The 1,153,433-nt window shown below is 38.0% G+C and overlaps 3 protein-coding genes across 4 annotated transcripts; 1 reads left to right on the plus strand and 2 right to left on the minus strand.

Moving 5' to 3' along the window:
* The first annotated feature begins 223,286 nt into the window (after nt 1-223,286).
* On the plus strand, nt 223,287-236,808 carry igfbp3 (insulin-like growth factor binding protein 3). Its single transcript, XM_028803969.2, has 4 exons — nt 223,287-223,762; nt 226,110-226,330; nt 232,100-232,219; nt 235,365-236,808. Exons 1-4 carry the CDS (start codon nt 223,399-223,401, stop codon nt 235,488-235,490), a joined length of 831 nt encoding a protein of 276 aa, XP_028659802.1. The 5' UTR covers nt 223,287-223,398; the 3' UTR covers nt 235,491-236,808.
* A 26,393-nt stretch (nt 236,809-263,201) lies between these two features.
* igfbp1a (insulin-like growth factor binding protein 1a) lies at nt 263,202-273,545 on the minus strand. 2 transcript variants are annotated; one of them, XM_051928860.1, is made up of 4 exons: nt 272,981-273,545; nt 270,360-270,535; nt 266,963-267,088; nt 263,202-264,692 (listed from the first exon to the last, which is right to left on the minus strand). In XM_051928860.1, exons 1-4 carry the CDS (start codon nt 273,342-273,344, stop codon nt 264,504-264,506), a joined length of 855 nt encoding a protein of 284 aa, XP_051784820.1. In that variant the 5' UTR covers nt 273,345-273,545; the 3' UTR covers nt 263,202-264,503. The 2 variants fall into 2 exon arrangements, with proteins under 2 accessions (XP_051784820.1, XP_028659803.1); XM_028803970.2 differs by having other exon boundaries at nt 263,202-264,675; nt 272,981-273,537.
* Nucleotides 273,546-385,969: 112,424 nt separating this feature from the next.
* adcy1a (adenylate cyclase 1a) lies at nt 385,970-940,717 on the minus strand. The gene is made up of 20 exons (XM_028803971.2): nt 939,647-940,717; nt 813,451-813,600; nt 782,441-782,559; nt 703,784-703,895; nt 630,872-630,999; nt 556,178-556,336; nt 491,931-492,072; nt 480,393-480,548; nt 479,529-479,723; nt 476,012-476,109; nt 475,834-475,918; nt 472,293-472,382; nt 464,078-464,334; nt 456,141-456,267; nt 411,599-411,715; nt 404,730-404,876; nt 402,464-402,562; nt 401,166-401,280; nt 395,007-395,131; nt 385,970-393,952 (listed from the first exon to the last, which is right to left on the minus strand). The coding sequence occupies exons 1-20, from the start codon at nt 940,253-940,255 to the stop codon at nt 393,614-393,616; spliced, it is 3,369 nt and encodes a 1,122-aa protein (XP_028659804.1). The 5' UTR covers nt 940,256-940,717; the 3' UTR covers nt 385,970-393,613.
* Nucleotides 940,718-1,153,433: the final 212,716 nt, after the last annotated feature.

Consider the following 1,153,433-nt stretch of genomic DNA (forward strand, 5'->3'; position numbering starts at 1 on the left):
ATCCCAACAATGTCCAGCACTTTCAAAATTTCTAGTCAGATTTCATCTACTCCAACACACTTACCACCACATAGTCCTCAGACCATCATAGTGACTTTGGAAATAATGACAGGATTCCCCCCTCTGGATATGTCAAAAGCTGCCTCCTGGTAGGAGGGCACATCCACTGGGAACAGGTGTTGCTCAAAGAGTTCCTTCCACCCTTTGACATTGTCCCTAGATGAAGACAGCACCTCTACATCCCTGCTTAATTCATTCTTGACAATTTCATGTTTTGCCTTCCTGAGATATTAAACAGTTTTCCATAACAGCCGTGAGGCCATATTATTGTCTTTCTCCATATGGTCTCTCCCAACCCCTCCCTTATTCGTCCTTTTGCTTCCACAGCTACTTTTGCAGTAGTCCTCTTAGTCTATTGGTACATCTCAACCGAGTCAGGAGATGCTACAGAGAGCATTTCCATGAAGGCCACCTTTTTCAGTCTGGCAGTCCGCCATGAAATGCCCCAACCGCTTTAAGATCAGAACTTTTAGAAGCGACTTCCACAACTGAGGTATTCAACAGGGTCCACTTGGGCAAAATGTCCTATGTCGCTCGGCACATGGCCCCATCACCTTGACGTGGAAGTGGGGCTTGTGAACCTTAGTAATGCTCAGAGCTGTGTCGTCTTTAGCTTTATGCTTTTGGTAGGGTTTCCCTTAGTGAACAGGTTAGGGCTGAAATGTCAGACAAACAATGGTTTACAATTACTCTCATGAAGGTACAAGTTAAAAAATAGTGCACCCTGCCCATGATAGGTAAGCTCCACTTGTGGACCCGAACTGGGGGTGGCATCTGTCAAAAAGAGCAATCCACATAACCTAGCCAGACTCCGCCTGAAAAAGTGATGTGGAGCCATCCTGTGAGCTCACTACCTGCAAGACAGAGGATGAGGGTTGGTTGCGATGCCATATTTAGTGGTGGGTATAGGCAAGAAAGACCTAGATGAACTAGACCCTGGTAATGGAGACTGGTGTTCTCCTATAACCTTGGGTGTGTGAGTGCATGTGCAGTTTGAGTTTTTTTTTTTACTTATGTGTTTATGCTTTCAGGTCCAGCTTTTCCCAACAGTACACGCCAGCAAAGAAGTACAAGTCTAATACTGTTTTTATTCTAAAAATAGCCTTGAAGTAATTTGAAAAAAAGGAAGGATATTAACATCAGGAATGCATTGTTCAGAAGATATTAAGATGCATCTTTCACCAACTGCAAAGTAGGCCCACACTAAATTTATAAATTCCATAAGGAAATCTAGATGTGTTTCTTCCACATCATAGAAAAGAAGGCAGCAGTATGATTCTCCTGTTTAAAGAAGTGCAAAATCCTGCTGTGGACACAGCAGATATGCATGTAGAAAGTCATTTTTTTCAATTGACTGCACAATAATTTTTATGTCAGAAATGATACTGATTCACTCATTCTGGATATGACTCAAGACATTTCTGAAATTGATCAGCTGTATTTAGTAATATGGTACATTTTTTCTAAACCTGATGAAAAGGTTATTTTAAGTAAAACATTTTGGAGGTTTATTTCAGCTACAAATTACTGAGCTAAAGGTTTTAAAAATGAAGTTAGCAAATTTTTTTATGAAAATAATCCTTCAATTGAGAAATTTGAATGTCAACTAATGCTAAATATGTACACTGTGCTGGTCATAATCCTAAATTAGTTGTTAATGATGCTGTATCAGACATAACAGAAATCTCTGCTTTATATGATAGTTTTCCAAGGTGGAAAAAGTTAAATGAAATGAACTGAAATTTAAAAACTATGTGATTAGAAGAACTCTAAATAGACTTTATTTCACTTAATGGTCATCACGAATTGACTGGCCTTAAACTAATTATAGAAAATTCAAACAAAAATGCAGAATTTGTATTGTTGCTTATTTTTCAATCCAAAACTTGGAGTCATGTCAGTACTGTTTCAAAAGTAATTCTTACATGAAGCATTGCAGTGGCTTTAAGTGGTCATAGTAACCTTCAGAAGTTTCTAAACAAGTTTAGTATCTTGGAAGAACATAAAGAAATTGCCATGAGATCTCAGATCAAAACTCCACTACCTCACCAAATGCCTTAAAAAAGTAAAAAAGTTTTTGGAAGAATTAATTGATGATGAAAGTTTACCTAACCCAGTAAAAACATCCAAGATCAAACTTTTCAAATGTGCTTTTGATACACTAGCTGATGAATAGATAAATAAGAAGCAGATTGCTGAGAAGTTTTCCTTTTTAAGCCACAAGTCTCTTGTTGAAAACAGACATAGAGTTAGCTTTATGAAAAATATAAGCAGATGTGTCCAGCTCCATCATCACAATAATATTTTTTTAAATGATGCATCAGAAGAAATTAGGAAATGACTGATGTGTAACAATGCAGAAGTTGCAGAATTTTTGTTAATTGAAAATATGATTTTAGCTAAGTTACAATTTTTTTATCTTTAACTGAAATATCAATATTATTCTGGTATATGCTCCTTAATAATTAGCAATTCATACATTTTCTATTATGTACACAGATAATATAAGTAAGCTAAATATACCAAAATCTCTTTTTAGATAATTAGAAAGGATGCATTGACTTATATAATTTGATTCATTACGTCTATGCAGGTACATCTGTGCATTACCTTTATATAAATATTATTTTAACAGTGAATCAAGAGCAAATACAGAAGATTTTCACCAGAAAAGCAGTAATACTGACATTAAATTGATACCTTATTGTATCCGAGGATTAGTGAAATCAGAAAATAAAAGATGATATTCCATTTGTCCTTTTCATAGGACCAATTTTGTAAACATGGCACAGACTTTAAAAGGAAGTAAGAGTTAGTAGTTTACTTTGGTGGGGGTGACAATGGCTTACTATTTGTGGCATAACAAAAGTCAGTAATTTTATGACTGTCAAAATCCCAAAGCGACTGTTGTGGCACGGACACAACTAGCTGCCCAGCACAAGTTTTTGTTATATTCGTAAAACCAAAATGCAATCTATTCACTAATCCCTTTAATGACTAAAACAATAATTTTGTTTTATGAATAAAACAAAAAAGACATAAAACTGTTCTGTTTTAACATGTGTCAGAAGGAAGTAAATATAATTTTCACATACATATCTTCTTTGTCCATCCATCCATTTTCTAAACCTACTAATCCAGAGCCGAGTTGCTGGTGCAGCAAACATCGTTCACAAGGCAGGAGCAATCTCCATACAGGGCACCTATCCATCTCAATTTACCATCGACAATCCACTGCATGTCTTTGCAATATGTGAGAAAATCGGAGTACCTAGAGAAGACACACATAGACACAGGAAGAGCAAGCAAACTTCATTTGGGGAGCATCCAGGACTATTCTACTTGTGAGGCAATTGCGCCACCGCACCAATCCATGTTCTCTTTGTATTTTATAATAACATTATCTTCGGGCAAATATCAGAAAAAAATATTAACTGTTTGACTTGGAAGCCCCTATATGAATCATACTTTGCTGGGTTTTTTTTTCAAATTCAATGATACCTGCAGGACTAAAACTCAGGAGTGAATTATCACATTGAATCCTTTTATAAAGAAGGAACAACAAACTCTTGTCAAGCATCTTAAAATGTTTTAAGACCTTTCAAATGAACCATTTGTTATGACATTTAAAACTCTTTTGCAGAGTGGTGTTGTTATTTTAAGGTTTAGGCTTATGTTTTAATGATACATTTTAGTAGAAGTGAGCACATGATATTGTACCTTGGCCTTCAGTTGTATAACAAAAATCCAGTGAAATATCTCCCAAAGATAACAAAAACTTCAGGTAAAATTCACAGCAACAGAAAATAAAAAAATTTAAAATGTTTACTAGACTTGGCTTTTGGTTCAAACACTATATATATATATATTTTTTTTTATTTGATATACTTTGATAACCCTGTGGAGAAATTATTTTTTCATATGACCTTTGGGAGTCAGAATGCAGGGTCAGGTATTGTACAATAGACCTGGAGTAATTTTCAGGTTTTGGGCCTTTCTTGAGGGCCCAATGGAATAGGATCCCTTCTGACAATAATGAGATTTGAACTGACAACCTTATACCTGTAAACAAGTACAGCTCCTTAGCCACAGAGGTACCACCAATGCATGACATTCTCTTCACCGAAACTCCCACTTAAGTAAATGTAAAAATTTCCACTAGCAGAATAATTGACACAGTGTTTTGATTTACACATGAACAGTAAATGTTCTGCTGCTGCAAGGCTTTCCTCCTTTTATAAAGATAGTAATTTGACAGACATATAATGTATTAATAATAATAATTCTTTACATTCATATAGCAGTTTTCTCACTACTCAAACCACTTTTTTCATAGTGAATGGGGAGTTACTTCAACCACCACTAATGTGTAGCACCCATTTGGATGATGTGAATGTAGCCATTTTTGCACAAGCACGCTCCCCACAAATGAATTATTAGGTGGTGAAGTGGTGAGATAGAGATAGTCAATTAAAGGCAGAGGATGATTAGGGGGCCAGTAATAAACAGACCATGGAGGGAAATTAATCCTGGACATTAGGATACATCCTGCACTTTATGATGGATGCCCAGAGATCTTTTTTCAGGACCTTCATTTTATGTCTCATCCAAAGGATGGAGCCATTTTTACAGCATTGACTTAATCAATGCACTAGGCAATTGGGATCCACATTCAGACCATAGTGTAAGGATCCACTGCTGGCTTCACCAACACCTCTTCCAGCAGCAACCCAAGCTTTTCCTAGATGGTCTCCCATCCAAGTACTGGCCAGGTCTGAACTTGCTTAGTTCAAGTAGATAATCTCTTCTGAGGTGTGCGTGGTATGGCTGTTGTTATTGCACTGACTTTCCATGCTGAAACAAAGCAGCAAAAAAAAAAAATCACGAGGTGAAAATAATTTCCATTCAAAGTCCTCAAAGTTTATGAGATTGGCCAGCATATATACTGCATCTTGCAAATTTTGATTTCTGTTTACAATTGACAATATGATTTAAATTTTATCATATTAAATAATGTCTCATTAAAAAGACTGAATAAAATGCTCATCCTTTTTACCCCAGTGCTTTTTAATATTTGATGACAATAGCCCCCATGACTTTACCGGTGTGCCAACATACCACAACTTGAGTAGCTTTTACTACTTACACTTAATCCTGATCTAATTCAGTTATTTACTGCTAGAACAACTAGACATCAGGGTGATCTCCTACACTATATCAAAATAACACTAAGACCTCACGTACACTGCAACCAACCAATGAAATTCACTAGAAAGGTAGATAAATTATTACTAATAATTAGTACAAATGCAAAGCACAGTTTGCCACACAGACATAGTATTCTGAATACATGATAATTGTAATTTTTTCCCCTTGTATGCATAGATTTTCTCACTGGTTACTCTAGTTTTCCTAGCAGGTAGCAAGACATACTTGATTCCATGTGAGTGTACCTGTAGACGTGTGCAAGTGAGTAGGCCCTGTGATGAACTGGTGCCCTGCCTTGCACCTGATGCTGTCAGGACCAACTCTGTCCACTGCAACCTTTAACTGGATCAAGCAGGTTTTAGAATATTATGTTATATTAAACAGAGTCTGACAGCAAAATGTGATTTATATTATGTAAAGAGATATTTTTACTCCTACTGAAACAATTCAAGCCAGAACCAGATGGGGTACCCTTACTTTTTTGTTTATAGAGGGATTTTTTTTTTTTTACTTTTGTTCATTTCATGCTTACAATTCACATTAAATAACTTACACTTTACTTTCTTGATTATTTGTAAAAATAATAACAAGCTCTTATAGCAAAAAACTAGAAAATACAAATCATAAGATTCAATCAGTGATAAATGTACAATCTATGCTTAATATACTGTATCAATTAGAAGCTGAGTCAGTCAGAAATTACCCAAAAGAAAACCTCTGCTGTGAGGTTAGTAACTAGAAGGTGGAAGAACCTGAAGCATAGCTGACAGAAGATGAGTCAGAAGCCACTTAAGATCGATTCTCTTTTAGGCATTCAGTTCCTGAACTGGATGGCAAGCTGTCTTTTAGGTAAGCAGAAGAATTATCCAATCACACTGTTACAAAATATAAAGTGTATTAACATATTGCTATTTTTTGTTTTAAACATAGATGCTACAAAATAGCTATTCATATGTTTTTACTAACTCATCATTTATCTATATTGCTCCTTTTCAAACAAGGTTTAGTTTTACATATGTTTAGGAGCCAAAGAATGTTTATTGGGTTTATGGACCGCAGAAAGCGTCTGCGGCAAGTAGTTGAACCCACAGGACTCCATTTTACAGGAGACAACACCAGCAGTGGTATTCAGCAATGTTATAAAGGTGATTCAAAGGTTATTCATTCAAAGTTGGTTTATATTTGCTATAAATCATAACTCTATGTTGGCATCAAACCCTAAAATTAGAACTGCCTCATCATAAAATGGACTTGAATAAATGTCTATCAGCAAAACGTAGGAAAGATTACTATTTACTTTTAGTCACCCAAAAATGCACTTCTCAGTTTCTGTTTTTTTTTAACACTGTCTTCTGTACAAGAGCGGCTTAGTATATACTATTGAAGAAATAAGAGATACATCTTCATTTAGTTTTATCATGACTTATCTCTATTGCATTATTTGTGGTTTTTGCCCCTCAGTATTTTTCTTATTGTGCATGCATATGACTTGCTACAAAAAGGGCCTAACACAGAGTGTTGATTGTTATTGTAAGCTTAGTAACAATATGGAATCGTACAATAGCATAGGGTTTTCAAAATACAAATTGACTTTGCTTTGATAAAAAATGTAATCAGTTCATTTCAGATTTATTGTCATGTATACAATACACAGTACAATCAATTTCCATTTTCATTTGTAAGCCAGACCAAAAAACACAACTTGACACTGTCTGGAGGCAAAAAATAATCCACTCTAGGTAATGGAAAACATAGTGCAATGTGTAATCACAAAAAATAATACATAGTGAAGAGCGAAACAGGTTTCCTTTAGTATGTAGCTTCACAAAACTGATACTCTAGTTAGTTTTGCATACAATTTCACAAAGACAAAACTCATTGTAAACTTTTTTTTGAGTTTTTAAAGGTTTTGGATCTAAAGAAAAGAACACACTTTTAATTTATTAACAAACATGTATCGGAACATTTACAAAACATGTCTGTCTCCATTACTCTCAATTGCAATCATGCTGTTTTTGCTCCACCTACTAGTCATATAATTGCCTTACCTATCTATTCATAGCAACATACTTTAAATTCACAATATACTACAGTTGTAAAAAAAAAAATATGCTCTCACATCATTAATAGTGGGCTGAAAATAGCCCAGGACCAGGATAAATCAGTTTTAGAAATGAAGGAATGCTAAAAACAACATAACAGATTAAGATTTTAAAATTAGATTGAGTAAAATAAATTCTAATTAAATGGTGTTCTTGGATGTAGGATGGTTGGGGATTTCAACCTCAGTCAGAAAAATCTCATGTATGCTGATATACCTAAAATAAAGTCTGCGGAAAAATATGCAAAACTAATTTATCTGGAATCCATTTACTTGTACCAAAAATACTTGAGAGAAACAGTATCTATCATGCTGAACTGAGTCTGAAATTCTTCAACCTGGCCAATATACAGTACTATTCAACCTGCCATCCATTTTCCAAACAAACGTATCCTGAGCAGGTTTGAGGGGAAGCTGGACCCTACCCCATTCAAACTATCTTATCATGTTCTTCTCTGACATAGAAAATATGTTTGAGCAATAAATTATATTTGATTGTTACGGAAAAATGTATGAGCTTAATAACATTAACATCAACATATTTCAAGATACTTCTAAGTTAATGAGATAATAAAATGTAAGAAAGTAAAATAAAAATGGAATCAAGGACCAACATTTACTGTATCATGACTGATAGCATCAATTCAAAGAAAAAAAATGGTTCATTCTATACTATTCACCTAATAAAACTATAAATGTGATTCCAACATAGAAGTTTTTCTTCGCTTTTAAAACTGTCCCATTGTATGTTCTCTATATAGCTGGAATTACAGATCTCCTATAGTCTGACAGATTTTCATACACCCACTGTTCTTTTTGCATGAAGTCTCAGAAACATAACTGACAGCACCATGACTGTACAAACACTGTTATGTCGCACGTTTCAAATTTAAAGGACATTTCTGACTTCCTTATTACTTGAGAGCAAACGTAAAAGTTTACTCCTGTGGGACACATGCTTTTTTTGCTTGTTTGTCTTAATCTTCCTGAGGTTCCTGCTTAAGTTATGAACATCCTGTTACAAGTATGTCTTTATCTGAAATGCAAGAGGAAGCTACTTTCTTAAAATAAAACTGTATTCATGTACTTTCAGTGTCTTGTGTGTGAACAGGAAATTTTGTACTGTTCTTTTATGATACACACTTTCCACATAGGTTGATTCTCATCAGATTCAAAAAGGCATTTTCACCTTTGAAACCTCCTCTTTAACTTTCGTATTGGTCAATGTTTCCTTTATTACACTATGACAGTGCTGAAATGGTTAGTCATTTAAAAAGGTTAACTGGTTTATAAAGTTAAATAGAATTAACCTATATCAATGTTGTGTGCCCTGGGTCCTGTTTCTGCCTCTATATTAGGCAATTTAGAGCTAATCAAATAAACAGAGGATATCCGAATGACAAAATATTTAAATATTTAGCTTCTTTGTGAACTTTAATTTATTATTAATATTATTATTAAAGAACTTCCTAGGGTGATATATTCTTTAAATAAAATGTTCACTTTAAAGTAGTTCACTTCAGGTTTGATGTCAGATTATTTCAGTTTCTCCTTATAAATGCACTTAATTTTTTTCCTACTTGGTTTATGATTGATTACTGTATATCCATTTTCTACATTTTTAAAGCATTTATCTAAAATCTTTCAGTATGCAGTATTCAGTATGCAGTATGCAGTAGTAAGATGCAGATCTAAATGTGAATAACTCATAATTTGGAATATCGACCAAATTTTGGTATAATCTTCATTTTTTATTTATACTTTATTAACTTAAAGTCACAAGACTGAGCAAAATTTTAATTTGTTTAAAATGTATTTTTTTCTGTTTTCTATATTTTACCATAATAGAGAAGATATCACAGGTATGAAATAATACATATGGAATTATTCCCTGAGCAAGTTATATTTTAAAGTCTTTAAGACAACCACCTTGGAAGACTCCTGTAACTGAGATATCCAGATTTAGATAGGATTTATCCATGTGCTTAAACCTTATAGAAAACTGTCCCAAGTAGAGAAAATTCAAAAGGTAGTAGTTTTGTATTAATAGTTGTAAAACTAGCATTGCAGTATAGAAACTCCATGTAGGGAGACAGTCATTCTGTTGACAGTTTCACTGATCATTGTTTCTACAGCTTTTTATGGCAGATTTACCTTCTGTCACATTCCAACTGCAAATATAATACCTACTGTATATTAAATCAACCATATTCAGTTGCTATGATAACAAATCATTTGTACCATCAAAAATAGGGATTTTGCCCAGTAATAGCAACAAGCACATCTGGCTTTATTTTATAGCAATACACCATTCTATCATTATTTTGCTCTGGTTTTGGAATTTCTCACTCAGTGTGTTATCTAATCTGTGCTACAATTTCCATTAACATTATCTGCCATTGATAAGTGCAACAGTTTTTTAATACTAATAATTTTATAAATTATATATATTAATAAATAATGTTCATCTTTGAACAATGTTTTAGGGAGATTTCTAAATATGGAACAGTCAAACCATAGAATGTTTACAAATAAAAAGCAAGTGCTATATATGATTTAAATTCACAGACATAAAAACAAACATGTATATTGCTCTGAAAGAAGAAATATAGGAAATATCAGTACAGAACATATACTGTAGTAAAAATTAGGAACATAAGAAAATACAATCTCCATTTAAAAACATTGCTAGAGAAGATAACCCTTGAAGAGAACCATGACTGTTTTAAATAGGAATAGTCTGATCTATGTTAATTTGTTGCCCACCTCTCTAAGACCTCCTACCATCAGGGGCCTCTGGCATAACGCTGTGTGTAGAATTCACACTAAAACATGGTGTATGGACAAAAATGGAAATGTGCATATGCACAAAAAATCCAGATGCATAAATATGTGCATACACCAGCTTCCACGTTCTTCTGCTACATAAATCCCGGTCTGTGTGAAATGTAGCACTCATGCACACGCCTGTTGCCCCTCCCAGACTCCTCCCAGCATTACGCCTCTTTGAATATGCAAATCAATATAAATAGCCTCTTATGTTTTATGTTCTGTGAAAAGACAATGGCAAAAGCACAGGGGGAAAAAAGAAGAATTTCAGTGAATACCAAGTAGAGGCGTGGAAAAACGTACTATTTTTTGGTTTAAGTAGTGATATAAACAACAAAAGGAAGTTGATCGAGTAACAGAGTGGCGGAGAAACTCGAAAGTTCAGAAAGTTGAAAAGTGTCCGAAATAAATAAGAAGTGGTCAGATATCAAAGTTGCCATGAAAAGGTGAGTCATAGCCCACCATCTGAGTGTCATATGGAAGAGTATTAGGGAACAAAGAAAACAAAAACAAAATAGGGAAAAAAATGTTCAAATGTCAACTTTAATCTCTAAATTTCCACTTTAATCACGTAGTTTATTTTGTCATTAAAGTAGAACATAATAAACTTCATCTTAAAATCGCTCAATTTACTAGTTTCTCAGATCCCATTGTAATTAAAGTAGCACGTTAAATGCTTCGTATTCTATGTGTTCTTTTATGTGCTCTATGTGTGTGAATCACTACGTGCTTCTTAAACAGGCTTTCTCTTTCACCGACAGGACACAAAATACATTACATTCATGATATTACAGCTCTCTGAACAATTTAAATATTAAGATGTATACTTCATATCATTTTCATAATGATAGGAATTAAAGCATGTATTAAACATGGAGGCATAGTGGCACATTATTAGGGATGACCGGGGCGCCAGCTTGTCACTACTGCTGTCCACCGTGTCCTCACATGTCTACATTTTAACAATATACATTATTTTAATGAAGTTTAAAACTTATCTGTATAATGTAATAAACATGCTTTACTGCATTTCATCTTAAAAATGATATCAAGAGCTCCAAGAAGATAGCGCTTGGAAATCTAAATATGACTTAGAAGCCAGTTGTCATCATATGTAAATGCGTGTGTAGCCGCCGAAGTATAAGGTGAGATCAAGCACGGGTAAAATGTGTGCCGAAAGAAAACTTAAAGATTCTTAACTTCTTATATACGTAAAGATTCTTAGCTTCTTCTTCTGTACACTATAAGCATACGGTTCTGTGCTTAAATAAGCATGAGTTACTTCACACACTTTAAAAGTCCATAGTCCCGTAGGCACAGGCACGGGTTAAAACCTTGTGCCATCTACGCCTTGCACATGGCAAGGCTGGTCACTAACTGAAGAATAATGTTTAGTCAGAGCTGTAGAAATGGGAAGAATATACCGATTCTACTCAACTTGTGGGGGTTTTAGGAATCTCCCATAGATTATGCATTGTCATCTAGTAAAATATTTATGAATCTTATATAACTAGGAAACGGCTCTTACAGCGCGTTTTATAAAGTGGCTCAGGTTGTGCAATATTGTAACTGCAGTGCAAGATTACAGTGAGGTGATTGTACTTATAAGTACAAAAAGTTCTAACCAGGAACACTTGATGGACTAATTGAGTGCGTTTACAACTCTTGGGATGAAACTGTTTCTGAAGTGCGAGGTCCCTACAGGAAAGGCTCTGAAGTGTTTGCTGTACTGTATGGGAGAGTTCACATAGACTATGCGCATGGCTAAGGCTGAGTGTGCTTGATGCTGTATACTGATAATTCTCTTTCCGATCAGCTGCTATAGAGCTGTGATTCCACACTCAGATGCTGTGGGTTAAAGACTCTGAGTGGTGCACTGACAGTGACAATGCTAAAGCAGCTATAGCATTTAGAATAGTTTGGCCATTCCGTGCACTATTATATAGTTACAATCAGATGCCTTAAACTAATCAACGATATGCGGTTAATTTCAGTGTATTTGATAAAGCCGCATCAGGGATGAAAATCTAAAAAATAAAGGGAAACCACACAGGAACAGTAGTACTGCTTTGACGCTGGGTGCCGTCAGTTTGCAAAACTGAGCGGAGAACTTGCGTACACACAAGGATTGACCTGGCGTGAAAATGTGTGTGGCTTTATGCCAAGTTTAGTTTTTATACATTGCGATGTGAACATGGAAACGGGCGTACGCAACATTTTTGTGCATACACACCATTTATACATGAGGCCCCAGGACTGTATCCAGGCATAAGTGAGTTAAGTGAATGTTCTCCTTATCCACACACAGAAAATGGTATTTCTGCACTTCATCCCAAAGATACAGCAGGTATACGACTTAGGACCCTGAAATTGCTAGAAACATCCCTGTTTACAATATGATGAATATTATGTTTTAGCATGAAACTTCCCATGACTCCCCCACTCTAGACTTTATCCTTCCTACTTTTGTCTAAAAAACAGGTTTAAGTCAGCCTGTTGTGGTTCATGTATTAATGGTGATATCAGTCAGTTATTAGGCAGGTACTTAGTAGTCAGGGCCATTCTGAAAAATGGGGAGCAGGCAGAAACATTAATGTCTTGTGGCCTCTGGGTACTAAGCAAATCCTAATGTGACACTTAACGCTAGCTATAGTTTTGTTTATCCAATGGTTTCTTTAACTAGCCAGTTAGTTATGTTCTGATCATAGGATTTTATGTTTTCATAATAAGCAGTTAGGTTGTTTTTATGATGGTGATTTTTGACATTATTCTTGCTTTAAGGTTCTTCCTTCAGTTTCTCTATGTGAAGTCTGGCATTTAGATTTAATATTCTCTATCATTTTTGATCTCTCTTAATATGTGAGGTGCTCCTGTTGAGAATTGTTTATTAATTATCATTCAACTATGTTGATATTTAAAGAAGCATGAAGGTTGAACATAATAGCTGAGTTTTGTAGTGCATTTAATTTTACATTGCAAAATTCAATAAAAATATTTATTGGGGGGAATCAGTACAGAAGCAGTCAGGAATGTATACATTTTTACAGAACATGCCTATGGCAAGGCACATTTTTGCCACCCCCATCCTTACTAGACATGAAAAGATATATCAATCCACCTACAATATACAGTATATTGCAATATAAGCTTCACATGTACTCCCATGATACAGTGTATCCTGGTAACGGGTCTTGCTGGATCAGAAATATGATATATACGTCTGGACACAACCATGAGTGAATTTTTCTGAATGCATGAAGATTAGTGGCACATTCCCCAAGAGAGAAGCAATACGCTGCCTTGAAAAGGTAGATGGAATATCACTGACATATTGCGTAAATCAGTTAATCGGTAAAATCCATGTAAACTCTTAGTGGTAAATTATTGTTTGCACAAAATGTATCCCTAATGATATTACCTAACTTGAAATGCTTTATGCCTAGAAGTAAACACTGTATTCTATTTTTGAAATATCAACGATTTTCAGAAAAGTGTAGACACAAGGCATTAAGTGTTTAGCAAATGCTGAGTTGTTCTAGATGTTAAAGTAGTACTGTCAGAGATGTCAAACATTATTCTGCCTACATTGAACCCAGTATTGTTCTGCAATTACATGCCAAAAGAGACTAAAGGGTTAATTACTTACAAATCTGCAATAGAAGACTGGGAACGGCACCCTTTCTTTGCATGGTAACTTACCATGTTCAAATTTATGATCCTGGCTATTGGGCTTGAACATTTATAATTATGTGTGGAATCGGGCATTATCTTAAAAATTTAAAAGAGGATACGTTGATATTTGTACAGAGTATCTGATATACACAATTTGGTTTCTTTCTGTACCTGCACATTGATGCTGTGAAATGATTTCCTTTTCATATTGTTGTAATGATACCAGAATATTCAGCCTACCAACCACTGTAATTTGCTAATCAGGCAAGAATACATAGTATCTAAGTATGAGTATCAGAATCAGAATCATAAAACTTTATTAATCCCGAAGGAAATTACTTATGTTACAACTTAACAACAGATAAGGGACATCTTACACTAAGAGCAAGTATAAAGTAATTATGTAAATATAAATAAAGTATAATAAATGAAAGTATCAAACTAGAGTGCAGAGTGTTGCACCTTAAGTTAATATTGCACATTCTGAGAACAAATAAGGTTATTCTCATATGAAGAGAAGACAATTTATTGCACAAGAACAGATAGTATGTTGCACATTTCAGGTACTTGAAAAATGTATCTGGATATCCAGTAAAGAAAAAGGGTAATAGCTTAAAGTATGGGTGAGTGACCAGAAAAGGAGTTATAGAGTCTGATGGCTGTGGGGAGGAAGGATTTTCTGTGATGTTCAGTGGAGCACTTGATGCTAGTCAGTCTACTGCTGAAAATGCTCCTCTGTCCAACCACAACACAATGAAGTGGGTGATTAGCATTTTCAATAATAGACTAAAGCCTAGACAACATTCTGTGATCTGCCACAGTTTCCAAGCTGTCCAGTTTCTCTCCTACCACATAGGAAGCCTTCTGAATTAGTTTGTTTTGTCTCCTGATGTCTGCCACTTTCATGCTGTTCCCCCAGCATGAATCAAAAAAGCCACAGCGAAACAAAAGGCACTGGCAACCACACTGTCATAGAACATCTGCAACATAGTGCTGCTGACACTAAAAGATCTGAGCTTGCGTAGGAAATACAGCCCACTTTGACCTTTCTTGTATATGGCCAGCAAGTTCCTGGACCAGTCTAGCTTATTGCTCATATGCACCCATAGATACTTGTACTCCTCAACTATCTCCACCTCCATACCCTTAATAGACAGGGGAGTGGCTGGAGATCACAATCTTCTTAAATCAACTACCAGTTCATTAGTTTTACTGGTTGTTGATTTGCAGTTGATTCAGCTCACACCAGTCAACAAAATTGTCCACTACCTTCCTGTATTCCTTCTCTTCTTCATGTCTGATACAACCAACTATTGCAGAGTCATCAGAGAATTTCTGCAGATGGCAGCCCTCTGTGTTGTAACTAAAATCTGTAGTGTACAGGGTGAAGAGGAATGGTGACAGAACTGTCCCTTGTGGAGCACCAGTGCCACACAGCACGGTATCAGACACAGAGCTATGTAGCCGCACAAACTGGGCTTCCTGTCAGATAGTCCATGATCCATGAAACTAAGGGAGCATCCACCTGCATTTCCAATAGCTTAATCCCCAGTCTGGCTGGCTGGATGGTGTTAAAGGCACATGAGAAATCGAAGAACATAATCCTGAGAGTTCCCCCTGGCTTGTCTAGGTGACTGTAGGCACGGTGCAGCAGGTAGATGATTGCATCTTCGACTCCAATCCTCGCCTGGTAAGCAACCTGGAGAGGGTCTAGTGCTGACTTAACCTGGGGGCAAAGTATTTCCAGGACTAGTCTCTCAAAGACTTTCATGATGTGTGCAGTGAGTGCCACTGGCCTGTAGTCAGAAGGGGCACTAGGATGTGTCTTCTTTGGAACAGGAACCAGACAAGATGTTTTCCATAGCACTGGCACTTTTTTAACATTCAGGCTTAAGTTGAAAATCCTAAGTAGTACACCACAGAGTTGTGAGGTGCAGACTTTAAGCACCCTTGGGCTGATGCCATCAGGGCCTGCCGCTTTGTCAGAACGAAGTCTGCATAATTCTCTCACGACTTGGTCTTCTGTAAAGGTGGTGGATGGTCTGGTTGTGTCAGTGTTGTGGATAGAACAAGGGGCACCAATATAGGTAGTTAATGTTGGTTTAGTGTATGTTGCAGTAGTAATTATAGAGAACTTGTAGATTTAAAATGGTAATGCAAAATCAATAAAAGAAACACCTAAAAAATAAAGACAATGTTAACAGCTTCATCCTGATTATCATGTTTGTGCTCTGCAAAATTGCACAATGTAAAACTGTTCTCTACTGATCACGCCTAGTGATTTGATAGGGATGTGTGTTCCATGTAAACAGCCAACTACATTGAGAATTCCTGTAATATATTTGTTAATTTAGGTAAGACCATTATCCAAAGCACCTTACAGGTGGTGAGATATAGTTTAGTAACTCAGGATGAGTATTGTTACAAGTGCCACACAGCAAGCTACCTGGATAAGCAAAAGCAAGATGAAAAATGGAACTAAGTTGGTAGTCCGGAGTGAAGTAAAAGCCATCAGCCAAATGGAAGTAATATTGTTGCCTTATTCCAGTACAGAACCCTTAACCAAAACTGCTTTAATAACCATATAGGTATAGCTGTTTGCAGAAGAGGCAAGTCATCAGAGGTGTTTCTTTAAAAGGTGGGGGACTCAGCAAATTAATGAAGCTTAGCAGCTTGTTCCACTAGCAAGTCTATTATCAATTATTACTGCACAGAAATTTTTAAATTACAGTGCCCAACCTGCAACCTCTGTCTCACAATCACAGTCTATGTGTGCAGACTAGGTACACATTTGTGATCACTGTACATAACATCGCTTTGCCAATATGTAAGGCATTTCTAATTTTGTGGAGAAAGTTGCTGTTAAGGGAATAAATGACAGGAAATGTACATAATTTGCATTATTGTCTACTTAAAGCCATGATGTGTTGCACTGAGCATGTCACATTTTAGAAGATTCCTCAGATATTTTAATGACTCAGATATAAAATGCAGACACATCCCTGGGCGTACCAGAATATCTGATCTGTGGAACCCAAATTGCATTAACTGGATTCCCACTAATCCTCCTTTCTGGAATAGACTCCAGTTTAAAATATCTTGCCCCATACAGTATATTAGAATGAGCAAACACATATTGCTTTAATAACACATTTTGCAGGTAATAGGCTTTGATGATCAATTAATATTCCACTGAGTGTTAAATGTCTATAACCTACTATGCGAATTCCTCATACTTATAGTGAACAATACATTTCAATGACCAGCATTTTCTATAAAATTTAAAGCTTAACAATCATTAAGACTGACTGAGTAGTCTGAAAAGTATAATAAGGCATGAAATGAAGTGACCGTAATAAAGAACACAAAAAAGACAACATATAAAAATAATAAAAATGGTCCACATGTCATGTTCCTAATGAAGTGTTAGATACGAAACAGCGGTCTGCTTTTATTTAATGATGCATCAATGTTGTTTCATATTTTGCCAATCCCATGTTTGTTTGATTATTTGTTATATTTATTGCATTTTATTTTTATTGTGAGGTTTTGCACTGGAATTTCTGAACCCTTTGATATTGGATATTACACAGAATTTATATTGTCACAGAATAAATGTGAAAATATGCTTTGACAATATTAAATTCAGCAGTATAATTGCTATAGAAGAAAGCTTGTATCAAAGTAATTTTAATTATTAGGTAAAAATACAATTGGTGAATCGGCAGTATGCCTATTGAATAATCGCCATGAATAAAGAGCCAAATGAAGAATATTATTTGATTAGTTAGTTTAAAATTCTTCATACTTTAGTAATTTGTGTATGATACTCAAGTTGCCCACAGCCTTGGCAAATTCTTGAACCCGGGTCATTGATAATCATGACCAAGATGGACTAGTACAATAAGGATACACAATTGTGCAGTTTATTAAAATCAATGTCCAAAGGAGTAAAGTGCGGTGCAAATCACTCTTTCTTAAATAAACTCATAAATAATTTATAAATAGTCTATAATAAAATCAGTGCTTTATTGTGAGAGTAAAATCAGTCAATGATGAATGCATCCATCAACAAATAAGTTGACAAAAAAACCAAGAATAAAATCAATTCTTTCCTTCTATTCTCCTGTGACCATCAGCTGTTTTTCTCTCTCTTTCCTACCTCCCCCACTCACCCATCTGTTCTTCATGAAGAGACTGAAAAGCCCGCAAACATGTCCCAAATCTGGCTCTTATTCCAGCCACCTTAGTTAGTTACCAGCTATGATGCTCAGAGCCACTCTCAATCATCCCACTACCTGCCCCTGGTCCACTGCATTGGCTCATGCCCCATCCTACTCTTTCCCAAACCCTCTTGCTATCTTGATTTTCTCCTGACTCTTTCTTTCCTACTCAATCTTTCCTTATTTTTCTTTTATACCTTTGTGGGTAAAGGTGCTTTGCTTAATGACTCACAGAGTGCACATTAACAAGCAACCAGCTTATTTCTCCATTGAAAACCCAATGGCTACATGGTTTTGCAGTAGTGTGCCTCTACACCCATCAGCTTGAGTCGCACTGTTTTTATTTAAAAACTCTGCATGCCACAGACCCTAATGCGCAACACAACAGTGTGCTTATAGTAAATATTATTTGTAAGGAGCTTAATTAACAGTAAATAATCTTCTTCATCTGTGGTGGGCTGGCGCCCTGCCTGGGGTTTGTTTCCTGCCTTGCGCCCTGTGTTGGCTGGGATTGGTTCCAGCAGACCCCTGTGACCCTGTAGTTAGGATGATAGCGGGTTGGATAATGGATGGATGGATGGATAATCTTCTTCGTCTTTCGGCTGTTCCCATTAGGGGTTGCCATTGCGGATCATCTTTTTCCATAATTAACAGTAAATATTAAACATTGAAAATAAGGGGCAAAATTATTGCTGAAATATAAATATAAAGAGTTGTGTGATAATGAAATCACATAAGACATATACAATAAAAACATTTTATAGATAGATATTTTATTTGTCTCCAAATGTAAATACAATATTTACAAATGCTCCCAAAAAAATAATAAAAACAAACAACAACCCACCTAAACACACATACTGTACAGTAAACGACAACAACAATGTATTTTATGTATGGCCCAAAATCACACAAGGAGTGCTGCAATGGGCATTAACAGGACATTTTTTGACAGCCTTGACACCCTACAAAGCCAAGAAAAAAACTCCCAAAAAAAACCTTGTAGAGAAAAAAATTGAATAAATCTTGGGAAAGGCAACTCTGAGATAAACTCCTTTCCAGGAAGGCTGGGCGTGCAATGGGTTTCAAAAAAATGGGGTAAATACAATACATAATACAGAACACTCTTCACAGATCTAGGTGGCCAATCTGCCACTGCCACCTCTGGAATACAATACAATATACAGTGCAATGGTAACAGTACAAAACAAAATGTAAGAGTAGATTATATCTCATATGAGGATTCAGATTTGCTCAGAGTCGTGGAGACCTCAGCCAACAAGCTGCCTCCCCACTACTGGCCTTTCTACAGCTGAGTCAGTGCTGGGCCGGCCAGTCTGATGAAAGGACCCTTCTACCCAACAATTCCAATGCTCCTTTATCAGCAATGACTTTGCCAAAGGCAGGCAAACAACTTGGCAGTAGAGTAGTGCCACATGTGAGTACCAAGATGAGAAACAGAGTAGGTGAGTGTTAGTAACAAATTATAAATGTGAAACTACTTATGTTTTCGAACGAATGACTAACAACAGGGATGCAGTATGTACACATGCATTTCACGCAGCTCTAGTCTAGGTATGCTAAACTGAAATAGTGAGTCTTCAGCCAGGATTTTAAACTGAGACTGAAGGGGAACCTCATATAGTAGCAGGCAGAACATTCCACAGCTTTGGGGCCCTGTAACTAAAAGCTTGAACTTCCACTGTTCTTTCATTAATCGCTGGAATCATAAGCAAACAAGCATTTTGAGATCTTAATGTGTGCTCTGGTTTGTAAGTACTGATAAATCCAGATAAGTAAGCTGTTAAAAGGAAAAATTTGAAATCTGCCCTAATCTTAACTGGAAGCTAGTGCAAGGATTTAAGAACTGGAGATATGTGTTCAAATTTTATTGTTCTTGTAAAATGAAGAAGGTGAAGACCAGCAGCTTCAGGTACCTAGGATCACGCCTGCAAAGTATCAATGACAAAGTGTGGGGAAGAGTGGATGTGGCCTAAATGTGTTGAAAAAAAAGTCTTATGTGATAAATGCATCCAGTCACCCTCAAGTCAAAGGTATACCAGATGGTAGTATGTCCAGTTGTGCTGTATGGAGCTGAATGCTGACCAGCCACCAAGAGCGCTGAGCTCTTTCTCCATGCTATGGAGATGTGCATGCTCCACAGGATTACCAACGTGACTCTCCTAGACTGCTACCGCAATGATGCAATTTACCGGCAAATAGGAGTTGCGCCAATCATGCAACAAAAGAAACTTTAGTAGTATCGACACATTCTACGGGCAGAACTGGGAACCGTTTCTGACATTACCTACCACTTCACACCTGATGGCCAACACCCACAAGGACAACCAAAGTATAGATGGCAGGACAGAGCAGACATGAAGAACATTCAACTACACCCAAGCCATGCATTTGATCACGCAAAATGGCATATTGCAATCTAAAACAATGCTAAGATGAAGAAGAAAGAGAAGATTTTCTTGTATAAAGACCAATTTGAACATCCTGTGAACATAGCATTGCAGTTGTCAATTCTACTAGAAATAAATGCATGAATTAATTTCTCAGTATCCTACACATTTAGAAAACACCTTAATTTTCAAATTTTAAGATGCAAGAAACATGTTTTGGACAATTTTGTAATGTGCGCTTTAAATGACATGCTATAGTCAATGATAATGCCTAGATTGTGGGCTGATTCAGTAAAACCAATGGTGAATGCAACAGAGTTAAATAATGACAAAACATTGTTGCAATCAGCATCTTTCCTTCCAATAAGTAGTTCTCATCCCACCACCACTTTAATTCACTAACACATCTCATTAAAGACAATATTGGAGAAACTTCATTTGGTCTTAAAGAAAGGTAAAACTCGGTATCATCTACGTACAAGTGAAAATTAACATTAAATTTTCTAACGATTGATCCCAGTGGAAGCATGTAAAGTGAAAACAGTCAAGGTCCAAGTTCTGAGCCTTGTGGGCCACCATATCTCACTTCTGTGTATAATGACGGAGTACTATCAGCACATTTCTATACATACTGGATCAATTTGATAAATAAGAACTAAACCAGGCAAGGACATTGCTTGTAAGCCCAATGTCATTTTCCAGCTTATTTAGCAAAATAAAATGATCAATGGTATCAAATGATGTGCTTAAGTCTAACAACATAATTACAGTGGAATTTCTTTAAACAGAGGGTATCAAAATGTTGTTTACTATACAGTACACGTTAGTACTGTTTCTGTTCTATCACCAATGCTGGAGCCAGACTAGAATTTTTCAACTAAATTGTGATGTATAAGGTAGAACTGAAGCTGATTGGTGAAACCCTTTTCAAGTATTTTAGACAGAAAGGGAAAATTGGATATGGGTCTATAAGTATACAGTATGTGAGGTTAGGTCTGACTTTTTAAGTAATGGTTTGATGACTGACACTTTTGTCCATAAGGTACTGCTCCATGCAGTAGTGAGCTATTGATAATGCTAAGAATAGGTGCTGTAAGAACAGTCATTGTTCTTTTCACTAGTTTTGTTGGCACTTGATCTAGGGAACAAGTAGTAGGTTTAATTTTATAAATTAAAGACTTTCTGTTCTGTTTCAGGATTAAAACATTTAAAGTGTTGAATGCAAGGCAAGACAGAGTTTGCTAGTCTAGTACAGTATGTGGTTTGCACTGTGATGCTGAGATCTGGGATTATATACTTTTATTTTTCTCATTCAAGAAGTGTTTATAAAGTCTGAACTACTAATGTTTGTTGGTATTTTGTACTGTAGTTCTGAATTCCCATTTGTTAACTTAGCCATTGTTCTAAACAGTACATGAGGATTACTATTGCTATCTTTTATTTTAAAATAGTAGTCTGAGTGATCTCTAAAGAGAGCTTTTTATATTTTTTAACACTCTCTGTCCATGCAGTTTGAAAGGCCTGCAGCTTTGTTGTCCTCCATCTACCCTCCAGTTTTTGACACTTCAATTCAAGAGCTCAAGTGCTCTTATTAAGCCAAGGTGTGTTTCTATGTGCTTTGATTACTTTTGTTTCTAGAGTGGGGCCACTGCCTCCAGAGCTTCTCTCAAGGTCATATTATAATTTGATTTGAGCTTATCTAAATTGTTTTCCACAATTACAAAGTATCTATAAATTTTGAAGCAGAATTATAATGTAGATGTCGCACTGTCTTTGTTTTAGTCTGTGAATGCATTGGTAAGAGCAGAACCAAATCAAACGTAATTAAGTAGTGATCAAATATAACTTAATTTAATGGAGTAATATTTACATTTTGAATTTCAACTTAGTGAGTTATAATTAAATCTAATGTCTAATGTTTGGTTATGATAATGAGTTGGACCTTTGGCAATATGACAAAATCCTACTGAATTTAACAAATAAGTAAAACATTTGCTAAAAATGTCAGTTTCCACATCAATGTGCACGTTAAAATCCTCCATCAACACTACACGATCATAATTTATAGCTAAACTAGACATTAAGCCCGTTACAATAACGGGTGCTAAAACAGTAGTCCATAAACATTAGTAGGAACAGTCTATATTAAATGTCAAGGGACCTTTTACCTCATTAAATTTTTTCAGTAAAATGCCTGTAATTTTCTCTGACGACACTTTACACTTTACCGAGCCAAGCTTCTTAATCGCAAATCTGACATCCTCAGAGTGAACACTTGCACAACAATGGGGAAGCTGGTCTCCACGTCTCAGTACCCGATTGGATTTTTCGTGTTTTCTGTTTTAGGTCTTACCTCATTTTCCGAAAGCCAATTGGATCGGCCGCGCGATATTTTATAGGTCCCACCCTCTCCGTCTTGTGTGACGCGCCAGGCAGCCTTTGAAGCATTGCACCGTGCCCCGCACATGCGCACTTCACCAGAAGACACACACGGACACTGGACGCACACAGGGGTTTTATTAAAGAGGATCAGATAAAAGGTTGCCAAATTCAGTCATGAACAATGAATATGGCTCTGTTGGTCTGTAGACTAGCACTACAAATCTGTTTTAATATTTAAATTGAATGTCTCAAATGATGTGAATTTGCATTTTGTCACAATGTATTATTCCAAGGCCATCTCCTCACCAAGTATGTCTAGATTTATGAAGGAATGTGTATCCATCTGGTGACAACAACAACAACAACATTTATTTATATAGCACATTTTCATACAAATAATGTAGCTCAAAGTGCTTTACATGATGAAGAAAATAAAAATAAAAGACAAAGTAAGAATTAAAATAAGACAACACTAATTAACATAGAGTAAGAGTAAGGTCTGATGGCAAGGGGGTACAGAAAAAACAAAAATAAACTCCATACGGCTGGAGAGAAAAAAATACAATCTGTAAGGGTTCCAGACTATGAGACTACCCAGCCCCCTCTGGGCATTTTACCTAACATAAATGAAACAGTCCTCCTTGTATTTAGGGTTCTCACTGGAAGGACTTGAGGATGATGGTCATGCAGACTTCTGGCTTTTAATCCATCAGTGACGCCTCAGCTAGGGGAATAGTGTAAGATTTACTAAGCCAAGTTTCAGTGAGAAGACAGAAATCAGATTTTGTACTTCTTATGTACTTTATATCATTTACCAAAGCAGCTTTACTTCCAAGAGAGCGAATGTTTAATAAGCAGCATTTAAAACCACGTAGATGTTTCAGAGCTGGGGATATACTCTTTGCTTTAATTTGAATTAAGTTAATATTACAGGTGTCCCTGGTGGAGGATCTGGTTTTATCTCTTGGTCTAATCATACACATTTTTTGGTTATCAATTAATTTATGTTTTGCATCATGACTCAATTTATAAGATGGTCCAAACAGAGATTATGAGTAACAACTACACGATAGTAAGAGGTGGGATAAACAACATCCTTTGATCTAAGATCACAAGACTGCAGTCTGGAAAATGCTCTGATTAGTCAGCCAGGCAGTTTTGCTGCCATATTTTGGGATAAAAAAGATCCCCTCCAGTTGGGATGAAGGCTAGCTCTCTTGAAAAATCCAGGCCTTTACCAAAAATCATCCCAATTGTTCACAAAGACTATGCTTTTATTTTCACACCATTTTTCTAACCAGCAGTGAAGGGAACACAATCTGCTATAAATCACATCCCCTCTACTTAATCTTGGTAAGGGGCCAGACACAATTAATTTCTGACATTTTCTTTTTTTTTTTTGGTGCAAAGAGAGAAATGCACTCCCCCTTTAACACTAGAATTAGCAAAGCCTACGAAAAAACTCGTAAACTGGCCCACCTTAAATCCCTTCGCACCTCTCCATCAGTATCTTTTGTCTAGTAAATGTGCCGATCAAGTCAAGCAGCTTGCTTGCTATTCCATCCCCCCACCGCCGTAGAAAGGGCACAAAGTTCTCCCAGCTCAAGCCTTGATTAGCTGAGAGTCAGGTACCTAGAGTTGTATAGGGAAATAATATATTGTTATTTGGAACACATGCATTTCCTGTGTGTGTTCCGTTTTTACAACAATCTATGTAAACACATGATTAAAACAGAAATGTTTCTCATATTTTAGTAATAAATGACAAAATGTACACATAAACTGTATAATGTGTGAAGCCTGAAGACCAAAGTTCAAATAAACACTTTCACAAAAGGTGCAAGTATAATATAACAGACTCTGTGACGCAGCGATAAGAACGGCTGACTTATAATCAAGAGTCCCCCAGTTCGATCCTGACTGCCTCGCAAATTTACCGTTTTGAGTAGTGAGCTGCTCTTATTGTTAATATTATACAATAAACAACATACATTTGATTTGCATCTGTAACGGCCAGTGGAAATTTATAGTATTTGTAAAAGTTACCGTTTTTTTTTTCACTTTTATTCTGTCAGTCACAATCATGATACATACTATCCCCCTGTAAAAATGGGATCTGACACTGTTAGTTTTTATTTGAAACTGGGAATAACTGTAGATGTGAGTGGTGTTTAGAGACAATGGATCTCAAGGGATAAAAGCTGACACACAAACACTGGTGAATCTGCCTTCTTCATATCTTATTGTCACTTGATTTTTTTTATTCAGTTTTATTGAGTGTTATATATGAATTAGTATGCACCTTATGGTTCATGATGTCAAAGCCACACTGACAAAGAAAAGAAACATAGGTATATATGATATTTGGAATAATTCATTTTATGACCTGTAAAAAAAATTCAAGTGACAATAAGATACCAGGAAAATACCAGGAAGTTGTATAACATGGTGGATGAATAAAAGCGGAAATGTGCATATGCACAAAAAAAATCCAGACATAAGGCAGAAGGTGGCATGGCTCTACCTAACTTTCAGTTTTATTACTGGGCATCAAACATACAAGCTATAAAAACCTGGACACAAATAGATGAACAGTACTTCTTTATATTCCCTGCTTTGTGCTCCAATAAATGCAAGTTATCGACCAATATACTAATAACCCAATTGTGCTTCACTCACTCAGAATATGGAACCAATGTATTTTAAGATGGAGAATCTTTTATCTGTGGCACCTCTGCATGAGAACCACCTTTTTCAACCCTCGCAAACATATGCAGTTTTTAATATCTGGAAAACATTTGGGATTAAATTGCTTAGAGATCTTTATATAGACAACATCTTTGCATCCTATGAAGAATTACATTCCAAATTTAACTTTCCAGCAATACATTTCTTTCACTATCTTCAAATTAGAAACTTTGTTAAACAGAACCTGCCCGATTTTCCTCATCTCGCACCCTCCTCTATGCTAGAAAAAATATTGCTCAGTTTCGACTACTCATCATTAGGAGACAGCGTTTCTGCAATATATAAAATTATTTTGCAGTCCCTCCCTTTCAAAGATCCAAGAGGACAATGGGAAAAGTATCTCTCACTCAACATATCAGAAAAGGAGTGGAAGATAGCAATGCAGAGAATTCACTCAAGCTCCATATGCGCAAAGCATACAATTATTCAACTCAAAATTATATGCAGAGCACATCTGCCTCGCTTAAAACTGTCCAAAATGTTTCCAGAGCAAGATCCAACCTGTGAACGCTGCAAACAAGCTCCAGCCTCACTGGGTCACATGTTTTGGGCCTGCACCAAATTAACATCATTCTGGACAAAAATGTTTTCCAGAGTGCCTTTCAGACAGCCTGGGTGTCACAATCCCTCCTAATCCATTAACAGCTGTGTTTGGTGTTCTTCCAGATGGGCTTAAAGTGGAGAAGCACAAACAAATTGTGATGCTTTCACTACACTGTTAGCACGCAGACTTATTTTGCTAAACTGGAAGAATCCTAACTCTCCTCCTTTAAGTCAGTGAGTAACTGATGTTTTATACTATTTGAAACTGGAAAAAATCAAATTCTCAGTCAAAGGATCTGTGCAGAACTTTTTCAAAACCTGGCAGGATCTAATCAATAATATTTTAGAATAAGCTATTAAAGCACTGAGGAAGTAACTCTTCCCATTTCTTTTTCTTTTCCATTTATCTTTATCCGCCTATTAAACTCATCAATTTATGTATTTTTACAAGCTTTAAATTTTACTCCATTAGCCATGCTCTCTTTCTCAGGGTTGGGGGTTGATTTGTTTTCTATCCTATTTTTTGTAAAAATTGATCTATTTGTATGGAATGATTACAATAAAATCAATAAAATTATAAAAAAAAAAATCCAGATGCATGAATCTATGCGTATGCCAACTTCCACGTTCTTCCGCTACATAAATCCCGGTCAGCGTGAAAAGTAACGCACATGCACGCGCCTGCCGCCACTCTTCAACTCCTTCCAGAATTACACCTCTTTGAATATACAAATCAATATAAATAGCCGTTAAACTTAGCGTTCTGTGAAACAACAATGGCAAAAACACAGGGGAAAATAGATTTCAGCAAATACCAAGTGGAGGCAAGGAAAAACATACTAATTGTTGGTTTAAACAGTGGTATAAACAACAAAAGGAAGTTGATCGAGTGTCACAGAGTGTCGTAGAAACTCGAAAGTTCAAGTTCACAAAATCGCACAGTGCCCGAAATAAAAAATAAGTTGTCAGATATCAAAGTCACCGTGAAAAGGCGAGTCATAGCCCATCATCTGAGAGTCATATGGAAGCTTATTAGGGTGCAGAGAAAAGACAAAAAATAGGCACACAGTAAAAAAAAAAAAGCTGGAAATGTCAACTTTAATCTCGAAATTTCCACTTTAATCACTTAGTTTATTTTGTCATTAAAGTAGAACATCATAAACTTGATCTTAAAATCATTTAATTTACTAGTTTCTCAAATACCATCGTAACTAAAGTAGTATATTAAATGATTTGTATTGTATGCATTCTTCTATGTGCTCTGTGTGTGAATCACTACATGCTTCTTAAATGGGCTTTTTTTTACCTCCAACAGGACACAGAATCCATTACATTCATGATATTACAGCTCACTGAATAAATGAAATACTGAGATGTATACTTGATATCATTTTCATGATGATAGGAATTAAAGCATGTTATTAAACATGGGAACACGGTGGCGGAATGATAGTGATGAACTGGCGCCCCGTCTAGAGATTGTTCCTGCCTCACGTAAGATGCTTGTTGCGCCGTGCACGACCTTCGATGAAATAATCTATTGCAGCAGTACTGTCTCTTTCAAACATACTAAACTCCAATTCCTGTCCTTCCTTTTCTTTCTCGAAGTACCCAATCTCCACACAAGCAGCTCTGTAGATGTCAAGCCATCTGTAAGCTTAGAACGCCGATTCTTCAAAACCTTTAAGAAACATTGAAATATCTTCATTATATATGTTTAATTATTCTATCCATCTATCCTTCTAGTGTCACACCAGCCCCAGCAAGCATACAGTGCGAGGCAGGAACAATCCCTGAGCGGGCGCCAGCTTGTCACTAGCGCTGTGACACCGTGTCCTCACATGTTTAATTATTAACAATATAGATTATTTGAATAATGTTAAAATGTTATCTGTAAAAAACATAGTTTGCTGCATTTCATATTAAAAATAATATCATCATATGTAAATACGCGCTTTATAAAGTGGCTCAGGTTGTGTAATATTATAACTGTATCGCAAGTTTACAGTGAAGTAATTGTTCTTATAGGTACAAACAGTTCTATAAGGAGCACTGGATGGACTTTCTGATCAGCTGCTTGAGAACTGTGATTCCACACTCAGATACAGTGGGATAAATATTTGAGAGTAACAACGCTAAAGCAGCTATGGTATTTGGAATAGTTTGGCCATTCCGTGGACTATTATATTGTTACAGGTTAATTACAATTAGATGCCTTAAACTAATAAACATATATGTGGTTAACTTCAGTGTATTTGATAAAGGGATGTGGATCTAAAAAAGAAAGGGTAACCACACTGGAACAAAAGCACTGCTTTGACATTGGGTGTCGCCAGTTTGCAAAACCGAGCAGAGAACTTGTGTATGCCAGGGATTGAGCTAGCGTGAAAATGTGCGTGGTTTTACAGCAACTTTAGTTTTTATATGTTGCGATGTGAGCGTGGAAACGGGAGCACACAACATTTTTTGTGCGTATGCACCGTTTATACATGAGGCCCCAGGTTGCCAACAGATGACGTTTTAGCTTTTAAGACCCCCATTTCACTGTTATCCACTCACCCTGTGGCTGAATTGGTGCTGCTGACTTCAGCCATGCATTGACTGTAGTGGACCATGGAGAGATTGAAGCTGAATCAGAAGTAGCCGAATTGTCTGAACAAACTGAGTTAATCCAATTTTCGTTTTGCCTAATCGCTTTCAAGTTCCTAACAAGCTATTGAAGTAGGAACTTTTGAGTTCCAATTCACATATTTTCCCATCCAACTCATTCTGCACTTTTGGCAGGTAGAACTGACTATTGTTGACCTGAAAACTTAAACTGTACATGCTGCAGGACATATAACATATAAATGTGCCCTTGATGAGCAGAGAACAGATACAACTTACATTCAGCGCTGAGTTCATCTTTATCCCTTTCTCCAGTAGCTTTTGTGCTTCTGCGTTCTGCTGAATCATTAGGAAACTGTCAGCTTTATCCTTTCACCACCCACTGGGTGACTGACTTTGACTTTGCACTGTTGGTTACTTTTCCTTGTCGGATGTCGGCTTTACTCCTGTTGAAATTAGCTGAGGATTTCATTACTTTTTGGCTATTTTTTTCTGGTGCTTGTAAAAAGCTATGTGCGTGTGTGAGACGCTGCTCTCAAACTTCCGCTCCACTACTTCCGGAATCTGCAATTGAAAAGAAAATGATCAACCAGGTAAAAACACCTGAGTTGGGTAACAGAGAGCTGCTGCTGTCAGTAACAGGCTTGTTGGTGTCAGTAAGTTGAGGTCAGACCTGCTCAGATTGTACCATAGGTTTGCATTTAAAAATGTTAAATTTTGGATAGAGCAGGTCTGGCTTATATTGTCCACAAATGGGATATTTCTAATAGACACACTTGATTCCTTATTTGAAGTCAACGGCATTCAGAATGATTCATCATTAAGATATTGGTACAAAGTGAATCATATCTGTTGCTGAGTCAGCTAGAATGATATAACTTACTTTCCTGGGAAGTGACATGGAGAAATTCAGTGTGCAATTCAATGTATTGATCAAACATTTTAGCTTTAATTTTACTGTGCTTCCTTTTCCACCTTTCACAAAAATTTCCAATCGCTCTCCTGTTTTTCCACTAGGTTTGATGAAACCCTTCCAGCATTAAAATAGCGTCTATAATACAAGGTTTAAGCCAGTTCTCTGAAGTACTCAAAATATTACCATACCTGAACATGCCTTAACTTGCTATGGGATTTAACAGTTCAAACAACTTAATGAAAGCAAAAGAACATTTTTCAATATATGAATTTAGGATTATTAAATATATTAGTAATATATAATATTATTTAATAATATATAAATATTAAGGTACCAAGGAATATTAGGTATGTTCCATTCATGGACAGTACAAGCTGAATCTGTTCTATTCAAATAGTAATATTAATTATTATTATTATTAATAAACAAACATATTAACACTAGAATCCCTGAAGCCTACGAAAAAACTCATAATGCCGGGCCACCTTAAATTCCTTCACACCTCTTCATCAGCATCTTTCTTTTGCAAATGTAAATCAGCATAGGCAGCAAGCAGCCTGCTCTCCCATCCCTTACCGGTGCAGCTGAAGTTCTCTCAGCTCAGTCTGTTTATCTCAGAGTGAGGTGCCTGGAATTATATAGGGTTGTTATTTGGAATACATACATTTCATGTGTGTTCCATGTTTACAACGATCTGGGTAAATGCAGGATGACAGGAAATGCAAGGCAAGAAATGTTGAACACATAACTAAAACAGAAACTTTTTTTATGTAATGACAAAATGCTGACATGAAGTGTATAATGTGTGAAGTCTGATGTCCAAATATCAAATAAACACTTTCACAAAAAGCATAACAAAACAAGTGTGCATTTATTCACAAATATCACCATGTTGCTGTCAATATGTAAAAACCGAAACCCAAATATCAATTGCGTGGCTGGTTTAGAGGTAAGAACAGCAGCTTCTAAATCAAGAGGTTGCACAGGTTTGATCCTGGGTCTACCTCACAATTTCCATTGTGAGTAGTGAGCTGCTTTTATTACTATTATATAATAAAAACATACATTTGATTTGAGTCTGTAACAGCTTTTTCGTAGGATTCTGGGATTCTACTGTTAATCATGTTTTATATTCAGTTTCTTGAATTTTGAAAAATAATAATGTTTTCATATTGAATGTTTCTGGTCAAAACTGAATTCAGCTTTGTAATTAATTGTATTTATTTATTTGTGTAGCTATCTTATATATTTATTCATTGCTGGCAGTGTATTTTTTATCGATATAAAAATACATGTATTTGTAACAACATGACCTTTTTAATTTTTTTCATCATTTTTTCTACTATGCATCTGTTGTTTTTCAAACATCTTTGCTATCTTCAAAAGTCTTTCTATCGTCTTCTACTACCTTTATAGCAGTGACACCCCTTGGCCGTTTTTCAACACACACGAATACCCACCTCATCTTTTAAAATGATATGTGGCCTTTTCTGTCAATAACCTAATCACGTCCACACTCAGCAGCAAAACAAGAGAATGGTTCAAGACTTCTATCCTCAAACAGTCAATCCACACATACTGTAGTCACTTTTCACAGGAAATGTATTCATGTTCAGTGTTTCCAAAATATTAATAATTTTCATGGGTTCAAAAGTAGGCTATCAAACTGTAAATATTGTATTCAGATTTGCTGACTATTAGGTGGGCGGCACGGTGGCGCAGTGGGTAGCGCTGCTGCCTTGCAGTTGGGAGACCTGGGGACCTGGGTTCGCTTCCCAGGTCCTCCCTGCGTGGAGTTTGCATGTTCTCCCCGTGTCTGTGTGGGTTTCCTCCGGGCGCTCCGGTTTCCTCCCACAGTCCAAAGACATGCAGATTAGGTGGATTGGCGATTCTAAATTGGCCCTAGTGTGTACTTGGTGTGTGGGTGTGTTTGTGTGTGTCCTGCGGTGGGTTGGCACCCTGCACAGGATTGGTTCCTGCCCTGTGTTGGCTGGGATTGGCTCCAGCAGACCCCCGTGACCCTGTGTTCGGATTCAGCGGGTTGGAAAATGGATGGATGGATGACTATAAGGTTGACAAACCATGTTGCCTAAGTATAGTCAGTAATCAACTATTTACAATTGCTGGTTATACTAGGTAAAATGTGTTGTGATGTAGGTTTTTTGGCATATGCAGAACTCAATGTTGTTCATTTTTTTTATTCTACTGCACATTTCCAATATAATAATATGTGGACCACCAGGCTGGCACCACCAGCTTAACCCAACACAGATGAGTGTGGGACACAAGTGCAAGGCACACAATGATTTTTATTTTTTCTTTTCCCTTGTGGGAAACGTCTTCCCCGTCTCCCACAAGCACAGCAACACAGTCCCAGCACAAGCACAATATTCTCTTCCTTCACTTTTTTCCTTCTCCTCCACTCCTCCTTTCAAATTTTGTCCTCCTCCTCCCGACTCTGGGTCTAGGAGTAGTGGCTGCTGGCTCCTTTTATATGGCACCCTGAAGTGGTCCAGGTGCTTGTTGACTCATTTCCGGCAGCACTTCTGGGTGTGTTGGAAGAACTGCCCATAAGGGCGCAGCAGCTCCTGCTGCAGCACCCCCTGGCGGTGCCTGCAGATCCCAACAAGGCTGTACCAAACTCCAACTCCCAAAAAGCCCTGCGGGAGTCTGAGGCAGCGCTGCAACCCAGGGGGGTTGCCATCTAGTGTGCCGAGGGAGGTAACGCTGTAACCACGCTTGATCCCCCGGTCCTCCCAGCGTGGAGGCGTCCCAGCTGGGCAAGGGCCTCGGCCACACACTACAAACATTATATTATTTTTATGATGTTGCCAGGGCACCATTTTGTACTATTTTTTGAATGCTGAGCACCACCATTTTGTGTGTTTTTGCATGGCAGCAGTAATATTGTTTACAATTCCCATTTCCATTCACTTAACCTAAGGGTTATGTGGCATACTGTATATGTCATTGCATCCCACCTATGTAAGATGGCAGTGTGCTCCTTTTATTGTCCAAGTTTGTAGAGATTATGCACAAAAGTTTCAAGAATAAATATGAGATGAGTATTTTAAGGTAAATTAATTTTTGGTGAGTTTATTTTGAGTAACATTCTGGTTTGCATTTAGGGCTTGTTGTTCCTGATGTATTCCTTGGACTGCTGTTTAACAGTGGCAGCAAAATGTGGTAAAATAGCTTAATTAAATAAGATGACCCAATTAACTTTACAAATTATTGTAAGTAATGCTATAGAAAATTAGTTATCACCCAGAACTTATTTTCATACACAGAAACATAATAGCTGTAGTGCTAAACACAAGATGGAGTCACATAAAAAATAGTGAAAAGCAAGACAATGATTTGGTCAGGAACAGGTGAAGCCAGTACACTAAATCAGTGAGTACAAAGACACAAAAAGTCAAGCAAACTTATTGATATGCTGACAGACAGGTAAACAATCTAGTGCATAAAATTCAATAATAGATAGGGAATGTTAAGTTTTTCAAAACTAAAAAAGAAAATAACATTAATTTAACAACATGCAAATTTTAATGTAGTTTCAATTAGACAATGAAATAAAGAGCCCAAAGCATGACAGGTGCTAGTGTATACAGATTGGTTATTTTTGCTTTAAAACGAAACTATGTTTATTTTGCATAACATAATTTCTAAAAACATATAATGGTAAAACAGCTTGTCCCTGAGCTTAACTATTGGCTAGGTTGGCCTTTTTGTGAAGTTTGCACTTTATTCCAAGGTTTTATGTGCATTTTCCCACAAGGTACAAAATCTTTCTGTCAGTGTTTGTGCCCTATGATAGCCTGACATTTTTCCTGGAGCATTTGCTAGAATTCCCCCCTGTTGTTATTGGGATACTTTCAGACTTCCTGTAACCATCAATAGGATAAATGAGAATTACACAAAGAACTTAACATATAAATGAAACAGTAAAACATAGCTCTATCTGTTTCAAATATTGCTAAGTCTAACATTATGAAATTACAAAGTATTAAATGTGGTCCATAATGGATTGCCTGGAGGCAAGGGTTGCTAGTCAGGAAATAGTGGAATAAGAAATGGATAGGATCCAGCAAGGTTGTAGTAGTAGTTGGAAAGTAAATCAACATGCTGGAGTAGAAATAAGAGCAAAGCCAGTGGATCATCAACCCTATAAGTGCACTGGCTTTCCAGAATGTCCTAGTGTTCTGGAAGAGCAGCACAGAGTTACTTTGTTGAAAACAGGCATCATTTCCCATTGAACACTAGAGGATAACAACCTAACATGTGGCAGAGATATCAGACCCTCATCCTAAGGAAGACAGAGGTTTCAAGGTAAGTGTCATCAGGCACATTAAGTTTTGATTTGTTTCAACTTTCTTTTTTCAAAGTGTGTGTTACATGTGTGATTTGCTCTGCTAATTTTGTTACTTGCAGCACTGCTTTGTTTTTCACTAACTAATCTATTTTATATATTTGAGTCACTACATTTTGCATGTGTTTTGATTAGGGTTAATGATAGCTGCAATATAGGGAAGGTGAATCACGAGGAGCAGAGTAGAGTAGAGAAGAAGGGTGAGGTTTTTAATGAAGAAAAGCAAGGCAGAAAGGGAAAAAGATGTATCTGTTTGCAGCCTTCTTGCATGGGGCAGGCTGTTATTGCAACGTCATGGTTTCTTGAGTTAGGGGACAGTACTGAAGAAGCTGCAACTGAGGGTGAGGTTAATTTGAGTGGCACTGTGAATGGATGACCAGAATATAAGGAGCGCTTAACAGGGGCTGGATAACTATTGATAGGACTTTAATAATTTTTATTAAAAGTTTATAATTTTAAGTAAGACATCATTTATGGGAGTTTGTATACTTATGATTTTAAATTATTTTTTCTTGGAGTCAATAGTCTTAATTGAAGCAATCTACGGACAAGTTTCATTGTGTGAATGTCAAGTACTCATTAACAGTAGGAAAAGAAAAATCACACAGGTACTGGATTACTATGCAAGTCAATTATTTCTTTTATGAAGGAATCATTCCACGGAATTTGGAGAAGTCTCATTTTTCTTCCTTTGTTGCTGGAAAGAACAGACTTGTGCCAAAGTGGGTTAGGCTGTTTGTAGGAGAATGATTAGAAACGTCAAGCAAGAAAAGTCCAGCAGCGTTGCCAGAACAGGTTCCTGGACACTAAAGAGTTGCGCTTTTTATTTAATTGTGGGTTAATTTCATTTAATGCTGAGTAATATTAACATGTTTTTATCAGTGTGTTGTCCAGGTTATTCTGAGAAGTGGAGTCCCCTGTATATTTGGTTGGATTATTTTGTATGTATGTGGTAGACAGGTGATAGGGAATTTTTTTTGAGTCCTAGTATATACAATACCACTAGGTAGTCAAAATGTTGGGGATTATTAGGAACGTGGTTGTGACATAAGGTTGTGATACTCAATAATGGTGTTGGAGAATGGAGACCTATTACACGCTAATTATTGGATGCAAGTAAGAATTTCACTGCATTCTGTACATGTGGCAATTATAAAACTATAAGCCTATTATGAAAAAGAGGAAGATAATCCATGAAGAGATGGGAGGAAGTCAAAATATGTACTGTTCAAAAGATGACAGGACATGGTTCTAGGGTGGGAGAGCTGATGCCATGTTGACCTTATTTGGCAATACACACTGTATAAAGAGTAAAGCCATGTTATCCTTTTAAGAGAAAGGTGGCCATAATGTGCTAGAGAGATCTAGCCTGTTAGAGCTACAAAAAGGTGCATTAGTTTCAGGGGCCACTAGATGGCACTGTGGCTGATGCTTTGAAGAATTTATGCAACCTATGCACAGAAAATGTAAAGAAATACAATATAAATTGTCAACAGCAACTGTGGTAAAAATGTAAAGAAACTGATAGTTACTTCATTTTCACCAGCAACATGTAAAAGTCTCCATTTGAATGAGAGTCCCAGAAGTATGATGCCACATTGAGTGTAGGCTTAGAAGCCACAGATATAACATGTTTCTTTGGACTGTCCAAACTTGTTGCACACAACTGATTTGATAGCTGGTGACCATTTGTAGTCAGTGGGCAGCAGAATGTTCATGTAGTGCTGTCCTGACAGTGGTGAAAAGTCAGGTGCCTTGTGATGAAGGAACGACTTTGTGGCAGCTATCCACATCAGTGCCAGAGCCTACAGGCTCCGTATCACCCAATTGAATGTCACTGTCTTGATCATTGCCATTATTATCATTATAAAATATTTATCTTGAAAAAAATTTTGTTGTTTTGAAATGTCAGCAGCTTTATACCTTTTTAATAACAAAATACTGTAACTACAGACTTTTTTTTTCGGTTGCAAAAAAAAAAAATTCTATGGCTATTAACTTGACCACACTGGTGGTGCAGTGGTTGCGCTACTACCTCGCAGTAAGTTTGTTATGGGTTTGCATCCTGAATCCTCCCTGTGTGGTAGAGCTTTGAGCAGTGAGAAAAGTACTATATGACTGAAATGAATTATTATTATGGCAACAGTGTAGTAACTAACTGAGACGCGGTAGCAAAGATTGTCAATAAGATGGTTGTCTCTATAGTGGCTGAATACTGAGATATGAGTTCTCTCATATGTCACATTTTGACAGGATCAATGATATACAAGTTAACTCATAGCTTGCATTCAAAGTGTTAAAGGTTTTAGCCATATGTGATCCTCGTAGCATAAAAAACATCCTAATTCAGAGGAATTATTGAGTTTAGTGTCAGGAAGTGACTGGGGGCATGTTAGGATCTTTTGATCCTAGAAATAAAAGACAGAGAGAGTGAATGAGAGAGAAGGAGACATAGGACATAATGAAAAAGGTGATTTCATGGTACTTTGTATGTGGGCAGTTATGTAAACATCTCTATTTTTTGGATCAGCATTACACATACATTATAAAGGCAAAGGTGTATTTTGTCATTTATATAAATATGAAAATATATATTTAATAATGAAGCATTGCAAATAAGCTGTATACTTTGTACGTAGTTATGTTGCCCGATTAAGAACATAGCCTAGTGGCTAGGAAATGGGACTGTAATCCTCAAACCTACTAGTTTTGTCCTCACAAATGACCCTCCATAAATGTTTTCAGGGTGCTGTAATTGAATCGATATCTAAGCCCTCCATATTCCTTCAATATACTGTATTTCATCAAATGCTGTTCAATATAGAAATATACTATATAAAATAAAGGTTGTTTGTGTAAAAAGGAATCAGTGTTATGGAAATGAATGCATATAGCAAAACTTACTTGGATCTCAGTTAAACAGTTGAAATAGTAGCTGGAATGACTGCTTCAGAGGAAATTAGCTTCCCTGTTTTTCAGGAAGAAAAGACAGTTGATTGGTTCTAGACTTTTGTTTTGAGAGAAATAAAATATATAAAATAAAATAAAATTTAAGGTAAAAGAATTCATTTTTAATTAGGCAATAAGCTGTTTCCAAGTTATAAGATGTCAGGAGTTAGTGGTATGAAAAACAAAAACTAGGTTTTATTGGTAGTCCAAAATGTGTTGCTGAGTTGCTAAGGATTAACCAGCAACAGTGAGACTATGAAAAGGTAAAAGTTGATGTGCACCACTCTGAAAAAGAAGACCTAATTATAACAACCCATCAAAACATTCCTTCATTTACCAGTCCCTGTGTGCGTAGACATGAAAACCTGCTTCATTCATCCAAACTAGCACATACCCCAGTGCAAGAAAAAGCAAAATGGAAAAACACCACAGCAAACAGTATAACATCAAAAGTAACAACAATAATGTGTAAAAGCACAAGTACAAAAAAAAAATACAATGGGAAAGTGATGAGATATGTAAAAACATAAAATGATGTAATTGAACAAAATGTATGTGTGTAAGTACAGAAAATAGGACAGAATGATCAAACTTGTTTGTGTTTTGCGTACGTGACAAAAAGCATATATACTTTCTGTTTGTTTTCTTTCAATGATGTGTGTGACAAGAAAATGTACCTTTAGGGTAAAGACTTTACCAATTGGAATAATACAAAATGAGTCAGGACGCTATTTTTATTGCTTACGTGGTCTACGATCAGGAGACTAGAAAAGCTATAAAAGAGCAAGGACATCTGCGCTCGAGGCAGATGAAGTGCGGTGTCCTAGGACTGTATTTCTCTGTCATTTTACCCTTGCCTGGTATGTATCAATAAAAGGTTTTTACTAATTTTAATTTTCTTCTCTGTCTTCAGTCACAAAAAGTGTCCACAGTTTTTTGGCGCCCGGACGTGGGGCAGGAGATGGCTGGTCGACTCCTCCGGCGAGACCATTTCAGTGATCTGTCTTACCAGCGGACTGCCGTCAACTTGAGCTCCGGCAGCAGAGCATGCAGCTCCGGCAAAAGTTAGGACTGCCCAGTCCTGAAAGAGTTCTTGCGTGAGGAGCCCCTGGTCTCCTCTTTGCTACATCCACGGTGACTGAACGGATTTCCAGACAGAGTTTGCACACTTCCAGGCTGGGGTAAGCACCGGGGAATTTCCGAACATTTTTTTATTTTCTAAATTACAGGAGGGCGAGTTTCCTGTTGACCGTCTAGTCATATTCATATCTCAACGGGTTGCTTAAGGTGATGGAGACTTGACCCAAGCAGTTTGACGCATACGAAAGGTCTGACGAAAGGATACTGGCCTCACCCATAACCTAGACTCGGCTGGACGTATTGATGTAGTATTCTGCTGAACCGAATCGGACACGAAGTCACCTGAGCTGGAATCCGGGGATGTGAGCGGACAGGCTAATGGGACGAGTAACGGGGTGGTATATATATATATGGAAACATAAACAGAAAAAGAGCACAGATTGCAGGTTTGCTGTTAGGACGGAATAAATAAATCTACATACTAATAGGAATACCGTGTTCTCCTGGGAACTGGGACAGGACCGATAGTTGGGTGTCTCCCCTTGGGACTAAAGAAGGGAACAGTAAGGGAACAGTGAGTGGCACACTTAATACCTCGCTAATTCATACGTACAAGGGATTAGACGAATCAGTATATAGTTGGAAAATTAAATACAGGACTCGGGAAGAGCAAGGGGACATAATGGGAACTTATAACAGTAAGCCTGTTAATCGCCGCACAGGGGGATCAAAATCATTAATGCTGGAAGAATTATTTTCGGAGGATCAACAGACGCCCCGTAAAAATGGGTCTCCTAGGAAATTTGTAGAAAAGAAGACAGGTTTAGATTTCAAGAAGGCATGTAGGAAATGGAATAGACAGAGTGGTGGGCCTTGGCCGATAGAGGGGACAGGAGATGCAAGTGAAATACAGGAAACTAGGAAGATCCTGTGTAGGAATAAGCAGGGTTGTTATAATAGTGGACTGTATCGAATGGATATGTTCGATAGATGGGAATTAGTAATAAAAGACAGAAATTTAGAAGCAGTACAGAAACGGAATGAATTGTTGCGGGCAAATGAGGGAAAGGCTAAAAAGGAGAAAGAGGAATTACTAATTACATTACAGAAAGTTCAGACAGGCACGGAACCACAGGCAGACGGGAGGAAAAGGAAGAATAATCCAAATAAAGACCCCCTTTATCCTATTATTTGTTCCTCTCCTCAGTACCAACCTCAGGCACCTCCATTATCCCCTCCTCTATCCCCCATTCCGACTGCACTACAACTGGCAGAAGTTTCCCGCGATGATCCCCCAGGCACAGATCACTATGACCCCTCTACCCATCGTGATGACCCACCCCGTACTAGACAAACCCCCGTCTCCCAACGCACTCGAAGTCAAACCTCTACTCACAAACCAGCTCCAACTTTTTTCTCTCCAACCTCTTCTGATCCTTCACCTTTACTTACTTGCCCTTTAATAGAAGTTCCCAATCCCCATTATAACCCTGCCCATCCAGCCGGACCCCAAAATCCCACAACAGTTATGATAAATCGGAATTGGGACATCCAAGAACTAAAGGATGTCGTGAATGCACTTCCAGATCCAAAGGAAGTAGGAGGACTAAAATTTGTTGAACAACTTGATCAGTTAGATAGCATGTATAAGCCTAACGCTGCTGAATGGACCCAGGTACTTCGTCGAAAGCTTGGGACCACATGGGCCACTGTTTGCAAGGGCGTCCGCAATGACGTTCCATGGGTATGGAACCCAGTTTTAACTCGAGGACAGGGGATTGGTGGAGAAGGCGAATTTAACCCACAATGGGAGGCGTTGAGACAAAATATTGCAGAAAAATATAAAAAAGGAACGGACTGGTCCCTTATTTCTGCTGCAAAACAAAAGAGAGACGAGACGGTTGATGAATGGGCACATAGGATTCAAGACCTTATAGCTAATCACTCGGGCTTGGAAAATGTCGATGACCGCACCCGAGCTGCAGTTCCACCTTTTGTTTCCGGTTTGCGCCTTGATATACAAAACAAGGTCCGCACTTCCTGTATTGGGTGGGAAAGTGCCGCGTTTGATGAAGTCAAACGACATGCTGAACATGCCGAAAAACAAACTAAGCAGAAGGAATCGGACTCTCATGCCAAATTATTGGCAGCACAGATGAACTATTATACCAGGAATACTCCTGACCGAGGCCGAGGATATGGCCTTAGAGGAAGGGGACGAGGACGAGGAAGAGGACGAGGTGGTTTTGGAGCTCCTCCTGCTGACCACAATAAGAATCCTTTTATTCCCTCTCCCTTTAATCCCAATGTTAATTCCTACTCTTGCTACGCCTGTGGTGAAACTGGACATATTCGTCGGGAGTGCCCTCACAGACAGCAACAGCCCCCGCCTCCCCCTATTCCACCTGTTTTTTCTGACACTCCTGACCAACAATACTGGCCATAGGAAAACGCAGGGACCTCCAGCCACTCTTTTCAACTACCTTTGCTCACCCATAATTCAGAGACTGATCCTTTACTGACATTGTTCGTTGATGGCACTGAGACTATTTTCTTAATCGACACTGGTGCCACTCGATCTACCCTCTCGCTGGCAAAGGTCCCTGCCTCGAACGAGACTGTTACTGTGCTTACTGCTTCTGGACAACCTCACCTTCTCCAAGTATCAAAACCTCTTCAAGTCCAGTCACGTCCTGGCAGACATACCTTACTGCATCGTTTTCTTTTAAATCAGCTCTGTCCAGTTAACCTTTTAGGAAGAGATCTCATGACAAAACTTTCTCTTTCTATTTCTATGACTGACAAAGGTTTTTTCTGTTCTACCCCCAAGTTGTTGTGTCAAATTGCCCCTTACCCCAAACCCTCTTTTGCAGCTTGGACTTTAAATATTTCCCCACACACCATTCTCCTCAAAGCCCTACACTCTTTTTCCCCCTGTCTCTTTCCCAATTTACAGGCCCTTGACATTTTACACTGTACTGCCCAATACTTCCCTATAGAAGTAGACACCCCCTGGCTAGAATCTTTCCTTACTTCTGGTACTTGCCCCGAAACCCTTCACATCTCCTGTGTTTTTATTTCATCCACAAAGGCAGCTGCTTCTGTTCATCTTACATGCTCACAACATATATTTTATCTTGGCGGCTCAGTGCCTCATATTTTCCTTAGCTAAATCACGCACTGTTAAATGGGGGGAAATAGGACCATGGGTAGAACAATGCCTTAAAAGAACAGACTGGTTACAAGTTGCTCCAGGTATTTTTGATACTCCTGACCGTTTAATAACTAAAGTGGTGCTTCAAACTGATTTTTTAGTACATCGCGCTTTGTGCCGTCCTTCCTCTTTTGCTTGTTCATTGCAAACCACTTTCCCTTCTTGGCTCTCTATGCTCCCTGATTCACTATGGTCCCAGGGAAAGAATGATTATGGAAGGATAGCCCATTGTGAGCCTCTGGTGATCCACCCGAAATCCTCCTTCCGCCCGCACCGTGCCCAATATCCTCTGTCTCCCGAAGCAGAGGCTGGCATCTCTGCCGTACATTCCGATCTTGTCAAACGCGGTGCCATTATTCCAATTGAATACTCTCCAGTCAATTCCCCCATTCTACCTGTAAAAAAGGCTGACGGTTCATGGCGTTTCGTACAAGACTTGCGACAAGTAAATTCTGCCATCTTCCCTAGGGCCCCTATCGTCCCTAATCCTTCCACTATCCTCTCTACTATCCCTCCTTCCGCTCGGTACTTCTCCGTTATTGACCTAGCTAATGCTTTCTTTTCTATCCCTGTACACCCTGATTCTCAGTTTTGGTTTGCTTTTACTTTCCAAAACCGCCGTTGGACATGGACCGTCATGCCTCAGGGATACACTGAAGCCCCTTGTGTATATGGACAAGCTCTTGCCCAAAATTTAGAAGGCTTTTGGCCGGACAGAGGTAGTACATTGATACAGTATGTAGATGACATAATGCTATGTAGTGCTACGGAAGAAGATTGTGCAAAAGATACCCAGAAATTGTTGCTGTTTTTGGGGGACAATGGCCATAAAGTTTCTAAAGTTAAGCTGCAGCTAATCAAAACAACTGTAAAATATCTAGGTCATGACATTACGTGTGTAACAAGAGCTCTCTCAAGCGATCGCATTACAGCCATCCAAAATCTTCCTAGACCGGTCACAAAACAACAGGTTATGTCTGTTTTAGGTATTCTGGGCTACTGCAGACAGTGGGTTCTAAATTTTACTGAAAGAGCACAGCCGTTGCAACAATTGGCTAATACTCCTGGCATCCCCCTCTCTGGCCAGGTCCAATGGAATGAACAGGCTGAGAAGGCTCTCTGTGACTTAAAAACTGCTCTTCTATCTGCGCCCACGCGTGGTTTGCCTGATCATTCTCGTCCATTCACTTTGTTCGTGGACGAAAAGCAGGGATTTATGAATGCAGTACTGACACAACAACACAGAGATAAACAGAGACTGGTGGCTTATTTTTCTAAAAAACTGGATCCAGTGGCCACAGCACTTCCTCCGTGTCTTCGTGCTGTGGCTGCAACAACAGAAGCTGTATTAGCAAGCACGGATGTAGTTCTCATGAGCCCCCTAACAGTTAAAGTGCCTCACGCTGTACATTCTATCCTAGTACAAGCCAAAACTTCACATCTCACTACTGCTAGGGCAATACACTATCAGAATGTACTCTGTACTTTGTCAAATGTTACAATTGAAAGATGCTCCACTTTAAATCCATCCACTCTTCTCCCAATTAACAACGAAGGAGAAGCACATAATTGCCATGATGAACTAGCAAAGGTTGTAAAACCTAGAGTAGATCTACAGGAAACACCTTTAGAAACTGGAGAAATGATTTTTGTGGATGGATGTTCCTTGCGATTGAAAAATGGAGCACCCTCAACCAGTTACGCAGTGGTCCAAGGGAACCGCCTGCTGGAAGCAAATCGAATTTCATCAAGCTTGAGTGCACAAGCAGCTGAACTCGTAGCACTCACTCGAGCGTGTCAGCTGTCCGAAGGGAAGATCGTAACAATTTATACGGATTCCAGGTAGGCTTTTGGAGTCTGCCATGATCATGGAGCACTATGGAAACTAAGGGGATTTAAGACCAGTACTGGCAAACCCATCCAACATCAGAAATTGATCGAATCCCTTTTAGAAGCTATAACCAAACCATCGAAGCTAGCGATTGTTAAATGTCAAACTCACACAGGAAAACAGGATCCTGTTAGCAAAGGAAATGAATTAGCTGACCACTTTGCTAAAGAGGCTGCATATAATAACACACCAATTTCTTTATTCCAACAGAGAAATGACATTGACCCTGATAATCAAATTATTTCTTTACAGAGTGCAGCCACGGATATCGAAAGGAGAAAATGGTCCAAAGAAGGGTCCCTCTCTGATGGAGTCTGGACTCATAAACACACTAACAAACCTTTTCTCCCAAAAGCCTCTTTCCCAGGAATGGCAAAAATCGCCCATGGCCTTGATCACGCAGGTAGAGATGCCATGGTTCGAGATGTTGAAAAACATTGGGAAGCTGTAGGTTTCTCTACATATGCAGAGCAATTTTGCAGACGCTGTGCAATATGTCAAAAGTTTAATGTGGGAAAAGGTACCCAGGTAAGTCCCGCCGTTACCCCTAATCCAATGGGTCCGTTTGAACACCTCCAAATGGATTTCATTGAACTAACCCCGTCTAAAGGGTACCGATATTGCCTTGTGATTGTCGATGTGTTCTCCCGATGGGTAGAGGCTTTCCCTTCAAAACACAACGATGCCAAAACAGTAGCTAAAGCACTAATTAAAGAGATTATTCCAAGATGGGGTATCCCTCAAAAGTTACAAACAGATAATGGCACTCATTTTGTGAACTCCGTTATAAATGAATTAACCACCTGGCTCCAAATTAATGTGCACCATTATTGTAAATACCATCCCCAAAGCGGAGGCATCGTAGAACGATGCAATGGCACTTTAAAAGCTAAACTCGCAAAAATTTGTGAACAAACTAATTTATCATGGCCGGATGCACTACCCTTAGCTTTAATGGGACTAAGGGGACGGACACACCAACAACTGGGACTATCGCCGTTTGAGATTCTGACCGGACGTCCCATGCCCATTGGCATGGTTGTAGGAAATGTGAATTTGCATACTGTGGACAATGATCTTCTCTCTAGTCTTGCAGGTCTCCGAACCTCGTTGAAGGAAGTCCACCAGCAGGTTAATCAAGCCTGGAGGACCAGCCCACCTTCTAAGGATTTACCAATTCCCTTGGGCACCTGGATCCTGGTTCGAGATACTCGGAGGAAACACTGGCATCAGCCTAGGTGGAGAGGACCATTCCAAATTCTTCTATCCACACCACATGCCGTGAAAGTTGAAGGACTGCCTGCCTGGATCCACGCATCGCTTTGCAAGAAATGGCTATCTTAAAAATACTTTTTCTGTTGACTGTTACCCGCACCCTCTCAGGCTACCCAAGGATGGGTGGTGATCTCTATCTTTATAAGGTAAAACAGAACCAGAATCAGAGATACCCGAATATCACAGTCACACAGGGACTCACCACTTCAGTGCAAATTGATTTCTGCTCAGTTGTGGACTGTGGAGTCGGACGACAAGAACAATGGACCTGGTCTGATAAATATGTTTGTGTTTCAGCTTCTACGGATTACGAAGACTGGTGCAGTCGGTGGGGTTTAGTCTTTGCAAATACAGGGTCAGATGACTGGGGATATTCTCCTTATAAAAGCCTGCAATACAGCTTAAAGACTCGATTCTCTATAATTAAGGGGCATGCCGTTACTAAATGTGATGAGAATCAATGTAACCCTCTAATTATTACGCTTAAAAACCCTACTGTTCATGATACTGGCACTTATATCCTTGGGGCTTATGTCTCAGGAACTGACCCCTTAGGAAAATTTAATATTAGAGTACAGGACCCCCTTCCTTCTCCCTCCAACGTTTCCTTTGAAACCTCCACCCCCACCACCATTCCTTTACCTGACGATTCAGCCCCTATCCCCTTTCCCCCCCCTTCCCCTTCATCAACCATTTCAATTTAATTCTACTGCCCACATCATTTTGTTCAAAAAGGGAGGAGTGTAAAAACATAAAATGATGTAATTGAACAAAATGTATGTGTGTAAGTACAGAAAATAGGACAGAATGATCAAACTTGTTTGTGTTTTGCGTACGTGAAAAAAAGCATATATACTTTCTGTAAGTTTTCTTTCAATGATGTGTGTGACAAGAAAATGTACCTTTAGGGTAAAGACTTTACCAATTGGAATAATACAAAATGAGTCAGGACGCTATTTTTATTGCTTACGTGGTCTACGTTCAGGAGACTAGAAAAGCTATAAAAGAGCAAGGACATCTGCGCTCGAGGCAGATGAAGTGCGGTGTCCTAGCACTGTATTTCTCTGTCATTTTAACCTTGCCTGGTATGTATCAATAAAAGGTTTTTACTAATTTTAATTTTCTTCTCTGTCTTCAGTCACAAAAAGTGTCCACAGATATCAGAAGAGCATATGAGCAGAAACATATCCCTCACTAAGAGATCTTTTGCAAAATTCAAAAATATGGAAAGCATAGAAATAAAAATGTTCAAGAATATTTTGAAAATGATTAAAGTCATTATAGGTTCATTACATCTGTTCCTTTGCAGTTGTTTGTTGTCATGTTTTTCTTGTGTGGGATTTCTTCATCTGCCTTGTTTGCTTTCTTTAAATGAAGGATTTCAGTTGTAATACAATGGACTAGTGACGTTATAATTCTTCCTTACATGTTCCACCTGTAGGGCAAGGATGCATCCTGACTCTTTTATGAATAAGCTATTGTGGCCACACAAGTAGTACTTGTACTTCTAGTACTGAATCTATGAAATATTCATCAGCTTTATGTTAAAATGCAGGAAATACAAAGTGTCTCAAAAAAAAAAGAGTACTTTAATTTTAGTAATATCACAAGAAGGAATGACAGCTTACTTAAATATGCATTATAATTGCCAACCAGACAAGCCCTTTTAACAGAAGCAAACAAAGGCACAACAGAAAAGTAGAAAGCGTTGCACTCTGGAATCTTATATTTTGGCAACTGCTACACATTTATACGACACTTTTAACATAAATTCTAATAATTTGCAAAATGCTTAAGACATCTCTCAGCTGAACTTATCCATTTCACTTTTTCTTTATGGTATTTGGGTGGCGCAGTGGTAGCGCTGCTGGTTTGCCGTAAGGAGACCAGGATTTGCCTCGCAGGTCCTCCTTACGTGGAGTTTGCATGTTCTCTCTCTACTGAAGGCATATGACCTGCTAAGAGCACATAATACAGCCTTTAAATCCAGTAACAGGATGGCCCTTAGATCAGCTAAACCAAACCTGAACCTGGATAGCCAGCCTGTGGCCAGTGCCTGTTTTATATTTGCTGATGATCTAAGCTAGATATAGTTTTGAGGCTCTTGTTAACAATTTACACTAAAAAAGTTCTCACAAAGAGTTGGGTATTACGTGAAAAAGGGGACAGTGTTCCCCTTGGAATAAGAAGCATGATTAAAGAGTGTTGGGAGGTAGGTATCCCATTTGGAGTGTAGATTGTGGGATGGGGGGACCCTATGCAGCCGTTTAATTTGCTTATGTCATTTGCTGGCTATGCTCTTGACAGGGAATTCATGCTATTACAGACTATAATCTTGCTCCTCCTCCATCCTGGAACAACAGCTATTTTAGGAAGGTTTGATGTGACCAAAAATACACTTGCAAGGAAATACAAACCTTATCATGGTGAACGGGTGCTACATCTCAATCCAGCTCAATCCATGTTCGGAGGACATTGCGTAGACTGAACCAAAGAAAAACTGCAGAGACAGATAACATACTTGGTCATATGTTCAGGGAGTGTGCTGACAAACTAGCACACATAGTCACTGACATCTTTAAGACACTTCTAAGTTACCAATACCAAAGAAGTGAACTGTTGTATGCCTCAATGACTATCATTCAATAGTACTCACTCCCATTATGATGAGTGCTTTTAGAGACTGGTCAAGGCCCACATAACATCCAGACTATCCCCTATAATAATTTCCCTCCAGTTTGCTTACTTTCTTAATTGTTTCTCTGATGATGCCATAGCCACTGCACTCCACCTAATCTTGTCACATTTGGAGGGTAAAGACATGTACTGTATGTGCGGATACTATTATTAGACATCAGCGCTACATTCCGTACAATTATCCCTCAGCACATGTGTTCTGTCTTGGTAGAGTAATGTAGCCTCTGTCAGAATGCCTCAAATCCCACAGACTTACCACTGTTTATAAGGTATTACTAGGGGGCTCCACCCCCTGCTCGCTTCGCTCGCCAACCCCTGGTGTTGTGAAATTACAAAGAGCGTGATGTATGAATGAGATATAGCATAGTGTGAAGGTGTAGATGACGCATATAGGAAGCAAATAAAGTTGTGCATGTCCAAAAACGGGCTCAGAGAGGTAGATGCTAACTTTGTGTATTGTTTGTCCTTGTGATTTGTTGATGGTCATGGCCAAGGTAGGTTTAATGGGGAACTGTCGCCGTTTAAGTGTAAAAGGTAATTCCAGGTCAGAACTTGTAAGGTTAATTCTAGGAATTAGAACAGTATTGTTAGCATGTGATGTTGTAAGAAGTTTTGCTTCAATAACATTGTGTGGCATGGTGTTGACGACTAAACATGTAGCATTGCATAAACACTGTTTAGTGTTAAGGTTTCTTAATAGCATGATTATTGTTCCATTTTTAAGGCTAAGATTGTGTTGTGTTAATCCGGCTGGGTTAATAGTGTTCAAATATTCTAAGGGGAAATTAAGATGGTCATTGTCGTCATCAGAGTCAACTTTGTCAGAGCTTAGAAAGAGCTGTGCAACTCCAGGAAGTAATGAAATGACCTGGTTACTAATGTGATCAACATTAATATTTTTTGGACATAATATAGTTTGTTGTGTTAAAAGGGGTATTTGGTGTAATGAGATTGCTGTTCCAAATATCTCCGTAACTCTTTTGAAAGCAATGCCAATTGTCTGCGTATTTTAAGGTGGACTGCAGAATAGCCGAGCGCATGGAATGTGGAACAATAGCTAAGCACTGTGTAAAATCTCCCCCTAATAAAAGTACCTTTGCGCCAAAGGGAATATTATTATTTATCAATGTTTGTAGAAGTTTATCAATGGTGTTGAGTAAGTGACTGGATGGCATTAGATGCAAAAGCAAATGAACTATTGTAGGATCTAATGCAGTTCATAAAGTTTTCACTTTCAGGTACTTCGTCAGTTAGAAGCTTCTGTAGATATGCAGGATATGAATGTAAAGGAGGCAGTCTAATTTGACCCTTTTGACAATAACGTGTAAATTCATTACTTGTATTGCTAGTTGTTTCTTCAGGGAAGTTAAGTGAATGATAATGATTGCAAATGACATTCAGTAATCCCAATGAATTTTCATGAATTGCGTTTATTTATTTTGTCCCTTCGCTGCCGTTTTTGTATCTCTGAGACTCAAGGTGTTTCGTTTTGAACCCTTGCCTGTTTCGATGCAGCACTTTGAGACGCGTGCTGTATGCGTGTACGTTCATTGTGTCCGTCCATCTGCGCTCGTTTCTGTTAATGTGTTAGTTGAGCTTTGCGTTTTTGGAGCCGAGACATTTTTTCTTCCGGGGTTTCAGAAGCGCGTTGTATGCGCTGACGTGTATTGTTTTTTTTTCATGCGGGTTCGTGTGTTTGGTCCCGTCACTTGAGCCGTATCGTTTTGTACCTGTGATCGTGAATTCATTACTTGTTTTTTCTTCAGCGTTAGATATATGGATAAGTAATAAGGAGGATCGCACTCACTGTTAATATGGAGCCTTTTCTGTGGTTAAACGGTTAATAGTGGATCAGTATATTGAGATCGACCTATGCTGCCTAATTTGAATGTGTTCAGATGACGTATGTTTAATATGGACGGTTCGTTTAGTAATGGGCAGGGTTGCCACCCGTCCTGTAAAATACGGAATCGTCCCGTATTTGAGAATGAAATTGCGCATCCCGTTTTGAATCAATACGGGATGGGTTTTGTCCCATATTTTTTTTATCATTTTTTTTAAAGCAGCGTCTCATGCAAATCATCCCACACGCATTTTATGAAGATGCCTCCTTTCCTACTTTTGATTGGGTAATACTTGAAGTCATCGTTATTTTGATTGGTCATTTTAACTGTCCAGTGAGGAGGGCGGGTCTTTTAAGTAGAGTCTGCAAAGTGTTGGCACTGGGATGTGGCCCCCGCTGCAGTACGCGTCCCTTATTTTTTTGTATTAAAAGTGGTAACCCTAGTTAGGCTTTGTGTCTCTAATAAGGAGGATCACACTCACTGTTAATATGGAGCCTTTTCTGTGGTTAAACGGTTAATAGTGGATCAGTATAATGAGATCGACCTATGCTGCCTAATTTGAATGTGTTCAGATGACGTATGTTTAATACGGACGGTTCGTTTAGTAATGGGCAGGGTTGCCACCCATCCTGTAAAATACGGAATCGTCCCGTATTTGAGAATGAAATTGCGCGTCCCATTTTGAATCAATACGGGACGGGTTTTGTCCCGTATTTTTTTTATCATTTTTTTTAAAGCAGCGTCTCATGCAAATCATCTCACACGCATTTTATGAAGATGCCTCCTTTCCTACTTTTGATTGGGTAATACTTGATGTCATCGTTAGTTTGATTGGTCATTTTAACTGTCCAGTGAGGAGGGCGGGTCTTTTAAGTAGAGTCTGCAAAGTGTTGGCACTGGGATGTGGCCCCCGCTGCAGTATGCGTCCCTTATTTTTTTGTATTAAAAGTGGTAACCCTAGTGGGGCTTTGTGTCTCATTTCTTATTTATGTTAGTGTGGTCGTGGGTCCGAATCCTCCTTTTTGTGCATGTTTCGTGTGCTATGTCCGTAGTCTGTCCCGTTTTGTGTCCAATGGGTTTGTGTGGCGCTCGCGTCTGACTTCTTTTTTTTTTGTGTGCTAGGGGCGCGTTGCCTCACTTTTTTATCTCTGTTAGTGGAGGGGGTGTTTGTTTGTAGTGGGTCTGAATCCTCTTCTTTGTGTGCGTAGCGTTTCGTGTGCTATGTGGTGCTTGCGTCTGACTCTCTTTTTGGTGTTCTCGCCTCATTTCTTATTTCAGTTACTGCAGGGGGGCTTTGTGTGTCGTGGGTCTCAATTCTCTTCTTTGTGTGTGTTCCGTTTCGTGTGCCATGGGCTTCGTGCACACAGCGCCGGCGTCTGATTCCTTTTTTCTGTGTGCTATGGGCGCCTCATTTCTAATTTTACGTTGCTTTCCATCTGGTTTCCGTTGCTTGGAAGGGGGGTTTTGTGGGGGCGCCTGCGCAGTACGTCTTTTGCGTCCACGGCCCATGGCTGGATGTCCCTGCGTCCATCCGGTTTACCATTCTCGGTTAGTAATATGGATAGTATATAACTTCTTCCCACCTTCCCTTCTATATCAATAACCTCAGGCAATGAGGTAGAGTAAAAGACAAGCAGGAGTTAAATTACAATTTAAACAATGTTTTATTGGTAATATTCATAAATAATAACAATATGCAAAGTACATTTGAATATTGGCAACCATACAACCTGATTAAATGGTGATGTGTTGTTTCAGGCGGCACACAGACTTGTAGTTATTTAAAATGTCTCGTTAAGGCATCATTGGTGCTCAGCTTTCTTCAGAACAGGCTGCATGCCTGTTTCAATATGGCTGCCGAGCTGTGCTCTCCATTATGTTTTCCTTTCAGTTCATCAGTTTGGTAAGAGAGAGATGCTCCTTCATCAGAGGTTAGTAAGAGAGAGAGTGTGAGGTTAAGCAAGTAAATTTATAGATGTTCTGTCCAACCCCTACAGCCAATAGGACGTCATGGTACTTAAAAGCTTCTGATCCAAGCCAATTCCAAACAACCATACTTCAGACCAATGGGGGAATAGAACATTTTAACACCTGCCACCCCCAAAAACCATATGTTAAGGTAAAGCTTAGCAGTTAGGCAGTCTGGCTTTCTTGCAAGGGTTGAAAGACTTTAGCAGAGAAACCCTTGTCAAACTGGTTTAAGGCACTTCCTCCACCAACTCTGTCATAAAATTCAAAGAGACCCATTCCTAAAGGGGGGGTACACATGAATGCTTCTCACTATTGTAACACTAAATTACATTGCTTTGCCTAAATTACAAATAAAGACATACAAAATATTTATCAAGTTATATGCAAAATCTTACATCACAACAACCGGATACACAAACTTACTGTCCTAGGCCTGGAAACACTGCGCCACAACTGGATATTAGACATTCTGACAGATATACCCCAGAGTCTGAGTTGAAAACAATACATCAAATACCATCCTTCTGAGCACTGGTATCCCCCAAGGTTGTGTTTTGAGTCCATTACTCTTCACCCTAATGAACCATGACTGTTGCTCAGCATGAACAGCATTAACCACTTCATTAAGTTTGCGGATGATGAACAGTGATAGGCCTTATCAGTGGTGAGGACAGGGTGGCTTATAGAGAGGTGGTTAAACTTCTAGGGGACTAATGTAAGAACAATATCCTGAACCTGAATGTTGATAAAACAAAAGAAACCACTGTCAATTTCACCTTCTCTATTAACAGCTCCACTGTGGAGTCAGTGAGGAGTACAACGTTCCTAGGAGAGGAGAAGAGAAGAGAGGAGAGGAGGTAACAAATGGTCTAGTCAAGAGTTGAGAGGACAGAAGGAACTGCACTCAGTGCAGCACATGAGGAGAGTTAACCATTCCCCTCACACTCTCATCACTTTCTACAGTGGCAGCAGCGACAGTGTATTGACCACTTGCACCTCTGTCTTGTATTGGGACTGTAATGCCTCAGACTGGATTTTTCCTGCAGAGTGGTGAGAGCAGCTGAGAATACCATTGGGACATCACCCCCCTCATATTGAGGAACTCTACAGCAAACACTGCAAAAACAGGCCAGCCAACATTATCAGAGGCCACACTCACCCCAACAATGGTCTGTTTGCTCTTCTGCCCTGTGTTGTAGTGTAGGGTCTGTGTATACAAGTATGTATGTGTGCTGGTAATTCACTGTTATTTCTTCTTGTCTATTCTCATTTTTTGTTCTTGCTAATTTTGGTTAGCTATTTTTGCATATAATTGGATCGGGGGATGCAGTTTCGTTTTCCTCTGCACTGCTATGTATGGTTTCAAATGACAAAGTTGAACTTGAATTTTGAACATTCAATTAGTGAGGCTTTGCTGCTTTCTAATTCTTATTTGTAGCTTTCAAAGGGAGGAGACATACTTCACCTAGAAGGTACACGTTTGAGTAGCTCAAAAATAATAGAAAGCATATTTATCTGTATATAAGACAATTTATAATAATAATAATAATAATGCATTTTATTTATAGGGGCACTTTACATTAGCAGTAAATCTCAAAGCGCAACATAAAATGTTAAACAAAGGCAAGGCAAGATAAAAACAGAGATAGAACAACAATAATTATAGCATTCTTGTTAATAAGCTTTCCTAAATAGAAAAGTCTTTAGCTGTTTTTTAAAACAGCCCACAATCTGCTGTGTTCTTAGGCTCTCTGGTGCGGCATTCCAGAGCCGTGGAGCAGTGGCTGCAAAGGCTCGGTCTCCCATTGTATGAAGTTTGGTCACAGGGGGGCGAAGGCGGTAGGTATTTGTAAAACAGAGGTGTCTTGTAGTGGATTGTAGTATAAGGAGTTCCTTAAGATATTGTGGAGCATTTCCATGAATACACTGGTGAGTAAACAAACAGAGTTTGTATTCTATACGGAGATGGATAGGGAACCAATGAAGTGATTGAAGGATTTGTGAAATGTGTTCATATTTCCGCACCCTCATTAGGATTTTTGCAGCACTATTTTGAATTTGTTGTACCTTTTCAAGGCTCTTGTTCGGGATCCCGATGTGGAGTGCATTACAATAATCTAGTCTGGATGAGACAAAGGCATGAACCAGCTTTTCAGCATCACAGAGGGAGAGGTAGGAACGGAGTTTGGCTATGTTTCGCAAGTGAAGGAATGCAATTTTACAAAGGTGATGGATATGTATATCAAATGACAGATAGGAGTCTAACTTGACACCCACCAGATTTGTAACAGAAGAGTAGAGGGTAATGGTACAGTCAGAATATGGAAATGCAATTTACAGAGGAACGAAGTTGATGGGAGGTGCCAATTAAAAGAGCTTCAGTTCTGGTGCTGTTTAGCTTGAGGAAGTTCTTGGACATCCAGGCCACAATATCATCCAAGCAAGAGGAAAAAGCTGATGGAGGTGTAAGGAAGTCGAATCCAGTCTCACATAGAGCTACGTATCATTGGCATAGAAATGGAATGAAACTCCATGCTTGCGGATGATGTGACCGAGGGGTAGTGTATAGATATTAAAGAGGGTCGGCCCAAGAACTGATCCTTGTGGGACCCCACAGGTGACAGTGTGGGTATGAGATTTAGCATCCCCCAAGGCCACCTACTCAGTTCTGTCTGTAAGATAGGACTCGAACCACTCCAAAGCAATGCCAGAAAGTCCAATTGTATAGTGAAGATGATGAAGGAGAATATTATGATCTACCGTATCAAATGCAGCTGTAAGGTCCAGGAGGATAAGGAGTGATGGAGAGCCATGGTCAGCAGCTATCAGGAGGTCATTGGTGACTCTGACCAGGACTGTCTCTGTGCTGTGAGAAGTTCGGAAACCAGACTGAAATTTTTCAAACAGATTGAATTTTTTGAGGTGAACCAAAACAACCTTTTCCAAAACCTTAGACAAAAATGGGAAGGTTGGAGATCGGACGATAGTTTGCTATCACTTCAGGATCCAAAGAGGATTTTTTTAAATGAGGTCTAATTTTTGCGGTTTTCAAGGCCAGTGGGACTAAGTTGCTCTGGAGAGAGTGAATGATGATATCAGCAATAAGAGGGCTTATATCTGATGCATTAGCTTTTACCAGAGGAGTAGGAAAAGGGTCCAATGAACACGTTGAAGGTCTCATCCTCTGTATGATGTCCTCAACTTCTTTAACTGTGGTACAGAGGAACTGGGGAAGGCAGTCCATTGGCTTTGATGTAGAAACATCCAGTGATGGAGGGCTGGAGGCAGACAATGAGGAGCAGATGCTGTCCACTTTAGAGGTGAAATATTCAATAAAATTATTGCACTGCTCCTCTGTGAAATTATTACAGGCATAAGTGTGAGGATTGAGTAAATGGTTTATCACGGAAAAAAAGTTGTTTGGAATTTCCAGGACTGTTGTTGATTAAACTTGAATAGTATTGAGATCTGGCAGTGGTCAGTGCCCTGGAATAGTTTTTTTGGTGTTCCCGATAAGGTAATTTGTGGACTGTTGAACTGGTTGCAACAAAACGCCGCTCGAGGGTTCACCCAGCTGTTTTCATGTGTCGAAGCTCACTTGTGAACCATGGGGCAGATTTTACAAAAGAGACCACTCGTAAATTTAACTGGGGCATGGGTCTCAAGGATGTTGTGGAGCCCATTGTTGTAGTAATCGACTAATTCACTGAGAGAAGAAAAGTGGGGAGCAATGGAGAAGATCTTAATGTCAGCATTTAAATCAGTCAAATGTATTTTTTTCAGGTTCCTGAAGCGGATACAGCACTGTGGTTTAGAGTATAGTGAATTTGTGGGTAAATCCATTGAGACAATTTGTGATCGGAAACACCCAGATCATGTACTTGGAGGTCTGAGATGAGGACTGAATCAGTAATGACTAAATCGAGGGTATGGCCCTTGTTGTGAGTGGGGACCCCGACAAGTTGCCTCAGATTTAGGCAGTCCAGGAGCTCTAAGAGCTGAGCAGCAGAATAATTAGAAGGAGTGTCCACATGAATGTTCAGATCTCCAAGAATCAGTACATTTGATGATGTTGTACAGAAAGATGAGAGCAGCTCATTCATTTCTGTAATGAAATCAGTGTATTGTTTTGGTGGTTGGCAAATAAGAAGTATTGTTATAAAAAGTGGATGCTTGCAATTTATTGCCAGGCTTTCAAAAGTTGTGAATTTAGGAAGGGGGAGAAGTGATAATTGCAGACCAATCCGATGGATTACAGCCAGACCACCGCCACGTCCAGAGCTGCAGGCCTTTTCAAGGTAGGTGTACCCAGGAGGGCAGGACTCGTTGAAAACTGAGTATACCTTGGATTTATGCCAGGTCTCAGTCAAACAAATAATGTCAATCCCTCTGTTTACAATGTGATTATAAATTATAATTATGATTATATTTTATAATATATATATATTATAATTATATAATTATGATTATAATTTCTGACTATGTGGCAATCACATTCTGTTAGGCATATTCTGAGTTAACATTTTCAATGTGCCATTTGTTGGAATGCATTTTGTAATGAAATACAATGCCTTTTTCATTCCAGTAGATTGGGCGTCACATTAGCACTGTGGTTCAGAATCCTATAGCAAATGCTGTATAATTGCAGCAACAGAAAAACTGACACTAAATCTATAAAAAAAAACAGACTTGCAAAAATAGAAAAAAAACCTGGGAGCATGGGATATTGAGTCTGTTTCTTCAGCCCTGTTGGGTACCGTGGGTGCCGCCAGGGGGTGCTCACCAAGAACCCGAGGACTATTACGGTGTTAACCCGGAAGTACTTAGGAGTCACGAGGACAGAAACCCGCAGTACTTCCGGGACACCTGAAGAAGGCGTTTGACCCGGAGACGGAATACTTCCGCGTCAGAGACTTTAAAAGGATTGTGGGAAACCCCAGCAGGGCGAGCCGGAGTTGGGTGGGAGTGTGACGGAGCTGCTGGGAGTTGGAGGATTGTGTTTATTATTATTGATTATTGTATTGATTTATTACTGAAGAATTGTGGAATGTGCAGTGCTTTGTGCACTTTATTGAAGAAAATATTAAAAGAATATTCTTGTGCTTTTACACGTGTGTCTGGGACGTCTGTCTGGTGGGTTCAACGAGGCAACAGCAACCCCTAGCGTCTACAATTGGCGTAGTTGGCAGGATTCTGGCCATCTGTTTGGGTCAGAAAACCTTTCAAATTAACGTGGACCGAACCTCCAGATAGCGACACACGAAATCGCCAAACCCATTTTGACAGTTCGTCATGGGGAAAAAGAAGACGACGAAGCCGACTGATAGTGCGGAGAAAAGTCTAATGCCAGACAGCCCCTGCGTCCATAAGGAGCAACGGAGCGACGCCGTCATATGGGAAGACATTTTTCCGGGTGCCGATAACAAAGACGAGGTATGTGCCGGGGGAGGGATTGAAAACATCTTTAAAATAACCCATTTTGTCCCCTGCTCATACCTCGTAGACAGCGCGCACCCGGAGGTCGTAATTAAAATGGCAAGTCCTCCCAAAGACAGTTGTGCATTATCTGAGGGGAACACAGAAGACTTCTACATAAGGTCGGACAGCCTAGGACACGTGACCAGCCCAGATGCATCATGGGAAGGAGACAACGTAACATGAAACGGGCACGAGTTTGTGTCAGTAGTGTATGAAGAACAAATGATAAGTAAGAAATAAATAAGAAAGTGATGTAAGTAATGATAATTAACTAAGAGGTTTGGGTTATGTATGACTTTATCATGGCAAAAAATACTGTACACGTAAAAAAGACATGCTATCTATGACAACGTTTTTTGTTTGTATACTGGAGGCCTGTCAGTATGCAACTAAAGTTTAAAATCTCTCTGTAGACTACATTTTTTGTGAAGACACTCTCACTGTTTGGTAGTAATTTCCCTTGATGTGGCCCATCTTTAACTTGCACCTTCACATCACTCGCCCGCTGAAAGTACTTAATAATAATATGTTCTTACGTATTATTTTGTGTGTGAGGGTTGGCTGTGATCAGGGCTAATATCCTACGCCTGGGCGGAAGGATTTGGGATTTCAGAATAATAATCCCGAAATGCGTAGGCTAAATCCGCTGCCTGCTGCGATGAAGCAAAATTTCTCTTTAGAGGCATTTGTATAAGTTGGAAGTGAGACGAACTTTGAAATGTTTAAGTCGTGAATGTACCTGTTGAAGACAGTTGTATAATGCATAGGCTAAATCCGCCGCCTGCCGCGATGTTGAGGTTGGATTTTGGTCTCATAAGGTTTTTCGGGCAGTGGCGCAGAAGGCAACTGCTCATTCGGCTTCGGACTGACGTCAGTGAGTGCACAGAAGGCGACTGCGCATTCGGCTTCGGACAGACATGAGTGAGTGAGTGAGAAGGCAGGTGAATTATGTATAAGATTATTGTATTGATTTATTACTGAAGAATTGTGGAGTGTGCAGTGCTTTGTGCACTTTATTGAAGAAAATATTAAAAGAATCTTCTTGTGCTTTTACACATGTATCTGGGATGTCTGTCTGGTGGGTTCAACGGGTCAACAGCAACCCCTAGCATCCACAATATCTATATTTATAAGATTTCTATTCAGGCAGAAGTTGCACTCAATTGGTTGTATTCAGCATATAATGAATTTTATGATTCATCATGGACCAGGCCAGTCAGTATGTATATTTACATTTACATTTATTTGCTTGGCAGACACTTTTATCCAAATCAGCTTACAAAACAGGTTAACATAAAGGAGTAAACATCAGTGTTACAGGAGAAGGACACAAGACTAATCACCACAAGTGAAGAACTCAGTACAAAGTACAAGCTAGTTATGATTTCTAGGTTACAAAACCCAGTAGCGAATATCAATTAGACAGAAATTCACCAAACAAGAGTCTTCAAATGCTTCTTAAAAACATTGAAGGAGTCAGAATTTCAAATGGATGTGAGCAGCTTGTTCCACCAGCAAAGAGCTACACAAGAAAAGAGTCTGGTCTGAAATCTGATACCACATAGACGTGGGATCACCAGATATCATTCAACAGCAGATCTGAGTGGTTGAGAAGGAGCATTAAACCTCAGATATGTCTCCACATATATGGGTGTTAATCCATTAACTACTCTGTTAGCAAATATCAAGGGTTTTAACTTAATATGTGCCACTACAGGAAGCCAATGTAGTGATCTACAAAGAGGACTGACATTTGCCTTCCTCTGTTGGTGGAACACCAGACATTATGCTGCATTATGAATTATGTGCAGCAGCTTGGTGACACATGCAAGTACTCCTGCTAACAGAGAAATGGATTAGTCCAGATGTGACAACGCCAAAGCCTGAATCAGGATTTGTGCTGCATATTCTGTCAGATAAGGTCTGATCTTTTGGATATTGTACAGTGTGAATCGGCAAACTGTGAGACTGTACAAACATGGTCCCTGAAGGACAATATGGGAAAACAATGAAGCCCACTTTTTCCAATTTCAGTTGAAAATGTTCCTTAATTTAGGTTGCAAACCCATTGAGACATGCAGAGATTTTAGCTGATACCGTATGGTCATTTGGTGGGATTTACAGGTACAGCTGCATGCCATCAGCATAGCACTTATTAATAAAAAGACATAGGACTGGATGATGGGGTCTGGTGAGGAGGTGTGTAGAGAGAGCAGGAGGAGGCCCAGCACCAATCCTTGGGGCACCCCATGATTGCCTGGTGCACCCTTGACACCTTTCCATGCCAGGACATATGGTAGGATCTGCCTAAGAGGTGTGACTCAAACTATCTAAGGGCATTCCCAGTGAGGGCAACAGCAGTACGTTGAGCCATCTCAGTGGAATGGCCTTTCTTGAATCCTTATTGGGTAGGATCAAGGAATCTGTTCTATAGAAGAAAGAAGGAAACTCGTTTAGAGACAGTATTTTCCTGTGTTTTGTATAGAACAGACAAGAAAGAGATTGGCCTATAATTACATACTAGAGATGGGTTGAGAGTTGGCTTCTTGAGAAGTGGAGTTATTAGAGACAGTTTGAACAATGTAGGAAAGGTGTCTGTCCTGAGTGAGGTGTTGATAATGTGTGTAACTGCAGAAATTATTAAGAGAGCGACAGATAGCCTGGAGTATATGCTTTCAAGTGAATAGGTAGTGGGGTGACTAGCGAGGCTGTTGGAAGCATCAGTGGAGGAGAGAGGAGAGAAAGTGGAGAATGTTGTGGTGTATTCAGGAGAGACCTGACTTGTCTTAGGGGATGATGAGAATTGACTATTAATGACAGACACCTTTTCCTGAAAAAAGGTTACAAAGTAATTGACAGCCAAGGAGGTGAGGGAGGAGATAGTGAAGGGCTGAGAAGAGAGGTGAAAGCAGAGAGCAAGCTACAAGTATCAGAAGCATTTTGAAAAGAAACTTACTTCAGCAGTAGTAGCAGCAGAAGAGAAAACATACAGAAGGGACTGATACCTGTCTAGGTCAGCCTGAGTCTTTGACTACCTCCATTTTCTTTCACTTGTTCTAAGCCTCGCCCATAGACTCTGTAGAGCTTCAGAAAGCCATAGTCAGTAGGGTCTGTCACATGCAGGCCTAGTGGAGAGAGGACAGACAGTATCAAGGCAAAAGGACAAAGCTGAGCATAAAGTGTCGGCGGCAGCATTAGTACCAAAAGTGGAATGATGGTCAGGAGGAGGGGAAAGCAGAGGATCCTAGGGTATAGAAATAAGTAGGAGAGAGGAAGTACGGGTAATGGCAGAAGGATACAGTGGCAGAGGAAAAACAGTTAAGAAGCAGAGTGAACTGAAGGGAAGAGTGGTTGCATTTATGTAGTGGATTGACAGCAGCGTTAGAGGGTATGCAATTACATGAGGGAACAAGATCTAGACATTTACCTGCTTTGTGAATTGGTAGAGTGTGGAGCTGTGTCAGTTCGAAAGAGGAAAAAGGAAAACTGTAGAAGAAGGACTGTCCAGGTGAATATCCAGGTCCTCAAAGATCCGAAGTGGAATGCCATCATCTGGAATATAGAACAGCAGCACATCCAGCTTGTTGAAGTTATTTAGCATAACAGGAGGGTGGTAAAGAACCACAACCTTAAAGTTAATAGGGTAAAAGAAAGTCATTGTGTGGTACTTGAAAGTGATGTAATTTCATACAGTACCAAGTGGTGTAAATCTCCAGTTCTTGGAGACTAGTATATCTTTCCCTCAACCTCTTCCAGTGTACTGACAGGCATGATAGAATTGTAATCCAAAGGAAAGGGCTGTCATTGTTGCCGTATATCCTGGACAGATCCTTATATCGGCCAGTGCAACAACTTGGAGTCCTCTTTGGGTGGCAAATGCTGGAAAATTTTTATTTTGTTCACTTCAAACTGACAGTTTCACAGGTCGAAGGAGAAGAGAGTCACAGATGTCTTCTCCAGTTATTAGGACAAGAAAGAGACATCTAGTGATAATCACGGGAATGTACTTAAAACATGCTGAGGAACAAGAGAATAAAGAAAAAATTGAATCCACCAGATCCCGAAGGTGCTGTATTGGATTGAGATCGGGTGACTGTGGAGGCCATTTGAGTATAGTGAACTCATTGTCATGTTCAAGAAACCAGTTTGAAATGATTTGAGCTTTGTGACATTATCCTGCTGGAAGTAGCCATCATAAGATGGGTACACTGTGGTCATAAAGGCATGAATATTGTCAGCAACAATACTCAGGGTAGGCTGTGGCATTTTAAATGATGCTAAATTGGTACTAAGGGCCAAGAAAATATTCTTAACACCATTACACCACCACCACTAGCCTAAACCATTGATGCAAAGCAGAATCGATTCATGTTTTCTTGTTGTTGACTCCAAATTCTGACCCTACCATCTGAATGTTGCAGCAGAAATTGAAACTCATTAGACCAAGCAATGTTTTTGCAATCTACTATTGTCCGATTTTGGTGAGTGTGTGTGAATTGTTGGCTCAGTTGCCTGTTCTTAGCTGACAGGAGTGGCACCCTATGTAGTTTCCTGCTGCTGTAGCCCAGCTGCTTCAAGGTTTGACATGTTGTGCATTAAGAGATGCTCTTCTGCATACCTCAGTTGTAATGAGTTGTTATTTGAGTTACTGTTGCCTTTCTATCAGCTCGAACCAGTCTGGCCAATCTCCTCTGACCTCTGGCATCAATAAGGCATTTTTTCTCAGAGAACTGCTGTTTACTAGATATTTTCCCTTTTTATTCTCTGTAAACCCTAGAGATGGTTGTGCGTGAGAACCGCACGACGAACCACCTAGTTTGGGACCTGAGTGGAGCAGGTGACACCTCAGCACCACACTGGAGCAGTGTGAGGTTTTTTTACATTGGCTGAAGTGCTAATCGTGCCACCAACCCCCGTGTTTTACCTGTAAGTTGGAGGACTTGCCTGCAGGGCTGGATGTCAGTTAACATCATACCCAGGACAAAGCAATTACTGGTTAAGGGCCTTGCTCAATGACCTTACAGAGTAGAGTCCCTTCTGGCATTTATGGGATTTGAACCAGAACCCTTCTGATTGCCAGCGCAGATTCCTAGCCTCAGAGTCACCATACACGTGATTGGCTGATTAGATATTTGTGTTAACAAGCAGGTGAACAGGAATAAAGTGGCCAGAGAATATATATTACGACCGGTGTCACCAGCAGTTAGCTGCCCATAAGAGCAACCGTCGCTTATGTGCAGTTCAGTAGTTTCCCTGCTCCATTTTTCCTTCCTGTATAGCGCCGCCAGCTGCATGCTCTTACACTATTAACTGTGAGCTGTCTCTCTGTTAAACAGTAAACAGTTAAACAGTAAACCTATGGCAAAGAAACACAGCTGCCTTTCAAAAACTCCCTCTTAAACAGTATTTCAATGAGAAACAAACACACTGTTACCCATCCCCTTTGTGGGATCAGCTGCAGGCTTGCAGGATTACCACGCAACATGCTTCTCACACAAGATTTAGGACATTTAAAAGACCAAGCCCCGGCCAGAATTCAAGAGTCATTTACACACTCTCCCATTTGACTGACCACTATCAAACAAGCTGAATGTATGAGAAAAGTGAAGAAGATATTGTACTCCATCCATCCATTATACAACCCGCTGAATCCAAACACAGGGTCACGGGGGTCTGCTGGAGCCAATCCCAGCCAACACAGGGCACAAGGCAGGAACCGATCCCGGGCAGGGTGCCAACCCACTGCAGAGATACTGTACAAAACAATATATTGTTTTTATTTTTATTAATTTTATTGTAATCATACGGTACATATAGATCAATTTTTACAAAAAATAGGATTGAAAACAAATCAAACCTCACCCCTGAAATGGAGAGCATGGACAAAGGAGTAAAACTTAAGGCTTGTAAACATGCCTAAATTATTGAGTTTAATAGGGCAAATAAAGATTAATGGAGAAGGAAAAGAAATGCGGAAATAATTATCTCTTCTTATTCTAAAATATTATTGATTAGATCCTACCAGGTTTTGAAAAAAATCTGTACAGATCCCCTAACTGAGAATTTGATTTTTTCCAATTTCATCATCCATCCATCCATCCATTGTCTCCCGCTTATCCGAGGTCGGGTCGCGGGGGCAGCAGCTTGAGCAGAGATGCCCAGACTTCCCTCTCCCCAGCCACTTCTTCTAGCTCTTCCGGGAGAATCCCAAGGCGTTCCCAGGCCAGTCGAGAGACATAGTCCCTCCAGCGTGTCCTGGGTCTTCCCCGGGGCCTCCTCCCGGTTGGATGTGCCTGGAACACCTCACCAGGGAGGCATCCAGGAGGCATCCTGATCAGATGCCCAAGCCACCTCATCTGACTCCTCTCGATGCGGAGGAGCAGCGGCTCTACTCTGAGCCCCTCCCGGATGACTGAGCTTCTCACCCTATCTTTAAGGGAAAGCCCAGACACCCTGCGGAGGAAACTCATTTCAGCCGCTTGTATTCGCGATCTCGTTCTTTCGGTCACTACCCATAGCTCATGACCATAGGTGAGGGTAGGAACATAGATCGACTGGTAAATTGAGAGCTTCGCCTTGCGGCTCAGCTCCTTTTTCACCACGACAGACCGATGCAACGCCCACATTACTGCGGATGCCGCACCGATCCGCCTGTCGATCTCACGCTCCATTCTTCCCTCACTCGTGAACAAGACCCCGAGATACTTGAACTCCTCCACTTGGGGCAGGATCTCGCTACCAACCCTGAGAGGGCACTCCACCCTTTTCCGGTTGAGGACCATGGTCTCGGATTTGGAGGTGCTGATTCTCATCCCAGCCGCTTCACACTCGGCTGCGAACCGATCCAGAGAGAGCTGAAGATCACGGCCTGATGAAGCAAACAGGACAACATCATCTGCAAAAAGCAGTGACCCAATCCTGAGCCCATCGGTTTCCCACTGACTTATTAGAGGAGAGTTAGGATTCTTCCAATTTAACAAGATCAGTCTGCATGCCAAAAGTGTAGTGAATGCAATCACAGTTTGCTTGTCCTTATCCATTTCAAATCCATCTGGAAGAACACCAAAGACAGCTATTAATGGGTTAGGAGGGATTGTGACACCAAGGCTGTCTGAAAGGCACTTAAAAATTTTCGCCCAAAATGTTGTTAATTTGGTGCATGCCCAAAACATGTGACCCAGTGAGGCAGGAGCTTGGCTGCAGCATTCACAGGTTGAATGTTGCCCTGGGAACATTTTGGACAGTTTTAAGCGAGACAGATGAGCTCGATATATAATTTTGAGTTGAATAATTGTATGCTTTGCGCATATGGAGCTCGAGTGAATTCTCTGCATTGCTACCTTTAATTCCTTTTCTGATATATTAATTAAGAGATCTTTTTCCCATTGTCCTCTTGGATCTTTGAAAGGAAGGGACTCTAATAAAATTTTATATATTGCAGAAATGGTGTCTAAGTCCTCGAAGTTGAGCAGTATTTTTTCCAGCATGGTGGAGGGTACAAGATGAGGAAAATCGGGCAGATTCTGTTTGACAAAATTTCTAATTTGAAGATAGTGAAAGAAATGTGTAGCTGGAAGGTTAAATTTAGAATGTAATTGTTCAAAGGATACAAAGATATTGTCTATATAAAGATCCCTGAGCAATTTAATCCCAAATCTTTTCCAGATATTAAAAACTAGATATGTTTGCAAGGGTTGAAAGAGGTTGTTCTTTTGCAGGGGTGCCACAGATAGAAGATATTCCATCTTAAATTGCTTTCTAAATTGGTTCCATGTTCTAAGTGAGTGAAGCACAATTGGGTTATTAGTATATTTGCGATAACTTTCATTTATTGGAGCGCAGAGCAGGGAATATAAAGAAGTGCTGCAGGATTTTACTTCTATTGCGGACCAGGCCTGTGTATGCTCATTTATTTGTGTCCAGGTTTTTATGCCTCGTATGTTTGCTGCCCAGTAATAAAACTGAAAATTAGGTAGAGCCATGCCACCTTCTGCCTGAGGTCTCTGTAGGGTCGCTCTTCTGATACGTGAAGGTTTTGAGTTCTAAATAAATGAGGTTATGGTTGAATCTAATTGCTTAAAAAATGATTTATTGATATATATTGGGATGTTTTGAAATAAAAAATTAAGCTTAGGAAGGATATTCATCTTAACAACGTTAGTTCTTCCGGCTAGAGTGAGATGAAGGGTTGACCATCTATGCAAGTCTTGCTTAATTTTTTCCATACAGACGGCAAAATTTTGTTGATAAAGAGCTTTATGTTTACTTGTGATATTTACCCCTATTTAAACTGATCTGCTATGGTAAAAGGTAGGGTGTCCAATCTGATATTATATGCTTGTGAATTCACTGGAAAGAGTATACTTTTATTCAAATTAATTCTGAGACCAGAGATCTTTTGAAAATCTGAAAGTGCTGTTAAAACTGCAGGCACAGTGTTTTCTGGGTCTGATATATATAAAACCATATCATCTGCATATAGAGAAATTTTCTGTTCCAGTCCTTCACGGATAATCCCCTTTATCTGATAAGAATTTCGACAGTGGACCACCAGTGGTTCAATGGTGGTTGCAAACAGCAGTGGTGACAAGGGGCATCCTTGTCTGGTGCCACGTTCTAGTTTAAAGTAGTCTGAACTAATGTTGTTAATACAGACTGAAGCTTCTGGACTGGTGTACAGTAGTTTGATCCATGCACAAATATTCTGGCCAAACCCAAATTTCTCCAATGCAGTGAAAAGGTAGTTCCATTCAATCATATGATAATAATATCTCTGGGGTGTTTGATTTTGCTGGTGAATATATTACATTAAACAGGTGTCGAAGGTTGGAAGATAAGTGTCGGCCTTTAATAAATCCAGTTTGATCCTGTGATATTACCGAAGGCAGCACTTTCTCCATCCTTCTAGCTATAATTTTTGAGAGTATCTTAACATCATTATTCAGAAGTGAAATTAGTCTGTATGATGCACATTGTAACAAGTCCTTATTTTGTTTAGGAAAGACGGTGATTAATGCTTGACAAAAAGTTTGAGGTAGAATTTGATTGTCTCTAGCTTCTGTAAATGTTGCCAATAAAAGGGGAGCTAGCTGAGTGAAGAATTTCTTATAAAATTCTATAGGATAGCCATCAGGGCCTGCTGATTTCCCGCCTTGAAGTGACTTTATAGCATCTTGTAATTCTGATAGGGTCAGAGGTTTATCCAGTTCCTCAGCACTAAAAGTATCTATTTGTGGTATCTGTAATGCATCTAGAAATGCATTAGATTGTGTGTTGTCTTCTTTAAACTCAGTAGAATATATGGTTTTATAGTAGTCTCTAAATGTGTGCATTATATTTTTATGGTCAATGATTTCATCTCCATTAGTGTTAGTGATTACTGGGATTGCATTGCGAACTTCTTGCTTGTAGATTTGTTGAGCTAAAAGCTTATTAGCTTTCTCTCCGTGTTCATAGTAATGATGTCTTGATTTATAAATAAGTTGTTCAGTTTCTTTAGTTGTCAAGATGTTGAGTTCTGTATGCAGAGCCTGCCTTTTCCTATGAAGAGCATCACTTGGATGCCTGGCTTGTTCTTCATCTATTCTAGTAATTTCGCTTCTTACCCCTAACACTTTCTTGGTTTCTAATTTATTTCTGTGGGAAAGATATTAAATAATCTGTCCTCTTAAGAAGGCCTTTAGAGTTTCCCAGAGTGTTCCAGCAGAGACCTCTGAGGGTGTGTTTGTCTCTAGGAAGAAGTTAATTTGTTTGGATATAAATTCTGTACAGTTCTCGTCAGCTAAAATAAGTGGGTTAAGGCACCATCTGCGAGGTGAGTGTGGGGGGCATAATGATTTTAGCTCCAAAACTAGAGGTGCATGGTCGGAGATAACAATGGTGTCATATTTACAAGATTTAATTGTAGGCAAGAAATTATTATCTATAAAGAAATAATCGATTTTTGAGTAGCTGTGATGCACTGGTGAGTAGAACGAATATGTTCTTGAGTTTGGGTTTAGAAATCTCCAGGGGTCTGATAAGTTGTGGTCGGTTACAAATTGTGTAATTGTCTTTGCAGTGTTAGATGTCGTCCCCCCTGTGGCAGGAGTCCTATGTAAGTCTGGTTTTAAAACACAATTAAAGTCCCCAGCCATTATAATTTTTTGTGTGTTCACATTGGGAATGGATGCAAATAGATTTTGCATGAATTCCTTATCATCGACATTGGGTGCATAAACATTTATCAAAATCATTTTATAGTTAAATAAGTTGCCCATGACCATCACATATCTCCCTTCAGGATCCGATACTACATCTGATGCTACAAATGGGACTATTCTATGTATGAGAATTCCCACACCTCTAGTTTTCTTTGTAAAGCTAGAATGGAACATTTGGCCAGTCCAGTCTTTTTGTAGCCGGAATTGATCCTTGCTTAGTAAGTGGGTCTCCTGTAAAAATACAATTTTAGCGTTTAAGCCTGTTAGGTGAGAGCATACTTTCTTTCTCTTTAATTCATGATTCAGACCTTTAACATTCCAGCTTACAAAATTAACTGTCCCATCATGGAGACGTTGATTCTGAATTTTTAATGTCATTTTATAGTCTTAACTGGTAGTGAGGCAGTTTTACTCTTAATTTCCAATTTCCCCACGAGTTATTGCCATACAGCCTATTGTTGCGTTGATAGTTATAATTATAAGGATTAAAAGGATAGATTAGATATAGCCTGCTCCCCTTCTCTCCCCCCTTATCCCCCCCCCCCCCCCATTTTGTCTCCCCACATGAGGCTAGACCCCACTTCACAATGTCCCAGTCCTCTGACATACCGAGAGACAGAGCACGTCCAAAACAAAACAAGCCCCACAAACCCCCCCACCTCCGCAGCGGTGTTTGAGAATTAAAAAGTAGAGATATCTATTGCAGCTGAAGTCTAAATACTATCTGCCAAAATATAATCATTAACAGTCTTTAAGCTTAAAATATAAATCCTAAAGCAATAATAGAGATAACAATAAACCAAGGGTATGATGTTAAACAGTCTCCTTTATTGTAGTAAAAGAAATAATAAAAAAACAAAAAAAAAAACAAATCCTACTCTAATTACTTCCACACACTCATGTCTATAACTTCCACACACTCAAGTCTATAACTGTAATTAAAACATAAAGCTTACTTAAAAAAACATAAACATATAGCGTCCAAGTAAAGATAAGGATGTATGATTATAATACCATATCTTTAAAAGTGGATCAGACAGCAGGTGATAGCTCCTTGCCATGCCATGACAGGATACGGCTCATTATTGTCTTTCAAAAGAGTGTTGGGAACAGCTTCTTTAATTCCTTTTCAGCTTCCTCTTTGCTTGAAAATATATAAAATCGGCCATGAACTTCCACTTTCAGTTTGGCGGGATACAAGAGGCTGTATTTGATATCGGCTTTCCGTAACAGCTGTTTAATGTTGAAGAAGGCTGCCCGTTTTGCAGCTGTTAAAGGTGAGAAGTCCGGGAAAATATGAATGAGATTATTTTCAAATATAATCTCTTGCTTGTGTCTGAGAAGTGCCATCACATCAAGCTTACATCGTAGTCGCTCAAAGTGAAAAATAAAATACCTAGGTTTAAAGGTATTTGAACTGCGTATACGATAAGCTGCTGCTATCTCGGTATCTGGTTTAAAGTCATCTCCAAGTATTTTAGAGAGTAATTCTACTGCAAATTTCACTGGGTTTGTACTTTCTCGTTTCTCAGGTAGACCTTCAATTCTAATATTATTCCTTCTGCACCCATCCTCCAGGGCTACAAGTCTGTCTCCAAGTTTTTTGCATTCGAAATTCGCAGCTGTAGCTTTTTCATTGGCGTTAGATGCCAATTGTTTTTTTTACCCTGAATAAAATTATTTTCAGAAATTTAAGCTCACATTTTGTATTGACAAATGCTTCAATTGCTTCCACAAGTAATGTATTAGAACCCTCAAATAAGCGTAAATAGCCTGAGCCTTGAAAACGTGGCATTATGTTTTCTATTCACTGGTGCAATCCAATAAAGAATTTAGTTTTATGAAATCATCTGCTGATCATGCACCAGAAATATTTAGATTTCCATTTTCCAAATGGGTGAGCGTCTAAGCAGAGGTCACTGCTGCATTTGAATTTCTTCAGTTATTGAGACAGAGAGAGAGGCAGAGAGAGTTCCTAGAGTGGCACAGAATTCAACAAAGTATTTTCTTGTACCAGCAAGGGTGCAATGAGATTTGTGCCACTCCTCTAGTCACCATTCCGGAATTGATGCCAAACTGACAAGAAGAAACGCACAGCCTGTCAGCACTACATACCAGCAAGTGCCCATTATAAATACATAAAGTCACCAATGAAGAAGGAGGCATTCAAGGTGTGTATATAGTTGAAAGTAGCAGTAAGTAAGGTAACTCTGCAAGTCATTAGTGTTGTTGACTGATTTGTGTATATATTTCCAGAGACAAATAGTTTTAAAATGGTTTATCGACTTTTATTTCATTTTGACATTTTATGAGGACTTCTATGTTGTTTTTCCTAATTGCCATGTTTGCTTTATAAATATGTGTGTCTATTGTTAATAGCCTTTTACTATATTTGTTGTTTTTCTTTACAAAACTTTGTAATGATTTTTGATGTTGCATTTTCATAAGCCGTGCATAATATATTTTTTGCTCTAAATGATTTTAATAGATAAATATGCTATCAGTTTAAACACACTCTCATTAATGGAGGCACCACTAAAGGTGGTTGTATTTCTAGCTGAAAAAGCAAAGAAATGTATCCTCTTGGTTACCCTGGGCTATGTGATTCCAGCCTTCAGCGAATAAGGACAAGGAGTAAGAGCCGGATCATCCTTATACAGTAAATACACACTGTTTGACACAGAAAGGATTTTTGTCCCATACTTCTGCAGCCATCCCTTCAAACGATAAAATGTGGCAATATAACATCTGTTCCTGAACTTTCTATCATCTTGTCAGAGTAAATGTCAGACATTGAGCTTTATGAAATGTCTATAAAAATGAGCAGATACATCTGGCTTTGCTATCATTATCAATTTCTGTGATGTAATTTACAAAGGCAATTGCCTGATTAGTTATGTTATGCCCCATTATTTCATTTTAAACCCAGAAATTTATAAAAATACGTCCTCATTTCTTGTTTTTGTGTTGGTAAGAGTTCACCAGGCTTTATTACTCCTTGTTTTTCTGACATGATTAATGTACACAATGATATGTATTGTAAAATTCACTGGTATTGCTGTTTCGTCAATTATGTGACTGACCTTGAAGTTTAGTTTTAGGCAAAACTACCATAATGTAAAGATGAGACCTCAACCAAATTAGGTTGCACATCACCGATTATGACTCTAGAATAATGTCAAAGGACTGTGCCTTGTACTGAAAATTGATTGGTATTTGGAATGAATAAAGGGGACCTTGCACTACTTTCAACCTGAGAAACTGCATGCACATACATGGGCTTCTTTCAGTTGCTGACAATTGGAGGAAGTCCCTGACCTCAAAAAGACCTATCTACTAAGTATTGATTGATGTACCCTTTCTTTGGGGGATTAGGGGTCTACAAAACTATAATGAGAAATTATAATTTAAACAAAGCACAATAAATGCCTTCAGTCTAACTGTAACTCTTTATTAAGAACTCCAATGAAATGTGAATTGGGCCCCCATTCAAGGTTCATTCCTGCCTTGGGTTAGTGCCACTTTAGTTGAGTTCGCTCTCCCCTCAACTCTAATTGGAAAATGTGGGTGCAGAAAAAGGTTTTGGTATATCGGTGTCTTTTTAATTAAGTACCAACCTACATATACGTACAATACATCTATTTGATGTACATGTAGATGGACATATTAGACATATCTCCATTTTATGACAAGTAGGCAATCCTACAAAAATGCAGTAAAAATCAAGTTTTTGTCCAGACTGGCTCTGCCTATATTTGTATTCAACCTAATGCCTAGAGGCTGTATTGGCACCACAGGCTCATCACTCCCCTCAGTCCTGGCATGCTGCAGCACAGCACCTTAACTGTAGTAATCAGGTCCCTTTAAATACTAGATTGCATTTATAGATAAATCAGATTCTGGCACTTTCAAGAAGGGATTGGAGAGTACAGTAAATCTGCTTCATTTTGCCTGCGGTATTTTGTTTAATAAGGCATCACTCCTAGGTACTAGCTTTTAGACTGGTAGGTTTTTCTTTGATTTTCTGTGCTGTTCATGTGATGAAAACTGAAAACAGTATTTTATAAAAGAAACAAAACAACCAAAATAATAATTGAATATGGTGTGTCCGTAACAATGGCAAAATATGAAATAATTCAAAGTAAACAAGAACACAAATTATAATTAAATCGTATCCTGAATTTTGAAGAAATACATGGCATTATACCTTACATTTAGTTGGTACTGCCATTTTCTCATTGTCATGGTCATTGCACATTGAGAGTGCACATTTGTTAACAAGAGCAGAAAAAATGTTTGTGTAAAATAAATTCTAACAAAAAATAGACCTCTTAAAAAATAAACACAATTTGATTCAAATTTTACAGCTTATAAAAAATGGCTTGTTGACTGAAACCAGAGAGCCTTCTTTGAGTTGAAAGCCAAGTACTCTTGTTTTAAAATATTTGCATTATGCCATCTGAGTTTTTTTATGACAAAGAGGAGTTTCTACTTTTAGAATTTGTGACACAGAAATAATATGACTCAAGCAAAAGATATGCTGACTTTTACAGTTTCTACTGCAGTGTGAGACACATACATCCTGCTGGCGCATGCTTTGCTCTGTCATGACAACAGAATAGCCCATGTAGATGACAGATCAGCTATAGACAATTTTTAAGAAATTCAAAAAGTTGACTATTTATAAGGTATTTAAAAGAAGAAACAGAAGAAGACAAAAAAAGAAAGCTATGAGAATGCTTGGTTGCTGTCTAACTTTTGATAGAGATTTACATGCATACTAATATCAATATGGTTGTGCTGAAGGCAGCTTGATGACATCTAGCAAAGCACTGTATGAAATAAGGGTGAAATGAAATAGTGAATGAATGAATAAATAATGAAATTATAGTAACATCTGGTAGAGATAGCAGAGAGGAGGGAAGCTGTGTGGGTGGAGGAATCCTTTGAATGATGGAGCTTCAAAAGAATATTCTAGTAGTGGAGATAGTAAAATGAAGTATTTCATCCTTAGTAGTGTAATCCTATTACTAAGAACATCAGATAGACAGAAGTCTACTGAATTTGTCATCAGTATGACTGTAGAGAAGGGCCAGTGAATCAAGTGCTCAGTAGTATAAACATAATGATAGTGTAGTGTAGTGACCTCAGAGACCACTGGATAAGAGAAATCAGAATTTCTGTTAGGCCTTTTGATTCTCTGGACCAGTATTATGGTTATGGTTATGTCATACACAGGATATACACATAGGATTTAGAAATCAGCAGATGTTCTGCAGCCAACAAGAGTGGACATGCACTGAAATTTCAAGGGTAAGAGCTGAGAGAAATGTGAAAAATAAGAATATAGTGAAACAAGTCTTTTATTTTGAGGTGTTTAAGCTAGCTCTGCTCTCTGTGACTTGTGTGAGATTTTTGAAATCTTTTGAGACTCTCCCCAACAGGATGACAAGCCAAAACACAATTTTCTGTTGAGATCTGCTTGTCAACCGTAGATTCACAGCACCTCACAGGTTTGCAGCGCCACAGAGGCAACGACAGGCTTACCGCCTCTTCGCGCAATATGTCTGTTGCCTGATGGGTGATGTGGGGTACATTATAACTTGGCCACTGACCTGGCCCCAGCCCTACCAGTTTGCTGTGTCTGTGTGTGGTAGACTGGTAATAAATAACCTTGCTGTTCAGTTTCAAGTGGAATAAAACTGTTTTTTCTGAAATCCTTAGACTCAGCCTTGCCTTTTGGGTGCAAGACAACGACTCACGCATAACTATATATGCATCACTATATAATAATAATAATAATATATACACTACACCCCCAAAATTCACGGGGGTTACGTTCCTAGAGCACCCGCGAATTGTGAAAAACCACAAATTATGGATGTGGTTAAAAAAATGGCTATTTTTATAGTATAAACCCTAAATATGCCCCCAAAACACTTTCATTTCATTTCAACCTCAGCTTAATACATTACCTAAAAAAAAGAATACAAAGGTAAACCCGTATACTGTACATTACTGTACTGATATGTCACCCGCAGTGCTAGAATGTAAAATACCAATGTTACCGTTATATGTACTGTAATTCATGCAAGCGCGTTTAAGCGCCTTAGAAGGTGCAGGGCATTTTGACGGCATTTTGGGGTTTTAACCCTTAAACTGCCACATGCTTGGAGGTTAATGCATCCCTGGACGCCAAATACTTTTTGGCTGCACTTTTTACGTAAACATCACAATTCACAAAGAAAAAGTGAAATTTTAATGGAACACTTTTTCTTCATGCAAAGAGCATCACAATTACTGCAACACTGATCATTTTACACAGTGCTAATGAACCATAAAAACTATTTTAAAAACTATCCATCCATCCATTTTCCAACCTGCTGAATCCGAACACAGGGTCATGGGGGTCTGCTGGAGCCAATCCCAGCCAACACAGGGCACAAGGCAGGGAACCAATCCCAGGCAGGGTGCCAACCCACCGCAGGACACACACAAACACACCCACACACCAAGCACACACTAGGGCCAATTTAGAATCGCCAATCCACCTAAACTGCATGTCTTTGGACTGTGGGAGGAAACCGGAGCACCCGGAGGAAACCCACGCAGACACGGGGAGAACATGCAAACTCCACGCAGGGAGGACCCGGGAAGCGAACCCAGGTCCCCAGGTCTCCCAACTGCGAGGCAGCAGCGCTACCCACTGCGCCACTGTGCCGCCATTTTAAAAACTACTGGAACAATATATACAAGGTGCACCTGACGCCGTTGATGAAATTCAGTAAATCACCGAGCCAGCTGCGCTTGAACTGGCTGCACACAAGCACAAAGAGGTAAACGCTGATGCTTGCAGGCTAGTCTAGTGCAGCGGCTCAATCCCAGAGACAGTGAGGCTGCAGGGGCTGGCAGTGGTCATGAGCTGGCTGCTCAACGAATGTAAAGCACGGACTGATCAGCTCAGGCATGCTGGTAAATTGCACTGGAAACTGACAATAGCCAGTTGCGGCATTCAATGAATGTATGTAGCTGAATATACTTGGCTCCTATGTGCTGGCAAATGGCACTGGTAAACGACTATAGCCAGTTGCGGCGGTTTAAGGATTAAGCAGAAAAAAACGGAAAACTCGAGAACACACAGCTGGAGATGCATCACAGGGCAACAGTCAATCAGCAGCAAGGAGAAATGAATAATGCTGTAGTGGTCTGGTGCCGCTAAGATTCACACCATCGAAAAGAGGTTGATTTATTTATTTTTATGGTGGAGAATCCAGGGACGCACCCAGCCTTGACCCGACCCACATGCACTCACAACCAGAGACAAAAACATAGCAAACCGGTAATTAAACAGCAAATAAAGAATGTAAAGAAAACGAAACAACAATACCACCTCTGTTCTCCTTACGGCGATTATACATTAAATACAACAAAGTACCAACAAAATACACACAATAAAGTCTATGAAAAACGGCAACGGATGAAATGTAATGATGAAAATAGATTGTCCAGAGATCTGCACATTGAATGGGAATGTAAAGATAGTCCTACCGGTAGTTCCTGAAATGGTGAGGACGGGATGACGGGTTCAGGAGCACTCCTTTCATCGCAGGATGGCAATGAATCCACCTACAGTCCTCATGTACACAGGCTGATGGCAGACAATCCAGACCCCAACCACGAAACGATCCAGGACAAAACGAATAAGTACAGGTAACCCAACAGAAGGCAGCCAGAGAGACAAGAAGTTTAAACACAAATTACAAAAACTTTTTTTTTCTTTTGGTCACCGGCCCCCATTTTAAAGCCGCGCTGACATCCTTTGACCCCAACAGACTCAGCACCCTCAGCAGAAGACCAATCAGAGCCACTGCAGGGACTGGTGGGAGTTGCAGTTTCAAATTCTAGCAGAGTACAATGCTCTCTGATTGGCTACTTTCACCATCCCAAGCCGTGTTTTCCTCTACGGTTGATTCCTGTTCTCTCTACATTGCAGTATTGCTACGAACAAAGCCATAAAAAATTGCAGAGGATATTTGCAGTTTCCGCTAACAATTATTAGTTCTAAGGAAAAATCTGCAAACTACTGAGGCTGCAAAACCTGAACCGCGTCTTCGCGGGAGTCTACTGTATTATATATATATAATAGAGTAGGTAGCACATGGGACGGATGGGAAGTCCAAAGTGGACAGAAATGCGTACCCAAAAGGTACAAAGCTCCCCAACCAATAGAGAAAATAGGTCCTTACTCAGCTGGGAAACCCCAGATAAATGGACAGGCATCACGATAGAAGAGGTCAGGAAAGAAGAGGAGGTCAGGGAAGGACTGTTTCTGGGGGATGTTTATTACCCTCAGTCTCTGGGGTCAGTGTGTGCGGCAAGAGGGCACTGCAGGGAGATTTACTCCCTGTTATGCGGGACCTATGTGTGTCCCGGAAGTGCTTCCAATGAGCAACAACCCTAGCACCGAAAGTATTCCTGGGTCCTCGATTAAAGGGACCGTACTGCCTTATCCAGGTGACACAGAGCTGGGAGGATGGAAGGCAACACTCGACTGGAGAACAGCAGTGCAGTGGTGAGAGAGAAAGGAAGGAGAGACAACTTGAGTTTTTTTGCTTGTGTATATATAGTGTGTGTATATATTTCCACCAACCATTGTTTTTTAATAACTATAAATAAGAAAAATATTGACTAATTTCTGTGTTTACCATGTTTGAAAAATTACATGTTTAGATTTTTCACGCACATAACAGAGGGCAGTCCAAACTGTGCCCAGCTTCACTTTCTCGTGTCAGTTTACTCACCCCTTTGAAAATACTGTTTTGCAAAGGGTTGTTTTTAAGTGTCCCATTCATTTTAAGGCTGCAGCTGAGTTTTCACCTGCTTCTTTTATGCAGCTATATATGAGTCATATGCACTTCACCTGTTACGAAATGCATTTGAATATCTACAATAATAATAAAAAAATAAACAAGCATACACAGTACAGAAGTATACTGTATGTGGCACCCAGTATATTTAACCTATGTTTGACCAATATTGACATATTTAACCAATATTAGGGCTGTCAAAGTTAAAGAGTAAATGCAATTAAATTCAAAGTATACATATATATTTTTATATCTAGTGCATGCATTGTTTGACACACATTTCTATCTAAACTAGTGGTTTTCAAACTGTGTGCTGCAGCCTTGGCAAAGCTGACATTAAAAAAAAAAGAAATAAGTCAAGCTTTAAAGGTTTTATTTAAATTATGAAGGTTTAAAATAAACATATAGGTAACTGAAAGTTGTTTACCATAGTTACATATCAGTGTAGCTACATACATAAAGCAGCAGTCCTTAATCTGTGTGGTACACAAACAGCTTCAAAGTGGTATGTGAGAAAACAAAAAAAAGGGAGAAAATTGGGACTTAAAAGGGCCGTTGGTTACACAGCAGCCAAACCAGAGTCTCCAAGCTCACTTATGCTTCAATTCAACCTCTGCTGCTGTGCAACTCCACTGCTGTCATTCTCACCCTCATGCTCCTCATGTGTCCATGACCTATGTCAAATCAGAGTCTCCCATGCTTACATTGGCTTAGAGGGCATAGCTCATTCTCGCTTCCACACCTCTTTGTGCTGACACATGCCAGGATAGAAACTGCTTGAGAACCATGCACCAAGACAAGAGTTTTGAGAAAAAGAGCATCTCTCCATCAGTGTTTTAGTTTTGGTGAAATTGGTTTTAGAACAATTTTAGAAATAAGCAGACTAAGGCAGAAGAATATACAAAGAAGAATGAAGAAAACAATAGAAGATAATAATAATAAAAATACACATATCTAATATTGAATATTTTGTTGTTAATGCTAATCAACAGTGTGAAATTATTTTTTCAGACAAAGAACCTTCATCCTTCCTTTAAAAATAAATATAGGAATATGCTGAGGTTATGAGCAGAACTATACTGAAAGTTTTCAAAACTGGACAATAATGACCCTATAAAGCATGAAGACACTCAACTTTCACAAATGACTTTGGGTCATTTTTAACATTCATTATATTTTGTGGTTGGATCCACAAGAGGCAGGTTCCCTCTTACATCACTAAGGGACCACCAACTTCTTGGCATGGTGATAAGTGAGTCCCTTTGTGGCTCATTGATTGATTTCCTGTGTTTGAGAGTGTTTTGTGAATAAATTATTTTTGTTAAATTTATAATTTTTTGCTTCTTTTCTTGACGATTTAGATATTTGTATTGTTTATTGGAGTTGCCTTTTGTTAAACCCTTTTTGTGCTAGTTTACAGTTTTTTGTTAATACATATGTTTATTTATAAGATTTTGCATAGACTTGTTTTTCATAGCCAAATGTCTTAGGATTCCTTTACTTAGACAGACATTTTTATTTATTTTGGTACATTTTTAAGAAATATTATTTGAAACTTTAGTAGTGTGGTCATTTCAGTCTCCCTGGAGTAGGCCAGATTTTGGGAGTGTTTTAGAGGCCTCTGCGCTTGTTGTTATATAGTAAAGATAGAGAGATAGAACTTTATTTGTCCTCAGGGGAAATTTGGATTTCTACAGAAGTTTTTTAAATAAATAAATAAATGGACATATTTTGGTCTGAACACACACCAGAATGAATATAAAGCAAGAAAATTAAAAAGAAAGATAAGTTCTGATTTGGCATTCACAGTCACAGTGAGGCATTATGCAGAAAAATTGCTGTTGGTGTAAAGGAGTCCCAGTAGCGTTTCTTGACACACTCCTGCTGAATAATTTGTTGGCTGACAGTACTTAGTGTTAATATGTCAGAGAGACGATGTGCAACATTGTTCATAAGGCCTTATGTTTTGTTTTATTTCTCTCCTTCGCTACTACCTGAAGGGGGTGCAGAGTGCTTCCCATAACTGAGCTTGCCCTTTTAATTAGTTTGTTGATTTTGTGGACCTCTCCTGAGGTGACGTTACCAGCCCAGCACACCACAGTGTACAAAATTGCACTGGCTATCACAGAGTTATAGAAGATATGAAGGATGTCACTTCCCACATTAAATGAACACAGTCTCCTAAGGAAAAAGAGCCTGTTCTGTCCTTTCTTATATAGTTCCTCTGCGTTCTGAGACCAGACCAGCCTCTAATTAATGTGGACCCAAGTACTTGTAGGAGTGCACTACCTTTACATCCTCTCCTTAAACAGTGACCGGATATAGTGGCTCTTTGGTGTGGAGAAAGTCAATAACCATTTCCTTGGTTTTCCTAATGTTAAGATGCAGACAATTATCTTTGCTCCAAACTTCTCCACCTGACTCATACTGTATACTCTGTCTCATCCTTTTTTTAATACACCTGACAAATGCAGAATCATCTGAGAATTAATGCAAATGACATGACCTGGTATTATATTTGTAGCTGGAGTTGTACAGAGTGAAGAGAAAAGGTGACAGTACTATTCCTTGTGGTGCTCCAGTGTTGCTCACATTGGTACAAACACAATATTTTCCTCAGAAACTGCGGTCTGCCTGGCAGATAGTCCATTATCCAGGACACCATAGGCTCATCCACCTGAATATCTCTGAGCTTACTGCTTAATAATGCTGCTGAAGAATGTGAATTTCCCATCGGGATTAATAAAGTATCTATCTATCTATCTATCTATCTATCTATCTATCTATCTATCTATCTATCTATCTATCTATCTATCTATCTATCTATCTATCTATCTATCTATCTATCTATCTATCTATCTATCTAATAGGGATGGTATTGAATGTGCTGAAGAAATCAAAAAAACATCATCTTCACAGAGCTGCCAGCTTAGTCCAGGTGAGAATAAGCCTTGTGGAGCAGAGAGGTAATTGTATCCTTCACTTCAGTCTTTGTCCAATGGGCAAACTGCAGTGCTGCAAGGCGGTCTACCACAAGAGGACTCATATAATTCACAAGCAGTTTCTCAAAGGTCTTCACAATGTGAGACATAAGTGCCACTTGTCTGTAGTCATTAGGTGAGGAGGCACCTGCCTTGTTTGGAAAAGGAACAATTCAGGATGTTTTCCACAGCAGTGGCACTTTCTGAAACCTTAGGTACAGATTGGACAGGTGACACAGGACACCACAAAGTTAGTCAGCACATGCCTTAAGAACTTGAGGACTGACTCCATCTGGTCCCACAGCTTTTCCTGTGTGTAGCTTCCTCAGCTGTCTCCTTACTTGGTCTTCAGTTATGGACAGTCACTGATGGTCAGAGGTGGACTTGTCACTGGCCATTCCAGTTGACATGGTAGAAGTTGTTGATGTAGTAGGGATTGTGTAGGGAGACTGGTCATTGGAAGATGGTGGAAGTGGGAGGAAAAATCTGTTACAAAATTTGTTCAGGGCATTAACTCTGTCCACATTTCCTCCTAGTACCTAAACCCTGGTGTAGCTGCGTTTTCCCAAAGTTTCCAAAATTCTGCAGCTCTAACTCAAAAAATGGGATTCAGCAAAGGCCTAACGCACAGAAATGATTCCACAGACAAAATATCTTCGTTTTTAAAAATTTAGTTAAGTTTCAAAGTAAAACAGTTCATACAAAAAGGAAAATTTAAAATAGCAAAAAAAGGAAAAATTATAATAAGAAAAAAAGTAGTTCTAAGCTTAATCTTGTTACATCTTAAATCATTACTAGTCACTTATAATTTCTGAACCATTTCAAAACGTTTCCGAACCATTTCAAAGCGGTCAGAAAACTGTATGCTTATCCCATTTCTAAGCAGAAAATGGGTCTTTCAAGTCCCTGTTTACTGGGACCTGTTCTAAACACAAGAAGAACTTATTATCACACTGTTTCTCAGTTATAGCAAGAAGGTTCTATCTCTTACTAACTTATAGGGGGAAAAGACTATACCATTGGCTAGGACTATGGAAGAAATTATATTCTATTCAAATTAAGCAAACATTAATATGACTTTAACTCAAAACTTTAACTTTCTAAGATTGACTCTTATATTTCCGGCCTCTAATTGGCTATGCAGGAGCAGAGACAATTACTATACTTTACTTCAATATGAGCCAGTTAACTTTATATTAACTATTGTTTTCAAATCACTAGCAATAACACTGCAAACAAACATTTTAAAAATTTCAAATTTCAAACATTGGCTGTTTCTTGAAGCAGGCACAGTTTGTTCACGGGTCTGTCCAGTGTGCTGGTTTTGGTCTGCACACAAACTCTTCTGACTGCACCTTTGGCATCCGCCATTGCCTTGATGACTCGACCCATTACCCAGGAATTGCGAGGTGTTTAGCTTCTTTTGGCATTGCAGCTTTGTTGAGTGTTTCACCAACTCTCAGTATTCCATCTTGTATGATCGGGTCAAGTTTATAGATTTGACTGTTCTTTTTAACACAAGTCTTTTTCTTTAAAGTCTTAAATTCTTCTGGAAATTCTTGCTGTTGACTGAGGTGGATAAGCTCTGTTTCAGCTTTAACTAAATCGTCTACAGAAACTGGACTTGTTTTTAGAGTCAGTTTATACCTTTTCATGTACTTTGCGATGAGTGATTTTTGTTTTTCTGGATTGCTTTTAGTCTGACTGACTTCTAGTTGGAATGTTTTTCTTTTATTTCTTAAGTTCAGCATTAAGTCTTTAAACTTGAGGATCCAAGCCACTGCTTTCTTCAAGCAATGCCAATCTGAAAAATAGGTGATTAGTTTGTTAATGGGTACAGTTGCTTCTTCTATTTTTATCATGTTAACTGTACAAGTTTTAACTTCTGGATCATCTTCAATGAGTGAATCATTCAGTTGATCTGGTCTTTTTGGCCACTCCAGTTCGGGCTTCAATAAGAAATTTGGATCTTGTGACCATGTGGTGCCTTTGAGAAAGTTTTCTATGCTTAGCCCTCTGGATGCTTGATCAGCTGGGTTAAGGGCAGATGTGACATACCTCCACTGTGAAGGCTGTGAATGATCTCTGATCACAGAGATTCTGTTGGCAACAAAGGTCTTGAACCGAGTGCTTTCATTTGAAATGTATTTTAGCACCGTGGTGCTGTCAGTCCAAGCATTTTGTCCATTTTAACTGCCACAACGGCTGCTGTCAGCTCCAATCTTGGAATTGTGACCTGTTTCAATGGTGCAACTCTTGACTTGCCCATCAGGAATGAACAATGCTTTTTGCCCTCTTCGTTGGTTAAGACAAGGTAAGTGACAGTGCCATATCCATCTTCACTGGCATCTGCAAAATGGTGCATTTGTGCTGTCTTTATGGTTCCAAACCCGGTAGGTTTGAAGCATCTGTTCACTTTATAGTTTGTAAGTAACTGCAAATCATCCATCCATTTTTTCCATTTCTGAATGTGTTTGACTTCTACTTCTTCATTCCACCCAAATTACTTTTTCCATAAGTCTCTTAGAATAAGCTTTGCTGGCAGTAAGGCGGGTGCTAGAAAACCAAGTGGATCATAAACTGAGCTAAAAACAGACAGAATACCACGCATTGTAGCAGGCTTGTTTTGTAACTTAAACTGAAATTTGAAACTGTCTGTTTCTGTGCACCACTGGACATCCAGGGCACGCTCTGTGGGAAGGAGATTGTGGCTCAAGTCTAAGTCCTTTTGTTCGTGAGCTCTGGCTTCTTCAGGTATAGACAGTAAAACTTCTCTGTTGTTACTCACCCACTTAGTCAACTGAAATCCCCCTTTTAAGCACAGAGCTTGGAGGTCCTTTGCCAGCTTTATAGCTTGTTCTTCTGTTGTCACTGACCTTAAACAGTCATCCACGTAGAAGTTATTGAGAATGGTGTTAACTGCTTCCTCAGGAAATGTATCTCTGGCATCTTCGGCTGTTCTACGCAAAGCATAAGAAGCACAACTGGGTGAAGAAGTAGCACCAAAAAGATGTACTGTCATTTTGAATTCTTCAAGGTCTTTACTTAGATTACCTTCAGGCCACCATAAAAAAAGGTAAAAGATCAGTGTCTGTATCTGGTACTTTAACTTGGTAGAACATTGAGTTAATGTCTGCCATTAATGCTACTGGCTCCTTTCTGAATCTTGTAAGGACGCCAATGAGTGTGTTAGTTAGGTCAGGGCCTTTTAATAATTGCTCATTAAGTGAAATCCCCTGATAGGTGGATGTGCAGTCAAAGACCACTCGAATCTTATTTTTCTTTGGATGATACACACCGTGATGTGGAATGTACCACACTCTGCCTTCATTGCAATTTAGGCTTGCTGTGGGTACCTTGACAGCTTAACCATTGTCTAAAATGTCTTTCATGAAGGCTTTATAGTCTCCGTGGAAACCTGAATTTTTGCTCAGTTTTCTTCTGAGTCCAATCATCATCATAGTTATTCATAGTTTTGAGAAATACTTGTGTTCTTCTCCCTTGAAGATTTAATTGTTTCTGGAGTCTTTCAGTGCAAATTGTTACTGTACTGCCTTGGTCTATAAAGGCATATGTTTCTACATACCTTTTGCCTTTCTTAGATTTTCTTAGATTTTACCTTAACAGGAACTACTTGCAATGCACATTCTTCTCCAGCCCCGGTAAAGTTGCAAGTTCCAGTCTCAGTTTCCTTTTCAGTAGGTGTTACCACATTGGCTGCAGCTTTAGATGTTGCTCCACTGTCTTTTTTGATGTGCAGGATGCCTGGGTGTTGAAAAGAAAATGTCTGACATTTCATTCTTTCTTTACATTTTTTACCAAGGTGCCCCTGTTTGAGACAGCGAAAACATAAACCTTTAGATTTTAAAAAGTCAATTCTTTCTTTGTGTGGCAATTCTTTGATTTTACTACATTCAGCAAGAATATGTTGACCATTGCAAAATACACAAGGCTTTTTAAATGCACATATATCATTAGCAGATTTTTAAACAGAGATTTCTTGAGTTCCCTTTTCGGCAGTAACAGATATACTTGTAGTGAAAATACCTCCTCCCGATCTCTATCCGTACTTCTGAGAACGCCTGGCTTTCTCGATCTTTTCTTTTTTCTCTATACAAGTGTCACCTTGTGAAACGGCACTGTGCACAGGGTCTAGAAGCATTTCAGCTTCGTTACGCAAAAAATTAATTAGTTCAGGTATGCCAGGTCTCGTTTTATTTTCTTTAAGCTTATAAGCATACCTCATCCATTCGTTTCTCAGAGAGAATGGAAATTTTTTAAGCACAACACGCACATTATGACTGTTATTGAATTCTGCACCGTTCCCTGTATCATTCATAGTGTTCATGCAGATTGAGAGGAAGTTAGCGTAATCTCTTAAAGCTTCCCCATCATTTTGCTTTATTTGAGGCCATTTCAATGCTTTATTGAGGTATGCGTCTGCTATGAATAGCTTATTGCCATAATATCTTTCAAGCAATATTCTAGCTTCTGAGTAGCCTTCATCTGGTAACATTCGTGAACAGCCTTTAATCATTTCTTGTGGCGAACCTCTAGTGTACTGGATCAGGTAATCTAATTTACCTTGTGAGTTTGCTAATACATCATCTACAGCGGGATCAAAGGTTCTGATCAAATTTGCATAGTCAAGTGGGTCACCTGAAAATAAAGGGACCTGTCTGTGTGGTATTTCACCTCGTGGCGCTGGGGTTGGTGCTGGAGGTGGTGGAATAGTAGCTCTGTTTTGTTGGGTTAACGATTTAGCCATTTCAATAATTGCTTTCTGATATTCGGCTTGATTTTTTTAACTTTCAGATTGATTCTGTATGAGCACGTCAACAAGATCTTGTTTGTAAGTCTGCGAATGGGCCCCTGTGATAATTACTGGTCGTTCCTGCCTTTCCAACTCGAATTCATCCAACCTTCGTAGGATTCTATCGAGTGTCGATTGTTCAACCAACACTGCCGAAGAAGGTGATGATGCTGCAGTGCTTTTCTGGGCTAAAGAGTCCAAAGTGTGCTTTAACTGCAGAGAAGCCTTTCGCACCTTTGACTTTGAACGATCCTGTTCTTGTAATTGCATCTCTTCGAATTTGTTAACTAGCTGTTCGTCAGATGTGTGTGTTAACAGTCTATTTGCATCTTTCAGCCATAGCTTTGTAACATTAATAAATTCATTCCAATTCTTAGAGCTTTCGGCGAATGTTGTTTTCTGTTTCTTAATCGTGCCTTCTTTACTCAGTGCTGATATTAGCCTTTGATATAACTCCTCTATCTCACTGTGGTTCTCGCAAAAATTTTCAAGTCTTTCTGCTACTTCTGAATGATTTTTTGGAGTATCTTTAAGACTTTCTATTTCAGCTATAAGCACAGAAAGTTTATCTTTCCTCTGACTTATGTGACCTTTAAGATCTCCGATTACATTCTCTGGCTTAGAGTCTGTACTTAAGTCACTACTAACTTCACTGGAGTTATGCTTAGACATTGCCATGACAACAGCTCAAAAGACTGACAGCTGGTTCTCCTGACAACAACAAACGTCACAATCGGCACGTTCCAACAAAGTAGATACTTCCTTATAGCGAGGCTTCAAAAACTCAGGCAAAAGCAAAAGCGATTATCCACAAAGTCTTTTATAATATCACAGTCTCTTAAAATCTTCTCAAGTTCAGGTACGGCGACCTTGCTTTCATTACAATAATGGTAAGAAGATAAGAGCACAGTACCTTGGAATGACTCAGTTCTTTTTCTTTCGTTGACGAGTTCTGTAGAAGCGTCCTCTGTCCTCAGATGGTAGATTCCAGTTTCAAGGCCTTAAGATGGCAAGTTTTCTGAAGAAAATGTATGCCTTTTAGTTCCTTAATAATCCAGGGCTTGTTGTTTGGAAAGCAATGCAATCACTTTGTGGGTACCACTGTGTTAACACAGAATTCAATGTTATCTGTAATGTAGTGGCTAAGTTCCTCAACATTGTCCTCATTTGACTCACTCATCATTTTCCAATCTGTCATTTGGAAGCAGTCATTCAAAGCCATTTCAGCCTCCAGGCTCCACTTCCTCACTATTCTGGTGGTAACAGGTAGCAATCTAATAACAGGCTTGTAGCTGGGAATAAGATGAATCAGGATGTGGTCAGATTTGCCTAAACGAGCAAGTAGATTACACTTAAATGCATCTTAAATATTTGAATAAAGCAGGTCCGGGTTGTCATTTCTTCGGGTGGAACCAGTCACAAACTGACAGAAATTTGTCATTGTTCCATCCAAAGATACATAGTTGAAGTCACCACACATTATTACAGCATGGTCAAGTAAGTCATCATTGAAGTGTTGATAACAGAATGAATCATTTCCATAGTTAGGTCTCCATATGTTCAAGCCAAATTTCATTAAGGAAAAAGACATTAGCCTTTGTACTCAAAATATTATTAATAACTGCTTTATGTCTAAGTGAATAAATGTTTAATGGACAACCTTTTAGATTTTAGATGTTCTTACATAAGGCTTTAATATAACATAACATAGCATAAAATTCTCAATCACGCTTCATCTATTTCAGGATCACGGGGCCTGGAACCTACCAGACCAAACAAGTATGTGATAAAGTTCATTAGCTATTTGATAGCATTTTTTCATATCTCGTGTATTTCCTTGTTTTATTTACTTATTTATTTTTGTAATCAAATTTTCATTATAATTTAAACATAAAATACAAAAATATATCAAGGAACAGTTTTAAAAAAATGTAATACAAGCAATAATATGAACATCTCACCCATCAGCACCTTTTCCTCCCCTTCATCATGCAAAGATGAGTTAGGCTATACAGTATATATTCAGACCAGTAGCATAATGCTTACATCAGAGAAAGATATAAAATGTACATTGTCACACATGTGCACATGAGAGGCAGCTAAAGGGCTTGAAAGAGAGTAATTCCGAACCACACCGGGAAACAGCAGAGTGCACAGACTCTTTTTCTTGCTTTTCTGCAGACCATTCAAGGGAAATTCCACCTGGCCCTGATGACCTAAATTCTGGTTCCTACCCCTTTGACATCACTTCTGGGTCCAAGCCTATGGATGAAGACCTTTCCGGTTCCGGCCCCTTTGAGGTCACTTCGTATACTGGCCTTTAAAAGCTGCCACCATTCCTATATCCCCTCAGTTCTGTTCGGGACTCTGATCTGTACACTTCGGTACATCAATTTATTCAATTTTGCAGCCAGGAAATAATATACGGGTGGTTGCCCCAAACCTTGCTATGGGTCTTTGTTGAGTTTGCGACAACATATTTGAACAGTATATGCTGTTAGTTTGGGCTCATAAAGGAAAATATAGGATTTTTTAAACTGATTACAATGAGGGAGTGGAGAGATTAGCGGTAAATAAGTCACCTTAAGAAGTACAGTAATCCCTCCTCGATCGCGGGGGTTGCGTTCCAGAACCCCCCGCGAAAGGTGAAAATCCACAAAGTAGAAACCATATGTTTATATGGTTATTTTTATATTGTCATGCTTGGGGCACAGATTTGCACAGAAACACAGGAGGTTGTAGAGAGACAGGAACTTTATTCAAACACTGCAAACAAATACTTGTCTCTTTTTCAAAAGTTTAAACTGTGCTCCATGACAAGACAGAGATGACAGTTCCGTCTCACAATTAAAAGAATGCAAACATATCTCCCTCTTCAAAGGAGTGCGCGTCAGGAGCAGAGAATGTCAGAGAGAGAGAGAGAAAAAAGCAAACAATCAGAAATCAATAGGTGCTTTTTGGGCTTTTAAGTATGCGAAGCACCGCCGGACAAAGCAGCTGCTAGGAAGGGAGCAATATAAAGGTAGTCTTTCAGCATTTTTTAGAGGAGCGTCCGTATCGTCTAGTGGTGCGAACAGCCCCCCTGCTCACACCCCCTCCAACAGGAGCAGAGAATGTCAGAGAGAGTGAGAGAGACAGAGAAAAACAAACAATTAAAAATCAATATGTGCCGTTCAAGCTTTTAAGTATGCAAGGCACCGTGCGGGAAGCATGTCGCTTGACAAACCAGCTGCAAGAAAGGGAGCAATGTGAAGATAATCTTTCAGCATTTTTAGATGAGCGTCCGTATCGTCTAGGTATGCGAACAGCCCCCCTGCTCACACCCCCTCCGTCAGGAGCAGAAAATGTCAGAGCAAGAGAGAGAGAGAGAGAAAGGCAAACAATCAAAATTGTTTCGGAATCAATACGTGCTGTTTGATCTTTTAAGTATGCGAAGCACCATGCGGGAAGCATATCGCTTGACAAAGCAGCCATATTTAAGCCCAGCAAGGAAGAGAGCAATGTGAAGGTAATCTTTAAGTGTTTTTTGAGGAGCGGCCGTATCTTCTAGGGGTGCGAACAGCCCCCGTGCTCACAATATATTTGAGTAGTTTTATTTAATAGGTAATACGCGCTCTGGTTGGGTAGCTTCTCAGCCATCTGCCAATAGCGTCCCTTGTATGAAATCAACTGGGCAAACCAACTGAGGAAGCATGTACCAGAAATTAAAAGACCCATTGTCCGCAGAAATACGCGAACCAGCAAAAAATCTGCGATATATATTTAAATATGCTTACATATAAAATCCGCAATAGAGTGAAGCTGCGAAAGTCGAAGCACGATATAGCGAGGGATTACTGTAATCTGAGTTGTACATTGAAGAAGAGGAAGAGTTAGAGGGGCGTTTATAGCTGGACCTCACTTTACTGGAAGGTCCAGAGTCCAGTATCATCATAAACATCCATAAGACTCAGAATAATCTGATGCATCCAAGGTTGTAAAGGTAGGGATTTACCACCAATATACAAAGCTGAATTTTCGAAAATTGGTGTATATGAATGTCAAATAGGGTACAGTATGTGCTAAGTCCACAAAGTGTATGAAATAATTCAGCCTAATTTTAAAACTGACTTTAGTATAATAGTAGAGAAGGGAAGAACAATGAGGGAACTATGAGCTATTATATTAAATCAATGGGAAGTCAAGGTAGGGGATCAGTAGGGGGTCTTGCCATGTACAAATTGAGAAAAATTTAGGTGCACAGTAATACATCTCCAAACCCGATAAACACATTCCTCTTTTAGATCTATTATGAAATAAAGATTGTTGTTTAATGGAGGGTCTATTATTTCACAAGAAATAGGATATTAAAGATCTAACATTGGTTCAGTATCTAGTAGGAGGGGAAAGGTGTAAAATTGCATTAATAAAATTAAACAAGGAACCACATTAATTTTAATGATTACTGATTTGAAGGGACATGATAAAGGGAGAAAGGACCAGATTGCAGAAGACCCCTTAACACTTTTAAGGAAGCAATGATAATTTCAAATTATGGTGCTGTATATGAGGGGGTAATTATCAATACCAAGATATTTAAAAGAACTGAACAAAGGGACATGAGAAGGGAAAACACCTCGGTGAGCATTGGGGTTTAAGGGAAGAAGAGAAAATTTAGACTATTTTATTTCATAACCGAATACCTTTTCAAATCAACTAACTAAGAACCTGTGGGGGATCAGAGACAACATTCCCAAAGAAGAGAAAAATTATCATCAGCACAAAGAGAAATTATATGCCGGGAGACATAGGCAGGAACAGAAGAAATCAAATCTAGAAAATAACGTGCGATGTTCAAGGGTTCAACAGCCAGATTAATGGGTAACAGAGAAAGTGGTTTACCCTGGGTAGAAACTTTGAATATCTGAAATGGAACAGATATATTTCAATTAGTGAGAATTACAGCTGTGGGTGAAGAGCATAAAGATTTAATTATAGCCATAAAGTGATCACTAAAACCCATAATGTTCATATCCTGCCAGAAAAAAAAACCCAGTTCATATGATCAAAAACTTTCTCATCATTAAGAATTGCTGCTGGTTGAAATAAAGTGACGGATAAAAAATATGCAGTATAAAACCATGCTGATCAGCATGGATTAATTTAAAAATAACCCAGCACAGACATCTAGCTAAAAGTTCAGGCAGCAATTTGGCATCTGAATACATCAATGAGATGTTGCAATAGTTATAGCAGTCTGTGGAATGTTTTCCATATATATAGTGTGATCATGGCAGAATTTATTGCAGGGTTCAGTTTGAATGAGGAAATAGCATAGTTCATCATTTAGTGGGCGCCAGCAGCATATTAAAAATCAGTGAACAACTCTGAAGGCAAACTGTCCACATGTGGCTCCAAGGCAATGTGTGGCCATCTCACTGGGAACCAAGGTAGCCAGAAAAATTATAGGTGCTTACCTCTAAAAACCACCACATATACCTCTCCTGTGACACCCCTGAGGCAAAAGGAGAAGCAAACATTTCAACAGAACAGAAAGCAACCTCGGACCAATGAACCCCCTCCCTCCTCCCGCCATCGTCCATGATGAACATACAGTGCATCCGGAAAGTATTCACAGCGCATCACTTTTTCCACATTTTGTTATGTTACAGCCTTATTCCAAAATGGATTCAATTCATTTTTTTCCTCAGAATTCTACACACAACACCCCATAACGACAACGTGAAAAAAGTTTACTTGAGGTTTTTGCAAATTTATTAAAAATAAAAAAACTGAGAAATCACATGTACATACTGTAAGTATTCACAGCCTTTGCTCAATACTTTGTCAATGCACCTTTGGCAGCAATTACAGCCTCAAGTCTTTTTGAATATGATGCCACAAGCTTGGCACACCTATCCTTGGCCAGATTCTCCCATTCCTCTTTGCAGCAACTCTCAAGCTCCATCAGGTTGGATGGGAAGCGTCGGTGCACAGCCATTTTAAGATCTCCCCAGAGATGTTCAATCGGATTCAAGTCTGGGCTCCGTCTGGGCCACTCAAGGACATTCACAGAGTTGTCCTGAAGCCACTCCTTTGATATCTTGGCTGTGTGCTTAGGGTTGTTGTCCTACTGAAAGATAAACCGTTGCCCCAGTCTGAGGTCAAGAGCGCTCTGGAGCAGGTTTTCATCCAGGATGTCTCTGTACATTGCTGCAGTCATCTTTCCCTTTATCCTGAAAAACATCCCCACAGCATGATGCTGCCACCACCATGCTTCACTGTAGGGAGGATATTGGCCTGGTGATTAGCGGTGCCTGGTTTCCTCCAAACGGGATGCCTGGTATTCACACCAAAGAGTTCAATCTTTGTCTCATCAGACCAGAGAATTTTCTTTCTCATGGTCTGAGCGTCCTTCAGGTGCCTTTTGGCAAACTCCAGGCGGGCTGCCATGTGCCTTTTACTAAGGAGTGGCTTCCGTCTGGCCACTCTACCATACAGGCCTGATTGGTGGATTGCTGCAGAGATAGTTGTCCTTCTGGAAGGTTCTCCTCTCTCCACAGAGGACCTCTGGAGCTCTGACAGAGTGACCATCGGGTTCTTGGTCACCTCCCTGACTAAGGGCCTTGTCCCCCGATCGCTCAGTTTAGATGGCCGGCCAGCTCTAGGAAGAGTCCTGGTGGTTTCAAACTTCTTCCACTTACGGATGATGGAGGCCACTGTGCTCATTGGGACCTTCAAAGCAGCAGAAATTTTTCTGTAACCTTCCCCAGATTTGTACCTCGAGACAATCCTGTCTCTGAGGTCTACAGACAATTCCTTTGACTTCATGCTTGGTTTGTGCTCTGACATGAACTGTCAATTGTGGGACCTTATATAGACAGGTGTGTGCCTTCCCAAATCATGTCCAATCAACTGAATTTACCACAGGTGGACTCCAACTAAGCTGCAGAAACATCTCAAGGATGATCGGGGAAACAGGATGCACCTGAGCTCAATTTTGAGCTTCATGGCAAAGGCTATGAATACTTATGTACATGTGCTTTCTCAATTTTTTTATTTTTAATAAATTTGAAAAAATCTCAAGTAAACTTTTTTCACGTCATTATGGGGTGTTGTGTGTAGAATTCTGAGGAAAAAAATGAATTTAATCCAGTTTGGAATAAGGCTGTAACATAACAAAATGTGGAAAAAGTGATGCGCTGTGAATACTTTCCGGACGCACTGTATATATGAGCAAAAACAAATAAAGGAATAAATACATTTTAAAAAGTCTGCAATAAATTAACAAGTAATCCTTACATTAATACCTGGCACAATGAGAGCAATGGCAGGCAGAGCTCTCCAAGCAAAGCCCACCTCACCCTGTAAAATTCAATAATGGTAAACTTACATGATAACTCCTTAATAGATTTATAACAAGGACTGTAGGAGTGGAACAAGCTTTTTAAATGCTGCATAAGAGTGAAGGAAAAAAATCTATATTTAACAAGTTCAGTGCTAAACATGCAGGGCCCCTGGGGTGGACGAGGTCCACCCTGGGTTCCTCAAGGCTCTGGATGTTGTGGGGCTGTCCTAGTTGACATGTCTCTGCAGCATCGCATGGACATCGGGGGCAGTGCCTCTGGATTGGCAAACCGGAGTGGTGGTCCCCCTTTTTAAGAAGGGTGACCGGAGGATGTGCTCCAACTATAGGGGATCACACTCCTCAGCCTCCCCGGTAAGGTCTATTCAGGGGTGCTGGAGAAGAGAGTTTGGTCGATAGTCGAATCTTGGATTCAAGAGGAACAATGCGGATTCCGTCCTGGCCGTGGAACACTGGACCAGCTCTACACCCTGGCCAGGATCCTGGAGGGGGCATGGGAGTTTGCCCAACCAGTCCACTTGTGTTTTGTGGATTTGGAGAAGGCATTCGACCATGTCCCTCGAGGCATCCTGTGGGGTGTGCTCCAAGAGTACGGGGTACAAGGCTCGTTGTTACGAGCCATTCAGTCCCTGTACAGAAGGAGCAGGAGCTTGGTCCACATTGCCAGCAATAAGTCAAACTCATTTCCTGTTGAGATTGGACTCCCGCAAGGGCTGGCCATTGTCACCGATTCTGTTCATAAGTTTTATGGACAGAATTTCTAGGAGCAGCCAAGTAGCGGAGAGAGTCTGGTTCGGTGACCACAGAATCTCGTCTCTGCTATTTGCAGATGATGTGGTTCTGTTGGCTTCATCGGACAGTGACCTCCAGCTCTCACTGGAGTGGTTCGCAGCCGAGTGTGAAGCGGCGGGGATGAGAGTCTGCACGTCTAAATCCAAGGCCATGGTTCTCTGCCGGAAAAGGGTGGAATGCTGTCTCTGGGTTGGAAACACATTACTGCGGAGTTCAAGTATCTCGGGGTCTTGTTCACGATTGAGGGAAGAATGGACTTCCGCAGTAATGCGGGCTCTGCAATGGAGAGCGCTGAGCCAAAAGGCGAGGCTGTCGATTTACCAGTCGATCTACATTCCTACCCTCACCTATGGCCATGAGCTTTGGGTAGTGACCGAAAGAGCAAGATTGCGGATACAAGCGACCAAAATGAGTTTTCTCCGTAGGGTGGCTGGACTTTATCTTAGAGATAGGGTGAGGAGTTTAGTTATCTGGGAGAGACCTGGAGTAGAGTCGCTGCTCCTCTGCATTGAGAATAGCCAGTTGAGGTGGTCCGGGCATCTGGTCTGGATGCCTCCCTAGGGGGGGTGTTCCGGGCATGTCCCACTGGGACACGCTGGAGGGTATTATATGTCCCAGCTGGCCTGGGAACACCTCGGGTCCCCTGGGCTTCTCTGCTTAGGCTACTGCCCCCACGACCCGACTTCATATAAGTGGTGGACAATGGATGGATGGATGGAGTGCTAAACATACTCCAGACAAATTTCAATCTTATTATTACTGAGGAGAAAGTGTGCTGTGAATAAGATGTGATTCCTGATAAAAGGTTCTTTAGAGGGGACTTTCAGTGCAGTACGTATGTACAGTACACCAGGTCATCCAAGGACTAAATAGTGAATGAGCCGGTGATGGTGAATGTTTCAATTGACTGAAGTATATCTTCTAAAGAATCAAATACCTGTTAATAGTTACCATAGCCAAATTTCACAGTGGAGTAGAGGAAATATGAGAATAAATCAGCTTCTTTCCCTTTGCTGATGAGCAGATTCATTGCTTTTTTTCTAGTTGTTGCCACACAAATATGGAAAAAACTTACTGCAGTTGAACTGTTGATTCTTATAGGTCTCTGCCGATATATATTGTCTATCTGCAAGTTTCAACAACTGGATGATGGGAATGTGGTGCTTTGTTGAATCTGAAAATGGCAAGAGTATTCTGTGGGCCATTTCAGTTTCAAAAGTAATGCCAGTTAATGCTGGAAGACACTTTTGGGCACTCTTCTGAAACAAAAGTAATAATATTGTTCTTCTTTGAAATATCAGGAAATCCTACAATCTCTCTGCAAAATGCTCCAATTCAATTGCTGTGATAGGGGACAGTAGAGTGCTGAGATTGTACCTCTATTGTGATCTTTTGTAGGATTATTCTGACATAATGCTTGAAATTTCAGCTCAAAGTTCTGTAAAATGAGATTGAATGTTAGTGTTAAGAATGTTTTCATATGATTCATAAGGAGATCTTTCCCTTTCTACCAGTATGTAGAGCTTGACTGTCTAACATCGGCTCAGAGGTTTTAAAGATTTCTTTGGTGAGTCAAAGGCTTCAAAACTACTTCTAAGTGCGAAATGGGACATTTCCCGATGTGGACTGGTAAGTGAGATCTTCCATAGATTTAAATATGTAGTTGTCATTGTACATTGTGATAATAGAAATGATGAAGAACATGGGGTATTGGAAGCAAAAGCACCACAAAGTTATAACAGTCAACATACCATGTAATATCCAGTTTCCATTTAGCTGGTGATCTACCAATGTTCTCAGGAACCCAAGATGGCTAGCATATCATGACTTGACAGGGCATGTTAAATTTATACAATTACCACATCCAAATAGTGCTCATCTATCTTCACTGGTACATGGGCATGTGGTCTTGGCAGCCATTTTGTGGCACTACATAAGCCGACCTGGATCTTTTCTGATCTTTTTTGGAAGAGCCAGTTTTTTGTTATTTTGAAGACCGTTTCTTAATTATTTTTAAGGACTTGTGCTGTTGCACATTTTTTTCTTTCTAATTTTGAGCACATTTTGTTGTATAATGATTTTGCTTTTCTCTGTTTTTTTAGGTATGTCACTTTTTATGAAGCCAGGTTAATGTAGTTTTTTTTTCTGGCAGGACTGATCTAAAAACATGAATAGACTTAAAAAGCACCTATTCAGGAAGTAGCCATCACTTGAGGACTAGCAGACTTCAAAGCTTCTTACTGAAAGTCACCCGCTAGACACTATGTATACCAGTGTATATGCCAGTGTTACTTCTCATATGTCACCATGCCACTCAGCATAAAAGTAAATAATGAAAAATAAACATTAACTTTATTTAAGGACCAAATAAGAAATGCCAACAGAAGTTTTAGTAAGTAAACTAATCTTGTAGCTTGTGTTTGAAAAATTCAGTGCATATACTTGAATACATCATTAGCAGAAAATACCAATTCATTAATTCACTCTTTCATTCATTCATTGTTTTATTTTATTTGCACATGTCTTCATCAGAATCATAGAGGTAACAGTCGAGCGAGACATACCAGGGCTTCCTTGCTCTAGTCAGAGTTTCACCTCCTTATTCATAGACATTTCCTGGACATTTACAGAGTCTTTAGTATGTCTTGTGTCCACAGGAAAGATACATAATTAAAGTACCTCCAAATTACCATGGATGTTATAGAACCAAAGAACAAAATAAAGAAATAGTCTACATGCAGGTAAAGGTTTGAACTACAAATTACATTTTCTCAATTATTACAATTATTTCCACCTTTTTTTATTCACTCAGCCCAAAAAACTGAACTATTTCTAGACATGCCTGTTAGTAACAAAATACTAATACGTTAAACACTTACCTTTATTAACTTTATGTTCAACATCCTTTATCGTTTCCATTATATCTGTAATATTGTAAAAACTCACTGTGAGACAGAGTAAAGTCCTGGAAAACTAAAAGAGCTAACAAGTTTTCAGTTGTACATGGGAGCTTTCACTAAGAAGCAATTTTCTCATGTTAGCTACTCTTCAGGCTCTCATTTTTAATGGCACGAGAAGTTGCCAGCTCTTTCCTATATTTTTCCATACCTCGTCTCACAACTATACTGCTACTGATGTACTCATGACCATCTCACACTGCACTCCATTCATGTTTCTTGGACACTTCATGTTGTACTTTTCCATTGTCTCTTCTGCTCTGATGTGGTGACATTATATGCTCTGTTATTGTGAGGCTCATTTTATGTCATTTTTGTTCAGGTATCCACCTCCAAGTGTTCTAATTTGTATCCTCTGCCTTCTAGGCATTTGTTCCATTGCCCACATGAAAGACATTACAATATAAAGAAAACAATCTCAATAGTATATAACCACAAAACAACTTCCTGGTATTTTTCCAAGTAGCTCAAAAATTTGCAAGCAGGCTTCTTTATAAAATAAACTCACAGTAAATATATCAAAATTCTAGCATCACACGTAATCACATTTCCCTACATATTTTCCATCTCTACAGAAGAGCAATAATTTCATTGTGTAGTGCTCATTTAACATCTCATTTGTACGTATTCATTTAGTTTTATTGTCATTTGAATATAAATCAAATTGAACCAGAAAATTAAGAAATTAGGAGACAGGGCAGAGGTTAAAGCTAGTAAAACCTGAACCCTTTATTACATTAAGTGCAGTTTTACCTTTATTGCTTTCACACGCTCCTACTGTTTCCTCAGTCTCATGACAATGTCTTCTCAAAAAGTACGATAAGATTATAACATGAAAACATTTAGTGTGCTGATTTTTTTTAACATTTTGAAGATCATGTATGGAATATTAATTTTATTATCATGCAAAACAATGTTATGTGGACTATATATTGCAATATCTCTTCACTGCTTCATCCTAAAACTAGACTTCTCCTGCCAAGAAAAAACAAAACTAGGGGTCAACAGAAGGGACTACGGCTACTCTTACCTTTGATTAGGAATTTGTCAAGGGAAGGTGGGCAAAGTTTGTCAATATGTAATTGTTGTCTCAGGAACATTTTATGGTGCTCGGCTGATGAAAGGTTGTGTGCTTGAAGGAGAATATACTGTTGCATATCATCCATTTTAAAGCCTTCAGCAACTTTTCCCTCCAAAACTTTAGTTGAGCCAAAGCTTTGCTTGTGGATTGTACATGCTTTAAACTTTCAAGTTTGTTTGGGCAAGTTTTCTTAAATGAAGTAAACCTTTCAGATAACACATAGTGGTTTTGGATATTGCTCACAATGTGCATTTACTGGATAATGGAGTGTGGTAAGAAGATACATTTCACATACTTGAGCTACACAACTCAGGCAAGAAATCCTGAAAAATGTAGCCAATGGTTCCGCCTGTATAAAATAATTCACATTAATTTAAAATAAAAGATCTCCTTTTAGTCATCTGCAAGCACACTAAGTCTCATGAAGCTTTTTCCTTTTTTTCCATTTCTTACTTAAACTTTGGCTGTGGTTTCTGAAAAACAACACTTGACATAATAGTACTATGCCAAACAATCATTCATCTAAACATGAAGGTTGCTGTTATGCTTAGTTAGCTGTATCATTAGGGGACCAAGTTCAAGGTCAAGTTTATTGCCATCTGCAACTAATTCAGAATACTTATTCACATTTATTGTACTTTTTAAAAACCTGTGAAAATGCAAAATACTGTCAGTTAAAAAGGAAAAATTTAAAGTTTAAAATAGCAATCAACAATCTGTTCAGTATACTGTAAACTTTAGCCTGAATGTGTAAAAAGATTAGCCACATGCTGCAAGTGCTAGTCTCCTTTTGCTTTTATGTTTTTATCACTCTAACTTCCTTGCCTCTGAAACATAACTCTTTCCAAGCTTTCATTTTATAAACTATGTATTCCATTTGCAATATGTAAAGAGCGCAAATAACTCTCGTTTTTATTTGTGCGTAGGGACCAGATGTTACTAGATAATAGGTGGTTTACATTTGTACTGTGTTTCAGAAATCACAGCAGCTTGCTGCTAAACAAAAGACGGTGAAATAGAATTTCAGCAAACAGTAGTTGGATTTTCAGAGCCCATGAATCTCTGTCTGGTCTGAGTGGCCAATGGAAGGTCTAGATGAATTTACAACCAACTGGTCTGAGTCTGCTTAAATATGAGTTATTCTGGGCACAAAGTACAGATGGCTATTTCATTTAATATCTATGGAATAAGGAAGCCATGAAGGCATAAAAATATGATGGAGAAACACATCCGATGGAAAAAAGGGATGAAGCATGGCATCACTGAAAAACTTGCAGTCCTTGCTTGAAACTGAAGTGACAACCTGCTTTCACCAGCCAATCCTTAGAGATGTAGTAAATGTGATGCTTGAGGGGAAATAATAGTGAATCTCTCATAGTCACTAAAACCTCCACGCAGAGTACTGTATCTGTTTAAAGTCGGTGGTTCTTATCTTTTGTGAATCTATTAAAAGTCTCAGAAGTAAACATGCACAAGAAAACCTCTTCCTTAAGCAGCACACATTTTCTAGCTTTTGTAGTAAATTTTCTTCTGTTCAGGTGTCACAGCACTTCTAAAACTTATTGATCATTCTCAGGTAGAGTTTCAATAATATTCTAATCTTTCAGGTAAACAGAAAAAATAAAGTACTGTCCTGAGGTCTTCAAAAGTTACTATTGAAAGTCTAGAAATGAAACACAATGTTTCAAAAACCAAAACCCATTATCAGACATAGGGTTTTTAAGACACACCTTCACTTTTTTTGAATACAGTTCAGGGTGTTGGGGGAGGGGTTGAGATTTGCAATGAATTTGAAATAGACAGGAGAGCATAATTGTCTTACATACCCTTGCTTTAGGTCCTCCTGGAATTATTTATTTTTGCCTTGGTTTTGTAATATGAAGGTCAAAAATGTAAACGCAATGGCAAAAATGATCACAGAAGTGATGTTTTATGCTTTTAAGAAACTTTGCAACAGACAGATCTAGATGATTGGAGCAACATATAATAGCTTACTGTTGTTATGGTACACAAGGCATTAAAGATTACTGTGAGTGAGAAAAGATCAGCAGATGATTGGGATTCAAACAATAATAGTCAAAATAGGGAAAGCAAGGATCAAAAACATGAGAAGGCAAAATGAAACCAAGCAACCAGAAACCAAAGGGCAAAACAGAGTTACTTATAAGGTAAAAACTGAAGTTGTCAAAAATGTGGAAACCAAATCTAACAATAGGGCAAACTTAGAAAGAAGCCAATTATAGAGTCTTTTATCCACTGAGGGATAACTTGAAAGTACGAATGTTGCCGTATTGGTATGCAATGTGCTGTGACATAACATAACAAAGTTGGAGTGTTGCATATATATATATATATATATATATATATATATATATATATATACAGTAATCCCTCGCTATATCGCGCTTCGCCTTTCGCGGCTTCACTCCATCGCGGATTTTATATGTAAGCATATTTAAATATATATCGCGGATTTTTCGCTGCTTCGCGGGTTTCTGAGGACAATGGGTCTTTTAATTTCTGGTACATGCTTCCTCAGTTGGTTTGCCCAGTTGATTTCATACAAGGGACGCTATTGGCAGATGGCTGAGAAGCTACCCAACTTACTTTTCTCTCTCTCTCTCTTGCGCTGACTATCTGTGATCCTGACGTAGGGGGTGTGAGCAGGGGGGCTGTTCGCACACCTAGACGATACGGACGCTCGTCTAAAAATGCTGAAAGATTATCTTCACGTTGCTACCTTCTGTGTGCAGCTTTTAAGTATGCTGCACGGTGCTTCGCATACTTAAAAGCTCAAAGGACACGTATTGATTTTTTTATCTGTCTCTCTCTATGTCTCTCTAACTCTCTCTCTCTCTCTCTCTGCTCCTGACGGAGGGGGTGTGAGCTGCCGCCTTCAACAGCTTTGTGCCGCGGTGCTTCGCATACTTACAAGCCAAACAGCCCTATTGATTTGTTTGCTCCTTTGAAGAGGAAGATATGTTTGCATTCTTTTAATTGTGAGACGGAACTGTCATCTCTGTCTTGTCATGGAGCACAGTTTAAACTTTTGAAAAAGAGACAAATGTTTGTTTGCAGTGTTTGAATAACATTCCTGTCTCTCTACAACCTCCTGTGTTTCTGCGCAAATCTGTGACCCAAGCATGACAATATAAAAATAACCACATAAACATATGGTTTCTACTTCGCGGATTTTCTTATTTCGTGGATGGCTCTGGAACGCAACCCCCGCGATGGAGGAGGGATTACTGTATATATATATATATATATATATATATATATATACATAGTATATATATTGTGGCAAGTGACTGGGGGTGGTACCCAGCCGGGACACCCGGAAGGGGGACTATGCCTCCTACGGACCACGCGAGGGCAGCTGCCCTGGATGGTATGGGGACCACGGGAACAGAGCTTGGAAGCTCAACCCTGTATGGGCCCGTGGTCACCACCAGGGGGCGCCCAGATGCCTAGGGAGCCCTGGCCCTCAGCACTTCCGCCACACCCAGAAGTGCTGGGGGGAAGATGACCAGGGACATCCGGAGTGCTTCCGGGTGCACAGCTGGCACTTCCGCCACACTGGGGAGTGCCTGCAGTCACTCATTGGTAGGTACCTGGAGCACATCTGGGTGGATATAAAAGGGGCTGCCTCCTTCCATTTGATGGCTGGAGTTGGGAGCGGAGAAAGATGGAGTCTTGGAGGAGAGGAGTGGAGGTGGACCTGAGGAAGGCAGTGTGAAGGAAGGCCTGGACTTTGGGGAAGTACTGGGGTTGTGTGTGCACTAATTGTAAATAAGAATGTATAATAAACATGTGTTGGGTGAACTAGTGGTGTCCGCCTGTCTGTGTCCGGGCCATGCTCCACAATATATATATATATATATATATATATATATATATATATATATATATATATATATATATATATATATATATATATATTATAAATATTTAACACGCCAGTGTAAGTTTTTATATGCAAACAAACCTAACAGAAAAATACACCCATAAAAGTCTGTGAAGCGAAGGTTTATAATGTGTATGCCTAAGTTTCATGGTGGATGCAATACTAGTTTGCCTCATAATTTATTGTAGAGCATTGCCCACAGCATATCTTCAATCAAGGTCAACTAGCTATGTGTGTATATATGGGGGGGCATTTGTGAGACCTCACCTATGATGCCATAAGCCTGGGGTGTCCAACTCCAGTCCTGGTGGGTCACAGTGGCTACAGGTTTTCATTCTAACCCTTTTCCTAATCAGCGAGCAGTTTACACTGCTAATTAACTCCTTTTCCCTTGATTTTAATAGCCATGTTTTTAAGGATTCAGGCCTCTGAATTGATTTGTTTCTTCATTAAATGGCAGCCAAACAGAAATGAGATGTGAATCGAGTCAACAGATGACCGGTTAAATTGGAACGTTAAACTCCAGCCAATTTCACTCCAACCAGTTTCTTAATGAGAAGCCAATTCTTGCTGTTAAAGCCGTTATTGAATATCATGACTTGTTGCTGCTCTCATTCTGCCATAGCAGACTGTTGATTTTCTGTTTTTTCTAAGACCACTGTCAGGATATTTTGATGACCTGAGCAGACCAACATGACCGAGACCTTCACCTTTATTTTCAGGTTAGCTGGTCATGTGGCGACCTCTTTTGTGTCGCATTATTGTTTGGCTGCTCATTAAGGAAAAAGAAACAACTGAGGGGTCTTAGTCACGTCAATTAAAACTAAGGCAAAACAAATTAATCAGCAGCAAAAATGGCTCACTAATTAAGAAGATGATTAGAATGAAAACCTACAGCCACTGTAGCCCACCAGGAATGGAGTTGGACACCTCTGTCATAAGCACAAACCCAACAAAGCCAGCAGATAAGATTCAATGGGCCCGCATGCTTGAAGCATATGGACAGGCATAAAATATAATGCCCCTAGCCAGTCTCATAAGCTCATACATATGAGATAGGGCCTTTTTCATTATTTATATTTCATTAAGAACTAGTGAATAAAAATTTGATTGGCCCAGATTATCTGTTTTATTAATATTCATTGAGCCAGTCAAATTTATTGAGTATAATTAGTAGTTAGAGACTTAGACAATGAGCTGAGTAGTGGTAGCAGCTGAAAAGGAAAAAGAAACTTAGGCCGATTCAAAAGGAAAGAATCCTGCAGAGGGTCACAGAGTGGAGCCTTATTATTAGTTACTAGCTCTGTGCTGCCTGGATGAATACCTTCTGATCTTTAACATGAATTACAAATAACCTTATGTTCCTGCCTTTTGTCCAGGTTGTATTCTATTTAGTGAAACATTTGCATTTTTGCTTCTGCTGATGGGATTTATCTTTCACTACCACATTTAAATAAAAGTGATTGGACGGTGGTGCAGTGGGTATCGCTGCTGCCTCGCAGTTAGGAGACCCGGGTTCGCTTCCCGGGTCCTCCCTCCCTGGAGTTTGCATGTTCTCCCCGTGTCTGCATTGGTTTTCTCCGGGTACTCCGGTTTCCTCCCACAGTCCAAAGACATGCCGGTTAGGTGCATTGGCGATTCTAAATTCTCCCTAGTGTGTGTGTGTGTGTATGCGCACCCTGTGGTGGGCTGGCGCCCTGCCCGTGGTTTGTTTCCTTCCTTGCGCCCTGGGATTGGCCCCAGCGGACCCCCGTGACCCTGTAGTTAGGATATAGCGGGTTGGATAATGGATGGATGGATGATTGGACTCTATAGTTTTTTGCCAGAAGAAATAACAGAATCATTGGCTCTTGGTTGCAATCAGTAAAGGATTTACCTCTGAAGAGTGCCCATATAGTGCCAGCCTAGATGAAGTTTCAGCAGTGAGCAGTAGCATTGTGTCTTTGTAAATATGATCTCTATTATTTGAGGCTGTAAGTCTGGTAAGCATAAACATAACACAGGATGAGTTGTATATTCTATATAGTGCCATCCTGGGTGATGTCTCACGAATGAGTAATTGAATTGTGGTTCTGAGGCTGTAACCCCCAGCTGCTTTGTGAGCACACTGTTTAGACAATGTTGTTTGTTTGACTGAAGTAGTTGCAACCATGAAGGAACTCTAATAAATGTTAATAAATGTTATATTAAGGGACTGACCTCAGTCCATGATAATACAGGTGCCTGAACGAGTCAAAACAACAATCTGTCACTATGTATATATTGAGGAATATTTTGGAGAAATAACATAAATAAATAGACAAATACATAAATTCATTGAGAAATGTGACAATAAATTAATGAAAACACAATATTACGTGAGCATAAATAATTAAACATGTTAAGGAATATATTTTACCTATTTATTTATGTAATTACTTCATTAGATCTTCATTTGTTTATTTCAGGGATCCAGCGTACAACATGAAATATGCAACGAAATAAAATCTGTCATTTGTACCCATCAAACTGAATAGGGTGGACTCAAGCAAATAGTGTTATAGATATAGATTTAGATTATACTATTTGTCTTGTTTGATGAATGGTTGGTAGAGTGGAAATACAATAAATCTTTGGCCATCAAGGTCCACATTTACAGCAGACACTTCAGATGCAGACTCCTGATGAGGGATTTGAAGTTTCCTGAATTAAAGTAGTCACTTTGTATGGAAGAATATTAGGGCCACAGAGAAGAAAATAATTAGGGATGCAGGGAACAAAATGTGATTAAACTGGAAATTTTAACTTTTATCCAGAAATTTCCTCTTCCATTTTAATCTCGTAGTTTACTTTGCCATTAAAGACAAAAGCTCCACTTTAATCTCGTAGTTTATTTTGTGATTAAATACAAAATGTTGACTTTAATCTTGCATTGTATTTCTTGATTAAAGCAGAACACCATAAACTTAATCTTAAAATCAATTTTTAACCCCTAAACCCCACTAAAGTAGCACATTAAATACTTTGTGTTCTAAGTGCTCTCTAGCCCAGTTGTTAATCGCTATGTGTTTCTTAAATGGGCTTCTTCTTGCCACTTCAGGATACAGGCAGTGATCATCAAACAGAATACATTAAATTCATGATATTACAGCTCCGTGAACATCTAGAACACATAAGATTTATACTTGATATCATTTTCATTACAAAATGCATTATAGCACGTATATTACATTTAACAGATGATAAATTAATTTAAGTAATTTATACTGTTAATAATTAAATATATGGGTAGCTTACCCATTTTTTGCTTCACAGTAGATAGATAGATAGATAGATAGATAGATAGATAGATAGATAGATAGATAGATAGATAGATAGATAGATAGATAGATAGATAGATAGATAGATAGATACTTTATTAATCCCAGGGGGAAATTCACATACTCCAGCAGCAAAAAATATTAAATTAAAGAGTAATAAAAAATGCAGGTAAAAAACAGACAATAACTTGAATATTGTTCAACGTTTACCCCCTCTGGTGGAATTGAAGAGTCGCATAGTTTGGGGGAGGAATGATCTTTTCAGTCTGTCAGTGGAGCAGGACAGTGACAGCAGTCTGTCGCTGAAACTGCTCCTCTGTCTGGAGATGACACTGTTTAATGGATGTAGTGGATTCTCCATAATTGATAGGAGCCTGCTGAGTGTCCGTTGCTCTGCTACGGATGTCAAACCGTCCAGCTCTATGCCAACAATACAGCCTGCCTTCCTCACCAGTTTGTCCAGGCGTGAGGCATCCTTCTTCTTAATGCTGCCTCCCCAGCACACCACTGCGTAGAAGAGGGCACTCGCCACAACCATCTGATAGAACATCTGCAGCATCTTACTGCAGATGTTGAAGGATGCCAGTCTTCTAAGGAAGTACAGGCGGCTCTGTCCTTTCTTGCACAGAGAATCAGTATTGGCAGTCCAGTCCAATTTATCGTCCAGCTGCACTCCCAGGTATTTATAGGTCTGCACCCTCTGCACACAGTCACCTCTGATGATCACGGGTTCCATGAGGGGCCTGGGTCTCCTAAAATCCACCACCAGTTCCTTGGTTTTGCTGGTGTTCAGTTGTAGGTGGTTTAAGTCGCACCATTTAACAAAGTCCTTGATGAGGTTTCTATACTCCTCCTCCTGCCCACTCCTGATGCAGCCCACGATAGCAGTGTCGTCAGCAAACTTTTGCACGTGGCAGGACTCTGAGTTATATTGAAAGTCCGATGTATATAGGCTGAACAGGACTGGAGAAAGTACAGTCCCCTGCAGCGCTCCTGTGTTGCTGACCACAATGTCAGATCTGCAATTCCCGAGACGCACATACTGAGGTCTGTTTGTAAGATAGTCCACGATCCATGCACCAGGTATGAATCTACTCCCATCTCTGTCAGCTTGTCCCTAAGGAGCACAGGTTGGATGGTGTTGAAGGCGCTAGAGAAGTCTAGAAACATAATTCTTACAGCGCCACTGCCTCTGTCCAAGTGGGAGAGGGATCGATGTAGCATATAGATGATGGCATCTTCCGCTCCCACCTTCTCCTGGTATGCGACTGCAGAGGGTCGAGGGCGTGTTGGACCTGTGGCCTCAGGTGGTGAAGCAGCAGCCGCTCCATGGTCTTCATCACATGTGATGTTAGAGCGACAGGCCGGAAGTCATTCAGCTCACCAGGACGTGATACCTTTGGGACTGGGGTGATGCAAGATGTTTTCCAAAGCCTCGGGACTTTCCCCTGTTCCAGGGTCAGGTTGAAGATGCGCTGTAGAGGACCCCCCAGCTCTGATGCACAGACCTTCAGCAGTCGTGGCGATACTCCATCTGGACCTGCTGCTTTGCTGGCACGAAGTTTCCTCAGCTCTCTGCTCACTTGCGCTGCTGTAATTGTGGGTGGGATGTCTCTCCTATGTTGGTATCAGCAGAAGGATGTGTAGAGAGTGCAGTATTCCGAGGTGAGAGTTGTTTAGGGTGGTCAAACCTGTTAAAGAAGATGTTCATTTGGTTTGCTCTCTTCACGTCTCTCTCGATGGTGGTACCCCGCTTCGAGCTGCAGCCAATGATGATCTTCATCCCATCCCACACTTCCTTCATGCTGTTGTTCTGCAACTTCTGCTCCAGCTTTCTCCTGTACTGCACCTTCGCCGCCCTGAGCTGGACTCGGAGTTCCTTCTGCACGCGCTTGAGCTCATGCTGATCACCGTCTTTAAAGGCCCTTTTCTTCTGGTTCAAAAGGCCCTTGATGTCACTTGTAATCCATGACTTGTTGTTAGCATAGCAGTGTACAGTTCTTACTGGAACTACAGTGTCCATACAGAAGTTGATGTAGTCAGTAGTGCAGTCAACAACCTCCTCAATGTTCTCACTATGTGATCCCTGCAGGATATCCCAGTCTGTAGTTCCAAAACATTGTCTCAGAGCATTCTCAGCCTCCGGGGTCCACTTCCTGAATGATCGTGTGGTTACAGGTAGGACTCTCACTTTTGGTTTGTAGTGAGGCTAAAGCAGAACCAGGTTATGATCTCCTTTCCCAAGCGCAGGCAGCGGGGTGGCACTGTATGCGTCTTTAACGTTTGCATACAGTAAATCAATAGTCTTATTTCCCCGGGTGTTGCAGTCCACATACTGGGAGAATGCAGGTAATGTTTTGTCCAGCGTCACATGGTTAAAGTCTCCAGCGATTAGCACAAGTGCCTCGGGGTGCTGCATTTGTAACTTAGCAACAGCAGAATGGATGATGTCACTCGCTATCTCCACGTCCGCCCGAGGAGGAATATACACGATGACAACAATGACGTGTCCAAACTCTCTGGGCAAGTAATAGGGATGCAGACTTACGGCCAACAGTTCGATGTCCCTGCAGCAAGTGGAGATTTTGACTTTAACATGTCCAGAGTTACACCACCGTGTATTAACATAGAGAGCGAGTCCTCCTCCTTTGTGCTTCCCACAGGTACTTGCGTCTCTGTCTGCTCTAACTGTGCTAAACCCGGGTAGCTCCACATTAGCATCTGGGATGGTGTTAGTTAGCCACGTTTCGCAGAAACACAACAAACTGCATTCTCTGTAGGTTCTGACATTTTTCACCAGCGCAGCCAGTTCGTCGATCTTATTTGAGATTGAGTTCACATTCCCCAGAATAACAGAAGGCACCAAAGGCTTAAAACGCCACTTTCTCACAAGCCGCTTCATTTTTAGCTTAATTGTGCTCCCAGCCTGGAGTCTGCATGTTTTCCTTGTGGGTTTCCTTGGCATGCACCAGTTTCCATACAAAGACATTCAGGTAACATGATTTGGTGATGCTTTTATTTTAATTACAAAATAGACCTTCCTTTTTCTTCACTGTGTCCCTAAATTTTTGTATTATCTGTGGCCCTAATACTCTTTTGTAATGATGTGCAGTAGTTCTTGGCAACTTTTTCTTGTGCTCATATTTGCCCTAGTAACAACTTTGAACTTGCCCTTCACTAGCAATTCACCAATCTAAATTAATACTCACTAGAGCTCATCTTCTCAAACATGATGATAGAAAATGAAAGTTTTCATTTCATTGCATATTTAATGTTGCAGTCTGTGTTGCTGAAGTAAATAAACAAAGAAATGATTTAATATATACATCCATCCATCCATTATCCAACCCGCTGAATCCAAACACAGGGTCACGGGGGTCTGCTGGAGCCAATCCCAGCCAACACAGGGCACAAGGCAGGAGCCAATCCCGGGCAGGGTGACAACCCACCACAGTTAATATATACAGTACGTGCATAAATAAGCAACAAAAAGCATATTTCATGAAATATTTAATTATTTATGCTCACTACCATTTTGTTTTTTTATTTGTCACATTCCACAATGCAGTTACTTTGTTGCATATTAATTTATTTATTAAATTTTGTCTGAAATATTCCTACATAGGCATAATTATAAAGGTGGGCAAAATAATAGGGAAATTATTTAGCTACTGTATTTAAACTGAGCCTAGGACTCCTTTAAAGGGTCATCTTGTCCACCTTATGGTGTTCATGGACTGAATGTAAAGGCGTACCCATGACCTGAAGAGTATTTTTTTTAACAAATTAGGGTTTAATCTCTTCTATTTGAAGGTGGTAACACTTTACAGGTGCCATGCCTTGATTAACTTTGTCATTGGTTAAGAAAATAACAAAAAGTGTCCTTCTCATTTCAGTATTTTGCTTAATTATTTTACGGCAAAACAAAGTCAGTTCTCTTGTCAAAAAATGATAGCAAGATATTCACACAAACGTCTGTTAACAATGTTTGACTAATTATTGTGGCCAAATATGTGATATGAGCTGTGTGGCAGCAGTGATAACCACTGAACCACCTTGCCTCAAACAGCAAAAGACACTGACAGAATGAATACAACAAACAAATATAATAAACAGCCATTAACTAGCAATAAATAAATAACATATAGATTATTGTGATCACAGAATTCCAATCTTGTGGCACACATTGGCCATGCCAGGAAGCAGAGGCCTGGAACTGACTTGTTCCACTGTTTGAAGTGTTTCCAATGTATCTGTGCTGATGTTTCACGCTTTCTTATTCCATCAAAAAGAAAAACACCTTGTAAATCATACTAAATCTTTTGTTTTCATGATTTCACAGTACAGTATGTACTGTGTGTTCTGATGAAGGGATGGGGAAGGGAGGGTTCCTTTAAGGCTTGTTTTGGGATCACAGCTGGGCACATGGCTAATTTTCATGTATAATTAGCCATGTGATTTTGTGCTGCCAGGGCACAGGGATCAGTGTTGTACTGTATATCTAGTGGCAGTACTCATAATAATCTCATTGTGGTCAGCTAACGTACCCCTCAAATGGAAATACTGCAAGTTTTTTTACATTTTTTTAAAATATATGCAGAAAGGAAATTCAACAGTGTTTTAGGGCTTTGGAACCAATTTTTGCCATTTTAAGTTCACAGGGGATCTATAGTAATATAGCAATTGAAGAATCGGGAGAGAGGGTTGAATAAAAGCAATGAGCTGGAAGAGTGGGGGATGTTGGCAGTGATCTTACAGTGCACAAGCATGAAAATTCTGCTCATGGCTGAATAAAACTGTGATGCCATGCTGCCCTCACAAAGCATTCTTTTCAAATTTCCAGGAAAATATTCGCAGATCAAAACTAATTATGAGTGTAGCTGACATTATATAATACAGTATGTCACCTCATTAGCATTCTAATATAACCTGGACTGATATTTAAATGTTGCTTCTGATTTAAGAGTCTGTTACCTTTGCCTGTAAGTGCAAAAAACTTGGCGTACAAGAAGGGTATCAGAAAACACATTTTTAAGTAAAGAGTAAGCAGGTTTCTTTCAAATAACTTTTAATTAGCCTCAGAGAATAGAATTTTAATACCTGATGCAGCGCAAGTAAATGCTTGGTTCAACATTTTTCCCTAACATGTATACCATTGCAATGTATTTTTCCAGCTGCTACTGTCACAAACACCACTCTGAGTCATAGCAAGGTTTGGGGCAGCCACCCGTATATTTGGTATCCTGGCTGCAAAGTTGCAAAAATTTAAACAGCACTGATGTGCAGAAAAACCAAGTCCAAAACAGAACTGAGGGAATAGGGAAAAGGTGGAGGCTTTTAAAGGGGAAGACAGGAAGTGAGGTCAAAGGGGTCGGGCTCATGAAGGTCTTCAACTATAGACTCGAGCCCGGACGTGACATCACAGGTGCCAGAGCTGGCAAGGTCTTCTTCCATAGGCTCGGACCCGGAAGTGACGTCAAGAGGACCAGGTGGAATCTCCCGTGAATGGTCTGCAGGAAAGGGAGAAAAAGATTCAGTCCACTCTGTCACATCCTGGTCTGATTCGGAATTGCCCTTACTCAAGCCCTTTAGCTGCCTCCCATGCGCACGTGTGTGACATTACATAAGTTTTCTTTAATCTACTCAAGTTATAGAAGAAGTAAAATGAACAGAAGGATAAGGTTTTACTACTAAAGAGCAAGCCTCACTAAAAACTGTCACAATTTTTAGCTCCAAATTTATTCTATTAAAAGTTGTATTCCAGTTTCCAAAAGTTGCTTTTATTTTATTGGGCCTGCCTCTATTATTGGTGTCAGTAACTTTTGAAGACCCATTACTCTTATTCAATTTTTATTCTGGGTGATGGTGTTTTACCACAACATTTTCTGCCTGGCGCTGTTCTATAAATAGGAACACTGTGCTATTGACTTAAATTGCTGACCTAGCTTCCTTTACAACAAATTTATTGATTCATTCCAAATTCGGCATTAGCATATGAAATACTTTTTCAAACATGCTGTCAATGTCTTTTCTGAAAATATGTTAAAGCTATCGGAAAATGTATTCTCATGTGCAAAGCTTCTTTTGACAAATGGATCAGTTAATCTAAATAATTTTGCTAAAAAAAAAACGAACTTGGGAAAGGCACACGTGTTAGCACTGGGATTTGAATTATGGCCCAGTCCTTTTAATTGTGAAATTTGTACATCCTCAATGTATTGTATGTGTAAGACTTTTCCAGGTACTTTTTTTTTTTACAAAATACATTTACTTTAACTTAGCCCAGAATGAATGTACAGTATGTACTGTATGAAAGTGTACTTAGCTGATCTTACATTCCATTCAAAAACTCTTCCAGTCTTGCACCATTGTTACCTTGAAATCTGAATAATCATGACTTAAAATGGATTGGAAAATGTAAAACTGAGGAAAGCTAGGGCTTTGGAGATCCTACAAAGTTGGATCAATGCTGACTCCTACAGAGTGGGTCATTGCTGAAGAGGTTCTTTTTTCTGAGCTCTGTGGTCACATTATCTTACAGACTGTCTTTTTCTGGCATGAATGAGATGAGCTTTCATGGTGACTGAAGTTCCTGCAAAAATATCTCAACAACCAGGTCATCTTAATGTGTCTTATATTCTTGATGTCCTTGCCAAAGATATAAGCAGCAAAACCTGTGCAATGGTTTTAAAATTATGCTTTTCAGAGTAATGGTATGTTAAATCAGAAGTCACACTCCATGTGGAAGCACCTGTTTTCATTATATTTTGTGCCAATCTAACCAAATAGTTTGACCACTGCCTGTTGTGACTGATAAGAGGTGAGTTAAACACAATTTGAAACCACAGATTAGGCTAAAAAAAAGACATGCTGGTTGCCTTGATTTCTTAATCCCCCAGTTAGCAGAAAGAAAGTCCCCTGTGACAGAAAAACCTGGGAAACCTAGAGTTACCTCACTGGATGTACAGTATTTTTCCTGTTAACAAAGTACAGTTAGACAATCATTTATTCTCCCCAGAGTCCTTTAGTTGTTCTCTGAGGATTATGACTGAAAGAGGCAGTCCTTCTGTCTACTCTCTTGACTTTCCTGGAACTTCGGCAAACCTGGTCTCCTGTCTGGAGTCTGTAAAACAGACTCTGATGAATCCTGAACACTCAGTTCCGTTTTTTACTATCTTCGCTTGTACTTTCAGACATGTTACACAAGGAGATGGAGTAAACTGTGACATCACCTCACCCTCACTCTGACCCCAGTGTCAGAACTGACTGAACTATGAAGCCATGCACTCAGCAAAAACCGTCCACATTTATGGAGGCAGATCTTGAACTCAAAAGTGAACCAATACAGTTGCACAACAGAGAGTCATCTGGTGAACCTAGGATTGGTATCCTGTGTTAGGACAACCACTTTAACCCATTATAATTCATGACCAAAGTAATTTCCTTCCAAAAAGTATCACTACCTAGATCTCCAAACAGGTATACCATTCTCTTGAGGCTGGAGTACATGATTAGGAAGTCCATTCTGTTGACAGTCTGTGAGAATACTTTTCTAAGTCTCTCAGTCTTGTTTGGGTAGAGTATGAAAGCCCATAATAAATCTAGTGCTCTTTACAGAGCAGCTAAATAAAAAAGATAACTTTTATGCCTGTAAATGATGCCTTTGGCAAGCAAGTCCAAAAAGCAGTAATAGTTGCTCACTATCTTGTCAATTTAAGTGTGTTAGCCCTCACTGAGCAAAAGGATATAAACTGTCTAGATTATTCAATCACCCACTCAAAAGTCTGCATTTGGTTTGTATCTCGGGTCTATCACATATCCCACACAAATCGCCTCTTCAACACCAAATTTGCATTTAGCACAGCTAATATGGATCCTGGCATATTTAAGGATCTTCAGTTCAGTTTATTTTTATTAAGCATACTTACACTTATGCACCCAGCACACTATGCAATAATTACAAGTACATCATGGCTAAAAGGCATGCAACCTAAACACAGACAAAAATATTAAAAGATAAACAGAAACATAATGCAATGTACTGTATACTTAAGACTTAAACATCCATCCATCCATCCATTTTCCAACCCGCTGAATCCGAACACAGGGTCACGGGGGTCTGCTGGAGCCAATCCCAGCCAACACAGGGCACAAGGCAGGAAGCAATCCCGGGCAGGGTGCCAACCCACCGCAGAGACTTAAACATACTGTACATAATATATAAGGTGTTTTTGTTTTCCAAGATTCAAGTTCTGCTAGGTAAACTGATTTTTTTAATGGAACCCTTGACAGGCAAACCTCAACAATATCAGATAATAACAAAATGCCTGAAAGTAGGTCTGACATTTGTGATGTCACATTCACTCCAATGCAGGCCTCGAATGGCAAGAAGAGAAAGAACATGGGGAAATAAAAACAATTAATACAAATAATGGGACAAATTTGAAAATAATGAGTCTCCAGCCTTGATTGCAATACCGAGATCAACGGCTGGTGAAGTGAGACAGAGGTCTGTGGTAGTGTGCAATTGTTTTAGTGAAAACAGTGTACTCAAGCTCTGTGGGTGTAGGTGTGCACAGCAGCATGGTTGAGCAGCACCAGGTTATTGATGGGGAAATTGGCTGATCACACATTCACAGGCAGATGCGGCCAGCACAGCTGGTTTCCTCATTAGCACTCTGGGGATCATAATCAAGAAACCTATGCCCACATTTATATAAAAGTGCCTGAGCAGGATAGTTAGGGGAAGAAGAAAGGGGACTGAAGATGAAGAAAAAGAGACAAAAAGAACGATAGTTAAAAGGAAACAAAAAATTTGAGGCAGGATCAGGGCAGAAGCTCAGGGCTAATTTATACAACTTTGAGTGAATTTGAGGGGGAAAAAACAGGAAAACATGCATGTCAAAAGATTTTTACACAATATACAGAAATTCTGTATAAAAATATTTCTACACAAATTACTTTTAGAAATGACAATCACCTTGCAAATATGCAAACGTGAATGCTGCCTTGAAACATTCATATATGGAGCATACTAGTCGTTTTCATAAATGTGAAATCTTGATACAGCAAGTACTTCACCAGCCAGTAGAGCAACCTCCCACCTGCATCTCTCCTCTGCATTCTGGTGGTCTGGGAAGGGCATAATGAACCAGTGTCTAAGCGGGTAGCCACTAGCACCCGGCACATTTAATGACATGATTGATGTGACAATGAAGAGTACATGCTATATGAAAAACTGAGGGTTCAGGCAGTTACTTTACCAACAAGCCATTCACCATGTACAGTACCATCACGTCTGCCAAAATTATTTTACCTCTTCAAGGGACTTCCACAGAATGCTAAAGGGGCGGCAGCAGAAGAAGGAAGCAGTGCTCATGGGCATCTCCGCTGATGGCTGCACTTGCCATTGGACATCTCCCCTTGCTGAGGAGACCTTAAAGTGTGAGCAGAGAAGATGCCAGTTTAAATTGATGCACCGTGTTTCATGATAGTTTTTGTGGACAGGTCAGGACTGCATTTTAACCTTGAATTTTTAACCTGTTTTGAATTATTTATTTATTGACTTTTATCCAAATCAAATGAAATTTTATTTGTCAGATATAAATTACACATACAGTACAATATGTAGTGAAATGCTTAGTTGCTCAACTCCAATGTCTGTGCCTTTAAGAAGAAAATCAAAGTATAATAATAGGAAGGTAGCAATGCAGAGAATTCGCTGGAGTTCCATATGTCCATCCATCCATTATCCAACCCGTTATATCCTAACTACAGGGTCACAGGGGTCTGCTGGAGCCAATCCCAGCCAACACAGGGAGCAAGGCAGGAAACAAACCCCGGGCAGGGCGCCAGCCCACCGCAGGGCACACATACACCCATACACCAAGCACACACTAGGGACAATTTAGGATCGTCAATGCACCTAACCTGCATGTCTTTGGACTGTGGGAGGAAACCGGAGCACCCAGAGGAAACCCACCCAGACACGAGGAGAACATGCAAACTCCACGCAGGGAGGACCCGGGAAATGAATCCAGGTCACCTAACTGCGAGGCAACAGCGCTACTGCTGTGCCACCGTGCTGTCTGCATACAATTATTTAACTCAAAATTATATTTCTAGCACATCTGTCTCATATAAAATTGGCCAAAATGTTTCCAGGGCAAGATCCAACCTGCGAACGCTGCAATCAAGCTCCAGCCTCACTGGGTCACATGTTTTGGGCCTGGACAAAATTAACATCATTCTGGACCAAAATTTTTAAATGCCTTTCAGACAGCCTTGGTGTCACAATCCATCTTGCTCAACTGGAAGAATCCTAACTCTCCTCAGTTAAGTCAGTGGGTAACTGATGTTTTATATTATTTGAAATTGGAAAAAATAAAATTCTCACTTAGAAGATCTGTGCAGAACATTTTCTGGGAGGATCTAATGAATAACATTTTCGAATAAGCTTTTAAAGCACTGAGGAAGCAGATTCTCTCTCCATTTCTTTTTCTTCTCCATTTATCTTTATTCACTTATTAATTCATCTATTTACTTATTTTTACTAGCTTTAAGTTTTACTCTGCTGGCCATGCTCACTTTCTCAGGGGTGGGGGTTGATTCATTTTCAATCCTATTTTTGTAAAAATTGATCTATTTGTATGGAATGTTGTGTGATTACAATAAAATCAATAAAATTATATAAATAAATAAAGTACAATAATACATAACTTTATAAATATCAAAAATCATTAACAGAACTTTTGAGCATGTGATAAATAATAACTAAACAAATAACTTAATGTGAAATAGTTAACAAGGGGGAATCATACAATTATAGACACTTTCCTTATTCAAGATACATATGGACTGCAGAGAAAAAAAACTCCTCTTCAGTCTCACTGAATTGGGCCTTAGGCAGTGACAGTGTTTCCTTGACTGCAGTACAGAAAAGAGGTCATTTTTGGGATTGCTGGTATCATTGATGATTTTCTTTGCTCAGATCCAACATTTCTTGGTGTAGATTTTCTTTAACTTTGGGAGTGCACACCCAGTGATGTATTCAACTGACTGCATCACTCTCTGCAGAGCCTTGTGGTCCTGCTATGTGCAATTGTTTATTGAAAATAAAAGCTCTAAACACTTTGCATTTCTTGCTCTGCGTTTGTGTGTCCTCATTGCCCAATTCATCCTCAGTTTATGTCTGTCAGTGTCCCAGGTTCAAAGATATTATGCCAGCTGCAGGGAGCCCAGGCATTAGAGTGTAGGGGTCCTAAAGCCAAGTCCATCTAGTGTATGAAAAATGTGCTAAAGAAATAAACGTTGTTGTGACAATTACTAATTAATAGACAAACGTAATGGAAATTACATAAAAACATTAAGAAATAATAATTATAAAATAAGAAAAACAACAGGAAAAACTAAAAGAGGAGGAGGTTGGGAGTGCGTGCCGATGCAGAGAAAAAAGCCTGATTGTAACACACCTCCAGCATTGTTATTGGCAAAGAAATCCCTGTTACAAATTCTTTTCTGTTCCTCGATTTTGATTTATATCTTGCATTTCGGCATAGCCTATGTGCACTGGATATTGACTGTTTTGCGATGTTTCTCGATCTATGATTTTGTTTCACTTCCTAGACTTTTTTTATTTGATTATTGTCCTCCTAGTAGCAACCTTGACTTTCTACTACTATTAGGAACTCTCTTCTGATTCCATCATTAATGCTGCAGATGGAAGAGAGAGAAGAGATGTGTGTGTGTTTGTCTGATGGATGGGAAGGGTGGAGGGTGCAGAGTAAACTCTGTGGCAGACAAGTAGGCAATACATGCCACCTGACCAATGGGAATGTTTCTAAAAGAAAAGGCAGAGTGGTGGCAGAGGTTTGTTTCTCTTTATCTTTGTACTTCAAGTTGTCTGTTATGTGACTCTCCTTTGTATATTTTGCTATAAAATAAAAACACTCATTGCAATATATTCAGGGCCCTCATTCCTTTTTTATTTTATTTTTTAAGGTTTTCCATACAGACATGTGCTCACTGGAGAATGTGAATTTGGATTTAGAGATTTTACAGGAAAGATAACTGCATGGAAAAACTTTAACAGATGTCAACAGCATGTATTCTGTTGAACAAGGGTTACAGTCACACCCAGGTTACCAAAGTGTCAGGGCAGGACATTGGAATAAGTTGTTAAGCAATGTGAAATAGATCGCTGTGGTGGTTGTGTCTGCAAATAAGACACACAGGGAGCCCTGCTGTGTGATGGAAATTCTCTAGCTGTAATGCCACAGGGAGGATGAAGTATCATATTCTGGCAGAATATCAGAATGTTGGATGTGGGAGCTGTTATGCTGGGACGCTGATTTCCTTTTAACAGTAATCTGTTTGTCATGATGTGCATACAAGGTGAAGTCCTGAGGTTTTATACTTTTGACTTTAACTTGTGGCACCTATGAATCCAAGATGGCAGGGGTACTCTTTGCCATTAGGACACACATGGAGAAATTATTTTTTTATTGTATCACTACTATGAACTGACTTTTTTGCAAAATTATTTTTTTCTCTCCTTTAGAAATTCCATTTTTCTGTTAAAGCTAGCATTATAGCAATGCAGCAAAAAGAAAAAAAAGCACCAGCAAGGTGGCACTATTTCTGCATAACGGAAGAAATAAAAACAGTGAAAATCTTTTTTTTTTTTCAAAATTAATTGACATGGGCATAACAATATGTGCTTGAATGTACAATAATGACTTGTTCTTATTTTTATTCAGTTACCAACATTTTCCTTTATAACTAAATAGAAAAACATTTATTATGTCTACTTCCATATATGACATGATTGAGATATTTAGAAAATTCTATATTTGCTAAAACCTGACATGGACTGGTGTCCATTATGGGTTGCTTTCTGCCTTGCTCCTTTAGCTGCTAGGTTAGACTTTGGCTTCTCATCAGTACCAAGAATGTCATAAAAAGGATGGTGCTATTTAAAATACTGTTCTTAACAAATATTTTAAAATAGTTTTTAGGACAATGTGTCATAAGCAGGGTTACACCTTGGAGAATAAACAGGCGTAGCTTTCCTCTCTGTAATATAATCTAACACTCATCCCTCAGAAACACTAAAAAAAGTTCAGCAGGCAGAGAACACAATGACAGATTCTTCCACCTAACGTACAATGTAGATAGCTGCCAGGAGGAAGGGGGTTTGGAAATGGGTCTGGAATATTACAAAAGGAAACTGATCCTTTTGACCCCAAGGCTATGGTATGCAAATGGCCCATTCATAACATGACTCATCAGGAAAGCTGAAAACTGCTAGAACACTGGAGAAATACATTGCACAATCCGATTGTCTCTTATTGTTAGGTGTGGCCTAAAGCCACAAAAATATATAAAACAGTCTCACAGGTCTGCTAAGGACAGTTGCCCAAGGGCTTACAGGTGGAAACAGAATATCAAAATGCACACCACAAAACATGAACTACTACTCCCCAGCTGCCTGTGCGTGACAGTGGTTTAACATCTGAATGCCATCCAGACTTTGAATGTTTTCTTCAAGCCAAGTCACCTCAAAATAATTGAAGAACCAACAGATTTGAAAAAGACATGAAAATTACTTATGTTCCTGTTTTTAATGTTGAACCAGAGACTCTTTTTTGTTGATATCCTATCTTAGCATGTCTTAGCAGCTGTTAAAAGGTACATCACCATCAGAAGTCAAGACAAGTGGGACCAGTTGAAGTGTATCTGAGATACTGCTGTACTAGCAGCAGATGAGACCAGACTAGCGTATTAAGAGGAAATGATCCTCATGTGTAAGTACTTCCTCAGTGAACAGCAGAAGAAGATCCATAGCAAGTTTAACTAATCTGCTGCTAGCCTTACTTTAGCCTTGTGTATCTCCTAGGTTTGCTCAGGTTTTCATCTAATTGCTCATTAACAAAGGTGCACCGGAAATTAACAACTCGCCCTCTCTTAAGTAATGAGGTGCTGCTACAGATTCCTCTCAATTTAAAAGGACAGAGCTCAAAGAAAAAGTATATCCTCATGTAAACCTAATAAAAATAATTGCAGTTGTTAAGCTACATTAGAACCCAGCCACAGGGGATGTTCAAACCAGTGTGTTTCTTCGTGCCGGTCCCAAGCCCAGATAAATGGGGAGGGTTAGGGTTATTGCCAAATCAATATGACAACAATACAAATTTCCATACTGGATCGGTTGAGCCCCGGGTTAACAACGACTGCCACCAGTACTATTGTTCAACAGGGTGCTGGCGGAAATTGGGCTACTGTTGGCCGAAGAAGAAGAAGAAGAAGAAGGAGAAGAAGAGGGGGGAGACGTGCCCGGAGGCAGAAGGAGAGGAGGAAGGTAAAGAGAGTGGAACTGAGGGTAGGAACTTTGAATGTTGGCAGTATGACTGGGAAGGGGAGAGAGTTAGCAGATATGATGGAAAGAAGAGTGCAAGAGACTAAATGGAAGGGGAGTAAGGCCAGGTGGTGGATTCAAATTGTTCTATCATGGTGTGGATAGGAGGAGTAAGGCCAGGTGGTGGATTCAAATTGTTCTATCATGGTGTGGATAGGAGGAGAAATGGAGCAGGGGTTATTCTGAAAGAACAGTACTACTGAAAGAACAGTATGTCAAGAGTGTTTTTGAGGTGAAAAGAGAGTCAGACAGAGTAATGATTATGTAATGATTATGAAGCTGGAAATTGGAAGTGTGATGATGAATTTTGTTAGTGCATATGCCCTGCAAGTTGGGTGTGCAATGGATGAGAAAGAAGATTTTTGGAGTGAGTTGGATGAAGTGATGAACAGTGTACCCAAGGGACAGAAAGTGGTGATTGGAACGGATTTCAATGGACATGTTGGTGAAGGGAACAGAGGAGACGAGGAGGTGATGGGTAGGTATGGTGTCAAGGAGAGGAATGAAGAAGGTCAGAGGATAGTGGATTTTGCCAAAAGGATAGACATGGCTGTGGTGAATACGTATTTTAAGAAGAGGGAGGAACATAGGGTGATGTACAAGAGTGGAGGAAGATGCACACAGGTCGATTACATCCTATGCAGAATAGTCAATCTGAAGGAGATTGAAGACTGCAAAGTAGTGGCAGGGGAAAGTGTAGTTAAGCAGCATAGGATGGTGGTCTGTAGAATGACATTGGAGATCAAGAAGAGGAAGAGAGTGAGGGCAGAGCCAAGGATCAAATGGTGGAAGTTGAAAAAGGAAGACTGCAAGGTTGAGTTCAGGGAGAAGGTGAGACAGGCACTGGGTGGTAGTGAAGAATTACCAGACAGTTGGGAAACTACAGCAGATAGAGTAAGGGGGACAGCAAGAAGGGTGCTTGGCGTGACATCTGGACAGGGGAAGGAGGAAAAGGAAACCTGGTGGTGGAATGGGGAAGTACAGGAGAGTATACAGAGGAAGAGGATGGCAAAGAAGAAGTTGGATAGTCAGAGAGATGCAGAAAGTAGACAAGAGTACAAGGAGATAAGGCACAAGGTGAAGAGAGAGGTGGCAAAGGCTAAAAAAAAGCGTATGATGAGTTGTATGAGAGGTTGGACACTAAAGAGGGAGAAAAGGACCTGTACCGATTGGCTAGACAGAGGGACCGAGCTGGAAAAGATGTGCAGCAGGTTAGGGTAATAAAGGATAAAAATGGAATCGTAGTCACAAGCAAGGAGAGTGTGTTGAGCAGATGGAAAGAGATCTTTAAGAGGCAGATGAATGAAGAGAACGAGAGGGAGAAGAGGCTGGGTGATGTGGAGATAGTGAATCAGGAAGCAAGGAGGAAGTAAGGACAGCTATGAAGAGGATGAAAAATGAAAAAGCCATTGGTCCAAATGACATACCTGTGGAAGCATGGAGCTGTTTAGGAGAGATGGCAGTGGAGTTTTTAAGCAGATTGTTTAATGGAATCTTGGAAAGTGAGAGGATGTCTGAGGAGTGGAGAAGAAGTGTACTGGTGCCAAAATTTAAGAATAAGGGGGATGTGCAGGACTGTAGCAACTACAGGGGGATAAAATTGATAAGCCAGAGCATGAATTTATGGGAAAGAGTAGTGGAAGCTAGGTTAAGAAGTGAGGTGATGATTAGTGAGCAGCAGTATGGTTTCATGCCAAGAAAGAGCACCACAGATGCGATGTTTACTCTGAGGGCGTTGATGGAGAAGTATAGAGAAGGCTAGAAGGAGATGCATTGCGTCTTTGTGTACCTGGAGAAAGCATATGACAGGGTGCCTCAAGAGAAGTTGTGGTATTGTATGAGGAAGTTGGGAGTGACAGAGACGTATATAAGAATTGTACAGGATATGTATGAGGGAAGTGTGACTGTGGTGAGGTCTGCGGTAGAAGTGACGGATGCTTTCAAGGTGGAGATGGGATTACATCAGGGATCGGCTCTGAGCTGTTTCTTATTTGCAATGGTGATGAACAGGTTGACAGACGAGATTAGACAAGAGTCCCGGTGGACTATGATGTTTGCTGATGACACTGTGATCTGTAGCAATAGTAAGGAGCAGGTTGAGGAGACCCTGGAGAGGTGGAGATATGCTCTAGAGAGGAGAGGAATGAAGGTCAGTAGGAACAAGACAGAATACATGTGTGTAAATGAGAGGGAGGTCAGTGGAATGGTGAGGATGCAAGGAGTAGAGTTGGCGAAGGTGGATGTGTTTAAATACTTGGGATCAACAGTACAGAGTAATGGGGATTGTGGAAGAGAGGTGAAAAAGAGAGTGCAGGCAGGGTGGAATGGGTGGAGAAGAGTGTCAGGAGTGATTTGTGACAGACGGATATCAGCAAGTGTGAAAGGGAAGATCTACAGGACGGTAGTGAGACTAGCAATGTTATATGGGTTGGAGATGGTGGCACTGACCAGAAAGCAGGAGACAGAGCTGGAGGTGGCAGAGTTAAAGATGCTAAGATTTGCATTGGCTGTGACGAGGATGGACAGGATTAGAAATTAGTACATTAGAGGGTCAGCTCAAGTTGGACGGTTTGGAAACAAAGTTAGAGAGGCAAGATTGCATTGGTTTGGACATGTGCAGAGGAGGGATGCTGACTGTAATTGGAGAAGGATGCTAAGGATAGAGCTGCCAGGCAAGAGAAAAAGAGGAAGGCCTAAGAGAAGGTTTATGAATGTGGTGAGAGAGGACATGCAGGTGATGGGTGTAACAGAACAAGATGCAGAGGACAGAAAGATATGGAAGAAGATGATCCGCTGTGGCAACCCCTAATGGGAGCAGCCGAAAGATGAAGAAGAAGCTACATTAGATTGAAATAAGTGTTACTGTCATTATTATAAATGTTACTCACTTTGAGCAAATGAAAAAGCCCTGAAAACCTTACACAAAAGTAATGACAATAAGATGTACACATTAGTAAATTCATATCTGAAGCATTATTTTCTGTCTGTAATTCATTTCCCAATTATGTAGAGTAGATTATACGTAAGAACTGATACTTGTCTTTCACTACATGCTCAGCTTTTCCCAATATCTGAATTAATCCAACAATCACCAAAGAGTATAAAATACCTAGTTACAGGCTGGACAAAATTCAAGAAGAATGTGTCATTGCAGTGTAAACTTCACAGTAGAGCACAAGCCCTATATAATACATGTTGTGAAAGCTCTCACACCTACAAAGACATCTCATTGACACTCTGAAGGAATACAGCAACGGAAAAAAGAAAATTTATGGAAGTAGATGAAAGTAGGAGACAGACAGGCAAATACAGGACATAGAAAACTGCAAAAGCGACCGTCACTTGGTGTAGATATTAAGGTGATTTCTTAATTAGGGACATTGACCCTGCATATTTTTACTGAAGAGTAATGGTTAAATGCATGTTAGTCTGTATCTGTATGCTGATCTGTATTTTTCTGCTTTGTATATTATGAGTGTCATGTTTGCTTTTTTTGCAAATTATGCTGCATAATGCATTAGCTATGAATGAGCTTAATTGGAGCCAGTAAACAGCTGCATTACTAAGTAACAAAGCAAATTCCGTTTTATAGTGTGTTTTTGGTAACTATTATTAACTATCAGAATGATTGTGTTCATTTTAATGAAATTTGGTGTTTTATTAGGAAAAATGTGTCTCAATTTTAGGACTTAGGAAACTATAAATGTCCTTAAATCCTTACAAGAAATTTTTCATGAATGCATTTTGTCCATAAAGAGAGGGGAAAAAAGTATATATACAGTATATATATAGTGTTACCTTTATGGAACCAGGGTTGCGCACAGCTGCCCTTACCTGACACAAGCAGGCAGAGACACAGGCTTTTACCACACAGCACACGATTTTATTACTCTTCCTTGTGGGAACCACTCCACTTCTCTTCCCACGATTACAACAGCGACCCAAATTACAGTTCAGCACATCATAGATTAAATTCTGTCTTTTTCCGCCACCAATCCCTCTCTTCGCTGGAGGAACCTGTGGGAGCGTCTTGTCCCATGGGGGTTGTAGAACAGGACAGTGAGATGACATCAACAAGTCTGCAGTTATATCCTGCAAAACCAAGAGAAGAAATGGGCAAAAAAGGGCTGTGCCGACACTGACCACCAACATTTACTAGCTTTTCGTCAGGACAGCATCTCCACCAGTGGTTCTCACAATACTGCCTGTGACATAGTCACTCTCCTACTCTTATCCGCGTCCTGTGGAAATAAAAGCATTGTGGGAAACTCAACCCCACCCTCACGTTCATCTGAGGTTGGTTCACTTCTCCGCCCCCATGGAGAACGATCTTCCAACTCATGTGAGCACCCAGGTTCATGTACTGTATTGTTCAAGGACCCTAGTACTGGAGTAGAAAGTAAATCCATATTTACTAAATAAAGATAGTTTTTTTTTTAAATATTCTGCTTGTATTTGTAACTTTTAATTACAAGTGCAGATCATATGCAATAATATGGAGTCCCAGTAGTCTATGATGCTCCAACACTAGTTCAATCCAAACATCTCTGTCTTAAGGTGTATTCTCAATTTCTCATACACTAAATCAATGCCAGTTATAAATATACTGTAAAAAAAAACTATAACTGAAATTAGCACAAGTATTCAAATTGAAAATGCTAAGATTTAAGTAACTGTTCTGATCAAATCTAGTTCCTGGACTGCTATAAAAATTAGTATTAATTTCAATAATACTAATACCCACTTAAAGCGGTTACTTTGATTTACAATTTAATATAGTAAGATATATAAACTTAAAATATTTACAAAATATTGTACAACTACAATATAAAAACAACTATTTTGAGCTAAATAACAGTATAATAATAGTTTGTGTCATTAGCTCTAATATATTCTAATAAAAATTCCAGCTAATATAAAATATAGCAAGTTCAGGGCTGAGGAGACTAAAACCTATGCTCAGAGTTACAGCCTTCTTGGGGAAACTAAACCGTTGGCTGTGTGGCCACAATTCGTCTTTACAGTCACAGTTTAGGAGAAAAAGGCCAACTCGGCCTTTCTACTTTTGAGTATTTTAAAATTGTTTAAGCACATTTTGAGGTTTATAACTGTACAACTGAAATGAAAAAGCCTTGTGTTGTTTCAGGAACTGTTGAATCCTGAAAGCAGTGAAGGCAGTGTACCAAGAAGAGAACAAATTAGCAAAGAGTCTTAAAACAGTTTGTTAGTCTTTTATAGCTTGTATTTCTAAGATTATAACTACTAAACATAGTTGAAATATGAATGGCCTCATCAGCAGTTTTGATAGAGGTAAATACAATTAAAGTAACATGTCATCAAGCTGGATTTAAATGCTGATTCATTCATCCATTTTATAACCTGCTTATCCAGTTTAGCCATACTATCTAAAGTCTATGCTATTTATCATCATCATCTTCTTATAAGCAGATGACACCTTTAGGGGATGAGTTCATTTGAATTTGGAGTGGTTAGGACATCCTCATGTGACACCTAGCTGGCACCCTGCATTGTGTCTCTTAATGCTTCACTATATTATTAGTGTACAGGTCTGGCTATGGACAAATTATCATTAGGAATAGTATCTGAGTAAAATAAATATATACTGTAACACCACCACAGATATTTTGCCAAAGAGTGTCTATAGTGAATAGTGAATTGGTTGCGTGCTGTGTATTCTATATTATCTTGAACTTTGCCATGAGAAAAATAGGCTATGGTCTTAAGCATAAATAATCTAATAAAAAGAATGAAAATATCAATATAGGGGTTGTATAATTATATAATATCATTACAAATATTACCTGAAATATTATTTAAAACATTATTGATTCTACAACCCTATGTGAATTAGCATAATATTTGTAAGAAAACAAATCAATTAAATGACTTAAAACTGAACATACAAATGGTCCATTGGTCTTGAATGGTAGAAGTGAGGTTTTGATTGATTATAATTTCTTTTGGAAATGTTGTATATATTTATTTTTGATTAGATTGTACATTATATTTTTACAATGTAATCTCTGAGTTCAATAAAACTTAATTTTATTGTTATGTTCTTTGTACTGGATCCTACTAATAATAATAATAATGTTACATTTATTGAGCGCCTTTCACAAACCCAAGGTCGCTACTGTTGAAAAATCATCACTAGTACTATTTGCTATTCATGTTAATAATATTGATAAGACATTGAAGTCACTTTGTATTGTACCATTTTAAAATATTTTATGTTTTTCTCAAAAAAGTTAACTTTACTATTAACATTCCTACTGCACATTTCCCTTTTGGTTTAGTTTTAATTGATTTCACTAATTTTTATTATATTAATATTATAATTAAATTGGAAACTATTAGTGATTGATGAGGGTACACCTATTTATTTCTTGCATGTCTTTCTCTGTGGTATTTAAGAGGACTAGGAGTCTTAAGTATTGAAAATTAATCTTATTTAGGAAGGAAAGACATAGTAGTATGGAAGTTAAAGTTGGTCAGAGATATTGTTAATTTAATTCTTTAAATTTACTTCTTTACTTAAAGATATCACTGGTTGCAAGGATCAGAAAAGGAGACTTTACAACAGCTTAATGTAAGTAGGATAAACCATGATTTCCTGAGGGACTCAACTACAAATCTACACATAAATGGGAAAATGAGTATTCAAATTATTAATGAATATGAATTGCACAGACGTAAAACTGAATCACTTTATCTACTTGCTAATATAATTACTTGGAGTGTTACATACTTAAGCACAAACTGAAGACCATTATCACAGTTCAGTTCTTTGAAGTCAGGTATTGCCATTCACTCCTGAATATTAATAATCTAGCAAGATTGGAGCAAGTATAGTTTGAACAAATATTCCATTCCATTTATGTGAATACAGTTAGTGGAATAAAGTAAAGCAGTCCCTTCTGTCTCCTCCTAAATAAGCTCTGACTGAAGAGGTCGCTATTGTGGAGAGGTATCTAAGTGAGAGCAGGTTCATCTGAGGTAATATTTATGCACGTAACTGGGACTGTGGTGGATTTATAGCTAATGATTTTTTAGATCCCAGTATGCGCAATCACTATCCTTCTTCAGATTGTTTATAATTTTAGTATCTAAATAAGAATATTGCATTTTTTTTTAAAAAACCACATACTGTTGAACTCATGCTTCTACCTACTGGACAATATTACTTTTCTCTTAAATGAATCATAGCTATTTGCAAATGGAACACTTTTTTTCGTAATTATAACTTCTTGCCCTCTGTGTAATCTTGCAGTTATGAAGAATTTGCTACTTCAATCCATGCTCTACTTACTGTGGTGATCTGATTAGCATAAATCTAAAGAGACACAAGTTTATCTCTACTATATCAAAACTACATTTGCATGAAACATTTAAAACATACCTGAGGGAAAAACAATATCCTAAGTCTCAAAAAAAAAAAAAAAATTTAAACCAGATGGACAACAACTTCTTCTTTCGGCTGCTCCTGTTAGGGGTTGCCACAGCGGATCATCTTCTTCCATATCTTTCTGTCCTCTGCATCTTGTTCTGTTACACCCATCACCTGCATGTCCTCTTTCACCACATCCATAAACCTTCTCTTAGGCTTTCCTCTTTTTCTCTTGCATTGGAGCTCTATCATTAGCATCCTTCTCCCAATATACCCAGCATCTCTCCTCTGCACATGTCCAAACCAATGCAATTTGACTTTGTTTCCCAACCGTCCAACTTGAGTTCTAATGTACTAATTTCTAATCCTGTCCATCCTCGTCACACCCAATGCAAATCTTAACATCTTTAACTCTGCCACCTCCAGCTCTGTCTCCTGCTTTCTGGTCAGTGCCACTGTCTCCAACCCATATAACATAGCTGGTCTCACTACCATCCTGTAGACCTTCCCTTTCACTCCGGCTGATATCCGTCTGTCTCAAATCACTCCTGACACTTTTCTCCACCCATTCCACCCTGCCTGCACTCTCTTTTTCACCTCTCTTCCACAATCCCCATTACTCTGTACTGTTGATCCCAATTATTTAAACTCATCCACCTTTGCCAACTCTACTCCTTGCACCCTCACCATTCCACTGACCTCCCTTTCATTTACACACATGTATTCTATCTTGTTCCTACTGACCTTCATTCCTGTCCTCTCTAGAGCATATCTCCACCTCTCCAGGGTCTCCTCAACCTGCTCCCTACTCTCGCTACAGATCACAATGTCATCAGAAAACATCATAGTCCATGGGGACTCCTGTCTAACCTCGTCTGTCAACCTGTCCATCACCATTGCAAATAAGAAAGGGCTCAGAGCCGATCCCTGATGTAATCCCACCCCCAGCTTGAATGCATCCGTCACTCCTACCGCAGACCTCACCACAGTCACACTTCCCTCGTACATATCCTGTACAACTCTTACATACTTCTCTGCCACTCCTGACTTCCTCATACAATACCACAACTTCTCTTGAGGCACCCTGACATATGCTTTCTCCAGGTACACAAAGACGCAATGCAACTCCTTCTGGCCTTCTCAATACTTCTCCATCAACACACTCAGAGCAAACATTGCATCTGTAGTGCTCTTTCTTGGCAATAAACCATACTGCTGTTCACTAATCACCACCTCACTTCTTAACCTAGCTTCCACTACTCTTTCCATAACTTCATGCTGTGGTTCATCAATTTTACCCCCCTGTAGTAACAATAGTCCTGCACATCCCCCTTATTCTTAAATATCGTCACCAGTACATGTCTTCTCCAGTCCTCAGGCATCTTCTCACTTTCCAAGATTCCAATAAACAATATGGTTAAAAACTCCACTGCCATCTCTCCTAAACACCTCCATGCTTCCACAGATATGTCATCTGGACAAACGGCTTTTCCGTTCTTCATCCTCTTCATAGCTGTCCTTACTTCCTCCTTGCTAATCTGTTGCACTTCCTGATTCACTATCTCCACATCATCCAACCTCTTCTCTTTCTTGTTCTCTTCATTCATCACCCTCTCAAAGAACTCTTTCCATCTGCTCACAACACTTTCCTTGCTTGTGAGTACGTTTCCATCTTTATCCTTTATTACCCTAACCTGCTGCACATCTTTCCCAACTCGGTCCCTCTGTCTAGCCAATCGGTACAGGTCCTTTTCTCCCTCTTTAGTGTCCAACCTCTCATACAACTCATCATACGCTTTATCTTTATCCTTCGCCTCCTCTCTCTTCACCTTGCGCCTTATCTCTTTGTTCTCTGCATCTCTCTGACTATCCAACTTCTTCTTTGCCATCCTCTTCCTCTGTATACTCTCCTGTACTTCCCCATTCCACCACCAGGTTTCCTTTTCCTCCTTCCTCTGTCCAGATGTCACGCCAAGCACCTTTCTTGCTGTCACCCTTACTACATCTGCTGTACTACCAGATGGACAACAACAACAATCATATTATTCAACATAATTATGAATATTTTGGGTCACCCACTACTGTCCTTTGTTAAAAAAGGCTAGCTTTACAAAGTGTTTAAAATAGACTGAATATTAAATACTTAAAATCATAATATTCTTATTTATTATCATAGACAAGAAAGGTTAGAACATGGAATACATAGAAATTAACTTAAGCAATCAATACTGTGCTTGATTAAAAAAATAATAAAATATGTAACATATTCAAGTAATGTAGAAATTGATTTATTCTTCTGAATGGAATTCATAAGACACTCAAATCTAAAAAAAAAAAAAGTACAAATACATGCAATATATATCACGAAGCTTAACAAACTTTAACATTTTCCAAAATTGCAGAAACTTAAAAGCTGTGCTAAAGTGGTAGGTCCAGATGGGTACCCAGATAATCTTAAAATTCTCAGTTAAATTAAGCCTGCGAATGTTCCACAATGTTAGCCACCTATATAATTCTTCCCCAAGACAAATAAGGCACATTAGAATGTGTGTCACATAAACAAGCGTTTCTAATAAACACCAATGTCAGAATTTTGGTTCTTTTAAACAGAATAGAGAAAGTGTTTCATTCTCTAATTCTACAACTCCAAGCTGGAATTGCAAAAGGTGACCAATTATTATCAAATTTCTAATGCATGAAAAATGTGATCTACACAATCTACCTAGGGACTTGCTTTCTAAAAAAATTAGAAAAAAGCATTTCACCAAGGTGAGTCAAGCTTCTTATGTACTTATTGATTTCAGATCAAATACATCTGCATGATAGTATTATACTCCAGCCTTGGTGGGCTAGTGGATAGAACTTCTGGTTCATGGATCCAGTACCCTGGGCTCAAATCCTATGCCTTATTACTGTCACTGTGGCCTTTGCAAACTCTCACTATGTCTATGAGTATTTTCTCTGGGTTTTACTCCCTGATTTACCCATGTTCATTATGACTTTAAATTGCCGCTGTGACTGTTAGCTTAAGTAGGCCCTGTAATAGACTATTACTCCATTCAGAGTTGCTTCCTTCCTTGTGCCCATTAATCCTAGAATAGGCTTGGGCTCCCTGGGGCATTGAATTACATTAATTTACCTTGACAATTTTGCATTATATTATGTTCAATTTATCCTAAGGCTATATCATATTAGACAAATTTCCAGTGAGTTCAGTTGTAGCCTTTATATATATAATCTTATGAAGTCAGAGGTAGTCAGTGGCACCCTCTTGTTAAGGCATCACATAATGTGACATAGCCAGCAACTCACTCCAGCTAGTCCATGATGGATTAGATTTTGTGTTTAACCATGGGGGTGAGCCATGTGTGCATGAGAGCTGACAACCAATGAATGCTCATCTGAAAGTCCAATGTATAGAATGCAGTGACAAAGAATAAGGAACATGGGTGTTTTGGACCTCTTTAACAGCAGAGCAGCTTGTCTGTCTGTTGTCTGTTTTATGTACCATGGCAGAATAGGAAAAAAAAGGGTCCGACATTGCAGCTATACCCTTCGTACAGTGCCAGCTCCATCTGCCTGTCATTGGCTGTCAGAAAAAAAGGCAAGCATGACTGTGCTAGACGGTTGGCTCTCAGTCAGTAAATGTGACACAGGCAGTGGTTTTCAGTCATTTAAACTGAAATGGTCCAGCAATGCAATCAGCAACTGTAGTTGTCAAATCTGATATACCCCACAATTAGAAATTACATAATGTTACATCAGCTTTAGAAACATCTCAAAACATTTTTTAGAATCTAGCAGATTTATATCAATGTTATTTTCATATTTTCATACAAATAAACATGCTAAGATTTTGCATACCTTTCTGTTGTTTCAGTATCTTTAAATGATTATTTTAAATATAGCTCTTATCAGTTAGCTGCCTTTTGGTTCGGAGAGGAGGAAATGCTTGAATGTAGTATAGTAATTAGGCTATTTTATGTCTTTAATATGTAACACTTTCTTTCATGCTGATCTATATGATGTGCAAAATAATAAAATTGGAAGTAAATAAAAGAGCTAAAAGGTGAATGGGGGATATTAAGGCAGTTAACTTTTGTAAGTAAATTAGCAACTAGCATATGACACTGGAGCAGTTTCAAAACAGAATGTATTTTCAGGCCAAAAATTTAGGACACCTGTGCCATAATCGTAATTCAAGGTCAAGTCCAGGAACTGAAAATTTGTTGAGTAGGCCCTGGAGGGCCTTAACCTGCTGTTTCTTGTCTGATGGCTGAAAATCACTTGATCAGCTGAAAAGTCCTGCAAATAGTGTGTCTTTCAAAAACATTCTCCCCCTCAACTCACGTTTCTCATCTGTTCCACTCTGAGTCAGAGCTGCAGCAGTTCTGCCAGATCAGAGTTTTTTTTTTTCTGTTGTCAGGGAAATTAAAACACAATACAAGAACAAAGTTTCTTTTTAACACTATACTTCCAGGTCTTTTTTATGAAGAGGATGTATAAATTCAGGTGCATAAAAAAGCAATATTTTTGGAAACAACAGCAGAAAGTCAAACATGTATTAACTTGTTATTTTTTAGTAATTTTACTTTAGCTGCAACTTCTGTTGGGAGCTATTTTACCTTTCCTTTTAATCATATTTTTGGCATTTTGTAATGTGTATAGCAGGCAGGTGTTTGTTCCACATGTTACTGAAAGAACTCTGCTCCACAGAGTATCCTCGAATAGCAAAATTACTCTTCTTGATCACAAACTGAATACTATATCTGTAATGCTCACTGTGAATGCAGTAATACCCCTTTAGTGAATATTTCAAATTACTTCATTACTTCCACTGGTTTGAATAATTCATTCATTGTTGGAACAAGTTAAAGAAAAGAAACTTTTAAAAATGAAACAACCTATTCAGTACAGAATAATACAATTCCCAGATTTAACATTTAGTTTCTATAAATGACACATTCATTTAGTTTATAAGCTATTTATCCATTTCAGGGTTACAGTAGTCCTAGGTCTATTCAGGCAGAATTGAGTACAGGGCAGGGACCAACCAAAACTGTAATATCTGAAGAGAAACCTATCCAGACATTCACAAATGCAGTATCTGGGGGCTGCCTCGAAGCCATATAACACCCACTAATGCTTGCATTTTTTAACCTAAATTTTCAACTGCAAAGTTGGAAAGCCTAGTAGCACTGCCCCTGAAGCATATACTGATCCATTACAAAGCTCTCTCCTGCACACACTCGCTCAAATTAGAGTTATTAAACCTAACACATCACGTCTTTGACAAAATATGGAAATTTCACACACAGTAATCATATGCAAAACTGAACCCTAATTCTTAGACTTGTGCGGTCTCTGTGCTTACCATTTTACACTGGGTGACCCATTTGAAACACTGCAGTTAATAAAATAACCTTTACTTTTAAAATCATCTGTTGTTCAGCTTCATTTCTTTGGTGAATCTATAAAACTTAACTTAGTTAGGTGCTTTAGTAGAGTATTTTTAAAGAAGTTAATAATAAATAACAAATACACCCAGCTTCATTTCAGGTCAATCATTTAAAAAGAAAATAAGATGACTGCTAAATTCACCTCACACATTAATTATAAGATGCATCCACCCTGTTGTAATCACAAGATATGACATGCTGTTGAGAAACTTGCTTTTGTGGTCTTCTCCACCCCATTTGAAGGCGAACCTAACCTGGGGAGCCCCAAGTGCTTTTCTAATTTTAGGAGTTTGTTAAAATACCTGTTATATAGTGTTGTCTACTTTGTAATCCATCCCAATATTTGATTACTTATCATTTTTACCTTTGGATTGTTTATTATACAAATTGGCAATAGTCTGCTTTGTAAGATTTAAAGTTAACCACAAATTGTGAAACATAAATATTTATGGTCATTAGTTATTCTTTTCTTCACTTAATTGCTATAATGTATGTAGAGAAAAGCCAAGCAAAATGACACCTTTTATTGGCTAACTAGAAAGATTACAATATGCAAGCTTTCGAGGCAACTCAGGCCCCTTCTTCAGGCAAGATGTAATCATTGCTATAATTGCTATAATGTACAAATTTAATACCTGTTGAGGTTTTGTTGTTTCATGTTTGTGTTATTGAAAGAAACTAAAACAATATACACTGCACCATTTTATAAAAACAATAATAAACAAAATGATATAATTTTTACAAACATGTTTTTAGATATAATTAATTTCAACTGATTGTTCATTACTAGTCCACCTGTTGCCATTCTGTGTTTCTTTGGGGTGTAGTTAGATGCACTGTCAGTGAGAATTCCATATTTGGTGGAAGTACAGTCCGTCTAAGTTGCAGTGATTTTCTAGCTCCTGTTTACAAGCCTCTTAGTTACTTGAGAAGCCTTTACTGAGCACTTATACTTCAGACCTCATAGCACCTTCCTTTGCAGAATGCCTTGGCAGTGTGCCTGTTAGTCCATGTGGATCATGTTGACATCTCGGGTTACCTACAGGAAGTTATATGCTGTTTATTCACCTGAAGAAGGCTCTCAATTTTCCTGTGATACCTTTGCACTTTCACTGGTGTTTTGGACAGTATAACATACTCGTATAAAGCTAGAGTTAGAAATTCTAAATACCCCATTCCCTTATTTTCTGTATCCATATAGTCCATTGACAAAACTAGCTAAATATTTAATGAAGGTTGTTTCTAAACATACGATAAGTGAAATGTTTTGGCAATACATCCTACAGGCATATATTTCATAATGTATGTACAACACAGACATAATGCTAAATGTGCCAGCTCACTGGTTTAGTGTTTATTTGAAAGTATAAAATATTGGAAAATATTATATTTTATACATATAAACATAAATTCTCAAACCCCTTAAATATAATGCAGTCTTTGGTGCTGGAGGATATCCCAGTAGCATTAGACACAGTCCAGGAACCAGTCCTTTTTGTGCCTTGCTTATGAGTATCTATTTATTACTTATTATTGCTATTGATAAGGTAGAATATGACAAATGTAACATCTTCTCTAGGTATAAAACATATTTTTGTACATGTGTGTGCAATGTATCCTGTTTGGATGCATTTTCCTCAATTTTCCTTTTCCTATTTAGTATAATTTTCCTTTGCCTTGAAGCAGGGACACTGGGATCTGAAACATGTTAGCAGTTGATGACAGTGGTTGCTGTTCCATCTCGAAGCCAGAGTATATTTGAAAACACCTTCTTACTTTTGCAGAATATCTGCATTTTGCTTTTATCAGCTGCTGGGAGAGCTGCTAAATTTGATACTTTATAGCCCAATTACTGGCACAATCTCACCCAATCCTAAAAAAATCTAACCTAACATTGGTTAGTACATTTCAAGCCAGCAAATTACCACCCAATACCCTCCACTACCACCGACCTGCAAACATTCATGAATGTTATTCCTCTAATTGATGAATTAGTACTTAATTTGCATTAGTAGGTAGGGCTAAGTTGTTAAATTTCTAGAGTAATTTTCCTAAATGGCTGAAATTCACCAGAGGGTATACCTAGAAAGTAAAGCTTATAAAAGGGTTCTTTAAAATATATATTGAAAGGTAAAAAAAATGGACAGAATTTCTAGGCACAGCCAGGGCACTGAGGGGGTCCAGTTTGGTGGGCTCAGGATTGGGTCACTGCTTTTTGCAGATGATGTTGTCCTGTTTGCTTCATCAGGCCGTGATCTTCAGCTCTCACTGGATCGGTTCACAGCTGAGTGTGAAGCGGCTAGGATGGGAATCAGCACCTCCAAATCCAAGACCATGGTCCTCAGCCGGAAAAGGGTGGAGTGCCCTCTCAAGGTTGGGAGCAAGATCCTGCCCCAAGTAGAGGAGTTCAAGTATCTTGGGGTCTTGTTCACGAGTGAGGGAAGAATGGAGCGGGAGATCGACAGGCGGATCAGTGCGGCGTGCATCAGTCTGTCGTGGTGAAAAAGGAGCTGAGCCAAAAGGCAAAGCTCTCAATTTGCCGGTTGATCTACGTTCCTACCGTCACCTGTGGTCATGAGCTGTGGGTAGTGACCGAAAGAATGAGATCGGGAATACAAGCGGCTGAAATGAGTTTCCTCCACAGGGTGTCTGGGCTTTCCCTTAAAGATAGGATGAGAAGCTTGGTCATCCAGGCAGAGCTCAGAGTAGAGCCACTGCTCCTCCGCATCAAGAGGAGTCAGATGAGGCGCCTCGGGCATCTGATCAGGACGCCTCCCTGGTGAGGTGTTTCGGGCACGTCTAACCAGGAGGAGGCCCCAGGGAAGACCCAGGACACGCTGGAGGGACTATGTCACTTGGCTGGCCAGGGAACGCCTCGGGATTCCCCTGGAAGAGCTAGTAGAAGTGGCCAGGGAGAGGGAAGTCTGGGCATCTCTGCTCAAGGTACTGCCCCTGTGACCCGATCTCGGATAAGCGGAAGAGAATGGATGGATGGAGGTATAAAAAAAACTATGAAGAGAGACAATTTTCATATCTGTTGCATTTTCTTCCTTTCAGGTGAAACAACGTAACAGAAAGTTAGTGAAGGGCTGTGTCAGTGTGCATCTGCAAAGAAAAAGAAACTGAAAGGTTATTTCCATGCTGAAGAGGAAATAATTGAAGAGAACAAACATTTCAGCTGTATAGCCTTCATCAGATGTGTCACCGAAACTTACCTTCTATCCTTACACTGATAAAGCCAAGCAGCATACCTGCAGACATCATGGTGAAATAAAGCACATTTTGTTCAAACACAAACTATCCTTTTAAAAATACAATTTTATAGTATAATGTTAAATGTGTCATTCAAATAAGAAAGGATTACTTACCAACTTTAACCTTTGTATTGCTTCAAATAACTGAATAAATTAATTGTTTTTGTTAGGTATTTTTTCCCCTATAGAGTCCAATATATGTTTTTTCTATTCTTTTTTAATGTATATTTTCCCCACCACAAAATATGGTCCAACAGTAGTAAAGGAACTATATAAGAAAGGTTGGAGGAAGAAGAGTTAGAGGAGTGCAGCATCTGTGGAGATGTCTGTTTTTTTTAAATGTAGGGTTGATGGGATTAACCGTATATTATGGTATGGTATGTGTATTATTGTTTGGAATAAGATAACAAAGGGAGCATGCAACAAGCCAGCCTTACATTCTGAGTCTCTTTAATAGAATAAAAGCCAAAAATACTAATGGTGTCAGAGTAAAAGATGGACTAAATACCTTAAAAATTCTGGATGTTGCCGGAGTTCCTTCACCTTGCCAGACTGGTGGCAAAAGTTCAAACAGCATGTACAGCTAATGTTCACAGGCCCACTTCAAGCAAAAGGAGAAAAGGAAAATTGTAGCTACTTGCTTCTGTGGATTGGTGATAAAAGACGGGACATCTATAACACATGGGCATTATCTGAAGGTGAAAGTAAGAAATTGCAAATTTATTATGACCATTTTGGATCGTATGTAATGCCAAAAGCAAACCCAGTATTTGCACACTATAAATTTAATGGGGAATCATTTGAACAGTTCCTGACTGAGCCATGGCTGCTAGTCAAATACTGTGCATAGACCGCATTGTATTTGGCATCCGTTCTCCAAGGGTGAGAGAAAAACTGCTAAATAAGGGACCTTAGGCTGGAAAAGGCTGTTGATATTGCCCGATCTCATGAAATTGCACAACCTCAATTAAAAGCAGTGTCAGCTAATAGCGATATGGATCAAAGTGTGTGTGCAGTTAAGCTGACGAAATGATCAGTAAAGCCTCACTATGTTAGGAAAGTTCCAGATACTGCTTGCTCAAGCCCGGAATCCTGCAAGATATGTAATAGATGTGGAAGAATGCTCAGTCAGCAGGATGCATGTCCAGATAATGGGAAACAGTGTACCAAGTGTGGCAAGCTAAACCTCTTTGCCAAAGTTTGTCGGTCTACTCGAATAAAAGCAGTACATGTAGTAGGAAATCCTGTAGACAAAAGAGAATTTGACCATGAAGAGCTCTTTATTGATTCAGTGTTCAATAAGAATCAAACCCCAAAGGTAGAGCAGGCTTTTGCAGACATAGAAATTGTACCAAATGGTGAAAAGCTGAGATTCAAATTAGACACTGGAGCTCAGGTAAATGTAATACATGAAAATGTATACAGCAGCCTGAAAGCCAAATATGCTGTTATGCCTACTGCAAGGCAGCTCACTGGGTATGGTGGTCAACAGCTTCTAGTAAAAGTTGTCTGTAATATAAAGTGCAAATATAAAGATCATGTAATAGCCCTTGACTTTTGCATTGTGGACACGCAAGCTCCACCTCTCCTGGGATTGAAGGCATGTTTGGACTTGGGCCTAATCTAGCTTGTCCTATCTGTGTCAGAACCTGACAACAAAACAAATGAAATAATGCAGGAGTTCTCTGATGTTTTCACAGGAATTGGTCTCTTTCCAGGAGAGTGCACAATTCACCTTGATCCAATAGCTGTACCTGTGATTTACCCTTCTAGAAGGATTCCTTATGCTCTCCGCAGTAAGCTACAAGATAAACTAAACAGCATGCAGAGAACAGGCATCATTACCAAGGTGATGGAGTCAACCAAGTGGGTCAATGCACTAGTTGTTGTGGAAAAGCCACAAACAAGGAAACTAAGGGTGTGTCTTGATCCACGTGGCCTTAGTAATGCAATCTGCCGTCCTCACTAGAAGTAAGTAATCAGAAAGCTGTTCAGGCATGGCACACTCAGGAACAGCACAAACAGAAATAATACTATGACAGGTCAGCCAAGCCTCTACCATCACTAAATAAAGGTAACTTTGTAAGAGTTCAAGAACAGAGACTGTGGAAACCAGCAATTGTCATCCAACTAGCTGATATGAACAGGTCCTACCACATCCGGACATCTGAAGGCCAAGTATACCGTAGAAACCGTCGACACCTCCTTGCCACTTAAAAAACCCAAACATGTTTCAAAATGTGGAATACTCTTGTGAGGAGCAGGACAACACTGGGCAAAGCGATCCTTCATCAGCACAGCCTCCTCCCATGAAGTGCACGCCTCAGCCACAAAATGTACCAAATGACTGCCCATCGTTATATCATACAAGATCCAGACGTGCTGTCAAGCCCAAAAATATCTTGAATTTATAAATATAAAGGGTATAGTGATACATTGGTTGTTTGAAGCTCATACTGTTCTAAAACATATACTGTAAGTTGCAGTTTATCTAGTTAATGTATTACTTTTAGAATAATAGCACATTTGGATGAAAACATGTTAGTGTTCTTTGATAACTGATGCACTCGCCTTACCAATGTTGTCCCTACAGAAGACTTAGTTAATAGGCAGGTTTCATTTCGAAATTCAAAGCGTAATGGTCATAACTGGAACCTCTTTTTTGTCCATATACTGTAATGGACGGGGGCGGAGTCGCGTATCGCGTCATCACGCCTCCTACGTAATCACGTGAAACGCCTTGGGGCCGATCTGGAAGAAGGTAGCGCAGCGCCTTGATTTAAACGATTCCATGTCTTGGTGGGTTTAATACTGTGTAAGCATTCATATTAACACACGTGCAATTAAACGTGTGCATTTACGGGGTGATTTCTCAGGCTTAAAAGCTCGCCTTTTATTAAAAAAGTAAATGCAAACTGTTTTCATTCTGAAGGGCACAAACCACGTTGGATTTTGTAATGATAGTTGATTAGTATGGTCTATTAAGGGATACTTACAGAATGATTAGTAATGCCTGTGAATGCCGATGCAAGTAGGAGAATGGGCGTGAACTAAAGAACAAGTAGTAACTTGAACAGTAAATGTCTCTAAAGTCTGTCTATTAAAAAGTTATTATATATTTCAATCCTGTGTATTGATTAAACTACAAACCTAACAAGATCACTACATGGTGTCAGAAGTGGCAGATTGGAAGAGGAATGTGAAGAAGAGGTTCAGCTTTTGAACAAGTCTAGTGTCTGTGAGTAACCGGAAAACATGGTCATAAAGCGCTAAGACGTTCTAGCAAAAGAGAAAAAAAAATATGGAAGGATTACAGCCCCCACCAAATCTCCAGTTAAAGGGAAATGTAGCTGAAAATTGGAAAAGATTTAAACAGAGATTCGAGTTGTATCTTGCTGCGATTGAAGCAAATAGGAAAAGTGAAAAAATGAAAGCATCTATGTTTCTACATGTAATTGGCAAAGAGGCGCTAGAGGTGTATAACAATTTTCAGTTTGAAGAAGATGGAGACAATATGAAATTGAACAAAATAGTTGAAAAATTCAAAACGTATAGCAACCCAAAGCGCAATGTGACGTTTGAGCGGCACAAGTTTTTTACATGTTTCCAGAAAAGCGGCAAAACAATAGACCAATATGTGATGGAATTGCGTAATAGGAGCTGTTCTAAGAAGAAACCGTCGAGACATCAAAGGACCAATAACCTCTAATGAGAACACTAACATCAGCGAAACAAATATTAACGAGAAAACAAGTACAAATCAGGAAAGAACATCTCAACTGCAAACACAATTAACCAGAAGATCAAAACGTCAAGTAAAACCACCAGAACGACTCATTGAGACATGTTGAGGATTAAAGGAACATTTTCAATTAAGAAATGCTGAATTCCTTTAACAGTTGTGCTTTTTATACATAGTTTGAATGCTGGATGTATGCCTGAAATGTTCAGTTGTTTGAAGTGATAAAGAATTAAACGTGTGCATTTACGGGGTGATTTCTCAGGCTTAAAAGCTCGCCTTTTATTAAAAAGGTAAATGCAAACTGTTTTCATTCTGAAGGGCACAAACCACGTTGGATTTCAGCCGTTAAACAAGCAAAAATGTCGGTACACCAGATAAATAAGTGCAACATATTATCAGTTGTATTGTATGCTTACAATACATATAGAAATGTGTTAATCGTTAACTAATAGTATGGGATGGTGTTTTTCGACTCGCGCCTTGATTTAAACGATTCCATGTCTTGGTGGGTTTGCGTAGCTTATTGTCAATATCTTTACACCTGTTTTTAAGAGTTATTGACTGAAACAGGCTTTCACGAAAAAACTTAAGGCTTTGCTACAGGATACACCCTCCATAAGTTAAGGAAGTAAAAATAAAAGTATATATTTCTGTTTTATTTAAACCTTTTAAGTTTGTATGCATAGCCCCATTTGGCTGTTTTAGTTTTTTTTTTCTTTCTTCAGTAATATTTAATTTCCTTAAAGAAGAACAACATATCCATTTTACTTTTTTTTGTATCTCTTTAGTAATATTTTAGTGTAAAAGGATAACCAGTATTTAAACCTTTTTTGTTACTTTATAAAGTTATTTTACACAATGTTGAAAAATTAATAAGAAAGCTACATATTTTGGCAGCTGCTGCTTTAATTTTCAATGAAATGAAAAAAGCTCTCCAAGAGAAAACCTCAATGAAGAAGAAACAGTTTGCACTATCTAAAAAGGAGAAACCATCATTTATAAAGGTTTGCTGCAGATGACTTAACTGAAAATAAATGAATAGTTCCTATGTGTATAATACATATTTATCTATTTTACTTATGCCTTTATTCCAGCAACTTGCAACATCTGAGGTACAATTTGTTACATTAATTTTGTTTTTTGCAGCACAGGCAGGTGAAGTGACTTCCTCAGGGTCACACAGTGGTGTCAGTACCAGGATTTGAACTGACAAGCTCCGAGTTTGCTGAAATATTACTGAAGAAAGAAAAAAAACGAAAACGGGCAAATGGGGCTATGCATACAAATGTCCATCCATCCATTATCCAACCCACTATATTCTAAATACAGGAGCCAATACCTGCCAACACAGGGCACAAGGCAGGAAACAAACCCCGGGCAAGGTGCCAGCCCACCGCAGGGCGCACACACCCACACACCAGGGACAATTTAGAATCGCCAATGCACCTAACCTGCATGTCTTTGGACTGTGGGAGGAAACCGGAGTACCTCCGGAGGAAACCCAGACAGACACGGGGAGAACATTCAAACTCCACGCAAGGAAGCGAACCCGGGTCTCCTAACTGGCACCTTTCACTGCGCCACCATGCCACCCACATACAAACTTAAACGGTTTAAATAAAACAGAAATATATAAATTTATTTTTACTTCCTTAACTTGTGGAGGGTGTATCCTGTAGCAAAGCCCTAAGTTTTTTCATGAAAGACCCTTTCAGTCAATAAGCCTTAAAAACAGGTGTAAAGCTAAACTTGCAGCACCGCTATTCAATTACACTTGCCTAACGCCTCTCCTAAGGGAAGATACTGTGGGATCTGGGCATCAGTCAAAGCACCAATCACAGGCCCGATTAGAAAGCGGGAAGCTGTGATTTGTCGTCTCCCTCCCATGTAACAATCACAGCCCATGTTACAACGCACTATGTATGTATGTATATATGTATATATGTATGTATGTGTGTATATGTATGTGTATATATATGTTGATATGTGTATATATATATATGTATATATATGTGGATGTGTATATGTATATATATACTGTATATGTGTATATATATGTATATGTAGATATGTGTATATGTAGATATGTATATATATATGTATATATATATATATGTTTACATAACCTCTTTAACACACTACTTCTCCGCTGCGAAGCGCGGGTATTTTGCTAGTTTAGGATAAAGCCATCCAATGCATTATAGTATTGATATCAATGTATCTGAAAAGTAATAAACTTTGTGAAGGATAATTCTTTAGCTGCTATAAGTTTCTTCCTAAATTGAGTAGGAAAGCTCAAAGCAGCATCTCACATGCATGCACTCACACATAGAACCAGCTGTTCTTTGGGGGTAAGCCAGTGCAGACTACAAAACAGTGAAAAAAACTACACCACCTTCAAGGTGCATGCACTAAGAACTTTATAACTAGCTAAAGATCTTGTTCATTTTGACCACATGAAAGATCAGAATTTTTAAGTCATGTGCATTTTTCTATTGTTTTTTATTTGTGTTGTTTGTTATTGTTCTTTGTCTAAATATGCATATCTACATATGGTCATATGCCAATATACAGACGACTGATTTGGGGCAATTCATACTTTCGACCAAGGGCCATAGCAAAATAACAGGGTAATAATGCTCTAGAAATTGCCAAAACCAGCGGCTAGAAACTGCAAAGGGAGTAAGCCTTTTGTTTATCAAGGATTTGTGGCAGTGCAACCAGAAACATAATGATGTACTCTGTTTAAAAGCAGTTCCAGTTCGGTGGTGGAGCTATATATATACTAGCCAACCCGTGGCGTAGCATATGGCACATAATTATTTATTGATGGGTGAACATTTCCTGAAAGACACAGTTGTCCAAATGGGGTGGGTTTGAGGATACGACTAAGTGAATGAAAAGATGGAACTCTGGAGAGAGCAATATACAATTGTCCGTGACTGAAAACTGGTTTTGGCAGATACAGGCATATCTTTTTGAAAGTTTGTCCCTGTGCCTTATTAATTGTCATTGCGAAGGCCAATCTAACAGGAAATTGTCTGCGTGTAAAAGTAAAAGGCAAATTTGAACCTGATGGGGTCAGGGATATCTCGGAAGTGAATGGTAATAGTAACTGGAAGCATTTGGGACATCGCCACAATTTCTGCCTTGCCACCATAAACTCCGGAAGTATTCATGTAGTCAGCGTATTGTTGAGCAGACTGTATGACTATACTTCCATGACTAAGAACAACGCTCTCTCGTGCGTACCCCATGCACACTGCCTGCTCATGCCTCGAGAGCGAGGATGGAAGCTCTTATGTATTGCGTGCGTGCTTTTCCCATGGTCGGGTGACTTGGTGGATTATATATAGAAAAGCAGCCGGAACCGAAAAGAACAATGAAAAGTCAACGTGGCTCAGAGGTGCATGTGGACTGTAGCAGAGACGAAAGTGACTGAGGTGGTGTTTGGTGAGGTGTTGTGTGCTGGCACATGAGGCTCTGTCGTGTGTATCCCATGACGCTGGAGGAGGATTAGAGCTGGTGGGCGGGGCTCTGTCGTGCGCACCTCATGACGCAGGAGGAGGGTTAGAGTTGGCGGGTGGGGCTCTGTCTTGCGTGCGTGCATATCCCATGGTCAGGCAACTTGGTGGATTATATATAGAAAAGCAGCTGGAACCAAAAAGAACAATGAAAAGTCAACGTGGTTCAGAGGTGCATGTGGATTGTAGCAGAGACGAAAGCGACTGAGGTGGTGTTTGGTGAGGTGTTGCATGCCTCGAGAGCGAGGGTGGAATCGGGAGGGTTAGAGTTGGTGGGCGGGGCTCTATCGTGCATATCCCATGACGCAGGAGGAGGGTTAGAGTTGGCGGGCGGGGCTCTGTCGTGCGTATCCCATGGTCTCTGTCTTGCGTGCCATGGTCGGCTGCTTAGTGAATTGTTGGTGGGCGGGGCTCTGTGAGTTGGCAGGCGTGGCTTTGTCTTGCGTGCGTCTTGCTTGCCATGGACTTAGTGAATTATATATATAGATATTATATATTTTATATATATATATATATATATATATATATATATATATATATATATATATATATATATATATATATACTGTATGTATACCAATTGGATATGCCATGCAGCATTTTTATATAGTTGCACTTTACATACCTGGCACTGGTGACACACATTAGACCCACATAGCCTCAGATGCAAAGACCTGTACACTTTGTGACCAACATACAGCCATATGGCTGGTCCCAAATCGATCTGTAAGTTGGTGCATGTCTATATATATATACTCTTTATGGGGATCAAACCTCAGATGTCAGCGCTTGAAGCAAAGCCTTAAAAAGAATGTAACCACCTAAAAATCAGAATACAATTCAGACTTTAAAAGAATGTAATACTCCGATCTTCACCCTGCCAAATAAGCAAACCGGCTGACATGGTGCAATGTCAGAGGCTTTGACTCAGGCACTGATATCTGAGGTTCGATCCCCATAAGGGGATGCAAAAAAACTGCATACACCTGACGAGCCCCAATAAGGCTGAAACACATATCGTGTACGCTTTGTATTATTTGGCAGATACTGTATCACATATCTATAATCTGCTTCTCGCAACTAAGAGGACGTGACAGTGGTTGCCGACTGGCTGACCAACCACAAGCATTACCAGGTAGGTAACCATCTAATAATCAGATTGTGATTTAGACTTAAAAACAATGTAATACTCCGATCTTCAGTCTGCCAAATAAACAAACCAGCTTCTGTGGTGCAACATCAGAGGCTTCGACTCAGGCACTGGCGTATTTGCCTCCTTCCTGATGTCTTATTTTTTTGCATGTTTGTCACACTTAAATGTTTCAGATCATCAAACAAATTTAAATATTAGACAAAGATAACCCAAGTAAACACAAAATGAAGTTTTTAAGTGATGATTTTATTTACTAAGGAAAAAACTATCCAAACCTACATGGCCCTATGTGAAAAAGTAATTACCACCCTTGTTAAATCATAAAGTAACTGTGGTTAATCACATTTTTTGGACAGATGAGTTCAATTTCACTAGCCACACCCAGGCCTGATTACTGCCAGACCTGTTGAATCAAGAGATCACTTAAATAGAACCTGTGAGACAAACGAACTAGGTGAAAAGATCCCAAAAAGGAAGACATCATGCCGCGATCTAACGAAATTCAGGAAAAGATGCGAAGCAAAGTAATTGACATCTGTTAGTCTGGAAAAGGTTACAAAGCCATTTCTAAAGCTTTGGGACTCCAATGAACCACGTGAAAGCGGTTATCCACAAATGGAGAAAACATGGAACAGTGGTGAACCTTCCCAGGAGTGGCCAGCCTACAAAAATTACCTCAGGAGCGCAGCGACGACTCATCCAAGAGGTCACAAAAGAACCCAGAACAACATCTAAAGAACTGCAGGCCTCACTTGCCTCAGTTAAGATCGGCGTTTATGACTCAACCATTAGAAACATATTTTTCAAAAATGGCATGCATGGCAGAGTTCCAAGGCAAAAACCACTGCTGACCAAAAAGAACATAAAGGCTTGTCTCACTTCTGCCAAAAAACATCTTGATGATCCCCAAGACTTTTGGGAAAATATTCTGTGGACTGACGAAACAAAAGTTAAACACAGCATTTTAGAAAAAGAATATCATACCAACAGTGAAACATGGTGGTGGTAGTGTGATGGTCTGGGGCTGCTTTACTGCTTCAGGACCTGGATGACTTGCTGTGATTGAAGCAACCATGAATTCTGCTCTTTACCAAAAAACCTGAAGGTGAATGTCCGGCCATCAGTTCATGACCTCAAGCTGAAGCACACTTGGGTTCTGCAACAGGACAATGATCCAAAACACACCAGCAAGTCCACCTCTGAATGGCTTAAAAAAAAGAAGGTTTTGGAGTGGCCTTGTCAAAGTCCGGACTTGAATCCAATTGAGATGTTGTGGCATGACCTTAAAAAAGTGGTTCATGCTCGGAAACCCTCCAATGTGGCTGAATTGAAACAATTCTGCAAAGAAGAGTGGGCCAAAATACCTCCACAGCGATGCGAATGACTCATTGCCAACGCTTGATTTCAGTTGTTGCTGCTAAGGGTGGCACAACCAGTTATTAGGTTTAGGGGGCAATTACTTTTTCCACATAAGGCCATGCAGGTTTGGATAGTTTTTTTTCCTTATTAAATAAAATCATCACTTAAAAACTGCATTGTGTGTTTACATGGGTTATCTTTGACTAATATTTAAATATTTAAATTTGTTTGATGATCTGAAACATTTAAGTGTGACAAACAGGCAAAAAATAAGAAATCAGGAAGGGGCAAATACTTTTTATAGCACTATTTCTGCAAATTTAATCAGTTGAAATGCAATGAATGACCTAAAATAGTGAAAAGGTAAGCAGTAAATTGCCAGAGGTTTAAATTTAAAGTTTAGGTTATCAAAAACTGAAGAAAGGAAATTTTAGGATATTACAAATGGGCCATAATCAGGGAACAATGAATAGGTTGCAACCTACAGATGTTCTGCAGCAATTAAAGTAAATTCTGTCTTGCAAGTTGAGGCAAACAAACTGCCATCTGCCAGACATATAGGCTATTGTCCAGTATGTCAAAGACCCAAGAATAATAGAAATGTACAATGGATATTATGTCAAATGAAATTCAATACTTTCTTGGCAAAGAAAAACATGACCTTCGATATAAAAAAAAATCATCCTTTTTAAGGTGTGGTATATTTGCATAAAAGGAGGATGCAACAGAAAGTTTCTCAGAAATAAACATTATTTTTTTTAAATAAGCCAAAGCAATATGGGGAGGAAAATTTAAGTTTCAATGCAGAATTATAGTATATCTATAAAAAATATCTACTTCATCCACAGAGTCTCATAAAAATTTTTGTTCACTTTGAAAATGATTTTTAGGTTTTGAGTAGAACATTATGTTATGATTAGGAGTGCCAAACATAATAAAATGGGTGTGTGGCCTCCTAAAATACAGGACCATAACCTAACCCTAACCATTATTGGGACAGTTTAGCTATTAGCTGAACAAACAGGCTTGATGAACTGAATAGTTTTCACTTGTTTGTCATATTTCTTATGTAACCAGCCTGCAAAAAGAGAATTACTATGCCCAAAATCCATCTAGCCTCAAAACTGTTTAAATACAGGTTTATGGCATAGCATACCCCAAACAAGATGAGCTGGCAAAATAGCAAGAAATCTCCCAAAATATTGAAAAATCCCCACAGGTGGAATAATGATTATTAACCCTTCACTTGTGTTCAAAAGGACAATCACAAAATCTTTATAAATTGAAAATTTAACAGAAAAAATAGAAAAATACTGGCAAAAATGCTCAAAATAGCAAAAATATGCAAAAAGATGTTGGCTACAAGGAAATCCTACAGCAAGCAAGTCACAATCCAGAAGAGAAAACCAGAAGCAGAAGTAATTCAAGAAAACCAGAAAATAAAAATACTTACATCTCCTTTACAAACAATTTTCTTCAATGTATTTCTCATCTGCGAAAGCACAGAATAGGTGAGATCTGGGTGACCCCACCTCCTGGGACCCCATCCGTAAAGCACAAGGAATAGCAGGGTATTTAACACTAGAATTACCAAAGCCTATGAAAAAAACTATCTAATCCCCCCCACCAACACAGAAAGGGCAAAAAGGTCTCCCAGCTCATAGGCCTTGTTTATCTGGGAGTGAGGTACCGGGAGCTGTATAGGATAAATAATATATCGTTATTTGAAATACATGCATTTCATGTGTGTTCCATGTGTACAAAGATCTATGTAAGTGTAGAATGACAGGCAAAGCAAGAAATGTTCAACACATAACTAAAATGCAAACTTTTTTAATGTTTTAGTAATAATGACAAAATTTTGACATGGAAATGTATAATGAGTGAAGACTGAAGTCCAAATATCAAATAAGCACTTTCTGAAAAGATACAATCATAACAAAACAAGTGCGCTGTTATTCAAGACTATAACTGAAGAAAAAGTAATTGGGTTAGTGTACTTTGCCATCACGACTGCTGTGGTAGTACAGTGGTAAGAACTACTGACTCATAATCAACATGTCGCGGGTTCGAGCCTTGCCGCATCACAAAATAAATATTTTGAGTAGTGAGCTGCTCTTATTGTTACTATTATACAATAAAAACATACATTTAACTTGAGTCTGTAACAGCCAGTGTATGGTACTTGTAAAGGTTAGCGTTTTTTTTTTTTTAATTCAGTTTAATTCTCTCAGTCGCCCCGATCTGACACTGCTGTTTTCAAATAAAGACGTACTATAACAGAGGTGAACTCAGATGAGGATGAGGGTTCTACATCGGAGAAAGAGAACAGAAGTCATCCCCGCAAGAAATGTCCACTCACATATAAGAACAACGCAGTTGCACCAGGTGTAAAGGCAAAAGATGGCATCTTTTGGATGCAGAATCTTTTCTTGGTCTTTTCATATTTTCTGAATGACCATTTAATTCTCCTAATATAACTGTGACTTTGGGTCCTACTAACTTTGAACTTGCCTTATCAAAGCCAACATTTATAATGATGAATATGACTTATATGAATGTGACTTCATAAAAGCTCCTACATCCATTTAATGTCAAAGTCAATGTTTTATGTTCCGTATGTATTCCCTGCGTAATAAGCAGGGGCCTCATTTATAAATGATTCGTACCCTCAAAAATGTTGTGTAAGCCAGTTTCCACGCTCAGATCGTGATATATAAAACCTAAACTTGGCGTAAAGCCATGCACATTTTCACGCCAACTAAATGCTTGCCGTACATAAGTTCTCCAATCGGTTTTGCAAACTGGTGGCACCCAGCGTCAAAGCAGTGCTTTTGTTCCAGTGTGGTTACCCTTTCTTTTTTAGATCCACATCCCTGATGCGGCTTTATAAAATACATTGAAATTAGCCACATATTGTTTATTAGTTTAAGGCATCTGATTGTAATTAACCTGTAACAATATAATGGTCCACGGAATGGCCAAACTATTTCAAATACCATAGCTGCTTTAGCATTGTTCCTCTCAATGCACAACTCAAAGTATTTATCTCATTGTATCTGAGTGTGGAATCACAGCTCTACAGCAGCTGATCGGAAAGAGAATTATCGGTATACAGCATCTAGCACACGCTGCCTCAGTCATGCGCTATTTGAACTGCTCTCATATGACAAATGCTTTAGAGCCTTTCCTGTATGGACCTCACAGTTCAGAAACAGTTTCATCCCAAGAACTATAAACGCATTCAATCAGTTGTGGAGGACGGCCAGGGTCCATGCCCGGCCAGGACGTCCCTTCTACTTATATTCCGGGGGAGCAGCCATGGACTCCTCAATACCTCCCCCAAGACGCTTGGTGGCAGCCTCCCTGGTTGATGATGCCTCAGTTTCCCACAGGGTTTCATGGGAGATGGAGTTCTTCCCAACCCTGTGGGGACCTGGGATGGCCGCCAGGGGACGAGGCAGAGATAGTTAAGCCCAGCTGGTCTAATCATGGGCCCCACATGGGAATGCAATTGGGAACAGGTGAGCAAGCACCAGGAGCACTCCCGGGAGGGACATAAAAGAAGCCAGCAACCACCACTCTGGGCCAGAATCAGGAGGAAGAGGATGAGGTGCCTGAGAGGAGTGGTGGTGCCAACGGAAGGATTGCTGTCTTGAGAAAGAGGTACTTTGGGACTGTGTTATACCTGTGGGGTTCACGGGGAAGACGTGTTTAAACTAACAAATAGTACGTTTTTCCTTGCCTCCACTTGGTATTCGCTGAAATTCTTCTGTTTTCCCCCATGCTTTTGCCATTGCCTTTTCACAGAATGCTGAGCTTAAGGGCTATTTATATTGATTTGCATATTCAAAGAGGCGTAATTCTGGGAGGAGTTGGGGAGTGGTGCCAGGCGCGTGCACGTGTGTTACTTTTCACGCTGACCGGGATTTATGTAGCGGAAGAATGTGGAAGTTGGCGAACACACAGATTTATGCATCTGGATTTTTTTGTGCGTACGCACATTTCCACTTTTGTCCATACGCCATGTTTAAGTGTGAATTCTATGCACGGTGTTTCTTTTGTATACTATACAAAAACAGAGTAGTAGTTGTAGTAGTGGTGGTAATAATAGTAACATCACATAGATGATTCTGCAAAAATGTTTAATTCCATTTTTACCCTCTGCTATAACACAGTTTCAATCTGGACACATGCCAAAATAGCTTCTCTACAGAATATATCAAGACTGGTGCAAGTTCTATCAAGTAGAATGAAAAATACTACAGGATGTATTTAGTACTTTTGAAGTTTATGTTTTCACAATAGAGGCTTGCTGCCATTAGTACCGGATGTTTGTTTAGATAACTGAAGCTGAATGTAAGTTTATGCAACCACATATCATCCTGAGGGGCTTAAAATGCATATCAGTGCTGCTCCAGTTCAAAAACATTAACTTCAAAAATACCAAACCTACCTTTCAATTTGTTGTGTATATTCCCTTTGTAACAAAAAAAAAGAAAAAACTCTCAAAGTACCTAAATCTAAACCATCAATTTGATGCATCTACTGTATATATACTATCAGCTGATGATGTCATTAGGTGTTTTAATTTTTCAGACTGTCTGGATAATTCTTCATAAAACTCAGTTGTAGGACTTCCATGATATTTTGTAGTTATTTTATGCCACTTTAAATGATGCTGATTGCACGTTAACTGAAATTGTGGTTTTCCTTAGGTGCTTTTTGATTATTATTTCAATATTGCTGAGTTTGAGTCAAAAGTAAATGCTTCTGCATATGCAGTTCTATAATAAAGTGGAATAATAAACTGGCATTGTGTATACTTAATACTTTTACTTCTTGACATTCTCAAAGAAGTGTGATAATTCACTACTCTTTCAAACTACAACCTGACTTAAATCTGAACTGTTTTGAATTTGGACCTGAAAATGCTTCTACATCTTTAGTATAGTTGTTGTTCTTATATTGGGAACATCTATGTATTAGGAGAATTAGTAGTAGTAGTACTGTTAAATGCATAGAATGAACTAAAGTATGGGGTAGACAAAAATGACACATAGAAGGCACAGTTAATCTGTTATAATTAAACCAGATGAAAACACATAGGGGGCGATACAGTGGTGCAGATGTAGCGCTGCTGCCTCACGGTAAGGAAAATGGGGTTCAAGTCTCAGGCTCCCCATGTGTTGAGATTGCATATTCTTCCTGTGTCTGTGTGAATTTCCTGCGGGTTCTACAGTTTTCTGTCACAGTCCATAGACATGTAGGTTGGGTGAACTGACATTGCTAAATTGTCCTTAGTGCATGTGTGTGTGTGTGTGTGTGGTGTGTGTTCATGATGCAATGGGGTGACACAGTGCCCAGGGATTGTTCGTGTCTTGATTGAGATTGGCTCCAGCTGCCCCATGAGCATGCTCTGGATAAGCTGGTTTGGAAAATGGAAGATAGATGGAAAACACATAGCATGAAACAATGCTTAAAATATTTTTGAAATTAGTATTAGTATTTTTCCACCATTACCACGCAACCCAGTGACAGCCATAAGAAATGAGCACATGCCACAATTTGAAACCCACTGCTTTAGATTATTCAGTCTTCAGCCCCTTCTTATGTTTGGTATGCATAAATAGTTTTGAAATAAAAATAATTTCTCATCAGCCAGTTCAATTATATGTTGAAAGAGAAGATAAATGTAAGAGTAACATTTTTACTGGAATGAGATACATTATAATGCATTACTGAACTGATTATTAATCTTAAAGTACATAGCACATTTGCATTTTATTGAACATAAATCATATAGCAGACATTATGAGAAAAGCCAAAATTAAATTAAGGATGGTCTGACAATGAAGATTAAAATTATTATATAGCTTCACAAGACTGTAGCACACAGCAATATATTTGGGTTTTTTTATGTAAAGATTAATCAATGTGAAAAGTGAAAGCAGTCCATTAATATTAACCATGTGTTGATAAAAATCCAGAGAAAACATTGTGGTGCCAGCGTAAAGTATGGTTCAAAGAGCTGGAAAGTTCTGAAAGTTCTAATACAGTATAAAATCTTCCACTATTGTGTTTACAAAAAATACTGAAGTTTAGGCTGAAGAGATTTTCTTTATAGTCATTTTCAACTTTATCTGGAAGTGCCAGGGTTAGACTGATAATAGAATTTGAAATATTAATGTTGAGCTATTGTTTCTTATTTTCTTTAAAAAATAAATCTGGTAGAAACAAATGTAAAGAGTGTTTTATATTTGGGACATTATCATGCAAACCAAATTAATCATCTTATATTAAAGATTCATGAGAATTTAAATATCAAATGAATAAATGTTAATTTAAATTAATATATTAAAATCAGACTGAATGCTAAAGTATCACCCTCAAAAACGTTATACCTAATTACTCTTACTTCTGTGTTTTTTTAAGTTACATTAAAAGTTCATTTCCTTTTCTAAGAAGTGTTGGATCTTCTTGGTATTTTCTTGCTATTTTACTTAATCTAAAAAGAGTTCATCACCCTCATCTCTATAAATGTCTGTGTTTATTAGCCAGATCCATTTTAAAACAGGATTTATGAAAACTCATTTGTTAAGTTAAATGGTACCTTTTTTATGGCTGGATAACTACTAATTGAATGAGTTTTAAATTACACATATCATATATAACTATGTAAGACACGTTAAAAAAAATAAAAAAGGCTTTCTGAACTGCAGCCCTCATTCTAAGAATGAAAAACTGCTTTAAATTATTTATGGTCAGCATTATTTGATACTATACAATTAAACTGAAGTTTATAAAAGAAAATACATTCTAAAGGAAAAAAAAATTATATATATATATAGTGTCAAGGAGCAGTAAGGCAGGACAGACAACACAGGAATATTTTAGACACCAGCTTGGTTGCTCCATTTAGTAACAGAAAAAAGCAAATAGAAATGATCAGAACTTTAAACCAACTAAGTCAGTGCTCAAGCGGTATTAGTGCTACTTCCGTGTAGTCTTCAATCTAATACAATAAATCACTCGGGAGCTCCATCTTGCGGTAGTCTCTCATGGTCAACTGCCAACTCATCTCTGGCTGCCCAGCTTCCTATGCTGGTGAGTCCCTGAAGAGCCAATGCAAGGTGCCCTCAATGGGTGATTTCTTGGAGCATCCAGGAGAGAAGGAGAAGAGAAAGTCAGCAATAGCCCTCCCGTTCCTGTCCAAGCCTGTAAGGATGTCCACTGACCCGTAAAAACTCCATAAAATGCTTGTAAACACTGCCATTTCAGACTTTTACCAAACCATTTCGGTAAATGCTAGCAAAAGTCTGTTTTTTTGACTGTGATTGTGCTTTTTAAGTGAGTGTGTGTGTGTTTGTTTTTTAAATTTTTAACTATGCTTTGAACATGTAAGTTTAAAATATTCTAAAAGTCATTTACCTTACATAATTTCATGAAACTCAATTTTTATATATCTGTTGTACTGTGTCCATATTTTTAATTATCATTGTTTATTTAAAAACTGCGTAAATGAAATAGGAAATTAAAACAGCATTTTATTATAAGATGAAATTATATATTTTTCACCATTAAACTAATACATCATAATAATATGCCTTTGTCAATTTAAATTTGAAACACAATGTCCAGAATAACATTAAACATAACTGCTTTATTATTTTACTACATTTAATTAATGTATTATAAGAAAATGTTCATGAAATAAAAGTAACTTATTAATCACAATTTCCTTCAACATTATCAAATCATAATTAAACTCACTTGTTACAGTAAGGTTGACTGTTTGTTTTACTTTAACACTTTTAGCTTTTTTAACACTTTTCTTTCACTTCATTCAACAGAGAATTGTATCTCTAACTTGTTAAATAGAAGTTGTTATCCTTCCTATTATTCACTGATTCACTCAAAAGATCATAAAACTTTTTCCACACAATAGCACTCATGAATGAAATAAAAAAAATGTAAAATATATTAGCACAAAAACAAACTGATTCTAGATCGTAGCCAGTCACACCCGTCTATACTTGCACAAAGTTAGGCTAGAACTGAACGGTTAGGTACACAAACAGCTAAGAGAGTCACGAGCATGTTGGAACCTGCAGACTGCAGGCTCGGACAATCTCATTGGTTATTTTGGGCTTTTACCAATTGAAAATGGTTTGGTAAAAGTCTGAATTGGAAGTTTTATCACCTCACTATGGTAAATGCTAGGATTTACCAATTTTCAGGCTTTTACTGTAACACACACGCAACATGAACATATATATATATATATATATATATATATTCGCTAGCTAAACGGAGGCAAGGAATGCCCCAAGGCTGGCGTGTGAATGAGGAGGGCCCCATCCCACTCTCCTCGGCCTGCTGTGTGTCTCTCGGATTTGTGCAAAGAAATCTGTACCACAAGCGAATTATGATACAGTGAGCAATGAGGGAAGTCGCAAAATCAGCCGGAATGTTCAAGCAAATTATAGAAAAAAACCTGCTCTAAATCCGTTAAGTAGTTCTCCCGTGGAAAGCAGACAGACATACAGACTGACAGAAGTTGGATTTTATATATATATATATATATATATATATATATATATATATATATATATATATATATGCTAGCAAAATACCCACGCTTCGCAGCGGAGAAGTAGTGTGTTAAAGAGGTTATGAAAAAAAAAAGGAAACATTTTAAAAATAACTTAACATGATTGTCAATGTAATTGTGTTGTCATTGTTATAAGTGTTGCTGTCTTTTATATATATGTGTATATATATATACAGTGATCCCTCGCTATATCGCGCTTCGCCTTTCGCGGCTTCACTCCATCGCGGATTTTATATGTAAGCATATTTAAATGTATATCGCGGATTTTTCGCTGCTTCGCGGGTTTCTGCGGACAATGGGTCTTTTAATTTCTGGCACATGCTTCCTCAGTTGGTTTGCCCAGTTGATTTCATACAAGGAACGCTATTGGCAGATGGCTGAGAAGCTACCCAGCTTACTTTCTCTCTCTCTCTCTCTCTTGCGCTGACGTAGGGGGGTGTGAGCAGGGGGGCTGTGTGCAGCTGCTTCCTGAAGGACAGGCTGCACGGAGCTTCGCATACTTAAAAGCTCAAAGGGCACGTATTGATTTTTGACTGTTTGTTTTTCTGTGGCTCTCTCTCTCTGATCCTGACGGAGGGGGTGTGAGCTGCCGCCTTCGACAGCTTTGTACCGGCGGTGCTTCGCATACTTAAAAGCCAAAAAGCCCTATTGATTTTTTTTTTGACTGCTTGCTTTGCACTCCTTTGAAAAGGAAGATATGTTTGCATTCTTTTAATTGTGAGACAGAACTGTCATCTCTGTCTTGTCATGGAGCACAGTTTAAACTTTTGAAAAAGAGACAAATGTTTGTTTGCAGTGTTTGAATAACGTTCCTGTCTCTCTACAACCTCCTGTGTTTCTGCGCAAATCTGTGACCCAAGCATGACATTCTAAAAATAACCATATAAACATATGGTTTCTACTTCGCGGATTTTCCTATTTCGCGGGTGGCTCTGGAACGCAACCCCCGCGATGGAGGAGGGATTACTGTACATATATATATATATATGTATATGTATGTATATATATATATATATATGACAGCAACACTCATAACAATGACAACACAATTACATATATATATATGTAGATATGTATATATATATGTGTCAATCTATCTATGTATGTATGTCTAGATATATATATAGATATATATATATATAGATATGTATATATATGTGTATATATATGTAGATGTGTATATATGTAGATATGTAAATATTTATGTATATATATGTGTCTGTGTGTGTATATGTATATATGTATATGTATATATATATATATATATATATATTATATATATATGTGTGTGTGTGTGTGTGTGTGTATGTACAGTATATGTGTGTGTTTATGTATGTGTGTATATATATGTTGATATGTGTATATATATATATATATATATATATATATATATATATATATATATGTGGATGTGTATATGTATATATATGTAGATATGTATATATATGTATATGTATATATATGTTTATGTGTGTGTGTGTATTATATATATATATATATATATATATATAAGACAGCAACACTTATAACAATGACAACACAATTACATTGACAATCATGTTACGTTATTTTTAAAATGTTTCCTTTTTTTTTTCATAACCTCTTTAACACACTACTTCTCCGCTGCGAAGCGCGGGTATTTTGCTAGTATATATATATGTGTGTGTGTGTATGTATATGTGTGTGTATATATATGTTGATATGTGTATATATATATATATATGTGTATATATATGTATATATATGTGGATGTGTATATGTATATATATGTAGATATGTGTATATGTAGATATGTATATATATGTATATGTATATATATGTTTATGTGTGTGTGTATATTATATATATATATATATATATATATATATATATATATATATATATATATAAAAAAGACAGCAACACTTATAACAATGACAACACAATTACATTGACAATCATGTTACGTTATTTTTAAAATGTTTCCTTTTTTTTTTCATAACCTCTTTAACACACTACTTCTCCGCTGCGAAGCGCGGTTATTTTGCTAGTATATATACATACATACATATACACACATACATGCAGTTTCAATAACATAGAAATCAATATAAACAACATTAACATCATTATCATATGAGAATTTGAAGTAATATATAAGAAGCATATTTCATATAAATATAAATTATTAAACAGTAAAATCTTCTTCTGTAATTTGCTACCGTGGCTATTTGTTTGTCTGTCCAGGATTTTAAATCACCTGTAGCTCGCAAACCGTTTCACCTATTGACTTGAAATCTGGTACACATATAGTACGTCACGTCTACTATCCGCTTTATGGGTGATGATTGTATTACTCTTTTTATCTTTATTTTATTTTATTGTAGAATCAACTCCTATCTGCGCACACCAGGGCGGCCGTGGGCGGATGCGTATGGTGTATTCACTCCATGTTATCGTGCATTGCGCTGTCACTGGTATTTTGATAAAAGAATTTGAACAACATATAAGAAGCGTATAAATTATTAAACAGTAAAACATTAACATTTAAGAAGTAAAGTTACATTAAGTACTACTGCAGTGCCTTCGGGTATACCTCATTTTTTGTTTGCTCATTACATGCTTAAATGTATACATTTTTTGGTGTACCTACCCGAGAACACGCGACATATAACCGAGCGTGGGAGAAGCATGGATTTTAAACACGCGTTGAGTTCATCTGCTGGTCTCCCTCGTGGAATAACTGGTAATGTTTGACTAAAAGCTACAGCGAGTAAAACGACATTACCTCCTATTTTTTTTTTTTTTTACGATCTCTGAGATCTTGCTTTTTTCGTTTCAAGGCTTCATAAGCTCTTTTATGTTCTATGGTGTACTTATCCCAAACCATCATCTTTGAATGTTGCAAGACTTTCGCCTTGTATGTAGATCGGGGTAATTACATTCATTGCATTCCTAGTTTGAATCACAATCTGATTGTATGGGTGGTTACCTGGCACTGTAGGGTTGCCACCCGTCCTTTAAAATACGGAATCGTGCCGCATTTGAGAATGAAATTGCGCGTCCCGTTTTGAATCAATACGGGACGGGATTTGTCCCATATTTTTTTATCATTTTTTTTAAAGCAGCGTCTCATGCAAATCATCCCACACGCATTTTATGAAGATGCCTCCTTTCCTACTTTTGATTGGGTAATACTTGATGTCATCGTTAGTTTGATTGGTCTTTTTAACTGTCCAGTGAGGAGGGCGGGTCTTTTAAGTAGAGTCTGCAAACTGTTGGCACTGAGATGTGGCACCCACTGCAGTATGCGTCCCTTATTTTTTTGTATTAAAAGTGGTAACCCTACCTGGCAGGTAACACTTATGTTTGGTCATGAAGTCGTCTAAAATCCGCCACGTGCCCTCTTTTAATTGCGAGAAGCAGATATATATAGCCAAATTCTCGCGCTTCGTTGCGGCGAAGTACTGCTTTTAATTTTTTAAGAAGAAAAGAAAACCTTTTTAAACGGATCGAAAATATACCAATAATAATTTGTTAAGGATCTGTTTTTTTGTGAACCTCGCTTTTCACAGCTGTCGCGCTACGGCGTGTGTTTCGTTTATTTGACAGTATGTAGATCGTGGTAATTACATTCATGGCATTCGTTTTCTGAATCACAATCTGACTGTATGGGTGGTTACCTGCCAGGTTACGCTTGTGGTTGGTCAGGAAGCCGCCTTACATCCGCCACGTGCCCTCTTTCTGTTCCCAGAAGCTGATCATAGAATGGTTTTAATAGTTTACTTTCAAATAATGCAAAGAGTATGCGACACGTGTTTCTCCCTAATTCTGGGCTCATCAGGCATACACACTCACTGCATCCCCTCTTGTGAATCAAATCTCTATCGTCCGCGCCAGAGTTGAAGCCCCTAACGTTGCGGTCAGCAAGTTGGCTAACATCCGCCATGTGCCGTCTTTCAGTTGCGAGAAGCAGATCATAGAATGGTTGAAACTGTTGCCCCTAACGTTGCGCCACGGCGTGTGGTTCGTTTATACCTCGTGTCTTCTCATTAAACTTTTATCTCGCGAATATGTTATTGCAATCCGCAGCGGGAGCGTTTCTATAAACTTAATTTAAACTTACGTTTTACACCGTGCTTTGTTTCCCTTATGAACATGCTTGTATGCTTCACTCGCTCCCTTCTCAATTGTTTAATGAATTTTTTGCTCTTCGCTGTTTGCGGCTCTTCCTTCATTTCTCCCTACTGCGTTCTTTTATCTCACGAATATGTTATTGCAATCCTTAACTGGAGCGTTTCAATAAACTTAATTTAAACTTACGTTTTACACGGTGCTTTGTTTCCCTTATGAATATGCTTGTATGCTTCATTCGCTCCCTTCTCAATTGTTTAATGAATTTTTTGTTCTTCGCTGTTTGCGGCTCTTACTTCATTTCTCCATACTGCATTCACAGTTTTTTCACGTGATTACGTGGGAGGCGTGATGACGTGACACTCAACTCCGCCTCCCATGGCCATCAAGCTGCCGTCCATTACAGTATATTGTCAAAAAAGAGGTTCCAGTTATGACCATTACGCGTTGAATTTCGAAATGAAACCTGCCTAACTTTTGTAAGTAAGCTATAAGGAATCAGCCTGCCAAATTTTAGCCTTCCACCTACACGGGAAGTTGGACAATTAGTGATGAGTGAGTGAGTCAGTCAGTCAGTCAGTCAGTCAGTCAGTCAGTCAGTCAGTGAGTCAGTGAGGGCTTTGCCTTTTATTAATTAGTATAGATATATATACACAATATACACGCACCACTGGTCAAAAGTTTTAGAACTCCTCAGTTTCTCCAGTTTTTCTTCAAGTTTAATCAGTTGAAATGCAATGAATGAATTTAGACCAGATGTTCTGGGTGTGTACCAAATTAACATCATTCTGGACAAAAAATTTTAAATACCTATCAGACAGCCTTGGTGTCACAATCACTCCTAATCCATTAATAGCTAGCTGTGTTTGGTGTACTCCCGCATGGGCTTAAAATGGAGAAGGACAAACAAACTGTAATTGCCTTTACTTCACTATTAGCACATAGACTTGTCTGCTCAACTAGAAGAATCCTAGCCCATCTCTTTTAAGTCAGTACGTAACTGATGTTGTATACTATTTGAAATTGTAAAAAATCTAATTCTCACTACTTAGAGGATCTCTTCAAAACTTTTTAAAAACCTGGCAGCATCTAATCAATAACATTTTAGAATAAATATTTATATTGTGGAAAAGCACATCTTTCCCTCTTTACTACTCTCAAAGTTTTACTCTGGCTGCTGGCCTTCCTTTCTTTCTCATTATAGCATAGGAAGCAAGAAATACCTGTACTAATTACTGGATAATCTTAAAATACTAGACCATTAGTTCAGCCCTGGGATGAATTTCAATTTAGACAATTTAGTTCCATGCATTGTTTCTCAAAGCACTTTGGGCTGCCTGTCCCTGCTCAAATGAAGCATATAAAGCACTTTGTAGATCACAGGTAAGACTAATGGTGAGAAAAAAAACTCATTTAGTATTTTTTTTAGCAAATTGCATATTTAAATAAAATTTCAACACAATAAAATCATATGCACATATTCTTATTATCGGAGTATATCCTTCAATTATGAGTACATCAGGCTACCAGTTTTTATAAAATAAAACAAAAAAACAATATTTCTCTTTGTGTTTGATGCCTTTCATTTTGTGGAGCTTTATTTCACCATTTGTAATCACAATATCCATTCATTTACTGATCCATCTTACTTTCCATGTCCTTCTCTTTGCCTTTTATCTTTGCATTTACCAAGTGTCGTTGTCTCTTTGGTCAAATCTTCTTTTCTCATTATTACTCTCTAAAGATTCAATCATGCACCCACACTTGAACTGATCTAAAACTGATTGATATGTCTATCTTTTAATCCATGATGTACAAACTAATTTTCTGTATCAGTATATTTCAAAAGCATTGACTTTCAATCCATCTTCTTTCTTGACAGTCCAGCTTTAACAGCTATTTTGGTGTACTCCTTTGCATTTAACATCTGTAAAGGATTTTATTCTTTTCAGGTTTGCCTTGTTATTTATGATAAAAGACATACAATTTTATAACTTATCTCTAATCTCTGTCCACATGGATTTTTCACTTTGATGAAAATGGGAATATGTTTTACTTTATCATTGATCAGTTTAACTTTAATAGAAATCTTCTTCATCTTTACATTGCATAGCAGGTAAGCATTTGTTTTTTGTCTTTTATCTCCTTCTTCATGAATCTTTTATAGCCTGCCATTTAAATTAAACCATTTATACACAGATTCATATGTACAGTGCTCTCATTCAATTTATTTTGATTCAGCTGTTCTAAGTCTTACAAATAGGCCTTCCACATGATCTGATTCAATTAAATTTATTTTTATATTTTTATATAACCTAAAATTACATAGCATAATAGGGTAGCTCACTGATCACAGATCCAGTACACTGGGTTCAAATGGACATTGTCTTTGTTGGTTTTGCACATTTTAATCCAGGCTATGTGCCTTTCCTTTGGATGTTTCAGTTCTCCTTCTACATCTCTAAACATATTTGTCTCAGATTATACTTACAACCCAACATAGGTGTGAGCATGAGTGGGCTCTTCAATGGATCGGTGCCATGTCCAGGACTCTTTCCTTCCCTACACCTAATGCTTTTGGGATATGTTCCAACCCTCACGAAACTGCGTTGGATTAATCATGTTTGAGAATGTTATGTTATATCAAGAAATGTAAAAAATATGCAAACAAATCATTAAGCATTCACTAGCCTAAATCCACCTTCATAATCTGCACTGGATGCCAGTGTTCCTCTAGTATTCATGAACTTTGCAAAATCAATCAACAGTTCATTTTCAATACCAAATATCAGTATATCCAGAATACTTGAAATTAGTTTTACTTTCCTGAGTCATTGCACTGATTGAATATAATTATATCTTCAGCAAGAAAGGCACCTATGATGTTTGACAACCTGTAGATAATACTATCATGTGTTTGGGTCAAGTACCCCAGAATCCTTCTCTATCTACAAACTGAAAAATAATACAATCATCCCTCACGTTCCAGAGAACCCCCCCCCCCCCCCCCCCCCCGCGATAGGTGAAAATCCGCGAAGTAGCGACCTATATTTATTTTATTATTTATACATATTTTAAGGCTTTATAAACCCTTCCCACACTCTTATAAACCTTTCTCACTCTCTTGTTAACCTTTCCCACACTCTTATAAACACTTCCTATGCTATTAAACACTTTCTACATTCTTAAACACCGCAGACCAACACTGCACACTGCACGCAGCGATCAGACGTCGATGTGTCTGCACTCGCTTTGTGAAGGGGGGCAGCTGAACTAACGCTGAGCAGAAATGGACTTTGTGCTGCTTCTGCCAAAATGCCTGCTTGTCGCTCTGCGCGTTCAGAAGAAGGAGGAGGAGTGTGTGTGTGGGGGTGTGAGGGCTGAACGCACGTTCGCTCAAACCCCCCCACCCCGTAGGCTCAGTACGCTCCTGCTACTTCGCATTGTCCAGGGGGTGGGGAGCTGAATGAACGCTAAGGAGAAGTGGACTTTGTGCTGCTTGTCGCTCTGCGTGTCAATAATTTTAAAGCCTTGTATTTTCCTGTCTCACTGTCTTGTCTTGCGTGAAGTTAAAATGTTTTATAATAGTGAGATGTTACTCATATCCTTAGCCCGACATCCACATATCATATGTGTTAACAAAGTGTGTTTTATAAGTTTACATGTGTTTAAAGCATGTGGGATGGGTATTTTAAGGCTTAAACTATAAAAATGTTTATTTATATGGTCTTTCTATATCACGGATTCTCCTGTTGCTGATGGGTCTGGAACATAACTTCCGCGATAGGCGGGCAATCACTTCTATTTAAAAACCCGCGAAGTCGTGAATCCGCAAAAAGTGAACCGCGAAGTAGCGAGGGATTACTGTAACTGTATAAGGATCATGAAGAGTGGTTAACGTGGATGGCTAGGTCTACCACCAACTGTTTCCAACTGGATTGGGAAACAGTTAACGTGTGTAATATCATAACATGAACATAAATTGCAATAATCATATATACTTCTTCTATTTAGGTTGAATGTTCACTGTACACTACTGCTACAAAAAAAGCCAGATTTGGATTGAATCTTATGTTCTTTTCTATATCCAAGTCTTTTTTTCTGTCCATACAAATATTAATTGTTTCTCCTGCCAAATGAAATGTAAAGCTTGATTCCTCTACTATTTCTGGTGTCAGCAGTGGTCCGAGGTTCTTTGCCAAGAATTTGGTGGTTCATAAGGTGCCATACAATTGGTAAGTGTGCAGAAAGGGTAGAATGTTGTAGCAGTGCTACTGGGGATTGAAACTTCAACTTCTAGCAGTCTCTGCAGTTATACCTGTCGATTCTTGTTTTGACCTGGATTGTCTCTTGTTTTGGGCTATGGTCTGTCTGGTGTCTTCCTGCATATGAGGACTGTCCGAAGTATTTGTTGCCATCCTGGGAAGAAAGGAGCGCTCCTGATCCCATTCACCTGCCTTCATCTCATCAGGAAATACCAGTAGGGCTATCTTTACATTTCCATTCAATGCCCTCCACCTTTGCATTTCATCAGTTGCCATTTTCCATGGACTTTATAGTGTGTGGTTTTTGTTTGTGGTGTGTTTGTGTTTATTGTATAATCACCGAAAGGGAACGGGGGTGGGATCGTTTAACGTGTAGTTATATTTAGTTTATTAGTGTTTCATACTTTCTTTAATTGTTTTATTACCGGTTGCTTTATTTGTCTCTGTTCGTGAGTGTGTGCGGGTCGGGCCAAGGCTGGGTGCGTCCCTGGAATCTCCACCAAAAAAATAAATAAATCACCATCTTACTGATGGTGTGAATCTTAGCAGCACCGGACTGCTACAATGTAGAAATGGAACAGAAGACTTCCAATACTAAATAAAATATAGACATGAAGCAGAAACTTCCTCAAATTTAAAAGAAGCAAAAATGATGTTGCAATGGATCAGGAAGCTTTGACTGAAGCAAAAGTACCGCTGTGATAAGATCTATGGAGAACCAGAGTGCAAGAACAACAACCAGGCTTAGGACAAGTCACACTCAGAATGTAAGCTTTGCAATTTTAAATGAATACGTCTAAGAAAGACGACAGGAAAAAAAATATATAAAAAGACACTGGTCATCTTAGGTGTGGTGTGAGATTGATAAAAAGTGAATATATTTTTTAGGAGTCTGTGCATGGAAGGAAACCTAAAAATGGGCCCTGTGTTAGGTAAAGGAACAGAAAGTAAAAAGCCCATGTATGTAAGGAAAAGAAAAAAAAAAGATTCCTGTGTAAGTGAAAAAATGGAGACAAAACAGAAAGGGAAAAACCGAGAATGTTGATTGGGTTTGATTCAAACTGTAAACAGTTCGAAAAGAACACTAAACAGAGAGACATGTTCAGGCGTCCATGCCTGCATCTTCTGACCTCTGAGGAGCTTTGTCCTCTGTGTGCGTGGCCTCATGCCCAGGGACTGAAGCAAAGAGCAGAGGGCCTTGGTAAGCATTTTGACCTGAATCAAATCTGACTAATGTGTTTTTGAGAATATTGTGCCATGTTTAGGAATAATAAAAACATCTTTAACAGTTGTGATAAGAACTTTGTTCTATGCTTTAGTAAATGGGCTTCAACCTAAAAGATACATGCTTTAAACAAAGTCTGCGATGACCGGGACTGAAAAACTGTAGAATAAGATAAAAGTTGCAGCTGCACACTTTTGTTGTTTTGAAACAAAGAACGATACTGTAGGGAAACTGATAAACATAATAAATTGTAAGTTCTGTCAGGGATATTAGAACAAAAAAAGATATTGACAGTATATGGAAATGTCTTTTTAAGAGGTAGAGAATGTGTCCGGGGACAAGGTGGGGAGTGTTTTCTAATCTTCCTCATAGGTCAGATGAAATCAGTGGTAATTCAAGCCATGAAAACTTTTATTTCTCTTTCTCTGCTGGGTCTTGTATTTCTTTAACTTTTGCTCTTAAAACAGCCTATTTCCTGATTGATATGGGTGAGGCTCATACTTGGTTACTATTGATGTGGAAAGTTTACCTTCCAGTATTCCTAAATATTCTGTGCTGCTATCTCTAGAAGCTTTTTAGCAATTGTGCTTTAAATCTCTGATGACCTGCCAGTGAACCTTTCACTTTGAATACTTTAAAATACTATATGTAAACTCTTTAATTAATATTATTATGGTGATTTACTGTTCTAAATGGAATCATTTGCCTTGAGAATTCTTCATATGCCCTCACTGCTACTTGTGACCTTGGCATTTGTTTTCTTGCATTGTTTAGAACATTAAAGAATGCTGCTCATGCAGTATGAGGCTTACTCTCTCAACAGAAAACTCAGGCTAACCTCACATTGGACTGCCCCACTTATTTATCCTGCTTGCTTCTTGCACTTTCTTCAAGCTCACCCTCAAAGGTCAAAATGATATGACTTTTTTAAACACACGTACTCCACTCTGTAAGTTATATGTTTGTGAGCTTCTCTTTCCTCCTCTGAGCAGACTATCCTAAAATGTCATGCTTTTATGCCACTCTGCTAATACACAAGTTGACTCTGTTTACGCTGTATTTTTGTATTGCACATTATTTTGACATTCATTTAAATCTTGTGGTTTTATTACCTTTTTGGGACTACTATTTGTCATTTTCTTTGGGAAACTTTATTGCTTTATTTTTGCATTCTATTATGATTCTTACTTTTGAAGCATGTTGATTCTGTTTAAAACATATTACTGTTCTCCTGTTAAACACAATGTAGTATTTTGACATTATTTTGGGATATTGTCATGGGTGCTGTTTATGGCATTGCCATTCTGCAGTGTTTTTGTATATCTTCACCCATGTTGTTTATAAAGCGTCAATTGATTATTTGGGCTTAGTGTTTTTGAATGATTTATTTTTCTTTGGTTATATTCTTAGATATAAGCACACTTGTTTTGTTATACCTTTCACTAAAGTGCTAATTTGATATTTGGACTTCAGTCTTCACACATTATACACGTCAAGCCAGCATTTTGTCATTTTTACTATAACATGAAAAAAGTTTCTGCTTTAGCTACGTTTTCAACATTTCTTGCTTCACATTTCCTGCCATCCTACATTGACCCAGATCATTGTAGACACTGGAACACACATGAAATGAATGTATTCCTAATAATGATATATTATTTACCCTATACAATCCCAGACACTTCAATCCCAGATAAGTAGACTTGAGCCGGGTGAACTTGGTGTTTGACCAGCTGCCTCAGTGGGGAGTGGGATAGAGGGCTGCTTGCTGTTTGTGCTGACTGACACGTTTGCAAAACAAAGACAATGATGAAGAGGTGCAAAGGAATTTAAGGTGCCTGGCATTAAGACTTTTTTCGTAGGCTTCAGGAATTCTAGTGTTAATTTAGTACTTGCACTCAGCTCTTCTCTTTAGTTTCTTCTAGCCCAGACACCATTCACTCTCTTCAGTCCTTAACCTTCCCCCATGTTAGGACTAAGTTGTCCTTCTCCATTTGTATTTTTATTCTCTCCACTGAACATGTGTAGTCTTCCAAGTCCCTCCTTCACTGTCAGACCCTGCTGTCATATGGATCTTTCCACCTTTCTAAGGGGGTACAGCAGAACTAACTGAGCAGACATTGTTTGTACTGCGTAAAGGATTCACAAGGGCCTCTCTGTATTTTAATTTTTCTTTGTTGTCTTTATTTTATTCCTTTGCCTTTCCAAGGCATTTTTCTATCTCTATCCTCTAGGTTAGGGTGGAATATGCATTGTTTGGTGTGCTTTGCCTGCTGTTATATTCATTGCACCAGGTGACAGTGTGAGTTTACTCCTAAATTTAACTATTTGAGAATTGCCACAGTACCGTTATCTTTTGTTCCATTTCACAGTCTTTTTCATGGCTTTTTCATTTAATTTTTCATTGACCGTCTCCTTCTGGAGATTTGTTTGATATGTAAGAGGGATGGGGTGAGTCCTGAGTCCTGCACTATTTTTCCATTTGTTCTATGATGGTGTTTCCAATCAATATATTGCTTTTCCACTTCTTTCAGTTTGTTTCCTTTTTTTGTCTGCTTGCTATAACCATGCCTAATCTCCCTGTTGCCACATGAAATGTTAGAGGCCTGAATTTTACAATTACCTATTTGTGCTGTCATGACCATCTCCATCATCAGCATGTTGAAGATTGGCTATTAGGGGAAACACACTCTAGATCCAATTCAGCACAGCTTGGACATTTAATGATTTGGCAATAGGTGTGTAAGTGTTTTGATGAAAGTGCCTGTTTCCAAAAATGTGCACATCAAAATCGTCCATCAGCACTACCTAGTCATAATTTATACCTAGGTCAGATAAAAGGCTGCTGAATATAATCACAAATAACTAATATGGCTGAGGAGGTATTTACGTTAACATTACAATTATGCTTAATGCTTACATTTTTGAAGCAAATTTGTCCCATTTTTGTTTTTGAAATTAGTAAAAGCATCCTAAATTAAATCTGTTCAGGATGAGGGTTTGTGACTTTTCCAGCATTTCCCCAAATTAACAGTAAGTACAGTTTCTAAAAACATTTTACCTTGCCATATCTTTCAGGTCAGTTTTTCCCAGCATTGTCCGTAATGGATTTTCCACTGTATTTATGATAGTATGTTTATTCCCAACCCATACAAACAACTTATATGTTACCTTTTCAGTTCAGAAATATGAAAGGTTTTAGTAAAGGTACCCTATCTTTAAAAAAAGCAGAAAAGTTTCCATTTGGAACATTTTGTACAACTCCTACACATTGTTAACACTGCCATGTCCTTTGTGTTAGTTTTACATAGATTGACTATATACTTTAATGGTGGATTTTACTCTCCATTTAGAGAACCTTGTTTGTTCACTGACCATAAAAAGCAACTAAATATTACCTGTTCTATAGTGATGTGAAAAAGTATTTCCCCCATTCCTAACATACTGTTTTTGTATACCTTAAACATAGATTGACCTTGATAAATTGAAAACTTGACTCAACACATGATATAGTTTATAATATAGGTACTCTTTATTCAAGGAACAAAGTTATCCAACACCACTATCACTCATGTGAAAAAGTACTTGCCCCCATAATTTCAATGTTTGGTTGCACCACCTTAATCTTAGTTCATTCCTGCTAAATACTTGCTATAATTTGATATCAGTCTTTCACATCATTTTGGATGAATTTTAGACATTTCTTTGCAGGACAACTTTAAGCTCAGGCACTTTGGTAGGTTTGTGAATGTGAAGTGCTCCTTTCAGGACCTGACATGGTATCTCTACTGGGTTCAAGTCAGAACTTTGCCTAGGTCACTCCAAAACCTTAATTTTGTTTCCTCTGAGCCACTTAGTTTTACACTTGCTTTTGTGTTATAATTCATTATTCTGCTGCAAAAGCCAACTATGTTTTGGTGTCAGGTCTCAGAAAGATGATTAAAATTCTCATAGTATTGTAGCAAATATCAGAATTCATGGTTCTCTCAATAATGGTAAATCTTTCAAGTCCCGAGGAAGCAAATCCTCCCCACACCATCACTATACCACTCCAATGCTTCATTGTACATATGATGTTTTTATTGGTGAATGCTGTATTAGCTTTACACCAGACATAGTGGGACCTGTGTTGTTAAAAGAACTTAAGTTTTGACTTGTCAGTCTGTAGAACGTTATTCCAAAAGGATTGGGGATCTTCAGCAGGTGTTTCTTTGCAAATGTGAGATGTGATTCCACCTTAATACCCACCCATGAACCCTATTTTTACTCGGTCTCTTTCATGGAGCCATGAATATTGAACTCAGGGGGGCTAGACAGGCCTACAGTTCTTTGGATGTTCTTCTGAGATCCTCTGTGATATCTGAATGAGTTGTTGCTGTGCCCTTGGAGTAATTTTTACAGGGTACCTCTCCTGGAAAGATTCACCACTGTTGCAGATGTTACCCATTTGAAGATAATCACTCTTACTGTGATGTAGTGGAGTCCCAGAGCCTTAGAAATGGTTTTAAACACCTCTCTCATGGAATTTCCTTTAATCAAGGAATAGTGTTCTTCTTGGTAAACGTTAACATTATACAAAGTTATTGTCTGTTTTTACCTGCATTATTATCATTCTTTAATTTAATATTGTTTTTTGTATCAGTATGCTGCTGCTGGAGTATGTGAATTTCCCCTTGGGATTAATAAAGTATCTATTTATCTATCTAAAACTTTTGATCATCGGTACTATACATTAAGATGGTCAGTCAATATAAAATGGGTTTTGGGTGAAAATTCTGACACTCACAGCACTTAAAACAGGGTGTCAGAATCCGGTCAAAAAGTCTTGGAAGGCACAGCATTGAATCTTCACAGGAAGACATTATGAGGATAATTATCTGTTAACATTTAACATGAGCAAATAAGATAATGGGAAATAACTTACAATTTTGGGAGTAATATAATAATAGTTCATCGCATAAAATTATTCTATGGCTGTCTACTTGACCATAACTTATGAAAGAAGTTACAACTTTCAAGTGATAGAATACTGTTGGTGTTAATAAGCTAGGTTTCAATAAGGAGAAAAGTTGTGAGTGCTGGCAAATTGTATTGGGAAAAACTATAGCCGATTACCGGGAGTTTAAGGGTTAAGACATTCAAAACTAACCGATGTCATTAAACCAATTACAGAAACAAACTACATGTACTCAAAAGTGCAGAATGAAAAAACAACAAAATATTTGTAATCAAACTTAAGAATATTAAAAAAAACTTTCCTAATCATAACCCTGTGTATATCAAATTATTATATCAGCTTTAGAAGAATGAAGACACTGACTTAAATGATGTGTTTCCCTTCGTAATATTTAACGACCACAAGATTTTATTCTGTCTCAGAAAGAGAGATTAGATAATCCTCGATCTCAAAATAAATCCTGGTTTGCTATAGCATGATTTTTAGCCAGTTCCAGAACACCGGACTTTAATTGGTTCCTGCAGTCCCCGATAAATTGATTTTTTAACACACACTCATAACATTATTTACAAGTCCTTATGAGGAGAGTACTGAATATCTGATCAACCATTTACTATAAATCTGAGAAACAGCGAGAACAACCATCATGACAGCAGAGCAAGAGATGCTGGCTGCAGCATATGAAGATTATCAAGGTATTGTCTGAAAGATGAGCAATGCAGCAGCTGCAGCTGCTAACGAAAGGGACATGGTGTGGAGGAATATGTCTTTAAGAGTGAATGTGTAAATGATATTACATTACTTGAAATGTTACATGACCTCAAGAAAACATTGTATTCTATTCAAAAAACTGTAAGACCTCTGTTGTTAAGTATTCAACGTATATACAGTTGTTCCAGTCGTTATTGTGATAAAAAAATATTATCCTCCCATAATTAAGACTGTATTATGCTTAGATTAAATACCAAAAGAGACGAAAAGTTAATTATACCATTCATCCATAACATTAAAACCACTGACAGATGAAGTGAATAACATTGATTATCTCATTACAATATTACCTGTCAAGAAGTGGGATATATTAGGCAGCAAATGAACAGTCAGTTCTTGGAAGTTTTTGGAAGCAGGAAAAAACAGGCAACTGTAAAGATCTGAGTGACTCTGACAACAGTCAAATTGTGATGGATAGACAGCTAGGTCAGAACATCTCCAAAGCAACAGGCCTTGCGGGGTGTTCCCAGTAAGTAGTGGTTAATACGTACCAAAAGTTGTCCAAGGAAGGACAACCAGTGAAACAGCAACATGATAATGGGCTAGCCTGACTGGTTCAATACCACAGAAGAGCTACTGTATGTCAAACTGCATGAAAAGCTTAATCCAGAACGCACAGTGCATTCAAGCTTGCTGTATATGGGGCAGAATAGTTGCAGACTGGTTAGAGTTCCCATGCTGACCCCTGTCCATCGCCAGAAGCTCTTACAATGAGCACATGTCAAAACTGGACCAGAGAGCAATGGAAGAATGTGGCCCAGTCTGATGATCACATGAATGCCCTGGGCATGTTCTGCTGGGAAACCTTTGGTTCTAACATTCATGTGGATGTTACTTTCTAAATATTGTTGCCAACCATGTACATCCCTTCATGACAATGGTATTCCATATTGGTAGTGGCCTCTTTCAACGGGATAATGCACTCTGCCTCACTGCAAAAATTGTTCAGCAATGGTTTGAGGAACATGATAAAGAGTTCAAGGTGTTGACTTGGCCTCCAAATTCCCCAGATCTCAATCCGATGAAGGCAGTTTTATGATATGGCTGATCAGTGTACTTTCATGTACATATTTAAAAAGAAGACTTTTTTTTTTTGGTCTCATCCATTTCGGGAGATGCATGTCTGAGGTGAAACTCCATTAGCAGCAGTGTTATTTTTCCTTTTTTTTTAATATTCATCCCGAGGTATCCTGTATTTACTCAACCTGAAAGCCTTCAATTACAGCATATGCAAGTATATACAAGCATGAGTGGCAGAAAAAAAGGCTTAGAAAGGGACAGAAAAGACAGCTAAAGGTTCATCTAAGCCTAAACAGGCCTCAATTTCAAGTTTAAGGTATGACCTACCAGAGACTATTGTGGAACAGGTAGGCGAAAGAACAGATCTCCAGGGACCTGATGCTGCAGCATCGCCTTCAGCTGGGAGCGAGACTGGAAGTGAGTTGGACCAGCAGAACTCATTGATTCCAGAAGGTTCATTGGAACTGAGCATTTACATACTATCCGCGTTGTCTAACTACCCGCTGGGAGTCAGTGGCACCGAAACAAACAGTCCAAGCTGAAGGTAATGATCACCACAATGATTACTGTAATAACTATCGGTCTTGGGGGGGACATAAAGGAGTTGCAGAGTAATATATGAAGGTTACAATGAATAGAAGGAAAGATATAAAGAATATAACCATGACAAATGAGAAGCTTCTTCAGGATGTTAAAGACTTTGAGAAACTTTCAAGTTTTCCCATTGAGGCAGCCTTTACAGGTATGCTAGAAAAAACTGAGGAAAAAATACAGTGATGAGAGCAAGTTTGAGAATAAATTTAGAGCACTTAGTGCTCAGCTTGAAGACGTTAAGCTGTAACGGTTACCTTAAGCTCAAAGAGGGCAATGCTACATTAACGATAAACTTGCTCAGCTCTTATTAGCACATCAAGCAAAGACAGAAAACAAAAGGAAACAGTTATGGAACAAAACAAGAGAAAAATTTGCATATGTAAATATATTTTAACTAAACAATTAGACACTTTTAAATATTACAACAGCACCAACAAAACAAAGTCCCCTTTAACTGTCTCTCAAGCAAATGCCCATCCCATATACATAGACACTCCCTTAAAACACACCAAATTCCCACTTTTAGTTAGAAAGGATGGCCAGTCCCAACAAACCCCATATATATATATATATATATATATATATATATATATATATATATATATATATATATATATATATATTTACATATACACAAAACTCTCAATGTGACTTAAAGAAACAAAAGACGTCCAAAGGGTTATTGTCCATAAAGGAAGGAGAACCATGTGAAGAGAGCAATCAGATTGGGATGGTTCGATGGATGATGGCGCTGTCCTGAAAGTAAAAAAAGGTCACAAATCTCTGAAATTGGCAATCCAAAGCATATGGACAGTGATAAGAACGAAGACAAAAGTCATGCAGGTGGCCACCTCACCAACCTTCTTCCATTGCATTGTATTGCAGGGTGAGACATTTCTACCTTTTTTTCCTCTGCGTTGGTAGTGTCTGTCCTGTTTCCCTTGTAATGCAAATCACTTCTCACCGGTTTAAAATTAAATTAAATTTAAATCACCCTTCATCGGCTGTCAAAAAGAACAGTTTTTTTCTGTTGGGCCTTCTAGATCCTGCCCATGAAGGCAATACCATCAATCACTGTCTCTCAACTCCCAATCCTGAACTGCGAAAGGCTCCTTCTCCTGAATCTGAGTGGAAGCCCCCAGCAGTAACAAAAAGCACACAAAAGACAGACAAGATACAATACAGCACACACAGGTAAAACATTATTTTAATACACTCCTTATGTAGCAGTGCTAAAAAGCAAATATTCATTACTCATATTGAAATAGTTGAAAAACTGGCATATGCCATATTAATATTAACATCCGGCGCCGCCGTGAGTGGCAGCCTTTTCAGCAGCTCCGTGTATGACTGTATATGTATGTGTACTTTTCTACTTTTATTTTTCTATTTTTATTTATTGATCACTCCTATTACTTTTGTGAATTTCCCATTGGGATTAATAAAGTATCTATCTATCTATCTATCTATCTATCTATCTATCTATCTATCTATCTATCTATCTATCTATCTATCTATCGATATGCTGCTGACAAAAAAGCTACAGCTACAAAATCTCATTGCAAAGTGCTTGGAGACAGACTAGCTGCGCTGGAAGATGGATATAGAAAAAATAATATCAGAATTGAAGGTCTCCCTTAAAACTGTGAAAGTGTAAACCCCGTAAAATTTATAGCTGAACTGTTCTCTAAAATAACTGGAGAGGACTTTAAATCAGAAATTGAGATATCAGCAGCTTATCTCATATGTGGATCGAATGCTTCCAGACCTAGAAGCCTTATTGTATGTTTTGACAACTTATGATGCATATTAAAATTAATGTAACTTCTCTGACTGAAACAATAGATTATATAAAAGTAAAGAAGATTTTACCTGCAAATTGGTCCATTTGCAATGAGCCTTCTGCCATAATTATATGTACTATTTCCTTCTCAGCTACTTTTACATTTTTATTACAATTATAAGAATACAATATGAGTATATATATATATATATATTTTTTTTTTTCCCCCCCAAAGGGGACTGTTTAACATCATACCCTTGGTTTACTGTATTAGGATTTATTATCATACGTTATCTGCTTATCCACAGGTACTGTTTAACATTATTCTCTGGGTTTACTCTTTAAAGACTGTTTAAGATTATATTCTAGGTTTACAGTATTTGGACTGTATTGCCAATAGATATCTCTAATCTTGTTACCCCGCTGCCTGGGGGCTTGTTTTGTTCTGGATGTGCTCTATCTCTAGGCATGTTGGAGGACTGGGACTTTGTGAAGTATGTTCTTACCTCACTTGGGGTGGCAAAATCTTGGGGTCAGAAAGAGAGCAAGCTGTTTCTAATCTATCCTTTTTAACCCCACAATTGTAAGTGCCAACACAATACTCATAACTCCTGGCAAAATTGTAAATTAAGGTTAAAGTTATCATATATAATAATGTACTACCTTAATTTAAGACTATAAAATGACAACAAAAGTTCATAAGCAATGTCTCTATGACCAAACAGTGAACTTTGTGAGCTAGAACGCCAAAAACCTCAATCACGAATTAAAGAGGAAGAAACTATACTCTCACCTAACAGGTCTAAACGCCAAGATAGTATTTTTACAGGAGACTCACTTAATAAGCAAGGATCAGTTTCAGTTGCAAAGAGATTAGACTGGCCAAATATTGCACTCCAGCTATACAAAGAAAGCTAGAGGTGTGGGAATCTTAATTCATAGAACAATTTCATTTGTAGTTTCAGATGTAGTGTCTGATCATGAAGGGTGATATGTGATGGTGATGGGTAATTTATTTAATTGTAAAGTGATTTTGATAAATATCTACGCCCCCCCCCCCCCCCCCCCCCAATGTAACAATGAAATTCTTTCTTTGCTGTCCACACCAAATGACAAAACCAAATGACAAAATAAAGATAAACATAAATAATAAGTAGCAGATAGATAATAAGTAACAGAGGCAGCATAAAGTATAAAAACAGAAAAAAAATATAATGTGTAATGTGCAGGTAGGTGTGTGATGGACAAGTCAAATACAGTTACAGTTGTGTGAGGTAGATAGAATGAGGTGAACCATGGTTATAAACTCCAGTCAGTTATTTAGGAGTCTAATGGCCTTGGGGAAGAAAGAGTTCTTTAGCCTGGAAGTCCTGCATTTCATACTTCTATACCTCCAGCCTGAGGGTAGAAGTATGAAAAGTTTGTGTTGGGGGTGGGTGGGGTCCCTGTTCCTGAGGATCAAGGCAGTTCTCCTGCGGACTCTGAAGTTGTAGATGCTCTGCAGAGAAGGCAGTGGGGTCCTGGTGATCTTTACCACTCTCTGAAAGCGTTTGCGGTCCATAGCAGTAATGTTGCCGTACTGCACGGTGATGCAGCTGGTCAAGATGCTCTCAACAATGCAGCTGTAAAAGTTGCCGAGAATCTTAGTCGACATACCAAACTTCCTCAGCCTCCTCAGAAAGAACAGACACTGCTGGGCCCTCTTGACCAGCTGTGTAGTGTTAGGATAGATAAATAGATAGATTATTAATCCCAAGGAGAAATTCACATATTCCAGCAGCAGCATACTGATAAAAAAACAGTAGTTAACGTTTTACTGTTCAGTGGATGCAGTGGATTCTCCATGATTGACAGGAGCCTGCTCAGCACCTGTTGCTCTACCACGGATGTCAAACTGTTCAGCTCTGTACCTACAATAGAGCCTGCCTTCCTCACCAGTTTGTCCAGGAGTGAGGCGTCCTTCTTCTTTATGCTGCCTCCCCATCTGAAGCATCTTATTGCAGATGTTGAAGGACGCCAACCTTCTAAGGAAATGTAATTGGCTCTGTCCTCTCTTGCACAGAGCATCAGTATTGGCAGTCCAGTCCAATTTATCATCCAACTGCACTCCAAGGTATTTATAGGTCTGCGCCCTCTGCACACAGTCACCTCTGATGATCATGGGGTCCATGAGTGCCCTGGTCCTCCTAAAATCCACCACCAGCTCCTTTGTTTTGCTGGTGTTCAGTTGTAGGTGGTCTGAGTTGCACCATTTAACAAAGTCCTTGATTAGGTTCCTATACTCCTCCTGCCCACTCCTGATGCAGCCCACGATAGCAGTGTCGTCAGCGAACTTTTGAACGTGGCAGGACTCCGAGTTGTATTGGAAGTCCGATGTATATAGGCTGAACAGGACCGGAGAAAGTACAATCCCCTGCGGTGCTCCTCTGCAGCTGACCACAATGTCAGACCCGCAGTTCCCAAGACGCACATATTGAGGTCTGTCTGTAAGATAGTCTACGATCCATGCCACCAGGTATGAATCTACTCCCATCTTTGTGAGCTTGTCCCTAAGAAGCAGAGGTTGGATGGTGTTGAAGGCGCTAGAGAAGTCCAGAAACATAATTCTTACAGCACCATTTCCTCTATCCAAGTGGGAGAGGGATCGATGTAGCATATACCTGTAGATGATGGCATCATCCGCTCCCACCTTCTCCTGGTATGCGAACTGCAGAGGGTCGAGGGCATGGCGAACCTGTTGCCTCAGGTGGTGAAGCAGCAGCCACTCTATGGTCCATGTGATGTCAGAGCGACAGGCCTGAAGTCATTCAGCTCACTAGGACGTGATACCTTTGGGACTGGGGTGATGCAAGATGTTTTCCAAAGCCTCAGGACTCTCCCCTATTCCAGGCTCAGGTTGAAGATGCGCTGTAGAGGACTCCCTAGCTCCAACGCACAGGCCTTCAGCAGGCATGGTGATATTCCATTTGGACCCACTGCTTTGCTGGCACAAAGTCTTCTCAGCTCTCTGCTTACCTGGGCTGCTGTAATGGGTAGGGGGAAACTCTCTCCTATGCTGGTATCAGCAGAAGGATGGGTGGAGGGTGCAGTACTGAGGCCCAGACCCCTCATAGACCCCGTGATCATCAAAGGTGACTATGTGCAGATGGTGCAGACCTATAAATATCTGGGAGTGCAGCTGGATGATAAATTAGACTGGACTGCCAATACTGATGCGCTGTGCAAGAAAGGACAGAGCCAACTATACTTCCTTAGAAGGCTGGCGTCCTTCAACATCTGCAATAAGATGCTGCAGATGTTCTATCAGACAGTTATGGCGAGCGCCCTCTTCTACGCGGTGGTGTGCTGGGGAGGCAGCATTACGAGGAAAGACGCCTCACGCCTGGACAAACTGGTGAGGAAGGCAGGCTCTATTGTTGGCATGGAGCTGGACAGTTTAACATCTGTGGCAGAGCGAAGGGCGCTCAGCAGGCTCCTATCAATTATGGAGAATCCACAGCATCCACTAAATAGTATCATCTCCAGACAGAAGAGCAGCTTCAGCGACAGACTGCTGTCAATGTCCTGCTCCACTGACAGATTGAGGAGATGGTTCTTCCCCCAAACTATGCAACTCTTCAATTCCACCCGGGGGTGTAAATGTTAACATTTAACATTATACAAAGTTATTGTCTGTTTTTCACCTGCATTATTATCATTCTTTAATTTAATATTATTTATTGTATCATTATGCTGCTGCTGGAGAATATGAATTTCCCATTGGGATTAATAAAGTATCTATCTATCTATCTATCTATCTATCTATCTATCTATCTATCTATCTATCTATCTATCTATCTATCTATCTATCTATCTATCTATCTTGTAAGAGTGGGTTAGGGTGGTCAAACCTGTTAAAGAAGTTGTTCATCAGGTTTGTTCTCTCCACATCTCTCTCGATGGTGGCACCCCGCTTCAAGCTGCAGCCAGTGATGATCTTCCTTCATGCTGTTATTCTGTAACTTCTGCTCCAGCTTTCTCCTGTACTGCTCCTTCACTGCCCTGAGCTGGACTCGGAGTTCCTTCTACACGCACTTGAGCTCATGCTGATCACCACCTTTAAAAGCCCTTTTCTTCTGGTTCAAAAGGCCCTTGATGTCACTTGTAATCCATGGCGTGTTGTTGGCCTAGCAGCGTACTGTTATTACTGGAACTACAATGTCCATACAGAAGTTGATGTAGTCAGTAGTGCAGTCAACAACCTCCTCAATGTTCTCACTATATGATCCCTGCAGGATATCCCAGTCCATAGTTCCAAAGCAGTCTCTCAGAGCCTGTTCTGCCTCAGGGGACCACTTCCTGAATGAGCGTGTGGTTGTAGGTAGCTCCCTCACTCTTGGTTTGTAGTGAGGCTGAAGCAGAATCAGGTTATGATCTGCTTTCTCAAGCGCAGGCAGCAGGGTGGCGCTGTATGTGTCTTTAATGTTTGCATACAGTAGGTCAATAATCCTATTTCCCCGGGTGTTACAATCCACATAGTGAGAGAAGGCAGGTAATGTTTTGTCCAGCGTGACATGGTTAACATCTCCAGCAATTAGCACAAGTGCCTTGGGATGCGGTGTTTGCAGTTTAGCAACAATGGAATGGAAGATGTCACCCGCCCGAGGACGTGTCCAAACTCTCTGGGCAAGTAATAGGGACGCAGACTTACGGCCAACAGTTTGATGTCCCTACAACAAGTGGAGATTTTGACATTTACATGTCCAGAGTTGCACCACCTTGTATTCACATAGAGAGCGAGCCCTCCTCCTTTCCTTCCCACTGGTATTTGCGTCTCTGTCTGCTCTAACTGCGCTAAACTCGGGTAGCTCCACATTAGCATTTGGGATGTTAGTTGTTAGCCACGTTTCACAAAAACACAACAAACTGCATTCTCTGTAGGTCCTGACATTTTTCACCAGCGCAGCCAGTTCGTCGATTTTATTTGGTAGTGAGTTCACATTTCCCAGGATCACAGAAGGCACTGAAGGCTTGTATTGCCACTTTCTCACTAGCCGCTTAGCCTTTAGCTTAGTGCGGGCTCTGCTGCCACGATACAACCTTCTTACCTCGTCGGGTAAATAGGGAACCACACTGGCATGGGCCTTTGTTCTCAGCTCTTGAAGTTGACTACTTGAATAGACGAGTCTCGGCGTGTAAAAATCCATGTCCAAGTAGTAAAAAGTAGTAAAAAGTGTCTAGGGAACGAGTCCACATAAAAGAAAGTGGTAGGAGTGATCAGAGAAATAGAGAAAAAGATAGAAATATAAAGTCGTACATGGAGCTGCTGGAAAGGCTGTCACTTGCAGCAGCGCCTGAGTCATTATATTTTTATAATATATATAATATATATATATAAAAGTGTCCAAGTGAGGTCCTCACTGATGTAGACGCGCAGGTATTTAATGCTGCTCACCCTCTCCACTTCAAGTCCTCGGATGAACAGTGGCCGGTGAGGTCTCTTCTCCTTCCTCATGTCCACTATCATCTTCTTTGCCTTGTTTGTGTTGAGGGTGAGGTTGTTGTCCTCACACCATGACACCAGACTGGCCACCTCCCTCCTGTAGGCCACCTCATTCCCTCCAGTGGTGCGTCCTATCACTGCAGTGTCATCTGCGAACTTTAGGATGATGTTATCTTTGTGGAAGGTGACACAGTCGTGGGTGAACAGGGTGTAGAGGATGGGGCTGAGGACGCATCCCTGTGGGGTGCCTATGTTTGTGATAATGGTGGCTGAAATCCTATTACCAATCCTGACAGACTGGGGCTTGCCAGTCAGAAAGTCTAGGAGCCAGTCACAGAGAGTGGGGTGCAGGCCAAGTGCAGACAGTTTATGGGTAAGTTTATGGGGGATAACCGTGTTAAAGGCGGAGCTGTAGTCAATAAAGAACATCCTGATGTAGGAGTCTTTAATCTCCAGATGGGAGAGGGAATAATGTAGTGCGGCCGTGATGGTATCTGAGGTGGACCTGTTGGGCTGGTAGGCATACTGCTGGGGGTCCAGAGTGTCCGGTATGCTGAATGTGGGCCAGCACCACTCTCTCAAAACACTTCATGATGATTGGAGTGAGTGCTACCGGCCTGTAGTCATTCAGGTGGGTGGGCTTTTTTTAGCAAGGGTGACGATGATTGTAGTCTTAAAGCAGGACAGAACGATGCTCTGACTGAGGGAAAGGTTGAGCAGAGAACATCAGCCAGCTCGTTGGCACATGCTCTGAGAGCCCGCCCAGTAATGTTGTCTGGTACTGCTGCCTTACAGGGGTTGATCTTCCTTAGTGCTTTGTGTACCTGACCTGAAGAGACCACTGGGGGAGGGGAGGGGGGGTTGTATGGTCCAGGTGTGTGTGTGCCTCCATTCTGTGCTGTTGATGGATGTCTCAACGCGTGTGTAGAAAGTGTTGAGATCATCTGGCAGACTGTCTGTGGAGCTGATTGTGCTGGTGGTGGTCCTGTAGTCTGTGATGTGCTGTAGGCCCTACCACATACTTCCAGAGTCAGCAGTAGAATAGAAGCCCTCCAGCTTCTCTCTGTACTTCCTCTTGGCTGGCTGATGTGATGGCTTTTCTTAGTCCGTACTTCTCAGCTTTGTACTCCGTCTCAGTGCCTGATCTAAATGCAAGAGAGCGGGCACGCAGCATGTGGCGTACCTGACTGTTTATCCAGGGCTTCTGGTTGGGGAACTTCCTGACTAGTATTGTGGGCACAATGTTTTCAATGCAGGTGCTAATGTACCCAGTCATGTACTCAGCATAGTCCTGTATGCTGACAGAAGAGTCCTCTATAGTGGCTGCAACCCTAAACACATCCCAGTCTGTCTGAGCAAAACAGTCCTGCAGGGTGCTCTCAGTCTGTGCGGTCCAAAGTTTAACTTATTTAATGGTAAGGTTTGTTTGTTTCAGCCTTTGTCTATAGGCTGGGTACAGGTACAGAGAGATGTGGTCAGATTGTCCGAAGTGGGGGCGGGGTGCAGCCCTGATTCACCATGTATGTTGCTGTAAACATGATCCAGTGTGTTCTTCTCATGGGTGGGAATATTCACGTGTTGGTGGTATTTAGGAAGTACAGTCCGTAAATTCCACTGATTAAAATCACCAGCTGCGATAAAAACAGCCGTCTCTAATGCACTGATGACGTCATGGAGTTTGCTGAGCGCTGCTGTGGAGTTAGCTCACGGGGGGATGTAAACAGCAGCTAAAAACACAGCAGTGAATTCCCTCGGTAGATAATAGGGTCGGCATTTGAGCAGTAAAAACTTCCCATCTTGTGAGCAGTGCTTATAAACAGTTCGTACATCTCCACACCACGAGTTGTTAATAAATACACCCCACCCCCCACCCCCCCCTTTAGCCTTACCGGAGGCTGCGGTGCGATCTCCTTGGTGCACGGAGTGAGTCTGTAGCTGAATGGCACATTCTGGGACTTTGTCCAAAAGCCAGGTCTCAGTGAAAATTAGAGCACAGCACTCTCTTATTCTCCGCTGCACTGTAATTCTGGCTCTTAGCTCATCCAGTTTGTTTTCCAGAGACCGCACGTTGGCTAGCAAGAGGCTGGGTAGCGGTGGTCGGCTAGCACTGGCTTTCAGCCTAGCGTGGAGCCCTCCCCCCTTGCCTCGCTTGTGTCGCCGTTTCCGGAGCACTCTCCTGGGGCCAGCTTGGTCACTTGAGCTCGGTGCTACGGGGTCTTCCTGGGTGTGGTTGTGGTGTTGGCTGCAGGAGCGAACAATGAACTGTAGCTCAGATGGTATACAACTGGTAAATTCCAGAGGACTGTGTGAGTTAGCAATGTCCAGCAATGGCTGTCTGCTGTATGATAGTAGTGCAAAGCATTTGTGTGCTGTAGAGAAGGTGAAAAACAAAAACACAAAACAAAACAAAAAACGGCATGGAGTGGAGCGAGCAAACACGTCTGCCACGGAGGGCGCCATGATCCCTTGTCATCTATTCTTAATGTGAACACTCATAAAATTATAATGGCAGGAGACTTTAATAGTATTTTAAATTCAGACCCGGATAGGTCTTCATCTACACGGGTAATAACATCTAGCAAAAATAATTACAGAGTTTGTTATTGATCATAACTTATCAGACCCATGGAGATTTCTAAATCCAGACTTAAGAGCATTTTCCTTCTTCTCACCAGTACATCATTGTTACTCAAGAATTGATTATTATTTTGCCACAATCAAATCTTGCAAGTACAACGCTATTGTTATGTCTGACCGTGCCATTCTGATCATGGAGCTCAAATCATTTTGCCCCACATACCCATTGCACAGCTGGTGCCTTAACCACGTTATTAGCTGATGATAACTGTACAGAATTTATATCCAAGCAAATTAATTTTAATTTTAGAGACAAATGCATCCTCGTATGTCTCTGCAGGAATATTCTGGAAACACTGAAGGCATTTTTAAGAGGACAGATTATTTCATATCTCCCTCCCACACGAATATTTGTAAACCAAGAAGGCATCAGAGTAAATCAGAAAAATTACCAGAATTGATCAAGAACAAGCCAGGTCTTCAAATGAGACACGTTATAGGACAAGATAGGCTTTCCAATTATAACTATCAGAACTCAACCTCTTGACACCAAAAGTAACAGAACAACTCATTTTAAAATTGCAACATCGTTACTATGAACACAAAGGGAAGGTTAATAAAATGCTAGCTCAAGAAATCCACAAGCAGGAAGTTCACAATGTAATACCAATAATTACCAACACAGATGGAGATAAAATTATTGACCACAAAAATATAATGCACACATTTAGAGACTACTATAAGTCCTTAGATTTACTCAGTTTAAAGAAGACAAGACAGAATGTAATGTGTTTTTTGATGCATTGCAGATACCACAGCTAGATACCCTCCATGTAGAGGAATTGGATAAACTTCTGACAATCTCACAATTACTGGATACTATAAACTCACTTCAGAGTGGGAAAGCAGCAGGTCCTGATCACTACCCTGCTGAATTTTATAAAAAAAAAATCAAGTAAGTTAACTCCCCTTTAATTAGCAGCATTTATGGAAACTAAAGACAATAAAATTCTACCTCAAACTTTTTGCCAAGCATTAATCACATTTTTTCCTAAGAAAAATAAGGACTTATTACAATGTGCATCATACAGACCAATCTCACTTCTGAATAATGATGTTAATATACCCTCCAAAGTAGTCGTACAAGGACTGAGAAAGTGATTCCTTCATTAATATCGCAAGACCAAACCAGATTTATTAAAGGTAGACACCTTGCTTCCAATCCTTGACTCCTGTTTAATGTAAAATATTCACCCATCTCACTCCGGATATCTTATTATACAATTTGTTTTTGCTGACTCTTCCTCTAATTTTAGTGCCATCTTTTGTGTATGTCTGGGGTCTTTAGCTTGATTAGCAAATCTGGTAGGTGCAGTTTTGTTTCATAATAGTGCAGTTCAGACTTTGTGAATATAGGTGTTTGCAGGAGAGACATCCAGCTGCTGAGCACTTAATAGTGGATTAAGCATTCACATGCATGAGACTGATAGTCACAGCCATCCCTCATTTGTGCTCCATGGATCATTTAGTGTGGCAACATTCGCAGGAAGTAGAAAAAATCTGGGGAATGAGATAAAGAAACAGGAGGAAAAAAACTGAGAGGAAAAGAGAAAGCCAGAATTAGGCAGGCAAGCCAGTGAGAGAGAGGGTGGCAAAGCTATTGGTATTCTCTGCAGAGGAGCATAAACAGGGATGTTCTGGGATGGATCAGCCCTGCTGAGCTGTAGTACAGGGATGACCAGGGCTCCAGGGATCTTGCCTGACAGAAGGTGGCAAGAAGAGGGAACTGGGTTCTGACTGTCCCAGCAGCTGGGGCAGGAGTTTATTGATGTTTTTTCCAGTGTCTTGGTCCTGCTAAGTAGACCTAAGGGTGAGCAGGGGAGACATGTGAAAGAGAGAGTGGAGCACTGGGAACATGATAAAAAGGAGTCAATTCTGACTTCAATTTAGACCTTGGTTTTAATTATTTATTGACTTTATTTAGTAGATTTTAACTTCCTCACCACTGCACTGTTTTACAGATTATTTATTGAAGATCAAATGTACTGCACCTTTTAGACAGTGTTTGATTGTTTTAATAAAATGCACATTGTAACAATAACTGTCATTGTGTCCTCACTCATCCTATTTCATCCTCAGTCATGATTATCAATGTTCCTGAAGATGGAAGTGGCCCACGGCAGCAGACATCTGGGGAATCACAGATCTGCAAATTTCTCAAGTTTACTAATTATACCAGAATATATGTCATGGGACAAACTGAAAGGATAAACTAAGGACTACAGGAGTACTTTTGATAAAGTAAAATAAAACACTTCATAAATCAGACTGGAGTAGTAACCTACCATTAACTTTGTTTTCAGATTGTTTATTGAATCTGGTAGTGCACAAAGATCTAGTCCAACTGGATAGTGTCAATTCAAGTCTGTATTTTTTTCTGGTACACTTTTTGCATTTGACCTTAACTTTAATCGCTTTAAACCAAATATATTGATTATTGCATAAAATGAAAATAGTAAAAAAAAATGCTAAAATAGTAGAATAAAGACATTATTAAAATGTACAATTGAAAGTAGTACTGTACAATTGAAAAAATCTGACCTAATGAAATGCTGGAAACTAGTGTAAAAGATCAACAAAAGCACTCGAAAGGTTAAAAAAGAAACTATGAAAAAGTACAATTGAAGCCAAATAAAACAACAAATATTTTTTCCAGTATTTATCCAGTTAAAAAAAAAGTAAGAGAAAAGTTAAGAAGTCTCAGTGACGCACAAGGAAAAATCATTAAAAATGACAAGGAAATAAACTGAGTGGAGATTTTACCCAAGTATTTGTCAAAGAATTAATAAATTGTCTTAATCAATAGTAAAAACAAGCTCTGGTTTTAAAAACAGAATAATCTGGTGTATTTTGGACCCTCAATACGTTAAATAATAATAAACTCCTGAGGCAGATGAGACTTTACCAGTTGTGCTGAAAATAAAATGATGTTTAAATATTTAGTAAGCATATTACATTAGTAAATTAAGGTCAGAGAAGAACGTGATGACCAGAAAGTTGCAAATGTACATACAGGCCACAAAAAGGAAGGTATAACTGTAATTACACATTAGAAACCCTTACTATCCCATGCCAAAGCATGGAAACTATAATCAGATTTAAATGATTTCTTGTAAAAAAAAAAAAGCTAGTTTTCAGCCAAGAACTATTGCTTTTAGCTAAGGGCCCCAAATATATATTGGTCTATTTAACATCATAAAACAGATTAATTCTAGTAAATTATTGATTCTTTCAGCAAATGTCACTATTTTTCCTGTCTAAAGCCAGTTTTCACAAGCATTTATTTTCCTCTTACTTGTGTGCTTTAACATTAAACCTTAATGTCAGACTCCGAATTTGGTGCACTAGCAAGGGTATTCTCCTAACAATGACTATTTAATGATTTTAATGTAAAACAAAAGTAAATAATTGATCTCAGGTTCAAGAGTGAAACAGAACAGGGGGGTATTTTTCGTATGTGGATTAGTCGTTTAGCCGGATGTAATTGTTGACGATTTGGCATGATCCTGGATCTGTCGATTTTTCGAAACTCTTGCTGGAAGTCTTGTCATAGTAACACATCCTAATCCTCAAACCTGCTCGGAGCAGGTTTGTTCTATATAAACAAGGATTAGTTTACACACGTAATCAGTGACAGTGTGTGGAAGTCATCCAGTCATGGCTTCGCCGTTCATGAATGAGCGAACAATTGATATTGGTGCGCAAATTATATGAAGAGAATTTCATATAGAGAGGGTTTTGCGCGATCGGCAAGATCCTTTATTGCTCCTGGAGGAAATTCTTTTCGAAAGATACTGCTTTAGCCGAGGGGGAATATTGTACCTCAAAGATTTATTAGCACCTTATATTCAAAGTTAAACTGCACTTTGTCTCATCCCTCACCTAGGACCAGTTTGCCTTGGGTGGCCTACCAGGGGCATAAAGCCCCGGACAACAGAGCTCCTAGGATCATTGGGACACGCAAACCCCTCCACCACGGTAAGGTGGCGGTTTGAGGAGGGGACCTCCTATGACGAATAAAAAATTTGGACGGCGTTTTCCCTTGCCCGGACGCGGGCCAGGCCTGGAGGTGGGGCTCGATGGCGAGTGCCTGGTGGCCAGGCTTGCACCCATGGGGCTTGGCCGGGCACAGCCCGAAGAGGCAACGTGGGTCCCCCTTCCCATGGGCTCACCACCTATGGGAGGGGCCAAGGAGGTCGGGTGCAATGTGAGTTGGGTGGTGGCCGAAGGCGGGGACCTTGGCGGTCCGATCCTCGGCTACAGAAGCTGGCTCTTGGGACGTGAAATGTCACCTCTCTGAAGGGGAAGGAACCTGAGCTTGTGCGTGAGGTTGAGAGGTTCTGGCTAGATATATTGTCGGGCTCACCTCGACGCACAGCTTGGACTCTGGAACCAATCTCCTTGAGAGGGGCTGGACTCTCTACCACTCTGGAGTTGCCCCCGGTGAGAGGCGCAGAGCGGGTGCGGGCATACTCATTGCCCCCCGACTTGGAGCCTGTACATTGGGGTTTACCCCGGTAGACGAGAGGGTAGCCTCCCTCCGCCTTCGGGTGGGGGGACGGGTCCTAACTGTTGTTTGTGCGTATGCACCGAACAGCAGTTTGGAGTACCCACCCTTTTTGGAGTCCCTGGAGGCGGTGCTAGAGGGCATACCTTCTGGGGACTCCCTCGTACTGCTGGGAGACTTCAATGTTCACGTGGGCAATGACAGTGAGACCTGGAAGGGCGTGATTGGGAGGAATGGCCCCCCCCGATCTGAACCCGAGTGGTGTTTTGTTATTGGACTTCTGTGCTCGTCACGGATTGTCCATAACTAACACCATGTTCAAGCATAGGGGTGTTCATATGTGCACTTGGCACCAGGACAACCTAGGCCTGAGTTCGATGATCGACTTTGTGGTCGTGTCGTCGGACTTGCGGCCACATGTCTTGGACACTCGGGTGAAGAGAGGGGCAGAGCTGTCAACTGATCACCACCTGGTGGTGAGTTGGCTTCGATGGTGGGGGAGGATGCCGGTCAGGCCTGGTAGGCCCAAACGTGTTGTGAGGGTCTGCTGGGAACGTCTGGCAGAGCCCCCTGTCAGAAGTAGCTTCAACTCCCACCTCCGGCAGAACTTTGACCACGTCCCGAGGGAGGTGGCGGACATTGAGTCCGAATGGGCCATGTTCCGTGCCTCTATTGTTGAGGCGGCTGACCGGAGCTGTGGCCGTAAGGTGGTCGGTGCCTGTCGTGGCGGCAATCCCCGAACCCGTTGGTGGACACCGGCGGTGAGGGATGCTGTCAAGCTGAAGAAGGAGTCCTACCGGTCCCTTTTGTCCTGTGGGACTCTGGAGGCAGCTAATAGGTACCGGCAGGCGAAGCGGAATGCAGCTTCGGTGGTTGCTGAGGCAAAAACTCGGGCGTGGGAGGAGTTGGGGGAGGCCATGGAGAACGACTTTAGGACGGCTTCGAGGAGATTCTGGTCCACCGTCCGGCGTCTCAGTTGGGGGAAGCAGTGCAGTGTCAACACTGTATATGGTGGGGATGGTGCGCTGCTGACCTCGACTCGGGACGTTGTGGGTCGGTGGGGGGAGTACTTCGAAGACCTCCTCAATCCCAATAACATGCCTTCCAATGAGGAAGCAGAGCCTGGGGACTCGGAGGTGGGCTCCCCCATCTCTGGGACTGAGGTCACCGAGGTGGTCAAAAAACTCCTTGGTGGCAGGGTCCCGGGGGTGGATGAGATGCGCCCGGAGTTCCTCAAGGCTCTGGATGTTGTAGGACTGTCTTGGTTGACACGTCTCTACAACATCGCATGGACATCAGGGACAGTGCCTCTGGATTGGCAGACCGGGGTGGTGGTCCCCCTCTTTAAGAAGGGGGACCGGAGGGTGTGTTCCAACTATAGAGGGATCACACTCCTCAGCCTCCCTGGAAAAGTCTATTCGGGGGTTCTGGAGAGGAGGGTCCGTCGGATAGTTGAACCTCGGATTCAGGAGGAACAGTGTGGTTTTCATCCTGGTCGCGGAACAGTGGACCAGCTCTACACCCTTAGCAGAGTCCTGGAGGGTGCATGGGAGTTCGCCCAACCAGTCTACATGTGTTTTGTGCACTTGGAAAAGGTGTTCGACCGTTTTCCTCAGGGAATCCTGTGGGGGGTGCTCCGGGAGTATGGAGTACCGGACCCCCTGATAAGGGCTGTTCGGTCCCTGTACAACCGGTGTCAGGGCTTGGTCCGCATTGCCGGCAGTAAGTCGAACCCGTTTCCAGTAAGAGTTGGACTCCGCTTGAGCTGCCCTTTGTCACCGATTCTGTTCATAACTTTTATGGACAGAATTTCTAGGCGCAGCCAGGGTGTTAAGGAGGTCCAGTTTGGTGGACTCAGGATTGGGTCACTGCTTTTTGCAGATGATGTTGTCCTGTTTGCTTCATCAGGCCGTGATCTTCAGCTCTCTCTGGATCGGTTCGCAGCTGAGTGTGAAGTGGGTGGGATGGGAATCAGCACCTCCAAATCCGAGACCATGGTCCTCAGCCGGAGAAGGGTGGAGTGCCCTCTCAGGGTTGGTAGCGAGATCCTGCCTCAAGTGGAGGAGTTCAAGTATCTCGGGGTCTTGTTCACGAGTGAGGGAAGAATGGAGCGTGAGATCAACAGGCGGATCGGTGCGGCATCCGCAGTGATGCGGGCTCTGCATCGGACTGTCATGGTGAAAAAGGAGCTGAGCCATAAGGCAGAGCTCTCAATTTACCGGTCGATCTATGTTCCTACCCTCACCTATGGTCATGAGCTATGGGTAGTGACCGAAAGAACAAGATCGCTAATACAAGTGGCTGAAATGAGTTTCCTCCGCAGGATGTCTGGGCTCTCCCTTAAAGATAGGGTGAGAAACTCAGTCATCCAGGAGGGGCTCAGAGTAGAGCCGCTGCTCCTCCGCATCGAGAGGAGTCAGATGAGGTGGCTCTGGCATCTGATCAGGATGCCTCCTGGACGCCTCCCTGGTGAGGTGTTCCGGGCACGTCCAACCGGGAGGAGGCCCCAGGGAAGACCCAGGACACGCTGGAGGGACTATGTCTCCCGGCTGGCCTGGGAATGCCTCGGGATTCTCCCAGAAGAGCTAGAAGAAGTGGCCGGGGAGAGGGAAGTCTGGGCATCTCTGCTCAAGCTGCTGCCCCCGCGACCCGACCTCAGATAAGCAGAAGAGAATGGATGGATGGATGGATATATTCGAAGTCAAACTAGGCGAAGTCGGGCTCTCACAACCACACAGACAGTATGCATTGCTTTGAGGTTTTTTACAAGCGGCACTTTTTTTATATACTGTAGGCGATGCGGAAAATCTAACTAAAAGTGCAGTTTGCCAGGCAATTTGTAAAGTCTGTTTGGCTCTGAAATATTTCCTTCAGGTTTTCATAGTGTTTCCTGGATACCTGCGTGTGCAGACAAAAGAGGCGTTTCATGCCATTGCAGGTAGGCAATACACAGGCAAAAACACCCACAGTTCCATGAAGAATCTCAATCAGCCTAACATTCTCATTACCAGGATTTCCAAAGGTGATTGGGGCACATGGTACTGATCAGAGTGGAGTTTGATCAAACATTATTTGGAAAATGTACCTCTCCTCCTGATGAATAATCAGACACAGTGTCTTCATCAAATATTTGACCTTCGTCAATATCTCGTTGGTCAGACACAGGTTCTAGGGATATGACATTTCCTGCAACTGAGCAAACAAAAAAGAGTGCTATATGGAACATACCTATGGCACACATGGAGGACAAATATATGCAATGACCATCCTTTACCTGAAATGAAGTGACCCCTGCATCCTGCCACTGGTTCTGAGGAGGAGCTTCCCCCTGGAATGCCCTCAGAAACAGGGCGATGGGCATTTTGCTGGAGAGCCAACTCTTCTGCAGGGGTTAGGTCTGGACCGTGTGGACCTCCACCTGTTTTTTGCTTGTCTGCCTTCTTATTAGCTTTAAAATTAATGTTTTTTATATTATATATGATTCTTTATGTCAACAATTCTTTAAATAGTTATATACCAATATTTACCAGTTTGAAGTATATTCTTGTACTTCACTTTAACCTGTTCCCATGTTCTCCTTGTGCTCACGTTTGATCTGGAATTATGACATATTAAATAATAATTAATCTGACACATAGGAAATGAAACTCTGCATTCAGTAAGTACAATGCACACTACTTAGCGTTTAATTTGTCGGCCACTTTTTGCCAGCCGCCTTTTCTGGTCTGGGCTGCTTTTGCAGTGTTGCCCCTTGTGCATATTAAATCTTGAAATTCTTCATGTCCTTCGAATAAAAGGTCTTGCGCTGTGTGTGTGAAAAAAAAAATGCGCCCGTTCTTTCATCATTTTGTTACAGCCTATCAAAGACTTGCTGATCATGTTTTCTAGACTCAATATATATGGGCTTTTCAATCAGCGTGGGCGCTTGCATTCATGTCGTATGATTAGATCCAGCTAGGCTAATCTAATACACGGCTGCATTTGAAAAACCGACCTATCCCAGATGAATGTCACCGGCATTAACTTATCCAAGATGAGGCACCTGATCTCGGATGATTTAAGCGACGTACGAAAAATACCCCCCAGGATCAGGAGCAAAATAATACTTTTAGGGAAGTGGAGACATGTTTAAAATCTGGTAGTACACTAGTTAACCAAAAAGCAGAGCAGTGTGATGAAAAAATCTGTCCATTTTATAAATGACAATCGAAACTAATAATTTGGAGTTATTGTTAATTTATGAAAATTTGTTGTATTTTGTTTGTATTTATTGCTTCATCTGCACCTTTTATTGTTTGAGGTACAATGTTTTAGGGTTCCCAAATGTTGACATTGCTTTCAGGCTTTACCTGACATTGTTTGTCACAAATGCAAGTGGTGAGTGTCTTTTCACCAAGGTCAGGCTAGTGAAGAATTGTCTCAAATCCACAATGGGACAAGAAGAACTAAATAATTTTATTCTGATGTCAATTGTAAGTGATCTGGTAAAGAAACTGGGTTTTATGGTTCTGATCAAGGACTTTGCTGCAAAGAAGTCCAGAAAAGTAAAATTTTTGACTCTGTTAATATACAGAATGGCCTATGCTGCATTTGATATTCCTGTTTTTTTCTAGGCATTTGCAATAGGAGTCTATAGTTTATTTTTCAAACCTAGGTTTGAGGTGGTTACTTGGTTATTTGTCATCTGTTTAGCAATGGCTAATTAAAGATATTAGATTTGATTCAGCATACTTTGCTTTTCATAATTTGAGACTAAACCCTTATTTTATTTCTGTTCTTCAGGTTTTTGCTATTCATTTTAAAGCCAAGACTCTGTAGTAGTCATTTACTTTACTCGGTATGACTTTGAAGTTGATATTTGCTCATAGTATTTTGTATAGGTAAGGCCCCAAAAATACATCTATTCCTGGGGCCCCATCCTCCTTAATCCAGCTGTGGTCCTAAGGATAATTCTTGGGTTCCAGTGATGTGCATTGAGTTACTTTACCTCAACAGTTCCATTGGAAACACCAGTCTAAGCCATATGGATATATGTGAAACCCATGTCTTTCTTTCTTGATTAAGTAAAGCATAATAAAGCTTTGGTCTTTTTCTTATTTACTTTTTCAGTTTATTTTTTTGGAGATTTTTGCACACATGATTTTGGACCTGGTTTCTGTGATACCACACGCATGAATATATGCACTATCATGGATGCTTGATCACATGGTTATAGTGAGCCACGACATCTCCATTTTGTTTTAAATAAAGGAGTGATTTATTGGCAAATGTCTCAAACAATTTCACATCTGTTTAAGGGTTTGAATTTTTTGCTAACTTTCTGATTACAAGTTTGAATTGCCCTTAGTCTTACTGGTGATTTGCCTTCTTATTTGACAGAACCCTGCAATACGTGATGATTTATCTCATTAACCATTTAAAATTCTCTATTACTCACTACCATAGAATCATTTAGATTATTTCTTCTGTTATATTTAAGAAAAAATAATTTCGATAGCTGAGAGTTTAGTATTGGTTGTAGGTCTACATTTGTAACCAGGGTGATAAGAGAATAAATCTGGACTTCTTTGATCTCTACCTCACTGTTATTTAATTATTCTGTGCCTGAATTATAACTGCTGATTTTAGCCATGCACTGACTATAGTGTCACCTAGGATGATTAAAGTTGAATCAGAAACAGATAAATTATCAAAACAAACTAAATCAATTGAATTTTAGGTTTGACTAATCACGACCAAGTTCCTAGCTCAGCTTCCCTAAGCACTCTGTCTTTGTTATTTTCAAGTTTTACTACTGTTTGATGGTGTTTTTTTCTGTATTGCTTTATATATTTTTTATAATTATTGTCTTATTTGTTTGTGATTTCCAATTCCTTCTAAGGAAACAAGAACGTGGACATATCATGATATCATGGGAGCTTGCTCACAAGAAACAATGACGGTAATTATGTAGGTATGTGAATACAGTGGCATGGTCACATAGTCTTGGCAGATATTTTGGGATACTACAGAAGCTGGTCTGGATGCATCATGGCATATATATGGCTACTATTATTCTATCTTTTAGTAATAATTTGACACCATGTTCTGACTCCTAAAGAAGGCTTAAGTCAGGTCATTGCAAATGTAGAACTGATATAATGTTAAACAGGAGCGTTTGTGTTTGCAAAATCCAAGTGTACGGTACAGTGAATGTTTGGTGAATATATGAGGGGAATGAGATGACAGACGTTTTGGCTAATAAGGTCTTTTAAAATAATGGATGTACAGTAGATACTTTATAGAACTTCCTCTCATTAAAGCAGATGGTAAAGACTTGATGAGGTCTAGAGTTATTAGGTTATGGCAGGACTTAACAGACACTACACACACAAGGAGACATCCTAATAGGATTCATAAAACACTTGGATTAGGTGTGGTAGGGGATGAAACTAGAAAGGAAGGAGTCGTCCTGATGAAGGAAACACCACGCTTAACAACAATTCCTTACAATACAGGGTTATTTAGGTTCTGTCAACATTTAGTAACTGCAGAACATGTAATGTTGTAGTGTGAAGCTTACTGTAACACAGATAAATCAACTTTTAAACTATTTTCCCCTTATGAAGATTAATATTTATATAAAAGAGAGATTGTTGCATTATAGAGGTCAACATTACCCATTAATCAGAAGTTTTTCTATTGTGTACAATTGAAGGAACTTTTGACAAAGAAAAAAAAAAGTGTAGATGTGTTTAGGATCTTTAATAGGAACTTTTCTTAGTATAGTATATTGTAGGTGTTAGTCCTAGTACTTTTTATTGTGTACAATTTTGCATTAAACTCTAATCCCAGTTTGCAGAGTTAATGCCCATTAAGTCGATTGATAACCGCTTTTGAACTCTAACAGAAGAAGCAAAAGAAGAATATTCCAATTGTCGGCTCTTCTGGATCTTGGTAAAGTTTGACTGCGCTATTCTGGTGTTAAATTACTTAAGAAGTTTCTATCTATCTTTACCTTTGATTTTGCTTAGTGCCTCCTCAATGTTTTACTCAGTGCTGTGGTATTTTACAGCCCCTATAGAAGCTTGTTATTTGGCTGCATTAGAATCAAGCATGAAGCAAGCTCTTACAAGCACCACCTAGTACCGTCATTAGTTTCCAGTTTTTCAGGCTAGTGATACAGCCTGGTAGGATGTTGCATCACTTGCTGTTCCTCCATATTTTTGCCAGTTTGTTGCTGCCAAAAAACAGGTGACTGAAGAGCATGTTAGTCTCTAACTTGACTAATCCTTGTTGACAAATGAAGCTATCTTTACCGTTGGCAGCAATAGGTAGGCTTAACTCCCAATTAGTACAAAATAAATTTAACTTGTGTACATTATGCAGCAAATCCATCAAAGACTAGCCATGCTTCAAATGTCAGTGGTGTTCAAATAATATCACAGGTTTGATGTCACCACTGTGGGCCATTTTTGTTCAGGGTGGAGGACGGATACAAAGTTGCTGTCTGAAAGTCAAAGTTAGTTAGCTGATGGCTTGGCTTATGCTCTCAAAGTATGCTTTTGGCATCACTTGGCTGATTGGTTAGATTTATCCTCCTTGTCAGTTATCTCTGTACTCACTAATTTGTCATTATCAGTAGCTTCTTGAGTTGTGGAATGCCCCTGTACTTTAGGTTGTTATTCTGTTCCATTACAAATTTAAATACACATTAACTCAGTTAAGTTAGAAAGTACCCTTGGTGTGTTGTTTTCTTAACATAAAAAACATTCTGTTTCTCTGTGTTTATAGGATGTTTAAAAGACACATGGAGTAATTTTAGAAACCAACTTCATTCAGTGGGGTCAATAATTGGTTAAGATCAATATTATCAAAATCCTTGGCATTCCTTTATTGTTACTTTTGTTTGGCCAACATAAGCAGCATAACCCTGCTCTGCTTAATCTAACTTCTAAATATGGCATTTCTCATTCAACATATGAATATAATTTGGCTGGAGCTGTGTTCAATATGATCTTGGTGACAAAAAAGATTGGAGCATTTGCTTGACAATTTGAGTATTTTCTGAGATTTCCTTTCAGGAAAATGTAATCTTCTTTAAACTATTACCCATTTTTGATTCACTGAAACACTGAGATCAACATTTGGAATAAATTATGTTCTATGATCTTATACAGCTTTATTGATATTAGAGGCCATGTGCATAATAATCCAAAATCCTCTTGTGACTGTAATATTTTTTTCCATTTTTTCATCCCTTTTCATTTGCCTCCTTTTACCTAATTCTATAAAGAATTCAACACTGTGCCATTCAAGCTGATAATAGTAAACTCAAAAACTAAGTGATTTTATGTCAATCCTTTAATTACAAACCAATTGCCTCCTACCTGCTGTTTATAAAGATTACTTTATGGCATTGTCCTTCTTAGCCATAGGTTTTTGACAGTTGCTTATATATTTTATAGATTTTGGTACATTAAAGAGATTATTGGGAATATTGAAAATCAGTTCCCCATTTGTGGCCTGAGTAGGCCGGAGCCTTCCTATGGAATTGTGTAATTAGACTGCTTGAGGTGAGGCCTATTCTAGGCAGACTGGGAAGGTCCAGGCATTGGTTTGTGGAAAGCTATAGAAGCTGTAGAAAGCTTCAAACACTTTTCACTATCGATGTGCACTAGATTCATAACAACAAAAATGTCAAATTTATTAAAACTTATCAAAAAAAAGTTATTGAATGTTAATGAAGCCAGTTTTAGAATTGCAGCTGTATTTACATGCAAGATATTGAATACCTTATAGGCATATTACAGGATTATATAAATGTGCTATAATATAGTACATTTATATGCAGTAATATGCAGTAATATATACTGGCTGTATTCTTTCATGAGATTCATGGGTCTAATATTCTTACATGCACAGAGTATGTAAAATGAGTCTTTATGAGTAATTGGAATGATTCAGGAGAAAGCATGCTTTTCTTAATAGATTTTGTTTCCACCATACGCTGTTTAGAGTACTGTCCAAGACAAATTTGTGTGATCTTAAATTGTATACTGTAAGAGTTGGAATACTTCTTAATACGTGTTGAAGTTTTAATGCTATTCATTAAAAAGAATTTAATGTATTATTGATATTCATGCATTCTGAAACACTTATTTTACTTGAGTTCAGTAACTGCTTATCTGTTTCCTGAGCCAGTCTAATGCAAATTTAAGATTGAAGGAAGTTAGAGCCTAACCTAACCTTTAATAGGGTGGTAGTGTATAGGAAGGCACACTTACTCTTGTCAATAATCAATAACAGTGGCTCCCAAACTTGGAACTAGGGACCCTCTGTGGTGTTTGCAGGTGTTTGTTCCAACCAGATTCACAATCGGCTACAGTAATTGAAAATAATTGATCTCATTTAAGTATTTCTATTTTTGCTATAACTTCAAATGCTTAACTCTTTTTTTCTTATTATCTTTCCCTTTTTCTGTGTAGTTTTCTACCATCACTGTATTGTAAAAATGACAATTACAAACAAAAAGAGCAGACAAATGGGTGAAAGATACTGAATGCTAAAAGACTTCAAACTGCTTCAGTGTCAGACCCACCAGTAAATGTGAAATTTATATTAAAATATTGTTACAAAGTAAAAAAAAAAATAAAGAAAAAAAATTCATCCTCATATAAGTCAGAAACTGGAAAAAAAAAAACACAGAAACTACAAACCACAGAAACTGGAAAATAAAAGACCACATAATTAGAATAGTAGTTCAATTAAAAACAGAAGTAGATTGGAACAAAAATCTGAAGCCACAGGGGGTCTCGGTGATCGAGTTTGTGAACTACTGATCTATAAAATATGATAATGTTAATCTTGTTAGATGAATAGAATACTCGCATATTAATGTGGAAATGAACATTGATTCTGTAGGGCTTTTACAAATTGTGAAAGGACCTTCTCACTTTTAATCATCACCCATGGTGTTGAGATTCAAAATGTAAGTATCCCTCCTGTTAATTTAACCATTTCCAACCATTATTCAATTGCTTAAAAAAATCAAAACTATGGGAAATACTTGTATATTTATTGATAGCAGAAGAACTGAATTCTGAAAGAATTCGGAAATAGATTACCATTGGCATAACAATACCATACACTCTGTTAGGTTTTATTGCAAAAAAAGAGAAACACTGGAATTTAAACAGAGAATGTAAAGTTGCAAATTTATTACAGTAGTTTTCATTGCCTAAAAGTATTACAACAGTATAAAAAACACTACATTATGTGCTCTGATAAGCACTCTGGTTTAAAAGAGGAAATATTAACAACCTTTGAGTTTTATTTAGAGCAATAGCTAACTTGTGAAATAAGAAATCAGGAGTCCCTGGTATAGTTTTACTGAGTATTTGTATGAAGCAGTTTATTTATTTATTTATTTAATAAGAAGCTAAACTGAAGCTAAACTGGATAACATTGGAGTCATTTTTCACTCTAATGTAAATGGATCAGAACTTTCCACCCCTCAGTCATACCAGAATTCAATTACAATGAAGATACATAAAAACTTTATGATAATACCAGAACAGTAATGCTTTGCACTAATCTTACAATATGTCAGCAATTATCATAACTAGATGTCAAAAGTACAATCAAATAACATTATTTTCCAATGTCATTATATTGGCTTTAAGGTAATAAGTAATTTTAAAGTCCACTTTTTTGACATACAGTATAAACTTGAAAATGGTTTAGTGCACTTTCACAATATATGCCTCAACATATACCCAATGATCATAAGATGAATAAATAAAGCTACTGTATGGGGCATTGTGTTTTCAAACTTTGAAATGATCAGTCAGGAAATATCAGATGTACCGTATCAATCTCAGCATTTTCATCAAGGTTGCCCCACATGGTTTAATTTCAATTTTATAGTTAGACACATAGAACATTCTCCCTCCTTCACAATTTTTAATTTTTAATAATATTAACATTTTAGTTACAAATGTCTGAATGAGGTAGTAGTCCAGACAATTGCCTTTTACTTCTGAGTGATAATGTAAAAAAAAAAAAAAAACTGACAGGAAAATCTGACATTAAATTAGTAGATTGGCATTTTTGTTTGATGTAGCAAAGAAGCCCCAAATCATAATATCTCCAACATCCATGCTTTATAGTTGGTGGCAGTTTCTTCAGGTCAAATGCTGGGTTTGGTTTTCACCAAACATGTCTTCTGGTATTGTTTACAAATAACTCTATCCTTGTCTTATCTGTCCAGAGCATACTGTTCTTGGTCTTTGACTAGGTCTTCATAGGCAAGCTTTAGTCTTGTCCTAAAGTTTTTTTCTGGCCAGCAAAAGTTTCCTCCTCACACATATCCCATTTAGATGCAGTGTGTGCAAGCACTTCCTAGTGGAAGACCAAGGGCTATCTCTTGGTTATGTGATGAAATTTTGGGATTCTTGGAGTCTTCTTTCATTATCTTGCATTCTGCCCTTTTTCTGAACTTGCTGGGACATCCTGGCCTGGTCAATTTGGCAGTTATTTGATTCTTTTCCACTTGTAGTTGATTTTGTGAACAGTAGCTTGGTTGATTCACTAATGTTTGAAGATCTTTTTAAATCCCTTCCAAGACTCATAGATACTTAATACCATCTTTCTTTAGGCCTCAGAAAGCTCTTTCTGTCTTGACGTGGTGATAGCACACACTTCAATAACAAAGAGTAAACCAAACTAAATATCTGAACTTTAATAAAACAGTTTCCTCCAAGATCCACTCTAATGATGTTGCAATCATATCATCTGGTGCATTCAATTCTAATTTTCAGTATTTAAGGTACTGATAAATCCTGGGGTATACTTACGTTTTGCACATTTGAAATTTGCATTTACGTTTATTTAAATTAGACGAAGGACTACAAAATGCAAATGTGTCATGATGTGTCTTATATTATATCACCTTTACCTATAGATATGGTTTAAATGAAGATCAAATCTTGATATTTCAACATATGTTAAAAAAGAAAGAAAAAAATATTTTGTGGGGTGCACTTACTTTTTCACATGACTAACTGGCTGTGCAGAGAACAGAAATGAAAATAGACAAGGATGTTAACAAAGTAATAATGATGCATAATGAATTCAGACAGACAATTAAGAATGTTTTAGATACAGTCACTAAGCTGGAGTCCCTTACTTGATCCCAGGATGACCAAAATAAGAACTTCATGAATATAAAAAATACTCAGATATGAATAACTTACAGATTGTTGGAAGCGGGGCGGAGTGGTGGCTCTGAGGCTAAGAATCTGTGCTGGTATCCAGAAGGTTGCCAGTTCGAATCCCCGTCACTGCCAAAAGAGATCCTACTCTGCTGGGCCCTTGAGCAAGACCCTTAACCTGTAATTGCTCCAGGGGCGCGCTGTACAATGGCTGACCCTGCGCTCTGACCCCAAGGGGTATGCAAAAACTAACAAATTCCTAATACAAGAAATTGTATAAGGTGAAATAAAGAACAAAAACAAAACAAAACTCCTAAAGGCATGGGTAGGCCATAGAGATGAAAACTAATGAACTAACAAGTGTCCATCTTTTATCAAACACAATTGGGTAGTAAGACCAAACCAAAGATCATCAGACTGGTTCAGTTTCAGTACAGAAGTATTCCTTTTCTGCACCCAGGACAAGGGGATTCTGATGTGCAAGATCATTGGGTGCACAATTTTTTAGCCATAGCACACTACAGTTAGAAATGTGCATCATTTATTAGCATTAAGCAACAGCTGTGAATCACAATAATCCAATTTTAGCTTTGTATCCGACTTGTTTGAAAATCACTGCAATCTTCATTTGTTAAGCAAATGAACAACCTGTCTTAAAAATGTGACAAAATCTGAAGTTCTGTACGTAATATTTATTCAGAAAAGAAAGACAGAGAAAAAAAAAGGTAAGCTTGCCTGTCTCATATAAGAACTGATACATATACAGGTACTCATCTATTAGTAATGCAATTTATATTGGCCATAATAGCAATATCTCTATTTTTTTAAGTATTTGTTACGCAGTTAACTCAGAAAAAGGACATAAGTTATCACATCCATATATAATAGATAAGCATGTGTAAGTATGTGTAGATATGTATTCATTTTATATGTATACAGTGTGTTTGTGCATACAGTATATGTATATAAGAATGTCTACATTCATGTATATTATATATGTGCTGCCCTTGCACCCAGGAGCACTCCGGGCGTACACAGTTCCTGGAGCGGCAGCACTTCCTGGTGTGGCGGAAGTGCTGTCTTCCAGGGCTTGGGAACCATTCAGGTGCCCCCTAGGGTTGGCTAGGGAACCATCCAGGTGGACTTCTGGTGGCTATGATGCTACGGGATAAGTAATTTAAAGTCATAATCCTGTAAGGAATACAAAAAGGGGACAGCCAAAAAATCTGTTTGAGGGAGAAGGGTGCTTGAAGATTTTTGTCTCTGGTGGGATCTAATACAGGGGAAAACTGGCAATCTAAGTTAAAAAGATGTATAGGATGTACAACTTTGAATGCAATTAGACAATGTCTTGCATAAACTGAAGAATATATTCCATCTACATTTGACTTTGATCATATTCTGAGAACCAAACTGTAAAAGGTTGTTTCCTGCCCTGCCCCATATTATCTAAAGTTGAATTTTTGTGAAAGCACTAGTATAGTTTTGAAATATCTGACATATATCCTGTTTCAAAGATGGTATTTCGTAATAAAGCTTTGGATAAAGGTAATAGAGGAAGATTAAAGAAAGCAAAGTCTGACTAGCATATAATGGTAGAAATGGTTTTGTCATAGATAATAAATGGAAAATACTGTTTTTTTTAATAATGCTGTAAAACTTTGTGGTTAGTCATTAGTGAGTCTAACCTATTATCTTCCTCTTCTGTTTGATTAGATTATTCCCGTTGATGTAAGAATTGGATCTCAGAATGGATATGTCAGTAACAATGATGTAGAGAAAATCAGACCTTGTTTATATTATACCAGAGCTAAGGACACTGTTTGCATTGTATTGTACTGTTAGAGTTCCAAGAGTGGGGTTTACTTTGTTTTAACTATTCTATATTAATAATTTTTATAGTGCTGTTGGCATGTAAACAGATCTAAATCCTTGAATTTCTACAATATTAAAAAAGAGTCTTCTTTATCACACCTGCATAAATAGCAAATTAAACAAAATCCTGTTACAACAGGGTTAGCTGCTCATATACAAAGTCACCTTCTGGGTGTACCTCAAAGAAATCTCTGCATTGTGGGTTAAAATGTACCTCATGATTATTCATTAGTTAGAAGTGTTTTTTGTTTTATGATTTTATGTATAATCATACACAACTTGAATATACAAAAGCAAGGAGGAGAGGACAGAATTCTTTCACATAACTAGCAAGGTAGTGTACTTAACTGTGTGCACATATAATATTCTAAAAAAGTAATACTAAGATAATTGCTTGGAGAAAACTATACATTTTGTTAGGAAAGTACTTGGCTGCTATTTGTAGAAAAAAAGGCTTATCTTGCCAAGTTTGGTTATATTTGTACAAATATTCAAATACAAACATACCCGTAAATAGAAAGTTGCAAAAATAAGATTTAAATGATTTATTGAATTTGGCTGGAGAACGCTGATACATCTATTGTAATGTACTACACTAGTGTGTTACACTATATTTGTAAATGTTTTAAAAATGAGTAATGTTTTTAATCTAGAAACTATTCTGGCAAATATAGAAATGTGTTTGTTACAAGTCATACTTGAGTAATTTACTAGAGGCACATTTCTATTTCACAAAGTAGAAAAATGATTAAAAGTGAATTATATGATTAGTAATCACAAGTATAACAATATATCATATTAATGCATCAAGATTTAAAGAAATATTATTCCCATATCTACCAATCTCATCACATCCCATTCCAGAGTCAACATGTATACAGTTGTACGAACTCCACACCTGTAAGAAAAGATGGCTAGTGGTGGGAATAGGTAAATAAGAGCGTGAAGAATCTGAATAAAGATTTAATTGTCTTAATAACTACATTACTGAAAAAAAACATTGTCACAAAAGAAAAACATGTAGACCCTTAGTTTTCTGTTCTCTAACTGGAAAACAATGGCTGGCATACATTTGTTATTTTTTGAGATAATAGGTAAACATTTCACAATTGCCACTCTTGCTTTCAATGAGGAAGGATGTTGAGCACAGAATAAATATTTTGTAGAGTTTAACAAGCTGTACTGTAGGTTATATGGCCTATACGAAAAGTGAAGAATTAGGAGACCACCTTTGTACCCCGTTTAGTTGTCAAAGCTGAAAACAAAAGTCTAAACAATAAAAATCACAGCACTATCTTCAGCTTTTAAAATATTTCTTCTGAACGAGCTGCATCTTCTTCATTTCAGAACTGACCATTGACTTGAAGTGGCATCAGAGGTACTTTTGTGCTTTTTTATCTGTTCTACAGATGAAAGGACAGAAGTAATTAATGACTGTGTTACCTCACCATAGGATTTTGAAGCTCTTACTTTACTAGAGCCTAGAAACTGCTTTCTGTTGTGAACAGGAGTCGGGAACATAGCAAAATGGGGTTGAGCCCTCCAAAATGACCATTAAGCAGGCCAAAAACTTCACTGGCTAGCCCACGGGAGGATAATTTCAATCCATCTTACCCCTCGTTCAGCAGACTCCAAAATAGGAAGCTGGCTTTGAAAGTTCAAAGAGACTATACTGTAAATATCCCAGAACATGCAAAAATGTCTTACAATGAAAATAAAACCATGAGGACTCTTAAATATGAAAAATAATGATTCAACGTTAACAAAAACAACTATTAAACAGGAAATAAATACAAACACTGTCTGTAACTTAACACTTGTCATGCATGTGAGTGTGACCAGCCACATTAATAAAGGCACATATATGGCGAATGGACAGATGTACAGCTTTTATAAATGGGTAAAAATTAGCAATACAAATGTCACTACTGTTAAATAAAAATGACTAGTTTTGAGATACATTAGGAAAAACATTATACTAATTTCCAATTTACATGTGAAAAAAAATTGTATGCAACTTTAATAAGTATAACACAAATATGATATTAAAACATGGACTATGGGAGGAAACCAAGGCACCTGGATGAAGCCCTCACAGATACTTCATAAAAAATACAGTCTATAATCTGAATTTTGACAGGTTGGCTATATGACAGTGGTATAGATAGATAGATAGATAGATAGATAGATAGATAGATAGATAGATAGATAGATAGATAGATAGATAGATAGATAGATAGATAGATAGTGTGGCAGATGGCTGGATTGCCCCTGCAGCATATGTTCCAGGGGAGCAAGCATGGGTGACCCAATACCTCCCCCTGGACTCTAGTTGGCAGCCTCCCTGGGTTGCAGCGGTGCCTCGTACTCCCGCAGGGCTTCATGGGAGTTGGAGTTTGGTGCAGCCCTGTTGGGTTCTGCAGGCGCCGCCAGGGGGTGCTGCAGTAGAAGCTGCTGGGCCATTCTGGGCAGTTGTTTTGCCACACCCGGAAATGCAGCCAGGTGTCGGCAATCAAGCACCTGGAGCACTTCCGGGTGCCTAATAAAAGGAGCCAGCAACTACAACTCAGGGGCCAGAATCAGGAGGAGGAGGAGGATGAGGTTTCCTGGGAGGAGTGCTGGAAGAAGAAGAAGAGTGTGCTTTGCTTTGTGTTGTAGTTGGTCTGTTTGTGCTTGGGACTGTGTAATGCCTGTGGGACACGGGGAAGACAAATAAATAGTTTATTTATTTTACGTGTGCCTCCGTGTCCAGTCTGTGTCGGGTCGGGTGCCTATATAGCGCCTTTCACAATAGATAGATAGATAGATAGATAGATAGATAGATAGATAGATAGATAGATAGATAGATAGATAGATAGATAGATAGATAGATAGATAGATAGATAGATAGATTATAGTACTTTTTTTGTCTCAAGGGAAATTTTAGCTGGTCAAGTATGGTTCTGGTGTGTTAGCAGACAGTGGGAATAAATGTTAGCAATTAGTGAATCTCTGAAAGTCAGATGCTTCTGGCAAATGCTACAGGTACTCTTTGTCTAGCTGGGGGTAAACAGGAAAGTATGAAATGGAGCCATGAAGAAACTTGGTCAGTCCAGTTAACTAAGCTAGTTACTTTAGGTTTTTATATGGTTGTTTCTCATTAATAGTATAATGAAAGCTTGAGCCAGTGGAACACAGCATAAAGGACACCTCAGTGATGAACAGTAGCCCTGCCCTCCTTTGACACAATTGCTGTGGAATTTAAGATATAAATGGCTGACTTCTCTATAAAATAAATTAGACTGAAGATAACAAGAGAATGGGCTTAAAACTCTGTCTCTAGTATACATATCTGTTTAAAATGGAGTTAAGGCAGTAAACACATTTGCATTTAATATATGATTTGATTTTTTATAGTTTTTTTTTGACATATTTAACAGAAAATGGTAACTAAGGTGAGATAATAGTGTTGAGTATGCAACATTTAATAGATCACTTAAATAAGATAATTATTTTTAACATAATGGAACATTAAATGTTAGTAATTCAGTACATATTTTTGTGGAAACTATATAGTGACCTCTTGTGTTGTAAGTTTTATTGTATTTTGAATTCTACAAAGAAAATGCATCTCTGTTAGTGTTAAGTACATTACTAAAAATGTTTGATGTTTAGTCCCAAAGAAAACACTCTTACTATCATAGCTACTTTGAAAATTGTATTTCACTATTTATTTTACAGTAAATGCTTGCTTGCCAGGCTGAAATGCCATAGTAATGGATTCACAGTATTGTATATAGTACTATAGAATCACATTAGCAAAAGTTAAAAGTAAACTTAAAAAACTAAGAAATAGAAATTTACTGTCTTAATTTTTTAATTCAAGTACAGATTTATAAAAACTACTTGCATTATTTTTTTCTCTTTGGGGTTGCTGGTTATCATAGGTTATCCAGACAACATTGGACACAAACTAGGAACCAAACATAAGTGAGATCTGTTCTTGACGGGGCACACCTAGAGTACATTCACTCATGCCAAGCTAATTTAGAATCACTCATTAGTCCACATGAGGAGTAAGAACAAACATCTTGAGAAAACCTACATGACAATTGTAAAACTAAGCAAATGATAGTCCATGATTCCAACCCAGGTCCAAGGAATTGAAAGCAGTGGCATTAACCACCAAGAATCTGTACTAATCTAGGACACTACTTAGCTAGTGATTTTTTCCATGTGAAATATACTATGAACAGTTAACTTTCAAAGACAGCACTACCACAAAGTATGTTACAAATCGATTACAATTTATTGGTGAAGCAAAGAAACTAAAATTAAAGAATAAGTATTGCAATTTATTAAAATTTTTTTAAAAAAACAGAAAAATATTTGACCCAAATTAATCTAATTTATGGTGTATGCTGTGTTGCCATATGACCCATAATATCTGTGTGGAAAAAATTCACGAGCTGTAAGGATCTTTACTCAACACTTAAGTACTGTACTTATTGCTGCCAAGACAGTCCATGCCAGCTTTAACTGCCCAAGTTGGCCACATTTTGTTACTTCTTTCTGAATCAAATCCCAGATTTTATATTTCATCTTCATAAATAGAATGCAGTAATAAGTTGCTCTAATATTTTCTTTTTAAAAATGTTTATATAAAAATGCAACATAAACAGTATTTCACTGAAAATGTGGATTTTGCTCCTGCTGGTTGAACTGCCTATTATGTCTCCACTGTGGTGACAGTTTTGGGTCATGAATTTTTAAAAGAAAATGTATAGGTAGTGCTAAGCGGTCTTCTTGGCTTTACCACCACTGTGACATCTAGGTGCAGAAAATAAAAGCAACAAGAGTACGATTTTAAAATAATCAAACAGCTGGACTTTTTTCTGTTATCAAGCCATCTCCCCACAAACACACAAACAGGTATAATTGTAGTTGTTTGTCTTTTCTGTCCTCTTTCTTCTTATCACTTTCAAAAGTAGTTGCTAGATGTGTATGTGGAAATCCAGACAATTTCTTACTCCCTTCATCTCACTGCCTTTCTGTATCCATCAGTGGGACACTTTGTTTAAAATATTGTTTTGTGAATGGGAGCTCAGAGCGTAATCTTTTAATTTATGTGGTAGATGATAATTCATGCAGCTCTCTACTTCAGCTTTGCCTAAAAGAAACAATTAGATCAGCAAACTCTTCTTAGTTATCAGTATCTGAGGAAAGCCCATGGCAGATATCTTGACTGCTCTGCTTCTAATGGTTTTCAAAGTTGTAAAGGGTTTATGCCCAGGCATAACTGTTATAGGCATGCATTAGGGTGGTCCACAAATCAATGCAAAGAGTTTCTCTACAAGGCTTATTTTTGTCCATTAAAGATAGACTGCTTATCTGTGAAATTTTGGCCTCTAAATACTTAGAGGTTGCTTCATTGTGAACATTTTCTTTGTTTTGTTACATACTCTACGTACATTCTCTTGTGTGGGGTTCTTAACTAGCTAAGTGATTAGTAAGCAATAAAAAAAATTAAACAGATAACATTTTAGTATCAATGTGAGATTCCGAGCATTCTAGCAGTAAGTAGGAGTTTCTATTTTAGCTCTTTTTGATGACAGATTCTCAACAGAAACAAAGTAAAAGATGGTGCAAAGCCTACAGTGGCCACTGTTATCAGACATTCCTCGATGTGTTTAGCTGACAAATGAATCTGAACAGCTATACTTGGAGGATCTGGTAACAGAAAGAACAGTATCCTTCTTTGATGTCCTTATGGTAAAAGCAAAGAAGGGTCTCAGTCATTTCTCAAGAAACCACAGGAACAGTGGACAGATGATCGTAATCTCCAACTAATTTTGTGAACTGTTGGCACACATGACAGTAGTGAACAATGAAGCTGAAAGAGGGATAAGTCTCATTGAAAAGTACAATGATATACTGACAAGGGACGAGTAACAGAAAGAGTTTATTCTTCGACTGGTCTGAAACCATAATAAGATTTTCCAAACTTCATCAAAGAGAGCCTTAATTTTGTAGACCTACAAATTTGGAATAATTGTCTGCTGTTCAGTTCACATGACATAAAAAGTGCCAAATAGAGTGACTTCTAAATGTTGTTTATTTTCAATAAAATTAGAAAGGCCCATGTACATAACATGCAATGTGTTTGCAGAGGTGAACTCCAAAAATGCTGTAAAATGCCAGTTCTACTCTCTGTTAATATCATGTTACCCAATAAGTATATCTTATTTATAGTTGTTCTAATTTTATACTTTGTAAAAGTTAAAAATTGGTAATTTGGCAGGCAGTGTGGCATACTGGTTAAGACTTTAGACTTCAGACCCTGAAGTAGTGTATTCAAATCCTGCTACTGACACTGTGAGCAAGTCACCATTGGCAAGTCATTTCACCCACCTGTGCTCCAATTTGAAAGCAAAAGAAATGTTACCAATTGTATCTCTCAAATGTTGTAAGTTGCCTTGGATAAAGACATAAGTAAAATAAATAATAAAGATAATAATGATGCAGACACTTGAGCTCCTAATTTAATTTATGTCTAAGTGTCTTTTCTGTTACAATGGTAATTTATGCGACATTCCTTCAGACATTTTGGTCTCCTTGCTCACTATGTATTTGCTGCTGATAAATTGCTGTAAGATGCCTATGTTTGTAGGATCCTTGTAAAAGCCTGGCATTTAATTTAGGGGCAGAGCTTGCACCCTATGTGTCTGGATTACGTCTTCTTAATTCTCAGGTTCTGGAACAGAGTCTGTTGCGGTATATATTATACCAATATTAGTTTTTTAGGAATAAAGCAATATATTCACAAATATAAATAACAAATATATACTGTACATGCCAGTCACTTATAACAAAGGAATTAGTTTATTTGAAAGAAATTAGTCTAAACCTTAACTTATCTGAATATCTATCCTGAAATTAACCAAAATTAATGGATTGAAGTCTACATTGACTATAATGATTTATCAGTTGCATTTGAAAACTGAAATAGATTATAAAATAAAATTCATGACAATATTTCTGTGTATAGGTTATATTTAATTCATGTTAAAAAACATATGATACATAAAGATAAGAAATTATGCAGCAGATTATTCAATTTAGAACTGACCATTATAACTAGATTGCAGTCAACACTGCAAGCTATTTCATATTTCTAAAACAATTTGTGAAATACAGTGATCCCTCACTATATCGCGCTTCGCCTTTCGCGGCTTCACTCCATCGCGGATTTTATATGTAAGCATATTTAAATATATATCGCGGATTTTTTGCTGGTTCGCGGATTTCTGCGGACAATGGGTCTTTTAATTTCTGGTACATGCTTCCTCAGTTGGTTTGCCCAGTTGATTTCATACAAGGGACGCTATTGGCAGATGGCTGAGAAACTAGATTGCTTACTTTTCTCTCTCTCTTGCGCTGACTTTCTCTGATCCTGACGTATGGGGATTGAGCAGGGGGGCTGTTCGCACACCTAGACGATACGGACGCTCGTCTAAAAATGCTGAAAGATTATCTTCACGTTGCTATCTTTTGTGCAGCTGCTTCCTGAAACGACATGCTGCACGGTGCTTCGCATACTTAAAAGCTCGAAGGGCACGTATTGATTTTTGACTGAAAAACAAACTCTGTCTCTCTCTCTATCTCTCTCTCTCTCTCTCTCCCTGCTCCTGACGGAGGGGGTGTGAGCTTCCGCCTTCAACAGCTTTGTGCCGCGGTGCTTCGCATACTTAAAAGCCAAACAGCCCTATTGATTTGTTTGCTAGAGATTGTTTTCTCTATCTATGTGACATTCTGTGCTCCTGACACGCACTCCTTTGAAGAGGAAGATATGTTTGCATTCTTTTAATTGTGAGACAGAGCTGTCATCTCTGTCTTGTCATGGAGCACAGTTTAAACTTTTGAAAAAGAGACAAATGTTTGTTTACAGTGTTTGAATAACGTTCCTGTCTCTCTACAACCTCCTGTGTTTCTGCGCAAATCTGTGACCCAAGCATGACAATATAAAAATAACCATATACAGTAAACATATGGTTTCTACTTCGCGGATTTTCTTATTTCGCGGGTGGCTCTGGAACGCAACCCCCGCGATGGAGGAGGGATTACTGTAATTAGGTTAACAGCATTGTGGTGACCAGTAGATAATTCCCCTTCCATAAACAATCTAGATCCCAGCTCATGCCTTGGCTAAGGTGTCTTCTCTGTGGAAACTGTACATTCTCTCTACAGTATGTTAGGTGAGTTTCCTCCTAGAAGGGTAAATCTTTTCCAGGTCCAAAGATATAAAGACACTAGCAGCGTGTGATCTTCGGGACAAAAAAACAATACGAAGACTCCCTATCATTCTTCCTGTATTTGTGAACTTGGAGAGACGTAAGCTTACTTTTAAGAATTATTACCCAGCACAGAGGATGTGGACCCACCTGTGTTTGCTGCCCCACTGGCTTTCATAAGAAGACATTGGCGATACCACATCTTAGCTGTATCACTAGCATATGAGTCCTATTAATCTTTGTCTCGAGAAAGTGCCTCCAGATAGACAATGTTTTTAGGGAAAACATCAAGCATTGCCCTTCGTTAATGAGGTGTTTCATTTGCACATTGTTGAGCCACAGTGATTACTTTGTTTCGACATTGTGTTTCTTCATCTGTGTCATTAGCACAATGTCGTTGTTGTACAGTGGCATTTGCTGCTCACAGGTCTTTTGTAGAAAGTGCTAAAAAAATATAAAAGTGCATGCTTACACCATCTAGTTTCTGTGGTTGAGCATGAGCAGAGCAGAGCAGACTGCTCCATATAGACAAACACAGGTCTTTCGTTTATATGTCTAATGCTGTTAAGCTGGTCATCTACAAAACTTGGACAAAATAAAATAAATAAGTACGTAAAATAAATGTATTGTGAAATGTGTATATATTATTTTTATGTAATTATTTAATTACTTCTTTATTTATTTATTTCAGTGTGACCATGCACATCAAAAAATATGCTTTGAAAGGGCCGGGCTCTGGCAAATACTGTGTTTTGATTGATGAATTGTTGTATTGAACCTACAGTAGACATTTCTGATGCCATCTCCTGAGAGGATGATGAATTCAGCGATACTGAAATTAAAGTGGCCAGTTCATACAATAATTCTGGGCACTATTTTCTTGCATTAATGTCCTACATGGACATGCACAAGCACATCTTTGAGCAATGTGCTTTCCTTGATTTGGTTAACCTGAGTGGTCTATACTGCAGCCATCATAAGCAGGTCTCTCAGAATTACTTAAACCCTTGCAGATTGAATGGTGAAAATCACAGTTTACATTTCAAGGTGTTAAATGGTTGCTGCATGTGGTGTCATTGAAATAAATAAATGAAGAAATAATTAAACAAATATATGAGGAAAAAAGAAACAAAATACATACAGTATATTTCATGACACATTTAATTATGTATGCTCCCATATATTTTTTTTTTCCTCTGCGTTGTCACAAACTTCACAAACAGCCATAGAAAGGTTTGGGGCACCCACTCATATATTATTTTCCTGACTGCAAATTGCAAATAAATGACAGCACTGATGTGCACAAACTGGAGTCCAAAATAGAACTGAGGGAATAGGGAAAAGGTGGAGGCTTTTAAAGGTCAGGGCAGGAAGTGACGTCAAAGGGGCCGGGATCGGAAAGGTATTCAGCCATAGGCTCGAGCCTGGAAATGACATCAAGGGGGCTGGAGCCGGCAAGGCCTTCCTCTATAGGTCCAGACCCAGAAGTGACGTCAACAGGGCCAGGTGGAACTTCCCGTGAATGGTCTGCAGGAAAGCGAGAAAAAGAGTCAGTGCAATCTGCCACATCCCGGTCAGATTCAGAATTGCCCTCACTCAAGCCCTTTAGCTGACTCTCATGCGCATGTGTGTGACAGCATATTGTAAGATTTCACAACACCTTTATTTATTTGCATATTTATGAATTGTATTTTGTCCAAAATAGTCTGCCATAATTGTCAACTATAACTTGTATGTATGTGAGATATTACAGAAAACACATAAGCATTGCATTTAGGGCTGAGAGCCTAAGTTGACCTATGCCTCTCAGACCTCTATCTATCTATCTATCTATCTATCTATCTATCTATCTATCTATCTATCTATCTATCTATCTATCTATCTATCTATCTATCTATCTATCTATCTATCTATCTATCTGCACAAATATACTTATTTTTTGTCGTGGTAGTTTTGTAATGAAATCACTAGATAAAAAATGGGAGAAACTTTACTGCTGGAAAACCTTGTAGCATTCAAACTATGCATATTTGCTACATGTCTCTTAAAAAGCTATGCTATTTTGAGCCTTGTATGCTCTTAGAATATCTTTTCAAGAGACTGAGGTCACATGGCAGCAAAATGACACTCTTTGCTGTAAACAGTGGAAAGCAGGATGCATGCTAAAGTAAGTTAGAGGATATTACAATGCAAAACACTGCACCCAGAGTAAGTAGCAAATTAGCTGCATGTCTTAACAGGAAACTACATTATCCCACCTTAGGCAAGAAGCTCTCTCTGGAAATGAGGATTATCACATGTGATGGTAGTTATATAATTCATATGGAAACATAAAATTACTTTTTTTTGTAAGTTGACTTTAATAAGAGGTTTTTTATGTACTGCTATTTTTTGGAAAGTGTAAGTAATATTCCCCCATCCTTCCATATTTCTAACCCGCATATCCAGGGCAGGGTTTTGAGGCAGCTTTAGTCTATCCCAGTAATCATTGGGTGCAAGACAGGAGCAACACTGGACAATGCACCAACCCATCATAGGGTGAACACACACACACATGTGCACTTATACACTGGTAACATTTTAAATTAAATATATATACAGTAACTACCAATAAATAAGAGATAAACATCTGTTCATTCACCTAATTTTAAACCTATATTCCTGTTTAGAATCAGAGAGAGTTGGATCCTAACATGACTGCAATAAACACAATGTTGGAGCCCACTCTGGATAGGTTGCCAGTATATCACAGAACACATTAATACAAACACATTTCCACACCCGTCCAGTTCAGAGGTCTGAATTAACCTAATGTGCATGCCTATTCTGAGGCAATCAGAAGGTTGTCGGTTTGAATCCCGTAAACACCAGAAGTGACACTACTCCGTTGGGCCCTTGAGCAAGGCCCTTAACCTGCAATTGCTTTATTCTGGATATGATGTTAACCTGCATCCAGCAGTGCAAGCAGGTCCTCCAACTTGCAGGGAAATCTCATGCTCTGGTGGCAGGATTGGCACTCCAGACACTGCAAAGAACTTTACACTGTTCCAGTGTGGTGCTGAGGTGTCATCCATTGCATGGCTGCACTCGGGTCCCAATCCAGGTGGTTTGTCGTGTGGTGGGTGCAGCAATGCGGTATAACCAGCACATACTCCCAACTTCTCTGTTTCTCTATCACGTGTCAAAGAAAACAAATAGTAACAAAAGAAAAACCATTACAGACATGGGGATAACATGATAACACCACAAAAATGCTAATTAAGCTAAGATATGAACTAAGTCTCTCAAGGACTCACTAACCACAGCACCACCCAAGAAGAGATATGAAGTTACACACTACCATTTATTTAATATGATGTAAATGGGCAGCAATAATCTGCTTAAATTAGTACAATATGGGTTTGAAGTTACAGGTCAAAATTAGGCCAAATGTGGCATATCGTTTACTGTATTTTAGTATATCAAATAATTCAATTATAATTCTTATAAAAAGAATATATTGCATATATATTTGTATTTACCCTTTCATTGTTTAATTTGCTTAAGTCAATTCAAAAGGAGTTGAAGCTAGTCGAAACAACACTAGACACAAGGCAGGCAATAAGCCAGTCTCTTACAAAGCAGAACAGTTCTGAGTTGTCAGTTAATCTAAAATGCATGTCATTAGAGTGTAGGACGAAACTAAAAGGGGGGAAACCTTATGTGGACAAAATTAGAATGTGCAAGTTGCATGTTGACAGTCACCAGGGGCCTCATGTATAAACGGTGCGCATGCACAGAAATGTTGCGTACGAACGTTTCCACGCTCAAATCGTGATGTATAAAACCTAAACTTGGCGTAAAGCCACGCACTTTTCCACGGTACCTCATACCCTGGCGTACACAATTTCTCTGCTCGGTTTTGCAGACTGGCGGCACCCAGTGTCAAAGCAGTGCTACTGTTCCTGTGTGGTCACTCTTTCTTTCTTAGATCCACATTCCTGACGCGGCTTTATAAATACACTGAAACTAACTGCATATTGTTTATTAATGTAATGCATCCGATTGTAATTAACCTGCAGCAATATAATGGTCCAGGGAATAGCCATAGTATTCCAAATACTATAACTGCTTTAGCGTTGTTACTCTCACTACATCTTCTTCTTCTTTCAGCTGCTCCCGTTAAGGGTTGCCACAGCAGATCATCTTTTTCCATATTACTCTCACTGCACCACTCAGAGTATTTATATCACTGTATCTGAGTGGGGAATCACAGCAGCAGCTGATTGGAAAGAGAATTATTGGTATACAGCATGAAGCAGACACTGCCTCAGCCATGGCAAAACGCTTCAGAGACTTTCCTGTACGGACTTCACGGTTTAGAAAAAGTTTCATCCTAAGAACTATAAACGCACTCAATCAGTCCATCAAGTGCTCCTTGTAGAACTGTTTGTACTTATAAGTACAATTACTTCACTGTAAACTTGCACTACAGTTATAATATTGCACAACCTGCGCCACTTTATAAAGCGCGTATTTACATATGATGACAATATCATTTTTAAGATGAAATGCAGCAAAATATGTTGATTATATTATACAGATAAAACTTTAACTTCATTTAAATAATCTGTATTGTTAATAATTAAACATGTGAGGACGCGGTGCCGCAGCGCTAGCTAGTTCAGGGATTGTTCCTGCATTGCGTTGTATTCTTGCTGGTGCTGCTGCAACACTGGAAGGATAGACGGATAGAATAATTAAACATGTACTACGAAGATATTTCAATGTTCCTTAAAAGTTTTGAAGAATCGGCGTTCTAAGCTTACAAATGGCTTCACATCTATTACAGAGCTGATTGTGTGGCGATTGGGTATTTGGAGAAAGAAAAGTAAGGACAGGAATTGGAGGTTAGTACGTTTGAAAGAGACAGTACTTCTGTAATAAATTATTTCATCGAAGGTCGCACATGGTGCAGCAAGCCTCTTGCGTGAGACATGAACAAGCACTGTGCCACCGTGTTCCCATGTTTAATAACATGCTTTCATTCCTCCATCCATCCATCCATTTTCCAACCCGCTGAATCCGAACACAGGGTCACGGGGGTCTGCTGGAGCCAATCCCAGCCAACACAGGGCACAAGGCAGGAACCAATCTATCATCATGAAAAAGATATCACGTATACATCTCAGTATTTTAATTATTCAGAGAGCTGTAATATCACGAATGTAATGGATTATGTGTCCTGTCAGAGAAAGAAAAAGCCCATTTAAGAAGCAGGTAGTGATTCACACACATAGAGCACATAGAAGATCAAATACAGAACAAAGCATTTAACGTGATACTTTAGGGGATTTGAGAAACTAGTAAATTAAACGATTTTAAGATGAAGTTTATGATGTTCTACTTTAATGGCAAAATAAACTACATGATTAAAGTGGAAATTTCAGGATTAAAGTTGATATTTCGTGCTTGTTTCCCACTGTGTGCCTATTTTTTTTGTCTGTACCACTAATAAGCTTTCATATGACACTCAGACGGTGGGCTACGAATCGCCTTTTCGCGGCGACTTTGATATGTGACTTCTTTTTTATTTTGGGCACTGTCCGACTTTGTGAACTTGAGCTTTCGAGTTTCTCAGACACTCTGTCACTCGATCAACTTCCTTTTGTTGATTATACCACTGTTTAAACCAACAAATAGTACGTTTTTCCTTTGCCTCCACTTCGCTGAAATCGCACTATTCGCTGAAATTCTTATATTTTCCCCCATGCTTTTCCCATTGTCTTTACACAGAAGGCTATTTATATTGATTTGCATATTCAAAGAGGCATAATTCTGGGAGGAGTTGGGGTGCGACAGAAGGCGCATGTACGTGTGTTACTTTTCACGCTGATCGGGATTTATGTAGCGGAAGAACATGGAAGTTTGCGTACGTACAGATTCCTGCATCTGGATTTTTCTGTGCGTACGCACATTCCCGCTTTTGTGCTTACGCCATGTTATAGTGTGAGTTCTATGCACGGCGTTATATATGAGGCCCCAGGTCATCAACCAAACATAGATTGATTGAGCTGTGATTCAGCAGTTCCAAAGACAGAACCACATTCTACCACTATTTTTTTTCTAAGATTGTCTTTTCTTCCATCTAAGACAAGTTGCTGCCATTTACCCATTCATGTTGTGTTAAGCTTTATAGTTCATGACTCAGAAAAGCTTCATTTGACTACATTTAGAAGTCAAAGTAATACTTAAAAAACAGATACCTGGATTGTGATATTCATCCATCCATCCATCCATCCATCCATCCTGTTCCGCTTATCCGAGGTCGGGTCACGGGGGCAGCAGCTTGAGCAGAGATGCCCAGACTTCCCTCTCCCCGGCCACTGCTTCTAGCTCTTCCGGGAGAATCCCAAGGCGTTCCCAGGCCAGCCGGGAGACATAGTCCCTCCAGCGTGTCCTGGGTCTTCCCCGGGGCCTCCTCCCGGTTGGATGTGCCCGGAACACCTCACCAGGAAGGCGTCCAGGAGGCATCCTGATCAGATGCCCGAGCCACCTCATCTGACTCCTCTCGATGCGGAGGAGCAGCGGCTCTACTCTGAGCCCCTCCTGGATGACTGAGTTTCTCACCCTATCTTTAAGGGAGAGCCCAGACATCCTGCGGAGGAAACTCATTTCAGCCGCTTGTATTAGCGATCTTGTTCTTTCGGTCACTACCCATAGCTCATGACCATAGGTGAGGGTAGGAACATAGATCGACCGGTAAATTGAGAGCTTTGCCTTATGGCTCAGCTCCTTTTTCACCACGACAGATCGATGCAGAGCCCGCATCACTGCGGACGCCGCACCGATCCGCCTGTCGATCTCACGCTCCATTCTTCCCTCACTCATGAACAAGACCCCAAGATACTTGAACTCCTCCACTTGAGGCAGGATCTCGCTCCCAACCCTGAGAGGGCACTCCACAAATAAAACTTGTGATATTCAAATTATGCAATATATCTTATTACTGGGGCAACATATAGGCACTCTGGTTAATGTCACCATCTTGTAGTTCCAGTGTTCAGGTTCATTGTCTGTTTGAAGTTTGCATGTTGTTCTTGTGTCTTTTTGGATTTTCTCCATCAGCCCAAAGACATGCATGTAACAAAACTTGATAACTTGGAAAAGACGTGCAAACTTTTAACATCCAGTCTGGCTAATGATAAGAAAGTTATTAAAACCATTAGAGTACAATATTTTTCAATATCATCTCCAAAAATTTTCTAAGATGTTATTTAGATCAATAAATTCATTGTTAAACAATAAAATTTCTACCTGTCCTAAAACAGCTACTGAAAAACTGAAAAGTTTCAAAACTTTTTTATTGATAATATTAACATGATAAAGGCTAACATTTTGCCTTCCACTCACGACCTCTCAGAGCCAAGAGCATATTCCAGTGTCTTGAAATACTTCCCTATTTAATTGACGTAGTGTAACATATTAAGCCGACTACCAGCTCTGTGGACATTATTCCCTCACAATTTCTGATAGATAGATAGATAGATAGATAGATAGATAGATAGATAGATAGATAGATAGATAGATAGATAGATAGATAGATAGATAGATAGATACTTTATTAATCCCAAGGGGAAATTCACAATACACATACAGTCATACACGGAGCTGCTGAAAAGGCTGCCACTCTCGGCGCGCCGGAACTAACTATCTGTACATATACATAATCTATATATATGATGGATGTAATACTAACAGTAACGTCTAGCATTCTACCCATAATCAATAGCTGTTTAGTAAATAGTATTGTTCCATCTTATTTTAAACATCTTATAAAAGAAGCATCTTATAAAAAAAGTCTAATCCTTCAATTCCAAATAACTTTAGACCTATATCTAAATTGCCATTTTTAGATTTAAAAAAAGGGAATTTGGAAAAAGCTGTTTTTTCTCACCTTTCCTCGTTCTTCATTTAAATTTGACATTTTTGAGGCTTATCAGTTAAATTTCAGGGCACACCATAGTACAGAATCAGCCCTCTTTAAGGTGCCCAATGACTTACTATTGTCGATTCTGGATGTTGTGCTGTTTTGGTTGTGCTAGGCTTAAATGCAGCCTTTAACACCTTTGATCAATCAATCTTCTTGGATCATCTTATAAGTGTGGTTGGTATTTAAGGTGCTGCTTTAGAATTGTTTAGTTTCTATCTAAGAGTTAGGACTTTTTCAGTGAGGATTGGTGGTTTTTCTTCTTCTTTAGTACTTTTTACCTGTGGGGTTCCTTAGGGTTCCATTTTGAGTCCTGTCTTGTTCACTTGGTATATGCTTCGTTTATGTTCAATGTTTTTTAAATAATACATTTCTTTTCACTGTTATGCAGGTGACACTCCATTATATCTGCCACTAACATTTGATGAATCTGTAAACATAATTATTACTTGTTTGGAGGATATTCAGCGTGGATGCCAAAATAAATTAAACTAAAATTGAGATATTATATTTGGTTCCTCAAATTCTTTCAGCAGTATCAGTAATAATTTAGGACCTTGGTCAGCAAATGTGCACACCCATGTCAGAAATTTTGGTGTCATCTGTTATAAATCTTTTAAATTTGAGAAGCAAATTAACAGTGTTGCAAAAGGCAGTTTCTTGTGGCTTAAGATGACTGCAAAATTGAAATCGGTGCTTTTGTTTAAAGACATAGAGATAGTTGTTCATGTATTTATTTCTTTTCATCGTGATTATTGTAATTCTCTCTATTTGGGCATTAGTCAATCTTTCTTATCCATTTGCAGCTGGTCCAAAATACAGCAGCTCATCTCCTGACTGGTTACAAAGAAGACAGAACATATTTCTGCAGTGCTCTCCTCTCTTCATTGGCTGCCAGTAAAATACTGAATACAGATTTAAGTTTTATTTGTCTTTAAGGCACTCAGTAGTTTGGCACCAGGTTCTATCTCAGACCTCCTTCAGCCCTACTCCACCTCTAGGCCTTTGAGATCATCTGATCAAAAAACTTCTGTCCATTCTGTGGTCTCAACTGATGTTTAAGGCTGATTGTGCTATTTCTGTGGCTGCCTCTGCTCTATGGAATGGTCCACCCTTTACATTTGACTTTAAACATTATTGATATTTTAAATCTAAATTAAAATCTTTTCTTTTTAAATTGATATATGGTGATGTTTAAAGCTAGTAGTGTTATATTTTTATTATAGCATTTTAATGGGGTGGTAAAAATTGTGTTTATGTTTTATTTAATTCTTTATTTTTAATTTAACATTTTTATGTTTAATGTAAGGGGCGGCACGGTGGTGCAGTGGTAGCGCTGCTGCCTCGCAGTTAGGAGACCCGGGTTCGCTTCCCGGGTCTACCCTGCGTGGAGTTTGCATGTTCTCCCTGTGTCTGCGTGGGTTTCCTCCGGGCGCTCCGGTTTCCTCCCACAGTCCAAAGACATGCAGGTTAGGTGGATTGGCGATTCTAAATTGGCCCTAGTGTGTGCTTGGTGTGTGGGTGTGTTTGTGTGTGTCCTGCGGTGGGTTGGCACCCTGCCCGGGATTGGTTCCCTGCCTTGTGCCCTGTGTTGGCTGGGATTGGCTCCAGCAGACCCCCATGATCCTGTGTTCGGATTCAGCGGGTTGGAAAATGGATGGATGGATGTTTAATGTATTTATAGCTTTTATTTTGAAGTTGTTTTTAATACTCTGTTTATGTACAGCACATTTGTCAAGATTTATTGTGTTTACATGTGCTTTATAAATAAAATAATCATTGACTGAGGTGTGTGAGTGGGTAAGTGGCTTGACTGGTCTCTAATCTATGGTTGGTTTCTGTCTTGCACCTAGAACTGCTTGCACAGACTTATGCCCCCACACCTGTGGACAGCATTAAATGGATTTGAGAATATTATCTTGATTGTAAATCTAACAATATTTGCACATAGTAGATAGTATAACTATAGCAATAAGTACTTTGTGTTCAAGTGGAATGTACAGTGTTTGCAGTATGACATAAATGTTACAAAAGGAACCAATATATTACAGTATAGCATTCACAATGTGACTCATCTTCCCAGTACTCACAATGCACTTTAAAAATATTAATATGGAATTAGATATAACAAATGGACAGTACAATAAATCACAGCAAATACAAAAACATCTAGCACAGATAGATAACCGGAGTAGATTGACAGATTTCAAACAGCAGTTATCAGAAGGAGCTCTATAATTGTCTATATAAACTAAACAAAGCTACAGAACAAAACTTTAAAAAACGGTACATTGTATCTATGACAGATAAGCAAAAATAGTGGCTTAAGCAGACCACACTAGTATAGCAAACAATATTTTAGCAACAGATGCATCTTATTTAAGAGCATGGACTTTTGAAAAATGTAAAGTAAAGGACAGCAATTACAAAACTGGAGAGAAAAGCTGAGTGAATGATCTGGATTTGAACATCAACACAGATGGAGCTGCATGAACCAACCTTGGAAGTGATGTCCAGGAAGTAGGAGCTTCAAAGCTGAATGAATGTTTGTAAAAAAAAAAATTACATAAGAGAGTTAACCAAATGTTAGGAGGCCAGCTATCACAATATTTCATTTCTTCAACATATTTCACACACTGTTTTACATTCCCAAGGCAAAGCTTTCAGTATAGCCTATGTAAAAAAGCAATAATGCACAAACCATAATTGTTATGTAATTTAAAATACACTAAGATGCGAATACAATTGCAAAGCTGTTTAAAAATGTTAAACCACAGATCTTTGGTAGATGTCAACTGCGATATTCTATCTTGTCAAGTCAACTTTTATTGTAATAGCTCCAAAAATGTAAGGTCAGAGTTGTAATTATGTTCTATTTCTTTTTTTTTCATCTTTGTTCTTTTTTGCCATGCTGTCAAGAGTTAAATAGACTGTGATGCTTAACACTGTCTCTACAAAAAAGCTCTTTTGAGACTTCTTGCATCAGATCGAGCTTCCCTAATCACATATTTACGTCACTGGCAGTTTATGAAATGTAAACTTGTTAAAGTGCAGCGGGAAGCCGTGGGAGAAAAAGGATGGACATTTCCAGTTTCTGAAAAATCACTTTATGCCTCAGGCAAAATGTCAGAAAGACCGTGGCTCACACGATTAACAATTTTGGAAGAAAAAAAGAAAGGATGTAGAAGACGTCACAGGAAAGACAGGAAACAGAGCAAAAACTCCAATGTTAGTTATATTCAATAAAAACGCAAATCAGAATAATGTACTCACTTAATTTGAGGTCACAAAAATATATATTTATTTAAAGTTATTTGTACTCTTGGCATTATATGATGAATGTAAAAAATACTATATTTTAGCTAGTCAAAACAGGCTTTTCCAAAGTCAATTACTAACCATTAACAATTCTTTTGCAGTGTATTAATATGTATGTATAGTCTTGTTAAAATATTTTGGAAGTTTAAAATATTTAATGTCAAGGCCAATAGAAAAGGTTTCCTCCTTTCCGATAGCATAAAGTTAGTAAAAAACTCACTTGCACAATACTTTTTAAATTTCTGCTTTTCTAACGTCTAATTAATATTACTGTTGCCATTTTCTTAAGGTTACTGTTGGTGTAAAATGCTGAAATAGGTATAACTTCTTTTCTTAAAAAAAGGTTATCATTTAAGTGGTTGAGGTCAACATCATTAAAGGATTAACTTCTTGTTTTGATATACTGTAGTTTTTTTGGCACCAGAACAGATTACTGCACAGCCTATTGTTCTGAAGAAAAATGAGATTTCTCTTCTTGTGGTGCATTAAGAATGTCATTTTTTTATGCACTGGTCTTTCTTGAATTACTGATTTATAAAGTAAATGGTTTCATTTTATTTGTATTTTAATGGATGTGACATTAAAAATGACAGAGGAATCAAAGGGTGCATGAATGTGTATTCAGCATTGTGTGTCTCCATCCAAATGATAATCACTGAGATGATGAAATAAAGTGAAAAAACTTTGGCTGAAGGGTGACAGTGTAATAGACATTATAGTCTGCATACCCTCTGTGATTTTATCAGCAATAAATTATGCTGAATATACAAAGTCAGCATCAGCTTTATCTCTCTCTCTCTATATATATATGTATAAAATCCAATGTCTGTATGTCTGTCCGCTTTTCGCAAGAGAACTACTTAATGGATTTAGATCGGGTGTTTCGCTATAATTTACTTGAACATTATTTTGCGACTTCTCTCATTGCGCTACGTATCATAGTTCAGTTGCAGCACCGATTTATTCACACAAATCCGAAAGACAGGCTACGGGCCGAGGGGAGGGGGAGGCAGGACCTCAGGAGTAGGCAGCTGGGCGGGGCCATCCTCACTCTGGCACCAGCATCCGTTTGAGTCGCTGTACCTCTCACCACATGTTGGAGCATACCTTTCCTCCACTTAGCTAGCAATACCTGTTTGTTCAGCAGACATTACCATCTAGAGATTGTTAAAGAGTAATGTTTGACATTTTTCACTTTTGATGCTACATGTGTTTTAGAAGGTAGCTGCTCATTGGCGGAGATATCATGGCCACGTGATCTTCTCCCCCCACGGGGGACGCTGTCCCATCAGAGCTGAACATCATCAGATACAGTGCCAATGTTTGATGTTAGAGCGTACCTACCTTCCGCTTGGCCAGAGATACCCTGCCATCTTTTTACATTTTTGGCAAAGAGATAACAGCTACATTCTTGCCCCTGATACCAAAACTAAAATATTGTATATTAAGAGGTCCTCAGATACGAAAGCTATCAATATAAATTCTTCACAATACAAATTATTACTTTTTTTTATTGATTTTTAAAGTTTGTCCTGTTTCACTACTACGTGGGAGACAGCTAATACTTTATATACTGTATACAGACTCTGACTTTACATATTTAATTCCATTCCATATAGTATATACAGTACTTTGTAAAAGTCGTAGGAACATGAACATATTTAAAAATGCTATAAAATGAAAATGCTTTCAAAGGCAATGAAATGAAAATTTCCACTTTGCCTTAAAACTGTATCAATTTTCTTAGGTTGCTTTGATCTCTACAGGTAATCCCACACAGGCTTGATCCTGAGATCAGGGCTCAGTGGAGGCCATATTATCTGTTACAGAACTACTTGTTAAACTTTTTGATGAAGATAGTTCTTTATTACCTTGGTCATGTCTTTGGGTCCATTGTCCTGCTGAAGAATCAAGTTAGGACCAATCATTTGTCTCCCTAATGGTATTGTGCAAAGAGTGAAAATCTACTTATAGTTCCTAACATTGATTATTCCACTAATTCTGAGCAGATCACCAGTTTCTTTTGCAGAAATGCAGCTCCAAAGATAAGGAGAACCTCCACCATGCTTCACTGTTGGCTGCAGACATTTACCTATGTGGCGCTGTCTAGTTCTTTTACAAACTAACTGCCTTTTGTCTGAGTCAATAATTTCATATTTTGACTTGTGTTTCTGTGAGTCTCTTGGCTTTGTTTAAATTTTGGGGGAATAGCTTTTTGGCAGCAACTCTTCCATTAAGGTAACTTTTGACAAGGAGTCTCTAGACTGCAAAAGGGTATACTTGGGCTTCAGTTTTTTTTGTGAGATCAGAGCTGATAGCACTTCTGGACCACTCCTAATCTGAAGCAACATCAGTTTGATGTGTACCTTGTCCACTGTTCTCAGTTTGTGTGTTTCCAATCCTCAGTTCAAATAATTTCCTTGTGCTTCTTCAGAATAACTTCGACAGCACATCCTGAAAATCCTGCCTGCTGCTAAATGTCTTCTTAGGACAGAGCTTGCTGATACAGGATGACCACCTTGTTTCTTGTTTTTATGCTCACTCTTATCATGATGTGAGAATTGATAATGAGAAGGTTAAACTGTCCCATTTGGCACACAAACATCTTTTAGTTTGGTTATTCTTTGCCTCATTTAATTCCTTTGACACCAATTTCTGTTTCAGTCAAGGGACCTTTTCACCTTCCTCCCTCCTCCACACTTGATGAAACAATCAAATGTCCATGAATTGTAATGACCAAAGGGGACCCCAGCGAACAAGTCTTGCGCTGAAATAATCCATGCACTGCTTTCTTACAAGTATGATCAACTATTTTTTAAGTAGCTATGTCACTCAGGGGCCTGTGGTGGTGTTAATACAACATTGGTTTCAGTTAATCACTTTGGCTGAATCAACTTGTTATTTCACTGATCAATAGCACCTATCTGTTCTCTTTATTTAATTGTGCACTGGGCTAGAGACCTGGAAAGTATTCAAATTACCCCCCGAAAGTGGATTCCTACTTTGCATGCCATTTTCTTTAATGAAAAGTGGTCTATTACTTTATAAGTATTTTTTTATTTAATGAAATACAAACATTTCTTTGTAAAAGTTAATTTTTTGAAATGTGCTGTTTTGTACTTGCATGGTAATGCAGATGGAAAAATATAAACATCAAAAGCAAAATTAATACAAAACATATAAATTGCTACAGACTTTTGCACAAAAATATTATGTAATAGAACATACTGTACATAATGTTTTTAAACCTGCTTTATCTTATTTTGGGTCGATTCATCATAGTTTATTCACAAGATAAAAATCCCAGAAATAATGGGTGCAGGGCAGGAACCTTCCCTGGACAGTATGCCAGTCCATCACTCACGCATACACCCACACCTAGTACAATCGCACTAGCCAGCCTTTCCCATTCTGAAGATGGGAAAACTTACAGACTCCACATGGACAACAACATTTGTGGGGGATTCAAATCCCAATCCCAGGATTCTGGATCCATGAAGTGTCAGCACTATCCACTATGTCATCATGCTATCCATGACTGTATAATATAGAAATGTATACATTTGTTTGTATTGTTTAAGAAGAAGGATGGCATCCAGATTTTAGTATTATAAGAACTGGAAAAATAGTGAAAGACACATAAACATAGAAAGGCAGAGACAGACAATTTGTGTGTGCCTGTGCGTTTGTGCGCATCTGAGTGTGTGGTGGGGGTGACAGGGAGGGAGGCACAACAGTCAAGGCGTACAAAGGAAAAGCACAAGATACTGTAATGCTTTACTTGCCTATAATTACACTTTCTAAAGCTATGCCAGGCTTGGGGTTATTACTGAAAAGCATCTGCCTTGTCTCCGGTGTGTTAATTGAGAAAGCATCCACTGTCATCCTAACTGTCTTGCTCACTTCAATAGATTTTAACTAAATTAAAACACACACACGCACACACCATTACTTGATGAGAAATTCTGCTGACACAGCTATTGCTATTTTTGACTAGCACAAAGTAGGATCTGCGTGAGAAGTACGACTCTGATGCTACACTAGTGTCAGATCATGTCTTTTAAAGTATTTAAAAATGAGAACAGCTGTACAAATAAATAAAAGCCAAAGATATTTATTTTTATAATAACTATAGGCAATTGTTTGATTTATGACGTGATCTGTTTAATAATGGTGCTTTTCTATATTTGTCACATGGCAATGTAATAGCTTTGTACGAGTAACATGTTCCCGGCAAGAAGAGCGGTTACCTAGAAACGCGTGTAAACAATGCGCCTCTCTGTACTTGAGGTCGTACGTCCTGAAGTGCACGTTTTCATCCTGAAAACTACTTCGCAATAACGGATATTCCACGTCACGCATAAATCTCATTCTCACGCAGCCAATCACAAGTTTTGCATTATCTTATTTTCAGTTTGTAGTTAAAGTTTATAATGTCTTGATTCTTCAATATTCCTAATAATAATAATAATAATAATAATAATAACAATAATTATAATAGTAAGTGACGTGAACATTGTATGTCAGTGATGCCATTTCATAGCCTTAGTGAACAAGGTCTTGACACTGTGTGACGGTACGTTCTCCCAGGTACCCTTTATGTTTCTCCAAGTACTGACTGAGGTTTCAGCGTTCATGATACCAACCTTGCTAGGTTAATTGGGGAATTTAAATCTGTTGAGCACAAAAGTTTCCTGCCGTGGACCTCACCCGCGATCCTGAAATAGATAAAGATTCTCCAGAAACAGGATGGATGTATGGTAACAAAACGATTTATCAACCGTCTATGGTTCCTCACTGACCAATGCCAAGACCAGCCGTAATGCAATCGATACCGTGAATATTCAGGGAGGGGTTAAGTGGATTATCACACATGTATATTGGGATGACATCAAAGCAATGCCGACACAAGCGTTGCAAACAAAATGATCGGGCAGTAGAGTGGTACAGTGATAACAACAACAATAATAATAATAATAATAATAATGTAACTATCGGGCGTAATCATTGGATTATGTTTGTTTAAAAATGGATGAATGGATATGAATGTATGTATAGTTTCACGGTGGGAAGACACAGATCAAAAAAAATTACAATGTATGTTGAATGGGACTGTCTGAAGACATACTTCAGAAAGTTTTAGCTTTACATTAAGTGCCTCTTACTTTAGAAGAAAGTTATACATTCCTGGTCTTTAACTGGAGACGGGTCTACTTTATGAGGTCTGCCAGCGTCTTGCCCTGTCAATAATGTGCTAGCACTAACTTGTATGGAAAAAAGATTTAAAAGTTACAGTGATCCACAGGGGTGCAAACGATTCAGGACAGCTGTCCCATCCGTGCGTTCATTCCCTTGCCGACAAGCTGAACCAGTTCCACATCCGTCGTCAGCATTCATGTTCCGGCAAGGTTATCTATTTTCCTGCTGTTTCACAGGGAGCCACAGTCCTCTGCCCAGAAACGAGCATACCACTTCACTGCACTTGGTTTTCTCGCGCTTTATTCGCGTGCTACAGTGACATCTTTCGGAGAGATCTGTACAGAAAGACCTTTCAGCTGCATAGGCACTGTTTCCCGGGTAACGGCACTGGTTAAAGCCAAAACTGCAGAATCATGTTACTGTAAATTCGGCATTCAAGATAACAGAACGCTGCAGGTTTCGTGATTCTGTCAGAGAAGGTGGACAATCAGTTAAAATGCTTACGTCTGATATATGTTAGCGAATCCAGTTCAAAGAAAAGAAAAAAACAAAGACGCACACTTACTTGCTTTCCATGTATAAGATGCTAGTAATTTTCATATAGCAAGAGTCTGTCTAAAGTGCACTGTACACTCCGTTGCAATACTAGGAAAAAGTCCACTGTAATTTTTAATCAAGACATGCGTTACAGACAAAGGTTTAAATTCAGTTCAGGCATTTCAGCATCCTAAAATATTTAGTCCATTCTATTTTTAACATTACACGAAACAATAAAAACATGACTCATGATTTTCCATTTGATGAATGAATGACGATCGGTCAAATGCAAAAATGTTAAAATAAAAATTATAATTTACATGCATTGTAAAATTCACAACGATCTTAATTTTAAGCATTCTATCAGTTTATTTGAAGAGTGAGGGGACAACGGAAATACGTAAATCCTGTTAAAAATATAATTTCGGCTACTTGTTGTGCATCTCTACTTTTTAATTGCAGTATAGATGTCTTTTTCTGTCTTTCGGAGTGCACTTTATAGAAGTGAAGTTTAAAGCATTAGGGTGCACACAGTAAGACTGGAAATACTTGAAAGTAAAGGAAAGTTTACATGCTCAAGGTTTCGACAGCGGGGGCCGTCTTAAAACGTGTATGTATTCTACTTTCTTTTCACTTCTCAAAAAGAAATGTTTGTTTCTTAAATATGTATAGCTTACACTTTAATACGCAGATAGATGTTACTTCAAAACACGTTTTCGACAGTGTTCATGGCTGTGTACGTCGAGCGCGCCTATTGTTCTCCATCAGACTGAATGATTACGCTACACATGGATCGCGTTTCCTGTACTCCTTTTCCGATTTCCATACGTGAAGGAAATGCAAGCGATCCCTAAGTGCGTACATTATTCATGCAGAGTGGGCGTGTCTTCCAGGTTTTCTGTTTCCCCTGCCTCTATATAACGTGAAGCTGGTGCAAGGAAAGCAACAGATGGAGAAAGTTTACAGCGGGTTAGCGGGAGAGAGCACCTTTTGGACGTGATAGCTAACTTGGCCCAGCTCTTGCAGTCGTTGCTCGTCATGGTGTCCAGAGTGTATGTCGGGTGTCTGGCGGCGGTGCTGGCGCTGCTGAGCAGGCTGAGCGAGGCGGTTGGCCCGGTGGTCCGCTGCGAGCCCTGCGATGCCCAGACTCTGGGGCAGTGTAAGCCGCCACCAACGGACTGTGTAGAGAAGGTGCGGGAGCCAGGTTGCGGCTGCTGCATGACGTGCGCGCTCACCGAGGGCCAGAATTGCGGGGTGTACACGGAGAGGTGCGGCTCTGGTTTGACTTGCCAGCCACAGCCAGGGGAGAGTAAGCCACTGCAGGCGATGCTGGAGGGCAGGGGGGTGTGCTCCAGTTCGCCATCCAGTAAACTGCGCACGATTCTGCCGAGGAATGGTTCAGGTAAGCAGAAGTTCATGCTTAAGATTTTGGGGTTTCGTCGATGCCACTACGTCGACAACCCATTCAATTGCACTTGGGTTTGGTTGTTAGAACGAGCATCACACGTAGTTGCACGGTAGGTGGAGGAATCTTCGAGTTTGACGCCCGCTGCTTTTAAAATCGTGGATGCGATTTGCATTTATAATTGATAGTCTGGAAGCGTACCCCTTGCAGCTGGGCACGCATGACTCCAAACCCAGAAAATTTAGAGAAGTATATTTTGGGCCCGGCCGTGTCGCTTCCCCTCGCACTGGGTTGCGTGAGATACGCAACAAGTTGTTTTACTACCCTTTCCATCTGCGCTCACACAGCGGGAAGACTATTAAATCCGCAGCACTTGGAATCATTGGCGAACCTTCTATTGCGCACCCTGCATCTTGGCTAACAGTGTCATGCACTGCTGCACTAATATGCAAAAACTTTTAACAAGTCAAGCAGAAATCGGAGCGGACTGATTGCATAAAATAAGCAGGCTAAATGTTTATGTTGGACGTCCACTTTCTTATTTTCGCATGCGTTGCAGTTTTACTTTTATGGAAGTTGGGGATATTTTTAAACTCACGGTCATGTTTAATAGCATAAGGTTTGCTTTGAGGTCTAGGAGAGATTCAAGTGCGCACACACGTGTCACTGACTTTACGGCGCTTACTTCCCGTCATTTGGCACTTGCAGGCACAATTGGTTTACAAACGCGGCTTGTTAATGACATTTCTTTGCATCCGACAAGAAAATACATTTGCTACTGCTGCCATTTGGCGATCCTAATTTATTTCATTGGTTGTTCATGTCCATGGTGAGTCATTCTACGTGTTCTGCTTTCACACTTCTGGACATTTCTGTAACGTTTTGCGAATCCAGGATTAACCGAACACTCAAAATTAATTTAAGCATCGGTTTGAATGTAGCAAACGTATAAAATTACCTTGATGCCAGTATCTTTTAAATCTCTCGATTTTTGTTACTTAGCGCAGTTTGTAGTAATTTCATCAGACACACTTTACACATCTGGACATGCAAGTCTAGATTTGAAACATTTAATGATCGTATGATCCCACAAAGTGATCCTTTAGGGCACCGATGGGAGAACTGTCTGGTCGTAATACGACCATGTCAAGTAAGAATTCATACAGAACGTAATGGCTGTGTAGTTGCTTCTTTACATGTACTCAGGTTATCCGTAATGCTGTCAATTTACTACTTTTAGTATTTTTGATCGTTAATGTTTACGTACATGTTTAAAATATTTTAATAGTCGGAATAAGTAATTTAAACATTTTAAGATGGCCTCAAACTGGTAGACTTGGTGATTGTTAGTCTCTTTTATAAGACTGCCCTCCTGTGGCAGTATAAAATATGAATAGAATGAGCACTTTTTTATTCTGTGTGCACTTGGGTTGTACAGTATGGTTTATATTGCAAAACACACACAAGGTAACGGGTTTCATTCAACATGTACTGTGAGCAGTCCTTTTAGCCTGACTTTGTCTTGTCAGTTATTTCTATTAAGACATTTTACTCCTACCGTACTGTGTAAAAACAGTCTTTGTTAGACCAGAGTTCAAAGAAATCTTAGTTTCAGAACTATTTTTTTCATATATACATTTTAACAGTTGGAGCACATTCTGGTCAAGTTGTAAGGTCAGGGTCAATAGCACACTGACAGTGAGGTTCTAATTGGTTATCCTGGGGTTTACAGTTCAGATCTTAATTGCTAGGTGACATTGCCAGTCTCATGTTTGTGAACACACCTTTTTGTGTTTGTCAAACTACCAAGATATTGTATGTCTTTTTATACGCATTTTTCCTGTAAAGTTCCACGAAGCATAAAGGAAACACAATTCTAATAATTTAATTTCATGATTACTGTCAATACTGTACTGGAAGTTAATAGAGGTTATTTCTGTGAAATTATTTAGATAATTGATCTGATTATTTGCACAGCTACATGGACTTACTTAAGAATGTATTGACTTTTCATCCATATATTTGAGTCTGCTTAGTATTTTGCCTTGGTAGTCTTTTTTCTTATTTAATTTGTAACAAATTCAATGAAAGAATGAGTAAGCACCGTGCAGGAGGGTACTGTGGCATATGTGCAGTTTTATTCCAATGAAATTCAGTACATAGCACATTTAAGATAGAGAAATTTAATACAGCAAAGGTATACCTTTAAAGATTTTCAAATCATAATAATGTGAAATAATAATGCAGCAAAAATAATTCTTATCATGTAAAAAGGAGCAGTTACTCGCTCATTCTGGCCTTTAGCATACTTTGTAGTAATGATTACCTATGGTGTTTGTAACAGGAAATGCCAGTGGCTCTGAAGAAGAGAGAAACAGTAGTAGTACAGACATCCAAGACCACAGCACTGTCAAGGATCCTAAATCAACCCACCGTTCTCTAAGTGGAATCATCAGGAAAGATCATACCAAAAAACAACGGAGCTACAAAGTGGATTATGTGCCAACTAGAATATGTACAGATTCAAACAACTTCGTTTCAGAATCAAAGCAGGAAACAGAATATGTAAGTAGTTATTCATAACAATGTGTATGTTTGTAGCAGATTATTATTAAATTAACAGTATTCACTTTTTTGTACAGTACCCTTTAGAATGAATGCAATATTAAATACATTGCCAAACACAATGAGGTACCAGAAAAAAGAGAGAACAATATTACTTTATATATGCATCCTATGCATTATATGCTTTAAATGTGTTTGGCAAGGCATTAAAATGAAATTCAACAACATATGAACTTAGTACGTTTTATGTTTCAAAAGAATATTTCTCATACATCACCTACTTACTAAAATGACTCATTTTTACATTGTACATTCCTTGATGTAGATTTGGCACCCATATTCTAGTATTTTACCTTGAGACATTTTGTGCTGTACACCTTTTAGAGGCACAGTTCTACTTCTGGGGCTCCCCCGAGATAGGTAAGGATAAGCAGTTCCACCTCCTTGCTTGTACAGTGATGGCAACTTGCAAGAAATGTTTCCCTGATGGCAGCATTTTTCAGTTTCTAAACCAGAAGGTGTGGTCCAACCCAGGCTGGTTTGATAGAGCTTTTGTAAGCCCTAAAATCCATCCATCCATCCATTGTCCAACCCGCTGAATCCGAACACAGGGTCACGGGGGTCTGCTGGAGCCAATCCCAGCCAACACAGGGCACAAGGCAGGAAACAATCCTGGGCAGGGTGCCAACCCACCGCAGGACACACACAAACACACCCACACACCAAGCACACACTAGGGCCAATTTAGAATCACCAATCTACCTAACCTGCATGTCTTTGGACTGTGGGAGGAAACCGGAGCGCCCGGAGGAAACCCACGCAGTCACGGGGAGAACATGCAAACTCCACGCAGGGAGGACCCGGGAAGCGAACCCAGGTCCCCAGATCACCCAACTGCGAGGCAGCAGCGCTACCCACTGCGCCACCGTGCCGCCCAGCCCTAAAATCACACCATTTTTAATGTTTAACAACTGTTACATGTATTGCAAAGTTATTCTTTACCAATGCAAATCTTGAACAGTCCACTGACTTACTCTGGACGAAAGGAACACATCCTTCAGTCTCATTATTAATATTTAATTATATTCTCTCAATCTCACAATGAAATGAACAAAAGAGTGGTGCTGCTTTTAGGAAAAAGAAAAAGATGAGGGAAGAAGTATTAAAAAACGAATGAAGGGACTACAATTACTGCATGTAAAGAAGTTTCCGAATTAAAGCCATCTTCAAGCTCAAGTAGTTTTTCATCTTCTAGTGATGAAATGTATGACAAACAAAAGTTTCAGTTGTTAATTTGCTTGGCCAAAGGCTGATATCTTTTAAGTTAACGTTGACACACAGATCGGATCTTACTGGTACGGCAAGGTGCGTCTGTGGTTCAGTATTCAATTCCAAATATCATAATGCTATGAATTTTCCTCGCAATTACTATTGGTGTGGCTAGCTGTGTTAGAAGTTTCTCCAAACTTGTGAAAACTTGTAACTTATAAAAATAAGATCTTCAATGAGTACTTTGTGTTTAAGAAACCTTGCCATACTTTCCATAGAGCAGAAACTGACAAATGAAATCGACTTTGATAATATCAACGATTTTGCCAACACAAAAGCAAGAAAGTAGTACTGTAGATTTATTATTTGAGTATTGTAGATCATAGATTTTACATTGTAATTAAACTGATTGCAGTTAAATTGTAATTACAATTGATAATTGAAACTGTAGCTAAAGTTTTTGCCGTTTTCATTGTTGATGATATGTATTATGTTTTGTTTTATAAGGGGGCGGGGCAAACTCAAAGACCGCCCAGAGTGACAAAAACTCTAGCTACGCCACTGGGCATAGCCCACAAAGGCTGGTAATTGAGTGTAAAAACATCTCTTTGATTGCAAAATAATCATTCTTTCTAATCTCTCTGAAAAGAGCTCACCAGCGATAGCCACATGGGTGGTGGCCATTATCAGTTCTTTTACACTTGCCCCGTTCAGGGTTCAGCTTGGAAATATTTAACGCAAAAAGGATACAAGCTTAGTAGCTTGGGAATAACTTTGCATTCTGAGTATTTCTCTGTTAAGATTATAGAGAAGTCAGAAGGTATGTCCTCCATTTCAAATTTCAATTGCCTAAATTTTTGACTTTTTCAAATGAATTGTAAATTTGTCAGACTGAGTTTTCTATTTTGGTGGAGAGTGGGGCAGTGGACAGTATTTTAGGTTGATGTAATTGCTTTGGACCTCCTTAGAGAGCATTTGTTTTCCTTTTGCTGCATATTTTTTGATTAAACTTTCAGGGCCGATCGTGTTGGTATAAATTCTTGTTTTTATGTAGTGGTTTCTAAATTGAATTTTCCCTAGGGCAATGAGTGTATTTTCTAAATGTTGTTCTTAGCTTATTGGAGTTAAACAATGCTTAATGAGGTTTCTTACATGCCTCATGGATCACAAGTGAGCATGACAGCCTAACACACTAAGCATGTTGTATATATCTTACAAACTTAATTAAAATGATCTCTGGATCATATTCAAGTAAAAACTTTAGAGTGCTCCATGACCTCCCCACTGCTGGCCATCAGTGCAGCTTCCTGACAAGAGTCATGTAATAAACAATTACTGTAAATTTCGGATAATTGTAAGGAACTTGTAATTCATCTATGAAATATAACATCTAAGCAACTATATGGAACTTGCCATTCTCCTACACAACAACCTGTTGTGAGTGTCAAATCTGTCTCCGTGTGAATTCCATCTTTTTTCAGGCTTTGAATTGTTTTCTTCAAAGTATAAAAAGTAGTAAGTATCTGCACAGAACATTCTCTGCCTATTATGAAAAATCAAGTAACAAATTATTGCAAAATTGGTATTATCAGTACCATTTGTTAAAGCTAATAGCATACTTACATTTTTAACTTTTTTTACTTAACAAACTGCAGTGTAGCAATATGTGCTCATAAAGACCCAAGCAAGGAGGCGTATCTTGCATACATCAGGCAGAAATCTTGTATAGTGGGAACAGTGGAGACAACCTGATTATGATCAGTTTGTCAGATCTCCCTACAGAATACAGTATATTGCTTCATAGTTGTTGGGTATTAGTTGAGGAAGTAGTTTTCAAAAGCAACACTAGAAGAGAAAGAGGAAATAGAGTTCATACTTGTTTTAAGTAGCTAAATCTTCGTTGCTGGAAAGGACTTTAATGAACTGAATGTCAGTAAACTGATTTACTGAAATATGACAGTTCTCTTTAACATTTTCTTGAATGTATACTTATCGTCAGAAAAAAAGTGAAAACAAAACATGCTAGCAGTGAAATTCTTAGAAAATCAGATTTCTGACATAGTTTAACAGCATTAAAATTCATTTTTTAAACCTCCCTAACTTACTGTGAGCTTTGTGCTTTAAGTAACAGTAATGGGCCCAGCAGGACAGCTTCTGGTTAAACAGAAAATCTTGTGATGAAGCTCATTTATAATGGAACCAGCATTAAAAGCTCTTGGGAGCATGTGCCTGAGGCATAGTGCGTTGTTAGTTTAGTGTTGTAACTGCCTTATACCGAATAGTTGACGTCTCTCATTGCTATTGTGTGCACTGTAGAATGGGAAGTTATTTTTATGTGAGTTCTTAGTTATTTAACACATACTGCAGTTATATTTACATTTTATATAACTTTTATATTACAAGTAGTGTATGTAATTTTCCAAGTGTTTCATGAAAACATAAAGTTATCTCTGTAGAAACTGTGAAATGCACATTGTAAGGAGGGTTGATGCTGGACAAAAGAAATGTAACATAGCAGAATCTTTGGAGTTGGCACACAGTCAGAGAAGGATCTGGAGAAGATCATGGATAGAGAGCATTTAACCTGCAAGCCTCTTGGAGAAAAGTCTGTGCTGCTAAAGTCCATTGGCGTGGATATGTGGCTACCAGAGAGTTCCAGGGAAAGTGAGGCAAGTGGAGTTGGCCTCTGATCTCAAGTGAAGTGTGAGGTGGAGTGTGTGGCACAAATGTGTAGGCAGCGGATGAGGCAAATGAGCAAATAGAGGCATATGAAAGGCCCCACATCAATAAAACAGAAATTAAAAGTTTAATTTTGCTAATATTAAATTTCACCTTAACTTCAACTCTTTTGAAAATATTTTGTTATGCAAATCTTAACCATGTTGTTCATGAATGATGCAGTGGAGATTAGGAATGTGAATAAAAATCACAACAAGTTTATCTGATTTAAAGGTGAAAAACTATTTAAGACATAAGATGGCAAGTATTTTTAAGTTTTTGCTTAAAGAATTACTTCTGAGTTTTCTCCAGTTATGCATGTTGTTGAAATAAGAATTTTGACATCTTCTTCAAATGGCACTTTAGATCAATATCAATGAGAAAGATCTTACCTTAACTAATGAAAAAAGGCTTTGCTATTGCATTTGGACAACTAAAGAAAGGCGTATTTAGCAAGCTGTTTTGTTTCAAGTGTTTGTTTTAGCGACTCATGTTTTTGGCAACTGGTTCCTCTTTACGATTACCTACCCATTATTTACTTGCATGTAAATACTATTACTTATATGGAGTTGTGTTTTTTCATTTCAATATTAAATATTATTAAGTAACTCTTGCATTTGGGGACTATGCATTTTTCCTCCCTGTGGAATTGCTTTGGAATTAATATTGAGCATTATGGCCAAAACTTCATATCCGGGTACAGTTAAAAGTTATGATGGTTTTGGAATTTGTATACTTCTTAGACTGAAATGTATTTTATAATGAGTTACCAACTTATTACTCGTTAATTGTGCACACAGTCTTGCCTCTTTTCTGCTGAAAAGCTTGTTAATTGTCTACTGCTGAGGTGGATTTGAGAGTAGGTATTCACGTCCCTTGAACCAATAAAAATGCAGCACGGAGTCTGTAAGGTAATTTTGTCATGACATTTATGGTTGGTTGTATTGATTTACAAATCAGGTTGAAGTGCTCATCACTCTGTGTAATATTCATAAGGGGGCAGGTACTTTTATTACACAAAGATCACATACAAATGAATGCACAATGACATTCCATTGAAGAGAATACACCACTAGAAAATTACATGTCTTGTTTCTTTTCACTTGCACAGAGTTGCACTTTGTGTGATAGAACATGTTTTGTGTTCAATGTGTTTGCAAGCTTTTTTCTAATTATTAGCACAGTGGTAAAACAGTATTTCTCAAAATCCATACTGCCTGAAGAATTTCAACTGCAATCCTGATTCAACTGATTTATTGCCCACACCAAGGTAAATGATAAATATTTGTAAACATAAAACATGGAGTAAAAGCTTAGCAGACATTCCAGGTGCACTATGACATTACATGATCATTCAGATCTCAACAGATCACTCAAAAATACTCTGAGAATGAAGTCTGCCAGTTTTGATCAGTTGTAATTTGACATTAACTTCCAAGTTTAGTGTAAATGTCTACATGGTTCTTATTCTTTATGCTAAACATTTACCAAATTTCTCGATTTCAACATCCTTTGTGGAGATGGCATATTTCTAAAGAAAATGCCTTTGCAATTTGACACTCTGCAAATAAATTCACCCATTTTGCTGTAGATATTGCAATTGCTGTACTTGTAAAATTAGTGGAGCCCATAGCTAAAATAAATTCCAATATGCTTTCAGAATAATTATTGATGATAAATTCAATAACATATTTGCATTTGTTCATATCATCTTAAATTTTATAATAATGATATTTAATGGTTGACCAAAAACTAAATAATGATTTGTTTTTGTTTCCCTAGGGGCCATGTCGCAGAGAAATGGAGAGCATATTAAACAACCTAAAAATAATGAATGTGTTAAGTCCAAGGGGATTTCGAATTCCAAACTGTGACAAAAAAGGCTTCTACAAGAAAAAGCAGGTGAGATGATATGTTCTTAACTAAATTTCTTTAAGTGACACTGGCAGTTCTTTTGTATATTTCTTTTCTCCTAAGGTTTGGTTTTGGCTCCGCTTGTGGCACATGTACTATAATTTCATAATTATGGCAACAGTATGAAAAGCCCTAAAGTCCTAGTGTAAATATAGTTACAAGTAATGCACATTTTTAAAAGCTTTCTCTTTTATGACATTTCTGTTAAGAAGGAATGTTTAGTATTGGTATAAAATGAACTTTTGGGCATTTAGGGTTGACGGCTACTTACTTAGCAGAATCTTCATTAAAAACTTATGCAAAGAGTTGGGAATAGGGCTCATCATTGTCTTTATCGTATCGCAGAATGCAAAGCTAAGGAAAGCACAAAGTTTACATTTGTGTGTGTGTGTGTGTATATATAATATATATTAGTCTTGCAAAGTTGCTGCCTTCAATGCCTGACATAGAAAGCAATCATTATGTACATATATTGTAGAAGCTGCTTAGGAAAACTGCAGTATCTTCCAAGTGGGAAAATAAAGCTCCTTTAATTTCTGGAGGTCATTTCATGACCCTGAGACCCAGTATTTACTTTGTGGTTTTTCTGATTTCTGCTAAATGCTCACTCAGCCAAACATTCTTCCCATAAGCTATAAATGTGCACATTATGTTTGTATACAGCAAATCAAATGTGCTCTCCAGTCATCACAATTATGACTGTGGATATTGGAGAGAATGGGTATTTTATATGAATAGGCAGGAAGGGGGCAGGATGGCTGACATGGAGATTTGAAATGAATGGTTTATTTTAACTGCCATTTATTATGACTGACCCCAACAAACCGAAGAAGCATTTGGTTTTATTTAATGGGTACACTATACGTTCATGCTTCGATTATTAATGGCCTCCGTTGAAAATTTTTCAGTGTTGTACAGCTTATAGCAACATTCCGTTTCAATAACTTGTTTTGGAAAAGCCTTTGAAAACGTACCCACATTTAAATTGGAAGCAAAAAAGAACAGAAAACATTTTTGATTCAAAACAGAGATTTTAAATTGTAAATCGGTTGTAGGTGCTGTTTTTAAATTTACCACATTTATCTGAACATTTTAAAATACTGATAAATAGTTTGTTATATTGTTCTAACATGACAGATTTGAGAGATTGACTACTTTTGGACACTTTGCAAGGAGTATTACTGAATAAAAAATGCACATCAAATCATTAGATTGTTTAGTTTTTGATGGTAGGTTTGCACCGTGTGCGGGGTGCTGCCTATCAGTTCCATGACCTGAGTTTGCATTCCAAGGCTGTGTTACTGTCCATTTGAAGTTAGTTTGTTCTCCTTATGTTTTTGCTGATCTACTCCCTATACTGGGGTTTCCACCCATATACTAGAAAAGTACATGTTGGGTTTATTTGTGACCGTGATCATGAGTGCGTGTATCTTCATTTTGTAGGACATTACATGCCATAAGCATTAAAAAAGATGCAGTATATTAGCTACTTTTTTCCAGATTTTTGCGTAACACCTACACTCAAATCACTGCATTAGAAGCCAGCATTTCATTGAATTTATAAAATGTTGAAGACCTTAACATTTGTGAGTTAGCTCTTCCTTATGTATTCGCAAAACCACAAAATTGGAAATGGCTTAGGTGGCCCTTTACCTTACACTACATTGTATGTTATTTGTATGCTTTAAATTTAAGTTTTGCTTAGAACTAAAGCAGTTCTGTAAGAATTAACTTCCATAAACAGACATAGCCAGCTCAAAGAATATGCTGCATTCTTACAGCTGCCAGTTTGGTTTGGAGGGTTGCAGTGGGCTGTTGGTGATTTTGAAGTTAAACTAGGCATATATATCATTGATCAGACTAATGGCAGTACCATGAAAGCAGTGGGTGTGTTTCCTTTTTCTGATTATACTGTGAAAGTGAGTGGGTCTTGTGATGGTCTGAGTTGGCTCCACACTCCCTGGTTGCTTCTGGGAGCCTCTTGAACCTGGAACCATTGATAGTTATGAACTGTGATGAGCCAGGCAAATCAGGACAAACATTCAGTCAGCAAGGAGTTGGTGCAGAAGTGTGATGTGCTTTAATTAAAAACTAGACCGTGTCCACAATTCAGTGCTTCAAAACTAGGCTGTAAATAAGTAATCCATAAAATCCAAATGTGTCAAGTGTAGGTTAAAAACAAGAAATAAAAATATATTCCATAAAAACAAGGTTAAATCCCAGGAAGGTTCTTCCATTAAAAACATTTATGAGCCCCAATGCCTCTTTCTAAAATCTCCTCAGCTAATTCCATCAGGTGCAGTCATCCAACAATCCTGGGTTTCTAAATACATGACCTTTCAATAAGTTAATGCATCCTCTTGATACACATCTGCATTACTGGAATACTTTATTCAACCAAACATACCTTCTAGATGCGTAAGAGTTGCCAGATAGCTTCCCAATCTTATTTCACAGCTCATTCTGTGCTAAAACTAGAAGGGAGCAGCCTACAATAGTTAATAGGTAAATTTAATAGCATCAGAGTTCCCATAATACTGACAATTTCTTGTTATACAGGCATGATATTTATATAATGTAAAAATGCCATAAGCATTAAAAAAGATGTAGTATATATGTTGCTTTATTATATTATTGAAACGTCTTCCACTATTTGCTCAATCCAAATGATTTGGCAGTTCATTCAACTTACTGTCTTAGAAACAGATATTTATTTTATGGGATTTTTTTTTTGTTTAGCTTAGGATGGGACAGGAAGAGGGAAAAGAGTAGATTATGAATTGTAATTGTATCTTGTGAGAAACAGGACTCTGTCAAACTGTATATTTATGTATATAATTGGGATAATAATTACCATAACCTGATTTGCTTGTTAATATTAATCAGGTAATCAAGACAGCTTTGTCTAGTAGAACATTTAAGTAAAGGTGGTAAATTGTATTGTGTTTTAAACTTCAGTTCTTCCGTTTATGAAGGTATCTTTGAGTGTTTAAATTTATGTCAGGCACATACATTTAGGAAAAAAATGTTATAAAATGTTTAAGCTGTTTTAGGCTGTGAGGCATATAATATATGTGCTATGTTTATTAGTATTCTACCTGTATTAATGAGTATTGTTTTTGTGTTTTTTTAGTGTCGCCCTTCCAAAGGAAGAAAAAGAGGCTACTGTTGGTGCGTAGACAAATATGGACAACCTTTACAAGGCTATGATGGAAAAGGGAAGGGGGAAGCACACTGCTACAACCTGGAAAACAAGTGAAGGAGAACAAGGACCTCCTAAGGACCCCTCTATGTGTGTGCATGCACGAGAATGATCCATCTAAGACTTTTGGAGATTTGGAGATGCTGATATATCCTCCAGGGGCTGCCTTGAAAAGTGGGAGCTGTGAATTCTGCCACCTGTTGAGTGGAGAATGAGAGAGGTTTCTGAAGACTGGAAACTGCCGTTTGGCCCTGACATTTATTTTATTTTATTTTCCAGCTTTCTATATTGTGTATAGAAAGTTCTGAATTCCCAAATAAACCTAGACAAATTACTGCACTATTTGTTCCCAAGAGAAAAAAGGCACTTCAGAAAGGAATCAGGGAATTTCCACTGACTGTGTAAAGAACTGCCTGTGACCAATTTGATCCCGAAAGACACTGTTTTTAAATGTAAATATTTATATTATATTAAAATATATAAATATATAAAAATATATATTTTAAGCTTGTAAAAAGTTAAATTTAAGCTCAGTTCTCTACAGGTCTGACGGGAATCTTGCCTTCACGGGTAATTTTTTTTATATGATTTCAAAGAATTTTGTTCTTGTTAGAGCTTTCATTTTACTAAAGTAAAAAGTCATAGCTATTTTTCTCTTTAAGAAAAGAAATGAAAAAGCTGTTAGAATATTGTCTGTATTTAATAAAGTTATGTTTTTTAATAAACACTATTTAAATGTAAAAATATAATTATATATTTTTCCATTCAGGACTTTAACTTGAAAGAACTGGTGTACTCTGGGAGGTTGAAATCACAGAAAGAATTTTAGAAGCAGTTAGTTTTTTTTTTTTTTTTTTTTTTTTTTTTTTGTTTTGTTTTTGTATCTAAAGATGTGACCACAGTCGATTTTCACCCGACTAGAACAAAAAAATACAGCCAAATAAGGTCACAAAAGGTGTAATGGATAATGGGATGGGGATTAGATATAGTTTAATTTAAGAATGTCAAAGAAAATATTTACACAAATGGGACACTGTATAAACCAGCAAATAAACTTAAATGGCTATAGGTACAGGAAGTTGAACTGAAAACCAAATGAATAAATGGAACATCTGAAGAAATATGAGTGGCTTCCTCTTGTGTTTAAAGATATGAAGTTTAGGATGTTTTGTGTGTGTCTGTGTGCATGTGCAGTCTGTGCAAAGTACTGCCATGCATGCATATTAACTGAGAATGAAAATAATAGGTCAAAGTAGTTAGTGAAAATCGATGGATGTTTGGACAGATAAATGCATAACAAGGCACATTACATATATAGAGAAAATTGTTTTATAAAAAATATGCAAAATATTTAAATAAACTTTTTCAAACCAAATGTTCAGCCTCTTCTTGAAAATATGGGCAGTTGGAAATGCAAAGAATCACAATTTCTCCAGTAGCCCTTGTACAGTATGTCTTGTGTCCCCCTCTCACATTCACTTTATCTTAATTCAAAGCTTACTGTATCTTGGAGAAATGTATCTTAAAGAGTATTTTCATTCTGAACAGAAGTTGGTCAGTTATATTATGTGTAATGATTCTCTTGCCATTTCTTTTTTGTATTTTGCCACTGAATATAACCTTTTAAGAATAACATTTTTTTTTAAAGATTTCTGGTCTGTGTTTAGGTTATTACAGTTAATTACTGCATTTGCAAACATTTGTTATTGCCAAAGGGTGCATTTTTGATTATGTGTAAGACAGTTTATTCTGAAATGAATATTAGACTCCCTGAGTTTCTAAATTTTAAATGTTTCTTGAATTATAATAAATCTAAAAATTATGAATATGGTAAAGTGATGAGTTTAATTACAATTACAGCCTAGAAAGGGTTATTTTACATTCAGCACTTTGGAAAGATTATGTATATAATTTTCAAGAGTGTATTTAGCATATTACTAGTGGATCCTGCACCCTGTTGCTTTTAAGTTTGTGTTAACAACTGGGTCTTTCAGATAACACCTTTAAATAAGAGCCTTTTGCAGGCCATTGGAATCATGAATGTGACATTTTGCTTACATTACCTATTTGCTTGATACCTTTTGGCTAAATAAATTTACTGTAATGTGAATATCTGGTGCAATTTCTTTGGTATATAATAGAGTTGCATTATGCTATTGCAGTGCAGACAATGCAGCCTGACCCACTGAAGCAGTAAATTTCATGCAGGAAGCGTCAGTATGTAGATAGCAAAAATGGAACTCACGCTTTAAGTAACTTTTTTGATGGTAGATCCAGCAGGCTCACACATATCCCGTCAAGTTCATGCGCTGAATCACTGATGCACAAGTGTCCACATTTTTTTTTTTTTTTTTTAGTTTTCACACAGCAGCTAGCATTAGCCTGCCTTTGCTTCAGTTTTCTTGTCTGTTGAAAACTGCTGCCCACACATAGAAGAATGTTATTTGTACCCTCATAGAGAGGAATAGTGCTGATGTTGTTTGAAATACTGCTTACTTTCATCTTTCCATATATGTTGCCTTCAGAATGCTATTGTAGGTAATACTTTCTAGTTGAATATTTGCAGCAGTGAATCTGCATATTAACTTACTAAAACCTTGAAAGGCCAAGATGCCCTTGTGAAATTTCAGATTTTGCATTATATAGGAGAAAAGGTAAAGACAGGGTTTTTATGAAGCAGTTTGAATTATTGCAGCTTACTCTTACATAAAAAAATAGTTTGAAGTGTCATGTGAGCATTTACTAATAGTAATTTATTCCCCCTATTTGAAAGATATGTATGACATACTGAATGAAAGCTCAGCACTGGTCTTCTATGGGTGAATGTGTGTTAACCTCATTTTGTGATAACCCTTATTTCACTGCAGGGTGCTGTGGAGCCTAACTCCACATCACTGGGTATAAAGGTAGTACATGTTTTCTGAAAGTGTGTATTTTTCTTGTAAACAGACGTTGCTCTAAGAAATCAAGTGCCCCCCTTGACATCCCCAAATTGTAAATTCACTGTTTTTTATCCAAACCCTCCATATTTTGCTCAGCCCAATCCTGGCTCCTTTCCTGTGTCTCCAGATTTCTATGTACAGGTCTGGCAGTGATGATTTCACTCAAAGCAAAGGGGGTGGCAAGGTGCCATTTACAAGTACGCCAAGGGCAGCAAAAAGGCTGGACCAGACCCTGAGTATGTCTGAAAGAAAACTCAACATTTCACATGGAACAGTGGTCATTTTGAAAAAAGTCTAAATTCAACAATTTTTAAACAGAAAAGTGGAATCAAGTGATGTGAAACTTTAATGTTATACATTAAAGATTACAGTATATTTTTTGTTTTTAATGGGTCTTGCATTTGTATGAAAAAATACCCTCCACCTTGTACATTATTGCAGTACTGTGTACAAACTGCACTTCCTTGCTGATGGCAAAACGTGGGACATGGTGAGCTTATGCTATGCAATGCAATCAAGCATTCCTAAAAAAAGAGTAAAATAATTTAAAATCAAGGACAACAATATTGTTATCACAAGCGTTGCCACTTATTGACGTTATGACTTTATTAATTTCACATGCACGTTCAACAGTTTTGAACAAAATGTTCATATGAGCAGTGTTAATTTTAATCTTCAAGTGAAATAAGACTTGTAATTTAAATGAGATAGAATGGAAACAAATGGAAGATTGTAAACAGAAAATAAACTACAGAGAGTCGAGTAAAAAAAAAAAGTTTGTCAACAGCAGGGGTAAGAAACTGGGTGAAGCAAAAACTGAATTAACAAAACTAGAGACAAAGACCATTGCCAAAAAGTACCAACAGCTCATTACTTTAAATTCCGCTATCTAGTTCTGACAAAAACACTGATTTAAATTCAAACTGTGTACCACCATTTTATATTGGCATAATCGATGAGCGATATTAAACAATATGGCCATGTCCATGAAAAATATGCAGAAAATGGTGGTGCCCATGAAAAGCAAAGGTCCTAAGATGACAGTGAAATGACATAATTATCATAATGATAACAATTATTAACAACCAACTGACTGAAAATACTGTAAGATGCCAAAAACACTGATTCATCACACATACATGAATTTGTAACATGTATATTACTACTATTTGTTATATTAAAATAAGTATTTAGTTGCTTCCCTATAAACATCTAAACCTAAAACTTTCACACACTCATACCGTGCAATCTTAACCTCCTCAAATCCAAATGATCCATTCTAGGGTTGTGAGGGGCTACAACTTATCCCTGCGGAATCTGAAGCAAAGTAGGGACCATCATGGAATGGAGCTCCAGCCAATTTCAGACCATGCAATCAATGAGTCCGAAAAGAAGTAACTGTATATTGTACGTAGTTCAAACAAGCATTCTTATTTTCATTTTCACTGGGTCTGCATGAGTTTGCCTCCTGTATGTCAAAGTCTGGATTTGGAGTTTTGTGCCATCCGTTTTTATCTGCTATACACAATGTCCATCCAGATAAATTTGCTCAGGATAAATTCTGAATAAAGGAAAAAATAAGTAAATACATGTAAAATATTCTATTGTGGAACACCAGAACAAAATGGGATGCAGGAGGAATAGGGAACCTCAGTATTTTCTCATGGATATGCTTTAAAAAAAGGGAAACATTTGATTGAGAAGGTTTAATTTTCATATGTTACATATTTCATTATAGAACAATTTTCTGTATACAGTACCCTATCAGATCATTTAGACCCTTAAATAAGTCCACTAAAATTGGTTTTTCAGGCCATTTTGTTATATATTTTTTGGATGTTCATCAAATATAGATAATTTTGAATACTTTTATCTCTTCTGAGTACTGCAGAATTCCCAGGTATGGCCCAGACAGGCTTTTGTCCTTGAAATACTTTGAAGTTTATTTTCTCCAGCATTCAAACTTCCTAAAGTTTTTGTTTTACTCTCCTCCCTGGTTATTTGAAAATTTGCTACATAAATAAATTTTCTTGCTGAATTTCAAATCACTGAAATGATTTGTTAAGGTAACGTTGCTTTATAAAATTATCCCAGGAGAATCTGGAGCAAGACAGGAACCAGCCTGGGCTGAGGGACCAGCCCATTTGAAACCACAACTTAATCATTAAAATAATTGCCACCTTTTATGGATACTGGTGTAGAGCTGTGAAAATGAAGACTGAAGAACATTCCAAAGAGTTGGAGTTAGAGTGATAAAATAATAAAATTGCACAAAATTGGTAAATGGTACAAAAAATATGGAGGTCCCAGTCAGCACAGTGTCTTAAGATATCAGGAGCTGGAAGCTACATGAAAATACTTGGATGTTGCCCAGAAAAATCCATCTGTTGAAACTCTTTACATACAAGAATGAGACTTGAGAGAAGAGCCACAAAGAAACTAACAATCACTTTCAAGGACTTCATTAGCTGAGATTGGTGTAAAGGTACAGCACTCAGCCATATCAAGAGTCCTGTATGGGAGTAGGGACAGAAAAGAAACTGTTACATAAAAAAGAACAAAAAGCATATGAGTAACCCTTTTCAATAACGGAAAAGGTTTTATCATCAAATGAGACCAAGATAGAGTTTTTTGCCATTGTTGAAATAGATTTGCATAGTGCACAAGTAATACCGTGTACATCTCAAAAACACTACATCTACAGTGAAATATTGTAGTGGTGGCTTTATGCTGTGGAACCGCTTTTCATCAGCAGGGACTGTGCTTCTGGTTATAACGCAAGAATCCATCCATCCATTTTCCAACCCGCTGAATCCGAACACAGGGTCACGGGGGTCTGCTGGAGCCAATCCAACACAGGGCACAAGGCAGGAAACAATCCCGGGCAGGGTGCCAACCCACCGCAGTAACGCAAGAATGGATGATGGAAAATAAAAAGCAAATACTGCAATAGAATGTTTTAGTCTTCTAAAACACTGAAGCTTGGGAAAAAGATTCATCATTTAGCAGGTAAGTGATCACAAACACAAGGCCAAATTAACATGTGAGTGATGCAAGGATGAAGGAAGTTAGAGCCCCTGAATTCAATTGGATTGAGAATCAGTGGTAGTATGAAAATTATTGTGCACTAGTACTGACTACCTGAACAACCTGAAATAAATATGTTGGGAAAGAATGGGCCAAAACCACTCTTCAACAGTGAGCGAAAATGGGGCAAATTTACCTCCCTTTATTTTAGCTTTATTTTTGTATAAGGTGGTGCTACAAAATAATATTAAAGTATGAAAAGTTAATACTTATGCAAACTGTGTTTTCTTTTTCTTCTTCTTAGAACATTTTGTAACCTCTGAAGTAAGACAAAGAAGAAGGTCCAGTTGTTTACTACTGTTTCTTTTAGCCGCAAAGCAAATTCTTTATGTGGCAGAGGTTTAACCACACTGTACTGCCTAATAGGAACTCCAGATTTCTCAGAGCATATGGCAATAGACCAGTTACGGAATAGAACAGCTGAAAGGTCTCTGATTGCAGTTCATACTGTGGCAATTTATAAATTCCATGTACCTTGCAAAAAATTCTAAAACCAGGAAAAACTGTAGAAAAAAATCTAAATCAGTCAGATTTTTGTTCATTTATGCTATTACTTGGGATGAACAGGTGTCTTCAGAACATAATCTCTGATCACAATACATACTATACACATAAACAGATTATTTCTAAAAGAAAAGGGGAATATATTGATTGAATAAAACCATTACAGATAAATTATACAAAATATTTAAACTAGGATGCATGGGGAAAACAGAAAAACAAATTGCAGTTCATCACATTTTCAGAATCTGCTTATCCAGTACAGACACCCAGGAGCCATAACTATTGCTAGCAATGTTACAGGCAACCTGCAGGCTAAATCCACACTACTACATTTTCACTTAAAAATGGCATTTTTAAATGAAAGTGATCTTTGTCCACACCAATGTTGTTTACAAAAGTATCTCCATTCACGCTAAAATGACTGTAAACGCATAGGACATAGCCATACTGAGTATGCAAGCACTGGCAGAAACAGGAAGAACAAGTGTCCATCACACTAGACATTCACAGGGGGCTCTGCCCCCTGCTCGCTTCGCTTGCCTACCCCCGATGTTTTGAACCCGTGCCCGCTGGGCAGCCATGTGTGAGGATGACACACATTTAATACGGAGCGTTCGCCCGTGTACCTGTTTATGACGTTTTACTTTGCTTTCTACTCTGTTTTATTTCTGATCTCGCTTTATTCTGCTTTTGTTTTAATGACACGTGGTCCGTGGTGAATATATTTTGCCTTTTTCGAGTAACAATGTTCATTTGTTTGCGATACTGTTATGTTTATCGTACTGTTAATAATGCATCACTATAATGTGATTCACTTAGGGGGGGTAAACGTTAACATTTAACATTGTACAAAGTTATTGTCTTTTTTTCACCTGCATTATCATCATTCTTTAATTTAATATTATTTATTGTCTTAGTATGCTGCTGCTGGAAAATGTGAATTTCCCATTGGGATTAATAAAGTATCTATCTATCTATCTATAGTTTGGACGTGTGAGGATGACGTATGTTTAATATGGAGCGTTCGCCCGTGTCACTGTAGCTCTTTCCGAACTATTATTCGGTGCATTGTGGAGCACTGCGGACTCTGTAGTGTTTCCCGTTTCACTTCGTATCCCACGTTCATTAGATCTGTCCAGGCAGGCTCGGTGTCGAAGCTGTGTTAGTTGTTGAGCTGTGTGGTTTTGGAGCCGAGACACTTTTGCTTCTACGGTTTCAGACGCGTGTCCGTACCATCTCGGGTTTGATGTATGAACCTTTGTGGACTCCGTACGCATTAGTGCCACTCACAATATGGCGGCGACGCCTGCGCCTTCCGTATTATGTCGGTTCTTACTATGCTGTGTAGGCGCAGTTGCCTTTTGTACTTCACTGGGCGTTCTGACGCCTGATGTAGGCGCCTGAACCTTCAGGGTCCGCATCCTCTGTGTGGTGTGAACGTTAAACTGTCGTTGTTTCTGCTTTTATATTCTGTATCTCGGTGTGCATGTGTTTAATTCCATAGGTTTTTTTTGTAGCTGTTGCATTCCAGTTTTCATTCATCATTTCATTCTCCATGTGTTCGTCCCCATTCTTTAATCCCTTTATGAAGTTTTAGTTTGTTTCCTACTCTGTGTTTTATTTCTGACCTTGCTGTATCCTGCTTGCGGCATGTCAGACGGTTCGTAGTCTTTCTCGTTTTACTGTGGGGAGGGTGGCTTTGTTTTGTAACCTGCTCTGTATGTGTTTGTCCCTGTTCGTTAACCTGTTTATGACGTTTTAATTTGTTTCCTAGTCTGATGGTTTGTAGTCTCTCCCGTTTTGCTCTGGTGCAGGACTGGGGGAGGTGTGCTTTGTTTCTTTAATCCCTTTATGACGTTTTACTTTGTTATCTACTCTGACGGTTCGTAGTTTTTCCCGTTTTGGACTGTTGCGTGGGGGGGGTGGGGGGGGGTTTGTGTGGCACCTGCGCACATGCGCAGTCTCTCCCGTTTCACTATGGGGGGGGGGAGGGGGCTTTGTGTGGTGCTTGCGCACTATGTCTTTTGCGTCCACGGGCATGTCCCTGCTTCCATATCCGGTCTACCATTCTCGTTTAGTAATATGGATTTGCCACTTGCTTTTGGAGAACAGCAAAGGAGAAAACATTGAGACTTAGAATACCTAGAATAATGCATGACTACAAGGTGGGATTCAATTAGAGTTCAATTAGAGTTTCCGTTTTTACTTATCCACACTACAGTGCTGAGCCAGTGTTTTCATAAATCTTATGTTTTCACTCTTTCATAATGTGGTGCTGAGCCAGTCTCTGTTTTCAGGGGTAGTGTGGACGAGAGGCAAAAATGGAGACTAATTTCTATGTTTTTAAAATGAAAGTGTCAAAATGTGGATGTAGCCTTACTGGGATTCAAACCCAGTCTCCTGGAGCAGTGAGTCTGTAGCACGATGTACTGTGTACCAAAAAATATATTCTACAAAAAAGATAAATTATATTGAATGAGGATTTAGACACAAAGAAAGCATCTAAAACAGAACTTATGAGGCTGATGGAATGATGTGAAAAATTTCAGACATCAAAGGTGGTACATGTATGTGGTAATAAACCTAATCCAGCAAACACTTTGGATGGAAGAAGCATTGAAAAATTGTGATCCAACGCAACAAGAAAGGAAGAAATGGGTTTCAACACATATACAGTGGTGTGAAAAACTATTTGCCCCCTTCCTGATTTCTTATTCTTTTGCATGTTTGTCACACAAAATGTTTCTGATCATCAAACACATTTAACCATTAGTCAAATATAACACAAGTAAACACAAAATGCAGTTTGTAAATGGTGGTTTTTATTATTTAGGGAGAAAAAAAAATCCAAACCTACATGGCCCTGTGTGAAAAAGTAATTGCCCCCCTGAACCTAATAACTGGTTGGCCCACCCTTAGCAGCAATAACTGCAATCAAGCGTTTGCGATAACTTGCAATGAGTCTTTTACAGCGCTCTGGAGGAATTTTGGCCCACTCATCTTTGCAAAATTGTTGTAATTCAGCTTTATTTGAGGGTTTTCTAGCATGAACCGCCTTTTTAAGGTCATGCCATAGCATCTCAATTGGATTCAGGTCAGGACTTTGACTAGGCCACTCCAAAGTCTTCATTTTGTTTTTCTTCAGCCATTCAGAGGTGGATTTGCTGGTGTGTTTTGGGTCATTGTCCTGTTGCAGCACCCAAGATCGCTTCAGCTTGAGTTGATGAACAGATGGCCGGACATTCTCCTTCAGGATTCTTTGGTAGACAGTAGAATTCATGGTTCCATCTATCACAGCAAGCCTTCCAGGTCCTGAAGCAGCAAAACAACCCCAGACCATCACACTACCACCACCATATTTTACTGTTGGTATGATGTTCTTTTTCTAAAATGCTGTGTTCCTTTTACGCCAGATGTAACGGGACATTTGCCTTCCAAAAAGTTCAACTTTTGTCTCATCAGTCCACAAGGTATTTTCCCAAAAGTCTTGGCAATCATTGAGATGTTTCTTAGCAAAATTGAGACGAGCCCTAATGTTCTTTTTGCTTAACAGTGGTTTGCGTCTTGGAAATCTGCCATGCAGGCCGTTTTTGCCCAGTCTCTTTCTTATGGTGGAGTCGTGAACACTGACCTTAATTGAGGCAAGTGAGGCCTGCAGTTCTTTAGACGTTGTCCTGGGGTCTTTTGTGACCTCTCGGATGAGTCGTCTCTGCGCTCTTGGGGTAATTTTGGTCGGCCGGCCACTCCTGGGAAGGTTCACCACTGTTCCATGTTTTTGCCATTTGTGGATAATGGCTCTCACTGTGGTTCGCTGGAGTCCCAAAGCTTTAGAAATGGCTTTATAACCTTTACCAGACTGATAGATCTCAATTACTTCTGTTCTCATTTGTTCCTGAATTTCTTTGGATCTTGGCATGATGTCTAGCTTTTGAGGTGCTTTTGGTCTACTTCTCTGTGTCAGGCAGCTCCTATTTAAGTGATTTCTTGATTGAAACAGGTGTGGCAGTAATCAGGCCTGGGGGTGGCTACGGAAATTGAACTCAGGTGTGATACACCACAGTTAGGTTATTTTTTAACAAGGGGGGCAATTACTTTTTCACACAGGGCCATGTAGGTTTGGATTTTTTGTCTCCCTAAATAATAAAAATCATCATTTAAAAACTGCATTTTGTGTTAACTTGTGTTATATTTGACTAATGGTTAAATGTGTTTGATGATCAGAAACATTTTGTGTGACAAACATGCAAAAGAATAAGAAATCAGGAAGGGGGCAAATAGTTTTTCACACCACTGTAAACTGATAAACCATTCCTGCCTTTCTCCCATATTATAATGTATAAGTGTTCTGCAAGAAATGGAATGATTCAGAAACGTAAAGGAAATATGGATATGGATAAGAGGTGGATGATCCAAAAATCTGAGTTTAAATACAAGTAGGGTCATTAGTCCAAACTAATAGCAAAGAGAACAAAGCCCAGGAGCCAAGCAATGAGTCAAGAAAATCAAGTTACAGATTCTAAATACCAAAAGATTCACTAATAAAACACATCATTTTCTTATTTATCTAGAAACTTAGAAACTTATAGGTCTGCAATGCTAATTTTTATGCTGTCACACTAGTGACATCACAGGTCATGACCTCCTAGACCACACCCACCTGGCAACGCATCACAAAGCAAAGCAACAAATCCACAAAATACCACCACCCATGAAAAATAAAATGGCATACCATTTTTAGGGACCCGTAAAATGAACTTAAAGCAACAAAATAATTAAAGAAATTAATTCTTTGTGTCCAGAACCCTTGGAATGGTAGATAAAACAAAGAAAAGCAGTTGAAAAATGCCTTACAGAAATTATAAAAAGCACAATTTTCTTTTATATATTGGTTTGGCAACCACAGCATTATGAATATAAACCATCTTATCAACTTTGCATAAATTAGCAGTAAAATTATTGGCTCGCAGCAGACCTCTATCACTGAACTGTATTACAAACAGGTTAGAAAGAAGGCCAACTCAATTTTGACAGACAGTGGCCATCCTCAATTTCTTAAATTTTAGTTGTTGGCATCAGGCTGCAGATTTAGATTTCCAAGGGCAAAGAGCAATAGATTTAAAAACTCTCTTATTCCCAGAGCTACAGTATAAGCATTGTGATTTCTTTTACTTGTAGGGATGCTGCTAAATGCTAAATTCCAAATTATTACTTTGCTAGCTGTTAAAATTATTCTTCTTTATACTAATCTTGGGTGTGTGTATATATGATAACACTGGTTGTCAGTTGTGCTATCTTTATTTTATTGAATCTGTATAACACGGCCTTATGTTTTTCTACTTTCCTGCTGTAAAAAAAATTTCCCTCTGGGATAATAAATGATACCTAACCTAACATCATAAAAAGTATTTGCATAACAGAACAGCAATATAAGTTTAACAGCTGCATTCAAAAATGAATAAAATTATGTTTATTCATTAGTCTGTTACAACTGACATGGATTTTGTCACGTAGATTGTAGCAGTGGAGCCAGGTTCACATGTGATAATTACCAGCTTGCTTCGATTATGAAGTAATAATTGAAATATTTTTTGCATTTGTTTTATGCCCCTTTTGATTAGTTAAAAATTCTAATTTAAGTTTTAAATTTCAAGTTATCCAATTTTATTTTCAGCAATATGATTCAGTGTTTGATTCCAATTTTTATTCTGAAACAGACCTGATGCCATTTTGTGATGAACAATGCCATTTTGTCAAACAACTGATAGGGTGCTGCAGCAGTTGTTAGGGGGGTGCTTTAGAGATCATGACCTTGAGTTAAAAGGTCATTCAATTAGAGCACTTCCTCATCCGAGTTTGTGGAGAGAAATGCTGCCTTTTGCCTGTTTTGACTATGTGTATCTCCCAGTCTGCCCCACAAATCTTCTGTGTTCTCATATGTAGCGCAATAGCTTCTTGGAGTTTGTTCATACAAGAAGTTCCAAGCAAATTGTTATCTTAGCTGATGCAAGTCAGCATTAGTTTAAAAGGGATGCAAGAGAAATTAGATTTAAATTTAAGCAAGCTACTAAGGTGGGTTAATTGACCTGATTCTCCACAGACGATGATGGAAGCAGGCAAATACAAATAGGAGCTAGAGTAATTTGTTTGGAAGAGCAGTACATGTCCAGAGACACCACAGTATATCCTATCAACATCACTTCTCCCTAGCAAACCAACGAGCGGCATTTTTTGAGAACTCCGAGTCTTAGTTTTAGCCAAACATTTCCATGGATGCTGGGGTACAGCTCTCAGGAATCTGAAGAAATTGGCCGTTTTGCAGGTAAAGATGATGGGTTGTGTGTATGTCTCTCTCTGTCTCTTTCTCCATTTACGTCCTCAATGAGTCCTTTATTTGAGGATCTACCAGGCCAATTGGAGGAACATGAGCGTGACCTGCAGAGTGTCTCCTGTTGTCAGTTAAAACACATAAAAACCCACTTTCTGTATAATCATAACTTACAGTGGGTGATCAAAGATAAAATACAATACAATACAATTTATTTTTGTATAGCCCAAAATAACACAAGAAGTTCCACAATGGGCTTTAACAGGCCATGCCTTTTGACAGCCCCACAGCCTTGACTCTCTAAGAAGACAAGGAAACAAAAAAATAACCTTGGGAAAGGCAGTTCAAAGAGAGACCCTTTTCCAGGTAGGTTGGGCATGCAGTGGGTGTCAAAAAGAAGGGGGTCAATACAATACAATACACAGAACAGGACACAAGTAATCCTCAATACAGTATTAAAATAAAAATATTACAAGTACGGAGCAGAATTTACCAGTAGATGATGGATGGATGATATCACATAATACGATTTGGATTTGTTTAGAGTCCTGAAGACCTCGGCCATCAAGCTGCCTCCCCCAATTGGCCATTTCACAGCTAAGACAGCACTGGGCCAGCCAATCCAAGATAGTGCACTAGAGCAGCAAATGTATACTTGTCTTTGGTTTTTGTTTTCTTTTCTATATGTATATTTTAAACAGCAGTGTGAGGTTATCTGAAAGATACAAAGGTCTTTTCTTCTGGTAATGTGCAAAAGCAATTAAAAACATTAATAAAATGTTTCATTATACTACAAAAAAAATCAAAATGCAAAGTAAGGGGTGGTACGCTTAGATTCTATTTGTATTTTACAAGTGAGATTGTATTTGGAGTTGTTTAAATAGCCTTGGTTAACCCAAGTCTAAAAGTTACAGCACTTCTTGGGAGAACACAAGGGCAGCCAAGTGAATCCCTGGACCAAATAAAGTCTTCGACCCTGACACTCAAAGGCAATTATGCTCCCTTTCAGTCCTGAATGGCTTTAGTGGCTTCAGGTTTTTCTTCCAACCCAGTTTCTTATTTAGAAGCCAATAAATGTTGCCAGAGCAATTACTGCTTAAGTGACATTTTTGTATGTCTTTGAAGTTAAAACACTTGTTATAATTCCAATCTTTTGATCAAACTTTTAATGTTAAACAGCTAAATTCAAAATTTTTAATTTCTTGCTGTTTTCTTAATCAACTGCCAATTAACAATGAAATGTAAATGAAGAAATGGACCAGCAGCTTATAAGCTAACCTAGTGACATTTGCACGTGTTTTCATTACAAAGTATGTCTTAATAAAAATGAAAATTACTCATCTGTTCTGACCAGAAATAAGTTCTTTGATATCCTCAAAATGAAAAAAAAAATCTAAAATATAAGAATCAGTTTACATGAATGAAAGAAAACACTAACAAGACATCAGATTACGTAAGTTGTGTTGGTGTTAAGGATCGGCTTCTAATTTAGAAACTGATTTGGAAAAAAAACCTACAGACACAGTACAAAGGTACCTACATACCTGCTCGTTTATGGTTTCTCTCTTGGCCTTCTTTTTAAACTTGCAAAGCTAACAATAGTGACATATTACTTAAAACTAGAAAAAAATTGTTTTCATTATGTGGAACATTACAGAGAAGTCAGATGAGGTGGCTTGGGCATCTGATCAGGATGCCTCCTGGATGCCTCCCTGGTGAGGTGTTCCGGGCACGTCCAACCGGGAGGAGGCCCCGGGGAAGACCCAGGACACGTTGGAGGGACTATGTCTCTCGACTGGCCTGGGAACGCCTTGGGATTCTCCCGGAAGAGCTAGAAGAAGTGGCCGGGGAGAGGGAAGTCTGGGCATCTCTGCTCAAGCTGCTGCCCTCGCGACCCGACCTCGGATAAGCGGGAGACAATGGATGGATGGATGGAACATTACAGATTTTTTCACAGATTTCTGAAGTAAGTTTGCTGAGCTACTGATTGCCTCTGGTTTACCTCTGGTTTTTTAGTTTATATGTGAAGCTACTTGAAATAGTTCTCCGAACTGGGTAAGGGTAGGGTTTTAAATACTGATTATGATTTAATGTATCTTAATTGTCTCTTTGAAATGTTGCATTGATTGTATTTTTGATTGGACTTTGTTTTATGTATTGCAATATGAGTTTGACATCATTGTGTGTCTGATTGCTTGGTTATAATTCTTACTATAATGCATATATTTTCAAACAAAATAAAGTTAAATAGCATTAATTTAAAAAACAAAAAACACTTGTTTAAGAACCCCAAAAAAATCTTGGACAGGGATGCATAGCTACAATGTCTAACCTACTGGTAGGCAACATCCACACTGACCTAAAAATCTCCTCCAGTGGGCAAAATTTTTTGGTTGTGGGCCATGTTGTCAGTAATCATTCCTACAGTGAGCTAACTAAAGTCTAGGTGTGCCTATGAAGCCAGACAATCTAGCACATGTGTTAATGATGATAATGCCCTAGGAATTTATTAAAAGCTACTTAGAAAAATGTTCAAACATCAGTACAACAACAACATTTATTTATATAGCACATTTTCATACAAATAATGCAGATCAAAGTGCTTTACATGATGAAGAAAAAGAAAAAAGACAAAATAAATAAGAATTAAAATAAGGGAACACTAATTAACCTAGAATAAAAGTAAGGTCCGCTTGCCAGGGAGGACAGAAAAAACTAAAAATACTCCAGATGGCTGGAGAAAAAAAAATTCTGCGATGGTTCCAGGCCACGGGACCGCCCAGCCCCCTCTAGGCATTCTACCTAACATAAATGATCAGTCCTCATTGTATTCAGGGTTCCCATGGAAGAACTTGATGATGACGGTCAAGTACAAGAGTGATTTTAAATCAAAGTGATTTTGTTCTGGCTATGAGCATAAATCTTCTTGCTTCTGCACAAATGTTTAATATCAACTGGGATGCTGAACATCCCAACAACTAATTAATTGAAGTGGTGTAGTGGTAGTGCTGCTGCTTTGCAGTAAGGAGACTGTGGAAGATTGTGGGTTTGATTCCCAGTTCCTCCCTGTGTGGATAGCACTTTGAGTTCTGAGAAAAGTGCTATATAAATGTAATGAATTATTATTAATGATTTATATCTGTTAGTATACTTGTGTACTTTTTTGTGTACTGTTGCTTTTACAAATTTCCATTTGTGAGAAGAACAGCTGTATGCTCCACTAAATAATGATACAATGTGCATAACATGCTTGCAAAGTCAAGTAAACTGATTTTTAAATTCACCGTTGCTCTGAGGTTCAAGTACTACCAGCAGTAAGACTTCTGGAACATTGTCCCTTTAACGGCAGAAGGAAATTTTAAGAAATTTCAAAATCTGTCTTAAGGCACTTACAGTCCTAAAAGTAAGATTCAAATGCACCATGAAGGATGAAGACATGAACTGCTTGTCTGGCAAAGTCCACACCTCTGCTGAACACTGTTCCTTAAAATTGAGAAAATAAATAGGTTTTGCCTGTTGCTGCTGGCTCAAATTACTGTAAAGTTTGAAGACTAGAGAAAATGATGCATTAAAAGCATTCATATTAAAGATGATATGAGCTCAACTGAAAATCTGTAGCTGTTCTCATCTTCCAAGTTGGCAATGAAGCGTTTGTAAAGCACACAAATTGCTTCAAGGTGGATGTCGCTGCTGGTACATGTGTCTTACTCATTGTCTTACCAAACATATTGGAATGAAGTGCAGGAATAGTCTGTTTTGGTTGATCATTACTCAAAACCCTTTCTCTTCTAATGTCCTTCTTTCTCATTTGTAGATCATGCTCGCAATACTGATTTGTGCACAGATCTAGAGTCACACCCAATTTTTTTGTGTTTGGCAGGCCAAAATACATAAATACACACAAAAATATCCAGAAAGCAAAATCTTTGATGGTCCACGTTATTGTTGTGTCTTGGTTAATAAAAATGACTTTTGTCACAGCATGAATTTAGAGGCAATTTGCAGCAATTGCTGATGTACCTAATGTAATCTCAGCAACTGACTGCACACATGCTGTGGTAAAGGCGCCATCACAGAATCAATTTACTTTTCTAAATTGTAAGCACTTATATTCAATTAATATACAACTAATATGTGATGCTCTAATGCTGGGGTAGGCAATGTCAGCCCTGGTGAGCCGCAGTGGCTACAGGTTTTCATTCCAACCCAATTGCTTAATTAGAAACCAATCATTGCCAATCTCAGACCTTATTTAATTTTATGGCTTGTTAGTCTGTGCAATGTAAGGCTCTTATATCGTAGATTTTTTTCCTTTCCAAGGATATCATCCAAATGATTTGAAGCCTAAAACAGATCATTTTCAGTCTGTCACATTTTTCTATTAAGTGTTTTATTAAATCAAACAGTGCATGATGAACACACACAGATGTAATTGGAAAAAAGCTAGCTGGAGAACTGCCGGCTGCTTTGTCTTTTACAACTTATTGCTAATAAGGAGCAATTAAAACACTGAATGCAGCACTTTAAGATTGAAATAAGCAATTAAGGTTGGAGAACCTTAACAAGCAAGACCACTAAAATGAAGCATCAAAATGTCAATTAAGCAATATGTGCTTCATCAGCAATAATTGAGTTTTCGTAAAGGAACTGGGTTGGAACAAAAACCTGCACGTACTGCGGCTCTCCAGGACCGACATTGCCCACCCCTGTGCTAGATGATATCCTTGGAAAGGAAAAAAATCTACGAAATAAGAGCCTTACATCGCACAGACTAACAAGCCATAAAATTAAATAATGTCTGAGATTGGCAATGATTGGTTTCTAATTAAGCAATTGGGTTGGAATGAAAACCTGTAGCCACTGCGGCTCACCAGGACCGACATTGCCCACCCCTGCTCTAATGTATTTAACTAACATTGTTGGGATGTGGCCTGGCCCAACCGATGATTCCTTCATTGTATCAAATAGTAGTGTGGTATGCAGACTTAGATTCTGTGTGCAATAGGTGGCTTCTTTGTAAGTAAACATAATGTATATGATTGATTATTTGATGTTTGGTACATTTATAGACAACTTATATAATCTTTCTTTCAGGAGATAGTGGTCACGCCACAAAAGCAGAGATATAATGAAAGGCGCTCCTCTCACACGATCAATGATAGAATGAACCATTGGTTCATTAAAAAATAGATGGTGGTGTTTTGGCAGCCACACAGACATTTACTGCATTGTGATGAGAGAAACATGGACTGCCTCTGCCACCTGAGATAATCCAGGATTAGTGCATGGATCATCTAGACCCAGTCCCTCAGGACATCATCACAATAGCAATTCAAAGATATTTGAATTCTGTATGTCAAATGTGAAGAGACTTGTATGCATTGCAGCATTGGCATTTACTTGGCAAAATAATTTTATTTTTTCAAAAAGAAGTTGAATTTAAAAAAAGTTGCTAATGTGTTGCGCATACAATCTCCGTCAATTCACACTGTGTATTGGCGGCAGTCTGGACACTGCATGATGGCACATTGCTATTGCACTCTCCACTCAGCAGCTGTCACTTTCACTTTCTTTCTTTCTTTCTTTCTTTCTTTCTTTCTTTCTTTCTTTCTTTCTTTCTTTCTTTCTTTCTTTCTTTCTTTCTTTCTTTCTTTCTTTCTTTCTTTCAGAGAGAAAAGAACATATAATGAAGTTTTGTGTTCTGTGTACTCCTGCAGTTTATAGAAGTAGAGGATTATGGCCACATTTACTGTATATGATGATTAGATTATAAATATTTAAAAAAGGCATTTTTAAGCCATAAATGATTACTGACTGGAAGTGACAGGGAGGGGGTAAAAACACTTGCACTAGCACATATTTTTAAGTTGATTTGAAATTTATAAAGGAACTTGGCATTGTATATGGTATACATAAGTTTTTATCAATTAATTTTTTTGTGCATTCACAGTTTTCTTTTTGAGTGTAAGAAAAATTTTAGTATGAAATTTAAGCAAGGTTTTATACCTAAGACTCCACAAGTGGAGAAGAAAAGGACAAGAGTAGGGCTGCCAACTCTATTTCTGTGGAAATAAGGAAATTTCGGTCGACAAATGAGGACTTTTGAGGATGCCTATCCCTATGATGCCATAATACGCCTATATACTGTCTTACGGATTTTTAAAATGATGTAAACCTTTAGTAGCAGTTTATCACTATAATTATGATATGATGGCCACAATCACAGTCACTGGCAAACTAATAACCCATTAAATATTTTGAATATGTCAAGCCTCTTAAATTAACAGACTTCATTCCTTCCATTCTTATTTGGATAGTTTAACTGTTGTAAACCTGTAAAAAATGATAAAAAGGAAAATTCACTCCTTGTTCTTCTTCTTTCGGCTGCTCCCGTTAGGGGTCGCCACAGCGGATCATCTTCTTCCATATCTTTCTGTCCTCTGCATCTTGCTCTGTTACACCCTTCACCTGCATATCCTCTCTCACCACATCCATAAACCTTCACTTAGGTCTTCTTCTTTTCCTTTTCCCTGGCAGCTCTATCCTTAGCATCCTTCTCCCAATATACTCAGCATCTCTCATGTGCACATGTTCAAACCAACGCAATCTTGCCTCTCTGACTTTGTCTCCCAACCGTCCAACTTGAGGTGACCCTCTAAAGCAGTGCACCCCAACCTTTTTGACAGCAAGGACCACTTTATTAGATGCAAATTTTTCCACGGACCGTTCTGGGGTGCAGTTTTATACACAATTTACATAACATTTATATTATTATTAAGTTATTAAGCAGTTCGCATACATTTCCAACCCTGAGATTTTTATTCTTTTCTTGCATATAACAAAGACATATGCTTTGCATTTGCCATTCCAACAGATTGCACATCACAAACATTAACACTGCTATCTTTTTTTCGTGTCTGCCGTTTCTATAGGAGGGTGACAGTGAGTTAAATTACAATGGATGTTTTTCAAATGTTGACAAGCAATAAGCAAAAGGAATCACTGAAAACCACAGAAAACAAAAACAGCAAAAAAAAACAGTACGAGGAAAGTTCAAAGAAAGATTTTTTTTACAATGTTTCTGTTTGGGGATTGTTGTGCAAACGTGCACAACTGAGCTGTGACCACAGATCTAACTGCTCTGTGGATGATTTGTTCAAGCATTTCAAGGTCACTTTGTTGTAATGAAAGCATCTGCTGAATGTACTTCGTAGTAATGCGATTTCTATAGACTCATGTCATATGGGGAAACTGTCGGGACCATAAAAATACCTTTGTTGTAATGCTCTCTCACCTCGGTCTCTCCTCTCTCTGCGCCACTGCAAAGCTCTGCCCGCCAAGCATTCTGAAAAGTCTGAGTGAGTCTCCGTTGCCGGCAGTCAGACGGCTGCGGCCCGGTAGTGGGCCGCGGACCGGGGATTGGGGACCCCTGCTCTAAAGTACTCATTTCTAATCCTGTCCATCCTCGTCACCCCCAATTCAAATCTTAGCATCTTTAACTCTGCCTCCTCCAGCTCTGTCTTCTGCTTTCTGGTCAGTGCCACCATCTCCAACCCATATAACATAGCCGGTCTCACTACCGTCCTGTAGACCTTCCCTTTCACTCTTGCTGATATCCTTCTGTCACAAATCACTCCTGACACTCTTCTCCACCCATTCCACTGTGCCTGCACTCTCTTTTTCACCTCTCTTCCACAATCCCCATTACTCTGTACTGTTGATCCCAAGTATTTAAACTCATCCACCTTCGCCAACTCTACTCCCTGCATCCTCACCATTCCACTGACCTCCCTCTCATTTACACACATGTATTTTGTCTTGTTCCTACTGACCATCATTCCTCTCCTCTCTAGAGCATATCTCCACCTCTCCAGGGTCTCCTCAATCTGCTCCTTACTATCGCTACAGATCACAATGTCATCAGCAAACACCATAGTCCATGGGGACTCCTGTCTAATCTCGTCTGTCAACCTGTACATCGCCATTGCAAATAAGAAAGGGCTCAGAGCCGATCCCTAATGTAATCCCACTTCCACCTTAAATGCATCCGTCACTTCTACCACAGACCTCACCACAGCCACACTTCCCTCGTACATATCCTGTACAACTCTTACCTACTTCTCTGCCACTCCCAACTTCCTCATACAATACAACAACTCCTCTTGAGGCACCCTGTTATATACTTTCTCCAGGTCCACAAAGATGCAATGCAACTCCTTCTGGCCTTCTCTATACTTCTCCATCAACACCCTCAGAGCAAACATCGCATCTGTGGTGCTCTTTCTTGGCATGAAACCATACTGCTGCTCACTAATCATCACCTCACTTCTTAACCTAGCTTCCACTACTCTTTTCCATAACTTCATGCTGTGGATCATCAATTTTATCCCCCTGTAGTTACTACAGTCATGCATAGGGATGGGCATCGAAAACCGGTTCTTGTTGAGAACCGGTTCCCACTGTTTCAATTCCTTGGAATTGCTTGCCATTTTTGCAAACGATTCCCCTATCGATTCCAGTCGCCTCGAATGACGTCACCGCGTTGCGTAGCGTCATTTACCCAGCAGGAAACATGGCGCCTAAGTGGCACAAATGCTCAAAAGTTTGGTTATACTTTACGAGAAAGGATGACAACAGGGCAACTTGCAATACTTGCAAAGTAGATATTTCATCAAAGGGAGGAAACACTACGAATATGCAAAAGCATTTGCACACAAAACACGCGATAACCTTAAATGAATGTTGTGTTTTTGATCCGCTCCGGACTAGTGAATCTCAACCCATCAGCAGCGGTAACGTTTGCAGGTCCTCTCCCGTTAATACGGCAGGTAACTAATCAACTAACATTGCATATTATGTTAGCGCGATTTGCCTTATTGCAAAACCTGCTATTATTGTGCATTGCATTTAGATGACCATGACGAGAGAGACAGACAGAGTCTGGCTGTCTCAGATGCTGGCAGTTCTCGCTGCAGTCTTCCGGTAGCGTCTCCTTTCACAGAGGCGGGGAAAAGTAAAATGACACAGGCCAGGATAGACGAATGTCACCGAGCAGTGACTAAGTTTGTGGTAAAAGGCTTGCACCCATTTGCCACAGTAGATGCCCCCGATTTTCGGTAAGTGAATGTGTTTAATTGTAGGCTAAGTCAGGGAATGTCAAATTTGCGTGTTCTCCTTTTACCAGATGTTTCATCCGTTTCCATTTCTGAGCTGAAACATGTGTTGAAGGCAGCCATCACTGCAGATGGATGGGCAAGTTTTAGTCAAGATCATTACCTCACAGTAACGCTGCATTATGTCAGGAATGGCCAGGCTCAAGAAAAAGTCCTCAAAACCAAACCAGTGTACCAGGCACAGACAGGGACAGCTGTAGCAGAGGAGACTGATGAGATCTTGGAGGAGTATGGTATCAAAGACAAGGTTGTGGCAGCCACTGTTGATAATGCGGCCAACATGGATGTAGCTGTCAAAATAGTTGATGGTTGCAGAATTGCACTGTGCACAGTTCCATTGGACTTGAGTTGATTGTATTTGTTGCTAGCTGATGTAGTTTTATTTTTGAGTGCTCAGCTCATATATACTTTTAAAAAGGTTAGTGTAAATGTTACTGGACATTCTTGTGTAATTGCCACAGAATAATTTATGTTATACTTTGTTATTGCTACAGAAGAATATTTATTTTATTATTATTTTACATTTACACATTTTTTTCTGGGGACCCCATGGCACCCCATCAAGGAGCCGTAGGCTGTGGATCTCTTAAGATCTCACTGTTGGGTTTGTAAGGTCATGCTACTCCTAAATTTCTATCTTGTTCAAAGATAAGATATAATACAAAGTTCTAAGTTAATCGACCTGTGTGTTCTCCTTTTTTAAAAATAAGAATCGATAGGAGAATCGATAAAGAATCGAATTGTTAAACAGAATCGAAAATGGAATTGGAATCGTGAAAATTTTATCAATTCCAATCCCTAGTCATGCACATCCCCCTTATTCTTAAATATCGGCACCAGTACACTTCTTCTCCACTCCTCAGGCATCCTCTCACTTTCCAAGATTCCATTAAACAATCTGGTTAAAAACTCCTCTGCCATCTCTCCCAAACACCTCCATGCTTCCACAAGTATGTCATCCGGACCAACGGCTTTTCCATTCTTCATCCTCTCCATAGCTGTCCTTACTTCCTCCTTGCTAATCCGTTGCACTTCCTTATTCACTATCTCCACATCATCCAACCTCTTCTCTCTCTCATTCTCTTCATTCATAAGCCTTTCAAAGTACTCTTTCCATCTGCTCAACACACTCTCCTCGCTTGTGAGTACGTTTCCATCTTTATCCTTTATTACCCTAACCTGCTGCACATCTTTCCCGGCTTGGTCCCTCTGTCTATCCAATCGGTACAGGCCCTTTTCTCCCTCTTTAGTGTCCAACCTCTCATACAACTCATCATACGCTTTTTCTTTAGCCTTTGCCACCTCTCTCTTTACCTTGCACCTTATCTCCTTGTACTCTTGTCTACTTTCTGCATCTCTCTGACTATCCCACTTCTTCTTTCCATCCTCTTCCTCTGTATACTCTCCTGTATTTTCTCATTCCACCACCAGCTTTCCTTTTCCTCCTTCCTCTGTCCAGATGTAACACCAAGCACCTTTCTTACTGTCACCATTACTACATCTGCTATAGTTTCCCAACTGTCTGGTAACTCTTCACTGCCGCCCAGTGCCTGTCTCTCCTTCTCCCTAAACTCAACCTTGCAGTCTTCCTTTTTCAACTTCCACCATTTGATCCTTGGCTCTGCCCTCACTCTCTTCCTCTTCTTGATCTCCAACGTCATCCTTCAGACCACCATCCTATGCTGCTTAACTACACTTTCCTCTGTCACTACTTTGCAGTCTTCAATCTCCTTCAGATTGACTCTTCTGCATAGGATGTAACCTACCTGCGTGCATTTTCCTTCACTCTTGTGTGTCACCCTATGTTCCTCCCTCTTCTTAAAATACATATTCACCACAGCCATGTCCATCCTTTTGGCAAAATCCACTGTCCTCTGACCTTCTTCATTCCTCTCCTTGACTCCATCCCTACCCATCACCTCCTCGTCTCCACTGTTCCCTTCACCAACATGTCGATTGAAATCCGCTCCAATCACCATTTTCTGTCTCTTGGATACACTGTCCATCACTTCATCCAACTCACTCCAAAAATCTTCTTTCTCATCCATTGCACACCCAACTTGCGGTGCATATGCACTAACAACATTCATCATCACACCTCCAATTTCCAGCTTCATAATCATTACTCTGTCTGACTCTCTTTTCACCTCCAAAACACTCTTGACGTACTGTTCCTTCAGAATAACCCCTACTCCATTTCTCCTCCTATCCACACCATGATGGAACAATTTGAATCCACCTCCAATCCACCTAGCCTTACTCCCCTTCCATTTAGTCTCTTGCATGCACAATATATCAACCTTCCATCTCTCCATCATATTGGCTAACTTTCTCCCCTTACCAATCATGCTGCCAACATTCAAAGTTCCTACCCTCAGTTCCACTCTTTACCTTCCTCCCCTCCTCCTGCCTCCAGACACGTCTCACTCCTCTTCATCTCCTTCTTTGGCCAACAGTAGCCCAATTTCTGCCAGCACCCTGTTGGCTAACAGTACTGGTGGCAGTCGTTGTTAACCCGGGGCTCGACCTATCCGGTATTGAAATTTGTATTGTTGTCCGCATATTGATTTGGCAAAGTTTTACACCGGATACCCTTCCTGACGTAACCCTCCCCATTTATCCAGCCTTGGGACCGGCATGAAGAAACACACTGGTTTGTGCATCCCCTGTGGCTGGGTTGGTAAATTCACTTTTAGTAAAATAAAAATAATTATACTCTTTTCAATTTAGTTTATTTGCATTTATCTACATTCTTTTTATATTTTTCCCCTGAAGCTATTTTTATTCAGTAAATCTGATATAATCTGATAATCTGACAAATCTGATAAAACATGAATATTTGTTTTTGAAGTAGTCTGTGAACTTGCACTTTCTTTTCAGCATAATGGGTACTCCTGAATTTATGTAAATGAATGAATTATTAAATTATTATTAAACTATTTGAAGAAGTGACTTATTACTTGATCAACTGATAACTAAAAAGGTATTGCATTTATATGACAGAATAAATCTGTAATTTTTTATAATTAATTGAAGCTTTAATAGTTGACTCATTTATTTATAATTATGAATCCATTTTGGTACAATGGGTGGTAATAACAATATATTCCATAAAATATTACAAAGCAGTACTTACTCGCACTTAAATACAACAAATTGTACCTGAACGTAAGAAATTTCTTGTTTAACCAAGCTGCTGAAAGAAGATTTGAAAATATGGTCTCACATATAAAACATGAAATTGTAATTTCGATTTTGAGTAAATTCACTTAGTTACAGTGAATTAGGATTACAAATAATTAAGGAAACGAACAACATTTATAATGAACTGTCTACTCACCAAGAAGATAAAGCTGATTTCAAAAGATGAAATGAAAAAGCCAAGTTGGACAGACAAAAGCCAAGAACTCAAAGAGTTGTTTTTATTCTCGTCAATATCTGCGTTGTTTACTACCGAAACAGAAGTGAAGATTCTGGGACAAAAGTGTGCATACTACTTCCACAAATGCTGACTGATGTACAGCTTTCAAATTTTACCAAGGATAAGGAGATTTTCAAATTTTAGGAGCCAAAATTCCGGATATTTTCAAAATTTTATAAATTCCTTCCAGATAGCCCATGGCACGTAAAAAATGAGGGCATGTCTGGGAAAATGAGGACTGTTGGCAGCCCTAGACATGGGTGATGAGCTCAACCACACAGTATGCTAGTACGACACCTTAGTTTAAACTTGTCCTGGAAAAAAACCTCCCCTTTCACTAAATGCCAGTCCCTTCTCAGGGCAACAACCAGGACTTGCACATAACTGGCCTACTGAAATACTGTTAACATAAAAAATCTCTACTTCATACTTCATCTCATCAGATTCCACAAGATCATTGGGTATACTTGGATAATACTTAATGCATGTCCTTCCAGGATGATTGGACAAGAGAGGGGGCAGCACTTTAACTCATCTTACATTTGGGGCCATACTTGCCTAAATACAACAAAATACAACAGACCACAAGTAAAAGTGAAAATTGAAAGAACATGTGTGGAAAGCATGCCATATAACCCCTAAACATATGCATATGTTAGAGACTAATGTATCTTCTATGGTGGCAAAACATTGTGGTGGAATGATAGAAATAATTTAATAAGTGGGGTATGGGAACAAAATTGTATTTTTTTAAAAGAAATATTCATGGAACATGAATGTTGCAATATATGTAATTATTTGATTAAATATGTTAAACTACATTTCTCTGAATTATTTCCACTACACAAAAATAGGTAAAGCCCGCTCTTTGACATATTTAGTCTTCTTTAAAGCTGATATGCATTTAAAAGAGCAATGATTAACTCCATGATTCAGTATCTAATACAATATTGTATACTGAAATATACATCCACATTTGTAAAAAGATAAATTACACATATAGATATTTGACATTAGCTCTTTCTGTCATGACACATATATATTGTATATTTTATGTTAGTTATTTTATGTCATACTTTGTTTTAAATTTACAGTAGCATTCAGAATGTGAATAAAATTTGCCCTTAAGTAATTCAAATTGAGCTGCAAACATACACTGAAATTATGGGGAAGGCAAACTGAATTTAGGAAAAGGGTTTTGTTACCTTAAGTTGAAAAATAGGTTGTAAATTACATTGTATATTTCAATACTGATCATAGCTCACATTTTCTAAAAGTACCGACTAAAAAAACACATTTAATTACCATTTATAATGGAACTGTTCCTTTTCATCCCATAAAAGCTAACAATTTGTTTTGTGTTTAGTGTTCCGTAACGTCAGGCTCAGTATGTTCCATGTTTTTTCTTTTATGTTTGTTATAGGGCTACATGGGATGAATTCTTGAGGCATTACAAATTTGTTTATTGCAATGTAAATCAATTTTTCATTACAGAACAGACAAACAAAACTTAAAAGCATCTTTGTGTGTGTGTCATAATGAGAAGCAGGGTTTTTCCTTCTGCATTTGGCTATGTTACTTTGGTTTATAAGCACCAATGACTTGAAGTGTCAAGGATTCAGAAATGTAAGAAAACATATCAGTCTGTGCTACCAGATGCAGTATCATTTATGGCTTTGCTTTTTTCTAAAAAAAGAACTATATCTTTGTTTTCTTCTGCAAATACAGTAATAGGAAATTGACTTATATACTACTAAATCAAACTGAAATTTTAAGGTTAGATTAAATTCAACTGACACCTTGTCAATAGAATTCTCTTTATTTGATATATACATTATATTGTTATTATAATATTAATGTTTACTTTGTTTACATTAAAATGTACAGTCTTAATTTTGGAATTAAATCTTGTGTAAAAAATATACATGTACAAAATAAATCCATATACAAATGGCAACATAACTGAGTTATGCAAAATCTTAGCAGCTTAGTCTAACAGAGTCAGGAATGACAAAGTAAAACCAACAACAAATGAACATTGATACACATGTCATTATCAACTTAAACAATTAATTTTTTACAGTTATTTAAACTATTTTATAGATAAAATAAAATAGATAAAAAATAAATATGTTTTGTAAGATTCACAATTTTCTCACTAGTAAAACAGAGTGTAAAACTTTGTTCACTTTAACCATGTAAATATACTTTTACATATTTCTGGAAGAACTCTCCGAAGAGTGCTTTATAAAGATGTTGTCCAATAACACATGTACCACATGTGCCCATGTGTTTTTTTTTTCTATTTTTATTCTAAAACACATTATGCAACTATTTACTGTGACCAAAAAAAAACTATGAGAATTTTTCCTACTTCAACAATATTTATATGTATTTTTTTCAGTAATGTTTCACTTTTGAAACTGTTTTTCCAATGAACGTTAGTGTAAGGTTAGTTTAATGGTAAGAAATGTTGAGCATGTATATGAAACATCAAAGATAAAACGTTTTATTTACATTAACTTAACAGCTGATGACAACAAAATAAATAACTTCATATGAAAATGCTATTGTATAAATATTTAAAGAATACAAAACAGTGAAATAATTTCCAGTGACTTAACATGTGTTACCCTCACTATCTTTCTCCCTCCCTGTCTCTGAATACATATAGAAATATATATATATATATATATATATATATATATATATATATATATATATATAATGCAGTTTAGGAAGGTAACTTTAAAGGTTCCACTAAAGATACTGTAGGTGCTGAAGAGTTGAATGTGCGTTATGAGTCGTCAAAGATGATATCATGTTTAATATCATTTTTATACTACATCTTTCTTGATTTGGGTGCTATGTGGTGCAGTGGTTAGCAGTGTTTCCTCATAACAGCAGTAATGTGAGCTCAGTCCCTTTCCTGATTACTTAATTTGCATGTTGTTTGGAACTTCCTGTTCCTCATACCTCTCAAAGATGTCTATGGTAACATGATTTTAGCTTTAACCTGGACCATCATCAAGGATTCAAGACGTCTGCATGAATGTGTCCTGTGATAAACTGGTACCTAACCTAAGAATGGTTTCTTCAGTGCACCAAATAATGTTGGATAGGCTTGACATAATGAAGAGTGTGGGATTACAATATAAATAGATGTTTCCCCTTGACCCTGAACAGGGTTCCAACACGGTCATTCTACAAGTTGAAGCAGTACTTCAAGTTTCAGTCATTTTTCTGGTCTATCTGTTCTTATTTATATGTTCCAAACTGGAGGATGTTCTTCATCAATGGATGTTTACATCCCTACAGACCAAATGGCGGCAGAAGGTTGACCCTAGCACTAAATATCTTTGGATGGCTGGGGGCATGAACTGTAGGGGAAGGGGAACTGTGGTTAACCATAAAGAAAGAGGCTTTCCCATATACTGTAAAAAAGAAAGCCTCTCCTTTCTTTTGAAATGTAAAATACAAAATTGAATAAAGCATCTCAAAGAACAGCATTGAAATACAGTATATAATATAAACCTTATTGGGAAAATGTTAAATATAATGCAAAAACATCATCACTGCATAAATAAAATTTCTGAAGAACAAATAGAACAAACCATTTCACAAGAAAGAGACAAAAGGGGAAAACAATCTTAAAAACTTATTCTTGCAAATCCAGGTACTGCTGACATTCTGGGTCACTATGAACTTCAGGAGATCCAGGAATTCTTTTCCCATTCCATGGGAAGACACACCAGCATTTTCCACGCTGGCCATCCAATGAGGTTTCACACTGCAAAGTAAAGGAGACTTCAGTAAAAAACAAAAAACAAACAAAAAAAAAACACTAAGATTGTTTTTTTTAGTAAAAACACCCTTATTATGCATGGGGCACATTATCTGAACAGACATGTTTGGAAAATTTCCCATTAATTTTATTCTTGATAACATAACGTTCACATCTGCTTAGTCCTGTTCAGGGTGTCTTTGTAAATTAATGTCTTATCATATACCTATATTGTGATAAAACATTAATCATATTACACAATATGCAGCCAATCATTTCTTAACATCCATTTTTGAAACCACTTCATCCATCTGAGGATCAAGGAGGATCACAATCAACTTCAACAGCAAGGCAGGAGCCAATCCTGAAAAAGACGGCTTCATGCACAATTTCACAACTCACTTAAAAAAGGCAAATTTACAATTTTCTAGCAACCTATCAATGGTACCTGGAGAAAAAGTCACACAGACATGGGGAGAACACACAAACTCCATGTAGATAGTGATGTCAGAAAGCAACAGGCCTAAAAACATACATAAAATTAATTATTTTTAGAGCCCTTTCTGTAAATAAATAACACGAAAATAACTCATGGATTTAATGATCAGACCCATGGCACATTTCAAAATTTACAGACAAAATTCTTAGAAATGTAAAATAACTTCATTTAAATGTAATAGTGTTCGGTACACACAAATAATGAAACGCTTGGATGATCGATTTAGCCCTCACTAACATAAGTTGCCTTCTATCTGTCATGAGCTCGTTTCAGTTTTCAAAAACAGTAATACACAATCGTCCAAAGCACTCATTAAGAGTGGCAGGCATCCAGCAATGCACCAAGAGCTGCTTCATCTTCCACAAATAGATCAGAGTTTGAGAAAGTGCTCTACTGATAACCATGATGCACCCAGAAATTTAGACAACCCATAGCATGCCATTTATACACTTCCTGAACAACTAAAATTAGTTTTTCATGATGCAGGATGCTATAATTAATTCATGTAGAAAAAAAATCAGGTTTGTTGCTCTGGAGGGAAATGGTCAACACATTTGTTCAAATATTCCTAATCTGTTTTAAGCGAGTAGTCTTGCATTATCTGTAAAATAGGTAAAAATAATTTTAAAAAGTTTAATATAAACTGATAAGTGATTTTTTTTATTCTTATAGGACAAATAAAACCCTTTGCTTTTTGTAGTGCTCAGTAAATACCACCTTAAGGATGTTTACATCTTCAAATGAGGCACAAGCAGGTTAAGTGACTTCGTCAGATGTGGCAGGAACAGACCATACAGCAGAGTGAAACTAACATTTTTAGACTTTCATTCTGGTGTTCTTATCCTGTATTGTAATTTTTTTCAATGTAAACTGTGAAAGACGCTATATAAAATCTAGCTAGTGGACAAATCAAGCCAAAAGGCAGCAAGTACAGGCCATGACATAAAACATACCACACTTAAACCTGCCCAATCCAGTTTAGGGTCTTAAGTGCTTAGGGCTATCTAAACAACACAAGAATGCCTGGCCATCACATGGTCCACACACTCACCTACATTCACACCAAGGCCAGCTTGGAGTCACCAATCAGCCTGCTTTCCATGTCTTTAGGAATGTAGGAGGAAACCCAGATGACAACCTATGCAGACACCGGGAGAATATGCAGATTGTATGAGGACAACAACAGGAAATGGAAATTAAACGCAGGATGCAACATCCATGAAACGTCAGCACTGACCACTGCACAGCCATGCCACACACAAGTATTGAACTTTTCCCCTGGGGAGTCCCTTAAACCGACAGGATATTTGTTAAGATATTGATATTTGTGCGACCACAACAGTTTTCCTAGTGTACGCTGAAATCAGTGTACAGATATTTGCAGTCTAAATTAAAGAATATTATAAATTAGTTGATGATCCTTGTCCCTTTGCCTCCTTACCCGTCCTATTTTTATATAGAAAAACAGAATTTTGCTGTGTTTTTACTTTAAAGGATAACATAATAGGGCAGTGTTTAGTGCTGATGCAAAATCCTGGTTCTGATTTCAGTGCCTGGTTATTATCTGCATAGAGTTTGCACATTCTCTCTGTATTTTTGTAGATTTTCCATCAGGTACCAAAATTTCCACCCTACAGTCCCATAACCACAAGTTAAGTGGACTGGTTCTTGCCTTGTGCTCAATGTAGCCAGGGCAGGCTCCAGTCCCCCATAAGCCTAAATTGAATTACGCAGGTTTAAGTATGTGGCTTTTTTTTACCTATCATACATGTTAAAGCTTCATATGCCATTTACCTGTTTTGTATGATAAAATCCATGTCTCTCACAATTAGGAAGGTGGAACCGGTTGACTCTTTCACCAGTTTTCTGAGACCTAGATATTTTCTCAAGTGCTTTTTTCAACTCAATCCGACAAGGTCCCTTGAAAGATAAAAATTATCCAAATAAATATATGTGAAAAATGTTTAAACAAAATCACATTTATACTAATAATTGATTGTGAAAGGATGTATCTATGCTATCATTGAAATGCAAAAAAGCATATTTTGGAAAGATTTGCCATAATAAATGTGAATTGCATGAATAGCTGTCATTAAAGAGTACAGTATCTGATAGCATCCTAATATGCTACTAAAAATACTGTATGTAACAAGCAGAACAGTATTTAATTTTTTTTTTGTTTGATCTTTGTCACCATCATATGGTCATTTCTCTGTACTGCAAATTAAAAAAACACTCATAACATGCTATTTTGGTATTCCATATAATAAAATAAGTGATATTTTGAAGGTTTTTCAGTCCATCTTCAGTCCTGTTTCCATAGAGTGCCTAATCAGTGCTTACTATAGTAACACATCTTTTTTCAATTCATTGTGTCCTTATATAGCATATTGTCTGCCAGGCAAGCTCTGAGCTCAACTTTACAAAAACAAGTTAAAATAAAACACAAAAATACTATGCAATTTGTAAATAAAATATAGTTATATAAATATCTGTGCATAAACCCATTAATCATTTCTTTTACATTTTTTGCAGACTGTCAGGCTCTTGAATTTCCAAATGATCATAATGACACTAAATGGTTATATAATGCAAAGTAAATTAAGATAAAGTAAGCTATCATACAGCTACTTGGCAACAGAGAAGAGGAAAATAACACCGCAGTTTATACAAATCCTGTAGAAAATAAATCTGTGGGGGGTTCATGTTCTTTGGGAACAGGCAAAGTCCAAATATAGCTGACCCAATTAGCTCCCACTGATAACTTTACTTATAAATACACTGTTCACAGTGATCTTAAAAAAGAAGGTGCGCCCTCTTGCAGTGTTGCGGTTTTATTGATCAGAACATAATTAAAAATTGTGTAGTCCTCAAAATGTCCACAAATATAATAACTCTAACCTAAAATGACAAGCAACATCTTCTGTAATTATTTGTTTGACAAAATAAGTAAATGAATAGACGTGTAAAAAAAAAAACATTAAGCACATTTGAGTACTTTCTTATAAATTAAGAAAGTAACCGGAGCCAAGCTCTACTAATTAAGTGCACTTGATAATTTAATAATCAGAAAGTGTTACTCAAAAAATATATTAATGCAAAATTAGCAGCTCTAAATGAATCCATTGTTTAATCTGATTACTTGTTTCAGCACTTTGTTTGAGAGTTCAAAATACTGCTATGGTTGGTGTTGTAGTAATATTTACTTCAGAGTATTCTACTCTTCCTCTTTATGGTGTCATTTCATTAAACAGCAAAATTTCATTCCCTTAACTGCTCAAAGAGGATGGCATTGTGGTACTGTAGGAGGTGCTTCTTCCTCGCACTTCCAGAAGGCTGTCTTCAAATCTGCATGTTCTTCAAGTCTACATGTTTACACATGTCTTCTTTCTGTGGATACTTAGGTTTCCTCCTTTATCTTGATAGTCTGGGGTTCTCTGACTTTCAGTATAAATGTGTTCCTGATTTTATCCATGACCCCACCAGTTCAGGTCCCTGTTTGCACACTATGATGTTAGATTAGAATCCACAAACACCTCTGCCCAACACACACACTGTGAACTTCTATTGGAATAACCAGGTTCCAAAAGTGAATGGATTATTTATTTATTTTTTTGGTTGTTATAAACAGATACAAGAGATAAATCACTTGTTCAATTAATTTAGTGTAATTTTCAGTTGCTGGTGAAGAGTCTCATGAATTAAAAACTGTAAAGATAAAAATCAAATTTAAAAACTTCTGTATATCAAACACACAAAATGAGAAAAAATGTAATTTTGGGTAGTTTTGAACGGCCAAGCTAAATAGATTGAAAAAATAAAATAATTAAAATTTGCAAGTGATCCCAGGTTCTGTGAGCTGCTGTAATGAAAAGTACTATCCACAGGGGGGCTCCAGATCCAGGATTCAAAGACATCAGTATACTTTATATATTGTGTACAGTATGACAAATAAATAAAGGTAGTTAGAGGTTGTGAAGGTCCCTTTCTTTAATTTATTTTTTCACATTATACCCTTGAGCATTCTTGTTTATGGTATATCCAATTGCTTTTATAATCACTGAACCAGTTAATGTTATGAGAAAACAAATAGAAAACCACAGAGCTCTTGGTTCAAGAGATATTCTGTATTTAACTACTAGAAACACTTTTGTTATTTGATTTAACGCTGTTCTTGTCAAGTGTATTAACATATTTAATAGTAAGATTTATTATGACAATCAGTATGTACTAATGATGTTTTGGCCAATCACTTATTCGATGTAACAGTCTAACTTGAAGATTTAATACGTAACATCTCCAATTACTTTCTAATTACCAGAAATAAAGGCAGAAATAAAAAATAAATTAAGGCTATTTAAACAATATTAATTTGGTATTATTTTTGCTGTATATGAAATTATGCATTACTGCATTTTAAAGTAACAAAGAAGGACAGTGTTGAGCGGAGATGTCGGGTCAGAGAAACTCCGGTGAGTAACATGTACCTATAACAAACTCCGGTGAGTAAAATGTACTTGATAATGTTGAATTGGAATCTGCTGCGGTGATGTGTGTTGGGCCAGAATAGGACCATTATCAGGATCTGGCCTGAGAAAGAGACGATAATGTGTGGTAGATTCATAATTGTTACTACAGTGTAGGAATAACTGAACTAACTCTACCCTGTATGGAAAGGACTTTTATTCACCATACTTTACCCTTTACTTCTATGACCTATGAGGGTGCACCAACAGGGCAAAGTAGTAGTTCTAATACAAATTTCTAACTTTTATTTGTTCCCCTGCAGATAGCAGCAGGTGAACACAGAGCTGCACTGCTATGTTATATGGTATGCATAGAGAATCAAAATGCATAGAATCATTGGAGGATCCCAAGCACTGTTTAAAATTGTAACTGGGGATCAGAGATGCATAAGAAATTGCAACCCACTATAACCATCACCAGGAGGTCAGAAAGTTGCTGGATAGATGGATGGATGTGCTCTCAATGGTATGGTCTGACATACAAACATAGTTTTAAAATATCTGTCATTTAATATTTTACAGTTTCACATTTCCTTTAAAATCACAGAATTGCTGTGTGCATTTTACTGACTAATTTCCTATGCAATAGGAGACATTAATCATATTAAGCAACCTGAGGGATTAATGGAATAACAATCAATATTTAGTAATGTCAGTGTACTCACCATCTCAGTGGGCTTTCTTCTTATTGTACTGAGCTTAGTCTTCATGTTGTCTTGCAAATCGGCCACATTGTTAGGATCCTGGAGTCTGTCATGTGTCATGTGACCCATTGTTTCATAGTGGTCTGAGGACACTGGAATGTCTTCTGTATTCTCATTTTCAGGCAGTTCAGATTGCTCTGCAAATTGAAAATCACACTAGTAAGATACAATTCATGAATACAGGGTGAGTCAAAATTATGTTAACACTTATGGTACTGCTATGTATATATTTATATACAATGTTTTTGGACAGGGCGGCACGGTGGCGCAGTAGTAGCGCTGCTGCCTCGCAGTTAGGAGACCCGGGTTCGCTTCCCGGGTCCACCCTGCGTGGAGTTTGCATGTTCTCCCCGTGTCTGCGTGGGTTTCCTCCGGGCGCTCCGGTTTCCTCCCACAGTCCAAAGACATGCAGGTTAGGTGGATTGGTGATTCTAAATTGGCCCTAGTGTGTGCTTGGTGTGTGGGTGTGTTTGTGTGTGTCCTGCGGTGGGTTGGCACCCTGCCCGGGATTGGTTCCCTGCCTTGTGCCCTGTGTTGGCTGGGATTGGCTCCAGCAGAACCCCGTGACCCTGTGTTCGGATTCAGCGGGTTGGAAAATGGATGGATGGATGGATGGATGTTTTTGGACAATTTGTGTGCCACATATGGTACATATGTTGAACATGATGGTGAACAATTTGAGACATTCCTGTAAATCATCTTGTTTGGATATGGGCTTACATAAAACACAGGTTGGCACTTTCTAATATTTGAAATAAAATCCAGAATGTGCACATTATCTATCTATCTGTCTATCTATCTATCTGCATATCTTCAACACCTATGGCCTATAAAGCGATTGATTGTTCAGTGAGTAAGACTAACAGAAAAATTGAAATGTATGAAAAAATGTATATTATATATGCATATGCTATATATAACAAGTAACTACAAACTTTAATATTATACAAAATAATAATTGTAACTGATTAAAAATTATAATTATCATATATGTAATTGCTACATAAAAGATTCTGTTGCAAAAAAATGTACACCAATAACTGAAAAGGCTTCTAAACCCTCACTTCTCAACCACAAAATGAATTCTATTTGGGTTTCCATGAGTCAAGGTGGCTATGTATAGGAAAACTTTCCTGTATTCTTTTAAGGATGGATAAAGTTGTAATAAAGTCATAGTTTATTTATATTCAGCATAAGCTCAAACCTATTATGGACACCCTAACAGCCAAGTTGTGTGCTGCCAGAGTCACAAACTGCTTTGCTCAACCATAATTTGAAACCTCTTATTAAAAGAAAAAAATCATAATTACCTTTTTTAAATATTTTTGGAATCTACTCTCATTTCTATCCTCCACATGTACAAAATTAGTCAGCTCATTTTAAGGAACTATCTTAAAAAGCGATCTTCCTTGAAAATATTTAATGAACCAATATTTTAAAAATGTTTTAGTGTGCAAAGGAAGCATGGTGGCTTGGCAGTTAGCAGGTCTGTGTCACAGATTCAGGAACTGGATTTCAAACATAGGTTCCTGAGTACTGTGTATGTAGAATTTGCATGTTCTCCCCATCCAGATGTATCTGGGTTTTCCCTGTAACACAGGTTTCCTCCCAAATCCCAAAGTCAAGCTTGCTAGTTTGACTAACAACTATAAATTGGAAAAATGTGAGCAAGTGAGAACAGGTGTACAGGTGAGTGTATTCAATGATGCCCGGTCTAGAAATCACTCCTGTCTGTGTCCAGTTCACCAGAATAAGTCCTGCAAATCTGTAGTGGATAAAGTGGGTTCAGAAAATATGTGAATGGATGAATTGTTTAAGTGCAGCATTGATTTACAGAGTTACATACTGACAGAAAAGACCACTAACAATGAGATGTCAGGGGAAAAAGCTGAAAAAAAGAACATGAAATAACGTCTTGTATAGACAGATCCTTCATCTCACCTTGACCAGCTGTGGTTTTACATTATGTTGGTTTATATGATTTTTAAACACAGGAAAGTTTCCAGATCTGCTCAGCGGTTCCACTGATGATACAGTACATCAATCAATTTTAGATTTATACTGAATATTAGACTTTGCTGTAACTCACAAATCCGGATGTCCTGTTGTCTAATATTGATGCCAATTGATCCTTTACACTTTCACATCTGCAGGAGGCTTACTTGTGACAAGCAGCTGGAATCTTCTGTGGTTTACAATTCCTTCAAGCCACATGGTGTATAAATTTTCTAAGGCTGAGATTTGAATTCGCTTGATGGGCAGTTCTTTATAGACGTAAACCGACGTAGCAGTATGTGTGCAAACTTTGTACATGTATTTTTTAATCAGTACCTTTGCGGGAAATATACTGATTCAGTTATTTCTGTACTCATAATAATAATAATAATAATAATAATAATAATAATAATAATAATAAATGTTGGTATTAGAAATACGGTTATCCAACTATTCATTCTACATGGTCCCAAAGAGCAGCAGGGTGGGTGTCTGGCTTTAACAGCCATGGACATTCATAATGCTCTTCTAATATTTGTTTCGATACAGTAAGCCGCAATCTCTTAGGTTAAAGATCTGGCATTTACCTGTGTTCCTCGACGACTGAATTCTTGCCCCTTCAGACTCTTCCATGCAAATTGCCAGCCCTCGCGTCAGTGATTGGAGAGGATTTGGGTCCGTCTCTCGTGGGTAGCAGCGCAGGCCAGCACCACAACGAGCCGTATACACACCGCATAGGTCGCCTTTGCGCAGGGCGCAAGTAGAACAGCAGCCGCAGCCCGCCTCCCTAATCACCTCTTCGCAACCTGCGGGTACGGCCGGACAGTTTAGCAGCTTTTCAAGAGTACAGGGAGCGCAGCGGATGGGCTCAGCCACCAGTTCCACCGGGGCCAGGAACAGAAGGGGGAACGCCACAGCCAGCCGCAGACTGTTCAAAGAGGATCCGATCATTCCAAATAAATAAATAAATGAATAAAAGTGCAGAAACCTTCAGTCGGTATCTCAGAATAGAGCTTCTTCAATAACTTGTCAAATTCCGCGAAGGCACATATATACAGCCCAAACCAGAAATTAATGATTAACGGGACACTTATGTATATCTGAACATGCAATGTCATGCAACTCGTGAAACGCGCGACTTTGATGTCCTGATTGATCATTACATTGTGCTTTGTAGATGTCGTCAAAAACACGCAAAGTTGCCCGAGTTTGTTTTCAAGGGTTCATTGGCCACTTAAGGTTCATCAGTTTATGTGTGTGTGTAGGTGTGTGTATGTAAGGTCATGACGTACATGGACAAATCGCTAATCCAGCTAAATTGTTCTCTCGATTTCTTTTGGCCGTTATTTTACGATGTAACTGCCATTTCCGTTCTTTGACTGCCAAATTGATTCTTTGTTGCTTCCGACTTTATAGAAAATATTTTATCTGTGACGCAAGACGCTTCCTTTGCTCATCATCACAGTGGGAAACGAAATGGCTATGAATTCAGTGCAAACACCAACTAGTAATTGATAAGATTGGATAAGGAAAATCCAGTAAACATCCAAATCGGACGGGAGACAGGAAACGCGTGTGACATTAAGGGGGAAACATTTAAAAATACACGTTTTCGTCATCTCCTTTATAGGTGAGCGTAATAAATCATGTCGTTTATGCACTTCATAAGTTCTTGTTTTACCTAGCTATACAAATAATCAGGCTACTATTCACAATTATAATAGGTTACACTTTGAACTAATAGTGAGCTATAGGTGGAATGAAATTATCCTCACAGCAGTGGACGCAAAGCAGTCATCAACCCTGGACAGGGAACCAGAAACCTACAGGACATCGAGTTGCAAGGAAAAAATCCACGTGGACTTGAGGAGAATGTAGAAAGCTAGGGTTTATATCTTCAACAAAATAGTCAGAAAGAAGAAATCTAGGGGCAAAATGTTGAAGGGAAGTCCAGATCCCTTCCCTCACACATGAGTTAAGTGGCAAGAAGGTGTAGTAATCTCAAATCGCTTTGAAGGTCTAATCCAGTATTTTCTAATGGGTTAGGGGGGCGGGTGACGGGGGCAAATAATAGTCCAGGGGTGCCTCAAAAGTGCATGTTATTTAACCAAGTCAGTGTTTTTTTTTTCTGATGAATGCTAATCTGTGTTTAGGAGTGTGTTCTAAGAGGGCAAAATGAAAAAAAAAAAAAAAACGAGTTAAAGTGAGATTAGAAAGGTAATATATACAATATGTTATTACAGCATGTCACCTGCTGGGTGAGTATTTTTGTTTAGGTTCTACTTTGGAAATCATTGCATTTAACGTTACAAAAAACTTTGTTTTATTGACACCGGAATAAAGTTAGTTTAGTTCCTGTCTTGGGTCCTGAATTGCAAGCAGGATGAATCCCAAAAATCCTCTCAGTAGTTAGCAATGTTGAGGGTCTGTTGCTTGCCCACTTCTGTTGGTGCCATCACACAATTCACCCTCCATGTGTGGAAAGTTTTACAGATTTGGTTCAGTGAAGAATTTGTATCTTTAGTAAAGAAAGAAAAGAGTGGTACCAATATAGCATGATTCTTTATCCATCAATGAAGTGCAGGTTGGAAAAATCTTAGCAATGATTTGAAAAATGTACTGGGCAAAATTGTAAAAATGTAGAAAGTATTTAAAAAGTAGACCTCTTAAATCACATCTGTTTGTTAAGAAGTTGGAGCAAAACCGTTAATCACCTTCTTGTTCACAATATGGCTATCTAAAGGGGACTAAGAGTTGTTGCAAGAGTTTGAACTGAAGGATGAGATGTACAGTGGATTCAGAAAGTATTCAGACCTCTTCACTTTCTACACATTTTATTGTGTTGTAGGTTTAATTTTAATCGGATGAATCTGCCATGTTTGCTTTTGATTGGTTTAGATCTTATTTGAAGGGAAGGCTTCAGTTTGTTTGTGTTCGTAGTAGCTGCTCTGAGTGGACTAAAGTTCAGTATGGTGTTTTTCTAGGGTCGGTATTAGGACCTCTTCTTCTGTCTTTATATGTTACCCTTGGGCATTTTCTTTCATAAACATGGAGTACAATTCCATTGTTATGCAGATGATACCCAGTTGTATTTCTTTTAAGCCTGAACAATCTTCATTTTCAAGAAGTAGTGATTGTATAATTTTTTATTAAAGCTCTGATGTTATCATATTTTCTCCTTCTCAATACTGATAAAACTGAGATTTTATTAATTGGGTCTAAGAATATCAGGATTAAACACTGCAGTTTTACAATTTGCTTTAATGAATGTTTGTTGTTTCAAATAATGCTTTTAAAAACCAAGGTGTGTTCTTCAATTCAAATTTGTACTTTATATCTGTAAAACTGTTATTTTGTGCATTTTCTGAAATATTGTTCAGATTAGAAATATGCTGTTAGTTAATGATTCTGAGAAATTAATACATGCTTTCACTTCTTCTAGATGTGATTACAGTAATGCTCTGCTAACTGGGTTCTCTACTGAGTTGCTGAATGAACGTCAAGTAATACAAAAACAGTTTTTACATGGACTAAGAATAAGGAACACATTAGTCCTGTTTTAGCTATAGTGCATTGGCCACCAATCAAATTTCATATAGATTATAAAATTTTACTACTGCCATATAAGGCAATTCATTCTCTGGCTCCTATCTACAGTATTTGTAGAATTTATTAAGTATTTACAATTCCTCTCAGCCATTAAGATCACTGGATGCTGGTCTGTTATGTGTGCCACACATAACAAGAATCACAGCTGGTGAAAGAACGTTTGCATAAAGAGCCCCAAAATTATGGAATAGGTTACCTGATTTGGTTCATAAAGGTTTCACTGTTACAGTTTTAAAATCTTGGTTTAAAGTTTGTTTTTAATCTGGCTTTTAATTAGTATTTTGTTTGCCAGTTCTTATCTGTAAAGCTGTCCTGAATAACATTAGTTCTAGCAGGTGCTACATAAATAAACTTGCCTTGCCTCACTTTTCCTAACCATTTTTGCCAATACTCAACCCATAATGACAAAGTGAAAACATGTTTTCAGAAAGGTTTATTATTAAGTAAAAATCAAAACTTAAAAATCACTCATTCATATAAGTATTCAAGCCCTTAGTTCTGTGCTTTGTTGAAGCCCCTTTGGTAACAATTATAGCTTTAAGTCTTCTTGGATTGGGAAGCGTCTGTAAACTGCCATCTTCAGGTCTGTCCACAGATGTTCTATGACTTTTAAAGTCTGAGCTTTGGCTAGGCCACAAAAGGACAGTCAGTGACTTGTCCTGAAGTCACTCCTGCATTTTCTTGGCTCTACGCTTCTATCATTGTTATGCTGAAAGGTGAACTGTCACCCCAGTCTGAGGCATCATGCACTCTGGACCAGGTTTTCTGCAAAGGCCTCTTTGTATTTGACTACTATCCCTCCCTCAATTCCGACTAGTCTCCCTGTTCCTGTCACTGAAAAGCACCCCATAGCATGATGCTGCCACTACCATGCTTCAACTTAGGGAAGGGTATTAGGCAGTTGATGAGCAATGCCTGGTTTTTGCCAGGTGTGGTTCTTGGAGTTATGCCCAATGTCTCATTAGACCAGGGAATGTTTCTCCTCATGCTCTCAGAGTCATCTGAATGCATATGAGAGGAGACTGTCATATGTGCCTGATTGATGGAGCGCTGCTTAGATGATCATCAATCTAACAGATTCTCACATCTCAGTAGATGAATTTTGAAGCTCTCTCAGAGTAACCATGGGATTCTTGGACCCCCTCTCCTCCCCAAACCCAGGCCCTTCCTCCCCAGTTGCTCACTTTGTCCAGATGGAAAAACAACCTCTAGGAAGAGTCCTGGTGGTTCCAAACTTCTCCCATGTCATATTATTTAGGCCACTGTGCTCCTGGGAACACTCAAAGCTTTAGAAATGGTTTTGTCACGTTGTCCTTATCAATGCCTCATCACAGAGGCTTAAGAGAGTTCTTTGGACTTCATGACTTAGCTTTTGTCCTGACATGCAGTATGAATTTTGGGACATTATAAAAACAGGTGTGTGCCTTTCTAAATAATGTGCAATTAAATTAGTTTGCCACAGGTGGAATCTAATCAACTTCTTGACATACTTAAATGATAATTAAAGCAAATAAAATACACTTGACCATAATTTAGGGTTCTCAAAACTTATTTGAATAAGAGAATTCAGTTTTTGATTTTTTAATAAATTTGCAAACCTTTTTCTAAAAACATGTTTTCACTTTGTTATTGGATATTAAGTGTAGACTGATGGGTAGAAATAGCAATGAAGTGTGCAGAAAGTAAAGGTGTTTAAATACTTTCTGAATTCAACACATATGTATTCTTTACTCTTGAGAAGGAAGAATTCTGCATGCCACTTTTAGAATAAAGAGATAGGATCACTGGAAAAAATATTTAGTATTATTTTCAAAATATGCATGTCAAAGAATATGCATACAAGATTATGGGTTGTGCAGTCTCACAGAGAAATAGAAATAAAAATAAAATATATAATGATGACAGTTTGAAATTCAAAAATAAGAAGTGCTTCTCAAAGAATTATGGAAATGAATATCTACATATTAAGGTAATTCTGCTACATATTTTAAAATCTTAAATTGTGCAGTTTAGGATTTTCTGTACTTATTGTACAGGTGTATTGCACACCTTTTAATTTGTAAAATGAAACCTACTACTTGTTCTCTAGACCCAGTGCCAACAAAACCAGTATAAAGTGCAATGGATGTTCTTGCAGCACCTCTTCTTAACATTATTAATAGTTCATTATTGCATTGCACAGTATCTGATGCACTAAAAATGTCAGTGATTAAACCATTACAGTACAGTACTTAAAAAGTCAGACCTGTACCCACACATACTTAATAACTATAGACCCATTTCAAATTTTCCCTTTCTCTCTAAAATACTTGAAAAAGTAGTTGCCAATCAGCTTTTGTCACAACTTACACATCACAATTTACTTGAGAAATTCCAGTATGGTTTCCGCACTGGTCATAGTACAGAAATGGCACTAACACGTGTTGTAAACGACATTCTGATATCCTCTGATGAAGGAAACTCCACTGTATTTATGTTGTTAGACTTAAATGCAGCGTTTGACACCACTGACCATTCTATTTTACCTCACAGGCTGGAAAAAATGTTGGGCTTACAGGCAGTGTCCTTGCCTGGTTAAGTTCTTATTTATCAAATTGATTCCAATATGCACAGAAATGTCCTGACAGTACTCCATCAATATTTCATGCCCGGGTCACAGAACTGCACAGAAACACAGGAGACTGTAGAGACAGGAACTTTATTCAAACACTTCAAACAAACATGTCTCTTTTAGAAGTAAAATAAGCTCAGTATGCAGTTAGCTCTCAATTAAAAGAATAGACAAACATCGTAGGGGTGCACAATAGGAGCGGGGCCTCCAAAAGGAGGAGAGGATGTCTGGGGGAGGAGAAAGAAACAAAGCAATCAGCCAAAAAGGACAGGTGCTGTTCATGCTTTTAAGTATGCGAAGCGCCGCGCGAGAATCATATCATGTGACAGAGCAGCCGCAAGAAAGTCCAGCTAGTAAGGGACCAATGTGAAGGTAGTCTATTAGCGTTTTTAAGAGGGGTTTTTTTAGGAGCGTCCGTGTCTTCTAGGGGTGCGTTCAGCCCCCCTGCTCACAATAGACACAGAAGTGAGATATGGTGACCCGCAGGGCTCAGTACTGAGACCTTGACTGTTTTCACTTTACATGCTTCCACTGGGATCTATCATTGGAAGACATAACGTTAATTTTCACTCAAACGCAGATGACACCCAACTATACCTTTCTTTTAGACCAAATCAAGTTTCTCCGAGGTTGTCTTTAATTAATTGTGTTAGTAAAGTAAGGAGTGGAGGGATGAGAATTACTTGTCTTTAAACACTGTGTCACACATGTGCGATTAGGAGTGAGCTGAATGGACCAAGTGGAGGTAATTACCCACCAGGCCAGGTGTGGCAGGGTGTACTAAACCTACCTCTGTTATCTCTGCAGGCCAAATATGGAAAAACCTGCCTGATTCAACATCACTTCCAGTTCCAGTGCCCAGACTGACATCACTTCCGCTTTTCGGCTTATAAAGCCGCCATCTTTGCTTAACCTGATCAGTTCAATCTCCATCTAATGCACATCAGTGCTTATTTAAAAACCCTTTTTTGCAGCCAGGGACAATATACAGGTGGCTGCCCCAAACCTTTCCAGTGTGTTGAGACTCATTCTTTTACAACTGATAAAACAGAGATGTTCATTATTGGAGGGAATGATGCTGATTGCAACAATATTTTGTCATCATTTAATTCAGATGGAATCACCATTAATTTTACTGAATCAGCCAGCAATCTAGGAGTTATCTTTGATTCTAGCATGTCATTTAAAGCGCACATTACAAAGTTGTCTAAATCATGTTTCTTCCATGTTAAAAGTTTTGGGAAATTAAGGCGTTTTCTAAATAAGCAGGATTCTGAGAAATTAATTCATGCATTTACTTCTAGTAGGATTGACTACTGCAATGTGGTGTTCACTGGATGTTCAAACTGTTCTTTATACAGCTTCCAGTTAATCCAAAATGCTGCTGCAAGAATTATTACAAGAAGAAGAAAATATGAACACATAACTCAAGTTTTTAATTCTTACACTGGTCCCCGGACAAGTTTATGGCAGATTTCAAAATCCTCCTTTTAACATATAAAGCCTTAAATGGCCAAGGTCCAGTTTACTTGTCTGAACCTATCATGACTTATAAACCAGAGCGCACATTAAGATCTCAAGATGTCAGTCTGCTTACGATTCCAAGGATCAATAAAATGACAGTGGGAGGTCGAGCTTTTAGTTACAAGGTCCCTAAACTGTGGAATGGTCTGCCTGCTACTATAAGAGATGCCCCTTCGGTCTCAGCTTTCAAATCCCAGCTGAAGACTCACTACTTCAGTTTAGCATATCCTGACTAAAGCTGCTGATTAACTGTATAGACTGCATCTCTGTTGTTAGTCATTAGCACTAAAACATAAGTAATATAATAGTTATAATTTGTTACTAACCCTTACCTATTCTGTTTCTCTTCTCAGTACTCGAATGTGGCACTTGGTGCCACTGCCCACCTGCTAAGTTGTTTTGCTTGCCTAAGGTAAACTCATCTCTGATGGAGGATCAGAGGAATCTTCGGGTAAAGAGGTCCTTTCATCAGATTGGCTGGCCCAGCACTGACTCAGCCTTGGAATGGCCAATAGGGGGAGGTTGCTTGATGGCCAAGGTCTCCAGGACTCTCAACAAATCCAAATCGTATTATGTGATATCATCTACTATTGAATTCTACTCTGTACTTGTAATATTTCTATTGCTCTATTATATTATATTGAAGCTTACTTGTGTTCTGTTCTGTGTATTGTGTTGTATTTACCCCCTTTCTTTGATACCAAGTGCACACCCAACCTACCTGAAAAGGGGTCTGTCTTTGAACTGTCTTTCTTAAGGTTTCTTCCATTTTTTTCCCTACAAGTGTTTTTTTTTGGGACTTTTTCCTTGTCTTCTCCGAGAGTCAAGGCTAGGGGGCTGTCGAAAGGCAGGGCCTGTTAAAGTCCATTGTGTCACTTCTTGTGTGATTTTGGGCTACGCAAAAATAAATTGTATTGTATTGAATTGTACAAGTATAATGATGAGGAAGCGAAAATAGTATATTCTTCTTCAGCATTCCACCTAGTAACAAAAAGATCTGTAAATCATGTCAGACCCAAATATCTTATTGAAAGTTATCATCATTATATACATTATCAATATAATGTTTTACATAATAAAATATGTATATTACAAAGTAATTAAATAAAAATGTTGAAAAATGTAAATTGTTATAATTTACTTGGACAGCAATGCACTTTGATCTTAGGTGGCACAACTAAAGTGCACTGGACAAAAATACACAAAGCAAAACGTGCTGTGACAAATGTGCACACATTCAAGGTATCACCTCTCCTTTTCTGCTACGTATTTGCAATTCATGTTTACCAGAATCATGCAAACTGACTCCCCAGCAGTGCACCTAGTGTATGGTGTTTTCATTCTCAGACAGCTACTGTGGAAAAAGAGAGCAGAAATGTAAATTAATGGAGACTTACAAAGGTGACAAAAAGGTCCACCAGCATGTTAAAATGTTATTAGCTTAAGGTTTTGGGCCTTGTGGTGATGTGGTTGTTGCTTTTGAAGAACTTGTTTATACTTCATCACCAGAGGTAGAGGTGTCCAAATAAAGATATATCCAACTTTAATTTTGCCTTCAACAGCTAATAACTGATAAATTGACTTTTTGCAAGGGATTACACATAATGTGCCACAAAGCTCCAGATTTTTATGTTCAAATTCTATTCTGGTGACGATCTGTATGGATACAGTATATACAATCATCCCATGCCTGTGTGGGTTTTTCTTTCACATCTCAAAAATGGCCATTTTAGGTTAATTGGTGACTCGAGATAAGTCCTGTATGTCTACAAGTGTGTGTATGTGAGCAAGTCATGTGTACCACTGACTTATTCATGGTTAGCACCTCCCTTTCCCCTTAAGCTGCCAGAATAGGCTCTGGCCTGAAAACACTGAAATTGATTAACCAGATATTATAATGTATAGATGTTTTGGAAAATAGACTACATTACTTTTTAAAAATGTAGTAGATTTAAATCCAGCTATAAGATAAATACAGGGGGTCAACTTTATAGAATAGGTTTTTGCACAGGGAATGTTGCTTATATTGCCATAATTACTTCCAAAATAATAAAGTTTTAACTGTTATGTGTACCAATAAATACTGTATTTACATATGTCCATTTTAAAGTACAGTAAACTGAAAATATCTGTTACAAGTGGGATTTTACTAGTTATGAAATGTTTAAGGAAACACATTGACTTGCATTTAATACTACATCTTCTCAATTATGTTTCTCACTCCTACAAAGAAACTGATAACTCAGTAATGACGCTATAAACATTTATGAGCCCAATAAGCTGTTTTTATCATTGTAGTATTTGAATGCTTTCTGGTTTATCTTAAACAAACACCAGAAGGAATTTTAAGTCAATGAACTATGGTTTCACCAGGATGTGTAGTGTTTTCCTTTATAATTACTGTCTAAAGCACACATTGCAACACAGTGAAAAAGTCTTGGAATCAGTAGATCAGTAGTTCAGTAGATTAGTAAATTAATTTCATGTCCTGAGCTGTGTGTTTAAATCAGTTCTGATAGTATAGATGTGAACATTTTGGATAAAAATAGTTGAGTATAAAATTAATCAGTTAGTTATACTACACTTTTAAATGTGATATTGATTACTAGCTCTAAATACAAACTGCAAAGTTTTTCAACTTGCCGTCAAGTTTTGTGAGTTAATATGTAGCACATAACATAACAAATAAACATTCTCAAACCAGCTTTATCCAGTTCAGGGGCATGGAGGACTATTCTGGTACCACCGAGTTCAAGGTATGAAACAGCCTTTGATAGGGTGATAGTTCATCATAGAGCACACAGATGCACACACCTACACTCACTTAGGGTCAATTTAGAGGGGCCAATTAAACTGACACACATCTCTTTGGTAATATGAGGTAAAAACTGAAGAATTTATTTTTCACATAAAATATTCAATATAAATTAAGTTGAGTGAGTTATGGTCCAAAGGTTTTGTAATGTTTAATTTCTGTTTACACAGCCCACAATCCAACTATTTATATAAACTTTAAATTTTATCAAATATATTACAATTAATAGCTGTTTAGAAGAGAAATTAGGGGATTTAGAAAGGGATATAATATACCACCACTACACACCGAGCATGAACATAATATATGAAATTCACTTAGCTTACTTATGCCACACTGACATTATAATTAGCCTTGCTGATTCAGGAATCTGGGCTTAAGCCTATCTTGCATACTAGCATAGGGCAAATCACCAGTTAGTCTAATATGCATGTCTTAAGGGATGCAGGGGGAAAACATGAATTCCTGGAAGAAAACTCATGAGTCACATGGGGAATGCGTAAACTCTACATGAACATCAACCGAGCATGGGATTCAAACACAGGACTCTAAACACATTATGTCACAGTACTAGGCACTGCGCTAAAATGTAGCCCAATATAACCTCAATTAGTAACAATAAATTTATCCTATATTAGTGTGTATTCACATCGTGGGCATTGGTGCGTATATGTGGCAATGTGTCCTCTAATAGAATTGGTGTCTCACAAATATGTAATGGAATAAACTGATTTACAAAATTAATGGACAGATGCATGTTTGAGAGGAAAAGAAAATGTACAGTCTATTGATGTTTCTGTTGTTAGTTTAAACATTCCTATTGTTTGAGGTATGGATAATACCTATAAAATCGCAGTAACTTCAGAAAAAATAATAACACATGATTATCATAGGTTTAAAAGTTTTGTTTTTTATTTATGAAGGTTAGCAGGTTGCATCTTTACTTCAGATCTTTCACAATCTCCATCTGTTTTCCTGAACACCATTTGTGATTTCTTATACATCATAATACTGACAGACAATAACCATTTAATAACACCTGATTTTTCTCATTTCCCACCTCACTATCTTTTGTGGATCACTGCCAAAAGACTTCTATACATTTAATTCCCCAATGCTTTCCATGCTTCTGCCCCACAAAAAACATCTCATCTGTTTCTCATGTCCAAGTTGCATTTTGCTAACTTTCACCTAGTTCCAGATTATATTCTCTAGCACTTTGTCAAGATTCTTCATTAATTATTCTTAAGGTTTGATCACTCAATTTGACCCATACTACAACAGATGATCCGTTCTTTTGTAAAATGGAATTAGTAAACCTCTTTTCTAATCTTCACTCAATCATGTTGTACAATTCTGTCTGCCATTCAACCCACCATGCATCTCCTGCCTTCAGTATTTCTGATTTCAATCACTTGGGCCTATTCCTTTGCCTGCCTTCATCTCCTTCAGCACGTTTAAAAAACCTCCTATTCAAAAAAACTATAGCTCGGTTTCCATAAGTTTCCATCACCATCTCTGGGCTGTTGCTGACAACCTAATTTAAAAAAAATACAGCCAGGATCCGCTGTACTAACTCCTTCATAATTTTAAAAAACTCAGTCATGCCAACATTTAATCTTCATTTGCTTATATAGTAAACATTGAACTCTTTCAATCTTTCTTCAAAACTCACAGCTCTTCTCTGGACATTTTCTAGTGCTGCAATGTCTTTTTTGTAGTCTGGAGACCAAAACTGTACACAGTACTCTAGATGGGGCCTCACTAGTGAGTTACATAGCTTATGCATAACCTTCTTTGATTTGTACTGTAAACACTGATCTATATAACCTCAAATTCTGCAGGTTGCACCCCAAATCGTGAGAAGCATTCATATCTTCTTTCATCAGCAGACCTTAGGCTGTGAATGTCAAGGACTCAGAACGTGCAATTCACTTGTGTGTGTGTGTTTTTTTTTCCATTATACAGGGATTTGGTTCTCCAAATCTTTATCTCTGTGTGTCTGCTACATTTACAGCTCTTAAGATGTTAATAGTGAAGAGTCCACTGCCAGCTCCTTCACATAAGGGGACGCTAAGGTAATTCGTCTCTCTTGACTGTCTATTTCTACTCCTCTAACCCTTTCCGTAATGCTTTGCTAGGACATGATAATTCTTTAACAAAGTCTTCCGTAAAAGTGCACTGCATTACTACTCTAATAACTAATCTCAATGCATGTAAAAAATCTAGGCAGTGCGGCATAAACACGAATAATTTAATTACAATTGCAGCTTTAGATGAACAATGTGTTAAATCTATAAATTAAATTTAAAATTAAAAAATAAAAAATATGCACAGAACAGCGCTAATAAAAATAACTTAATTTCTTTTTCAAATACCCATAACACACATAAAATTCAGCTCTGCTCCTCTGAAACATTAAATATGGCACGATTAAATGTTAGAGCATTAACCAACAAGATGCTCTTCATCAACGATCTTATTACTGATAGGAAAACTGATTTTATTGCCAAGTGAAACATGGCTTAGCTCAGATGGTGCAGCTGTTTTAATCGAATCTGCAACTACGAATTACAGCTTTACTCGTGCGGATCGCCAGGGAAAGAGAGGTGGCGGTTTAGCAAACATTTACTCGAGCCGGTTAAAGTGTAAAGATGTCAGCTTTGGTAAATTCTAGTCCTTTGAGTATCTTGCCATTGTTATTCATGAAGTTTCTCACTTTCTAGTATTATCCGTGTATAGACCGCCTAAATTTAATGCGTCTTTCTTTGAGGAATTCTCAGACTTGGTGTCAATTATAATTACGAACTATGACACACTCCTAATAGTCAGCGATTTTAACTTTCATATCGATAATCAGTGTGACCCAAAAGTAAAAGAATTCATGAACCTCCTGGACTCTTGATTTGAGACAGCTCGTTAGTCAGCCTACACATAAAGCAGGTCATATTTTAGACTTAGTAATTAACAAAGGACTAAAAGTTGATGTAAAACAGATCATTGATATTGGCCTATCAGTCCATTTTCTTTTACTATTTAATATAGTACTAGGGTGTTGTACCGTGTTAGCCATAATGAATGTAGAGAAAAGAAAAGAATTAGAGAAATGATTACATCTTGCCTGAAGAATGGGCCTGAGTTGCCTCGAAAGCTTGCATATTGTAATCTTTTTAGTTAGCCAATAAAAGGTGCCATTTTGCTTGGCATTTCTCTATTTAATATAGAAATATTGATAGAAAACATTCATGGGAAGCATATTGTTAAAAAACGCTTCTTTGATTCATCAGCAGTTTCAAAACTTATAAACATTCTAAGCAAACAGTCCATTGGGATCAACTTCACATTTTTCACATTGCTTCAATCAACTCCTCTCACCAATAAATAGTCTATTTTGCTCCCTACACCAACAGATTTAAATGTCAGTTACTTTTTTTAACCCCTTCTATCACTTGACAAACACGTGCAAAGTGCATATTGTTAATGAACATCTTGGTACTAATATAATTTGATGCATTTACATTCTCAGACTCATTTAATCCAATTCATTGTCACGAGCAGCATATCCAATCCTGTTAGCAAACAAATGTGGATTAGTCACAAGTCTATCACCAGACCACTCACATTGGACAAATTTATAATCAGCAATAAATCTTTAGGAAATTGGAGGAAAACCTGAGTATCCACCAGAAAACCCATGTGCAGTTAGTGCAAACTCCACATAAGCAGTGGTGAAGAACAAGATTGAAGATCAGAATGGTGGATCTGTAAGACAGCAATACTAACCATTGCCCCAATATGCCATGCATTATTAGATATTGAAACAGATTCACCCTAATTACCAGTTAGCGAGAAAGGTATTGCCTCTCAAATGGAAGCAGAAGCTATTTATAACTGCTGAATTAATATGTTGTGACCACCAGGGGGCACACAGCTCCCCGAACACCTGACACAACAGACAGGCACAAATGTGTCCCAAAACAAGACTTTTATTTAGCAACTCCTTGTGGGAAACACTTCTAAATAGTTGTTTCCCACCTGCCCAAGCACAGTACCAAAGCACAACACAGCAATAAGCACAACACACAACACTTTTCCTCTTTTCTCCCTTGTCCTTCCGCCTTCACTCCTCCTCCATGAAGCTTTGTCCTTCTTCTTCCTGACTCTGGCTCCCTGAATGGATTAAGGCGGCTCCTTTTATAGAGCACCCAGAAGTACCCCAGGTGTCCTGTGATCTCCATTCCGGGTGTACTTCCAGGTGTGGCAGCAGCCCTACAGAGGAGGGGTCAGCTGTTCTCCATGCGCCCCCTGGCAATGGCCACGGGCCCCAACAGGGTTGAGCTTCCATGCTCCAAACCCGTGGCACCATAACAAACAAGGGAAACTTCCCTCTGAGCTCCAACCGTCTGTCACAATGTCTACTTCTAGCTTAATAGATTATGAACTTTTTTTTATTATAAATTTCCATCTATCTAGCAATTTACTGAACCCACTTAATTTGATTTGAAGCTTCAGGGAGCTCAGCATATCCCAGCAGAATACAGCACAAGCCATAAATGGGGTGGCATACTTCTGGAGCTTTTCACCTTTCCATCCATCCATTTTCAGAACTAGGACTAGCCATTGCAACACCGTGAGTCAAAAACAGTTCTTAGACAGAACATTAGTTTTAGTCTGGGCACAGTTTTCTTCCTTCGTGCCAGAACAATTTCCTGACAAAAGTTATCCTCAAATTCAATCCTTTCAAATATAAGGGAAAATTAAAGAACTCTGTGAAAAACACACAGGCACACATTTATTATGCTGTGAGAATATAGCACTAACAGTGTGTCAGATGCCTTTCCTTTATCCATTCATCCATCTATCCATTTTATCTTCTGAATGCAGCATTCTATTAAACCATTACAGGAAACTCTGGATTATCCTAGCAGTGCTGCTTTTGCATCTCTTTACTGGTGAGTTACAGTGGCTGAAAGCTTTTGCTGCAAACAAGCTCTGAATCAGAAGCTGGTTTCTATCTTTAAATGAATTCCTGGCTAAAATTACTTCTTTTTTTCTTTTTTCTACTCTCTCCACTTGAATTTACAGTAAAAGGTCAGTGAAGTGTCTATCTACCTTTTCCCAGAAAAGTAATTGACAAAAGCCATATCTCATATTCAGCTTTATTTTATTTGACTGTTGATTTCCTAGCTGCTTGTTTTCAATCAAAATGACTTGCACATAAGTGTTTCGTTCATTGTCAGTCAAATCTTTAATACTGTTTGTCTATTGATTTAAATTTAATTTTGAATTAAGAAACAAAAACATTTGAAACAGTTTAGGAATATATTTTTCAAGAAAATACACTTACTAACAATACTAACAATAATGTCAAGACTAGGATTAAGTCAAGTCAACCCCCAACCATGAGAAAGAGAGGTAGGCCAACATAGTGGAACTTTAATAGTAGAAAAATAAGTAAGCAAATAAATAGAATAAAAAGGGGAAGAGAATCCGCTTCCTCAATTTAAATGCGTATTCTAAAATTTTGTTAATTAGATCCTGCTAGGTTTATTAAAAGTTTTATACAGATCCTCTAAGTGAGTATTTAATTTTTCCCAATTTCAAGTAGCATATAACATCGGTTACCCACTGACTGAAAAGAGGTGAGTTAGGATTTTTCCAGTTGAGCAAGATAAGTCTACGTGCCAATAGTGTAGTAAAGGCAATTACAGTTTGTTTATCCTTCTCCACTTTAAGCCCATCTGGGAGTACACCAAACACAGCTGTTAGTGGATTAGGAGGGATTGTGACACCAAGGCTGTCTGGAAGGTATTTAAAGATTTTGGTCCAAAATGATGTTAATTTGGTGCACCCCCAAAACATATGGCCCAATGAGGCTGGAACTTGATTGCAACATTCGCAGGTTGGATCTTGCTCTGGAAACATTTTGGACAATTTTAAACGAGACAGATGTGCTCGATACATAATTTTAAGTTTAATGATTGTATGCTTGGTGTATATGGAGCTTAAGTGAATGCTGTGCATTGCTGCCTTCCATTCCTGTTCTGAAATGTTGAGTGAGAGATCCTTTTCTCAATGTACTCTGGGATCTTTGAAAGGGAGGGACTTTAAAATGTTTTTATATATTACAGAAATGCTGTTCTCTAGACTGATCAATATTTTTTCTGGAGTAGAAGTAGGTGGGAGGTGAGGAAAGTTGGGCAGGTTTTGTTTAAGAAAGTTTCTAATTTGGAGGTAGTGAAAGAAATATGTTGCTTGGAGGTTAAGTTTGGATTGTAATTGTTCATAGGATGTTAAGATGTTGTCTGTGTACAGATTTCTAAGTGATTTAATCCTGAGTGTTTTCCAGACAGTAAAAGCTGCGAACGTTTGAGAGATTCAATTTAAAAAAAAGCTTTTGACTCTTTCAGAAAAGGGTTTTTAAATTCAGTTCCTTTTGCAGAGGTTTTAGGTTTTTCAAACATTTTTGTTAATTAGATGTCCATCTAATTTAATTATGCTAAGCAGTTTGTTACAACTCTCATTCAGTCATTTCAGAAATTTCTGCTTGTTTATGTATGAGTTTTCTGAGAAAATGAACAACATATTTTATTAAATCCAAAGGGGATATTACTCCGTAGTCATCAATGTTTTGGTTTTCTATTTCTTTTCAAATATCAGATTTAAAAAGATTTTTTTAGTGTGTAGACACAATTAGCTGCTCAAGTGCTGAAATATGTCAAAAAGAAAGTGTAAATAGTGACATTAGAATAATTTTGAGAAGAACAGACAATTCATCCCAACAAAGCTTGCCAATCTTATCCACCTAATGTCTCCAAAATAATATCAAGTCAAGTTTTAAGAGTTTTTAAAGTCCTACTCTCTACCACATTACTTGCTAATTTATTCCATGTGTCTAGTGTTTTTTGTGTGAAGAAAATTTACTGTTAAGAAGTTTCCTTTTGTGCCAACATGTTTGTGTTCAATTAATTTTAAAGTTATGGTCTGGATCCACTATACTAATGCCTTTCATCATTTTGACAATTTTAATCAAATGAATATTACAAGGTGAAATGATTGCACTGAAAATGTTCAATTGCTTTAGTCTTTCCTCATAACCCGTACCCTGAAGTACTGGAATCAACCTTGTTAATCTTTTCTGGACTTTTTCAAGTGCTGCTTTGTCCTTTTTGCAGATTTTAGAACAAAAATACATGCAGTATTCTGGGGGAAGCCTCACCAGTGCATTACATAACTTAAGTACACACTCCTTTGACTTGTACTCTACACACCAGGCTTATGTAACATTCTGTTAGCTTTCTTAATGGCTTCTGTACATTGTCCAGATGTTGACAGCAACGAGTCTATGACTCCTAGGTCCTTCTCATTAGGAGTATGTTCTGGTTTCAGACCTCCCATAGTGTAGTTCAACTCTAATATTTCTATACTAAAAAAATGAACTCTAAGCATGTGAAAAATATTCATATCATGACATTAAACTTTGTTTTCCTTATTTTAAGAATTAATGACTTACCCAAAACATATGTATTTACAATTATTTAGCTTACTTTAAGAAATCTTGTCAAGTAAATGTTGCTTACGCCAGATTTTTTGCTAAATAAAAGCAAAACAACTCCCATAAATTTTTTATAACCCCTTTACATTTAGTTACATTAAATTTCATCAGCCACAGATTTTTCTAAGACTGTATTCTGTTTAAGAATGCCTGTAATGATTTGACAATTCAAGAATATCTGCCATTCCACCTAGTTTGGTATCATCAGCATAGTTAACCAGCTTGTTATTTATATTGTAATCCTGATCATTTATATTATCCATCCATCCATTTTCCTACAATGCTCAGCGGGAGTGACCGCTTCCTTCTGCCCCCACCGAGTGTTGGCCAAACACCCTTCTTGGGGCTCACCTTCCAGCTGCCTGTATGCGAGCCTGCACGCGCTTGCTCGTTCTCTCTCTCGCCACACTGCTTCCTGCTTTCCAGCAACCTCCATCTTTCTTTTTCCTTTCCTTTTTTCCTTTTCTTCCTAGCCGACTCGCGCTTCTATATATGAAGGGGAACGTGATAGTCGAGGCAATCAGCAGCTCCTGGGAACAATTACGGATGTGGACCATTTCTCACCTAAGTGCCCACACCATGACCTCCTCAGGAACTGCGTCGGCCACACATCACCACGCCCCCTCCCTAAGCCACAAGCGCGGTGATTATTTATTAAAACTGGCCTTTAATGGGAGCTGGGGACCCGCTATACCACAGGGACTAGCAACCTTACCTAACCCTCATGCTACGCTACCCTATATAATAGATCGTTCTTTAAGACAAAGTGGGGTCTCTGTATAATTTGTGCATTGGCTGTTAATCTGAACAGCCGCATTTAAAGCAAATTTAAGGGAATCATTGTTCCATTGCTTTCGTCTAAAGGAACCCAGAGTTTGCCAAAACTGATAATGTAAATTAGAAAGTAGATTAGTGGAGACCACATTGGGCAGAATTATGTCCCATATTTTTAAGTCATCTGCCTTCGCAGATGCATCAGACTGAGACGGAGTGACATCACTCTTATCCCATTGAATAGCCACATGACCCTGTTCGATCACCAGTGATATACACAGCATCGGCACAGCTTATGACAGAGATTCCCCATCAATAACTGGGCCCAGTGGTTTATGAGAGGTGGATTTTGTACTTTCGCTATTACTTTCTGACCAGTCCTGCCCAAGTGTCACCGGATAGAGAGGGCTGTGCATGCAGCCACCCTTTAATACATTGGGCTGACATATACTACCAGGTTTCCCCATGAATACAGGTTGCACTGGTCATCCCAGACTCTCACTGTTGCGAAAGGACATAATAGTGAGCACTAATAGAAATGTTGCTGCTCGATTCAATAAGCGCAGAGAGCTTGTGCCCATTTAACACTACCACCTCATCCCACAGCAGAGACAGAGGGTTAGTGAAATACCAGTACCTCTCCCCTCGCCAAGCTACAGTCCATTGGCTTGTTATAGTGGGGGCAGTTAGGGATGGTATGTCTCAATTCCCCACACTTGTAGCAATGGGGAGGCACTGCGTGCTCTCCTTTGGGCGCACCACAGCTTCCATATCTCAGGAGTGATAACACATCCCTGCTGAGACTTATGGCAATCAGCCTGCTGTTCTGCACACTCGACTTGTGAGGCAACACATTGGTCCTCGAAGGCTGCTATCAGGGCATCAATGGTTTTGTACTCTTGCCTCCAGACTGACCAAGCTAGATGTTCAGGGTGGGCCAGCACAAGGAAGTCACATGTGACCAGCTCTGTGACCCGTTTGGCAGAGCTGACTTCTGGCTTTAGCCATCTGCCCCATATTTCATATGCCTATGAATGTGACAGCCGCTTTGGGTCAAATATCCACTCATGGCAAGCCTTGTCCTGTTGGTCTGGAGTAATCCTATATCTTAGCAGCACCTCAGATTTGAGTTTGTTATAGTCATTGGTCACCTGCTTATTGAGGTCATAAAATGCATGCTGAGCCAATCCTTGCAAGAATAGTGCCGGGATGTGCTCCCACTTGGTGTGATCCCAGTGGTGACAAGCCACCATCTTTCAAATATCAAAAGATACATCTTTATATCATCATCCAGATGGAAGGGTAACAATACCTGGGATGGTCCCATTTGGAGATCCCTTTGGAGAGCGACCTAGGCTTGTCCATGTATCTCTGACTCGGCGAGCTGGGTCTGCTGTTGTCCCACCTGGATTTTAAGGTCTGGATCTCCACTGCCATCACCTGGATGGTGGCTCTGACATCTTGCTGCTCTATCATATTAAGAATCTCACAAGAGTCCTGCCAGCTGTGCCAACTGTAATGAGACAAAGCATAAAGAAAGTGTTTTGGAGCACCTTGAAGGCTAACAACATATATTGTCAGATGCAAAAGACATAAAAAAAAAACGTATAAGTACAAAAAGTTGGAGTCTTTCTTAGATTTCTAACAGGACAGCCCAAGATGGCATCCTTGGCAGTTTTGAGGTGTTCTGGGAGGAAGAAGTGGGTCCAGGTGGGCTGACCGCTGAAATGATGTCATAGGTGGAATTATGTCAATCTTCCTTTCTGCAGTGGGGAGATTAGAAGAAGGAACGCTATTGCATAGCACCATCTCATGTCTTGCAGTACATTTACAACCACATAAGCCCTTAAGCTGTTCCCAAAGTGCACAGGTGTGACAGTGGTTAGCAGTCTTTTGAAGATGGGAAAAATGTGGCAGATCAAGATGCGACTGACCCCAGGTGGGCTATGTGAAGCAGAGTTGGTGGTAAAACTATGCAGGCAAAAAATGGGGCTGATTGTGGATGCTTTACAGTGTAGCCATTAAAGCTGATTTATGGAACTGGAAAGCCCCTTTAAAGTGTCAGATCAGTGAAGGAAAACAGCCAAAAGATTGGTACATCTGCTACTCCAGTCAAGGAAGAGGACAAACCACTGTACCGAAATGCAGCATTTAACACTTCAGCACCTTATGACAGAGCAGCACTCAACATACCTGCTGCACTATGTGACAACAAAATTCTCAAGACCCCTGCTGATGTGCCTATGTCATTGACTGCATGACTAAAATGAAAATGAAGACCAGCTTACCATTTCAAAGTGTTTGTGCCCTGTTACGAGGTTGCTGGAAACAACAACTTCAATACCAATAGACAATGTCCACTCTTTACCTTGCACCTGTGTACACCTGTGACAAACCTATCTCGATTTCTCACTGATCTGGAGTCTTCTCACGTTAGGGGTCAACACCATCTGCATAGGGCAGCACGGTAGTGCAGTGGTAGAGCTGCTGCCTTGCAGTAAGGAGACCTGGGTTCGCTTCCCGGGTCCTTTCTGCGTGGAGTTTGCATGTTCTCCCCGTGTCTGCGTGGGTTTCCTCCAGGTGTTCCGGTTTCCTCCCACAGTCCAAAGACATACAGGTTAGTTGCATTGACGATCCTAAATTGTGCTTGGTGTGTGTGCCCTGCGGTGGGCTGGCGCCCTGCCCGGGGTTTGTTCCTGCCTTGCACCCTGTGTTGGATGGGATTGGCTCCAGCAGACCCCCGTGACCCTGTGTTAGGATACAGCGGTGTTGGACAATGACTGACTCCTGCCACCTGCTCCTGAAGTTCAGAGACTATGAGTTTGAGGTGCTACTGTCTATAAGTTTCTAGAATTTTTACAGAGGTATCTAATTGAATTAAATTTCATTATAACAGCACACTCTCACACCTGCTTAATCCATTTCATGCTTGGAGCCTTTCCTGGCCTCACTTGGTGGGAGGCAGGAAACAGACCAGGACATATTGATAGTACAATTCCAATGACCCACACATTGGCTCAGTTTAAAGCCTCTGATTAACCTAACATGCACATCTTTTAGGATATGTGTGGAAAACCCAATCGGAAATGGGGAGAAGGTGCATGCTCAACATGAAGTATGGGATGAAATATGGAATCAACTAATTATACTGGCTGTGAAGGGTGAAAGTGTTACCTATTGCACCACTTTGCCTTTCATTGTATTTTTTATTAACATGACATTGTGGCTTCAAATTACTGGTATTATTAATATCAAAATGAAAATATTTTGTTTCTAGATTCTGATTTTGAGAACCAAGAGAATGCAGTAAACTTATCTTTATTATGGTGAAGAAACAAATGGTGCATGTTGTAAACAGCCAAAATGCAGTTGTCAGGGAAGTAATGAAGAAAATGATGTGTATCAAATTAAATCTGTGAGATGGACAGGAAGAGCAAACTAGAGATTACTAAGGAAATAAAGAGAAAATGGTTTGCCACCTACAATCTTTCCACAGCTTCTTAGTTTTCCATATTCCTGGAGATAAGGGATTTATTCAATCACTGCTATATGGTCCATATTGGTCAGAGGTCAGATTGGTCTTGTTATTGGTTTTTATATGTTCTCTTCTGAGTTATTGCATTTTAAGGAATACAACCCACCAGATTACCATTTTTAGACTTCATTTAAATCTTTTTGTAACAATACATTTTTACTAGTATCATGGGGCCAGATGTGATTTTCAAAAGAGAATATACATCTGGGTACAACCCATTAAAAATGTGTAGTGAATAACAGTGAAATCCTGTGTTGCAAAGGCTGCACCCACAGGGCTTCTCCCAAAGATACCTGCCCCCAATCTCTCTGTGTGCTTTAAATTGAACAAAATTGCTGTTATCCATCCAGGAGGTCAGTAGCAACTGAAGACTGTAGAGATGAACAGAGACACACACATAAACCAACACAGCTATGAGCTCCACACATTTGAGAAGTGCCTCTGTGTGGTACAAAATCTACTACTAGTCTGTCATTATAAATATTGCATTACAACAGCAGCAAATAGAGTTTAGATAAGCATTGTGGTCTATAGATATATGTGTTAAAATGCTTTGGCAATTTTGTCATGGCATGTTTGCATTTCCAGTTAGACAGTAATGTTAAATTTCTTTAGTCATTCATTTAGACATGCAGTCTGAAGGTGGATGTTGTGTAGTCTCATCTGTGCATCTACTGGTGTTGTTAGGCATATTTTTTGGTTCAGGTGTTTCGAGTACTGAAATTTGCATCTCTTTTGGCTCTTCGTTATCAGCTCTCTTAAATGCAGTTTCTTTTGTTGGAGTATGACATACCATTTACTTCAAATTAATATTTTGCATTTCATATTTTCATGAATACAGCTGCCAATTCTTTCAATCTTACATTGACTCCTATGCTAATCGCTGTAACACTGAATAAGAGACCACGCACCTGTGATAACATATCGTTCATGCTTACCATTTGCCATTGATGCCGTCAGATGCCAATCTTATTGCCACAGAAAGGTTTTTGATTGCATTAGGTTATGTTTATTTTTAAAATTTGCAAAGTGCTCTCTGCAAACATGACACACATTTATATATCTAATTCGTTTTTTTAGAAGACTTCACTGTGAACAGTTCATCGTAAACAGAAGCATACTCTCTGTCGGACCAGGTTATCGAGAGCACCTCTGATCTTTGCAGTTCAAAATTTCCAACCCTACTTTTTGTGCCACCTTCATGAGGCATTGGCCTGGTTTAGAAATGTTATTCTCAGTGAGCTGTCTAATTGTTCCCACCCAGTTTTAAACAAAATTCAGTCATGGTTGTTATACATTGGACTTCAGCAAGCGTAAATTTTCACTAACATGTTTGAGCTTATTTTTCTTTGTTGTAAATGAATAATTTTCAGAATTATATCCATAGCTATAATAAAATATTACTACCAAAATTTTAAACTGTTTACTTGTTTGTAATGATTGCACTTTGAGTGGATGATGTGGGAATGTATTTTTTACATTTACATTACGACTCATTTTAAAGAGGTTCTATCTACTGTATGTGGGTAAAATATGTAAAATTTGTACTTTTTCTGAATAGCAGTTCTTCAAGGTAAAGACTTCTGTACCCATTCAGAGTGTATATTTTATCATAACCTACTGAAGCCTACTCAATGCATTTGTGTATTTTATTTCTAGTTATTAACTTCATAACTGGTGACTTAGTGGAATCTAGGCAAGTGGCACTAAATACTTACAAGGTATGTGCCTTCATCTTAATTACTGTATATTCAGGCATGTGTTAAGAGAGTGATTAAGTTATAAAAACAAACAGTTTAAGGAAACTGTGCATGTGAAAACATAGGATTTGTCAAGGGGCGCACACCCACATTCAGGCCATAAAAAGCATATCACTGAGATTTAACAGAAACTACTTTTACTTATTAGTACAGCGTGATCTCTAAATTTAAAACATGTCTGATAATAAAAGTAAAAAACAGTAAATTTCATAAACTTTAAGCTAAATTGAATGTTATAAAATATATATAAATTTTTATGAATGTTCTGAATATGACATTTTGTTGTTGTTTCATAAATGCAAAAAGATATATTTTCTTTACTTTTTAATTTGTTTTGGTGTTCATGGAACCACGCTTTGTAACTGGATGCACTGCACATGGAGGGTTGCCATTACTCCACATCAATGCATACTGTACATATGTGGCATCACTACTATAAGCACACATGGAATTCTGGCACTAGTTTTGCTGTTTATTTATTGATCGTTTAAAAAGAAAAACAAAGAAAGTAAATGGGCTGTAAGTGTACCGAATACTGTATAATTGCTCTGGATAATATCTTTTAATTTTGAAAGAAAACAATTGGGAGATAAAAGAATCAGAAACACAAAAATGAATTCTAAATACCCAGAGGAGCAAACCAAATCAGACATTCAAGGCAGAGCACAAGTCTGAGACATAGTCGAAGGAAGAAGCAAAGTTTCTAACACCATTTGTTTTTAATTCCTCTGCCTACATTAATTGTTTATAGCTCTTTTGGAAAGGTCAAACCAAAGCTCAGGCAACATTAGGCTATGTGCCACTATTTTATACAGCCAGAACGTGGTGACAGTGCATTGTGGCCACTAGTACCTGTGAATGCAGGCTACCACCTACTAGGAAAATGAAGCTGGACCTAGACAGACTCCAGGATCAGGCTGTTTCTAATGAGTTTGCACACAGTTTGTGTAACGAACTTACAGACTTGGGGGTGACTGCTGATACTAATGTGATGTGGGAGACCTTCTGTGACAAGACCCTGAAGGTTACCGAGGGATGTGTTAGTGTTCCCAGTGTTCCCAGAATGAGGTGTTTCATCTCACAGTGCACTCTGGATATCATCAAGAGGAGTTGCAGCTCATGGCTTGAAGGTATCTCTGGTTTGTACTGGGAACTGAAAAGGACGGCTGCGAGGGCTCTGAGCGCAGATAAGGCATTTGTTAGAGAAATCTGTGAGCAAGTAACACACCATCTGTGGTCTAGTGGCCCATATCCTGCTTACAGAGGAATCGATGCATTATGCACATCCGAATCTGTTCCTCGGAGAGTTGCAGTCAGATTGGCTAATGGAATGGTCCTTACAGATGACACTGCAGTTGTAACTTGCTGGGCTGGCTACTTTGAGCAACTGATTAAAGCTGATCCTCCAGCTAGGTTGTTGGATATTGCTGGGTCCACGGTTCTTGAGGCTGATCCTCCAATTAGCTGTAAACCACCCAATCTCACTGTGATTGCACAGATGGTGAACCATCTGAGGGTAGGTAAGGCTGCAGGGGTCTGTGGTATCTGGAGTGAACTTTTCCAGGCTGGTGGTAAGGCTGTCCTCCTGGCATTGCAAGCAATCTTTATGTTAATTTGGGAGACAGGCATCATCCCAACTGACTCGAAAATGGGACTTGCCATCCCTATCTGGAAGGGGAAGGGTGATCTCCTGGATTGTGGCAACTACAAGGGCATAACACTGCTCTCGGTGCCGTGTAAGGTCCTTGCTAAGGTCATCTTCAAAAGGATCCATGATCACTTGTTCACCTACCAGAGACTGGAGCAGTCTACCATCGATGGCACTAAGTGTTCTCATGGAGCACAAATGCGAATATCGGCACAGCCTTTGTTGATTTTCGTAAAGCATTTGACTCAGTTGATCGAACTGCCCTGTGGGACATCATAAGAATTTGCAGTATCCCCTCAAAGTTGCTGGATATCATGGCGGCTTGTACACTGGTACTGTGAGTGCTGTGCAGAGTGGAGGCAGAACCTCTGTATTTTTCCTGGTTGATTCTGGGGTTCGTCATGGTGTGTTCTTATTCCTACTCTGTTCAATGCTTGCATGGACTGGGTGTTGGGCAAGGTCGTGGGGTCCAGTGGCTGTGGGGCATCTGTTGGTGAAGAGAGATTCACTGATCTGGACAGTGTTGGCGATGCTGTGATCTTTGCAAAGTCAATAGAGGCTCTGATTGGGGCTCTCAAGAGACTGAGTTAGGAGTCTGAGTGCCTGGGCTTGCGAGTGTTCTGGAAAATAAAACAAGATCCAAGCTGCATGTCTGCCTGGGGGGGTTGCCAACCAAGATCCCAACCTCTTTTATTCGTGTGGTAGGTGTGGCAATGCGCTGTACATGTGCATGCTTCCCAGCCTGACCTGACCTGACCTGTTTCCTGGAACTTGTGGTCAAACATTTATCAAAATACATCTTTTAAGAATCTCAAAAACTCAAAGGATTATTATTTTTTCACCATGCATAATAATATTGTACCGTATCCATCCACAGATGTGAAGTCAGTTCAATATATAAATACCCTGAACAAGTCTGTAATAGACACTTCTTAGAGATGTAGTAGGAAATCAGAATACCTAGACAAAACCAAAGCAGACATGGAGAGAACATGAAAACTTCATTCAGACAGTGACAATGCTGGAAAATTTTTCTAGATCTGTGGGTTAGGAGTCTTGGTTATCCCTTATCCTCCATATCCGTACTTTCTCATTTTATTAATCATTTTTATGTACTACACAGGATGATTACAGAATATATTTACTATTTTTACTTGTAGTGAGACGTCAAGCAAAATGGCCCATTTTATTGGCTAACTAAAAGATTACAATATGCAAGCTTTCGAAGCAACTCAGGCCCCTTCTTCAGGCAAGATGTAAGAAGGGCCTGAGTTGCCTCGAAAGCTTGCATAATTTAATCTTTTTAGTTAGCTAATAAAAGGTGTCATTTTTCTTGACTTCTCACTGCATTCATAATGGCTAACACAGTACAACACCCTAGTACTATTTTTACTTGTAAAGAGTATTACATTTTTTTTGTAATTTGATTAAGAGTTCTGTAAACTGAATTACATTTGAATTTGGTAATTTTCCAGCTAAATGTTATAAAGTAAAATCAACCTGAATACATAACCAAGAGTTAACAAAATCCCTTTACACAAACAGACTAACAAGTCAGTAAGAGGGGGAGTGTATATCAAAGATCCTTGAAACAACAAAGCAGAAGAAAAAAACATATTGATTAACCAGGAATTAGGCAGGGCTGAGAATCTGACGAATGCTCATGTGTTTCTGAGAACATGGCAAAGTCCATGCCAAGGTGTACATGTACATTCCAATGTCTATAGTAAAATGTGTAAGTATTTAGGTGTTAACACTTTTGGAAACAGGAAACTCAAAAGTAACTTACTTTGACTTTCATTTTTTTTTACTTTTCTCATTTGCAGCTGTTGTCTTTGATTTATTGTTTTTTTAGTTAGAATGTTGACAGTTGTGGAAAGTTCAAATCTCTGGCCATTGCTCTTTCTGTGTAATATTTGCACATTTTCTCCATTTCTTTATGACTTATCTCCATGTGCACAACTTATATCCCAAAATTGGGCAAATTTAGTTTGACTGTCAACTCCAAATTGGCCTGCTGCCAGAGCAAGTGAGTGAGTGTGACCAGAAATGTTTTCTGTCTTGCACCTGATGCTACAAGGAAAAGTGAAGTCAGAAGAAGTAATACATTACATTACCCTAAAAACACACATAATATTTTCACAAACAGTAGCTGTTATTATTATTTACAAATTTTACTCAAATCATGCTATTTAGATCACAACCTTTTGCAATAATGTTTTGAGAGGTTTGTGGACCCATCCATTTGGGGCATAAGCACTAGCCCACACCATTGCAAAACTGCCTCTTCTACAGCTAGAGAGAGTAAAAGTAGAATATTAGCAGTAACTAGCAACTTCACTATTTTCTTATCCTTGTTGAGGCATCTCTTAGATTAGATAAGACATTTAAATCAAATAACATGCCAAGGACTCAGTGCTACAAATAGATGTAAAATGACCTTGGAAAGACAAAACTAAGAATGGTATCAGGATTTCCCATGCAGACTTAAACGGGTGGCATGTTGATAAAAACATTTAAACAGATGCATCACCCATCTATATTAAAGTTTGTAGGGCATCTTTCCTTTCTAAATGTTTTTCTCTGTGTGTTTATAACTTGTGATCTTGTTTGTGCTGCACATACAACAAAGTGTACTGTATCAGGGCAGAGTTTTTTGTCATAGATAAAGTATTTTTTCAAAGTCATCAGATTTTTGTTTTTATTTTTTTTTTTTATTTTGTTCTTTGCCTCAGAGCCACCACTCCACCTCAATGTGGTCCAGGTAAACATATATTCCAGAGTGAACAAAATACTATTGTTTTTCTGAGGTGGCAATGATAGATTGGCCATCTAGCTCTGTAAAGAGGAGTATTTGTGTTCTTTTTTTGTAAATTAGACAGAGTCTCTGTCTGAATTGCCTTTCCCAAGACTTCTTCCACAAGGCTTTTTGTGAGATTTTTTTTGTCTTCTTAGAGAGTCAAGGCTGGGCGGGCTTAAAAAAATAGGGACAATTAAAGCCCATTGAGGCATTTCTTGTGTGATTTTGGGCTATATAAAAAATGAATTGTTTTTCTTGTTGTTGACAATGATATAAAAAAGACTTAATAGTATTATATCAGTAGACTCTTAGTATAAAGACATTAAGTTTAATGCCTTGAATAATTTATAATAATTCGTAGAAGGATAAGGATTTAACTAAATTTGCTCCTTATTTTCTAGATACCAGCAGTACTCTTTTCTCATTTAATCTTTATTTTCAGACAATGGTAATGTCACAAATATCTCATTAGGTGGCAACATAGTTACTTTTATGTGTAGCTATAGACAGCATACAGACTCGAAAAAAGAAGTAGGATCTCCAGACATGAAAAGCAGAAGAATTAGTAGTGAACATTATATGAAAGGTGTAATTAATCAATATGGCATCAAATGTGCCTCTTAAATTTCTGAATTTCTTGTTTATACAGGTATACCTAAGTCTACAAGTTGGCTAGTTGCTTAGTGACTGCCTACCGTTAATAGTCGTTACTTACAATACATATTGTTTGCTGTTATTGCTAATTTGCCGTGCATTAAACAGAGAGATATTCTGATTACTGGGCACTTTCACATGGTTCCACTTTAAAATTAAGAGTGAACGTTTTGGATGCTAGTGGAAACCATAGATTTTAGAGAAAAACCATGCAGACAAAAGCAAACTCCACATGGACAGAGACTGGGCTAGGATTTAAATCCATATTCCTTGAGATTTGAGGTAACAGTGCTAATAACTATTTCATCATTCTTTCATTCTGTTATATATGTATTTAAAACATATATTTTTTATATTTTAAAGAAAGACAATACACAGTGGGTGTATTGTGTTATATGATCCAGAATCTGGGGGAGGGAGCCATGTCTGTCATTCTGTCTAGCGGCCCCTTAAGTTGTCTACCCAGCACAATCAGAGCTGGCATCTCCCTGGTAGCCTCGTGAAACCTTTTGTTCAAAGTAAACTGGAGCTCTGGAAGCCATTTAGGATGCCATCATAGTCTTTAAGGTTCTGTTTACCCTCTCAATTAAATTGCTCTGGGGATGGTAAGTGGTTGGTAATTTCCTCTTGACTTCCCATGCAAGGTGTAATCCTTCTAACACCAAACTGGAAACTTGTGGTCCCCGATCAGAGACAATGAACTTAGGCACACCCCAATGAGTGAAAATCTCATTCTTTAAGATGGAACATATTCTGGAGATTTTGACATCATTCAAGGGAAATAATTACACCCATTTTAAAAAGTAGTCAACTATCACCATCAGGGTGGTCTTCCGATAAGTGGTGAGTGGCATTGGGCCCATTAGATCTATGCCCAACATCTCCCCTGGTTCCTTTACAACAACAGGTTGAAGATATCTCAAAGGGTTCTTGTATTTCTGCAAGTTTGACATTGCTTTATGTGGCTCTATGCATCTTTATGGATGGAGGGCCACCAAGCCACTTTCAAGATCTTCAACAGTATTTTCATTCTCCCAAGGTGGCCACCAAAGGGACTGTGGTGATAGTACAGGATGAATTCTGAGATGTACTCTTCAGGAACCACCAGCTGAAATTTGGTTCCTCCAAGTTTCAATAGAATGGACCTATACAAGATACCTTGTAGTTCCTCAAAATGGATGAGGCTGGAGCTGGGATCGCCTAATTTCTCTCTAAACTCCTGGCATACCTGACTAATGGTTTGAGCTCCAGCAACTTCTTGTATGCTCAGGGGGAGGTTTGACCATAAGCTTTGAGGCACAGCCACTCAAACCATTCCTGAAAGTTCAATGCCCCGAGATAATGCATCAGGAACAATATTACCACAGCCTTTCTGATAGAGGACCTTGAATGAAAACCCCTGGAGTCGCAACACCCACTGGGTCAAGCGGGAAGATGTTTTTGGTGATTAAATGCCCAAGTGAATGCATTATGGTCAGTGACAACTTCAAATTCAATCCCTTCCAGGAAATGTCTCCACTTTTTGGCAGCCCATACCACTGCCAGACATTCCTTCTCAGAGGTAGAGTAGTTGCTTTCAGCACTATGCAAGGCCCAAGGGACATACGCAATCACATATTTTTCCCCACCTTACCTTTGGGTAAGTACCACACCAAGTCCTACATTGCTGGCATCGGTCAGCACTTGAAAAGTGAGTTAAGGATCTGGTTGGGGCAAGATAGGAGGAGATAGTAAGATGGCCTTGAGCTGCTCGACTGCATCTTGACAATCAGGTGACTATTTCCATGAAGTATCCTTCTTCCTCAGCCAGGTCAATGGTGCAGCTGTGTCAGCCAAATGGGGGATGAATTTATGGTACCATCCTACAAATCCCAAGAACCTCTGAAGTCTTTTAATGTTGGTGGGTGTAGAATAGTCTCGAATAGCCCTGCCATTCTCTGGATCAAATTCCACCCTTTTAGCTGACACCACATGCCCCAGGAAAGAAATATGGGACTGGCTGAAGGGGCACTTTTTTTACATTTAGGGTTAGATGTGCATGCTGAATCCTTCTAAAGCCATCATTCAGGTCCTTGATATGTTGTTCAATCAATGGGGAGTAGATGATGATATCATCTATATAGACGAAACAGATCTTCTCTAGTATCTCCTTCAGTACCTGTTCCATGAGATGCTGAAAGCTGGCACCCGTGTTCTTTAAGCCAAATGACACCTTAAAGTGATACAGCCCTTCTGTAGTTATGACAGCCATCTTCATTTTACTCCCCTCTCCCATATGCACCTGCAAATATCCACTGCGCAAGTCCCATGTGCTAAAAACAGCAGCACCATATAGTGGCACCAGTATCACATACACAAGGGGCATGGGATACGCATCCAAATGGGTTTTAGAATTCAGCTTCCAAAAATCCACACAAAAACAGTATGTACAATCTGGCTTCTTTGTGAGCACCACTGGAGCAGCCCATGGGGACGTTGATGGTTCTATAATCCCCTTGGCTAGTATATTGTCTACATGTTCTTTAACGATAGCTTGCTTCTGAGGGGAAACCCTGTAGACACGGCAGTGGATAGGGAGCTTGTTGATGGTATAAATGTCATGAGTGACTAGATTTGTTTACACCTAACCTCTCCGTCCACACTTCTGGCCACTGTCGCAATAGAGGTCTTACCTTGGGAGGCTGGTTCCAAGTGCTGGTCATAACAGAGCTGTTAAAACTTTAGTGGAATAGAAGCCAAGGTGGGCCCAATGGAGATCTTCCCAGGCTTTTGATATAAAGATGTGCATTACACCCCTAACCAGAGAATAGTTGTGTGGGTGCAGATGTTTATTCATTTTAATGGTGGTAACTGAATCCAGCCCAAGGAGCAGAGGCATGGACAGGTGTTGATCGTCTAAGATGTAAGTGTCCATCTTTCAGGTTGTGGAGTGCAGCTGATATGCAATAGGGAACCTGCCTAAAGTGAGATGTTGTCCCATCTGACAAAACAAACTTGACAGATGAAGAAATCACATCTTCTCCTTTAAGAACCATCCTTTGCCACAAGCTCTTGTTCATCAGCATATAATGGCTCCCACTTTCTCACTTGAACTGGTACAACCAATAGTGCAGTTTTTATCTGTATCATTGAGAGATCCTACTTCTTAGATGCCACCCAGTCCCATTCTGTTTGGGAACTAACCTTGACCAAGCCTTCCACTGTATTCACTACACCCCTAAGGCCCCCTGCCAACCTAGAGTTTACAGGCACTTAAGATGTGATAGACAATTTCTTCCTCTTTCATCCCTGGTCACCACTTTAAACATAGAGCCCATAGAGCTTTTCCAAATACAAAGACTGCAGCATGCTTGACACCTCAAGGACAGCCGGACAAGCTCTGATTGTCACGTGGCGGCTACTGGGTACCCTATCATCACATGGCAGGTTACTCAGTCTGACGTCTTCCTGCTCTGACTGTACTGACATTTTCAAGAAAAAAAAATGCTGAACACTGAAGTAACTTGAAGTGTGAAAGTTAAAGAAACTAAACAACCCAGGTCCTCAGAGAAGGCACCACTTATGTAACAATTATCCTAAGCTCAAAAAGGACAAAGCTACATCAACTCTAAATTTGTAAATCTTTTGTCAGCACATTGGAACTGGTTGTTCTGCCACTTCTCCTCCCAAAGATTGTTACCCAGCAATGGAAAAAAACAGTAATGGAACAACCTAAGAGAACAAATTACATTCCTAGGTATGTTTTGACTGAACAATAACACATGGTTACTTTACACCACAGCCCCAATTAAATGAAAATCCCCTTTAGCTGTTTCACAAGCAAATTCCTAGTCCACATACAGAAAAATTCCCTCAAACCAAACCCCCAGCACACACACACACACATATATATAGTGCAACAATTTTGTGCAACAATTTTATGTGTGGTTTTTATGTGATTTTTTTGTCACTCTTTAAATTGGGCTTATTTTAAAACCTACATATATATGTTTGGTATCATTCTTTTCAGAATTTATTGATCTATAATGTGATGTTGTTAGATTTTCAGAATCTTATTCTGTTTCTAAATTATAAACTATAATATCAAGACAGTATTGGTTTTTAATACCAAGAAAGTCATGGTTTTTATTTTTGATCTAGTAAACTTTCTTTCACAGGAACAAACAATTAAAAAAAATGATCTATTCATAACGCCAATGTTAGTATTTAGGTGATTTAGTTAGCTGAAGGTCGAGTTATGATGACCCATTGCATACCACTTTAGTTTTCACCTGATTTTTCCTGTTATTTAAATATGTCATTTTAAAAAAAAAGTTTTTTTTATCTATAATAATAATGTCAGTTAAAACAAATGAATCGTTTAATTAGTCTCTTATAAATACTCATCAAGCTTAGTGGACCTCAGTTTAACGGGAATACTCCAATCGGTAAGAGAGTAAATATTTTGTTCTTTTTTCACGATTTTTACTCCATTAAATAATTCTTAATTTTTCTTTTACATATTTTTAGAATTTCGTGATTTTGACTCCAATAAAAAATAATTTTTCTTTTGTACATTTACAGATTTTACTAATATTCTGGCCAGGGTGCTTGTGTGTATATATTTATATATACATATACATATATATACATATATATATATATATACATATATATATATGGTTGAAATAGTTTACTGTCAAATAATGCAAAGAGTATGCAACACGTGTTTCACCCTAATTCTGGGCTCATCAGGCGTACACACTCACTGCACATCCCTCTCGGGGAATTGAACCTCGGACGTCAGCGCCAGAGGCAAAGCCTCTAACGTTGTGCCACGGCGTGTGGTTCATTCATTTGACAGCATGTAAATCGGGGTAATTACATTCATTGCATTCGTAGTCTGTGTCACAATCTGATTGTATGGGTGGTTACCTACCAGGTAACGCGTACGCCTGATGAGCCCAGAATTAGGGCGAAACACGTGTTGCGTACTCTTTGCATTATTTGACAGTAAACTATTTCAACCATTCTATGATCTGCTTCTCGCAACTGAAATGAGGGCACCGTGGCGGATGTTAGCTGACTTGCTGACCAACCACAAGCGTTACCTGGTAGGTAACCACCCATACAATCAGATTGTGACACAGACTACTAATTCAATGAATATATATATATATATATATATATATATATCCAGGTGAGGCACATATATATACATAAATATAAACAACACCCACAGTACGACTTACAGAACAAAAAACGCCCCCATCCCCTCCAACCTGATCAGGTAAAGCACATATATGTACACATAAATATAAACAATACACTTAAGACAGATGTGTATCCATACAAGTCCAGACTGACACTTCAATGGTGTCCATGAAGAAAGAAGAAGCATGCAAAGAGGACAATCATATTGGGAAGGATCAAGGGAAGATGGATGATGGCACTATTCCGAAAGTAAAAGAAGTCATAAATCTTACCCTCTGAAATCGGCAGGGCAAAACGTATGGACAGTATAAAGAAATAAAAAAAGGTGTGCAGGTGGCTACCTCACTAACCTTTTCCCAGCATTGGAGCAAGACGTTTCTACGTTTTTTTTCCTCTGCGTCGATAGCGTCCGTCCTATTACCCTTGGTTTGAATTTCATTTGTAATCCAAATTGACCATTCCTCTCTATCACTTCCTTCTCGCCGGTTTTAATTTCAGCACTCAGACCCTTCATTGGCTGCCAACCGGAACAGTTTTTTGTCAGACCTTCCAGATCCTGCCCATGAAGGCAATGCTGTCAGTCACCACCCCACAGCAACTGTGTAGAATCCCCTGGCAGTGACGAACAGTACACAAAAGACAGACAAGATGCAATACAACTCACACAGGTAAAATATTATTGGAATATACTCCTTATGTGGTGGTGTTACACATTGATAGGATTTGATTTTAGTGTTATTTTTTATTGCTTTATTCAGAAGACATTTTATTATCATGGTGCTGGTAACCAAATGCATTTTAATATGTAGCGTCTCTTCCTTGCTGGAAGGTTTACTAGGGGGTGGTATCTTTCCTCGGCAGTTTTGCAGTGCCGCTACTACTGCTTCAATCTTCCATGGCTCCATCCATGTGGCTCCAAGTATCTTTTTTGCCATACTTCCAGCCTGTACATTTATGCTACTGGCTTTGCCTCATACCGCTCATCTGGAGTCAAAGACAACACTATCTGCATTCACTTTCCCCAACAATGAACAAAGTCAGCTGATCTAAGATTGGAACCTTCCCAGTCAATGGATTTAAGCAGAGGAAGTGTTTGTAAGTTCATTATCATCTCTGTCTCCTTCTCTGTGACACTAACATTCACACACGCACATACCGTACACAACCTCTGCACAGCTTCCCTGGAGGATTTCACCTCCTCTGACTCTCTGTTTGTATCTCTCTGCCAGATCCCAGTGGTCCCACCAAAATTGTCATTCAAAAATGTTACTGGAGACATATGCACAGGTTTTCACCCTAAAGAGTACAACAGAGCATATTAAACATTATTCAAAGGGCTTACGTGTCAACTTGCATGATACTGTAGATACTATAACTGTCAAAAAAATAGGCTATAAAAAAATTGACAAGCTCAATTAGTAGGTTTTATTAGGATATGAGTGGCAGAGAAAGGATACCAATTATTCATTATTTTTGTCATTACTAAAAAAAAGCAAACAAAAGAAACCAGAGAGTGAAACAAAGCAAAAGTCAAAAAGCCAAAACAAAACTTAAACTCAAAAGGCACTCCAAAGTTTTTATGCTTATTACACTTGATTTTATTACCAAACAAAGTCATTCCTTCTGATAGTTTAAAGTTCAGACATGAAGGCAATTGTAGTCTCATCTGATGCCACATGGCAGTATGGGTGCCCTTAAATCTATGAATAACAACGGTACACCTAGTGACATGGCAAATGGTAATTCTTGACATCAGCCAAAATGACCATCAAGTCACAAAATATAAAACATGCACATTTCTGCTAGAATATGATAATATTAGCAGACCGCAAGGGCAACTAAAAATGAGCAGGATATAAATATGTTAATCAGAAAACAAAGCAGACTCAAAACTGGAAAGACATAACATCTTTTGATTTAATCCAATGTGTGAAACAAAAAATTAAATCTGAATAACTAAGCTAAAAGTTGTTGTACCTAAAAATATTTATTTTTTAATATTTTATTTCCTCGTGTACTTATAAACCAAAATGAAAGAGCACTAGATGGCACTAATACAAAAGATTGTAGCCCTGTGGCATTCTACAAATTAAATTGCTGCCTGTCACAGCTTCTTTATAGACTGTGTTCTGGGCTTGAAGGAACTTTGTCTCTTCTACATTCTAGTCAATGAGTGACACCCCCTTCCAGGCCACTGGGATTTTATGGTCCTGGAACCAGAAGGGTTGGAGGCAATTGCCCTCACTGGGCGATTTGACTGCACTGGTTGAGGCAAAGGAAGATGACACAGTTAGCGACAGCAAACCACCCAAACCTTAGGCCTCTGGTGTTGTTACAATCCTGGGAAGAACCCGGATGGTGATAATCTGATGCGCATGTGTGACAATATATTAAAAGAATACTCCACCTATGAACAATCATTACTTTATATGTTTCTAACTCCATATTGTTTGCAGCTATAGCTCAGAAAAATTGTTAACCTCATGTTTTTTATGAATGTAACAAAATTTCGTATATAAAAGGTGTCATTGGGGAGTAATGCTGCAGAACAGCAAACAATATCAAAACATTCATGATAAAAAACACACACAAATTACTTTGGCTGCATAATCTACTGTACCTTAGTATCTTGCACAACTTCTCATATCTGTTAATTATTTTCAAATGTTACTTAATTAAAGATGATACACATCAAAAAATTTTTTGGTTTGTTAAGTTTAACATGATTGTATGGAATGTTGTTTTCTCTAAATAAAATCAATAAAATTAAAAAATACAGGTCTAAAAGTCAAAAAGAAAAATGTTAAATACACTTTTTAACCAATACAATGTCTTAAAATTCTTAAATTTAAATACATTGCTTCTGTAGGAATTTACACCCAATGCATAATTTGATTATCCTATCCTTTGCCTCAATTACTTCTTTAAGTGTATTGTGATTGGTGTCTACCAACATTGCACACAGGTTAGAAGACATGTTTTTCTCATGGAGTTGCTGCACCTCACTCAGGTGTTAAGGACAGTGCTTGTGGACAACTATTTTCAAATCATACCACAGATTCTTGACAACTCTGACCAGAAATCATGACCAGGTACTACTCATTGCCTGCCTAATACCATCCTTGCAGTGAAGTATGACAGCGTCATACTATAAAGGTACATCTCAGAACCAGAGACAGGGAGACTGGTCAGAACTAAGAGAAGGATCAATGCATCCAAATATAGTGAAGTCCTTGAAGAAAACCTGCTTCAGAGTGCATGTGACCTCAGACTGGAGTAACGGTTTATCTTTCAGCACGACAATGAACCAAACCAAACGGCTAAGACAATATTGGAGTGATTCAGCCAAAGCACAGACTTAACCCCCATAGAACATTTGTGGAGAGACCAGAAGATAGCAGTTTTAATACACTGATTCAATCTAATGTATGAGAGGGTCTACCAGGAAGAATAAGATAAACTGCCCAAATCTTCATGTGTAAAGCTTGTAGAGCCAAAGTGGCTTCTACACAACACTGAATTCAGGCTCTGAATACTTATAAGAATGCAAGATTTCAGCCTTTGATCTTTTATAAATTTGCAAATCATTCGGAAAACATGTTTTTTTTTTTTTTTTAAATGATTATTAAGTGTAGATTAATAGGTAAAAATGTCAATTCCATCCATTTAACATTAAATCTACAATGCAATAAAGTGTGCAGAAAGTGAAGGAATCTGAATACTTTCTGAATTCACTATACTTTATTTTTCCAGTTTTCTTTTCTACTTAATATTTAAATGTGTTTATGTATTTACTATTTTATTTTCATTTTTTTACAGAAGAAAACCATCTGTTTGAGAAGGAAAATACTTAATATGCCAAAATTTAGAGATTCCACAAAGACAAATCCACTGTATATACAGACAGATAGCAAGCTGTTACACAAGACTGGAAGATGTGTAAATTACAGAGCTAGTATGCATCCCAAGAATTTAGGAATAACACTTAATTTCGTGATGCAAAGTCTATTATGTCAATGTACGACATATACACAGAAAAGAGATTGCACTCTCTATAGGTGATACTTTGGAGTAGGGCAGTGTCATGACCAGCTGGTTCATAAAAAAAAACTAAAACTAAAATATTTGTAAATATATTGTCAAATTTCATGGATTTTTACTGCAACAGAATTGACTTGTAGAAATTATCAGATGATTCTGCATTTTTGGGGGAGTATTGATAAAAGGGGATGAGACAGAGTATAGGAGTCAGGTGAAGCAATTTATTTCTTGGTGCAAAGAGAATTGTCTTAATGTCAACAAAACCAAGAAACTGGTTATTGACTTTCGCCACACCAAAGAGCCTTTATGTTCGGTCACTATTCAAGGAGTGAATGCAGAGGTGGTCCACTCCTATGAATACTTGGGGTACCATATTAATAACAGGATGGACTGGTCTCAGAACACAGAGGAACTATATAAGAAAGGACAGCGCAGGCACTTTTTCCTTGGGAGACTGCATTCCTTTAATGCAGGAAGTGTCATTCTTCACATCTTCTAAACCTCTATGAAGGCCAGTGTGATTTTCAACGCTGTGGTGTGTTTGGCTGGTAACATCATTTCAAGAGAGGTCCACCGAATCAACAAGCTAATTAAAACAGCAAGCTCATTTATAGGATACACACTGGATCCACTGGAGGTAGTAGCAAAGGAGAGAATTAAAACAAAACCGAGTGCGATTATGAACAATGCTGCATATCCTCACTTAGATGCACTAACACTGAGGACTTTTGGACAATTAATTATTCAGCAGAAGGGTGACAAGAAACTCTATCTATCTAAAACAGAAACTCATAAATGGAAAAATAACATTTCGTACAAAACCCTAACAAGTCTTATTACTAATCTGAAAAACAAAAGCTAATGATAGTACCATCTATAGCTTGAAAGAGCTTCCTTTACCCCATGACTCTAATGCAGTAGGCATGTGTACCTGTTTACTTAAATAGTTCCTAATGAGTGATAATCAGAATCAGAAAACTTAATCCTAAAGGAAATTACTTATGTTACTACTGTACAGATAGATAAAGGCTCAATTAATACGAAGAGCAAATATAAGAAATAAGCATACAAAATAAAATAGAATATAAACATCAAAATAAATTACAACAAATCCTCATTCACTATGCTCTAGAGGTTTGCAGTTAATTAAATATAATAGATACTATATATCTGAGTCTCTTACAAAATCCCTAATTTACTAAGCAGGTAATACCACACTGAGCTGGAAGTATTTCACATAATAATATTGCACATATAAGTGAAATATTGCACATTCTGAGAACCAAAAAGTTATTCACATGAGAAGCAACGAATGAGTTATTGTACATCAAAGTAGTTGAAAATTTTTCTGGAAGATCCATCAAGGATAGAGGGAACAGCTTATTGTGTGGATGTGTGAGCAGAAGATGAGTAGTAGCGTCTGATGACTATGGAGAGTCTTTTGATGTTCAGTGGAGCACTGTATGCTAGTCAGTCTACTACTAAAAACACCCCTCTGTCCAACCACAACACTATGAAATGGGTGACTGTGAAGTGAAGTGAAGTGGGTGATGAGTCTAGGCAATATTCTCTGATCTGCCACAGTTTCGAAGCTGTCCTGTTTCTCTCCTGCTACAGGCCCAGCCTTATTAATCAGTTTGTTAAGCATCTTAATGTCTGTCATCTTCATGCTGTCATCTCCATTCCAGTTAATTAGTCTATGAACCACGAAACTAAGGGAGAATAAACTACATTGCAGACACCTTACTCCCCAGTCTGGCTGGCTGGATTTTGTTAAACGCACATGAGAAATCAAAGAACATAATCCTAAGAATTCCTTCTGGCTGGTCTAAGTGAATCTTGGCATGGTGCAGCAAGTAGATGATGGCATCTTCAAACCCAATCGTTTCTTGGTAGGCAAATTAGAGGGTGCCCAATGCAGACCTAACCAGGGGGTGAAGTATTCCCAGAACCAGTCTCTCAAAAACTTTCATTTTACAATATGTGCAGTGAGGGCCTTTGGCCTGTAGTCAGATGGGCCCTAGGATATGCTTTCTGTGGACAAGGAACTAGACAAGATATTTTCTACAGCACTTCTGCTTTTTGAATACTCAGGCTCATATTGAACATCCATAGTAATACTCCACACAGCTGTGAGGTACAGATCTTAAGCACCCATGGATTGATGTCATCAGGGCTCACCACCTTGGCAGAATTAAGTCTGTGTAATTCTTTCATGACTAGGTCTTTAGTATGGGTGATGAATGGTCTGCTTGTGTCAACGTTATAGACAGACGAGGGAATGGAGGTAGGTTTAGCTAGTAAGGGGGAGGAGCTAGTGATTTTACAAATCCCTTCCCCTGTAATGAGGGTTTGTGGAGGGAACAGTGAGCAAACGAGGCCCTAATGGTAGTATCCAGGGGTACATTGTCAGCCACAGAAGTGGAGTCACAGGGCAGGTCGGACTGAGGCATGTTGTCAAACCTTTTAAAAAACTTGTTAAACTCATTGGCCTTTTCTCTATCACCCTCATTCTCTTGGATGCTGGAATTAACACCAGTCCAGGTCCTCATGCCCTTCCACACCTCTCTGGTGTTGTTCTGATGCAGCCTTTGCTCAAGCTTCTTCCTATAGCACTCCCTCTCCTCTTTTATTTTAACAGAGAGCGGTTTCTATACCCTCTTCACTGCCTCCCCATTACCTGACCTAAATGCTCTCTTCTTCTCATTCAGAAGGGCCTTTATATTCTTGGTGACCCATGACTTGTTGTTAGGGAAGCAGCATACAGATTTTAAAGGCATAGTATTGTCCACAAAGAACTTAATGTATTCTGTGACATAGTCCATGAGACCATCAATGTCCTTCAAATGAGGCTTGCAAAGAACATCCCAATCTGTTGCAGCAAAACAGTCCTGCAGAGCTATGCTGGCTTCCTTTGACCACCCACCCATGGTCCTGACTATGGCTAACTGCCTCTTCACAAGCGACACATAAAGAGAAAGTAGGACCAGGTTGTGGTCTGATCTAGCCAGAGCTAGAATGATAGTACAAGTGTATGTCTCTTTAATATTAGCATACATTACATTCATTGTTTTATTCTCTCTGGTGGGACAGTTCACAAACTGGATGAAGGTACTAAGCATGCTATTGAGGGAAAAGTGATTGGAATCTTGGGAAATGAGGATGAAATCAGCTGGGTGTTTCATCTGGAGTCTCATGGTGACAGAGTGTACGATTTTATATGGCATCGTTGCGTTGGCCAATGGAGGGATGTAAACAACAATGGCAACTGAACGAGAGAACTCCCTGGGCATGTAGTATGGACATAGTTCCGTGGTAAGTCCAGGCTGTAGATATGTTCCTTAATCACAATGCGATCAGGGCAGCATCGTTGTTCATTTACAAAGGCAGTCAGCCCATTACCTCTGTACTTTCCAATTCCAGCTCTTGTCCTATTTGCTTGCACACATTGAAAGCTGGTAATGTCTATGCCTAGTCAGGAATAAGCTCAAGGACCCATGTCTCCGTAAAGCAAATTAAACTGCACTCACAAAACACCCCGCTGTACTTAACCAGCACCACAAGCTTGTCCTTCTTATTCTCCAGTGATATAACAATGCCCATAATAATGAAGGGGAGATACAACTTGTATCTTCTTCTACTTGTCTCTTTTACTCATCTGTTCCACCTTCCCACCTTCTTGATTTCCCCAAAGTTTCACTCCTTCACTGCATTGTCTTTTCATCTTTCTTCTTAAACTCTGGGGGTTTATTCAAAAAGATTTTTTCTATTCTGTTGCGTTTGGCTTTAGCACAAGCAACTGATGGTGCGAGTAACTCAAGAACCAGTCCATATTGCTCGCCACATTAACATTAATGGTATTCAAGAAAAAACAGAAAAATCACCACAAAATAAAACTATCTCAAACCTCATTGTTAAAAAGGACTCTGCTTTCAAAGACTAAACAATACTGACAACATCCGACGATGAAACAGACAAAGAGAAACAAAGAAAACAGGAGCTCTAACCAATAAACCATGAACTAAAGTACAAAAAGAAATGAAACATATACAGGCACAGATGGGAAAAATGCATTAAAATTTTTAATAAAATCCATTGTCGAAATGAAATTGAAACTTTGTTTATTCAAAGAGGTGGAAATTAGTATGTGTAAATATATGCATACATTTAGTCAAAAAAATAATAATAAAAAAGCAGAGTCTTAACCATGCAGGAGATAACACCAATCATGCTCCATCTGGGGCACGAAATACATCGATCTATGTTTTGATCCAGTGCAGACAGTGAATTCAATAAACCCATTTTAAAAATTATTATAATCCCAGTTGAGCTGTTAAATTTAATGGATAATATTTTAATATTAACTATTATTAGTAGTAAAAATGAAATAATCACATGGAAACTTTTAAGCACTCTCTCTTATAAATCAATTATTGCTGTAAGTGCTAAGCAGGACTTGAGGCTGCAGGATCAATTTTCACTCTCTGGGACTTTGGAGAAAAGCTCACCTGTTAAGATAACTCTTTGAAAGTTTTAAAGTGTTAAGCAAAAATGTGAGAAGGGATTAAAAATTGAAAATTTCAATGCAAGTTAGGGTTTGCTAAGGCATTTTAAAGCTAGAAATACTCCTTACCCTCAACAAGATAGCTTTATATTTTGAAAACAACATGCCAAGAATTTCCTGAAAAATTGACTTTTGGGATGTGCAGGAGTTTTTCTGATCTTTCATTTTGAAGATAAATAAAACAATCTCTAGAGCTTGCATTGTAAGATAGAATATAAAGTCTCAGGATGCCTAGTTTGAAGCTTGCTATTTATTGTTTTGCTTGTTTCACACCCTGTAGGTGAAGTTCACTCTAAATTCTTCCTTGTTTTTCAAATCTACAAAAGCGGCACCATAAATTTACACTTTAGACACTTAATTAGAGGCATGGTTTTTGCTGTTTCTGTACAACTTTCAGATATAGGCCTCAACATCATGGTTCATATTTTTCAAAAGCAAAATGTCACAAAGCATAGACTTAATTTGTGATTCAGTGCATAAACTTCTATGTTCTTACATATTAGGTTTCTTCATTTAGCTCCAGTGGTGATACAGTGGTGTAGTGTGGTTAGAGCTGCTATTTCATGAATCCAGCATTCAGCCTCTGCATGGATATTACTACAGGTACTGCTACACCTCCAAGGACATGGTTATTTGGATGACTGGTGATTCCAAACAGATCGTATCTGAGTGCCGATATTGGTTTATGTGTGAATTATCCTGTGGTAAGGTGGCATTCAATCCAGTTTTGGTTCCTAAATTGCACCCAGTGTTGCAGCAACAAACTCCAGTCTCCCTTGATCTTGAACTGGTTTAAGCAGATGTGAAAATGTTAGACTTTATATATGGATTTATTTGCTTAAACTCTTTAGGTATTTAACTGAACACATTGTGCTCACTTTTTAATAGGTATACATTTTTGAGATTTCAGAACAATTTTACATTTAATCTGCTGAGGCTCATCTGACAAATATGAATTCATCTAACCCTAGGCTGTAAAGAGGAAATCAGATATATTTTGTACAGAGTTAATTTGTTTATTTTAAAAAAAGTAATACAGCAAAAGTAAATGTGTTGAAATATTTTGAGGGAAATACACTGGTGCAATGGTTAGCATTTGCTCCCTTAAGGATTCAGTCTTCTGGGTTTGAATCCCATTTCCAGTTATTGTCTTTATGGAGTTACACATTCTCCCTGTGTTATCCTCCTTCATTTCCGAAGGATTTTCAGATTAGTCTCTAAAGTGTTCCCTTTGCCAGCGAGTGTGGGAATTTGTATGCATTTGCCCTGTGAGGGTCTTGTTCTCAGTGTTGCAAGAGTAGGCTCCAGCCCTCTGCTAACCTGAGAATATATGAAAGGATTTATTTTTAAAAGGACTTTGGCAATGGAAAACAACACAATGTGTAGAGGACTGGTTCCAATTCATTATTGAAGATGCCACACACAGAACAAAATGCAATACTTTCAGCAGAATATGACCTAAGATACAAATACCCTATTTCAGTAATAAAGTAAATGAACTTCTTACTGTGATTGAATTCTTCAAAAGAAAACAATATCTAAAATCATTAGATTTAGAGATTCTGTTAGTTAAGTATAATTTAGAATTGTATAAAAAAAAACCTCTATTCGGCTTTTGTTTCTCATGTTACAGCAGCAATAATAAAAATGAAACATTGTTTTGTCAGGTTCAAGTCACTTTATTTATTTTCAGATGTTTCATTATTCCTTTGTGGGATTGTTTGTGTTATGAACACTGTTTGCGCAAATGCCACCAAACCTGGCAAGGGATATGTTTTTGTCCACAGGAAGTCTACAGATTACTTCAATGAAAACTGTCTAGTTGTTCCCACAGTAGGAGGTCTAAATATAACTTTTTTTAAAAAATACTGTGCAGCCCCACCTGTACACAGGCCAACACAGGCTTTGTCTATAAATTGTCCTTTGTTTTCTTTGGTGCTTCCTTGCACAGGATTGGTATAATTAGGTCTAAATATGTTAATCTTTACTCAAATAGTGCTTTTCATCTAATATAACACATTAAATTTTTCTCCAGTGTCTAGTCATCACTAAGCTAGATGCTTCAGTGCGACTCAGTTGAAAATACATTGCTTGAATTGCTGATTTTATTCGGTTAAAATATTACAAGTTACAAGTTCCCCACCTTTCCTGTGAGTGCTATTCTTTATGATAATAGACCCTCTTACCAGTTTTGTGATGGAACTTAAGTCATCAAGGCCACATGGTTGCACCTGTGCTGTACCTTGATCAGTACATTTCAAAGGTAATCATTTAAGACTTCAGTTATCTACTGTTTAGTATCCTTGATTTTCACATAGGCTACATTTTTATATTTGGATATCTCAGTGTTTAGCAATGAACATGCATATGAAGTAATAGAAGACCCTTGTGTTACCTTCACTTTGTGTCATGTTGCCCTTTTATTAAAAAACAAGGAAGGGACAAACATAATAAAAAAATGAAACCCTCCTCCCTTTCTAGGCCTTCCTACTCAAAATGTCTTTCCCTGCCTGTCTGATGGGATGGCTTGCCCAACTGTCCATCTACCAAAAATTCAAAATTAATATCCTTTTTGCCTTTGGAATTTCTTTATAAGTCCTGGCCTTAGATGTTCTCAATTCTTTTCTGTGCATGGCACAGCATTAAGTCAACTTTAGGGCACTGATAACTAAGGTGAAAAATAATTTCTGCAGTCAGGGACAGCAATTTTTGATAAAGGGGTAGTAAAGGAAATTCACTTTGGTGTCCCTGCACCACAATCATTAAATGGATGTTTTCTAGACAGCCTGTTAGCCGTCCTTTCCCTTGAAATATTTGGAACAATGTACTGTTTAGAGGAAGGAGGAGAGAGTACTTGTCTTCTGCTTGGCCTTCCTAAGCTCATCCTTGAATCATCAGGATAGCCCTATGTTCCCCAACTAGTAGCTAACTTCTGCTAGCCTTTTGCAATAGACATTTCAGTTCACTTTACTGATTTGATTCTTTCAAAGTAGGGCTGTCTACAATAAAACATTTTTTTTTTTTTTTTTTTTTTTTAAAGAGTTAATTCTAACCCTACCCCTAATCCATCTTAATGAATCACAATAATCATCTAAATAATACTACATGATTATGATGATTGTAAAATATTGTCACTAATAATAATAATAATTCACTACATTTATATAGCGCTTTTCTCAGTACTCAAAGCGCTATTAACACAGGGAGGAACCGGGAAGCGAACCCACAATCTTCCACAGTCTCCTTACTGCAAAGCAGCAGCACTACCACTGCGCCACCACTAGGGGGCAATCAAACGTACGTGTAATAACAGATCATTTCTATTTGTTCTTTATTATTTGGTGGGTGAAGTTGCCAGTTTATGGTTTTTAGGCATGCAGAGGACATTTCCTCTGAAGTTGGGTTTGTTTAGTGAGTGAAGCTGCGTTATTACAAAATAAACTCATTTGCTGGAAACTTGCTGGTGTCCCTGCATCATGTGGATTTATGGAGGATATTGCAAATCAAATAATTCAGACATTTTTGTGTATATTAAATTATATATTAAAAATGCTGATAATTCACATCATCCACCATTGCCCTGTTTGAAACCACAAAGCATGACAACATAGTGAAAATGCATTATTTAAGTAAGACAATACATTTGAGAATCATGAGTGAATAGGAAATGTTTGACTCTTTCATGGGCAATGATTCAGTTTTGTAAATCAAAGAAAGTTAGAAACAGGAGCCTCATTCTCCGATATCAGTTCAGTTCACAAATCAAATGAATGAGAATTCAGTTTGTCCTTGAAAGAATAGTGAATGATACATATCCAGTGCAGTCATAGAGCCATAAAAAGTGTGCATTAAAGTAAAGCTGAAAGCAAATAACTTAGAAATTAGCATAATACCTTTATAAGGTTAACATGTGATCAATTTGTCAAAAGGTACAAAGGGCCATAAACATATTAGTTTAATATTATGTTTATACATTCGGTTTAAAACAAGAATGTAAAATGTTTGTACACAACAAAAAAATTATACATTCTAATATAAATGTGCCATTACTGTGTTGTCCTTTTATGATGTATGAGCAAGTCATCTGTGACAGAGTTCTTGTTTGCTGATAATTTAGTTTGAACTCAAAAGAATTATAAGGAAAGTGATTAAGATTAATGAAACATACCTGCAAAATGAAAGATGCTGCTCATGTGCTACAGCACTCCTGTTGAACTGCTTTGAGTCAATTTGTTCATACTCCTGAATTAATTCGTATGAATCACTGAAAAGAGTTGTTCAAAAAGAATGAAACATTTGCAAATCACCCACCACCACTACCCTTCATTCAAGCCTGGCTTTTGTCCTGTCTGAGGAACAAGTATTCCTAACAACTATTGGGATGCCTTCTAGTGTATTTTTGACACCGTCCATACTTCCACCGCAGTCCCAACTCTCTTCTTCACACAGGTGCCCCAGTTTTTTGCCCTTCTCGAGTGCCCAAAGCACACGCAGGGACTGCTGCTAGTGTTTCTTTGTTTTTACAAGAGGTTTTCTGTATAACTTATTACTGCCTTTTTCCTTAATGGGAGTTCACTTGCCAATAACAACCTCTTGCCAACCAAGCCATCCTTTCTCAACATATTTTATGAAGTATGACTTTAATAAACCCAATGAATAATTTTCATTTTTGTGGACAATGCTACCAAGAGGAAAAGGAAAGAAATAATTATTATCTCCAAAGTTTAAAATAAAAAGAACACTAATGTATATTGTACTGTATTCCAATAAAATCTAATTATAGGTTGTTAAATTTGTTATATTTTGTGGTACAAACATGGAATAGTGTTTAGAACTGCTGCCTCAAAATTCCAGCCCACTTCCTGATTCTGTGAAATTTACATGACCTTTTTTGTCTTCCCACATCCCAAAGAAAATGAGGTTAATCAGTGACTCCAAATTGCCCCAATATGAAGGACAGTTCTTGTGTATGTCCATTGTGGGATAGGTCCGGTCACCCTCCTTTCTAGTGCTACCATGATATGCTCTGTACACCCCGCAACCCTAAATTGGAATAAGTGGGTTCAGTGGTTGGGTGGTGTGACAGTCCAGGTTGACTGCAGCTGGCACATTGTCCTTATACCTGGAACTATTGATAGTCATGCCTGGGACATCCCAGTGCAATGATGTCACATAACCCAGCACGAGATAGTTTAATATGCTTGGTTTGAATTCGGCAAAATAAAAGGACAACTTTGCAAATCAGTGCAGTGCAATCTTCCATAATAAATAAATATTCTTAATAAAAAACTGTCTTTTGTGGAGGTTAAAATATCCAATAAATAAGTGATAAATAAAAAGGTTAAAACATACAGCATAGGTCTTCCTCTAAAACCGAAGGCTGCCTCAGTGTTTTCTTAACTTGACATCTCCACGGCTCACTGCAAGGTCTCCTTACCCTGAGGAGATATGCTCTGACAGGCACAATCCACCTTCTCGTGAGCTTACATCCCATCCACCTAATCCTGTCATCACTTCCCTCAGTGCCTGCAGGACCACATGAGCAGTGCCCAGTCTCCTCACAGCTGATGGGTCACTAGTACTCCCTGTTCACTCAGCAAGGGCGACCTTGCTCCTCAAATGTCAGCCACATGCTCCTGTTTGGGCCAAACCTGACTGCCTATCTTCATCCTGAAGCACCCCATCTTGCCTCTTTTCTTTTATTATATATATTTTTATCTTCACTTAAATTACAAGCTTCCGTTTTCTTTCTGTCGATACTCTTGTTTCCTGCCCAGGCTTTCTTTATTCTTCCTTTTGGTGCAAGTACTGTGATCATGTACTCCAGAGTGCTACTGCGGAGACTGGCTGCCATGCACATCTACACATGAAGACTTGGCTGGCCAATTACTGAACAACACCCCAAAGTTGCACCGCCATACTATAGCTCACACCCACACAACCTATACCTGAGCACCTCATTTGTTTATTTAAAACCGCTCATCACCACAGACCTAAAATGTGTCTTATCATAGGTGTATGTAAATTTTTGCCTGACCCTTTCCCCAATATGTCAAAACCTGGATATCACAAACAATTAGTAATACTGAAAGTATTATTTGATAGCCTACGTATGTCCTACCCACACTCAGTATGAACCAACTCTTGTTAGAGTTACTTTAGGGTTCTGACGTGGCATTGGAACAAGGAGGAGAAAAAATTAAATTTGGATTTCTTTAGGTCAAGGACGTTAGATGCCAGGAGTGCAGGACTCTCTTGTGAAAAAGTGTGAGGCTACTAATGAGAATAACTGCTGAGTGATAAGGGGAGCCACATAGTCCCAAGGAGTACTTTTACTTAATGAACACTTTCTACAGAGGAACGCTGAAGCTCCAGTGCCATAGGAGGCGGCACATAGTTACAAACTGTAGGGATTATGACTGTGTTGAATTTATAAGGACAAGGGCTTGGAGGTTACCTGAGACATCTGCCCCTTTAAAGATAAAAGGCTCATGCATGTCAGGGGGCATTCGGTCTAGTCAGGAGTTCTTATAGAAAAATTAGGGAATCTTCTACATTTACTGAATGTTATTCTTGTTACAGCAAAAATCACTTAATAACCCACACTTAATTTCAGATTTGTTCATTCTTTAATACATTTGTCACAGTATACTTGTCACTGAAGTGGTTTGTACTTAATTTAATTTTCAAATTGTATGCTTATGTATGGTAAAATGTTTTACATAAGTAGACTGACATTTTTCCCCTTTTATGGATTTAGTAATCATATACTTTCATACAAAAAACAATCATACTTATGGTGTACCAGGAATGAATTTATGCAAGTCTGGCATGTTTTGTCAGTTGAAGGCCAAGGTTAAAAACAATGGGGGCCAGAATGACATACCATATCTGGTCATGTTTATGATTTTTGGTTCAATTGCTCGCTTTTATCTAACACAGAATTTATGGGCTGTTAACACACCACTTGCAGAAGTCCAAAGTTGTAAATAACATGTTGATGGAGATTATGTGCTGCATCATAGCCCTATGGTGAAATAAGGATGTATATGTCAAAAAAATATTGTTTTATCAATATGTAATTAGCTTTTGCAGTGTTCTTTACTCTGTGACAAGGTTGTGCTTAACTGCTTCCTCAACATTTCTTAGCTGAATCATTTCCCAATGCTTAACTCGTAAAATCTGTTAAAAAAAAAAAAAAAAAAGTGAAACTGTTTAAACAAAGGACTATGCAGAGTAAAGAATTGTGTTGTAAATGCACAAACACACAAACTTAACAATACATTTTACCATTTAGTTATTTCAAATGTTTATAGCTTAGAAAACAATCAAATGATAAACATTTAAATCTGGAAATCATTAAGTCATAACAGGACATATTTATTTTAGAAGAAAATCAGCAATGCCTAATATTTCATAGTTGATAGAAAAAGTTTCCAGCACCTTAAACTAACACATTACAACTTTATTTTAGTTAAGATTGCAGAAATTAATCCATCCATTATCCATTTATATCCTAACTGCAGGGTCATGGGGGTCTGCTGGAGCCACTCCCAGCCAACACAGGGCGCAAGGCTGGAACAAACCCCGGGCAGAGCGCACGCGCACACACACACACACACACACACTAGGGACAACTTAGAATCGCCAATGCACCTAACCTGCATGTCTTTGGACTGTGGGAGGAAGCCGGAACACCCAGAGGAAACCCACACAGACATGGGGAGAACATGCAAACTCCATGCAGGGAGGACCCGGGAAGTGAACCCAAGCTGACCATAATTCAAAATCTTAAAATTCTTGAGATAAAATTAACATTTTTTAAAATTTATTACATGCTACAAAAATGCTAAAATGCTATTAAAATCTCAGAGAAAAAAAATCTTACAAATCAGTCTTGAATTTTTGAATCGCAAAAAATAAAAAAAATTACAAGCTATTTATGGGATATTATTTGTTAAAAATACTGTAAATAAATACATACTTCTTTTGCAGTTGGTATCATCTTCCTTCTGTGTCTTTTTTTAACCTTTATACCAGGTAAGTTTAAAGGTGTATGTAAAGATTCATTTTTGGTTTTCATTTTTAACATTTTTGCAGTCTTTTTAGGTAGTGAGTCATCACCAAAAACCTACATGGATAAAAATAAAATGAAAAATTAAAATGCAAGTAGTAATTTTTTAGCCATGAACAGAACATTCTCAAACCCTTTTAATCCAATTCAGGGTCACGAGGGATCAGAGCCTATCCCAGCAGAACTAGACACCAGTCTAATGTCATTAAACAACTGCTTTTCAATCATAGAATCTACCCATGCACACACCACACAAGGACAGTTTACTATAATAATCCAACATGATGCAGGTCTTTAGGGATACAGAAAGGAAACTTGAGAACCTGGACAAAAACTCAGAGAACATGAAAAACACAGTACAGAATGATCAGATATGGGTTTTACTGCCAGGACACTGGACCTCTGAGACAGAATTCCTTCCTATCATTCAACCTTCTGTGAAAAATAATCCATTCACTTTTTCCATTAAGGGATCTGAAATATATTCTGTCAGTACTGGACACAGACTAGAACTCTAATCAGTAACAGGACACGCTGAAATATATATAGTCACGCATAGCCCCACTGGAAGACTTTAGACACACCTAGGAGTCTAAGGTGTATATTTTTGGTAAAGTGGAGGGAACCAAATTTATGCAAAAAGCGTACTGGCAGGTCAAATGACTAGCTCATCGATGCAAAGTGAAATAATGGCAGGGACTGAACTGGGAAACATTTGGCTTACACTCCAATGCTTTTGCCATTAGGTTTGCTGCCTTGCTGTCACAGTGGGAATTAAAGTAAATTCAAGTGGATTAGCTACTGTAAAGTTATTACGATAATACATAAATATTTTGTTCATTAAAGTATTTGATTTTACTTTTCTTGGCAGCAAATGACTAGTCATGTAACTAAAACATAAAACATTCATAAATATCTTTACAACCCGTTTCAGTTCAAATGGCTGTATAAACTTGGTGATAATCATTTGCCTCCTATGTGAATAACTGAACTAGTGAGACAGAGACATAGGATATATTGACAAAACTATATATTGTAGCAGTCACAGAGATTCTACAATTCACACCGCCACAAGGACAGTGATTAAATGGGAACTCCAGAAATGCACCCGGCCTTCACCCGACTCGCAAAACACACACCGAGTACAGGAAAACAAGAATTTAAACAATAATCATCATGAATATCCATCCATCCATTATCCAACCCGCTATATCCTAACTACAGGGTCATGGGGGTCTGCTGGAGCCAATCCCACCCAACACAGGGCGCAAGGCAGGAAACAAACCCCGGGTAGAGAGCAAGCCCACCGCAGTCATCATGAACGATCACAAATATAACTAAAGCTGAAAACAACAACAAGCTCAAACAAAAGTCCAATACACTGTCTGAATTAAGCAGCAACCGATGATGTGAAATTTAAGTGAAATGACAATCCAGGGAACAGCTTGCTGTAAATAATGTAAAGACAGTCCTACCAGTATTCCTGATGCATTGAGGGGGTGATGAGACTATGAGAGCTTCCTTCCCCAAAGCTCAATAAGCAATCCAACTTAGTTACTCACACAGCAGGCAGGCACAAGACAGTCTATACATTCACAAGGCATGATATTCCAGGACAGAACGATAATCCAAAGACATGATGTTGAGGTCAAGACTGAAACATAGCACTTTGTTAGTACACTGCCACAAATTCCAGGACACCTCTTTAAAAGGACCCACCAGCCGATCTTCTCCCCATCAGCCTCTGCATTCTCCACAGACATCCAGTCAGGGCCACAGCAGGGTTTTTTTTAACGTACATAGTGCCGCTACAATCCCCAGCCCCTGGTCTTTGGGTACAGCTGAACCAAGGCTTGGGGTTGGAGATGTTTAACAGTGACTACTTTTTTGTCCCTGGTATTCCCCACTCTTGTTTAGACTACTTTGGCAGAGCTGAACCAGTTTGGAGCCAGTTTGACCGTGAATGTATCAGAGGCTTTGGAGTGGGGGAGAGTCCTGATCCAGACTTTCTCATTCGTACAACCAGAGACATAAGCCTGTGCAATACTCGGTTGGGGAGATTGTCTGGACTGGAACACCACCATCCTCTCCTTCACCTGTTGTGTAATATGAGGTAAAGTTGGGAGTTGATCATGCACAGATGTGTCTGATTTTGGTAGATTATGACTAAGTACCCTTTCAACCTCATCGATTTGCATTGTTAGCTTTAGACAGACAGCTAGAGTCTCAACTGTAACCTTATGCACCACCAAATTCAATGTGAACCAGAGAACCTAGTTAATTCCTGATGGAGCTCTCCCATAAAGGATGCAATCATTGTCTTCAGGGTTCAGTTCACCCACTTGGTGTGATTCGATTAAGGGTGGTATGCCATCATCTTCAGATGGACCACTCCCTCCCCACTGCTTCCACAATTCTGTTGCCTCTGAGCCAGTAAACTTTGGACCCCTATCACTAATGATGTTTTTTGGCACTTCCCAATCGGGGGAATATCTCGTCTTTCAGGGGGGGGATCATATCTTATTTACTGTCACGTTGGCCATGGGGAACAGCTCCACCCACCATGTGAAAGAACCCACAACCACCATCAGGTACATCTTACAATCTTTGCTGATAACATTTATATAGCACGTTTTCATACAAATGTAGCTCAAAGTGCTTTACAAGATAAAGGATGAAACGTTTATAAAAAAAGAAAAATATAAAAACAACATTAGGCAATACTAAGCAACAAAAGAATAAGGTAAGGTCTGATTGCCAGGAAGACAGAAAAACAAACTCCAAAGTGCTGGAGAAAAACACAAAAAATCTGCAGGGGTTCCGAGGCCACAAGACTGCTCAGCGGCCCTTGGGAATTCTACCCAACATAAATGATCTAAATCAGTCTGGAAGAATTAGAGGATGATGGTCACGTGGACATCTGGTCTTGAATCCATCAACGTAGGGACTGCATGGTGCCTTGATCAGACAATGGTGGTGCAGATCGACACCAAAGAAAACCAGAAAAAGAACAGCAGAGAAAATAGGAGTTACCACAAATAAAAATGATAAATTCATATACAAAATATCAAGGTTACACTAAAATGAAGCTATGAGAAAGCCATGGTAAAATAAGGGTTTTTTAGCAGTTTAAAAAAAAGTGCTCCATCGTAAGGAGCCTGGTGAATTTCTATTGGTAAGCTATTGTTACAGTTTGGCGCCACCGTGAGTGGCAGCCTTTCCAGCAGCTCTGTGTACGACTTTATATTTCTACCTTTTTCTCCATCTCACTGATCATTTCTACCACTTTTTATGTGGACTAGTTTCCTGGACACTGCCAGTGTGGTTCCCTATTTACCCTACAAGGTAAGAAGGTCATATTGTGACAGCAAAGCCGGCACTAAGCTAAAGGCTAAGCGGCTAGCGAGGAAGTGGCAATACAAGCCTTCAGTGCCTTCTGTGATCCTGGGAAATGTGAACTCATTACCAAATAAGATTGACGAACTGGCTGCGCCGGTGAAAAATGTCAGGACCTACAGAGAATGCAGTTTGTTGTGTTTTTGTGAAACGTGGCTAACATCTAGCATCCCAGATGCTAAACGTGGAGCTACCTGGGTTTAGCACAGTTAGAGCCGACAGACGCAAATACCTGCAGGAAGCGGAAAGGAGGAGGACTCGCACTCTATGTGAATACAAGGTGGTGCAACTCTGGACATGTAAACGTCAAAATCTCCACTTGCTGTAGGGACATCGAACTGTTGGACGTAAGTCTGCATCCCTATTACTTGCCCAGAGAGTTTGGACATGTCATTGTTGGTATTGTTTACATCCCTCCTTGGGCGGACGTGGAGATAGCGGGGGACATCAACCATGCTGCTGTTGCTAAACTACAAACACAGCACCCCGAGGCACTTGTGCTAATCGCTGGAGACTTTAACCATGTGACGCTGGACAAAACATTACCTGCCTTCTTCCAGTATGTGGATTGTAACACCCGGGGAAATAGGACTACTGACCTACTGTATGGGCGGCATGATGGTGCAGTGGGTAGGGCTGCTGCCTTGCAGTTAGGAGACCCAGGCACGTGCAGAACGATTTCCAAGAGTAGCTCAGGGTGGCAAAGAAGCAGTACAGGAGAAAGCTGGAGCAGAATAACAGCATGAAGGAAGTGTGGGATGGGATGAAGATCATCACTGGCTGCAGTTCGAAGTGTGGTGCCACCATGGAGAGAGACATGGAGATGAACAACTTTAACAGGTTTGACCACCCTAACCCACTCTCACCTCAGAGTACTGCACCTTCCACCCATCCTTCTGCCGATACCAGTATAGGAGAGAGTTTCCCCCCATCCACAATTACAGCAACCCAGGTAAGCAGAGAGCGGAGGAGACTGTGCAAGCAAAGCAGTGGGTCCAGATGGAGTATCGCCACGACTGCTGAAGGCCTGTGCGTTGGAGCTGGGGAGTCCTCTACAGTGTATCTTCAACCTGAGCCTGGAACAGGGGAGAGTCCCGAGGCTTTGGAAAACATCTTGCATCACCCCAGTCCCAAAGGTATCATGTCCTGGTGAGCTGAATGACTTCAGGCTTGTCATCCTGACATCACATGTGATGAAGACCATGGAGCGGCTGCTGCTTCACCACCTGTGGCCACAGGTCCACCACACCCTTGACCTTCTGCAGTTCGCATACCAGGAGAAGGTGGGAGCGGAGGATCCCATCATCTATATGCTACACTGATTCCTATTCCACTTGGACAGAGGCAGTGGTGCAGTAAGAATTATATTTCTGGACTTCTCTAGTGCCTTCAGCACCATCCAACCTCTGCTCCTCTGGGACAAGCTGAGGGTGATGGGAGTAGATTCATACCTGGTGGCATGGATCATGGACTGTCTTACAGACAGACCTCAGTATGTGCATCTCGGGAATTGCAGGTCTGACATTGTATTCAGCAGCACAGGAGCGCTGCAGGGGACTGTACCTTCTTTGGTCCTGTTCAGCCTATATACATCGGACTTCGAGTTGTATTGGGAGTCCTGCCACGTGCAAAAGTTCGCTGTCAACACTGCTATCGTAGGCTGCATCAGGAATGGGCAGGAGGAGGAGTATAGGAACCTAATCAAGGACTTTGTTAAATGGTGCGACTCAAACCACCTACAACTGAACACCAGCAAAACCAAGGAGCTGGTGGTGGATTTTAGGAGGCCCAGGCCCCTCATGGACCCCGTGATCATCAGAGGTGACTGTGTGCAGACCTATAAATACTTGGGAGTGCAGCTGGATGATAAATTGGACTGGACTGCCAATACTGATGCTCTGTGCAAGAAAGGACAGAGTTGACTATACTGTACTATCCATCAAAAGCATGCTCAGCTCAAGCTCCTCTTCATGCACTTTCAACAGACATGACTTCTGTCTGTTGTTGGGAATGCAAACAACTACAAGAGTACGTAAATAAATAAGTAATCCTGGATCCTATGTGGCTCGCGAAAACCTGTAGTGGTCTTGCAGGCGCTATGATTCACATTGCCACAAGGATGGAAATTTATTTAATTTTTAAGTGGGGACTCCTGGAACGCATTCAGCCCTGGTCCTGGCCCAACTTGCACCACTCATACACAGAGACACGGAAACAAATGGATTAAACAATAATCAACATGAATATATTTAACCTTCTATTTTTGTTAAATCTAATTAAACAATACACAAAAACAATCTCTCCTAGCTCCCAGATGATGATCACAAATATAACTAAACCCAAAAACCAAGCATTATAAACATAAAGTCCAATACACTGTCTGAATGAAGTGACAATGTGGAATGAAAGTGAAATGATAATACAGGGAACAGCTTGACATAAACAATGTAGAAGCAGTCCTACCGGTATTCCTGATGTACCTATTGTGGAGTGATGAGATTGGGAGCATTCCCTTTGCCAAAGCACGATAAGCAGTCCAATTCAGTTACTCTCACAACAGGCAGGCAACAAGACAGTCCAGGGCAAAATGATACTCCAAAGATGGGGATGTCGACGTCAAGACCGAGATTAACATAACCAGAAATTCCAGACTACCTTTTTTTGTAGCAGGCCTCCCTTGAAAGGGCCCTATGGCCAATCTTCTTCTAAGCAGCCCCTGCATTCTCTGCAGACGTCCAATCAGGGTCACAGCAGAGACCGAGTTGTAGTTCTTAATTAATGTAGCACTGTAATAATATTGTATTGCAAAGAATAACCTCCAGTCATTTCCAATGTAACATATGGATCACTAAAGAACATCTCAAATACAGATATTTCACTGGTGTTCATTTGCAATATTTTCCAGTGCCTAATAGATATTAGTGGTGACTGAACTGAACTTGGGTGTGTTTCCTGAAAACTTCATAACACTAAGTACTTTGCAATCTCATACTTTGCTCATTATTGTTTGTTAATTAGCGATTGTTTCCCAAAACACTTCATAACTAAAATTGTAGGCAATCTCTTTCAGAAATTGACATTCTTTATTTGGATTTTTACTTGCAATTCTGTGGCCCTAAGTAGATCACAAAACAACACGGACATTTTTATTTAGATAATTATAATAGGTTGATGTTGGAATAAAAATACAAAATTATAATGTAGGCAAATAATGATCACAAAAGGGGTTATTTGTTTCTTCAAAAACTGTACATAATTTGATAACCAGTCAACCTTGCTATGTAATTAGTTACATCTTTTAAAGTAAAAAAGTGAATCACCCCTTAGTACCAGCAACAACAATGACAGCTGCAACTCAGCCGGAGACACAGTTGGAGACACTGCTGTCCAAAAAGCCAAGTCACTGATATAAATACTGTTTTGTGGGTAGACATGAACAATTTGGACCATCTCATTAATTAAGAATCAATAGAGGAATAGAGGTCCTCTATGCCCATGGGTGAAATAACCCTTATTGGTCTGATGCAGGATGATTTGAAAAGAGGAACACTAAAATTTTGTCCTGAATCCTGACAGCTCTCTGTTCCTGCACCACCACCAGTAGGTTCCTGCAGACCATTAGTGATGGTCATGGCCTCACCATGGCTGCGGTGTCCAAATCTGCGGGGTCTACATTATCCATTATCTAGATTAGCATATTTGCAAGCTTATACAGGTTGTTACTTATATACTTATCAAGATTAAGATCATTTAAGTATTTAAAAAAGGCCTCCGCTCTGAAGTGATGAGGGTCACCACTTTTAATGTCATCTAATTCTGAAAGAGTTCCTTGCCCCATAACTCTCTGCTCCCAGTGCCAGGACAATTTTGCACCCCTTTACACAATGCACCTTGATTCCTAATCTCTAATGCATGGTCTTCTCAGAGTTTCATAAAATCATATGCACTTATCCAATCAGATGCTTTTGTTGCATCTTCATAAAATATCAGTGTATTAGTGAAACACAATCTCTCTGACTAATCCTATGCTGACCGAGGGCTCAAGCAGATGCCTGTTCTTTAATCTTCCATCCATCCATTATCCAACCTGCTATATCCTAACTACAGGGTCACGGGGGTCTGCTGGAGCCAATCCCAGCCAACACAGGGTGCAAGGCAGGAAACAAACCCCAGGTAGGGCACCAGCCCACCACAGTCTTTAATCTTTCCTACAAAAAATATTTTGGTCAGTATTGTTTAGTTTACCATTTTTGGAAATGTTCAATAAATAATTGATCATAAAGAAAAAAATGCTTCCTTGATGTATGTTGAACTTAATTGGCCTACAGTTAGTACATTCAGCCGGATCACCTTTATATAACAGTGCAAAATTTGTTACTTTCCAATCATTAGGAACTTCCCCAGTATGCAGTGATTTTCGAAAAATACAGAGGTTTAAATGCAGTATGTATTCATTGACCACCTTAATCATTCAAAAAAAAAAAAAAAGTTGTCTGGTCTCGACAATTTGTTTAATTTCTGCCTTCGTAATCTAAGCAAAGCATCTTTCTGTACAATTTACAAATCATTAAGTATCTCCATGATAGTGACTAACCGTTTGGAGGTTATGGACTTCTTCACGTGTATAAACTTAAAAAAATGCAAATTTATAACATTCACTAATTTGGTGTCAGCATATTTTAATTCACCCTCAAACCAGTTGCCCTTGACTGTTCCAAATACAGTTCACTTTCTCCTTGACTGTTTTAGTTCTAAAACACTTAATCTATTTAGGTCACTTAATCTATTTAAATTTCTCAGTAATTGCTGCTTAGCATTCCAAATATTAACTAATTTACAAAGTGTTCTTGGCTGATGTTGCTTTCAAACAAATTGCTACTCACACATGGCACATTTGAAGTATCTGGGGTGGAGCGATTTAAAAAAAGGGGAAGGGTTTATCTTGTTCTGATAAAAGACCGATTAAAGAAAACGTATGCAGAAATAAGCTGCAATAACAATCACAATTTTACAATAACCAAAAAAATGCACATCACATTCAATCAAAATTGAAAGGACAGGAATGCAAATTGTTCTGTAACTAATCTGGAGTGTCCTGCTTATAACTGCAGTCCATATAACAATGATTCCCTGGTGCAGTCAATGGTGGTCCTTCATTTAGCATATTTACAGATGTGCATTTTAAACAACTGGCTGCTACTGATTTTTTGTGGCAAAAACAGTAATGAATCTCCACATTTAGTTAAATATGTATAAAGAGAAAAAATACCCTTAACAAAAAAAACACTTAGCTATGGTGCTTCACAAATGTAAGCTTTTGATAAAGGCCAAGGTGTGTTATTTGGTTGGCTACCAACAAAAGTAATTCCAGTGTTGCATCAAAAATGAGATAGTAGATCAGTCTTGTTTCACACGGACTGAAAAAAATGAATGCAAAAAATTTCTCTTGTTAGTTCACAATATGTTCAAATGATAGTACTATTTTATAAAATTAGCAATAAAACAAACAATGTTATGTTTCCAAACATTCTGAGAAATCCATATAGAAGACGCTAATCTGACTGTACAGACAGCAACCTATTATAATTAAATGAGAACTTTAGTTATATTATTGGATTTAGATTAAACTGCTATTTAAAAGAAAAATATCCAGCTTGATAAAGATGTTTGTTAACAGTAACAGTTACCTCTTTTAATCCCTGCTGGGAAACATTTGATGAACTCAGAGTTGAGGAATTCTGAAGTGATGATTTCCGTAATGAATATGCGGTGGTGGTAAAACTACGATCCAATCTTTGTTTGGAAACATTCTTCTCCCTTTTGTTTTGTCTAGATTTTATAAGCAAGTTTTCTTGGCTGATGCTGCTTTCAAGGGAAATGCTGCTTGAAAATGGCACATTTGAAGTAGCTGGAGTGGAGTGTTTTAAAAAGAAATCCAATTCTGTGGAAGGGTTTGTCTTACTTAGTCTCATTTTGTCATTCTTAGATGTATCGTATTCCTGAGAGGAATTGCATTCTGGTATTGTTTCCATGCCCCTTAATTTGCTTAGTTGCATAAATCTTGTACCTGTTAAGGAAATAAAAAAGTTCTTTCACATTTCATTCTTGCTTTATCAGTCTGAGTTAAATGTATCATTAAAAAGCACAAAGTGTACTTGGACTTGTAAATCACAATTAAGCACAATACTGCTGGCAGGCCAAACTAAATGATAGAATGACCAGGGGCCTCATGTATAAACGGTGCGTACGCACAGAAATGTTGCCTAAGAACGTTTCCACGTTCAAATCTTGATGTATAAAACCTACACTTGGCGTAAAGCCACGCACTTTTCCACGGTACCTCATACCCTGTCGTACGCAAGTTCTCCGCTCTCGGTTTTGCAGACTGGCGGCACCCAGTGTCAAAGCAGTGCTACTATTCCTATGTGGTTACCCTTTCTTAGATCCACATCCACGATGGCGGCTTTATCAAATACACTGAAATTAACTGCATATCGTTCATAAATTTAATGCATCTGATTGTAATTAACCTGTAACAATATAATGGTCCACAGAATGGTCAAACTTTTCTAAATACTGTACCATAACTGCTTTAGCATTGTTACTCTCACTGCACCTTCTTCTGTCAGCTGCGCCCATTAGGGGTTGCCACAGTGGATCATCTTTTTCCACATTACTCTCACTGCACCACTCGGAGTATTTATATCACTGTATCCGAGTGTGAATCACAGATCTACAGTGATCGGAAATAGAATTATCGGTATACAGCACTCGCTGCCTCAGCCATTCGCTATTTGAACTGCTCTCATCCGACCAACGCTTCACAGCCTTTCCTGTTCGGACCTCGCAGTTCAAACATTTTCATCCCAAGAACTATACACGCACTCAATCAGTCCATCAAGTGCTCCTTGTAGAACTGTTGTTTGTACTTGCAAGTTACCGTGAGGTAATTGTACTTATGATAGTTATAATATTGCACAACCTGAGCCACTTTATAAAGCGTGTATTTACATATGATGACGATATCACTTTTAAGATGAAATGCAGCAAAATATGTTGATTATATTATACCGATAAAACTAACTATACGGTGCCACAGCGCTAGCGAGCTTGAGCTTCGTTCACAGATTGTTCCTGCCTCGCGCTGTATTCATACTGTGGCTGGTGCGACACTGGAAGGATAGATGGATAGAATAATTAAATAATTACAAAGATATTTCGGTGTTTCTTAAAAGTTTTGAAGAATCGGCGTTCTAAGCTTACAGGTGGCTTAACGTCTATTACAGAGCTGATTGTGTGGCAATTGGGTATTTGGAGAAAGAAAAGTAAGGACAGGAATTGGGGGTTAGTACGTTTGAAAAAGACAGCACTTTTGTAATAAAGCATTTCATTGAAGGTCGCGCATGGCGCAGCAAGCATCTTTCTGTAACACATGAACAATCACTGCACCATCGTGTTCCCATGTTTAATAACATGCATTAACTCATATCATCATGAAAATGATATCACATATACTTCTCAGTATTTTAAATTATTCAGAGAGCTGTAATATTACGAACGTAATGGATTCTGTGTCCTGTCGGAGGAAGAGCACATAGCGATTCAGGCACATAGAGCACATATAAGATCAAATACACAACAAAGCATTTAACGTGCTACCTTAGTTACGATGGGATTTGAGAAACTAGTAAATTAAACAATTTTAAGATGAAGTTTATGATGTTCTACTTTAATGACAAAATAAACTACGTGATTAAAGTGGAAATTTCGAGATTAAAGTTGACATTTCGTGCTTTTTTCCCCCCACTGTGTGACTTTTTTTTTTTTTTTTGTCTGTACCCTAATAAGCTTTCATATGATACTCAGACAGTGGGCTACGATTCGCCTTTAGTTTCTCAAATCCCATCGTAACTAAAGTAGCACGTTAAATGCTTTATTGTGTATTTGATCTTCTATGTGCTCTGTGTGTGTGAATCACTACCTGCTTCTTAAACGGGCTTTCTCTTTCTCCGACAGGACACATAATCCATTACATTTGTGATATTACAGCTTTCTGAATAATTAAAATACTGAGATGTATACGTGATATCTTTTTCATGATGATAGGAGTGAAAGCATGTTATTAAACATGGGAAAACGGTGGCGCAGTGCTTGTTCATGTCTCACGCAAGAGGCTTGCTGCACCATGCGCGACCTTCGATTAAATAATTTATTACAGAAGTACTGTTTCTTTCAAACGTACTAACCTCCAATTCCCGTTCTTACGTTTCTTTCTCCAAATACCCAATCACCACACAATCAGCTCTGTAATAGAAGTGAAACCATTTGTAAGCTTAGAACGCTGATTCTTCAAATCTTTTAAGGAACATTGAAATATCTTCGTAGTACATGTTTAAATTATTCTATTCGTCTATCCTTCCAGTGTCGCATCAGCACCAGCAAGAATACAACGCAATGCAGGAACAATCCCTGAACTAGCTAGCGCTGCGGCACCATGTCCGCACATGTTTAATTATTAACAATACAGATTATTTAAATGAAGTTTTATCTGTAGAATATAATCAATATATTTTTCTGCATTTCATCTTAAAAATAATATCGTCATCATATGTAAATACGCGCTTTATAAAGTGGCGCAGGTTGTGCAATATAACTGTAGTGCAAGTTTACAGTGAGGTAATTGTACTTATATGTACAAACAGTTCTACAAGGAGCACTTGGACTGATTGAGCGCATTTATAGTTCTTGGGATGAAACTTTTTCTAAACCGCGAAGTCCGTACAGGAAAGTCTCTGGAGCGTTTTGCTGTGGCTGAGGCAGCGTCTGCTTCATGCTGTATACCGATAATTCCCTTTCCAGTCAGCTGCTGCTGCGATTCCCCACTCAGATACAGTGATATAAATACTCTGAGTGGTGCAGTGAGAGTAATATGGAAAAAGATGATCTGCTGTGGCAACTCTTAATGGGAGCAGCTGAAAGAAGATGCAGTGAGAGTAACAACGCTAAAGCAGTTATGGTATTTGGAATACTATGGCTATTCCCTGGACCATTTTATTGCTGCAGGTTAATTACAATCAGATGCATTACACTAAAACAATATGCAGTTAGTTTCAGTGTATTTATAAAGCCGCGTCAGGAATGTGGATCTAAGAAAGAAAGGGTGACCACACAGGAACAGTAGCACTGCTTTGACACTGGGTGCCGCCAGTCTGCAAAACCGAGCGGAGAAATTGCATACGCCAGGATATGAGGTACCATGGAAATGTACATGGCTTTACGCCAAGTTTAGGTTTTATACATCGTGATTTGAGCGTGGAAATGTTCATATGCAACATTTCTGTGCGTACGCACCGTTTATACATGAGGCCCCTGATCTATTGTTTTCCTGGTGTTTCAAAGTCGCATCTGACTGGATTTCATCTCCCTCTCAATATAAATTCAATACATTTGCCTGGAGTTCAATACTCAAATTGAAAAAATTTGATTTAATTCCAAAAATGCAAAAACAGCTTTCACTTCTTACATAAAGGGACCAAATGGGGGAACCACATTCTTGAAGAACCCACAACAAAATCTTACCGGCAGGGTCATAAACACAAGTAGAGATGTCTGGCTTATTCCACAACCCCTCAAAACATCTGTACAAGAAGAAACAGTCGTTCTATTGTTATACAGCCAAAATGGAACCTACATTAGCTTTCCTCAAGGGTCACCTATTAGATGGAGTCTCCATTTCAGTAACCCAATACAGGCTCTCTCAGGAAAGCTGAAAAATATGATTTCATTAAAATTCAAATTCGAAGAGGACCGTTAGCCCAAACATCCTCCGTTTTCAAAAATGTCTGTGTCTACTACAAAGCTTTTTAAAATACCACAGTGACCTTTCCCACATAGTGCCAGGAGCATTAGGTGTGGCAGATTCTACCTTTATTGGATTTCACCACAGGATTTTTCTCATTTCTATTTTTTTCACCCCAATGTTGCCAATTTGTTTATTTAGTTTTACTGTTTCCAGGCAGGTTGCATCATGTGTTGACTGTCAACACTGCATGTGACATCACAAACTGAAGGAGGGATAAATCTTAAAAAAAAAAAAAAAAAAAAAAAAACCATACCACCACACCTTTTCATTAAACTAAAAGTCTTACAAAAGATTCCTTTACAAGTGTGACTGAGACCTTCCTTTAGTTTCTTGACAACGAAAATAGTTTGCCAGAAGCTCTTCAAGTCCTTTCAAATGCCATTCTCCATGGCCTCAAACTTCAAATGCACATAGGTTTTCATTTCACCTATGGCCAGTAGTTGCTGCCTTTTATGCCTGCTGGTACTTCTCAGTTAAACATCATATCTACAGTTAGGTCCATAAATATTTGGACAGAGACAACTTTTTTCTAATTTTGGTTCTGTACATTACCACAATGAATTTTAAATGAAACAACTCAGATGCAGTTGAAGTGCAGACTTTCAGCTTTAATTCAGTGGGGTGAACAAAATGATTGCATAAAAATGTGAGGCAACTAAAGCTTTTTTTTTTTTAACACAATCCCTTCATTTCAGGGGCTCAAAAGTAATTGGAGAAATAAATAACTGGAAATAAAATGTTCATTTCTAATACTTGGTTGAAAACCCTTTGCTGGCAATGACAGCCTGAAGTCTCGAACTCATGGACATCACCAGATGCTGGGTTTCCTCCTTTTTAATGCTCTGCCAGGCCTTTACTGCAGCGGCTTTCAGTTGCTGTTTGTTTGTGGGCCTTTCTGGCCGAAGTTTAGTCTTCAACAAGTGAAATGCATGCTCAATTGGGTTAAGATCAAGTGACTGACTTGGCCATTCAAGAATTTTCCACTTCTTTGCATTAATAAACTCCTGGGTTGCTTTGGCTGTATGTTTTGGGTCATTGTCCATCTGTATCATGAAATGCCGCCCAATCAATTTTACTGCATTTAGTTGGATTTGAGCAGACAGTATGTCTCTGAACACCTCAGAATTCGTTTGGCTGCTTCTGTCCTGTGTCACATCATCAATAGTGTCCATGTGCCACTGGCAGCCATGCATGCCCAAGCCATGACACTGCCTCCACCGTGTTTTGCAGATGATGTGGTATGCTTTGGATAATAAGCTGTTCCATGTCTTCTCCATACTTTTTTCTTGCCATCATTCTGGTAGAGGTTGATCTTGGCTTCATCTGTCCAAAGAATGTTTTTCCAGAACTGTGCTGGCTTTTTTAGATGTTCTTTATCAAAGTCCAATCTAGCCTTTCTATTCTTGAGTCTTATGAGTGGCTTGCAGTGCACCCTGTGTATTTACTTTCATGCAGTCTTCTCTTTATTGTAGACTTGGATATCGATACGCCTACCCCCTGGAGTGTGTTGTTCACTTGGTTGGCTGTCGTGAAGGGATTTCTCTTCACCATGGAAATGATTCTGCGATCATCCACCACTGTTGTCTTCCGTGGACGTCCAGGTCTTTTTGCGTTGCCGAGTTCACTAGTGCTTGCTTTCTTTCTCAGGATGTACCAAACTGTAGATTTTGCCACTCGTAATATTGCAGCAATTTCTCGGATGGGTTTTTCTGTTTTCGCAGCTTAAGGATGGCTTCTTTCACCTGCATGGAGAGACTCCTTTGACCGCATGTTGTCTGTTCACAGCAAAATCTTCCACATGCAAGCACCACACCTCAAATCAACTCCAGGCCTTTTATCTGCTTAATTGATAATGACATAACGACGGACTTGCCCACACCTGCCCATGAAATAGCCTTTGAGTCAATTGTCCAATTACTTTTGAGCCCCTGAAATGAAGGGAGTGTGTTCAAAAAATGCTTTAGTTGACTCACATTTTTATGCAATCGTTTTGTTCACCCCACTGAATTAAAGCTGAAAGTCTGCACTTCAACTGCATCTGAGTTGTTTCATTTAAAATTCATTGTGGTAATGTACAGAACCAAAATTAGAAAAAAGTTGTCTCTGTCCAAATATTTATGGACCTAACTGTATATAACACATTTCAAACAAATAAATGCACCTCAAAGACCTCAAAAAAAAAAAAAAAAAAAAAACCACAGTAAAGTTATTACAATTATTTCAGTAGTAAACATTAAAAATACTTATACAGAGTAACTTAAAAGCTGTTAACCTGGGACATATTTAACTAATAAGGAATGATACGATAGTCATTAGTTTATTTTTTCCAAGCAGTAGCTATATCCAGGTAACAGGAGAGGAAAACAGAAACTCAAGGAAGCTGAAAACTGAAAAAATAAATTTTTCAGAGCTTGTGGTCTTGGTAGTTAAAGTTCATTGTCAAAGGGCACATGACCATCCAGGCTCTCCTGCGAATTCTATCACATTATCCATGTCACTATCAGTCATGAAATCAAGGAGATCCGATTATGTTGGAGTCTCAGAAGAGGTGTCTTTCAAGATGATTACAAGTTCTAGAAGATTGCTGGCAGATTAACAAACAATGGTGCCATAGTGCATATATCACAACAGCAGAATCCAAAATAGGAGAAACAGAGAGGGTTAATGTCTAATCAAGATGATTCTAACTACCTCAAAATATTTTGGCTATTTTATTAATGTTGCATGGAAATCTTCTTACAACTAAGCTTCTCTGATCACTGGTGTCCACTAACATGTCCGAAGACTAAATACAGGACAGGCGCTACCAACCGTCTAGACATAGCAAGCTACGGAGATTTTGAACAGGCTCCATTCAGAATTGATGTCCTTGAACTCTCATGAGGTTCAGAAGAAGCTCTTCTGCAGATGACAAAAGAATATTGAACACATAATGAACAGAGTTACCTGCTAGTCATTCGAAGCATACCCTCACAGTATTTTTGAGTTTGTCCAGCAGATGCTCCATTCTTACACATGAACTCACCACAAAGTGGTGTTTAGTTGACAGCTAGATGTTTCTCTTCACCAAAATGCCCAGCCATCTGCGACACTGCCTCCTTAGTCTCTTTATACAGTATCTACAAGAGAAAGGTCAGGCACTTCTGCAAGTTGCCGGATCACCTAATCTCCTGCAATCCCTGTACTCCCACAAAAAGGTATGTGCAGGACCTTTCCTACCGCCAGTGAGCCATCCTAATGTTAATAAATCTAACATGTTAATAATGTTATTTTTTTTTTTTAGCGTTTTTTGTTTTCTACCATTAGAGTATATAAGGTCACATTACTTAGGGTCTTACTTCAAATTAGTTACTTGGAAATTAAATTTCAGCCTTGTTGTGTAGAATTCTAAAATAACTTAAACCACACCCCCAACTACACATACAGCAGAATGCAGTGGAATGTTCAAATTACAATTTATTAAGAATTATTTGAGCAAGCACATATGCTTCATTATAGACATGAGAAATTACAAACAGACAACAAATAAATTTTGGGTACAGTCATTTCAGGGAGAAACAATCCTAGAAAGAGCAATGATAATTCCAGCCCTTACCCCTGTCACATTACATTGGTGTACCATTTCAGAACTTTCATTTTTTATATGAAATTTATTTTAGGGTGGCATGGTGGGTTCTCCAAGAGAATGCATTCAGATCTTGTTTGTGGTCAGTGTCTTTGTGGAATTTACATATTTTCCCAGTGTCTACATGGAGATTTACTTTGAAATTCTATTTTTCCTTCACACATCTGAAACATCTAAAAGGTCAATTTAATGGGCAGCCCTTAACTGGTGCAAGTTCATGTGAATGTGTGTGTGTGCATGTGTACTAGTCTCATTCTTGCATCCAATGCTGCAGCAATTGATTAAGTGTGTGTGTAAAGATGTGCATTTTAGTCCAGGAAATTTACTGGAGATATATATTCAATTCTGTAAAAAGGTAAGTATTGATTTTAGAATTGGCTAGAGAGTTCTACATAAAATATATTTAAGGAAGTCAAAATAAAGGGCAGTGAAGGTAATCTGCACTAGAAAGCAGTATGTTATACAGTACAATCACAATAATACACATCTAGTCTTCTATTTTCAGGACCACTTCTGTCTTGTAAAATTATAATGCAAGTTTTGTTCCTACCAGAAAAAAGGGACAGTTTCATCCTGAATGACAGAAGATAAAATTGACCAAAATAATATCTTGAATACTGTAGAAAAAAAAAAAATAACAGAAATACATACTCTTCACACAGAACATCAGTCCAGATGGGAGTAGTTTGAAGAAGTAATGCTAGCTGCAGTTTCACTGCAGTGCCCATGAAGTTAATGATATTAAATATATTTATGATATTATTAAATTTTGTGTAACCTTTTGAACAGAGAACCCAAGCCACATTATATTAATATTTGCTTACAGAGCAATTCATACTGTAACAGTGCAGACTATCAGCAGCAACGGAAACAAAGAAATAAGGATAAGCAGTAGTGCCAAGAGAGAAGGAGGTAGCAGTCTGAGCTGGTAGACGGTTATTCAAATAAAAGGCTTTGGCACCAGCTACAGGGCTACCCAAAGAAAAGGAAAACCCACCACTGCACAATGTGATCTTTGCACACTGGCCTTCTAAGAATAGCAAGCGAAGTAAAACAGCAACAAAAATCAGTATAAATCCATTGGGTCACCATGACCTACAACTATTTTGGTACAATGGTTTCAAGAAGTAAGTTGAGAAAAGCTGCTGTGTAGTTTACCTTGATGACTTGCTGGTGCCTGTCTCCAACACTGGGGCAAAAAAAAGGAAAAGTAAATTAGGGTTAGGTACAATGAGTTTCAGTGTGAAAAACCCAGACATACGGACAGTTTTTCAAAAACTGCCTGTACACTTGGATAAGTGACAAAAAAAATGCATATATGGCAACCCTACTATAACTGCTTCTCTATGTGAGCAGAGTGGAATTGCTGCATTACATATATGGAAATCCTGGCATTGTTGTGCTGTTTGTTGCTCTTCCTCTAGGAATGCCAGTTCATCCTACAGACTATCCATGCCTTGCTCACTTGGTTTCTACATTTCAAAAAGCCAGAGACACTTGATAATGTGGATAGAAGCATTTATCTTTCACCACTCATAGTGCTGGAAGTCAATATCTAAATGCTGATATGCTCCTTCATAAAAATCTGTCGGCATTATGCTAGAGTAGAACAGCATCAGCATCTGTTGCTGAGCAACATGCAGTGCAAAGGAAACTTAAAGATCAGGCTGCAAGTCAACACCATGGCAGAATTCCAGCAGTCACAGGATGAAGACCCCGAGTGGGCTGGGTTTTCTGAAGGTGTAGGACAAAAAGACAACTGCCAGTGCCTTGGCACCTCCACCAATAAATCTGCTGGTAGGAGCATGGGACACTGGGATTTGGGTATTTTGGAATTCCAAAAATGCTTAGGTAGCCGAGACAGCAGTTTTACCATTCATCCACAACTGTGACAATTATTTTGTCATCCAGGAGTCTTCTGGTTTCACTTTTGCCATGACTGATATGTAGGTAAGAGCTGAATACCTCCGTGACCCTAATCTTTTGAACCTTGCCTCAGCAAGAGTCCTGGGCATGCATTTTTTTCTAAAATAGAGAAATAGCTCTTAAAAAAATGAAAGTAGTCCATAAATTGGAGGCACCTTTTCATGGGGTCACACTTTGAACTGAAAGCCAGCTCCCCCCACATCATTCACTGATCAAGAGTCCTATGTTTAATAATAGTAGGTCTGAATAAGGTCAATAAGAAACCTTACAACATTTCTAACCAGGAAATATCGGTTGATTCCTTTGTAGACTTTCTTAACTCACTTTTTGCAATACAGGATTGAGAGAGGTACAATTTCATAGTATTGGGTGTAAGACAACAAATAACTGTTTGCAGGGTCAAGGATATAATCATGCTTACAACCATCTTCACGGTCTCCTTCTGGGCAAGTTCAAAATCACCAGTTAACCTAACCTGCATGGCTTTGTTATGTGGGAAGACACTTGGGTTATTAATAACATTCTAATATTTATTTAATCCAATTATATTACACAGGTGGCACAAAGCACTTTCTAGTAGCATTGGGTGTAAGTCAGGGAACAACACTGGAAATTAAACCAGAAAACATGGAACCCACTCACAAAAGGCAAAATGGAATTACCAATCAATCTAATTCACTCCTTTTGAGATGCGAGATAAAAAACAGGTCACCTGGAGAAAGAAAACAAAATGCTTTTGCATAAACAGTGACTAGCTGCAGGATTCAAACCAAGAATGCTGGAACTATAAAGATGCAGCATTAAACATTGTGCCTTCTTTTGGTATATCTTTTTTTCTAAAAATACCAACTTAATAGAACCTCAGATATATTATTTAACAAAGGAACAGAAATGTTCATAAGTGCTAATTCTGCCTAGGATCCTAACTATAGCCAGGTATAGTTTTTCAATGTATTATTTAGTGATACATTTAAAATGTCAGTTGTTATGATGAACAACTAGAAATTTCCATCCATCCATTTCCTAACCTGCTTATCAAGGTCAAATTCGAAGAGAACCTATAGCTCATCCTGGGACAGAGCACTACTCCAGAGCTGGTACACACACACGGGACCAATTTAGCGTCACAAGTACACCTAACCAGCATGTCTTTCGACTGTTTGGGACAACTAGAGCATCCCAAGGAAACTCACATATACATGGCAAGAGCATATAAACTTCACATAGGAAATACCCAAGACGTTAACCCCGGTCTCCTGATTGTGAGGCAGCAGCAATACCACTGAGCTGAACACAACAAGTACCATTCCCATCCTAATAATTAAGCATAATAAGCAGAATAATATACACATCTTAATTAAATAATCTCTAGCTTACCAATTTAACTTATCAAAAGCTGTAATTATGTATTCAGATCTTTCTTTAAAATAAACTTTTAGCCACATATATGGTATATAACATTTTGATATACCCAAATTTCCTACATTATGGAGATCTTCAGAAAGCAAATTATTTATAATTTCAACAGCAATATTGCTTTAAAAAAAAATATTGATTCATCATTGTAGCTGTAGGTTTTTTCTATGGAATAATGCAAATTTTAGAAAGATTTCAAATATCTTTACAAATGGTAATTGTATTAAAATTAAAATCAAAGCCTGAATAAGTTCATTATAAATTAATACAAATTTTAAGCTAATTACACCTAAACTTACAAGTGAGTTTCAATCATGTTGCAATAGTATTTAGCCTTTGCTCAGAATAGATTTTACCTAACATTTACAAACATACAATGACCTTAACTGTTCATACTATAATATCCTTTAAAGTGCATAATCAAATGAAGGATGCACTTACCCTGTTTTTACTTCCCAATAGGTTTACTAACTTATGTTTAGTTTTTTAGCTTTCACAAAGTTGTTTTTTTTTGGTTTTTTTTACCCGAATTATTGGGTTTATTGAACAGCTTCACTTTAAATGCCCACTTTTTACCTTTAGTGTCAAGCACCTGTTTGGAGATAAAGAATTCTTGCTATAGCAATTAACCCTAATGAGTAAACGAGTGTATGTTCTTCAGTAGATTACACAAAAATGGATTTTTCTAAAAACATCTGAAGTGAATGAAGGTTTAAGTTTAAACCGAGATAAAAAAGAGCTAAATATGCACTTAAAGTAATTATTTTAGAATGAATAACTAGAAAATGACATCCTTAATGTTTATCAGTCACTTAATTATACATTTTGCATGATTAAATGTTGAACAACTGAAAGGGATTGCCAGCCTTTAGAAATGGACAATTAAAAGGACCTGGGACTACTCAGACAGGCAATTTCCCAGACTGGTTACACCAGAAGTAAATGTTTAAGACAAAGTGTGCTACCTGCTTGGCATGGGATACCTTACATGCTGCTATAATTACTTAACCTATTTTTTTTTACCAAATTTATTTATTTTTACTCTTGGCTAGAGATTTTCAAATGGAACGTTAAAATCAACCATGTTATAAAGTCATCATCATGTCATTGTCTAATCTGCTTAGTCCTGAACAGGGTTGTGGGGTGGGGTTGACAATATCCCTATGTGCATGGTTTATTTTACATCATAGATTTAAATACAAATGTAAAGAAAAATCTCTGCAACAATTTGGTGAATGTTTTGCAACAACTGAGTGCTCAGTTATGGATGTTTTTCAAAAATACATATAAAAGACAAGTATCTTAAAGAAAGTGTATGTAAGATTATGTTAGAGAAATAACTGGCAGGTCATCTGAGGGTGTCAAGCTAAAAATCTTCCTGAATTGTTACTGAGACACCTGTTTGTATGTTGAACATAAATGATATGAAAGAAAGAATAAAAGATAAGAATTGCTGTAAATTGCATGTAATATTTAACTTTTCATTTTAGAATTAAAAATGTTTAAGTCTGATTTTCAGTATTTTCCTTGACGTTTACTTTGAATTGGTTGTGCATGGTTATGATGGCTGCAGTTAGTGAGGTACCCAGTGATAACGTATTTTATTGCTGAAGAGATACTGCCTTTTAACACACTTATATGCATTCAGAGGCAAATATTACAATATTTTATAAAATTACGGACAAAAAAAGTCTATTCTTATTTAATATTCTAGACATTGCTGGGAAGGGAAGATGAAACAAAAATCTCCTTCCTCTTTGTGGTTGGTGACTTATTCAGTATAAATTGATATTTCTAAGATAGTTCTTCTTCTTCTTTTGGCTGCTCCCATTAGGGGTTGCCACAGCAGATCATCTTTTCTATATTTTTCTGTCCTCTGCATCACCTGCATGTCCTGTCTCACCACATCCATAAACCTACTCTTAGGCCTTCCTCTTTTCCTCTTACCTGGCAGCTCTATCCTTAACATCCTTCTCCCAATATACCCAGCATCTCTCCTCTGCACATGTCCAAACCAACACAATCTCGCCTCTCTGACTTTGTCTCCCAACCGTCCAACTTGAGCTGACCCTCTAATGTACTCATTTCTAATTCTATCCATCCTCGTCACACCCAGTGCAAATCTTACCATCTTTAAATGTGCTACCTCCAGCTCTGTCTCCTGCTTTCTGGTCAGTGCCACTGTCTCCAACCCATATAACATAGCTGGTCTCACTACCGCCCTGTAGACCTTCCCTTTCATTCTTGCTGATACCCGTCTGTCACAAATTACTCCTGACACTCTTCTCCACCCATTCCACCCTGCCTGCACTCTCTTTTTCACCTCTCTTTCATAATCCCCATTACTCTGTACCGTTGATCCCAAGTATTTAAACTCATCCACCTTCGCCAACTCTAATCCTTGAATCCTCACCATTCCACTGACCTTCCTCTCATTCACACACATGTATTTTGTCTTGTTCCTACTGACCTTCATTCCTCTCCTCTCCAGAGCATACCTCCCCCTCTCTAGGGTATCCTCGACCTGCTCCCTACTATCGCTACAGATCACAGATCACAATATCTTCAGCAAACATCACAGTCCACGGGGACTCCTGTATAAACTTGTCTGTCAACCTGTCCATCACCATTGAAAATAAGAAAGGGCTCAGAGCTGATCCCTGATGTAATCCCACCTCCACCTTGAATGCATCTGTCACTCCTATTGCACACCTCAGCACTGTCACACTTCCCTCGTACATATTCTGTACAACTCTTACGAACTTCTCTGCCACTCCTGCCTTCCTCATACAATACCACAACACCCTGTCATATGCTTTCTCCAGTTCCACAAAGACGCAACGCAACTCCTTCTGGCCTTCTCTATACTTCTCCATCAACATCCTCAGAGCAAACATCGCATCTGTTGTGCTCTTTCTCGGCATGAAACCATACTGCTGCTCACTAATCATCACCTCACTTCTTACCCTAGCTTCCACTACTCTTTCCCATAACTTCATGCTATGGCTCATCAAGTTCTAAGATAGTTAAAAGAATAAATTTCAAACTAAAAGTCTGTTATACACTTAAAGTGTTATATCAAGTATAACAATATTGACTCTTTGCTGACAACATTGCTTACCCTTAATATATCTTTGCTTTTGCAGTACATTTCAGAGAGGATTTGTAATTGTCCATTTATAAGGGCAATGTCTCCCTCTATCCATTCATTGCACACCCATTTAACCAAATTCAGAGTCACTGAAGCAGAAAAACATGAACTGATTTAAAAAAAAAGTCTTTGTGAAATTCTATTTAAAACTACAACAGCAAAATAATCATTTGTGATATACTAATAAAATTACTTAATTTCATAACATAAGAAAGGTCTTTATGAGAATAGGCCATCAACCTCACATAGCTTGTCAATTACGTTTCACTTTAAAAATATTGAGTTGAAGGTCTCTAAGTTTTAACCCCACTAACTGGTAAACAGTTCAACATATCCACAATTCTCAATGTAATAAAAGCTAGAATTTTCAAAAATATAATGTTGATTAGTTTACGTTTGTTGAACAATAAATTGTATAACAACTGCTGGCATCTATAATACTAATTTGCTTTGTAAATATGAGCACTTTAATAATGTCATTTGTTAGAAATAAACCATAGAATGAAATCAAGTTAGAAAAGCTGCAAAAATGTTTTAGAAGTGTTATGTGACTGATAAATTAGTGCAAGAGAAAAGGGTAAATTGTATAAAACAGTGGCCAGACTAGTATTGTGTATGGATGAGAAACCTCCTAAAAAGGAACATAAAAGGAAACCAGAAATGAGGATGTTTAGGTGGATGAGTGGAAGAGCAAAGCTTTATAAGATCAGAAATGAGAGAACCAGAGGTACAGTTAAAGTTGGGAAAATCTAAAAGAAAATACAGAACAGAAGGTTAAAGAAGTATAGAGATCAATGAGAAGAGAGAGAAACATCAGAATTATGGATATGAAGATATTGGGGTGAAGAAGAAGAGGATGACCAAGGAGAAAATGGTTGGATTGTGTGAAGGAGGATCTAAGGGAGAAAGGATTGTAAGGCATAAACATATGAGAATGTAGAAGGGTGATCAGATATTGTAACCTCATAAGAAAGGTGGAAAAGCTTTGAAAGAAGAAGAAGATAATGGCATTTGTTAATCATAGCTCATATACAGTAGTCTTGCAATTAGCCTAGCAGGTCCTCTGTGCCACTCTGCAGTTCTGTTATGTTCTACCAGTAAAATGTATATCTCAACTATTTCTGAAATTCCAGATACTACATTAAAAATATGTAAGTTAACCTCTGTGAACTTGTACTTGTATGCTATATAAACTAACATCATATTTCATTTTTTCTGGTTGTGAACAATGACAAGTCCGGCATGACTCACAAAAATATCTCATACCATAAGTTGTACTCAAGCTCCAGGGCTCCCGTGTCTTTTTACTGTCTGTAATATTTTTCTCTAAAATGTCAGGTATGGAAAAGAAGACACAGTGAGAAAAAACAGCAAAGGTTTTCATTAGCATGCTATTTTAGACTTTTCTCTTTATAAATGTAAAAAGTATAAAAGAAAACTAATGTATATCCATCAGTTTCTACCTTTTTCTCTATAAAGAATGCATAGATCATCAGTTTTTACCTTGCTTTATTTAATTTTTGACATTAGCAAATATTACTGGGGGAGAAATTAAAGATGTTTTGCTAAGCTAAACCCCTTTGTCTAAAAGTAATCAAATCTACTTACAGTTATTCTCTTTTTCACGTTACCTCTCAGAGGATCGAAAAGATGTCCAATTGCTTAATCAGAATCTGTCTCTGCAATTTCTCAGTCATGGAGTCCGGGTAGCAACCATTCTAAACAATGTGACAGTGACAGGCTTGCAAATATCTACTAGTAGACAGCCTTATCAAAATTAAATTAATTTTGGCATGAATTTCATTCACGGTTCTATTCTTTCAGTAACTGTACAAACAAACATTGTGAGTAGAGCAGGAAACTTTTGGAGAGAGTTTGCAGAACATGCATGGTCATAGCAAATCATTGCCTTTTTCTTTGTAGCGTTCTGAGTCAGGCTGAAGATGTCACATGCACTGCGTGCCTGCTGTGAGCATCATCTTAAGTGTAGCTGTTGGGAATTTTATATTAGGTTTTCCCAAAACAGGCAGGTTAAATTATTTAATTATGGAAACATGAAGCAGAGATTCAGGGAATCCCTTTAGTGCTCCTGAACACTGAAATTTTACTCTGGTGCTTTAGAATAAACTATAAAATGCTATCATTTAAGATATGTCTGCGGTGGGTTGGCACCCTGCCCAGGATTGGTTCCTGCCTTGTGCCCTGTGTTGGCTGGGATTGGCTCCAGCAGACCCCCGTGACCCTGTGTTCGGATTCAGCAGGTTGGAAAATGGATGGATGGATTTAAGATATGCAGTCACACAAGCATACAAAATCTAAAGACAATAGCCATGGAACATCAAATTTCTTACAAGCACCTTGCAGAACTACCACTTTTCATGACAGACATGCAGTGTTCTGCAGGATACTCACTTACCGTTGAGTATTCAGATGAAATTTTGTCACTTGGAAATTTTCATTGTACACAATTTAAGAAGTGAAAACTTTTTTTTTGTTGTTTTTCTCCCTTTTCTATTTGGAGTATCACTAGTTTCAATGGCTATTTCATCTCATGGATGAAGGTAATTGTGTGCCGTGAACCAATTCATCACCTTGCCACGGCTACAGCTCTAGTTAGTTAACATCATAGCAGGCAGAAGCTAATTCTAAAATAAAATGAAATACTCTATGACTATAGTTTGAATATGTGTTTTAGCAAATCTGATTAATAACACCATAGTATTTTTTTTATTTATTTTTAGAGACCCCTCAATCCCAGTTTACAGGCTACAAACCTGAAGTGTTAAATTGTCCTCTATTCAAGATTAAATTAGCACCACAGTAGAATGGCCATGAATCCTTTTCTACCTTACTTGCCGTCCAGCACACAATAAAGCTAACCATACTTATTGGTAGGGGGTATTCACCCTTTATATTTCAGAAGCTTTTGAAGCCAGCATGAAAACACAGCATTCATTTGTGGGTAAACATCATGTCCAAAGACTGTCTAAATGCATCCAGTCTCCAGCCTTTCTTCTTGTAATATTCAGATTCCCTTAGAATATTCCAATGTGGACTTGACTAAATAAAATGCTCCTTCCCTTGGTTGCTTGCCATCTTGGTGAAATACTTTGATCCTAACCTGCTGACAAATGATTGCCAGTCATACATCAACTTTAATTGAATTCTGTCTTCTCTTTTACCTTTATAGCTGGCCACTATTGAAGAGAGGAACTTTCAGAGAGGTCTTTGCATAACATGTGACTGGTATTGAATCTGGGGATGGAGTTGATTTAGTAGTTGCTACTAACACAATACACAATATCATTATCATGGAGTGTAACAAAAACAGGTAACTAGAAATCTTCAAGAAATATAGCCAAATAAAACAAAAAAAGAGGTGGCTAAGAATCATGCAAAAAACATCATAAATGCAAAGTAGTCAGAAACACAAACAGAATCACAATGCAGGAGGACAACAACACATTCTAAGCAAAGCAAAGTAGGAGGAGAGCTGAAAAAATTACATGTATAAAATTCGTATTAGATAGTCAGTTGACAGCAAGGCTGAAAGGGTAGTTCTGTTAAACAGATACTGCTTAAAAACATTTTGTGGTACGTTATAAGTTATATTGTCATGCAAATTAGAAACAGAGATAGGACCAAGGGGAAGTCAGATGTGTAGAGTAAGGCTAAAGATATACTGCATAAGAGGTGTGAGATGTGACCTTGCCACTTGTACCCAGCGTGATACTTCTTAATTCAAACCATTCCTTGATGGTCTATCCTTTTTCACAACATTTTGTCTCACACGATGACTGTGTTTCATCTTTTTCACAGCCATAAACCCATCCCATGGATTATAGTAATTCCACAGGACAAAATCAGCCCAAATGAGAAGTAAAAAAAAATCTGAAGTTTTGCATATCTGAAATAGCAATCGATTCATTTCTCTACGCTTTAAATAAAGGCAGCAAAAGTTTATTTCACTGTTTATTACATATATGTATTTTTAATAAAGCACTTTCAGGCAGAAGATATATGTTTGTGGTTGTCAAGATTATTTTAAAAGAATACTCTGCCCAAAAAATGATATATTTTTTTCTATGTTTCTTACCCCATGTAGTTTGTGGTGATGGCTGAGAAAAAAAAATAATTTCATGGTTTTGTGGTAAATGGATATAACAATGTTTCTGATGGAATGGAAACCAAAGGAGGCCAACGTTGATCATCCGGAAACAGTATTAAAAAAAAACATGTTATTCATATCACATAATCAAATGTATCAAGTCATCTAGTCATATACTTACAATATGCAAAAAATATGTATTTTTGGCTAAAATATTATCGAATAAATAACTTCAGAAAATGAAAGTAAACAAACAGGAAGCCCCTTTACATTGGATCTCATTTTTCAATTGAAGAAAGGACTGTTGACCAATAAATGAGGGGGAGTGTGATGTGTTGGTTGCCAGCAGCTGCCATACTCGTCCTTGAACCACCATCATGAACCTGCAGCCATCCCTCTACATTCAATGGGAAACTCTGTGAGCACTACTCCCTACTCCTATCACAATTCCTAGGCATCCGTGGGACCTCCTGGAGTGATTGGTTGCTCCTGTTTCCTGGGCACTCAGCAGGAGTGACCCTACATGAATGTACTTTACTCAATCCACCCAGGGTCATCCCTGACTGCTTGACTCCTCTCCTTTGTACTGGCTCTGCCTCAATCTGACTCCTCTTTGTGTCACTCTACATTTAACCTCTGGTTTAATTTCCTCATTTTCGATCTCACCCTTTATTTAAAACTCCGAATAGGGATGGGAAAAGATGAAGAAACTTTAGTTAAAATCTGACACACCACACTTAACAGTGTCTCTTCAGAACATTCCTGCTCTAACAGCCAGAGCTCTGTGAAGGTCAAATGGCATCTTCATCACCAGTGAAGTCTCTGGGATTCTTTGCAGCTGGTTTCCATCACAATCTGTCATGTACTGACAGACATAAGCTTTGTTGTTCTACATGGGCAGAAAAGAGATTTGTACAAAGACTAGAAGATAAACATTGGAAAAAATCAAAGTGAAAGTACTTGTAGAAGTTAATATCAAAGTCACTACTAACCAAAAAAAAAACTAAGCCCACTATGATAACCATAAGAACAGTCACATAAGCCATGTAAATATTTATGAAATTGTTAATCTCATGAGAAAATTTCAAAAGAATCCAGAATCTTGGACAACTAGGAAGTGTGCAATACTGACCTTTATTTTGTTAAATTGGTTAATTAATGCATCACAATCTCAGGCTAGCTTAGCATCTCTAACAATGGTACACATAATGAGACCAAAATGGCAGATTGTCAAGATGTGAAAAAAATAATAAAACACTAAGGTCATTTAAGAATCCCCAAAATAATGAAAGAAATTGATTTAATATCTTTCAAAACTCCCTAATGGGAAAAAAATAAAAAGACTTAAAAAGACACCATACAAAAATGTTAAAAAGCCCAAGATCATAACACTTGTAAACAGAGTATTCTGTGAGCATAAGTAGGAGCAAGTCAAAATTAAATTGGTTGTCTCTTAATGGTGTTATTTATTGTTAGAGTTTCAAGGTCTAAAATTTTCTGGCATCTTGTTTTCTATCATAGCTTTTAAATTAGCCATTCTGCAGTGTTCATTGCCACATGAAAATAGGTACGTTGGGATTAAGAGGATACTGCAAACTGCTTTTGCAGAAGTTACTTTATCATAAGTGGCTTTTGCTGAGGTTTACTCCTCAGAAGCATTTGCCTTTCTGATGAGGAACATTGTGCTGTTTATATGAACCAGTTGAACACATCGTTGAAAGGTTTGCTATTGATATAATACTCAACCTGAAGAGATCTGTAAAGAGATGCTAACAGTGGTTGTCTGACCCTCAGTGTACTGGTGCCAACGCTTTACTCTGGGTCCAACCATTTGGAAGTAAAAAAACACGCTTCAGCTTTTAACCAACATGAGAGAGAAACACATCCACCAGATGTTGTGTAAGGTTCAGCCACTTTTCCTGTGAGACTTCCAAGTCAGGTCTCCAACCATATCAGAGGCCAAAGTGTATTTATTTCCTCTGCGGACAAAAGTGGCATTTTGCTCCCATCTGTCTGACTGGCCTCTGAGAGGTAACTCAAGTATTGGGATGTCAGTTTCTTGTTATAATGGATTGAGAAAATAATGTTCGTGCAGCCTGGAAAAGATGAGTTACAAAAGATTTAAAATGTAGAAACTAGGAGCAAGTAGAAATTTTCTATGTACACAGGGGTGTGAAAAAGAGAAGATCTCTGATGAGACTGTGGTTCTTTTGATCAAATTCCTGGGAAAATGTATAAAATGATGACTACTATGTCAGATATACTTTCTAGGCTGATTGTGATATGGAAGTATAATAATCTCTTTGCCTAAGCTCTTAACATTTTTATAAGTGGCTACTTGCTGGGCTCTAGGAAAATGTTACACCAAAAAGTAAGAAAAACTCTCTGGAGAATGTACCAGAAAAAGTACTTCAGAGATGGAGCTGGTTTGACCAGTGAGAGGAAGAGCAGAGGCCAATGGAAAGTGATTTTGAAAGGCCTTTTTTTCAAAGATAGTGGGCTCCATCGTGTAGAGTCCACTGCTGGAAAACATCCACTTCTACTACTTGTGCTGACCCCATCTCAGAAACCCCCCAGAATCCTTATTTAGTGATGTTCATCTTCTTGTAGAAACATGAGAAAGACCTTGATTTTGCATTTAAAAAATGTGACTTGCAGACAATTATAGCAAAGAAACAGAAGCACAAAAATTTGGATTCAAATAGTTCATGAGAAAAGATGAGCTCTTAAATCACATTTCCTGATCATTTTGCCACTGATTATACTGAGCGACTAGTTGGGCCATGGGTTCACTAGGACAAAACACATAGCTAAATAGTTTCTATGCATTGCCCATCTTGTTTTGCTTTGATCCCTGCTAAGAATGCATTGATTTTTCATTTTGTTCATCTTCACCTTTGCTTTTGTCATTTTAAATAATTATATTTATTACTTAAATATCAGTATGTTTTCATGCCACTGAGTCAACATTTTCAGTTTTTTCATTAGCTCCTGTTTTTTGGCCATTGCGGTAAATGGGTGTCACCATGTACTGTAGTTTACAGCAGTGATACCCATTGCTAATCACACGATTTCCTCAATTGTCCACATTAAAAGATGGATTTGTCCACAAAGAAGGGTACAAATCTTGAAATAATTTAAAGAGAAGACTAATAAATGTTTTCTCAGTTCTTACTGAAAATATAAGTCATGTTTTAACAATTAACTCCTAGTGCTGTTTTTGGACTTCTCTGGTTAGACCATTGACTGTTCCTTGTCATGATTTAAAGTTAGTACCATAATGAAAAGGGGCTGAGGTTTTCAGAAAGTGCTGGAAAAGCAGGCCAGGATCTTCACTGGACTGCACAAAATAGACTCAGCCCAAACCAGCCAGCCCCCAACTACTAGTTCTAGCCATCAGCTTATGCAGGCTCCAAAATGGGGAAAGTAGCTTTTAAAGAGAGAGGCTGGGAGATGCACTGACAAAGCTATTGCTGTACCCACCACATGATGAACCACCTCAGGATTGCAGATAAGGACCCTAGCACAGCCATGCAATAGGTGACACCTCAGCACCACATTAGTTCAAATGGAGTAGAACAAAGTGAGTTTTTTATACTGTGGTTAGAATCTCAATCCTGCCAGCAACCCCTGAGTTTTCCCTGCAAGTTTAAGGACCTGCTTGCAGAGCTGGACGCAAGTTAATGTCATACCCAGGATGGAGCAATTGCAGGTTAAGGACCTTGCTCAAGGGTCCAACTGGGTGCAATTACTTGGTATTTACAGGATTCGATTCGGCAACCTTCCGAATGCCGGTGCAGACCCCTAGTCTCAGAGCCACCACTCTGCTTTTAAAAGTCAAAATATATTTAAAAGTCTCATAGTATTACCAATATCTCACAGGAGAAAGAAACTATGAAAAACTGTAGAGGCAAACCAAAATGACAACTCTTTATAAATGAGGGTGTTTATTCATAAATTAGAAAAATAACAGAATAAAAATGTTTAAAAGAACAAGACCCAAAACACAATCCATAATCAGAAACCAGAAAAAAATAACCAGAAAACTAAATAAACCACAAGTAAAAACAATACTCACTATTGACTGCTATAACCACAATGCATTTCAGCCTATGATCCTCTTTTCTGCCTTTTAAATAGCCAGAATTTAATGAATGCTATATCAGTACGTGAGTGATTTTAGCTACACTTTATGCAACTGTTGTTACGGTTCTCTCTTTGTCCAAAAATGGCTCCATAAGCTTTATGACCTTAGTCTCGGAAAGTCTTTCTCCCATGGGATGACTGGGAGTCTACTTGTGACTTTACGCTGTAGGAAGGTAAGTAAATAAATCAAGGTAAATAGGTAAATAACATTCAATCTGGTTTTTCATAAGTAACATATAAATGTTTTTTTATATAAAGATCATCACAAAACATAATCATAAACAGAACTTTGCACAATACCTTGGCGAGCTTGGTATGCCCTGCTGTTTCGTTGAAGGACATGCATGTGGCAAATTCACTGGTAGGATGATGCCCAACCTCTTGCTGCATCCAAACAGTGCCATCTTTCGCCATTACGCCTGGTGCAGCTGCATTGTTCTTAAGTGTGACTGGACATTTCTTGCAGGGAGGGCTTCTGTTCTCTTTCTCCGAAGTAGAACCTTCATCCTCATTTGAGTTCACCTCTGTTATAGCACGTCTTTATTCGAAAACTAGCAGTGTCAGATCGGGGAGAGTGTGAATGTGACTTAGAGAATAAAACTATATAATAAAAAAAACACTAACTTTTACAAGTACCATAAATTTACACCAGCTGTTACGGATTCAAATCAAATGTATGTTTTTATTATATAATAGTAATAAAAATAGCAGCACACTACTCAAAATGGTAAATATTGGAGGACCCAGGAATCAAACTCGCAACCTCATGATTATGAGACAGCAGTTGTTACTGCTGCACCAACCAAGCAGACATATCTACTTTGTACCTTACGCCAACTTCTTTTTCTTTAGTTATATTCTTGAATAAAAGCACACTTGTTTTGTTATACTTGTACCTTTTGTGAAAGTTTTTATTTGATATTTGTACTTCAATCTTCACACATTATACCCTTTATGTCTACATTTTAGCAATTATTACTAGAACATGAAGTTTCTTTTTTAGTCATGTGTTCAACAATTCCTGCCTCACATTCCCAGTCATCCTACATTTACACAGATCGTTGTAGATATGGAATACACAAGAAATGTATGTATTCCAAATGATGATATATTATTTACCCACTACAATTCCAGGCAGCTCACACCCAGAAAAACAGACTTGAGTTCTGAGAATTTTCTGAGCGACTGGAGCTGCGTCAGTAATGGGATGGGATAACAGGCTGCTTCTGCTGATTGACACATTTGCAAAACAAAAGAAGCTGATGGAGAGGTGCAAAGGAATTTAAGGTGGCCTGGGAGTTTTTTTTATAGGCTTCAGGGACTCGAGTGTTAATGCAAACTAAACACTGATAATTCGATGTGCAGCCTAACGGTTACTACATATCTACACTGTGATGGATGGCCAGCGAGAGTTTCTGGCCCTCACACCCAGGCCGCCAGGAGGAGCTCTCCCGACAGCATGGATGTGCGCCGAATTCCAGCAGGGCCTCATGGACTTTGTAGTTTTTATACACAGCCCTGCTGGATACCTTAGGGACCACCAGGAGTCGCTGTAGGGAGGCTCGCGGACTCTTATGTGCACTATAACATGGAAGTACGTCCTGGTCACATGAACAGGAGAAATGACGTACTTCCAGGTTGAAGAAAAGGACTCTTACCCTGACCCAGAAGTAATAAGGACTTGTGGACTGTTGGGCAGGAACACCTCCGGGTCAGGGAGTATAAAAGGACTCTGGGAAAGCCCAGACGCTGAGCTGAGCTGGGAGGTAGGGTGGCAAAGTGTCTGGGAGTGGAGAATTGGTTATTGTTGGTGAATAGTGTACTTATATGTGTAGTGTGGAGTGGAGGGTGCTTTGTGCACGTAGTTATTATAAAAAATAATAATTATAATTTTACCCGGTGTTTGGAGTGGTACCTGAGGCTTCATGAGGTAGATAAGAGCCTCTACTGCTACAACATGTATACCAGTTGCGCACACGCTCACACACAGAACACAACGCAAGATGATATTAATGTTCAAAGTCAATAAATTAGATATTAATGCAAGAAGTGGATATTTTGTTGATGAAATATTGGATGTCTTATTTCAAGATATTGGATTATTGGAATTCACTTTAAAAATGTCAATGGCCTTTAAATACCACTTTTTTTTAGAGAATTTCAGGGACTTTTCAGTACTGGATTTTGGCTTGTTAATTTTTCATTACTTTTCAGGTGTCCAGAACCCATACAGACACTGAGGTGACCTTGGCCTTTACATTTGTATATTGATGTTTGTAGGAATCTCTCTGTATTACCACCTGTTTTGTTTGTTAGGCAGCCAGCACCTGAGTGTCAAGTGATTTATCTTGTGTTGATTTCCAATAATGTAATAAAAGGTCTAGTGACATCAGCTGGTTACATGATGTTTTAGGTGTGTTCCAGCTACTGAAAAGTAGTGATTCAAATTATAAAATCTAATTTATATGTACTAGTCCCATGCTTTGATTTTGTTATGAATTTAGTCCAAAGTAACATATAATCATAGAAACTGGTATGAACTGAATACCTCCAAATGTTCAGTCAAGTGATAATCATTTAATGCAGAGGATTTATTGCTATATAGAAGACAGAAGAAATACACAGCTATAAACCTATAAAATCGTTCACTATGCAGCAGTACTTTTTTGAACTGCTAGTAGTGTGCTTCATTCCCAGCTAATTGTACCTGGGAGCCAAGATTAACAATTTGGGCTGCTTTTCTAATTTCAGTGACATTTTGATGTGAGATCGGTTTGCTCCTGAATCATTCCTCATTAAACACAAAACATTATTAGGTTCATGAATGGTTTTTGACTTTGTTGATATAGTGCCCCAAAGTCTGTCACAAATTCTGTACAGGTCTTCCCATTATATCTTTCAAGAAAGGAATTTCCACATTAAAGGAAAGCTCCACCTGAAAATTATTTTTTTTGTTACCCACCTCCACCATTTATTGGTCAAGAGTCCTGTCTTCATTTCAAAAGGTCATTCTCATGTAAACTTGTTTCCTCATGAACTACTCTAATTTTTTGAAAAATATTTACCTAACAATATTATAGTAAAAAACATTGTTATCTACATTCTCTATAAAAACATGAGATTAAAATGTTTTCTTGGTTATCACTAAAATCCACATGGGGCAAGTAACAAATAAAAACAGATAATATTTCAGGGTGGAGCATTCCTTTAACCTCTTCCAATGCTATTTTCAGTATTCACAATTTTGCCAGTTATTTTGAATTGTTTTAAGTTCATTTAGGTTATTGGTAAATGCCTTCTATATCATAACCAGATTGTGCGAATGTTGACACATACTCTTCTACTATGACTAACTTATTGATTCCTTTTAAACTGTCTAGTACTATGGCCAACTATAGTTGTTGTTTGCTTGCTGTTTAAGACAAGTGTTACTTTTCTCTCTGACCTTGGTTTTATACTTGCCTTATTTGATGCAACTGTGTTGATTTTTCCTCATTTAGTTCCTTATTCTTCTGTTTTTTATATCTACCAATGTTTTATGTCACATTATCACCTTTTCTATTCAGGCATGGCTTCATTCCTATTGTCTTCACACTAAAACATAGAATGTTAATTACACACTTCTGAATATTATATATTTTTATAAAGTTTTGCCATATTTTTGATGCTTTTAAAAACCTTAACATTTACAAATTTAATGTATATAAAACAGGTTAATACCACTTAATTTGAGTTATTATACATGTAATTATTCTTGTAACCACTTAAAGGATTTCTTCTACATACCTAACCAAATAAAAACTAGTTATATAAGTAATATTTAATGTATTGTTTTTATTTTAAATTCACAAGTTTTTCTTCAATTTAACCAATACTTTTGCTGTTAACCAGTGACTATTAAAGAAAAAACAGTAACTCAGATGAAATTTGCCCCAACTTTCCTTAAGTCAATATTATATGTTACGTTTGGGAAATGATCCATGTTTTTGTCCTAAATGAAAAAGTTACTATATGCTGACGAACATCTAGTAATAATTAACTGAATGTTGCCCTGTGGGTAAAAGGGAAGGAATGCACACAAAGCTTTGTTTATAGACATAAAAGTAAAACTATTCTTGTTGTTGGCATCCGTAATGTTAATTTTTTTGATCTGTGCTACACAGCTATCTAGTTGTACAAGGTATAAAATAAATATTTTTCATTTGATCAAGGAGGAATAGTTCTTTGATAAGTCATATATTATGGCTACTTTGAGCAAAATAAGACATTACCTTACATATTCTCTGTCTTGTGTTTTCTCCTGAAATGTCAATAATTGTTGCACATGCCAGCCTGTTAATGATTAACTCAAAACATTTATTTGAAGTTAGGCAGATAGTTATCAGATTCATCAAGTTTTTAAACAAAAAGGTTGAGCAAGGTCTCTTGTTGTGCACCTACTAGAACACAGAGTTAAACTTGGCCTTTCATGAATGAGTGCCTCCAAATTATGTGCTGTGTTTTAAGAGATTGGTACAGTTTAGTTTCTTTTTTTATATAAACACAAAAGATGAAATATCAAGAATTAATTACATTCAAGTTTGGAAATAGTGTATTGGAGTATAATATAATACAGCCTTGAAGTAATAGTTACAAAACAAATATAAAAAACTTCACATGACACTCTTGTGTAAGCTGGTTTGTTTTTATCTGCTGTGCTTCATAATGTCTCACTGCCATGCTGTTGTGACATGCCATTAAATTCCAAAGCAGGTCACAGTAATCAAAACTGTACTCATTCACCTAGTTTTTAATTATTATGTAATGTGTGTGTAGCTTTGGCTAAATATCTAGGTTATTTATCATTTAATAATCCTTTTTGAACTTTATCGTTCTAGCTTAAACTGTATGCACTTTGCTGCTTTAATTATATGCTAGTCAATATCACCTGTATTCTCCAAGACCATGTTTTTCCACATACTTGTGGTAGGCTTGTTACATTTTTTATAAAACTTGTAGTAACCCAGTAAAGTCTAACATCGAGTAAATGAAATATCAGGTTATTTAAACATTAATTATCTTTAGTAATATTTGCCCCATATAAACAGTTTCCAGATTATTGTGTTACTAAATAAAATTTAATTTCTGCATTCTTCCATCTGTCAGTTTTTTGAATTTATTTAGTCCATTACAGTAACACCTTCCACATCAATAGTAGACTCAAGCCAAAATCCAGTTCTGCACAGGATACGAGCTCATTGCAAAACACGCACACACACTAATATCCACTCATGTTAAGACAGGTATAAATACAGCAGTACTTTTTGCTGGTTGTGTTTTTGTAATAATTTGGGGGTTTTGTATGCCCTATATTTCATTTTTATTCTTTACCATATTCATTTTCAGTGGTGAATAGTTTTTATCATTATATTCATGTTTCTATAAGTACCGCATTGTTATGAATTATTTTCTTTTCAGTTTTTTTCCTGGCTTTTCTGGAGCTATAAAAATCATCTAGGTGTTGTTTCCTGAGTTTATATACTCGAGGAAATTAATTCTTGATTATAGCCTTTGTTTAGAATTGGACTTTTATTCAACTTCTTTTTGGACTGCATTTTATTTAGACTGCCATCATTTGATGCCATCATTTTGTGGATATAGTCATCACGACACAGGTCCTGGTAGCTAGGGGCATTGCCTCTAGGGTCATGACATTGGTAGTCAATTGGTAAAGGGTTTAAAGGTTATCTCAACAGCCTTTGTTTTTTAAATCACAGATTGATCAAAACTTAGCAGCTTGCAATTCTTTTGATATTTGGCTACTGGTTTTAGAAATAAGCTCTGCTTTTTGACTTTGATATTTCTTTTGTGATTTGGCTCTGACACCTCCGTCATTTTCTTTTACTGTCTTGACCTTTGCTTTGCCTTTGTTTTCTCTTCTGATCCTTACTGTAAAATGTTTGAACTATCTGTCTTTTTTGCTGTCAGTACATTATCTTGGATCACCTTGAGTAATCCTGAGAAAGGACAAGGATTTTTTCAATTTTAAGAATGAGGGGAGGGGTTGTTGTATGCAGAAACAGGGATCTGAAATCAACTCTAATCTCTATGAAAATATATTTGAGGTAATATAAGAACTCAAGTGCAAATTTGGAGATAAAGCCTAATTTCTTAGTTAGTATTGGGAGGGTCAGTTTAGGCAGTTAATTTTTTTTCCAAAATGAAGTGTAATCCCAACAATTGTTAATTACATTCAGGTATCTGCACTTATTGATTGTAGATTGGCAGATAATTTTATTAGTTCTTAATTATTAAATCAACTGGGAATACATCTTATTGCTTTAAAAGTTAAACCGCAAGTTGTTTCGATAGATGGGAAAGCCGGTGGTGAGTCTTTAGAATGCATATTGCCACTTCCACAAGTGGGGATGTTTCATAAAGAGATGTTGACCGTTTTCTGTCACCTCAACTTCAATTTCTCAGCTTATTTTGTGTCTTCCTTGGGTGCAAAAATACAATCCAGTATTAATTTAGGAAAACAAAGTTTTTAGGAGTTGGAGCAAGAAATGTAACAAGGTGTGTATTGACATTCAATTCTAAAATATTATTCTTTCTGCTCAAATAAAATAATTGAATATTCTGATTTTCATAATGTTTTTAATAAAAGTCTTTCACAAGAACTTTTCCCCCATCACAAATGTGCCCTTTCCTAAAGGTTTAATTTATGTGTTAATCTCAACCTAAAAATCAAGCTATGGAAGAGTATACATTTTACAGAAGGGGATAATTGATTCTATTCTATTATCCAGTGGAGGCAGGTTTTTTCTTTGTTGAGAGAAATGATGGAGGATTGAAACCATGCATAGACTACAGGAAATCAAAACAAATCTCATAAAGAACAATTGACCCTTTCAGTTACCTAAACCTTCTTAATCAAGTAACAAGCTCCACAATTTTCTCAACATTAAATCTAAGAATTGTGTACTATTTAATTAGGATAAAAGAAGAGGACAAATGGAAAACTATGTTTAACACTACCACCAGGCATTATGAATACTGAGTAAAGAACTATAGGCTTGCTAAGGCACCTGCTGTTTTTCAGTCATTCGTTAATGGTATATTCAGGGATTTTAGTATACACTAAAGATATATTTTTTTATGTATTCTTGTTGTTGTGAAATTAAAGTAGTATGAATTTCATGCCAATCGAGTGCTATTTCTGGGTTGTGAAATCACACAAAAGGATTTAGTAATAGATCAAGGTAAGGTATCAGCTAATTTAAATTGTAGAACACCACCAGTTGTGAAAGAGGTCCACAGTGCCATAGGGTTTACAAATTATTACAGAAGGTTTTTAGGAATTTCAGTTATGTTACCGCTCCTATCACTTCCTTGACAAAGAAATAAGAATAAATTTGCATGGATCTTTGAAGCACAAGAAGCTATTGATAAGTTAAAATCTGTATTCACCACAGCCCCTATTTTGAGACATGCAGATCCCTCATATAAATTCATTCTTGAAGTCGATACATCCAGTATTGGGGTTGGAGCGATTTTATCACAATAATAATTTGATAAGGATCAAATGCATCCATGTACCTTCTTTTCAAAAAAACTACCATTTCTGGAGCAGAACTATGATGTGGGTGACTATTAACTTTTGGCAATTAAGCTAGCTTTGGCGGATGCAATTATCTATACAGTAGAACCTCGGTTCACGAACGTCTCGGTACACATACAAATCGGTGTACGACCAAAAAGTTCGCCAAACTTTTGCCTCAGTTCACGACCACACACTCGGTATACGAACAAGCCAGTTTCCCTTTTGGTTTGTACATGTTCAGTCTCTCCCTGTGCATTTCCCATGCAGCGAGCAAGAGAGAGAGCGAGAGAGCACGCGACACACACACACACACAAACACACACAGAGACAGAAGAGAGAGACAGACCACACACACAGGCAGCGCAAGAAAGAGACAGATGCACACACACAGGCAGCGCGAGAGAGAGAGCTGGATGCATAAGGTAGGAAGGCAGTTAAAGAATACACTGGGCTTTATTTTTTTTCACTTCTGTTTACAGCGATCGGTTCGTAGCCGGCATTGTTGCAATGTTACTTTTCTTCCATCCATCCATCCATTTTCCAACCCGCTGAATCCGAACACAGAGTCACGGGGGTCTGCTGGAGCCAATCCCAGCCAACACTGAGGCACAAGGCAGGAACCAATCCTGGGCAGGGTGCCAACCCAATGCAGGACACACACAAACACACCCATACACCAAGCACACACTAGGGCCAATTTAGAATCGCCAGTCCACCTAACCTGCATGTCTTTGGACTGTGGGAGGAAACCGGAGCACCCGGAGGAAACCCACGCAACCTCCATGCAGGGTGGACCCGGGAAGCGAACCTGGGTCTCCTAACTGAGAGGCAGCAGCGTTACCACTGTGCCACCCTACTTTTCTTGGTGGTTTATTAAATTACGGATTTTTTCAAATGTTAATTTTTTTCCCTGTGCTTAAAACTCATTAAAAAAAAGTGTTTTTTCGCTAAAGCGCGAACTATTGCAGTGTTAGTTTTCTCTGTTGTTCAAGGTTTTCTCAGTGTTATTCAATATTTTTACATTTAGTTTACTATTACGCTGTGCATTCTATGGTTTAATTAACTATATTTGTGCTTAAAAACAAAAAAAATATATATATTTACATACAGTTCGTATGGTCTGGAACGGATTAATTTTATTTACATACAGTCCTATGGGGGAAATTGCTTCGGTTCACGACCAAATCGGTTTACGACCAGAGTTTTGGAATGAATTATGGTCGTGAACCGAGGTTCCACTGTATGTTCAACAAGGCTTATTCTCACCTGGACAAAGCTGGAAGCACTGTGAGGATAATGTTTTTGGATTTCTCCAGCAACTTCAGTACCACAAAGACCACTCTGTTAAGGGGTTCGTTCAGAGATATGCAGGTGTCCTGGATAATGGACTATCTGTCAGGCAGGTCGCAGTTTGTGAGACTCATGAACTGTTTCTGAAATTAATTTGAGCAATGCTGAAGCATCACAAGGAACAGTCCTGTCTCTGTTTCTCTTTAAACCTCAGACTATAAATATAACACCAGGTTATATCACTAGCAGAAGTTCTCAGATGATACTGCACTTATGAGGTGCATTGATAAAGGGGGATGAGATAGAGTATAGGAGTGAGATGGATTTTTTTTTCTTTACCTTAAAATAAGCAAAACCAAGGAACTGGTTATTGACTTTTTCCATACCAAAGACACTCTATGTCTTGTCACTATTCAGGGAGCAAGTGTGGAGGTGATGCACTTTGACAATTACTGGTACTTGGTAGTCCACATCAGTGACAGATCAGACTGGTCTCGTAACACAGAGGAACTATATCAGATAGGGCAGAGCAATTTCTTTTTCTCAGGAGATTGTGTTCCTTTAATGTGGAAAGTGACATCTTCCATAACTGTGATTTCTCTTGCAATTTTCTATGCTGTGGTGTGCTGGGCTGGTAACATCACTTCAAGAGAAGCCAACTGAATTATCAAGCTATATTAAAAGACAGGCTGAGTTATGGGAAACACTCTTAACTCCTTTGGTCGTAGCAAAGGAAAGAGTTAAAACAAAACTGAGTGCCATTATGAACAAAGCTGCACATCCTCCCTCTGACACACTAACACTGAAGACTTTTAACCAATGAATTATTCAGCAGAAGTATGTCAAGAAAATGCTACTGAGGCTCCTTTATACCAAAGGATAATGCCTCACTGTGGTTGTGACTGCCAAGTCAGAAGTTTTCTTTCTTTTATTTATTTCATACTTTTTCTTTCTTTAATTCATCCTGGTGTGTTTTCAGAGCATAGTGTGTATATATAGTATCTATATACCCATAGGTCTGAATTGCAATCTGATTATTTGGGTGGTCACCTACCAGGTAACGCATGTGGTTGGTCTGCTAGTCGGCAAACATCCACCGTGCCTTCTCAGTTGTGAAAAGCAGATCATAAGTATATTATAGGGTACCTGTCAAATAATACAAAGAGTACATGGCACATGCTTTGTCCTAATTGGGGCTTATCGGGTGTACGTACCTTTGGTTCCCATTGTGGGGATTGAACCTCGGACATAAGTGCCTGAGGCGAAGCCTCAGACATTGCACCATGGTGGATGGTTTGCTTATCTGACAGGGTATAGATCGGGCAATTAAGCACCAATAAACCATGAACTTGAGCTGTGTGTATGGAAGGAGATCCTGGAGACTACACGATTTGTTATTAAACCTGGAGTTCTGTGACAGAGTAAAAACGTGATAACACTTGAAGAGGAAAGGGGGTAACTGAGCCTTACATACAACTCATATCAAAAATATGTATGTTGAAGCAAGTCAAGCAGTTGTTTATGAAGAAATAGATGAAGAGTTCAAAGTGAGATTGGCAATCAATTACATTAGAGCTCCACATGCTTGTTTAGATTGATATAAGATGATATCAGCAAGGAAATGAAGAAACAGCTTCCACTGTGAATGCTTTTAGCCGATGATCTTGAGTTGTGCTCAGGTAAAAGAGAGGAAATAGAATGAGAGAAGTGGAGAGACACTTTATATGGGCCTGGGATGAAGACAAGCAGATCAACTAATCATGAACAGCAAAGTGAAGTTGGAAACTGTTAAGTTAGTAGGAGTAGAGTACTTGGGATCAATAATTCAAAGGGGTACAGGGCTACTGGCAGACATTTCCCAGAGGATCAAAGCAGGATGGAAGAACTTGAGAAAGTGCACTGAAACGCTATGTGGCAAAAGGGCAGCTGCCATGTTTAACAGAAAAATATACAAGACTGTTCCTAAAACAGTGGAATAAAAGTATTATCATTTGAAAAGAGTGCAATTTCTTTATTTTTACATGAATTCCATAATTACATTTTGCTATGAAAAGAATATACTGTGCTGGTTGACCTGAGAAGCAAGCCTTCCTCTGTGCAAGAGTGGTGATGAACTGGTTTCTCTTTCATATCACAAATATAGAATGTGCACAAACTATACCATTGAGGACTCCATTAACAGCTTCTAATTAGAAAATTGATGAATGAACTGGTGCTTGAATCATCAATGAATCAGAGGTTGATGGATAAATAGGTGTTTAAGTGTGTTTCTGTGATGTTTGAGGAAATTGGTTGGGCATTTCCTGATGGGCTGGGATGTACTACTATTTTTCCATTTTAAAATAGGGGGAAATAGCTTCCTAGTGTTGATTATCTGACCCATTTTCAGGAACCAATTAGAAACAGATAAAGAGTGATGACTGCTTGTGAAGGATTAATATGTTTAGTTCTTATTACTGGTTCAAGTATGGAATTTCTTCAAATCTATCAATTGAAAAATGATATTTTCAGAGTACATGACTGTATACAGTAAATGACTAATTTGCAGTACTCCACCATAACGTCTAAGAATTGTTGTTAATTAAAAAAAAATCATTTTTCTAATAATCTAAAAACTGTAGTAGTCCAATATGTTATTATACAAAATCTATTTCTTGAAAAATATGTAAATAAGAAAATCTGGTAAGGTAAAACTACAATGAAATATAAACAAACTCCTAAGAAATACACCTTTAAAACTCAAAAATATTTTCTCTCTTCCACAACATTTTAATAAAAGGGGTTTTGAATATAATTTTACCAATATAATGTAAACAACCGTAAATTATTAGCAAAGAATATTTGTCAGTGTTTGAAGGTACAAAAATATTGATTTTGTAAAAATTGCTTCCAAAGAAATACCATTTCTTGTTTACTGCATAGTTCATTTTCTGTTGAAGTTAAGATAACTTTACTTTTTTAAGACAACTTATTTTACTTTCACCATCCAGAATATTTTTACTTGTTTAATTGAAAGATGCTATATAAATAAAATGTATTATTATTATTATTATTATTAATGTAAAATTTAGTAACAAGTAAAATTTTTCACAGTTTACAAATTGTAGCTAATTTTATGAAAATGTATTGATCATTTGTTAAAAATTTCTGTGTTATAAGTTAAATAAACCCTTTAAATGTATGTAGAAAGTCATCTTAGGAACCAGGGTGTATTGGTAAATATCTTTGGAATACATGTTTAGACCACTAGAGGACATAACAAACCCCAGGGACAACTAGACCAGAAACTCTCCTGGGTTCAAATGTACTTATTTCATTTAGCAAAAGTACCTTTTAAAACATTTTTTACTTCTACTCAGCACAACTCTATGTACTTGTGTTTCTTTCTTTTGTTATTCTTCCTCCACTCCTTCCAAGGTTATTATAGTTTTGCCTTTTTATATTAGTTTTTATTTCTATATTTTTTCTGACCTTACTTGGAAATTCAGTTTAGTTTTAGTTTTCCTTCATCATGTATTTTTAGTTTTAGTTTAGTTTTTATTTTACAAAGACATTTCTATTTTATTTTTATATATATTAGTTTCATTTTTAGTTTTAGTAATTATAGTATGGTGTCAAAAACTCGACTCAGAGTCATAGAAAGGTTTGGGGCAGCCACCCATATAATTGGTTTCCTGGCTGCAAAGTCGTAAATTAGATACAGCACTGATGTGCACAAAACCAAGTCCAAAATAGAATTGAGGGAATAGGGAAAAGGTGGAGGCTTTTAAAGGGGAAGACAGGAAGTGAGATCAAAGGGGCTGGAGCCGGCAAGGACTCCTTCCATAGGCTCGGTCCCGGACGTGACGTCAAGAGGACCAGGTGGAATCTCCTGTGAATGGTCTGCAGGAAAGGGAGAAAAAGAGTCAGTGCACTCTGCCACATCCTGGTATGACTCGGTACTGCCCTTACTCAAGCTCTTTAGCTGCCTCCCATGCACACGTGTGTGACAATGGTTAAAGAGCTACTATGGAGTTTAGTTTTTGTGTCACAATGAGACAGAACTATACATTTAACGGGTTTGGATATAATATGAATTTAATGCTAGTGGAAGCTTGCTACACTACACAGCACACTTTGCTATTTGGTTTTGTTTTTGTCTGATAAAAACAAGCATAATCAAAACCAGGTACTGAATATGAACAATTTTACACAATTTTATAATTTTCAAAATATTTTTAATGTCATTTGTGCCGAACAAATCTGTGCTGACTGTTGGTACTTTTTTTCTTTTCCTTTCTATTGCCCAGAATGGGCCAATTTGTAATGAACTTTAGGTGAACTTTAAGGTTTGAGGGTTTTTTTTTACTGTAAATGTCTACAGCACACAACATATCCTGCTCCAACGACAATGTGCTTATAATGAATGCCTTCAATATTTCATTCAAAAATCTCAAACACTGGGCTTTGTTATTTTCTACCAACCATATTGATCTATGATTCCATCTCAGGCATAAACAATTTATAGACAGATTTTTGTACCTGCAGGCCTGGAAAGATATAAAAAAATAACAAAAGAGATTTTACTGTGGTCGGACAGGTGTGACCATGAAATTCACGGGGGTTAAGGAAGAACAGGACTCTTAGGCTTGACCCCACCTAGCTGTATTGAGGGAAACAAAGAAAAACAAGCATGTAGTATGAAGATTAGGGGCAGTGAGACTTGAAAAGCCCGCCATAAGAACAGTAAACCCATAATGAGCAGAGCAAGAGCAGGTAATATGAGTATGGACAGGCAGAAAATGATAGAGACAGAATCTGAGATTAGGAACAATATATACATTATCTAAACCTGTTTATCCAGAGCAGGATCACAGGAACCTGGAGCCTATCCAAGCATGTTTGGATGCAAGGCAGGAAAAGTCCCTGTTATGCAATATGTATGATAAGGCTGATGTTAAGAACAAAAAGAATGTGATATTTCAACTATCTAATTTGAGAGAGAAACATTGAAAAAAATGGGGACATATTTTAAAGCATAATTCTGCTACTGGCTTATTTTCACAATATCAGGTATTTTGAGCTGTGAATATGAACTAAAATAGATAAATTAATAAATATAGAATAAATACAAAAACACATTAGTATGTTTATCTTTTCATCACTTGGCAGACTCTCTTCGCCTACCTACCTGTAGTTCAGTAGAGACATTTCCAACTCAGGAATTTTACAAGGTTTGTATCGCTTCATTGTTAAACGATGTGTTTTAAGCAAAAGTGATTGGTCAGCAACAATATGCTGATCTTGTATGATGACATTGTCAGTCTCTCGATCAGAGCCGTTTTATTTTCAAAAATCGGCAGTGGTCTCCCCTCGACTTTCTCGTGTACTCAGATATGGGGATGGATATTTGAGGAGTAAACCGCAAGACAATGATTATATTATGTACATTAAAGAACCATCAACAACAAATCAAATCAAATGAATAATATATTAAACAATTATTATGAAAGTAAAAGTTGAATAAATTGGACTCTGCCGCTACATGAATAAAAAAAATTGAGTATGTGTTCAGGTAAAGTACAACTTCTGGTTAATGGATTTGGCCCAAAAGTTAATACAGATCTACAATTCTGGTGTAACAACCACAGGCCAAATTTCATCCATCTATCTAGTTTTTGAGATATCGTGTTTATACACACACACACAGACATAATTCCAAAAAACTGTATTTTCGGACTCGGGGAGTTCTAAAACGTCAAGATTCATCAAAATGTCAAGGTCGAATTTTTTTCATGATTAGTATACTTTCTCTATACTTTGTATACCGAATGCGAAGTGGCAGGTGAATTACTGTCAACAAAAAGCAGGCACTTGAGAAATAAACTGAAACGTTACTCACTCGTGATTTTTCTGTCCATACGGTAAAGTTTTTGTTGAGCAGCACATTCTGATTTCAGGCGTTTGAATTACATCTTGATATACAACAAGTGCAAAGAAAGGCGGCATGTAAATCGCTTTCTATTCCACAGGCTTTATGCACATATTCAGCTCACTCTGTCACTGCAAATGCTGTGTGAACACCCGGCCTCCTTCACCAGCCACCGTCCACTGGATAAATATGTGCAGACAGCTCGTGGTGGATGGCTTTCAGTTTTAGAGTTAAAAGTTATAAGGGTTAAAAACTAACAGCAAGATAATTAAATCAAAAACGAAAACTAAAATTATGTTTAGTAAATTATTATTTTATTTCAGTTAGTCTTTCCAGGGGGCGGCACGGTGGCGCAGTGGGTAGCGCTGCTGCCTCGCAGTTGGGTGATCTGGGGACCTGGGTTCGCTTCCCGGGTCCTCCCTGCATGGAGTTTGCATGTTCTCCCCGTGTCTGTGTGGGTTTCCTCCGGGTGCTCCGGTTTCCTCCCACAGTCCAAAGACATGCAGGTTAGGTGGATTGGCGATTCTATATTGGCCCTAGTGTGTGGGTGTGTTTGTGTGTGTCCTGCGGTGGGTTGGCACCCTGCCCAGGATTGTTTCCTGCCTTGTGCCCTGTGTTGGCTGGGATTGGCTCCAGCAGACCCCCGTGACCCTGTGTTCGGATTCAGCGGGTTGGAAAATGGACGGATGGATGGATGGATAGTCTTTCCAGCTAATTTAATAGTTTTGTTTAGTTTTAGTTTTTCATTTCAGTTTTGTTAAATTTATTTCAGTTTACGAAAATGTTTTTTTAGTAATAGTTTCAGTTTAGATTTTAGTTTTTGTTAACTATAATAACCTTGACTCCTCCCAGGTGAGCTTTTGCCCTTCCTCCACACCACAGTCCAACTCCCTGAACAAAGCAGAGGGCTCCCTTTTAAGCCCAACTTGCCAAAACCATTGTCTCCAGGAAGCACTTCTGGGTAAGGTGGAAACTCCCTGGAACAGACATTTCATCTCCTGAGAGCTCCTTGTGGTGGCAATCACAGAACCAAACAAGGCAACCCAAGCAACCCAGTGGGTGTCCAAACAGGGGCTCGCCATAAAGGATGCTGCCACCAAGTGTTTGGGGGACAACACGAGCATGTGAAGTAGTCTCCCACTGCCTCACATTTTTTCCAGCCTCCCGACCATGAAAGGGACTACTGACCATTCCGGTCATTACGCTTCTCCATTCAGGTCGTCCATCCACTATGGCTGGCCTCTCAGGTGGGTAAGGGATTTCCATCCATTGCTGCTGAAATTCAGGTCCCAGTGTACTAACTGTCACAGTAACCCTTCATGACAGCCTACTGGCCTGGACAGGGAATATCACACCTCCCTTCCTGACCATCCATTATGTTGGCCTCCCAACCACGGAGCATGGTTCATCCATGTTGGAACACTGGTCCATCTATAAAAATGTATACAAGACAGGAGTTAAATTTTATATTCAGTCAATTAAAGAATTTGAATAAAACATTAACCAAAAATTAAAACCAAAGAATATAAATGAAAAAATAGGATAGGCATAAGCTTCACTAATGTCATACAGACGATACACACAAAGGCAACTACGACACTATTACTCACATTACTTTTTAATACTTATTTTTCTTCTGTTTTTCAGCTGACAATTACTAACTAGGCTAAGTGCAAGACCACAGGCAAGACCACAAGTACTAAGATTAGCATTGCAAATATTAATCGGCACAAGACAATTTCTCTATATTAAAACAAAGCATTTGGTTTTCATCTCTGCCTAGGTTGCTTAGAGCTTTTTTCAGCTCCTATTTACTGCAATCAGTGGGGAAAATCCATGTGTGCCTTTTAGGAATATTCAAGTAAAAGATGCTTTCACCCTCTGACTGTTACACATTTTAAAATAGATTGTCAGGTCCAAGATCAAGGTCATATCACCTGATGCTCTGAACATTCAAATGTATATATTCAAAGCTGTCAACAGTGATGGTCACTTATAAAGTGTATTAAAATGTAAACTTGTGTGAATTTAAAATTTAAGATATAAATTTTCTACTGCATTAAAAATTATCTTAAAATATGAATTGTAGATTAGTTCTGGAACTATATATACTGTATATCAGGTCTTAAGTTTTAAACTAATACATATTGTTCTTCATTCTGCCAACGCTGCAATAACTCACTAAACCACCAGGTGGTAATAAAGTATCAAAAACATTTTTTTTTTTTTTGCTTATTGACTCATTATAGTGACCTTGTCATATTCCTGTTGGCTGTCATCCGTTAATATCCAGTTCATGGTTTGGGGGAGCTGTTGACCATCCCAGAAGCAAGGTATAAACCAATTTGGGAACGGGTGCCAGCCTGCCACAAAGCACCCTTATTCCAAGTTATTCTTATTTTAATTACTTTACAGCAAGGGTTCCCAAAAACGTGGTCCTGGGGACCCCTTGTGGCTGCAGGTTTTTGTTCCAAATAGATTCACAATAAGTGATAATAATTGATCTCATTTAATTAGCTGCTTTTTTTTTTTGGTCTTATTCTGCATTCAGAAAATCACAGCAGTATAATTTTTACATTATAAGATATTTAGAAATATTTCTGTTTTTTGCAATAGCTTTAAAAGCTTACCTCTTTTTTGTTGTTGTCTTATTATTTTTTCCTTATTCCTTGTAGTCTGCTCCCTTTATTGTTTCCTAATAATGACAATTAAAAACAATCAAAACAGACATCCGGGTGAACAACACTAAATGATGAAAGGATGCAACTGCTTCAGCATCAGTCAAACTAATTAGTGAATAATGGAAAGGCAGAATGGAAATCAGGTTGAACAGAAATAAAAAGTAAAAAAAAAAAATACATTATCCACATATAACTGCTTAATTTTTATATAAAATGTATTAATACACTTACTTTTGTAAATTCTTCATTGACCCCAAAACACAGAAACTGGGAAATAACAAGCTCACTTAATTAGGCTTGGAGTCCAATTAAGAGCAGAAGTTCGCTGGAACAAAAACCTGCAGCCCCAGAGGGTTCCCGGTATCAAGTTTGGGAACCACTGCTTTACAGTGACCTTTGTATTTTCCCTGTTTCAGAATGCCAATAGATGTATGCATTCTTAGATACAGTATTAAGAATTAGTCATGGAAATTCAAGCACATTACAGTATTCAGGTACTTGTACAGGGGATTTTAAAGTTAACTCCCATAATTTTGAATAATAGTGGAAATTCAAATTATTTATGGCACAGATGCTTATGTTGTGTCTGTATTAAGGAAATATGTTTGTTAAAAGATATACAATAGAAAGAAAAATTCAGCAAAAAAAAGTAAAGGAGCAAATGATATAGATGTGCTGAACTAATATAGACCATACAATGTAGGCACATCCATCCATCCATCCATTTTCCAACCCGCTGAATCCGAACACAGGGTCACGGGGGTCTGCTGGAGCCAATCCCAGCCAACACAGGGCACAAGGCAGGAAACAATCCTGGGCAGGGTGCCAACCCACCGCAGGACACACACAAACACACCCACACACCAAGCACACACTAAGGCCAATTTAGAATCGTCAATCCACCTAACCTGCATGTCTTTGGACTGTGGGAGGAAACCGGAGCACCCGGAGGAAACCCACGCAGACACGGGGAGAACATGCAAACTCCACGCAGGGAGGACCCGGGAATCAAACCCAGGTCCCCAGATCTCCCAACTGCGAGGCAGCAGCGCTACCCACTGCGCCACCGTGCCGCCCATGTAGGCACATTCTAGTTTTAAATCCATTAGATAAGGGAATAGTGCCCACAAAAGAAACTTTTATTTCTTTTGCCTTTTCCTGAGTGCTAGCAGATCTTCCAGCATCTATTTTCGTGTAGTTTGGCCTGTGTTATCTGAGGCTTGTTTTTTCTCTGTTTGGCCTGTGTCATCTGAGGCTTGTTTTTTCTCTGTATTTAATGTCTTTGCTATTTGTGATCATTCTTTATTTCTCTGTTCACTTCCCAATGATGTCATCAATTCTAATTAGGTCAGAAGCATTGCATTAGTATCTGCCATAAAGAGCACCTATTCTTAATAACCAGAAAATATTACTTAGATGACCAGGGGCCTCATGTATAATGCTGTGCATAAAATTCACAGTAAAATATGGCATGTTGACAAAATCTGTACACACAAAAAAATTCAGATGCATAAAACTGTGTTTAAGCCAACTTACACACACTTCAGCTCCATAAATCCCGATCAGCATGAAAAATAACACACATGCACACTCCTGCTGTCCCACCCCGACTCCTCCAGGACTTATGCCCCTTTGAATAGGCAAATCAGTATAAATAGCCCTTTAATTTCAGTGTTTTTTGAAAAGACAATAGCAAAAGCACAGGGAAAAAAAGAAGAATTGATACAGAGTGGAGGAGACACTTGAAAGTTCAAGTTCAGAAAGTCGCACAGTACCCGAAATAAAAAAGAAGTAGTCAGATATCAAAGTCGCTGTGAAAAGTTGTAGCCCACCGTCTGAGTGTCATACTGAAGCGCATTAGGGTACAGAGAAAAGAAAAAAAATAGGGACAAATTGAAGAAAAAAAAGGTAGAAATTTCAACTTTAATATTGTAGTTTATTTTGTCCTTAAAGTAGAACGTTGTAAACTTCATTTTAAAATCGATTTTAATTTCCTAGAGTTTCTCAAATTCCAACATAAATAAAGTAGCATTTTAAATGCTTTGTATTCTATGTGTTCTATATGTGTGACTGACAGGAGTGCGCAGGCACTGAACTCCACACAGAATACGTTACATTCATGATATTACAGGTCTCTGAACATTTTAGAATATTATGATATCATTTTCATGATCAAATGCTTTAAAATATGTATTAAACATGGGGGCACGGAGGCACAGTGGTAGCGATGAGCTGTGGCACATGTGAACCTTCTTGAAATAATTTATTGCAGCAGTACTGTCTCTGTCCAACGTACCAACCCCCAATTCCTGTCCTTCCATTTTCTTTCTACATGTAGCTGATGGCCACAATATATGCTCTGTAATAAATGTCAAACCAGCTATAAGCTTAGAATGCCAATTTTCCAAAATGTTTAAGGAGCATTGAAAAATCTTCATAATACATGTTTAATTATTCCATCCATCTATCCATTCAGGGTCGTGCCAGTTCCAGCAAGCATACAGTGTGAAGCAGGAGCAATCCCTGGACAGGACACCAGCTCATTGCTACTGCTGCGCCACCATAGCCCCACATGTTTAATTATTAACAATATGCATTATTTAAATGAAGTTAACAATTTATGTGTATAATGTAATATGCATACTTTAATGAATTTCATCTGAAAAATGATATCAAGTTTAAATCCTAGTATTCTAACAGCACACAGTGCTAAGAGGATTGGAAATCTAAATTGACTTAGAAGCCAGTTATCCTCTCTAAACACACTCTCCATTCTGTTGAATTAGATTGAATTCCTTTATTGTCATTGTATGGTGCAATGAGATCCAATATGCAAATCATCCAAAAACTTTTTTTCCTATAAAATGATAAAGTAACAATAATAATAATAAGATAGAAAAACAATAAAAACTATACAGTTTGAAAGCATAAGTACAATATACATAGTGCAAATGGTTCATAAAGTGGTTCTGGTTGTGCAATATTACAGCTTTAGTGCAAGTTTACAGTGAGGTAATTGTAATTCTAAGTTCAAGCAGTTCTGCCGGGAGCACTTGATGGGCTGATTGAGTGTGTTTATAGCTGTTGGGATGAAATTGTTTCTGAACCTCAAGGTTCGAGGCTCTGAAGCATTTGCAGGATGGGAGGGGTTCAAATAAACTGTGTGCATGGCTAAATGGAATCCATGCAGATGCTGGTGGCTTTCTTTATGCAGCATGTGCTATAATGTCCTACAGAGCTGGAAGCTGTATCCCGATAATCCTTTGTGCTTTTGACACAAGCCACCATAGAGCTTTCCGATCAGTTACTGTAGAGCTGTGATTCCACACTCAGATACAGTGGGTTAAAATACTGTGAGTGGTGAACTGAGAGTAACAATGCTAAAGCAGCTGTGATATGTGGAATAGCTTGGCCATTCCGTGCACCATTATATTGTTACAGGTTGATTACAATCAGGTGCCTTAAATTTATAATAATATGCGATTAATTTCAGTGTATTTGATAAAGCCTGTGTAATGAATGTGAATCTAAAAAAGAAAGGAAAACCACATAGGGACAGTAATACTGTTTTGACGCTGGGTGCACCAGTTTGTAAAACCTAGTGGAAATGTGCATACACAATGGGTTGTGCTGCCGTGAGAATTTGTGTAGCTTTACGCCAAGTTTAGTTTTTATACATTGCGATGTGATCATGGAAACAGGAGTACACAACATTTTTGTGTGTATGCACTATTTACACATGAGACCCCAGAATGCCATACAGTTATTTAAATTCATTTTCTTTATGAATGGAGCATTTTGTGATCAAAACAATGAGAATAAAATTTCCAAGTGTTGAATTGAAAGTAATTTTTATACCATAGATTTCTTCCTTTCCAAGGTGTGATGGATCAGGGTGTATAAAAGGACTCTGGGAAGCCCAGTACATTGAGCTGAGCTGGGAGATAGGAGGGCGAAGTGTCTGGGTGAGGAGGATTGGTTTGTGAGAGAGTTTATTTGTTATATGAATAGTGTGGAGTGGAGGGTGCTTTGTGAACGTCATAACTGTAAAATAAATAGTTGTTATACTTTTACATCGTGTTTGGAGTGGTACCTGAGGGTCCGAGAGGTGGACAAAGACCTTATCTGCTACAAAGGATATCATCCAAATGATTTGAAGAATGAAGCGGAAGAGAAATTCTCAGTCCACTTTTTTCTCTGTGAAATATTTCATGAAACAGATAGTTAAAGTTGAATACACACGGGTGTAAATGGAAATAAGTTATATGGAGAACTGCTGGTCATCAATTGCATATTATTGCAAATAAGGAGCGATTATAAACAGTGACTGCAGCTGTTTAAAATATCTTAAATATCTTTTGACATCTACATTTAACAAACCTTTATTATTTACCACCAGTAACGGTGCACTGCAGGATGACGTGCAGTGAATAGAGTCATCCCTCACCTATTGCGGGGGTTATGTTCCAGAGCCCCCCGCGATAGGTGAAAATCCGCGAAGTAGTGACCTATATTTATTTTATTATTTATACATATTTTAAGGCTTTATAAACCCTTCCCACACTCTTATAAACCTTTCTCACTCTCTTGTTAACCTTTCCCACACTCTTATAAACACTTCCTATGCTCTTAAACACTTTCTACATTCTTAAACACCGCAGACCAACACTGCACGCAGCGATCAGACGTCGTTGTGTCTGCACTTGCTTTGTGAAGGGGGGCAGCTGAACTCACGCTGAGCAGAAATGGACTTTGTGCTGCTTCTGCCAAAATGCCTGCTTGTCACTCTGCGTGTTCGGAAGGAGGAGGAGGAGTGGGGGTGTGTGAGGGCTGAACGCACGTTCGCTCAAACCCCCCTCCACGGAGGCTCAGTACACTCCTGCCACTTCACATTGCAAGGGGGTGGGGAGCTGAATGAACGCTAAGGAGAAGTGGACTTTGTGCTGGCTTTGTGCTGCTTGTCGCTCTGCGTGTCAATAATTTAAAAGCCTATACAGCACCTATTTTCCTGTCTCACTGTCTTGTCTTGCGTGAAGTTAAAATGTTTTATAATAGTGAGATGTTACTCATATCCTTAGCCTGACATCCACATATCATATATGTTAACAAAGTGTGTTTTATAAGTTTACATGTGTTTAAAGCATGTGGAATGGGTATTTTAAGGCTTAAACTATAAAAATGTTTATTTATATGGTCTTTCTATATTGTGGTTTTTCTCCTGTTGCTGATGGGTCTGGAACATAACTTCCGCGATAGGCGGGCAAGCACTTGTATTTAAAAACCTGCAAAGTCGTGAATCCGCGAAAAGTGAACTGCGAAGTAGCGAGGGATTACTGTACACTTGACTTTAGCATTCATAGTTTTCATACTCTTTCTCTGTATGTTTAGCATTCGTTAGCTCAGAGGTTGATGCGCTGGCTGTTTCTAAGCAGCTCTTCTTTTCTCCACCCTAGCGACCCGCTTCTTCTCTTCTTTCATCTTTTCGCGTTAAAACTGTGTCAGTGTTTGTGTTGCAATTACTAAGTACGTTTTCCTTAATTTTTCATTTAAGCTGGCACTTAAGTCTTCAATCTTCCTCAAGAATGATTTAAGATATGAAGAGGTAAGGGAAGTTACAGCAAAGGTGGTAGGGATGAGAATGGCGCCCATACGCATGTGCCCTGCTTGCTGCTTGTTGATTCTACAATAAAATAAAATAAAAATAAGAGGAGTAACCTTGTCGGTCAATCATCACCCCGAAAGCGGTTAGTAGATGTCACATAGTATATGTGTACCAAATTTCAGGTCAAACAGTTTGCAAGCTACAGGTGATTTAAAATCCTGGACAGACAAACGGACAGCCACAGTAGCGTATTATATAGAAAGATATGTAGCCTGAAAATGCTTATTGGGCGAGTTTGTGTGCAGGGATGTTGAAACAACCAAGCAGCTTAGTGGTTTCAACATTAAGGTGCTACTTGGTAGTATGTGCCACATACAGTAATTGCTGAAGAACCTGCAGATATTTGTGACTCCATCCAGCAGAGATTCAAGGTCAGACTCGGTGAAGATCTCACTAAAGTTCAAAACTCTAATGAAAACTATGGTTCAGCATGACAAGAAGAATAAAATCCTGGAGGACCAAACTTATTGAGCTTTAGAAAGGTATTGCAGAATATAGACTTTAAGTAATAACGCACCTCACCCAAGACATTCTAATATTAAAGTTCTTAGTTACCTCGACTGACAATCTGTCCTTCAGAAGAATAGGAAAACATCTGATCTGTCATACAATAACCCATGTGTCCTTTATGGCCCAGTTCCTCTCCAGTTAACATGCAAATAGGTAATGCAATAGCTGATCTACAGTGATGAAAAGTGCATATGAAGCAGGGTGGCAGCACTTCTTAACATATCAAACACAGATGAAACTGGCTTTTGGCTTCTGCTGTTAATTGGAGACACAAATGAAGCGAGTAAAAGTGGTTTGGCCTCTGAAAGGCTTAACTAAAAAACTTTAGTTGGGTTTAATCCCAACTCCATTGGCCTGCCTCAGGCCTTGCAGGCCCAAAGGGAACCGAAGCATTCAAAAGAACCTTAAAAGCTGTAAAAATATTTTTAAAAGCTCCAAAAGTAGGAGGGTCACCGTAAACCTCGGCTTGTGAACAAAACATCATCAAAATGATCTTACAAAAAGAAGCATTTATTGACAAAAAATAAAAACTTGTAAAGCATGGCTCCCCAGAACAAAAGACAAAAAATAAGTTGCCTAAAAAGCAATCTTAAATAAACAATGCGCCAATATGAAATCCAGTCAACAGAATCCTTAGGAAAATGAAAAGAATCAGAATCCAGAAAATCCAACAAAAAATAACAATACTTACATTTCCACAGATAACAACATGCTTGGTTGACGAATTGTGCCAGAAGGAGGACACAGCAGCAATAGCATTAGGGTGGTCCACACTCTTGGGGAACCACCTACAAAGCACAAAGAACACATGTATACTTAAAGGGAGCACATAATTAACAAATAATGAACACAATCACCAGAAATAATATAAAATAAGAAAAAATAATGATTCAAAATTAACAAAAAAAAATACAAAAATACAAAAATATGCATAAATACACAACACCTTTGAAACCTACAAAATTCAAATCTGTCTTTGGAATCCATTAAAAATGTTGAGGTAGTAGGCACCTTCTGTTCTTGATGCTGATTTCCTGACGTCACCTCTGATTTTTTTTGTGTAGCTGATGCTCCTCCAGGCTGTGGATTAGGGAAGTTCTGCACACTAACTGTTCAGCATGATCAACAATCTCTTGCTTCTATCTGTTCTATGGCTGTTTTCATTTACTGGAAAGAAGTGCAGCTGCTGTTTTTTCTGATTAAATTGAATTTTTGTACTGATTTCAGTGGGGGTGTTATATCTTGGATGCTTCTGATGCTGCTGCTATAGGAAATTATGGAAGTCCCCATTACTCAAGCACAAAGAAATCAATCTTCAAGTGCCAGGTGGGATGTGATATTTGTTTCTCCCCATATACTGGGCACATTTATGTTTGCTTGATAATACTTTTGACTAATCTGCTCTATTTAAAATGTACTTTACTCTTCATTGTAGATTTGTGCTTTTTAGGTTGTAATTAGTGTTTGCATTTATCATATTTTCTTGTTATTATGATTTCATTTCATTATCTTGTTTATATTTTTCAGCATTAATTTTTTTTTAATCATAAGCATTGTCATTTTGTTCCTTCTTTTGGACTTTGTGGTCATGTTGTGGTAAGCAATGCATTCTCATTACCATCACATAATGCCAGTAATTTGCTCATCCTGACATTGTTACTCGAAAGCTATTTAGATGGTGGTGCATTACTCCTAGTGTCCAAGATGCTGGATTGAATCAAAACAAACTTTTGCTGTTTTAAGAGTATCTTAAGATTTCAGGGAAACAGATTGTTTCACATGTATTTTTGACATCTACTTTGGTTATCATTTTGAAGCAGTTCTAGTTTGCTTTTGATATTCTGGCTTAAGATTTCGGCAAGTTGTTTTTTGACCTTGATTTTGTACTGCCACAGGATGACATTAGCAGGCAGAAGTAAGTTGGGAGGATTAGAGATGGGTGAATAGGAGATGAATTGCAAGTCAAAAACAAAGTGGGTGCGGAACAACTGAAACAACTAGAAAGAGTTGTGCATCAAAACAGAAAAGGCAAAACTCAAAGTCAAAATACTTAATAAGAATTGTCTATCAGTGGGAAATAAAAAGGATTATACCCACATAAATGGAAAATAAGGGATATGGTGGCACCCAAGATGGTATTGGGAAATTTCAAAAACTTCATAAAAAATATAAAATAGTAAATCTTAAGCCAAAATCAAGGTGGAAAATGAAAGTGAAACCAAATTCTGTAAATTCAAAACAAACTCAGAGAGCTTAAATCTCTAAAACAAAGGTAAAATTAATAAATAGACCAGTGAATCATAAGTGATGTCTTTTACTTCTTGGAGTTCTTTTCTTAAGGGAAATAAAAGTTCAGGGTTGTTTTGAGTGGGTTTTATGATACTGTAGCTGTGCCTCCATGCTTGCTGTTTCTCTTGTTCATCTTTCAAAGTCTTGCTATTTAGCTCTCCCACTCTACTGCTATGATTAATTTCTTATTTGCCTCAGGTAATGCTCAGGGCTTGGGATCAAATGTTAAAAGGGAAGGGGTCCTTGAGTCTCTGTATTGCAAGAATATTTATTGCAATCCTACAAGAAACTAAACTGTTAGAAAGATGTGTGAAGCTTTTGTAAGCTAAAATAACAGAGATGAAATATGATACATTTGGAAGGTTTTGCACTGTTCTATCAGAACTAGAAGAGGAAAAGTATAAAATTATAATTGGTTTATAGTCCAGGCTTGTATCAACACTTCTTACTTCTGTATAAGCAAATTTTACAACTAAAAGCATGTGAGATTATTTTGTGCAAAGATGCCAATGCTTATATGCATCTTTAACTTGATAAACTCCCAATTACCTTCTCTCGGCATATCCTTCAACCATCGTACTTGTGCAAATTTAGTACTGATTGGAATATGACTTGCTCTTTACAGTTGCATTTCATATTTCAGTTTCAAGCTTTCGTTGTCTTCCCCAGGCATCAGTTTTACACTAGGGTGGATTATACTTTTATTCTTCAGTTGATTTAATCCACCAGACTCAGGTCTGGAGTTGGCACCTCACTCTACAATCTGGTCATCAGTGTGTTTTATCTCAGTTTTACATGTTGCATGCTTCCTTGATTTATCACATGATGAATGTTTAATTTTTTGCTGCAAGCAATTGTTTATGTTTGAGGAATACATATATTTGGTTTATTAATTTACAATTGGACATACATCAGTTCTAGTTTATCCCTTAACTTTGAAAGCAGTGTAGTGAATAGACAACATGAAAAAATGATCACTAACACAATATCTGAGCTAAAGTCTCTGTTGCAAATATGAAGGCATTACATTTGCAGCAATGTAAAGCATCTGAATACGTTTCAGCATTAAAAATTGAATCAGGCAGCCTAAGTAATAACTATTTGTGGATTAATAACTTCTTATGTGAGTTTTATTCTGAATTATTTCTGGAACACTCTAAACCTGGCCTATACATATGGAGGCCCACAGGTTCTGTGGTCAGGTGGCCCAGCCAGAAACACAGAGAAAACCTAGAAAAACATATTTTGACTTCCAAAACTGAAATAAAAAAGGTAGCCTTCCGCTTTTCTGCACTTTTACCATTCGCTCCACTCTCACCCTGATCCTGTCACTCAGCTCTCTCCAGGGAGGTGCTCTGATCTACAAACTGCTTGCCCCAAGACTGCACCACCCACAGCCCATGCAGCAACAAGACACACCACAATATCAATAAAATGCGGGATGTGTAGCAAAGCCATGTGAATCACACATGTGGTGATTTAAAACCAAGTTTAGTTACTATTATCACTTGTTATAGGCTTGTGCACTGATAGTTCCTTCTTATTCTGTTAAATGCACTTTGTGATGTGACTAAGTCACATATACGCAGTGCCACAATGGTAGCGCTGCCGCCTCCCAGTAAGAAGATCATGGGTTTGTGTTCCAGGTCCGAGTAGTGAGAAAAGTGCTATATAAATGTAAAGAATTATTACTATATGACCAAAATATTTATTTTATTTCAAAAGGAAAACAAATGTTATTGCTACTGCGGTGGGTTGGCACCCTGCCCGGGATTGCTTCCTGCCTTGTGCCTTGTGTTGGCTGGGATTGGCTCCAGCAGACCCCCGTGACCCTGTGTTCGGATTCAGCAGGTTGGAAAATGGATGGATGGATGGATGTTATTGCTAATACTGTGTACTTTTTTATTGTATGCACTTTGAGATGTGTCTGGGTGAGATGTGAGCAAAATGTTTATTTTACTTCAAAAGGGGAGCAAATGTTATTGCCAGTACTGTGCACTATTTTGTTTTTATGCACTTTGAGATGTGCTTAGGTCAGAGATCACCAAAATGTTTTTTTTTTATTTATTTCAAAAGTGGAAAAAATATTGCTACTACCTCTGATTCTGTTCATTTTTAGCTTTTTTTTTTGTTTTTCTAGGCACTTTTTAATGTGCCTGTGTCAGATGTGACCAAATGTAAAATGGAAACAATGAATAAACATTACTTGTTTTTCAATACATTCATATGTGTTGGTTTAAAGTCTGTCATTATGTGATACTTACTGGCCGCTGAAATTATCTGGTCCAACTAAATTTCTTGGTTTGAAATTTGGCCCAAATGAATTTCTAATTGAATAGCCCTGCTCTAAACCCTCATAACTGAGCTCATTTCTAGAGATCCTATCCTTCCACAATGACTGCAAAAGTCTGTTTTGGATTATGTACTCAGAGCTGAAGGAGGATTTGGACTTAATGAATCTCGAGTGTTTTCTAGGTTCTTACTTTTTTTTTTCTGCGTTTTGGAAACAGCTGCCCAACGTGCATTTGCAAACACTAAACTTTTCCATTTTTAAACAAGTTGTAATAAACTCAGCCATTCCCCTCCAGTCAGGGCAAAGACTCCACCAACTGTGCTGTCTTCCAGTATCACTCATGAATGTGGATGCAAAACTGTCAGCAAACCTTATAGATGAATGGCTACAACAAGTCATCCTTAAATTAATCTGTCCTGACCAAATCCAGCCTCACTAAAGCAATGTGACCCCATCCCAAACAAGAGAGGTTTCCATATTAAAAAAGTGTACATTTATATCATTCTTTGGTTCTGAGTTGGCTTTTTTTCTCCCATGAGACCAGAAAGCCCTTTTTATTGCTTCACTGCACATCTTTTTCTATAAACACCTAGTGGAAATACTGTAGGCTAGGAGAGAACGGGAGAAGTCAGGTTAACATAACTGGAGTTATGAACAAGTAGTGATAGCTATTATGTCAACCCAATGGACATTATCCCTAACATTAAGATAATTTACTGAATACTGCTAATATTAAACACAAACATATAAGAAAAATTCACAAATGAGGCCTTAATAAGTGATTTAGCTGGTGGTGTTCTGATTTATACCACGCAATTACACAGCTGTACTCTATTGTCTATTCTTCAGTTCATGTGAATTAATCTTTTAAACCAACAACATTTGACAGTTTGTTCATATCGGTGCTTAGAGTACAAACAGCAAAGCATATGTTTGCTGTTCATTTTATACATGGTTGGCTGTGTATTATTTATTTGCAGTCCATTTTGTACACAAATTGACAGAGCATTATAACACCTTTATAGGTGTAACGGCCTTTGTAACGGCCGACCCCTTACCCAGCCGGCAGCTACACCTCCAAGACCTGTGGCCTGGATAAATTACTGAAGTTAAATCTAAATATCAAGCCGTACCTCTAACACATACAATTTTTTCCCCAATCGACGGATTAAACATAGGCACACAAAAGCAGATATGTAAAATTAAAATGATTAATTATATTAGATGAAATAACAAAAATACAAATTCCCTACGGACAATACATATATATAACTATGGATGTCCACCACCAAACTAATAAAGTGCCAACACCATATATATATATATATATATATATATATATATATATATATATATATATATATATATATATATATATATATATATATAATAACAAAGCCCTCCCTTGTCCCAGTAACATATAACAACACAAAACACAAATACAAGTGCAGTAAATGGATACGGAAATGCTGATGATTGAGAATTAGAGTCCGGGTATAAAACTGTCCTGAATACGGATGACTGTATGAGACATAAGTGATTTGTTTGAATTTCCCGGCAAATGGAGCAACCTCACCGTCAATCCTTGGCGCATGGTGGATGATGTAATCTGACCCCGGGGTCTCTGGTGATGAGGGATGGAAGACAGTCCGGCGGAATGAAAACAAACTAGTGCAAAAGCGTGATGTGGAAAACAGCAAGTAAGTTGGTTCGTGGTGGTGAAAAATTGTCTCCTTCTTTCTCCTATCCCCTCGTTTCCTCCTGATTGCTTAAATGTGTGCCGGATGTAATTGATTGATAGTTAACAGGCATTTTCCAATTTGGGGCTGCGGTTTCTTTCCATCATCCGCCCCCTTTACGCGGACGACATTCACTGACACACACATAAACAGAAAACGGGACGATTGAAACAAGACACACTCATAACTAACACTGACAACACTATTACTACTGTGTAGCCCCGCTACAGTATGTCAGTTTGATAATGCATTCCCATTCATAATTATGCCATAAATTATGTATTTTAGGGTGCTTATTTGTAATTGAGGGCTCTGATTATTGACCTAACTGTTTGGACCCTTTATACTTTAGTATCGCTATTCCTTTAAACCATATATATTAATTTTTAACAACGGTTAAATATTTGCATATATTTATTTCCATTTTTCTTTTTCAGAGGCATATCTTTAATTTGGGAGTGCCACAGTGGCCTAGGGATCAGGGTTCTTTTTCATGGGGTCACTGGCAACTCTAAATAGGCTTAGTGTAATTCAAACTATTTTGAAATTCTCTCCTATAATACTGATATATTTTCTGAGAATTTTCAGGTACTGTAAGTAAGACAGAAGTTTTGAGGTAAGGCTGTTATACTCACTAATCATGGTGCCAGAGAGTAGCAATATGTTGCATATTGTTTTGCTACATGTAATTAACAATTTTACTATACTTCATGCATGCAATAGTAGCGACCCTATAAACTTATAAAGGTGTATTGTGCACAGGCAGAGATTTTGACACATACAGTAACTGAAAAGTAATGTACTCACACAAATTGAATCAAAGACACATTGATAAATTCAAGCAAGGATTTTCTTTACTTTTTCATAATATCCCATTTATCATAATAGTGCAAACACAGTATAAAAGTTGCAATAAGAAATGTACATTCACATATAACATTTTAATCAATCCACTTGTAACATAAAAAATAGGACAAATATTTAATTGTTCAGATTAGGTTACCAATTTTGAAAAAAGACTGGCAGATACTCTACAATATTGTATTGACTTACAAAATAGACCCGTATTAATTATGAAAATATCTAAATCACATTAAAAGCCTAAATGTTTACCAGTGATTGTATACCGAGATAAACTTATTGTAATGGTTACAAAAAATATTCAGTAGGCCACAATATTTAGAAAATATAACACCTTCAGCCTACTGTACATATTTCTCTTCTACGTCTAAAATATGCTCCTTGTTTGGCCCCTGAAGAACACACAGGCCACAGAAACTACAAAGCAGCACAAAGAGTAGTTTCTGTTGCACAAAAATTTTTATCATAACAGCAGAAACAGGTAGAACCTCAACAAACACAATGCATCTGTATCTGAAATTCATAAACACTGTGCCTTCATTGACAAGACTCATAATAATAAATGAAGTCAAGGCCATTCTCTCACGCTAAGCCTTTTTCAAGAGAAAAGTGCTAGGCACAGATTATGCCCAATTTGAAGTGCAAGCCTGCCCTTAATGAACAAGAGTGTGATATCGCGAGTGCAGCAAACACTACCAAAGTTCTTCTGATTTCCAGATGCTACAATGCTAACTACCGATAACTTTTTGGAGCGGCTCCTTCTAACAATTAAAATAACTGCGTAAAATGAGGCACCACAATAGAGGATGTTAGAAGACTTTGTGATACCACTAAGTGCGTTTTTACATTCAAGTAGTTATTTTCTGCCATCATGCATTACAACTGAAGCAAAACCGATTTGTTAGTCCATGCTTATTGACAGTATAGAACAAACAAAAAGAAAATAATAATAAAATAGTTTTCTGTATTGCAGCTATATTTGTCACTACCAAAACAGAGAAGACCATAGCTGCAATAACCCATTAAAAGGTAAGGCCGAGTACTAAACATAAATAACATGCTGAGAAACCAAGAGCAATGCTGCTGAGACACTGGTGGAAGAGACCTTTAACACATTATAGACTGTGCAAAATAAATAAACAAACAAACAAATACATAAATAAATATGTGGTTACAAAATTTTAATATGTGCAGTTTGCATTTCCACAAAAATATCACTTTAGCTCATAAAAATTGAAGGGAAGAAATTCTATTTCTAATCATTTCATTTTTTTAACTGCAAGAAATCTGAATATTATTAGATTATATTCACATTAAAAATGTACTGAGTCAAGGACATGCTGAAATATAAAAAATGACATTGGCAGTCAACTATCACATATTTATCAGTGGCATGCTTTTTCTGCACAGAAATACAAATGTTTAATAATAACTTTCCATACGCCTTTACAATTCTTATTAGAGGTTTGATAACCTTTGTGCAAAAAACAGATTTTGATATGCATCTGGAGAACAAATTTGTAATTGTGTTTGTTTATAGTATCCCATGTTTTACTAACATGACATGTACAGCTTATATAGTTTATTGCTATATCAACAAAAAGCAACTTGTGTTCCCTTTTCCTTTAATGAAAAAAAAAAACAGCATACTGGCATAATCCATTTTGGGAAGCAACTTCAACAGCTACCTGCAATTATTATGCATTTCAGATAAAACTGAATTGCACACAAAATGCAGTTTTTATGTTTTCTTCATATTGTATTGGAATACATCATAGCATTTATCCATACTACTTTGATGCAAGGACTGAGATCTTGAAATACCTGTGAAAATCAATTATTTCCAAACTAAGTCATAGCAAAAATGCCATGATTTGTCTTCTTTAAAGCTCACCTTGTTTAAAACATGTAACTAAGTATACTTATAAAACTTAAGACAACTAGATTAGTGAGTGTTTAAAAGGCAAACATGTTAAAACACTGTACAAGGTTAAAATAAATAAGGCAATAAATCACACATTAATAATAACCAAGAGCTATACTTCTCACTGCAATACCAAATAAAGTAAAAAAACTTGAGAAGTTTTAATATATGGGCAACACAAGAATTAGATGCACTCATTGAGTCCTCATATGCTTTCTGAGTTACCTCATGGCATTAAATTACAGTTTCCTCAAACAAAAGAAATTTTAGTTTATCCTATTACTGATTTATTTTAAATTAATCATAACACAAAATATTTATGGAACTTTAACACTTTGGAAAATATTAATGAATGATATTCTATTATTTAATAAAATAATACTTTTTGGAAGAATTCAACTTTTTAATTCCTGAGTGTGGACAGCAAATGGATAAACTCAGGTAGCTCAAGTCTTAATTTAATGAAAGGTAAATTAAAATGACAATTTCAACCCTTGGCAGAAAAAATTTCAAAAGCCATTTTCTGGTAGTGTGAGATGTTATTGAATCTTCAGGTTCAACTTTACACTTAAAGCACATGGAACTGGAATAGGCCAACACATCTCAGAGGAAGACACCTTATTAATGCAGCTGAGGTGGTTTACTTCACACAACTGATTACAGATTAGCAATAAAACAGCTTGTTGTTACTTATTATTACTGTAACTTCTCAGGCACACATCTGTACTCATATAAAAATGGTGCTATTTAAACAAGATTAGATTATTAGGGACTGTGCTTTGTAATATTGTGTAAATTATTCTCTATTGCCTCTGTTAAATACCACTACTCAGTATCTGTTTAGTGTTTAAAGACTTTTCCATTTTCTCATACGTTTACCCCTCCGTGGTGCATGTCAACAATAAATCTGTTGATTTAGATGTGCACGCACATTTTGCTTAAGTCTTTCATTTAAAGGGTTTCCCACATTAATCTTTCAGCATCATGAAAATGTAAATATATAACCCTCTCCTAAACCAAAGCACCAGAACTTAACGTCTCCTTATCATATTGATATTGACCAATTCATCAGGTATTCTGATAACATCTAGTTTTCTAGCTTCAGAGGCATCATGTCATTAACACGTTAGAATGCGTTTAGAATGAATCTCCATATTCAGAACTGCTACAATAATTTATTTCTTACTTTTTCATATGTTGAAGACGAGTGGGATTGAATATCGATGTGTACAGTGCTTGATAAAAAGAAACAAATCCTAATCTTAAATTATTAGTGTACATGTTTAAATGCAATGTCTCATTTGCCCAAATAAGATTTTGAGCACTGCAAATTTGCAAAATTACTGCAAGTATTTAAAAAATAAGATGATGAAATAGTCCTGTCTCTAAAATGGCTTGATGCATTACCACTTTTAAGGTTATAGGTAATGATCCTTTCCATCAAACAATATATTTCAAGCTTATGTTATAAAATATATAGTGATATGCCATTTAGTGCCTTTTATTTATGTTTTTTGTAAAGTTACTTAATTTCTTTAGAGGCTCAGGGAAAAACAGCAGCTGTGTCCTTATTGCAGTGTGAATCAAACATCTGAGCTGCATGAGAAAAAAATCTAAATTAATATTTTCTGGTTAATGCACCTTAGTTATGTACAGATTATTGTACCTTAACTAAACAGCATTAAAAGCCATTTTTTCAGATTAACTTTTTTTCTTTTTAAACTACCAAAAGGGCATGCGGGAATCATTTATTATACTGTATATAGTTTGCCATAAAATATTTTAGTTTTTTCTAGAATTATCTTAAAACATTCCATTAAAAAAATGAAGATTAGTTTCAGAGTGAGGGCAGATTGGGGTCATAGTGGTTAGCACTTTTACCTAACAGATCCAGTGTCCTGGTTTATGTCCTGTACTGGTTACCATATGGCTCTTACAAGTTCTCTCAATGACTGCATGGTTTTCCTCCACATCCCTAAAGCCACATGTGTTTTAGCTTTATTGCCAATTCTAAATTATCCTTCTTTTGGCATCAGCTTAAGTGTGTGTATGTACGTTAGTTGGTCCTCTTATGGGCAGGCACCCTGTTCAGGACAGGTCTGTGTCTTATACCTAAAGCTACTGGGAAAGGCACATAAACCACCCCCAGCAACCCAGCACAGGATTCTGTGGGTCTGAGACTTGTATGTACTCTGAACATGGTAGTATTGCTACTCTTGGGATGCCATATAATCCAGAGATATTATATTTGGAGAATGTATTGCAAGAGAAAATTATTCCCCTCATAAAAACTTTGCAATTGATCGTTCCACTATTGCTTTATATCACTGCTGCTCCCTACATGCTCCCAAAATTTTCTTCCAATTTTCTTTCTAGTTCCCCCTCACTGATTCTTTGTCATTATTTCCTTCTTACCACATATTTTCCATCTCCTAGGCCTCTCTATCAATACTATCCAGCAGAGGATATTGGCGATGTTCACATGCTAGAAAGTCCCAAACAAACACGCTCTGTCTCTCTCTGTGATCACTCTTGAAAATCCTTTCAATAATTTAATTCTTCTTAAACTCTCAAAGTTGTGAATTAGGTCATCTACTCCCAATATCAAGAATTGTTACCCAGCATGGGGGTAGCAGGATGTTCAACAGTTGGTGATGATGAGAGCTCAGTCTCACGTTTTTATCTTTTTTTATAATTTTAAATTTGGAGTAGTTGAAGGTCACTGCCCTCTGTCATTGCCACTCAGGTTACGAATAGCTCAGTCACTCTATTCCATAATCGTACTGTTACTCACAGCGTTTGGGAGGGGTGGGGAATTATTCTCCTAGTTATATATATTTTTAGTTATATATTTATTCCCATGTACACACTGATTAAAATTAATAAAAGAAGCAATTATTCTGTGCTTAACCTGTAATAGTGATATGCAATAATATGTTTATTTAAAGAAAGAAATTTGATTTTTTCAAATAGTGGGGTATGGTCTGACATTTAAGTCCCAGTCTCATTGTGAACTGGTTTGTGACCATTTCATACTTCTCTAAGAAAAAAGCCTATGCATCAGTAATTGTCCCTGTACAGTAAAGAATCCCACAAATGTGAAGGTTTCTTTCCAGTGGTTTGTTTCGGGTTAGATTTTTACACAGCTTTACTACAAGAACCTTTCATTTTCAAATGGCAAATGCTGCAGGATATGAGCCGAGATAAAAAGCAGACTCCCTTGGCCATTATACTGGTGATTTGTCCAGCATTTCATTTTCAACTGCTCATTGTACAGTGTTACTTTGACTTTTGTTTGCACATTTTTAGTAAATAAAAACAGCTCTTTGTATTGAAACACAGTTTATCCTTTTACATTTTAATTTTTCTTGCAAATTATGTCTGTTGGGCTGCAGTGTTCACTGGATTGGATTCTTTTGACAGCGCTGTATGTTTCTTTCTAAAAATACTTTAATTCCAACCATGCATATATGTAAATTGAATGAATTATTATATTTTTCTAAGTTAGATTCTTGTTTGAACAACTGAAGATGTTAGAAAAATGTTCTTTAAATGATATTATGCAAAAATGGCACAGGTTTGGCATGTAGCAACAAACTTATTTTCAATATTCATTTGTATATCAAAAATAGCAAATTTTAAACAAATTATCTGTTTAAAGAGGAAGAGTAAATTAAAAGATCAACCATTATAACAAATAATTATTATTAATTTTAAAATAAAAATGTAGTATTCATTCAGTTTTGATTCTTTGCGGTACACTAGAACTTTCTTTTTCGAAAACTATGTTATCATAAAATAAAAATGTTTCATAAAGAAGTTTCCCTCTTCAATACCGTGAAATGACCCATGTATAGCATTTAATATTCTGAAAAATTCCTTTACGCAAGACCACATTAACCTTCATGCGACTAAAGAAGCAAAACAGTCATGCTATTACCATTGTAGTTGTTATCACAGCTTTAGTAAGTTCCCTGATTTTTTTTTAAATTAATGTTGGAAATTACTTTTTTTATCATACAGTTTTGCACATTTAGAGGCAAGAATGTAAAAGAATGATGATCATTAACCCCTCTTTACCCACTACATTGATATAATGCAGTTCAGAAGAGTGATATGCAACAAATGATCTGCTGCTGAGGGTTGAATATTGAAGGTAAAAAAAAAATCCTTTTCAAAAATACTTTTAAAGTGATATTTTTTTAAATATATTTTCTGCTTGCCTATTTCACTTGATGCTGTAGAGAAATGCATAGATTTCCCTAATATTTTAATTTTTAAAACTACCTAAGGGGTCAACAAAATTCAAACCGTATTCATTTTAGATGACCTGGCAATTTTCTCACCCTGTATTAATGTATACAAAATGAATACAAGTAAACTAACAGACTATTTACAATGCAATAACAAGTTATCCAGGCTGCATATCCTAAATATGATCAGTTTTTGTAGTAACTTTTCTGAAATAAAGACTTCTCAGACATTTTAAGAAGAGTGAATAGTGTTTCCTTGTGTTATTATTATCTTATCTTTAAGTTATATGAAAGAGGTTAAGTTCACGTATATTTCACTATAAAATTTTCAGTTTCTTCCACAACCTTTCTGTAATCAGTCATATTTTAAATCATATTCTGTGCATTATTTATAATGGTTATTGAATCAACATTAAATATATGCAATCTTTTTTTTAGTGTACATTTAAATACAGTAATAAAATAAAGTCATTTCCTACATAGACATAAAATTATTGTTGAAAAATTACTTGAAATGCATTTGTATACATAAAAGTCTTTCATTTATGTTTAACTCATATTAAATATTATATTTTACTGTACCTACCTGCATTATGAATTTCTGCAGCAGCAGTGTTCCTTGCTTGCAATCAAGGAGCTTTCAAGAGTATTATGTAAACCCCTTTTCCTTGGCATATTGAACTTAAACTACCAGTTAAAAACTGTGGTTCATTCATACAGTATATGTATACTAAAACTTATCATATATCAACCCAAATGGAATGTATTTCTTTTGCGCCCAACAGAATGATATCCATTTTGAGTGTTTTTCCTCAGTTTTAGGTTAAGTTGTAACAGGATTCAACAGTAATTGTACTTAACAAAGCAAAAATGCTGGTTAACAAAAAAAATTACCAACTCTGATGTTAGCCCCCACTTTCATCCACTGAGCAAAAAAGGTGAGTTTGGTTTGTCCTGCTAAGAGCATGAGAGGCTTTACCTCCTTTTCAGATTACAGGAAGACTGCTTGTCCTCTATAGCTTCATTTTGTTATTATATTATCAATCCAATTTCTTTACAAGGGAGAGATATATAGGATACCTCTCGGGACATGCTCTGTACTGGAAGGATTATTTTTGTTGGAATTGTGCAGTGTGGATAAAACAGGATAAAGCACATTAGTATGGCAAAAACTGCAGTACCTATCCTAACAAAGTGTTAGCCCTTAATCCCTTCCCGAAAAGTTCTTCTAAGTGGAATCCAAACTTTTTCTTTGGTTGGATTTCAATGATCCATGGTTGTGCCTTTATCTAAGACCTTCTATTGAGAATTTAGGCATATCTGGATTTAAGATTTAACAAGTGAGGTGATATTTCCATAGAATACTGTCCGCAAAATGTTTTTTTTTTTGTCTGTTTTTAGTACCATAGATTTTTGTCTTGATTCAGAAAGGGTAATTTCATGCTTCTTTCATTGCTGGCACTGATGGAAGGTAAAGCACAGTCTGGTTTGTATGAGCACTGGAAGCTTGAAGAGTTCCAAGACCAGCTTTCACTGTGAAGCTTGCTACTGATGAGACCGAGGGGCAGCTTGTACCCAGCTTTGTCTGAATGTTGACTCTGCCAAAGGCATATGTTTTTCTTTCCAGACTTGTTGACCTTGATTGTGGACTAGTACTGTTCAATTTTCCTTCCAGGAAGTATGTCAGCATTTCACCTTTGCCTTTTACGCTTACTTTTCCTCGACATACAAAATCATAGTTGCACCTTTTGAGTATTCTGTACACATCTTCAGTTACCTGAAACAATTTGAAAGAAAACAATGCATAACTTATGCTATTAGTTTTACTGGTTTTTTTTTCTTTTTAATATGAAAGCTAAATATTTATAGTACCATAATATACCCACACTCACTAATACTGAGGCAGTTTAGAGCCCACAACCAATCTAATAATCACATTTTTAGAATGTGAGAGAAAACTGAAATACCCAGAGAAAGTCCACATAGAAACAGGTAAAAGATGTGATTGACACATTAACAATAGTCACCAATGTGTGGTGCCACCTTGTGATACAGATGTGCTGCATACCAACTGCAGCAGCCTTCCCCTGCTTCAGCATTTAATGTTTCCACAGAGATATTTGAGAAGTGTAGTGTTTGTCACACTGTCTGTGGGAATGTAGGTGACACCAAAATATACTTCTTTTTATGGTTCCAGCAAATGCTTTTATCTAGTTAATATTTTTATTTTGATTCTGCTTGATGTTATTATTCAAAAGTACTATCACTTGTGAAATAGACTTCATAACATATTTTTCCAAAACAATGGCCTGTTTCCTTGACCTTGTTATACTTTTCACTCTCTTGTTGTTTCTCTGCACCCAACCTTCTCCATATCAAACCTAGATAAACTTTTTTAATTTCCAGTACAATGTAAGTCACATATAACTTTTGTCTTGGTTCACTGTAGTCACTATTATGATTATCATTATTATTATGCACCACTGACTACATTTACTGTTGATTTCAAAGCCACATATCACTACCGATGATTATATATCTTTGACATTTAATAATATATATTTATATGCCTAAAAGCATTTTGGAATACATTAAAAATACTGTAGAATATATTATGTAGTATAAGAGGAAGGCCTAAGAGGAGGTTTATGGATGTTCTGAGAAAAGACATGCAGGTGGTGGGTGTAACAGAGCAAGATGCAAAAGACAGTACAATATAGAAGAAGATGATCTGCTGTGGCAACCCCTAACAGGAGCAGCCAAAAGAAGAAGAAGAAGAAGAAGGTATTTCATATGAAAATTTACACTTTATAAATGACATAGAAGCTTACCTGAATTTTTCCTTGAACTCCAGTGCTGTCCATTCTGCTAGCCACATTAACTGTGTTCCCCCATATATCATACTGTGGTCTCCGGGCACCTATTACCCCTGCCACAACAGGTCCAACGTTGATTCCTACAAGTGATGCATTTAAAATAAGAGCAGTGTTTTCAACTGAACTACAGCGCTTATGTGCAATAATTCTAGTGGAAATCTGCTTCAAATAAAAGAAAGTCATTGTTTCACATTGAGGGGAAATCAGTAAGGATACATTTATCTGAAATTCTAGATCATAACACAATGCTATTCTTTATTTTGTATTAAAAAATGTAAACAAACACATCTCTCAAATACATTTTCACTGATAAACACGACTAAAAAATTTCTTGCAGTGTATTTACCTTAGTCGACTATTTTTGGTGGCTTGTAAAAGCTTGCAGCCTTTCTACTATCCTATCAGCAAAGAGAGCTGGTTATACATAAAACACTGTGCAAGTCTCAGACCGCATAATGCAGCAGTAAAAATATTGCGATTTAAATGAAACATTTGATTATTTGTATTGTCAAAGCGTCACTTTCACAAAAAGAAGTAAAATAAACCACAATATAGTTTAAAGAGGGAGAGACAGCAAACCATACTTTCATCTTTGCTGATTATTATTCAGAAACCCAGGAAAAGAACACTTTTTTGATGCAACAGAGTCCCACCAATTTTGTTTTTTTTATGCACGTTTTCTTTCTGATACATTTATAATAAAATTCAAATGGTGTCTGTAATGAAAATCCTAACATGAAAAAAAATATTTAAGAAAAGGTATTTTTAAAACACTGCTCTTTGGAGACAGCTGATATATTAACTTTTCCCTTATAATGAGCTAACGCATTCTTTCAGGACTTTGTGGTGCCACAGAGAAAGAAGCACAGTAAAATAAATAAATAAACTGACAATAAACAATGCTAAATTTTAATATCAAATGTTTCTTCATTAATATTCAAAATATGTGTCTGTCATCTGACCTTTTCCAGAAACACCTTTCGTGTTTAAATATCCAGCTTCAAATAAGAATTGACTAATAGATTAGCAAGCTATAGACATAAAAAATGGGAACAAAATTCTACAATATTGCCAAATGGTGCTTTTGGATACACATGAATATCAACTCTGTCTTTGATATCTCCATCTTTCGAAACTATTATCGCTGACAATTCGTCACATGTTGGTTTATTATATATGTGTGCGTGATCTTTCAGATTCATATAGAAATCCAAGAAAACTTCCTTGTCAGTGTTTTTCAGATAAATTTTGTGTAAAGTGCGATACTTTTGGACATATGGATTTGTATCCATTATTGGCTGTAGAATTTCTAATATGTCTTATCGTTTAACTCTTTCGATTCTATGTTACATTGCTTCTCTGTGATCATAAATATAAACCTGACCGAATTGTGGTTTCTTTGAAAATAAACTTGTAGTATCTTTAATTGTTGCGGGACCACAGATTCTCATAGCGTATGGTCCTCAATCATGTAAATCTATGTTTTCAGCATTGAATGATGGTAACTGATATTTTGCCTGTAGTGTTTGTGGATTTCACTTTCACCAAATAATAAATCTTTTATTTCACGCGTCTTTATTGGGAAGACTATGAACTAGTTTTCCCTGATGGCAACACGAATTAGACGGTCTACAAGTCTCCGACTTAAACTTTAAAGCCGAACAATATCTACATACTTCTATCATATCACCTATGTCCATATATTCAATCTATTTTTGCTGTTCCGTTATTACACCAAGTAATAATTTCCATTTGTTAGCGCTAATGTGATCTTTAGTGCCAGTTTTTTGAGACTTTTGAATTTTAGTACTTTCATAATCTCTAACCTGCTCTGGATATGTATCGTGCCAACATTTTTGAACCTCTTTACGACGTTCTACTTTGTCTTCTACTCTTTGTCTTTTATTTCCGCCCCTGCTTGGACCTGTTAGGTTTTCAATTCCACTTGGTGCGGGCTGATTATAACTTTCCTTATTTTCCGAATTTGCACTTAGATGATTAATGTTCTTTTTTGAATTCTTTTCTCTCGAAAGCTTTTGGGCCTCTTTTCAACGCGCTGCCCTTTCTTCTTCGCTTAGTCGTTGACGTTTCATCTAGAATGTATAAAATTATTGTCCAGAAAAGGATTACATCGAAGGAAACTAATAAATTGTATGTCTTGTATTAAAATGAAGAAAAGGTAAAAATTTATAAGAGCTGAGAACACAGGAACTGTGTCTGACAATAGCTTTCACATGAATGAGAGGCGACTGGACCGTGGGCATGGTTAAATCTCTTGGCACAAATTCTCGTCTCGTAGGACTTGAAATTATCTCTCTGAAAAAGTCTTGTCTCGTCCCAGGATTTTTTTATATAATAGAGAGATGTGTCTACAGATTAATTGGAGTCCATCTGTGCCAAGTTGAAATGACTGGACATTGTTTAGGAAGGCACACATCTGTGTGTATAAGGTCCCAAAATTCACAATGCAACGTCCTCACAGGTGGCGCAGTGGTAGTGCTGCTGCTTTGCAGTAAGGAGACTGTGGAAGATTGTGGGTTCGCTTCCCGGTTCCTCCCTGTGTGGATAGCGCTTTGAGTACTGAGAAAAGTGCTATATAAATGTAATGAATGAATTATTTTGGGACAAAAACCAAGTCATGATGTCCAAGAAACTCTCTGTAGACCTCCACAATAAGCCTGTGATGATGCATAGATCAGGGAAAGGGTATAGAATCATATCTTAAGCTTTGAAAGTTCCCAGGAGCACAGTGGCCTCAATAATTATGAAATACAAGAAGTTTGGAACCACCAGGATATTTCCTATAGTTTGCTGTCCAGCCAAACTGAGTGACCAGGCAAGAATGGCCATGGTCAGGGAGGTTGCCAAGAACCCAATGGCAGCTCTAATAAAGCTTTAGAAGTCCTCTTCTGAGACAGCAGAACATGTTGGAAGAAGAACCAACTAAGCGCTCTATCAATCAGACGTTTATGGTAGAGCAGATAGACTGATGCCACTCCTGAATAAAAGCCATATGACAGGTTTAACACATCTGAAAGCATGAAGAAAAACACTTTTTGGTCTGATGGGGCAGAAACTGGACTCTCTGAGCAGAACTCCAAGCTCTATATCAGGCAATGACCAGGCAGTGCTCACAATCTGTTTAATACCATCCTTATGGAAAAGCAGGGTCATGACAGCATCAGAATTGAGGAAAGGATGACTGTAGTCCATTACAGAGAGGTCCTTGAGGAAAACCTGCTCCAGAATGCCCATAGCCATAGACTGGGCCCACGGTTCACCTTTCAGTATGACAATTACCTGACGCTTACAGCCAAGACAACACTGGAGTGGCTTCAGGACAAAACTCTGACTGTTCTTGACTGGCCCAGCCAAAGCCCACACTCAAACCCCATAGACGATCTGAGCAGAGACCTGAAGATGGCAGTTTACAGATGATTCCCATCCAATCAAATGTAGCTTGAAAGAATCTGCAGGGAAGAATGGGATACACTGTCCAAAACTGTTATTGCTGCTAAAGGGGCTTCTATAAAGTACTGAATTAAGGGCCTGAATACTTATATGAATGTAAGATTTCAGCTTTGGATTTTGAATAAGTTTTCAAACCTTCCTAAAAATGTGTTTTCACTTTGTCAGTATTGGTTATTGACCTTGAGGATGATAATACCATTTATTTACAATTTTTCATTTCTAAGTGCTTAAACTATACATAAAATTTCCTTGCGTATGAATGTCCTTTACAGTATATTGATCATAATCATCCATGCATCAATTTTCTAACCTGTTGATATCTAGTTCAGGGTAGTGATAAACCAGGAAGCTGTTAATTTTGTAATTATTGCTGATACTTTTGAAAACTTCAGTGTGTACATTTTACAGTTGTAATTTAATCTGCTAGAATCCAAGAATGTCTGTTTATACTTACAAGGATAAGGATTTATGAGGATTGCGCCAGTGTGCAAAATATCCTCTGATAATAGGAGGTCCTGTTAGTGCGCCCGTATTGAAATCTCTACTCTGGTCCTTTGAAATATATACAATGAATTACTGTAGCTATGGAGAATATTGTCAGTTAAGATGTGAATATCTTACATAGATGGATCAAATCATACACAGACATGAAATCTGCAAACAAAAACAATACCACCTTGTACTTCTGAGCAGCATCACACAGAACAGCAACATTTTGTGACTCATATGCAGTTGGACACTGTGTGTGAAAGACTGCTGCAGCTCTGCCTTGATGCCTTCTTTCTGAAACATGACTCTCTTTAATGTGTGTGCAGATGAATGTTTCCTCCTGTTGGTCCCTGTGCATTCCTTCTGACTGCCGGGAATTAAAGTCATTTCAGTAGAACTGTTATTGGTTCATTGTAATAATAAGCTTGCTTACTGAAAAAAAATAAACAGCAACACCATACTCTAAGAGACTAACAGGACTGATGACTTTACTTCCTCTTTTTTATGGGCTACAGGCAAAAACTCAAAACAAAGAAATATTAACTGGGAAGAAGGCACGGATAACCTCATACTGTTCTAAATACATTTGTATCAGCAGCTGTGTCCCACTCTACATCATAACTGTGGTGATGCCTCGGATGGCTATGTGGGTCTCCTATTTAGTTTATTTCTGTGAAAGTCTCCACCGACTTTCCTTCTGATTTTAAACATGCATTCCACTTTCTTGCTGGCCGGTTGCTGCCACTCAAGCATTTAGCTCCATCTAGTCCATTAAGAGCTTTCTGCTTTGTGTTACAATATTTTCTCACAAACACTGTATTGGGCATAACATGTTTATAAAGTTATTTTTAGGCCTTCAGGAGGTTCACGGGGTAATTAGGTGTTCTAATGATAGACTATGTTCAGTATCTACTCAGACTAACACGCAAACCACAAAGTCATTGCAAATCTAGTGGTGAGCAAACAGCAAAATCAAAAACAAAAAGAATCGCTAAATATCAGTGTTTCACAAAAAACATTCCATTTAAAAAAATGTTTATTATATTTACCATGATTTTGGTGACATAATCTTATATTTTGAGCACTTCCATTTTGTGTTTTTCTATGTATAGGTGTCACCAATTTGTAGGCTGACACAATTTTTTGTTTGATTGGTATGTATGTACATGATGAATGTGCCACATAACTCATAATGTTATCATGGCCATATTGTAAAAGACAGCTGCATGAATTAAACAACGTTGTTATAAAATAAAATGATGACATAGATTTTTTGATTACAACTGTTTGTTTAAATCTTTAGATTTTGTCACTCAATTTGTTATTTAAGTGCAGTAATTTAATGTTATCTTTTTTCTGAAAAACACAAAACCCACTTAAGTTACTAAAGGTCATTCAAACATTCTTAATAACTAGCCATTATTTTACCATGATATTAAAATGCAACTTCTTTCTTTCTTAAAAGTTTGAATGAGTTTTAAAAGTTGCCTTTTTTAAACTTTTTTCTCTGCACATATGACAGCAACACTTTTGAAAGCATTCCCATGTTCACTCACTGTTAGTTTTGAGCTTAATTCTGTTGAACACATAAAAACACACAATGTTTGACTTTTAACTAAACAGCTGTCACTTTTCCACAAATTGAGAAATTAATTAAAATTATTACTTGGATATTATTTTGCATTCACTAAACTGAGCAAACCTATTCTTGAACAGTGTTGAATTCAAAAGTGGAAGATTGTATTAACAGTAATGTAACTTGTTATGGTTAACAAAAACGTTGTTTGATATCAGTGATTCTTGTATCTTACAAATAATGACTTCTGGATCATTATAAACCATTTTGAACCTTTTCTTTGCTAATAAAGTCAGTAACACCGCTATACCCCTTTTTTGGTCATGTCATCCAACTGCAATATAAATAGTTAAATAATAATAGTAACAGGAGCACAAGTGATTCTTACTTAAATAATATTAGTTTATGTCATGTACCCGATGCTGCTGAGATATTCTCTGGACCACCTGAATTAGATTAAATGGGTTAGGCAATGTAATGTTATGCTGTATACTCAATATAGCTGTGATTATATTATTATACTTACTATATGTGAACAGAATTTTTCAAAGTATTTTATAAGATACTGAGGAACTTACCAACTCTTAATACAAAATCATTGTAGGACTGGTAGTTGATTTCATCAAGTACATCAAACATTTCTATTGCAAAATCAGCCAATGTGCTTAGATGAGAATAAATTGACTTTTTAGCCTGTTAAGAAAAAAAAATAGTAATCAGTGAAGTTAAAGTATTTACGCAAATATTTACATTCACAGGGTTAAAAATGTAAGTACTGCTATAATAATAATAATCACATGTTCCTCTTTATAGCTCTTATTTCATATATAATAAAATGTCAGTGCATGGTTATATTGCATACATGAGTCAAAGGAAATGCATTTTGGAGATTATCACAGTAGATGCTTGAAATAATTTTAGACATAGCTGCATTATATTCTTTACATAATGATAGACAGAAGAATAGCTGTCAAGATAAAAGGGAAAAATATGGAAGAATGGAAGCTCAAGGGATGAAAACGCTGCGATGGATGTGAAGGTTGAACAAAATTATTCAGTAGAAAATTAGTACACGAAGGGAAGCTAAAAGGTGAAAGGAATATAGGGGAAAATGACGGAAAGAAGACTCAAGTGTGCTGTATATGAATGGATACAAGATGGAAACAGTACACTAAGGAGAGTATTTGAGATCGAGTTGGAGGATAAAAGGAGAGAAAAATAAAAAAACAAGTGGAAAGATGCAGTAATGAAGGATATTCAGGAGGCTTGATGTAATAAGGAGATGTTCCACAATAGAATGTGATAGAAAAGATATCTTCATATCTTTTCATAGATAAGAGGAAAGCCCCAGGGAAAGAAGTTGTTATATTACGTTCAGTATTGCTTAACATTTTCATTTCTACAACAGAAAAAAGGTAATCTGGTGTGCTAGGAAACTTAAAGGTCTTGTGATATCTTGTGATAATGTTCTCTTAGAGGCAACATTCCCATGCTTCTAAAAAAGTAAATAATGTAACACGATCTGGAACTTTGCAAATGTGTAAAAACAAAATGTTCAGATACTGAAAAATACAAATTGTAAAGTCATTCAAATATTTCAGCATGCTATGCTATACTAATATTATGCTATGCTACCCTTATTTTGTTCAGGGAACCATACCATAGTAATGCCTGATATGCGGTAGAGTTATTGTCATAAAATTCTAGAAGTCTTAGAATGAATTATACAAGATGCTTTAGACCAGTTAAGTATACTTCATTTATGTTTGTTTAATCTCTTAACTGTCAATGGATCAGTGTACCTACTTTAGAAGAAGCTGCACCTTTTTTGAACACTATAGACAGATTTGCCTAATGGATACTGTTGGTGTCTTACCTTGGTTCCTGTAGTAGGGACAAGGCCAACTGCTGCCATATATGTGCTTCCAATGGTTTTTATTTTTTCAATATCCTTGTAGCATTCTTTATCCATAAGCTTTGAAGAAAAAAAGCACTCCAGTCATTTGAAGCTTTAACTGTATGAAGGAGTAAATACATTCCTGTGACTAAGTAGCTATTTAAATGTTTTGATTTCATCATACAAATAATAAGATAGTTATGTTTTGATGACATTTTAAGCTGTTTACTTTAACTTGGACATTCCTCTAAGGTTATTAACATTTGTATTAAACTAAATATTTTTGAAATAAATATTTAATTAATAAATGATTTTACTGTATATTTAAAAATAAAACAGTTGTACAATTTTAGTTTAAAATTAAAAAGGCCTATAAAAACAATCTGCAGCATACCCAGCAGACTACTGCAATGTGTCCCCTTTATAAAAACAGCGCAGCTACCTGCCAGTACTTAGAGAGAAAAAGAGCTTCTGTGTGGTAGATCATGATATTCCAAATATAGACTGTGACTGGAAACAATATGCCCTGTAGACATATTTCTTAAAAGATGATAATAAAAATGACTGATACTATACAGCAAAACACATCTTGCTAAACTGCAGAGGTTTTCAAACTCTATCTTGGAGAGCCATAATGGTTGCTGATGTTTGCTCCAACCAATCTGAAAAAAATAATTTAATTCCATATCTTGTTATTTCACCTTGTCAGGCATTTCTGATATTGTTGATTATGTTTTCCTAAGGGTTTCTAGCTTCTAATCAGGAGATTGGCTAAACAAAAACTTGCAACTACTGCAGGCCCCCCAGTATTGAGATTGGAGACCCCTGCTATGCTACACAAGATTATTTAGCAGTCAGCTTTTCACTTTGTCAATCACAGACATGTATTGCTAACCCTCTCACCCATTAACAGAATCTCTAAGTATCTTGCATCTAGCCAAGTACTTAAGAATTTTCACATTCATCCAGGGTATCTCCCAAGAGACAAAACCAGAAAAGTAGAGCAACTGTATCCAATCAACAAACATACTGCAGTTCCAGACCTACTATATATTCAAAGTACTGCTATACCTGTCACACTGACTTCTGGCTGTTCCCCCATCAGTCATATAATATTGCACATTTCAAAAGCCAGTTTTCACCACCACTGAATGTTCCAACCCAATCTCTCCTACTCTTTGTCTTGTGGTTAGCAGGTTTACATGGCCATTCTCAGCAAAGCCAGGCATGGCTAAACAAAATGCCAAGCCGTTTTGCATTTACAAAAGAACTCTACCACCAAGCCTGATTTTGGTCAAATATTATTAGTTTTATTAGTGGAATACCTATATAAATATATTTTGGATTTCTTTCTGACTCTTAAGATTATCTTACTGGTAGCACATAGCTTTCAATAAGAAGTTAGTATATTCGGATGTCGTTAAACTATTGTGCTATATAGTACTAGCTTAATTCTAAGAGAAAATAGTAAAATAATGTAATTTCTCATACATTTGTGTGATAGATCATACACTTGTCATGAGAAGTACTACTGGAAAAACTGTCCACATTGCTTAATTGACCTATTGTATCAACTAGAAAAAACAGACAAGAACTATTGCATGATACTACAATTAACACAACATATTGTGACTTTTACTGAAAATAAATTTGGGCCACATAATGCTGCAATCAACAAATAATTTTAAAAAAGCATTTACCAGCTACAAAATAGCAATGTACATGAAATTAAATTATAAATTATGCTCGTTAAAATCAATTGTAATATTTCATAAAGCAAAATGTAACTTTTGCAATTAGGAAAGAGCAGCCATGGAATCATCAATCTAATCTAAGCGATTAGAAGAAGGGGTTTTTGCAAGTTTGGTTTCCTGATCTTAATCACTAGTAAATGTTTATATGAATACTTTTTTGCAAATGATAATAAATATTGGTAATTTAATTTTCAGACAAACCACTTTGTTTGTTTTACCAGGGCAACATATTTGTTTTGGATGCGTAGCTGTTAGATTATAAAAAAACACTGCAAAAATATAAATTCACTTTTAAGATGCCATTCACAATATTATAAAGAGACAAATGATTAGACCTTTTTCACCTGAATAATACTTGCATATTAATATAATATTGCAAAAAGCATTATACATATAAGCCAAGTATAAATGTTGTAATTCTGATTGAAGAGAAAAGGACTACAATGAATTATGTTGTAATACTTTATAGCAAATATGCAAACTGACTTTACCTCATCAAAATCTGCAATGATTTCATTTAATAGTCGTAAACATTCCACTCCCATATTATTTCCATCCAGTTCAATGTAGAAGTCATTGAAATTTGGAATAGATGCGAACATCACTCCAACTTGGGAATATGACTGGTAATAAAGATCCTGAAAACATTGATAAGAAAACACAAATTCATTTTAAACAGAGACAACACTATCACTTTCTCCTCCATAGTGACTGCTTTCCTAATTTTTCACTCAGAACAAAGTAGACAAATCATTTTAGTTCAAAGAAAGTTAAGTGATTGTACGTGTTTGCCCTAAATTATGTAGGAGGCAAAAACGTTTTGTCAAGTGTAACAAAATTCAAGCATTTTAAGGAAAGCTTTAAGGTAGTAAAAAAAAAAGTACAATGAACATTTAAATTTAATTTATAGTCTTTAAAACAATTGGGGAACATAATTTGATTAGTTAATGCAATTGATCAGCACTAAAGTTAGCCCTGATGCTTCATGGGTCTAGTATGTTGAACTTGAATCCCATACCTGGATGTTGTCCACGTGTACTTTATATGGTCTCACCAAGTCTGTGTAGGTTTTCCTTCAGATACTCAGTTTTTTTGTTCTGCATCCTCAATGATGTGCAGGTTAGGTTAACTGGTAACTCTAAAATGCCTTTAGTACAAGTATGGGTGTGTTTATGAGTAGGCCTTGTTCAGGGCTGGTTCCTATATTGCTTCTAGTGGTACTATTAAAGATTTTAACCCACTGAGACCAAGAATTGGAATAAACAGATCTGAGAATATTAAGTACTTAGAACTTCAATTCCATAGTCACGGCTGCAACCTCTGGTATTAATTTAGTATACAGTTTCATGAAACGTTTGATAAGAATTGGTTCACTGCAAAACTACAGAAGTAATAACACAGTGTACAAACTCTATAAAGATGTACCCAGCATCTTACCATTAAAATACATTGCCATTGTCTGCGGTTGTGACAGATGGCAAAGAAATTCAACACATTTATTTCATTTCTGATAATACAAATAGGTGTAATGTCCAAAAAAATAAAATGAATCATGGGTTACATAATGAGATACAGTACTTTCTTTGGAAGGTTATGAGGATGGTCTTCAAAGTTAAATTTGTACTTTAAAATTGTGTAAGGGTTTAGGTTAATGGCCGTTAGGGCAGTCATGTCATTTGTGTATTTGACTTAAGAGATATCAGCTTTATACTGGTGATACAGAGAAAATATAAATGAAAGTTAAAAAATTTACTTGTGAATACTTTAAAATGCAATCCACATCAACTGAGCTAGCTATTAAGCCTAAATCACTCCTCTTCCAGGTGAGTCATGCACAGTTATCCAGACACCTTTTTTCCATATTTCACACTACTTTGAGAGTAGATGTTACTATTTAAGGGAACAGCATGATAAATTCTAAAGAAGAATATTCGTCATGAACACATTTGCTAAATGGGACATGGTTTCTATAGAAACCTTAGTTAACAAAACAGGAATTTTATATCTTTGGATGCTACTACAGAATCCAAATGTTTATACCAAATGAGCATGTCTTCATTATTGGATTTAAATTTTCCACAAATTGCCCCACCTAAAGTTTAAGCGCCAACCTGTCCCTGTCCTCCACAATAAGCAAACCCCCTCACTACTTTTCTTACAGGCAGTCTTGTTTGACATTGTTAGGTGCTTTGTATGTCAGAGTGTTAGCAGATCTTGGAGAATGTGATCCCACCCACCCCTATATCAACATTCAGAGGGATTCCTCAGGTTCCACCTGAAAGACTCCTAAGGAGAGCAGCTTCCAGACCTAGATAAAGCTTTTAGTTCCTAAAGAGAATGGATGTACTTCTTGGCTCCAAAGAGACTGAAGAGATGCATACACCTACATTTTTAAGGAAAGGTGCACCTTTCTGCTGATTGGATCAGAGTCCACTGCCTGTTACAGGTCCATGCCTGCTTCCAGATATATAGGTGTGTATCCAAGTTAAAGAAAGATTTTAGTTTATGGTTACAAAGTTAAGCTAAATGTCTTTAAAGATCCTACAGTATGAAAATAAAATGTACTATTATTATTATTATTTTTAGGTGCCTTTCTGGTTTGTAGACAAGTCAGCTTATTTTGGTAAACACCTCTGGTTTATCAGATGAAATTCAGAAAGCCAGATGACCAAAAGTTGGTTAACAGTAGAAATAAAGAATATTTCATCCACTGAGTTCAGTGTTCTTCTGGAACTGCTGGTGTTGGAAACCAAGGCAAATTTTTACAATAATGACCCAAGAGGTAAGGCATTGTCAAAAAACAGGCTAACAAATTCTTCACCAGAAAATCAATCAAATCAATCAAAATAAAGTCAACACTAAAATAAATTGTACTATGAATACAATTAAGAAAGGTTTAATCTAGGAAACAAGGAAAAGAAGGTCTTGTTTGCTTATCCACAATCTTGGACAACCAGAAAGTGCAGGATGCTGACTTTTATACTGTTGCAACGGTTACACAAGGTCTTACACACTACCAGTCATCCCCATATGACAACCCAGCAGTCACTATAAACAATGAGCTCAAAAAAAAAAAAAGAAGAAGATATTTAAACACTTTCAAAACAATACTGGAGGTGAAAACAATGTCAAAATCAGATGCTGTGATATGCAAAATCCCTAAACTGAAATACAAGAAAAAGCATAACTATAAAGCCAGGTAAAAATAAAAATAAAACCAAATCATAACATGGCAAGGAACAACTGGAGTTCTGCATTTTTGTGAGTCTGCCTATCAAAATGGGACAAGTCCCATTTGTCCTACGTTACCTCTCCATGAAGATACTCATAGGGATAATGGGGAGTGTCAAAACTTTTTTTATTTTGCTAAAATGACTGAAAGTTTTCTTTAGGAAGCTGCACAGAAAGCACTGACAGAAAGAGTAATCAAGTCAAAAAAGATATTAGTATTAGGTATAACAATATTATATGTATTGTAGCTCTAATAGGAAATTAATCAAGAGGCACCAATACATTCTTGCTCTCAGTTGGAGTAAATGGCCTATTCTTGTCAAAATATTTTTAATGTTTTATCTTGTACAAGTACTTAACCAAATAACACAGGACTCTCGCTAAAGAAAAAAGCAAAAGCCATCTTTTATAAATAGTACTTCAATAGTAGGCCCTTTCTGTGCCCAAGTTATGAAAGGATAAGGCACAATGTAGAGTCAAATTCTACCAATAAATTTTCAGAGCTTCAACTTCTTACTGATATGAACTGAAGCTCAACCTCATATCCTTCATATTCACTGTATCTTTTAAATGGAGCTCAGTGGCTTCTATTTGTAACTGGTGTAAATTGACGTTGCTGCCACACACATAATGCTACTGTGCACTAAGCACCTTTATTTTCTGTCACATTTCTCTCAGCTTTGAAAGCTTCTGCACTTACTCTTCTGAGATGAATTGCACTACTGCTCTATCCTACTACACTGACACCAAACCAAAGAACAATTCTGGAGACTATTATTCAAACACCAAATAAACAGATTTTATTTTTTCAGCTACACTAATATATAACGCAAAAAAGCCACTATTTAAAAATTGAATGCTAATAGTGCTCTATTTTTATAGCCAATCATAAAAGGGTAAGACATACAAATTCAGTGCGGAATCTCAATTAGGCAATCATTGTACACTGATTGACAGGCTCATAAGAACATTCTATTCCGTCTTCATTCACATTATCTTTACCTTTCTCATTATTCATATACAAAAAGTGTAGACGGCACAGCTGCCCTGGTCCTGCTAAAGATGCAGTATATAAGTAGAGTTTAACATCTTAATTATTTATTACTTATAGTTTATTAGTAACTGTCTCCCGCGACTCAGCCCGTGTACTAGTGAAACAGGACAAACTTTTAAAATCAATAAACAAACAGGTATCGCTAGCTAAGCGGAGGCAAGGTACACTCCAACACGTTGAGAGAGGTAGACCGACTCAAACAGAGGCTGGCGCGTGAGTGAGGAGGGCCCCGCCCGGCTCCCCAATCCTGATGTCCCATGTAGTAGTGAAACAGGGAAAACTATAAAAATCAATAAACAAACAGGTATCGCTATCTAAGCAGAGGCAAGGTATGCTCCAAAACGTGGCAACAGGTAGACCAACTTGAACAGAGGCTGGCGGGTGAGTGAGGAGGGCCCTGCCTGGCTCCCCACTCCTGACATCACGCTTGCCCCTCTCCTCGGCCCGCAGCCTCTATCTCGGATTAGCTCAAATAAATCGCTCCTGCAAGCTAATTATGATACTTAGCACGATGAGAGAAGTCACAAAATCAACCGGAATATTCAAGCAAATTATAGAAAAAAAACACGATCTAAATCTGTTAAGTAGTTCTCTTGTGAAAAGAAGATAGACATACAGACAGATGTTGGATTTTTTTAATATATATATAGAGATTATAATGCATTTTTCATTGAACTATCTGCTGCAGGAATTAATGGTGTGACCACGTTCAATATTTTTAATTGGGAATCGTATATACATCTTGTTCAGATTCACTGGGATCTGTTGCAGTGTATGCTCTCCTCAGAGATTAACTTCTGCTGCTGTATATGTACTGATGTTTTCATGTGTGTCTTTGATTTGCACTAATCTGCATTTGCAAATTTATTTAATAAAATGTTGATCAAGAAAATATGCATCTTTCAGAAACTTTATTATTTTTAGTTGGGGCACACTTATGGCAGCATGTCCTGTAAGTTTTAGAAGGTGAAACACTTATATGATTTTGGGTTTTATATGTCAATCTTTTAAACCTTGCATAAGCTCAAAATCCATCTTTACCATATGCTAGGCTTAGTGAGCTTTCATACCGTGTCCAAGACTGTAAAACTGTAGCAGTAAAAATGTATACTAGTAAATATAACCAATATGATAAACACCTATTGTGATACTTATCTTGGTAAAACTAGAAAATTGTGACTGTGAACATGATTAATCACTGTGAGGAAATTAGCATTTTTAAAAATATACTAAAACTTACAAGGTTGCAATATACAAAATTTATGACATATTTTGACTTTACTGTGATGCTGTTGGTGCTATATAAAATAAAATTAGGTAAATTGACTGATTGACTGATAGCATAGGTGGACCCAAGTTTGCAGACTAACATGTATACAACAAACTTGTTTCCTGCAAAATTTACTATAGTAATCTGTAAAAAATGAATACATAAAGAAAATCAAAAATACATGAAGTTTGTGACATAAAATTGCTTGTTGTAATAGTTTTTATCTTTTAAAAACACACACCAGGCATAAATTAATCAAATCTTTTATGAAAGTGGTCTGAGAGATATAAAATATGAGAAAAACTACATAAACAATGTCAATGGCCAAAGGTCATAATTGATACATCACAAAAAACTTAAATATATTAAGCTTATGAATGGTTACCTACTGTACAATGTAAGCAGTTAAACAAAAAAGTAAATTGTAGTCATACAGATTGACAGCAATTTAATTAAATGCAAATTTTACATGTGAAACTCCTGCATTGATAATCTGCTTCCTCTTGTGATGTTAAAAATTAAATCATCTTTTATTAGACAATTAAATATATTTTTCTAATTTTATGCTCAATAGGAGGTAAAAGTAATCCCAATTAGTGACATTATTTTAAGTATAGTAAAATGCTATTGTTTGTATGTTAGCAGATATGTGGTAAATAGATTTTGTTTTTAGTGTTGGGTGTACAAAATTCTTCCACAAAGAGGAAAAAATGAGATATTGCAGTTCTTTATTACTAATAAAAGTTAGACTTTCATAAAATACTGTTTATGCTTTGAATTTTTAAACATGAGATTTTTTCAGGCATGGTTTTGATATTTGCTCTTCTCCAGCCTTGGTTACCACAGATGCCTATTCTTTTTTATACCTTCTCAGTTCTGCACGAAAACATGATATTACATTTTTTTCTTGGCCATCACTACAAACTACATAGACTGAGTAATATATAAAAAGTGTTTCATTTTTAAGTGGAGTATTCCCTTAAGTTAAGAAGACCATTAGCAAAAACAATATAAATTAATTGATGGGTTTTGAATTTGAAAGCAGAAGTTGGAGACAGAACACTGGAAGGTTGGGGAAAATAAACAGATTACAGTAATCCAGAAAATCGGGCAGGATACTCATTTGGCTGCTATTGAGACAAAAAGGCAGGGTTATAGCCAGAACACTTAATTCAAAGTACAAATAGAGTGAAAAAAAGAAAACAGAAAGGAACAAAATGTTCATTCATACTGTGGGCTTCATTTGAGAATAGTATGTTCAATTAACTACATGACTTCCAGTTTATTAATTCAACTCTTCAAAACTCTGTGATGGATCAAATGCCATCAGTAGACAGGACAACATACAGTACACAAAACAAAATATGTAAGAGAGGAAGGGAGCAACAAAGAATGGGAAGATGTTAATTATCTTAATTTTAATTATGAGAAACTACTATATATTGCAAAGGACTGAAACTTATACTGTATATGAATGGCTTAAAAATCTTAAAAAAGTGTTTTTTAAAGTACTATGATTCACCTAATGCAAACCTACCAGAGCATATTAGGCATGTGTCTGGAGCCTACTTCAGCAGGAACAAATGCAAAGCAGGAACCCACATTGGATGAGGCACCTGTCCAATACAGGGCCCATTAATGCATACATCAGCACTCACACTAGATTTTTTGTCAATTAAGAATAATCATGTATATCTGTCACTTTATCTCATTGGCAAAATTCAGTGTATGTACATTACCAGGCAATAAAAAACCACTAAGCATTTGTGAGGACATCTACAAAATGTTATAATCATGATCCTTACCATATTTCGAGGATTAGACATTAGGAAGTGCTGTGCAACATGTGCAGGGAGTAAGTTAAACAAAATCCTCTTGTTGTCAAGTTTAACTCTCTCCATATCATCCCTCTCTTCTTCTGCCTAAATGATAAAATATTAAGCAAACAGATTAAGGTGAGGAGGCCTTTCATAACTTAGATCAATCAAATTACTGATCTGACCAAAGCGCAAAAAATTAAAATAAAAAGGGGTGCAGAGACATCAGTACAAATTGACATAGGTTTGGGGACAGAGGAAATCAAGTGGTCTCCTTTCAACGTTTTCAGACAAGATGTATTTGACTTTATGTTCACTTACCTAAGGGTGTGGATTTACAACTGGAAATAATTCTCCTTGAATATTTTAGCAAGAAATTAAAGGTGTGGTTGTTATTTGATGGGATGGATAGTTTAACATGTTAGAAATTAATGTTCACTTCATAATGTTTATTTTGGGGTAGATGTAACACATAAAATCACCTTTTTGCAACACCACTGCACATAGATTATTTATTTCAAAAGTTTCACAACTGCCAAGACAAAATAACAATGAAAATCTTAATGTATTTTATTAATATATTGCCCTTCAGGTGTCATTCACAAATATTCAAAGGAGTACAATATGATAAAAAGCACAGAAAAAGATTACATATAGTGGATTCACAAAGAATTCAGACCCCTTCATTTTCTGAATATTTTACTATATTGTAGATTTTAATTTAATTGCCATTTTTGCCCATCACTCTACACTTAACCCATTTGCCAATTTATTAAGAATCAAAAAAATCTCTCATTTATATAAGTATTCAGATCCTTTGCAGAAGCCCCTTTGGCAGCATTTACAATTATGTGTCTTCTTGGGTAACTTGATAAACAAGGCTTTGAGCTGGGAGAGGTTTTTGCCGTTTCTGTGGCGTTGGGAGGATGGGATAGCAGGCTGCTTGGGCTTATCAACACATTTACAACACAAAAGACGCTGACGGAGAAGTGCGAACGGATTTAAGGTTGGCCTGGTTTATGAGTTTTTCGTTAGCTTTGGTAATTCCAGTGTCAATCAATTCAGATTGCCACAGGTGGAATCCAATCAAGTTCTAGACACATCTAAAGGGTAGTTAAAGCAATTATGATGCACCTGACCATAATTTAAAGTGCCACAGCAAAAAGGCTGAATATTTATATAAATGACAGATTTCAGTGTTAGATATTTAATAGTCAGACCTTTCTGAAAACATGTATTCATTCACTTTCTCGTTATGAGTGAAGCTTAGATTGATTAGTAAAAATGGCAAATTTATCTGTTTAAAATAAAATGTACAACACAATACAATGAAGGAGTCTGAATTCTTTGTGAACACACTGTAAATAACACTGGATAATCATGGCAGTCTGGGACAATCTACTTAGTCATGTAGCTGAAGCTGAGACACCTTCACATGAGATAGTGGGTCAAATTAATTACTAAGCTAATGAAATGAGTCTTATAGACTGAACTGCTCAGTTTATCAAAGTAATGTTCTTAACCACTGGGATCTTTACACATGAATTATTATTAATTATAATTATAATCCAATGTCCAATCATTTGTACCTTTACTTTAATAGTTTACTCAGTTGGTTCATCAAGAGAAGGGAGGGGCTGGCTTAGTAAATACCTTGTTGAGCAGTATAAATAGTAAAGGTGCCAACATCATTATATTTGTATCTTTTGAGCATATTGATGTTGCTATTAAAGAAGTAAATTTCCTTTAACTAACTATTTGTCGAACACTTAAATATAATGCTTCCTTCATTAATTAATTTTCAGATTTATTATCTTTTATAATAACTATTCACAATAATTTTTTACTACTATGTGATTTCAACTTTCATGTAGATAATCGCTGTGATCCCAAAGGACTCTTTTGACCTTACTCAATGTATCACCCAGTCTACATATAAAAGGTGCTACACATTAGATCTGGTCAACTCATGTGGGCTTAGAATTTTTGTGAATAAAATCTAGATATATCTTGCATATTGTGAATTTCCCCTTGGGATTAATAAAGTATCTATCTATCTATCTATCTATCTATCTATCTATCTATCTATCTATCTATCTATCTATCTATCTATCTATCTATCTATCTATCTATCTATCTATATATATATATATATATATATATATACAGTCATATGAAAAAGTTTGGGAACCCCTCTCAGCCTGCATAATAATTTACTTTCAACAAAAAAGATAGATAGATAGATAGATAGATAGATAGATAGATAGATAGATAGATAGATAGATAGATAGATAGATAGATAGATAGATAGATAGATAGATAGATAGATAGATAGATAGATAGATATTAATCCCAAGGGGAAATTCACATACTCCAGCAGCAGCATACTGATAAAGAAAATATTAAATTAAAGAGTGATAACAATGCAGGCATACAGACAGACAATAACTTTGAATAATGTTAACGTTTACCCGAGGGGGTGGAACTGAAGAGTCACATAGTGTGGGGGAGGAACGATCTCCTTAGTCTGTCAGTGGAGCAGGAAGGTGACAGCAGTCTGTCGCTGAAGCTGCTCCTCTGTCTGGAGATGATACTGTTTAGTGGATGCAGTGGATTCTCCATGATTGACAGGAGCCTGCTCAGTGCCTGTCGCTCTGCCACGGATGTCAAGCTGTCCAGCTCCGTGCCTACAATAGAGCGTGCCTTCCTCACCAGTTTGTCCAGGCGTGAGGCATCCCTCTTCTTTATGCCCCAGCACACCACCGTCTGATAGAACATCTGCAGCATCTTATTGCAGATGTTGAAGGACGCCAGCCTTCTAAGGAAGTATAGTCGGCTCTGTCCTTTTTTACACAGGACATCAGTATTGGCAGTCCAGTCCAATTTATCATCCAGCTGCACTCCCAGGTACTTATAGGTCTGCACCCACTGCACACAGTCACCTCTGATGATCACGGGGTCCATGAGGGGCCTGGTCCTCCTAAAATCCACCACCAGCTCCTTGGTTTTGCTGGTATTCAGGTGTAGGTGGTTTGAGTCACACCATTTAACAAAGTCATTGATTAGTTTCCTATACTCCTCCTCCTGTCCACTACTGATGCAGCCCACGATAGCAGTGTCGACAGCAAACTTTTCCATGTGGCAGGACTCCGAGTTGTATTGGAAGTCCGATGTATATAGGCTGAATAGGACCGGAGAAAGTACAGTCCCCTGCAGCACTCCTGTGTTGCTGACCACAATGTCAGACCTGCAGTTCCCGAGACGCACATACTGAGGTCTGTCTTTAAGATAGTCCACGATCCATGCTACCAGGTATGAATCTACTCCCATCTTTGTCAGCTTATCCCTAAGAAGCAGAGGTTGGATGGTGTTGAAGGTGCTAGAGAACTCCAGAAACATAATTCTTACAGCGCCACTGACTCTGTCCAAGTGGGAGAGGGATCGGTGTAGCATGTAGATGATGGCATCCTCCGCTCCCACCTTGTCCTGGTATGCAAACTGCAGAGGGTCGAGGGCATGACGGACCTGTGGCCTCAGGTGGTGAAGCAGCAGCCGCTCCATGGTCTTCATCACATGTGATGTCAGAGCGACAGGCCGGAAGTCATTCAGCTCACTAGGATGTGATACCTTTGGGACTGGGGTGATGCAAGATGTTTTCCAAAGCCTCAGGACTCTCCCCTGTTCCAGGCTCAGGTTGAAGATGCGCTGTAGAGGACTCCCCAGCTCCAACGCACAGGCCTTCAGCAGTCGTAGCGATACTCCAATAGGGACCCGCTGCTTTGCTGGCACAAAGTCTCCTCAGCTCTCTGCTTACCTGGGCTGCTGTAATTGTGGGTTGGGGTAAACTCTCTCCTATGCTGGTATCAGCAGAAGGATGGGGGGAGGGTGCAGTACTCCGAGGTGAGAGTGGGTTAGGGTGGTCAAACCTGTTAAAAAAGTTGTTCATCTGGTTTGCTCTCTCCATATCTCTCTCGATGGTGGCACCCCGCTTCAAGCTGCAGCCAGTGATGATCTTCATCCCATCCCACACTTCCTTCATGCTGTTATTCTGCAACTTCTGCTCCAGCTTTCTCCTGTACTGCTCCTTCGCCGCCCTGAGCTGGACTCTGAGTTCCTTCTGCATGCGCTTAAGCTCATGCTGATCACCGCCTTTAAAAGCCCTTTTCTTGTGGTTCAAAAGGCCCTTGATGTTACTTGTAATCCATGGCTTGTTGTTAGCATAGCATCGTACTGTTCTTACTGGAACTACAATGTCCATACAGAAGTTGATGTAGTTAGTAGTGCAGTCAACAACCTCCTGAATGTTCTCACTATAAGATCCCTGCAGGATATCCCAGTCCGTAGTTCCAAAGCAGTCTCTCAGAGCCTGCTCTGCCTCAGGGGACCACTTCCTGAATGAACGTGTAGTTGTAGGTAGCTCCCTCACTCTTGGTTTGTAGTGAGGTTGAAGCAGAACCAGGTTATGATCTGCTTTCCCAAGTGCAGGCAGCGGGGTGGCACAGTATGTATCTTTAACGTTTGCATACAGTAGATCAATGGTCCTATTTCCCAGGGTGTTACAATCCACATACTGGGAGAAGGCAGGTAATGTTTTGTCCAGCGTTACATGGTTGAAGTCTCCAGCGATTAGCACAAGTGCCTCAGGGTGCTTTGTAGTTTAGCAACTGCGAAATGGATGATGTCACCCGCTATCTCCACGTCCGCCCGAGGAGGGATGTAAACAATAATAACGATGACGTGTCCAAACTCTCTGGGCAAGTAATAGGGACACAGACTTACGGCCAACAGTTCGATGTCCCTGCAGCAAGTGGAGATTTTAACGTTAATATGTCCAGAGTTGCACCGTCTTGTATTGACATAGAGTGCAAGTCCACCTCCTTTCTGCTTTCCGCAGGTACTTGCGTCTCTGTCCGCTCTAACTGTACTAAACCCGGGTAGCTCCACGTTAGCATTTGGTAACCGTGATAACATCTGATAACAGTGGTATGTCTTTCATTTCCTAGGAACATCTGAGTGCTAAGATTTTTAGTGAAGCAGTATATAGTTGTATGAAACTAAATCAAATGTGAAAAACTGGCTGTGCAAAAATTTGGGTACCCTTGTAATTTTGCTGATTTGAATGCATGTAACTGCTCAATACTGATTACTTGCAACACCAAATTGGTTGGATTAACTCGTTAACCCTTGAACTTCATAGACAGGTGTGTCCAATCATGAGAAAAGGTATTTAAGGTGGTCAATTGCAAGTTGTGCTTCCCTTTGACTCTCCTCTGAAGAGTGACAGCATGACAGCAACTCTCAAAAGATAGATAGATAGATAGATAGATAGATAGATAGATAGATAGATAGATAGATAGATAGATAGATAGATAGATAGATAGATAGATAGATAGATAGATAGATAGATAGATAGATAGATAGATAGATAGATAGATAGATAGATACTTTATTAATCCCAATGGGAAATTCACAAAGATTGTTCAGTATCATGGTTTAGGGGAAGGCTACAAAAAGCTATCTCAGAGGTTTAAACTGTCAGTTTCAACTGTAAGGAATGGAATCAGGAAATGGAAGGCCACGGGCACAGTTGCAGTTCAACCCAGGTCTGGCAGGCCAAGAAAAAAATAGGAGCGGCATATGCGCAGGATTGTGAGAATGGTTACAGACAACCCACAGATCACCTCCAAAGACCTGCAAAAACGTCTTGCTGCACATGGTGTATCGGTACATCATTCTACAATTCAGCGCAATTTGCACAAAGAACATCTGTATGGAAGGGTGATGAGAAAGAAGCCCTTTCGACACTCACGCCACAAACAGAGTCGCTTGTTGTATGCAAATCCTCATTTAGACAAGCCAGATTCATTTTGGAACAAAGTGCTTTGAACTGATGAGACAAAAATTGAGTTGTTTGGTCATAACAAAAAGCGCAATGCAGAAGAACACCGCATTCCAAGAAAAACACCTGCTACCTACTGTCAAATTCGGTGGAGGTTCCATCATGCTGTGAGGCTGTGTAGCTAGTTCAGGGACTGGGGCCCTTGTTAAAGTCCAGGTTCAGATGAATTCAACCCAATATCAACAAATTCTTCAGGATAATGTTCAAGCATCAGTAACAAAGTTGAAGTTACGCAGGGGTTGGATATTCTAACAAGACAATGACCCAAAACACAGTTCGAAATTTGCAAAGGCATTCATGCAGAGCAAGAAGTACAATGTTCTGGAATGGCCGTCACAGTCGCCTGACTTGAATATCATCGAAAATCTATGGGATGATTTGACGCAGGCTGTCTATGCTCGGCAGCCATCAAATTTAACTGAAATGGAGAGATTTTGTATGGAAGAATGGTCAAAAATACCTCCATCCAGAATCCAGGCACTCATCAAAGGCTATAGGAGGCATCTAGAGGCCGTTATATTTGCAAAAGGAGGCTCAACTAAGTATTGATGTAATATCTCTGTAGGGGTGCCCACATTTATACACCTAATTTTGTTATAATGCATATTGCATATTTTGTGTTAATCCAATAAACTTAATGTCACTGCTGAAATACTACTATTTCCATAAGGCATGTCATATATTAAAAGGAAGTTGCTACTTTGAAAGTTCAGCCAATGATAATCAAAAATCCAAAAATATAAGAGGGGTTCCCAAATTTTTTCATATGACTGTATATAGTATATCTGATGATTACTGTATTATCTTCAATATGACAATACTTTTACTTGGATTAAACAGGACAGTTTTTTACGTTACTTTTTTTAGTGGCACAGCTGACTCTTCCTTTTCTAATATTATTAAATATTCAGTCTTACTTTAGTACCTGTTCTAATGCAGCCAGCAATTAAAATATTAGGTCAACAATTTAAATGCAAACCTGAAAGCAGTGGCTGACATTGTAGCACCAGAAAAATCTTTTAAAAAGCAACACAGCTGTTATAATGTGGAAAACTAAAGCAGGTTTGAAACAGAGTGCTGTAAGACTGAGCATAAAGGGAGAAAAATTAAAATAACAATCCTTTGCAAAACATTAAAGGCTCACATCAATAAATACAAAAAATATGTTTGCCTATGTTTTCCAAAAGTATAAATAATTATAATAATTATAAATAATTTAAAATAATGCAGGAAATCCAACAATTGTCTTTTGCACCCAGCTTTGTATTTTGGGATGGATGTTTAAACCATCAATGGCTAAATGTGAGACTTTTTGCAGCACATGTTTTTTCTGATAATGCATAAAGATGTAGCATATCACAGGCCTCAAGAAACGTAGCTGTAGCTACTGAAAGGTATGGCAAGATCAAGCATGGGTCAAACATGTGTCAAAAGAAACTGTTCAGTCCAAAAGCTCATTTTAAAAGGTTTAGTGAAAATTCAAGCAAGCAATCCACACAAGAATAGAGATGAGTTGTTACACATGTACAGTACAATAAAAGGCAAAAAAAGGAAGAATGTTTCTTCTTGTTAAACTGCAATTGTTTCTATACTTAAGGATGAATTGGTCCTCCCTGCGTGGAGTTTGCATGTTCTCCCCGTGTCTGCGTGGGTTTCCTCCGGGTGCTCCGGTTTCCTCCCACAGTCCAAAGACATGCAGGTTAGGTGCATTGGCGATTCTAAATTGGCCCTAGTGTGTGCTTGGTGTGTGGGTGTGTTTGTGTGTGTCCTGCGGTGGGTTGGCACCCTGCCCAGGATTGTTTCCTGCCTTGTGCCCTGTGTTGGCTGGGATTGGCTCCAGCAGACCCCCGCGACCCTGTGTTCGGATTCAGCGGGTTGGAAAATGGATGGATGGATGGATGTTTCACTTAGCTTTATTTCACATTTAGTACGTTCTAAACGTACGGCTCTCTCTGAGCACGTTAAGGCACGGTTTGAAACCGTGTGCCTTTCATACCTTACATACAGCAAGGAAGGTCATTAACTGATACTAACCTATGGTCAGAAGGGCAAGAAATAGAAAATACCAATTCAGTTCAGCTTGTGGGGGTTATAAGAACCTCCCATAGACTATGCACTAATATATAGGCATATAACTTATTTAATAAAACTTAAATAACTAGCAAATGGTTCTTACATTAGCTACTGTATACCTCAACTTAGTGAACAAAGTAAATTAAACTCCTTTACTAAAATTAGCCTGATATTTGCAGAATAATTACTCAGCTGTCACTGTCCACATGTGTCCTTGATCTAGTCCCTACAGGCCTTTTTTAGGTAGTGTCTGACTAGTTAATTGATAGTGTACTTGATATAGTTAATTTTTCATTGGGCTTGGGGATTTTTCCTGATCCTCTAAAAACTGCTGTAGTTAAGCCACTACTTGAGAAGAGTAATCGAATGTTTCTGCCTTGGACAAGTTTAGAACTATTTCTAGCATGTTTTAAGTAAAATTCTAGAAAAAGTACAGCAGTTTTTAACAGTTTTGATTTCCTTGATATTCTCCAGTCTACATGTTTCCATTAGGTCTGATCATTTTGAAATATAAAATGAAAATACTACAACTATGAAGGCAACACACAGATGCACTTATCAATAGTGCCAGATGGCCCTGAGGATTTACACCTTCTGATCCATCCTTCTGATACTAGCATCACAGAATGGATGTGTAATAATTTCCTTAAACTTAAACAAACATTTTTAATATTTATCAGCAAAAAAAGGGAGGACATTAAAAATAAACTAGTTCATAAGTATGGCATCTAGGTGTCATTTTAGATGCTAAACATCAAATCACACATTAAAAGGCTGCATTCATTAACTTAAGAAACAATGCATGAATTAGATCTCATATCATTACAACATACTGAGAAAGTAATACAAGCTTTTTTAGCCATTAGAATACTGCATTTAGTTTAAAATGCAGCAGCCAGAAAAAAAGAAAACCTGAACATATCTCACCAGCTGTAATAAAGCATGAAAAAAACTGATGAAGCAGCATTTTGTTTTAATGCTCCAAACATCTGGAATACTTTACTGTTAGAGATACACCATCCCAATACAGGTGAACACTTCAAAAAACTACTAAAAACAAGCCTCTTTCCGGTGTCTTTTTCTTGATATTTTAAGAAATTATTAGTATCAGTAGCATTCCTTTATTCCAAGAGATGGTGGAAATTGGATCTTTTCATAAAAAGGAATTTGATTTGCTGTTTTATAGACTGGTCACTAACTATTACTTTTTTTTCTCATTACTCTAGCTGGAGTTTTTATTTTCCTCTTCTCCCTGGCCAGGTAGCCATAGTTTTTGTTATTAAGCTGGACATTTTGATTCTCATTTCTGTGGTTTTAAATAATCTACTACACATAACTGTTCTATAGTGTTTGCTTTCTTTTGCAACTCTGTTTAACTACTATTATTGTAAAGTAATTGAAAATAAGAAAATGAACTACATCCATCCATTTTCCAACCCGCTGAATCCGAACACAGGGTCACGGGGGTCTGCTGGAGCCAATCCCAGCCAACACAGGGCACAAGGCAGGGAACCAATCCCGGGCAGGGTGCCAACCCACCGCAGGACACACACAAACACACCCACACACCAAGCACACACTAGGGCCAATTTAGAATCGCCAATCCACCTAACCTGCATGTCTTTGGACTGTGGGAGGAAACCGGAGCGCCCGGAGGAAACCCACGCAGACACGGGGAGAACATGCAAACTCCACGCAGGGTGGACCCGGGAAGTGAACCCAGGTCTCCTAACTGCGAGGAAGCAGCGCTACCACTGCTACATTACCCTCCATAATGTTTGGGACAAAGATATTTTAATATACCAGCCATTGCTATGTCCCACACATTATGGTGCCCTGAAATAGGGGGGGGGGGGGCATATATAAAAAGTGTTGTCATTTCTCTATACTGTCACCGAAATGTATGCAAATACCGTTAAATTAAAATCTGCAATGTACACTTTAATCACTTCTGAATTGTTTCATTTGTAATTTTAAACTGAGAAGCAGAGGGTAAATCAAGGTAAAATTTGGCCTTGTTCCAAACATTATGGAGGGCAGGGTATAGAAATAAATGCTGTTTATTTCAGATTCAACTGATATTGTACTACATGAAGACTGTATGTTCTGAGTTGACATGGGTAACCCTTTTTTTTAGAGATCTGTCTGATGCAATGAACAGGAAGAAAAAGATGTCAATAGATCTTGAAAGTTCATATCTAAATAAATAAAGTAAAGAAAATATAAATTCTTAATGATACCAGGTTCTAGACTAGTGTTTTTATATCTTTCCTTGTTTGACTGTATTCAAGATTAAATATTTGTTGTAGCTAGTTCTGCCTCCTAGGATTAATCCTTGATCCTCATGCTGTTTGTTCACACCGTGGACCAAAAAAATAATCAATCTAACCTCCAAAGAAAAAAAAATTTTTTTGCAGCCAGACTAGTTAGAATTTATAATATGTGAGATTGAGGTGTTCATGATGTATTGCAACAGGTTATAACTGTTAAAAAATAAACCTATTTTACTGATGCACTGGTGTCACCACTCTGCACTGAAGAAGAAGAAGAATGAATATAGGAATGTACTTTGCTCAGCATGTTCTGCCTGAGGTTGTAAGTTTGCATAATAACATAAGATGTTAAAAATAGAACTGAAGGATCTGAGAAGTGAACAAAAGGAAGGTGACAACTGGAAATAATTTAGTTTTTCTTTTCAAAGACCGTTGAAGGCCAAAAAATGTAAATAAAATGTAACAACTGATATGAACAAATACCATATATATATATATATATATATATATATATATATATATATATATATATATATATATATATATATATATATGTGTGTGTGTGTGTGTGTACAAGAAGTCTTGTGTATTATCTGTGCTGATGCATACAGTGAATGTCTTCTATAGGATCATAAAAATGTTGGTGTTCTGAAGTATTATTTTTCTGAAACAGAACAAGATAATAATGGGGAGTATATTACAAATTAGATGCTGAAGTATACCAAAACAGAAAAATATCGCAAACAGGATATCTTAAATAATTTCATTTTTCCATGCAATGGAAAGAAAATTGTAACCCCACATAACCCAACCAGCCCACACAGTGTTAATAAACTGGTGTACAGTCTGGAACACATAAGAATCCCACAGGTCTTTAAAATGTATGCTGAAAAATATTCATGTTAAAACAGTCCACAGTGGTGGGGACCTGTAGTGTAATACTACAAATGAAAACTTTTTCAGATAGCTGATGCATTTCTAATTATTTCCTATGTCAAGTGTTTCAGAACTGAAAACCAAGAAAACAACCTGAATATATCTTGGAATCCAAAATTTACAATTAACAGGTTTACAATTAGCAAGTTAAAAGATACCCTTAATGGTTACACCTTCTGCTGAGGTGCTTGCACTGCTAATGACATATACTTTGTAGATTCCGGATTATTAAAGCTCTGTTTTGTTTTTCTCTTTCTTTTTTGTAATAAAATATATGTCTTGCTATGTGATAATATTGTGTGTTGCAAGGTTTAACCCTGTGAATCACAAGAAAGCTCTCTGGGGACAAAAAAAAATTGTATATGGTCATGTACCGTCTTATGGCTTCATATGAGACTGCCCATTCGGTTGTATGTCAAATTGACCGTATATTGGTCATAAAGCTTACAGGTTGCAATTAAGGCTCTGTGGGTCTGGTATGAGTGACTAGTATGCATACTTTAACTGCCAGTACAGTGACTGCATGCCAGGTCCATGTAAGGGAAGACAGTGTGGGCCAAATGCATATGACTTAGCCATGTGGAGCAGTGCCAGTCAAAACAAACCTTAAAGGGTCCTACAAGAATCAGAAAACTTATGAGACCCTACGAGATAATAATAATGAAATATTTATTATTTACAAGATATTTCTGCCTTTCCGGCTTCTAGTGACTAGTTTTGGCAATTTCTAGATCATTATTTCTACATTGCTTCATTATATAGCACCATTCCCATGCTCAAGGTGCTTTCCAATGATAATCAACCGTAAGTACGAATGGTCTTCACTCAGTCGGCTGTAAATTGGCTCATGACTGTAGTATTTTATGTTATCTGATCTGATTGTGTCTTATCTGACCCAATCTAATCACTGATGAGCTCATCTCTTTCCTTTATCTGTTTAAATAGCAGTTGTTTCCTGTGTTCATTCAGGCATTGCAGGAAGTATTCACCTCAGGTATCCTTGGTAATAGTCTGCAGTTTTATGTATTGAGTGCTTGCTTTGTCCTTTCATTTCTTTTTCTCTAGAAGGTATTGTTTCTTTCTCTATTTTGTTCATAATTTGGATTAGTGCCAGTGAAAATATATTTTTTGAAATCTTTTTTATAATAATAATTCTTTACATTTATATGTAGTAGAAGCTAGACATACTGTATATTGTAATGCATAATATTTGTTTGCTGCTAATATTCCACTTTAATATCATAGCTTTAATAGAGATTCTGTCTTTTCAGTTTATTCATTATTTTTAGTGCTGGCAGCTTAAATATAATTCCAAGATTTTTGTCCTTTAGACAGAGGTAGGCTGTGTAAAATTATTTGGCCTCATACAATGTAGACTGCTTTTTTCCATGAGTTCATTATTTAATTTTTACCCTCCAAATATGAGGTATCTCTGAAGTAAACTCTGGATTTCAAGATATACAGTTTTCTGATTGTTGTTCTCGATTTTCAGCTGTCACAATCTTGACAAAGAGTTACACTCTTTTGTCATCTCAATATTTCAGCACAAAGGTTATACTACAGGCCCGCTCCACTACTGACTGACTTATCCTGAATATTATCAACCTACATTATGATGGAGTTTTATGTATTAAGTGTCAATACCAGTCTGTTATCATTGTGTGGTTTGGTTGGGTTGTTTAGGATTAAATTCCATTCTTCTATGTGGGGTTCTGTCCACCTGTGTCATCTGAACTTATAATTGGACTGCCAATTCTTTATTTAAGGACTCTACTTCTCTTAATTATATATCTTCTTATGTACAGTCATATGAAAAAGTATGGGAACCCCTCTGATTCTTTGGATTTTTGTTTATCATTGGCTGAGCTTTCAAAGTAGCAACTTCCTTTTAATATATGGCATGCCTTATGGAAACAGTAGTATTTCAGCAGTGACATTAAATTTATTTGATAAACAGAAAGTATGCAATATGCATCATAACAAAATTAGACAGGTGCATAAATTTGGGCACCCCAACAGAAATATTACATCAATACTTAGTCGAGCCTCCTTTTGCAAATATAACAGCCTCTAGACGCCTCCTATAGCCAGTGATGAGTGTCTGGATTCTGGATGGAGGTATTTTTAACCATTCTTCCATACAAAATCTCTCCAGAGATTTTCAATGATATTCAAGTCAGGGGATTGTGATGGCCATTCCAGAACATTGTACTTCTCCCTCTGCATGAATGCCTTTGTAGATTTTGAACTGTGTTTTGGGTCATTGTCTTGTTGGAATATCCAACCCCTGTGTAACTTCAACTTTGTGACTAATGCTTGAACATTATCCTGAAGAATTTTGCTGATTTGTTGCTATTGGGTTGAATTCATCCGACCCTGGACTTTAACAAGGGCCCCAGTCTCTGAACTAGCCACACAGCATGATGGAACCTCCACCAAATTTGACAGTAGGTAGCAGGTGTTTTTCTTGGAATGTGGTGTTCTTCTTCCGCCATGCAAAGCGCTTTTTGTTATGACCAAATAACTCAATTTTTGTCTCATCAGTCCAAAGCACTTTGTTCCAAAATGAATCTGGCTTGTCTAAATGAGCATTTGCATACAACAAGCGACTCTGTTTGTGGCGAGAGTGCAGAAAGGGCTTCTTTCTCATCACCCTGCCATACAGATGTTCTTTGTGCAAATTGTGCTGAATTGTAGAACGATGTACAGATAAACCATGTGCAGCAAGATGTTCTTGCAGGTCTTTGGAGGTGATCTGTGGATTGTCTGTAACCATTCTCACAGTCCTGCGCATATGCCGCTCCTGTATTTTTCTTGGATTGCCAGACCTAGGTTTAACAGCAATTGTGCCTGTGGCCTTCCATTTCCTGATTCCATTCCTTACAGTTGAAACTGACATTTTAAACCTCTGAGATAACTTTTTGTAGCCTTCCCCAAAACCATGATACTTAACAATCTTTGTTTTCAGATCTTTTGAGAGTTGCTTTGAGGATCCCATGCTGTCAATCTTCAGAGGAGAGTCAAAGAGAAGCACAACTTGCAATTGAACAACTTAAATACCTTTTCTCATGATTGGACACACCTGTCTATGAAGGCTTAACGAGCTAACCCAACCAATTTGGTGTTGCAAGTAATCAGTATTGAGCAGCTACATGCATTCAAATCAGCAAAATTACAAGGGTACCCACATTTTTGCACAGCCAGTTTTTCACATTTGATTTAATTTCATACAACTACATACTGCTTCACTAAAAATCTTTGTTCAGAAAACACCCCAGTACTCAGATGTTCCTAGGAAATGAAAGACATACCACTGTTATCTTTTTTGTTGAAAGTAGAGTAATTCCCAAACTTTTTCATATGACTGTAAATGGGCATTATTTATTTATCTTTTATCCATCCATCCATTATCCAACCTGCTATATCCTAACTACAGGTTCACGGGCGTCTGCTGGAGCCAATCCCAGCCAACACAGGGTGCAAGGCAGGAAACAAACCCCGGGCAGGGCGCCAGCCCACGCAGTATTTATCTTTTATGTACCACATATTCATTATTATTCTTATTTAAATTTAATTTATATTAATTTAATTTGCATGTAACAACTTCTCTAACATGTTGTAAAACACTCTGAGCTACATCCTTTGTATAAAAATGTGCAATATAAATAAATGTAGTTCTTGTTTGTCTGTGTAGAAGCTTCTTTTAACACCATTCTATTGTCTTGCCTATAGATATATCTATAGATTTTTTTTTATTTCGTCTTATACGATTTCTCGTTTTAGAAATTTGTTAGTTTTCGCATACCCCTTGGGGTTAGAGCGCAGGGTCAGCCATTGTACAGCGCCCCTGGAGCAATTACAGGTTAAGGGTCTTGCTCAAGGGCCCAGCAGAGTAGGATCTCTTTTGGCAGTGACGGGGATTCGAACCAGCAACCTTCAGGATACCAGCGCAGATCCTTAGCCTCAGAGCCACCACTCCGCCCATTAATATGTTGAATACTGGGATTTCACCCTGCTTCCCTAATTAGTAATGCAATTCCTATCCCAGTTTTAAACGTCCTGACTTGCTGTATATTCTGTTGTGTATTTCTGCTCTGCTGTGCAATTCCGGCTGCTCCAAATGTTAACAGTTCTTTTTAAAATATATTATTTTAATGACTCCTGTTTTGCTTTTTGATCTTTTTTAGCACTTGGATTAGACCGTTAAAAAAAAGAACTGTTAAATCCTTACTGTAAGTCTTTAATATAAAATATTGTATAAATACAAATTGTATTGCAAATGTTTGTACTGTATGGGTAAAGCAAACTTGTTTAACTGGGTAAATTCTGTATTGCATTTTCTAATTATTCCAGCAGAGGGCAGTGGAAAGCTGGATGAACAATGAGTACAAAAAGGGAACCAAACCTCAATAAAATGGTAATTTATCACCAGGGAAAAATACATTCACTGTTTCTGGGTGAATTTAAATTTATTCATCCAACTAACTGCCAGTTTCTAAATTGTGAAAAGAAAGCTGAATTACCAGAGGAAACCAATAATCCAATACTAATTTAGGAAGATTACATAAACTCCAAATAACCATCTACTTGGACACCCTCAGTTGTTTTCATTGTAAAGAATTACATTTCTTTAATCAGTATCTTGATAAGTAGAACAAATTACATGTATAGTTTCCAAAAATAATAAATAATTTATAAACTTATCTTTCAATCCTGAAGTAAACTAATAGCAATATATTCAAAACATAAACTAATGTGCACCATATAAAAGGTTTAATTCTAATAAAAATTAATTGTAGCTAAACAAAGTGACAGTAGCGTAACATGGAAATAACACAGAAAGAGTACCTAAATATTACAGTAATTCAGCAAAATATTTTGACACAAACTTGATTTTTATAGGAAATTCACAAAATAATATTATTTATATGCCTTTTGGAAGTAGTCCTAATCATACTCCCACTTTGAGAAAATTCTAGCCAATTAGGCTACTGCTGTATTATAATAACAGCTTTAGGAGAATGTGGAAAAATCACAATGACATTTCCATGGAAACAAATTGATTTAAGTTTCTCATCTACTTGCTTCTTCAATTCTGCTTCAACAGCAATCACTTCTGGATGTAGTGCTCCCTGAGGAATTTAAAATCCCAGATCGTCTCTCAACTAAATCTCCTCTACTCAAGATTGTAAAGATATGCTTACCTTAACTTGTCACAGCTAGAAATGCTTTTTATTCAAAGTGTGAACAAGATACTCTACTCTGCACAAAATATACCATAGCTATATAAATATCAGAAGACTCTACATAAGGGCTTTTTAATAATGTATCTTAAAACTGAATTACATTTCCAAACTTCATCTACTCATTATTTAAAGTGATGCATTGACATAAACACCTACGCCTGTTATAGAATCTTTTTGTATATTAGCACTGGACACTTTTTTGACAGTAATCTCATGAATTATCAACAATATTTTACTATTTAAACAATTTTTGTAAATCATTTTCCCAAAACTGCATAAAATAAATTTCATCCACAAGTGACCCTTTTGATGTAATTATAAATACAGAACTGAAAACATAATAGGTCTCATGATGCATTGACCTTTTGCAAGACATTGAAAAATATGAGAATCTTTGTAGAGACATTAATAAAAAATTGTATCTGCAATTGGAAGGTAAATTTCTTTCAGATTTATTTCAAACATATGAAATAGAAGAAAATAATTCTAGCATCATGTCTTGCTATACAATACACAATTACCATATACCCAAAAAACCTTTCCCTCTATTGAAGCATAGTAGCATAACGTAGGATGATAATAATATCTGGCATATTTGACTCATGGAAAAAACTGGTAAAGGTTAAATTCACTCTAAAAAAATAAAACTAGAAATGCTTATCAACTTTTGAGCCTTTATTTTTGTTTGTCTAAAGCTGGTGTCACACTACCTCAGATTTTTTTTTTAACAGCAATATTCAGTTGTAGCCTTTATTTCATACTCTTAATAATATCTCATTGATTTGTAGAAAGTCGCAGCACCTGCCCATTCCTTTAAGTTGTGGAATATAGCACCTCCAGCAACTCAATCAGCCCCTTCAACTTTCTGTCAAGTACTATGATGCAATTGAACTGCAAGTCACACAGTGGGCTCTTGTGTGTGTGCATTGGGAATCACAATGCATAAAATGCAGACAACATCAGCGAAGGAAAACGGTACTTGCAAGAAAAGAAGGAAAGCAATTGTTTTGGAATGCATATTTAGAAAAGTTTGGAGCCAGTACAGACATTTATTTTCTGTTTTCTTTGCCATATTGGTGTGCTCCATGTTGACCTAGCAGTATTTAAGAGGTGCAATATTAGATATGAAACTGTGATGAATAGTTGTGAGGAAATTGTGTAATCAGTCACCTCTGCAGTTCCTTGTATAATTCGAAATCCTGAAATGCAATGAGATTTATCAACTGCAGTCATTAAATCCGACACGCTGTCTGACTACAAGTTGAGTTCTGCAGTGGGACACCAGCCTAATTTTGTTTTCATGTTTTAGTGACCTTTCCCATTTATTTCATTTTACAGATGTGTACCCGTAAAGTCCTTCTCTTAAGCCCACATTATACAGCATGTATCATACCATAGAGTGAAAAAAGAAAAGAAAAAAAAAACATTTATGAAGTTACCTTTAGACTGGTAAAATCAAAAATTGGTAGCATTTTGTAAAGAGATTTAATGTATCAAAGAAAAATATGAATGAAACTCTAACCCAAAGTCCAGTATGAGATAAAATGTAATGCATAAAAAAAACTGATATTTTCAGATTTTTTTCCCCTACACTAAAAAAACTTCTAAAATCAGCTTATTGAGCAACTATATGTCTTGAAGATTTTGCCACATTAAAACCAATTCAAACGGTTTATGAAAAGGAACCATTTGCAAACTTGAATCCTTGAGGCCAGAAGTGTAGCATAGCCAGTTGAGTGCTACTCACAGCCAGAAGATCATTATGTATACATCAGGGCTTATCTTAAATTGTGGACCACAATATGCTGACTTAAGGATGATTGTTTTTTAAATCGTATTGTAACAGACAAGAATGTCTGATATAAGCTAAGCAATTGTATGAAAAGGAAGAATAAACGTAAAATGAGAAGATTAATCCTTTTCAATGGCCAAATTAAAGAGCATGGTTAAAGAGCCATAGGGTCTCCACCCAGTGGGACATGCCTGGAGCAGCTCTAGGGTGAGACATCTTACAACATGCCCAAACCACCTCAACTGGCTCTTTTCAATCTAGAGAGCCTTACAATCTACTCAGACTCTCTTAAATCACTGAGCCTCTCATAGGTTGTCAGCCCAGCCCCCCTGTGAAGAAACCTCATTTCTGACATTTCAGACTTGGAGGTTCTGATGCTCATCCCAGCCACTTTACACTCAGCAGTGAATCGCTTAAGTGCATGCCGAAGGTCACAGTCAGATGAAGGAAGAGGACATCATCATAATCCGAACTAAGCAACAACATTACCCCTAGCCTCTCCAGCTGGACAGCCTTACATCCTCAGCTGCACCTTGATATCATGTCCTTGAAAACCACAAACATGAGTGGTGACATAACACAGCCTTGACAAGAATGACCCTGTTAACCCATATTCCAGCAGCACCTTCCCTACACATGCTGAGAGATGCGGTCATATATTTTTTCCAAACCTACAAAACACATGTAGACTGGGATATCTTTCTTAGGGCTGCCAGCTCTCTTTCTCTGCAAATTAGGATATTTGGGTTGAAAAATGAGGACTTTTGCCTTTCCCTATGATGCCATAATATATCTTTACAATGTCTTATGGTTTTTAAAAATGATATAAACCTTTACTAGCAGTTTAGTACTATAATTATGAAATGATGTCCACAATCACAGTCACTAGCAAACTAATAAGCCATTAAATATTTTGAATATGTCAAGCCTCTTAAATTAACAGACTTCATTCCTTCCAGTCTTATTTGGATAGCTTAACTTTCGTTAACCTGTAAAAATGATACACATGGTAAATTCACTTGTAGTAAAATAAAAATAATTTTAATCTTTTCAATTTAGTTTATTTGCATTTATCTACATTTTTTATATTTTTTCCCTGATGCTGTTTTTGTCAGTAAATTTGATATAATCTGATAAATCTGATAAAACAAGGATATTTGTTGTTCAAGTAGTCCGTGAACTTGCACTTTCTTTTCGGCATAATGGGTATTCCAGAATTTATGTAAATGAAAGAATTATGAAAATATTAAATTACTTGAAGAAGTGACTTATTACTTGATCAACCAATAAAAATATATTGCATTTATATGACAGAATAAATGTGTGATTTTTTTAATTTAACGGAAACATTGATAGTTGACCCATTCATTTACATTTTGGAAAAATGGTTGGTAATAACAATACTTTCCATTAAAATATTACAAAGCAGTACTTACTCGCACTTAAATATGACAGACTGTACCTGGATGTATGAAATTTCTTGTTTAACCATTCTGCTGAAAGAAGAATCGAAAATAAGATCTCACATAGAAAACGTGAAATTGTAATTTTAATTTTGAATAAATTCACTTAGTTACGGTGAATTAGGATTACAAATAATTAAGAAAAGGAACAACATTTTTAATGAACTGTCAACTTGCCAAGAAGATAAAGTTGAATTCAAAAGATGAAGTGAAAAAGCCAAGTTGGACAGACATTGACTATTCTCGTCAATATCTGCGCTGTTTACTACCGAAATGGAAGATTCTGGGAAAAAAGTGTGCACACTATTTATGCAAATGCTGATTGGTGTACAGCTTTCAAATTTTACCAATGATAAGGATATGGAGATTTTCAAATTTTAGGAGCCAAAATTCCGGACATTTCCAAAATTTTATAAATTTTTCCCGGACAGTCCTTGGCATGATTGGCAGCCCTAATCTTTCTTCCATGCATGCTACAGCAACTGCACCACATTGATGTTTTGCGGTTCCAGAACCAGGACTGAATCCACATTATTCCCCCCTGTATCTTTAGTGCAACCATTGGATTGATTCTTCTCTCCACCACCCTTGCAAATGCCTTACCTGGGAAGTTGAGGAGTGTCATCTTTCCTCTATGAATATCATATAAAAATATATAGTGTCTATCTATTATAAAAAGAAATCCCATCCTGGAAAGCAAAAAGCAAGTCTACGATACGTGATCTTCTCGTAAGACATTTTAAAGACCCTCAAGACCAAAGACACGCCCTACTTACAATCTATCAAATAGGACAATAGCCAGGAAAACATTCAGTCTTGTGAAGGATTTGAGCACACACAGATCCAGGGCTCTCAGTGCATATAAAGTCGTATAAGGTACGTTATAAATTAAATGTCGACATCTAAGCGAAGAAGAAAGCAGTACGGAGAAAAGAGACTCAAATGCGTTGGACAGAAAAAAGAGCAAAAAAGAATAATCGAGGTGCAAATTCAGAAAATAAGGAAAGTAATTATCAGTCCGGAACAAGTGGAATTGAAAAAAAAGCACATTCAATCTGGCTCAGAATTAAATGACAGTGAGTAAAAGACAAAGTAGAACTTCATAAAGACGTTTACAAACGTTGACGCTAAACACATGCAGAGCAGGTTAGAGACTATGAAACCAGTGAAATTACAAAGGCTCAAAAAAAAAAAAAAACGGCGCTATACACATGTGGAGAGAGTTAAAGGATACGAAAGTAGGAAAATTAGAAAATATAAAAAAGAAAGTAAAGACCGCAAACAAACAAACTGCTTCATTTAACTATGCACCAGTCTAACTTTGGTTTTGCACAATAATTACTACACTATTGCACCTTAACACTTAATTATACTTTATTCACATAATTGTACTTATTTGTTATGTTCTACTATATTGTTACCTTTCAAACTATGACTTTTTGTAAATCTAACTGATATTCTTCTAACTTTGCACAGTTTTTGATAAGCGGATCAGGATGCATTTCACTGCGTGTTGTCCTGTATAACTATGCATGTGACAAATAAAGAATCTTGACAATTTCAAAAACGGAGTTTACCGCACATGCATTTATTGGTTACTTTGTTCATGTATATATATTTATCTGTCTGCTTATTTAAAAAGCTACATTTACCCCAGGAGTCAAAAACGTTCTGTCTAGCCCTTGTACAAAAACCTAGACAAAAGCTGGGGTATCACCTTGGTAACCCCATGTACTTTTGGAACTGTGAGAGGAAAATAGCATGACTTTACAGACAGGAGTTCAATGCAGAACTCTACTTACTTTTTTAGTTTGTAAAAAAAAATTATTAACTGCTGATGATGTAGATCGTTTTGTCTCTGCTAAAATTCCAAACAGAGAAACCTATCCTGACCTCGTTAAAAAGATTCAGCATATTGGGACTCACAAGATTACAAATATTGTTTTTACAGAAGTTCTGAAATAAAAGTGAAACTAATGAAATAGCAACAATTCAAAGAAAAAAAAATCTTAAAAGTGTGTATCCAGAAAACCAAACACAGGGGTTGGCGAGCGAAGCGAGCAGGGGACGAAGCCCACTAGTATATAAAAATAAAATGAGCTGGGGGATGGTCCAAATCATAAGAAGGAGGAGCCAAAATACTAAAAACAAAGGATAAAATGCCTTAATCCCACATTCTACTATTTACTAAATGTACAGAATTAATATTGCGATGGCTGGGAACTTTCATAAAGTCCAAAGAGAGTGAAGTTTTAATTTTAAGGAATTTGGTGAAGGGAACTCAGACATAGCTCAAGCAGAAATATTAACAGTCAGAAGGTTAATCATTGTACCCATAATTTTGCAACCATGTGCTGCTATGGCAGTAATAAGATATGTGCAATGCAGAAATTACGTATGAAAAAGTTTGGGAACCCCTCAGCCTGCATAATAATTTACTATAAAAAAGATAACAGTGATATGTCTTTCATTTCCTAGGAACTCCTGAGTACTGGGGTGTTTTCTGAACAAAGATTTTTAGTGAAGCAGTATTTAGTTGTATGAAATTAAATCAAATGTGAAAATCTGGCTGTGCAGAAATTTGGGTCCCCTTGTAATTTTGATGATTTGAATGCATGTAACTGTTCAATACTGATTACTTGCAACACCAAATTGGTTGGATTAGCTCATTAAGCCTTCATAGACAGGTGTGTACAATCATGAGAAAGGGTATTTAAGGTGGTCAGTTGCAAGTTGTGCTTCCCTTTGTCTCTCCTCTGAAGAGTGACAGCATGGGATCCTCAAAGCAACTCTACATCTTGCCTGAAGAAGGGGCCTGAGTTGCCTCGAAAGCTTGAATATTGTAATCTTTCTAGTTAGCCAATAAAAGGTGTCATTTTGCTTGGCTTTTCTCTACATTCATAATGGCTAACACGGTACAGCACCCTAGTACTAAAGCAACTCTCAAAAGATCTGAAAACAAACATTGTTCAATATCATGGTTTAGGGAAAGGCTACAAAAAGCTGTCTCAAAGGTTTAAACTGTCAGTTTCAACTGTAAGGAATGTAATCAGGAAATGGAAGGCCACAGGCACAGTTGCTGTTAAACCCAGGTCTGGCAGGCCATGAAAAATACAGGAGCGGCATATGTGCAGGATTGTGAGAATGGTTACAGACAACCCACAGATCACCTCCAAAGACCTGCAAAAACATTTTGCTGTAGATGGTGTGTCTGTACATTGTTCTACAATTCAGCACAATTTGCAGAAAGAATATCTGTATGGCATCATGATGAGAAAGAAGCCCTTTCTGCACTCACGCCACAAACAGAGTCGCTTATTGTATGCAAATGCTCTTTTAGAAAAGCCAGATTCATTTTGGAACAAAATGCTTTAGACAGATGAGACAAAAATTGAGTTATTTGGTCATAACAAAAAGCGCTTTGCAAGGCGGAAGAAGAACACCACATTCCAAGAAAAACACCTGCTACCTACTGTCAAATTTGGTGGCTTCATCATACTGTGAGGCTGTGTGGCTAGTTCAGGGACTGGGGCCCTTGTTAAAGATGAGGGTCGGATGAATTCAACTCAATAGCAACAAATCAACAAAATTCTTCAGGATAATGTCAAAGCATTAGTCACAAAGTTGAAATTACGCAGGCGTTGGATATTCCAACAAGACAATGTTGCAGAGAGAGAAGTACAATGTTCTGGAATGGTCGTCACAGTCCCCTGACTTGAATATCATCGAAAATCTATGGGATGATTTGAAGCAGGCTGTCCATCAAATTTAACTGAACTGGAGAGATTTTGTATGGAAGAATGGTCAAAAATACCTCCATCCAGAATCCAAACACTCATCAAAGGCTATAGGAGGCATCTAGAGGCTGTTATATTTGCAAAAGGAGGCTCAACTAAGTATTGATGTAATATATCTGTTGGGATGCCCAAATTTATGCACCTGTCTAATTTTGTTATGATGCATATTGCATATTTTCTTTTAATCCAATAAACTTAATGTCACTGCTGAAATACTGCTGTTTCCATAAGGCATGTCATATATTAAAAGGACGTTGCTACTTTGAAAGCTCAGCCAATGATAAACAAAAATCCAAGGAATTAAGAGGGGTTCCCGAACTTTTTGATATGACACTGTAAGCTTGGTTAGTTGTAACATATTTACCATGACCATTCATTGTGTCATAATTATTATTTTTTAAGTTTTTCTTTTAATAATTTAACAAGCTGAAAATTAACTTTATTTTTGAAGTTCACAGTTCTAGTTTGACAAAAGCCAAACATTGTTTCAATTTTCTTATATTTTTATTTTATTAATTTTCATTGTAAACAAAAGCCAAACATGAATAAAAATGTACATTTTGCTGTAATTTTTCTGTAATTTCAGACTATATTGTATTTGAAAATGACAGCAACCAGTTGGAAGCAAAATCATTTTGGCAAATCAAAACTAATAATAGTGAAATGTACTGGTTTAACAGCCATATCAACTTTATGAACAAAAGCAGAATACTTGCAAATATAATGTACTTCTCTTTATAATGTTCCAAACACAGATTATTACAGTGATATACACCAATCAGCCAGAACATTAAAGCTATCTGACTAATATTATGTATAGCCCCCTTGCCCTGCCAAAACAGCTCTGACTCCTCAAGGCTTCTGAAGGTATCCTGTGGTATCTGCCACCACAAAGAACAAGAGACCAAACAAAGAGTTGATTGGCATACACAGTGAGGGAGAATTGGATTTTGTGGATACTATGAAAGAAAGAAGTGTCAGATTTGCATTGATGAAGTAAATGGTTGACTGAAGGAAAGGGAACTATCCATGATCACATAAAGGTTCCTGACAGTGGCCAAGGGTGAGAGTGTAACAATGTCAAGGTAAATGCTTAGAGAAAGATCTTGAAATGGAAAAGTGGAAGGTAACTGCATAATACCATTTCAGATGATATTATTTCATCAATCCACAGTGAGATGGCAGAAAGACTTTTAGAGATCTTGACAGAAGCCTGTAGGTTGAAAGAAGGAAATGAAAGGAAAAGTTTGGCTCATCAGCATAAATGTTATAATGCAGGAGTGCCTATGAGGGAGAGAGAGAGGGGGGAAATGTGGATCCCATTCCAGCCCTTCCAGCTCACTTGTTGGGAGTTTTCAGGGACAAAGCAACAAGTTATCCCACCAGAAACACACAGACATATAGAGATAAGTAAATAGTTTCAGCTTTGATGTGCCTCCTCATATGGGGCATCTGAAGAAAAAGTGAAGACCACTAAAAGGAAATGTTGAACTCCAGATGCCTCAAAGCCTGTCTTTTTCTTTCCAAGTGAATGAGTCGGAAGATTTGAAGCCAGAAAGTACCTATTAGGGCAACCAGAAGTCCAGCGAGTGTGACTCTGTCTAGTAATGTCCAAAGCCAGAAGTAAAAGGAGATGATAAGCCAAGTGCAGTACTGAAAAATATCAGCATGGTTGGAACTGAACCTCTAATGTAGTATCTGGGTTTCACAAGCCACACCAGAAGTCATGATATGCATATATAATAGATATTTTTGTAGTAGTTCTCCAAATTCAGAATGATTTCAAAGAGACATCAAAGGGAATATTATATAATTGAATGCAGTTGAACTGAAATTACTAACAAACAAAAGGACAATCCTGAAACAGAAACTGAATTTCATATGTTTCAAACAAACACCCCAAAAAATAAATTGCCAAACAAAAAAGCCCAGAAACAAAAATCTAAATATACAAACATTCATAACAAAACTTTCTCCTAAAGGCTTGAACTCTGGACATGTGTGTCAGGCTTCCCAGGATATTAAAAGTGAAAATACCAGAGTAGTCTGGGACATGAATATCATGGTAAGGCACCCAGGGACACAACTTGGTTCCATATCCATGTCAATAAACCAAGTATTAGAATGTAGACTCTATATGGTGGGAGTTCATCTGAGCACCTCAAATTCATGTTTTCTGTCCACTTGAACCAGAGAAGAGATGGATTTGGTGGAGCAATAGACTAAAGTGGAGATTAGAATGTAACAGTTTAAGATGGGAAATATGAAATACTAGATACGTTTTGGAATGGCCCAAAAAGCCAGCATATAAATAATTTGACCATTGCATCTCAAACCAGAACATGATTCAATGATTTGTAGAGTCAACTTAAAAGTTGGAACCTCCAGGCAGATGTCTCATCTTGTGAACCACACCTTCTGGCTGACCCAAAACTCATAGGCCTTACAACATCTAGGATCTGTGAGCTGCTTAGAGAAATTCCTGTTGTCTTTTGGTTTTCCCATGCTAGTCTGCATGTATCGCATAGGCTAGAAAGATACTCTTCTAGACTAGCAACTACAGATGAAACGAAGGCCAGTTCTAACAGTGGAAGTTTAAACCCAAACAAACGCTTAAACAGACATTCTGACAGAACAGTTATAAAAGATGTTGTGGGGAAATCCTTCTAATGGTAACTCAGTTGCACTTTTACTACAAGAATAACTGTACTATTTTGAGAAGAGAGAGGCCAGTAATTACTTCTTTATGTGCTACACAATACATACCATTTTCTAAGCCCACTTGATTATAAGCAGGACCACAGGGGGATGAAGCTTAACCCAACAAGCGTCAAGCACAAGGCAGGAACAATCCCCTGATCAAGGCACCAGCCCATCACAGAATGAACACACTCACACACCACAATAGAACAAAATTTGCATTGCTAATCCACTTAAACTATAAGTCTTTGGTCTTTGGGATCCAGAGGAAACCCACACATGTATGGGGAAACATGCAAACTTCATGCCAAAGGAAATGGAGTGCAAACCCTGGTCTCTTTATTGCAAGCACTACCACTGTGCCACTGTCCCACAATTCACACTTGTATGTCAGAACAAAAACCAAGTCATGAAGTCCCTAGAAGTCTCTGTAGACCACTGTGACCATATTGTTTTGTGACATAGATTAGGGCAAGAGTATAAAACCATTTTGAAAGCTTTAAGTGTTCCCAGGAGCACAGTGGCCTCAATAATTGTGAAATATAAGAAGGTTAGAATGACCAGGACTCTTCCTAGAGTTGGCAGTCCGGCCAAACTGAGTAGCCAGGCAAGAAGGGCCTTGGTTAATGAAGTGCCCAATAACCAACCAATAGTCACTGTAACAGAGATTCAGTTGTCCTCTGCTGAGATGGGAAAACCTTTTGGAAAGACACCATCCCTGTAGCACTCCATCAATCAGGCGTTTATGATAGAGTTGCACCTAAAGGAATTTGAGATCACGAGAGGAAAAGATTCTAAAAGATTGATGAAACAAAAATGTTACTCTTTTGGCAAAACTCTAATCACTATTTCTGGCTAAGACTGTTGATCACCTGCCTAATACCAGCCCTGCATTGAATTAGTTTCAGAGAGGCGTTGGGATAAGTTTCTCGCTGTCCATGAGTGTCTTGTCCAAAGCCCAGACTTAAAACCCATATAACATTTGTGGAATGACCTAAAGATGGCAGCTTGTAATTAATTTGTAATTTCAATACAGGAATGTCTACCTTGTTTATTGACAACAAGCTGTCCCCCACAGCTCTGCCCACATAGTAGTGAAACAGGACAAACTTTAAATATCATAAAAAAAAAAAAAGTAATTATTTGTATTGAGAAGAATTTATACTGATAAATTTCATATCCGAGGGCCTCTTGATATACAGTATTTTTGGTTTTGCTATCAGGGCCGAGAATGTAGCTATGATCTCTTTGCCAAAAATGTAAAAAGTTGGCAAAGTATCTCTGGCCAAGCAGTAGGTAGGTATGCTCTTATGTCAAACGTTGCCACTGTATGTGATCGTGTTCAGCTCTGACTGTAAAAGACTGGAGATTTAAGATATCAGTAATCTTAGCTGAAGTAGTTATGATCCACTGTTCACTGTGTCACACACGTGCGCATGGGAGGCAGTCAATGGGCATGACTAAATGTGTTTATATGCCAGACCATGGGTTGGCAGTGTACACTAACACCTTTTTCCCTTCCTCTACAGATCCTCAGAAGGAAAGCCAACCTAACCTCATTTCTACTTTCAGCACAGACCTCCCATCCAATCCTACTCCTGTCCTCACTACTGGGTGCAGCACAACAGACATGCCTCTTCCTGCCTGCTGTCTATAAATATACAGTAGATACCATTCCTCTGTATTTGAATCAAACACATTTGGACTCAATCTAAAAACTACTCATTTCTTGTAATTTTTTTTCTTGTTTTCCCAAAGTGCAAAATTTTCCAAAATAAGGGTTGGATTCTCAAACCTTTTTCTTGTCTTTGTTTTTGTCTTGTTACAACTGCCAGGTTTTGATCTAGCCAGATGTTTTCAGATTAAGGTAAATCAAATAAATTTTACTGTGATCCTGTCCATGCACAAGGATACAGTTTATTTTGAGCCGTGGCACTACATCCAAGACAGTAGTTGTGTAGACAGGACTACGCTTATGTTTACCTAAACATATAAGAATCAAAAGAACCATGCCTGAGTATCAAATAAACTGCGTAGTAAAATAAAGCAGCTAATGTATGTGTGTTTTGGGGTTAACACCATGTTACTTTTAGGCATTGAGAACAGCGGGGTGTTAAAGAACCTAACCTCCTGGGTGAACAAGTTGTTACAAAATGTTGGAAAATTGTCATCCCATTACTGTGTATCAGCATTTAGCTTAAAATAATATTATTTTTACAACTTTTATTTGCTGTGTTTCCATCATCTACTGTATATTGTTGAGGAGTCTATAGTAGTACATCATTCTGTCTCATTTCCTACATCATTTACAAGAATCATCAGAACAATGTTGTCAATTAGTCAGAGCTTAAGAAATACACTTTGTCTTCAATTTACTGTTGGTGGTGGCTATTGTATCAGTAAAATTAGAAAATATTTGTTACTACTTGACTTTTATTACAAAATGATTTCCCCTGATTTCAGTGTTCTCTGTGATAAACCCTTTAAATAGTGCTGAAGTCAGAGATGAAAAATTAATTCACCAATTAGCTTGAACTGAAGTTCATCTAAGGAAAGCTGATCCTTTAGTAGTGTGGTGTGTCCCTTGTGAATAATGAAAACTGAAAAACATATCTACTGTGCAGGAATTCCTAATCTGACTTCTTGAAAAGAGATGTAGCTGTTGAAGCTACTATTTAATTAAAGTTCGACTACTGGAAAAGGCATAATCAACAAAAAATGAAATTGATATGTTTTTGACAACCAAAAAGAAAAGTATATTGGCTTAGAGCTTTTTTGAAGAAGTACAGCTCAGCTTCTGCCTGTTTACCAGATAAAGAAAACCTGAACTGTCTTGCTAATATGCCAGTGTAGTAACTGAGGAAAAGGGATTGTTCATTACCCAGAAGATAAGTAGAATTAATTTATATAAATAATGTTAACTAATCATCTTATAAATTACTATCATTTCTTTTATTAAAAGATTAGATTGTGTCAACTGTTCTTATGTAAATGTATACAACAGAAAATCAATTACCAGCATACTGTATGTGCAGTCATTTCGTTTAATGATAAATGTTGTGCTTATATCGTGCCAATAAAAAGTATTTACCCCTTGGAAGTTTTCACATTATATTGTAGTACAACATTGAATCACAATAGATTTAAATTGGCTTTTGGCACTGATCAACAGAAAAAGACTTTTTAATGTCAACGTGAAAACAGAGCTCTGCAAAGTGGTCTAAATTAATTTATTGCACTGCACTGTGCTAGGCTACAGCTCACTCACTGTTACTTATTTTAGAATTAAATTAAACAAACATTCAGGAAAGGAGAAGGCATTTGTATAGAGCTAGATAAAAATGCAAATGTAATTCTAAATGAAATGTAGCATTTAGAAGATATTTCGATAAAACTGTTCATTAGTATACAGATTATAGTTAAAGAAATAGGCTCATAATGAATCTCCATTCAAATATCCTTGCAGTAATACCATAATGAGTAAGACATGAGACAGTACTGTCTAACCATGTCAGGTTAGTCTGCAGATATCACTGTTTTTAAATGATTTTCTTGGCACTAAAGGTTTTGGAGACAATTTTGCTTTTAATTTGCCACCACCCTTAACTGTCAGGTTCTGTAGGTATTTGAAAGACGCTTCTTGCATTTTTGCCTTCTCTAAAATTTATGTTTATACTACATTTGTTCTGTTTATATTTTGGTATACCCATGTGTAACATATGACATTACCCATGTTGTAAAAAAATGAGACTCTCTATATGTGTGTGGCAGTGATAACTCAGAAATTACTAAAGGTAGTGATTTAAAATGTGAGACTTTTTCAGGAACACTGTTCACAATCCAGAGCAAAAATAGCTAAAACAGGCATATCTGAACCCTTGGTGCAATGCAGAGAAGGTTTGTGCAAAGTAATCATATCCAAAGATAGTTAAAGTCAACTGAACATTGCTAAAGTGAATCATTAGAGAACTGATAGAACATGGCAAAGTTAGATTGGCACAAACAAGAACAGGCCATTCAGCTCAACAAAGCTTGCCAGTCATATCCACTGAATTCTTCCAATATAACATCAAATCAAGTTTTGAAAGTCCCTAGAGTTCAACTGTCTAACTCACTATTTGGTAACTTATTCCATGTGTCTATGGTTCTATGTGTGAAGAACAACTACCCAATGTTTGTACAAAATGTACCCTTAACAAGTTTATAAATTTGTCAATGTGTTCATTTTAAAGTAACAGTCTTGATCCAGTGTACCAATTCCCTTCATAATTTCAAACACTTCAATCATGTCTCCTCCTAATCTCCTTTAGTTTAAACTACAAATGCTTAGCTCTTTTAATTTTTCTTCATAACTCATCTCCTGGGATCAGCCTAGTAGCTCTTCTCTGGACTTTTTCTAGTTCTACTATGGCCTTTTTGTAACCTGGAGTCCAATACTGTTCATAGTACTTCAGGTGAGGTCTAACCAGTGTGGTATAAAACTTGAGCATAACCTCCTTGAACCTATACTCCCAATATTGTGCTATATAACCTAACATTCTGTTAGCCTACTTAATGGCTTCTGAATACTGTCTGGTATTTGATAGTGATGAGTCCACTACAACCCCTAAATCCTTCTCGTAAGGTGTATTTTTGATTTTTCAGACCTCCCATTGTATATTTGACCATCACATTTTTGCTTCCTACATCACCTTTGCTTAACAGCGTAACTGACAAAAAGGATGTAGAGGCTATTTAAGTTTACTTACACAACAGATCCACCAAGATAGCTAACAGTCACAACTATGTATGACAACCCGATAAAACATATTATGGCTCACACACAAAGTAGTTCAAAACAAGCCTCCTTCTATATGTTACTAGTCAATGAATATAAAAATAATATAAAAACAGCTGTTTTGAAAACAAGAAGAAAAAAATCACTATTTCAGAGATTGCATTTTGGTAACAATGATGTCTGATATGATAACTGCAAATGAAATGGTTACATATATATATATTTGCTTCCTTCTTTTCAATGGAGATTTTGCATGTTATCTGGGTAAAAGATATTCTGCATTACTACTGATTTGGTTAAAGATAAATTGACAAAAGAATCACTCAGCACATGCAGGGAATTGCAAAACCGATTCCTGGACTGATGATGAAGTAGGATTTCTCCCATAAACCCATTAACTTATCTCGCAAATGAAAAAGAATGTCTAAGTGTATGTATAGTGTGTGGCAGCAATGCCTCAGAAAATATTAAAATCACCACTTAAAATTTTTAAAAGTATAAGCCAAAAATGTATTTTCTTAAAGATTACCATCGACTGAAGTTTTTGTTTTCCTATCTTCATTGTCAACTTGCCATTTTACAATTAGAATGTTAATTAACCTTTACTTTTGTGCTTATAATGTTAACCAAAATTGAAATTGCTCTGTTGTACAGTGTTTTTAACTTAATTTATATTATATAAATATAAATGATGTAATCTGCATGTTTGTTGCAAAGTTGTTACATGGCTCTTATCTTGTATTTAGTGTTGAAGAATAATCTATAAATATATATCCAGCTCTGTGGCAGTACAATCAAGTAGTTAGAGAGTCCACTTCTCAGTACCTGAGAAGTACATTCAAGCTCCTTCTATGTAAATTGACCTGGTATGGATGAGTATAGATGTGTGTACACTACCATGCCCCAAATTTATTTTGCCATGCAGTAAGTCCTGGATAACTGCAATAGAGCTTGTAAAATAAAGGGGCAGTGCATAAAAGTGTAAATATTATTTTTTATTATTATATATTCTAGTACATTGTAATGCTTACTTATGTTTCATCTCTCAGTTTCAGAAAAATAATTAGTACAATGAAGCAATATACTATATATGTTTTCTGTTTTCATTTATAAAAATAATACATGTTTCATAATTCAGTTAAGATTAGACACTTATAAAGACTGTTTGCTTTCTTTTGCACATTATTTTCAGCAAAGTCATTCTGTGCTTTTATGGTATTCAAATTCATATTCAAATATTTATTCAATTTAAATATCAACAGCTATTAACCACGCTCACTTGAAATAGGAGACACCCTTCACATCGAAGAAGAAAAAATTGTAGGTTCAGATTCATAAAATTTTCAGTTTTATTACTGGGCAGCACTTTCCTAGGCCTTTGACATCTGGAATGAATCAAACATCTCTGAAAATATTCTGACATTACTCACTACAGAAAGAAGATATAGCATTGCCCGTACTTTATTTGGCCTATTCTATGTATCCTTATGCAGTGGTTCAGAATACTTTGAGAATCTGCTATCATTGTAGATGATACCTTAACTCAGCTAGTTACTGTTACTACAAAACAACCATATCATCATACTAAAAAAATCTAACATTTAATATATGATACACTTAAGGAATCAAGAGCACCAGAGACTTAAATCTTGATAATGTATGCATCTTTTGAACAACTTTAAATATATTTTCATACAAATACATGTTGTCAGTTACATGCAAGTCAGACTTCTTTACCATAAGCCACATAACTCTGTCTCTTATCATTCCTTTTTATTTACTACAAAGATATTATTTCAAAATATATAATACACAAAGAAATAATGTTAAAACTATAGTCAGTATTCCTCATTAACACAAATGTAAATACACTTGAAACATCAAGAACGGTTCAACAAAAAATGAATGGAAATGAACCCTTAGATTACATACAATCTACTTCAGTCAATTACAGACATTGTTCACTTCATTTCAAATGTATACACTGAGCACATCTCTCTCTCTCTGTTGACATGGATTGCCAAAACTCTATTTAGGATTACACCTCTGACTGAAAGTTTCAAATTCACTCAGTCCCTGACTATGTGTTTTGGTTGTGTACTCAACTCACGCTATATTTGTCTACCGTCTTAACAAATGTATCAAACACCTACAGGCTTACCTTTGATTTTCACTCTTTATTATGGCTATTACAGAGTAATGATTTATGGTAAAGAAACTAGTAAGATACTGGTCATAAAATAGCTAACCAAAACAAAATACAATAAAATGTAAATTTCTGATGCAGACACAGAGAGGTTCATGGTTTGTTCTTCTTATTCAGATGTACCTGTATAACTAAGATGCCATGAATGATGATGCACTCTCAGTCTTATAATTTGTTTACTGTATCTGAAGCATATTAATAACCCAATGGAATCATTTCAGTGTCACTCACATTTCAGTGTTGTTAATCATAATATAGTATTATTCGCACTAGAGAGCATCTTGGATATCTCTGTCACTGATCTACAGTAGCTTAACTGACCTACCTAACCTACTCAACTGACAAGAAAGCATTTCTCAGTCTTGGCAAAATCCTGTCCAGTTTTATGCCAGTCACGCAAGTATATGAGTTCCTCAGGGTTCTGTTCTTGGCCCTCTGCTTTATGCCTTAGCCATATTTGAGTAGCTTTGGTTAATCATATTTACTTAGATGCTACCCCAGATTTATTTCAGTGTTAAAAGTGGATATTCATCAGAGATCTCTCAGCTTATGACTGCCTTAAAAAATCAGTGCTGAATGTAGCACAACTCTTGTACATTAAACTGAACAAAATAGAAATTACGTTATTTGTCAATAAAACTCATCTTAAGTCATTGTAATTGATGATATTATTTGACCTTTTGTCTTATGCAAGAAAAATTAGGGTCAATTTTTCAACTAACATAAGTCACATTAATAAAGTTTTGTTACTTCCACATCCACAACATGTCTCCTGCCAGTCTGTTACTGTTTCATTGTTATACTGAGAGACTTATCCAGACTTCCATCAATGACTTCTGTAACTCTGAGATGGCAGCTATTTTTCGTAATATACAGTCTTGGCTCCAGCTATTTCAAAACGTTTCTGTACATATCTTTACCTTTCAGTCTTCAACAAATCCTTGTGTCTTCAAGGATGCAATTAAAAAAAAAGTTTTGCTAATCATGTAAAACTTTAAAAGGCCTTGCAATGGACAATATTAGTAAACTTGTGCCTCGCTGATGTTCTCAGTCTTGTTATGAGCCAATCTAACTTATGCTTTATAGAAGATATAGTCTTCAACATTATTGTACCAATAATCTGGAGTAATCAGGGTTTTTGTTGCAAAGAATTTTGCAGAACAAGGGTGATGCTTCTTTCTTTCTTTTTTTAGATTAAAAATAGTTGGTCGTTACTGTTATTGTTATCATATTAAGGCAAATTTTAGCAAAAATCTATTTTATGGCCAAGTGCTCACTGGTTTAATATACATTTATGATTCTGAGTTCTCTGTACAATTATGAATTAGGTCTTAGAAAATCAAAAAGGATAAAAACGAATGTTTACATTTTTCTTTCTCTAACATTTTCATTTAGATGATGCATCCTTGACTTCTTTTAACTTATACAATATACAGGTGCTGGTCATAAAATTAGAATATCATGACAAAGTTGATTTATTTCAGTAATTCCATTCAAAAAGTGAAACTTGTATATTAGATTCATTCATTACACTCAGACTGATGTATTTCAAATGTTTATTTCTTTTAATGTTGATGATTATAACTGACAACTAATGAAAGTCCCAAATTCAGTATCTCGGAAAATAGGATATTGTGATAAGATTCAATATTGAAGACACCTGGTGCCACAGTCTAATCAGCTAATTAACTCAAAACACCTGCAAAAGCCTTTAAATGGTCTCTCAGTCTAGTTCTGTAGGCTACACAATCATGGGGAAGACTGCTGACTTGACAGTTGTCCAAAAGACGACCATTGACACCTTGCACAAGGAGGGCAAGACAGAAAAGGTTGTTGCTAAAGAGGCTGTCTGTTCACAGAGCTCTGTGTCCAAGCACATTAATACAGAGGCAAAGGGAAGGACAAGATGTGGTAGAAAAAAGTGTACAAGCAGTAGGGATAACCGCACCCTGGAGAGGATTGTGAAGCAAAACCCATTCAAAAATGTGGGGGAGATTCACAAAGAGTGGACTGCAGCTGGAGTCAGTGCTTCAAGAACCACCACGCACAGACGTATGCAAGACATGGGTTTCAGCTGTCGCATTCCTTGTGTCAAGCCACTCTTGAACAAGAGACAGTGTCAGAAGCGTCTCACCTGGGCTAAAGACAAAAAGGACTGGACTGCTGCTGAGTGGTCCCAAGTTATGTTCTCTGATGAAAGTAAATTTTGCATTTCCTTTGGAAATCAAGGTCCCAGAGTCTGGAGGAAGAGAGGAGAGGCACAGAATCCACATTGCGTGAGGTCCAGTGTAAAGTTTCCACAGTCAGTGATGGTTTGGGGTGCCATGTCATCTGCTGGTGTTGGTCCATTGTGTTTTCTGAGGTCCAAGGTCAACGCAGCAGTCTACCAGGAAGTTTTAGAGCACTTCATGCTTCCTGCTATTGACGAACTTTATGGAGATGCAGATTTCATTTTCCAAAAGGACCTGGCACCTGCACACAGTGCCAAAACTACCAGTACCTGGTTTAAGGACCATGGTATCCCTGTTCTTGATTGGCCAGCAAACTCGCCTGACCTTAACCCCATAGAAAATCTGTGGGGTATTGTGAAGAGGAAGATGCAATACGCCAGACCCAACAATTCAGAAGAGCTGAAGGCCACTATCAGAGCAACATGGACTCTCATAACACCTGAGCAGTGCCACAGACTGATCGACTCCATGCCACGCTGCATTGCTGCAGTAATCCAGGCCAAAGGAGCCCCAACTAAATATTGAGTGCTGTACATGCTGATACTTTTCATGTTCATACCTTTCAGTTGGCCAACATTTCTAAAAATCCTTTTTTTGCATTGGTCTTAATTGATATTCTAATTTTCCGAGATACTGAATTTAGGACTTTCATTAGTTGTCAGTCGTAATCATCAACATTAAAAGAAATAAACATTTGAAATACATCAGTCTGTGTGTAATGAATGAATCTAATATACAAGTTTCACTTTTTGAATGGAATTACTGAAATAAATCAACTTTGTCATGATATTCTAATTTTATGACCAGCACCTGTATGTGGTACAACTTATCCTCTATAACCATCTTCCTAGGTTCCTATTGTCATTGTGGTAATAATTTGAATGAGGCATATTACACTTCTGTTTATCGAGAAGGGTCTGGCTGCAGTTCTCCAGCAGTAGACCACCCTGTGGCTGCTCCAGCCACAGGACTGTGTGTCATCGTCCTGTACCAAGACACTTCAGACCTCCAGCCATAGGCTACTAAATGACTTCACAGGGTCCTGTGACTGGGGCAGCCACAGAGGGGTCTGCTGCTAGAGGTCTGCAGCCAGACTGTGTTGGGTGTTTCTCAGGTACTCAAGGCTAGCAGAGAAATATCAGTCTTCCACTGTATACAGGGTTCAAGGTTCTTTTATTTGCCATTTGTACATAAAACCAACAGTCAAAGCACATTGGAATTCTTGTGCAGAGGTCTGTCCGAGTCATAGAAAAACATTTAAAAAATTAAAAAGCAGTAAAACAAAATAATAAATAATGTAGATTATACCAGCACTATACAGAAAGGTGGTAATATCTACACAAAAGAAAAATACAATATATTGTAGGTATTGCCCAGTTAAAATATTGCACATTTTTCACTTGTCATTTACATGATAAGTGAAGTGAGGTAGTGTGAGGTTATTACACATATTCAATAATTTTGTTTTGCCATTAGTCTGACTGTGGCGGGGAAAAAGCTATTGAAAAACCTTGTTTTGTGAGAGATGATGCTGTCCGCTCTGCTGTGTCTCAGATTATACATACAGTTTTTGTGTCTGAGCAGAGAGTGAGCTGGATGGAGTGAGTCCCTGATAATTCCCTCTGCTCTTTTCCGACAACGATGTGCGTACATAAAGTCCATGGAAGGAAGTTTTGTCCCTATGATCCTCTCCGCAGTTTTTATGACTCTTTGCAAAGCCTTCCTCTCTGCCTGTGTGGTGTTCCCATACCAGACAGTGACGCCTGTGGTGAGAATGCTCTCTATCAGTCCTCTGTAGGCCTGGGTGAGAGGGCAATGGTTCAGGTCGCCTCTCCTTGAGCAGCCGTATAAAATATAGCCTTTGCTGGGCTTTTTTCACTGTGGCTGTGGTGTTAAAAGAGTCCAGCTCAGGTCTGATGTAACCTGCAATCCCAGGAATCAGTGGCTGTCGGCCCTCTCCACCTTAGTCTCTTTGATGATAAGAGGCTGTAGAGGGGAAGGATTCTTCCTGAAGTCCATTATTATTTCTTTGGTCTTATCTATGTTGAGGTCATTCTCCTCTCCGTAGACAAGAATGTTGTTTACCATGGTCCTCTACCCTGACTCGTTCCCCCCCTTGATGAGCCCCAAGATAGTGGTATCATCAGCATATTTAATGACAATGGTGTTGTCCTGGGTGGAGACACAGTCATAAGTGTACAGAGAGAAAAGTTTGGGGCTAAGGCAACAGCCCTGTGGGGATCCTGTGCTAATTGTGAGATCAGCAGACACCCGTCCTCCCATTCTCACCACCTGTGGTCTATCTGTCAAGAAGTCCAGGATCCAGTTGCAGGTGGGAGTTGGGACGCCGAGGTCTGTCAGCGTCTTGATCAGTTTTCCCGGGCGGATAGTATTGAAAGCAGAACTGTAGTCCAGGAAAAGCATCCTGGCATATGTTCTGCTACTTTCCAGGTGTTGCAGAATGTGATGTAGGGCTATTGCTACCGCATCATCCGCTGATTGATTGGGGCGGTAGGCAAACTGGAGGGGGTCAACAGTGTCCAGGACCATATGGTTGATGTGCGTGAGAACCAATTTTTCTAGACATTTCATAGCGACTGGTGTGAGTGCCACTGGCCTGAAGTCGTTTAGAGTAGATGTGTCCGATCTTTTAGGGACTGGTAAAATGGTGGAGGATTTAAAAATACGGGGGACTACTGCCTGGGATAATGACAGGTTGAAAATGTCAGCATACACACCAGCTAATTGGTCTCCACAGTCCCTCAAAACTCTGAGGAAGAACTCCATCGGGTCCACCGCCTTGTTGGGGTTCACCTTCTTCAGGGCTTTCAGGACCTGTGTGTGTGTCACCTGAAAGGCAGTGTCTGTGGGGTCACAGGGGGCCTTTAAGGGTGTATCTGTATTCAGCCTGTCGAACCTGGCATAGAAGGTGTTTAGGCTGTCTGGAAGGGAGACATCTCGGAGATCTGTAGTTGTTGTGATTCTTCTGTAGTTTGTGACAGATTGAATTCCCCGCCACATACTGTGCATGCTGTATACAACTAAAACCACTAATTACTTTGCTATTGGATACTTATAATACAGTAATCCCTCCTCCATCGCGGGGGTTGCGTTCCAGAGCCACCCGTGAAATAAGAAAATCCGCGAAGTAGAAACCATATGTTTATATGGTTATTTTTATATTGTCGTGCTTGGGTCACAGATTTGCGCAGAAACACAGGAGGTTGTAGAGAGACAGGAACGTTATTCAAACACTGCAAACAAACATTTGTCTCTTTTTCAAAAGTTTAAACTGTGCTCCATGACAAGACAGAGATGACAGTTCCATCTCACAATTAAAAGAATGCAAACATATCTTCCTCTTCAAAGGAGGAAGGAGCACAGAATGTCACATAGATAGAGAAAACAATCTCTAGCAAACAAATCAATAGGGCTGTTTGGCTTTTAAGTATGCGAAGCACCGCGGCACAAAGCTGTTGAAGGCGGCAGCTCACACCCCCTCCGTCAGGAGCAGGGGGAAAGACAGAGTTTGTTTTTCAGTCAAAAATCAATACGTGCCGTTCGAGCTTTTAAGTATGCGAAGCACCGTGCAGCTTGTCGTTTCAGGAAGCAGCTGCACAAAAGATAGCAACGTGAAGATAATCTTTCAGCATTTTTAGACGAGCATCCGTATCGTCTAGGTGTGCGAACAGCCCCCCTGCTCAATCCCCATACGTCAGGATCAGAGAGTCAGCGCAAGAGAGAGAGAAAAGTAAGCAATCTAGCTTCTCAGCCATCTGCCAATAGCGTCCCTTGTATGAAATCAACTGGGCAAACCAACTGAGGAAGCATGTACCAGAAATTAAAAGACCCATTGTCCGCAGAAATCCGCGAACCAGACAAAAAATCTGCGATATATATTTAAATATGCATACATATAAAATCCGTGATGGAGTGAAGCCGCGAAAGGCGAAGCGCGATATAGCGAGGGATCACTGTAATAAGATTTTGTATTGAAATTGTCTAGGGGGCATAGAAAAAAGCTCAAGATACCATTTTGTGAATAGGCTGCTTGTGCTATTCTTAAGTGTACACACAATAGTTATTGCAGTAAACTTGCTACAAAAGCAGACATTCTCTTGTTATTGAGTAGTTAGGCTATGATTTCTGACTATATACAATTAATGCTTCCCAGACCTTAAATGATGACATGAAGAATAGTTGGTGTTTTAAATATGGGTGAAAAACATTAAACAACTTTGCCCTGACACTTAACACTAATTGAGTAAAATAACTGTTAATTACTATTTAAAATAAGTCATAAAGTGTCATAAATATAAAAGGATCCTTGCTGTATAAAGTATGCATTCAAATTAAAATCAACAACCAACATTAAAATCACTAACCAGCATGCCTTTGCTTCAATTATCTCTACTTCACTATTTAAACATTTTATTTAGATTTACTGTATACTTAAATCTTGCATGTGAAAACTAGCAAGACATGTTACTTGTGTGCCAGTAGGTGAGAAGATTAATAGAGGTTTGATATATGCTACAACAAGAAATTTAAAAAAACAAGACTGGTTTAAAATTGACATATTTTTAATCCTCAGCAAATACTAAGCATCCAACTTATCATGGCAGTGTTACTTCACACAAGTGAATTCCAAATTATTGAAGCAGCTCATTATTGTATCTGGTTCCTTAATTCCAAGGAGCACTGTGATAAAATCTTTTTTTAAGTGAATTAACACTACATTTACAAGTCCCTAATCATATCAAATAAAAACAATAGAATTTTTCTGTGTTAAAAATGCAGTTGCCAAGATACTTTTTCCACAAGCTGAAACTCATTTAACCCCAAAGCTTACAGATATTCCCAGATGTTTCATAAAGTTTGAATGAACATGCTGATAAATGGTTTTATTTCATTAATACAGTATCACACTTTTAAACTAGTTGACAGTGGTGGTGTCCAGAAGGATTTAAATATGTAAATATGTTAACCATACTAAATTGTGTCTAGAAGAACAACAATTCTAAAAATTAAACTTCATCAAAGTTTATCTTGGTCAGGGATACTAGGGCCTAGTCTTGGAACCAGACCTGTGGATGGTGTTCATCAGCAAAGTCCTGGTAGTGAGGAGTACAAGACTCACATTGTACTGTTAGGTTTAGCTAAAAATACAGCATTGCATACATTAATTGGATGGACTCAGACTTACTAGAATTTGGTTATAGAAATTGGCTGTTGAGGTCATTTTGTAATTTGTAATTTTGTGGTGGAAAATGAAGCAAGGTTTTGTAAGGGAAATTCTGGCCTAAAAATGATTAGCATCACCAACACCCAAACCATTGGCTCCAGAATCATACTATTCAATGAGTGTAGTATATCTCCTCTGCCATAGCTTTCCCAAGAAAAGACCCTAGATTAGTGTGGGGATACTTTAAATTTCTAGCTAGGCAGCGTAAACTTGCAGTTGGGAATGTAGGTGATAGGGTCACCTTAGTGCAACAGGGAGTTTTTAACAGAAAGACTTTGACAGTTGTTTTTGGAAAGACACTTATCAACATAAAATCTTTTGGTTTGTTTAGGAAAGTTGGTTTGGGTCCTCAAAACAGTATTGCCTACTGAATGTATAGTTTTAATGAAGATATCAGTGTTCTTCAGATGAATGAAGATACCTGACAATTATTATTATAATTTTGCATTTTTATATTAGTTTTTATTTCTATATTTTTTCCGACTTTAATTGGAAATTCAATTTCATTTTAGTTTTTCTTCATCATGTATTTTTAGTTTTTATTTAACAAAGACATTTCTGTTTTATTTTTATATCTATTAGCTTCAGTTTTAGTTTTAGTAAATATGGTATGGTTACAAAGCTACCATGGAGTTTAGTTTTGTTTGACAATCAGACAGAACTGTACACTTAACAGGTTTCGATATAATATTTAATTTTAATGTTCTTGGAAGCTTATTAAACTACATGGTTTACTATCTGGTTTTGTTTTTGTCTGCTTAAAATAAGCATAATCAAAACTGGATAATGAATATGAATAATTTTATCATTTTTAAAATATTTTCTATGTCATTTATGCTGAACAAATGTACGCTGACTGTTGGTACTTTCCATCTTTTCGTTTTCTTCCCCAGAATGGGCCAATTTGTAATGAAAATTAGGTGAATTTCAAGGTTTGAGGGTTTTATTTACTGTAAATGTCTACAGCACACAACATATCCTACTCTAAGACAATGTGCTTAAAATGAATGCCTTCAATACTGCATTTAAAAATATCCCATACTGGGCTTTTTTATTTCTACCTGCCATACTGATCTTTGATTCCATCTCAGCTGCATACAATTAATAGACAGAATTTTGTCACCTGCAGGCCTGAAAAGATATAAAAAATCAGAAAATAGATTTTACTGTGTTCTGACAGGTGTGATCATGAAAATCATGGGGGCTTAGGAAAAACAGGGCTTTTAGGCTTAGTGCAGACCCTACTTAGCTCTGTTGAGGGAAACAAAGAAAAACTACCATGTAGTGTCAAGGTTAGGGGTAGTAAGACTTGAATAGTCCATGCTAAGAAACAGTAAACCCTTAATGAGTAGAGTAAAAGTAGGTAGTAAAAGTATGGACGACCACAAAATGACAGAAACTGTATCTGAGACTAGGAACAATATATACACTTTTAAAACCCGTTTTTTTCCAGAGCAGGAGTGCAGGAAACCTGGAGTCTACCCTGCAGGTTTGGATGTAAGGCAGGAAAATTCTCGGGTATGCAATACAGCATGTATGATATGGCTGATGTTAAAAATGTTTTAAAAGAAAGAGAAGAATTGAAAAAAGATGGATGGATGGGACAAATATTTTAAAATATAATCCTACTACTTTGATTATTTTCACAATATGAGGTATTCTGAACTGTGAATGAAAACTAAAAAAAGATAAACTAATAAATATAGAATAAATACTAAAGCACATTAGTATATTTAGTTTTCATCAGTTGACAGACTCTCTTCGCCTACCTACCTGTAGTACAGTAGAGACATTGCCAACTCAGGAATTTTACAAGGTTTGTATTGCTTTGTTTTTAAATGACCTTTTAAAGCAGAAGTGACTGGTCAGCAACACTATGCTGATCTTGTATGTTGACCTTGTCAGTCTCTCGATTAGTGCCATTTTATTTTTACAAAGGATTTCTCCTGTGTGAAGTGGTAGGTGAATCATTGTCAACAAATGCAAACACCTGAGAAATAAACTGAAACGTTATTCACTTGTGATTTTTCTGTCCATACGGTAAAGGTTTTGTTGACCAGCACATTCCAACTTTAGGTGTTTGAATTACATCTTGATATACAACAAGTGCAAAGAAAGGTGGCAGCTCATCATAACGGACTTCAGACTCATATGCAGACTGGAATTTGGCTTAGTGTGTGCTGCTATTTAATAGTTGCTTGCATATACCATATCTTGGGCTCAGCTAGAATTACAGCTAACATGCTTTCATTAATGAACAGACCAGAACAGATATCTGTAATACTGCTCTTGAGCCCCAGAGATCCAGTGAACTGCAGCTTTGAAAGTTACCGAGCACATTCAAAGCAAAATCATCACCATGGTATGCTTCACTAACACTTGAACCAGAATCTATCATGCTGTCAGTATCAACTAGTGAAGAACTGTCACTGTTATAACACAGTAAATTGCTTTCTATTTCACACACTTTATGTGACAGTGTCCAACTTCTTGTGTCACCGCAAACGCTGTGTGAACACTTGCCCTCTGTCATCAGCCACCATTCACTGGGCGGCTTGTGGTGGATTACTTTCTGTTGTAGAATGAAAAGTTACAAGGGTTAAAGATTAACGGCAAGAATATTTATTGAAAAATGACAACAAAAAGTATTTTTAGTAAATTATTCTTATTTCAGTTAGTCTTTCCAGCCACTTTAATAGATTTGTTTAGTTTTAGTCTTTCATTTCAGTTTTATTCAGTTTTATTAACTATTTTATTTTGGTTTATGAAAATGTTTTTTTAATAATAGTTTCAATTTTGATTTTAGTTTTCATTAATTACAATAATCTTGATACCTGGAGAAGTAGGTAATATTTTAATGTCATAATATTGTCAGTCCCACTTAACTAGATTTTCTTATGCTCATACAAATAAAGCATCAGAACAAATATTCCACATGTAACTACAGTTTCATTCCCCAACAGCAGACAAGCAAGCAAACTTAAAAACAAAAAACTGGAGATTCATCATATTCACATAATTCATGAGAATGATTACTTTTGTGAAATCTGGTACTATTAATTTGTCTTGATTGACCTGTTCCCTAATACTAGTAGTCTAACCTCATCTCAGTCACCTAATGATAAGGTTCTGTCACATGACTCTCGATTTATAGTCTAAAGTAGAGCAGGTTGATTTTACAAGTTTATTTTATGGCTTTCTTTTGACTCCCTTTCCTTTACCCTCTTTAGCATGTGTGTGTGTTTTTGTGTAAGCCAATCATGTGTGATGAATTCATGTTTTTAAAACTTCCTTATCAAATTTGTTTCATTTTTGGAATCTTGAATATTTATTTTAATTGATTTATTATTTTTATTTTAACTTTGGTGACATCATCTTGTGTTTTGTATATTTGCGCCCTAGTTTGTAGCTAACTCCGCATGGCTGTGGCCATATTGTTTAAAGGTGCTGTGCCATTTGCTGGTTACATAAAGCAGAGATCATGTGAATCTCTATATCCTTAGGTTCCATCTATGTCAGATACTGCCATGCACTATTTTGTTATTTGAGCACTGGATGCATTTTAAAACAGAAAAACAACACACAGTGTTAGTGAAAGTTATGGTAAAAAAAATCACTGTGAGGACCATCATTTACTTTGAACTTTTATATAATGTTTTTTGGACATCAGTTTTGGTTTGTCTGTTACGGTTTTCTGGTCCTGGATTGTTTAAAGTCTATGTATTTACTGGCTTCTTTTGCCACCTCTTTGGACATCTTTTTTGGATACAAAATAACAATTCTGAACACATGTCCTATCTCGTACTCATAACAAATGTGCCATGAAAATAATTTTAAAAAACACATTTTTAAGTGGGATGCTCAGCTTGAACAGTTTAGCATACTTTCTTACCTGAACAGCCCAGAGATAGTCCAACCGTAACTTAAGGTCCAGTTGTCTAGAGTGAAGAGCCAATGCACAGAAGAACAGCAAGATTGCTAAGATAGGTTCATATCCTCGTAAGTAAAATGATCCTCCCCTTTAAAAAAATAATCATAACTACTTCAGACACATAAATGTAAACATTTTATATTGTATTAAGTTTTTGCGTAGGCAAGAGTAAAGTAATTTTTATTTTCAGCTGTCACAATTAACACAGCAAACTTTCAGAAAAATATATTAATATTATTAAAGGAAACAATTAATTTGTCCATTCATTTTCTGAATCCAATTTTTTCCATTACAACGTCACATTGTATTAGAGTGTATATTAGCATTACAAGGCACAAGGGAAAAAAATCTTTAATGGGCACACTGGCCCAGTGACTCTGTTATCATGTACCACTTTAGAATTTCTAATTAGCTTGACTGTACCTTTAATTGATTTAAGAGGAATCAATTTAGAAATTCTATATGGCCAAAACGTGGTAAATAAGGGTAATCTGAATGTGTTTGTGTTTTGTAAATGCGGAAATTCAGGTTAGGTGGCTGTTGTAAAGAAAAGTCTTAACAGAAGTTTATACAGAGTTTAAAGATGCCACTAATAACACATATTAAAGTATCATTATGGTGATGTGTAGCTTGCACATTGCCTGTTAAAAGGACTGGATTAACCATTAAGCAAAATAAGCATGTGCTCAAGACATCAAGGGAAGGGGGGAACCACAGAAATTTCCCATTGCTGGATTTACCATGGACCATATGGTGCAAAACCGAAAAATAAAGATTATTTTTCATCTTACTGTAAATTTTGTTTCATTTTGAAAAATAACATTTTATTATTATTGTTTATGTATTGTTTATATTTGTAATTTTTGTTATTGTTTATATTTTAAATTAGATATATATGGGGGCACCAAAATCTTTTAAGTGCATAGGACCTCTAAAGGTCTTAATCCAGTCCTGCCATTAAACCAACTGTACTCTTTTTTGATGCCATTCTGAACAGTATACTCAGTCCATGTATAAATATTCTGGTCCTGATTAAATTTATTTAGAGTGGTGGATACCTGCAGTCGAACAAAGCATCACACTGTGCAAGGCAAATCAAATTTAAACTTTAAGGATTTTATTGATTTATATTTACACAAATTTGTTTTATCAGATATCTTTACTATACATTGACAAAAATGAAGATCACCTAGAAACAAAAAGGTTAACTTTTTTGAAAAAGCCAGACACATTTACACTAACATATTTATTTACAGCTGTCAAACAGCCAAACACACAAATAAAGCTTTGAGATACTGGTAAAAAAAGATTAATATGAGTAGAAAGCAAAACCCATGTAGACAAGGTGATAACAGGTAAACCCATCACAGTAACTGGGCAATGAAATACATTTAGAGGTCTGTAGAGCTCTGCATTGTTGTGCCCCCAAAACTGAAATTGCAATATACCTTATTGTAGAACATGACATTTCATAAGCAAACTAGCCTATTTCTTTCATGATGGCTCTGAGCTCAAGAACATTGAGTCTATGAGGTAGCAATACTAATGACAATGCTACCCATCTTATAAGCAGTTTTATACAAAATTTCTGACAGATGGATAGAGAGATGGCTGGTGTAAAAGTTCTTTGTAGTATCACAAGTTCATATCGGGCAAATGATAATAGTTTATCTAGGATACTGGGAAATACAGTTTTCCTTAGTATTTCTTGTAACCTACATTTGGTTAAGAGTAACTACCACATCACACTGTTGGCTGGCTATAACAAAGTTTTAAGATCTAAATGACTTCTTGTTGGAATTCATCACTCTAGCCTTTAAAACTTTTTTTGGATCTAGATCCCTGGACAGAACTGAACAGTTTAAGAACCCAGCCATAGATCAATGTTCCTGTTTTCACTGTTGGACCAGAGACTCTTGTTTTGTTGCTGAGCTAACTTTCCTGGACCCTTAAAAAGTAGGTGCTTGGAAGTACTTTTGAAATGAGCCACCAGGCAGACAAAGGTTCAAGACATACAGTACATATGTAGACCAAGAATCGCAGCAAGTTTTTATTTTTGTACTGTTTTGTTTGTACTTTGTGCTTCTCTGTTACAAGAACAATAAATAACTATATATTTTAATACCAAATATTAACTTAAGAGTTTGTGCATTATCATTAATTAGTATAATCTAATATTTAGAATAGGGCAACAAGTAGTCTGAAATGTATTTCACTAAAAGGACTAAGGGTTAAATCATTTGGATATTGTCTGTTATAATGACTCTGTCTCTGGGCCTATGCATGTGTTCTGAACAATGCTAAAATAGAATTAAAAGTTTCATCACAAAAATAAATTATCAAATACCTCATGAGTCAGTCTTTTTTATTCAGTACAACACTCAAACAAGCTGAATAACCAACCATTAGTCTATGTGAAAATTATGGCAAAACCCTAGAAGCTCTGACTTTCAGTGTCATGAAAGTGTTCTGTTTTTGCTGTTCTCCCACATATTTTAACATACTTTGTTGAGACAAGATGTAGATGATAGAAATAAGTTCTGACAAAAGTTAAGGTGCCACATTTCAAAAGTCAGTGTACTGAATAGTGTCAGGCAAGTAAATCTTTGACCAATACCAGAAAACTCATATCCACATGGAGGTTCATCCTGTCCTCTGCAAAAGGTGTCCTTGAGTGGTACATGCTAGGTACACCTGGTCTTAATGAACTGTAATTCATATACTAATGGATCCATTATGGTATGAAATTACTAAAAGCAATATTTTGTGTGTACATAAATGCTATTCTAAAATGAATTTTGTAAGACTTGGAAAAACATTACAGATGCATTTGTCCTTTTTCTTGTATTTTATTAATTTCTGTTTTGCCTTTATGTTTACAAAAATGTTCAAGTATATGTTAAGACCTGTGAGGCATGTAGAAAAGTAGGGAAAGAACAATAAATAGCTTCCCAGGAGGTTTGCCTCAAACATTACCTATTCCCAAATGATCATGTACCTATTATGTATCAGCTGATTTTATCACAGATGTTCCTCCATGAAAGGGTTAGAACACCGTTTTATTTGTCATTGATAAATTGTAAAAGCTTCTCTTTTAATTCCCTTCCTGTCATGATCTGGGGCCTCATGTATAAACAGTGTGTATGCACAAAACATTTTGCGTACACTCATTTCCAAACTCATCGAGATGTATAAAAACTAAACATGGTGTAACGCTACGCACATTTTCACTGCATATTTCTGCTCGGTTTTGTAAACAGGCGGCACACAGTGTCAAAGCAGTGCTACTGTTTCTGTGTGGTTTCCCTTTCTTTTTTAGAAAGAATGTTCCAACTACCATGGCTGCTTTAGCATTGTTAAAAGACATTGCAAATGGAAGAATTAGAAGAGAACACGTATTTAGAGATCATACTGATTTCTTGTCCTATAATGATGACTGGCTTCTAAGTCGATTTAGATTTCCAGAAGCTATCCTCTTGGAGCTGTGAGTTGAACTAGGCCCAGCTTTACAACAGCAGAGTTTGAGGAATTGTGCTCTACCTGTTCCTTTGCAAATTCTGTCCACTCTCCACTCTGGTTTTTAGCCACAGGAGCTTTTCAACATGAACTGTCTCACCAATCAGGTATTTCTCAGTCATCACTGAGTTGCACCATGCCAGCTGTATGGAATAGTATTATCTGCTTCTCATCCAGATATATAAGATTTCCTTACACTGTGGTTGAACAGGCAAACATCAAAGCGGAATTCACACTAATGTCCAGTTTTCCAAATGTAATCAGAGTAGTTGACTGCAGGCACATTGCTATAAAGGTGCTTTCACAGGTTGAATTTGATAATGTTAATAGAAAGCATTTCCACTCTGTTAATGTGCAAATTATCCGTGATGCGAAAATGCGTCTCATTAATGTTGTGATGAGATGGCATGGGTCAACTTATGATTCATTTATTCTGGTGTTGGGAACAAATTTGATAATGGTGTTCTGTGTGAGGGCTAGCTTTTCGGTAAGATAAAACATTTATTATTACCCCTTTGGTCAAAATTGTAAGTTATCTGTATGATGTAACCATATAACACAATTGCTTAGGTGACAATGGGTACCTGCTTAAGACATGGCTTCTCACCCCGTTTGTCCACCCACTGACTGAACAAGATCAACGTTATAATCATTCCACTCTTAGACCTGGGCAGTGGTAGAATGTGCTATAGGGCAGCTTAAGGTCTGTTAGTGTTGCCTGGATAAGCCTGGTGGAGTGCAGCTCTATAGTCCACAGAAAGTGCGCCGCATGGTGCAAGCATGTACTGTTCTACATAATGTGGCACACAATCGTGGCTTGCCTATACCTGAAGAGACATGGTATGACGAACCTGACCCACCAAATGATCGGCCAAATCGGACAGTGTTACAACTTCATTTCAATGTAATTAGCAGCATGTAAAAACAGGTGTAGCATTTATTTTCAATCAGTAAATTTGATTTGTAGTCAATATTACATAGTACAGCATTTATATTCCTTAATCCCTTTCTCCACAACTCTTACAACATCCACTATTGTATTTTGTGACTCCAGAACAATGTCCATCAGCACATGGCCAGATGGTCATAGGGGTGTGTGTGCAGCCAGCACCTGAAGATGAACTCGGTACAGCAGCACCATCACTGCCTGCAGTTGCATCCCCAGAATGGAACTCATCTTTTGTAATATAGATTGAAACAGAATATACAGTAATACCTTATCTGTTGCCTGCTTGTTTGTCTTATTAAACATGCAGATTATTTAAATGAGTATGTATGTGTCTCACCAATAATTGCAATAACTTTCTGTTCAAATGGTGTGAGCCCCGAAATTCCACTACCTCCTCCAGTGGTGTTGACACTCACACCATGTGCTGCGATTCACTTTTTCATTTCGACTTTGATATCTGACCACTTGTTTTTTTATTTCAGGCACTGTGCAACTTTCTGAACTTGAACTTTTGAGTGTTTCTGCCATGCTGTGCCACTCTATCAGTTTCCTTTTGTTGCTTATACCACTGCTTAAGGCACCAAATAGTTTGTTTTTCCTTGCCTCCACTTTACTCAGCAGGACCTCCATTTTGCATTGCATTTTCTGAAATTCATCTTTTTTTACATGTGCTGTTACCATTGTCTTTTAACAAAACAGTGAATGGAAGGGGCTATTCATATTGATTTGAATAGTCAAATAGATAATGTTCTGGGAGGATTCTGGGTGTGGCTGTAGGCTTGGCATGTGTGTTAAAATTCATGTTGATTGGGATTTATAAAGGGAAAGTGTGTAGCTTACTCACAGTTTTATGCATCTGAGTTTTTTTGTGTATATGCACATTTCTAGTTTTGTCCGTATACCGTGTATAAGTGTGAATTCTACACAAAGCTTTATACATGAGGCCCCTGGACTTTATTTTACATTTTTCAGCTTTTCCTTGGCCTCTAAAATAATCTATATACTGTATATCATTTTGGAGATTTTAGGGGCCAAGGAATGTAATGACATTATATTTGAAAAACATTTTGCCTAAGCATCATTGTATTTTTTTAAAGGTCTCCGTTATTGTTTGCTCTTTATGATGCATGAAGGGTTGCTGGGGTGTTGCTGTGCAAGACGACTGGAGAGTATGACGTATCATGTCATTACTGTAACCATATAAAGGTCAGTGTCATAAAGTTCTTGTCAAAGTTTGTGGATAAATCAAAACTAAATAAAACCTTCACATTGTTATACTTTAAAGTGTGTCAAATATTCTGGTTTCTAACACTGTTGCTATGTTTCTCGATTTTGTCTGAAGTTCTGACCTTTGTTTATTTAATTTCTGCACTCCCTTAGCTAGTTATTACACAATCAATCTTCTGAATTTTAACTGTTGTTGCCCTGCATAGTAAATATATTTTCCAAATCTAAACCTGTTCTTATCTAGTCTACCTAATATTTTCCTTTCAAAATTGTTTAAATTACACAATTGATTTGCTTCAATTTTTCTTTGATTTTGCCTGTCTATTCACTTCACGTTTTTTGAAAGGTTTCCTGTTCATATTTTGGAAGAAAGATACACATTAATTCCAGATGCCATCCAGAAGTTAATGAGTAGATTGAAAATGTCAAGAAACAGAGAAATTTTCTGGGTGAATTACTGTTGACTATTTGGTAAAATAAGATTTTGTCTCAAAAGAACATCCAAGGAAGGCAAAAAATCTATTAAAACATCTTTTACAATTATGCATATGGCTGTAACACTCAGAGACTTTAACTTTTGCTCTTGAGAATGCTCTAGACCAAGCAATATATGCTTTGCCAAGTGTAAAAACTGGCGACGATAAATAAATACCAAAAGTGTCTAAAGTTTATGCATACAATTGCATTCTAACGTGAAGCATTTTTTCTAAACTTCCTGGCCTCCTCTCGCCTTTTATAATGGAAGTGAAGAGTGCCGAAGTGCCAACATAAAAAAAAACCTTAAAAGTTATTGAATATGTCTACTTTGAGGCAGCAATGCTTTCAGTTTAAGAAAATATGCCTTCCACATTTTTGAGGCATGCTTGTGACAAAAAAACTAAATTGGTAATAAATTTTATTACAGATACTTGGTAAAATTTTCTTGAGGTAAAGATGTGTTTCCTGTTTTTTTTTTCTACACACAGTGGGCATCAATGGTGGAGTTTAGATACACTCCTCCCCACCCACTTGCCGAATTTTCAAGGATGCCAAAGCTTTGTCTCTACAATTTTGTTCATTTAACGGTAATGTTCTGCCATGGCTTGTAAAAACACACAGATGCATGCCCAAACCATGAATAATTTTACCTAAACGGTGGCTACTTTTCACATATTACATTCTGTGTTATTTTATATAGCCTGCGAAGGAAGAGTCATGCCAAATGGCAGTGTAGTGGTGAAGAGCACACATAAGAGTTTCATTGTACTTTGTACATATAATAATAGTAAATATGAACTGATTATCCATCCATCCATCCATTTTCCAACCCGTTGAATCCAAACACAGGGTCACGGGGGTCTGCTGGAGCCAATCCCAGCCAACACAGGGCACAAGGCAGGAAACAATCCTGGGCAGGGTGCCAACCCACCGCAGTGAACTGATTATGTTGCATTGTATTTTTTTTATAAAATTATGTAAGTCTTTTTTTGAAAGTGCCAAGCCACCACCACATAAATACTAAGTTAAGAGGGTCAATCAAGTTTACCATTATGCATATGCAATGGTGTTTCATGTGCACACATGATAAAAAAAATGCTGAGCAAGTGAAAAAGGCAGAGAATGTAATGCATAGAGTCAAACCATGATTAAACAGATGGAAGCTCCACAAACCAGTTATCAAAATTTATAAGGCATGCTAACTCACTCTTGCAGAAGATTGGGCAATAACTGAGGACACTATTTTTGAATGAGTAAACTCACTGACATTCACAGATATCAATTAATCCATAAATACATGGGGAGAACATGAAAACTCAATGCAGACCCAAGCACTATGAGGCAGGGATGACAGCTCTGCACTACTGCTCTGGCTTTGCTTAAGCATCTGTATTAAACTTTGCATGCATCGCACATTCTCAATCTTTCTCTTGCTAGACCACTGAAGCACAAGCATGCATGATAATTCTGGGAGGCAGCAGGCAATATCTTTGCAATATATTGAAAGACTGTGAGTGATCATATGTGCAACATTTTTCAGTGTTTACATCTAGATATCAACATTGAATGATGTCAATAACAGTGTTATAATTACTATTGTAATTATTTCTATTAAAAAAAAATCTACAAAAAATCCTCTTACATTATTAAAGATTGCAGAGTAGTTCAGTAATGGACTTTATTTTCTTTTGGATTTTCTTTCTAATAGAAAGGACACTCTGACACTTACCCAACTGATTTTCTGAATCCACTTATTTCCAAAATAACTATATACAAAATTGTAACTAGGAAGAGCAGAATCATTTTTGGCAATGAGGAAACACGCAGGAATATTGCAGAAGTAAGAGTCCCAACAACACAGGAAAGGAAGGCATAATGAGCTGTGTCACATGGCAACTCAGTCATTGTTTTGTTCACTCCATTGGAGTTGATGATCACTATGGAACTGCTTGAATTGGTTTTCCACTTCCAAGGCATACAGCCAAGCTAAACAAAATCACATAAAAAGTATGTTACTACAATTTTCATAAAAACACATACAGATCACAACAAATAAGTAGTTAAAAATGCAACCATGAATTTTTTTTTTTCAAAATCACAGTAAATAGGTTAAATTCAATAACACAAAATAAAAATTTAAATTTTAAAATTGCGTCTAAATTTCCCCTTGGGATTAATAAAATTTTATCTAATCTAATCTATTATACATTTGAGAGAATTAACAGTTACTGTTTTAACAGTTACATTTTGTCCATTATGAGATCTAAACTTGTCCAAAAACATTCTCATGTGCTTTATTCAAAACAATATCAACTGTTCAAATGTCAGTTATCTGGGTTTACCTAGGCTAGCTCCTTTCTTTCCGCATTTCCTTACTTCAGCATTAATACATTCACTCATGGCGTCTATCACCAGTTTATCCATATGTTATATAATCTCCCTTAAGACCTCATGTGTTCCATTTCCATTACTGTCTAATTTAATTCCTCCAAATCCCCCCAAAATGTCATGCTTTCTTTAACTTAACTTCTCAAATTTCTTTCCTGTCCTTTATCATAGAGATATTTTGCAGTTGCACTTAATCAATTGCATCTCTATCCTTCCCAACTTTGTTTCATTTTCTGTGTTCATTAGCAATTCCTTAGTCACAATTAGGATATGACTGATCAACGCAGCCTGGGTATACTTTACTCTTTGATGTAAGAGAGGCGTTTCACCTCTATTTACATTCAAGAAGGCATCTTAGTTACACAGAATGTCTCTAAATTCTCTGAAAAATTTCACTACTGATAAAGGTTTTCACACAAACTACATTATCAGATGGCTAGCCAGATCAAACATTTTTTAAGAAATATTTTACTCAGTGTCTAAAACCTACCCCTTATATCATTAGAACACTCACTTCAGAAGTCTGTACACCGAAGAAAGTAACTGCTCTTCATAATTTTTCACTTGATCAACAATTCTTTTCCATAATAAAATAGTATGTAATACATGTCAATAATTATGTATTATTAAAAGCTGACATGCAAATTTGGCCTCTGCACTGGTTTATCCATAATAATTAAGATTGCTGACTTAACCTATATAAAATGTTAAAGTATACTTATTGTGAGTTGTAGCTTTCACCTGACCAATATAGCAGCTCTGTTGTTTTCTTGATCCATTTGTGAGTATTATTATCTGTTTCTGACTCAGGTTATTCTAATTCAGGATAACCTGGTGGCTGATCTGACACTCAGAGGCACAATATAGAAACTAACTGTGTGAAATATCACTCCATTGTAGGGCACATTGACGCCCACATCTAGATTCACTTATACAGAGCCAATTTAGAGTTACCAATTAACCTAACTTGGCACATCTCTGGGATTTTGGAGAAAAATAAATACCTCAGCAAAAACACACATAGTTATGGCAAGAGCATGAAAGTTCCACAGACACATTGATCATACCCTTATTATTTTCCAGGAGAGAACCAACTCTGGACAGGAAGACAAAGTGCAAACTACACACAGACAAGTGCAGTATAACATGATCCAGATCTCTGCAGCAGTAAGGCAGAAGTAAAAATACAGGGTGGGGCATAAAGATCTCCCACATCTCACACTGTAGTAAAGGTAGCGAGGTTTGGTAGGTCTCATTCGGTAGGTTAGGCTCTACTGTTTTCAGTACCCATCATGAGTTGGACAACCGTTTTGTGATAGCCATGCAGAGAGCCTTCTATACATGCTTTGCGCTCGGTTGAAATGCATCTGTACCAGATCGGAAAATGATTTTGCTATGGACTTCTAACCTTCAGGCAACAGGGTCCACACTGAAAAAAAAATCACCTGGCAGACTTAGGACCGTTAGAACACCAGAAAATGTGGAAGCTGTAAGAGCATCCATTCAGCAATTGCCAAGGCGTTCTGCTCATAAGCATGCCATGGCACTTAGTATATCAAATCGAAGTTTGAGGAGGATTCTGCATGCCGATTTAAAACTGCATGCTTACAAAATGATGTTGGTTCAAGAATTTAGTGAGAGAGATCATGCCAACCACAGAGCCCTAAGTGCGGAAATTATTGAACAGGTTCCTGCTGCAGCTATTCTTCTGAGTAGCGATGAGACTCACTTCCATATCAGTGGAGCCATAAACAAGCAGAATTTTCACTACTGGGCTACACATAATCCTCATGAACTCCACGAATGACTGCTCCACTCTCCTCGCATAACTGTTTGCTGTGCAGTTGCTTTTTTGAGGAGGGTGGTGCAAAAGTAACTGTGACCTCCAACCAGTACATTGAAATGTTGGAGACCTTTCTGTGCCCCAAACTGGATAATGTGGATACAGAACATGTGTGGTTCATCATGACGGGGCCACAGTTCACACAGCACAATGTTCGCTCGGAGTGTTGAGGGAAATGTTCCCTGGGCATTTGAATTCTTTAAGGGGAGACATGGGGCGGCCGGCCCAGTCACCAGACTTGAGTCCATGAGACTTTTTCCTTTGGGGATACCTAAAGGAAAAGGTTTTCAAACATTATCCTCGATCTCTTGAGGATTTGAGGGACAGGATATCGACACCATTCCGCCTGAGATGACCCGGAGAGTGATGGAGACCTTACGGGAACATCTTCAGCAATATATTGGCAATGACGGCCGCCATTTGTCTGATATGATTTTTAAAACCCATTAAAACAAAACTGATTTTTGTGTACTTTTCAGAAATATATACAATTTTTTTTACATAGCTTCGTTCACTTTATTGTTTTTTAGATAGCTTCATTCATTTTTTATACCCCTTCAAAATGTGGGAGATCTTTATGCCTTACCCTGTAATTATGCTATGTGTCATTCAAAAAAATAAGATTTATTTATTTTAATTAATGGAAATCACTGTTTATTTTTACCAAACCTTTATAATATGGAGATTACAGATGTTTTCACATCTTAATTGGAATGAATGATACATAATTTCATAGCTCATACCCTAAACATTCCAATAAATAGTAAATGAAAGTACACAAAATAAACCTATAGAGCATTTAAGGAGTATGATAACTTTTTTCATATTTGATATATCCATCCATTTGCCTCAATCTGCTTATTGCAATTCTATATTTTGGGAATTCAGAGCTTATCCTGGTAGCATAGAACATAAGGCATTCAGCAGCCCTGGGTAAGTAATCTGTCACATTCACACACTCAGTCACACTGGGTAAGTTAAACTAACATTGAAAAATTACTCTACCATTCCCATCTTTTGGAAGAAAAGGAAAAAGCCAGAGAACCCGGAGAAGACCCTGTGCCAACAAAATGAAAATTCAAACTTAGTCTACTGATGTTTCAAAGTTGAAGCACTAACCACTGATGGCTACTTGCTGATTAACAGTCATTGCCAAAAGTTTTGAGAATGACACAAGTATTGGTTTTCACAAAGTCTGCTGCTTCAGTGTTTTTAGATCATTTGTTCAGATGATTCTATGGTATACTGAAGTATAATTACAAGCATTTCATAAGTTTCAAAGGCTTTTATTGACAATTACAATAAGTTTATGCAAAGAGTCAATATTTGCAATGTTGACCCTTCTTTTTCAAGACCTCTGCATTTCACCCTGGCATGCTGTCAATCAACTTATGGGCCAAATCCTGACTGATGGCAACCCATTCTTGCATAATCAATGCTTGGAGGTTGTCAGAATTTGTGGGTTTTTGTTTCTCCACGCGTCTATTGAGGATTAACCACAAGTTCCCAATGGCATTAAGGTCTGGAGAGTTTCCTGGCCATGGACCCAAAATTTCAATGATTTGTTCCCTGAGCCACTTAGTTATCACTTTTGCCTTATGGCATGGTGCTCCATCATGCGGGAAAAGGCATTGTTCACCACCAAACTGTTCTTGCATAATTGGGGGAAGTTGCTCTCGGGGGATGTTTTGGTACCATTCTCTGTTCATGGTTGTGTTCTTAGGCAAAATTGTGAGTGAGCGCACTCTCTTGGCTGAGAAGCAACCCCACACATGAATGGTCTCAGGATGCTTTACTGTTGGCATGACACAAGATTGATGGTAGCGCTCACCTTTTCTTCTCTGGACAATCTTTTTTCCGGATGCCCCAAACGATTGGAAAGGGGATTCATCAGAGAAAATTACTTGGCCCCAGTCCTCAGCAGTCCAATTCCTGTAACGTTTGCAGAATATCAGTCTGTCCCCGATGTTTTTCTCGGACAGAAGTGACACCAGGCCAGATGCACTCACACCTACCTGCTGCTATTCCTGAGCAAGCTCTGCACTGGTCCCGATCCTGCAGCTGAATCAACATTAGGAGACGGTTCTGGTGCTTGCTGGACTTTCTTGGGCACCCTGAAGCCTTCTTCACAACAGCAGTGGAAATGTTTTTTTTGGGATTAAGTTAATTTTTATGGCAAAGAGGGACTTTGCAATTAATTGCAATTCATCTGATCACTCTTCATAACATTTTGGAGTATGTGCAAATTGCTATCATAAAAACTGAGGCAGCAGACTTTGTGAAAATTAATATTTGTGTCATTCTCAAAATTTTTGGCCACAACTATACATCTTTTTTGGAGGAATCTTGGGCAGACAAATGCAGGATATCAAAATTGCACACTAACAATAATAGGGCATGGGATTCATACACAGGATGCTGGATCCATGCGGTAAACAGGCCATCCCAGAATTAAAAATATCACTCAGAGTATAGAATTTGATACAGAATTGTGCCCATTTGGATGCGATGTACTATACCTATGACATCCTTCAACTGTAACCATGAGACTTTTATCAATACATATGTCACGATTGAGAACACACACCTTCTGCATATTATTGATAATCATCTAATACACATCCTACAGTTTGGTCGGTTTTGGTGCTGGGTGAATTGTTTTATCATAGTCATCATTATTAGTGAAATTTCATAGTGAGTGCAAACAACTGTCACTCATAACTTCGTCAAAAACAGATGACTGCAACAACCAGTTTGTGTACCAATGCTGTCTCTTGGCTGGTTTACCCACTACACCTTGCAGTATCAGTAAACTGAAAAGAACCCACATGTCATCTGCAGTGACAGATGCCAGCGGCTACAACAAGCAAATTGTTTACTATGACTTTTCCAACACTGCTCAGCCTAGCGGTTCATTTCAACAATTATTTTTTCCACCACACTATCATCAACAAATTGTAAATCATCCAGATAATTATGATTAACACACACCTTTAGATTGAGATTACCCATAAATGGGCAACGAGGAGGTGCAGTACTAAACATGAACATCTGAAACTTGAAGGTCAGTATCTGCTGAACTGCCGTTAGTTTCACTGTCCATGTCAATATCTGATGACCAGTTCACATCTTTATCACTATCGCTTGATTCAAGCAATGGTTCAGTTTCAGTTTGATTTAAAAACATACTTTACGTCTTCTTGTATGCTGTTGTGTTTTTGTTTAGAGACTCCACCCCTCTCATAAACTGACAGAAAGCAAAGAAATATTAATGATTTTTTGCAGCATGATGTTTATTCTGCTGTCATCTAGTGGATGAAATCCATCCCGAAAATTTTTCGGGCATAACATTATAAAGATCATTATATTTAATTCTCCCCGAGTGTGACTCAAAAATAAATGTTTTTGCATACAATTCTGGGCCTGAGTCACACTCAGGGTGAACGCCAAAGAGCTTAAGAGACTGCATGCCATAATTAATAATAAAATAAGAACTAACTCAAAATATCTAAGATAAACTAATGACAATAAATTAATGCATTTAAAATGAAAACTGTGGAACACAAAAAGGATGATCTTAAATAGGAAAAAAACATTGGCCACAGACATTTAAGCAAAAAACTGCATAATCATCCCAAAAACCACATTCTCCTCTTCAGTAACCACTAGTGTACGCAGAAACTATACATCTCTGAAATGCCTCAGGACAGATTTCACTTATGATCCTTTTTGTTCTTTGACCTCTTACTAATTTCTTTCACGTCGTTTAGGAGTACTTTGACCTGAGTTCATGTATTTACAGATATGCCAAAATGGCTATTTTTAACTTGACTTTTTTCTTCTCAGTTTAACACTGTTACTGTTACATTATTATATAAATTGAATACATAATTCAGAGCAAAAAAGTTATATTCTGCCACCTGCCACAATCCATCTCTAGCAGTTTTTAATATCTAGAAATTCACATTTTCTTTGTGTTGACTGGCCATGCTATGCTGACATGTTTACCAGCTTCATTCAGTAAAATCAATTTTACAATATGATACACTGAAAAGAACTACAGGTCATCATGTTCACTCAATATGTTTAGAAGTAATAGCTCATAAATGAACTAAGGTACTGCTAGTGCACTGTTAGTCTGAAACTAAAGCTACATTCTCTGTCAATGTTTTTAAATAATTTCTGATTGTGTAAATGATATTATTACAAACACTTTTACAAAATATAAATGCCTTGTTTTTTACTTTTCTTTTTTTTTTTTGTTAATATTTACTGTATATATACATATAATATATATTTACCAGGTCTGTATTTGAAGAAAACACGATTTTAGTTAGAGTATATTAGAATTTTACAGAAATATTTACAAAGTTTGCTATTTTTAGACAAAAGCATTCTGTATCTGTTGTCAGCAAGGATACTTTATAATCAGACCCACATATTGTGTGCATACTAAAAGGGAAATTCCCACAAGATCTGAAGTACTGGCTCAGAAAAGTAGGTCTCCAGTTTCAGTAGTTGTAAATAATAACTGTCACATAGAACACATAGGAATGTATAAAAGTATAGTATCTTTAAAATATTACTGTGTCATATCTGCTGTGTAGTTCCCAAATCATTTCAAATTAAAGCCAGCTGAGCAATAATTTAAATCAGTAATACAAGTTATGCTCTACTACTCTACATGTTACTCAGCTAATAAAGATTTATTATTTTAAAAAATCTATAATGCATTTTTAGAAACAGACAAAAATGTCACATTTGTAAGCAAAATTAAAGGCATATACAAACATGGAGTAGCCTTTAATTGATGCCAGTCCACCACAAAGTATACACAAACATGTTCAAAGACTTATACAAAAGAACAGTTGTGAGGCATTAAAAATACCTTAAGCTGTACTAGGAGTCCATAGAAAACTAAAACAATAGTTGAAATCACAACTGTATGCCGAGGCACAAAATTTACTAATCAATGTGCCTGTGTGTGTTTTTTTTAACTTATTTAATTTGAACATAAAGCATGTTTACCGACCAATTTGATTTCAAAACTTTATCTAATACATTTTCAATGGTCTATACTATACAGTATATGCACTACTTTACGAAATAAGCTATCTCCGCTTTGGACTTACAGGAAGTTAGATCCTACAAAGGCATCAAGCAAAAATAGTCATGGATATCTCGGCACTGTATATTTCATTTGTATAACAAAGGCACTTTTTATACTGTATATACTGCTTTCTTAGGTAGTATTCTGGGTCTGTTTATCTTTCCTGGAATTACCTGGCATGAGGAGGGAGCAAGCCCTGAGTGGGGCACTAGTTCCTTATAAGCCTGACTCACACACACACATGCTTACACTTACAAAGAACCAACTAAGAATCACCAGTTAAACTAAATTGTACTCTTAGAGGAGGTGGTTAGAAAACCTGCATTGAGACAGGGAACGTTTAAGCTCCAAGGAAACAATGACTTGGCTACATTATAAAGATCAACATCTGATATCTTGGAATTCATTGTATTTATACTACCTGTAAGTTAATTAGTATACAAATTCTGATAGAAGTGAAGTAAATTACAAACACTTAAAACAACTCTTTACATTTAATTCATCATTTAATTGACTATATATGCTTTGCTAAATGAATGGAATGTTTCGACTTTTACATGTATATGTATTGCATGAAGAAATGTGTTAATAGAAAAAACTTACCACACATCCTTGTGCCACTGAATATATTAAGACGACTATAAAAACATACAAAATGGTTCGAATTTGTATTGTCAGGCACCCTGGAAAGCACTAAAGAAATAGAAAATAGGTATTAAAATTATGAAATGGAACATTAAATACTTTCTGTGTATAAAATTTTTTTAGCCTACCATTATTTCAAAATGTCAGTGTTTTTCTAACATGCTTAATCCTGAATAGGGTCATGGGGGTCTGCTAAACCTATCCCAGCTGGCATAGGGCACAAGGCAGGAAAAAAACCCTGGACAGGGCACCAGACCATTGCAGGACAAATACACAAACGTGCAAACACCCCAACCACACACTAGTGCCAGTTTAGGATCACCAGTTTACCTAACCTGCATGTGTTTGGACTGTGTGAGGAACCATTAGCACTCAGAGGAAACCCACACAGACATGGGGAGAACATGAAAACTCCACCCAGGGAGGACCTGATATGCAAACCCTGATCTCCTTACTGCGAGGCAGCAGTGCTACCACTGCACCACCATGCTGCCCAATTATTTCAAAATGTTATTAATTAAAATGTAAAAAATATATCTTTTAAGTTTTTTACAATGAAAGTCAGTAATGTTGTATTTTATGTAAAGAATTTCCAGTCTCTAAAATCCCTTTTAAATCAATACTGTGTGCAAAGGAATACGAAGCAGGAACTGTGGAGAGCTCCTTTTTCAACATATTTTTTGAGTCCCTTTTGTGTTGGGTTGGCATGTTCTTCCCCTGTTAGTACTAAATTCTGTTAATGTCCACATTACTGTAATTGTGTGTATGCTGCAATGAGCAGACCTGTTCTACAGGGCTGGCATGTCTTGTGTGTTCAGTGTCCATTTTAAGACACACGCCTTCCACAGACAAAATTACATCCTTCCTCTGGGAAAACTCCATCCTTGTTCCCACCTCAGTCAAAAAGGCATCTGTCTCCTGACAAAACTTCACTACTCCCTGCAGCAAAACTCCATCTTCCCTCTTGCCTCTTTCAAAATGTTATCCATCCTCTGATAAATCCCATCCACATTCTGCTGTCTGGCAAAACACCATCCTGCCTCTGACCTCCATCCAAATCTTTTTCCTCTCTTCTAATACAGACACAAAAATGTGAAAAACGCAAGCAGGATGCTTCAGAAAGGTGCAAGGTAGCTGTCAAATGCTTTTACAATGACAGCAGTTTTTTTTACTACTGTTTAGGCATTCGGAAGGTGATACACATCTGTCAATCTTTATTTCAGGCTACTTATTCCCCTTCAAGTTTACATTTTAGACAGCCAATCGTGTTCATCTCTTTCAAACATTTTCCGTTGAAACATGTTGTGGCTTCATTTCACACTGACATTTTGCATATACTGTATAATGCTATTTGCAATCTACATTTTATAAGATTATAAAGTATGCTACCATACATAATTTTTTTACCACTTTATCCTGTACAAGGTATTAAGTATTTTTTAGATAATTTCATTTGTATTATTCAGAAAGCAGGACCGTACTGTAAACAAGATGGAAGTTAACTGTAAAATACACTCCTCTACACTTTCACATTTATTTACGATGGACCAATTAATTAGTACGTACAGTATGGAACTAAACTCGATTCTAGCATTGTGGGGACATGTTACTTTCACATAACTGGTACTCCAACAGGGAATCAGACTAACATTTAAGCAATATAAGGAATGACCAAAGTGCTTCCCATCAATTTACCTACTCATCCATTCTGTCCATCCATCTATCCATCCATCCATTATCCAACCCGCTATATCCTAATCACAGGGTCACGGGGGTCTGCTGGAGCCAATCCCAGCCAACACAGGGCACAAGGCAGGAAAGAAACCCCAGGCAGGGTGCCAACCCACCGCGGGACACACACAAACACACCCATACACCAAGCACACACTTGGGACAATTTAGAATCGCCAATCCACCTAACCTGCATGTCTTTGGACTGTGGGAGGAAACCGGAGCACCCGGAGGAAACCCACGCAGACACGGGGAGAACATGCAAACTCCACACAGGGAGGACCCGGGAAGCGAACCCAGGTCTCCTAACTGCGAGGCAGCAGCGCTACCACTGCGCCACCGTGCCACCCCCATCCATCTATCATATGTATAATCAAGGCTTACACTGAAATTCTAATCTGATCAAATTGTTTCCATATATTGTAAACTTTTTTATGGTTCTGTTTTTACTTCTGTTTTTTACACTGCTAAGAATTATACTGTTCATTCCATTTTCTGAAATTTACCAGTTACTTCCTAACAGGTCAAATTATGTTCCATCAACCAGTGCTGGGCATTTACTGTACTTCCTTCCATACTCCCTCCATTTAAGTGCCCATCCTTCCTTTTATGTTGAGCAGTTGACTCAGAAAACTTTGTCAGTGAAATAAGATGAATGCATTTGACAGTATTGTTTGGTGAAGTATTTAATGTTGGTATGAAGGTCATAATTTACAAAAAAATAATTGTTGCAAGGAGGAGAGTTGGTAACACAAAGGCCAATAAAAAGCAAAAGAGTCAAAATAATGGTCAAAAACATTTAGGAAAACAAAAGAAAGACTTTGCAATAATCACAAGAAAAGCTGATTGACCCAAAATGAAGAGGATAAAAATAAGATACAACAAACAAATCAAAACTGAAGAGAGCAGAGATCAGTGTGACTCAGCAACAAAGTGCTGAATTGTGTGAAATGCATGTTTAAGTATAAATCGAAACAATTCATAGTAAGCCTCAGGTGACAGACATATAATCTCTGTCATCTGGTAATGGGACATGGCTGGCATCGAGATCTATAAACATCATACAGTGTGAACAACTGGAGGGTATGTCAGTTACCACCATAATGAAGGATTTCAAGCACTGCCCCCAGCAGGAAAGTAATATAAACTGTACAAAAAAGACAGGCTTTCTTGTATGATGACTTTGTTTCTTATCGTTTGCATTGCTTTGTTCCTATTCACGCTGTGATAGGTTGTTTGTGAGCAAAGGTAAAGTGAGGAGAAGAGAGTGGCAGATGATAGAAGATGTGTCGAGAGCAACTATAATGTGGTAATTTGCTAAGTGGATAATCTAACTCCCACAGGTTTGTGAGATGCAGAAGCATTTGTTTACCTTCCATTTATTTTGTCATATTCCTTTTGTCATCCGTAGGTGAGGTGCATCTTACACACAAATGCCAACATAACAGGCCATTCAGACTAACCAATTAAACCAACCAACACTTATTGGTGGAATCTGCAGCACTCAGTGCTAATTCATGTGAATTTGGTGCAAGGTACAGTACTTTATCACTGACCTAATCCAATTTAATTTAGCACTGTACACATTTTAAAAATATTACCTTGTGGATAAAAACTAAGTGACATTTAGTACAGATTCAAATTTACAAAGTGGTTAAGCACAAAACACCATAGAAATAATTATATAGTAAAGAATGCTACTTATATTAAACATTTCAATATCATTCCTACTTAATACCATAACTTGTTAGGTGTTCTGAAGCATTACCTGTACTCTTGTAACATGTAGATACATGATACAAGCAACTAGGAAGCATATGCAGAATACCAGAAGAACTAGCACAACTGTACTCCTAGAGAAGAAAGGAAGAAAGTTAATACTTGAGTGTTTAAAATAAGTTAAAGTAAGAAACAGGAAAAGAAAGTTCAGATCAATTCATACATACTGCGGTATTATTAAAATGTAGACAACACCAAATAAGGCAGCAAGAATCAATGAAAGAACTACTGCACTGGTGAAATACTCATCATGGAGTTGGTGATACTGTAAATATAGATAAAGACCAATTAGTACATTTTTGAAACCCCCCTGTATGCAATCAATGTTAAATTTGTTAGGTATGACAAAATATCCTTTTACATTTTTGGTTTTGTTTATATTTAGCTAAATTAAATATATTTACTAGTATTTTACCATTCATGTCATCTGTGCTATTCCTAAACTGAAGAAAAAGATTTTATTAAGAGAAAGACCAATCAATAGGATGAGCAGGAGTCAAAAAATAGGAAGATAAGCCATACTTTCATCAAAAACCAAAACTAAACACAGGAATTGTAGTCAAAAAATGTATCAAAAAGGGTCATTGCCAGAAAAAATGTAAATCAAGAGAAAACACAACAAAGTCTTTCGGTTTTTATTCATAAACCTGTGACAGAGAATGATGTCTTGGGTAATCTTTTAACTTCTTTCCATAACTGACAATGGAGTCATGACTCCCAAAACTGTGCTCCTATTAACCGAACAAGCCTCAAGAGCGCAAAAATGGTGACTTAGTAGTTTGGTGAAAAATGGCATCCAAAATGCCTTCCCAATAATTATAACATTGTGAAATAATTCTAATCACAAAACAAACATGGGAAATAGATTAATTGCCCTCAAAAATCCCAAAATCAAAGTTTAAAGAGTGAAAATATCTCAAAGACAAGTAAACAAAATGAAATTCAATACAGACTTATGAAACTATCATCAAGTAAACTTAATATTTGATTTCCTTGACTTTGTCTTTTCTCAAATAGTGCTGAATATATAAAGTAGTTTCTTAATTCTGTGTACTGGTTTAGGAAATATAATAGATGACTGTGAAACTTGCAGACATGATAGCCTATCAAATTAGAAAATTAAATTCAAACCTTGTGAATTTCTTTGCTTGTTAATGCACTGACATTTTCTACTCTCTTGCTTACCCTTGTTTTGTTTGACTATGCATTTATTAATTACTTTTCCTTCCAACTAGCTACAATGTATAACAGTCTTCCATAAGATCAGTGCACTAACATACTACCTTAAAGGCTATGTTTGGTATTTTTCAAGATGGTTATTTCTTCACAGATATGGTATATATGCTTTTGCCACGTGAAATTATGTTCTAAACTTGAGTGTTTTCTATAAATTTTACGAAATATCTTTCTTGTATGGTGGCTTGCAACTATAAAATGCCAGTGTGGGTAAGATATTTTTAAATATATAGAAAATGCTTAACTATAGAATAAAGTTTCACATGGAAAATGCATATATACCATGTTTGTGAAGAAATAATCAAACATATCCTTTAATAAGAATATGAGAACAATATTGATGAAAACCAGCCATTCAACTCAGCATAGCTTGTCAATTTCTAGTCACCTACGGTACTTTTTGCAAGGCCTGGGAAATACTATAGAATCTATAGATTTCAGAGTAAGGAAAAACTGTGTTCTTTTTCAAAAACTAATTTTAAAATAACAGCTAAAAACCACTATACCAATTACTTTCATAATGTTGAACACTTCTACTATTTCTTTTCTTATCTTCTTTCCCCTTAAACTGAAAAAGTTCATTACTTTCAATCTTTCCTCACAGCTCATTCCCCAAAGTCCCCAACTTGCTATTTGCTGGACCCTCTCTAGTGCTGTTTTTTATTTTGTAATATGAATCCAGAACTGTGGACAGTAATCCAGGTAAAGCCTCAATAATACACTGTATAGCTTGAGAGTAGCTTGTCTTGATTTGTGCTGAACACATCATCGTATAAAACCTAACTTTCTTTAGATCCTGTCTGGATCAGTTAAAAGCTTTACAGACTGAATGTTTTTTAAACAGTGGAAGAAAAAAAAACAGAGAAGAAAACAAACTGATTAAAATTTGGAATATACAGATTTTTCAAATCATTACTATCACATTCATTACTTTATTGTAAATATTTCCAGTTCAGCACAAATTATTTTCAGTCTGAGAACTGATACATGTAAAATTGATTGATTAATTGATTATTGTATCTCAAAAAGTAAAAAAGAAAAAAAAATCCAAAATAAAACTCCATTAACAAATATATTATTTAGACACATTAAAAAAGTTTGTGTAATTGTTCTATTAGAGGCATATTAGATATTACAAAGCTACATTGCTCAAGGATCTGCTGGAAAGGTTTGGAGTTACTATTAATTTAACTTAATTTGATACATTTTTGTCACATTTTAAATATGATCTTGAGTCTGTTAGGAATATTCTAAATCAAGCTTCAGGCAAAGGAAACACAGTCACAAGCCGACTTACAGTTCCATTTGGAAGTGTGTGTAACTGGTTGCATTTTGGTCGCCAAGTGTAAAGGTCATTGTAATTGAGACTCAGTTTTTTCTGGTGTGGGGCTCCGGTATGCATTCTTTAACTGCAGGTACAGAGTAGCTCAAACCAATCTTTGAGTCTCGGCATCCGCCTGCTGAGTCCATATAAGGCAGAGTTTCTCAACAACTAGGTCGCGGTTTGCCATTAGCGGTTCACGACTGGGTCACAGTAGGTTGCCTAAGCTAGTGTTTCTTGATCACTGCTTCTCTCTGCTGCTGAGCTGCAGGTTGCCATTGTTAGTTTGCAAATGAGTCGTAGTGGCTTACCAAATCCAGAGTTTCTCAAATACTGTATCACAACCTGGGTTGATGGTGGTGGGTTGCAGTTGAGATTGAGAAACACTGGTGTAAAGAAGGTGGTGCAGGCCGAATGCATAAGAATTACCCATGCGGTGCAGCACCAATCATAACAAACCTTAGAGGACCGTCCAAGAATGAGAAAACTCTCATAAATAACATTGTTAAATAACAATAATAATAAAAGGTTTATTAGTCTTGCTGGTTTTGACAGTTTATAGAATATTACCCTATTGTTTTCCTATGGTTCTTGGTCGTAAGTACGAACCGCCTCAACTAAGTTGGCAGAAAATCAGCGCATGACTATATTCTTATTAGATCATTGAAATCCAGGGGACAAAGAAAAGCATAAGGACTAGATTTGCGGGGATTATACTAAATACTGTTTGAATAAATTTTTTTGCATTGTTTACTAAACATTTTTTTCAGTATCTCTCTTTATTCAAACAACTATAATGTTTAAAATCATACATGGAATATTACAATACAATAATACAATACAATAATACCATTTAAAAAAAGATTAAGTTTAAAAATAACATTTCACATAAAAGTGTAGCTCACAGCTTGTTACAAATAGTAAAAGAAAAAAATATATCAAAAATAAATAAGAGGTGGAAATCAAACAAAAACGCTAAAGGACAGGAATGTAAATTAAATTAAAATCGAATTAAAGGTTAAGAAAATAATTATTTACTTTAAAGTTTATAGAATGAATATATAAGAAAGACTCTTCATTAGCACACTGAAAATTAATGGAAATATTGGAAAAGAATGGTCACTTACTTTTGTTTCTCTTTCAGAACGTTTGTACATCAAAGTGATTAAATGCAAATCAGTCATTTCTGACTCTGTCTGTCGAGCTTCTATCAGGCGACTAATATACCTGTTAACCCGTGTGCCTGGGGTGTTGTGTATTACATTAGTTGAAAAGGAAGTACGATTTCTTAGTTTTTCAGAAGCTGTTCTGAGTGCTCTTCGCTGTAAATTAAAGAAAAATGTAATGTTATCAGCCAGTCACTCTTAATAAATAAATAGAGAGTTATATCATTTATACCAAAACTTATCTCATCAGAAAAAAATAAAAATTGAAGATTAAGGACAATTACCACACTAGCTCACAAATATAGCATACTGGAAAATTCTTCACACGGGACAGGAGAAACAAGACATTATTCTGGCTTCAGGAAATCAAACAAGACACTCTCTAGGTAGTATACATATATTCTATAGATGCATTCTTGGCATGCTTTTTACAAAGTACTCAAATTCTTTGGCACTAATTTCAGTATATATTGAGCATTACTACATACTTGTTTAAAATATTTATAAAGTAATTTACCTGTAAACAGGATTTGCTAATACCTGTCTAACTTTCCTTGGAAGGAGGCTGACACTCAGATGCAAAAATATTGTTATTCTAACATTCTTTTTATATTCCAGCATAAAATGATCTTTTGCCAAGTGTATTATTCATATTGCTGACATAGTTCTTCTGTAACTAAATTTTATATGTATATTATACGTTTTCCCAACTTAATCCTGATATATAAAAAGGTCTATATTAAAACTATTTCATTACAGTACATTATTTTACAAAATAAGCTCAGAAGTACAAATTCAACATCTCTTTATAGATATTTTGCTTACCTTGTCATCATCTTCACAGGTCATGACATTTGAAAAAGGAATTTCAGCTTTGAACATCTTTCGGCAGTGCATAAGCTGAACAAGTAAATAACAAACTGTTTTGAATTTCATCCTTTTGGCAGGCTTTATGTCTGAAAGGATTAATCCTGGAAAAATCTGTCATGAGAAAGAAAATACCAGAATATATTATACAGACAGATTATATATTTTTCAAAATACTACAAAATTAGGCAAAAAATAATCATAATAATGAAATACTTTTTCACCTATTTAAAAAAACAAAATGAATTAATAATGAGCTGGTTAAATGTTATACATGGGCAGTGAGCACACAGAAATATATAATATTCTTCTTGTTCTTCTTTACTCCTTTGCTAGGGTGCGGCTTCTTAGACAAGTCTCTTCCTTCTTTGTATATCCTCCACATTCTCTTCTCTCAACTCCTTTTTCCTTGCATTCCGCCTCACATACATGAGCCACTGCCTCCCCCTTGACCTTCTCCCTTTGATATGTATTCTCCAGATTCTCACAATCTTTTCCTTCTCCTTGTTTCTGTTAATCACATGCCTATACTATCTCAAACTAACTTCTCTAATTTTCATTCAGGTTTTTATCATTCTTGTCATTCTCATAACCTTTTCATCCCTCTGTCGTCTCTACCTGTATGAGATTCTAGGGGCCCATCTCAATATTTTTAGCATGTAAAGTTTCTTTTTCTCTCTTTTCCTTATTGGCAATATGCCTGCAACTTATGTTAACACAGACTTTGTATTTCTTAAATAGATCTTTATCATTATTTCGCTTAATATCCTTTTATTACATACCAAACCCTTACACCGTTCTTCTTTTCTTGTGCCTTTATTCTTTTACCTATTTCCAATTCATAGTGCTAGTCAATAGGTTTATAACTGACCCTAAGTATTAAATATTTCATTCCTTCTTAAGATCCAAGCTTGCTCTATCATACATTGACAGTTTCTCTCCTTTCCTCCAGGTTTTCTGGCTTTTACGTTCAATCACACCTGTTCCAAGGCCACCTATTTAATTAACTTTCTTTGCAATTCTTCCTCTGACTCTGTCATGATCATAGGTCATCATAAACAATTCCCATAAATTATCACTTCTGATAACTTAGCCCATTGACCACAAGATCCAAGAGAAAAGGGGCTAGGAGCCAAAATCTGATATATAGAAAACCTACTGGCAAATTAATCCTTTCTGTATTTCCATATGTAGTACTTTCTGTTTTTAGTGATTCCTCATACATCATTTCTACTTGTCTGACCAGCTTTTTCAGAACTTTCCTCTTCTTCTATACTAATAAAAGGTAAAGCCCTCACTGACTCACTCACTGACTGACTGACTGACTCACTCATCACTAACTGTCCAACTTCCCGTGTAGGTGGAAGCCTGAAATTTGGCAGGTTCATTCCTTACAGCTTACTTACAAAAGTTAGGCAGGTTTAATTTCGAAATTCTACGCGTAATGGTCATAACTGGAACCTCTTTTTTGTCCATATACTGTAATGGAAGAGGCGGAGTCACGTATCGCGTCATCACGCCTCCTACGTAATCACGTGAACTGAAAACAAGGAAGAGATTTACAGCACGACTCAAACGCGGGAACGAAGGTAAATGACGTTAATTGTTGAGTGTCTTTTAATACTGTGTAAGCATACATATTAACACATGTGCAATTAAACATGTGCATTTATGGGGTGATTTCTCAGGCTTAAAAGCTCGCCTTTTATTAAAAAGGTAAATGCAAACTGTTTTCATTCTGAAGGGCACAAACCACGTTAGATTTCAGCCGTTAAATGCGCAAAAATGTTGGTACACCAGATAAATAAGCGCAACATATTATCAGTTGTATTGTATGCTTACAATACATATAAAAATGTGTTAATCGTTAACTAATAGTATGGGATGGTGTTTTTCGACTCGCGCCTTGATTTAAACGATTCCATGTCTTGGTGGGTTTGCATAGCTTATTGTCAATATCTTTACACCTGTTTTTCAGACTTAATTGACTGAAACGGGCTTTCACGAAAAAACTTAGGGCTTTTCTACAGGATACACCCTCCACAAGTTAAGGAAGTAAAAATAAAGGTATATATTTCTGTTTTATTTAAACCTTTTAAGTTCGTATGCATAGCCCCATTTGGCTGTTTTAGTTTTGTTTTGTTTTTTTCTTTCTTCAGTAATATTTAATCTCCTTAAAGAAAAACAACATATGCATTTTACTTTTTTTGCATCTCTTTAGTAATATTTTAGTGTAAAAGGATAACCAGTATTAACACATGTGCAATTAAACATGTGCATTTACAGGGTGATTTCTCAGGCTTAAAAGCTCGCCTTTTATTAAAAAGGTAAATGCAAACTGTTTTCATTCTGAAGGGCACAAACCACGTTGGATTTCAGCCGTTAAATGTGCAAAAACGTCGGTACACCAGATAAATAAGTGCAACATATTATCAGTTGTATTGTATGCTTACAATACATATAGAAATGTGTTAATCGTTAACTAATAGTATGGGATGGTGTTTTTCGACTCGCGCTTTGATTTAAACGATTCCATGTCTTGGTGGGTTTGCGTAGCTTATTGTCAATATCTTTACACCTGTTTTTAAGACTTATTGACTGAAATGGGCTTTCACGAAAAAACTTAGGGCTTTGCTACAGGATACACCCTCCACAAGTTAAGGAAGTAAAAATAAAGGTATATATTTCTGTTTTATTTAAATCTTTTAAGTTCGTATGCATAGCCCCATTTGGCTGTTTTAGTTTTTTTTTTCTTTCTTCTGTAATATTTAATCTCCTTAAAGAAAAAGAACATATGCATTTTACTTTTTTTGTATCTCTTTAGTAATATTTTAGTGTAAAAGGATAACCAGTATTTAAACCTTTTATGTTACTTTATAAAGTTATTTTACACAATGTTGAAAAATTAATAAGAAAGCTACATATTTTTGCAGCTGCTGCTTTAATTTTCAATGAAATGAAAAAAGCTCTCCAAGAGAAAACCTCAATGAAGAAGAAACAGTTTGCACTATCTAAAAAGGAGAAACCCTCATTTATAAAGGTTTGCTACAGATGACTTAACTGAAAATAAATGAATAGTTCCTATGTGTATAATACATATTTATCTATTTGACTTATGCCTTTATTCTAGCAACTTGCAACATCTGAGGTACAATTTGTTACATTACTTTTGTTTTTTGCAGCACAGGCAGGTGAAGTGACTTCCTCAGGGTCACACAGTGGTGTCAGTACCAGGATTTGAACTGACAAGCTCCGGGTTTGCTGAAATATTACTGAAGAAAGAAAAAAAACGAAAACGGGCAAATGGGGCTATGCATACAAATGTCCATCCATCCACTATCCAACCCGCTATATCCTAAATACAGGAGCCAATCCCTGCCAACACAGGGCACAAGGCAGGAAACAAACCCTGGGCAAGGAGCCAGCCCACCGCAGGGCGCACACACCCACACACACCCACACACCACGGACAATTTAGAATCGCCAATGCACCTAACCTGCATGTCTTTGGACTGTGGGAGGAAACCGGAGTACCCGGAGGAAACCCAGACAGACACGGGGAGAACATTCAAACTCCACGCAGGGAAGCGAACCCGGGTCTCCTAACTGGCACCTTTCACTGCGCCACCATACTGCCCGCATACAAACTTAAAAGGTTTAAATAAAACAGAAATATATACCTTTATTTTTACTTCCTTAACTTGTGGAGGGTGTATCCTGTAGCAAAGCCCTAAGTTTTTTCATGAAAGCCCCTTTCAGTCAATAAGCCTTAAAAACAGGTGTAAAGCTAAACTTGCAGCACCGCTATTCAATTACACTTGCCTAACACCTCTCCTAAGGGGAGATACTGTGGGATCTGGGCATCCGTCAAAGCACCAATCACAGGCCCGATTAGAAAGCGGGAAGCTGTGATTTGTCGTCTCCCTCCCATGTAACAATCACAGCACGTGTTACAACGCACTATGTATGTATGTATGTGTATATGTATATATGTGTATGTGTGTGTGTATGTATGTGTGTATATGTATGTGTATATATATGTTGATATGTGTGTGTGTATATATATATATATATATATATATATATATATATATATATATATATATATTATATATGTGGATGTGTATATGTATATATATATATGTATATGTAGATATGTGTATATGTAGATATGTATATATATATGTTTACATAACCTCTTTAACACACTACTTCTCCGCTGCGAAGCGCGGGTATTTTGCTAGTTAGATAATAAAACACTACATTCCTTGGAACTCTATTATAGGCCTTTTCCAGATCAAAGACATAATATAGCTTTTCATTTTCCTCTTGTGTCTTCACAAATTCTCTTAATCTATCTTCATTTGAACTTTCTAACTTAACCCAGTGACCATAATCCAGTACATCATTCTTGTTTTTAAACAAAGTTACACATGCTCTCTTTCTTCAGTTATCCAAGATCTTTTCCTTGTGGTGTAACGTTTTCAGCAATTCAAGCAGAAACTAATATTTTCAGGACTTCATTTTGCGTCCTTGACAGCCCATATGCTTTTCTGTCCTTCATCTTATTTAATTCTTTCTTAATTTAAAGTCTTTGTATTTCCAAATTTCCATCACTAATTTTCTTTCCAACTTTTTTAAGTTGCACCTATCATTCTCCGTTATTTAACAGTTTTTCATAATACTCCCTCCATCTGCTCTTAATATCCCTGTCATTTTGCAGGATATTTCCATTCTCAATTATGCAGATATTTTGGAGATTCTTGTTTTAGTTGTTTTCCCATCTTTGTTATCTTATAAAGATACTTTTACTTGCTGTTGTTTCCCAGATCATATCTTCTACTGCCTTTGCTTTTGCTATCTTTTATGTTTTCCTTGTTTTCATATCCCATTTTTCCTGTCTCCATTAATTGCTGCACTTTCTAATCATGGAATTTCCCTGATTTCTTCCATACTGCTAACTTCATTTCACCATTCCATCATCACCCCTCCCTCACTCCTTAAACTATGTTGGACCTTCTACAGTTCAACTTCCCACCTCCATCTCACCACCTCTGCTCTCTCTACACATAATGTACTCATATCTTTCCAAATATTCTCCACCCTGTTGTCTGTGTAATTTTCCAAACACGTTAATGTTCTCTCTTCATTTTCCACATCTTAATCCCTGCATTTCCACATCTAATCTTAGGGTTGCTTCCATTCATTTTCAGATGAATTAACAAAATCCTATATTATTTCACAAAAGTATTCTGTCTACAATTCATTATAAACATGTCCGACTTTGAGATCCACTAAGCCTTTAGGTTGTCAAATGCTGCTTTGATTTCTTTCTTCTTTTTCCAAATCTATATTGACCATGTTCGCTCTTGTATCCATCACTCCTCTCTCCAATATCTCATTATATCTGACCCTGTTCCTTAACCCTCACCAATTAATGTCTCCATCTCCACTGTAAATGCACTTTGAGGCACGTACTTATGCCATTATTATATTTGTGATTTCCTAATAGTAATTTAAAGTTAACTAATCTATCTAACCTTCCAAACTGCTAAAACCTTATCACTACATTCTTTCCTTATTATAACTCCCACACCAGTTCTGCCATTATCTGTTCCACAATAATATCATTTAAAACCCAATTTTCCAGAATTTGCACCAGTCCACCTTGTTTCTTGTTCAAAGAGAACACAGGTTCCACACCTCTCCAACACATTCAAATTCTCTCTTGCCTCAAAATTCATGGATCCTACATACGAAGTACAAAAGAACAGTCCACTCTTTTGTTTGTTTTTTTAGTCAGAGTCATGACCTCTGTGGTAGCCCAGTCCACATAGAACACCGCAACATTTTTAACTGTCCTATACATATCAGTCAAAGTTCACAATTTGGTATCACGTTTTTTTCGCCACTTACCCTTGCTGATATCAATCACAGTTAAGACATGGACTAAACAGCAGAAAAACATGGCAGTAGCTTTCCACAGTTTTCCACTGTAGACCTAGTGTTTGACTAAAGAGTCAATACTATAAATCAACTGTATTCCTATTTAAATTCCTTTGATGTTACACAGGCATTACATGGACATGGCTGCTTCTCTGTAGGGGATTCCCTTTCCTTAGCTGAAATATTCTGTTGTTTAGATGCCAGAGATTCACCTTTCACTAACTATTGTTTGCAAAAACATGGGAACTATGAGGATGTAGTAGTAGGATTTATACTTGCAGAACTGGCTCAGTGATTGAGCAAACCTAATGGCAAATTCAGTGGACATCTTGTGTGTTTTGATGGGACCATATTATTGGCAATTTAATTCTCCTTAGATCCATTTACCCTTTAGAAACATTTAGTTAATTACACATACCTGATATCTATAGTATTTCATACTAGAAAAAAAGCATTAGCTTGGAGTTGTTTCTCCTTTTCTTAATACAGTAATTGAACAAATTCAGGCAGTTTTGCTCACCCAAAACAACCTGCGTTAATGATTTAGCTTGGATCTCATTCCCTCTCCCTCTCACTTATCTTTGATGCACTTAAATCATCTTATATTTTATGCCCTCTGAAATGGTTTTATGAGAATTTAATAGTCACTTAACCTGCTCATTTTGTACAATCAAACCTCTTGTCCTGGAATATTGTTCAATTCATTTCACACACATAATTGAACTACTTACTGTTGAATGAGCTGCAGAAGAGCAGATTTAGGTTTACTTTATTTTTTGTTTCAACTGTATTTTTTCAATGATTTTTTTTAAATTAAGAAACATGCTGCTTATGATAAAATGTTGTACACGTTTCTTTATTTTATTTACTTATAGTTTAATTAAAAAGAAACATGTATTTTATTAGCATTTTTTACTTTTGATCGCATTTATTGAAATTCTTTATACCAGCAATGAACAAGCATAACTAATGTGTTGCCTCACTTGTCAATTGCATTACTATTAATATTATTCCAAGAAATAGATGCTTTAAGATAACATGCAAATTAATCCATAACATCCAAACTTTCTCAAACCCATTAACACAATTTCAACTTATGTGGGTTCAGATCATATCCTTGCAGAAGTGGGCACAAGAGAGAAAACAGTCCTATCTAGGACACAAATCCTTTACAAGGCCCACTTACAGTGCCAGTTTAGAATCATCAATCACTCTAACCTGCTGGGGGATATAGGAGAGTCTCTACAGGAAAACCTTATGCAGACACAGAGACAATGTGCAAACTACACATGGACAACAATAAGGTATGGGATTTGATTTGAGGACACCACATCTGTAAAGCAGCAGGACTAACCATCATCCCCAAACTAACGCAACTTCTTCTTTTCTTAAATAATCATATTGTATAATGTTTCACATTATGTTAAATATATATTTTTAAAAATAAATTTCAATAGTTACCATTTATGTCCTTAAAAGGCAGCAACACATCTGGATTTTTATAGGATTTACTTTGTAAAGTCCATCTATCCAGAGATTTCTCAAGCAGCTTACCTAGACCAGGGTCACATTGAGCTGCAACCAAGAAGAAGTTAGGGCAATATGGAAAACAACTCTGGACTTGGGGAGACCTTGAAAATTCCATGCTGGGATTTCAAAATAGGCCACTGGTGCTGAAAGGAATTAGGTGTTTCACCATGTCGCCCACTTTTCAATGCAATGAATATAAATATCCACTCATTCTCCATCATGTTTATTCCAATTTAGCTTAATGGGGTGAATACAAGTATTAACAAGATTACCCTAAAATCATAGATGTCATAAACAGACAAGATGATTCCTTAATCCACAAGATGAAAGTTTCACTATACAAATGTCAAAATCTGAGTTTTTTTGCAATGCAATACCCATCTGTCTATCTATTCAACCATCCTTCCAACTATGAATTTTATTAAAGGGTTAGAGAAATCCAAATAGTCTTAGTTCAGCATGAAGTATAATCCAGGAACCACTTCCTAGATGAAATGGCAGTAAGTCTCAGGACACACTTAAACATACTCTCACTATCAGTCATGTTCGGTCTAGACTCCATAATTTGCAATAAACAAAAAGCCATTTCTTTGACAGGGTTGGGGACAAAAACACATACAGCAAAAACAAACACACACATTATTTACTTTAAACATTTACTGGTTCATTTTCCACCTCTCTCTCGCTGTGTGACTTTGAGTAAGTCATTTATAATGTCTGTGTTCCTTCTGTAAAATATATCTGTAAACAGTTGAAATATATCCTGATCTTGTAGAGTATGTTGCCTTATACGAAGGTGTTTGACAAACAGTATAATAATAAATCCACAGTGTAGTCCAAACATTGCTTCAAAAGAAACTGAATTATTCTCATTTTGTTCATCATTGTCACCATCATCACAAAAGCACTTTTTTCAGACACAAAACAGCATCACATCGAAAGTTTTTAATGAAGGCAAAATTCAAATGCATACAAACAACACTGATAACACGACTGAAGCAGTTACACATTTTAAACTTCAGTTAGTAGCAAAAATAAAATAGTACATTATGAATATGTCAGTTTTTAAAGGAATGTTGTACCTTCTCCTGATTGGTCCATATCGTGACTAACAAGCATTTAAAATAATACAAACAAAAGAAACAGCACGACACTTAGAAAAGCTATGGACTATAGGACTAAAATGAATCTGAAAAGGGACACTAACACTCAAGACTTTATGATCAAATCTAAAAGAAAATTGCTTTGCTCGTTTCTCTACAATAAAAGTTATTACAATATAACCTAAGCAAGTAACTAACAAGCAAACAAGATTCAAAATGAAAGACATATTAAAAAAAAAACAATGAATACATTAAAAAAAATAATATTTTAAAAATGCAAAGGTAAAAATGTTGCATATTTTGAGAAAGAATAAGAGCAAGTTGTTCTATAGCTACTTTAATCAAGGTAGAAAAATGACTGTGAAGAGTGCATAAGCAAACCCAGGTTGTATTACACAGCAACCACATTCCTGTGCATGTCATGTCGTGTCCAAAACAAAATGACAATAAAAGATTAAAAAACATAGTAAAGCAAGTTAATTCATCTCCAGTGTTTAACAGATAAATACTTGCTACCTTCTTCCATAAATGTAACAAACTAGTTGACATTTCCTATATTGATAAGAGAGTGCTTCATTTGTTTGGAATATGAATTTGAAGTCAAAGCCAACCATCAATTTAAAATATGTAACAGTATGTACAGTATTATTAAAAAAGACAAATACATAGAAAAGAAAGATGTTAACATTTTGGAAAATAAAGTAATTCTGTATTTCAGAGTAAACATAAGAGGTATGCTGTATAATATATATAACTGTACATATAACTGTATGTTGTAAAAATGTTAACTGCATTTAAAGTGATGTGTTTCACAGAACATAAAATACTTGAAATTTATGACACAGTAATTTTATGCAAGATTTTATTGGACAGTAAAAATCATTGAGTGTCATAGATTATAAGTGAAATTCAGCCGTTACAACTCTAATGTGATTTTAAAACAACATTATCTAATTCAAGGATGCATGTTCATGTACACGGGCAATAAGCCATACTAGGTAAACATATTTTACAATTAACATAACATGCACATCTTTTGGATCAGAGTATCTCTCTCTGCTGTTGGAACCAATTTCTAGTCTTGAAAGTCCCCTGGAAAGTAAATATATTATTCTCACTTTTAATTTCAAACTGACTATTTCTATGACTATATTTTCAGACTATTGTGTTTCTAAAACATGTATACCATGCAACATATTAGAGTATAATAGCTGTACAGTTCAAAAACACAAAAAATTAATAAGAAGAGCTGATACGAGAAGATGCAAAAAATAAAAAGAGAAATTTCATGAAAAGACAATAAATTCTTAATTTTTATAATGTAACAATACATAGATAATTACAGTTTGGAAACTTGTTCTTTTTATGTATGCATTAATAATATAGTAGATGGGAACTAAAGGCAACCCTGGCAGTTTCAAGAACCAGATGTGTATCGAATGCCAGTCCAAAGCAGGACATATTTATATTTATGCACAAACCCAAACTCTCTCAAACTGCGTAAATGTAAAATCATTAGTTAATTAGGCATGCTCATCTAACAACAGAAACCCAGGACAAATACAGGTAAAGACAACAGGAAATTACAAACTCCATACAGAATGGTAGCCACGAGGCAGTAAAACCATACTGAACCTTGTGGCAACCCATAATATCACAATCTGTTCATCCATCCAATCACCTATTCATTTTTACCCAAAAATTTCTATTATATAGTCATGAGGTATTGCTTGTAAAGGAGGAACAGACCCTGAATGGGATGTCAATATGTTGTAGGGAACGCTCAGGCTTGTACTGTATCTATGCACACTCCTGTTGTGTTAGTTTTCACAGAAACCACTTAATCTTCCAAGCCTTTATTTTTTTTTTGATTTGAGAGGAAACCAATTTACATGGAAGGAAGAATGTACAAGCTCCATGTGGTGCTTGGAATGGGAATTAAACCCTAAGATTCAACAGTGCTAATTAATGTACCATTAATATATGAGAACATATTTTTCTAAGTAATTTTTTTCAAGTATCATTTCATTGTCTTTAATAAATAAATTGGCACTAGTTAATATATACATTGTGACCTGCAGGGGGCACTCCAGCCGCCCCAAACAGACACACTAGGCACAAGTTTCAGCACCACATATTTTTATTTTAATGGGAAATGCTTTCCCTCATTTCCCACCTGCTCAGCACAGTACAGTAAGAGCAATAAACACAATAAACATCAAGAACTTTGCCTTTTCTTCTTTCTTTTTCTTTTCGTCCACCTTTCTTTCTCTGTCTCCACTCCCGGAATGAAAGCAGCCGGCTCCTTTTATTCTGCACCTGAGAGCATTCCAGGTGGCCTATTAGCATGTTCCAGAAGTACTCCTAGGTGTCGCAGAAGCCCAACATAGTAGGGCTCTTCAGCCTCCACAGCCCCTGGCAGCACCCATGGAACTCAACAGGGCTACAGTGAACTCCAACTCCCAGTATGCCCTACTGGTATCTGTGGTGCTGCAGCAACCCAGGGGGTTTTCCCTTTAGTGTCAGAGGGTAGATAATGCAATGAGCACGCTCTCTCCGCAGGTCTTTCTGCCAAGTTGGCGTTCCAGTTGGGTAGAGCCCTTGCTGTCCGCTGCAACATGCTGTAATGGACCCTGTCTCAATGGTAATTATTGAAAGAGAATACTGTATCTCCATTTTTCTTATCTTCTAAATGTTTAGTCCCATGGTTCACTTGTTTGCATGTGTTTGACTTTTATTCATTTTGATGCTTGTATGATTAATTATTTTATGTTGCCACCGATCACAATGACAATTTGCATTTTTATAATGTAGACTCAATTATGCATTCATTGAGTCTCTTTACAGCATTCAGGATCCAAAGACAAGAAGTCTTAAGTACTGTACACAAAAACTATTACAAAGACTTAATTCATACCTTTCGTCGATGTGATGGCACTATAAAATATGTTTCAATATTGTGCTTCTGAAGAAAACTGTTTCTTTCATGCCCATATCCTGGCTCAACTTCATAGTCTCCATTGAGGCACTCTAGAGTAGTTTTTGTAATGTGTACTTTCCTGAAATGATGAATATGTTGTAAGTCTTTTGACTTCAAAATTTAAACAAAATTAAACATTTAAAATTGTTAACTATACAGTACATAATCAAACATGTAAGTTGTTTGAAGTAATGCATATACTGTACACATTAAACATGACTAAATCATACAATATTTTTTCAGCAGAAATACAGGCATATAAATATAATTTTCTGGTATTTGGTACACTGGGACCTGGCTGGTATGTATGTCATCATGTCAATTCAGGCACATATAGTAAATATTGTGACACATGCCAAATTTTATTATGCGTTCAGAATGTTCAGTCTTGGTGTCTGTGTACTATTGCCATAGCTGATTTAGTAATCTGCTAATTACCACCAAGGTGTGTGCAGGAATTGTTACCCAAATTTCTTCAATTGCTTTCCTTTTACTTCTCTTCGTCTTTTGGCTGCTCCTGTTAGGGGCTGCCACAGTGGATCATCTTCTTCCATATCTTTCTGTCCTCTGCATCTTGTTCTGTTACACCCATCACCTGCATATCCTCTCTAACCACATCCATAAACCCTCCTCCTAGGCCTTCTTCTTTTCCTCTTCCCTGGCAGCTCTATCCTTAGCATCCTTCTACCAATATACCCAGCATCTCTCCTCTGCACATATCCAAACCAATGGGAGACTTTGTCTCCCAACCGTCCAACTTGAGCTGACCCTCTAATGTACTCATTTCTAATCCTAATCATCCTCGTCACACCCAGTGCAAATCTTAGCATCTTTAACTCTGCTACCTCCAGCTCTATCTCCTGCTTTCTGGTCAGTGCCACCATCTCCATCCCATATAACATATCTGATCTCATTACCGTCCTGTAAACCTTCCCTTTCACTCTTGCTGATACCCTTCTGTCACAATTTACTCCTGTCACTTTTCTCCACCAATTCCACCCTGCCTGCACTCTCTTTTTCACCTCTCTTCCACAATCCCCATTAATTTGTACTGTTGATCCCAAGTACTGTATTTAAATTCATCCACCTTCGCCAACTCTACTCCCTGCATCCTCACCATTCCACTGACCTCCCTCTCATTTACACACATGTATTCTGTCTTGTTCCTACTGACCTTCATTCCTCTCCTCTCTAGAGCATATCTCCACCTCTGAAGGGTCTCTTCAACCTAATCCCTACTATCGCTACAGATCACAATGTCATCGGCAAACATTATAGTCCACGGGGACTCCTGTCTAATCTTGTCTGTCAACCTGTCCATCACCATTGCAAATAAGAAAGGGCTCAGAGCCGATCCCTGATGTAATCCCACCTCCACCTTGAATGCATCCGTCACTCCTACAGCAGACCTTACCACTGTCACACTTCCCTTGTACATATCCTGTAAAACTCTTACATACTTCTCTGCCACTCCCAACTTCCTCATACAATACCACAACTCCTCTCAAGGCACCCTGTCATATGCTTTCTCCAGGTCCACAAAGACGCAATGCAACTCCTTCTGGCCTTCTCTATACTTCTCCATCAACATCCTCAGAGCAAACCTCGTAACTGTGGTGCTCTTTCTTGGCATGAAACCATACTGCTGCTCGCTAATCATCACCTCACTTCTTAACGTAGCTTCCACTACTCTTTCCCATAACTTCATGCTGAACATAGTTCAAACAAAAAATATATTTTGAGGCTCCTGTTTTAGATTTTATCACAAGACGATGAAATAAAAAGTAATTGTTTGGATAAACTAACCCTGCTCCACACAGGGATACATTGGTGGTGCAAAATAATTCTATAATGCTAAAATGTGTGCCAGTGCATTGTACGTGTGGTCTGAATCAGTAAATTAAATAAGTCCACAGCTCTTACTAATGCATAATTTTGAATAAATCACTAGTTGTGCTAGTAGTCTGGAAACTTTAAGATGCCTTTGAATGGTTTTAACAATAAATGAGCTACAGTTTAAAGTCAAGTTTATTGTCATATCTATAAGTAGAATACCATTTGTACTTGCATGTTTGATCAGAACAGGTGGCAGAAACACAAAAAATAAAATAGATAAATAAGTAAATAAGTAAAATGTATACTTAGTTTGCAACATATGTACACTTACATTAAAATGTTTGGGGTCACCCAGAAATTTTCATACTTTTGATAGAAATTGATCAATTTTATTAACAAACTGATTTAAAAATATAGCCAAGGCATTACAAGTGTTGCTAATGCTATTACCGCTAGAAATGACTGATTTTTAATTTATTAACATATGGCAGCAAAGACCCACTTTCAGCAGCTGCTCTTTTAGTGTCCTAATGGTAAACACCCTTAGCTTATCCTTAATTAGTCATGTTTGCATACTAATTGGTTGTTAGAGAAACCTTTGTAATCACATTAACACTGCTGAAACCTGCTCTTCTATTCACTTGGGTTAGTATGTACTGGCATTCCTAAAGTTCAGTTCTGAGTTCAAAAATGGCCAAAACGAAATAGCTTTCTCAACAAACATGTCAGTCTATAGTTTTTTTTACAGACTGAAGGCTATTCCATGTGATAAATTGCCAAGAAACTGAAGAATTCATACAAAGGTATCTATTACTTTCTTTAGAGACTAAGGAAAACTGTATCTAACTAGGACAGAAAAAGGAAAGATAGACCCAGATGGGCAACTGTATAAGAGGAAAAGGACATCAGAGTCTGTAGTTTGAGGAATAAATGACTCAATTGTTTTCTTCATTAAATAATAAAATTATTTTAAATAATAAATTAAAAATCAGTATATATATCAGTATATAATTTATAAAGTTATATATTATATAAATATATACAATATATCCAGTGAGCATTGCAAGGTATTTACACACACCATCCATCCATTCCGCTATATCCTAACTACAGGGTCACGGGGGTCTGCTGGAGCCAATCCCAGCCAACACATGGCGTTAGGCAGGAAACAAACCCTGGGCAGGGAGCCAGCCCACCACCAGGCACGAACACACACACACACCAAGCACACACTAGGGCCAATTTAGAATCGCCAATCCACCTAACCTGCATGTCTTTGGACTGTGGGAGTCCAAAATCTAAATGCAGAGGGTGGCACTAGGTCGTAAATTGAGGAGTTGGGTGGTCAGCCTGGATATTACAACACTGCTGAGCTGTAACCTTTAAACAGGACACTGGCATAGCAGTCTATATTATCCAGATATGCTAGGATGGTATAAAGTGCAAAGAATATGGCATCCTTCATGGACTGGCTGTATTAATATGCAAACTGGAGGTGATTATGACTATTTAGAGTATATATCATGTTTACTGATTTTTATTTAGACAGCAATGTGGGTTAGGTGATAGTGCCATTAGCAGTAAACCACAGAGTTGACAGATCAATTACAATAACCAAATAAGTGATCCAGAGCGATTCTCTTTTCTATCTAGTAACCTGCATGAAATCTGAAAGTTATTTTCTATAAAAGTATTAGCTAAATAAACAAAGGTATATAAAAGCGGCACATTGGTAGCGCTGCTGCCTCGCAGTGAAGAGACCTGGGTTTTCTTCCTGGGTCCTCCCTGCGTGGAGTTTGCATGTTCTCCCCGTGTCTGCGTGGGTTTCCTCCGGGTGCTCCGGTTTCCTCTCACAGTCCAAAGACATACAGGTTAGGTGCATTGGCGATCCTAAAATTGTCCCTAGTGTGTGCTTGGTGTGTGGGTGTGTGTGTGTGTGTGTGTGTACCCTGCGGTGGGCTGGCACCCTGCCTGGGATTTGTTCCTGCCTTGCGCCCTGTGCTGGCTGGGATTGGGTCCAGCAGACCCCCGTGACCCTGTGTTAGGATATTGCGGGTTGGACGATGACTGACTGACTGACAAAGGTATACAGTATATACTGAAATGTAAATCATAAAATGGCTGTAAAACTCTAATGCAAAATGAAAATGCTATACTAAATACAATAAGATGGAGGCAGTAGAGGTACACAATATTAAAACAAACATGAAATTGTGCAAAATAGAGACCTTTAGTTAAATTTTATGGAGTGGACAATGTCAGAGTACCATGGTCATATTCATTTAATTCACAAAATAGGTGGCGTTGGAAGGATGGTGCTCTTTAATCTAATGTATACATGTTTATACTGTTTAGGGAACATTACTGAACATGAGAAATAAACAGAAAAGATTAATTTGGAAAAAGGCATTGAAGCAGGTCACACTCTTCACTGCTTCTTTGCCTGAATGTTAAATTTAGTACAGGCACATGAATATAACCTTTGACCCTTTGTTATTCCTACTCCTATTGAAGTAGGAATATCACAGTCTATTGTATTAAGCTCATTTGTAGAATTTGGTGTTGATTAAGGTGACCAACTGAAAATAATCCCAATTGGTTGGTCTGGTAAGGACTGCAAAGCTGAAACAAACATTAATGATTTAAAAACTACAGGGAAACATTCAGTAAAAATAATCTATCATATCAAGTGTACAACACACTATGGCATCCATTAACAATTTAAAAACATGGTATATTACACCGATGAGAGAGACATCAAGACCTGTCATCTTTTATCTGATTCCTCTCCATTTGTAATTGGTGATTTTGCAGTCTTGTGCAGCAGTTTGAAATTTCAGGGTAGATGCATCCCTTTTGCTTTTAATTACCCAGAGACTGTCAATCTTACAGTTACATACTGTGAAAAAATAAGCTGAAAGACAATCTAACAAAATGAAATGTTTTATTCAGCACATGATCAGGAATATTTGAATTCGAAATATGGAAAAAGCCACCAGACTTCATTTAAATGAACAATTATGCAGAGCGCTCTAGTAATTCCAACTTTCAGCTACATGAGAATTTTTTTGAAGCTTTGTGCCACTCATGTCTTTCAAATTAATGCAAAAATTTCTGAAGTAGTTCCATTGGCCTTTTCTTCACTAAAAAAATGATAAGTATAAAGACCAAAAGAGACATCAGGGAGGGGGCACAGATAGCATTACTTCCTTACTGCTTCTGGAGTCTTGTTTGATTTCTAAGCAGGCTGCATTCTTTGTGGAGTTTGCATGCTTTTTTCCAGGTAAGAACTGGTTCTCTACACACTCCTGCCTCATCCCATCTTTCAAAGACATGATATTATATTCATTTTTTCCTCCAAAGTGTCTTGGCCTGACTAAAATACATGTGTGCATGCATGCTCACTGATTCTGCATACATACTGTATGCTCCGTGCAGGATCGACGTATTGCATATGTTGCTGTTACCCTTCATAGGTACAAGCAGATTTGGAAAATGGATAAATGGCAGGAGGTTAAAGACAACAATTCAAGTTGTGTCACTGTCTCTGGCAGAATGTTTTGATGTAACTTAAATACAGTAAAAAAGCAATTTACACACAAAGATGAGTTTAAATAGAAACAAATAATGAGTGTAGAATGTTTTCTATTTGTCATCTGGCACATGAATATGTGTAGACAGATAAAACACTAGGAGAACAAAACACTATTGTAAACTAATAAGCAATTTTCCTCTATACTCTGTGTAGCCTTACATAACATCATTTTTGTATTTCTATTATTCCTATTTATATTTCTATTACTATGATTTCAACATTGTTTAAATGTCCAATTTCTGGTCCTTTGTTAGTAGTGAACTGATGTCATTATTTTCACCACAGACCTTATCTAAGCCAAACTACAAGTCAACAATGTACTGTAGGGGTTTCAAGTGCACTGACAGCTACTTTATTTTAGCTGTGTTAATAGCCTTTCTTTACTTCTCTGCTACTTTATAGCTAGTTTTAAAATTTCATATTTCTGTGTTAAACAGACAACACTTCACTCTCCTCTTCTCTTTACATTTTGTGACAAAAAATTGAAATAGACAATTTTTACATGATAAAAAGTCGCCCATATATCTTTTCTTTCCAGCATTCTACACATACAGAATATTATGTACTGAACATATATATTTCTATAAATATATATATATACAGTATATATATAGTACATACATGTGTGCATTATATAATCTATATAATGTAAATAATGTAAATTAAATGGCAATTATGAAGAAAACAATTGCATGCAAAAGTATAATGATATACTGTACATAAAGGAGTAAGTAAATTGTAAAAAAAAAAATGTAATTAAATAAAAGTCATCCAATTATTATGAAAACTCATCTAAATATTATTATTAAATCATTATTTTATTATCACAGGTTTTATTTCACATTGGCCTTATTTTCAAAGACAGTTTTTATTTCACAATGCGATTTTTCTGAAAGGTATGGTTCTGAATGGCTCTTTAATTTATTTCCCAATGCCTCTTTTCAAAATGGTTTTGTCACTTGTCAATCAAGAAAGAGACCACCCGGCTTATCCTGTTCCTATTGGGTAATCCTTTGCTGTCGATTTCTTTTCCCTGATTGTAGACATTAGGCTGCCAAATGTCTTTTAGAGCAGTCACTACTATTTGAGACAAATTGGCGATATCTTGGAAATGCTGAGACAATGAAGAGCCCTTCAAAATGTTGATGCTGATGAAGAAGTCATTAGTACTTTAAGACTGACTCAACTGATTTTAAACTACCTAGAATGTCTTCCTCAATTTGAATATTTTGAAGATCGCTTGTCTGTCTGAACATTCCCAATGTATTGTCGACTCATCTTAAAATAGCATCATGTTGTGGCCAGCAAACTGCTCTTCAGATTGGGGCTAAATGCTTAACTGACAGCCTCCATAAGCCTCAAGAACATTCAAGATGATAGGTAGGGACTTTGAAATAGAGGATGGGTTGTTCTTGCTGAAAATGAATTGGGGAGAATGAAAGAGAGGGGAAGACAGATTGACAGTGAAAAGGCAATCACAGCTACACCAGGGGACCGCAAAGCGAGAGTAGAAGCTGGTGTTCTTTTACTGAGTGTTTCCTGTGGATTGTAACAGCGAGAAAAGTGAGGTCATTAAGCTTTCAATGTTCAGTTTATTATCATTTATTAAACACACCCACTAATTGTTACAGTTACAATATGTTAAACTATTTCTATGTATAACAGTTCGCCTGCAAAATGAACTCTCTCTGAATGTGAGAAAAGTACAAGTAGCACTAAAAAAGCTTTGGTAGCCTACCATTTAATGTATACCAGGCAAAATTAATCAACAGCAAAGGATTAACTAATAGGAAAAGACTAAGCCCGTTTGTCTTAACTGACAAGTGACGAAAATATTATGAAAACAGGCATTTTGAAATAAATAGCACTGGTTTTAAATGAGCCATTCGGAAATGTGCCATTCAGAAAAATCACATTGGGAAATTAAGAAATGGTGTTTAAAAATAATGCCATTGTGAAATAAAACCTGTGATAATACTAAAATAATAACTATGTTTCATAATTATTAGATGACTATAGTTTTTTCCCAGTTTTATGACTCATGCATATATATATACAGTAGAGTATATATATGCATGAGTCATAAATATAAATGTATATATATATGTATATTCAGTAATCCCTCGCTATATCGCGCTTCGACTTCCGTGGGTTCACTCTATCGCGGATTTTATATGTAAGCTTATTTAAATATATATCGCGGATTTTTCGCTGGTTCGTGGGTTTCAGTGGACAATGGGTCTTTTAATTTCTGGTACATGCTTCCTCAGTTGGTTTGCCCAGTTGATTTCATACAAGGGACGCTATTGGCAGATGGCTGAGAAGCTACCCAATCAGAGCACGTATTACGTATTAAATAAAACTCCTCAAATATATTGTGAGCACGGGGGCTGTTCGCACCCCTAGAGGATACGGCCGCTCCTCAAAAAACTCTGAAAGACTACCTTCACATTGCTCCCTTCCTTGCTGGGCTTACTTGTGTTTGCTTTGTTGCGCGATATGCTTCCCGCACAGTGCTTCACATACTTAAAAGCTCAAACAGCACCTATTGATTTTTGATTGCTTGCTTTTCTCTCTCTCTTTCTCTTGCTCTGACATTCACTGCTCCTGACGGAGGGGGTGTGAGCAGGGGAGCTGTTCGCACCCCTAGAGGATACCGACGCTCGTCTAAAAAATGCTGAAAGACTACCTTCACATTGCTCCCTTCCTTGCTGGGCTTCCTTGCAGCTGCTTTGTCAAGCGACATGCTTCCCGCACGGTGCTTCGCATACTTAAAAGCTCGAACAGCACCTATTGATTTTTGATTGTTTGCTTTTCTCTCTCTCTGACATTCTCTGCTCCTGACTTGCACTCCTTTGAAGAGGAAGATATGCTTGCATTCTTTTAATTGTGAGACGGAACTGTCATATGTGTCTTGTCATGGAGCACGTTTAAACTTTGAAAAAGAGACAAATGTTTGTTTGCAGTGTTTGAATAAAGTTCCTGTCTCTCTACAACCTCCTGTGTTTCTGTGCAAATCTGTGACCCAAGCATGAAAATATAAAAATAACCATATAAACATATGGTATCTACTTCGCGGATTTTCACCTTTCGCGGGGGGTTCTGGAATGCAACCCCCGTGATCGAGCAGGGATCACTTTGTGTGTGTATATATATATATATATATATATATATATATATATATATATATATATATATATATATATATATATATATTGTAGCAGTAGAGCTATCGGCCCACCTCTTGAACCCTCAGGTACCACTCCAAATACCAGGTAAAAGTCCAAGACATCTTTATTTTTAAATAATCACATGCACAAAGCACCCTCCACTCCACACTAATCATATACTCAATTCTCCAAATACAAACCAATCCTTCTCTCCCAGACACTTCGCCACCCTACCTCCCAGCTCAGCTCAGTGTCTGGGCTTTCCCAGAGTCCTTTATACACCCTGACCCGGAGGTGTTCCTGCCCAACAGTCCAAAAGTCCTTATTCCTTCCAGGTCAGGGTAAACAGTCCTTATCTTCACCCCGGAAGCATGTCGTTTCTTCCTGTCCCGGGATTATGACGCACTTCCGGGTTATAGGGCATATACGAGTCCACGGGCCTCCCGACAGCGACTCCCAGTGGTCCCCAGGGTATCCAGCAGGGCTGTGTATAACAACTACATAGTCCATGAGGTCCTGCTGGAATTCGGGGCCCATCCATGCTGTCGGGAGAGCTCCTCCTGGCGGCCTGGGGGTGAGGGCCAGAATATAAAGCCAGCCATCCTTCACAATATATATATATACCTGTACTTTTGTATCTGATTATTTATTTCATAATTTCAAAAGTATTTATTTCATTTTTGTACAAATGGTATTCCATACACGCGTACCTCTGGTCCTCAGATAAAAGGGAACTGAAATACATGGTGTTTAATGATAAACCTGATTACGAAAACATGTAGGTGTCATGCCATGGGGGATTATCAACAGCAGCTCCAATGGATGGAAAAGATGAGGAGTTGATGTTATTGTTTATGTGTTGTAAATTGTTTCTTTCTGCACTTCCTAAGTTCCAATGTCTTTCAGTATGTGTGGTGGTTTATATAGAACAAGCAGTACATTTCAATTTTGAGAACACAGTCTTTTGTATTTCCCTTGAAAACATAGAACTCCATAGTGAGCACATAGCGATTCAATTTTCCCAAGCAGTGTCCATTAAACAAACATTGATATAAGAATATAAAAGCAACATTCGCATATGGGTAATAATAATAATAATAATAATAATAATAAATTTTATTTGTATTGCACTTTATATTTTAGCAATCTCAAAGTGCTACAGAGTCAAAAATAAGAGTCTATAAAAATACTTTAACAAAAAGTCTTTCTAAAGATGTGAGTTTTTAGGTTTCGTTTAAAAACATCAGTCGACTGTGGGGCTCTCAGGTAATCAGGGAGGGCATTCCAAAGCTTCGGCGCCACAGATGAAAAAGCCCTATCACCCATGCTGCTGAGCTTAGTTCTGGGGACTTGGAGGGTGTTTATGTGTACAGAGCGGAGGGTACGTGAGGAAGTATAAGGAGTGAGAAGTTCCTGTACGTAAAGAGGGGCATGTCCATAAATGCACTGATGGGTGAGAAGGGAGACCTTGTACTCTATTCTGAGCTGGACAGGAAGCCAATGAAGAGTTTTCAGGATGGGGGTGATGTGATCGTGTTTTCGCTCCCTCATCAGGATCCTGGCAGCGCTGTTCTGAATATACTGAAGTCTCTGGATACTCTTACTGGGAATCCCGATGAGGAGTGCATTACAGTAATCCAGCCTGGAAGAGACAAAGGCATGGACGAGCTTCTCTGCATCTACCAGGGTGAGTGTTGGGCATAGTTTGCCGATGTTCTTGAGGTGGTAAAAAGATGACTTACAGAGGTGTTTGATGTGGGTGTCAAAGGTGAGTTGTGAGTCCATTTTTACACCCATATTGGTAACAGATGTGGAAAGAGGGATATTTTTACCAGAGAAAGTGATACTGGTGATAGTAGAAGAACGGAGATGGTGAGGTGTACCAACTAAGATGGCTTCTGTTTTTGATCTGTTCAGCTGAAGGAAGTTGAGCCTCATCCAAGCCTCTGTCTCCTCCAGACAGGTAGTCAGTGTAGATATTGGCGGAGGAGTAATAGAGAAGGTTGGGATAGTCCTGAGGTAAAGCTGAGTGTCATTGGCATAGCAATGGAAAGATAAATCTGCTAATCACAATTCCAAGGGGGAGTATGTAGATGGTGAAAAGGATGGGGCCTAGTACAGAGCCCAGTGGGACACCACAGGTGACGTTGTGGGTGTGAGATTTTGTGCTGCCCAAGGCGACATGCTCAGTTCTGCCAGTCAGGTATGATGTGAACCAGTTGTAAACATTTCCTGAGAGTCCAATAGTGTATTGCAGGAGGTGAAGGAGGATGTTATGGTCTATTGTGTCAAAAGCAGCTGTCAGATCAAGGAGAATGAGTAGAGAAGGGGAACCAGTATCTGCTGTCATCAGAAGGTCATTGGTAACCCTGACCAAGGTTGTTTCGGTGCTATGGCCAGGGCAGAAACCAGACTGAAACTTTTCAAACAAGTTATTCAGTTTGAGATGATCATGAAGTTGTGCTGCAACTGTTTTTTCCAAGACTTTGGAGAGAAATGGAAGATTGGAGATGGGCCTATAGTTAGAGAGAACTTCAGGATCCAAGCTGGGTTTTTTCAGTAGAGGTCTGATGACAGCAGTTTTTAGTGCAGACGGAATATGGCCAACCAGAAAGGAATGATTTATAATCCTGGTGATAAGTGGAGAGACAGCAGAGATGTTGGCTGAGGGAAAAGGGTCCAGGGAACTGGTAGATGGTTTCATTTTCCTGATGACGTCCTCCACCTCTTCCCGTGTGACAACAGAAAAGGAGCAAAGTTGCTGGACAGTCTCAGACAGTGGGTCGACAGTTGGGGAGGGCAGGATATCCATAGTGGAGAGGTGCAAACGGATGCTATCAACTTTTTGTTTGAAATAATCGATATGCATGTTGCACCTTTCATTGGTAGCCTCGGAGTGAGCAGGTGAAGGAGGTTTAAGAAGGTGATTTATAATTGAAAAAAGTTTTTTGGGATTCGTGGAGTTGTTTCTGACGATGGTGGAATAGAACCTGGACCGTGCAACCTTCAGAGCTTCTGCATACGCCCTCTTGTGTTCCCAGTAAGCCTGTTTATGGACAGTCAGCCCAGAGGCCTTGAGCTGCTGCTCAAGGGCACGCCCAGCCGCCTTCATTTTTTGCAGTTCGCAGGTGTACCAAGGTGCTGAGCACGAGAATGAGGCGGACCTGGATGTTAAGGGGGCGTGGAAGTCCAGGGGACTGCTCAGGGACTGGTTGTAAAAATCCACAAGGTCAGCAACAGAGAGGGAGCTGGTAAGGTCAGAAGAAAGAAGTTTAAGGTCCAGGGCCAAGGCATCCACATTGATGTTCTTCAGATTTCTGAAATGAATCTGTCGTTTTGGTTTGGTACGGGGGAAGAAAAAAGGCAGCTCCATTGACACTACTTTGTGGTCTGAGATACCAAGATCATATACCTGTAGATTACTGATTGGGGCAGAGTTTGAAATGACCAAGTCAAGTATGTGACCCCTGGAATGTATGGGGACATCAACATGTTGTTGTAGGTTGAGAGAATCTAACAGCTCAAGGAAATCAGCAGTGAGATAACCTGTGGGATTGTCAACATGAATATTTATATCTCCTAGGATTATGATGTTGGCAGAGGTAGCACAGAGTGTTGTGAGAAGATCAGTCATTTCCGGGATGAAGGCAGAGTTGGGTTTTGGAGGCTGATAAATAAGGAGAACAGTCATGGGAAAAGGGGGCTTACATTTAAATGCAAGGCACTCGCAGGAAGATGTTGCAGGTATCGAAATAGGGTACAACCCCAGGTCCTGACAGTGGATGATAGCTAAGCCACCACCACGACCAGTGCTGCGAACTGCCTCCAAGTAACTGTAGCCAGGTAGACAGGCTTCATTTAAGGCAGAGTAAACCTCTGACTGATGCCAGGTTTCTGTCAGACACTTGAAGTCAAGTCCTTTCTCCCTGATATGTTCTTCAATCAATATGGATTTATTTCTAATGGATTGAGAATTGAACAGTTCAAATTTGACCAATGACTGTGGAGTAAATCTCTGTACAGGTCGCAAAACATTAAAATCCACTCCACACAACTTAGAAACCACTCCACAAAATAAATCCAGCCGGGGGTGTGAGGATCTCGTGGTGTTTCTGTCAATGGCTCGGGTGTTTCCCATGCTGGAGTGCAGAGATCTCGCGATACTTCCAGTGTTGATAATAGTTGAAGCAACAGTGCTCTGATGACGCGTCAGACGTGCGACAGGTGACCAGAAAGATGGAATGTTGGTAACAGAGCACTTTGGCTGGTTATGGAAGATGAACTTTCAACCGGAGCCTCTATGAATGTAACGAGGACGGCGAAGGAGTCCAAGTTTTTTAATAATGGGGATGTTAATTTCAGTAGTGGTTGCGGAATTAAGTCGGCAGAGTTGTGAGCTGGAATAGCTAAACGCCATTCTGACCGGAGAAAGGAGGGAGAAATGCTATCCAGACAGCGCCGTAAACTCCAAAGCAGACAGATTTTATTAAAACTTAATAAAATCCGTAAAATCCACAGCAGACGGTAAAACAGTATATCCGGGCAACAGGTGAATAGCTAAGTGAGTAAACAGCTAAAACTTGACAAAACTTAATAAAATCCGTAAAATCCACAGCAGACGGTAAACAGTACAAGAAAGCTTTCAGAAAAAGTACGAAACTAGTAACATTAGAAATATATAAATAATATTAGTAATATTAAACTCAGAGGGAGAAGCAGCGAACATTCAACGCCAGCGTCCTCTCCACAATCAATGTTACTCTCATGTATACTCTCATGGGTGGGAGTCTATTAGCTTGTCAGGAGACAGGGTGAGTGTGGCATGCTGATGGCCTTCAGTGTCTGAATTCTGCATAATGGCTCCATAATAAGGTCAAGCTCTCACTTTGGCATTCACAGCAGCGTCTTGTCACCTTATGATTTCTCTTTGTTCGTCAATGAAGTGCGTCTTGTGTTTGGCTTGAGACTGAGCAGTGGTTATAGGTTTCTATTTTTCTTGTGGCACGCTTGTGTGTTTCACTTCGATGAAGTGCATATCTTGTGGTTGATTCTTAGTAGGTAGCTCTGTTTTTCTTCTTGTCGCTCGTATGATTGGTCTGTGCAATGTGATTCATAGTGAGTGACTGGAAATATGCCTGTCATGAAACCCATCAACCCAGGTCATTTTGCTGAGGCAGCCACCACCTAACAACACCCAGTAATTCGGTTTTGGTTTTTGACTATCTGACTTACGTGTGCAATGAAAACAATCAGCCGCCCTCTGCAACACAGGTTTTCATCAGCAGCTATCACCACATTTCTTTTCCAATTAGTTATGTCATGCAACTAAAAGTCAGATCAGGTGGTGCTTGCACCTCTTATGAAACACAGAAACCCCAGTCACTCTGCTGAGGTTACTATAATATTTGTCTGTTGCCTGGGTTGCTGTTTTTGTGTCATCTATGCTGCTCTGTGCACACCACTGTTTTTCTGTCAGTGATGCATGTGGCCATGCATTTCATGTCAGCTGAGGTGTAAACGTACAGTAAGAGTCTTAGTAAGCTAGGTGTAGGTAAAGAAGTAGACACAGATTTGCTTGTAAACTACAGTAAATATAATGTTAATCAGAAAAGCTTTGCTACAATATGAAATCATTATGGCTACATCATTTTGGCTCCATAATTAACAGAAAATTGAATAAAGAACTTCTTTTTAATTTACCTCTGCCAATCTAAATTAGGTTTTCCACATTTTTTTTTCAATAGACAGCATAAAATGATATTTTGTTTCAGTTATATGGCATCTTAATTTTAGATTTCTACTTTTTTTTTCAATAGACAGCATAAACTGATATTTTGTTTCAGTTATATGGCATCTTAATTTTAGATTTCTACATTTTTTTTTCAATAGACAGCATAAACTGATATTTTGTTTCAGTTATATGGCATCTTAATTTTAGATCTCATCTTTAAATACTCCTAAAAGCCCATTTTGAAAGATTGAATTTAAAGCATTTTCATTTCACAACGCTTTAGTTGATGGGATTAAATTCTGTAGTATTATCAAAATTTTGATAGCAGGTAAATTGTACAACCTCAAAATGATGTCATCACAGTATATTACTAGGAAAAAATGTGAACAATACATACATACAAATAAACGATCAAATAATTAAAAATAAAGAATCTGTGTTTTTTGTAGATAAAAAATCTGTAGTTTAAGACTTTTTTGCATAGATTGGAGGAGTGTAATCCCATATACTGTATTTCTCATCAGGTCTTGAGATGAGGTCTGTAATTTGAGACATTTTTCTTGTGTATTTTTTTCTTTTTAATGCACAGTATGATAATATCAGCTACACAATAAATAGAGCACAGTGGCTTCATTATTACATCATAGAATAAACTACAGCATATCAGTTAAAAATGAATCATTTACTGAATAACTGTAAGCACTGTACTGAAAAATTACTACAATGATGGATGAAAAAAAATCACACTGTGAGATATTTTATGAGCTTTAAAGAATTCTTGAATTACTACAGCAGACCCCCGTGACCCTGTGTTCCGATTCAGCGGGTTAGGAAATGGATGGATGGATGAATTACTACACTTAGACAGAATGTGCATCAACCATTAATTTTATTATTATTTACTCATACTTTGCTGTTCATTTTTTAGTTTCCATTTCTTGTGCAATTTTATAAAGGCAGATAAATGCTATACTATCATTAAATATTCTACTTGTTAACTTTAAACATATTATACCATTAAAAATGATGTTCAATGTTTCATCACAAGATTACTAAATTTATTACTAAGTAGCAAAGTAAAATTTTATTACAAGTAAGAGATGTCAAATAAAGGCCAAAAAATAAAAATTTTAAAAGTGAAAAATATTGTAAAATTGTGTATAAAATATTACACAATTGATTCTTGAGTTGACAAAATGTTAAATTTACTTTTTAAAATTTTACAAGTAATGATACTGACAAAAAATATAAATTAACAATGAAAATATGATATTTTTTATGGACCAAAATGAACTATATATAGTCCTGTTGTTGGTAGGCTGACAGTAATTTTATCATTTATATATACATACAGTTTCTATATGTTGGCAGCGACATTCATGTCTCTGGTGATTCTTCCTTTGAAGTCACTAGATAGATTTGGAGAGCATGGGGAGGTCATGAGGTCATTGGAAAGGGGTTTGTGGCACTCATGATAGCTCTGCAAAAGGTTGAAGGTCCAAGTCTTTAGAGTCCTGGTAATTCCTGTTTTGCTATATGGTTGCGAGAGATGGACGCTACCTAGTAACCTGAGACAAAGGCTGGATTCCTTCAATACTATGTCTCTTCAGAGAATCCTTGGGTAACGCTGGTTTGCCTTTGTATCAAACAAGCAGTTGCTCACGGAGTCACGAATGAGGCACATTACCTGCATTGCGAGGGAGTGTCAGTTATGGCACTACAGCCATGTGCTGTGATTCCCCGAAGGTGATCCAGCTCACAGGATCTTCATTGTTCAGGACCCAAAAGGCTGTACAAGGCCAAGGGGACACCCACATAACACTTGGCTGCGGCAGTTAGATAGTCATTTCCAGAGGGTAGGACTGGACCACCTGGTCTGACTTGGGCGTTGCCAACTGGGATCCCGGGGTGTTTCGTAATGTGATGGGTATGGCAACACTCTGTACAATTGCATGCTCCTCAGCCTAACATGACCTATATACAGTATGTAAACACCTACACACACAGATGGGGCCATTCAGGGGAAAAAAGACTGATTACTAAATACAGTATAGCAAAATGACATATTTTATTGGCTAACTAAAAAGATTACAATATACAAGCTAACACGGTACAACACCCTAGTACTAAATACAGTATATAAACTGGTTCATAGATAGATAGATAGATAGTGTCACACACGTGCAAGTTGGTGGCAGTCAAAGAGCCTAAAGGTGAGTGAAATATCGCGAGACAGAGGGTCATCACGTGATGCTTACCTGTATCTCTTTTCACCTACAGAAAACCTGAAGAAAAATAAGAATCTCCATTTCCGGGTTCAAAATGGCCGTGATGATGTAACTTCCTGTTCCACAATCCTTTGCTTCCCGTCACATCCTGCCAACCATTTCCTGTCCCATCATTCACTCTGTTATAAAAACGCCATTTTGTCTGCAGTAAAGTGTTCAATGTACTTCAAAGTCATATGAATCAGCTTCTTTATTTATTGTCCGGATGACAATATACGGGGACGGTCCCCAAATCTTTATCTGTTTTGTTGGAGTATTTTTTTGCTCAAGACTATCTCTTCACAATAGATAGATAGATAGATATCAGTTCAGATATATATGTTCAGTTGAATATATCTATACTAATAAAAGGCAAAGCCCTCACTGACTCACTGACTGACTGACTGACTGACTGACTGACTGACTCATCACTAATTCTCCAACTTCCCGTGTAGGTAGAAGGCTGAAATTTGGCAGGCTCATTCCTTACAGCTTACTTACAAAAGTTAGGCAGGTTTCATTTCGAAATTCTACGCGTAATGGTCATAACTGGAACCTGTTTTTTGTCCATATACTCTAATGGAGGAGGCGGAGTCACGTATTGCGTCATCACGTATTACGCCTCCTACGTAATCACGTGAACTGAAAACGAGGAAGAGATTTACAGCACAAGTCAAACGCGGGAACGAAGGTAAATGACGTTAATTGTTGACTGTCTTTTAATACTGTGTAATTGTTGAGTGTCTTTTAATACTGTGTAAGCATACATATTAACATGTGCAATTAAACATGTGCATTTACGGGGTGATTTCTCAGGCTTAAAAGCTTGCCTTTTATTAAAAAGGTAAATGCAAACTCTTTTCATTCTGAAGGGCACAAACCACGTTAGATTTCAGCCGTTAAACGCGCAAAAATGTCAGTACACCAGATAAATAAGCGCAACATATTATCAGTTGTATTGTATGCTTACAATACATATAGAAATGTGTTAATCGTTAACTAATATTATGGGATGGTGTTTTTCGACTCGTGCCTTGATTAAAACGATTGCATGTCTTGGTGGGTTTGCGTAGCTTATTGTCAATATCTTTACACCTCTTTTTAAGACTTAATTTAAAAAGGTTTTCTTTTCTTCTTAATTAAAATTTAAAAGCAATACTTCACCGCTGCGAAGCCCCTTTAGCGCTGACATCCGAGGTTCGATTACTGTAAGCTAGTGCAGTGAGTGTGTACGCCTGATGAGCCAAGAATAAGGGGGAAAGACGTGTCGCGTACTCTTTGCATTATTTGACAGTAAACTATTTTCATCCATTCTATGATCTGCTTCTCACAACTGAAGGCACCGTGGCTGATGTTACCTGACTTGCTGGCCAACCATAAGCGTTACCTGGTAGGTAACCACCCACTCACTTCATTCCCTTACGGGAATCGAACCTCGGACGTCAGCGCTAGAGGCAAAGCCCCTAAAATTGCGCCACGGCGTAGGTGGTTCGTTTATTTGACAGCATGTAGATCGGGGTAATTACATTCACGGCATTCGTAGTCTGATTCACAATCTGATTATATGGGTGGTTACCTACCAGGTAACGCTTATGATTAGCCAGCAAGTCAGCTCGAAGTGATCACTCGAGTGAAGGCAGCTTCATAAAAAAACAAATCCTTAACAAACTGTTATTGGTATGTTTTCCCTCAATTTTAAAAGGTTTTCTTTTCTTCTTAATAAAAATTTAAAAGCAGCACTTCACCGGTGCGAAGCGCGGGGATTTGAGCGACTGACTCATACAGACATATTCATGAGTGCAGGTACTTCAGAAAGAAAGCACCGTGTAAACCTAAACTTTAAATTAAGTTCATAGACCTACAAAAGGTTGCCATTGATTTGAGGCAAGATTGCTTTTCTCATGTACAACTATACGTTGCATTCTTAACAGTAAGCTTGCACAGCTTGGTCATATTACAACCTGAGTGCTGAACTGACAACGTCGTATACAAACAGAACTATATCAATTGTAATAAACAAAAAAAAAAAAAAGCGAAGAACCTTTGGATTTAATAAAAAGGCTCATTCCTTGGCGAAGCAAGGAAAAAGGAAGACCTTATATGGCGTTCGTTTATAAAACAGCGGAAAAGCTGTGTTAAGGCTGCTTCACAAAAAAACAGATCCTTAACAAATTGCTATTGGGATATTTTCCCTCAATTTAAAAAGCTTTTCTTCTTAATAAAAATTTAAAAGCAGTACTTCGCGGGGATTTAGTTATAGATATAGATATAGATAAATATATAAAAAAAAAAAAAAGATATATATATATATTTATGTATATATAGATATAGATATAGATATAGATATAGATAAATATATATATATATAGATGTATATAGAGATATAGATATATATAGATATACATATATAGATATAGATATATATATACATATATGTATGTCTATAGATATATATATATATATATATATATATATATATATATATATATATATATATGTAAGCTTATAAGTACTGCCTTACTTCTCTTTAAGAAAGGAAGATGTAATGATACTTGATTTAAACGATTCCATGTCTTGGTGGGTTTGCGTAGCTTATTGTCAATATCTTTACACCTGTTTTTAAGACTTATTGACTGAATATATCTTACGGGCTTTCACAAAAAAAGTTAGGGCTTTGCTACAGGATACACCCTCCACAAGTTAAGCAAGTAAAAATAAAAGTGTATATTTCTGTTTTATTTAAACCTTTTAAGTTTGTATGCATAGCCCCATTTGGCTGTTTTAGTTTTTTTTTTCTTTCTTCAGTAATATTAAATCTCCTTAAAGAAAAAGAACATATGCATTTTACTTTTTTTGTATCTCTTTAGTAATATTTTAGTGTAAAAGGATAACCAGTATTTAAACCTTTTATGTTACTTTATAAAGTTATTTTACACAATGTTGAAAAATTAATAAGAAAGCTACATATTTTGGCAGCTGCTGCTTTAATTGTCAATGAAATGAAAAAAGCTCTCCAAGAGAAAACCTCAATGAAGAATAAACAGTTTGCACTATCTAAAAAGGAGAAACCCTCATTTATAAAGGTTTGCTGCAGATGACTTGACTGAAAATAAATGAATAGTTCCTATGTGTATAATACATATTTATCTATTTTACTTATCCTTTATTCCAGCAACTTGCAACATCTGAGGTACAATTTGTTACATTACTTTTGTTTTTTGCAGCACAGGCAGGTGAAGTGACTTCCTCAGGGTCACACAGTGGTGTCAGTACCAGGATTTGAACTGACAAGCTCCGGGTTTGCTGAAATATTACTGAAGAAAGAAAAAAAACGAAAACGGGCAAATAGGGCTATGCATACAAATGTCCATCCATCCATTATCCAACCCACTATATCCTAAATACAGGAGCCAATAAGTAGATATGTATATATACAGTATATATATATATATATATATATATATATACACATATATGTGAATGTATGTATGTATGTATATATGTATGTCTATATCTATATGTATATATATATATGTAGATATGTAAATTTGTATATATATATATATATATATATATATATATGTATATGTGGATGTGGATGTGGATGTGTATATGTATATACAGTAATCCCTCCTCCATCGCGGGGGTTGCGTTCCAGAGCCACCCGCGAAATAAGAAAATCCGCAAAGTAGAAACCATATGTTTATATGGTTATTTTTATATTGTCATGCTTGGGTCACAGATTTGTGCAGAAACACAGGAGGTTGTAGAGAGACAGGAACGTTATTCAAACACTGCAAACAAACATTTGTCTCTTTTTCAAAAGTTTAAACTGTGCTCCATGACAAGACAGAGATGACAGTTCCGTCTCACAATTAAAAGAATGCAAACATATTTTCCTCTTCAAAGGCGTGCGCGTCAGGAGCAAAGCCTGTCAGAAAGAGATAGGAAAGCAAACAAATCAATAGGGCTGTTTGGCTTTTAAGTATGCGAAGCACCGCGGCACAAAGCTGTTGAAGGCGGCAGCTCACACCCCCTCCGTCAGGAGCAGAGAAAGAGAGAGAGAGAGAGACAGAGTTTGTTTTTCAATCAAAAATCAATACGTGCCCTTCGAGCTTTTAAGTATGCGAAGCACCGTGCAGCATGTCGCTTCAGGAAGCAGCTGCACAGAAGGTAGCAACGTGAAGATAATCTTTCAGCATTTTTAGACGAGCGTCCGTATAGTCTAGGTGTGCGAACAGCCCCCCTGCTCAATCCCCCTACGTCAGGATCAGAGAAAGTCAGCGCAAGAGAGAGAGAGAGAAAAGTAAGTTGGGTAGCTTCTCAACCATCTGCCAATAGCGTCCCTTGTATGAAATCAACTGGGCAAACCAACTGAGGAAGCATGTACCAGAAATTAAAAGACCCATTGTCCGCACAAATCCGCGAACCAGCAAAAAATCCGCGATATATATTTAAATATGCTTACATATAAAATCCGCGATGGAGTGAAGCCGCGAAAGGCGAAGCGCGATATAGCGAGGGATTACTGTATATGTATATGTAGATATGTGTATATGTAGATATGTATATATATGTATATATGTTTATGTATATATATATGTTTACATAACCTCTTTAACATACTACTTCTCCGCTGCGAAGCACGGGTATTTTGCTAGTATATATATATATATATATATATATATATATATATATATATATATATATATAGATAGTTACAGATATATATATATATATATTTATAGATAGATAGATAGATAGATAGATAGATAGATAGATAGATAGATAGATAGATAGATAGATAGATAGATAGATAGATAGATAGATAGATAGATAGATAGATAGATAGATAGATAGATGTGCAATTAAACGTGTGCATTTACGGGGTGATTTCTCAGGCTTAAAGCTCGAAGTGATCACTCGAGTGAAGGCAGCTTCACAAAAAAAACAGATCCTTAACAAACTGTTATTGTTATATTTTCCCTCAATTTTAAAAGGTTTTCTTTTCTTCTTAATAAAAATTTAAAAGCAGAACTTCGCTGGTGCGAACCGCGGGGGTTTGAGCGACTGACGCATACAGACATATTCATGAGTGCAGGTACTTCGGAAAGAAAGCACTGTGTAAACCTAAAGTTTAAATTAAGTTCATAGACCTACAAAAGGTTGCCATTGATTTCAGGCAAGATTGCTTTTCTCCTGTACAACTATACGTTGCATTCTCAAGAGTGTGCTTGCACAGCTTGGTCATATTACAACCGGAGTGCTGAACTGACAATGTGATATACAAACAGAACAATCGTAAAAACAGGATTAAATAAAAAGGCTGCTTTCGTTGGCAAAGCAACGAAAAAGGAAGACCTTATTTGACGTTCGTTTATAAAACAGCAGAGAGGCTGTGTGAAGTCAGCTTCACAAAAAAACAGATCCTTAACAAATTGTTATTGGTAGATTTTCACTCAATTTAAAAAGGTTTTCTTCTTAATAAAAATTTAAAAGCAGTACTTCGCCGCTGCAAAGCAGGGGGATATATATATATAGATAGATAGATAGACATACAGTAATCCCTCGCTACTTCGCGGTTCACTTTTCGCGGATTCACGACTTCGCGGGTTTTTAAATACAAGTGATTGCCCGCCTATCGCGGAAGTTATATTCTAGACCCATCAGCAACAGGAGAAAATCCGCGATATAGAAAGACCATATAAATAAACATTTTTATAGTTTAAGCCTTAAAATACCCATCCCACATGCTTTAAACACATGTAAACTTATAAGACACACTTTGTTAACACATATGATATGTGGATGTCGGGCTAAGGATATGAGTAACATCTCACTATTATAAAACATTTTAACTTCACGCAAGACAAGACAGTGAGACAGGAAAATTGGTGATGTACAGGCTTAAAATTATTGACACGCAGAGCGACAAGCAGCACAAAGCCAGCACAAAGTCCACTTTTCCTTAGCGTTCATTCAGCTCCCCACCCCCTTGACAATGCGAAGTGGCAGGAGCGTACTGCGCTTCCGGGGAGGGGGGGTTTGAGCGAAGGTGCGTTCAGCTCTCACACACCCACACACACACACACACACACTCCTTCCGAAAGCGCAGAGCGACAAGCAGGCATTTTGGCAGAAGCAGCACAAAGTCCATTTCTGCTCAGCGTGAGTTCAGCTGCCCCCCTTCACAAAGCGAGTGCAGACACATTGACATCTGATCGCTGCGTGCAGTGTTGGTCTGAGGTGTTTAAGAATGTAGAAAGTGTTTAAGAGCATAGGAAGTGTTTATAAGAGCGTGGGAAAGGTTAACAAGAGAGTGAGAAAGGTTTATAAGAGTGTGGGAAGGGTTTATAAAGCCTTAAAATATGTATAAATAATAAAATAAATATAGGTCGCTACTTCGCGGATTTTCACCTATCGCGGGGGGCTCTGGAATGTAACCCCCGCGATAGGTGAGGGATTACTGTATATATGTATATATATAGATAGATAGATAGATAGATAGATAGATAGATAGATAGATAGATAGATAGATAGATAGATAGATAGATAGATAGATAGATAGATAGATAGATAGATAGATAGATGTGTATGTATGTAGATATGTATATATGTGTATATATATGTAGATATGTAAATATGTATATGTATATATATGTGTCTGTATGTGTGTATATATATATATATATATATATATATATATATATATATATATGTGTGTCTATGTATGTATGTGTGTATATGTATGTGTATATATATGTTGATATATGTATATATATATGTGGATGTGTATATGTATATATATGTATATATGTAGATATGTGTATATGTAGATATGTATATATAAGTTTATATGTTTATGTATATATATATGTTTACATAACCTCTTTAACACACTACTTCTCCGCTGCGAAGCGCGGGTATTTTGCTAGTATATATATATATACTTTGGTTTGTATATCACAGCACCAGTTTTCACTCCTTAAAAAGGCTCATTCTTTCAGCAAAAGGCACTCTTATCCTTCCTGACGCAGATCACCCTTAGATGAAAGGCTGCCCAAAACAAGTAACAGAAATCATTGTGCAACTTTCAATCAATGATAAAATAACGTTTTACAGGATGAACAGATGTATATGTCTAAACTTATAGATTTAAACCAATATATGTATACCTAAACCAATGTATATCAACCAATGTATACAGTATATGTCAACCAATGTATATATCTGAATGGATGTGTTCAAACCAATGTATATATCCAAATCAATGTATTTCATTCAATGTATACTGTATATCTAAATCAATGTATCTGAACCAATTTACATATCTGAATTGTATCCAAACCAATGTATATACCCAGAAATTTTCCATTATTGCCCATCAATCTACAATCTGTATTGTTATATTTTCATCCTGACCTGGGGTGTGACGTGTGGGATCTAACATACATAGGTGCGTGCCTTTCTAAACAATGATCAGTCAATTCAATTTAACACAGTTGGACTCCACTCAAGTTCTAAACACATTTCAAGTATAATTAAAACAAATAGGATGCTCATGACCACACTTTGGAGTGTCAGAGCAAAGGGTCTAAAAACTTATATAAATGAGAAATTTCAATTTTTGATCTTCAATAAATATGCAAACTTTCTAAAAACATGTTTTCACTTTGTAGAAAGTGAAGAGGTCTGAATACTTTCTGAATCCACTGTGTATATATTAGGCATGGGAATTGATTTAAAAAAAAAAAAACTAATCACATAAATGTATGTAATTAATCGCAATTAATCACATCTAACATTAAACCATGTAATTATAAAATTAATACATAAATCATGAAGTAAATATACACTGAATCACAAAATTAATGTACAATCAACACAAAAGAGTTAAAAAAATTAATGGCATAGTTTAAACTTAAACAATGACCTTAAACTTGAACTTTTAACAAAATGCTACTTGAGCATTTACAACCTGAATTTGAATACCATCCTAAAAGGCAAGTCAAAAAGGAGGCAATAAGAAAACAAGGCTGATGTATTAATTCTCAAATTGGCATAGCATATGAGACACAGACGTGTCAAAGTAAAAAACAATAAAAATGACTTTTGACTTTGAATGCACTGCTAAAGACTGATTTAACTGAAATCATACAAATGGGGATACATTAAATAGGTAGACATTAAAATTTCTGTTAAAACTCTGTAAATACTATTTTCAATTGTTTATCGCCATTCATGACTTGATAATTATACTCTACAAAAGTGTTTTTCAACTGGTGCACTGTGGAAATAACAGTGTAATGTGCTTTGGTCCAGACCTGAGAGGGATACGCTCCTCAGGTGGTCAAGACCTGTCCAAGGAGGAGGGGATTACCTGGAGAAAACAACATAAAACCAGTTCTGCGATTGTGTTTTGCAGACACAGCACTTAGAGAGCACTTTAGCTACTAGGAAACGTATCAGGGATCATCTACCTGGATGCATGTTCTCCAGCGACTCTCACATAGCTGAGGGTCAATGGGCATATGAGTTGCTTCAGACCCCAGTGCATTGGAGTGAGACAGAGAAAGGACCACCTGTACGAGTGGGCAAAGGGATGCAGCCGCTGGGAAATGCATTTAAAGTGCTCACTAAGTGCTGTGTCTGCGAATGGCAACCTCCAAGGTGTTTTTTTGGCTACCCCTGTTCCACCCCTTCTGACAGTTTAGCATGTCTAAGAGATTTAATGCTTCTTCGGTTGGTAGAATCATGGTGTGCCCTGGGATTTTTTGGATTACAAAAAGTATGCCATCACAGAAAAAAGGTTGGAAAACACTGCTCTACCTACGCCTTTGCTCCTGGCATGCTTAAAAAGATTTCTGTAGCTGCCGTCTCTCTTAAAAACTGACACCATTAATTTCTTGGATGGTTATGTGCATTCTTTGCATAAATTAACTACGATATTGCAAACTAAAATAATGAGTAGGGATAATCATTACACTTCTGTTTCACAGAATTTTGTCATTATATTAGGGAAGTCGGCACTGTAAGCTAACTGGAAGAACAGCAAGTTAAATACAGAGGTACTAGAGCAGGGTATTGAATTATAATTTAAAGAGTTCTTGTGGTATAGTGGGTCCACAGCTCACGTCAAAAAGGCCACTTTTTAAATAAATAATCGCTGCCTTCACGGCTTAGAAAGGGGGCGTGGTAGTGTGACGGATCGGTTCCCAGGGAATTCGTGATGCGGGTGATTCTCGCTTAAGTGCACAGGTGAGGAGTCATTTCATTGTTTGTGCCTCACTGCCTAGGTCATCGGTGACATTACAAACGGTGTCAGGCTCAAGGGCTCCCAGAAGCTGAATGGGAGCATGGAGTGAACCCGCATTGTCACAAGTCTGACCAACAAAAGTTTCTTCTATTAAAGGTCCATACTTCATTTTTGTGCCATGATTTAGATCCCTACATATGTAGTCATTGAATGTCTGTAAAAAAGATAAACAACATTTATTTATTTTTAATTTTCAGTAGGGACTTTAATAATGTGGACCCCATTAATTTAATTGGCCTTTGTACAGAATATAAATAACTATTGTTAACATAACATATAAAACAAATAAACAACTCTATTTAATAAAAAATAAAAGTAGGCCTATCATATGCACATTTTAAGTAACTAAAACTAAAAGGTACACTCCTTTACAACAGTCACATCAGAAAATGTTTTTTATGTTGCCCCAAAATCCACATTACTTTAATTGAACATTCATTTGCACACTGCTGGCTGTAAATGAATGTGAGAGGGCTCTGGTGGATCTGTCATAGTGGGCTCTCAGTTTGGTTATTTTACGTGCCCTCACTTCGGACTGCCGCAGATATGTTTGTGCAAATGATTCGTGTTTCCACTTATAGTGGCTCTTTCACATTGCTAATTTTTACTAAAGCCGTAGCTTTGGAACACATGAGACAAACTGGTTTTGAACTATTCGCAGAAGAATTAACATATATTGGTTGTCTATTGGGCGGCACGGTGGCGCAGTGGTAGTGCTGCTGCCTCGCAGTTAGGAGACCCGGGTTCGCTTCCTGGGTCCTCCTTGCGTGGAGTTTGCATGTTCTCCCCATGTCTGCGTGGGTTTCCTCCGGGCGCTCCGGTTTCCTCCCACAGTCCAAAGACATGCAAGTTAGGTGGATTGGTGATTCTAAATTGGCCCTAGTGTGTGCTTGGTGTGTGGGTGTGTTTGTGTGTGTCCTGCGATGGGTTGGCACCCTGCCCAGGATTGGTTCCCTGCCTTGTGCCCTGTGTTGGCTGGGATTGGCTCTTGCAGACACCCGTGACCCTGTGTTCGGATTCAGCAGGTTGGACAATGGATGGATGGTTGTCTATTCATCTTTGAAAGTTCTTGTTTTCTGTGTCTTCTTTCCTTTTTTTGGAACAAGCCATGCTCCCTGTTGCTCTTTCTGTTATTTCCTTCCGCAGCATCTGCACGTTTCATCCATGCACCATAACAAATGCATTGATTTGCTGTCTGTTGAATGATACAAACAGATACACATACCTCAAGCAGGAAAAAAAAAATACTGCTTGAACATTGTCAGTCATTCTCATTCATTTTTCAGAAATGCGTCACGGTCCGATTAGTGCTGTCACTCAGTCCTGGGGCCTCATGTATAAACGTTGTGCAGGCACAGAAATGTTGCGTAAGAACGTTTCCACGTTCAAATCGCGATGTATAAAACCTACACTTGGCGTAAAGCCACGCACTTTTCCACGGTACCTCATACCCTGTCATATGCAAGTTCTCTGCTTGGTTTTGCAGACTGGCGGCACCCAGCATCAAAGCAGTGCTACTGTTCTTGTGTGATTACCCTTTCTTTTTTAGATCCACATCCCAGACACGGCTTTATAAATATATTGAAATTAACCGCATATTGTTTATAAGTTTAATGCATTTGATTGTAATTAACTTGTAACAATATAATGGTCCACAGAATGGTCAAACTATTCTAAATACCATAACTGTTTTAGCGTTGTTACTCTCACTGCACCTTCTTCTTCTTCTTCTGTCAGCTGCCCCCGTTAGGGGTTGCCACAGCGGATCATCTTTTTCCATATTACTCGCACTGCACCACTCGGAGTATTTATATCACTGTATCTGAGTGTGAATCACAGATCTACAGCGATTGGAAAGAGAATTATCGGTATACAGCATCAAGCACTCGCCGCCTCAGCCATTCGCTATTTGAACTGCTCTCATCCGACCAACGCTTCACAGCCTTTCCTGTTCGGACCTCGCGGTTCACAAACAGTTTCATCCCAAGAACTATACACGCACTCAATCAGTCCATCAAGTGATCCTTGTAGAACTGTTTGTACTTTCAAGTTACCGTGGGGTAATTGTACTTATGATACAGTTATAATATTGCACAACCTGAGCCACTTTATAAAGCGCGTATTTACATATGATGACGATATCATTTTTAAGATGAAATGCAGCAAAATAAGTTGATTATATTATACAGATAAAACTTTAACTTTAACTACACGGTGCCGCAGCGCTAGCGAGCTTGAGCTTCATTCACGGTTTGTTCCTGCCTTGCGCTGTATTCATGCTGTGGCTGGCGTGACACTGGAAGGATAGATGGATAGAATAATTAAACATTACGAAGATAATTTGATGTTCCTTAAAAGTTTTGAAGAATCGGCGTTCTAAGCTTACAGATGGCTTAACGTCTATTACAGAGATGATTGTGTGGCGATTGGGTATTTGGAGAAAGAAAAAAAGGACAGGATTTGGGGGTTAGTACGTTTGAAAAAGACAGTACTTCTGTAATAAAGCATTTCATTGAAGGTCGCGCATGGCGCAGCAAGCATCTTGCTGTAAGACATGAACAATCACTGCACCACCATGTTCCCATGTTTAATAACATGCCTTAACTCATATCATCATGAAAATAATATCACGTATACTTCTCGGTATTTTAATTATTCAGAGAGCTGTAATATTATGAACGTAATGGATTCTGTGTCCTGTCGGAGGAAGAGCACGTAGTGATTCAGGCACATAGAGCACATATAAGATCAAATACACAACAAAGCATTTAACGTGCTACTTTAGTTACGATGGGATTTGAGAAACTAGTAAATTAAACGATTTTAAGATGAAGTTTATGATATTCTACTTTAATGACAAAATAAACTACGTGATTAAAGTGGAAATTTCAAGATTAAAGTTGACATTTCGTGCTTTTTTCACACTGTGTGCCTTTTTTTCACTGTACCCTAATAAGCTTTCATATGACACTCAGACGTTGGGCTATGAGTCGCCTTTTCACGCCGACTTTGAAATGTGACAACTTTTTTATTTCGGGCACCATGCGACTTTGTGAAATTGAGCTTTCGAGATTCTCCAACATGCTATGTCACTCAATAAACTTTCTTTTGTTGTTTGCCGACGTGCAGACCAACCACATGCGTTACCTGGTAGGTAACCACCCATACAATCAGATTGTGATTCAGACTACGAATTCTATGAATGTAATTACCCCGATCTCCAGGCTGTCAAATAAACGAACCACACACCTTGGCGCAACATAAAGAGGCTTCGCCTCTGATGCTGACGTCCGAGGTTCGATCCCCGTGAGGGGTGCAGTGGAGCGTATACGCCTGATGAGCCCAAATACATGTGTGAAACATGTGTTGCGTACTCTTTGCATTATTTGACAGTAAACTATGTAACATATATATATATATATATATATATATATATATATATATATATATATGTATATATATATATATATATATATTCACGGCATTCGTAGTCTGTGTCACAATCTGATTGTATGGGTGGTTACCTACCAGGTAATGCTTGTGGTTGGCCAGCAATCTGCTAACATCCGCCACGGTGCCCTCAGTTTGTGAGGAGCAGATCATAGAATGGTTGAAATAGTTTACTGTCAAATAAATGCAAAGAGTACACGACACGTGTTTCGCCCTCATTCTGGGCTCATCAGGCGTACACACTCCACTGCACTCCCTCTCGGGAATCAAACCTCGGACGTCAGACATGCTGTCAAATAAACGAACCACATGCCGTGGCGCAACGTTATGATTGTATTGACTATCAAGATCTGAATAAGTAAAAAAAAGATTTCATTGCATTATGTTTCCCTCTTAATCAAGTTGGTGAATCTGCAGTATTGTATCCACCAAATAATCAAATTGGTGAATCTACTGTATTGTATTCATTAAATTACACCTTTGAAGCTTTTGCAGATTAATTAAAATAAGCAAAAAAAATAAATGGAAAATGATGCTTAATTTTACAAGTAGATGTCATGAATATGTAGTTATGGCCAGTGAATTATTCTATTCACTTTAAGTAGTCAAAATATTTGTAAATTATGAATTTGTGATCTGTAGGGAGTTTATTTTCTAGTTTAAATTAATATGTTAAGTTGTAAGATTACATTTAGAAAAAAAAATATGTATGATAGGAAAGGCCTACAGAATTAGTCAGTTAATTAAAATGGCAGGCTCAGTTACAGAATACACTCTGGACCAACTTAATGTAGTTGCTGAGGAAAGAATTTAAATAAAACTGAGTGCCATTATGAACAAAGTTGCACATTCTCTCTTTGACACACTAAGTACTTTCAGTCAACTAATTATTCAACAAAAGTGTGTCAGGAAACACTATTGGAGCTCCAATATTCCAACTGCAATATGTCTGCATAATGCCTCACTGTGATTGTGACTGCCAAGTCAGAAGTTTCGCTCTTTTCTGTTTTCTTCTTTTTTAATAATTTTGGTTTGTGCTCAGATTAAAGTGTGTCTATCTATCTATCTATCTATCTATCTATCTATCTATCTATCTATCTATCTATCTATCTATCTATCTATCTATCTATCTATCTATCTATCTATCTATCTATCTATCTATCTAGTTTAGGTAAAAAGCCAAATTTACCAATGGGGACAAATAAAAGTTTTATCTAATGAACTTCTATTTATAATATTATAATCTAATGCTTTTATCTGAATATCTACTGTATAGAAGTCTGAGAAGTTTTTAAATGATTGTATTTATAATCTTTATGTAAAATCAGAATTTACACTTTATAAACCATATGTTTTTCCTTTGGGTAGTGAATTTACTAATAAGTCTAGTTATGGATTCAATCAAGATGCAGTTATTAACTGGAACAGAGATTTATACACTGTAAAAAATGTCCCTAAATTTAATGGTAAGAACACTGTGAATGGTGAAAGTAAAATACCTTTTCTAAAAAAAGGAAAGTTACCTTATTTTCAACTGAAAATTACCTGTATCTCTTAAACAATACATTTCATTATTTTTTACAGTCAAGTTCAGTATAATCAATATTTTTCTACCTCCAAAATATAGATATCGTATACTGATATTTTACGGTTATTTATATTAAATTGTGAATAATTCGTCACTGCGCCTGCTTGTATATGGTGGGCAAAGGTTTCAAGTCAAATGTTCTCAAGTGCTTTTTTCAAACTTGTTCAGTAAGTGAGCTTTGGATGGTAATGTCTAATACTGTATGAGTAATTATTTCAGTGTGTAGAAAACTTGGTAATTTATTGAATTAGATACTAGTGTGTATTTTGTTTTTTAAAGTGCTTTACATTTTTTTTAATTCGCTTGTGTTTAATTTGGTCCTTATTAATAAAATAAGTTATGAGTTAAAGTGATCTTGGTTTTATCCATCCATCCTCCAACCCGCTGAATCCGAACACAGGGTCACGGGGGTCTGCTGGAGCCAATCCCAGCCAACACAGGACACAAGGCAGGAACCAATCCCGGGCAGGGTGCCAACCCACCGCAGGACACACACAAACACACCCACACACCAAGCACACACTAGGGCCAATTTAGAATCGCCAATCCACCTAACCTGCATGTCTTTGGACTGTGGGAGGAAACCGGAGGGCCCGGAGGAAACCCACACAGACACAGAGAGAACATGCAAACTCCACGCAGGGAGGACCCGGGAAGTGAACCCAGGTCTTCCAACTGCAAGGCAGCAGCGCTACCCACTGCGCCACCATGACGCATCTTGGTTTTAATATATTACTATTTATAAATATAACATAGTTATTTAAAGCACAACATTTTTAATTACACTATTTTTGTTTGCCGAAAGAACCAAAAGAATCTCATAGGTGATAGTGTGCGCACCATATTAAAGGTGCTGTTTCATAAGAGCTTTTATATTCGTGATGGTTATGTGTTACTGTTTAATTCAGGTGTGTTAGTCTTTGTGGTTTTTCTGTTGACTTTGGGAAATAATATAGAATGACATTTAGTTTACTTTGTTAACTATTGCTATAGTTGGAAAATGTGTAGTGGGTTAAAATTGATTTACAAATTAAACCAAGTGTTTTGTCACCAGCAACAAGAACATTTTAAATTGTTAAGAGTGCTTGGTTGTTGTTCTTTGGGAGAAAAACTGATTGTGGCTTGAAATAGCAAATAGCAGATAGCAAACCGTCATAAAATGTACACATGCATACTCAGTAGTTACAAACTGTGAAAGGGTATGTATCCCAATACAGATTTCACTGAAACGAACCGTGCTGTACGTTCTGTACGTTCAAATGAACAGCAACAGGTTACAAGTAAACATTTTTAACGCACACTGCTTTCAAGTCACACTATTATCAACAGCAAAGTGATCCCACATGTAAAACAGCTTCTAAAAACATTACAATGCTAAAATATTGTATGTCTTTATGTGAAAAAATTTGTCAAGATTTACAAGATCTCCTTAATCATCTAAAAGAACAATTTGTTGAGGGTCACAAAGTTCCCTGCCCTATGAAGGGCTTTAATAAAGTGTTTAGTATTAAATCATCATTTACGGCTCATGTTTCCAGAAAGCTTCGACATTGGTCAGTAAATGATGTGTCCAATGCATATTCGGGTAGAAACCTGTACACAATTACATCAGAAAGCGGTGCTTCTACATTATGCACATTCCCTACCATGTCATTCAATGAAGATGACATAAAAATATCACATACAGTAAATTTCAGTAGCAGGTATCTTAGAAATGTCTATCTCTTTTACATGAAACTGCAGGGCCAATTTATTTTACCATCCTCCACTCTTCAGAATATAGTGGAGGAGATGCACAATATACATGAAATGGGCCAGACATATGTGAGAAACAAACTGAGTTGTTTGCTAAAATATGAACTGTTATTGTCAAATGGTGATATCCTCAAAATGTGTAACACAATTACAGAGTGTGATCTGCTCAGGGCATTCCATTCAGGTCCAGTTAGGACCAGTTATTCAAGGATTCATTCATTTAAAAGTCTGTTTAATTATGTAGAATCTCTAAGTATAGATCTTGGCAGAGATGAAAACAGACAAGACAGATTTGTGTTTTATATACCAATCAATTAAACTTTGAAAACTTTGATGACAAATTCAGAAGTGTGGCAGGAATACATGTCATGTGGGTATGACAAAGAGGTACATAATGATGTGTTCTTTGACATATGTGATGGTCAGATATATAAATCTAACATTTTATTTCAGCAATTTCCATTGTGTTTTAAGATTATTTTATACCAGGATGCAACTGAAGTTGTTAACCCTTTGGGGTCTGCAAAAAAACACAAGGGGTTAGCTGTGTACTTTTCCCTTCCTTATTTTTCACCATATATTGTATGCCATCAAATACAGCTCAGATGCAACTTGTTCTACTTTGTAAGGAGAAAGTCTTTAAGCAGTTTGGCCAAGACATACTTTTCTCAAAATTGTTGTTTGATTTGAAAGGTTTAGATGACAATGGAATTGCTCTTTCTGAAGGTAGATGTATAAAAGGTACACTCTACTGCATTGCTGGTGATCATTTAGGTTCACATTCAGGTTCACACTGTATTGGGGGCTTCACTGAAAATTTTACTCAATCACAATACTTCTGTAGGTACTGTCTAATAACGTGAGCGGAATTTGAAAAAGACACTTCGGTTGCTTATGGCCCACTTAGAACCAGTGTAGGATACAATTCTGCTGTTGATTTATTGCAGTCTGAAGAAATATCAGAAGTGGAAGGAATACAATTCAACTGTTTTTAATTCTTTAAAATATTTTAATGTTTGTCAGCCAGGTTTGCCTCCTTGTCTTGGCCATGGCATTTTTGAAGGTGTCCTTTCTTATGATGTCACGGTTTACCTTAAGTACTTCATAAAAGCAAAGAATTACTTTACTTCTGAATGGATGTATCAAACAGTTTAAGCATAATACTTCTGATGCTATCACAAAGGCATGTAAGGTTAATCCACAAGGAATTAAGCTTAGGGGTTGAGCTGTACAGAATTGGGCTTTCTTGAGACTTTTGCCCATGCTAATTGGGGACAGAGTATCTGATCCAGATGATGATGTGTGGCTGCTACTTCAGCTAAAAGATATTGTAGAAATGATTTGCACTCACAATATACAGTACCTGTGTCACAGGTTGCTTACCTGGATGTTCTTATTCAAGAATATATAGTAGAAAATAACTGTTTCCACACAATATGCTAAAATTCAAACATCATTATTTAAGGTATTATCATGGATTAATACTGAAGTTTGGTCCACTCATTAGATTATAAACAATGCACTGTGAAAGCAAACACTCTTACTTTAAGAGTTGTGTAAGGCATTTGAAATTTTTAAAAACCTCTGCCAAGCACTTGCTGAAAGGCATCAAATATTTCAAGCTTATGTATGAGCTGGCTCATTGTTTTTGCCTGTTTTACAAACAAAAGCTTGCTCTCCATTTTATTCTGAGGTTTACAGAATGACACAAAGGTATGTGTGGAAATATAATTTCAAGGAACAACATATTAGAAAGGCCTGCTGGTAGTGACCAAGACAGATTGTACTTTGGAGTTTGGTGAAATTATTCTTACTTTAATACAAAATTGTTCCTTGTTATTTCTTGTGACAAGGATATTTATAGAGTTTCCACCTCATTTCCACATGCACTCGGTAAAACAGTAGAATGAGGATCTCTGACTTTTGTCTATTACATTCCAATATGTTGGATGGATCTTGGGTAATTCCATTAAAGCACAGCATACTCTCATAAAAATGTATGCTATACTGTAGAAGCATGTTCTGTTTTGATTTGTAAAAGCAGGGTTTTGTAAATACTGCATATAGTTAATCTTTATTGTTATAGTTTTAAGAATATAAATTACAATTAGTAAAATCTGAATGGATTTTCTAGTTTACTGATAGTTGTCCTTTGACAAGCTTAGTATTTTAGAAAGACATAAGGTAAGCATTAATATTATTTGTTTTGATTAAGAAAAATTCTAGCAATGTATGTACCTGTATAATTAAAATATAGTGTTCAGATGAATAATGTTTATATATTTGATTTCTTTTTAGGAGACAGCAATGACAGTGGTTGCTGTGCATCCCTCATGGCTTTTCCTTCACCTTCATCTTTATCTTCAAGTTCATCTTCTCCACATCAACTGTATGCCACTACAATCCCAAACTGGACTGATAGTTTTCAGATCCAATACTTGAAATTCCCAGAAGATTTAATGCAATCCCTGGAAATGGGCAAAAGACCAGCCCACATTTACACAATGAAATGATCAGAATAGTCATCAAAGAAATCATGAAAGCATGTTCTAACCCTTCAAAAAACGGTATCACTGAGGTTCCTAAAAATGGGTGCAAAAATATCATAAATCTCTTCAAGATGTAATTGAGGGAGAAATTATAGCACTGGATATGACTCCTTGTTGGAACAACTTCATGCCCGGGTTGAAAATGTAAAGTTATTCAGTAATTAGAAGATCAAGAAGAAAACTCCACAATTTGATAATGATACAGAAGAACTGTCCCCTGAGAAAAGAGCTACTATGCAAGATACATATGGATCTATTAGATGGCAGTTGCCACATATACAGTGCATCCAGAAAGTATTCACAGCGCATCACTTTTTTCACATTTTGTTATGTTACAGCCTTATTCCAAAATGGATTAAATTCATTTTTTTCCTCAGAATTCTACACACAACACCCCATAATGACAACGTGAAAAAAGTTTACTTGAGGTTTTTGCAAATTTATTAAAAATAAAAAAACTGAGAAATCCCATGTACATAAGTATTCACAGCCTTTGCTCAATACTTTGTCGATGCCCCTTTGGCAGCAATTACAGCCTCAAGTCTTTTTGAATATGATGCCACAAGCTTGGCACACCTATCCTTGGCCAGTTTCGCCCATTCCTCTTTGCAGCACCTCTCAAGCTCATCAGGTTGGATGGGAAGCGTCGGTGCACAGCCATTTTAAGATCTCTCCAGAGATGTTCAATTGGATTCAAGTCTGGGCTCTGGCTGGGCCACTCAAGGACATTCACAGAGTTGTCCTGAAGCCACTCCTTTGATATCTTGGCTGTGTGCTTAGGGTCGTTGTCCTGCTGAAAGATGAACCGTCGCCCCAGTCTGAGGTCAACAGCGCTCTGGAGCAGGTTTTCATCCAGGATGTCTCTGTACATTGCTGCAGTCATCTTTCCCTTCATCCTGACTAGTCTCCCAGTCCCTGCCACTGAAAAACATCCCCACAGCATGATGCTGCCACCACCATGCTTCACTGTAGGGATGGTATTGGCCTGGTGATGAGAGGTGCCTGGTTTCCTCCAAACGTGACGCCTGGCATTCACACCAAAGAGTTCAATCTTTGTCTCATCAGACCAGAGAATTTTCTTTCTCATGGTCTGAGAGTCCTTCAGGTGCCGTTTGGCAAACTCCAGGCGGGCTGCCATGTGCCTTTTACTAAGGAGTGGCTTCCGTCTGGCCACTCTACCATACAGGCCTGATTGGTGGATTGCTGCAGAAATGGTTGTCCTTTTGGAAGGTTCTCCTCTCTCCACAGAGGACCTCTGGAGCTCTGACAGAGTGACCATCGGGTTCTTGGTCACCTCCCTGACTAAGGCCCTTCTCCCCCGATCGTTCAGTTTAGATGGCCGGCCAGCTCTAGGAATTGTCCTGGTGGTTTCGAACTTCTTCCACTTACGGATGATGGAGGCCACTGTGCTCATTGGGACCTTCAAAGCAGCAGAAATTTTTCTGTAACCTTCCCCAGATTTGTGCCTCGAGACAATCCTGTCTCGGAGGTCTACAGACAATTCCTTTGACTTCATGCTTGGTTTGTGCTCTGACATGAACTGTCAACTGTTGGACCTTATATAGATAGGTGTGTGCCTTTCCAAATCATGTCCAGTCAACTGAATTTACCACAGGTGGACTCCAATTAAGCTGCAGAAACATCTCAAGGATGATCAGGGGAAACAGGATGCACCTGAGCTCAATTTCGAGCTTCACGGCAAAGGCTGTGAATACTTATGTACATGTGCTTTCTCAATTTTTTTATTTTTAATAAATTTGCAAAAACCTCAAGTAAACTTTTTTCACGTTGTCATTATGGGGTGTTGTGTGTAGAATTCTGAGGAAAAAAATGAATTTAATCCATTTTGGAATAAGGCTGTAACATAACAAAATGTGGAAAAAGTGATGCGCTGTGAATACTTTCCGGATGCACTGTACCTCTTCATGAAATAGCAGAAATTCTGCTAGAGGAAAAATTGACTCTCAGAAACACTTACATTTAAGCTAGGTGGAAAACAGTTGAAGTACAGAAAGATATGCAGTCAACTTATTATTCTTAGAGAAAAGAAATAAACCAGGGCACCAGCATTCCTAAACTTTTAGAGGGCTGGCCTTTTCTGTTTAATGAGATTGGCATGGCAGTTTATTTTAACGAACTCACAGGTATTCAGCTTTCTTAGTAGTCTTGACTAAAAAGGAAAATGACTTCTTTACTCTATAAGACATGTTGCTGCTGAAAAAAAATACATGGGGCCTTCAGACCTAGGGAAAGCTAGATGTTGCTCAGAGTCATTTGCAAGGTTGCTCGGCTAAGATAACAAATATGATCCTGCTCCTCCTGGCTTACTTTGATGAGAAGGAAGAACACATGATTCACTATGTCCCAAGAATTACAAACAGAACAGCTTCCTTTTACATCCTGCCTTATTATTTGTGGTAAGAACATATCATTTTAAATATTCTGTACCTGTTCAATTAATGTCCATACATATTTCAGTTTTCTGTTATATCCACGCTACTTTTATATATAATAAAAATTCCAGTTTGAAATTGTAAATAATATATAAAGTTACATGTTTGAGGACTCTCTTTACAAAGATGAATAAAAATTAGAAAACCCTGAGAACATAAAGCAATAATATAGAGTATGATGGCTGTTACTCTTTTAAGCTATTGGTTAGTGTAACACTTGTGTTCTAATTTGCTTATGTTATTTTTCCAGGACCTTCCATTCAAAGTGTTACTTTTTTCATGATGAGCATTGACAAAACACTTGTGAATGACAGGATAACTACATTTATATCTGCACTTTGCATGATGTCTGCAAGCTACTTCTGTTCCAACATCCATTACCCTGTGGAATTATGCTCTAGTCTTGAGTTTTTACAGAGGTGTTGAAGTAAATAGTGTTTACTTGACTAGATAAGAAATAAAGTATGTAGTGTTGAAAATACAACAACTAATGCATTAGGTAGAGACATGTGCAAAGATACTAGATGCAGTATTATTATTTAAAACATTAAAATTTAATTTACAAATTAATATATAAAAAGGGCAGACCCCCATGACCCTGTGTTCAGATTCAGCGGGTTGGAAAATGGATGGATGGATGCATATATAAAAAGGCATCTTCTTTCCAAAAGATTTACGTCTTTAGAACATAATATTCATCCATCCATCCATTGTCTCCCGCTTATCCGAGGTCAGGTCGCGGGGGCAGCAGCTTGAGCAGAGATGCCCAGACTTCCCTCTCGCAGGCCACTTCTTCTAGCTCTTCCGGGAGAATCCCAAGGCGTTCCCAGGCCAGTCGAGAGACATAGTCCCTCCAGCGTGTCCTGGGTCTTCCCCGGGGCCTCCTCCCGGTTAGACGTGCCTGGAACACCTCACCAGGGAGGCGTCCAGGAGGCATCCTGATCAGATGCCCGAGCCACCTCATCTGACTCCTCTCGATGCGGAGGAGCAGCGGCTCTACTCTGAGCCCCTCCCGGATGACTGAGCTTTTCACCCTGTCTTTAAGGGAAAGCCCAGACACCCTGCGGAGGAAACTCATTTCAGCCGCTTGTATTCGCGATCTCGTTCTTTTGGTCACTACCCATAGCTCATGACCATAGGTGAGGGTAGGAACATAGATCGACTGGTAAATTGAGAGCTTCGCCTTGCGGCTCAGCTCCTTTTTCACCACGACAGACCGATGCAGCGCCCGCATTACTGCGGATGCCGCACTGATCCGCCTGTAGATCTCACGCTCCATTCTTCCCTCACTCGTGAACAAGACCCCGAGATACTTGAACTCCTCCACTTGGGGCAGGATCTCGCTACCAACCCTGAGAGGGCACTCCACCCTTTTCTGGCTGAGGACCATGGTCTCGGATTTGGAGGTGCTGATTCTCATCCCAGCCGCTTCACACTCGGCTGCGAACCGATCCAGAGAGAGCTGAAGATCACGGCCTGATGAAGCAAACAGGACAACATCATCTGCAAAAAGCAGTGACCCAATCCTGAGTCCACCAAACCGGACCCCCTCAACACCCTGGCTGCGCCTAGAAATTCTGTCCATAAAAGTTATGAACAGAATCGGTGACAAAGGGCAGCCCTGGCGGAGTCCAACTCTCACTGGAAATGGGTTCGACTTACTGCCGGCAATGCGGACCAAGCTCTGACACCGGTTGTACAGGGACCGAACCGCCCTTATCAGGTGGTCCGGTACTCCATACTCCCGGAGCACCCCCCACAGGATTCCCCGAGGGACACGGTCGAATGCCTTTTCCAAGTCCACAAAACACATGTAGACTGGTTGGGCAAACTCCCATGCACCCTCCAGGACCCTGCTAAGGGTATAGAGCTGGTCCACTGTTCCGCGACCAGGACGAAAACCACACTGTTCCTCCTGAATCCGAGGCTCGACTATCCGACGGACCCTCCTCTCCAGGACCCCTGAATAGACTTTTCCAGGGAGGCTGAGGAGTGTGATCCCTCTGTAGTTGGAACACACCCTCCGATCCCCCTTCTTAAAGAGGGGGACCACCACCCCGGTCTGCCAATCCAGAGGCACTGTCCCTGATGTCCATGCGATATTGCAGAGGCGTGTCATAACGTGTGTCAGAACATAATATTGCATGTTGTAATATCTTCATCTGGAAGTATATTAGTTTTACTTTGCTATTGTTATTTTACTTTCATCTTTATGGATGTTTCTTCAAAAATCAATGCTGAATAAAAGTGGAATTGAAAAAGTCTAGGAAGCAATATTCTGTGAACCCCAGAGTGCTGTCACTCATTTCAGTTCTTGCTGATTATGAATGTTAAGAGGAAAGTAAGTATTTGATATGCATGAAACAAAAGCTTGTAAATTTAGAGGAAAAGACACTTATTATCATAACTACACCATGTTTAAGAACTTTGTTAACTGTAGCTTAATTTTATTCCCCCAGGTGTTTTCACTGTGACTTCTAACAAAACTTCAAGTGTAATGAAGAAGTAATTCCAAGAGTTAATTGGCTTACATATTTACTGAGTGTCAACCACTCATGTTTTTGTTAATAATTGTTAAATTATTTAATATTTTTTCAATATTATTGCACAGTATGAGTATTGTTTTGTTATTAAAATATATAATTTGAACTGCAAAATAATACAAACATGATCAGAAGATAATGTGAGGATTTTTTTTTTTTTTTGCAACTTCTAATCTAATTTGATAAAACATAGGGGCCTCTGGTGTCACCTTAACTGAATCTAACAGAAGTTCAGTGTGTACTATTTGTGCCTGCAGAGGACATATATTGGAAAGGAGCGGAACACACTTGCTGCTTTTACCAGTAGGGTGTATCTATTACTGGTTCTGCAATAAACATTACATTCTTTATCTGTTTTAAAGTTATTACTTATTAATTATTTGACTGATGCATTTATCCAAGGTGACTTACAACATCTGAGATACAATTGGTTCCATTCCTTTTGTCTTCCAATTGGAACACAAACAGGTAAGGTGACTTGCTCGTGGTCCCACAGTGTCAGTAATGGGATTTGAACCCACAACCTCAGGTTTGAAGCTTAAAGGCTGTGGGTTCGATTCCCATTAATGGCACGGTAAGACCATGAGCAAGTCACTTCGCTTGTCTGTGTTCCAATTGAAAGACAAAAGGAATGGAATCAATTGTATCTTAAATGTTTTAAGTTGCTTTGGATAAAGGTATCAGTCAAATAAGTAAATAACAATAAAACTTTTACTTTGTGCAAAAAGCTGCTTTTGGAATTTTCTAATAGAAATTGGTAAAATAGAGAATTAAAGTTCTGCAAATAGGTGAAAATTTGTGTCTTTTTTAGTATATATAGATGATGTTACACTTTTCACATTTGCTTTTTATCACATTTTTAAAATGTTTTACAAGAAGTGTGTTTTGTAATGTATTTTCTACCCATCTGCTAAATCCACTTTTCCAGGTCAGGGTTGTGGGGCTGCTGGAGTTTTTCCCAGCAGTCACTGGGTACAAGGCAGTAACAACAGTTTGAACACATGCCAGAGCCAATTTAGCATCACCAAGTCACCTACCCTTTATGTCTTTTGTCTGTAGGGGGAAACTGGATGGGATACTGGGAGAACATGTATACTTGTGGTGTGAATACTGGTCTATTTACTAAAAAGCAGTAGTCACTGTGCCACCTTGTAATATACAGGTACTGTAATTTTTATTTTATTGACAAGGCAGTTGCATATTTTTAATTTTAACCTAGCATTTCCTACTAATTATAGTAAAATACTGTAAATTATCCACTATGCAGTTATACTTTCAATTGATTTTTTTACCATACATTTGAAGGTTTTTAAGATTTTAATACCATAGTGAGAATTAAAATGATTCAGTTTCTTTTACAGTATATTTCTGGCAACCCAGCTTGTTTTCCATATAAACTAGCTGGGTTACTGTTTATTTCTGTAATATAGTGTACTGAACAACCTTAGTTTATATGATAATTTACTCTCAATAAATGACATTAGTATACCATTGAATTAACAGCTTTTATCAAATAGATACCTTCATATAAATTACAAAATTACTGTTTTTAATGTTATATTACTGGCAACCCAGCTGCCATTTTTTTCTGTAAAAATACAGATTTTTTTTTCTTCTACAGTGCAGGCTTTGAAAATTCGTATTAATATTTTTAAGAACTTTATTGTTATACCCTTTTGAATTCTGTTTTTACCTTTAAAATCTATACAACTACAGTGGATCCACAATGCTGAAGAGCACATTGGATCAGTCAAACATACTGTTTGACTATGTTGCTATTTTTAGAAACCCTTATTCTTCATTATGGTTTAAATAAAAGTTAGATCCCATGGTGCTGATATTGGAAATATTTTGTCAAAGTATTTTCCTTGCTCAATTAGATTAGATTCATGTGTGTTTCTCCCACAAGCATTTTTTGCTTGATAGAACTATAATTTGAGAAATACAGACTTTTTAGCTATAAAATGTGTCTGAAAAATAGTGTTGTTGATTAAGAAAATTGCAGTAACTCATTGTAACATGTTTAATTTTGTAATTAGATGTATTTTTTTAATTCTACAGGAATTAAAATGTAAGGGTTGATGGCTCACTGCCTCACTTCTTTAACTTATAAAATTCTAAGGGTTGCTTGTATGTAATGCAAAAGCTCATGCACTCCTACTACAGTAGGAGTAGGAGTGCTCTTGAAAATTAATGTTTGTCTCAGTCGACAACTTATACCTTGACACACATAAAACAACCCATTTATTGGACGACTGGGCCACTCCAGCCCCGAAATTGGGCTGCAACTCCTGTGATTCTTTCTCTCAACAAGTGGAGATGCAACAGCGTACCTTGACATGAAAACGATGGCCAAGTGATCACATGCACACAGCACTGTAATGATCTCCTAGCTTTATATTTCATTCAATGTGAAAATGACTCCAAGTTGTTTGTTTTTTATTCCCACATCTGAAAACAACATGTTCATTTGATTAATGGACCAGGTATTTAGGCATGTGGTAGCATGCAATGTGAATAACTGGCACCCTACTCAAGGTTTATTGCTATCATGCACACAGTGCTGCCATGATAGGCACTAACTTCTCATAAATTAGATCAAGTTATGCTAATTTAAACTTTTGTTTTGTTTTCAACTGAACATGTGACTTATATTGTGCACAGTATGCAAAACAGTAATCAGAGGGGCTCCCTCCCATTAGTGCACCATTGTTGGCTGACTACTAGTTTTGTCTGATACAATAAATAGCTAAGCAGAATGCTATTAGTTAAGATATGCATATTTTATGTTGATGACTTGCAACACACACACACACACACACCCACACATACACACACACACACACGCACGCACACGCATACCCACTCCCACACACATACATGCACATGCATACACATATATATCTGCATATAAAAGCCATGCCACCTCATAATTCTGACCATTATCAAGCAGAGGAGTCACCTTTCATGACACATGCACACTTAAGCACTTCGAAGGTAGCTCTATAAAGGCTATTTCATTGTTCAGATTAAGGTAATAAAAAGGCAGAAGCAGGTAATTTTAAGGTTAAAGCAGTGTTTCCCTGGAATGTAAACACTATCAGAATCACAGGACTTAAGTGGGACATTTATTAAACAAATCTAAAGAAAAACATTTATTAACCTAAATCAATCAATCATCTCCAATTTACTATGTTCGCTTTTTAACAAAATATTAGCTTGCATAATGATTCATAAATGAGATGAACCTAACAAATAAGTATTACTATTTAATCAATCCCATTTGTGGTTTCAACCCACTTAACAAACTTCCTTTATTCTATAAAGTACCTTTCTTTAATGAACACCATTATAAAATGCTTTAGAGGGACACAAACAGTGTACAACTGTTTACATGTATTTTTTAATAGTTGTAACAAAGGTAAATTACTTCCTTTGGGTCACACATTAAGTTGGATGCAGGAACTGAACTGGCAATAGTTTAGTTGAGTCAGGTTTGTTAACCACTACACCACATTGCCTAACCAAAATATAATCAAAATCAAAAACAGGAAGTCGAAATTATGTAGCTGGTGGTACAAATTTGAAAAGCAGTTGTTCATTTTTGGCCTTAGCTGCATCATTCACAAATGTGGCTCATCATTGCTTTGATCTGCTGAACAACAGCAGGGGCCTCATGCATAACGGCGTGCATAGAATTCACACTAAAATATGGCATACGGACAAAAGTGGAAATGTTCATATGCACAAAAAATCCAGATGCATAAATCTTCCACGTTCTTCCACTATATAAATCCCGGTCAGCGTGAAAATTAATGTACGTGCACGCGGTTGCTGCCACTCCCCAGCTCCTTATGCCTCTTTGAATATGCAAATCAATATAAATAGCCCTTAAGCTCAGCATTCTGTGAAAAGGCAATGGCATGGGGGAAAATAGAAGAATTTCAGCAAATACCAATTGAAGGCAAGGACAAACAACAACAATAACAACATTTATTTATATACTGTAGGACATTGTCATATAAATAATGTAGCTCAAAGTGCTTTACATGATGAAGAAAGACAAAATAAGAATTAAAATAATTCTTAACCATACTATTCGTTGGTTTAAACAGTGATATAAACAACAAAAGGAAGTTGATCGAGCAACATAGAGTGTCGGAGAAACTCGAAAGCTCAAGTTCACAAAGTCGCTCAGTGCCGGAAATAAAAAAGAAGTTGTCAGATATCAAAGTCACCGTGAAAAGGCAAGTCGTAGCCCAGAGTCAGAGTGTCATACGAAAGCTTATTAGGGTACAGAGAAAAGAAAAAAAAAATATGGACACAGTGGGAAAAAAGCTCAAAATGTCAACTTTAATCTCAAAATTTCCACTTTAATTATGTAGTTTATTTTGTCATTTAAGTAGAACATCATAAACTTCATCTTAAAATTGTTTAATTTACTAGTTTCTCTGGTACTAGTTTCAAATCCCATCGTAAATAAAGTAGCACATATAATTTCAGTATTCATATCATATCAATTAAAGCATGTAAAGCTGGTTGAACTGGTCACGTGGCTGACGTGAGCTTTGTGCTGATGTGTGCTTTGCAAACGCTAGAGGCTGTTGAGAGTTTTTGGTCTGTTCTCTGGTGTGAGATTTAAATTAAAAAAAATACATTTTGCTCTTAAAACTTGGGTTTTGGTTGCCGCTAAGGAACCGTGTGCGAATTTTTAAAGCTTTTTTCCCTTTAGAAGGGTTTTTTTTGCTTTTTTTTTCGCCCGCACAAGAGCAAAAGTAGCTGGGTGTTTGGAGGTGCGCTTGGAAAAGTTACTTGTACCTGTTTTTGTTTTTGTTCTTGTTATCTGTATTGGAATTAGCATCGAGGAGGTAGGGTAGAAAGTAACTGATATCGGCATTTTTAAGCAAATAACCACGTCGTCGTAACAGTGATTCCTTAGTTTAAAGGAAAAGGAAAAGAAAAAAAAGGATGACCTCAAAGCAGTAAAAGGCTCAGCAGTGCGCAGGTAAGCGGCCAGCATTAAGGCGCCAAGCAGGCACAAGCGCCTGTAGGAGCAAACAAGGTAGTAAAGTTTTATTTATTTTGTTTATTTTAGATTAAACAGTCCTTAGCGGTCCAGAGGTAGAACAGTAAGTGGTCGACAGCGTAAGGGTTCATTAATACGGGGGAATACAAACAGTGCGAGTGGAGAGCTTATAAGAAAGAGGAGCGCAAAGATAGGAGAAGAGACAAAGAAAAGTAAAGTTAACCTCATAGAAAGACAAATAGCAGGCAGCTGAGAGGGAGAACAGTACAGGAGCTTAAGGGGAAAAGGTGTAAAATATCGGTCTACCATCTACCATTTAAGTTAAGGAGCAGCCAAAAGAAGGAGAAATTTAATTTAAAAAAAAAAAAACTTAAGGCAGTTTACTAATCCCAAATCAAATTTTAATAATGAGGCCCGTGCAATGCAAGTCCTGTTGGATGTTGGACTTTTTAGATGATGGTTTGGAAGAGCCAGTTGTCTATGAGGGCTACATCTGCAAGAGATGTCAGCTGATCCAGCACCTCGAGTTCAGGGTCGCTGAACTGGAGGAGGAGTTGGCTGACCTGCGTTGTAATAGGAATTGGCGGACTTGGCCCGGGTGTCCTTAGAGAGATAGTGTGCACCCCCAAGGTGGCGCGGGAGGAGATTCCAGACCAGACAGGTAGAAACAGGAGGGTCACGGTCACAAGGCATAAGGCAAAGGGTGCACACTGTCCGGGGGCATCAACCCCAGAATTAGAAGTGGCAAACCGTTATCATGTCCTTGCGGAGCTGGACGGTGTCTCTGATAATTCTGAGGTGGTAGGCAGGGATGAGGAGCCCCAACGGGCCACCTCAAAACCAGTTCCCAAAAAGAAAGAGGTAGTGATAGTTGGGGACTCAATCATTAGGGGGATTGAAGCACAGGTGTGCTCCAGAGAGAGAGAGAGTGTCTCGCACGGTGTGTTGCCTTCCGGGAGCACAGGTGGGGGACCTCCCTGGAAGGGTGGATAGGCTCTTGGCCAGAGCAGGGGTGGATCCAGTTGTCATTGTCCATGTTGGAACAAATGACATACATAAGGGTAGTCTGTCAGTTCTGCGATCCAAATTCAAAGAGTTAGGTGCTAAGCTGAGGAGCAGAACTGACAAGGTAGTCTTCTCCGAAGTTCTGCCTATGCCACGTGCCAGTCCAGGTAAGATTGAGGAGATTAGAAGGCTTAACGCGTGGCTCAAATCTTGGTGCAGGGTAGAAGGGTATAGGTTTATGGGGCATTGGGACTCCTTTTGGAACAGATGGGACCTGTTCTGCCATGACGGGTTACATCTGAACTGGAGGGGCACCAATGTATTGGGGAGGCGTATGTGTAGGCTAGTCGAGGATTGTTTAAACTAGGGAATGGGGGGGCAGGGAGTTTAGGACAGGCCAGGTTTAGATCTATACATGGAAGAACAAACAATGGTGTAGAAACAAGAATGCATAGTAATGTAAATTCTAAGCAAACATTTAAATGTAGAAGGAGTAATACATTAAAAATAGCTTGCCTTAATGCTAGAAGTATCAAAAATAAGGTAAGTGAGTTGGAGTTATATGTAGCAGAGCATAATTATGATATTATAGCAATAACGGAAACCTGGCTAAATAACAAAGATGGGGATGAGTGTAACATAGAGGGATACACATTTTTTAGGAAGGATAGACAGAACAGAAAAGGAGGTGGGGTTGCTGTTTATGCCAAGCAGGATTTAAATGTAAGTCTTCTTCAGTTGGATGATGAGCCCCATCGTAGTGGGGACATGTGGCTTCGCCTGGAAAATATTAGGGAAAGAGGTCTTATTTTAGGAGTGTGTTATAGACCACCCAATTCAGACAGTAATTTCAACACACATCTTTTTAGTAATATCAAAAAGGAAAGTTTACAGGGAGATATTATAGTCATGGTGGACTTTAATTATCCAACTATTAACTGGGATAACCTTACAGATGGCGGAGTACAAGAGCAGGAGTTTTTAGAAGTAATCAATGACTGTTTTTTAACACAGCATGTTAAAGCACCAACACGGGGTGAAGCCTATCTGGATTTAGTATTTTGTAATAATCAGGATAGAATTGAAGGTGTAGAGGTGATTGAACCACTAGGGTCAAGTGACCATAATGTAATAAAATTCTCAGTATTTTGTAAGAGTGCAGATGTAAAGACTAAAATTGTTAAGTTGAACTTTGGTAGGGCTAATTTTGAGCAGATGCGACAAAGTCTAAGTAGGATACACTGGGATAAGCTTTTAAGTGTGGAGACAGTCAAGGAGCAGTGGAACAGGTTTAAAAATGTTTTACATGTAATGCAGGACAGATACATACCTAAATTTAGAATTAATAGGAAACTAAAAAAAACTCCATGGTGGATTAATAAAGATTTAATAAAGATGTTGCAAAGGAAAAAAACTGCTTTATAAGGCATATAAGACTAATGACTGCAAAGTGAATTGTAGAGCGTATGAGAACATGAGGGCAACCATTAAGAAGGATATCAGGAAGGCTAAAAGACAGTTGGAGAGGAATATAGCAGATAAGGTGAAAGAAGACCCTAAGAGATTCTTTCAGTATTTTAGTAGTAAAAGAACAGTCAAGGAGGAGGTCAAGTGCATCAGGAATAGTAAAGGGGAATTAAAAGATACAGACAGTGAAATAGCGGATGCCTTAAACTTACATTTTTCTGAGGTGTTTACAAGTGAGCAAGTGGATAACCTCCCAGAGGTAAACGCGACTACTAAGGAGGTACTGAGGGATTTGGAAATTGTAGATGGAGAAGTACTGCTCAGATTAAATAAGCTGAAATCGAACAAATCACCAGGACCAGATAATATTTATCCTTGTGTTCTTAAGGAGGCTAGTGAGTAAATATATAAACCCTTAACGCATATTTTTAGGAAGTCACTGCGCACTGGAGAGATTCCGAAGGACTGGAAAATGGCAAATATCATCCCATTATATAAAAAGGGTGACAGGGCAGATCCAAGCAACTATAGGCCAGTAAGCTTAACATGCATCACAGGAAAATTAATGGAAGGAATTATTAAGGATAAGATCGAGCAACACCTGGCAAGGACAGGAGTTATTCTAAGCAGTCAGCATGGGTTCTGAAGAGGGAGGTCGTGTTTTACTAACATGCTGGAATTCTATGAAGAGGCAACAAAAGGATACGATCAAAGTGGAGCTTATGATATTATTTATCTGGACTTTCAGAAAGCATTTGATAAGGTGCCACATGAGAGGTTGGGCATCAAATTAAAAGAGGTGGGAGTTCAGGGTGATGTTTGTAGATGGGTGCAGAATTGGCTCAGACAAAGGAAGCAGAAGGTGATGGTGCGAGGAACCTCTTCAGAACTGGCCGATGTTAAGAGTGGTGTTTCACAGGGGTCAGTGCTAGGGCCGCTGCTATTTTTAATATATATAAATGATTTAGATAGGAATATAAGTAACAAGCTGGTTAAGTTTGCAGATGATACCAAGATAGGTGGATTAGCAGATAATTTGGAACCCGTTATATCATTACAGAAGGACTTGGATAGCATACAGGCTTGGGCAGATTTGTGGCAGATGAAATTTAATGTCAGTAAATGTAAAGTTTTACACATTGGAAGTAAAAATGTTAGGTTTGAACACACAATGGGCGGTCGGAAAATCGAGAGTATACCTTATGAGAAGGATTTAGGAGTCATAGTGGACTCTAAGCTATCGACTTCCCGACAGTGTTCAGAAGCCATTAAGAAGGCTAACAGAATGTTAGGATATATAGCACGATGTGTGGAGTACAAGTCCAAGGAGGTTATGCTGAACCTTTATAATGCACTGGTGAGGCCTCATCTTGAGTACTGTGTGCAGTTTTTGTCTCCAGGCTACAAAAAGGACATAGCAGAGCTAGAAAAGGTCCAGAGAAGAGCGACTAGGCTGATTCCAGGGCTACAGGGGTTGAATTATGAGGAAAGATTAAAAGAGCTGAGCCTTTACAGTTTAAGCAAAATAAGATTAAGAGGTGACATGATTGAAGTGTTTAAAATTATGAAGGGAATTAGTGCAGTGGATCGAGACTGTTATTTTAAAATGAGTTCATCAAGAACACGGGGACACAGTTGGAAACTTGTTAAGGGTAAATTTCGCATAAACATTAGGAAGTTTTTCTTTACACAAAGAACGATAGAAACTTGGAATAAGCTACCAAGTAGTGTGGTAGACAGTAAGACGTTAGGGTCTTTCAAAACTCGACTTGATGTGTTCTTGGAAGAAATAAGTGGATAGTACTGGCGAGCTTTGTTGGGCTGAATGGCCTGTTCTCGTCTAGAGTGTTCTAATGTTCTAATGTATTAAACATGGGAACACGTGGCGCAGTGATAGTGACGAGCTGGCGCCTCGTCCAGAGGTTGTTCATGCATCACACAAGATGCTTGCAGCGCCATGCACAACCTTCGATGAAATAATTTTTGCAGCAGTACTGTGTCTTTCAAAGGTTCTAACTCCCAATTTCTGTCCTTCCTTTTCTTTCTCCATGTACCCAATCGCCACACAATCAGCTCAGTAATAGACGTTAAGCCATCAGTTATCTTAGAACTCCGATTCTTCAAAACTTTTAAGGAACATTGAAATATCTTCGTAGTACATGTTTAATTATTCTATCCATCTATCCTTCCAGTGTCGTGCCAGGCCCAGCAAGAATACAGCAAAAGGCAGGAACAATCCCTGAACAGGGAGCCAGCTCATTGCTAGCGCTGCGACACCGTGTCCTCACATGTTTAATTATTAAAAATATAGATTATTTAAATGATGTTAACATTTCATCTGTACATTGTAATAAACATATTTTGCTGCATTTCATCTTAAAATGATATCGTCATCATATGTAAATACGCACTAAAGTGGCTCAGGTTGTGCAATATTATAACTGTATCGCAAGTTTACAGTGAGGTAATTGTACTTATAAGTACAAACAATTCTACAAGGAGCACTTGATGGACTGATTGATTGCGTTTATAGTTCTTGGGATGAAACTGTTTCTGAACCGCGAGGTCCGTACAGGAAAGGCTCTGAAGCATTTGCCATATGAGAGCAGTTCAAATAGGCAGCATAGCTGAGGCAACGTGTGCTAGATACTGTATACCGATAATTCTATTTCCGATCAGCTGCTGTAGAGCTGTGATTCCACACTCGGATACAGTGATATAAATACTCTGAGTGGTGCAGTGAGTGTAATATGAAAAAAGATGATCTGATGTGGCTACCCCTAACGGGAGCAGATGAAAGAAGAAGAAGTAGGTGCAGTGAGAGTAACAACGCTAAAGCAGCTATGGTATTTGGAATAGTTTGGCCATTATATTGTTACAGGTTAATTAGAATCAGATGCCTTAAACTAATAAACAATATGTGGTTAATTTCAATGTATATGATAAGGCTCAGGGATGTGGATCTAAAAAAGAAAGGGAAACCACACTGGAACAAAAGCACTGCTTTGACGCTGGGTGCCGCAAGTTTGCAAAACCAAAACCGAGTGGAGAACTTGCATAAGTCAGGGTTTGAGCTAGCATGAAAATGTGCGTGGCTTTACGCCAAGTTTAGGTTTTATACATTATGATTTGAGTATGGAAAAGGGAGTGCGCAACATTTTTGTGCGTACGCACCATTTATACATGAGGTTCCCGGACCTTTCTTGGCCCTGACATTGTAGTTAATATTTGGCATTTCAAAACCAACAGAGAAGATATAGCACCTTTTTTCCATGCCCATAGTTACATATCTTAGTTTCTCCTCTCTATGTAAATATCTCAAGGTTGTTTGTTTCTCATACCCTGGTTGATCTATATGCAGTCGACTCATTAAAAAAGTTTGTCAATTTATTTTCTAGGTAAGGTATTTACCCACAAGACATCTGCATTAAGAATAGAGTAAAACTTGTAGAAAATAAAGTTAAGAAAGACACAGATGAATCTAGAGAGAGTATTAATGGTAAATTTGGAGAAATAACAATAAGACAAAAAAACTATGATAACTACATGGTTAGGTTTTGGAGGTGCACCATTTCATTAATGTTTTATGTTTTGTCATTTTTTTGAAGATTTTGTATTGTCTCATTGAGATTCATATGATGCCATTAGTGCCATTTTACAAAATATTTACCTGATGCTTTAGTACTATAAACAAGACTTGTTCAACTTTTGTTTGTTCTAGTGTTAGGTACTTGCAGTTCTCAACTAAGTAAGGCTTATAGTCCTTGGCCTCATGGTGATCATGTTGAGCTGGTGGTAGGAAGATGTGCATCTCTTTAATCCGTTTTTGTCCAGACGGCCCAGTGCCACATGCAACTTTGAAATGAGTTATTTTCAGCTAAGTCAAGTGGTGCTCTAGTAGCTCTTTTGCCTTTGTCTTCTATTTGTTTGTCTGGAGCACCAGTACTGTTCTGGTTTCCTCTTCATTTTATTCAGTACAATCTGCCAAAAACAGTAACTGCCAAATTCCTGTGTTTCTGCATAGGTGACTGCGGTCCTCATTCTTGTCAAATGTGCAACACTTGTTATCTCTCAACCATACTTTTTAACGTGTGCAGCTGACCCGTCCAATTTGGTGTCAACTGCCTGTGTACCTACTTCCTGTTTCAGCTTTTAATTCAACTTTACTGTATTGCTAACGGCATCATATTTTCACATTGAAGTGATGCTGTGGAAGCTAGACTGGTTGCTAGAGTTAGCCCCTCTGACATGTGCTGATAAATTACAATGCTACAGAATGAGCTGCTTTGTCCAAGATACAGAATCAACTAGTGAATTAGTGCTCAAGGAAGGTTAGTATTCAATATTCCAGTTTTGACACATCCTCCTTTTTTATTAAACAGAATCATGGTTAAGCCCTCTAGTTAGAAAAACATTTTTTTCTACTTGGAAATGTTTATTTCTCAGTCTTTGAGGAAAAGAAATCTTTCCCACTTTTCTGAAATGACTGCTCATCTCACAGTCAGCTTCATAAAACATCATGCCAGTGGGAAACTTTGAGACATTGGTTTGGGAAATCAGGCAGGCAGCTGGTTTAGGAAAGATAACAGGAACTGGGCATTTGCTTTGCAACTTTTTGGACAGTTTCATGTTTTTCATGACTCGCATAACACTTCTTCTCTTTCAGCAGTAAATATTTTATTTATACTGGTTATTGATTTCTTTATTTTAAACTTTTGAAGTATGTAAAATTATTGATCATGATTTTGCTTTCCTTATAAACAAGATTGCTGTTATGTTACTATATACATTTTTAATTTTTATGTTAGTTGTTGTAAAGGAGAGTAATAACTACCATATAGATTAATAATGTCTTTTTTATTAATGTCTAATAATATATTTTAAATTGCAGGGAAGCTGTCTTAGCTAGCCCTTGCTTGGGGACGTTTACAATGTCACAGGAGGCTGGGGGACAGACCCAGCCGAGACGCCTGGAAGGACCGGGAGGTGGCGTTTATGTCCTCCGGGCCACGAGGGGGCAACTGCCCTGGATTGGGAAAGGACCACAGGAGAGGAGCAAGGAGGCTCAAGCCTGTTGGGGCCCGTGGCCACCGCCAGGGGGTGCCCTGAGCCTCAGTGAGCCCTGGAGAAATTCACTTCTGCCACACTCGGGAAGATGGATGAAGAGCCTTCCAGGGACGCCCGGAGTGCTTCCGGGTACAAGGGCAGCACTTCCGCCACACCAGGAAGTGCTGCTGGAAGAGTGTCATCAGGCACCTGGAGCACATCCAGGTGAGAATAAATGGGCCGCCTCCCTACAATCAGAGAGCTAGAGTTGGGAGTGGGAGCAGGACGAAGCTCCCGTGAAGAGAGGAAAGGTGGCCCATGGACTGAGAGAGAAAGGCCAATGATTGAGGTGTTTGGTGCTGGGAAGCACTGTGTGCTGTGTGGGACTGTATTTCAGCAATAAACGTGTGCTTTTTTATAAAGAAGCGGTGTCTGTCTGGTGGTGTTCGGACCCGGGTCTCACAACAACTTACTAGACCAAGACAAGATGTGGATGTAGATAGCTTTAACAGAAATTCCAAAGCAGGAATTGACTGGCCAGTCCATGCAGGCTGTGATAATACAGAAGGCAATTACATTAATGTTGGAATGGAAGAAATAGGTAGGCACCCCTTCCCCTCCAGGAGGAAAGCATGGGCTGGAAATGGGGTTGAATCTGCCTGAGGTGTGTCAAGGACCATTAAAATTGGATAAATGAGGTTTGCAAAGCCATGCAATCTTTCTCTCTGTCTCTCTCTCAGTGTCATTTCCATTCATGGAGGGTCCATTAGTCCATTCAAACTAGTAAAGACCAAGAAAGATCAGAACATAAGATAGAGAGCTACCTGGTAGCAAGCATCTACTTAGGTTGTATTTGTACTTTTCTCACACTCATTTTACGTTCTTTATTATTCTGAGCATGTTACTTATAATACATGAGTACATTTTTCTCCTGCCTGTTTTAGTACTCTGTTTGCCTGACATCATAGATACAGTATATAAAAGGTAGTTTAACATATACAAGTGCACCTCAATAAATTAGAATATCATTGAAAAAGTTTATTTTTTTTAGTAATTCAACTCAAAAAGTGAAACCCGAAGTCCTCTTTTCAGATGAAAGTAAATTTTGCATTTCATTTGGAAATCAAGGTCCCAGAGTCTGGAGGAAGAATGGAGAGGCACAGAACCCAAGTTACTTGAGGTCCAGTGTGACGTTTTCACAGTCAGTGATGATTTGGGGAGCCATGTCCTCTGCTGGTGTTGGTCTGCTGTGTTTTATCAAGTCCAGCGTCAGTGCAGCCATATACCAGGACTTGGCACCTGCCCACACTGCCAAAAGTGCCAATACCTGGTGACTATGGTATCACTGTTCTTGATTGACCAGCAAACTCTCCTGACCTAAACCCCAAAGAGAATCTATGTGGTATTGTTAAGAGGAAGATGGGAGACACCAGACCCAGCAATGCAGACCAGCTGAAGGCCGCAATCAAAGCATCCTGGGCTTCCATAACACCTCAGCAGTGCCACAGGCCGATCGCCACCATGCCACGCCGCATTGATGCAGTAATTCATGCAAAAGGAGCCGTGACCAAGTATTGAGTGTGCACATGGATATACTTTTTAGTAGGCCAACATTTCTGTATTAAAAACCATTTTTTATTGGTCTTATGTAACATTCAATTTTCTGAGATACTGAATTTTGAGTTTTCATTACCTGTAGGCCATAATCAGCAAAATGAAAAGAAATAAATTGTTGAAATATATCACTCTGTGTGTAATGAATCTATATAATATATGAGTTTCAATTTTTGAATTGAATTACTGAAATAAATTGACTTTTTGATGATATTCTAATTTATTGAGATGCACCTGGAAGGTCTATAACCAGAATGTAGGACATTTTGTTCAGGTCTATATAATAAAGAGCATAAAGAGGAGAATAGGATCACCCTAGGACCTTACCAAGACAAAACAGTTTTGAATCATGGAGAACTCATTTTTACTTTCATTTTCTGTTTTCATCTCTTAATTGCGTTTGTTGTATTATAAGTTTGGATTTAAAATAATGCCATATTGTTTTCTTATGGACACAATTATTTTTTCAGGTTCCACTACCATGATGCAATGGATGGTGTGGGATACGACCCGGACACTGACAGGCGGACATCGTAGGTTGAAAACCACACACATATTTATTGAACATATTTACAGTGAAACAGCACACAACTCAGTACTCCCGTATTCTCACCCCCACAAAGTCCAGGCCTCTCTACAATGCCTCTCTTCAGGTCTGCCTCCACTCCTCTCCTCCCGAGCTCTGTCTTTCTTCCTCCCGACTCCAGCCATTGATTGGAGGGAGGCGTCCCCCTTTACATCCACCCGGACGTGCTCCAGGTGCCTTTCAATGAGCTGTGTGCCCTGCTGTGGCGGAAGTGCCGGCTGTGCACCCGGAAGCAGTCCGGGTGTCCGGGGTCTTCTTCCCCCCAGCACTTCTGGGTGTGGTGGAAGTGCTGAGGGCCAGGGCTTCTCAGGCATTTGGGCGCCCCCCACGGTGACCATGGCTCCGTATAGGGTTGAGCTTCCATTCTCCTTTCCCATGGTCCCCATAGCCACCAGGGTGGTTGCCCCCTCGTGGTCTGGAGGAGGCGTAATCCCTCCTCCAGTCTTTCTGGGCATCCCAGCTGGGTACCGCCCCCAGCCGCTCGTCACACTGGCTATTAAGGGAAGTTGCATCGTGTTGTGTCATCGGCATGATTCCATGTAATCCTGCACCATGCACCAACACACTGTCCATGAATTTTCTCTAAAAACTTTTTTTTGCATTTGGTTTCGTTTCTTGTATTTTGAACACTTAAGCTTTGACTTCTGACTAAGTTTTTTTCATTTGGCTTTACCAGTCAATAGTTTGCTCCATTGGTTATGACCTCCATTTTGTTTATTGACTAAATTTTTCATACCCTGATCCACTGTGCATCCAATTATCTTCTCAAAAACCTTTAGAGCTGAGCAATTTCCTGTCCTTTTGACTCATGCTTCCTTTCTCTGATAAGAGTTCTTGTTTTCTTTTCATAAATATATTTATGTTAAATATACCTGTTTTGTTTATAAGATTTGTGTTAAGAACTTAACTACATAAACCTGAAACTCAAAGAAAAAAATGATACAAATGGATTAAAGAGAAAATTAATTGTATTTCACTGTTTTTTTATTTGTCTAATACAGTGCTACCTGCAGCCACAGTGATCGCCATGACAGAGTTTGAGAAACCCTGGTCTAATAGGATTGTAATAAATTCAGAATCATTGTAATCAAAGCCTAGTGTAAAAATATCCTAAAGTATTTACAAAAATATCACTGAAACAGTAAAATTAGTAAACATGTGCACCCAAATATTAATCCATCACACCACTTCAGAAACAACACTGGAGCTAAAACTAATGTGTTTCAGGTTCCACAGAAGCATTCCAAATGCAGAGCCATCTACACACTATTAATTGCAAAGCAATATTTATCTCAATTTATTTTTGGCTAGAACTGATTGCTTCTTTACAAAGGGGACAGATTCGAGAAAACTGTTTCATTATCCTTATATAGATGTTGTACATAAATTACGTTTACTGTGGGGACAGTTTCTAATATCAGGGAGTGAGTTGTAAACCGCCTACATTTATGTAGTCAATTGCAAAATGTTACCAAAAATCTGAGTTATTTTTGATATAACAATGATCTGGAATCATTTTTACTGCAGAATATTGTAATAGAGCATTTTCCCCTTTAGACCATCTGTATTGGCATTTCCTCTTTAGACCATCTGCAATGCCATTTCATATTTTGGCACATAATCCATTAACATTTGATAATTGTATTAATTTTATTCTTTGCTTACACATAGTATTCTTTCATATAAATTTACTGTGAAATATATGATATTGACCCACTATTACAATAAGATTATTTAGATGGATGCTTAATATACTATTATGATAAATCTAAAGAAGGAGGAACTGAATCTGAAAATCATGCTGTCTACTGCTTCAGAACTACCTCTAAAGAATAGTGAGCTATGGTATTTCTGGATCACTAAGGCCATTACTGCTTTCTGTATCAGACTGGCATTATGAAAACTTCTTTGTTATCAAGGGTCAGTTTAAATAAAACAGAGAAAAAGCAGCTTTATTCCTCACCTACAGTCATCTTTAGGTGATGTTTGTTTGGATGTTCGTGGCCTTACAGTATATAAATTATTACAAAATCCTGCGGGCAGATTATACACCTTGGCTGCAGCAATAGGTTTTTTCAAATCTGTTAAACGTTGTTTGAATCATCTGGATTGACAGGAAATTGAATCTTTTTTCTCAGTTTTTTCTGAATTGGAAGCCTCTTTAAGAAAACTTTTTAAGAAAACAATCTTTTTAAGAAAACATTAAGCATTATTTTTGCCATGCTATTATAATAATAATGGTGCCACTCAAACATAATGGAACTAAGCTGCTCTGATCTTCTAGGTATGCCTTACACACTAAGAACTCGTGTGTAGTATCTATGTGATTTATGCCTGTCTTGGAGCATAAGGTTGTAACTTTTGATAAGATTATACTGCACTGTATATGCATCTGTATATAGACAAAGTTTTTGCATCCTACGAACAATTACACTCTAAATTTAACTTTCCAGCAACAAATTTCTTTCACTACCTTCAAATTAGAAACTTTATCAAACAAAACCTACCCAATTTCCCTCAACTCCCACCTACCTCTATTCCGGAAGAAATATTGATCAGTCTTGAGGACTCAGACAGCATTTCCGTACTATATAAAAACATTTTAAACTTCCTCCCTTTCAAAGATCCCAGAGTACATTGGGAAAAGGATCTCTCACTCAACATCTCAGAAAAGGAGTGAAAGGCAGCAATGCACAGAATTCACTCGAGGTCCATATGTGCAAAGCATACAATTATTCAACTTAAAATTATATATCAAGAGCATCTGTCTCACTTAAAATTGTCCACAATGTTTCCAGGGAAGATCCAACCTGCGAATGCTGCAATCATATTCCAGCCTCAGTGGACCACATGTTTTGGGTGTGCACCAAATTAACATCATTCTGGACAAAAATCTTTAAATGCCTTTCAGACAGCCTTGGTGTCACAATCCCTCCTAACCCATTAACAGCTGTATTTGGTGTACTCCCAGGTGGGCTTAAAGTGGAGAAGGACACACAAACTGTTATTGCCTTTACTTCAGTGTTGGCACATACACTTACCTTGCTCAATTGGAAGAATCCTAACTCACCTCTTTTTAGTCAGTTGGTAACTGATGTTATATATTATTTAAAATTGGAAAAAATCAAATTCTCACTTAGAGGATCTGTACAAAAATTTTTCAAAAACCTGGCAGGATCTGATCAATAAAATTTTAGAATAAGCATTTAAAGCATTGAGGAAGTGGATTCTCTCCTTTTTTGTTCAATTTATTTTTATTAATGTATTTATCTACATATTATTACTATTATTAAAGTTTTACTCTGCTGACCTAGCTCTCTTTCTCATGGGTGGAGGTCGAATTATTTCAAACCTAATTTTGTTAAACTTGACTTGATTATATGAAATGTTATTTGATTTTAATAAAATTAATAAAATGCTAAAAAAAAAGATTATACTGCACTAAAATAAAAACGTAATTGCATTGAACAAAGCTCTTCTCTTCTCTCCCATATAATTAATTCTCTAATAATTCTATCTTCTTCAGGCTTAACAGACCATTTCTAAAGGCAGCAAAATTCTTACTCTGTCCTACAGTTCCCAGTACAGTTAGCATCCTACATGTCTCTTTCTCTCTACCTTGGTGTCCAGAAGATCTATTTAATATAAGGAAAGTCTTTCTCCTTTAATTACACATTACATGGATGGAAGATATAATTCACCTTTTAGATAGCCATAAGGGCTACTTTATTCAGTTTAACTATGATAACGATTAATATATAACATTCTTTGCTTCAGTACTTATGCAATTTTCACAAACTGAACTACCCTACAGAGCGCACCTCCTTTAAAATAATTGTTCTGTAATGGCACTTAACTGAGTTGTGTGGTTCCTTGTAGAGCTATTGCCTGACAAAGAACTGTTAGGTTCCAGCAGGGTTCTTTACAGATGTTACTGTTTTTTGGGTTTGAAAAGGTTTCTAATATGAGAATGAAGTAGAAATCTTTAATGTATAATATAGGATGAAGGGTATTGGGTATTTTTTTTCTTTTTTCTCTCTTTGTTGTTAACATTAAAAAACACTCTCATTTTCTGATATGTATCAATTAAATATATGTTTAGTAAAAATTTGATCGCAAAAAAGGATACCTTTCAGTATACTAACCTGAACTTCACAAGGTTATTGTCCTTTTAAAATCACAAACCCATTTCTACTTTACAAATCTGTTATCACTTATTAATGGTTTCAACAAATCAATAAAGATTCTTTCTGGAACCTTCATGTGGATGGTTCTTTTGGGAACCAAAAATCATTCCCCTATGGCATTGCTCTTATAAACCATTTTGGCACCTTTATTTTTAAGAGTGCAGTTGACTAGAACAGAGTATTACTCTGTCATTACTGTGTCCATCTCATACACATTATCACTTTGATTCAGCACATTTAGGATTATGTGCTATCATTACTGCGAGAAATGCTATTTTTTGATCTAATTTATTATACAGTTAATTTTAGACAGTTCTAACACATTTTATAATATTGACTTGTTTACATCACTAATATTTGTTGTTGCAATCATTTACACTACATTAAAATTGTTTTCCTAAATAGAATGTCTAATGCTTCATACATTTTCTGATTAATCATAAAACATGCATTAAAATTTAAACATGAAAACATGAAAAGCATGTTAAAAGAAGAGGTTGCCCATGTGATACAGTTACTACTTCTTTATTGTTCATTAAATCACCTTTTTTGATTGTAGCTGCTAAGGACCCTATGACTGCAAAACAGTGCCTATTACTAGGATAGCAACTATAACATGTCTTTAAAACTATTTTGAACTGAGTAACAGAATAAAGTGCTTTTCTATTTCCATCAAAACACTTACAATGAAGGAAAATCCTCTCTTTTCAAAATCTTTCCTTGTTGGAGGAATCAACTCTCTATCTGTCTCGATCAAATCAATAGAATCAATGCAGCAATCGCAAATAGAAAACATTTTAACATCATCTGTCACATCCCGCACCACAAGTGAAAGCAATACCCACAGCATCGTAACAAATACTTGTGGTTTGGCCAGAGAAATCAATAATATGCCACATCAGACCATTCAAATGACATGAACATGTCTGAAAGAAAGAATATATTTTTTCCAAAGAACATATGCATGTTGGTGGCACTTTCTACATTATTATTTCCTGCCTCCTACAGTGCAACCTGTTTTCATACAGGGGTTGGCATTACCTTTTTCATACAGCATAATTGTTTAGAAAACTCATAATTAAAGTTTACATTAATAGCTCACTTAAGTCAACACCTTCTGCTATTGATGTGTTAATCAGCAGAATGATTGACTAGCAGGCCCCGTTAAAATTAATTTAAGTACTGAGGGCACTATATAAAACCAGTCAGCTCCAACTACTGCATATGTATATGAGAAAATAGCAGCATTCTCAAAAAAGGGACAGAAATTCAGCTACTCAATAACCATACTGTTTTCATTTGGTAAACATATATATTTTGTGACCAAAAAATAAAATAAAATGTGAAAATCACACAGACATTTTGTTTTATTTACACATTTATTTATTCACTTTGTTTTATTTACACATTGAAGACAAAAAAGTACAAAATATATATTCTTTTGTACTTCTTCAAACTAAGAAGTCATTTGTGAAAAAAGAAGGTTTTTTTATCATGAGCATTTGGACTGTTTTTATTGTAATTATTTATATTACAAACTGCACTTTTCCCACCAGACAAAGACTGGAATGGAGGATACAATTATCTACAGTATCTGCTCCACAAGGCTTATTCTCACCTTGCCATAGCTGGCATCAAAGTGAGGATTATGTTTTTTGATTTCTCCAGTGCCTTCAATACCATCTAGCAATCTTTGTTATGAGGTAAGCTCAGAGATAATCAGGTAGAATAGCCAATGTTGTCCTGGATAATGGACTATAAGTTGGGCACAGTGCTGCATATACTTACTCTGCCACACTAACACTGAGGACTTTTAGCCAACAAATCATTCAGCAGACTTGTGTGAAGAAAATCTGCAGGAGCTCCTTTACACCAACAACAATATGCCTGTATAATGCCTCACTGTGACTGTGACTGCCAAGTCACAAGTTTTGTTTCTTTTTAAAATTTCTTCTTTTCAGTCATATATATATATATATATATATATATATATATATATATATATATATATATATATATATATATATATTCTGTTTATATTTATTTTTATCTGTTTATGTGATATTTATTTAAAAACATTTGTAAAAAGCCTATGTACAACATGGGGGCAAATAAAGTTTTATCTTTATCTTTAATCTTGTTCATCCTTATTGTAAAACCCGGAACTCCTTATTAGCAAAGTGGAAACCAGATATGCAAATGTCTTTCTTGATAAACATTGTTTATTTAGAATTTTTAAAAAACAAAATATTCCAATATGGAGTGAGAGGGGTTGGAATCTATCCTGCCAGTACCAGGTGCCAGGCAGGAACCAGCCCAAGATGTAAATTATTGACAGATTATATTTATGGACAACCATCACACCATATTTGAAATCTGAGTATCATTAACATTATTCCAAATGTGCATGTAATGGTATGTGGTGCACACAAAATTAATTCCCAGAAAAAAAAATTACAATATGTCCCTTCAGTGGCTCTGTACTTTTCTGAATAATTATAATTATGTTTCTTTTAATTAATTATGTTCAGACATTTTGTTTGTTATCTTTTACAGATTTACATTGTTGCTAGATTTTGGGTGGCCGTACTATATATAGAAGAACATTAAAGTCAGTGTCAAAGCTTTTAAATATACAAACAAAAATTTAGTATAATTTCCTATTAGTTAGGCAATGGATATTTAGTTAGGACTTTTTGTTACAAATATTTTAATTTGAAATTTTGGTTTGTATTTGGCAATTGTTTTTCATATTAAATTCGGGTATTCACCCTGGCCCATTTTCTGATCATGATGAATCTGCATTTTACTTTTTCTGAAAAATCCCATTTCACTCATGGAAGCATTCAGACTTTTTAAATTTTTGTTTACTATTATTATTATTATTATTATTAGTTTCTTGTATAATATAGTCGCGGCACGGTGGCGCAGTGGGTAGCGCTGCTGCCTCGCAGTTGGGAGACCTGGGGACCTGGGTTCGCTACCCGGGTCCTCCCTGCGTGGAGTTTGCATGTTCTCCCCGTGTCTGCGTGGGTTTCCTCCGGGCGCTCCGGTTTCCTCCCACAGTCCAAAGACATGCAGGTTAGGTGGACTGGCGATTCTAAATTGGCCCTAGTGTGTGCTTGGTGTGTGGATGTGTTTGTGTGTGTCCTGCGGTGGGTTGGCACCCTGCCCGGGATTGGTTCCTGCCTTGTGCCCTGTGTTGGCTGGGATTGGCTCCAGCAGACCCCCGTGACCCTGTGTTCGGATTCAGCGGGTTGGAAAATGGATGGATGGATAATATAGTCACAACTGTGACCATGGCCATATTGATTATGGCTACTGTGCCTGTTGTTGGTCACACGATGTAGAAGTCATATCAGATGTTGTGTCATCTAATCCTGCCCATTTAAGATGGCAGCTCACAGCTCTCTGCATGTAAACATCAGATTTCCTTTCTTTGTTTTTCCACAAATTTTTTTCTATTTTAGAGGAAGTTAAAAGGTACTTCCATAAAGACTTTAGTGTTAAGACTTGGTTTGATTTTTACCATGATTTTGGGATTGCATTTTTTAACAATTAATGTTAACAGCACATTTACTATTTGAACATTTCTTTGAACCTGAAAATTTCTCTGAGTTCAAATTATCCCCCATGACAATGAAACCTGCTTTATTTGGATCTAGGCATCAAATGTATGACCCAACAGCACGCATTGTTGATACCCATCAGGAAAAATGAATGGGTTTGTAAATGTTTTGTTATATTCTGGTGCTTCATGCATTGTGACTCAGCAAGCACCAAGACTGATCTGATTGTTCAGTGGTCCTTTGTCCAATGTATGTGTTTCTTCACCCACTACAGCCACACACTCTTGTTTTCATTGATACATTGAGAAAACTTGTCGAGTCACTGGCTATGTCACATCCATGAACATGCCACAAGCCTTAAGGCAGTCAATTTAAAGGGGATGACCAGGGAGAATTTTGGGGTTGCACTATGCTTTGCCTCTTTGTACATTTCATCTACACCAAGGAGGACTGAAGAAGAGCTCCTTTAAAGCCACCCTTAGTCCCAAAGAACTAACAAGATGGCACAAGTCAAGATAAGCAATTGTGGAAGGCACAGCAGTATGCCTGACATAGAAATGTATTACTTTTCTCTCAACCGCATGTCTTACAGCATTAAACGAGATGTCTCTATTAGATCCAGAAACTTTTTGATGTTTCTGTCTTGTCTTTCTTACAGTTACTGTATATTACCCCACCTGTGACAAAGTGCAACAATGATTGAAGCTTAATGTATCTTTTACACACATTTTGCCAGTATTGTTGATCCTATTCATAGACCATTTATTTCCTGGTAATGTTAGGCAGAATTTTGTTGTGGTCAAAATAACATCCATCTAAATGGTTAGTCTCAGTAATTGTAGTAGTTCTTTAATGGTATTTGGGGAATGGGTTCAAAGTCATTGGAAATTACATGCTGAGTGTGTAAAGATTAATTATACTGAGGGTATAGTTTTATTTTTCCAAACATAATAAACAGAGCCCTTGGTTTAAATTCTCATCTAGGTACATCATGTAAGAAACTTGCATACTCTTTTTCTCTGAGGACCTTAGTAGTTTCTTTCTACGTCCAAAAAATACATTGGTTTTGTTTACTGTTGGCTCTAAAATAGGTGTTGTACGGATATATACATGAGAATGCACTGTGATGGGCTGCGATAGTTCTTGGTTGAGCATAAAGATGTCATGATGGGGTCCCTGTGCCTTGAATAAGTGATTTCAGAAGAGCATTAAATTAATGGATGTTTAGATAGTTAGATTGATTAAGAGTCATTTGAATACTCTGAAACTGAAAATATTATAAATTGATTATCCATTATTATTTTTGTTAGTGAATTATTATTTTAGGGATATTAACATTTATATGAACTTCAGTGCATTCATAATTGCCCAACTAAAATATACTATGCTCTTAAACTTTATACTATAGGCAGAATATATGTATTTGCTTACCCAGGTAAACCACCAGCTTCCATTACATTTGCTAACGTCACATCATTTGACCAGACATCATATTGCCATTTACGCAGGCCAAGGACTCCACACAGTACTCTTCCAGTATGCAGCCCTACTCTCATGTTTAAATCCACTTCAGTGGCTTCTGCTACAGACCTAAAAATAAGGAAAAAAAAATTATAAACCAAAATAAAGCCTTTATGGAATTATTTTTCATTCATGCATATTGAACATTATTTACTTGGTCATGAAGCCATCTAAGACAGGTTGAAATCTAAGTAATCAAGGTAGACCTCAGCGTATTTCGTGTTAATGGTTACAGTGCAGCATCTGTTGGAATTTTTGTAATGCATGTAGTAAAAAATGCACTGCATTTGTCATTTTAAACATCACAAAAACTTGTAGTAATAAAATGAATCACTACAAATGTTTGTGATATGTCACCTGATGGAATGACATATGCAGTGGATATGTCTCTCTAATATGCCATTTGATATGGGACTCATAACAGCAGTGTTAATGTTTCTGATACACCATCTGTTGGAATGGCAAATACAGGGTATTTTATTACTACAAATGTTCGTGATATGCCAACTGCTGGAATGGCAGAGTCATAGAAACCGGACAAACACAAAAACAGGTGAATATTATATATTATTAGTAGTAGTGTATAAACTAAAAAAATAGTAGTCACATTTATAATGAAATAAGTTATAATAATTCAAGGCTGGGGACATTTCATTACTATTAATCTGCTAATAATTTTTTCTAATTTTTGCAGCTCCACTTATTCTAACAGTCTCTGTTTAGCAAACACTTGTAAACAAAGCACAAAAGAGGTTGGAATCTGAAGTAACGGAAAAATACAGTAAGGGGTGGGTGGCCATGGTATTACTAGAAGAGCTCAATGAGTACTGAGCTGCACTTAGCAAACGCCCTTGAACTAAATTACAGAGGGAGTAGCCTGGGCAAGTCAAGTGTCAATTCATCTACATCGTACGCAGCTAAATTTTATAAATGAAGAAACCAAAGTATAAAAGCATATTTCTCAAAATGATCGATTGTGTTTGATTAGGGGACCATTATATTTATTTTGAAGAAAGAAAGCAAGTAATTGTTGATGCATCTTCTTCCATCACAATCACATCTGGACCAACTGCAGTATGCCTAACAAAACATTGGAGTGGAGGATGCAAATATCCCTCTACTCCACAAGGCTTATTCTACCCTGAACAAGGCTGGCAGCACTATAAGGATTATGGTTTTTGATTTCTCCTGTGCATTTAATACCATCCAGCCATCATTGTTAAGGGGTAAACTCAGCGAAATGCAGGTGTTCTGGATAATGGACTACCTGTTGGGCAGACGGCAGTTTATGAGTCTCAAGGACTGTGTTTCTGATATAGATGTGAGCAACACAGGAGCACCACAAGGAACAGTCTTGTCTCCTTTTCTTTTCATTCTGTACACCACTGACTACAAATATAACACCAGGTCATGTCACTTGCAGAAATTCTCAGATTATTCTGCACTTATGGGGTGTATTGGTAAAGGGGATGGTACAGAATATAGGAGTCAGGTGGAAAAGTTTGATTCTTGGTGCTAAACAGAATTGTTTGCATCTTAACATCAGCAAAATAAAGGACATTCGCCACACCAAAGATCTTCTATGTCCAGTCACTATTCAGGGATTGGATGTTGAGGTGGTGCACTCCTGCAGGTGCTTGGGGGTCCACATTAATGACAGCTCTAGGAACACAAAGGAAGTATAGAAAGGGCAGAGCAGCCTCTTCTTCCTTAGAAGACTGTGTTCCTTTAATATGGTAAGTGACATCCTTCACATCTTCTATAACTCGGTGATGGCCTGTGCAATTTTCAACATTGTGGTGTGCTGGTCTGGTAACATCACTTCAAGTGAGTTTCACTGAATCAACAAGCTAATTAAAGGGGCAAGCTCAGACCCCCAGGAGGTAGAAGTCAAGGAGATAACTAAAACAAAACTGAGTGTAATTATTAACAATATCACACATCCTCTCTCTGACACACTAACACTGAGAGGTTTCATCCAACCATTCAGCAGAAGTGTGTCAAGGAAATCTACTGGGGCTCCTTTATACCAACAGCAATATGTCTGCACAATGGCTTACTTGGATTGTGACGGCAAAGTCAGAATTTTTCTTTCTTTTTTAATTTTCTTGGTTTATAGCCATTCTGGTGTGTGTTCAGGCTCATTTATGAGTTTATTTATTCAAAGAACTTCTGTAAAAAGCCAAATTTCCCACTGGGGACAAATAAAGATAAGCCTATCTATCTATCTATCTATCTATCTATCTATCTATCTATCTATCTATCTATCTATCTATCTATCTATCTATCTATCTATCTATCTATCTATCTATCTATCTATCTATCTAAACAGTAACATTTAGTTGAAAGTAAAACTTTTAATAGGTTTATGTAATTAGTTTATGTATTAAGCTAGTTTTTACTTTACCTCTGTGCTCATTATATACATTGTAAAGACCGCAAAAACCTTTTCTTTTTGTTTTTGATTAGACAATGCTGCTACATGCTATACAGAGAGATTTTAAATTACATTCTGTAAAAGCTGAAGTTACATTATTAATTTTTACATTAAAGCTCAGTTTTTGGTAGGTACAACATTCTTTGTATTCCTTTTAGTATGAACATAAATAGAAGATCTAGATTAACTGAAAGAAGAAAAAATGACATTTACTGAGGTAACACAGAGTAGAAACCAAAGCAGCTAGCAGGAGTTATGGTATTCTCTCTCTCTCTCTCTACATTCTGGCCAAGTCATATCATGAAGCTTCAGTATTTCATTATATTCAAAAACTGCTTTTATATTAATCTCAAAAGATTTCATATTAAATAAATTTTCATAATTAGACTCAGTTGTACATTTATTTTAAATTCAAAATGACCAAAAAATAAAAAAGCCTACTTGACAGAGACCTGAAAAGGATGTCATATGACATTACCAAGCTTTCTGTTATATTACTGGGCTGCAAACATATGTAAAGTGAAATGTTATAAGGAGGCAGAAATCAATGATACCACATCTGCTTGGTTAGCCATGAAAATGAAATCAATCTCAAAATCCACCGTGTAAGCTAGTTCATAGATAGATAGATAGATAGATAGATAGATAGATAGATAGATAGATAGATACTGTAAACAGCATCATTGCAGAAAATCCTTTACATGATGCACTTAGCAGTTTTATATGTATATACGGAAATAATACCATATTTCAGCCTTCTTTATCTTATTCTGCATACAATTTATGGAAGTAACTCAGTACCTAGCAGTCATTTAGAGATTTATTTATGCAGAATGTTTATTTATGTAATCTCCCAACAACACATTTTTATATATACTAGAAACTTCATCAGAAATAATATAAATAATGTTCCTCAGATTCCACAAATTTCTTATCCTAAAGAAATGCTGGTTAGGTTTGATGAAGTATTTTTAGAATTCGTCAACAAATTTTCAGAAATCCATCAATAGATGATCTCAGGGGATGGTGAGTAAAGGATCTTTCAGTTAGAATTTAAGATAAGTTATGGGATGCAGCTGTTCATAAATTTCTTCAAAGTATGCCATAATCCAGCTAATATGTCTATATATTGCCCACATATCTTGTTTAAAACTGTCTAAAATGTATTCAGGACGAGATCTGCACTGTGAACGCTGTCAACAGGTGGCCACCTCACTACGCCCTATGTTATGGGAATGATCTATGTTCAAATCATTTTGGTTTACAATTAAATTGCTGTTTACTGTTAAATTTATTAACAGATGAGTTAATATTATGCAACAAATAATCTACTGTGGCAACTACAAAATTGCTTGCATGAAGAATTGCATATTGCAGAATCCTAATACACATATTATAACTTAATAGTAATGCAATATCGTATATTTTAAACTGGAATAAAAAGAAATTCTGTATATAATGAACGGTTTAAGAATTTATAAAAATTTTGAAAGAACTGATGTTATTGTCACTTTGCTTTTCTGGTCCCTGTATGGCCTTTTCTTCTTTTTTTTTAATATGTATGGCCCTTTTTTGCCACATGGCTCTCTGTTGTGGTCAAGGACACAGGAAGTTATGTATGCTTTTGTTTGATGGAATTTATTTTTGGAAAACAATGTCTGTACTGTTGTATTGTTTACTGTATGTGAATGTATGTTAAACTGCACTGTACATTTCTGTAAGTGGTTTATTCTCTTAAATAAAATTTTAAAAAAATTATTTTTAACATTTGCCTTCTCACCCTGATATCTCAACATTTTTCCTTTTTTCATACTTTTCTTGCTATTCTCTTATATTACTGATTGGTTGCCCTGTTCAGGTTTCTCTGTGGTCTTCCTGCTAGTATGAAATCAAGATTAAAAACAGTCACAATTACAAAGCAGAGGCAGCAGAAAAACTGCAAAATAAAGATAATGATGAAATGAATTCACTTATTTATTATGTAAACATATATATCAGTACCAAACATAAGGGTTGAAAATGTTCAAGAATTTGATTGAATGTGATGTGTGTATGTACAAGTGAGGTATGATGACAATGTTTTAAGACAGAACCTGAAAGTGGCATTGTACATTGCTGACTTCATAAGTAGCCAAAGATTAGCTTCTGTATGCTAAAATGCATGACTTGCAAAATCCCAGCATTTGTGGTTTATAGTGTATGTTTCTTTTTTCAGAACCAAGTCATGAGTGCTGAAACCACAAAATCATGTATCACAGTATACAGTAATTTACTAACCACTGAGAAAAATACACCTTTTGAAATTGATTCTTGTGTAGTTAATATGTACTACAACTAGTTTTAAGAGAGCAAATTACTTAATTTTGTGGTTTTCACTGCAATAATAGTTTTTAAATAAAACATCTAATAGTCATAATAAACTTTTCACAAAAGAAGCTAGACATTGAACTACTGTCTCAAAACAAAAACAATAATTAATAATAATAAAAAAAGTTGGTACCACTGCTGTATCTAGAGATTAAAATAGCACAGTAATTTATACATGCTCAACTATGTTTTGAAATGTGGACATTAGCCAAGTTTAATGTTCCTTGATTTATGAACATTAAACAATAAAAACAGTTCATAAATCAGTTGCATCATTTGATAAATCAAACAAAAGTAAAGTAAAGGAGGGTATGTTTAAGTCAGGTAGATCAGTTTGAGACGACAGAAGAGCAAATCCCCATTGGACACGTCGAAACAATGTAAGTCCCTTTCTTGGGTTGAAAAGTTGTGGTTGGCAAGACAATCATGGACATGCATTATCATAGTAATCTACGTGGTGGAGAAGGGTGTGTAGTTGAGGATTTTTGGTGTTCCTCGTTTATGATGATTGATGATGATTTTTTAATTGAAAATCCAAATGTACTAAAAGGATGCTCATGTTCCTTTCACAAAGTTCATCTCTATTGTCATTAAGGCCTCTGGGTTAAACACTACAGGAAAAAATGTTTTTAGCTTGGTTGTAAACATTATCATAATTATTTTATATTACCCTGATGTCTTCACCTAAGCTGGTTTACTGATCTGAAATCATTACAGCCTTCATTTTTTATTAAGGCAAAAACAAGCGAGTTAAATTATTTGCTCACAGTCAGTCGATTAAGTTGGAAGAAACCATCTCTAGTGTTGTGAATTACAGCATTCTACCCACTGGAGTACACTACAAAAACATGTAACACCATTTTCTGCTTTACATCTGTTAAAATTAATTGGCATATAAGAATGATTTTCATATCTCTACAGCAGAACCATCTGTGAGTCAGTACTGAAATTTGAACTAACAATCTTCTACTTAAAATTCCAAAACCTTAGCCACTAATCTTTAATGTCTATGGAGATGAAAGGGATGTCACTAATGGATATGAGAAAATATATTTTTTTAATATGTTAAGCAGTGAGTGCATAGTTTACTGTATGAGAACTACTTCACCCAAATTATGAATTTCGTGTGTTGTTCAGTTTTAAAGTTTTATGCGCCAGTTGCAAAGACTAAAATTTGAGCACAAATTTTGGCTTGACTTGGCGTATATCAGGTCATTGGTTGCAAAATTTTAAACCAGCTAGAATAGTGGCTCTGCTTTTAAAAAAAGCTGCCTGACGCTGGACATATCCTTGCCAGCTCACATATACACTAATGAAGCATGAGACAACACACTAAATACCCATACAATATATACTGCAATACAGTGCATCCTCAGGAACAGTAGTCAAAATAAACAAATAATAGTGTAACGGCAGACTCAGGAGGAAAACTCACAGATGAGGTCCGTGCATATGCTAAGAAAGGGCCAGAGTCACTACCAAGTGTCACAAAAAGGTGTTAGCCAAGCAGACAGCCCTTGAGGAGAGGCTATAATCAGGCTATTTATCAGCTGGATGATAAATTGGACTGGACTGCCAATATTGATGCTCTGTGTAAGAAAGGACAGAGCCGACTATACTTCCTTAGAAGGCTGGCGTCCTTCAACATCTGCAATAAGATGCTACAGATGTTCTATCAAACGGTTGTGGCGAGCGCCCTCTTCTATACGGTGGTGTGCTGGGGAAGCAGCATAAAGAAGAGGGACACCTCACGCCTGGACAAACTGGTGAGGAAGGCAGGCTCTATTGTAGGCACGGAGCTGGACAGTTTGACATCTGTGGCAGAGCGATGGGCACTGAGTAGGCTCCTGTCAATCATAGAGAATCCACTGCATCCACTAAACAGTATCATCTCCAGACAGAGGAGCAGCTTCAGCGACAGACTGCTGTCACTTTCCTGCTCCACTGACAGAGTGAGGAGATCGTTCCTCCCCCACACTATGCGACTCTTCAATACCACCCCGGGGGGGGGGGGGGGGGGGGGGGGGGGGTAAACGTTAGCATTATTCAAAGTTATTGTCTGTCTGTATACCTGCATTGTTATCACTCTTTAATATTTTCTTCATCAGTACGCTGCTGCTGGAGTAAGTGAATTTCCCCTTGGGATTAATAAAGTATCTATCTATCTATCTATCTATCTATCTATCTATCTATCTATCTATCTATCTATCTATCTATCTATCTATCTATCTATCTATCTATCTATCTATCTATCTATCTATCTATCTATCTATCTATCTATCTATCTATCTAAGGATTATCAAAGATAATGCACAACTGGAGCACTGCACTGCTGGACTGCACATGTCTCCGTGGTCATACAGCAGGAGAACCGAGTTAGAGAATCAGCATCTACTGTACAGCAGGACATACAATAAAATGATCAATTGCTGGTGTCTCAGCAGCAGTCCTTCCTAGTCCTAACATTGACTTGTTATATTATATTTGGAAAAAATATGAAACAATGAAAAAGAGTACCTCTAAAGCAATGAACACAAAAAATAGGCATTAACATAATAAAAATGTATAATACAAGATTGATTGCAAATTGAGATTCGGCTGTATTGCTACTCCTGCTCGCTTCTCTAAATTCCTTGGTTGTTTACGGTTGTCCTACAAGATAAAAGGCCCCTGCACTTTTAAACTAAACACATGTGGTGTGAACTTAAGATATTTAACAGTCATTGTGGATGTGACTGACATCTTAATCAGATTCTAGAAATTAATAAAATATTACAAAATGACATAAGCAGTATATACAATGCAATACTGAAAAAGCAAGCAAATGAACGGCAATACCCTGTATGAACTTGCTATAAAAAATGGCTGTTAATTTTATACTGAACCATTAAACTGCAAAGGTAAACAACTGTAAAATATGAAATGGTAAAGTACTGTTTCAGTAACACCAAAGCACTAAAATGAAATATACAGACTAAAATAATGTTTTTTACATTGTTACCCCATAAAACATACATTCTTTTGCTCTGAAAAAATAGTAACCATGGCACCAAAAACAAGGTAATGCTGTCAGAAACTTATTTGTATTATACCTTCCATTTTACTGAACCAAACTATTTAAAGAAAAGTTGCTGTTTGTTGACCTTATATCTGGTTTGAGCTAATACACTGTCACATGATGACCAAGGTTAAAAAAAAATAAATATACTGCTCAAAAAAATTAAAGGAACACTTTTTAATCAAAGTATATCCTCAAATCAATGAAACTTCCAGGATATCGATCTGGTCAGTTAAGTGTCAGAGGTGGTTGTGAATCAGTTTCAGCTCCTTTGGTGTTAATGAAATTAACAACAGGTGCACTAGAGGGTCAACAATGAGACGACCCCCAAAACAGCACTGGTTTAACAGGTGGAGCCCACTGACATTTTTCCCTCCTCATCTTTTCTCACTGTTTTTTTTTTCCACTAGTTTTGCATTTGGCTACATTCAGCATCACTACTGGCAGCATGAGGCGAAACCTGGACCCTATATATTCTGTGAGGTTTCTGAACTCTTTTGGGACCCCCAAACCCCCCATTGGATGACACAAAGAAGCACAATTGCCGCATCTGTGGAGGGCTGCTTGTCCATCGGTGAGGCAACCACAGGTGCGCAGCGTCACAGCATAACGCCACGGAAACAACTACGAGCCGATCAAGATTGCACTATAATCGCCTGTCGCTGATAGGTGATGCAAGGAACATTATAAATGCAGAGAATAGTATAACTGGCCACTGACCTGGCCCCAGCCCTGCCCGTTTGGTGTATCTGTGTATAGGAGAGTGGTAGATCCCGCTACAATAAATAACCGTGCTGTTCCTGTTTCAGGTTGAATAAAGCTGGTTTTGCTAAAGTGCTGAGATTCAGCCTCTTTTTTGGGGTTCAAGACAATGACTCACACATCACAATACACATATACATAAAATATATACAGTAAATTCACATTTTTTACACAAAATAAGAGGTTGAAACTATCAGTCTTCTCTGATTTGATACACTGTAAAAAACTCACATAAAAATACGTTACATGAACTGTATATTTTCACAGTAAAAAAACTATCTATATAAATAAAAATGTAAATGTTCGTTTGTTCAAAATCTTAAATCTCCGAAAGTTCTTCACCGATTGCTTTGAAATTTTGACACAATGTTGCATTCGAAACGCGTGTGTTTTTATATACCTATTATATAGATGTCACACATGTGACAGGTAAAAACTTGCTTTTTTTGAAAAACAGCTCCATCTGTTGGACGTAAAAACAACACACGCTATACTAAATATTTTACGAATCCATTTCAATGTTTCTGATTGCATTGTTAAATTGAATTTTCATAGATTTTGATTTATTTTCATTTTGATTTAATTATTTCGTGTGACATTGCGTTGGAATTGAGCTGTGTCGTTTACCATAGCGTTCGCCTTTGCTATCAAAAACATACAAAGCGCACATAAACGTGGAATACTGTAACTCCGTTAAATCGATCAAATACATTTGTAAGTATGTGAATAAAGCCAGCGACATGGCAGTTTTTGGCGTGCAACCAGAAAGAAGTGATAGGAATGCGGTCATACATATCGATGAAATCGCACAGTATCAGGCTGGAAGATACATAAGCAGCAATGAAGCTGTATGGCGAATTCTTTCATTTCCCATACATGAACGAAGTCCAGCTGTTGTTCACTTAGCAGTACATCTAGAAAATGGACAAGGCATTTATTTCATAGCTGCAAATGTGCAACAAATAGCCCTGAATCTACCGGCTACAAAGTTAACTGCTTTCTTCACGTTATGTCAAAATGACGCGTTTGCGAAAACACTGCTGTATTCGGAAGTGCCTACGTATTACACATGGAATGCGAGTAGAAAATCATTTGAACGACGCAAAGGAGGAGAGCTAGTCGACGGACAACCTGGCATATTCAAAGAAACTACGATAGGCAGACTGTACACCGTGCATCCCAATGAAGATGAATGCTTCTTTCTTCACATGCTGTTGGTAAATGTGCCCGGTCCAACGTCTTTCCAGCAATTGAGAATTGTCAACGGTGTTACACATGCCACTTTCCGCAGTGCACGTCAAGCTCTGAATTTATTGGAGAACAACCGACACTGAGATGTATGCATTAATGACGCCTGCAACATGTCACATCCAAATCAAATTCGTGCATTGTTTGCAATCATATTGACCGCCTGCTCTCCTTCATCTCCAACAGAGTTATGGGAGAAATATAAATCGCACATGGCTGAAGATATTTTCCTTCAAATACGCAAGGAAAATTCAAATATGAACATAGATTTCACAGTAGAAATCTACAATGAAGCGTTGATAATGATTGAAGATTTGTGCTTAGAAATCACGAACAAAGTTCTCAATCAATTGGGAATGCCATCACCGAATCGATCTGCTGCTGCTTCATTCGATGTAGAATTGCGTCGTGAACAAAATTACAACACAGGTGATCTTTTGTCGTATGTGCAATCAAATATTCCTAAGCTAACGCTTGAGCAAAAAGGCATTTATGATCAAATAATACAAACTGTCAATAATGGGGTTGGAGAAATCTTCTTCTTAGATGCGCCAGGAGGAACTGGTAAAATGTTCCTAATTAGATTGATTCTGGCAGCAATTCGATCCCAAAATGACATAGCCTTAGCTCTTGCGTCGTCCGGAATAGCTGCGACATTGCTACCAGGTGCAAGAACTGCTCATTCCACTTTGACATTGCCATTGAACATGCAATTCATTGAAACTCCCACGTGCAACATTTCCAAAGCATCCGGCATGGGAAAAGTATTGCAGAAATGCAAACTTATTGTTTGGGATGAATGCACAATGGCACACAAAAAATCGCTCGAGGCTCTTGATCGATCATTGCAACATTTGCCTGGAAACATCAGACCATTTGGGAATGCATTAATATTGCTTGCAAGAGATTTCAGGCAAACATTACCTGTAATTCCTCGATCAACACCAGCGGACGAAATAAATGCTTCCCTGAAATACTCTACTTTGTGGCGACACATAAAGGCGTTAAAATTAACTACAAATATGCGTGTCCAGCTGCAAAATGATCATTTATGAATAATTGTTGTACAACTCACAATGATGCTTCATTAAAACACTGTGGTAAACATACTGAAGAAAACAACTTATCTCAATTCACTCCAAAAATGACTCCACAAAGTTAACCTTAAACAGTTACCTTACATTAAGTTAAATTAATGATTATATGTACTGGCTTAATGTAGTTGTTTCTTTAATATATAATTTTAATTAATGTACACCCAAGGTAAAATAAGTTTGCATAGTTGCCATGTTGTTTATCATAACTTTTTTAACATTTTCTGTTTTTTTTTTTTTATTGGAACTGATTTCTACATTTGCACAATATTTCCTTTAGGAAATGCCCCCTTTCACCAGATTTTCCCGATGATCCATACACTTGACCGTAGCAAATTTGTTTTGCTAGAGTGCTGTAGGGTTTTTGAGATTATAGAATCTAATTTATGATGGGTTGTTTTTGATAAACTGGCACACCTGTAGCATACCTAACATCACAAAACTAAACATTCCTTATTCACTTGACAACAACATGACGTAACTTCATTAAACACTGAATTATTTTCAACATAAAAAAATAATGGGCTTAACATGTTGATAGCTTGCTCACTCATATTGTTGATTGTAATCAAACTATAAAACAAACACTTTTATATGATTTAATATTCATTAAAGTAGATACTAGTTTAGCATTATTTTAAATAGCATTTTTGTTATTGACTCCTTTTATTTTACTGATGCAAACTGTATACTGTTCTGTGCTTCTGATATCTTTTTTGATTATTTAATGAATGGCAATTGTTTCACAGCGTATGTTGCAGCTTATAGTAAAACCATCATTCAAAATAAGCATGTCCTATTTTGATTCTGAGATGCGCATAATGAAGAGCCATGAGGCATTGTGAACTTTTTTTTGAAAAGTTATGTAACTTTTGAAACTTTTAAAATAAAAAACATTTCCCACACTTCTAAAGGTAACATATATATTAGGCACTAGATGTGTATGTAAATCTTAAGGTTTGCACTTAACTCTCTCTTTGAAATTATTTCAAGATGAAAAAAGTATTTTTATTTTAAAATAATAAAAAAATACCATTAAATGAAAATGTTGCCCTTACCAATCTCCCATCTGAGGCTATTGCCTTGTTGCCACACCCCTTGTGTCAGCCCTATTTACAGTTATGCTTTGCTCTACGTGCCAGTTAATAATAAATCCTGCCAAGTAGGTGGAAATAGTCATTCCGAAAGGTTATGGTGCCAGTGTGGAACAAGACAATTACATATTTCCATCATACACATTTAATACATGAACTAGTTTCAGTATAGGGACCTTCAGTAATGTGTATACTGACAATATGTTTGTATCCATTGAAAAACTGTGACTTAAATATAATTTTGATTTTTTTTTTATAATAGAGACATAATGTCTTTGGGAAACGTCATCTAAACTCAACTCAAATCTGTCTTAACTAAGAACTACACAAAATGCATCTGGGACAAGACCCTCCTTGAGAGTAATTTTGAGAGTCACTTCACTTGGTCACATGTACTTGGACCATCCCCTGTTCAGAGTTTATTGAAGTAAAATATCTCCATAATTATAAGACAGTCTTGGGATAATCTGTAATTATGTAACAGCTTTGTTTTGACGTAACACCAAACGGGACGTTACTATTTAATGAATAAGCTTATGGAAGAAAATGATCTGTTGTGGCAACCCCTAATGGGAGCAGCCGAAAGAAAAAGAAGAAAGAATGAAAAAGCTACTGTAATAATACACAGACCTCTGACAGCACACCACCTTATTTTGCTTGGCAATAATGGATACAATGAGGCTATTAGAAATAAACTGGATGCATTAGGATTAAAAGTCAAATCGGAGGTAAAAAGCTTAGGGGTAACCGTTGATTGTAATCTGAATTTTAAATCGCATATTAATCAGATCACTAGGACAGCATTTTTTCACCTAAGAAACATAGCAAAAGTTAGACCTCTTATATCATCGAAAGATGCAGAGAAATTAGTTCATGCGTTTGTTTTCAGTCGGCTAGATTACTGTAACGCACTCCTCTCAGGACTACCCAAAAAAGACATCAATCGTTTGCAATTAGTGCAGAATGCAGCTGCTAGAATCCTTACCAGGAAAAGAAAATCCGAACACATTTCTCCAGTTTTGATGTCACTACACTGGTTACCTGTGTCATTCAGAATTGACTTTAAAATTCTGCTTATGGTTTATAAAGCTTTAAATAATCTCGCCCCGGCTTATATATCGGAATGTCTGACACCTTATATTCCAAATCGTAACCTCAGATCCTCAACTGAGTGTCTCCTTAGAATTCCAAGAGCAAAACTTAAAAGAAGTGGTGAGGTGGCCTTCTGCTGTTATGCACCTAAAATCTGGAATAGCCTGCCAGTAGGAATTCACCAGGCTAATACAGTGGAGCACTTTAAAAACCTACTGAAAACACATTATTTTAACATGGCCTTCTCATAACTTCACTGTAATTTAATCCTGATACTCTGTATATCCAATTCATTATAATAACTATTCATTCAAAATCTGTACTAACCCCTACTCTCTCTTCTGTTTCCTTTTCCGGTGTCCTGTTGGTGGTGGCATCTACCATCCACCATCTACCCAAAGCACCATGATGTTCCAACAATGATGGATGGATTAAAAGCCAGAAGTCTGTATGACCATGAGCATCAAGTGACTCCGTAAAAAACCCGAACTACAAAGAGGACTATTTCATTTATGTTAGGTAGAATGCCCAAAGGGGACTGGGCGGTCTCGTGGCCTGGAACCCCTGCAGATTGTATTTTTTTCTCCAGCCTTCTGGAGTTTTTTTTTGTTTTTTCTGTCCACCCTGGACCTTACTCCTTTGTATGTTAACTAATGTTGTCTTATTTTAATTTCTTATTTTGTCTTTTATTTTTCTTCTTTTCGTTATGTAAAGCACTTTGAGCTACTTTTTGTATGAAAATGTGCTATATAAATAAATGTTGTTGTTGTTTTGCTAAAATGGAAGAAAGTTAACTCAACTATTATAATAGAAAGGGAAGAGGATGTCCTGTTTTACTCAAAATTAAATCTAGCAGTTTAAAAGGGCTTTAGAATGTGACACATATTTGTCACCATTGCCCTTAACCTGTAACATTTTGGAAATTCTCTGTCTTTGATTGATTACTTCTTATTTAACTTATATCTTTTCCTGCTGTAATACATGAGTTGAGGATAAACTATCTAAACTGATTTAAGTAAGATGAATATGGTAAAATATTAAAGGAAGTAGAAAAACTATGTTTAGATAAAATATATCTTTTTATGCATGAGATTTCATGAATTTCATTTCAGTAAGGCAGCTTAAAATTATTCTTTCTTATTAAAGATTATTCACCTATCTTCTCATACTGTATTTGGCTTAATGTTGGAGATGCTCTTCAGTAATTTGACCAAATAAACATGAATATAAGCTTTCACTTGTACATGCTGGAAGTAATCCTTTGTTTACTGAGTTTTAATTTGCTTTATTGCATTTTTCTATAATTCTATAAAAAATAAATATGTATGTTAGTGTAAATACTGCCAGGGTATTAGCAGATTTAAAAAATTGTAAAGTGTTACTTATAAACTAAATTAGCTATATTCTTTGTTATTTCTCACAATTCAGTTGGAGTTGTTGACAAAATAATTAAAGAATAATGAACAGCAACAATACAACATGTTTCATTTTCAAAGCAGAATATCACTTGGTTTGCCATCTTATTTAAATGATAGGGTGAGATTCAACTTTGCTATTTTTGAAAAATGAACAGGATAAAAATGCAATATATACACAATTTACAGTTGTTTGTATTGTGAAACCTACAAAGTATAACAAAATTGCAGTGGCTTGAGGACCCACAGTTTGGCAACAAATTCATTTACCCCTGTGTAGATAAATCTGAAGTACTCCATGTGCTTCAAATAGAATTTTATGATTTCCCATCCAGCCACCTTTCTATCAATCCAATTCCTGAAGCTACTTAATCCAATTCAAGGTCACAGTGATTTACTCTTAATGTAAAGTTAATGAAATAATCACAAGTACTCCAACCGCAACAACATTCTGTCTCTCTTTAACACTGTTCTGGCACTCTAATTGCCTGGAATTATAAATTTAAAGGGAAGTATTGAATTACAGTAGCAGAAAGTACTCGGGTAAGAGTAAATATACTGTACTGCACAAGGGCTGTTGATAGGATCTGGGGCATTCTGTTCAAGTTTAAATAATAAAGAGTTTAAAAGGACGCACAGGGTCACCCCAGGACCCTACCACAACAAAACAATCCTGTGGTTTAATTATTAAAGAAAATGTGCTATTTTTGTTTAGTACCATTCCAATGGCACATGGGCCTCAGATTTTAAGCAGCATGCAAAAGGTTCTCGATTAGCATCATAATTTGTCAGTAATTTGAATGTTCGCCATACAATATTTCATCTACTGAAGTTAAAGAAAAATGTGTCCATGGTAAAGTAAAATTCAAAACTGAGTGGAAACTTTGGTATTTTACTACAAAGGGGAACATTGTTTACTTGAACACTAAGGTATTGAAGTAAACTTTAATCTTACATGTCCACCTTTATAATTTAGCATTCCCAAAAACATACGTGAAATACAAAATATATTAAATGCTTTGTTTCTGTGCATAACTTTGTGTGAATTTATTATCCTGTGCACAATATGACTCAAACAGACTTTTTTTTAAATAAATTGCATACAATTCTAATTTGAACCATTCTGACTTTATTTTATGTGAAAATGACTGCACATCATTACATTAACTCTTCATTATTTAGGTAGCAACGTACAACACCAGGCTTAATGCTTGAGGCCTTTCCTGTTGGGAGGAGGGATGACAATCAATCTTCTCTGTGTACAATTGTGATTATCTGCTGTGTTAATATAGAGCAAACAGCAGATTGAGTGTTAAACCAGTTATTTTCATGTTATTCATATCACAAAGGTGTCTCTGAGCTGTACTGATATAAGTTAAATATCTGTAGGCTTGTTTTCTTACAGGTGTATTTGTTTACAAGAACATCCCTGAGAATGGTGTTTGTTCTGTATGAGGCTAGCAACTCCTATTTTTATCAGAAGATAATTGACAATTCTGATTTCTGCCTGTTGTTTTTTTCTCATTCAAACAGCCATGCTTCTGTGTGTCAATGATTTCATACAGCTTCATTGAGTTTGTAATTGTGGCAAAAAGAATGAGTGTTCAATAACTAGGTCACAGTAGTTTCCATAATATTAAGGCATTTATCTTGCAACTTGAACAGTATTGTTTATACACTGATGCAGTGGCCTATAAGTATGCATTGTGGCAAGATTTATGTATTATTGAAAATATCTATGTAACTTAATTGTGCAAAGCTTGAAGGACTGTGAAAGAATCAGTAGCCTGAATTGTTACATCCCATTTTAAGATAATAAAAAGTAACATGCTATTGAGAAATGTTTATGTATCCATCCATTTTTACTTCTGCTTACTCTATTTCAGGGTCAAGGGGGCCAGAATCTATCAGAAAGCACACACAAGGGGCAAAGGGACACTTATGCACACACCCTTCTAAAATCCCTACCGATAAAAATAAATAATAAGGAGAAGAGGCGATTGTCACTACTCCTCTACTGTCCACACACCATACAGACCAGACCACACACAATGTAAGTACAAAAGAAACTGAAGTTGCAAGAATGAAAATTAAATAAAGCACAGTACAATAAATGCCACATTGCCTGGGCCCAAACTGCGATATTGTGCAGTACATTAAATGAAAATAAAAATAAACTGAAGTTATTATTTTTATTAGAAAAATTTTAAAAGTGGTTGTTACCTAGACACATTAAATAATACATATTTTTCATGTAATAAATGCTTTGCATCACTTCCCCAAATATCCTCTTGCAGTTTATTATCATTAAAATCTTTCAGAGTTTCAGCAGTTTGTCCCAGATTTAAGGCTCATAACTTGGAAACAGAATTGAGCACTGCACAATTAAAACAATATAATCCTGAAGTACTAGCTGAGCAAGTCTTCTGAGATTAGCTTCAGATGAGATAAAAAATGTAAATGACTAAACTGATTTTTCCATGAGGAAAACTTGGTGAATATGGCCCCTGCTTAAGAGACTTATTATTTTCTGTGAAAGACCAGGAGTTCTGCAGGCTCATCAGACACATTAACTACTGGATCATTTTAAGTGCTTTCTTGATGAATGCTTCCCCAGCAGCCCTGCTTAGTATTTTGAATTCTCCCTTAAACATGCCACTAGTAACTCACAATTAGTGTTTCAGTTAGCAATCTTCAATGTTGATGTAAAAAGAGGGGCTAAACCAAAGATATAGTCTGTGAGGACAGGTGGGGGTGAAGATTATGCAAGAATTGGTATCTGCTACCTGATGACTACTGGGCTGTAGTGAGTAGAACTGTTCATCTCGGCAAACTCAAAATAAAGCAAAGTATACTCCATTCTCAAAGAAAAGATTTTCACCAATTGTCAGGTACCCAGTAGTATCGTTTCAGATTAGGGTTCACAAATCATTGGTTTAGTAATGGATACATTTTTCAAGAAGTGGTTTGCAAGAAATAAAAACACAGCTTACCATCTGCAAAGGAGAATTAATAAGCGAGTCACCAGGAACCTTGAAATGAACATTTCTTTGCAAATGGAGATGTTTTGTGCTCAACCGCCATTCTAGTCCTAGAATTTCTGAATTTTTCAGTCCCAGGGCATTAGAATTAATTTTGTATCTCCACCTAGAATAATATACTGTATGTCAAAATATTTTTATGGAGCTTTTCTATAATTTCTCTTGATCACACACTGTATGTGTGCACTTATATAAGGCATGATATGAAGATGTGTACAAAATGGGTCACAGACAAATATCTTCAACAATTGGCACCTTATGGAGTCAGAGTGTTGCGTTTTGCATGTGTACTAATAAACTCAATATATATTAAAATTTGTAAACACATGGATTAATATAAATATTCACATTAGTCATTACTGTACAAACATTGGCCTGCGTGCCCTCATTTTTCTTAGAAAAATTGTAGAAATAATATAAGCTAACAACAAAATAATAATTAAACTCTTAAAACATGAAAAGGAAAAGCATATACTTCATTAATTACATAAACATTTTCTAGAAGAATAAATACAAAATGTTTCTTTCATGACTCATTATGTTTACTCATTAGTAAACGTGTTATAATGCATCCTTTAGTGTTGCTAGTTAGGCTGTTTAAAATAATTGTGGCAGGTACTGTAATTGTTTGCCGCTAAGTTCTTTCTATTCTTTCTCTTCACAGTAAATATATTCAAACCAAAAAGAGCTCAGTGTTCAACAATGTTGCCTTACATCTCCTGGGACTTCGGGCATTTGTTAGAGCACATGTATATATGTATAGGTTTCCCCAAATATTCTGCTTTCCTTACAAATCCCAAACACATGTGAGTGTAAGAGATTTGAAAACATCTAATTGTTATCATTCAAATTAATAAACTTATTTATTGCTAGAACACACCCAAAAATGATTTATATATTTTTAAAATCTTATCCCATGTAATTTGTAGTGATGGCTGAGGAAAATTTTAATCTCATGTGTTCATATAGAATGAGAGAAAATAGTTTATGAAATAATGGAACATAATGGTGATCTGTTCTATCCAATGGAAAAACATCCATGGAAAAAAGAAAATAACTGTCACGTTCCTTGTGTCGCATAATCCAAATATCTGTTATCCATTCGAACACTCAAAATGTGCAAAACATGCACATTTAAGAAAAAAATATCATTAATACTTACTTCTGGAAAAATTGCTGTATAATATAAACATTTAACAGTTTTGAATTCAAAAGCACAGAATTATGGAAATGAGCCTTTCCTCTTTACATTGTCATGGGCTCACCACCTGCAAGACGAAGTGTGAGGGTCAGGATGTAATGCCAGTTTAGTGGCAGGTACTGGCAGAAAAGACTTAGATGGACTAGACCCTGGCAATAGAGAATGGCTTTGGAAACTTGAAACATTACCTCTTTAGCAGGAAAGGAGCCTGAGCTGGTGCTTGATGTGGAAAAGTACCAGCTAGATATGGTTGGTTTCACTTTAACACAATTCATGTATTCTTGATTAGAGGTGGTCTCTCACCTACTCTGGAGTTCCCATGTGTGAAGCACCTTGGTGGGGTGTGGGGATACTCACAAGCCCCTGGCTGAGGGATGTGCAATTGGAATTCTCTCCTGTGGATGAGAGGGCTACCTTAATGCGACTATGAGTTGCAAAGAGGAAAACTCTGACTGTTGTTTGTGTGTATGGACCAAACAGCTGTTTGGAATATTCATCCTTCTCTCTATCTATCTTCTCAAACAAGGTGAGTGAGATACCTAAAGGGTGCTACCCTCTCAGTAGTCTTACTGGGTTTCTACAATGCTCACGGTGAGAATTATGGAGATATCTGGAGGGGTGTGATTGGAAGGAATGGCTTCCCAAATCTGAATAAAAATGGTGAGTTGTTATTTTATTTCTCTGCTGTCATAACAAACACTATGTTAAAATACATAAAAATCATAAGTGTAACTGGTAACAGAGCACCTTGGTCTGAAGGTTGATGATAGACTTTGTAGTTGTATCATTTGACCTGAGACAACATGTTTTGGACACTCGGGTGAAGAGGGTGCAGGTTAACTGATCACGACTTGGTAGTGACTTGGTATTGAAGTGAAGGGTGTAGGCTGGAGAGACTAGGAAACTCTATGAGCAGTTAGGGTTTCCTGGGAACATTATATGGCTAAGGCTTCCATTTGTGATGAGTTTACTTCATACCTTTGAAGAAACCTCCTTTACATGCAGAGTAGAGATGGTGACATTGAGTTCTAATGGACTTTGTTACAGACCTCAGTTGTGGAAATGGCTGTTAAAAACTGTGGTCTTAAAGTGGTTGGGGCACCACATGGCGGAAACCCTAGGACCTGATAGTGAGCACCAGAGGAGAGGAAATCTGTCAGACTGAAGAAGATAACATACATGGAAATGTGGAATCTCCTGACTCAGTTGAGAGGTACCAAAAGGCTAAGAGGACTGCTGTAAAAGTGTTCATGGAACATGGAGAGGTGCTGACATGTTCTTAGGAAATTGTCAAGTGGTGGAAAGAACACTTCAGGGAACTTTCCATTTCCAGTGGATATGTCTGTTGAGGGGGTCCCTTTCTGTGGCTGAAGTCACTATGGTGATCCTAGGACTCCGTAGTGGTAAGGCTGCTGGGGTATATAAAATACAATAGGAGATATTGAAAGCACTGGACATTGTTGGGATAACATGGTTAACATGTCTTTTCAATGTTGCATGGAAGGCGGGTAAAGCATACCTGGAATGGAAGACTGGTGTAGTGGACCCCATATTTAAGAAAGAGGACCAGAAGGTGTGTTCCTACTACAGAGGGAATCACACTCTTTAGCCTCACTCGTTAGACATTTGCATGGGTGCTGGAAGAAAAAATCTGTCTGATAGTTGAGCCAAAGATGCAGAAGGAACAATGTGGATTCTGTCCTGGCTGTGGAAGAGTAGACTGGCTCTTCTCTCTGGTGCAGTTGCTGGAGAGTGCATGGTAGTATGTCCCTTGTAAATGTTGTGGGAGGTGCTTCAGAAATATGGAATAACAGGGTTTCTCTTGCGTGCTATTCGTTCCATATGTGAACGCAGTGAGAGCTGTGTCCGAATACTTGGCATGAAGTTGGATTCTTTAATTGTGGGTGTCCTGTTTGTGGTCTTCATGGACAGGATATCTTGGCAGAGCCAGGGATCTGAGGGTGTCCAGCTGGAGGGACTTTGGGTAGCATTGATGCTTTATACACTTTATATACTTTAGCATGCATTTGAGCAATTCAATGCCAAGTGTAAAGTGACTGGGATGAGGATCAGCACCTGTAGGTCTGAGATCATGGTTGTAGCTCACTTCACAACAACACAGACACAGGTCGGTTCTTTGTAATGGGCTTTTATTGCTTGGGCTTGTCTTACTCACACCGCCACACCTCCACACCGTGAGAACTACATGGTGAGTAATCAGTACAAAACACATTAGCGAATACACAGTAACATGCGTGCATACACAATGAAATACAAAACATTTAGTGCAAACACGAAACAAAAGATGTTTTACAAATAAAATAACTCTTTGGCCGCTTGTCATGGAAAGAGGTCCTTAAATCCTTGAGTCACTTTGATTGTCTGCTTTAGCTTCAGAAATCTATAGTTTTAACTTTAAATGCAACATAGCAGAGCCTTGTTAGAGACATCCACTCACCTGCAGTCCATGGGGGAGATCTTTCTCATGTTCTCTCGATAACTCCTAAGTGCATTCTCGCGAGACACATTACTTTAAATACATATTATCTTAGAGTCATTTAACAATAACAAACTAATTGTAACATGTAAATTTACTACACACATCACGTTTTAAATTTAGATATTTTAAACTTAAACTACTGTATATATTTATGAAGTTATGTAAACCCATCATAAATCAATTATCTGCATCATGAACTTCACATTAAATATTGTTCAACAACATTTACAATGATTCTCTCTTGGAAAAGAATAGATTGTATTCTCCCAGTGAGGGGTGAACAACTGTTCTTAATGGAGAAGTTCAAGTGCCTTGGGATCTTGTGCACGAATGACAAAAAAAAGAAATTTGAGATCAACATGTGTTATGGAGAAGCAGCTGCTGTTTTGTGGGTGCTGTACCAGTCTGCGATGGTGAAGCTTTAGCAGAGTCTAAAATCATAGCTGCCAGTTTACTAGTCAATCTACATCCCTGTCCTGTGGGTAATGACCAAAAGAATAAGACTGTGAGTACAAGCGATTCAGGAGATCCTCAGAGTATAGTTGCTACTCCTCCAGACCAGGGGGAGCCAGTTGTTTTGGTTTGGGAATGTTGTAAGGATGGCCACTGGGCTGACCTGAATGGCCTGCTGCCACCGCAATCCTTACCAGGAAAAGGGGATCAAAAGATGAGATGAGATAATGTTTACATTCTACATTGAATTTTATATCTTTAGAAGTAATTAATAACAATATTTTAACAGAGGGTTAATTACATCTTGCCTGAAGAAGGGGCCTGAGTTGCCTCGAAAGCTTGCATATTGTAATCTTTTTAGTTAGCCAATAAAAGGTGTCATTTTGCTTGGCTTTTCTCTACATTCATAATGGTTAACACGGTACAACACCCTAGTACTACAAATATTTTAACAAAAATGCATGTGTTTTTGCATGTTTTGAGCATTCAAATGGCTAACAGACATGCTGATTATGTGAACATGAGAATTTTCTTCTTTTTTCCATGGATGTTTTTCACATTATTTGCTGTTGGACATAATGGGGACATAATTCTATACTATTCCATTTGCATAATATCTTCAGAATTAAATGATTATATGTATGTATGTAATAGTATTATCCAATATTAACACATTTTTCTTTTTAAAATTTGATAAATAGGGCGGCACGGTGGCGCAGTGGGTAGCGCTGCTGCCTCACAGTTGGGAGATCTGGGGACCTGGGTTCGCTTCCCGGGTCCTCCCTGCGTGGAGTTTGCATGTTCTCCCCGTGTCTGCGTGGGTTTCCTCTGGGCGCTCCGGTTTCCTCCTACAGTCCAAAGACATGCTGGTTAGGTGGATTGGCGATTCTAAATTGGCCCTAGTGTGTGCTTGGTGTGTGGGTGTGTTTGTGTGTGTCCTGCGGTGGGTTGGCACCCTGCCCGGGATTGGTTCCTGTCTTGTGCCCTGTGTTAGCTGGGATTGGCTCCAGCAGACCCCCATGACCCTGTGTTTGGATTCAGCGGGTTGGAAAATGGATGGATAGATTGATTTGATAAATAAGATGGTAAACTCCTTATATCTGCTTGTTAATAAAAAGGATTGACAAGAAGATAATTGAGTAATTCTTAGATTTCTTTCTTATTATATTTTGCTTTACTAATGCCAAGTTATTTGCAGAAATCTAATTTTTTTAGACAGCTATTTAATCATTCTAGTATAGATTTGCTGTTAAGTGAGTATGTGCAGTATGTGTCTTCACATTCCTGAAGTGGCTACTATAATTATGGGACAGCAAAGTTTTGGTTTGCTGTCCCTAGAGTTCTACCAAAATTCTGAAATCATGACTTTATGACACATTATAGGTGAGTTTTCAGAAAGTGGGTGAAAACTAATGCAGGGTTTATTCCTGTCTTGTGTCTGATATTGCCAGGAAATGCTGTGGGTAAGCAAAAACCAATAATAGAAAAACAAAAAGTGTTTTGAAATGGATGGATGGCATATACAATAATATAACACTGATATGTGAAGGTGATTCTAAATTTGTCAGTATAGGGCTTGCTTTTTGGAAGGGGGGAATACATACAAAGATTACTATGAAGTGCAACACTACAGACTACTTTTTCATATCATACACTTATAGAGTACTTATTAAGTACTTATCCTGCAGTATTTATAGTAGCATATTAATACATTCTACCACCATCTCTGCTCTATTTTTGCAAAGTTGGAGTGCTTCTGGGAGATAAGCTACAAAGAAAGCTTTAGAGACTAAAGACTATTCATTTCTTTTGTACTGTCTCAATGCAAAGCTGGCTGCATAAGAAATCTGCTTCAAAGGGAATGAGAAAATCTAAACCTACTCTTAAAAGAGCTTCTGTTGGCAGGGATGAACACAGTCACATTTAAGTGCCCTGCAACTGTCAAGTGTGATAAAAGACAAAAGTTACACCTAAGAGGAATTAAAAATCTGAAAACAAAATCATTTCCACACGGTAAACTGAATCTCTAATTAAAGGGAAAAATACTGATTGACAGAATACAACTGAACACTCTTTTAAAAATAATTGAAAACATATTAAAAACAATAAGTAATGATATAAGTATCTCTGAAAAAATGCAATAGATTCCTTTAAATATATTATTACAGGTCTTATGTCTCTTCATTTAACGAAGGATATGGTTGATTACCACCTATTTTCACTATGTAAACAGTAAAGATTGAAACCAGGGGCATAGCCAGAAGATGCAGACAGAGTGGGTCTGGGAAGGACCTGGATCAGCAGGCCTAAATTCTGAGACCAGGAAAATGAATAACTTTTTATATGTGTGGTGCATCATAACGTCTCATTTAAACTGAAAACAAGTAATGAAAAATTGCAGTTGAAAATAGAAATCTTAAAGAAAGCAGGGGATTTGTGTCCAGAACTGTCAGCTTTAATCATCTTCAGAATCTAATTTTCAGCAAGCAAAATCAACAGCAACAGACATATTTATTGAGCAGGCCAGTATCATACTTAAAACTGTCAGACTAGGGTCACAATATGTAAAGAGAAGACTTGTGTACAATTGCAAAGCTACTCTTCATAGCAGTAAAAAATAAATAGTTAAGCATTTTGCCTATATGGACATGGCAGTTTTCATGGTAGTTAAATAAATTCACCAACAGCTTACAATAAAAGCATAATAACATAAAAAAAAAATAACAAAATGTAATGCATATAGCCTGGAATAAATGTCACTGGTCATAGTGTTTTTTTTTTTTTAATTTATGTTTCAGTTTAGAAATTTTCTAATTGTTGTGTTTTAGTCCCTTGCATTGTGACATTTTTATAAGGAGATTTAGAGCTCTGGGGCAGGAAAAGCAAGAGCGTCTCCTGAAACTAGGACATCTACAAAAATGCGCAAGTGTCTCAAAAAACTGGTAAAACCAGGATGGAAACATCAGATTACTGTAACTTGGAAGTTAAAAGAACTGGGAAAGCTTCAGTGATTTGTTACAATTCCATTGATGGTTCTGAATAGAGGTGTATATGAATCGATTTGCTCCCCTTTAGTGTCAAGGAGCTAATAGTGCTGTTAAATTGATCTTGGACTGAGCTGATCGTTGTGCTTCCCAATACAGGTAGACTAGAATAATGAAAATCTCAGCAGAACTAACAACAGAATGTGATCAGAAAATTTCTAATATGAAAAACAAATCTCCTAAAATGAAAAAGAAGAAAAAACACCATACAGCAATTTCAAAATTGATAAGATGTCAATCAGATAAAAAGATGGAATGCAATGAAACTTTGGATTACAACCTGTGGTGTAACCACAGTCAGATCTACTTTCATTATTAGTCAAGAGCATTTTATTACATGTTGGCTAGAACAGTTAAGGAAAAGAAAATGTGTACACTTACAATTACATCATACGGAGTCTGAATCTATATCATAATTAAGTTGTCTCACTGTTCAAGTTTATGAATGTTGATTGCTTGTTAGTGTGTACTGTGGTGTTGTGATTTCTCTCTTGCAAAACCATATTTAAAATAGCTGTACTTTCAGGGCTAGATTTACCATATGGCTATTTGGATGACAGGGGCACCTACACCAAAAAAACCTAAACATGAAACACTAAAATTGTGTGTCTGACATCAAGTGAAAAAATCGGGAGTGTGCTCCCCTCGACTTTCTCGTATACTGAGATAGAGGAAAAGGTCATCAGAACCACTTCCGGTTGTGCAATATTCCTCATATATCATAAGTCTTTGTTTCTCATCATAACTAATTTATAATATTGTTTCACAATCATTAATCTGCATTTATAATCAAACTTTATATTAAAATGATATTTTCGCACTTAGGGAGGTTGAAAATGGTGGTAGAATTTTTTCATAATTACATAAGTATTACCTAGATTATGTGCAAAGTGAAAAGAGTTATAGTCACCTAAAAACACAAAAAAAGTTTTAGTATTATATAATATTTGTTGCAATAAATTTCTATAGTTAAAACTGCATTTAGTTACATTTAATTATGATAATAATGGCGGAAATAAAAAAAAAAATCATAAAATTAAATGTATTATTACCAGGAACACGACGGGGACATAGCAGCTTATTGTCCCCATTACATCTTTATATTTACATGGCATGTTCAATGTTTACACATTATTGTTAAACTAATGATGTATAAATTAAAATAAAATTAATAACAGTTATTGAAAGTTATATTAAGTACAGTTTTTAATATTGTGTACACATTTATATTTTTAAATTTTGATGGTTGTTTAAAAAAAATACTACTTCCAGTTGAGTAATTTTTCTCATATTTCATATCTATGTGTTTTTTATCATTATAAATATCTATACAACATTTGAATCATCTATTTGTAATTATAACGACAGTTTACCTGAAAATTCGTGAAAGTATTCAGTTAAAGTATCACTTCTGGTTGCCGAAAGTGGCCCAAAAGTTGATAGGATTCCTTATTTTTCATATAAAGCAAGTGTACAAAATCTCATTGACCTAGGTCAAAGCGTTTTCGAGTTATCATGTTTTCACACAGACACACATAATTTCAAAAATGGTATTTATCAAAATCTCGAGATCAAATTTTTTATGATTCCTATACTTTCTGTACAAGAAAGTAAAAAAAGTTAAATTTATCTTCAGTCCATTCGGTAAGTACAGTAACCATTTATTCACTCATTCAGAGTCTATTAATTAGGAAACAAATATGTGGCGAATTAAGTCTTAGTTGCAAATATTTCAGAATGTAGCATCAAGAACCTTAACTTGAAAAAGAAAATTTGAACACATCTCACCAGTTTTAGCATTTTTATATTGGTTACCTGTGTCCCTTAGAATTGACTTTACAATATCTATATATATACAAGCCTGCGGTGGGTTGGCACCCTGCCCAGGATTGGTTCCTGTCTTGTGCCCTGTATTGGCTGGGAATGGCTCCAGCAGACCCCCGTGACCCTGTGTTCAGATTCAGCGGGTTGGAAAATGGATGGATATATATAAAAGCCAAATACTACTGACTCACTCATCATGAAATCTCCTGAACCATGAGGACTTGGGACTTGAAATTTGGAATGTAGGTTACCCTTGGCCCATAGGTGCTCGCTAAGAAATGGTTTTAAAAATTTTGTGGTCCAAGTGCAAAATTTCTTATAGTTTTTTAGACCCGTTTGTATGTCTGTCCGCTTTTCATGAGAGAACTACTTAACGGATTTAGAATGGGTTTTTTTCTATTATTTGCTTGAACATTCAGTTTATTTTAAGACTTTCTCATTGTGCTAAGTATCATAGTTCGCTTGCGTTACCGATTCATTAGCACAAATCCGAGAGAGACTCATCGAGTTGCGGGGACGCTCAGTCACACGTCTGCCTCAGGGTGTAACCTTAACTCCACTTGGGGGCGACCACTTAGTTAGCGAATGAGAGAACTACTTAACGGATTTAGATCTTTTTTTCTATAATTTTCCTGAACATTCTGGTTGATTATGCGACTTCTGTCATGGCGCTAAGAATCATAGTTCACTTGCAGGAGCGATATATTCACGCTAATCTGAGACAGACGCTGCGGGCCGAGGGGAGGGGGAAGAGTGACGTCAGGAGTAGAGAGCTGGGCGGGGCCCTCCTCACTGTCCTGTTTCACTAATATGCGGGCGAAGCCACTGGGGATGGCTAGTGGTATTTAAAGTTTTAAATAATCTTGCTCCTTCCTATATTTTGAAATGCCTGTCCATCTATACTCCAAATCATAACACTTTTTTAATTTGACTTTTTCGTAATAGATAATGTGTGCATAGAATTATTATATTCTTTGAGGATTTGCAATCATCACTAATCTCTACTTTTCTCTGCTTTCATTTCTGTTTCTTGGGGCACTATGCAGCCAACTGTGATGCCTGAATGAAGGTGGATGCCCCAGCTGTCTACAGGACACACTGTATTGAATCTTCTGGGACGAATCTTTAAAACAATGAGGAATAAGTTAAGTATATTAAGTAGAATGCCCACTAATGGCAGGGCAGTCTTTTGTTCTGGAACCCCAGCAGATTTTGTGGCAGAGTCGATGCTGTAGAGAGAAGAGGCAAGTGGTTGGAGACGATGTCCCAGGTGGAGTAAAAAGACAGCACTCATGGGGTAGGGTCATTACTGCTGAACTCCCAGGGAGCATGAATGACCAACCACTCCAGGAGATCCCAATGACATTGGGGGACAGTGGTGGAAGAAGCTTATGCATGAGCCAGATAATGGTTGACTGCACTTGCTTGGGGACATCTCCACTCGGTGAGCAGACCCTTGCAGGTGAGCAGAGAAGATACCATATTAGATAGGTGCACTGATGCTTGAGATTCTTTTTTATGTATGCATCCTGACAGTGTTTTAACCTTCCAATTTAAACTATTTCAGAAATCATTTAGTGAATTTTAACCTCCACTAACACTTTTTTTGGAGTTTTTATTTATCAAAATTCTGCAATGCACTTTGTTTTTGAACACTGATGGATTGTGAAATTTAAAAGCCCTTTTGCACCATCTTCTGATGTAGTGTTTGACATCACTGCCCAGTCCATCCTTGGTCTATGACTATTGATGACCTGGGTTCAAGGGACATAGTCCAGCTGCGAGCAACCCAGGCATCATAATCCAATTAGGTAATTTTACCTGCATTTTTAAAAATGATTTGTTTTGGGACTTTCAGGATTCTTTTGAGAATAACTGCAAGTTATAATGACCATGGTAACAGATGCAAATTGCTGTACAACTAATTGCATTAACTACTACGATCTATTCACCCCATCTACAGGTAGAGGGTTCAAATCCCAAAAATCAGAATCCTTTAAATAAATGAATACTGAAAAGTAGTCATTTCAGTCATTTTAACTGAGGTTCATGTCACTTCTAAAAAATTCCCATACAAGGGACAATATTCCTGTTTCTCTGCAGTGAATTATAGTTACTCATTAATAGTTTTTTTTTAAATGTCAGTAATAACTCACTGCTCTCTGTCCAATCTTGCAATTATGAGGCCATTGTTAATTCTAACCATGCTCCTTTCTTTTGAAAACCAAAATATTAAGCACTGTTCAGGCCATTAATACTATCTGATGAAGATTTTATTAAATTAGTTTCTACAAAACTTAATATTTTTGTAGAGACTAACATTTATCCCATGATGTAAACACTTAACACATAGTTGAGCGGACAAATAATCTGTGTTTTGTATACAAATATATTGCAGACCTAAGGGCATCAGCATTAACCACTGTTATTTTTAAAGTGTATCAGAAATATACAAAGGTGTGTTACCCTTAGTGTTACAAAAAAGGTTGATATTACAAGCAGAATTCAATTTATTTAGCACAAGCAAAGCAAATTCTTATGTAACACTGTTCTCATTAAGAATATGGAGAAAAGGCTAATACATTTTTCACTCATCACATACACAAGGAGAAAGTTTGAACTACAACTAGAGATATTAAAAATGCACACAAAGAAATAAGTAAAGATGAGCATAAAGGAGCTAAAGTAGATAACCTCTATGACTCACCAAAGGCTAAAATGCTATTAATTCCTTACAAAACACTAAAGCCCTATGCCTTTCCCTGAAGTCTTTCCAACAGAATTTTATAAATAGATACCAGTTAAATATGTTTAAGAAAGTTTGAGAAGACAACATACTAACGAAAATACTATCCAAGCATTAATTACAGTTTTTTTTTCCAAAAATAAAGGAAACAACATTATTCTTATTCTATAGATCAATCACTTTATTGAACAATGATATCAAGATTCCTGCAAATTCCTGGCAAAATTAATAGAGAAAGTGCTGTCATCTTTAGAATCATAAGTTCAAACTGAATTTGTTAAAGGCAGACATTTACACACCTTTGCAGCGTTTTTAAGTTTCCAGTGGTCCTGCTGTCTCTAGTGTGGCTCCAGGAAAAAAATCTGCTATCTGAAATTCTGATATTTCAATTGACAAGGAATTTTTTGCAACTTTACTTTCAACTTTCAGTGCCAGTAAGCATTGAGATAACAATGAATATATATTAGTAACATTTGATGTTAAAAATCTTCTTTAATTTATGGATATTTCATTATACTACTAATAACCTCTGGTGAAACAAAATTTAAGAAAAAAAATCTTTGAGTTCCTTCAATATTCATGTTCCTTATCAAATTCACAGATGTTCAGAACAACATATTTACAAATGTTAATGCAAGGTAAACACGCTATACTTGAAATATCCACAACTATTGTAATTAAGAACTCAATTGACTTACTAAACAAACAATACAGACTCAGACCAAAATAAAATAACTAAGTATGCACTTTTACCAATGCATGAACATAAATAACTGTTTTTCCAGTCATGAATATTCAAAATGTTTCAGATAGATACAACTTGCTTTTTCATTGCAGCCAACCTTTTCATATTGTTTGATGGCACAGTGTCTTCGGAGCAACTGCAAAGATGTTAAGAAGGGATTGAGGTATGTGTGGGTTTTTAATAACTTACACAAAAATGCTGTTTTAGAATACCAAAGTACAGCAATCAAAAACACAATCCAGAAGTCTAAACAATAAACCTGAAGCCTATAATTGAATTGTCTGGAATCATTACCAAAATTATGAGACTATCACCTGAACCAAAATGCTAAGACTATGATCAGTAAATGGGAAGCTGAGCTATTAACCAGAATACCAAATAAGTTCAAGATTAACACTGTTCAAGGTTTAAATGCATAATTTCAGACTGAGAGCTGAAGGACTATGTTTCTGTAACGAATATGAGCACCACAAGGAATAGTCTCTTTACTTTGTACACCTCAAATTTTAAGTATAATACCAGGTCATGTCACTTGCAGAAATTCTCAGATGATTCTGCATTTATGGGGTGTATCAATAAGGAGAATGTGACTAAGTATAAGAGTCAGGTGCAGGACTTTGTTTCTTGCAATTTAACATCAGCAAAATCTAGGAAATATTTATTGACTTACATCGCATCAAAGAGTCTATTTACCCTGTCAGTATCAGGGAGTGGATGGGGTGGTAACATCACATCAAGAGAGGCCCACTAATTAACAAACAAATTAAAAGAACAGGCTCAGTTATAGGATAAACTCTGGACACCTTGGAGGTAGCAGTAAAGGTGAAAAGGAAAACAAAGCTGAGTGAAATGTGTCTCAGACACTACATTGAGTCCTTTCAGCCAACAAATGATTCAGCACAAGTGTGTCAAGAAAAACTACTGGGGCACCTTTATGCCCACAGCAATACGTCTGCATAATGCCTCACTGTGTCTGTCACTGCCAAGTTAGATGATTTCTTTCTAATTTTTCTTTCTTTTCAGTCATTCTGGTGTGTTTCAACCACAGGACATTTGTGTGTGCGCGCATGTATATATATATTGTGGAGCTCGGCCCAGACACATACAGGCGGACATCGTTGGTTCACCCACAACATGTTTATTTTACAAATATATACAATAAAGTGCACACACAACCCCTTAAACTCCCCCAAAGTCCAGGCCTATCCAAATGCCTCACTCTTCAGGCCTCCTCCTTTCCTCCTCCAAGACCTTGTCTTCCTTCTCTCCCAACTCCAGCCATCCAATGGAGGGAGGCGGCCCCTTTTATATCCACCCGGATGTGCTCCAGGTGCCTCCCAATGAGTGACTGCCGACACTCCCAAGTGTGGCGCAAGTACCGGCTGCCCACCCGGAAGCACTCTGGGTGTCCCTGGTCTCCTTCCTCCCAGCACTTCCGGGTGTGGCGGAAGTGCTGAGAGCCAGGGCTCCAAAGGCATTGGGGCACCCCCTGGCGATGACCACTGGCCCCTGTAGCATTGAGCTTCCAAGCTCAGTTCCCGTGGTCCCCAAAGCTACCAGGGTGGTCGCCCCCAAGTGGTCTGGGGGGGGCGTAAGCCCTCCTCCGGTCCTCCGGGGCGTCCTGGCTGGGTACCACCCCCATCCAACTGTTTATCTCATGAAATTCTGTAAAAATCCAAATTTCCCTCTGAGAACAGTTCTATTAGAACTTCGATAGTTCTATTTATCTATCCCCAAGGTTTACTAATTTTAACATTTAGAGCAAAAAAGTGTTAAACCAGTAAATGCTGCTATTTTTATTTCAGATTGTTAAGTTAAAATACACAACAGAGTCAGCAATATTTGTCGGGCTGAATAGCCTATTCTCATAACTTATATCCTAATGAGTGCTTATGCTATGTTTACACTGTTCTGATGTGTTCTTTCGCTGAGTGTTAGGGGGTAATGGTAAGTGTAGGCCACTGACAAAGTACGGAAACTCCTTAGTACACAAACTAAGTAAACAGAAGTGTTCAAAAATAGTTTTTGTCCATAAAAATTTTAGGTGGCAGGACAGTTGTTTTGATATGGGTATCGATTCATTGTTCAATACAAATTTGACTTCAGAACAAACATATCAGTTTGATTACAATAACACAGTCCGTCTTGAGAGGCGCTGCTATTTCTCTAAGATTATAAATAACAATGCTAGTAATCCCAGAGTCTTATTTTCGACAATTGATCATCTATTAAACCCAGGTAACTCAAAGGAATGCCTCCTAAGTACTTCCAGTAAAACCTGTGAGGCTATCGCTGTATTTTTCAATCAAAAAATTAATGATATTAGAAATAACATAGTATATCTCCCCAACACTAAGGATCCTCCGAAACCCCAGTACTCCATAATAAATAAATTAGAGTCTTTCACTAGGATAGATTTACCTGATTTACATAAAATAATTTCTCAAATGAAACCATCCACCTGTGCCCTTGACCCAATACCAACAAATTTTTTCAAAGAAGTATCGGGTGTGCTTAGTGATAATGTTCTTGACATAGTAAATTCGTCATTAGATACGGGGGTCTTCCCAGACTGTCTTAAGACTTCGGTAGTTAAACCCCTACTTAAGAAAAATAATCTCGACCCCTCTGCTCTTGAAAATTATAAACCCATCTCTAACCTGCCTTTCTTAAGTAAAATTCTAGAGAAGGCAGTCATTATGCAGTTAAATGAGCACCTCAATAAACATGCTATTCTTGATAAATTTCAGTCAGGTTTTAGAACAAATCACAGCACAGAAACTGCACTCGTTAAAGTAGTAAATGACTTGCGGATAAATGCAGACAGAGGCCATTTATCTGTTCTCATCCTCTTAGATCTGCCGCATTTGACACCATTGATCATAATATTCTTAAGAATCGCCTTAGTCAATGGGTGGGCCTCTCTGGCAGTGTCTTAAATTGGTTTGAATCCTACCTGGCAGGGAGAAAATTCTTTGTTAGTTGTGGTAATTATAACTCAAAGACACATGATATTCTATATGGTGTTCCACAAGGCTCTATCCTGGGTCCGCTGCTCTTCTCAATCTACATGCTTCCATTAGGTCAGATTATCTCGGGACATAACGTGAGCTACCACAGCTATGCTGATGACACACAGCTGTATTTATCAATAGCACCTGATGACCCCAAATCTCTTGATTCGCTAACACAATGTCTAACCTGTATCTCAGAATGGATGAATAGTAACTTTCTCAAATTAAATAAAGAAAAAACTGAAATCTTAGTGATTGGCAATAATGGATACAATGAGGCTATTGGAAATAAACTGGATGCATTAGGATTAAAAGTCAAATCGGAGGTAAAAAGCTTAGGGGTAACCGTTGATTGTAATCTGAATTTTAAATCGCATATTAATAAGATCACTAGGACAGCATTTTTTCACATAAGGAACATAGCAAAAGTTAGACCTCTTATATCATCGAAAGATGCAGAGAAATTAGTTCATGCATTTGTCTTTAGTCGGCTAGATTACTGTAATGCACTCCTCTCAGGACTACCCAAAAAAGACATCAATCGTTTGCAATTAGTGCAGAATTCAGCTGCTAGAATCCTTACCAGGAAAAGAAAATCCGAACACATTTCTCCAATTTTGATGTCACTACACTGGTTACCTGTGTCATTCAGAATTGACTTTAAAATTCTGCTTATGGTTTATAAAGCTTTAAATAATCTCGCCCCGTCTTATATATCGGAATGTCTGACACCTTATATTCCAAATCGCAACCTCAGATCCTCAACTGAGTGTCTCCTTAGAATTCCAAGAGCAAAACTTAAAAGAAGTGGTGAGGCGGCCTTCTGCTGTTATGCACCTAAAATCTGGAATAGCCTGCCAGTAGGAATTCGCCAGGCTAATACAGTGGAGCACTTTAAAAAACTACTGAAAACACATTACTTTAACATGGCCTTCTCATAACTTCACTGTAATTTAATCCTGACACTCTGTATATCCAATTCATTATAATAACTATTCATTCAAAATTTGTACTAACCCCTACTCTCTCTTCTGTTTCCTTTTCCGGTGTCCTATTGGTGGTGGCTTGTGCCACCACCATCTACCCAAAGCACCATGATGTTCCAACAATGATGGATGGATTAAAAGCCAGAAGTCTGTATAACCATCAGCATCAAGTGACTCCGTGAGAACCCTAACTACAAAGAGGACTATTTCATTTATGTTAGGTAGAATGCCCAAAGGGGACTGGGCGGTCTCGTGGCCTGGAACCCCTACAGATTTTATTTTTTTTCTCCAGCCTTCTGGAGTTTTTTTTTTGTTTTTTCTGTCCACCCTGGCCATCGGACCTTACTCCTTTTTATGTTAACTAAGGTTGTCTTATTTTAATTTCTTATTTGTCTTTTATTCTTCTTTTCTTCATTATGTAAAGCACTTTGAGCTACTTTTTGTATGAAAATGTGCTATATAAATAAATGTTGTTGTTGTTGTTGTTATTAAATTATTATATTCCATCCCATAAGCTTGTATGAATAATATTTTTCTGAGAATGTAATATTAGAATGCAAAACCAGAGAGGGCTGCCCTTTATGATCAATGCTGTTTGCTGTTGCCATTAAACAATTTATCTATTCACCATCACAAGTAACCAGAGAGTCAGGGAATTGTAGGCAAAGGACTTCTACAAAATGCATACTGATAGCATGGTGCTGTATACAGTATAACTAATCCATATTCACGACTGCCACATGTATTAAATCTGTTTGAAAAATTATATAAGGTTTAACGGTTCAAGATTAACATGAACAACAGTAGGTTATTCCCAGTGAACACTTACATATCAAATAACCTGCCTCTAATTGTCAATAAAGCAAAATCATTTTGCGTAAACAGAAAGAACAGTTTCATCTTTGTATAGTGATGACCATTTTGTAGAGTTGGTGAAGAACTTTCAGTTTCTGAGCATCACGTCTTTCGCCATTCTAAAATAAGAGCTCCGTGCAACCACAAGAGGATTTTAATTTAAAGACAGTTAAAAAGGTGGAAGTGTCACATGAAATACTGACCCTTTTCTATATATTTTTGACTGAAAGGTCTTTAAACTTATAATCACTGGATTGTACTGTATTATCAGCTAAGGACAAAAGACACAGACTCTGGTCTGCACAGTTGCTTGACCTGTAGAATCACCACCTCCCTTCTATGAATTCTCTTTAAAGTTCCAGACTAAAAGTCTCTCTCTCTGCCAGTTTATTCACAATAACATAAAGCCTTAGAGACCTCAACTTACTACATACCACTGACTCTTCTTCCACCAGGCAAAAGCCTATTTCAGACAAGACCAGACCTGCCAGGTGCTGTAAAGGTAATATCACACAAGTTGTAATCTTTTTAAAAGGGCCTACATTCATTTTTCATTGTACCTGTTGTGCATTTGCACAATCTTTACAAATTGCTAATTTTATTTTAAATTAGTTGAGCACCATTTCAATTTTGCCATCATAATATTATGATTGAAGCTAGTTTGTGCATTTATCTTATTTTTTTACTATACTGTTTTTTGTTTTTTCTTTTCTTATTCCCGTTGTTGAGGTTGCTGAATCCATCTCTGCTGATGGTCTTCACTGATTCTGCCTTTTTAATGGTGCTAATTATATTTTACATCTTCCCATGACACCATTTTGAATTTCATGGGCTTCGCCACATTGTGCAGATATTTTTAGCAGTAGTTGCTACTGTATGAAGTGATATCAGGGCTATGCAATGCGTGATTTCACAGATCATTATGTGTAAAGTTCAGTGGTTTTGAATTCTGGATTATTCAAGTTTGTGGATATTACTGAATACAATACTAGTACAGTGAGGGTGTTTTGGCTTTTGGGCAACAACTAGATGTAAGTTCTGAGATTGTGGACTTCTGTGAATTTCTAAAATGTGAATTTCCCCTCCACGGTTTAAGTCTTAGTTGCAAATATTTCAGAATGTAGCATCAAGAACCTTAACTTGAAAAAGAAAATTTGAACACATCTCCCCAGTTTTAGCATTTTTATATTGGTTACCTGTGTCCCTTGGAATTTACTTTACAATATCTATATATATAAAAGCCTGCGGTGGGTTGGCACCCTGCCTGGGATTGGTTCCTGCCTTGTGCCCTGTGTTGGCTGGGATTGGCTCCAGCAGGCCCCCGTGACCCTGTGTTCGGATTCAGCGGGTTGGAAAATGGATGGATGGATGAATTTCCCTTTTGGGATTAATAAAGTATCTATCTATCTATCTATCTATCTATCTATCTATCTATCTATCTATCTATCTATCTATCTATCTATCTATCTATCTATCTATCTATCTATCTATCTATCTATCTATCTATCTATCTTTTTGATGCTAAGTGTCTGAATTCACAGCCCAACTTTTGGCCTGTTTACGACAAGCATTTATCTCCTGGTCCTTCTTCCCTTTGTCCTAGTGATGTACCCTTTGCCATTTGTACCATAACACTTGAAGACTTGCTACAAATTGTAAGTAGGTTTAAGTATGATTTGAGCTTATGTTACATTTTAAAAAACATATGTACCTGTTTATGAATGTTCTACTTGTATTTTGTATTATCCACATTTCTTTTGATACTGATAAGCTTCCTAAGTGCTCACTGACAAGGAAAATCATTGTAATTTGAAGCTAACACTATATTCGAGTCTTATTTCAAAGCTCTCTAGTTAGTTGAGCTCATCTGGGCATGCTGGATTGAGTGTTTTATTTTTTCTTTCTTGTCTGCTAATTTAAATTTTATGGATCCATCATCTTTAACATAAGTTAGTTGAAAAGTTGCAAACTCTGTGTGAGATTTAAAATTATTCTTTGTGAGTGATATCTAAAATACACATTCACTGGGAGCCAATTTGATACATTTTGAAACATGTCTCAGATTACATTACAGAATTGTGCTTTTTGGCTATTTGAAAGGAAGAGAAATATTATGTTACTGAATGTTTCGACATAAATTAAACCAAAATTGTAATAGTTTGTACCGCTGAGATATTGACTTATCTCAAACCTCCCTTTTCATTATTGTAATAGTATGTCAATAAATTAGTTTAGAAGTTAGTATGAAAAGGTCTTTAACATTGCACAAAGTTATCCTATTAGAGCATCACCTTTGGTTTTCATTCAGACACTGTTGAAAAAGATTACTGACTGGTAATGGCATCTACTGATAAAACTATAAATTGATCCAAACTGCATTTCGCAGAATATACCCACAGGATGTGGGTAATTAAGGAAGAATAAACAAAGAATTAAATAAACCAATGAAACAAAGCATACTGTGTTGGTCTTCTGTGTGTAGATTATTCTAAAAGTGGAATAGAATAATAAAAAATAGAAAGTTAACTATGTCAGTTAGCAATAATCCAACAAGATTTTTTTCTAACATAAAATAAATGTGTGCCAGTTTTTACCCTTTGAAAAGTGATCTCAACCTCTTCGGTTTCAGCTAACAAGCCATTTCATATTTCTAATAAATATATCAGCCATCTTCAGGGATGTCATAATGAATTGGAAACAGGAGGCTGAGTTGCATGTCATGGCAGTCTGAATAATTTAGACAAAGCCATTGAGTGTTGCACAAATTAGCTTATAATTCAAAGCAATCTTGTTTGCATCATACTCTTTTTTACAAAGCAGTTATTCTTGGATTGTGGCTTAGTGCTACATGTTCCTTAAAAGGAAACTAACTTCCTTTTCACTAATAACAGTTGTATAAGGTTTAATATTCCATACTGATTGATAAATTACTCTAATTCAGGTCAAGTAAATATTCTTGTAATTCTCCAGAATAAAAGTGGATAACCACAGACAAATCTTTTATAGGTTTCTCAGAGTTGGCTGTTATTTTTCCATTAAACCATTTCCAGTTCTAACTGACAATGGACAATAGCGGTCATGATTTTTCTTTCGCTGGTAATGTTTTTTGGTTCTTTGAGATATATGTCTTATTCTATGTCCCAATTGTTTGTCTTTTACTTTCACAGTTTCAAACATCGGTACTTTTTCTTTGGAAACTTCCTTTGCCATGATATGACCAAACTGTTTAAGTGCCAGTTTAATGTTCGATGGTTCTAGCGTACCAAAGGTTTGAACAGAAGGCTTTGACATTCTTGTGTATTAATCTATTCTGGCACAGTTCAGATCTACAGTTACTTTAATTCCCAGAAGAGAATATCTATTTTGCAACTGCAGTTTCCAGCAATGTAGATCCTGATACCTACTTCTTCATTATTTACCTTTGTTTTCTATATATTGTCATTTATGATTATCTTGGTCTTAAATAGTAGGCCAAAAACTTTTTTTATTCATCATTAGGCTTATTTAAGTGTTCTTCCGTTTTGTCTGTTATAGTCCATCACATATCATATCTATTGAAACTGTGTAAACAATACTGATTTTAACTTTATTGGTTTATTCCAATCCATTCATTATCATTTTATGATTTGTATAAGAATTGACAAGATTGGGTGTTCCATTTTTCAATTGTAAATCATTAATTTGAACTAATTTGTTTTTTATTCTTCTACTGGCCATTATTTTTACTGCAGTTTTTGTTGTAAATAAATATTGTTTACCAAATGATTTGAATGTGAAACACATTATTATACTTGACCAAATATCTTATTAGATACAACACACATACCTAAAACAAAGTTGATGCATTTGCCTTATGAGCAGAAAACCTATTGTTACTGTACACTGTTTTACACTGATCAGTGATCACAGCCCAGCATACAACATTACTCCAGCGTTAAGGGAGCAGCTGAGCAGCCCTGGCATTCTGTGAAGATCAGGCTGTGAGAACATGGCTTCACATGAATCGGCTATTGAAAGAAATATCCACAACCACCGTAAATGATGTGAAGGAAACAGAAGGTAAATAAGCTGTTGTCTACATCAGAATAGAAAAAAGTCTGATCAGGCTGGTGACCCCTTCTATCCTGCTTTCAAAGCTTCACTCAATGGACAACAAGCTGGATGACCTCAGACTTAAAGTGGATAACCCAGCAAGAGATGGGGACTGTTCTATTTTAGCTTTACTGAAAAATAGTTGAATAACAACATCTCTGATATTGCCACTCATTTGGATGGACTGACCTCTTTCTGAGCAGAAGGTGTGTGGAGGAGGTCTGTGTGTTTCTGTGAACAATGAATGGTGCAGACAGATAGATAGATAGATAGATAGATAGATAGATAGATAGATAGATAGATAGATAGATAGATAGATAGATAGATAGATAGATAGATAGATAGATAGATACTTTATTAATTCCAATGGGAAATTCACATTCTCCAGCAGCAGCATACTGATACAATAAATAATATTAAATTAATGAATGATAATAATGCAGGTGAAAAACAGACAATAACTTTGTATAATGTTAAATGTTAATGTTTATCCCCCCGGGTGGAATTGAAGAGTCGCATAGTTTGGGGGAGGAACGATCTCCTCAGTCTGTCAGTGGAGCAGGACAGTGACAGCAGTCTGTCACTGAAGCTGCTCCTCTGTCTGGATATGATACTATTTAGTGCATGCAGTGGATTCTCCATAATTGATAGGAGCCTGTTGAGTGCCCTTCACTCTGCCACAGATGTTAAACTGTCCAGCTCCATGCCAACAATAGAGCCTGCCTTCCTCACCAGTTTGTCCAGGCGTGAGGCGTCTTTCCTCTTAATGCTGCCTCCCCAGCACACCACCGCGTAGAAGAGGGCGCTCGCCACAACCGTCTGATAGAACATCTGTGGCATCTTATTGCAGATGTTGAAGGACGCCAGCCTTCTAAGGAAGTATAACCGGCTCTGTCCTTTCTTACACAGTGCATCAGTATTGGCAGTCCAGTCTAATTTATCATCCAGATACACTGCACCAGAGTCAAGCCACTGCTCTCCAGTGCTGGAATGTCTAACTGTAAACTGCCATCCTTTTTACTTGCTATGGAAGTTTACCACTATTTTTATTCTCACCATTTACATCACTTTGGGAGTTAATTCTAAAGAAGTGCAGAGGGTACTTTATAGAACTGTTACAGAGCAGAGAAATGTGCATCCTGGTGGTTTTATTATTGTGGCTGGTGATTTTAATCATGTGAACTTGAAGACAGTTTTCTTCAACAAGTGAACTTTCCAACTAGTGGAGAGAACAAACTGGACCTTATGTTTATAGATTCTTGAGATGCTTACAAAGCCATACACCACCCACATCTCAAGTGAGAGTATGGCAAGAAAATCCACAGCCTCTTTTAGGATGCCAGAGACACACGGTGCATATAGCAAGGAATTCAAGTAATCACAGACTATAAGGCCACACCACCTTTTTTCAGTGGGGATGCCTCCCTTCCAGGTGTTCTAAATAACTCCTATGCTTGGTTTGATGCCCTGAACGACATACCTGTAAGGAAATCCATCCTTCCTCAGGAGGAACAGGTACTTTTCATTCACAGAAGAAGTTTGTTGAATGTAAACCTGCGCATAGCTGCTGGATGAGAAAACATACTCGGCCGAGTGCTCAGGGAATGTGAAAACCAGCTGATGGACATTTTTATAAATATCTTCAACATTTCCCTGAAGCAGGCAGTTGTCTCCAAGTGCTGCAAAACCACCACCATCATACCTGTGCCAAAGAAGTCCTCTGTCACTTGCCACAATCACTATAGGACTCACACCTGTCATCACGAAATGCTTCAAGATGCTAGAATTAGCCTATTTGAAAACCAGACTTTCCACATCACATGATCCTCTCCAGTTTGCCTATCACCCAAACCGTTCCACCGAAGATGCCATATCATCTGCTCTTCATCTGGTCCTGTCCCATCTGGACAAAAGAGGCATTAATGCCAGAATGCTTTTCATTGACTTAGTTCAGATTTCAACACCATTATCCGTCAGAGGCTCATAGAGAAGTTAAGCTTGCTAGGCTACAACACTTCCCTATGCAACTGTATCCTGGACTTCCTGACAGATTAACCCCAGACAATCTGTGTCAGAATCACCATTTCAAGTACCATCACGCTGAGCACTGGTGCCCCCCAGGGCTATGTACTCAGCCCACTACTGTTCAATCTGCTGACTCATAATTGTATGGCGGAATATAGCTTTAACACCACCAATAAATTTGCAGATGACACAACAGAGGTAAATCTAATTAGTAATGGGGATGAGTCAGCTTACAGAATGAAGATACAACAATTGGCGGACTGGTACAACTGCAACAACCTGTCTCTTAATGAGGACAAGACAAAAGAGATGATTGTTGACTTCAGGAAGGCCCAGGCTGACTACAACCCACTGCATATAGAGGGTTCTTCTTTGGAATTGGTCAAGGGCACCAAATTTCTTTGTAAGCTCACCTTACTTGATTAACTACCACCACCTCTGTAGCTAAGGAGGCAGCTGAAGAAAGCAAGACTGCCTCCCCATAGTCTCACCACATTGTGCAGGGGTACCATTGAGAGTGTTATGACAAGCTGCATCCATGTCTGGTTTGGGAACTGCTGAGTCTCTAACTGAAAGGTCCTACAAAATATATTTCACACAGTAGAAATGAACATTTTGACACCTCTGTCCTTCATTAAAGACATCTTTACAAAGTGTTGCATCAGCAAAGCCTATAGCTTTATGAAGGACCACTCCCACCATCTCTTTGATCCACTTAATTCTGGCAGAGGGTATTATAGAATGCAAACAAGTTCTGCTAGTTTCTGCAACAGCTTTTACCCCTTGGCTGCCATTTGTTTCTAGCATCTTATTTTTCTGCAGTACACTTGTTACTATTCTTGTTTTTATTATTAATTGCTATTTATTTGTTTGTTTGTTCATTACTGTCTTGTTCACATTATTATCTATTCACTTATCTATTATTTATTATCTATTTATAGCATAGTATAGTTTTTTGCCAGTCTTGCACTTGTCCTGTGTACAGGTATATGTTGCACCATGATCCTAGGGAACGTTATTTCCTGTCACTGTATGCTGCAATACTGTGAATGGGTGGTATGACAATAAAGCCACTTGACTTGACCTGCTTACTTGCTCTTTTCTGGAATCAGGTGTCTGACTTGCTTAGAATTTTGCTTTGCGTTCATGTTAAAATTTTCCTTTGAAAATCTTTTTACACTCTGAGGTATCTTATAGAAAATGAGAATATTTGTCCTCACACACTAATATAAAACGTGATAGCTATTAATTTTTAACACAAGTGTTCTCTATAAACAAACTGAGTGACTTGACTTAAAAATTTGTTTATAGCCTTTCTTTTGCAATGAACTAATAATAGAACTGCTTAATATAAAAAAAACTTAATTAAGATAGAGGTGTGTGGAATAAGGTAGCAGACAATGAATTCCAAATAAACATGGAAAACATGGTATCAAAACCTGCACAGCATATGATGCAAAGAACATGTACTTTATACACAGAACATGTAAGCATACATTGGTAAACCTGGCAACAGAGTGCTAGAAACTCAAGCCTTGAGTGCTTGATTTGACAGAAAATAAAAGGATCACTTCATTTCACGTAATAACTTTTTCACATGTCATTCTTAGCTAAGAACTGATGTGGAGGAGACTGATTAAGGTGAGAATATTTAGGAAGAACAATCCTGTTCTCCTCTTTCTTCAAAGTTTTCCTTCACTGGGGACATCACAATTGTATGGCGCTGGCTCAAGGCAAAGAAAAACATCCCAAAGACAAAGGCACTTCAGAGGAATGCCTCCATAAAAAGTAGACAGGACAAAAAAAAACAATTGTTATCCTGAAAAGAACTGGAGTTGACTATTTGTACATAGCCAAATAACACTCTGCTCACTTCAGAACATCTTTTCTAATATATTGGATTGGATATCTGAGCATGTAAATCTTTTATAGTGTTGACTTAAATATCTAGGATGAAAATGCTGAAGAGGTGCTCAAGAAGATATTCTTTCTGGAGGTTATTGGGGCCTTTATAACTCTGTTAAATCCAAACATTGACAGTTATTCTCAAACCCTCTCTCCGTCACTTTAGTGAGAGCACTTCAGGCAAAGACTTCAAGCATATCTACACTGATAGCTCTCTCTGATGACAGACGAAGAAGAAGAAGAAAAAGAAAAGGTGGCACACTGGTCTACAAGCAAAAAACAAAATATATTACAACTTGATACTTGATGCATTTGCAAGAAACGCACTTCTTTACACACTGAAATGTATGCATTTGAGCATGCACATCTCTCTATTATAAAAAAAAAGTCCTGCAGAGAAACAGTAGGGCATCGAGACGTGATCTTCACGTTAAGATCATGAAAGACACTTAAAAGACCCGCGAGACTAAAGACATTGGCCACGGAGTGTCTCGCGGGGACCTTAAACATGAGACTTTGTGCCAAGAGATTGACCCAGGGGCGTCTCGCGATGATGTAGAACATGAGATTCTTGCAAGACACGCCCTACTTGCAACCAAATATGAGCACGGGCAGCAACATACTCAGTCGAGTTTTGGCTTTGAGCACACACAGATCCAGGCCTCTCAGCGCATATAAAGCGTATAAGGACAATATGTTATAGATAAAACGTAGACGACTAAGCGAAGAAGAATGCAGCGCGGAGAAATGAGACTCAAAAGCATTGGAGAGACAAAAAAGAAAAAGAATAATCTAGGTGCAAATTCAGAAAATAAGGAAAGTAATTATCAGCCCGGAACAAGTGGAATTGAAAAAAAAGTATGTCCAATCCAGACATTGGCGCTATACACATGCAGAGCAGGTTAGAGATTATGAAAGCAATGGAATTCGAAAGGCTCAAAAAAAAAATGGCGCGATACACATGTGGAGAAAGTTAAAGAATATGAAAGCAGGAAAATTAGAAAGTATAAAAAAAGAAAGTAAAGATCGCAGTAGCGCAAACAAACAGAAATTATTACTCGAAAAAGGGAAAATAATCACCACGGACCAGTTGTCATTGAAACAAAAGCAGGATAAAGCGAGGTCAGAAATAAAAGAAAGAGTAGAAAACAAAGTAAAACGTCATAAACAGGTTAAAAAACAAGGGGGCCAAACACATGCAGAGCAGGTTAGAGATAATGAAAACTGGAATTCAAAAGCCTCAAAAAAAACGTAGGCGCGAAACACATGCAGAGCAAGATACAGAATATGAAAGCAGAAAAAAATGACAGTGTCAAAACAAAGAAAGTAAACATCGCATTAGTGCAAAGAAAGAGAAATTATTACTCGGAGAAATAACTTAAAGGCGAATAGAGATTGAATATATGGACGTAGGTGATATGTCAGAAGTTTGTAAATATTGTAAGGCTTTGAAGTTTAAGTCAAGAGAATTTCAAAAACGGAGTTTACCTCACATGCATTTATTGGTTACTTTGCAAAAAAAATTATTAACTGCTGATGATGTAGATCGTTTTGTCTGTGCTGAAATTCCAAAAAGAGAAACCTATCATGAATTATGCTACAAAGTCATTAAACACATGTCTCACTGACCTCATTAAAAAGATTCAGCACATTGGGACTCGAAAGATTCCAAATATTGTTTTTACAGAAGTTCAGAAATAAAAGTGAAACTAATGAAATAGCAACAATTCAAAGAAAAAAAAATCTTAAAAGTGTGTATCTGGAAAAACAAAAACGGGGGTTGGCGAACGAAGCGAGCAGGGGGCAAAGCCCCCTAGTTTACAGTAAAAATACCACCTATGCTTTTCAATAACAATGACATATTCTCCAAAGAGATAATCTTATACAGTATGCCATGTTGTCAGTCTTTTTAAGTAGGTATCCTTTCTTTTTGATTAAGACTAACCTTTGTTTGAAAACCACAACTTTATTTCTAAAGATTTAAATTTCCCATTATTTGGTATTAACAATGTACCTGATCTTTTATAAAGTAACTCATATTAAACCCCTTTTTAAAATACATTTCTTACAATTTCCAGCTACAGATGGCTTAGTTAAGATGAGCAGGCAATCTCCAACAGCTACAGGTGTTACTAAAGTGGCTAATTAAAGACGCACTTAACATTTAATGATAACAGATACTTTCTTCCTGCCAAAGAAAGCACAAGATGACTGATCTGACCAACAACAGTATCTTTCCACAATTAATCATAACATTTATTCAACTCTTTTCTTCACCATTGAAAAATAATTTGTGAAATATCTTGTGAAAACGAGTAATTGGTTTAATGTTAATTTAACAGTTAGATTTTATTGCTATGAATAGATGTTTCATAAAGTGCAACACTGAATGGATATCATTGTGATAAGAATACTTTGTGTTGAAAAAAACTACTGGGTCAAATCTGATATGCTATGGCAAAAGGTTTGTGACTTTCTAGGGTTTTTGGAGGGTTAAATAAGATTGGAGAAGCAACACTCTTATTTTTTTCTCATTCTGTTTTTGTGAACCATCTATGCAGTACATTTTCCTTTCTATTGTCATTTATTCTTCTTTGTCATCTGGGAGTTGGACCTGTTTTATTAAAGCTTTTAAATCACAGATTATAGAATTTTTTTTTATCATATGTTGTTTCTCTAACCTGATTAGGGAGCAGAGACCTTGCAGTATAAGAGCAAGTGCCAGTCCTCATGTTACAACTGAAATTCAATTGATTTCTTGTAAAGTATAAGCTATTTGGGTCACTTGGTCACACTAATGGCCCCAGGTCCCCTCTGTGCTTCTCTTTCTGATTGCACTGGCTGCTTTTCAAGTTTCCCTTTCTTTTTGTAGAACTGATCGAAAGACATTTGAAGGGCATAAGGCGGATTGACTAAAGCATTAACTGTCTCTTGCTTATAGCTTTTATTCTTTAATTAAAGTTTTCTGTTAATTTAATTTTAAAGAGAGAAAAAAAGCCTTTATTTGCTATTTTAGGAACACACTGAAAAAAATGCTGTCATGCATAGTGGCTATTTTTCTGACAAATGGCATTTGAGTTACATCTAAAATGAGCAAGTCAAAGAAGAAGGAGAAGAAAACTATGGTGTCAGTAGAAACCAACAAAACAACAATGGCATCTATTCAGTGAAATACCTGTGAAATAAATTAATGAAGCATTGAAAGTAATACATTACTTTTTGTATTAATGCTTTCCATATAGATTTTATATTTTGTTTAGCAATTAGTTCCACTGATTATCTGTTTGATTATTTATTGATTTCTTTATAAGGTTAAAATTAAGGACAAAACAAAAGAGGACAGGTTTTATTTAGATTAGTAATAACACTTTGTCTTAAGACCCACAATGCGTAATTATGGAAAATGTGAACTTTTCTATATATAAGTTCAATAAACAGGTCTGCCAAATTCACAGCTCATTTTAAGAGCACATCAGCAAACATGACCTCTGTGCACATAACCAAAATATCATAAATCATTGTCACACATTGGCAGACGCAAAATCAATATGCAGCTTTAGAAAGTCCAATTATGCTTACATTATTGTAATACGTTAGCATTTAATTAGCTACCTTCAGAAATGTGTACATGAGGTGGTTGTTTTTCACTAACCAATGCATTAATTTTAAACTGTTCCATCCTTTTGTTTTAAACAGGATTTTAAAAGGTAATCTGAAACATTATTATTTGGATAATGATATCTTTTTTTTATTATTAATAGAAACAGCTATGAATGCAGTAGATGGAAAATTTTCTTTGATACCTTATATAGTAACTTTAATTTGCAAAGTAAGCCATAACTTTAATGCAAAAAACTAATATATTACAGAATCTGATTTATGGAAAAATATTTTTGTCATGGATAGGCTCATGCCCACCTGGACCCTGAAGTGGATTAAGTGGATATGAAAATTCTTATATTATCATTTTTGTCATGCAGTAAAAAATAGAATTTAGCATTAATTATGTAATACAGTTGATTATATGGTTGTAGTATTTTAACACAATATAGTGGGTTGGATAATGGATGGATATTGAAAAACATGGTAAACACAGATAAAGAATATATTTACACGTCAAAAATGTGATAAATAATAAAATAGTGTACCAATTTAAAAAAAATTAACTTTTTATGTGTCATATTTCAGCAACATTAACCTGTTTTTAAACTACATACGTATAATATATTACCTCACTTGACAATTAAAATGACTTTTCTTCTCATTGCATATTATCCAACCATCCATCCATTATCCAACCCGCTGAATCTGAACACAGGGTCACGGGGGTCTGCTGGAGCCAATCCCAGCCAACAAGGCAGGAACCAATCCCGGGCAGGGTGCCAACCCACCGCAGGACACACACAAACACACAACGGCCAATTTAGAATCGCCAATCCACCTAACCTACATGTCTTTGGACTGTGGAAGGAAACCGGAGCGCCCGGAGGAAACCCATGCAGACACGGGGAGAACATGCAAATTCCACGCAGGGAGGACCCGGGAAGCGAACCCAGGTCCCCAGGTCTCCCAACTGCGAGGCAGCAGCGCTACCCACTGCGCCACCGTGCCACCCAGGATGTACTATGTCTTTCATTTAAAATCTAATTTTTTCTTCATTAGTCTTAGTCTTTTCCCAGCTAGAATTTTCAACTTAATTACTAAAGTTTCAAATCAGAAACACCAAACTGTATTCAGCTCATGCATCAGCTTCTCTCATTGGTTTAATCTAATAGTAGGATCACTGGTAGATGAGTTGTCATTTAGTTTTCTATTGTTCTTGTTTCTTTGGCTCATCCAAACATTATTTACATTGGGAAATCCATGCTACTTTTCCACCATGCACAGCAACACACCAGGGGGACCCAGGCTAAGCCTTTTTCCAAATGTTCCAGAGGTCTGATGGTATGGTCCAAGTATGTCAAGTAATGGCACTGAAGAGTTGTAACACGTTGCATATATTGGTCTGAAATGCAAGTAAGAAGTTCACTATGCTGTGTACACATGACAATAAATTTGAAGTTAATCTGCGATAATTTAAGCCTACAGCTAGGGCTGTGTGATATGGGATTTTGCTGGTTTCTGTGCCTGCCAGGCACTGCTTTCTATCCCTCTGTTTGACACAATTTAAATTAAGGAAAGGCTCTTGATTCATTATCACGCTAATCACATATCATAGTACATGTATATTATACTTTACATATGTGTTATGATTTACATAATTTTGAATGGCTCTAAATTATGCATTTGAATTTGCATGATTTGTCATATCTGTACTTGTCATACTGCATAATGTGTGTGAATGTTTATTTTATAACATTCAAGAGCATAGTAAGTACTGTATTTGCAGCCGGACATCTTGTATTTTGCATCCAGTGTGTTCTTAATGGCTTCATGAATCGTTCTTTGTCTATAGCAACTCATCTTTGAGAATTTTTTCCCCCTGTTCTAACAAATAAAGTGTAGGATGCAGTTTAAAAGGATGTCCTATCCTAGTATGGATAGGTATAGAAAGGTACTTCATAGGACCAATGTCAGCAAAAAAAATTCTGAAGAGGCTGGTGATATTTCATTTGAAATATAGCCATTTCATCTACGTAGCAAAATTTTATTTTCAATCCTAATAAACACTGAAGTAACAATATTGTCTTACAATTTGCCATTAAAAAGATTTCAACCGATTTTGATTTCATTAAACTATATTGTACTATACTATTAGTAAATTCTAATAAAAATTAATGTGGTTGTTTATTTGACTACCTCCAATTTACTATAACCTTTACAGACTCCAGGATCACAAGGACAAAGTATTTATAAATGTTAATGCAGAATTAGTGTGATGTACATGGAAAATCCACAATAATTGCAATCAGTAAGTTCAATTTACTTCCTAAACAAATAATATAAACTCAACATAAAGTGGGTAATTCAGTTTATTTCATAAATGGTACATGAACAGTGAAAAATTCACACAAAGTAAAACTAACAAGTCAGTTGTTTTGATTTCAGCCTGTAATATTTCAGCACAGAGGAAAGACCATGAGAAATGGATGGATGAGGGCTTATGATGTGCGAACATGTTGCTTTTGTGTGAATTACTGAAGAGTGAAGTTATCTGACCACTAACAAAATAAAATATTTTAAGGTGCAAGTTAACCAGGCAAAAGTGTGTTTTGCAATACAGTAAGTCACTGAAGCTGTTGTGTCCTTCCATTTACTGCTTTTTCCCCTGATATGATATGCAGTGGAACAGTGAAAATATTATGGAACCTTACTAGGGTCCTGTTTAATGAGAGGGCACTTTGCAGGCACCACATATACAATACAATACCATTTATTTTTGTATAGCCCAAAATCACACAAGAAGTGCCCCTAATGGGCTTTAACAGGCCCTGCCTCTTGACAGCCCCCCAGCCTTGACTCTCTAAGAAGACAAGGAAAATCTCCCAAAAAAACCCTTGTAGGGAAAAAATGGAAGAAACCTTGGGAAAGGCAGTTAAAAAAGAGATCCCTTTCCAGGTAGGTTGGGCATGCAGTGGGTGTCAAAAAGAAGGGGGTCAATACAATACAATACACAGAACAAATTCTCAATGCAGTATAAAAATAAATATTTTACAAGTACGGACCAGAATTTAACAGTAGATGATATCATATAATATGATTTGGATTTGCCTAGGTAGTCTCTTTATTTGCAATAACATTTACCATATATACTCGCGTTTAAGTTCTCCTGTGGATAAGCTGGGGCTTGATTTTACCGTATTATTTCCGGTATTTTATAATGTCAGTCGTATAAGTTGAATGCGGAAAACTCAAACTATTGGTCCAAGAGATTACGATATGCTAATGCACACCTGAGAGAGTAACCATGGAGCACACTGCCTTTTTTTTTTCTATGTATTGTGCCTACGTAACCACACGGTAATACCCGAACTATTCCGAAGTGACGTTGCTCTGTTTCTTGTATCTCACACACCCACACACCTTTATTGTAAGAGCATCCCATATAATAATAATAATAATAATAATAATAATAATTCATTACATTTATATAGCGCTTTTCTCTCTACGATGGAGTGTTCGATCAGAAGAAAATATGAAGCTGGTTTTAAATTAAAAGTCATTGAAGTGGCAAAAGAAATTGGTAACTGCGCTGCTGCAACAAAATTTGATGTGTTTGAGAAACTGGTGAGAGATTGGAGGGAGCAAGAAGATCCATCCATCCATCCATTGTCTCCCGCTTATCCGAGGTCAGGTCGCGGGGGCAGCAGCTTGAGCAGAGATGCCCAGACTTCCCTCTCCCCGGCTACTTCTTCTAGCTCTTCCGGGAGAATCCCAAGGCGTTCCCAGGCCAGTCGAGAGACATAGTCCCTCCAGCGTGTCCTGGGTCTTCCCCGGGGCCTCCTCCCGGTTGGACATGCCCGGAACACCTCACCAGGGAGGCGTCCAGGAGGCATCCTGATCAGATGCCCGAGCCACCTCATCTGACTCCTCTCGATGCGGAGGAGCAGCGGCTCTACTCTGAGCCCCTCCCGGATGACTGAGCTTCTCACCCTATCTTTAAGGGAAAGCCCAGACACCCTGCGGAGGAAACTCATTTCAGCCGCTTGTATTCGCGATCTCGTTCTTTCAGTCACTACCCATAGCTCATGACCATAGGTGAGGGTAGGAACATAGATCGACTGGTAAATTGAGAGCTTCGCCTTGCGGCTCAGCTCCTTTTTCACCACGACAGACCGATGCAGAGCCTGCATTACTGCGGATGCTGCACCGATCCGCCTGTCAATCTCGCGCTCCATTCTTCCCTCACTCGTGAACAAGACCCCGAGATACTTGAACTCCTCCACTTGGGGCAGGATCTCGCTACCAACCCTGAGAGGGCACTCCACCCTTTTCCGGCTGAGGACCATGGTCTCGGATTTGGAGGTGCTGATTCTCATCCCAGCCGCTTCACACTCGGCTGTGAACCGATCCAGAGAGAGCTGAAGATCACGGCCTGATGAAGCAAACAGGACAACATCATCTGCAAAAAGCAGTGACCCAATCCTGAGCCCACCAAACCGGACCCCCTCAACGCCCTGGCTGCGCCTAGAAATTCTGTCCATAAAAGTTATGAACAGAATCGGTGACAAAGGGCAGCCCTGGCGGAGTCCAACTCTCACTGGAAACGGGTTCGACTTATTGCCGGCAATGCGGACCAGGCTCTGGCAACGATCGTACAGGGACCGAACAGCCCTTATCAGGGGGGCCGGTACCCCATACTCTCGGAGTACCCCCCACAGGATTCCCCGAGGGACACGGTCGAATGCCTTTTCCAAGTCCACAAAACACATGTAGACTGGTTGGGCAAACTCCCATGCACCCTCCAGAACCCTGCTAAGGGTATAGAGCTGGTCCACTGTTCCGCGACCAGGACGAAAACCACACTGTTCCTCCTGAATCCGAGGCTCGACTATCCGACAGACCCTCCTCTCCAGGACCCCCGAATAGACTTTTCCAGGGAGGCTGAGGAGTGTGATCCCTCTGTAGTTGGAACACACCCTCCGATCCCCCTTCTTAAAGAGGGGGACCACCACCCCGGTCTGCCAATCCAGAGGCACTGTCCCTGATGTCCATGCGATGTTGCAGAGGCGTGTCAACCAAGACAGTCCTACAACATCCAGAGCCTTGAGGAACTCCGGGCGTATCTCATCCACCCCCGGGGCCCTGCCACCAAGGAGTTTTTTGACCACCTCGGTGACCTCAGTCCCAGAGATGGGGGAGCCCACCTCTGAGTCCCCAGGCTCTGCTTCCTCATTGGAAGGCATGTTAATGGGATTGAGGAGGTCTTCCAAGTACTCCCCCCACCGACCCACAACGTCCCGAGTCGAGGTCAGCAGCGCACCATCCCCACCATATACAGTGTTGACACTGCACTGCTTCCCCTTCCTGAGACGCCGGATGGTGGACCAGAATCTCCTCGAAGCCGTCCGAAAGTCGTTCTCCATGGCCTCCCCAAACTCCTCCCACGCCCGAGTTTTTGCCTCAGCAACCACCAAAGCCGCATTCCGCTTGGCCTGCCGTTACCTATCAGCTGTAAAAAAAAAAAAAAATTAAGTGTCGTATTTTTGAACAGGTGTATAAGTCGGGGTCTGCTTTTATGATCGATTTTTCAGATTTCAAGACCAGACTTATACGCGAGTATGTATGGTATATCTTTAGATGTTGTAATGCTTACATTGTCTTCCGGGGTAAAACCAAACCATTTCCAAACAGTAGAGGTAACATTACTAATTTTAAACTCTTACCTTCTGATCCTCACTCCATTTTTCTTCTGACAATCATTAACACCACCAGTCATGTTTAAAAAGCGCATTGAATGCTTTATGGAATTTATTTGTCAGAAGAAGTTGTTGTGAGAAGTCATGCAAAATTACACCTTTTATTGGCTAACTAGAAAGATTACAATATGCAAGCTTTCGAGGCAACTCAGGCCCCTTCTTCAGGCAAGATGTAATATAGAAACTGTAATTCCCTGTGCTTATATAGACACTAGGACAGATACAGCATTTGAAAACCTTTAAGTAAAACATCTTAGATGTAAAAAATTAATAGACCTCTCCAGGCTAAGATTAATTTAGCAAGAGAGGAGAACAGTGTATAGTCAAGATCTTTCTACATCCATAAAAGGCTAACATGGTACAACACCCTAGTACTACAGAAGAAGTTGTTAAAAATCAAAAGTACTGAACATCACAATATTAGATGTATCATATTATTTTTCTTAAGCATTAAATGATATTGAAAACCCAGTATATTGCCCAGCCCTACCTATAGGCACATTGAGTTTGCTTATCTTTGACATTTGAGAAACCCACATAGATGAGAACAACAAGCAAATTTTACACTGCCCTGGCTGTGACTCAAACTGTGCCTCCAGGAGCTGTTGAGCAGGCAGAGAACTACTGTGACACAGTGCCACCCATTTTCAGATTTTTATTTTTTTAATTCTTAATTAAAACATCCCAGTAAAGCATTTGTTTACCTACTTCATAAAGCAGTTTTATTTATTGTTTTCAAGCTTTCATGCTAATTTAAAACACTACATACAGTACTTATTGTTCTTCCTTAATGATAATTATGCCTAAATGTGATAAACCTAAATTATAATTAAGTGACTCATTTGTGCTTATATATTTAGATGTTTATCTGCACAAAAATCTTTCATTTCATCACCTAACATTGCAAAATTAAGTTTAAACAGCACTTCTTTTTCTTCTGGCTACTCCCGTTAGGGGTTGCCACAGTGGATCATCTTCTTCCATATCTTCCTTTCCTCTGCACCTTGTTCTGTTACACTCATCACTTGCATGTCCCTCTCTTAGGCCTTCCTCATTTCCTCTTCCCTGGCAGCTCTATCCTTCTCCCTTCTTCCATCCTTCTCCCAATATACTCAGCATCTCTCCTCTGCACATGTCCAAACCAGCATAATCTCGCCTCTCTGACTTTGTCTCCCAACCATCCAACTTGAGCTGACTCTCTAATGTAGTAATTTCTAATCCTGTCCATTCTCGTCATGGCCAATGCAAATTTAAGTTTAAACAGCAATGAACTACTCAAAATGCTAATAATGTTATTGATTGAGCACATACCCAAATATGGAAGGTTCATATCAAAATATATGAAGCATACGTTACCAAATAATATATGAAAAAGTAAATATCTGTTAAAATTTGGTTTGGAAAAGTGGAACAGTTTCTGCTTAACTTGTATGTTTTGTTCCACAATATGCGTTTACATCTTTGACTAACTTTATATAAACACATAATAATAAAATGTAGGGAAATTCCCATTTTTGCACCAAATTCTACTCCCCCTTTACCTCTTCCACTTGCCCCAAAAAATGTAGACGTCCTATTTCAAGAGCAAATACTCAAAGCATGTGGATATTTATTATATGTGGCACAATGTTATGCCTCGCAGCATATTGTCTGCTAACATTTCCAAAAATAGGTCTAGATGTGTAGTGAGTGCAAACTGAATTCTAATAAAGTACTTCATACAAAAGTTCATTATAATGGCAATTTATGCTGGCATTTCATAAATAAATAAACTATAAAGAACTGTAGCATCATATGTGTATTATGATGTTTAATTTTATTTAGAAGCACATTTTCCAAATATTTTCCTTCCAAGATTTTCAGTAAATGCATAACAGTGATTTATGAAAAAAACTTTAGGAATTCATTCACTGGGTGTACTGTATGCTTAAAATAATTCAGTAAAATTATAAATGTTCAAATGATTTTAACTCAACTGTTTTGTTTTTGTTTAATAACCAAAATAAATTGTATCTTTGTCAAATACTCTATCACTTCTTTTGGTTTGATCATGTAACACACAAATTCTATAAACTTTGAGCACTAACAAATGCTGTCAGCAGGTGGTCTGTGACTCAAGAAGCACTTAACTAATGCACTCCAAACTTCATAATCTGGTTGTGAATTTTACACACAAATGTTTAAAGAAGCTTGACTCCTACAAACTACACTTTGAGGCATACTGTATATATTACAAAGGCTATGCTTCCAAAAAAAAGGTGTAAGGAGTAAGTATGGCTTAGACTAAAAAGATAAATTCAATTTTGAAGGAAACAAACAAGCATGCACGATTAAATGTAGCATGTCAAGCATATTTTAGTCTGAATTCTCCTTGTTGTGTGAGTAGAATCCAGCTCTGACAATATCTATTACAGTTATGTTTAGCTTTATATGGAGAATAAACCTCAAAAGAAAATTAATTTCATTAATTATATGGATTAATTAAATGGTTTTCAAGTTCTATAGTTAATTTAGTTTTTGCTTCAAACAGTTTTACAATGAGGAATTGAATTTAACTTCATATTGCCCCTGGTTTAATTAGCTGGTCTTTTTTTCCTTCACTTAGTTTACATTCAGAAGCACATGGTGTGTATGAGATTTATAATTTTAAAACACCATTACTCCTGGTTTTGCTAAAGCTATAAACACTTAACACTCTTTGATTATTTTTCTATCAATTAACTTTTTTTCTGTCGAGTTTGTTCCCTTAATTATATCCTAATAATAATTCACAAGAAGAGAAGCAAACAACAAGGGCAAATCGCAAAAAAATGCTGAAAGGCTGGAGCTCCTTCAGTGTCAATACCACTAGTATGCTCATTAATAAATGTCAGCTTAAATAACCAGAATACATTGAAAAGAAGAATGAAAATCATGATGACTAAGGAAAGATTAAAAGAAAAAAAAGACACCTAATTATTCTCTGTAAAATACATAATTGTTTGGTACATTCCAATACAAAATTTAACAAACTCCGTTTTGTAATTTTCTGGATTGACACCGCAACTTAGGAACTAGGAAATAACAGCTTCCTTAATAACAGCAGAATAAAATTAAAGCCGAAGCTGACTAGGACAAAATCCTGCAGCTACATATGTCAGAAAGGACAGAAGTTAAAAACCACTGGATTCATCAGGTCTTTAAAAGTGAGAATTACTCTGGTCACATATTACCAAAATGAGTTTTTGGTTGCAAGGGACTGCTGGAGAAGATATCATTTTTTTACTTGTCCAGATTATCATCTTATGTAAACTTAAATGGAAAGAAAGCAAACTATGAGAGCTTCCAGACTGAGAGCTCAGTGTTTAGGGCTGCATTTCCTGAATGCACTGTAACTCGAAGAACTTATAAACTCCACCTTAAGATTGATTGTTAATTTAAAAGAGCTTCTCAGACTTCATTGGAAGTGAAGCATGTTAAATCCTTTGCAAACTACACGCTCCCAACCCACTTGTAGTCAATAATCATCAAGTGCTTCTTAAACGGGCTTCCTCTCACATTGACCTTAGCTACATACTTTATATTAATATTAAATTCATGTTATGACAGCTCTCCGAAAATGTAGAATTTTATACTTCAGATTATATCATTTTCATGATCAATTGCATTAAACCATTTATAGCATTATATTTTATACATAGATTGTTAAATTCATTTAAATGTATACTGGTAATCACAAATTTATAAGTTGATGATATTTCTATGTTCTTTGAATGTTTTGAAGAATCAGTTTTGTAAGGTTGCAGCTAGTTTTACTTTCATGTTTCCTGTGTTAGAATTGGTTATGTGGAAAAGAGGGAAATATAAAAAAAAGGGAAGGATAGGAACTAAAGGGATTGATACATTTAGAAAGTGGCTACAGAAAAGAAAACCCATTGGACTCTGTGTCTGTGTCTCCAACCACTATCTTATGAATCCAACACTCAAACATTATTTCAGTTACACCAGTGGGATGTAACTGATACCCATTCATACACCATGCCTCTTTGAGCCTGAATATACCTGCCTTAAAAGGTCCTCTGCATGGAATATATAGGTGATTTTGCAATAACTAAGGCCTTTTCATGGATATTGTAGCAAAGTGGCCAAACACGTAATGGCACTGGTCATTGCAAGCTTTGAGTTCTTTATACTATATACGACTTTTGCTTTAAAAGCTCAGCTTTGTTCTTATGTATATCATGAACAGCAGCTTTCTAAAATCTGTTTTTTGTTTCTAGGGACAAAACCAGTTTCTTAGCTGTATCAAGAGCTGTCTCAGTGCCTTCTGCATTTCTGAGGCATCCTTGTTATGATAAAAGTAAACTTAAAGTAACACATTTTATCACAGATTCTTGGTTCTATTTACTTGAGGTAAGGATACATTTCCTATGTGATTGTCTGCTCGCAGTTTCCATCCTGGGTGGAGTTTTGACATTTATCCCAGTGCACCCCATTTCACCAGATTTCCATAGCTTCAGGCTGATTATTATCCTACTTTTGTCTCTGCAGTTCTATTTGTTCAATGGTTACTCCCTGCCATTGCTTTTAACAAATGATACTCAGCAAAAAACTCTGCTGACTGTCAGATATGAGTCAGTGTTACATGAAATAGTTTGATTCCAATTTGAATCTGCCGTAATTCACAATGTCCACAAGCACAGTGTTTTGTTCACAGATATACACTCAATTCACATGATGATTATTTTTTTCCTAAATGGCATCTACTTTTTGCTTATTGCCTTCTGTGTTGAAATGATTTGATTCCGTTAAGTCAATAATATAATTTCTGTCTATTCACCTTCCCTCCCAAGTCAAGGTTTTTGTAACATGTTGTGTGGCATTAGGATAGCTAAAAATCTGTAAAAAAAAAAAAAAAAAAAAAAAAAAAAAGATTTTTAAGTGACATGATTTTATTTGAAAATGCACAAAAAAGTAAAAAATATGTGTTTTTCTTGTTGGTCATATGTCACAAAAATAAAATCGTGGGGCGCCCATAAAAGCATTCATTTAATTCAATTAGAATGCAGAAAAAAAATAAAAATTTTCGTTTGTGGGGTACATTAGCTACCACAATAAGAAAATTATATATCCAGTGATAGTATGCATAGCACTCACTCGCCACCATGCAACGCTGCATGGCTTGTCTTGAATAGTTAACCACACACCACAAGTCAAATCAAGTCAAGTTGGGGAGCATGCACTGGTACAGTGCGTTGCCGCACCCACTACATGACAAAACAGCTCGGGATCCCGGTTGGCAACCTCCCCAGGCAGACACACGGTCCAGTCCCACCCTCCGGAAATGACCCTCTATTTGCCACAGCAAGGTGTTATGTGGGCGACCCCTTGGCCTGTTCCAGCCACTCGGGTCCCCAACAATGACGATCTTACGAGCTGGATCACCCTCGGGGAAACGCACCACATGGCCGTAGTGCATAACTGACGTTCCCTCACAATGCAGGTAATGTTCCTCATTCGGGACTCCATGAGCAACTGCTCATCGACACAAAGTCAAACCAACAGTACCCAAGGATTTTCCGGAGAGACACAGTACCAAAGGAGTCCAGTCTTCGTCTCAGGTCACTGGATAGCGTCCATGTCTTGCAACCATATAGCAAGACAGCAAGTACCAGGACTCTAAAGACTTGGACCTTCGTCCTTTTGCATAGATATTGGAAGCGCCACACACCCCTTTCCAGTGACCTCATGACCCCCTATGCTTTCCCAATCTGTCTACTGACTTCAAAGGAAGAGTCACCAGAGACATGAATGTCACTGCCAAGGTAATTAAAGGCCTGGATCTTGGTTTTTATCCAGGACACTCGCAAGCCCAGACACTCAGACTCCTTGCTCAGTCTCAAGAGCACCCTGATCAGAGCCTCCATTGACTCCATGAAGATCACAGCATTGTCAGCAAAGTCAAGATCCGTGAATCTTTCTTCACCAACAGATGCCCCATAGCCTCTGGACCCCACGACCTTGCCCAACACCCAGTCCATACAAGCTTTGAACAGAGTAGGAGCAAGAACACACCCCTGACAAACTCCAGCATCAACTGGGAAAAACACAAAGATTCTGCCTCCACTCTGCACAGCACTCACAGTACCAGTGTATAGGCCAACCATGATATCCAGCAACCTCGAGGGGATCCCGCAAGCCCTCAGGATGTCCCAGAGGGCAGCTTGAACAACTGAGTTGAACGCTTTACGAAAATCGACAAAGGCTGCAAAGAAACTCTTCCGATATATGTGTTTGCACTCCATGAAATCCCTCAGTGCCAGGATGCGGTCAATGGTAGACTTTTTAGGCATAAAACCAGACTGTTCCAGTCACTGGTAGGTGAGCAAGTGATCAGGATCCTATTGAGGACGACCCTAGCAAGGACCTTACCTGGCACAGAGAGCAGTGTTATCCTCCTTTAGTTGCCACAATCCAGGTGATCACCCTTCCCTTTCCAGATAGGGATGACAAGTCCTGTTTTCCAGTCAGTTGGGATGATGCCAGTCTCCCAAATGGAAGCAAATATTGCTTGCAATGCTAGGAGGATAGCCTTACCACCAGCCTGGAGAAGTTCACCCCGGATACCACAGATCTCTGCAGCCTTTCCTCCCCTCAGCTGGTTCATCACCTGTGCAATCTCAGTGAGATTGGGTGGTTCACAGCTAATTGGAGGATCAGCCTCACACACCACAACTACAACTTATAGCAAGACTTAAAGGAGCCCTCTCCAAGTTAGAAAGTACAGAAAACCCTGTGAAATAATAATGATAATAATAATGATTTATTAATATTTGCAAGGTGTTTCTATCTTCTTGATGGAAGAAAAAAGTGTGAAGCATCTGCACAGATAGATCTGAAACAAAAAAAGACATTCCAGATGCAACCAGAGCCACGATTTCAAACAATCAAACAAACATGTCACTGTTTCAAAGCATGTTAAATGTGTATTCCACGACTGGAACTCAGTGATCGCAATGATATATATATATACTGTTCGTTTTCAAATATTTTCTGATTGCTGTTATTCAGGTCATAAAATGATTTCTTCAAATTGTCCCATATATTTGTCTCTTTCTTTTTTTCTCTGGTGCTACATTGACATGCCCCAGAAGGCGTGAGTTTATTCAATGCGAGCAGGAACACGCAGGTGGCCATTTGTTGTGTGCTACAACATGCTTAGTCTGGTGGCGATCAACATACATGTACTGTACAAGGCATGCAAGGGTTCACTGAGAAAAGAAGAGTGTTCTTTGCTCACCTTGTAGAGGAACTTCGTCATCACTTCTTACAAGAAAAGGCAATGGAAAAAGAAAAAGAAGATGCAACATTGACAAGCTTCTGTTCCAAGACAGCCGCTTCCCCCAGGAAAGCAAACTCAGTCAATGTCAGGTGCCTCTTCAGTGTAATAGGAACCACAGCACAGAGAGAAGTGTGTACACTGCAACAGGTACACATGTCGTAAATTTAGGAAGGACGGCCCTTGGGAATATGGGAACTGTTAACATTTGAATTTGATGATTGCATATAGCGTGGAACTGACCTCTCTGTACTATTCTTTCCTCTGCATGTCCTGGAGTACAAAAGAAACACCACCATGCACCAAAATGTGGAGACTGGGCAAGATCAGGGAAAAAAAAAACATGCGGTCACTGATTACAACCGCAAGATGGTATGCAAATGAATATGAATAATATGAATAATGTTGCATCCATGCCACAATTTTTTCTGAAATGTACTATACAGGTGATAAAATGAATTATTCCAAATATCATATATCCCTATGTCTTTGTTTTTTTGTCAGTGCGGCTTTGACATCATGGACCATAAGGTGCATACTAATTCAGTGTGAGCAGGAACACTCAATAAAACTGAATAGAAAAAAATCAAGTGACAATGAGATACCAATAAGGCATAATACACCAGCATTTGTGTGACAGCTTTTATCCCTCCATATCAGAGAATTTCCAATTCTATTGTCTGAAAACACCACTCATATCTATTGTTATTCCCAGTTTCAAATAAAAACTAACAGCGTCAGATCTGGTGTGGGGGTGTATCGCGATTGTGACTGAGCAAATAAAAGTGAAAAAAATGCTAACTTTTACAAGTACTACAAAGTTACACCTGCTGTTACAGACACAAATCTAATGTATGTTATTATTGTATAACATTAACAATAAGAGCAGCTTACTACTCAAAATGGTAAATGTGTGAGACAGTCAGGATCGAACAGGGGGACTCTTCATTACAAATCAGCAATTCTTACAGCTGCGCCATGAAAGCTGTTGTACCATCCTTGTACCTTTTGTGAAAGTGTTTACTTGATCTTTGGACTTCAGGCTTCACACATTATACAGTTTATGTCTACATTTTGTCATTTATTACTAAAATATGAACAACATTTCTGTTTTAACGATGTGTTTACATAGATTGTTGTAGAAAAGGAACACACATGAAATGTATGTGTTCCAAATAATGATCTATTATTTCCCTATACAACTTTAGGTACCTGACTCCCAGATAATCAAGGCTTGAGCTGAGAGAACTTTGTGCCCGTTCTGCGGCGGTGGGGGGATGGAATAGTAGGCAGCTTGCTGCTTGTCTTGATCGGCACATTTACAAGACAAAAGATGCTGACGGAGAGGTGCGAAGGGATTTAAGGTGGTCCGGGTTTACAAGTTTTTTCCTAGGCTTTGGTAATACATGAAATGTATGTATTCCAAATGATGATATATTATTTACCCTATACAACTCCAATGCACCTCACACCCAGATAAACAGACTTGAGCTCTGAGAATGTTCTGTGTGACTTTAGCTGCGTTGGTGGGGTGATGGGATAGCAGGCTGCTTGCTGCTTGTGCTGCTTGATACATTTGGAAAACAAAGGAGCTGATGACGAGGTGCAAAAGAATTCCAAGTTTTTTCATAGGCTTCAGGGATTCTAATGTTAAAGACTGTTGCATTGTCATAATCCACTGAAAACTAGTTAAGTTCCTCTTTCTCCGTTGACTTCAATGAATTTCGTGGAGTCTGGCAAAATTCCCAAACATTTCTGGGATTATGCCAAACTCTCAGCAAATCAAATTCTGTGGCATTCGCTCATCACTATTTTTCACTAATCACTAAATTGGTGCTAAGCATTCCAGCTTTGTTTGCAATTTCTTTTCAATTGTAAACATTTAATATTTTAATGTCAATTTATTTACATTTTAGTTACCAAACACTATATATTCATTTTTTATATACTGCTTGTATACAAATGAACAACAAAATTAGTGAATAGTTATGTTTCTTTCTTGAAAAGGCTGCATTTGGGGAATGGTTGATTCTAGGAGGTTCTGCACCCTACCCAAGAAAAAAAACTTTCATGTGTAGAAAATCTACATCTTCATAGAGGATATTGAGGCCAGGAGTACTGAAACAGTAGCACTAAACACTCTGTCACACTACTTCCCTGTATTCATAAAACGCACTAAAAACTGGTTTGAATACAAACGAATGAAGAACCAAAACCAATCCTATATCATATTTTATTGCTTATTTTTGTTTTTTTTATTGATAAATTTTTAAATTTGTCATAAATAATCCTTCATAATGAACCTACTTCAGATGGTTTAACAGTTTATGACTTCATACCTAAACTGTCAGTTTTTTTACAATAAATACAGAACTAGCACACAGTAAAATAATGTATACTGTAATAGAGTTTTTAAAAATATGCTTGTCATTTGTCTTGATTTGTCTCAAATACTTTTTACACAAACTTCTCACATGGTGTTTTGTTCATCCATCCATCCATTATCCAACCCGCTATATCCTAACTACAGGGTCACGGGGGTCTGCTAGAGCCAATCCTAGCCAACACAGGGTACAAGGCAGGAAACAAACCCCGGGCAGGGCATCAGCCCACCGCAGGGCACACACACACACACACACCAAGCACAATTTAGGATCGCCAATCCACCTAACCTGCATGTCTTTGGACTGTAGGAGGAAACTGGAGCACCCAGAGGAAACCCACGCAGACATGGGGAGAACATGCAAACTCCACATAGGGTGGACCAGGGAAGCGAACCCGGGTCTCCTAACTGCAAGACAGCAGCGCTACCCACTGCGCCACCAACCCGCCCTTTGCCAATGACTTTTAATTTAAAACCAGCTTCATATTTTCTTCTGCTTGAACACTCCATTGTAGATATGGGATGCTGTTACAATAAAGGTGTATGAGGGTGTGAGATACAAAAAACACAAAATAGTGCAAAGTCGCTTCGGAATAGTTCAGGTATTACCATGTGGTCACGAACCCGGATCTCCTAATTGCGAGGCAGCAGTGCTACCACTGCGCCACCGTGCGCCCTGTTTTGTTCATTCATATGAGAAATTGAATTGATCAATATTCATTTTAATTGCATTCCCATATTCGAAAGACCTTATGACTAAGATTTATTTTAGCAAAAAGAACTGTATCTTTGATGACTACTGTAATATGACACATACAGTTCTGTAGTTTGAAAATGAAAACAAGGAGACAAAAGAGGTGCAGTGGTTACTGCTGCTGCCTTGCATCTCAAGAGTTCTCTCTGAGTTTTTCTCTCACCTAGCAAAAGAATCGTTAAGTAAAGTGAATTGATAAATCTAAATTGGCCTATTGTATTTGAAAACAGTGAATAGTGTTCAGCCCAGATTTTTTTGAGTAAACAATATTTAAAAATGCATTTGGTTTTAAGGAAAATTGATATTTCAATGTTTTACATCAGTTAATGACATTAATGCAGGTGCAATTTAAAAGCTATGACCTTAAATCTTATGAAAAGTACAGGGTTGACGCTTATTTCACAGTACATGTAAAAGCCATCCATCCATCCATCCATCCATTTTCCAACCGCTGAATCCGAACACAGGATCACGGGGGTCTGCTGGAGCCAATCCCAGCCAACACAGGGCACAAGGCAGGAAACAATCCTGAGCAGGGTGCCAACCCACCGCAGACATGTAAAGGCCAGCATATGTAAAGTTCACAGTAAACTGACACTGCCAACATATGACAGTCACTTTTATGTCTTGATTAACATTTCATTTGACATATCCAGGCCTGTCATTTAACAGGATTCTTGTTTCCTTTTCACCAGCAACTCAGTATTGCTCAAGAATGTATACCCCTTTGGCTTTTTATAGACAATATAGCACTCTAGGTTATGCTCTGCTGATAATAAAGACTTTTCAGTACACAAAATCTGTCACAAAGGTTCATTTTCCATAATAACAGAAAGCAGCACAACTCTGGTAGATTATTTTGCATCTCTCAAACTCTTACCCTTAATATGGCTGTAAATGCTAGCTCTGTCCTGCCCGAGAAACTTTTTCTTTGTTGCAAATATATTTTTTCAATTATTCACATTGTCAGATTTAGGTTAATATTCACAATTCCATTTGGAATTCAATAGTCACACAATTAAAGTAAATGGTTTTTGTGTAATTTTTTTTTTTTTATTTTCATCTCCTTATGTTATTCAATTTACTGTGCGATATTATTATAAGGTGCTTTGTGACATTCCTTCACCATGCAAGCATCCTATAAAGTGATGATCTGATTGAATGACATATTTATTTTCATAAAGAGCTGTTATTCATAAGCTTTTTATGATGTTGAAAGATTGCTTTCATTCTCTCTGGCAAATAAAGAGCAAGTCAATTGTTTCATTTTTTGCTTAAAGATTTTGTCATATTTGTTTAAGTCATGACTAATTTCCCTAAAAGTAGTTTCTTAGTAGTGTGAATCACTTGCATAGCAAATCTGTCATCTTTAAAATGCACATGTCACTTCTTAAGTGTGTTAAATATTTAACACAATAAAACTGTCATAAATAAGAGGGAAAAAATCTTATGACAGAGTCCCATCATGTACATACTGAAAAGATTTACACAGCATCTATTCATTCTGTTCATATGCTGACTAGAATTCAAAACAGAAATTCCTGCATTTGAGAATCTCCAGCAATTCTTTCATACACCCAGATTTTTAAAATGTAATTGTCACTGACTACTGGACATATAAAAACAGCTTTCCAAAAAGCTCAAAATCATTCTGAGTCAAGTAGTCTTACTCTTGGTGAGAAAAATCCAAAGACAATGAAAGGAAAGTCTATGTGGACACAAGAGGAACTTGTACACATCACTAAATGACTGAAAAACATAATTTTAACTCAGAACACTGAATTACTGTGGCAGCAGCAGTGTTAAATACTGTTATCAAGTCTCCCCTGATTTGTTTTTGTAATTTCGCTAATTGTTTTAATTTTTTCATACTATTACATTACAAGGATGAGGTGAGCCAGAACACATCCTAGCAGTTTTGAACACCAAGTAAGAATGAAACAGGATGGGAGTTCAGTCTGTTGCACTTAACTTCTCTTTTTTCAAATAAAAATATAAATTTACTTGTGTCTTTAAAGAAGGCAAAAAAAAAAAAAAGAAATATACAATAATTTACATTTTTGGAAGACATAAACTAGTATCATATCTTTCTTGTAAGCTATAATACAGGATAAAACTATTACACATTCTGGCTCTGATGTTATGTTAACAAATTTTAATTAATTTAACCAGGACATTTGTTTTATATTAGCAATAAATACTAATAAGAATAAATTGATATGATTTAAATTTAAACAAGTTGTTTAAATATTCACCCAAGATATTTATTTCCATATACTGTATCACATTTTTCTATATTATTAATATGTGCTTAAATTTAATTACATATACAAACATCACAGAGAATTTTCCACTTTAAAAGCTAGTACACTTTTTTAATTGTTGACAGATATGGAAATTTCATGAGGAGAATACATATTGGGTAATAAAGAGAGTGTGGCTATAAAGGGGATAAATAAGCTATATAAGCAGTACAGTATAGGGGAAATTACTTGTTCATGTTCTTAACAATAATAAAGCCTGCTTTTTGCACAGCAGACAGCAGCTCTAGAGCATCATGCTGGGTAATCAGCCTATAGTTAACACTGCTGATCAGCTGAAGTCTGAGAAATGACATCAGCAAAATAAGCCATAAACTGTTTGAATTTAATGCAAATATTTTAATTTGAAGGTTTCTTTTAGCAAGCTGAAGTTTATTGGGCTCTATTTTATCTTTACTCTAGGTTATATTTATTTTCTGATGTATGGTTGTTTTTGTTAATTTTTTATTATTTTTCATGTTTTTATTTTATTTCTGTTGTGTTTATGTAATGTTTAATACTAACTATGTTACCTGTCGAAGACAGATAATATAATAAATTAAAAATATTTGATATTTGGCTCTTCCTATTTGTACCTTCTACACCTTTCCTAGGTATCCTTGTTTGTCTCTCTCGATCATGTTCATGTAAAGCCTACTTTTCAGACCTTTCATTTCAAGGCACCTTGCTCACCTCTAGTCCGTTTTTTGACTATGACCAAAGGTAGACGGGCCCACATTACCCACTTTGAAAACGTTATTCATATCCTTGTCAATACTTTCTATCTCTGAAAGCGACTCTCAGCATTCTTCCCACACCTTTACTCAGTATCCTCATGTGTCTCAGCTTCTCTTGCCTGGCAAGTCCTTTCTTGATTGTATTCATGTAAAGCCTGCTTATGAGACTCATTTTGAGCCACCTTGCTTGCCTCTTGTAAATTTTTTAACTACCATGAATGGTAAATGGACCCTTATTATTTGCTGTGAAAAGATAATTTGTATTCTTGCAAATACTTCCATCTTTGAAGGCAACTGGGGCTGCGCCTCATTAGTATTTAGTGACCCAACATCGCTTGGTACATTATTTGCTTTGTCAGTGAATAATCGCTCTGTTCACTACATTTTAACTTTTTAAAAAAAATGTGGGAAGATTTATAAGGAGGAAAGAAGCCTAAAAATCCATTAGTCATGGATAAAATATAAGAAGCAAGCACCACAATGCATAGGTTTAATACATGGTGAAACAGAAGAGGAGACAGGCCAGAAAGCACCACACACAGCCTATAGCTTCTATGGGGTGCAAGCATTGACTACAGACAGAAAATCTGAGAAGATGAGAATCAGGTGGCCTCAAGCCTGCAAAACAGCTGAATGACAGGAGTCTGATGAGGATCTAGACATGGTGCTAAAAGTAACAGCCAAATGGGATGGGGATAGTAGGCTGCAAACTATAAGGATTATCATAGTGAAGAATGGCTGCGAAGAGATTTGGCATCAAGGATAAAAGGAGAATCAAGCAGCCATACACCAGAGACCAGAGGACAATAAAAAGAACTTATAAATCTGAAAAACAGTGTAATGAAGCAAGGGAAAAATATCAGGCACCACCAGAAGAGCTCTATCTCATGCTCAGGAAGATGTTCCTAACCCTGCACAGTGCTGAACACCACTAAAGGAGGATGAGGAGGAGGGAGACGGCAGCAAGCAGATTGTTTGACAAGGCAACTCATCAGGCAAATATGCAGTGGATGCATAGCCCGTATTTAAGAAGTGGTCCAGAATCCCCTCCTAGGCCAGTGGTTTTCATCCCTTTTGACCATGAAAATCTTCACTGACTGGCGAGGTGGAAAATATAATGACCTTATTTACTCTGTATCATAATTTGTTCAACCAGTGCCTGAAATGGAAACACAAGTGCTGGTACTTTCTTAATAGAGCAGAGGTTTGAGCATCCAGATTTGGCAACATTAGATCATAGCCTAGGGTCCCTCTGAGAATTTCCAGTGTCCAAAATTTACTAACATTAGATATGAAAGCTTTGGAGGGAGCATCCTGTTTTACATGAGATCAGAAAATTGGAGAGCAGGAAGTCAAGTATTGTCCCCCGTCAAGTTTCCATTGTCCATAATTTACTAACATTAGATTGGAGAGTGTTGATTCCCTTGGAGTTTTTAGCATCTATATTTACTTACATTAGATTGGAGAATCTCAGAGCTGCGGGGGCTAGTGTGTAATAAGTTTAATTGTTAAGTTATGTGTAAACATAATACATATGACAGAATATGATGGCATTTTTCATTCAAAATGTTACATGGCTAAAAACATGACCAGGGAATTCATTGATTTTCACAGAGCAGCAAAAATATTCTGAGGTCCGTGGGCCAACGGTTGGAAAACACTCTTAGAAACCTTTAGTAACCCCACCATAGATGAAAAATTAGGAGAATTACTGTGATTTCAGATTCAAAGTTTCAGCATGGCCAATAACATTAGAGTAGCACAGAATGGAGGTGGGAATCATCATGGGCTGCGCCAATTCAGTGATATTGTTTGGGCTGGCGATGAATAAGTTAGGGAAATCAGCTGAATCAGAGTTCAGAGGCTTTAAGACCAAATCTGAGATCTGCCAATTACCCATCTGAAGCCAGGTGGATCCGGAAGGGGTTGAAAAACTGATTAGATGAGCCAGGATGACATTCAAACCTGAAAAATCAAGGTTCCTGGTCCTGAAGAAAGGCAGAGGTATAGACAAATGATTTACAGCTGGAATTCTCAAATTATCAGAAGAGCAGGTTAGAGTAAAATCAAAGTTAATTAAACAGCATCTGAAAAGGTGAGAAGAAGTACAAAGGACTGAATCCAGAAACTGCAGTATGTATAGAAGAGTCATCTGAAGTTTGGGGAAGCCAGGGAGGGTCAGGCCACAACAAGCCTCTTACCAAATGTGGGATTGTATGTGTTGTTGTGTGAAATTTTCCATACAACTTGATAAATATTTTGTATGTCTTTATTTGTAACGTAGGCAAAGCAATGCACTGTTAGTGTTACATTAGTGAGAAGCATTCATGTTTACTCCCCCCACCCCTCTAGACTAAGTCAAGATAGTGAATTTTACGACAGGGTTGGGAGAAGTGCCTCAAACAAGTTTGGCAAGTGATTCTCTGCTGAGCTCTCTCAGTCAACCCCCACAGGAATGCCAGACTGCCTAGCTGGCAAACTTCAGCTCAACAAATGGATTTGGGGGCAGGTGTAAAGGTGTTCTCTGCTCCATTGGTCTGAAGTATGGCTGTTTGGAATTGGCTTGTATCAAAAGCCTTTAAGTACCATGACCCTATTGGCTCTAGTGGTTGGACGGAAAATCTATAAATTTGCTTGCTATCCCCCTCTCTTACCAAACTGATGAAAGACCATATCACACACAATGAACCGAAAAGGACAACACAATGAAGAGCACGGCTTGGCAGCCATATTGAGACAGGCATGCGGCCTGTTCTGAAGAAAGCTGACCACGAATGATGCCTTAACTAGAGACATTTTAAGTAACTAATAAGTCTGTGTGCGACCTGAAACTACTCATCAACATTTATCAGGTTGTATGGTTTCCAATATTCAAATGTACTTTGCATAGTGTTATTATTCATGAATATTATCCATAATACATTATTTAAAGTGTAACTTAACTCCTGCTTGTCTTTTACTACACCTAATTGCCTGAGGTTATAGATGTAGAAAGGAAGGTGGGGAGAAGTTATATGGTACAATACCTTATAAATAGTGGTAAGTCTGTGAGATATGAGGCAAAGGCTACATATTAATAATACAAAAGGGGAAAGTAGAGTAATATATCACTCTACCAAGACAAAACAGTAGGTAATGGCGGACTTCAAAATTCTGACTGAAAAACTGACCTATTTCATACTGGATATAGTTGCATTGAGGACCACACCCAATCCATAAGTGGAGCCAAAAATTCTCAGTTTATTAGCAAATCTATCTCTGATTCTGTTTTCATCTATAAATAGTAGCAATTGGCAGATTTTTGTGGGTGTTTCCAAACTTTTTTTATGATGGCTCTACATGCTTCATTAATTAGAGCTCTAACTGTAGACACTTTGAAAGAAAGCATTTCTCTGTCAATTAATAAATTCCTGTAATGTTGTTCCTGTTAGGTTAATAAGCAACAGTAAACTGCACCATATTGCGTGGGTGTGACTCTCTAAGAGCACAGCTCTATGATGTACTGATGTTTATGTGCAGAGTTTCTCGTTAGCCAATAATAGAACCCAGATATAATTTGAACATTGTACATATAAATATAAACAAATATTTTTTCTTCTCATCATACTTGTTTATTGTTTCACTGCTCTTGTTTACTTATTCTATTCAGTAGTCAAAAAGGTATTTTGTTGTGAAATTGCAAGGACTGTAAAAAATTGCCCCAACAGTCAACACTTTTGATTTCAAAGTTAAGTTATACAGCTTTTAGAACGTTTTGTTTTTCAAACATATCTATTTGAAAATCTCTCTGTGAAAAGCACTCAGTAAATTTCTGTTACCTTATATGACTTATTTTGTCTTTCCTACAATAGGCAAAGCTTTCAATGAAGGAAAAAATCATCATTCTGTCATCACAGTCACAATTCACATTACCAATTACATTTTTACTCGCCAGTGATCAAGTATAAGTGTATTGTAAAATACGGTTAAACGTGTTTCATTTCATCATGCTAAGTGTTGTTTTCTTGTGACATCACCATCTGGTACTGTAACACAATTATATAAGATACTAGCTGATTACCCAATGGCTTCGCTTACTGAGTGCAAGGGAAAAAAAATAAAACATAGTCTGTAAGTTATTAAACAGTAAACCATTAACATTTAAGAAGTAAAGATACATTGAGCAGTACTGGAGTGGTTTCAGGTAAACTACATTTTAAAGGCGCTATAACACAACAGGTAAGTAGTACTGTGACGATGCAGGTTCGGCTCCATGCTGCCATCTACTATTCGGGAGTCCTTGAACCCATCACCATCGGTAATGTTACCGATGAGCTAGACAGTGAGGCAACAACACAGCAAGGGATAATGAAAAAGTGCAAAGTGCTTTTATTTACAAACAATCAAAACAAAAACAAAGTGTCCATAAATAAATAAGTGCAGTGCTTCCCCAAAAGTCTTCATTAAATAATTAATCCATAAAAGAAACGTGGAGGTTTAAAAATCTATAGAAAAAAAAAATCCTTTAAAAGCAGAGGTTAAAACAACGCTGGAAGCAGTCCTTTAAAATACAATTAAGAGCCCGGTGCTTCTTTACCCTAGCGTCTCTCCTGCTTCAACCGTCTGGGCCCCGCAGCAGGCGAGACGCTCTCTCTGCAGCTGTCTTTCACTTCTTTTCAAACCAGTCTGGAGGCCTCCAGATCCTGGCTTCGGTCGCACACTCATCCCAGACTCGAGGCTCTGGACTTCACACCAAGCCTCCTGACTCTCGCTGCCTTCCCGGCCTTACGTGGCCAGTCGTCCTTCACTGGTCACTCCCGCTACTCAATCACTCAGCAGGAGCGACCACTACTACAACTCCTGGGTGTCGGCCTAACACCCAGGCTTCTGTACAGCTGCCTGCGAGCATTCACTCGCTCGCTCACCCACACCGGCTCTCTCTCACTCTCTCTCTCTCTCTCTCTCTCCTGCTCCATGCTCTCCAGCAACCTCCATCTCTTTCCTTTCTTGTTCTTCTCTTTTTTCATTTTTTTTCTCCCCTTCTAGCCGACTCGCACTTCTATATATGTCAAGAGGGCATAGCAGCTGTGACAAATTAGCAGCCCCAGGAACAATCACAGATGTTGGCAGTCTCTCACTTGTGCACTTAGGTGAGAAACACCCACACCGCAGATCGCCCTGAGACCCACTTCAGCCACAACTACCACGTCCCCTTGCTAAGCCGCGAGTGCAATTATTTATTCATCTAAAAACTGGCCTTTGCTGAGAGCTGTGGACCTGCTATATGACAAGTACTAACAACTGCTAAAATGTATTTGGATCATTTTTCGGTAGTAGATCCCTTGTGAAAGGCACTACACGACCGCTGCCAACTAAAAAAAAGTTACAATGTGTCAGTTTCTGCGACAGTCACGTGGACAAATAAATAAAACTTCTCTGTCAGAACACGCCTGGCAGCGGACGGCTCAGCGCCGTAATTTCCATATCGCGTGGTCATACGTAATTTCCGTTTCATATGTAATTTCCATATTGCGTGGTCATACATAATTTCCGTTTCAAACATGAAAAGAATTTTATATACAGTATATAGATAAAGGTCACCCAGAGAGTTGTGACAACTGCACAAAAAGCTAAAAATGTGATTTACCCTCATTTTTACTTCTGTACAAAAAATTACAGCCTGTACTGTAATAAATAATTACTGCCATGAAAGTTAAAAGTGTCCTCACTTCTGCCATCAATAAGCATCAAACATCAATGCTTATTCAGGTGGTCCATAGCTGGGGCTCTCTGATTGACTAATATGACCATATTCACACTACTATATGTTTTATTGCATTTCTATTCTCTATGCATTTAATATTTTATTTATTACATTTACTGTCACTGCTTAAAATCCTTTTAAATTAACATACAAGACAGGTCATTTAGAAGTGGAAACCTCAAACCATAGTACTTGCACCTTGAGAATAATAAACAAGCTCCTTTTATCTCCTCATTTAAACCAAGTCTGAAGGCTGTTTATTTTAAAGTTGAATATTTTCATTTGGAATAATTGCTGATGGTCTTCATATCTGTTTAATTGTACTATGTCTTTTCATTGTCCATTACAAAGTCTGTTCCATTTTCATTGGAAATTCACACATTCTCAGCAAAGTATTCCTACAGGGGATTCAGAAAGTATTCGGATCCCTTCACTTTCTAAATACTTTATTGTGTTGTACACTTATTTTTAAATGGATACATTCGCCATTTCTGCCCATTAATCTAAACTCAATAGTTCATAATGACAAAGTGGAAACATGTTTTCAGAAAGGTTGATAATATAGTAGAAATCAAAAACTAAAATCTCTCATCCATATAAATATTTAGATTTTTTGCTGTGGCACTTCAGACTGTAGTCAGATGCATTGTGTTTGCATTAACTATCCGTGAGATGTGTCTACAACTTGATTGGAACCCAGCTGTAGCAAACTGAAATGATTGGGCACATTTTAGACAGACAGACACCTGTATATTAAAGGTCCAACAATTCACACTGCATGACTGGACAAAAACCAGGCAATGAAGTTCCAGGACCTCTCTCAAGACGTCCGTGATCAAATTGTGGTGAGTCATGGATCAGGGCAAGGGTATAAAACCGTCTAAAGTTGTGAGTGTTCCCAGGAGTACAGCGTCCTTAATAATTGTGAAACAGAATAAGTCTGGAACCATCAGGACTCTTCCTAGAATTGGCCATTTGGTCAAATTCATTGACCAGACAAGAAGGGTTTCTTAATTCCTCTGCTCAGATGAGTGAACCTGTTGAAATGACAACCATCTCAGGAGACGTTTATTGTAGAGTGGCAAAACAGAAGCCACTCTTCAGTAAAAAACATATAATGGTTAAAAATACTTTGAGAATTTGAGAAAAAGATTCTCTTGTCTGATGATACAAAAGTAGAACTACAGTATATGGACAGAACTTTAAGCACTCTGTCTGGCGAAGACCATGAACTGCTCATCACCTGCCTAATACCATTCGTAGGATGAGGCATTGTGGTGGCAGCATCATGTTATGAAGTGCTCAGTGCCAGGGATCAGAACTGAGGGAGGGATGAACACAACTGAATACAGAGAGAACCATTAAGAAGATATGTTCCATAGTGCACACGATCTCAGACCAGGGTGACAGTTCACCTTTCAGCACAACAATGACCTGAAGCATACAACCAAGGCAACATTGGAGTAGTTCTGGGACAAGTCTCTGACTGTCCATCAGGGACCCAGCCAAAGCTCAGACTTAAAACTCATAGAACATTTGAGAGACTTGAAGATGGAAGTTTTCAAACTTTTTCCATTCAATATAATAGAGCTTGGGAGGAGCTGCCAGGAAGAATAGGTAACCTTCCCCAGTTCAGGTGTGCAATTCTTGTGGAGGAATCTGAAGAGTTTCTGAATCCACTGTATATACTGGTATATCTATACACCTATATGCAGGTATATAAGGTCAGAATCTCTTTAGATTGTATTATCATTTACAGATTACAGGGAGTGCAACAGATTACTCATTTTCCAGTAAAACATTTCTTAAACTCAAAATACTATGTATTATAAAGTCCTGCACCATTAAAGCAGATGACCACTATATTCATTTACACTTTCATCTCCAAACATTAAAGTAAAACAAAAAATAGTTTATTGAAAAGCACACAGTACGTAAATGCGGGTGCCCAATTCAGGCTGATCAGATATAGCTCAATGATTTTTTTAACAGTCACTGAATAAGCCAAATATCTCATCCAGTTATCTTATAAAATACTACTGTGTATCTACATCAGTAACACATGACTGAATTAGTTGTTACAGATCCACAGTGTCAGCTGTGTAAATGCACTTTGCCTTAGTTTCCATTCATGTTCTAGAATATTGAGTTGGAAGGAATCTACTGGATTCACTTTAAAAATATCATTTAAGTCTGCAGAAAGTAATTTTTGGCAAACCCAGAAGAGACTGATTTTAAGACATTCAGAGCAAGGCATGCTATTTAATCCAGTGGTACTGTACATAATATTTCTGTTAAGTGCATATACTGCAGTAGAGCCACAGTATATTTTCTTTAGTAGTGCTGCTAGCCATTGTTATCCATAACATTCAAAATCTATTTTTATAAGTTTTTAAAGGTATTAACATAACGATAATTATTTCATGTATTATATATATTTGTTTGATTGTACAGAAAATGATTGTATTGATTGGAAAATTAAATGATTGTTGCAATGCAAAGCAATTTTCTAGAACTAAAAAGAAAGCCAGCATTTTAAGATGCAAGAAAGCTTCTACCTGCCTCTATATAGTTATATTTTCAGTGCCTGTGATCTTGCTGTTGGTTGGTCTTGGAAACTTCATAAGCACGTCTAGATTATTTACACCTATCAAAGTCCAGTGTGTTTATCCTTAATAAGCCACACAACATTAGAAGAAGATCACAATCAGTGTCTGTGGGCAAATTGAATTGGGTGTCTGTGTGTGCTTGAGATAATTGATAATTCTTATTTGATGCTTAAGCATGCATTAGCTTTAATGAAAAATCTGCAAAAATGTTTAACAACCCTTTCATCATGTTTTAAGAAGCAAATAGCAAAGAAAACATTTCTGAGACATGAGTGTTTTACTCTTTTTGTGATAAAAATGATCAATGTACAGTATATCAGTAACCATAGTGTTTTTATATCTACTATTGTTCCTGAACAAACCACATTATTTCATTGAGCATGCTTTAAAAAATTTTACTTACGTGATTGTGTCAATCATATCCAATCCCATTTCAACACAACAGTGTGCATGGTCTGTTTTTGGCTGAGTTAGTCCTGAAACACAGTAATAGCAATCCCCAAGGATCTTGATTCGGCGACAGTGATTTTCCTGCATAAAGACCAAATATAATTGCTTTTAAAAGAAAGATTCCTTTACTGCTATATTTTTATATTTACATCTACAGGTTTATTCTTAGTTTTCACATTTACCTAATTTTTGTATCATATGATTTATAATAATTGTATTTTCTGCAATATGATACTTCATGTCCACTGTTTCTAAGTAATAGTTTTACTTAAGTCAGGATCTTAAATCAAGCTGTAATAGTTTCCCACAGGTCCTTTACTTGATTATACAACATTAATCTTCCAAGGAAAATAACAAAAATATGCATTATCAACTGTGCTAAAATGATGCACACCAAATGTTTTATTCCATCCTTATAATCCTATTATTATACTTTCTCTAACTAAAGAAAAAAATTGAAAAAAAATGACCAAAGCTTTGCACATACAATACTTTGACTTAATTTAAAATTGGACTAAGGAAAAATGGTTTGTTTTTAGAATCAGTGAGTGTAAGAGATAAGTTTTGAAGGACCTCTGCAAAGTGCTCTAATTCATATGGTGTTACAAATAGACATCCAAGAGCAGGAGTCATTGCTAGATGACAGGAGAAGAGAGATTTTAGGAGTACAGTATCTTAAAATTTATTTTAAAAAATCAGTTTACAAAAACAACATTTTACAACAATAAACAAGTAAGCCACTAACATGCTACAAGGTAAAACAAGATGGCTGAATACAGAAGTCTTGGGAATAGGCAAAACCCCTTCTGCTGGACTGTGTGACTTTAACTAAACTTTGTGACACAGGTGCCCCCATATATTTATAACAAATTTGAAACCATGAAGAAAGTTTAAATTCTGCTTTACAGTCTTTGGTATAGTCCTGCATTTCAGTAAGCCATATCAATCTTGACATGGGACATGTACAGTAATGCTCATTCACCTCAACACAGACCATACAAACTCACCCACCACCTCCTTCAAATAACTCAGAGACCTTGCCTACATTGTGATTTTGGAAACTGAGGATCAACTATTATAACAACCTATCCAACCCTTGAATTCTCAATATCTTTGCATGATTTTTAGAAAATGGTAAGATGTGGAAGATAAAATTTCACAAAATTAGTCCAGAAGTTATTAACCAAAACTAGGCTCTGATGCCAATGTCTTTGATCCATTAGGTTCAATTTTGAGTAAACAACTAAAGGTGAAGGGGCATCACCTCATCCATTGAATTGTATCAGGAATAACTGGGTTAGCGTTATCAACATCTGAGGATACTGTACATCTGAGGTTTGATAGGGACTGTTTTCAGACCCTGAAGTGACATGATACAGACCAACCAACCACCACTCCAGGTTACGGCAGGAATAGTTACTAAGCAGCCAATGGAACAACCAGCAAAAGAATATAGTCATACCTCTCCTAAATCAGGTGTCTATTGTTTGTTTCAATGCACTTATATACTGTAGATGCAGGAGCAACAAGTTGATGTTTAAGAACATTGTCTTCTAGAGTATGGGTGGCTTAAGCTTTTACCCTCAATAGCTAAGGCCACACTTTCCAATCACACTTTTACCACATTAACAACACATTCTGTCTTGGGGATTGTTGAGGTGATAGCTGAAAAACAGATCAAGGTCTTTGGACTGGTGACGTGCAAAGTCTCCACATTGCTTTTATCATCCTGAGTATCTCTTTCTTTATCATCATTTCTTTATTTGTACCTAGTGTAATAAAGACGCTATATAGCGTCTGACCCGGCACAGACTGACGCAGAGGCACGTACTTAAATAGAATTCTTTTTTATTTTCTTCAGCCGTGGGGCACGCCTTCCCCGTGTCCCACAGGCCCAACACAGTCCCAAAACACTCCCAAATATCACAACACAATTCTCTCTTCTTTCTTTACCACCACTCCTCCTCAGGCTTAGTCCTCCTCCTCCCGACTCTGGCTCTCTCGAGTGGTGTTGGCTGGCCTTTTTTATACCCCACCCGGAAGCATTCCAGGTGCTTGATCACCTGGCGCTAATTGCATTTCCGGGTGGGGCTGAAGATTTGACCAGCCGGGCTGCAGACTCCATGCAGCTCCCCCTGGCGGCCATCCGAGCCCCCAACCAGGCTGTGGAGGACTCCATCTCCCATGGAGCCATGCGCCCGGTTGGGGAATCATCGTCTGCCAGGGAGGCTGCCACCAAGCATCCCGGGGGAGGTATTGAGCTGTCCATGGTAGCTCCCCTGGAACAGATGCAGTAGGGGCGTCCCTGCCGGGCATGGGACCCGGCTGTCCTTCACACTAGTAAAATCCTCTCTTGTCTCTTGGCTTGGATCCTGCAGATTAACTAACTTCCTCACTTCCCACAGAGCTAGCCTCATCTTTAGTAACAAATAGTAATTAATAGGACTACTGCTATGTAGGGTACACTACTATGTTGCATGTCTAACTAACTAACTTTGCAATACATAATACATGATGCCAGTATAGCTACTGTATAATTTATTTTTGCATATACGTCCATAAATAATTTCTTTATATCCTACAATATAAATAATATTTCACACTGGTCATATAATTTTCTGTAAAACTGAAAAATACCCATAGAACTACATCCTGTTATCACACCAGAGCACCACCATGTTGCACTTACCTGTTGCACTCCTATCTTTGCTACCACCTGTCAGCACCACTCACCTGACTTTCTGTGGCTGCTAGTTGGACCAGAACTATGAAACACAGGCTGCATTTTGTTCTCACTTGGTATGCATATACACACATATATAAATATATATATATATATATATATTGTCACACATGTGCGATTAGGAGGAAGCTGAGTGGACCATCCATCCATCCATTTTCCAACCCGCTGAATCCGAACACAGGGTCACGGGGGTCTGCTGGAGCCAATCCCAGCCAACACAGGGCACAAGGCAGGAAACAATCCAGGGCAGGGTGCCAACCCACCGCAGGACACACACAAACACACCCACACACCAAGCACACACTAGGGCCAATTTAGAATCGCCAATCCACCTAACCTGCATGTCTTTGGACTGTGGGAGGAAACCGGAGCGCCCGGAGGAAACCCACGCAGACACGGGGAGAACATGCAAACTCCACGCAGGGAGGACCCGGGAAGCGAACCCGGGTCCCCAGGTCTCCCAACTGCGAGGCAGCAGCGCTACCCACTGCTCCACCGTGCCGCCCTTGCTGAGTGGACCAAGTGAAGGTAATTACCCACCAGGCCAGGGGGTGGCAGGGTGTGCTTAATCTACTTCTGTTGTCTCTGCATGCCAAATACGGGAAAACATATCTGATTCAACACTGTTGATATTACTTCCAGCTCCAGTGCAAAGACTGATGTCACGTCCGGTTCCGGTGCCTAGAACCACATTACTTCCAGTTCTGGTGATAGTTGACATCACTTCCGGTTTTGGCTTTTAAAGCCGCCATCTTTTCACCAATCAAGTCAATTCAGTTTTGGAACTCAATTAGTACACTTCAGTGTTTTATTCAATAGCCAGGGACAATATATGGGTGGCTGCCACAAACCTTTTTCGTGTGTAGAGACTGATTATTTTACAATATATATACATATATACATACATAAATATATACATATATATATACATTGTGGCATGCTGCTGGGGGTGGTACCCAGCCGGGACACCCAGGAAGACCAGAGGAAGGCTTGTGCCTCCTCCAGACCACAAGGGGGCGACCGCCCTGGTTCCTTTGGGGGCCACGGGTACAGAGCTATGAGGCTCAACCCTGTAGGGGCCCGTGGTCTCCGCCAGGGGGCGCCCCAATGCCTGGAGAGCCCTAGACCTCAGCACTTCCGCCACACCAGGAAGTGCTGGGGGGAAGAAGAGCAGGGACATCCGGAGTGCTTCCTGGGATGCAGCCGGCACTTCCGCCACACTGGGGCATGTCGGTGGGAGATTGCCGGAGCACACCTGTGGCACATCCGGGTGCTTATAAAAGGGGCTGCCTCCCTTCATTCAAGGCTGGAGTCGGGTGAGGAGAAAGACGAGGTCTGGAGGGAAGAGAAGGAGGCGGCCTGAAGAGTGAGGCATAGTGTGGCGTTGGCCTGGACTTTGGGGGAGTTTGGGGGGTTTGTGTGTGCACTTTAATTATAAATAGAAACTGTAAATAAACATGTGGTGGTGTTCGAAACATGTTCTCCTGACTGTGTGCTGGGCTCATTCCACAACTTATATACATATATATATATATATATATATATATATATATATATATATATATATATATATATATATATATATATATATATATATATATATATATATAGACACATACATATATGTATACATATATACATATTGTCACACACGTGTATTTAGGGGACAACTAAAGGGCCTGAATAAATGTAATTCCACACCGGACCGGGGGTGGCGAAGGGTACTAATTCTCTCTGAATTCCTTGCAGACTATTCTCGTGAAGTCCCGCCTGGTTCCAGGGCAACCAACGATGTCACTTCCGGTTCCGGTCCTGATGACATCACATCCTCTGCAAGCATTTAAAAGTCGCCATACTAAGACAATGATCAGTTCTGTTTTGGACTCGGTCATGTGAACATGTTTTTTCTCTTTAATCAATTTTGCAACCAGGAAATATTATATGGGTGGCTGCCCCAAACCTTCCCAATGTCTCTGAGTTGTTCTTATTACAATATATACATATATACATATACATATATATATATACTGTATACCTATATATATACACACACACACATATATAGATATAAATATATATATACAGTATATATATATATATATATATATATATATATATATATATATATATATATATATATATATATATATATATATATGAATTGCACCCCAAAACATGAGTCTCAGTATTTTAGCAAAACCATATTTATTCAGCTTGAAACAGGAACAGCAGTGTTATTTATTACAGTGGGAGCTACAACTCTCCTATGCACAGACGCAGCAAACAGGCATAGTCGAGGCCAGGTCAGTGGCCAAGTTATACTTTCCCCTGCGTTTATAACGTCCCTTGCATCACCCATTGGTGACAGGCACATATAGTGCGATCTCGATTGGCTCGTTGTTGTTTCCACAGCGCTGCAAACCTATGGTTGCAGTCCCCACAGATGCGGCAGGTGCTCTTCGGCATGCCGTCCCATTGTGGGGGGGGGGGGGGGAGGGTCCTAAAAGGGTTCAGAAACCTCACATTTCCCTCCTTAGCTGTGTCCCGGCCCATATTCACTCAATAAAAGCATTTTGAAATGCGTTTCCTTGTGTTTTTCGTGGAGAGGTGACCCCCCAAAACATGACTGTGAGCAATTTTTAAAACCTTCTCCCTATGCTCATTTGGTACTACCAATTGCTTGATATGCCCATCACCCATGCAATCAGAAATCACCCGATACAGAAAACCATTCATAAGTAAAAAATGTGGTGTTTTAAAATTTGGGTCTTCTTCCTCCAGATATTAAAAGTCATTTGTGACGTGGGTTTGTCCAAATGCAAAATCCAAGTTGCTATCAGCTTGATGTAGGCAAGCAAGCTCCATCTGTATGGCAGTCTCTGTTTCCTCGATGTTCGATGCAGCATCGCACTCACCTCCCACTGCTAGTTCGGTTTTATCTGGGTCTGTATTGGGTGTCCAGTCTAGGGAGGCTGTGGAAAAGTCTGCCAGATGTCCCGGGTCTTCACTTGAGGATTCGTCCCCAATCTCACTGGACAACTCTGGTTTCAAACCTAGTTTCTTGACTGACATTTTCTGCAGCGAGCCCCTCTTTATCCACTATGTGGGAAGGCACTCTGCACATGGCCAAGACAATTGGGAAGAGGATATTCCTTTTTCCCATTAGGAGTGGCCAGGGTGAGGTGTCTGATATGGAAGTTCAAACCTTAAAGTTCTTCCCTTTAAATTTCAGATGGAGTAATATAGTCTTGTATGTTTTAATGTCCCCATGGATGCAGCAGATGTTTACTGTGTCTGTGGTCTTGTAATGGTACTGTTGGAGCAAGTCACGGTGGACTATGCAGAAGTCACTACCACAGTCCAACAGTGCAAAGAATTCCCATCCGGCCAACATAATAGAGACCTTAAAATTGTCCTCCTTTAAACATCTTGGGGAAAACTTCTGATCCGTATACCTGTGCCAGATCGATTGTTCATGCAGGTGGGAGGTGGCACAGCAGCTGCCTTCAGTCTATATTATGGTGTTCCCACTATGGCATCTTCCACCCGTGGTGCTGACGATGCTGGTGGTCCGTGCTGGCTGGATCGAAATCGGGGTCAAGCCTGGGTAGCCCCATTGTTTCCAGGTGATTTGTGAACTCTCTAATCTGTGGGACAGATCCAGCAGCGAGTGGACGTCGTTCTGTAGCATTTCATTACAAAGGCCTTCATCTATCCCTGACAGGACTGCATCAATAACAAGCTTCTCCACAATGCCCTTGAAAATGTCTCCACGGATCCAACTTTGAATCAGGTCCACTAAGCCCTGGATCTGCCCTCGTATGGAGCAGTCCGGATCAATATGCCACAGACAAAACTGGTGCCCCTTGACCACCGGGCTCACAGTCGTGCAGAGGAGGATCTGTTGCTTCAAGAAGTCATAATCATAGTCTTTAGCATGACCTGTAGGGCCTCCCCAGTTAAAAACGGGGTCATGATAGCCAGCCAGGTTCCCCTGTCCCAGCACATCAATGTTGCCATGAGCTCAAAGCAAAACAGAAAACACTCCAGGTCGTCCGAGGGAGCCATCTTCATCAGTACATCCCTGAGGAGTGCAAAGACCGGAGGACCCGCAGGAGCCTCATTTTGCTCCACTGGTATCGGGATATCATATGCCTCTTGGAGTACCATTGGTGCAAGACCCCACTTCTGGTACCATGTGATGAATGAGGCACTGTCTTGCACCCCAAAACATGAGGCTGAGTCTCAGTACTTTAGCAAAACCAGCCCTATTCAACTTGAAACAGGAACAGCAGGGTCATTTATTGCAGCTGGAGCTACCACTCTCCTATACACAGACACAGCAAATGGGCATAGTTGGGGCCAGGTCAGTGGCAAAGTTATACTGTTCACTGCATTTATAATGTCCCTTGCATCACCCATCGGTGACAGGCATGTATAGTGCCATCGCGAATCGGTTTGTAGTTGTTTCCGTGGCGCTCTTCTGCTGCACAGCAAACCTGTGGTTGCCTCGGCAATAGGTAAGCAGCCCTCCACAGACACCCTTTGGCTTTCAGGGGTCCCAAAAGAATTCAGAAACCTCAGAATATACACACATATATTTATATATTAGCTGTCCCCTGTGTCTCCACCCGAGTAGTAGTGAAACAGGACAAACATTAAAAATCAATAAACAAACAGGTATCGCTAGCTAAGCAGAGACAAGGCATGCTCCAAAACGTAGTGAGAAATAGAGCGATTCGAATGGAGGCTGGTACGTGAGTGAGGAGGACTCCGCCCAGCTCCCCACTCCTGATGTCACGCTTCCTCCTACCCTTGGGCCACAGCCTCTGTCTCGGATTCACACGAATAAATCTCTCCTGCAAGCTAACTATAATACTTAGTGCGATGAGAGACATTGCAAAATCAACCAGAATGTTCAAGCAAATTATAGAAAAAAACCTGATCTAAATCCGTTAACTAGTTCTCTTGTGAAAAGCAGACAGACATACAGACAGACAGACAGGTCTTGGATTTTATATATATATATATATATATATATATATATATATATATATATATAGAATTTAGCTCTTGTAAATGTAAAACCATCTCACTATCTTAAACATAGGTATAGCTTTAGATTTAAGAAATTGCTGTATATGACAAGAAAGCAATTTAATTGTATTTCTTTTATTTCAGTTTAATTTTTTAAGTTTTCTTAATTTTATGAATCTCATTACACTGAATTAGATACAGAACAAACAAGAATTCAATCAATGCTACTTCCATTTCATAACAAATCAAATTAGTACTAGCACCCTTGAGACACCAAAAAGCTTAACAGAGACTTGTCCTGTGTTTTTTTAAAATAACATTAATGAATCCTTGTCAATTCAAAGCTTTGGTAATTCTTCACAGACAAAAAACTATTCTCTTCTATTTTTGATTAAAAAATTAATAATTTTCTTACTCAGTTATGAAGGATGATAAAGGATTATTCCAATGAGTGAGCAATGTAGTGTAATATACCACAACATTTTTTTGACAGAATGTGGTCATATCTAATGTTACTCTGAATAATGCTTTCAACAGATTCACATTAATTATAAATCCAGAAGTACATGACAAATAATTTTTTCCCCCCAATATTGTATAATTTGAAAGCTATTTCCAAAACATAACTAGTAAGACAGGTACTTAAAGGAAAGTTTGGAATTTTTAAGTCAAAGTTATTTCTTGCCATGTGAAACTGTGTGCAAAAGTCAAGGACTTTCTATAAATTAAAAAAATATCTTACCCGCACCAGTGCTTTACAATGAGGGTATGAGGCATGGTGGAAAAGCTTTCCAAATATATCAATTTTTCTACCCAAAACAGTTGTTGAGTACTTATCTTCTACTTTCTTGTTTCTAACTAAACAGATCTAGTAATAATCATTTTATCACATATTCCTGGTACTATTTTTCTTGTGGGAAGGATACATTTTCTATTTACTTGTGTGAGTTCTCACATAAATACAGAAGTAAACCAAAACAAGGCCAACCATGTGGCACATTTACTGTGAATTGTTAATTTGAGAGGAAACCAACCCTTGGACACTGATTAATACACAACTGTCTTGGCTTAAAGAAAATGAATTTTTTGGTAAGGATTTTTCCTCCTCGCCTAATAGACTACAATTTAAAGAACTAGTTTGGGCATGAGTTTTGTTAAATTTATAGAACGCACTTAAATTTGGAACACAATTTCACGCAAATGCAAATATATATGACACTATAATAATATTGTAAGTTACATAATGCTGTGCTTCTCGATAATTAACAAAAAACAACTGCACCTAATTTTTTTACAAAAGGATTTTAATAGATATGAAAAAGTGACCTTTGCAAAGATATTAAGTTTAATAAAACTAATTCTAGTTAATGTGTGACAAAGCATAACAACCTATTTACATCTTGTTCGCTGCTTTGTATCACATTTCAAAAATTTAATTTGAGTAGACATTTCATGTTTTTTGTAACAATAATTTCTAGATATGTTAACGTTTTTGAGACAATCAGAGGAGAGTGATTTAGTTTATTCTAACACACAGGAATACAGGACTATTCATCTGGCAGAGTACACTCTTATTCAAATTAATTCTGAACCCAGAGATCTGGTAGATTCAACGCATCTGGCAGTAATTGAGATGGATGAGGTGAAGGTCCAGAACAAGGACTAAAGTAAGGAGGAAATGATGGGCTGACTTCATATAATGAGAAATGTTCTATTGCTTTCATAAAAGTTGTTTGAACTGTTAAATCTTATGGCAAGTTATGGCAAGTTCAGGAACTGTGATATTTGGGTACTGCGGAGAACCGTCTTTCAACTCTTATTTAGATGGTATTTTAATGCTGGCTAGTTTTCATTTGACTGAGTGGAAAATGCAAGAGGAGGACTGGAGATTTTTGGAAATGTGCAGTGATGAAAAAAGGAGCAGAATAATGTGAGATCCAGGCATTGTATTGCGGACTGAAATCATCCATGACATTGCCTGGGAAAGTAAATTATAGCATCCAAGAGCAGACATGAGTCACTCTGCACCATTGTCATTTTGATGAATCATTCTTAATGCAGGTGACTTTAAATAAGGAATCAAGTGTCTTTTAGGACTGCTCCATTCATGGACACTGCTCCATTCAAATAGTAATGCCTTTAAATAAAAAACCTGTGGCACAACCCAAGTATATCTGACCTCATCTTACTGCCACCTACAAACCTGTTATTGACAGTAGTAGCTCTTTGTTATCCAAGCCAGAAGTCATTGTTATTTTTATCTTTTTTCTTTTATTTTTGGAACTTCTGCAAAATATTATTTTCCCCTTGTGGACAAATAAAGTATAATCTATCTATCTATCTATCTATTTATCTATCTATCTATCTATCTATCTATCTATCTATCTATCTATCTATCTATCTATCTATCTATCTATCTATCTATCTATCTATCTATCTATCTATCTATCTATCTATCTATCTATACTAATGAGTATGGTTGCTGAGATTTGGAGTTCTAAATATGGCAAAAGGCGGAGTGAGGCCTCATAAAGCTGGGCAGGAACTTCACTTATTAGTACAGCAGAGCCTTACCTTTACCCATCTAGGTCCTAAATACTACCTGCTGAATTCAAAGCCTCAGCTGCCAAAACAACTATAAATAATGCAAGTCAAAAATAAACCAAATCTCTACAAGGGTGGGAGGGTAACCACCAAACAATCTTATCATCAAGTGATTTTTATGAAAAAGGAATTCATTAAAAAATATTAAAAGTACAAGGAAAGGCTTCTCAGTGCAAAAAGAGGCACAAAAGGAGTTATCTAAAAGGCAATCCTACATAAACAATGTCTCAATTTGAAAACCAGAAATCACAAACCTAAAGACAGAGCAAGAAAAATTAGAAAAACTGGGAATTCAACCATAAATAACAATACTTATAACTCCAAAGTTAATTAAATTCTTGGCTGCTGAGTCCTTCTTCTGTCTTGAAGAAGGACCCAGAGTGACCCTGCATCATGGGGAACCACCAGAAAAAGGAAAAGGAATGTATGCAAACTTAAAGACACAGTACATAATTAATCAATAATAAACAAAATTAACAGAAATAAAATAAAAATAAGAAAAAATAATAATTCAAAATGCACAAAACCAACAATAAAATATAAAATCTACAATTATTCAAACTGCTGCATAACAATGGATCAGTGATGTAACACACCATATCATCAGCAGATAGAGATACTTTTCATGCAAGTTCTTCCCTTATATTCTCCTTCATTTTTATCTGTTTGATGATTCTGATACCTATTGTTTCAATGTCATCTGTGAAAAGTATTGCTGATAATGGACAACCTGTGTAGTTTCACAATCTAGATTAATTTTTAGATTAGATTCAACTTTATTGTCATTGTACAGATTCAACAAAATGCACCTCATCATCTAACCAGAAAGTGAAAATAATAGAGTAAGGTGCAATAGACAGTGGGGTGCAAATTGCATATTAAAGTGGAATAGAGAACAAGGTGCAATAAGGCAGCATACAAATGAGAATATATATCTATATGATATTTACAGGTAGTAGTATATACAAGGAAGAGTATCTTCTTCTTCTTTCGGCTGCTCCTGTTTGGGGTTGCCACAGCGGATCATCTTCTTCCATATCTTTCTGTCCTCTGCATCTTGCTCTGTTACACCCATCACCTTGCATGTCCTCTCTCACCACATCCATAAACCTTCGCTTAGGCCTTCCTCTTTTCCTCTTCCCTGGCAGCTCTATCCTTAACATCATTCTCCCAATATACTCAGCATATCTCCTCTGCACATGTCCAAACCAGCGCAATCTCGCCTCTCTGACTTTGTCTCCCAACCACTTTCTGGTCAGTGCCACCATCTCCAACCCATATAATATAGCTGGTCTCACTACCGTCCTGTAGACCTTCCCTTTCACTCTTGCTGTTACCCATCTGTCACAAAACACTCCTGACACTCTTCTCCACCCATTCCACCCTGCCTGCACTCTGTTTTTCACCTCTCTTCCACAATCCCCATTACTCTGTACTGTTGATCCCAAGTATTTAAACTCATCCACCTTCGCCAGCTCTACTCCTTGCATCCTCACCATTCCACTGACCTCCCTCTCATTTACACACATGTATTCTGTCTTGTTCCTACTGACCTTCATTCCTCTCCTCTCTAGAGCATATCTCCACCTCTCCAGGGTCTCCTCAATCTGCTCCCTACTATCACTACAGATCACAACATCATCAGCAAACATCATAGTCCATGGGGACTCCTGTCTAATCTCATCTGTCAACCTGTCCATCACCATTGCAAATAAGAAAGGGCTCAGAGCCAGTCCCTGATGTAATCCCACCTCCATCTTGAATGCATCCGTCACTCCTACCCGCAGACCTCACCACTGTTACACTTCCCTTGTACATATCCTGTACAACTCTTACATACTTCTCTGCCACTCCTGACTTCCTCATACAATACCACAGCTCCTCTCGAGGCACCCTGTCATATGTGTTCTCCAGGTCCACAAAGACACAATGCAACTCCTTCTGGCCTTCTCTAAACTTTTCCATCAACATCCTCAGAGCAAACATCGCATCTGTGGTGCTCTTTCTTGGCATGAAACCATACTGCTACTCACTAATCATCACCCCACTTCTTAACCTAGCTTCCACTACTCTTTCCCATAACTTCATGCTGTGGCTCATCAATTTTATCCCCCTGTAGTTACTACAGTCCTGCACATCCCCCTTATTCTTAAATATCAGCACCAGTACACTTCTTCTCCACTCCTCAGGCATCCTCTCACTTTCCAAGATTCCATTAAGCAATCTGGTTAAAAACTCCACTGCCATCTCTCCTAAATACCTCCATGATTCCACAGGTATGTCATCTGGACCAACAACTTTTTCATTTTTCATCCTCTTCATAGTTGTCCTTATTTCTTCCTTGCTAATCCGTTGCACTTCCTGATTCACTATCTCCACATCATCCAACCTCTTCTCTCTCTCGTTCTCTTCATTCATCAGCCTCTCAAAGTACTCTTTCCATCTGCTCAACACACTCTCCTCGCTTGTGAGTATGTTTCCATCTTTATCCTTTATTACCCTAACCTGCTACACATCTTGCCCAGCTCGGTCCCTCTCTCTAGCCTTCCGGTACAGGTCCTTTTCTCCCTCTTTAGTGTCTAACCTCTCATATAACTCATCATATGCCTTTTCTTTAGCCTTCGCCACCTTTCTCTTTACCTTGCGCCTTATCTCCTTGTACTCTTGTCTACTTACTGCATCTCTCTGACTATCCCACTTCTTCTTTGCCATCCTCTTCCTCTGTATACTCTCCTGTACTTCCCCATTCCACCACCAGGTTTCCTTTTCCTCCTTCCTCTGTCCAGATGTCACGCTACTGTAGTTTCCCAACTGTCTGGTAATTCTTCACTACCACCTTTTTCAACTTCCACCATTTGATCCTTGGATCTGCCCTCTCTCTCTTCCTCTTTTTTATCTCCAACGTCATCCTACAGACCACAATCCTATGCTGCTTAACTACACTTTCTACTGTGGTAAAAAATTAATTCTATTTGTAATAATAACATGCTTTTAAAAAACATGGAATTGCATAATCTTGCACATACTAAATCAATTGTAGAAATCTCCATAATTAGTTCTGTTGTCCTCCTAGTTTTTAATTTATTTTTATGCAAAAATATAAAATTATTTTTCCCTTCAAATATTCTTTAAGTGTTTCCTGGAGTACTCCAGCAAATAACTCTTGAGATACATTACTCTCAATCAAAATACCAACTTGTGGGGAAATGAATTTAACATAATCTTCTTCAGCTAACATTAATGTGTTGAGTTCCCAGCTGTAAGTTGTCTTAGTGGAGCATAATGATTTCCATTATGAACTTGAGGTTCAGGCCTTTGTACAGTTAATTTTTATTACTATTTTTGTATCTGTTTATTTTTGTCAAGTCATTCTTTTAAAAATATTTTGTTATACTGTATTTTCATCTGCGGTGGGTTGGCACCCTGCCCGGGATTGGTTCCTGCCTTGTGCCCTGTGTTGGCTGGGATTGGCTCCAGCAGACCCCCGTGACCTTGTGTTCGGATTCAGCAGGTTGGAAAATGGATGGATGGATGGATGTATTTTCATGCTACTCTTTTGTTTATTGTACTTTGAATATTTTATATTAATGGCAGTCATATTATTGTTAGAAACAGTGATCCATTGCCATCTCGTGACTACCAGTAGTTGCTATGTGTGATGTAATATTTTTAATATCATAATAAAAGAATGTCATGCGATGGGCTGGCACCCTGCCCAGGATTGGTTCCTGCCTTGTGCCCTGTGTTGGCTGGGATTGGCTCCAGCAGACCCCCGTGACCCTGTGTTCGGATTCAGCAGGTTGGATAATGGATGGATGGATAATAAAAGAAGTCATAATAGTAGAATAATTATAGGGAGAAAGACAAAACAGAAAGGGGAAAAAACAAAGAGGAAATGAAACAGACATAAACAGACAATTGTAGACAGGTAAATAATTAAAATAATTAGAGACATTTACATGTCATGTACAATCAATATTGCTTATTATAATCGATAGCAGTTTGCCAAACTTCAGGTAATTACATCTAATATTTTTTCTACAGCAGAGTAGCATCCAATTTATAATTTTTTACATCTGTTGTCTTTCCCCAACCTTGATCACACCCTATTCAGGGTTTTAAAATATTTGGGAAAAGTATATTTAAATCATCCTTCTTTCTCAGGCATATTGTAAGTGTGAATATAATATTCAACAATGACACTCGGCTGATCTGAATGTCCGAACCCCTAATGAATGCTTGTGGTGCATAACCACTACTGAGTATTACTATTCACTGCCACCTGCTTTGAATAGATATAGTTCTGATTGTTCTTAAAAGGCACAGAATTTCACATTTCTCCTTTTCCAAAATCTCTCAGATTTGGCCACAAAAGCCCTTGGATAATATTTACTAGATTGGCTATGCACTCTTTTAACTTCCCAGTTACCTTTAATGATGTCTTCCAAGGTTATGATGAAAAATCCCAACATGAATTTAACTGGATTTCCATATTCAACCCATTTAGGAATTTCAAAAATGTAAACTTTTTTCTTTTATATCAATCTTCAGAATTCATTAATCTATTATGAAGAGTTTTACATTTCTTTTCTAAAGCATACACCCTTTTGTCTACCTCAGTCAACATTTGTTCTAACTGCTCCATGTTGTATGCAACTTGTGTTTCCCTTCATTGACCACCAATTATTTTGCTCTCCATTTTTTTACCTGTAACAGTTATATAAGTATTTCACTTTTGATGATGTTGTTATGCTATATACTATAGGAAACATTACTAGGAGCATTAGAGTGCAGAGTTTATCCAATAATTTAATAGAAACAAAATTAAAACTATTGCTGCTATACAAGAGTTGTCTCATACAACCATGCCTGTCAAACAGACAAGGACATAATATTGTTCCTTTTTCACTTGCTATCTTCTAGCATTTAGTGGAAATTAGACTTCCACTCTGGCTTCACCTAAAATTTAAGCTTTCGATAAAGGAAGAAAAACAATTCCTCCCACATATATGCAATATGAAAATAGTATATGTAAAGTTTCAGTTTCTGCATTGTAAATGCTTATCTCAGTATACAAACAAACATCGTGGAAATCTCATTTGCACTTATATAGATACATTATATACAATTATATTAGATTATATGGCAGAGGTAAAATACAGGTAAACACCAGACAGGGGAGTAAATAATAGCTTTTTTTAAACCTGGAAAAAAGTAAAAACATTATCTACTCTCATTGTGAATGAGCTGTTTTTAAAGAGTGTTATGTTATTCTTTTATAACTGAATTGCTGTCATTTATTACGGAATTAGCACAGGTCATACATATAAACATTCTCATTAAGTGCTTCTTAGTTATCAGCTTCATTTATTTTGCACCACTTTATTTCACAGTTAAGGACAAGCACATGCTTTGATTCTATAGCCCAAATGGGATGGGTTTTATACCAGGTGTTATGATTTAAGAGTAAAACAATAAAGAGTCACAAAATTGCTGAAAAATTCCTACCGGAAGTGATATAGTGTCAAACCCTGGCTAGATGTAAGGACAAACACATGATTTTTTTTATTCAAGGCTCCCCATTCATTTCTGCAATTATGTACACACATAATTAACAACTCACTCAGCTCAGGCACATTTCCCACCATCTTCAAATACCCTCTGATTTTTTCTGACCTTATTTCTAATATTTCTGGTTCATGAAGGTTAATGCTGTGCAACATTGGCAAAATCAGACCTTATCTGAGGGAATATGCAGCATAACTTCTGGTCCAGGCTTTGGTTTTGTCACGTCTGGACTACTGCAACTTGCTTCTACCTGGAGAACCCGCATGTACTATCAAGCCACTGCAGATGGTCCAGAATGCAGCGGCCCATCTTGTATTTAACCAGGAGAGACGGGCACATGTCACTCCTCTTGTCAGGTCACTACATTGGCTCCGTGTGGCTCTGTGTAGCAGCACATATTAAGTTCAAATCCCAGATGCTTGCCCAGAGCAGTCAATGGGTCTGCACCTGTGTATATGAAGACACTGTTGAAGTGCTATGCTCCTTCTCGTCCACCCAGGTCTGCCAGTGGATGGTGTCTAGTGATGCTGCCCCTGTGTGGTATCAAGCCTCAATCCAAACTCTTTTCCTGTATAGTTCCTAGTTGGTGGAATGAGCTGCACACCTCCATCTGTACTGCTGACTCCCTCAATGTATTCAAGAAGCAATTGAAAACCCATCAGGTCTGTGAATATCTGTCTAACTGATTGAAAAAAAACTCCTCTGTGATATTTTATATTTTTGGTTAATTTATTGTTAGATTAAGCTTAAAAAGAAAACATTGAGATTAAGATAACATCAGGCAGTAGGGTAAAACAATTATTACTGGAGGATCTCTAATTTTTAAACCAAATTTGGACCAGTAATTATTACCAAATAATATCTATAATTGTAGTCCCGTCCAAATAGTGACAGAATTTTTTTTGTCACCAGTGTAATTTTTTATGGCATTTTAAAGAAAGTAAAAGGCTCCATTAACACAAACATTTTTTACTTTGGCAAGACTTTACTTGCCAAACAAGTAAAAAAACTATTTGTTTTTAGAAGTACTGTAAGCTTTGTATTTAGACTCAACAATTAAGCATCTTTTACAAAACAGTTTGGATGATGTTCTAGCTGTAAATAATCATTTTCAGTAGCTTTTTTAAATACAAGTTAAACAGGCATTTAGGCTGACTAACATCTTTAAATTGGCACATTTTGAGTGAGTATGAATACATGCACAAGTGTGTTTTGTGATAGGAGGAGCTCCTTTCTAGGCTTTGCTTCTACCTGCATCTCCCTTGAAGCTTCTGACATTTTAAAACTTTGAACATTTCTAGCCACTCTTTGTCCAATGCTATTTTGATTGACCTTATCAGTACATTTTTACAAATTAAAGGTCCAGTAAAAAAGTACCATTTTTATCCATCCATCTGCGCCTAGAAATTCTGTCCATATAACTTATGAACAGAATCGGTGACAAAGGGCAGCCCTGGCGGAGTCCAACCTCAACAGGAAACGAGTCCAACTTACTGTATTACCAGCAATGCGGACCAAGCTCTTGCTCCTCCTGTACAGGGACAGAATGGCTCGTAATTCTTGTACCTTGTACCCTGTACTCTTGGACCACACCCCACAGGATGCTTCGAGGGACACGGTCGAATGCTTTCTCCAAATCCACAAAACACATGTGGACTGGTTGGGCAAACTCCCATGCCCCCTCCAGGATCCTGGCCAGGGTGTAGAGCTGGTCCAGTGTTCCACGGCCGGGACAGAATCTGCATTGTTCCTCTTGAATCCGAGATTCGACCATCGACCAAACTCTCTTCTCCAGCACCCCTGAATAGACCTTACCGGGGAGACTGAGGAGTGTGATCCCCCTATAGTTGTAGCACATCCTCTGGTCACCCTTCTTAAAAAGGGGAACCACCACCCCGGTTTGCCAATCCAGAGGCACTGCCCCCAATGTCCATGCGATGTTGCAGAGACGTGTCAACCAGGACAGCCCCACAACATCCAGAGCCTTGAGGAACCCAGGGTGAACCTCGACCACCCCAGGGGCCCTGCCACCTCAGAGCTTTTTAACTACCTCTGCGACCTTAGCCCCTGTTATGGATGGGCCCCCGCCGAAGTCCTCCAGCTCTGCTTCCTCTGAGGAAGACATGCTGGTGGGATTGAGAAGATCCTTGAAGTATTCCTTCCACCGGTCAATAACGTCTGCAGTTGAAGTCAGCAGGGTGCCATCTCCACTGTCCACTGTAGAAAGTTTGTAAATTTCTTAAAATATATTTTTTGGTAGACTGCCCTTTTGTGGAGGAAAGTATCTTCTTTACAAGCTTGTCTTCTCTGCATTTTGTCTATTACTTCCAGTTTTGTATGGATAAGACTACCTGCTATTACAGAGATTAAAACTTCAAATTAAAAAATAAAACTAAAAGAAAAGAAGTGTTAATAGTTCCCTTACCTTCAAAATACTTTTAACATATCCTTCAAAGATGACTATCAGACACTCCAACATTAAATTTCAAGGTAAAATTGTTGGATGCTGCAAGCTATAACACAGTACAGTTGTGGAGCTTAGCTGTGAACTACTGAATTATTACAAGCAGTGATGCTTACATAATTCCTTTCCTCTTACATTCATTTCTAGGTATTTTTTTTTTTACTTTTATGATTAACTTATTTCAAGCAGCAGGAGATGTGAGCAGCTGTATTTGCAGCTTGTATGCATGGGCCTTCCTCGCTGCTTGAGTAACTTGTATTGGGGATCTGTATTTCCATCAGGATAGTCTTACAGATACGTAAAACAGGAAAATATACAAAATATACAAGCTGAAGTGACTTCTCTCAGATTAAATTTGACACAGTAAACTAATCCATAATTGAAATCACACAGAATGTTTCTCTGTTTTTAAGATCAATAAGTTTGCAAATTCTCCAATACTTTTCATTGGGAGATGTTTAAACTACAAAACTTTGTACAGCATGCTCTACTTGATATACTGTACAGTAATTCAACTAAACCAGAACTGTCATTACAAATTTCATTAAAGAATATGTATGGCAAATATCAACAAAATTTTTCCACTGGGAGCCAAGTTGTTTAAGACAGACCAACAGACATGGGTAATTGCAGTAGGTACTTTTCACATTATACGTGAATGTACCTAAACATGGTTACAACAAGAAAAAACAAGACAAAAAGCAAAACTGTTTAGTGTTTTTAAATTTTTATATTGCAGGTAAAATTCACTGTGCTACGTAAAATTAATAAGAAGACAATACTGAGTAATTTAAAAGAAGCATATTCAGAAGAAAGGAGTGAAATAAGTGGTGAAACTTTTCCCTACCGTTTATGCTTCCACTTCCAAGATAAATTCTCAAACTAAATCAGTAGACATTCTCTTTTACAAAATATTATTTTGTACTAGTGTACAAAATACAAATGGTAACAATAATTCTGTATATCTAAAAATAATACACTGCTATTTTTTATTTATTTATGACCATTCAGAAAATTATGTTGATTTTTTGATGATGAGGCTTTGAAAACTAGAATTAAATGAAGTGTAAGCTACTCTCTTGTCAAAAGCAGTGGATAATAGACAAAGTCATCTACCAATTGGAGACCTATTATGGCTCTGTGGTGACAAATCTTGTGATGCTTGGGGAATTGTTTGAAGAAGATTAATTTTAAAATTTGTCAATATTGCCTTAATGGAGAGAACATTTACCAATCTTAAAGTTGCACTTGACAGTTCATTACAAAGCCAGGGATTTTAGGGCAAAAATAAGAGAGTCTGACTGCTAAAAATTCAGTGGTTTGGAGCTATCTAAGCTTTTTGAGTACTGAATTAAATACTACAGTTGATTAAACCATAATTGTTGTTTATGAAAAATTGTTTGTATGAAGCAGTAGCTTCAAGCAAAACATTAACAGCCATTCACAATGTAGTTAAAATACCATAGCTTATGTCGTGTCTTATTCTCATTATTGCTCCTTCAATTATTAAAACTATATTTTCAAAAGTAAGAACAAATAAATAAATACATTAATAAATAAAGGCCTGGAACATGAACAATGTACAGTTTAAAAAGAATCAAAGAGTTTATTGATGTAAAAAAAGGTACAATTATAGTGATTACTAATAGAATGGAAGAAAAGTATTTTGGTCAGCTTGCCAAATGGGCAAACCAATTAAATTGGTTCTGATTATGTGACACTTTGGTCTGCTGCAGCTGCCTTAACCCTCTTGAACCCAGGGCCATCAATAGTCATGAACCAAAATGAGCCAGTGCAATGAGGACACAAGGCCAAGACAATGTGTGAATTGCAAGAGTCTTTTATTAAAACAGTGTTCCAAAAGCACAGTGATTCAGACCAAAAGATAAATAAATAATTAATGATAAAAATGGAAGGATAAAACATAAATAAATTAACAATAAATGTTTTTCATAAAACCAAAGTTAAAAGAAAACTCTTGTCCATAAAAACAATGTAAGGTTGTAGATCTGCCCATTCACCTAGCCATCTAGGCTCAGCTATCCTTGTGGCCCTGCACGCTCATCTCAATCAGCACTCCACAACCCCAGGCTTGCCCCTAACATCACTGTAGTGATTGCAAGTTCACTGGAATCCTGACTACCTATCCCCACAGCCATCAGCCACTCGCCTCCATCAGTGCTCTAACTGCCCACAATTGCCTCCATTCACACTCTAGCGATTTAAGTCTGAGGAACTCCTGGCCATCTGCACTTGCATTCATTGGCACTCTAGCACTCACTATCTCCGTACCTTCCATGCAAATCTGCTACACTCTTTCAGTGACTCAGAGAAACCAGCCATTGCTGAAACAGTACCATCGAGCTTCACAAAATTGTCAGCTATTTCTGGTTTCTTTTTAGCACTTTTCTTAATTCACAAAAGAATGATTTTAGAGCTTATCCACTGAGGGATACTAAACAAAGGCAATGTAGACATATTTAACCCAGAGGTTATTGGCTTGACCTGCGATCATGAACCCAGGGCAGAACTAAGAAAAACACCAGAGATTATTTTAAATCAGTCAATCGTGTTAGCCATTATGAATGTAGTGAAAAGTCAAGCAAAATGACACCTTTTATTGGCTAACTAAAAAGATTACGAAATGTAAGCTTTCGAGGCAACTCAGGCCCCTTCGTCAGGGAAGATGTAATCAAGATCACTAAATTAAACATATTAAATTACAGCATGTTGGAGTGGTAGGTAGTGCTGCTGTCTCACAGATATAAAATCTTTTTTTCATACCCTGATTGAAACATGACTTATATGGTACAGTATTTATTTTTTACTTCCCTTTCCTATATAAAGAATTTCTTCTGGTACTCTGGTTTCCTCCCATATGCCAGAGACATGCCTACCAGTGAGCCTATATTGGCACAGTAGTGATTTAATTGTGACTTTACCATGCTATAAAAGCTGACAGGTCTCTCATTGCTGGTTCTAGTTGTAAGAACCTCATATAGGAATGGTGGATTCAGAAAATTGAAAAGAGTTTATTTATAGATGGTAATGACTAATGAATAATATTAATAAGCAGTACAATAAGGAAAATACTCTCCTGTCCAGTCACTAGGGGACAGCACATATTGAAATTGTCTATGTGAATGGGAAACTGACAATGAGATTGATAGGAATAGATTTTTAAGGGTTATTGAAGGCTCAGGAATATAGAAATACTAATTTAGAGGAGGCTCTAGTCAGATAGATGTCCATGTAGAAAAAGTAGGATTGCATTTGGATCCAGAAATAAAAATACATCTTAGCTGAAAGTAAGCATGCAAAGCGGTCAATGGGTCTTGGGATGAGCTGGACTTAAGGCTTGATAGGGAGGGAGAAAGGGAGTGTTTGGTATTACACCACTGTACCCATAAAGAAGGGGATTCCAGAAGAATGGATGAAAAGTAAGTGTGACAGAAGGGTTTGTTTGTTTGTTTTTACTTTTAGTTATTTGTACTATGTATTCTTAGTATATTCATCATCTCTGTGCCTTACTTATAACAACATTTTTATTATGTTATGTATGTGCTTTCACTACTTTTGTCACATTTTAGTTGTTATACTAATGAATGTTACTTTGTCTTCAAAAACCAACAAACACAAAGTTAATGTATTCTGACTGAAGTATGCTGTTTTAACAGCCCCATTAAATCCATATCTCAAATGCTTCTGTAGATATTTGAGATTATATCACCAGAGTGGTCTTCCTTCTGCTTCAAAGCATTATGAGCTGAGCCACATAAATGTCTGTCCAATGTGGATCATTTAAAACACCAACTAAATAATTTTAACTTTGTCATGAACATATTTTATCAATTGTGTTGACCAGCCAAAGGTACAGGTACTCCAATTTAAAGAGGGATGTATTGTTGGGCAGGCAATGGTATTATTGTCCATTATACTCAGTGGATGACTGGAAAGCCTCTATTCCTTTATTGGGGCAGAGTATAGTGCAAAATTAAAAAGTGGTTAAGGTTACTATCTTTTGTAATTCAAATACACTAAGGTTATTACAGTTCACACCTCATTATGCTTCAAAGCAAACACAAATCACGCTTTTTTGATTTCAAAACTAATTCCACGATAGCATAAAGGAGTCAATAACAAAAGATATTTTTGTTTTGAAAGAGCAGCATGATTTTAACTTCATTAAGTTCAAGTTGTGGGATTTTTAAATAACAGGCACAATACCTGCAATCCTGATGTTTGAGCACTCTATAAGAAAAATGTAAATCTTCAAATGAATTATTTTATTTTCTTATCAGTCCTCTCTTGCATCTTGTCTGTCGTTTACCTGAATTGAACACCTGTCCCTTTCATACTCTCTGCACATGCCTGAATTTATAGATAATGTTTAGATTGTATATCATTTTAATATAACTGGAAAGAAATGAGTTAGAGGACAGTAATTTGAGGGAACCAGTTGATGAACCTGGTTCTAGGTAATGCTTCACACCAGATTTCAGGAGATAATCTGTGTATCACTGTTTTCCTTTTATATGCGGCAGAATGCATAGTCGCTTTGTAGTGAGTACAGAATATATTTCAACATTGCACACTCAAGGAAATAAAACTTTTCCAAGGAAAATTTTAAATAGAGGTTTAGATTTCGAGTTCCTTCCTTTCTTTCTTCAGATATGTTTCGTAAGAAAACAATAATGGTAAATTTGATTTAGTTTGTCTAATAAATAGTATATTTAAAAAAATCAATTTAGTTAACTAGCAATTAAACACTTTACATTTTTGTATGTTTTTTATTGGTTAAATGGTGACAAAGGCAATTAACAGTTTGTAATTTTTGCAAAATGAACTTTGACTGAATTTGGAAAACAGTGCAAGAAAGTCTAAGAGCACAGCTACAGAATGAGTATTTAAGGATTGCCAAATACTAATGATTGACTAAGTCAATTTCACATTTATTCATCTTAATATAGTAATGACAATTATTCAACAAAATTATAAATATATTCATAAACAAAGCATATCATTAAGAAAAGCTGGATGGCTCCCCAAATCACCCTTAGCAGTATACCAACAAAGGATCAATGCTGGAGAACTCTGTACTACTGGTTTGCCAAAGTCATAATTTAGCAGACTGGCAAAAGATCATAATTAAAGAAAAGCTTTTCAACAAATAATCAGAAAAATCTCAGGGCTTAGAAGGACAAAAACTATGCTGAACAAAACAAATTAAAAAGTCCCTTCTGTAGAATTTTCTCAGGGCAGTTTTCAAATTCATAATCCCAAATGCCTGACACTAAGTGATACCAAAATAATATAGGGATTTTGGCACATGAGAGGAGCCCATTCGGTTCTTCAAGATTGTTTGGTTAGCTAATAACTAATTTGCCCCAGCATATTCTGCTTTAAAACAAAATAGTGTCTGTGGTGATGAAGGAGTGCAGACAGTGGGGGTAGAACTTATCTTTTAATTGTATATATTTTCTTTCTTTGTGTATTTTATTTCTTTTCTTCAGTAAAATTTTATAACAAAAAAGTGCCTGTGATGTTTTACGTCAGCATTACGGCAGTGCTTACCCCATCATAATTAAATTACATCATCATTGCACATTATGGTAACCCAACTGCAAATAGGACAACAGAAAATAAAGTAAATAAGTGTCTGAATTTGTAAAAATAACATAAAATACATTCAAAACGGTCACAGAACCTTTAATCAGCCTCACGGCAGTACCTCTGGAATATTTTAAGGTACTGTCACTGCAGTTTTACAGAGGCATTATTTATTCTTAACTTTACTTTTGTGCTTTGGTCCATTCTTTAGTCTTGTTTTGTTTCCAAACATTTGACTTTTTTTGTTGTTTTAATATTTTGATTCATGGATATTGTATTTTTGTTTCTATCTTGAAATCCTTTATTTATTCATAAAATTGATTTAAATAATTCAGTTAAGTTTTGACGTGGGCAGGGTTTTTTGACAGTTTCCCTCCCTTTTTGGTTTCAGTTTTGGGGTAATTGATAACAGCACAAGCATTATGAATTTTCTGTACTTGTAATGTAGGACCCCAACAGTGATAACTGGACACCACAGTGAATCTTGGGAATGCTAACTTAAAAGTGACAGAGACCACCTGCTAGATGATATGTTAATAGCTTGTTTATTGTATCTTGGGGCTGGCCTCAACAATGATACTCTTAGTTTAAGCTACTTATTCGACAGGAAACCCTTTGATAACCAAACAATGTCATAATGCTATTGGGCAAAAGTAGAAGTTTAACTTGACCTGATATATTGATCAAATAGCAGATATTTTAGGGTAATTACAGAAGGTAAGTGAAATGATACCAAGGTCAGAAAGTAAAAAAGCCAAGAAATTGTGTGCTGTAGTTAAAAGAAATTGATAAATTCAAAGTAATAAAAACAAGGTTTTATCTCCCTGTTTCCTTTAGTTTACATGTAAGTTCAGACACATTAAACTCCCTAGCCATCTTTTATGAGATGGTCAGCAATCAGCATGATGCATTTGTTTAATTGAATGTACATTATGTGCCTAACACCCTGGTAACACCTATGATAACTAGACACACAAAATGTTCATGCTTATGGAAACAAGAAGCACCAAATGGTGTGCCCATAAAAACAAAATATAAAATGAGAACAATAACAAGTTATCTTACACAATGGCACTTATGCTAACATTACTGTCATCATTGTAAAATATAAACAGATGACAAAATAAGGGGTAACACATAATTAAAATGTTTTCATGCTTTTGATAGACAGTAGAGATACTTAAAGAATGTGATGACCGAGAAAAAGTTTTTATCTCATATTTTTGTGAAGAACAGACATAGAAAGTTTATGATATAAATTGAAAATTGTAATCAGAAAAGGCTCATAACCCTAGTAACTAAGATATGAAAATGATAATGAACCCCACTCTAATTAAAAATCCAATGAAGATATGTACAGGACAAAAAAAAGAGAAGCAAAATAGAGTATTTCTATGGACTGCTGGACAGAAAAACCATCATTGGTGCTAGTGCCAGGTAAGTTGCAAATGTCTATTAATATCTGCACAGTAGAAAGTTCATTTTAGAGACTGACTTGTACAATTAAGCTGATATAAGTACTACGGTTGTATCCATGCATACTACTGTTGACATTTTATTGCTTTGTAACATTAAATTTAACCTTCTGCACCATCCAAATATCTTACATTATACTATACTTATGATAATGTTTGTCCATGGAAGAGGTGTAGAAGAAAAGTTTACAGCTGGACAGCATTTAGTGTCTTCATATTTAGTCTGCAAATTACATGTCCTTTATTTTTTTAAATATTTTTGATTGCTACTTCCTCCAAAAATCTTAATACATTATACAGTAGCATTCTGTCACACTTGGGTGAATGGGGACCATTCTTAGGGCTCCCTTTTTGTCCACAGAAGAGAGGATTTCAAGATAGGAAGACCAATGATCTTTCACTTTTGGGAAAGGTTCTATCCCTTCCAGAGTCTGCCATATTTAAAGGTCACTGGTACAAAGACGGAAGAGTCTCGCTAATGGACTTGTATCTGGAAAGATTTTCTGATTGTTAACTATTGCTAACTGATTTTGTTTTTTTTTTCATTAAATGGGGGTCATTGGCTAGTGCCTCAAAACTTTATCTTGTCCTTACATGTATCTTTTACAGTGGCTTTGTTGGCAGGATTTAAAGTGGGATGACGGAATCCATTAACCTCACAGGCATCGTGGCAAACACAAGATCGGTTAGAGAGGTGCAATGAGAAGAGAGGGTTCTCAGGCCCTCCCAGGTATTGGCTTCTACACCCAAAGGCAGGTGTTTCTTTCTATTTTCAAATGCACTACAGTAAGACACACAGAGTGGGCCCATATTATTACAATTTTCTTGATGGGGAAGAACAAGGGGCGTATTGTGATCTCAACGAGTAGAGATTTGGTCTGCACCAACCCTCATGTGTCCAGGCCTTTGACATCTGGGCTGAGCAGGCAAGGTGGCTCAAGCCAGGATAAAATAATGCCGAAGAGGCAGAAGAAATAATCACCTATGACTTTTTGGTTAATGTTTTTCCAGAGATTCTTGCCCATCAGGTATGAAGGCAGAGCTGGAACAATATGGATAACTTGGTTTGAGTCACTCAAAAGGCACTGTACAGCACAACTGGCTGAAATATATCTGGAAAAGTACCAAGATCAGCAGCTCTACAGGACCACCTATTGTGTGATTACATATTCGGAGGAACTCAGACAATGGGCACTTGCATCAGAATGCTCCCTCACTGTGTCCAGTAGGTACAATGAATGGAGAGGCCACCCAATGTGAAACTGAGGATCTCTTGGTATCAACTTCAGATTCTCCCAATAAAACATCATCGACCTGTGCAGGTTTCTAATGATCTTTTATCGGTATTACACTACCAATCTAAACAATTACCTTCATTTAAAAAAGAACAGTGGAACTAAATTTGAAGAAAATGTTGTAGTCTCAACAAATAGTACAGGGGACTGCAAATCTCAAACCATAGGGACCATATTTTATGATCAAAAATGATCTTTTATACCGAGTGTGAAACATGAGGGAGGGGCTCATAAGCTGTTGTTACTCCTTCAAACCTTCTGCAGGGAGGTCTGCAAGCTTGTGAACTCCCAATTTTTAGGTCCCCTTTTGGGACCTGATAAAACATTAGAGAGAATTGAGTAAAGATTCTATTGCCCTGGAGTGAATGAGAATTTGTATTTCCTGCCCAGAATGTCAACTACAACAGATTTCTTGGAAGGACCCTGCTTCTCTTGCCCCATTGCCATTAATTTATACTCCATTTCAGCAGACATGTGTAGACATCGTGGATCTACTCAAACCCTTGGCTTAAGGAAATAAATGCAATTTGATCTGTGTGCATTATGCCACTATATCCTGAAGCCGTTCTGTTGAGACAGACTACTTTTAAAAATATCATACTGGAACTTGTTTTGGTCTTTGCATGAGTCAGTATTCCTAATGTATTCCTTACATATCAAGGAAAGTTATTCACCTCAGATACATTCAGAGAGGTTGCTAAGGTACTCAAAATAAAACATTTAAAAACCTCAGTATATCATCCTCAAACTGATGGTTTAGTGGAGCAGTATAATCAGACCCTCAAACAAATGTTAAGAAAAGTGGTTAAGCAAAGATGGGAGAGACTGGGATCAGCTCCTCCCTGTTGTATACTGGGAAGTCCCACAAGCCTCTACAGGGTTTTCTCCATTTTAATTATTGTATGGACAATGGTCTTGAGGTTTATCGTACAGTACAGTGCAGAAGGAGGTTGGGAAGAGGAAGCACTTCCCTTCAGAAATTTATTAGAAACTTTTACCATATTACATGATATATTTGCAAAGAGAAGACCTATTCTAAAAGAACATTTACAGAATGTGCAAGAAACACAAGCCAGAATGTACAATCATGACTCTAGTCTCCACGAGTTTTCTCCAGGAGACTGTCATGGTATTGGTCCCTACATACCATTCAAAACATATTGGCAAGGACTCTATTAAGTAAAAGAACTTTAAGAGTTATTAGATTATTTGATAAAACAGCCCAATCGTAGATCCCAGGAGTAGGTCTATCATGTAAATGTACTGAAGCTGTGGAAGGAAAGGGACATTACTCTCCACTCGGTCCTCTTTTGTTAATCATATCAGCCTCAATTACAGCAATGATTTGTCCCCTACCCTAAGACAGGAGCTTAAAAAGGCCATCTTATCTATTAAAAACACAGTTGGGGAGCCACCCAGTAGGACCAGCTTGATTGCACATGACATTGTTACTGAACATGTGGTTATTGTCCAGAGAATGCTTGAATCACCTGCTGGAGGCAAAGAAAGCTAGGGCAGAGATTGAAATTAAAAATATGCTACACTTCGGTGAAATACAGGAAACTTTTAGTCCCTGATCTAATCCAGTTGTCTTAATACCAAAGCCAAACAGAAGTTGGCATTTTTGCAATGATTTCAGCCAGCTCAAACAATTCTCTCATTTTGATACTTACCCCATGCCAGGAATGGATGGGGAAGGCTCACTTATTAACCATATTTCATATGACTAAAGGGATCTGGCAAATTCCCTAAATCAAATCCACTGAGGAAAAAAAAACTCATTTAGCACCCTTGGTGGATACTGGCAGTATATACTTCTATTTGGATTAAATGGGGACCCAAACACATTCCAAAGTCTGGTGGATAAACTTCTCTGGCCCCATAATGCATATAGTTCTGTCTACCTGGAAGGAACACAATTGATTGCTGTCCTACACTCACTTTGTCAGGCTGGGCTTCAGATCAACCTAAAGTTTTTCTTCGGGGTAGGATAAGTTAAACATTTAGGCTACATTGTGGGTGGAGGGGCAGTCAAGCCACAACATTCCAAAGATGTCACCATACAAAGTGGTCCTGTCCATGAACCATGTACCAAATTTAGGTATTCTTATATTTGGCCAGGCACTACTGCCAGTTTGTGCCCTGCTTCTCCAAGAGAGCTGCACCCTTAACCAATTTATTACGAAAATGCCCTCAAAACACATGGGTATGGGATGATCTGACTTAGGCAGCATTTAGTGACTTAAAACTGCCCTAACATAAGCACCCTTGTTAATCTCTCCAGACTTTTCTTTGCTTTTTAGCCTCAAGACCAATGCTTCAGAAACAGGCTTAGGTATTATGAGAAATAGAATTGATGGTGTTGTTCACCCAGTGATGTATCTGAGATAGAAACTGCTGGAATGTGAGGCCTGCTATGTAGTTTCTAAGGACAGTGGCACTTACATTTCACAACATAATACAACCCAAGTTAGACAAAGTTAACAATTAATGCAAAAATCAAACATATTACAGGCCGAAGATGTTTTCAATGAGAAGAATAATGTGAGGGAATCACTCTTGATTGCGCTAAAGGAAAACTATGCTGTTAATTATTACTGTGCCTTTCCTGTGGCAGCTGTACTAGTCTTCAAGGGGGTCTAGTTCAATAATCTAATATTTCTAAGAAATAATCAGTTTAGTTGCTGGGCAGTTTATAAAACAGATGGGCGACCAGAGTGGGTGGGATCAGCAAAGGTTTTTTCTGCTTCTTCTTTTTTGTTCTGGAGTTGTGAAGATATTCAAGACAGAACAGGCGGTAGCTAGTGACTTTCTCTGTAGAGGAAATAACACATTGCAATTTGCTCTTGGAGCAAGTGGATGCAGTGCCAAAACAGAGAGTTAAGGAGGATGTGAGGAGGATCATAACCATGGCTCTGTAAAAGTGGACCAGTAAAGACAGAGATGACAAAGTTTTTTCAACTGATGCATGAATGACATTCTTTGCTGTGTAAAATAATTATATAATGATCCATTTGATATAGTGGTCCCCAGGAACGTAAATGTTTCCATCACTAACCATGGCCTATTTTTTTTTTACAGCAGCAAAAATGGGTGGCTCAGTTTTGATGAGATCAGTGAGCGTCATATCATAGCCAAACTTCAGTAATTTAACTGATGGGGCTCTAGGGGTGCATTCATTAATGTGCAGGAGAAAAACAGAGGGAACATTAGGTAGCATTGTGGAACATCACTACTTATGCTGAAACAGTCCAAGAGGCAAGGGACCATCCATGCCTTTCGTTTGTCAAGAAATTTTAAAAGTTCTTTACAAATCTTAGGGACCAGTTGTCTAAATCCCTTATGTTCATTTATTCCTGTCTGCAGCAAACTCTGTCCTCACACCCAGCACCTTCAAATCTCTTGCCACTAACCCTCTCTGCATCTAAGCTGCTGACTTATTTTCAGGCTTCCTTCCACCAAAAGCCACTGTGCTTATCCAGTGGGTAATCATTCCTTCTGTGTATAATATGCCCAAACCACTTCATCCTTCTTTTCATGACAATAATTTCCATATCATAGGAAACCTAAACTGGTCCACTGATTGAATTAATAAAGTCAATATACACTGGCTGACCAGCACAGTGCTTCAAGGTAGTGGGGGTACCATATTCCTACATTTCAATTTCTTGAAGAGCTTACAGCTCCCACTCCTTGATCAAAGATGGGGAAGTGATGGTTTGAAACTAACATGATAATCCATCTGATGCCTAGAGTGATAAGGTTGGGGGAAGAGGGGTTAAAGAATCGTAAGGAGAAGGCTAGATGATTGGAAATATAAACCGGGGTCATTGGACATTTGGTGATGCAAACTAACGTCACTAAATGTTCTGTGCTTATCAGATCTGCAATAATATCCATTCAGCTCATTAAGGAGTGATGGGTCAGCAGATGGATGAGATTTCTTTTCGTAGTTAGCAATTGTTTGGAAGCCTTTCCAATTGGCAGAAGAGCCATTGTTGGCAAACTGCTAGCCTACTATATTACTGTACTGCATTTCTGCAAACCTTTTGCATGCCCCACCATTTTTCCATCTATGTCCTGAATGTGTTTTTCCAATACGAAGTCATTAGAAATGAGAAACTATACTGATAAGAATTCATACAATGCCAAAAAAAGTTTCGAATAAAATAATAGTTTACTGTGTTTATGGTGTGGAACAATATTCACTCAATTTGTATTATATTTATTTGGATATACAGTATGTCTCTATTCAGGGTTTGTATTCTGCGCTGTTAATTTTAAATCCTATCACTAGCAAAACATGCCACTTGTTTAACAATTGCTAATGAACTGGGTTTCATGTATGTTAAATAGTTTCATACTACTTTATTTTCTTGTCAGTTTTAACCATATATGCATCTTAATAGGTACTTATTAAGTGGGTTTGCAATTTTCAAGCTATATAGAGCATGCATTGTGTTAACTGGAGATTCAGGATTTTAATGTTAAAGTTCTGGACTAGAATGAATGATAATAAAGGTCTCCTTTTATTAAATTAAAAATATTGTGGCTTATTTTTCTTCCACAATGCACAAACCCACAGTCACTGAAAATAATTACCTATAGCATTTAGAAATTAGGTACATTTAGTCTTTAAGGTATCCCAGTGCCTTTAAATATATGGGGGCAATCATGTCTGAAGTTTAAGCATTTTTTTAATACACATGTCAGTAGTAATTTATCAGAAACCATTAAGATAACGAGGGTTGGTACCTTCCAGGGGAACTCACCGATCCCCACACTGCTTTGAAAAACAGATGCTGTAAGCAGTGTTCATTTTGATAATTAAAAACTAAGATGAAAAACACTCATCAACGACATTTTTTCTGTGATGAAAACGGAACAAAAACTAAATAAAAATGATCCTTTAATGATGAAAACTAAGACAAAAGCTATTAAAATCATTGCTGATGAAAAATGAAACAAAAATGTTACAAACAAACAACTGGACAATGAGCAATGTGAAGCTCTTTGCACATGTCTATTACACATGACATGGTCTGCCAAAAAATAACGAGTATAAATACAGTGGTGCAATTTTAAAAACTTGTATGCACACTTCTAATTGAATACCACTAGTTTGGGTGCCATCAGCAAATTATCACATCAGCCAGAGTCCTGCTCCACTCCACTATGTTGGCCAACAGGAGAAAAAAGCAGTCAGACATATGAACCAACTTTAATTACAATGCTGACGAATATAAAACCCAGTGTAAGCCATGTTGAATGAAGCACATAGGAAAGAGCACCACTGCCTGGAGAGGCATCTAAAGGTGTGTATATATATATATATATATATATATATATATATATATATATATATATATATATATATATATATATATATATATATATATATATACATACTGTGGTGAATGGCCGGGTCCCATGCCCGGCCGGGACACCCCTGCTACTTATGTTCCAGGGGAGCAGCCATGGGCAGCTCAGTACCTCCCCCAGGACGCTTGGTGGCAGCCTCCCTGGCCGACAGTGATTCCCCAACCTCCCGCAGGGCTCCATGGGAGATGGAGTCCTCCACAGCCTGGTTGGGGCCCAGGGTGGCTGCTAGGGGGGGCTGTCTGGTTTCAACAGCCTGGCTGGACGAATCTTCAGCCCCACCCAGAAGTGCAATTAGGACCAGGTGGTCAAGCACCTGGAACGCCTTCCGGGTGGGCTATAAAAAGGGCCAGCCACCACCACTCAGGGAGCCAGTGTCGGGAGGAGGAGGACTACGCTTGTGGAGGAGTGGTGGTAAAAGGAGAAAGGATTGTTGTGTTGTGTGGAAGAGTGCTTTTGGACTGTGTATTGCCTGTGGGTCACGGGGAAGATGTGCGCCCATGGGTGAAGAAAATAAAAGTCTTGTGTTGTTTCATATGTGCCTCTGTGTCTATCTGTGTCGGGTCAGGCGCCTATATAGCACCTTGTTACAATACATATATACATACACATATATACATATACACATACATATATACATGTACATACATACTGTATATATATATATATATATATACATGCATACACATATATACATTGTATAGTAGCTGTCCCCCGTGGTTCCACCCACATAGTAGTTTAAAAGATCAATAAAACAAAATTTTAAATTTAATGTAAAAAATTTAAATTTAATGTAATTCTGGCCAAGCGGAAGGTAGGTATGCTCCAAGACAAATGTTGGCACTGTATCTGATAGTGTTGAACTCTAACGAGAGAAAGTCCCCCACGTGGGGAGAAAAGCATGTGGCCGTGATATCTCTGATTTCTCTCTCAAAAATGTCAAACGTTACTCCTTAACAATCTGTAGATGATAATGTCTGTTGAACAAACAGGTATCGCTAGCTAAGCGGAGGCAAGGTACACTCCAACACGTGGCAAGTAGTAAACCAAGTTGAATGGAGGCTGGTGTGTGAGTGGGGAGGACCCCGCCTCCCTCCCCTTAGCCTACAGCCTCTCTCTCGGATTCGCACAAATAAAATGGTACCACAAGCAAACTATGATACTTAGCGCGATGAGAGAAGTCGCAAAATCAACCAAAATGTTCAAACAAATTATAGAAAAAAACCTGATCTAAATCTGTTAAGTAGTTCTCTCATGAAAAGCGGACAGACATACAGACATTGGATTACATATATATATATATATATATACATATATATATACTGTATATATATATATATGTATATGTATATGTATATTATATATGTATTAGTAAAATGTTGTAGAAACATGTTGAAGGCCAGAAAACTGAAAAACCAGAGCTGCCATTATCTGACCAAGACCTTTTGGAGTAAATCCTTTTAACACCTACTCTTCATTCTATGTTCAATAGTTACTACATGTGGTTTGGCTTATTAGTGTACACGTTAGTAATAGTTCAGAGGTACAGTATTTTCTGTGCATATTCATATATTAAACAAGATATCCATCTGATTTTGACAGTTTGACTAATTTACTTTTACTTTTAGTCAACTAAAACAGATTTACTTTTTCTTGACTAAAATTAATTTACTTTCTGTTGAATAAAACTAGACTAAAAGTAACAATAAATTAAATTACTAAAATCTGACTAAATCTAAAAAGCAATTTAGTCAGAAGACTAAGACTAAAGCTGAATCAAAATGTATTGTCAAAATTTATACTGACTGTACCATGCTAGCAACTGATAAATACAGCAGTTTTAGAGAACCATGAGTCCAGCTATCTGTGTATGTCTTTGTGTGCATGCACAAGGATTCATCATACAGTATGTTTTTAAATAAGTATGTCAATTTCCAAGAATCAACTGATGATCTGTAAATCTAAGAAAACAAATGCCACTTGTTGACATGCTAAGGTGGAATGAAAGCTAGTTTATTTAAACTTGAGATTTTTGTAACTTTATGTTAAGCATGCTGTTTCATTACATACTGTATATACTGTACATTAGGTACATCTAGACCGTGTTTTTTAAGCTTCAGCTTCTACACCAGTATCCTGATTTTTATGAAAAGGTGAATCTACTTTAGCAGTTGGTTTCAAGAAAGAGTATACCAGAATAATGAAAAATATGAGATGTTATTTTCAAACACATTGTAGCTTTTTCATTTATGTCTGCTATTTTTAATATGGTACTTTCCATGAAGTAGGAGGTATACATAAATTGCAGGATGCTATTTTTTGAAGTGTTTTTATTTTTTATTATTCTAGTTCTATCCTTGTTTTTTAAGTGTAGCCTGTCAAAAGAAGTGAACACATGCACATATACTTTTTTTTTTTATTATTAATTTTTATTGTAATCATTCCATACAAATAGATCAATTTATAACCAAACAAAATTGAAGACAAATCAAACCCCACCCCTGAGAAGGAGAGCTTAGCTAAAGGAGAATTGCTTAGGGCTTTTTAATAAGACAACAATAAGCAAAAGAAAGGCAGAAATAAATATATATGTAAATAAGAGATGGAGAAGTGAATTAAATGCGGTAATATTTATTTCTCTCATTCTAAAATAATATTGATCAGATCCTGCCAGGTTTCGAAAAAATTTTGTACAGATCCTCTAACTGAGAATTTGATTTTTTCCAATTTCAAATAATATAAAACATCGGTTTCCCACTGACTTATCAGAGAAGAATTAGGATTCTTCTGATTTAACAGAATAAGTCTGCATGCCAAGAGTGTAGTGAATGCAATCACCGTTTGCTTGTCCTTCTCCACTTCAAGTCCGTCTGGAAGAACACCGAACATAGCTGTTAGTGGGTTAGGAGGGATTGTGACCCCAAGGCTGTCTGAAAGGCACTTAAAAATTTTGGTCCAAAATGATGTTAGTTTGGTGCAGGCCCAAAACATGTGACCCAGTGAGGCAGGAGCTTGGTTGCAGCGTTCGCAGGTTGGATCTTGCCCTGGAAACATTTTGGACAGTTTTAAGCGAGACAAATGAGCTTGATACATAATTTTTAGTTGAATAATTCTATGCTTTGCACATATGGAGCTCGAGTGAACTCTCTGCTTTGCTACCTTCCACTCCTTTTCTGATATATTGATTAAGAGATCTTCTTCCCAATGTCCTCTTGGATCTTTGAAAGGTAGGGACTCTAATAAGATTTTATATAATGCGGAAATGGTGTTTAATTCCTCAAAATTGAGCAGTATTTTTTCCAGCATTGTGGAGGGTGCGAGGTGGGAGAAATCGGGCAGTTTCTGTTTAACAAAATTTCTAATTTGAAGATAGTGAAAGAAATGTGTAGCTGGGAGGTTGAATTTTGAACATAATTGTTTAAAAGATGCAAATATGTTGTCTATATAAAGATCTCAGAGCATTTTAATCCCAAAACTTTTCCAGGTAGTAAAAACTGGATATGTTTGCGAGGGTTGAAAGAGGTGGTTCTCTTGCAGAGGTGCCACCGATAAAAGATTTTCCATCTTAAAATGCTTTCTAATTTGGTTCCATATTCTAAGTGAGTAAAGCACAATTGGGTTATAAGTATATTTGCGATAACTTGCATTTATTGGAGAGCAGAGCAGGGAGTATAAAGAACTACTACAGGATTTTATTTCTATTGCGGACCAGGCCTGTGTATGTTCATTTATTTGTGTCCAGGTTTTTATGGCTTGTATGTTTGCTGCCCAGTAATACAACTGAAAATTAGGTAAAGCCATGCCACCTTCTGCCTGAGGTCTTTGTAGGGTCGCTCTTCGGATACATGGGTGTTTTGAGTTCCAAATGAATGAGGTTATTGTTGAATCTAACTGTTTAAAAATGATTTATTGATATATATTGGAATGTTTTGAAATAAAAAAAGAAGTTTAGGAAGGATATTCATCTTAACAACGTTAATTCTTCCGGCTAGAGTGAGATGAAGGGTTGACCATCTATCTAGGTCTTGCTTAATTTTTTCCATACAGACGGCAAAATTTTGTTGATAAAGAGCTTTATGTTTACTTGTGATATTTACCCCTAGGTATTTAAACTGATCTGCTATGGTAAAAGGTAGGGTGTCCAATCTAATATTATATGCTTGTGAATTCACTGGAAAGAGTATACTTTTATTCAGATTAATTTTAAGACCAGATATCTTTTGAAATTCTGTTAGTGCTGTTAGAACTGCAGGGACAGTGTTTTCTGGGTCTGATATATATAAAACCATATCATCTGCATATAGAGAAATTTTCTGTTCCAGTCCTTCTCTGACAATCCCCTTTATCTGATAAGAATTTCGGCAGTGAACCGCCAGTTGTTCAATAGCGATTGCACATATACTTCTTGACGTGTAGATGAAGTCATGTGGTAGGCTGTTAATTCTGCTTGTACCCGACACATTTTACTTCTTATTCCTGCTTGTAAGTGCCATGATAACTGAAAATAATTCTGCTGCATGGTTTGGTATAGACTGTTATGCAAATCCTATTTATACATTTTCAAACATTCTCTATCTATATTCATAGCTGTGAGAAGCAAGCTGTAGTTTAACCTATCAGCACTGGGAACAAGGCAAAAAAAAACCTCTAACAGTCCATCACAAGACATTTATGCACACATCCACACTTAGTTAATTTAGAAATAATGGCATGGCTTTTCTTGGGGTTGGTAGCAGGATTGACAATCAAAGAGATGACTACAAATGTGGCTATTTATAAAGTTAAAAATACGTAGTCAATTGTTGTATAAAAATATATTTTTTAGTGTCTTACTTGTAGTTTTTTTCATAATAACTTTACTTCTGTTCAGTCAGGTTGAATATCATGCTTAAATCATGCTTGTAGGCAATTAAAAAATTAAACAATATGGAATTCCCAGAAGAAATAAACATTATGAATGCACATATTAATATTTTTAACACTACTTTCACCCTTTATATATTTAGAGTACACAAATTCTTAATATTGATTACTCATATACCATATTTAAATATGATTACATCTAATGAAAGATTTAGGTATGAATATATAAATTGCTTAACTGAAATATGATAGCAGATATGAATCATATAATATTGGAGCATCAGTAATTTCTAACATAAAACAGCAGTAAGATGCTTTTACTAACCTTATCAACTAATATTTAATCTTGATCTTGTTAGCTTTCCCTACGTTGGCAGTTGAGGAATAACATATACTCTCTGCACTTTGGGAAAAACAGGTGATGTTTTCCAGTGTGTGAAGTACCCTGTGGTAATCAGGGGGTCCCATTCCCTGAACACTGAAATCTTACCCTGATAAAATGGAATGTGCAATTAATTAGATTTGGAGAATAATGTCACTTAGAACAGGCATATCATAATTAGACAAACTACATTATACACAAGAACATAATTTGCAAACAAAAACCACACCAGTATGATTCTGATGTGACATGATATGTACATAGATACTATTTTTGAAAGATCGCTGAACCCCTTATGGAGCCCTAAGCACAGGAATCACCTCAGTGTGTGGGGTATGAGCCCCTTAATTTACCTAAACAGCACCCCTCAGGTGATGGCACATTTTGCCTAATGAGTTGACTGACTGCTTAAAGGAGCAATATGGAAAAATTAATATGAACCTGTAAACTGTTGCATATAAAGTAAAGATATCATGTTGATTTTTTTAACAGGTTAAAAAACTACCTTGTAGTTAAATGTTTAATGCATCAAGACAGGGGTCTGCAATTATTTTTCAATTTTGAAATTGCTGCTGTGAAGTGTGCTGCCATAGCAAATGATATTCTTGTAATTTATTATGTGTGATTTTAAAATTATATTTCATCATGTTTACTAAATAAGGTAAGGCACTATAATTTTTCACTGCTTAATTGCCTAAACAGCGATAGAACTCCTCTGTGTGCTCATGTGCTTCAAGCTGTGCTTCAGAGCAAGTGCTTAGTACGTCCAGTCTCATTTGCAGCACACCTCACCGAAGATTAGGTTGACATGCTAGTCTTTCTTACAAAAGACATTGTTATTTATTTACATAAAAGTGTGCAATTTTTGCATTTATGCAAAGTATTTACGTGTTAGTAGTTTGTTCGGGTGTTACTTTTCTAAGCAAATATTTACAATAGATCATATTAATGTTCTTTTTACTCGAAAGTTTATTTAACATTTGTAGGTACATTGCATCAAAAGACAACATTTCTTATTTAATTAACATTCAATGACATTTGTAAAATGTCATTGTACTACCTCTGTAAAAGTATTTGTTTTCATCAATGTTAAAACACCTGTTGAATGGATTTAAACTTTACTTTTTAATGTTTGCAGAGCTTTTCTCTTATTTTTTACAAAAGACTACACCGCCTGAAGTATTTACAATTAGTGACTAAAATTTAAATTGTTTGTGTCTAACAATGGAAAGATTTTATTGCCTACAGAATTGCAATTTATTTAAAAACGTTTTTGTTTTGGGGTATTGAAAATTGCATAGAATTTCAATACTTTTCTTAGTATTGCATCAAAGTTTGTATTTTGGTGTTTACAATTATATATAAAATTAAAATTATATATATTGTGAGGTGCAGATGAGGGAGAAGAGAAACAAAGAAAAGTTAGGGTTCCAACTGGGTCACCCTGTTTATTTGCCAATATCCAAAACAAAGGACAGATATGAGTGTGCAGTGATGCAACAGAAATTGCGCACAAATATATGTCTTTTTAGCCTCTGCAGGTTCTCTAAATTATTGGCTCTCTTGAGCATTTCTGGGTTGGGGAGCTCCATCATGCAGGACTGTGTTCCTGAGATGCCATCTTCCGGGTGTCCTCAAATTTATGTCATCCTGACCGGAAGAGGTGTGGTTTAGTTAAGCGGGGGTATGGTTGAGGTGCCCTCACTGGGCAGCTTCTATGAAGCACAGAGGAGAAAAGAGATGGTATTGTTAGCACTGGTGTCCCCTCTTGTCCAAGTGGGGCATTACATTCCTTGTCTGACACACACATACACATATATACATATGCATGGACACGCACATATTCACGTGTGTGTATAAGAACTTGCAGTCTATAAATTTGCATATTGCAATGCAAAGCTTGTCAAACCTTAGCACAGATTAGGTATGGCAGCCAGTAACCAAAAAGAGTGCCTGTCTTATCAAAAAGAGAAAATTAAGGTTGACTTGCAGTGGCCTAAGGAATGCAGCTAATGAATGCTTTCTAAATATGTTATATATATAGTACACATTTTTTCATATACACAGTTTGAAAAATGACTTTTCCATGGGATGGAATGCATCCATTTTCCCAACTTAGTGTCAATGCTCTTAGAGTCCCTGCTTTTCATCACACCATCCCTACAATTTAACTGCCATTAAATATATTTGGAAACCATTTAAAGACAGAAGTGTTCTCTATTTTAAAATATATTAGTTTGACAAATATCACAGCAAGCACAGCATTAAAATAGATTATAGTATCAAAATTTGTTATAAAATGTTTTATCTTGTCATTAAAAGAAAACAATAAGCATTCTACAGTAGTTTAAAAGATTATACATAATGTATTGTAAGGTTTTATAACACAACTGAAAGCCTAAGCATCTGAAATTAAATTCTCTCAGAATACTTGTTTTACCATAAATAGCACCTCTGGGAAATCAAAGTTTTGAATTCAAATATTTTATCATTGCAGCTATTAAGTGTAAAATGTAATACATCTATTAAATGATAAAATGATTTTTTTGTTTGCTTCAGGAACAGTGTTAATTTTGGGTGACAAAACTGCAAAATACTTGAAATGTTGAAGAAGTAAGCCTACTTACTGGTCATACTACCACTTTAAGCTTTGGAATTAATACAGCAAACAGTGGCTGCTGATAGAGTGAAGAAGTTAGTGGGGGTACCAGAAATGTATTTCCTCATAGCTAAAAGTGCAGAAAAAAATCTATCTTTTGATAATAGCTATTTTAAAATCATATTACTACTTTAGCTGAAAATAGGTATTGCCTGTGGTGACTAAATGTATTAAGTGGGTCTTTCTGAGATACTCAAAACAGAAAATAACTAAATGAATCTACAGTATCTATAAATGGTGAGTGTACTTACTATTTCAATATTGCTTTTGATCAAAAGTGAAAATGGGTTAAGAAGGCTCAGTTCCTGAATAGCGCAAGGATTTATTAATTAGTGCCAAGCAAGCCTGTTGACAAAGATGAATAGACTTAACTAGGATTACCTAAATACAAAGATTAATCAAACAAACAGAATAATTTAGCTTAAGATAAGATGTTGACAGATTTTTGTAAATTTCTGGGGTATTGGTGTAAGATACCTATTAACTAACCAAAGGATCAATCATCTTTCTGTCATTAATAGAATTTCTTAGGTTTTAGGAGTGAATTTTGTCTATGTACTGTTGATGTAACTTTGGTTTTAGGTATAACTTTGAAACTGCAAACCAGACAGTGTTTTGCACTGCACAATTCAGTAACAAAATGTTTACAGGAAGTAAAAACAAAATTAGTAATAATAATAATAATACATTTTATTTATATTGCACTGTATATTTTAGCAATCCCAAAGTGCTACAGAGTAAAAATAGAATAATAAAATAAAAAAAAAACAGAAGAGTCTATAAAATACTTTAACAAAATGACTTTCTAAAAAGATGAGTTTTTAGGTTTCGCTTAAAGGCCTCAGTCGACTGTGGGGCTCTCAGGTAATCAGGGAGGGCATTCCACAGCCTCGGCGCCACCGATGAAAACGCCCTGTCACCCATGCTGCTGAGCTTAGTTCTGGGGACTTGAAGAGTGTTAGTGTGTACAGAGCGGAGGGAACGTAAGGAGTTATGAGGGGTAAGGAGTTCCTGTAGATAAAGAGGGGCATGTCCATAAATGCACTGATGGGTAAGAAGGGAGACCTTGTACTCTATTCTGAATGAAACAGGGAGCCAGTGAAGGGTTTTCAGGATTGGGGTGATGTGATCATACTTTCGCACCCTCATCAGGATCCTGGCAGCGCTGTTCTGAATATACTGGAGTCTCTGGATACTCTTGCCAGGAATCCCAATGAGGAGTGCATTACAGTAATCCAGCCTGGAAGAGACAAAGGCATGGACGAGTTTCTCTGCATCTGCCAGGGTGAGTAATGGGCGGAGTTTGGCGATGTTCTTGAGATGGAAAAAAGATGACTTACAGAGATATTTGATGTGGGTGTCAAAAGTAAGTTGGGAGTCCATTCTAACACCCAAATTAGTAACAAATGTGGAAAGAGGAATATTTTGGCTAGAGAAAGTAATACTGGTGATGGTAGAAGAGCGAAGATGATGTGATGTACCAACTAAGATGGCTTCTGTTTTGGATCTGTTCAACTGAAGAAAATTGAGCCTAATCTATGCCTCTATCTCCTCCAGGCAGGTAGACAATGTAGATGTTGGCAGAGGAGCAGTAGAGGAGGTGGGAGTAGTCCTGAGGTAAAGCTGAGTGTCATCGGCATAGCAATGGAACGATAAACCATGTCTGCCAATGACAGTTCCAAGGGGGAGCATGTAGATAGTAAAAAGGATAGGGCCCAGCACAGAGCCCTGTGGAACACCACAGGTGACGTTGTGGGTGTGGGACTTTGCACTGCCAAGGGCGACATGCTCAGTTCTGCCAGTCAGGTATGATGTAAACCAATTTAGAACAATTCCTGAGAGTCCAATAGTGTATTGCAGGCGGTGAAGAAGGATGTTATGGTCTATTGTGTCAAAAGCAGCTGTCAGGTCAAGGAGGATAAGTAGTGAAGGTGAACCAGTATCTGCCGTCATCAGAAGATCATTGGTGACCCTGACCAGGACTGTTTCGGTGCTATGGCCAGGGCGAAAACCAGACTGAAACTTTTCAAACAGATTGTTCAGTTTGAGATGATCGTGAAGTTGTGCTGCAACTATTTTTTCCAGAACTTTGGAGAGAAACGGAAGATTGGAGATGGGCCTATAATTGGAGAGAACTTCAGGATCCAAGGTGGATTTTTTCAGTAGAGGTCTGATGACAGCAGTTTTTAGTGCAGAAGGAATATGGCCAGCCAGGAGGGACTGATTTATTATCCTGGTGATAAGTGGAGAGATGGCAGAAATGTTGGCCCTCAGCAAGGGTGAGGGGAAAGGGTCCAGGGAACTAGTAGACGGTTTCATTTTCCTGATGACATCCTCCACCTCTTCCCATGTGGCAGCAGAGAAAGAGCAAAGAGGATGAAAGGTCTCAGACAATGAGTCAACAGTTGGGAAGGGCAAGATATCCTTGGTAGAGAGGTGTAAACGGATATTATCAACTTTTTGTTTAAAAAAGTTGATATACATGTTGCATCTGTCATCAGTGGTCTCAGAATGGGCAGGTAAAGGAGGTTTGAGAAGATGATTTATGGTTGAAAAAAGTTTTTTACGGTTGCTGGAGCCATTTCTGATGATGGTGGAATAAAACTTGGACCGTGCAACCTTCAGAGCTTCTGCATACGCTCTCATGTGTTCTCTGTAAGCCTGTTTATGGACAGTCAGCCCAGAGGCCTTGAGCCACCGCTCAAGGACACGCCCAGCCGCCTTCATTTTTCGCAGCTCGCAGGTATACCAAGGTGCTGAGCACGAGAATGAGACGGACCTAGATGTTAAAGGGGCGTAGAAGTCCAGGAGACTGCTCAGGGACTGGTTGTAAAAATCCATGAGGTCAGCAACAGAGAGGGAGCTGATAAAGTCAGAGGAGAGAAATGTAAGGTCCAAGGCCAAGGCATCCACATTGATATTCTTCAGATTTCTGAAGTAGATCTGTCGTTTTGGTTTGATACGGGAGGAGAAAAAGGGCAGCTCCAATGACACAACTTTGTGGTCTGAAATACCAAGATCAAATACCTGTAGATTCCTGATTGGGGCACAGTTTGAAATGACCAAGTCAAGAGTGTGACCCCTAGAATGTGTGGGAACATCAACATGTTGTTGTAGGTTGAGAGAATCTAGCAGCTCAAGGAAATCAGTAGTGAGATAACCTGTGGGATTGTCAACATGAATATTTATATCTCCTAAGATTATGATGTTGGCAGAAGTAGCACAGAGTGTTGTGAGAAGATCAGTAATTTCCGGAATAAAGGCAGAATTGGGTTTTGGAGGTCGATAGATAAGGAGAACAGTCAGGGGAAACGGGGGCTTACATTTAAATGCAAGGCACTCACAGGAAGATATTGCAGGTATCGAGATAGGGGACAACCCCAGGTCCTGACGGTGGATAACAGCTAGTCCACCACCACGCCCAGTGCTGCGAGCTGCCTCCAAGTAACTGTAGCCAAGTGGACAGGCTTCATTTAAGGCAGAGTAAACCTCTGACTGGTGCCAGGTTTCTGTCAGACACATGAAGTCAAGTCCTTTTTCCCTGATGTGTTCTTCAATCAGTATGGATTTATTGCTGATAGATTGAGAATTAAATAGTTCAAATTTAACCAATGACTGTGAAGTAAATCTCTGTACAGGACGCAGAACATTAAAATCCAATCCACGCAGCTTAGAATCCATTCCACAAAATAAATCCAGTCGGGAATGTGAAGACCTCGCGATATTTCTGTCAGTGGCTCGGGTGTATCCCATGCTAGAGTCCAGAGATCTCACGATACTTCCAGTGTTGATAGTAATTGGAGCGACTGTGCTCTGATGATGCGTCAAACGTGCGACAGATGACCAGAAAGAAGGAATGTTGGTAGCAGAACACTTTGGGTGGTTATGAAAGACGAACTTTCGGCTGGATCCTCTGTGAATGTAACGAGGACGGCGAAAAAGTCCCAGTTCTTTGATGATGGAGATGTTCATTTCAGGAGTCTTACCTAAATTCTCTGGTGTTCACAGCTTGTGCTAGCTACTAGCATGCACTGCTTGCATCACAGAGTAAATCAAATAATGCAATTAAAGTTTTAAATTTGGAAGTGCAGTACAGTGTGGAAAGTTGGTAGAACTTTGAAGTTTTGTAGCAATGATAAATGCTAATTTGTTTAATGTTTTTATGTGCTGTTAAAACACTGATGTTGTTTTACCCTGAAAAATATATCAATCAATCTTAATTTTGTGAAGCACAGGAAACATAATAACAAGGCGTTGAACAAAACCGATATACTTATGATGCAAGGTAAATCATACCATTAAAGAACAAGCAGTACTAATAATAATAACATAAGAAATAACGATAAACAATTTTTCAGTCTGTAAAAGTATAAATATTTGCAAATTGTGACTGAAATGCTATTGTTAATATTTTTTTCAAACACATGAACATAAAATTTAAATTATAAGGGAGAATCACAAGTGACTTGATTTCTTATTTTTAAAAAACACCTGAACGGTACAGTATATAAAATAGATGATTAAGACATTTGCTTCAGGTGAAGGTATTTAAAGTTATTTGTCAAGAAACATGTCCATCACTTATTAAATCGTTTTATATATATATATATATATATATATATATATATATATATATATATATATATATATATATATATATATATATATATAAATATATATATAGTGCATCCGGAAAGTATTCATAGCGCATCACTTTTTCCACATTTTGTTATGTTACAGCCTTATTCCAAAATGGATTAAATTCATTTTTTTCCTCAGAATTCTACACACAACACCCCATAATGACAACGTGAAAAAAGTGTACTTGAGATTTTTGCAAATTTATTAAAAATAAAAAAATTGAGAAAGCAAATGCACATATGTATTTACAGCTTTTGCCATGAAGCACGAAATTGAGCTCAGATGCATCCTGTTTCCACTGATCATCCTTGAGATGTTTCTGCAGCTTAATTGGAGTCCACCTGTGGTAAATTCAGTTGGTTGGACATGATTTGGAAAGGCACACACCTGTCTATATAAGGTCCCACAGTTGACAGTTCATGTCAGAGCACAAACCAAGCATGAAGTCAAAGGAATTGTCTGTAGACCTCCGAGACAGGATTGTCTCGAGGCACAAATCTGGGGAAGGTTACAGAAAAATTTCTGCTGCTTTGAAGGTCCCAATGAGCACAGTGGGCTCCATCATCTGTAAGTGGAAGAAGTTCGAAACCACCAGGACTCTTCCTAGAGCTGGCCGGCCATCTAAACTGAGTGATTGGGGGAGAAGGGCCTTAGTCAGGGAGGTGACCAAGAACCCAATGGTCACTCTGTCAGAGATCCAGAGGTCCTCTGTGGAGAGAGGAGAACCTTCCAGAAGGACAACCATCTCTGCAGCAATCCACCAATCAGGCCTGTATGGTAGAGTGGCCAGACGGAAGCCACTCCTTAGTAAAAGGCACATGGCAGCCCGCCTGGAGTTTGCCAAAAGGCATCTGAAGGACTCTCAGACCATGAGAAAGAAAATTCTCTGGTCTGATGAGACAAAGATTGAACTCTTTGGCATGAATGCCAGGTGGAAACCTGGCACCATCCCTACAGTGAAGCATGGTGGTGGCAGCATCATGCTGTGGGGATGTTTTTCAGCGGCAGGAACTGGGAGACTAGTCAGGATAAAGGGAAAGATGACAACAGCAATGTACAGAGACGTCCTGGATGAAAACCTGCTCCAGAGCGCTCTTGATCTCAGACTGGGGCGACGGTTCATCTTTCAGCAGGACAATGACCCTAAGCACACAGCCAAGATATCTAAGGAGTGGCTTCAGGACAACTCTGTGAATGTCCTTGAGTGGACCAGCCAGACAAGATCTCTGGAGAGATCTTAAAATGGCTGTGCACCAACGCTTCCCATCCAACCTGATGGAGCTTGAGAGGTGCTGCAAAGAGGAATGGGCGAAACTGGCCAAGGATAGGTGTGCCAAGCTTGTGGCATCATATTCAAAAAGACTTGAGGCTGTAATTGCTGCCAAAGGGGCATCGACAAAGTATTGAGCAAAGGCTGTGAATACTTATGTACATGTGATTTCTCAGTTTTTTTATTTTTAATAAATTTGCAAAAACCTCAAGTAAACTTTTTTCACATTGTCATTATGGGGTGTTGTGTGCAGAATTCTGAGGAAAAAAATGAATTTAATCCATTTTGGAATAAGGCTGTAACATAACAAAATGTGGAAAAAGTTATGCGCTGTGAATACTTTCTGGATGCACTGTATATATATATATATATATATATATATATATATATATATATATATATATATATATATATATATATATATATATATATATATATATATATATAATTTGATAGTATCCGTATGTATGGTGTTCGCGTCAATACCTCGACTCAATACAAGTTAGAAGCATGAGTAATGACGGCTGGGTATTAACAACGGTCATTGTTTAAATTTTAGCCGATCTCAGATCTAAAATGAGTGATGATTGCAACGTAGCCACAACAGCAGTGGCCGCGGAAAGGATGCGTAGGAAACGAAATCACATGACTGACGAGGAACGTAGACTTGCTAATGTGACCAGACGTACACAACGTGCACAACAAATGGATGAGCAGCGTGCGGCTACAAATGCTACTAAGGATTTTAGGCACAAATCAGTGCCATGATAACAAAATCATTTCAGGGACTTAAAAAAACAAATAATTCTTTGCAGAGAAAGTACTGATTTCATAAACGTAGAATTTGTAGCCCGATTTGATCGGGCTCCCAGTCGCTTGTATATATATATATATATATATATATATATATATATATATATATATATACAGTACATATACTGTATATATATATATATATATTGTGGCAGACAGCCGGATCCCATGCCCGGCAGGGACGTCCCTTCTGCATCTGTTCTGGGTGAGCAACCATGGGCAGCTCAATACCTCCCCTGGGACGCTTGGTGGCAGCCTCCCTGGCGGACAGTGATTCCCCAGCCTGTCGCATGGCTCCATGGGAGATGGAGTCCTCCACAGCCTGGCTGGGGGCTCGGATGGCCGCTAGGGGGAGCTGCATGGAGTCAGCAGCCCAGCTGGACGTATCTTCAGCCACACCCGGAAGGGCAATTAGGACCAGGTGGTCAAGCATCTGGAACACTTCTGGGTGGGATATAAAAAGGGTCAGCCACCACAGGAGCCAGAGTTGGGAGGAAGGAGACGAAGCTTGAGGAGGAGTGGTGGTAAAAGGGAGAAACTGTTGGTGTGTGTGACAAGTGCTTTTAGACTGTGTATTGCCTGTGGGTCATGGGCAAGACATGTGCCCACGGGTGAAGAAAAATAAAAGTCTGTGTTTGTTTATACGTGCCTCTTTGTCCATCTGTGTCGGGTCGGGCGCCTATATAGCGCCTTTGTTACAATATATATATCCATCCATCCATTATCTGCTGGAGCCAATCCCAGCCAAAACAGGGCACAAGGCAGGAACAAACCCCAGGCAGGGCGCCAGCCCACCGCAGGGCACACACACACACCCACCCACACTAAGCACACACCAGGGACAATTTAGGATCGCCAATGCACCTAACCTACATGTCTTTGGACTGTGGAAGGAAACTCATGCAGACACGGGGAGAACATGCAGACTCCCCGCAGGGAGGACCCAGGAAGCAAGCCCGGGTCTCCTAACTGCGAGGCAGCAGCGCTACCACTGCGCCACCATATCTATATCTATGTATATATATATATATATATTCATTCATTCATTCAGTGTGCCACCCGATTATGTCTGCAAAAAAATTAAAGGCGTTTCATTTAGATAACTTTGCATGGAAGTTGAACACAAAAAATTTCCTTTTCATGTTGGCATGAATAACCAAATCATACAGAAACTGAATGTAGTGTCTTGTCAGTCATTTATGGCTTCCAGTAAAGAAGGCATGATGGAGCTAAAGCTTGGCTGAGATACTTCTGATCTGTCAGCCAGTTCTCGGTAGGTGCCTGTTTCCTGAAAATCAACCATTATTAAAACCTGCACAGGTAGAGCCCGATTTCATGCAGTGTGTCTTTCTAATGTCAGGGGCAACTCAGCACATAGTTCCAAGAGAATGGCTCTTGAACATGTAAACCAGCTCATAAGTCAGTCATCATCAAGAGCAAAAAATCAGAATGGTCCCAAAAAAACTGGTCCTACTGAACTTACACAGGTGGTGAACCAGCTATGGGTAGGGAAGGCTGGTGAACTTCTCCAGACTGGTGGTAAGGCTGTCCTCCTGGCAAGCAACTTTTGTTTCCATTTGGGAGATGGCCATCATCCCAACTGACTGGAAAATGTGACATGTCATCCATATCTGGAAAAGGAAGGGTGATTGCCAGGATTGCAGCAACTGCAGGGGGATAACACTGCTCTCTGTGCCGGGTAAAGTCCTTGCTAGGGTCATCCTCAATAGGATTTGTTATCACTTGCTCACCTACCAGTGCACAGAGCAGTCTGGTTTTACACCTAAGAAGTCTACCATCGACCGCATCCTGGCACTGAGGATTCTCATCGAGCACAAACGTGAGTATCAGCAGAGTTTCTTTGTAGCCCTTGTCAATTTTAGTAAAGTGTTCAACTCAGTTGATCGAGTTGCCTGACATCTTTAGACTTTGTGGGATCCCCCAAAGTTGCTGTATATCATGGCCGGCATGTACACTGGTACTGTGAGTGCTGTGCAGAGTGGAGGCAGAACCTCTGTATTTTTCCCAGTTGATTCTGGGGTTCATCAGGGGTGTGTTTTTACTCCTTCTCTGTTCAAAGCTTGCATGGACTGGGTGTTAGGCAGGGTCGTGTCATCTAGCAACTGTGGGACATATGTTGGTGAAGAGAGATTCACTGATCTCGACTTTGCCGACGATGCGGTGATCTTTGCAGAGTTAATGGAGGCCCTGATCGGTGCTCTCAAGAGACTGAGAAAGAAGTCTGAGTGTCTGGGCTTGTGAGTGTCCTGGATAAACACCAAGATTAAGGCCTTTAATGACCTCTTGGGCACAGCCATCAGCAGTGTGTCTACCTGCGGGGAGAATGTCAACCTCGTTGAGAGGTTTACTCACCTAGGCAGAGACATTCATGTCACTGGTTACTCTTCCTATGAAGTTAATAGACAGATTGGAAGAGCATGGGAGGTCATGAGGTTGTTGGAAAGGGGTGTGTTGCAAAAGGACTAAGGTCCAAGACTTTAGAGTTCTTGTGCTCCCCATTTTGCTATATGGTTATGAGACATGGACTCTATCTGGTGATCTGAGGCGTAGACTGGACTCCTTCGGTCCTGTGTCTATTCTGAGAATCCTTGGGTACTGCTGGCTTGACTTTGACAAAGAGTCCCAAATGAGGCACATTGCCTGCATTGTGAAGGAAACATCAGCTATGGTGCGATTTTCTGAGGGTAATCCAGCTCACAGGATCCTCATTGTTGAGGACCCAAGTGGCTGGATCAGGACAAGGGGATGCCTACGTAGCACCTAGCTATGGCAGATAGATAGTCATTTCCAGAGGGTGGGACTGGACCCTGAGTGCCTGGGGGTTGCCAGCTGAGGTGTTTTGTCATATGGTGGGTGAAGAAATGTGCTGTACCAGTGCATGCTCCTTGACCTGACCAGGGGGGTATTTTCCATACGTCGCTTAAATCATCCAAGATCAGATGCCTCATCTTGGATGAGTTAATGCCGGTGAAACTCATCCAGGATAAGTCAGTTTTTCAAACGCAGCTGTGTAGTAAATTAGTCTAGCTGGAACTAATCATCCGAGATAATTGCGTGCACCCGCGCTGATTGAAAAGCCCATATATACTGAGTCTAGAAAACATGATCAGCAAGTCTTTGATAGGCTGTAACAAAATGGCGCATTTTTTCCACACAAGCGGAGCAAGACCTTTTACTCGAAGGATATGAAGAATTTCAAGATTTAATATGCACAAGGGGTAACACTGCAAAAGCAGCCCAAACCAGAAAAGATGACTGGCAAAAAGTAGTGGGCATTGTACTTACTGAATGCAGCGTTTCATTTCCTATGTGTCAGATTAATTATTACTTCATATGTCATAATTCCAGATCAAACATGAGCACAAGGAGAACATGGGAACAGGTTAAAGTGAAGTACAAGAATATACAGTACTTCAAACTGGTAAATATTGGTATATAACTATTTAAAGAATTGTTCACATAAAGAATCATATATAATATAAAAAACATAAATTTTAAAGCTAATAAGAAGGCAGACAAGCAAAAAACAGGTGGAGGTCCACACGGACCAGACCTAACCCCTGCAGAAGAGTTGGCACAGCAAAATGCCCATCACCCTGTGTCTGAGGGCATTCCAGGGGGAAGCTCCTCCTCAGAACCAGTGGCAGGATGCAGTGGTCACTTCATTTCAGGTAAAGGATGGTCATTGCATACATTTGTCCTCAATGTGTGCCATAGGTATGTTCCATATAGCCCTCTTTTTTTTGTTGGGTCAGTTGCAGGGAATGTCATATCCCTAGAACTTGTGTCTGACCAACGAGATATTGACGAAGGTCAAATATTTGATGAAGACACTGTGTCTGATTATTCATCAGGAGGAGAGGTAAATTTTCCAAATGTTTGATCAAACTCCACTCTGATCAGTCCCATGTGCCCCAATCACATTTGGAAATCCTGGGTAATGAGAATTTTAGGTTGATTGTGAGATTCTTTATGGAACTGTGAGTGTTTTTGCCTGTGTATTGCCTACCTGCAATGGCATGAAACGCCTCTTTTATTTTCTGCACATGCAGGTGTCCAGGAAACACAATGAAAACCCAAAGGAAATATTTCAGAGCCAAACAGACTTTACGAATTGCCTGGCAAACTGCACTTTTAGATAGATTTTCAGCATCGCCTAAAGTATATAAAAAAAGTGCTGCTTGCAAAAAACCTCAAAGAAATGCATACTGTCTGTGTTGTTGTGAGAGCCCGACTTCGCCTAGTTTGACTTCGAATATAAGGTGGTGATAAATCCTTGAGGTATAATATTCCCCCCCCGGCTAAAGTGGTATCTTTCGAAAAGAATTTCCTCCGGAGCAATAAAGGATCTTGCCGATCGTGCAAAACCCTCTCTATATGAAATTCTCTTCTTATAATTTGCACACCGATATCAATTGGTTGCTCATTCATGTTAGATGAAGCCATGACTGAATGAATTCCATGCACAGACACTGATTAAGTGTGTGAGCTAATCCTTGTTTACTAGAACAAACCTGCTCCGAGCAGGTTTGAGGATTTGGACTTGTTGCTATGACAACACACCCAGCAAGAGTTTCGAAAAACCGACAGATCCAGGATCATGCCAAATCGTCAACAATTACATCCGGCTAAACGAGTAATCCACATACGAAAAATACCCCCCTGGTCCCTAAAAGCTTGTTTCCTTTATATAAGACAATTTGTGCAGTCTTCAAGCAGTGCCAAACAAGCCATGTTGTGTCAAACCATTAGCTATAGGTTTTAGGGAATGATTTGTATAGGATTCTGTATGCAGGAAGTAAATCAACTTTATTTTTACTACACTTTGGTTTCTGATTCTTAGAAGTAACAACAGGTATCATAAACCAATAAAAAAGTTCTTCCATGCAAACATGCACCATTGACCTTCTTAAAAGGGAGCTGAAATTGAGTTTATACATGATTTTCATCACTTTTGAGGTTTAATATGTTTGTCATGTCTATGCACATTATAACACCACCTAAATGATACAGATTATTTTACACGAGAGTCGTCATGCAGCTGGTTTGGCTGCATTTTCCTACTTGATCAAGGGTGTCACCTTTTCCCACTTTCTACAAAATGTAATGCACAAATAAGTCAGAGTTGCCATAAATATACACAAGCATTCCCATCAAGTTTTATCTTATAAATCCTGACGTTTGAGTGGAAAGCTGCATATGCATATTTCAAGCCTGTTTTTGTGCATACAGAAGTTTTAAAAATCTGACCCTGGTCACCTTTTTCGTACAAAACTGTACAAAACCAATGCAAAATACAGGGTGTCCAAGATAGTTATTAACCTAATGGACCCTATAAAATCTTGGAAATCAAAATTGTCTTGGTGTATCTGAAAAAATTAAAAACATGTTATAGTGTTAAAATTATTTACAGCCCTTTACTGAGGTTTGTGAGAAAATATTGTAGGAGAGTGTAGAGTGGTCTTTACAGACAAGATGGGGCTAGATGCTTGATTGACAGTACAAGGTACAGCATGGATGGAGAGTGCATTGTTTAAATCAGGAGTAATAAAAAAGGGGTGCAGAGACTTTCTTTTTTTTTTTTTTTTAAAGACAGCACGGCTTTTGTTTACGGACTGTGTATGTGTGAGTGATTTTATTAAGCTAAAGATAGTCATGACTTATTGACTGTATTCTCCATAGTTAATTTATTGTATATTTCAAAACTGGATCACTTATACCCAACTCCCCTCCCCAATTACCACAGACATTTCAGCTATGACAGATAAGGTATTTAGAGAGATGAATAGCAAAGTCGTAGCTTCTAAAGCTACAAATAAACACCAGAACCTCAAACTTTGTACAAATATAACTTGGTTTTTAGAATAATTTTACTGCTGTTCTGTCAGGCTGAATATTATGCTTAAGCCACACAATATTCTGGTGACTGAAAAACAACCAATTTGGCATTACTACAAGCTATAAACATGATAAAAAAAGCAGTTCAGCAATAGTGTACATTAATATTTTAAGACTCTGTCAACTCAAATGCCTTCATCAGGCAGTGTAACATAGTGATTAAGGCCTTGGACTTCAAACACTGAAGTTGTTGGTTCAAATCCCACTACTGACACTGTGTAACCATTAGCAATTCACGTGACCTGCCTGTGCTCCAATGGGAAAACCAAAAGAAATGTGACAAATTGAATCATAAATGTTGTAAGGCATCAGCCAAATATATAAGACTTCTTTTACCATTGTCAAATCAGGATTTTACATAGAAGTTTTAATAGTAATGTATCAGACTTCTGAAATACAACACGATGTTTTGGACAGTTGACACAATTTTGTCTCTTTAGAATTTGCAAAGAAAAAAACTGAAACTTTCTTGGTTTTAAATTTCAAAGGTAGCAGACTGTGTATTGTACTCAGAAATTGCTGCCTTGCTTGTGTCTTTGGTTTGAACGAAAGATTTACTGTGTTCCATTTTTGAGAGAGTCACAAGAGAATTGGAGCATGAAAAATTAAATATTGACATTCTCTGAATATAGTAGGCTGTATAACTCTAAGCAGTAAAGAGCAACAGCAGCTTCAGTGTAGTGTGAAAATATTTCCACACAGTTGAGTGTGATGAGAAGATAACTGATAGATAAATCCTGTGCACTTGCATGAAATGTACAAGGCAATCAGATTTTCACTGGACTTTGAATTTTTATTACACCTGCCCTGTGCCAAGAAAATAAAAATGTAATTTGGCAAGTGAGTGCAGAAGAAGACATTAAAAGCCTCGTGGAGGAGTAGGGTCATCTGTAAAAACATTATGAATAACCATAGGCAAGACTAACCAAGATAACCATGAAAACCAACATCAAAAAAGTGCTACTGTCATCTGACTATAGTAAGAGACACTTATCTCTGTGGTCATTGTAGGTGTCTGACTTGTATGAAGATTTTTTAGTTGTTATTTATGCACTTACTGTTCATCATTTCCTTATTTTTGTAAAAGTGTTTGTGCCACAGTTGTGAACCACACAATTAGTATTTAAAAAGTCCTATCCTTTATATTTTTCAAAATAAATTTGGCGACTTTGGCAACTCCTTCAGCAGAAGAATATAAGGAACTGATTTGTCTGACAGGTATCTGAATATATTCAATTCACAGTGTATTCTTGTTTTATTTGGAGATTATCACAAGTTATACAGTGGCTTATTTTTCATACAGTCACAAGACAAACATTGTGTATTTTGTATATTTTGTACCTTATTCTCTCTCTTCTGATTAATTTTATATAACACACCATACAAAAATGGCTATAGGCCAGTATATAACAATGCAACTTTAAGATACATGAGCACACATGTAATAAAATGAACAATATAGCAATCCATATACTTTGGTTAAAATGTTACCTCATTCATTCTAAAAACTCTAATTATCAGAATTTCTGGAGACGATAAATCCATAAGGTCCAGGATTTGAGCACCCTAAAGTATCATACTATATCATATGACAATGTTTATAGTTGTAGTAAAACAGTATGGTTCAATGTGTTATAGGCACATCAAATTTTGATTCAATCACAAGTAATAAATTACTTGAAGTGGTTCTAACATATTTGAATTTTTTCAGGTAGGAATGGTTGTGGAACAGTTATCACTGTCCAGGAACCTGGATTCTTTTGTAAGGCTAGACCGATGTGTGTGGAGTTTACACATTTTTCCTTTATTATGTGGGTTTTGTCTTGGCACACTTGTTTGCTGCAACATTTAAACAACATGTATATCTGACTAATACTGATATAATTTCTGGGGTTGATTCCAAGGCCAGTGTGTTAAGGATAACTTCCAGCTCTGCTTGTAGTAGATTAAATGGTTTGGAAAAATCATGGATGGATTATTTTCCTTCAAAGTTTTATGTAATAATGAAATGGTCATTCACAAAACAAAATTCACACTGAAACAACTTTAATATATTTTTTACTTGTTTTTTAAAATTGCCCATTTTCATGCATCATAGCCAAAATAGCATTAGATCTGGCTTCTGTAACTTAATAAAATACATTCAGTTAATTTGCATCTACAAGAGAGGAGAGAGATAGAGGTTGAGAGCATGCACTGATTACAGTGTGTTTCCGCACCCACCATACAACAAACCACCCAGATTGGGACCCGAGTGCAGCGGGTGACACCTCAGCACCACACTGGAACAGTGTGAGTTTTTTTTACAGTGGCTGAAGTGCCAATCCTGCCACCCACCCCCGAGGACCCCGAGGAGGACCTGAATGCATGGCTGGATGCAGGTGAACATCATACCGAGGATGGAGCAATTGCAGGTTAAGGGTCTTGCTCAAGGGCCCAATGGAGTAGAGTCCTTTTGTTTGTTTGTCAGTATTGGCAACAGCAGATCCAGCTCAGTGCCATTCACACAAGTAGTTTCTCAGGGCTCTGTCCTCAGCCCTCTTCTCTTCTGTATTTATATGCTTCCCCTTGGCCATATTATTCGTAGCTATGGACTGGGTTATCATTTTTATGCAGATGACACTCAACTCTATTTCAATGTCAAAAATGCAACTTCTTCAGAGTTTTCTCAGCTCACAACTTGCCTCAGTGAAATTAAAACTGGATGGAGCAGAACTCTTTAAAATTAAATTGCAACAAAACTGAACCTCTGCAAATTGGCACTAAAGCGCTACTTAAGAAAATGAGGTCCTTTTCAGTCACTTTTGGCGGTGATCTCATCAGACCTTCTTCTGATGCAAGGAATATTGGTGTCATTTTTGATTCCTCCCTTTCTTATTCCGCCCACATAAACCACATTAAGAAACCTTCGTACTTTCACCTCAGTAACATATCCCATGTTCGCTCATTCCTCTCCTTTTCTAATGCTGAGAAACTTGTCCATGCTTTTATCACATCCCACATCAATTATTGCAACTTGCTGCTGGCAGGTGTCCCTTCTAATCTTATATCACAGCTCCAGTTGATTCAAAACTCTGCTGCAAGAGTCCTTACTCGACAACAGTGTGAGCACATCACACCCATCCTGCTTCCCCTTCACTGGCTCCCTGTCTCTTACAGGATTGAATATAAAATTGTATTAATAACCTATTAATTACATCTTGCCTGAAGAAGGGGCCTGAGTTGCCTTGAAAGCTTGCATATTGTAATCTTTTTAGTTAGCCAATAAAAGGTGTCAATTTGATTGGCTTTTCTCTACATTCATAATGGCTAACATGGTACAACACCCTAGTACTATATTAATAACCTACAAAGCTGAAAATGGACTTGCACTGGACTACATCAGTGACCTTCTAAATCATTATGCTCCTGTTTGCCTACTAAGGTCCTCTGATTCTGGTAATCTTGTTGTGCCTCACACTAACCTGCACTCTATGGGTGACAGGGCCTTCAGCTCCATAGCACCCAGACTTTGGAATGACATCCCGAAATTAAATAGATCAGCTGACTCCATTTATTCTTTTAAAAAACAACTTAAAACTCATCTATTTAGGGAGGCTTTTAACTTAACATTCTGCCCTTCCTTTCAGTTTACCTCTCTGTTCAGGTGCTCAGGATAATTTGTGTGTCTGTTATATTACAAATGAGGTTATTTGTTAGGTTTTTCTTTTAGTATTGAATTTAGTATTTTACTCTGGTTTATTGTCCTTTATTCTATTTAATGCTTGTTATCTGTTTCATTGTTCTATCCAGGATAACATTTGTATCCAATGTTACATATACCCTGCTGCTTTTTTTTTTCTAAGACTCTGTGAAGCGCCTTGAGCATGGGAAAGGCACTATATAAATAAAATATATTATTATTATTAGAGCCACTTCTAGCGTTTTATGGGACTTGAACCGGCAACCTTCCCATTGACAGTGCAGATCCCTAGCCTCAGAGCCACCACTCAGCCTGCAAAAATAAAAATACATAAAATCCTTATATATAATTTTATAGTATCCATATGTATGGTGTTCGTGTCAATACCCCGTATGTATGGTGTTCGCGTCAATACCCCGTATGTATGGTGTTCGCATCAATACCTCGACTCAATACAAGTTAGAAGCATGAGTAATGATGGCTGGGTATTAACAACGGTCATTGTTTAAATTTTAGCCGATCTCAGATCAATAATTTGATAGTATTCGTATGTATGGTGTTCGCGTCAATACCCCGTATGTATGGTGTTCGCGTCAATACCCCATATGTATGGTGTTCGCGTCAATACCCTGACTCAATACAAGTTAGAAGCATGAGTAATGACGGCTGGGTATTAACAAGAGTCATTGTTTAAATTTTAGCCGATCTCAGATCTAAAATTAGTGACGATCGCAACGCAGCCACAACAACAGCGGTCGCGGAAAGGATGCGTAGGAAACAAAGTCACATAACTGACGAGGAACGTAGACTTGCTAATGTGACTAGATGTACACAACGTGCACAACAAACGGATGAGCAGCGTGCAGCTACAAATGCTACTAACGCTGAAAGAAATCGTACAAATCGGACACAAAGGACAGATGAAGAATGTGAGCTACAGAATACTACAAACGCTGAAAGAAATCGTGCCAGCCGTGCATAAGCGACTGAAGAAGCTCGAACAGCCGCAAATGCAGCACGGGTTGAAAGACATCGAGCAGCCCATGCCTTGCGGTGTGAAAATGCTCAGCGGCACGGCATTGCCATATGCAATCACACAGATATTATTGAGGACACGGCCGTTGAACCAAATGTCAACATTGTGCTTGACGTTAATCAACCATGCACCAGTCAGGGACTGGCAGGACATGATTCGCTACGCCAACATAATTATTACTCCAACTCTGATTAGAGTTGTAAAATACAGTTTGTTTTGAAAATTTGTTTGCCAGAAAAAATCAAATGAGGTGCGCCGAAGAGCTGATTTCACATCTCGCAGCCCTGTTTAAACAGGAAGCTCTTCATTACATCGGCCGAAAAGGTCTATTTTAGGCACAAATCAGTGCCATTATAACAAAATCATTTCAGGGACTTAAAAAAAACAATAATTCTTTGCAGAGAAAGTATTGATTTCACAAACGTAGAATTTGTAACCCAATTCAATCGGGCTCCCAGTTGCTAGTACATGAATAAAATACATTCAGTTAACTTGCATCTACAAGCTAGGCAACAATTCAATAGTGAACAAAAGGCCACAAGTTATAATAATACTCCACACCTAACTTTATTTTTAAGAAACTAATATTTTTCAGAAACAGAATTGTCAGTAAAACTGAAGTCTACCTGGATTTTTAAGCAAAAGAAACATGTTCTTGAGCATTGTTGTCTATGTAAAAATGTGCTTGCTTCATAATGCACCATTAAATTGAAACATAAGAATCATTAATTATAAATCGCTTACCACTGCAAGTTAATTCTGTTCTACAGTGTGTATTACTGCTCTACAATGTGTCTATAACTGTTTATCAATAAAATCAACTACTTTGTACATTTTGGAAAAATGATGTGCCTGTAGGGATTATTGAATTTTCACTGTCAATAATTTGAAAAAATCAGTTTTGCCTCACTTCCATTCTTTTTTTTAAAAGCATATCTAGCTCTAACACAATTATTCAAATATTAATGCAGTGTTGATTGTGAATACTTTCCATCTGTGAACCAAAGGACTGGTCCTTTACATTAGTCTATTTTAAAAGTTTTATTTTTAATGAACCAAACAGAAGTTGTGAAGCTGTGACTTAAACAACCATTATCATACACTTAAACATCAGAGAGTCACCATATGTCATTCATAAACAATTAAAAAAATTTTAAAAAAAGACAAGAATACTATGTCTAATCATTTAGCTTTCATCTTCTGCCTGACAGTCATGACATTTTTTTGGTTTAAGTGAATACAGCCTATTTGTGGAAAATCATCCATTTTAAATTCAGTGTTCATTGACTTTTTTGTGCTGTCACTCAAGGGCACTGCACAGTGAAAGAATATCAAACATGTCCAAGTCAAATCAAACCAGGACTCCCAACCCAAGTCTGCTGGGTGTGTCTTGTGTGACACTGTGACTTGTGAACTTGATTAACAAAGACAAGGTAAATGCCTTTTAACCATAATTAGACTTTGCCATACTGATAATTTTGCAGTGAGCTTTCAGGTTTATTGTAGTGAACAGAAAAGGAAAAAAAAATAATAATGTGAGGTTCCAGAATAAAAAAATATATATAAATCACCCTTTTTCACAAGCTCTCATTTTCAACTAAAGAAAAAAATCGAAACATACTGCATTGTTCTCCTGACAGTGTTTTTCTTACTTATCTGCCCATCTCCTGAAAGCTTTTAATGAAGAAGTGCAGAGATGAATTCCTAAGGGAATTCACAGTACAACAGTTCCTCAAAATAATAGTCTCAATTCATGCTCTTAGTTGTACTAGTAAACCTAATTTGGTCCTTGTGTTTGTGTGCCCTGCAACCAATTATTACTCACAAATAGATTCTTGTGTTCTTTCTGGAGCTATTAATGACTTTAAATGTGTTAATCAGATAAACAAAATGGATGGGTTAAAAAAATGAATCCAGAATTTTTAAAAAAGGATCATTAAATTTATTCAATTTAATAAATTACTAAAGTCTCACTTGTCTCCATGAAATCTAGTTAAATTGAAAACATTATTGCATCTGTTCCTTTAATGAATATTCTTTATTGGGATTACAAGAATATGGAGTATCATGGTTCAGAATTAAGAGCAAAATTAGTGTTACTTTGCAGGACCCACTACCACTTAATGTGACCCAAGCCACATCAATATAGTAGCCATTGGAATAGGAGGAAAATGGAGTTCTCAAAAAAATCCTATGTGAACTTGATGAGAAAGATTTATTTGTGCAGACTTCACACAGAAAGTGACCATACCAAAACTTAAACTAAGATCAATGAAACTGTGAGGTAACTTCAAAATAACGCATTACATTTTAAACATTAATATAGAAGCACAAGTTTATGTATATGTATTTATTTATATATGCATATTAACACTGAATTGTTACTAAAATGTTCTGTATCAATATCAGTGTTTATACCTCAGTACCTCACCACAACGATATCGAAGTCAAAAAGAGATAGCCAACAATCACACACCTCCCTGCAATGCCGCACACTGCAGGTCATAACAAGGACTGGGAGGGTCAATCTTTCCTCTTAAAGTCTCCAATACATTCATATAATATCGACATTGAAAGAGTGGAGGGATGGGGTGATTTGAGCTAGATGTAATATGTATTGTGAGGGACGGCTAGCATCCTTAGCATCCTTAGCCCGCTGGGATGCCCTCGAAGTGAAAGAACAGGGGGAGACAGCTTACACAGGGCTTCATCTCCCCCAGGACGCTAGATGGCAGTGAGTCCAGGCTAGGATTCCCACATGGGTCTCCACAAGGCATGCAGGTATTGTAGTCCCAGAGGACAGCCTTGTTGGGTCCCGTGGGAGCCACCAGTGGGAGCTGCAAGATATGGGAGTCCCTACTCTATAGGACTCCAACTTCACCCAGAAGTGCTTTGGAGCTGTAGCATCATATGACCGGAAGCACTCCTGAGGCATCATGCATAACAAATTCACACTAAAACTTAGCATATGGACAAAAGCGGAAATGTTCGTATGCACAAAAAAATCCAGATGCATAAATTTGTGTGTTCACCAACTTTCACGTTCTTCCACTACATAAATCCCGGTCAGCGTGAAACGTGACACACGTGCACGCACCTGCTGCCACTCCCCAACTCCTCCCAGAATTACGCCTCTTTAACATGCAAATCAATATAAATAGCCCTCAAGCTCAGCATTCTGTGAAAAGGCAATGGCAAACGCATGGAGGAAAATAGAAGAATTTCAGTGAATACCAAGTGGAGGCAAGGAAAACTTACTATTTGTTGGTTTAAACAGTGGTATAAACAACAAAAGGAAGTTGATCGAGTGACATAGAGTGTCGTAGAAACTCGAAATCTCAAGTTCACAAAGTTGCACAGTGCCCGAAATAAAAAAGAAGTTGTCAGATATCAAAGTCGCCATGAAAAGGCGAGTTGTAGCCCACGATCTGAGTGTCATATGAAAGCTTATTAGGGTACAGAGAAAAGAAAAAAAATAGGGACAGAGTGAGAAAAAAGCTTGAAATGTCAACTTTAATCTCGAAATTTCCACTTTAATTACGTAGGTTATTTTGTCATTAAAGTAGAACATCAAAACCTTCATCTTAAAATCATTTAATTTAATAGTTTCTCAAATATCATTGTAACTAAAGTAGCACGTTAAATGCTTTGTTTTGTATGTGTTCGTCTGTGTGCTCTATGTGTGTGAATCACTATGTGCTTCTTAAACGGGCTTTCTCTTCCTCCGACAGGACACAGAATCTGTTACATTCGTGATATCAGAGCTCTCTGAATAATTTAAATACTGAGATGTATACTTGATATCATTTTCATGATGATAGGAATCAAAGCATGTATTAAACATGGGAACACAGTGGCGCAGTGATAGTGACGGACTGGCGCCCTGTCCAGAGGTTGCTCCTGCCTCATGCAAGATGCTTGCTGCGCCATGAACATCCATCCATCCATTCTCCAACCCGCTGAATCTGAACACAGGGTCACGGGGGTCTGCTGGAGCCAATCCCAGCCAACACAGGGCACAAGGCAGGAACCAATCCCGGGCAGGACATACACAACCCACCACAGGACATACACAAACACACCCACACACCAAGCACACACTAGGGCCAATTTAGAATCGCCAATCCACCTAACCAGCATGTGTTTGGACTGTGGGAGGAAACCGGAGCGCCCGGAGGAAACCCACGCAGACACGGGGAGAACATGCAAACTCCACACAGGGAGGACCCGGGAAGCGAACCCAGGTCCCCAGGTCACCCAACTGCGAGGCAGCAGCACTACCCACTGCGTCACCGTGCCGCCCGCACCATGAACAACCTTTGAATAAATAATGTATTGCAGCAGTACTGTCTCTTTCAAACGTACTAACCCCCAATTCCTGTCCTTCCTTTTCTTTTTCCATGTACCCCATCGCCACACAATCAGCTCAGTAATAGACATTAAGCCATCTGTAAGCTTAGAACTCAGATTCTTCAAAACTTTTAAGGAACATTGAAATATCTCTGTAGTAAATGTTTAATTATCTGTCTATCCATCCAGTGTCGCACCAGCCCCAGCAAGAATACAGCGCGAGGCAGGAACAATCCCTAAACGGGACGCCAGCTCCTTGCTAGCGCTGTGACACCGTGTCCTCACATCTTTAATTATTAACAATATAGATTATTTAAATGATGTTAACATTTTATCTGTTTAATGTAACAAACATATTTTGCTGCATTTCATCTTAAAAATTATATTGTCATCATATGTAAATACTCGCTAAAGTGGCTCAGGTTGTGCAATATTATAACTGTATCGCAAGTTTACAATGAGGTAATTGTACTTATAAGTACAAAAAGTTCTATAAGGAGCACTTGATGGACTGATTGATTGCATTTACAGTTCTTGGGATGAAACTGTTTCTGAACCGTGAGGTACGTACAGGAAAGGCTCTGAAGCATTTGCCGTATGGGGGCAGTTCAAATAGGCAGCATGGCTGAGGCAGCGTGTGCTTGATGCTGTATACCGATAATTCTATTTCTGATCAGCTGCAGTAGAGCTGTGATTCCACACTCAGAAACAGTGATATAAATACTCTGAGTGGTGCAGTGAGAGTAATATGGAAAAAGATGATCCATTGTGGCAACCCCTAATGGAAGCAGCTAAAAGAAAAAGAAGAAGAAGGTGCAGTGAGAGTAACAATGCTAAAGCAGTTATGGTATTTGGAATAGTTTGGCCATTACGTGGACCATTATATTGTTACAGGTTAAATACAATCAGATGCCTTAAACTATTAAACAATATGTGGTTAATTTTAGTGTATACAGTTAGGTCCATAAATACTTGGACAGAGACAACTTTTTTCTAATTTTGGTTCTGTATAGTACCACAATGAATTTTAAATGAAACAACTCAGATGCAGTTGAAATGCAGACTTTCAGCTTTAATTCAGTGGGGTGAAGAAAACGATTGCATAAAAATGTGAGGCAACTAAAGCATTTTTTTAACACAATCCCTTCATTTCAGGGGCTCAAGAGTAATTGGACAATTGACTCAAAGGGTATTTCATGGGCAGGTGTGGGCAAGTCCGTCGTTATGTCATTATCAATTAAGCAGATAAAAGGCCTGGAGTTGATTTGTGGTGTGGTGCTTGCATGTGGAAGATTTTGCTGTGAACAGACAACATGCAGTCAAAGGAGCTCTCCATGCAGGTGAAAGAAGCCATCCTTAAGCTGCGAAAACAGAAAAAACCCATCCGAGAAATTGGTAAAATACTATGAGTGGCAAAATCTACAGTTTGGTACATCCTGAGAAAGAAAGCAAGAACTGTTGAAAAAAAAAAAGACCTGGACGTCCACGGAAGACAACAGAGGTGGATGATCGCAGAATCATTTCCATGGTGAAGAGAAACCCCTTCACAACAGCCAACCAAGTGAACAACACTCTCCAGGGGGTAGGCGTATCGATATCCAAGTCTACCATAAAGAGAAGACTGCATGAAAGTAAATACAGAGGGTGCACTGCAAGGTGCAAGCCACTCATAAGCCTCAAGAATAGAAAGGCTAGATTGGACTTTGCTAAAGAACATCAAAAAAAGCCAGCACAGTTCTGGAAAAACATTCTTTGGTCAGAATGATGGCAAGAAAAAAGTATGGAGAAGGCGTGGAACAGCTCATTATCCAAAGCATACTACATCATCTGTAAAACACGGTGGAGGCAGTGTGATGGCTTGGGCGTGCATGGCTGCCAGTGGCACTGGGAAACTAGTGTTTATTGATGATATGACACAGGACAGAAGCAGCCGAATGAATTCTGAGGTGTTCAGAGACATACTGTCTGCTCAAATCCAGCTAAATGCAGTCAAATTGATTGGGCGGCGTTTCATGATACAGATGGACAATGACCCAAAACATACAGCCAAAGCAACCCAGAAGTTTATTAAAGCAAAGAAGTGGAAAATTCTTGAATGGCCAAGTCAGTCACCTGATCTTAACCCAATTGAGCATGCATTTCACTTGTTGAAGACTAAACTTCAGACAGAAAGGCCCACAAACAAACAGCAACTGAAAGCCGCTGCAGTAAAGGCCTGGCAGAGCATTAAAAAGGAGGAAACCCAGCATCTGGTGATGTCCATGAGTTCAAGACTTCAGGCTGTCATTGCCAGCAAAGGGTTTCCAACCAAGTATTAGAAATGAACATTTTATTTCCAGTAATTTAATTCGTCCAATTACTTTTGAAATGAAGGGATTGTGTTAAAAAAATGCTTTAGTTGCCTCACATTTTTATGCAATCGTTTTGTTCACCCCACTGAATTAAAGCTGAAAGTCTGTACTTCAACTGCATCTGAGTTGTTTCATTTAAAATTCATTGTGGTAATGTACAGAACCAAAATTAGAAAAAAGTTGTCTCTGTCCAAATATTTATGGACCTAACTGTATAATAAAGCTGCGTCTGGGATGTAAATCTAAAAAAGAAAGGGAAAACACACTGGAACAAAAGCACTGCTTTGATGCTGGGTGCTGCCAGTTTGCAAAACTGCGCTGAGAACTTGTGTACGCCAGGGTTTGAGTTAGCATGAAAATGTGCTTGGCTTTACGCCAACTTTAGGTTTTATACATCGTGATTTGAGCATGGAAATGGGCGTACGCAACATTTTTGTGTGTACGCACCGTTTATACATAAGGCACCTGGGGCCTCATGTATAAACGGTGCGTACGCACAGAAATGTTGCGTACGAATGTTTATAAATACACTGAAACTAACTGCATATTATTTATTAGTGTAATGCATTCTATTGTAATTAACCTGCAGCAATATAATGGTTCAGGGAATAGCCATAGTATTTCAAATACCATAACTGCTTTAGCGTTGTTACTCTCACCACATCTTCTTCTTCTTTCAGCTGCTCCCGTTAAGGGTTGTCACAGTGGATCATCTTTTTCCATATTACTCTCACTGCACCACTAGGAGTATTTATATCACTGTATCTGAGTGGGGAATCACACCAGTAGCTGATCGGAAAGAGAATTATCGGTACACAGCTTGAAGCAGACGCTGACTCAGCCATGGCAAAACGATTTAGAGACTTCCCTGTACGGACTTCGCAGTTTAGAAAAAGTTTCATCCCAAGAACTCTAAACGCACTCAATCAGTCCATCAAGTGCTCCTTGTAGAACTGTTTACTTATAAGTACAATTACCTCACTGTAAACTTGCACTACAGTTTTAATATTGCACAACCTGCGCCACTTTATAAAGTGCATATTTACATATGATGACTTTATCATTTTTAAGATGAAATGCAGTAAAATATGTTGATTATATTATACAGATAAAACTTTTAACTTCATTTAAATAATCTGTATTGTTAATAATTAAACATGTGAGGATACGATAATTAAACATGTGAGGACACGGTGCCGCAACGCTAGCTAGTTCAGGGATTGTTCCTGCATTGCATTGTATTTTTGCGCTGACGCGACACTGGAAAGATAGACGGATAGAATAATTAAACATGTACTACGAAGATATTTCAATGTTCCTTAAAAGTTCTGAAAAATCGGAGTTCTAAGCTTACAGATAGCTTCATGTCTATTACAGAGCTGATTGTGTGGCGATTGGGTATTTGGAGAGAGAAAAGTAAGGGCAGGAATTGGAGATTAGTACGTTTGAAAGAGACAGTACTGCTGTGATAAATTATTTCATTGAAGGTCGCGCATGGCGCAGCAAGCCTCTTGCGTGAGATATGAACAATCACTGTGCCACCGTGTTCCCATGTTTAATAACATGCTTTCATTCCTATCATCATGAAAATGATATCACGTATACATCTCAGTATTTTAATTATTCAGAGAGCTGTAATATCACGAATGTAATGGATTATGTGTCCTGTCGAAGAAAGAGAAAGCCCGTTTAAGAAGAAGGTAGTGATTCACACACAGAGCACAAAGAAGATCAAATACAGAACAAAGCATTTAACGTCCTACTTTAGTTACAATGGGATTTGAGAAACTAGTAAATTAAACAATTTTAAGATAAAGTTTATGATGTTCTACTTTAATGGCAAAATAATGTACGTGATTAAAGTGGAAATTTCGAGATTAAAGTTGACATTTCGTGCTTTTTTCCCACTGTGTGCCTATTTTTTTTGTCTTTACCCTAATAAGCTTTCATATGACACTCAGACGGTGGGCTACGACTTGCCTTTTCACGGCGACTTTGATATGTGATTTCTTTTTATTTCGGGCACTGTGCGACTTTGTGAATTTGAGCTTTCGAGTTTCTCCGACACTCTGTCACTCGATCAGCTTCCTTTTGTTGATTATACCACTGTTTAAACCAACAAATAGTATGTTTTTCCTTTGCCTCCACTTGGTATTCGCTGAAATTCTTATATTTTCCCCCGTGCTTTTCCCATTGTCTTTTCTCAGAAGGCTATTTATATCGATTTGCATATTCAAAGAGGCGTAATTCTGGGAGGAGTTGGGGCGGGACAGAAGGCACGTGCATGTGCGTTACTTTTCACGCTGATCGGGATTTATGTAGTGGAAGAACGTGAAAGTTTGCGTACTTACAGACTCCTGCATCTGGATTTTTATGTGCGTACGCACATTCCCGCTTTTGTGCTTACGCCATGTTATAGTGTGAGTTCTACGCATGGCGTTATACATGAGGCCCCAGGGGCCTACTATTTGTTGGTTTAAACAGTGGTATAATCAACAAAAGAAAGTTGATCGAGTGACAGAGTGTCTGAGAAACTTGAAAGATCAAGTTCACAAAGTCGCACAGTACCCGAAATAAAAAGAAATCACATATCAAAGTCGCTGTGAAATGGCAACTCGTAGCCCACCGTCTGAGTGTCATATGAAAGCTTATTAGGGTACAGACAAAAAAAATATTGGCACACAGTGGGAAAAAAGCACGAAATGTCAATTTTAATCTCGAAATTTCCACTTTAATCATGTGGTTTATTTTGCCATTAAAGTAGAACATCATAAACTTCATCTTAAAATTGTTTTTTTTACTAGTTTCTCAAGTAGCACATTAAATGCTTTGTTCTGTATTTTATCTTCTATGTGCTCTATGTGTGTGAATCACTACGTGCTTCCGTTCTTTCTCTTTCTCCGACAGGACACAGAATCCATTACATTCGAGATATTACAGATCTCTGAATAATTAAAATACTGAGATGTATACGTGATATCATTTTCATGATGATAGCAATGAAAGCATGTTATTAAACATGGGAACACGGTGGCGCAGTGATTGTTCATATCTCACGCAAGAGGCTTGCTGCGCCATGTGCGACCTTCAATGAAATAATTTATTACAGAAGTACTGTCTCTTTCAAACGTACTTTTCTTTCTCCAAATACCCAGTCGCCTCACAATCAGCTCTGTAATAGACATTAAGCCATCTGTAAGCTTAGAACACCGATTCTTCAAAACTTTTAAGGAACTTTGAAATATCTTTGTAGTACAAATTTAATTATTCTATCTGTCTATCCTTCCAGCGTCAGCACCAGCAATAATACAGCGCAAGGCAGGAGCTATCCGTGAACTAGCTATACGCTGTGGCACGGTGTCCTCACATGTTTAATTATTAACAATGCAGATTATTTAAATGAAGTTAAAGTTTTATCTGTATACTATAAGCAACATATTTTGCTGCATTTCTTAAATGCAAAATATCTTAAAAATGATATTGCCATCATACGCGCTTTATAAAGTAGCGCAGGTTGTGCAATATTATAACTGTAGTGTAAGTTTACAGTGAGGTAATTGTACTTATAAGTACAAACAGTTCTACAAGGAGCACTTGATGGACTGATTGAGTGCGTTTATAGTTCTTGGGATGAAAATGTTTCTGAAACGCGTGGTACGTACAGAAAAGGCTTTGACGCTTTTTGCCGTGGTTGAGGTAGTGTGTACTTGAAACTGTATACCGATAACTCTCTTTCCGATCAGCTGCTGCTGTCATTCACACTCAGATACAGTGATATAAATACTCCGAGTGGTGCAGTGAGAGTAATATGGAAAAAGATGATCCGCAGTGGCAACCCTTAACGGGAGCAGCAAAAAGAAGAACAAGATGCAGTGAGCGTAACAACGCTAAAGCAGTTATGATATTTGGAATACTATGGCTATTCCCTGGACCATTATATTGCTACAGGTTAATTACAATCAGATGCATTACACTAATAAACAATATGCAGTTAATTTCAGTGTATTTATAAAGCCGCGTCAGGAATGTGGGTCTAAGAAAGAAAGGGTGATCACACAGGAACAGTAGCACTCCTTTGACGCTGGGTGCCGCCAGTCTGCAAAACCGAGCGGAGAAATTGCGTACGCCAAGGTATGAGTTACCGTGGAAATGTGCGTGGCTTTACGCCAAGTTTAGGTTTTATACATCGCGATTTGAGCGTGGAAACATTCGTACGCAACATTTCTGTGTGTACGCACCGTTTATACATGAGGCCCCTGGTGATTAGATAAAAGGAGTTGCCTGCCATCAATGAGTCAGGAGGAGGAGGACAACACTTGTGGGGACTAGTGGAGGAGGCAGTGAAAGAAAGAGAAAAGGAAGAAAATAATTTCTGTGTGCTGTATTGTGCTTATTGCACTTGTGGCTGTAATGGGAAATACTTGCTTTAATGAGTTTCCCTTAATAAAAGACTCTTTAGCCTTTTAACTTGTGTCTGAGGCTGCCTGTGTTGGGTGTTTTTGGGGAGCTGAAGTGCTCCCTGGTGTCCACAGATATAACATCGAAGAGCAGTTTCTGGTTAAGTTGTGATTATGCTAATAAAAAGCTGAGTGTGAGGTGCTTGAAAACTAACATTTATTTCCAGTAGTGAACTAGTTCTGCTTTAAAAAATGTTTTTTTGGCACTTTTCCAGTACTCGTATACTGCACAACCCTCATATATATATAAGTATGTATTTATCTATTTATTATTTTTAATTTGAATTTATTGATTAAAAATACATTTAAACAAAAACTTAAAGGGGTTAACTCCAGGACAAAATGTGTGTGTGTGTGTGTTTGTTATTGTCTGTGTTCCTTAAGAAAAACAAAAAAGAAAATTCACCCTGGAGTTTTTAGCACCCAAAGTACATTTATGCCTTATTTGGTAAGGGATTGTGATCCGAGCAATTACAATCTGAAACAGATTTAATTGTGCAAATTTATTTATTTCTCAAGTGTACACAGAAAGATTATGGTGTAATTAGCTCCTCATCAATGCAATGTCTCATTAGTAGGCAGTACTTATAAGGGGATAATCATCTTGTCAGATATTGAACAAATATATATATATATATATATATAGAGAGAGAGAGAGAGAGAGAGAGAGAGAGAGAGAGAGAGAGAGAGAGAGACAGAGAGAGAGAGAGAGAGAGAGAGAGAGAGAGAGAGAGAGAGAGAGATGCGGCATCATATGATTTACAATGGAAAATCCCTCCTGCATGGGTCTATATTGTATATATTTGCCCTGAAATATTTGTTGATATTATGTCTATTAGCTTTATGCAGATATTTTCCCCCTAATTAGTTTTTTAAGAATTCATTATAGTAATTGAGGTAAAAACAACTGTCTTTACAATACAGTAACTAGTGCAATATTTCATATGAAAAATATGAAATTCAGCTTCAACATCATCCCCAACATATCTGGAGAGCTATGAAATAAGATGACCCATTACAGTTTATAGTTGTCATTCAAAGATATATTTGTGTCTAAGGTTATAACACAGGTCCAGCAAGCTGGATAAAAACAAAGTGAATACATTTTTACAAAATTCTAAAGAAGCTTTGGACAATTCATTGAATTTTTTTTTTGATTTTAAAAAGAATAAGACTTTTCCTATGGTGTTGGCAAATCAGAATTTTTCCAACTGAGTAACATAGAACAATGAGAAGCAAAGTAGAGTATTTTATCACAGTATATTGTAGCGGCCAGTTGACTGCTGAGATGAGAGTTGGAGCTAGGGACTTGACTGATAGAGGTAAGACAGGCAGGTGAGGTGAACACCCTTCTGAGAACCTTCAAGAAGATGAAGGAAGGCGGGAGTTGTCTGCAACCCAAAAATTATAAGTGGGAGCCAACACTGGAGTAAAAGTCTTCGTTGGTGGAGTAGCATGGTGTGAAGGAGTAAAAGAGGGAGCAAGTACAATATTGCTACTGTTCAAATTTTTTGCAGGAATTTTCTGCAGCCCAGTCAATTTAAGGTATAGTAATGTATTTGATTGAAACATTGTTCATTTGAAATTAAGATCCCCAATTCAGGTTTAACTTCATCTGGTATGTATGTCTCCTTTGCTGTTTTTCAAGTGCTCATTACAATATTTGTCACTACGCAATATTATCCTGTCTGATAATACTCTGAACACTGATTAAGTTGTATTAAGAGTACTAGTGGTACCAATGCTTTATGAGGTACTGTATATAAATATTTTTCCTCAGTGGTGTAGGATAGTCCTAAAGCATGTGCTCGAACAAGGTGGGTCCTGATGACAATGCTTACATTTAAAGTTTTGGCCTGGACTATGTCTCTCGACTGGCCTGGGAACGCCTTGGGATTCTCCCGGAAGAGCTAGAAGAAGTGGCTGGGGAGAGGGAAGTCTGGGCATCTCTGCTCAAGCTGCTGCCCCCGCGACCCGACCTCGGATAAGCAGGAGACAATGGATGGATGGATGGACATGTTAAATAACCTCAGTGGAGGTGAGTAAGAATGCCATAAAATTATTACTCGAATTGCACCATACATAGCACAGATTAATGAGGAGTATATCTTGTCAATGACTGATTTTCATTCCTTTTCAGAAATTCTGATTTAAAGATCATTTTTCCAATGCTGTCTTGTTATCTAAGCAGGAATTTGTTTAAAAAAGAGTGAAAGAGTTAAAAATAACTTCAGTATCTTTATTGTTGCAAGAGAGTATAAATTCTACCACCACATTAAAGAAAATTGTTGAATTTCCCCAATCTATTTTTTAGAAAAATTTCTGACTTGCACAGAATACAATAAAATTTGTTGCTAGAATGTCATATTTGAGAAGATGATGTTCAATGGATACAAACATATTATTAATATAGAAATCTGTAAGAGTATCAATGCCAAAAATCTTAAATATATGGAAGACTTTCTAAGTACCTGCTTAAACAGATGATTATCATTCATAGACACAATTTTTAGTAACATCTCAGCTTTAAAGTTTCTCCTACACAAACGTCATATTCTGGGTGACGGTTGAACCACAAAATTCCAGCTTAAATGCCAGTAGTTAGTAATACTAGATGCACAGAGCAAAGCATTTAAAGAGAAGTTGGAACTGGATTTACTTTCCAAAGCTAACGTAGCTGGTACAATGTCATTTCATAAGGCTTCCCTGCAAAGCCCCAGAAAGAATATATTTAGATTTAAGTGGTAGGAACATTAGGTAATGCCATGCCTGCCTTTAATGGAGATATCTGTGATAAGGAATGTTTAATCCTCAGCCTCTTTGCACTACAAATAAACATTGTTAAAGTGGTATCTAAATTATTAAAATAGGATTTACTAATGCGGTGTTTATAGAAATAATCTTAAAAGATATGAAAACTTTGCAAGGATGTTAATTTTGAAAATATTAATTCTTCTAGATAATGTAAAGTTGAGTGATGAAACTACCTATTAGTATTGTAATAGCACTGACAAGTTGCACCAGCCAGGGATGAGTTGCCAATAGTATGCTATTGCTTTTCTTCACTAGCAACAGGAGTGCCTACAAAAAAAGGCAAGTCTGCAAAGTTAGAAGTCAAAGTCAAACAGAATTACATCTAGTGTAGCAAAGGTGAGTAATTCTTTTAAGAATAATAAGCCACCTGATAGAGCCATGTAAAAAGCAAAAGAATCCATATTGGCACTCGGCAACAACAATACATTGGTGTTAGGAGCAGGATGAGAAGACCTAGAGTCTGAATTAGCACAATGCTGAGTGCAGTGAAGACCTTAAAAATGATCTACTTGGCTCCTTGAAGGAGGTGCTGGAGAGTCTCAAGGCATGAGATCCAGGATCTGGAATTGTCCAGGTTTGGGTACTTTGGGTGGGAATAGCTGACAGACTGCTAACTCTGCAGGTTCATTATCACTTCTCCATCTGCTAAGATTGGCCTAGGTGTGTGGAGCTTCTTGCTCATGAGCTTGGGAAAAAGTGTGGCACACTGAGTTGTCACTTTACCGAGTAGTAAAACTGTCTTTTCAAGAAGTTGGAAGTCGGTGCTGGGGGCAGCGACTTTGAAGGGAGGGCTATGTAACAGCCCTGAAGCTTCATCAGTCAAGGACAAGTTACCCATAGTATAAGATGGCATTCCATTACCAGTAGCATCGGAACCTATTAAAACGGCAAGCCTGCAAAGTTGCAAACAGAATTCCATGTAGTGTGGCAAAGATGAGTAGTCCTTTTCAAGATAGAAAGCCACCTAAAAAAGCCACACAAATAGCAAAAGTATCCATTTGAGCAAACAGCGCCAGTTATTCCAATATACAATATTCCAGCTAGCATTGGGCACAAGGCAGGAACAAACCCTTGACAGGGTGCCAGTCTTATGCACAGTGAAAAAAACACACACACACACACACTAAGCACACACTAGGACCAATTTGGCTTTTCCAATTCACCTGACTTGCATGTCTTTGGACAGTGGGAGGAAACCAGAGCACCTGGAGCAAACCTATGAAAACACAGGGAGAACATGCAAAGTCCATGCAAGGAGGGCAGAATGTGAACCTCAGTCACTTTACTGTGAGGCAGCAGCTCTACCGTGCCTCCCTTAGATATCAGCATGTTATTTAATTTTCATCATTTTTTTTTCTTAGTTGACTTAACAACAAAGAAATATTGCAGAAAAAAGACAGCAGATACTAAAAAACAAACTGAAAATGTAAATTAAACTCTTTCTTTTACTTACTGTGGCTAATTCATCAAATTTTCCAAAGAGTTCGTTTAAAAGTTTAACCAATTCTTGAGCAGTGCATTGTGAAGCCAAGCTTGTAAATCCAACAATATCAGCAAACAGGATACTGAAAAAAACAAAGATTCAATAAATAACACATTATTAATAATTTTTTTTAATTCCATTTTCTGGGACAGAAAACATACTTTAAATAATATTTCCTTGCACAAATTACTATTTGAGTACTGTGTACTGAGTCAGTGGAGAATGGAAGTTAATAGTTGCTGTTCTACTACATAGTCTAATATTTGCTATATATGTTATACATTTGACATACTGAAATGTTGTAAAAAAATGCTTTAAAAGAGACAACATAAAGATTAAGGAAGAAGGGAAAAAGGAAATATTTGAGGACCAGGAGGATATGGGCACCTTTTGCTTTTGTGATGTTTTCTCAATTCTTCACTTCATTTGTCTTTTAAAATGGAAGAAAACTGTTTTATAACATTTGTCAAAAAAAAAACCTGATTTAGACTGTGTCACACATGTGCAAATAGGGGACAGCCAAAGGGCTCGATCAGGCGCGAAAGAACGCAGAATAAGAGTCTTGAACAGAGCACAAATGCTTTCTCTCTTTCGTTAGCAGAAAGAAAACACCACATCCTTACTGAAGACTCTCCTTCCGGCTCCACAGGCTTACCTAACTTCTGTCTCATTCTGATGACTTCACCACTGCCCACCTGCTTCTGACGTCATCTTCGGATCCTTCAATCAACCTCACATCCGTTTGCTTTCATTTCCTGTCAGCTGTATTTCCTCTTATGTCTCCATAAAAGCTCCAGGATCCCAATGTGTGATTGTCAAATGTCTATTGTGATTTATTTTGACCGTGATTTGAATCTGAGATTCACAACCAGTATACGGGGAGGCTCCTTAAATCTTTACCTGCTTATTTGTGTTCTTCTTTTGTCACAACTGTTTATTCATTTTCAATGTTTTTTATACCACAGAGCATTTGCTTCGAAGTCCTCTTTGGATGCTCAAGAGTTTCACTGTTTTATTTCTTTTCAATAGAGACTGGACATGTTTTATGGGATATCTTCTGCTTTTCATATAATATGACTAGCATGTTAAATTGACTTTAAAAAAATTTGAAGTTAAAAATTTTCTTGATCAAAGAAACTGTTGTTCCGGTTGATATTTTTCTAATTTGTACAAGATGCTGTGTATGATTTACCAGCCAATAGGTGAAATCTGAGTTGTGCCCTGTCCAGGAATCATTCCTGTCTTGTACCCAATGCTACAGGGAGAGACTATTTACCCATGTGACCCTGTATTGAAATAACTTGTGGGATTACTGTGCCTAAATTCCATACCGAAAAATAAATGGCTATAACTATGTGTATGTAATAAAGGAACTGAAAATGGCTGAAGAGTAGCAAGTATAAGACTTCAGATTTTTAAAAGAAAGTATGTGATTAAAAACCTTTGTTTACACCAATACAAAGTAAATAAAACACAAAAAAGAAAACAATGGTGCTGTTTTCAGTGGATGAGGGGATTGGGGGTAATCATATCGTGAATCATATAGCTGAAACTAGTTTTATTTTTTGTTCTTATATACTTGCAACACAGTGACATGAGTGGACTGATACAGTGATATTCAATTGGGTGCGGGGGTTCCTCAAGTGAAACTTTGAGAGGCACAATAACAGCATAACAATTACTTATCAGTGCACTAAGAAACATTGTCTGTACTCTATGTTGAAATTAAAAGCACTGCTCAGAAAACATACACAGGGTGAACATGCAGCAGACAGCCTCCAGATATGGTAATTGAACCAATGATGCTTGAACTGTAAAACTGCATTCCGTGACACTGCAAAGTCATAATGAACAGTACATAAAAATCAAGTGTAGCCATGAGTCCCTCATCAAACATGTTGTTCTCAATAAAGTCGAAACTTTTCTAGAATCTGACTCAAGCTTTGTTCTTAATGATACGTAACAGTGCATAAAAATGAGCTGTTACATACACAATATATATGTTGCCATTTACACACAGCTGTGACATGTAGTACAAATAACCAATTGTAGACAACTATACATCATTAGAATGTTCTGAACCACAGCTATCCAATGCTAGTGAGCCTTACATTGTATGTGGCTCGATGTTGGAGGGATATTTGATAAAAGCAGATTAACTCAGTTGCTTGATGTGCTGCTTGCCTCGGGGTATATGTGTGCAAATCATATATTGTAATAATGAAAAAGAGCAGACAGCATGGAAACTTAGGATTTATTTGAAAGAAGATACCCTTGAGTATGTAAAAAATACCATTATTTCTTTTGATTGACTCGTGGGTTTATTGCAGCTTACACAAATAACTTTGAAGTATCTCGGTGTCCTGCCTGAAGGACAGCTCATGCAACTGGTTGAAGACCAAAAAATTGAAAAATGAAACCAGCAGATGAAAAACCAAAACCTAGGGGAGCTAGACAGTAATGGTCTGTAAGCAGGGATAAGCAAGATGCTAGAAGATCAATAGGAAATTGTTGAATGCATAAATGAAGAAGTGACAAATCTCAGACCGAAAGATATTGCAAAAAGATTCTGACTATAACTAACAACAAATCATTTCTCTGTCTACAAAGTTTATTATTTTATTTAATCTGAAAATGTGGATGCAAATTAATACACAACACCTTCTTAAAAAGTCTGTTTGATGTCACATTTAGTTAGCACAGACAACCAGTCATTTGAAAAGCTGCATATGATGTTGCTGTGAACAATATGGTCATTATCATGAAAACCATAAAAAAAAGGGCATCACAAAAATAAAAACTAGCAATATTAAAATCATAATAATAATGTAAATGGTGCAATAAAATGCACACAAATGTTCCAAGTTTAAATGACAACTCTATTTATAACAGTAATTTGCTTAGAGGAGCCCTCAACAAGAGCTCTTAAACTAAATGACTGAGGCACTGCTACACTAGCAATCAGTTTTACCCAAAGTACAAGTGCTTCCTACAGTGAATACCTTGAAGATTTATTTCAAATATCTTATAAATGTTTGCATATTAATCCATTTCAAGATAATGTACTTTCTAAATGTAATACTCAAATATTCAAGAAAAACTATATACAGTATATGTAGCCAAATACTCACTGAAACTAATAAGTACACTCCACACAAAATAAGGAAGTTTTTTTTTGTTTGTTTGTTATTTTCACAAAAAAGGAATACATTCTTAAACTGTGAGGATATTGTAGGTTGCAGTAACTGGGGCTCCTGACCTCTGCAAAATTTAGAGGGTAATGTAATACAGTACTGTGCTACTGAGTATCATGCAATGTACTGTACAACATTTTTTTATTTTTAAGCCTAGTCAGATACTTTCCTGCTGTATATAAGCATAACATTCTCCTTGCAGTAATTCTTCTGATGTGCCAAAATAAGGTACTATTGCCTAAGGGCCACATTTAAAAGAATGCTATGACCTTGGATGTACTGTAATTCAGGTCCTGAAAAGTGAACCTATAACGAGCTATAAATAGTTGTGTGCTGACAGAAATAGATAAACTTGTGGAAGGAAGAATGTTCTAAGCACAGACAGATCCTTAGAGTTGAGCGTGGAGAAGAGGGAACTTGACCTCATGTGATAACCATTATAAACTCCTGATTACTAATGGCTAAGTTAGGCACACATTTTTTTTAAAGATTGTAGTCTTCCTGCTATCCTTTTGTCTGTATGTGCTTTAATGAAGGTCTGTATTTTGTAAATTTGACAATCTAGCCACTAACTAATGACAAGCAACTTGTGCATTTGGAATTCTGGGTGGTGCCAAAGCTGTTCAGTTGACACAGAAAATAAGAAACTAAATTACATGGATGTTATCAACATGATATCCTGGATTTTTCAAATGTTTTTCAAAATTATTTAGGCAGTACATTTAAGGACTTCACAATGTTATATTGACTACAGTGCTTAAATAACAAGTAGCTGTTTTTCTGCTCACTTTTGATCTATTGTCAAAAGAATGTAAGTGAAACCTTTGAGATATATATATATATATATATTGTGGACCACCAGGTTGCATACACCTGCCCCAACCTAACACAGACAGACAGACAGACACAAGTTCTAATCCAACACACATGCTTTATTTACAGTTGGGGGAGTGTTTTCTCTCCACCTACATCACAGTATCTTAAGCAGAATTCAAAGTCCTTTACTCTTTCTCTCTTTTCTCTCTTTCCATCCTTCCACCTCCACTCCCTCTCATGTAAGCTTCACCCACCTCCTCCCAACTCTGGCTCCCCAAATGGAGTGAGGTGGCTCCTTTTATTCAGGTCCTGGGGGTGTTCCAGGTGGCTCATCAAGATTAAATGGAATCACTCGCAGGTGTGGTAGAAGTCCACTATAGGGCTCTGCAGCTCCTCCTGGTTGTCCCCACGGATCCCAACAGGGCTGTGCCAAACTCCAGCTCCTAGCATGCCCTGCAAGATTCCGCAGTGCCACAGCTGCCCAGGAAGGCTGCCCTCTAGCGTCCCAGGGGAGGTATTGCCTCACCGATGCTCTCTCCCCAGGTCCTTCCATCACACACTATATATAATCTACTATATAATAAAGCACTAATGTCTGTTTGTCCAGTCCCTCTGAGCAATCTGATTGGTTGGTTTGACTTTAACGACATGACAAAAGAGGAAATGTGAGTGTAAGACACACAAGGAGGAGAAACAGCATGGGAGGCATATGGAAAGTCACCTTCAAAGACTGCAAGTATAAAAGCGGACAGGATATGAGAATGCCACCTCGAAAATAATGACAGTCTGTGAAGACTGTAACATGCTCATGAGAGGGAGCGTCGGTGAAAAAAATGTTCACTCTTACACAGAAAATTAGCCAAAAGTGCACGTAGGGCAAAAGATAGCAAATATTTTAAAATTATTATATTACCCGCCTTCGACAGGTAGTGTAGCTAGTAGAACATAAACTTCTGTCAGCATTTCAAATTATTAGGTGTAACTTAATGATTAAGTTACCAATAACAATTTATATGAAATAAGAGGCTACATTACCTCTAGATGGTAGAAGATTGATTTGTATACAAGAAAACAAGTCAAAAATACAATAGCTGTTTTACTCAAGCAGCAGTAAACAACAAAGTCAAAGCCTCTTTTGAACTACTAATGTAATCATGGTGTTAGTTTACAACATAAAACAAGGGAGTTTAGTTATCAGTGGATGATCAAAATTATTACAAAGCAGTATGCAAAACATATAATAAAATAAGTCAAAACTTGTTCATGTGTTCAATGTACATTTCCTGTATATATTTACAGGAAAGTAAATTTCATTAAATCACACATGCAAGAAGGAACAGTTAAAAACATTGCATTCTGACGTGAAACATTTAATATGAACTATTACACACTCAAAGAAACCTGAAGGTTATCCTGTTAGTATTGAGCACAAGACAGGGACTATCTAAGGACAGACTAAAAGGTCATCATCGAGGGTATCATAAACAAACTGATAAAGAATCAAATCAGAGTATCCCAATATTCATGTCTTTGGGATGTGGAAAGAGACCAGATCACATAGAGAAAACCCACAGAGACTCAGGGAGAGCCTGTAAAAGTCAGTGAAAATGGTGAATTACTTAGATTCAAACTTAGGTGCCTAGAGTTACAAAACACAATTAATAACAGTTGTGTTGTATTGCCATCCAAACTAAAATATGTAATATGGAATTAATACTTTTGAAACTCTTTTCTTCGTTACATCTGAAGTATATAATACATAGAAATGTATGAATAAGAGTTAACAGCAATAATAAATTGTTTTTTTTCTTTAAAAACACTTAATTATTTGTCATCAAAAAAAGTCAAATTTAATCTTTTCAGACAAAAAAAAACTATTTCTAGTGACAAAAATGGCAGATAAAAAACTGAAGGATAATAGTTTGCCAAAGCACACTAACCTATTCAAATAAAACTGAAACAAGGTTTTCTGACAGCGAAAACACAAACAGTATCTCAAAAAGAAGAAAGGAAGCGCCTTCAGTGTGCAGTGCACTGTTAATATGCTGAGGCTTACAGAGTGTTAATTACATACACAACCTTATTTATGTAATATTGCACATACAGTTTTATTTTACAATGTAAATGACATTTTTGTATTACTAAGAAAAAAAAATTTTGGAACATCCAATTATTATGAAATTTTAGAAAGCATTATCTGACACTGAATAAACTAAAACAGAAACCAAAAATGTAACAATAAAGTTTCTAATAATATATCTTAAATGTATTTCTTCAGCTACATCATTCTGAGAGGAAATACTAAAGAATTAATTTGTTTTTAAATCTTGCTCTATGGGGTTGCTGCCTTTAGAAAAATATACACCTTTAAAAGGGGAAAAATTACTACAGATTAACTGAAAAAAAAGATCAAATTAATTTTGGCTATAGGTAGGTTAGGTTTTAATTATATCATATGTATTGACTTTTTATTCTAAGGGTACACATCTCAGTGAGGAAGCTGTTCTATAGCTTTTGAATAATCAAACAAACCTGGTATGATAATTTAACCAACAAGTAAATGACCTGCCCCTAGACAGTGCAAATATTTATTAAATGATACTAGGCAGAATAATGAGTCTTACACTCTGGCAATGAAGGTAAAGTAAATTTCTTTCCAGTTCTCAGCTTGGAAAAAATCAGCAAACATTTTGCCAGCTTCATAGGTTTTCATATACAATGAATGTCTTTCAGCTTTTCTATGGTGAAATCTAATCACAATATACAATACACAATGAAGAGAAAATGAGCATTATATAATACAGTTTCTATGTGTTTTATTACATTGTGTATCTGTTTCACTGCAAGTTATTTAAACAGTGAAAGCTCTTCTGTACAATGTATATCAGGATACACTCATGCCTACTTTTGTATCTGGAAGCACTAAAATACTTTATTATCTACTGCTTTACTTAGCTGTATACTATAGCTCTGAAATGTAAAATTGCTATCTGTGTTTGAAATGTTCTTCAGCAACACAATATGAGAAGACAATATAATTATTACAAAAATCTTCACCCCAAAAAATCAAATTGGAGTTTCAAAACATGTTTGCATTAATTTAGACTCATTTCCATATAACATGATCCACATAATGTCATTCCTTTACCTATATTTTTCCTCAAACAGTATAATTTCATATAAATATACAGTACAATTTACTATGCAAATGTAATCTGCCTATTTTTTCACTTATTGCCATTTTCTCAACATTTTTATACACGGTGAAGTTTTCTGGTAGTGTAATAAAAATAATATTTTATTTCTTTCACAGTATTTTATATCAAGAGCTCAACTAAAAAGGACTTTGGGAATTATGTTCTTCCACACCTGACCTGACATAATAAGAGTGCTAAAACCTTTTTTTCTGCAAGATCAGTTTTCAACTGAAGAGGGAATCCTCTAAATTGTTAAAATTCAGTCAACTAGGATATTAATGTAAGTGGTACTTCAGCCGAAAATAAAGCTCAAAACTGAATTCACGAATTACTTGTAAGTGTACTGAAGTGCCATCATTCAACAATATTAAACATTTAGTCTCAATAGAATACTGTTCAGTAGCTCTTTTACTTAACACACACAGTAAGTATTCAGCTTTACTGATTCTCTGCTTCAGACTGAAAGCCAAACATCCAAATGCTATTGATTTAGCTTTCATTTGAACTAACATGTGATTTCAGAATAGAGTATGATATACAAAACTAGAGACACCAGGAAAAACAAACCATTGCAAAGTAAATGCTGTTTATAAATTCTGAATCAAAGTAGTACATGCTGTACAGTATTAACAAAAAATATTTTATAATAGTTTGCAAAAGTCAGTGTTTTCACTTTCTAGATATTTGAAAATTACTATTAAATTCATATCTTTAATAATATTTACCTTTGTTTGAGATAAATGATACTACAAGAGAGTTATTGCAATTTGTAAGAGATATATATTCTGACAAATGAGTATTGTAACTATCATATTATTTATTATTTTAATTAATGGAATAAGGTAATATTTAAACATTACAATCGGAAAAGGTACCCACTCTACAGTTAGTCTTCCAGTTTCAAAGCATTCATCAATAAAAATAAAAACAAAACTGTTAGGGAGTCATATGACCTGCTATAATACAGTAAATTAATTTACAGTGTAACAGAGCTGAAATTGTACTACAGTAATATAATGTGAGAAAGATAATTAGATATAAGTTCATATTATTGCTTCTGTGGAAGACCTTCATGCCTGGAGTAACACGGACTTGACTACTAAACTCAAGGACCCAGAGCAGGCAGAATCGTATTTTTTAAAACTAGGCAATATTGGTGTAATCATGCTGCTTTAATGGTGGATTGTACTTATAAAATCCAGCCGACTGAAACCAGCCACATCCTGAATCATATTAAAATCATAATATTGCTATTTGCAAAATTACAAGATTATTAAATTTTATGAACATAGAAATTCAGAAGCCATTAGAAAAGTTAAAGGAAAGTTGGATGCACCGAGTAACCTAAAAAAATATGATTCTAATGACAATGTTGATTTAAAGATAAAAAGAGGTTACAAATAAATGTATATGTTTATTAGAACTAAGCTAACAAACTCTTTTGTTATCTTTAGTATAACATCTGCTCGCTTTCAGGTCATTCTTTATAGAACCAAGAATAGTGAAAACCAAAGGGACAAGGCACTGCCATTGCTAAGCAATTCAACCTGACATGACAAACATTCAAAACCTGACAAATATTTGCATACATCCATACTGTGCCAGCTCTCTCAGTCAACAGTAAGCATATATTGCATGTATTCAGTTGAAGCATGAGCCAAAGCTCTCCATCTAGCTCCACTTTTAAAATATTAACCTTTCACACGGCCAGGAAGGGGAAAAAGGGACATATCCAAGATCTCTGGAATTAAACAAAGAATTGGTATTTGCTGGTGGTGCAAGCAATGTTGGGAAATTCACATTCCATATTATGTGTGTCATGAAGGAATCTTTGACAGAAGGAGAGAATATTAAGAACAGCATTTTTGCCAAATACAAAATTTCTGAGAGGTCCTTACCCTAGCCTGATGGATAAACTAGTAAGGATTTCCTTGCTGACATGTTATTATGTGGTCAAACATGACTGTGTGCTAGAAATACCGAGATTTAAATAACCAATTAAGGCATTGCACAACAGAAAAGAAAAGAACGAAGAAGCATAAGAACATACAAAAAATAAATTTACTCCTAAAAATAATGTTCACTGGTACAGACAGAAATAAAATTATATAAAACTGCAACTGTTAAAATTACATCAGCCAAGAATCTGGTAGTTTTCCTTACCAACAACAAGATAATGCAAATGTCACAAAAATAGTAATGATGAAATGAACACATCCAATGACATCATAAAACACCAGCCTTGACAAAAAACAGATGACCTATGGTCAGATAGGTAGTAAGAAAAAAAATGTAAAATACATTAGAAAAATCCAAACAAGATTGAATAAAAATGCACTCAGGTAGATGTCAGTCCTGACAACAGCTACAGTCAGGTCCATAAGTATTGGGACAGTGACACATTTTTCATAATTTTGGCTTTGTACACCACTGCAATGGATATGAAACAAAGCAATCAAAATGTGATTGAAATATAGACTTTCAGCTTTAATTAAAGAGGTTTAACAAAAGTATTGTATAATCTGTTTAATAAAGATAGATACTTTTATATATGCCCCCCACTATTTTCAAGGGCTCAAAAGTATCTGGGCAAACTAATATAATCATAAATATAATGATCATTTTCAATATTTGGTTGAAAATCCTTTATAGTCAATGACTGCCTGATGCCTGGACATCTTGTCTATCTCTAAGTGCTGGGTTTCCACACTAGTGATATATGGCCAGGCCTTTACTGCAGTTGCTGCTTGTTCATTGGACATTCTGACATCAGTTTTGTTTTCAGCAAATGAAAAGCATGTCCAGTTGAGTTGAGATCAGTTCATTGACTTGGCCTTTGAAGAATTTTCCACTGTTTTGCACTGAAAAGCACTTGTTTTGCTTTTGCATTATGTTTTGGCTCATTGTACATCTGTACGTTGAAGCTTTGTTCTATCAGTTTTGCTGCATTTAGCTGAATATGAAGAGACAGTATACCCCTATAGACTTCAGAATTCAACCTGCTACTTCTGCCAGCAGTCATATCATTAATAAAAACAGGGTTTGTCTTGTTTTCTCAGCCTAATGATGGACTGTTTTTAGTTGCATGGACAGCTCTTTCAAACTCATATTGACAGTTCAGAGTGACATCTTCCAAATGTAAATTTCACACTCAGAATCAGTTCCAGACCTTTTACCTGCTTAACCCTGTAAAACCCAAATATTAAAAAAAATGAGCAATTTTTTTTTTCTCCTTCCAGATGTTGTTGTAGGAGGCCTCTGATGCAGAAATGAAAGAGTTTTTTAAATTTTTTTGTTTTAGTTAGTTTTTAGGGATATGTTGTAATATTGCAACATTGGGCCTAGTTGGGAGCAGAACTTCCACTTTTTGTACTTACACTCTCTAAACAAATATAAACACCTAAGGGTTTAATTGCAAGTTTTACTGTTCATGTACCACCATAAGACTATATATTATGAATAATAATTGAACAACATTTGCATTTTTATCAATTATGATTTATTGATAATCATAATTTATAAAACAGGATAAAATTGTATTTAGTCAACTTAATGAAAACTGTCTATAACCAATGACTATTCATTTGCAGTGATAGTCCCAAAAATAGTTCTTGTCATCTGAAAAGCAGAGACGGACATTGCACTTGCTGCACAGCATGTTGGTATATCCTTTACCACTGCAGCATCCTCTCTTTGTTTTTACGGGGAAATGTGCAATAATGTCCTTGCGCACATCCGGGGGAGGATGCACAGATGACCTCTTGGCTGAGATCCTATTTGCTGGACTCCCATCACCTGAAAATGGCCTCTTCTGCGCATTCAAAGGGCTCCTTGATGTTTCTGGGCTCTTATTGCCTGACGATGGTCGCCCTCTCTTTAGTCTGTTGGCAGCAGCATTCATCAATATAAGAGAAGATGCGAGTTGCGCCTGAAACTGTCTTCTGTTCAAAATCTCCTTCTTAGGAATGCTGAGAGCTTTGCAGTCCCGCTTGTAGAGGAGCCAGGCGTTGATCACAGCAAGGATAATGGTATGCCAGAAGATGTATATATACCAGCGGCGTGATTTTATAGGGAACTTATATTTGGCTGCAAATGAGTCCAACAAATCCACACCTCCCATGTATTTATTGTAGATACCCACAATGTAAGGCCTTTCAACTTCAATGTAGGTTCTGGTGGCTTTGTCCCAGCATTGAATTTTTTGCACAGGCTCTGGGCCAGCAAAGGTTGACAGAAGTGTAACTGCCCTGTTGTCATACCATTTGACAGTACAGATGTTGTGGTTCCCCTCCACTCTGGCATCAAAGCTTCCTCTCCCCTTTTTCTTCAAGCTCTTTTCATCTTCAAGGTTACAGTTGGGTAGGCGTACTTGCCTGGCTGTTCCCACATAATGAATTCCACAATCAAGGAGCTTAGCTACCAATGGGACAGAGGTGAAGTAGTTGTCTGCGAAGATCTTGTAGTTCTGACCTTTGTGGAGGAAAGCTTAATCACAATATCACCTGACAATCCAAGTTCAGATTTGGCTCTTTTCCCATCAACACTGCCTTGGTACACATCGAAGTCACAGAGCATGCCAGAGATGCCAGTTCTTACCCACAGTTTGCACCCCCATGGGTGGGGCTTGCCTCGCATATATTGCTTGATGCAGCTGAATTTCCCCTTGAAAGGAATCATCATCTCATCCACAGAGTTGTGCTATTCTGGTACCACCTGCAGGCATTTCTCTCTGAATGAATCAAGCCATGGTCTGAGTTTCCAGAGTTTATCTTTCTTTCCTGTCTCCGACACTGTCAAGTTGTTTGTGAAATGTAATGATGTCAACAGGTCAGCAGGTCAAAATTCCAAATTATAACAAAGAAATTACATGCAGAACTGTGGAATCATTATAGACATTGCATATCTATTATTCTATTCTAGTTTTTTTTATTTCCATATGTGAATATGAAGTGTAAAGTCCCCATGCAATATGTAAGGTGCATATGCTACTTTGACTACCAACCTCACCCAATGTTGTAGAATTACAACATGGACATAATAAGCTCAAAATCTAATTTGATGAAAATATTCCACAGTAACTTAGTATCTACATGCTCCTAGACATTGTAATAAACACATAAAAAATATTTCAGGCGTTTTACTTACTTGAATCTTGTTATATCCAGTCCAGTAAAACAAGGGGATGAGCTTCAAGGAGCGGTTGCAGGTTGAATGAGTTCATGACCAAATGGCCAGGCACATATACATATTTACTATCCAATAACATTGCAAGGCTAAACAATATGACTCAATGACTATGTAAATGTGGTCATTTAAAAAAAAAAAAAACATTTACAGGTATATTTTCAGGAGAGCTAAAGGTAATGTAGCAATTTTACAACAGTGGGCCTTGCAAGGTTAATAGTTAATGAAACAATGAGAGAACTGCTCCACCTGGGTATGGAACAACTCGTCTGTCAAATGTCCATATACTTTTGAGCCCCTAGGAATGAAGGGCTTTGCTGAAAAATGGTTGTCATTCCTAAAGATATTTTTGGTAAACCCCTTAAATTGAAACTGAAAGTCTACACTTCAATCACATAATGATTGTTTTGTTTATACAGTATATCAATGTCCAAATAATTATGGACCTTACTGTATGCTATCTTTTAAATGTATAAATATAGCGACACCCAGAGGGATGCATGAAGGTGATTTTGTGTGGCCAGAGATGCACATTTCTCTCTCTCTCTCTCTCCTCACCAATTTCTGGCCAATTTTGAGTTGTAACTGCAAGCCCACAGTGGCTGCAGGCTTTTGGTTCCAACCACTTTTTAAACTAGAAATCAGTCCTTTTGTTTTATTAAACAAACCATTTAACTAGGTATACCATGTACCTGTTAACATTCTGCTGTGACTACAGTTCCTTTCAGAATATATTTTGCTTTTCTGGAAAAAATTAGCAAAGTGGACTGGGTGAGATTAGAACCCACCAATCACTCAACTTTTTTTAGTACCTTATTAATACTTGATAAGCACACATACAAGTGAAAAATGACACCAATTTAACTGGTTATCTGCTGTCATATATGTTTATTCTATTATTGTAAAGCACTTTGGCCACAGCATTACTATGTTGTTTTAAATGTGCTATATAAATAAATTGATATTGACATTGACATTGTTTATGGCTATTACTTGTATTCTGGTTAATAAGACCAAAAATAAAGAATTTAAAATTGTTGACAAGCAAGAATATCAAAATCAAGTAAAACTCAAAACATGAAAATTGAGAGACAAAGTACACTGGCCATAGTGAACATCTTTATGAATTTCGAAAGTAAAAATCATATTACTATTAACTCCTAGGACAGCAGACAGACCAAACTTCAATGAACAACCAAATTAAGAAACTGATTCAAACAAAAACTTGCTGCAACTAAGACACTCAAGGACAAACATTGGTAAACCCTGGTGTAAAGGAATCTTTTAAATTAACAGCCGTTCAGAAGAGGCTATATGCTGCTTTCATTTAATTCAAGATCCTGATGCAAGAATCGTTACAACAAGAAAGTACATAACTCCAGTTCTAAAGTCTTTACATTGACTTTAGGTTAAGCTGAGTGCTTAAATCCTCATTCATCATTGCCTTGTGGACTGGGGTGATAGATGAAATAGCAAATACCTTGCTTACCTATTCAAATGTATCATTACTTACAAACGTGAGTATGCATTAAGATCTTAAAATGCTTGTCTAATAAATATTCCAATGATTAACAAAATAATAGTGTAAGGCGGAGCTTTAAGGTATACACATCCCAAAAACTGTTAAATGATCTGTCGCTTTATAGAACAGATGCCCCTTTGGACTCAATTTTTATATCTGAGCTGAAGACACACTGCTTTAGTCAAGAATCCCCTGATTAGAGCTTCTGATTCACTATGCATATTGTATCTCTATTTATTAGTCATAATTCTGGGCTGAAGACACACTACTTTAGCCAGGACTGTGACATTGTCTGAATTTGTCTGTTATAACTGACCATGGACCCCCAGAGCTTTATTTCTCCAGAAATGCTGCTGACTGCAGTTTTTGAATTCCTTTAATCCATTATCAACTGGCCATCATTCAACAATAATATTAATGGACAGGTACGGTTAGTTTGCATTTATGTTAGTCAGTTTGGAACCCAGCCAAAGGGGATGCACAAACCAGTGTGTTTCTTCGTGCCGGTCCCAAGCCCAGATAAATGCGGAGGATTACGTCAGGAAGGGCATCCGGTGTAAAATTTTGCCAAATCAATATGCGGACAATACAAATTTCCATACCAGATCGGTTGAGCCTCGGATTAACAACGACCGCCACCAGTACTGTTAGCCAGCAGGGTGCTGGCGGAAATTAGGCTACTGTTGGCCGAAGAAGAAGAGGCGGGATACATGTCTGGAGGCAGGAGGAGAGGAGGAAAGTAAAGAGAGTGGAACTGAGGGTAGGAACTTTGAATGTTGGCAGTATGACTAGTAAGGGGAGAGAGTTAGCAGATATGATGGAGAGAAGGAAGGTTTATATATTGTGCATACAAGAGACTAAATGGAAGGGGAGTAAGGCCAGGTGGATTGGAGGTGGATTCAAATTATTCTATCATGGTGTGGATGGGAGGAGAAATGGGGTAGGAGTTATTCTGAAGGAACAGTATGTCAAGAGTGTTTTGGAGGTGAAAAGAGTGTCAGACAGAGTAGTGATTATGAAGCTGGAAATTGGAGGTGTGATGATGAATGTTGTTAGTGCATATGCACCGCAAGTTGGGCGTACAGTGGGTGAGAATGAAGATTTTTGGAGTGAGTTGGATGAAGTGATGAACAATGTACCCAAGGGACAGAAAGTGGTGATTGGAGCGGATTTCAATGGGAATGTTGGTGAAGGGAATAGTGGAGACGAGGAGGTGATGGGTAGGTATGGTGTCAAGGAGAGGAATGAAGAAGGTCAGAGGATAGTGGATTTTGCCAAAAGGATGGACATGGCTATGGTGAATACGTATTTTAAGAAGAGGGAGGAACATAGGGTTACGTACAAGAGTGGAGGAAGATGCACACAGGTAGATTAGATCCTATGCAGAAGAGTTGATCTGAAGGAGATTGAAGACTGCACAGTGGTGGCAGGGGAAAGTGTAGTTAAGCAGCATAGGATGGCGGTCTTTAGGATGACGTTGGAGATCAAGAAGAGGAAGAGAGTGAGGGCAGAGCCAAGGATCAAATGGTGGAATTTGAAAAAGGAAGACTGCAAGGTTGAGTTTAGGGAGGAGGTGAGACAGACACTGAGTGGCAGTGAAGAGTTGCCAGACAGCTGGGAAACTACAGCAGATATAGTAAGGGTGACAGCAAGAAAGGTGCTTGGCATGACATCTGGAAAGAGGAAGGAGGAAAAGGAAACCTGGTGGTGGAATGAGGAAATACAGGAAAGTATACAGAGGAAGAGGATGGCAAAGAAGAAGTGGGATAGTCAGAGAGATGCAGAAAGTAGACAAGAGTAAAAGGAGATAAGGCGCAAGGTGAAGAGAGAGATGGTGAAGGCTAAAGAAAAAGCGTATGATGAGTTGTATGAGAGGTTGGACACTAAAGAGGGAGAAAAGGACCTGTACCGATTGGCTAGACAGAGGGACCGAGCTGGGAAAGATGTGCAGCAGGTTAGGGTGATAAAGGATAAAGATGGAAACGTACTCATAAGCGAGGAGAGTGTGTTGAGCAGATGGAAAGAGTACTTTGAGAGGCTGATGAATGAAGAGAACGAGAGAGAGAAGAGGTTGGATGATGTGGAGATAGTGAATCAGGAAGTGCAACGGATTAGCATGGAGGAAGTAAGGACACCTAAGAAGAGGATGAAAAATGGAAAGGCTGTTGGTTCAGATGACATACCAATGGAAGCATGGAGGTGTTTAGGAGAGAAGGCAGTGGAGTTTTTAACCAGATTGTTTAATTGAATCTTGGAAAGTGAGAGGATGCCTGAGGAGTGAAGAAGAAGTGTACTGGTGCCGATATTTAAGAATAAGGGGGATGTGCAGGACTGCAGTAACTACAGGGGGATAAAATTGATGAGCCACAGCCTGAAGTTATGGGAAAGAGTAGTGGAAGCTAGGTTAAGTAGTGAGGTGATGATTAGTGAACAGCAGTATGTTTTCATGCCAAGAAAGAGCACCACAGATGCAATGTTTGCTCTGAGGATGTTGATGGAGAAGTTTAGAAAAAGCCAGAAGGAGTTGCATTGCGTCTTTGAGGACCTGGAGAAAGCATATGACAGGGTGCCTCGAGAGGATCTGTGGTATTGTATGAGGAAGTCAGAAGTGGCAGAGAAGTACATAAGGGTTGTACAGGATATGTGTGACAGTGGTGAGGTTTGCGGTAGGAGTGACGGATGCATTCAAGTTGGAGGTGGGATTACATCAGGGATTGGCTCTGAGCCCTTTCTTATTTGCAATGGTGATGGACAGGTTGACAGACGAGATTAGACAGGAGTCCCCGTGGACTATGATGTTTGCTGATGACATTGTGATCTCTAGTGATAGTAGGGAGCAAGTTGAGGAGACCCTGGAGAGGTGGAGATATGCTCTAGAGAGGAGAGGAATGAAGGTCAGTAGGAACAAGACAGAATACATGTGTGTAAATGAGAGGGAGGTCAGTGGAATGGTGAGGATGCAGGGAGTAGAGTTGGCGAAGGTGGATGAGTTTAAATACTTGGGATCAACAGTACAGAGTAATGGGGATTGTGGAAGAGAGGTGAAAAAAGAGTGCAGGCAGGATGGAATGGGGGGAGAAGAGTGTCAGGAGTAATTTGTGACAGATGGGTATCGGCAAGAGTGAAAGGGAAGGTGTACAGGACGGTGGTGAGGCCAGCAATGTTATATGGGCTGGAGACGGTGGCACTGACTAGAAAGCAGGAGACAGAGCTGGAGGTAGCAAAATTAAAGATGCTAAGATTTGTACTGAGTGTGACGAGGATGGATAGGATTAGAAATGAGTACATTAGAGGGTCAGCTCAAGTTGGACGGTTGGGAGACAAAGTCACAGAGGTGAGATTGCGTTGGTTTGGACATGTGCAGAGGAGAGATGCTGGGTATATTGGGAGAAGGATGCTAAGGATAGAGCTCCCAGAAAGAGGAAAAGAGGAAGGCCTAAGTGAAGGTTTATGCATGTGGTGAGAGAGGACATGCAGGTGATGGGTGTAACAGAGCAAGATGCAGAGGACAGAAAGATATGGAAGAAGATGATCCACTGTGGCAACCCCTAATTGGAGCAGCCAAAAGAAGAAGAAATTTGGAATTGCTTTGTGTTATTGTCTGTTTAACCTAATCTCTACCAACAGTAAATGTGATTTTGCAATTACATAATTAGTCAACTGTAAAGTTGTAATTACATTTTTCCTGTAAACTTATTGTTGTGCTATGAGCCTACACTCAGTGAAGATCGCTATACAAAAATGAACTGAATGAACTATTTTCATAAGAAAGTTTAGAAAGTTAATTGATCACAAATCTAATTACAAACTGGGAGTGTCAAACACTCGCTCAGGGCTGGACCTACTATAACTGTGTTTATCTTTATAACAAATGGCAGAAAAAAACATTTATTATTGCTTATTACTAGAGCATTACAAAACTGGCACTTCTTCAGGTAAACAGATAAACTTATATGAATTAAATATTTACTATATGAACATTCTAATTGTGGGCGGCACGGTGGCACAGTGGGTAGCGCTGCTGCCTCGCAGTTGGGACCCCTGGGGACCTGGGTTCGATTCCCGGGTCCTCCCTGCGTGGAGTTTGCATGTTCTCCCCGTGTCTGCGTGGGTTTCCTCCGGGTGCGCCGGTTTCCTCCCACAGTCCAAAGACATGCTGGTTAGGTGGATTGGCGATTCTAAATTGGCCCTAGTGTGTTCTTGGTGTGTTTGTGTGTGTCCTGCGGTGGGTTGGCACCCTGCCCGGGATTGATTCCTGCCTTGTGCCCTGTGTTGGCTGGGATTGGCTCCAGCAGACCCCCGTGACCCTGTGTTTCGGATTCAGCGGGTTGGAAAATGGATGGATGGATGGATATTCTAATTGCATTTCTTTTTCCAAACCGTTTAACATCCAGTTGGTCCTCATGTATACTAACCTAGAGAAAATCTGTTGTGAATTTTTTTGTCCTTACTTATGCCTATCTGAAGTATGCTATGCTACCGCGGTATAAACTACTTATAAAACATGACTGAAATCTCTTACAGGTTACACATTAGAATATGCAAGCTTTCGAGGCAACTCAGGCCCCTTCTTCAGGCAAGATGTAAACATCTTGCCTGAAGAAGGGGCCTGAGTTGCCTCGAAAGCTTGCATATTGTAATCTTTCTAGTTAGCCAATAAAAGGTGTCATTTTGCTTGGCTTTTCTCTACATTCATAATGGCTAACACGGTACAACACCCTAGTACTACAGGTTACACATTAAAAATAAATAGTTTCTAAGACAAAAACATCACCCAATAAAAACGGGAGAATATTTTCCTTGAATGTCTGATTAAATATCAATGCATTCACATGGTGTGTGATATCATTAAGAAATGCCTCTTCATGTAAAAACAATAAATCTGAATTATACTTTTCATCCAAAATACCTCCACAACACTTCATAGAGTGAAACATGAATCTAACACCCTGTCTCCATTCAGTCCTGTAATTTCAGATTGTTACTCAGCTCCCATATTTGATTTTTATAATCAGATGCCATAGAACACATCTGTCGTTTCAGAGCATAGGCAACAGTAAATATTAATATTTTGGTGGCACATTTCATTATCTGTTTAATATGAAAATGTTTCATTTTACACAGTGGTAACCCTAGAAACGGTATGCTGTTGTACAAGAGTAAATCATGTGTTTCTGACTTTTCTTAAAGAAATGTTTCTTCTCTTTCACGTCTGTTGTGGAATGAAATATTGTATATAAGTTGATGAATATTTTGTATGTTTTTATATTTGTGAGTCAGGCAAAGCAAGTAGTGTTAGTATTTTTGGATTTCATGTATGAGAACAGGAATACTTTTATGAGACTTTAGGACCGACTCGGGATGTGAATTTTATGGCAGGGTTAGGGGGGAGTACTTCAAACCGGTTTGACAAGTGATTCTCTGCAGGGCATACTCTCAATCCCTGCAGTTTATCAATTGGTCTTAGGTGCAGGTGTGAAAAGGCAGTGTGGGGGATACAGCATCTGACCAGCTTGGCAAGAGTGACTGTGTTTAGACTGAGAGTGCAAAAGCCATCCACAAAGCCATAATTAAAGCAACTGGGGGGAGAGTTGTACCGGAATTCTACTGGTTTAAAGTTGGCTGTTTGAGATTGGTTTTGAATCAGAGGCCACTCAGCACCACAACAACCTATTGGTGTAAGAATGTGAAAAGAGAATCTATAAATTTGGTCACTTTACCCCTCACTCTCTCTCTCTGTCTCTCACACTAAGGCCAGAAAGACAACACACTGAGAAGCACAACTCGGCAGCCATATTAAGACATGCAGCCTTCTCCTGAAGAAAGCTGAATAGAAATGATGACTTAACTAGTGACATTTAAGTAACCGCAACTCTGTGTGCCACCTCAAACTACACATCAAGCATTTATCAGGTTGTACAGTTGCCAATATTCACATGTACTTTGTTTATTGTTATTATTTTATGAATACAAAACATTATTTAAAAATTTTTACTCGACTTAATTGCCTGAAATAATAAATGTAGAAGGGAAGGTGGGGAGAAGTTATAAAGTACAATGTCATAAACAGTGGCTAAGTCCATGGGATATGAGGCATTCTGATAAAGTCTATGCAATAAAGAATACAAAAAGGGAAAGAAGAGTAATACAGAAGTCTACCAAGACAAAACAATGTCACTAGTTGAGCACTATCAAAGACAAATATTTCTTAAGACATAATACCTATTAATTATTGATTTACTTTTAACAATGCAAATTTTATTGTCACCTGACATTTGATTACTCGCTATTTTGAATGCTCTAATACTTCCAACTATGCACTGTAGGAACTTTCCACTTTCGTTAAACTATTACATATAAATCTGGGCTATAGATTATTACACACTTCCATTTAAATTTATCTAAGTTAAATTTTCATAATAAATAAATGATATTCTTTTTCACTTTCATAAGGAAATATTGATGTGAATATTGAGCTGCTTAATAACAAATAATTTACTGGCAAAGTTTTTCAAAACAATTTACACTATTTGTGAATCGTTACACAGGTTTATAGCTTCTTCTGAATAAAATCTTATTAGCTGTTTCAGTTTTTTAAAGAAAGTTTAATTTTTTTTTTTTTAAATTTATGGTGCCATTTAGTATTCAGTGCCTTGAAAATTTCACATTCTTTAAAAGTTTCATATTCCTTATGAAAACTAAACGCTTTTTGACAGGTTAAAAAAACAGAGACATTTAGTGCGTTTTCTTTCTAATTGTAACATAACAGGTCATAGGCTATTCCAAACGTACATGCTATTTTCATACCAATAAAGAATTAAATGACCTTGAGTACATCCTTAAGAGCAGGATTTTGCTGGAGTGAGCCAATCTCACTCCAAATGAATCAAAATTCATAGTAAATTATTTAAAAAGACACAGGAAAAGGTACAGCGCAGCTGCAGACAGATGAATGTGTTTGGTAGCTAAAGCTTCAAAAGAGATAATTAGGAGCCATTGCTAAACTAGTGGGCAGAGGCGTAGAGCACAAAAAAAAAACTTAACTGAAGATGCATGAAATGTAGACATTTTATGAAGTATCAGTTCTTAAAGCAGTATATAAGACATTGTTTTTGGAAACGACCTTCTCCTGCTAGTTCAAAACATTATCAGTCCCTGATGCCAAAACAATGAATGCCCGATGTCTTTAAGTTGGGGCCTCTCTGGATCTTTAGAGAAGGTTTTTCCATTTCAAATTCATGGTATTTGGACTTAAAAATGCTGTTATCTTTTGAGCAAATAGAGAAATTAGTTCTTGGAAAGTTAAAAGAAAAAAAAAATCTGATTTTTTTTTTATCAAATTATGGTTTTGTACTTTTTACATGCAGAATTTTGTACATATTCTTTTGATTTTTCTTACATTTTCAATGTATAATTAATTTTTATAGTCTTTTTTTGCTGCTTAACAGAACCATTTTCTGTTTTGTTTTTACTGCCATTTTGTGCACCACATTGTTGGCATCTTATCATCAAAAGACCTTATCAGGCCATTGGTAATTTAGATTGCTACACACTATCTGCAGAATACCAGATTCTGGATACAGAATGTACACCGTTTGTGTTTAACTAGTATCATATCTTCTTAGGAAGTCAAGATTTTCTGTGGTTTTTCAACTTTGATTTTTAGTTGAATTATTGGGCTTTGGTGTTTTGGCGGTTATTATATTCATTTTGACCCCAGCCAGTTTCTGCCTTTCTCATCTCTTGTTTATGGTCGCCATATATTTCTTTACTACTTATTATTTACTCTGACAGAACACCAACAAATAAGCATCTTCTTGACTTGGTAGCCCTATTATGCCAGCTCAGTCATGCTAAACTGAACCTGCATGTGAAGATGCAGAGATATACCAGCAAAATGTGATTGCTGTTGTTGACCATTCCAAAACTCCCACTTAGACACTTATTTAGTCTGTAAATATCCATAGTGTTAAAGTGATGATAAAACAAATGCACTTTCTCAACAAGCAAAATATTATTTGGTAGCGAGGCACTGATTGAGTGGCAGGATTCAATTTACCAACCCAGAAAATCTCTATAAGCACCACCCATGCAAGCTTAAATCATACTTGTCATTCCAGCAACATTGGGATTACTGCCATTCTGATCCACAAATTTGTAAAAGAAAATCTCTATCACCTACCTAGTGATGACCTCATTTACTCAACAAAAAGTGTCAGGTTGTCCTATGGACTGAGGATACATGGGACTAATTAATACCTGAAAAGGAATAAGTTCAAATAGTACTGCTTGTTTTTAGGCCAATCAATGGCCTAAAGACATCTCAACAGTGTCAAGAGAAAAGGGGTGGCAGTTATGACTTCATGTGCTACTCATTTGAGGACATAGCTTACAAAACTCTTGTCTACTGCATATTTACTATAACTCTTGACCATATATTTTAATAAATACAAATGTGGCATTTTAGCATTCTTTCATTGTCCCTATTTTAATGAAATTATTTATTACAGTAATGTACTGAGCTGCACTAAAAGCAGCCAATTCAATTTTAATGGTAACATACTGAGACAACATTTGATTAATTTTTTGTGTTAAGAGTATCAAGATACATTGTTATGCCATATTTGTGTTATGAACAAAACCTAATAAACTCTGTAATATTCAGAATCACACATTTGTGGTTAATGAAGATGAAGCAAGTTTTTAAGAAGTTTTTATTAAGTTAAATTTGGACTAAAAAGGCAGCATGTTGTTACAAGCCTACTTGATCCTTATATAATTTGTTGCTCTGATATTAGTCTTTGGCAGTAGAAATAAAAAAACACAGCCATAAAGCTGAGAACAAATGAACTTGAATATGATTAAGGTTATACTTGGCAGCTTTTACAGACTAAGAGGCTTAAGTTAAATAGCAGGAAACAACTGAGGTCTAAAGGGATGGAATACATTAAGAAGAAACAACAATAATGGAATAAAATCTGCTCATTTGAGTTATAAATACAATCCTTCATCACTACATACCAACAGCTCTAACCAACAGTTGTGAATCCTAGTCACAGAATGTTAAAATGACTCAGATTGCTTAAACAACAAACAAATACACAGTTAAGCCCTTATACACTGGCACTGGCCTGAATTCACATAATATTATGTAACTTTGTGTAGGAGGTGTTAAAGTATATATGACAGGTTTTAGTAAAGCAGTATTTATTAAATATTTCTTTATACATACAGTAGAAAGTTTGAATGAGTAAAATTATTTAAATAACCAGCAAATATTTATGTGACATGTAAGAAAAGAATGTAGAAGCAGAGAGTGAGAAAAGATGTAAGAGGCAAAGAAAAAGAGTATACTGTATATTGTTACAGGAGGCTGGGGGTCAGACCCAGCCTGGATGCCTGGAAGGACCGGGAGGTGGTCTATAGATCCCTCGGGCCATGAGGGGGCAACCACCCTGGATGATGAGGGGACCGTGGGGATGGAGCAAGGAGGCTCAAACACACTGGGGCCAGTGGCCACCACCAGGGGGCGCCCCGAGCGTTGTAGAGCCCGGGAGACGATACTTCCGCCACACCTGGGAAGGTGGAGAAAAGACCTTCTAGGGACGCCCAGAGTGCTTCCAGGTGCAAGGGCAGCACTTCCGCCACACCAGGAAGTGCTGCCAGAAGAACGTCATCAAGCATCTGGAGCACATCCGTGTGAAAATACAAGGGGCCGCCTTCCTACAGTCAGGGAGCTAGAGTCGGGAGTGGGAGCAGGATGAAGCTCCAGTGAGGAGAGGAAAGGCAGCCCACAGACATCCAAAGAAAGGCCTGTGTGGAGGGTAATTGGTGCTGGGAGCACTGTGTGCTGGGTGGACTTATTTCTAAGAAATAAACGTGTGTTTTATAAAGAAGTAGTGTTTGTCTGATGGTGTTCGGACCCGTGCTCACAATATTATACTAAATTTTCTCATAAACTTACATGGTAGTAACTCAATAAGCACTTAAATTGGTACCTTCCATTGTACACTGTGGCTAATCAATATTGCAGTTGCTGTTCATTAACAGCCTTCCTCAGACAAAAACTATAGTATTGTAGTTAATTCAGAAGGGGAAATTGTCTTTTCACATTACTACTTGGTGCAGGGTCAGCCATTGTACAGCATCCCGGAGCAATTTTCAGCTTAAGGGCTTTGCTCAAGGAGTAGGGTCCGGCAACCTTCCACATACCAGAGCATACCTCAGAGCCATCACTCTGCCCTTTTCCATTCTAGTAATTATGCCAATTTAATATAAAGAACTTCCAGCTGCAGAGTGCATTCCTGTCATTCCTCAAATATTCAAATATGTGCTAAACGTGCACTTTTTGCTTCATCATATTTAGGTTTTTATCCTGATGGAACACTCTGTTGTCTCCACAAACTTAATGAGCAACACAAATTCAGTTTTGCTAGATCATCTTTAGCAATGAATTAATTTGCTTTTAGCAGCCCCTTTGTGAGATGGAGCTGCTGCTAATGCATTAGTTGTGGTCTCATTAGACCGGTGTGGTTGCATGCTTCCATTTTAAAGCATCATTATGAGCTGAGTCAGTTTAATATCTGGCTAGCATGGAAGATTCAAAACACCTACATTTATTTTTAAATAAAATGTGTGATACTCACCACCCTTTGCTGAAATTCAAGGCCTGCAACTATATTAACATTTAGTCTGCATAGTATTCAAATTCTTTCAACAAAAAGGAATTTTGACAAAAACCAACAACTTAGCGATAGCTAAGCTACAAAGTACTGAAATAAAAATGTAGGTTATTACATATGAACATATTAAGCAGCTATAATGTCATATCATGTTTCTCTTTCTCATTACATGCACTCACCATAAATAGTGTCCCTTCAAGATTTGGTACATTTTGCATATGTATAGCAAAACAGGGTCTGACTCACTGCAATTCTAAACATTAGAAGTATTCCAACTCCTTTGCTGAACAATCTGGGAAAGTTAATATTAACAAGGGCGCTGATGTCTGTTTTAATTAATCTATGTTAAGTTTTTTTTATTTTTGTTTTAAACTTTCACTCATAACAGCTTAGCTGTAGCTCAAAGGAAAATTATGCTTCACACAGATTCCAGCTTTCATTACTCCACATCCACAAAATAACACTGATCAGTTTTATTTTTTCCAATATATTTTCTTTGGAATGTGAAATTCATCAAATAAAATGAGTCCGAAATAAGTTGAACCAGTCTGTTGTACATATTGGTGAGAAATAGTGTTGTTTGGTGAAATTCACCAAAGTGTTTCTTGCCGTGAATTCGTCAGTTTTTTTTTTCAATTTTTTTCAATTTTCTGGAAATTTGCCCTGCAGCCTAGATTAAAACTTTTCCCCAGCACCTCATGGTGCTATGTATGGCCAGCGTGACATCACACAGCTGTAGAAACCATGTACAGACCTTACATACATGCGTACAGCAAGATCATTATGGAGCTGCTATTGGCATGGGTGATGCCATCACCTCACCAGGACTCCAGCCTTCCACCCTGCATGCATTTACAAAAAAAATACAAAATAATGACTTGCAGTATTTTTATTTGATGGGTACATTAGCGGACTATAATGAGAATATTATTAGTACTGTCACCGGATTTATAACACCAAATCCTGTTGTTGTGCCTCATGGATAATTATGCATGAAAATTAGCCATGTGCAGAGTATATGATCTCAGAACAAGTCTTAAAGGAGCACACCCCCAATCCCTGAGAAAGAAACACATGTGACCCTGTGAAATAATAATATTAACAAAAGATGTCTTACGGTTTATAAGGTATTTCCATCTTCTTCATGGAAAAAAATAGTGTAAAGCATCTGCATAGAAATCGGAAACAAAAAAATCAATTGAGTGACACCCGGTGCCTGAAATCAAACAATGGAACAAGTGTCTGCTTTGTTGAAGACTAAGGTATTCCCCAAGATTGGAACTCTGCAAGTGTAATAATATCTATATAACTTTGCTTTGCACCCTCCCCCACCATAACCTATCATTTACAGAGGAGGAGCAAAAGTTTTAGATTTGTTAAAAATTTCAATCTCCTTTTTTTAACAAATGTTGCTTTTTAGGGACCTCTAATACCGGAGACATCGATATCTTGATGATGGGTGTGTGTGTCTGTCTGTGTAAGTAAATACTGTTGTCTAGCAGGAAATTGTAGTCCACTCTAAATGACTAAAAGTATCTATCTATCTATCTATCTATCTATCTATCTATCTATCTATCTATCTATCTATCTATCTATCTATCTATCTATCTATCTATCTATCTATCTATCTATCTATCTATCTATCTATCTATCTATCTATCTATCTATCTATCTAAAAAGACCCATAATCTAAACATAATATTACTCACTGATGAAAGAAGACAATATGTATCAGGCAATATCTCTTATTTTAATTATTATTGTACACCAATTGATGTCTTTATCCAAAAAGACACAGGAGATGTTGTAGCTGTTTACAGAGTTTTTCTTATAAATTCCTTGCCTATTTAAAAACTGCACAACATAAATTTGCATTTTTCTTATAAATTCCTCGGCTATATAAAAACTGAACAATGTAATTTTGTGGGGGGAGGGGTTGTTTTTTTAATAGATAACTCAGGGGTAAGCAAACTTACTGGGTGGCGGGACTAATTGTCAGTAACGAGTCATACAGTGGGTTGCATAAAGTCTAGGTGTGCCTATTAACCCAAATAATCTAGAGCATGTAGTTTTAATGACAAATGTTAAATTATTTCTAGGAGCATGTATTTTTAAAGTTAACTATCAAAAACTTTCTTTAAAAAGCTGTTAAGAGCAATGCTCAAACACCAATAAGAGAATAATTTTAAAGTAAAGAAATTTGGTTATGACATTTTTCTGGTCATGAACATAAAACTGCTTGCTTCCCCACTAGTTGTTAATATTAGCTGAGATGCTGGATGACAATTAATTAAAGAGAATTCTATCTACTAGCATCCTTCTATGCTTGCTTTTACAAATTTTCTATTGTGAGAAGGCCTGCTCACAGCTTTATGTGTTACCAAATAATGATGCTATGTACATGGTAAGCTTGAGTAATGTACATTCTGTAGAAATCAAGCAAGGACACTTTGATAAACTTATTTTTAAGCTAATTGTTGCTCTAGTACTTCCTGTAGTAGGACTTGTGAAACATTGTCTACAGTGAGAGTAAAATTAGCTAAATAATAATAATAATTCATTACATTTATATAGCGCTTTTCTCAGTACTCAAAGTGTTATCCACATAAACTGCAAAATCTGTCTCGCAGTGCCTAAATTCAAGATGTGATAAATTAAAGAGTTTGAGCATGGTGATTTTATCAGTGGTATCCCTGAAAGTGGAACTTTGGGTATAATTTCGAGTCTGCACACAAATCTTTATTAGGAGTGTCATTACAAATGTGAAGGGAGGGCATTAAAAAGACAAAAGCTTTCCAGTAGTAGGACTTCAGCCCATGTATTATTTAAGACAACGAGTAAGATGCACATGCTGGCAAAGACATCTCAACCGTGTCTTTGGGCAATTTGTGCATTTTTCAAATGTTTTACAGCCAAGTTAGAAGAAAATGATAAGTACAGCTTTTAGGGGAGCTCATTTCAGTTTTGGTATAGGGCTGGTGGAACATGTAAGCAAGACAAACACAAACAAGAATCTGAAATCATACCAACTTACCATTTATGAGGCTGCACAACAGACTATCTCTATCTGAATGGTAAAAACGTAGGTCATTTAATTATTGTTTGGATGACAACCAATGGCCACATACTACACTTACAGCAGCAAACCCTAGCCTCATCAGATTATCTCACAGGGGCTGGAATACAGTAATCCCTCCTCCATCGCGGGGGTTGCGTTCCAGAGCCACCCGCAAAATAAGAAAATCCGCGAAGTAGAAACCATATGTTTATATGGTTATTTTTATATTGTCATGCTTGGGTCACAGATTTGCGCAGAAACACAGGAGGTTGTAGAGAGACAGGAACGTTATTCAAACACTGCAAACAAACATTTGTCTCTTTTTCAAAAGTTTAAACTGTGCTCCATGACAAGACAGAGATGACAGTTCTGTCTCACAATTAAAAGAGTGCAAACATATCTTCCTCTTCAAAGGAGTCAGGAGCAGAGACTGTCATAAAGGCAGAGGAAAATCAATAGGGCTGTTTGGCTTTTAAGTATGCGAAGTACCGCGGCACAAAGCTGTTGAAGGCGGCAGCTCACACCCCCTCCGTCAAGAGCACAAAAAGAGAGAGAGAGACAGAGAAAAACAAGCAAGCAAAAATCAATACGTGCCCTTCGAGCTTTTAAGTATGCTAAGCACGGTGCAGCATGTCGTTTCAGGAAGCAGCTGCACAAAAGATAGCAACGTGAAGATAATCTTTCAGCATTTTTAGACGAGCGTCCGTATCGTCTAGGTGTGCGAACAGCCCCCCTGCTCAATCCCCCTACGTCAGGATCAGAGAAAGTCAGCGCAAGAGAAAGGGAAATGTAAGCTGGGTAGCTTCTCAGCCATCTGCCAATAGCATCCCTTGTATGAAATCAACTGGGCAAACCAACTGAGGAAGCATGTACCAGAAATTAAAAGACCCATTGTCCGCAGAAACCCTCGAAGCAGCGAAAAATCCGCGATATATATTTAAATATGCTTACATATAAAATCCGCGATGGAGTGAAGCCGCGAAAGGCGAAGCGCAATATAGTGAGGGATTACTGTATAAGATATTTCTATGAGTACACTGCCATATAATGGTATATACAAGCATATGACTGATAAGCAGTGAGTCATATTGGTATACCACTGTTTTCACCATAGTGCTCTGCTTTCCATCCATCCATCCATTTTCCAACCCGCTGAATCCGAATACAGGGTCACGGGGGTCTGCTGGAGCCAATCCCAGCCAACACAGGGCACAAGGCAGGAACCAATCCCGGGCAGGGTGCCAACCCACCGCAGGAAACACACAAACACACCCACACACCAAGCACACACACTAGGGCCAATTTAGAATCACCAATCCACCTAACCTGCATGTCTTTGGACTGTGGGAGGAAACCGGAGCGCCCGGAGGAAACCCACGCAGACACGGGGAGAACATGCAAACTCCACGCAGGGAGGACCCGGGAAGCGAACCCAGGTCCCCAGGTCTCCCAACTGCGAGGCAGCAGTGCTACCCACTCCGCCACCGTGCCGCCCGTGCTCTGCTTTGTTTCTTTTAATTTTATTCTGTCACAATACATTACCTCTAAGTTTCTGTAGATCCAAATCACAAAGTATACACTTAAAAAGACTACTAACTACTATTCTAAATAATTAAGTCTCTCTGCGATCACTAGTCCAAGTAAGAGATACAATGGTAACAAAGCCAGACAAGATATTCCTGTTCTCAAAAATGGACTGTTCTTCCCATGACACACCCTGCAGGCATGTAAGCATACTTCCCCTTTACAGATGAAGAGCATGTTTAGTAACTGAAGACATCAAAGAGTAATACTGTCATTTTGCCTAATGGGTATACCAGCAAGAGACATCTTAAGGGCTGGCATAGGTGAATGTTTAAAGATTATCTGTAATACCAGTATTCTCAAAAATATAATTTATTTCAAGCCCATAGGTTAAAAATACAAGGCTCTTTGCTGATTTCTCTTCTCAGATCAAAAAATGAAACACTTGTTTCTTCCAGAATGGTCATCTAAAGAATTTAATTCTTCCAACGTGTCCTAGTACTCCTCCAGTGGGTCATAAAAAATTAAACTTATCGTTGCTCTCTTTAGAGGTTCCAACAGATTGCTTGGATTGTCCTTTGCCATAAACAGTTGTGAAAACACATTGCTGTTATGCTGGAAACTTAGTGATTCTGATTGTTGTAGCAAGTTCATTTTTTTGTTTTTACCCATGGTTTTACTGTCAGGTTTTCAACTCTTTGAAAGCATTTCCTGCAGTGTATTTGTTTTCATTTAATCTCCTTTGCTTTGCTAGCTTACTGTCTCCATTTGTTCCCAGGAGTCCAAGATGGCCACTTAGCAGATGTGTCACACTTGCTTGATGGCTATTAGGGGACACTATATAAGTAGAGCTGGAAGCATGACTGGAAATGCTAGAGTATATTTTTTGTCCTACAATTATTCTTTCTATTGTGTACAGACAATAGGAAGCTGCAGTGATTATGTAACATCTCAGCACATCCTATGTTGTAACACTAAATATATATATATATATATATATATATATATATATATATATATATATATATATATATATATATATATATATATATATATATATATATATATATTTATAGGGAACAATTATGACAAATGTCATGATTAAACAGGGTTTTATAAAAGATACCTTGCATAGAAAACCATTAAAAACTCATCACTTAAATTCAGCTCAGGAAGGCTTTTTCTCATAATCACACACCTCCAGCTATCTCTAACCCCCTAGGAACTGATTCCAGTCTGCAGGAAAGCACAAGAAATAGATGGTTACCTTTTAAACACCACACCCAATGTCTTTTAGAAAGGTAAATGCAGTGACTAGATTGTAGGAACATTCACACAGACAACAAACCACTGAAGGGACACATTTCTCCACTGAAGCAGTATTACTCAGGTGAAATCTTTAAGTTGCTTATGGTAAAATGATTGTCTTTAAGCATTGTCAGATGAAATATGTTAAATTTTGCACAAGATTTTCAAAAAAGCATGAACTGTCACACAATACATACATAACCAACTTTTTGTACATAGTACTTCCTTTACCAATGAAAGATGTTTCACACCACTGGTTTCTAAGATCTATTAATATTAAAAGAGGTATTGGCTGCTTTCTGAACATTAGTATAACTCATTGTATTTACTGATCAATTGACCATTCAAGGAACTCAATATTACCCAATCATTAAGGAAGTTATGTTCAAGCAGAATGAGAGGTACAGTTTACAGAATTCTATTATGGATAATGTATTAAAATTATGCCTGGGCTTCTGAAAACATAAAAGTTATGTCTACTTAGAGACTTACACAATTGATCTTTTACAAAACTTGACTGACAAATTATTAGGCAAACTTGCATTTTGTAGATGTTTTCGTGTGTATTATTAAGCATTTAATTTAAAGAATAGCTATACTGTATAGACTGAATATGAAATGTTACATTTATTTTGCACATTTTTTAATATAAAAACAACAAAGATCTTGTTCATGATACACTTGTCTCTGAAAACCTGAAGCATTGAATTGTTTGACAGGTGACTTATTTGACTTCTTTCTTTAATTTAATTTCTTCTCTAACGTGTAAGAATCTTGTGTGAAGCCAAGTCTGTTTTAGATATTGGAATTCCATCATAAAATGTCAAGCAAGGTCAAGTTTTATTAATCTTTTGGATTTGGTCACTTTTTGATACTATGGGATAATAAATATAATGATTATCATACACGTGACATTGCTGCTGATTTTTGAACATTTATTCTGGTTGAACATGGAGCTGTTCTGGAAAAGTTACTTCTGCTTTCATCCAAATGTAAAGTTCTCAAATGAATGGTTACCTTTAACAAATCTATTTTGAATAGTATTATTGAAAGGTTGTGTGAAATGTTAATAATTTCTAGTTCAGAAACTAATTTAAATCTTTGCCTTTATACTTTTGAAAGTCATCTCTGGTACCAATAATGAAAGATATGATATCCCATATCAATATCCCCATGGTTTTTTAATGGAAAATACTGTTTATGGTGCTTAAATTTATCTATTGTATATTTTTAGCTGCATTCATATTTAATACTTACAGGAATAGAATAGAATATTTTAATAAAAGTGGTGTGGCAGAATAGATATCTGTGTTGACTAATAAACATTTCTTAAGCAATATAATGTTACCCCATGAGTGATCTTACACGTCCTTTGTAAATTATGATGTGCGAAACAGGCAAGTTTAAATTCACATAAAGTTTCAGGAAATTGTCATTAAAATTTGTTTCCCAGGACTCTTTGTCTTGAAGAATTTTTACAGGTTTAAAAAGATTTTTTGGTGTAAAAAGACAAATACTGCTCCCTAAAGCCTCATTCAAATGTCCGTGTTTACTTGTGTTCTTTTCTACACCTGCATAAAACATATAATCACATCCGTAAAAACCAAAATCACTACACTGTTAAAGTTGTTAAGTGCAATACCAATTTAAAATAAAAACTGGTATTGCTGGAAAAAAACAGATATCATTTTATTACCATAAGTTCAATAACACAATAACAAAATTAACATGGCTAATACATATTCCTTGCCACCAGTCATAATAAAATATTCCAACAGGGATGGCTTTTTATGGGCAGTACTGATGCATGAGTTCAATTCAAATAAAACGCACTGAATGTTTAATTTTTCAAAAGTATGCATGAAAGTGCATACACAACTGGCTAGAGCAAAGCAAACTTCATCCTACAAAACACAATGCTATAGTTTAGGTCTCATAAAACCTAAAACCAAACAGAAGCTGTATCTACCAAACAAACATTCATGCATTCAGAAAATCCAGCACATAGTAGTACAATGTCATATATCAAAATAAAAACAAAATGAAAAATAAATGCAGGCATAAAAACTGCTGAATGTCTCTTCTATACCTTGGCCTATTATCACTGCATGCAAACAACAAGACTACTAAAATAAAACTATTAATACACTGCTATCTTAACAGTTAGCTGTCATAACACTGTAAGCAAAGTAAGTTTTCCAAAGCTGATAGATGCTGTTGCTACAATAAAGTACATATATACAAAAGCAAATGATAAACCGCTGAACTCACCATTAGAAGAGTTACTTTTGATATGTCTGGAAACTGAATCTCCATAAAATCTTCCCCTTTCATTTGTATGTGCATTTTGTCTTATTTTAGATTTCTCTAATGAGGGGGATTGGTTCCTGCAGACCCTATAGCACCTACTATACAGTGTTGTAGATATTGAATATAATCAGAGACAAAATATATATGCACATATATACACACACACACATACACATATACTGTATATTGTGACACATGAGTCACTGTCCTGCACCCCAAAACACGAGGCTGAGTCTCAGTACTTTAGCAAAACCAGCTTTATTCAGCTTGAAACAGGAACAGCACAGTTATTTATTGTAGCGGGATCTACCACTCTCCTACACCCAAACACAGCAGTCAGGCAGGTTTGTGGCCAGGTTAGTGGCCAAGTACTGCTGTTCCCTGCAGTTATAATGTTCCTTGCATCATCCATTGACAACAGGCGCTTATAGCACAACTGCGTTCAGCTCGGATTTGCTTCCACGGCAAGCCGCTGCCGTGCTGTCAACCAGCAGTTGCTCCGCCAATGGATAAGCAGTCTTCTACAGACGCAGCTATCACACTTCAGGATACTCTTCGGCATGTCGTCCTGTTGGGGGCAGTCCCAAAAGAGTTTACAAACTTCACAATATATATGCATACACAAAAAATATTGTGGCGGATTACTGGGGCCCTTACCCAGCCAGGACACCTCAACAGTGGAAGGACCAGGGGGAGAGAAATTATTCAGGGCATTACTTCCCCTGGAGCCCTATGTGTCAGCCTCCCAGGGGTTGCAGCAGTGCCTTGGACTCCCTCAGGGCTCCTTGGGAGTTGGAGTTTGGAGCAGCCCGGCTGGGTTCCATGGGAACCACCACAGGGCACTGCAGGTACAGTTGAGCCCTGTGCGGCAGCACTTCCACGACACCCAGAAGTGCTGCCTGAAGAAGGTTGTTAGACACCTGCAGCACTTCTGGGTATCAGGCAGCACTTCTGGGTACCCTATAAAAGGAGCCAGTTGCCACTACTCCAAGAGCCAGAGTCGATAGAAGGTGGACAAAGCTTGATGGAGGAGGAATGGAGGCAAAGAGAAAAAGAGAAGAGAAAGAAAAAAGTGTGTTTTGTACAGTGTATTGTGCTTAAACTGTGCTGTACATTTGGGAAATGGGGGGAGGCATTTCCTATGAGGAAAAGGGAAAAAAAATAAACCATGTGTGCTGAACTTGTGTCCTGTATCTGTCTGTGTTAGGTTTGGACAGCAGGAGCACCCTCTTCAGGCCACAATACAAACAAAAGACACAGTCTAATCACAGTTGAAAGACACAGAGCTGACAGGGATGGGATGAATTATAGAAATTAGGCTTGCTTGAACAATAGACCTAGAAAGTTTTAAATTGTGAACAGCAATCATCACAAGAATAAAAAAAAATGCTTTATTAGATGTCTTTCTGAGTCAGGATAGTCCCAGATGCACTTAAGTACTGCTGAGGCACCACAACAGCACTGGTGCATGGAAATGATAAGTTATTAACACCTCACCGGTCTTGGGAAAGAGATCCAAGTCCTTGTTAGAATAACAGTTCTTTAAAGAAGCAATTTATTCTTCTTACTGGCAATACATCTTGGTGTTGTCTCATTTTTTTAATTACCTCATTATGCCCTCACCCTAAATTTTTACACTTACACAGCTTGTTTATAGCCAATTCCATTAAAACAAAATCAACCACTGTGCTCTCCTAGGGCACACATATTCAAAAAAACAATCTTTGCATTGGCTGTTTTTCCCAGAAGGGTCCATAGGTAATGCAGGTTCAAACATATGTAAAGTACAAGAAAACAAATAACGTCTATTTTTGAGTAATACCAAGCTACACTTAAAAAATTCCTCATATTATAATAGCCTTTCAGGTCCTCAAAAGATGCTGAAGAGAAAAATTAAATTAAAAAAAATTAGAGAGAGGAGGATTGTTTTCCTACAAGGACTACTCTGTTGTTCTTAAATTTTGAGCCAGTTAGCCAAGCTGTGAGATGCACTCAAGAAACATCTTCAGTTTACACTGTACCCAAATGACCCAAAATGTCTCCTTTCAAAACAGAATAGAAACATTTCCATTTTGAATTGAATAGTTCCTTCCTCATTGTGGAAAATGAGCTCAGAAACTTTGTTCAGGAATCTCATTTAAACCTCGAGTATGAAGAAATTGGAAAAGAATATTTCATCAAATTTACAGGATACTATGGAGTACACAGTTATAAGCCTTTAACTATGAACAAAGCACTTTTGACATTTAAAATACTGTATGTATAAGAGAAAGAGTTACACCAATGTAAATCAGACAGGAAATAATTTGCATTTTTCGCTCTGAATCCAAGGTTCAACTATCAGGTGGATTCTCCATTCCAATACCCAGGTATAAGGAGCTGAGGAGTATAATCCTGTAACATGTGGAAAACAAATTCAATAAATGACAAGTAATGTCATGTCCCATCCTTAATATTTCAAGACATTGCCTTCTTTTTTCGTGAAAGATTAAAGTTATGTTTAAAACAATTTCCCACAATTTCCAATGCCAGATCTTATCTATTCAACCAAGCCTTTTAATACCACAGTAAGTTGAATGATAGAAATAGAAATATGGATACATACAGTAGAAATCCAAAACAATGCACCATACACAACTTCCTTTAATTAGGGCATCTCTACAGGGTTTAAGAGTTTCTGGAAGCACTCTTTCCAGTTATTACTGTAATTGAGTTGAACATGTTCTCCACACTTTCTGAGAGCAGTCTTTGTGATTTTCCTCAAACCCTTCCAAAGTTGTTGAATGGTTTGTCTGAATCTCTTTGAGCAGACTACTGCAATTGCCACTTTTTGATGTGCCAGTGAAAACCAGAGACACTTCTGCTAAAACTGCATGGCACACACATTATTTAGCTTGAGAGGTTCCCTTACTTTGAGCCAGTCAGTCCTTCAATTGTTCCTATGACAGGCTCTGACCACTTTTTCAGCCATATGTCCTTACAGTTGCCTTGTCTATTGAGGTTATAAAGATTGTTCATACATATCACATTTTTGTAAAACCCCCACAAGATTCAGATGAAGCTGTTCTGGAAGTGACATTAGCGAACAAAGAAATTTGCTACTCCCTGCATACCATCAAATCTCATGTGAATCTTCCAGGTCTTTCCAGCAGACATACTGTCAGTTTGAGGTAACTCAACACTATGAGCTGCATTCAGAGGTTAGAACTAAATATCACTTTGTTCATGTGATCAAAAGACAACTCAAGATTATTGACTGGTTCTGGTACCGGTTTCACGGATGATGCAATGTGACAATGGTCTATGCCAGTGATTTTATTAAAAAAAAAAAAATGGGGCTTAGGTTTTGTGTATGTAGGTGAACACTGGTGGAAAGCTGAGAAGCTCCAGAGTGTTTAGAAACTGGCTAATATACAGATTCACGTACAAGTGTGATCAGCCCAGCCATTCCTCATTGATGCTCCACAGTTCGTTAAGGAAAACAACTACACTCACAAAGGTGTAAAGTATCTGAGTAGCAAGGAGAGGAAAGAAAGAGAAAAAAATTGACAATGATTGGAGAAAAAATCCAACAGAAAGACAAAGACATAGAGTGGCAGAATTGAGTGGTCAGCCAGTGTGGAGGAAAGGAGATGAGATGGTTGGGATGCCCTGTGGGGAATAAGAGGAATGGTGCTGTAGGGGTGGGGTCACTCCAGTTGTGCATTGAGAGGAGCATGGCTAGGCAATACTCCCTGGTTCTTCCTGTGTACGCTAAAGGATGGAGGTGAGGCAAAGGAGCCTAGCTTGGTGAATTCCTGTGTATGTTGAAGGATGGTGGTGGGAAGACAGAGAGGAGAGCTGAAGTTGGTTGACCGCTTTCAGTGTTTCAGCCTGCTGAAAAGACAAGGATAGTAAGTAGGGAAGACAGGGTAGATTAAGATGCACTAAGGCTCAAGTAAATTATGCTTTTATTCTTGATTTTAACATATTTATTGGGTTGTCTTTAACTTATACAAAGACACTGTTTTAATAGAAAATTATGTAAATTATTTATTGAAAATTGTGAACTGCACTGTTTTGATTGTGAATAAAATTACTATGCACTTTCCATTTGATATACTTATGTGTGTCCTCACTGTCCTAGTCCATTTCAGTTATATCTATCAATGTTCCAAGTAAAGGAAGATACCAAGGCTGAAGGCACCCAGGGCATCACAACACTTACAAATGAACTTATATTTAAACATACCATTTGTTATGGAACATTAATAAAAACTGACAAAATGTACTCAGCCAAAATGTCATGTCTGTAAAATTCTGTTTATTTTCTCAATATGGAAATGACATTTGCTTTTCTTTCCTTTTGCAGTATGTCCAATATAATAGTATGATACATAAAAATGGAAAATCAATTGTGTGCATGTATGAATTACTCCATTGTTCCTTCTACTTCAGTTGCTGCTTATGTGGCCACGGAACAAACACTATGATTAGACTTTAGGGAAAATCAAAATCTCCAACTTGATTATTTTTCTGCCCAGATGGTATATTTTCTCAGGAAAGATGAACATGGTTGTTGCAGTTTGTGGGGTGTTTTCAATAAGTTCTTTTGTAGATTATGGGATATACTTAATGTGAGAAAATGCTTAATTTGATTCCAATTAATATAAAAGCACAGTTTAATTCAAAAGTTTATAATTTGCATATACTGTACTCATTATTCATGATGCTGGAAAGTGGTGATCTGTTGTTCGATGTTTAGGACATGCAATGAGAATTTCACTGCACTATGTACATGTGATAATAATGATGATATAAACCAAAGAAGGAAAGCCCATCTTGCAAGCAAAATGTTACAAAGAAAATAAACCTCACTGCATGTGTAGCATTAGCATATATCAGCATCCCTTTTCCAGCTCTTTTGTGTAATGTTGCTGTATTTTTTAATAAACATGAAACAGTCATTTGCTGCCTAAGCAGTGCCGATAAGTACCCTCACCACCTCTAGTGGATTTCCTGTAGTTATGCAAATGATAGTAATACAAATATATGCTAGAAGTCCTTCATGTGTTCAGTACTTGTTACAGAAGCAGAAAAAGGTTTTCATTTTTCAAATAGAATTTTACCTAGAAAGACCATAAGACTGTGCCGAGTTTAATTCAAATGACAAGATGTCTAATCACACAACCTGACTTGCAACAAAAATGTGCTTTTATGGATGGCAGTTGCTTAAATGTCAGATGCTGCTTTATTACACTAAGGTAACTATTTTAACCTATAATATTGTCATTATGCCTCTGTTTCAAAAAGGTCACTGCATTTAACAGTTTTAATATTTGCTCATGTTCAAACCAGCATTGTATTGATTTTATATGTGTCCTAATATATTTGTGCTCAAGTAGTAGTTTGTCTGTACAGTATCTCACTACTTGAATTATTAGGTTGGAAAATACTTTAACTCTAGGGATATCTAAATGGTTTTCCCTTGTACAATTATTTGGTTTGCAGGACCACAAAACTTTCACAACATGCAAAATGTTCTGGTAAAAAATGTTTTAGCCTTTAAAATGCATCATGAGAGAGTAATACAGAAAATATGTTAATACCTTATTATGGTAGCAATGTCAGTTGCCTGGTATTTGATTATGGGAAGTTAACACTAATAAAATATTGTGGCGGGCGGCTGGCAGCTGTGCCCAGCCGGGACACAGAGAAGGGACTGGAGATGGGAGGAAGCGGACAAGGCTTCAGAGAGAGGAGAGAAGGAGGCCCGAAGAGGACCATTGAGAGGCCCAAGAAAAGGGCGTTTGGTGTTGGAGCACTGTGTGCTGTAAGGGACTGTGTTGGAACTTGTACATAGTGTAAATAATCCGTGTGGTGGACTTAAGAATGGTGTCTGTCTGTCTGTGGTTGGGCTGGCTCTCACAATATCAATACAAATATATAGCATAAGCACAACAGTTATCATTTGTTCTATAACCGCCCATAAAAAAGTAATTTAACATAAATACAATTAGATATAACCATCTAACTATTGTAGTCAACTCTTTAAGTTAAGGTTTTGGGCACATGCATGTTACAGTTTGGGAATACTGATTTTTTATGAAATGTTTTGGTCCTGATATTGATTGACCTAAGTGGTTTTCCATTAAAAACCTACACTAAACAAGGGTCAATGGAGGGACAGGAATGAACTTTCAAAGAAAGAAAAAGATCAGTTCACATCAAATATATAGTCCTCTAATTCTATCAGTATGTACCACACTTCAAAAAAATGTACTCAAACAAAACACTGTATTTGTTTGCCCTGTAAACAGCTTGAGTCCGCCAACTGAACAATGCAATGTTACTAAAAGGGTTTCACTGATAGGATGCCTTTTTCTATTTATTGCTGACTAAGTAGGTTGCATTGTATTTAACTTTTTACTGTATTCATGCAGTAGAAGTTGAAAACACCATCTCTAATTCTCATCATTTTTCTCACATATAACTCTAGAATCCCTGAAGCCTGCAAAAATATTCAGAATGCCGGGCCACCTTAAATTCCCTCACTCCTCCCAACTTCATGATTATTGGTTTGACAATCAGTTTTTCCTTATGTTTTTTAGCATCAGACATCAGCTTGTTTTTACATTATTAATTAATATCTATCTCCTGGTTCTTGACAGTCATTTATTGTTTTTCTGCCTTTCCCACTCTGGCAGAGCGGGAGTGTGATGTATTTCAAAAAGCAAAGGAGGCCAAAGGTGTACAAAAAGCTGTTTGTTTATTATATGCTAACTTGCAAGGATTGAAAAATATGGAATGAAAAATAAAGAAGAAAATAACAAAATTGGTACATATAATTCAGTTGCCCTGTTAGTAAGGTACATGTGCTGGTTCACTTCCCATCACTTAATTTAACTCATCTCTAGTAGTAGGATGTTGTACTCTATTAGCCATTATGGATGCAATGAGAAGTCAAGCAAAATAACACCTTTTATTGGCTAAATAAAAAGATGACAATATGCAGCTTTTGAGGCAGCTCAGGCCCCTTCTTCAGGTTATCTCATTTCCTAACTTCAAGCTCACTGAAGGTCTGAACAAAAGAAGCTTTTTCACTTCAGCCAGGGAGCACTTGTAAGTGATTACTTCCGTTGTCAAGAAGGCCCTCTGGAATTCCTGGAGCTGACCTCTAAAATATACATACAACAAGCCCCTGGTTTTCTCATTTAAAGGGGTAGACAATCTCCAGATAACCCATCTAGCATAAAAGGTAGCATGGGGCTATTAATAACATACCAGGCCTCCCAATAGTCACCTGTGAGACTGGGGGACTCCTAACAAATATGTTTTCACTTGATATTGCATGAAATTGCCTTTTATCTGTTTCTTAGCCCCTAGAGTAATAGCTCCCTGAACATTCTTTACTGCACCAGGTGGCATTTTATTATTGACTCATGTATCATTCCTGCCAGAGTTTAACTTCATCTTTGCAGTACATTCCACAGTCTTGGTCTTGACCAAAAATAACACAGGTTCCTAACACATCTTATAGCTCCATCATTCATTCTAAAATAAGAACTTACAAAAAGTGAACAAAAAAGAAAACTAATAAAACATCCAAAAATATGTCATATTTTTTAGCATATATTAATGCTTGATTGTGATCTTAAAATTCTGCTGGCCTCTACTGAAATGTACTTACACGATTTCTAGTTCACATGTATATGTTTCTTCAGTGAATATTATGTTTCACATGAGGATGCACTTAAAACTGAAATAAAACTTCAAATATTATTTTAAAATAATGTTAAAATTAACAAGTAGACCTCTAAAATAACATATTTAATAAAAAGCTTTTTTTCTTTTATGTTAAACCAGTAAATGTACTTTCATTTTTTACAAAAAAATAAGTTAATCATTTGATTGAAAATACATTTAATTCATAATATACTTAAAGTACAAGTCTTGTAAAAGTAAGTGCATCAGAGCAGAAATCATGTTATTTTTGGCTTTATGTCATTACCCTGAAATAAGGACTATGTCATACAGTATCTGTATGTGGCGAGTGTGCAAAATAGAAAAGCTGTTTGTAGTGCATGAGGATCATAAGCTACTGTCTGACAATCAAGTGGAGAAGTTGGTCAGCAGGGTAACCACAAAATAGTTACATAGGCAAGCTAACTGGAAAGTGTGAGAGATAAAACAGATCATGAAGATGAATTTATTAAAAGAAAAAAGCCAAAATATCTGAAAGAAGCTGCCCTATACATATTTGAGTTAACCTATCTTGATTAATGTCGCTGCATTCTGCATGGGGCTGAAGTTACACATAAAAAAATGAGGCTGGATGAATGCCACTCTGAACGTAGCTAACTGAAAACAGTGTGCGGGTCAAGTAGTTCAATATTACATTAGGAATTAGTTTTGCTGTCCCTAGGCATTGACAAACAAGGTCAGCCCTTGAGAGAAGTAATTAAACACACTGTAAATGGGCAATCATTCTTGTAAGTTGCCAAGTTCACCATTTATAAACTAATCTGGTAAATAAAATAATTAAACCATTACATAGAGCATACATTGCATTTTCTATTACATGAGCTATATCATCTAAACATTGGGTGATTTTTCTGACAATTCAGTTGCTGCACAACTCTTGAGTTTCATTGGTTATCTTAGTGCATTTTGTTAGGATTTAATAAAAACACCATAAAACAATATTTTGTGCCAAACTTGTTTTTAGTTCATGAATAGTATCATTAAGTAATAATGATAAGTAGTAATTAATAATATCATTAAGTTAAACATCTTGCTGTAACTTTCCCTCCTCTATAGTGAAATTCATACTGGTTTTTGCTGAGACAATTGAGACAATTGACATATTATGTGCATTAATACCACTCAGAGTTATTTTTTTAATCTCTATTTTTCTTTTTGAGTATTTTATTAAAGCAACGACATTATAATGAATACCTCCATGTGAAAATAGTATTAAGTTAGCTTCTTCCCTGTTTGGTATCTTGCAATTTGTACATCATTGTTTCTTGACAGCTGTTTAATGGAGCCAAAACCATTAAACAGTGAGCACAGGGTCAAAAACTCACCGCATCAGTTTTTGCCACCCTGGTGTGTTCCAAATGTATCTGTAAATTGCTAAAGCAATATGAGGAAGTGTTTACTTATTTAAATGACAGACCATTCAGATGTATTATAGAGAAAAGCAACCACATTTAAAAGCAACATTGTGTGGCCCAAAATACTGTACAAATCAACTTTATAATAAAATGCTACCCTCTGTTTGTGTGTCTGGTCCCTCTGGGCAATCTGATTGGTTAGTATGGCTTTGATGCCTCAGTGGTAGGAATGATGACACGGTAGTTTAGGAGTGCAAAGATCAATTCCTGATTGTGACAATAAATTAGTTAAATTGCTATTATTATTATTATTATTTACAAAAAGGGAGCAAATTAACTTATTGAGTAACATTAAGCCACTGAATACTAATGAGGTGCAACCCAAGTTGCTTTAAAGACAAGAAGTTGTCGCGAGAATACACATGATTTTTTCCACAGTGGGTAATGGGGTAACTGTCTACCATTAGTAGTAGTCAAAAAGTGGACAGGAGACAAGCAAGGTGCCTCAAAGTGATACAAGTCTGAAAGGAAGCCTTTAAAGGAACACAATCAAGAGAGTAACCACCAGGTAAGAGAGGCTGAGACACAAGAGGATGCCAAGGAAAGGTGTAGAAGGAATGCTGAGGGTACACGTAGGGCAAAAGACGTTGAGGCATGAAAAGATACCAAGACAAGGCACAGGGACAGACGTTAGAAAAGAAGGACATATATCTCCCTCAACCAGTGTTTACACAAGAGTCAAAGGAAGAGAAGATGTGAAGGTAATGATAGGTGATGACGAAAGTAATAGTGAGTCAGAAGTAGAGCTAGGGGTGATTGTAGGGTAGGTTATATGATAGCAGTAGATTTTGAAGTAATTTATGCTGCAGTTATATGTTGACTGATATATCTGATAATATTTTATGATAAAGAAAATAACCACAGAACTATTATATTAAAGTTTTCTGTCTTGTCCGTGTTATTCAGCCTTGACCAATAACCCTAACCCAATCATTATTCCAACTATGCACATCTTTTCTCCGTACCCCTGTGACACTCTCTGTGCTTGTAACTCACCCTTCAACACAGTCGGTTATAATGGCAAGATAGAAAAGCAAATTATCTTTTCAAGAACATTGAATGTTAGATCGCGATAGAAAAACAGTGGCAAGAGCTGATAATGAACATCGAAAAAAAGAAAATGAACAAAAAAGAGCTGCATATAATAAAAATCAAGAACAAAGAGAATTGTGCAATAAACGAGAAAGAGAAAAATATCCCGAAGAATATGCAAACAGAAATGCAAAAAAGCAACGTTTATATAATGTAAGTTAGAGGAAAAAGTAATTCATAATACTGTTTTTGACAAGGGGTTAGTTAATGTTATTTAATTTTTTATTTACTTTTTATTATGGTTTACTTTTTTACTTCTACTTTTTTTGCTTTTTACTATGTTTTATTGTTCATAAGTATTTAAAATAGACAGCTGTATTGAAATACTCAAGTAAATTACTTTCTGTCTATAATAACTAAGGAACAAACTCTTATAACTCATACTCTATAACTCTTTAAATACAATCATTTTCTCCAACAAAGGGGTGCCCCAATGCTGTTCAAGTGGCTCAGCCGTGAAATAGCGGGCACCCAGTTTTGTTAAAAAAAAAAATACTAAGTATCCATGTTAGTCATTTAAAACATTATAACTACAATTATATTTACAACAACAAATAAAGATTTAATAAAATTATTTATTTAGATAGATCATATTATATCAGATATTTTAACAAGTAAGTGTGGCTAGTTCATAATAAAAAATACAAGGAAAGTGACAATAAAGTCATGAATGAAATAAATCATTAGTTCAGAGACCTTAAGGCATAAAAGCAAAAGCTAAGCATATAAATGTAAATTTAGACACAGGCAAAGCTAATGAAAATTGTGCAATTCTGCATTTAAAATAGTGATGGAAGCAGCAGCTCTAAAATTGAGGAGCTCTAACACTGAGACTGTTCCACAGTCTTAGGGCAGCTACTGTGAACACACAATCCCCCTTTGAGTTTTAATTGGGATTGAGGCATACCTAACAATAGCTGACATTACGATTTTAATGACTAAGTAAATGAGTAGGGGCAAAGCAAATCAACAATATAGGATGGAACCAAGCCATTTAAAGCATAAAATGAAAAAGATGCAATTTCAAATGAACCCTCATCTGAACTTGATGCCAATGAAGATATGCTAAAACTGGAGTTATGTGACTTCTCTTCTTTGTACCAGTTAATAATCTGGCCACAGCATTACAAATATAGAAAAGAAAACCAACTGATACCTAAATACAAAGGAACCATAATAATCTACAATAGATAATATGAATGTGTGAATTACTTTCTCTGAATCATGAATTTCATGAATCATTTTAGAGATTATTCTAAACTAAAAAAGCTACTCATCATTACCAAGTGGATCTCTTCTGTGGTCTAAATCAAAAATTACCCCCAGATTTGTAACACATGATTTCACTTTTGTTGAGAACTGTCCTAGGTGTTCAGGGATGCTTGCAGTACCTTTAGGGGGACCAAACAACATCATCTCAGGTTTACTTTCATTTTGTTGGAGGAAATCATCTGTCAACAATCTCCCACAGGCCTTCAAAGGCACTAATAGGATTCAGAGACGAAAAAAAACTGGATTTCATCAGCATAAAAGTGAAAAGAAATGTTGTGTTTCCTGATGATCTTACCCAAAGGCAGCATATAAACATAAAAGAGAACAGGCCCTAAAATAGACTACTCTGAAATTCCACATGAGGCAACAGCCAATGAGGAGAATTAATTTCCAAAACTAATAGAAAAAACAGCAGGGTAAAGGAATATAAATAAACTTTAGTCTTATGTGCATTAGTAATGTACTTTGTACTTAGTTTTTTAAATGTTTGTTGAATTGTTTTGAAATTTCAGGAGTTTCACTTCTTCACAAAAAGTAAAATAAAATAAAATAAAAGAAATAGGACTATTTAAAACTCATTTCAGTGGTACCCAAATTGTTATTATTCAAAGTTTTTGCAACGCATTCCAGAAACATTTTATTCTATGGATCTGAGCAGCTTACATTATTACTTTCATGCTTGCTATAGCATAGATGTGCTATTGTTGAAGTTATTAATATAATTTTAAATGTACTTTATCTGTGGTGGGCTGGCACCCTGCCCAGGATTTGTTCCTGCCTTGCACCCTGTGTTGGCTGGGATTGGCTCCAGCAGACCCCCGTGACCCTGTGTTAGGATATAGCAGGTTGGATAATGACTGACTCTATTTTATATATGTGATCACTTTATTGTCTATTTAATTGAAGCATTAACTGTTCAAATATTTTGCACTTTCTGTTAAAGAAATAAGTATGTTTTGTGTTGTATTCAGAATTATATACTTGTTATATCTTTTTCCTTTATCATAAATTCATTGTCATTAGCACAAATAATTTGCTTTTAACATATGACATAATGACTAATCTGTTATCAGTGAAAGTACCATACAAAAAGATCTTCAAAATTATCCTGATTGCTTGAACGAAATTTTAGAATAATGTCAAATAAAAGACATTTTAAAATAACAGAAACATTACTCTATATTCTTTCCACTCTTTTTTAATAGAAATGTTTATGAAATGTGCAGTTTAAAAGAAGGCTTGTTAATCATATTGTTTGTGATCTTTGGCCGAGGTGACTTAATAGAGGTGTTTATGAAAGGCAATATATAGTGATAGAGTTCAATATTTTTTTTAATCACTTTATATAGTACTATGATAGTGAGCAAAATAAGAGGCAAAATATGTTGCAAAATTACATTCAACTCTAATATACTAAAGGAAATATACAAAAATAATTTATTAAAATATTGCTCAGCATTCTTTGCATTGCAAAATGTTTGTTTAAAGTTCACAGTTTGCAGCAAAATTGGGTTGCTTGCTTCCAGTTCACTACCTGTATCTTATTTGTGTGCTAATCATTATTTGTACTGTATTGTACATGATTCTGTTAAGTTATTTAAACACTGGTTTAAAGTGAGCTGCTGCCAGTCAAACTGGATTTCAAGTTTGTAGTTAATTTTATTATTAATGCATGACACATCATTTGGAATTAAGGAATAAAGAGCTAGCAGAGATGTTATGAACATTATCGTCCCTTAAGCTCACACAGAGCATTTGATTTAGGACAAAATTCGGTAGATATATTTTGAGTAAGTCAACTGCATGAATATGAAGTGAACTATAACCTTTGGTTGCAACTAGACTTCTAGCAGCTTAACAGGGTTAAATTACTGCAGACATTTTTAAATTGGTTATTAAATATTAAAGGATGATGCGCTGCTGTTAGTTTATTTTGCTCTCACCTGTCACTTTCTTTACTAGTAGACAACCACTTTGTTGAATTAATGCAATAAGAACTGTATTCCCATGATGGATTAATGCTACTTGCTACGAACCATTATGAAGTAAGAAAATCTTTTAGAGTAAGAAAGTCTAACAACAGACACTATTCTATTAAAAACAGCAACACTAAAACGTGACTCAGCCATCAATGATTATTCAATATTTGAACCTTTGAAGTAGCATATCTAATTTTAGCAACTTTTATGAAGAATGTATCAATAGATGTTGTCATAAGTAAGCATTTGATACAGTCTTATAGGGACTGTTTTGAAAAAGAAAAGGATTTGGGAGTTACACCACAGCTCATGTGTATCTTTTCTTTCTACAGTTGGGAGGATAATAACCCAAAATAATTTATACAAGATTGCCTCTGTCCTTCTATCAATATCTCCCTTTCTGGTCTCTGGAGTAAATAGCCCAGTAGGACCAGTAATTGGCCATCAGTTGAGAACAACGTTCGAGGATATAGCCAGAAAGAATACACCCTCTACAGATGGAAATAAATAGGGAGTGTCATGGTGTAAAGAACAGACAAAGTCAAAAGAAAAGTTGGGTTGCCAAAACAGCCACCCCATTTAATAATAACTCAACAAAAAATGACTTTTTTAACAAACTAAACAGATGCTAGATGACACAAGCACAAAACAAAGAAATAAGTAATAGCTACTAATGGCTCTTCAGTTAGGTCTGTCTATGAAGCTCCGTCCTGCAGTAGGTTCTGTTTGAGATTGAGACGGCATGGTACGGGGCCTTTATATCATTTGGACCAGAAGGAAGGAAGTTGGAATCATTCGCCCTCAAGGGGTGTCTTCTCAGAGCTACAAAGGGAAGTGACAAGACTGTTAGTGACAGTATCCCCTCTTGTCCTAGGGTGATACTGCATACTTAATTCGAGCCAATATGGTGATCTTAGAGTTAGTTCAGGGCGCCCAGCTCCAAAGCTCTAAGAAGAGTAGCTTCTAGGCCAAAGAAAGTTTGTGAGCTCTTTGCTCTACAGAGAGTGAGTAGCTTCTCACCCCAAGGACAGTGACTTGTCAGACTTCAGCTAATAAAAAAAGAACAAATCATTGGTGTCCAGATTATTCAAATAGAACAGATCCTCCACTTTCAGACAACCCAAAGAGAAAAAAGAGATGAATGCATCTGGTTTTGAAGGACGGTGTAATCACTAAACCAAAAATGAACTATGGCGAGTGAGGACACAACATTATGGTGCAAAAGTGCTGAATCCATTTATTGAAATTCAACAAACCAGTGTCAAAATAAATTGCAGTGCATTCATCTTTGGTGCCAATAGTGAGGCAGTTAAAATCCAGTCAATAGAGTCAATAAATATTCCACTAAAATCAAGATAAAAAGCAAAGAATTGCCTCTTGTGGTAATGCACCTACCAGGTATTACCAGTTTAAAGAAACAAAGTTCTAAGACTAGTGTAATACAACTTACACTCAGAACAATTAAAGCACTTACCTTTTGAAACAGTTGAAGTGTGAGTGTGCTCTTCGGCAAATATTTTAATTTTGCTCCAGCAGGACTACTCTGTATGACGCCAGCAGGGTGGCATACACAGGTTCAGGAAAAGCCTACTGGACTTTACATGAGCCCAGTAAAATGCAAGAGTCTTCATAGCCACCTGCCGCTGCAGAACAAGAAGCGCGGAACATTAGTTTATGTCATGCATTATTTCAGTGAAGGGAATCCCAAGATAAAATTATAAAAAAAGTAACTTACTATAGTAAGTCTGAAGAGAGGGTCAGCTTGGCTGGCTGAAGAACATCATGGGTGCTCACAAAAGACCACCATGTAATTTAATACACGCAATGCAGGGGTGGGGTATAGTGTGTAAGTAGAATGGACCAGCATCAGCTATAATAGGAGGAAGGGAGCAGCATGACACAGGATTGGTTGAAAGTAACGCATCCCAATGTAAAAGGCCCTTCCTGCCTGCATGGGTCCTCTTTCCTTTCTGTGGCTGCCTTTAGAACATCTAGTGAGAGTAAGATGGCAACACTGCCGTGCATTTCAGTGTGCAATAGTTGCTGACAGTTGTTCCTATTTTTGTATATATTTTTCTTTTTGTTTATTTTAGATATCACCTATATTTATTGGGATTTGGTGCACTTTTTTATATTCACTTGATTTTCTTTTTTTAAATATTTTTGAGGATTATTTTTTGGAACTGTAATTGTGTTTGTGCACATGAAAGCACACTCATTTTGTCTTTATGTGAAAACTAACAATGTCAGATTGGTGGGGGGAGCACGAATGTGACTGAGAGAATAAAACTGAATTAAAAAAAAAAACTTACTTTTACAAGTACCAAAACTTTTTATTTTGTTTTTATTCATGAATAAAAGCACACTTGTTTCATTGATTTGTTACAGACTCAAATCAACTGCACATTTTCATTATATAATAGCAACAATAAAAGTATCCCACCACTCAAAGCTCTAAAAACAGGGAGGATCCGGCATCATACCGGCAACATCTCAGTTATGAAGCAGCAGTTCTTACCCCTGCACCAGCAAAGCAGATATCTGTGAGACCGCTGCATTTCCACTATGAAACACAGACATGCATACAAACGTCTTTACTTCGTATTGATTGATATTTGAGTTTCAGTTTTCACACATTGACAGCATCATGTAAATTGAGCAATTTCTTTTTCTTTAGTTTTATTCTTGAATATGAGCACATTTGTTTTGTTATACAATTTGTGAAAGTGTTTGTTTGATATTTGGACTTCAGTCTTCACATATTACACACTTCATGTCAACATTTTATTGTTATTACTATATCATTTGAAAAAAAAATGTTTTAGTTATGTGTTCAACATTTCTTGCCTGTCAACCAACATTTACACAGATCGTTGTAGATGCGGAACTTACATGAAATGTATGTATTTCAAATAACAATATATTATTTTCCTATACAATTCCAGACACCTCACTCTCAGATAAACAGACTTCATCTGTGAGAATTTTGCGTCTGACTTCATCTACATCGGTGGGTGATGGGATAGCAGGCTGCCTGCCTGCGGCGGACTGATACATTTGCAAAGCAAAGGCTCTAACAGTGAGCAATTAATGCATTGATGAGGATGTGCAAGTAAAATTAAGGTGGCCCTGCATTCCGAATATTTTCGCAGGCTTCAGGGATTCTAGTGTTAAGGAATATCTTTATGAACTGCATATATTCATAGTGGAAGACAACCTTGCATATTGCACTGTATATACTTTTTTGTTTTGATTTGGGGACATTGGATCGCACTGTAATTACTGTAAATAATCACTACTTTTTTTCTTGATTGATTTTTGTGTGTCATTGCCTATGGACTATGTTACAAAGCCTACATGACACGATTTTGTCCCTACACCTGTAAATAAACTACATTTTTGTTGAAGCCCAATATTTTTGTGTGTGCTTCTGTATCTTAAATCTCTCCTGCTGGTCCTGTTCGGTCCTGAACTACAACTCCCAGTGTGTAGTTTGGTGTCCACATTCCCACTATATGGGATGTCACATCTCTTCCCTTTCATTTCCCAGTGCTCTGTCTCACTTTAGTCTATCCTGCTCACCTATATGTCTACTCAGTAGCGCTTAGACCCTGGCAAATGCAGTCCACCAACTGGCTCCTGTCACAACCACCTCCTTCAGCATACCACAGGACATCCTGACCACTCGCCTCTTGTCCTTTGCACTGGCTTGACTGTCCCGGTTCTATTCAATAAGGGCGCACACAAAAAGGTGAGCTTCAAAAGGGCGATCTCAATTGGGCGCGGCGAATAAAGGCGCGCATAAATAAAGGTGAGCTTCAAAAGGGCAATCTCAATTGGGCGCAGCGAATAAAGGCAAACGCAACAAAATTATTACAGTAAATGTATTAGATAAAGGAAATGATTGAATGTATAAAAAGGTGAAAGCAAGAATATTAAAACATCCAATTAATTAATGCATGAACTTCTAACGAACTATTTCTAAAGCTCTCTATATTTCGTTATTTTCTGCTCTTACTCATTGTTGTGTTACACTTGAAGCTGTAGATTATGTGCAATGCCACGTAGATATTTTATTATTATCTACTATTATTATCTATCTATTATTATCTAAATTATCTACGAACGCCTTTATTCGCCGCACTCAATTGAGGTCGCCCTTTTGAAGCTTGCCTTTATTTACGCGCGCCTTTATTTGCCGCGTCCAATTGAGGTCGCCCTTTTGAAGCTCGCCTTTTTGTGCGCGCCCTTATTGAAGGATACCTGACTGTCCCATTGTGCTCTCTGGCTCTCTCCTTGATTTTCCTTCCTCTTGTCTTTTCCTTTTATTATCTCATCTTTCCTACTCAGACCTTTAATAGCCCTGTGAGTGTGGGTGTTTTACTAATAAGGGATGGCTGTCCTGATTGCACTCACTTAAATGAACAAGCAATCAGCTAGTTGCCCCATTCAACACACAAGTCACACAGCTTTCCTCCCTCACACTCTTACTCTCAAGAGTCTGAGCCACACTATTCTATTAAGAATCTTGCACCTGCTCTAGTCTGCTGATCACGCCATGGACCCCAGACAAACTTCACCATCCTGAAAATGCCTTCATAAATGACACTTTAATTTATATATAAATTCACATTTTAATTTCACACTTTCTAACTAACAGCAAGTATGTACAATATTTTAGATTTTGTATATAATAAAATATAATTAAAATAAAAAGATTATTATGGTTAATTTCCTAAAGTAAACATATTATACATTTTTATTATAGTTTATGCATTGAATTTGACACAAACATCTAATAGACAGCCATGCAATTTGGCACTCTTTTATCAAACCCTTTTAGTAAATAATAACTCTGGCCTTAATTAAAATGCAACTAAAGATTCAGCCTTGGATAATCTATAAATCATGTACAATGTCAATATTTCTTTATATTTTCTCACTGTGGCATAATTACAATTTATAAAATTGTCCCAATTCTTATCTTTTAAAAATCAGAACTCGTAATTACATAGCGGATGTATCCAAAAAATAGAGAAAACAAAAGAAAAACACAAATACAAAGGAAAAAAAAAGTAAAACAATATTCACTCCTGCCCAGATTGACTGAAGTATTAAAAATCTGTGGGATTTTAAATTTGGGAGATCTATAGGCATTGTCATTGATCAGTTAAATGTTGATGTAGAGCTAATGGTTCTTTTGAAGGTTTAGTTTTTCTATCATCTTATTCTGCTAAACTGAGATTAATATTAATTAATATAAAAATATTACGATTACAGTGATCCCTCGCTATATCGCGCTTCGCCTTTCACGGCTTCACTCTATCGCGGATTTTATATGTAAGCATATTTAAATATATATCGCGGATTTTTTGCTGGTTCGCGGATTTCTGAGGACAATGGGTCTTTTAATTTCTGGTACATGCTTCCTCAGTTGGTTTGCCCAGTTGATTTCATACAAGGGACGCTATTGGCAGATGGCTGAGAAGCTACCCAACTTACTTTTCTCTGTGTCTCTTGCGCTGACTTTCTCTGATCCTGACGTAGGGGGTGTGAGCAGGGGGGCTGTTCGCACACCTAGACGATACGGACGCTCGTCTAAAAATGCTGAAAGATTATCTTCACGTTGCTACCTTCTGTGTGCAGCTGCTTAGTGAAGCGACATGCTGCACGGTGCTTCACATACTTAAAAGCTCAAAGAGCACGTATTGATTTTTCACTCTTTGTTTTTATCTGTCTTTCTCTCTCTCTCTCTCTCCCTGCTCCTGACGGAGGGGGTGTGAGCTGCCGCCTTCAACTGCTTTGTGCCGCGGTGCTTCGCATACTTAAGCCAAACAGCCGTATTGATTTGTTTGCTTTGCTCTCTGTTTCTGACAGCCTGTGCTCCTGACACGCACTCCTTTGAAGAGGAAGATATGTTTGCATTCTTTTAATTGTGAGACAGAACTGTCATCTCTGTCTTGTCACGGAGCACAGTTTAAACTTTTGAAAAAGAGACAAATGTTTGTTTGCAGTGTTTGAATAACGTTCCTGTCTCTCTACAACCTCCTGCGTTTCTGCGCAAATCTGTGACCCAAGCATGACAATATAAAAATAACCATATAAACATATGGTTTCTACTTCGCGGATTTTCTTATTTCGCGGGTGGCTCTGGAACGCAACCCCCGCGATGGAGGAGGGATTACTGTAATACTTTCCTGTTTATTAACATTTAGACATTTTTAGTACATCATTTATTAAAATGTTTATACATTTATTTTTTTCTGTGATTGCTTTTGTGCAAACTCATTTGTGTTAAGTACTATATATTTTTTATTATAATAATAATAACTAGGGGGGTCCGCCCCCTGCTCACTTCGCTTGCCCACCCCCGGGTTTGGTTTACTGGATATACAATTTAAAGAGATTGTTAGTTTCATGGGAATTGTTACATATGCATTATTTTCACTTTTACTTTAAAACGGCTGAACACACGCTAAGGAGAAGCGGTCGGATCATCTGTTGGCTTTCTGCTGCTGGTGAGCTGTGTGTTTTGCTTCTCGCTTGTCATTGTTTTAAGAGCTGGGAGCACATAAAGCGTGTCTGCCAACAGCAATCCAACAACTGCTAGGTTAGATGTCCGTGGACTTGTTTTAAATGATATCTCACTGCCTTGTCTTGCGTGACATTTTGGCCCCAGGCATGGTTAAATCTCTTTCTCGCAGGACGTATAACCCGGCTCTCGTTGTCAAGGGGGGAAGTCGGAGCGGTTGAACGCATGCTAAGGAGATACCATTGGATCATCTGCTGTCTTTCTGCTGCTGTTGCGCTGCCCGTCGATCATTTTAAAGCCTGTACAGCAGCAGTCCTTTTGCCACTTCGCATCTCTGCTGCTCGCGTTGTGAAGGGGGGGTTAAAGTGGCTGAACACACGCAAGGAGAAGTGGTCGGATCATCTGCTGGGTTTCTGCTGCTGGCAAGATGCGTGTTTTGCTTGTCGCCTGTCGTTGTTTTAAGAGTTCAGAGCAAGTTAAAGTGTCTCTCGCAGGACTTCAAATTGTCTTCCAAGATGATCACGTCTCGTCTCCTTAGTCTCCCTCCCAAAGATTTTTTTTTTTTATAGTAGAGAGATTGGTTAATCTATCCATTTTCTAACCTGCCTCAATCTGGGATCTATCCTGACAGCTATGAATACCAAAGGCTGCCCATCCTTCATAGGACACTTTTAATCAAAGTGGGCTAATTTAGACCTGCCAGTTAACCACGTGTGTTGTTTATTGAGAGATTAGGAGTAGAGTCCATTTGGGATGATCATGTAAAATCCATACAAGCACATATGCAGCAGCAATAAAAACTACCATGTTGCCCTTATATAATCTGTGTTTTAATTATACTGCATTATATTAATTATACCTGCATTTAAAGCTCTGACTGGTCAATGGAAGTGTGCTACATAAGAATAAGAATACAATGGAGTAATATTTCAGTTTGTAATATGTCACAAAACTAATAAAATATGATATAATTCTCTCTGCAAAGGTTTTTCTCCAATTAGTTAAGTTTTCTTTTCATTCTCCTAGGATGTATTTGTTAGGTTAATTGGTGATTCGTGTTTCAATGAATCTGGGTCCACGATTTATTCTTGCCTTGTTCTGGATGTGGTTTGGAATGGTTTAAACTCCCTACAACTCTGAATTTAATTAATTAGGTTCAAGAGAGGTTGTGTGAGTTCTTATTAATTTTATTTAGCATGTAAAGGTAACAGTAGTAGAAATGTACTATAGCAGGATAATAAAGCAACTAATTAAAATAAAATAAAGACCTAAATTAAGAATAAACATATTTCTTATAGATATTTGTGTGTTAAAGGTCTGTTACTAAGCTATCAAAATATTAAGTACTGAATAAAATGATGTACAAGAAGGGACAATTACTTACTGAGAAATACTGGAGGCATTAGTCATCCTAGTAAGCTTACTGGACCCATTAGTAAGTTTAATGTTTCATGCACAGTACTGCTATGGAACAAATGCAAAAAGAAATGCATTGATCACAAGTTTTGTATACAGCAGCCAAGAAATACTACCTTTTGTTTACTGTACACAGAAACAGAAATAATTCGGAAACATAACCTAGAGTAAATGTTGGACATCTATAAGCTCTTACCCCTTTTGTTAAAACATAATATGTGATGGTAACTACAAGAATTAATAAGCTATTTTTTTAAAACATAAGGTGTGCTTTCATGCAATTGTATGCGTATACCAGAATATTACTAGTTATTATTTAGTCCTCACCATGTCCCATAATAACATAATTCTAACATCAGGTGACAAAAGAAAAATTTGACTTGCTCATTATTTTATGCAGCAAAAAATACACCAGAATGCTGCAGCCATGCATAAAAAAGTGAGTACTGTATACCCCATGAGTCAACAAATTGTAATACTACCTCTAGAAGCAATAAAATGAAATAATAATTTCCTTTCTTAATTTATCGGTCTCTTACATCCTCATGGAGGGATTCTGGCCTGTTCCTCTTTGCAAAACTGATTCAGCTCATTGATGTTGGAGGGCTTTTCTTCATGCAGTTTATTAAGGTCCACACCATCTTAAATAGTTTGAGAACTGAGCTTTGACTTGGTCATTCTGAAACCAAAATCGTTTCTTTATTATCCAAATAATTGTAAGATTACTGGTGTCTAGATTTGGAGGCCATGGGGTGGCTACAAATCTGAAAGCTCAAGAGTTTGTGTTTTTATAAAGAGATGGTAACTCTTACTGATTGAGAACTAATGAAGTGCTCTTATTTAGCTCCACCTGACTTTTATTATGTTTTGAATTAATATAAATGTTCAGGTGTACATAGTAGCTCACCCCGGGCTTCTGAGCATTGTCTTCTTTTTTGATGAATGAATTATTATAAGGGTGAGATTAGATTTATTTAATTTAGGAGCTAGTGTGGACTACATAAGGGGTGTGGAATATTAGAACAATTCTAACCAGAATCAGTTCCTGGCCTGGGCATTATTGTTTGGGATTGCTTCTGCCAGGCTGCAATACTAATATTTGTATGAAGCAGGTTTACAACAGGGATGAATAGTTTGCAAAATATTATATTCAAAGGAAAACGAAAATCTAAAATGGCCAATGTATAAGACTCTAATTATACAGCATACTGTACTTACATATAATATATTTTGAAAAAATAAAAACAAGACTGAATATTTTGATAGCAAAAATAATTGAAATTTTGGTGAATAAAATAAAAAACAGGTAAGAGTAAATCTTCTATTATTTAAAATAATGTTTTATTTTTTCCATACTTTAAATAATATTTAGGAAGATAACTTGCATAATCTGTCTTCTGCTAGTCACTTGGGACCTTCAAATTAGTTTTCATTGTATTAAATTATGCTTGAAATACAACTTAAATATGATATGATGAATCCAAGGATCATTATTAAATACTGTAACACAATTATACAGTGAAACAATGCAGTAATGTAGCCACGCTGCACTTAAAAAATCAATGGTTGCAAAATTCTTTTAAATTAGTAGTTAAGCTAAGCCACTTGTTATTCTACTCTGTTGCAGATCTGGGAAAAGCAAAGTAATATGCTTGTTTTCCAGAGGAGACAATCTTTACTGTGCATGGAGTAAGCTAGCTACAATATAAAATTAACTTCATATATAATAACATTTAAACTTGATCTCCTTTTTTAATGTATTCAATCCATTATATTAGGCATGTTGTTACCATTTTATTTCCTTTAATTCTTATTACAACATTCTGGCCTGAAAGAGTAAGCCCTGGCTTTGTGTTATTTTCCAGCAGCCTTCAGTGTCCTGTCTGGGGCATGGCTTTCTCCACTCTTGGATGACTCCTTGAGGTTCCATGCAGGCAGTGGTCAATTCCAATTCCTAGACAATTTGGTGTTCCATCCAGGCAGTAGTCCATACTAAACCCCAGAAAAAACTCTTACGGTGCCCTGCTGTCCTTCACAAAATATAATGTCCTCACTATCCACAATCAGACAGTGTGCAGAACTGATTAAGTAGGATAAAAGAGGATTAGGTTACATTCCACAAGGTGTCAAGTACATATCAAGGGAGGTTATGCTTAAGCTACAAAATATACTGTATATGTGATGACCCCTGACACTTCAGGCAATTGGCTACAAATAAAAATTAAAGGAGTTAAATCATTATAGTTGAAGCATAAGTGTTTAAAATTATTAAGGGAGCTACAGTAGTATGATTAGTGCAGGTTGCTTTAAAATTTGTTCTTTAACACATGAACATGCAGGCACAGAGAGAACTTTAATGGTAAATTTCATAAAAACATTTGAAAACATTTCTTCACATAGACAAACCAAGAATCATGGAATAAGTTACCATCTTGACTTGATCATTTTTAATGAGTTAAGTGAATAGAGACTGAAAAAATGTTGGGCTGAATGGCCTGTTCTTATCAAAAACTCTTTCGAACATTGAGGAAGCTCTATGCCAGTTTCATCCAAGACATTTCCCTAACATATTAACAACTGTCCTAAAGCAAGTGGACTTAGTTTAAAAAATATAGATATACTGTACTAGCTGCAGCTGTATTTGCAAAATATACTTGTTATTATAATGTGTTGAATGTCACATTATTCCTGAATAAAAGAATATTGCTTTAAAGAGTTTAAAAGACAAAAATTATATATATATATATATATATATATATATATATATATATATATATATATATATATATATATATATATATATATATATATATATATATGAACATCAGAATTCAGTGAGAACAACTAATAAAACAAAGTACTAATCTACAAGTTATTGCATGACACCAAAGGATGATAAAGTAGTAAAAAGGGGAGCATATAAAGGAAAACTAAAGAGTCAAAGAGGTAATTGGATAGGATTTTTTTTTATAAAGATTAGCCAAAAACTATAAAGAAGTTGTTAAGTAGACAGGCACGTGATAAGAGTATACAGTGTAATATTGAAATTCTTCAGAGGTTGTAAAGGTTTAAGCATTCTCCAATGTTATATGCAAACAAAGCAAAACTAAAGTTAAAAAAGGAAATGGTCAGTGCAAAGTATTAAAAGAAAAGAGAAAGCATACCAGAAATTTTGACTGAAATAGAAAGTAATGCTTAAGACTATAAACTAACAAATGTAAGCCAAGACAAAGGAATGAAGGAAGTGTGTTGGGAAAGGAAAAAAGTAAGGATGGAATAGTGGAACAGGCAGACATAACCGAGAGAGAGAGAGAGAGAGAGAGAGAGAGAGATAGATAGATAGATAGATAGATAGATAGATAGATAGATAGATAGATAGATAGATAGATAGATAGATAGATAGATAGATAGATAGATAGATAGATAGATAGATAGATAGATAGATAGATAGATAGATAGATAGATAGATAGATAGATAGATAGATAGATAGATAGATAGATAGAAAGGAGAAATTCATATACTCCAGCAGCAGCATACTGATAAAAACAATATTAATTAAAGAGTGATTAAACCACAGTGCAAGTTAAAAAATGCAAGGTGGAGAGTGCGAGGCAGGTATAACAGTCAATAACATTGTATGATGTTAATGTTTACCCATAGGGTGGAATTGAAGAGTCGCATAGTGTGGGGGAGGAACGATCTCCTCAGTCTGTCAGTGGAGCAGGACAGTGACAGCAGTCTGTCGCTGAACCTGCTCCTCTGTCTGGAAATGATACTGTTCAGTGGATGCAGTGGATTCTCCATGATTGACAGGAGCCTGATCAGTGCCCGTCACTCCGTCACAGGTGTCAAACTGTCCAGCTCCGTGCCTACAATAGAGCCTGCCTTCCTCACCAGTTTGTCCAGGTGTGAGGCGTCCCTCTTCTTTATACTGCCTCCCCAGCACACCACTGCATAGAAGAGGGCGCTCACCACAACTGTTTGATAGAACATCTGCAGCATCTTATTGCAGATGTTGAAAGACGCCAGCCTTCTAAGGAAGTATAGTCGGCTCTGTCCTCTCTTGCTCAGAGTATCAGTATTAGCAGTCCAGTCCAATTTATCATCCAGCTGCACTCCCAGGTATTTATAGGTCTGTACCCTCTGTACACAGTCACCTCTGATAATCATGGGGTCCGTGAGGGGCCTGGGACTCCTAAAATCCACCACCAGCTCTTTGGTTTTGCTGGAGTTCAGTTGTAGGTGGTTTGAGTCACACCATTTAACAAAGTCCTTATTTAGGTTCCTATACTCCTCATCCTGCCCACTCCTGATGCAGCCCACGACAGCAGTGTCGTCAGCGAACTTTTGCACGTGGCAGGACTCCGAATTGTATTGGAAGTCCGATGTATATAGGCAGAACAGGACCAGTGAAAGTACAGTCCCCTGCGGCGCTCCTGTGCTGCTGACCACAATGACAGACCTGCAGTTACCAAGACGCACATACTGAGGTCTGTCTGTAAGATAGTTCACGCTCCATGCCACCAGGTATGAATCTGCTTCCATCTCTGTCAGCTTGTCCCTAAGGAGCTGAGGTTGGATGGTGTTGAAGGCACTAGAGAAGTCCAGAAACATAATTCTTACTGCACCACTGCCTCTGCCCAAGTGGGAGAGGGCTCAATGTAGCATGTAGATGATGGCATCCTCAGCTCCCACCTTCTCCTGGTATGCGAACTGCAGAGGGTCGAGGGCGTGGCAGACCTGTGGCCTCAGGTGGTGAAGCAGCAGCTGCTCCATGGTCTTCATCATATGTGACGTCAGGGTGACAGGCCTGAAGTCATTCAGCTCACTAGGACGTGATACCTTTGGGACTGGGGTGATGCAAGATGTTTTCCAAAGCCTCGGGACTCTCCCCTCTTCCAGGCTCAGGTTGAAGATGCGCTGTAGAGGACTCCCCAGCTCCAACGTGCAGGCCATCAGCAGTTGTGGCGATACTCCATCTGGTCCCATTGCTTTGCTGGCACGAAGTCTCCTCAGCTCTCTGCTTACCTGGGCTGCTGTAATTGTGGGTGGGGGAAAACTCTCTCCAATGCTGGTATCAGCAGAAGGATGGGTGGAGGATGCAGTACTCTGAGGTGAGAGTGAGAGTGGGTTAGGGTGGTCAAACCTGCTAAAAAAATGTTGTTCATCAGGATTGCTTTCTCCTTGTCTCTCGATAGAGGCACCCCACTTCGAGCTGCAGCCAGTGATGATCTTCATCCCATCCCACACTTCCTTCATGCTGTTATTCTGCAACTTCTGCTCCAGTTTTCTCCTGTACTGCTCCTTTGCCGCCCTGAGCTGGACTCGGAGTTCCTTCTGCATGTGCTTGAGCACATGCTGATCACCGCCTTTAAAAGCCCTTTTCTTCTGGTTCAAAAGGCCCTTGATGTCACTTGTAATCCATGGCTTGTTGTTAGCATAGCAGCACACTGTTCTTACTGGAACTACAATGTTCATACAGAAGTTGATGTAGTCAGTAGTGCAGTCAACAACCTCCTCAATGTTCTCACTATGTGACCCCTGCAGGATATCCCAGTCCGTAGTTCCAAAGCAGTCTCTCAGAGCCTGCTCTGCCTCAGGGGACCACTTCCTGAATCAGCGTGTGGTTGTAGGTAGCTCCCTCACTCTTGGTTTGTAGTGAGGCTGAAGCAGAATCAGGTTATGATCTACTTTCCCAAGCTCAGGCAGCGGGGTGGTGCTGTATGCATCCTTAACGTTTGCATGCAGTAGGTCAATAATCCTATTTCCCCGGGTGTTACAATCCACATACTGGGAGAAGGCAGGTAATGTTTTATCCATCGTCACATGGTTAAAATCTCCAGAGATTAGCACAAACATCTCGGGGTGCTGTGTTTGTAGTTTAGCAACAGCGGAGTGGAAGATGTCACCCGCTATCTCCACGTCCGCGCGAGGAGGGATGTAAACAATAACAACAATGACGTGTCCAAACTCTCTGGGCAAGTAATAGGGATGTAGACTTACGGCCAACAGTTCGATGTCCCTGCAGCAAGTGGAGATTTTGACGTTTACATGTCCAGGGTTGCATTACCTTGCGTTCACATAGAGAGTGAGTCCTCCTCCTTTCCGCTTCCTGCAGGTATTTGCGTCTCTGTAAGCTCTAACTGTGCTAAACCCGGGTACCTCCACGTTAGCATCTGGGATGCTAGTTGTTCGCCATGTTTCACAAAAACACAACAAACTGCATTCTCTGTAGTTCCTGACATTTTTCACCAGCAAGCCAGTTCATCGATCTTATTTGGTAGTGAGTTCACATTTCCCAGGATCACAGAAGGCACCGAAGGCTTGTATCACCACTTCCTCGCTAGCTGCTTAGCCTTTAGCTTAGCGCCAGCTCTGCTGCCATGATATAGCCTTCTTACCTCGCCAGGTAAATAGGGAACCACACCGGCATGGGCCTTTGTTCTCAGAGCTAGAAGTTGACTACCTGAATAGATGAGTCTCGGCATGTAAAAATCAATGTCTAAGTAGTAAAAAGTGTCCAGGAAATGAGTCCATATAAAAGAAAGTGGTAGGAGTGATCAAAGAGGTAGAAAGATAAAGAAGATAAAAGTCCTACATGGAGCTGCTGGAGAGGCTGCCAATCACGGCGGCGCCTAACTACTACTACTAGATGACCCCTGTTATAACAATGTTTGTTATAATATTTAAGTTTAATGTCACTGTCTCTGTACACACTATTATGGATTCATTCATACAGGCAGACCAAGTATGGTATGCAGGGGCTCAGCATTTAGAATTGCCAAGCCAAGCACAGGATTAGATAGCCAAAAGACAACTGGAGAATTGAATAGTCTAGTATATTAGTATATTAGTATATTATATATACTAGTATATTTCTGTCCTCTGTCAGCACAAAATCCTCTTTCCTTGTTGGGAGAATGAGAACTGCATGTAGGCATTGTGCTATTCCTGTATTTTTGAAGGTGGGGTTTGAGTCCTTTCCTGTCCTTGTTTGGATCCAGAGAAAAAGCCTGCACGTGGAGCAACCAGTATATAAGGATGGACCTACGGCCAATACGCTTTGAAGCTAACGGGCGGAAGACTATGTCTTCCGTCCGGAAAATCCTTTCAGCGTGGCGACGAAAGATGGCAGACTGCGTAGATCAAGACTCCCACATTCTTGATAGAGTCTGTCATAAGCTTCCCGTATGTAATACCGCGTAAGCCAATATTAAACAAAGCTAAGTTATTCTTATACTTCTCATGTAATCTTGTGACCGCCATATTGCATGCTTGGGGATAACACCTTTTTAATTTATAATTATTTAAATTCAGGTTAATTAAAACGCCACAATTGAAAAGAACACATTTCCAGAGAGCTAATGCCTCTTAAGGAAACAACCCCAAACCCAAAGAACTACCCAGAAGATCAAAATACATAACAAAATGAGAATTTAATAACAAAAGAAGAAATAATTTCCCAAATGAAGATATTAACTATCTCTGGGGTGGATGATCCACTTAACCATTTCCATAAACAGATCCCTGGACAACCTCTTACACTCTTTGATTTAAATATCTCCCAAATTTAGGCTCCGACTTTATGGGGCTTTTAAGTCTGTGGCCAGGATCACTGAGAGGTAATCCTACAGAAGCACTTTCACATTGCACACTGACCATTGAAAGAACTGATGGTGTCTCTCTCCTGACACCATTTTCCCTTTACTATTTATGGAAGATTATCCATACAAAAATTAAATGCAATTCAACAGTTTAAATACATTGACCTGCAATATATATGCAAGTGGGATATTTAATTTTGGAACGGTTTTATTGTGTCTTAATTAAAAACATATCAAAAACGAAATGTAATCACATGACCAATCTGTATCCAAATGTGGAGCAAAGGGTGGCAACAGTTGGACTCAGAGGCACTAGGCTTGTTCTTTGCTTTTAGCTAAGACACTCACTCTATGGACATGAATTAAAATGCAATACTACTGACACAAAAATTGCATGCCATAGTATAAAGCAATCGATCGTTTGGTTGATGTGTTTTTAATTATGCCACATGCCAAAATTAAATGTCCCACTTGCATATGCATTGCATTTCAACATAGTTAACCCGTTGGATTGTGTATAATCTTTGCACAAATAATCTTCCATAAATCCTGAGTTATGGGAAAAGGTAAAATAATGACCAGTCCAATATTGTCAGAAGGGTTATACAATCAGGAAATAAACAGTCTGAGAGAATAAACAAAGGGTAGTCAAAAAAGGAGACAGGAGGTCAAAACTGAAGGTCTTTTAGAATTAACCAACAAAACCCAAAATGTAGGACAAAATTTGTAGGTCATATATATATAAGACTAAAGTCTTTAACTACACAGAAATCTTTTCCCTGACTAAATAAATAAAACCTCCTGCTTTTAGATTTGTCTGAAATATCCAAAACATTGGAAGCCAAGTACTGAATACCTCCATCTTTTACAATGGCAAAGCAATAACATCACAAGCCATAAATTATTACTGTAAATATGTTTGCTATCATGAAAAACAAAAAAATGGCACTGAAATAAAATCAAAAACTTAATGAGAAATGTGAACAAAACAATTTTTTATGCTAAAATAAACTTCTTGGTTTTGCACTGATACATAGAATACATAAATAGATAATGGAATGTTCTGCCTTATCTCCAACAAGTTAATGGACAAATGGCACATCCTTGACAATTTGCTATAATTCAGATATAATAATTAAATATATTCAGGGAAAGATTGTTGTCCGCATACAGTATGATACACAAGCATACAGGTTTAACTTAGCAGTCATGTATTCACATAGTAACATAAAGATAGCATCAAAGATATAGAAAATTGAAACTGTAACATCATGTTTAAAAAAAAAACTTTTTTGTCTGTGATATGGAATTTTTCTGTTCATTTTCTGTGAACTGTTTTTACTTTGAACATGGGTCTTTTTATTTTATGCATCACACTTAGTATTTGAACTTTACTGTATCCGTAACTGTAGAATTCTATAAATCTTAAAGAACAGCATCTACAATTATTAGGATGAGTTTCATGCACAGACCACATTCATGACAGATGTACTGGTAAGTTTTAGGCTGGCTGGGAAGAAGAAAGAAAAATTCTCCCATATAAAGCCATAATGCCAAGAGAATCTTTCTTCATTCTGAAAAATTTAAAGGACCCTTAAATATTCAGTGAAATGCTATTTTAACCTAATAGCATTAAAATAGTAAAATTGATGTGAAGTAAAAGCATATGCAAATACATCATGCTTTTTTTGCAAGGGACATATAATATTCTGTACTTGTAAATGGAAACGTGCTATATAAAAAATAAATTTAATTGAATTAAAGCAAGCTTATATCATAATGTTTCTTACAAAGATGAAACTCCCCATTACGAAGTGCCTTTGATTCCAGGTGGAATGAGTTACTGCAACCTATTTATTTTTTTTTTGTTTTTAAATTCACAAACCAATCAGGGCCCAAGCAGATGAAATATGCATAGACTACTAAAGCAGCAGTTTGTGGAAAAATGAAAATAATGAAAAGACACAGCAGCTTCCTGGCAGTGATTACAGTGAGGTGCATTGCTCTGTCAACAGGCTGCAGCATCTATAATGGGATTTTCATTTTCACAGAACTGTGTAAAGACTTGGAAAACAGCAGAGCGCACTGACAAGATGATTGCCAGATGAACACTGTGCACATGTTTCACAAGGATCATAATCTTTTGCTACATCTGCCTGGTACTGATGAAAATAAAGATGCACAATATTAATTCCTGGAAAAAAAATCATTCTTTGTTTTTTTTTTTTTTTTTTTTTAATTCTTCTTTTAATTTTTGAAAAGCCAAACATTACAAAGCAATGCTACTAAATCAAATAATAACAACCTAACAGACACAACCATTTACTACGAAATCAATGCAGAGGAAACAAAGGAAAATTAGATATACAAAAAAAAAGGAAAATCATCCTAACAAATACATTTCTATAAACAATATTAAATCTTATGTAATGAAAATACAAATAAATTAACACAATTATCTTTATGATCATATATATTGTAAAAATGCTTAAAATTCTTCAATTCTTATCCACCATGAAGCTTATATATAGAACAAGTGATTGTAAAGTATACTTGTATATTAGTTTATTCTATATTTGTGTTTCTGTGAAAATGTGAGGTGTTGTAGTTGCACATTGTCTGGTGTAGCTTTCTCACAGTTTGGTGTCCAACTTGAGCATTTTCTGTGTGAAGTTTGCACATTCTCTGTTTAAAGATTTTTTTCCTGGTATTCTGCGTTTCCTCCATCACTAAAAAGACACTCTTAATTGTGTGTATGTACCCCAAAATGGACTGGTGTTCTATCTACAACAATTTTCCTTCTTAATACTGCCAGTTTAAATCCCAGCATCTCACAATCATTAAATGGAAAAGATATTTTTAATATTCTGTATACATTTTAAGCAAAAGAGTAAAACCTTTGTCTTGTTCATCTGGAGAAGATGAGAAGTGCAATATATACCTCTCACCAGACTGCCAAACCCTTCTAATAACACATTCTCCTTAATTTTTAGTAGTACTAGGGTGTTGTACTGTGTTACCGTGTTAGCCATTATGAATGTAGTGAGAAGTCAAGTAAAATGACACCTTTTACTGGCTAACTAAAAAGATTACACTATGCAATCTTCAGGCAAAATGTAATCCTGTTGCCTGAAGAAGGGGCCTGAGTTATCTCGAAACCTTGCATATCGTAATCTTTTTAGTTAGCCAATAAAAGGTGTCATTTTATGTTAATTTTTGGTTAAGTTTTGAAAAATGACACTACTATTACATTTTCACTGTTTATTCCTTATTTTTCAAGTAATTACAATACATTTTCTATTACTAGGCCAATCAATATATGCACTAATTATGTTTTGTGTAAGCTTATTGTGAAGAAGATGCAAATAAAACTCTGTCTTTCTTATATTATTAATTTTTACCTTTATTTTGCAGATATAATTTTGCCACCATTTTTAATGATTATTTTGTTTGGGCACTGACACTTTGTGTATTTCTTTTTTTTGGGAGCCACCTTTTTGCATCTTGGGCACATTTCATGTGGCTTGTCACTATGATTTAGTGAAGCATTTATGTGTGATTTTTAGCTTACTTGCTCAGTCCTCATGTATGTTGCAACTCCAATTGTATTTGATATTGACAGAATATTACAATTGAGAAAGTAGATACCAGTTGAATTTAAAAAGAATAACTGAATCATAATAAATGAAATGGATATACTGTATCAATAGTAAAAATATTTGACTGGGGAAGTGTCAGCACAGCTTTGATAACAGAGCAAGAAGTTAGTTTTTAGCCCCACAACCTATTCCACTGAAGAGTCATGGGGTTTATTTCAAAGGTAGGAACCAATATTGGATAGGATAATAATAATAATAATTCATTACATTTATGTAGCGCTTTGGATATACATGGTAGGTTCACTTGCCAACACTGACACATACAGAGCTGCAAACCAACTAACAGTTTAGGATATTGGAATAAATAGGATAAAAAATGCATAGACATATTTGAATCATGCAAACTTACAGGCCAGGAGCCTCATGTATAAATGGTGAGTATGCACAAATGTTGCGTACTCCCGTTTCCATGCTCAAATCGCAATGTATAAAACCTAAACTTGGCATAAAGCCAAACCCACGCAAGTTCTCCGTTCAGTTTTGCAAATTGGTGGCACCCAGCATCAAAGCAGCGCATATTGTTTATTAGTTTAAAGCATCTGATTGTAATTAACCTATCACAATATAATGGTCCACGGAATGGCCAGACTATTCCAAATACCATAGCTGCTTTAGCGTTGTTACTCTCACTGCACCTTCTTCTTCTTCTTCTTCTTCTTCTTTCAGCTGCTCCCGTTAGAGGTTGCCACAGCGGATCACCTTTTTCCATATTACTCTCACTGCACCACTCGGAGTATTTATATCACTGTATCTGAGTGTGGAATCACAGCTGTACAGCAGCTGATCGGAAAGAGAATTATCAGTATACAGCATCAAGCACACACTGCCTCAGCCATGCTGTCTATTGAACTGCTCCCATATGGCAAGCGCTTCAGAGCCTTTCCTGCACTGACCTCGCGGTTCAGAAACAGTTTCATCCCAAGAACTATAAACGCAATCAATCAGTCCATCAAGTGCTCCTTGTAGAACTGTTTGTACTTATAAGTACAATTACCTCACTGTAATCTTGCGATACACTTATAATATTTCACAACCTGCACCACTTTATAAAGCACATATTTACATATGATGACAATATCATTGTTTTAGTCATTTAGTTTTTGCCATGTTTTAGTGTGAATTCTATGCTTGCGTTATGCATGAGACCCCAGGATTTAAACCCTGGACTATGGAGCTAGTCACTGAACCACTGTGCTCCATTTAGCAAAACAAAAATAATTTACGTTCATAGTAATAGTGAGGTCCTTTGAAATAAAAGATGTAAGTTTAGAAATAGCAATTCTTGCATTAAGATAACAGCAATGTTTATTAGTAGTGTTAATAGTTTCAAGAATAAATTAAAAAAGCCCTTTCATATGAGCAGTGGCATGTACTGCTTATATTTAATCTAGAATTGTGTTAAATACTTCTCATCTATGCTGCTCTCCCTTAGTTCTAAGAATAAATCTTTATTTTGCATGGAAACCTCCACAGCAAGTATTGTCATAAAGCAATTTATCAACCAAATTAGTCCACGGGGAGCCAAGTTGTTTCAAGCGGACAGACAGGCAGACAAGCATGGGCTTTGGCAACAGCTGCTTCCCAAATTATGTGGACTGCATGTACAAAAACAAAATTACAAAAGCTGAACATTAAAAAACTGAAGAGATAAGAACTGAAACATAACTGGACTAAAGAAATTTAATGGACCAACATTGACAGAATTCCTATGAGTGCATTCAGTTTAGACATAAGATGTACGGGATTCAAAGCAGCTAACCACTATGCTGCTGTGCCATCCTTTGAGTAAATTACATATTTATTCAAATGTCAGGGCACATTCTTTCTTTGGTTTTTAACTAATCAGACAGAATAACCGTAGAGCGCCACTATGATGTTGTATTGAGAGTATTTTTTGAGTGACTTAGTACATGAAGAAAAAAAAAAGAGCATCTTGGTTCCTGACTAATTTCAGAAATATTCAAAGATCTTTAGAAGCATTGAGCATAACATTTAGGCTGCCTTAATGTTTTATAAGCTTTTATTATGAGAGTTAAGTAGTCAGTTGCAATGCAATGCACATACGTTTTTAACATTACTAAAAATAATCCATTCATTTTAATTGAGTTTTTCAGACAAAATTAATAAACGTGAATGTGAATGACCACAAGTGAATGAATTATAACTAACTTTTAAATACAGTACCTGCAACAAAATAGGTTGGGATGCCCAGAAAATAATTATATTTGAATAACATTTATAAGATATTTAGAAGTATTCATTCTTAGAGCAATAAGACATTTGTGAACTGTAGTTGTTGTTACCTTTAAAGCCTTAAGATAATGTGTTATACTTCAGAGGTTTAAGCAAACATTACAATACAATAACACAATGCTTTGTTATAGATATCAATATGCTGGCCTTGCAGCAGGCTTTTTATTTAAATATACCTGCAGATTATTACATTTCCTATAGTTTCTTACTTGTTAGTTTACAGAATGTTTTATGTTTCTTTAATATGCAAAGACTCTACATAGATATAACACAGGCTGATGAATTCAATCAGTGCATAAAACTTACCAATCATTATTTTAGCCGATTCATTCAAACAGTTGCTATAAATATGTGAATCATTATTTGTTGGAATGTGAAAAAATACATAGATCATTAGTGGACTTCCTCATTCAGATATACTAGCCAGAAGAAGTTCATAAATTTGTAGCCTTTATATAATGATACAGCCCACAGCTTGATTTAGAAACAAGTTGGTCATTTGTGTAATTCTGGGATTTTGAAACATATATATATGGTTGTATCTACCCAATTCTCACCAAAGCAGAGACAAAAATATTTAACTCAATTTATTACTTCAGTATATAATAAAGAGACACAATAAGAACTGTACTCAACTCATTTTGTTGCCAAACTAGCATTTTGTTATGGAGTCTTGAGGTAAGACATGTAACTTGAGTACCTAATGGTAGACACTTAGTTCCACTTACTACACAGATTGATAAAATAAAATGAATTTGTCACATGTGTTTGTAGCAGTGCTACCGGCCAGTAAAAACTTCAGCTCCCTGCAGTCTCTGCCGCTGATCTGAACGGATGCCTGCAAAGGGTTCAGGGTCTGCTGGAGACAAGAAGGCTAGCGCAAGTTTTAAAGCGAGCCCCGTTACACAGAGAAGACAGGTTGTTTTGTGTCTGGAGTTACCCGCCTGTTTTGTCTTCCTGTTCATAACCTATGGATTATTGTTCTTGTCCTGGATTATCTCCTGTATGTGTGTATGGATTGTCTGGTGTCTGCCTGCTGCGTGAGCATTGAATTGGATTGTTTGTTGACCTTCAGAGAAGGAGCGCTCCTGATCCCATCACTCTTCATCTTCAGGATATACCAGTAGGTCTGTTCTTTACATATACTTACAGCAAGCTGATTTCTGGATTATTCAAACTTCATCATTTCACTACATCGGTCGCTGTTTCCTATGGACTGTGTTATGGATTTCATTGTGTGTAGTTTTTGTTAGTTGTTTGTTATTGCTTAATTTGTGTTTATTGTACAGTATATTGCCAGAAAGGGAACTGGGGTGGGTTTGTTTTGGTTTGTGTGGTTAAATTTCCTTTATTATTGTTTAATATATTTATGAATTGCTGTTTTAATTCCATTTGCTTTTTGTCTCTGTGAGAGAGTGTAGTCAGACCAAGGCTGGGTGCATTCCTGGGATCCCCACTGAAAAAATAAATAAATCACTGTCATCAGGCGGTGTGAATCTTAGCTGAGTTTTAGACTGCTACAAGTTAGTTTCTTAAAAAATATTTACCTTTTTGAATTATTTGTTTAACGTTTAATTATTACATTCAAAACTTCTATTGAAGCATTATGCTGGACCATTTCTTTGAATAAAGTTAATTTACATCAACACTACAGAATGTATTTTTTCCCCATTTACATTAGAATTGAAATGGGTTGCTATATAAAGTTTCCAATGCCACATCTTTCTTTTTGGTAACTATTTTTATTGACAGCTTGTAAATAAATTTGTCACAGTTTTCATCACAGTTTCTGCAGAACTGTTTATTTTTTTACCAGCATTGTTAGGACTCAATGTGCATTGCAAGGAAGAAATGCTTTATTCATGAGTTGTGTGCCCTTTATCTTTCAATGAACAATTCATATATTGCAAGGGAATGTAGCTCTTCTCTAATTTGAATTAGGGCTGATTTGCTTTCATACAGAAAAAAGGCTAAATTTCCCTCTGGGGACAAATATCTAACTATCTAGATATCAGTTCTATTTTAATAAATTATAAACAGACTGAAATTACTTGTTAGAACTATTGATAAGGAAAGCAAATATATACTAAAACCCAAACGGCGAAGTTCCACAATGATACTTTACAACAAAGTGGCCATTACCTATTCTGCTAGGCTTTTAGCGGCACACAAGACCTGTTAAAAAAGCAGATTTAACAAGGATTTACAAATCCAGCTTCACCTCCAACCTACATTCCTGAGAAAATGATTTAACTGCAGCTATAACATTCTTGGTCAGCCCCGTACTTCATCTGATAACAAATTTATAAATCAGAGTTAAACTGATATCTCTACAGACTCCTTGAGACATGGATGTGCTAAATAGACACCCAAGTCCGAACAAAACTGTAATTCAATGAATGGCAAATTTGATGGATAAAATAACCAACCTATGAGCATGGTTCTGTAACTGGAAGTGACCTTAATCCAATCAGCAGAGGTTACAAAAAACTAATTGAATTAATCTCTTGAGCTTGAACACTCTGAAACTTGCTCACTCCCTGAAACCAAAAAGCTAATGAGCTGCTCTCTCATTGGGGAGCTTCTCTTCGTTGACCTGATCTACTGTACTTTGTTAAGTAGCACTGTGTCACTGACTGAACCCAGTCTTAGAAGAAGCCACCCTTTCAAGACGGGAACTTCAGGACCTAAGCTCTTATGCCAGAAAGAAGTTACAGGGGACACACCAAAAAAGATAAGAAACACACAGCACACCACAAACAATGGACCACATCAAAAAGAAAAAGAGTGCACTCCAATGCATGATGAATCTGGAACAACAACCCTACACAACATTGGGCATCATTGTTAAAAACTTGGTATGGTAAAGCTTTATCTGTGCCAGGATAGATTCTAACTGTAAATAGCCAGTAAATTGCCATCCTTGTCTGTAATATATATGTTTGTCTGTCTCATCTGTCTTGTGTCCTGTCATTGTCAATGTATATGCAGATATCATATTTCTGAAATCATTGCATTTATCAATAAATTGTATTATTCTGTTTCTCAAAATGACTGTGCTTCAGTTAACTTGATATACACTCACTGGCCACTTTATTAGCTACACCTCTTCAACTGTTAACACAAATATTTAATCAATCAATCACATGGCAGCAACTCAGTGAATTTAGGCATGTAGACATTATCAAGACCTGCTGAAGTTCAAACCAAAGATCAGAATGGGGAAGAAAGGTGATTTATGTGACTTTGAACTTGGTATGGTTGTTGGTGCCAGACGGGCTGGTCTCAGTATTTCAGAAACTGCTGATCTACTGTGATTTTTACGCACAATGGTCTCTAGGGTTTACAGATAATGGGAAAAAAAATTAGTTAGCGGTACTTCTCTGAGCAAAAACGTCCTTTTTGAGGACAAAGGAGAATGGCCAAACTGGTTTGAGCTGATAGAAAGGCAACAGTAACTCAAATAACCACTTGTTACAACTGAGGTATGCAGAAGAGCATCTCTGAATGCACAACGCATTGAACTTTGAAGATGGGCTACAGCAGCAGGAGACCACACTGGGTGCCACTCCTGTCAGCTAAGAACAGGCAACTGAGGCTACAATTCACACAGGCTCACCAAAAATGGACAATAGAATATTGGAAAACGGTTGTCAGGTCTGATGGGTCTCGATTTGTGCTACAACATTTGGATGGTAGGGTCAGAATCTGGCATCAACAACATGAAAGCATGGATACATCCTGCCTTGAATCAATGGCTCAGGGTGCTGGTGGTGATGGTGGCAGTGTAATGGTTTGGGGGAATATTTTCCTGGTATACTTTGGGTCTCTTAGTACCAACTGAGCATTGTTTAAATGCCACAACCCACCCGAGTACTGTTGCTGATCATGTCCATTCCTTTATAACTGCAGTGTACCCACCTTCTGAAGGCTTCTTCCAGCAGGATTTCGCACCATGTCACAAAGCTCAGATCATCTCAAACTGGTTTCTTGAACATGACAATCAGTTCACTGTATTCAAATGACCTCCATGGTCATCAGATCTCAATCCAATAGAGTACCTTTGGAATGTGGTGGAACAGGAGATTCACATCATTGCTGTGCAGCCAACAAATCTGCAGCAACTGCATAATGGTATCATGTCAATATGGACCAAAGTCCCTGAGGAATGTTTCAAGCACCTTGTTGAATCTATGCCACAAAGAATTATGGTAGTTCTGAAGGCAAAAGGGGGTCCAACCCGGTACTAGCAAGGTGTACCGAAAAAAGTGCCCAGTCAGTGTAAATCTAATGGTCTCTCCTTACAGAGAAAGCCTTACCAAATTATTTAATCAATTAATTGCTGACATTGCCAAAGGCAAAACTCATAATTAATTAATTCAGCTAAAATTCTTTCCTCTTCCTATAGTACATATAAATTTATAAAGAGTTAAAAATGAAAGTTACCCCACATAATCTAACAAACTTTCTCACATTTAATACAATGATCTTATGTGATGTAAATGAGTTACCTTTTAAAGCTATTCAATTTCCTGTGTTTTTTTTCAATAATATGTGACCTGTCAATTTACTCAAATTAGGAATATTACTCATCTTGTGTAACCAAAGTAGTAGGTGGTTTATTTCAGTTAAAAACTCAACGATATTAAAACTAGTCAAGTGGAATTCTGCCATGCTGCACAAAGAATTGAACTAGCTCACAGGAAAAAGGTTGCTCTATTTTCTAGTATTTATTGTGTTTATTTAAATTTTTGTATCCTCACAATTATTACAAGCAAAAGATATAATCCTTGCTATTGGTTTGCCTGGCCTATTGAAAATACAAATGAAGGTTGCTAGTGAGAATACGCTTATGCCTAACACATGCTTTGTTTACATGGGGTTTAAAAAAGCATTTAATTAAAGATCACACAAACAAACTTTGTATGCTATTGATGCAATTAGAGTATTGCAACAAAAATTAATGCAAAAAGTGCAGCAAAACAAGTGAAGGTATTGTATACTAATTTTAAAGGAAATACTGAATTATTTATTATGTATATTACAAGACTCGTTCCTAGTCATCAATCAATCATTCAGTCTATCAATTTCTATTTTTTATTCAACGCATGAACTAGAAGGAAGCATGATGGATGACTTTCCAGTCATAGAAACAAAGTAAAAAAAAACATGCCATTGGGGAGAGGGAGAGAGAGAGAGAGAGAGAGAGAGAAAGTGAGAGAGAGAAGGAACAAGAATATAAGAGAAAATGATAGCTAAACTAAATTTTGGATTGCTGCAAATGATCAGTTTGTGTCATTCTGAAGACAGATCAGGACACCCCTTGTATCTTGCCTAAAAAAGCTATTTTTAAGGGACTGTAGTTCCATTATACTGCATATATTTTGGGCTTTAGAGCCCATGGTGTCTTGCACAACATAATAAAGAGAGACAAATAGTTGGTATCCAAGAAAATCTGGCTACATCTGGTGGCTGGAGACTATAACCCAAGGTAAGCATCTTTGGTGTTTGGTCCATTCTTGCAGTCAGACAAACCTGGACCAGTCCTAAATGACTTATCCAGGACTCTTAACTCCTTTTCTACAATCCAGCCATTGTTCTAAATTAGCAGATGGAGTTATTTTTTTATTTATATTAATTATTTTCTATTTTGTTTATGAGGTATTCTAACAAATCTATATCCTTATATTTGATAATTTTGTATTTAGTGAGTGCTATGTTATATTCTTGCATTTTGCCTTGAGAATTGTTGAAGCAATCTATGTCTGCACTTGGCGAAAAGTACTGTGCAAGACAAGACTAGCATTTCTAAGGTAGCAATGAAAGATTGCCCATCAAGCTCTGTGAAGAAAACTGTGTTCTGTTTTGTGTGTTGTATTTATAGTACCCCTTTTTTGACACCCATTGCATGCCCAACCTACCTAAAAGGGGGTCTCTGTCAGAATTGCCCTTCCCAAGATTTTTCCATTTTTATCCTGCAATTATTTTTTCTTGTCTTCTTAGGGAGTCAGGGCCAAGTTCTGTCAAAAACAGGGCATGTTAAAGCCCATTGAAGCTTTTATTGTGTGATTTTGGGTAATAACAGAAATAAATTGTTGTTGTTGCCCTTTAAGAACAATTAAGGGCTCAGGGGTGAAAGGACACTGGGCCAGGGGGCTGCCAGAAGACTTTGTGATCTAGCATACTCATCGCTTTCTAAGAATATGTCATCATCTGCGATTCAGAAGTGAATCTCACATGAGTTAAAATGCTTAACACCCTGCTAGAGGTAGGCAGGCTCAAATTTGTGAGGATGAAGATAACAGTTGTTTGTCGGGAAGAAAAGTAGCTCAGGTTATCGAGGTGAGAGATGGGACAAAAAGGCATACCTTTCTGGGAGGTAAAAGAATACTTTGCCAGGAAAACTGAGGAGTTCCTCCTTTTTTAAAAAGGTTACATTAGAATTGTTATCTATCTGTGAATTTCCCATTGGGATTAATAAAGTATCTATCTATCTATCTATCTATCTATCTATCTATCTATCTATCTATCTATCTATCTATCTATCTATCTATCTATCTATCTATCTATCTATCTATCTATCTATCTATCTATCTATCTACTGACAGAGCTTAGGCATAGGTTGTTGTGTAATGATGTGAATTTGGTTTACTGGCAAAGTAAAACCTTTCTTATTAATTCCCATTTATTTGGATAAATAAAATGCCTCTAAGAAAAAATAACAGCTGGTTCTGTAGCCTCTTCTATACACTGAACCTAGGAAATACTATGGTTTAACCATCCCAGAAATTAGTGGCATTTGTTCATTTACACGTATCACCACCACCCTGTAATTTCGCATGTTAATAATTTTTGCAAGTAATAATAACAAATAAAAGTTGCACAAAAAGTTTCCAGTGATGGCTTTTAAGCACTAGTGAAAAGGTTTAAGATGTGTTTTGCTAATATTATTTCCCAGTCAGATATACTGTATTTTTGCACAGTGTGCACAATGTATACAATAATGTATGGGAAAATGAAAAATAATCAAAGCATCAAAAAGTGATGACATATGCTCCTGCTAATTTAACTGCTTCTGAAAGCTGCATAAAGTCCGGTGTCCATTGTATGAATGTTGCATGCTGTTTATTCCACTGTCGTTCACTTTCACCAGAATGTGAGGTCTCCTTTCCTGGAAAATGTTCAAATTTGTACAAGGAAGTCTGAAAGATGTAAATAGTAGAGCAGCACTTTGGTATAAATATGGCAATATACTTTCCGTTGGAGATTTGCTTGATTAATTCAGAGTTTATCCTTTTTTCAATGTACTGTAGTGAGAAGTCAAGCAAAATGACACCTTTTATTGGCTAACTAAAAAGATTACAATATGCAAGCTTTCGAGGCAATTCGGGCCCCTTATTCAGGTAAGATGTATATCCTTTTTTCAAATAATTCCAAATAACCAATCTAACAAAACAGCTTAAATTTTAATGTCTGCACTTGCTTTGAAAATTACTGCACTAAGGTATTAACTTTAATGCATCTTTGTCCAAGTCTTTTATGACTGGATGACTCCCATTACCAACTGCACATGATACATGAGGCCATTTTAATGTTTTGTGTGCTTAATCTAGCACTCTATGACTGTGTCCACACAAAAGCAGAAGCACTCAGTTCCCAGGAATGATCTTGTGTCTTGACCTAGAAAGTCAGTTTTCCCAAGGTACTTTAATGCTGAATTGCTGGGTCAAGAGCATCCTTGAACAAAACCAGATAAAACTGTCAAGGGTGCCTGGATATATGAATGGTGCTACAGAGTCTATATTTAATTTGAGGATTTGACAGGGGGAGGGTAATATCAGCACATACAGCTACATGTTTTATTTGTTAAACAGGTCAACAAACCTAACAAACATAAATGATTTTGTTAGATATACAATACATTTTAACTTACTACAAAGTTCCTCAGTCTTCTGTCACTTGGAGTACTAAAGTCTAGACTCCTGGAGCCCCTGGTTGATGTACACTGACTACAAGTGTACCAGATAAAAATCTAGTTTTTATTTCCACCTGATTCTTCCAGGTACATACTTTAGGGGCCAATTAATAAACAAATTAGGTGAATGTGTTTGTCCTTTCATTTTCTGAGAAAATCAATACATTGTTTTTGCTTCGCTCGCCGACCCCCTCCTATTCCCATTACCCAACCCCCCCTCCCCCCCCCCCAAAACCCCCAGCCGGTGCGCTACGCTCCAGCCACTTCCCATCTCTGCCGCTCTAATTGTCAAGGGGGTGGGGGGAGTGTGGGTTGAAAGCATGCTGAGGAAATGCGGTCTGATCAGCTTCTGTCTTTCTGCTGCTGAGCTGCGTGTTCTGCTTGTCACGCTGTGGGTCGATCATTAAAAAGCCTGTAGAGCAGCTGTCCTTTTATATCACTGCCTTGTCTCGCGGAACATCAAATTGTCTTCTGAGAAGATCACATATTGTCTCCTTCCAAGCCTTCCAAGATTTTTTTTTATAACAGAGAGATTGGAACAGATTATTAACTCTGATACCTATTTTTTTTAAACCTTGTACAGGTTTCCTCCAGTTTGTGAAGCTAATCCACACATTTCTACGGTAAACTTCTACAGTATTAACACATACTTACAATTACTTCAAATGTGAATTGTTTAGTAAGGCAATTTAACTACACTTTACACTTTTATGTGTCACAGTGAATAGAATGGCCTTTCTAGATGGTAATGCAGGAAGACATGTGAGCAACTGACTTTAAGCTGACTGCACGTAAGTGTGAGAATGACAGAAACTATAGTTACGTGTTACAAACATCCAGTGCTGTCTCAAACATCCAGCCTGATCCATTCCACAGACTGGTCACTAGTTAGTGTTAGCAGCACAAATTTGAAAATATTTCCTTTGAGTCTGTCTTTGTAACAGAGAAAATTCAGCTCCATTCTGTTTCCTTAGACAGAAAAGGATACTGTCTTTCTTGTATACCTGAGCTTTTGTGAAGTATTTGTTCATAATTTATGTTTAAAGACCTACTTTATGAAGAACACATAATGCTGTAAATTGGCCTAAATTGGAGTTAGCTATCTTGTTGTTTGCATTAAATTTTTATTTGGTTCACAGTCTTAAAAAAGTTGACTAAAACTAAATAGAAATGAACTCCTTTATGCCAAACTCTACACATGCAGTAAGATACTATATTTAATGAAGTTCAATGAATAGCAGTGTGATGAGAAAGGTTTGTGGCAATGTACGTTCTTCAATTAAATAAATAACTTGGGAATGTGCAGACTGTAGGTGGTTACAGGTGCATGTAAAAACGTGCAGGATCCACTCCGAAGGTGATTGGGGTGAATGGGGTGCTTGGTGATTGCACATTCACATGCAGACACAAGTGGGCCAGTCAAGTGCTTCACTTGGACTCTAGCAGCCTGGAGATAACGGAGCTGCCTTTATGCCAGATTCTCCAGGTAGTCCTGTCCTTCTCAGACAGGTCTGGACCACCTGTGCAGCTTCTCCCTCTTAGGTTCCGACCCAGGTACACTACTGTATTATTTCCAAGGCACTGTGCCGCAGCATACTTGTTGAAAAACACTGTTCAAAATGACGGTGGCTGCTTTTTTTTTCTTGTTCTTTATTTTGCCTTATACAATTTCTTGTATTAGGAATTTGTTAGTTTTTGCATACCCCTTGGGGTCAGAGTGCAGGGTCAGCCATTGTACAGCGCCCCTGGAGCAATTACAGGTTAAGGGTCTTGCTCAAGGGCCTAGCAGAGTAGGATCTCTTTTGGCAGTGATAGGGATTCGAACCGGCAACCTTCTGGATACCACCGCAGATCCTTAGCCTCAGAGCCACCATCCATGCCACTTGCATTTTTCAGAAAGATGTTTTAGGTCTTGTACCCCCATCATTGTCCACAAAGCTCCAGTACTGACACTTTGAAACAACAAACAGGGAAAACATTACTTACACCACATCCAGTTAGCCAACTCCATTTGTCATAATAAGAGTTACAAAAAGTCCATGTGTAAGCTTGTCCTTGATCACTTGCCTGCTGCTGAATTCTTAAATCAGGTTGGCCGGGTCCAAGCTCCTTTATCTCCTTTTTTGAGTCAAGTGAAAGATTTGTAGAGGAGTGTTTCATTAAAGAAATAAGCAAATATTCCTTGATTTCTGAAGTTCCACTTGAAGTTGCCATCATCCTAATGTCATGCTTGCTCATCTGTAGTGTGAATTGTGAGCCATGGACGTAAACATGAAATAGTTCTTCGACAATTGTCCAATCACAGTAGATTAAAAAAATCCTAAAACAGTACTAATTTGCTGCTAATAAATGTGGGAGTGTCTGGGGCATACAGAGCTGCATCCCCAGAAAAATATGAAAGCAACCAATTAAAGGGCAGCCTCAGGTCTACCCATTGTGAAGCAGCAGTGCTTGCTACTTCTTGATCATATCACCCATTTTTATGATAGTTAATTGTCTTCAGTGACCATTTTTCTATATTTGAGTCTGTACTTGTCACTAGACAGTACAGTACACTAGTTAATTCAAATGTAAGCAAATGTTTACTTTTATTTTTACATTTTCTAAATAAAAGAGTTAAAAAGCAGCATAGCAACTGTTAGTAAAACATTTAATGACTAATGTAGTTTCATCTACAAGAAATTGCAAGCAAGTGCTAAGTATCCTCCTTGTTGCTGTAAATTTAATAGTTTCATGTTATTAAAAATTAATTAAACATTGTTTTCATTTAAATTTTATGAGGTTTTAACTAATGGCAGATGGCAAGCATGAAGTTTACAAGAATACAAGTTGATTATTGTAAGGCAGCACTAAGAGAAATAAATCTAGATTTTCTCTTTTTGTCTTCTTACCTGACGTTGTCATGCCTCTGAATATAGATCTTATGAAATATCCTTTCAGGAGGTTTAAGAAAGTCTTCTTTCATCTCCATAGCGACATTTCTGGGCAGAAGACTCATTAGGAGGCGTTCCTTAAGAGAAAAAAAAAGATGAACTTTAAAATATACTACTAAACTGGAAGGTCCAAAGATAGTTAATCAAAATATAAATACTGTACATTAAAAGGAAATGCAAGAAGTTATTCATATAGTTTGCATATTTAAATATGTACTGCTAAAAGAACATAAAGGGGACTGAAATTATAGTTCTTCCATTTCTTCACATATTATAATATTTCTCATGTGAAATAGAGATAATGATAATTCATTATTATTCAATTGTTTATTAAGGTCAGGGGAGCATTCACTACTACAGCACATTGCCACATTAAGAAGCACCTCAGGATCCTGGTTGGCAGCTCCACCAGGCAGACACGCAGTCCAGTCCCACCTACTGCTGCCATATGTTATGTGGGTGTCCCCTTGGCTTTGTCCAGTTGCTCAGGTCCTCAAAAATGAGAATTCTGTAAGTAGGATCACCTTCATGGAATCGCGCCACATGGCCGTAGTGCCATAAGTGACGCTCCGTCACAATGCACATAATGTGCCTCATTCAGGACTCTGTGAGGAACCACTCATTCAACACAAAGTCAAACCAGCATTGCCCAAGGATTCTCCGAAGAGATACAATACTTCGTCTCAGGTCACTGGATAGTAAAACAAGAAGCACCAGGACTGTAAAGACTTGGACTTTCATCCTTTTGCAAAGATATTGGGAGCACCACACAACCCTTTTCAGTGACCTCATGATCCCTCCATGCTCTCCTAATCCATCTATTCACTTTACAGGAAGAGTCACATGAATGTCACTGCCGAAATAAGTAAACCAGTCAATGCGGTTACACTCTCTTCAAAAACAGACACACTGCTGATGGCTTTGCCAAAGTGGTCATTAAAAGCCTAGATCTTGATTTTTATTCAGGATACTCACAAGACTCAGACTCCTCACTCAATGTGTCAAGTAAATTATTCACAGGTCTGAAAAAAGAAATCCCTTTGTTTTATTAAAGTATTTCATTTCATTTCTAAAGTATATTCTGTTAAATGCAATTTCTTTGGCAGGGTGTAAAATTTACAGTCACATATCCTAATCATTGGCATAATCAGTTAAAATTTGCACCAAAGGCACAAGATCAATGTTTCATTGCTGGGTAACACCTGTTGCTGTGGATTTGTAATTTATAGACAAACAAATGTTGGTGAATATGGTGGGGTTTTTTTTATACAAAACTGATTAGATTCATCTGCGGTGGGCTGGCGCCCTGCCTGGGGTTTGTTTTCTGCCTTGCGCCCTTTGTATTCTTTTTAATTTTATTTTTTTTGCTCATATTGCGATATCACATAAAAATCAAATCAAGTATTTTCTGATGTAATTACACATATTTGATCACCAGATCATAAGGGCACACTCAGAAATCTAGTTTAGTTAGCGTTGGCTAAAATATAACAGCATGTTTTGAAAAGTTAGGTTAAATGCACACTTTTAGTTTAAAATAAAATTTCCTACCGTAGATCAAATAGGATATGGGGTGTGGAAGCCCGCCCCGGGCACAGACAGGCAGACACCGATGGTTCAAACACCAACACACGTTTATTGTACATTTTAACACAAGTGCACACAACCCGGTGCCCCAGCACCATACACCCTCAGTCCAGGCCTTCCTTCACCGCTTCCACTCCTCTCCTCCGAGCTATGTCCTCTTCCATCCGACTCCAGCTGACGAATGGAGGGAGGCAGCCCCTTTTAAGTCCACTCGGACGTGCTCCAGGTGCCTCCTGATGAGCTTCCTGCGGCACTTTCCTGGTGTGGCATAAGTGCCGCACGAGCACCCGGAAGCACTCCAGGTGTCCCTGGTTTTCCTTCCGCCAGCACCTTAGGTTTTGGCGGAAGTGCTGAAGCCCAGGGCTTCTCAGGCATCTGGGCAGCCCCTGGCGGTAACCACGGGCCCCTATAGGGTTGAGCTTCCATGCTCTGTTCCCGTGGCCACCATACAAACCAGGGCAGCTGCCTTCTCGTGGTCCGGAGGAGGCATAGTCCCTCTTCCAGTCCTTCCAGGCATCCCGGCTGGGTACCGCCACCAGCCACCCGCCACAGGGGGTATGTGGAACTGTTAGATATTTATCAGTTCTTCAGTATTGTTCAAACTGAATTGATCAATCAAAACATAAAATATATTGCAACATGCCTGAAAAATATGTAGGCATATCTTTCAGTATGTCAAATATATGTAGTTCAAATATATATTTTAAGGAAGATATCCATCCATCCATTTTCCAACCCGCTGAATGCGAACACAGGGTCACGGGGGTCTGCTGGAGCCAGTCCCAGCCAACACAGGGCACGAACCAATCCCGGGCAGGGTGCCAACCCACTGCAGGACACACACAAACACACCCACACACCAAGCACACACTAGGGCCAATTTAGAATCGCCAATTCACCTAACCAGCTTGTCTTTGGACTGTGGGAGGAAACCGGAGCACCCAGAGGAAACCCACACAGACACGGGGAGAACATGCAATCTCCACGCAGGGAGGACCCGGGAAGCGAACCCAGGTCCCCAGATCTCCCAACTGCGAGGCAGCAGCGCTACCCACTGCGCCACCGTGCCGCCCTTAAGGAAGATATCTGAAATATAATTAAACATATAGTTCACTTAAAATATTGCAACAAAGATATTTCTAAATGTATTGCATATAAGACATACCATATACTTTGTCCAGACGCATGTTTATTTGTCTTATCAATTCACCTAGAAATAAACACGGTATTCCCAATGAATCCAACTTATTTTCAACTCCCATTATCTCACTAAAAGTAGTTTCAGTTGGTAGCTGTATCAGCATGTAGGCTGCAATTTACTCCACACTGAAACTTGTGTATCTTTCTGTGATATTTCAGAAAACACCTTCCTTGTTCTTTTGCTCACTGTAAGTACTCAAATCAAACAGTAAATTAATTCTGAATGCATTGCATGGTGAGCTACACAAAGTTTAGAGTATCCCATACAGATGAATACTCACTTCCTGACAGGAATATTACATTATAACGGGAAGGCAGATGGAGTATGTTAATATTTCATTTTCCTGTATCAGCAGTTGGCAGCATTACAGGAGGTTGCTGCCAATGTTATTTAGTCTCCAGCACTGATGCCTGTACTTTTAAAGCAAAATGAATAAGCCCGTCTTCAGTGATACCTGGGCTGCTAGGGGAGCTCGATCAGGTTGGTTTTACAGGGTGGAATCTAACTTGAAAGTGTTTCTTTAGAAAAAGTCAGTGATACTGAAAATACTCTCAGGTCAGACTGTTTAGATGTTCTACCCCTTGTGTAGTTAGGTGGGAGTATAGAGATACTGTAAGTCCTCACTTGAAGTAATGGAGGGGAAAAGACACCATCACCTTTAAGAAGTTTTTAGGAGATAGGAAGGACTGCAACTGGCCTAAGTAGTAGGCTATCTGCATTGGTGTCAGATGGAGACAAATGTGGGTAGAGGTTGACCCAATGTGGCAATGTGGATGAATATGTTGTACATGTTAATGTGTTACTCCTCTGTGTATTTCTTTTTAATAATAAAACATCACATCTTCTATTTGATTAGATCACTTGCATATATTTCTATATATACATTTATTCCTATCTTTGTTTTTAAATGCACATCTCTTCAACATTCTCTACAACATTAGTTTTTCGAGATGAATAAATCTACTGTCAGTCCAACATTTGTTAACTTTTTATAGACCTGGAATATTAGGGCATTGGTTTTCATGCAAAAGTTATATTAGTGAAAAGTTATATATTTGTAACTCAGTACATCAAAACCAAGAATATTACATAATTTAGAAAGCTCTTTAGATACAATTTATTTGAAATTGCCTACCTTTCAGACATAATTTACAAACCAAGTACTGTTCATAGAACAGAACCTTACATGTTATTAGATTAAATCAAGGTTAAAAATTTGTAGCTGGTCTAGGATATATCTCAATATAAAGGTCCTTAAGCTGCAATTGCTCTGTCCTAGGCATGATGTTAACCTGCATCCAGCCATGCAAGCAGGTCCTCTAACTTGCAGGGAAAACTCGGAGGCTGGTTGCAGGATTGGCACTCCAGCCACTGTATAAAAAAAAATAAAAACCTCACCCATTTCCACTCCATGTAAACTAGTGTGGTGCTGAGGATCCTGAGGTGGTTAGTTATGTGGTTTGTGAGGCAACTCAATGTATCAGTGCATCATTTCAATCTCTGTATAAGACATTTATTGGATGATACTTTTAAGCCAGATTAATATAATTTTTAAAATACTGCAATATACAAAAATATAAACTATATATTAAAATATATAGAAATATAAAGTACACTGTAAAGTACAGTGTAACAAGTATTTAATATCTATTAAAGGTGTGCGGTGGGCTGGCGCCCTGCCTGGGGTTTGTTTCCTGCCTTGCGCCCTGTGTTAGCTGGGATTGGCTCCAGCAGACCTCCGTGACCCTGTAGTTAGGATATAGCGGGTTGGATAATGGATGGATTATTCCTAGTATTTTTTAAATTGAATTTATTAAAAGCAAGTAACATTCCATACAATAAAGTCAAACTTAGCAAAATTAAATTAAATTCCTAGTGTTTTAATATACACTAAAATATATTTTTACATTTTTGAAATACATTTCAATATGCAATATTTGCAATTATATACTTTACAATATATTTCAGTGTACTATATGATATTGTAACATTAATTCTTAAAGTATATCATAACATTTTAAAATATATTCATATTGGAAATACTATATTTAAAAATATATATATTTTACATGTATTTTATTTTTGTAATTCCTGCCAGAGATATGCCGAGCCAAGCTCCAAAGATTAATGAATTGGTGTAACTTTTTTCTTATTTATTTGTAATGAAAGCAAAGCAAATGGAAGGTTTCAACAGGGAATGCAATAAGGATCCAGATGTAGTGAGGTGGCGCCACTACCAATCATGAAACTTTAGTTGTTTTGGTTGTTTATGTGCTCATTTGTACAATTTTAAAAATAAGTATTTATTTTACAAGGACAACTTTTATTTCTGACATATTTTTAATTATCACAATTGCTTCTCAATCTTTCACAAAAAAAGTGCTTGAAGTACATTTCCTGCAGAGCAATGAGCTGAATATGAACAGTATGTTTCTTGGGAATTCTCGGAATTATGTACTAGTCACATAACAACAGCATTAATTATGCATCAGGTCAACATAAGTGTGAATATAAAGATTATAAATTATAAAACAGAGCAACTGAGTAGCCTGCAAGAGTTCAACTCCTGTTGTGGAGGACATCTGCTCAGGATTGTAAAGATCAGGGACACGAATTAGCAAAAGAAACAACTGCACACAAATCAACTTTATTTAATTGAGATCATTGTGAAATATTCCTAAATTTCTCCCCAATCAAATTAAAACATATGCATGGTGGCTGCATCACTGTATAGAGCAAAGGAATTAATGAATGCTTTCATAATAAAATTATAGAATGCTATAATTGTAATTAAATATGCAGGATTCTTGTGATTTGAGGCCATAATGTAAATTGGGAAGAGGCAGCTTATATGTTAGATTTTGGGAATATTCAGAGCGGAGTATCTGCTGTGTTATTTTCCAAATATATCTCAGCTTCCATACCAGAAATATAAAAGTGTGCAGTTTTCTTTTATAATATACCCTTAGTGTGAATCAAATAAGTAAATATTCATAATGTATTCCCTATGTTTCAATGAGTCCTTAAAACAAACTATGTAAATTCTCCTCAATAACTACTAGGTATGTCAGAAATGATGGAAAATTAATGGTTGTTAAAAATTTATGCAATTCTTTATGGTTAACTCTTTCTAATAAATTTTTCCATCCATCCATTTTCCAACCCACTGAATCCGAACACAGGGTCACGGGGGTCTGCTGGAGCCAATCCCAGCCAACACAGGGCACAAGGCAGGAAACAATCCTGAGCAGGGTGCCAACCCACTGCAGGACACACACAAACACACCCACACACCAAGCACACACTAGGGCCAATTTAGAATCGCCAATCCACCTAACCAGCATGTCTTTGGACTGTGGGAGGAAACCGGAGCGCCCGGAGGAAACCCATGCAGACACGGGGAGAACATGCAAACTCCACGCAGGGAGGACCCGGGAAGCGAACCCAGGTCTTCCAACTGCGAGGCAGCAGCGCTACCCACTGCGCCACTGTGCCGCCCTAATAAATTTTTGTAATCGCAAAATGTGACCAACACAAATATTGCTTAATAATGTAATACACTATAGTTATGGTCTGTTTTTTATCAATCTGCAAGTGTCAAATAAACTCTGGTCTTCTGATAAGTTTATTCATTAATTTACTTTTCTAAGTAGGTACAGTATGGTTTGTGGACAGTATGCTAGAGTAGTCCTTAATTGTGTTGTCTCATAGATTCAGGTTTTTGGGCTTAAATTCAATAATTGGTCTTTGTCTCTGTAGAATTTAATCATTCTCCCTATGTTTGTATGTCAATTTTTAAGGTACTTCTGTTTACCTTCCATATCAGAGACATGCTTGTTAAGTATAATTTGTGATTCCAAATATTGCAAAAGTGGGTCCTGTAATTGTCTGATGCCACATATTGTTCTGATTCCTGCTCCTACTACCCTAATTTGAATTAAGTGGGTTTCCAAATATTACGATATTCATTATGGCTGGGAGAATGCTACATTCAAGCATGCTTGGACAGACCTACAGTAAGGTTTCATTAGTTCAATCTCTCTTTCTCTGAGGGACAAATCGGTTACAGGACTGAAAGGGTGTAAGATGTATCTGTATTGGAGTTAGACAAGGGGTCCATGACTCCAAACCTTGTTATAGAAAGCAAGCGCATGAGTGAGAGAGAGAGAGAAACTGTACATAAAAGTCATGCGTTCACCTTGTTAACAATGGGAGCTGACTGATCACCAGCCAACCAGCAGGCATAATCTAGCAACCAAGGACACTATATAAAAACCTCAAAGAAAAATCAGCAGTACCACCCACAAGCAGAAAATGCAACCATGACGGAGAAGGAGAAGACCTCTTGAACAAAGAAAGAAAAGAGCCCATAAAGATTGTTCCACGTGCCAGAGAAAGTCGACCAGTAAAGAAATAAAGCATTGATTACCAGACTATGAGTACACATACTTTAATTCCCAAAATTATTCATTATAACATAACTTCATAATTAGGGTAAAGCTATTGAATATATTAGTATTGCATTGGTGTCACTGTAATGAAAAGGTAATAACTTGTGAAAAATAAGCTCCAGCTGTTACAGTTTTCTTTCTAAATCCAGTAAAGCCAAGCAAAATGACACCTTTTATTGGCTAACTAGAAAGATTACAATATGCAAGCTTTCGAGGCAACTCAGGCCCCTTCTTCAGGCAAGATGTATCTCTACATCGGCTCTACTCTGAGCCCCTCCCGGATGACTGAGCTTCTCACCCTATCTTTAAGGGAAAGCCCAGACACCCTGCGGAGGAAACTCATTTCAGCCGCTTGTATTCGCGATCTCGTTCTTTCGGTCACTACCCATAGCTCATGACCATAGGTGAGGGTAGGAACATAGATCGACTGGTAAATTGAGAGCATCGCCTTTTGGATCAGCTCCTTTTTCACCACGACAGACCTATGCAGCGCCCGCATTACTGCGGATGCCGCACCGATCCGCCTGTTGCTCTCACGCTCCATTCTTCCCTCACTCGTGAACAAGACCCCAAGATACTTGAACTCCTCCACTTGGGGCAGGATCTCGCTACCAACCCTGAGAGGGCACTCCACCCTTTTCCGGCTGAGGACCATGGTCTCAGATTTGGAGGTGCTGATTCTCATCCCAGCCGCTTCACACTCGGCTGCGAACCGATCCAGAGAGAGTTGAAGATCACGGCCTGATGAAGCAAACAGGACAACATCATCTGCAAAAAGCAGTGACCCAATCCTGAGCCCACCAAACCGGACCCCCTCAACACCCTGGCTGCGCCTAGAAATTCTGTCCATAAAAGTTATGAACAGAATCGGTGACAAAGGGCAGCCCTGGCGGAGTCCAACTTTCACTGGAAACGGGTTCGACTTACTGCCGGCAATGCGGACCAAGCTCTGGCACCGATCGTACAGGGACCGAACAGCCCTTATCAGGGCGGCCGGTACCCCATACTCTCGGAGTACCCCCCACAGGATTCCCCGAGGGACATGGTCGAATGCCTTTTCCAAGTCCACAAAACACATGTAGACTGGTTGGGCAAACTCCCATGCACCCTCCAGGACCCTGCTAAGGGTATAGAGCTGGTCCACTGTTCCGCGACCAGGAAAGTCAAAAGATAGAATTAATAACTCATGGGCCTATTTCTATAGGAGACAAAAAGTTCAACTAAGCTATCATAATTTTATGTTAATTGTACTTTGTGTATATACCTCTAAAACAGTATACTTGGATATATTCGTGTTTTATTAGTCTTATGTTATTAATACATTATAAAATTTTGTTTATTGGAGCAAGTGTGTTTGGATTATTTGTTGAAAAATAGTCTGTTGCCACATCTGAATCATAACAGAGAAATTGCAAGTTTAATGCAGACTTTTGCTGATTTACCCTTGTTCATAAATTGTATGGATCTCTTTGTATTACTGGTGTCCCAGCTTGAAGCCGCATGGTTTCAATCTTTTATAAAAGGTAAAAAATTCTTCATTAATTGTGGTGATTATATATTGGGGAAACATGATATTGAATCTCAAGGATATATTCTGAGACTGCTGTTATTTTTAGCCTACATGTTCCTGTTAGCCCGGATTATCTTGAAACACAAACTACTACAGCTTTGCAGATCACACACAGCATTACCTACCACTGGCACCCTATGACCTTAAAGCTCTGTGCTGTCTGTTCCAATGTCTTACTAGCAATACAAAATGGACAAGTACTAATTTCCTTAAGCTAAAAAAGGAAAAACAGTCTTAGTTGTTAACAGAAACTGTGAGGGTCGTGGAAATAAACTTGATCACGTGGTATAAAAGTGAAAGTGAAAGTAAAGAACCTATCTGTTATTATTGATTGATTGAATAAGTGTTTGCGGTGAAGATTCATGGAAGGTTTTGAAGCAAGGAAAAAAAAGCATCACAAAAAAGTACTTCCAGCATTACCTCCAGTTTGAGTGAACTAAAATAAAAGTCCTCACTAAGTCCATGGTACTCCTGATGGGATGCTCATATCTGAAGATCATGGATTAGAGTCGATTAAGACAAGTTGACAAGAACAAGCTGTTCACGAAATCTGACTGAAAGTCCCTATTACACCTGGCTCCATCACACTACTTGATTTTGTATTGCTTGTTAATTTGATTCCCTGATTGAAGAAGAACCTACCCTTAATGAGTTTCTAACTGTGCCTTTGTGTTCTTAAATTCAGACATCTTGTGTTGGAAATAAAGTGCGTTTAGTCAACATAAACAGAGATGTAGCCAAAAGCACAACCACTTATAGAGGATGTACACATTTGACTGAGAATGTAGACAATAATATTGTGGGTTTTGTACTACACCTGCTACCAGACATGTGAACTAACGTATGTGCTGCAGTGAAATTTGAAGTTACTGTACAATGTTTAATTTTTCACTTATTTAAATAATTTCTAACTTATTGGATATTCACATTTGCATCTTTGAAAGCTCATAACTTAACGGTTTGTATGGAAGGGACTTTCTATACTGTGTTTTTTTAATTTAAGGAACATTGCAAAAATTAGACCACTTCTAACACTGCAAAATGCTGAAAAATTAATTCATACTTTTGTTTTTAGCTGAATAGATTATTGTAATGCACTCCTAATACAACTACCTAAGGAGGACATCAATCGGTTACAGTTACTTTGGAATTCAGCAGCAAGAATTTTAACCAGTAACAGAAAATCTAAGTATGTCACTGGTCTTAGCATTGGCTTGTGTTCTTTAAAATCAATTTAAAAATACTATTAATGGTTTCCACTTTGGACTGTCTCTCCTCTTATATTCAGAATTGTAATCTTAGATCCTTGAACACTGGCTTGCTTCTTATACCAGGAACTATTCGTAAAAGAAGATGTGAGGCGGTCTTTTGCTGTTATGCACCAAAACTTTTTCAGGCATTACCAATAGAGATACACCAGGCTAATACTGTAGAACATTTTTATATATATATATATATATATATATATATATATATATATATATATATATATATTGCCACACACGTGCGCATGGGAGGCAGCTAAAGGGCTTGAGTAAGGACAATTCTGAGTCATACCAGGATGTGGCAGTGTGCACTGACTCTTTTTCTCCCTTTCCTGTAGACCATTCACGGGAGATCCCACCTGGCCCTCTTGACGTCCCTCCCGGGACTAAACCTATGGAAGGAGACCTTGCCGACTCCAGCCCCTGTGATGTCACGTCCGGGCTCGAACCTATGGCTGAAGACCTTCATGAGCCCGACCCCTTTGGTCTAACTTCCTGTCTTCCCCTTTAAAAGCCTCCACCTTTTCTCTGATCCCTTAGTTCTGTTTTGGACTCAGTTTTGTGCACATCAGTGCTGTATTTATTTGAACGACTTTGCAGCCAGGAAATCAATTATACGGGTGGCTTCCCCAAACCTTTTTATGACTCTGAGTCAAGTTTGTGACATTAGTGTAGTCGGCAGGATGGAGAAGTCCCGGAAAAGAAGGGGACAGGACCTGCAAAACACCCAGGTGGGAGCGTACTGGGGCCAAGTTTTCAGGCGGGGAGGATGTCCCCTGGTTCGGAGTGATCCGGCACGAGCTCAGTGCCCGGCACGCTTCACTAGGCAACCTAGGCAGGCCAGGGAGTGTGCGGGAGGGGCTCACAGAATTTGGCTGCTCCGGAAGGGGGAGGCAAAAGGGGCTTATTACGCTCTCTCGGAGGAGAATGCCCGCCTCCCTGTGAAGCTAGAGCCCCGATTTCCACCTAGGGGTGCCCCAGACTGGAAGGTGACTAGAGTGAGAAACTGGAGGTTCGACCCAGAGTGACCAACCCCTCAACAAGCCTGGTCCTTATAGGCAAAGGTAGGGCGGTGACTACAGCCACAGGAGAACAAGCCCTCCCATGTAATAGAGCAGGTGGCCTGCTACCTGCTTCTGAAAACACAACCTCGCGGCTTCACCCAGTCGGTCTGGGGTAAACAATTCCAAAATATGGCAGAGCTCATAGAGCTCTTAGAGACAAAAAGGACGGCCTCACAATCTGGGGGAGCCGAACCGTCCCTTAGTCAAACTCAACCGTAGTACGTCCAAAAACCTAGAGCCCCCAGGTACAAACCCAGAGCTTGTGCCAACGTCCCCGGAGTCGCGGGCGTGCCAATTGCTTGGGAGCGAGAAGGAATGCAGGTGGAAGGGGAGGAGGGGTTGGTGTTCTCTGACTAATCCATTGGCGGTCCCACACACAGGCATGGTGATCGTAAACGGGTACAAAACTGCTGCTTTGTTCAATTCCGGCAGCAACATTTCCATTGTTGCCCATTGATTTGTGCTACTGCGACAGTGGTTAAAATATAAGACCAGTATAACCTGTGTCCATGGAGAAATCCGCTGGTACAGGTCAGCCTGTTGTGTCATCAGTTACGGAAGATCGGTTCAGAAATTAACCGTGGCGGTCCTCTCAGAACCTCTACACCCGGTCATACTAGGGCGGGGCTGGTCTAAAATTATAAGCGGTGAGACACATACCATTCCTGGGGTTAACTTGGGCCTAGTTATAGACGGGGATGAGCCGTCTCAAGCTGCCTCCACGCCGTGTAACCAACCAGGAGAGAGAGACGAAGTGAGTGACATGGCAACTCCTGGACCGTCGCGTGCCAATACATCATCCACCAGCGCTGAGACGGAACGGGAGGAAACCACGCCCTTGAGGTCGGCCCAGACCCTCTCTCCCTTTTGCGGTTTCAATTTAGAGAGACACCGGCTTCTTTTAAAAGGAAGCAGTGGAATGATGATTCCCTGAAGTTTGCCAAAATTGCAGTGGTCCTAGTCAGCGGCCAGCGCACTAACCAGTCGATGCTACAGGGTCCTCACTTTGTGTTAGAAAATGACCTTCTGTATCATGTAGCTGACCATGACAGGCAGGACAGACGGCTACTGCTAATCCCGCAGGTCTGTGAGTTTGCACACGCCCACCTACTAGGTGGCCATTTGGGCACCTAGAAAACACTGGAGCGGATCAAGCTCCGCTTCTACTGGCCGGAAATCAATGAGGAGGTTCGTCACTTTTGCACTTCCTGCCCAGAGTGTCAATTGTGACAAATTCTTAGAAAAGACCATGCTCCTCTCGTTCCTATTCCCCTGATTAATGTTCCCTTCCACAGAATTGGGGTCGATTTAGTCGGACCTCTAGAGCCTTCAGCTCAAGGACACAAGTACATTTTAGTTCTCATGGATTACGCTACCAAATACCCTGAAGCCATTCCGTTGCGCTCAGCCACTTCCAAAGCCATCGCATGGGAATTACTAGGGGTCTTTGCACGCGTTGGCATCCCAAGGAAGTCTTGACAGATCAGGGGACACCTTTTACCTCGGAGACGTTCAAGGAGACTGCCAAGTTACTTAAAATAAAGCATTTAAAGACCGCGGTATATCATCCTCAAACTGACGGTTTGGTAGAGAGGTTCAATCAAACTCTCAAACAAATGCTGCATAAGGTGGTCAGGAAGGACGGAAGGAATTGGGATCAGCTGCTCCCCCTCGTCCTTTTTGCCTATCGGGAAATCCCACAAGCCTCCACGGGGTTCTCCCCTTTTGAATTATTGTATGGGCGACAACCCCAGGGCATATTAGATATCTTAAAAGAAGGATACAAAGAAGAGGCTCTTCCCTCTACAAATATATTGGAATATATCGCGCAATTACGTGATAAATTTATATACAGTGTATATATATATATATATATATATATATATATATATATATATATATATATATATATATACTGTATATATATATATATATATATATATATATATATATATATATATATATATTGTGGCTGCGGTGGGTTGGCACCCAGCCCGGGATTGGTTCCTGCCTTGTGCCCTGTGTTGGCTGGGATTAGCTCCAGCAGACCCCCGTGACCCTGTGTTCGGATTCAGCGGGTTGGAAAATGGATGGATGGATATACGTATATTGTGGCACATGGCTGGGGGTGTTACCCAGCCTGTAGGCCCAGGAGGACCGGAGGAGGGCTCATGCCTCCTCCAGATCATGAGGGGGCGACTGCCCTGGTTGCTGTGGGGGCCACGGGTACAGAGCTTTGAAGCTCAACCCTGTAGGGGCTCGTGGTCACCGCCAGGGGGTGCCCCAATGCCTGGAGAGCCCTGGCCCTCAGCACTTCCGCCACACCAGGAAGTGCTGGGGGGAAGAGGAGCAGGGACACCCGGAGTGCTTCCGGGGATACAGCCAGCACTTCCGCCACACTGGGGCGTGTCGGTGGAAGATAGCTGGAGCACACCTGGAGCACATCCGGGGGATAATAAAAGGGGCCACCTCCCTCCATTCAGGGCTGGAGTCGAGTGGAAGAGGACGAGTTCTGGGAGAGGAAAGAGGTGGCCTGAAGAGAGGAAAGGCAGTGTGGAAAGAAGCCTGGACTTTGGGGGTGATTGGTGCTGCGGCACTGGGTTTGTGCACTGTAATAATTAAATAAACGTGTGTTGGCAATCTACCACACTGGCGTAGTCGGCAGGATGCTCCTCCTGGTTCAAGGCAGGGACCTGGATTCAAAAATAATGTTGTGGATGGCCCGGCACAGCAGGGGAGCCCACCCACGTGCCGCGGGAGCGGCGTGCACACAGCCCCGTGAGAGGGACTCGCCCCACGAACCGCCACCGGTCTGCAGAATGGCTGTTTTCCCCTGGTGCGGGATGAAGACATCGGGCGTAGCTGGAGTGCAGCGGGCTCCTGCGAGCACGCCGCCGCAGAAGGCGCCCGGAACGGCATGTTGCCTAGCGAGGCCACGTCGGGGACATTTCCCCGGACAGACAGGACCCGGGAGGTAAGTTCCCTGCTTGCCAGCAACCGGCCCTGCAGGGCCGTGTGTGTTTTGTCTTTAGCATGCAGGGGCTGCCCGGATCCTTGTCGGTGGCAGGCGCATGTCGATCTGCGGTGCTTCATTGACGCAGCAGCACCTGGGAGAGCTGCTGAGAGGGAGACGCTGCAACCCAAAGAGCCAGCATACCGGCGCACCGGGAAGAAAGGAGCCAAAATGGTCGGTGACCGGAAGTCCCTCCCTGTGACAGGCACAAGATTGGACGGTGTGTCTTTGGTGCCCACTGATGATTGGATGGAGGCGGGACCAAGGAATGTCCGTCTCGTACCAAGGAGAGACCCGACTGGGCCAGAGAGAGAGGCCCACAGGAAGCAGTCAACGTGTGTTGTTGACAGACAGGTAAGCCCACCGCCGGCTGACTTCCTGTCTTTGACTGGGGCCCTGAGTGAACTGGAGGAGTGCCTTCAGCCTGCAGGGCCTTTATCACAGGTGCTGCGTGCCCTCCGGGTGGAGTTGCTGGAACTTGAGATGAAGGCGGTCACGTCGGTTAAGCTGCTGCGAGCTGCGACAGGATGGAGCGACACTGGATTCTTCAGCCGGAGAGGGACGGCGGGGACGGTAAGTGAAGCCAACCCCATAAAGTATAAAGGAGAGCCCACCGAAAAGGCCAGTGATTCGAGTGATTGGAACCGAGTAAGGGGTTCTCCGACAGTGGATGCGGCGGCAAGTGCTGTGCGCGTGGTGAGGGGAGAGACAGCAAGAGAGCTGGCAGGACGCGGGCTGATGAGTGCCCTGGGTCCTAGCGCCCTATGCCCCGAGCCCACGACAGTCTCGCGTCGGTCTATAGGGACACAGACGGGGTTAGATCTGTGCATTTGCTATGTGCAGACCCAGACCGTCAGGGCGTCCAAGAGAAAGAGGAGGAATCAAAGGAAGAGAGCCAGTTCCTCCGATAGGAAGGGACTTGATGCTGGGTACTCACATCCAGAGAAGGGCCGCCCTCTGCGGAGGCAGAGGGAAACCCCACGGCCAGCTGAGGTGACGGGGGCGCGTGCGGTCCCATCCGATGTCCCAACACAGGGGGCACGGAGGTCACAAAAGGGGGGCCAATGTGGTAAGCACCGGGGGTGCTGGTCAGAGGGGGGAGCGTTGCCCTATAATGAGACAACAGGATGCCGAGTGGTGGTGTCAGGGCAGCGTCTCCGCCCCTTGTTCTAGTTTATATTTTGCAGGACCAGGCCCTGGAGCAGAGTATATCGGCTTCCCGCCGAGGAAGACCTGCCCTCGCGGGACGGGCTGCTGGCCCCTAGGCGTCTCAGCTTGTGGTGGGGTACTGTGGCACACGGCTGGGGGTGGTACCCAGCCGGGACGCCCAAGAGGACCGGAGGAGGGCTCATGTCTCCTCCAGATCGCTGTGGGGGCCACGGGTACAGAGCTTTGAAGCTCAACCCTGCCAGGGAGCGCCCCAATGCCTGGAGATCCCTGGACCTCAGCACTTCCGCCACACCAGGAAGTGGTGGGGGGGGGGGAAGAGGAGCAGGGGATACAGCCAGCACTTCCGCCACACTGGTGGGTGTCGGTGGAAGATTGCTGGAGCACACCTGGAGCACATCCGGGGGATAATAAAAGGGGCCATCTCCATTCATTCAGGGCTGGAGTCGGGTGGAAGAGGACGAGGTCTGGGAGAAGAAAGAGGCGGCCTGAAGAGAGGAAAGGCAGTGTGGAAAGAGACCTGGACTTTGGGGGTGATTGGTGCTGCAGCACTGGGTTTGTGCACTTTAATAATTAAATAAATGTGTGTTGGACTTTTAAATGATGTCCATATGTCTGTGTCTGGGCAATCTACCACTATATATATATATATATATATATATATATATATATATATATATATATATATATGTATATATATATATATATATATACAGTGGTGTGAAAAACTATTTGCCCCCTTCCTGATTTCTTATTCTTTTGCATGTTTGTCACACAAAATGTTTCTGATCATCAAACACATTTAACCATTAGTCAAATATAGCACAAGTAAACACAAAATGCAGTTTGTAAATGGTGGTTTTTATTATTTAGGGAGAAAAAAAAATCCAAACCTACATGGCCCTGTGTGAAAAAGTAATTGCCCCCTGAACCTAATAACTGGTTGGGCCACCCTTAGCAGCAATAACTGCAATCAAGCGTTTGCGATAACTTGCAATGAGTCTTTTACAGCGCTCTGGAGGAATTTTGGCCCACTCATCTTTGCAAAATTGTTGTAATTCAGCTTTATTTGAGGGTTTTCTAGCATGAACCGCCTTTTTAAGGTCATGCCATAGCATCTCAATTGGATTCAGGTCAGGACTTTGACTAGGCCACTCCAAAGTCTTCATTTTGTTTTTCTTCAGCCATTCAGAGGTGGATTTGCTGGTGTGTTTTGGGTCATTGTCCTGTTGCAGCACCCAAGATCGCTTCAGCTTGAGTTGACGAACAGATGGCCGGACATTCTCCTTCAGGATTTTTTGGTAGACAGTAGAATTCATGGTTCCATCTATCACAGCAAGCCTTCCAGGTCCTGAAGCAGCAAAACAACCCCAGACCATCACACTACCACCACCATATTTTACTGTTGGTATGATGTTCTTTTTCTGAAATGCTGTGTTCCTTTTACGCCAGATGTAACGGGACATTTGCCTTCCAAAAAGTTCAACTTTTGACTCATCAGTCCACAAGGTATTTTCCCAAAAGTCTTGGCAATCATTGAGATGTTTCTTAGCAAAATTGAGACGAGCCCTAATGTTCTTTTTGCTTAACAGTGGTTTGCATCTTGGAAATCTGCCATGCAGGCCGTTTTTGCCCAGTCTCTTTCTTATGGTGGAGTCGTGAACACTGACCTTAATTGAGGCAAGTGAGGCCTGCAGTTCTTTAGACGTTGTCCTGGGGTCTTTTGTGACCTCTCGGATGAGTCGTCTCTGCGCTCTTGGGGTAATTTTGGTCGGCCGGCCACTCCTGGGAAGGTTCACCACTGTTCCATGTTTTTGCCATTTGTGGATAATGGCTCTCACTGTGGTTCGCTGGAGTCCCAAAGCTTTAGAAATGGCTTTATAACCTTTACCAGACTGATAGATCTCAATTACTTCTGTTCTCATTTGTTCCTGAATTTCTTTGGATCTTGGCATGATGTCTAGCTTTTGAGGTGCTTTTGGTCTACTTCTCTGTGTCAGGCAGCTCCTATTTAAGTGATTTCTTGATTGAAACAGGTGTGGCAGTAATCAGGCCTGGGGGTGGCTACGTAAATTGAACTCAGGTGTGATACACCACAGTTAGGTTATTTTTTAACAAGGGGGCAATTACTTTTTCACACAGGGCCATGTAGGTTTGGATTTTTTTTCTCCCTAAATAATAAAAACCATCATTTAAAAACTGCATTTTGTGTTTACTTGTGTTATATTTGACTAATGGTTAAATGTGTTTGATGATCAGAAACATTTTGTGTGACAAACATGCAAAAGAATAAGAAATCAGGAAGGGGGCAAATAGTTTTTCACACCACTGTATATATATATATATATAGTGACAGTAGATGGCGCTATACCAGAGCTTAACTCGACACAGACAGACACGGGTGGCACACTTACAAAAACACAAGCTTTTTTTAAATTTTTTTTTGCTTGTGTGGAACGTCTTCCCTGTCCCCACGAGCCCACAACACAGTCCAAGCACTAAACGCAATACTTTACTTTCTCTTTGTTTTTTATTCTTTCTCCTCCACTCCTCCCTGGCAAGCTTTCTCTCCCTCCTGCCAACTCTGGCTCCCGGAGTGGTGACTGCTGGCTCCTTTTATAACACCCCCGGAAGTGCTCCAGGTGCTCGTTGACCTACTTACAGTAGCACTTCCAGGTGTGGCGGAAAACCTGCCCAAGAGGGCTCAGCAGCTGTTTCAGCACTCCCTGACCACACCCCCTGATCCCAACAGGGCTGTAAATAACTTCAGCTTCCATGAAGCCCTGCAGAAATCCGAGACACCACTGCAAACCATGGGGGCTGCTATTTTTCATCCCGGGGGAGGTACTGTTCTGCCCACAATTGTTCCTTCGGTCCTCACCGTGAGGAAGCATCCCGACCAGACAAGGCCACCGGCCGTCATTTTTATTGCCATTTTTTGATCAACTTTTGATAGATTATATTGGTGTTGCCATGTTAAGTACTTGTTGGATTTGCAATCATTATTAATCTTTACTTTTTTCTGTTTTCTGTGGTGGCATTTTATGCTACTGCTATCTGATCCAACTATTCTGCAGCCTCCTGTGATATTCGAAGGAATCTGGATAATCCAACTGTTGACAAGACCCACTGCATTGAATCTTCTGGGATGAGGCATACAATTAATAAGGAACTAACATCAAGAGGGGGCTGGGCCGTCCCTTAGCCTTAGAACCCATGCAGATTTTTTTACTCAAGAATCTCTCCTGTTGAAGTTTTTATTTTTCTGTCCTCCTTGGCCCTTTGACCATAGCATCAAAATTATCAATATAATCATTAGAAACTTAAAAAAATAATTTGCCAGTTTAATGCATAATTGAGGTCTCTTTTTCACTTGTTAATCTGTATTATGTAAGTGTGTGTTGAGTTATCATTAGGTATTTTAGGTATTTTATTTATTCATCCATATATGCATTTATTTCTAGTTAATTATTTTTCATTTCACTTGAAATTTTTTCTTTAACATCTTATAAAGCAATTTCAGCACTCTGATTTTTTTTTAAGAAAATATACCATATATTTCCTTCTCATGGAAAACTGCAGCACGGGTAAGTGCCATGGCTTACAGGAAAAGAACACACAATGCAGTCGTGACAGAATGCAGAATGCGTGGCATGAATTCAAAGAGCACCTTTCAGAAGAACGCCACGATAGTAAACAGGAAAAAGAAGTACATGAAACCTTTCTCTGTGGACCGTAGTTCTGAGTATTTCCTAGTAAATATAAATGTTATCTGTACAGGATACTCAAATTAAAAATGTATGAAATTAAAGTGTATTTTAAATAAAAGTACCTGCTTTAAGTATCAATGTATTATCAAAACCACCTTAATCCACTTCAAAGTTGCTGGACTGCAGCTACAAGCACAACCAATAATCAGCACTCTGAATGGGGCCTCCTGCCCATCACAGAGCACAGTTTTAAAAACGTTGTGCATTAAGGTACATGTCACTGTTTCACGGGGTACAATTTCATGACAGTTGGGGAAGCTCACCAATGAACATATAGTGGGGGTCAAGCACATGTCATTACACAAAAAAAAAATTAGTCTGCTGAGGTGTATGGCCAGTCAACAAAGACTGAACAAAATTTTTTATCACTTTATATATTTTTCAAATGCTAAATAAATAATTATGTGGTCGTTTGTGATAAGGCTGTGGATGGCATCACCATATGCAGCAAATGCACGTGTTAAAAAGCTGACATGGAATGAGCCTTCTTTGAAAAAGCCACTTTCACTGGTTACACATATGGCTTAAAAAATAGCTCTATTTTTATTTTTACATATTACTCCATTTTTGATTATTATAGCCTAAATAGACAAATTTATAGATTTAGAGACACCCCCCAAAATTTCAGAGTGGTTTGTTTCTCATTTTGACACCCCTAGATTTTTCACTGTGAAGATTCAAAGCAGGCAGTGTTATACACTGTTATTTGTAGGATTTACACCCTGTAGTCTAGGCAAAATAGTAGCGTATTCATGAAAAGTATTTAAAGTTAATTAAAGCACCTGTCATAAGGAAAAGTACTACACATCATTGTTCAGACTGTGTGATACAGTACAGCCTGAATTTTGTACTAATGCAGTCTAGTATCCACTATATAATAAAACAGTCTTCCTGAGTAATCTTGCTCAGTTTGGCTTTAACTTAATTGGTCAGTGTGTCTTAAGTGACATGACGAAAGTAGAAGTGACACAAGGAGGAGTAATGGAGTACAAGGCATGCTAAGAGAGTTGCCTGCAAACACAACAAGTATAAAACAGAACAGTAGGTGAGAAATGAGCTTTCAAAATAATGACAGAATTTGAAAAGCAGGCTTTGCAGGACCACGCTCGAGAGATGGAATGCCGGTCAAAAGACATTCACACATGTAAATATGGAGGAAAAGCGTTGAAGGCACATGCACATTCTTAAAATACTGGTTCTTTAATGGCATTTTATGGTTCTTTACTGGGTTATGTGGTTCCTCATGCTTGACAAAGCAGTATTTCTCTCTGGGAGGGGTTCTTTGCATATGAAATTTGTTCTTTGTGCTTTAAAAAACTTCCTAATACGTGGAAAAAAACTGAAATACTTCATGTATGTACCTAGCAGGACACTAACGGAGTAAGAAAACCTGGACTTAGACTGTGTTATTGCATATAGTAAGAGACCTCTTAAAATCATGACCCACTGGTATTTCACAAATCACTTACCATCTGTTAATGGTTATTCACTCTCTGAAGCAATGTGGATGGTTTTCTGGGCACCAAAAATGGTTCCCTTATGACATCACTCTGAAGAACCACTCTGTAGGGCAAGGGATAAATATTTTTTAATTACTCTATCACCTGTCTTTGACAGGTACTGTGGCAAGTCTTATATACTGTATAAAGCTCAAGGTATGTGTGTGTGTGTGTTTGTTCTTTATACAATTCCACACCCTTAACCCAGGCTCAACAAAATTGTGCACTCATATCTGCTAAGTCTGGAAGACACACTGTACTACTTTGGAACCTAACATTTTGAGTATGGGGGCACTTTTGGGGGAGTTTTTTTTTTTCCTTTTCATTACAGTGAATTATAAGGACAGTGTCACCTAGTGGCTCTACCGTGTCACTGAGGTCCAGAGCAAGTGAAACACCAGAACAAACAATGTGTTGTGTTTGAATTTCACCAACAATTCTTTCCTGAATTAGAGATTATGGTATGCCAGTATCATATGCCTTATCTAAACGCTGCATTTACTGACTGTAGGGAAAATAAATAACACTAAAACTTCAACATAATATCATTTAACTCCAGCAAAATACTATCAATGTTCTAAATAATAAGTGCACATATATCATTTAAAGTTAGTCTTCTGCAATGCACTGGTGTAACATTCAGTGAACTATGCACTGCAGATAGGAACTAATACTCCCATTTTTTCATTCACATACTCAAACACACCAGCACACAGAAATTCATCTTTTTTTTTGTCCTATTAACTCAGAAATCCCAAAAGTGGCTGAAGGAATGGAGAGTGTGCAAAAGCATTTTTAAAATGAGGTTCTACTAACGTCCTAGTACATCATTTTAATTTGTTAATCAGTAGCATCACAAATCCAGGCATAAAAAATGTGCCTCTAGTAAACTCCCAGACTGACAGCATTTTTCTGTGGTTTGCTTCTGGTGTGTATGATTTCCACACATTACATGAAAGAAAGGAGGGTTCTTCAGTGATTCCTAGGAGCATTTCTGTCTGCACTAAGGCCATGGATGGAAGTCTTAAGTTTTTATTATAAAGACATTTCTACACATTCATCCCCACTCGATTTGTACATTTTAAAAACTCTGTTTAGGATTTCATAACGAAGGAGTCTGTTCTTATGCATCAGATACAAGCCAGAAACCAACACTGAATAGGGCAACAGTCCAGCAAAGTGACCTTCATTTTTAAATTGCCATCTGTTTCCTTCTAGAGCTCCATTCAAATCAACAGCCTCTCGAACTTTGAAACTACTAAGCATTTTGCTCTGCACATGTTTACTGGCTATCTTGAGTATGTATAAATTCATCTGATGCCTGTTCAGGGCAATTTTGTTGAAATCTTTTGCGATTAATAGCTACCAAGGATAATTCATAATGATACTTCCCATAGTGTGCAATTTCTATGTAAATATGCATGTGAATGTTCACTATGTAGTCTTAACACTGGGGTTTGGTGCAGAATGCTTCATGCCATCGTGGGATTACTCTACAGATCAGGATAAATCATTTTCAATACACATTAGGGCCCTCAAAGATGGGCTTATATTTCTGTTTTTTCTTTTATAGGATATTTCCCTGATTTAGAGCTCTTATGAAGGTTTACAAATATAATTTATCAACTGTAAACTACAAAATTAAAAACATTTCAAACATAAACACACAAATCAAGATATGGAAATAATAACACGTTTTCATGTCTTTCTGTACCCAAAAATACTATCTAATGAGACTGGTAGCTAGTGGAGGAAAAAAAAGAAAATTTCTGATGGCAACATTTAGGGAAAAAATAAACCTCCAGGCTGCTCATGTTTTTTGTAATAAACATAGTATTAGAAATCTTCCCATTTGGCGAACTGGTTAGTCTTCCCCTCCTTGACATTCTACAATTTCATTCTTCACATACTGAAGTCAACAAGTATAATAAAAACTGAATAAATTTAGTAAAATATGTCTCATTCCATCAACAGTGGCAGTAGCTTGATCAAATTAAAAGTCTCACCAAGTGCCACAGCAGGATAATGAGAAAAGAAATAGAACAGAGAATGATCAGAAACAGTAAGGAGAGCAAAGCTTTTAATTTTATGCAAATAACTAACAAAATAAAGTTCAGAATGAAGAGTGCAATCAACAGCTCAGCAAGGTTGCTATAACCCAAGGGTGCTCAAGTTTGGTCCTGAAGTGCAATAAGAGTTACAAACTTTGGTTCCAACCCAGTTACTTAATTTGAAATTAAATACTTGCAAATAACAGAACTTATTTTATTTTACGGCTTGTTAGTGTTTTTATTCTGCTACATCAGGAGTATGTTCCAGAAAGCAGGATTAGTATAAAATCTGGTTAAAGTCAAGATTCATGAAAATTGAACTAATTTTGTTCAAGATTTAGCCAAATCTGTGTTTTTGGAACAGATCAAGCCAGAATTATGTGATCTGTGAGGCCAATAATGCAAAAAGTCACTTTTCCTGTTTTTTAGAACAGGATCAAGATTTTCCAGTTCCAGAAACAAAGATTTGATGAAATCCAGCTCACTTACTGGGTCAAAGAATGCTCTGAAATTAACCTGCTAAAGAGCATGAAGAATTAATGCTTTGCAGCCTCGGTAATTAAGGAGCAGAACATCGAATCATAAGATCAAAGTCTGCGAATGTCCTGTCAGAAATACTGATCCAAGCTGCACTCTTTAAGAAGTAGAAAAAGCCCACGATACATTTAAAATGTCATCCCCTGTTTGAATGAACAATTGACAAGTCAAGTCAAGTCAAGTCAAGTTGGAGAGCATGCACTGGTACAATGTGTTGCCGCACCCACCACATGACAAAACAGCTCAGGATCCCGGTTGGCAACCCCCCAGGCAGACACACAGTCCAGTCTCACCCTTCGGAAATGACCCTCTATCTGCCACAGCCAGGTATTACATGGGTGACCCCTTGGCCTGGTCCAGCCACTTGGGTCCCCAACAATGAGGATCCTACGAGCTGGATCACCCTCGGGGAAACACGCCACATGGCCGTAGTGCCGTAACTGACGTTCCCTCACAATGCAGGTAATGTGCCTCAATTGACACATAAGCCAAATTCTGCCAAGAAATACACAGTCAGACCAATGATCTCTGGCATGCCCAGGAAGGAGTCTGCATGAATGTTACCATTTTACATCCTGAAACTTTAATATCCAGTATATGATCAACCTTCTAAAACATGATATCGCCAATTGTGCACATTGTGATTGTGGCTCTTTGCTGACATCAATGCAAATCACAGATGTTTCCAATCACTTTTTTGTACAGGGCAGTTTCATTGGAGATGCCAAACATATAGGCAAAGTGATCACAAAAAGTGTGCCTAACTATAAAGCAGAGTCTGTTCACACATGTGCACACAGATGCATGTGCTGTCTTCCCTAGACAGAAATAAATAACCACTATTAAAGAGAAATCTGACCGACCCACCCTTCTGTGGAGTCTGTGGTCTTTTTAAAAAAGATGCACTTTCAATTTGGGGTTCTGTAATAGAATAAGGCAACAATATTACTTTTTCGTTGTGTTGTATTTCATATTTGACTGATGGATCTTTATAAACGAATCACCAATATGTTTATCAAATTCTCAGTTCAAATATCAATGTGTCCTCTTATCCATTAATAAAATAATGAGATGCCATGTACATGATGACTGTACAAATGTTGAGGCCAAATATCCTTGGTCTCACATTTAAACGGGGTAGGTTGCCATTCAAATAGTGGGCACTGTGAGTCTGCTGTAATAATAATAATAATAATAATAATAATACATTTTATTTATATAGCGCCTTTCCCATGCTCAAGGCACTTAAAGAATATAATAAAGAACGGCAGCGTATACAGTATATAGCATTGTACAAACCAGATAAATAAATAAAGAAGATTAAGACAGTGAATTCTGAAAAAAAAAGAAACAGACAACATAATTGATGGTCTAGCACACACACACAGGTTACATTAGCATCTTGACAGAGAAGTAAACTGAGAGAAGGGTAATAAAGTCAAATAAAGCTAAAAGCCTTCCTGAACAGATGAGTTTTGAGTTGTTTTTTAAAAGAATTCATGGAGTCAGCTGACCTGATTAATTTTGGTAGGTCATTCCAGAGTCTGGGCGCTATACAGCTGAAGGCCCTGTCACCCATGGAGTGTAGATTAGTGAGGGGCACAACAAGATTGCCAGAATCAGAGGACCTTAGTGGGCGGGCAGGCACATAGTGATGGAGAAGGTCACTGATGTAGTTTGGCGCGAGGTTATTTAAAGCTTTGTAGGTTATTAGTAGGATTTTATATTCGATTCTGTAAGACACAGGGAGCCAGTGGAGACGGAGCAGGATGGGTGTTATGTGCTCGCTGCTGCTGGTTCGAGTAAGGACTCTTGCAGCTGAGTTTTGAATAAGCTGGAGCTGTGATATAAGATTAGAAGGGGCACCTGCCAGTAGGGAATTACAATAATCGATGCGGGATGTGATAAAAGCATGGACAAGTTTCTCAGCGTTAGAAAAGGAGAGGAAGGAGCGAACACGGGATATGTTACGGAGGTGAAAGTAAGAAAGTTTCTTAATGTGATTTATGTGGGCGGAATAAGAGAGGGAGGAATCAAAAATGACACCAAGATTTTTTACAGTAGAGGCAGGTCTGATGAGATCACCGCCAAAGTAGATTTGTAGTAGTAGATTTGTGCATGACAGTAATTAACCTTTGGTTTCTTTTGGCATGTAATTATCGGACAACACAGGGTTTAGTGTTGGCAGGATTGCATTCAATATCTCTTACAATAACAACTAGAACAACTCTGTATATGCTGAACACTTAATGTCATAGGTCTTAGACTTTTTTTGCAAGCACTACTACAAAAACGGAATACAATGCAAACGGAGTACAGTGGTACATTTTGCACAATGCAACAGTTCACCACACAAAGTTTACATGGATTTCACTGACCAACTATTTTATGCATTCACTCTATCCATGATGTTCTTCCATATCATCTCCCTTTCCTTAGCTGCTGCCCATGTGATGCTCCTCTTTTGTCCGATGTGCTAATAATTTTCATGCACTGCCACCAGCATCTCTTGCTTTGCTAGTGTGAAGGTTGTTCCTGCTGTTTCTCAGACTTGTAATCCGTGGCTGTTCAGTGCTCAACTTGTAAGGAGGGCCTGTATATTATGCCATGAATGCACAATAATCAGGATCAACCTTTCCAAGATTGCGTGAGCCAGCTGAAATCCGGTGTTCTGGAACAGGCTAATCCATTGGTGCAAAACTGCGTTATAGCAAGCCAGAGTTCGCTCTGAGATCTAGGATTATCTAATCTTTTTTTCTGGAAAGACCTCAGGTCATTCTTATATTGTAAATGGTTCCATTCTGAACATATTATCTAAATGACATGTGTCCCAGAGTAGAATGGAATTGTCACTTTTCTCTTGTTTTTGAAATATTTTATTAAAACACATAACTCATTGTGAGTATTCAGTTGTAAAATCTGTCAAGTTACATGACAAACTGCTGGTTACTTATTTATTTGCATCACATTATTAATTGGCAACATGTTAAGGAAACAAGAAGCAATTAAAAATAGTGAATGCAGTTGTTTAAAGCTAAAAGTTGCTAATATGAATTAGAAACCTTAAAATAAAGCACAAAAATGGTGCTTGAGCAATAATTGCTTTGGCGGCAATAACTGACTTCAAATTAAGAAACTGGATTGAAAATAAAACTATTTATGGGCAGTCAAATCTCCATGAAGGTTTTGAGGCCTCTTCCTGATTGTGTTGGAAAAGGGTGAAATGTTTTGGAACTTCAAAAATAGTCACATCTACTAATTTACAGAAATCATAGCAACCATGGGGCATGAGACAGTAGAGGAAGCACGCATACAAGCCCTTGTTGATTGGCATAGTTTTAATCAGATACATGCACTAAAAGCACTAAGCGCTAAAAACCCTCTATGAATTCATTTTGATCTTACGGTATTCATGTTGTAATTTAAATCCTACAATTAATGTACGTGTTAGTATGTGAGACAATTTTTTGCAAAAAATAACATTAAAATGTCTTGTCCTAAAGATGTAATTTGTTGCCATGACAGCAACCATTATGAATACATTATAAGACACTCCAATTCATAATTATGTCACAACTTTTTAATGTGAGGGTATTTTTGCTATGAGGCAATGTGGAAGAATAATATTTTCCCCTGTGTGTTTAGGGAATAAAACTACTAAGAGGCAAAGAGAATCTTAACTGGGTTTAGGGAATGTGCTTGTGGAACAGGGCAAATACAAGTGAGTGTAGGGAATGTGCCTAAAGTATTAATGACACAGAGAAATAGTATAGTACAGTATTTACCTTGTTGTCGGGTAACAGGTCGAAAAGTTCTCACACACTTAATCGCTTTTGTTTACTTATTGGCTCCATATTTTATTCAATATTGTCTCAGTATAAGTAGTTTTCAGCCTCTGTTTATAGTTTGTGGGGTACATGAACGCTCAAAACTTCAAAGAACTCAGATCATTTTCTGTGTTTCTGTGATGTTCGAAGCTTTGGATGTCATCAGTCATGTAGTAGTGGGAATTCGATACAAGTGTCAACACAGTGTGCTTTACAAAAGTGATTTTGAACTTAAATGCTCCAGGATCAAATGTCTCATTCCTAACAAAAACCTGCAGCCATTGTGGCTCTTTGCAATAGAACTTGAATGCAAATGCTGAGACCAATGGAACTTCACTTACACTAATAGATAAATCATTTAACAATTGGGGACTCTCTTGTTAACAGTTTTATGTATCCTTGGATTTACATTCTGAAATATATAAATTAATAAAATGGAGCCCAAACTGTCTAAAATTTTATATACACTAGAAGGAGTTGGCAATCATCCCTAATTTATAGCATTTCATACATTCTAGTTTTAGGAATGATGCCTTGAGTAACATTTCAAGTTAATTAAGTCAAAAGTGGAATAATTTAAATAGAATGAAAATAAAGTATTACAGTAGTCAATTATACGGTACATTACTATAAATATATCCATGAATTACCACTTCTGTATCCTGCACATTGACCAAACACCTTATTCTTATATTTCTCCGATCATAATAGCAAGTATTTAATATTGCAGCATGCAAATCGTTAAGGAAAGAATAGTCCTAAAGTTGCATGCCTTTTAGTAAAACTAATGTGCAGGCTCCCTGAATTAAAAATTAAAGGTATCTTGTTACAGTGTGCAGCATTCCTATCAAGTAACAGACTTTCAGTTTCTAACATATTTTGGTTCAGTGATAGCACTACTGCTTTACAGTAAGGAGACCAGGATTTGCACCCCAGGTCCTCATTATGTGGAGTTTCCATGTTCTACCCATATTTACATGGGTTTTCTCCAGGTGCTCTTGTTTCTTCCCAAAGACAAGAAGGTTAGGTGATTTAGCAATACTAAATTATCCCTTCGTGTGTGAGTGTGTGTGTATCTTTGTGTGCGTGTGTTTTCCCTACAATGGACTGGTGCCCTGTGCAGGGTATTTGTTTCTGCCTAGTGCCCAATGCTAGCTGGGCAGTTAACCCAACCCCAACCCTCAACCCCAACCATGGTCTGGATTAAGCGTGATAAAATAATGACATGCCCATATCTTGGTATGCATGTCCCCCTACAGTCCAAGTCATAACCTTAGATCTTCTAATAGTGGCCTGCATTTTATTCCAAGAGATAAACACAAAAGAAGTGAAAATAGCAACAACTGAAATAGGCCAGGCTAATACTGTGGAACAATTTAAAAAACTCCTAAAACCCCACTTTTTAATTTGGCTTTTTCATAGCTACAGTACATTTTAGTTGTACGTCTAACAAACTATACACAAATTTATAATATTCTTCATGGATTTGCAGTCATTAATAATCTCTGCTTTCTTTTCCAGTCCTTCTGCGGTGGGATTCTATGCCACTGCCTGATGAGCACGCTGTGCAGCTGTCTGTGATGTTCGAATGCAGGTGGATGGCCCAGCTGTTCACAAGACCCATTGCATCGAATCCTCTGGGATGAAGCCAAGAAACACTAAGGAATGACTTATGAACATTTTAGGTGGAATGCCCAGTGGGGGCCGGGTGGTATTTGGGGCTTGGAAACCCCCTTGTTTTTTTCCTATCTGGACATGTATATTTTTTTCCATTCTTTCAGACGTCTGACCTTATCATTGTACTCATCTTTAGACACTTAGAATATAATATTATATATAAGGACTCTCCCTGTTTACTAATTATGTATTGGTAGCACTTCAGTTTAGGTACTGCAGAACTGCTTTTATTACTTACTTACTCTTATGTAACAAGACCTTAACAAAGGCTTCTTTTTTGTCTTCTTAACCCTTAGATAACATCAGTAGACAGGTTATTCATCTTTGTGCATTGTGGCATGTTGACATAATGATAAAATTACTCGTTAATATGAAGGATTCTCAGGTCTTATATTAAATATTTAATATCAAGAGAAACTGCGGTGGGTTGGCACCCTGCCCGGGATTGGTTCCTGCCTTGTGCCCTGTGTTGGCTGGGAATGGCTCCAGCAGACCCCCGTGACCCTGTGTTCGGATTCAGCGGGTTGGATAATGGATGGATGGAATATCAAGAGAAATGTTTCTCAGTTAAGCCAACTCAGAGCACTCCGAAGTGATGTTTTGTTAGTAGGTCACATTGCAGAGATGAATAAATACTTTACTGATGTTTTTCAGTGTGAAACTTGCTGGCAGAGAGATTCCCAGAAAACGTGAAACAAACAGCTATGCTTTTTGCAGACTCTAATGTGCAAAATGATTTTTTTTCCATAGCTAGACGTTACACTTTGAAGCTGGAAAAAAATTACATTGTCTTCAGTGGAAAACAAACAGCCGTACACTGTGCCAGGTCAGTCGACTGATAAGTGGAATAAAATGTAGGTGTGTGTACTTCCTGTGTTTAGGAGTAACCTGCACTTCAGTTTTAACATTTCATGCTGCTATTATCACCAGGTTGTTTCTCTTTGTGGCAAGGATTTTTTTGCAATTCTAATGGAATAACATTATGAGGTAAAATAGAATCATGGTTCCACAAGAATGCTAGATGGTAAATATCAGATTAATGTGGAATTACCCAGAATTGACATATTAAGAATAAAGAACTGGGCTATTAGCTTTACCAGAGTAAAATGCAAAGATTGGAAAAACACAGAGAGATCAAAGTAAAGCTAAATAGTAATTTATTGGACTAACATAACAGTAATCCCCGTGACCCTGTAAGTAGGATATAGCGGGTTGGATAATGGATGGATGGACATAACAGTAATAGAATAAATACAATAAATCTCACTACTTCTTTTTAGTAATTGTAGAATAATAGAAGAGAAAAAAAGACCAGCTAAAGAATGAGAAAATGATAGACTGATTGAGAAAGTGGTTGAAACTAAAACCTGCAATCTCAGAGGTCTCCCTGGACTGGATCAGAAACCATTTGGATTAAACAATGCTGTTTTTGTTTTTTTGTTTTTTTAATAACATTCACTCCCTGATTTGTGATGACTCTATAAGAAGCATTGTGCGTATGTGCAATTAAATTATTGAACTGCTTTGTCTTACTAATGTGTGTACTGTATATTGTCTTGCCTCCACACCCTACTCATAGAATAGTAACTCTTCTACTGTCCCAGCAGTTAGCTGTTTCTGCTTTACTTAATATTTTGCTAGGACAAACATATTTCAATTTATCATTTTTTTCTTGGTAATAATATAATTTATTCTTTTCTATATTTATATTTACTACATCAATTATTTAAAAATTTCAAATAAAATGTTATATACATGATATTGCATAAGATGCATAATTGTCAGATTACTGTTACAACAGGCTAGAAATGTTGCAGTCATTACAGATGCATTATCAAGAGGATCAACATAATATATTTAAGTTCTAATTATCTGATGTAGTAATTTTAAAGTAAATGTAGAGGGAAACACTGTCAGTGGTAGTCATTTTATACATTTGACAGGTTTTACCCAATAAGCAGTACTAAATTAAAAAATAACACCATTATGCAAAGCAGATCTGGACAATACAAGTAAAGAAGGCAGACACTTCCAGTTCTGGGATTAATATAATGAAAACTACAAAAAGATTGTCTGTTTGCCAAACATAAGTCAAGCAAGACCTGGCATGACTATACTGTACACCAGGGAATGGCCAAAAAAGCACTGGATGAGAAGCCATCTAAATTTCATCGTCCAATTAAGATAAAAAGATCCCTAAGCATTCCTTTGATGGCTGTACTGATATACAAGACTGGAGAAAACAAACTGCAAGGTAAGCAAGAGCCATAAAAAAAAGGTTTTACCAACCTGCTTTTCATTTTCATCTTCTAGTCTGAGTCTGTCCTCTATGCAGTTTCTGGCCTGAAGAAATGCTTTTCTTTGAGCTCTTTCAGTCAGAATCCTCACAAACACTCCAGATAGATTTACACTAGCAAGAAGAACTGCATTTGTCACAAGCTGTAATGAGAAAATAAAGATGCAGTATTACTTTTTGGTTATCTAAGTGAATAGATGACTATTAATGTTTTAACTGATAGCAAAAATCAGTTCAATCATTAATTTCATTACAGTTATTTATATCAGCTACCATCTATTGAAAAGTTAATATGACTGCTTTAATGTGGCTATTGTAGTGAAGAAATACATTAGGGTTTACTATGAAATGTGCAGCAAGTCACTGCATCAGAAGAATATTGACAAGCACTAGCCAACAGCATGTATTTCTTTTTTCTTTTTTGTTGCTTAATTGTTTCATCTACTTAAAGTAGTATGGCTTTGTAAATGCTGCATAGGATAAGATGGAATAAGAACACATCCGATCCAAGAGTTGTAATTTCTGAAGAAGTACACACACACAGATTATATTTTCTTTCTACCTTTAGCCAACTGAAATGTTTTTCCCTCTCTTTACTTTTCTTTCCTTTTAGACATTCTCGTGTGTATTCGGAAGGGGTGTTGTTGAATGTCATAATATAATAATATCTATTTATTTATTTATTGAGCTTTTATAAAAAGCCAAATTTCCCATGAATGATTTTCCTAACAATATGATGTATACAACACACAACATTTGCTAGTATGACATTTATATATTAATTATGCTGTCTTTTTTAATACTGTATACAGTAATATACATTATATTTATTTATTTGTTTAATTTTTGTCTTTTCCATACATTAGATACAGATTTTCCATTAAAAAACAAGCCAGGTCTGTGAAAGACAGCTAAAACTAAAAAATACAATTATTTTCAAACATTCATATAAAAAATATTTTTGTTGATACAATAAAACAACAAATAAGAATATCTATGCCTGGCCAAATGAGAAGGTGTATTCAGAAACTTGGTTAGCTGGAGCAATTTTAAATTTCCTAGTCACTTCCTCAGAGAATGTTATTACAATTTCGTTTATTGCAATTTTTGTACAATGAACATTATTCCTAAATAACAATGATAATATAATGCAATTACATGTACTAGTAATATACAGTACATAAATATGTTTAAGTATTATTTTTCAAAATCATGTGGCTGAATTTGCTTTCATAGATAGCAAATTCCAACTCAACTGAAAAGATTTATGTGTTATTCTTAGTTGCTGTTGGATATGGAGAATCTGTGGAAAACATTAATTCAAATTTCTTAAACAAAATAAGTTGGCAAAATCAGATTTAAAATCTGTGATGAAGCCTCAAGCTGAAATTATTGTATAAGGCACCATTTCAGAAAAAAGTTTCATGTTTTTAATGAGGCTGTAATGAAATGCTGGCACATGTATCGGTTTCAGAGAAACTCTTATCAGCTTGCCTGCACGTATATGGGTATTACTTCAGCACAACTTTATCGAATTGTGGGTACACATATTGGATTCAGCACAACTCAATCAATCAGTTTGCTGGAACATATATTGATTTCAATTCAATACAATTGTTTCAGTTTGCTAACACAAATGTTGTTTTGTTGGCACACACATTGGATTTAGCACAACTCTTTCAGGTAACTGGCACACACATTGGATTCAGCTGGCACATGTATTGGATTGAGGACGACTCTATCAGTTTGCGGACGCACATATTGGTTTCAGAACAGCTTGAGATTTCAGGACAACTCTGTTTGGGGACACATATATTGGATTCAGGACTACTTGATTGGATTGCTGCTTACACATTGGATTCAGTACTCTGGGATCAGTTTCCTGGCACATGCATTGGATTAAAAAAAACTTGATTGGTTAGCTGGAGCACACACAGAATTTAGTATAATGCACCCCATTGGATTCAGCTGGCACATCTTGTGCATTTGATTCATTATAGCTTGATTGGTTAGCTGGTGCACACTTTGGATTCAAGAAAACTGTATTGGTTCATGGATACACATATTGGATTTAGTATTGCTGAACTGAATTACTGGCACACCCTTTGGATTCAGCTGGCACACTAATTGGAGTCAGTTTGGTGTGATCAGGTTTGCTGGCGCATGCATTGGATTTCATACAGTGCAAATTGCTGATGTACCCATTGGATTTAGCTGGTACATCGCATGCATTGGATTCAGGACAACTCAAACGGTTTATGGATGCAAATATTGAATTGCTAGCATATATATTGGATTCAGCAGAACTTGATTGGTTTGCTGGTTCACATTTTGGATTATGCACTGCTGTGGTATAGCGGTTCCATGGCTCAGAAAAAGAATAATTGCTGCTCTCATGTCTTTGTATGATGGCATGGTAGTGTGCCGAGAACAGTTGGTTTTTTGAATGTGTTTTAATGCTTTTATTGGTTTTAGTGCAGTGTCAGGGCCAGGCAGCGGACATGGGCTACCAGTTGCAATGGGTTGGTTGAGGTGTGGAGCCTTTCTGTGCAACTAGAGGCTTAAGCATGGAGGAATGTGGTATAGCATGTCTGCGGCTCAGAAAAAAGGGGCCATTTTAAACAAATAATTGCTACTCTCGTGTCTTTGTGTGGGGGCATAGTAGCATGGCGAGAGCTGTTCCTGTGCGCAGTTAGGAGTGTTCTGGCCATGCACTTTGTGCATAAGTGCACAATCCCCCGCAACCCTAATTGGTGCTGGGAGTTGCTGATCACTGCAGCTGTGCCATGTCCCTGTTTTAAAAGGGAACCGCAAATGTGAGAGGGAAGAAAAAAAAAGTAGATCAGAGGTCGAGAGGAAAACAGACTGGCCAGTGACTGAGAAAGAGAAGAATAAGTTTAAAAGGAAATGGAAGACAAAGAGGAAGAGATGGAGAGTAAGAGCACCCGAGCTTAATGGATTGAGGCAGGTGGTCGGGAGTGAGCCTCAGGATTGTGGAAGCCAGAGGCTGGGAAAGGGGTGCTCCTACTGAGCGCTTTCTTGGCAGTAGGAACAGCCCGATTGAAAGCATTTCCCTGCAAGTGCCGAAGGTGAGAGGCTGGAGAGGAATGTGAGGCTCATCAGGTTCCCCGCATACACCGAAGGAAGGGCAGCAGGGAACGTAGCCCAGATTGCACATGTTGACGGGCCAGGTTTAAAGGGAAGCATTGGGGCTCACTGTTTTTATGAACTGTCTCTGGTTTTTAATGGAATATTTATTGAACTGTTTTTAACCTTCACTAGGACCTTTTCATTTAAATGGATTATTTATTTATTGATGATTTTGCACTTTACTTTAATTTGAACACTGTTTTGTTTTGATTCAGTTTAATTAAAGCACCTGAGCACCTTATGCACCTACCCTTTATATATGTTTTTTGTCCTCATCTGCCAAGCTCATCCAGTTACGTTTTCAATGATGTCGGGTTCAAGAGGCTTCCAGACACGAATGGGAGCACGGAGCCGACCCGCAACGTCTCAACAGCTCAATATACAGTAGAACCCCGCAAAGTAGCGGTTCAGGGTTCGCGGACTCAGTCATTCGCGGATTTTTCCTTAGAACCTAACTATTAATTAATAGCAGAAAACGGAAATATCCTCCACAATTTTTTATGACTTTTTTCGTGGCAATATGGTGCTGTAGAGAGAACAGGAAGCAACCGCTGAGGGAAACGCGGTTTGGGATGGTGAAAGTAGCCAATCCGAGATCGTTATTCATTTCTCCTTGCTGCTGATTGAGTGTTGTCCTGTGACGCGTCTCCAGCTGAGTGTCCTCGTGTTTTCCATTTTGTTATTGTTTTCATTTTGTTGTTCATAAATGCACAAGATGTGCATTCTAAGGCGTCTGGCTCTGAGCCTAAGCGCCAGAAGCAGTTTAAAACACTCCAGGAGAAGGATGAACTATTGGATTTGCTCTGGGAACAAAAAATTTATGCTGAAATAGCATGCCGTTATGGCATTAATGAAAGCACTGCACGCTACATAAAGAAGAACGAGGCACCGATCTGGAGTACCGTATCTGTAAGTTTCTGTGATAGTGCCAAAAGGTAATGACCGTAAGGAATAAAAATATCGTCAGGATGGAATCTGCCTTGGCATTGTGGATCACCGACTGTAGGAAGAAAACATCCCCTTGGACAGTAACATCATCCGTGAGAAAGCACGGAAATTGTACCAGCAGTTTGCTATAGAAGACAATTTAGAAGGTACAGAAGAACCGCAACCAGGACCATCAACAGCACCGGAGCCTGAAGATTTTCAAGCCAGTAAGTGATAGTTTGATCATTTTCAGAAGTGATTTACAAGGGATGATTGAAGCATGGGATCCCTATATGGTTTGGGCTCTCGCAGTTAATAATGGCATCGATGCTGCCATTCAGACATATAAAACGCTCCTCGCCACCATGAAGAAACAACGACAGCAACTTCCCATCACAATGTTCCTGAAACCTATAAAGAAAAGCCAGCATGAAACCCCAGCCGAATGAAGACCCGTCCAAAGATATGACTCCTCCTGAAGCGCCTGAAGAAGAGGCGCCACCCAAGGAGTTTTAAATCCTCTACATCGTACTGCACAACTACTTCATCTTCATCATCAATATCATTCATCATTGGTGAGTACTGTATTTTAATTAAATGAAATTATTATGTATTTACTCTACTTATAACAAAGAAAACGACAGCACATACCAAAGAAAACGAGCTTGCATGAATTACAGTACGTATAGCGGTAACATCGGTATTTTACGTACTAGCACCGTGGGAGACATGGCAGTACAGTTCTGTACGGTATACGGGTTTACCTTTACATTCTGTTTTTAGGTAATGTATTAAGGTAATATTTAGGTAATGTATTAATGTATTAAGCTGAGTTTGCAACAAAATTAAAGTGCTTTGGGGGCAAACTGTATTTAGTGTTTAAACTATAAAAATAGGCATTTTAAAAGGCATTTTTTAACCACATCCAAAAGTCATGGTTTTTCACAATTCGTGGGTGCTCTAGGAACATAACCCCTGCGAATTTTGGGGGTGTACTGTATAGTTTTTTTTTTAAATAAAAGTATCAGTTTTAAATCAGTTGTTTTTATGTTGAAAGGGTTTATCAAGAGAAATGTTTTTCCTTAAATTTAGCTTTACAAGATGAAGAAAGAAAAAAGAAAAAGAGAAGAATAAGATTAGGCAGTTCTAAGTAACAAAGAATAAAGTAAAGTTTGATGGCCAAAAAAAACAGAAAAAACAAACAAAAAAAAAAAACCTTCAGAGGACTGGAGGAAAAAAAAAAATCTGCAGGGGTTCTGACCACCTAACCCCCAGTGGGCATTCTACCTAACATAAATGATCTAAATCAGTCCTCATGGTTTACAGGCTTCACATGGAAGAATTAGACATATATATTAGAATTGGACATAGACGTTCACTTTATGAGTAGAAACAGTCAGTCATTGTGGACTTTTTTTCATACCTCTTTTTTAATGTATTTAAATGCAATATTTTGCTTCCTATGAGTAGTACTATACATTTAAACCTAATTACAACAGCTATATAAGCTGTGAAAGGCGCTATATAGCGCCCGACCCGGCACAGACTGAGGCAGAGGCACATACTTAAATAAAACACTTTTTTATTTGTCTTCAGCGTGGGGCACGCCTTCCCCATGTCCCACCGGCCAACACAGTCCCAAAAACACTCACAATCTCTACAACAATCCTTCTGGCACCACCACTCCTCCTCAGGCTTAGTCCTCCTCCTCCCGACTCTGGCTTCTCTTGAGTGGTGGTGGCTGGCCCTTTTTATATACCACCGGAAGCGTTCCAGGTGCCTTGACCACCTGGTCCTAATTGCACTTCCGGGTGGGGCTGAAGATACGACCAGCCAGGCTGCTGACTCCATGCAGCTCCCCCTAGCGGCCATCCGAACCCCCAACCAGGCTGTGGAGGTTTCACATCTCCCCATGGAGCCCATGCGCCGGGTTGGGGAATCATCGTCTGCCAGGGAGGCTGCCACCAAGCGTCCCGGGGGAGGTATTGAACTGTCCATGGCTGCCTCCCCCGGACAGATGCAGCAGGGGCGACCCTGCCGGGCCATAGGACCTGGCCTGTCCATTACAAAGCCCATAGAAGATTCTGCTGTAATGATTTGGCAGAACATCTGCTGAGTTCCCATTTATTTGCTATCCCTCTGAATCCTGAGCTAGGCTACCTTATCTTCTCCTCCCCAGTAAGATCATTAGTATAAATGAAAACAACTATGTCCCCAGTATTGATCCATCAGAGGCACTAGCTTTAATATCACTGTAGGAGAACGTTCTTCTCACCATTTCCTTTTGCTTTCTGATTTTGATGCAATTTACGCTCCCATCTTCACTCTTCACACTGTGCTATGAATCCCAACTTCTTTCCCCTCTATCAGTAGTTTCTTGTGTGGAACAATATCAATCGTGTTTTGAAAATAAACGCAAACCATACCTGTATGTATACCCTGTGATATGTTTGCATTTTCATAGAATCGTAGCATATTAATGGTAAATAGACTACCCTGTTTAATCCATGTTGACTGTTTATTTACAAACCTATTCTCATACTTTTCTTTAATATTTGCTTCTGTTAATTATCTCCTGGTGGCCTGTAGTTACTAGGAGTGGCTGATCACCTTTTTAATATAATGGACACAACATTTGATAGCATTCCCAATCTTCCAAAACTGCCCATTGTGTAGTCATGTCTAAAATTGCTATAATATATGACATATATGTAATCAAGAACCCTCACTAAGCACTCTGGGATTACTCAAATTATTTATTTGATTTAAGCCTATTTAATCATAGTACCACTTCTCTTTCACAGCTATCTCCAAATCACTGCTCAGTAGGCGATACTCCTAATACTAGCATCAAGATAAAATAACTTCTAGTAGATGTAAGAAGATTCAACAAACCAAGCAAGGTGTACTGGAATGGATAATGAATGCAAGGAAGATTAATTAATGATGATTAGCAAGAAGGGAATACCAGAGATGAATACATAAGTGGACAGTTAGATCAGGTGAAGGAATGTATTATTTTGCAAGCTAAGATTACAGAGAAAATGAATTGATAATGGAGATAAAAAGAAGAATGGGTAAAGCAAAAGAGAGATTCTGGAGCTGCAAAGAAATCCTATTAAGAAAATCTGAGCTTTTACCTAATAAGAAATTACTGAGAACCATACATGTTCCAATGTTCAATTGTAGTAACTTAAACTTGGATATGCTGAAAGCAACTATTTTACAGTCCTAAATACTTAGATGGGTTGCAGAGAAAGTGACAAATGAAGAGGATAGGTATAGGAAAGCAGTATGGTAGACTAAATGATGAAAATAACATGAGATTTGTAGGAAATGTGTTGAATGGGTCAAGTGAGAAGATGGTGAAGAAAATGGGGTGATGACATAAAACACATGGTCTGCATGAAAAAGAAGGGGTGTATAAAAAGAAGTAACATATGATAAGGTGAAGCGGGAAAGCTGTGGCTGCAAACATTCAGATCAAAAGAAAGCACATAAGAAGCAGAAAGAACCAAGAAGTACCAGAAGCTAGTACAGAAGCATTACCTTGTTCACAAATGAAAACTTAAGCAAATATAAAATTTGCATCATTTGACATTTCATTTAATATTTCATAGTACATTTAATGTTCTTAATATGCCAACCCTTTCTTGATCCCTTCTATTACTACTACTAAATATTGAAAAAACTTTTTTAGATCAATTATTTAATTTTCTTGCAGTATTGCCTCTAAGTCCTTTCTAGCCTTGACAGAGTTACTTCAAGCTCAAAAAGGTCTAGAGAATGGATGAAGACCTCCAGCTCAAAAGTTTATTTCCTGGACAGTGTTACACCTTTTATTTCTGTGGAACTCCATCTGCATGATAGAACTTTCAAGTGCTTTTAAACCTTCAACTGCTCCCTATATTTTTTTGCCTTCTCCTGTTTGCTTTTTTATATGACTGAGTACCATGTTTTCTCTCTTGTACCTTCCAGCACAAATATCTCCACTTACATTGCATCTTAAATCCCCCCAATTCTCCTTCATACAGAGTGCTTTAGCCATCACTTTCTTTTTTTCTTAGTAAAATATAATATGTAAAGTGTACACAGAAAACAGAGCTGATGCATTTACTGAGATAACGCAATAATTACATCAAGGTACACTAAGTTTTAACTAGTATTTTTCACAAATTTATACTGGCTATTGTTACACATGCATACTTGGAAAACAACATCAGGCCCTTGTCAAATGAAAAATTCACCCCAAATTGAGCATTGGTGCTGTCGCCTAATGCTTCACTTTTCTCTATCTACAGATCCAACAAGTGAAAGAACATCAGCATCTGACATCACTTCCAAGTACAATCACCTGAGCCCGCCTATTCCAACTCATAACCAACTCAACTGCATCTTTCTTCAAACTTGTCTTGGACTCTCATCTGAAAAGGATGATCCCCTTGTAAAACAGTTTTTTGACAACAACTACATGGGGATCTCCTGACGGTGGTGGGCTACTCTTGAAAAATTACCACTTTTTGTGTATTTCTAATTTAATTCATACCACATATGATTGTGTAAACTTGAGTGTTATAAATTTTTTGGATGCCCTATTGCATCTAACTACTCTTTCATCAGGATCCAATGACATTAAGATATTCACTTATTTATCATCCATAAATCCTCTGACCACAAGCTCAAATAGTTCCCAAAATGTGTTTTATCAACAATGGATGCCCCAAGAAAGTTCTTGTGGGACAATGTTATTAAATGGCCAACTTATACAGTATGTTGTGGTTAAATAGAGTTTTAAACACTAAGCTTAGTTTGTTAATGCTTTCCTTGTGTCTCCAACTTCTCTGAAAGTTCCTGAGTATGACATTAAATCTGACCTAATAAAAAAAAAAACTAATTTCATATACCAAAAACAAAATGTTTAAGGAGTACAGATAAGTATTCTTTTTAAAAAACATTTATAAAATGATGAAACTACACAATCTCAGTTTCCACATAATATGCTTTTGCCATTAAAGAGTTTCCTCTGGGTACTCTGATGTCCTATCACAGTCCCAAATGACATGCAGGTTAGGTGGATTGGCAATGCTAAATTGGCTCATGATGTTTGTGTATGTTCATCCTGCAATGGACTGATACATCTCCAGGAGTTGTTCTGCATTGCATCTGATGCTTCCTGGGATAGGTTTCAGCTGCCCCATGACCCTGTCCTAATAAATGGGTAGAGAAGATGGATGGATGGATTATTTGTAATTAACTGTCTCAAATCCACTTTATCAAGCTTAGGTGATTGAGAGCCTGAGCCAGCACAAGGGTGCACAAAGAAATGCTGGATGGGATGCAAGAACACTGCAGTGTTGACTAAGTCTCACACCCACCCTCACCAGTTTCTTAATAACACTTCTTTGGGAAATTTATAGGAAAGCCATAGTAGCAGCACTAAAGATGATCCATAGAATAGTGACTGGACTGCAGGGTGTGGGAAAGAAGTAAAAATCAAAATAACTGCATCTTTTCAGCAACTCATGCTATTGGTGAAGTAGGTTTGAGTACAGAATACAAAACTCTTTGTTCTATGCAAGAGTAAATAAATAATACATGCATTTTTGCAGTACCTAAAATGTTACCAATTATTGTATATATACTAAATCTTCTCATCTTCAGAATTCTATTCCTTTATTGTGTTTATAGGCATATAAGCTGTCCTAAAGCTTGCCTGCAAAAAAATTACTTACCAATATATGTGCCAACAAATCAATAGAGCTGTACTGAATCAAACAACATATGTCAGCTGAGTCTAATGTGTGTACCAGCAATGTTATACGCTAAAAAACAGTATGTGTGCCCACAAAACATTCAGTTTTTCTGAATCCAATATGTGTGGCAGCAATTCAATATAGTTTATGGAAGTGAAACCTATACCTGTACAGGCAAACAGAGAGAGCTGTACTAAAACCGATACATGCGGCAACCTTTCAATATAGCCGCACTAAAATCATAGGATTTTATTTCTTAAACAGCGCTAAATATCATTGGTTACAAGCAAACATAATAAATAGTGAATCACATTGTCATTTGGCTGATAAAATTACACTTTCTGAGAAATATTTGTATTATTATAATCTTTTTCTTAGTGTAACAGAAATACTGATACATGTTTATAGTATAGTGTAGCATAAAGTACACTGAGCCATCATTCATACATTTCTACATAAGTTAAGTTGCCTTTATTATTTTTACAGACATGAACGACATGTCATTTACTCACTTCGATTTTAAGAAGCAAGAGGGATGAATCGCTGTGACTGAGGCTTGTGCAAGACACCATGCAGCTGCAGAGACGATGGTAGGATAGGGTTGAGGCATAAGCGAGACTGTTAAAATATAATGAGACCAACCCTTGCATACTGGTACAATAAGGTAGAGCACCTACTTTGGAAAGCGATGAATAAGTAAATATTAATACTACTGTATTGTATAAATAAATAATATTATTAAAGAACTGAACAAATAAATACACATCTAACCTCATACCTTTCTTATATGGTAATACTCGCTCCTCCAACCCCGCCCCATCCCGTATTCTACAGTGAGGCATACTTGCTTCAGCATGCACAACTGCAGGTGCTTCACTGTTTTGAGATCAGCTGTGGCTGTTGAATGAGTAAAAGATTCAATGTATAAAAAATACACAAGTTGAAGTAACCGCTCTCAAGGAAAATGTAAACAGTAAACTAATTTGTAATTGAAGCTGCACAGAATGCTTCTGTTTTAAAAAAGTTGAGTCTGCAAATTTGCCAATGCATTTCAATAGTAGATTTCTGAAATTTCAAGAATGAAATTCTTGAACAGTATGAGCAGTATGCTGTATTCAAAATATCTCAATGAAAATTGAATTTTCCTGACAAATGTCCTTAAAAACGTTTTGCAAATTTCAACAAAATGGGTCCACTGAGAGTTGAGTTGTCTCATGCAAAGAGACAGACAGACAGAAATAGCTATTGAAGTAAGTGCTTTTCTCATGGTATGTGAACCATATGAAATTAAAAATAAAAATTTGCTTGTCTCTAAGGATCTTGTTGCCATGCTCATACCACATACTAAATGCTAGATATTTCAGTGAAGGTGTAACATGATTTTTTTTGAGGGTACAACTGACATTAGAAACTCAGATTTAAAGCATCTCCTGTACTGATACCACTTTTAGAAATTTAAACCAATGGATACTTGAGATAACTAGAGCACCTGGTGGGTAACAGTGTATATAATGTACATAGGAGAAAATGCTGGAAGAAAAAAATGGCAGATTTCCTTTCATATTAGCCCATGTCTGTATCTTGCATGTCCTAAATTTTGTATCAAAAATGCACTGTCCTTGGATACTCAGTATAGCAGTTCAGTGTCAAGTAATGTCAATCTTTATTCTGTTTTAGGTCTCTGAGTTAATTAGTCTTTTAAGAAATATTGTTTATTATTCCAAATTAAAAAATGGTCTCTTCTGAAGTGTTAAAGAAGCTTATATAGTTAGTTATAAAAATAGAAATACACTGAAGAAAAAAATTTGAGTGAAGTGGGAGAATATTCCTTCAAACTGAATTAATTATTCTTTCTAGTGGTAAATGTACACTAGACTGGGTGTTGATGTCCAGATTGATTCTGCAAAGGTTAACAATTTTTTTACTTTAATACATTTTTGAAGGTTTGCATAATTGTTAACACTTAAATACTGCATATACTTTGAGTGTCACAGTGAAGGAGTGTTGCTTTATGTTTAACGGCAGATAATAGCACACAAAAAAGTCTTTTTGCCTAAATATATTAACTGTAAAAACCTAGAATATTCTAAAGAGATGTTCAAATTAAGCATGTGATGTTCTCCTTTGTATCTTCCAAACAACCAGGCTCTTAATCAGACAATAGTTCAAAAGTAGAAAACAGTTCAAAATTAAAGCCATAAAGAAGAGTTGATAAAAGACATCCTTGTCTTATACAGTACTATGACCAAAGTAAAAAGATTCCAGTTCATTTTTGTGAAATGGAGCTTTAGGACTTGATTACATTTTTTCCAGGAAATGTTTTAAGTTAAGTAAAATACTAACAAGTCTAAACAAGAAAGATGATATTTATTTTTAAGGAGACTCATTAGCACGCGGTATCCCTTTAGAGGGAGGAGTGGAGAGATTTTCCATTCTAATCCTTCAGGGAATAAGAATACTGCAAATGTCTGTGCCTAATAATAGTTTGATAGCTGTTGGAGATCCAGATCCCAGTCATGCTGGATATCTCCAGTTAAGACAACAATAACATATCATTGAATATGTTTTGTCATCCAAGGGTTCCAGCAATGTTTTTGGGAAGCAATCACAATAAACTGCTAAAATGTCAGAAATGACAAGGAAATGCCACAAAACTGGGTTAAACAGGGTCCCTCACAAGTACTATAATTCAACCTAATAGGCTACAGACCCAACAGTGAGCCTGATACAGGGCCAGGAAGCCAGTCTGGTGGGAGTTAAAGACCTGCTAGCAAAGGATTCCATCCAGGGCTACCAAATTCCCATACATGAAATAGGGACCCAACAAACAAAAAAAAAAAAAACAGTGACAAAACTTGGGAGCCTAAATCAAGAATATTATTCGCCTCATGGTTATGGACTGCAAAGCCAAGGAAAAAAACATTTAGTTTTACAGACTTTGGGGTTTTCCTGATCAACTGACCTCTGGATTCTGATCTACCATGCTCATGACAAAAGAATATTAGAATATGAGTTCAAACATTTCCAGTCTCCTGTGTCCCAGACCACCATTCTCCTGAAAGTAACTTTTTATTCTAAATGTAACAGTATAATACCACTGCTGACAGCAACAGGTTATTCGTTCCTGGACTTATGCCTAGTCCTCTTCATGTGGTTTCCCAGAACTGTAAAGAAAATTGGTCCACAATGCAGATGCATAGAGAAACTGTGTAAGTCAAAAGTTAGATAGGCAATCCCTTGGCATACTCTCTTTTGAAAGCAAGTCCCTCCAAGATGTAAAGGCATTTTACTTTTTGGAGGGAACACCTTATCTTAAAATTTAAAATCTTTGTAAAGTATAAAACAGCAAATTGACATCCAGCAATTGAAAAGGCAGATCTTCTGTCCAAAAACCTAGCTCAGGTCTGCCAGATCTGATATAGGACCTTAGCACCTTGACAGAAAATGGACCAACCAAAATAGCCAGAAAGAATCCATTGTCCATGACCAAATAGTCAAATGTTACAAGCGTGCCCATGTAGGGAGTGGTGTATGAACAACTGCCTGGAGTGGGAAGACTTCTTGATCGACATGAGTTTTGTTTGTCTTAGTTCAGTACTACAGAGATGTTTCGTGACAAATTATTAAAGCCATAAAGCTAAAGCAACGCACCAGCTGCAAAACACCACCCACAAAACCAAACTGCAGATCTAAAATTACAATACACCTGCTGTTGGGAGAAAAAAAAACCTTGCTCTAGAGTAAGCATAAGGTATTACTGATTTAATCTGCCTTCAACTTCCAAGGCTAGTCTCCTTCATTATGTTCTCAATGTCAAATGCACTAATCTCTTCTCATGTCTCTTAAACTAGGCTAGACTGTTTCACACAATGAAGGTGACATCTCATCATTCTGCCTCTCCTGACATGTTCCTGAATTATGTTGTATATTCTGCCATTGAATGGTTAGTCCACAGTTTCCACTGGCCTTGGACTGCTATGTGAGGTGTCTGAATTCCCCTAGGATGTTAGTCTGGGTGCTGAGGTTCAGTGCTGTAACTCAGTTATATATGTTGCCTGTCAACAGACATTTTGTTTAGATTTTTTTTTTCTGTCAGTCAAAGGAGATTTTTTAAGACTCTATTGGCACTAGTGAAGGAATTTGCAAGAGGGCTTATAACTGATTATTATTCTTTAAAGAGGTGAAGTACTAGGGTGTTGTACCGTGTTAGCCATTATGAATGTAGAGAAAAGCCAAGCAAAATGACACCTTTTATTGGCTAACTAAAAAGATTACAATATGCAAGCTTTTGAGGCAACTCAGGCCCCTTCTTCAGGCAAGATGTAATCTTGTAAATCTAATGTAATCTAATCTTGTAGATGTAATCATTAAAGAGGTGAAAAAATGTAATACTAAAATGTATATTGGGAGACAAGATTGTCTGAGGTGAAACTGTAGCCCTCCCTCCACTGAAACAACTGCTAAACCCATATTTCACCAACCAGCTGCTGAACTTTGTCCAAACAGATATGAAGCAGGCGAGAGACTCAAAAACTGGGATCTCTAACATGTTGCATTTAACCTGAGACTGGATGTGATCACTTTGACTCAAGCTCCATTACAAGCAAACTAATCTTGTAAAACACTTTTCCCTATAGTGGGTCCTCCCTGTTTGTTACCAAATGTTGATTATTTCCTTCATGTCAAAGCTAGTCTTAATTTGATACTAGATCATCCAGTGCATTTCAACAATATTTCTTTCCTAGTGCTTTTGTCTAGCTATCCCTCAATGTATCATTTTAATTGTTTAAATTTCCGTCAATCACTCTTGCTCATTCATTTCATTTGCTAAATCTGCATATTCCAGTTGCAAATTATATAGCCTATAAGCTAGCCTGTTATCAATGTCCACAAGACCAGCTGTAGATAGCAGTTCACTGCAGTGCACAATTACAGGGCCCATGGAAACTATTTAATCCCTTTGGATGTTCATACAACATTGAATTACGGTGAATATAATTTGACTATTTTGACAATCAGTCAGTGAAAAAAGCCACTTCAATGTCAACGTGAAAAAAGACTTCTGCAAAACTGCTCAAAATTAACTACAAAGATAAAACAAAAAATAATTCTTTGCATAAGTATTCACACAGTATTTTAACATGCCTTTCTCATAGCTTCATTTTAGTGTAACCCTGATATTCTGTATATGTATTTAATTATCATTTATTTTCATGCCTGCAAAATCCATACTAACCCCTACTTTCTCTGCTGTTCTTTTTCCAGTTTTCTGTGGTCGCGATCTGCGCCACCACCACCTGATTAAGGCACCATGCAGTCCTTACATTGATGGATCGAAGTCCAGAGGTCCAATGTGACCATCATCATCTAATTCTTCCACGTGAAACCTGAAAACCATTAGGACTGATTTGGATAATTTTATGTTAGGTAGAATGCCTAGTGGGTGCTGGGCGGTTTCGTGGCCTCAGAACACCTGCAGCTTTTGTTTTTTTCTCCAGCCCTCTGGAGCTTTTTTTTGTTTTTTCTGTCTTCCCTGGCCATCGGACTTTACTTTATTCTTGGTTAATTAGTATTGCATAATTTTATTTTTAGATTTTTTCTTTCTTTTTTTCGTTCTTCATCTTGAAAAGCACTTTGAGCTACATCATTTGTATGAAAACATGCTATATAAATAAATGTTGTTGTTGTTGTTTAATATGAAACACATTAATCCTCACTGGTGTAGGTTATTGGTTTAGAATAGTACAGTTCAATAGGAATTAAGTCTATGGTCAAAGGGGTTCAATAGATTGAATTAGAGTGAATTTAGTTTGGCTATTTTGACAATCAATCAATAAAAAAAGATACTTCAATGTCAACTTGAAAAAAAGACTTCCGCAAAACTGCTTTAAATTGATTACAAAGATAAAATACAAAATAACTGTTTGCATAAGTATTGACACCCTTTAATATGACACATTTAAATCATCACTGGTGTAGCTTATTTGTTTAGAATAATTCCTTTCATTTATATAGCGCTTTTCTCACTACTCAAAGCGCTCAGCAATTGCAGGTTAAGGGCCTTGCTCAAGGGCCCAACAGAGCAGAGTCCCTATTGGCATTTACGGGATTCGAACCGGCAACCTTCCGATTGCTAGTGCAGATCCCTAGCCTCAGAGCCACCACTCCACCCTTACAGTTCAACAGGAATCAAGTCTATGGTCAAAAGGGTTTAATTGATTGTAGTATAAATGTACCTGCATCTAGAAGGAAAAACTTGTTGTGAGTCAGTATCATGGTCCATCCTATGCAATGAAGCAACACTGTGAAAAGTTCATTGAAAAGAACAAGTCAGGGGATGGACACAAGAAATCTCCAAGTCATTGATTTAACTGGACTCCCAGAGATATTCCCTTAGAAATGGTAAAAGCATGGTATAGCCATATATCTGCCTAGAGCAGACTTCCCACAAAAACTAAGTGACCAAACAAAAGAAAGAGTATTGAGGGAAGTCACCAAGAAACCTAAGATAACTCTGAAGGAGTTACAATCTACAGAAAATTAGACTGGAGAGACTGTGCCTCCAACAACTGTTGCTTGGGTGCATTAACAGTCACAGGTATACGAAAGAGTGGCAAAGACAGGGCCACTGTTAAAAAAAAAAAGCATATGCCATCATGGATAGAGTTTGCCAGAAGGCACATGGGAGATGCCAGAGCCAGTTGGAAGAAGATTCTAAAATTGAGACTTTATGCCATCAGACTAAACAAAATGTTTGGCATAAGCTAAACACTGCACATTATCAAAAACATACCATCCATACCATGAAGCAACCTGGTGACAACATCATGCAGTGGGGAGTGCTTCTCTGCAGCAGGCCTCGAAGAGTTTAGACAGTAAAGTAAATGCAGAAAGATGCAGCAAAACAGTGGAGGAAGGCCTAAGATAGTCTGAAGGAATCCTGTTCCTTGGAAAATTCATTTTCCAACAAAAAACAAATCCAAACAAAACAAAGCTATATAGGAATGGCTTGAAAACAACAATGTTAATGTCCTGGAGTGGCTGAGTCAGAATCCAGCTTTCAAACCAACTGAGAATTTGTACTTTATTTTGAAAAAGGTAGTTCACTGACGATCCCTATGTGACCTGACAGAGCTTTAGCTGTTTTGCAGAGAAAAATGAGAAAAATTGCAATGCTTAGATGTGCAAAGCTGAAAGATACCTATCCACCCAGACTTAAAGCTGGAATGGCTTCCAAAATAGTGACCTGAAGATGGTGAATACTTGTGCAATCAATTATTTTGTGTTTTATATTTGTAATTAATTTAGATCATTTTGCAATGATCTCCTTTCATTTTCTGTGGTGGGCTGGCGCCCTGCCCGGGGTCTGTTTCCTGCCCTGTGTTGGCTGGGATTGGCTCCAGCAGACCCCCGTGACCCTGTAGTTAGGATATAGTGGGTTGGTTAATGGATGGATGGATGTATGTTTTCATTTTAAGGAGTCTAATCAATATAAAAAAATAAATCCACTCTGTTGTGTAAAAAAATGTAAAAACTTTCAAGAGATGAATACTTTTCGTAGTCATTGTAGGCTGTGACAGTTTAAGGTCTCCGTGACCCCTTGAACCCTCAGACCACATGTCAGACACCAGATAAAATCCAAAGATGAATATTTATTATAATAATAAAGTGCACAAAGCACTACCACTCCACTATACTCAATAAGAAATTAATAATCAAATAACAATAAGCAATACTCAATCCTCCACTCCCAGACGCTTAGCCACCCTGCCTCCCAACTCAGCTCAACTTCTGGGATTTCCCATCATCCTTTTATATTCCCTGACCCAGAAGTGGTTCCAATCCTACAGTCCATGATTCCTTATCACTTCCGGGTCAGATTAAAAGTCCTTTTCTTCAACCCGGAAGCATGTCGTTTCTTCTGGTCATGTGATCATGACGCACTTCCGGGTTATAGGGTACGTAGCACTCTGTAAGCCTCCCTACAGCAGCTCCTGGTGGTCCCCATGGTATCCAGCAGGGTTGTTTATAAAAACTACACCGCCCATAATGCCCTGCTGGAATTTGGGGACCTTCCATGCTGCTGGGAGGACTCCATCTAGCGGCCTGGAAGTGTGGACCGGAATATTCGGCCGGCCATCCCTCACAAGGCACATATATTAACCTAACCTATATCTGACATATGGAATGAAAACAGAGCTCCTGATTTGAAAAGAACTACCACAATGGCACACTTTAATATAGAATAATAAATGGAATAATATTATTTTCTCAATTTTCAAAGAATTCAAGTAAAAATTCACTGAAAGCTCAAGCATTATGATAATTAAACTATTCAACTTAGATTTTGCCAAACAGGTTTGCCAGTATTCATCTACTTACTCCATACAGTTATGCAACATTACTATGATTGTAGTACAAATAACCATTCTAAGGAATCTAAAAAGTGATTGATATATTGTGCTTGGGTATTAGGTATTCATGCCATTTAGAATATAAGACAAACAAGATAAAATATAAATTATAAAATTTTGTTGTAATTTGTCAACATAAAATGTAATTGAAGGAAATACCAATATCATTTCTAAATAAAGAATAATATGTCTATTCATTACTATGAAGCCAGTCAAAGCAGTACCAGGAGCCCAGGATTAAGAGAAGGATCTGCTTCCCATTGTAAACTGGATGGCAGTCCAGATAGGGGACTATTACACCCACATCCCAGCAAAAATGCAGTTTTAGAGTTGCCTAGTTAAATGAATGAATGCTTTACACTGTGAAAGAACACCAAAGATTACTGCAAAAGGAACTATCCAGACTTGCACATAAGGCACACCGTGTAGTGGAAAAGATGGCACCAGACCAAACACTGGGTGTCTTGTAGTTTGAGACTAATCAGGATCAGAAATGAAAGGTGTTAGACAATGGGGCACAGACAAAAAAAGGATGCATTGCAAAAACAAAATTGGGGATTTGTTTACAGATGCACGTAAACTAGTATCAGGCGGGCTTGAAAAATAAGGCAGAAGTTGTTATCCTTGGTGTACATTGTAAATAGAGCTACACCAAACAATCTCTCTTCACCATGATTCTCTCAAAACTAAGCAATCCTGCAGGCAGGAAGTGCCTTTTATACTTGCCGCCATTTAACCAACCACTCATCAATCACTGGTGACGCAAACCCATTCTTGCATTATGTTGCATCTACCCCGTAAGGCCTTTATTAACATACCGGCAGCCTTGTGGGTGCGCATGTATGCACACATGCACGGAAATGAACTTAAGCACTTTAACTCTGTATCTAAGTTAATACCTCTCCATCTAACACTATTATTAGAATTAAGCTCCGTGATCCCTTTTACTTTCTATAGTAAACGAAGCGTTTTGCACCTCTTTTCTTTTACTTGCACCATGGAAACAGTGCTGCAACGGTAGGGAAAACATTGTCTTGCTGTCTGCTTTGCTACACATGAGAGGTAACTTTCTTTTTTAATCACCTCCCCATGAATCATGAAGGTTCTTCAAAAGTTAATTTTCTATTTGGTTGCTAATACCTGGTTAGGCACATTACCACAGCATCCTACATAAAAAATTACAAAATTAAATGACATTAATGACACAATTAAAAAAAAAAACTCCTTTGAATTTGTGCATTACTGTTTAGAGCAGGGGTGTCGTACTCCGGTCCTGGAGGGCCACAATGGCTGCAGGTTTTCACTCTAACTGCCTTCTTAATTTGTGACCTGTTTTTGCTGCTAATTAAGTTCTTTTTCCTTAGAATTAATTAACTCGGCTCAGACCCCTAAGTTCTTTCTATTTCCTTAATCAGCAGCCAAACAATAATGAGACACAAAATGAGCAAACAGATGACCAGCTAACCATATTATCTGAACATAAAGAAAGGTGATGGTCTCGGTAAGGTTGATCTCTCAGGTCAATAATCAGAAAAAGAAAATCAACAATTTGGGAAATGTTTGCTGTAGCAGAATGAGAGCAGCAGCAAGCCATGGAATTAAGTAATGGGTTTAATTAACAGCAAGAATTGGCTTCTCATTAAGAAACTGGTTGGAGTGAAATTGGTTGGAGTTTGAAACCCCAGTTTAGCTGGTCATCTGTTGGCTCGTTTCATATCTCATTTCTGTTTAACTGCCATTTAATGAAGAAAAGAATCAATTTAGGAGGACCAAATCTTTAAAGACCGGGCTATTAAAATGAAGGGAAAATGAGTTAATTAGCAGTGAAAACTGGTCACTGATTAGGAAAAGGGTTAGAATGAAAACCTGTAGCCACTGCGGCCCTCCAGGCCTGGAGTTCGACACCTGTGGTTTAGAGGAACATTTATCAACAATACTAAAAAATAAAACTATATATTTTTTGTTAAAATGACTATATAATCAATATACTTTTATTGGTAGCAAAACTCATTGTATATAATTATTTTACAGCCACATTTGTTGCATTGGATTTAATAAATGACAAAATCATTGGTTTGCACACAGTTGACCAAAAAGCTTCATAAGCACCCACAGAATGTAGTTTATTGGCTGGAAATATAAAGGATGAACTTGAAGAGATCATGAAAGCTGTACTGATTAACAGTGTATGTGATCTTGACAACTGTATACCAACATATTTCCCTGTGACTTATTTGTACTTGTTAAAAATGTAACATTTTAAGCTTGTTTAATCACCTTAAGTACTGAATGGTCTTTAATGAGAAATAACATGCACAAGTTTCAGCCTGTATGTAATTATTATGCTCATAAGTTGATTTAGACACACTAGATGTTTTACTAAAAACAAAAAGAGGAGGCCAAAAGAGACTGGATCAGTAAAAATTCTGACAATTACTTATAAGATGGATTGACTGGTATAGCACAGCTGCATGTGTAAAGTAATTTTCTCAAAGACAGATATATCATTCAATTTACTGAACACAGCTATTCTAATTTAAGGTTTGAGAAAATTCTCCAGGATGAAGTGAAATTGTTAAGTGGCGGAGGGGAAGCATATAATACCATGCTCACTATGGCTTCATCTGGCTTAAGGGAAAACATTACATTCAAGATTTAAAAACTATTAAATATTGGGATCACTTGACGTCTTTCAGTGAATGGCTGCTAATGGCAATTTAAAATTAAACAAGAGTTTATTTCTTGTATATCCCCAAATAATACAAGTACTGCCCCAGTGGGCTTTAAGAGGCCTAATTTTTGACAGTCCCCCAGCCCTGACTCATTAAGAGGACAAGAAAAAACTCCCAAGAAAATCTTGTAGGGAAAAAAATGGAAGAAATCTTAGAAAAGACAATTCAGAGAAAGACCCCCTTCCAGGTAGGTGGTACGTGCAGTGACTGTTAAAAAATAGGGCAAATACAACACACAAAACTGAGCTAGATGGACAATCTATTACTGCCAACCTCAGAAATACAATACAGTAGTACAAACTACAATGCAAAATGCAAGAATAGATTATACCACTCACTAAATACAGAACTATCACATATGAGAATACAGATTTGTTCAAATACATCAAAAACAAATTAGAAACTAATTCAAATAAATTAAAAACAATAACATCTGTTCATCAGGTAACTGCAGAACCACTGCCAAATTATAGGAAAGGAGTCAGACCTGCCAGACACAGTCAGAGTTGTGGAGATCTTGACCAATTTGCTGCCTCGCCTCTACTGGCCATTCTTCTATTTATTTTATTATATTTTTATATATTGCTGTATTCAGTGTACTTGTGAAATGAAGGCACTATAACTTTGGGAATAGAACAACTCCTCACTGACCCAAAAATGTGACAAACTGGTCCAGATTTATGCATTTATGCAACTGTTTTACAAACCGAAAACTGTTAACAGAATTCAATGCTCAAGTATTCATTTATTTTTTAAACCCTCTTATTCCAAAGGAAGACCATAGGGAGCCAGACTCTAATCTCAGGAGCATCACGAGTAAAGCAGGCACTATCTTTGGATGGAATATGGTTTTATTAATCTAGTAGATGTTACATTTCTTGTTAAATTGTTAAGAAGGATTATAGATAATAATTGTATCATGTTAAAACTGTACAGTATGTAAAAATTTTAAGAGCACTTGTTTCTTCAGTTAACCATTTCATCTCTGTAAACCCAACACATTTAAAAAACAGAAAGAAGAAGTGTGAGTTGAAACAGTAGATAGAAAGGTAGATTTTTCTGCAGTGAAAAGAGCAGGCAGACATCTTTTGCAGTCAAGTAAGATTTAGAGAAAGGTCAAAACTTTAAACAGCAACATTATATTTTAAGAAAGGTCATGTTCTGGACTTTCATCTTGCATTTTAAGTGACACCCTTGATCTATCGGATATCTTCATGCATTTACATCTTGTGAACATCTGCTGATACGGTACACTACCAGTGACTCAATCATAGTGCTCAGTGACACACTGCAACAAAATCAGATTGGTTTGATTTTATTACAGTGTGTTGGTAGCGTAGCCCATAAACATTGAAGAAATTTGGCAGTTGCTAGGAAAGAAAGAAATTAAATATTTTGGAGTGTGTAAATGTAGGAGAGATTTGTTGAATTGTAAAGCCAGCATAGATGTCTGTTCAATGTTTCATGTTGGTGATGCTACAAAAAAGGCCAAAAGAAAAACAGATGAGCTGAGGTTGTGGACGATTCTGGTATTTTACATCTTGATTAGTTACCTGCCAAAATAAAGCAACAATACAAAAATTTCAGGCTGCAAAACATGATTTTGTTGAAAGGTTGTGAGGGAATCATGTATTCAATCATAAAATGTCATTCCTAGTTATATAATCTGAAACACTCAAACGCAGCAAGATTATCCAACTGCAGTTGTTAAATGTGACATTCTCTGCAACTAGAAGCTGTGTCAAGTCCTGTAGCATAATGCTGACTTCAAATGTCTTTGGGATATGCAACAATTCTGTATTTTCCAGATAAAACCTACTTGGATATAAAACATTTAAAACAATCTTTAGATTTTTTTTATTTTTAACAACACAAGTAACAATTTATTATGCATTTTTAGTCACTTTTTAAGCATTTACCAATGAATCTCCTAGGTCTCCAAAATATTTTTATACTGTGCACTTTCTAAGTCTAAGTTCTCCACTGGATAATGATATTTAAAATAGTTTGTCTTCCCCCATTGTAAGATTTCTGTCTTCCACTATTTAAAGCTTTCTATGTACAGCATTAAAACTATTTTTAACATCTGTGCTTTCCAGGGTATCTGGTAATCTGCATAATTTAGAGTCTTCCAGAGAAGCAGCTGATTTATTGAAAATATATTTAAATCTCTGCATTAAAAAGTGCAATTCAGTTGTGGAATGCAGCTGACCCTCCTTTAAACAGCTCTCACTTCACACAGGGTTCCTCTCAAGATGCACTGCTCTCTTCTGTTTAAGCTCATTTCGAATGCATCTGCAAGCCACATCCCAAAGCCCTACTACTGCGTTTAATAGTAAAATATTGAAGATGTTTAGAAATCAATGAATCAAAACCAAACATATGAAGCATTATTATATGAAGCTTTGTGATTAATTTTCTTTTCTTTTTTTTTTTTTTAACTTTCTATCTAAATTTCAGTGGGCAGCACGGTGGTGCAGTGGAGACCTGGGTTTGCTTCCCATATCCTCCCTGTGTGGAGTTTGCATGTTCTCCCTGTGTCTGCGTGGGTTTCCTCCGGGTGCTCCGGTTTCCTCCCACAGTCCAAAGATTAGGTACAAAGGTTAGGTGCATTGGTGATCCTAACTTGTCCCCAGTGTGTGCTTGGTCTGTGTGAGTGTGTGTGTGTCCTGCGGTGGGTTGGCGCCCTGCCCGGGGTTTGTTCCTGCCTTGCATCCTGTGTTGGCTGGGATTGGCTCCAGCAGACCCCTGTGACCCTGTGTTAGGATATAGCGGGTTGGAAAATGACTGACTGACTACATTTCATACATTCAAAGTAACTTAAATTAAATTAAATCAGTCATGCCAGAATAATTCCATCCATTCAGACATGTCAACCTTGCTGGAACACATGATCTTAAAAAAAGCTGAGATGCTGATGATCAGATTAATTTGAGAAAGCCACTGTTCATCAAGAGAAAACAACTTTCTTCTCCTGCCATTCCAGGAACTTAAAGAGCTCAAGCAAGGTGTGTGAATAATTGCCATCTGTTGCAAAAGCTGCTTTTCAGATAAGATGAAAGATGTTACAAATTTCAAATTCTGCTGGAAAACATATACTTTCTGTTTGATGTGCTTTAGTCATGTTCAAATTTTAAACCCCATATCCAGTTGAACTCCTTTATTTATTCAGTTCAAGGATTAAAAATGTCTATAGGGTAAAAATCTTCAAAATGATAAGTAAATGAGGAATGTATTAGTCTATTCTAAAACATTCTAAAGAAATGGAATTCATTATTTTTGAAGGTCACATTTACTATTGATTTTCTAATAAACAATACATTGTAATTGTTATTCACATTTATCCAACCAACCATCCATTATCCAACCTGCTATATCCTAACTACAGGGTCACGGGTGTCTGCTGGAGCCAATCCCAGCCAACACAGGGCGCAAGGCAGGAACCAACAGGGCACCAGCCCACCACAGGACACACACACACACACCCACACACCAAGCACACACTAGGGACAATTTAGAATCGCCAACCTGCATGTCTTTGGACTGTGGGAGGAAACCGGAGTACCCGGAGAAAACCCATGCAGACACGGGGAGAACATGCAGACTCCACACAGGGAGGACCTATTCACATTTATCTGTAAAAATATAGCTAAAATGAAATACAAGGTGAGAACACATTATTTAAATAAACACAATAACAGACAGTATTGTGCAAAGACAATTAAGGATAGAAGTAACATAATCTCTTTGCTTTTGTTGTTAGAATCACATAAGGCTTGAAAATAAAACTATTTCTACTGAAATACTAGAATACTGTCTTTGAGACTGTAATGGTAAGACAGGATTGCACTTCAGTGGTCAGAACCGTAATAATGGCACAGGACGCATTTGTTTATAAATCAGTATAGATCTCCCAAAGGAGTGGCAATTCAGATTCTGTGGCTTTTGGTGCAATCTCATAAAAAAAAAGTAATCACCTTGTTTCATTTGATAAACCTATAATATTATATGGTAAATTTGCTATTCAGGACATTTTCTGTTTTTCAGTGGTAAAAGTTTAAAAGTTCCCCTTTGTTAATGTCAGATTTCCACTGTCACTTCAGAACCTGGGGATGATTTTGTGCCTTTTTTAGCATAGCTCATTGCTGAGTATCCACCAAAGGTTCTCAGATGTTCATAACACAAAGAAGAAGCAGCTGACAGTTTCCATTGCTGGTCCATTAATAATGACGAGACCTTATTTCCGAAGTCCACTAAGAGTTCTTTTGTCTTGGTTATAAAATAATTGGTAAAAGTACATTTCTTTTGCAGCAGAATTGAGAAACCACAATTTTTAAAATGGGATTTTCTTGTTTGACCTCTGCATCTAAATCAGGTATTTTAGCTACAGAAAGAGGTGCACAAACCCAAAGCTCTAAGTTTCTTTCAGAGAACAATTGTAGTTAAGGCAGAACTATAATTAATAAAAGGCATCTTAGATAGGGATTCTGTTTTTCTCGGTCTTCAAGGGCAAAATATAGGGGCCAGTGAAATTACTTAATTCACGGTCCTACTAATTTGATAAGTAAGTTGGAAGTGCTATAGGAGTCTGGTATTGAGCGATCAATATAAGCCATTATTAGATTTTTCAAGAATTTAATTTCTAGAGAAGTGGTTGCCATTCAGGTATGTACTTCATTTAAGCTGCTATATGAACATAATATTATAATACAATACATTCAGTGGCTGACTTAGGTATGGGCAGCATGGGGCACCAAAATGATGGTTACAGCCTGAGCCAGTCAATCAATTTGGGGTACGGTTTCTGAAAGTTAAGGGGCACGTGCTCTGTAAAGTCTGTGTTATATACAGAGGGATGCCAGTTTTGTAACTGAAGGGGAATGCGCTCTGAAGACCAAGGGGGAAGTTGAAGTTTAATACTGACAACCTGGTATGGACAACAAGGGCCACCATTCCCCCTCACCAAGCCTAGACCTCAAAATGTGCTTCAACCAGTACTGAATGCATTATACAAGGTCCTACTGCTACACAACCAAGAAATTACTACTTCCCAGAAAGACTGACCCAGAGACCTTGGGATTTAACAATAACAATAGTATTAGACCACCCTACTTATGATATTGAATAATTCCCAGGAAGAGGAGGCAGTCTAGTCATCAGACCCGGGGCTTTGCCTTCTATAAGTTACTGTGGACCCTGAAAGTTTAATTTTTGTGTGTTTACAGTATGTATATAAATATTGTATATCTGAAAAATTTATTTTATTATACTTATAAAAGTGTACAGTGTACAAGTTATTGTCTGTTTTTCACCTGCATTATCATTCTTTAATTTAATATTATTTATTGTATCAGTATGCTGCTGCTGGAGAATGTGAATTTCCCATTGGGATTAATAAAGTATCTATCTATCTATCTATCTATCTATCTATCTATCTATCTATCTATCTATCTATCTATCTATCTATCTATCTATCTATCTATCTATCTATCTATCTATCTATCTATCTATCAGTGAGCATGCTGAGCCTATACTCCAAGAAGAACGAAATATAAAACAAATAAAATGAATTTTATGAAGAACGCTGAGGTGAAATATTATCTGGTTGACTTGCTGTGTGTGTTTTTACCTTCTGAAAGGTCCTGTGGCTGTGATTTATGATACCTGGTCAGAGCTTTGATCCCTGACACTTGTGTTTCCATTATGTCCTGGTGTACAACTTTTATCAGCTTCATAGCCTACTTAAGCACATACCAGTGCTTTCTTTAGCTTCTCTTCATCATATAAAGGAAGCCGAGCAATCACGTTTCTAATTTGATATAAAGTTATTGTATTATTAACCTAAGGTTTTTGATTTTGATATAACAAGATCCTAGGAGACACATAGTTTTCTACACAGAATTTACCATGTAATATGACATATTCTGTGTATTTGTGAATTAGTCTTTAATGTTTTTCATTTTATTTCAAAGAGCTGTACAAAAGCTAAGTATGTACCATATCAGTCTGTGCTTCAAAAGGGTTATCCACAAAACAGGCTGAAAATCAAAAAGAAGATTAGGCAAAGGATTGGCAAAGGACCAGAAAAAAAAGTCAGACCATGACTAAGGGATGCTTCCCTGAAACACATAGGTTATGAATCCTGAGTTCTTTAAAAGCAGAATTTTGACTAAAGTTCTTGAACACTTACAACTAAAAACAACCTCTTTTGTTATCATCTGGGCATGATATTTGTGGAATTTTTACTGTTTTTTCTTTATTCTTTCATTTTTTTTAAGATCTATCAAATTAGATTTTGTGATTTATTCTATTTTTGAAATAATCATATCTTATGTATATTTGTCATCTATATACAGTAGGTGTTGTTCTATCTATGTAATCACAAACCATTAAGAATTTTGATTCAACTGGCTGTCCATACCAGCTTCCTGTTTGGGACAGGGAATGCCCTTTCTTTCTTCCATTATACTCTCCTCCCAAATAGGTAAAGGAATACATTCAATTCCACTCAGGTTCCCACTCTGTCCTTAGTAATATGTACAGCATTGTGGATTAAAATATCAATATAGTGTACTTTTTGTGTAAACATTTGCTTCAATTTGACTCTTTAACTTAGGATTATATGGAAATCAAAAATGGATTAAGACCCCCACAGGCCCAAAGACGATCTTAATTCCTTAACAGAGAGTTGATCATACTTTTAACAATACAGTATGTGGACACTTAGGGCCTCAAATATAAATGGTGCATACAAACAAAAATGTTGCGTACGCCTGTTTCCAAGCTCACATAAAGATGTATAAAAACTAAACTTGCCGTAAAGCCATACACATTTTCACAGCAGAGTCCCCCCTTACGTTAACTTTTCTGTTCGGTTTTGCAAACTGCTGGCACCCAGCGTTAAAGCAGTTCCACTGTTTCTGTGGTCTACTTTACTTTTTTTAAATTCACATCTATGATGCAGGTTTTATCAAATACACAAAAATTAATTGAGTTTACAAATTTAATTCACTTGATTGTAATCATTTTGTAACAATATAATGGTGCACAGAATAGCCAAACTATTCCAAATAACATGGCTGCTTTAGTGTTGTTAGAAGACATTGCAAATGGAAGAATTAGAAGAGAGCATGTATTTACAGATGATAATGACTGGCTTCTAAGTCGATTTCGATTTCCAACAGCTATCCATTTGGACCTGTGTGCTGAACTGGCACCGGCTTTGCAAAGGCAGACTTTGAGGAATCATGCTCTACCTGCTCATTTGCAAGTTCTGTATACTCTTGGCATTTTAGCCACAGGAGCTTTTCTCACCTTGATCTTGCTGACCAATCAGGTATTTCACAATCATCACTTAGTCATGCCTTGCTTGCTGTTTAGGATGATATTATCCACTTGTCACCCAAATATATAAGATTTCCTTACACTGTGGTTTAACTGGCAAACATAAAAGCACAATTCACAGCAACATCCAGTTTTCCAAATTAATCAGAGCGGTCAACTGCACGCACATTGCTATTGCAATGACGCCGGACAAGTTACATCAGCCAGGGATGAATCACCAAAAGAATGAGCTGACATTACATCATATATAGCTGGAAAACCTATAAAAATAATAATAATAATAATAATAATTCATTACATTTATATAGCGCTTTTCTCAGTACTCAAAGCGCTATCCACACAGGGTAGAACCGGGAAGCGAACCCACAATCTTCCACAGTCTCCTTACTGCAAATCAGCAGCACTACCACAAATGTCAGCTCCGCACAGTCGCAGGTGCTTTTTCAACTAGTGTGGCAAAAGGCAAGCAGTCTTTTTAAGGATAGCAAGTCACCTCAAAGTAAAGAGCAGAGAAACAGTCCACTGTGGTGCTAGATGCTGTCACTATGCTGTAAAGGAACCTTCAGAAAATGAATTTGCTTATGTACATAGAAAGTATTTCCACTGTATTAATGTGGTGCTCTGTAGTGCACAGAAAGGGTGCTGCAGTGTGCAAACATGTACCTGAAGAAATACATTATGATGAACCTGACCCTGACCTACCAAATGATCAGCTAGATCGGACAGCGTTACAACTTTGTCTGACTGTAATTAGCAGAATGTAAAAAGAGTAATCAGATGCAGCATTTATTTTTTAACTAATTAATTTCTTTTGTGGTCAATATCACATAGTACAGCCCTTATATTCCTTAGTTCATTGGCCACATGTCTTACAGCATCCACTATTCCATTTTATGACTCCTAAATAGTCTGTCAGCACACAGCTACATGGCCTCCCAATGGTTTCCGAGGCAGAGGTGTGTGTGCAGCCACATGCTCCGACATGCTTTTCTTGCTTTTACCACTGCATAAGCCAACAAATGCTAGGTTTTTCCTTGGCTCCTTTTCACATTCGCTGAAATTCTTTTTTACACATGCCTTTCCAATTGTTTTTTAACCAAATACGAAACAGAAGATGATATTTATATTGATTTGCATATTAAAATATGCAAAATTCTGGGAGGAGTCAGAGTGGGGCTGTAGGCGCGTGCACATTCGTTAAATTTCACGTTCATTGGGATTTGTAAAGGGGAAGTGCATGGAACATGACGTGTGCACAGAGTTATGCATCTGTATTTTTATGTGTACGCGTGTTTCCACTTTTGTCTGTACTCCATGTTTTAGTATGAATTCTACATACACCGTTATACATGAGGCCCCAGGTCATTTAATGCAGGATGGTATTTCTCACTGTTGAATTTGACATAATCGCTCCATTGCCCATGGAAGGTTGGGGAGATTGGTGTCCCCTTTGGTCAAATAAAAGTGTGCATACTCAAACTTTTCATTCCGTTTTTTTGGCAAAAAGGCCCTATGATGTCATAGGCCCCTGAGTGCACATCCAGAACACCCTGATGGAAACATCTTACCTGTCTTTTCAACTACAGCTTTAACTCCTACAGTATATTGTGTTGGCATAAATGTTTCATTGTCTGGCTCGAACTCTGAAAGCTGAGGTTTAGATTTTCTCTTAGAGTGTAAGATTTGCTTCAGCAGGGAAACATTAAAAAAACTGAATTAGTAAAATAAATTATGAGCACTATCTTGATTTCATTTAGATTTAAAATTATATTTTATATATTAAAATTATTTTGGAGAACATCACAGTTTTAAAAAGAAAACTTAAACTGAAATCTAATTACATCTGATATACAGTATATTAATAATACAAATTAGTTTATAAATAATTTCAAGCTGTTCGTGTTTTTAAATTGTATTTTGTTCTCTTGGTATCTTATTAAAAACCTATTTTTGAGACAGTGTTCCAGACCTTTCTTTAATTTGTGAAATTCCCTCTGTCTTAACTGTTTTAAAACATTCTAACACTTGTCAAAGTTGTGCAACCTATTCTTGATAAAGCGGCTAGAAAATATTGTTGTTAGGCTGGTGGATTCACATTTGTAAAACATTCCAGTTTTAATACGAAAGATATTGTACTATGAATAATGTTAATAATGTATATCCTTGAATAATCTGTAAGCTAAAAAGTTACAGTGGAACCATGTTGTCTTTTTCAGTTATGCAGCTGTTACTTTTACTTTTTAATATAACTGTTGTCACATATGCCATTATCAGCAGTATTATACCCAGCTGTGTTTGTTGTTATAAAGCATGTAGGACAGGCAGTTTAGCTAGGGTAGCGGTTATTAATTTTCATTTACATGCCCTCTCTTGTTACTGTTCGTCACTCTTTAACCTTACTGTGCTTTACAAACCCTGAGCATTTAATTGTCTGCTTTGATAGATCCTGACCAGAAGGTGGGGTAGTATGGAAAAGACCAGGGACCTCATGTATAAACAGTGCATATGCACAAAAATGTTGTGTACCAACGTTTCCATGTTCAAATCGCGATGTATAAAACCTAAACTTGGCATAAAGCCACGCACATTTCCACGGTAGCTCACCGAGTTTTCCGCTCGGTTTTTCTGACTGGCGGCACCCAGTGTTAAAGCAGTACTACTGTTCCTGTGTGGTTTCCCTTTCTTTTTTAGATCCACATTCCTGACGCGGCTTTATAAATACACTGAAATTAACCGCATATTGTTTATTAGTTTAATGCATGTGATTGTAATTAATCTGTAACAATATAATGGTCCACAGACTGGTCAAACTATTCTAAATGCAATAATTACTTTAGAATTGTTACTCTCACTGCATCTTCTTCTTCTCCTTTCAGCTGCTCCCATTAGGGGTTGTCACAGCGGATCATCTTTTTCCATATTACTCTCACTGCACCACTCGGAGTATTTATGTCACTGTATCTGAGTGTGGAATCACAGCTCTACAGCAGCTGATCGTAAAGAGAATCATCGGTATACAGCATCAAGCACACACTGCCTCAGCCATGCTGTCTATTGAACTGCTCTCATACGGCAAATGCTTCAGAGCCTTTCCTCGTGGTTCAGAAACAGTTTCTGAACAACCTGAGCCACTTTATAAAGCGTGTATTTATATATGATGACAATATCATTTTTAAGATGAAATGCAGCAAAATATGTTTATTATATTATACAGGTAAAACATTAACTTCATTTAAATAATCTATATTGTTAATAAATAAACATGTGAGGACACGGTGTCTCAGTGCTGGCAAGGAGCTGGCGCTCTGTTCACGGATTGTTCCTGCCTTGCGCAGTATTCTTGCTGGAACAGGCGCGACACTGGTATGGACAGAATAATTTAACATGTACTATGAAGATATTTCAATGTTCCTTAAAAGTTCTGAAGGACAGGAATTGGGGGTTAGAACGTTTGAAAGAGACAGTACTGCTGCAATAAATTATTTCATCAAAGGTCATGCACGGCACAGCAAGCATCCTGCATGAGGCATGAACAATAACTGCCCCACCATGTTCCCATGCTTTAACTCCTATCATCATGAAAATGCTATCAAGTATACATCTCAGTATTTTAATACTGAGCTGATAGAGCTGTAATATCATTAATGTAAGAAGCACGTAGTGATTCATACACATTGAGCACATAGAAGATCAAATACAAAACAAAGCATTTAATGTGCTACTTTAGTTACGATGGGATTTGGGAAACTAGCAAATTAAACGATTTTAAGATGAAGTTTATGATGTTCTACTTTAATGACAAAATAAACTACATGATTAAAGTGGAAATTTAGAGATTAAAGTTGACATTTCATGCCTTTTTTCCACTGTGTGCCTATTTTTTTTTCTCTGTACCTTAATAAGCTTTCATGTGACACTCAGACGGTGGGCTACGACTCGCCTTTTCACAGTGACTTTGATATCTGACTTCTTTTTTATTTCGGGCACTGTGCGACTTTGTGAACTTGAGCTTTTGAGTTTCTCCGACATTCTATGTCACTCGATCAACTTCCTTTTGTTGTTTATCCCACTGTTTAAACCAACAAACTGAAGGCTCTCCAAACTGCCTGTGCTGGTGCTTTGCACTTTTTCTACTATCGATAAAGATAGAAACGTCTTGTAAAGACTAATAAATCTTTTGCTATTATTATTATTTCATAGAGTCTCCTGTGTATTGGGTGTCCTTCAAGGTTTGTTCTTTAATCACCCTGTAGCTAATTATGCATGCATAGGGCACATGCCTCCTCTTATACTGACGTGGAACTCAAAGAGCGGCCTGCACATTTGCAGAGACATCTGGTTATGCTGTATATGTTTCATAAAAATAACATTTTGAGAACCTGTATTTTTACTTTTCTGTTCTACCACTAACTAAGTTCCACAGAGTCTGTAATGCAAATGATCAGCATTATGCACCCAGGGGGCGATCCCATCCAACATTACAGCTCACGCTGGCCTCGCAAAGCATTATGGAGAGCTCGGGAAAAAAGTTCTCCTTAACCCGCCAAATTATCAGCAAATAATTCGAACAAGGGCAAAAGCAGCAAATTTGCAGCGAATATCGCTTTGGTGAAATTTGCTGATCAACACTAGAGACTATAATGAACAAAAAATGGAGGATTGGGAATAATAAAAATATAACTTTAAAAAAGGTCAACACTTCCAAAATTAAAGTTGCATTTTTTTATGTTCAGCATGTTTCCAAACCATCAGAAACTTAGAAAAAGACCAAAATAATACAGAATGAATCATGCAATAAAAAAAACTGCAAAGTACAAAATTATAACTGCATCAAAGTTAAAAGTAATGTGTCAAAATGTCTCCAAACCACAAGTGGCCAGTTGAGAGAAATGACATCCCATCTTAGCTACTCTGTTCACTATCACCCAGGAATTAGGTAGTGTTGTTACAACTCTTGTCTCTCCCAAAAGGAAGCAACCTTTACTCAACCACATGAGAATTCAAAGATTCTAATGCTATGTTCATTTCTCCCACATATCCAACTTTTGCCAATCAACAAAAAGATGAAGCAGAAATTGGAAATGCTGTGATTTGGCACAGATGAAAGAGCCAGAGTCAACCATTACACTGGTGTTCTCTTTTGTAATTTTGTGACTTAAGTACTTTACTGGGACAGACCACATCAGTAAATTTTGACTAGTCCAGCTGCTGAAGGCTTTTCCATCTCAAATAAAACATTATAAGCAAAGTGAACCAAAGATTGTCTAAACATTGTCAGATAAATTAAATGTCATGAAGAGAACAACCTTTTTTCTGATTTAACAACCTGAGGAGCAATAAAACAATCAGATAAAAACAAAGAGACTGTGACGTGATTTTTGTCAATGGAAAAAAAAAAACATAATACAACAGTAAACTTGGAATTTAGAGTTAACAACAGTTCTGTGCAGTGCAAAGAGCAAATCTAGTGAAACTTTTATATTTCCAACAGGTAAGTACATTTGGCACAAAGCTTGCATTAAAGCAAAAGTAGAAACACAGCACAAAGGCACCAAAAACAATAAGCCTTAATGCACCTGCTCAAAATCAAAAGGAGTATTGAATTCTATAGGAAGCAGCTTTGTTTGTAATACAAACAATGTGACAAAACTTTGCCTATGACCTTCTTTTTCCTAATAACCCCATTACAGAAGGAAAAAAAGTTGATTGGTCCTTATTATGGTTAAACAGCACATACTGTACAATGTCTGGGGGAGTTCAAATGTTCACATCACACGCCTTTTAATTAAAACTAAATGAAATATCCGCCGTTGCCCAGGAGGAAAATAAAGTTGTTGTTTTTTTTTATTGTTTGAGAAAAATATAATTAAAAGGTTCTTAGGACTTCCTACCCTTGAACATGCCAGATAAAGATGTCCATGTGAGAAACAGGCTGTGTCCAAATTGACTCCTGCAATTTTCAATGATTGTCCAAACGTTCCAAGTGTCAAGTGGATGATAACAGACATACAAGACCGAATCTGCAATTAGTCTCTTCCAATTGAAATTCTTTTACAATCAATTAAAGGTTAAATATTTTACTTATATAAATAAATATTATACACTAAATATTATAGCTACATTTGGCCTATACGTTACCTTAAACTTTGATAACTTAATTAAATAAATTTTTTGATTATGAACGCATTAAAAAAAATCGAAAAAATTGTAACATCAGCACGTTAGCTACCATGTTGTGAAAGATATGACATTTAGTTCATTAATGAATAAACAAAAATTGCAGAGATCCGCTGAATCCACAAACTAAATATAAGATGTTTATGGTAGATAAAAATAAAATTGCTTACTTATCTTATATACAATAGATAGCCTATCAAAATATAATTGCGGAATACGTTCAAAGTAGTGTAAAAATGATGGGGAAAGCAAAGCCTTTAAGGTTTTTTGACAGATTCATTTTCGTTTTGTGGTGTAGTAATAAGTTTTTACATGCAGAATTTTTGATGACTTAAAAAAAACGTCAATTAAATTAATATTATTATTAGGTTGATTTAATTCTTTTACCACTACAACATTGTTACAATAAGAATAATGCAAGATGAAAATATAGTTAAAAAAAACAAACATTAAACGACAAACAAATAATACTACAGATATTTCATGATAAAACTGTCAGTTGCTTTTACGGAGCACACCAGAAACATTCTGAGTGTCAACTGGATGATAACTGGATGAACCGCAAGATTGTTTGTTACAGTCGGCTTATATATATATGGTGGCTCAAGTCACAAAGAAAGAATGAGTCCCAGAAAGAGTTAGGATGCCAACCCAGTGAACTCTATTTAATTTCAAAAGCAACAGGGGCGCGGTGATGCTCAAACATAATGAATGTTGGCAGTCACCTCCATTTCGTCCTCTGTTGGTCGTTCCAAGTGTCAACTGGATGATAACATACATACAAGATTGCAAGATCACACCCCACCCTACCCAGAAGGAGGTGGGTTAGGGATGATTTCACCCTAGTGAAATCATTTAGTCGACCAATGAGAAACATGTGTGCCAAGTTTCATGAAAATCTCTCCAGCTATTCAGAAGTGATGCTGGAACATACATACATACATACATACACACATTGAATTTTATATATACAGTAATCCCTCACCTATCGCGGGGGTTACGTTCCAGAGCCCCCCGCGATAGGTGAAAATCCGCGAAGTAGCGACCTATATTTATTTTATTATTTATACATATTTTAAGGCTTTATAAACCCTTCCCACACTCTTATAAACCTTTCTCACTCTCTTCTTAACCTTTCCCACGCTCTTATAAACACTTGCTATGCTCTTAAACACTTTCTACATTCTTAAACACCTCAGACCAACACTGCACACTGCATGCAGCAATCAGACGTCAATGTGTCTGCACTCGCTTTGTGAAGGGGGGCAGCTGAACTCACGCTGAGCAGAAATGGACTTTGTGCTGCTTCTGCCAAAATGCCTGCTTGTCGCTCTGCGCGTTCGGAAGGAGGAGTGTGTGTGTGTGTGTGTGTGTGTGTGTGGGTGTGTGAGAGCTGAACGCACCTTCGCTCAAACCCCCCCCTCCCCGGAAGCGCAGTACGCTCCTGCCACTTCGCATTGTCAAGGGGGTGGGGAGCTGAATGAATGCTAAGGAGAAGTGGACTTTGTGCTGGCTTTGTGCTGCTTGTCGCTCTGCGAGTCAATAATTTTAAGCCTGTACATCACCAATTTTCCTGTCTCACTGTCTTGTCTTGCGTGAAGTTAAAATGTTTTATAATAGTGAGATGTTACTCATATCCTTAGCCCGACATCCACATATCATATGTGTTAACAAAGTGTGTTTTATAAGTTTACATGTGTTTAAAGCATGTGGGATGGGTATTTTAAGGCTTAAACTATAAAAATGTTTATTTATATGGTCTTTCTATATTACGGATTTTCTCCTGTTGCTGATGGGTCTGGAACATAACTTCCGTGATAGGCGGGCAATCACTTGTATTTAAAAACCCGCGAAGTCGTGAATCCGCGAAAAGTGAACCGCGAAGTAGCGAGGGATTACTGTATAGATAACCACAGTAACTGCAGAAATGGGTTGCCAGTGCTATTTTTAGCCTAACATTAGGGATTCAAGTGAAGATTTGCTTCCTTTGTTAAAGGAACTATGAAACAATACAATGTAGTATTGAATCCCTGTTAAGTGTCTTGTTAAGTTCATCTTCATGGGGTGTCATTACTACAATGTAGCCAAAATGTCTTTCCATGCTCACAAACTTTGAGTGAACAAATGAAATCATTTACTCTGTAGATGGCACTGGTTTTTAAAATAAACTATTTATAAATCTACAGAAGCTGTGTAAATCAGTGTCCGCCTTAATATTTAAAAACACTCATTCGCCATGACCTCCTTTTTCAATACAAATGTTATTTTATACTAAATAAAGGAATACTCCACCCAACAATTTTTTTAAATGTTACTTATGCAATATAGTTAGTAGTGGTTGATGAAAAAAAAATTAAAATCTTATCTTCTGGTGGAGAAATTACATATTTAATATTCAAACTCAACAATGTGATTGTAATTAACCTGTAACATTCTGTGATGGCCAGTTATGAACAACAGCAAATGTGAAAGGAACCCATGGAAAAAAAAATTCTCATGTAACTTGTCACATAATCCACAAGACCGATATCAATTTATATGTTCACAATGTACAAAATGTGTGCAGTTTTTGCTAAAATATTATTAAAAGTTACTTCCTGAAAACTCCGTATTAAATGTAAAATTCCCAGTTTAGTATGTGTGTGAATAGGATGACAGGATTCATGACCAATGCATGAGGGAGAGAGGTGGAACTTCAATTCAAACACACAACATTGAGGGTTTGCATCATTTACTAAAATGGATTTTAGTGACAGCTTGGGAAATTGAACTCATCATTGCCTATTCTATCTTGTCAGTTTGTGATTCCAGCTGCCAGATGTTGGCTGTGTGGTGCTTGTTGGTTGGTTGTCACATACACATGACAATAAATCTGAAATGAGCTAATTACATACATTGTTTTATTATTTCAAAGTCATGTATTTTTGATAAAGTCAACACTATTGTCCACTTGTATATCGTTACTAAGTTTTCTGTAACAATCAATACTCACCTCAACACATTTTGCAGAATGTTGTGTGTACATGGCAGGATAAATACTGAGTAAATTAAAGAAAATGCAAATTATGTGATAGAGCGAAGCCAAAATGAAACAGAACAAAGTACAGTTCTTACTATATTGCATACTAAGCCGCTGTGGTTCAGAATACGATCAAAAGAGAAGTGAGTAGAAATAATTACTATCCTGTTGGACAGAGTGACATTACTCATTTTGCTATGCTTTGAAACACAAGTCCTTTGCTTAAAAAAGCAGCTACCAGACACTTTAAATTTCTTATCAAGATTCATTTCCCCTGACAGACACCTCTTTAGAATGCAGCTTCTGTACTTTAGTTGATAGGACCTGTCAATCACAGACAAAGTGACCTCACAGAGATGCCTCCTTGATGCACCATTTAAACAGTCAGTGAACAAATAACCATAACTCAATGATGGGCAACACTGATGGACAAAATTTGCACCAGTCATCAACCAAAAGGTTTGATTCATATGCATCCAAGAAACCATTGACAAAATATCTACTTCTTCCTTTAAAAACCATTACAAGTACCAGATCTATGCTCACTCTACATGTTCAATGCTCTCAGCCTGGCTGTAACTCCATACAGCAGAACACTGCAGCCTAGAATGTGGTCATAACAAAGGCTGGAGTGATCTCTTTTACTTTCAAGAGCAACTTGGTGCTGGACTGGAAGAGTGGAAGACTGTCAGTTAGATGAGGGTGCCACTAGTCCAGACCTTGCTAAAGTGAAGCAAGGAGTATGAGCAAGAGAGGGGATGTATGTAAAAGCTACACATTCATCTCACTAAAGATGGGAGTTGACTGATCATCAACTACCCAGTAAATGTAAACTTTATGGTAGCAGAAGAGGACAATATATGTAAAACAATGAAGAGAAAACTGCAGTACTGCCCACAACCAGAAGGTATGACCAATACAAAGAAGAAGAGCTCCTGAACAAAGAAAGAAAAGTGCACCAAACAGACACTTTCATGTGGCTGGTGAAACCCAACTCAGAAGCACAGGAACAAAGCACTGTCTACAACATATGTACACCTACTTTGATTCTGAGAACTATTAATTGTAACATAACAGTTAGGATAAAACCAGCTAATGTATTATTTTATTGGTATCACTGCAACTGAGCAGGATGTTAACCTGTTATAAGTTTCTGTTCCTAAATCCAGTAGGAAAGTACATAGCAGCATTTTATTCACTCACTTACTCACATTCATTCATTCACACACACAGAGAGAACAAATTGTGTGCTCACGAACATGTCCATCTTGACCACATTAATTGAAAGATCAGAATTCATAAGTCTTGTGCCCTTTTCTATAAGAGATAAAATATTCAACTAAGCTAGTGTAATAATAACAAGGTTATTGTCCTTTGTCTATGTATCTGTATATGTATATGTATTGATATACACTTGCATATATCCAACTTCTATTTTTCTTATGTTATAAATTAATTGTATTATTTGGTTTATTGCAACAAATGTGTTTGAGTTGTTTTTTTGAAAAGTTGGTCAATCACCATGCCAGAACCACAGACCAGAGAAAGTGAAATTTACTTAATTTAGACGTTTGCCAGTACAGATTTCTTCATATTTCTGGCATCCCAGCTGGAAGATGAAACAGGGATCATTCATGCAACTTACAGACTTTTTACTAATTCATTTATTCATTTTATAATGAAGGCAGTTTTACGCTGTCTCATTAAATAATTAATGTGCAGTATACCACCTTCTGCAATTGTTTTAGATAAACAGGATTTTTCCAATAACTACATTGTTTAAAGTAGTAACATTTCCTAGATCTACTGTATATCATGGTGCAGAATATGTTGCAGTCAAGTGTTTATTAAACATTTTCCTCCAACAAAATTAACTACTGTACAATTTCTTATTTTTAAGTTTACCAAAATGAGAAAAATACAAAGTCAGATTAGTAAGGATCTCAAAGATTAATAATGAAATGCTTATTCTTGTTCATTTAGCAAGGATGTTGACATGTAAACAGAATACATTAGTAAACTGCAAATAGAGTCAAGAGCTAATTAAAGGTTATAATACATTGCTGTACAGTTACAAAATATTGATAAGTTCATCTCCAATTACTGACAATTGTAAAAATAACATTTCTTTCCTTCTCTGTTTAACTTAAAGAATTCCTTGAAGAAGTACTTTATCATTAAACCATCACATATAATAATTCATCCAGATACACATTTATAGTGGAGCCAATTTTCTCAGAAACTAGCTCCCAATATAATTCTTATGCAGCTACTGGGCTGTGAACCACTGCTGTATTTTTTGTGCATTCTGTATTGCTGAATTTGTATCTTCAAATTGATATATATTATATACAGTATATTACTTGAAGGTATTAGTTGACCTTTAAAACATGTTAAGCGTGTGCATTGTCATAAAGGATTTATGATTTACCATAAGGTTAATCATCAACTTATGGTTAATGATAAACTCATGAGTGTAGTTGGAATAGTTACCAGAGACACATAAATCTAAGCAAAAACATGGTAACGTTTTAAGATAAAAAATTAAACTAAGCTTACAAATGAAATCTGTAACAGTGACGTCACCTTATAATTGTGTGTTAAACTGCCTATCAGTTAGTTTGAGTCATCAAGGCTTGTAGTAATACTTTGTGTTTTATAGATATTTTGGTTTATGCTAGCTGTATTTTAGATAGAATGGCTTCTTTATCTTTTGTCTAATGAGGCAAAAGCTGTCTGATTTTTAATCCTAGTTAAACTTGCAATACAGAACTATACTGTATATGTCCTACATTTTAATTTTTCATCACTGGCAATTATCCTTAATAAGCATTGGGCATGTTTAGTTTTCTTGTTCAGCTGAAAATTAAAAAGTCACAAACTAGCAAATAGTGTTTTTTTCTTATGGCATAAACGAAAGCAGCAGTTTTTAAATTACAAACATTACAGTCCCCTAGCATGTCATTTTCTTTCCATAGTTAAGCTGGTTAGAAATTTTACTTTAACAGATGCATGCATTATAATTGAATTAAATTACCGGTAATTCTTTTATGGGCGCCCCACGATTTTATTTTTAGTTACATATGACCAACAAAATCTTAGTAAAAGAAAAACTTTTTTTAACTTTTTTAAAACTTTAAATCGTGTCACTTAAAAATCTTTTTTTAATATTTTTTTGTAACCGTGAAAGCATTTCCACAAGTAAAGGTGCTATATAAATAGACTGTATTATTATTATTACTATATTACCATTATTATCTATTGTCATGAATTTGGTGCAAAATTAATGTGCTTTGTCAGGTGAACATTATTTGTTGGCTAAAGCTAGTATGCAGTGATTACCAAGTGGTTCTGAGAGCAAGCAGATTATGAAGAATTTAAAGTACTACTTTAACTGCAATGAGCTTTGGGGAAAAATGATCTGAAGATGGAGTTTCATAGCTTTACAATTATTTTGGGAAACTCACCTCAAATAAGAACTAGAGATTCAGCTATGCAAATTTGCACATAAAGTGTCTCAAAATGGCCATGTCACTACATCCTATAACAGCACTTGACTTTTCCTGCTTCACCAAGTAACTTTATTTTACTATGTAGTGAGTCTTCCTGTCACAACTACTGTCCTTCAATTTTCTGAACAAACAGTAAGAGGAGTGGGCAATTATGTGTGCCCTGTCAAAACCATCAGGACATGAGCTAGAGCAAAGACATAAGCAAAACTGCTTCAATTTAATTTTAAAAGTAAAACACACAACCCTCACATGTGTTTTTTATTGGGAAACCTGTCTTCCCGATTTAGATTTTACTTTTTAAAAAATATTTTTTGTGCAGTTTATGACAGATTTACATTTTGAAGATTCTATTTTTGAATTTTTTGTGCATTAGTTTGAATTGTTTTTCTTTGTTTGAAGAAATTTTCAATTATTTTTCATTTCTAATTTCTTCCCATCCTCATGTAAAAAAGGAACTGCAACAAGGGAATGAGTTGCCGTAAGACCTTGCCTGGTTGGTTAGGGATCACCCTACGAGTTGATAAATTATGATGTAGCAATGTTGGTGGCTTTGTCACAAGAATTCAACCATCAAACCATGTGAACCAGAGCTTATGCAAAGCTTGGTATATGATTTTCTGGTTTTGACTCAATCTCTTTTATCTCAACTTGGTTTTTGTGTTAGTGATTTGGTTCTTGTTATTAAACAGATATTTTTTGGTGAATAACTTTTGCAGTTTTATTCTGATTGCAATCAAGGTTAAGCCTTCTGGTTAGAAAATCTAGTTTTTGTACTCCGAAAACTTTTATCTTTTTTTTTGGAAATTATTTCTTTCTTTAAGTCCTTGAGAAAAATAAAATTGTTTAATTCTATTTCTCTAATGTAGATGTGCATCTCCTAGTCAGCTTCATAAACACTGTGTCATTGAAAAAGTTGTTCCAGTTTGGGAAATAAGGTGTGACTGCTATAAGAACATGTACTTACTCATTAAATATTTTTTTGATATTTTACTCATTGTTAATTCCATAAGTGATGCCATACTGTTGCCTCTTTTACCATCCAATAAATATAAGTTAAAGCAGACATCTCATAACATGACATTCTCAAAAAGTTCTTTATCCAATTAATGGTCACAGTGAGAACAGAAGACTGTTCTCCTGTACTGAATGTGAGGTTGGTTTAATTTGTCATAGGATAATTGCCAAAAGCAGAGCACAGGGCATTACTTTGGAGAATATGATAGCTGTACATAGGATTATTAAGAATGTATTATAATTTAGCTTTAAGATTTTAAAAGTATTAAGACAATAAATGTGTATTAAGTAGGTCATATGGATGCAAGTTCTCTCTGCTAATTTATCTTAATGTGTGCATTGACTACTTGAGCCCTTAGATAAGGTAAAAACTGGTTTAAACCAGCTGATTATGCAGAATTGCTTGTCTGGTGCAGGCCTCCATGCAATGACTCACCTAATCATAAGCACAAGAGCAGAGAACCATCTAAACACCATTGAACATTGGGGGCTTTGTTCGACAGACTGTGAAAGCTGCTAAACATCCAGGTTGTACTGGGTGATTGCTGCAATCATTTGCTTTGTTTTCACGTTTACTATATTAGTTAATGTTAAAGAATATAATGACTGAATAAAGTATCTAAACTTTCTCAACTGCATACCTTGTTGCTCTGTGCCGTGAATCGAAGATAGATAAAAGGAGGAGATAGAGGGACATCTCCTAGAGAGAAGAAGCATGGTAGCAGTTAACCATGGGTAAAGTCAGATCATAGTCCTGGATACAAGTGCACTGCAGCTGTAGGTTCTGCCACCTTTCCAATGGGTAAGTGTAAGAAGAGTATAGAGGCCGTGAAAATCACTTATTAATGTGTTTCTATCGGAAAAGAGCCTAGGCATTGCAACAAGGTATTTATATTTCAGCTGAGTTCACCCCAAAACCTTGCCACAATAAAATAATCAGAAGCATGTATTCATAATAAGCTAGTGAGTCACCCTAAAAGTTTTAGGATATGAAAGAAAAAGCAGGTAGTTGGAAAAGAAATCCATGCAGACAGACAGACAGACATTTATACCCAGGGTAAAATCTGGCTTTTAACAGAAGTTCAATAAATAAATAAATCAATATTATTGTAAAAAATCTGTCTTAAAAATAAGTCAATTTCCTGGGATATAAATCCTGTACAGTTCTCATCAGCTAATAACCGCTAATAACAGCTAATAACAGGGTTGAGATGCCATCTGCGAGATGAGTATGTGGGGTATAGTGATCTGAGCTCCATAATCAGGGCAGGTAGGCAGATGGGCATCGCCGCAAGTGTCAGCCTTTCCAGCAGCTCCATGTACGACTTTATGTTTCTACCTTTTTCTCTATCTCTCTGATCACTCCTACCACATTCTTTTATGTGAACTCATTTCCTGGACACTTTTTACTACTTGGACATGGAGTTTTACACACCAAGACTCATCTATTCAGGTAGCCAACTTCTAGCACTGAGAACAAAGGCCCTTGCCGGTGTTGTTCCCTATTTACCTGACGAGGTAAGAAGGCTGTATCGTGGCAGCAGAGCCGGCACTAAGCTAAAGGCTAAGCGGCTAGCAAGGAAGTGGCGATACAAGCACTTTGGTGCCTTCTGTGATCATGAGAAATGTGAACTCACTACCAAATAAGATCGATGAACTGGCTGCGCTGGTGAAAAATGTCAGGACCTACAGAGAATGCAGTTTGTTTTGTTTTTGTGAAACGTGGCTAACAACTAACATCCCAAATGCTAACATGGAGCTGCCCACGTTTAGCACAGGTAGAGCAGACAGAGACGCAAATACCTGCAGGAAGCGGAAAGTAGGAGGACTCGCTCTCTATATGAATACAAGGTGGTGCAACCCTGGACATGTAAATATCAAAATCTCCACCTGCTGCAGGGACATCGAACTGTTGGCTGTAAGTCTGCGTCCCTATTACTGGCCCAGAGAGTTTGGACACGCCATTGTTGTTATTGTTTACAGTAATCCCTCCTCAATCGCGGGGGTTGCGTTCCAGAGCCACCCGCGAAATAAGAAAATCCGCAAAGTAGAAACCATATGTTTATATGGTTATTTTTATATTGTCATGCTTGGGTCACAGATTTGCGCAGAAACACAGGAGGTTGTAGAGAGACAGGAACGTTATTCAAACACTGCAAACAAACATTTGTCTCTTTTTCAAAAGTTTAAACTGTGCTCCATGACAAGACAGAGATGACAGTTCCATCTCACAATTAAAAGAATGGAAACATATCTTCCTCTTCAAAGGAGTGCGTGTCAGGAGCACAGAATGTCACATAGATAGAGAAAACAATCTCTAGCAAACAAATCAATAGGGCTTTTTGGCTTTTAAGTATGCGAAGCACCACGGCACAAAGCTGTTGAAGGCGGCAGCTCACACCCCCTCCGTCAGGAGCAGGGAGAGAGAGAGAGAGAGAGATAGAGAGAGACAGAGTTTGTTTTTCAGTCAAAAATCAATACGTGCCCTTCGAGCTTTTAAGTATGCGAAGCACCGTGCAGCATGTCGTTTCAGGAAGCAGCTGCACAAAAGATAGCAACGTGAAGATAATCTTTCAGCATTTTTAGAGGAGCGTCCATATCGTCTAGGTGTGCGAACAGCCCCCCTGCTCAATCCCCATACGTCAGGATCAGAGAAAGTCAGCGCAAGAGAGACAGAGAAAAGTAAGTTGGGTAGCTTCTCAGCCATCTGCCAATAGCGTCCCTTGTATGAAATCAACTGGGCAAACCAACTGAGGAAGCATGTACCAGAAATTAAAAGACCCATTGTCCGCAGAAATCCGCGAACCAGCAAAAAATTCACGATATATATTTAAATATGTTTACATATAAAATCCGCGATGGAGTGAAGCCGCGAAAGGCGAAGCGCGATATAGCGAGGGATCACTGTACATCTCTCCTCGCACGGACGTGGAGATAACGTGTGACGTCATCTACTCTGCTGTTGCTAAACTACAAGCACAGCACCCCGAGGCGCTTGTGCTAATCTCTGGAAATTTTAACCATGTGACGCTGGACAAAACATTACCTGCCTTCTCCCAGTATGTGGATTGTAAAACCCGGGGAAATAGGATTATTGCCCTACTGTATGCAAACGCTAAGGACGCATACAGCACCACCCCGCTGCCTGTGCTTGGGAAAGCAGATCGTAACCTGGTTCTGCTTCAGCCTTACTACAAACTAAGAGTGAGGGAGCTACCAACAACCACACGCTCATTCAGGAAGTGGTCTCCTGAGGCAGAGCAGGCTCTGAGAGACTGCTTTGGAACTACGGACTGGGATATCCTGCAGGGGTCATATAGTGAGAACATTGAGGAGGTTGTTGACTGCACTACTGACTACATCAACTTCTGTATGGACATTGTAGTTCCAGTAAGAACAGTACGCTGCTATGCTAACAACAAACCATGGATTACAAATGACATCAAGGGCCTTTTGAACCAGAAGAAAAGGGATTTTAAAGGCAGTGATCAGCATGAGCTCAAGCATGTGCAAAAGGAACTCCAGAGTCCAGCTCAGGGTGGTGAAGGAGCAGTACAGGAGAAAGCTGGAGCAGAAGTTGCAGAATAACAGCATGAAGGAAGTGTGGGATGGGATGAAGATCATCACTGGCTGCAGCTCGAAGCGGGGTGCCTCCATCGAGAGAGATGTGGAGAGAGCAAACCTGATAAACAACTTTTTTAGCAGGTTTGACCACCCTGACCCATTCTCACTCTCACCTCAGACTACTGCACCCTCCACCCATCCTTCTGATACCAGCAAAGAAGAGAGTTTCCCCGCACCCACAATTACAGCAGCACAGGTAAGTGGAGAGCTGAGGAGGCTTCGTGCCAGCAAAGCAGTGGGTCCAGAAGGAGTATCGCCACGACTGCTGAAGGCCTGTGCATTGGAGCTGGGGAGTCCTCTACAGCGGATCTTCAACCTGTGCCTGGAACGGGGGAGAGTCCAGAGGCTTTGGAAAACATCTTGCATCACCCCAGTCCCAAAGGAATCACGTCCTGGTGAGCTGAATCGACTTCAGGCCTGTTGCCCTGGCGTCACATGTGATGAAGACCATGGAGTGGCTGCTGCTTCACCACCTGAGGCCACAAGTCCATCACGCCCTCAACCCTCTGCAGTTTGCATACCAGGAGAAGGTGGGAGCGGAGGATGCCATCATCTATATGCTACACCGATCCCTCTCCCACTTGGACAGAGGCAGTGGTGCAGTAAGAATTATGTTTCTGGACTTCTCTAGCACCTTCAATACCATCCAACCTCGGCTCCTTAGTGACAAGCTGACAGAGATGGGAGTAGATTCATACCTGGTGGCATGGATTGCAGACTGTCATACAGACAGACCTCAGTATGTGTGTCTCGGGAACTGCAGGTCTGACATTGTGGTCAGCAGCACAGGAGTGCCACAGGGGACTGTGCTTTCTCCGGTCCTGTTCTGCCACGTGCAAAAGTTTGCTGACAACACTGTTATCGTGGGCTGCATCAGGAGTGGGCAGGAGGAGGAGTATAGAAACCTAATCAAGGACTTTGTTAAATGGTGTGACTCAAACCACCTACAACTGAACACCAGCAAAACCAAGGAGCTGGTGGTGGATTTTAGGAAGCCCAGGCCCCTCACGGACCCTGTGATCATCAGCGGTGACTGTGTGCAGAGAGTGCAGACCTATAAATACCTGGGAGTGCAGCTGGATGATAAATTGGACTGGACTGACAATACTGATCCTCTGTGCAAGAGAGGACAGAGCCGACTATACTTCCCTAGAAGGCTCGTGTCCTTCAACATCTGCAATAAGATGCTGCAGATGTTCTATCAGACAGTTGTGGCGAGCGCCCTCGTCTATGTGGTGGTGTGCTGGGGAGGCAGCATAAAGAAGAGGGATGCCTCACGCCTGGACAAACTGGTGAGGAAGGCAGGTTCAATTGTAGGCACGGAGCTGTACAGTTTGACATCTGTGGCAGAGTGACAGGCGCTAAGCAGGCTCCTGTCAATCATGGAGAATCCACTGCATCCACTGAACAGTATCATGTCCAGACAGAGGAGCAGCTTCAGCAACAGATTGCTGTCACTGTCCTGCTCCACTGACAGACTAAGGAGATCATTCATCCCCCACACTATGCGACTCTTCACTTCCACCCGGGGGGGTAAATGTTAACACTATACAAGATTATTGACTATTATACCTGCCTTGCACTCTCCACCTTGCATTTTTTAACTTTCACTGTGTTTTTATTGCTCTTTAATTAATGTCCATCCAGACAGCCTTTACATTGTACAGTATTTGCCCTCCAGCTCTTTTAGCCAAACTGGTTCAGCCCAGTCTTCATGAACTTGAACCATAAAGCGGTAATCCACACGCTTGCTTGCCAACACTACATCTAGGAGTGTTTTCATTTTTTTTAAATTAATTTTGAAACCAATGTCCACATTCCAGAAAAGAAAAGAAAGTCAAGAAAAGCTCGAAATAGAGAAGAAAGAGCAACAGTTGGTTACCCAATTTTTCTCAAAGAAAGGTCAGTATCGTTAATCCATTCTCCATTCGAAGTGCAAACACACTGGATTACAGGATCATTCATTTTGTCCTGACAACCAAAGATCAAAAACATCTAATAAGAAGCCAGGTCAAAAAAACCATGCAGGTGGTTATCATTATAGTAAGTAATCCACAAGAAATGTGCTGTTTTGCAGTAAGTAGAAAATTACACATTTGTGATGCTAATGATTTTAAAGCTAAGACAGCTTTTCTTTTATAGGAGTATCTGTGAGCAGTGAGTGATCTGTGAACAGGAGTGAGGCAATGGGAATAAGGATGCATCAGACAAGGTGGAGGAGAGCAAAAACTTCAATACAAGTCTGTTTTACAGAGTATAGACAGGAGAACAGTGTAAGACTACAAGATACCCAAGTGAAATATTAATTTCTGTGTGCGAGTATACATGTAAACAGGAATGAATTCATATACCTATTAGGCCAATGACATAATTCAATATTAGCAGTGCTGCACTCAAATGCCTGAATTGCCATTGTTGGCACACCATTCCACTCTAAGGCAGACTAGGAGCTCCAGCACCTCATCATTTACAAATTAAACACTACTGTGAGATAGTGTTGGTCAGTTGTGCCCTGCTGCCATGCACAGATGAAGTTTCAGCAACCTTTTCATCACCACCTAGAAGCATTATACCAGAAAATATTTTTACTTAATTTAACACAGAGCTGACAACATAATTTTCAGCCTTAGGTATTAAAGCTGCAACCCATTTCATTTATAAGATGAATGTTTATTTTCAAGCCAAGTGCCTTAGTTATGGTAGTGACAAAAATTATGGTTTTGTTATAATATTTTTTATAATATTAAAGGATAGCAAAACATATCATTTATCCTGGGTATCCTCTACATATCCAGGACCCTCTTCCAGTTATGCAACCAGAAAGGAGAGTAAAGGGAGGAGCGTAATGAGGGAATAAGTAAAACTAGTATCTTAGAATATACTGCAAATGACAATAAGAGGAAGAAAGACATGCAAATTAAGGATGTGAATAAAACAAATCATATATTTAAAGAATGTGGGAGGGTTTCACAGGAAGATTATCATCTGTTAGATGACCTAGGTATGTGGCCAGCAAAAATAAATTTATAAATAAATTAACTAATATGGACAGAACAGGACTGGATGGAGGGGCCAAAACAATATATTTTTTCATATTGCCCAAGAGCTCAAGCAGTGCTTCTGTATGTAATGCAAGTATACCATTATAGTATTGATTCCTTTTTTCTTGAGCTAAATGGGGTGTTATCCAACAAATGTTCAGTAAACTCTTCTGTGTTCACCAGTAAGGAGGATTTTAAGGAATCATAAAAACGGAATCTCTTTTTAAACCTCCTTTTCATCTAGAGTTTCTGCTTTTAAGACCAACTTTGAATTAGGTAATGGGTATAGCAAATCAGTTGAAAGTTATGAGCCATTGAAGTGTAATGCTTAAAGCACAAGGCTTCTGATATGGAGATATGTTTTCTTCGTATGGATGTAGAGAAGATTTTTACCAAAATAAAACCAAATTAAAGACACGGGCAGACAATCTGAGTGGAAGACCTTTACAATGTTTGTGCAGAGCAGCTCAGCCTCATTTTAATCTTGTTTTCAGATTATTACTTGAAGAGCAGTACATTTCAAAACTGTGAAAATAGGCTACAACAACTCTTGTAGATAAAATGAAAAGCCCCATTACTTTAAATGACTTCAGAACCAGTGGCTGTCATATCACTGGCTAGGTGTTTACCTATCAGTCTAAGGGACAGAGGAAGCTATTACTTTGTTTCAACTGTTGTATAATCCCTTGGATGGTGTCAAGACTCATGGAAAGCTCCTGGTTGTAGCTTTTAATACCATCCAGTCCCATCATCCTGCAGGAAGACTTAAAGACTTTAATTTGGAGTATAATGTGAAAGAGTGACTGAGTGACCTTTGAACAGACAGGGCTTGAAAAGTACAAATAAATAGTTGTGTTGGACATATTGTCCTTATCTAAAGGGTTCCTTAAGGGGAGTGTTCTTTAACCTCTTTTGTACATTCTATACATCAATGGTTGTTGCTGTAAATTTTAAAAATCACAATTGCGGAACCATCGGCAGATTTTAAGACTATTCAGTGATAACAAAATAAGTCATGGTTGAGTTGTAGATAACTTTGTTAACTGGTGTAATATATATTTTCTACAAACTAACATTAAATAAAGTAAATTGCTAATTGATTTCAGAAGACACATACTTTGCCCATAAGACACAATCAAAGGCAGTGGAGAGTGTTAAAAGTCCTAAGTATCTTACAACATTTAAACTCAAAACCACCTTTTAATCAAAACACAGAAGTGGTCTCCAAAAGAGACAACAAGACCTATATTATCTATGAAAATAGAGTCTTTTAGTGTAAATTCTTGTAAAAAAAAAGAAAAAGAAACAATGTTAATTATGTGATGATTGATTGGTTTAGAAATTTTTAATGTTAGAAACACAGAATAAATTAAATTGTAAAATGGAGCAGTAAACTTATTAAATATGACAGATCTTTTTTATTAGGAAAGTATTGAGGAAAGCAGAGTGTATTTAATCAAACAGAACTCACTACTTTCACAATTCAGGTCAGAGGTTCAGGTTTCCAAGGATAAAACACAACTCCTTAATCCCAAAGGCTATTAATGTTTTCAATGAGTTTAATTTTATTAAACATCCAACATGCTTAAATTATGGATGATCAGCTTTCGTTTCAGTTATGAATCAAGTTTTAATGTTGGTGTAATTTTTCTACATAATATGTATGCTCAGATGTCATAACATAAGTATTGTGTTCATTACTATAATTTATATTTTTTGTATAATGTTTAAGTTGTATTGCAGTGCTCTTGTTTGCTTTGTTTTCAGTGTGATGTTGAGATTTCTATGTAAAAACCTCCTGTGACAGTAAACTTGAACTGAACTGTTAAGAACTGTCCTTCACCTGAAAACATCCGATAAGCACCGTAAGCCCCAGTGTGAAATCCCAGCTAAAGAAAGCTGGAAACAAAGGTGGTCATTCCATTTTCTTTTCCTCCAGGGCCTGTTAAAGCATATTGATTGTTGGCAATATTTTTAGCTATATCAGGCTCTGAACATTCCAGATTTTGAAATTCTATCCTTTGCTTTATTTTCTACTTACAACTAAGGTCTGTTTTTAGGCCTTACAGTGTCTTCCTATCTTCATCTCCTCTCTACCATCTACTTTACAATTTCTGTAATCCTCTATCCCTTACCTTAAAACAAATGGCATCACTATATGATTGTCTGTGAGGCCCTCTTATGGCCTCCTATCAATTCAATCTGTTGGGTAGTAGAACCTTCTCTCAACACTTCTCCCACTCTTGGAACTCAACAACATTTTATGTTCCTCTAAGAAAGCCCAAAGTATTCAATTTGGAATGGTTTACCACACTTAACTTACTTCCTAAAAGCAGGTTTTTAGGTCTTCTAATTTTACACCTATTATCTTACCCAAATCTTTTTCTTATTTAACCTCTCATCTCAATCTTACTATTTTCCATCCAGTGAATGCAGTATTTTTCTAGTTACAATAGCTGCAAGGCATCGATATACTTTTACTGATATCCTAATGTCCCTTTTTCTTTTAAATTTTGGCAAGCTTTATTTTTCAACCTTTCCCTTTTATAGCACTCAGTGTGCCCTTGTGTAACATTTGCAAGGCCAGATGACTGGTGATGACTGACTTTCTGTCTCTTTCCATTTTTCTGCCTAAAGTTTTCCCCTTCAGAGCCTATGCTTCAGGGTCAGTGCTAGGGCTGCTGCTCTTTTTAATATATATAAATCAATTTGGAGAGAATTATAAATAACAAGCAGGTTAAGTTTGCAGATAATCTAGAATCAGACAAATCATTACAAAGAGATGTGGATTGAATACAAGCTTGTGCAGATCTGTGCAGGTAAAATTTAATGTAAGTAAAAGTAAAGTATTACACCTAGGAATATAAAAATGTTAGATATGAAAACACAAATGGGGTCTAAAACTTGAAAGTGCTCCTTATGAGAAGGACCTAGGAGCCATGGTGAACTTATCACAATCTACACCTAGACAGTGTACAGAAGCCATTCAGAAGGCTAACAGAATGTTAGGTTATATAGCAGGATGTTCAGAGTACAAGCCTAAGGAGGTTATGTTTAAGTTATAAAACAATACGGGTAAGGTCTAACCTGGAGCACTGCATGCAGTTTTGGTTTCCAGCATACTAAAATATATAGTAGCAGTAGAGAAAAGTAGAGAGAAGTGTGACTAGGCACTCTCCACGGCTTCAGATTATGGATTAGTGGTAGTGATGCTGCTTTGCAGTAAGAAGACTGTGGGTTCGCTTCCCGGTTCCTCCCTGTGTGGATAGCGCTTTGAGTACTGAGAAAAGCGCTATATAAATGTAATGAATTATTATTATTATTAAAATCAGCGCTGAAAGGAAAACGCTTCGACTCGATGGAGGACATCCAAGCAAATGTCAAGGCAGCTCTTGCAGCCATCCCGGAACAGGCCTACGTGGACGCCTTCGAGTCATGGAAAAAGTGTATTGATGCAGGAGGTGCCTATTTTGAAGACTATTAATTAGTTGTACCGATTTGCTCAATAAATTTATCTTTTTGAACAAAGGCTCATTACTTTTGAATCCTACCCTGTATGAATTATAAGTATATATTAAAGAAGCTAAACCTTTTTAGTTTAAGCAAAAAGATTAAGAGGTGACATAACTGAAATGTTTAAAAATGAATTAAAGACAGATAGACAGATAGATAGATAGATAGATAGATAGATAGATAGATAGATAGATAGATAGATAGATAGATAGATAGATAGATAGATAGATAGATAGATAGATAGATAGATAGATAGATAGATAGATACTTTATTAATCCCAAGGGGAAATTCACATCTAAAGATATTAGATATTAGAAGAGTTGCTCCCTTCTGTTATTTTAAAATTAGTTTTTCAACAAGAACATAGGGACACAGTTGTAAACTTTCAAATTTTGCCCAAACATTAAAAAGTTTTTTTCCCCCAGAGAAACATGGACATATGGAATAAATTACAAGTACCGTGGAAGAGAGTGGAATCCTAGTGAATTTTTAAAATTAAACTAAAGTTTATTTTTCAGAAATTAGCTGGATGAAATTGTCAAACTTTGCTGGGCTGAATAACTTGTTCTTATCAAAATATTTCTGATGCATTTCTCTCTTTGGTTTTGGTCACATTGGGTGTGGAGGTTATTATCATTGGTAGTTTTTATCATTGTTTCTTTTTCCTTTTTACTTTATGGAAAACTTGGTTGATGTCTTTTGTACATCATTGTTAGTAAAATTCCAACAAATACTTCATAAGAAGGGTATATATTAAGATTAGTGAAATATCTATGATGTTTTCTAATGAAAATATATATATTTTAAAATAAATTTAACTCCTCTATTAGTTTTTTAGTTTTCTAAGTGATAAATGACCTGCTCCATAAACAAAATGTAAGAGTTAGTCCACACTAACACAGATACGTTTGAAATGCTGTTTTTTTTTATTTTAAAAGTTTTGCATTCACACTAGCTTTTCAAGATTGTTTCGTAACACTTTATCGTCCACTATGAAATGGCAAAATCTTTCTTATGGGGCATGCATAATTTATCAGCAAAGAGGGAGGTTTTGTTTATGGAGTAAACATAAAGCAAATTAAAATGCATAAAGAATAAGGAAAAATCAAAAAGTTATTCTCTGTTAAAGGATGCCAAAGCTATGGAAACTATAGGCTGGGAGTCCTGCCATAGTAAATAATGCAAAAGAACTTGTCAGCTGCTGCAAAGCATTTATGAAAAGACTATCCACTGTAAACATGAGATCACATGGGGAAAAACTGAATTCAGTGCCTGATCACGGTACAGCCATATGTCAGTGTTTTCAAAAAGCTAAATTTTCTCCAGCTACACTGCTATGTGAAACCAGGTGTTTTCAAATTTACATACTTTGGAGAACATTTTCAAAGTATGGTATTTAACTTTATTCATAGTAATGTGGACTAGGTTTAAGTAGCCAAGCAAACAACATTAAAAATATTCTCTTTTGCTACATATTAAGTGCTTAGCAACATTATTGTTCTATTTTTAACTAACTTCTCCAAAATAAGACTGACCGACATCATTTTAAAAAAACTTATTGAACAATACCTTTTTGTCCATAGTAGGTCTTCTATAAATTCATCACTGCATGTTTAGCTGCATCATAATAATTGTTTTATTTTATAAGTTATTGGTTACACAAAATACATTTAAAAATCTTTTAAGATTTAATAATTTAAATAGGAACTCAAAATTTCTGAATTAATGCAACAATAAATCATCATCAGCTATATAATAAAACACAAAGGTCTGTGTGTCCAGTCCCTCAGAGCAACCTGATTGATCAGTTTGACTTTGGAGGCGTGACAAAAGAGGAGGTGCAAATCTGAAAAAAAAAATAATGCCAAAATCTGTGAAACAGGCTTTACAAGAACACGCTTGAGAAAAGGAGCACTGATGAAGAGACATTCATACATATGCGAATACAGAGGAAAGGCACTGAAAGTACAAGTAGGGCAAGAGAGAGAAAACATTTTTCAATTCCATTACTGTACCTTCAATAAGTAACGTGACTAGTAAATAAATAAATGCATAAATTAATTTTGTAACTCACGTTTTCCATTGAAAACATCATCAAAATTTAACTGAAGAGACTTATATTAGCAATCTGAAATGATGTAATAAGCTTGCTATAATAAATCAGTACATCCAAATCAGCACGCAACATCTTTTAAAGGCATTCGTTTCAAATTTATGTGTAAGCCAGCAGTGTTTTTTTAATGTAAGAGATTTTTCGAGTGAACAGAAAAAGTAAAACGAAATACAAAGCCAATAATCTATAGGGAATGTACTTCAATATTTCCAAAAAACTGAGTGTGATCAAACCAGAAAACTTTTAATACAGATATCCTCATTTTGTCCTTATTATACCTGGTAATATAGGGATGATAGAAAGTCTTTAATAAGGCCTTGAGTAAAATAAATCTGTTAAAAGTGTACTGCTAAGCAGAGGAATCGGAGACCACAACCATTTTGTACCTATGACAGAGTTAAGATTTTTAATCATACTGACATAATGGTATTCAACATTTTAAAAGAAGAAATGATGAAGAAAATTAACCTATAAATAATAAAGGATACAATTAAGAAAACGTAACAATTGACAAGAGTTGGCAACATCAAAAGTGCTAGTAACAAACAATTTAAAATCAGTGAGATCAGCAACTGAGAAATAAAAGCATGACAGAGACAATGACAGATTTTATGGAAGAACAAAGCAGATGCAAGAACTGTTTTGTACTAAAATATAGAGAGATGCCATGTCACAACAAGAAAAACAATGTAGGAGGCTAAAGACAAAAATGCTGAAATATGTGATGAAATTAAACAATTGCAGCAGAATGCAATCATCACACATTAAAGTATAAAATAATCCACGAGGTTGTTTAAAAAGAGGCAACACAATGTGTGTAAAATAATAAAGAGTTAATTGTAACAGACAAGGAATGAAAAAACATGCTTGAGGGAGTACAAAAGGAACTGCTTGATAATAACAGAACATGCCAGGCTAAAATTAATGCAGAAGCTTGTAGTTTGGAAATTCAAAAAGAGAAAAAAAGTGATGTCTGCAATTAACATACAAAATCTAAATATAGTAGTGCTGCATGGCTACGAATGTTGTCTTTGGAGCAACTAAAAACTTGTAAAAGCAGAATGTGTAAACATCTACAGTAGGCTGACGTGTTCTATCAAATGTACATTAAAAGAAGGTCCTGATTCTAAAGGAACAATTAAAAACACCCTTGGAGACCACTCCTATGAAAGAGAATATAAAACAATGCAATGATTATAAAAACATTCAGTAAATTTAATGAGCCAAAAATTAAAGCCGTATAGCTATTACAGGATTTAACTAAAAGAAACTGTAAAAACTGCATTAACCATGTTCATTGTGCTACTCCAGATGGATCTGAATAAGATCAAATGTATGATAATCTCAAAATGTAACCGTAATAAAATATTTGATAGTAACATGCATATTTACAGGAGTATCATTTTATAAATAGCTGTCTTGGATGTTTAATGATGCATGGAGATGTAACAAAATAGTGCAAGAGGGTATTATCCATTAGTTTTGCATACTTTAATAGTTTTGGGCTATTATGTCTGCATGTCTTATACAACATTTGTTACAGATAAGAAAATTAGAAAATTAAGTCTCTCACAGTCAGTTAAACAGGATATATGGTTTTAAATGTTAAACTTAACTTGAAAGCATTTCCTTGCAACTAGTAGTTAAACAATAAATAGCTTGCAAAGCCTTAGGATACAGTATCTGTCATATGAGGGTCGAAAATAACTAAAATGAGGATACAGCTTAATCAATAAAGGAACTTTTTTTTTTCCCTAATTACAGAATAGCATATAAGTATAACCAGAATTAAAATGTTAAGCAGCCAGATCAACCATTTGTATTGTAAGGTAAGAAGACCTTAAGTTTGATCTCCCCGTGATCAGAGGTAATATAATACATAATAATAATTATAAGAGATTATATAATATGTTTAGTGAATGAACCTGCCTGCCAATTCTGAATTAATTGCTTATCAAAATATTTTTAAAGTTAAACTACTTACTCTGCCATTTGTAACACTGAAGCCTAATTTTAACCCTCTTCATCATCAATATTTATTTTATAAATAAATCTGTAGATTGGATTATCCTGACACTTACAAAATCTATACGCATATGTTTTCATCAGATTCCTGGGTTTATTTAGGTTTTTGCATACTTTACCCCAAACTTTAAATGACTTTTTCCATTATTGACACATGATACTGGGGCAAACTACTGAACTTTGAATAATACAGGTGATTCATGGATAAAAATACAAATTTTATACTGTACTGAACCCATGGTAGAAAGTGATACCAATTGGACTGATAATTATTAATACTACATTGTATGTATTTCCCCATGTTTAATTTATCCTTTTTGCCAATTAGCACTTTGAATGATAACAATGGAAATGAGTCATGGTGGCAAGTATTAAATAAAAACATTACCAGAAGTATGATACAAATTACAGGCTTTGTACAAAAACCGAGTTTAGGCCAAGTGAAACTTTTTTGGGGTACAAAATGAGCACCCCCAGGGCCGGTTACAGTAAATAATTTGAAAGGGGGCATCTAAAATTATGAGTGGAGAGGTGCAAATATCCAGATGAAATGTATCTTTCACTTTCAGTCACAATAAATAGTGAAGTAAATATGAATACTCAGGACTAAAATTTGGTATTATAAAACCAGAATTTCAAATTAATTGATATGTTATTATGCTTTTGATAACTTCTGCCCAAATTAAACAGGATTTAAAGGAATATTTGACTTTCTGTAACATTCAGCTTCCTATACAGATTCAATGTATTGGAGCAGCCAGAGACATGGTGAAAGAAGTACATTTTGTGACATTGACATGGGTGGCCTATCTCCTGCTGTTGGTCCTCCGGTTATTCCTCATAAAGTAGTTAAACCTCCTGAATGGAATCACTGTCTCATAAGCTCTCTTACTTGTCTATGTTCTTAACTCTTTTGCAGTTTACCTACCCTGCTATTCAGCCCAGCTCCTTTTATGCCTATACAACACCCAGCATCATTCTTCTAACTGTTGCTCACCTGTACATTTCCAAACAGACCACAGCTGCTACAGTAATTATAAATGTTTTTAGAGAATAAATACATTATACATGGCATACTCATTTAGGTAGATAGTGCAGGGTGAGCCAAAAAGAAGTACCACATTTCAAATATTTATTCTACAAAAATTCCTACAAGATAAAATAAAATTCATTAGAAGAACACAAGAATGGGTATACAAAATAGATTTTTTTCACTGTGTTTTAAAAATGATGTCTTCAAGATGGTGGCCATCATTAGCAATCCACTATTCAAGATGATTTCTGAATGCTCACATGACTTGTTCGGCCATTTCCCCCATTTTCAAGGGGAATAGCATTGATTATGTGGTAAATATGTTCCTTGAGGGCCTCAATGTATTAAGGTTGGTGTGTGTATACCTTCAACTTGAGATAGCCCCAAAAGAAGAAATCACATGGAGCAAGATTAGGCGAACGTGAAGGCCACCCAACATCACCGTGCAGGGAGATCTGCTTCCCCGGAAACATCTTCTGCAAAACTTGCATGGATCTCCACACCGTATGAGCTATTGCTCCATCCTGTTGAAACCAGGCATCCACCACATCCATTTCGTCCAGTTGGAAGTTCCAAAAAGTTCTCTAGCATTTCAATGTAACATTCTGAAGTGATGGTGACCATTGACCCCTCCTCAAAAAAGTAAGGGCCTAATTCTGCAACAGCACACCAAACGGTAACATGCTCACTGTGCAGGGGTTACCGATGAACTTCACGAGGGTTGGTTTCTGCCCATTAGCAAAAGTTTTGCTTATTTACATAACTATTCAAATGAAAATGTGCCTTGTTGCTGCACATGACAATGGCATCTTGATGAACGGTTTGCACAAGTTCACATACAACTCTCTACAGCTCTCCCAGTTTCTCTCAGTTAATTCCTGCACTACTATTATTTTGTACGGCTGAAATTAAGGTCCTCATGCAAAATCCTTCTCAAAGAAGTGTTGGAAATGCCTAAGGCAGAAGCATGTTTGCGTGATGTAAGTCTAGGAGACTGCAAAATTGATGCCCTTACAGCTTGGATGTTTTCAGGCATTCGTACAGTCCAAGGATGGCCTGGAGATTTTTTGTTCAATGTTGTACCCATCTGTCTAAATTCAGCCACCCACTTAAGAACTGTTTTCCAATTTGAGACGTTACGAGGAATGCTGAAGTGCGTTCAGAAGACGCATTGCATAGTGATGATGGATTCATTGTTTTTGAAGAACGCTTCAAGAGCGAAGGCACGATGTGCACCGGATTAAGGCATGTTGCCGACTGAAAACTACAAAGGATCGCCTATCAAAGGACCCCTACCCCAACCTACTCGGCTGCCTCTACCTCACGCAATGACCTTGAGAAATGTGGTACTTCATTTTGGCTCACCCTGTAAACTAAAGCTCAATTTGTAAACCAAAGCTCAATTTACTAACTAAACAATGTAGACTCATAATGAAAATAAAATCAATAGTAAGCACTTATACATGAATGTTAAGAAAAAAACATGTAAGACTGTTACAAAATTACGCAGGTGCTGTTTGTATTCATGCTTTGAAATATGGAACGGAGTTGGTGCAAGAAGCATAGTTAATGTCTTGTGCTGCACCAAATTCACATGATGCACGTATGTAAAAGTGTTCAAAAATCCTTTTTTCCAAAACTGAATAAGTGAGAAAACCTTTTATTCTCCCATGACAATGGGCCTGAGTACCTTGCCCATTCTGAGGTCAGTTTATGATGAAAGCCAACAATGTATCAATAATTTATCAGGCAAAACATATAACAATCCATCTGGACAGAAGATTGCTATTACACTTAGTGTAGGTTATGACATGTTTTTTGACATTTCTGTTCAAGATGGCCCACCAGGATTGCTTTAAAGTATCATTATTGTTTTCTGCTTTGGTAGATGATTAGACATAGAGGAATATTTGGGGAGAAAATATTAATTTATCAAAACTTTATGGAGGGTATAAAACATTTCTTCATCATCAATCAGTTTATCCAGGTTCACAACTGTATCAACACTAATCACCTTAATAAATTTCTCACAATTTAGAGGAATTTTTTGATAGTGATGAGGTAGAGCATTATACCTTGCTGTATGTTTACTCCCATTAAATGAGAAATATAAATCTGGACAAAATCCATCTACTTTGTTTAGAATTTATACTTTTTGCAGTTTTCAGATATGAATGTTTTTGGTTATTAATATGGATAATAAGGAGTGATTAAGCTCTGATACGCCAATGCTTCCATTCTTTCACTGTCAACTTAATTTCTGGGAACTTGCTGACATCCTAATTTTGTTTTGCCGGGATGTAATTTTTCTGAAAAAAATAATTAAAAGCCACAAAATTTGCTTTTGTCGAGAAACCTTTAAATGAATAGGCACCACTTGAACATGTGAGGCATTAACTTCCAATTTAAATTGCAAAGAACAATCAGAAAGAAACTGAAGTAAAACATCTTTTCAATTGATCAAATACCTTTTGAAACTCATTAATTAAAGCAACTAGCTTTTTTTTTTAAACCTAACTAGGAAAGGCCCATTCAAGCACGACTGTAACTTTGGCAGGGCCCATATTTATACCACTACTGAGAAACTAAGTTATTTTTATGGAATTCTCCATTTTAAAATTTATTTTAATTTCATCTATCTATAATCTCTTGAACATGACCTATGTGTATTTTCACATTTGCTAATCTATATTGCAAAACTAAATATTTAGAATGCCTGCAGTATGCATTAAAAGTTGTCCTTCATGCTTCATCTTCCCTAAATTGTATAAAATGATGGGCAATTACTATAAACAGTAGAGAAACACAATTTATGTAGCTTAGTGGTTCCCAACCTTTTCTATTCTCCACACCCTTAGAAAATGTTTGATTAATGTTGGCACCCCTACAAAAGTAATATCACATTTGAAGATGAAGAATACAAATTTCTAATTTTTAACCACATACAGTACAGCAGGTGAACAAATTGAACTAAAAAAATATTTTAAGTCATTATTAATCCCCATAATCTTGTAAATGTGTCCCTGTGAAGCTTAGACACTCTATTGACGATTAGGTTGTTGGGCAATTCTGCAAAGCATGCAGTGCTGTGAGAAAATGACACATGATCAGTGATCAAGAGTTTTGGGGATTGGAGACCCTCATGAAGCATCGAGTGCTGGGGCATCACTAAGCAATGAAACACAAGCTTTGTGCCCTGATAACACCTGCCCTGCAGTTCAAAAACAGATTCACTACACAGTTAAAATTGCTATGTTGCTGCCAGTACTGCAAACAGGAGAGATTGTACAGTAAGCAGCAAGTGCTGAATGCAATTCAGTCCCCTTATTTTCCACAAATGGCAAAAATGTCAATCAAGTCTCAAAAGCAGTGACGTTTCATTATAAGTGCTTGAACAGAAAAAAAAAAAAAAAAAAATTATCTGGAGTGTTAGTAACCAATACTATTTCCCTACTAACAAGTAAAGAAGTACAGAGCACACCAAAGAGCACAGTGTTACCTGACTTTCAGCTATACTACTGTGCTACGAATTTTTATAATTTGAGATAATGTAAAATGTCTTCTTTGTATGCTCTGCTCTGTGCTCTGGTCATCAGTAATCATCAACAATTTATTTATAATCAGAGTATGCTTTACTTACTTAAAATATGAGACCAATCTAGTAAAAACTTAAGGAAAAACATTGCTGTATGCTGCTCCATCATATAGCAAGTTTGAAATCCTTAATTATGCGTTATTTAAGTCTTGGAAGAAGATAGATAGATAGATAGATAGATAGATAGATAGATAGATAGATAGATAGATAGATAGATAGATAGATAGATAGATAGATAGATAGATAGATAGATAGATAGATAGATAGATAGATAGATATTTTATTAATCCCCAAGGGGAAATTCACATACTCCAGCTGCAGCATACTGATAAAAAACAATATTAAATTAAAGAGTGATGAAAATGCAGGTATAACAGACAGTAAATATGTATAATGTTAACGTTTACCCCCCCCCCCCCCCCCGGGTGGAATAGAAGAGTCGCATAGTGTGGGGGAGGAACGATCTCCTCAGTCTGTCAGTGGAGCAGGACAGTGTGGCTCTTCGGTCCGCCACAGATGTCAAACTGTCCAGTTCCGTGCCTACAATAGAGCCTGCCTTCCTCACCAGTTTGTCCAGGCGTGAGGCGTCCTTCTTCTTAATGCTACCTCCCCAGCACACCACCGTCTGATAGAACATCTTCAGCATCTTATTGCAGATGTTGAAAGACAATAGCCTTCTAAGGAAGTATAGTCGGCTCTGTCCTCTCTTGCACAGAGCATCAGTATTGGCAGTCCAGTCGAATTTATCATCCAGCTGCACTCCCAGGTATTTATAGGTCTGCACCCTCTGCACACAGTCACCTCTGATGATCACGGAGTCCATGAGGGGCCTGAGTCTCCTAAAATCCACCACCACCTCCTTGGTTTTGCTGGTGTTCAGTTGTAGGTGGCTTGAGTCGCACCATTTAACAAAGTCCTTGATTAGGTTCCTATACTCCTCCTCCTGCCCACTCCTGATGCAGCCCACGAAAGCAGTGTCATCAGCGAACTTTTGCACGTGGCAGGACTCCGAGTTGTATTGGAAGTCCGATGTATATAGGCTGAACAGGACCAGAGAAAGTACAGTCCCCTTCGGTGCTCCTGTGCTGCTGACCACAATGTCAGACCTGCAGTTCCCGAGACGCACATACTGAGGTCTGTCTGTAAGATAGTCCACGATCCATGCCACCAGGTATGAATCTACTCCCATCTCTATCAGCTTGTCCCTGAGGAGCAGAGGTTGGATGGTGTTGAAGGTGCTAGAGAAGTCCAGAAACAGAATTCTTACAGAACCACCGCCTCTGTCCAAGAGGGAGAGGGGTCGGTGTAGCATGTAGATGATGGGATCCTCCGCTCCCACATTCTCCTGATATGCGAAGTGTAGAGGGTCAAGGGCATGGCGGACCTGTGGCCGCAGGTGGTGAAGCAGCAGCCGCTCCAGGGTCTTCATCACATGTGACATCAGGGCGACAGGCCTGAAGTCGTTCAACTCACCAGGACATGATACCTTTGGGACTGGGGTGATGCAAGATGTTTTCCAAAGCCTCGGGACTCTCCTCTGTTCCAGGCTCAGGTTGAAGATACGCTGTAGAGGACTCCCCAGCTCCAATGCACAGGCCTTCAACAGTCGTGGCGATACTCCATCTGGACCCACTGCTTTGTTGGCACAACTGCTTACCTGGGCTGCTGTAATTGTGGGTGGGGGGAAACTCTCTCCTATGCTGGTATCAGCAGAAGGATGGGTGGAGGGTGCAGTACTCTGAGGTGAGAGTGGGTAGGGTGGCCAAACTTGTTAAAGAAGTTGTTCATCAGGTTTGCTCTCTCCACGTCTCTCTCGATGGTGGCACCCCACTTCGAGCTGCAGCCAGTGATGATCTTCATTCCATCCCACACTTCCTTCATGCTGTTATTCTTCAACTTCTGCTCCAGCTTTCTCCTGTACTGCTCCTTCGCCGCCCTGAGCTGGACTCGGAGTTCTATCCATCTCAACCTTCAGATATCTTTACATTATTATACAGGTATTTGCATCTTTTCACCAAGTCTGTTGTAAATATGCAATTCTTTCAACACACTTATTTTTGTGTTTACAGGTCAGGAACACTGTAAAAATATTTTTTGTAACTCCCCAAATCCACCACCAATGCTCTTACTTAAACATATTAAGACATGGAGTGGAAATTGATCATTTGCATCATTCATTCTTGTTCAGTTTCTGAAAAATACACTATAACTCTAGTAAACTTATACACTGGACAAACTGCTCCAAATTAAAGTTATCTTAACTATACTGTATCAGGAAGCTTTGGCCTTGCTTGGTCATATGTTTTGGGACTAACCATAATCAAAGTCCTTTTGGGAAAAGATTTTTTATCTATCAGATAATGTAGGATTTACGTGCAAATCCTGTTATAGCAGTGTTTGGAGTTCTTTCACATGAGCTTAGTTTATTATGAAAAACTGTCTGTTATTTTCTACACTACATTATTGGCACATCAACTGTTTCTGCTCAATTAGAAGAATACTAAGGCACACTTCATAATTTAATGGAAAACGGATATTTTGTATTATTTAAAATTAAAAAAATATTACATTTTATTTATGTAAAACTCTGTAGAGACTGTTTAGAATTTGTCAAGAATTCATTAATATTAATCTAAAATAATTCTCCTGAACTTGTGTTTGTTTTACACTTCTATTGTTTTATTTAATGAGGGTTGTACTACCAGTGTACTGTATCTCTTTTTATTACAAATAAGCTCTCTTTTTAGTAATTAGTGGTTTATGATTACAAATCTTAATTATTTCTTTGAAATATGGTGTTGATTTCATTTCTGATTAAACAGAAATTTTAAAAATCTTTTCACTCTGTTTCACTGAACTTATGTTTGATTTTCATATTATAATTTTTTTTCTGCAATGCATAGGTCTGAAACAAACAAAAAAAAACATTAATTTCTGTTTACTGGCAGCTGTGTCCATAATCTTGGCTTTATTTTTTTTACCTTGGTATTATCATAATCACCCTAGGAAAATTTTTAAAATGGGACAGGTCAGGCATATACAAATTGAAGAATCATATTCTGAAAATAACACAAAGAAGTTAGTTTCAGGAGCAATCAGTAGTCAAAAAGGACAGACCATCTTGCACCAGAGGAAAATATCGGACCATGGTCAGTGCTGGCAATACAAGATTATCTCCTGTGTAGCTGACTACTTGCACTGTTTGCTATATAAAATTAAAGCAGTCAGGCAGAAAACTGAAACAAAGCAGCTGACACTTAGAGGGGCAGGCCAGCTGCAAGACAAATGGTATCGAGGTGGTTGTCATTAGGTTTTGGTCAGTAAGCGGAAGAGATGAGACAGCAACAAGGACTGAAGCCATTCATGCGCTATACAAACACAAAATGGACAGACTGACTTGTACAGACTGGTTGTAGTTAGTCAGCTGCAAAGAAAAAAATGGATATGTGGGGGCTGTGGCCAGAAGAATGTCTCTCTAAGAGGGGTACAACTGACCTAGCACAAGACTTCCTCCACTTCACTGATGTTGAATGAAGTAGAACAAAACAGCTGCTACAATAAATGAGCGTCCAGCTTAACATAATTAGACAGCCAATGTTCAATTTGTTGTTTGGCCCCAGTAAAATAAAACTGACTGAAGCTGATGTGCAGCTGGATAGGGACACATATCAAAATAAAATACAACATCCAAAAGACTCTGTCAAGGTCTTTGGTCCCTAGGCTAAGGAAAAAAAAAAAGTTGCCCCAAAACAAAATATTTTTATTTTCCTTTTATTTCTCTATTTTGACATTAATCAAAATTGAACTAAACTTAATTGCCAGTCTATATAGTTGCTTCAAGTTTGTTTTGGTGTTTGAAGCATATACAATAAATAATATTTCCCTCTGATGTGGCCTTTATAACTCTATTACCATATTTACCTTTATTGCTGTTATTGTATAATCTTGTTTTCCAAAAAAAACTACTAGAACACGTTGTACAATGTGTCCTGCGATTTTTCAGGTAACAAAGGCATACGTTTTGAGATAAGAGTGTGATACTCGCTAATCTTGCAGCCGGAGAATAGAGACGTGTTGCGTTTTGATTAGCAAATGCAACCAAGAATTTCACTGTACTCTTTAAAGGTGACAATATTAAACTGATAAACACCTAACTTGATACTTGTGAAATCATACATGCATATGAAAATGCTATATTGTGAATACACTCACAAAACCCATCAAATTTCCTGATATATGCATCTGCTTATGTAAGCTTCAAACCTACAATAAAAACACCAACAATGATTTATTTATGCACTCTTGCTAAATTATTTTTGTCACTGCAAACAGACTTTCCAGCTGCACAGTACACATTTGCCATCATTCAAGTGGTGTCAGAGCCCAAACAAAGTTGATTGTACAGCAAAACAAAAAAAAGGTTCAATCCAAGGAAAGGAGAGGAATACAATGAATGGGATTCTAACTATTAAAGTGTTCTTGAACGCTAAGTAGTTTCTATGACAGGATTTTATTTGCTGTGAGACCACATATGTCATTAGAGGAGATTTTCTGTTAGAACAATTTCCATAACAGTTTATATTTAAGTAAATTTTGTGTGGTTTTGTGCTACTCTTTTGCACTTGTAAACATGGTAAGTGCTTTAATCTGGTCTTCGGTATAAATCAGGTACATTGTTCAGACTGCTGGTCATCTAAGGGCCAAATAGAGTGGGTTGTCATACAATATTGTCATTTTGCTCTGCATTTTGACTGGCCTTTTTAAATGCCACATAAAAAATAACATTTTATTTTAAGGGTCCCCAATAGTACCTATAAGGATTTCCTTTGAAAGCTAAAATAGCCCTTTCCTCAATAGTTTGAAACTATTCTCAGGATTAAGAGGGCTTAGAAAATGGCCTGGTATGGTATTGTATAAATAAAACATCCAGTAACAATAGTAGAAGTAATATTGCCACATGCATGCATTGCATGGCCAGATGCTCTTTCTCTATAATGTAAATCATCATACACTTTTCAGTACACAATTTATTTTAGAGAGATTTTCCACATGGCCATGTGCTCAATTTTGCCAAAACAAACCTGCTTTCCCTGGCTCTTTCATTTTTCAGCGCTATCACATTTGCATTTGCTCACTCAAATTCTCATTTTACCTACTATGCATATTGTTAGGAAAGGAGAATAATCCAGAGAAAGCATCAAACACCAATCCGAAATAATAAAAAAAGTACCTGCACCAATAAAAGATCTAAAAGTCAAACGTTCTATACCCAACAATATAAACTGAAAATATGTAAATCCGTTTTGATAATCTGCAGATGCATAGCCAGTGTTGGATTTTTTTGGTTGTGCTGAACATTTTGATCAATAAACGGTATCACAAAAGTGAAGGTCGGTAATTTTTAAAGCATTATTATTAATCCATTGTTTTTTGCTACATTAATGGTTACAGAAATCTAAATTGTCATACTTAACTTCCTTCCCTAAAGTCATCTGTATGCCAACATAGTCTTTACGAAAAAAATATTCTAAATTTGGTCTAGAAACGTGATGGTTATTACTGATGATGTTAGCTGGTATTATCTGTCACAAATCCACTGAAATGATGCGAGTTAATTGTAAGGTGATACTAATACTTTGAGTTAATCTCAAATAGTCTAAATAGGTTACATTTACTAACATTTTAATTTGTTGTTAATATAATTCTTTATTGAAAAGATCCTCCTGAATAAAATGTATGAAATACTGTATACATTGTTTCTGTTAAGATTCCATACATTTTCATTAGATCATGTAGATGGGTTATAGGAATAGGTTAATTAAAAATTTCTCTTTTAGTTCCTAACCCCTGTCTGAGATATCATTTTTGTGTCTTTTATTTTTAATTCAATAACTTACCCTTTAATTAATATATTTGATACCTGTTGTAATGGAGAGTAATATCTAACATATAGGGTGATATTTTTTTATATCTAAAAAATTGTCTTTATCAAATAATTTTGAGCCATACCATTTATTTAAAAAAATAATGTTTAAGTGGAAGCTGGTTATGCCAGTTGTTGCTTTGCCACATTTATGACCCTACTAACATCAGAAAAGAACTTTCCTTAAATGCTGCTCTGGGTTGTGCAATTTCTGGTAGGTGGCATTGAAGGCTCTACATTGATCTCATTATAACCTGTTGCTCAAGAGTGCTTTGTACTGACATGCATGGGATCTGAGTCATGCTGAAGAGCTGAATCATTGGTAAATACTACAGCCCCAATCTCCCAAGAAGTGTGTCAAGAACTGAATAAATTGATGCTTACAGAGGCAAGCTGATGTCTGTGTTATCACACAGAGCAAAAAAAAAAGAATATGTAAGTGAGTGTAGGAATGAATGTATTCTGAGATGGATCCAAGGTTGATTCCTCCCTTGTGCTCATGCCTTCCATGCTCTGGCCCCCACAATACTGAGTTAGATCAGGAGGGTGGGAAAATGGAAAAATGGATAACGTATGATGTTTTTAATGCATTGTTATAATTGTCAGTCAGTCAGTCATTATCCAACCCACTATATCCTAACACAGGGTCACAGGGGTCTGCTGGAGCCAATCCTAGGCAGCACAGGGCGCAAGGCAGGAACAAATCCCAGGCAGGGTGCCAGCCAACCGCAGAACACACACACACACAATTTTAGGATCACCAATGCACCTAACCTGCATGTCTTTGGACCGTGGGAGGAAACTGGAGCACCTGGAGGAAACCCACGCAGACATGTGGACAACATGCAAACTCCACGCAGGGAGGACCCGGGCAGCGAACCCAGGTCTTCTTACTGCGAGGCAGCAGCACTACTACTGCACCACCATGCTGCCCCTTATAATTGTCAGTTTACAGTATATGGAATTGATTGTTAAAATGGATTGCAAAGAAACAGGGCCACTAATATATAAAAGGATTTTGTCACTTTGAGTAAAAGGTTTGTGAATGTAGTGGTACTTTTTGATGAAGTACTTTAGGTGGTTTTGGTCATCTTAGAGTTGAGTATTGCAAGAAAAGCTTTTTATTATAAGTTGTGATTTTTAACAGGTATAAACAAGCAAACAAACAAATGGGCGGCACATAGACCCAGAGTCCTTTATTCAAATCCTACCACTAATTATTGTGTGTGAGGGTTTGCACATTCTTCCCACAATTGTCTGGATTTTCATCCTATATTTCCAAACACATGTCAGTTAAATTTATTTGCACTTCTAGGATGACTCTGTATGAGTTGGACGTGCATTGGGGTGGCACATTTCCATGATTGTTATGTTTATAAATAAATAAATAAATGTGTCCATAAGTTAATTAAAATTAACATAATAAAAAAGAAGAAGAAAAAGAAACCAATTCTGACCAGAGGTTATGTTGTTACATGTAATGGCTTCTGTAGGAAATACCTCTGATAGCGCTTTCCCCAGAGCACCATGTGCTGAAAGTGCTCTGCAGGTTCATCAATGTGTTAGTCATGGCTACTAATAGCCAGCACCCTATCCAAACTCCTTATCTCTGCAGATGCCCCCAGAGAGTCCAGCCTAGTGCTTAGAATAAAGCCAGTCTTGCCGATTAACATACTAAGTTTGTTGGCATCCCTTCTTCTTATGCATCCGCCCCAGTATACCATTGTGTAATCTAAAAATAAACAAGGCTTTAACAGCCTTTGCCTATGTGAGATGGCTTGGTGGTCAGACAAATCAGCATTCATCAAGGGAGAAGAAAAAAAAAATCTAATTTAATGACAGATGGAGGGTTTATTTTTATCACTTGTACTCCTTTTGCATGACAGCTTAAATCTGGGACTAGAGAAAGTCGGTGGCCCAAATGATATGCAGCTGTACCTTTTTGATCTGGACACTTCAACATATATTTCTGGTAACTGAAAGACACATGTCTCCTGTAAATTGTTTAAAGATGAAAATTTAAAATTGATATATCTCGGTGTAATAACCCCACAAACCTTCAAAGACGTGCTGAAGTAAAATTTAATTCAATGTTTGGAGCACGTCAAGGAGAATTTACTGTTGATTCAACGTTCACTTGTCTTTGATAAGAAGGTAAATTGTAGTTAAAATGTAGTAGTTAAAATAAGTATTCTTACAAAAAACTGATATTTCTTTATATCTTGGATGGAGATATAGCATCATTAGTTATACTTGGATGGAGATATAGCATCATTAGTTATACTTTGGATGATTCACATTTAATAATAATGATAGAGAAACTGCAATCAACTTAGTTAACTCATCTAAGACAGCAAAAGCATAAAACATGCTACTCATTTTTAATAGAACAATAGCTGCCAGATGTTTGGTAGTCCATCCCTCATGTTGTCTTGGCTTGCTTAAAAAAAATCAGTTTTGAAATAGAAATGCAAACACTGTTTTTAGCAAAATGTCTCATCTTTGTCACTGAGAATATTGTAGATATGAATCAGTTTTTTTGAATTGTCTGAATGTCTCTGTATGTGGGTCATGTAATGAATTTGGGTATGGTACACTGTCAAGTCTGTATACTCCCAGGTAATTTACCAAAGAACTGCTCACTTCTGGGGTTATGGCCAACAAACTCTCAAAAGGAGTAATTGGAAAGTATTTACACCTTTGAGAAGAAATCCCACTTCTATTTTGTATGTCTGTTTATACACCGTATCATGCCATAAATAAAGAAGGTCTGCTGAAGACAGGCTCCTGTGATTATATTTGCCAGTACAGGAAATCTTACAGTTCAAAGAACCTAGAATTGTCTGAATGAATTGACACATTTGTCATAGGAATAATCAGCTCTTTTTAGAGCTGGTCAGAGCTGACTTTAAAGTACAGAATGCTGTATATACAGCATTATGTACTACTCAAATTAAAAGTGACTTTATAAATAGAAACATTATATAAATGATCCAGTAGAATAGGCTAGAAAAGAAATATAGTACGATAGAATTCTCGGTATTAGTGTGTAATGCATTCTTCAAAGTATAAAACCTTTTATAGGATACAACATTTTAAAAGTATAGATGATTTTTTATGTTTACATGGCGCCTAATATTCTTTTCATAATCAACACACTTTAACATAAATATTAGTGATGCTACAAAATAATCAAATAACAGTAAATGTAAAAACGTATTTCAAATGGAACCCAACTTATATTGTAAAACTATGCACATTAGGCAACATGAATGTTATCAAGTAATATGACACATACTGTAATACTTTGGTTACTCTATCAACACACCTGTGGTCTTGTCTTTCATATGATGTAAATACAGTGTAGGATACAATATGGTGCCCTGAAACACCCCATGATCTCAAATGCTTCAGCATTTGGCATCCAAATAAGTTGTTTGATGAGAAACGTTCCTGCATATTCTTGTGTACAGATATTTACAGTATATTTCACTAACCAACATGACACTCTGTGTAGTTTCTTCATTTACACAGCGCTATTGCAATATGCATCATGATGTTACTGTTGCTCTAACTGTCATCTCCTAAGGGACAACACATTTTATCACTAATTACAAATGGTTTACAGAGTGTCACATGATGATATTTTGACTCTGTTTAGGACATCTAAACTACAGAACCACATCTCTTCAGCATCCTTATGCTCTAACACTACCACCTTGTCAGCATTTGAAAGATATTATCGAGATGTGTTTGAGATAGACATTAGCCAGGCTAATCTCGATTGCCAAGACTGACTTTGCTATATGTACACATATACAGTATATCCCTCTGAAGGTTCATTATAAATACATTAACACCCTCTACCTTTTTAAACATCTGTGGCTAAAGATTCAGTTAAAGGATGGCAGGTTTATTTTCATTTTAGTTGCCAAAGAAAATTTACAGAAAATAGGGGTTTTGTTTAATTGAAAAAGAAGAGACTTAAGGGTGCGGTCGTTTATTCGTTGATTTGATGTCTAGTCTTTGCACACGCCACCAAACCAACTTCATACAACATAGAAGTTGCTCAGAATCTTTGAAAAAACTAACAAAATAACTGGGTTTGTGCTGTAAGATTTACAGTCCATGTGCATTAAACATCCTGGAATGTAAAGTATAATACTGTCTACTTTATAACTGTAACTCTGACAAGCAAGAAAAAAAAAGAGTGTTATTATGTTCTTTATTTATCATTCTGATCAAATATATCATATGCAAAAAACACATTTGCTTTTCTTTATTGCTTTTTAACTCACAATTGGGTATGTCACCAATTTGAAAAGCACACCAATTTGAAACATGCATTGCAGCCAGGCAGTAATTAAGGTATTCATTGAATTTGAGCTACCATTTTGGAGCCCCTACCTCAATGTAACACTTCCTTACACCTGCATGTCCATTTAACACTGATAAGAATATAAAAACCCCAATTGTACACTGTTGCCATATGTGGGTGGTACCCAGCCGGGACGCCCAGGAGGACAGGAGGAGGGTATCCGTCAATAAGGGCGCGCACAAAAGGGCGACCTTCAAAAGGGCGACCTCAATTGGGCGCGGCGAATAAAAGCGCACATAAATAAAAGCGATCTTCAAAAGGGCGACCTCAATTGAGCGCCGAATAACTGCGCGCATAAATAAAGGAGTGCTTCAAAAGGTGACGTCAATTGGGCGCAGCGAATAAAGGCAAACGCAACAAAATTATTACAGAAAATTTATTAGATAAAGGCAATGATTGAACGTATAAAAAGGTGAAAGCAAGAATATTAAAACATCCAATTAATTAATGCATGAACTTCTAATGAACTACTTCTAACGAACTATTTCTAAAGCTCTCTATATTTCGTTGTTTTCAAAATTACAAAAAATTAGATTAAGGCAATGACTGAACATATTTCGTTGTTTTCAAAATTCTGAATGTATAGCCTTCGACTACGAGTAGATCTGTACCTTTGTTGCTCTTCACATATTCCAGAGCCATTTCAAATAAAATATCTACGAACGCCTTTATTTGCCGTGCTCAATTGAGGTCACCTTTTTGAAGCGCTCCTTTATTTGCGCGCGCATTTATTCGGCGCTCAATTGAGGTCGCCCTTTTGAAGGTCGCCTTTATTTACGTGCACCTTTATTCTCTGCGCCCAATTGAGGTCGCCCTCTTGAAGGTTGCCTTTATTTACGTGCGCCTTTATTCTCTGCGCCCAATTGAGGTCGCCCTTTTGAAGGTCGCCTTTTTGTGCGCGCCCTTATTGAATAGAACTCAGGAGGAGGGCTCATGCCTCCTCCAAACCACGAGGGGGCGACTGCCCTGGTTTTTTTGGGGGCCACGGGTACAGAGCTGGGAAGCTCAACCCTGTAGGGGCCCATGGTCACCACCAGTGAGCACCCCAATGCCTGGAGAACCCTGGACCTCAGCACTTCCACCACACCTGGAAGTGCTGGGGGGAAGAAGACTGGGGACACCCGGAGGACTTCCGGGAGCACAGCCGGCATTTCCGCCACACAGGGGAGTGTCCGCGGAGGAGTGTCGGGAAGCACCTGGAGCCCATCCGGGTGTATATAAAAGAGGCCGCCTCCCTGCAAAAGAGGACTGGAGTCGGGCGAGGAGTGGATGAAGTCTGAGTGGAGAAGAGTGGAGGCGGCACTGAGAAGAGAGGCCTGGACTTTGGGGGATTGGTGCTGGAGGCACTGGGTTTGTGCATAGTTGAACTGTAAATAGTGTAAATAAACGTTGTGTTGGGTGAAAATATGATGTCCGTCTGTCTGTGTCCGGGCTGCTTCTCATACATATTATAACAATCAGTAATGCAAAGCCCAAAACTCAGTGATACTTGTGAGTAGCACTATTCAGTAAATCAACATACAATTAATCCCAGAACATAAATGTATTATAACTTAATCAGTTGTGAAGAGACTGCTAAAAACACAATAAATAAAAAGATTACAGAAACCACAAAAAGGCCAAGTTTATTGTCTATATTTATTACTCTTTTCACACTTTTTGTGGATTCAAAATGATTTGCAGGGTTTGAATAGCTTTCAATTCGCATTACTATCAGATTTTTAAGGCATTCTTTACCCACTGAAGCTCAATCAATTTGTAATGATCTCAAGATTAGAAAAATAATCATTCTCTGCTGGTTTTGCTTGCAAGTGATATTAGATAGTATATATTCAAAATGCAGTATCAATATTGGGAAACCACTTTAAAATTCTTCATCTCTCAACTGCTATAAAAGGTTAATGGATGACAGATCATTGAGTGGTTTTGCAAGGAATTTCACAAACTGAATCAGTTCATGCAGAAAATCATAAATTGAAGGTCAATATTATATACTGTGTAAAAAGTGATTTACCTCATTTATTTCATCAGTTAAGAGCAATCCCAATTGGGTGATTCTGTTTATTACAACTTACAACACATTGACGGAAAACCTCAGTTAATAGTATGATCTTGTATATCAGTCATCCAATATGGACCTTCTCTTTGGCAAGCAAGTCTTAGTAAATCTAAATACTCTTGTGACACTAGCATCTCCCTGCTTTTGACTCAAACTCATCAAAATAGTGACTCGAATCAGACACCAAGTTTACAATTGAATTATAGGCTTCACCACTGGCAACAAGTCCAATGTACTTTCAGGAGGGCCATGCTGTTAGATAGAAATCTTTGAAATACTATGTTCCAGAAGATGCACAAGAATGGCGATTCTAAGTGATTTACAGTATTTAGTTGGCAAGAGAGTGAGCTTAATTGAGAACAACAGCAGTACAGAAATCTGTACTACACACACCATTAAATAGAGCAAGTGGTCACTCGGTCATTTGTATGCAGGCCTTGTTACAGGAGAACCACTTAGCTGGGATAAGCCCTTCCTAGATGATATGTTGTTCCACCCATACCATTGGTTATACTGTTACTTGGTGGATTTTTGAGAGTTTCACACCATGCCCCTGTTATTATTGCCATCTATATTGGAAGGGATGATGTTGAGTGGATGAGCTCTTTAAATTTCAAGTGACCATCAATGGTAAACTTAAGTGGGTGCAATAAATTTTGACTATTGTCATTAAAGCTCACCAATGCCTTTATTTGCCCAGTCATCTAAGGAAAACTTGGAGCCTCCATTTGTTTTCTCTACATGTGCACAGTAGAGTCCATCCTCACTAGCTGCATCAATCCTGGTACATATATAACATATAATATCTCAGAAAGTCAAAGAATCCTTTTAAAGACCCCAGCCATCATGCACATTAGCTTTCCTCACTCCTTCCTTCTGGTAAGCCGTACGTGACCACTTGCACTAGCATCAGTAGGTTCAGAGACAATTTCTTTCCACATGATGAAAAGCAAATGAACAGAATGTAACAATAACAAATATTATACATGTCCTTGCATATAAGGCTACTGAAGAGCCAGTCATAGTAACAAATATGGAATATGTCCTTTGTGATATTAGCGCTATATAGCGCCCGACCCGGCACAGACTGACACGGAGGCACGTATAAAATCCACACAATTACTTTATTTTCTTCACCTGTGGGGCACGTCTTCCCCATTATCCTCACAGGCACAACACAGTCCAAATAAGCACAATACTAAGCACACCTCTCTGGAACCACCACTCATCCCAAGCAACCTTGTCCTCCTCCACCTGACTCTAGCCTCTGAGTGGTGGTCGCTGGCTCCTTTTATAGTTCACCCGGAAGTGCTCCAGGTGCTTAATCACCGAGTTCTGGCTGCACTTCCAGGTGTGATGTATATGCTGCCCATATGGGCTCAGGAGTCCCAAACACAGCACCCCCTGGCGGTGACTGCAGGACCCAACAGGGCTGCACCCAACTCCAATTCCCAGGGAGCCCTGTGGGAAACCGAGGCACTGCTCCACCCCAGGGAGGGCGGCCATCTAGCGTCAAGGGAGAGGTATTGTAGTGTCCAGGGCTGCTCCCCCTGAATATAGTGTGCAGGGGTGTCCCGGCTGGGCATGGACGCCAGCTGCTTGCCACACCTTATACATGGGTATATATAAAAATGCAGTACGCTGCAATCTATACTGGTTTATAGTATTTATTCACTTTATGTCACTTTCACTATTTTGAGGAGACATGCAAGGAAGAATTACAGTGTACTATTTACATATTACATATTAGTGACAGAAAAATATTTTTCGTTTTATGTATTGTACAATAATTTTAGCTTGGACCCTTTGAACCAATAGAGTGATAAACAGGAAGGTGTTTCTCTATCCTTGTCCTCATATTTCCTAATATGCTATTCAAAAAAACCTTTTGAGCAGTTTTAAAAGTCCCACACATTGCATGCCATGTGCCATTTCATCGTGCTTGACTTGCCTTATGATCCTCTACCTTACACATGGCAGGTTTCCAATCCAAACTTCCTGGCAGAAATCAGGCAGATTGTGAACTGCCAGAAAATAACATAAAAAAGCAGTAGGCATTTCTTGTGGATAGGGAATAAACATGCCATTCTTAAGAAACCTTCTAACTGTTTCATTGGAAGTTTTACCTAAGCTTTTGCATAATCCTTGTATATACATTGTGCTGAACACGGGAGAAAGAAATAATAGATCGGAAGAGGAGATGTAGTTCTATCATCAAACCAAGATCAGAACCAGGAATTCAAAGAACTGTCATCCTACTCCAATATGTAAAGCAAATATCAAAGCTGAAAATAACTTAGCTAAAAAGTTCTTTAACTAGAAAAGTAATTAGGAAAATAAACATCAATATTTTTAGGATATCCAACATATCAAGATAATGACAGGATTCAAGTGCCTGAGCACCACCAGGTCAGGGCCATGGTTACAAAATAACTAGTGGTGGCATCCATTGAGAAAAAACATGCCATAAAAAAATCAGTACCAAATAATCTTAAGCCATTCAAAAAGCTATCGGTGTGAACAGTCACTGGTACAAATGAATTCTCCATTTGAAACTTCAGTGAAATTTTTTTAAAAAATAGTGATGAAATATAACAATTTTTCCATAATAAGTTATTCATGAAAATAATTCACAGCAGAATATCATTATATTGACACAAAAGTCAAAACTCAAAGAGAACTTTGTCATCTCAACCACATACAAGTATACAGATAGACAAAATTGCGAAGCTCAGGGTCCACAGTGTAACAACATGAAGTGCAAATAAAAATTAAAATTAAATTAAAAATAGAAATAAAATTAAAGTTTAAATTTTAAATTTAAATTTAAAATTAAAACACAAACAAGACAAGACATTGTGCATAGACAATAATGGTACTTTGATACACTTGCTCATGCAATATGAATCTAGATCTGACATTGGTTCCCAAATGAACATCAATGAACATTTTATTGTGAATAGTTACTTTGGTGGCTCGTGCTACAAAATAAGCTGCTTCTGGCATTATCTCTGTCAGCAGGTGGTTTAGTTTCTGACCGTTGCTGCTTCATGGATATGGTGAGAATAGAGTCAGATTTGGATACTTACAAGACAAGCATTAGATATTTGCTTGAAGAGCCTGGCTGGTTTGCGATCTTGCTGGTTACTACAATAACATCATCTCTGCCAGAAAGCTTGTTCTCAGGTTTCCTGGTCGAAAACCCTAGTTGGTTTTGGCTTTTTTTCCCCTGTTCAACAATTTGTCTTCTCTCTTGTTCACTTGTTTATCTTAACTCTACACTTACAGTATGTGACCAACTTTCATACTTTCAGTTTTCTGGTGTTCATATCCAGACACTTCTAATATTGCGCTTAAAAAAATAATATTACATATGCAGTCACGCTCTTCTCCTTAGCTGCCAAAGCCCCAGGCTGCACTCCTGTTACCCACTGGAATAATGTGGATTTGACTATGGTAAAGCAAAAATATACAGTAACTTATATTGGAATACTTTAAGACCAAGAAACAAAAAGGATGTATTATCATTGCTGATATTTGAATGTTGTGACTGCTTTAATCAACCTAACAGTAGTACAGTAGTATAAATAAAACTAATATAATTTGGGAAAAATATCCAATGTAAAGGTGACTTAAGGTGAAGAATGTAACAATGTCAGAATTTTCCATATACAGTAGTTCTCAATTCCACCTTTAGGGTGTGTGATGGTGCGGGTTGGCCCAATGCTACTGGGTCCTTCAGGAGTGCCTTTTGAACCCTCTACTGCCAATAACATACCTGAGGGATGAGCCAGCAGACATTTGCCAAGGGGTAGGTGTACAAGGGCTTCAGAGCTTTTATTAAAAGCAGTCAAAAGCAAAGTATTCAAAACAGTGCAGTCCAAGACTTCAACAGATAAATAATCCATAAAATAAAAGGTGTTGGTGGAGGATAAAAGTTCTAATAAATAAATCCAGTTAAAGCGAGGTTAAAAACAGTGCAGGAAGCTGTCCATGAAAATGTGGGCACTGGTGCACATCTCCTCTGCTCACCTCTCTCGAAGCCTCACAGCAGAGGAGACGCCCCTCTGACAGACACAGCCTTCCTTCTAACTACAGGTCTGGATCTCTGCTGTTTCCACGGCTGCCAGTAGAGCTCCCAGTCTGGACCCAGGCTTGGGTCCTTACTGTCCATTGACCTCAGAAAGGCTAATAATCTGAACCTCTGATTCCTGCTGCCTTCCTGTGCTTCTGGAAAGTTGCTCACACCACACCTCTGATCACTCCAGCTGCATACGATGCTCAGCCAGCACGATCCACCTTAGCAGCCCTGAGCGTCAACTGCATACTCTCCTCCTGGAGATCTCCTCATGGATGCCTGCCTTCTCTCTCGCTCATTTGTTCTTGCATCAGCTCCTTCTCCCGTCTTTCTGCCTGCTTCACTTTCCTCCTTTAACCTTCTTTCATCTTTTGTTTCTTTCAATCTTTTTTTTTTTCCTCTCATGACGGCTCATCCTTATGTCTCCATGGGCACAGTGTCCCAATCGTGCACCAAAAGGAAGCTAATGAAGCAACTGAGACCCTCACATGCAAGTGTGCCTCACCCCGATTACCTTACCAACCTCCCAAATTTGCTCAAGCACGCACAGCAGTGAAGAGTGAGATGGCCAATTAATTATTTATTTATTAAAAACAGCCCCTGATTTTTAAGCTGCGGATCAGCAACAGGGTGGACAAAATATTATAATGAAAAATTAAAGTTACATGAAACATAAAGTTACATAAAGTTACATGAAACTTCTATAAGAATGTTGAGAACATTCTTTTGTTAAGTTAAGCCAAGATTCCCACCCGGCTTATGTTTAAATTCCTTTTTTGTGCTTTTTATATTTATTTTTAATTCTATGATTATAATTGTTTATATCATATTTTTGTTTATTGTTTACTCATATTTTGTCAGTTGTGATTACAGTTTAGTGTAGAATTGTGAATGTATGTTGTGTCTTGGTTCTTATATTTTCTGGGTGGTTCCAATTTTTTGTAGTTTATTTGATTGTGCTCTCGTAAAGGTGGTTTTGTCTTTACTCTGTTATTATCTCTTAATATCTCTTATTTTCTCTGCATTTACTGTTTTTGAGGTTGGCTTTTTTCTTTTGAGACCATTCTGAGTATTTTTGGAACTGTTCTGATATTTTTGAATATTTAGAAGCCCAAGGATCATTTGACCAGGGGCCTCATGCATAATTCGCACTATAACATTATGTAAGCACAAAAGCAGAAATGTGCTTACGCATAAAAAAATCTAGATGCATAAATCTGTGCGTTCGCCAACTTCTACGTTCTTCCGCTCCACAAATCCCGGTCAGCGTGAAAAGTAACGCACGTGCACTCACCTGCTGTCCCACCCCAACTACTCCCAGAATTACACCTCTTTGAATATGCAAATCAATATCAATAGCCCTTAAGATCAGCCTTCTGTGTAAAAGACAATGGGAAAAACACGGGGGAAAATAGAAGAATTTCAGCGAATACCAAGTAGAGGCAAGGAAAAACATACTATTGGTTGGTTTAAACAGTGGTATAAACAACAAAAGGAAGTTGATCGAGTGATAGAGTGTCGGAGAAACTTGAAACCTCAAGTTCACAAAGATGCACAGTGCCCGAAATAAAAAAGAAGTTGTCGCATATCAAAGTCGCTGTGAAAAGGCAAGTCGTAGCCCACCGTCTGAGTGTCATATGAAAGCTTATTAAGGTACAGAGAAAAAAAAATAGGCACACAGTGGAAGAAAACGTGAAATATCAACTTTAATCTCTAAATTTCCACTTTAATCACGTAGTTTATTTTGTCATTAAAATACAACATCATAAACTTCATCTTAAAATTGTTTAATGTTTAGTTTCTCAAATCCCATCGTAACTAAAGTAGCACGTTAAATGCTTTGTTTTGTATTTGATCTTCTATGTGCTCTATGTGTGTGAATCACTACGTGCTTCTGGCTCTCTCTTCCTCCTGCAGGACACAGAATCCATTACATTCATAACATTACAGCTCTCTGAATAATTAAAATACTGAGATGTACTGTATATGTGATATCATTTTCTTTATGATAGGAGTTAATGCATGTTATTAAACATGGGAACACGGTGGCGCAGTGATTGTTCATGTCTCACGCAAGATGCTTGCTGCGCCATGCGCAACCTTTGATGAAACACTTTATTGTAGCAGTACTGTCTTTTTCAAATGTATTAACCACCAATTCCTGTCCTTACTTTTCTTTCTCCAAATACCCAATCGCCACACAATCAGCTCTGTAATAGACATTAGGCCATCTGTAAGCTTAGAACGCCGATTCTTCAAAACTTTTAAGGAACATTGAAATATCTTCGTAGTACGTTTTTACTTATTCTATCCATCTATCCTTCCAATGTCACGTCAGCCCCAGCAAGAATACAGCACAAGGCAGGAACAATCCGTGAACAGTAGCGCTGCAGCACCGTGTCCTCACATGTTTAATTATTAATAATATAGATTATTTAGATGAAGTTAAAGTTTTTTCTGTATAATATAATAAATATATTTTGCTGCATTTCATTTTAAAAATGATATCGTCATTAAATGTCAATATGCGCTTTATAAAGTGGCTCAGGTTGTGCAATATTATAACTGTATCGCAAGTGTACAGTGAGGTAATTGTACTTATAGGTACAAACAGTTCTACAAGGAGCAGTTGATGGACTGATTGAGTGTGTTTATAGTTCTTGGGATGAAACTGTTTCTGAACCGCGAGGTCCGTACAGGAAAGGCTCTGAAGCGTTTGCCGTATGAGAGCAGTGCAATAGACAGCATGGCTGAGGCAGCGTGTGCTTGATGCTGTATACCAGTACAGCTGTGATTCACACTCAGATACAGTGATATAAATACTCTGAGTGGTGCAGTGAGAGTAATATGGAAAAAGATGATCCGCTGTGGCAACCCCTAACGGGAGCAACTGAAAGAAGAAGAAGAAGAAGAAGGTGCAGTGAGAGTAACAACGTTAAAGCAGCTATTGTATTTAGAATAGTTTGAACATTCTGTGGACCATTATATTGTTACAGGTTAATTACAATCAGATGCATTAAACTAATAAACAATATGCGGTTAATTTCAGTGTATTTATAAAGCCGCGTCAGGGATGTGGATCTAAAAAAGAAAGGGTAACCACACAGGAAGAGTAGCCCTGCTTTGACGCTGGGTGCCGCCAGTCTGCAAAACAGAGTGGAGAACTTGCATACGCCAGGGTATGAGCTACTGTGAAAATATGGATGGCTTTACTCCAAGTTTAGGTTTTATACATCACAATTTGAACGTGGAAACGTTCTTATGCAACATTTTTGTGCGTAAGCACCGTTTATACATGAGGCCCCAGGTGTTGGCTGAAGCCAGCCCCTTGAGTACTCATTTGGGATGTGGAAAGTGAGTCTTTCCACGGGAGGTTTTGTTGCATAAAGGCCTTTTATAACCCAATTTTAAAAGACTTACACATTGCCATTGCTGTGTTCTGAGAATCACAACCACATACAGATTGAAACGCACTGATGAAATATATAATATAAAATCTTTTAAACTACATGTTACAAAATTTTCTTTCTTTATTTTCATATTGTTGGCATTTGTATCTGTACCCAGCTATTTTGGTGTCTGAAAAACATAGGATCACGCACAATAGCAATTTTTTTATAACTGCAGATATACTGAGACTCGGGGAATCAAAAGAAATACTAAGGTGCTGAGAGAAGGGAATGCAAGTTGTCATACACAGTAGCTTGGGAAGCCTCGTTATGTAAGTGTTTTCTCACCCATGCAACATGTTAAGGAATGCCACACCATATGTTGCCTCTAATTTATTTTCAGGACAGTTGTTTCTGTCACTAATTATAACCATGATATCTATTGACTTTCTGTTCTAAATTTTCCCAAGAAAAATGCAAACATTTGGTTTAATTAAATTTTAATTATAAGGATTCTGATCTGCATTTTAAAAGTAACAGATATAAATTGCAGGCTTCTGCACTGCACACTAGCAAATATTTTTTTACAGTTTATATTATTATTATAAATCCTTCTCATTATAACTGAGTAACCTTTCCATTAAATATTTAAATGAATATGCGGAACCTGGTTTCACTATAAGCCTGTACAAATTAAGCACACAATGCAACTATTAAATTAATAATTCCCAGGCTTAAAACGAAGTATAAATTTTGCTCAAACAAGAACTAATTATATTCATGTTTTGTGAAAGAAAGGCATTATGCTACCTATTCACATAATTTCATTTTTTAGTAACATAGGAAAATAGAACATTGTCTTTATTACCATTTATTACCATTTGTTTATTCAGTAACTCAGTGCAAAAAAAGCACCATGAAGCTAGGGACATACTATGAATGACAGAGGTTTGGGTCCCCCATGAAGCACCATCATTTGATTGACCATCGGGGGGGGGATCGGGGGGGTTTTGTGGTCCACTGTGCAGCACTGCAATGCTGAACAGAAGCTGTGATACAGTTTCAATATGCTGCATGGGGGTTTGGAGTTCAAAAATAACACCTGCGATGTGGATTAATGGAATGTCACTGCTTACACTTAACAGAAGAAAGTTCATCCAACCCCTAGACAGAGTTCAGCTTGTGCAAAAGTTCTTGCAGCTCAAGTGTGTTTATCTGCCTGTGAGGTGCCTGGAGTTGTATAGGGTAAATAATACAGTATATCGTGTGAATTAGATGCTCTATAGCGCCCGACCCGGCACAGACTCACTTGGAGGCACGTGTAAAAACACAAAGACTTTTATTTTCTTCACCTGTGGGGCATGTCTTCTCCATGAACCCCACAGGCACAACACAGTCCCAAAAGCACTTAAATCACACACTTCCGTTTGGCACCACCACTCCTCCCTGGCAACCTCGTCCTCTTCCTCCCGATTCTGGCCCTGAGTGGTGGTTGCTGGCCCTTTTTATAGCCCACCCGGAAGTGCTCCAGGTGCTTGATCACCTGTTTCTGATTGCAGTTCCGGGCGGGGCAGTAGAGTTGTCCAGGCCGGTTCAGGGACCCATGCAGCACCCCCTGGCGGCCATCCCAGATCCCAACAGTGCTGTGGAGAACTCCATCTCCCATGGAGCCCTGTGGGAAACTGAGGCACCATCGTCAGCCAGGGAGGCTGCCACCAAGCATCCCGGGGGAGGTACTGAGATGCCCATGGTTGCTCCCCCAGAACATATGTAGAAGGGGCGTCCCGGCCGGGCCCGCCACAATCGTTATTTGGGACTCATGCATTTCATGTGTGTTCTGTGTCTACAAATACAGTATCTGGGTAAGTGTAGGATGAAAGAAAATATGAGGCAAGAAATGCTGAACACATACCTAAAGCAGAAACGTTTTCCATGTTATACTAATAATGACGTGAAGTGTATAATGTGTGAAGACTTTAGTCCAAATATCAAATAAATGTGCACTTTTATTCAAGACTATAACCAAAGCAAAAAAAAAGCATTCAGTTTACATGTTGCTGTCAATAATTTACAAACCCAATCTCAAATGTCAATCGACAGAAAGTTAAAATGTATTATTGGAAGGTGCAGAAGTAAGAACTGCTGCCTTATAACCAAAAGGTTGCCAATTCGAGTCCTGGCGCTCTGCGTTTTGAGTAATGAGCTGCTATTATTATTATTTCTATAATATAATAAAAGCATATGTTTGATCTGAGTCTGCAACACCCGGTGTAATTTTCGGCTACTTGTAAAAGTTAGCACTTTTTTTTATTATTCAGTTTTATTCTCTCAGTGACATTCACGTGGTACAACGAACTTGCCTCTTCGTCTCTGAGTTGATGCTGTTTATCTCAATTCTTTTCACAAGAGCAGCAATGACCAACGCTAACTTTTACAAGCAGCTGAAATTTACACAGGGTGTTGCTGACTCAAATCAATATTATTATAAAAATAATAAAGAAATAATAATAATAACAGCTCACTACTCAAAACGCAGAGCACCTGGACTCGAACCGGCAAACTTTTGGTTATAAGGCAGCAGTTCTTACCTCTACACTGTCCAAGAATACATATTAACTTTCTGTTTTTCTAGGGGGAGGATGAGATAGCAGGCTGCTTATGCTGATCGACACATTTACAAAACAAAAGACACTGATGGAGAGGTGGGAAGGAATTTAAGGTGGCCCGGGATTACGAGTTTTTCGTAGGCTTCAGGGATTCTAGTGTTAATGGCTTCAAGCACAGCAGGCGTTAAGGAGTCAAGGTTGGTTGAGATATTCCAGACCTGTCAGCCAGTACCCTGAGAAGTGACAATAGGTAGCCGATATAAACTGATGAAAAACAAAAATGTTCTTCAGTGTTAATACACACAGCATACTCAGTCTTAATTTTGTTCATTGCTTATATCATATCCCTCATAAACAATTTACAGTGAGTTTATTCATTGATCCCCTGTCACATCTGCTCTCTAAATGTTTACAAAGCCTTCCTCTGTCACTCCGTATTGGAGTTTTCTTTCAAACTCTCTGTCCAGATCCCTCTCTCTCACCCCACGTCTTGTTTCTCTTGAATCTTTCCAGATTATCTCTTATGCAACAGAGGTTATTTTTCCTTGGTACTATTGTCAAAAAGCTGGCATTGGCCTCTCACTAGAAAGACCCTTTCTTTGTCTAATTATACCTGGAAATCTTTCAATAACCTGATTCATTGAAGATCAGTGGACCATCTGGCCCTTTAAACTTTAGCAAATGGCTTTCAGTTGCCAATGTTTAGGTAGATATATGTCTGGTAGTCAGTGATATCAAACCTGACCTTTATTCTTGTCTTTTCTTTTTCAGTATGGCTGTGGACGGCTGCCCTACTTTGTTTGTCATACAGGTTCCACTTAGTTATTTCCCGTGCTTTTGTCATCATTTCCTCCTTTTTGTCTGAATTGAATTATTTGTATATTTTTATGTCAATGAAGGTATATTTTTATATCAATGAAGGTATTCCTGACATTAGTTTGTACATTTAGGGTTATTTTAAAGTATCTGTTATTTACGTACATTCTCCCATGGCACAGATTTGCTTTTTCCTTGGGAGTCACCATGTTGCGTAATTTTGTCTACTGGTTGCAATGCCATTGCTAGCAACTATGATGAAGGTCATAAATGAAGTGACCTCAGGAGTCATGAGGTATAATGTTCTCCTCCTGATGTAACTTAAGAGTTTCCAGATTTCTCAAACAAAAACAAAAGTTACTTTAAAGTTTGAGTTTTCTGGTTTCTCTGATCTCTCTCAGTTTTTGATCAGAAGTTGGGTGCCTTTTAGGATGTAATAATGTAACCAAATAAATAAAACATTTTAAATATGAGTATAAAGAAAGTCACTGCAAAAACACTGTTCTTTAAATAGTTCTTCATTAAAATAAATATTTTGAATGTACATAATAAGCAGCACATGCAAATAATAAAAAATAACTTAATTAATAATAATGATTTTTTTTCATAATCTTCTGGGGCCTCATGTATAACGCTGTGCATAGAACTCACACTATAACATGGCGTAAGCACAAAAGCGGGAATGTGCATACGCACAGAAAAATCCAGATGCAGGAATCTGTGCGTACGCAAACTTTCACGTTCTTCCACTACATAAATCCCGATCAGCGTGAAAAGTAACGCACGTGCACGCGCCTTCTGTCCCGCCCCAACTCCTCCCAGAATTATGCCTCTTTGAATATGCAAATCGAAATAGCCTTCTGTGAAAAGACAATGGGAAAAGCACGGGGGAAATATAAGAATTTCAGCGAATACCAAGTGGAGGCAAAGGAAAAACGTACTATTTGTTGGTTTAAACAGTGGTATAATCAACAAATAAAGTTGATCGAGTGACATAGTGGCGGAGAAACTCGAAAGCTCAAGTTCACAAAGTCACACAGTGCCCGAAATAAAAAAGAAGTTGTCACATATCAAAGTCGGCGTGACAAGGCGACTCGCAGCGGACCGTCTGAGTGTCATATGAAAGCTTAATAGGGTACAGAGAAAAAAAATAGGCACACAGTGGGAAAAAGGCACGAAATGTCAACTTTAATCTCAAAATTTCCTCTTTAATCACGTAGTTTATTTTGTCATTAAAGTAAAACATCATAAACTTCATCTTAAAATCATTTATTTTACTAGTTTCTCAAGTAGCACGTTAAATGCTTTGTTCTGTGTTTGATCTTCTATGTGCTCTATGTGTGTGAATCACTACGTGCTTCCGTTCTTTCTCTTTCTCCGACAGGACACAGAATCCATTACATTCGTGATATTACAGCTCTCTGAATAATTAAAATACTGAGATGTATATGTGATATCTTTTTCATGAAGACAGGAATGAAAGCATGTTATTAAACATGGGAACACGGTGGCGCAGTGATTGTTCATATCTCACGCAAGAGGCTTGCTGCGCCATGTGCGACCTTCGATGAAATAATTTATTACAGAAGTACTGTCTCTTTCAAACGTACTAACCTCCAATTCCTGTCCTTACTTTTCTTTCTCCAAATAACCAATCGCCACACAATTAGCTCTGTAATAGACATTAAGCCATCTGTAAGCTTAGAACGCAGATTCTTCAAAACTTTTAAGGAACATTGAAATATCTTCATAGTACATGTTTAATTATTCTATCCGTCTATCCTTCCAGTTTTGCATCAGCACTAGCAATAATACAGCGCAAGGCAGGAGCTATCCGTGAACTAGGTAGTGCTGCGGCACCGTGTCCTCACATGTTTAATTATTAACAATACAGATTATTTAAATGAAGTTAAAGTTTTATCTGTATACTATAAGCAACATATTTTGCTGCATTTCATCTTAAAAATGATATCGTCATCATACGCGCTTTATAAAGTGGCGCAGGTTGTGCAATATTATAACTGTAGTGCAAGTTTACAGTGGGGTAATTGTACTTATAAGTACAAACAGTTCTACAAGGAGCACTTGATGGACTGATTGAGTGTATTTATAGTTCTTGGGATGAAACTGTTTCTGAAACGTGAGGTCCGTACAGGAAAGGCTTTGACGCGTTGTGGCTGAGGTAGTGTGTGCTTGAAACTGTATACCGATAATTCTCTTTCCAATCAGCTGCTGCTGTGATTCCCCACTCAGATACAGTGATATAAATACTCCGAGCGGTGCAGTGAGAGTAATATGGAAAAAGATGATCCGCTGTGGCAACCCTTAACGGGAGCAGCTGAAAGAAGAAGAAGATGCAGTGAGCGTAACAATGCTAAAGCAGTTATGGTATTTGGAATACTATGGCTATTCCCTGGACCATTATATTGCTACAGGTTAATTACAATCAGATGCATTACACTAATAAACAATATGCAGTTAATTTCAGTGTATTTATAAAGCCGCGTCAGGAATGTGGGTCTAAGAAAGAAAGGGTGACCACACAGGAACAGTAGCCCTGCTTTGATGCTGGGTGCCGCCAGTCTGCAAAACCGAGCGGAGAAATTGCGTACGCCAGGGTATGAGGTACCGTGAAAATGTGTGTGGCTTTACGCCAAGTTTAGGTTTTATACATCACGATTTGAGCGTGGAAACGTTCGTACGCAACATTTCTGTGCATACGCACCGTTTATACATGAGGCCCCTGAACTTTTTTTGCACTCATTGTAATATTACGCCTTTAAAATATTTTCAGACAGAATTTTTATTTCATTACACAAAGGATTTGTTTTTACGTGGTAGTGAATTCCCTCAATGTGATAGCTGTTAATGTTCAAAGTGGTATCAACAGCTGTGCTTTAATAGTGTTGTTTTAATTGCTCATTTGAGTTGATTAATCATTCACTCAATTTTTTGAATTCTAATATCTGCCAGGTACATCCTCCTTCAATTACAGTCTTTTAGAAACTTTGTTTTTACTTTTCCATAAAAGTAAATCAAAAATAACAAGCAGCAGTTACATTTTATTCTTAACAAGTACCTCTTTATTCACATCTGTCATATTCACGAAAGAAAATGTTTAATCACTTTGGCTGCATTTTAATAGTAAAGACTTAGAGTGAATTTCTGGCCAAGGGCTGTCATAGAATTAATGCTAAAATGTGCTAAAATGTCTCATATTTAGAGCATTACTGTATTTTAGCATTTCCAGTGTTTTAAGGGAAAAAAAATAATTTAAAGGTATTTTAAACATTAACATAGTTATGTTTTATTGTTTTATTAAAGGTTACCTAGTTTGGTGGCTTCCATTAATTTGTGGAGGACCTTAAAGAGAAGTGCCTAACAAGGGGTTACATGGGAACATGGGGGAGTTGGATTAAATATTTTAGGATGTTACAATTTATGCCAAAAGCCAATTTAAGAAGCTTGGCATTTTCTCACTAAACTTTAGTTCTCTCGAAGTTATACTATTGTTTTTTGTAACTACCCTTGGAATAATTCTAGGAAGTAGACTTTTTAATATCACACATCTGCTGCTGTCAACATTTCTTTTAATAATTTACGAAACATTGCCAGAATCCAACCCTACATCACTAGTGTGGAGGCAAAAGTACTTTACCACACGTTTATTCCTTCTCAGTACTCCAATTCTCTTTTAAAAGCTTTGACACCAGTTTTACCAGTATTAGAATACTGACACCAGAGTCTTATCCAAAATATATCACTGTGTATTTATTACTCTCAGTTGACACATTTACCATTTGCCTCTGGAAAGATTCCGTCAACAATGCTGCTACTAATATATTATTTTTAATACTTCAGAATACTTGCCTATGTTGATTACAAATGTTTAAGTGAGATTGTGCACATCTTCAAAGTTTCACATAGTTTTGTTACACAGTTCTTGACAAATGCTTGTTCTAAAGAGAATTTATTTTAGCTAACTTTTTATTCATTATCTCTTCATTTATGTGCTTCATCAGTCCCTAGTGTTTAAGTAACATTACTGCCACTATTGTATTGTATAATACACTTAATCAGTTTGTCAGTCTTTGAACACTCTACCCATAATTTACCAATTAATATTCTACTGTTACTTTGTCTAGTACTCATTTGATTCAGCCTTCTTGATTGTTTTTAACTGTAGCCACTTTTGATTTCTATAAAGCCTTTTTTTGCTTGCAATTTAAAAAGTTATAATCTGTTTTGTTACTTCCATGCAACTTGTGAATATGATGTTTCATATTCTATTGTACTTCTACTTGCAGTAGGTGATGGTGCATGTTGTTAAAGGCACTATATAAATTGTTACAGAGAAAAGACATAGCATACCACCTAAATTTTCTTTTATAAAGTGTTATTTGTGAAAACTTAAACTGTATAAATATGTCTAATATCTTTGTTGTTAGTAACAGAATTAATTGTTATCAGTCCCATTTAAATGAACTGAGAGGATCTTCCTTAGTCTACTGACAGGTTCAGTAGCTTTATTGTCAGTGATTTAAGGGTAAATACTAATTCAAATGCACAGTTGTGGTAAGTTAGTATTTATACAAGCTGTGCAACTCTGATTATTGTAATTAGACTTAGGACCAGTAATTTTATAAACAATCTGTAGTAAAGCAACTTTTCATGGGGTATATGTTAACTGATAGACAGTAAGACAATTATATTCCGTGTGTAACTATTGAAACATTACTGCGAGCTACAAGAAAATAATCACCTTACTTAAGCATTCAACAGAAAGTTGTACAAATAGTTCCAATCAAATATTTGTTGTAAATATACAAGAACATTGTTGGTAGTCTCTAATTCACTGAACCTGATAGTAGGTGCAATAAATAGCTGCTTGTCTATATTTGCACACGTTGTAATCTTACATTATTTAGCTTCTTTATTGTCAATTATTTTTCACTAATAGAAGCCAGTTCACATTCAGCTCACTCCACAAATATTTATTTTGTTTGAGGTTACTATATTTGGAGCTCTCTGCTGACCTCTTTTTCTTCACATATATGAAAAGATGCAAATTAAACAAAGACATCAATTATATCAAGAACTGTCAGCATTTCTGATGGAAACTAATACGTGTCTACAGCCCTGCCATTACAGACTTTCTCAATTTACGCATTACCCACAGTCTCATAAACTGACAAAAGTGCACTAGGGAAATTCATAACCTGATGGACATGCCTGCCTCACAATAGCCAGAAGCCATTTACTGAGGTCGATAAAACATATTAGTAAAATAAAAACATGGGCCATACTATTCGTTTCCTATTTTTCTTTTTTTCAAATTAAATTGACTTGAGAATTACTGTAACATAAATAAGACAGCTTTCACTGTCTTTTCTAATACATCTCAGTGGCTACCCATATAGACCTAACACCATCTGGTGAGCAAACTCTTCCCATTTATGATTTGTGTGTCACCGACTGGTTACTGTATTTATTTACATATGTGATTTACTGTTTGTTACTGCACATGAAATTTATTTTAACTAAATGTGATAAAAACAAAAGTGTCTATCCTATGTGTATGGTATGAAGAACAATCCTTTTTAATCTGCTTAAAAAATATTATATAATTTTTGTTGAAACCTTTGACATCTGTAGTGGTGTTTTTATAACTGTTAGACAAGCAGAGTTAAAGACATGTGGTCCCCGTAGATGAGTATAAGTGTGCAACATGGGGATAGCTGTACAACACCTAAAAAACGCCTTTGTGAAAATTTGATTTAAATTTAAAATAGTGTGCATTAATGAAAATGCAACTTTTTTCATTTGAGTTCTTTCTTTTTTAAATGTTTAGTTAGTAAATATTACTTTATTCTTAAGGAAAGGTTGCTAATTGTAATTATTGTACATAGAATGGCATATTGCTTTTGTTGATTTTCTATGAAGATCTTTTTGAACTGTTAAATGGCAAATGAACTGATGAGTTGACTTGTTCTTCTATCACATTTTTATTAGGTTAAATTACAACCAGATATAATACATAAGCAATGTTTTAGTTCCCCTTGAGAAAAGACATAAACTTTGTTTTCTAAATGTCAGAAAAATGAAAACACATTACATTGACACTATACAGTTAATGCTAACCCGCTAAACTTACAGATGGCCTGCTTACTTTACATTTTCCTTCTCCTTTGCAACAATCAAAACAAATGAAACAATGGGATAACTCAAAATGCAGTGTGCCGAACAGTACACATGTTTAGGATGGAGTACCCAAACAAAACCATACACAGACAGTAATCAGAATGAGATTCAAGTCCAGTCTCCTTGAAATATGAGACAGAAACACTAATTACTGTGCCAACAAAAAAATCATAAGCAATACAAATGTAAGGCATCCTGGTGAATTCACCTAAACCAGTGAACAGCTTAGCTAGCAGTAGTGAATGTAGGAGACTCCATTCATTATGCTGTGTGTTCTTTAAAGCCCAGTCATTCTTCATGCTATCCAAATTAGATCTAATTTTTCATTCTCCCCATCCCAGACTTTCCTGTTGTGGAGTTTTAGAGATAATAGACAGTCTTAGTATCCCTCAGTGAACAGCTATTATGGATGAATGAGACAAGTTTAGAACCCCACAAGTAGACTAAACAACATGGCATATTACATGACTGTTATGGCAAGCCAGAGGCAGTTGTTGCACACTTCCATGATTACCAGTGGTGTAGTTTCACATACAAAGCAACTCAGTCCATCCAGTCTGTGACTCAGACAGCTTTGATTTTATCTAAAGTTGTAGAGATTGGCTTGTGTGCATGTGGGAGCTGACAACCAATGAGCATTCACCCAGAAGTACAATACATACAGGTGCTGGTCATAAAATTAGAATATCATGACAAAGTTGATTTATTTCAGTAATTCCATTCAAAAAGTGAAACTTGCATATTAGATTCATTCATTACACACAGACTGATGTATTTCAAATATTTATTTCTTTTAATTTTGATGATTATACCTGACAACTAATGAAAGTCCCAAATTCAGTATCTCGGAAAATTAGAATACCAATTAAGACCAATGCAAAAAAAGGATTTTTAGAAATGTTGGCCAACTGAATGGTATGAATATGAAAAGTATGAGCATGTACAGCACTCAATATTTAGTTGGGGCTCCTTTGGCCTGGATTACTGCAGCAATGTGGCGTGGCATGGAGTTGATCAGTCTGTGGCACTGTTCAGGTGTTATGAGAGCCCATGTTGCTCTGATAGTGGCCTTCAGCTCTTCTGAATTGTTGGGTCTGGTGTATTGCATCTTCCTCTTCACAATACAGTAATCCCTCCTCCATCACGGGGGTTGCGTTCCAGAGCCACCCGTGAAATAAGAAAATCCGCGAAGTAGAAACCATATGTTTATATGGTTATTTTTATATTGTCATGCTTGGGTCACAGATTTGCGCAGAAACACAGGAGGTTGTACAGAGACAGGAACGTTATTCAAACACTGCAAACAAACATTTGTCTCTTTTTCAAAAGTTTAAACTGTGCTCCATGACAAGACAGAGATGACAGTTCTGTCTCACAATTAAAAGAATGCAAACATATCTTCCTCTTCAAAGGAGTGCGCGTCAGGAGCACAGGCTGTCAGAAACAGAGAGGAAAGCAAACAAATCAATAGGGCTGTTTGTCTTTTAAGTATGCGAAGCACCGCCGGTACAAAGCTGTTGAAGGCGGCAGCTCACACCCCCTCCGTCAGGAGCAGGGTGAGAGAAAGAGAGAGAGAGAGAGACAGAGAAAAACAAAACAGTGAAAAATCAATACGTGCCCTTTGAGCTTTTAAGTATGTGAAGCACCGTGCAGCATGTCTCTTCATGAAGCAGCTGCACACAGAAGGTAGCAACGTGAAGATAATCTTTCAGCATTTTTAGACGAGCGTCCGTATCGTCTAGGTGTGCGAACAGCCCCCCTGCTCACACCCCCTACGTCAGGATCAGAGAAAGTCAGTGCAAGAGAGACAGAGAAAAGTAAGTTGGGTAGCTTCTCAGCCATCTGCCAATAGCCTCCCTTGTATGAAATCAACTGGGCAAACCAACTGAGGAAGCATGTACCAGAAATTACAAGACCCGTTGTCCTCAGAAATCCGCGAACCAGCAAAAAATCTGCGATATATATTTAAATATGCTTACATATAAAATCCGCGATAGAGTGAAGCCGCGAAAGGCGAAGCACGATATAGCGAGGGATCACTGTACCCCATAGATTTTCTATGGGTTAAGGTCAGGCGAGTTTGCTGGCCAATCAAGAACAGGGATACCATGGTCCTTAAACCAGGTACTGGTAGCTTTGGCACTGTGTGCAGGTGCCAGGTCCTGTTGGAAAATGAAATCTGCATCTCCATAAAGTTCGTCAGCAGCAGGAAGCATGAAGTGCTCTAAAACTTCCTGGTAGATGGCTGCGTTGACTTTGGACCTCAGAAAACACAATGGACCAACACTAGCAGATGACATAGCACCCCAAACCATCACTGACTGTGGAAACTTTACATTGGACCTCAAGCAATGTGGATTCTGTGCCTCTCCTCTCTTCCTCCAGACTCTGGGACCTTGATTTCCAAAGGAAATACAAAATTTACTTTCATCAGAGAACATAACTTTGAACCACTCAGCAGCAGTCCAAAGGCGAGACGCTTCTGACGCTGTCTCTTGTTCAAGAGTGGCTTGACACAAGGAATGCGACAGCTGAAACCCATGTCTTGCATACATCTGTGCGTGGTGGTTCTTGAAGCACTGACTCCAGCTGCAGTCCACTCTTTGTGAATCTCCCCCACATTTTTGAATGGGTTTTGTTTTACAATCCTCTCCAGGGTGCGGTTATCCCTATTGCTTGTACACTTGTTTCTACCACATCTTGTCCTTCCCTTCGCCTCTCTATTAATGTGCTTGGACACAGAGCTCTGTGAACAGCCAGCCTCTTTAGCAATGACCTTTTGTGGCTTGCCCTCCTTGTGCAAGGTGTCAATGGTCGTCTTTTGGACAACTGTCAAGTCAGCAGTCTTCCCCATGATTGTGTAGCCTACAGAACTAGACTGAGAGACCATTTAAAGGCTTTTGCAGGTGTTTTGAGTTAATTAGCTGATTAGAGTGTGGCACCAGGTGTCTTCAATATTGAACCTTTTCACAATATTCTATTTTTCCGAGATACTGAATTTGGGACTTTCATTAGTTGTCAGTTATAATCATCAACATTAAAAGAAATAAACATTTGAAATACATCGGTCTGTGTGTAATGAATGAATCTAATATACAAGTTTCACTTTTTGAATGGAATTACTGAAATAAATCAACTTTGTCATGATATTCTAATTTTATGACCAGTACCTGTATAATGCAGCTACAGGGAATAAGGAGCACAAGTGTTTTGGACCTGACAAAAAGAATTGTGATTCATCTGTCTGATATTGCATGTTTTAGTACCGCAACAGAATGGAAAAAAAGAGAGAAAAATGGGCCAAGATTACAGTTAAACTCACCATTCCCTTAAACCCTTCACACAGACACCGACTCCATCAGGGCAAGCTTGCAATATTACACTAGAAAGTCTTTACAAGGTCATTTAATTGGACATACCCTGCGATTACTATTCATTTATTATTGCATGCTCAGGCAATGAGATCAGCAAGTTCAGTCAGCAAGTTTGACATTCCCCCAGAGCTAGAAGTCATGTAATGTGAAATTGGCTTAAATAGCGGCTCCTGGTGGTCCCCATGGTAGCCAGCAGGGTTGTTTATAAAAACTACATGGTCCATGAGGCCCTGCTGGAATTCAGGGAGCCTCCATACTGCTGGGAGGGCTCTACCTGGCGGCTTGGAGGTATGGGCCGGAATATATGGCCGGCCATCCCTCACACTGTGCACATCTAATTGTCAAAATTCTCAGGGGAATAGCTGAACACTTTAAGGATGGTACAGTGCCTTTCCAAGACAGTCCAGGATGTGTATAGCATTGTAGTTCTATGAATTTTCAGTCCATATTTATTTACCTAGTAATCCACTGAGGGCACTGTATCTCTGTAGATGTTATGAAGAACTGATGCAGGCATTTATTGTGAGATCTTTTGGTTATTCCATAGTGTTACTGCACTGGGACTCCTGGATCTTTCCTTAGAAAATAAAAGTTTTTCTACAATTGTGTCCAGCATTGCTACACTTTTACGTGTGTGGTGATATTTATAATTATTGACTCTGGCTGAATTTTAAATCATACATTAATCAGATTACCAGGAAAGCATTTTTTCACTTAAGAAATATTTGGGGTTTGGTTTCGTCCATTTATAGGAGATGGACGTCTGAAGCAGAGCTCCGCTAGCAGCGGCTTTATTTTCCCACGTATTTCATATTATTTAGAGGTATCCTGTATTTAACCCGACCAAGGAACTTCCACTACAATATACAAGCATGAGTAACAAGAAGAAAAGTCAGAAAGAACTGGAAAAGAAACTTAAAGCTGCATCAAAGTCCGGACAGACTTCCGGCCTGAGTGCAAGTGTAAGGTATGGCATCACGGAGACTGACCTGGAACAGGCAGAAGAGTGCGCAGAATCCCTGGGACCCCGCTCCATTGTATCGTCTCCAGTCGAGAGTGAAAATGGGAGCGAAGGCGCAAGTGATACAGGTCGTGAGGGATCGCCGATTTCTGAGGATCATTCGAGACTAGAAAGGGCTCTGCAGGACGTGCTCTCATCTACTCATCGCTAGCCTGTAACAGGAGCTGCATTTTCACTTGCAGAGCACGAAAGCAGAAGCGAACTGTCCGAACTGAAAGAGATGATCGCTACACAGAAAGAGATGATCACTACACTGGCCACTGCCATGGTTACGGCCATGAATGAGCTTAAGAAAGATAACACAAATGATCTTAAGAAGGTGGCCACTGAGCTCAAGAAGGATAACAAAGATAAGGAAACACGTCTATTTAAACGTTTCGACGTGAACTTTAAAGGCATGTTGGAGAAATTAGTGGAACACATTGAAGAAACTAACTCCAAACTGAAAAGGCTTGATGATCATATTAATGACGTTTCAGATCAGCTGGAAGACGTTAAGCAGGGACTCACGGCTCGAGTGGAAACAGCGGAACAAATGGCATCTAACGCCGATGAAAAAGCCACAGCTGCGAACTCGGAATACAAAAAACTTGGAGGCAGACTTGCAGCCCTGGAGGATGGGTGCAGAAGAAATAATATAAGAATTGAGGGTATACCTGAGAAACGAGAAAGCTCAAGCCCAGTGAAATTTGCAGTAGAATTACTGTCTAAAATAATTGGAGATGACTTTAAACTCGACAATGAGATAGCCACGGCTTATCGCACAAAGATACCAAGCGCCTTTAAACCTAGGTCTTTTATTGTCCGCTTTGAACGACTAAGATGTAAGCTTGATGTGATGGCACTTCTCAGACACAAGCAAGAGATTATATTCGAAAATAATCTTATTCGTATTTTTCCCGACTTCTCACCATCAACAGCTGCAAAACGCAGATCCTACAACGACATTAAAAGGATGCTACGGGAAGCCGATATCAAATACAGCCTCTTGTATCCTGCCAAACTGAAAGTGGAAATTCAAGATCGACATTATATTTTCTTCAGCAAAGAAGAAGCTGAAAAAGAATTAAAGAAGCTGTTTCCGACACTTTTTTGAAAGTTAATTAAAATTAAAGAGCCGTATTCTATCAAGGCACGGGAAAGACCTATGATCTGATCGCTGGATCCATGTTTAAAGAGACTGGTATTATAATTATACATCTCTTATTTTCTTTTTTTTTTTATTTTATTTTGTTTTTATCTGGACTTTATATGTTATATGTTTATATTTTTTTTATTTTACTATACCTTAAAGTAGACTGTTTAACTTCATACCCTTGGTTTAATGCTTGTTCTACTATTTATACAATTACCATTATACTATTACAGTATGAATTACCAGGTTTATCCTAGACTAGTTTTTAAAATCACTCCCAGGGTTGTTTTTTTTTTTTTTTTTTTCAATCTTAATATCTTAACTTAAAAGCGCTGAAGATTATTTCAAGCTTAAATATTGTTAATGAGAACATTTTCGGCAGATAGTATTAAGGATTTAACTGTAAAAGATATCTCTGTTTTAATTCTGTAACGCCGCTGCAGGGTGGGGTTTGTTTTGTTTTGGACGTGCTCTGTCTCTTCGTATGTCAGAGGACTGGAACATCACGAAGTGGGGTCTAGCCTCATGTGGGGAGGCAAAATGGGGGGGTGGGGGGATAAAGGGGGGAGAGAAGGAGAGCAGGTTATATCTAATCTATTCTTATAATCCTTATAATTATAAATATCAATGCAACAACAGGCTAACATGCAACAACTCATGGGGAATCTTGAAACTAAGATTAAAACTGCCATATTACCAATTAAAACTATAAAATGACATTAAAAACTCAGAATCAATGTCTCCATGATGGGACAGTTAACTTTGTGAGCTGGAATGTTAAAGGCCTGAATCACGAATTAAAGAGAAAGAAAGTATGCTCTCACCTAACAGGCTTAAACGCTAAAATAGTATTTCTACAGGAGACCCACTTACTAACCAAGGATCAGTTCAGATTACAAAAAGACTGGACTGGCCAAATGTTCCATTCTAGCTTTATAAAGAAAACTAGAGGGGTGGGAATTCTCATACATAGAACAGTTCCATTTGTAGCATCAGAGGTAGTGTCGGACCCTGAAGGGAGATATGTGATGGTCATGGGCAACTTATATAACAGTAAAATGATTTTGATAAATGTCTATGCACCCAATGTTGATGATAAGGAATTCATGCAAAATCTATTTGCATCCATTCCCAATGTGAACACTCATAAAATTATAATGGCTGGGGACTTTAATTGTGTTTTAAATCCACTCTTAGATAGGACTCCTGTGACAGGGGGGACGACATCTAATACTGCAAAGATAATTACACAGTTTTTAAATGATCACAACTTATCAGACCCCTGGAGGTTTCTTAACCCAAACTCAAGAACATATTCGTTCTACTCACCAGTGCATTATAGCTACTCAAGAATTGATTATTTTTTTATAGATAATAATTTCCTGCCTACAATTAAATCATGCAAATATGACACAATTGTTATCTCTGACCATGCCCCTCTAGTCTTGGAGCTAAAATCAATAAGCCCCTCGTACTCACCTCGCAGATGGCGTCTTAACCCTCTTTTATTGGCAGACGAGAACTGCACAGAATTTATATCCAAACAAATCAGCTTCTTCCTAGAGACAAACACGTCCACAGAGGTTTCTGCAGGAACACTCTGGGAAACTCTAAAGGCCTTCTTAAGAGGCCAGATTATTTCATATCTTTCCCATAGAAATAAATTAGAAACCAAGAAAGTGTCAGAGCTAAGAAATGAAATTACTAGAATAGATGAAGAACAAGCCAGGCGTCCAAGTGAAGATCTTCACAGGAAAAGGCAGGCCCTGCATACAGAACTTAACATCTTAACAACTAAAGAAACTGAACAACTTATTTATAAGTCTAGACAGCATTACTATGAACATGGAGAAAAAGCTAATAAGCTTTTAGCTCAACAAATTCATAAACAAGAAGTTCACAATGCAATACCAGTAATCACCAACAAGAATGGAGAAGAAATCATCGACCATAATAAAATAATGCACACATTTAGAGATTACTATAAGTCTTTATATTCCACTGAGCCCAAAGAAGACAACACGCAATCTAATGCATTTCTGGATAATTCACAAATACCACAAATAGATGCTTTAAGTGCTGAGGAACTAGATAAACCTCTAACGCTAACAGAATTACTAGACGCTATAAAGTCACTACAAAGCGGGAAATCATCAGGCCCTGATGGTTACCCCGTAGAGTTTTATAAGAAATTCTCCACTCAGCTAGCTCCACTCTTATTGGTAACATTTACAGAAGCTAAAGACCACCAAATACTACCTCAAACATTTCGACAAGCATTAATCACCGTCTTTCCTAAACAAAAGGACTTGTTACAATGTGCATCATATAGACCAATTTCACTCCTGAATAATGATGTTAAGATACCCTCAAAAATCCTAGCTAGAAGGATGGAGAAAGTGCTGCCCTCGGTAATATCACAAGATCAAACTGGATTTGTTAAAGGCCGACATCTATCTTCAAATCTCTGACGCTTGTTTAATGTTATATATTCACCAGCAAAATCAAACACCCCGGAGATATTACTATCATTAGACGCAGAAAAGGCATTTGACATGATCGAATGGAATTACCTTTTCACTGCATTGGAGAAATTTGGGTTTGGCCCGAATATTTGTGCTTGGATTAAACTACTGTATACCAGTCCAGAAGCTTCAGTTTGTATTAATAAAATTTGCTCAGACTACTTTAAACTAGAACGTGGTACCAGACAAGGATGTCCCTTGTCGCCACTGTTGTTTGCAATCGCTATTGAACCACTGGCGGTTCACTGCCGAAATTCTTATCAGATAAAGGGGATTGTCAGAGAAGGACTGGAACAGAAAATTTCTCTATATGCAGATGATATGGTCTTATATATATCGGACCCAGAAAACACTGTCCCTGCTGTTTTTACAGCACTAACAGAATTTCAAAAGATATCTGGTCTTAGAATTAATCTGAATAAAAGTATACTCTTTCCAGTGAACTCATAAGCATATAATATTAAATTAGACACCCTACCTTTTACCATAGCAGATCAGTTTAAATACCTAGGGGTAAATATCACAAGTAAACATAAAGCTCTTTATCAACAAAATTTTGGCGTCTGTATGGAAAAAATTAAGCAAGACTTGCATAGATGGTAAACCCTTCATCTCACTCTAGCCGGAAGAATTAACATTGTTAAGATGAATATCCTTCCTAAACTTCTTTTTTTATTTCAAAACTTTCCAATATATATCAGTAAATCGTTTTTTAAACAATTAGATTCAACAATAACCTCAGTCATTTGGAACTCAAAACACCCACGTATCCGAAGAGCGACCCTACAAAGACCTCAGGCAGAAGGTGGCATGGCTTTACCTAATTTTCAGTTTTATTACTGGGCAGCAAACATACAAGCCATAAAAACCTGGACACAAATAAATGCACATACACAGGCTTGGTCTGCAATAGAAGTAAAATCCTGTAGTACTTCTTTATATTCCCTGCTCTGCTCTCCAATAAATGAAAGTTATCGCAAATATACTAATAACCCAATTGTGCTTTACTCACTCAGAATATGGAACCAAATTAGGAAGCATTTTAAGATGGAAAATCTTTTATCAGTGGCACCTCTGCAAGGGAACCACCTCTTTCAACCTTCGCAAGTATATCCAGTTTTTAATACCTGGAAAAGTTTTGGGATTAAAATGCTCAGAGATCTTTATATAGACAACATATTTACATCTTTTGAACAATTACGTTCAAAATTTAACCTCCCAGCTACACATTTCTTTTACTATCTTCAAATTAGAAATTTTGTTAAACAGAAATTGCCCGATTTCCCCCACCTTGCACCCTCCACAATGCTGGAAAAAATACTGCTCAATTCCGAGGAATCAAACACTATTTCTGTAATATATAAAATCTTATTAGAGTCCCTACCTTTCAAAGATCCAAGAGGACATTGGGAAGAAGATCTCTTAATCAATATATCAGAAAAGGAGTGGAAGGTAGCAAAGCAGAGAATTCACTCGAGTTCTATATGCGCAAAGCATAGAATTATTCAACTAAAAATTATATATCGAGCTCATCTGTCTCGCTTAAAACTGTCCAAAATGTTTCCAGGCCAGGATCCGACCTGCGAGCGCTGCAACCAAGCTCCTGCCTCACTGGGTCACATATTCTGGGCCTGCACCAAACTAACATCATTTTGGACAAAAATTTTTAAGTGCCTCTCAGACAGCCTCAGTATCACAATCCCTCCTAACCCACTAACAGCTGTGTTTGGTGTCCTTCCAGATGGACTTGAATTGGAGAAGGACAAGCAAATGGTGATTGCATTCACTACACTCTTGGCACGCAGACTTATTTTGTTAAATTGGAAGAATCCTAATTCTCCTCTTATAAGTCAGTGGGAAACCGATGTTTTATATTATTTGAAATTGGAAAAAAATCAAATTTTCAGTTAGAGGATCTGTACAAAATTTTTTCAAAACTTGGCAGGATTTAATCAATATTATTTTAGAATAAGAGAATTAACTATTATTGCATTTAACTCCCTTCTCCATCTCTTATTTATATAGATATTTACTTCTCCCCTTCTTTTGTCTAATGTTGCCTTATTAAAAAGCTTAAAGAAATTTTCCTTTAGCTAAGCTCTCCTTCTCAGGGGTGGGGTTTGATTTGTTTTCAAATTTGTTGGGTTATAAATTGATCTGTTTGAATGGAATGATTACAATGAAAATTAATAAAATAAAAATATTAAAAAAAAAAGAAATATAGCAAAAGTTAAATCCTTTATAACTTTGCAAGACGCTGAAAAACTAGTTCATGCTTTTGTTTTTAGTCGACTAGATTACTGTAACACACTCCACTCAGGACTACCCAAAAAATACATCAATCAATTGCAGCTAGTGCTGAATGCAGCTGCCAGAATCTTAACTAGGAAAAGAAAATCCAAGCACATCTCTCCAGTTTTGGTGTCACTACATTGGTTACCAGTGCCATTTAGAATTGACTTTAAAATACTGCTTATGGTTTACAAAGCCTTAAATAATCCTGCTCCATCCTATATTTTGGGATGCCTCTCACCTTACACTCCAAATCGTAACCTTAGATCTTCAAATGAGTGTCTGCTTATAATTCCAAGACCTAAACTTAAAAGAAGTAGTGAGGCAACCTTCTTCTGTTATGCATCTAAAATCTGGAATAGCTTACCGATAGAAATTCATCAGGCTAATATGGTGGAGCACTTTAAAACACTGCTAAAAACCAATTACATTGCTTTCTTATAGCTTCATTTTAGTGTAACCCTGATATTCTGTATATACATTTAATTATCATTTTTCTCATGGCTCCACAATTCGTACTAATCCCTACATTGTCTGCTGTTCTTTTTCCGGTTTTCTGTGGTGGTGATCTGCACCACCACCATCTGATCAAGGCACCACGCAGTCCCTACATTGATGGATTGAAGGCCAGAGGTCCACATGACCATTATCGTCTAATTCTTCCATGTGAAGCTTGAAAACCATGAGGACTGATTTAGATCATTTATGTTAGGCAGAATGCCCAGTCGGGACTGGTTGGTCTTGTGGCCTCGGAACTCCTGCAGATTTTTTTTTTCTCCAGCCCTCCAGAGATTTTTTTCATTTTTTCTGTCCTCCTGGCCATTGGACCTTACTTTACTCTTTGTTACTTAGTATTGCCTAATGTTATTTTTATATTTTTAGAAACTTTTCTGTCTTTATCTTGTAAAGCACTTTGAGCTACATCATTTGTATGAAAACGTGCTATGAAAGTAGATGTTGTTGTTAATACATCAAGCTTACCACACCACCTCTCAGAAACCAATGAGTTGTTCATTGTCGATTCTCGCAATAGTTGTTGTGTAGTGTGTTGTAGTTGTGGTGCAATTCATCTGAATCTGTGCAATTATAGCCTTTTTGTAGTTAGCCCAATTCAAAGTCATCCAATACTAAGTGTGAGCAAAACAGCAATTAAGACTTTATAATTTGTATACCTAGCTTGCTGATGCCATATACTGTTTTTCCTGCAAATTAAAATTCTGCTTCTAGGTGCAACTTTTTTTTTAAGTACTAAATAAATTGCTTTTATAATTGGCAATTTTTAAACTGGCACAGAGAAAGTGAGTATGTACTGTATGTAAATAAAATTATTATTCTTATGGATGCATGAACCCTGTAATGATCTGCATCCCATCCAGGGTAGATGCCTGTCTCGCACCACATTCTGACAGACTGGTCATGCTATCACCACAATTTTCTGAACAAAGTGGATTTAAAGAACTCATATATGAAATAATGGGCTCCAAATTTATATGAGATTCTCACATATCAAACTGTACAAAAGACTTCTCCATACTGTAGATGGATGTACGAGGGTCCCAGTGGTTTCTGCCAGTCCTGCACTGGTAGCATTGCTTGACATTTAACGATATAGAACAAAAAGTAAGCTTGATGTATTTCTCATTGGCTGCACTCATTTTCCATGGCCAATCACTGCGTTTCTAATCCTCAACTTTGCCCATTTGTTTCTGCTTCAGCAGAAGAGCTTGACAGCACATCTGGAAACACCCATCTGCTTGGAATTGACCTTGACAATGCACAGTGACCACCTTGTGTTTTTGCTATTGTGAAAGATCTGCAAATTAACCTGCTACAACTACTGTAACTATACCTTTCTAGTATGGTTGCCCCTCTACATAGCTGCTTTTGTTTCAGTTAATCCCATTTTTTCAACCTACTCATTATGTTGTTGATTATTAGCACCTGTTTGTTATATTTGCTTAATCAAACACTTGGCTCCATGCCTACAAGGATTTAACACGTTTTAACTTGAAAGTAGTCTATCAGTATGCAAGTTTCTTTCTTTAAGGACATTCACATATCTTACTGCATCACTTTACATTTTGCAAAAGGAATATTTGGAACTCCATAAGATATAAAATATCCATCTAAGACAAATATTTTGGGAAATATCTACAGTGCCTAAGACTTTGGCACAGTATTGTATACATCAGTATATATATATATATATATATATATATATATACAGTGGCTTTGTTTGGTTTTAATTTTGATATTTTCTGATGTTTTAAGTTGTTTATAAGGTGTCTTTTATTTATTGATTGATTTATTTATTGTTTGTTCGATGTCCTTGAGTTCTCAGAAAGGCACCTTGCATAAATAAAATGTATTATTATTATTATTATTATTACTATTATTATTATTATTATTATTATATCAAATCCATCCATCCATTATCCAGCCCGCTATATCCTAACTACAGGATCACGGGGGTCTGCTGGATCCAATCCCAGCCAACACAGGGCACAAGGCAGGAAACAAACCCTGGGCAGGGCAATAGCCCATTGCAGGTTCTCTGATCCTCCATTTGAAAGTCATTGGGATATATCACTTAATAATAATAATAATTCATTTATATAGCACATTCCCCATGCTCAAGGCACTTCACAGAGCAACAGAAAGAACAGCAGTGTATATGTAACATTGGATGCAAATATTTTCTGCACAGAACACTAGAGCAGATAAAATACAGGATATACAAGCAATGCATAGAACAAAGAGAAGAAAAAAGCAGCTTAAAATACTAAATTCAATATTAAAAAAATGCCTGAACAAATAATTTGTGATACAACCCATACACAAATTATCCAGAGCATCTGGGCAGAGAGGTAAAGTGAAAGAAGGGACGGAGTCAGCTGGTCTAATTAATTTCATGATGGCATTCCAAAGTCTGGGTGCTATATGTCGTGTTTTACAAGCAAGTTTGACTGTTGTGAGAACTTGATAACTTTTATTTAACAGAAATGGCGTCTTACAGTCAAATGCATTTCCTCCTCTCCCCCTGTTGCTCCTCCCTCCTTTCCCCTTCCGGTTCCCCTCCAGCATTCCTCCACCCACAGCCTACATTACCCCCTAACACTTAACAGTATTATACACAAATTATCCCATTTTTCCCCTTCTTAGAAAGAAACACTTTTCCTTAAACAATATTTAACATCAATTAAATAATTTCAGTTTAGCAAAATGTTCACTTCTTTTCTTTGTCCTTATAAGTCCAGTTTCTTAGGCTTAACTATCGCTGTCCCACATCTGGTTCTTAGTGTTGATGGCTGGTTTGATGAAACATTACTTTCTGACAATGGTGATGCAGTGGAAGGAAAAGGTGTTAGAAGCTCTATTTGTTTGTGAGTGACATCCTTGTTTTCTGCAGCAGGTGGCTGCATGGGGATCAGGTGACAACGGTTGCGGCATATTGTTCCATGAGGCACATCAACCAAGTATGATCGGGGGGTTGGATGTTCTTGAACAACTGTTCCATGTAAGTTAGAGTCAGTCACCCAGACATCACTTCCAACTGGCAACTTACTGAGGTTTCTGATATTGCGCCTTTTGTTAAAGATCTGCTATCCTCTTTTCCCTTTCCCACAAAGCAACTGTGACTGCATCAGGAACTGAGGGGTTCAGCAATTGTGGGAGTACAGGCACAGTAGTACGGAGTTGTCTTCCCATAAGCAGCTGAGCAGGGCTGTACCCATTGACCCATTGTGTAGAGGTATAGATCTGTAGGCAAGCAGATGCTAAATATGGATGACTAGCTTTCTGCAGTAGATTTTTAATGGTTTGTACTGCTCACTCTGCTTCACCATTACTTTAAGGAAAGTTTGGGCTACTGGTCATGTGATTAAATCCATATGTTTCTGAAAATCTTGCAAAGTCTAGGCTTGAAAACTGTGTTCCATTATCTGAGAATAAAATTTCAGGTATGCCATGGCGAGAAAAAATAGACTTCAAATGAACTATGACATTGGTAGATTTTAGGGCACTCAGGTGAGCAATCTCTACATACCTAGACTGATAGTTCACTACTAGTAGGTAGTTTTGGCCCTTTAGTGAAAAAAAATCAGCGTCAAGTCTTTGCCAAGTTCTGCTTGGGTAGTCGGTTGATATTAATGATTTGGTGTGATTTGTTCTTTCTTTTATGCATGTCCTGCAATTCTGTACAAGCTCATTGAGTTGATGGCTGAGGCCTGGCCACTACACAGACTGATGTGGACGTTCTTGGCACTTTACCACCACTTGATGTCCTTCATGGATCTTAGACATTCGTTAATGTGGAAGGTATGACCAGCCTAGTCCCTTTTAACTACAATCCATCCTGGACAGTAAGGAAAGCACACTGAGCCCAGTACTGACTTAAAGGCCCAATACATTTTGATCTGTCTGGCCATCCCCCTATACACATTGACATAATTTGGGAGCAGATACTGTCAGCTTTAAGATGCTCCCTTAGGCTTTCAATATAGGCATCGCTGTCTGGAAGATGTTTTATAATAGCATCAATATAAATATTGGTGCTTTCCAGGAATTCATCTTCTTCACAACTTATTTCCCATCTAACAGGTGCACGTGGCAGAGCGTCTGCAATCCAGACTTTTCCCTGGGACATGAGCAATTGAATAAGAGTACCTCATCAATCTCATCCTGAAGCGCTAGATTCTTGGTGGCAGAGCATCCAATGCTTGAGTTCCGAGAAGGCTCATTAGAGGCTTATGATCAGTTTCCATCATGATGTGTTTCCCAATTATGTAGTCTCTGAATCTCTCACATGCCCATGTTAGGCCCAGTGCTTCTTTCTCAACCTGTGCATATCGTTGCTCTGTTTGTGTGAGTGAGCATGATGTGTATGCCACAGGCTTCCACTCCTCTGCCCACCTCTGCAGAAGGACTACTCCTAACCCAAATGATGAAGCATCTGCTGACGCTTTGATGTCTCTGTTTGGATCATACATTACCAGCACAGATGCTGAAGTGAGCTCCCAAAAGGGGTTATGAATGTTGTGAACTTAGCCGACTCTTTAGTCAGGGGGATTTGCCAAAACCCCATATTGGCATCATGCTTGCTAAAAAGCTTTGCACCTGCTAACATGCCAAGAGCCTGTTCCACAGAGAGCAGTATGTTTTTTTCTCTGCACACCGATTCATTTAACTTGGTGAGACCAACGGCATAATTGCACAGCACCGTTTGTCTTTGGGACTACCACAATGCCTGCACACCGGTCAGTTGGCTCCTCCACTCTGCTAATTACTCCCATGTTTTCCAGCCGTTGGAGCTCCTCTTTGACTTTGTGCATCAGAGGGAGTGTAATCTGTCTTGGTGTCTTTAGGGAAAAGGGCACTGAACCTGGCTTTAGTTTAATAGCATATGGCTGTTGGACAACACCTAAACCACTGCGCAATTTTGGATATTGTCTCTTTAGGGTCTCCAAAGTAATACTATCAAGGCGTGCTACCAGTTTTAGCTTTGTGACAGCTGGTCTTCCAAGCAGCGCTGTATGGCGATTTTGAATTATGTAAACATACTCCACTATCTCTCTCTCTCTCCTTTATTCAGTAGGAGGCTTGTGACGCTGATTACATCTATTGGTGTCTGCCCCGGCCCAAGAAGAGGCTTCACTGCATGTTTCAGAGCAGGCTTAGATGTACGAGCAAAAACTTCACTGAAAATATGATGAGGAATTACAGTCACATCAGCCCCAGTGTCAATTTTAAATTTAACTGTGGAGTCCAATATCTGAATATCCACCATCCAGGGGTCTCCCCCAGCTGAGACAGTTACAAAGAATATGCTGTCTTCCTCAGTGACCTCATGCACAGTTTTCACAGTGGCACACATACGTCTAAAATGCCCTTTTTTTCCACACAGGAGGCAGTTAATATCCCGTGCTGGGCACTGTTGTATTGGATGTGAGGGGCATCTTCCTCATTTAGGGCAACTGCTGCTTTCTGCTGCACTTTTGTTCAGTGTGAACTTGGTATACTTTCCTTTATTATGGGGGGTGCTGCCCTTAAAAACTCTGTCCACAGAGCAGGCATCTTTTGTTACAATATTACAGTCACTACGCAAAGTACTCTGCTGACGTTTAACTTCTTCTGATCGCCATGCCATTCTAATTGCTTTAGCTAATGTTAAGTCTTTATCGAGAGAGACTCATATCTGACAATCCAACAACAAGCCTGTTGCATATAAGTTCGTCATGCAGCAGCCCATAATTGCAATGCTCTGCTAAGGCATATAGGGCAGTGACAAAAGAATCAACAGTTTCGGTCTCGCCCTGTTTCCGCATATTGAACCTTTCGCATTCATAAATGACGTTTCTTTTAATAATAAAAAGTCATCAAAGCCATTCCTAACATGCGCGTAGTCTTATCTATTGCTCATTTAAATTCAAGCTCCTTAAAACATCATCCGCTTCATCGCCCATACAGTAAATAAGCGTGTTCACCTGATTCTCTTCGGGGGATGCATGCAGGTTGCTTGCCTGGCGAAATCTTTCAAAATGTCATATCCATTTCGGCCACTCCTGGGGTATGGAAAAATCGAAAGGCTCTGGTGGCTGAATACTGAATGCTGTGGACGGCCCTGAAGCTTGTGCGATTTGCTGGCATGTACTGACACCGGCGGCATCCATTTTGACCCCTACAAGCACTGATTACCAATCTTTTCTTGCGGATTCTCGAATTCGACTCTGCTGTGAGAACTTGATAACTTTCATTTAACAAAAATATTGTCTTACAGTCAAATGCACTTCCTCCTCTCCCCCTGTTGCTCCTCACTCCTTTCCCCTTCCAGTTCCCCTCCGGCATTCCACCACCCACAGCCTACATTACCCCCTAACACTTAACAGTATTATACACAAATTATCCCACACTACACAGCTGAAAGTCCTGTCATCTGTAGAGTGAAGGTTAGTGTGGGGCACAACAAGATTGCCAGAATTAGAGGATCTTAGTGGGCAATTAGGAGCATAGTGATGGAGAAGGTCACTGATGTAGTCTGGTGCAAGGCCATTTAAAGTTTTGAAGGTTATTAATAAAATTTTATATTCAATCCTGTAAGACACAGAGAACAGTGAAAGCAAAGTAGGATGGGTGTTGTATGCTCACTGTTGCTGGATCATGTAAGGACTCTTGCAGCAGTTTTGAATTAACTGGAGCTGTGGTATAAGATTTAAAGTGGCACCTGCCAGTAGTGAGTTAAAATAATTGATGTGGGATGTGATAAAAGCATGGACAAGTTTCTCAGCATTAGAAAAGGAGAGGAATGAGAGAACACGTGATATGTTAGTTTCTTAATGTGGTTTATGTAGGTGGAATAAGAAAGGTAGAAAACAGAAAAGACACCAAGATTCTTTGCATTAAGTGAAGGTCTAATAAGACCACCGCCAAGAGTGATTGAAAAGGTGCTAATTTTCTTAAGTTGTTCTTTAATGCCAATTTGCAGGAGTTCTGCTCCATCCAGGTTTTAATTTCACCAAGGCAAGTTGTGAGCTGAGAAAGCTCTGATGAAGTTTCCCTTTTAATATTGAAATAGAGTTCAGTATCATCTGCCAAAAATTGATAACCCAATCCATAGCTACGAATGATTTGGCCAAGGGGAAGCATATACTGTAGATAAAGAAGAGCAGAGGGCCAAGGACAGAGCCCTGAGGAACTCCTTGTGTGACTGGCACTGAGCTGGACTAGTTCTTGCCAACACTAACAAACTCTTGCCCATCAGTCAGATACGATGTAAGTCACTGGAGGACGGTGCCAGAGATACCCAGAATGTTTTCCATTCTAGAGAGTAAACTGACAGTGTCAAATGTGCAGCAAATCATTAGTTACCCAAAGCACAGCAGTTTGATAGCTATGAAACCAGACTGAAAGGGTTCCATCAAATTATTAGAAGGTAAGTAATTGGTGAGTTGGGAGGCTACAACACCCTCAAGAACTTTTGACAGAAAAGGTAAGTAAAATTGTTAGGATTGTCTGCATCAAGACCAGACATTAATATTTGGGGATATAAAAGCAATTTTAAAAGTGGCTGGCACAAAGTCAGCATCAGGGGATGCATTTATTATGTTGTAACAGTCAGGATTATGGCATGCAAGCAGGTTTTAAGAAGTGTGTTGGGGATGGGGTCCAGTACACAAGAAGTTGGCCTCATCTAACAAAGCAGGTCATTAGGAAATGCAGCTGTGACTGGCAAAAACTTAGAAAAGGAGCTGGATGGAGTGGGTAGACAGGGAAAGATATAAATGGATGATGGATTTATGTTTGGTTAATTAATTAGATCTTTAATTTTATTAAAGATTTAATTGTGCATTTATCAAACACATCTCTGCTTGGTTCTGGAGGTTGGTGCCTTTTGCATTTTCATACTTGAAGTGACTTTGTTAGTGTTTTAACCCATTTGTTAATCTTTGGGCCTCTTCAGTTACTGCTTCTGACCAGTGTGCTTGATCTTTCAACTGTTTTTCTTTTTACAGATAATTTAATGTGCATAGCATACCTGCCTAGATTGTTCATTTGTGCTTATGTACTCACTGAATGTGGTGTTTCTTTTTCACCATGCCTACCATTGCGCTGGCAAGCTGTTAAATTCATGCTTCACTTCAACAAATATTGTTCGCTTGGCTACCTAATCCATTTGCAAACAAAGCTGGTCCCTAGCTGTATCTCAGTATCTGGCCTTAGATTGCTTCTAATTAAAGGTACTAATAATGTGTTTCTTAAAGCAGTTTATAAAGCACAATGATTGAAATACAGTTTGGAAGCTTTATGACTCTGTAGATCATTAGGTATTACAATTCACTTTTCCATTTTCAGGGTCAAGTTGTTGGGTTTGAGTGACAAAGATGTATTATACTCAAACTTAATAACCTAATATTGTCCTGATACTAAATATGCCTTTTGCACCTATTCACTTATTCCATTTGTCCACTTAACCCACTTAACCAAGGCAGAGTTGCAGAACACCTGGAGACTATCCAGGAAAAGATTCGGTACAAAGCAGGAGCAGCACCTAGATAGGCAGTCTGCAATTAATTCCTTAACGGGTCTTTCTTTTGTATAGTTTAAAGATAATTCATCTAAGAGACAGAAAAGTTGATTAATTGACAAGTGTAATATATTTCTAACTCTTAATTTTGATGGTGTCTTTTTCATATCCCAACATTTGCTTTGCTATCCTGTATAACAAAGAAAGAATTCTCTCTCAATAAATGAAGCTAGATTTTTATAGCGTCTCATCTTTGGTCTATTCAAAATAAATCCAGCCTCATTTTTGTGGTTATTTCACAATTCTCTTTTCAAATTTTATTACACACATTTACTGTAAAATGCATAGTACATTCCTTCACATTCACTACTGTGCCTGATTAAATCTGAATTAAGGAAGATACAGAGGATCTGCAAATACTGTAGCTGAGAAAGTACTGCACATGTACACAGGGCACCAGAGAATGACATTTTTATATTATATAATTATATATAGATGTATATAGATATATAGATGTTGATGGATATATAATTACATACATACATCAGAGGTGACTGCTCTGAGACTTCAAGGGAAGCTCAACCTACTCTAAAATGTCACAAAAAAATTTATCAAATATGTACTGTGGTATTTACATTGCTATTACAAAGACCGTGCTAGTACATGTTCAGCTTCATGCCTAGTTGAGTTTCTAGTTCATTCAGAATCTGCAATAATTTCTTGCAGGTCACCAGGCTGTTGCATGATGATTGGAGGAACTGTCAAAGTGGCTGGACCTGTTTTTCATTGACAGAGTTTTGGCATCGGAGCATTTCAAATTCAGTCCCATGTGGATTTTTGGAAGTGAAGTCATGAGACAAGCTGCTGCTAGTGGTCTGTTATTTGCTATAGGTATAGCCCACTATTTTCATTTGTACATATCCTACTGTAACTTAAAACAAATATAGTGTTCTTGAGTTTGCTCATTGTTTCAGTTTAGTAAAGTTTGTTTATTTCAAACAAGGTCCCAGAAGAGACACAAGCCAGGCACCTGTGTATAATGGCAGACAGTGCTAATATTGTTGACCTGATTTTGGTGAAGCCATTTGGTAGTCTTCTTTATGAGGTCAGGTCAAGTTGGGGAGCATGCACTGGTGCAATGCATTGCCACACCCACCACACAACGAAACACATCAGGATCCCATTTGGCAACCCCCATAGGCAGACATGCGGTCCACTCCCACCCTCCGGAAATGACTCTCTATCTGCCACAGCCAGGTGTTACGTGGGTATCCCTTGGACTGGTCCATCCACTCGGTCCTCAACAATGAGTATTCTGCAAGCTGGATCACCCTCAGACACTCACGCCACATTGCCTTAGTGCCATAACTGGCGCTCTCTCACAATGCAGGTAATGTGCCTCATTCAGGACTCCGTGCGCAACCGCTTATTCCACATAAAGTCAAACTAGCAGTACCCAAGGATTCTCCAAAGAGACAAAGTACTGAAGGAATCCAGTCTTTGTGAGACTCAAAATTAAACAGCAGGGAGGATCAACACCCAAGACTAATTTGGTTCAAAACTCAGGGAAAAATAAATAGTCTTTTCAACTCTCCTAGTATGACAAGGTGAACTGGCTGACTGGAAGTGCTTTAACAAAGTGAATATTCTGTTGGAGGGGTGGCACAGTGGCGCAGTGGTAGCGCTGCTACCTTGCAGTTAGGAGACCTGGGTTTGCTTCCCGGGTCCTCCCTGCGTGGAGTTTGCATGTTCTCCCCATGTCTGCGTGGGTTTCCTCCGGGCGCTCCGGTTTCCTCCCACAGTCCAAAGACATGCAGGTTAGGTGGATTGGCGATTCTAAATTGGCCCTAGTGTGTGCTTTGTGTGTTTGTGTGTGTCCTGCGGTGGGTTGGCACCCTGCCCAGGATTGTTTCCTGCCTTGTTCCCTGTGTTGGCTGGGATTGGCTCCAGCAGACCCCTGTGACCCTGTGTTCGGATCCAGCGGGTTAGAAGATGGATGGATATTCTGTTTTAATGCTTCTTAATGAAACCATCTCAGGCTGTTTGGTCAAAACGGGGTTTTTGGGATCTAGCTAACTTTGACAGGGCCTACAAAAGACATGAGAAAAGCAATGAACACATGAGTTCATGTGCATGATTAAGTTGTCTTGACAGGGTCAGAATAGAACATTCATTAAATGATGGTGTTCACATTCAGAAAGTAAAACACAATGAAACAGTCAAAAAAAAAAAACCAGGACCTTTCTTAACCGTTTAATTGATGTCACTTCACTGCTTGGCCACCAAAAGCTGGCATTCAGAGGGCAAGATGAGTGTAGTCAATCTGCTAACAAGGGAACTACAGAGAATTCACTGAAACATTATGCAAATATGATTCTGTCTTGGCCACACACTTCCAGTCATCTTCTGTGTTTTCTGGCATGTCCCATTCCATTAAAATTGATTTGATTTCTGCTATTGTAGCCACTGTTAATGAAATCAAAGGTCAAGTTAAAAAGTGCTCCCTTTTTTGCATGGCAAGTAGATGGGACAACTGACATTTTATGTCATGCACAACTGTCTGTCATAGTTCAATATGTCGATACAGTTGTTCAAACTCAGGAGCGTTTTTCTGAAGTTTCAGGGGGGTGAGGTGCCCAGTCTGTCTTTGGTGTTTTAAATGAAAACATGCAGGCCACAATTACAAAGAAAAACTTGTGGCTCAGACCTATGATGGGGCTACTGTCATGGCTTCTTCTCTGAATTTACTTCAGGCTAAAGTTAAAGTAATAGCCCCCAATGCAATGTTTGTACACTACTATGTGCACAGAATGAACCTGGTATTGTCTCCGGGGGCAAATGCTTGTCTGAATCCAGAATGTTTTTTGCATCTCTCTCTGGGTTTGCCACATTTTTTTCCAAATCTATTTACCAAAAGAATGCCTTTTTTCGGGTCTAAAGGATATTCAAGATTGACTAGAAATGCTCCTATCCATGGAAACTTATATCATGAATAGTGAGCACTGTGGTGAACAACTATGATGGCCTACTGCAGATGTTTGAAAGGATTATTGACCATGAGACCAAAGCTTCTTAAGGACACTGGAGAATTTTGAGTTTGCTTTCATGTTGAACACATATCAACAAATCTTCTCAGAAACTGGTCTTTGACATTGTGCATCAGAGGGCTATGGATGTTCTTTACTGCAAAGAATTGACAGTCTCCTTGCTTTTGCAAAGCTGTTCATGCAAACATAGTAAGCCTAACGTCAGAACGTCAAAATAAGTCTAGGCAGAAGCGTCGGTGTCTGTCACAGTTGCAGGATCCCCATGCACTACAGATATCTGTACATAGCCATCCTAGAAAATCTTATGGAGCAGATTAGTGAGAGTTTTTTCAAATTTGGAAAGTATGCGCTTCCTAGAACTAATCAATCCAGGGAAATTTGATGAAATGAGACAGCTGTTTCCTGAGGAGGTGTTCCAAAATGTCCTCAAAAGTTATGTCCATTTCTTTGATTCAGGGAGACTAATATCTGAACTTCAAGTCCTATGTTAAAATCTTGACTTGCAGGGCAACAGGGGTAAGCTGTGTGATTTCTTGGTGTTTTTTAAAGACATGGAGTTTAATGGTTTAATGTCTTAGCTATACAACCTGTTGTCTTTATTGGGAACAACTGGTGCTACATCAGCAGTTGTAGAGGAGCCTCTCCTGCTTAAAATGGGTCAAGTCATACAGCCACAACACAGTGAACCAAAACCATTTAAGCAACCTTGCTGCGCTGAGAGTAAACTGGTCAAGTGTCTGGAAAAGACTCCCAGGTGGTATGAGAGGGTCACAGACCATTTTCTACAAAACCAAAAGGAGGGCAGAATTTACATACAAATAACATGATACAACAATTGACTGATTTTATGATGTAGGCCTAAAATGTGCTTCCCCTGTTTAAAAGACCACCAGCCACCACTGACATACATACAAATACACACACACGCAGAAATATAGTGTTGAGGTCATAAACTATTTTTAAAGCTAGTTACCATTAAGTGTATTTTTTCCTCATTATAACATTATGCAAAATACAGATAAAAACACATACAAATACACTGCTACAATAAAAGTAACAAAAATACCTTTGCATTTTAAATTGTAAATCAGTACATTTTTGAAGGTGTGTACTAAAAACAAACAATTTACTATAATCTGAAAATCAAAAATCATGAAACAGCACTATTTTACTCTTATAAACTCACTTGACTCTTGCCTTCTGGAAAATTCTCTGTCATATTTTTTGCTCCAGGATGTAAGATGACTCAATTGACATTTGGTCACTGAGTAGTAGCACATGCCCCGTGGATCCAGACATTGCCACCTTCAAAGACACTTTTCCCCTTAGGGAAAATCAATTAGCATTTGTTATCATTACTCCGGCCTTTTCAGTGAAGGAATGCACCTATACCAATATATACATATAAAGAATGTTTTAAAGAAACTGAACAACTTATTTATAAGTTAAGACATCATTACTATGAACCCGGAGAAAAAGCTAATAAGCAAATTCACAAACAAGAAGTTCGCAATGCAATACCAGTAATCACCAATACGAATGGAGAAGAAATTATTGACCATAAAAATATAATGCACGCATTTAGAGATTATTATAAATCCTTATATTCTACTGAGTTCAAAGAAGACAACACACAATCTAATGCATTTCTGGATACATTACAGACACCACAAATAGATGCTTTAAGTGCTGAGGAACTGGATAAACCTCTGACGCTAACGGAATTACTAGATGCTATAAAGTCACTTCAAAGCGGGAAATCAGCAGGCCCTGATGGTTACCCCGTAGAATTTTATAAGAAATTCTCCACTCAGCTAGCTCCCCTCTTATTGGCAACATTTACAGAAGCTAGAGACAACCAAATACTACCTCAAACATTTCGTCATGCATTAATTGCCGTCTTTCCTAAACAAAATAAGGACTTGTTACAATGTGCATCATACAGACCAATTTCACTCCTGAATAATGATGTTAAGATACTCTCAAAAATTCTAGCTAGAAGGATGGAGAAAGTGCTGCCCTCGGTAATATCACAGGATGAAACTGGATTTATCAAAAGGCCGACACCTATCTTCCAATCTCCGACGCTTGTTTAATGTTATATATTCACCAGCAAAATCAAACACCCCAGAGATATTACTATCATTAGACGCAGAAAAAGCATTTGATATGATTGAATGGAACTACCTTTTCACTGCATTTGAGAAATTTGGGTTTGGCCCGAATATTTGTGCATGGATCAAACTACTGTATACCAATCCAGAAGCTTCAGTTCGTATTAACAACATTTGTTCAGACTACTTTAAGCTAGAACGTGGTACCAGACAAGGATGTCCCTTGTCACCACTGCTGTTTGCAATTGTCATTGAACCACTGGCGGTTCACTGTTGAAATTCTTATCAGATAAAGGGGATTATCAGAGAAGGACTGGAACAGAAAATTTCTCTATATGCATATGATATGGTTTTATATATCTCAGACCCAGAAAACAATGTGCCTGCAGTTTTAACAGCACTCACAGAATTTCAAAAGATATCTGGTCTTAGAATTAATCTGAATAAAAGTATACTCTTTCCAGTGAATTCACAAGCATATAATACTAGATTGGACACCCTACCTTTTACCATAGCAGATCAGTTTAAATACCTAGGGGTAAATATCACAAGTAAACATAAAGCTCTTTATCAACAAAATTTTGCCGTCTGTATAGAAAAAATTAAGCAAGACTTGCATAGATGGTCAACCCTTCATCTCACTCTAGCCGGAAGAATTAACATTGTTAAGATGAATATCCTTCCTAAACTTCTTTTTTTATTTCAAAACATTCCAATATATATCAGTAAATCGTTTTTTAAACAATTAGATTCAACAATAACCTCATTCATTTGGAACTCAAAACACCCACGTATCCGAAGAGCGACCCTACAAAGACCTCAGGCAGAAGGTGGCATGGCTTTACCTAATTTTCAGTTTTATTACTGGGCAGCAAACATACAAGCCATAAAAACCTGGACACAAAAAAATGAACATACATAGGCTTGGCTCGCAATAGAAGTAAAATCCTGTAGTACTTCTTTATACTCCCTGCTCTGCGCTCCAATAAATGCAAGTTATCGCAAATATACTAATAACCCAATTGTGCTTTACTCACTCAGAATATGGAACCAACTTAGAAAGCATTTTAAGATGGAAAATCTTTTATCCGTGGCACCTCTGCAAGAGAACCACCTCTTTCAACCCTCGCAAACATATCCAGTTTTTAATACCTGGAAAACTTTTTGGGATTAAAATGCTGAGATCTTTATATTGACAAGATATTTGCATCTTTTGAACAATTACGTTCCAAATTCAACCTCCCAGCTACACATTTCTTTCACTATCTTCAAATTAGAAATTTTGTTAAACAGAAACTGCCCGATTTTCCTCACCTCGTACCCTCCACCATGCTGGAAAAAATACTGCTCAATTTCGAGGAATTAAACACCATTTCCGCATTATATAAAATCTTATTAGAGTCCCTACCTTTCAAAGACCCAAGAGGACATTGGGAAGAAGACCTCTTAATTAATATATCAGAAAAAGAATTGGAAGGTAGCAAAGCAGAGAATTCACTCGAGCTCCATAAGCGCAAAGCATAGAATTATTCAACTAAAAACTATATATATCGAGCTCATCTGTCTCGCTTAAAACAGTCCAAAATGTTTCCAGGGCAAGATCCAACCTGCAAATGCTGCAATCAAGCTCCTGCCTCACTGGGTCACATGTTTTGGGCCTGCACCAAACTAACATAATTGTGGACCAAAATTTTTAAGTGCCTTTAAGACAGCCTTGGGGTCACAATCCCTCCTAACCCATTAACAGCTGTGTTCGGTGTTCTTCTAGACAGACTTGAAGTGGAGAAGGACAAGCAAACAGTGATTGCATTCACCACACTTTTGGCACGCAGACTTATTTTGTTAAATTGGAAGAATCCTAACTCTCCTCTGATAAGTCAGTGGGAAACCGATGTTTTATATTATTTGAAATTGGAAAAAATCAAATTCTCAGTTAGAGGATCTGTACAGAATTTTTTCAAAACCTGGCAGGATCTAATCAATATTATTTTAGAATAAGAGAAATAACTATTACCGCATTTATTTCCCTTCTCCATTTTTTATTTACCTATATATATTTCTTCCTTTCTTTTGTTTATTGTTGCCTTATTAAAAAGCCCTAAGCAATTCTCCTTTGGCTAAGCTCTCCTTCTCAGGGGTGGGGTTTGATTTGTCTTACAATTTTTTTTGTTATTAATTAATCTATTTGTATGGAATGATTACAATAAAATTTAAAAAAAAAAAAGAATGTTTTAGCACTACTTAACAGAAACCACTTATACATCTGTGAAGGTGTGGATAAGAGCTACCAATGAGTAATTTACCATATATTTGTACAAGATGACCCAGAATTAAGGATCATAAGAGACTGGGAAAAAACAGTATGCCAGTCAAACATTTGACAAAAGAGGAGGTAGGGAGGATATCCTAACATTTTTAAACTCTCCTTTCCCTTTAAGAAAGTGTGGTTTTGGATGAGTAGCTCCTACAGGGGTTGTTAGGTTCTAGTTTGGACTATGGACCTGATGTTTGCATGGGATATTCCTGATATAAGAAATGATTCTGGCAAAGCCTGACATTATCATCAATCCGATCTTTGAAAGCTACTCACTGCCCCAAAAGCCCTATTTTGAGTAGTAGAGTAGTAGCAGGGGATCAATTTGGATGGGACCTAAATTGGCAGCATTGTTATACAGTCATATAGTCTAGGACAGGGGTCTCCAACCTTTTTTCCCCTGAGAGCTACTTTTATAAAATGAAAATGGCTGAGAGCTACTCATGTTTTCTAACGTTTATTCTCATAGCTTATTTCAACCCAAACAAACTGAATAAGCTTGTTTTGCCTAAACATTTACAAAATGTTGGTGTCCACAACTCACAAGTTGCATTGAAACATCACAAAAAAAAATTAGCTCACCTGCAAGTGTATTTTGTATGTCTGTATGCATTTTCTAGTGTATCTCACACTATTGAATTAAAACATGAATGCTGTCAAAACAAAACAATACAAATATAAATACACAGATATTACTTATTCATTTGTCATTTTGTTACATGTCACTGTTTCACCTCACAAGAATATTCACATGTCCATTTGCACGTTTTTTAGTTAGTCAGATGACTGGCACTGCATGGAGTCAACAAGAGAGGTGTATGGTGGAGTGTAGCCACTTAGTTTCACTCTTATGGAGTCATTTAAATGTTCATCTATCAGTCTTGTTCTGAACTTTGATTTCATGACATTCATGTCAGAAAAGGCAGACTCACTGAGGTATGTAACCCCAAACAAAGCAGACATTTTCAGAGCTGCTTGGTGAAGATTCTTATAGTTATCTGACTCTACTAAGCTCCAGAAATGCTGAGAATACCGTTGAGACTTTAGCTGCACATTATTTTGAAGGTTTACTAATATATAAAATATAAAATCCAACGTCTGTCTGTCTGTATGCCTGTCCATTTTTCACAAGAGAATACTTAATGGATTTAGATCTGTTTTTTTTTCTATAATTTGATTGAATATTCCGGTTGATTTTGCGACTTCTCTCATCGCACTATGTATCATAGTTTGCTTGTGGTACCGATTTATTAGCGGGAATCCAAGTGAGATGCAGTGGACAGAGGGGAGGGGCCTTCCTCACTCACTCGCCAGCTTCGGGGCGTGTTCCTTAACTCCGCTTAGCAAGCGAACGAGAGAACAATTGAATTCAACTTTGTTTGAAATTTAAAATAAAGTTTTACTTAGGTCTTGATTAGTTTGAGTCCGGATATTCTCTTAAGTGTATGCCACATTGAAAATATAGGTTGCAATTCAGATTGTGGATCGTGCTATGATTTTTTTGAAAGATCGCCCACCCCTAATTTGACTAATCAAATTTTCAAATTTATGTAGGATTCATTAACCCTGTGGCGAGCTACTTGGAAAGGGGTGGCGAGCTACCAGTAGCTCACAAGCGACATGTTGGAGCCACCTGGTCTAGGAAGTGAGTGCAGTGTTTAGGGTAAGCCATGCCAAATGGATAACAGAGGCAATTGACTCTATAATAGAAAGGCACAGTGAAACTACTAGCGGTTTTCAGTGTGTTTATACTCTTTACTACTAAGTAGCCCAAACATTACATACAGTTAGGTCCAAAAGGATTTGGACAGTGACACAATTTTCATAATTTTGGCTCTATACATCACCACAATGGATTTGAAGAAATAATTACATGGTCATTGGTATTTATTGATGATATGACTACTGACAAAAGTTTCAGGATGATTTCTGAAGTGTATAGGACTATATGGTCTGCTCAGATTCAGACAAATGCTACAAAACTGGTAGAACGACACTTCACAGTACAGATGGACAATCAGACAAAACTTACTGTGACAGCAAACCAAATGCTTTTCAAGGCAAAGAAGTGGAATATTCTTCAATGACCAAGTCAATCAAATGACCTTAACCCAATTGAATATGCATTTCACTTGCTGAAGGCAAAGTTGAAGGCAGCAAGTCCAAAAAACAAGCAGCACCTGAAGACCGCTGCAGTAAAGGCCTGGCAATGCATTAGTAGGGAGGAAACCCTGCACTTGGAGAAGGACATGGGTTCCAGATTTCAGGCAGTCATTGCTTGCAAAGGATTTTCAATCAGGTGTTGAAAATAATCGTTATATTCATGAATATTTTGTTTGTTCAAATACTTTTGAAACCCTGAAAATGGGGGGACCATGTATAAAGATGTCTGTCTTTTTTACATGGCTCACAAAATGTTTTTCTTAAACACCTTAAATTAAAACTGCAAGTGTACACTTCAATCACATCTTGATTGCTTCATTTCAAATCCATTGTGGTGGTGCACAAAGCCAAAACAATGAAAACTGAATCACTGTGCAAGTACTGTCATGGAATAAATTCCTCCTCTATCTCTAAAAAAGGCAGTCATGGAGCCCAGATAAGAATGTAGATCATTTTTTATTTGCACAGAAATATGCACAAATGTCTCGGTCGATGTAGTGAACAATTAAACAATTCCTCTTTAATACTTTTCTATTACCATTACCTTATCTAATACATCACATCATCTAACTCTTAATATGCAGAACTTTATCATCTTAACCAATCAACTACATCCCACCAGTAACCTTGGATACAGTTCAATTCTTACATTATTCTGTACGCTGCCTTGTTAATGGGAATGTTCTGTGGATTTTCCCATTGATATTATCACCGCCTCATATGAGGGGTTTTTGGGCTTTCCCATTAGGTCATCCACAGATTCTTAAAGGGTGTTCATTACTCATTTACTTCATTTTAACCATGAAAATTACTTTCTTGGCTCCTGTAAGACGAAGCAAAAACCTCAAGTGCCTAAACTTTAAGCAACATTTAGTTAACCCTTTGGTTACATTCAATCCTTATCCTTATGTTTAATAATTTATTTCTGTAACTTCATATAAGTATATACTTGTATTAAATTGTAACAATTATCATGTATTGACTAAAAATATTGACTAAAAATGTTTATAATACTTATGGACCAAACTGTACATGTATACACATAACATCTTTTCTATGTTTCATTTACAAAATTATATTTTATTAATGTTGCTTTATGAATGAGCCACATGTTGGCTATGAAATGCTTTTCAGCCAAAAAGGTTTCAGTCTTCACAAGGCCGGAGGCATCAGTGTGACAGTTTTCATTAAAGGGCAGCTGCAACCATGAGTACATACACATGTGCCTAGAAGCAATACTTCTCTGCTTCCCCAACCCAAGCAGTATATTATTCGATTTAAATACAAACATCTAATGTGTTTTTTTAACCTAATAAAACAGCATGGGCTACTTTTTAACCCAAAGTGAATAATCTTCTCCATGCCACAGGTCTTAAAATTACTCCATTTAAACACTGATTATGAATTTTTTTAGATTGAACTGTATATTGTTGAACTTCACCACTTCAGCAAAGTGCTAGTATGTGAAAACTATCCAGGGCATCCCTGCTGTTTTGCAGATGCTCTCACTGGCTTCCCAGTGGAATACTGCTAGCGGAAGGTTCCTACTGACATGCCCTTTGAATTCAAACACTTCTTGTCTTTGTGAAGTCTATCAATAAACCTCAAGGACAGACATTAATCAGGTACTAATCTACAGACTGCTTGCTTTCTGATGGGTAGTTTAATAAGGAATGAATTGTAGATTATTCTACTATACACAGTAATGCTGCTTTAATATACAGTATATCTTACAATGCTTGTTCAGTTTTGTTCACTGTTTTCAAATATGTCACGCATTAGATGCTAGATTTCCCAAGCAACGCACTGTATATTGCTGTGCACAGGTGAATTCTTCCATTCTTGGGAAAGCACAGTAAGTATGTATGAGCTGCTATTTTAACTCAATGAGTGTCTGAATGTGTTATGATAACCACCAGCCACTTGTCTGCATGACAGCATTCATTTTTATTTCTTTCCATGAAGCTTTCAATCAGGCAGAGCCTACCAGCATATCAGAAAAACAAACTGCAAAAAGGCAGAAGAAAACATCCTTAGCCATTACAGTTTTCTTTACAAAAAACCCAAGGGGAGTCCCTTAATCCCACCACCAAGACAGTTTTATAAAGGTTCAATACTGATGCTGTGCATTATAGCATACAAGTGCTCAGAGACTGATTTTGGTGAATAGCAGTATACAAAACAAACTGAATTGATTTTTTCTAGTAGAAAATGTTTAGTAAATTAAAAGGCCATTTGTTGAAATTCAAATATAACTACAATTGGTCATAAGATTTCTTTTTCCTTATAACCAAAAGTGTTCTTCATTTTTTCAAAAATCTTCATTTTTTTATCATCATCGATCCACACTTTACAGTATACAGCAACTAGTTCTTATACCATTTTTAAATACATATTTTAATTCAAGCATCTGCTTTTTCTAGGAGATCCTGCCTTTGCTAAGTCCATTAATAAAGCTCAAGGACAGCCACTCATGAAGACATGTATTAACCCAGTGACTCCTTGTCCAAGGTAAAATTTATGGGCAAAAGAGTACACAATGTGAGAAACCTTCTATGTGTTCACCTCTAAATTGAAACTTTAACAGTTTCGATTTTAACTTTAACTTCATCCAGTTTGTTTAAAAAAAAAAAAAAAATTCTCTAGTGAAAATTATATAAAGAGTGAATATAATTAAAAGTTTTGAAATGTGACACCAATTAATTAAGTACTGCATGAGTGGCATGGTAATGTTGCACTTGTGAATACTGCTTCTGCCTCACGCTCTTGACAGATCCTGGCTAAGTCTCTGTCCGTGTGGAATTTCTACTCTGCCATGTGTCCATGCACATTTTTCTCCCAGGTTTGCAGCCACATATAAAAGCTGTATTTGTTAATTTAGAGAAAAACTACAAAGCCAAAGGGTACGTGTGCCAATTCTACATTAACGGTGACCAGAGTTCAAATTGAGCCCAGTTCCCTGCAGCTCTGGGGCAGCAGTTCTAACCTCAACACCACTATGCTACCCAGACATATTTATTCAGATAGACCCACAGATTAGATTTTGAATATGAAGGGTAATATGCATATCTGCAGTCAAATATCTTCCATTCTACAAGAGCACTGTCCAAATTAGTGAATTCACACAAATAAATGTATTATAAAAAAAGATTGTCATTTTCAATTAATAGAGTTCTCACTTAGACAATCTGTATATGTTTTACTTCTGACTTTAAACAGGATTGATTCTGTGTGTGTATACTAATTATATATAACACAGATTATTTAGGAACAAAACTGAAGCCAACCAATCAGATAGAGACATGGTTATGTCAACATAGAAATGCTTAATTACAAAAACAGTTAATCATTTCAAAACTAAACAATAAGTAAAGCACTGCTGAGGTTGATACATTTCTTATCCCATAGTGTTGAGAATAGTGGTTTCACAGTAAGTTAGTGTTGTGCATTTTAAGGCTGTACAAAAATGTTAAATTCATAAACTTGGTTAGTTAACGCAATTGAAGGATAACTATTTAATACTCTTTCTAATAGGACAGCTTCCTTTCTGAGTGAGAATGGAATTTGTTTTCTTGTTTTATGTATAAAAAGCTGCCCAAAATAGGCCAGACAATTTTTGTATGAGGGACATTCAAAAAGTTTCCGCACTTTTTAAAAACTTTTTATTAAGAACTTGTTTACACCCACATCATGACGCCAACTTCAATGTTTCCCCGGACCTATCAGAAGGCATGCCAAAAGCAAATGATTATCTTGAAGCTTTAAAGAAACATTCTGTATCTTCATAGTTTATTTTTTGTCTGCAGTTTGTTGGATGCACAGTAACAGGTTAGGTGTATTGGCGATCCTAAATTGTCCCTAGTGTGTGCTTGGTGTGTGGTGTGCCCTGCAGTGGGCTGGCGCCCTGCCCGGGGTTTGTTCCTGCCTTGCGCCCTGTGCTGGCTGAGATTGGCTCCAGCAGACCCCCGTGACCCTGTGTTAGGATATAGCGGGTTGGAAAATGACTGACTGTATCTCTGAGCGGGTGATTCCCATCCATCTCCATTGCAACTCTACCCCTGTCACAACAGCCTCAATAGATTATTCTTGCTTTTCTTGTGTTCTGTAAACTCACTTCTAACCTAAGTTACAATATATTAGTAAAAAATCATGAGTAGCACTTCTTTGATAGCAAATTTGATCCTGCAGGTGTTTAAATGCAGTGCAAAATAAACAAACCTGGCAAACCACACCACACCAATATTTCACAGTTAACAACATATATTTGTCTTTTCAGAAGTGATCATTCAGTCTCTTTAATTAACAATTAACCAACTTAAAGTCTAATGGTTTGTCTGAACTGGAAACCAAATACATTCATAAACTGACTGAATTATTTAAGGATCACAATACGTGACCAACATATGTACTGATTACAAAGAACTAAACCTTGTACACATTATCATGTAGGAATAATTTATTATTTAAAAATTTACCAGAAACCCATCAGCAATTTGTTGTAAAAATCTATCCAGAAGCATTATTTTTTTCCAGTGTTTTACATTATATTGTGTATACCACAGTAACTGGTCGGCGATTTGCTGGATAAAACATACACTGCAGAGAGGCTTAGGAGTAACAAAACCTTATTTTAAAAATGGCTGAAATAAACAATTCTAAGAGTTTTATATGATGCCACGGTCTTAAAATGTACCGTAACACAATGAAAATAAAACTCAGTATTTAAAGCATTCATAAAGAAATGAATCATTCTATTGATCAAATGGTGCTCTTCATTTATTACAAGAGCACTCCACAAATTCCTTCATTTCAGGTAGCTGTGTCAGCTCATAGAAGAGGCGGCAGCAGACTGCTCATATTTGCGGCATTGAAAGAGTTAAAGCTTGTGCTATTCGCTGTCTATCCGCTGTTGCTATTTTTAACAACAAAGGACAAGAAGCAAATCCCCAGCTACGGTGAAGAATAGCCATCAATTTAAATAATTAATGAGACATTTACAGTTGCAGGTAATGGGTCTGTGTTTGCTCAAGTCCGTAACTAAACAGCCAAAGGTTTCCTAAGAGGCATTTTTATTTGGTGCGTTCATCAGTCTGTCTGACTGATAGGTTTGACATGATAAATACTGCCATCGAGCATCAGAAAAAGAGAGAACTAACGGAAAACATGTCGCACACCTCAATCGGGCTCAATATATACTACCGAACTGCATCCTTATTACTGTTTGAGCAAACATTACCCGGACAGGAAAATGCCCTGGGGAAATTGACTATATTAAGATGCAATTGTGAAAATCTTAAATACGATACGTAAGCTAACGTAATATTCATGCCCGTTTTAGTCTAGAGTTGCAGGTGAAGAGTCAACGTGCATTCTTGTCTACTGGACTAAATATAACCTACTTAATAATCTATATGGCGCACTGCATTCATGTTTGAACAGTTCATTTCAAAGTTTTCCCAAAGCAAAATTTCATTAACCGCAAGACCTGTTGCCTTATTTGAAGACGCTAATTGAAAAACTGCGCGGTGACGCGCTGGCAAAATGTAATTTTTCTGAAAAAAAAAATCTAAAACATAACTTCGACCTACGCGAATAATCCTCATAAAAAATCAATGCCTTACTGTTATGTTAAAAAAATATTTTAAAGTTCAGAAAAAATATATGTATAAAATTGGAATGAGTAGAACACAAAAAAATTGCTGCAGCAGAAAAAGTACAGTAGCGTTTGCTTATAAACGCAATCCTATAATTTAAAGTATAATAAAGTATAACCTGCATTCTTGTTAGAAAGAATTGTGTAAACATAGAAAAAAACAGCGACGTGTTCCCAGATATTTTTTAAAATCAATCAATACGTGTGGTTTTATTTTGTATGGCGAAGGATTCAGCTCATACAAATTAGCAGTATTCCCCCAGTTCCGGCTACACCATGAAAATAATTTACAAAATGACACCTAAATCAAAATGTATACGTGAGCAAAGAAAGTAAAAGAAAAAATATAGGATATGCAAGAAAAAATTAATTTTGATGTACGACAGATTTTATATTACTATTAAATATTAATGGACAAATGTTGTGCGATCAGTGTGAATTAGCAATGATTAAAAATTAACGACGTGCTTCAATTTTTTAACATGCATTCAAACGGATTGTATTACTTCGCCTGCAGTGACACGGGGATTACAGGCTGTTAATCCATTTGAAAAGCAAGAGAGGGTGAATCGACAGGAACAGAGCTGCCCACTCAGTATATAGCGCCTTCCCCGGACAAGAAGCTTTTCCTAATCTTAATATCGTTTTCAATTACGAGCATTTTCGCTGTACGTATACAGTATAGTGCGATTAGGTGCATTAAGATATTCTAATACAATAAGAATTGAACCAGTCGTGCTTCTAAAATTGGAAAGCTCTAAAGACATCTTAAGTCTTTTAATAACATTATAAACATAGCTGATCGTGCAGTGGGCATGCCGGTCGCAGTTAAGTTAGCTGATAGACACGTACGGGTGAAGCCCAATTAATATCAGCATCCCCTCTCCAGTTTTCACCTCTCATCGGGTCATGGGAAATACCACACGTGTTGAGGACAGCTATTTCTTTACTCTCACCCAGATACGCCAACGTGAATATGACCACCGGTTGAAGTAAATTGTAAAAGTTGTCCGATGGCGAGATCACAAATCGTTACACCCTCCCCCACTCCCCGGTCCTCTTTAATAGACATGATTGCCGCAGCGCTACACTCACCGTTCTCCAGAGCGGCTGTCTTTTGGCAGTGACAGATGTCGCGGTGACAATGATATGCGAGACAGCCACCATAAACCCAAACACGATAGACAGTAAGGTCCGCACGGGCAGTAGCGAATAAGCGACAAATGTCACCAGCATAAGCTGCCACATTCCCTGCTCCGGGGAAGTCGGTGGCTCCAGCCCGTAGGCTCCAAGGGAAAAGGGGCAGCAGAGGAAGGAAAAAGTAAAGCCGAATAGCAAGGTTAGTTTAACGATCTGCTGGAGCTGGGTCACCTGCAAGTATTTAACATTAGTTACAATGAAAAGGGACACAAAGATGATACAATGTACAGGATGGGAACCTTTAGAGATGGTTAAACTGGGACCAGACATTAGTTCCACCAGTGCTAAAGTTGAAGTCATTATGATCAAAACGGCCAGGGCTTTCAGAGTCGATGTCTGTTCCAGTTTCAAATTGTAATTCTGAAAGAGGGACTCCAGCTCCTTGCAGTCAAACTCGTCCTCGCAGGCAATAGCATTTAAAGGGGATCCGGGGGGACAGTGGCCTTTCTTCCTCCGGGTTTTGACTTTCTGAAACGGAATTTCCTCCATGTCAGTGCCATTCATAAACCGAAATCAGTTCTCTTTCCCACTTCGGCGCGCGTCTCTCCTTGCATAAACGCAGTAGGTATAGCGTAGAGATCTGTGCGTCCTAATGGCTGGAGGGATGACAATGTTATTTCAGAGCAACAAAATTAAAATCTTCTGATGTAACCAATATCATCCACAGGTTGATTCCAGTAGCTTGTCAATTAAGTAGCCAGCAACGTGTTGTCTGCGTTTGTAGGTTCCCGTCACGGGGATCGCAACAAAAGTGGACCGCTGGCACTTTCTCGGCTTGCACGAGAGGCAGAAATAGGTTAAAAGATAGCAGAGCAGAGGGGTGATCCCATCCTATATCCAAGAGCATTTGTCTGGGCTCAGATTGGATCACGCCTGCGCAATATAGGCTTCAAAAAACAAGGCACGTCTCACCAACTGTGCAGATTGACAAGACAAAACAAAGATTTGACAACAGCTACTGAGAAAAATTCAGCACTCCCTGCGAAACGTACACACGTAAAGCTGCCTGTTTCCCCCACCCCAAATGTCGTTCGTAGCATTTGTTTACTTGTTTGTTTAGGAGAGATAACACACAAACGTGTATGTCAGCAAGGAATAAGGTCATAGATGAGATTTTAATTTCTAAATTTCAAATGATTTTCTTTTCTGGTTATTAAGGTTGTGTTTCTGATCGCGTTTTGTGTGAAAACGACACATTTGCACGGCATCTATTTGAGGGGCATAAATTATAATGCAGCACGTATTAAAATGTTCGCATTTGGTGCTTTTAAATTCGTTTTTATAACATGCCCCTCATTTGTGTCTTTACTCCGTGCTTCATCGTGTTGGGCTTTTTGACTTGAAATGAGCAGATCCGCGCAGATGTGGCCACACTGTTCTCTCACTGCTGTCAGCAACGTAATGCAAATATTCACACACGGGGATGTTAAAAGCAGGTGTAGATATAATACTCAAATTCTACGATTCCATACTGTTCTTGATGATCACCGCCTTCTTTTGTAATACAATATTTAATGACATCAGTTACTAAAGGATGCAGTATAGTACATTAACCAGACTGTTTTAAAATGTAACTGCAGGTTTCCGTAGTGAGAAATTGATTCGGTGTTGTTTGTGGTGACATACATATGCAACAGAGAGAGTGCATGTGTGTGCGTGTGTGTACGCGCGCGTGTGTGTACAAGATTCCGCTTGTAAACGTGGACGCGAATGTGTGAGCAGTGTTCACGTGTCTGTGTATAGGTAAATAGAGGGGTACGTATTTTATCATTGTGTTTTTTTCCGGATCAAATAAAACTAATTAATAAAAAAAATCCTTAAACAATTAGTAAACACTCTTTGTGAACTGTTAACCGAATACACATTAGTCGTAATCAGATACACTTAATAGGGTAAATAGGCAAAACATAGAAGATACACACCACAACTCAGCAATATACAGAAATAAATACTTTACCTAATTTATACAGTTTTCTCCTAAAACTTTTTTTAGATTAAATAAATTATCGATATTTGGAAGCAGATCTAACACACACATTTTACAAATGGTTGATCTGATGGTATCAGATTTTCCACTTCCATTTAATTACGCATTAATTCGACAGTAACTGTCTAAAAGTCATCAGCTTGGATTCTAAACATGACTACATAATTAACGTTATTTATTTATCTGTTTATTTATTTATTTACAAAAGACTGCCTTTTTTTGTCCTATTGACATTAGAAATAATTCAGTTTTACATCTGTGAATTCGGCTTCCGGTTAAAATGGGCATACTGGTTACAATCAGTTAAACTAATTTTGCCCATCCCTAGCACTTCTCCCACAACTTTCTCTTTTATTAGGTTAAGCTTACTGTACATAATATTCATTATTTTCACTCAGGTTTTTACTGATGGAAATACGCCCTCCTTCAGTTATATACCCCCACAGACTATTTGCATAAGCCTGTTTAATACTATTTACTGCTTGGTACTATAAATAAACAAGATGTTGCTTCAGCTTAAGAAAGTTACCTAATTCCCTGCCTCACATCAACTGCTGATCTAGATTCACTGTATTTTTTTATTTATACTAACAGCTTAAGCTGTGTTCTCAAGCATGTTTACCAATGCTGCTAAACATGTTATAGCTAGGCTGCAATTGAATGTGTCAGATCTAAAATTTGAGCATTGGAAAATTCATGGCAATAAGAATTAACAAAAAAAAAAAAGAAAAGAAAAATTAAAACTAGATATTGAAAGTGTACATTTTGTTTCTCCGTTATATATCTTATTATTTCACATAAATTCCTTTTTGCTCTCATAAATTTAAGTATTGAAATTCTGGTTTATTTTTTAATTCCTTGCTTAGAAACTTAAAATAAGAATTTATTAAAATTATTATACTGCCATTGTATTATAGCAAAAACAGTTATTGTAATACTAAAGAATAGAAAAAAATTCCTATAAATTAATATAGTGTGGAAATTTATAAAAATCTGTTTGTAAAAGATTTAAAAGTAATGTAAGATTTAACATTACTTAGTATAAAATTACTTTTATAATAATAACATTTATTTTTCTTTATTAACACAAATTGACGATTTTTACACCTGGATAACATATTTATTTTCTTCAAATAAAATTGTAAATGCATTCAAGAAATGGATGGATAATTGCAGAACTACCTAGAATGTTAAGAGGTGAATATATATGGCAGAAGCAAATTAACATTCATATACAATGCATTTATGTTAAAGGGAAGAAAATATATTGATAGATAAAGTCAAAAAAATGTGGCATAAATGTTCAATACAAAAACATTCAAAATTAATTGCGTTTCTCCAGTGACCATATGGTTTAAAACACTTTTTTAAATATTAGTTATGCTGATAGATAGATAGATAGATAGATAGATAGATAGATAGATAGATAGATAGATAGATAGATAGATAGATAGATAGATAGATAGATAGATAGATAGATAGATAGATAGATAGATAGATAGATAGATAGATAGATAGATAGATAGATAGATAGATAGATTGTGGTCAGCAAATTACTACAGCTGTTCAAGGTGGATTAAATTTTAATTTAGAAAAGTGTAAAGTTTTACAAATTAAAATTAAAAATAATTCAACATCTGTCATGCAGAGGGTCTCCTTCTGGGCTCTTCAGAGGTAAGTACTACCATCCCAAGACAGAAGGGGGAGAGATCACTTACTCTTCTGTCTCTTTTTCACCCACAGCTGAGAACATGCCCATTGAAAGCAATTGATTTCACCCCTTTCCAGTCCACAAGCTATAAAAGCAAGGTGCTCCCATCTCACTTGTGTGATTAGCTACTCGTGCTATGGCGCTCCAATCTTGAAGCCTGACCACTCTCAAGAGCCATTTAATCACAGCCTAAGGCCACATTTTGCTGTTGTTTTCTTATTGTGCCATTGTGTCCTTGTAAATTTGAGAGAACATATTACACCAAGTAAAACAGGTGGCCCAGTTAGCACCCCAAACGTTCATTTTGACTCTTATCTTACCCTCGACTTAAGTTAATTCACTTTAGGACTGCAAGGGAATGGCATCTGAAATTCTTGTGAATATAGGTTCTGTTAAAGAAGAGTGGTAATATTGGAACTGCTCATAAGAGTAGACAGAAACCTAAGCTTAAAGTAGCAGTTAACCATAAACAGGTATAAAAAGAAAATAAGAATTAAATTAATGAATAACAGGAAAACAATAACTGGGATTTTGTAAGACAAAGAATAAGTAATAATGAAATATTTTGCAAGTTAAAGTAAATGAATCCAAATAACCAGAACGATTGATGAGGAACAAAAAATCTATAAAGAAGCAAGCACTGAACCAAAAAATAAGATGATCTGCTATGGAGACCTAACGGAAGCAGCTGAAAGAAGAAGAAGAAGAAGAAATCTAAGTAGTAAACTCCAAAAACTAATCTCAAAGGAAGCAAAGATTATTTTTCTAACAGAACCTTAAGTCCAAAAATACAATTCAGAAACAATAATCATTAGACTAGTTAGAAATGCAAAGTCAATATCAAAAAAGTAGAGGAGGTAAAACTAAAAACTCTGCTTCAAAAGAAATGAGACATGGGGGGTTACTGACAAAATGGATACACATGCACTAAGGCCAGCCTTTTTATTATAACTCAGGTTAGCAGTGCACCCTAAATATTGGTGGCAATTTGGGGAAATAAGAGTACCTTCTTTGGCTCAATATGAAACAATGAAGAGAGAAAACAATTACCAAGTAAAAAGAAACATCAATGTGACAAAATCCAAAATGGGGAAGAAGGTAGAGCCAGGTAGGGATCTCCAGCTCAAATATGATAACATACAAGTAATTCAAATATTTACAAGAACACCATGTGTAAACACAGATACAGCTATAGACAAACAACAATACGATAAAAACGCATAGTAACAACAGATGTCTCTTGTCAGTCTCTGATATAATATGGAAATAATGATGCTGACCATGAGCCAGAGTATACTGAAAAGGTCACCAGGAAACCAAAAGAATAGAAAAGACACCATTCACCTGTTGGTTTCTGCTATGGGGGTAAACCATTTTTCATTGAGGGGCCATTGTAGTTATAACACTACAAGCCATTTGTCCTAGAAGAGCCAACTGTGTGTACTGAAAAAACTGGGCACTTCAGCAACAACTTTTCTTTGTCAGCTCTAACGTCAATGTTGTTTAAAGACACTCAGTCATCAATCTTTCATACTCTGAAGTCATCACAAACTCCAACCAACTAGTAGTTGGTAATTATGCTGTCACTCTCTACAGAAGGGTTGTGGGTTTTGCTGTCTCATTTTCTATTTTTTGTCTTATTATACAAATAGTCAATATTAAAAGATACCAGTTTCTATACATATATATAAAACCTGTACAAGATATTGCAATAATTATAAACTTTTTGTTTCATCTAGCAGGAACATTGCTTTGGTTTGTAGAGTTCAGTAATCTGGTTGTGTGTAGGTATAATGTTAAACAAATGAATAACCCTGCCAAGTCCCTGATATAAATTCTGGTTCCACTTTGTTAAAGATGCTATGTAATAAAGAATATGTAGTTTGACCACTGCTGTTCCTGATTCTGGTTTTGTTCTGAATTTGTGGTTCTTTCCGTCTTACAAATGTTGGTTCTCTTCTATTTAAATAATAATTATGTGAGTGAGTGACTGGTAATATCCCTTGTTTTGATTAATAAGAGCAACTCAATCTAGCACTTAGGCACTTAATCTCTGTTAATTATTAACAATAACATCAGAATCTTGCTGGCGTAAAAGGAAAAATTACCCCATGTTATTCTTTTGATTTAGATAAAAAATGGGTGATCAGAGGCTTATAATGACCAATACAGGTTCTTACTATACAAAGGAAAGGAAATGAAGGTTTTGTTTGGAATGAGGTGCTTATGTACTGCATCTCAGTAGTGAAATTCACAGGAGGAAGCAAGAAATGCAGTTTTTAAAGGAGAACTAACTCTTCTGACAAAATTTGCACTACACTATTGAGAGCAACAATATTAGGAAGAAGCTGCTGAAATAACGCTTGGTTAAAAACGTTTTACTTCCATTTTATCTATTAAGACCAGAGAAGAAGTCTTACATTTGATTACAAGAAATTTAATTTAGAATTGCTTTAATTCTATTCTGAATTATCATCAGTAGAGTTTTTCTCATTGACTACAGCTAGTTGCTTTTTTATCAAAATGTTTTACATTGATTTATTTGCAGAGGAAATGGTGTTCCCTTTGCACTTAATATTTTCATAGATGTTATCCACTGCTCTTGCATAAAGTAGAATGTGGAAGATCCTGGCCCCAGATGGGTATAATCCACTGAACAATCATTCATTCTTGTGGAGTTTGATACTGAGAAGCGTAAATTGCCAATTGCTGTAGTTTAGTATTGTGCAGGCCAAGTTTGTAGTCTTATAAATAAACTGTGGATTGAAATAGCATACTTATGCTGGCTTTTTAAAAAGCAATGCTTAACTTGGAGACTATTGTTGTAAACACTCTACCCTGCCCAGATAGCACTTTTCTAAGTGAGTGTAATCTTCAGTGATAATTTATTCTGTTGTTATTGGGGTGCAGTATACATTGCACAAACTGTTCTTTCACTTTTATTCTTCTGCATCCTTATGTCTATGCTTACAAATGAGTTAAACATAGAAAACTAACAGATAGAAAATCAGAACCGAGAAACCTATGGAGTCTCCCTTCAATCTAAATTTTCCTCTCTCTTTCTTTACTGAATTTTACAGTCAGACTTGTAAATATACAGTATCTTTCATATAACTTCTTTATAATTTAATATGTACAGTGTCTTGCACAATACTTCTTACTACTAAAGTACGGCTCAAACATCTTGCTGATTCCAAGGTTACCCAGTGTTATCATTCCTTGTTATAACATGTTATCTTCTATGAGGCTTTTCCTAATTTTTGTAATTCTTGCAGGATATGACCCAACATCTATCATGAATGCACAAATATAACCATATCATAAAATCGGCCCGTGATGCCCATTGTTGAGTTTGGAAGGTTCTAGATATATTCACAAGGATTATGACTTTATTTCCTACCTTAGAATGACCTCAGTAATCCTATCACACTTTCAGGTTAGGAGTGATCCACTAAAAGGAACCTAATATAACAGTGCTGATCCTGGGAAAAGTATTCATGTGAAACTCAGTTTGGTTACATAATACAATGGCTGTTTAAGGAGTGATATGTGAATGCACCTTATACCATGTCTGGATGCTTATAAAGTAATATACTCATTGAATAGGTGTTTCCTAAAAAGGTACATATGATGTTGAAAGAGATACAGTTATAGCCTGGTAAGAACATTACCAAATAGTATAGGGAAAATCAGCAATGTGTCTACTTCAGTACAAGTATACTGCAGGAAAACACAAAAACGTCTGTGATGTAATGACAGACACAGCTGACAAGGCCTAATGGTGGCTGACCAAGTCATTACTACCAAATAAAATTCTGGTGAAAAATACATTGTTTATCAAAGGCTATTGAACTCACAGGGCTGAAAAGAAAGAATCCTAAACTCAGAGGTGGATCTACTATGAAACTAATGAAACTTCAACTTTAGGGCTCCTAATCCCGCAGGGCACCCAGAAGCAACTTTAGTCCACATTGCTTAAAAAGCTGGGTTGTGTGCTGTATGAGGAGTTTTTAAAAAATAATAATACAGCGTAATTCTATACAAAATAGTTAAAATAAAAATTAAAATGTCATTAAAGTATCATGTAGGCTAGCCATAAATGAAAGGATGTTTAAAGAGCCCCAATAGCAGTTCAAGCCACAGGGCCCCAAAAATGTAGATCTGCCACCAACTACACCCACAGTCACTTTTAAATCAATATGCTGAAATTTAAGACTCCTTAGTTGGACGTGCCAGCAGTTGCTTCTTAGATAGAGGGGTGCAAGAAGGGCACTGCATGTCACAGCAACAGGAATCTTAGTTTATCTCAACAATGCTATGTTACTTCTGTGTCCAATCTGCATGACCATCAGCATCAAGTGACTCCGTGAAAAACCCGAACTACAAAGAGGACTATTTCATTTATGTTAGGTAGAATGCCCAGAGGGGACTGGGCGGTCTCGTGGCCTGGAACCCCTACAGATTTTATTTTTTTCTCCAGCCTTCTGGAGTTTTTTTTTGTTTTTTCTGTCCACCCTGGCCATCGGACCTTACTCCTTTCTATGGTAACTAATGTTGTCTTATTTTAATTTCTTATTTTGTCTTTTATTTTTCTTCTCTTCATTATGTAAAGCACTTTGAGCTACTTTTTGTATGAAAATGTGCTATATAAATAAATGTTGTTGTTGTTGTAGATGAGAAGTGGTAGGTGATAGGTTCAAGATCAGGAGGAAACAGACAACCAATAACTTTGGCAGAAACCTATTAAAATATGTTGAAACATTTCATGTTACTTCAGAAATCCCCTTATGAACTAATTTTAAAGTGAAGAAGTGTTATATAATTACATTTAAACATTGTAACATTTGTTAAACCTTAAGGCACAGGTTATTTCTGTTCTTAGAATTTTGGCTTTTTCTTATGGCAGTGTCTCTTGTTTTTTCTTCTTGTCAGGACTATTCTTACTCGACACTGCTACTTCAACTTCCATTCCCTTGTCTCCTCCAGACTCTTACTTAAAGAATCGTCTTTTCAATTGTCTTTGTCCCAAATATTTCTATGTTGAAATAACAGAAGCCTGCAAGTGGAAATGTCTTGACAAAGTAGAATATACAGTGAATCACTTCTTGATGCAGTTGGTCCTCCATGCAGTAATAATTTAATAAGCCACCTTTGTTAACATTGGTTACTTTAAAGTGTTATAGGGAGAAGCCAAAAGGAATGGAGAATGTGGTGTGCAAAATGTACTTCCTCTCAGAACTGTCTGCTGTGCTGTTCTATGTCAAATAAGTCTTAAATTTCTTTTAAATTTCCTTTAGGCCTTTAATTTCATGTCTCTACTATGAAATAAACAAACATTTATCTAGAGTATATAGCATGTTTTCATGCATAGGATTAGCTCAAAGTGCTTTACAGAAATAACAGATATATTACAAAAGGTTACAAAGAAGAAAGTAAAAGACAAAGAAGCAATTATTTACAAAAACAAATCTAAGACCATGTGAAATAGTCTGTAAATTTCCAGCTTGATAAGCAAATACTATGGCCAAGGAGGAGAGGGATATCAGAATTTCAATCTGGTGAAGACACTGGAGAAAAATCAACTTCTGTGGTTTCTAAGACCAAAAGAACCTCCAACTCCCTCTGGGCATTTTAGCAATCAAAGTGTCAGCAATTTTTGATTACAACAATATGAGAATATACTTGTATAGATTTATTTATTCTTCGTTCATTCTACCAGTGTTACAGGTATTTGCAATGTGCATGAGCAGCACCACCAAATACCAGGTAAAGGAAATACACAAAAGTTGTGATTAGCTATTAGATTTTTGGCATGGAAATCCCAATGGGGCCAAGCAAACAATGGAGAGGCACACATTCAGAAGATGTGGAGCATTTCTGAGAAGTCGTGCAGAAGAGGGTATATATGGGTTTGTGGGCGTTTGTCTGAGTGAGTGTACAAGAGAGACACAGGTGATCAAGCATTTAAAGAGCAGAACTTACAAGACTCATTCCTGTACTTGAATTCATTGGCCTGCGGACATAGCTGCTGGCTAGCTTTGAGAAAGATCCTGGCTTTTTTCAGCTCATCAATTTTTGCTGAAAGTGAGTGCAGAGAATGTGTTACCTCTGATCCCAAGTGAACAGTGTGAAGTGACACTGGGAGTCCACAGAGAAAAGATCATTGATGCTACTTGGAAAGAGCCATAGAAGATCAGAATAGCACAGCCAGTGGAGGGAGCAAGGAACAGACTAATGCCCTGGATGACTGCAGCCTTGCCATCTTCCTGTTCCCAGGACAGCAGTCATAACTGAGAATGGACTAGAACAATGAGGACACAAACAACAAGACTGGTGCAAAAGTGCATAGTGTATTTTATTCCAAACAAAGTGTCTGTTGTACAGTGCAGTCAAATCTTCAATTGAATAATCCATAGAAACAAGTGCATGTGAAAGATACAATTATCAAAAAATAAATAAAGAATAGGTTACAATCCAAGAGTAAAACACTGTCAGAAACAGAGTTTTCCTTTCTTTCTCCATGAGCCCAGTGTGCTTTACTCTCTATTGTCTCCCCTGCTCACCCTTTGGGTCTTTTTTGGTAAGGCTGAGACACCATCAAGTGCAGTGAACTCTTCATCGGCTTTTGTCCCACCCATCTCAGATGGTACCTACTGGGAAACCCAAAGCATAGCTTCATCATCACACCATCATCCTGAGTCATACTGGAGACAACACTGAAAGGCAAAGGACGCTCCTGCTCCTACAGATTCTTAACAGGAGTAACCCACACCTGGAGTGCAGCTTCTTTCGCTCCCCTTAAGGCCTCCCAACCACCTTGCCTCCTTTCCACCACACTAATTCAATCACTAGAATCTTTTCTTAATCTTTCTTTCTTTTCTGTCCCCATCTGTCCTGTTCAGCTTCTTTAAACTTTATAGGAGTAGCTCTCAAGCAGAAGATGGAAATATGCAAGAGGCTTGAGAAAGGTGAAAATTGCACAATGTTTATAAAGGAATTTAATGTTGGCTCGTCGACAATCTATGACATTAAGGCTCAGTCTCAGAAGATAAAGGAGTTTTATGTCAAGTCAAAGAGTGCCAAGAATGTGGAAAAGCATCATACTCTTCATACATCGTAGATGGAATTGCTTGACCAAGCCCTGTATGAGTGGTTTTTGGTGAAAACATCTGAGGGTGTTTGTATTTCTAGACACATGTTGCCAGGAAAAAGAGAGAGAGTCTCATGAGAAAATGAATATTAAGGGTCAGTGTTCATTTTCAAGTGACTGGCTTACTTGATTCAAGATTTGCCATGGCATTTGTAAACTAGACTTAGGTGTGCAGAAATCGGCAGATTTTGAAGCTGCAGCTTAATTTCACAATGTGTTCAGTGAATCGGTTAAAGAAAATGGCTTGAATGCAGAGCAGATTTACAATGCAGATGAGACTGGCTTAATGTGGAAGTGTTTGCCCAATTGTACTTTGGCTGGTGGTAATGAAAAGTTAGATCACGGGTTCAAGCTAAATAAACAGAGTATACCAGTGCTTGTATGTGCAAAAGCATCCGTAACTCATACAGTAAAGTTACGTGTAATAGATAAATTTGCCAATCCAAGGTGTCTTAAAGGCATAACTTGCCTACCTGTGGATTATCATCCACAGAGGAACAGTTTGATGGATGCTGAACATTTTACAAAGAGGTTCCATCATTCATTTGGTCCCAGTGTCAAAGAAAATTTAAGAAAGGAAGGAATGTCAGAGGACAGTAAAGTTCTGTTGCTCCTGGATAACTGTCGCGCATATCCCCACCCAGTTGCCAGCCCCTACATGAACGCATTCAGCACTGTGATCAGATGGGGACTAATCAACTGATGCTGGTACATCATTTTCATTTTCAATCTCCAGATCACTTGCATCAAAATCGGAGAGTGATAAGTCAGAGTCTGATTCAGCAATAATACACAAAACATTGTCTACCGAGTATTTTGTGTTGCAAATTCTCTCGCCATGTCCATCTTTAGTCCCGGCATCTGGCACCTGTATGAAGACAGCTCCGATGGCCAGCAGATAGATAGATAGATAGATAGATAGATAGATAGATAGATAGATAGATAGATAGATAGATAGATAGATAGATAGATAGATAGATAGATAGATAGATAGATAGATAGATAGATAGATAGATAGATAGATAGATAGATAGATAGATAGATAGATAGATAGATAGATACTTTATTAATCCCAAGGGGAAATTCACATACTCCAGCAGCAGCATACTGATACAAAAAACAATATTAAATTAAAGAGTAATAAAAATGCAGGCAAAAATAGACAATAACTTTGAATAATGTTAACGTTTACCCCCCAGGTGGAATTGAAGAGTCGCATAGTTTGGGGGAGGAACGATCTCCTCAGTCTGTCAGTGGAGAAGGACAGTGACAGCAGTGTGTCGCTGAAGCTGCTCCTCTGTCTGGAGATGACACTGTTAGTGGATGCAGTGGATTCTCCATAATTGATAGGAGCCTGCTGAGCACCCGTCGCTCTGCCACGGTTGTCAAACTGTCCAGCTCCATGCCTACAATAGAGCCTGCCTTCCTCACCAGTTTGTCCAGGCGTGAGGCGTCCTTCTTCTTAATGCTGCCTCCCCACACACCACTGCATAGAAGAGGGCGCTCGCCACAACCGTCTGATAGAACACCTGCAACATCTTATTGCAGATGTTGAAGGACGCCAGTCTTCTAAGGAAGTATAGCCGGCTCTGTCCTCTCTTGCACAGAGAATCAGTATTGGTAGTCCAGTCCAATTTATCATCCAGCTGCACTCTCAGGTATTTACAGGTCTGCACCCTCTGCACACAGTCACCTCTGATGATCACGGGGTCCAGGAGGGGCCTGGGCCTCCTAAAATCCACCACCAGCTCCTTGGTTTTGCTGGTGTTCAGGTGTAGGTGGTTTGAGTCGCACCATTTAACAAAGTCCTTGATTAAGTTCCTGTACTCCTCTTCCTGCCCATTCCTGATGCAGCCCACGATAGCAGTGTCATCAGAGAACTTTTGAACGTGGCAGGACTCCGAGTACAGCCCCCTGCGGCGCTCCTGTGTTGCTGACCACAATGTCAGACCTGCAGTTCCCGAGACGCACATACTAAGGTCTGTTTGTAAGATAGTCCACAATCCATGCCACTAGGTATGAATCTACTCCCATCTCTGTCAACTTGTCCCTAAGAAGCAGAGGTTGGATGGTGTTGAAGGTGCTAGAGAAGTCTAGAAACATAATTCTTACAGTACCACTATCTCTGTCCAAGTGGGAGAGTGATCGGTGTAGCATATAGATGATGGTATCCTCCGCTCCCACCTTTTCCTGGTATGCGAACTGCAGAGGGTCAAGGGCGTGGCGTACCTGTGGCCTCAGGTGGTGAAGCAGCAGCCGCTCCATGGTCTTCATCACATGTGACGTCAGAGCGACAGGCCGGAAGTCTTCAGCTCACTAAGACGTGACAACTTTGGGACTGGGGTGATACAAGATGTTTTCCAAAGCCTCGGAACTCTCCCCTGTTCCAGGCACAGGTTGAAGATACATTGTAGAGGACTCCCCAGCTGCAGCGCACAGACCTTCAGCATTCGTGGTGATACTCCATCTGGACCCACTGCTTTGCTGGCACAGTCTCCTCAGCTCTCTGCTCACCTGCGCTGCTGTAATTGTGGGTGGGGATGTCTCTCCTATGCTGGTATCAGCAGAAGGATGGGTGGAGGGTGTAGTACTCCGAGGTGAGAGTGGGTTAGGGTGGTCAAACCTGTTAAAGAAGTTGTTCATTTGGTTTGCTCTCTTCAAGTCTCTCTCGATGGTGACACCCCGCTTCGAGCTGCAGCCAGTGATGATCTTCATCCCATCCCACACTTCCTTCATGCTGTTATTCTGCAACTTCTGCTCCAGCTTTCTCCTGTGCTGCTCCTTCGCCGCCCTGAGCTGGACTCTGAGTTCCTTCTGCACATGCTTGAGCTCATGCTGATCGCCATCTTTAAAAGCCCTTTTCTTCTGGTTCAAAACGCCCTTGATGTCATTTGTAATCCATGGCTTGTTGTTAGCATAGCAGTGTACTGTTCTTACTGGAACTACAATGTCCATACAGAAGTTGATGTAGTCAGTAGTGCAGTCAACAACCTCCTCAATGTTTTCACTATGTGATCCCTGCAGAATATCCCAGTCCATAGTTCCAAAGCAGTCTCTCAGAGCCTGCTTTGCCTCAGGGGACCTCTTCCTGAATGAGCGTGTGGTTGTAGGTAGCTCCCTCACTCTTGGTTTGTAGTGAGGCTGAAACAGAACCAGGTTATGATCTGCTTTCCCAAGCACAGGCAGCAGGGTGGCATCTTTAACGTTTGCATACAGTAAGTCAATGGTCTTATTTCCCCGGGTGTTACAGTCCACATACTGGGAGAAGGCAGGTAATGTTTTGTCCAGCGTCACATGGTTAAAATCTCCAGCGATTAGCACAAGCGCCTCAGGATGCTGCGTTTGTAACTTAGCAACAGCAGAATGGATGATGTCACTCGCTATCTCCACGTCCGCCCAAGGAGGGATGTAAACAATAACAACAACGATGTGTCCAAACTCTCTGGGCAAGTAATAGGGATGCAGACTTACGGCCAACAGTTCGATGTCCCTGCAGCAAGTGGAGATTTTGACATTTACATGTCCAGAGTTACACCACCTTGTATTGACATAGAGAGCTAGACCTCCTCCTTTCTGCTTCCCGCACGTACTTGCGTCTCTGTCCGCTCTAACTGTGCTAAACCCGGATAGCTCCACATTAGCATCTGGGATGGTGGTAGTTAGCCGCGTTTTGCAAAAGCACAACAAACTGCATTCTCTGTAGGTTCTGCTCTGCTGCACATTTCTGCCGGCTGCCAAAAAAATATTCAGCACTCTAAGAGTTAATTTGTTTTTAATTACTATGGACTACACTACTAGGCCTGTTTTCAATAGTAACTCTCAAGCAACCAGAAACTATACTTATCTGGCATCTACTAGTCCCCATTTATATATATATTGTGATGAATTATGAGACTCCAACACAACAAAAAAGAGTTGGGGACGTATAATGTCCAAAGGACAGTAATGAAAAAAAGACCAGAAATTGTGATCAAAATACTGTATAGCAATTGACAAAGTACATATGCAAGAATAGTGTTTTTATACAGAAAATATGGCAGACGGAAGTGAGTTGGCAGGAGATGACATCATGGCTGTCAGATAGAAGTGATGTGGAGTCGGAAGTGATGTCATCACAGTGGAGTCGGAAGTGACTTCGTGACGAGAGTGCCTGAAGTGACTGTGTCTTTGGGAGTCAGAGGAGGACGTGACGATCGGTCGCCATCTTGGGAACCCGGAAGTATTGGAGGTATTTTATATTTCTTCTTTTTGTATGAAGAGAGAGGCATTATTATCGTGGATCAACCCCTTGTCTCGCGATATTTCACTCACCCCCGGGCTTGTTGAATGCCTCCAAGCACGCGTGTGTGACAATATAGAACCCTGAACACCACAGAACCCTGAAAAGCTGTTCCACACACTGTTTCACAATGTATTAAGCTACCAGCATCAGAGATGATAAACATCAGGCAAGTAATGCTGTAAACAAATTACACGAAATAAATATTAATAAACATTGTCATACAGTGCAAGAGACAGATAGTATTAAAAATATCTCAACATCTAATAATCAATACTAGAACCAGAAATGCAAATGAATTTTCATAATTTTCCAATTTTTGTTTAATGAACATAGTACTATATCATACAGTACATAAGTGGTTGAATTAGTTCATAATTCATGATAATGATGACTACTTGAAAATAGCTAGTAAAAGTTTACATATACTTTAAATTGCATCACAAAAAGTCAACCAATGGGTCACATAAAAGTCTATAGTTTCAAACCTCGTGTTGGGACTGAATGTTCTGTTCTCTTTGACTTGCTTCTAATGGTCTAAGAAATAAGTTGAGCTTGCTATAAACATTATAACAATATGTTAAATTACTGAGGCAAATTTACTACTTTCCCTGCAACCCAGCTCAGGATTAAGCTGACTTAAAAGCTGGCACCGTATTTATTACTTATTTAGTTTTTACAGAACAGTGCCATCTTCTAAAAGATGAGGGGCATTGCCCAACCTGCTCAGAATGCAGCAACGACTCTGGTTATTATAGAAAAACTGCACTTTTGATTAAAGCCAATTCTCTACACACCCACACAGATTGAGGAAAAAAATTTAGGAAAAGCTAAGTTAAAAAACTGAGCATTTAGTATAATGAAGTGTTCAGCCTTACTGGTCCAGCATATTACCAATGGTAAAGTTGCAGGTTTTGGGTGCATTAAAATAAAAGGCTACCTCCCTGATTCTTTAATACTTCATGCTTGGAATATTAAGCAAACCAGGGATAGGAAATCTAAGATTATGATTAGGAACATAGGGGTCCAAACACAGTCCAAATATAAGAAGGTGTTAAATTGTTTAAAGCCTTATATATACTGTAAGTAGGAGAATTTTAAATTCAAACCTAATGGACAAAAAACAGGCATTATAACATTACATATAATACAATATAAGAGATCTAAAGCTTACTATGTTTCTTAAATGAAAAAAATAGGTTTTAGTAATAATGTGTAATAAAGTTTAACGTTTAAGTTAAAAATTAGCTAAACATCTATAATGATACCTATTCTTTAATTCTGGTCAATGATCATTTCACTTTTTTAATGTTAGTGATGAAATCATTAAAAGGCAGAAAAGCTGACAGGCTCAAATGTCAATTGAGCAGAGTTTTCTAAAACAATTAGGTAAACAATTACCAATAATTATCACCAATTAAGAACAAATTCAGTAGTTTAACACTCACTTAGAACATTGGAGCAGTGAAGGAGACACTTGAAAGCTGAGATGGTCTTGTTAATTGCATAACACAATCATTTCCAAAATCCCTAAAGTACACAATTTAATGTATGGGGACTTATATGTGGATATACCGTACAGTATCATTTAAATAACTATCTCAAATGTATTATTTTATCAAAACATTTCTTGTAGAGATTTTGCAAAACAAAACGAAAAAAAGAAGGCCTTCTTTCCTAACATCCTGCACTGTCTAGCTCTATTTACAAAAATCATATAGATAGTAACTCAAAACTATGCCAGTGTTTGGCAATGGGAACTTTCAATGAGATATTCAGATAATAAATAGAAGAAAGTCCTAGATAAAATGTACTCCTTCTCATCTGTGAAACATGTTCTAATTCAAAGTAACACATTACACAGATCTTTTTGACTCAGACTATCCATAAAGTATCTGGATCAAAACCTCACCTGCGAACAAACACATCAGATACCAATTTTACTGCATCAAATATTTTGGGAATGCCCCCTACTCAGTCCATATTGAAATAAAATATTTGCTTTAGTAGGTCAGCTTTCAGTAACACCTAATGTGACATTGCTGCTTAATGAATAATCTGTTGTGATAAGATGCACTGCACTGCTAGCAAGCTGTTTTATCTTACTGTAAGAATTCTGACCTACTAATTATAACACAATGGGAGAAGGCTACCTTATTTTACTTAAAATTTGAAGAAAAAAAAATCACTTTAATGAGAAACAGTTGAAACGTATTTAAAAGTATGGCAGGTATGTATTAATGTTGTCCATAATGAAGCCTGCTTAACCATTATCAACGTTTTAGATTAAAAAAAATATTTCACATAAAATGTCTTTCTTTAGTTCATGTGTGGGGAGAGAGTAATTGATTTGATTGCAATAAAATATGGCATTGTAAATTTTACGATTTATAATTTGCTTACTTATTGCTTTACAACCCTAAAGATCAAACCCATATTAAAAGAAAAGCAAATAGCAAATACTGTTAATAAATGAAAATGTCATCAATATACAAATAAACAGAACAGCAAATAGACCATGGTTACTTGATATAATAAAAAAAATAATAATTTCGAGATTATAGGCAAAGAAGGGCCTAGACACTGCTATTATGGGCTGCATCAGGAGTGGGCAAGAGGAGGAGTATAGGAACCTAATCAAGGACTTTGTTAAATGGTGCGACTCAACCCACCTACAACTGAACACCAGCAAAACCAAGGAGCTGGTGGTGGATTTTAGGAGGACCAGGCCCCTCATGGACCCCGTGATCATCAGAGGTGACTGTGTGCAGAGGGTACAGACCTATACATACCTGGGAGTGCAGCTGGATGATAAATTGGACTGGACTGCCAATACTGATGCTCTGTGCAAGAGAGGACAGAGCCGACTATACTTCCTTAGAAGGCTAGCATCCTTCAACATCTGCAACAAGATGCTGCAGATGTTCTATCAGATGGTTGTGGCGAGCACCCTCTTCTACGCAGTGGTGTGCTGGGGAGACAGCATAAAGAAGAGGGACGCCTCACGCCTGGACAAACTGGTGAGGAAGGCAGGCTCTATTGTAGGCACGGAGCTGGACAGTTTGACATCCGTGGCAGAGCAACGGGCGCTGAGCAGGCTCCTGTTAATCATGGAGAATCCACTGCATCCACTAAACAGTATCATCTCCAGACAGAGGAGCAGCTTCAGCAACAGACTGCTGTCAATGTCCTGCTCCACTGACAGACTGAGGAGATCGTTCCTCCCCCACACTATGTGACTTTTCAGTTCCACCCAGGGGGGTAAACATTAACATTATACAAAGTTACTGTCTGTTATACCTGCATTTTTTATCACTCTTTAATTTAATATTGTTTTTATCAGTATGCTGCTGCTGGAGTATGTGCATTTCCCCTTGGGATTAATAAAGTTTCTATCTATCTATCTATCTATCTATCTATCTATCTATCTATCTATCTATCTATCTATCTATCTATCTATCTATCTATCTATCTATCTATCTATCTATCTATCTATCTATACAGTATTTACTCTCATTAGTGATTATGTAAACCAATCTTTAAAGTATAATATCTTTGAAATATTTAAGTATCACTGGTATCTTGCAGAAGCTGACACATTATTTAATTTCAACTCAATTTGTTCTTTAATTCAATTATATTTAAGAACCCTGTGTGCTACACAATAACTAAAAGTATAGTATCACTTAAAGACATAGAAAATAAACTTTAACAAAAATGTGGAAACACTACTAGAGAAATCATATGAAATGTAGATTAGGAAATATGCAGTACATGCACATACTGTACAAAGGATGGCTGAGAACTCTTTTATATAAATAATTATTTCAAATAACACATTTCATTTTTCCAAAAAGCTCTAATTAAGACAAATTTTTGGACAGTATCCTGTACATTTCAACCTATAATTGTGATAACAATCCAGGTAGCTGTGGAGTTATGTTTTAAAATAGAAGGATGTTACTTCAGTCTCTGACATAATGTGTGGCACAGAGCAAGTCACTTAACACATAAAGACTCCAAATGTAAAGAATGTAAATGTAGCAGTTGTAACATGTTTGTCATGGCTAACTTGAATCACAAACTACTTTAAAGACCTGTCAATATAAGAAGTTAGGTTTAATTTATGTACATTACAAGTAAGTAGTGGACTGATGCAATGACAAAGTGTGCATACATTAATAACAAAAAAGTCATATTAACGATACAGTTCAGAGAATTAGAAACAAACAGCCTGCACAAATTTCAGTACCCTTTAAAATCTAATTTATCAGAGTGTAAGACTGACATAATATTGTTATTTGGTTTTCATTTATTTATGGTATTAAATACGTATTAAATGTTAGTAGTGTACTTATTGGATTCGGTATTCATTTTGTATGACTAGGGGGCTCTGCTTCCTACTCACTTCGCATGCCAACCCCCGTGCAGGCCCTACGCGCTCATCATTTCCCGGATCTGCAACGAATCTTGCTGTGCTTTTGGATAAACATGAATATCAACTCGATCTTTGATATCTCTGTGTTTCAAAACTATTATCACTGGAAAATCGTCAAATGTTGGTTTATTATATATGCGAGCGTGATTTTTCGGATTCATATAGAAATCCAAGAAAACTTCTTTGTCTATGTTTTTCAGATAACTTTTGTGTAAAGTGCAATACTTTTGGACATATGGATTTGTATCCATTATTGGCTGTAGAATTTCTAACAAATCCGATCATTTAACTCTTTCGATTCTATGTTGCATCGATATTTCAAGCCGAACAATATCTTCATACTTCTGTCATATCACCTATGTCCATATATTCAATCTGTTTTCGCTGTTCCGTTATTTCGCCAAGTAATAATTTCCGTTTGTTAGTGCTAATGCTATCTTTACTATAAGTTTTTTGAGACTTTCAAATTTTAGGAGTTTCATAATCTCTAACCTGCTCTGCATGTGCATCGCACCAATGTTTTTGAACCACTTTACGACGTTTGTCTTCTACTCTTTGTCTTTTCTTCTTCTACTATTTGTCTTTTATTTCTGCGCCCGCTTGGACCTGCTAGGTTTTCAATTCATCTCTTGGCACAAAGTCTTGTCTCGCAGGACTTGAAATTATCTTTCTGAAAATGTCTTGTCTTGTCTCTCTGAAAAAGTCTTGTCTCGTCCCAAGATTTTTTTATATAATAGAGAGATATTAAACACATACTAAATGTTGATAGTGTATTTTTTGTTTATGGGATAAACACTTCACTGAGTTAGATTTGACAGGGTTTTACCAAATATGAAATGTATACATTTAAAAGTACTATAGTTAACAATAATTTAAAATTATACAGAGCCAGTACAACTTAACTTTGGAACTTTTTAAAGTATCATTTAGTGATCATAGTCAGATTATTACTCATAACACTTAAGCAACAATAAATTCACTGTCGTCTACAGAAAGGAGATGAGAATGATTTGCACTGAAAGGTTCCCATAGCCAATTCCAAAACTCAAACTTTGGTACATTTCCCAAAAATGATGAATCTTAGTGAACAGCAATCAAGACAGTGAACAATGTATGTAAAGAACATGTGTGTTTTGAGAGTGTTTCCTGAAGCCCTTCATTATCTGATAATTAACAAACAAGTTTAAAGTACTTCTTTGCTGCACAATTCCCAGCATCCATATCAGAAAAGCACAGACTGTCTTGAATGGGAACATCGACCAATTTGCCAAATATGTTATATTATCACATCAGATATGTGCAAATGTTTAAAAAAATAACTAAAACACATAAAAGCATACAAAATAAAGACTAAATTAATTTTAACCTATTAGCTGGAAAGCAATAAATATGTTCAAAACATACTAAAAATCAAAGGAAACAAACATTAAAACGCAACAACAAAAAAAAGAGCCAGAAAGAAATGAACAATAATGTGCTCAACAAGCAGGCATTCTGGTAAAGGGTGCTTTGCACACGATGCTTCAAGAACTGTTTCTGGGCTCCCGTAATCTTGAATTGGAAGGAACAGGTTTAGAAAATGTAAATCAATCTGCTTAAATAAGAGATGAAAACATTAGTGAAAAGAGAAGCAAGCAGATTGTCATAGTATTTTAAAGTTTATTGAAACAAGATTAGGCTTAGATGCTTTCCTGCTGCTTTGTTTTGAGAAAATCCATTTTACATCATGCTACAGAATGGAAATAAGTGGCTAGAAAGATTACACTGGCTTTAGAAAGTGCACTCAACTCCATTTTGCAGCCGAATGTATTCTGTTTGTCTGAGGAAGAGAGGGAGAAAGCAAGAGAGACGGATGGTGAACAGGAGGAGTAAGTTAGTAATTAAAGATTTACCAGACATTTCAGCTTTCAGTAATGCTAATTTCAACAATACTCTTATTTTATAGCTTGTTGCTATATTCTACTTTGGCTTTTTTTACTTTTTGCAGAAGTTGCTTGAAGTTACCAAAACTCCTCAGCACTGTTTTTGTTTTCCCAAAAGATTTTTATTTCTCTGCTTAATGATGAAGAAATTGTTTGTAAGAAAAGGAATATAATACATCCTTTTGATTGTCATAAACATTTGGGGGGTGTTGTAAAATCATACATAAATGGTCTCTAGATCAAATAATCCAACTAGTATCAATTTTTATGCCTTCCTTTGATGGACTTCCTTTTACTAAAGACCACAAATACATGGTTGTTCTAATAAGTAAATTCCAAAATGGAGCATATTGCATCATTGGTCAAAGAATATAAAACCTATGGGATGTTCTGTGTTCAACAGTTATAACTTTGCTTTTCTATTTTGTCCTTCTGCCTTTTTTCACTCTTTGGGGGGCTTTGGAAAGGTGACACAGAAACTCCCTACGTTGCTTTTTTCAACCACAATAACAATCATAATAATAAAAATAATAAGAATAATGTTCCAAATGGAATAGCTTAATAAAAGTAAATGAGCAACAGGATTGAAATGCTTTAGCTTCCCATCAGCACAATTTTTCCACTACTTCCAAATCAGAAACTTTGCTAAATGAAATCTACCCAATTTTCCTCACCTCCCACCTATTTCTATTCCAGAAGAAATACTGATCAGTCTTGAAGACTCAGACAGCATTTCCATAGTATATGAAAACATTTTAAAGTCCATTCTTTTCAAAGATCCCAGAGTACAGTGGGAAAAAGTTATCTTACTCAACATTTCAGAAAGGGAGTGGAAGGCAACCATGCACAGAATATACTCTAGCTCCATATGTGCAAAGCATACAATTATTCAACTCAAAATCTTTTATAGAGAACATCTATCTCATTTAAGATTGTCCAAAATGTTTCCAGGGCAAGATCCATCAAGTGAATGTTGCAATCGAGCTCCAGCCTCACTGGGCCACATGTTTTGTGTTTGCACTAAGTTAACATCATTCTGGACAAAAACCTTTAAAAGCCTATCAGACCGCCTTGATGTTACAATCACTCCTAATCCATTAACAGCTGTGTTTGGTGTACTCCCAGTTGGGCTTAAAGTGGAGAAGGATAAACAAACTGTAATTGCCTTTACTTCATTATAAGCTCATAAACTTATTTTACCCAACTGGAAGAATCATAGCCCTCCTCTTTTACTTATAAGTCAGTGGGTAACTGATATTATATACTATTTGAAATTGGAAAAATTCTCACTTAGAGGATTTATTCAAAACTTTTTTTAAAACCTGGCAGGATCGAATTAATACATTGTAGAATAAGCATTTATATTGGGGGAAAGGATTCTCTTCTCTCTCTTCTACTCTTAAAGTTTTACTATGGCTGTTGGCCTTCCTCTCTTTCTCTTGTGGGGTGTTGAATTGAATTTAGCCTCTTTTAAGTTTGACTTGATAGTATGGAATGATACTTGCTTTTAATAAAATCAATTAAAAAGAAATGTAATGCTAAAAATAAATGCATAAGCATTTCCCAAATTCACCTGCATTAAAACCTCCATTAAAACTTGGCAGATATCTTTCTCTATTGTTTACTACCATCACTGGTCACACTCTTGATATTCACTTCTGGCTCACTTACTGTAAATTGTTCTCCATATTTGGTTTCTTTAGAAATGGGCAGTTAATCAACCCAATATACTGTAGATGGCATCTATGTCATTTAGCCCATTAACATTGCAACAAGTATTTGTTAAATATATTCTAATGTGTGGTACTCCAACAGCTTCCTAGCATTTCTGCTATGTTGACCAACCATTGTCTTAATAAGTGTTAAGTCTTTTTTCTATATTTAAGGACATGGAGTACAGTGGCAAAAGCAAATACCTCGTACCCCTCATAAATACTCACAGCTCCTTTTTTGTGTTTGGACACTCAGTTTGACATGGTTAAAGTTCTTAAAATGTATATTCATTGTGACTTACTGAAAACAAAAGGCTATGATTCAGATATGTAAACTGGTCAGCAATTTATGAGAATATTATTAAAGTATCTTGGGTTCCAGTAACTGTTACTTATTCAGACCAAAGCAGTTACCTCAAATCCCTGAGGCTGAATAAATGATCAGATCTCTGCTTCCTTTTAAGAGTCTGGCACCACTAAGTCAGATTTTTAGCATACTAAAGGAATCAACATAATACAGTAAATTAGAACAAAAAGACCAGTTCATTCTTTTCTGGCATGAAAGACATTTTACAACTGGACATAATATTGTTAAAGGGAGGAAATATTTGCTCAATTTCGATTGGTTCAATTTCATTTTTTTTGAAAGGAGTATAATGTGCAAAAGACACCTATGTTATTCAAAGTGATCCAGTTATATGATGAAAAGGACAACATGCAATTTATAATTTAAAAATGGGGTGGAGTTTATGATTCATGAGAAATGGAGGAATCAATTCAGCACTCTGGTGGTACCTTGTTTCTTGGCCGGTCTTGGATGCTGCTATCATCACCCTTACATGTGGCTCTATGTGCTCTCATCTACTGCATTAATGGCCTGCACATTCACACTGTTGCCTTTATCTTTGGTTTTATTATTTATCATTTTACTATGTAAATATCTGTTACCTTAGAATAAAAAATAACATGTACTGTGAGTGGGCAGCATGCAAAAAGGAGTTCCCAGGGGCAAATGCAAAACAAGGTTAATAGAGCTGAGCCAAGTTCTGAAGATAGACTCTGCAAGAGAGACAGCGAGTGCCACACTGGCATCAGGAGAAGTTCTACATATGTCAGTGTGGAAGTGAGAGCACCAGAAGGGCAACAGGCATAGGCACCAGCGTATGCATTAAAGAGAGAGAATGAAGACAAGGTGGGTGGGGGACATCAAAGGTAGCAACACTAAAAAAACCTTCTGTCCTTCAGACAATTCTAACAGCTGAGGTGCTGGCTTGGATACGTAACCCTTTAAGGCAAACAAAGGCTTAAGGTGTGCAAGGAAACCAGGAGACACTAGATGAAGTCAGGCCCGGTTCTAGAGGCGAAGCTGCCATTGTGCCATTTAATTTCAGCCACCCCCTCACCCTATAATACCTTCACTCGTTTTCTAAACCAGTGTATTTAAAATTTAAAAATTTTGCAATTTCCTTAATGTCAAAAAAAATTCAAGAAAATTTCTTCGTAGGTAGAAGAAAACTTGACTTTCGCATTTAACGAATCGACAACAAGTTTAATCAATTCATCAGTAAAAATCCGAATATAAAGCGAGTGTCAATTATAGACTTGATTTTCTTGAAAAAGACGTTGCCTCATATTCTCACAAATACAAAATTTAGCAAAAGTCTATTTCTTTACACCACACCTGTGAAAGATATTTATAGGAAAACAATATATGAATATGCATATATAGTAAAACAATTTGAAAAGTAAGCATTTATTATTAAATTACATGTATTATAATTATTCCACTAAATAAAATATTAAATTAAAATTGCATTCTCATTGCTTTCTTACTTGCAAGTTCGTCAATAATGCCATCTAAGTTAATTACTTCTGACAAATCTTTCTCTATTGGAATTAAACCTAAATTACTCAATCTCTCTTGGTACATTGACAATCTTAAGTAAGATTTAATTATTTTTAGTTTAAAGAAACTTCTTTTGCCTGTTGCAACTGTGACTGGCAGGGTTAAATATATTCTACAGAAAAGTTGGAAAATGATGAAATTAAATTATTTGCTTCAATAAATTCCAAATTTTTTAAAGGATCAGTAATATCATCATTAATGATTTTGTACATCATTAATTCATTATACAAGTCATCACCATCAACATCCCTAGATATTGAATCGCCATTAGAAACTTGTAAGGAAATATCAAAATCTGTGCAAGATTTTTTTAAGTCATCTTCGGACATATTCCTGAATTCAATTAGAAATTTAAATAACGTGTTACATTCATTTAAGGAGTTAAACCTTTCTTGAATGGATTTCAAAGCAATATCCACAATTGTTAAGTAAAATTCAACTTTAAATAATAATTTTGGATCTTCTGTCTGCTCATCAGTGCATTCATAATCGAAAAGACGAATTTTCTTTCTGTGCCTTTTAAAGGGAAATTCTATGTTAATATCAAGATTAGTCGCTAATGCTGCAGCATCATCAATATATTTGTTAAAGGCCGCATCAGATGTAGATGAATTTAGGAAATTGATCATTTTATTGAGTAGCTTGACGGATTCCTTAATTGTTGACTTAGGAGATTGTAGCAGTTTACTAGCGACATTATTTGTAAGGATAACATCCCATATCAAAAATGAACAAATAAACTTAAAAGTGGACACATTGCCCAGTAAAGAATTTGCTGCAACTTTAGTTTTTATATCTCTGGAGTCATCTTCTATTAGCATATTTAAACTTTTATTACCTCCTTTAATTGCAATTTTAGAGGTCTTATAGCTTTCACTCTACTCTCCCACCTAGTCTCACTAATAGGCTGTAAAGTTATTTTACTTACATTAGTTTTTAAGCTGTTCCTTCTGTAAGGAGATGCAGAAAAAAATGAATACAATTCTTGGACAATATTGAAGAAGCCAACAATCTCAAATGTTGTCTTGGCTGCATCATTAACCACTAAATTTAATGAAAGAGATGCACAAGGTATATACTGTACATAGCTCTTGGATTAACATTCTTAAGCCTACTTTGTAGACCACTTTTCTTTCCCTTCATATTGGAATCATTATCATATCCCTGGCCACGTATGTTTTGTATATCTAAATCATAACTAACTAACAATTCGTTGGTAAAATAATTATACAATCCTTCTCCAGTTGCATCCAAAACAGGATAAAACCCTAGGAATAACTCTTTAATTTCAATAGGAAATACATTCATATCAACGATTCTGACAACAAATGAAATTTATTCAATGTGACTTAAATCTGGCGTACAGTCTAAAATAACTGAAAAGTATTTTGCTTTTTTTACCAAGCCTTGAATTTTCGCTTTTATTGAGTTAGCTAGTAGCGTAATAATTTCCTAGGTAATGAGGCATGTGACAATATTTTTTACTTTTTTGTATATTATTAATATGATTTGAAATAATTGGGTCGAAGTTCACCAACATTTCTATAGCTTTTAAGAAATTCCCATTATTCCTTTCATATAATATATAAGAATCGCCTCTAAAAGCTAAACATTGTCCTGCTAAATACTGAACAATCGCAATAATTCTGGTAATTATATCACGCCATCGTTTTTTCTTCGATTCAAAATATCGTTGCTGCTCACAATCCACAGTTACATTTTTATTAAGTCTCTTTTTCAATTCATTCCATTTTTTATAATTTAGCATATGTTCAATGCTTGATTCATGTCGGGATAATTGAGTAGCTAAGTGCTGCCAATCGGAAAAAACGTCTTTTCCTGTTAACTTCATAAGTTTCATACAAAATAATTTGCAACAATAACAAAATGTACTGCTTGCACTGGACAAATATACCAACCATTTTCTTTCAACCTTTTCACCATTTGGCAAAACTCTGAAATATTGAGAAGCTGAGAACAATCTTCCATCGTTGTCTGTACAAAATCTGATGTTATCTTGAGCTAATGCAGGTCCCTTTTCGACAAGGATTTCCAATAAGCGATTGTAGAGAAAAGCCAAGCAAAATGACACCTTTTATTGGCTAACTAGAAAGATTACAATATGCAAGCTTTCGAGGCAACTCAGGCCCCTTCTTCAGGCAAGATGTAATTACAATAAACGATTGTTAATTTTCTCTGTCCAAGTAAAGGGGTCGTCTGGGCCAATTCTTGCCGATACGGTCAAAAATGTGTTTTCAATTTCTACTTCTATGTTTTCTTCAGATTCAGAAGAACTGCCCAACTGGACACTTACAGTTGGCGAATTTTCAGAAGGAGCAATTATATTGGATTGGGCTTCATGCGAAGTTGAAGCCGTCGCTGAGCAAGTGCTTTGAGGATTATCTTGATCCAATTTAACAAATTTCAATATAGAATCTCGCAGTTTTTCTTCTTGTTTATCTTTTTCCGCCTTGCGTTTCCTTATAAAGGCACCAGACTGACGTTTTGTTTTCCTTTCTGACATCTTCAAGCTAAAGTTAAGGAAAAATATTACAAATTAATTTATATTAATACAGTCCCTTCATGCCAAACTATATGAACTAGATATGTAATACTTTAATATACTTCACCTCCCAATTTACAGGTAAAACAACTTCCAAAATTATATTTAAACTTGCGCTTTTAACAATAACAAAGATTGTAGAAACAAACACTAAACACTACAAAAAGTTTTGATTGATGTGCTGCGTACTTTAGCTGCCACAATTCACGTGTTGTGACTTGCCCGTTTTTCTTTGAAGCAAATTACCGACATACGACGGGAAAAGACGAGCCCCGCACCGAGCCTGAGTTTTGTTGAGCCGCTGTCTATGTTAAGCTGCCTTCATGCATGCACGCTTTGCATGACCAGCAGAACTGGGCATGGATGGAGTTCTAACCTATTGTCCTTAAAGCAAACTCCAATTTTGGGACTTGACCAGGGGCCTCATGTATAAATGGTGCGTATGCACAAAAATGTTGCATAAGGCCGTTTCCACACTCAAATTGCAATGTATAAAACCTAAACTTGGCGTAAAGCCACACACATTTTGACGCTAGCTAAAACCCTCCGCTCGGTTTTGGAAACTGGCGGCACCAAGTGTCAAAGCAATGCTTTTGTTCCAGTGTTGTTTCAGATGCACATCCCTGACGTGGCTTTATAAATACACTGAAATTAACCACATATTGTTTTAGTTTAAGGCATCTGATTGTAATTAACCTGTAACAATATAATGGTCCACAGAATGGCCAAACTATTCCAACTATTCCAGGGTGGAGTGGTGGCTCTGAGGCTAAGGAGCTGCGCTGGTATCCCGAAGGTTGCCGGTTCAAATCCCCGTCACTGCCAATAAGGCCACTGCTCTGCTGGGCTCTTGAGCAAGGCCCTTAACCTGTAATTGCTCCAGGGGCGCTGTACAATGGCTGACCTTGCGCTCTGACCCCAAGGGGTATGCAAAAACTACCAAATTCCTAATACAAGAAATTGTATAAGGCGAAATAAAGAACAAAAAAAAAAAAATACCATAGCTGCTTTAGCATTGTTACTCTAACTGCACCTGCTGCTTCCATTAGGGGTTGCCACAGCAGATCATCTTTTTCCATATTACTCTCACTGCACCACTCGGAGTATTTATATCACTGTATCTGAGTGTGGAATCACAGCTATACAGCAGCTGATTGGAAAGAGAATTATCGGTATAAAAGCACACACTGCCTCAGCCATGTGCACTGTCTATTGAACTGCTCTCATAAGGCAAACGCGTCAGAGTCTTTCCTGTAGGGACATCGCGGTTCAGAAACAGTTTCATCCCAAAAACTATAAACACACTCAACCAGTCCATCAAGTGCTCCTTGTAGAACTGTTTGTACTTATTAGTACAATTACCTCACTTCAAACTTGCGATATAGTTATAATATTGCATAACCTGAGCCACTTTATAAAGCGTGTATTTACATATGACAACGATATAATTTTTAAGATGAAATTCATCAAAATATGTTTATTACATTATACAGATAAAATGTTAACATCATTTAAATAATCTATACTGTTAATAATTAAACATGTCGCAGCGCTAGCTAGTTCAGGGATTGTTCCTGCCTTATGCTGTATTCTGTATGACTCAGGCGCCGCCACGAGTGGCAGCCTTTCCAGCAGCTCTGTGTATGACTTTATCTTTCTAACTTTTTCTCTATTTCACTGATCATTCCTACCACTTTATTTTATGTGGACTCATTCCCTGGACACTTTTTTACTACTTTTTACTACTTGGACATGGATTTTTACACGCCGAGACTTGTCTATTCAGGTAGTCAGCTTCAAGCGCTGAGAACAAGAGTCCGTGCCGGTGTGGTTCCCTATTTACCTGATGAAGTAAGAAGGCGGTATCGTGGCAGCAGAGCCGGCACTAAGCTAAAAGCCAAGCGGCTAGCGAGAAAGTGGCGATACAAGCCTTCGGTGCCTTCTGTGATCCCGGGAAATGTGAACTCACTATCAAATAAGATCGATGAACTGGCTGCGCTGGTGAAAAATGTCAGGACTTACAGAGAAAGCAGTTTGTTGTGTTTTTGTGAAAAGTGGCTAACAACTAGCATCCCAGATGCTAGCATGAATCTACCTGGGTTTAGCACAATTAGAGCGGACAGAGACACAAATACCTGCGGGAAGCAGAAAGGAGGAGGACTCGCTCTCTATGTGAATACAAGATGGTGCAACTCCAGACATGTACACATCAAAATCTCCATTTGCTGCAGGGACATTGAACTGTTGGCCTTAAGTCTGCATCCCTATTACTTGCCCAGAGAGTTTGGACACGTCATTGTTGTTATTGTTTACACCCCTCCTCGGGCGGACGTGGAGATAGCGAGTGATATCATCCATTCTGCTGTTGCTAAACTGCAAACGCAGCATCCCGAGACGCTTGTGCTAATCTCTGGAGATTTTAACCATGTGACGCTGGACAAAATATTATCTGCCTTCTCCCAGTTTGTGGAGTCTAACTCCCGGGGAAATAGGACTATTGACCTACTGTATGCAAACGTTAAAGACACATACAGCGCCACTCCGCTGCCTGCGCTAGGGAAAGCAGATCATAACCTGCTTCTGCTTCAGCTTCACTAAAAACCAAGAGTGAGGGAGCTACCTACAACCACACACTCATTCAGGAAGTGGTCCCCTGAGGCAGAACAGGCTCTGAGAGACTGCTTTGGAACTACAGACTAGAATATCCTGCAGGGATAATATAGTGAGAACATTGAGGAGGTTGTTGACTGCATTACTGACTACATCAACTTCTGTATGGACATTGTAGTTCCAGTAAGAACAGTACGCTGCTATGCTAACAATAAGCCATGGATTACAAATGACATCAAGGGCCTTTTGAATCAGACGAAAAGGGCTTTTAAAGACGGTAATCAGCATGAGCTCAGGCATGTGCAGAAGGAACTCAGCATGAAGGAAGTGTGGGATGGGATGAAGATTATCACTGGCTGCAGCTCGAAGCGGGGGTGCCACCATCGAGAGAGACATGGAGAGAGCAAATCTGATGAACAACTTCTTTAACAGGTTTGACCACCCTAACCCACTCTCACCTTGGAGTACTGCATCCTCCACCCATCCTTCTGCTGATACCAGCATAGGAGAGAGTTTCCCCCCACCCACCGCCCAGGTAAGCAGAGAGCTGAGGAGACTTTGGGCCAGCAAAGCAGTGGGTCCAGATGGAGTATCGCCATGACTGCTGAAGGTCTGTGCGTTGGAGCTGGGGAGTCTTCTACAGAGCATCTTCAACCTGAGCCTGGAACAGGGGAGAGTCCCGAGGCTTTGGAAAACATCGCTCTGACGTCACATATGATGAAGACCATGGAACGGCTGTTGCTTCACCACCTGAGGCCACAGGTCCGCCACGCCCTTGACCCTCTGCAGTTCGCATACCAAGAGAAGGTGGGAGCGGAGGATGCCATCATCTATATGCTACACCGATCTCTCTCCCACTTGGACAGAGGCAGTGGTGCTGTAAGAATTATGTTTCTGGGCATCTCTAGTGCCTTCAACACCATCCAACCTCTGCTCCTTAGGGACAAGCTAACAGAGATGGGAGTAGATTCATACCTGGTGGCATGGATCGTGGACTATCTTACAGACAGACCTCAGTATGTGCGTCTCGGGAACTGCAGGTCTAACATTGTGGTCAGCAACACAGGAGTGCCGCAGGGGACTGTACTTTCTCCGGTCCTGTTCAGCCTATATACATCAGACTTCCAATACAACTCGGAGTCCTGCGACGTGCAAAAGTTCGCCAACAACAGTGCTATCGTGGTCTGCATCAGGAGTGAGCAGGAGGAGGAGTATAGGAACCTAATCATGGACTTTGTTAAATGGTGTGACTCAATCCACCTACAACTGAACACCAGCAAAACCAAGGAGCTGGTGGTGGATGTTAGGAGGACCAGGCCCCTCATGGACCCTGTGATCATCAGAGATGACTGGGTGCAGAGGGTGCATACCTATAAATACCTGGGAGTGCAGCTGGATGATAAATTGGACTGGACTGCCAATACTGATGCTCTGTGCAAGAGAGGACAGAGCCGACTATACTTCTTTAGAAGGCTGGTGTCTTTCAACATCTGCAATAAGATGCTGCAGATGTTCTATCAGACGGTTGTGGCGAGCGCCCTCTTCTACGCAGTGGTGTGCTGGGGAGGCAGCATAAAGAAGAGGGATGCCTCACGCCTGGACAAACTGGTGAGGAAGGCAGGCTCTATTGTAGGCACAGAGCTGAACAATTTGACATCCGTGGCAGAGCGACAGACGCTGAGCAGGCTTCTGTCAATCATGGAGAATCCACCGCATCCACTGAACAGTATCATCTCCAGACAGAGGAGCAGCTTCAGCGACAGACTGCTGTCACTGTCCTGCTCCACTGACAGACTGAGGAGATCGTTCCTCCCCCACACTATGCGACTCTTCAGTTCCACTCGGGGGGGTAACTGTTAACATTATACAAAGTCATTGTCTGTTATACCTGCATTTTTATCACTCTTTAATTTAGTATTGTTTTTTATCAATATGCTGCTGCTGGAGTATGTGAATTTCCCCTTGGGATTAATAAAGTATCTATCTATCTATCTATCTATCTATCTATCTATCTATCTATCTATCTATCTATCTATCTATCTATCTATCTATCTATCTATCTATCTATCTATCTATCTATCTATCCTTGCTGGTGCTGGCGCGACACTGGAAGGATAGATGGATGGAATAATTAAGCATGTACTACGAAGATATTTCAATGTTCCTTAAAAGTTTTCTTCAAAAGTTTTGAAGAATCAGCATTCTAAACTTACAGATGGCTTAACATCTATTACAGAGCTGATTGTGTGATGATTGGTTACTTGGAGAAAGAAAAGGAAGAACAGGAATTGGAGGTTAGTATGTTTGAAAGAGACAGTACTGCTGCAATAAATTATTTAATTGAAGGTCGCGCACGGTGCAGCAAGCATTTTGCGGGATGCAGAAAAAAATCTCTGGACAGGACGCCAGCTAATCACTATCACTGTGCCACCATGTTCCCATGTTTAATAACATGCTTTAACTCCTATCATCATGAAAATGATATAAAGTATACATCTCAGTATTTAAATTATTCAGAGAGCTGTAATATCATGAATGTAATGTATTGTGTCCTGTCCTGTCAGAGAAAGCCCGTTTAAGAAGCACGTAGTGATTCACACACATAGAGCACATAGAAGAACACATACAAAACAAAGCATTTAACGTGCTACTTTAGTTACGATGGTATTTGAGAAACCAGTAAATGATTTAAAGATGAAGTTTCGAGATTAAAGTTGACATTTTGTGCTTTTTTATCACTGTGTGCCTATTTTTTTTCTTTTCTCTGTACCCTAATAAGCTTTTATATGACACTCAGATGGTTAGCTACAACTCGCCTTTTCACGGCGACTATGATATCTGACAACTTCTTTTTTATTTCGGGCACTGTGCGACTTTGTGAACTTGAGCTTTCAAGTTTCTGCGACACTCTATGTCACTCGATCAACTTCCTTTTGTTGTTTACTGTATACCACTGTATGTTTTTCCTTGCCTCCACTTGGTATTCGCTGAAATTCTTCCATTTTCCCCCGTGCTTTTTTCATTGCCTTTTCACAGAACACTGAGCTTAAGGGCTATCTATATTGATTTGCATATTCAAAGAGGCGTAATTCTGGGACCAGTTTGGGTGGGGCAGCAGGCACGTGCATTACTTTTCACGCTGACCGGGATTTATGGAGCAGAAGAACGTGGAAGTTGGCAAACACACAGATTTATGCATCTGGATTTTTTTTGTGCGTACACACATTTCTGCTTTTGTCCTTACGCCATGTTTTAGTGTGAATTCTACGCATGGCATTATGCATGAGCCCCAAGGAGTGAAGTCAGGGTGGAGTTTGACTGAACCTCTCTGGCAGAGGTGGGAAGAGAAATAAAAGCCAAAATTTGGATAGAGAATGAAAGACTGATGGAGAGAAAGTGTTTTTTTTTTTTTGTGGTACTCAAATATTACAAGTCACCCAACCAGCTAAACAGAGTCAGGTCCAGAGAAGCAACAGGGCCTTGTTTTTTTTAGTTTTTTTTATTTGTTCTCCCTTTTGTATATCCCTCCATTTAGTATTTTTGCTAACAGGGGACATTTTTATCTTTCAATTCCTATTTGTGTTTTGTATTCAGGGCAAAGGCAATAATTGATTTGGAAGCAATTACCGGATTACTGGAGTCAGATTTGGGAAAAATGTACTGATTCTGCGTCAGATTAAATATAAATTGTTATATATATTAAAAATTCAACTTTTTCATATACTAATTTGCTCAAACTATCTCTTCATCTAGACTTTTAATAAAAATATAGCTTCTTTTTTAATTGTGCAAGTTTAGTCTTATGTTTAATGCAATTCAGTGTTGTAACTTCTTTAATAAATGATAAAAGCCAGAACCCAATCACTACAGCCTATAAACCCAAACATTAACAGGTTAAGGTGCTAAAAAGTTGCCTGATGATTCACATCGGTAGTTGTGTGCTTTCAATCAAAATAGTAAATATATTAATCTAATTACAAACAGAAGAGTAGGAGTCGAAGGAACTATTTCTCAAAGCAACTCCATATGTTTAACTTAGATTAATGTTTGCCAGTTTCTGTGATAACTTTAAAGCAACTCATTTTGAATATAATATCTGCATTGTTTCTTTTGTTATCAGAATGTAACAGACAGTAAAACGGTTTACTTTTTTAAGATAAATCTCCTGGCCCACAAATATACTGTATGTCCCCAATCAACTAGTTATTATCATTTTAAAAAATTAATTGTCATGTCATCTTCATAAAAGAAATCTGAGTTAAGTTTAGACGTTATACAGCATGTGAAAATTTGGTGTAGCCAGCAGGTTTACCTGAATGGATGGTTGAATAGTTTTATTTATATAAGCCTTGGTTTTATTTTAGAATGTGATGCTTTTTTTAGATCAGTGCATGATAAGGAAGAAAACTGACTAAATAAATCAAAAATCTTCAAAGACGAAATACTGCAGGCTCTCTCTGTGCTGTGACTTTTTAACCCTTACATATGAACAGGATCCTTTTTGACACTATCCTTTATAACTCCACGTCTATTTCACATACATAAAACATTTTTTTACTCATGGGTAAACCAAGAAATCTTATATTAGTGTTAACAAAGGTTAAAATATGCATTTCTTTCAGATTTTATACCTTTTTTATCATTTTATTTGTTTGACTCTCTACTACTGCGGTGGGTTGGCACCCTGCCTGGGATTGGTTCCTGCCTTGTGCCCTGTGTTGGTTGGGATTGGCTCCAGCAGACCCCCGTGACCCTGTGTTCAGATTCAGCGGGTTGGAAAATGGATGGATGGATGGATGACTCTCTACTATTACCAGAAGAATTTAGGAGGAGTTTTACATTGAAGTTTTTTTTATTATCTTGGCTTAAGATATTATATAAGAATACAAAGTATTGATTTTACAAGAAAAAGTTTTCTAGTTAGTAACCGAGAAAATACCTAGAAAGAGAATACATAACAACCATAAAAATGAAATGGCTTATGTAATTGCTTTTGTCAAGGGTTTCCAAATAGTTCAGTGTTTCAAATGCAGCTACCAGACAAGCATTCCAGCACTAGTATGACTAGCAGTACGTTAAAAAAACTCCATAGTCCAACTGCTTTTTTATTTCTTTTTAAGATTTAAGTGAAATTCAAGGCAAACAGTTCACACAAAAAAATAAGGGAAAAAGGAGCAAAAGGGAAACGTAATGATACTCTGTTTGAGGATTAAGTATCTAGGTTACATTTCCTAAGGTTTCTATATGTTATCTCATTTACCAAATCAAACTACATAACCATCAGAAAACTATATGCCCTTAATGCTTATTTGTATAATCCATCCATTTTCCAACCTGCTGAATCCGAACACAGGGTCACGGGGGTCTGCTGGAGCCAATCCCAGCCAACACAGGGCACAAGGCAGGAACCAATCCCTGGCAGGGTGCCAACCCACCACAGGACACACACAAACACACCAAGCACACACTAGGGCCAATTTAGAATCACCAATCCACCTAACCGCATGTCTTCAGACTGTGGGAGGAAACCGGAGCGCACGGAGGAAACCCACGCAGACACTGGAAGAACATGCAAACTCCACGCAGGGAGGACCTGGGAAGCGAACCCAGGTTCCCAGGTCTCCCAACTGCGAGGCAGCAGCGCTACCCACTGCACCACCGTGCCACCCTTATTTATATAATGGTTCATGTTTCTTTCTAGCGGTCTAACATCAGTCTATTGGCTATTCTACTGTTACACAGACCTAACATAATGAACATATCATTATCTTTAACTTATAGGGGGGTAAACTGAATCTTCCATTATTTATTTTATATTCAAGTTAAAAAATAATCAAACTAAAGTAAATCAACCATTATCATTAACTTAAAGTATCTGGCTCTTATTACAAGTTATATACATCAAAGGCAACTCATCTCCGAATCTTGACCTTGCAATCTCTTTTGACAACTCGGTTATCGTCCCCTCAAAAACGGCAAGAAGTCTTGGTGTCACTCTAGATGAAGAATTGTCTTTTTCTCCACACATCAGCAACCTCTCCAGGTCCTGCAGATATCTTCTTTACAACATCAGGAGAATCCGCCCCTTTCTCACTACAGAGGCTACTCAGCTTCTCGTCCAGACCTTGGTCATCTCTAAGCTGGACTACTGCAACTCTCTGATGTCTGGACTTTCACTAAAGGCAACACGACCACTTCAATTGATCCAGAATGCAGTCTGCAAGACTCATTTTCAATATTCCCAAATTCTCACACACTACACCTCTGCTGCGGAACCTGCACTGGCTCCCTGTGGCTGCCCGCATCAGGTTCAAAACCCTAACACTTGCCTTTCAGGCCAAAACTGGAACTGCACCACCTTACATATCAGCACTGGTTCAGCAGCGTGTCACTTCTCGCTCTCTCAGAACATCAAGCACTGCTCGTCTCGAAACACCCTTACTTAAAAGAAGAGGACGACATGCATCAAGACTCTTTGCAGTGTTGGCTCCTCAGTGGTGGAACGAACTTCCTCTTGCTGTACGAACAGCGGAGACCATCACTGTCTTCAAACGTCGTCTGAAGACACACTTCTTTAAGCAGCACTTGGGGGACTAAAGTCCCCATACTTTTTTTTCTACCCTTTTTCTATTTTCTTCTAGCATGGTTTTGTGTACAACTTGGTCAGCGGTAACTTGTTTAATGACAGTAGATTTAATCCTAGCCTTAAAGACTGAAGAACAGTCGTAGACTACTAAGCACTGTTGTAAGTCGCTCTGGATAAGAGCGTCTGCTAAATGTTGTAAATGTAAAATGTAAATGTTATATTTACTGTGGTGGGCTGGCGCCCTGCCTGGGGTTTGTTTCCTGCCTTGCGCCCTGTATTGACTGGGATTGGCTCCAGTAGACCCCTGTGACCCTGTAGTTAGGATAAAGCGGGTTGGATAATGGATGGATGGATGGAAGTTATATTTACAGAGGAGATGCAAAAAACAATTTTGCTTTTTTTTTTTAAAACAGTTGTGTAATGTGACACAAAAAAAACATCAATTAATCAACGAATCAACAGAATGAACATTTATGTACTTTTTTGGTCAGAAAGGATGCATAAAAAAAAAGAAATGGAGGTGAGTTGTCATTTATGTAAAACAGAATTTAAATGCAACTCTCCTTTAATTGGATGATGAATCATGTCATAGTGAGGAAGTCTGAAAAGCATTAACACTTTATGTTAGTAGTGTGTTTAGACCAGGAGTTCAAAAACATTTTTAAGCCAAAGTGTACCCCATATAAATCCAATGTTTCAAAGCAAAGCATGACCTCTGATTCTTGGTTACTGCTTACAGTATTCACACTACTTAATATTGGTGACCGTAGATGTATTAATCAAAGTAAATGCTTAATTACAGCAGACTATTGACACATACGTGATCAAATAGCACATGAGAGCTCTAGGCCAGGGTTTCTCTTCCTTTTGTTTTTGCATAAACACACCAAGAAATTCCAAAATTCTGCCTTAAATTGTTAAGTACTTAAGTAATTGTTAATTAAGGTGATGTTTCTTCAATTCTCCTGTCTCCAACACTACATTTTGGGATTTTAACAAGTAATTATCGATAGATTTTTGTGTGGGTATTTGTTCATTTTTCTTATGTAAGGCAAATGCTTTTTATATAATTAAGAACAGTACAGTAATCCCTCGCTATATCGCACTTCGCCTTTCACGGCTTCACTCTATCACGGATTTTATATGTAAGCATATTTAAATATATATCGTGGATTTTTTGCTGGTTCACGGATTTCTGCGGACAATGGATCTTTTAATTTCTGGTACATGCTTCCTCAGTTGGTTTGCCCAGTTGATTTCATACAAGGGACGCTATTGTCAGATGGCTGAGAAGCTACCCAACTTACTTTTCTCTCTCTCTCTCTCTTGCTCTGACATTCTCTGCTCCTGACGGAGGGGGTTTGAGCAAGGGGGCTGTTCGCACATTTAGACGATACGGATACGATCGTCTAAAAATGCTGAAAGATTACCTTCACGTTGCTCCCTTCTGTGCAGCTGCTTCGTGAAGCGACATGCTGCACGGTGCTTCGCATACTTAAAAGCTCGAAGGGCACGTATTGATTTTTGATTGTTTGTTTTTATCTGTCTCTCTCTCTCTCTCTGACATTCTCTGCTCCTGACGGAGGGGGTGTGAGCTGCTGCCTTCAACTGCTTTGTGCCGCTGTGCTTCGCATACTTAAAAGCCAAACAGCCCTATTGATTTGTTTGCTTTTCTCTCTCTCTCTGACATTCTCTGCTCCTGACACGCACTCCTTTGAAGAGGAAGATATGTTTGCATTCTTTTAATTGTGAGACGGAACTGTCATCTCTGTCTTAAATTTTTGAAAAAGAGACAAATGTTTGTTTGCAGTGTTTGAATAAAGTTCCTGTCTCTCTACAACTTCCTGTGTTTCTGTGCAAATCTGTGACCCAAGCATGACAATATAAAAATAACCATATAAACATATGGTTTCTACTTCACGGATTTCCACCTTTCGCGGGGGGTTCTGGAACGCAACCCCCGCAATCGTGGAGGGATTACTGTAGTGTGGTTTGATATGGAATTAAAAAAGTAGAAAGCCTAAAATTTCCATGCTTTTAGTTTACAAAAAATATACAGTTATATTTTAATTCAGATTAAGAGAAGTATTCACAGGTTACATATTACTTCAGGTCAAATAAACAGCACAATAACTCAAAGTCAGTGTAAAGGCCAAGACTTCACCTTAGCTACACGGCTTTGCTTCTAGGTTCTCCCTGTTCCTGTATTTATTTTTCAAGGTAGGATGAAGGTTCCTAAATATTGTCAACTCCATCCAAAACAAGAGCTTTCCACTGTTCATGAATATTACTAAATTCTATAATAAAACGTTAGATAGGTTTATCTATACTAATAAAAGGCAAAGCCCTCACTGACTGACTGACTGACTGACTGACTGACTGACTGACTGACTGATTGACTGACTGACTCACTCACTCACTCACTCACTCACTCACTCACTCACTCACTCACTCACTCATCACTAATTCTCCAACTTCCCGTGTAGGTAGAAGGCTGAAATTTGGCAGGCTCATTCCTTACAGCTTACTTACAAAAGTTAGGCAGGTGTCATTTCGAAATTCTACGCGTAATGGTCATAACTGGAACCTGTTTTTTGTCCATATACTCTAATGGAGGAGGCGGAGTCACGTATCACGTCATCACGCCTCCTATGTAATCACGTGAACTGAAAACATGGAAGAGATTTACAGCACGAGTCAAACGCGGGAACAAAGGTAAATGACGTTAATTGTTGAGTGTCTTTTAATACTGTGTAAGCATACATATTAACACATGTGCAATTAAACGTGTGCATTTACGGGGTGATTTCTCAGGCTTCAAAGCTCGCCTTTTATTAAAAAGGTAAATGCAAACTGTTTTCATTCTGAAGGGCACAAACCACGTTAGATTTCAGCCGTTAAACGCGCAAAAATGTCGGTACACCAGATAAATAAGCGCAGCATATTATCAGTTGTATTGTATGCTTACAATACATATAGAAATGTGTTAATCGTTAACTAATATTATGGGATGGTGTTTTTCGACTTGCGCTTTGATTTAAACGATTGCATGTCTTGGTAGGTTTGCGTAGCTTATTGTCAATATCTTTACACCTCTTTTTAAGACTTAATTTAAAAAGGTTTTCTTTTCTTCTTAATTAAAATTTATAAGCAATACTTCACCACTGCGAAACCCCTCTAGCGCTGACGTCCGAGGTTCGATTACTGTAAGCGAGTGCAGTGAGTGTGTACGCCTGATGAGCCAAGAATAAGGGGGAAACACGTGTCGCGTACTCTTTGCATTATTTGACAGTAAACTATTTTCAACCATTCTATGATCTGCTTCTCACAAATGAAGGCACCGTGGCTGATGTTAGCTGACCAACCATAAGCGTTACCTGGTAGGTAACTACCCACTCACTTCACTCCCTTACGGGAATCGAACCTCGGACGTCAGCCCTAGAGGCGAAGCCCCTAAAATTGCGCCACGGCGTGTGGTTCGTTTATTTGACAGCATGTAGATTGGGGTAATTACATTCACGGCATTCGAAGTCTGTGTCACAATCTGATTGTATGGGTGGTTACCTACCAGGTAACGCTTGTGGTTGGCCAGCAATCTGCTAACATCCGCCACGGTGCCCTCAGTTTGTGAGGAGCAGATCATAGAATGGTTGAAATAGTTTACTGTCAAATAAATGCACAATCAGATAATGTGAATATATATATATATATATATATATATATATATATATATATATATATATATATATATATATATATATATATATAGATATATATTATATAGATAGATATAGATATATATATATATATATATATATATATATATATATATATAGATGTATATAGAGATATAGATATATATAGATATAGATATATACATATACATATATAGATATAGATATATATAGATATAGATATATATATATGTATGTATGTCTATATATATATATATGTAAGCTTATAAGTTCTGCCTTACTTCTCTTTAAGAAAGGAGCTTATTGTCAATATCTTTACACCTGTTTTTAAGACTTATTGACTGAAACGGGCTTTCACGAAAAAAGTTAGGGCTTTGCTACAGGATACACCCTCCACAAGTTAAGGAAGTAAAAATAAAAGTGTATATTTCTGTTTTATTGAAACCTTTTAAGTTCGTATGCATAGCCCCATTTGGCTGTTTTAGTTTTTTTTTTTCTTTCTTCAGTAATATTTAATCTCCTTAAAGAAAAAGAACATATGCATTTTACTTTTTTTGTATCTCGTTAGTAATATTTTAGTGTAAAAGGATAACCAGTATTTAAACCTTTTATGTTACTTTATACAGTTATTTTACACAATGTTGAAAAATTAATAAGAAAGCTACATATTTTGGCAGCTGCTGCTTTAATTTTCAATGAAATGAAAAAAGCTCTACAAGAGAAAACCTCAATGAAGAAGAAACAGTTTGCACTATCTAAAAAGGAGAAACCCTCATTTATAAAGGTTTGCTACAGATGACTTAACTGAAAATAAATGAATAGTTCCTACGTGTATAATACATATTTATCTATTTGACTTATGCCTTTATTCCAGCAACTTGCAACATCTGAGGTACAATTTGTTACATTACTTTTGTTTTTTGCAGTACAGGCAGGTGAAGTGACTTCCTCAGGGTCACACAGTGGTGTCAGTACCAGGATTTGAATTGACAAGCTCCAGGTTTGCTGAAATATTACTGAAGAAAGAAAAAAAACGAAAACGGGCAAATAGGGCTATGCATACAAATGTCCATCCATCCATTATCCAACCCGCTATATCCTAAATACAGGAGCCAATCCCTGCCAACACAGGGCACAAGGCAGGAAACAAACCCCGGGCAAGGTGCCAGCCCACCCAGGGCGCACACACCCACACACACCCACACACCAGGGACAATTTAGAATCACCAATGCACCTAACCTGCATGTCTTTGGACTGTGGGAGGAAACCGGAGTACCCGGAGGAAACCCAGACAGACACGGGGAGAACATTCAAACTCCACGCAGGGAAGCGAACCCGGGTCTCCTACCTGGCACCTTTCACTGCGCCACCATGCCGCCCGCATACAAACTTAAAAAGGTTTAAATAAAACAGAAATATATACCTTTATTTTTACTTCCTTAACTTGTGGAGGGTGTATCCTGTAGCAAAGCCCTAAGTTTTTTCATGAAAGCCCCTTTCAGTCAATAAGCCTTAAAAACAGGTGTAAAGCTAAACTTGCAGCACCGCTATTCAATTACACTTGCCTAACGCCTCTCCTAAGGGGACATACTGTGGGATCTAGGCATCAGACAAAGCACCAATCACAGGCCCGATTAGAAAGCGGGAAGCTGTGATTTGTCGTCTCCCTCCCATGTAACAATCACAGCCCGTGTTACAATGCACTATGTATGTATGTATATATGTATATATGAAGAGGATGGATGGATGGATGGATGTGTGTGTTTATGTATGTGTGTATATGTATGTGTATATATATATTGATATGTGTATATATATATGTATATATATATGTGGATGTGTATATGTATATATATATATATATATATATATGTACATATGTATACATATGTATATGTAGATATGTGTATATATGTATATATGTATATGTATATATATGTTTACATAACCTCTTTAACACACTACTTCTCCGCTGCGAAGCGCGGGTATTTTGCTATATATATATATATATATATATGTGTGAATGTATGTATGTATGTATATATGTATGTCTATATTTATATATACTGGTATATATATATATATGTGCATATGTATATATATGTGTATATATATGTAGATATGTATATATTTATATGTATATATATGTACATATGTATATATATGTAGATGTGTAAATTTGTATATGTATATATATGTATATGTGGATGTGTATATGTATGTATATATATGTATATGTAGATATGTGTATATGTAGATATGTATATATATGTATATGTATATATATGTTCACATAACCTCTTTAACACACTACTTCTCCGCTGCGAAGCGCGGATATTTTGCTAGTTTTATTAATAAATATTAAAATTCATCGTTATTCTTCATGGTGTATTGTTTTGCATTAGTCTGACAATTTTCTAAAAACAGATTGTACACTAAATATATTTATCTTAAGCACAAATATTGTAATGTTAGTGGATTGGACAGGTGTGTGTGTGTGTGTGTTCCTTTGCATATCACCTGAGAGCTGCTTATGTATTGAACAGGCTGTAGTCAATAATTACTTTAATACAACACTACTTTTAAACTGAGTAACAATTGAAGAACAATACAAGTCATACTTATTAAAGAAAAAACTACCTGAAAATGTAAAAACAATCTTTAAAATTTAGGTTCATTTTTGTTTAAGAACATCCACCTCACCCAGGCTGCTATGGCCTCTGGTTTAAAAACCCTTGTTATAGACCACACAATACAGACAGTACATCTTTTAAATAATATTAAAAAGGCAAGTTTAGAGGGGGATATTGCCATCATGGGGGAATTTAACTACGCAAATATTAACTGGACTAACCTTGCAAATAGCAGTACACAAAAGCATGAGTTTCTGGACATAGTCATTTTTTAAAATAGTATGGTAAAACACCAATGAGATGGAAAGCCTGAGTAGATTTAATATTTTTGTAATAACCAGGATATTATTCAGGGTGTAGATGTGATTGCACCAAGTTACAATAACAGTATAGTAACTCAACCTGCGAGAGAACAGGCAGGAGAGATTCTGTAGGGGAGAGGGTGGAAGTGTGTGCACTGAAGGAGCTTGAAAGGAAGTGCAATACACAATTTGGCAGGTCAAACTCGACAAAGGATAGAAGACAGCTGGTGAGGGCATGAAGGCTCATAAGAACAGCGATCCCCCTTGAAGTGGAAGAGTGGCAGTGGGTGTTGATTAGGGTCCATTCTTAAAGAGACAATAAATGGTCCTTTCAAGACACAAGCTACTTGTGTCTGTGTGTTGGTCCTTCCTCCACCGTACTTTGGGTTGTTACAACCTCAACCCCAAAGTTGGTATGGTATAGAAAATGCAAATAAAAACAGAAAGCAGTAATTAGTAAATGATAGTAGATGATATTTGATCTGAAAACAATACAACAGCCCATTAGTTGATGTTACACTAATTAATTTGATTGTTTTTTCAGAAATAAACACTTTAATTTTGATACTTGCAACATATTCAAAAAAACATTTGGACAGTAAATAATTTACTACTTTGTAATACTACTTTTCCTTTACACAACACTTAACAAACATTAAGATACTGAAGATGAAAATCTGAAAGTTTCAGGTGTAATTTTTGCCCCTTTCTCCTTGCAGATAATTTCTAAGGTGTGCAACAATAGGGGGTCTTCATTGTCAGTTATTGTGTTTAAAAAAGTGCCATTTATTAAAAATTGTAAACTAGTCACAACTGCAGGCAAACCAGTTGAGCACCTGCACCTTCTTCCTCTGTAGCCATGCCTTTGTAATGCGCACAGAATGTGGGTGTCCATGGAAGAGATATCGTCTTGAAGGTAGTATATGTTGTTTGAAATTATATATATGTTAAACCAACAGACAGACACACAGACAAAGGGTAAAAGCACTTAGAAGATATTTAATATTTTTCTTTTAATTTTCTCGCTTGTTGGGTCTCCAACGGTCCTTTATATAGTCCTTGACCCTTAAGTGCTTCCGTCCTTCCGACCATGTGACTGGCTGGCACTGCCGGGTCTAATGAAGAACTGACATTTTCTTCAGCCTGGAAGTACTTTGGGGCTTCAGTCCTCGTGACTACCTCGTACTTCTGGGCTATATGGAAAGGATAAGTCCCCAGGTTCTTCGACAGCTCCCCCTGGCGACATCCATGGCACCCAACAGGGCTGAGAAACCAAACTCCAAGTCCCAGGATGCCCTGCGGGAATCCGGGGCACCTCTACACACCAGGGGAGCTGCCATTTAGTGTTTTGGGGGAGGCAGTGTCCTGAAAAAGCTGCCTTCCCCCATCCTTCCACTTCAGGGGTGCCCCGGCCAGGATAAGGTGTTGGCATTCCGCCACTAGAGGGACCGGGAGAGGAGCAATACCTCATCCTTGTTGGGGCCCACTCGGACAATTATGGAGCCCTGGAAGGCAGCACTTTCGCCACACTAGGAGGTGCTGCCAGAAGAAGAGTCCAGGTACGCCCGGACTGCTTCACGGTGCAAGAGCAGCATTTCCGCCACACCAGGAAGTGCTGCTGGAAGAAGATCGGGAAGCACCTGGAGCACATCTGAGTGACGTAATAAAAGAGCTGGCCTCACTCCACTCTGGGAGCCGGAGTCGGGTGGAAGAGGACAGAGCTTGCAAGTGAGGAGTGGGAGGCGGCAGAGAAAAGAAGAAAGACATCTAAAGGACTGTTATTAGTAATTGATGCACTGTTGTGTTGTGCAGGTGCATAGAAGAATAACATGTGTGTATTTTGGGACATTCTGTGTCTGCCTGTTTGTGTCCAGGTCTGAATATTCCACAATATATATATATATATATATATATATATATATATATATATATATATATATATATATATTTGCCATTAATGGTGCTTTACAGAAATATTCGAGTTACCCTTGCCCAGGGCACTGACACAACCCAGTACTATTAGAGACATTGGCTTCTGCACTTGTTGCTACTAACAGTCTAAGTGGTCCTTTTCTTCTTAGGTCAAGACAGCATGACATGCATTTTTCCACAAAAGACCTGAAATATTGATTCAATACATGTTTTAACTGTGTAATGGTGTAATGGAAGAAATGGCAAAATGGGGGAGGCAGCTTGATGAATGAGGTCTCCAGGACTTAAAACAAATCCAAATCATATTATGTGATATCATCTAATGTGAAATTCTACTCCGTACTTCTAGAATTTTTATTTTTATACTGTATTGAGGATTTATTCTGTTCTATGTATTGTACTGTACAGCTCAGAATTAAAAGACAATGAGTAAAATGACAAAGTAGAACTTCATAAAGACGTTTACAAACGTTGGCGCTAAACACATGCAGAGCAGGTTAGAGACTATGAAACCAGTGAAATTAGAAAGGCTCAAAAAAAAAACAAAAAAAAAAATGGCGCTATACACATGTGGAGAAAGTTAAAGGATATGAAAGTAGGAAAAGTAGAAAATATAAAAAAAGAAAGTAAACATCGCAGTAGCGCAAACAAACAAACTGCCTCATTTAACTATGCACCAGTCTAACTTTGGTTTTGCACAATAATTACTACACTATTGCACCTTAACACTTAATTCTACTTTATTCACATAATTTTACTTATTTATTATGTTCTACTATACTGTTATCTTTCAATCTATGACTTTTTGTTAATCTAACTGATATTCTTCTAACTTTGTGCAGTTTTTGATAAGCGGATCAGGATGCATTTCTCTGCATGTTGTCCTGTATAACTATGCATGTGACAAATAAAGAATCTTGAGAATTTCAAAAACGGAGTTTACCGCACATGCATTTATTGGTTACTTTGTTCATGTATATATATTTATCTGTCTGCTTATTTAAAAAGCTAAATTTACCCCAGGAGTCAAAAACGTTCTGTCTAGCCCGTGTACAAAAACCAGGACAAAAGCTGGGGTATCACCTTGGTAAACCCATGTACTTTTGGAACTGTGAGAGGAAAATAGCACAACTTTACAGACGAGTCCAATGCAGAACTCTACTTACTTTTTTACTTTGTAAAAAAATTATTAACTGCTGACAATGTAGATCGTTTTGTCTGTGCTGAAATTCCAAACAGATAAACCTGTCCTGACCTCATTAAAAAGATTCAGCATATTGGGACTCGCAAGATTACAAATATTGTTTTTACAGAAGTTCTGAAATAAAAGTGAAACTAACGAAATAGCAACAATTCAAAGAAAAAAAAAATCTTAAAAGTGTGTATCCGGAAAACCAAACACGGGTTGGCGAGTAAAACGAGCAGGGGGCGAAGCCCCCTAGTTAAAGTAAAGAAACTATTAATGACATTTAAACATTTTAAAAGAAAACCTGCAAACAATATTGGTGAACTTCTCTTTCTCTCTCTGCGATAACCTTTCACCTGCTAGGAGTGCCATTTTCTCTAGTTCATGTTGCAAATTTCGCACAAACCACTTTAATTTTGAGAATGTACAACTCTCAAGAATGTTTTCTTTCAGGATTTATATAAAAACAGTTCTTTTAAATTATCAAAACATCTGACAGTGAAGAAAGGATACATTTATCATTAACACTGAATCATACAAATATACATACTGGAGAGACAAAGAGAGCAAAATATTGAACTGGAAGGCACAGCAATGTAACAGAGTAGTGGGAATTGGGGGTGCAAGTGCTGAAAATGTGAAGTTATGACCATTCAGGAAGAGCACTTCTGTTACAGGGAGTGGGCTGCTAACACTGCTGGAAAACTTACTCTGAATGTATCGGGTGGGGTGTTAACATGCTTTATTATGTGAGGCATCAGTATGTGCAACAGATAAGAACAAAATTTTCAGCCATCATTCACAAAGTTCTGGAGACATTTTTCTGCTTTCCAAAGTTAAACTAGAAGAAATTATCAAAACCTAGAGGACCAAGTAGGCAGCTTTCATTTGAGCAAGTTTGCATATTAATCTTATTTATTGCAGTGTTAAGTGCTTAGTTAGATTTAATGCATGACAGACCCGAATGACCGTATGCTGTTGTTATTTACACTAACAACCAGGAACTTGATTCAAATCCATGATCTGTGGAGCATCACCAGTAGCAATTATTCTACCTTGCCATCTACATAAGAGATACTCATATTGTTATTATTTTACAGCTCCACATTTCAGCTAGATTCAGTTTCAGTTGCATTGAAATGACTCACCTGAAATGTTAGGAACTGTAGTTGGCTTCAATAATGGGCAAATAGGAATTTGTTTCTCTTTGGCTGCAAGTACTAATCCATGGAGGAATGAGCACTACAAAACTTGCAAGTCCGCTTTCAGTAGGTCTTCCATGCAGTGTTCACATCTAATCTAAGTACTACAAGCCATAACTTTTAAGGTATTGTGGTTACCATAAAGAAGATGATGAAAACTATAAATGCTTTGTTTTCTAAATTTATATCCACATCCTGGTTATGCACATTTTCAAACCATTTTCTCAAAAGACAAAATTGCGCCAAACAGTTTCTGTAACATTTATGGTTTCACACTGATCAACTTCCTTATTTACATCTAAACTCCACCTACAAAGTGGCTGTGAGCAGATGAGTGAACAGGACATATATTCTTACCTTAAAGAAAAAGGTTCAAAGAATCAGTGGTAAAATAATTTTTTCTACTTTCTTTCATTATCACTAGGATGCCTCAAACACAGAAGGCATGTTTTCTTAAATCAAAACCTTTTCTGCTTGAAAGTGGACATATTTGTTAAGTTTAAGCCTTTTGTCCATAATTGGGCCCTTGTTATCAAAAGCCTACTGTAAAGACCAGGGGCCTCATGTATAAACGGTGCGTACGCACAGAAATGTTGCGTACGAACGTTTCCACGCTCAAATCGCGATGTATAAAACCTAAACTTGGCGTAAAGCCATGCACATTTCCACGGTAACTCATACCTTGGCGTATGCAATTTCTCTGCTTGGTTTTGCAGACTGGCAGCACCCAGCGTCAAAGCAGTGCTACTGTTCCTGTGTGGTCACCCTTTCTTTCTTAGCTCCACATTCCTGACGCGGCTTTATAAATACACTGAAACTAACTGCATATTGTTTATTAGTGTAATGCATCTGATTGTAATTAACCTGCAGCAATATAATGGTCCAGGGAATAGCCATAGTATTCCAAATACCATAACTGCTTTAGCGTTGTATCTCTCGCTGCATCTTCTTCTTCTTTCAGCTGCTCCCGTTAAGGGTTGCCACAGCAGATCATCTTTTTCCATATTACTCTCACTGCACCACTCGGAATATTTATATCACTGTATCTGAGTGGGGAATCACAGCAGCAGCTGATCGGAAAGAGAATTATCGGTACACAGCATGAAGCAGACGCTGCCTGAGCCAAGGCAAAACGCTTCAGAGACTTTCCTGTACGGACTTCGCGGTTTAGAAAAAGTTTCATCCCAAGAACTCTAAACACACTCAATCAGTCCATCAAGTGCTCCTTGTAGAACTGTTTACTTAAGTACAATCACCTCACTGTAAACTTGCACTACAGTTATAATATTGCACAACCTGCGCCACTTTATGAAGCGCGTATTTACATATGATAACGATATCATTTTTAAGATGAAATGTAGCAAAATATGTTGATTATATTATACAGATAAAACTTTAACTTCATTTAAATAATCTTTATTGTTAATAATTAAACATGTGAGGACACAGTGCCGCAGCGCTAGCTAGTTCAGGGATTGTTCCTGCATTGCGTTGTATTCTTGCTGGTGCTGACGCGACACTGGAAGGATAGACGGATATAATAATTAAACATGTACTACGAAGATATTTCAATATTCCTTATAAGTTTTGAAGAATCTGCGTTTTAAGCTTACAGATGGCTTGACGTCTATATAGCTGATTGTGTGGCGATTGGGTTTTTGGAGAAAGAAAAGTAAGGACAGGAATTGGAGGTTAGTACGTTTGAAAGAGACAGTACTTCTGTAGTAAATTATTTCATCGAAGGTCGCGCATGACGCAGCAATCCTCTTGCGTGAGACATGAACAAGCACTGTGCCACCGTGTTCCCATGTTTAATAACATGCTTTCATTCCTATCATCATGAAAAAGATATCACGTATACATCTCAGTATTTTAATTATTCAGAGAGCTGTAATATCACGAATGTAATGGATTATGTGTCCTGTCGGAGAAAGAGAAAGCCCGTTTAAGAAGCAGGTAGTGATTCACACATATAGAGCACATAGAAGATCAAATAAAGAAACAAAGCATTTAATGTGCCACTTTAGTTACAGTGGGATTTGAGAAACTAGTAAATTAAACGATTTTAAGATGAAGTTTATGATGTTCTACTTTAATGGCAAAATAAACTACGTGATTAAAGTGGAAATTTCGAGATTAAAGTTGACATTTCGTGCTTTTTTCCCACTGTGTGCCTATTTTTTTTGTCTGTACCCTAATAAGCTTTCATATAACACTCAGACGGTGGGCTACGACTCGCCTTTTCACTGCGACTTTGATGTGTGATTTCTTTTTTATTTCGGGCACTGTGCGACTTTGTGAACTTGAGCCTTCGAGTTTCTCCGACACTCTGTCACTCGATCAACTTCCTTTTGTTGATTATACCACTGTTTAAACCAACAAATAGTACGTTTTTCCTTTGCCTCCACTTGGTATTTGCTGAAATTCTTATATTTCCCCCCATGCTTTTCCCATTGTCTTTTCACAGAAGGCTATTTATATTGATTTGCATATTCAAAGAGGTGTAATTCTGGGAGGAGTTGGGGCGGGACAGAAGGCGAGTGCATGTACATTACTTTTCACGCTGATCGGGATTTATGTAGTGGAAGAACGTGAAAGTTTGCGTACGTACAGATTCCTGCATCTGGATTTTTCTGTGCGTACGCACATTCCCGCTTTTGTGCTTACGCCATGTTATAGTGTGAGTTCCACGCACGGCGTTATACATGAGGTCCCAGGTATTTAAAAAAAATGTTTCACTCTGAACACAATTTTTGTGGCAACTTAATACTGTATATACCATGACTGTGGAGAAATAACTTTGACTGGAAAAATACCAAATTTATCTTTTTTACGTTCGGCTACCTTTTTGCACAGTACAGTTGTAACCAGCACTTATGGATGTAATTAAGCATCCTGTTACATGATAAAGGTTTGCCAAAGTACTCCTGAGCCCAGAACCCACGTGGTTATATCACTGATTGATGAAAGACTGTTATTATATGGAGTGTCATCTGAGGGACTGGAGATCCCCGGCATTCAGGTTACTCTTGCGCTCTTGCCCCTTTATACACCAAAAATTTTCCAGATTTCTTGACTCTTTAATTTATATTATGCACTACTGAGGGTGAAATACCCAAACTACTTCCGATCTGAATTTGAAAAACATTGATTTTAAACTCTTACATGATTTTCTTATGTATTTTTGGGAACATTGGTGATTCTCAGCCCATCTTTGCTGCTAAAAGACTTGGCCCATCAAAACTTGACTTCAATCACCTGTTGAACATCTGTTTCTCTTCACATCAATTTTTTTTTAATTAATTACTGGACCTAGATTACCCCCTCCCACTCTTGTTTAGAAAGTGTTGCAAGCCCTCACTGACAAGAAAATGTCTTTATACTGTTGTCTCTCTATATCTTGGGACGTAACGAGACTTTTTCAGAGAGACGAGGCGTGACTTTCTCAGAGAGACATTTTCACATCCTGCAAGACAAAGAGTAGATGACAAAGTAGAATGTCGTAAAGAATTCAAAAACGTTGGTGCGATACACATGCAGAGCAGGATAGATACAATGGAAGTACGAAAATTTGAAAGTCTCCAAAAAATGATAGTGAAAGATTGCATTAGTGCAAACAAACAGAAATTATTACTCGGTGAAATAACGGAACAGCAAAAAGAAATCGAATATATTGTTCAGATTTAAACTTTAAGTCGGAGACTTGTAGATCGTCTAATTTGTGTTGTCATCAAGGAAAAGTAGTGTTTCTTCCCAATGAAGAGGCGTATCCATGAGAATTAAAAGATTTGTTATTTGATGAAAGTGAAATCCACATACGCTGTCACGCTAGGGTCACAGAGTTGCATAGATACACAGTAGATTTTAGAGACAGAAACATTATTCAGACACTTCAAACAAACATAAGTCTCTTTCAGGAGTGAATTGAGCTCCGTGTGTAGTCGGAGGGGACAGTTCAGTCTCTCAACTAAAAGAACATAAAATCTTCCTCTTCATAGGGGCATGCCTCGGGAGTGGAACCCCCAACAGGACCAGAGGATGTCTGAGGGAGAAGAGAGACAAGGCAGTGAGAAAAAAGGACAGCTGCTGTACAGGCTTTGAAATGTTCGAAGCGCCGCACAAGATGAAGATCACGCAGCACAGCAGCAACAGCAAACCAGCAGCTGATTGAACAAAGAGGAGGTAAAAAAAAAAAAAAACTGTATTTGTTTCCCATTGTATCACCATTTAAGAGGGGGTTTTGAAGGAGCGACCGCGTCTCCTTGGGGTGCATTCAGCCCCCCTCTTCACAACGCGAGCGGCAAAGATGTGAAGGGGCTGGCGCATAGCGCAGGTCGGGGGGGAGTTGGTGAGCAAAGTGAGCAGGGGTTGAACCCCATAGTGTATATATATGTGTTATGAGATCAGGCCAACCTGTTATTGAGTGTGATTGCTCACCCAGCTGTGGAAGGATGGTGAAGTAATTGGGGTGAGATGCACCTGTACGTGAGGGTGTGGTCTGTCTCAATTGCTTCATCGGCTTTCTGTGGTGTGTGATTGTGGTGCTGCATCCACAGAGGCATATGAGGGAGAGCCAGCATGACAAAAGGGACGGACAAAAAACATAACCAGCAAGAGAAGGAGATAGTGAGACCACCCATGCTGAACTGAGTAAGGCAGATTGTAGCGGGGCTACATAATAAGTATTTGTTTTATGTCTGCGTTGAGTTGCATTTTGTTTTCATCGTTCTGTTTACTGTCCATTATACGTGCATCAGTAAATGTTGTTCCCGTAAGTGAAAAGGGGAAGGATGATGGAGAGAGACCACAGCCCCGACACGGAAATTAACTGTTAAACTCACCAGGTACATCCAGGACATTCCATACAGTAATCCCTCGCTATATCGCTTCGCCTTTCGCGGCTTCACTCCATCGCGGATTTTATATGTAAGCATATTTAAATATATATCGCGGATTTTTTGCTGGTTCGCGGATTTCTGCGGACAATGGGTCTTTTAATTTCTGGTACATGCTTCCTCAGTTGGTTTGCCCAGTTGATTTCATACAAGGGACGCTATTGGCAGATGGCTGAGAAGCTACCCAACTTACTTTTCTCTCTCTCTCTCTTGCGCTGACTTTCTCTGATCCTGACGTAGGGGGATTGAGCAGGGGGGCTGTTCGCTCACCTAGACGATAGGGACGCTCGTCTAAAAATGCTGAAAGATTATCTTCACGTTGCTACCTTCTGTGCAGCTGCTTCCTGAAGCGACATGCTGCACGGTGCTTCGCATACTTAAAAGCTCGAAGGGCACGTATTGATTTTTGCTTGTTTGTTTTTCTCTGTCTCTTTCTCTCTCTCTCTCTCTGCTCCTGACGGAGGGGGTGTGAACTGCCACCTTCAACAGCTTTGTGCCACGGTGCTTCGCATACTTAAAAGCCAAACAGCCCTATTGATTTGTTTGCTTTTCTCTATCTCTCTGACATTATCTGCTCCTGACGCGCACTCCTTTGAAGAGGAAGATATGTTTGCATTCTTTTAATTGTGAGACTGAACTGTCATCTCTGTCTTGTCATGGAGCACAGTTTAAACTTTTGAAAAAGAGACAAATGTTTGTTTGCAGTGTTTGAATAACGTTCCTGTCTCTCTACAACCTCCTGTGTTTCTGCGCAAATCTGTGACCCAAGCATGACAATATAAAAATAACCATATAAACATATGGTTTCTACTTCGCGGATTTTCTTATTTCGCGGGTGGCTCTGGAACGCAACCTCTCGATGGAGGAGGGATTACTGTATTTAAAAAAGAGGAGCGAAAGGCAAAAGAGAGAAGAGAGGCGTGAGAGAGAGGAGAGAAATCAAGAGGAGAAAGGAGATAATTCCACTGCTTGCTTTTTAAACATCCTATTCACCATCATGACAGACAGGGCCAAGAAACCCTGGTGTTCAGAATTCATACCAGCCATTGCCAGGACTTTCATGGTGAGGTCATTTTGTTTTCGGGAAGGAGCACAATAACACTACAGCCAGTATCAATACCACCAGACTTTATTAACTTTGGACTCATTTATCACCACATTTCAACTGCTGCGTATAACTAATTTGTGTTTTGTGTCTGTGTTTCTATTTAGTGTTTAAGGGCAAGGGAGGGTTTTTTGTAAATATTTGTATATTCGTGTTTTATATAATAATTAGTCACTGGTGACATTGGGATAGTGGTGTTTTGTGCGCACATATTTATATTATTGAATATTTGTTTGTCTTTTTCATTTACAATATATCTGTGTTTGTCCTCTGGTGGGTTGGCACCCTGCCTGGGACTGGTTCATGCCTTGTGCCCTGTGTTGGCTGGGATTGGCTCCAGCAGACCCCCTTGACCCTGTGTTTAGATTCAGCGGGTTGGAAAATGGATGGATTGATGGATATATCTGTGTTTGATTTTACATTTGTGTCTACTGTTTGCTGGTTATTTCGTCGTGTGGGAAAAAAGTACAACTTGTAAGGAGTACGGCTTGTTACTAGATCAAGATGCCTCAGGTTATCCAAAGAATAGTTTTGGTAGTGTAGTGGGCAGTCTGGGTACGGGGTCGGCTTTTACAAGGTGGTCGGGTGTGAGTCTCAAAGCCGTAGAAGCTAGAGGTGGTGGAAGGGGTACTCCTATTGAGTTTTTGCCTGGTAGTAGGAGCAGCCCGATATGCAATGTTCCAGTAGATGCTGAGGGACTGGTGGCGGGAGATGTATGCGACTCAGCATGGTGCCCCCAGGATTGCAAATGGCTCGGCAACCAATGCACATACAGTAGCTTCATATTGCTTTCATCAGACTTCATATGCTCAAGTTGAACTTAAGGAGACAGCTGGTTCACCCGCTAGTCTTGAATAGCCAGAAAACATCCAGAAATACCACTGCTTCAGATATTATTTCCCCCATAGATTGCAAAATTAATGGTACAGTGCCCTATGTTGGCGCTCACTATCGAAGCTGTCATACTTCTTTTGATTTTGGCTAATGGTTAAATGTTTACCATGACTACTAAAAGTGGCTTATTTGCATATTTCTCTTTTTTGATTACAAGAAGGCTACAGGAATGTAATTGGTTAGGTCTTGAAGCAGAAGACAATAAGTCACTTTACAACAAATAACTCTTTTAGATATAAGCAGTGAAAAGTGACAGTTCAGTGGAAAGAAAATGAAAAAAAAGAAAAAGAAAGCGTGTACTGTATGTGTGTGTGTGTGGTACCAAAACATATACGCCAAATCCTAATACACTAAGTTTTATATAGATAATATTAATGACACTGTTACTCATACTTTAAAATGAATGATGTTCCCAGATGACTTTCTAAACAAATTGTTTGCACTATACTGACTACAGATTCTTGGATTGTAATATCAAATATTCAGTCAGTGCAGCACATTTGTAATCTAAAGGATTCCATCATATTTATCAGTAAATCAAAAATGTCCTACGTAAATTAAGCTATTTATGTATTAAATTTGATTTTGAGGCATTTGCAATTACCACAATTTACTCTGTTCTAAGTTAATTGTCAGTATTCAGTTAAAAATCTATTGACTTCATTATCTGACTAAGATACTGTTGAACTAGAATTCTTTACATTGTCTTACACACGTGCCAGGGAGACAACTTCAGAGCTTGTTGACTATCAATTCCACTCCGGTCACAGGTTGGCACTGCGTCCTAACACTTCTCCTCTACTTCCAACTGCAGATCCGTAGAATCATGGACCAATAATGCACTACATCACTTCCAGATTTGGGGCACCTGAACCTGCCCTTTCCACCTCATCATCTTCATAACTAGCACAACTACCATATTTTCTCAGTTTGGTTGGAATCTCTAATCTGTAAAAACATGTTTTTGCATCTTACTGTGTTTTTTTTTTGTGTACAGCAATATATGTTTGGATCACCATTTGTTGCCCCAATCCTTCATTTTTGTTTCTGTTTCTTATTATAATGTATAAGTGTTCATCCAGCATGTTAGAATGATTTACAATGTTGCAATTTAAAGAGCAATTCAGTTTTTACTTTCTGAGACAACAATTGCAAAGCTCAATAGATTTTGGTTCAGGTTCAATGATGATATTTTTATGAAATGGAAAGGTTAGTCTGATAATCCCTATGCTGTGAATGCCTCTTGGAAAATACACTTCTGACTAAACTACTGGGCTATAGTACTAAAGTTCAGTCTTCAACAGATAGTGTTTCAGTTATAAAAATCATGAAAAGCAGCTTTTCCACACAATGCTATCATGTTGCATTATCTGAATAAAAAAACAAAGTCTCAAAATTGTCATTATTATTATTTTAACTCCACAACAGTTTCACCTGAATTGCAACAAATTGGCTGGAGACAGTACAGGTGCTGGTCATAAAATTAGAATATCATGACAAAGTTGATTTATTTCAGTAATTCCATTCAAAAAGTGAAACTTGTATATTAGATTCATTTATTACACACAGACTGATGTATTTCAAATGTTTATTTCTTTTAATTTTGATGATTATAACTGACAACTAATGAAAGTCCCAAATTCAGTATCTCAGAAAATTAGAATATTGTGAAAAGGTTCAATATTGAAGACACCTGGTGCCACACTCTAATCAGCTAATTAACTCAAAACACCTGCAAAAGCCTTTAAATGGTCTCTCAGTCTAGTTCTGTAGGCTACACAATCATGGGGAAGACTGCTGACTTGACAGTTGTCCAAAAGACGACCATTGACACCTTGCACAAGGAGGGCAAGACACAAAAGGTCATTGCTAAAGAGGCTGGCTGTTCACAGAGCTCTGTGTCCAAGCAGATTAATAGAGAGGCGAAGGGAAGGACAAGATGTGGTAGAAAAAAGTGTACAAGCAATAGGGATAACCGCACCCTGGAGAGGATTGTGAAGCAAAACCCATTCAAAAATGTGGGGGAGATTCACAAAGAGTGGACTGCAGCTGGAGTCAGTGCTTCAAGAACCACCACGCACAGACGTATGCAAGACATGGGTTTCAGCTGTCTCATTCCTTGTGTCAAGCCACTCTTGAACAAGAGACAGCGTCAGAAGCGTCTCGCCTGGGCTAAAGACAAAATGGACTGGACTGCTGCTGAGTGAATTTTGCATTTCCTTTGGAAATCAAGGTCCCAGAGTCTGGAGGAAGAGAGGAGAGGCACAGAATCCACGTTGCGTGAGGTCCAGTCTAAAGTTTCCACAGTCAGTGATGGTTTGGGGTGCCATGTCATCTTCTGGTGTTGGTCCATTGTGTTTTCTGAGGTCCAAGGTCAACGCAGCCGTCTACCAGGAAGTTTTAGAGCACTTCATGCTTCCTGCTGCTGACGAACTTTATGGAGATGCAGATTTCATTTTCCAACAGGACCTGGCACCTGCACACAGTGCCAAAGCTACCAGTACCTGGTTTAAGGACCATGGTATCCCTGTTCTTGATTGGCCAGCAAACTCGCCTGACCTTAACCCCATAGAAAATCTATGGGGTATTGTGAAGAGGAAGATGCAATACGCCAGACCCAACAATTCAGAAGAGCTGAAGGCCACTATCAGAGCAACATGGGCTCTCATAACATCTGAGCAGTGCCACAGACTGATAGACTCCATGCCATGCAGCATTGCTGCAGTAATCCAGGCCAAAGGAGCCCCAACTAAATATTGAGTGTTGTAGATGCTCATACTTTTCATGTTCATACCTTTTAGTTGGCCAACATTTCTAAAAATCCTTTTTTTGCATTGGTCTTAATTGATATTCTAATTTTCCGAGATACTGAATTTGGGACTTTCATTAGTTGTCAGTTATAATCATCAACATTAAAAGAAACAAACATTTGAAATACATCAGTCTGTGTGTAATGAATGAATCTAATATACAAGTTTCACTTTTTGAATGGAATTACTGAAATAAATCAACTTTGTCATGATATGCTAATTTTATAACCAGCACCTGTATGGTTTTCAAAAAAAAAACACACATTTTGTGCTACACCAGTGCCTGTGTGATACATTAGACTATTGAGTAATCTATGAAAATGTGAAGTTTTATTTTCTTTTAATATGATATTTACTTCAATGCAGCACAACACCCTTCATGAGGGTTAGTGTTACAGAAGTATGATTCTTAGAGAGTGTTGAGTGTCAGTGAATAGCCATATTTAAAAAAATGTCCTAAATTGATCCTACACTGTTGTTTCAAAACACTTGTTGTTTAATCATTACAAAAAAAGTGTAACATGATTTAAAAAAAAACATTTATTTAGTCTCACACATTACATACAAATGGTCACCAATTTGAAGTATGACCAAATTTTATGTCTGGGAATACAGCTACTTGTTCATCATTTGTTATTTATTTATTTGCTTTTTTATTAATTTTGTCGAAAAAACCTTTATTCTTATCTCCATTTTTGGTTAAAATTGTGTATATGTTGTTTTATGTATTTCTCTTTGCCAACATCTACTTAATTACTATTGATTTTTAATTTTCTTTATATTGATTGTCCCACACGTGCGCATGGGAGGCAGCTAAAGGGCTCGAGGGAAGGAAGTTCTGAGGCATGCCGGGATGTAGCAGAGTGCACTGATTCTTTTTTTCCCTTGCCTGTAGACCATTCCCGGGAGATCTCACCTGGCTCTCATGACGTCACTTCCAGGACCGAGCCAGTGGAAGAAGACCTTACCGGCTCCGGCCCCTGTGATGTCACCTCCGGCTTGAACCAATGGCCGATGATCCTGAGCCAGACCCATACGACCTCACTTCCTGTCTTCCCCTTTAAAAGTCTAACCGTTTCCCCTATGTGTCAGTCTTGTTTTGGACTCTGTATTATGCACAACTGTGTTCTTTATTTGAAAAAACAACTTAGCAGCCAGGATACCATATTATACGGGTGGCTGCCCCAACCCTTTATCAGTGTGATGTCTCATTATTATGACACTGGCGTAGTCGGCAGGATGAAGAAGTCCCGAGAGAGAAGGGGACAGGACGTGCAACATACCCAGGTGGGAGCGTACCGGGACCGAGTTTTCAGGCGGGGAGGGTGTTCCATGTTTCGGTGTGACCCGGTACCGGCTCTGCCCGCAGCATGCTCCGCTAGGCAACCTAGGCAGGTTGGCGGGTGTGCAGGAGGGGCTCACAGACATGGGCTGCTTCGGAAGGGCGAGGCCGGGAGCGCTGTTTATGCTCTCTCGGAGGAGAGTGCCCGCCTCCCTGTGAAGCCAGAACCCCATTTCCCACCTAGGGGTGCCCCAGACTGGCAGGTGAGTGACCTGGAAAACTGGAGGTTCGACCTTGAGCGGCCGACCTCACAACAAGCCTGGTCCCTATGGGCAAAGGTAAGGCAGTGGCTACGGCCACAGGAACTGAAGCCTTGGCAGGTGATAGAGAAGGTGGCCTGCTTCATATTATTACAAACGCTACCCCAGGATTTCACCCAGCCGGTCTGGGGTAGACAATATAAAAACATGATAGAGCTCATAGAGCTCGTAGAAAGATGTAGGAGGGCCTCACAATCTGGGGGAGCTGAACTGTCCCTAGGTCAAGCTCAACCGGAGTGTGTCCCGAGACCTAGCCCCTCCCTGTACAACCCAGAGCTTGTGCGGACGTCCCCAGAGCGGCGGACATGCAAACCGCTTGGGAACGAGGTGGACTGCAGGTGGAGGGGGAAGAGGGCTTGGTGTGCTCTGACAAACCCATTGATGGTCCCACACACTGACGTGGTGATCGTTAACGGTTTTAAAACGACAGCTCTACTCAATACTGGCAGCAACATTTCTATTGTGGCTCGCCATTTTGTGCTACTGCGACAGTGGTTGAAAGCTAAGGCCGGTATAACCTGTGTCCACGGGGAAACCCGCTGGTACAGGACTGCCGCTTGTGTCATCAGCTACGGAGGATCAGTACAGAAAGTGACCGTGGCAATCCTTCCCGATCCTCCGTTCCCGGTGGTACTTGGGCATGACTGGCCTAACATTAAAAGCGGTAAGACACATACCACTCCCGGGGTTCACTTGGGCCTAGTTGTGGATGGAGATGAGCCGTCTATAGCTGCCTCCACGCCGTGTAATCAGCCGGCAGAGAGAGATGAAGCGGCCGGCCTGAGTGACGTGGCAACCCCCGGGCCGTCGCATGCTGACACGTCATCCACACACGCCGCGGCGGAGCGGGTGGAAACCACGCCCCTTGAGGTCGACCCAGACCCTCTCTCCATGTTACGGTTTCAATTTAGAGAGACGCCGGCCTCTTTTAAAAGAGAGCAGTGGAATGACGATTCCCTGAAGTTTGCAAAAAATGCAGTGGTGCTAGTCACAGGGTCCTTACTTTGTTGTAGAAAATGACCTTCTTTATCGGGTAGTGATGCATGATGGGCAGGAGAGAAGGCTGCTGCTAATCCCGCGAACCTTCCGGCGGCAGGTCTGTGAATTAGCACATGCCCATATCCTAGGTGGCCACTTGGGCACCGAAAAAACCCTGGAGCGGATTAAGCTCCGTTTCTACTGGCTGGGAATCAATGAGGAGGTTCGTCGCTTTTGCACTTCCTGCCCGGAGTGTCAATTGCGACAAATTCCAAGAAGGGACCGTGCTCCTCTCGTTCCTATTCCCCTGACTGATGTTCCCTTCCATCGAATTGGGGTTGATATAGTCGGACCCTTAGAGCCCTCAGCCCGAGGACACAAATACATCCTGGTCCTCGTGGATTACGCTACCAAATACCCCGAAGCTGTTCCGTTGCGCTCAGCTACCTCTAAAGCCATCGCACGGGAATTACTAGGAGTCTTTTCGCGCGTGGGTATCCCCATGGAAGTCTTGACGGACCAGGGGACACCTTTCACCTCGGAGATGTTCAGGGAGACTGCCAAGTTACTGAAAATAAAGCATTTAAAGACCGCGGTGTATCATCCTCAAACCGACGGTCTAGTGGAGAGATTTAATCAGACTCTCAAACAGATGCTACGTAAGGTGGTCAGCGAGGATGGAAGGAACTGGGATCAGCTCCTCCCCCTCGTCCTTTTTGCCTATCGGGAAGTCCCACAAGCCTCCACGGGGTTCTCCCCTTTTGAGTTACTGACCGAGCCAATGGAAGAAGACCTTATCGGCTCCGGCCCCTGTGATGTCACCTCCGGGCTTGAACCAATGGCCGATGATCCTGAGCCAGACCCATACGACCTCACTTCCTGTCTTCCCCTTTAAAAGTCTAACCGTTTCCCCTATGTGTCAGTCTTGTTTTGGACTCTGTATTATGCACAACTGTGTTCTTTATTTGAAGAAACAACTTAGCAGCCAGGATACCATATTATACGGGTGGCTGCCCCAACCCTTTATCAGTGTGATGTCTCATTATTATGACATGATATACTTTTTCTTTGTAATATATTATCATATCTGAATTGAATTATTTGGGATAAATGTACCTTTTGACTGATCTTTGTTTTCCCTATTTATGCATTGTAAAATGATCCAGACAACACAGGAAAGAGGTTTGGGGGCAGCTGCCCATATACTTGAAATTGGCTGTCAAATCGTAGCAAAGATGTGGTTCAAATTGGTAGGTACAGATCAGTCCATAACAAAGAGCAAACAGTATAGGAAAACATGGCACTTATATATGTAGCAGATGAGAAATGATGTCATCAGACAGGAACTGGAAGTGACGTCCTTGGGGCTGGGACCGGAAGTGACATGGCAGGAACTAGAAGTGACATTCTCGGGCCTGGGACCGGAAGTGACATGACAGAACTGGAAGTGATGTCCTTGGAGCCTGGAGCCAGAACCAGACATGGTGTGGTTGGAACCGGAAGTAGCGTCCTTGGAGCCAGAACCAGAAGTGGCATGTTGATGCCAGAAGCAGAAGTGACGTCATTGGATCCAGGAGGAATTTCCTGTGATCAGTCTGCTAATGGAAAAGAGCAAGGATTAATGTACTCTGCCATCCCTTAGTTTGGCGAGGAATTACCATCTTTTGAGCCTTTTAGCTGCCTCCCATGCACATGTGCGTGACAGCATGTAAATGTTTTCAAGCTTATCTCCTGCCTATACCCATGTATCTTGTATAATTACTGTCTTTGTCATCTCTGTGAATTTATGACTTGTCATGAAAGGATTTCTGCCTTGCTGTGCAGAAGGACAAAATGTTAGAATTATTCAGAATTAGCAAGAGATATCAATAGAAAAACTAGACTTGGCGAGTTCAGGTCATATAATTACAACTGCATTGGATATGTGTTAATTGCTTTAGGTTTCTAGCCAGCTATAGCCAGGTAATTTAGATCTGCACCTACAAGATGCACCATGACAATTTGTTTTGAATGTGTCTATAGTAAATAGCTTCTGTGACCATCATAAACAGTATGTTTTGAAATACACCCATAAAATAAGCTTTTCCATATTTGGATAACAGATAATTGGAATGTCTGCCTAAGGACACAACTTGTGCATTTATCACTTGGTTTTGTAACAATGGCAAAGTTCCATGATCATTAACTCCACCAAAAGGCACTTGTCATGTACCTACCTAGCAGATATTGTTAAAAATGAAATACTGATAGGTAACAGAGATGCTTAGGTAGCTGATGAGGCACAGCATACTACAGAATGAGAAAATTAACTTTGAAATACAAGCTCCAAATATTGTCTTGGATATGTACTGTAGGATTTTTTGATATGATTAATCATAACCCATCCTGGGATGGTAAATTAATGCAGGTAATGGAGTGTAGGATCTCTGTGTCATGTTCTGGCTAGGACGCCAGAAATATGAAGAGATCTGTACAGTATATGAACAAGGTTCATAAGTCTACCTTAACACTTTCACTTTCTCTGTTGTGATTTGAAACGTGGCCAATGACTTGCTTTCACAAATAACCAAGATACACTTGTTGAAATTTGCAAAATGATACAATTTATTTATAACATAAGGATAATAGAAGATGGATATATGCAACTATATAGATATATACAGACAAAAGACACAACACAAAACATAAAATAACGAAAGCTTAGTTTAACTTCTTTCTCCTGTAGAAAAAGGCATGTAACTTATCAATTTTATCTCTAGGAGAAGACACATGATTTATGAATCCCGATTTTTCAATTCATGAGATTAAGATGGATAAATTCTCTCTGGCCGGTTACAAAGTTTCTATTGCCGGCAAGTAATGCTAATTTGCTCACAGTAGCTAGTATTTGCCATGGCTCAGGGACCACCCCCACCACTCCGACTTCTCTGTCTCAGTGTGTGTGCTGCTTTACCCTTTCCTTTTGGATTTAAGATGAGAAACTTATAATAGCCAGAACTTATCCTTTGCAAGAATATTATCTAGTTGCAGTGAACACCAACCAATGTACCATGGTACATTAGCTGGCTTTGTCCTACCTATTACAGTAAATTGCAGTTAATAGTTCTTGGAATCAAAGTATACTTATGGTTTGAGATGGGTGATGCTTGGTTTCTTTCCTGTTCGGCTTTCTCCCGACATGTGGTTTCTTTGTTCAAGAGGTCTCCTTCTTCGCCTTTGGTCGAACCTACTGGTTGCAGTAAGTACTGCAATCTTTTCTTCAAGGGTTTTACACAATGTGTTCTCAGATGCTAGCAAAGCCAATTGAAGGCAATTGCATGGTTTACATACAGTCTCTCTCTCCTCCTCCTGTCTTCACTGTCCTTCAGCAAGTTTGGACTAATGGCATCCTTGTCCAAACTCCAACGTGTGTTCCACCTTTTCAGTCCTGCACAGTTATCCTCTGGAGTAAAGAGATTGCTTCAACCTCTGTTGCGGCCACACCCAATCACCTAAGGGTTCTGGCTATGGGCATCCAAATTATGGCCAGGTGAAACTGTAATGTAGTGAGAGAAGAGCAATTAGTTGGGGTGTTACAAGGGTTTTTATAGTAGGAAGGAATAGAGGTTGTGTCATGTGGGCTTCTTGGGTGCACATAAGCCCATCCTCTTGGTTGATCACTGGTGCACAGTGCTGTCTATCAATACTCTTCATCCTAGGTTTAAGGTCCTTTGTTCAGAATTTGAGTCCATTTTGCACTTTAGAGAGAGAAATGTCCCTGGCTGTCACATGGTCTGGAATCGATAATGTAATCAGATAAGGCTGAAGATGCTACATTCCAGAGGGAGGCCCAGTCAGGCAAACTGAGGCTTTCAGCTGGCAATAAAAGTGTCTGGCAACAGTTTGCTAAGCCAGGATTCGGGTTCTAGCCTGGTAAAATGGATAATGCCAGTCTGTCCTACAGTATATACATTGGTGCATTAAAATTAAATGATTTTTTGACTATAAACTTATTTTTGGTGAAATAAGAAAATATATACACATGTACACAGTTGATTCTGTTTTACCATTTTTGATTAACTGAATTTAACTTTGTAGAGGCAAAACCTGTCTGGAAAGAATTTTTTGTATTATGTATGTATGTATTGAATATTGTATGTAATTTTTGGCTCTTAAACTGATACAGGAATGGGTGTTCAGTCGTCTTTAAGCAGCACCATTAGAATAGAAAAATGGAGTATAATTCTGAACATTTACAAAGGTTTGCAGGCAGTATAGTGGCTAAGACATTGGAGTTTGAACCACAAAACTGCCAAGTCACCCCTCATCTCTAACCTCTCTGTGACATTGAGCAAAGAAAATAACATTTCATGTCATGTCATGTCATTTTATAACCCACAAGATTAGGGTTGCAGTGTGGTTGGGCTGGAGCACATGGAGGAAACAAAGGGAGCACATTCATACTCCAAGCAGGGAAGACCCGGGATGTGAACCTTGGTTTCCTTACTGCAAGGCAGCAGCACTCACTTGCCTGTGTGCAAGCTGTAAAAAATATCTGTAAACATTTGCAATGTACCCTGACCTATTAAGCTGCCTTGGATGAAGGCATCAGTCACTTAATAAAAAAGAGTAATCATTATGTAACCTTTAATGAATCTTTAATGAATGACTGTTTATTTTCATATTATGCAGTTAAACTACATTATGGTGTTGACAATTTTAGCACATATAACATTGCTTATAAGAATTAAGATGGAAACCATCATTGTCAAGTGGTTAAAATGTACAGTTTCCTTAATGAGATTCATTCTTGACTGAAATTTATTAAATCAGGTAATAGACCAAATTTGTGTTTCAAATGGAATATTTCTCGATTTTAAAATAACTTCTTAAAATTAATGCTTTTGTTATGTATGGTATTAAAAATGAATTACTATCACAATATATGACTGAATATTTGAATTGCTCATCTTCACATCAACGCTGTGTCTGTGTCCTTGTGATCTAAATTCTACAGAGTGAAAATGTCTTATCTAACAGCAATGACAAACTGGGTCAAATTTGACATCTAAAGTGAAGCCGTTCCTCTTAACAATTACAACTGTAAAAATGATGTGCTATATACACTGCACTCTGATATCAGCTTGACAGTGGTGTACTGCTATATATCCAATTTTGTCATATATGTGATAAATGATCTTCTGTACAAAATATGTTTTAATGCTATTGCAAATGTATTAATACTTTCAAAATGTTTGATTCTGTAAATCGCCTCAATGTCACCTTCAGAAAGCTTACATAACATATCATAACAACAGTCTAAGAATTCATTGACACTTTTTGCAAACTGGATAACAGATATGACAGTTAAGACATTTATGACATTAATGTTAATGGCATATTTTGTGGTGGCATGCGGATGCTAACACCTTCTAGTTTGAGAATTAATTTTCAGTGTGGAAGTGTATCAAAAGCCTTGTGAAAGTATAAGTAAATTAAGTCAAATGCTCTGTTTTTATGTATAACCTCAGTTGCCCATTCAAAAAAGTTTAACAGATTAGTTTGGAAAAATCTTTTCTTCATAAACCCATGCTGCCTGTTATTTATTTAATATTTTCTTGCTAGTATTTTTGTAATTAATTTCTTATTATAGTTTCCACAATTTAACATACAACTGCGACCTTTTTGTCTGAAATGACTGTGAATCCATTTTGTTTCCGTTATCATGGATCAAAGTCATATTTGCAACTTTTCAGTCATCGGGTAATTTTCCCATCTTAAACTGTTGGAGTATGGGTAATCCAGCTTTATATTTTTTCATGTCTTTCACTAAAACTGGTAAAATCTCATCAGGTCCCATTAGACCCATCTTCAATTCATCCAGGGCCTGAAGCATATCTCACTCTTCTAATTTAAAACTAATTTGCATTTTTTTAATTTAATGAAATAGAGCAGAGCTTAAATCCTCTTCAATCATGCACAATGCTCCTCACTTCAGTTGTACTTTCAAATACTGCATATGACTGACTGTATTATAATGTGTAAATTTATAGCACATTCAGCTCTCTACTGTGTTTGGACATACTGTTTAAGCACTTCTTTTTGCCAGACAGTGTTTTTAAACCCCAGGTTAAAATTCTCCTAGCTCAAGTAGGCTAAACAGTCCAGGATTAAGCATTAATATTGAAATGACTCTGGAGTGTATGAGTGACAGTAGAATGGAGTTAATCTCTTCACACCAATAGTTGATGAGTGGTCCTTAAAAAGAACATCTTCATGTTGCTCAGGTCTTCAGCTGCAACACGCACTCCCAGCTGGCTTCTCCCTTTGTCTGCTCATACACGCTGCCTGGCTTCAACTCACTCCGCTTACCTGGGGTCAGAATCAACTCGCATTCCACACTAGGGTCCACATCCTAGGCTTTCCAGTGCCCATACATCCAGGCCAATAGGTTTTTATATGCTGAAAGGTGAGATCAAGGTGCAGGCTAAGAGCTGTGTTTGCGCCCCCATCTCACATTACTCACTGAGCTGCTTTTTATAGCTGGCTTCTCCAGGTATTACTGCCCCCTCTGACAGGTCCCGACCACCAGTGGACTGCGTCTCCATCACGTCCAGACCCTGGGGTTGTTACACTATGAAAAATTATATGAATGGCAATTATTAATTTAAAAATAAGAGGTAACTGATGTTATATATTATTTGAGATTGGAAAAAATCTTATTCTCACTTAGAGGATCTGTTCAAAACTTTTTTAAAACCTGACAGGACCTAATCAATAATATTTTAAAATAAGCATTTATATTGGGGGGAAAGACTCCTTTCTCTCTTTACTACTCTCAATTGTTTTGCTCTGGCAGTTGGCCTTCCTCTCTTTCTCATGGGTGGGGGCTGATTTGAATTTAGTTCTGTTAAATTTTGACTTGATTGTATGGGATGTTATATGTTTTTAATAAATTCAATAAAGATAAAAAAGAGGCTTAATGAATCATTTATATAAAAAAATATAGGCAAAAAATGCATGCATAGTTATTGTGAAACATTCCAAAAATAAACAGAACTAACATTGTATATTGCACACAATGTAAAAAAAAATATTTTCTAGCAATTCTGAAAAGTGCAGTATATGCAAAGTATTTAATTAGAAACAATTTAGACCATATGAATGTTTCATTTATAAAGCATTATAGATTTAACAAAAAATAAATTGTAATGGCTATAAAGTAAATCCTTAATTTTTAATTATTTTAATTTTAAATCACTCATCCATAACTAATAATTCAAATTGACTAGGTCTTCTAAGCTGGCTAATATTTTCAACGTGCATTTGAGTGTAAACAGGTTCAAAGGAATATATGCAAGCATCAAGAAGGTTAAGTATAAACACCAGAAAGAAGGCACTGAGCTATGAAAGAAACATTTTGTAAAAGATTTATGTGTTTATATTGGCACAAGTTCCCATCATCTTGGCATTGTGCAGAAGCAATTTAAAAGGCTAATAGAATCATGGCCATGTCTCAAAATTCCCAGAATATAAATCAAGAAAGACATTGCAAAAAAGTAGTAATAAAATCAGATTTACTGTATACAGCTCTGGTCACCAAACGTAAATATAAAGATGTACTAGAATTAATACACACAAGACAAACAATGAAAATTTCTGAAATAAAAACATGCCTGACGTCCATAGACTAAATATGCTCCTTTCTGGTTCTGCCTTAATCAGAGAAGACAGTGAGGAGCTAATCCATTAATTCGGACTACTTACCATTTATTTCTAAAAACCAAACAGATCTGTTCACTATAGGACACTTTTTCAAATTGAGAAAAGGCAATGAAAAGAGAAGACCTGGTTGAAAATTGGTCTAAGTGTGTGCGGCTTGATTAGACATACAGTGAAAATGTTTAACCCTAAGCAGACAATGTTAATATTTTCTTGTGTGGTTCATTTTAAGTGAATCAGAAAGCAGTTACAAGTGGTACACTAATCAAAGAAAAATAACATATTTGAAACAACTGGTGACTTTTCAAATTAAAATCTGATGTACATTTTTCAAGATGTTTATTTATGAATTGTGTTATGCACACTTTTTTCCATTTTTTGCAGTTGTGGAGTCACGGCATCATCTTTCTAATCTCTTTAGTAGGACACTAACTTTTTTTGTATTATATGAAATTTAACATTTTAGTAATTCTTTTGAAAAAAACGGTTTAACACTTAAGCTAGTGTGTTTTTATGGAATTGCATTCATAACTGCAATGGACAACCTATATCGAAAGTGTTAAAGTCAGATTCACAAAGTCAGAGTTTGACAGTAATTTTTTTTTTGTAAAATGTAGAACTTTCTTTTCTTTTTGTACTTTCAAAGCATGCTCCCCCGGTTAGTCCTGTTTAGGCTGCAGTTGGGAAGTAGTAATTTGGAAACTTGTAGCCTTGGGGTGAGCCTCTTCTGGGTATGTCAGTGAAGGTCCTCGCCTGTTTTTGTTGGACCTTTTGCAGGCCTCATACCCCTTCTACCATGTTTGTGAGTCCATTTCACAATACTAATGTCTTAACCAATATTCAGCAAAGATTAGATATTTTTTTGCTGACACACCACAACAATCCACAACAAAATAATCTCTAACAATGCTTTCTAATAGCTGTGTTACTCAATTGCTTTGCTGCATTAAATCTAATTGTGTAGTGTATTTTAATGCATACAGGATTCCCAAATCTTTTTTACATCCAAATACAATTTTCTCTGGGAGACCAGTCTCTAATGCTGTAGCCTTTGGGGCTACAGAGGAATGGAAACATTGTGTTGATCAATTTATTAATTTCTAAGCTGTATCACCAAAAGTCAATTGAACCAGAGGAGGCAATGTCATCCGGCCATTCTTACAACATTGTCCACTACCCCAATTGCTGTGGAGGTCAGTAGCATCACACCTAAAGCAGGCTAATAATGCACATCTAGTAGTACTTCTGAAATTACCCTAGTAACCCAAGTCACCTGATGTATCATTGACAAAAGGGCAGAGTAGGTGCATCTTGTTGTATGTAGGTACTGTATAATAAGTAAGCCTTTCTTTTATAGTGCAGAATATTCCCCTGTACTGACCTGAGGTAGCAGTCTATCCTATACATCTGGTTTAATTAGTCACAAATTAAATGAAGGTTTTTCTTCTGCATTTTTAATAAAATGGAATGGAGTTTAACATTTTGAATGAGACATCTTTTATTTTTGAAATGCTCTGTGTATGAATCATAATGTGATCCATTACATTACTATATGTAGATATGCGCCTGTTACTTAAACTGGGTAGCTCTGTTCTCAGAGTAATGCAATAAAAAAGAGCCTCCTTGCGTCCATTTTAGTCAGCTACTTTACTGAATGAAGATACTACAGTAATATCATTCTCTTTAAATTGTATGGTGCCATGCCATAACATTATCCACTTGGATAATGGAATTACAAGGCCCATAAATTCTTTGAGTAAATGTTTACCCTCTGTTTTATCTTGGTAGAGCTCTATATTACTCTGCTTTCCGCTTTTGTATTCTTTAATGAGTAGCCTTTGTCAGAATGCCACAAATCCCATAGACTTACCACTGTTAATGAGGTATTGTACTTTATAACTTCTCTCCACCTTCCCTTCTACATCTATAACCTCAGGCAATTTCTTAGAGTAAAAGGACAAGTAGAAGTTAAGTTACAACTTAAAATAATATATTATTGGTAATATTCATAAAATAATAACAATAAGCAAAGTGCATTTGAATACTGGCAAACATACAACCTGATAAATGCTGATGTATAATTTCAGGCAGCACATATACTTGTTAGTTACTCAAAATGTCTCTAGTTAAGTCATCATTTTATGGCTTTCTTCAGGATAGGCTACATGCCTGTCTTAATATGGCTGCCGAGTTGTGCTTCTCAGCGTGGTCTTCATTTCAGTTCATGGTGTGTGAGATTCTCCTTCATCATGATGGTGAGAGAGAGAGGGAGGGGCAAAGCAACAGAATTTATACATTCTTTGTCCAAATTCTTACACCAATAGGGCGTCGTGCTACAGAATGGCCTCTGATTCAAAACAATCCCACACAGCCATACTTCACACCAATGGGGGCTCACAGTACCTTTCACACCTGGCCCAAAACCATTTGTTGAGCTGATGCTTGCCAGCTTGGCAGTCTGGCTTTCTTGTGGGGGTTGATTGAGAGAGTCCCACAAAGAATCAATGATTTGCCAAAATGGTTTTAGGCACTTCCACCCGATACTGTCATAAAATTACAAAGACTCAGTCCTAAAAGGGTGGATAGGGGGTGGTTAGCCAATATTACATTGCTTTGTTACAAATAAAGACATACAAAATATTTATCAACTTATATATAAAATTTCACACCACAGCACTCTCATTTAAATATGACACATTTTGTAACTGGCATAAAAATGGTATATATTTGTTCTTTGTATGGATAGCTGATTTATAATTTCCTAAAATGCTCAAGGCCATTTAAATAATGTCACTTGCATAGTGTATGGCAGATTGCATTTTGTGAATGTACCTTCCAAAGGATTTGCATCTCCTCCAGTACTGAATCAGGTTTCTTGGCTGGAGGTGCTGATATAACTCCCTGTTGAACCCCAACTTTGTAATAGCAGATATAGGTTCAGAAGATGGAAGAATGAAGAAAAGTTTACAAACACCATTTTTGAGGGTTACAGTGGATGAATATACTGCATGTATAATAATGTGAATTATGATATAACCTAAATATCAGTATGTACCAATAATCTACTACATATGAAAACACACTGAAGTCTGTGTATGTGTCTGGTCCCTTCAAGCAATCTAATTGCTCTGCTTGGCTTTGGTGTGCTTGGTCAGTTTGGCACACTAAGAGTTGCCTTCAAAGAGGTGAAGTATAAAAGCAGACAGGACTCAAACAAGGCGCCTCAAAAAGACTAAGTCTGGGAAGCAGGCTTTACAGGAACACACTTAATAGAGGGAGTTGTAGTGAAGAGAGGTGTAGACAAGAAAATGCAGGAGAAAGGCATTGAAGGTACATGTAGGGCAAAAGATATAAAATATTTAAAAATGTATTTTATTACCTATCTTCAACAGGTAACATGGCTAGTAATACAATGATTCAGATAAATGCCTAAATAATAATGCTAAAAAATCTGATCATGTGTTCTTATAAGTTAAAAGAGAATTAATATAAAGATAACAACTGATGACAATTGATTCGAATATATCCTAACTTATTGAAATGGGTCTCATTTCTACCGTTAGTGAATCACCACGATAAACAAGGATACAAATAATTTGTAATTCAAAAACACATTCCTAAGTTTCATTAAATTTTCTTTTAAGAAACAGCGAAAAATGAATTAAAAAAAAATTAAAACCAAAAGTGGACAGAGCACATAAAGTCTTTCAAAAAAATCTCTTAGTTTTGAGTCGTCTGGAAGTTGTTTCTTGATCATATTTCTTCCTAAATTCTGCTTTCAGATGATGGTTCTGAGTGGGTTCAGATTTTAGTTTCGGTTTTCTGCAATATTTAAGAAATATGAGTTTGTATCAAGAATTTAAATTCACAGAATATTAATATGTCTCTTTGATATGTCTGTTATACTCTCTTTCTAAAGCAATTTTAAAATTGGGGAATTAGCTTGAGAAATAGGTCTCATACAGTGAGTCCTGCTGAAGCGACAGATATTATTTGTCACATACAAATGAACTTGTTCAATGCAAACTGCCTGCAGTTTAGAAAAAGAATGAAAGCAAAATGCTAATGAACCCACTGGAGAGTAAAGGCACCAGTGTGGATAAGCTGGAGGCAACATTAATACACCGTTTCACATCCTTGCTTAATTCTAAATTCAGAGATCGAGTGCAGAAACCAAATGAAAGAAGACAGATAGTACAGTCCAGTTATAACCAGGAATTAGCTTCTGACTAAGAGAGTGGTCGGAAAAAATAAAATCTGTAGCTATTGTGTCTGTCCACAAACTAAGCTCAGAAGCGTGAAGCACTATTTACTCTGTGCAGCTGTAGTGATTTTTACAAGGGCTGGCAGAATTGTTTGCTGTTTGGCAACTATAAAAATATTATTTAAAAAAAATTTAGAGTAATTTCAAATCAGTTAGCATTACTCTGCTTGGTATAACTGGCACAATTAGAAGGATTGCACGGTTTATTTAAAAAGAAAGAACAGTCCAATAGTAATGTGATATACAGAGATGAAGTAATATCCCATAATGGGAAATTAAAAGTATGTAGATACTTTGGGCTGAATTGTTGTTGTTTTAATTTGCTTGACTTTTCTTCACTGCATTCCATCCTGCACTTTGAATAAAGGGTCTGCTATATTATAAATTTGGAGAAGAAAACAGACTTTAAAAGAATCCTATGTTTTCCAAATGTCCTTTTTTATCTGATCTTACTGGATATTGTGTTAGTGTTATAAGAATATACTGTGTGCATAATAGCTGGAAAGTACCAAAGTTATCTGGATTTTTGTAATTTTTACCAGCTTTTCTATACCATATACAAAATTGGGAAAAGAGTCAAACAGAGGGAGCAATGATGCTTGAGATACAATTTCAGCAACCTATAGCTAACTGTTAAAATTCATTTGCAATTATTTTTCTTTGCAGACCCCTTTTTGATTCTTTTAACTCCACACTTAATGAAGACAGGATTTCTTGATAATGGTGCCTTGTTTAATATGTGACAATACAAAATTAACCTCCTGATCTACTCCTTAGTGCAATTTAACATTCAGGGTGAACATACTAATACAGTATTACATTCATGATTCAGTATTTTCTGGGTGATGTTTTACAGTGAATGATACTGATATCAAAATTTGAAAGTCTTTTCATAAACCCCAAAGTGAATAATATTTACAATACTTCTGCAGTCTGCCTTTAAACCACAGTCATTTTTATACGATTTAATGCAGAATTTCCAAGAATATGTGACAAGGATGTAAGATTTAATATAGTGTTTTAACAGTGTTTTCTGTACTCTGCCCCTATAAATGCAGGGTAAAGCATAGTGTCATATTGGTAATTACTGTTGTGCTGTTGTTAACGAGCAATCAAAAAATCAACTGACTGAGCAGGTAATAAACACCAGACTAACACAATACTAGCTGCTGATTAGTTAAACTTCATCCTAATCTTTCATTTTTCACAGCATTTTAAGCCGGGAATCATACTTTGATATGTAACGAGTAGAGGGCGCCACCAGCAAGCCCCAAACCCCAGACACAATCACAACCAACAAAGTCATGGGTTCAAATATTCTCCCTTTTATTAACACTAGAATTACCAAAGCTTACGAAAAACTCGTAAATCCAGCCCACCTTAAATCCACTTGCACCTCTCCATTCAGTGTCTTTTGTCTTGTAAATGTGTTGATAACCCCAAGCAGCCTACTATACCATCCCCCCCACCGCTGCTTCCCCCAGCCTCTTCAGTGTAATAGGAACCACAGCATAGAGAGAAGTGTGTACATTGCAACAGGTACACATGTCGTAAATATAGGAAGGACGGTCCTTGGGTGTATGTGAACTGTTAACATTTGAATCTGATGATTGCATATAGTGCGGAACTGACCTCTTTACTATTCTTTTCTCTGCATGTCCTGGAGTACAAAGAAACAGCACAGTGCACCAAAATGAGGAGGCTGCATGGCCAAGATCGAAAAAAAAAAAAATGTGGTCACTGATTACAAGCGCAAGAAGGCATGCGAATGAATATGAATAATATGAATAATGTTGCATCCGTGTCACAATGTTTTCCAAAATGTACTATAAAGGTCATAAAATGAGTTATTTCAAATATAATATATACCTATGTCTCTGTTTTTTGTCAGTGCGGCTTTGACATCATGGACCATAAGGTGCACTCTAATTCAGCGTGAGCAGGAACACTCAATAAAACTGAATAAAAAAAAATTCAAGTGACAGTGAGATACGAAGAAGGCAGATTCACCAGCGTTTGTGTGTCAGCTTTTATCCCTCCAGATCAGAGAATTTCCAGTTCCATTGTCTCAAAACACCACTCACATCTACAGTTATTCCAAGTTTCAGATAAAAAGTAACCGTGTCAGATCTGGGGCGTGTGTTGTATCGTGATCGAGACTGAGAGAATAAAAATGAAAAAAAATGCTAACTTTTATAAGTACTATAAATTTATACCGGCTTTTACAGACACAAATTGTATGAATGTTTTTATTGTATAATATTAACAATAAGAGTAGCTCACTACTCAAAACGGTAAATTTGCTGGGGAGCTGGTTTCGAACTCACGACCTATGGATTATAAGTCAGCAGTTCTAACCTCTGCACCACAGAAGCTGTCATATCGTATGTGTACCTTTTGTGAAAGTGTTTATTTGATATTTGGCCATCAGCCTTCACACATTATATAGTTCATGTCTACATTTTGTCATGACACAATCGTAAGAGATGGTGCAGACTGGTGTGGCTGGCCGTCTGCTTGTCTCGCTAATCTATGTTTTAACTTCGTTTTTATATATTAGTTCATCTCACCAGCCACTGTCCTATGATCATGATTCTTTACTTAACATATTTTATATTATATTATGTGAACCTCCATCTTTGTTTTATTCATCTCCTGACTTCTTCACCTGTATCAGTGAACTGAATGACTCTCATAGACACAAACACACCAGCTGCCGCTGTGGAAAAAGAGCCGGTATTGCTGTTAAACAACACTGACTCAAGTCCCAGAGCTTGGATTCCCGATGCCTGCGAGTCGTCTATGACCCATCTTCTCCTGCACAGAACTCCATCCCTGGTCCATGGGTGCTGGATACCGGATTTAATTTCTCCATCTCAAGGCAGCATCACTCTTTCTCGGTGTGCTCTCGCGGAGTAATCTTCACACACTCACCTGTGCTCATCCCGCAGTAACCTCTTCTACTTCTATCAAGGTTGCTCTTTTGAACGTGAGATCAGTGTCTAATAAAACTTTTATTCTGCAAGACTTTATTATCTCAAATAAACTGGATTTCTTTTTCATCACTATGACCTGGATTGTAAATGGTGACTCTTCATGTTTTACTGACTTGGTACCATCAGGTTATTCATTTTTAAACTCTCCTCAGCTGACTCGTCGTGGTGGGGGCATTGTCACTGTTTTTAAAAGTATGTTTTTGTGTCGGAACCTTACAAGGGGTCCGTTTAATAGTTTTAAACTGCAACTTTTCGAAGTGTGCAGCTCCCCTTCTTTGTTGTTTGCTGTGGTTTATAGACCTCCTGTAATTAATGATACCTTAATTTCTGAATTTTCTGATCTCCTCGCTGATATTACCCTCTCCCATGATAAAGTATTTATTGTTGGTGATTTTAACATTCACATTTGTTGTCAATCGAAACCTTTGTTTAATGACTTTTTATCACTATTGGACACATTTGATTTTATCCAGCATATTAATACACCAACTCACACTCTCGGTCACACCTTTGATCTCGTTCTTACATGTGATATTTCAGTTAATAATATTGATTTATGTGATGTTTCTTTTACTGATCACTTTTCTATAATGATGAATTTGAAAATTACTGTTCATGTTCCTACTACTAGTTGTGCTCCACGCTGTTCTCGCTTTTTAAATTCTTCTATTATATCCGATTTTAAAACCATATTCTCTAGTCTTGATGTACATGTCCAATATGATGATATCGTTGATTCTGTTTTAGAATTTAATTCTTCTTGAAAAATGGTTTTAGACTCAATTGCTCTGCTCAAGATACGCTGTAATAAGGGAAGACCTGCTCCCTGGCTAAATGAAGCTACGCAACCGCTACGCTGTGCCTGTCGAATTGTGGAATGGCATTGGAAAAAAGATGGACTGATTGTTTCTAAACAGATTTTTAGGACTTATCTATTCAACTTCCAGGTTGCTGTTAAGAAAGCTAAACATGATTTCTTCGCTGATTTAGTATCCTGTCATTCTAAGAATCCTAGGGTCTTATTTAATTCAATTAATGCGCCCATTCACCCCTCATTCTGTGACGGGATTAAATAGTACTGTTCTTTCATTTGAGGAGTTTTTTTCATTCTTTGTCAGTAAAATTGATACAATCCGCTGTGGTATTGTTCCAACTGGCTATTAACTTCCTACTGTTAATTATGGCATTGTCTTGGAATCTTTTGATCTTGTCTCTCTTTCACAGTTAAAAAGTACTATTGACACACTTAAACCTACTCTCAGTCCCCTTTATATTGTACCACCACTCCTCTTAGTGGAAGTCTTTGATGTTCTGGGTCCACTTTTACTAGCCATGTGCCCTCATTTTTTAAACATGCTGCGGTGCGTCCCTGTCTAAAAAAGGCCAATTTTCCCCCGATTTCCCAATTGCCATTTCTGGCTAAAATATTAGAAATAATTATTTATAATCAATTGGTTGATCACCTCAACTCCAATAATTTATTTGAGATCTACCAATCTGGGTTAAGGCGTTATAATGGTGTTGAGATGGCCCTCCTGAAAGTATTCAATGACATCTCTATTATTACTGACTCAGGTGGCGCTGCAGTCCTTCTCCTCCTTGACCTGTCTGCTGCCTTTGACACTATTGACCATGAGATATTGCTGTTGAGGCTTGAACATCTTGTTGGGCTTAAAGGTGCTACTCTTAACTGGTTCAGGTCATACCTAATTGGTAGACACTTTTCAGTGACTTTAAATTTCTCTTTTTTGTCTACTGCTCCTCTTAAATGTGGTGTTCCTCAGGGATCCATTTTGGGTCCTATTTTATTACCTTCACCCTATTGGAGCTATTCTTAGGAAATTTAACATTTCTTTTCACTGCTATGCTGATGATACACAGGTTTATATTCCCATCTGCAACTCTGCAATGAATCAACTGCACAACTGTCTTTTTGAACTAAGATCCTGGATGGCTAATAATTTTCTTGATCTGAATCAAAATAAAACGGAGGTGCTTATAGTGGGTCCATCAGCTAAAGCTCAAATTGGTCTTGGACTTCTCGACTCTTTCTCTGTCTTTTGCAAACCTCAAGTCGGCAATCTTGGCATTATCTTTGACAGTAATCTCTCATTTGAGAAACAGATTAATTCTGTAGTCAAGAGTTGCTTTTTCCAGCTTCGTCTTTTAGGTAAGATCAAGCTTTTTTTATCTTCTAGGGATCTTGAGAAAGCTACTCATGCTTTTATCTTTTCTCACCTTGATTACTGGAACTCACTGTATTCTGGGATTAGCAAATCCCTGTACACGCAGGTTACAGTTGGTCCAGAATGCTGCCGCTCGCTTTCTGGTTGGGGCAAGAAAGTCTGATTCTGTTTCTCCAATATTAGCTTCTTTACACTGGCTGCCTGTCAGTTTTCTAATTCATTTTAAAATCTTGTTGCTAGTTTTTAAATCTTTACATGGGCTTACTCCTGCCTGTTTATCTGAATTGTGTGCTTTACAGCAGCCATCTAGAGTGCTTAGATCTTCTGGCCAGTTGTCTCTTGTTGTCCCCCGTACCAAGTGTGAAACTAAGGGGGGCAGGGCTTTTGCAGCTGCTGCTCCTCGCTTGTGGAACTCTTTACCTCATTACATAAAGGATTTGTCTACAATTCAAGTCTACTGTTCAAAACAAGATTAAAGACTCATTTCTATTCACTTGCTTTCTGTGACCTTCAGTAATACTGATGGTTTCCTCATTGTGATTATATAATCTTATTTCTATTTATCATTTCTTTTATTTATGTTCATTTATTTTATTTCTATTTATGTTATTTATGTTAATTCTATGCTTTTTTCTTCCTTTATTTTAAAGCACTTTGGTCACAGCATTCCTATCTTGTTTTAAATGTGCTATATAAATAAATTGACATTGACATTTATTACTAAAACATGAAAAACATTTCTGTTTTAACGATGTGTTTACATAGATTGTTGTAGACACAGAACACACATTACATTATTTCCCCTTACAATTCTGGGTAGCTCACTACCAGATAATCAATCAAGGCAGGAACTGGGAGAACTTCTTGCCCATTCTGAGGCGGTGGGGGGATGGTATAGCATGCTGCTTGGGCTTATGGACACATTTAGAAGTCAAAAGATGCTGATGTTTTTTCGTTAGCTCTGGTAATTCTAATGTTAAACCTGACCTGGGACTACTTCTGGTGCCAGGGCATAGCCAGTTTGAAGCACTTCTGGATCAAAAGTAGCATTCCCTGCCGGCACTCATGAAACTCAACAGGGCTGCTAAACAGCACTACAATTACCAGCATGCCCTGTGGGTCTTTGTAGGGGTGCTGAAGCCCAAGGATGCTGCCATCTAACATACTGTGGGTCACATGTAGTCCAAGCCAATTGCCTCCTCCTGTCACTCCATTATACCTGCCTCCCGGCTAGGTAAGGATCTTCAATCCATTCCAGCTGGGACTTCAGCGAACCCACTTCTGTAAGCACATCTCCTACCTGAGGCATGTTGGTCCTCGCCTGTCTTCTTGTGCTTACAATGGTCTGGCCTCCCGTCCAGGTAAGGAGTCGCTCACCATCCCCGCCATGACACCCAACCAGGACACCCGCTGCTATGTGCCGTCCATCACAACTAGTACTGTACTAGTTAGTCTTGTCTTTGAATGGTGCTCGTACCTTACTATCACAATTAAACTCCAGTAAGTGCGATGTGTCATTTTAGTTGTATAGAATTGGATTTTTTCTCTTCACTGGTTGATAAGGAAAACATTGCTTAATGACCAATTACTATTCTCAACAAAAACCTGCTAACAATGGAGATGGCACCACTAGATGGATAAATATATTTTATTATTAAAGATCAAAGTCAAACCATACCACCTGCACCTCTGAACAGCTCATGCACCTGAAGTAAGCATGTTCGGGTCTGGCCAGTACTTGTATAGAAAAAACTTGGAACTTCTGCTGGAAGAGATGTTGGTGAGGCCAGCAGGGGATTCTTAGCCTGTGGTCTTTGTGTGGATCCCAATGCCCCAGTGCAGTGACGGTGGTGGACACTGTACTGCAAAAATGAACATGAGAAATAAAACTGAGATCCTGACTCTGTGGTCATTAAACTTCCATGGGCATCTTTCAAAAAGAGTAAGGTTCATCCTAATGTCTGGGCACTAAATTGCCCATCACAGTTTTATCCATTCTGGCCCCCTAATCATCCCCTGTCTCTAATTAACCAACAATCTCTCTCACCTTTCACCACCTAATAACTAATGTGCAGTGAGTGTACTGTTGTAAAATGGCTGCCGTCACATCATCCTAGTGGATCCCACACATTGGTGTAGGTTAGAGTGGTTCCCCTCTGGCTATGTTAAACTCTTTGAGAAGTGAGAAAAGTACTATATAAATGAAAATATTTATTAATTATTTAATTAATTAATTAGGTGCACTTGTGACTTAATTTTACACTTCAAAGGCAACATTGCACAAAGCAACCCATTCCAAATAAACAAAGCTAGTGTTTAAAAACACTGAATAGCACTTAAATGCTTTGGCTACATCATTGTAGTCTCATTGACATGTTACCATGTAAGCATAGGTTCTGCATATTGAGCAAGATCTGAAGTAGATACAAAATTTTTTGGATGATATTTGGAATTTTTGTAAATAAGGATTAGATTAGTTCTAAGTAATTCTACATTTAAGTAGCCAGCATACATATTCTATTAATTATGGATCATTCATTTGGGAACTATCACAAACATATTACCTTATTTTGACTTGTTTTTAGTTTATAGTGTAAATCCATAAGATAAGCATATCCTAACTTCTAAAATTCTATATTCCATAGTACCAGAGTGATATTTCACAGTTCAGCCAATACTGGAGCAACAGGATTACCTGATTACTATAGGGTATTTCATATACTGGTTGTACCTGAGGAAGAGAACATTGAACACATGCATTTCTGAGGTATTTTCAGGACATCCTCTCCGCCCATTTGGGACTTCCTGGTCTATCCAGCTAACACCAAGGCAATTTAAGACACTTGACCAGGTTAAAATCAGATAAAAGCTCAGCCCTTTTTGTCTGTCAATAACACATAGGCTTTGATTAGTTAACATGAAATGACTCGGCATATCCTAAATTAATTTAATAATCTTTTTGTATGCCTACACCTAAGTTTTGGGATGCCCTGGGATGCCCTGTAATAGAGACATCAAATATTACTTAAAACTGTTACACTATCAAAAAAAGTCAACCAGCGATTTTTGTGAAAAGGTGCTATGTTACCAGGTACACATACAGCTGCATGCAAAAATATGGTGTTTGTTGGAGATAGTCCATGACTAGCATCAATATCTAATAGCAAGTCATATTCAGATTAGGTAGAGCATTCTTGCCAATCAACCCCTCTGAACCCACTTATTACAGAGTTGCAGGGATCAACACCTTATACTGTCATCAAAAGGCTTAAGGGAGAAGCCAACCATGGATGCCATTTTAGCACATATCTGATAGCATACCACCGTGCACTCTGACCTCCAAAGGACATGCAAAAACACAAATTTCCCTCTGGGATTAATTCAGTGTACTAAATACCAAAATAACCACATTTACTCATAGTGGAACAAATTTAAATTGAGAATTAACCATGTGTATAAATATTTTGGATACAAGAGAAAACAGAAATGCAGAGAAAGTCCATGTAGACATAAGCCGAATGTGTAAACTGTACAGTGACAGTAATCTAGATAAGAATTACACCAGGCCAATGGAGCTGTAAGGCAGAAGCAGCACTAAATAATGAATCATCATGTGGTGGGAAGAAAGTGTTGAAAAATAAAATGGAAGAATGTTTCTCTATAGCTAGCAAAATTAGTAAAATTAGAACTACATACAGAACCTGATTCCATATATTTATCATAAACATTGAATTAAACAAGAAACAAGGTAATAAGTAGGAGCCTCGCTGCTTTGTGCATTGAGATGATTAAATGATTGGATAATCAGTTGAAAGGAAAAAAAATGCTTTAATTATACTGTAGTGTATAGTACAATGTTTCTTATTATCTGGTCATTATAGATAACTTTATGTTGTTTTATCAAAAAAATCTGAAATATTTTTTTAAAAGACTAGTACAAATGATGATAAACAAATAGTGTTGCAACAAAAGTGGTTTATTTGTGAAAAATGTTAATACTATCAATAAGAAATTTTTTAACAAAAGCTATGTAATCAGGCAGACATCCTAGGAGAAAATCTACCATAATTACATTTCGGAGTTAATCAAACTTATGCTTCTTTTTTCATATCCAACATTTTCTTTCACAGAGTAATTGCAGCGTTTGTCTGTTGCTGGGAATTTAAGGGGACCTTTAACACTAACAGATGCTCACATTGATTTGGAGTAATAGCCTCAATCAGGAGTACTGCAGAGCAGTCAGCAGCAATTGGCAATTCTGAAGAGTAAGCCCACTGCTTTTAGTGACACCACACTGGTTAAGTGTATTATTATTATTTATTATTGGTATTATTATTTGTATTGTTATCACCAAAGCAAAGCAATTCAGGACAGATGAGTGATTTTTAAAATCCACAATTTAAACCTCTTTTAAAGGATTTTAAACTAAAAATCATGTGATGTTTTATTGAAGGGAATTATTGTTGACATATGATCATTTCTTGTTATTTATCAATATGGGAATATTTTATTTAAAAGAGAAAGGAATTTCCAACTAGAACACATCCTAAAGCTGTTTTTCTAATATGGGTTTTCAATAAAAGCAAAGGTTGCAAGTTAGAATGTTTAAACTATTAATATAAAAAAACACCTGCGTTAGAAAAAACATACTCTTTATAGAATGAGAATATCTTAAAAACATCATTCAGAAACAGCTTAAGCTGTAGAAACTGTCTACTTTTAAATAACTGTAATATCTAGATCAAGTCCCAGCATGTATTTTTTAATACTGTGGTTTTTACTGAGGACAGAGTGTGATACTTGCCAATTCCTGTGAGCAAGCTTACTTGAAGAATGTTTGGTGAGTCTTTTTCATGTAGCATATGGAAAGTGGCAGTACACTAGCTTCAACACCATCCAGCAGACTACTAAGGTGTGAAAAATTTGTTTAATTTCTATTAGCTTTAATAGCCACCGATCTACTGTTCTGACTCAAATAAGAGACAGGAATGTTTTTAATAAGGAAAGACTAGCTCAGGTAATGTGTCATGTCATAACTGGGAATTCCAACTATCAATCTTCAGAATGCAAAACACTAATCAAAAATCAGGTTTCAACAACAAAAGTTGAGATCAGAAACTCAAAGATTCAAATAAAATAAAAATTTGTTGCAATCATTCACAGTATCCTAATCTCAGATAAACTGAAAATGATCTATACAGTATACTGTATATAGTCGCTTTGATTCTCAAGTAATTCTGGGTGTGATTTTCATGGCAACAAGCGATGCTAACAATGGAAAATGTTAAATTGTTAAATAATTTTACACTTCAGAGAAGCTTTTTTCAGAGCAAGATAAATGTTTGCAAAAGCCTCCCATGGGTTAAAAAAAGAGCCAGAATAGACGTAAACTTCATCTAAACTCTTAACCGTAACCCAGAAGAGATGTGAGGAAAAACTCCCATTATCTATATCTACAGTACTTATGTCTTACACATAGATAGATAGATGGACGGACGAACGGATGGACGGACGGACGGACAGACAGTGTGAAAGAAGTAGTCTCAACACACAATAAAGGTTTGGGGCAGCCACCCTTATATTGTCCCTGGCTGCAAAAGGGTAAAGTAAACAAAGTTGCTATGTTTAGGCTGAGTTCCAAGACTGAACTGATGAGGTTTTGAAATATGGTGGTTTGGTGGTGAACCGGAATTGATGTCATCTGGGGCCTCATGTATAACGCCATGCGTAGAACTCACACTATAACATGGCGTAAGCACAAAAGCGGGAATGTACGTACGCAAACTTCCACGTTCTTCCGCTACATAAATCCCGATCAGCGTGAAAAGTAACGCACGTGCACGCGCCTTCTGTCCTGCCTCAACTCCTCCCAGAATTACACCTCTTTGAATATGCAAATCAATATAAACAGCTTTCTTTGAAAAGACAATGGGAAAAGCACGGGGGAAAATATATGAATTTCAGCGAATACCAAGTGGAGGCAAAGGAAAAATGTACTATTTGTTGGTTTAAACAGTGGTATAATCAACAAAAGGAAGTTGATCGAGTGACATAGTGTCAGAGAAACTCGTAAGCTCAAGTTCACAAAGTCACACAATGCCCGAAATAAAAAAGAAGTTGTCACATATCAACGTCGGCATGAAAAGGCGAGTCGTAGCCCACCGTCTGAGTGTCATATGAAAGCTTATTAGGGTACAGAGAAAAAAAATAGGCACACACTGGGGAAAAAAGCACGAAATGTCAACTTTAATCTCAAAATGTCCACTTTAATCACGTAGTTTATTTTGTCATTAAAGTAGAATATCATAAACTTCATCTTAAAATCGTTTATTTTACTAGTTTCTCAAATCCCATCGTAACTAAAGTAGCACGTTAAATGCTTTGTTCTGTATTTGATCTTCTATATGCTCTGTGTGTGTGAATCACTACGTGCTTCCGTTCTATCTCTTTCTCTTTCTCCGAAGAATCCATTACATTCGTGATATTACAGCTCTCTGAATAATTAAAATACTGACATGTATACGTGATATCTTTTTCATGATGATAGGAATGAAAGCATGTTATTAAACATGGGAACACGGCGGCGCAGTGATTGTTCATATCTCACGCAAGAGGCTTGCTGCGCCATGCACGACCTTTGATGAAATAATTTATTAAAAAATTACTGTCTTTTTCAACGTACTAACCTCCAATTCCTGTCCTTACTTTTCTTTATCCAAACACCTAATCACTACACAATCAGCTCTGTAATAGACGTTAAGCCATCTGTGAGCTTAGAACGCCGATTCTTCAAAACTTTTAAGGAACATTGAAATATCTTCGTAGTACATGTTTAATTATTCTATCCGTCTATCCTTCCAGTGTCGTGTCAGCACCAGCAAGAATACAGCACAAGGCAGGAGCAATCCGTGAACTAGCTAGCGCTGCGGCACTGTGTCCTCACATGTTTAATTATTAACAATACAGATTATTTAAATGAAGTTAAAGTTTTATTTGTATAATATAATCAACATATTTTTCTGCATTTCATCTTAAAAATGATATCGTCATCATACGCGCTTTATAAAGTGGCGCAGGTTGTGCATTATTATAACTGTAGTGCAAGTTTACAGTGAGGTAACTGTACTTATAAGTACAAACAGTTCTACAAGGAGCAATTGATTGAGTGCATTTATAGTTCTTGGGATGAAACTGTTTGTGAACCGCAAGGTCCGTACAGGAAAGGCTTTGAAGCATTTGCTTGATGCTGTATACCGATAATTCTCTTTCCGATCAGCTGCTGCTGTGATTCCCCACTCAGATACAGTGATATAAATACTCCGAGTGGTGCAGTGAGAGTAGTATGGAAAAAGATGATCTGCTGTGGCAATGGGAGCAGCTGAAAGAAGAAGAAGATGCAGTGAGAGTAACAATGCTAAAGCAGTTATGGTATTTGGAATACTATGGCTATTCCCTGGACCATTATATTGCTACAGGTTAGTTACAATCAGATGCATTACATTACTAAACAATATGCAGTTAGTTTTAGTGTATGGTCAGGAATGTGGGTCTAAGAAAGAAAAAGTAACCACACAGGAACAGCAGCACTGCTTTGACGCTGGGTGCCGCCAGTCTGCAAAACCGAGCGGAGAAATTGCGTACGCCAGGGTATGAGGTACAGTGGAAATGTGCGTGGCTTTACGGCAAGTTTAGGTTTTATACATCGCGATTTGAGCGTGGAAACGTTCGTATGCAGCATTTCTGTGCGTATGCACCGTTTATACATGAGGCCCCAGGTCAGAACTGGAAGTGACATCAGTCTGGGTGCTGGAACCGGAAGTAACGTTAACTCAGGCAGGTTTTCCTGCATTTGACCTGCAGAGATAACAGAGGTAGGTTTAGTGCACCCCACGATCCCCTGGCCTGCTGGGTAATTACCTCCACTTGTTCCACTCAGCTCCTTCCTAGTCGCACATGTGTGACAATAGATAGAAGTTTATTTGCCCCCGGGGGAAATTTGGCTTTTTACAGATGTTTTTTAAATAAATAAATACATAAATAGATAGGTAAGTAAATAAATTAATATACACTCACACTTTGGTCTAAACATACATTGGAATGACTATAAAGCAAGAAAATTCACAAAAAAAATGTTCTGACCTGGCCCACACTGTCACATTATGCAGGCATATTGCTGTTGGGATAAAGAAGCCCCAGTAGCGTTTCTTGGCACACTTCTGTTGAATAATTCATTGGCTGAATGAGAGAGGATGTGTGGCATTGCTTATAATAGAATTCGGTTTTGTTTTAATTATTTCCTTTACTACTACCTCCAGGGGGTCCAGAATGTGTCTTATAGACCTGCAGTTGTGACCCACCGGGCTGGCTACTTTGAGCAGTTGTTCAAAATAGACCCTCCGGCTAGGATGTTGGATATCTCTGGGTTCACAGTTCTTGAGGCTGATCCTCCAATTAGCTGTGAACCACCCAGTCTCACTGAGATTGCACAGGTTGTGAACCAGCTGAGGGTGGGAAAGGCTGCAGGGATCTGTGGTATCCGGGTTGAACTTCTCCAGGATGGTGGTAAGGCTGTCCTCCTGGCATTGCAAGCAATCTTTGCTTCCATTTGGGAGACTGGCATGATCCCATCTGACTGGAAAACGGGACTTGTCGTCCCTATCTGGAAAGGGAAGGGTGATCGCCTGGATTGCAGCAACTACAGGGGGATAACACTGCTCTCTGTGCCGGGTAAGGTCCCTGCTAGAGTTGTCCTTAATAGGATCCGTGATCATTTGCTCACCTACCAGTGACCGGAACTGTCTGGTTTTACGCCTAAGAAGTCTACCATAGACCACATCCTGGCACTGTGGGTTCTCATTGAGTGCAAATGCGAATATCGGCAGAGTTTCTTTGCAGTCTTTGTCAATTTTCGTAAAGCATTCAACTCAGTTGATCGAGCTGCCCTGTGGGACATCCTGAGGGTTCGTGGGATCCCCTCGAGGTTGCTGGATATCATGACTGGCTTGTACATTGGTATTGTGAGTGCTGTGCAGAGTGGAGGCAGAACCTCTGCGTTCTTCCCAGTTGATTCTGGGGTTCGTCAGTGGTGTGTTCTTGCTCCTACTCTGTTCAATGCTTGTATGGACTGGGTGTTGGGCATGGTAGTGGGGTTCAGGAGCTGTTGGGCATCTGTTGGTGAAGAAAGGTTCACGGAACTTGACTCGGGGCACTCGAGAGACAGAGCAAGGAGTCTGTGTCTGGCTTTGCGAGTATCCTGGATAAAAACCAAGATCCAGGCCTTTAATGACCTCTTGGGCACAGCCATCGGGAGTGTGTCTGTTTGAGGAGAGAGTGTCGACCTTGTTGAGAGGTTTACGTACCTTGGCAGTGACATTCATGTCTCTGATGACTCTTCCTATGAAGTTAGTAGATGGATTGGGAGAGCATGGGGGGTCATGAGGTCGCTGGAAAGGGGTGTGTGGCACTCCCGATATCTATGCAAAAGGACGAAGGTCCAAGTCTTTAGAGTCCTGGTGCTTCCTGTCTTGCTATATGGTTGCGAGACATGGATGATATCCAGTGACCTGAGACGAAGACTGGACTCCTTTGGTACTGTGTCTCTCCGGAAAATCCTTCTTAACAGTTGGTTTGACTTTGTGTCAAATGAGCGGTTGCTCATGGAGTCCCGAATGAGGCACATTACCTGCATTGTGAGGGAGCATCATTTACGACACTATGGCCATGTGGCACATTTCACCGAGGATGATCCGGCTCGTACGATCCTCATTGTTGGAAACCCGAGTGGCTGGACCAGGCAAAGGGGTCGCCCACATAACACCTGCCTGCGGCAGATAGAGGGTCATTTCCAGAGGGTGGGACTGGACCGCATGTCTGCCTGGGGGGTTGCAAACTGGGATCCCGAGTTGTTTCGTCGTGTAGTGGGTGCGGCAAAGCACTGTACCAGTTCATGCTTCCCAGCTTGAGTTGACTTGACTTGTTCCTAGACCAGTCCAACCTGTTATTAATGTGGATCCCCTGAGTACTTGAGGGAGTGTACCACCTCTATACCCAATCCTTGAACAGTGACTAGACAGACAGGCTCTTTGGTGTGGCGACTGTCAATAACCAGTTCTTTGGCTTTACTGATGCTAAGATACAGACAAATTCTCTTTGCACCAAGAAACCAACTTCTCCACCTGAATCCTATACTCTGTTTCACCCCCTTTATCAATACACTCCATTAGTGCAGAGTCATCTGAGAATGTCTGCACATGACATGACCTGGTATTATATTTATAGTCGGAGGTGTACAGAGTGGAGAAAAAGGAGACACAACTTTTCATTTTGGTGCTCCATTGTTTCTCACATACACATCAGAGACACAATCCTTGAGTCTCACAAACTGTGGTCTACCCAACAGATAATACATTGTCCCAGACACCATAGACTCATCCACCTGCATATCTTTGAGTTTACCCCTTAACAGGGATGGCAGGACGTTATTGACAACGCTGGAGAAATCAAAAAACATAATTTTCACAGCGCTGCCAGTTTTGTCCAGGGTAGAATAAGCCTTGTGTAGCAGATAGATATTTGCATCCTCTACTCCAATCTTTGTCTGATAGGCAAACTGCAATGGGACCAATTGGTCTAACACAAGAAGACTCACATAGTCCTGGACCAGTCTCTCAAAGGTCTTCTGGTCCGTTATTATGTGAAAAGGTGCCTGCCCTCTTTGGAACAGGAACAATGCAGGATGTTTTCCACAGCAGGGTCACTTTCTGAAGTGCATCTATTGAGACAGAACTTTTCTGACCGTACTCTGAAGCAAAAAAGTAAATTTTGAGAGCAGACAAGTGAGACTTGTTATTATTACCACATTTACACACTGTCACGCACGCGCGATTAGGGAGCCGCGGAACGACCTAAACTGTTGCGCGAAGACATATACCAGACGGGAATGGCGGAGTACTAACCTTTCTCTATTTATTTCCAAACAGAAAGAAAGACACAACACCGCCATGAACGTCTGAACATGGACTCTCAACACGCCACTTCCGCCTTCCCTCTGTCGCAGCCCAATGACGTCAGCAGTCCCATCATCCATCTCGGTTCCTTCCCAGCAGCGCTTCATCCATTTCCGGTCCCTCCCTCATAAATGTTCCCCCCGTCCGCCATGATGGCGAACGGTGTTATGATAATTGTAACCAAAGTATTATCAACTTGCACTTTTCCCACAGTATACGGGGCCGGAAAACCCCAAACCTTTATCGATTATTTGTGTCTTTTTTACAGTGGCGTAGTCGGCAGGATAGAAAGCTTGTCCGAACATGACAGAAGGACAGGACCTGAACGAAGTGTTGACCGGGATGGCTGCCCAAATTCAGAATCTTCGGATCGCACACGCAGAAACAACGAGGGAGCTTGAAGCAACTAAGGCAAGGCTGACAACGGCAGAAGCGGTAAGACCGGAGCCCTCCAGACCTCCGCCTCCTCCGATGGTACCGTTGTCAGATGCCGACGATATAGAGTCGTACCTCGGCATATTTGAGAGGACCGCCTCTCGCAACCAGTGGCCGCGGGCGGAGTGGGCGTCCATTTTGGCTCCGTACCTGAAGGGTGCTGCGCAGCGGGCCTATTATGATCTCCCTGAGGAGGAGGCCGCAGATTACGACCTCCTAAAACCAGAGATCCTTAGTCGCTACGGCATCACTACGGACCAGCAGGCGAGTGAGTGGCGAACCTGGCAGTTCAACCCCGACCACCCTGCCCGAGCCCAGGCTTTCGAGTTCTGGAGCAAGATGGGGCGTTGGTTAAGACCAGAAGGTCCCCAGGCGCGTAAAGTCGTAGAGCAGGTGGCTTGTGAGGGCTTAGTAAACGCTATGCCAGGATATCTCGCCCAGCAGGTCCGTAGACATCCTTATAAAGACATGAAAGGACTCTTGGAGGTCCTGGAGCGTCAACTTGCGGTTCACCGAGCCGGGGGATCGGAAAAGCCGGCTCGTGGCGCCCGACAGGGACGGTCCAGTCACTCCGAGCCCACACGTCGCGTGGCGGAAGCACCGCTGAAAACCAAGGACAGACCCGGGCCACCGCGCTGTTTCAAGTGCGGGGACCTCGGTCACCTGTTGTCTGCCTGCCCGTTATATCAGCCACTCCAGGAGCCAATGGACTGCACTTGGGCCACCACCGAAAGGTACTGTGCTCTGTCAAACCCTCTGGCTATTCCGAATACGGGAGTGGTTTTAGTAAATGGTCATTCTGTGCTTGCATTGTTTGATTCCGGCAGTAACATTACCATTGTTGCTCGCCGTTATGTTTTACCGCAACAATGGCGATACCAGTACGTTAGTGTAACTTGTGTACATGGGGAGACCAAGTCTTATAAGTCCGCAAAGTGTTTTCTGGCATGGAATGGTGGCTTGTCTCGATTAACAGTCGCAGTGTTACCCGAGCCACCTTTTCCTGTCATTTTGGGACACGACTGGTCCAATAGCAACAGCGGGAAACAATTAACCACTCCTAGGGCTAAGTTGGGTCTTGTTATGGGTACGCGAAGCACCACCCCCGCGGCTCCCAGGCCGTGCACACGGGCAACCGCCGTAAATAACAGTGACCGGGGGGAAGAGTCTCTAGCGTCGGACCCCGACCCGGAAGATGATCCGGGCGAGGGCACGAGTCAAAGAGTCTGCAGAGCTCCCGTATATGCGGACCCAATAGACTCTATGATCAATCAGTTCCGGTCTACCCCCGCGTCATTTAAAAGGGAGCAATGGAATGATGATTCCCTAAAAAACGCCCGGAATGCAATCGTTTCAATAAATGGCCATTTGTCTGATGGTTCCTTACCACCGGAGCCCTACTTTGTATTAGAACATGATCTGTTGTATCGAGTTGCGAGTCACGAAGGTGGAGCGCGGAAGTTATTGTTAGTGCCGCGAACCTTCCGGCGGGAGGTTTGCGAACTGGCTCACTCCCACCTCCTGGGCGCCCATTTGGGAGCCGAAAAAACGCTGGAAAGAATTAAACAGCGGTTTTATTGGCCAGGAATAAATGAGGAGGTCCGACGTTTCTGTCAATCCTGCCCGGAGTGTCAGATCCGTCAGATTCCTAGGAGGGACCGCGCTCCTTTAGTTCCTATTCCCCTTATTGATGTTCCCTTCGAGAGGATCGGTATTGATCTTGTAGGTCCCCTGGAACCTTCGACCCGTGGCCAAAAATACATATTGGTCATGGTAGATTACGCCACTCGATACCCAGAAGCGGTACCCTTACGGTCCGCTACTTCCAAGAATATCGCACGGGAATTAGTCAGGCTCTTTGCCCGAGTGGGAATACCTAAAGAAGTCCTCACGGACCAAGGTACTCCCTTTACTTCGGATACGTTCAGGGAGGTTGCTAAGTTACTGAAAATCAAACATCTGAGGACGTCGGTTTATCACCCGCAAACCGATGGCTTAGTGGAGCGGTTTAACCAGACACTTAAGCAGATGTTATGTAAGGTAGTCAGCGCGGACAGTCGGAACTGGGACGAGCTTTTGCCCTTCGTGCTCTTTGCTTACCGGGAAGTCCCACAGGCCTCCACGGGTTTCTCCCCCTTTGAACTCTTATATGGACGTCAGCCCCGGGGGCTTTTAGATATATTAAAAGAAGGCTGGGAGGAGGAGGCTCTGCCTGGCTGTAATGTTTTGGAGTACATCGCGCAAATGCGCGATAGAATGAACAAAATCCGACCCATCCTAAAAGATCACATGACCCGTGCTCAAGCAACGCAAGCCCGGTCCTATAATAAAAATGCTGTTCTCCGGGAATTTCACCCCGGAGACCGCGTAATGGTGCTCGTACCCACATCCCATTCCAAATTGCTGGCCCATTGGCAGGGCCCCTATGAGCGGAAGGGGCTGGTGGATTATTTGGTGAAACAACCGAATCGTAGACCGGCCGAGAGAGTGTACCACGTGAACGTGTTAAAGCCGTGGAGAGATAGGGACGAGGCTCCACCCTCCGGTACTGCCCTCTCCCTTTGCGCACGTAAACTCACACTTAACCTCGGACCAGACTTAACCCCATTACAACGGCTGGAGCTGGAACATGCTATCCATGCCGTCCCCGAAGTGGTTAGCGAGGTACCTGGCCGTACTTCCTTGATTGAGCACGATATTGTTACAGACCCGGGGGTGATAGTCAGGGAGAGACCCTATCGCCTCCCGGAAGCAAAGAGGACGGAAGTGGAATTGGAAATCCAAAGGATGCTGGACATGAATATTATTGAGGAAAGCTATAGTCCCTGGTCCAGTCCTATCGTCCTCGTATCTAAGCCAGACGGGTCCTGGAGGTTCTGCAATGACTTCAGGCGTCTGAACCAAGTCTCTAAGTTCGATGCCTACCCTATGCCCCGAGTGGACGAGCTCTTGGAGCGCCTAGGGAGGGCACAATACTTGACTACCTTAGACATGACAAAAGGGTACTGGCAAATTCCCCTAACGGCATCCGCCAGAGAGAAAACAGCATTCAGTACCCCTAGTGGACATTGGCAGTATAAGGTCCTCCCATTCGGGTTGCACGGGGCACCTGCTACGTTCCAGCGTCTGGTGGACAGAGTGCTACGACCCCATCAATCCTATTGTGCCGCCTACTTGGATGACGTAGTCATTTATTCTGGCACCTGGGAGGAACATATACTGCAGGTGTATGCTGTTCTTGCCACACTAGCGAAAGCCGGCCTCCGCATTAACCCCCGTAAGTGTTACTTTGGCTTAAGGGAGGCCAAATATTTAGGCTACCTAGTTGGGCGGGGACAGGTGAAACCCCAATGCTCCAAAATAAAAGACATCTTAGAATGGCCCCGTCCGATGACCAAGAAACAGGTGCAGGCTTTCTTAGGGTTAGCGGGGTATTACCGCCGGTTTGTTCCCCGTTTCTCTGAAAAGGCAGCACCCTTGACTGACCTGACAAAGAAAGGGTCTCCTGTCTATGTGGTATGGAACCAGAAAGCGGAACGGGCATTCAGTGACTTGAAAACGGCCCTGACGTCGGCACCTATATTACACACCCCTAACTTCTCTTTACCTTTTCTTCTCCAGACCGACGCTTCGGACACAGGCCTGGGTGCAGTGTTGAGCCAGAGTGTCGACGGTGCCGAACACCCCGTGTTTTACCTGAGCCGGAAACTGTTGGACCGAGAGACCCGGTACGCGGCGGTTGAGAGGGAAGCCTTGGCCATTAAGTGGGCGGTGACTCATCTGCGGTACTACCTGCTGGGTCGTGAGTTCACTCTGGTAACGGACCATGCCGCCCTGCAGTGGATGGCCCTGCACAAGGAGTCGAACCCTCGTGTCACCAGGTGGTTTTTGGACCTGCAGCCATACAAGTTCACCGTTACTTATCGCCGGGGTCCCCTTCAGGCCAATGCTGATGCCCTCTCCCGGGTTCACGACCTCTCGGTTCGGTCCGCCCGACCCGATGGGTCTGGGCTGAGGGGGGGGTCATGTCACGCACGCGCGATTAGGGAGCCGCGGAACGACCTAAACTGTTGCGCGAAGACATATACCAGACGGGAATGGCGGAGTACTAACCTTTCTCTATTTATTTCCAAACAGAAAGAAAGACACAACACCGCCATGAACGTCTGAACATGGACTCTCAACACGCCACTTCCGCCTTCCCTCTGTCGCAGCCCAATGACGTCAGCAGTCCCATCATCCATCTCGGTTCCTTCCCAGCAGCGCTTCATCCATTTCCGGTCCCTCCCTCATAAATGTTCCCCCCGTCCGCCATGATGGCGAACGGTGTTATGATAATTGTAACCAAAGTATTATCAACTTGCACTTTTCCCACAGTATACGGGGCCGGAAAACCCCAAACCTTTATCGATTATTTGTGTCTTTTTTACAACACATAACCCAAGTAAATTTTCATATTAACCATCATAGCAACTTACATGAATTTGCTCATCTAAACATGAGCAGTTTAATTTTTAGATAAAATGTTTACACCTGTAGTCCTAGGTTTTTCCTGTAGTCACAAGTGTTCAAATGATCTGCAACTACGGATGTCACTTTTTTTTTAATTTTGTCATTTTTTTGTCCATGCATTTGGTCTCAGTATTTTTTGGCAAGATTCATGTAGCAAGGATCTATAGATACATTTTCAAATTACTAATCATGGAAAACAAATAAATGCACAAAAACAATTGTGCTAATCAAAGACTTTGATTCATCATCATATAAATTTCTTATGAATAGTTAACTCATATCAGATGTCTTATTTGCAGGCATGGGGGGTGTATTTCAAACTTAACAGAACAACTCCCTATCTTTGCTCACAGAAACACAGACCTTAGAAATTCTCAGGAAATACACTAGTTCTTAATCTGGAAAATTGCCAGATTTACATTTTTGATTTGGTAGAGCTGGTATCAAAATGATAAATAAAAGATCTATTTAATAAAAATAGAATACTAATGTAGATGCTTTATATTGATTGCAGTTTGGAATCTCCTTTGAAGGGTATGGTCATTTAATTTTGCAAAATACAATTAATTCCATAGCAATTCAATTTAAATTTTAAATTTCAGCTCATTTACAGTTTCTATAATTAAATGCTGTCACACAATAACTAATAGACTTCCTACTGTAGCTGTGCTCATTTGAATTACTAATACCAATTCTATAGAAAAAAAAATAATTGATGCTCATCTTTTATGTCTCACCTTCAATAAAACAGCCTCTTATCCATTATGTGTTATTACTGTAATCAAACCAGAATGATATCAAACACTAATACTAAGTGATTTATATTCAACTTTGAAGTACGGCCTGATGGAAATACCTAATTGCATATGTTTACCTTGTAGAATGTCAGCCGTTTTGTTTTTCCAGTTTATCATACTACCAAAATTATTATGGGAAAGGGTGTCCCAGTATGGACATGGCACCTTGTATAAGGCAACATCAAATTCATTGTCTAAAGAGATTCATACTCTATAGTATGTGAAACCGGTAAGTATAATTGTTATTTTACATAAGCATTTTACTTTTGGCATAGTGAACTGGCCTTAAAAATAACACCACCCAGTAATGAATTATCTCTATAAATTTACATGTTAGGGCAGCATGGTGGCACAGTGGTAGTGCTGCTACCTAGCAAAAAGGAGGTCTTGGTTTATCTCCCAGGCTCTCTCTGCATGGAGTTTGTATGTTCTCCCTGTGTGTGGGTTTCCTCAGGGGGCACCGGTTTTCTTCCACAGTCCAAAGACATGCAGATTAGGAGGACTAATGATGCTAAATTGGCCCTTGTGTGTGTATGCGTCTGTGTGTTCACCCTGTGATGGACAGGCACCCTATACAGGGATTGTTCTTGTCTTTCACCCAATGCATGCTGGGATAGACTAGCCTCTTTGACTTTGCTTGGGATAAAGCAGGTTCAGAGGACATATGAATTAAAATGTTGATTTCCCAGATGCTAAATGGTTGTGAACACCATTTAATGAGCTGATTACTACTGTTGTGTCTTTATGAATGTAATGGATGAATTTAACTTTTTAACTGCATGCAGTTATGTTTGTACTACTGATTCATTGTTACTGGCCTTTTTTTACTAAATTAAATCTGATAATTGTGCCCTGAGTTTGGCTCCAGCAGACCCCCGTGACCCTGTGTTAGGATATAGCGGGTTGGATAATGACTGACTGACTAAATCTGATAATTATTAATTTATTTGATACAATTAGGTATTTATTTATGTTGTTTTCTGTCACCATTGCTTTCATTAGCAATCTGTGTCTCAAGGGTCATTGTATCATGTACTGTTCTATCCATCTTAATGAAAGGCTAAGTGTCTGAGTGTCTGTGGATTTGTGTGTCCATACAGTCGTTATATCTGTCATTCCAACAGATGCCATTTAAAAAACATTTGTAATAATAAAATGCATTGCATTTGTCATTCTAACAGATAGCACATCACAAATATTAACAATGCTTTAATGAATCAAATACCAAATTGCATTTAACAGAGACATGCATATTGTACAGGCACACGCAGGGAAACAGGAAATTTTCAATTGCCATTCAATGCACGAATAAACACATTACGAAATACATTTAATGATGAAATGTATTGTACAGGGTATGCAATTAATGATGGTAAACAATATTCATTCAATATTCATGAAGGTGCTGTCCATTTCTCCGTACATATTATGACAGCCTGTTGTGGAAATTCTGCATTGCTCGATGTAAAATGTCAAGAGGAATGCCAGCGATTTCCTCTTCAATCCTCCTTTTTAGTTCAGCAATGGAGGCAGGACGTGTGCAGTACATTTGGCTTTTAAGATGTCTCCATGTCTCCACATAAAAAAATCACAAATGGTGAGATCTTGGGATCTTGGATGCCATGGAATGTTACAGTTGCATGAAATGACGTGCCTTCCAAACAATCGTCGAATAGCTGCCATCCATTGTCATGCAGTATGTGAAGTGGCTCCACCTGGGGACTTGCTGAACCTGTTTTGTTTTTAATTAGCACCCATATTGTAATCAGATGGGATGCAATCATGACGTCCTAACTAGTAATGATGCCAAAATTCCCTTTGCGCAGCAGTCACACTATCATCATTCCTATAAAAGGCTTTCACAGCGAATGTTCGTGGTTTCGAGGTTCGAGGTTTCATCAGTCCCAAACAACTGCCAGCAACCTAGAGTCACCAACACCTAGTTCAAAAATTTCATGCTTCCCTCCACTACACTGTATTTGTCATTCCAACAGATGGAGTATCGCAAATATTTGTAGTAATGCATTTTATTACTACAAATGTTTCTGATGTGCCATATGTTGGAATAAAAATGCAATGCATTTATTACTACTGCCAATAAATGGTGCACCAAGGTCGAATTAACTTCAACCCATCTTAGACGTGCAGCCCAGCCAGTCTCTGCGTATTTCTTCATCAGTGAGTAGCAAAAAAATACATTTGTTTGTAGTTTAAAATATAATGACAATAAAAAAAACGAAATGGTATAAAATTCAGTAAGAAGTCAAACGTCTCTTCAACTAGTGCAAAAGCACATTTTCTACATAAGATATTAACACTATTTGTGTAAGAAAACTGATTGTACATTTGGATTCACCCATTGCATTAAAAACCCTAGTTAGGAGGCTCAGGCTCCATGTGACTGGATCAAGCAAGTTCAGTTGTCGGCAGACATATGTGAACTGGAGTAGCACAAACCAATTCGAGTCTCAGCAGCTGCATGCCGGGTCCACGTAAGTGTGGAGCAGCGCCGGTCAAATCAAACCTTATAAGGCCCTCCAAAACACATATGACCCTGTGAAATAATACTAACAACTCCTTTAACCGCCACCTTATCGTGGTGGAGGGGTTTGCGTGTCCCAATGATCCTAGGAGCTCTGTTGTCTGGGGCTTTATGCCCCTGGTAGGGCTACCCAAAGCAAACTGGTCCCAGGTGAGGTATGAGACAAAGAGCGGTTAAACAAACCTCCTATGATGAATAAAAACTTTGGATGGCTTTTTCCATTGCCCAGATGCGGGTCACCGGGGCCCCCCCTCTGGAGCCAGGCCTGGAGGTGGGGCTCGATGTTTAGCGCCTGGTGGCTGGGCCTGCACCCATGGGGCTCGGCTGGGCACAGCCCGAAGAGGCAACGTGGGTCCCCCTTCCCATGGGCTCACCACCTATGGGAGGGGCCAAGGAGGTCGGGTGCAGTGTGAGTTGGGTGGTGGACGAAGGCGGGGACCTTGGCAGTCTGATCCTCGGCTAAAGAAGCTGGCTCTTGGGACGTGGAATGTCACCTCTCTGAAGGGGAAGGAGCCTGAGCAAGTGCTTGGGGTTGAGAGGTTCCAGCTAGATATAGTTGGACTCAACTCGACACACAGCTTGGACTCTGGAACCAACCTCCTTGACAGGGGCTGGACTCTCTACCACTCTGGAGTTGCCCCCGGTGAGAGGCGCTGAGCTGGTGTGGGTATACTTATTGCCCCCCGACTTGGAGCCTGTTCATTGGGGTTTACCCTGGTGGACGAGAGGGTAGCCTCCCTCCGCCTTCGAGTGAGGGGACGGGTCCTAACTGTTGTTTGTGCGTATGCACCGTACCCACCCTTTTTGGAGTCCCTGCAGGGGGTGCTAGAGGGCATACCTTCTGGGGACACTCGGGTGAAGAGACGGGCCGAGCTCTCAACTGATCACCACCTGGTGGTGAGTTGGCTTCGATGGTGGGGGAGGATGCCAGTCAGGCCTGGTAGGCCCAAACGTGTTGCGAGGGTCTGCTGGGAACATCTGGCAGAGCCCCCTGGCAGAAGTAGCTTCAACTCCCACCTCCAGCAGAACTTCGACCACTTCCCAAGGGAGGTGGGAGACATTGAGTCTGAATTGGCCATGTTCCGTGCCTCTGTTGTTGAGGCAGCTGACCGGAGCTGTGGCCGTGAGGTGGTCGGTGCCTGTCATGGCGGCAATCCCCGAACCCGTTGGTGGACATCGGCGGTGAGGGATGCCGTCAAGCTGAAGAAGGAGTCCTATAGGACCCTTTTGTCCTGTGGGATTCTGGAGGCAGCTGATAGGTACCGGCAGGCCAAGCGGAATGCGGCTTTGGTGGTTGCTGATGCAAAAACTCGGGCGTGGGAGGAGTTTGGGGAGGCCATGGAGAATGACTTTCGGATGGCTTCGAGGTGATTCTGATCCACCATCCGGCGTCTCAGGAAGGGGAAGCAGTGCAGTGTCAACACTGTATATGGTGGGGATGGTGCGCTGCTGACCTCGACTCGGGACGTTGTGGGTCAGTGGGGGGAGTACTTCGAAGACCTCCTCAATCCCACTAACATGCCTTCCAATGAGGAAGCAGAGCCTGGAGACTCAGAGGTGGTCAAAAAACTCCTTGGTGGCAGGGCCCCGGGAGTGGATGAGATACGCCCGGAGTTCCTCAAGGCTCTGGATGTTGTAGGACTGTCTTGGTTGACACGCCTCCGCAACATCGCATGAACATCAGGGACAGTGCCTCTGAATTGGCAGACCAGGGTGGTGGTCCCCCTCTTTAAGAAAGGGGACCGGAGGGTATGTTCCAACTACAGAGGGATCACACTCCTCAGCCTCCCTGGAAAAGTCTATTCGGGGGTCCTGGAGAGGAGGGTTCGTCGGATAGTCGAGCTTCGGATTCAGGAGGAACAGTGTGGTTTTCGTCCTGGTCGCAGAACAGTGGACCAGCTCTACACCCTTAGCAGGGTCCTGGAGGGTGCATGGGAGTTTGCCCAACCAGTCTACATGTGTTTTGTGGACTTGGAAAAGGCATTCGACCGTGTCCCTCGGGGAATCCTTTGGGGGTTACTCCGAGTGTATGGGGTACCGGACCCCCTCATAAGGGCTGTTCAGTCCCTGTATGATCAATGCCAGAGCTTGGTCCACATTGCCGGCAGTAAGTCGAACCCGTTTCCAGTGAGAGTTGGACTCCGCCAGGGCTGCCCTTTGTCACCGATTCTGTTCATAACTTTTATGGACGGAATTTCTAGGCGCAGCCAGGGCATTGAGGGGGTCCGGTTTGGTGGACTCAGGATTGGGTCATTGCTTTTTGCAGATGATGTTGTCCTGTTTGCTTCATCAGGCCGTGATCTTCAGCTCTCTCTGGATCGGTTCGCAGTCAAGTGTGAAGCGGCTGGGATTGGAATCAGCACCTCCAAATCCGAGACTATGGTCCTCAGCCGGAAAAGGATGGAGTGCCCTCTCAGGGTTGGTAGCGAGATCCTGCCCCAAGTGGAGGAGTTCAAAAATATCGGGGTCTTGTTCACGAGTGAGGGAAGAATGGAGCGTGAGATCGACAGGCGGATCGGTGTGGCATCTGTGGTAATGCTGGCTCTGCATCGGTTTGTCGTGGTGAAAAAGAAGCTGAGCCAAAAGGCGAAGCTCTCAATTTACCAGTCGATCTATGTTCCTACCCTCACCTATGGTCATGAGCTATGGGTAGTGACCAAAAGAACGAGATTGCGAATAGAAGTGGCTGAAATGAGTTTCCTCCGCAGGGTGTCTGGGCTTTCCCTTAAAGATAGGGTGAGAAGCTCAGTCATCCAGGAGGGGCTCAGAGTAGAGCCGCTGCTCCTCCACATCGAGAGGAGTCACATGAGGTGAAATAAATGAAAAAAGTCTATGCTTATGCTGTATATGGTTTATTTTTTCATTTATGTACAGTGTCATGTATGTGTTTCTGTGGATTATCCAACCTGGGATGAGAGAGGGCACTGTCACTAACGGTATCATCGCTTTCTGCTCCCACAGCCAGGAGAAGATGCCCAGTGAGGCAATTTACTTTGCCCCTTCAGGCTAGAGGAATAAAAATGTGAGATGCTCACAGAAAGTGGTGTCTTATTCTGGACTGATGCTCAAGAGAGCTCCAAACCAGATCTGACCAAGTTACATTACCTGCCGTATGCAGTTTATGCATTATTATTGTCCCATCAGGCAGCATTTTTGTTTAAACTTTAGTTTGTTATTAAACAAGCTGACAAGGTTGGCTCCCAACATTTCTCACATGACCACAACAGGTAGATTAAAATGTCTTCAAACACTAACTAACTGCTGTGTCTTACAGGTCTTTTTGAGCTTATTCTGACACCCCTTTTAGGTGCCCTGGACGTCAGACTTCTTACCCCAAACCTATTTAACATCAATTGATCATCTTAACCTGTTGGTCCTGACATTCAGAGCAGGTGACATTTGTGATGTTTCTATGGTTTGTAAACGAAGTCCCCTAAATGGAGAGTAAAATCCACTATAGTATATGGTTGACCAGCGTTGGCCCAAAAAGATGCTGCAGTTTTCAAAATGTTTTCCAGCTGTACAAAAATTTATTTGGATTTTTTTTGGATTTTTTTCTTTTTGTACAGTTAGGGCACTTAACTGAAATTGTTCACATTTCTGGGCTTAGAAGACGACATTTAGGATATTTTTAATGGGTTTTGAACAAAATACACTAAATGCAAGGGAAAAGTCTATGTTGGGTCAAAACTGACCCAAAAATCATGACAGTGTAAACATTTGTTAGAAGCTGTATAAATTATGGAATTTTTTAAATGTTTTTTAATTGGGGGAGACATTGGAGAAATCACAAAGTGAACAGATCAAATATAGGGTGCTCTTATTAATTTCAAACACAAACCCGGTTTCCATCTGCTATGCTGCTTATTGTTATTACTCCATCCATCCATTTTCCAACCCGCTGAATCCAAACACAGGGTCACGGGGGTCTGCTGGAGCCAATCCCAGCCAACACAGGGCACAAGGCAGGAAGCAATCCCAGGCAGGGTGCCAACCTACCGCAGGACACACACAAACACACCCACACACCAAGCACACACTAGGGCCAATTTAGAATCGCCAATCCACCTAACCTGCATGTCTTTGGACTGTGGGAGGAAACCAGAGCGCCCAGAGGAAACCCACGCAGACACGGGGAGAACATGCAAACTCCACGCAGGGAGGATCCGGGAAGCGAACCCAGGACCCCAGGTCTCCCAACTGCGAGGCAGCAGCGCTACCCACTGTGCCACCGTGCCGCTCTATTGTTATTACTATTACTATTTATTTGGCTAATTGCTTTATGTATGGCAACTTACAACCTCAGGACATAGTGCAAATATATAAATACATTTTTTGTTTATAATCAGTAGTCACACTGAAACTCAGGAATTGAACTGATAACAATAGAGTTTAAGGTCCAGGGTTGTAGTAACTACACCACACTACCTGCCAGTACATAACAGTTAAACAAAAGTACAAAGAATTGCACCAAAATATTATGGTTTAATAGGGGCATCAGTTTAAAAAAAGAAAGAATATGTGCAAAACTAACTGGATCAACATTAAGAATAATATCACTTTGCTTTTTTGGTCACCCACATTCAGCTTAAATATATATTAAAAAAGAAACCTAGATCTTATGCCAAAAAATGTATAAAATGGTAGTTTATATAGAAGTGTGAAGATGCAACTCACTTTAAGACAATGTAGGTAGATACATTTAGGCAGGACAGTTTCTGGTTTATCTGCTGTATTATAAATTAAACTTGGAGAAATGGCACATACAGTACCTGTGTCCTTCCGGTGCTCGTGAGTGGATGTGGGCGGTGTCAGAAGCTGCTGGATGGCATGTTTTGGGGGGAATTTTAGATGGTGTGGATGGCGTCTCTCACTTTCCGGGAGTTAAGTCAGCGGCTGCTTGTCCATGTCCTTGGGAGACGCTTGCTTGCAGCCTGGGGCTTCGAGGCAGCAAGATTGGGCACAGGAATGAGTCTTTGAAGGCTGGATTTATTTTTGGGATGGTTTTTGTTTTGTTACTTTTTTTGTTTGCTGAGGAGGCACAGTTGAGGAGGACGTACAGTGTTGCTTCAGAACAGGTGTAGGTTAATAAAATCAATTTACATTTGAGAGAAGGACCCTGAGGGAACAATTGGATGGGTGTAATTTTTATAGGATTTTTTTTTTTATTTCTTTGCCTTTTTGCAATGCACAACTTTTGTGACTGCGCCATTTACTGCACAATAAATTGCACTTTTTTTTCAAATTACATTTCTGTGTCGGCATCTCTTACTGTTCCACTGACCTCGGTCCCTCTGTCAAGGACTTGCGGTCTGCCAGATTTATTTGTTAAGGACCCGAGTGCCTGACAAGAAGACATTACAAAGTTTCTTTTGATGATGTGTTATTAAGCAATAATTTGATGTAGAGTTTATTCAGTGTCTTTTGATTTATCAAATTATTGCATCTTAAAATATTCAAGCTACTGTATGCTGAGATGCTGTATAGTTATTTGGAGGTATGAAGAAGAAACATTATATAACATATATTTATATATATATACAGTATAAATACTGATGCTCTGTGTAAGAAAGGACAGAGCTGACTATACTTCCTTAGAAGGCTGGCGTCCTTCAACATCTGCAATAAAATGCTGCAGATGTTCTATCAGACGGTTGTGGCGAGCGCCCTCTTCTACATGGTGGTGTGCTGGGGAGGCAGCATAAAGAAGAGGGACGCCTCACGCCTGGACAAACTGGTGAGGAAGGCAGGCTCTATTGTAGGGACGGAGCTGGACAGCTTGACATCCGTGGCAGAGTGACGGGCACTGAGCAGGCTCCTGTAAATCATGGAGAATCCACTGCATCCATTAAACAGTGTCATCTCCAGACAAAGGATCAGCTTCAGCGACAGACTGCTGTCACTTTCCTGCTCCACCGACAGACTGAGGAGATCGTTCCTCCCCCACACTATGCGACTCTTCAATTCCACCCGGTGGGGTAAACGTTAACATTATTCAAAGTTATTGTTTGTCTGTATATCTGCATTGTTATCACTCTTTAATATTTTCTTTATCAGGTTGCTGCTGCTGGAGTATGTGAATTTCCCCTTGGGATTAATAGTATCTATCTATCTATCTATCTATCTATCTATCTATCTATCTATCTATCTATCTATCTATCTATCTATCTATCTATCTATCTATCTATCTATCTATCTATCTATCTATCTATCTATCTATCTATCTATCTATTCTAATGTAAGAAGGCTGAAGGCGTTATGCTAAAAATAAATGAAGGCCGTCCTGGAAGTGGTGATGATTCTTTGAGGAAGCAGAACTGGGTTCGAGTCTCAGAACTGCAGGTAAAAGGGAAGATTTAATTAGCAATATTTCCCCCTCTCTACTCAGGGAGGTTATCATTACCTTTTGAAGAGAAGATGTCCCCTAAGCATATGTGCATGACACTGCTCCCCTCAGCTTGTCCTCTGTGGCATGTACAGACATAACTGAAAGATCATCAATGGAGAAAGGGCATCATCGTGATGTAAAACTTGTAAGGCTGTAGATTTAAAAACCACATTTGGCTAGAGGATTAGACTCCTTTTGTGTCACAAGACATCGAAAAGGGACATTGTCCATGACCAACATGATTTAACTCCATAGGACATACAGTACCTTAGTTGAGTAATCACTCACTCACTTAATGAATAGGGTCTCACATTCTACTGTCTAGTATCTCCTTTACTTAACCAACAGTTTCTGGCTGAGGTGGATCACAGGGTGTTCAGCATCATCGAACATCTGCCATACGTAGCACCACCCCAATGCCAGTGTCATATTCGTCGGTGTGGAGTAAGAATGGAAGGGAAAAATCAGGATCAATCAAAACAGATGCAGACATAAGGACTTTCTTCAATGTTACAAAATATGGTTTCAGCAAATTTTTTCCACACCACCATGTTAGGTGCTTGTTTTTGAGTAAAATCAATTAAAGACATCACCCTCTCAAAGAACTGGGGCACAAAATGTCAGTAGTACTCTGTGACTCCGAGAAAGGAATGCATTTGTCTTTTTGTTTGTGGACAAGGTCAGTCACAACAGGCAGCAACCTTAAAACATTTTGGTATGACCTTGTTATGATTTGAGTTTGTTTTTAATTTTTCTTGGGTTTTCCTGAAGCTTGAAAATTTTGGTGTTGTTTTTGGGCTTTAAAATCCAAGAAATCCAGTTCTACTGACAGAATATTACTTACACCTTCCTTTTTGAAGTTGATTCATTTTTCTTTCTTTTCCAATGCCATTTTGATTTGACAATTGTGCCACCATTTTTCAGCATTAGTGTCATTCATCTGTATGGGGAATCTTCCATGATGCACAGGGGCTGCACCAGTTGTAATGTCATTGATGCACCAGTATAAAGATTCCCCCATAGCAGTCAATTCTATCTGCAGATTGGACCGAACCTAGTGACTCAGTTTACTTGATATTTTGATTATTGATCACTGAAACAAAGGTCTACCTTTTGACTCTAATTTTTAGTTTACAATTTGGCTCTGACATTCTCTCTTTTTGACTTTTAATTTTGACACTCGCTATGCCTTGATCTTGTTATTTCTCGTAACCCAAACATTTAGCCACTGTCAGTTCAAAATAATGCTTTTCAGGACTGATGCAGAGACCAGCCTTCGAGCATAGCATGGCCAAGACATGTCTTCCATAGTCTGTTGCGATTCATTGAATGCGCTAGGAGTGGTGTGTTTTTTGTGTTTCTGTGCTTTTGCTATTGCCTGTGATTTTCTCTATTTTTGAACCCATGCTCTGTTTTTCCAGGTCTTTAATGACCTCTTAGGCACAGCCATCAGCAGTGTGTCTGTCTGCAGAGAGAGTGTTGACCTTGTCGAGAGGTTTACTTACCTCTGCAATGATATTCATGACTCTAGTGACTCTTCCTATGAAGTCAGTAGATGGATTGGGAGAGCATGGGGGGTCATGAGGTCACTAGAAAGGGGTGTGTGGTGCTCCTGACATTTATGCAAAAGGACAAATGTCCAAGTCTTTAGAGTCCTGATGTTTCCTGTCTTGCTATGTGGTTGTGACACATGGACGCTATCAAGATCTGTCTCTCTTTGGAGAATCCTTGAGTACTGCTGGCTTGACTTAGTGTCAAATGAGCAGCTGCTCACGAAGTCCCAAATAAGGCACATTACCTGAATTGTGAGGGAGTGTCAGTTACGGCACTACGACCATGTGGCATGATTCCCTGAAGGTGATTCGGATCGTAGGGTCCTCAGTGTTGACGATCCATGTGGTTGGACCAGGCCAAGGGGACATCCACGTAACACCTGGCTGTGGCAGATAGATGGCCATTTCCGAAGGGTGAGACTGGACTGTGTCTGCCTGGGGGGTTTCCATCCAGGATCCCAAGCTGTTTTGTCGTGTGGTGTAAGCGGAAACACACTGCTCCCCAACCTGACCTGCACTTTTTTTGACTTCACCTCTGGATCTTGTATTGGGACTTAGTTAATTGATATTTTTTGAAACTCTGCTCCATTTTACAAACACAATTTTTGTCTACTGTATTGGGACATTTTTCACTGTAGATTGGCTTGCCTATTCAGGCAAATCCTTGTGCTCATTGGAGCTTTGTGCATTTCAGAGCCTTTTGAAAAAAACATCGGTAGTTATACAGATAGCTATTGTCACACGGATGATTGATTGATTGACCCCAAATATAATGGATGACTTTAAGCCCCGCCCCAAAATATAAAAATGTGAGTTATGAAAATATGAAAATATGATTTATGAAAATATGAAAATATGAAAATATAATTTATGAAAATATGAAATATACCCCGCCCCTGGGGGTTGGACCATGGTCATAATTGATCATCTCTAAACCCCGCCTTTTAGGGTGGGTCTTTCGTAAACTGAACCCTTATCACGCCCCATTAACAATACTCACACCCCCGAGGTACACCTTTGTCTCTCTAACCGCCTATAGGGTTAGGGGTGAGGCGTGTTGCTGTATAAAATTCTAGTCATTTAGTGAAAACGCCACGACACACAAAAGCAAACAGAATGGACGGTCTTGTGAACGCTCCTAAGAAACTGAAAGCAAACAGGGTGTCCAGAAGGACTGAGTTATGGGAACCACGCTTCAGCTCTGCCTGGTGCGATTCTAACTGTGCTTTGAGCCGGGTAGAGGTAAAAAGAAATGCTGAGGGACAGCTCACGGTAGCGGTTTCCAAGAAGGAGCCTATCCATCCCAAATATAAAGAGGCCGGTCACGAAGATGGGGAGGAAGATCAAGAAAATGAGATAAAGGAACGAGTGAGTGAAATTCATTTTTCTATAAAAGACTGGACTTTTTTTAAAGCTCTTATTCGAAATATTGATGAAGCTATTTATCAAGGAAAACTGTCTGACGAAATGAAAAGAATTAAAAGAAAACTGGAGGAGGAGTTTAGCCTGTTGAATAATTCATGCTCAGAGAAGGAGGAAGAAAATTGGGAGACAACCGCCCCTAAGTGAGTGGAGATAAATACAGAGGTCTTTTCAATAGGCTACATTAACCTAAAACACTATCGAGATGTCTTCAACTAACTACCCTACCGAAGCTGGTGCTAGCTGGGCCGGTCGTCTCCCTGTTCTCTCGGCCTCTGAGGTGGCAGAAGTCCTCAACACTTTGATGCGCTCCGAAGAACCGAGCTCCAGTGGTATGGAACATACGTATGCCGCTGACTACCTGTTTTGGCCAGCTAACCCTCAAGCCAACACTGCCTACTCTACTCCAGATGAGATGATGATGATCAACACTAACCTACAACCCTGCTACTCTGCTGCAGACCAGATGCTGACAACCAACGATGTGTTTTGGTTGGGTAACAACCAGCACCCCGCTGGCTATGTTCCTGATCAGGCATGTTGGTCTATGGAACAGATGGTGCCCACCGATATAGACTCGCAATGGCAGATGGATTTAGCGGACGCTTTCTAAGTACGCGTGGGTACGGCCCCTGAAGAATAAAATGGGTAAGGAAGTGACAAGAGCCTTCCAAGACATTCTGAGCGCCGGTCGAACTCCAAAGAAGCTCCAGACCGATAAGGGGAAAGAGTTTTTCAACCGAGATTTTCAAAAGCTGTTAAAGAAGATCGGAATAAAACATTTCACCACAGGAAGCGAATTAAAAGAAGATCGGAATAAAACATTTCACCACAGGAAACGAATTAAAGGCCTCCGTGGTGGAGAGATTTAACCGCACACTAAAATCTAAAATGTGGAAATATTTCAGCACGTATAATACGAGAACCTACATCGATAAATTGCTGAATCTAGTATACTCTTGCAACAAAAGTTATCATCAAAACATAAAAATGGCTCCTTCCGATGTAAACACATTAAATTCCTGGAAAGTTTTCAAAAACTTATATGGTGTAGCCAACCCCCCCGGTCCGCCGTTGTTTAAGTTCAAAGTAGGAGATACAGTTAGGGTGTCTAAAACCAGACATCCTTTTGAGAAAGGTTATGAACAAACATTTTCAGATGAAATCTTTACCGTATCTGAACCTGTACCTAGGGCACCAGCTGTGTACAAACTGAAAGACTACGATGATGAAGAGATCGTAGGATCCTTTTACGACCCTGAATTACAGAAAATTAAAGTTGAAACCACAGACGTTTACACAATTGTCTTATTTTAATTTCTTATTTGTCTTTTATTCTTCTTTTCTTCATTATGTAAAGCACTTTGAGCTACTTTTTGTATGAAAATGTGCTATATAAATAAATGTTGTTGTTGTTGATTGAAAAAATACTGGCTAGGAAAGTTAAGAATTAGTTAAGGATACCAGAGAGCCAAGCCCAAGATGTTCAATAAAATCCAGAACGCTCCTAGTCGATTCTTCATTCTCTAGCGGTATACAATGGAGTGCAAAAGTTTTTTTGTGACTCTACCGAGCAACGCTTCCTCAGACATTTTCCCTAACAACACAATTTCCAATTTCACGACAAAGCTTGGTAAACCCATAGAATTAGAAGGTTCGTGGGAAGTCGGCCTAGCAGAAATTCAGTACCCACATACATGGAATACCATAGACAAACCGGATAACGAATTCTACGTTTCAGCTCCGGGGGTAAAAAACATTACTACATTCCATGCAGATATTACGAAGGTATTCACAACCTACTGTCTTTTATGAATTCGACAACCTTAAGCCTACCCACTTTGACAGATGTTGCAGCTGGATTTGTCCCTTCTGAGAACCCTGCAAAACTCAGTTATAATGCTGTGGAAAGAAGAGTCTACGTGGTACCGGGTGAAAAGGATGAAACTATACACTTAAAAGGACTGCTGGGTTGAATATTAGGAGCGCATCCTGATCAGACTCGGGGGTTAACTTACATGGCTCCTTTCCCAGCTGACATCAGGGCTGGCTTTTACATGTTGTACGTGTACGGGGATATGGTATCTCATCAGAGAGTCGGAGACAGCTACGTACCCCTTTTGAGGTGCGTTCATACAGAGGATCAGGCGAATAAAATTACAACCATCACATACGATAAACCGCATTATGCCCCAGCCAGCAAAAATCATTTTGACACAGTGACTATTGAAATAAAGACGGACCAGAACAAAAACGTGCCATTTCAGTTTGGTAAGGTGATAGTGAAGTTGCATTTCAGACCCATCAGGCATTGTATGCACGACTGAAACAATGAGGTCTTACCAGGACCCGACACCTTACATCCAATATTATCAGACCCAAGCGGGTAACAGATAACTGGGATTCTCTGGATCCCCTGTAATGTATGGTGGGGGGATTGGAGGTATATTTCGAGGATTGTTTAGAAGAGCTTTACCTCTCCTAAAAAAAGGCTTTGACATCGCAAAACCACACATCAAGCCGCGGCTAAAAATATTGTAAAAGATATGATCACCGGGGCTATATCCAGTGCGGCAGGTGGAGTCCTAGAAAAGCAGGAGGGAGCGGGCTTGATGGTAATGAGAAAGACAAAACGCAAGAGACCACTGGGGTCGCGTGATGCCCCGCCAGCTAAAAAGGCAAGGCACCCTATTTTTACAGCATTTTCTAAACATTGTCAGAAGAGGAACAAGTCTAAAGCAAGCAAAAGAAGAAGAGAGACATTTTTTAAGAGAAGATGGCTTTCGTACACAGAATGTCCGAAGAGTGTGTCAAATCTGAACTGGACCTGTTTACTGTGCCTTTCACTCAAGCGAGTGTAGATAAAAGTATATACGTTGAAGTCCCACGTCTCTCAGCCCTCTCTGAAGTAGCTCCGCTAGAATTTCTCATAGCCGGAAATGGGGAAGATTACCTTGACTTGAATAACACTCTTCTACACCTAAGGGGAAAGATAGTGAACGCTAATGGGACTAACATACCTGCCAGTGCAAAGGTCGGATTTGTCAACTACCCTATAGCCAGTTTGTTTTCGCAAGTTCATGTTACCCTGGGGGACCACCTAATATCGCAGAGTTCAAATTGTTATCCTTACAGAGCTGTCTTAGAAGGCCTGCTAAATTACAGCCAAGAGACTCTTCATTTTCAGTTTGCTACAGGACTTTTTTACAAAGATACACTTAACAAATTGGAAGAGACAGATCCCGATGGAGAAAACATCGGTTTTAATAACAGAAGCGCCTATACGGCCGGTAGCAGGACTGTTGAACTTCTGGGACACATACATACAGATCTCTTTTTCCAGGAAAAACTATTATTGAACAGCATAGACGTGAAGATTAAAATGGTTCGGAACAAAGATGAATTCTGCTTAACACTAGAATTACCAGAGCCTACGAAAAAACTTGTAGCTCCGTCCCACCTTAAATCGCTTCTTAAATCCATTCGCACCTCTCCGCCAGCGTCCATTGTCCTCTAAATGTGCAGATAAAGACAAGCTGCAAACAGCTGACTATTCCATCCCACCACCGACTTAGAACGTGCACGAACTTCTCCCAGCTCATGCCTTGATTGATTATCTGGGAGTGAAGTGGACTTTTAGAGTGCAAACAATAGATTGTTATTTGGAACACACGCATTTCATGTGTGTTCCGTTTTCTACAGTAATCTGTGTAAACACATTTTTAAAACAGAAACGTTTTTCATATTCTAGTAGTAAATGACAAAATGTAGGCATAAACTATATAATGTATGAAGCCTGAAGTCCAAATATCAAAGAAACACTTTCACGAAAGGTACAAATATAACAGAACAAGTGCACTTTTATTCAAAAATATAACTGCAGAAAAAAAAAGCTGCCTTAGTGTGCAACATTGACATTCATTTACAACGACGGCCCTATGGCACAACAGTATCAGTTGCTGACTGGAATTCAAAAGGTCACGAGTTTGATCCTGCACGACTCCCTTTTGAAAAGTGAACTGCTCTTACTTTTACTATTTTAGAATAAAAAGATACATTTGATTTCAGTCTGTAACAGCCGGTGTAATTTATGATATTTGTAAAGGTTAGCTTTGTTTTTGTTTTTTTTTATTTACTTTTCTGTCAGTCACGTTCAGGAGCCTTCCCTACCCCATCTGACACTGTTGTGTTCACATAAATACGCGCTATAGCTCTGCAATGTATCACGATACATACGACCGTGTTTTTTTCCCCCCAATCTTGCCAGTCCCCACATGTTGCTGTATGCTGTTTCTTTTGTACTCCAGGACATGCAGAGGAAAGCATAGTAAAGAGCAGTAACTTCAGCGCTATATTCAATCATCAGACACTCCCCATCTGACACTGCTGTTTTCACATAAAGACGCGCTATAGCTCACCCAAGGAGCGCCTTTCCTACATTTACGACATGTGTACTTCTGTTGCATTGTACACACCTCTCTGTGCTATGGTTCCTATTACACTGAACAAGCACCTGTAATTTGCAGCTCTATTAATTATCTCAAAACAAATATATGTGACGTTTTGAAGAAATCATTTTATGGCGTGAATAGTACCAATTAGAAAACATCGTCGAAGTAGTGCAATATTATTTGAAAACGAACAGCGTCAGATTGGGTGTGATTTATACTGGCGCTGTTACTTAGAGTCAGATTAGAAGCTGAATAAGCTCCTGTTCTGACTCTAAGTAAAAAAGCATGAATTAATCAACCCGAAATAACCGCAATTGACATTTTAAACTTAACGATTTGCAGTGCATACCAATTTATAAATTTTATGTTCGTTTGAGGCTACAAAGAAAAAAAAACACTTCCTCCCCAGCGGGGACTCGAACTCAGGTCTCTATGGCACAGTGCTCTGAGTCAGCAAATCTCAGCGTTATGCCACGGAAAGTGTTGTTACAGACTTGAACCGCTTGTGAAAGTGTTTATTTGATGTTTGGCCGTCAGGCTTCACACATTCTATAGTTTATGCCTACATTTTGTAAAATTTATTACTAAAATATGAAAAAGTTTGTTTTAACCATGTGTTTACACAGATTACTGTAGAAATGGAACACACATGAAATGCGTGTGTTCCAAATAACGATCTATTATTTCCACTCTAAAACTCCAGTTCAGTCACTCCCAGATAATCAAACAAGGCATGAGCTGGGAATAGCTTTTTGTTGCTCGTCTTAATCGGCACATTTAGAAGACAAAAGAAAGGTGAGAACGGTTTTAAGGTGGACCGGATCTACGAGTTTTTTCGTAGACTCTGGTAATTCTAGTGTTAATGTCCGGTGATGCCGAACGTTACAAAGTAATCATAACATCAGCCTCCCTGTTTGTAAAAAAAGTAAAAGTTTCACCGGCTGTGAAATTAGGGCATGCTCATGCCCTTAAATCAGCCAATGCTAAATACCCTGTGGAAAGGATGAATATGAAAGTATTCAGTATGCCCGCGGGAATCCGAGTATGCAATCAAGGAAACCTGTTTCTGGGTCAACTACCAAAGTATGTGGTGATTGGCATGGTGGATAATGAGGCCTTTTCGGGGTCTTATACACGGAACCCGTTCAATTTCAAACACAATGATGTAGAGTTCCTGGCTCTGTACATGGACGGTGAACAGATTCCGGCCAAACCTTTGCAACCAGACTTTGTAAGCGGTAACAGTGCCAGAGAATATTATAACCTGGTATTGGCCACTGGTAAGCATTTGAAGGATCAAGCTCTTTCTATCAGCCGTTCAGAGTTCTCACAAAGATATACTCTTTTCACTTTTGATCTAACCCCCGATCAAGAATGCGGTGGTCATTTTTCATTAGTTAAAACTGGAAACATGAGATTTGAATTACACTTCCGCGTCCCTCTCCCTCGGACCGTCAATCTAATAGTATATGCAGTCTTTGACAACATCACTGAAATCAACCAGAGACGTAATGTTCTGTATGACTACTAATAAACACCATGAATACAAAACAATTAACAGAACTACTGTCCCAAGATCCCTACACCGAAAGATATTTCCGCGATGTGCTGGTGTGTGACCAACTACTGGTAAAAAATAATGGCGTGCCGGCCATGTTTGTAGTGAATACTCACCGTCAAACCCAACCCGGATAACACTGGTTGGGGATTTACCTCACAGAAGATGGAAAAGGGGAGTTTTTTGATTCCTATGGAAATCCTCCAGACTTTATCTACTTCCCAAATGACATTTACTGTTTCTTAAGCAAAAACTGTAGACAAATCATTTACAATAAATGGCAGCTTCAAAGTTGGTTCTCGGACAAATGCAGTCAACACTGCCTCTTCTATCTGCATCAGAGAGGAAAAGGTCTCCCGTACACCTCTGTAATAAAAAAGTATTGTGAGGACGTGAACAATAATGACGCTATGGTTTCTAAATTTGTTCATTCCTGGCTTCCTTCACCGGGACACTGTTTTTATCAGTACCCTTGCGTGCAAAGATCAGAGACCTATAAATATTTCAATAGACGGTTAAAGGATGACGACACTCTGTAATGAGATAAAATTGTATTTAATAAACAAATAATTTTACAAATTAATAAGCGAACCATTCCAGTCTTTTTTTTCTCGGTTTCCGTCGGTAGGGGCTAACTTCTGTTTGATGAACAGGGAGGGGGGCAGCGGGTGGCTTAAAACTTTCAAGGAGTTCTCTCGTTTCATCATTAGTTACGACAGAAAATGGAATGTTCAAACCGGCTATGGCGTTTACAAATTCCTTCCACCCACGCGGTCTCCTATGCTCAGGTATTGTATGAGAAGCAGTCAGATTACATACCAAATCCACCATGTTGGAGCTGACCAAAGGTTTACCTTCTAACAACAGCTCTCCACGATTATTCCAAAATGCGTGATTGGGATTAATGGATATTTTATGTAAAACAAATTCAACATTTTTCTTTGCTTTTACAGGCGCGCTTCTCAAAACCTCTTACCAAACCTTGTCCTCAGACACCTTGACTGTTCTAACGTACCCCTCGACATTTTCTTCTTTTGGTAATTCTTTCTGTCACTTATTTTTCTGACGGATGTTTTATGCTTCTTGAGTTGCTTAAACTGTTTGGGCGAAAGAGGTATATTACCTTTTAAAGTATTACAGGCTATTTCGGACAAAGCATTAATTAAATCGTCAGAAGAGGCTTTTATAAGAATTTTACAGCGGTGACAAGAGCAACGGAGTAAGGCCTTGAGAGGCTGTAGGTTTCTGCTTATTCTGGCCAACATGCTGACAGAATATGTAACTTTAACTCAGAACAGCTTCTTTTATCTTTTCACGGTGTACACGACCGGCCAATCAGGCGGAAACAGACCTGTTCTTAATCGCAGTTAGTCGGGGGTCTGTGCCTTTAAATCCACTAAGAGATAGCCGTATGATAATTTTGTAACATCTTTGAAAGCTTCCAAAAAGAACTTAATACACCCTGGATACATTTGGCGGGCCAAGGTAGTAATCTGCAATTTGTCCCTGGGGTTTTTAAAAAGAGTAATATAATTGGCGTTAAGATTAATCGTTCGGCTTTTCTTTCCTTGAAAGAATAAATTTTGAACCAAGTAAATGATAGACAGATTCCGATGATGAGTATATTTTGTGAAAGCTTTTTCTATTTCCTGGCTTTCACTAGCCGATTCCATCAGATCATCTATAATGACCAAATTTATTTTCTCAGGAGGGAGAAGTTCATCAACGCATAAAGACTTTGGGAGCCCCTCAATAAATTTTAATTGCTGAAATTTAGCCGCAAGCTCGTCTTACATTTTCTGCCAGCAACTATAAAACCAAATTATATTTTGAAAAGGATGAGACACAACGTGGTTCGAATGTTCCAATAATTTTTTCACATAATAGGATTTACTGGAACAAGAGGGCCCCGAGATAATTTTAGCGAAGGGGTGTTGAAGATGTGCGTCAAAATCTCTTTTAGTAGCCATAAGGTCGTGTTGTTTTAGGAGAACCCTCTTGTGTATACACCACTCTGAATTTCTTCCCGAGTGGTCTGTTTTCTAAAGTGAAATGTTTTTTATTTCGACGGATCTGCTTACCGTGAACCAGTAACTCTTGAGGAGGGGCTTCATGAGACGTCACAAAATTCTGAACTAGATTGGTTAGTGACTCGAGGTTTACAATTTTACCGGTTTCGTGATTGATGATGATACCTTTTACCTTCATACATGTTGTGCTTATAACCGTACGTCTTTGGACCGTCTAATGCAAACTCTGTAATATAATCACCAGGGTTTAACTCACTAGTGAGCTTGCCTAAATAGTCACCCAGAGGCGGATTGTACCGATCTCATTTTCTTTCTAACTATTTCATGATTGAGTAGAGCGGACGCCTTGCGAGCGCCACTAGCGCCCCCGCTAGGTGAACGAACAATCTGTATGACTAGCATCAGAGACTCATCCGCTAACACACTCGCGTGACTCTGAAGAAGATTCTCTATCTGTTGAAAAAAATCGTCTACATTAATATTAGAGCCAGTCATCTGTATAAAAACGCTGATAGGTAAGGAATCAGCATGCAATTCTAACTGTACAACATCTTGCGGATTTAAAGTACCTGAAAAACTATCCAGAATTCTTTGCAACGTCTCATGAATACTGTTAAACACCTCCTCGTAAGACTAGTTCATAGGCGTCGGCAAAATTTAAGGGGTGTCTTATTTCAGTATGATTAAAAGCAGGTCTGTCGAGCTGCTGAAAAATGCTCCGACCGTCAGCAGACAGGTCTGCAGAGGGCCTGGCCATGCCTGTTACACCTGAGGGTTTAGATACCACAGAACCACCGGACATAACTGGCGCGACTGAAGGGGCAGCCACAAATGGCTGTGCAATAGGGGCTGAGGAAGCAGTGACTGAAGCAGAGGGCAAGATTGAAGCAGAGGGCAAGACTGAAACAGAGGGCAAGACTGAAACAGAGGGCAAGATTGAAGCAGAGGGGGTAGAGGGGCATTCTGAAGCAGAGGACCCAGAAGCGGTAGCTACAGGGTGTGAGACTGAAGCAGAGGGGGATACTGAAGCAGATGGCTTGGCAACAGATGGCAGGACTGAAGCAGAGGGAAGGACTGAAACAGAGGGCAAGACTGAAACAGAGGGGGTAGTGGGGCATAATGAAGCAGAGGACCCAGAAGTGGTAACTACAGGGTGCGAGACTGAAGCAGAGGGGGGAGAGGGGCATACTGAAGCAGACAGCTTGGCAACAGATGGCAGGACTGAAGCAGAGGTCAAGACTGAAACAGAGGGCAAGACTGAAGCAGAGGACCCAGAAGTGGTAGCTACAGGGTGCGGGACTGAAGCAGAGGGGGCAGAGGGGGATACTGAAGCAACAGATGGCAGGACTGAAGCAATTGGCAAGACTGAAACAGAGGGCAAGACTGAAGCAGAGACGTTAGCAGAGGGCCCAGAAGGGATAGAAACGGGGGGCAAGACTGAAGCAGAGGGCAAGACTGAAACAGAGACAGAGGAGACTGGAACAGAGGGTACAAATGGCATAACTGGATCGGATGTAACCAAAGGGGTAGCTGAGACTGACATAGCCATACTCTGAGAAACAAAAGGTTGAGCATTTACAGAACCCACGGTGTTTGTTAAACCATGACCCATTTGAGCATTCAAATTTTCGTTCAAAGACCGCTGAAACCTTTCTAACAAGTTATTTAATGTTTGCATTTCATCGGGGGTGGCTACTGGACGCAGGGTTTCTAAAAGGCTGTCAAGCTGGTCAAAGTCAATGGGAGTGGTAACAGGTGAAGGAACTCTCATGGCCACTATTATATTATTCATTTGGAGCATTTTTTGATTTTGCCAATTAATATATTCCAATTCATTAAAATATCGGGGTGGTGGAGTAGGCATTTTTGGGGGCCGAATAGTATAACTAAGTTCATTCACCATACCATTCAATAAACCAACATTTTGAGAACCGCTCCCAGTATCCAAGTCCTCACTTGCATGCCTTTTCATGCTTTGACCATGGCCATTCATATTACCTGACATTATTTGGGGAACAAGTTTTATAAAATAGTATACAATAAAATAACCTTTTCATGTAAATATGGAGAAAGGGATTAAGAGTTTTGAAAATCCAACAGCACTCGTTCGATTTCAGCCTTAAGCTCAGCAGCCTTAGCCCCGGGATCAAATCTTTCAGGTTCGCCAACTATTTGAGTGAGAAGTCCGGGTGATGATACAAATGGCGGTGAACCCGTGAGTATCGGAGTCAGTAATCCTGGAGAGGCGGGTTCTGAAAAAAACAAGTAAGACTATGTTTTCTTTGAAAAATAAACATTTGCGGCACACACGCACAATTAGTTCAACTTACCAAACAGCGTGAAAGAGATGTTCAATAATAGACTGTCCGAGGGCCTCTGCTCCGATTCTAGAGGCTGACTGGAACCTTCAGAAGAATAACCACTCTTTGGAGGCGTGGAGTATTCTGTTAAAAAGTACATATTTAACCCCCAACGCCTTATTTTCTTCCGCACACCCGAACCCTCAGTTGAAAGTAGTACTTACGGGTTTCTGGGGACTCTTTGTCTGAGGCAGGATTTTTAGTCTCAAAAAGACAATCTGTGGCCGCTATTAATTATACTAATTGCGTGCTCGACAGATGTAAAGAAGCATACAGGTCTACAATTAAATATAAAGGACTAGGTTTGTACATGCTTAAAGACAATTCCATTAAAAAGTAATCAGCCTGAACGTTCTTACAAGTTTGTACATTTCCATTAAAAGTAATCAGCATGAAACGTACATTACCATTAAAAAAGTAATAAGTTTGTACATACTTAAAGACATCCATCCATCCATCCATCCATTGTCTCCCACTTATCCGAGGTCGGGTCGCGGGGGCAGGAGCTTGAGCAGAGATGCTCAGACTTCCCTCTCCCCAGCCACTTCTTCTAGCTCTTCCGGGAGAATCCCAAGGCGTTCCCAGGCCAGTCGAGAGACATAGTCTCTCCAGCGTGTCCTGGGTCTTCCCCGGGGCCTCCTCCCGGTTAGACGTGCCCGGAACACCTCACCAGGGAGGCGTCCAGGAGGCATCCTGATCAGATGCCCGAGCCACCTCATCTGACTCCTCTTGATGCGGAGGAGCAGCGGCTCTACTCTGAGCCCCTCCCGGATGACTGAGCTTCTCACCCTATCTTTAAGGGAAAGCCCAGACACCCTGCGGAGGAAACTCATTTCAGCCGCTTGTATTCGCGATCTCGTTCTTTCGGTCACTACCCATAGCTCATGACCATAGGTGAGGGTAGGAACATAGATCGACTGGTAAATTGAGAGCTTCGCCTTGCGGCTCAGCTCCTTTTTCACCACGACAGACCGATGCAGAGCCCGCATTACTGCGGATGCTGCACCGATCCGCCTGTCGATCTCGCGCTCCATTCTTCCCTCACTCGTGAACAAGACCCCGAGATACTTGAACTCCTCCACTTGGGGCAGGACCTCGCTACCAACCCTGAGAGGGCACTCCACCCTTTTCCGGCTGAGGACCATGGTCTCGGATTTGGAGGTGCTGATTCTCATCCCAGCCGCTTCACACTCGGCTGCGAACCAATCCAGAGAGAGCTGAAGATGACGGCCTGATGAAGCAAACAGGACAACATCATCTGCAAAAAGCAGTGACCCAATCCTGAGCCCACCAAACTGGACCCCCTCAACGCCCTGGCTGCGCCTAGAAATTCTGTCCATAAACGTTATGAACAGAATCGGTGACAAAGGGCAGCCCTGGCGGAGTCCAACTCTCACTGGAAACGGGTTCGACTTACTGCCGGCAATGCGGACCAAGCTCTGGCACCGATCGTACAGGGACTGAACAGCCCTTATCAGGGGGGCCGGTACCCCATACTCTCGGAGTACCCCCCACAGGATTCCCCGAGGGACACGGTCGAATGCCTTTTCCAAGTCCACAAAACACATGTAGACTGGTTGGGCAAACTCCCATGCACCCTCCAGGACCCTGCTAAGGGTATAGAGCTGGTCCACTGTTCCGCGACCAGGACGAAAACCACACTGTTCCTCCTGAATCCGAGGCTCGACTATCCGACGGACCCTCCTCTCCAGGACCCCTGAATAGACTTTTCCAGGGAGGCTGAGGAGTGTGATCCCTCTGTAGTTGGAACACACCCTCCGATCCCCCCTCTTAAAGAGGGGGACCACCACCCCGGTCTGCCAATCCAGAGGCACTGTCCCTGATGTCCATGCGATGTTGCAGAGGCATGTCAGCCAAGACAGTCCTACAACATCCAGAGCCTTGAGGAACTCCGGGCGTATCTCATCCACCCCCGGGGCCCTGCCACCAAGGAGTTTTTTGACCACCTCGGTGACCTCAGTCCCAGAGATTGGAGAGCCCACCTCTGAGTCCCCAGGCTCTGCTTCCTCATTGGAAGGCATGTTAATGGGATTGAGGAGGTCTTCGAAGTACTCCCCCCACCGACCCACAACGTCCCGAGTCGAGGTCAGCAGCGCACCATCCCCACCATATACAGTGTTGACACTGCACTGCTTCCCCTTCCTGAGACGCCGGATGGTGGACCAGAATCTCCTCGAAGCCGTCCGAAAGTCGTTCTCCATGGCCTCCCCAAACTCCTCCCACGCCCGAGTTTTTGCCTCAGCAACCACCAAAGCCGCATTCTGCTTGGCCTGCCGGTACCTATCAGCTGCCTCCAGGGTCCCACAGGACAAAAGGGTCCTGTAGGACTCCTTCTTCAGCTTGACGGCATCCTTCACCGCCGGTGTCCACCAACGGGTTCGGGGATTGCCGCCACGACAGGCACTGACCACCTTACGGCCACAGCTCCGGTCAGCTGCCTCAACAATAGAGGCACGGAACATGGCCCATTCGGACTCAATGTCCCCCACCTCCCTCGGGATGTGGTCGAAGTTCTGCCGGAGGTGGGAGTTGAAGCTACTTCTGACAGGGGGCTCTGCCAGACGTTCCCAGCAGACCCTCACAACACGTTTGGGCCTACCACGCCTGACCGGCATCCTCCCCCACCATCGAAGCCAACTCACCACCAGGTGGTGATCAGTTGACAGCTCCGCCCCTCTCTTCACCCGAGTGTCCAAGACATGTGGCCGCAAGTCCGACGACACGACCACAAAGTCGATCAGCGAACTGAGGCCTAGGGTGTCCTGGTGCCAAGTGCACATATGAACACCCCTATGTTTGAACATGGTGTTCGTTATGGACAATCCGTGACGAGCACAGAAGTCCAATAACAAAACACTGCTCCGGTTCAGATCGGGGGGGCCATTCCTCCCAATCACGTCCTTCTAGGTCTCACTGTCATTGCCCACGTGAGCATTGAAGTCTCCCAGCAGAACGAGGGAGTCCCCAGAAGGTATGCCCTCTAGCGCCCCCTCCAGGGACTCCAAAAAGGGTGGGTACTCCGAACTGCTGTTCGGTGCATACGCACAAACAACAGTTAGGACCCGTCCCCCCACCCGAAGGCAAAGGGAGGCTACCCTCTCGTCCACCGGGGTAAACCCCAATGTACAGGCTCCATGTTGGGGGGCAATAAGTATACCCACACCCGCTCGGCGCCTCTCACCGGGGGCAACTCCAGAGTGGTACAGAGTCCAGCCCCTCTCAAGGAGATTGGTTCCAGAGTCCAAGCTGTGCGTCGAGGTGAGTCCGACTATATCTAGCCAGAACCTCTCAACTTCGCGCACTAGCTCAGGCTCCTTCCCCTTCAGAGAGGTGACATTCCACGTCCCAAGAGCTAGCTTCTGTAGCCGAGGATCGGACCGCCAAGGTCCCCGCCTTCGGCCACCACCCAACTCACACTGCACCCGACCTCCTTGGCCCCTCCCATAGGTGGTGAGCCCATGGGAAGGGGGACCCACGTTGCCTCTTCGGTCTGTGCCCGGCCGAGCCCCATGGGTGCAGGCCCGGCCACCAGGCGCTCGCCATTGAGCCCCACCTCCAGGCCTGGCTCCAGAGTGGGGCCCCAGTGACCCGCATCCGGGCAAGGGAAAACGCCGTTAGGAAAAACTTAAAGACATTAAAAGTTTAAATCGGTGCGGTCTTATAAACAACATTTCGATTTAAAAGTACAGCCGAAAGAAGAACTGACTCACTTTTTGAGCAGCCAACCGGCATTCTGAAATAAGAAAAATACCACATTTATAAACTCTGAGCGTTACGACTAGGTACAGTGTTTTCATTTAAAAATCAAACCCCCCAACCCCTGCTGGAACTATCTGATTTGAAAGAGGATTTATAAAAGAATATCATTTCAGCAGTTTGAAGAAAGAGACGATCGTTAACGGCACATATTTTGATATTTTACACTTACCAACAATCACAAAAGTATTTTTCCCTTGTCTGCCATTGCGGAAGAAAAAACGAAAACGCCTACCTTATGGAAAGCTCTCTGAGGCACTTGGAATGCTGGAAAAGATTGCGTGATGGTAGAGGGCTAAGCAGAACACTTTATGCGGCACCTTGGGCTCCGTACCTCCTTGGAAGGGCGGAGCGAAACACCTGGGACCATTGTAGCGGGAAATAACCTCATTCAAACGCTCACTGCTATAAGGGTCACACATCTAAGCAATAGGTAATAGCTCCCATTATGTTTTACCGAGAGATCGCTGTGCTAAACGCCACGTGTATTTTAAAGTTGATATACTGTAAATGTAAAAACGAGGTCAATTTGACATTTACCCGATCAACGAGGCTATAATACAGTATCGGAAAAAAACGCGTTTGTACTCGGAATAAAAACAACTTTTATCAAATACCATAGACAGCGAGACCCTTTTTAATAACTTTTCTTGCAAGCTTTTAAAGATCATTTTGTATATAAGAGAGAGAGTTGTTAGAGGAAAATATTTCATTTAATAACTTTATTCTTAGACCATAGGAATGTAAAGTCTTTTTTTGACATTTATCGCTTTTTTAAAAACAGTCTTGTGATTAAGTTCGCAGAGCCAGTGCTGAAAAGCGTGTTAAGAATTTTAGTAAAAATCAGAAGGAGTGTATATTTTCTTAATTGCTTTGATTCGGGGTGAGAATAAGTCTTTAACGTTAAAACTTTATGATATAAAAAATAGAACACATTTAAATTAGAGTAAGACTTTTCTTAATTGTTTAGGTTGATAACATGAAAACAGAAAGGCGCCGACTCCCTGTGGGGATATAATTGTTGCAACGTCTGTGAGTCTTATTGCGGATGCATAAAACAGCAGGTAAGCATTTTAGGTTATTATCATGAAAACAGAAAGGCGCTGAATTCTAGGCGCCGCCTTGTTACGGCATGGTAATTAAATTAAAGTGTAACGAGACATGGTCTGATTGATCATATTGTTAAAGCAGATTTGGCGTCTTCCTATGGGGAGATAATTGAAGCCAAGTCTGTGATTCTTTTAGCTTAATTGTTTTGAATCGGTGAAATTTAAAAAGAGGCGCGCAGGCATGAGAAGTGAATATTTTTAGAAAGTTGAACATAGACTTGGCTATGTATTACTGGCAAGAAAATTGTATATTTATTTTCTTACTATTAATTTTTATTCTAGTGTTTATAAAATGAAGCGGCGTGTCGTGAGTTTATAACTTAGAGCGGGGGAGTCAATAGCTTATATCGTTTTTTTGAAAGGGACGGCTATGAATGGCTATGCCAGCAAGATAAGTGTTTATTTATTAATATTAGTTTTGAATCTAGTGTTTATAAAATGAAGTGGCGTGTCGTGAGCTTATAACTTAGAGCGGGGGAGTCAATAGCTTCTATCGTTTTTTTAGAAAGGGACGGCTATGCCGGCAAGATAATTGAATATTTATTTTCTTACTATTAGTTTTGATTCTAGTGTTTATAAAATGAAGCGGCATGTCATGAGCTTATAACTTAGAGCGGGGGAGTCAATAGCTTATATCGTTTTTTAGAAAGGGACGGCTATGAACGTCTATGCCGGCAAGAAGATTGTATATTTATTTTCTTACTATTAGTTTTGATTCTAGTTTTGATTCTAGTGTTTATAAAATGAAACCACGTGCCGTGAGCTTATAACTTAGAGCAGGAAGTGAGTATTTTATATTGTTTTTTAGAAAGGGACCGGCTATGAACGGCTATGCCGGCAAGATAAGTGTTAATTTCTTAATATTAGTTTTGAATCTAGTGTTTATAAAATAAAGCCACGTGTCGTGAGCTTATAACTTAGAGTGGGGAGTGAATATTTTATATCGTTTTTTAGAAAGGGACCGGCTATGAACGGCTATGCCGGCAAGATAATTGTATATTTATTTTCTTACTATTAGTTTTGATTCTAGTTTTGATTCTAGTGTTTATAAAATGAAGCGGGGGAATCATTAGCTTATATCGTTTTTTAGAAAGGGACAGCTATGCTGGCAAGATAATTGTATATTTATTTTCTTACTATTAGTTTTGATTCTAGTTTTGATTGTAGTGTTTATAAAATGAAACCACATGCCGTGAGCTTATAACTTAGAGCGGGGAGTGAATATTTTATATCGTTTATTAGAAAGGGACCGGCTATGAACGGCTATGCTGGCAAGATGTGTTTATTTCTTAATATTAGTTTTGAATCATATTAACGTAAAATATATTTTTCATATTTTTATAGTTTCCTATTTACATATTTTCATAAATTATATTTTCAGATTTTTATAAATCATATTTTCATAAATCATATTATTATATTTCGGGGCGGGGCTTAAAGACATCCATCATATTTGGGGGTGGGGCTTAAAGTCCTCAATCATCCGTGTGACAATAGCTGTCTGTATAACTACTTATATCTTTTATTTTTAAAGATTTGTCTTAGCCCTTTGTATTTCTAGTTGTGGTTTATTATGGTGTTTATTCCCCGACTAGTAGGCAACTTTTGAAAGTATTTTGTTCCCGTGCTTTCAGGACTTCACAACAGCATTTCACAACAGACATTGCTCACAAGGTCCTTCCATGTGCTGGCTACAGCAGTCTGTCCAACACGTGTTGAAATGTCGGTGGTGCAAAGTGCAAACTGATTGCAATGACACAACACTGCCAATGACCACTTGTGGTACTAAACATACTTTTCTCCTTGGCAAAATACATTAAGAGAATTTGCCAATATACTTTGGTCATGTCGAGAGTTGTTAAATATTGTGTCACTCGGGGTGATTATTCACTTGTGGTATTAAGTAGGCATCAATACAGGAGACTTGGTTTAATTGCAAAAATCATTACAAAAGCGCCAATTACCATTGGGATTTGGTGCTAATACATTCAAGCTAGACAAGAAGCCAAAACGTTCCTCTGTAATCCTCCGGTCTAATATTCTTTTTATTTCCTGCTCCATCTCTACCTATTTAGCCTCTGGAATCTGGTGCAGGCATTCTTAAACTACATATCCTTGTTCTATCACAATGCCATATGCAATGAGCATAGTCAGACCAGGTTTAATATCGACAACACCCTTTATAGAATAGATGGCCTCCTCCAACTAATTATTTTGTGAGGTCTTTAAATCAGTGCCAAGGTTTAGGGAAACTGAAGGATATATGAGGTTGGGAGTCTTGCAATGTCATTTCCTGATCTTTCAATAGCTTTATTAAAAAAACATGGTAGACTCAATTTTTAGGCCAGCCTTTAGGCTGAAAAACAAGGTAGTCAACCATTTCACGAAGCTCTTAGATTTCTTAGGAACTCTAATGCTGGGTTAACAATCATCGTGGCCCCTCTGTCATAATAGCCGAGGCTGGGTGGGTTGTGCATGGTCAATATGTTCCTATTGGGTATTAATTTATAGTTTTTTGCTTTATTGTTATTTTTGTTAATTGTGAATTAATATTTGCCATATTTTATGTTGTTTCTGATTATTTTAGTAATTAAGTACTATGTCTTTAAATGTCTTTATGTTCCATGTATGATGTGGGTGGAGCCAAAAGACCCTGAATCACGTGACCTCAACAACGGCTGAGTCCTCCTTTGGCTTTTATAAGGGGTGGATCAAAGAGCACTCATCAGGGAACCATTTTGCTTTCACTTTTTGAAGTTGCTTTGTGAGCATTGCCCTTTTTTCTTTATATTTTTGGAATTCTGTGACCATTGTGCTCTGGACCAAGGATTTTGTTTTAGGATTAATGTATTGGGATTTGTCTGCTTCAGGCTAGCCTTCAGGCAATACCTTTTTCTCTTTTTGCTCTACTGAGCTTGGTCTTGCATTTTTAATTATTATTAATAAATACTTTTCTTTTATAAAAACTGTTGTTTCTGCCCTCTATAAGCTGGAAGTTTTTGACGGTTCTTCCTCATAGTGGAGGATTTTGTTAAGTTTTTGTAACTATTAAGAGCTTTTCCCCATAGGCCTGCTAAGCCAAGAATCTTACCTCTAGATATGAGATGTTAGGCTGAAGGCCTACTGGCCAGGAAAGCCTGTGCTTGTGGGACCTGAGCTCTTTATAGTTATAGATCCAGCTATAGCTTATAAAAATTCCTTTACCAGGGTTCATATTTTTGAGAAGCACTCACACAACTGCACAACATATTCAGTTATGTTAACTTAAGGAAGAGACTCGGTTTCCAAAACTTCCCTGATAATATCTAGGAGTCCACATGGTTGTCTCCTATAGAGTAATTTGAAAGAGGAAAGCCCTGTTGAGGCTTTTAGCAACTCCCAGAAAGCAAATAAGATGAAGGGGTGAACCTGGACCTAGTCTCTCCTGTCCTCTCAAATAACCTTTTGAAGCTTCTGTTTCAGTGTTTGTCTGGGGGTGGTACACAGATGTTTCAAGAGGTTTTATTTTTAGCTACATGGTCATCTGTCTGAATGTATTCAAGGAAAAGTGCATCCCTTGATCCGTACAGACTTCCTTTGGGATCCCAAATCATGCAAAGACCCCCATGAGTTTCCAGGCAATAGTTTTAATATTAGCCTGCCACAAAGGGGTGGCCTCTGGCAATCAGGTAGAATACTCCACGATCACCAGCATATATTTGTGCACCAGCATGGACTGATCAATTGGACCCACAATGTTGACCCCAATCTATTTGAAGAGAATATCAATAATGGACATAGGGACAAGTGGAGCACATTCTTTTCATGGAATTTGGAAGAATTGACACTCTAGGCATGACATGCAACAATGTCTTACCTTCTCAATAGAGGACCAATATAATTTGTTTTTGAGTCATTCTAAAATATTTTTTCTGTTCCCAAAATCTCACTAGAGGTGAGCATGAGCCAGGTCACAAATCTCTCTCCTGAAGCATTGAGGTATCAGGAGCTGAGGATGTGTCACCTTCTAATGTTCAGCCACCCAATACAACAGATTGTTATTGATCTCAAATTAATGACCCAATCATATGGAATCCAAGGTGGCTTGTTTATTTACTGAAACAACCATATTTCTAGCAAACTTCAGTGAATCATTATTCCACTGTTCCTTTGTAGAATCATGTTAATGTTGATTTCAAAGGTGTTTGTGTACATTGCAATATACCCACAAGTCAATCAAAAGCAATGCTCATATTTTTACATACCCAAATTTGTCTTCTTTTAAATTAATCATAAGCTTCTTTCATTAGTAAAATATATGATTTGCACAAATATATGCCAAGGTGAGCAGCGCTCCACACATGAGGGAATTTGCTTTTATCAAAGATCCTACCTACATCAAGCCACATACAGTAAAAGACTCATTAACACTGGACATCTGAGTTTCAGACCATTGCCTATGATTGGTCATTCATACTACATGCTGCAGATATGAAATAACAATTCAGCATTACAGACCATAACCCACTAAGTTTCTATGAAAGTGAAGCAATGACAACATGGGGATTGCTTGGTTGACATGGAATAAGACTTGTATAAGGGAGATGTCTTCTTCAAAAAAAAGAAAACATATGGTTGATGAAGTCCTAGAGACATTATAGAATGCTAGTAATATGGAATATGAAGACTTTGAGTCAGATTCTGATCACAGTTTTGACTCCATTGAGAAAAACGCATGTGCAGAAGGACTCAGTGCTACAGGTGATTTGTAAATATTTCTTATAGTTTAACTTTGAAGCATTGTGGCATGCTTTTTTACAGTTAAGGTGTCATGTTATCAATTACCATACCTGAAATCTCTGAGCTATACATTCTTCCTACATTAGTTTTCTAAGCAGCGTTCTTATAGTCTCAACTTAGACTACTGTCAGCTTTCACATCAGACCCCTCTTTGATCAAATGTACTTGTATAATGCTATGCTGCCACTCAAAGTTTCACATGGAGACCTCTGCTCTCTCCACCTCTTTAATCTAATGTCATGTCACTATACCATTCCACTGTTTCTGAGTATGACAGTTTTCCTCCAACATGCCAAACATGTACTATTTGGGTTGTTTGGACACTCTATATTGGCCCCTGTGTTAATGGTTTATGAGTACATGTGCATGTGACTAGTGCCCAGAACTGAGAGAAAAGGCCTTTCCCCCAACAATTTAAACCTGCAGTGAATGAAGCTGGTATGAAAATGTATTTATGCACTTAGTTTACTCCAGATGTGAAATGCAAGAAAAAGGCAAATAAATAAACAAACACAAAAAATTTGTGGGACAGCTGCAACATAAGGCAGGAGAAGACATGTAAATTGCATCAAAAAAAATTACATTTTACAAACTAATTTTTTTGTGTCTAGTTGTGAACAGAAATTGTTTCAAGGACTGGCATAAAAACTAAATTTACTTTTGAAAGTATATGTTGGGATGAATGTGCATAATTATACATACATGATTACACATTTTAACTTGTTGCTTCAGAGTAATATATGCTGTAGTTTGTATGTACAATACAATACAATACAGTTTATTTTTGTATAGCCCAAAATCACACAGGAAGTGCCGCAATGGGCTTTAACAGGCCCTGCCTCTTGACAGCCCCCCAGCCTTGACTCTCTAAGAAGACAAGGAAAAACTCCCAAAAAAACCTAGTAGGGAAAAATGGAAGAAACCTTGGGAAAGGCAGTTCAGAGAGAGACCCCTTTCCAGGTAGATTGGGCGTGCAGTGGGTGTCAAAAGAAGGGGGTCAATACAATACAGTACAGTACACAGAACAATTTCTCAATATAGTAAGAAATAAAAAAAAAATATATAAATTTTAGAAGTACAGAGCAGAATTTAACAGTAGATGATATATCCCATAATAAGATTTGTATTTGTATAGAGTCCTGGAGACCTCATCCTTCAAGCTGCCTCCCCCATTTGGCCATTCCACAGCTGAAACAGTGCTGGGCCAGCCAATCCGATGAAAGGACCCCTCTCTCCCACGATTCCTGCGATCCTCCATCTGGGATGACTTTTCCTTAGGCAGGCAAAACAACTTGGCAGGTGGGCTGTGGCACCAAGTGCCACATTTGAGTACCGAGAAGAAAAACAGAATAAGTGAGGGTTAGTATACAATTATAACTGTCATGTTACTTATGTTTAAGTGCTAATGACTAACAACAGAGATGCAGTCTGTACAGTTAATCAGCAGCTCTAGTCAGGATATGCTAAACTGAAGTAGTGAGTCTTCAGCCGGGATTTAAAAGCTGAGACCGAAGGGGCATCTCTTATAGTAGCAGGCAGACCATTCCACAGTTTAGGGGCCCTGTAACTAAAAGCTCGACCCCCCACTGTTATTTTATTAATCCTTGGAATCATAAGCAGACCGGCATCTTGAGATCTTAATGTGTGCTCTGGTTTGTAAGTCATGATAAGTTCAGACAAGTAAGCCAGACCTCGACCATTTAATGATTTATATGTTAAAAGAAGGATTTTGAAATCTGCCCTGAACTTAACCGGGAGCCAGTGTAAGGATTTAAGAACTGGAGTTATGTGTTCGTATTTTCTTGTTCTTGTAATAATTCTCGCAAAAGCATTTTGGATTAACTGGAGGCTGTATAAAGAACAGTTTGAACATCCAGTGAACACCGCATTGCAGTAGTCAATCCTACTAGAGATAAATGCATGAATTAGTTTCTCAGAATCCTGTTTATTTAAAAAGCGCCTTAATTTCCTAACATTTTTAAGATGGAAGAAACATGTTTTGGACAACTTTGTAATATGCGCTTTAAATGACATGCTAGAGTCAAAGATAACTCTTAGATTGCGGGCTGATTCAGTAAAATTGACTGGGATTCCCATTGAGTTAAATAATGACAAAATATTATTGTGATCAGCATCACTCCCTCCAACAATTAACATCTCTGTTTTATCTGTATTTAAAGACAAGTAGTTCTTATTCATCCACTCCTTTAATTCACTAACACAACTAATTAAAGACCACATTGGAGAAACTTCATTTGATTTAAATGAAAGGTATAACTGGGTGTCATCTGCATACGAGTGAAAATTAACATTATGTTTCCTAATGATAGATCCCAGTGGAAGCATGTACAGTGAAAACAGTAAAGGTCCCAGTACTGAGCCCTGCGGGACACCATATTGAACTTCTGTGTATAATGATGGAGTACTGTCAGCACATTTCTGTACATATTGGAATCGATTTGATAAGTAAGAACTAAACCAAGCGAGCACGGTGCCTGTAAGCCCAACATCATTTTCTAGCCTGTGCAGTAAAATAGAATGGTCGATGGTGTCAAATGCTGCACTTAAGTCCAACAACATAATTACAGATGAGTTTCCTTCATCAGAGGATATCAGAATGTCATTTACAACCCGTGTTAGTGCCGTTTCTGTACTATGACCAGTACGAAAACCAGACTGGAATTTCTCAAATAAATTGTAATGCATAAGGTGTGTCTGAAGGTGACTGGCGACTACTTTTTCTAGTATTTTAGAGAGAAACGGTAAATTTGAAATAGGCCTATAATTATTTAGTATATGTGGGTCAAGGTCTGACTTTTTAAGTAATGGTTTAATGACTGACACTTTTAGTGCATCTGGTACTGTGCCATGCAATAATGAACTATTGATAATGTTTAGGATAGGCGCTGCAAGAACATCCATTGAACTTTTTACTAGTTTTGTTGGCACTGGATCTAGGGAACAAGTAGTGGGCTTCATTTTAGAAATTAAACTTAAGACTTCCTGCTCAGTTACAGGATTAAAATTACTAAAGTGCTGAGTGCAATGTGAGACAGGGTCTGCTAAGCTAGTATTTGGTTTGTACTGTGATGCAGAGATCTGGGATCTTATATTTTTAATTTTCTCATTGAAGAAGTTAATAAAGTCTGTACTGCTAATGTCTGTTGGTATTTTGCACTGTTGATCTGAATTTCCATTTGTTCATTTAGCCACTGTTCTAAACAGTGCCCGAGGATTTTTATTATTGCTATCTATTAATGTAGAATAATATTCTGACCGAGCTTTAAAGAGGGCTTTTTTATATTTATTAACACTCTCTGTCCATGCAATTTGAAAGACCTGTAGCTTTGTTGTTCTCCATCTGCGTTCCAGTTTTCAACACTCTAATTTAAGAGCTCGAGTGTTTTCATTAAACCAGGGAGAGTTTCTATGTGCTTTGATCACTTTTGTTTTAAGGGGAGCCACTGTGTCCAGAGCATCTCTCAAGGTCACATTATAATGTGATGTTAGCTCATCTAAATTGTTTTCTGTGTTTACATTTGATGTTAACTGATCTAAATGGTTTTCCACAATTACACTCGACTTACTCAAAGTATCTATAAATTTTGAAGCAGAATTACAATCTAGATGCCGCACTGTCTTTGTTTTAATCTGGGAGTGTGTTCGCAAGGGCAGGACTAAATCAAATGTAATTAAGTAGTGATCAGAAATAACTTCATTTAATGGAGTAATAATTAAATTTTGAGTTTCAACTTTGTAAGTTATAGTAATTAAATCTAATGTGTGGTTATGATTATGAGTTGGACCTTTGACATTCTGACAAAATCCTACTGAATTTAACAAATAAGTAAAACATTTGCTAAAAGTGTCAGTTTCCACATCAATGTGTACATTAAAATCTCCCATCAGTACTACAAGATCATAATTTATAGCCAAGTCAGATAAAAGGTTGCTAAATTCAGACATGAACAATGAATATGGCCCTGGTGGTCTATAGACTAGCACTATAATTGTGTTGGAATCTGTTTTAATATTTAAAATGAATGCTTCAAAGGATGTAAAGTTGCCTAAATTTTTAGAAGTGATTTGCATTTTGTTACAATGAATTATTCCAAGGCCCCCTCCTCGACCTGAATCTCTAGACTTATGAAGGAACGAGTATCCATCTGGTGACGCCTCAACTAGGGGTACAGTGTCACATTTACTAAGCCAGGTTTCGGTGAGAAGACACAGATCAGATTTTGTACTTAATATAATATCATTTACCAAAACAGCTTTAGTGCCAAGAGAGCGAATGTTCAATAATGTATGTAGTGTGTGTGTGTGTATGTGTGTACATATACTGTATGTATATCCATCCAGCCATTTTCCAACCCGCTGAATCCGAACACAGGGTCACGCGGGTCTGCTGGAGCCAATCCCAGCCAACACAGGGCACAAGGCAGGAACCAATCCCGGGCAGGGTGCCAACCCACCGCAGGACACACACAAACACACCCACACACCAAGCACACACTAGGGCCAATTTAGAATCGCCAATCCACCTAACCTGTATGTCTTTGGACTGTGGGAGGAAACCGGAGTGCCCGGAGGAAACCCACGCAGACACGGGGAGAACATGCAAACTCCACGCAGGGAGGACCCGGGAAGCGAACCCGGGTCCCCAGGTCTCCCAACTGCGAGGCAGCAGCGCTACCCACTGCGCCACCGTGCCGCCTTGTATGTATATTTTTTCCTTAAAAATCAAAAGAATATACTGTAACTGTAATAGTTGTTTTGAGAGATTGTTTAGGTGGAAGAGACTAAATGGTTTCAAAAAGGAACACAAAATGTTTCCAAAAGGGACACCTTGTGCCAAACAGTCTAATTTTGTAATGCTATGGGATATGAAATCTTTAACTTGGTCTTGATTGCTAACAGATTTGGACACAAATAAAAATTGATTCTAGGGTTGCACATTACAAAATATCTTGGTTATGTATTGTAATATCCAGATTAAATTCCTAAAATTCCCAATTTTAGTGTTGCATGTAGTTGATATTGGTGTGAAACAAAAGTTTTTATTCATATAAACACTACATTATATTTTGGAGTGTTATACTTCAACCATTTGCAGCTCCTTTATTACATAAGTAGATTAACAGATGTTGATTTTTGGGTAGGTAATTTAGGAGCAATAATGCCAAAAGCCTTAGGGCCAGCCAATTTCAATGGTGGCTAGAGGGCCACATGTGGCCAAGAAGCAACCTTCAAGTGGCCCAGCCTGTGGTTCCCCTAGAAACACAGAGAGAAACAAAGAAAAACACACTTTGCGAGCCTTCAGAAATACCTACAATAGTACAGACCATGAATACAACACTGTGCATAGCCTAGTAACATTCAACCCACAATGCAGCATATTGTTATGTGGCTAGAAGTGGTGGTAGTAATCTATGATATAGTGATTTTTTTTTTTGTGACGGTACGTTGTACCAGCACCTCAAACGCAACCACTGATCATGGCATCGACTAATGATTTTATAATCAACTGTGTGCTGAGTCTTAGTTGTATTCCAGTTTCATCAAGTGAGTTCGATGTGTGTTTTTGCAAATGAATCTAATGGTTACTCCAATGAGAGCCTTGTTACTGACAAGCACTGTCTCCACACTTCTCTTCATATGATTTGTTGGCCCTCCACTCACACGCTGTGATCCTGCGGATTCATGGCTATTACGAGGACAATGATCAGCCATTGACAGTCAAAGCAAAGAATGAATTAGGACTATATTTGATGAAAACATGCAAAAAGTTTAGAATTTTCTTTAAAACTCAATCAAATTAAACACTGATTGCTTTGTGGGACTACATAACAACTTTTTTTAGAATGTAGAACTTATTATTAACCTAGAGTTAAAATTCTACATTTTCGGAAATTCTGTGTTTGCAATTTTAAACTATCAAGCACAATATTATGCAGTACAGTACACCCCTGCAGGTGGGGTAATAGTAGTGCCGCTGCCTCTCACTAAGGAGTTGCCGGGTTCACATCTCAGGTCCTCCCTGCATGGAGTCTACAAAGCGCTGTGAGTAAAGTGCTATATAAATGTAAAGAATTATTATTATTATACTTGATGATTTGTCAATTTAAAATTTTAAACATTATGTTTTTTCACTAAATAAACAAAACATGCAGCGCTAGGACTCTCTGCCTCTATATACCTTCACAGTACCTCAAACTTGATCCAAACGCAACGTATGCATATTTTGTTTACAAAAAAGGCATAGCTAATCACACATGTTGTGATTTAAAATGAACGTATGTTCCCTCAGTGTGCAGTGGACATTGTATTCATATGTGTTAGTCACTGTTATCACTTGTTATGGATTTGTGCACTGATAGCTCTGACAGCAATGATAGTTCTCTTTTACTCAGTTAAATGCACTTTGTGATGTGCCTGGGTCATATACAACTAAAATAGTTATTTTATTTGAAAAGGTAAACAAATGTTATTGCTAATACTGTCCACTTTTTTGATTTTATGCACTTTGAGATGTGCTTGGGTCAGATCTGAGCAAAATGTTTATTTTACTATAAAAGGGAAATAAATGTTATTGCTAATACTGTGCACTATTTTATTTTTATTTACTCTGAGATGTTGCAAGGTCAGATATAATCAAAATGTTTATGTTTTTATTTCAAAAGTGGAAAAAAAGTATAGCTACTACCTCAGATTCTTTTCAGTTGTAGCTTTTGTATTGTTTTTTATGCCGTTTTGATGTGCCTATGTCAGATGTGACTACATTTAACAGGGAAACAATGAATAAACATTTATTTTTCAATATATTAGTTTGTGTTGCTTTCAAATTTGTTACTGCCTACTGCTTACTGCCTGCTGAGAATGCCTGCCCTAGCTAAATTTCTTAGTTTGAAACTCTGGCCCAACTGAATTTGTAATTGAATAGCCCAGCCTTAGGGAATAAGAGGTTAAAGGATGCTGGTAATGACCTAAACTGAATTTGCATAGACAGTAAGGGATAAGGAAGCAGCTCTTCATGTCCAACATCAGTCATCGGCTAGGTATGAATACATCTCACCGTTGTCTGTGTGGAAGTCTGAGACATCATACTGAGTAGCCACTCTCTTATCTGGTCTTTTGCAAGGTCTGGGAAAATCTTGAGACAGTACAATCTCTTCCTTGGTCAGGCTCTGCATAGTATCAAATAGCAGATTAATTTTGTTGCTTTTGTTTTTGGACCAGTTGTGTCCTATAATCACAGTGTATGGAGGCCATAGCAGTCCTGCTTCTCTCATTACTGAGTGGAACCCTGGAAGAATGCAGGGTACACCATAGTTCAATACCAATGAGTTTTGCCATGAATACGGGTAAGACTGATCTGTTTATTGTGGTATTGTTGCAAACTGTGGGTAAATGGGAAGATGTGATTAACAAGGGTGATCTCTCTCTCTTCAAGGTTGTACCTTTACCTTTTGGAGAGCCAATATCCACAATGCATGCATGTGTGACTTTATATTAACATTCAGTGCTCCACAATTCTTCCCCCTTCTCCACCTCTGCTGAGTTTTGCCTTCTACCTCCTAACTCTGACTCTCCAAGCTGTGGCAGCAGGCTGATTTTTAAAGAGTACCCAGAAGCACTTCCAGTGATGTGACATGGCGTGTTGGAAGTACTTCCAGGTTATATACAAGCCAGGGAGGTCCTCCTCCGGTAGCTCCCTTTATTGTCCACCAGAGATCCTTACAGGGCTGCACTTCCAGATTCCAACTCCCATGCAGCCCTGCAGGTCTCCAGGGATACTGTCACCTAGAATGGTGGGGGATGAACTGCTCCCCTGCCAGCTTCTGTAATCTTTGGGCATCCCATTCAGGACAGGAATAGTAAAGTGTCCCGGCCAGATATTGCCCCCACTTATTCCATACCTCCATTATTGCATCCCAGTTCGGTAAGGAATCCTATTCTGTCCTGGGCAGGATGCCTGTCAATCCTCTGGGGCACCTACTATGCATATATACACACACACACACACAGAGGTGGACAAAGGTAGGTTTACAGTTATGAATATGTGAGGCCAGCAATTTCACAACTTATGAGATTATACCTAAGTGTACTGGGCCATTGTGCTTTTGAGTTAATAAAGTTAAAACAGCTACTGAGGTAATAAAGCTATAGTAATAATCATAACCTGCATGTTTTCAACCATATGAACAACTGTAAACTTTCGTTTTCCCACTGTAAACCTATTTTTGATTACTTAAAATGATCAATAAAATAACATTCTCAAATATGCTGTATTCAGTTCAGGTTTGTGGGAGGCTGAGGCCTTTTCCAGCAGGATTAGGCATTAGGAATTAACCAGCTCTAGGTGGGCGTGCCAGTCCATCACTGGGCCTGCACAGATACCTATTTAGAACTGAAACGCTAAGACGAAATCAAGGGTACACTGAGAAAAAGAAATAAAAGCACAGGGAAAACATGAATACTCCACATAAATAGAAACCTGGTGTAGGTGGTTCTGTGAGATGGGAGTACTGATATTAAACTATTTACAATAAATAAGAAAGGGTTACAGTGTACCCAGGCAGATCCCAATCACTGCTGCTGGAAATGTCTTAAGACAAAAAAATGTGATCAAACATAGGAATGCTGTCTATAAAATATAAATTTAAAGAAGCCATGAATGTATGTTAACACCCCCTCATGACTCTTTCTCATAAACCACATAACTAGTAAGACAAGCAACCTGTCATCACAAATTCACAATTATTCCTTCAGTAGGATGATTTCCTTCTTCCCAGCTCTTTTTGATAAGAGACAAGCCTAGAGATTCTGATACCTCTAGTAAATTTTTGACTATACTTTTTAGTTTGTGTAAAACCCTAGAATAAGTTTGCTTCATCATGGTTTGCTAATTAGGTGCCTATGAAAAAGAACAATGCTAGGCCAACAGTTACTATAACATTAAGACATTTTCATAATAGTTTTATTGTTCATTTGTATTATCAGCAGTAACACTGATTAATTTTAAGTGTTTTGGTCTTTTTTACATTGCATTGTGGTGCAAGAATTACAGCTAGATGATTTATTTAACATCCCTTAATCAATGAGCATCCATTAAGAACCTTAGTTTGCTTATGACCATTGCTCACATTGACCTTAATGTGTCCTTAATTAAGGGCCAAGCCTGTCTGATAGCTTCTGGACTGCATGTTCTCTCAAACAGCCAGCTGCCAGCACAAAGGAGTTTATTAGCCTCACTTTCTACATTAGATAGTAAAGCACCTTTAATATATATTTATCTACTTCTCCCCAACTTCCTAGATTTTCTCATGGCACTTCAAGATCTCTTCTTTCTAGGGTTTTGCTCTGTGACAGCAAATGTCTGACCACTTTGGTATATAGGGATGATGACTCAACAAATGGATTTCTTTATAGCCTTTTCAAGCTCCATTTCTGTTCTGTTCTATCCCTTTACCACTTACTGTATGCCTCTCTCTACTCTTTACCTCTTTTGTAACTCTCTACAATTGGCTAGTGCTGCATTTTAAGCTCAAAAATCTGTACAGATTTCACTAATATAGTACCACCATTTGGAGTGGAGCAAAGGATTAAGGATTACTGCCACATCCCAATAACTTTTAGGTTATTTATATCTCTACATACACCATACTTGAGTGGGCACGAGTATGAGGCTTGGTCCCATCCTCACCCTCAGCACTGTTATGATTGGCTACTGCACCCTATGACCCTGTACTGGACTTATCAGGCTCCTAAAGTAAAACAATAACCTTTTGGGATTAGCTTTTTAGTGAAGTCAATATTTAGAGGATACTTGACATATCTATAACAGATTTGATAAACCTGCAGCTTTAGGAAACTCTTTGAAGCAGAAGTGACCTTGCACAATATAAAACAAAACTGCATTACGCCTGGCTATAGCATAACCAATATATATATTGTAAAGGCAATTCATAATGCAGTTCTGTATAGCAGCATTTCTAATTTGTCAAAGTCTTAAATTAATTAGAATAACTTGTGAGAATGGCTGCTAAATATGAAGTGAACAAAAAGGTTTATGAAAGGTTGTCCTTGTTTGATTAATAGTTTGCAGTTTACCTCAAAAAGCCACTTACTGAATGAATTAGTCTGACATTTAATTTTGTAAATTGTGTCTATGCTTGGGGTAGCCAATGGGTGTATTCTAGACCTCTAGTTCAAATGTGTTTTTTATTTTCCGGTTTTGTGTTAATTGTTGTTTGCAATGATTTATGTTTCAAGTCTTTCATGTTTATATACATTTTCAATTACTTAAAGCAATTGTTTGATAAAAAAAAACTTTCTATAGTGTAAGACAATTTGGAAGCAAAGTACTAGTAAACTAATCTTTAAAAGGTCAAAAAGGACAGCTTCTCTGCACCACAAAATTGATATTTGTTCTACAAGGAGATTGTTCTCTTCATGTAGCCATTTTATCTTTTGTCTAAAGCAAGTCAAGAATTTCCAGCAATAATATATTTAATTTACTGTACACCTCGCTTTAATTAAATATTACTTCTAGTTGAGTAATTTTCCTCAAATTTCATATGTTTGCATTTTATCATTGTAAATATCTATACAAAATTTGAATTATCTATCTGTAATTATAGCCATAGTTTACTTGAAAATTCATGAAAGTATTCAGTTAAAGTACCCCAAAAGTTGATAGGATTCCTTTTTTTATATATAAAGCAAGAGTACAAAATCTCATTGACCTAGGTCAAAGTGTTTTTGAGTTATCGTGTTTACATACAGACAGACATAATTTCAAAAATGGCATTTTCAGGCTCAGGAAGGTCTAAAACATCAAGATTCATCAAAATCTCAAAGTCAAGTTTTTTCATGATTCCTACACTTTCTCTATACATGGTCTTTTTGGACTGAAGAAAGTCTAAAATGTCAAAATTAATCAAAATTTCAATGTAGAATATTTTCACAATTCCTATACTTTCAACATACTATATATATACGAGCAAGTAAAAATGAATGCTGACTTTAAATGAGTCCTTTTAATGCTAGCTGTTTTTGAGGAACTCTACGTCAGTCATCAGTCACTGCCTATCTACCCAAGGAGGAATACACTCCACATGCAATTTGTACAACCTACAGGCCAGTCTCACTGCTTAAAAATGATTTCACAATCTCAGCAAAAGTTTAGGTAAAAAAAATAGATAAATAATAATGCCATAAAATCAAAAGTGATTGGCTTTAAACACCAATTTGGTGCAATATATACCCCTATAGTATCCAAGCTATCAGAAAACTTACTTTTGGATGTAGTCAAATATTTAATAGAGTGTAGTTGGGAAATGTGTCTTTACTGTACTACGCAAATATGGTTTGAACCCAATATATGACCTTGAAACAGATTATGCCTATATTCATGTAAATCTTATTTCAAATTAGAACACATTGCCAGACAGGTCTTACAATCGTAAATGCGTCATGATTTTGATTCTTTCCTTCCTAATTCTGTCCTTGCAATTTGATGTTATATCATTTGTGCAATTATGGATCTGTGTTTTTTTTATTTCCTGATGTTAATTTTTTTTTTGATTTTTGATTGATTCAGTAGGAACATCATTTTGTATTGCCTTGATCTGGGTGCAGCCATTTTGTTTACAGCTGCTATAGCTGTTGCCAGTCAAAAGACTCAGTGATGAAACTTTGTGATATAAGTTACTTTTTCCAATATAAGATGGTAGCACCCAGTTCACGAGGTAAGTTTTGCTCAAAATTATTTTTCTAGAAATTGTAAGTTAGTGTTAGGACTTTTGGCAACATATTCCTGACGTTGTTCCCAGGTATGCATTTTGACTTTGTCATTTGGGTTGGTCTGCTTCTGTATTCTGACATTTTTTTCAATTGCTATACAATCCCAGCTCCTGTCTTTCGAAAAAGCTAAGAGTAGTTCTGAGTTGGAAAACATTGAAAAAAGGTTAACAAGACGGTCACCTGTCCAGATCTTTTGTTGGAAGAATTAATATTTTCAAAATAAATGTCCTAATACTGTTATTTCTCTTTCACAGTATCCATGTATTGTGTATTGCACAAGGACAATTTTTGAAAAGAAATTCCATTTCTTTGGACCACAAAACTGGTAACACAACAAAATCTAAAGTACAGGGTGACATGGCATTAACTAATTTCCTGTTTTATTAATGGGTTGCAGATGTTGACACTATAGAAGCAATTCGAAAGACGCAGAACTGAACTTGCTTAGTTAGCCTTGGAAAGAAACTCGTTTAAACTTATTTTTAGATTATTTGATCTATGCTTCAATCATGATTGACAATTTACCAGTTGTGAAAAAATCCAGTTGTGCCTCACTCACTTAAAATATGGAACCATTGTAGGAAACACAATATGGGGCGAGATACTGTTCTCTGCTGTTCCAGGGCAGAATAATCATATACAGTATCCCACACTTATTAAACTAATACAGTATTTAAGTCATAGATCTTTTTAGGTGCCCAGAGCTTTATAGAAATTTGTATTATGTGAATTTCCCATTGGGATTAATAAAGTATCTATCTATCTATCTATCTATCTATCTATCTATCTATCTATCTATCTATCTATCTATCTATCTATCTATCTATCTATCTATCTATCTATCTATCTATCTATCTATCTATTCACAATGTGTTTGCATCAAATAAAGTTCTTTCTAATTAGTTGTTTTAATCGTAAAATTCCAGTAACACATTAACATTTCTAACGTGTGCAAAAAGTATCAAATGTTCATTCAATAGCTACACTTTAATATGTTTTAGTTATTAATGATGAAGATGTTTTGGAACTAGACTGATTTCAAGGTGCACACCCCAGTCAATGTTAGACAATGGTGAGAAATAAATCAGTGAATATCTCAGAAATTGAAAGAACTTAATTGTTCACAACATACACCTTTCTTCAATTTCTACAAAGCATTGTATAATTAATCCTAAAGTTGTGCATTGAATAAATATTTCAAGATAAAATGATTTTAAATCAATCAGGAACAGTGTTCTAACTGAACAATGTCATCATGCACTGGCTATGCTCCGTTATGTTTTTTTTATTTGTCTGATTCTAAAATTACTTTGTGGAAAAATTGTCCCTTTGTTAGATAGTTTTGTATTCAAAATGACTCCAAGTCCAATAATAGGAAAAGATTATCCAGTAGTAAATATAGTGTGATCTCCTATATTGTACTGTTCACGTGTCAACTTATACAGTGCCTATAAAATTACACCCTTGGAAGTTTTCACATTTTATTATTAGGCAAACTTGAATCACAGTGGATTTTATTTAGCTTAATTGACATTGGTCAACACAAAAATACATCTTAATGTCAAAATGAAAAAAAATTCAACATAGTGTCTTAATTAATTATAAATATAAAATGTGTGGACAGGTTGCTCTATCAACTTTGCATATCTAGACATTGCAGTTTTCCCCTGTTCTTCTTTACAAAACTGCTCAAGATCTGTCAGATTGCATTCGGATTTCAAGTGAATAGATTTTTTCATGTCCAACCACAAATTCTCAATTGGACTGAGATTAACTTCATTTGAGATCCACTTCAGAACATTAAAGGAATACTCCAGCAAAAATAATTTTTAAAAATGTTATTAAATCCATGTACTTTGTAGTGTTGGCCAAGAAAAATGTTTAATCTCATGTTTTCATGCAGTGCACTGCCGCACCCACCACATGACAAACCAACTCAGGATCCCAGATTTGGACCCAAGTGCGGCCATGCAACAGGTGATACCTCAGCACCACACTAGTTCAGATGGAGTGGAACAGTGTGAAGTTTTTTTATGGTGGCTGGAGTGCCAATGCTGCCACCAACTCACAAGTTTTTCCCTGCAGGATGGAGGGCCTACATGCAGGGATGGGTGCAGATTAATGTCATACCCAGGACGGAGCAATTGCAGGTTAAGGGCCTTGATCAAGGGCCCAACAGAGCAGAGTCCCTTTTGGCATTTATGGGATTCGAACCGGCAACCTTCCAATTGCCAGTGCAGATCCCTAGCCTCAGAGCCACCACTTCACCAGCACTGTATCAGTGCGTGCTCCTAACCTCTCTTTCATGCAGAATGTTGAGAAATATGTTTATGACATAGTAGAAGGCAATAGCGACCAGTATTGTACACTGGTTGGTTGGGAGCATGTGCTGATTACACCTCAGCACTACACAGGAACAATGGTAATCATGTAAAAAACATCAATGGAAAAAAAAAATCACACATTCACATTACTCATGTCACATAATCCATGTGTCTTTTATCCAGTCATATTCTCAAAACATTAAAAAACATGTTTTTTCTTGCTAAATAGTTAATTATTGAATTGTCCTGTGTGTGTGTGCCACTGTAGCATTGATCTCTTGGTTGCCTCTCTCACTAGTCTTCTTCTTGCATGATTATTCACTTTTTGTGAATGGCCTGCTCTAGGCAGATTTACAGCTTTGACATACTCTTTACTTTTCTTAACTGACTAATTTAACTGGACTCTAAGGGATGTTAATTGATTTGTTTTATATCATCCCCTGACTTGTGCTTTTCAATCACCATTTCATGTAATTGCCTGGAGTGTTCTTTTGTCCTGCCACAATACCGACTCAACACAAGTTGGAACTTCCACATACAGTTGCATTGATACTACAATCAGTTAAAGCCCCTCGACTGCAGACAGCTACTGTCTATTGAACTAATTATGAGACTTCTAAAACCTTTTAAAAACTTCTAAAAATTGGCTGCACAAGTAATGATTTAGGTAAGTCTTTGTAAAGGTGAAAACTTAATGGATCAGTTATTTTTTGTTTTATATTTCTAATTAATTTAGACCACTTAGCAGAAATATGTTTTCATTTTAATATTAAACACTCAAGTATAAATAGGTACCTTAAAATATTAACCTAAAGCAGAGAATATGGTAGTTCACCATAAGTTCACCAATACTTAAAAGAAGAATTTAAAAAAATATACTTCTTTAGTAATGTAGGATTAGAAAATACATTAAATTAAATGTCCTAACATAAGATTTATTATACTCATAGTATGCTAGGGTGCTAAAATTACATGTTTTTATTCTTATAATAAATTAAATACACATATTTACTGCACACTCCTTAGTGTGAAACCACTAATGTCATACATAGTATATAATATGTAGTAATTAAAAGATTTTATTGATTCTGAGAGAACACTTAGTTTGTCTTATCCGGTCTATATTACTGAATTGCAGTGAATCACAAATAGAAAATCCTAGTTGTGGCTCTTACCCGTAAGGGAAACACCTAACAGCTCGAGTTGCACTTTGTGTTTTCCCTTATGTGCTTAAATTTGTCCTTAATAAATTTCTTCATATTTTTATTCTTTTGCACAATGTGGGTGTTATTTGGATTTAGTAAAACTCAAAAATACCCCCTAAAATCTACTGTGGATTTATATCCATGATCCCCAACAAATATGACAGATAATCATAATCATTTCTATAACACCGGTAATAACAAATGGTCTTATATCTAGTAGAATTTGTTGTGAGCAAAGCAGAGATGAGTAAACAAGCTATTTTTTACTGGAAACATCACAGAGTAATTAATAAAAAAGCAAGGCCTTCATGAGAAATCAAATGATCCTTATTTAAAAGCAAAATGCAAACCGTAATTCTTACTCAAAAACAAAACAAAGCACAGCCAGAAAATAACCCTAAGTAGTATTTTGGTTTTATGTGTAGGTCTTCGTGAAAAGAAAGGACTTGATGTTTGGACACTTTGCTATTGTGAACTTCCACAACTGAGGAAAGCCAAAAACATAAAAGCACTTTGCCCACTATGAATCTTTTTTTATCAAGCAATTCATTTAAATTGTAACATTACATTACATTCATCAGTAAAGTTAACAATGTTTTTCAACATTCCAAATCAATCAAAATCAAATGAAAAAAAAAAATACTGGAATAAATCAACAAAACTACAAGTCAGTAATTCAATAACCAAAATCCATACGCCTGAACAGTAAAAGAAGAAGCCAAAAGTCAGAAAACCTCAAACAAAACAAAAATATACACCAAGCTAAGATGCAATCTTAATGCTTCCTGTTTGCCCTACATTCACTTAAACTGCAGTTGTGCTGATGTCAAAAGCTATATGTGTGGAAATGCCCAAAATGGTTCAGAGAACAACAAATAAATAAATGTTCAGAAACAAGACAAGACAAAACAACATACAAGGATGTGAAACACTTTTCTTATACTATTATAGGTATTATTTATGTCAGTTACAAAAACAATGATGTGCTCAAGCAAATTTTAAATTGTCAACAAGTTCAAATGTTGGTTTGTGTTTTATCTTTAAATATCCCCTCCTATAGTGAGCTCTGAAACATATTATTAAAACCTTTTATAAATAATATACTGCACATATACAGTATATATATATCTATACGAGGGGAAGTCAAAAAGTAAAGGGACATTTGAGAAAAGGGGCATTTATTCTAATGATAGAAATGTGAAACATACCTTATTTTTCTACATAACCTCCCTGGACTTCAATGCACTTTTCCCAACGTTTCACAAGTTTTTTGATTCCGTCAGAAAAAAGTTTTTCTGGTTGCATCTGCAACCAATTTTGCACCGCATCAATGACTTCTTCATCACTTGCAAATCTTCTTCCCCCTTAGCGCTTCCTTTAATGGTCCAAACATATGAAAATCGCTTGGAGCCAGGTCTGGACTGTATCCATTCTCCATTCGTAGATCTTGCTTCACAATAAACAGTTGTCACCATACTGTGATTGCATTCAACAAATAATGTACGCAGGTTTAACACCTTCCACAAACAAAAAGCGAATCACTGCCCTCATTTCCTCCTTGGTGCAGATCGACAATGGAGCTGTCATGTTTAACGGTCTGCTACACTCCAACAAATAACGCGGGGAATAAGAGTTACACGTTGTATAGAAGTGTTGGCGACTACACTCATTCAGCGCTGGATACGAGCAGTGCTACCAAACTCTGAAAAGAGAAATTAAAAAAATCCCTTTACTTTTTGACTTCCCCTCGTATATACTGTATATATATATATATATATATATATATATATTATATATATATATATATATATATACTACATAATCATTGGGTATTTTGAGGACTGCAAACTTAATATTGTGCTGCCATGGTTAATTATTCATTTTATCATTGTAATCATTTTCATTTTAGTCAATGATAAATTACGATATGTTTTCTATATGGCATCTAATGGCATGTTAGTGACCATTTTAGTTGTGAAAATTTCAGAAAAAATGTATCTGCTCTTTCCCTATCTGTATATATTTTAGATATTCTTTATCTCTTCCTTTATTGATCTCTTACTGCTCTCTACATGCCTTAACTTTTGCAAATTAGGAATATGCTTTCCTAGCTGCTTTCCTACATTTCTATTTTTCCAGTTATGTGTTCATGGGCCCATGTTTAAAGCTATTTTAAAATACAGAGACACAGCTTTTTCTTTTTTAGAAACCAGATCTTTTTCATTGGCATTTCCAGTGACCTTTTCATTTTCTGTAATGCTATGATTGCTGATGGTTTTAACAGTAAATCTCAGCAGGCAAACATTCTGTACTGTATTTAGAACCATCTCTCTCAGAGTATTTTTTTTTTTTTTGCTGTTACTGTTGCTCCAAATGATGATTAAAGGAAGGAAGAGTCAGGAGCATTGATCTGGAAGACACTTAAGATGGATGAACATGATTTTCTGATCTTAAAGGTGCTTTAACTTTCCACCTCATCTCTCAAATGGACGAAGAATACTGTTGGAGATTAGACTGTTGAAAGTTCACTCAACTGAGAAGCAATGAAAAGTGACATTTAAGTGCTTGTTTTGTACTCCAAAAAGAACCGTAGAACACTTAATCAGTAATAGTATCCTATTTTTAACATGATTATTCATATAATAGCTTATGTCCTACTTTATACTCTGTGGAAAACATCATTCAAATTGTGAAGTTATTCAATGTTTTAGCATCATATTTCATAGTTATAATTACATAAATAGGAACATAAAATGGATATGTTATTCATTCCTATGGAGTAAAATTTGAAACAAATGGGTCTTAAATAACATTTATGTTATATTACATACATTGTGTATATATGCATATATATACGTGTGTGTACCAAGAGTATTTTAATTCACTTACCAATTGTTTAGAGTTAAAGGAAATCTGAGCCCATCCAGGGTATAATAATGGAAAAGGAAATTCTAGGCCTAGATATAACTTTATTCCATGTCATTACACAAACACACGGGTGTAGTATCATACCGATTATGAATAAATTATCTTCAGATCTCATGAAGAGATTCCAAATAGCTCAGCAAAAAACCTAATCAGGGTGTAAAAAGCAAAGAGTGGTAACAGGGGAAGGCTACTACACCAGTCTTTTACCTGTATATGGCAAAAAGGTTTCTAACATATAATGCATTGTATATTTTGGCTTTTAAAATATCACAAACACTATATCAAGATACAACTTAAACAACTACATTTTTCTTAGAATAATGAAATTCTATGGGCAACAGACAATTAAAAACATTGCGTAAAACATTAAAAAGTGGGGATCTAATGAAAGTTTGCACAGGTGCAAAATTTTTAATGAATGCCTTAAAAAACATATCTGTTACATATTATTTGTGTTATATAAAATATGTTGTATCTGTGGAAGTTCAAATTTAGAAACAAAAGGTGAGACTTAATAAGATTAAAGCCACAAGGAAAAAGCCAGGTTCAAAATGATGCAAAGTATCTCTTTTATGGCCTCTACACCAGCAGAATTTCAATATGATGTACATTTTTCGTCACCTATTTATTCTGATTTAATTCTTCACATAGCTAATTTCTAGCTTCGTTTCAGACCTATCTTTCTTTTATGTCATTTTTCTTATGTCCCCACCTGGTAAAAAATAAACATTAACTTTCAAGCCAGTGCATCTGGGGGCATGCACAACTGTGCTGAGCAGATCATGCTGCACATACCACGAGTTACATAGGGTAGCTGTACTCACTTGGGTGGGTGCAAAAAACATCCATTATCATGATGATAACAGGACATTGTCAGAAGTAAGGCAAAAAGAAACATGCAAAATATCGTTAAATCACACACACAGTTTACTGATACAACAAGAAGATTTCTTAGTAAAGAATTATAGTACTTCAGATGGCAAATGATGTAGTCTTTTTTTGCTCCATCTCTGCTGATGTTTTGTCAGTCAGTTATTATCTGACCCACTATATCCTAACACAGAGTCACGGGGGTCTGCTGGAGCCAATCCTAGCCAACACAGGGCACAAGGCAGGAACAAACCGCAGGCAGGGCACACACACACACACCCACACACCAAGCACACACTAGGGACAATTTAGGATCGCCAATCCACCTAACCTGCATGTCTTTGGACTGTGGACGGAAACTGGAGCACCAGGAGAAAACCCACACAGACACGGGGAGAACATGCAAACTACACACAGGGAGGACCCAGGAAGCAAACCCAGGTCTCCTTACTGCGAGGAAGCAGCACTACCACTGCGCAACCGTGCCGCCCTCTGATGTTTTGTGTTAACTTTATTTTGTATTTGGACTTCATGTATTTATTAAATTTTTTTTACATCATGTCATTCACATCATTTTATCTCAATGCTTGTGTCCCAGATAATGCATTTCAGTTATGTTATCAGGCATTGTTACCACTGATTTTTCCACCAAAATGTGACATCAAAGATGACATCTTGTAAATTTAGTAGTAAGTATAACTCTCTTGCTGGTGCATGAAAGAAAAAAAAAGAACGTTTTAGTTTCAAAATTAACTTTATAAATCAACATTCAATAAATAATCTCATTATTATAAGAAACAAACAAAAAAACACAACTCAAAATTAAACAAAAATATAATGTACATTTTGAAAGAGAAAAATAAGTTAATTGTCCTGAAATTTACAAAGTGCCTCATTAATACACCACCCTTTTAAAAAGAATCCACATTTAGGTTATTTTATGGAGTCTATATTTAAAAAAAACATGGCTTTCATAAGGGCAAAAAAATGTTTTAAGCATATCACACTGCCTTTGATTTGAGTTTTTTTGTTTTCTAGATTTATAAATAGCCAGATGGGCCTACTCTATTAGGAGTTCGATGATTTTATAGTAAGTTTGGTTACCCTCATTTCTAGAAACAACATAAATAAACATATAATTACTAAAAGACATGTTATGGATAATAAAAACAGAGTTAAGAACATTTAAAAGAGGTTAAAATCTAAGGGCCTTTAATGGGATATACTCGATGCTACGCGACTCGTACACTTGTTGACCTTGATGCTATGCTAGCAGTGTACTGACTATATTTGTGCAAGTACTGAGCCCCCATGTGGTTGTAGCAGATGAAGCATTCTCCTTGAAGGTGAACCTGATTTGACCCTATTTAGACCAGTGTGAACAGTTGTCTCTCTCTCTGTCACGCACATACACAAATAACTTTCTTTTTTGTGTGTGTTTGTCTTTTTAACTGAAATATGCAGTAGTTTAATCACACTTTTGTTTCATGTTTTATTAACAGGAACCAATCTAGAACTATATTGCTTCTAGGTGGAGAGTTTTTGGAAAGACCATGGATAGTACAGTTGACCAAGCACAAGACATAACAAAGCATGCATCACTCTACACAACTACCTGTGTGCTAGTGACAGTATAGAGCCTGATGAGTTACAATATGTGTCCAGTACCCTATTGGATGATGAGGACATTCCAGGAAAATGGAGATACATGGTTGAGGGAGATTCCAACCTAACAAATCCAGGATACCTCACTGCCAGCCATGCTACAAAGACTGGCACTTTAGTCCATGACCATCTCAAGCAATTTTTTCAGTGTTGCAGGAAAAGTGGCCTTCTAGGATGCTCTGCTCCAGCGAAGCACAATCAATTGTACTGTTTCTCACTATTGGTCCCTTAAAGGTTTAGAATGTAAAGAACTAATGAGATTTTAAGAGATTATAATGTAAATCAGGTACTTACTTGATATATTTATGAAGTAATACTTTATTTTTATTGCAGTGATGCTGAACAGTTCTATAAAATCTGTCTCTCACACAGAAATGTTTCGTTTTATATGCAAAACTTTAAATAACATTGTGACAGACAGCCGGCAGCTTATCCCCGGCCAACACATCCAAGGCCGCTAGATGGAGTCCCTCCCTGCAGCATAGTGGTGCCCCGGATTCCCGCAGGGCATCATGTGGAGATGAGTTTGGATTCACAACCCTGCTGGGGACCGTGGGTGCCACCATGTGACGCTGCAGGGAGATTTATTTATTTATTTTCCCTATAGCCGTGGATGTACTCCCAGGTCACGAGACGAAGAACAGAAGTACTTCCTGGGCTGAAGAGAAATATAAGTCTTCATCTGACCTGGAAGTGCTTATTGAATCACATGGGACTGAAGGACAGGAGCACTTCCAGGTCAAGCACTATATAGAAGGACTATGCGAAAACCGAGCAAGGGCAGCCGCAGTTGGGGTGGTAGGTGTGACAGAGCTGCTGGGGGGAGGAGAGGAAGATTTATTGTATTTGTAATTATTGATTAAATGTTTTATTGTGGTATTAGTGGTGCACTGTGGCACCATATCAAAGAAAGAAGAAATTAAAATTATTTCTGAGTACTTTTCACTTGGTGTCCTGGGATGTTTGTCTGCGGGGTTTGAGGAGCGACAGCGCCCACTAGTGTCACAACATATACAATTTTTAAGGGTGTGTCTGACATGATAACAACATGTAAACCATCAAAATAATGTTTAGTGCGCTTACGTATATAAACATAGACATATAAATGTATACACAGTTAACACTTTTAACAATGAAAACTATTAGTGTAAGCATTTAGTGGTTTTGTAAACCTACTCATATGAGAGGTATGAGTTGTTTTAGCTCTTAAATCAGTCTGTATGCATCTGGTTCGTCAAGCTGCAGGAAGGATCTGTGCTAGATACAAAATACGCTATACATGTTTTGGGATGGCTGACCTTCAATCTAGCAGTTTAGACAAAGTTTGGAGGACAGGCAGGCATCAACAGGGGCAACTTTATTGTTTTAACTTTCTTGTTTTTGTTGGTTCTGAAGGTGTTGAGTTGTAGATCAACTACACTCTGAAGGACATGGGCGAAGGGACCTCAGTTGTAGGTGAAGGCACATGTTTCATTTGGTCCAGGGAATTTCCAGGTTGCTTGTCTGTAACCACAATGGAAAAACCCAGTTTGCTTCTGTGGAACAAAATGTGATGACTGCAACATGTCAGCAAAAAAAAATATTTGGAGGCAATATACACAATTTTTATGTGTAAATATATCTCACGGTTGCTAAAACTGGAGTAAAAACTAATACACCAAGAGTATAAAATGAGGTGAGGTGAAGTTTCACATTAGGCAAATGCTATATGTTAAATATGATGCTTTAGCACATGCCACAATATTGAAGTTTATATTGGTTGGATGATGGGTCACAAAGGTTTGCAGGCCATATCAGATGTCTTGACAATTTCAGGACAATCACAGCTTCACCCGAGTCCCCCACTTCTTTTCTCAGATATTTTTTCATTTGCACAGACATATCTATGTCGACTTTGCTTCCCGTTTTGTCTTACACATTTCCACATTCGATGCCAACTGTTCAGACAGACATGTGTGTCACTATGGAGAGGGGCCATCACATCATAAAGATGATGATAATTTTTTTTTTATTTTATTGAAGTCACACAAACATTCCCATACACATAAATACATTTTTACAAAAATAGGATCAAAAACAAATCAACCCCCACCCCTGAGAAAGAGAGATAGACCCAGCAGAGTAAAATTTAAAGCTAGTAAAGATGTACTAGCTAGTAAAGAAGTATATAGATAAATTAATAAGTGAATAAAGGTAAATGGAAAAAAGGGGGAGAGAATCTGCTTCCTCAGTGCTTTAAAAACTTATTCGTAAATTTTATTGAATAGATCCTGCCAGGTTTTGAAAAAGTTGTGCACAGACCCTCTAAGTGCAAATCAGATTTTTTCTAGGTGTTCAAATAGTATATAACTCAGTTACCAACTGACTTAAAAGGAGGAGAGTTAGGATTCTTCCAGTTGAGCTAGATAAGTCTACATGCAATAGTGTTGTAAAGGGCAATTACAGTTTGTTTGTCTTTCTCCTACTTTAAGCCCATCTGGGAGTATACCAAACACAGCTGTTAATGGGTTAGGTGGGATTGTGACACAAAAGCTGTCTGATAGGGCATTTAAAGAATTGTGGTCCAGAATGATGTTAATTTGGTGCAGGCCCAAAACATGTGGGCCCAATGAGGCTGGAACTTGGTTGCAACCTTTGCAGGTTGGATCTTGCCCTAGAAACATTTTGGACAATTTTAAGCGAGACAGATGTGCTCAATATATAATTTTCGTTGAATAATTGTTATGCTTTGGCGCATATGGAGCTCGAGTGGATTCTATGCATTGCTACCTTCCACTCCTTTTCTGAGATATTGAGTGAGAGATCATTTTCCCACTGTCCTCTTGGATATTTGAAAGGAGGGACTATGAAATGGGTTTTATATATTGCAGAAATGCTGTCTGAGTCCTCAAGACTGATCAATATTTTTTCCGACATAGAGGTGGGTGGGAAGGTGGGGACTAAACTGGGCAGGTTCTGTTTAACAAAGTTTCTGATTTGAAGGTAGTGAAAGAAATGTGTTCCTGGAAAGTAAAATTTGGAATGTAATTGTTCGTAGGATGCAAAGACATTGTCTATGTACAGGATCTCTAAGTGATTTAATCCTAAATGTTTTCCAGACATTAAAAACTGCATATGTTTGAGAGAGTGGAAAAATGTGGTTTCTCATGCAGAGGTGCCACAGATAAAAACTTCTCTATCTTAAATGCTTTCCTACATTGGTTCAATATTCTGAGTGCATGAAGCACAATTGGGTTGTTAGTATATTGGCGATAACATGCATTTATTGGGGGTACAAAGCAAGGTATGTAAAGAAGTACTGCTGGATTTTATTTCTATTGCGCACCAAGCCTGTGTATGTTCATCTGTTTGTGTCCATGTACAGGTTTTAATAGCTCATATATTTGCTGCCCAGTAATAAAATTGAAAGTTAGGTAGAGCCATGCCACCTTCTTGCCTTAGGTCTGTGTAGGGGTCAACTCTTTGGATATGTGGATGTTTTGAATTCCAAACAAATGAGGTTATGGTTGAATCTAATTTTCTTAAAAAAAATGATTTATTGATGTGTATTGGAATGTTTTGAAGTAAAAAGAGAAGCTTAGGAAGAATATTCATCTTAACAACCTTAATTCTTCCAGCTAAAGTGAGATGAAGGGTTGACCATCTATGCAAGTCTTGCTTAATTTTTTCCATACAGACGGCAACATTTTGTTGATAGAGAGCTTTATGTCTACTTGTGATGTTTACCCCCTGGGTATTTAAAGTGATCTGCGATGATAAAAGGGAAGGTGTCCAATCTAATATTGTGTGCTTGAGAATTCACTTTAAAGAGCACACTTTTAGTCAAATTAATTCTGAGACCAGAAATCTTTTGAAATTCTTTAAGTGCTGTTAGGAGTGCAGGTACAGTATTTTGTGGATCTGATATATACAGTACCATATCATCTGCATATAGAAAAATTTTCTGTTCAAGTCCTTTTCTAATAATCCCCTTTATCTCATAAACATTTCTACAGTGAACTGTCAGTGGCTCAATTGCGATTGCAAAAAGCAGTGGTGACAAGGGGCATCCTTGCCTGGTACCAATTTCTAGTTCAAAGTAGTCTGAATTAATGTTGTTAATACAAACTGAAGCTTCTGGATTGGTATACAGTAGTTTGATCCATGCACAAATGTTCGGGCTAAACCCAAATTTCTTCAATGTAGTGAAAAGGTAGTTTCATTCAATCATATCAAATGCTTTTCCTGCATCCAACGATAATAAAATCTCTGGAGTGTTTGACTTTGTGGGTGAATATATTATACTAGCAAAATACCCGCGCTTCACAGCGGAGAAGTAGTGTGTTAAAGAGGTTATGAAAAAGTAAAGGAAAACATTTTAAAAATAACGTACATGATTGTCAATGTAATTGTGTTTGTCATTGTTATGAGTGTTGCTGTCATATATATATACATATACACATATTATATATATATATATAGTATATATACACATACACACATACACACATATATTATATATATATATATATATATATATATATATACTATATATAATACACATACACACATATATTATATATATATAGTATATATATATATACACACACACACACACATACATACACATATATATATATATATATATATATATATATATATACTATATATATAAATATACACACACACATACACACACATACATACACATATATATAACACACACACATATATATATGATATATATATATATATACACATACATACATACATACATATACACACATACATGCACTTACAATAACATAGAAATCAATATAAACAACATTAACATCATTATCATATGAGAATATGAAGTAATATATAAGAAGGCACATTTCATATAAATATAAATTATTAAACAGTAAAATCTTCTTCTATACTTTGCTACCGTGGCTATTCGTTTGTCTGTCCAGGATTTTAAATCACCTGTAGCTCTTAAACCGTTTCACCTATTGACTTGAAATCTGGTACACATATAGTACGTCACGTCTGCTATCCGCTTTATGGGTGATGATTGTACAGTAATCCCTCCTCCATCGCGGGGGGTTGCGTTCCAGAGCCACCCGCGAAATAAGAAAAATCCGCGAAGTAGAAACCATATGTTATATATGGTTATTTTTATATTGTCATGCTTGGGTCACAGATCTGCGCAGAAACACAGGAGGTTGTAGAGAGACAGGAACGTTATTCAAACACTGCAAACAAACATTTGTCTCTTTTTCAAAAGTTTAAACTGTGCTCCATGACAAGACAGAGATGACAGTTCTGTCTCACAATTAAAAGAATGCAAACATATCTTCCTCTTCAAAGGGAGTGGTCGTGTCAGGAGCACAGAATGTCACATAGATAGAGAAAACAATCTCTAGCAAACAAATCAATAGGGCTGTTTGGCTTTTAAGTATGCGAAGCACCGTGGCACAAAGCTGTTGAAGGCGGCAGCTCACACCCCCTCCGTCAGGAGCAGGGAGAGAGAGAGAGAGAGAGAGATAGAGAGAGACAGAGTTTGTTTTTCAGTCAAAAATCAATACGTGCCCTTCGTGCTTTTAAGTATGCAAAGCACCGTGCAGCATGTCGTTTCAGGAAGCAGCTGCACAAAAGATAGCAACGTGAAGATAATCTTTCAGCATTTTTAGACGAGCGTCCGTATCGTCTAGGTGTGCGAACAGCCCCCCTGCTCAATCCCATACGTCAGGATCAGAGAAAGTCAGCGCAAGAGAGAGAAGAGTAAGCAATCTAGCTTCTCAGCCATCTGCCAATAGCGTCCCTTGTATGAAATCAACTGGGGCAAACCAACTGAGGAAGCATGTACCAGAAATTAAAAGACCCATTGTCCGCCAGAAATCCGCGAACCAGCAAAAAATCTGCGATATATATTTAAATATGCTTACATATAAAATCCGCGATGGAGTGAAGCCGCGAAAGGCGAAGTGCGATATAGCGAGGGATCACTGTATTACTCTTTTTATCTTTATTTTATTGTAGAATCAACTCCTATCTGCGCACACCAGGGTGGCTTTGGGCGGATGGGTATGGTGTATTCACTCCATGTTATCGTGCATTGCGCTGTCACTGGTATTTTGATAAAAGAATTTGAACAACATATAAGAAGCATATAAATTATTAAACAGTAAAACATTAACATTTAAGAAGTAAAGTTACATTGAGTACTACTGCAGTGCCTTCGGGTATACCTCATTTTTTCTTTGCCCATTACATGCTTAAATGTATACATTTTTTGGTGTACCTACCCGAGAACACGCGACATATAACCGACCGTGGGGGAAGCATGGATTTTAAACATGCGTTGAGTTCATCTGCTGGTCTCCCTCGTGGAATAACTGGTAACGTTTGACTAAAATCTACAGCGAGTAAAACGACATTACCTCCTTTTTTTTTTTTTACGATCTCTGAGATCTTGCTTTTTTCGGTTCAAGGCTTCATAAGCTCTTTTATGTTCCATGGTGTACTTATCCCAAACCATCATCTTTGAATGTTGCAAGACTTTCGCCTTGTATGTAGATCGGGTAATTACATTCATTGCATTCCTAGTCTGAATCACAATCTGATTGTAACATCCGCTACGTGCCCTCTTTTAATTGCGAGAAGCAGATATATATAGCCAAATTCTCGCGCTTCGTTGCGGCGAAGTACTGCTTTTAATTTTTTATTAAGAAGAAAAGAAAACCTTTTTAAACGGATCGAAAATATACCAATAACAATTTGTTAAGGATCTGTTTTTTTGTGAAGCTCCCTTTTCACAGCTGTCGCGCTACGGCGTGTGTTTCGTTTATTTGACAGTATGTAGATCGTGGTAATTACATTCATGGCATTCGTTTTCTGAATCACAATCTGATTGTATGGGTGGTTACCTGCCAGGTCACGCTTGTGGTTTGTCAGCAAGTCGCCTTACGTCCGCCACGTGCCCTCTTTCTGTTCCCAGAAGCGTTTGTATAAACTAAATTTAAACTTACGTTTTACACCGTGCTTTTTTCCCTTATGAAGATGCTTGTATGCTTCACTCGCTCGCTTCTTATTGTTTTGCTCCCTTCTCAATTGTTTAATGAATTTTTTGTTCTTCGCTGTTTGCGGCGCCAGAGTTGAAGCCCCTAACGTTGCGGTCAGCAAGTCGGCTAACATCCGCCATGTGCCGTCTTTCAGTTGTGAGAAGCAGATCATAGAATGGTTTTAATAGTTTACTGTCAAATAATGCAAAGAGTATGCGACACGTGTTTCTCCCTAATTCTGGACTCATCAGGCGTACACACTCACTGCATCCGCTCTCGGGAATCGAATCTCGAATGTCAGCACCAGAGGTGAAGCCCCTAACGTTGCGCTACGGTGTGTGGTTCGTTTATACCTCGTGTCTTCTCATTAAACTTTTATCTCGCGAATATGTTATTGTAATCCGCAGCAGGAGCGTTTCTATAAACTTAATTTAAACTTACGTTTTACACCGTGCTTTTTTCCCTTATGAAGATGCTTGTATGCTTCACTCACTCGCTTCTTATTGTTTCGCTCCCTTCTCAATTGTTTAATGAATTTTTTGTTCTTCGCTGTTTGCGGCTCATCCTTCATTTCTCCCTACTGCGTTCTTTTATCTCGCGAATATGTTATTGCAATCCGCAGCGGGAGCGTTTCTATAAACTTAATTTAAACTTACGTTTTACACCGTGCTTTGTTTCCCTTATGAAGATGCTTGTATGCTTTACTCGCTCGCTTCTTATTGTTTCGCTCCCTTCTCAATTGTTTAATGAATTTTTTGTTCTTCGCTGTTTGCGGCTCCTCCTTCATTTCTCCCTACTGCATTCACAGTCTTTTCACGTGATTACGTGGGAGGCGTGATGATGTGACACTCAACTCCTCCTGCCACGGCCATCGAGCTGCCGTCCATTACAGTATATTGTGAAAAAAGAGGTTCCAGTTATGACCATTACGCGTTGAATTTCGAAATGAAACCTGCCTAACTTTTGTAAGTAAGCTGTAAGGAATCAGCCTGCCAAATTTCAGCCTTCCACCTACACAGGAAGTTGCAGAATTAGTGATGAGTCAGTCAGTCAGTGAGGGCTTTGCCTTTTATTAATTAGTATAGATTAAACGGGCATTGAAGATTGGAAGCTAAGTGTCAGCCTTTAATAAATCCAGTTTGATCTTGTGATATTACCGAAGGCAGCACTTTCTCCATCCTTCTAGCTAGGACTTTGGACAGTATCTTAACATCATTATTGAGAAGTGAAATTGATCTGTATGATGCACATTGTAATAAGTCCTTATTTTGTTTAGGAAAGACGGTAATTAATGCTTGGCGAAAAGTTTGAGGTAGAATTTTGTTGTCTCTAACTTCTGTAAATGTTGCTAATAAGAGGGGAGCTAGCTGAGTAGAGAATTTCTTACAAAATTTGGCAGGGTAGCCATCGGGGCCTGCTGCTTTCCCACTCTGAAGTGACTTTATAGCATCTAGTAATTCTGATAGTGCTAGAGGTTTATCCAATTCCTCTGCACTGAGAGTATATACTTGTGGTATCTGTAATGCATCCAGAAATGCATTAGATTGTGTCTTGTCTTCTTTAAACTCAGTAGAATATAAGGATTTATAGTAGTCTCTAAATGTGTACATTATATTTTTATGGTCAATGATTTTGTCTCAGTTTGTGTTGGTGATTGCTGGGATTGCATTGTGAACTTCTTGCTTGTGGATTTGTTGAGCTAAGATCTTATTAGCTTTCTCTCCATGTTCATAGTAATGATGTCTTGATTTAAAAATGAGTTCTTCACTTTCCGGGTACTCCCTGCGTGGAGTTTGCATGTTCTCCCTGTGTCTGCGTGGGTTTCCTCCGGGTGCTCCGGTTTCCTCCCACGGTCCAAAGACATGCAGGTTAGGTGCATTGACGATCCTAAATTATCCCTAGTGTGTGCTTGGTGTGTGTGTGTGTGTGTGTGCACCCCGTGGTGGGCTGGCACCCTGCCCAGGGTTTGTTCCTGCCTTACGCCCTTTGTTGGCTGGGATTGGCTCCAGCAGACCCCCGTGACCCTGTCTTAGGATATAGCTAGTTGAATAATGACTGACTGACTGACTGACTGACTGTTCTGTTTCTTTAGTTGTCAAGAGGTTGAGTTCTGAATGCAGAGCCTGCCTTTTCCTATGAAGTGCCTCACTTGGACACCTGGCATGTTCTTGATCTATTCTAGTATTTTTGTTGATTAGCTCTGATACCTTCTTGGTTTCCAATTTATTTCTGTGGGAAAGATATGAGATAATCTGTCCTCTTAAAAAGGCCTTCAGGATTTCCCAGAGTATTCCTGAAGAGACCTCTGAGGATGCATTTGTCTCTAGAAAAAAAAAGATTTTTTTTTAATATAAATTCTGCACAGTTCTCGTCTGCTAATAAAAGAGGGTTAAGATGCCATTTGAGAGATGAGCATGTGGGGCATAATGATTTTAGCTCCAAGATCAAAGGGGCATGGTCAGAAATAACAATAGCGTCGTAGTTGCAAGATTTAATCATAGGCAAGAAATTGTTATCTACAAAAAATAATTAATTCTTGAGTAGCAATGGTGCACTTGTGAGTAGAAGGAATATGCTCTTGACTTTGGGTTTAGAAATCTCCAGGGGTCTGATAAGTTGTGATCAGTTACAAACTGTGCAATTGTCTTTGCAGTGTTAGATGTCATCACCCCTGTGACAGGAGACCTATCTAAGTCTGGATTTTTGAACACAATTAAACTCCCCAGCCATTATAATTTTATCAGTGTTCACATTGGGAATGGATGCAAATACATTTTGCATGAATTCCCTATCATCCACATTGGGTGCATAAACATTTATCAGAATCACTTTACAGTTAAATAAATTACCCATGATAATCACCTCTCTCTCTTCAGGATCAGATATTGCATCTGATACTATAAATGAGACTGTTCTATGTATAAGAATTCCCACACCTCGAGTTTTCTTTGTAAAGCTGGAATGGAATATTTGGCCAGTCCAGTCTTTTGGGAGCCAGAACTGATCCTTGCTTAATAAATTGGTCTCCTGTAAAAATACTATTTTAGCGTTTAGACCTGTGAGGTGAGAGGGTACTTTCTTTCTCTTTAATTCGTGATTCAGGCCTTTAACATTCCAGCTCACAAAGTTAACTGTCCGGTCATGCAGACATTGATTCTGAATGTTTGATGTCATTTTGTAGTCTTAACTTAAAGTGAGACAACTTTGACATAAATTTCCAATTTTCCCAGGAGTTATTGCTATGAAGCCTATTGTTACGTTGGTACTTATCATTATAAGGATTAAAAGGATGGATTAGACTAGCCAACGCCCGCCATACGGCGGTGTAAGAATAGGAACGGAAAACAGTAAGAAAGGAATTCAGAAATCAAGTAGAAATAAATAATTCTTGAAAGACGCAGTGTGCATGTAGAATTTCCGGCCAAGTAGGATTACATGTGAAAGTGATAAATAAATCAGGCTTTCTGAATTTACATACTATGGCCATGGCATCCTGATAGTTTTGTTGCATGTATCTTGGACTTCCTTGAAATGTGGATGGTAATATGATCATTTTGCCTACACATACATTGTTATTTTCAGCATTTGCTTGCAGTGTGTCTGTATTCAAACATTGTATTGTTCCACGCACAGATCTTGTTGATGTAATCTGAGATAGTTGAGACGCGTGCCCTCTGTTTTAACATACGCATCTACGACGTACTGTTGGAATAGTTTGCCGCTCAGAGTGCAAAATACTAAATGTATTCCTCATTGCTAATCTGTATGCGTAAAATTGCCATTGAGTAAGCCTTATTTGCTTGGCGGTTCTTTTATCGTGAACATGTTGTAAATCTTTGTGCCAGCCAATGTCTCCGTAAGGGAATAAAAGTGGGTAAACCACAGGATCACAATTCATATTGAACGCGGAAATCTGTTTACAGGAGTTGCGTGTGGGATAGATGCAAATGTCCCTTTTGGCAGGCGTTTCGCCATCTTCTCCGACGAAAATCACTGCAATGTCGGGGCACTGTATCAGTTGCTTGCGCTGTGTCAAAAACATACAACTGTCCATATCCTGGAGAGGTAGAAGTGTTAGCGTATAGTGGAGAGATCTGGTGATAAATTTGCCCGTGTATTTTAAAACAGTATGGTCCTTGGCCAGGAGGTTGAGTTATCTATGCACCCATGGAAGCAAACGCTAGAGAAGAGTTGTATTCTCAAATGTGTTCACAATAATTTTTAGCTTCTGATGTTTGCTGTGTAAGAAGCTGTTGCAAAGACACAGATGGCTCCCGCAAAGGTGGTAAAGCTACTTTACCATTGTGGCAGCACCTCGAGTACTTATTGGATGTATTACGCTCAGCAGGCCAGTATAGTGCATGACACGGAAGACGACGAATAGGAATCGAGAAACGCTGTGTCGGCTGCGTGTGGAGAGATTTGGTGATAAATTTGCCCGTTTATTTTATAACAGTATTGTCCTTGGCCAGGATGTTGAGTTATCTATGCACCCATGGAAGCAAACGCTAGAAAAGAGTTGTATTCTCAAATGTGTTCACGATCATTTTTAGCTTCTGATGTTTGCTGTCTAAGAATCTGTTGTAAAGACACAGGTGGCTCCTGCAAAGGTGGTAAAGCTACTTTACCGTTGTGGCAGCACCTCAAGTACTTGTTGGATGTATTACACTCAGCAGGCCAGTATAGTGCATGACATGGAAGACAACGAATAGGAATCGAGAAATGCTGTGTCAGCTGCATATGGGCGGGACCGGATTTGAAGTGGAAGCAGGACGAACCAGAAGAGAAATATATATATAAGAGATACAGCTTGCTCTCTTTCTCTCCCCACCCCTAGTCCAAACCCCATTTTGCCTCCCCACTTGAGGCCGGACCACACTTCACAAAGTCCTAGTCCTCTGACATACTTAGAAACAGAGCACGAAAACAAAACAAAACAAGCCCCCCAGCAGCGGTGTTTGATGATTAAAATTGAGATATCTATTGCCAATACAGTCCAAATACTATAAGCATAAAATATAATCTTTAACAGTCTTGAAATAGTAAGATAGTAAACCCAGGAAATGGTGTTAAAAAGTGTCCCTGGATAAGCATAGTAAACCCTAATACAATAACAATAACAATAAACCAAGGGTATGATGTAAAACAGTTTCCTTTAAAAATAAAATTAAAAGTTACTAATTTAATTTCTTCCACACATACATACATATACGCATATAATTTTAATTAAAACATAAACAAAGTGGAAAAAAAGGGAAAAGGATATATAATTTCGGTACCAGTATCATTGCAAGTGGATCAGGCAGCGATAAGATCTTCTTTGCCATGCCATGACAGGGTGCAACTCACGATTGTATTTCAAAAGAGTGTCGGGCTCAGTTTTCTTAGTTCTTTTTCTGCTTCCTCCGTAGAAGTATACTGTAGCTGTAATGCTGGCCTTGAATGTCCACTTTCAGTTTGGCAGGATACAAGAGGCTGTATCTGATCTCAGCTTTCTGTAAGCGCTGTTTAATGTTGTAAAAAGCGTCACGCTTAGCAGCTGTTGAGGGTGAGAAATCAGGGACGATACGAATGTGGTTATTTTCAAATATATTCTCTTGTGTCTGTCTGAGAAGTGACATTACATTAAATTTAGATTGTAATTTCTTGAAGCGCACGACAAGAGTCCTAGGTTTAGACGTATTTGATCCCCGTATGCAATAAGCTGCTGCTATCTTGGTGTCTGATTTAAAGTCCTCTCCAATTATTTTTGAGAATAGTTCAGCTACGAATTTCAATGGGTTTGGACTTTCACAATTCTCAGGTAGACCTTCGATTCTAATATTATTCCTTCTGCATCCATCTTCCAGAGCAGCAAGTCTGTCTCCCAAGTTTTTTGCATTCGGAATTCGCAGCTGTTGCTTTTCCGTCAGCGGTGGATACCAGATGTTCGGCTGTTTCAATTCGAGTCGTGAATGTCTGCTTAGCGTCTTCCAGCTAATCAACAAGTGCTCCCAGCTTATTCTCAAACTTACCTTTAAAGGCTGCCTCAAAGCGATTATATACACGTTTCTCCAAGTCTTTATTATCCTGCCGCAGCTTCATTTACTTCTTTCTTTATATCTTTCTTAATATCTTTCTTGAGCTCATTTATGGCCATGGCCATTGTAGCGATTACCACCTTGGCCAAATTGTTTGGCTTTCGTGCTCCGCAGGTGAAGTGGCAAGCCCTATTGCAGCCGATGCTCCCGGCTCGCGAGGAGTAGATGCAAGCACGGACTGCAAGGCCATTTCCAGTTTCAAGTGTTCTTCTGGAATCGACGAGCTATCGTGACCTGCATCACTTGCACATTCGCTTTCATTTTCACTTTGACTGGAGAAGATGCAGCGGAGCGGGGTTCGGGAAAGTCTGTGCTTTCGCCTGTCTGTTCCAGGTCAGTGTCTGAAAGCCCGTACCTTGAGCTTGGATTTGGACTCGATGCCTGTCTAGGCTTGGATATAGCTTTAGATTTTAGATCTTTCTGAGCCCCTTTCTTACTGCTCATGTTTATATATGATTACATATACTGTAATAGAACCATCTTGTGTTGGGTAAATATAGGATACCTTGGGATAATAAGAAATAAGAGAAGAAATAACACCGCTGCTAACAGAGTTCCGCTTCAGACGTCCATCTCCCGTAACAGACGAGACCAAATCCACCCAAGATGCTGATAATTTCTAACCTGCACTATCAGCTCTTCCTCCAGGTGTTCAGCCATGTTGTAAGTAAACAACGATGCTGACATCACATACTAAAAATTTGAACACACTGGCCACCCAAACTTTTGCTGGTACTGCAACTCATGCACGCGTCATGTTAATTTCTAATATGCGCGGATGCATTCTGAGCGTCAAGTAGATATACAGGCCCTAAAACAGAAAATAAGATAGTTTAAGACAGTCTCTCTTTACCAACTGAAAGGAAATTTGTCTGCAAATGTAGGCTCAATTAGTGAATAGTAGCCATTTTCTTGTTCTGTGGTGTTCAAGGCAAGTTCTGCCAAACTGGACCAAATGTCCCCCCCCCCCCATATATATGCTCCTTGTGGGTGTCTCTGGTGTTTTGGTAAGTGACTCCCAATGAAATGCCTCCACATATATTCTATTAAGCTCTTTCCCCACAGCAGCATTCAAGGAAATTATTTTGCCCTACAGACATCATACATGCATAACTTCAGTGTCCTCTTCTTCCAAAACAGCAGGTGGAACTGACACATGGGTACATCTCTCTTAACAAGGAAATCCTCCATAAGAGATTTTACCACAGCTGGGATGCTGTCAGAGGTCTTCCTTAGCAGCTGATCATTCTGCCTGAAAGAGTGTATTCTCAACACCTCAGTAATGTATCAGCAGTGTTTCTCCATATCTGTTATTTGGCAAACTTGATTTAGCCCAAATTTAATTTCCATTTAAAAAAGTGCTTTGTCAATATGTACTATTGGTGTCATACTTGTCACAAGAAAGCACAGGCTAGTGGACTACAGGACAATGTTGTTGGGTTATACAAAAGTTTTTGCAAAGCCTGCACACATCAACTTCACTTTGTTCTCCTTCATTGCCAAGGATTCATACCACAAGCCGTCTCAGTTCAAAGATTTGCACTGCGGTAACAATCAGTGGTCAGCCTCAAACCTGTGAGGTCTGGATTACAACAGCACTCAAAAGCAGCCTCACCATGGCATTTCACTAAAGGAGAACTATGTTAACTGTTAGTGCAGGGACAGGCTGTGAGCAATGCAAAGTAGAACACTTCCTGGAATACAACATCCCCAACAAAGAACAGCATTGTGTATTCTTCCTACTTATTCTAAATAGAAAACCTTTGATTTTTTAGAACAATCACAGTTATAACACAACGCAAATTTTCACCCAGCATCAAGTAGCGCCTCAACAAAAATGTAATAATAATAAATCTGAATTCACACTGAATCACTTTGGTATAATATCAATGCTTCTTCTGCAGTCCATAGGTAAGAATGCCTCCCAGCAAAGCAGATAAATCCAGTCCAATTTAATGTTGTTATCAAGCAAATCTGACAAACAGTCTTTTAAATAAAGATGCTTCTCCCCTTCTTCAAACAAGATTCAATATTGTTTTCAAAAAGTAATCTTTAGAGAAGCTATAGACAAGGCAGTGGATCAGGCAGCTTCATTGCATTTGAAGCGTATTTTCCTTTCTTACCCAAAAACTAATTGACCTCTCTTTCATTCCACCATTCATTCCACCTTCCATTGATCATTACTTCCTGGGTTTATTTGATCTTGTGCTGATTGGGAAACTACACAGAGCTAGCCAATCTCTTAAAGACAGAACCCCACTATCCCTTCCCATTTTATTAATCCACAAGAAAAGGCCCTGGCTTTAAACTATCACACAATAAGAGATTTTAAGTATAGTTTCAGCTGATTTCTGGAAATGGCACCATTATAGATCGTAGCAACAGAGCTCCTTTTATCTTCTAAATAAATAAAGACTGAAAACAAGAGGCCTCAGTCACCTTTCAGAAATAGTCATTGGCCCTGCTAATAGCTTTCCCCTCCTGAAGAAATGAGCTCAATATTCAGACTGTGAAGCTAGTTATTTAAACAATGTCACTAATCAGAAAGATGTTATCATAGATTAAGCTACTCTTATTTGGCTTACAACAACTCTAATTAGGATGAATAACCAAGGCCATCACTTCTCTCAGTATGATTTCTACTGCTTTGGATATGATTTTATACTTCATGCAGAGCAGTGTCACTGGTCTCCAGTTCTTTGTCTCACATACATCCTCAGGCTTAAGCAAAAGAGTAACTAACAACAGCTCATTGGCAGTACTACTACTACACTAGTACCACTTGTGTATCCAAGCTTTCCTTCAAAATAGTAAGCAGGTCAGATCCCAAAGCATTCCAGAACATTTGATAGAATGCAGCTGGAATTCCATCAATTCCTGGAGACTTTAAACTCTCCATTGAAACTGTAGTTCCTGAAGAGTTTATTCCTTCTGAAAACTAGACAGAGGTTGGGGGCATGCGTTCATCAGAAATGTTTGGCAGACCATTAAAAAAACAGAATTTAACTCTTTACAAGTCTTGAACAAACCATTCCTATCAGTTCCTGACCATCTGATGATTCTGAAGAGTGTAACATTCAGTTCTGGCCCCATTTTCTTTCCAACCTGAAGGAATATAGAGTTGATGTATCAGATTCTGTTTCAACTATAAAACATTAATCATCTGTAGTTATTGTCAATAATATGACTCTCAACATAGTGACATCCTTTATTCATTCTTTACCATTCACTGGTGCATATATATTGATTAATCCTAAAGAACATTTTTCCAATAAGGGTCGATGGCCCTCCATCATGTCAGTTTTTGTCACATTGACAGGATTCAGCTGTTTAGCAAAGTGGATTATATCCTGCCCGACATCAACTTAGGCAGCGGATGGAAAACACATTCCTGCACCTGATCCTCATCCATTGGGAACTCACATCAGTGTGCATCTCCTGAAGAAAAGCCACTGTCAAGCTGTTCTCTCTTAGGAGCTCGCACAGTGCAGCCCTCTTTGACCCATTAACATTAAAAGTATCTGCTGTTAATCTTTTCATTTTATACCACCGACTTGAACATCACATCAAGGGATCATTTTCCTGCAGATCATCTAATGTAGTCTATCTAATTTTCTGCATGAAATGTCCTGACACTGCACTCTATGTGGGAGAAACTGGACAAACACTCCGCCAGAGAATGAATTTACACAGGTTCCACATTAAACATGGCCACACAGATGTTCCTGTGGCGGCCCACTTCAACAACCATGGACACTGTGAGAAGGACTTTAAAGTCACAGTGCTTATGGGCAACTTCAAAACACAGCAAGAGAGAAAAGAATGGGAAGTTAAACTCATGCTAAAATGTAATACTTTACAACATGGATTGAAGTACTAGGGTGTTGTACCGTGTTAGCCATTATGAATGTAGAGAAAAGCCAAGCAAAATGACACCTTTTATTAGCTAACTAGAAAGATTACAATATGCAAGCTTTCGAGGCAACTCAGGCCCCTTCTTCAGGCAAGATGTAATCACAAGATTACATCTTGCCTGAAGAAGGGGCCTGAGTTGCCTCGAAAGCTTGCATATTGTAATCTTTCTAGTTAGCTAATAAAAGGTGTCATTTTGCTTGGCTTTTCTCAACATGGATTGAATAAAGACAAGAGTTTTATGGCCAGATATGAGGATTGTTTACATCTCTCAGAATGACAGACAACCTGTCTACAGACCCACATTGTTTTGAAAAAACTCATTACAAACTTCAAAAGACTTTGTTGGACAGTTATCTTATCCAGAGATCTTGACAATACATTGTTCTTTTCTCTCTTGTTAAATTAACCCTAGCCTGAATGAATCTATTAATTTTTTACATTCAAAATTTCTCATTTAAATATTTACCAATGTTGTTTCTTGTCCTAGAGTGTGTATATAAACATAGGAAACTCCAGTTTCTGTATTACATCTTGCCTGAAGAAGGGGCCTGAGTTGCCTCGAAAGCTTGCATATTGTAATCTTTTTAGTTAGCCAATAAAAGGTGTCATTTTGCTTGGCTTTTCTCTACATAAGGAGAGAAAGAAACACACAAGCACTAAACATCAATAAGAGAAAAGTAAATATGTTTAAGTTACAGATAAATCCTTGATCTTTTTTTAACTAGCAATGATTGCAGTTTTGTAATAATACTTTTGAGACGCCAACACTCTCTCTTATTAAACCTTTCAGCTCCTGTGTGTCTTTTCATAAGTAACTTTGCTGAACCGATCAACAATTGAAGGAAAAACCTCCTGAACCACAACATTCTTTCTGCTCTAAGTTTCAGTCAAAAAGATTTTATTGAAGAGAAACTAGGCACTTGTTCTATTTCCTGGTTCCCTTCTAAATGAAGGGGCAAATCAGTGAATCCTTCATAATCATTGCCACTATCTGAAGTTAATGATTCTTCAAAGTTGAGATGTTTCTTCTTGAACTGCTCACTTCTTTGGTGCAAATTGATGTACTTGATATCAAACTCTCTTTAGTTTTGGAACATTAAAGCCCTCTTATTGCTATGCAGGTGTCAAGTCCACCGCTTCCCATACACACTCTACTATAGATCACTCCACTATCAGACTCCCTTCATTTTGATAGTGAACTTTAGTCTGAGTGCTACTCTTACCACACTTTTCACCCTTTCCATTAATGCTGCATGCATGTGCCACCACCATTTCTACCTGTAGTGTGTAACTTGAAGCCATATTCAGACTTCTTTCAACATGATCAGAGGCTTCATCTACATTTTCAGTAAAAACCTTCATCTACATGTCCAGGGCATTCACATTTAAAGCATTTCATTGGCCCATAGGTAATAAAAGTAATCAAAGTAATAAAAGATGTGATTTTCTCAGAGAGACACTTTCACATCTGAGTCTTTGTGCCAAGAGATTTAACCACGCCAGGGGTCGGAAATAAAAGACAAAGAGTAGATGTCAAAGTAGACAAGAGCTTATGCAAAAAGATTTGGAAAAGTCCTGCCCACATAACCACGCACACGGTTCAATCATTTCTCATTTGTGTGAATGCTATTCTCAGACACATTTCTTGTAGAGAGAAAGAAAAGATACTCACTCACGGGCAGTTATACGTTGCATTGTCACGATGTAATTCCAAACACAGAATCAAAATTGAATGCGATATTGATGAAAAGATAAAAGCAAATATATGGACATAGATGATATGACAGAAGTGTGCTGTGCGAGATGTAGATCACGTGGCACGGCAGCAGCAGCAAGCCTGCAGCTGATCAAGCAAAGAGGAGGTAAAAAAAAAAACTGCACTTGTTTCCCATTGTATCACCATTTAAGAAGGGGTTTCAGAAGAGCAACCGCATCTCCTTGGGGAGCGTTCAGCCCCCCTCTTCACAACGCGAGCAGCAGAGACGAGAAATGGCTGACGCGTAGCGCAGGATTGGGTGGGGGTTTGCCAGCAAAGCGAGCAGGGGGCATTCCTCCCTAGTATATTCAAAATTATCAACTTCAAAGTTATAAGTCTAACATGATGAGTACTTGTCTCTGGAAAAGAACAGCATGCTTTAGTTGAGGGTTTTTACAGTCTGAATTAATTCTTCTACTCTTGGAAATAAATTGTTTACACTTGTCTAGATCTTCATCAAAACATTATTAGTGATGTTTAAGCCTGCATCCCTGTCTTTCAGAAAGGTCCTTACTTTGTGATCTTTGTTTCAGCAGTTTCTTGACAGAAAAAAAAACAAAGAACTAAATGTTTCTTGAACATGATCTGTGCTTCAGTGTTTTGAAGCCTATTACCAACTTTAGGAACTTTATAGTCATCACTCTGCTCAACAGGTTGTATTTTTGTACCTCCCCATCATTCCATGATTATCAATTCAGTTTCATTCTCATGTACATATGCTGCCCTTACTTTCAACATTACTGTCTTCTGTCCTAAAAATCTCATCCACATCTTCATGTATTATTAACCCACTTTCTACTTTAGGATCAGTGTCCACTGTCTGAGCTGTGAATGGTATGTTAAGTGTTTACATATTTAAAATACTTCATAGGTTCTGTAGAAAAAAAGGTCACATATTCATAACCTTCTGTTCTAAACTTTAGATGTTAATATATCTTTTATTATATTTACTTTGGAATCATTGATGCGTATCTCCTAAAAGACATGATCTTTTTCAGCTAAGGAACTTTATACCCAATCAGCATTTTTTTTTCTAGAGAACCTACCTGAGTAAGGTAATCTGCATAAAGCCTAGCACATACACAAAATCGGTTGTGTACAATTTGTTCAGTTTATCATTCCACTGTACAACACTGCACAATCTCATTCATATCTCTTGTTAACCATTATCTCTTGTTAACCATTATCATTCCTTTCACATATATTGATGTCTAGACATTATATTTAACCATATAACAAAATATGCTTTATTTAACAGTGAGAAAAATACAGACCAGTTTTGGCATTTTGAACATGAACACAAAGTTCATATTTATAAATGTGAAATTCTAGCTCACTTTGTCATTTCTGGAACTTGAATGTGGAGTACAGACTTTATTTCACAAAATGATATTAAATGTGAACTAATAAAATGCTGCAGTTCCCACCAAAGGTAACAGAGTGAATATTCAAGTCTAGGTGTTTACATAATAGGGTCATTAATAACCCAAAAACCATAACCCACAAAAAGCAGAGGAGAGCTGAGAAGTTCAGGGTACAAATGGATATCCATAAGCAAAGATGAGTACTACAGACTAACTAAATGCCTAAATTGTGACACCCCACTGTTCACTTTTCACCACTGGAAATAAAATACCAGCAGCCAGAAATTCTCTATTATAATTATATATATATATATATATATATATTTTTTTTTTTCTTTCAGAAAGAAGATTAGCTTTACTATGACAAGACAAATTTAAGAATATATATCATACCTTGCTCCAAGTATCTTATCACAGTTTGTAACCTTCAGGACACACATTATTTTTGGCTTTTATCCCAGGTTACAGCACATATTTGGAAGTCATCAATCATTTTACATTACAGAATCATAAAATCATTAATCTATCACATGTACTTTTAAAATCACTCTATTTGACATTTTTTTTCCCTTGAGAATTTCTGTATTTATTGCTTTTGACAGAATATGTGACATTCACAAATAACTTACAACTTTTTTATAATGTTGCATAATATACTGTAAAGATAGTAGTTGATTGTTATTGGAATAACTCTTTTGCCTTTCTTCTAGCCAATGCAACATTCAGGCTGTTGTTTTTGTTTGAAGTCATTGATGTTTTCTATTTATTTTATCTGCAAGGTCACAATCTTCTTTACGCCTGAGCTATTTACTTATTCACTTTCATTTTGGTAATCCGTGTAAACATCTGGGGACTATTGAAAAAGAAAAAGAAATGCAAATTACATTTTTAAAGATTGCTGGAGAGATCACGTGGTGTGCACTGCTAATGGTTGCTTAGCTCTGCTTTTGCTTGTGCCCCCTTCACTTTTCACACACCACTAACTGCCCTTGCCACCTAAACTTTGTCAACACAGCATGTAACATATGTCTCACAATGCTTAATTCTTTGAAGTCTGGTTAAGAAATTACCCAGAATTCCTGGCCTAAGGATTGGCCGGGAAGAAAATAATATGCTGGACCTTTCTCTGTTAGCTTTCACATCCCCATGATATTATAATGCAGTTTATCCATTATCAAAACTATGTAAAATTTGAGACAGACATTTTAGAATGTCTCATTGCTAGATGAGCAAGGAACCTCCCCACATTCTTAAGAATGAAATAGAGGCCATCTTCTTTTTGGTTTTTCCTGTGCATCTCAAGCTTTCCTTTGGGGCTCAGGATATTTTTATGACACTCCAGCTGAGGTGAACAAAGCTTTAGACCAATCTGACCCATTTATCAGTTCCCCTATGTGATGCTTATCCACCAAAGGCCTTGAGCTCTCCACTGAGCTGTTGCCATAATTACTTATAAGCTGTCCTATTATGTAGTTTGCTCTCCTGATGTTGTTTTTTCTTTGTTTTCAAGATATTTCTTTGAAGAAATTCAATGTTCTGGTTATTTTTAACTTGTTGTAGCAGCGCTGTCTGCAGTTGATTTTTTGCTCATGCATTTAGTTTTTTTTTGTGTTCTTCTTTTTTACTATAATGTTTGCATCTTTCCCCAGTCTCTTTTGTGTTGTTACAACCATTGTTTATTTTCTTGCTTATATATCTTTTCCTTTTTACTGTTATTTTTGAAGTATTATTTTTAATGTTTTTATGTAATTTTGTTAATATTATGTTATTTATTATTTAGTAGTTGTGTATTACACATTTAGGTTTGTATGCAGTATGTTCTTTATATTTTGTGGGTGTAACCCCAAGAGAGCTTACTACTGCTGGGACCACCCTCAGTCTCTATGTCAAGGTGAAAAAGATGGTCCCAGCAGTAGTTCATTGAAGTTTGAAGAGTGTAGTTTTGTGAGTTTTATTTTTCTTGTTTTTGGATTTATTTACTTTTATATTTGATCTTTGATTCATGGATTTTGTACTAGAATCTGTTTGATGTAAGCTGCCTTTCTAGGCAAACCCTTTTGCCTCTTATTTCACTTTTCCCCTGTTTTTCATTTTTGATTCATGGATTTTGTACTAGAATCTGTTTGATGTGGGCTGCCTTTCTAGGCAAACTCTTTTGCATCTTATTACACTTTTTCCTGTTTTGCATTTTTGTACTTCATCTTTTCTTGTTTAAAATAAATTCCATGAGTTATAAATATTCTCGAATTGGACTTGTCTTTTCAAGCCAGAGTTTGACAGTTATCCTCTCCCTTATGTTATTATTCACCTTATTTTAGAAATTTACTTCTTCAAAATTAAATTTTTCTTCAGACTTTTATAGATAGTCTTAGAGGTTTTTAAATATGGAGACAACACTCCTTAATAAATATTTAAGGTAGTTTAAAATCATTTGAACTTTATCACAACGTTGTCTTGTTTTGGTAACGGCAGTGCCATGTTGTGCTTTTGTTGTCAGGGTATTTGCAAGTGGTGGTGACTTGAAAAGTCACATCATTAGTGCTATATGAAAGCTTAAACATAATTACAACCGACATTGTAGATTATTTGGATTCCTCAAATCTTTATCTTTGCTATTGATTGTCTAGTTTTTTTTACATTTTACTTGCCTATATTTTGGTTGCCTCTAACACTTTTGTCTGTTTCAAATTCTTGCAAGCTTTTTAATGTATCTCTCCTGGTCCTCCCTTTACAACCTGACATGTAGCAGAACACATTAAAGTCATTAATGCATCTTTGAACATTTTATAGTATGTTCCCTGTGGTAGCTGTGGTCTGACTGCCTGGAGTGAGGCCACTTCTAGGTGGGCTAGTGAAGGTCCTGGCCTGCTTTTTTGGATTTTTAGGAGGCTTCAACACAACTTTTCACCATGTTTGAAACACCCTTATATAACACCTTTCCTTCTAATTTGCAATGTGGGTTTTTAGATGTTGCCTGAAAGATTTCTATTGTTACATGTCAGCCAAAATGTATGTTTATTTTGTTTTTTATTGTTGTTTTTGAATATTTTTATATTCTTATGCAATTTCTGCATAAGATGTTTGTTTAATGTTTGTTTATAGTTTAATATTTATGTTCCATTTCTTTAAATGTATTTATGCCTAGCGAGGATGCGGGCCACACTGACGTTACTGCTTCTAGGTTTTCCCTCTGGCTTTATAGGTGACCAAGAAGAAGTAATTCAGCAGGGGTTCATTGAGTTTAGTGAAGTTTTCTGAATTTACTTTGTTTTTCCTTGATCTAGTTCTACTTTGTGGATTGTACTTGCTTATTTATTGGATTATTCTATTGAACAGTGATTCAGGCAACTTTCAGGCAACTCTCAGGCAACTCTCTTTCTGTTCTGTTTTTGTGAATAAATATATCCATCCATTATCTAACCCACTGAATCCGAACACAGGGTCACGGGGGTCTGCTGGAGCCAATCCCAGCCAACACAGGGCACAAGGCAGGAACAAATCCCAGGCAAGGTGCCAACCCACCGCAGGACACACATAAACACACCCACACACCAAGCACACACTAGGGCCAATTTAGAATCGCCAATCCACCTAACCTGCATGTCTTTGGACTGTGGGAGGAAACCGGAACACCTGGAAGAAACGGGGAGAACATGCAAACTCCACGCAGGGAGGACCCGGGAAGCGAACCCAGGTCCCCAGGTCTCCCAACTGTGAGGCAGCAGCGCTACCCACTGCGCCACCGTGCCACCCGAATAAATATATAAATTTGTAAAGATTTACAGTTTTGGTTTGTCCTTACAAGCCAGACTTCTCATGGTTTCTCCCTCTTGTGGGGCATTTTGTAATATTGTGGGACTTAAAGCTATATAAGCTTTGAACTTAAAATGTGGAAAATGGCATTTAGGGTCTAGCCAGGCTGACAGCCTGCTGTTAGTAGTTGATGTAAGATGGATTGGGGCAATATTCTTCTGGGTTGACCAGTGAAAATCCTGGCCTGCTTTTATGGCTCTGGAGGCCTCACACATTTTGCCATGTTACGAACTCCAGTTTACAACACCTATATATTTTGCGTGATTGTTTTAGCTCTTTGCTGAGAGTCTGGATTCCTTTTCCCTGGTACACCTATTTGGTTACCATTCTTTTGCTTCCCACCTTTTTCAGATTTGTTGGTCTTTTAACTATTTTAATTTGAAGAATGTTTGTTATGATAGTTCTTTCTTATTATTGGTTTTCTTTCTTAATTATCAAGCTTGTTTTTGGTAATTATTAGATTACCCTTTGATATGTTTCTTTTGTTTTGAGTATTTAAGTTTGATATTTTAAATTCTTTCATTGTTAAATAATTTTGCTTTGAAATGTATTTTTTGATATTTATATATTTATTTATTGCATTATGTATGTTTTGAGATTTTTTTCAATCATTAGTTTTACTTTTTTGATGTGTTATCTTAGGTGTTATCTTTGACACCAGTATGTCTTTTAAAACATTACAACACTATCAAAACATGTTTTTTTTTTGTTTTTATGCAGTTTAAATATGTTGTTGCTGCAATTATTATTACAAGAACTAGAAAGTATGACCACAACTCCAATCCTGAAGTCTGTATATTAACTTCCAGTTAGGGCTGATAAAAAAAATTCCCCTTCTTACATACAGAGACAGTTTGGTATAGTGGTAAGGCTTTGGACTTCAAACCCAAAGATTTTGGGTTCAAATCCTGCTGTTGACATTGATTGTGAACAAGTCACTTTTCCTTTATGTGGTGAAAAGGAAAAGATATGTAACTGATTGTATCTCAGATATTGTAAGTTGCCGTAGAAAAAGATGTTAGCCAAATAATGAAATATTAATATCAATAAAACCTTAAATGACTTAGTCCCTACATACTGATCTAAACTTATCCTTCAGATGAAACCTTGAAGAGCTCTATATCTAACCTCATAATTATGTATTTAAGAGTTCTGAAGCACAGTAAGTCCCAGAATAGCTTGAAATACCAAGTAGAGGGATAAACTCATACCATGGCTAGTCACCAAAAATGGCAAAGACAGATCTTCATAAATAATAAGATTTTTTTTACAAAAATGTTTTGAAATAATGAAATCTCCCAAAGAGCCACAAACGGCAAAAAGAGTTGCAGGCAATCCAAGGCAAACGATGTCTCAATAACAGTCAAAAACTGAGGGGAAAGTTCAGAAAATGCGTAAATATAACAATCACTAAAACTCATCACCACCACGAGCACATTCAGAATAAACCATAAGGGACTGTGGGTTGTCCTTGCCTTTACTAGGCTGAGGAGAGTTTGTTGATGGAGATGGGCCTATGACCCTGTCTCTTGGGGGACTGCCATAAAGCACATGGAACATAAAAAAGATGCATAGAAACTAAATTACTAGCAATATTGAGATAAAAAAGGAATCAAAAATGAGCAAAAAAGACATAAAAGTGGCATTTGAACCAGCTAGGGGTGGAACCCTGGCTTAAATACAACAGTAATTAGCTATTCTTACCTTGCTATTATTATTATTCTAATTCATGGATTACCTTTTGTTTTATTTCTTTTATTCTGAGTATCTAATTTTATTTTCTTTGGTTGTTCAATTATTTGGCTTTGGAATTTCTGCCAATTTCTGTGTTTTGTGTTTGACAGTGTCTTTTTTAAACTGTTTTTATTTTTGGATTTGTTTGCCTAATTGGATTTTTTCATTTTTTAATATAATACTAATTCTGTTTATTTGGGGTGAGGTATTGGTGGTTATCCTTTCCCTTAAACTGATTTTGTAGGCCTCAGGTCTTTAAAAAGAATAGACTTCAGTCATTCTTTGTAGTGTTCAGGCCTTTTTTGAGTTTTTCATGCATAAATCACTACATGAGGTGGCCGGATGAGCACTGTGTGCCTTGTGACTCTGATACCTTGTGACTGTGGCATGACTAACATGTCTGATTACCGGCTTTTAGACTACTGCTCATAGGTGCCCTAAGACAGGCTTTTTAACTCTTTCAGGCAAGGTCAGAGTGCAAGGGACTTCTATTGCCCTGCCATCTTCAGCAGTCTGTTTTGGAGACTCACATCTTTATGACATTTTTCTTTTGCTTTTTCAATGTGTTTGAACCCACGTTTTCTTTATAATATATGGAATTTTCCTTTGAGTGCCTCAAACATTTATAATCTCTTTTGTCTCTTTATTAAACTGTCAAGGAAAACAAATGGCAGAAAAAAATAAAGATGAAGACCAGAACATAAAGGCAAAGAATCTTAGTCAAATCAGGAATGATCAGAAGCAAACAAAATACTGTAACCATAGTCCATTATGCAAAATGAAAATAGAGATTAAGAAATACACAAAATCTCTACATCTCTAAATGCACAAACAGCAACACATATACACCTGGAATCATGGACAAACTGGTAAAGTGTGATGTCCAGGACACATCAAACAATGTAACTTCTGGTCATCATTACATGCTAATGGAGTACAATTGCCAGCAACAATATGGCCACCAGCAAGAAAATATGTCAAAATGCCTGTAATACATTAATTGGCAACACTATAGTGCAACAAAAATAACAATAAAAAACAATAACTACACCAAAATGTATTTATAACCAAAAACTAAGTTCAGAATTGATTTTTGCATAAAGAAAAAAAACAAAATCATAACATTGCTCCATTGATACTTGCTGTACATTTTCCCAAGATGATGTGAAGGAATTTAACAGAATAAATGAGTCCTTTTTGTGAAAGGTCATGCTTAGAATGATTCTTTATTAACATGGTTTAGATTGTTTATTCATCTCAATGTTTAATCCTCCTTATTTCTCTAGCTGTCTCGCTTTTCCTTATTCTCTCATTAGAATACAGCAGCTCTACACAACTCAGTCCAATACTGATTAAAGGTATCCCAAAAAAGGTTTCCTTTTACACTAATGAATGGTATTCTACTTAACCTTGGTAATGCCCCAGGTTATCTTCCCCATGTTCTCAACTCCTTTAACACCTATATGATTCTCTCTGGCTACAAGACTAATTTGTCTGAATCTGTTCTTTTCCACTTAACTGTATTTGTCATCTCCATGTGAAGTCCTCATATTGCTGCAGTAATCACATCCATTACAAATCACACACATTCTATGGAATTTATTTCTGCCAAACTAGAAAAATGTTAATCCTTTCTACATCTCTGCTCACCTATTTCCTATTTACTACCAAAGATTAATAGATCCACAGATTCAAAGTGTATGCTAATAATTTGATTCTACAACGTCTTACATAATTTGTTGAAATTATTTTTAGTCTTAATTTTTTTTGAATATCACTATCAGTGTTGTTGATAATTCCTTGCAATTTTCTGTATGCAGAAAACACATGAACCACAATACTTTAGTACATGCTACTAGATTGTACCCCAGCTCATTAATCAGTAACCATACTGTTTCTTAATTTTTCCAGGTAAAACATATCCAGTTTAATCAATACCAGTTTAAACAATTTCATTAATACAGACCAGGGGCCTGGTGTAAACAGGGTGTATGCTCAAAAATGTTGCATATGCCCATTTCCACATACACTTTAAGATGTATAAAAACTAAACTTGGCATAAAGCCACGCACATTTTCACTATGTATGCAAAATTTTGCTTGGTTTTGCACAATGGCGGCACCCAGTGTAAAAGCAGTACGACTGTTTCAGTGTGGTCTCCCTTTTAAAGATTTACATCAATGACGCAAGATTTATCATCCATCCATCCATCCATTTTCCAACCCGCTATATTCCTAACTACAGGGTCACAGGGGTCTGCTGGAGCCAATCCCAGCCAACACAGGGCACAAGGCAGGAACCAATCCCGGGCAGGGTGCCAACCCACCGCAGGACACACACAAACACACCCAGCACACACTAGGGCCAATTTAGAATCGCCAATCCACCTAACCTGCATGTCTTTGGACTGTGGGAGGAAACCGGAGCGCCCGGAGGAAACCCACGCAGACATGGGGAGAACATGCAAACTCCATGCAGGGAGGACCCTGAAGCGAACCCAGGTCCCCAGATCTCCCAACTGCGAGGCAGCAGCGCTACCCACTGCGCCACCGTGCCGCCCCAAGATTTATCAAATATATCAAAATTAATTGCATAGTGTTTACTAATTTAAGGAACTTTGTAATAATTCTGTAACAATATAATGGTGCACACAATGGCCAAACTATTCCAAATACCACAGCTGCTGTAGCGTTGTTACTCTTAATGCACCACTCAGAGTATTTGAATCCATTATATCTGTGTGTGGAATCACAGCTGTACAGCAGCTGATCCGAAATCCCCAGAGGACATTTATAGCACATGCTGCCTCAGGAAAGCCACCAGCATTTGCATGAATTCCACTAAGCCATGCGCACGGTCTGTTTGAGGTTCTCCCATCCGGCAAATGCTGCAGAGCTTTTCCTGCACAGACCTTGAAGCTCAGAAACAGTTTCATCCCAAGAGCTATGAATGCACTCAATCAGTCCATCAAGTACTCCCAGCAGAACTATTTGTACTTATAATTACAATGACTTCACTGTAAACTTGCACTTCAGCTGTAATATTGCATAACCTGAGCACTTTATGAACCACTTGACAAGGTGCCCGTTTCAACAACGTAAGATGAAACGGGAAAGAGTTTGTGTCAGCAGTGTATGAAGAAGAAATGAAATGTAACGAAGAAGTTGTTTTGTAATGATTGTAGTCCACTTTACTCATTACTGTACAGGCTTGTACTCTTAGTTGATGAATTTTACAGGCCTATAGTATAATATTGAACAATGAATGTTCCAGTACAATATGGAATAGTAATAAGTGTAAGCACCACAAACCTGATATAGGTGTATTGAATGAATGCGTAATTGAATCAGAATGCGTAATTAGGCCTCGAGCTGTAGTCGATATCGCCTTTCAGGCCTCTAGAGCTTTAATCGAAGTCGCCTTTCTCTTTGAATTTTTGTGGCCGTAAATCCACCACCTGCCGCGATGTAGGGGTTGGATGTCGGTCTCGTAAGGTTTTTCGGGCAGCTGCGCAGAAGGTGACTGCGCATTTGGCTTCGGACGGACGTGAGTGAGGAGGCAGGCGAATTATGTATTAAGATTTGTACTATCTACACTATATGTACATGTATATTGTACTTACACTTTCATACTACATATTTTTCATTGTTTTTTTATATTATAATTATTGTTATTATATCATTTTATAAGATAATAAGTTTATGAAGGATTTACACATTGTACCATACATTGACAATAAAGGAATTATATTCAATTCAATAGAAGAGATTGCTTATTTACAGATGATGATGATTAGCTTCTAAGTTGATTTAGGTTTCCAAGGGCTAGAATGCTGGAATGTATATCTGATATAATTTTTATGATGAAATGCATTAAAGTATAAATATTACATTTTACAGATAAACTGTTAACTTAATTTAAATAATGTATACTGTTAGTAATTAAACATATGGAGGCACAGTGGCTCAGCGGTAACGATGAGCTGGCACCCCGCCCAGGGATTGTTCCTGCCTCACGATGTATACTTGCTGGGAATTTTGCAACCCTGGATGAATAGATAGATGAAATAATGAAACATTTATTACAAATATTTTTCAATGTTCCTTAAAAATTTTTGAAGAATCGGCGTTCTAAGCTTACAGTTGGTTTTACATTTATTGCAGAGCTTTTATTGTGGAGAAAGAAAATGGAAGGACAGGAATTGGGGGTTGGTACATTTTACAGACACAGTATTGCTGCAATATAAATTATTTCATTGAGGGGCACACGTCCCAGCAAGCACAATCCCTGGACCGGGGAGGCAAGAATAATCTTTGGACGGGGCACCAGCTCGTCGTTGCCACTGCGCCACCACGCACCCATGTTTAATACATGCTTTAAAGCATTTCATCATGAAAATGATATCAAGTATACATTTTAGTATTCTAAAATAGTCAGAGAGCTGTAATATCATGAATGTAATGTATCCTGTGTGGCAATCAGTACCTGCACGCTCCTGTCTGTGAAAGAGAAAGCCCATTTAAGAAGCACGTAGTGATTGACACATTTAGAGCACATAGCATTTAATGTGCTACTTAGTTACAATGGAGTTTGAGAAATTAAATTGAACATCAATTTGAAGATGAAGAGTACAACATTCTACTTTAATGAAAAATAAACTACAAGATTAAAGTGGAAATTTCAAGATTAAAATTGACATTTCCACCTTTTTTCTTCACTGTGTCCCTTTTTTTTTTCTCTGTGCCCTAAAACACTTCCATATGACATGCAGGCTGTGGGCTACGACTCGCATTTTATATCTGCCCTCTTCTTTTTTTTATTTGGGGCACTGTGTGACTTTCCGAACTTGAACTTTTGAGTGTCATTCAATCAAGTTCCTTTTATTGCTTATAAAACTGCCTAAGCCACCAAAAAGTACATTTTTCCTTGCCTCCAATTCACTCAGTAACTCCTCCACTTCAAATTTGGTGAAGGTCTACTTTTTTATACATATGCTTTTGTCATTATTTTTTAACAAAACACTCAACTGAAAGGGCTATTTATATTGATTTATATATTCAAATATGCAAATTTTTTTGAGGAGTTGGGGTGAGTTGTTCACATACGTTACATTTCATGCTGACCGGTGTTTATGGAGCGGAAGTGTGTGGAAGTTGGCTTATGCACGGCTTTGTGCGTCTGAATTTTTTTGTGCATACACACATTTCCACTCTTCTCTGTACGCTATGTGTTAGTGTGAATTCTACACACAGCTTTACATGTGAAGCACCTGGACCTTAAAGTTTGGTTTTTACAAAGGAGCTATTCAAAAAATAAGCAGGGTACCAAAACTGAAAGCACAATACAGAATAATGAGGTCCAAAAAGACAAAATTAACAAGAAAATGCATATTATAGAAAGAACTGGACTAACAGCAATAATTAAAAATGATGTCAAAGTAAAAAAGAAATACATACAAAATACAAAAGCTATAATAATTACATAAAGTAATGGACGGATATTAATTTGAACAAAAGTGCGCTTTTTCCAGTCAATTCTCTAGCAAACAGAATTAGATTGAGCACCTTCACTTTTGTCATTGCAGACCAGTTTAAATATCTAGGGATAAACATCACAAGTAAATATAAGCTCTTTTTCAACAAAATTTTGCTGTTTGCATGGACAAAATTAAACAAGATGTACATAGATGGTCTATCCTCCATCTTACTGTAGCAGGGAGAATTAACACTATCAAGATGAATATCTTCACTAAGCTACTGTTTCTATTTCAAAACATCCCCATATACATTAACAAATCATTTTTTAAGAAATTAGATTCAATCATAACCTAATTTATTTGGGATTTGAAATATCCACGCATGTAAAGGGCGACCTTACAAAGACCTAAATCAAAAGGCGGCATGGCTCTACCTAATTTTTAATTTTATTACTGGGCAGCAAACATACAAGCTGTAAAAACCTGAATACTGACACAAATAGATGAACACACGCTAACTTGGTCTGCAATAGAAATGAAATCTTGCAGTACCTCTTTATACTGTTTGCTTTGTAAACCAGTAAATACAAGGTATCATCAATATACTACCAACCCAATTGTCCTTCATTCACTCAGAATATGGAACCAATGTAGGAAGCACTTCAAGTTAGACAGTATTTTATTTGTGGCACCTCTAAATGATAACCATCCTTTCAAGCTTACACAGTTTTTAATGTTTGGAAAATGTATGGGATTAAATCATTTAGAGATTTGTATATAAATAATGTGTTTGCATCCAATGAACAATTGCACTCTAAATTTAGCTTCCCATCAACACATTCAACACAATTTTTCTACTACCTCTAAATTAGAAACTTTGCTAAACAAAATCTGTCCAATTTTCCTCACCTCCCACCTATTTCTATTTCAGAAGAGATATTGATTTCTATAAAATCATTTTAAAGTCCCTCCCTTCCAAAGATCCCACAGTGGGAAAAGGATCTCTTACTCAACATTTCAGAAAAGGGGTGGAAGGCAGATATGCACAGAATTCACTCTAGCTCCACATGTGTAAAGCATACAATTATTCAACTTAAATTTTTCTACCGAGCACATCTATCTTATTTAAAATTGTCCAAAATGTTTCTGGGGCAAGATCCAACCTCCAGCCTCACTGGGTCACATGTTTTGGACCTGCACCAAATTAACATCATTCTGGACAAAAATTTTTATATGCCTGTCAGACAGACTTAGTGTCACAATCACTCCTAATTCATTAAGTATACGTAGTTTAAAAGGAGAAGTCATTGTACAAGAAGATAACAAAAAAAACTTGCTTCCAGAGACGTATCCCGATGTTCTACTTGTTTCTTGTGTACATAGTTGACTATGCATGAGGGGAGTCTGGCAGGACTTTGGTGGAGTGGGTATGAATAAGAAACTCAAGCTTGAGGGAACAAGAAATGTGTTTTTGGAAAACAAAGGTTTACTGAATTGTGTTTTATAAATACAAGCAGACTACATTACCAAAATGATATTCAAACTAGGAAAATATTAATATAATTTTTTGCTCTGTGTAAGTGAGATGAAGAAGTGCCTTGAGGTCTTATAAACAAATAACTGCAGTTTACCATGTAAAGCTGACCAGCTGACTGGTGCTGCGGTACTGTAGACATTGGTGATGAAGCACTAACCAGGTCCTACATACTTATTCTCACTTGTCATCATCAGGTTTTGGTGGTAAACAGCAGAGATTATGGGTCCATTGTTATGTTACATTTCATGATAGGATTTCAGAGTGGAACTACTGTTGTGCTGGAAAAATATAGTATTTGTGTCCCAAGCACCAAGAAAAGATTGAGGGGCATACTCAAAATTCACATCATCTGCTGCAACTGTATATTTCAACTAACCTCAAAAAACATGGAAGTTCCTTAGAATGATGTAAAGAATGTTGTGAAGACTATTTTCAGAAGAAAAAAAAAACGATCTTGTATTATTGTTAAATGTGCCAAATCAAAGCAGTGTAGAAAAGGAGTTGAGAAGCCATAAACCTATTCAAAAATGTATGATCTATTTAATTCTTTTCCCAATTATTTTGATATTCATATTAACTAAAATTATGACCAATGTCAAGATATAACAGTAACATTAAGGATATCATTTAAAAAGCAATGCACTACTTATTAGCAATAACCTTAAATTACTCAGAATCCTGATTGAAGTCCATAAATATACAAAATTTAAACTCCATTATTTTTGGTCTCAATAAAGCAGTACAAATTCTAAGTTCACTAAGTCATGGTGCTCAGCTATTTAATTATGTTACAAAGTATTACTTAAATGCTATGGTAGCAATGTTATCATATAGCATGATTTTAATATTAAGAGTGATCCATACACATAATGCTGCAAATATGAGGCACTGTTATAGTCCTTTGGTGACTTACTTAGAAAATTAATTATACAGCAGGAAGTCAGGAAGAGTAAGGTAGAAAGCAAACAGATGAATGATGGTGACCAAAAAGCAGGGGTCAATTATTATTCAATGAGCTTTTTAATTAGATATTGCTGCAAAAGACTCTGGGTCAATAATAACATCCATAATGATAATGGCATCTGCCATAGATGTAGGGATCGCAGGACTGCTGAACGAACTTTGTTTTCAGGAAGTGAATATTATACTGCTTGGTTACCCTTTATGAAAGCAGTAGGGTGTTAAAAGTATTTGTAGGTTTGAGTGGGCTATAGAAATTTTAGTATGATTAATCTGCCTTCAAAAGGTAAATGTAACCAAGCAGAATATAACTACATGCTATGGAGCATCATTGGCTTACAGCAATATATTGCTGGAACTACACTTAGTCAAGTCATTACTTTTCTTCTAAAGTAATTCTTGTGGCTTCAAAAATCTGTGTGAAACAGACAGTATCATTTAAATTACTAAACATAGTGTATTTTAAGTATTTTTAAAATAAGTGGTGATTTTTAGAATCACATATAGATACACAAACACTAATTAATTTGACTTTTTTTGGATGTGCCTAATAACTAAAATATAAATGATAAATCCCAGTTTAACTGCGGTACTTGCTCATTCTTGCCACAAATGTTTAAAATACATTTCTACAAGGAGTCACTTGCAATCTGCCATGAATATGCTGCTATTATTAAGTTCCATCTAAAAATGAGTATAAACGGGTAGTCTTCACTGAAATAATATGTTTATTAATAGAAACATGATGTCAAGGAGTTGCAGGAAATGTAGTTTTATTCTTTTATTCCAATTATAGTCTAAAAAAATTGAACATTTCTATGGTTATTTTCTTTGAGTACTTCACATTCATTTCAATAATGGGCCATGTTAGGTTACGGGAGAAATTTGGTATGAAGTTTAAGATAAGTTATTCATTCACAGTTTTGGCTTACTATGATTTGCCTGATTTGCCAAGTTAAATGTAATATTATTTATAAATTAAGAAAAAAATCATTCCCCTCAGAGGCTTACAGTTGAGGCCAGTAAGGAAGCAGAAGCAAAATAAACAGAAACCTTAAGACTTACTGAATATCATCCACATTGTGTATTGGCTCAAGTCTGAAGGTTACAAACTTATTGAAAAAATGTTTGTCCTTATTTTTCACAAAAATATATATCTTATTGAGACACCACAATTTTTAATGAAGTCCAGCTTTTATCTTCACTTCAGTTATTGTTTTTATATGGAACAACTATTCTTCCATGGGTTCACAGTAAATGGTTTGTAGTTTCCTGAATGGTGGAGTTGCAATTTCCCTTTGATAGGATTGGAACTTTAATGTGATAGTGATATGTTGTTACCGGCGGTGGGTTGGCACTCTGCCCGGGATTGATTCCCTGCCTTGTGCCCTGTGTTGGCTGGGATTGGCTCCAGCAGACCCCCGTGACCCTGTGTTCGGATTCAGTGGGTTGGAAAATGGATGGATGGATGGATGATATGTTGTTACTTATTTTTAGCTGGAATTGTCATTTTATAGTATTGATATGTCCATCTGTAGAACTGCCAAAACTTTCAATTTCACTGCGATTTATAATCCACTATTGAAGAACTTCTGCAGATCTAAAAATGAAGAGAAAAGGACATACATCACAGCAGATATATAGAGAAAAAAAAGTTGAGTCTATAGCTATAATGAGGTTCTTGATTCTAGGGAATTACCAAGACACATTTGAAAAGTGTAAAATGATTCCTACTGAAGTTTAATTCTTCCTGTTTCCCAACAGAGGTTTTGTCAAATCGTTGAATCCCTGTCAGTGTCTCTTCATCGTTCTTTTTTTTCCCACTCTGGGCTCCTTTTGTTGCTGTGACCTAGGCATGCCTCGCTTCTCGTCCACTAGCTTTGCTCAGTCCTTTCACGTGGCTTCCTTCTCTCGCTGGACCCACAACCAGTGTCTTCTTGTAGAGCTGTCTCTTCCTCCCTGGAGATAAATGTTGCTATCACATTGTACCAACCATATACCCTAGACTGCCTGCGAGCCCCTGTGCTCTGTGAGTGTCTTGGCAGCATTCTCAGTGGACTGTCCCTCAACCTGCCCAGAAGTTTAAATCTCCTTCAGTCCCTGCCTCGATCAACATAACGATGGATTAAATAATGGCGCATCCAAATTTCCTGGGCTTAACTAATAATGTAAGCACAGGTTAACAAAAAGTATTGTTACCAACTATCAATGAGTACATATATGCTGATTAGAAGCTAATATTCCCAGACATGTTCATTTCTAAGTTGGGTAAATACAAACATTTTCCAAGGAAGGAGCAGTTCTGTTGTCACAATTTTGTATTGTTTGTATATTTCTTCTATATGTATATACTTCCTTAGAAGGCTGGCGTCCTTCAACATCTGCAATAAGATGCTGCAGATGTTCTATCAGACGGTTATGGCGAGCGCCCTCTTCTACGTGGTGGTGTGCTGGGGAGGCAGCATTAAGAAGAAAGATGCATCACGCCTGGACAAACTGGTGAGGAAGGCAGGCTCTATTGTTGGCATGGAGCTGGACAGTTTGACATCTGTGGCAGAGCGACGGGCGCTCAGCAGGCTCCTATCAATTATTGAAAATCCACTGCATCCACTAAACAGTGTCATTGCTATACAGAGGAGCAGCTTCAGTGACAGATTACTGTCACTGTCCTGCTCCACTGACAGACTGAGGAGATCGTTCCTCCCCCAAACTATGCGACTTTTCAATTCCACCCGGGGGGGTAAACGTTAACATTATATAAAGTTATTGTCTGATTTTATCTGCATTATTATCAATCTTTAATTTAATATTGTTTTTTGTATCAGTAAGGTGTTGCTGGAGTATGTGAATTTCCCCTTGGGATTAATAAAGTATCTATCTATCTATCTATCTATCTATCTATCTATCTATCTATCTATCTATCTATCTATCTATCTATCTATCTATCTATTTAAGCAGTTAAAACTTCAAAGCGGTGATTCTTTTGCAAGACAGCAAATACCTATATCCTATAGAGAGTCATCACAATAATCAGTAACAGGATTAGCCAGGAAATTTGCCTTTTAAGCTCTCACCCAGTCCCAACAACGGGTTCCTATTGCCCCTTCATCTACTGGCCTTTAAATTTAATATTACATGTTTTTTTTGCTTAAGAGAAAAAGGAAAAAATCACCCATTGTACAAAAAATGTTCCCCTCTGATATCAGGCTGATCTGTTATGCCAGCTCACCTTTTGTACCATGAACTATCTAACCATCCTCAGTCATGGTGATCTGCAGACTTTCTCTTACTCTTCGTTTCTATTTTTCTTCTTAAAGGTGTATGGGTCAAAGGACATCTTTCATTAGAGATGGCTGTTTATTGATTTTGCTAGTTGAAGTTACACAATGCTTTGTGCCAGTTTCAGTGTCAGGATTACAGAAATGGGGATGATAAAATGAAAAAATATAGTTTTCAATTTTGCATTCCAGATTTTGACTTTTCTGATCCTTCCCTGATAACTGAAAGGGAAAATCCTGTTCAAAAGCTACAGACATGGTTTTAATTCTGAATGATTAAAAGTATTCTACTTCATAGTGCTTTTTATTGGCTCTGCAGTCTTCTTCATACTAAATTTCATTTAAATGAAATCTCTATCAATGCTAGTCACTAAGAACAGTGAGGAGAACACTGCAAAAGACGGCAGAGTGAATGAACAAGTGTTATAAAATATATCAATGGGATACTTAGTGCTCAAACAACAAAAAAGAAAAAGAAACTTAGTTATGAAATTAAATAGTGGATTTGCTACATTTTGTTGGTTTGATCCTGATGTTGTAATAGCAATATGTTGAAAAATAATGATTTTTTATGTATCATCTCATCTTTGGCAAATCTCCTGCACACTTTTGAGAAAGACTTTAAAAATCTTTTATGTTCACTGTAACATTTGTTCCCTGTGACACATATTCATCCTACTTAGCATGTTATGTATGCCTTGGATTGTAATCATTTATGGGGTGGATGGTGTATAATCCTCTCTAAACTTAATTGGAAGAAATGATTTAAAAACTATAATTATTATTAAATTCCATCACCATATGCTTGATTTCATACAATGATATGATGGCTTAGTTTGAAGTGATTTACCTTCTGTGTTGCTATGAGAATTTCTCACATAATTTCAGCAAAACCAGTGAGCTGGTAAATTAGTAAATTGATGGTAGACAACAATCTCATCCACATTGGGGGAATTTGTAAAGCAAGCCCGAAAAACTGTATCTATGTTCAACAATATCATTAGGTGTATAGTGGAGTTAGTCCTCACTAGCACCATTGTATACTGATACGGAAATCTACTCAACTTTTAGGGCTGTAAAGCAAAGCAAAGGTGGTGAAGCTGGTACAGAATATTATTGGTACACAGCTCCCTTCTTCAGACACATACTGCCTTGAAACAAAACACAGTAATATTAAAGACCTCAGCCACCATGGAGAGTCACCTTTTTCCCTCTTTCATTATGGTAAATGATGCAGGGACGTTAGCAACCACCCACACCACTAGATTCTGGGTTTTTTTTTTACCCTCTGATCATAGGGTTGCTAGACTAAAGAAGTTTCTCTTATATATGTCATTTGATGTTCCTTTAAATGTAGGATGCTGTGTTCACTTTCCTATGTTTGTACTCATAGCCTGTTGTCACCACTATTACTAGCTTGTGGAAGAATTGAAAAACACATTTTAATATACCATGTAAATGTGACATTAAATTTGTACATGAATTGGTGTTAAACCACCAAATTAATGATTGAAACCATTAGGCCAAAATGTGTGCTAAGTTGTTTGTCATTTCTTTATATTCACATTAGAAGTGCAACACACTTTCAAGGTATCCTAAATATATATATTGTGGCCTCTAGAGGGTGCTCTAGCCACTCCAGCCCAACACAGACAGACACAGGAGGCACAACTCAAAGCACTCAGGACTTTTTATTTTTCTTCTCATGGGAAACGCCTTCCACTGAGTCCCCAAGCACAGTGCAGCACAACACACAATTATTTTCTTCTTCTATCTCTTTTCTCCTCCACTCCTCCAGGCAAGCTTCGTCTCCCTCCTCCCAACTTTGGCTCCCCGAGTAGTGTCAGCTGGCCCCTTTCATAATGCACCTGGAAGTGGTGCAGGTGCTTGTTGACGCATTTCTGGAAGCACTTCCGGGTGTGGTGGAAGAGCTGCCGAGAAGGGCTCAGCAGCAGCAGCTGCAGTACCCCCTGGCACCCCCACAGATCCCAACAGGGCTGTATCCAACTCCAATTCCCATGGATCCCTTCGGGAATCCAAGGCACCGCTTCATTTAGTGGGGCTGCCACCTAGCAGTCAGGAGGAGATAATGTTCTGGCCACACTTCCTCCCCTGGGGCCTCATGCATAACACCCTGTGTAGAATTCACACTAAAACATAGCGTGCGGACAAAAGCAGAAATGTTCGTAAGTAATGATCGAAAAGTAACGCATGTGCATGCGCCTGCTGCCACTCCCCAAACTCCTATCAGAATTCCCTCTATGAATATGCAAATCAATATAAATAACCCTTACACTCAGCGTTCTGTGAAAAGGCAATGGCAAAAGCACGGGGGAAATAGAAGAATTTCAGCGAATACCAAGTGGAGGCAAGAAAAAAGTACTATTTGTTGGTTTAAACCAGAGGTCACTAACAGGCGGACCGTGGTCCAGGTCCGGACCCAGAAGCTGTCTCATACGGACCCAGACTTTCAGCCAAAACAGAAGGTTATGATTTAAAACCTGACGGGGCACTTCTATTTTAGCTGGCACAGCTTTTGTAGTCTTTATGGTAATGTTTTAGTGGATGAGGAAATGCACAGACCAACTGTATGCTTGTTAAGCCATGTCACGTGATACCACTCAGCCAATCAAGTCTGTGGAATCTAGGTGGAAGAAAGTGAGAGATACAGACGACTGTGCTGGAAAAAGAAAAGACGGGTGAGATGGAGAAAGGGACAGAAAAATAAGGAACAAATGGTACTCTCCAAAAAAAGGAAAGTGGACAGCAAAAATAGTTAGACAACGTGATCTTCCGGACCATTGCTTCAAGAAATTTTCTCTAATTGGACCTCTTTAGATTTTAGTTGAATACCCCTGGTTTAAACAGTGGTATAAACAACAAAAGGAAGTTGATTGAGCGACATAGAGTGTCGGAGATACTCGAAAGCTCAAGTTCACAAAGTCGCAAAGTGCCCGAAATAAAAAAGAAGTTATCAGATATCAAAGTTGCAGTGAAAAGGCGAGTCGTAGCCCACCCATCTGAGTGTCATATGGAAGCTTATTAGGGTATATAGAAAAAAAAAATAAAAAATAGGGACACAGTGGGAAAAAAGCTCAAAATATCAACTTTAATCTCAAAATTTCCACTTTAATCACGTAGTTTATTTTGTCATTAACGTAGAACATCATAAAATTCGTCTTAAGATCGTTTAATTTACTAGTTTCTCAAATACCATCATAACTAAAGTAGCACGTTAAATGCTTTGTTTTGTATGTATTCTTCTATGTGCTCTATGTGTGTGAATCACTATGTGCTTCTTAAAAGGGCTTTCTCTTCCTCCGACAGAACACAGAATCCATTACATTTGTGATATTACAGCTCTCTGAACAATTTAAATACTGAGATGTATGCTTGATATCATTTCAGTATTCATATCATATCAATTAAAGCATGTATTAAACATGGAAACACGGCGGCACAGTGATAGTGACGAGCTGGCGCCCTGTCCAGAGATTGTTCCTACCTCACACAAGATGCTTGCTGCGCCGTGCACAACCTTCGATGAAATAATTTATTGCAGCAGTATTGTCTTTTTCAAACATACTAACCTCCAATTCTTATCCTTCCAAGTACCCAATCAACACACAATCACCTCTGTAATAGACGTTAAGCCATCTGTAAGCTTAGAACGCTGTTTCTTCAACACTTTTAAGGAACATTGAAATATCTTCGTAGTACATGTTTAATTATTCCATCCATCTATCCATCCAGGGTCACGCCAGTTACAGCAAGCATACAGCTCGAGGCAGGAACAATCCCTGAATGGGGGCCAGCTCCTTGCTAGCGCTGCACCACCGTGTCCTCCCATGTTTAATTATTAACAATATAGATTATTTAAATGTTAACATTTTATCTGTATAATGTAATAAACATATTTAGCTGCATTTCATCTTAAAAGTGATATTGTCATCATATGTAAATACGCACTTTATAAAGTGGCTCAGGTTGTGCAATATTATAACTATCGCAAGTTTACAGTGAGGTGGTTGTATTTATAAGTACAAACAGTTCTACAAGGAGCACTTGATGGACTGATTGAGTGCATTTATAGTTCTTGGGATGAAACTGTTTCTGAACTGCGAGGTCCGTACAGGAAAGGCTCTGAAGCGATTGCCGTATGAGACCAGTTCAAATAGGCATCATGGCTGTGCTTGATGCTGTAGATACAGATACTGTGCTGCTGTAGATAAAGATACAGTGATATAAATACTCCGAGTGGTTCAGTGAAAGTAATATGGAAAAAGATGATCCGCTGTGGCAACCCCTAACGGGAGCAGCTGAAAGATGAAGAAGAAGGTGCAGTGAGAGTAACAACGCTAAAGCAGCTATAGTATTTGGAATAGTTTGCCTATTCTGTGGACCATTATATTGTTACAGGTTAATTACAATCAGATGCCTTAAACTAATAAACAATATGTGGTTAATTTTTGTGTATATGATAAAGCCGCCAGTTTGCAAAACTGAGCGGAGAACTTGCGTATGCCAGGGTTTGAGCTAGCATGAAAATGTGCGTGGCTTTACACCAAGTTTAGGTTTTATACATCGCAACATACGCAACATTTTTGTGCGTACGCACTGTTTATACATGAGGCCCCTGGTCCTTTCAGCGTGGATGCACTCCGGTTTGGCAAGGGCCCCGGTCATCCACCACAATATATATTGATCGAATTCCACTGAAGCAAAAAAGATACATCTACTGTCTAGTGCAGTATTGGATAATCCTGTACACTAATTTGGAAAGGTGACTAACTAAACTGTTTACTATATATTATAGTATTTTCATCCATCCATCCATTATCCAACCCGCTATATCCTAACACAGGGTCATGGGGGTCTGCTGCAGCCAATCGCAGCCAAAACTGGGCTCAAGGCAGCGAACAAACCTAGGGCAGGGTGCCAGCCCACCGCAATTATAGTATTTTCTAATTTATTATTTATTTTTAATAAAAGAGGTTAGCAACAATCAGTGTGAAAGTTATTAAGATATAATAATTTAATCACAAAGGTAAAGATATCATATTCAACCTATATTAGTAAAGTATTAACAGCAAAAATAATTATAGTAATTAAATGCAGTTAGGTAGGTTATTATAGACTATAATAGTGTAAATGTTTTTCTTGATTTAAGAAGTTTAAGAGAATCAATTAAAGTCTGAAACTGAAATTCCTCGTATAAAGGAAATGAAAAACGGCATGTTATGACTAAATTGACCTTTTTTATTATGCAGTTTACAGATAGATTTACAAGTGAAAATAAATGAAGTAAAAATATCTCTACTTTCTATTAAAATATGATGAGATATTTTGTAATAAAATTAAAACATGCAAAAAGGTTACAAACAAAATAAATGTACTACATTTTCTGACTTGCTGCTGCAGTATAGGCATTTTCCTTCAGTATTAAGAACTTTAGCATTAATGTTGTACAGAATTCTCAGATGCACTTTTTAAACTTTATTTGAAATACAAAATTAAAAGTCTTATTTGAAAAAATATATGATATATCCAAAAATATTCCCAGAGGGACTGCTTTCGTTTTTACTATATAAAAACCCTCATAAATGTTCTAGTATATTCATAAATAAAGGTATTAACTTTATTTGTATAATAAAGGTTCATATCTGTCTATACCAAAAACTGAATATAGCCTTTCATTATATGTACCAAATATGGGAGCACTGCTCCCACAACTGTATTAAATTCACTAAATATAACAAGAAAAATATTTGTTTTTTTAACGTCTTTATAGAATAATTAATGGTGAGAGTGGTTAAAACGATAAGTAATCAAACATATACCTGTTTTGTTCCAAATTATGTAATTCAGTTTTATTTTTATATGTTCATTATTTTACAAAGTTAATTTATGGGGGATTATTGTTGGGCAATAAAATAACGTAACTTCCATACTAAAAAGGTGTCACAGGTGGCTGGGGGGGAGACGCGGAGGACCGGAGAAGGGCTTACGCCTCTCCCAGACCACGTGGGGGCGACCGCCCTAGTGGCTATGGGGACCACGGGTACAAAGCTTTGAAGCTCAACCCTGTAGGGGCCCGTGGATCTCCGCCAGGGGGCGCCCCAATGCCTTTGGTGCCCTGGACCTCAGCACTTCCACCACACCCGGAAGTGCTGAGGGGAAGAGGATTGGGGACACGCAGAGTGCTTCCGGGTGCGCAGCCGGCACTTCCGCCACACTGGGGAGTGCTGGCGGAAGATTGTCAGGAGGCACTTGGAGCACATCCAGGTGATTATAAAAGGGGCCACCTCCCTCCGTTCGGGGGCTGGAGTCGGGAGAGAAGGAAGGATAAGGTCTTGGAGGAGGCAAGGAGGCGGCCTGAAGGAAAAAAGGCATTTGAGAGTTGGCCTGGACTTTGAGGACTTTGGGGTTAGTGTGCACAGTTGTAAGTAATAGTATGTATAATAAACGTGTTGTGGGTGACTTGAATGTGTCTGCCTGTCTGTGTCCGGGCCAAGTTCCACAAAAGATTGTGGATAAAGTGTGGGAATTTAATTTGTATTTTACTAAGGGAATAGTTACAAGTTAAAAAATTGTAAGCCACCAACAATGTTAAATATGTCATGAGAGATAAAGAATCATGGTTATTTAATTTTCTAAACATGTCTTTACCTTAAAGATATTATTTCAACTAGTAAAATTGGTTAACTCAAAACCATACAGAATGTTCTTTTTCAAAATGTGTGGTTTATTCTTCCAAGTAAGCTTAAGAAACAAGTCATTAATAGCTTTGAAAAAAATATGTTTTAATGAAAAGTGAGAGGGCTGGATGAACAAATGTAGAAATACCACCTGATTTACAGATAAGTACCTGCCCCATAATAGATGTCACTATAAAGTCAGCTGTCCAATAACATTTTGAAGTTACCGTATCAAGCCTTGAAGTAAAACTGATATTTTTCCGATTCATTTTATACAGTAAGCCCAAGATATATATATTGAATATGATAGATTTCTGTGATTTATACAGGCAACATCATTTAACAATTAGTAACATTGAGTGTAAGACCTGATGCAGCTGAAAATGTATTTGATTAAATTAATTGCAAACGCAATATGAAATTGGTGTCTTAAAAACAAAACTGTATCCCATGTTACGTATGTTATCCTTATTTCCTTGGACAGTAACAATTCAGAAATATGTGGTGAATTTAAAATATACAGGATGTCCATAAAGTCTGTGTGCAATTTAAAATAGTTGTAACTTTGTAAGTATACAGTATGTGATAGAAAGAATCTGTAAAAAGATTTAGAAAGAAGAAACACATTTTTTATTCTTGTTAATTTTCAACATGTCTACCATCATTACTAATACATAGGGTAATACGATTCTGTAGTTCTCAGAAAACATTTTCAAGCTGATTTTCAGTAATACCAGCAATCACATCACTTATCCTAGCTTGTAAGTCTTCTAAAGGTCAAGGTTTGATTGAATAAACATTAGTTTTCACGTGTCCCCATAAAAAGAATTCCATTGGTGTCAAATCTGGCGAACGTGGAAGCCAAGAAAATGGTCCACCTCTTCTAATCCATCTGTTAGACAGTTTCTACTGTACATGAGAAATTCCCTCATTTGACTTGAGATTTCTTCTTTCTGTTGCTTCATTAACTTAACTTCACCTTCTAAAGTTCTTTTATTAACAGTCTTGCTGTGATGATTGCCTGACTTTGTATTTAACAAACTCCCACTTTTACATATATACGACAGATTTATTAAACATGTCTGTGGCAATTAACTTGACATAATTAATAAAATCATCCTTCTTGAGAAATGTATTATTTCATTGCAGTATCTTAATTAGTGTCACCCTCAACTTTTAAATCATGAACATATCAAAAGCCATTATAGCTCTCATATTTCATTATAAAAAGATTCTTATTCAAGTAATGACAAAGTCATTCCAACAATGGCCGTACAGAAAGTTTACAGATTTCTATTCCATGTTTTTGTACAAAAGGTACCCTACTTTTACTGTCTCTTAATAAACTTCAGTAGAAATGTTCTGTCCACTTCATAGCTAACAGGTTCTGTCCCATGGATATTTGCTGTAGTAGGCTGACAAAAAAAGCTTGTTTCACGGAAATATTTTTTATTGTACTTTTTTTCACATTCAGAGGAGAGGAATATCAGGGTGGTAAGCTTTACAATGATATTTCTTCTTTTTTATTATCCCTTTTTCCTTTGAAAGCTCCTTTATTTTATCAAAAGAAACAGAAGAAAAAAATTCAGTGTACCTGATGATTTATCTGGTAGGTGACTTGCCCCCTTGCTCAGAAACTAAAAGCATTGTACCTTAAAGTTTCACTGTCATTCAAGAATTAGACTGAATTGTCTCCTGACTCAAACCCCTGTGGTCGTAAGCAACATCTTTTAATGCAACCTCCTCCCCCTCAGAGAGTGCAAATGCCTCTAGGCAGATCCACAAAATGCCCCATGGGTCAGTAACTAATGCCCCATGAAAGTTCATAGATTTTGTCTGAGTTCATAGTTTCTTGTGTTTCGCCATTGCTACCTGTCCAGCTTTTATTTAAAGTATCAAAAGCCCTTGCATTTGATATAAATTCATGCAAATCCACAAAATCTGTTCCAGGAGTCAATAGCTAATGCCCTATGAAAGTTTATTAAGATTTTCCTGAGTTTTCATGGTTTCATTTATTTAACCATTGCTGCCTGTCCAGTTTTCATTTAAAAATGAACCTCCTGTTGGTTGTTTACTTCAACCTGCACTTATAGAAAATTGTATTCTTGAAATTGGTAATTAACACGTACTAGAAAAGTATAATACGCACTTGAGACAAGTAGATATAATATTTCACTAAGCATTAAGATGTAAGAGGTAGAATTAAAAAGGCTTATGCTACATATATTTTTTTATTTTGTATAAGCCTGAAAACACCAGTTTTTCATAAGCCAAAGCTCAGACGTGCGAGAGAGCTGAAAAATGGGCCCCTCACTTAGAGAAGGGAATGTGAACTCTTTAGTTGTAAATCATTGTAGCATGCAAGCTGAGATAGTAGGGGGAGAGAATAGTCTTTATCAAACAGATAAGATGGACAAAACGAGGTTTGACACCCCCTTAACTAAGAATTATTGGTGGAATTAATTAGAGGCAGGACTAGAGCAATGGAATACTAGAAGTCAGATGAGGAAGAATAATGGCTTAAATGATAAGAATTGTAATAAAAGTAAAAGGTGCCCATTGCTGGGAGACTCATTGTTCTATCTGAGTTGAGTCTGTATGCACACCATACAATAAAGCTTAATTCTGCTGTCTGTTCTGAGTCTCCAAGTACCTTCATTAAGGCTAAGGGTGCTTATGTCAGCCTGCTTCAACTCACTTTAAAGAAATCTCTAGTTACTAGCTCAAGCATGAACACCATTGGGCCTATTCCCTTTTGAGTTATATATAATATTTTTGTAACTGAGCTTAATATATATATAATATATTGTGATATATATATATCTGCGGTGGGTTGGCACCCTGCCCGGGATTGGTTCCTGCCCTGTGTTGGCTGGGATTGGCTCCAGCAGACCCCCGTGACCCTGTGTTCGGATTCAGCGGGTTGGAAAATGGATGGATATATATATATATATATATATAATATATATATATATATATATATACAAATACGAACATACAATTTTAATAGAAAACATTTATAGTTACACATAACAGCAGGCCAAATAGCATTATGCTCTACATTGTCAATTTAAATATATAAGATATGAGTAATATAAATTCTTATTTTGTGTAAAAGTAGTAGAGGGCATTTGTGCATCTCCCTGTTACATTTTTGCTAAACTAAAAGAGTTTATTAATCTACTATGCTATAAAGGATTAATCGAGATCATGATAGTTACAATTTACCCTTTTTAACAGCACAGCACTTCAGAATGATAAATGTCTGAAGTAAGGTTCCTTTAACATTAGGCTAATAATCAATATGCCCTTGACATACTGAACATTATGGCAGGAGGTGTAGCAGGCTATTATCTTTTAAAACTGTAGCCTGTATGCCATGTTCTAGATTAAATTTTCTCTTTCTTTCCTGGTTTATAAAATAGTTTTTTGATTGACTTACAGGGATTTAAGATAAGTACAGACCATTGCAAACCAATTATTAATCAAAATTAATCAATTAGTCAAAATTTGCATTAAGCAGATGTTTTCTTGCATGCTTATGGAAAGAGAAAACATGGACACACTGTAACATTTCTCATTTTTTAACTTTGTTTTTACTGAATAAAGGTTTCCAGTTTACTATAAGTTTATTACAAGAATAAATAGTCAAATAAACTAATAAATTAGATATTGTTAGATTGTAATATAAACATACAAAATCAGACAAAACGGGGCATTATTGGCCTTGAAAATCATTAAGCAAGTGTAAACCAGTTAGTGCACATTTCATGAACTTACCTCAATAATAAATAGACTCTGTATTAGATCCTGGGGCAATAAGGCCAGAGGGACTTAACGATTTACATCCAGTTCTGAAAAGAAACAAAAAAGATTGCTGAAGCATTCAAAAGAACAGTACTTCCATCTTTTCAAATAAAGGGAGACTTTATTGAGTTAGACAGGGCTGATGTGTGGGGTGACAAAACATGCACTTGTCTCTGTTGGCACTTTGTTAAAAACAATATATAATGTAAGGTTTTTTTTTTTACATTATGAAATAATAATACAAAAAAGTTAAATGTGAACCTGTAGAATTATTTACACACCCAGTGCCTTATTTATATAGTACCTTAAAAATTGTGGGAAATATTTTTATTTTAAAAGTTTTAAATTTAACTAGGGGGCTCTGCCCCCTGATCGCTTCACTCGCCAACCCCCAGGTTTGGTTAACTGGATGTACAATTTAAAGACATTGTTATTTTCATGGGTATTGTTACATATGCATTTTTTTCACTTTTACTATAAAACTTCAGTAAAACAATATTTGGAATTAACTTTACTTCATGATCACTTTGAATTTTGATTCCGTGTTTGGACTTACATCGTGACAACGCAACGTATAACTGCCCGTGATTGAATACCGTTTCTTTCTCTCTAATAAATAAACCGATTTTTTCTAATGTTTGTCCCTGTGATTTGTTAATTGTCATAGCAAAAGCTATTCTCATGGGAAACTGTAAACATTTTAATACAAATGATGGCATATCAAGATCTCCTTTTGAATCGTGCTTTGCTTTTGGATATACACGAATATCAACTCTGTCTTTGATATCTCCATCTTTCGAAATTATTATCGCTGACAATTCGTCACATGTTGGTTTATTATAAATGCGACCATGATCTTTCAGATTCATATAGAAATCCAAGAAAATTTCTTTGTTCATGTTTTGCAGATAAATTTTTTGTAAAGTGCAATACTTTTTGACGTATGGATTTGTATCCATTATTGGCTGTATAATTACTTATACGTCTGATCATTTAACTCTTTCAATTCTATTTTGTGTCGCTTCTCCATGATCATAAATATACACCTGACCGAAATTGTGATTTCTTCGAAATTAAACTTGTCGTAGCTTTAATTGTTCCGGGACCATACATTATCATAGTGTATGGTCCATTATTGTGTAAATCTACGTTTTGAGCATTGAATGATGCAAACGTGAACAGATTTTTGTAGATTTGGATATTTTGCCTGTAGTGTTTGTGGATTTCACTTTCACCAAATAACAAATCTTTTAATTCTCGCAGAAACACCTCTGTATTGGGAAGAAACACTACTTTTCCCTGATGGCAACACGAATTAGATGATCTTCAAGTATCCGAGTTAAACTTTAAAGCCTTACAATATCTACATACTTCTGACATATCACCTATGTCCATATATTTGATCTCTTTTTGCTGTTCCGTTATTTCACCGAGTAATAATTTCCGTTTCTTAGAGCTAATGCAGTCTTTACTATCATTTTTTGATGCTTTAGAATTTTAATATTTTCATAATCTGTAACTTGCTCTGCATGTGTATCGCACCAACGTTTTTTTTGAGCCTTTCAAATTCCACTTCTTTCCTGCTCTGCACATTTTTGAACCTCTTTAAAACTTTCTACTTTGTCTTCTACTCTTTGTCTTTTATTTCTGGCCCTGCTTGGACCTTCTAGGTTTTCAATTCCACCTGGTCTGGGATGATTATTACTTTCCCTTATTTCACCGAGTAATAATTTCCATTTGTTATTGTTAATGCGATCTTTACTATCTTTTTTTGGTACTTTCGAATTTTACTACTTTCATAATCTTTAACTTGCTCTGCATGTGTATCGTGCCAAAAAATTTTTTTGAGCCTTTCAAATTCCACTGCTTTCATAATCTCTAACCTGCTCTGCATGTGTATTGCGCCAACGGTTTTGAACATCTTTATGAAGTTCTACTTTGTCTTTTACTCATTGTCTTTTATTTCTGACCCCGATTGCACCTGAAAGGTTTTTCTATTCCACTTGGTCCGGGATGATTATTACTTTCCTTATTTTCAGAATTTGCACATACATTATTATTGTTCCTTTTTGCATTCTTTTCTCTCCAACGCTTTTGGGTCTCTTTTCAACGCGCTGCTCTTTCTTCTTGGCTTAGTCATAGATGTGATATCTAGAACATATAGAATTATTGTCCTGATAAAATTTATAAGAGCTGAGAGCGCAGTAAGTGTGTCTGCCAAAAGCATTAATTAAAATTAATTCATCAGACAGATGCAGTCTAATAAAGATACATGAATACCATCTACATTCTGACTTCAAATCCTTTGCAATTTAAGTCATCTGTGAATTAGGCAGCTTATGAATGCAAGTGCTGAAAGATGCTTTGAGTGAAATCATCACTGCTGAAGTTGTCTGCACGACTCTCTCCGAAATATACTTATTTCATGTATGACATTAAAGAAATCATGTAGCAATTGGTCTGTATTGGCAGGCTTTTTAAAATTTCAAATCTATGTCACATGAGCAAGAAAAAAGCAGCCTTTAAAAGGCAGTACAAACAAAGAGTCAGCTCTCTATTTAACCACCCAGCCTGCTAGATAGCTTACAATGATGATGACAGCACCATGATATATTTATTACGCAACCCCATAAATTGATACAATATAAATTATATATAGACCTTTGAATTCAACTTACTAGACTTGTTTTAAGCAGGAGAAGCTCCTCCTATACCTGATGATGTAGCTCTAATTGTTGCCACTAAAGACAATAGCTTGTATAGCTGAGGCATTGCACTATCCCACTACATGTCTTTAAAAAACACCAAGAAATCACACAGCTTACACCTGTTTGCCTGCAAGTCACAATTTAAATATAACACTTGGAGTTTGGACCTTAATTTCCCTTATTCAAAGAAATGGCCATAACATTTCAGGACACTTTGGAATGCCTCCTCAGGAAACACCTGTCTCATTTCATCAAATTTCCCTGGATTGATTAGTTCTGGGAAGCGCATACTTTCCAAATATGAATAAAGCTCAGAAATCTTGCTTCATAAGATTGTCTAGGATGGCCATGTACAGATTTCTGTAACACTCCTGAGGATCCTGCTATTGGGACAGACGCCAACACTTTTGCCTAGGCTTATTTTGAGGGTCTGATGTGAGACTTGCCGCTTTCAAATAAACAACATTTGAAAGGCTCCTCTGACCTCTTCTCATTTGCAAAAGTAAGGAGATTCTCAGTTCTTTGTTTGCAGTAAAGAACATCCATAGCCCTCTGCTTCTCAATGTCAAAAATCACATCAGTTTCTGAGAAAATTCGTTCATATGTGTTCAGCATGAAAATAAACTCAAAATCCTCCACTGTTCTTAAGAAGCCTTTGGCAGTATTGAGTGTGTCCTCATTTACTATGGTCTCTTCCTTGATAATCTTTTCTAAACTCTACAGGATCCCATCATAGTTGTTTACCACAATGCTCACTATTCGTGATGTAAAGTTTCACCAAGCATGAGTGTTTCTGAGCAACCTTGAACACCCTGCAGACTTGAGAAAAGACATCCTTCTTGGTAGACTTAGAAAAAAAAAAAATGTGGCAAATCCAGAGAGACCCTTCCTCGAACTGCCACCTTACCGTGGTGGAGAGGTTTGCGTGTCCCAATGATCCTAGGAGCTCTGTTGTCCGGGGCTTTATGCCCCTGGTAGGGCCACCTAAGGCAAACTGGTCCTAGGTGAGGAATGAGACAAAATGCAGTTCAACAGACCTCCTATGACGAATAAAAAATTTGGACGGCGTTTTCCCTCGCCTGGACGCGGGTCACCGGGGCCCCCCTCTGGAGCCAGGCCTGGAGGTGGGGCTTGATGGCGAGCGCCTGGTGGCCGGGCTTGCACCCATGGTGCTCGGCCGGGCACAGCCCGAAGAGGCAACGTGGGTCCCCCTTCCCATGGGCTCACCACCTATGGGAGGGGCCAAGGAGGTCGGGTGCAGTGTGAGTTGGGTGGTGGACGAAGGCGGGGACCTTGGTGGTCCGATCCTCGGCTACAGAAGCTGGCTCTTGGGATGTGGAATGTCACCTCTCTGAAGGAGAAGGAGCCTGAGCTTGTGCGTGAGGTTGAGAGGTTCCGGCTAGATATAGTCGGGCTCACCTTGACGCACATCTCCTTGAGAGGGGCTAGACTCTGTACCACACTGGAGTTGCCCCCGGTGAGAGGCGCCGAGCAGGTTTGGGCATACTTATTGCCCCCCGACTTGGAGCCTGTACATTGGGGTTTACCCCGGTAGACGAGAGGGTAGCCTCCCTCCGACTTCGGGTGGGGGGAACGGCTCCTAACTGTTGTTTGTGCGTATGCACCGAACAGCAGTTCGGAGTACCCACCCTTTTTGGAGTCTGGGGACTCCCTCGTACTGCTGGGAGACTTCAATGCTCACATGGGCAATGACAGTGAGATCTGGAAGGGCGTTATTGGGAGGAATGGCCCCCCCGATCTGAACCCGAGTGGTGTTTTGTTATTGGACTTCTGTGCTCGTCACGGATTGTCCATAACAAACACCATGTTCAAGCATAGGGGTGTTCATATGTGCACTTGGCACCAGGACACCCTAGGCCTCAGTTCAATGATCGACTTTGTGGTCGTGTCGTCGGACTTGTGGCCACATGTCTTGGACACTTGAGTGAAGAGAGGGGCGGAGCTATCAACTGATCACCACCTGGTGGTGAGTTGGCTTCGATGGTGGGGGAGGATGCCGGTCAGGCCTGGTAGGCCCAAACGTGTTGTGAGGGTCTGCTGGGAATGTCTGGCAGAGCCCCCTGTCAGAAGCAGCTTCAACTCCCACCTCCGGCAGAACTTCGACCACGTCCCAAGGGAGGTGGGGGACATTGAATCCAAATGGGCCATGTTCCGTGCCTCTATTGTTGAGGCGGCTGACCGGAGCTGTGGCCGTAAGGTGGTCGGTGCCTGTCGTGGTGGCAATCCCCGAACCCGTTGGTGGACACCGGCGGTGAGGGATGCTGTCAAGGTGAAGGAGTCCTACCGGTCCCTTTTGTCCTGTGGGACTCTGGAGGCAGCTAATAGGTACCGGCAGGCCAAGCAGAATGCAGCTTCGGTGGTTGCTGAGGCAAAAACTCGGGCGTGGGAGGAGTTTGGGGAGGCCATGGAGAACGACTTTCGGACGGCTTCGAGGAGATTCTGGTCCACCGTCCGGCGTCTAAGGAGGGGGAAGCAGTGCAGTGTCAACACTGTATATGGTGGGGATGGTGCGCTGCTGACCTCGACTCGGGACGTTGTGGGTTGGTGGGGGGAGTACTTCGAAGACCTCCTCAATCCCAATAACATGCCTTCCAATGAGGAAGCAGAGTATGGGGACTCGGAGGTGGGCTCCCCCATCTCTGGGACTGAGGTCACCGAGGTGGTCAAAAAACTCCTTGGTGGCAGGGCCCAGGAGGTGGATGAGATACGCCCGGAGTTCCTCAAGGCTCTGGATGTTGTAGGGCTGTCTTGGTTGACACGTCTCTACAACATCGCATGGACATCAGGGACAGAGCCTCTGGATTGGCAGACCGGGGTGGTGGTCCCCCTCTTTAAGAAGGGGGACCGGAGGGTGTGTTCCAACTACAGAGGGATCACACTCCTCAGCCTCCCTGGAAAAGTCTATTCGGGGGTTCTGGAGAGGAAGGTCCATCGGATAGTCGAACCTCGGATTCAGGAGGAACAGTGTGGTTTTCGTCCTGGTCGCGGAACAGTGGACCAGCTCTACACCCTTAGCAGAGTCCTGGAGGGTGCATGGGAGTTCGCCCAACCAGTCTACATGTGTTTTGTGGACTTGGAAAAGGCATTTGACCGTGTCCCTCGGGGAATCCTGTGGGGGGTGCTCTGGGAGTATGGAGAACCGGACCCCGTGGTAAGGGCTGTTTGGTCCCTGTACAACTGGTGTCAGAGCTTGGTCCGCATTGCCGGCAGTAAGTCGAACCCGTTTCCAGTGAGAATTGGACTCCACCAGGGCTGCCCTTTGTCACCGATTCTGTTCATAACTTTTATGGACAGAATTTCTAGGCGCAACCAGGGTGTTGAGGGGGTCCGGTTTGGTGGACTCAGGATTGGGTCACTGCTTTTTGCAGATGATGTTGTCCTGTTTGCTTCATCAGGCCGTGATCTTCAGCTCTCTCTGGATCGGTTCACAGCCGAGTGTGAAGCGGCTGGGATGGGAATCAGCACCTCCAAATCCGAGACCATGGTCCTCAGCCGGAAAAGGGTGGAGTGCCCTCTCAGGGTTGGGAAGTGAGATCCTGCCTCAAGTGGAGGAGTTCAAGTATCTCGGGGTCTTGTTCACGAGTGAGGGAAGAATGAAGCGTGAGATCGACAGACGGATCAGTGCGGCGTCCGCAGTGATGCGGGCTCTGCATTGGTCTGTTGTGGTGAAAAAGGAGCTGAGCCATAAGGCAAAGTTCTTAATTTACCGGTCGATCTATGTTCCTACCCTCACCTATGGCCATGAGCTATGGGTAGTGACTGAAAGAACGAGATCACGAATACAAGTAGCTGAAATAAATTTCCTCCGCAGGGTGTCTGGGCTCTCCCTTAAAGATAGGGTGAGAAGCTCAGTCATCCGGGAGGGGCTCAGAGTAGAGCCGCTGCTCCTCCGCATCGAGAGGAGTCAGATGAGGTGGCTCGGGCATCTGATCAGGATGCCTTCTGGACGCCTCCCTGGTGAGGTGTTCCGGGCACATCCAACCGGGAGGAGGCCCCGGGGAAGACCCAGGACACGCTGGAGGGACTATGTCTCCCGGCTGGCCTGGGAACGCCTCGGGATTCTCCCGGATGAGCTAGAAGAAGTGGCCGGGGAGAGGGAAGTCTGGGTATCTCTGCTCAAGCTTCTGCCCCCGCGATCCGACCTCGGATAAGCGGAAGAGGATGGATGGATGGAAATCCAGAGAGAGATGCTAAAAGCATACATGGATTCAGACAAGCATTTTGCCCCCTGAGAGAACACCAGGTTCATTCTATGTGCATAGTAGTGTACAGTGATCCCTCACTATATCGCGCTTCGTCTTTCGTGGCTTCACTCCATCGCGGATTTTAAATGTAAGCATATGTGAATATATATCGCGGATTTTTCACTGCTTCGCGGATGTCTGCGGTCTACAGTACGTGTGCTTCCTCAGTTGATTTGCCTATTTGAATTCAAACAAGGGACGCATTTGAATTCAAACAAGGGACGCTATTGGCGGATGGCTGAGAAGCTACCCAATCAGAGCACGCGGTTAAGCTCCTGGGTGCTGTGCTAACTCTCGAGCATCTCACGACCATTCTACGAATGGCAAAAGATCTCCAGACATCAGTTGAAGAATGGGACCCGCAAATGATTCGTTCTTTGCAATTTAAAAATGCTCTTGACGGCACCACGGAAGTGTATAGGAACCTCTTTACACAAATGAAAAAGCAGCACCAGCAACGGCCCATCACGATGTTCCTTACACGCAAAACACTGCCTAGTACGCCTTCAGTGGAAGAAGACAACGGCGGTGCTACACAGTCGCCTGAAGAGGCTCCTTTAGAACAGCTGTGACAGTGCAGTAAATGTCATCGCTATCTGACAAGCTGGTGAGTATCCAAAACTATTTTTCTACATACTTAGTACATGTATGTACGTTTATTGTAACTGTGCACACATTTTATACAATTTTTTCCTTGCATTGTTGGTGTTTATTGCCAGTGGTCTGGCTATCGTAATGGCTGTAACAAATGTGATATCAGAGACGCTGTACAGTATCTTTAAAATAACATTTTGCTTTTATGTACAGCATTTACATGTTATAGATTTTTCACATATTTTTATATTACCTTCTCAATTACAATATGTTTAAAACTGTATTACGTATTAAATAAAACTCCTCAATGATATACGATATGTATGTTTGTGAGTAGTATATAAACTGTGTTTACATACATAATTTCAACAAATCTTACCTAATAACTAAGAAAATATAAAGGGTTTATGCTGTATAACTGTACGGGGAATATTTATAAACCATGTGGGAGAGTTTATAAGGACTTAAAATATATAAAAATAACCATATAAACATATGGTTTCTACTTCGCGGATTTTCTTATTTCGCGGGTGGCTCTGGAACGCAACCCCCACGATGGAGGAGGGATTACTGTATACACATTGCATTTATTACTTTAACTTTAGCCTACAGTCCATTCAGAGAAGATGCCATGACAGTAGCTCCATCATAGTTTTGAGCTACAAGGTTTTCTTTGTAATTGTAGCCTTGAATGTTTTCATTTAAAACATCAAAGAGACACTGGGCATCTCGCCCCCCTGAAACATCAAAAAATTGCTCCTGACTTTGACCTGCAATGTCAACATATTGAACTACTGTATGACAATTATGCATGACATGAAATGTCAGTTGTCTCATCTATTTGCCATGCAAAAAGAGAGCAATTTGAACATGAACTTTGATTTCATCAGCAGCAGTGGCTGCAATAGCAGAAATCAAACCATTTTGAATGTAATGGGATATGCCAGAAAACACAGAAGCTAACTGGAAGTGTGCGACTAAGACAGACTTTTGGATAATGTTTCAGTGTATTCTCTGTAATTACCCTTATTAGAGGATTCACTACCTTCAACATGCCTGCTGAATGCCAGATCTTGACGGCCAAGCAGTGAAGTGACGTCAGTTAGGCAGTTAAGAAAGGCCCTGTTTTTTCTCACTGTTTCATTGTGTTTTGCCACCTGAATGCGAACACCATCATTAATTGTATGTTCTAGTCTGACTCTGCCAAGACAGCTTAACCGTGCACAAGAACTCGTGTTCATTGCTTCTCTCATGTCGTTTGTATTCCCTGTCAGAGTTAGCCAGTCCCCCAAAACCCAGTTTTGACCAAACAACCTGAGATGGTTTCATTAAGAGGCATGGTCAACAGTACATTCTCTTATTCACAGCACTTCCAGTCACCAGCTCACATTGTCATTCCAGAAAAGTTGAAAAGACTAGTTATTTTTCCTGAGTTTTGAACCAAATCAATCTTGGACATTGATCTGCCTTGCTGTTTAATTCTGAGCCTCTCCTCATAAGGAAGACTATCAACAATATTAGCACTGTCTGCCCTTGTGCACATCTACCTATCTGGCTGGCTATTTCCCTCCACTCGATAGCCAAAAACCTATTTTGAAATAGACGAACATAGTTTACTAAACAGAAACAAGGAGCAAACACAAGAACACTATATTTATGTTTTTACTTACATTAGGATATGTACAAATAAAAATAGTGGTCTGTATCGCTAGTAAATAACAGACTAAGAGCAGCAGCTTGCCTCCCAACTTCACTTGCCAAAATTCTGCATGGGACTGAACCTGAAATGCTCCAATGCCAAAACACTGTCAATCAAAAAGAGGTCCAGCCACTTTGACAGCTCTTCCAATCATCATGCAGCAGCCCAGTATCCTGGCCTGCCCCCTGCCCCATTTATTCCCTGGAAAAGAAGTTTTGAATCATTAGTCCAATAAACATCTAGCTTTGCTGCTGAAAGCAAAGCATATTTTGAAGTTACCAATAAAGTCCAGTGAAGCTTCAATGGGTTTCAATGGATTGTACTGCCATAGGAATGTATGAGAAAAAAATCATGTTAGGCGACCTGCATGAAATTATTGCTGATTCTGAATGAGCTAGTCATGAAGATGAACATGTCCTAGCCATTTTCTTTATAATAGCAACAAAAATACATCAGTACATATTTGACAAATTTTTTGATGACAGGTGGAGGAGGCAGAGCTTCCCATACAGTCTTAGAGCCGTCATCATCTGCATTCAACCAGTGTATTGCAGTGATTTTTCAAGTTTTGGAGAACTTCTTTAGCATGGCATGAGCAGGACTGAATGTGAAGAGAGGATGGTAAGTGTAGAGTTTTAACTCAAATTTTAATGTAAGTCCATTTAGGAGATGCTAACAGTTTGAATTAAATCAATATTTACCAATACAAAGTCATACAGTTGTTTGTTGTTTATTGCTCTGATTTTAAATGGCATGTCTATGTCTCCTGTGTTACAACAATGTATTATTATTATTATTATTATTATTGCTTGACCATTATCTATGTAGTAGCCTGTAAATTTATTTTTGTCCCTTCCTACCCTCATTTATAATGGCCTGGCGCCCAAGCAATTTATATTGTATATATACTGATTATATAATTTGCAAAATTTAGTTAATTTCTAAAATCTGTATAAGCTGTCAGCCACAATGTCTGTAAAAAATCTCTTACACTGTGCATGTTTACTTAAAAAGGGAAGACGCCCTTTTACTTAATGAACAGAGTTTGTAACTGCCTGTCTCAGCCAGGGTTCCTCCTATGACTGGGATTCAAATTCATGTTTAATGTCTCTTTTTTCATTTTTGATTCCTTAATTTATCTACTTAATGTTCATTCTTTATTTTCGTTTTTGTGTATGTTTCTATGTAGTATGTGTTATGTACCATATGTTTTGGGGTGGGTCTCCAGGAGGCGGGGTCCCTTGTCAATCGCCGCTAGGAATTGCCCTCCTCCCTATAAATCTATAATTAAAGGGCCTTACATAGTTACTGGGATTCATTTTGAATGTGCTAGGGAGTGGAGTGTTTACTTGTGTTTTGCAGTGCGTTTTGTGATTTCCTGGGTTTTTAAACCTGTGTTCCTTTTTTTTCTTTGCCTCGGGATTCTGAATTGGGACTGTTTTTGCTATGGATTGTCTTGCTTTCTCTTTTGTTCTCTAAGGAGCTTCTTCAGAGTCAGAATCAAAACGACTTTATTGCTAGCATGTGAAACATACAGTATAAGAATTGAGTTTGGTTAGGTGCAAAAACATGGAATACAAGACCATACAACCCACCTCATTTGTATAATGTGAAAACAGGAGGGGTAAAAGAACGCAGCCTTTGGGGGGGCCTATGCTAATTGACATTGGATTTGACAGATGGGGCCCCAGTCTCACATACTGCTTCCTACCTGTCATGAAACTCATAATCCACTGGCACAAAGGGTACACCTAACTGTGGAATAGTTTACTCTGAAGCAACTCTGGAACAATGACAATGAAGGCTGAGCAGAACTATACAAACAAGTCCCTCACATAGGTGTTAGGCAAGGGGCCGAAGAATGTAGTGCAGGCATAAATTAACTACAGAGTGTTTTTGATAAAAAAATTTTTTTAAAAGCTTCTTTAAGGCCTCTTTTTTTCTAATTGCCCAGAGTGCAATTTTTTTGGAAGTATTCGTGGGACTTGTGTATTTGGGACTCCCAGTTTACAACACTTCCAAGGTATTTAGAGAAGTGTCCAAGAGAAGTGAAACAAGTTTTATTTTTCATTTAGTTTCATATTACATTCGTATTGGTTTTAAAGCCTTTTTATATTTTAATGTTTTTGAGCTTTTTTTTCAATGTTTCACATTTTTTTATAATTTCTTTTGTGCAGTGTTCAGAGAATGGACTGTATCTTGAAGCCTGTATAGCAATAAATTTTATATGTAAATTAAGTGCATTGTCTCTTGCCTAGAAAGAACATATTTGGGAGAGGAAATTGGGCAGCAAAACTGCACCTTGCCTCAGGTGGTATTATTTAACACACCAACCCTGGAGTCAGTCATATTCAAAAATACTTGTAAATCAAGGGTGATTATTTTTCAATTGTGCATTGAACATGGTTTAAATAAAATACAAAAGATTTATTGTCAGATATTTTATTCTGCAAAATTTTTCATGTATTTGTTCTAATAAATATAGTTTCTGGCTTATCTTCATGGTGTGATCTGTGCTACTGGAAACAGAAACTCTCAAGATAAAGAAAAAATGAAGTTGTACTCACATATTATACTTTACAATGATTAACAGATTGTTTTAATCATAACGGTGCTTTTTAGATAATAGTAAGTGTGAAGCTTAGAGTACATTTAATTCAAAATAAGTAAATATTATTAGTCAAAGAAATATATATTTTAATTATATATATTATTGGTGTTAGATATAAAAAGAAATTGTTTATTTCAAGTATTATACCATCTAAGAAGGGAAAGTTCATGGTGGGACAAAAGGTAAAGCAAGAAGTAGGAGGATAACAACAATTTGAAAGAACAAATTTCAGATATAAGCAGAACAAAATTTAAAAAGAGACACAGAGTATCTTGAATATAGAGAGAAAGGTCTATATCTATATCATCATTGCCAAACTGTTGGCTGTAGGAATATTATTTTTATTATTTACACATTGCCTTTAATTTTTATCTTTGTATTTTATTTTTGTGATTTAATAAATAAGCTAAACTTTTTTTAACTTTAATTAGGTCTAGATTCTTTAATTTTTCTGATCTTATAGTTTCAGGTGTGGAGGGTTTCACCTTAGGGGTTTCACTGAGGGGCTAAGCAGGGTTAGGAATATTAAATACTGGTCCGTGAGACAATGGTTTGCAACAGTTAACCAAACCCAAAGTCTCAACACCAGGGACCTCATGTATAAACGGTGCGTACGCACAAAAATGTTGCATATGTCCATTTCCAATGCTGACATCGTATAAAAACTAAACTTGGCATAAAGGCACGCACATTTTCACGCTAGCTCAATCCCTTGCGTACGCAAGTTCTCCGCTCGGTTTTGCAAACTGGCAGCACCCAGTGTCAAAGCAGTGCTGTTGTTCTTGTGTGGTTTCCCTTTAGTTTTTATATTCACATCCCTGATGCAGCTTTATCAAATGATTTGAAAGTAACCACGTATTGTTTATTAGTTTAAGGCATCTCATTGTAATCAACCCATAACCATATAATAGTGCACCAAATGGCCAAACTATTCTAAATACCATCACTGCTTTAGTGTTGTTATTCCCAGTGCACCACTTAGTATTTAACCCACTGTATCTGAGTGTGGAATCACAGCTGTACAGCAGCTGATCGGATTATTGGTATTGTCACACAGGTGCACATGGGAGGCAGCTAAAGGGTTTGAGTAGGGACAGTTCTAAGACATACCAGGATGTGGCAGAGTGCACTAACTCTATTTCTCCCTTGCATGCAGACCATTCACGGGAGATTCCACCTGGTCCTCTTGACTTCACTTCCAGGACCGAGCCAATGGAAGGAGACCTTGCTGACTCTGGCCCCTGTGATGTCATGTCCGGGCTCGCACCAATGGCAGAAGACCTACATGAGCCCGACCCCTTTGACTTCACTTTCTGTCTTCCCCTTTAAAAGCCTTCACCTTTTCCCAATTTTCCCTATCTTACAAGAAGGATGGGAAGAAGAGGCTCTTCCCTTTACAAATATATTGGAATATATCACGCAATTACGTGATAGATTTGGTAAGATTCGGTCTCTCCTTAAAAGACACATGGAAGAGGCTCAAGCAGCACAGGTTTATTATTACGATCACGGCACGTCTCTCCGGGAGTTACTAGGTGATCCTAGTACCTACCTCCAACTCTAAGTTGCTTGCCCATTGGCAAGGTCCCTACGAAGTTAAGGAGAGGAAGGGACTCATCAACAATTTGGTGAGTCAACTCAATCGTCGGCCGAGGGAGCGGGTTTATCATGTAAACCTGCTGAAACTGTGGAAGGACAGGGATCCCGATCCTTCCTCCAGCCAGCCCCGCTCACTCTTTGCTCACATGGCTAGCCTTAACTTCGGTGTGGATTTAAGTCCCAGACAATGACGGGAGCTGGAAGCAGTTGTCCTGTCTGTCCTGGACGTAGTGAGTGAAAACCCTGGACGAACTTCTCTGCTTGAGCATGACATTGTGACAGAACCCGGGGTTATAGTCCGAGAATGTCCGTATCGTCTTCCCGAGGCAAAAAGGGCTGAAGTGGAGCTTGAGATCGAACACATGCTGGAGCTAGGTGTAATCGAGGAAAGTCATACGCCCTGGTCCAGCCCCATTGTGTTAGTCGCTAAGCCTGATGGGAGTTGGAGGTTTTGCAATGACTTCCGTCGGCTTAATCAAGTCTCCCAATTCGATGCTTATCCAATGCCATGAGTGGACGACCTCCTCGAGAGGCTTGGACAGGCTCAATATTTGACACTGGACATGACAAAGGGGTACTGAAAGTTCCTTTAACGGACTCCGCGAAGGTTAAGACCGCGTTTAGCACCCCTAGCGGACACTGGCAGTATCGTGTCCTTCCATTTGGGTTACACGGGGCTCCTGCTAAATTCCAGCGTCTGGTGGACAAAGTGCTCAGGCCTCATAACTCATACAGTGCTGCCTACCTGGATGACACGGTCATCTATTCCAGCACATGGAAGGAACACCTACAGCAGGTAAAAGCGGTATTGCGGACACTTGGTGAGGCCAGGCTTCGGATTAATCCCAAGAAATGTTTCTTTGGATTGAGCGAAGCCAAGTATTTAGGCTACCTGGTGGGTCGGAGTACCGTGAAACCACAGTGCTCCAAAGTAGATGCCATTTTGAAATGGCCCTGTCCGCGAACCAAGCGGCAGGTCCAAGCCTTTCTCTGGTTAGCGGGCTACTACCACCGGTTTGTGCCCCAGTTCTCAAAGAGAGTGGCACCTTTGACTGATTTGACAAAGAAGAGGGCCCCAAACATTGTGGTATGGACTGAAAAGACAGGTATTGCATTTAGTGACTTGAAGCAGGCCCTTATGTCCGCACCTATTTTTAAAGCTCCTTACCTTTCATCCTCCAGACGGACGCTTTGGACACAGGCCTGGGGGCCGTGCTGAGCCAAAACGTCAATGGTGCGAATCACCCCATTATGTTCCTGAGCCGGAAACTGTTGGACCGTGAGACCAGGTATGTGACGGTGGAGAGAGAAGCTTTAGTGGTTAAATGGGTGATTACTCAGCTGAGGTACTACGTGCTGGGCCGGGAATTCACCCTTGTCACGGACCATGCTCCTTTACAGTGGATGGCCCTGCACAAGGAGTCGAATCCGCGGGTCACCAGGTGGTTTCCTGACATCCAGCCGTACAAGTTTTCGCTTGTTCATCGTCGGGGTACTCTTCACACCAACGCTGATGCCCTCTCTCGGGTTCACAACCTCTCGGTAAGGGTCGCCCGACCCAACCGGTCTGGGCTGAGGGGGGGCCTTGTCACACATGTGCGCATGGGACGCAGCTAAAGGGCTTGAGTAGGGACAGTTCCGAGACATACCGGGATATGGCAGAGTGCACTGACTCTTTTTCTCCCTTGGCTGCAGACCATTCACTGGAGATTCCACCTGGTCCTCTTGACGTCACTTCCGGGACCAAGCCAATGGAAGGAAACCTTGCCGGCTCCGGCCCCTGTGATGTCACGTCCGGGCTCGCACCAATGGCAGAAGACCTACATGAGCCCGACCCCTTTGACTTCACTTCCTGTCATCCCCTTTAAAAGCCTCCACCTTTTCCCTATTCCCTCAGTTCTGTTTGGACTCGGTTTTGTGCACATCAGTGCTGTATTATTTTGAAAGCAACTTTGCAGCCAGGAAACCAAATTATACGGGTGGCTGCCCCAAACCTTTATATGACTCTGTCTTCAGTTTGTAACAGTATACAGCATCTAGCACATGCTGCCTCAGCCATGCGCACAATCTGTTTGAACTGTTGCCATACAGCAAACACTTCAGAGCCTTTCCTGTAGGGACCTCGCGGTTCAGGAACAGTTTCATCCCAAGTGCTCTAAACGCACTCAATCAGTCCATCAATTGTTCCTGGTAGAACTGTTTGTACTTAAAAGTACAATCACCCCACTGTAAACTTGCACTACAGTTATAATATTGCACAACCTGTGCCACTTTATAAAGCACGTATTTACATATAATGACCACTGGCTTCTAAGTCTATGTAGATTTCCAAGCGCTATCTTCTTGGAGCTCTTGATATAATTTTTAAGATGAAATGCAGTATAGCATGTTTATTACATTATACAGATAAGTTTTAAACTTCATTAAAATAATGTATATTGTTAATAATTAATCATGTGAGGACACGGGGCGCAGCGCTAGCGACGAGCTGGCTCCCCTTTAAGGGATTGTTCCTGCATCACGCTGTATGCCTGTAGGGATTGGCGTGACCCTGGATGAATAGATGGATTGAATAATGAAACATGTACTATGAACATATTTCAGTGTTTCATAAAAGTTTTGAAGAATCGCCGTTCTAAGCTTACAGATGGCTTGGCATTTATTAAAGAGCTGATCATGTGGTGATTGGTTACTTGGAGAAAGAAAAGGAAGGATAGGAATAGGAGGTTAGTACGTTTAAGAGAAACAGTACTGCTTCAGTAAATTATTTCATCGAAGGTCGCGCATGGTGCAGCAAGTATCTTGCAGGAGGCAGGAACAATCTCTGGACAGGGCACCAGCTAGTACTACGCCACCGTGTCCCCATGTTTAATACATGCTTTAATTCCTATCATTATGAAAATGATATCAAGTATACATCTTAATATTTAAATTGTTCAGAGAGCTGTAATATCATGAATGTAATATATTCTGTGTCCTGTCGGCGGAAGAGAAAGCCCGTTTAAGAAACACGTAGTGATTCGCACACATAGAGCACATAAAAGAGCACATAGAAAGAAGCATTTAACATGCTACTTTAGTTACGATGGGATCTAATAAACTAGTAAATTAAACGATTTTAACATGAAGTTTATGACGTTCTACTTTGATGACAAAATAAAGTACATGATTAAAGTGGAAATTTAAAGATTAAAGTTGACATTTGGACATTTTTTTCAACTGTGTCCCTATTTTGTTTTTCTTTTCTCTGTACCCTAATACACTTCCATATGACACTCAGACGGTGGGCTAAGACTCGTCTTTTCACAGCGACTTTGATATCTGACCACTTCTTATTTTTTTCGGACACTTTGCGACTTTCTGAACTTGAACTTTTGAGTTTCTCCACCACTCTGTTACTCGATCAACTTCCTTTTGTTGTTTATATCACTGCTTAAACCAACAAATAGTATGTTTTTCCTTGCCTCCACTTGGTATTCCCTGAAATTCTTCTGTTTACCCTATGCTTTTGCCATTGTCTTTTCACAGAACACTGAGCTTAAGGGCTATTTATATTGATTTGCAAATTCAAAGAGGCATAATTCTGGGAGGAGTTGGAGAGTGGGAGCAGGCGCATGCACATGTGTTACTTTTCACGCTGACCGGGATTTATGGAGCGGAAGAATGTGAAAGTTGACGTACACACAGATTTATGCATCTGGATTTATTTGTGCATATGCACATTTCCACTTTTGTCCGTACGCCATGTTTTATTGTGAATTCTACGTACAGCGTTATGCATGAGGCCCCAGGTGCTATGATCAGAGATCTGGAATTGCTGGGTGAATCTTAAGAGCCCTAAGGTCACCATTGCCTCCAAAGCTCTCAACCGTTAGCCTGGCAAAGAGGGATGGATAACCTGGGTATTCCTTCATGCCTGGATTTAGACACATTCTTCCTTTCAACAGAGGTCTCTGGCTAGAACCCCAGGTCTTTTTATTCCCTTTTTCTCCGTTTATTTTACAGATGTTAATATTTGAAAATTAAGAACATAGAGCTATGTTCTGACTGATAACCCTCTGAGACATTCCGTTAACAATCATCTGGAGTTGTATTTTCTCTACTTCCAACTCCCTTCTGCCTTTTATATCTAAATTATTTTTTTTTTAGATTAGCATAGTTAAAGTAAAACAAAGGATAGCAGAAGTCTAGAGATATATTTAAGTATTACATTCAAATGGGGCTTCTCTGAAACAAATATATATTAATTAAATCATAAAAAATATTTGGTATGAATAAGACGATCCTTTAGTAATATTATTTTATTTATTTCAATCTTTTATTATAATAGCATTAATGATCAATAAAACCAACAATCTTACATGTTTACAGACAATTCTATCCAAGAGAAGACATCCAGAAATCATTCCAATGTACTGAAATATCCAAATGTCAGGAATGGTTCAGCATGATCAGTTAGCACAGGACAGTGTTGATTGTTAATTAAGCAGGAATGCTCCATTGGTTGTTCCTAAAAATAACATCTGTTAAAAGATTAGGAATTATTGACTTGTGATCCCAGTGATGTCTGATAAAAAAAAGTGAAATATTGATTTCATTAGGATTTAAACGAGGAACATTCACAAAACTTGTGGCCAACGGAAGCAGATACTGGAAGGCATTTTTCACAAGTAGAGTCTTGTTTCAAGCAATTTTGGCTGAGTAAAAATAAATGTGTGCAGTGTATAAATTTTAGTTGAGTTAGAGCATTTTTCACACAAATTGAGCTAAACTCCTAGATGATTTAATATAATTATCACTTCATAAATATCTAGAGAGATCTGGTGGGAATAACTGCCATTTTGCAAATCAGTCTTCTCTCAAAAATTAGTATGTACACTTTTTCTCCAACAGAAGCAGTTTTAATAATCAATTTTTTTTTGTCTTTTGATGTGATCTAGCACAGTACTCAAGAAAATCTACAATTTCCACTCTGCATTTATGATTTGATCAATATGCTACATTCATCAGTTGATCTCTGCATACAATATGTTGATTTCATATGCCATGTGAATAAAATTAAAGTGACTGCCTTGTCAAGTTAATTTAATGGTTACCCAAGCTTCAGGCATACAAGCAATACATGGGTATTCCACCAGAAAGCACACACCTGGCTAAATATGTACCCTGAAGCTTGTGACAGATATAGTCAGTTTCAGCAGTGACAAGTACCAGTGAATGAAGTCAACCCTTCTTTGCAAGTCTCCCTTGTAGAATTATTCATAGTACATATTCCCATTTAGAACCTTTACCCTAGCTATCTGAGATTAACCACTTCTATTTAGTAGCACCAAGTTTTCAGGTTATTTCTGTTCTATAGGTTTGAGATGGCAAGTTAGAAATATCCATCTCATCTGGGAGTAGTTATCGCAGGGCTGGGTTTCACAACTGCAGTTTCTTGTTGTCAAACTAAAGGAAAGAAGTCATCAAAAACTAGTGAGATATTTGCTTCTGTAAAAAGTACTGTACAGTATGCACCCAGTTGTGATGTTCATTTGTCTTCTGTTTCACGATTGTACCAAAGGAAAAACACCCCAATAAACTAATGGGTGTATTTGGTGCTTGCACCTTGGGGACCTGTACCATGATTCTTTTTTAGGCTGAAGATTCAGCTTTGGTCATTTGTGTACAAATTTATTTTCATATTTAAGGTGGTTGTTTATTATTATTCTGGTGTAGTCATTTTGTAGTCCAGTTTTTTGTGACTCTGCCTTTGCCTGGCCATGTTGCTTAGTCCATTTCCAGTCCCATAAGAAGAGGTCATATGACTTACTTTGTTATAAGGTCTGCCTGGCACAGCAGGGTCAGTATATTATCTTGGGAATAATTTTCAAATACTTTTTATGCTTCCAAAATTAGTTTTTGTTTAGGATGATTTCTAATTCTAATTTGGACATTTATCTTTTTAATTTTGTTTTGTTTTTTGGCTCTCTGACACTAGTCTTGCTCACTTCCTAGT

The sequence above is a fragment of the Erpetoichthys calabaricus genome, chromosome 6 (assembly GCF_900747795.2).
Source record: "Erpetoichthys calabaricus chromosome 6, fErpCal1.3, whole genome shotgun sequence".
Lineage (NCBI taxonomy): Eukaryota > Metazoa > Chordata > Cladistia > Polypteriformes > Polypteridae > Erpetoichthys > Erpetoichthys calabaricus.

What these genes read in the sequence shown, in the direction of transcription:
- igfbp3 (XM_028803969.2), top strand. Translation starts at nt 223,399, where the DNA reads ATGGTGTCCAGAGTGTATGTCGGGTGTCTGGCGGCGGTGCTGGCGCTG. An exon ending in TCTGCCGAGGAATGGTTCAG is followed by an intron (nt 223,763 to 226,109) that starts GTAAGCAGAAGT and finishes TGTTTGTAACAG; the next exon opens with GAAATGCCAGTGGCTCTGAA. An exon ending in GCTTCTACAAGAAAAAGCAG is followed by an intron (nt 232,220 to 235,364) that starts GTGAGATGATAT and finishes GTGTTTTTTTAG; the next exon opens with TGTCGCCCTTCCAAAGGAAG.
- igfbp1a (XM_051928860.1), bottom strand. Translation starts at nt 273,344, where the DNA reads ATGATCGGATCCTCTTTGAACAGTCTGCGGCTGGCTGTGGCGTTCCCC. An exon ending in GAAGAAAGCCCACTGAGATG is followed by an intron (nt 267,089 to 270,359) that starts GTGAGTACACTG and finishes TTATCTTTCAAG; the next exon opens with GGACCTTGTCGGATTGAGTT. An exon ending in GATTTTATCATACAAAACAG is followed by an intron (nt 264,693 to 266,962) that starts GTAAATGGCATA and finishes TTTTTACTGAAG; the next exon opens with TCTCCTTTACTTTGCAGTGT.
- adcy1a (XM_028803971.2), bottom strand. Translation starts at nt 940,255, where the DNA reads ATGAATGGCACTGACATGGAGGAAATTCCGTTTCAGAAAGTCAAAACC. An exon ending in TGCCATCACATCGACGAAAG is followed by an intron (nt 480,549 to 491,930) that starts GTATGAATTAAG and finishes TTCTCATGACAG; the next exon opens with ATTTTTCCAGGATTAATCCT. An exon ending in TACATTTTAATAATACCGCA is followed by an intron (nt 475,919 to 476,011) that starts GTATGTATGAAT and finishes TTTCTTCTCTAG; the next exon opens with GAGTACAGTTGTGCTAGTTC.